The 1091332-nt window shown below is 41.2% G+C and overlaps 4 protein-coding genes and 1 non-coding gene across 8 annotated transcripts; 1 reads left to right on the forward strand and 4 right to left on the reverse strand.

Moving 5' to 3' along the window:
• Positions 1 to 37458: 37458 nt before the first annotated feature.
• On the reverse strand, positions 37459 to 112351 carry LOC126457917 (uncharacterized protein CG7065-like). 4 transcript variants are annotated; one of them, XM_050094607.1, is made up of 11 exons: positions 112230 to 112297; positions 104319 to 104424; positions 103948 to 104109; positions 82784 to 83033; positions 66658 to 66774; positions 65960 to 66099; positions 65573 to 65784; positions 65123 to 65196; positions 50744 to 50789; positions 41018 to 41208; positions 37459 to 40867 (listed from the first exon to the last, which is right to left on the reverse strand). In XM_050094607.1, exons 3-11 carry the CDS (start codon positions 104056 to 104058, stop codon positions 37725 to 37727), a joined length of 4284 nt encoding a protein of 1427 aa, XP_049950564.1. In that variant the 5' UTR covers positions 104059 to 104109; positions 104319 to 104424; positions 112230 to 112297; the 3' UTR covers positions 37459 to 37724. The 4 variants fall into 4 exon arrangements, with proteins under 4 accessions (XP_049950564.1, XP_049950566.1, XP_049950567.1 ...); XM_050094609.1 differs by lacking the exon at positions 104319 to 104424 and having other exon boundaries at positions 112230 to 112333; XM_050094610.1 differs by lacking the exons at positions 104319 to 104424; positions 112230 to 112297 and adding an exon at positions 110959 to 111099.
• Positions 112352 to 169056: 56705 nt separating this feature from the next.
• Positions 169057 to 487449, forward strand: LOC126457919 (T-cell activation inhibitor, mitochondrial-like). The gene is made up of 10 exons (XM_050094613.1): positions 169057 to 169209; positions 195955 to 196111; positions 228992 to 229124; positions 285613 to 285853; positions 302597 to 302817; positions 347529 to 347620; positions 386295 to 386395; positions 420498 to 420641; positions 433677 to 433808; positions 486964 to 487449. The coding sequence occupies exons 1-10, from the start codon at positions 169187 to 169189 to the stop codon at positions 487196 to 487198; spliced, it is 1479 nt and encodes a 492-aa protein (XP_049950570.1). The 5' UTR covers positions 169057 to 169186; the 3' UTR covers positions 487199 to 487449.
• On the reverse strand, positions 409067 to 409141 carry Trnai-uau (transfer RNA isoleucine (anticodon UAU)). Its single transcript has one exon. It is a non-coding gene; the product is annotated as a tRNA-Ile (tRNA).
• An 8722-nt stretch (positions 487450 to 496171) lies between the features above and the next one.
• On the reverse strand, positions 496172 to 800997 carry LOC126457920 (zinc transporter ZIP10). Its single transcript, XM_050094614.1, has 10 exons — positions 800783 to 800997; positions 575652 to 575820; positions 564437 to 564541; positions 534142 to 534363; positions 511836 to 512005; positions 511645 to 511749; positions 511451 to 511523; positions 504170 to 504445; positions 502547 to 502734; positions 496172 to 498050 (listed from the first exon to the last, which is right to left on the reverse strand). Exons 1-10 carry the CDS (start codon positions 800906 to 800908, stop codon positions 497910 to 497912), a joined length of 1575 nt encoding a protein of 524 aa, XP_049950571.1. The 5' UTR covers positions 800909 to 800997; the 3' UTR covers positions 496172 to 497909.
• Positions 800998 to 911761: 110764 nt separating this feature from the next.
• On the reverse strand, positions 911762 to 1083807 carry LOC126456361 (juvenile hormone esterase-like). Its single transcript, XM_050092115.1, has 10 exons — positions 1083586 to 1083807; positions 1049276 to 1049419; positions 1015417 to 1015573; positions 1000220 to 1000405; positions 984617 to 984828; positions 976133 to 976316; positions 963421 to 963587; positions 938723 to 938873; positions 926936 to 927071; positions 911762 to 912042 (listed from the first exon to the last, which is right to left on the reverse strand). The coding sequence occupies exons 1-10, from the start codon at positions 1083805 to 1083807 to the stop codon at positions 911880 to 911882; spliced, it is 1722 nt and encodes a 573-aa protein (XP_049948072.1). The 3' UTR covers positions 911762 to 911879.
• Between the last annotated feature and the right edge of the window lie 7525 nt (positions 1083808 to 1091332).

The following is a 1091332-nucleotide window of genomic DNA, read 5'->3' on the forward strand; positions in this document are numbered from 1 at the left end:
CATTCCAGAATACTAACACACTAGTTCTTCATTTCAACTTTGCTGAGAACTGGTCTGTAGCTTTGCAGAACAAAATTCAAAGTTACCACTGGTACATATCACAGGTACCAGTGGTATTCATATGTTTTGCTCATTTCCTTGAAACGTCACACTACTTTGTTATTGTTAGTGATGATCTCATTCATGACGGTGCACATGCATGCTACGCTGTCAGCATGATAATTGATGACATAGCATCTAGAGGCCATGGATTTCCTAAATGTGTATGTGACTGATGGTGCAGCATACCATTTTAAAAACCGCTTTCAGCTTTCTGAGGTTGGTAAATACTATAATACAGGAATTACAACAAAAAATGGATATTTTCAGCAACAGGTCATGGAAAAAGTGCATGTGATGGGGCAGAAGGTCTCTGTAAACATCTTGAAACAAGATTTAATCTCCACCATGAAGCTGTTGATACTACAAGAGATGCTACTGGATTTCTACACACCATATCAACAGTAGTAACAAACATGAAACTCTTAATTTTAAATGAAAGTACATTAAGAGAATTCCATTTAAAAAAGAGAAAAGAGCGGTCTGCTATGCAGCCTGTGGTCAGAATCAATCAGGTCACTACTACGTTGCATCATGGAGTGGCACATACACTGCAAGAATGGACCTCCACGAAATGCAGTCTGTTACTTGTGTGAAATGCAGAGACCATAGTATACATTAGAAGACTTTGTAGCGAGCCACTTCATTTCTTGTGTGTATGACAATCAGTGGTGGATGGGACAGATAATAAGAGTCTCTCATGAGCTGCAAGATATAACCATCTCCTTTATGACACCTCATGATCCTGCTAATGCTTTCAAATGGCCATCATCAAAAGATCAGTGTGCAGTTCCCATTTTCCAAGTACTGCTCTTGTTGGACTATCCTTGTCTGTGTGCAAATTCAGCTTGGCTATATAAGTTCAATGAGAAGAACATGTAAACCAACAAATGAACTCTTTTCAACAGTGCAGTGTTGATTGTTACATTACAGGCAGTTTTAACTCACAGAAAGTCATGATGAAGTAAAATCATGATAGAAGACACTGATAATTTGTGAATAATATCATAAAAAGAAAAATGGGTATAAATATTCTATATCTCATTTTTGTTATAAAATGCTTTTAAACAAAATTACGAATTGTTTTCCCACTCATTTATAATGTTGTAAAGTGATAATTTTGATTCAGAAATACCAATTTTGCATGGAAATTACTTAAAATCAGTGATCAATTTAAATATTTAAGTGTCCATGATTTTTTGATCTTGTGAATAGAGCTAGGTCTACTTAAAAATTTCTCACATTATGTACAGACAAGTATTGCCCAATCTGAATGTACATTCCCTAAGTACAATGAGCAACTAACATACCACAAAATTTTTAGAACATTCAGGATGGGGTTTTGGAGAAAGTAATTTATAAATAACCAACAAATTTCAGATTCTTTCATCTTTATGTGCAAATATTTTGACAGTTTAAGAATCTCATGCATTAGTGCATAGCTGAAAGTTAGCAGTCCTTCCACTTTATGATTTCAAGACAGTTAACATCCTGTGGCTATTCATCAAAGTTCGCAAAAAAATTACAAATTTTCATAGTTTGTTTAAAAAAGGGGGGGGGGGGCAACTCAATTATCCCTTTTGATACAACATTTTCACAAGTACTCACATTTAGAGTGGTTTGTATAATTTTAACATATCCAGAAAATCAAAATATTGTAGTTTTCAAGAGGCATCATGTGGAACTTAACCATATATTTTTTTTCAGCAAACTTCGAAATGTGACCATTGCATCATTTGGGTGATTTCATCTCAAATTCCACTGGTGAATAGCGAATGTGTCACATCACTATTTCAAAGTTTGCTGAAAAGCCTCGACAAACAGAAACAGTAAAAATACAATAACACAAAGATCAAAGTTCACACGATTCACAAATAGATGGTGGACACGACTTTAGTCCCCAGGGACCATTCTATCATTTGGGTGATTTCATCTCAAGTTGTACAGGTCAATAGTGAATGTGTCACATAACTATTTAAAAGTTTGCTTAAAAGCCTCAAAGAACACAAACATTAAAAATACATTAACACAAAGAACAAAGTTCACACCATTCACAAATAGATAGTGGACATGACTTTAGTCATTTTGTTCAACAGATTATCATGGTGACAAGAAATACTTTCACTTACTCTTTAAAATCCATTAAACCACTACATTAACTACATTCTTATAAAATTGAAGGTGATTTTCTTCTTAAGAATAATATTTGAAGAGAGTTCTGTTGGGAAAATGGATGCCTGACATGTGGTTGTTTCCAATCAAAGACATCTGACACTACGATGACCAATATGCCCTGGTGGATGTAGGAAGAAAGTCTGTTAAAGGTACCCCTTTCACTCTAAATAACTGTGAAGACATTTTATTTTTTTGTGTCCCCAGTGTGTGTCTCAAATAATGTCAACACTTTGCAAGATGTTTTTCACTGTCAAACCAGTTAAGCTAAGCTCCTCATTCTCTGAACGATGCACAACACTCCACTTCATTGCACAATGGGAGTACTTGAGACACCTTACAGTCTACAATAACAGAGGGCTGGCAGAGCTGATCAACAGCATGTTGGGGAAGCACAAATTTTTCAAACATTGATCCAATTGTTAACTAATCTCCCCGAAGCACTTCCAGTAAAAACTGTTGTAGTACAGTCTTTCTCGAAAGAGCAATACCAAAGATATGAAACAGCTCTGCAGATTCTAGAAATTACATGAATTGTGTGTTAACAGGTTTCAACACAACATACCAATCTTAATACAAGGTGTTCACAAAAAAATGCCTCAGTTTGAATGGTGTATTTTGCGTACGTGGCATTATAAATTCAATTTAGACTATTTTTCAAGAAATCATGCATCAAACCTAAAATTAACTTTGTTTTTCTTACAACTGTTCAATATGTGCTCCTTTAGTTACATGGCACATGTTCAACTTAAAAGCCAATTCTTCCCACACTCTGGTAACAAGTAGGGAGTAATGGAAGCAGCAGTCTCTTCAGTTGTGTGTCTCAACTCTGACGAATCATTTGTTAGTGGCAGAATATAGAAAAGATCTTTTACAGAGACCCAACGGGAAAAAAAATCACATTTCCTGAGGACACGGGAATGTTGTGGCCAGTGGAAAAGAGCTCTGTTGTATTGATGATTACAAATGATTCAACAGTCAGGGACTTTGACATTCAACTACTGTTGTACATAGAAATGCCAAAGCGGAAGGGTTCCATCTTGTTGCTGAATAAAGTTTTCAGTTTCACCTTCTAATTGAGGAAAGAGTCATTCTTGCAACATAGCTAAATAAGCCACAGTTATTATCATAACTTCAGCGAAAAATGGTCAACACACTTTAATCAGGGAAACAGCACTGAGAATGGTTTAGTTTCGGAGAATCTCTTTCATGTTGTACATGTGCGTGATGAAGTTCTGCCTGCCCACTTAGATGAAAAGTTGCCTATCACTGAACAGCACACAATCAAGAAAGTGATCTTCAAACTGCAACACTTCACTTGCAACGTTATAAAGTACACCACTGTCATCTGGCTCTAAAGCATGTATCAACCAAAACCAGTATGGGCGCATGTGTAAACATTTTCTTAAAACCTTCCACACTGTTCTCTGTGGCAACTGACATTCAAGACTTGCTTTTTGAACAGACTTCTTAAAACCACGAAGGTAAGATGTTCTCACATAGTCAAAATTCTATTCAAACACTTTTTGTTGGCCCGTACTTATTCCCTTGCACACACATCTGGTCATTTTGAATTGATTATACCTTTGGTAGAAGTTTTAGCCACATGGGGGATCACAATTACACCTTAATTGAAAGACACACTGCAACTGACATTACAGTTCATTCATAGCAAACTGCAGAACACAAAACACTTTACACTCAGGAGTTGCCATTTTGTGTGTGCATGTGGTGCCTGCAAGTGGGAAAACAGAAAGCAGTACTCGAACATGCACAAATCTAATACTATTTGAGTTTCTCTTTAATTTTGACATTTCACCAGCACTATAATGCTTCCAGTTGGTACTATTAATACTTATGGACATTCTATATAATATAATAAAAAATAAGTTGTACATCAAATGAAGAAAGATTTGGAAAAGAAAGCACTGTAGAAAAGACAACAGTAAATCAAATAACTGAAATATGATATTTGGGCTGTAGAGCAGTTATGAACATCATAAAATTCAGTTGTATGGCAATATTGGGAGAATTAGACTGGGTAATGAGACACTAAAAATTAGTAGAGGTGTTTTGCTATTTGGGCAGCAAAATAGCTGATGGTGGCCAAGATAAGGATACAAAATGTAGTCTGGCAATAGCAAGAACATCATTTCCCAAAAAAAGAAATTTTTTAACACTGAATATTAATGTAAGTGCTAGAAAGTGTTTTCTGGAGGTACTAGTTTGTAGGTAGCCTTTCACAGAAGTGAGACAAGAACTATTACAGTTCACACAAGAAGAGAATAGCTTTCAAAATGCCGTAGTATAGAAGAATATTGAAGATTAGATGGTTAGACTGCATAAATAATGAAGTACTGAACTGAACTGAAGAAAAAAAAAGAAATTTATGGCTTAACATGACTACCAGAAGGTATCAGTTGTTAGGACTCATACTGAGGTAACAAGGAATTATCAGTTTGGTAAAGAAGGGAAGGTTGTGTGTGCGTGTGTGTGTGTGTGTGTGTGTGTGTGTGTGTATGTGTGTGAGCATACACGTGTAAAAGGGGGGGGGGGGGGGAGCAGAGGATGTAAAAATTGTTGTGAGACACCAAGGTTTGAATACAGTCATACAGTAAGCAAGTTCAAATGAATGTAGGTTGCAATATTTATGTAAAGACTAGCTGTTACATGTGGCTGCACTCGCATGTCATTAGTTTAGCTGTGATGAGTGGTGGTGAGTAAATAAGCTATTGTCCATGCAATAAAGTGAGCTGCCCTGCGTGTCTGCCTGTTCAAGTGCATGTGGATGGGCATGGGCAGGGGTGCACACCTATGAATCACGTAACTGAAGTAGCTATAGTAACTTTTTAATATGGTTTATGTTCACAGGTGTTCCATCCCTCTACTTCTCACCTCTCTCTCTCTCTCTTTTTTTTTTTTTTTTGCGTTCTTCTTCAGGGTTCAAGCTATCTCCACACCAAATTTCATTGAAATTGGTTGTGAGGTTTAATCATGAAAATAAAACAAGTTATTTTTGTATGTGTTATAATACAGAAATCTGGATTAAACACGCTGAGGATTATATAAGCATTTTATTCATTATGTTGAATCATATTATGTAGAACAAATCAATTAATAAAAGCATTTTTGCAAACAGGATTCAATTCAAAAGTCAAAAAAATTTAGTTGTAAAAAACTGACAAACACATTTTTGCAACTTTACATTATGATATTTCTTTTTTTTTTTTTTCCCTCCGTGATCCAACTCTGATTAAATAAAGCCTATGCACTGCCTTAAACTACACTCTAGTTACCCATGAAAACCCCATGAAACTTCGACTAGTAGTTTTGAAGATTAATGTGTTCAAACAGACAAAGAGGGAGGCACAATTGTTTTACAGTTTTATTATTGATATAGATGATGAGGCTTGCACAGGACAAGCTAGGGTGGAGAGGTGCATCAGAGAAGTTTTCTGGCTGAAGACCATTGGAGCATGGTAGACAGTGGAACTGTGGCTGCATGAACTCATAGTGGATGGTGAAAGTTTCACTGTAAATAAGCACATTTTGTCTCTGAGAGTGCTCTTCACAATGCCTTTTACGGTTGCATTAAACTGCGAATGATTTCTTACACTGCCATTAGAGACATCAGTGGCTGCTTTGACTGCTTATCGCACTGCACCCGAAGCCTGTCGGTTTATCATTAAAAAGTGTTCTTCAGGTATGTTGAATCCAAATACTTCACCACTTGTGCTCTTGCAATAGGAAAAAAAAAAGTGGCTATGGGTAAAATGTCTGTGGAAAGTTGTTTCAATCCTCATAAATGTACCCAGTCAATTCTTTCTGATGTTGGAGAGAAATTACAATATGACTGCAACCAGGCTGACCTTTAATTTCAACTTGTACTGAAGGCCACCAAATATATATGCTCATATTCCAGGGAATTGCACATAAGACCAAGATATTATATTGTCACTATGACAATTCTGCACAGTATGCAAAAAGGATGAATAACTCTGTGGCATGTGATAGCCAGCTGAAAGGTTGTGGACTAAGGGAGCCCACTGAACAGCATTATTAGATTGTGTAATGCCTAATACAGATTTAAATGTTGGGAAGACTTTTCTGAAAATATTTGTATAGAATGTGTCCATGTACGGAAGTGAAACATGGACAATAAACAGTTTAGACAAGAAGAGAATAGAAGCTTTTGAAATGTGGTGCTACAGAAGAATGCCGAAAATTAGATGGATAGATCATACAACTAGTGAGGGGGTACTGAACAGAATTGGGGAGAAAAAACAGGCACAATCTGACTAAAAGAAGGGATTGGTTGATAGGACTCATTCTGAGACATCAAGGGATCACCAATTTAGTACCAGAGGGGTGGGAGGGGAGGGGTGAAAACTGTAGAGGGAGACTAAGAGATGTATACAGCAAGCAAATTCAGAATGATATAAGTTGCAGTAGATATTCGCAAATAAAGAGGTTTGCAATTGGTAGAGTAGCAAGGAGAATTACATAAAAGCAGTCTTCAGATTGAAGATAACAACAATAGTAACACATAAACAGAAATTTTAAGCAGTAAGAATGCAGGGCAGTTATTTCCAATAAATTGATTAATCGAAACAATGGAAAACCTACATATGAATGTGCGGGCAGTATTTTGAACCCCTTTGCTTCTGAGTAGGAGTCCAGTGTCTTAATCAAAGAACCATCTTGCACTGTTCTCAATGAATTCACCTTGGTGTATTCACATGTCCATAGCTGTGGTTACATCATGATGATAAAAGTTATGAACTGACATGTAAAGAACCTAACTAAATTTACTTGAGATCTCGGGATATAAATTTTGCACAGGGGCCCATAGCAAATTTTTACTGCAATTTCAGATAGATGTTGGAATTTTTTAGATCCCTGAATGTATTTTTTCATGAGAAAATTGCGAGGTTTGAAATAAACAGGACTTTAAAAAATATGTAAAATTGAAATTTAAATAGTACCTTTCCAAACCAGTAGCAGGGTAATGAGAGAGAACAGAAAATGTGGTGACACCTTGCTTTGTCTTATGTGAATCTTTCATCCTGCCAACTGCACGTGTCTGTGTTAGACAAAAACTTATTTACACACGTGTATGGCACCATTTATAACTGAATCATACTCTTGAGTTCTACAGCTAAACAATCGAAATGGTGAATTCAATGGAAAATAAGTTTAGCTCCAAGTTAATAAAAAATGTTATCAGCAGATACAACTTAATGACTAGGAGCGAGACATTCCAGAAGAACATAACAGTATGCACTGACCTGTCAGACAAAGACAGCTAACTTCTACTATGTGACTGTTTCCATCCACAGAGATTATTAAGGTCAACCTCTCAAAGCAGTCATCAGAAATGGAGAACAATCTCAGACTGCTTAAGTTAGTTAAATAGTTACTTTCATGTCCCATGGATCATTTTGCATGATAAATCGTCATGATGTGGAACGAGTCATTTTACATTCATATTACAAATTATTTGCACATCTATTTGTACTCTTAACATCACCGTATTATTATTATTATTCCACCAAAATGAAAACAAGATTACAGATTGAGTTACCAATTCCTACCCACCATCTTTTACACATTACAAACATAGAAATTCTTCTGAGGAATAGAAAGAGTTGTCAAAGAGAAACTTTTTCAATTATTTTTCAAATTTTGTCTTGCTGTCTGTTAGACATTTTATATCACTGGGTAAGGGGTCAAAAATTTTTGTTGCAGCATTGTGCACCCCTTTCTTTTGTAAAGGACAACCTTAATATTGAATAATGAATGTCATTTTTTCTTCTAGTATTGTAATTATGTTCCGCATTGTTCCTTTTGAACTGTAGTGGATTATTTACAACAAACTTCATGAGGGAATAAATATACTGTGAAGCACTAGTCAGAATGCCCAAGTCCTTAAACAGATGTCTACAAGATGATCGCGAGTGATCACCACATATTATTCTTAAAGCACGTTTTTGGGCAATGAAGACCTTCTTTCTTAAAAATGAGTTACCCCAGAACATTATTCGATATGACATTACTGAGTGAAAATAAGCAAAATATGTCAACTTACTGATTTCTCTCTCCTCAATACTTGCTATGATTCTAAGCATCATGATTCTAATCAACCAGACACTTTCACTTACACTAATCTGAAATTTGCCTCAAGTGATTTAAGATAATCATGAACTAATAAATATGGATGTCAGAAAAGTATTTTAGCTGTCATTTTACCACAGCACCTCACCAAGTGTCATCTAAAATGTTTTAGCCATACTGGATACTTCACAGAACCCTACAGAAAATAGACGCCCAGACAGACATTATGTGCCTTTTTCTTTTCCTTGTAAGCATGTAAGGCTTGTAGTTATGTACAGCAGTGTCACTGTAATAATATACACACAATGGGACAACCAATTCAACAGTTAATTTAATAAGGTTTGTGCCATATACAACATGTTTCAGTCTTTGATAGATTTTGAACTGATTTGTTTTGCTATTAAGATGGACAATAATGGCATTCATTGCCTGGCATATCCAGTTTGCAATAACTTAACAATTACACAATACAAATCTCTGAAAGATTTCATAATTACCAACACTAAGAGAGGTTTGTTGTTATTCTGGAAGTGAGAAAAGTGTCTTTTCATGGTGCTAGTAACTAGGGATTGTCTCATATGAGAGCCTCAACATAGGGAGGGTGGACAGGGGGGGAGGGGGGGGGGGAGGTAAAAAAAAGTAAAATTCTCACATAGTTTCACAAGAAGTGTTGAACTGTGTTCTCCTTCCTTGAATGGATATGAAAATCACCATAGTTTTAGTCCCAGAATTACTCCCTTCATGCACAGCTATTTGGTTAAGTCACATTTCAACTAGGTACAGTCTCAAATGCAGTTGCTGCACACGCAAAATAAATGGTTCTTTTCGCAACTATCCCCTCATGACAGTATTTTGATGTGCAATGCAAGCATACCTAACTGTACATACTGGTAGCTTTGTGTTTTCATACTGTAAAACCATGAGTAATTGTAGAGAACTTATTTCAAGTTCCTTTTTGATGATTTGCAGTCAATCACTGCTCTCTATGTAAGCAGCTGCCCACAAACCCGTTGTTAAGTACAAATCTGAAGATATTCCACCATAAACAGTTGAGTGGAATTTTCCAACAATCAGTGATATCATTTTAACAAAATTGCATTCATTAAAAATTAGAATAACCATTTTTATCTCATTTCATTAGTCCAAGAATTCCTAAGACTCATTTTGTAACTTAGTGTGTAATTTATTCTGTACATACAGCTCTTGCTGCCATTTCTAGAAATTTTCCTCATATACTATGTGGTCAAAAGTATCCGGACACCTGATCGAAAATGACTTAAAAGTTTGTGGCACCCTCCATCGGTAATGCTGGAATTCAGTATGGTGCTGGGCCACCATTAGCCTTGATGACAGCTTCCACTTTTGCTGGCATACATTCAATTAGGTGCTGGAAGATTTCTTGGGGAATAGCAGCCCATTCTTCACAGAGTGCTGCACTGAGGAGAGGTATCTATGCCAGTCGGTGAGGCCTGGCATGAAGTCGGCTTTCCAAAATATCTCAAAGGTGTTCTATAGGGTTCAGGTCAGGACTCTGTGGAGGCCAGTCCATTACAGGAATGTTATTGTCATGTAACCACTCCGCCACAGGCCGTTCATTAGGAACAGGTGCTCGATCGTGTTGAAAGTTGAAATCGCCATCCCTGAATTGCTCTTCAACAGTGGGAAGCAAGAAGATGCTTAAAAAATCAATGTAGTGCCATGCAAAACAACAAGGGGAGCAAGCCCCCTTCATGAAAAACACCACCACACCACAACACTACTGCCTCAGAATTTTACTTTTGGCACTACACACGCTGGCAGATGACGTTCACTGGGCATTCACCATACCCACACTCTGCCATCGCATTGCCACATTGTATACCGTGATTCATCACTCCACACAACGTTTTCCCACTGTTCAATCATCCAATGTTTACGGTCCTTACACTAAGAGAGGTGTCATTTGGCATTTACGGGTGTGATGTGTGGCTTATGAGCAGCTGCTCGACACGAAATCCAAGTTTCTCACTTCCCGCCTCACCGTCAAAGTACTTGCAGTGGATCCTGATGCAGTTTGAAATTCCTGTGTGATGGTTTGGATAGATATTTGCCTATTAGACATTACAACCCTCTTCAACTGCCAGCAGTCTCTTGTCAGTCAACACATGAGGTCAGCCTGTACGCTTTTGTGCTGTATGTGTCCCTTCACGTTTCCACTTCACTATCACATCAGAAACAGTGGACCAAGGACTGTTTACGAGTGTGGAATTTTGCATACAGACGTATAACAAAAGTGACACCCAATCACCTGACCACGTTCAAAGTCCGCGAGTTTTCCAGAGCACCCCATCCTGCTCTCTAAAGATGTCTAATGACTACTGAGGTCGCTGTTACGGAATGCCTGGCAGTCGGTGGCAGCACAATGCACATAATATGAAAAATGTATGTTTTGGGGGTGTCTGGATACTTTTGATCACATAGTGTATTTCTTGAATACCTCAATCTAATGTGCAGAGCTGGACATCTCTGTCCAAACTCTTTGCCTTTACACATGTCTGCTTGTGTGTGTATATCTGCGGATGGGTATATGTGTGTGTGTGTGTGTGTGTGTGTGTGTGTGTGCGCGCGCGAGTGTATACCTGTCCCTTTTTCCACTCCCGGGATTGGAATGACTCCTTACCCTCTCCCTTAAAACCCATATCCTTTCGTCTTTCCCTCTCCTTCCCTCTTTCCTGATGAAGCAACCGAGGGTTACGAAAGCTTGAATTTTGTGTGCGTGTTTGTTTGTTAGTGTCTCTATACCAATGCTTTCGTTTGGTAAGTTACATCATCTTTGTTTTTGATATATTTTTCCCATGTGGAATGTTTCCCTCTATTATATTCAATCTAATGTGCATTTGAAATAGACAGTTATGTTTATCTGCAATTTGACACAGTTTGCTCTATGTATATTTTCTTTTTTCTGTGCCTATTCTTGAAACAGACAGCACATTCTCTCCAGCTTTCTGCCTTCCTTGTACATTGATTTTGTCACAGTACTGGATCCTCATACAATATTAAACTTTAGATTGTTTTCATGCTGGAAAATTTTTCTAAGTACTTTACCAGACCGCACTCATATGAAAATTATAATTTAATCATAAGAACTTTTTTTTAAGAAGGTGATGCTTGAATATTTCTCAAAAGTTCCATATGGACATGCCCATATAACCATGTGCATTAGCACTTTGCTAATGGGGAGTGCGCCAACCACTGACTACATCCGTCCAGTGGATTAACGATGAGGGTCAGCATGCCAGTCAGCCTGATATTCTTCTTAGGTTGTTTCCCACATTCAACTAGATGAATATTAGGCTTCCAAATATCTCAAAAATGTTATCACACTTTCACAAGCCCATTGATGGTTATGAGGAAGAGTGTGACACTTAATACAGAACCCTGTGGGATACCATTCTCCTGAATCTTTTGAGGGGTGCTGAGTGAAGTGCCAACTGGAAGCTGGAATAGCCGGGGGGATAAAAAAATCGCGAATAAAAATCGGTAGGGGCCGCGTAAGTCATGGAGGGTAACTAAAATGTGATGCTTAGGCCTTATGTACATCAAAGAAGACTGTGACAAGGTGCTGACAGTTAGTAAAAGCCAGTCAGATTGCAGTTTCGACTCTCAGTAAATGGACAGTTGGAGATCGTCCTTCCCGGAAGTCACACTGATACGGGGACAAATGGCCCCAAGATTCGAGTACCCAACATAATCGGAAGTTAACCATCCTATCAAGCAGTTTACAAAGTACATACATCACGCTAATTGGACAGCAGCTGTCAAGAGACATTGGTTTCTTCCCAGGTTTAAGGACAGGGATAACTATACAGTCTCACTACGGTGAGGGGAAGGCAAATGTGGTTGAAGACCCTGAGTTTGCCTCTGTGTAATGTCCAAGTGTTGGATCATCTGGTTGTGAATGGAATCTGGGCCTGGGGCCACGTCATGTGAAGCGGTAAGAGCCTGCAAGAATTCCCATTCAGTGAAGGGTTCATTATAGGGTTCAGCTTGGTGACAGTTGAAACAGAAGGGGGGTCTGTTCAACTCTGTGTTTCTGCCAGAGAAAGGTGACAGAATAGAAAGAGGACACCGATGCTGTCGCAAAGTGTGTCGCGAGGTGTTCTGCAAGGACCAATGGATCAGCAGACAGAGCACCTTGGAGAATAAGCCCCTGGACAGTTGACTGTCACTGGTGTCCCAGAAGGCTAAGAGCTTGGACCAAATCTGCGATGAAGAGCCGTATGTCCCCAGGGAGGAAATATAGCGCACCCAGCATTCCTTTTTACTCCACTTAATAAGGTAACAAATCATAACATGGAGACGTTTAAAAGCGAGGAAGTTTGTCAGTGAAGGGTGTCATTTAAATCGCTGCAGTGGCCATCGGCAGTCCTGGACAGCAACTTCTACATCTTTGGTCCACCATGGTAATGGTCGACAATGAGGGGGACCTGTGGATACGGGAACAGCAATTCCAGCAGCATAAAGAATAATGGCAGTAATACCCTGCACGAATGCATCAATGCAGTTTGAGAGAGAGGTGTCAAAGTGCACAGCAGACGCATATAAAGGCCAATTGGCCCTGCGGAATGCCCAACGTGGGGGCCTGTCTGCCTGCCAGTGGCAGGGGACTGACAGGATCACTGGAAAGTGGTCACTGTCACGAAGATCATAATGGAGTGAGCAATGTAGGCAAGCCACGAGAGCAGGAGAGGAGGTTGAGAGATCGAGAGCAGTGAATGTTCCATGAGCGGCACTGAAGTGGATAGGGGAACTGCAGGAGACACAAATCAAAATCTGTAGTAAGTTGGTCAAGTATAAGATCTATACCCAATGAAGGGGTGGTGTGCATTGAAGTCTCCAAGGAGGAGATATGGGGCAGGAGTTGCTGTATTAAGGTAGACAGTGCAACGTAAGGAAGTGGCCTGCCTGGGTGGGAGGTAGACATTGCAAACAGTGATTGCCGCAGTTGTCTGCATTCTAACTGCTATCGCTTTCAGTTTGGTATGAAGGAGGATCCAGTCACTAATTACATCAGTGCGAACCAAAGTGCAGACCCCTCCAGACGCTATCCTGGGGCCGGCACGGTTCCAACAGAATGACCAATAATGTGAAATGGTCATCACGAAAGTGCATTTCTTGAAGAGAAAGACAGAACGAAGGGTAGGAGGAAACAAGGCATTGTATTTCTGGGAGATAATGATAATATCTGTTGCAATTTCACTGGATTATGGTGTGGTGAGAAACCAGGTGAGGGGAGGTCAAGTCACTTGGTTGGTGGTCTTCGCCAATGAGGATGGGGTAACGTACATAACAAGTGGGTCTGAATAGGGATGAGCTGGAGGGGTGAAGCCCTCTGGGTAGCTGGGAAAGCCTTGTCCTTTGACTTGTACTTCTTCTTCTTCTCCCTCGGAGGGAGGGAGGAGGAGTTATCAGTAAGGGAGTAGGTGGCAATGATGTCAGGATCGGACGGAGTGTGAGTGGCTTATGGGCCCTCGGAGTGTGGGTCTCTCCTCCAGCCCGATGGTACAAGCTTCCTGTCCTGAGAATGCTGGGGAGGGTTGTTCTGAGATGGAGATCCATCCCTAGCAGGAGCCAGAGAAGAGGATGTCTTCGCTGGCCAAGGAGGAGGAGGAGGAAGAGGAGGAGGAGCAGTTCCTGGAGGGGAAGGGACGGGAGCCATCGAGGGTGAGGAAATGGAAAGTGGGGCAGAATGGAGGTAAGAGGGAGGGGTGAGGAGGGGAAGGCGTAACTGAGGCATAGGTTGAGGAGAGATTTACAGGGTGAAGCCTGTCAAATTTCTTCCGGGCTTCAAAGTAGCTGAGATGGTCAAGGGTCTTTATTTCCTGAATTCTTCTTTCCTCCATATACACTGGACACTCCAGTGAATGGGGAGAATGCATACCAGAGCAGTTTACACAGTTAGATGGTGGGGTGCAAGGGCTCCTCACATGAAGAGGGCGACCACAGTCACCACAAACAGGAGTGACATCACACTGCAAGGACATATGGCTGAACTTAAGGAAGAATGGGAGGTGGAATGCACAGTTTCACATCGCATCTGTAAAATTACCGACTGTCTCGGGCAGGGTATCCCCCTCAAATGTCATCACGAAAGCACCAATGTCTACATGATGGTCCTTAGGGCCTTTCTGGACATGCCAAATGAAATGAACACCATGTTGTTCCAGTTTAGCCATAAGCTCATCAAACTCAAGAAGAAGGTCTCTATGGAAAATTACATCCTGTGTCATACTGAGTGACTTGTGAGGAGTAATAGCCAAGGTGTTGTCTCCTGAACAGTCACGGGCACAGAGGGAGGCTGACTGACTGGCAGAAGTTATATAAACTACTTTCAAAGTGCCAAAATGTACTAGAATAAGTAAAATGTCTATAAAGTGCCACAATGTACTTGCAGTGAGACAGTCGCAATTCCTGAAATCCACTGTCCATGGCCTCCGCCCTGCCGAGGAGCACCACAATTCTGATCCCATGGATAAACCACGAAAATCTGCTGCATTACACCGCACACAAACAGACCCGGCCTGCACACAGATCGGTGAGACTAGATCTGAAGGGCAGGGCCTGCACATTAGTGGGAAATGATGGGCAGGCCTGATCCTTTAGAGATTCCCACAGAAATGGTCTGTGGTTTTGGCCCATCATGGAAGTCCACTGGTGTGGCCAGCTATTTACATGCCACAGATATCATGTTGATGAAATGAGACCACAGTGATCAATCCATGCAACAGGTAACTTGTGTGAATACTCTGAAAATCAATACTAATGAGGATATGTAGCAACTCACCATACAGATGATCACTGAGCTGCAGACAGGCACATAGCAAAGACAATCACACTCTCACAACTAAATTTTTGGCGATAGCCAACACGAGAGCACACACACATTCATACAATCATTCAGACACAACTCACGCACACATGACCGCTGTCTGGCCGCTGCATCAACAGTCTCTGAGAATCAGATCCAAAAAAAAACATTGCCTCACGCCTCTCTGCCTCTCATCAGCAGCTGCTAGACTAGCAGCAAGAGGTGGTGGCAGCACTGACTGAAAGCTGAGGGGAGTGGCAGAAAGGGAAGAAGCAATAAGAATGAGGGAGTATGGAAGCAGTTCACATACTCAGCTGCGCCCAGCAAGCGATGATGCACGACATCTCAGTAAACAAACCATTTCATCTACGGAGACAAAAACTAGTTTTTCCAGACTTTTTTTTCCAAATTTCCCTTATATTTCCCTGAAACATTTGAAATTTACTGATATTCCCTGATTTCAAGAAGTTGTAGCAACCCTGCAACATATTGTCATTGAGAAAAAATTGTTCAATGTCACGATGACTACATTGAGAAATAAATATGTAGAAATGAAGAATAAAGATGTAGGGTGTTGATAAAGATTGGTTTATTTAAAAAGGTTTAAGAGTTTTTACATAAAAAATTCAGAGGCATTACTCTTTAGCATGATCTCGTACATTTAAGCAAGCTATTTTGTTCAACTTAAACATGAATTCTAGACTGACCTCTTCAAATGCAAATTCCTTGGTCAGTTTTTGACAGTAAGTCTGGGGTAAGAAAACACTTCCAGCATTCTACACGTAAGACACTTAATTCTATACTCTACACAAATATCTAACATACCGAACTGTGTTCTGGTGCAATGTAAGCTGCATACAACACATTCCCGACTTGCTTCTTAATTTAAGGAAACTTGTAAACTTATTTGCTGAAACACACAAACTACATTGATTTAGAACTTTCATCATGTTTCTGCTATTAGACTGAATCCAAACTACACATTTATCAACAATGATCCTGTTGAATGTCTTCCTACAGTATTTAATCTCTTTAATCTGATTCAGGAGTCTAAGATTCCCGATAACCACTTAGATCAGAAATTACTGTTGCTGCCCCCACTGCAACAGTTATACGTCAACATGAATTATGCTGGGGAGGTGGCCACAATGAAAATGGATCCAGTGCCTGAAACCTTTGTCCAACATAAAAATCACTTCACTGAAACACAGAACAGGTTGGAAGCAAAAGAGTATAATTATCTGTAACATACAAGGTAGGTCCCTAACGTTTTCACTTCAAATAGCTTCCAATATTTTACTGATACTGATAATTTAGTTTCAATGAGACAAATACTCTTTTGTTGTCCATAAATTTTTTAACCATAAAATGATTTGCTAAGGTAATGGTGGAATACAAATAAAGGAAAGAGTAAAGGTAACCACTTACTGTATAACTGATCATCCAGCGATCAACAAGCATGTAAAGATTGCCAGTGTCACTGAGCTTTCAGACAATGTCTTCCAGAGTTAATCAAACACACATAGCTCCAGTGTCCTGGCATTGCAGTCCAACTGAGGCAAAGTGTTGGGGTTATGTCAAATGGAATGAGTGACAGAAGAAATGAGGCAGAGATGGGGGCGGAGGGGTGCTGGTAGATAGGATGGTTGACATCTGGGAGGGATATACAGCAAATGAATAGGAAAGGAGGTTGGCAAAGACTTGCTCACCCTGATGCAGTCAGGGGGATTTGTATGTGGCACAGGATAAAGTCGAGGGATGGGTTCAATGGTAGAGGGGGAGGGTGGGGGGACTGACAGAATAGAGGAACTGAGAGACCGCAGAAATATAGATGAGTGTACTTTAATTGGGTGAAGTGGGACGTATGAGGTCAAGGATGGAGGTGGGTATGGGAAAAGGACTAGAGGAGATTGAGCCCACAAGCACTGTGTGAACATGTTGGGGGTGGGAAGAGGAATTATTTGTATTTGCATCTGTCAATGGGTAATCTGATTCATTTCACAGTTGGAAGATATGCTTCACTGGCAATAATATTACTGTTTTCTTGTGGCCAAAGATCAAGACTTGTAATAACAATTGAACGTCTAGAAAAGCTCAGCATTCAGTTACATCTAAATTTGGCTCATCAAATGGTGTTATTTTGGAACTAAAAAGCAGCATGATTTCACTTAGGGATGAAGTAGGTAAAAATTTGGTGTTCAAATCTCAATGGTTGCAAAAAATTTATCAAAATATTTGCCTTTGTAGCTGCATGTTTATATGAAAATAGAATAACTTTTCTTACATATTAATTGCTTCTTCCTGTATATGAGATATGGTTAAACATGTAACTTTTCATTTTGCATGAAGATGAAAACTGCCTTCCATTTTCTCTCTCTCTCTAATAGTTATACTGTGCTAAACTTGTCAGTGCACTTATATTATTACTAGGGTTTCCATTTATCAAAATTTTTGTAGGACAGTGCCAATTTTTAACAAAATGTCATGGTGTCCCCCACACTGTTTTAGGAGACAGCAAAATATTTTGTTCACCTTAAATTTTTGGATGCTAGAATTCAGATGCTGGTATTTCATCTCATTTTTATGAAAAATGTATTGGATGTCAACTTCAATATAATATGTTGATTATTTCGAGAAGTCTGTGGTCCCTAGATCTTCAAAACAAACGCGTATTTCCTGACTTCAGGGTGTTGTATAGTTGTACTGTAATTTAACATTGCTGCTGCTTGCAGCAGTGATTAAGTAAGTGTACACTAAACAATAAGACACTGCAAGAATTGTGTAAAACATTCTTCGACTACCTTCCATGTCAATTCAGGGAAACACTTCTAGCTTTCGACGATTACCTCCACTGTCTTTGTCAGGAACAACTGACTGTCGAAACTGCTTCTATGGTGGCCTTATACGGCTCAAAGATTGGACTGCAGTACACAGAGCGGCCGAGACATCCATCTGACTTTCGTTGTACCAAAACATCCAAAAATGTCGGCCTTCCCTCTTTCTCTGTCTCGATACTGAAGTGGATGTTTGGGAGCATATTGTTCATATGTTCACAGACTTGCTCAAGAGCTCCTAAGCGTGTGGACAGACCATAAACGTGTCATCAACACAATGATAAGGTGAAGATGGACAAAGGGGATCCAAATTTAATTCCTCAAAATGTTCCATAAAAACAGAAAACCCGCACTCACAGCCATTCTGTGCATCACTTTGCAAAATTTACCACTGTACCAGAAATATGTGGCCGTCATAGTCAACTTTATTGTTTCAGGAAGAAAATGCTCTGCCAACAGTTTCAATGTGTCCTCCACAGGAAATTTTGAAAATAGTGAGACCATATCCAAGGTGACCAAACTAACGTTTGGGCCACCTCTAATCTGTTTATTTCCTCAATGAGCATACGAGAGTTTTTGATGTGATGTTGACTCTGATAGTGGGCCACTGTGAACAGTTCGGTTAAGTACTTGGCCAGCCTATAGGTATGAGATCCAGTAGTGCTAACAATTGGCCTCAATGGAATACTGTGGACTTTAGCTAATCTGTACAGCCTAGGAGACCTAGGAGCTAGTGCTCTAAGATTTTAGATGACGTCCTTTGGTAGACCAGAATTCTTCATGAGCTCACATTTTTCTGCTGTATCGCAGAGTTGGGTCCCTTTTTAGGCATTTGTATGTGCTATCTTCCAACAATGGGCAACTCTTTCATGTAACATTCTGAGAAACATGCATTAAATTTGGCTCCCCTTCGCCCATCTTCATTTTATCATTATGCTGATGACAGGTTTATGGTCTGACCACATGGCATAGAAGCTCTTGAGCACTTCTATGAACATATGAACAGTATGCACCCAAACATCCAGTTCACCATCAAGACAGAAAGGGAAGGCTGCCATTTTTAGATGTTTTTGTACGACGAAAAGTCAGATGGTCATCTGGGCCCATCAGTGTACCGCAAGGGCCACACAGTGATTTACATCTTAGCGCACAGAGTTTTGCCATTCACTTGAGAAGAGAGCAGCTTTAAATAAACTGGTACACAGAGTAAAAGCTGTTTCTGACAAAGACCACTTGGATTAAGATATTCATCATCTGAAGTATGTGTTTTGAAAGAACAGCTATGGCTCACATGTTATGAAGTCAGGGTTTTCTAAGAAAAGGAAGTGTGATGAGCCACCGATAGCATTCCTTCCCTTCTGCAGAACTACGTAATGCAAAATAGGCAGAGTCCTGGGAAGATGGTGTATCAGATCTACTTTCCAACTTCTTAACAAGATAAATCAGATGCAAAGTCCTGTTAAGACAGTCTCAGCCTCAGGAACCCTGGGATTTACAGCATCTCTTGTGACTGCAGTAGCAATAACATCGGTCAGTCCATCTGCAACATTTCTGACTGCTGTGCAGAATATAAACAACAATATTAAAAGTCGAAAACTGGAGAAATATGGAGTTGCTGAGCAAGCAAACATAAAATACTGTCTGATAGAACAAAAGTTTTGTCCCAGGTTCCTACACACTGGGATTCTGTAATCAAAGAAGCTGCAGAAATAAGAAAGTGTGAGACAATCTTCAACCGCAATAGCAGATATAATCTTAGCGGTGCACGGAAACGAGCTCTCGATGCAGAGAAGAGCCAGAGACATTTGTTGCAATATTTACGTTACAGGAGGAGTGGTGGCGACACAAGTGCAGAAGTTAACATCATCTGTGACAGCATGATGAAGTCAGTGGGTCAATCAAAAGCCATCTTTGGGCTACATATCGTCACCATAGCAGCAGTTTTGATAGTCATTTGCTCCTGACAAAGATGATAGAGGTAATCATCGAAAGCGAAGGTTTTACCCTGAGCTGACGTAGCAAGAAGCCCAAGAATATTTTATACAACAGTGCCATCCCATAAGACTATGTTCTCAGTGCAAGAACATGTTGAGAATGCTGAGTGACAGTCTGTGGTACGAAATTTAGCATTAGGTATGTAGGACACATTGACACAATAACTCCTATGAAGTCTTCTTCTTCTTTCCCTTGTGCCTTTGTCCCAGATCAACAAGGGTTGATATCATTATAAATGGATTTTGAATGGTTAATTTGAGGGATGGCCAGATGCGCTTCTTGTCACCACCTCGTTATCCTCCATGACAGAATGTATGCACCCCCACTACGTGTGTGGTATTATTCAGTTGAAAGTGAGCAAAAGTTTTTTAAATGTTTGGGAATTGTGTAGCTGAGGCAAGCTGTGGGGACCAACCTGGTACTCACCAAGTTGGATGTGGAAAACCACCTGAAAACCACATCCACATTGTCTGTCACACTGGCCTTCATCCTTAACCTGCCAGGATGAATTCGATTCAGGCCAGTGCACCTTCCCATCCCAGAAGCAGTGCTTTAACATGCACAGTTATGCAGATAGGCAGTAACTCATAAGAAGTCCAGTAAACATAAAGTTGAAGATACTAATACCACTAATTACTTATCAATGAAGGTAAGCAACTTCTGGTGCAAGAAGTTAACCTGCATATTACAGTGTGATGCACAACCCAAGTTTCTAGTTCATGGACTGAACCCCTGATATAACTAAAGCACTTTTCAGCAAAAAGTTCTAGTTCTTACATACAAATACCAAATCAGTTTTTTCTAACTTGAATGTCCCATTTACCAAAGAATAAATAATGAAGGTTCTGAAACAAATACAGCTTATTTCAGATTTCTCCAGGCACATACTGGTTCTTTTAGTGATAACGTTTTATCATTGAGATAAAGGTATTGTAGTGGTAGTGTTGGCGTTGGTGAACTTTGGTGTTGAAAGTGCAGAGCATCTGACTTCATATGTCTTAAATGTGTTGAAAAGTTCCATCTGAAAGAAAAAGATTCAGCCATTTTGTCTGCAAGCACAGATATCAATTATGGATGAAAGAAAAGGAATGGTAAAAACAATCTTTATTTTAAGTTGCAAGAGAAGAATGAAACAATTTAAGGGGGAATGCAATGGTGTTTCTGCCACAAAATTATTATTAAATTTTTTCTGAATCTCTAGCATTTTATGTTTAAAATGGAGTTTCAATATTGTTTATAGTGCTGAGACAAGCATTTCATTTTATTTTTTGCATAATTGCTCGCACAAGAATTTGTCGGCCACACAACATCAATATTGTCGCAAAACCGTGGTATAGTGGTTATGATACCAGACTGTAGCATGGTGGGTCGTGAGTCGAACATTCACCTGAACTGTAAAATCTTATTTTCTATATTCAATTCGAGTACATTCCACAAGTATCCACAAATGTCAAGAATCATTGTACTGGAATGTTCTGGAACTGTACATATACCGTACGTGTTCTGGCCGGAGGTAGTTTGCTCCGTGGTCTTGTACGTGGAAGTGCCGAATAAACCTTCATCAAGTGAAGTTAATGTTAGTCATTCATCTAATTACACCTTCTTCTATGTGACATTATTCTGGTGGAGGTATCGGGTATTGGAACTTGTGATAGCACATATTATTGACGACACAGTGGCTCCCATCAGGTCACAACAGCGCCGCCGTTTACGTGGCAAGAAACCTGAGTTTGAGCCATATTCAACAGATCCCAATCTATCGGAGACAAAAGAAGAAGAGGACATTATGATGACAGCAACTGTGTGGCACCACATGAGACATCCTTCCGGGTTCTCTGGTGACAATGGCCAAGATCCAAACAAGTGGCTGAAGGTATATAAGCGTATAGCCAAATGGGATGACATTGTGTGTTTGGCTAATGTATTTTTCTACTTGGAGGGCACTGTCAAGCAATGGTATGAGAACAACGAGAAGTTCACAAGCTGGGAAGTATTCCAGGCGGAACTGCGCAAGTATTTTGGCGACACACATTGACAGAAGTGCAAGGCTGAAGATAAATTAAAGTACAGGGCACAGCGTCCAGGAGAAACTACAGCATCCCACATTCAAGTCGCCTTGGAGCTGTGTAAAATAGTGGATCCTAGAATGAAGGAGGAAGATAAGGTTGCACATCTCATGAAGGGTGTTGCTGAGGACATGTATCAAGCCCTACTCTTGAAGGAGGTTCCGACAGCAGACTTCTTCATAAAATGGTGCCAGTGTATCAAGACAATGCATCAAAAGAGAATTATACGCAATAAGTTTGAACAGCTTCCAAACATCGTATCAATGTCTGTGGTGGAGGAAGAAACTGATTTTACGTGTGTTCTTCACCAGATAGTGAGAGAGGAAGTTCAGAATGTACATGGATTGCACGGCGAGCAAAAAACCAAGACGCTTCAAGAGGTCATAACGGAGGAAGTGGAACAGACATTGAACCCAATCTCTCGTCCTTCATTTCCCATTAAAACGGTGAAAAAGTCAAAGCCCAGGCAGAGTTACATTCCTACAATGCCGCATGAGGAACCTGTTTGGGCACAAAGGAAGACTGACGTCTGGAGGACACAGGATAACCAACCAGTATGTTTCCACTGCGGACGACCGGGACATGTGGTGCACTATTGTCGAGAAAGGAGGCAGATATTTGATGATGCCTTCACCAGAAGACAGGAGACCAATCTTAACCGACAACAACTCCGGGACGACGAAGATGAACAAGAAGATGTGGGTGCAGGGCGATGTAGGTCACCATCGCCGCAAGCTAGCCACTGGAGAGGACACTCCCCAATGCGCTGATCAAGGTCTCCATCGCCGTTTAGAAGCTCCAGCCGATCACCTAGCCACCGTCACCTGGAAAGCTATAGGGTGGGACTTTCCTTGGAAGTGAGGCTGCTGAAGAGAAAACTCCTCCACCGCCAATCACTACAAAAATGATAGGGAACTATGTCGATATCCTCATGGATGGCCGACCAGCCAAAGCTCTTGTGGACTCTGGAGCATCATCTTCAGTCATTTCGGAGAAGTACCATCGCCAATTGCAGAAAATCATATTCGCCGACAGCAAAACATCTCTGCTGAAGGTGGCTAATGGGAAATATGTAAAACCTACAGGAAGATGGGTCATTCGTGTGGGTATAAGTGGCTATACACAGCCCTTAGAATTCATTGTCTTATAAGAGTGTATTCAAGACATCATTCTCAGATGGAACTTTTTGAAAGCTTCTCTGGCGATTATAGATTGTGGTCGCTCGAAGATTATGCTAGACGAGATGAGATACTGTGGACAGGAAGATACACATCCGAGTGTGTGGAGACTATGTGTGCTGGATGAAGTGATCAATCCTGCAGTCAGCGCTAGAAAGTATCTGTCATGTGTCGTGCCATGCATCAACCCATGGATCTTGTAGTCGAATTTAAGAGAAGCATACCACTGAAGAATAACTTGGTCTTCTCAGCCTCTGTCGTCTCGTTTAAGACCAGATTCGGTGAATTGTGGATAGTTAACTGTCGCAGAGAACTGCAGATCCTTCCAAGACACATGTGCATAGCAAATGCTGAGCCATTAATTGCAGAACAGCTGACCATCATAGAAACCTCCCGTGCTGAGTCTGTGGGCGAAATTAGCACTACCTCTACGAGACAAAGTCTAGCTCGACTATCACCGGATCTCAATAAGGAACAACAGAAGAAGCTACTTGAATTCAAAAGTTCTCTGAATGCTTCAATCCATAGGCGAAGAGCAAATTAGACAAATCGACGGTGAAGCACTGGATTAGCACTGGAGACCATCAACCAATAAGCCAGAGAGCATACCGTGTGTCAGCAATGCAATGTCAAATAATTCACAACAAGGTAGAGAAAATGATGAAGAACGACACTGTTCAGCCCTTGCAGAGCCCATGTTCGTCACTAGTGGTCCTGGTCAGGAAGAAGGATGGCAGTTGGCACTTTTGTGTTGATTACAGGAAGCTTAATAAGATAACTAAAAACGACGTTTACCCTCTTCCATGAATTGACGATACACAAGATTATCTGAAGGGGGCCAAGTTTTTCTCAACCATGGACACGTACTCGGGATACTGGCAAATCAAAGTAGATGAGGCTGATCGTGAGAAAACTGCATTCATCACCCTTGAGGGCTTGTATGAGTTTAAGGTAATGCCGTTTGGTTTGTGTAATGCACCAGCAACTTTGAATGGATGATGGATAATCTTCTAAGTCACCTGAAGTGGACGATGTGTCTTTTGTTATTTAAATGACATTATAATGTTCTCAGAGACATTTGATGAACACAATAAGACTGAGGGCCGTTGTTAAGTGTCTCCAACAAGGTGGACTGAAACTTAATCCAAGAGTGTCTCTTCAAAATACTTGGACACCTTGTGTCAAAAGAAGGTGTGTGGCCAGACCCAGAAAAGGTGAGATCTATAACGGAACTTTCTATTCCTAAAAGTATTACAGATGTGAGAAGCTTCTTCAGATTATGTTCTTATTACTGTTGTTTTATCAAAGACTTCTGTATCAAAGCCAGGCCACTCCAAGAGTTGTTAAAAGCTGATGATAAATTTATCTGGGGTAGTGCCCAACAAGATTCTTTCGATGTGCCGCGAGAAGCTCTGACGACTGATCCTGTACTTGGTTTGTATGATGAGAGCACCTACAGAACTACACACAGATGCCAGTGGGTATGGGATTGGTGCTGTTCTGGTGCAAATTTCAGATGGAAAAGAGAAGGTTATAGCCTATGCTTCTAGGACACTTACAAAAGTCAAGAGAAGCTACTCAACTACAGAAATAGAATGTCTTACTGTGATCTGGGCCATGTGCAAATTTTGACAGTATCTCTATGGAAGGCCATTCACAGTTGTTACAAACCATTATTCACTTTGTTGGTTGACAGGTCTTAAAGATCCAACAAGATGGGCACTACGTCTTTAAGAGTATGACATTACCATAGCGTACAAAAGTGGAAGAAAATACTATGATGCTGACCGTCTCTCAAGAAACCGTGTGAAAGACCATCAAGACCTTGATGAAGATAGTGATTGTCTTGCTGCACTCCAGGATCTCTCTGCTGAGCAGAAGGAGGACGCCAAGATATCTCAAATTATGCTTGCCTTAAATTGGTCAGAGGATGTGAAAGGACAATTTAAGGTGGTTAATGGATTACTTTGCAAGAAAAACTTTGATTCGTTTGGAAAGAGGTGGCTACCAGTGATTCCTAGAAACATGTGCTTAGATGTTCTACAGAAATCCCATGACACACCTGAGGCCAGACATTTACGACTTATTAAGACATATGAGATTTTTCTGGCCAGGTTTATTTAGGAGTATCCATTGTTATGTGTCGGACTGTCAAGAGTGCCAGAGGAGAAAGGCAGTTCCTCAGAAACCACCTGGCCAACTCACACCAATTCCACCAGCGAAACGCCTTTCCAGCGTGTTGAGACTGACCTCCTCGGACGATTTCCAACATCTGCTAGTGGCAATAAATGGATTATTGTTTGCACTGATTATCTGAAGAACGAAAGAAGTACAGCAACGTATAACAAATGCTAATCGCATGTTCTTTAGCCTGAACAATCTTTTCAGATCTCGGCTGATATCGCAGAAGAACAAGATCCACCTATACACGACACTGGTGAGACCAGTACTTTTATACGGCTGTGAAACTTGGGCAACATCAGCAACAGCAGAAGAAGCAATATGTGCATTTGAAAGGAAGGTACTTCGGAAGATATATGGACCCATCTACAATGCCATGGAAGGTAAATGGGAACGAAGAAAAAAAGAAGATTTATACCAGCGGTATGGAAAGCCACACATTGGACGAATATTGGCGCAGAAGAGACTCCAATGGTTTGGCCACATCCTACGGGCAGACGGATCCCTTCCAAACAGAGTCCTCCACTCTCAACCCACAGGAAAACGCCCTAGAGGACGCCCAAGAACTCGATGGAAGGATAGGATAACAACGATCCTGAAAGAAGTGGAACCAGCAGCCGTGGAGGAGGACGCCAACGACCGGATGAGATGGACTGCCATCTGCAACAGCTCCCTCCTCTCGTGTAATTGACAGACACTGCGTGTGTGTTTTTTTTTGTTTTTTTTGTTTCTGTAATGTATCCCTCTTGCCTTTTAAACCTTTGATTGAATGCCCTGTTTATTTTTTCGTTTTTCTTTAAGCTGTAATGTACATATGTAACTTTACTACTGTATAGAGTACTTTTGTAAGTCTTTTTGTCTTTACTTTTCCTTTTGTTCTTCTTGCTGTAGGCCTTAATGGCCCGATAAGGCAATAAATGATGATGATGATGATGATGATGACTGATTATCTGACATGCTATGCCATTACAAAAACCGTGAAAACAGTCAAAGCATCCGAGGTAGCCAAATTCGTCATGGAAGACATTGTATTAAAACTTGGTGCCCCAAGGTTGTTAATTACGGATCAAGGGAAAGTTTTTCAATCAAATAAACCGTTGGTGCAACATTACTCATCACATGACGACTACCTACTATCCACAAACTAACGGGGTTTCTGAACGCCTTAATAAGACCTTGGCCAAACACACTATCAATGTTCGTCAATGTTGAGGGGAGCAACTAGGATGAGGTGCTACATTTCATGACGTTTGCCTACAACACCGCCATACAAGACACCACAGGATTTATGCTATTTTTCCTGGTGCTTGGGCTTGGGCGACTACGATGATGGACACTGTGTTTCCGTTACGTCCTGATGACGTGTACAATGAGTACATTGGACAGGTATTAACCAGAGCTGAGGAAGCTTGGCAGTTATCTCGACTCTGCACACTGTAGGCTCAAGAAAACGTTTGTCGAAGGTATGATGCGAGCCACCGCCCTGTTGTCTACCAGTCTGGTGACCTCGTCTGGATCTTCACTCCTGTTTGGAAGGTTGGTGTCTCTGAGAAGCTCCTGAGGCGCTACTTTGGACCTTCTAAGGTTGTAAGACAGTTGTATGATGTTACTCATGATGTTGACGATTTCAACACCAACAGAAGACAATGATCAGAGATATGGTCCACGTCATTCGAATGAAGCCCTATAAGGATCCTGCAACCCAGGGTAAATTCGAAGCTCCAGCAACAGGCAACATGTGGAAAGGTGACGAAGAGCGTAGCGGCAAAGGAAGTTTTAGAAGATAACCCCCTCAGGGCGAACATCAGTCACCAGGAGTCGGAGTATGCATGACCGATGACTCGTTCCCGGAATAGGAGGATGTAACACCAAAATGCTGTACTCTTAAGGGGAGATGGAAGACAAGTGGGCTTCAAAAATTCGATTTTTAGATTTTAGCATATTTGAAATGCCCGGTCTTTTCTGCATGAAACAGTTTTTGTTTTATATAAATAAGACAATTTTTTTGTGAGATATAATGGTTTTCCTGACGCTCTGTGCAATCTGGCATTTAAATGCCACACCTTCCTTTTTGCGCCATGCAGAGATAATGCACAGTATTCTTTTACTCCGAGTATATTATTTCATGCTTCTATTGTTTTATCACTTCAATGTTTCCTACCCTGTATCTACTATCGATACTCGTTTTTCCAATCGTGTTTGTTATTGTTTTTGAGCGTTAATGGTTGCACTTAGTGAAGTTTATTGTGAGTGAAGTACGTGTTGATTTGCGTTTTCTTTGGTTCCACGTGTTTTCTTAAAAGGCCATGAATAAAGAAATTCTTGCCTAAATTAAAATTCAGTGGAAGTAAATACGTAAAGGTAAATGAGGTAAGTGGGTCAAAGGACCCAAGAGTGTTAGGCAGAAAGAAAATCAACACATCAAGAAAGAAATTGCAGAGTCTTCAAGGCATTTCCTCCCAGTCAGCTTGTGGAGATGAACATTCATTTGGAAATATTATGGTGAAACTTAGCATGCTCTGTGATTTCATTTCCAAAAATATTGTGTGCAGAATATGTGGTGGTGATGTATCTTTGGATGAGAATCAGTGTCTTCGTAAAGGGATTGTTTCATACCTGACACTGAGTTGTACAAAATGTGGTGCAGTTGCTACAACAATGACATCAAAAATGGCAAATAATAATTTATATGAGAACAACATAAAGCTAGTTTATGGTCTCAGATCTATTGGTAAAGGGGGTTGGGTTGTCTGGGGGAAGAGACCAAACAGCCAGGTCATTGGTCTCATCGGATTAGGGAAGGACGGGAAAGGCACTCGGCCGTGCCCTTTCAAAGGAACCATCCCGGCATTTGCCTGGAGTAATTTAGGGAAATCACGGAAAACCTAAATCAGGATGGCCGGACGCGGGATTGAACCGTCGTCCTCCCGAATGTGAGTCCACTTATTGGTAAAAGGATGGAGGCAAGCAAACTCTTATGTGCATTACTTGACATTCCAAATCCTCCTGCAAAATTTATGACTTACAATAATGTTATTGGTACTGCTGTTGCTGAAGTTTGTAACATCTCAATGAAGGAAGCAGCTGAAGCAGCACTCCAGGAAAGTGATGACAGTGAAAGTGGTGATATTTGTGCATGTTCGGATGGCAGCTGGCAGAAATGTGGACACACTTCGCTAATTGGCGTTGCGACAGCTACATCATTTGATACTGGCAAGGTAATTGATGTAGAGATTCTAAGCAAGTACCGTAAACCTTGTGGCAGTGGAACTGAGAAAGAGTATGAACATAACTGTCGGATGACTTGTACTGGTCCAAGTGGTGGGATGAAAGTAGCAGGAGTTCTCAAGATTTTTATTCGTTCAGTGGCACAGAAGTGTCAGATACACATAGTATTTAGGGGATGGTGACAGCAAGGCTTATGACTGGGTAGGTGCACAACAACCCTATGGTCCTTACGTCACTACTGCTAAATTAGAGTGCATTGGGCATGTTCAGAAGAGAATGGGGTCCATACTGAGAAGATTATTGAAAGAAAAGTCAAAAATAGTATTGGAAGATATTAAGAAGATAGGTGGTAAAGGTCGCCTGACAAATGTTGAAATACTTTACAGAATTATTATGGCTTAGCCATAAGAAGAAATGTAGGGAATTTAGAAAACATGAGAAAAGCCGTATGGGCTATCATTTTCCACAAGCTTTACACAAATGAATCAGTGCTTGGTCTTTGCCCCGAATGATCCTGACACTTGGTGCAAGTACAGATGACCACAAACATTCGTTACCTGCATCAGTAATGAATGAAATTAAACCCATATTTAGAGACCTTTGTAAAGATACCCTGTTGAAGAAATGTCTTCATGGGAAAACCCAAAATTTAAATGAATGTGTGATTTCTGTCATTTGGAACTGGTTACCGAAAACTGTATTTGTTCAGCTTACAACCCTCAAATTTGGTGTTTATGAGGCTATTTTAGGCTTCAATGATGGTGTAATTAGAAAACTGGCTGTTTTGGATTTATTGGGCATAAAATCTAGTGGAAATACTGCAAAATTCTTGGTGCAAATAGATAAAGAGAGAATCTGCAAAGCAGATATTGGTAATTTAAAACGCACAAGAGAAGCCGGACAGAAAAGATGAGGAACCAAGAGAAGAAAAGAAGATCAGTATGATTCAGATGATGCTCACTAAGGTGCAGGGAAATATTAGTGGTAAGTAATCCTCATCAATAACCATACCAGAATTGCAATATTAAACTTTAAATGAATTTTTCTCAAAACTACATTTTTTTATTTTCAGGTACCATTATTTGATAAACAAATGGGGCTAGAAACATGAAATTTGGTCAATTTGTAATGCAGATGGTAATAAGATATTACAAGTAAATTGACAACCACCAAACAATCAGAAACTATTTTATAATAAATGAAAGAATAATTTTTTTCTTCTTCAAAATCATAAGAGGTATTATGTTTATTTCACGTGTAAAGTGAGGGGTGTGTGTGTGTGTGTGTGTGTGTGTGTGTATATATATATATATACATATATATATAAAAAAAACAAAGATAATGTGACTTACCATACGAAAGCGCTGGCAGGTCGATAGAAACACAATCTATCGACCTGCCAGCGCTTTCGTATGGTAAGTCACATCATCTTTGTTTTTAAATATATTTTTCCCGCGTGGAATGTTTCCCTCTATTATATATATCTATATATATTAATTAATAGAGGGAAACATTCCACGTGGGAAAAATATGTCTAAAAACCAAGATGATGTGACTTACCAAACGAAAGCGCTGGCACGTCGATAGACACACAAACAAACACAAACATACACACAAAATTCAAGCTTTCGCAACAAACTGTTGCCTCATCAGGAAAGAGGGAAGCAGAGGGAAAGACGAAAGGATGTGGGTTTTAAGGGAGAGGGTAAGGAGTCATTCCAATCCCGGGAGTGGAAAGACTTACCTTAGGGGGAAAAAAGGGGTGGTATACACTCGCATACACACACATATCCATCCGCACATACACAGACACAAGCAGACATTTGTAAAGGCAAAGAGTTTGGGCAGAGATGTCAGTCGAGGCGGAAGTACATAGGCAAAGATGTTGTTGAATGACAGGTGAGGTGTGAGCGGCGGCAACTTGAAATTAGCGAAGGTTGAGGCCTGGCGGGTAACGAGAAGAGAGGATATACTGAAGGGCAAGTTCCCATCTCCGGAGTTCTGACAGGTTGGTGTTAGTGGGAAGTATCCAGATAACCTGGACGGTGTAACACTGTGCCAAGATGTGCTGGCCGTGCACCAAGGCATGTTTAGCCACAGGGTGATCCTCATTACCAACAAACACTGTCTGCCTGTGTCCATTCATGCAAATGGACAGTTTGTTGCTGGTCATTCCCACATAGAAAGCTTCACACTGTAGGCAGGTCAGTTGGTAAATCACGTGGGTGCTTTCACACGTGGCTCTGCCTTTGATCGTGTACACCTTCCGGGTTACAGGACTGGCATAGGTGGTGGTAGGAGGGTGCATGGGACAGGTTTTACACCGGGGGCGGTTACAAGGGTAGGAGCCAGAGGGTAGGGAAGGTGGTTTGGGGAATTCATAGGGATGAACTAAGAGGTTACAAAGGTTAGGTGGATGGCGGAAAGACACTCTTGGTGGAATGGGGAGGATTTCATGAAGGATGGATCTCATTTCAGGGCAGGATTTGAGGAAGTCGTATCCCTGCTGGAGAGCCACATTCAGAGTCTGATCCAGTCCCGGAAAGTATCCTGTCACAAGTGGGGCTCTTTTGGGGTTCTTCTGTGGGAGGTTCTGGGTTTGAGGGGATGAGGAAGTGGCTCTGGTTATTTGCTTCTGTACCAGGTCGGGAGGGTAGTTGCGGGATGCGAAAGCTGATTTCAGGTTGTTGGTGTAATGGTTCAGGGCTTCCGGACTGGAGCAGATTCGTTTGCCACGAAGACCTAGGCTGTAGGGAAGGGACCGTTTGATGTGGAATGGGTGGCAGCTGTCATAATGGAGGTACTGTTGTTTATTGGTGGGTTTGATGTGGACGGATGTGTGAAGCTGGCCATTGGACAGGTGGAGGTCAACGTCAAGGAAAGTGGCATGGGATTTGGAGTAGGACCAGGTGAATCTGATGGAACCAAAGGAGTTGAGGTTGGAGAGGAAATTCTGGAGTTCTTCTTCACTGTGGGTCCAGATCATGAAGATGTCATCAATAAATCTGTACCAAACTTTGGGTTGGCAGGCTTGGGTAACCAAGAAGGCTTCCTCTAGGCGACTCATAAATAGGTTGGCGTACGAGGGGGCCATCCTGGTACCCATGGCTGTTCCCTTTAGTTGTTGGTATGTCTGGCCTTCAAATGTGAAGAAGTTGTGGGTCAGGATGAAGCTGGCTAAGGTAATGAGGAAAGAGGTTTTAGGTAGGGTGGCAGGTAATCGGCGTGAAAGGAAGTGCTCCATCGCAGCGAGGCCCTGGACGTGCGGAATATTTGTGTATAGGGAAGTGGCATCAATGGTTACAAGGATGATTTCTTGGGGTAAGAGATTGGGTAAGGATTCCAGGCGTTCGAGAAAGTGGTTGGTGTCTTTGATGAAGGATGGGATACTGCATGTAATGGGTTGATCTACGTAGGCAGAGATACGATCTGTGGGGGCTTGGTAACCAGCTACAATGGGGCGGCCCGGATGATTGGGTTTGTGAATTTTAGGAAGAAGGTAGGGGTGCAGGGTGTCGGTGGGCTCAGGAGGGAGGTTGATGGAGTCAGGTGAAAGGTTTTGTAGGGGGCCTAAGGTTCTGAGGATTCCTCGAAGCTCCGCCTGGACATCAGGAATGGTATTACCTTGGCAAACTTTGTAAGTAGTGTTGTCTGAAAGCTGACGCAGTCCCTCAGCCACATACTCCCGATGATCAAGTGCCACGGTCGTGGCACCCTTGTCCGCCGGAAGAATGATGATGGATCGGTCAGCCTTCAGATCATGGATAGCCTGGGCTTCAGCAGTGGTGATGTTGGGAGTAGGATTAAGGTTTTTAAGAAGGATTGAGAGGCAAGGCTGGAAGTCAGAAATTCCTGGAAAGTTTGGAGAGGGTGATTTTGAGGAAGAGGAGGTGGGTCCCGCTGTGACGCTTGACTCCTACCTTCCAAACTTTACAGAAGCTCTCCTGGAAGGTAGGAGACGAGGTACTGGCAGAAGTAAAGCTGTGAGGACGGGGCGTGAGTCGTGCTTGGGTAGCTCAGTTGGTAGAGCACTTGCCCGCGAAAGGCAAAGGTCCCGAGTTCAAGTCTCGGTCCGGCACACAGTTTTAATCTCCCACGAAGTTTCATATCAGCGCACACTCTGCTGCAGAGTGAAAATCTCATTCAGGTTACCACTTGATACTCATCTCATAATTGGTAAAATCTATCAACATTTCCATATCTATGCTGCCCATGTTAACAGAGTAGAACCATTCTGTTAGTTGTGGTAAAATACACCAACATTTCCATATATGCTGCTCATGTTAACAAAGTAGAATCCTTCTCCCAGCTGACTGAAATAGGATATAAGAAACATTTACACCATAGTAAAACCACATGGTTACCATTTCTAACTTCTGTTGAAAGAATCATTGATATTTACCAAGCATTAAAATCCTACTTCCTGTCCACTGAGAAATGTCCTATTACCCAAAATAATTTCTTCAAAAATCTGTTCTCTTGTATCACCCTTGGGCTCCTTTCAAGACATTTAAGTATTTTCTCAAATAATATTCTGTGCACTGAAATGGAAAATGTTATTATAATTGGACTTCCAGACAAAATGAATATTTTACTTAACAAACTAGAAGCTGTAAAATCTGAATTTTAACTTCTGTAGTAAAACAGCAGTTACAGGAGTTTGAATATGATGGGTTAGTGATACTTTCAGTTTAGCAGTATCACCACAGCTGCCTCTGATACAAATATATTTGGGAATGGTGTGAACCATTTATGAAACCTCTTCAGCCAATGGAGTAGACCACCTTAAATAAAAAAGTCAACTTAGATTAGCATTCAAGAATTGTATAGATTTGTAAAATCTAGTGTCATGAACTTCACTGTGGATGGGGTAGAACTGTTTCTCAAGAACTGTTGTGTAAGTAAATACTGTGAAAGCTGTCTTCTGGACTGAAATATGAAATCTAATGTTAATTTCAGTGAAAAATGGTATGAAATTTTCATTCATTTTCACTATCAGTGAGTGTGTCTAAAATAAACACTGTATCAAAAGGAATCATCAGATGTTGCACGTCTATATTTCTGAAACGAATAAACATTTACAATGAATTTTGTTTTTTGATGAACGGGGAATTCAAAAAGATTTTTTTTCTCATACCTTTTCGTAGGTGTTCAATATGGCCCCCTTTGAGATGCACGGCATATGTCATTGTGATATTCAAGTTGTTCACACACTGCAGAGGGTTTGTCTTGAGTTGCAGCTTCCACAGCTTCTGTTATGTGGTGTTTCAGTTCATTCAGTGTTGTTGGTAATGCAGGCACATGAACAGAGTCTTTTATAAACCCTCACAAGAAATAATCACATACAGTCAGTAAACCCTCACAAGAAATAATCACATACAGTCAGGTCCAGTGACCTTGGAGGCCAGTAATGTAAGGCTGAATCATTTGGTCTAGTATAACCGATCCATCATTCAGTAATCCTTTATTTAAAAATTCTGGCACTTCCAGATGAAAGTGTGGTGGTGCCGCCCCATCCTGCTGGTAAATGATGTCATTTAAATCAGTCTCGAACTGTTGGAAAAGAAAGTTCTCAAGCATATTGATATATGTGCCTCCTGTTCTCAAGCGTATCGAGACATGTGCTTCCTGTAACAGTGTTTCCGGAAAAGAAGAACAGACCATACACCTTTTCCAGTGAAAGTGCACAAAACACATTAAATTTTAGGAGACCCTCTCATATTTTACAACTTCATGTGGTTGTTCTGTACCCCATATTCTCAGATTATGATGGTTCACCTTTCCATTTAAATAGAATGTTGCCTCGTCACTAAACACTAAGCATGGAAGAAAGCTGTCATCCTCCGTCTTGTGAAGAAGGAAGTTACAGAATAGCGCTAAAAGGAATCCATTCAACTTCGGTTGCATGATAAATCAGTCAAATCTAAAGGCTGTAAATTCAACTAAATACCTAGGAATTACGATTTTGAACAACTTAAATTGGAAGGAACACACACAAAATGTTGTTGGGAAGGATAACCAAACACTACTTTTATTGGCAGGACACTTAGAAAATATAACAGACCTATGAAGGAGACTACCTACACTATGCTTGTCTGTCCTCTTTTAGAATACTGCTGCGCTGTGTGAGATCCTTACCAGATAGGATTGCGGAGGACATCAAAAAAGTTCAAAGAAGGGCAGCACGTTTTGTATTATCGCGAAATAGGGGAGAGAGTGTCACTGAAATGATACAGTCGTTTTTCGTTGTGGCGGAATCTTCTCATGAAATTCCGATCACCAACTTTCTCCTCCAAATGCGAAAATATTTTGTTGACACCAGCCTACATAGGGAGAAACAATCACCATGATAAAATAAGGGACATCAGAGGTCGTACGGAAAGACATAGGTGTTCGTTCTTTCCGCACGCTATACGAGATTGGAATAATAGAGAATTGTAAAGGTGGTTCAATGAACCTTCTGCCAGGCACTTAAATGTGATTTGCAGAGTGTCCATGTAGATGTAAATCTCCACACATTGTTGTTTGCCACCTTCACAAAGAGCTTGCAGTAGCTGAATTTTGTATGGTTTAATGTGTAAATCATCAACGCAACATGACAGATGGACATCAGGGGCATGTTGAGCTGTCGAGCTGCACGACGAACGGATTTTTGCAGACTCCTTGTGAAACTATGGCGGATGCATTCGACATCTGTGTCAGACACTCTGAGATGGCCTGGCAAATTGACTTTACACAAACAACACGTTTCTCAGAATTGTTTATGCCATCGTCTAATGATCTGTGCTGTAGGAAGATCCACACCATACCTAGTACCAAAGTCACTTTGGACAGTTATTACTGACCCACACTGCACAAAACATAGAAAACGAAATGCTTTCTGTTGTCCTCACACCATTTTCACTAGAAGTGAAGTGGGCACAAACTGCTGCTACCTAGCAGGAACCACATAAAACTCTATAGTTTGCTCTTTCCAACAGTACACTGTTCACGCCCATATCTCAAATAACATAATAGTTAAGATTTTTTTTTAAATTGAATGATTCTTTTTGGCACACCCTGCATATTAGATGCTTGGCTGAATTTTCAGTAGCTGCTCCAGGCTCTAATTCATCTGATGAAAGTGTGTTCTCGATAATTAAAGCTTTGTGAACAAAAGAAAAAAAACACACTAAGAAAGCTTCTACTAGGCTAAAACAAACATTTGTTACCCTCTCTTTTATGGACTTCTACATCTTGATACTTAATTTAAACAACTTCTAGAGCAAATGCACACTGCAAAAAAGTACTGCTCAAGTACCAGTGAGTCTGTACTATCATCTGCAAAGTAAAATGTGGGAAATTTTTTTGTATATGAAAATAAATTATTATTAACGCTACATTGGCCACAATTATTGCATTTCCTCCTTTTTATTCATTTGACCTGAATTTTTGTGCATTACTTTGAAAAATGCCCTAAATTTAGTTAAAAACAATAGGGGAGCCTTATTTGTTACTGAATATGAAAAAACAGCAATGTCAGTCTAACTTTGTTTCTTTGGTTAACTGGTTGTTGTATGAAATCCAGCATAGGTAAATTTTTATAACTGAAACTAAACACTGTAGTTCTCGCTGAAAAACACATTGTAATTTGAAATAACATTTAACCAATATTGTGAACTACTATTGCCCACATAGCCGGTATCAGAACCAAAAGCCATGTGAATACAAATGATTGCTTTCACAGGTAGCCACTTCTAGGGAAGCAGTGAGATTTTAACTGTTATACAAAACTATAAGTGGTCGAATTTCCGTTAACAAAACTCTAAGATAGCACAAAAATTCAAATCTTTCGAACACATGACGAAAATTAAAGGGTCACACAGTTTTAATTATTACACTAAAAAAAAAAAAAAAGCCTAGAAAGTTGTAAAATTAATCAAAGCTTTAAAAAAAAAGTTAGCAGGTGCAGAGGCTGCCTGTACAACACAGTCAAAACAAACAATCAATCATGCACAACGTACAACAGGAGAGCACAGTACAGTCGTACAGATTGAAAAACAACCTGACTTGTAAAATAAAACATTAGCATCTCTATCTCTCTCTCTCTCTCTCTCTCTCTCTCTCTCTCTCTCTCTCTCTCTCTCTCACACACACACACACACACACACACACACACACACACGGCATGTAGGCAAGTAAATATAGGATTCCTTTGAAGTTGACACTTAAATGACTAATACAGCAAGACAGTTTCATTTTTGACAACATGAGTGTGACATTTTATACGTCATACTGATGTGTTGCCATACAAAAAAAATAGAAGAGAAATGAGTGATAGCAGTATGAACAATTTGTATTTTCCAACTATCACTATGTTGAACCATGTAAAGTTTTCATAATAATTACAAAACATATATCATTCACCATCATATTTTTAGTACTGACAACAAACCTCTAATTTACAAAGGACAGTAACTTCAAGTACTATAACAATCATTTTATTATGTACAAAATCCTTACACTGCAGTAAGAATTAGAAAGAAAACTTTCACAACTGGGAAATCATAAAACTGTGCTCCTTTAAATTCTACAATGACAAACAAATAAAAACATCTAAAGTCTTTCAAACATTTGAGAATTGGGAGAAACAACACAATATATTTCTACATACATTTATTTTTGAAGTTGACAAATTTTTTTGCATTACATGTTTGTTTTTTTTTTTTTAAAAAAAAAAGGAAAAAAAAAGAAAGAAGAAACATGTATGACAATACATCATTGTCCGCAATATCAAACAGATGTACCATCAATGCAACTTTTATTTTCTATTTAACAGATTACTTTTATCAATAATCTTTTGTCAATGGAAATGGACAAACACATAATTTTATACTGTTTCATCAGTATAAATCTTCTGCATAGATCAGCTGAAAAACTTGCTTTCACCTGAACTGAACTCCATCTTCACAAATGAAGAGCAATATTACAGTGCCTCGACGTTCAGCACCCACTCAACAAATTAAGTGGACTAATAGTACGTACGATTCTGACCTTGGTAGGGATAATAATCAGTCCGCTGCTCTTGGTAAGAAGTCTGTCCATACTGATTATAATCATCCACCGCATACGTATTTTGAGGAGGTACACTATAGCTGGAATATTCCTGGCTAGGAGTTACAGGGGGTTGGTTATTGTAACTGTTGCTATATTCATTACCATAGTTACTCTGATACTGGACTGTGTTTGAGAAGTCTGTTCCTTGTGGTGTGCCATAAGATGCAGAATAATCTGTATGCTGATAATGAGAGTAATGCTGCTGTATAGGAGCCATGTTATTTGATGTGTCCTCTGCAGTATAATGGTGGGTAGACTGACTAGAGTCATATCGACCGCCATATGACCGTGTATTTACAGTATATATATTGCTTACATTTGCACTTGCGGAAGGTGATTGTAGATTGTCTTTTTTCATAGCTGATTTCATCACAGGAATATCTTTCCTTGGAGATTGTTCTGCATTATGTTTGTTTGGGTACTTGGAAGGAAGCTGTCCCATTAAATTAGCAATCATTGCTTTTGTCTCTCTAAGGAGATTGGCAGGGTCATCACTTTTATTTGTAACAGAACTAGATGACTCACTGCGCTTTACAGATGCTCTTTCCTTCTCAAGTTCTTTTGCTTTTGCCTTTGCTTCTTCACTCTCTTTAACCTTCTTAGATGCTGCTGCATATATTTCCTCGTAAGTATACTCTTCATCAGAATCATCTACATCATTTTTGTTTTCTGTTTCTTTTTCATATGTAGGTTTCTTACTTTCTTTGTCCTCTACATTAGAATTTGAACTAAAAAGTCTCTGCGAAAATGGAGAAAGTCTTCCTCTCCTGCCGGCAATGATCTGAAATCTGTCTGGTGATGGCGTAGGTTTAGAAGCCGTATTCAATGGGGATTTCTTCACTGGTGGCTCAATAACAACATATTTTCTTAGTTGTTCTACTCGAACTGGGTCACTTTCTTCTAGTTTGCGTAAGTATGTTATTAGACATTGCTGTTCATGAGCTGAAAGATCTTTAAAATTTTGAAGCAATGTTTGTAATTCTACTTCTGACAAGTAACTTATCTCTTTTCCTGTTCTGTTATCATGTCCACTAGGTTGCTGTTTTTTCTCGTCCACAGACATACCAGCACCCTGGGAAGAAATGTTACGTTGTTTGTCACCTCTAACAATACTATTTGTTACAGGCGAATTCCTTGGCTCATCATATGCAGTTTGCAATAATTGTAAACCACTTACATTATCTTTAGAGCTCCCACTTGCAGAAACAGTATAGGATGATGGTTTGGAGGTCACTACAGACAACAGCTGCTGTAATGCAGTAGCAGGTTCTTTGGAGGCGGTATTTATATTTGACATCATCATTACAGCAGGATTTTGAGGATTCATGAGATCATTCCCTCCACCCATCTGCTGCCGCTGCTGCTGCTGCTGCTGCTGCTGTTGTTGTTGTTGCTGCTGCTGCTGTTGCTGCATTGCAACAAATTGAGCAGTAGATACGACTGAGCCAGAACCTTTCGAAGCCTGTGCCATGCCTGTGAAAATATTTATTAATTGCTCTAACTCTTCCTGAGTGACATCTGTTTTACCTTGTGCCACAAGGGCTGCTGCAATCTGCTGTGCAATAGCCACCTTGTCCAGTGGGTTAACTTCTGGAACAGCCACAAGTTTTGGTTCTTCTGCCACAGGAACATTTTCCACAATTGGCTTCATAAAATCAACTGAAGGCTTCAGAACAGGTGAAACAGGTGCTGTTTTGATGATCTTATCATCAATTTTCTTCAAGGCATTTACTAACAGATCAAGACATGTCTGTGTCGCTGATAACATGTTTTTTTCAACTATACCTGCCATAAGCTGACCCTTGAGTTTCTCCTTAACAGTCTCAAATAATACAATATTCTCAGGAACCGTTAAGAGGGAATCTGCTGAATGGGACTCAATTTTTTCTAGTGACAAGGCTTTTCCCATTAGATTATTAATCTTGGGGCCAAGGGAACCTAACTGTGATTCCATTGCTGTAAGAAGACGTAAAATTGGCACTATTTCCGCTTCATCGGAGCTCTTAATCACATCAGGTTTTCTGTTCTCCTCTCTCTTCTCAATTACAATTATTTCCTCAGTCACTTGTTTGGGTACTTTAGGTTTCTCTTTCACTTTTTTCTCAGGTATTCTAGTTTTCATCTCTGGTTCCCTATCTTTAGATGTCTCCTTCATAGGAGAGTGACTGCTTCTGATATTTTTAGTTGTACTTACAGTGTGCTTTGATGACTTTGACTGGATCTTGTCATTTACAGTTACAACATTCTTTGGTGGGTCTGCACACACAACTGTTCCATCTTTATTAGCATGGAGTGGTGCTTTCTTTTTTATGCTGGTAACTGGAAGGGGCTCTTCTTTTGGAAGCCCTAATTTCTTTTTCAGTTGTTCCTTTTTATTTTTTACATCTTCCTTATGCAAAAATAACATTCTTTTGTTCCAGAATTCAATCCATTCAGGTTTAAAATTATGTTTGTTTGGATCTTTTCCTTCTGCCTGTAATTCTTTATATCTTATACTCCAAAATTTTTTCCATTCATCTGGATACATTGGGTGTTTTTCTGGATTTTGTTCATGAAATTTTAAAAGTTTGGCTGCCTCTCGGTCAATTTTATCAACTTCATGGCGGAATGTATCCCACTTACTTTTCTCATCAGCTATTGGGTCCTCTTTCGGTGATCTTTTACGGCTTGGTGATAACCGAGGAGTCTCCTTCTTATGATGGTGTGATCTGACAGGAGACTTCGAGTGCGATCTAATTCTCTGCCTAGGTCGTGACCGTGAACGAGACCGTGACCTCGAATGCGACCTAGATCGCCTGTAACGGTGCCTAGAAAACGGTACAGGAGATCCTCTACTTGTTCGTCTATGGAAGGACCTTGAACTTTCTAGCCTGCCTTCTCTATAACTTGGTGCGTGTGCAGGTCTTGAAACTGATGGAGAATAAGATCTTGACCGAGCTCTTGCTTTCTTTCTAGACCTTGATTTTGATTTTGATCGGGATCTTGATCTGGAAATAGATGTACTCGAAATTGAAGAGAGTGAACTCTTTGGTTTATTTTCTGCATCAACATCGTCTTCTGAAAACAAATTGAATTTAAAAATATATATACATATTTTTTATCATTAAGTCTTTGGTGAAACAAATAAGAAAATCAATAACATTCATTATTAAAAACAAAACAATTTTAACAGGTTTCAAATAAGCAGCTAGTCAATGACAGACTAACCTCCAACTTCTAAACTTTTGCGTTGTTCTATCGACGATCTATCTGATCTTCTAGGTGTGGTGTCTTCTTCCTTTGAATGTCTTTTCAGGTTCTTGTTAGCACCAGCCACTGGGGTTTCTTTCTTCTCAAAGCTGCTCTCAATGTCTCGAGTTCTTAGATGTGCAGCAGCTATTTTCCCTTTGTTGAAAGTACTGCAAGAACATATAGATTAAAGTAACTTCCCCTGTCTAACAACTGTATTAGCACAATATATGCTGTACAGACAACATTAACTGTATGATTATTAAGAACAGGTAAAGTTTGTGTGTGCTCATGTGGTGGTTGTGTGGTTGGGAAAAAGGGGGTTGAGGTGGAGTAATACCATGAGGGCCCTGAACCAGTTTTTTGCTAAGCTATAAGATAAACCGGGTTCATGAATCACTAAATTAAATATTTAATACCTCTGATGGAATATATTTTTAAGGATGATGTGGATATTGTAGGGAGAGAGTGGAGAAAAAAAAATGTGGGGGCATAGTCTTCTCTATATGGTTGTCAGGATTTAATTATCTGAGAGTCAATTTTATCGAACTAAAAGTCATCTCTCACCAAATTCTAAATAAAATTAGTTACCATTCTAACTCTTCAGTTAACTGATTCTTTCATCATTGCTTGGTGGAAAAACTGTGTAGGGTCATTCCATGTCAAGTCACCCAGGCCTTGACACCAACCATGTCAGATTTTGATGAAACTTGGTACAATCACTTCTTTTATCATCCTGAAAGCACTTGTAAAATTTTTTTGCTCTATCTCTTTTAGTTTTTTTTTTTTTTTTTTTTATAAAGTTTTAAAGTTTTTAGATTTGGCGTTGTTTCAGCAGTCGGAAATCGTAACTTAAACGTGTCCTCACAACTAAAAAAGTTTGTATGTTAAAGAATACTCAAGGTATCAGTATGAAATTTTGGAATAAGTTTGTGTATTATATCTAAATGTTAAAAAAATTACCATAAAGGTATATTAAAATCTTCCAAATGAAAAAAAATTACAAGTAGTTGTTGGTTTTTGTTGTTGTTGTTGTTTAGTTTTACAAAAACTGCAATATCTAGAGTCTCAGACCTGATAGAAAGCTCAAATTTGTTTTAAAATACTCTTAATTGTATAGGCTATTAGATAAAAGAAAAATTATGTTGGCTTTTTAACCTGTTCAATAGTTATCTAATTTTTTAAATAATATTAATTATATTTTAAAAATAAAAAGTACCAAGTGACTTAGACACCAAAAATAAGTTTTTGTCTTCTTGGAGTAACAATGTATGCTTGGATTTTGTTTTGTTATTCCTGTGTTTTGAAGTAAAAAATTATTAGTGTTAAATAGTGCTTGGATAGTATTTTATTAAGTTTATTCGAACTTTCAGTAAGTACTGTTACTTAGTTTACAGAGATTCTTTTCCAATATCCAATAAAAGTAACCAGAACAGTAATCAGACCAAAAGTGAAATCAGTATGTCAGATATTCAAACCTGTAGCGTAGGGTTATTTAAAAAATCTGACTGTTTCCAAACAACCTACACACCTTCAAAAAAGTTACAACCGGTACCTGAATTGAGTGAGGAAGAAAAAAATGTGATCCACTTACGATCTGGAATTAATCTGTGTGAATTTAAGAATATATGTTCACACCACAGCTACTACTTTTTAAATGTTTTTGAAAAGTATCAAACAACATGTGTAGACCCACTAAAAAAACACACACACACAAAAAGCCCATCAAAAGTCGTTGAGAAGTGTAGGCTTGGATCTTTCTAAACAATTACTGACAAAAAATAGTAGCATAAAACCTGGACAAAAGCTTTGCTCAACATGCCGTAACTTTTGTGAGGAAAAATTAAGAGTTGAAGTCAATGAAAGTGAAACAGATGATGAAGTCATGGTTGAATTAAAATCATTGGAATCCAGAAATGAATCCCTCGTACAAACAAACATTGCTCTTGATAATTTAGGTTTAACACCGATAAAGCTTCATGGCTTGTCAGAACAAAGTAAAGGGTCTTATTTTAAAAGGAAGGTTAGTAGTATTGAAAAGACTGCAAAAAAGGCGGTTTCAAAAGCATTAAAATATGATGCACCAAGTTCTGATGATGACGAAGAAGATACAAGTGTGGTTGAGAAAGCAAAGGATTTTGATGTAATGATTTCTCTTATGAAAGAGAAGATGTCATCTGTTGGAGGTCTAGATAAATCCAGATTCTGACACTGGCTCCACATTCTTGGAGTCGAAATAAAGTGATGAAAGAATTTAATGTAAGTGAGTACATGGTGCGACAAGCTAGAAAGCTAAAATCTGAAAAGGGTATTTTGGAAACTCTTGGTCCAAAAAAAGGTAAAACTCTTTCTGAAAATACAGTAAGACTTGTAACAGATTTTTATGAAAAGGATGAAAGTTCCAGTGTGCTACCTGGAACAAAAGACAAAGTAAGTGTTCAAAAAAATGTGTACATGCAAAAAAAGATTCATTTTGTGTAACTTGAGAGAACTCTATTATTCTTTCAAATGGGATAATCCCGCGGTACAAGTATGATTTTCAAAATTTTGTTTCTTGACACCTAAATGGTGTATCCTTGCTGGTGCTGCAGGCACACACACTGTATGTGTATGCAGTATCCACCAGAATATTAAACTATTATTGGATGCTGTGAAAATTGAAGAATCTTATAAAGACCTAATTAAGATGCTTGTGTGCAACACGGAAAACCAAAACTGCATGCTACATCATTGCGACAGCTGTCCTGCAAATGCTGCGCTAACTGAGTACTTAACTGAAAAACTAAGTGAAGATTATGATTTAGAAGAAGAAATTGTAATCCGTCAGTGGGTTAACACAGACAGGGCAGAAATGATCAAACAGTCTATCAGTGTTGAAGACTACATTTCTTTATTGGTTAGGTCATTGGAAAAGCTCACCCCGCACTCGTTTATATAGCAAAATCCCAATCAGCAGCCTTTAAAAGATTGAAAGAAGACCCACCACCCAAAACAGCAATTATTGTGATGGATTTCAGTGAAAATTATTCCTTTGTTATACAAAATGAGATACAAAGTTACCACTGGAATAGAGGTGGTTGTACTCAACATCCAATTGGAGTTTTCCTAGGAAATGAGGAAAACAATGTTTTTGTTTCCAACCACTATTTTATTAGTGATGACCAAGAACATGACACTGGTTTTGTTAACTTTGTACAAAAAGAAATTACAAAGTGGCTGTCATTACATCATACTGACATTGACTCAGTTCACTACTTTACAGATGGTTGTGCTGGGCAGTACAAAAATAGAAACAGTTTTAAAAATTTGACTGAACACTTGAGAGACTTTAATTTGAAGGCCCAACACTCTTTTTTTGCAACAAGTCATGGGAAGTCAATTTGTGATGGCCTAGGAGGAACTATTAAAAGAATTTTAAGGAAAGCCAGTCTACAGCTTTCAGATGAACAAATAATGACAGCAATCGATGTGTACAAGTTTTGTGAAAAAAATACTGAAAACATTCATTTTCACTTTATTGACAAAAAAGAAGCTGATATGCTATGGTTAAAACTAGAAAAACGTTTTTTCAGCAACCCGAAACATTCCTGGAACAAGAAGTTTTCATAACTTCAAACCACTTCCAAGAAACAACCTTGAAATTAGAAGGACTACAGATAGTGTAAAACCCTCCTTAGTCTTTTCTTTCCATTATTCTTCTGATTGGGTTCGTGTTGAACCATGCAAATCATGATGGTAACTGGTACTTTGGACAGGTAAAAACAATATTAAATGATGAAGAAGATGCAGAAATTCTATTTCTAGTCTGTGTAGTAGACGCACCTCAATCAAGCGGCACTGGAAGAATGTATTACTTCAAAAAAGACTGTATCAAAAGAACTGAAAGCTCTTGGATGAAGTGGAAAAACAGTTTGAATCAGCATTAATGTTTATTAAAAAGACAAAATTACTCAAAAAATTCAATGTTTCAAGCAATCAGTTGGGTTATACATAAGTGTTGTAAGAACACTATCTTTGTACATAATTCTAATATAATCTACTATAATTAATAAACATGTTAAAAAGCCATCATTATTTTTGTTTTATCAAGTAGCCTATATGTTTAAGAGTAAATTAAAACAAATTTGAGCATTCTACCAGGTCTGAGACTCTAGATATTGCAATTCTTATAAAACAAAACATCCATTAAAAAAAAAAAAAAAAAAAGAAAAAATACATATATATATTTTTTTCATAGAAAATATTAATATATTTTAATAGTATCATTTTTATCTTCAAATATGTATAATAAATAAACTTGCTGCAAAAATTCATGATGTTATCTAAAAGAGTTTTTAAGATAAGCAATTTTAAAGTTTTTAATACAAATTAAATTTACCATTTCCAAAGGTTCGGAAAACGCAAAACATAAAAACTTTAAAAATTTATAAAAAAAAAACTATAAGAGATACAGCAAAAAAAATTTGCAGGTGTTGTGAGGATGGTATTAGAACCATTTGAGCCAAATTTCATGAAAATCTAAGGAGGTGGGTGTAAAATTTATTTTTTATTGGGTGATTTGATATGGAATGACCCTGTACTTGTAAAAGAAAAACACAAAAATGTGGATATTCTACAATATTAATTCAGTTAATTAACTTGTTCTTGGCTTACAAGGCTGTACTATCCAGTAAAATTGTCTGACAATTATCCTGTCATAAAAAATTATTAATTAAATAAATTAACACTGTAGAACATCCAAATTTTTGCTGTTTTTCATTTACAAACTGTTTTCCATGGAATAGTTTTCCATTTTAATGCAAATGTATGTATCAAACTGCCAAATGTTTCGTTGGCAAAACTGGCCAGCATGTTATTACACTGTCCTCCTGCCAATGGTATCTACAAAATATTACGCAATCTAAAATGCAAGTTATGACTCCATACTTACAGCCCCATCTATAATACTTTCAACATATTTCTCAATACTTTTTCAACCAATTCAAAAACTGTGTGTAGCTCACTAGCAAGCACAGTAAATTTCTTTTGGAATATATAACGATAACATGAGGAAAGTGTTTTGGCACAGTCTCAAGTATCCAGCCACAAGGAAATCAAAGAAAAACTGAAAACATGAAAGATACTGCATACACTCTTGCTATTCCCTGCACTTAATTCATATCTAACATATCATTTCTCCATATACCCTCCATACCTATCTCACTGAACCTGAGACCACCCATCTTCTGTTGCCCTTTTCATACTTTTGTTATTTCCCCGGGAAGCTTTTGTTGCTCTTCATTGCTTTCCCCAATTTCGGCTAGCAAGTACATTTTTTCTTGATTACAGAAATGAGATATTTTAAATCTCATTGAATCTATTGCATCCATTCTTTTTTAGGCACATTTTCAAGTACTGATTTATTATTTTGTGTGTGTGTGTGTGTGTGTGTATGTGTGTGTGTGTGTGTGTGTGTGTGTGTGTGTTTGTTGGGGCTTACGGGTGCTCAACGTCACGGTCATCAGTGCCCTGACACACATTAAGAGAAACAAATGTGGACAGACTTAGCAAAACTTAAGCACACACGCAAAGAAAGCAGGAAAAGAAGGATAATTCTGTATAAAAAAGCAAAACATAAGGAAAACGAAAATGGAGCATCAAGAATGCCACAGGAAATTGTCACTGGCTGGCCACTTACATAAAATATGTGCGAGTTTGTCACCCAGTGAGCAAATTAAGACCCTCTCCCTAAAATCTTTGTAAAAACTTTTGAAAAGTCCCAGAACTTTAAAACTTTAACCACATTCATTCGAGTGTTTCCTAAAAGAGATGGCAGATCTGCTGGCAAGTCAGCCGCAGCCCGCTGGTCAGAATATAAAACGCAATCCAATAAAATGTGGCGCACAGTGACCTGGATGCCACAAGCACCACACGTTGGAGGGTTCTCTCACTGGAGCAGGTAGCAATGCGTCATAGGACTGTGGCCTATCCGAAGCCGAATGAGGAGAACCTCGTCCCGTCTACAGGGCTGTAAGGAAGTCCACCACAACACACGTGTTGTGGGCTTGACCAAACAGCTTATTGTCAGTCATTTCCAGCCACTCATCCTCCCACCAACGCATGACTCAAAGCTCAACAGCGAGGTGAGTGCGTGCAGGGGGATAGCACACCAAAACAATTGGGATCAAGACATGCCTACTTGCCTGCGAGATCTGCCCTTTCGTTCCCAGCAATGCCGACATGCCCTGGAACCGAGCAGAAAGCCACCACCTTCCCCAATCGTTATAGTTGGAGGAGGACACCTTGGGTGGTCTGGACTATTTTATCTGCTGGATACAAACGTTGCAATGAGTGAAGGGCACTTAGTGAATTGGAACAGACAAGAAATTTAGGACAGCAAGAACATCTCATCTGCTCCAGTGCCCGCAAGATCGCAGACAATTCTGCATAAAAGACAGTAAAAGTCTGAGGCAGTCGAACCTTGAGGACACAATCCGGAAAAACAACAGAGCAACCAATGGAATCGCCGTTTCGACCCATCTGTAAAAACAGCTATATAGTCACAGTGCTCAGCTAAAATGGCAGAAAACATTGAGTTAAAAACGGTGGCAGGAGTGCAATCTCTCTCGTACTGCACCAAATCTAAAATCACTCTGGGCCTCTCCAGTAACCAGGGTGGCAGGCAGTTAAAACCCTGGATTTGGGGTCGTACAGACTCCACACCGAGGGACTCCAGCACATGTTGCACATGGGTCCCAAACGGCATCGTAGCCTGGGGACAGTGGGAAAAAATATGGTCCAGAAGCAGATGAGCAACAATATGGTGAGCAGGCGAGGTTGGAGCTGCCACCGGATGGTAAGCGGTGGTTCCCCGGCCTCAGCACAGAGGCTGGGTATGGGACTGGACCGATAAGCACCTGTGGGCAGTTGTAAGCACCTGTGGGCAGTTGAATCCCCGCATGGTGGACAGCGTCAAGGATCCGCAAATAAGACTGCCTCACTGACCCGTACACTGTGCACCCATAGTCCAGCCGTGAACACACAAAGGCCCGATAAAACTGGAGGAGATGCGCCCTGCCCGCTTCCCAAGACCTGTGGCTGAGGCACTTGAGGATGTTTTCAGTGCCTTCAGGGTTCTGGCTTTCAAGTCTCATAGGTGTGGCAACCATGACAACCCGGAGCCAAAAATTAGGCCCAGAAACCGCACCGTGTCTCTAAAATGTAGGATAGTGTCCCCCATATGCAAGGTAGGCAAATTAAAAAGACGACAAGAACGATTAAAATGAACACAAACACACTTATCGGCAGAAAACTGAAAACCCATCTTTGCAGCCCACTCCTCTAACTGCCGCACTGTTAGTTGCAACTGACGGCTCACTGTTGCAACACTGGAGGAGGAACAGAAAACAGTAAAGTCGTCCACAAATAAGGAGAACTCTACTGGACTCCTCACTGTAGATGTTATACTGTTGATGGCTATGGCAAAGAGGGTAACACTTAAAACACTCCTGCTCCAATCGATCAGACAGTGTGTTACCAACTCAGGTCCGAAAAAACCGCTGAGACAGGAAAGATCGAATGAAAATGGGGAAGTGGCCATGAAAGCCCCATTGATGCAGTTGTGCAAGAATATAGTGTCTCCAAGTAGTATCATATGCCTTACTGATATCAAAGAATATGTCGATACAGTGATGCTGATGGAGGAAAGCCTGCTGAATAGCCACCTCTAGGAGGGTCAGGTTGTCGACCGTGGACCAAAATTTTTGGAATTCACATCGAGAGCGGCTGAGGAGTTGCCAGACCAGATGACAGTTAACCATCGGTTCCAGGGTCTTTCCGACACAACTCGTCAAGGCGATACTCCGATAACTACTGGGACATGTGCGGTCTTTTCCTGGTTTGAGGAGAGGGATGAGAATTGCCTCCTAAAATAAAATAAAGACATGCCTTTGGTAGCTCTAAACCGTATCTAATCTGTGACAATCAAGCCTCCCAAGGTGAATCAGTCTTTCTTTTTTTTTGTCGTCATTATTCCAAGATATGCCCAGTAGGTGACTGATCCATGTATACAATGTTCCTTTTACACCTTCATTTCTGCCAATAGCTCACAAACTATGAAATAGGTGAGGCAAATATCAATGATACTGACTGACTGACACATTCACAAACACTTTTTAAAATTTGAAATGTGTTCACTCAGCATCTGGTACGGATATGGTATGGAAAGTTCTGGCAGAATTTAAATAATTTAGGACAAAAGAAAACAACTCGCACATTGCCCTCACTGAATACACAATGCCTGTATTGCAGTTTGGCACATAGACTGAGATGAGGGTTCGTGGTGTTTGGAATGGGTAATGGGAGAAAGGAGGTGGGTAATGGGAGGGAGGTTTGGGGAAAGATGGCTGACGGTTGGGAGAGAGGCCACAGGTATGTGATATAGGAATATAAGAAAGAGGAGCTGCAGATGCACTGGATAGAAACACTAGCCCCCTGAGTGTAAAAATAATTCTGAACTGCTAAAAAGATTTATTCAAGAAATATATAAAGTACAAATAACAGTATTCCCCGATACAAGTGCAGGTCTATTTATTCACAGTAACAACGATCAATTATAATGGAAACAACTCATTGTTAAGGTGCAGCATGACAACTAGGCACAAAAATACAGACTTTTTATAGTGTTGTTAAACTTATTTGATAAATGTTATGCAATATCGTATCAACAATGGGAAGAATTGTTATGTTACCTCTTTTCCTATAATTTGAGCAATAAAATCTTGACCATGCTACATGGATCCACATACCTTTCTATTACTGCAAAGCTGATTATACTGCATTATTTCAAACACAAAACTGCAGTGGATAGTGACACATGCAGTGAGTGTGCGTGCGTGCGTGTGTGTGTGTGTGTGTGTGTGTGTGTGTGTGTGTGTGTGAGGGGCTTGGGTGGTGAGGGTTGGAGGGGAGGGGGGGATGGGACGAAAGAGTTGGGTTGGGTGATGATAAGGGGGCATCAGAGGCAAAGCGATTATGCACAGATATGTAACAAATTGCTTGTGACCCAACAGAAGAAATTACCCTAACATTAAAAAGTGTATTAGAGAAATTATGGGAAATCAACACTAATTTGGTTCAAATGGATGTAGGTTCCAGTAGTTATGCAGAGATGAAATGGCTTGAATTATTGTGGTGAGCTGTATCAAGCCAGTCTTCTGACTGAAGATATGACGATGATGACGACGGCAACGGCAGTGACAACAATAATGTGGAAATCTATATCACAGTGGCTGCATTTGGATTTTGCTCCTGCTCCTACAAATGTAAGTCCGGTTACACCTCACTTTGCAGATAACCTAAGAAGGGCCAGAGACAGACGGAAAGACAAAGATCTGACAGCATAGACTGGACATGGAGAAATGTGTCAAACATGTAACTGTTCCCTTAATTTGGAAAAATGTGCTTTAATGCAGCACACTGTAGGAAAAGTAATATAAAGGTCACAAAGTAATCACAAATTCACAGAAGCATTGTAAATTTTTTTCATTTCATTCACCACAATTTTGTGTGTGTGTGTGTGTGTGTGTGTGTGTGTGTAACAATAACGAAACACCAGGTAAGAATGAAGACAAGAATACAATTAATGTACACAAATAACTTCTTGATTACTGGTTGCCACAAACCAAGAAATAAAAAAAAAAAAGTATGTATATAACAAATACTCACATCAATCCACCATCTTTCGATTTGTCATCCCATGGCACATGGAGATCTGGAACCAATACATTAATTTAAATACATCTAAAAATCTACTTACTAATATGACATACATAAATTACAATTTCTTCTCCAAGCCATTTATAAAACGTTTAATAGATCACTGTTCTACATATATATATTAGACTTGTCTCCAAACATAATTGTTATGATCCATGATAATAACTTCAGTTTTCACTTCCAATTAATGAGCACAAATCTCGATGTGTGTGAGTGCGTGTGTGTACATGCACATCAAAGCACATGCACGCATGTGCACACGTATACACGCGCACACACACACACAATCTGCATTATAAGACAAGAAACTCCACTCTGGAAACAATACTCATACATGGATATTCAATATACATGACCCAATAGGCTAAATTTCTGTAAAATAATTTCAAACCATGATGTATAATACCACTTGATGTACATACCATGCATAACTCTTTCGCAAATTCTTCATAATTGTTGAAGTTCTTTTCGAGCAGGGCATCAGTACTTCTTTCTCCCATCTTTGTTGTTAACCATTAATCACTTCTTTGGATTCGATGATGTGGAATTGCTGGCCTTTGCGATAGAATTTCAAATGTATGTAAACACACAGCTGGTTTTACACTATGTCCGGACTATTGTCAAATTGTCCCCAAATCAAATTCTGGATGGGATCATACATTAAAATGGCAATACTGGACGAGCAATCATGAAATATCACAAAAGCTCATCTAAGATTGTCGCATAATGTATTCCCCTTGCACAGTTTAATTCCTTTTGCATACTGAACAGATACTTGTAGCAAAAGCTGAGCCTCAACACGATAGTTCCATTAATGAAAGGTAGTTTCCTTAAAAAAAAAAACTTTTGTTTCGAATTACACCTCTTAGTTGGCCTCCACTGTTCTCCAAAGGCACAAACTGTTGAACTGTCACCTGTTTGCTGAAATAGTATTGGCAGCCTAATTTGGAACACAATTTAGGAGAATCGCTATAATAATAATTTTTTTTGTTTTACATTTTAGCACTTAAACATCAGACGCAGTAACGCTTTGTGGACATAATGTTTGTTATGTACGTTATATTGGAGTCAGAATCACAAATTTACAGGAAATGGAAGAGAATATGAGACTCGGATATATACACAGTCTTCTGTGACCCGTGTCAATCTCATTCAAATTCTCCCGGCTGTACTGCTGTGTCATTTTTTTAAAATGCATTTTAGCATTTTAAGTATTTTTTGACACAGCTGTAAACTGAGAAGGATTTCAATTAGATATGACAATTACCTGATTTGAATCATCTCATTTGATGTACTAAATCATCTTCAGTGGAGAAGTCAAGATTTCCGTATTTCATAAAACATGAAATAAGTTCTTTATAGCAAAGGAATTGCTGAAAGATCACATTTCAAAATTTTCTAATTTCCTTCCATAAAATGTGTAAAAGTCTTTCAAACATCTTCTTGGCTAAGAATCTAAAATCTATAAACCCAACATCCCTTCACATAAATATTTAGAACAGCTGAAGAGATTATACATCAAAGTCTCATTAACACAATATTACTAAGAAAGTCAAACAAAAGAATCTGATGTCTCAGCTGCCATTTTGACCTTAAAAAGAAATGAAACTTTGAAATAATGGCATATCATAACAATGGTGCTGATGTTTGTACTATATAAAACTATTATTCCGTATGAAATTATTCTTTCCACCATTACTTTTTTCACTACATGACCATTTTTGGGAGAACCAATCCTGTATTCAAATGCATACATACGCTCAACAATACTAAAAATGCAACACATTTGTTTCATGAACAAACTAACTGATAAACTTACAGCGTAGAACAAAACCACAAGCTATTGGAGTATTGTAAGAGATATCTGCTAATACTTCTTGTAGTATCCATCAATAGTACAGTCTTTCTGGCAGCACATGTGCATTCCTTCATTGTACGTTGAGCAGTATAGCCTTTTACGTAAATGCACGTGACTATAAATAAAAAGTGCAAGGCCATCCACACAAACACACCAAAGTTACCACATTCTGAACGTTTACTGCTAATGCTGATTTGTAATGAGGATTCTGCATTGCCTTATGAGCTATGTTTGCATCTACTTGAGAATGGGATTGGATAATCCAAAAGCTGTCGTGCCATGAGAAAGCAGCTGTGGAAGGAATAAATTTATTTTCCAGTCATAAATAATGGATCAATTTGCAGATCAGATCCTGACAGTAATGTATACCACAAAATTTGAGAAACTAACAAGAAGTAATAAAACTTTAGGGATCAGTTTGGCTATCCTGAATTTGGATCAAGATGATGCCATTCAATCAACTGCTGACTGATACCAGCTCCAGCTATTAAGCACACCTTTGCAAGCTTGTACATCACCCGAGTGTAAATTTAATATCTCCGTGAACAATTCCAAAGCATATGTTATTTCTTTGTTGTGCAACACTCACACTTTTACACAAATTTACATTTCACAGCATAGCACAAAAAAAATTCAATTAAATTTGAAATACGAAAGTGAAGCAATCAGAGTACTTTACATCACAAAAACAACTGAATAAATATTTGGCTGGATTCCAAATGTTAAAGTAAACCAAGAAAAACTCGTATTCAAAGACCGCTGGAAATTTAAACATAATCCCAACTCCACATTGAAACTTTTGTATGTCAACCAACCAACAATGTCTCTTGCTTCAACAAATGCTACTCAAAAAGTCAACTGTCGCTGGCCATAGAAACAGAGTGGAAACTAATGAATAAATATCAAATAAGCTGTCAGCCGTGAAGATCATCGATCGCCAATTTATTTTATAGGCTACCAGTTTCACTGATATAATATGCACTCATCAGGCCTTCTATTCTAGATAGTGGCTAAATTTTTCAATAACAAAAGGCATGTACATCACACAAGAAAAATAACCACTCTTAGCACAACCTTACAAACTCACGATTTTAGTGCACATCAGCAACTAGAACACAACAGTGACATGGAGTTGTGTTCTGGTTGATGACATATATTGAAGTCATGTGTGCATAAGCTGGTGTGAAGGATGTTTGACTGGTTTGATGCGGCCCGCCACGAATTTCTTTCCTGTGCTAACCTCTTCATCTCATAGTAGCACTTGCAACCTACGTCCTCAATTATTTGCTTGACGTATTCCGATCTCTGTCTTCCTCTACAGTTTTTGCCCTCTACAGCTCCCTCTAGTACCATGGAAGTCATTCCCTCATGTCTTAGCAGATGTCCTATCATCCTGTCCCTTCTCCTTATCAGTGTTTTCCACATATTCCTTTCCTCTCCGATTCTGCGTAGAACCTCCTCATTCCTTACCTTATCAGTCCACCTAATTTTCAACATTCGTCTATAGCACCACATCTCAAATGCTTCGATTCTCTTCTGTTCCGGTTTTCCCACAGTCCATGTTTCACTACAATACAATGCTGTACTCCAGACGTACATCCTCAGAAATTTCTTCCTCAAATTAAGGCCGCTATTTGATATTAGTAGACTTCTCTTGGCCAGAAATGCCTTTTTTGCCACAGCGAGTCTGCTTTTGATGTCCTCCTTGCTCGGTCCATCATTGGTTATTTTACTGCCTAGGTAGCAGAATTCCTTAACTTCATTGTCTTCGTGACCATCAATCCTGATGTTAAGTTTCTCGCTGTTCTCATTTCTACTACTTCTTATTACCTTCATCTTTCTCCTATTTACTCTCAAACCATACTGTGTACTCATTAGACTGTTCATTCCGTTCAGCAGATCATTTAATTCTTCTTCAGTTTCACTCAGGATAGCAATGTCATCAGCGAATCGTATCATTGATATCCTTTCACCTTGTATTTTAATTCCACTCCTGAACCTTTCTTTTATTTCCATCATTGCTTCCTCGATGTACAGATTGAAGAGTAGGGGCGAAAGGCTACGGCCTTGTCTTACACCCTTCTTAATACGAGCACTTCATTCTTGATCGTCCACTCTTATTATTCCCTCCTGGTTGTTGTAAATATTGTAAATAACCCATCTCTCCCTATAGCTTACCCCTACTTTTTTCAGAATCTCGAACAGCTTGCACCATTTTATACTGTCGAACGCTTTTTCCAGGTCGACAAATCCTATGAAAGTGTCTTGATTTTTCTTTAGCCTTGCTTCCATTATTAGGCGTAACGTCAGAATTGCCTCTCTCGTCCCTTTACTTTTCCTAAAGCCAAACTGATCATCACCTAGCGCATTCTCAATTTTCTTTTCCATTCTTCTGTATATTATTCTTGTAAGCAGCTTCAATGCATGAGCTGTTAAGCTGATTGTGCAATAATTCTCGCACTTGTCAGTTCTTGCTGTCTTCGGAATTGTGTGGATGATGCTTTTCCGAAAGTCAGATGGTATATCGCCAGACTCATATATTCTACACACCAACGTGAATAGTCGTTGTGTTGCCACTTCCCCCAACGATTTTAGAAATTCTGATGGAATGTTATCTATCCCTTCTGCCTTATTTGACCGTAAGTCCTCCAAAGCTCTTTTAAATTCCGATTCTAATACTGGATCCCCTATCTCTTCTAAATCGACACCTGTTTCTTCTTCTATCACATCAGACAAATCTTCACCCTCATAGAGGCTTTCAATGTATTCTTTCCACCTATCTGGAAGGGATGGTTACTTTTCATATATGGTGTACACACATTAGTCATTGAAAAATTCAGCAACTATCTAGTATAGGTGGCCTGATGATGGCTTATTATATTACCAAAACCGGTAGCTGTACAAGAAATTGACAATGAACATTAAGCTAATAGCTTTTTTGATATGTATTACACACATATTGGCAGCTGTACCACCATCCAACAAAGCAATAATGGCTGCACCTATGTTAGTAGAAACTAAGTTGGTCGTGGATGGATAATTTTCCAGACCTAAAGCAGTGCTCCTGTTACCTTACAGTTTATGGACAGAAAGTTGATAAGCAAATAGTTCCTCACAGTCTTGAGCAGCTAACTGCTGTTTTTACCATCAAATTTATTGATAGTGACATGGATAAAAGTAGGACAGCAAGATGCTGAAGTTGAGTACAGTTATGACTTGGGACGTGCATTGAAAAGGACATGATACATAGAGGCTGAGATCTGAGTACTATCATCGAATAATAATAGGAAGTGACATCCTCATACTCATTTATTTCATTGATGACATGGATAAGACATTTTAGACAGCAATTTCCACGATACTAAGGACAATCTAATGAAATAGTAACGCTGCAGAAACTTCACAGCTTTTGTCAGAGAAGTGGACTTCAAGGCTTGCGAAGACACACTCATAAAAATTACTCTATCAAAGAGACTGCATTTTAAATTGCGCCAGAATAAAGGAATGAATGAACAACAGGACACAGTTGCCAGAAACTTAACAATAGGTATATCTAGCAGAGACATGTATCCTTACCACCTAGATGTTAATAAAAGCTGTCAGAGAAAATAATCAGAAACATCGATTTTCAATTATTGGTAAATTGATTTAAAGACTGAATGTTCATCTGTTTTTCCTCATAATCCTCATTTGTACATGCTGGAGCAGCTTTTACATGCCTATGCTGAAACAAGCTCACTATCCCATATCACTTCATCTTGCACCTCAAATAGCCACTGAAGCATCATTCAGCCAAATGTTCTTTCGACTTAGGAAACAAGTGGTGATGTGAAATGGGAGGGGCTGAGGGGTGGGGGTGGGGGCATTGTCATGCAGAGTGCTATTTTGCACTCAAGATTCATCTCTGGCTTTGTATCACCCCTCAACTTGTTTAAGTATCTCACTGTAACTGTCACCTTTTACCCTTAAAGTACATCAACAATAACACTATTCAATCCCAAAACACAGTTGTCATGACTTTTCTGGCAGACAGTGTTTGTTTAGATTTTCATAGTCTGGATGAAGAGAGAGCCATCACTTAGGTGACTGCTGTTTGGTTTCACATGTGAAATGGAATGTCTAGGATTCATCGCCCTCAATAATCAATCAGATCTACAAAGTTTTCCTTCTCAACCACACAGCACTCCGAAGAAATTCATTAAAAGAGAAAGCATTGTCACTATCTGATGTGTGAGCATTTTCAGAACACTTTTTGCAGACACCTATTGATATTGTAATTTATTTATGAATGATGCTTTACAAAACACTAGGAACTAAAATGCAAATCATTAAGACAGATTACACGCTCTTGATGCACTATTATTCAGACTTTGTGATGGTCTTATTGGAGCTCAATATCTCTTGCTTCTTTTGTCTATGTGAAATTCCTTATAGCACTTGCAGACCTTTTTCACATCCATATATCACTCTCCATACGTTCCCTTCAATTGGTGATAAATTCTGTTTGGCTTAATGGCTTTGTCTTTCAAAACTTTAATAATCATTCTAATTTCATACCTGGCAGAAGTGGCAAATATGAGCTTCACTACATAAAACTAATGAGCCAGTATCCCAGTGGGTTTAGCAATGGCCTACGCAGGTGTGGGAGAGTCAAGGAATAGCACAGTATGACCAACAGCCATGTGTATAGTTTTCCTGTAGCCCTCACACTTAGGAGATATTACCTCCTGGAGCTTTTCAGTAATTATATGTATCATGACAATCAACAGAATAAGTCGTCTACTGCTAGTTCTGTGAAACAAAGTACAGTCCAGCCTTGCCAGGAACCAGATTCATTATCAGCCACACCTAAGAAAACTGAATTTCTGACTTAGAATAAGAAACAACACACTCTTCTTGTCACCATTATATAAATTCTGCAAGGTAATTATTTGTTCACATTGATGGCTTATTACTGACATAAATGTGATAGAACCAAAGTATAATTTTGCCAAGAATAAGATCTGTGGTCACAATAGCTAAATTAGCCCATACAAGTGCAGTGTTTGTATAAAATAATGTCGAAAACATAATTATATCCTTGGGCAATTCTAATGACTCATCCATGTGCTGTAGCATAGATACTGATAATCTCTAGGAAGGAAGTGACTAAACTAAGTGGCATTTGCCCTTTGCCATAATTTGTCTTAATTCTTTGTTTGCATACATTGTTTGTGTTTCATATTTTGAGGAAATAACATCTACCATATTTTCATTACAAATTTCATCTCACTATTAGTAATAAGTAATACCTTCTGGACATATTACATGCACCCTGTAGTTTCTTCTTTCTGGTGCTGGGGAGACTGTCACAACCACTCAGTAAGATATGCTTTGATGCAGAACATAACTGACCACATATGTCAGCATGGATACAAGTATAGGGTCATCACTACTATCCAGTGTATTCATGGGTTAGGGGCACTCAACCACAAAGTTATCACTGCTCAACTACTGTAAACTTCACAAGCAAAGCTAATAATGATGATCCAATTACCATGCTAGATAGTTCTGTGGTTCGCGCCTGTTAAACACTGAAGAGCCAAGGACAAATAAATGTCAGTTCATGCCTCTCATAGGCTAACCAACAACGTTTGTGTGTATGTTACAATGGTGCTGCTACTTTCAACAGAAGAAAATTTGAACTTATGTTTTAATACAACAACATTTCATTTGATTTTGCTGTATAAGGGTTAACTTCTTTCTTTTAGGTCATTTGCTGTGCAGTCACTAAATCTGGATCAGAAAAATGAAGTGACCGTCTGTGAAGTACAGTTGGAAGGGGATGGTGATGTTGGTTGGCCGATGCCTGCATGAGCAGTACGGTTGTAACAGCATCAGCTGTGTGGTTCCATACTGACTACCTTCTCACGCTTCCTGTTAATGTGCAGTACTGAGTTTGCATTACAGGGCTGTCATATCCTTGTTGCTTAACGAACGCACTGAGGTGTGGAAAATGACACAATTTTCCTATTATCTGTAACAGGAAATTCTGCTGGTATACTCAATAAGAAAGGAGAGCTAAAATATACCTTTCATTTGAATATAATAACTTGCAATATTAAAGTAATATAAACTGCTTAAGTACTTACCAATCACTGCAAATTACATGCAATATGTCATACAGGTGCAGCAGGTATTCCTTAATAATGAGATGAGATTCATTATGAAAATGTGGTAGATGCTATTCCTTTAAAATATGAAACACAAGCAATATCTACAAACACAGAACAAAGACAAATTGCAGCAAAAGGTAACTGCCACTTATTTCGTCACTTTCTTCCTAGAAACTTTCAAAATCTATGCTAAATTAGTACGTGGATGAGTCACTGGAATCACCCAAGGATATTATTATATTTTCAACATTACTTTCTACTCACACTTCACCATTCCAGGCTTCTTTAACAACTGTTTCTGTGTGACACACATTACTCCATGTGTCACTGCTTCCTCTAATAGTTTCTGAATTTCTGTCACACTGAAGCTTTTATTATTTGTTGCCACATAATGTTTGTTCTGTATCCAAATCATTTCGATGGAGTTAAAGTGGCAGGGATATGGTGGAATCCCAAGAACCCTGTGACTGTGTTCTTTAGCCACGTCATAAAAAACATACTGTGGAAACAGACTTATTTTGTTTCACTAGTTCCACGAAATAATATTTACACAAATTGTGATTTTTGACCACACAATAACAATGGCTTTATGTATAACAACTGACGGGTATGGGGCATTTTTCATTAAAATGACGGATGGTCAATGTAAATTTTGCAACAGTTGCCACTTCAGAAAATTATCATGGTTTATCTCCTCATGGTACTTGCTTGTTTTCCCTGATCTGTACTGCAGGAGACAGTTTGGTATGAAACCAGATCAAGCTCCAGCATGTAAGGCAATAATTCTTGTGCTCTTTCCCACAGGAACAGCAGTACTTCCACATACACTGTCATCTATCCAGTCTTTTCTGGCGAAACAACCACCATTTATCCACGTTTCAATGAACCACGCAACATCTTCAAATGCCACTTTAACAATGTCTCTTAAAAATTGACAATGTCATGCAACAATATCACTTCTCTCTGTAATATTATGTTTATTAATCTTTTCGTGCCTGAAACCAAGGGCTCTGACTAGTGGTGGATCGTTCATGAATGATCAGGTCCAAAGGAACAGTTCTCTGTGGTGAACAGAAAGACCAAGGAACAAGTTCTAAGAAAAGGTCATTCACCATTCATGTTGGTCATGGTCAGTCTTGTTAATGGGACTGGTCAACCACTTTGGTTGTGGTCAGCCTCGTTCCCAGGCACAATTGTTGACCGTTCACTTTGGCCAGCCTCATTCCTGCCTCAGTCTCATTCTTCATCTTTTTTTTTTCTCTTTCACTCTAGTTCCTCTGTTCTCACCTCAGTCTTGCTCAGCTTTTCTTTTTTCTTCTCTTTTTTCTTTTTTTAGTAGTAGTAGTACAATTTTTTTTATTATAAAACTTCCATAAAAATTAAGTTGTATGTAATACATACATTTTTTCACACAACAAAAAGAGAAATCTGCTTATCTCTTCAACATTTTGATTAACTGTAGAACATGTACTTACCACAAGGTAAGTTGTTTTTTGTTTTTGTTTGAGCAAGCAAAATGAGCAGCTACTGCTTTTTTATTTGCTAATTTATGAAGCTGATTTAATGACACTTTGAGGTAATTCTTAATCATTTTCTGTACTGTAGTGTAAAAAAGTTTTATGCAAACCTGGTTTTCACATTTCTTCAAAAAATAAAATATGAAACATACGGAGGCTCCTACTTTTCAAATTTGGTTGTTTCTTTGTGGTGCCCCCTAGTTTGGTTTCTTTGAATAAAATAATAAAGAGAAGAGAGAGTTGCACGCGATTTTGGCTCAGTGTGAAAAGAGGAAGTGGTAGCTCTCCATTATTGCAGAATAGCATAAAATCTTGTTTACCATCTTTTTTTAAAAAAAAAAAAATGTTCACAAGAACATGTGAAAGAGTTCAAATACCTTGGATCATTTTTTACAGAAGTAACATCAACTGAAGCAGAAATAAAAGCACGACTGCAGGCGGGAAACAGATATTATCACTCTCTAGACCCTATATTAAAATGTAGAAGTGTCTCGCAACAACTAAAGCTACGGTTGTATAAGACATTAATAATGCCAGTAGTACTTTATGGTTCTCAAACCTGGAGCACTCGAAAACAAGACCTTAAGCGACTGCTAACATTTGAAAGGAAAGTCCTCAGGAAAATATTTGGACCAGTCAGAGATCAGGCTACTGGAGAATGGAGAAGACGCCATAACACTGAATTAGAAGAGCTGTACAAGGAGCCTAACATCGTGGGAATGATGAGAAGCAAAAGACTGCAATGGGCTGGACATGTTGTTGGAATGGAGGCAACAAGATGGCCCAAAATCACAATGGACTGGATCCCGTCAGGCAGCAGACCAGTGGGAAGACCTAGAAAGAGGTGGATCGATGGAGTGAGAGAAGACCTGTTGCAGCTGGGAGTCACGGAAAACTGGAGACAGATAGCAGAAGACAGAGACGGATGGAGAGCTCTAACTGTGGTGGCGTGCGGTCCTCTGGGCCTGATCGCGCGAAGAAGAGAACATTGTTAACGAAATACTTTTTTACTTTCAGCTTAATTATTAATACCATATGGCTGCATTAAATTTAACAATACAACAAGTAAACCTACTATTTACTATGTGTGCTACGCAAATATGATGTGAAAATTGCATTTCATTTTAAGCGTACTTATTCTTCTGCAAAGGCTCTTATTTGCTCTAGAAAATTATAGGAATACTCTGACACAACCTGAAGTACTTATAGTTTTTTTTTAACATTCTTTATTAATGTGCTCTATGAGCTTCCCACCTGTCTAAGCCAGATAATTTAAAACTTTTAATTTAATAACTAGGGGTAGTGTGTTGACATCATTTTCATACCACTGTGGAGAATCTGTCTTAAGAAACATGTCCCTTAAATCAAACCTGTTTACAGATACTCTTATTTTATTAAAAGCAAACTGTTCAATCCCATTAGCCATAATTTTTGGGACTGATCAATTCCTGTTTGTCCTTGTATATTTTCACCAGTTGGTTCTGCTTCATGGTACAGTGTAGTGACTGTTTTCACTTTTTATTCAGAAAATTGTGGCAACATAACAGGACACAGAAACCATAAATGTTTTTCAGTTTTAGTAAGACCACAAGCAGGACATCACCACTGACAACCTGTTACAGATACACAAAGTTTTGAAAGAATTCTGAAATCCAAACATGGTGCTTTGGTTCAAGAAGTAGGAGAGAATCATGCTTCAATTTACATACTGGTAGGGAATATAAAAACAGAACAAAGTGCAGTCCCTTTTTGTGGTCATAATTCAACTTCATCATAGAACATATACTTTTTCAATACATAAATAGCTTTTGTCATTCACCTTTCATTATGAGTCCACCTTGAAGCTACTCCACAAGATGATTCTTTGGAGAAGAGTTCGCAGTTAATTCAAATACTATCAACATAACCCTGTCACATACTGTATGCCTGCAAGATAAATATAAGAGATCTTATTCCAAAATGTTTTCAATCAAAACACACACCCCTCTAAACGCAAACATATTGCATGCTGTTGTGAGAGAAACTGATGATTTTACTAAAAAGCCATTCAGCGCAAGTATCATGGACAACTTTTTCCTGCCCTTTTCCATAATTAGTCATATGACCAAAATACGCATAATATTATCAGCAACGAGCCATCAGTGAACTGTTCTCTTCAAATACATTTGTGTGTAAAATTTATATTTTAAGTGTTTTCACTTTCATCAATTAATGGCTATCTGTGCTCACTCAGAAGTTGGCTTTCTGAAATAACTGATGACCGATTCCATGCATAAACCTTGGGGCCCTTTCAACTGATGACTGATGTAAAACTGTTTATTTTTTCAATTATACAAATCTTCATAGCAAAAATGTGCCATCAAAGTTTTGGGGGAAAAAAGGGGGCAACATTTATTTTCACTTACAAAGTTCCGATGATCTCCCAGCATATTTGTGTAGTTGCCCCCATAGCTGATACAAAGTAAACTTCAGTAAACAATTTCTCAGCTTCTGAATCAGAAGTTGCGATATTTCTAAATAAATCTCTACTTCCCACACAGATAGTACGGCACTTTGATGTGTAATTAATTTACACACCGGCTCACTGTAGAACAAAAATTATACTGTTGGTCTGGTCCACTATGTAGCATAAACAGTTTCCATAATCTGTACTTTCACTCTCTAGCATCTCTCTACCTGCCTTGCAATCATTGGCCGTCATGTCAGCTGACATGTTCCTTAAAAACGTTCACAACAGCATTTTTATGACTCTTCAAAGTGTCTGCAGTTTTTTTGATTACCTATGTCAGAGGCAATGAGTCTTACTATTGTCCCTCTCCTTTTTGAAATATTCCACCACTGAGCATGCAGACTCGTGTATCTGACCATACAAAATGTGAGAAGACTGCTGAACTGTCCATTTAGCAACCACACTTTCCTGCACACTTCTGCTGCAGTCTTCAGACATTCTATAGCACAAAATAAAGTTGCTGCACAAAGAAACAACTGTTAGGTAACCGACTGTAAGCTTTGTCTGCAACTGGTTAGTACCCGTAGCAGAGATTTTTGACAATGGTGAACGGAACAAAAGATGTTCCCTCGTTTATTATATGATAGTATCTCTGTAAATAGATAGGTGTCAATTGACTCACTAACTGGATCTACAGAACAAGAAATAAATAAATAAATAAATAAATTTTGTTACATTGGCCCAGGTAATGAGTTTTCCTGAATTAAATTGGAACTACTGTAAAGGAATAGAAAATAGTGGAGCAGGAATAATAAAATTCTAACAATACAAGTAAATTAGCTGTGTGCAGAAAGAATGTAGAGCAATTTTGAAAGAACGATAAACCATCAGTTATTTAAAGGTCAAAAAATATGTAACTGATACAGACACCAAGTAAAATGCCTCCCTACCAGATAAAGCAAGTTTGTTTCTGTTTGCTTTTATTTTAAGTACTAACCTACAAACACTGTTAAATATTTGTTAGATCTCAGCACAATACTTATTGTGTGATACTGTCTCTGGTGAACTATACTAAACAGGTAGTGGCATCTGTTGTACCAGAAAGTACTTAATTCAATATCTTAAATATATGCAAAAAAAAACTTCAAAAGCCTGCAGGTACATATGCACTCTCTCATAAGCTAAGTTCTGACATGTGAAACTCTGTACATTCTCAATCACCTTTTATTACAAATCCTAAATGTATCATTATGCAAGTAGCTCAATTAATTTTGTACTCAGCAATATCCTTAACCACAAAAAGCATGCAGAATTCCACTTAAATCAATGCTCAATGCTTTGGATAACCCATTAAAAAAATGGCAACCAACGTAAAAATGTTGCTACAACTTGACCACGTAAAACTTGTGTGCACAGAGCAGTTGCAGCTCTTTTCAAACTACCAGTACAGCTGGTTATACTACACTTTCAGATCTGTGCGCAGGCAACAGAAGACGTTGGGGAGCATGTAGGTCTTATAAATAAGTTGACTACAATATTCTCAGAAATCTTTATTCTTTGTGCATTAACAGTCCTCCTCTGCATAGGAGAACAACGGCAAATGTTTCCCATTTGCAATGAGTATGTAACTCCCCCTCAGTCACAATGTCCCAAACTACAGCATAACACTGCCTTTCTCATGAAGCATGCACACTGGCCAAGCCTTATCTTTACTTAAAATTCATGATCAACCCAGACTATTTTATTTTATCTAAAAACATAGCACGGTGTCATGGTGACATTTAACAATGATAAATTTTTGTATCTGTGTGCAATTTATAAGGGAAAAAGGGAGGAAAAGGGGCAGAAGATACTAGGCACTATTACTGTTAAAACCACGATCCTTTATTTTCATGAACAGTAGCTTCGTGTTAACAAACTTTTTTTTTTATCTGTGTGGTGCAGTTAATTATATATATAAAAAAAGGTTGTAGCTTATAAGCTGTGATTGATCACTGATTGATACAAGATATTTGTATCCAGTGATATACTGGAAATACATGTCACGTGTAATAAATTGTAGATTTTTTAATATATATACTGGAAAACCCATAGTGTAATACAAACAATGGAATGAGTAAAGATAACCCCTGTACTTATAGTGAAAGCACTGAGTGGTAAGTATGCACAAAAACAAAACTTGGAAAATGGTAGCTCAATTTACAAACTCTTCCATATAGTCTGTAAATCACTTAATAAACAGTGAACTTGGAACAAGAAGACAAATTGTTTTGTGTTCATAGTTTCAGGCTGCTGTAGTATAATGACTCAGTTCTTTAAAAAAAATTAAATTAATTTTCAATGACTCACCAGTTGGCGAAGAACGAACAGAGCTGAGGATATTCTTGTCAACTAATTCTACAAATGTTTCTCCAGGCTTCTCACTAAAAAGTAAAAGGAAGTACCACTTTAGCATCATCATATTTTAGTGTGTACCACTTCAATGTAACTAATATGATGTTTACCAGCCAAAGAAGTACAATCAATTTATTCACAAAAAGAGAAGTTTACCTATGTTAGAACGGACGAACTGAAAAAATATCACAGTTCCACAAAACTAATTTAGACACAATTTGTCTTGCAGATATATACCTCCACTTTACTAATGTTCAAAGCTTCTGTGAGAAACCACTGCTAAGGACAAAGGTAAGCACAGCAGGAGAAGATGAGAAGTATTCATCCTTGACCACATTAAGAAAAAGAAATCACTATTTCAACTTAATATCTCCTAAGTAAACAGTGTTACAAAAGCAAACAAACCTGAAATGATGAGCTCCTATAATCTGTGTGAGATATTTATTTTTCTTGGCTTCAAATGTGTGTTTATCTACAGCCATTGGCTGAAGTCGACCATGTAGTTTTTCAATGGCGCGACAAATATTTGTTAAAACTAATAACATTGCCTTTTTCCCATCTTTAGTTTTTGGAAAATCAGAGGCCATAGCCCTACTTGCAGTAGGAAAATACATTCCCTAATAAAAGCAAACACATGAATAATTATTTATTTGAAGTATCAAGTGGATTTAATATCGTGATGTTGATTTACAAAAGTGACACAATAATAAATACAAGTACGTACTGAAATAACACAAAATGTTGAACTGACAATAAGTACTTCCTTATCAGCTAATGAAAAGTTTTGCTTACAATATATTTATTGTAATGTTCAAAACTGGTGAGATGACCCAGTACGACATGACGTTCACCTTTCTTCTCACATAAAAGGCACACATATTTTGCCTCAGTATTGCCAAGTTCATCCGTCAATTCCAACAGATACTCCAGCCCTGCACAAAAGAAACATTGTTGATAGCTAATCGAAGCAAATACAGCAAGCTTTCTTAAGAATTAGTCATATTGTTAATAGGACTGGAGCAGGAGCAATGGTAGAAGTACAGCATTATAAAATAAGAGAGGTTGTGTACTGTAATGATTTATTTGTTCACAAACCTGTACTCCGCTTCTTAGGTCACCATTATGTGACAATTGAATGTTGCATTTATCACTTGTCACCTAATGGCATATTAAAAAACTGAAAACTAGTTTATGAAAATTACAAAATGTTCCTTCTTTTGTAATTATCATCATGATCTACCAAACACTCATGTGCAATTGAATTAATGTTTTAAGACATGCTATCCAAATAAATGAAATCATTGTGATAGCTGCTGTTGCTACCAGTAACTAAATGTATTACGTTCAACTCAATTGAATAATATGGAGAATCATATGTACAATGAGGACTAACACGAAAAAGAAGCAAAAATTAATTCAAATCAAGTCAATGACAAGGAATCAGTAACTTAATTAATTTTATACCGAGCAATAATTGTTGCTGTACTAACCAATCAAAGGTTTATCTTTAACCTTGTCGAGTTCCGACTGGATCTGAGTAATTCGCCGCACTTTATCTTCAAAACCTGGAGGAACAGGTTCCCCAGGTGCCAATTGTGGGAAATCGTCTGGAAAAAAAAAAGATACATTTTATGCTGGAATTTTAATATAAAAGTGTAATCAACAAACTATTTTAACTTTAAAATGCTATAATATCAAATTCATCACACCAAACAGGATTTCTAGTAAGTAACTGAACTGAAAGGTCCTGCAGTCCAGAAGTAGCCTTATTCCACTCATGTTCCTAAAAACATTGTTCCAATTCCATATTCTAAGAAAATAATACTGTAATATACACTCTAAGCTAAAGTTTTTCTTACTGATGTACCCAGTTGCTTAATAGTGGATTTCTAATGATTTCTTGTAAATCAATTTGAGCCAATAGACTGATAGTTACCAAACAAGAAATGGTGAGAACTTACAATTCCCTCAAATGACTCCACCCTACTGAAGGAATTATTAGTGCAGGGCGAGAAGATCTGCATGTTGGAGAGAAGGCAAGGTTGGTGTCACAGATGTAGTAACCAACAAGTATCCAAATCAAGGATGCTGCATTAATGAATGATTGGAGGATTCATCGTTGGGGTTAATTGTCTTCATACTAAACTATTTTAAAACAAATGAGGTTAATACATTTAAAATTTGTGTTTTAAATAGTGAAATTTATAGTTTAAATTAAATTCACTGTGGCACATTGTTGTGAGTCTTCTTGCCACAGGAGGTTCACATGTCTAATGGTAAAGTGTCTTGAGTCATATTAAAATTACTTCATCTTGCTTCAGAGACAAGGAGGAGGATGTTACAGCTAGATGATTGGTTTTACATGAAGCTTGTTTTTCAATTATGAGCACTCTCCCTCCCCTTTCAGCGTCATCCCATCCCTCAGTAGCAAGTTGGCTGAATTAAGGTGGTAGTGGTAGTGGTAGTGGTGGTGGTGGTGGTGGTGGTTGTGGTGGGCATAGTACTTCTAAATGTAACGATTTAGAAGAGGTTCATATGCAGCTTCATTTTCATGTGTGCAGTACTAGGCATAATGACACTTCCTTCCTCTAAATGTAAAAATTGGAAAAATAAGTCGTGGATTGTCTGGAACTCTTTAGGAGCTGGACACTTGTGACAGATAGCCTAAGGCACGCTTTCAGTCTCTGAGCAGACGAGGAATTCAGTGGCAGAAGTGCATCTCATCTGCTCCAGTGTCCTATTTTTCAAAAATAATTCTGTGTAACATAAAGTAAATTAATCGTGAGATAAATGTAGGAAATACAATAATGCAGCTGACAGAGCTCCACAACTTAAAATCATCAGTGTAATTTCCACTTATTTGTCTTGCTCTAATAAAATTTCGCAGGTAAAAGACTTTAAAATGTAATACATCTACATTTATACTCTGCAAACGACCTTGAGCTGCATGGCAGAGGGCATATCCCATTGCACCAGTTATTGGAGTTTCTTCCTGTTCCATCCATGTATGGAGTGTGGGGAGAATGACTGTTTGAATGCCTCTGTGCGTGCAGTAATTATTCTAATCTTATCTTCATGATCCCTATGTCAGCGGTACATAAAGTGGTGTAGTACATCCCCAGATCATTACTTAAAGCCAGTTCTTGAAATATTGGTAAAATACTTTCAATAACCTGAAAAATCTAAAATAGTGATCAGCTTCCATATTAACTGGAAAATGGTATACTATTCCACCCTCAGATAAGAACAACAACAGGACCCACATCAATGGCACCAAGTTGTACGTAACATGAATCCCAAATAGCACTGTTGTTCACAGTCGACTTATTAATATAGGGCATGGGGGAGAGGGGGTGGGGGCAGGGGGGAGAGGGGGTGGGGAGCAGGGGGAGAGGGGGCAGGGGAGAGGGGCTGGGAGAGAAGGGGTGAGAGGAGGTGGGAGAGGGCATGGGAGAGAGGGGGGTAGGGGATGGGGGCAGGGGGGAGAGGGGGTGGGGATCAGGGGGAGAGGGGGCAGGGGAGAGGGGTTGGGAGAGAAGGGGTGAGGGGAGGTGGGAGAGGACATGGGAGAGAGGGGGGTAGGGGGAGAGGGGGTAGGGGCAGGGCGAGAGGGGGCGGGGGCAGGTGGGAGAGGGGGCGGGGGCAGGTGGGAGAGGGGGTGGGGGCAGGTGGGAGAGGGGGCGGGGGCAGGTGGGAGAGGGGGCGGGGGCAGGTGGGAGAGGGAGCGGGGGGAGAGATGGCAGGGGGAGAGGAGGTGGGGGGAGGGGGGAAAAGAAGAGGTGAATTTACTGGACTGGCTTGCTTAAGCCCCTAACCTGAATTCCAATGGAGAAGTTGGAGATGTAGCAGAATGTCAGTTGCATGGAATCAATTTCACAAATACCTAGAAAGAAATTTTCACACTATGCTTCAGGAAAATGAAAACAATTATTCCCAGAAATCTGAATTTAGAAGAAATCTTTCCCCAATGATTAATGTTTTAACAGTAGCAAATGGAAATTCATTATGTTATTAGCTACATCCTTGGTGTTACTGGATTGTTAGCAAATGTCAGAGCCACTGATCACAGCAAATGTATAGCATACCACTGAACTGTCAAAGAACCAAAAACCAACTGCGTTAAGGACGGATGTGAAATCAAATCGTGCACTATGACCCAAGCTATGAGGATGTATGAAGAAATATTTCAAGACAGTACTGCACATCTTGTCTTCATACACATGCTGGTGTCAGCACAACAAAAAAAGTGGACCTCGTAGCTAAAAATGACCCTAGTAATTCCACATTGATCCAGGCCATTCGTAGTACTATACATTAACACAGGCAGGTGTAAAGTAGTTGTCATTGTGCATGGTGTGATGTTACAACTGCATCACAGTGTCCCATTAGCAATTTACTTACTCAACAACACTGCAAAAAATTCACTTTGCACCGATGGTGTTGACATGATAATAAGTGGTACGATAAAATTCTGTGACTTATCTTTTCCATCAGACGAAAAAAACTGACCTTGTGCATAAATTCCTTGTACAATGATGTGCAATGTATCTGTCAATTTCATGTCATTTGTGATTTTTCCTTCTGGGTGCATTTTTATAGCACTACGAATAATCTCTGCTTGTGTGGGTTGAGAGATACACAAGATGCCTGAGATGTGGAGGAAGGGGTAGGGAAGGAAGGGGAAAAGAGAGCAGAATAGGGACAAGAGTGAGTGAACAAGCTGTTATGCTGCTTGTGGGACAACTTTGTGCACTACCATAGGCAGCCCTACATACATCATCTTGCCCTGCCTCTATCCTGCAATTCCTGCCCATCCCCACCCCACGTGTCTTCTGTACCCTGACTACCCATCCTACCAGAGATCAATGCTCACAGCTGTCAGGTCATAGTGCCGTGAGATGACAAGAGGTTATGTGACAGGTGTGTGCGTTTTTTCTAAATCTGAAAGAGGATTTTATCCAACGTCTTAGTCTGCTTTTCAGTGTGTGTGTGTCTGTCACTCGTTGGCTCCTCTATATGGTAGTAGCAATCTATCCTACACAGTAGTGGAGCAGGTGTAAACTTTACTGAAAACACACTACTTCATTTGTTTTTCAAAAAGGTAAGGCAATACGTTCTCTGTGAAAAAAGGTTCACTCAGGATATCATAAAAGAAGATATAAAGGTACTGGAACATATGGGCATATTAATTCTTTCACATGGTCACTATGGCTGTCTAAGCATTTGGTCAATCAGCAAACCAATCTTTTGAAACAGACACAAAATAAATATAGGTCCAGGTCTAGGGGCCTTGTAACGGCAACCTCCTGTATGTCAACACTGATTCTGAAGGGGCAACCAGGTAGGTGCTTAGAAGAACTTTAATTGTCTGAAATGATAAAAATCACATGGTGCGAGATCCGGGCTGTATGAAGGATGTTCCAATACAGTATATTAGAAATGCTGGACCAAATCACACATAACTGACACTGTATGATGTCAAGCATTGTTGTGCAATTCATGTCACATTTCCAAACGAGTAAAAGTCATTTCCTCCTAATCATCTTCTGCAGTCATTCCAGCATGGCATAGTAACTGACAGTAGTCGTCATCTCTTAACAGACAAGGAAATTAGCCAGCAGCACACATTACACGTCCCAAAGGACTATGGCAGAGCTTTCTTGACCGATGTTGGGGAGACGAGGGGTGTCTCCATAACACTGGTGCACACACGTTTAATCCTTGTGAAAATAAGGTGCACGAATGGAATACCCTCTGTTTATACTGCATTATGTGCTTCACTTAGTTTTATTTTCATCTCAGTGAGTAGACTTCTTCCAGTAGTCCAACAAGTTGCGCTTGACATTCACTACACTGCCAATGGAAACGATGAGTTCATCTGTAGTCTGCATCACATGAATGTGATGACTGACTTGAATTAACTCTTCAGCACAGCAGGAGAGGAAGGGGAAAGGATAGTTATATAGTTATGGAGAATCAAGGATAATCAGTAACTTACTGAAGGTAACAACTAGCTTTTCTGAATACTAGTTCATTAAAGCAAAAGAGACTCGTGTGAAAATTGTATTCACTCCTTGTCTGTGTTTCCTTAATCTCATCAAAAACTTCACACTGATCATGATAATGTAAAATATGGAGTAGTGCTAATATACTCATTACCGATTGTTGTCATTTGTGACTGTGACTGTGATGGTGGTTATCAAATGGAGAACAGTAATATGTGATGGCATCAAAGCTCATGCAGTAGCATTTGATTTGCCACAGGGGTAAATGTTGCTATGCGAGAAACACTCTGCGATGATCTTCCTTATGAGGCTGGAATACACATGGGGCCTATTTAATCACTGATTACTTGTGGAATGTGCTCATGCAAAGTGTATACACGGACAAGAAAGAACAAGAAAGAAAAATTCCCAGATTTTTTTTCTGGAATTATCAGCTAAAAATACATATTTCCCCCAGGTGAAAATACACTACACCCTGGGTGAAGGTACAATTTCCCGGGTTAAGCAATAATATACTTTCCCTCATAGTTGTAAAACTTATCAATCCTTTCAATGGTAAAGGTCTTATACACTGGCAGGAAAAGAAGCCCAGCAAAAAACAAAAGGTTTGGGAAAGAGCTCTGATGCACAGCAACGTGTACAGTGCATATTTTTGTATTACAAAACAAATACAAATTTCACCAGATACGGCACAGCAGCTTCCTAAGCACTGAAATCAAGATTACGCTGTGCAGTGCACTTTTGTCAGCCAGTCACAGCTCATGTCATACGGTCTCGCCAGCCAATGTCAGCAGATATTCAGAGCGTGGGGTACATGATGTAGTCAGCCAATAACAATATCACAGTTAGGTAGCGCAAACAAACAAAGAGGAAAAGTTAAATGTTTAAATTAATACATATACAGTACACCTGCAAGAAAAGCCAAGCTTTCACATACAATATTGACTGTCAAATTATTATTATTATTATTGTTATTGTTATTACTTTTTAAAAGTATAATTATATTTTCTGCCATCTTTACTCTATGAAAGAACAAAAATAAATATGAGAAACTAGCTCTGAAGCTTGGTCTTCTGTTTAGCATGTATAATGCTTGAACATGTATGCAAAACGAATGTTCCACCAATATTTTAAATAGTGGCATAAATGGCTGGTCTTCTGGGCCCAAAACTTTTCTAAGTAGCTGGTGCTCAGTGAATAAGAGTCAAGTGTTCCACCATGATATAGGAAATATATCACACATTCTCACACGTAACTTAATTCATCTTAAGTAGAAGGAAAATTATAAAAGCATGTTTTAAAACTACCATTTACAATATTTCCTCGCAATCTGTTAGAAATATATACAGCTGTGAAATTACACTCACTGAAAGCAGTTTGTTGTGCTGCATAGTATTTGTCCTAAAGCCTTTGGCACAATTCAATGTCGGCAGATGCTTGCGTGTGCACTGTGTTTGGTTGTTGCAAAGGTGCATTTTCTTGGTAACTAAAATTTTATTTTGCTGCTATTTTTTCATTTATGTTTTATTGCTCCAGTAGCAGAGTAAAGTAAAATTCTTTACATGAGTGCACACTGTTTGTCTGAAAGAACAGACACAACACAGAATCCGCAGCTGTGAAACATTATGTGTAAATTGAAAGGGGAGGACTAATGTCAGCTGCAGCGGTACATTGAGCAGAATCAGTGGCAACGAGTGAAAATGTGTATACCGGACCAGGATTCAAACCCAGAATCTCCTGCTTACTAGCAGACATGGTAAACACTTCACCATTCAGGACACAGCGTTATCGCAACTGCAAGGCTTATCTCGGCACACCTCACAGCCGATCCACAGTTCCATCGAGCGCCACCTATCCGCAGTCCATGTCCATTACACTACTGTTCGCTACTCACAGATTCCCCACAGATCAACGTATTTGTGCATTTGCACTGAAGAAACAGAATCCATTGCCCAGCCAGGCTTATCAGTTATGTATATAAGCACTTGTCACTGCTGATTCCGCTTAATGTCCCACTGCAGCTGACAGCAGTGATCCCCCTTCAATATACCTGTACGTTCTATGTTAGGGTATCAATTCCCACATACTCCAATAACTGTTTAAGCCTCAATAATATCCTACAAGCACATGTGCACATGTTTGCAGGAGAGGAAGGCATTTTAATTCATACTGTTGTCATTCTTTCATGGTATTCTATCATTAACGAACTTCTGCATTGAAAGAATGATTTAAGTATTCTCTTCTATGCTCTTAAGGTCAAAATGTTTGTAGAGGCACACTAATTAGTAAGAATGAACAATAAATTAGGATGCGTACTGCAGGAGGCATGTGAGCTGGTTTGTGAGGTATTTATTTTTAAATGCTAACTACTACAACAAAATTTAATGGATTACAACCTCTTAATCAAGGGCAATCCTTGCTCATGGCACAGTCTTTGAAGAGGGCGAACTGTTAAACAGTTTACAGTATTTTGTTCGAAGTTGTCCAGCGGCACGAGAAGGGGATGTTAACACACAGTCTTACGCAAGTCTCATGTATCCAAGGGGAAAAAGGGGGAAGTTTGAGAGTAAGATGGACTCTCGCAGTCAGGAGAACCCACACGGTCAGAGAAAAAAGCCAACACAGTTGGAGAGAAAATTCATTTCAGTCATGCACTTGGCAGTGAAAGGGTGCCAAAATGGCTGAGGATGAAACACTAATAAACTCACCTGTTACTTCTGGCACTCACTGAATTTCATCGCACCAAAATAAATTGCATTGCACTCAGTAATGCTGGTGCTGATACCGGGGCATGGACTGTCTGACCGGCATCAGACTCTGTACAACTGAAACCAATGGAAGTCCCCTCGAGGAAAAACAGCTCTTGAAGGCAGCATGAAAGATGTGGTATCACTTGTCTCATTAACTGGACTGCGGGAAACTGTGGAAACTGGACGTGGGTGCAAAATTCTGCTGTCAGCAGGTACTATGGCGAAGTGCGGCAGTCAACTACGGGACAAGATGTTGGGAACACAGCTGGGAGAAGTTGCCTCATCGAAGCAGGAGCAGAGACTGGCTGACTGACAGTTCGGCGTGTGTGACCACCGGAAAGCAAAGTAGTCTAAGATCTACCTGTGGCAGTAGGACCAGCAGGGGTGCTGGGGAGATGCGGTGGTACCTTGGCCGGCAAGAGCTTCATCGATTGCTGTTTTTTGGTCAGAGCAGCACATCGTCTACTGCTACAAGTGGTGGTGAATGGAATGAGTTGCCACACAGCTCCCCTCTTTCCCAGAGGGAAAACACCAGTGCCAGCCAAGCAGAGGAGTGTTTGGAGCTGGCTGAGGATGCTTGCTGAGGGACACATAAGTTTGCTCGAGCGAGTGCAGTAGTTTCTGGTGAGAGGCAGGGCATGGGAAGCACCTGTGCATGGCACTGAAAGTGTTTGAAACAGCTTCGCTAATCCAATGGTGCAGGTGATAGTGGTGGTAATGGTGGTGGTGGTGGTGGTGGTGGTGGTGGTGGCACTGTGCCATGAGTGGCAGGCACATGTGGGGGTAGGGAAGCGTCTACATTGGCAGGAGGCTGCATAAAAGGCAGGGCATTGGTGACATCATGGTCCCAAGCACTGGAAGGTGTGTCACACATGTAGTTGGACAGCAATGGACTGGGGGACCACGGTGTGTTAGACAGCATGTTGGTTAGTGGCACATTGCAAACAGTATAGAGGCAGAGTTTGCCTGTGTCTTATCAGAGGCAGTGTTGGCGGTGCTGCAACTGGGGCCAGTAGCACACAGGGACAACTCCGCCTTGGCGGTGCTGTGCTTGTTGGCTAGAGGTGCCTCCAGGCCAGAGGCTGACTTGAGCCTGTCTATGGAGATGGTTGTTGCAGTCCCATTCAGATGAATGGAGAATGTCTTGTCCCCACATTGCAACAAGAAGTGTGGGCCCAAATACTGTGGGCAGAGCAGTGGCTGGTATGTGTTAACCAAACATGACTTGGGTGCATGCTGTGAGGACACAGAGGAAAGTATGGTGTTCACCGCGATATTGGGGAGGGGGGATTTTGGTTGCAGCTGGGGCATGAAGCTTTGGAGCAGCTGCACAAAACCTGGAATGATGCTATCACGAGGAAGTGGCATTGCTTCCAAAAAATCGCCGAGAATGGCATGTGGCTGCCCATGTACCAGCTCAGTGACAGAAGTTCCCAGGTCGGTTTTGTGTGCAATCCACAGGCCTAGAAGTACCAGGGGTAGACCAGCAGACCACTTGGCAGAATAACATATAAGCCTTTAAATGTGCATGGTGGAAATTGGAGCCACAGGTACCTGTCAGAAATCGGAAGAGGGCGAAGGTGAACTTGCACCCACGATCTGTAGTGACATCATGCGGCATCCAAAGTGGGACAGCAAGACCAAACAACAAACAGTACAGCCATACATTCAGCTGAAAGGTTGGGGATGGGGTGACCTACAGCCAGAGCATAACTCACAGCTGTCGGAAAAGGGTAGATGGCTGACAATGTCATGATGTATGTGTTTGAACTGGTGTTGTGTGGGGAGGAAAGTGGCCATGGGAGAGTGACCTTGGCATGCTGACATGGTATAAAGGACCGGGCCCAGTTGCTGCAGTCACGTTGAATGTCTGGCCTGACAAAACACTGTTTCAAATGGGTGGCAGAAGTGCAAATGTCTGCATGTTCAAAGCCATGGATGCAATTAAAAGCCTGTTTTTGGAAGGTGGGAAGGAGAAAGGGATGGGAACGATCATTGGAACTGTCTGGTTGTGAAGGATCCACAAGAACATAAACCAGTTTTTACGGTTGGAGGCAGGTATGGATCTTAGATGGAGGCTGAGGCCAGAGACAGTGTTCTGAAGGGCTTGGTTTAGGTCAGATCACCTTCTTGAGCATTCAACAGAGCATTGTGGTCTAAGGGTTGGGTGAAGGTGCAGGAGCGGCTAATGTTATCGAAGACTGCAATATGTCGGATGCCTGTATACCTCTAGCCTAAACTGCTGGGGTAAGATCTGGTCTATGTCTTTACTGTAAAATCTGGATACAAGGGGGCGGTGGTCTGTACAGATCAAAGAGACATGTCCCTCGACTGAAGGTTGGAAATAGCGGATGGCTTCGTGGACTGTGAGCAGCTTGCAGTTGCATGTGCAATAGTCATATTGTGCATCAGAGAGCTTGGAAAAAAAGAAGACAAGCCATTGCCAGATGTCCATGCACTGCTGTGGCATGGCCCCAATAGCCATCTGGCTCACCACCACTACTATAGCGAGGGGGGCAGTAGGGTGGGGGTGAGCCAAAACGGGCCACATGGTGAGGTCCTGTTTTGTTTTTTCCAAGTTCTCAATCATGGCCCGGGCCCAAGGGGCTAGTTTAGTATCCTTTTTTTTTTTTTACTGCCATGGAATGAGGGGTCCTTTGCTGGCAAAGGCATCCGTAAGATGTTGACCATGCTGGCGAAATGCCAGAGGCCTTTGTAGGCAGTAGGGATGGAAAGACCATACCGCCTCTTCTGTCTAGGAGAGGGGTGAGATCTGGTGGCAGAGACCAGTGGATGGACCTAACAGAGCCGCTGTCGATTAAACGACGCTTTGCCAAGTCTGCTAGAATTGGTATGATATGGAATTCAGCACTCAGAATGTGGCTGATAACGTCCGCAACTGTGAAGGTCTATGGGGGTTTGCACTGAAGACTAAATTGAGCAAGAAGGTATGCACACTGTAAGTAGGGATGGCTGAATTAAAGGTGATGGTGATGAGGAGGGGAGAGGAAGGGTAGTTTGTGGGGAAATACGGCTAAGTTGGACCCAGTGTTGATGAGGTAGTGGATAGGGGAACCAGCACCATTCAAATCCCTATGAAGAGTGAAGAGGTAAAGCAAGTGGGTGCACCTACAGCCAGTGGCTGCCAGGGTTTGGAGCCAAGGAGCACGGGAGTCTGCAGTTGGCAGTGTTCTCGCCAAACCACTGGTGGTAACAGCAAGCCGCACCTATTTTATGGTGCTAATTAGAGGGGCAGTTAGAACCATGTTTGTGGGAGTGGCTATTATCACCTGAGGGGGGGGGGGGGGGGAGGGGGGATGGTTGAAGCTCTCAGCACCTGGCGACAGACGCATGAGATGTAGGCAGGTTACACTGGTGATAAAGGCTGCCATCTCCGAGATCAGGCACATCAGAAACTGGCAGAGGTCGGGGGCCTACATGCTGCTGGCTTGAGCCGCAGAAGGATATTCAGCTTTCTGCACTGCAGCTGTAGGCAGGAAGGAGTTCAGGGCTTCGATCAGCTTATCAGCCACGACCGTTGTGTCACCTAATGATAAATGGGCATGCAAGGCCAGGGCAGCATGTTGGGGAGCAGGAAGGTGCACAAGCCGGCAATTTAGGAGCATGCCCTCAGGGAGGATGTGTGGTTCAGCAAGTCCCTGGATGTGATTTAGCAAGAGGAACAGGAGCAAGTTGCCACATTGCTCGGATGATAACAAATCACCTGCCCATTGCAGCTCAGGAGACCTGAAGCTGGATATGATGCGCTCTTTTCGTTTATTGTAGTTGCCGAAGGGGGTTGGCTGTAAAATAACAACCTGGACTTGGGTGGATGTGGTCGGGTCGAGGTTGACAACAACCACTCCGAATATTGTTGCACTGCTCATGACAGAACATCCTGCACTTGAAGAAAGTAAACCACACCGTGAGTCTTGTGGGCTGAAGAAGGCAAAAGGACAGCTGTGCGATGGGGAGAGGGTCTGCAGAGTCAGAGTCATGTTGTGCTGGGTGCATTACCTTGTTGATCAGCTAGGTGCAAACAGAAACATGCATAGTTCTGAAACTTCAAATGCTCGTAGGTGCTGGGGGTGGGGGGTAGTGGGAGGCTGCTGGCTAGAGAGCCCGTAAGGCATGATCACTACAGGAGTGGGAATGTTTGGCAGTGACATTGTGACTTTCAGCAGTGCACATAGTGTGTCATGGTATGCTGGGTGGTGCTGGCAAAGCAATACAGCAGAAAAGAAGATAAGTGGGACATGCAGGGTGTGGATCAAGCAATACAATCTCCACTGTGTGCTGCTGCGGAAAGGAGGATTCAGTATGCCAGATGGTAAAAATGTGTCTTGTTCGAGCATGCAGTGCTGGAGCATGTGTTAGTGCGCACTACCTGCTCAGTGAGCAGCGAGGGTAGGTGAGGATTGGCACTGTGAGCTGAGAGCATTGTGGAGGAGTGCAGGAAGGGGTGGTGGTGCATGCAGAGGGTGGGGGGTGCGAGTGGAGAATGGTGCAAAGACAGGAAGCAGTGAGTGTGAGAGCAAGTGGGATGCCTCCAGTTGACCTACCGGAGTGCCTTTGCAACTGAGTGGGGTGTGCCAAGCGGAACAATAAAATAGAAAAACCAGCGTGTTTTGGTAATGAGACACTGCACCTTGGTTTAGAGGGGTCACCACAGAAGGAATGATTTAAAACTTCCCTTCAATGCTCCTGAGGGCAAACACATTTATAGAGGCACGCTAATTAGTAAGGACAAACAATAAATTACGATGCATAATGCAAGAGCCACCTGAGTTGGTTTGTGAGATATATATTTTTAAAAGTTAACTAATACAGCAAAATTTGATGGATTATATAGCACTTGTCTCATTGACCACACTACGAGAAATTGTGGAAACTGAATGCAGGTGTGAAATCCTGCTGTCAGCATGAACTCCAGCAAAGTGTGGCAGCTAATGATGCAAGCCACATGGTTGCCACTGGCACGAGGAGGTGGGGAGGGAGGAGAGGGGGGGGGGGGGGGGGGGGTTTATGCGGTGGTACCTTATCTGGCAGGAGCTTCGTTGGGAACTGATTTTTGGTCTGTGCAACACATTGTCTACTGCTACATGTGGAGGTGAAAAGAAGGAGTCACCACAGTATAAATTAAAGATGCGGAATGAGAAATGGATTCCGTATAGCAATGGCACTGGGAATGTGGTACGCAACAGGACAGATGTAAATAATGCATAATAGAAAACAAAACAGTTAATGGAAGAAAAATATATGAATCTTCGAACTGCTAACACAGTAAAAAGTCTGACATAAAATGTCTTACAGTACCTCGAGGCACCATTTTTTTATATGTTAAAAATTTTAGGGTCATAACATTTGGGGTTTCTTCAACTGACTATTTTCAATGTAACGTCAGAAATCAAAATAATATTGAAGACATTTCAATGTAACCTATGAAATCCAAGAAATGTTGAAGTAATAGTGTCTGATTACGAATGAAATAGTTTAAACAGTATTATCATCATCTCTCATCACAGACCACAAGGCATTAAGCAACCTGCTTATAACTCACCCTAGCAAACTCATAAGACACGATTATCTACATCTACATCTACATCCATACTTTGCAAGCCACCTGACGGTGTGTGGCGAAAGGTACCTTGAGTACCTCTGTCGGTTCTCTCTTCTATTCCAGTCTCATATTGTTTGTGGAAAGAAGGATTATCAGTATGCCTCTGTGTAGGCCTAATCTCTCTGATTTTATCCTCATGGTCTCTTTGTAAGATATACGTAGGAGGGAGCAATATACTGCTTGACTCCTCGGTGAATGTACATTCACGAAACTTCAACAAAAGCCCGTACCGAGCAACTGAGTGTCTCTCCTGCAGAGTCTTCCACTGGAGTTTATCTATCATCTCTGTAACGCTTTTGCGATTACTAATGATCCTGTAATGAAGCGCGCTGCTCTCCATTGGATCTTCTCTATCTCCTCTATCAACCCTACCTGGTATGGATCCCACACAGGTGAGCAGTATTCAAGCAGTGGACGGACAAGTTTACTATAACCTACTTCCTTTGTTTTCAGATTGCATTTTCTTAGGATTCTTCCAATGAATCTCAGTCTGGCATCTGCTTTACCGACGATCAACTTTATATGATCATTTCATTTTAAATCACTCCTATGCCTAATTTATGGAATTAACTGCTTCCAGTTGCTGACCTGCTATATTGTAGCTAAATGATAAGGGATCTTTCTTTCTATGTATTCGCAGCACATTACACTTGTCTACATTGAGATTCAATTGCCATTCCCTGACCCATGCGTCAATTCGCTGCAGATCCTCTTGCATTTCAGTACAATTTTCCATTGTTACAACCTCTCGATATACCACAGCATCATCCACAAAAAGCCTCAATGAACTTCCGATGTTATCCACAAGGTCATTTATGTACGAGGGCGGTTCAGAAAGTAACCTCCGATTGGTCACAGTGCGGGTTGTGGGGGGAGTAGCGACGCCATCTGTGCGTTCACGCACTCAACAGGTCAGTCGGCATCAAGCCGTGGTCGAGTGAACGTCGTACCTGCGCTAGTTTAGTTTTTGTGGCAGTTTGAAATGTGTGCTGCAATAGAAAACCCCGCCAAATGTGAAGTGCGTGCTGTCATAAGGTTTTTTACAGCCAAAGGATATTCTGCAGCAGCTATTCATCGTGAGCTTTGTGCCGTGTACGGACCAAGAGTTATGAGTGAAGGAGTTGTCCGTGAATGGGTACGTTTATTTAAAAGTGGACGAGAAAACGTTCATGATGAAGAGAGGAGTGGTAGACCATCATTGGTGACTGACGAACTCGTTCGGACAATTGATGCAAAAGTTCGTGAAAATCGACGTTTCTCAATGTCGGAGTTGTCTACTGGTTTTCCACAGATTTCTAAGACTCTTGTACGAGATAGTGACAGCAAGATTGGGTTACCGTAAGTTCTGTGCACGATGGGTGCCCAAAATTCTTACCGACCACCACAAAACTCAAAGAATGGCCTCTGCATTAGACTTTCTGTCACGTTATGAGGACGAAGGAGAACCATTGTTAAACAGAATCGTGACCGGTGACGAAACCTGGATTAAGTACGTGATTTCTGAGACAAAAGAACAATCAAAGATGTGGGCACATTCAAATTCGCCTACCAAACCAAGAAAAGCCTCGCAAGATTTTTCTGCCAGAAAACTGATGGCAACGGTGTTTTGGGATGCCAAAGGGGTGTTGTTGGTTGAATTCATGGAACGTGGTACGACCATTAATCAAGACGTGTACTGTGAAACAATAAAAATGTTACGACGAGCTATACAGAACAAACGCCGTGGTATGCTGACTTCCGGTATCGTTTTTTTGCACGATAACGCCCGTCCTCACTCTGCTCGCAGAACAACGGCCCTTCTTGAGTCCTTCAAGTGGGACGTTATCAACCATCCACCTTACAGCCTAGACCTGGCGCCAAGTGATTATCACCTCTTCATGCATTTGAAGAAATGGCTCGGGTCACAGCGGTTTGATGACGACGAAGAGCTCAAAGATGCGGTCACAGGCTGGCTCCAGGCACAAGCGGGTGATTTTTATGCAGAAGGAATTTCAAAGCTTGTGAAGAGATACGATAAGTGCCTCAATCGCTATGGAGACTATGTAGAAAAATAGTGCAAAGATGTAGTTGTAAGACATATATATTAAAATATTTTTATTTAACTTGGTGTATTTTTTTAAATCAACCGGAGGTTACTTTCTGAACGGCCCTCGTATATTGTGAATACCAACGGTCCTACGGCACTCCCTTGCGGCACAGCTGAAATCACTCTTACTTTGGGAGACTTCTCTCCATTGAGAATGACATTTTGCGTTCTGTTATCTAGGAACTTTTCAATCCAATCACACAATTGGTCTGATAGTCCATATGCTCTTACTTTGTTCATTAAACAACTGTGGGGAACTGTATCAAACACCTTGCAGAAGTCAAGAAACATGGCATCTACCTGGGATCCTGTGTCTATGGCCCTCTGAGTCTCATGGACGAATAACGCGAGCTGGATTTCACACAATCGTCTTTTTCGAAACCCTGATTCCTACAGAGTAGATTTCTAGTCTCCAGAAAAGTCATTATACTTGAACATAATACGTGTTCCAAAATTCTACAACTGATCCACGTTAGAGATATAGGCCTATAGTTCTGCACATCTGTTTGACGTACCTTCTTGAAAACAGGGATGCCCTGTGCCCTTTTCCACTGCTTGGAACGCTACGCTCTTCTAGAGACCTACGGAACACTGCTGCAAGAAGGGGGGCAAGTTCCTTCACGTACTCTGTGTAAAATCGAACTGGTATCCCATCAGGTTCAGCGGCCTTTCCCCTTTTGAGCTATTTTAATTGTTTCTCTCTCCCTCTGTCGTCTATTTCAATATCTACCATTTTGTCATTATGTTGATCAGATGATGATATTGTTGAAACTTGTCATGGAATAATAAAGTGGTCTTGTTTCCTTTATCCACATTCCTTTTCAAGAGATTTACTTTACATTAATGCTAATACTTTGGGTAATTCTGTCAGCAGCTGAATTTAGAGATCCCATTATGCTCTTGATATATGGTTTTCTTTTATGGTATAACTTCACTTCTGCATGATTTGTGTTGGGAATACCTGCTAGGTTTCTGAAGTGCCATAAGAGGTACAAAATATTTGTGTTAAGCACATTTTCTTTTAACAATGAGATACTGTAAGACATTTTTAACAGAAATTTACCCAAATCACTTTCACTTCTGATTAATTTCTCTCTCATGCCACAGCCAAAACAAAATTTTAAGTCTCTATGACAATTTCAGTATATCACTTACCATCATACTCTTCTCGTTCTATTCTGGGGAAAAATGCCTTTGGGTGTGAAGGTAATAAAAGTTTTTGCTGGTGTTTCTTTCCCTTAATATGCAGATGCAAGTTTCCAAACCCGACAACATAAATGTCACACATATGGCAATGCCAGCGAATGACATTATCGCCCTCTGATGTCGAAAACAGATGTCCATATGTACCATCGTCAAGTTTCACCTTCTGACTCAGCAGACGCCTTTCTTCTAGTTCTTGATTCTAAAATATAATTCAACATAAGTATTAACACAAAAAGCTGTGAATGCAAACTGACTTTGTTAATACAATGGCTATAACACAACATTCTGCAGTATCAACTAACGTTTAAAAACGGCAAGGGTTTGAATTACGTGCAAACACTATTTCAACTGCAAACGTTACTTGTATTAAAGGAATAACCCTTAACATAAAAAAATGTTCATCTTTTTCAGCAGCAAATCGAGCAAATACCTTTTGATGAGCGACCTAAAATACAGATCTACCATCAGTAGGAGTCAGGATATACTTTGAAAGACAAAATCTGCTGAACTATACTTCCTTGTAACGTTGCTTCCTTATGAGAATGGAATACATGTGAGATATATTTCATCATTTAATGGGGAAGTCAGGGTTTAACCTAATTTCATAAATAATGGTATACTCTCTCTCTCTCTCTCTCTCTCTCTCTCTCTCTCTCTTTTTTTTTTTTTTTTTAAGGTTATCTTGGTTCCTGTTTTGTTAGTAAGATTGTTATTTATCAGGTTGTGTACGATCTTCTTTTTCCTACAGTTTATTCCACCATACGATGTCCTCTATTTGACAATTTGACGAATTCATTATATTTAATTTTGTGACTGGATGCCATTCCAGTTACTATAGTCATCTGTTAATATAGGGCAGAAAAGTCGTAGTACTGTGTACCCTATAAATGTGAATCTTGTGCACTCTTTCTTTTTCTTTCTTTCTTTTTTTTTGGTGGGGGGGGGGGGGGCAGGGGGATGTGGATGCGAGTATTTTGACCCCCCCCCCCCAGCCATATTGTATTTAACTGTTTGCTAATTGTATTGTGTATGGGAGAGATTGTGGACAAGCACAGGATGTGCTTTAACAAGCACAGAAAACTACCTAAAGACCACACACAAGCTGGTCAGTGTTCCAGACCAAAGGTCATTAACCCACTGCCCATATTTCATCTGTGTCTGCATCACAAGGTAGCATATAGAGTATTAAGATATACGAGCAGGAGCACCAAGTTAAATATAACATAGGAATCGATTACCAACCAGAGATGCCAATTAACACCGGAAAAATCCACAATGTGAATGATAGTGACAAATTAGTAGTAGTAACACAAACAGTCACGGCTTAAGTTTCTTAATGATATGAAGAATATAAATCATAATATGCATATGTACAAGGAAACATTCACCTACATGGAATACAAAGCAATTAATTTAAGCAGGAAAAGAAGAAGAGGTAGAAGACTTTCTTGTAAAATTATGTAACTTATCAAACCTTTCTACACATTAATAGAAGTACGATTTTATAATGTGGTTGTGTTGTAACTACTAGGCAGCTACATAGTCCCAATTTGTGATTTTCATTAGAAATAAACAAAAACCACTGCAATGGGATTAATGTATATTAACTGAAGTCATGTCTTCTTGACATTATTGATTAGATATCACATCTGGCTACTTCTGGTACTGCATTTCCACAGTCTCAATTCTTCTTAGATAAAACTCAACTATGTAGCTGCACCGCTCATCATCATCATCATCGTCAACAACAACAACACAGTACAACTGTCTGTCATGCATACCTCTGCCAGCAGAACCACTGGCAGAAACAGTAGCAGCAGTACCTATTCGTCATCATTCTGCTGTTGGATAAATGTTTCCTCCAGACTTCTATATGCACAACAGACTTTGGCTATATGCAGCCATTTTACTTTTGACTAATGTCTAATACCATCTATCCACCTTTGATTAAGTCATATTTTGTGTTTTTCTTAACTTTTGCAAAGCAATAAAAAATTTCCATGGTCCACCTACCATCCACTTTCCTGGGCACAAGTCATTCACTTTGATTATAGCCCTCATCACATTATCCTGTGTGAAGAGGAAGATTGGTTTCTGCATGGAATATATCAGACAGTAATCATGTTAATGTCTTCAACCTGCACGTAAACCTGAATCTCTGGTGTTTGCAGGGAGGACCTTGACATATGAGTTGTTTGCAAATTTCAAGAAGTGTGTTAATTTCTGCATGCATCCCAATGCAACGTAAGATTTCATTTCTGCACACACACACACACACACAGAGATATATATATATATATATATATATATATATATATATATATATATATATATAGAGACACACACACACACACACAAAATGTCTGCTTGTGTCTGTGTATGTGCGGATGGGTGTGTGTAATCCTACTATCAGTGCATTAAGCACATCAAAATTGAATAGTGTCTGTAAGATTTTTAATCAGACAGGTGGAAAATAGGTAAGAGTGGTACAGTTTTTTGACATAATTACAATAAAAAGATTGCATTTGTTAGAAATATAAATTGACATTCCTCTGGCAGGAATATATATATGCAATCTTTTTATTGTAATTATGTCAAAAAACTGTACCACTCTTACCTATTTTCCACCTGTCTGATTAAAAATCTTACAGACACTATTCAATTTTGATGTGCTTAATGCACTGATAGTAGGATTAATTCAGCATAAAGAGTAGTTACTATTATCTTCCAGAAGTGGCACTGAAACTGGAGCACATCATTTAGCTGTTTTCCAGTGAGTATTTGCTGAACAGTAGAATCGTTACCATTACTTGTGTGGTCAACATGGCAAAACCACATCTACAAAAATTCTTAAACCTGTGACTCTTTAACAACAAAGGATTTTGCAACAAGGTGCTGTACTTTGTGAAAAGAAGTAATAAAATTATCCAAATTAAATAAAAAAACAGCAGATGAGAAGGACTGTTGTCTTTGACACTAGTGCCAAACAACAATTACTGATGAAGGAAAGTAAATGAGAGTAATTTACTTTTTACGAAAGACAGTCAATTCTGCTTGTGGAGAACAACTGATGGAGACAAAAGAAAGACTTTTTACTAATGGAATCCCTAAATACCACCAAAAAACACTACAGCACTTGCTGATGACATGTAAAGGAAACGCAGGATCACAGGCAGAGAAGGGTAGACTCAAGTGTCTGCAGTAACTGTGTCTTTTATAATTTAACGAATAATGGAAAGAGTGAAGGTAAAAACTCACCACACAGTTAAAATGCTGAGTGTTCGATAAGCATATAATCATAACAAGACTGAAACACTGCAAAGCTTTCAGATGAGTCCCCCATCGGAACTAAGAGCAGATCAAGCTGCAGTCTTGGTACAATGTGAACAGCTGGGGCATTATAGCCCTGCAGGTTGTGTGTGTGTGTGTGTGTGTGTGTGTGTGTGTGTGTGTGTGAAGTCTGAAGAAGAACTTGCCTGAAAAATTTGTAATGTTTTTGGTATTCTACATCACTTCAACTATACAGTGAGTTGTTACCTTCACTCCTTCCATCATCAATATTCCATTATGGTCTTTCCACTGCCATACTTATTTTGCAGCAAATTAGATTTACATTGTGGTGCTGTAGTAACACTGTTCGACTATTTTGCAAGGCTCACTGTAAATTGCATTAAATGAGTAAAATCATCTGCTCTTTCTTCTCTAAGTATTCTTACAATATTAATAATTTCCTGCAAATATCATATCATTTCTGAAGTCTGTCTTTCAGTGCGATGGGTACTTCCATTACTCACTGTCCAAGTACTTTCCATCGAAATGGAAATATCATCACTTATTCCAAAAACTGATACTGTTACTGCAATACTTTTATGCTAACTGGTGCCTTCCTTCACATTTTTTTCTGCTATGCCCATAAAACAAACAATACAACTTAGCTGTTAGCTTATTTTTTGTTCCCTTTTCTACTTCCAAAAAATTTTTTGCTCAGAGAGCTAAGAAGTTACTGATATTTTGCATGAAATATGACATGAAGCAACATTGATACTGAACAGCAGTTCATGTCTAATTTCACTGTCTCTGGCAACAGTTTGTCAGGGAGAGAGATTACTAGTTCAGATCCACTAAATAGTATGGGAATGACCGCTCTAGCGCACAAGTAACTGCAGCCCTCGCATTTAATACATAATTAATCTGTGACAGACACTAATGCCAAATAATTGTTTGTTTAGTGCTGGTGTAAGAGATACAGCTAAGTTGTGAGAGAGACTGTCATTATCTTAGCACATGACTGCTGTTCACAACATGGTGCAAATATGCTGAAATAACCTAACTGCGACATTCACAGCCATATTTCAAAGCACACGGTATTCACTTTACATTTCAATCTTATCAGCCATGTTGTATTCACAATCAATCAAATCAGTTGATACTAACATGCTGACATCTCTCTCATTCAAGGGTCCAAATTACTGAACAATTGTTCTGCAATATCTTACAAAACTGTTATTTTCATTTGATTTGTTCAAATGCTTATGAAATAAATGGGACAAGCTACTGTAAGTGCAGATATCTGTAATGGATTCTCTGCTACAAAGCTGACCACACTTGTTCAATGTTTAAACTGGTGAAGGGGCCACAGAATGTGTCAAAGCTGATTCATGCGTGTGTCACACCAAATCTGTGAAAGTGCTAGCAGAGGGAACTGCAATATCACAAGGACAGTAAAATTTTACGAAGAGAGAAGTTCAGCTACAGTTAATTAAATTAACTCAAAAGAATCTGTAATTGAATAATATTAAATCAGATATAGAAGTGTTCAAACATGTCTTTACAGGAATAATTGTTAATTAGAAAAATACACACTGCAAAAGCACCACGTGCCAAATAGCACTATTTTAGCAATATAACTATAATTTTACACTGCAGTGGTCATAGCTTGCCAATGGCCTTGCCGCAGTGGTAACATTGGTCCTTGTCAGTCCATCGAAGTTAAGCACTGTTGGGCTTGGCCAGCACTTGGATGGGTAACCATCCGCTCTGCTGAACTCTGTTGGCATGTGGGGTGCACTCTGCGCTTGGGAGGCAAATCGAGGATCTACTTGACTGAGAAGCAGTGGTTCCAGTCACAAAAACTGACAATGGCCGGAAGAGTGATGTACTGACCACATGCTCCTTCACATCCTCATTCAGTAAGTGACATCAGGCTGAATATGACACGGTGGTCAGTCAGTACCATTGTGCCTTCCAAGGCCTTTTCGGACAGAGTTTGGTTTAGTGGTCATAGCTTACTGGTTGCAAAATATTTTCAATAAAATTCTTCTGGGTTGTACATGGTCTCACATAAAATTTTACAACATGACACTGTTTACAACACAGAAGAATTTTATATCGGCTCCAGCCACAAAAATCTACCAATGTACAAAATTAATTATGGCAACATCTAATTTTATTTCTGCTTATGCCTTTGAAAGAAGAGACACTGCTACAAAGAGATTGGATGAAGATGATATCCATATCAATAATTTTCATTCGGCAAAAGTTGAGCTTGCTGGTCTAATGGTGCAGTGCATGCCAGGAAATGGGAGTCCCAGTCAGACATTAAAATTTTCAGTTTGCCTTTATCCTAGCCTTCACCTCTCCATGATTTGAAGATATGCCATGAACAACATGTGGTTCAGATTCCATGTTAACACTATAGGTCTGTTTTCCCCAGTAGGATTATTGGGGTAGGATAGGTGCAAGTAAGTCACTGAAGTGGTATCCAATTAACAAACTTGCATCAGGAGGTTGAACATCCACCTTGTGGGACTCTTAGCAAATTGTGCCATATGACTATTTCTTTATTTGTCAAAATATTGACTGTTTAGGCAAACAGACCTGTCAGAATGAAAAGAAGTGTGGGAATTGCCACACAGCTGAGAAATTGGTTTCAATTTGTAGTCCCGTCAATAATGCTCTCAGTCAGGAACCTGTGGCGTAACTTGGTAAAAGTACTGTGGACACTGTTAAATAATCACTGTGCCTTGGAAACAAGTGAGGAGAAAGAGTATGTTGGCAAACAAAGTGGACAAAGAGCAGTCTGTGGTTACGAATAAAATAGTGCAAATAAGAGCCAATAAAATAGCGACAAGGGCCTCCTACTATATGTGATAAGGAAGAGCTCAGAATGTGTAACTGTGGATGAAATCAGTAATATCACTGTGAACAGTAGTTAAATAATAAAATGATATTGAGCAGAACTTTTTAAGATACACTGCTAAAAGGAATTAGGGAAACATGATTTTGGGCATCTGCCATACTCCGCTGAGCAATAATTGAGGACTAGATATGTTACCAAATTATATCTTTATCTTTCACAAATTAAATACATATCTAAACACCATAACATCCTCAATCATTTACATAAAAGGACAGAAATGTCCAACAGGTGTCAAAAACAAAGTGGAAACAATTATTCATTCCTCATCTGGACATAGCACGCTCTGCAGAAATCTACGGAGAGTTCTTCGAGAGTCTGTGGTGGAAATGGACAACCACAAACACGTCTGCCAAGCATGTCCCACATATGCATCATTGGAATTAGTTCATGATTCACTACTGGCCATTCCATTACTTCAATGCAAGAAATCCCTTTCTGATGCCCGCCATATAGGCCATAAGTTTAGAAGGTTGGTTGGTTGGTTGGTTGGTTGGTTGGTTGATTTGGGGGAGGGGACAAAATAGCAAGGTCATCAATCCCATCGAATTAGGAAAGGACGGGGAAGGAAGTCGGCCATCCTGGCATTTGCCTGAAGCAACTTAGGGAAAACATGGAAAACCTAAATCACGGTGGCTGGACACGTGTTTGAAACGTTGTCCTCCCGAACGTGAGTCCAGGGTGCTAACCACTGTGCCACCTCACTTGGTGGCATTCAGGGCCACCTCCATACGCAGCAGCCACTATATGGTCCAATATGATCTGTTCAGTGTACTGCCTGGCAGTAAGGCAACCATGGACAACAACAAGATCCATATGGCTGCCAATAGGGAAGCCTCCCCACAACATCATTGAACCTTTGAAATCTGTCAATTTCCTGGACAACATTTCACAGGTACCACTCACCACGGGTCTCCACACTCGAATACAACCATCACCTTGCGTGAGCAGATATATGTACCCATCTGTGAATAACAAGTTCTGTCAGTGACGAAGTTGCTAGTTGACACAGGAACGGCAGAACCGAAGGCTAGTTGCAAGATGTTGTCGTGTCAAGTGGGGTACTCAAAACAGGATGTCTGGGTTGTTATGTCCCTTCTCGTGACCTGTTATTACAGTCTGATAGGACACAGTGGCTGAACTGGCCTTCTGAGATTGTCTTGCACTGCTCTAGCAGTATCCATATGACATCAAAAAGGAAGCGCAGTGACAAATGAAAATTTGTAACTTGGCTGGGATTTGAACCCAGGTCTCCTGCTCACCAAGTAGATTTGCTGGCATAGTGGTTTTGCACAAATGCAGAGACTACCATAGCATATCTCTCTCCTCAATCCAAATTGCCATGCACTTTAGCCCACTCAATATTCTCCCTAAACTCGAACAGCAATGCAGAGGCTTTCCAGCTGCATTGGAATAGCACCTCAGTGTTGAATGAAACAGAGGTGCCTGCCTGAAACCCAGCTTTAATCAAATGAAACTACACTGATCAACCAGAACATTATGACCACCTTCCTAATAGCTGGTATGTCCACCTTTCGCACGGATAAGAGCGGCAGCGCATCATGGCATGTAAGCAATGAGGCTTTGGTATGTCGCTGGAGGGAGATGGCTTCACATCTACACACACACAAGTCACCTAATTCCTGTCAATTCCAGGGAGGAGGGTGATGAGCTCTGACAGACCAGCACATCAACTGGAGCTCACCACTGTGTTGCTCGAACCAGTCCATCATACTCCTGGCCTTGTGATATGGCGCATTATCTTGTTGACAATTGCCACTGCCATTGAGAAATATGATCGTCATGAATGGGTTTAAATGGTCTGTGGCCAGTGTACGATACTCCTTGGCCATCACGGCGTCTTGCATGAGCTCCACTGGACCCATGGATACCAATGTGACTGTTTCCCAGAGGATAATAGAGCTACCGCCAACTTGTCTCTGTCCCTTAGTACAGATGTCAAGGAGCTGTTCCTCTGGAAGATGACAAGATTTGAACCCTCCCAGCGACAGGCCTAAGAAGGTATCAAGATTCATCAGGCAAAGCAATGCTCTGCCCCACTGCACCAAAGTCCAGTGATGATAGTCACATGCCCATTTCAGCCGCAGTTGCCGATGTCATTGTGTTAACATTGTCATGTGCTCGAGTCGCCAGCTGCGAAGGCCCATTTAGTTACCCCACAGTTCACTACCTGCCCTGTTTTACCAGTCTGCCCAGCCTACAACATCCAACATCTGTTAACGAGGAGGTGGCTGCCAAACCACACGACATCTGGAAATGGCTTCACCTTGGTTTAGCCCGGTGTTGAAGACTCTCCTCAGTCAAACTCAGATAGATCATGCGCCTTTCCCATTGTACACACAGACAGCATGTGCACTGATACCACATGCACCGTGCATGTGTCTAACTACCAGTCATTCCTCGCCAGGTGACGCTGCTATCACTTAGACAGGTTTATATTGAGAATAGGTTGGTGGTCATAATGTTTTGGCTGATCAGTGTATATTGTTCCAGAGACATTTTCATGTTTCAAACAAGAATTTTCATTCATCGCTTCAGTACATCATAGACATCTGAAACTTGAAAAGGTCTCTGGAACTATATAGTTTCATTTGATTAAAGCACCTATGGCTGGCTATCAGGCATGACTCCTCACTTCATTTCATGCTGAGGTGCTACTCCAATACAACTGGAGAGCCTTCAAGTTTAGGGGGAATACCAAGTGTGCTAGAGTAGTCCACACAGTTGTGCAAAGCCACTGTGCCGGAGTGGCGTGGTGCTTAGTACATCTGCCTGGTGAGCACAAGACCCAACTGCAAATCCCAGACTTGGTATAAATTTTCATTTGTCATAGACACTCGAGACATGACAATGTCTCTGGAAGCATATAGTTAAGAATATGTACATACATCAACATGGTGTACCGTAGGGTTCTATTCTCACTCCTCTGTTTCTCAGGCATATATAAATTATCTTCCACTTGCTCTGCCAGAAAATGCAAATCCTCCTCTTTTTGCATTCAGTGCACTCATTAGAATAAAATTTAGTGCTGGTCATCTTACTGAAAACACAGCTAATACAATATTTGAAAATAACAACAGATTGTGAAAGTCAAATGGATCCTCATTATTTTTTGACAACACTCCAGCCATACAACTCAGTACTTTGAGAACTCCACAAGGTATAAAATAATCTATTTGAACAATAAAGCACAAGCTGCAGAAAGTATTAAATTTTTGGGACTACAGATATCTCAATCTCAACTGGTAAATACACACATAAGAATTAACGAAGTGCCTTACCTAGGTTACATTTGCATTAAGTGAGGTTACTGTCATAGGTGATTTACAAATGAGGTCATTTTGTGTATTTCCTTTCACTAATGAGTTACACAATTATTTTTGCGCAAACTCAACTAATGGTGACGATATTTTTTGAATAAAGGAACACGTCAATATATCACTTTCTTCAAAAAATACTGCAAATGATGGAAATAACAATGGAACCAAAAGCATTGTCTATAAGGACATCAACGGATTAATGTTGGGCCAGAAAGGGGTCAGATACACTGGTAAATGTCTATTCAATAATCTGCAAGAGCATATCAAAATTGTTGAAATTCAATATTGAATTAAAAAACTTTCTGTTGGGTGACTGCTACTGCTCCATTAAAGATTATCTTCACAGAAATCCTTAAAATTAATGTTTATATTTCATTTTATAATTAATATTAGCATTGCAATACAATAATATTTCATAATGTTAAATGGGCCGTGAACCACGGACTTCATGAAGAGGGGTGGGGTAGCTTGTGTGATTCAATGGCTTGCTGTACGTGCAACTGCAATGAAGGGGTATCAGTGGAGAACCCAGCTTAAGATGTAGTTCCATGAAGAGGAGCAACGGCCATTGCAGTAATTGCAGAGGCAACAGGCTGGATGATGCACTGATCTGGTCCTGTAACATTTGCTATAATGGTACTGCAAATGGCTGAAAGCAAGGAGAAACTACAACAGTTTTTTTCCAAAGAGCATGCAGCTCTACTTTATTGTTAAATGATGATTGGGTAAGGTATTCCAAAGATAAATTAGCCTCCCAGTTGGATCTCCAGTCAGAGACTACTTAGCAGTATGTCATCATCAGGAACAACAAGACCATCATAATAGGGGTCAGAGTGCAGAATGTTGGGATCCCTCAATCAAGTAAGTAGGCTCAAGAATTTAAGAAGGGAATGTATTAGTTAAGCGAGTTGGAATTAATGAAGTGCAGTGGCAGAAAGAACTGGGCTTCTGGTGCGGTGAGTACAAAATGGAAACGGCGGTAGTGTGAGAATAAGTTTAAAAATTGATAATAAAATACGATATTAAAAGCCTGAATATACATACTGATGTTCCACAATAAAATTTATTTAATAGTTCATTACGAACCAGCTTTTGGCTTCCTAGGGCATCATCATATAACTCAATACAAAACATATAGTCCACACAACTAGAGTGAGATTTCATAGCTGTACAAAGATAGTTTTTCAGAGATATGTGACTTTTACGACTATATGTCGATCCAAAGACACAAACACAATGTAATACCCAAGAAGCTCTAAACAAATAAATCTTACACTGGTCCATGCACAATACTGCCCTTAGCCTAGCAATCATTTATACGTATACCTAACACAAGAATGAGCATACTGTAGCTATTCAGTACAGTACCAAATTTTAAACATTACACACCTTCTCCAGTCTGGGCAAATTGGCTGGTTCTTCTGCATTAGGCATGGTCTATGATGGGCCTTAGAAAGCTTATAAAAAAATTATTTCTTCATGGACGGTTCCTCAGAAAAGCCTGAAAAACGGTTTTTAGGTGCCAAAAGTAACAATTGTGGGGATAGCCACTTCCATAATTTCTATATGTGACAAATAATCGAAATTTTTACCAAATGTTCTTAAAGGTATGTTCTTACAGAACATCGAAACTTTTTCAATATCATAATCTGTAACCTAAGATCCAGAGGTTCAAAGTTACCATACTTACACAAATAATATACGGTCTGAGGCATACATTTGGATTTAACTGACATAGTTAACACATGGGAAGATTTCCGTAGTCATTGCAATTTTTCTGAAGTTGTCACACTGTTGTTTTTGGTCACCATTTTTTCACCAGTAAAACTTTACGAGGCTCGTCTCTGTATAATGGGCACTTCATGACAATTCAAGCTGTCTTGCCCAGAAATTATTCAATGGTGCCACCCGGCAGCTAAGCGCCTTACAAATAGCTGTTTTGTCACATGAAATTCTTTGTACTTGTAAATCAAACTCCGCATCTTCTTGTATATTGTAGGGGTAACCTAAAAATGTTTTCATTTTCATGTAAAGTAGTGTAAAGTGAACTTGCATTTTACAGGAGACTATTCAGCGTCAACATTATATTGTGCACATTTATCTGTTACTTGTATGTGTGATTATTATGAAAAGGATAGTTGCCACTCACCATATAGCGGAGGTGCTGAGTCGCACAGAGGCACAACAAAAAGACTGTCAGAAAGTGAGCTTTGTAACATTCCATCCTGAATTTTCCATTATACGTGTCAAAGTATATAAAGAAACTGTCAAACTTATCCATAGAATCCGTTTTATATAAGCAGCACACCGTACTACAACAGGGAAAAGAAGGGAACCAGCTGAAAAATGCTCCTGACAGAGGACAAAAAAGATGAATATGCTCTGTTTGGACTCTGCCTCAATCCTCCTCCCACTCTCCTCACCAGAAATTTTGGCATGCAAGCATATTCACACTTATGTGCTAAAAGAGAGTAGCAGAGTGAACTGACGGTGGAAGAGAGTGTTGATAGTGTCATTGGGAGAGAAAAGATAATGCTGATGGGAGAGACGAAGTGACAATGAAAGAGAAAGAGGAGGGGGGGGGGGGGGGGGGAGGGGTTATGAAGACAAGTGCAGTGGAAGCCAAAGAGAGAGGAGATAGTGATGATCAGTTAGAAGTAATGGCTGTAAAATAAAAACAGAGATGGAATGGGACAAAGTAGTGGCAGCAAAAGAGAGAGAAGACAGTGAAAATGTGAGTTGGGTGGAGGCCATAGATAGGCTTGTGGGGTCTAGACACCTCACACCAATGAAATTTAACATGAAAAAATTTACCCACTTTCCCCATCCTCTATACCCACACATAAAATTACCCAGTCTAGGGGAAAGAAGACATGTGTGCAAAGAAGACAATGGTGGTTGAAGAGAAAGAAAGATTATATATATATATATATATATATATATATATATATATATATATATATATATATATATATATATATATATATATATATATATAAAAAAGTGAAACTGGCAGCAAAGGAGGGTGTGGTAAGGAACAGCAAGAGAAAGGGATGAAGAGAGTGACAGTACGAGACAATGACAGGAGAAAGAGACAATGTGAGAAAAACAAGACATACATAGTGAGAGGGAGATGCTGAGTAGCAAGGTTTTACTGTAAAGCGACTGCTTAAAAGGATTTAGAATATTCTGTGTTAAAAGAGTGTGAATATATTCCCATGGCAAAATTTTTGGTGAGGAAGGCAGAATGAGAATTGAGGCAGCTGGTTCCCCATTTTTTTTTTTTTTTTTTTTTTTTTGTAGGAGTCTTTTAAAAAGGGGCATATTTGCCATTTCTGTGCTCCGACAGGAGCTTTTTTCAGTTGATTACAGTACATTCAAAGATTGAAGTATAGGGATGTAGAAGCCAAATATGTTGTAAAAGTGAGTAATAGACCAGACCACTATGTTATATGGACAAAACTGGTGAATTTTATGAACAGTTCAAAAAAGGGGGGGGGGGGGGGGCAGAGGTGAGAAAGGAGTCTTTGTAACGTGGATGTTGAAAAGATAGGACTCATATTGAGAGATATGAAATGGAATGATCACACTGGCTCAGTAGTGGGTAAAGCAGGAGGTAGACTTCAGTTTATTGGTTAATACTGGGGAAGTGCAATCAGTTTACAAAGGAAATTGCTTAAAAATCAAGCATGTGACCTATTCTAGAATACTGCTCAAATGTGTGGGTCCTGTACCAAATAGTACTAACAGAGGTATTGAACATATACAAAAAAGGGCAACACAAATGGTCATATGTTTGTCTGACCCGTGGGAGAGTGTCACAGAGATTCTGAAGAAACTGAATTGGCAGACTCTTGGAGACAGATGTAAACTATCTGAAGAAAACCTACTTACAAAGTTTCAAAAACCAGTTTTAAATGAAGACTCTAGGAATATACCACAACCCCTTACGTATCCCTCACATATGGATTTTGAAGACAGAATTAGATTAATTATGGCACACAAAGAGGCACTGAAACAATCATTCTTCCCACATTCCATACGCGAATGGAATGCATCCTAATAACTGATACAATAGAATGTACCCTCTGTCATTCACTTCACAGGGGTTTGCAAATTACAGATGTAGATGCAGATCAAGAAATCATCTATTTAGTAATGGAGGGATGGGGTGCGGGGTGGGGGGTTGCAGGCGGTGAAAACTGTAATGGTGGGCCAAGGCCTGAATACTGGAACTAGGTTAAAATGAATGTATGATGCAGTAGTTATGCAAGATAAGACACTTGTAGAAAAAAAGATAGCATGGAAAGCTGCATTAGGCCAGTCTTCAGGGGCAGTGGCCACGACAACAACAAAAACGACATGTACTTTCCACAACAAAGCACATGGTGGCTTCCAGAACACCAATGTAGAAACTGAAGAACTGCCAACCCAAACCATCATATTATAGATAATGCAACATTACAACAACCACATTTCAAAGATCTTGGTTATACTCACATAAATGGTTGAGCAACAATTAAAGCATAGCTGATACATAACATGAATGCTTTATAGGTGTGTGTGTGTGTGTGTGTGTGTGTGTGTGTGTGTGTGTGTGCGCGCGCACGCGTGCATACGCACACACAATAAAATAGAACATACTCGTGCTGACGGGATATGACTGATATGCAACCTTCTGCATGTTTCATACTAGTTAGCTCAGAGGAAAGGCATTGCACTAAAGTTCAGCAGTATTTTCAATCAGCTCTTTTGCCTATCCAGCTCTCAATGCGTCAACTACACACTGACTGGCTACCTTTGCTCTTAATATTTGCATTCCACCCGAACCTTCTTAGTATCAACTGAATACAAATTTTCACTAACTACACAGTTAGCAGCCTAATGACAACAGAATCCACTGACAAGTTACAGGAACCAGGAAGATAATATTTAGTGACAATACAGGTTGCATTTATGAAATCTGCCATGAAGAAATTTCTACAATTTCCTTTTCTCAACTACCTAAGCTCGTCAATGAAACAAGAAATGCAGTGGCAACCCACATAAATCAAGTGTTCTGCAAAATCAACAAATCCACAGGTACAAATTTCAATAAAACTCTTCTGGACGTGCGACCCTGTCATAATCTGATAACATGATTTTGACTACCACTGCAGATAGCCTACCCTGATGAAGGTATCCCACAATGGTAGCCAAAGCCAATACGTCGGTAGTTTTATCACATCATAACATGAAATATATTGAAATGGACTCCAGCCCTGGAATTCTACACCGTTATATGAACATATAAATGTCTCTCTGAAATTATTACCAGCCATCATTCTATTGTCAGACTAGACCCCAGTATCAACAAAATCAATCATTAAAATCATACAACTAGCTAGCTTTGACAAGAACAAACAACGGTAATGAGTTGCCTTACCAAAACATTTTTTTCCGTCAGTCATAATTTCTCTGACAAGTTTGACGCAGTCCATCACAACTTCTTCTCCTGTGTCAACTTCTTCATCTCTGAGCTGCGTGGATATACTACATCCTGAGTTACTTGTTGGCTATATTACAATCTCTGTCTTCCATTTACTCTCCACAGCTCCATATAACAACATGGAAATTATTTCCTGATGCATTAATATATGTCCTATCACTCTCTCTCTCTCTTCTTCTTCTTCTTCTTGTTAATGGGTTCCACGTGTTCTTCTTCTTGGAAATTCTGCAGACATCCTTCTATTACACCAGATCTCAAATGCTTTGATTCTCTTCTTTCACAGTTTTCTCACAGTTGGTAATTCCCTTCCATACAATGTTGTGTTCAAAATGTACATTCTCAGAAATTTCTTCCTCAAATTAAGGCCACGGTTTTCTCATAGTCGACAATTCCCTTCCATTCAATGGTGTGTTTGAAATGTACATTCTCAGAAATTTCTTCCTTAAATTAAGGCAATATCATACAACTAGTCTTGATCAGGAATGTTCTCTTTGCTTATGCTAGTCTTTTTATGTTGTCCTTGCTTTGATTATCATTTCTCATTTTGCTCCAAGATTACAGTATTCATTCACTTGGTATATTTTGTAGTTCCCGATTCTGATGTTAATTTTATTACTAATCTCATTTCTGCTACTCCTCATTACCTTCATCTTTCTTTCATTTACTCTCAATTCATATTCATTGCTCAGTACACTGTTCAATCCACTCAACAAGCCCTGCATTCTTCCCTGACTTTCACTGAGGATAGCAAAGACATCAACAAATCTAATAACCAATATTGTTTCACCATGAATTTTAATCTAAGTCATGAGCCTTTCTTTTATTTCCATCACAGCCTCTTCAATGTACAGACTCAATTGTTTTCAATCACAGCTCTATCTTCTTAGTCTTCCACACTTACAGTTCTTTCTACGTTCTTATACATACTATGTACTTCCCATACATCTAGCACCATTTTACATTGCCAAACATTTTTTCTAGGGCTCAGTGGTAAAGTGTCATATTAAAAATATATAAGTCTTTGGTTCAATTCCTGGTCAATCCTATCTGAAATTATCTTAAGTCTTGTTTCCATTATTAAGTGTTAACTGTTCCTCTGATGCCTTTACCTTCCCTAAGGCCAAACTGCTCATGCCTAACAAATCTTCAGTTTTCTTTTCTATTCTTGCCAGCAAATTGGACACGTGAGTTGTTAGGCTTTGTGTGTGATAATACTTGAACTTCTCTACCCTTACTATCTTCAGGATTCTGTGGATGATATTCTTCTGAAATTCTCATGCCATTTGTCTCTCAGATTCTACACACTAATTTAAATACTTTAGTTGGCATTTTAAAAATTCTGAAAGAATGCTATCTATATCATCTGCCTTATTTGACTACAAGTCTTTCAAAGGTCTTTGAAAGTCAGGCAGTAATAATATATCCCCTATGTCTGCCAAACCAACTTGTACTACTTCTTCCTCACATCACCAGACAGCTCCTCGCCCTAATGTACAGCGCAATTACACTGCACTTTTTCCATCAACCTGCTCCCTCTCCTCTACACTTAACAATGGAATTCCTCCTGCACTCTTAACATTGAAACCCTTGCTTTTAATTTCACCAAAGGATGTTTTGACTTTTCTGTAGGCTGAATCTGCCCAATTTCTTCCCATTTTTCCTGTTGCAAAATCCGTGATGGTCATGGGGGAAGTTTTTTGAAATTAGACCACTTAGCATGGAATGGCCCATGAGTTAATGTGTTAAATATTTGACGTTAAGCATGTAAGCAAAAAACGCTTAGAAAATATTTCAAATTATGTTTAAAGTTTCTTGGAAGTTGCTAAATGGTCCCATCTTCAAATACTGAGTGAATATAGTCAGGGTAACTGGTGTGCCACGTATTACACTGCCTCATGACATTTGCAAAGCCTCTAATTGTTTGTCTTAATATGTTAAACCTTTACCAAAACAAGTATGTGAGATATTTAAAAGTAAATTTTTATTGGCCCTGATAGTTCTTAGATAGGCAACCTGCAACTTAGACAGTGCACCATGAACATTTAAGCAATAGTAATTTAGATATGGAGGGGTAGGACATTGAGGGGTGATGCAAGAGGGCAGAGGGGGAGGGGGGAGGAAGAAGAGAGCAGAGAGAGAGAGAGAGAGAGAGAGAGAGAGAGAGAGAGAGAGAGAGAGAGGAAGGGAGGGAGGGACGGGTGAGGAGCATGGGGCAAGAAGGTGGGTGGAGGGCGTGGGATCAGTCAAGAGCAAGAAGCTGAACAGGAACATAGCAGGAGAGGCAGGCCAAGAGCGTAGAGGGAGGGGTGGCCACGAGTGTAGCGGGAGAGGTGGGCCAAGAGCATAGAGGGAGGGGCGGGCCAAGAGCGCAGAGGGAGAGGTGGGGCTAGAGGGCAGAGGAAGAAGCGAGGGAATGGGGAGGGCAGAAGAAAAGTGAGTAGAGTTTTGAACATGATATTAGGAAAAGGATTAGATTGCTACTCACTGTAAAGATGACACATCAAGTGTCCTTTTCTTTACTGAAAGGTAGCAGTTTTGCAGACTGGCACAACGGAAGGACTGTTACACATTATAGCTTTTGGCCAAAGCCTTTTTCAAAAAAAAAAAAAAGTTGCGCGCACGCCACACACACACACACACACACACACACACACACACACACACAGAGAAGCAAGTACACCTGACACACACACACACACAGCATTCTATGAAACTGAATCTCTTGCTCTCCAGCATCCGGAAGAGCATTCCAACATTACCTCCATAAGTTTTCCCACTTGCTGACATTCAGCTGCTGCCCTGGGGCACCACTATCCAAATCCCTACAAAACTCCCTCCCAACACTCCAAATCCAAAGCCTAAACAATCCTGGAACACTGTTGTTAACCTTTTCATCAAATCCTCAACCCCACAGTAGTTTCAGTTTTATCCAAAGGCCTCACCTTCAGCCTACACACATATTTAACCAAGCTGAACATGTCAAATACCTACTACTCTTCTTCCAATCCCTGCTAAGGGAACAATTCTTTGATACCAGTCCCTCCAACCAAAGTGAATCCACTGACCCCCCCCCCCCCAACACACACACACACACACACACACACACACACACACACACACACACACACACACCTAGTTACGTCTAGGTCATCTCCCAGGAATTCCTTACCTCCAACTTGGCAGCACCATCCTTCCTCAGGTCCCATCCTAAGAATACCAACCTTTCAGTAGAGGAAAGGACAGGCATAAAGTCTCAAAACAGATCCTGAGCTAATCATCTTCCCTGCAGACAAAGGCTCCACCACTGTCGTAATGAGTCGCAGTGACTACCAACTATCTGACTCGTCCACCTATAAACTTTGTCACAGTGAACCCACCCCAGAAGTTCTACGTAACCTCTAATCCCTGATTAAAGCCTTACGTCCTTCTAGAACCTCTCCCCTGAATCCATTTCCCTCCTCACCCCTATGACACCCAACTTCTGTAACACCTCCAATCAATTGCCCGTAATTGAGCCCCCAATGTCTAAGATAGCAACCACTCCGTTCATCACCTCTCCACCAACCCCATCCCTTTACCTCCTGATTCCCTACTGCTCACTGCTGATGCCACTTTCCTACGTACCAACATCCCTCATGCCCATGGTCTTGCCACAAATGAACACTACCTTTCCCAATGTTCTTCGCATTCGAAACCCACCCCATTCCTCAAAAACCTTAATAAATTTATCCTAACACACAACTACTCTCCTCTGAAGGGAAGGTATACAAAAAAATCTGTAGCACAGTCATGGTCACCTGCATGGCACACTCCTATGCCAACCTGTTTATGGACATCTATAACCACCAACAGTAACTACATTTGGACCGCTGCCATCCCTTCCACCCCTCTCATGCAGACTTGCCACCTGGGGATGGCATATCTGCGGTGACAAGAACTCCCTTTCCCAGTATGCTGAAGCTCTCATCAAGGTCTTCACAAACATGCACTCTTCCTTGGACCTGGTCATCAAAAAAATTTCCCACGCCATTTCCCCAAACATCACAATAATCCCATCAACCCCGAGAGCCAGCTACAAAAGAGTGTCCCTCTTCATCAACCAATACCACCTCCGACTGAAACAACTGAACATCTTTCATCATTCCCTGAAATGAAGTACATCCTAACCAAGATCCTTCTCACCTATCCTGAAGTGGTGTTCTGTAGCAAACTCAACCTCCGCAACCTTCTTGTCCATCCCTATGCCCCACCCAATCCCAACCCCTTGCCACAGGGATCATATCCCTGTGGAAGACCTAGGTGTAAGACCTACCCAATGCACCCACCCAGCACTTACTACTACAGTCCTGTAATAGGCTTATCTTACCCCATCAGAGGCTGGGCCACCTGTGAAACCGGCCATGTTGTAAGCCAACTATGCTGCAAGCATTGCACAGCTGTTTATATTGGTATGACTACCAACCAGCTGTCCACAAGAATGAACAGCCAACACAAGACTGTGGCCAAGAGCAAAACAGACCACCCCATGGCACAACATGACACTGAAAATAATACACTTGATTTCAATGTCTGCTGCACAACCCCAGGTCAATGGATCCTCCCCTCTACCACCAGATTTTCTGAACTAAGCAGATGGGAGTTATCCTTAAAACACATTCTCCACTCGCAAAATCATCCCGGTCTCAGCCTACAGTAACCTACTTTCCCCCCACCCTCCACGCGACAGTTTCCATCCCTTCATCCTATCACCTCTTCCCTTTTCACATTCTCTCACCCTCTTCATGAGCCATCCTCTGCCGATGTAGCTGCCTATCCTTTCCACTTCCCTGCTCCTCTCCTTTTCTGTTCTCCTCCTTTTCCACTCCCCATTTTTTCCCCTACATCCCACCTCCAGACACTGCACCTTGTAGTCTCTAGCCCCTGCACACTCCGCCAGACAGTACCATTCTCCCCCCACCCACACTCTGTCATCCCTCCACCTTTCCTACCCCACTCCAGATTTCTATTCCCACATGACAGATGCGTTCCGGTTGGAGCTGTTTGGTCAGTGGCAAAAGTCATTTGCGTGTGAGATGTGCTTGCTTGTGTGAATGTGTGTGTGTGTGTGTGCGTGTGTTTTAACTGCTGAAGATGGCTTTGGTCAAATGCTATAATGCGTCAGTTTTTTCATTGTGCCTGTCTGCAACTCAATGGATCATTTTTATGGTGAGTAGTAATCTATCCTTTTCTAATACTGTTGATATTGCAACCTGGAGTTTCCATCATTAGATTTGAAAATAAAATTGAAAGCAGTTCTGCTAAACAAAAACATTTTACTAAACATAGCAACATACTTTTCACTGATAAGACTCCAGCATTCCTGGGCAAGTCACTCTGGGTTTGATAAGAAATTTTATCTTTTCTATTTTAACATGAAATTAGTAAATTAAAATTTCTGATGACATCAACATTTTATTACCTATGCAACAGCATTCCTCATTTCTTCAGAACATGATGCCATCTACAGTGACTGAGGTACTTTCATTATCCCTCTCAATAACTCTCTAACTCATTTTCTCCTGTTGTACCTGTTCCACTTACATTGCTCTCTTCCATAATCATCCAACCGATTATTAGTGATATCTCTCTTGTTCAACACACTAAATATGTACTTGGAAGAAATGACACTAACTAGCGAAGGGAAATACTTGCTGTTACTGATAAGGTTTTATTCTGCTTTAACAGTATGTAACAAGTACAGAACATCATTAATGAAAATAAAGTGACAATCGGAGACAGTTGTCCTAATTGGAAGGACCATCTGGGAAGAAAATATTGCCTGGTATCCACGAGCTGTGTCTGTGTTCCATGTCAGGAACAAATATCAAAGTTATATACTGGATAGCTGTGTGGCATGCTCTATAGGTGTGATGATGGAAAAGGTTACCCAAGAAATTTTGCATGTACAAAGACTGCCACATTAGAGTAGTGCTTAAGCTATTTGTACCATGCTGTAAGAGAAGATAAACCTGTTCGAATTCCAAAAGTTATATGCAAACATGAATTTGAGTCTGGACAGTATAACAAAAATCTCTTTTGTCCCCCATACCCGTTCTTTTTCATGTATGTCCAACTGCCGGCCACCAACAGAAAATCTTCTTTCTATATTTAAATCATCAAAATCTTCATGTGACTGGTTGATACGTGCATAACCTTCCATGTTATATGGTGCCAGTCCAAATTAATGAGATTCTGGAGTTTCTTGGTTACACTGGAAAAAAATGTAGTAGTTATACTACTCTGGAAATAGTAAATTAGAAGTATGTACAAATAATGTTCCACTTAGGGTATAATCTCTCTCTCTCTATTAAACACGCACGCACACACACAAATAACTATTACTAAACTTGTCACGTTGTAACAATCATATTCATTTATAAAAAGGGATGTACAACCAAACACACAGCATCTAAAACTTACCACTTTTGTGATGAGAGTAAAGTTCTGAGGCATCTTCTGCTCCTCCAATGTCTTCATGTAATTCCTCAAACTCTGTATTTCACTCCATAAACAGAATTTATTCGTTCTTTGTAGCACACAGTTCGTGTAGATTACATCCACAAATATAAAGAAAAGTTGTCAATTGTAATTCAATCTCGCGTATAAATTCTGATTCTTTTGATTGTCATCAAGTTTAAACTTCATATGGTTTTATCAACTGACACAGACTCTACTTGAGAGATCAGTGACTTCCATAAAAGCTGAACATATTCTTATTTAACAATGCAAAAGGCAACAAAATACAGCTCACAGTAATCAACATATTCACTAACACACAATTAACTGAATAACACATAATCAACATATTAAGTATCATGTAAAATAACAGCAGCACAGTAATAAACTGTAGAGAAAGAACACAAATTTGCAATGTGATTAGTCATGTCATTTAGCGTATACTACATAAGGAATAAACCATAGCAATGAATTCTATAATCTGTATCCATATTTTTTTTTTATTTTCTACGCTAAACAGTAATAATGCCATACTGTAGATGCTTCATGGGTTCATAACTATAACTCGGCAGTCATGAAGGTTGTCAAAGTTCATTGCAGGAAACAGTAAGTCAAGTGACAAAAACTTCCATTTCAGTTTAACCATTTTACTTCAAATCAGTAGTATCTTGAAGTTACTGATAAATTTAGTTGGTGCTTTTTCTTCATTTGCTTGAAAATTTTCAGTAGCAAATTCATTAAAGTCTTTTTGTAGTCTTTGTCTAAATACCTAGTGCAGGGTGTTCCAACACTGTCCAATAGGGCACTCGTACTCACTTAGCTTGTTCCAATGTATACTGTCATACATACGCTGAGACAAACTTCTTTTGCCGCAAGCAACCAATGACAGCATTTCAAGACTCAGACAATCTCTGTAGCACAAGGAGAGAGAAAAGGGATATACATAAAAGCTGTACTACATAGCGAAGAGGTTCCTCTGAATAGTAAAGCTGCTCACCCAACTACTGTCTAGTTTTGAATTATGAGTCGCTGCATTGAAACATATCTACCTAGTATTCCCATCTTTCAATAAATGTCAGCAAGATCAGACAACATCAATTTGTTGCAGAGCCTGACAGATAAATTTGAGAGTGGCGGGTTTCTCCAAATCAATGTAACCACAATACATCACTGAGATGATGGCACACAAAATACGTTACGTCAGTATGACCTCTTTGATGGTATGTTCCATGCAATAGACATCCAGCCTCTGGTGAAAATAGAAATATTGCTTCCAGAATGAGATTTTCACTCTGCTGCGGAGTGTGCGCTGATATGAAACTTCCTGGCAGAGTAAAACTGTGTGCCAGGCCGAGACTCGAATTCGGGACCTTTGCCTTTCGCGGCAAGTGCTCTACCATTGAGCTACCCAAGCACGACTCACACCCCATACTCACAGCTTTACTTCTGCCAGTATCTCGTCTCCTACCTTCCAAACTTTACAGAAGCTCTAATGCGAACCTGGAGAACTAGCACTCGTGAAAGAAAGGATACTGCGGAGACATGGCTTAGCCACAGCTTGAGGGATGTTTCCAGAATGAGATTTTCACTCTGCAGTGGAGTGTTTTAATCTGCCAGGAAGTTTCAGAAATATTGCTGTTGCACACCTTGTCTACCCTATGCTCAACTGCCATACTAGAACCCACTCAGATGATATGCAGAGCTATTTCATTTGTGGCAATGAAAGGAGTCTTCACGCTCCAACAAAGCAGTTATCCGAATTGCTCACATATGGATGAACATAACAGATAATTAAGGTAGACTAAATAGAGTAACCCCCCCTGAAAAAAATAAATAAAAAAAGAAACCAAGGAACAATAGGTGAAAGACACATGTAACTCAATGCAACAGCCTGTTTGTTTAGAAAAATAGCTACGAAATGAAGTAATAAACCAACAGACTGAATTACTGCAACACAAACTGCCGATAAAAATCACAGATAATAAAAGACAAACATGAAAATCTGATGCTAACCAAATGAAAGCAGCCAAAATTGAAAAAGAATATTTAGCACATCTGTATAAAAGAAGGGATAGCATCACAGAACAAAAGCAAACAAAGAAGAGGAAGAAACAAAGCTCCCAAAAATTACCTAACAGTCCAAAACAAAAACAAAATCTGGAGTAGCACTGTGTGTTCTAAAACCAAAAAAAAGCTGCAGGACCAGACGGACGAACAGTTGTCTGCTGTCAAATCCATGAAGAGAAATGAGACAATCTTGCAGCTACAGATTTATTGTCGCGACAATGAAAGTCATGACACAAAATATACCTAAACCACCGAAAGTTGGATTATCATGACACAAATGTAGACCTGCAATTAATATTCCTCCTTCAGAGAGAATTTATAGACAATCTTCCATACTAACAAAATGAGTATTATAGCTCTTGATGAACCACATCACATGCCACACACTAATATACACTGAGGGAAAAAAATTACCACAAGGAAAGAGAATTAATGTACGGTAATGAAATTTCAGGAATACATTTGTCTAGGTAACATTGTGCGAGGCTTCTCTCCTCCTTGAAACATTCTTCTTAATCATTTTGGAGGAATTCCGCCTTCCAGACTTTTCCTGTGAAGTGGCTAATATTACACAGTAACAGGCATTGGTAAGTTCACAAAGCCATTTCATTATCCCAAAGTCAAATTCATTAACTTCTGACCGACAATAAGGACAGACTCTCTTTACAATTCTGAGTCCAATTTCATTGTGTGTTATACATACATCTCCCTAGCTACTCAGTCTCACAATCAACGAACTTCACCCTGCACTCTTCTCCAGACTCTGAACCCCTGCCTGCTCTGACATTATGAGTAGCCGTCCTGCATCACCATAGTAGCTTCAATATAAATCACCACACCAATCTGAACACAACTTTACATAAATTCAGCCTTCCATGGTTCAACTCTCACTGTATACGTATTTCTATTAACACCACCACACACAACCTCACAATCTCACTTCAGCAGTATGGGGGCATGCCACCAACTCCCACTGACCCCATGCGCATTTGCATCCTTAAAATTCAGAGGTTAATTCAACGGCAAGATACGCCATTGCAAATGTGAAGTGCTGGTACATTAATAATCTGTGGTAATTGCCAGAATGTTGAATGCAAGCATGCAAATGTGCATGCACTGTGTTGTACAGGTGCCAGATGTCAGTTTGTGGGATGGAGTTCCATGTCTATTGCATTTAGCCTGTTCATATAGGGACAGTTAATGCTGTACGTGGATGACGATGGAGTTCTCGTCCAATGACGGCCTATTATGTGCTTGACTGGAGACAGATCTGGCGACTGAGCATGCCAAGGCCACATGTTGACACTCTGTAGAACATGATTGGTTGGTTGGTTTAAAAGAAGGGGGAAGGGACCAAATTACGAGGTCATCTGTCCTTTGCTCCAAAGGAAACAATGCCACAAGGGTGAGAATAAGACAATGATACTTACACCACAAAACAGAATCAAAGGAAAAACCACAACAAGGACTGAGGGGCAACGAACACTTAAATGGACAAAAGGGGACAAGAAAACCACAAAGACACAAGAAACAGGTAGAAGAGGTTAAAACAAGAAAGCAGGTTACCAAGGCTGACTGACCATAAGGATAAGAAGGAAAAACCAGCAGCTCTGCAACACATTAAAACCTCCACCCCGAAGCACTAGGGTGGGGGACACACAGGGACAAATGATAAAACTCACCCTCATGAATAAAATGTAGAACTAAAGCTGCTGTTGAGGCACTGTCGCCCAACACCGAAAGTAGGGTGCTGGGAAGGTTAAACTGCCAAAGAGCAGTTAAAAGTGGGCAGTCCAGCAAGAGATAGATGACCATCATTCGTGAGCCACAGCGACACCAAGGTGGGTCCTCGTGACAGAGTAGGTAGCCATGCGTCAGCCACATATGGCCAATGCAGAGCTGACAGAATCCCTGCGAGAGGCACGCATGGAGGTCTTCCCCACATTCGTAGTTTCCTTAATGGCATGCAGCTTGTTGTGCGTACTGAGGTTAAGCCATTAAGTCTCCCAAAGTCGCAAAACCTCATGGCATTATACAGAACACAGGTTAGTTTCAGAGAAGCCGATCTCCATAAGCGGTTTCCGCATAGCCTGTTGGCAAGTTTGTTGCCTGGGATTCCGACATGACCTGGGGTCCAGGCAAACACCACTGGACCATTCCAGGGCATAGATCGACTCCTGAATGGTCAGTACCAAATAATGACAAGGCTGCTAAAGGAGTCAGTACACAAGATAAATGTCTCGCCTGGGCATGAGCGGATATTGAGCATGAGATATGGCCGCCAGCTCTGCAGTGAAAACACTGCAGCCATCCGGGAAGGAGTCCATGAACATAGGCAAAGACAACGTGACCATCAGCCATCGAGGCCCTACAGCAGATGCTAGACCATTAATGGCCACAGATATGGAGATACACTCAATACGGAGCCCTGTGGGACCCCATTCTCCTGGATATGGGGGGGAACTGTGGGAGGCACCAACTTGGACAAGGGAAGTATGAAGCAACAGGAAACTGTGGATAAAAATCGAGAGCGGGCCTCAGGTCATGTAATGCGCTTTTCGTAAATAAAAAAAAAGATGGCAACCAGGTGCTGGCATCTGGAAAAGTTTGTTCTTGACAGACTCGAGGGACACAAGATTATCAGTAGTAGAGCAACCCTGGAAGAAGCCACCCTGACATTTAGCCAGTAGGCCATGTGACTCCAGGACCCAACCCAACTGCCGACACACCATACATTCCAGCAGCTTACGGAGAATGTTGGTGAGGATGATGGGCCAATAGCTATCGACACCAAGCAGGTTTCTACCAGATTTAAGCACAGGAATGATGGTGCTCTCCTGCCATTGCCAAGAACGAACTGCTACACCATCCACGAAATCTCTCTCTCAAACAATAAAAAATTTAGATAATTTCCACCTACCACACAACAAAGAGTGCCATAGTCCAGCCAAAATTTTACACAAATGTCATGGCTCAACAGAGCACACTGTGTGATAATTCCACACAGCATGACAGTTGCATAAACTACACCCATACTAATCAGCTGTTTTATCACATCAGTCGTTCCTGCACTCTGAGTTGCTGAGCCAAGGATAAGCACCGCACCCCCCCCCCCCCCCGGTCTCTTTCTCTCCGCACGCGTACACACACACACAGTTTTCATCATCAACTTGTTAGTCACTGATGTCCTCAGTATCTCTACCCATACAGCAAATACCTATCTTCATTCCATAACTGCAACACCACATGGGACACCCTGATCATCTTGGTTGTACCCAGAGGTAACAAAGTCTTTTGTGATCTCTTTCTTGATTTCAGCCATACAGCACTGGAACAAACTGCCCAGCAATCTGTGACTATACAAAACCACTATGCATTCAAGAGATAGCACCTGCTATCATTGGCATACCTTCCATCTCAGTACATGCAAGCTATTTTCCTTTTGTTGGACAGTGAACCAGTATGTGTCAAATTGTCAACAATACTGATGTATTTCGCATTACTGTCTATTTATGTTTTGTCTTTCCATCTCAGCTGCTAACCTCATCCTATTATTTCTCAATCAACTTCTCCACTTCTGATTACTTCTGCACTACTGTTGTACATCTCTCTTTGATGCCTTTCCAATTGACCTAAACCTTGGGCTCTGCTACAGGTCAGTCTGTCACCACAACCAAGACTTCAGGGGGAGGTATGTCCAATAAGTAACTTTAGCCCATTTCCGAAATTCCATATATTCAATGTTATATCAATCATCATCATCACTATGAACATATATACAATGTACACAGTAATGTTAAATAACTAATGCTGTCTGATTAAGACTGGGCCCAAATCTTGCCAGGTGAAACACATGCCACTAATAAACAAACATGCTTATCCACAAGAAAGAGCTTTTAGCGACAGTTGATATTATGAAACCTTACGTCATAGCAAATGCAGTGAAAGTACAATAAACCCTGTATATACATTCATTCACACATGCTAATGACCAATTTGAATTCATGAACCAAATGAGAATGCAAAAAGCTATTCCAACAAATAACATCTAGCTACAGAGGGATAGCTTTATTTAAATAACGATACATTTGAAGCTGTTGCTGTACTGAGTTAGAAAAGTCATTCAGAGTGTTGCTGGTAAAATACTGCTACATGTAAGTTCTTTAATTTCCACAGTTTGTTGGGAAAACACAGAAAAACAACATTGTAAATAAACAAAAACAGGGTATGAAGACAAAAATTAATAGAGACAAGAAGATTGCAACCACTGTTTGAGCTTTGGATGACTGTGCACATGTAGTCAAGATTGTTGAATCATGAAGTGTTGCCCATAAAGGCAAAAATTGTTATTTCATTTCAAATAGTGTTAAATGATCTTGAAATTTCAAATAAAATAAAAAAAAGGATGGCTGTCATCAATTTTAGACATGTTTGTACACAAAGTAGAGATTAACAACATCAACAAACTGAAATATGATTAAATAACTTTTATTCACTATTGTCATTACACGCCACATATTCCATGTATGTAAATCACCTGTGTATAAGCTTCCAGCATTCAACAGGCACTGTCAAAATTACTGCTATGATTGGCATCAGCTGAAAGTTTTCTGTCAGTGTAATAGTTATGTATCTTCTTTACATGAAAACAATGTAAGTGTAGTTGTATGCCATCATAGGTTCAAAATAAACAGCACACCACTATTAAACAATGAAATCTTTTGGCGAAAGGCGCTGACCAATTACAGTACAGTACTTGAAAATACAATATGTCATTCTGTCACATAAGCTATAAACAGCCTACTGTGTTACACTAAATTTTCATTTCAACATGTTATATATTAATTTTACAAGTGGTCAAAAAATGTTATATGTTGTAACAGGTGGAACTGCTACAAGTACTTGGCGAACTTGTTCAGTTCTTAAAAAAAAAAAAATAGATGTCATACAATGTGAACAATTATAACAAGCGAAACGCAGAGGGATCCACAGACTACAAAAATTCAATGTAGCCTACTTTATATGCACATTAACAAAGAGGGGGAGATGAATACTTTCAAATAGAATATAGTAGATTAAGACACCATGTCGTGAGTGGATCAAAAAACAGGAAGCGATGCCATATGCGAAACGCGATATTTTCTATTGCATCGGTGTCAGCGGCAGAAAGTAAGCATCATACATGGTACCGTTTTTCCAAATACTCCACATATATTTAACAGCACCCGTCTGAAACACTACCACACTGTGTGATGGGCGTTACTGTTTATCAACATTGAACAGAGTATTTACTCTGATGTTGATAAACAGAAACACAAATTACGCAGATTGCAGACGAAGTATTCGCAATAAAATCATCAGACGAGTCTACCTAGCATCAAACAGCATAAATTTTCTTTAACACTTAAGACTGTGAAGAAATTTGTAAACACACATAAAAAACCGCAATAAGCGGTTGTTGTTGCTAAGGTGTCAATCATCGGGGAACGAAGACACGCACATCGCCAGCCGCATAGCACATATCATTAACATTTCGCACCACATTGGTACATTCTGTAAATAAAGTAATATCGTCACAACTGTACTTCCCGAAACAGGCGATACAATGCTCGCAACTACGACGAAATGTATCAAGTCGATAGGTATCTACAAGAACAGATTATTCCGCCACATACACGCATAACGACGATCCGAATCGGTAAAGCGCTTTTCTCTTCGAAAAAAAAACGAAAATGAAAACATCACCAAACATCTACTATGTGCTCGTTGCACAAAATATTTTGTAATTTTCAGAGGCACGAAACTTACCTCGTCAAACATTCCTTCTTCCGTAACTACACTAACTTTTTGTAAACAGTTACAACCACCGATTAAACAACTATCACCAACAACAATATCGATTCTTCAACTGTGACTATCCCCAGAAAGATAAAAACCAAAGGTCTTAGCATCTTGTCCATCCAAGAAATTTATAATCCAGCTCCCATTGAATTACAGCATAGACGAACTCCGCTTGTACGTGAACCACATATCTTTAGCAGTAGTCACGTTTTTGTTTTCCCTGCAGTTGTTTATGTTACAGTGTATGTTACGAGACGAATAAAATACAAATTACATGTTCTACTTAATTTCCATTTATATATTTTTTGAGTTTTTCCACGTCATAGAGTCTCACACGCAAAAATTATCTACGAAATATACATATGAATAGAATAAATAAATAAAACTTACTAACTTAGAGCAGATACTTAAAGCAAAATTACGAACTATTGAGAACTGCAAATGATATCTCTTAATATGAGAAGCTAACATTTTCGAATAATTAATTTGAAAGTGGAAACAAGACAATTTAGGCTTACATATATATAAATACACGCAAACAAAACAATAAAATTATATCCATCCTAAGCTTGATGATTCACAGCCAAATAAGTTAGAAATTCAGAGGTAAAGCTGTAATCAACCTTAAGATTGGTCTGAACACTACAGTAATATAAGCAATGTTCGCACATGCAACAAAAGTGTCATCACACTTAGAGGCATATTGCAGTTGCAATGCACTTGCATGTGCGAATTTCCAGTTTTCAGTGAAACATCTGGAGAGATGTAACTTTCGGCACCCAACAAAAAGTTCAACTTGGTTGTACTTCGTTACGCCACTTTTCTTACTCCTTTGCTCCCTACTAGCTGTAGTTCTGAACATATACATTTTGCAGCAGTTATCGTGAAGTTGCTGCTGCTGCAGTCTATTCCACTGTGTTTTCATGTTACTACTGAAAAAAAGTCAAACCAGTGGTTCGCAGGTACACTTTTGAAGCTTCTGGAACTGCAAGAAGAACAACCCATCCAATGTTTAATTTTCTGTAGCAGTGTGTGTGTGTGAGTACAACATTTGAAAACAATGATGTAGGCCTGTCCTGCAGTCTTGAAAACTCTTTGGATGAATAAGTCAATAAACCTAATACATAAAATCGAGTCGTACTAACTTTGTGACCAAGCACTGTATAAATTGTTTATTATATATGGGAAAGAGCACCGAGTGTGATGTTGCAGCTGTTAAACTAAAAATTGGTTCGAACAGACCACAGTTGTATTGCCAGTCCTTAGTGTCCAATGGGCACAATATTCGGCGATCAGACATGTCGCCATCGTCAGGTGCGCTGACGAACTGAGATTCTGAGTTCTTCTTCTTCTTCTTCTTCTTCTTTTTTTTTTAAGCATATTTCATTCCTTCCCATAAGGGGAAGGCGGGCCTTACTAGAGCTTGCTTTGCTCTTTTTCAGCCGAGGGTGTACAGGGGACATCATTTAGTTATTTTATTTTATTCATCTGCATATGTGCTAATGGGAATGGGGAGTACTTATATCTCCCAATTAGGAATTTATTTGCAGGAAAATCGGGGAACAGCTCCGGTATTCATCTAGCAGCCTGAGGAAAACCTGCAAAACCCGGCCAGAGCTGTTGGTGTTCCCACGTTTGGTTGTTGTTTCTTCTCATCCCATGCGCTCCTCTTCAGGTCAGTAGTGGTAGTTGCGGCAGTAGTTGTAGTAGCATCGCTTCTCCTCTTCGTCCCGGAGGCGAGCTTCTTCCTCTTCTCTCCTCCTTTGCGGCCAGTACTCCAGCCAGCTGCACTGATCTCTGCCTCGCTCGTCATAATTTGCGCACACTGATTCCATGATCTCGAGGTCAATTATGTATCTGCTGTCTGTGAAGACTTCTTTCATCAACACTTCTTTGTCGATCAGCGTGGCGCGGTTTGTCTGCTCGGCTTGGTCACTTGCAACAGACGGTTCTGTTTCCGCTTGTACCGCCACCGCTGCTGTTCGCAGCTTGCGCTCGAATGCCTCCCGTAGCATGAGGCAAGCAGCTTCCATCTCCGCATACAGCACGATCTTGAAGCGCGTTTCCGCTTCTTTCAGCGCGGCTTCGATGGTTGCGTCCGTTCCTTCTTGGCTACTGTCCTCTCGTGCACCGTCTTCTGCCACTGCGGCGTCTTCGACTTCCCGGCGGTCTGGCGCCGGCTGACGTCGCCTGTTCGCGGTCGGCCGACCCGCCCCTTTGCCACTCTCACTGGCAGTGGGGGTGGCTGTTCGCTCAGGGGGACAGCGTGTTGCCATCTCGTTGTTCCTCTGCGCTGGGGACGAGCGTGAGGATGTCTTCCGTCGTCTTCTCCATCGTCTCATCTTTTTGGCCTTGGCATGTTCTTCAGGTGCAGCTCGCTGCACCTTGATGATTTTGGCATGGTCCACAAAGGCCTTGCAGCCACGCCAGCTGGCCATGTGCAGCTCGCCACAGCGGACGCACATCGGTGCTTCTTCTTGTAGTCTTGTGCATACGTGGCTGTATGGTTGCCAGTGCACTTGACACAGGTTGACTGGTTGCGGCAGTATTTTGCCACATGCCCCTCTTGTTGGCACTTAAAGCACTGAGGCCTGGTGTCCAGTTCCACAGGCAGAGGCTCCATCGTCACGTCGAATCCCAGGATGCTGTTGATCCTGAGTACTTGGTCCACTGGGGTCATCCCTGGTGTGTTCACAGCCAGGATGAATAGTGGAGGTCTTCTCCTGTTGGTTCGGTTATGTAGCTTTACCGCTACGTCTCCGAGCCCGTCGGCTCGTAGTGTTCTCCGTACCATATCCTCGGAGCATAGCCAGGGAAGCCCTCTAAGGAGGGCCTTCATGTTTTCTTTCTTCTCTTTCAGCTGGGGCTTCTCTTGGGCCAGCGTTCTGTATGCCTCACGGATTGGTGTAAACACCTTGGAGTCATAGAAAATCCCCTCCCCCTGCGATGCGTTATCTCCGCTGTCCGCACCCGCAGTTGCATGTCGGAGGTCGCTGAGACACTGGCGTCGGCGTCTGTGGTGGCGTTGGTGTAATTGCCTCATCCACGCTGGTCTCTCGTTCGTTTTCTCTCCTGAGCGTCTTTTCAATTAGACTCAATGCTGGTTCCCATGCCTTTCTAAGGCTATAGCTGCAATCTCGGTAGATGACTACGAATTTCGATAGCCTATCTAACGACGCTGTCCCAGTATTTAGATGTCTGTGCCAAGACCCTGGTATGTTGGTAATTCATTTCTTGATTTTCGGGCAAACAGTGCTCTGCGACCGCCGACTTGTTGGAGTAACTAAGTCAAGTGTGCCTCTGATGTTCTCGGCAACGATCTTCGATGGTGCGCACTGTCTGTCCAATATAAGTCTTCCCACTCTGACACAGGATCTTGTATATGCCGGCCTTCCGCAAAATCGTCTTTGAGACTTCCCTATAATGCTCGTGTTTTATTGGGTGGGTAAAAGACAGTTCCTACTCGGTGTTTCTCCAATATCCGTGCTATTTTCGCTGATAGTGCGCCAGTATACTGTATATAGGGAATGGCCATCTCTTCCTCCGTACTTCCTCCGTCTCCACACGCTGTACTGTAGAGGTGGGGCGGAGAGTGCGTCTGATCTGCAATTCCGAATACCTGTTTTTCCGGAATGCAGTTGTGAGGTGTTCCGGCTCATGGGGCAGACTCTCTGTGTCAGAGATGGTGCATTCCCCGTGCATCATTATTTTCAGCGCCCCATTCCTCTGTCAAGGGTGGTGGCAACTATTCGCATGCAAATACAGGTCAGTGTGCGGTTTCTTCCTGTATACCCCGTGGCCCAGGGTGCCATCTGCTCTTCTTTTGAACATGATGTCCAGGAACGGTAATCTTCCTTTTGCTTCAGTCTCCATAGTGAATTTGATGTCCGGATGTATGTAGTTCAGGTGTGTAAGGAAGTCTAGGTGCTTGTCCCTTTCATCGGGCCTGATCACGAACATATCATCCACATAACGGAGAAAACAAGTAGGTTTCCATTTGGATGACGCCAAAGCTTCCTCCTCGAAGTATTCCATATAGAAACTCGCGACCACAGGCTAGAGTGGGCTTCCCATTGCAACTCCTACTGTTTGCTCATAGTATTCTCCATTAAAGAGAAAATACATGGAGGTCAGAACGTGCCTGAAAAGGTCAGTCATCCACTCGTCAAATCTCTGTGCAATAAGCTCAACTGACTCTCAAAGAGGCATCCTGGTGAATAATGAAACAACGTCAAAACTCACCAGGATATCTGAGTCTTTCAGCTTGAAGTTTTACGAAATTCACAGAATTACGAACGTGATGAGGGCATTTACCCACATAAGGGCTTAGTAATTCTGCCAGGTATTTGGTCAGCAAATATGTAGGTGCCCTAATGTTGCTGACAGTTCGGCGTAGCGTCACCCCTTCTTTGTGGACTTCAGAGAGTCCATAAAGTCTTGGCGGTACAGGTCCTTGAGGTGTCAATTTCTTTGTGACACCCACTGGTAAATCTGCGTCCTTGAGAAGAGCCATAGTCTTGTTCTCCACCTTCTTTGTGGGGCCAGCGTTGACCTTCCTGTAAGATTCGTCATTTAGCAGGCTCTGCATCCTCTCAATGTAGTCCTTATGAGAAAGAACAACCATAGCATTGCCTTTGTCAGCCGGTAAGACAACAATCTCAGGGCTCTGTTTCAGGTCTCAAATGGCTGCCTCTTCCTGCTGGTAATATTCGACTTGATCGGTTTAGTTCTCGTCAGAGCACAGAAGGTTTCCTGGCATACTTCTTCAGCTGCTTCAGGTGGTAGTCGTGCAGCAATCTGTTCAACTGCACTGACAATGTCCACTACTGGCGTTAAACTAGGTGTGGGAGCAAAATTAAGTCCCTTCTCCAGAACAGAAACTGCATCCCCAGTCAGTCCAATGACTGTGATATTGATGACCGTCTTGCGTTGGGCCTCGAGCGATGATTTGTCAGAGAGATGAGAATATCTGACTTCCAAAAGCCTTCTTACATGCAGAATCGGCGGTCACCCATGTAACACCATCAATCCAGTACCAGATACTGGAATTGAATGATTGGCTAGTTGTAGATGTAGATTACGAACTTCCTGGGAGTTGCTCTCAAGGCTGCGCCTAGTAAAGTGCAGAAGGAAGATTACGATTCCTGGACGTTATGGTCAAAAGAAGAGCAGATGGCACCCTGGGCCACGGGGTATACAGGCAGAAAACGCACACCGACCTCTATTTGCATGCGGATAGTTGCCACCACCCTTTGCAGAGGAATGGGGTGTTAAAAACACTGGTGCACAGGCCGTGCACAATCTATGACTCAGAGAGTTTGCCCCATGAGCCGGAACACCTCAAGTCTGTATTCCGGAAAAACGGGTACTCGGAATGGCAGATCTGACGCGCTCTCCACCCCACCTCTACAGTATAGCGTGTGGAGACGGAGGAAGCGATAGCCAAAGACTATATACCGTATACTGGCGCACTATCGGCGAAAATAGCACGGATATTGGAGAAACACCGAGTAGGAACTGTCTTTTGCCCACCCAATAAAACACGAGCATTATTGGGAAGTGTCAAAGACGATTTTGAGGAAGGCCGGCATATACCAGATCCCATGTTACTGTGGAAACACTTATATTGGACAGACAGTGCACACCATCGAAGATCGTGGCCGACAACATCAGAGGCACACTCGACTTAGGTACCCGAACAAGTCGGCGGTCGCAGAGCACTGTTTGTCCGAAAATCAAGAAATGGACTACCAACATACCAGGGTCTTGGCACAGACATCTAAACACTGGGACAGCGTCGTTAGAGAGACTATTGAAATTCCTAGTCATCAACCGAGATTGTGGCTATAACCGCAGCATGGCATGGGAAACAGTATTGTGTCTAATTAAAAAGACGCTCAGCAAAGAAAACGAACGGGCTACCAGGCCGGATGAGGCAATTTCACCGACGCCACCACAGACGCCGACGCCAGCGTCTCAGCGACCTCCGACGCGCGGCAGCGGGCGCGGACCGCGGAGAGAACACCTCGCAGGAGGGGCTTTAACACGACTCAGTTCGTCACTGCACCTAAGTTCCGCTTGTGCAGCCGTGGCGAGAGGGTCGCTGTAGGCGAGCGCTCGTTACTGTAGAGGCCGAGCTGTCGGATTGGCAAGTGAAGCTGGCCGGAGTGGCCAAGCGGTTCTAGGCGCTACAGTCTGGAGCCGCGTGACCGATACGGTCGCAGGTTCGAATCCTGCCTCGGGCATGGATGTGTGTGATGTCCTTCGGTTAGTTAGGTTTAAGTAGTTTTAAGTTCTAGGGGACTGATGACCTCAGCAGTTAAGTCCCATAGTGCTCAGAGTCATTTGAACCATTATTTGGCAGGTGAAATTGCAAATTTTCGTCTTGCCGTTCTAACGGCAAGAACAAAATTGTTGCGTAAAGCACGCACTGCACCATGGGCAGAAAATCGAATAATAAAAGGAACACAGTAACAAGGAGTCCGTTGATCGAAGTATCCGCTGTGAAGGGAAACTTTGCGAACGACGGACAAGATACATGTGAAGAAGAACAAGCCGCCCACGACTTCACGCTGCCGCCATCGCCGATCTATATCCGATGCTGGGACGATTGGTGGGATATATACAGCAAACTGAAGAACGTTGCGACAGGCCCACTGAAGGTGAAGTGTCTGGATAATGACACTTTACTGGAAGTGCAACCAAGTTGCATCTATGGCTCCAAGATGTTCACACCTATCCTGGAGGCAAACAGATCGCCGGCCCAAGAGAAGCCCCAGCTGAAAGAGAAGAAAGAAACATCAAGGTCCTGCTTAGAGGGCTTCCCTGGCTGTACCATAAGGATATGGTACAGAGAACACTATGAGACGACGTGTTCGGAGATGTAGTGCTAAAACTACACAACCGAACCAACAGGAGAAGACTTCCACTATTCATCCTGGCTGTGAACACACCAGGGATGACCCCAGTGGACCAAGTACTCAGGATCAACAGCATCCTGGGATTCGACGTGACGATGGAGCCTCTGCCTGTGGAACTGGACACCAGGCCTCAGTGCTTTAAGTGCCAACAAGAGGGGCATGTGGCAAAATACTGCCGCAACCAGTCAACCTGTGTCAAGTGCACTGGCAACCATACAACCACGTATGCACAAGACTACAAGAAGAAGCACCGATGTGCGTCCGCTGTGGCGAGCTGCACATGGCCAGCTGGCGTGGCTGCAAGGCCTTTGCGGACCATGCCAAAATCATCAAGGCGCAGCGAGCTGCACCTGAAGAACATGCCAAGGCCAAAAAGAAGAGACGATGGAGAAGACGACGGAAGACATCCTCACGCTCGTCCCCAGCGCAGAGGAACAACGAGATGGCAACACGCTGTCCCCCTGAGCGAACAGCCACCCCCACTGCCAGTGAGAGTGGCAAAGGGGCGGGTCGGCCGACCGCGAACAGGCGACGTCAGCCGGCGCCAGACCGCCGGGAAGTCGAAGACGCCGCAGTGACAGAAGACGGTGCACGAGAGGACAGTAGCCAAGAAGGAACGGACGCAACCATCGAAGCCGCGCTGAAAGAAGCGGAAACGCGCTTCAAGATCGTGCTGTATGCGGAGATGGAAGCTGCTTGCCTCATGCTACGGGAGGCATTCGAGCGCAAGCTGCGAACAGCAGCGGTGGCGGTACAAGCGGAAACAGAACCGTCTGTTGCAAGTGACCAAGCCGAGCAGGCAAACCGCGCCACGCTGATCGACAAGGAAGTGTTGATGAAAGAAGTCTTCACAGACAGCAGATACATAATTGACCTCAAGATCAGGGAATCAGTATGCGCAAATTATGACGAGCGAGGCAGAGATCAGTGCAGCTGGCTGGAGTACCGGCCGCAAAGGAGGAGAGAAGTGGAAGAAGCTCGCCTCCGGGACGAAGAGGAGAAGCGATGCTACTACAACTACTGCCGCAACTACCACTACTGACCTGAAGAGGAGCGCATGGGATGAGAAGAAACAACAACCAAACGTGGGAACACCAACAGCTCTGGCCAGGTTTTGCAGGTTTTCCTCAGGCTACAAGATGAATACCGGAGCTGTTCCCCAAATTTCCTGCAAATAAATTCCCAATTGGGAGATATAAGTACTCCCCATTCCCATTAGCACATATGCAGATGAATAAAATAAAATAACCAAATGATGTCCCCTGTACACCCTCGGCTGAAAAAGGGCAAAGCAAGCTCTAGTAAGGCTCGCCTTCCCCTTATGGGAAGGAATGAAATGTGCTTTAAAAAAAAAAGGTCAGTGCGCCTGATGATGGCGATATGTCTGATAGCCGAAATATTGTGCCCCTGTTGGACACCACAGACCGGCAGTACACCCGTTAATAATAAAAGAAAATAATGGCATCGATGATAATAAAACAATATTGTATTTTCTTAAACGGTGCGCATATGGAATACATACTCCTCACTTATTCATAGCGACCCCAAAATGGCGGTCTACAATTACTCGTTTAAAATGGCGTGCTTCTCAGTCGTTCACTAGCTGAGCGCGAATCCTTCCTCCTCCTACAGCTACACGAAAATCTCCTCTCTTTTTTAACAACTGAAAATCAAAATTACATGAGGGTAGGCATAGGCTCTATGATGGGCTACTGCTTCATCTTTTTTCTTTGCCTTTAAAGAAGACGAAAAAATAAAAGAAATGTAAAAGATTTATCACACCGTGGACTGTTCGAGCAAGAAATACGCTGAGGGAAACTGAAGAATCACATAAAAATTGGTTATTTGAAAAGTCTAGATCAACGAATACAATAACATTATAAAATCTTCGAAGAGTGCTGTATCTGCAGATGGTATTTACAGTACGTTCCAGCTGTTGGTTAGTTTGTAATAGCAGACAGCATTTTCGTCTTCGAGTATTATTTCTTTCGTAAACGCATTTGTGGTCCCTGATTTATCGCCGTGCGAAATCTATTTTCTGATCTATAATTATCGTCTTCCTTGTATTTAACTCTTGTCACAGCGCTAATGCCGTAACCTGCACTATAACATAAATAACCTCCTATATGAGTTCAGTTGACATCATGCTGGAAGCTGTGTAACTATATTGAATTTGTGGTGCCACATTAGTTTCGTATGCGAACTCGGCTTAACGCCAGGTTTCCACAGCAAAGAATTTCTTAAACATGTATCCCCACCACACCACTCATGAAAATCAACTTACATGTGGAAATAGTCTATTTGCAAACTGTCATGCCAACTTATGCATAAGTTACGAATTGAAAGGTGTTCTGCTTTCTTGCATGATGTCACTATCCCCACCATCACCTGTGAGCTTCAGGAATTGCCCTTAGGTGGATCTGCTCTCATTCTGCTCTTGTTCAGTTGACAGCACATTGTGCATGTAAGCATGGTGATGGGTGAATAAGAAATTCGTGACCATGGAAACCTGCCTTTACACGTTATGATAGCAGCAGAAATATACCAACCAGAAGTGCCATTTGCTGTAACTTGTGAAGTATCTGTTTCTTCATGATCATTATGTATCCTGGTGTATAAATGTCAAAGTATTTATGACAAGGAAGAATATGAATGTTATTGCGCCTCGTTTCATTCACAGCAATTTAACCTGTGCTCATAGTTGTAAATTGGAGCGTAGATTTATGGTAACAGTTTACCACATATCGTAAATGTGAAGCATATAAGTAAGAGACATTAGAATGTAAATAAGGCTAGATCTCACATCAGGTGCAGAAACACAACAGCGTGTCTGCACTATTGCACTGCCAAAGGCAAATCGACATCAACTCTGCAATTCACAACATTATCCATTATGCTAGGCTTGAGGCATAAGATTGCCACTTTCTCTGTTGGTTATCGTAGTTTCTCCCAAAGCCTTATATTGTTGAGCAATTAGTAAGTGACATTTAATGATAAGAGTGACATGTTTGAGATAAATTGTCAGTGAGCCATCACCTTGAAGTGGCATAGTGCAAGCTATAACACCAAACAGCTAAATATGGAAATATTTCTAAATGAGTATAACATCTGTTGCACAGGGTCAAGTATAGTACCAGTAGGGTGTAATGGTCCCTAGAACTAAACACAAGTGATGTAATTTAATTCTGCAGTTATGTGTATAGTGAGTTATAAGGCATGTTCCCACCAGAGGTAGTAACTTTTGAACCAACTGTACAGGACAAGGGGTTATTTTTAGGATATATGGTGCGAAATTGTGATTTAGTGTGTTTCAGTGCGCGATGCGCCAGTCTCACGGCAGACAGCGGACGAAGGTTAGCTCGTTATGCAGGTGAAACAGTTTTGCAACGAGCGTCGGTATGTGTGTATGTGCGCGGCAGCCACTAACAGCCAGAACGCAGCATTAGCAGAATTAAGCAGGCGAGGGCCGTGTGTGGCGCGGTTGCGTTAGCCAACTCGTCGAGAACGTTCTAATAAACACGCCGCCGCGTAACCGGCGGATTCAGCAGCGGTCGGCACTATTTAAGGGTAACAGAGGTGGGCGTCGGCATTCGGTTCGACCGATTGGGCGTTCGGTTGCTGTTATGGTGCGTTTACACTGCGATTTGTATCGGCACATGTATGAGATACATGTATATACGACTTTGCGACATGTATCGCGACTTGTATGAGTTGACAAGTATCAACCTCATACATGTATGAGCGTGCGTTTACACTGGTTGATATGTATCACTGTGCGATAGCTTCCGACGACGATTTGGAAGTTTTCACATTTTTATGTGCTGATACACTTGCTCTTTTGGAAAATGATAGGAAGAAAAGGCGGAGGAAGCGTAGATGGTGGCACAGAGAGTTTCTCGCGAATTAACGCCATATTTTAGAAATTATGTTAGGATGAGTATGGAGGATTTCCGCGGTTTGTTATCACTTGTGGCTCTTCTTGTGTCCAAAACCAACACAAACTTTCGGGAAGCGATTCCACCAGAGGATCAGTTGGCAGTAACACTCCGTTTTTTAGCCACTAGGGATTCCTCGTAAAACGAAGATTTCATGACAAAACATTTGCATTGTCGCGCGATTGCTAATGCCGATGTCTCACACATGATTGTCGGCATCCGTTGTCAACATTATCAAGCGAGGCCGCCGGAATAACAGCAAAACATTGATATACGTGCCAGATGCATGAAAAAATTATTTAATGTATGACATACTCTGATATATATAAAACTTTTACCTTCACTTCTTGGGATAAAACTTGCACAATGGCCTCGCAAACACGAAGAATAATGTTGCATATGGCACTTTTTGATATTTTATGCAGATACATTAACGTCGAAACGACAGTCGGCACCTTCAAAACTCAAACAGCCGCCAAAGAGCCTGGTACTACGCATACGCTAATCGTCGAAATAAGCGGCAGTCGACAAGACGACAGGAAATGATAGTACTGCGCATGCGCGAGTTCTTCAAATGTCGCTCATACATGTCGCGTATATGGCCAAAAAGCGATATACAAAATGTATACGCGACATGTATGAGCTCGAGGGTCCGCATACAAGTTCCGTGAATTTTTGTATGAGGTGATGTATCGCGACATGTCAAATTGACATGTCGCTCATACATGTCGCGATACATGTATCCCAGTGTAAACGTACCTTTAGGTCGTCGTCATCAGTGACGCTGTCCCTGAGGACCGGCCAGCGGAGGGCATTGCCCGCTGCTGCACTGGCGACTCCCGGCGTCGTCACGAGCTGCAGCGTCTCCAAGAGGCGCGCTGGGCCAGGCCTCATGCTGCTAACCTCCTACCACCTGCGCAGCCGCTGACCGAGCACGGCGTCGCGTTCCCCGGGCTGCGTGCATCAACACGTCTCCACCATGACATGAGCGGTGGGGCTGAACTACCGGAAAATGTATTGGAAGAACCAACAATAAAGAGGAAGATTACTAAAAACAGCCACCTTCTTCTACCCAGCCACGCCCTACAACACCGACCATGCCACCTGCTCCGGTCATCCTATTACAAGTGGTGTCAGTCGGGCAACCTGCGCATCACACACTCCTGTTACAATTGGTGACAGTAGTGGTCTCTCTGGATTGGAGGAAATTGTGGCTGGTAATCGACGAAGATATGTAGCACCTGAGAAGGGCAACAATGGATCAGCAACTCCTGCAACATGACAAGCAAGTGCCAGTTTTTCGTTTGGTGGTTTGTCTGAACCTGTAGTATAGTCCGTCTTCCCTTCCTGTTCTTCTTTCTGGGCTTACTGTAGCCTTGATTCGATAGCTTGTAGTGATGGAGCGGTCTGTGTCAGCTGAGGTGGCTATTCAGCAGCTACTTGAGTGAGTGTCGGAATTAGAGATAGAGCTTGCTTGGTCTAAAGAAGTGAGCAAGGAACAGTTTCCTGTTAATGCAATAATTCTTAACACTAACGCTGTGTCTTTGGTCACCCCTTTCTCGGGAAAAGCTGGGGAGGATGTTATGATTTTTTTTTAAACCTTAACACAGCCGATAAATTGGGAAATTGGGACGCAGAAACATTTTTGCATGTGGCTAAGTTGAAAGTAACTGGGGATGCCAGAGCTTACAATACATGCCATGAAGAATTAAGGGATGCTTGGACATTTGAAGTATTCAAAAAAGAGTTGTTGGAAAGGTATCGGAGGAAAAATATGTCTAGATATTATCGGGAACAATTGAATAGAATGTATCAAAGGAATGGGGAATCAATAGAAGCTTTTGTAGATCAAATTAGAAAAAGTAATGTTAATACCTATGAGCTAACGGATTCCGATAGTGTTAATGAAGCCATTCTGCAGGAAGCTGATCAGAGGGCACTAGACGCATTTTTGCGGGGAATACAACCCGAAACCTCCCACAAGATTAGGATGGAATTCCCTACGACTCTTAATGAGGCACTCGGAATTGCTGTGGCGTTAGAGGAAGTTCAAGCAGTAACAAAGATGTGGGACAGGAAAGCAGTGTTTAATGCAGAAATAAAATGTTTCAGATGTGGTCGGATGGGACACATTAGACACAATATCAAGGAAGTACAGTGCAGGAAATGCAGACGTTGGGGTCATCGGGAGCGAAATTGCAATGGGTCCTGGCAGAAACATGATAGGAAACCGCAAGGTGGGACTCACCCCCCTCAGTTAAATGGGACAGGGGGTGGTGTGTCCACTGTGAAACACCCCCGGTAAGGATTAATGCTAGTGCAGAATCAGTGGCAGACTTTTTTCTGACCGGCTTGGTGAGGGGCAGGCAGCGCAGATTTTTCTTGGTTCCCCTATGAGCCGTGGCCTTGCCGTTGGTTGGGAGACTTGCATGCCTCAGCGATACAGATGGCCGTACCATAGGTGCAACCACAACGGAGGGCCATCTGTTGAGAGGCCAGACAAACGTGTGGTTCCTGAAGAGGGGCAGCATCCTTTTCAGTAGTTGCAGGGGCAACAGTCTGGATGATTGACTCATGTGGCCTTGTAACACTAAGCAAAACGGCCTTGCTGTGTTGGTACTGTGAACGGCTGAAAGCAAGGGGAAACAACAGCCATAATTTTTCCCAAGGGCATGCAGCTTTACTGTTTGGTTAAATGATAATGGCGTCCTCTTGGGTAAAATATTCCGGAGGGAAAGCAGTCCCCCATTCGGATCTTCGGGCGGGGACTACTCAAGAGGATGTCGTTATCAGGAGAAAGAAAACTGGCGTTCTACGGATCACAGCGTGGAATGTCAGATCCCTTAATCGGGCAGGTAGGCTAGAAAATTTAAAAAGGGAATTAGATAGGTTAAAGATAGATATAGTGGGAATTAGTGAAGTTCGCTGGCAGGAGGAACAAGACTTTTGGTCAGGTGAATACAGGGTTATCAATACAGAATCAAACAGGGGTAATGCAGGAGTAGGTTTAATAATGAATAAAAAGATAGGAGGCGGGTAAGCTACTACAAACAGCATAGTGAACACATTATTGTGGCCAAGGCACTAAACCCACGCCTACTACAGTAGTACAAGTTTATATGCCAACTAGCTCTCCAGATAACGAAGAAATTGAAGAAATGTATGATGAGATAAAAGAAATTATTCAGGTAGTGAAGGGAGACGAAAATTTAATAGTCATGGGTGACTGGAATTCAAGAGTAGGAAAAGGGAGAGAAAGAAACATAGTAGGTGAATATGGATTGGGGGTAAGAAATGATAGAGGAAGCCACCTGGTAGAATTTTGCACAGAGCATAAATTAATCATAGCTAACACTTGGTTCAAGAATCATGAAAGAAGGTTGTATACATGGAAGAACCCTGGAGATACTAAAAGGTATCAGATAGATTATATAATGGTAAGACAGAGATTTAGGAACCAGGTTTTAAATTGTAAGACATTTCCAGGGGCAGATGTGGACTCTGACCACAATTTATTGGTTATGATCTGTAGATTAAAACTGAAGAAACTGCAAAAAGGTGGGAATTTAAGGAAATGGGACCTTGATAAACTGGCTAAACCAGAGGTTGTACAGAGTTTCAGGGAGAGCATAAGGGAACAATTGACAGGAATGGGGGAAAGAAATACAGTAGAACAAGAATAGGTAGCTCTGAGGGATGAAGTATGTTGTGGACTGACAAGACAGCCAGTCCACAGTGACGGGTAACCGAAAGGCATGCACTTAAACTCAAGCAGGCTGGCTTGAGGTCTGAAACAGGATATGGAATGAATGCTATAAAGAAAAGTACGTAGCTTCTGGAATACTTAACTTTAATCCATCAATTGTATACATCGTTCTTGATGAGACATGCTTCATACGATAACTATCAATTGCTATGGCGCCTTGCTAGGTCGTAGCCATTGACTTAGCTGAAGGCTATTCTAACTATCTTCTCTGCAAATAAACGAGGCTTCGTCAGTGTTGCATCGCTAGCTAAGTCGTCCGTACAACTGGGGCGAGTGCTAGTAAGTCTCTCTAGACCTGCCGTGTGGCGGCGCTCGGTCTGCAATTACTGACAGTGGCGACATGCGGGTCCGTCGTATACTACCGGACCGCGGCCGATTTAAAAGCTACCACCTAGCAAGTGTGGTGTCTGGCGGTGACACCACAAAGTAGTGAAGGCAGCAGATGATCAAGTAGGTAAAAAGACGAGGGCTAGTAGAAATCCTTGGGTAACAGGAAGATTTAACGAATTTAATTGATCAAAGGAGAAAATATAAAAAGGCAGTAAATGAAGCAGGCAAAAAGGAATATAAACGTCTCAAAAATGAGATCGACAGGAAGTGCAAAATGGCTAAGCAGGCATGGCTATAGGACAAATGTAAGGATGTAGAGGTTTACCTCAATAGGGTTAAGATAAATACTGCCTACTGGAAAATTAAAGAGACCTTTGGAGAAAAGAGAAGCACTTGTATGAATATCAAGAGCTCAGATGGAAATCCAGTTCTAAGCAAAGAAGGGAAAGCAGAAAGGTGGAAGGAGTATATAGACTTATAGAGGGTCTGTACAAGGGCGATGTACTTGAGGACAATATTATAGAAATGGAAGAGGATGTAGATGAAGATGAATTGGGACAGTCGATACTGCGTGAAGAGTTTGACAGAGCACTGAAAGACCTGAGTCGAAACAAGGCCCCGGGAGTAGACAACATTCCATTAGAACCACTGACGGCCTTGGGAGAGCCAGTTCTGACAAAACTCTACCATCTGGTGAGCAAGATGTATGAGACAAGCGAAATACCCACATACTTCAAGAAGAATATAATAATTCCAATCCCAGAGAAAGCAGGTGTTGACAAATGTGAAAATTACCGAACTATCAGTTTAATAAGTCACAGTTGGAAAATACTAACGCGTATTCTTCACAGCCGAATGGAAAAACTGGCAGAAGCCAACCTCGGGGAAGATCAGTTTGGATTCCGTAGAAATATTGGCACACGTGAGGCAATACTGACTCTACGACTTATCTTAGAAGAAAGATTAAGGAAAGGCAAACCTACGTTTCTAGCATTTGTAGACTTAGAGAAAGCTTTTGACAATGTTGACTGGAATACCCTCTTTCAGATTCTAAAGGTGGCAGGGGTAAAATACAGGGAGCGAAAGGCTATTTACAATTTGTACAGAAACCAGATGGCAGTTATAAGAGTCCAGGGACATGAAAGGGAAGCAGTGGTTGGGAAGGGAGTAAGACAGGGTTGTAGCCTCTCCCCGATGTTATTCAATCTGTATATTGAGCAAGCAGTAAAGGAAACAAAAGAAAAATTCGGAGTAGGTATTAAAATCCATGGAGAAGAAATAAAAACTTTGAGGTTCGCCGATGACATTGTAATTCTGTCAGAGACAGCAAAGGACTTGGAAGAGTAGTTGAACGGAATGGACAGTGTCCAGAAAGGAGGATATAAGATGAACATCAACAAAAGCAAAACAAGGATAATGGAATGTAGTCGAATTAAGTCGGGTGATGCTGAAGGAATAAATTAGGAAATGAGACACTTAAAGTAGTAAAGGAGTTTTGCTATTTGGGAAGCAAAATAACTGATGATGGTCGAAGTAGAGAGGATATAAAATGTAGACTGGCAATGGCAATGAAAGCGTTTCTGAAGAAGAGAAATTTGTTAACATCGAGTATAGATGTAAGTGTCAGGAAGTCGTTTATGAAAGTATTTGTATGGGTTGTAGCCATGTATGGAAGTGAAACATGGACGATAAACAGTTTGGACAAGAAGAGAATAGAAGCTTTCGAAATGTGGTGCTACAGAAGCGAATGCTGAAGATTAGATGGGTAGATCAATATCTAATGAGGATGTATTGAATAGAACTGGGGAGAAGAAGATTTTGTGGCACAACTTGACAAGAAGAAGGGACCGGTTGGTGGGACATGTTCTGAGGCATCAAGGGATCACAAATTTAGCATTGGAGGGCAGCGTGGAGGGTAAAAATCCTAGAGGGAGACCAAGAGATGAATACACTAAGCAGATTCAGAAGGATGTTGTTGCAGTAAGTACTGGGAGATGAAGAAGCTTGCACAGGATAGAGTAGCATGGAGAGCTGCACCAAACCAGTCCCAATACTGAAGACCACAACAACAACAACAACGCTGGGCCTCAGGTATCCGTGTCGCGTAGAAATGTACTCGGTAAAGTAGAATTAAAACCGCCATGCTGGACGTTAAGTCGCGTGGGTGTGGGACAGGTGAAGTCACTCGGATCAGCGGTGTTAAACTACCGAGTGGAAATGAGGAACTTCCAGGTGAAGGTAGAAGTTCCTCCAGTTGTTGGCAGCAGCTATGATGTCATAGTCGGATTGGATTTCCTGGTTGCGCATCACGCAAAAGTTAACCTGGAACGGCGTACAGTAGAAATGGACGGAATACAATTTCGTCTAGGTTCTACAGCCAAAGAAACATTATTGTCGCAAGGAACCGCCCAGACGTCGGGTGGGCCACCAAAACTGCGTACAGGGTCCCTTGGGGTTAACTCGCGGGATACTATACCGAAGGGTACAGGGAAAATAATCTGGGCAGATTTTGGAGCTAGCGTGCAGGTAAATTCGTTGTGTGTCGTTGAACCTTTGTCTGAGAATGAGCCGCTGGGTAAAATGAAGTGTTTTACGCGCCGTTGCGTGTCCTACGTGCTGGAGATAGAAGGTAAAAAGGTTGTGCCTCTCAGTATTGATAATTTTGGCCTTGAAGAGGTGCAGTTAGCACGGGGTACCGTAATAGCGAATTTGGAGATGATAGGGGAAGATGAACTGGATAAGGATTTCGCAGCAGATTACACATTGCTGGGAGAGTCTGTCAGCTGGTCCGCACTGAGGGGTAAAGTAGCACATTTAGAAGGGCAAGACAGAGAAGTCATGGAGAACCTTTTGGCGGAATATAAAGAATTATTTAATTCTCATGGTCCACTGCCCCCACACCATTAGTTCAACACTTCAACCCCACTGGGAATGAAGCACCGGATGTATAAATCTTCATATCGTGTTCCAAAAAGTTTACAGCCTGTCATGGAAGAATTTATTAATCAACAGCTCGGGGTTGGGATAATAGAAACCAGTAGTAGTCCCTGGTCCGCTCCTGTCGTAGTAGTGGGTAAAAAATCACCTGATGGGGGAAAGGAATATCGTTTTTGTTGTTATTATCGTTTCCTGAATCAAAAAACTGTATCGAATGCATACCCAATGCCTAATATCACTGAAACTCTTGTTAATTTGGGTCAGCGTCGGTACTTCACGACGTTGGATCTTCGAAGCGGGTACTACTAGTTGGAGGTCGCCTCGGAAGACCGACGGAAGTCGGCTTTTTCAACACCTACAGGTCATTTTCAGTATCGGCGAATGCCTTTCGGACTCAAAAATACTTCGACAACCTTCCAACAGTTAGTAGATAGAGTGTTACGAGGGCTAAAACTTAATCAGTGTATGGCATATTTGGACGACGTAATTGTTTTCTCAAAGGACGTGGAAGAACATGTTCGCCGTTTCCGCGAAGTTTTCCATCGTCTGAAAGCAGCGCGATTAACTCTTCATATGGAAAAATGTCATTTTTTGTTGCAAGAAGTCCGTTATTTAGGTCGTATTATAGGACAAGAGAGTTCCACACGGATCCAAAACTTAATGAATTTTCCGACACCTTATTTATTAGGTCTCGCCAATTTTTACAGGAGTGTTGCGGCCACATGTAGTAAGCGTTGCTTCACGCAGTGGAGAACGGCAAAACAGAGGCAGCCGGCGATCGCGGCATTGCAAAGTAGGTGCGCCACAGATAGCCTTGCTGACTGTTGCAGTCTACCAACTGGCTGACGCAAGGACGCACGCAGACAGAGCGAAGCCTGGAGAGTGCTGAGTAAGGGAAGTGAGGCCAGCACGCTAAGTTACGCTGCAATATACTGCGGGAGTAATAACAAGAAGCTGCCACCGGAGGTAAAAAACGTCCTCCTGCCGGATATAAATAGTGGAGCGCAGGCAGCAACGGACAGAAGCCATTAGGAAGCAGTTTGGATCTGAGGACAGGCGTGGTCCGTGACCGAATGTTCAATCTTCGTAGGTGGCGATTCCGGAAGTCTGTTCCAGCTCGCAGGAGTCATCCGTTCGCCGCCATATGTCAGCTTCAGCTTTGGGAGTCGGCCCGAGTCCGGTCGGCACCATGGCTGACTAACTACAGCGAGAACTTCCAGCAGGACCGGCCGCAGCGCGGTCTTGGGCACAGGTGCCGCCGGGGACTGACGCCCGGACTCCACGACAACCCGGCCCCACGGCGCGTTGTCCGTCCATGACGGGAGATCGCGGACATCGCGACTGACGGCTTCCCAGCCGCCGGTGCACCAGGCGCCGGCAGCTGACCTCACGGTGACGCGGCTCCGTGGGGGTGCCATACTGGGCTGCCGACTGGCGACAAGTTCATCTCAACCACAGGGCATCCTGATTTCAGTGGAGCTCTGGTGGCGCGCATTGCGCGCATTGTCGGAGGATTTACACAGCAGCAGCCAGACGGAAGGATCAGCAGGGCTGGGCAGCGACGACGAGGGAGGAATTGTAAAGAAAGCTCAATAAATAATTGTAAAACTCCACGCCGTCTCAGTCTTCGGTGCAGCTACTGTGTCTGCTGCTAACAAGTACTGCAGAAGTCGTAACAAGTAGCAAACGGCCATAACAAGTACTGCAGAAGTCGTAACAAGTAGCAAACGGACATAACAAGTACTGCAGAAGTCGTAACAAGTGGCCATCTGACCTAACAGGAGGTATATTCCAAAATTTGCGGAAATTGCGAGGCCCCTCAAGAGCAGTTGTTGAAGAAGGGAGTAAAATTTCACTGGTCAGCAGAATGTGAAGAGGCTTTTCAAAAGTTAAAAAATTTGTTGATGTCTAGTCCGGTTTTGGCTTTTCCAGATTTTAGTAAACAGTTTATATTATCTTGTGACTCTAGCAATTTTGCTTTGGGTATTGTATTATCTCAGAAAATAGATGGGCAGGAACACCCGATAGTATATGCTTCCAGACAGCTAAACAATGCAGAAAAATATTACTCATCAACCGAGGAGTTATTGGCATTAATTTTCGGAATAACCTATTTCCGGTGTTATTTGTATGGACGACGTTTCAAGGTGATTAATGACCATGCAGCACTTAAGTGGTTATTAGGTCTTAAAGACCCAACGAGTAGATTAACTAAGTGGGCTTTGCATCTTACTGGGTGCGATTTTGAAGTGATTCATCAACCGGGTAAATCGCACGGAAATGTGGATGGTCTGAGTCCTAAAGTATGCTCTGTGGAATGGACAGGAATAAATGAGAACGAATGGGTGGAGGCACAACCGCCGACACAGATTGTCGACGATTTAACTCATGGCGACAGTTCGTCGTGGAACGGTACACATAGTCGTACCAGAAAAACAGCGAAGCGAAATTTTAAGGCAAGCACGTGATTCAATGTTTTCTGGTCATTCGGGTCGAAGGGCAACAGAAAGGAGGGTAGCACAGAGTTGTTGGTGGTCAACGCGTAGGCAAGATGTCGATTAGTACATAAAGAATTGCATTCCGTGTGCTCAACGGGCGGAATTGAGTCATCAGAAAATTGTGTAGCAACGACTACCGGAAGCGGATAGACCTCTCCAATTACTTGGCGTAGGCGTCTTGGGACTGTTTGTGCAAACACCAGCGGGTAATCGCTATGTTTTAACAATAATAGATCATTTTTAGCGCTATGTGTCTATGACAGCTATTCCGGACCAGCGAGCTGAAACAGTGACTCACGCCATGGTACATCAATGGATATTGAAATTCGGAACACCTGAAGCTATAATTACAGATCAAGGGACAAACTTTATGTCCGATTTGATGAAACAGTTATGCAAGTTGTTGCATGTAAAGAAATTGAGAATGAGCGCATTACACCCGCAGACTAGTGGTCGGACCGAGAGAGTTTGTCGTACAATAGCTAAGATGTTAAGTTATTATGTACATTCGCAACACAATTGGGATACTCTATTGGCGTTTGTAACCCCGGCGTATAACTCAAAAGTGCATTAAAGTACAGGATTGTCTCTGTATGAAGTACTGTTCGTTTGGAAGATGCCATCTCTGTTTGAATTGCGCAAGACCCTACCAGGAACCGATATTTCAGCTGTTAAGGATTTATCCACAAAGTTGAAAACATTCTGGCGGCAGGTGAAAAAAATGAACACTAAAGCGTTAGAGAGACAGGACAAAGTTCACAATAGAAAGGCGGCTTTACCCAAATATCATATAGGCCAATGGGTGATGATGACTAATCCGTATGTGCCAAAAGGCAAAACGAAAAAATTTGTATCCCGTTATCAAGGTCCTTTCCAGGTGATCGAGATGACATCGCCGGTGAATGTGAAATTACAGCTTCCAACTCGCCCTAGTATTGTACATGTGAGCCGAATTAGGCCTTTCAAGGGGAATTTTGAGGAACTTCCTACATTGTCTGCAGTAACTTCTACTGGAGAGAAAGATGAATCTAAGAAAAAGAATAAGAAAGGAGTGGATAAACAAGAGAACCAAGTTAATTGTGGAAACGATCAGACATGCTATTATGCTCTTAGGCCACGTGTAAAAAGGGAAGAGCTAATGTGAGTTGTTTTTCTTTTGTCTCTCAGGAGGCGTGACATTCTGGTAAGACCAACAGTTCCAGCGTCATGGGTTGCGCTGAAGAGGGAAGAGGGAAGGTGTGCACTATCTCTCAGCATAGTTATTCTGTTTTGCTGTTGCAACTTAGCTGAAGCCTTGAAAAATGGTTCAAATGGCTCTGAGCACTATGGGACTCAACATCTGAGGTCATCAGTCCCCTAGAACATAGAACTACTTAAACCTAACTAACCTAAGGACATCACACACATCCATGCCCAAGGCAGGATTCGAACCTGCGACCGTAGCAGTCACGCGGTTCCGGACTGAAGTTCCTAGAACTGCACGGCCACCACGGCTGGCGAAGCCTTAAAAGGTACGTCCTATATCAAGTGGTGTTTTTTTCTCGCGACAAGTGGACGGAATTATGGCCGGACATCAATGGACCTTAAGGGTGAACTGTAATATTTGGGCGGTTGAAAACGAAATCTGTAAATTAAAGGATACATTTAATGAACTTCATTCCATGGTGGCTAATCAGTCAGGGTTTAATGACACACAGAGGGAATATCAGCTACTACGATCAGCTTTAGCACGCTTACGAGCTCAGATGCGGCAAACTGCAGGGTTAATCCCTCACGTCCGTAGGAAAAGAGGATGGTTAGATGCAGGTGGCCGTATCCCAAAAACTGTTTTTGGGACCGCTGACGCGGAAGATATTAAAAGTATTAATGAAACGCCACGCCAGGTACAGGATAATGTGAATAGCAACCAGGGAATGCTAGATCTTCACACAACCCAATTAGAGAGTTTGGAGAAAGATGTAATTAATAATACGCACCAATTGCGAGCTTTGGCCGCGACCTTGATGTCCCACATTAAGGCCACAGCCGACATAACCAATCATGACTTGGGTATAATCAAGAACCGGTTGGATAACATCGATTCACAGCTGATACTCGCTAAGCTGCTCCGTTATCTTGCTGATAGTATTACGGAAGCACACATAGAAGCCACGGAACTACAGGAGGCTTTAGTGCATGCAATGCATGGGCACTGTTACCTTCGGAACAACTTCAGGAAGGATTACAGAAAGTTCAATCGGAATTGCCGCATCCCTGGAGCTACTGACGACATTAACAGACAAACTATTATCTCTGTGCTACAAATTGGCCACTGTTACCAGTCCGCGGACAGGTATCCCACTGAGAATTCGTATCATAATACCATTAACATGTAAGGATTGTAAATTTGAATGTTACGCCTTGCATACGTATCCAGTGAAGTGGGAATTTTTGCAGAAATTCGTACAATTAACTGTACGGGAGCTACTGTTAGTGGCACATAACAGACAAGCTCATGCGTTTCTCACTGCACAAGCCTTGCTGTGTTGTCGAACAGATCCAATTACCATCTGCTCCGCGAAATTGTTATACACTGTTCCCAAATCTTGTGAGTATTCTCTATTCCATTCTCAAGAACCAGTCGCGGAGTGCCCTAAGGAAATTGTAGCAGGCACAGTGCAGTTCTTTCAGCAAGTGGGTCCACATTGGGTATTTTCAGTAATGGAAAACACAGTCGTTATTTGCGTTTGTTACGAGCAGGGTAAGCAAGGGAGTATGCAAAGAATAGAATTGCAGGGGCAGGGACTGTTAATTAACGGCACCCAGTGTGACCTTTCGGCGCCAACTTTCCATTCACCAGCCGTGATTACTGGAGCTACAATCATGAACATAACACACACATTGATCTATGTACCCAACCAACCAGTGCCTTAAATTGCTGCTTAATTGAAATATGGGCATCTCTTCGCTTTTTACTCGTACGCTCAGGTAATCTTTACTGGGTGTACTTACTGTTCGTGTTAAATCCAGTACAATCTGCTTATTTTCATTCAGTAGGGAGATCTTCCCGCAGGAGAAATCAATATTTGCTTTCTTCTCGCTCAGGAAACCTCCCCCCAGGATGCAGGTTACTCTCAATCCTTTGACTACGAGAAAGATACATTTTACGTTATCTTCCCCTAGGCATAAATCTACCAGCACCTGATACTGAACGTTTTGTGCTTGTGCTCCCATGGCTCCAATGACACAGTCGTTTTGTACAGGAAATGTCGGTAAGTTGCGGTTTTGGCTCAAGGTTTTGAATAGATCATAGCTCATAACATTAGTAGTGGCACCTGTATCTATGTATATTTCTACTGGCAATTCATTCATTCTAGCTTTTATGATGGTTTGTACTTCAGATATTTCTTTTTTGTTAAATTGTTACATTGTTTTGATTCCATAAGTAAATCATGTTGTGTACTGTTCCATCTTGGTACCTCAGTAATAATATATTATCTTGTGTATTGTTTATAGGTGTGTTCCCTGTTTTTTCGCCGACCATCAATTGGGAGCTTATTGTGGCCGTTGTTCGTTTGACGGTCTTGCAGTATGGTGGTTTCCGTCAGTGGGCATTTCTACTATCCTTACGCTGCTAATCGAGTCTGTCCATGTTTGTGGTATTGCATTAGTATTCTGCATAGAATTCCTATCGTCACACTGGTACTGGTTACCGTTAGGAGGCGGTGGAGTTGGCATAGAAGTTTGCATCCACTGCACCGGGTAAGTGCGATTGCTGGCACTACTGCTTTGTTGCGGCCATTGACCTTCATTTCGACGTATGTTATTGTAATTATTATTACTGGTAAGGTGGCCGGGATGTCCTCTATCTTTCCACCTACGTTTTTGATTGTAAGATGGTTGGCCGTTTCCGTTCATCCTGTTTTGTTCTGTGGATTGATCTTCCTTTCCATTTCCGTGGCTTCCAAAATTGGAATTGTTGTTGCCATTTTTAAACTTGAGTGGTGAACCATTACTGTCTCCCGGTCTTTATTTACCCTATTTTCTTCCTGGGAGAGATCGATTTCGTCCAGCACAGACAAGTACCGTTCCAGGTCATTTTCGGGTACATTTATTAATTTGTCTCGTATATAACCGGGCAACGGTAATTTTGAGATTCTGATCACATCACGGGCTGATATAGGGTCATCCCAATATCTAGTTTTGATGATATATTGTTGTGGTTGGCAAGAGAGCCAACACCGTGTTACTAGAGGAAGCCGAAAGGCACGCGTTTTAGCTCACGCAGGCTGGCGTGAGGTCTGGAACAGGACAAGGAAATTAGAACTTAGAAAAAAACGGACGTAGCTGGTGGAATAATTAACTTTAATCCATTAATGGTGAACTTCGCTCTGGACGGTACATGATTCACAGTATCAATAGTAACTGGTAATGGCGCCTTGCTAGGTCGTAGCAAATGACGTAGCTGAAGGCTATGCTAACTATCGTCTCGGCAAATGAGAGCGTATTTTGTCAGTGAACCATCGCTAGCAAAGTCGGTTGTACAACTAGGGCGAGTGCTAGGAAGTCTCTCTAGACCTGCCGTGTGGCGGCGCTCGGTCTGCAATCAATGATAGTGGCGACACGCGGGTCCGACGTATACTAACGGACCGCGGCCGATTTAAAGGCTACCACCTAGCAAGTGTGGTGTCTGGCGGTGACACCACATAAATTTTTCGAAATATTTACGGCGTGTACCCTGTTTGTGATTGTACATTTGCGGGCTGTATACTTCAGTCCTCAGGCGTTCTTGAATAGTCTTAGACCAGTATCTGTCTAGAAAATATTTTTCAAATTGTGCCAGGCTATGGCAATTTTCTATGACTTCATTTGCCCATATGGCAGCGTCGCCATGTATGTGTGCGATTATGAACTGAATGTTTTGGCGTTCATTCCAGTCACTCGGTAATACATTTTGGAATACTTTTAGGAAGATTAGCGGGTGCACTGTCTTCTTTTCCGCATTAAATACTTGGAATTGTCTGTGTTTTATTAAGCTTTCATCAATGTTATTGCTTGTGGAAGTATACGCTGCCCCCATGGGGTTATGAATAGGAATGCTTCCTGTAAATTGTTTGTTTTCTCTTTCCGAATCGGTTTTTTGTTGGTATGAACTGTACGTAATGTTCTCATTACCGTACACGTTCCTAACAGGTGTACCACAGTTTTTGTGAAGCATTTGCCAATGTGCACGCTCGAGTCCAGCAATTCTGTGTGTCATTTCCTGCTGCCACAGCGGTACTGGCGATTTGGATCTCGCTTCGCTTTTTTCACCTGCGAGTGGTAGCGTGTCTACTGTGGGTTGTTTACATACAGCTGCTCCGTTCGTTACTTTTTGCAGAGCAGACTGTATTTTCCTTTCTACATGTTCTGTGATCTGGCTTTCTTTCTCAGTGAGACAGCCATGGAACTCTTTTTCTACTTTCTGGGCTTGATCATTTAAATGCGTTTCTATGGTTTCTTTTTGTGTCATTCCTAAATTGTCCATTCGGTTCGCAAGCTGTTCTACTTCGTCCCGGATGACTGTGTGTGTCGTCTGAAGCGTTTGCACATCTTGTGCTATGTTGCTTACAATGTTCAACAGTTCGGCATGGGTTTTCTTTATTTCTGTCATTTCTGAATGTATCTTTTCGAACATTGTACCTATACTTTCTATTAAGACCTTTTCTCTGTCTTCGTTTTGTTCCCTTATCTGATTGACTAGCTGTTCATTCTTCTCTTCCCCCAATCTCTCTTTCTTCGTTTTGTTCCCTTATCTGATTGACTAGCTGTTGATTCCTCTCTTCCCTCAATCTGTCTCTTTCCTCGTTCAAGTTTATACATGAAATGGAATTTGATAGACATTAGAATACATACAATACATGTTAACAATTACATACATACAAACCCTAAAAAAATATTTTATCTCTTCGGGCCCCACGTAACAGGGCGCTATGTATTATATCTCTTTAAAAAAATAATGTAACTATTTATTTAGAGGAAACACTCTCCTAGTAAATTTGTTTGTCCATTGATTTATCGTGATATGTTACTGATTTTTAGTGAAGTTAGTTTTTACGTTTAGCTTTCAAAAAAAATACAAAAGAGATATAATAATCAAAATAATGAATTTCGTAGGTTGCCAATTACGTATTATATCTGGTTTTATCGAGCGCCAGGCTCCCTACAAATTACTGTAAATGCAACAGCGTAGTATTACTCAGCTCCAGTTCATTATCACAGAAAATAGACAAGTTTTAATAAAATTATTTCACTGGATTCCTTCAATTAATCTCACTGAATATTTTTACATAATTTCTTCCGCTCCAGCTATCAGACATTGTGCTGTGAAAAAATATTTTTAAATGTACCGCGTAATGGCGGCTAATTGTTAACAGTCAGAGATCACTGTTACTCGCTCCGCAGCACCTGGAAACATGCTAAATAATTTTCATTAAATATTCTTTTCATAAGATAAATGTGGCGTAGGTTCTTGAAATAACAGACGGAGATCACTTTATACTAATATATTCTTACTAGGACACAGTTCACACCATTAAATATTTGCAATTACGTTACGACAGAAACAAATGCTAGCGCAGCACAATAGCTTGCGTACCTTATTCGAGCTAACACCAGAACGAACAGAACAAAACAGACAAGACAGAACAATGAACACTGCATTGTGTTTTATACTCTTACAAATATGATAATACTTCTTTTAATTACTCACACATTATAATCTCATACAATAAAAACAATGTCTTTTCTGCATCTATCGATCTGTATTGTATATTTTTACAGTTAGTGTTATTACCTTTCGCAGATAAATCGATGTTTGCAATTCATTTTGCGTCACATACAGTCATTTTATGTTTCACCTCGATAATGGTGAATATTGCAAAAGGGACACTACATTCATCAAAAATTTTGGCATGCGAACATATTTGTGCTATTTTAGCACAGAACATTCTAAATTCGTCTAACCACTCTGTCTTTGCAGTAAAGTTTCATAATTAGAACCTTCATCTCACTGACACTGTCTATATATGCCTGTCTCCCACTATCTCCTTTTTCTTACACAGCCACGTGCCCCTGTCTCTCTCTCCCACTGTCACTGTCTTCATATCTTCCTCTCGCTCTTCCTTATCAGTGTCTTCTTCTTGGCTACCTTCATTGGCTCTCGGTCCCGCTGCTATCTACCTGATGCAATTTCTTTTCTCTCTCCCACTGGCACTTCCTTTTTTTTTGCTGCTAACAATCTTCTATCTTTCTCTCCTCTCCACACATGTCCTTAAGGGTGGTTTGCTTGGGGTTTTGACCCCTAGACTGGGAAACTTTAATACATACATATAGGGGATGAGGAAAGTGGGCAAATCTTTTTTGTGTTAAAGTTTGCCAGTGTCAGGAGGGAAAAGGCGGGGGAAGGAGGTCCAGATACTCCAAGCCTAAGTGAGGTCACCACTCATCTCATTTTTTTATTTCCACTGTCTCATCTCTCTTTTGCTCCCACTGCCACTATCTCCATCCACCTCTCTTTCTCTTTTACTGCTAATGTCTCTCACTGGCCGATACATCTTCTCACCTTTTAGCTCCCAGTGCTACTTCTTCATCAGTCTCTCTTTCTATCTCCCACCATCACTGTCTCCTTGGTCCTTGTCTCCCTCTGGTACTCTCTACTCTCTCTCCCATCGTCATTTCTCTCTGCTACCCTCTTTCAGAGACAGTGGCAGGAAGAGGGAGAAGGAGAGACTGGGTGAAAGTGTTTTGAATGTTCTGTCTTAGGAAAGCACAAATGCATTAACGTGGCAAAAATTGAAGCTGAGGAAGGCGGAATGAGGCGTTAGGCAGCTTGTTCTTCACTCTTCTGTCAGAGTCTTTTAAACAGGAGCATATTCGTCTTTTCGTGCTCTGAAAGGAGCATTTTTTAGGTGGTTCCCTTCTTTTCTCTTTTACAGCTGGTGTGCTGTTTTATAAAACAAATTCTTTATATCAGTAAAGTTTTGGCAGTTTATCAATATACTTCGACACATTTACATGCTTTCACACATATAAACAACAAATAAGTATGGACAATAAAGGCTAACACAAAATCATCTGCCATCCAAAGCAAGTCCACTTTACACTACTTTACATAAAAATGCACAATATTTTTAGACCACATCTGTAGTATACCAACATGTACTGAGTCTGGTTTTGCAAATAAAACGTATTTAGTATGAAAAAATAATTTTTTGTGAGGTACTTACGCCCCAGGTGGTACCATCGAACGATTTCCAGGACAAGGCTGCTTGTACAGGCGTGGAGTACCCTTTATACAGAGACAGCGCACAATAAAGATTTATTGGTGAAAAAAATGTCAAATAAAAACATAATTTGGTGACCTCAGAAACCTTGTGATGACACCAGAGCCCATTTGTGACCATCTCTGGTGCTAGGCAGACGCGCACTTATGAAGCTCTCGTTAAGACAAGTGATTAATATTGAAATAAGAGATAATTTAGTTAATGTTACATTTTAAACTAGTGTGTATACTTCTTCTCTAGGCTATCTATTGAACGTTTCGCTTTTATGACTGTATATAGATCGAAAAGGATGTATTTCGTAAAAGGCCGGTAATGGCTAGTTTTGTTTACGTTTTTTTAGGCGTAAACTTCGCCCGTGCGCAGATTTTCGTTTCTGACTAGTCATCGCTTCAAAGTCAAATTAATTCCTGTAGGTAATGCAGAGTTTAGGTACTTAAAACTTTCGGAAGTAAGTTTAAAAGTTTGTTTACATTAGTGTTTATTTACGAATTAGTAGACCGCAGGTTACGAAACTACTGTGGTCTAGTGCCAACTTATTCTCTGCTTTTGTGTTAAGTTTGCCTATCAAACCACGTGTGACAAATGTGGTGGTTGCCGTAGAAATTTGGAAGGTGGGGTGTTCTGTGTAGAGTGTAAGTTATAGTTTCATTGCGGCGAATGTAGCGGAGTGGAAACTAGGGTAGAAAATTAGGTTCTTCCATGGCAGTGTAGGTTATAGCGGAACAAGAGGCAAAAATTTGTGCCCTTAAGGCTGAATTAGAAAACGCGAACTTAAAATTATGTAGGTTAAGGGAGGAAAAAGAGACTAGGAACTGAAAAAAGGTAGCAAGCAAAGGGCGAAAAAGGGAAACACTTGAAAAAACTCCAGAAATTCAATTAGTAAATCAGTTTGGCTTGCTGTCTGAAGTGGAGGAAGGGCCTCATCCAAATGGAGTTGAAAGTAGGTTGAAGCAGAATATTAGCTTAAAGAAAAAAGACAGGTTGGGATCAAACCAGAATAGGTAAAGAAAAATTATGCTTATAGGCAGCAGTCACGGGAAGGGTGTGGACCAGCTGCTTCAGGAGAAATTAGGTGCAGGGTACCAGGTCACAAGTTTTGTGAAACCAAGCAAAGGGCCAGGTGACAGAAAACTTAGGTTGCTATGCAGGGACTTTGAGAAGGAAGATCAGGTAATTTTAGGCTGGGGGATTAGGAAACAGCCTGGCTATGAATCCAAGATACAGTATTAGGAGTGACCTGGATAAAATAGGAGCAGAAACTGAGCACACAAATGTGGGGCTTGTGGAGGTCTTTCAGCGTCATGATCAGCCCTGGGTAAACACTGCTGTAAGGCATGTTAACACTGAGGTGAACAGGATGCTCCAGACACTGGCCAAATCTCACATACATATTGTTCCAGTAAATGCTATTGGTTGGTGGGGATACACTACACATGGCCTGCACCTGAATAGGATGGGGAAAAATAAGTTAGCTTCTCTATTAGCAGAAACTGTAAAGCAGTCCACAGTCACACAAGGGGTATCCCTGTGGTTAATGGGTCCAGGCGACAGGTTTTTTTAGGTTAAAGCCAAAGTCCAAACAGATGACAATCAAGGGAAACAGAATAAAAGAATCTTCATGTACAGTAAATAGGTGTAAAGCTAAGGGCAGTATCAACTTACTTCATCAAAATATCAGGAGAATAAAAAATAAAATAGATGATAGCAAAGATAAGAATGAGACTGATATACTCTGTCTGTCTGAACATGTAACTGTGGGCATGGATAGCGTCAGTATAAGCAGGTGTAACATAGCATCTTACATTTGTAGATCTAGAATAGATAAAGGAGGAGTTGCCATTTTCATAAAGCAAGGGTATAAATGCAAAACTATAGAAGTAAGCAAATTTTGTGTTGCTCAGCACTTTGAGGGTTGTGTATGTGAACTTCAGATAGATAATGTAGTATTGATATTAGCAACAGTGTACAGGTCCCCATTAGGAGACTGGGAGCTGTTCATAAAAAAGTTGGACTCCCTATTATGCTGGTCTGTCAGACAAAAAGAAGGAGTTATTAATCAGTGGTGATTTCAATGTAAACTTTCTATGTAATTCTGAAAGGAAAAGTGAACTAGAAGTGTTATTAACAACATATAACTTAGAATCAGTGATCAATTTCCCTACACTTATAGCTAAAGACAGTAGCATGCTGATAGATAATGTATTTGTACAGAAAGAGGATGTAAATAAACTCGTGCTTTCCCTGTGGTAAATGGTTGTCAGACCACGATGCACAACTGATTAACTTACAAAACCTAACAGGGTGTACAGTTCAGAAACCATTAAGTAAAAGTGTGAGGTCGCTCAACCCAATACCTATAGAGCAATTCAGAGAAAGCTTAAGAAATGTTAATTGGGAAGATGTATATAATGAGCCAAATGCTAATGATAAATGCAACATATTTTTTGATAAATTTATATTCCATTTTTAAAAACATTGTTTCCCAAAGAAAATTACTAACTGCAACATCACAAACTTTTCAAACAAACCTTGGATTACTACAGGTATTAAAGTGTCTTCAGAAAGAAGAAGAAAACTGTATGAGATGGTAAGAACTAGTAAAGATCCAGAAGTAGTTTTACACTATAAAAATTATTGTAACATACTGAGCAAAGTAGTAATAAAATCAAGAAATATGTATGTTAGAGAAGAAATTAACAACTCTGGCAATAAAATAAAACCAATATGGAATGTTGCTAGAAGGGGGACAGGAAAAGTAACCACTGGGGTGGGTAGTACTATTATTAAAGAGAACAAGACCATCCTAACCAACAGTATACAACTAGCTAATCTATTTAACAACCACTTCTTAAGTGTAGGAGAAAAAATTGGCGAGAACAGTTCAAAAGAAAAAGCTAGGCAGTACATGGAAGAGCCTGCTTTGAAAAAATTTAGTAAGATTAAGTTACACCTAACAACCTCTTGTGAAATAAGAAAAATTATTAAATCTTTGAAAAATAAATGTTCTGTTGGAGTATATGACATCTCTAATAAGATATTAAAACAGTGTGGAGCAATTACAGCTGATCTTCTGAGTCACATATATAATGTATCAATAACTCAAGGTATTTTCCCAGACAGGTTAAAATATGCCATTGTCAGGCTTCTCTACAAAAAGGGGGATACCACAGATGTCAATAATTATCGGCCAGTATCTTGGCTTACAGCAGTTTCAAAAATCTTTGAGAAAGTAATGTATTCAAGAGTGGTTAGCCATCTCAACAGTAATGGGATACTTAGCAAATCACAGTTCGGATTTCAAAAATGCTGTTCCACTGAGACAACAATATACAATTTCACTGTCTACATAATAGAGTCTTTAAATAGTAAAATGTCACGAATAGGAATTTTCTGTGACTTGTCCAAAGCATTTGATTGTGTGAACCATGACATTATGTTACAGAAATTACAATGCTATGGCATAAAAGGAATAGCATATGAGTAGTTTAAGTCTTACCTACAGAACAGGAAGCAAAACGTTTCCTTATATGGGTCATGTGATTTAAATAAGTTTGCCTCTTCATCTAATTGGGGTGAAATTACGTTAGGTGTTCCACAGGGTTCAATCATGGGTCCCCTTCTGTTCGTGATATATGTGAACGACCTCCCTTCCTATCTGAAACAGGAAGCTGAACTGACACTGTTTGCTTATGATACAAGCATCATTAGTAGTCCAGTAAAAGAAACTCCAATTGAAAATGATACAAATAAGGTGTTTGGAGAAGTCATTAATTGGTTTTCTGCAAAGGGGCTTGCTCTAAACTTTGAAAAAACACAGTACATCCAATTTTCTGCTGCCAAAAGTACAGTTCCTTCAATAAATATAACACATCAACGGAAGTCAGTAGACAGGGTAGAACATAATAAGTTTTTGGGTGTACATATAGATGAGAATCTTAATTGGAAAAGTCATATTTTGGATCTTCTAATACAACTAGGTTCAGCAACTTTTGCAAGCAGAATAATTGCCAATTTTGAGGACATAGAAATTAGTAAGCTGATATACTTTGCATACTTTCACTCTCTGATGTCACACGGAATAATATTTTGGCATAAATCAACATTTAGACAAAAAGTATTCACTGCGCAAAAGATGGTGGTTAGAATAATGTGTGGGGTTCATAGTCGCACATCTTGTATGCACCTTTTTAAAAGATTGGGAATTCTGACAACAGTGTCAAAGTATATTTAGTCGCTAAGGAAATTTGTTCTCAACAACATGGACCAGTTTAAAAACAACAGTGACATTCATGATTATAATGCCAGAAAAGAGAAAGACTTACACTATGTTTTACTCAGCCTATCTTTGTCACAGAAAGGGGTAAAATATGCTGCTATAAAAATTTTCGACAAATTACCAGACGAAGTAAAATGTCTGACAGACAGCAGTAATAGCTTCAAAAATAATTGGAAATCATATATCCTTGACATCTTCTTTTATACCATAGATGAATTCGTGAATAAGAATGCATAAATCTATAAATACAGTATATGCATTCTGTGCCATTTAAGGGAATGGAGTAAATGATAGAAATATTAATCTTAAACTCTGTATTGTAATACATACATATTCAAAAATCTTGTTTCATATGTGCATTTCTTGTCTGATTGACACTTTCCACATCATAATGGCTACCGTACCGTGCAATTGATCAGTGGAACACGCAACCAACTAACTAACTAACTGCCCTGTGTTCACTATTTTAGTTAAAACTAAATTTGTGACTCAGACAAGATGTTATAAGTAGGTATGTAGTGATAGTTCTGGCGCAGAATGTGTCACTGATGACCTCACTGATGATGTCATTTATGAGTCTTGGGCATCCCAATCCCAAATCCCTCCCCTCCCTGCAACCCATCACCCTCGCTCACCCATTTCAGAAAGGGCAAGTGCCCTTTGTATAAAATGGCTGGTATTCAAAATTTGGGTGGCCAATTCAAAATTTTGGCAGAAAATTTTAAAAGTAGTCCAATTACCCTAGTGCAGAGAAAGAGCTGTTGTTGTCCTAAATATATATTGTCAGGAAATTCAAAATGGTCCATTGTCATACTGGTTGACTTGGAGTACTAGTATAGTCTTGCTATGATGTTAGAATACAAGATGACGATGCAAGATGGTGGACCTGGATAAGACATATTGATGAGCCAAAACATTATGACCACCTGCTTAATAGCTTATTTGCCCATCTTTCGAAGGAAATAAATCACTGATTCTGCTTGTCAGGGACACAATAATTTGTTGGTAGCTTTGTGGTGATGTGTGGTATTAGATGTGTACGCACAGGTCATGTAATTCGCGTAAATAATGGCCCACTGATTTGCGTACACGTTAATGGATCCTGATTGCGACTCAGATAGGTTCCATAGGACTTACATCAGGCGAATTTCGTCGCCGAGACATCAAAGTAAGTTCACAAAATTTCTCCACAAACTACTGTTGCATGATTCTGGCCTGAGGCATGGACAGTTATACGGCTGAAATATGACATAGCCATCAGGAAAGACATCAAGCATGAAATGATGCAGGTGGTTCGCAGCTTTCAATGTATCTTTGATTACTGTCACAATTCTGATGCAAGTGCAGGAGAATGTCTCCCATAGCATATTACTGCTCCCACCAGCCTGCGCCTATGTCACACTGCACTTTTCAAGCCGCCATTCACCTCGATGATGGCGTTTGTGGAGACAACCATCAACCTAGTGTAGCAAAAATATGATTCGCCCAAAGAATCGACAGGTTTCCATAGATCAATGGTCGAATCCCAGTGGTCCCTTGCCCATCGTAATCGTAAATGATGATGTCGTTAGGTCAACACGTGAACACACAGAGTTCCATGTTCAATAATGTACGATGAACAGTGTGCTCCGAAATACTTGTGCGTACTCCAGCATTGTGTTCTTTCGACAGAGATGCCACAGATCGCCATCTATCCAACTTTACAGAACACACAAGCGTCCGAACCCCACATTCTGTGAAGTGTCTGAATAGTCGCTGAGGAGAATATGAGTATAAGGGGGCGAGCATAAAATATAACATATAATGGAAAGTGATTAAAATCTGCCGCTTAAAAAATTAAAAAAGAAATTTTGAAAGAATAATTGAAAGAAATTTGAAAGTACTCATATTCTGAGTGAACTTTAGCTGGCTTTAATATCAACAGACAATCAATATTCAATACATTATTAGATTGAAATTCGTAAATTTACATACATCCTTTTCTTCTTACCACTATTGGTATGACAATATTGGTTCCGGATCGCCCCTCCTTTGCTCACGCTAATTCTTCTTGTTAGCTTCGATGCTGTTGAAGGATTCTCGGCGCGTCGCGCAATATTAATCAGAATATGAATGTGCGAATTAAGTTTGCTATCCTGATAGCTTTCTATAACACTTTTTATCATACAATTGGAATACACATTTTTTAACAACGTGAACTCGGCGGAACTCGTAATACGTCTGCGCGCTATCACTTATTGTGACAAATCGGTGAATATACACAAATTCATCAGTTGAAGAGTTTATCTCTACTTGTTTTGTTTCTATGGTACAAAATTATATATATATATATATATATATATGTATATATATATATATATAAAACAAAATTATTATTATTTTATGTATATATATATATATATATATATATATATATATATATATATATATATATGTATATATAAAATATATAAATAGAAAATAAGGAGGGGGAAAAGAAAAAATAATAATAAAGTGACACATAACAAGTCGTAGACTTCCAACCATTTAGCGTCTAATGGTAATTTCACTATACTTCTACCTCTTTCTGTAGATCCTCATGACAGAAGCAGGTGAACATTCTACAAGCTTCGCCATTCTCGAGATATTCGTTTACAGGCTCTGTGTAATAATAATCTGTCCTTTGTCAAATTCGTTTGTCTCAATGGATTTACCCATTTGCACCCCGCATCTTCGCTAGGGTGATCTGCCTTTTGTGTCTGCTCTGCTTGCATGTTTTTGCTACTGCATGATATTCCTGCAACGCCACCATGTGGCGTCAAATGCCATGGTGGACTGTTGCAACGTTTCTGCAAGTCTTAGCGAATTTCGTGACTGTGTGTTTTTGCACAGTAGGACTGAGACGGTTTTATCGCTGACAATAGAGATTGCGGTTACAATGAAATTAATATCTATGTAATTGGATTATCTATATAAATTTAAGCGAACAAGGACTCACAGCTTCTTTGTTCTCTTTCTTCCTGGTCAACCATTGTCTGGTATGGTCATAAAATATATTGCTTGGTCTATGTTATGTAGAGATTTTGTTATTTGTGCTCATTTTGGATAATAATAACTAATTAATTTCATTGTTTTTGTTATTATGACTAATCATACCTTTATTCCTCAGCTTTTCTCATGAACTTGACAGTTAAATGTGGCTCACTTTGTGTGGGGATGTCTGTTAGTAAATGATTGCGTATTAATGGCACCAATCAGTGTAATACATTAGGTTTGCTTTCAGAATAGAAGCTGCATTTAAAATTTCACTTTTCACAAAATGAAGTCCGATAGCTTTTAGGTGTAGGTCATGTCCCAAAATTGTACTTACCAACAGATAATCCCAGTAGATGAGCCTAGATTAAAATTATAGTGGTAATTATATTCCAATTTCAATAACTAAAAAATATGTTTACATAATTTTCTTGCTTTAATTGATGACTCATTTAGCCAAAGTTAATTTTAATTTGATTCAGACTTGCATTTGAGTTCAAACATTTTAAAAGCCAAAATAATATAAGAATAATTACTAATTTCAAAACCGAATAATAATAATAAATAATAAAAGCCACCATTAAACTGTGGTCATAATGTTTTGGATTATCGGTGTACAGCTGACACACTATGGCTGATTTGGAATACTGGTGCAGGCTCTTTGATGTCACAAGCTAAGACTTAGAATACTGGCAGTCTTGCTATGATGACAGAAAAAAAGATGGCGATGGAAAATGGCTGGTCTATACAAAATATGGCTACCATAAGATAGCCGGCCTGGATAAAACATGGCCAACATGGAATTCAGGTGCAGTCTTAGTATGATGTCACAACCCAGTTCTTGCAATAATGGCACAGTCTTGCTGTGACATCAGCATACAAGATGGCCAATGTGGAATACTGGAGAGGGAGAATCAAGACTCTGAATACTGACAACAACCTAACTATGACATCAGAATTTTGTGTGTAGGTCCAAGCCTGTCTGCTGACATGTTTTCCCTCCAAGCTACTATTCACTCAGAGGTGCATCCTCTGTCTCCAATTAATCCCCACGCTGGGAGGGAGGGTCCACTCCCACAGCCTCTGTTACCACCATGCTGCTCCCACTGCCACCCCTGTGCATGGCACCACAGTAACTGACCAGATGTGTCTGTAGCTGCTGCTATTTGCCTGGCTGCGTGCAGTGATCCAAAGACAAGTGTTGCAGTGGGTAGCTAAGTGTTAGCTGGGGCTGTGAGTCATAAGTGATTGCTCACATCAACTCGTTCATGTCTGATACAATGTCTATCTGGCGTTTAGGTAAAAATGTTCATATTTCAACAGTTTTAATGGATACTTTCTTATAGGAAGGATGCATGCAACATGGATGTTATCTCCCATTGTAAACAATTTGAACACTTTACGCAGTTCTCTCTCTGCCTACGGTAAAGGAATGGAAGTGATCATCCGTATAGACAGGATGCGTGCTTTGCACATGTAACTAATCATTGTAAACCATTTGAACACTTTATGCAGTTGATTCTGCTTAAATTGAGGTGTAAGTATGTCCATTCTTGAAGACAGAACATGTGCAATGCAGATGTAACTGGACATTGTAAACAATTTTGTGTATATACTTATGACAGGGTTGAGTGAAAGAAAATGAATGACTACAGTTTATCAAAAAGATTTATTTTTGCTCCTCAAAATATGTTTTTTCCGAAAAATATGTCTCACTTATTGGGCTGTATCACATAATATATTTGTTCTGAAAATAAAAAATAAATTGGAGATAATATTTTTCATACTAAGAAGTACATCCCACATACTGGACTATTTCCTTTAGCATAGATGAACTATAAGTCTCTCACATCTTCTTTATACAGAACAAAAAAACTGTATGCAATACTTACAATAAGCAACATAACAATTTTCAAAAATATTTTCAAAAATATATCTCATAGATTGTTTCACTCTCTGCAGTTGGTAGACTTTTATTTTTCCAACTGACTGGAATATCACACATTTGTTTTACAAATAGTTATTGGACTTTTGCTCTTCCAGCAGCTTGGAATATTCATTTCACAGTTTTTTACAGGCAAATGATGGTCTTTTAATCTTCCAGCGACTTGGAATTCTTGGCAGACTTTTACATTTTAGTTGCAATTCACATGAATGTTTATTTATAGTTTGGAAGCATTACACATTTTAAATATGCTTGACATAGAATATTTTATGTACAGCTTCCTCCTGAGACATACGACACTAAACTAATGTGATCTCTTTTTGGGTATGTTCAGCAGCATTGAAAATTAACCTACTAGACATACACAATGTGCAAAAAACAGTGTGACTCACAGAAAACTATATGTCCCCACACAAAGGGTGTGCAAAAAATTAGATTAACTAGAGCATACAAGGTGTGCAAAAAAAAGCAAAAAAAAAAAAAAATCAGATTAACTCATGCACATGGCAGAACTACTGAAGATAGTAGTTGACTGTGGATATTGAATCACAGACACAATCCCTTTGACTGTTTAGAGGTGTCACTAAACCCACCCAGAGATGTAAACAATCGTGCATGAGAGCGCCTATTAGAAGGAGGGTGTCCGACAGCAGATCACTTGCACTCATTCCACTAGGAAGAAGGTACACAGTTCGTGTTGTCCGTAGTGCAACCACGCCTAGACAGTCAATACGGCAGTTCGATCGCGTCCACTTTGTTACCTTGTGCCAGGAAGGGCTCCCAACAAGGATAGTGTCCAGGCATCTCGGATTGAACCAAAGCGACGATGTTCGGACATGGAGGAGATACAGAGAGACAGGAACTGTCGATGACATGCCTCGCTCAGGCCGCCCAGGGGCTACTACTGCATTGGATGACCTCTACCTACGGATTATGGCTCAGAGGAACCTTGGCAGCAACGCCACCATGTTGAATGATGCTTTTACTGCAGCCACAGGACGTCGTGTTACGACCCAAACTGTATGCAATGGACTACATGATGTGCAACGTCTATGGCGAGGCCCATCTTTGCAAGAACGACACCATGCAGCACGGTACGGATGGGTCAACAACATGCCGAATAGACCGCTCAGGATTGGCATCACGTTCTCTTCAACAGCGAGTGTCGCCTATGCCTTCAGTCAGACAATCATCGGAGACATGTGTGGAGGCAACTCGGTCAGGGTGGCACACTGTCCAGCGAGTGCAGCAAGGTAAAGGTTCCCTGCTGTTTTGGGTGGCATTACGTGGGGCTGATGTATGCTGCTGGTGGTCATGGAAGGAGCTGTAATGGCTGTACGATACGTGAATGCCCTCCTCCAACAGATAGTGCAACCATATTGGCGAGGCATTCGTCTTCATGGACGACAATTCACGCCCTCATCATGCACATCCTGTGAATGACTTCCTTCTGGATAACGACATCGTTCGTCTAGAGTGGCCAGCATGTTCTCCAGACATGAACCCTATCGAATATTCCTGAGATAGATTGAAAAGAGCTGTTTATGGACGACGTGACACACCAACCACTCTGAGGGATCTACTCCGAATCGCTGTTGAGGAGTGGGACAATCTGGACCAAAAGTGCCTTGATGAACTTGTGGATAGTATGCCATGACGAATACAGGCATGCATAAATGCAAGAGATGTGCTGCTGTGTATTAGAGGTACCAGTGTGTACAGAAATCTGGACCACCACCTTTGAAGGTCTCGCTGTATGGTGGTACAACATGCAATGTGTGGTTTTCATGAGCAATAAACAGGGCGGAAATAAAGTTTATCTTGATCTCTATTCCCTATATCTGTACAGGTTCCAGAACTCTCGGAACTGAGGTGATGCAAAACTTTGGCAGAGTGTAGGGAGGAGCACCACCAACACCACCGTTGGAGGCACTTCAAGTGATCTTCAAACATGAGTGCCCAATTCGCCGCAAACCACACACCCTTTGTCCTCGTACCAGTGTCTATATAGTGCACATACATGTTTAAGCAGAGACTACCAAACTTCACAACAGGCGACTCATTCCACTCATGAGACCAATAAACTTATCGCCAGCAGGTGTTACGCCATAAGGATTGTAGGCTGCAATACCAGACATGTCGAAAGTGTTAGGGTGGCCCCTTATTACTTCATATGGATCACAATCGCCAGACTAGTAGATGAAGACGTTGGTATAAGTATGAAGCAACATTGGATTTGCAAAGTGAGCTTTCGAAAAACCGTAATGGAACTGGTACATGTGGAGTTTCGATAGGTCCAATACGTACATACCAATCTAAAAAGATCTCATGAAACCTATCGAAATCTTAGCCATCTCCAGAGTAATGGAATCCTTGTTGAAGATTTTGGCCTGTTTAAAATTTGGGTTGGCTATACAATCTACTGTGCCAGAAAGGTCCTTCCAGTGGATAATTTAGTGAATTCGGAATGTTCTCTGATATTTTGCGTAGTTTTGTCGAAAACTGCCTTATTCATAAGTTCGTGAAAATCTTTCTCACGTGTACACACCGCGAGTGTCCTCTTTTTGGTTTTTAAATCAATATATTCCTTCAACCAGGGACGCTGCTTGAATGAAATAGCGCCAACTACAACTTGAAGCATTGCTGGAGATTGTGATACTGTAGTATGTATATTGTATTACCCGCCAGCGTTGTTATCAGCTTGGGATGGGAATCGGTAACTCAGTGCTCTGGACACAGTGGTAAATCATGCAAACTTATACGATACATTAAATCCACCTCTAGGGTGTACCATTTTTCAGAATCTGCCTGCACATGCTTGGTTTTTTTCCCTGACCTGATGCATTACTCATCAGAGGGCCATCGAAACCCTTCAACCTGTAGAGATTGTTGCATGCCTTGCCCTTGAAAGTTATTTACATCAACGTACATGTTGTAGCTCAAATCAACAGATGCACTGAACTGTTCACACAGTGTTTATCTTCCATGCCTATGGGCACACTGTCATCGTCACCAAGAATCCCTCGTTCAAAAAACAACAGCTTGTCAACATTGGTCAAGGGTCCAATATTGACATGTGTATTTTTCAACAAAGTGTCCCACAAAATCCCTGGCGTAATGTAGTAACCCCCAGGATCCAGTTTGTATATGTCCATGCATATACTCTGGAATCATTGGAAAATATCTGCAAGTAAGTACACATCCATGTTCATATAAAGTTTCGCATATTCCTTTAAATTATGGATGGCGAACTCCTGCCGTACATTCACCGTATACCCATACTTCGCATACGGTATGGCAGTGCCTGAGAGTTTGTTGGATAATGTGGTTATGTCAGGCGGTGTGTTTTTGTTGAGTTTTCCCATGGATGCATATATTAATATGGAAGAAAAACCTTCTTCATTATGGGCTGAAACTTTGTATCATATAGAAATGCAGCTTGAGTGAGATGTCAATCCTCATGATGCATCATTTCAGAAGCTTCCATAGTGGTGCCTGGATGAATCTCTGTGAGTCGAGCAACTTCAGTGAAACTTTCTTGGTGATAATCTTTAAAAATGAAATGTATCTCTCAGTGGTGTCATGTAGGACTCTAACCTGATCTCTGCTCTTTCCATAATCAGCCAAGAGCTCGACTATGAAATGAGCATTATACCTACTTAAATTGAGGGTGAAAACGGGTTTGTGTCCTGGAAGTTGGAAGTTTAAGTTGCATGTATCGCGTGGAGCATGTGGAATTTGCCATTTAGATGGCAATGATCCCTACGTGTTGTTCCAGCTTCTTTATCTAACAGTTGCAAATGTAACAGTCAACTGCATTCTCATACAGTGATTTATCCCCTTGCATTTCAGTTGTTGGAATGATGCCATTGTAAGTGCCATCAACTTTCCTTGTAAGGCTTTCAAGCTCAGAGAGCATCATATCCGCAGGTTCGTCCCCAATGTACGAATCAAAATGATTAAGACTTGAATAGTACGAACATACAAGCTGATAAGCAGCAGCAAAAGGCATGTATTCTGTGAGAGTAGTAAGTGAGGCAGTAGTGTTACCTCCACAGCCTGCCATGGGAGCGAGAAGACATTTGTAGTCTGTGTATACAGCAAAGGGTACATGCTCCTTGTGGAGAAAATTCTTAAACTTTAAGATTTTATTCTCTTTGGTAGGTATTATAACACATTCCAGGTCCTTGGTAGAGTAATCTAGCCAATGCTTCATCAACAGCTCACTCATACTAAACGATTTCAAGTACCTAGAGCAAAAATGCTGTCTATGTATTTACTTATTTAGGAATAGATAAGGTGGGACATGTTTTGGATTCAACAGTAATGTTATCTGTAATGTTCAGTGACTAACCGTAAATCACCGTGTTTTGTTTGCCAGCTAGAGACTTCAAAACAGTAAGTGGGTCCAATGACATTGCGTGTAACAACACTGTCATCTGACTTACAATCCCTCAGGAGACTTACATGAATAGATATGTGGGAATTCTAGCTGACAAATGTACCAATGTCCTGAAGGTTCACGGGGAATTCAATACCATTGTGTTTATAACATCCACTAATATCCACACGGCATTGTTTTGGATGATGTGCATCTTTTTTGTAGCTTCTGTTGCAGGTCAGAAGTGACCACAAAAATCAGCACTGGTCTTTATTTTGACATTAACAACGTCCTTTTTATCAGAAATATTCTTTGGAAGGCAGATATGCGAGGACTCTCCGTGGAAAAGATCATATACATGAACGTGAATCTCCAAATACAGAACACCACAGAGAGCTTTACCCGAATCTCTTAGTTGGAAATCAGAGAGGTGGGACTGTAAAGGCTTCATGGTACCATCATAAATTCATTTCGCAGTTGATGCGCCCTACGTTATCTCGCCCGTATTACCTCGATTATGTATGATGACATCTTTCGAGACGGCCTCCTTAGGTGAGAGTGTGAACTCACAGCATATTGTAGCAAAGCACTTAATGGTGGAGTACTGCATATCCTTTAAGATCTTGGAGATTTCCTTTCCAGAACAGGCAGATGCCTATACAGGGAAAAAAATCGGGTCTTAGTACCCAATTGTATTACTGATGCAAGTAAGCAAGATCCTATCTCCAAGTGAACTTTGAATCACTGAAAGTAGTAATTCTGCGAGACATGCTTTATCCTCACTATCAGAATGGGTGCAGGGGCTGCTGCTGGTCGATAGCTCATCGTTGCTATTACTACTGTGTAGACACCACCTCAATGATCCAGGTGTCGGCGACGCTTGCGATGGTCCGGCTGAAGGTGCAGGTGTAACCGCCAGTGGAGGTTCTACCCCCACTACCAGATGTGGTCTGGACGCAATCAGGATTGCTAGTGGAGCTCCAGCCGCTTTCATTGCTGCTTGTAACAGTGACGATGCAGGCGTTGATGGTGCCAAGGACAGCAGTCCCAGGTCATCAAGCAAATCTGAAATACCACACAACAACAGTCCATAAACATCAGGAAAAAATTTAGACACCTGCTCAGTCAAGCAGTTCTGTAAGCATCCAAAAAAATTTATACAGTGATACAGAGATAATTACTCAGGAATTTCACCATGCCCAACTGACTCATGGCTGTATGCCCCCCATCGAACCTCTCCTCTACTTTACTCAAGAACTCATTATTACTTGGAACTGAAGGTTGCCTCATTGGAGGTGTTACAGACAGCAATGATACCTGAGGCACCTCAAATGCATTCAGCATTTCTGTGCAACAGTACAACATCCCATGAGTATCAGAAGATAACTACACAAAAAAACATGCACACAGACAAATAAAAGAGATACTCAAATAAAAATTCAGCATCCCAGCATCCTCATCATCAGCAGCATCATCATCATCATCATCATCATCGTCCTCACATGGCACCTAGCTTGTTGGGAGCCACCGCCCCATCACAAAATGCATTGTGTGATGTGTCTGGCTCACTAGATCTATAATGTTTTTGTTACGTATACATAAAAGAAATGTAGTAGGTTTGTGTACACTCATATATATGGAGCAAGTATCACGGACGATACACAGGTTAAGTAAAAACATGCACAAGTAGGAAATACTTCCGTGGAGAATCAATTCTGTGATTTTCTTCCCTGGCACTATTCGGTACTACCCATCAGGAGGTTCAATACCACTCTCCTGTGAAGGGGCGGCCAGCATTTAAATACAAGGTGTGACATCCAGTCGCCACCCTCAGATGTTGGCGATGCTGAAAGCGGGCTAGGGACACTGATCACTTCTGAAGCAAACAACGATGCTGGTTAAGTAAAGAAAGAAATATTGAGACACTTGCACATGTATTGAGGGACACCCAGAAATAATGGTACTTGCGTACAAGCTCCTTATCAAGCATCAAAGCAGCAAGCATCTCGTACTAGAGCCAGGAGCCGAGCAGATGGCCTGAATCAAAGGCTCAGACGCTTCTGCAACCATTTAGGCTCCGGATTCCTCGTCTTGCGCCGTAGGGTGGTGGGTTTCAGGGTTCTACTTAATTGTTCAGGGGTCCACTATACAAGGAAATGGCTACACAAGTGGGAGGGGTTGAGTGAAGGGAACTGGATGGTTCGGCCAGGAGCCGAGCAGATGGCCTGAATCAAAGGCTCAGACGCTTCTGCAACCATTTAGGCTCCGGATTCCTCGTCTTGCGCCGTAGGGTGGTGGGTTTCAGGGTTCTACTTAATTGTTCAGGGGTCCACTATACAAGGAAATGGCTACACAAGTGGGAGGGGTTGAGTGAAGGGAACTGGATGGTTTTTCTTTTTTTAGGTTAGAGGGTCTCAGGATGCTAGAAAACGGATGTCAGTCTCGAAGGGTGGAGGGCAAACAGAGGAAAGAAGACCTAGAAACAATTGGCATTGCAGTTGTGAACTGTCATAGCTGTGTTGGAAAAGAACCAGAGCTCCTAGTGCTAATAGAAAACACTGAAGCTCAAATTGTTATAGGTACAGAAAGCTGGCTAAAGCTGGAAATAAGTTAGGTCGAAATTTTTAATGAGGTCCTAACTGTGTTCAAGTAGGACAGATTAAATACAGCTGGTGGTGAAGTGTTTAATTCTGACAGAAGTATTTTTACCTTGTAGTGAAGTCAAAGTAGATAGTACCTATGAGTTAGTATGGGCAGAGGTTATACGTGACCACCAGATTAAATTAACAATGGTTCCTTTTACCGATCTCCAGAGGCAGATGGTATAGTTACTGAACATTTCGAAGAAAACATATGATCTAAAGTGTAGTAAAGCAGCTTAAATAACTTAATAAAGGCAATCTTACTGATCCTGATTACAGACCAGTCAGATTCCTCTCAGAGTATGCTATCAACATAATTATGCAAATTAATCAATTGATCGGTTAATTACTCCCACCCCCTGATGATGTCATGATTTTCCCTAGCCAGCATGTTGATCTTCTCCATATCTCCCCTCGCTTCCCACTTCCCATGCCCCTCCCCCTACAATGATGGGAAATTGAAATTTTGACAGGAAATCCGAAACATGACGGGAAATTCATATTTATAGGTAGGAATATCAAACACGGTGTGTTGACCTTGATGTTCGGACACCAAATGACGTAGATCACAACACCACCGCCACCAGAAGGTGCTGTTGGTCCTCCACCATTCTCCATTCTCCATTCGCCACACCCCACTCCCCAACCCCAACTCCCCACTCCTCACTCCCCTCCCTATCTGGAAACTGGTGGGAAAAGAACTCAGTCTGTGTTCGGTTTCTGGATAAGACTGACATAAGTCTTTATTATTTTGTACACAGCTCGAAATATTGTTTATTTAAACCATTTGAGTTGCCATTGATCGAACACTAGACAGTAGCTCCACCCATTTCGCCAGTAACTGCTAGATGTGGAGTGGATATTTTCGCTATTAGTCTAGCACTGAAGAGTTGCTCCATTCTGTCTAGCCAATAGCACTATATGGGAAGGATGGATAGTAATAATAATAGGACAGCAAGCTATCACTGAATTACAGGGGAGTAGCCTCCTGCCAAACTACAAATGCATAGCTGCTGTTAGAGGAATATAAGGATGAGTAATAATAATATTAGAACAGCGACTCACTTTTTTTCTTTATTGTGATTTCGTTCCCCTGCTCCATGTGGGTAGGGGAGGGCTGGCAGTGGCAGAATCCGCCACTCTTCAGCCAGGTGATACAGTTAATAAAAAGATGAAAATGATACATATAAAAGGCGATAAAAAGGGGCATAAGAATGTATGAGGGGGAGCTGGAAAATGAGTTTCCCTGTCGACTGTGGGTAGAGTTGTGTTATATGGGTGAAAGATGACACGGCAGGTGAATGCACACTTGCAAGACACCGATACACCATTGGGTAGAGGTTGACCACGATCAAGCAGATGGCGCTGTCACAGTGCCTGCGCAAAGTGGAGGCCAGCTGCTCAGTCGTTTCCTGGAGCTATGGAGAGAAGGTGCGTTTTGGAGTCGTGGTCAAAGGCGGAAGTGAGAGCTGTTATCTGCTATGAATGGGCACATGGAGTATCAGGCACAGAAATTCATAACCGCCTTGTTGATGTGTATGGGTCACATGTGATGTCGAGGCTAATGGTGTGGAGATGGTGTCAGCAATTCAGTGATGGACGTCAGCAAGTGCAGGACGTGCCGAGACCTGGACGGAGCGCACGGCCACTACAGATGCAAATGTCAGGCAGGTAGATGACATTATTAAAGCGAACCGGCGTATCACCATCGATGGAGTAGCGGCAGAACTTGGAATTGGACATGAGCGAGCTCACAAGATCATCCACGACATTCTTCGATACAGGAAGGTGTTAGCACGATGGGTGCCCCGCCAACTGACCCTGACATACATGGAACAACGGATGGCGTTCAGCCTGGAAGAGCTTGTGCGTTACCATGAATGTGGCAATGACCTTCTGGGGGGTTGAAACGTGGGTCCACCATTACACGCCCGTATCGAAGGCTGCATACATAGACTGGAAACATCCATCATCTCCTGTCCAAAAGAAGTTCAAAAGCACTAGATCTGCAGGTAAAGTGCTAGTCATCGGTTTCTGGGACGCCAGATGAGTTTTGCTGCTGGACTTTCGGGAGGATCCAACCATCTATGGTGTGCAGTAATGTGCTACTCTGTCGAAATTGAAATAGGTGATTCGGAAAAAGCGGTCTGGCCTTCTCAGATCTGGCATTATGTTGTTGGATGATAATGCGAGACCACACATGGCGACGGCAACGCAAAACCATATTGTAATTCTTGGTTGGGAGTGGCTACACCATCCACCTTACAGTCCGGATCTCGCACCAAGTGACTTCCATCTGTTTCCTGCTTTGAAGAAGACTCTCGGCGGAAGGCGCTTTGGCAGCAATGCTGACGTCAAACAAGCCGTTCAATGCTTCTTCTGTATGCAATGCCCTAATTTTTTCCTGGAAGGCTTTTTGAAACTTATAAATTGGTACGACAAATTTCTCAATGTACATGGAAATTATATCGAAAAATAAAGATATGTCTTATCTTTAATGTCTCATTCTCTTTTTTTTCCTTCCACCTACAACTCTGACCACAGTCGACAGGGGAAACTTATTTTCCAACTCCCCCACGTAGTAAGAGGAGACAATGGGTGTTAAAATATAGATTTACATGGATATGTTCGTTGTGAGATAGTTAAAAAAGACCACATAATGATAAAAATACAGTTGGCGATTTGCATAGTATGTAAAATACACTGAAATCACATGCACAAGTTAAAAGTTGGCCACAGTATTAAAACACACCAGAACGACGACACAACGACGACACTATAAAACCACTGCATGAGACAGAGCACACATGACGAAGTACAAAAACTGCTGGGAGGGACGTGCTGAGGGAGGGGAGGCCTGAGAGAAGGGAAAATAATGGACAGGAAGGGACAGTGGGGGAGGGGGCTGGCGATGGTGGGAGGAAAAGAAAGGGGGTCGGGGGAAGCACCAAGGGGTAGGAGACGAGTGGTGTGGGAGAGGGAAAGGCAATCCAGGAGGGAGTAAAGATATGTGGAAGGGGTGTACTGGAATGGGAGAGGGCGTTGGAGGGAGAAAAAAAACCGTCCAGAGTAAGGAAAAAGGAGAGGAGAGGAAACCCAAAGGAGAGGGGATGATGGGCTTAGAGTTGGTAGGAGGGGTAGCTGTTAGCGCGAAGCTCATCATCTGGGAGGGGTAGGCATTGGAAGGTATGTTGGTAAAGGAGGTGGAAGGCATGGAGATGGAGAGAGGGCGGGATACAACAGTAAAGGCACAGAAAGAGGCTGGGCATACAGAGGATAGGAGACACCAGGAGTGGGAGAGGGGGGCTATCGAGTGTCCAGATGATATACAGGGTGCGGATGTGTTTGAGGAAAAGGGAAGATGCGGGAAGGGGATGTCGTAGAGGACCCATGTATTATCGAATTTATAAAGTGATACATAGTATAAATTTGATATTTACAACTTCCTGTGCTGTTAGCTTGAGAGACGTCGAATGTGACGAGACATTTGTTTACTTCAAGAGTGTTCGAAAGTGAGAAGGCATCCTGTGACAGAGGTAGAGCATGCCCTTAGCACTCCATCATGAGCCAAAAATGAGTTTCCTGTAATGCAGGACGTGGTAGATAAGAGCAGATTTTTCTAACTTCTAAGAGAATACTTAGAGGAAATATAGATTATAGTGTTGTACAGGATTTTCACAACACATAACGATACTTTAGCGACGCGAAAACGCGTGTATGGTCCGATTTCTTATCTTCGAAAATCTTCAGTACATATGAGAAATTCGAGGTGTGTTGATTAAACAACATCCCTGTTTCGGAATTTTTTTTTAATTTGAGGGCTCTATATCTGGGGCAGGACTGGAGTTAGTCGGAGTCGCGCCTCATTGTGTCGCAGCTGGCGGCGGGAATGGTCAGGTGACCAGAATTAGAGGCTTAAGAAAGATGTCACGATCTGTGTTTTCTTAGCCGGCCATCTCTTCAGGTGTACAATATACTCCATACATGGCGCTGGACTAGACTGGAGGTGACTGGTCAGTTTTCTTCTTCATCTTGAGACACTGTGTTTAGGTAAGTAAATGAGCATTACATTTGTGGAAAATATGATATATTTCCCATGTTTCAGTTGCCGAAGAAGAGAATTGTGACTTGTAAATAGGTATAAGTGCGTTTCATTCCCAAATGATGTTGCTACAGGAGTCCTGTATAAAGGGACAGGATGTTACAGGCGCAGTGGGACCTCGACTGTCACCTCACCTGGACCCCCATCACCATTTATGGAGGTTGGAAGTTTATAGTTAGCAGAGATGGAGGTTAGAGGTCCGAAGTGTTAGCTCGTGCAGGTCGTCTGGACGTGTCTGTCATAGAGATTTAAAATTATTTACAATTATACAATTTTTTGAACTGAGTGTCACATTATTAAGGTAAATTTTGCTAAATACATTGTTTACTCTGCAACAAAATCTTTTCTTTGCTAACCACAGGCCAATTAGTAGTTAGAGCCTACAGTATTTACTTAACTGATTTTATTGGTGCTTGCTGTATCGCTGAAGTTCGTGTAATGGAGATTTATTGTGAGGTAAGTGTGGCATGAAATGTATAGGTTATTGTTGGAATTTCTTCTAATCCGGGGCCATTCTTTTGTGTTAATTATATGAGCAGTCAGATTGCATATTGCTGTATATTGTGGGTCATAAATGAATAGAATACGTTTGAGTGGTATTTGTCAGGAATTATTCAGTAGGTCAGATATAAAATGATAAAGACAAGCAAAGTGACATTACGTTCAGTTTCATTCAGCAGTTCAAGCAGGTTCACTTGCATTCAATTTCACTCAGCAGTTTCAGAATCAGATTAAGAAGTATCAACTTCCCAGTTATTACAGTCCAAGTAAAAAAATTTGATATGATGAAGTTTCAATATAACATAATTTCTTCATCCACATGTGAGGAATGTGTCCTGCAATTTGTACTGTGCATTTTTGTTACGCCCTGAATAGGGCAAACAACGTGCAGTGTGCAGGATCACATTATAGAGCATCAGCAGCATACTCGCCCTCTCCAAGCAAACAAGTCCGCTATCACAGAACACTGTATTTCCACTGGTTGTTCGATGAAATATAATGAAATAAAAATTGTGTCCCATAGTCAAACTTTTGTCACTCAGTTATCAATGAATCAGTGGAAATATAATGGTCTGAATCCCTTACGAATCGAGATGACAGTTTCTAATTCAGTTCTGCATGGGACTCGATTATAGAAAAACTTCGTCTTGTGTGTAATCGGAGTCATCCTGTGGTCTTACTATGGAAAGACAATAGTTTTGATATAGAAGATGTTCCGGCATAACCACAAGCGCCGGAACGAAGAGGAAGAACGCAAGACCAGAGAAGGCGATGAGGCGATGTCAGCCAATAGCCCGCTGACAAGGACTGCGCTGTGCCAGGAGCGACATCTACAAGAAGTGAACATAAGCGCCGCTCCTGCCGGCCTTGGCTGGAAATTAGTGGAACGTATTCGCAGAGTATTAGCATGGCCTAGCAGAGAGAGCTACAGTATCAGATAGTAGTGATCCACGAACTGTGTGTCAACTTGCAGGAACATTACATATAGCCAAGGACTCTGAATTATTTTGCATGTCACCAACCGATTGTGACAACATTTTGTACATTCAAGTTAAGTATTTTCAAATTTGCTTTATAGAAATAAAACTATTAATGTTATTTGCTTGAATTGCTGTGTATCATTCTGAGAATGCAGCATTCTTTAGGCCCCCCATACGAGATGAGTGGTCAGTACCCCACAGTCGGCGATGAGAAACCTCTGAACCCAGTGCCCAACAGACACGAACTTTTCCTTTATGTTGTGCTGGCGCCTTAGTTCTCTCTTGTCTTTAATTCACAGGGGCGCTTAATTGATTGAACAATTTCTTGCCGTTCTTGCTAATCAGTGTTTTCAGGTGGGCTTTATAGAAGATCTCTGTACATGTCTTTTTGTTGCATTTGTGTCTTCCAACATGCCCCTCTCCCCCACCTGTCTCGCCCCCCCCCCCCCCCCCCGCTCCCCCACTGCTCAGGCGCCGCAGACAAAAGCGTTAGCTGCCACACAGCTAATGTAGATGTTTCATTTTCAGACGAAGCAAATATCTACACTGCTCAACACAGTGCAGCAGCTACTGGCCAACACTGTACGCCCGACAGAACAAGCACCACCTACTACAGCTGCTATACCCCGTTTTCGACAATTTTGTGAACACGAAGAGGAATGGGTCGAGTGGTTGGCCCAGTATGAGGCACATATTCCTAGCTCACAAGTTACCAGGTATTGTGAAACTTACCTCCCTGTTATCAATGGTAGGAAGTGCAGTGTTCAGACTTATCCAGAAGTTATATCCTAACGCCACTCTGAGTGAACTGTCGTACGACCAAGTAGTACAGTGCCTAACTAACTATTAAGAGCAACAAGTGAATGTGGTAGTCGCTAGGTATCAATTCTTTAATTGCAAAAAACTGTCAGAACAAACTTATCATGAGTGAGTAACACATTTGCAGGGGCTGATATAGAAATGCAAATTCAAATCTGCTTGCGGTGCTTTATATTCTGATGTTATGTTGCGTAATTCGATTGTGTACAATGTATCTGATGTTAAATTCAGAGAACAGAATCTGAAACAGTCTGATCCATCATTTCACCAGGTAGTGCAAATACTAGATCAGCACTATTGCGTGCCTTGTCGGCTCATACATTTGAGCAGCCAGCTATTTGCTGGGTTGAGTCCCTTGCTTGTGATCTCCCTATTCACCTATGGCATGCGCTAGCTACGCCAAGTAAACAACGTATTCGTGGAGTATTAGCATGGCCTAGCAGAGAGAGCTACGGTATCAGATAGTAATGATCCACGAACTTCGTGTCAACTTGCAGGAACATTGCATATAGCCATGGACTATGCATTATATTGCATGTCGCCCATCATTTGCGACGACATTTTGCACATTCAAGTTAAGTATTGTCAAATCTGCTTTATAGATATAAAACTATTAATGTTATTTGCTTGAATTGTTGTGTAGCATTCTGAGAACACAGAATCCTTTAGGCACCCTATGCGAGACGAGTGGGTAGGACCCCATACAAGACACGAACTTTCATGTTGGAGGGCCCGCAGAGCAGCACAAGAAGTAACAGCTTAAGTGCATGGGCTTAAGCAACGAAAGCGCAATGCGAACTAGGAACACCATGAATGTGCTGGCAGGATTTTAAATAGGGAAGTCAGAAGACTCTGAGCTGAAATATAGTGCCAGAAAGTTAAGACATCTGGAAACTCTCCCAAAATTTCGTAGAATCGACGGTTTATTTCTGTATTCCTCAATAAGCAATCTTGAAGTTAATGCGTTAAGTGTTTGCTTCTCAAAGATTTCTAATTCCAATACTGAATGGAAATTTTTATATCTCTCTGGCAATGGCATCACCTTGGTTATTATCATCTTCTCTGAAAATGGTTCGCTTGCTACCTTCAGTTTAGTGTTGATCTCTTCTGTTTTCTACATAGCTATAACCACTGAGTCATCAGCAAGTTGGAGAGAGAAAAACTTATGCTGGAGTAAATTGCCCTTGCTTTCTGTCGTAAGAGACCTAGAAAATTGATATAGTTCACTTGAGGCACTTTTCTCAGCTGAGGAACTGCAGAAATCAAAAAGACGATTTAAACATCAACACCACAGACTCTTTCTCATACATGGTATTCTGTTTAGTCCACATGCCAGCTGATGTCGTTCGAGAAGTAGATGAGTGAGGGGCGCTGCCTTCAATTACTTCATAATAAGTTCCTGCGATTTTGCGCATTTTTCCACCAATGTTTTTTCCTCAGCTTCTTTGTCTTTCAGGTGTTTAATGGCAATGCCACTGATAATATCAAAAAAGCCTTTTCCTCTGAGTTTCGCTTCCATTTGGAATTTCCATACTCCCATTTTGTCCCCTCCAGACAACTTCACACAATGATATGTAGACTGTACTATTGCGCTATGACAGCATTACACTGGTAATGTCAAATTTGCTGTCACTCACGATGCCAAATTAAAACTCTGCCACAATGTAGAGCTACCGAGAGACAGATTCAAATGGGGAAGAAATCTAAAGATGAGCAGGGAGATGTGGACATTTAGCCACATCTCTGGATATGAAACGCAACAGCAGACAAGCCTGGAGTCTGCTCAGGAATCTCAGGAATGACTCAACAAGACCCAAAACACTTCAGACTGGTGTTTTGCCAAACCAAATCGCCCATCAGCTTCTACTCAGTGGACAACCATCCACAGATTGCCCTGGCTTTCTGTCGTAAGAGACCTAGAAAATTAATAAAAATCAGTTGAGGCATTTATCACAGTTGATGAACTGCAGAAAATAAAGAGACGATTTAAACATCAAATAAATTAAACAAAAAGTCTGAAAGTAATGAACAACTGTGTCAGCATGATACAGATCCTCAAGGTGTGTAGAAAGGCAAGAGTGGTAGCCCTATTAAAACCAGGTAAGGATCCAATGTTAAGAACTTTTGTCCAGTATCTCTGATTACTATATATCACCTGTTTCAGGTCATCCATAGAATGATGATGGGTAGAATATTGAAACCTGAGATGAGATCCTAAGGCCTGGACAAGCTGGCTTTAGGCCAGGACGCTCTTGCACTGAGAAACTCTGAATTTAACCCAGCATATTGAAGACGGATACGAAAGAAAGCAGGAGACTGGTGTGGCTTTCATTGATCTGAGCGCAGCCTATGATACTATTAACCACAATAGACTGATATGTATGGTTTACCAGGTGACCAAGGATTTGTATTGTGTGTACTATAGAATAGGTGCCTCTATGTTACCATGCAGGAAAATAGAATAGTATGTGGTGAAAAACCAAAAAAACGGTCTCACTCTGGATAATGTATTAGCTCCATTGCTGTTCAATATATATGCCAATGACCAGACGACAAATCCCAATGGCAGGCAGTTTATATATGCTGTGACATGGCCATGGCTGCCCAAGGGAGCACCTTTGAAGAAGTGGAAAAGAAATTAACTAGCAGCATTGAAATAATCGGTGATTACTATCACAAGAACCGCCTGAAACCAAATCCAGCAAGAATCAAGGTTTTAGTTTCCACCAGAGGAATAATGAGGCCAAAAGAAAACTCCATATGAGTTGGAAAGTACAAGAGCTAGAGTACTGCTACACTCCCAAATACTAAGGTGTGAAGTTGGACAGAGATCTACAGTTTAAACATCACTTTTTGGATACTAAGCAAAAGGTCAGTGCAAGGAACAATATCATTCATAAACTGACCAAAACAAACTGAGGTGCTTACCCACAGATGCTTTGAACAACAGCTGTTGCACTCAGTTTGGCAGCAGCTGAGTATCCCACAACTGTGTGAAAGAATCTGGCCCACATGATGTGGCTGTAAATCAGTCATGCTGCATCATAACAGGGTGTTTGAGGCTCATGTCGATGGAGAAGATCTACTCTCTCATAGGGATAGCTCCCTCCAGTATATGGTAGTAAGCAGCTGCTGAAGTGGAGAGGAAGATACAGATGGCAGATAATTGTCACCCTTTACAAGTATACCAACAATAGCCCAGGTCGCTTCGCCCACGAAAGAGCTTCCTTTTGATGTCAAAGCCAATCTACATCATCATTGAAAAGAGGAGACTTCAGTTATGGGAGGAGGTAGCTCCAAATCCTATTCTGCGGCCGAAAGAAGAACTTGGGGCTGGAAGAAACAAATCCTTTACAACCTAGAAAGCTCTCAACATGCTGAGGACGAGGGTCTCAAATTGCTAATATAATCTTTGCCGATGGGGCTACCACTATATGACTGTGGGAATGTCCAAATGGACAAGGGCTTACTGACGTGCCCAGACCTCAGCAAAAGCTGTACCCTGATAGATTTCAGGTTAGCAAGTGATAAGTTCATCTGTGTAGCTGATTACTGTGAAAAAATATTTAGACTTTAAATTTTATTACAGTTGCCTTATACTAGATTTCAATACATGGTGTTCCAGACATTATACTAGATTTCCATATATGGTGTTCCAGACACAGAAATAAATAAAAACTACACTGAAAAACAGCCTTATACTTCTGAGCTCATAACTCATAATTGGGTGCAGAAAATGAAGCTTGATAATAAGTCTGTCTGTACAGAGTTTATTTAAGTATGTAACAGTTTAGAACACGATGGCAGAGGACAATAACGCACACAGAGGATAAACAAGAAAACGAAAGCATCCAGAAAATGGAAGTTACTACAAACCAAAATAAAAACAATGTTGCTGCAATGAAAAAACTTTAACACTGTACCACTAACACCAATCTTTGCTAATCCCATTAAGACTGCAACGAAAGAGCAAATATTAGACTTCTTTTAAATTTATTAATTCTTGTCAGAAGCATAGTAAAGTTTCTGGGAAGGCAAACCTACAACAACAACAGCAATAAATGTGGTTGCTACGATGAAACAGAGTTTTGAAGAGAAAGAATCTTTATCAGTGACACTTTGCGACCTTAGTATGGTGTTTGACTGCATTGCTCATAAGATCCTGGCAAATAAGCTCAGTCAGTATGGTGTTGGAGGCACTGTTCTGGCAGCCCTCAAATCTTATCCAGAAAACAGAAGGCATATTGTGTCAGTCCAAGGAGTGCTATCATGTTAACAGCGTATGGAAATTGTGCACCACAGGGATTGGTAATGGGACCCCTCATGTTCCTAGCTTTTATAAATGACTTAAGCTCTAATGGGCAGTTCTTGCACTTTGCAGATGACACAACTTTGTACTCAAAAATCATCAGTGCCAGCAAGGCCCAAAAGAATCAGATGCGTTGCTTCAAAGTGTCAAAAGTTTGGTTTGTTAAAACCAAAATGAAAATCAATGAAGAAAAAAACGAAAAATGGATATGTAGCCTCAAAGACAAAGGACACCCAAGCTGTGTAGGTATTGTGAAACTTCTGGGGTTCATAGTGGACACAAAATTACTGGCAAGACCATATGGCATGTGTGTGTGAAAAACTGTCATGAGTTGAATACCTCCTGGGAAAACTGAAACACTTGATAACTGATCGGCATCTCCTAATAGTATATTCTTCGTTGTTTCACAGCTGTATCAGCTGTAGAGTGTTACTATGGGGTCGCTCTGCAGGCTGCAAGAAAGTATTATTACTTCCAAAAAAACCATAATGATCATGATATCAAGTGGGAGACAGGAGAACTGTAGGCCATTATTCAGAAAATTGTAGATAATGATTGTTTATAGTCATTATGTACTTTTGTGTCACTTCAGATTAAGGAAAATCTAGATTCCCTCAGCAAGAGGCACAACAAACATGACCAAAATACCCACAACAAAGAGATCATAAACAATTAACCTGTTGATTGAGAGATAGCGTTCCATACGTTGCTCTGAGTATGTTCAGATCTCTATCCAGTAAGTGCCGATCTTGCCTCTAGAGATTTTCAAGAACAAAATTGTAAGAGACTTAAAACTAGTCCACTGTACGGCATTCAGCCTTTTTTAAACTCACATGTCAATAGCAGATTGATGTATATAAGGTGAAATTTGTATTGTTACGAATTATTTGTATTTATCAGTTTTGTAAGTTTTGACGCAGTCTATCCAGCCATGGGTGGTGAACAACACAGACTTGGTGCTAAAGTTAATAAAGTAATAAATCAAACCAAACTACACAGAAATGCACTGTATTTGTAATGTATATAGTTATACGATACTCCACTTGCCTATTGCATAATAAAATAACAAAAAGGTAGTGCCTTGATAGAAAACACTTTGGAAAGATATGTGGAAATTCAGTCATAGACAGTATTTGTATCATGTGCAGGTTGTAAACATCAGTGTTCTGTGGTGTTATTGCGTAGAGCTTAAGGTTGCAGTTTGACATTCGAGTTCTTAAACGTTGTCGCTGCAGTTGCGTACAAAATCAGTGTTGTTGTAACTGTCAATGGAGAAATGTTTCACGAAGTGGTACGAGTTGCAAATTAACATGTGCTTTTTGGAAATAGAGCATATTTTACATAATTGCAGAAGTATCATATTTATTAAATTTTACACTCGCTACCGCATTCGCTGATGAAAGGCTACAAGAATATCAGTTTAGCAGGAAAAGAAAATAAATACGCGAAAACCTAAACCTTTTCACACAACTGACTGATGGTAATTTTGTACACTGACACAAGGGAAAAAGCAGTGGTTTATTGCAGTGAAAATCATCATCAGTCACACATTTTTTGTCCACACAGTGTTTGAGAACAAGATTTTTCCCAGTGGACTTCGGGTTATACGTGTTATGTTCTTCAATAATCGTGTTTGGCGACTCAGTAGCAAAATCTTCTGTCATTCGAGGTGTGCAACATAATTTATTGAAGGCACCCACTAACATTTTCGAAACTAGTGGCAGAAACCAGGTCAAATTCACTCATCTATAACTGAGAAAAGTACTATCTCCAGAACAGCGAAGTATATGTAAACGCGTATGTTTGAAAGCATAACATTAAAGTAAGTTAGAAAATATTTAATTTTTTAAAAGCATTCCCATCGTAGGTCAAGAAGTTGGATGTACATGCTTACGGCACAGGAATGAATGAGACATTGAAAGCAATGGATAGTGTAGATAGTTTGATTTACCTTTTAGCGAAAGGTAGTTCCAACGTAAGAGTACTCTTCTCTCTGCTTGAGGTCATGTCGTTTTTGTTTCCTCATAGCGTTTATGCCCTATTGTGGTACGTCTCAAGTTGTGTTCTTAATAGCCATATGTATGTACCCAGATAAACCCGAGAAATTCTGTTTATTACGTTCCAGGAAATAGCTTTAAATAGTGAATCTAAGAACATACTACAACCCCAAGATGTGTAGCTGCTGTAAGAACTGCGAGGAAAATACTAGTGCCCGAATTTTTTTAAAGAATCATTCCACCCACGCCCCCTATGCGAATGGAACGGAAAGAAGCGCTAGTAACTGATATAGTGAGAAGTACGTTCTGCTATAAACTTAACGGTAGTTAACATACTATGGGCGTGGATGTAGATTGTTACATTGAGAGTGGTTGTGATCATAATTGTGTGTGTGTGTGTGTGTGTGTGTGTGTGTGTGTGTGTGTGTGTGTGTGTGTCAGATGGAAGTTCAATGTTAAACTGCAGAAAGTGTTTCTCAAGAAGTGAAATTCCTACCGGTAGTTGAAGAAATACAAAGCAATGATGGGGTTTGGTGTGACTATTATTGACACACAATCAGTTATTCAGATGGGTTACAAACAGATAAACAAGGTGAAAAATATGTTAGTGTGCCAGAGAAAGTGTGGAACTTAAGTATAATATATAAATATCTTACACAATAGTGAAAGCAAGTAAATAATGGGTGGTAAACTGTGTAACATATTCATTGCTTCCGCTAACTTGTATGTTATTTAAATATGGGAGCCCAAATATTGCAGCTAGAAGATTATAAATGTGTAGTATGCTATCGCAAAAGGCATTTGGAAAACGCGGAATTGCCATATGGGTAACAAAGTGTCCAAGTTCAGAACTGTAGACAATAATTTGTGTATATCAACATATGGAAGTGCATTCATGTCAACTGTTACTTCCTGCAAGCACACTTTAAATTATTACAATTTACAGACTTCCACTGACAGTTTCAAACGTTTGTGGGTAAGAAAAAAAAATGTATGGCTGCTTATAGTTCTGTTGGTAATTTCTTAAAAGATTCACAACAGAGAATGACAGTTAAGCAATTTAAACTATATCATTTGCTTTCAGCTGATAAAACTGGTGTTGCAGAAATTCAATATAGTAACATTTTAATGTATCATTGTGTACACCAGAATAATGCATGTTGTTGCCATGAAAACACACAGTAGTGTTAGCAAATAAAACACCAATGTTTATGATGAAATAAACAGAGTAAAATTTATAGTTTGTGATTGCAGTGATAAAAGTAAATCCTTTATTCCGATAATATCGCAAACTTCACCCTTCTTAACCAAGTTGATCAGTAAAACTTGACACCGACACATTATTATGGAAACTGGGAATTGCTACAGGAAATAGGTCTTATTGTGTAAACTGCCAATGAATTTCAGTTGATCTCATTTAAAGATTTTTGATACATTCACAGAAGCTATAAAATATTTAAAGGGATGTTTAAGATTTATAACTCTGTGAGTGAAGTAAAAAAAATAGCCACTAATGTAAAGGAAAACACAAATTTACTCACGTAGCAGGGTAAAGTAGATTTTCAAAAGGAATGGTCAAGTTGTATGATAAAACGTGTAGCTGTGTAAGATGACACAGCTAAATACACTCGACTAAAAAGTGTTTGGTGATCTTTACATTCTGAATAGTATTAACAGACATTAAGTCTGTTTGAGGTTGTTATGACTTGTAACTCCCAAAAACATAAAAGGTTATTAAATATTGATAGATTATTAAGCAAAGTTTAAGTGCCTGTTTTACCCTAACACCTTTCCATGTGTGTTGTGCACCACATGAACAAGTAATTGTTCCAGACATCAAATGGGTGATGTGATCCTTTGTCCAAAGACTGTTTGACACATTCTTTGCACTAGTCTGTCCTCTGCAAGCCTCTTCATTTCTACATAGCTATTGCGTACCATCCCGTGGTCTCTCTTTTACAATCTCCTCCGCTCTCCCCACCCAGTTACCTACATTACCAAATGAGCGATTTCTTGATGCCTCAGGATGTGTCCTATTAGCTGACCCCTCCTTTTAGTCAAGTTGTGCCATAAATTTCTTTTTCACAATTCAGTTTGGTACCCCGTCATTAATTACCTGATTTACCCATTTTACCTTCAGTGTTTTCTGTATATAATATTTGAAAAGCATCTATTCTCTTTTTGTCTGAGTTGCTTATTGTTACACTACATACAGATACCTTCAGAAAGGACTTACGAACATTGGAATTTATGTTAATTGTTTGCAAGTTTCTCTTTCTTAAATGCTTTTCTTGTGTTTGTTGCCAGTCTGGATTTTATAGCCACTCTGTTTCAGCCATCAGTTATTTTACTGCCCAAATAGCAAAACTCATCTGCTGCCTTTAGTGTCTCACTTTCATCTAATTCCTTCGGTATTGTTTGACTTAATTCGTTTTTCTTTCATTGACATTAATCTTGCAACCTCCTCTCAAGAATCCATTCCATTCAACAAGTCTTCCAAGTCAGTTGCTGTCTTTTAGAGAATTACAGTGGATTGGCAAACTTCTAAAGTTTTTAATTCTTCTCCTTGAACATTTAATTACCTTTTCCAATTTCTGTTCAGTTTCTGTTTCTGCTTGCCAAACATACAGGTTGCATAATGTTGCAGCCAATCTGCAACCCAGTCTCACTCCCTTCTCAACTCCTACTTCCCTTGATTTAGTTAGCTAAGTGTTCTATTGATCAATCTCATAGTAACCATTTTGATGTGGAATGTGTCAAGTGCATAAGAAATGGAATGAAGGCCTTCTTCTTGTTATTTATTTTAAAAAGAAGAGCTTAAAATTTTTGTTAGCTACCCCATGGCCTAAAAATGCACAAAATACATATATTAAATACCTATATATTTATTTGTTCCTATTCAAGAATTCATCTGTGGTATAGAAGGAGTTGTCAATGAGATTTCAGTTTATTTTTAAAACTGTTACTGCCGCATGGTAATTTATTGAGAAGTTTTACAGGAGCATATTTTACCCCTTTCTGTGCCAACAATAGGTTAAGTAGAGGATAGTGTAAGTCTTTCTTTCTTCTGGTATTGTAATCATGAATGTCACTTTTTTTTTTTTTTTAAATGGTCCATGTTGAGAACAAATTTCATTACTGAGTAAATGTACTGTGATGCTGTTACAAGAATTCCTAACCTTTTAAAGAGATGCCTACAAGATGTGCTACTGTGAGCCCCACACATTATTGTAACCACTTTCTTTTGAGCAGTGAATACTTTTTGCAATAAATGTTGAGTTACCCCAAAATATTATTCCGTATGACATCAGATAGTGAAAGTATGCAAAATAAGTTAGCTTGCTAATTTCTATATTCTCAAAATTAGCAATTATTCTGGTTGCAAATGTTGCTGAACCTAGTTGCTTTAGGAGATCCAAAATATGAATTTTCCAATTACGGTTCTCATCCACATATATATACTCCCAAAAACTTAGCATGATCTACCCTGGATACCGAGTTCTGTTGATGTGTTATATTTTTGATGAAGGAACTGTACGCCTTGCAGTAGAAAATTAGACATACTGTGTTTTTTCAAAGTTCAGAGAAAACCCATTCACAGAAAACCAGTCAATAACTTTTCCAAAGATATTATTTGTATCATTTTATATTGGAGTTTCTTTACTGGATTAATAATGATGCTTCTATCATCAGCAAACAGTGTCAGTTTAGCTTCTTGTTTCAGATGAGGGAGGTCATTCACATACATCAATAACAGAAGGTCATTCACATACATCAATAACAGAAGGGGACCCATGATCAAACCCTGTGGAACACCTAATGTAATTTCACCCCAGTTAGATGAAGTGGGAAACTTCCTTAAATCACTTAAACCATATAAAGAAACTTTTTGCTTCCTGTTGTGTTGATATAACTTAAACCACTAATATGCTGTTTGATTTATACCATAGAACCACAATTTTTTTAACATAATGCCATGGTTCACTCAATCAAATGCTTTGGATAAGTCACAGAAAATTCCTATTGGTGACATTTTACTATTTAAACACACTATTATGTGGGCAGTGAAATTGTATATTGCTGTCTCAGTGGAACAGCATTTTGAAATCCAAGTATCCCATTACTGCTGACATGGCTAACCACTCTTGGGTACATTGCTTCCTCGACAGTTTTTAAAAATGCTGTGAGAAAGGATACTGTCCAGTAATTAGTGACATCTTTGGTGTCCCCTCTTTTGTAGAGAGGCTTGACAGTGGCATATTTTAACCTGTCTGGGAAAATACCTTGAGTTAGTGATGCATTACAGATGTGACAGGATATCAGCTGTAACTGCTCCACATTTTTTTTATATCTTGTTAGAGATGCCATCTACCCCAACAGAACATTTATTTTTCAAAGATTTAATGATTTTCCTTATTTAACAGGAGGTTGTTAGATGAAAATTAATCTGGTAAGGATTTCTCAAAACTGACTCTTCCATGTACTGCAAGGCTTTTTCTTTTGAACTATTATCACCAATGATAAAATCTTCTTGGGTTGACAGCTGAGTCAATGTGTTCTCAAGTAAAATTTCAGGAAGTTCCTTACTTGCCACCTTCAGGCGAAGTGTCGGGTTCACGTCTCGTCCAGTTCTTTGTAGCTGCTGAACTACGAGCTTGTCTGCATCCTCGGCACCAGTTGGGCGAATCAGGTGCAAGTAGAATCAGCGTGGCAGCGCATGGTGGGGAGGAGCCGCGGCCGCCAGGTCCTGGCGTCTTGTCTCGGTGTGGCCTGTTTATTCCATCCGCCGCCACAGACCTGCCTCCATCGGTGTGCTCTCGTCTTATTCTTGATAATGTTGTGTTCAACGTGGTGCTGAGTTGGAAGCCACTATCCTGGTTGACCAGGTTATCACTGACATGTATCTCCACTGCCTCTTTAATAAGAGTGTCCCAGAAACCTTTCGCTGTACACAGTCTCTTGGTTTCTTCAAATTGAAATGTGTGTTCTTCGCTGAGGCTGTGCTGTGCTACCGAGGAGATCTTTCTGCCATCAATATATATCACATGTAAATGCAGGAAGGTAGAATGTAAGTACTTTTGGATTGAAGGAGACCACATACTGAAAGGCAGAAGCACTGTAATTGTATGGCACACACACAAGAAAGAAAACTTGCTAGTTTTTAGAGTTATCCTTTTTTGAACTAGACCAAAATACACACGGGAAACAAGTAGACACCCACAAATATGCCTATGTCCCTACATGCGCACACACATTTTTTTTCCATGTATATTTTACTCTAGCTGGTAAAAGGAATACTCCAAAAGCTGTCTTTTTTTTCTTTTTATGTGCCTTTGAATGATTCTGCCTTTTAGTGAGTGATCTTCTGTAATCCAAAAGTACTTACACAATCCCTCATGTGAGGGACGCAAACACAAGATAAGAGAATCGGCACTCACAAAGAAGCATATGGACAGTCGTTTTTTCCATTTTTCCATTTGCAAGTGGAACAAGAGAGTGAATGACTAGCAGTGGTACAAGGTGCACTCTGCCATGCACCATATGTTGGCTGTGGAGTATAAATGCAGAGGGGGGTAGGGTGGAGTTCCAGACATCTAAAGCAAGACTTTCATGAGACTTCGCTCTTATGGCTAAAGTATTATGATAGATGATGAACAGGATTATTTACTATTTTCAGTGACAAGTATCTCTTTCGTTGTACTTCCGATAAAGCTTCTGTTGTCAGGAATATGTGAACTTTCTTAGATATGTAAAATATTGCACCAGTCAAGAATGGAATTCCAGAAGGACTTACCACAGAACGTAACATTTTAATTTATTTGTCTAATGCATCCTGGCACACAAATCTCGACATTGTTTCAGAGCAACTAATTTTTTTTTTTAATATTGAAGATAAAATTAGTAACTGTTTAATTTAATATTTGTATGAAGTTATATACACCAGTTATCAGGCATAAGGAAGCATCATGTTGTAGGGCTGGTTATAGTCTGTTATTTGGGTTGATAGCCTTTTCATTACTGGGGCATACTTCCATATCATTATTATGTCAGCTATTGTTTGTGTTACATACAAGACCTCCTTCCGTTTAGCTAATAATGCCCATCAGAGGGGAAACTAAATGAATTTTTCTACTGCGGGATACTGTATTAGTTTGGGTAAAATGCATAATGTACCACAGTGTGTGTAATAGAATGTGACTTCATTACTTACATTGTAGCCTAAGGGAGAGTCAATTACTACAATCTGTTAGTTTGCATTATAATTTATAAACATGTATTAATATCATTTAACACTCAAAATTGGCACCTGCTATTCAATAACTGCTGACTGATTTGTTAATGCAAATGTCAGGAAGTTAGACTAATACTACAGAGCAATTCCACAATTATTTTATAAGTAATATCATACAGAAAGAGATGTGATAATAGTTTTAATACACCATAGCCTATTGGTGTCAACTTTTAATTAACTAGGCCAACTGACAGCAGTCTGATAGTACATGTACCATTGTGTGAAGTTAGTAATTAATAAAATAGAGTAGTTCATGTACATATTACTTATAACAAAATTTTCTTTCCGGTTCATGACTAACTGTACTCTGGCACAGGATCAAGGTCCTTATGCAGCCATAAAAAATTGTGGTTGCCTCTCATATTAATTAAAGGTGGATGACTGAGTTCATCAATATACATACAAGATATACAGTGTTGGTGTTGTATTACCACCAAGAAAAAGAAGTTTTCATAAGGGTAGTGACGCATTCCTGAGCATGTTGAAACATAATGATTGTGAGCCAATGAACACACAAAAAACTAACAACAGTCTATAAACAAGTTGCATAAGTTCGTAGATCACCTTAATTGTGAAGATTTTCATTGCTGACTGAAACCGGTAGTCTGAAGACCTACAGGTTTGTGAACATAGACATGAAATAAAAGAAATTTATTCTACAGTATTAGGGGTGACCTGAAATAAATAGAATAATAATCCCCCCCCCCCTCCTCCTTCACACATAAACTTAGTAGTTCTGTGAATGTCCTACAGTGCTGTGACCAACCTGTGTTAACACTGCTGTGAGCACTTAATTGAGAGCAGTGTCTGTTGCTACAGTTCGGGAATATACTAGATGCAGTGTACATCTGAATAAGAGAGGGGAAATGTAGATTGGCTGAGCTTCTTGCAGAAAATGTATGGGAGGGTAGGGGGTTGGGCACGCCATCACAGAAAAGAAGATCTCTGTGGTCCCTAGTGTCGCAGAACCTTTTTTTTTAGGTTAGAATCAGAATTAAGCTCCTGTTGTGAAAGAGTTTAAAATAATGGACGAGCACCACAAAATGAATAAGAATGTGCACAAAACTAAGATTAGCTTATTTCATCAGATTATTAGAAGATTGAGTGATAAGATTAAAAGAGCTCCTTGTCTGTTTGGAAAATTTAGGGAACTCTGAAAAGACAGACATCCTATAACTATCTGAGTTAGATAAGTTAAATATGAAGTATTACATTCCTGCATCGTACTCGTGTAGAACTAATATGGGAAAAGCAAGAGTTGTTACATACACTGATGAGCCCAAACATTATGACCATCTGCTTAATAGCTTGTTTGTGCATCTTTCGAACGAAAATACATCACTGATTCTGTGTATCAGGGATCTGATGGTTCGTCGATAGGTTTGTGGAAGTACATGGCATTAGATGTCTACACACAGGTCATTTAATTCTTGTAAATAACGGGCCTCTGATTTTCTTATGTGGTGTTGGCACCCAATAGTGACCAAGACTGGTTCCATAGGATTTACATCAGGTGAATTTGGTCACAGAGACATCAACATGAATTCACTATAATGCTCCTCAACCCACTGTAGGGTGGTGATGGATCCGAGACATGGACAGTTATACTGCTGCATTGTCGGGGAAGATATCAATTATGAAGGGATGCAGGTGGTTCGAAGTGTCAGCGTGTCTTCAATTACTACCACATGTCCCATGCAAGCGCAGGAGAATATCTCTCATTGCATAATACTTCTACACCAGGCTGTGTTTGCGGCACACTGCATGTTTCGAGCCACTGTTCACCTCAATGGTGGTGTATGTGTAGACAACCATTGATCTAGTGTGGCAAAAATGTGATTCACTCAAGGAGCAGACATGTTTCCATTGATCAATGGTTGAATCCTAATGGTCTTGTGCCCATTGCAGTTGTAATTGATGATGTCGTTGGGCCAACAAGTGAGCAGGTAGGGGTGGTCTGCTGCGGACCTCCATGTTCAATGATGTACAATGAATGGTGTGTCCCAAAACACTTGTGTGTGCACTAGCAATGTGCTCTTTTGGGAGAGATGCCAAAGATCACCATCTATCCTACTTTACAGAGCAGGCAAGCCCCCAAATCCCATATTTTGTGAAGAGTCTTGCATGTCCAACCACTTGGTGCCTGCTGCTAGTTTCACTGTCGTACCTCCTTCTGTAGATGCTCATGGCAACAGAACAAGAAAACATTTAATCAGCTTTGCCATTTTCAGGATACTCATTCACAGGATTTGCTTAATAATAATAATAATAATAATAATAATCTGCCCTTTGTCGATGTCGCTTATCTCAATGGATTTCCCCATTTGCGGCCCACGTATTCACTAGGGTGATCCCCTGTCTGTGTCTGCTCCGCTTACACACATTTTTGTTACCATGATACGTGCCTGCTACACCACCAGGGGGCATCCAGTGTCACAGTGTGCATAATGTTTTGGCTTATCAGTGTATATTGAGACAGAACATAAGTTCAGAAACATTGAGAGAAGTAGATTTTGTAGTGATCAGCACAAAGAAGTGTTTGCTTGTGAATTAATACTGAAAAATAGATCACTTTTAATTGTAACTATATATAGATCCCTACTGAGAAACTTTGATGTGTCTATGAGGAATTTGGATTTCTCACTAGATACTCACCAAGCAGCGGCTGAACACACACACACACACACACACACACACACACACACACAAAAGAAAGTTATAATTAGGTAAACTTTTAGAGCCAGCAGCTCCTCCTTCATGCAGAAGGGTTGAAGGGGAAGGAAGAGGGGTGAAGGAAAAGTACAAGAGTGGTCTAGGAAAAGGGGTAGATTTCGGGAAAGTCACACGCAACTTCAGGACAGGGGAGACTTACCAGAGAGGACGAGAAATTTTTCCTTCACCTCTCTTCCTTCCCCTTCAACCCTTCTGCCTGAAGAATGAGCCACTGATTCGAAAATTTGCATTATTATATCATAGTTTTATGTGTATGTTCTGCTGCCGCTTGATGAGTAGATTTTTTATTTATCCAATTACATATATGGTCAAAATTGACAGTTAATAGTCTGTGGTGATTTCAGTGTAGATTTTGTAAAGGATTCTTACAGGAAAATTTATCTGGAAACCTTTCTTTGAGTCTGCAATTTGATCTCAGTAATTAAGTTTCCAATACAGGTGGGTAAAGACAGTGGGATCCCAATTGTTTGTTGGTTTTTTTGCTGAATCTCAAAGCAAGAAAATAACTAAATACCCAGTAATAAATTTTCTCCCTACACAGTTGGGATAAATAAGGTAGTTCCTTACGGTATTCAGTGGCAATCAGAATAATTAATCACTCCATAACAGATGTTTACAAATTGGTTTATTCTAGATGACTTGGGATGAAATTTGTAACGAACCAAATGGTGGCATAAAATTTTATCTGTTCCATGATAAATTAATTTCATTATTTGAAAATAGCTTTCCACATAAGCTAATTAGCTATATAAAAAATCATGGATCACTAAAGGGAGTAAACTATCCTGTAAAAGGAAAAGGGAAGTAGATCTGTTGGCAAGATCAAGTAGATAAATTTAGACAACACTGTCAATGGAGTGCAGGGATCTGGTGCTATACTTTCGTTGAAACAACAGTCAAGATCACAATAACATTTGTTTATTATCATCGGTTTCGACTTATGTTAAAGCCATCCTCAGATTTTTGGCCTTTCTGTGGCTGGTGCTAGCAGCTCCTCAGTTTTCCACATGTTACCACAATCATACACTGGGATCTTGGTAACACATGAAAAATGGAGGAGCTGCCAGTGCTAGCCACAGGGGCAAAAAAAAAAAAAAAAAAAAAAAAAAAAAATTGAGGATGGCTTTAACAAAGTCAAAACTGGCCATAATAAACAAACTGTTGTTTTAACCAAAGAACAATTAAGAGATCCTGCAGTAGTTGCAAACTACTACTACTACTACTACTACTACTACTAAACAGTACCAAGAAAAGTTATTAAAAATCAAGGAACTTGCACATTATGTCAGGAATTAGTAATTCCAACCACAGACTTAAGGCCATATGGAGTGCAGTGAAATGAGAGACTGTACAGTCAGGCATAGAACAGGATAACATCACTATTGAATTAAATGGAAGGCCTGTAAAAGGTGAGACAGAGTTGCCATTTATGTTTAGTAACCATTTCCTAAATATAGGGACAAACAGTTCAAGATAAAAATTACAGCAGAGTGTTGAAAAAGCAGCTCTCATAAAAATTCAATCATATGAATGTATAACCAACTTCTCCTCCTGAAATTAAGAAAATTATGTATTCTCTCAAAAATAAATGCTCAACTGGATGTGATCATGTGTCCAGTAGAGAACCAAAGATTTGTTTCCATATAATAAACCCTGTTTTATCTGAAATATTTAATGCGTCACTAACTCAAGGCATTTTACAGAGAGACTGTAATATGCATTCTTAAATCCCTTTACAGGGAAGGTGATAGAGAGATGTCAGTAACTACTGACCTTTATCACAACTGACATCTTTATTGTAAGTATTTGAGAAGGTGATGTATTCTAGAATATGATCTCACCTGAGCTTCAATAATACCCTCAGCAAATGACAGTTTGGATTTAAGAAGAGTTGCTCTTCTGAGAACCCCATTTACAAGTTAACCCACAAAATTTTTCAAGCAGTACTTAATACACAAGAAGCAGAATTAGATCTTTTTGTGGATGACACTAGTGTTGTAATCAATATAAGCAGGAATGCAGTAACAGAAGAAATGGTAAACAATGTTCTTAAAAGTATATTCACAGGTCTTTTGTGAATGGCCTCTTTCTCAATTTCAGACAGGCACAACACATTTAGTTCTGCTCATCAGAAGGTACTACACCAATGACAAGTCTAACATATATATTGATGAGAATGTAAAGTGAAAAAAGCACAATTTGGAGCTCCTAAAGCAACTTAGTTCAGCCACATTTGCACCCCGAATAATTGCAAATGTTGGTAAGAGAGAAATCAGTAATCTGACATTTTGTGTCTTTGCTTTCTGTAATGTCATATAGGCTAGTTTTCTGGGGTAAGTCCGATTTGAAAAAGAAAGTCTTCATTGCTCAAAAATATGCTGTAAGAATAGTACGTGCTGCTCAATCGTGATCATCTCTCAACTGGTCAGGAATCAAACCCGAGCCCCTCGCATAATATTCTGTTACACTGACCAATCAGCTATGAAGGCACACATTATGCCACTTTACTTAAATGATCAGCATGTAGCCTTATTTACAAAATAATTTGTAATGTGAATATAAAATGTCTCATTCCACTTTATTACAATTTATGGTGCAAATGATCCATGGAATATAAAAGTACTTTTCCATGCGAAACTTGCACCAGAACAGCACTGGTCCCATACCCACTGGAATCTGTGTGTAGTTCTGTAGGCACTCTCTCATCATACAAACCAAGTACAGGGTCAGTCATCGGAGCTTTTCGCAGCACACCGAAAGAATCTTGTTGAGCACCACCACAGATAAATTTAGCATCAGCTTTTAACAACTCTTGGAGTGGCCTGGCTTTGATACAAAAGTCTTTGATAAAACGATGGTAATAAGAACATAATCCGGGGAACCTTCTCACATCTCTAATGCTTTTAGGAAAAGGAAATTTCGTTATAGATGTCACCTTTTCTGGGTCTGGCCACACACATTTGTTTGACACAAGGTGTCCAAATATTTTGATTTCTTTTGCTCCAAAGACACAATTTTTTTGGATTAAGTTTCAGTCCACCTTGTTGGAGACACTTAAGAACGGCCCTCAGTCTTTTTATATGTTAATGAAATGTCTCTGAGGACATTATAATGTCATCCACTTCAGGTGCCTTGCAAGATTACCCATCATTCGTTCGAAAGTTGCTGGTGCATTACACAAATCAAACAGCATTACCTTGAACTCATACAGGCCCTCAGGGGTGATGAATGCAGTTTTCTCACGATCAGCCTCATGTACTTTGATTTGCCAGTATCCTGAGTAAGAGTCCATGGTTGAGAAAAACTTAGCCCCCTTCAGACAATCTAGTGTATTGTCAATTCGTGGAAGAGGGTAAACGTTCTTTTTAGTTATCTTATTAAGCTTCCTGTAACCAACACAAAAGCACCAACTGCCATCCTCCTTCCTGACGAGGACCACTGGTGATGAACATGGGCTCTGCGAAGGCTGAACAATGTCGTTCTTCATCATTTTCTCTACCTTGTAGCGAATTATTTGACATTGCATTGCTGACACACGGTATGCTCTCTGGCTTATTGGTTGATGGTCTCCAGTACTAATCCGGTGCTTCACTATCGATTTGTCTAATTTGCTCTTCACCTCTGGATTGAAGCATTCAGAGAATTCTTGAGGAATGGCAAGTAGCTTCTTCTGTTGTTCCTTAGTGAGATCTGGTGATAGTCGTGCTAGAGGATCTTGTCTCTTAGTGGTAGCGCTAATTTCGCCCACAGACTCGGCATGGGAGGTCTCTATGACATTCAGCTGTTCTGCAATTAACGGCTCAGCATTTGCTATGCACTTGCATCTTGGAAGGATCTGCGGTTCTCAGCAACAGTTAACTAACCACAATTCACCGAATCTGTTCTTAAACAAGATGACAGAGGCTGGGATGACCAAGTTATTCTTCAGTGGTATGCTGCTCTTACATTCCACTGCAAGATCCATGGGTTGATGCATGGGATGACACATGACAGTTACCTTTCTAGCACTGACTGCAGGAATGATCACTTCATCCAGCACACATAGTCTCCACACACTCGGATGCACATCTTCCTGTCCACAATATCTCATCTAGTCTAAAATAATCTTCGAGCGACCACAATCTATAATCGCCTGAGAAGCTTTCAAAAAGTCCCATCCAAGAATGACATCATGAATACACTCTTGTAAGACGATGAATTCTAAGGGCTGTGTATGGCCACTTAATACCCACCCAAATGACATATCTTCCTGTAGGTTTTATGTATTTCCTATTAGACACCTTCAGCAGAGATGTTTTGTTGTTGACGAATATGGTTTTCTGCAACTGGCGGCAGTACTTCTCCGAAATGACTGAATATGATGCTCCAGAGTCCACAAGAGCTTGGGCTGGTCAGCCTTCCATGAGGATATTGATGTAGTTTCCTATCATTTTTGTAGTGATTGACAGTGGAGGATTTTTCTCTTCAGCGACCTCACCTCTAAGGAAGGTCACACCCTTTAGTTTTCCATATTGTGGCGGCTAGATGATCGGCTGGAGCTTCTAAACAGTGATGGAGACCTTGATCAGCATGCTGGGGAGCTTCCTCTCCAGCGGCCAGCTTGCGGTGATGGTGACCTTCATCATCATGCACCCACATCTTCTTGTCATCTTCATCATCCCAGCGTTGCTGTCAGCTAAGATCGGTCTGCTGTCTTCTGGCATGGATGTCATCAAATATCCACCGCTTTTCTCGATGATAGCGCACCACATGTCCTGGTCGTCCATAGTGGAAACATACTGGTTGGTTATCCTGGGTCCTCCAGATGTCAATCTTCCTTGGTGCCCAGACAGGTTCCTCATGCGGCATTGTAGGAATGTAACTCCGCCTGGGTGTCGATTTTTTTCACCGTTTTAAAGGGAAATGAAGGACGAGAAATTGGTTTCACTGTCTGTTCCACTTCCTCCCTTATGGCCTCTTGAAGCATCTCGGTTTTTTGCTCGCTGTGCAATCCAAGTGCCTTCTGAACTTCCTCTCTCACCATCTGATGAAGAACACTTGTGAAATCAGTTGCTTCCTCCACCACAGACATCAATACAATGGTTGGAAGCCGTTCAAACTTATTGCGTGTAATTCTTTTTTGATGTATCGTCTCGATATACTGGCACCATTTTATGAAGTCGTCTGCTGTCAAAACATCCTTCAGAAGTAGGGCTTGATACACACCCTTCATGAGATGTGCAACCTTATCTTTCTCCTTCATTCTAGGATCCACTATCTTACACAGCTCCAAACTGCCTTGAGTGTAGGATACTGTAGCTTCTCCTGGACGCTGTGCCTTGCACTTCAATTTATCTTCAGCTTTGCACTTCTGTTGTTGTGTGTCGCTGAAATACTTGCACAGATCTGCCTGGAATACTTCCCAGCTTGTGAATTTCTCCTCCTTGTGCTCATACCATTGCTTGGCAGTGCCCTCCAAGTAGAAAAATATGTTAGCCGAACACACAGTGTCATCCCATTTGTTAAATTTGGCTATACACTCATATACCTTCAGCCACTTGTTTGGATCTTGGCCATTGTCACCAGAGAACCCGGAAGGATGTCTCGTGTGGTTGCCGTCATCGTAATGTCCTCTTCTTCTTTTGTCTCCGATAGATTGGGATCTGTTGCATATGGCTCGAACTCGCGTTTCTCGCCACGTAAACGACGGCTCTGTCGTGGCCTGATGGAAGCCACTGTGTCGTTGATAATGGGCGCTATCACAAGGTACAATACCCAGCGCCTCCACCAGAATAATGTCACGTAGAAGAAGGTGTAAGTAGATGAATAATGAACACTGACTTCACTTAACGAGGGTTTATTCAGCACTTGCACATACAAGAGCGCGGAGCGAACTGCCTCCGGCCAGAATACATACAGTATATATACAGCTACAGAACATTCCAGTACAATGATTCTTGAAATTTGTGGATACTTCTCGAATGTACTCAAACCGAATATAGAAATTAAAATTCTACAGTCCAGGTGAGTTTTGAACTCAACATTCTGCATGCAACAGTTTAATATCATCACCACTACACCGCAGTGCTACTCACCTAGTCATATGACCACCATGGAGTTGGATAACTGTTTTGCATCTATACTTACGTGATTCTTTTAAAATTAAATTTTCAATTTAATGACAGTAAATTTAACCTACGTGCAATACATGTTCAGTAATTGATTTCGTAGATAACAAGTAAATGTTTGACTTCCAGCCAGGTATGTGCCTTTTGATCTGATCCCAATTCACTGTGAGGATGAGTGGAGCTTGTTCCAGACCTTACCACCTACGAATAATCTGAGGTGGCCCCATGAACTGAAATCAGGACCTTTGCATCAACAGCCAGCAACACTAACACTTGTTCATCTGGGCAGCATTTCTTGGGTAGTTAATCCTGCTGATGGGAGCTTGTCTCCTGAAATACTATTTCTATTTTATCAGCATTGACCTTAGATTTAGGACTCTCTGTGTCCTAGTCCACACACCAACCTAACTGCATTTTTAATGTTGTGCTGGGGACTCCTTTGACAGTTAGATGAATGGGTACAATCCTTGCTAGTTTTTCCCCAAATAAAGTTAGTGCGATTTACCCATCAATCTTTGTTTGTCTAGTTTAACCAAGAAAGTTAATATTGGCATTTTACAATGCTGAGGTATTGCATATAATGTCCACTTCCATCTGATGTGAGCTAACTGTCTGAAATGCTAGTAACTGGAATTCTGATGCTTTAATGTTTAAGCCCTGATGAAGAGAAGATAAGCTAATATCTGTCACACAACCAGTCACAACTGATGTGGGCTCATTATACTCTTTTTTTTTCCCATAAAACAAAAGAGGTGTCATTTGCGTAGCTTACCATGTGTAAGTGACAAGGAGGGGATGGTTTAGCAGTATCATTAATCAACACCAGTGAGAGGAAGGTCCAAAAACTTCAGCAGTCAGTAACACCCTGTATTACTGTACTACTAGTCAACTGAAAATAATATAATTTTATCTATTTTGTACAGAAGTTTTGTGCACTTCTTACAGTTATCTAAAAATAGATGGATGGTGGATGCTTGAGTAAGTCCTTGATATTGTACATTTTCAATTTATTTAGCTATAGTCCATTGTTAACTGAATCATATGTTTTTTAAAGAACTGAAACCATGCCTGTTGATGCCTACTTTGGTCTACAGGGCTGTGTACTTAGAGAACTCAGTGGCTCAATGCACAGGGACTGTCCTAACTGTTTAGTTGTATTCCCTGGTTACATCTCAAGTATTCACCTTCTCACTGAATTTACAATGCTCCATACAGAGACGTCAATTTATAAAGCTTTTAACACATGATTGACTATATGCCACATTTTAACAGAGCTCATTTTGTAGCCTTTATTCAAGTCAGCTGTAAATTCGCATTGAAATGGGGTTGTCCTCCATTTTAATTGACCAAAATAATAAAGTGCATTAATTTAAAGTTTTCTTTATTATCTGATCTCATCCTCAAGTAGGAAGACATTATCTTTTGGTACATGATTGCTGACTCGTCCATTTTTGATGTAGTGAGTAGCCACATGTTAGTAGATAACACTGTTTTAATCTTTCAGTACATATAGTAAACATTGTTCTCCTTATCTGCCCCCCCCCCCCCCTTGCCCCCTCACTTTTCTCTTTCTTATTAAAATACTTATTGTTGTCCTTCAACTAGAGTATGAATGTGAGTGTTTTAATTTTAACCAACATGTAAAGGGAGTAACAGTGATCTGTTCTTGACGATCAGTTAGTAAAAACAAAGACCAGAGAATATCTCATTTATTAAAAGACATCATTGTTCTGAGAGAAGGAAATCTTTAAGTTGGTTTTGAGAAATGTCTCATTGTAAAATTTTTTTCTGTCAAGTAGTGGTCAAAATACTTCTTCGGAGCTAACAAACTAACAGGAAACACAAACAGCTACATTGTTTGGTGCTGGAACCTTAGTAGGACATGCACATGACACAACTGGAATAGATTGTGCTAGTAGCTGCATACAATTATCTGAATTTGCAACTGAGAGGCAAGAAATATTTTGGGGGAGATCATGCATTCCCGTTTTGCACATAAACAGAAAACTTCATGGATTTAATAACCAACTTACTCAGGGGTGCTGCTCCTTGGGTGCACAAGACTTTGGCCTGTGCCTGAGAATCATATTTCCTACAAGCAGAAGTGGAACAGAGTTAATCAAGCTGTGAGAAATGTGAAACTGAAGCGTGCTCATACATTAACCGACAAAAGAAATAGACCAGCTGGCCTATGAAAAAACATGTGTTGTCGATCTAGGCAAAGTAAAAGCTGCAGCTGATCTCATTGTCCCAGACTAATAACTGAATTGGAACTTCACATTACCTACAACTAAAATTGAACTGCAAACGAAACAGAGACTTATTGATTACTTCATGAGAGTAAACAACTGTAGTCACGAAAAATTCTATCTGAAGCATGTTAATTGCAATAGTATCCAAAAATCCATTAAGTGCATCAGATCAGCATCTGCTAGACATGACGGCATTACAGTCCAAAAGAAAAAGCTTATTATTGACACACTATAGCCCACTACAGCAGATATCTTCAGCCACTCCTTAAATATGTGTTTTCCCTGAGGCATGCACACAGGGACTAGTTAAGCCACTACCTAAAAAGTACATTGCCACAGCACCCTCTGATTATTGACATATTTTCATTCTTCTGCACCATTCAAAACCTTAAAATATATACAGGGTGTCAATAATTAAAGTTCCAGTTTCAAAATTCTGTAGAAAGAGAACCACTGCCATGAATAATGTCAAATTTTAACAGCATATTATTAACCCAGTGTAAATGTCATGGAACAAAAACAAATTAATGAAAATTTTACCAGTAGATGGCACTGTAAGCATGTTAACGTAAATGGGGTTGGCTACAAATGATATATGAATCGCCATACGGTGGCTATGGTTTGAGTTGCTCATTACACCATCTGTACTGTTCCATGTGCATAACTGCACAACTTCGACAGTCAACAGTTGTGGCACTATTAGTTAGATAAGTCCATCTGCCAAGGCAAGGTCATACCAGATTGGATGGAAAAAACAGGTTTTATTGTCCTGAGACCAAAAACCACATAAAAAGCAAAATTTCATGGATTTGTAATTGCCTTGGGGCCAAAAACTGCACAAAAAGGAAAATATCAGTTTCTAATTGTTTTGAGACAAGTTGAAATCAAGAAGCAGTAAGTTCCACAACAGATCAGAGTGTCCAGGGGGTTATGTTCAGAATGCATTGCGCAGTGTGTGCCTTCGGTTCAGTTACATCCATTATTAGAGCACTGAACACAACATTTTTTGAATAACCCCACAGCAGGAAGTCCCATGGATTAAGATCAGGCGATCTAGATGGCCAGGTTGCAGGAAAATGATGGCTGATAATTCTTGCTTTTTCTAAAATGCCTCTGCAGCAGCTGCATCACTGGCTGTGCAGTGTGTGGAGCAGCGCTATCTTGCATAGAAGTGGTCCTATCCACACTGTTGATGTTGGGATAATGTGGGTGCCCAAAAGACTCTCATAGTATTTACCAGTGATGGTACAGGCAACAGGACCTGTAGGACTCAAATCCTTGAAAAAATACGGCTCTACGTTAAGTGATGCCATCAGATAGCACCACAATACTGCTGTTACCTTTGCAGAGGAAATGGTATGGGTTGGTGCATGTTAGGTGCGTGTTATTCTGCATATTGACATGTCCTTGGATGGGGAAATGGGCTTTGTCTTCCGCAGAATGTTCCATGGCCATTCATAGTCCCCATCCAATTGGGCAAGAATTTCCAGCTCAAGCATATGTCTTGCTGGCAAGTCAGCAGGAAGCAACTCCTGAACATAGCAATGCAGGATGTTTCATACAACTTTATGCTTCATGCTCACAGGCATGTCCAGTGTTGTGGCAATTCCTCTTGTATTAGATGTTTGCACACCATCGTTTGACCCCTTCTATAATGCTGTTGTCACATCATCAACAGATGTCACATCAGTTGCTTTTCTCCCTCTGCCACACTGGACTTAAAAAGAACACGTCTTTTCGAATGTTGTAATCAGTTTCTTTAGATCCTTGGCAGATAATGGACTGATGCCTTTTTTCATGCGCATGAGTATCTGGAACATCTGCAGGGCTACTGGAGCACAGTCACTGTTCTTGTAAAAGAGCTTTAACAGCACTGTATGATCTTTCATGGAGACAGTCATGTTGCTACAATTTCACTCGTGCCTGACGTCTTGTCAGCAATGCATCATGTCCAGCACCATACAGTCACAGTGGATGCAAATAGTGTTAGGTATCCTCCATGGTTTGGTGTTAGGCCCTATACTCTTTTTATTGTATATCAATGATGTGTCGTCTGTTTTGTCCTACTGCAAATACCACAAATATGCTGACGTCCTCCAGTTGTATCTAAGTGGAAAACCATTAAACCTGGAGACAGCTGTCGAGAATCTCAATCCTGACCTGAGAGCACTATCAAAATGGGCACAGAATATAGGAAGAAGTGGTACTGGTTGGTCATTCTATGCTCATTAGCTCAAAATATCGGGAATCCGTACCATCTTTAATCCTAAACGGGACACGTATCAACTTCACTCCCTCAGCAGAGAATCTAGGAGTAATAATAGATGGAAATCTAAATTTTACTCAGCACACAACTGCAGTGTGCAAGAAGGCATCAGCATCTCTCCATGCTCTACAAAAATATAAAAAGCTCTTCCTGCTTAACCTGAAAAAGAAATTTGGACTAACACTTATACTTCCAATTATTGATTACAATGCTGTTACCTTGCAAGATCTCTTGCAGGAAAGCTCATAGCACCAGGAACTGGTTATGAATGCCTGTCTTTGTTATATCTGTGATGTTTGACTCTTTGATCATATTTCACCATCATATGCACAGCTATCATGGCTGGATGCAGGCAAGCACAGAGATTTTCATAACCCCCCCCTCTTTCTTCTCTACAGTCTTATCAATATACACTGTTCCTCATATCTTTCCTTGACCTTAACACTCTTGTCTGAACAACATGACAGAAGTAACCATTCCCTTCAGAACAAAATCCTTTTGTCCCACTTAATCATTCAACCACTTTCTAGGAGTCCCTCTCACAAGGGAACCTCCCCATCGCACCCCCCTCAGATTTAGTTATATCTTGGCACAGTGGATAGGACTTGAAAAACTGAACACAGATCAGTCGAGATTCTTTCATAGTTCCACACAACTTCTTCCAGTTGTGTGGAACTATGAAAAAATAAGCAAAGTATACAAACTGAGTAATCCATGCGCAAGATAGGCAACAACAAGGATTAACTGAACTCAGGAGCGCCGTGGTCCCGTGGCTAGCGTGAGCAGTTGCGGAACGAGAGGTCCTTGGTTCAAGTCTTCCTTCGAGCGAAAAGTTTAATTTTTTATTTTCAGACAATTATCAAAGTTCAGGCACTCACACATAATCAACTTCATTCTCCAAAATTCCAGGACATGTTCAGATTTGCTTGGACATATGCAGGATTTGACGGTCTACACACGGAAAAATTTGAAAACGTTAAAAACATATGTTTTGACAGAGCACAGGGAAAAGTGTGCGACTGTGAAACTGTTGGATTCATTTGTTGCAGTTTATGTGACAAACTCTTATGTTTTCATCACTTTTTTGGGAGTAATTATCACATCCACAAGAAAACCTAAATCGGGCAACGTAGAAGAATCTTTTTACCCATTCGTCAAGTGTACAGGTTAGGTGGGTCGACAACATATTCCTGTCACGTGACGAACATGCCGTCACCAGTGTCGTATAGAATATATCAGACGTGTTTTCCTGTGGAGGAATCGGTTGACCTATGACCTTGCAATCAAATGTTTTCGGTTCCCATTGGAGAGACACGTCCTTTTGTCTACTAATCGCACGGTTTTGCGGTGCAGTTGCTAAACACAGACACTAAACTTATTACAGTGAACAGAGACGTCAATGAATGAATGGGCAGATCATAACTTTGGGAAAATAAAGAAAAACTTTTCGCTCGAGGGGAGACTTGAACCAAGGACCTCTCGTTCCACAGCTGCTCACGCTAACCATGGGACCACGGCACTCACGAGCTCAGATTATCCTTGATGTTGCCTATCTTCGCATGGACTACTCAGGTTGTATATTTTGCTTATTTTTTCGTAGTTCCATACAACTTCTTCCTGTTTTATCGATTGATCTGTGTTCAGTTTTTCAAGGCCTATCCACTGTGCCAACTTACAACTAAATCTGAGGGGGATGGGATGAGGAGGTTCCCTTGTCAGTAGCAATAACCTGACTCTGGAATGAGGGGGGTGCGATGGGGAGGTTCCCTTGTCAGTAGCAATAACCTGACTCTGGAATAACCTCACACATTGTATTAGAGTACTGAGAAGGCAGTTAATCTCATATCTACTGAAGGAACAATAATGACTACCATTGTCCCTGTATGCACTCATTATCCACGACATCCTTATTTCCAACTAGATCTTCCTCATTTCCCAGCATTTTTCACTGATGCAGTCTCCTTAAATTTCTGTTTCCCACGACTCACTATATCAGAAATCATCTATTTTTATAGACCTGTAAATTCTTTTTATGTTTGCCATTGTCATTATAGTAATCATCATTATCATTATTATTATTATTTCTTTCTTGTCTCAGACGTTATGTCTGGTTAAAAATGGAAAGTGACGCGGACCTTGATCAAGCGTGACTTCCTTTTAACTGTACGGTATATGTTACATTGCATTTAGGAACTTTTGGGTAATTGAACAAGTGTCAATAATTACAGATTTCTGTAGTTGTATATATAAGTTTGGATGTAGCTCTATTGCATTGATGTACTGGTGGATATTGTGTGGTATGACTCATGTAGTTGATAGCATAATTGGTATAATGTCAACTTTATCCTGATGCCACATGTCCGTGACTTCCTCAGCCAGTTGGATGTATTTTTCAATTTTTTCTCCTGTTTTCTTTTGTATATTTGTTGTATTGGGTATGGATATTTCGATTACTTGTGTTAATTTCTTCTTTTTATTGGTGAGTATGATGTCAGGTTTGTTATGTGGTGTTGTTTTATCTGTTATAATGCTTCTGTTCCAGTATAATTTGTATTCTTCATTCTCCAGTACATTTTGTGGTGCATACTTGTGTGTGGGAACATGTTGTTTTATAAGTTTATGTTGTAAGGCAAGCTGTTGATGTATTATTTTTGCTACATTATCATTGCTTCTGGGGTATTCTCTATTTGCTAGTATTGTACATCCACTTGTGATGTGATCTACTGTTTCTATTTGTTGTTTGCAAAGTCTGCATTTATCTGTTGTGGTATTGGGATCTTTAATAATATGCTTGCTGTAATACCTGGTGTTTATTGTTTGATCCTGTATTGCAATCGTGAATCCTTCCGTCTCACTGTATATATTGCCTTTTCTTAGCCATGTGTTGGATGTGTCTTGATCGATGTGCGGCTGTGTTAGATGATACAGGTGCTTGCCATGTAGTGTTTTCTTTTTCCAATTTACTTTCTTCGTATCTGTTGATGTTATGTGATCTAAATGGTTGTAGAAGTGGTTATGAAATTGCAGTGGTGTAGTCGATGTATTTATATGAGTGATTGCTTTGTGTATTTTGCTAGTTTCTGCTCGTTCTAGAAAGAATTTTCTTAAATTATCTACCTGTCCATAATGTAGGTTTTTTTATGTCGATAAATCCCCTTCCTCCTTCCTTTCTGCTTAATGTGAATCTTTCAGTTGCTGAATGTATGTGATGTATTCTATATTTGTGGCATTGTGATCGTGTAAGTGTATTGAGTGCTTCTAGGTCTGTGTTACTCCATTTCACTACTCCGAATGAGTAGGTCAATATTGGTATAGCGTAAGTATTTATAGCTTTTGTCTTGTTTCTTGCTGTCAATTCTGTTTTCAGTATTTTTGTTAGTCTTTGTCTATATTTTTCTTTTAGTTCTTCTTTAATATTTGTATTACCTATTCTTATTTTTTGTCTGTATCCTAGATATTTATAGGCATCTGTTTTTTCCATCGCTTCTATGCAGTCGCTGTGGTTATCCAATATGGAATCATCTTGTTTAGTGTGTTTTCCCTTGACTATGCTATTTTTCTTACATTTGTCTGTTCCAAAAGCCATATTTATATCATTGCTGAATACTTCTGTTATCTTTATTAATTGGTTGAGTTGTTGATTTGTTGCTGCCAGTAGTTTTAGATCATCCATGTATAGCAGATGTGTGATTTTGTGTGGGTATGTTCCAGTAATATTGTATCCATAGTTTGTATTATTTAGCATGTTGGACAGTGGGTTCAGAGCAAGGCAGAACCAGAAAGGACTTAATGAGTCTCCTTGGTATATTCCACGCTTAATCTGTATTGGCTGTGATGTGATATTATTTGAATTTGTTTGGATATTAAGTGTGGTTTTCCAATTTTTCATTACTATGTTTAGGAACTGTATCAATTTAGGATCTATTATTATTATTATTATTATTATTATTATTATAGTTTGATCCATGAATGATGGCATTCACGCATGTTGAGGCATGGACAAGGATTGTGTTGATGATGATTCCAAGTGACGGTATGCGCATGTGTGTGCTTTCTCCTTGAAGAAAGCATATATCCTGCAAATTATGTCTCTAGTTTGCTTGTGCAGAATGTATTACTTATCACCACCATCAACCATGACAACTCACAACAAATGGCATAAAAATTCAACAAAGAACTTACTACGGTAACACTTAATGCTTGCATTAGCTACAGCATTCAGAGCAGAGTGCTTGGATCACTACTGAACTCTCATTTGCCATCAGAGAATGCGTGATGTAGGTGTGCATAACAAGCCTAAACTCAACCACCATCGTTCGTGACTCCAACTATAGCGGTGATAGTAGCAGCAGCAGCAGCAGCAGCAGCAGCAGCAGCAGTAGAAGTACTGCCAGTGTTAACATTATTAGTTCATAACAAAACACTCAGATAAGAATGTATGCCTACATTGTTGTAACAGTTTCGTTGTCCCATGTGGCAGACTGATTGGGTTGAAGGGTTGTGTGAGATAGTGTTGAGAGAAATAAGGTGGAGTGAAGAGTAGTAACAGTGAAATGGGGTAGAAATTTGGCACCAGTGAGTAGCAAATGGGGTCCATGTTCCATCTGGTACACACAGTAGGGCTGTGTGTGTTAGCTTGTGTTAGATACTCAAGATTTGCTTGCTATGATCTTTTCTCTTCACAAATTCATGCAGGTAGTTGATTCTACATGTACTTTCTCATTTGGAGTTGATGTGCTTTTCCTTCCATTGAGCCAGATTTGAAAAAAACTCTTCCATGTAAAGCAAAAAGCAAATCAAGATGATACGATGATTCTTCCTTAAAATGTTCTATATAGAAGTGATAGCCCTGGTTCCTGTCAGACCTTGTGAAGTTAAGTGCTGTGAGACTTGGCTAGAACTTGGTTTGGTCACCGTCCAGATTTGCTGAGTGCTGTTGGCGAGCAGGGTGCACCCATGTCATGTGGGGCCAGTTGAGGACTACTTGATTGAGATGTAGTGGCACTGGTCACAAAAAGTGATAACAATTGGGAGTGTGGTGGTGTGATCATGTGCCCCTCTGTATCTGCATCTGGTGATACCTAAGGGCTGAGGATGATGCAGCAGCTGGTCAGTACTGTTGGGCCTCCCAAGACCTGTTCGGATGGTGTTTGTTTGTTTATATACAGAAGTTTATTATGATTGCCAAGAGTGATGTACCTGTACCAATCACCATGTTCATAAATAAAGACACTCTAACAGGGAGGCATTTAGAGGCCCAGATATGGCCAGACATGTAACCTGTTTCAAAAGTGGATTTATGTTTGACAAGTAGGTGTACCACAGGTACAAATAGTAGTAATTAAGTTGAAAGAGAGACTGCATCAAAAACTATGTTTACATCATTTCTGAAATTCTCTGTATGTTTCTTAGGATATTCCCTTGAATGACTTGGACACAATTATTAGTTTGGTTGCCTGCTTGTCTCTCCTCTCTGTGAGGCTGTGACCAATGTGAAATTTTTGCTTTTGTTCGTACTTCATCTGTATGAGTGAAAAAAGAACTGTCTTAATAAGAAAAAAAGATAATGGCAGTCTTATGCATGACGTATTATATTTAGCTTTTACTGGAGTTATACAATTTTGACTTTCAAAGTTACAAAACTATGCTGTATTGAACATCCAGTATCTCTGATAAAGCTTAGTTGCTTGTGCAGTATCAGATTCAGATATTTTTCTAAGTTTATGTTGTCAGAGTGTTATATTGAAATTCCCTGTTGTTGTGTGTGACTGAATCTGTACACGATTATCAAATTTAAACTTATAATGAACAAGCTGCATATTTGCCTACCCTTTACATTGCATTTGTACAGTCACCTAACATACAAGGCTGGAACCTTCAACATCACAGCACGTCAGCAATCGTTGGTTAATATATTAAAAAACTAAAAACCCGTTCGATTGCAAAATCGAGGCGGGTTTTTAGTTTTTTAATATACATGGCTGGAGCTTATTCCTTACTTTTGTGAAGAAATGTATATAAGTGATGAAACTTCCTGGTAGATTAAAACTGTGCAGAGCAAACTCAAACCTAACTCAGTCCCTTTCGTGGACAGTGCTCTTACAAATATGGTTATCCACCTACAACTCGATACCTGACCTCAGATGTTCACTTTTTCTGGTAGTTATCTCCAAATTTTCAAACTTGACTATGTCAGGTAATGTATTTATACGAGGCAGTTTTCGTTTTGCTGCTGTGATCAGAAATAATTGCATGCTGTGTAACTTCTTCACACTGGTGTCATTCCACTTTGTTTTGAATTATTATACTTCAGCTTGGCAGCACTTCACAAGCAGCCTGTTTGTGCAAATATAGTGAAATTAATTTTGTATTACTTGTTCTACTTGCAGGCTTGCACTTCAAAAGAAGACACTGTTTTTTTGGTCCACTGGCACACACAGATGCAGATTTTCCCGATTATTAAGTTCTTCAGAAGTTTCGACAGCTTTGCGACCATTTTATTTTTCTGTGCATCCTGACCTCTTTGGTCAGTATCCAACTGAGAGGGTAAGATTAGCTGATTTTATTTTGCTGTGAATTTTTCCTGTCATTAAGTGTAAATTAAAAGCATGTGTTTCTAGGTTGGCAGATGACACAGTGAATAGCAAGTAGCAAACATAGAACAAAATTGTTGAATGTGTTGGTATTATAGGTGTCAGATTCTGAATTAATAGCACTCTCAGGTTAATCTTTGTTCTTTTTTTCCAAGAAGATTTTTCTGAATAAAAAGAGTAATATTTTTTGGTGTTTTGTATGATACGTGCTTGGGTTCTTGTTGATATATTTGTGTTAATAATGATTTTAGTTACTTACTCTTGATTCAAAGATGATCTCTTTGTTTAGAACTATGTATGAATATTGGTTATTATTATCGTGTTGGAAAGTGAGAAAAATTCCAGTTTTTCAGGGAAGAGCCGCCAGAGTGACATTTAAAGTGCAGCAAAGCTATACTGGAGAAAATAATTAGGGATGAGATGAGATATCATACATTACATATTAGGCAAATTTTTAATTAATCCAGATACCATTCAACAAATATAGTACAACATATGGGAATGTAGTAGCAAGGGTACTCCGAAAATCATTTCTTAATGACTTTAATATTACAGGGCAGCATTTTCCAACAATGTAATTGCACAACAACAGCCAAAGAGTCACGTTTACTCTCAACCAGTATAATATCATTGATGATTAAACAATGCAGCGTAACTGACGAATTGCTGATTTTTTATTTTTCAGTCAGATGATGTTGACCATACGCGCATCTGCTCTTAACGCCATAATTCCAAATTTTTAGTTATTTACCATGAAAAAATTATCTAAAACAATACCGCGTATGTGACACAGTAAATAAATAGATGGTAATACTGCGGAACTGTAGAGAATTAAATACCGCGTATCTGTAAACAATACCGTGTAAATACAAAAGCGCACTCAGCCACAGCACATTGTTACTGGCTTATTACGTATTTAACAGTGCTCGAAAGTGGTTCCATGCTTGTAGCTTCATTCATGATAATGGACAGCGATATAGTTGACGATCTTTTTACTGAAGAACAAATTGTTTCTCAGCTGAAATCAGCTTATGAAAGCAGAGAATCGTTTCTGAGAGTGACTGACAGTGGTAAGAAAATTGTTTTATTTTTCACCTTTGAATGTTAGTAGCACTGCAAGTGTCTTATTGTGATATAAATCAGAAAGCCCCCACTTCACTCGTTCTGTGCCATATTCATTTCTGCCAAAGATTCGTAGACTGTCCACTTTCCTGTAGGATCTCATGTAAACGCAGAACAAGCAATAGGTGAGAAAATCCGTAATGCTGAAGTTACATTTACTGAAGAAGAATTAATTTCGTATATGGGGTTCTCGGTTACTGTTCCTGCAACATCTAACGATGCAGGTAAATTTTCTTGGGATGATTGTTAATAGTATTACTGATGCTGTTGTTCTCATAAATACATGAATTTGAGCTTTGTCTTTGTCTGCTTAAATTAATTTATAAATATTTTTCCATCTAGAAACTTCAGTGGTTGTATCCAACAATGCTCAAAATGAAACCTCAGTCACAGTTTCCACTAGAGACAACAGTACTTCACAGTCATTGCTATGCGATCATGCTCATTGTTTGCCAAACACTCTGGATAAATTATGGGAAGATTATGGGAGCAATAATGATGCTGACAGTGAAGGCCAAGAATTTTATTGTGATGTAAGCAGTGTCAGGAAAAGGAAGTCTAAACCTCATCCTGAAGATTGGAAGAAAAATGCCAATAAAATTCTGAGAATGCATGGACAGACGTGTATTGGTTACAAAAGAAGTAGAATTGGTAAAATCACTCATGATACTCCGAGAGAGGCACAAAAATTAGGTCCAACATGTACTTCGAAGATGCACCAGAGATCTGTTCAAAGGAAGTGTCATCAGTTTTCTGCTGACGATAGGCAGGCAGTATTTAACACATTCTGGGAAACGATGTCATGGGATTAGAGGAGGGTTTACATTATAAACGTTGTGGACATAATTCCAACCAAATGTCCGGGAAAAACACTGGCGAATCCAGCTGAAAAGGGATGCACATTTATCATTTGAAAAATGGGCTGGGTAAACATAAAGTATGCAAAAAGATCTTTCTCAATACTCTTGGTATTAAGGAATGGACTGTTTGATATTGGCTGCAGTTGCATAAAATTTTGATCTTCCAGTATGTGAAGTTGTATAGTTGCTCTTACAAATTGCAAAAGTTTCTTTAATACTGCGGGTCATGTGCACCTTCACTTTCACAACTTTTTGATCTTCAACTGTTACAGTTATAATATCTTTTTTGTTGACACTCTGGTGAGAACAGTCCTATTTATCTTCCAGATGAAATGACTGCATTATTTGAATTTGATCTGCTTCTACAGGATGACCATAATAAGGATCTGGTCTTCCAACTGGGGCAGAGAAGATAATCAATATTTCTTATGGCGCTCCTAGTCATTTTAAAAACAATTACCACAGACAACAGCACACTTAATGTTTCCTTTATCACTGTGATAATATAAATTGTTTCTCTTTGCAATCTATATTCAACAATAAAGTTTTAATCTTGTGCTCCAGAATCTGTTACACTATTGTCCATCAATTAGTGGTATATAAGGTTTACCTCTCACACAACTGCCGACATCTTTTTAACCTTGAAATCTCAATTTCACCATCTACTGCACTATTTCTATACTAACTCTGCCTCTTGTTGTTTCGGATTACATTTATATTTTAGGTTTTCCTTCTCTGATCTCTATCTCACTGATCACAACTCCTGCACAGTGATGTGCTGACTTCTTGAGTTTTTTAAAAATTCATATGAAGATGCACTCCACCATCTATCACCTTTCACATGAGCCTCAAATACAGCTTTAGACCACAACCTGGAGGATTCTTATATCTAGCTCATAAACTGCCCTCTTACCGTTTTGCTTTGACTCCCATGGATCTAGTCGAGGCATAGTCCATATCAGTTCAGGCAGGCCAAGAAAAAATCTTACCTTCATAGTCTTGGATGTTATTGAATTTAGCATGTGTTAAAATGAAGGACTAAGTTTTCTCCAAAAACATTTCCACTCCGAGATACAGCCTCCCAAAGATGACACTGCGCATACCATTTTGAAGATGTGAATTTTGGAAAAAATTTTAAAATCCTGTATCTCTGGAACAGTTCTAGATATTTCACTGTTTTTTTTTTTTTTTTTTTTTTTATTTGAAAGATAATTGCTTCATGATTACAAAGAAATGCTCCTTTTGGAATTATCTGTCAAAGTTGTTTTACCATAGCATTTATAATTTACAGAAAAGAAATTTTCAAAAATGCCAATTCATTAAATTTTGATTTTGTTCTGTTGATTAGTACCATATAGTTCTACATTCCCTGAAAACAAGAGCTTCCACTTTTAGGTTGAACAGGTTTTATAAACAATTGAAATTTTTACCGTACATAAAGCCTGTTTTATTACCACATTATCACATAACAGGCTCACAAAAATCAAAACCTAGCCTTATTTAACATAATTTTAGTTTTGAAAGATGAGTAAGAAACTCATTTTTCAAACATTTTAAATGGTTCCAAAATGTATGTGAAAGGTCCAAAGACTTAAAGGTTTCAATTTATACAACTTCTGTGCACTCTGTTTTGTACTGAAATCAGACAGTCAGTGAACTAAATCCTGGTTCCACTGCTTCAGTATCTTCCTTTGACATAGAGTGATGCCTTCCTGTTGAATTAATAGGAACCGGAGCACTTACAATCTTCAAAACATTGTGAACAGGAAGTGAGCACTGATGACTTTGTTGCTGTCCTTCAGCTGGAAACTATATCCAGCAGCTGGTCCAAGTGGTAGCATAAAGTTCACTACAATTTAACTCATAAATGGTGTCTGTTATTTCTGCAATCCACCAGTCACAGTCATACACACACGCCACAAACAACCTCCTTCTCTGGTTGTGAATCTGAATATTATCCTGCTGTTTCTGAGGTGTTGGCCAAATGAACGAAATTACTTTTTTCTTGCTCTTTAAAATGCATGCAATATGAGTTCACCCATCGCTTCGAGTCCAAAAATGTGTCTTCTGAATTCCTTTCACAAGAGTAGTTAGGACCAATCTTCTTTTTACTGCTCACAGAATTCTTCGATTTCCTCTTTGGACAAAAGAATGAGGGCTGTGGATGTGTACGTTTTCACGACTCTCGTAAAACCTCAGCATTCTGAATCGCAGCTGTATATGATCTGGAAAGGTTATGTTTTGTAGCATGGTGCTTCAGCAGGCATCCTACACCATTGCAAAGCCCCTTCCCATGGCCAGTAGCACCATATACCCCGTCAGTTGGCACAAGATACCCTCAGACTTCAAGAAGAATATAATAATTCCAATCCCAAAGAAAGCAGGTGCTGACAGATGTGAAAATTACCAAACAATCAGTTTAATAAGTCACGGATGCAAAATACTAACGCGAATTCTTTACAGACGAATGGAAAAACTGGTAGAAGCGGACCTCGGGGAAGATCAATTTGGATTGGAACACGTGAGGCAATACTGACCCTATGACTTATCTTAGAAGCTAGATTAAGGAAAGGCAAACCTACATTTCTAGCATTTGTAGACCTAAAGAAAGATTTTGACAATGTTGACTGGAATACTCTCTTTCAAATTCTGAAGGTGGCAGGGGTAAAATACAGGGAGCGAAAGGCTATTTAAATTTGTACAGAAACCAGATGGCAGTTATAAGAGTCGAGGGACATGAAAGGGAAGCAGTGGTTGGGAAGGGAGTGAGACAGGGTTGTAGCCTCTCCCTGATGTTATTCAATATGTATATTGAGCAAGCAGTGAAGGAAACAAAAGAAAAATTCAGAGTAGGTATTAAAATGCTTGGAGAAGAAATAAAAACTTTGAGGTTCGCCGATGACATTGTAATTCTGTCAGAGACAGCAAAGGACTTAGAAGAGCAGTTGAACGGAATGGATAGTGTCTTGAAAGGAGGATATAAGATGAACATCAACAAAAGCAAAACGAGGATAATGGAATGTAGTCGAATTAAGTTGGGTGATGCTGAGGGAATTAGATCAGGAAAAGAGACACTTAAAGTAGTAAAGGAGTTTTTCTATTTGGGGAACAAAAGAACTGATGATGGTCGAAGTAGAGAGGATATAAAATGTAGACTGGCAATGGCAAGGAAAGCGCTTCTGAAGATGAGAAATTTGTTAACTTCGAGTATAGATGTACGTCTCAGGAAGTCGTTTCTGAAAGTATTTGTATGGAGCGTAGCCATGTATGGAAGTGAAACGTGGACGATAACTAGTTTGGACGAGAAGAGAATAGAAGCTTTCAAGATGTGGTGCTACAGAAGAATGCTAAAGATTAGATGGGTAGATCATATAACTAATGAGGAGGTATTGAATAGGATTGGGGAGAAGAGAAGTTTGTGGCACAACTTGACTAGAAGAAGGGATCGGTTGGTAGGACATGTTCTGAGGCATCAAGGGATCACCAATTTAGTATTGGAGGGAAAAATCGTAGAGGGAGACCAAGAGATGAATACACTAAACAGATTCAGAAGGATGTAGGTTGCAGTAGGTACTGGGAGATGAAGCAGCTTGCACAGGATAAAGTAGCATGGAGAGCTGCATCAACCCAGTCTCAGGACTGAACACAACAACAACAACAACAACAACAAGTGTGCTGTCATTGCGCCACAAGATGCTTTTATGACAGAGTATTGCGTGTCAAAATCTGACACTGTATGCCTATCCCCATTAATTATATAGTATGTTTCCTTGATTGTGCATACTGAAAACAAAACCAGCATATATATTGTACAATAATGCATGTGTAACCATTGTTCACCAGTTAAACTTTTTCTTTGGTGTGCAATTGAAATAAAAAATGTGAGGAGTCATTGGATGTGTGATCAGAGATAATTGCTCGGCAGATGTTCCAATTCCACAGACCCTATTTGATACCAGTGTATCGTTGCATGGCTATAATACATTTGTGAATTCTGATGATGACTTCTTATTGACAGGGTGACGACAAGTCATCAGTCTTTCATGGATTGCAATAGTATTTTCAATGGTGTGCATGATTCAAGTGACACTGGGCTAGCACTCAGGAGGAGCAGTGTTGAAATCTATATCTGGCAATTGAGATTTAGTTCCGTCAAACGGGGTGATTTTGGCCACCGGGACAAATTCGGACAGTATGGCTTATTTGCACTTTGCCACTGCATAGAAACAAAGAGTTACTTATTTTAACATCCATGCACCAGTTATTTTACGCGCAAAATTGCATTTATTACTTTCCACAACTTTTATTTTGCGTCAATTGTTTCCCTAGGTGAATAATTGATGAACAGTCTCAGTGTTAAAAATCCATGCATTATTGTAAAGTATAAACTTTCTATTGTTGCGCCGAGTGGGAAGTTATCGTGACTGTAATTTTCGACTCGCACAGTAGCTAACAGCATTGAGACAATTTCTGCACAAGTTTGTCGAGTTTCTCGTGCAAGGTTATAAACTAGCGACGGTTTTTTTATAACTGTGTACTGTGTGGGGTGATTTTGGACAATGCCAAGAACGTATAAGAGAAGGAGAGGTGCTACAGTACAGTGTAATTATGACCCAGAACTTTTAGATAAAACTGTTCCTGATATTCAGGGTGGTAAATTATCATACAGAAAAGTGTATGATTTGTATGCTATACCTAAATCAACCCTACAAAATAAAGTGCAGAAAGCACATCCGAAAAAAAATGGGAGGACAGCCAGTGCTAAATAAAGAAGAAGAAGAAGAAGAAGAAATGTTGAAGCAAGGTATCTTGAGGGCTGCACATTGGGGGATTTCCCTTCTCTAAATTGGATATTAGACATTTAATTAAAGGCTACCTTGATAAATCTGGCTGAAAAGAAAAGAAATTTCGTAATAATTTGCCAGGAGAAGAATGGTTGCATTTGTTCCCCAAACAACAGTCAGATCTTTCCGTTCGCTTAAGCGAAAATGTTAAACGAGCTCGTGCCAAACTTATCTGTAACATATAAAATTCATTATATCATTCCATATCACTTGTTCATAACAAAGGGCTACCTTAAAATGTGTAAAATGTCACCAAAATCAAATAAAAAACATGTAGAATTTTAAAAAAAGGCAGTAACTGTCCGAATTTGCCCTCTATATGCTGTAGCTTCGGACAGAGATTTAAAAAGCATGTGCATCCGAAATCACCCCAATCCATGGGGTGACTTCAGACACTTTATTTAACTGTCTCAGATAAATATACTTACACATAAGGTTTCTGGTTCTGGGATATATTATTCATTACACATATATCCTACCACTCCCATAACAATCAATTTAATCTAACAATATATACGAAAGTTACAATCAAAATAACGACAAAACCATCCGAAATCACCCCATTTGACGGTTCTTCTGTATTTTTCCAGAATCAATTATGTACTCGCTTAGAAGGTTCCTTTGGAAAAAAATACTGCTAATTTTCTTTCCCATCCTTGTCCCATCCAAATTTTTACTCTGACGTTAATGATTCTTGTCATTCTTGGGATGCTAAACTTATTTTCCTTCTTTTTCAAACAGGAAAGCTGACAGTACATATCGTTGTTTGGGGGAAAGGGGGAGGGCTATGTTCCTTAGAGGCTTCTTGTTTGAATATAGGCCACCTTCCATATCTGCACACACCTTTGCCTCTGAACCAGTATTCAATCCAGATGCCATTGGTGATACTGGAATTACTACTAGAATGACCTGAGTGACTTAAAGACTGGTGGCAGCATTGGGCCCACAGTGAACTCCAACATAAAGAGACAAGAGGCCTAAGGTCCACAGAAGTCACAAATAGCTGGCACTGAGCCATGTAGTCTGGCGATGGCCTATTGGTGTCTTCTGCAGGTAGAGTGTGAATGCATAATGGGGCTAACACACTCTTTGTTTTCTAACTGGTTGCAGTGGTTACTGACTTGATCTGTGTGCAGTTGATGTATGTAGCTACAAATATGGTGACCATTTGCAGAGACCACAAATTTGGGGTGGCTAAAAGACTTAACATAGTGGTGAGCGTCTGTCTGTATGTCTGCCCAAAACATCAGCAGGACCAGACATCTCTTCTGTGACTGTATCACGTGGGGTAGTGTTTGCGAGGTTTCTGACATGTTTCCTACAACAGATGGAGGATGGTACAGGAGACCACAGAAAGAAGGTTCCCACTGGTATGTGGTCTTCCCACCAATGCCTTCCTGTAAGTACTCATAAATATGACATTGATGTCAGTGACAAAGATCCTTGCATTGCCTTGAGTATGTGTGCCATGAACACCATAATCATCATCTTAAATTGGGACTGCAGTCATGCAGCATACACTGTTTTAGATGCAGAAACTGCCATTACTTCTGTGATGTGAACTGTAGGCTATTATTTGCTATGTTACATTGTTCCCAGGGCAAACATTTATTATGACATCAGCACCACAAATGTGGCGTCTATCTTGATGGAAACCATAAGGTGATGAAAGGGAACTTTGAAAATGTATCCATCATGGCAAGTGACAGTGCATTCAAAAATAGATCTGTGAAATAAAAAATGTAGGCATTCCAGGGTTCGTGTTTTGTAGGTCACTGTTGCTGAGAGTTCCAGAGGGAGCATTAGGCAATGGTTGACTAGAACATGGGAAAGGAATACAGTAGAAGACGGATGGGTAGCTTTAAGAGATGAAATAGTGAAGGCAGCAGAGGTAAAAAGATGAAGCCTAGTAGAAATCCCTGGTTAACACAAGAGATGTTGAATTTAATCAATGAAAGAAGAAAATATAAAAATGCAGCAATTGGCCAAAAAATTTTCATCAAGGAACAATTTTTATGGAAATCTTCTGTTCATTCATTATAATTTTTGGTTCTTTAGTGTCAAATGACTGCAAATATTTTTGGATCAGTTTCATTAAATTCCTTTCAATTCTGAATAAATAAACAGCTTAGAGCAATAACTTTACAGGCCCAGTATGACCTATATCACAAAACTGCAAACCTTTTCACAGTTTAACTGTGTTGGGCATTGTCATTCAAAGCCTATGTAACATCACACCCATTAACAGTACTTAGGTACAGCCACACCTATCCCATGACCCATACTATTAAACACAATGTAAATGCAGAATTAAACCATTGTTTCTGATGGGTTGATAAAATCCAAATCTTGTGTGCAAGTTGATCCTCCTGTATTTATTAAGAAAACAAATGGTTTCTTCCAACAGAGTGATGGTTTTAGGGTAGTTATGAACAAACAAGCAGTGAGCAGCTGCACAAATATTTGCAAATTACCTGAATGAAAATATCATCACTTGTATCACAAAGAAAGATTACATGCAGAATGTGCAAGTTCTGTTCTCACTATTTCACACAGCTGGTTTGAAATGCATGTCTTTCACGCTTCTGTTAGGAACTTGGACTTGTTTTGAGTAAGGCAGACATTCAGCCCACCCAACAGCATCGCAGAGCAGTAGATCATCTCCCTAAATCATTAAATCTGAAAGAGCTCCATTTAATTTTGTGGAAGAAAAACTATTACATGCAGTTTATTCTCCACACATCCACCATTTCCCATTTGCTCATTGCGCTACATAAAATAGGGGCTCAATTCAGATGAACAATAGAATGTGAAAAAGAAAATTTATATTTATTAGTGATGGTTCAATTAAACCATTATATTGGACTTGAATTTGTCACCATATCTCCTATGAATAAAGTCTCATTCAGATTTGCTTCAGAAGTGTAAGACACAGTGCAAATGAGGCCAAACTACAAAACCTACAATGTTGCCATATTCATAGAAATATGCAGACTCACTTTATTTTAATTCTATTATCTGAAGATGAAGCTAATTCTCCAAATTTTATATGATTAATATATAATATGGCAGACAGAAAAACATTTCAACTAACAAATGTTTCTGAATAAATACATCAAGCATCAATAAATATTTAGTTAACACATCAATTAACACCTATAAGTCTACCAGATAACACATAAAAAAGTAATTAAAAAAAGTGAAATGTAAGTTTCACATAAATCGGAGGAACATTCATAAATAGGTAGTGGTTGCATCCTAAAAGAGCCTGAGTTTGGGAACAAATAGCCAAACATGGCATTGGTTAGAACGCAAATTTTAGTCAAGAGAGAATATACCATTGCATGTAGCTTGGTTTTAAGTTGTGACAACTCAGATCAGTAATATAAAAGAATGGATAAATACAATTTAAACAGTAATGTCCACATGTTTTGAACTAAAACAACTGGTAGTAAAATTGAACATACGTTATCCCTGAGTACAAAATAAATTGCATAAATAATTTTCATGAAAGCTACTAAGAGGGCTGAAATCTTATACACTGGAACTAGACAACTCACCCTGCATAAATGAATAAACAGTTTTAGCATTGCACATTAGCCACAATGGAGATGATAAACATTTTAAATAAAAGTGGGGCTAATTCAAACACTGTTTAAAGAAGCTTACGGTACAGCAGATAGCTCTTAGTAATCGTTCATATAGTTTGCTCGCTAAGACACACCAAATAAATGCAGCAAGTGCCAGTTACCTTGGGACATGAATCCCCCTTTTGTCCATCAATTCTGTAGATACAAATAGCAAGTTCCAAGGTCATCTTTTACCAAATCTGAATGACACACTTCTCGGGCATTTAAGTTGGTAGAATAGAGAATCATGCACTCGCTGAAAATTGTATTTAACTTCAGCAAATGCTCGTAGCATCTGTGAGCCCCATGGCTGACTGCATTTGTCCTTTGATGACTATCGTTCAGTTATAAACAAGTGAGTGGAAGCTCTCCGCAATGTCTTTAAGTCAGCGTGGTGGAGAGCTCATGTGCCCCCTCACAGGGCAAAAAGGAGGCAGTTGTGCTTTCCAGTTCATATCAAAGCACCACACGGATCACTTCTGTGGTTGATATTAGTCAGATACTAAATATTCCACTCATCAAAGGAGGACTGCAGCAACATGAAGAGACATTCACAAAATTTACATTAATGTAGTTGACATAAGTATTATGTCGTCAATTGGTGACATATGCTTTCTGCAAATAAAAATTAAGGCCAATGAAATGCTGCTTGTGCAGGGAAGTTTGTTATATGACGGTTTCTAGTTGGATGTGGTAGGTAAGTGTTAATATTAATTTTAAAAACCAGATTGCAAACATCTAACCAGATGGAAACATCTTGTTAATACTCTGGTTGTGAGGGTCTATGCTGTATGGTGATTAATAGATGCTCAAGTCTTTCCTATAGAGTTACTGAGAGACATTTGGTCGTTCTCTAGATTTTGGGGCAGGGACACAACTCATCTGATATTTTGTTGACCCACGAGTGAGCATGCCGATTTTCATATGAGCTGGTGCACGACATACTTTGTACATTTGTCAGAACAGCTGTCTTTATTTTACCAAGGTAATTGTGTATGAACAGATTCACTGTTTAATGTCAGTTTAATACAACAGGAAAATAAACTAACATAGTGTGCTAAATCACTGTTTAAGTAAATAATAATAAAATAAACTTTCATTGTATCAATCTTTTGCTGCATAAAAGTGTTATCCCACAGTAATGACCATATCGAAGCATTAAACAGTGCAGTTGCATGAGATCCCAGCCAGCCACTTATTTAATGACTTGTTGTCTTGTAGACAACTGCCTTATTGTGGGATTGTGCTGCTAGCTCATAATCTAGGTCATTTTCTTGCATGGATCATAAATTTTTTGTCACCTAGCTAGCTGTTTATTTTATATTACTGATGCTCACTGGATGTATGACAACACAGTGTATCAATGTGTTAGCCGAAACAGTGATGAAGGAATAGGTGTGGGCTTGCAATTGTAAAACAACAATGGCATTGTAAAAGACAATGTTATTTATGCTTGGCACACTTTATACATAGGCATGCCCACTCGAGGGTTAAACATTTGTAGGACAGTTTCTTTCATCTCCATGTTTTGTTGGAATAGCACGAGTTTTATACTGTATCCAGCCCATGGACTGCAGCAAGAGGAAAGAGGACTTTCCAGTCTTGGCTAACAACAACTGATCTGCTCCCAGAGTCACAAAATATATTAGGCACAATTGGCATTTGTCTGTCTCAACCAACCTAGTTCTCTCTGGCGGCACATACTGGCACCAACAGCCTCTTTATTATCACTGAACAGGTGAAGCAGCAAGTGGTCGTCCCTGCACCCTACATCCAATACAACCATTAGCGCACAGTAAGAATGAAGCTGTAGCCATGTACCATACTGGCTGTGGACTGACACTGACATCATGTGGCTCTGTAGTGGTGCTTCTTCAGTCTCACAAAGTCATGATGACCTACAAAATGTAAACTGTGCAAGTTCCTACATTTTGATTTCACATGTCTGTTTCTCATTGCATTGTCACTTGTCGTGATGTGGACACACTTCCAAAGTTCCCTTTCATCCCTGGATGAGTTCCACTAGGACAGTGGTCACAGTTGGCTGCCCAGTGGACTGACACTGCTGAATACCTCCCCCTTTGCCCCAATGGGTTAGAGTTCGTATGTGTCTGTGAGAATTTAGAATCTATGCTTCACTTGTCTAAATATCTTTTGCATTGCTGTGGGAGCTCTTCTTGTTATTTGCATGGACTGTATTGGTACAAGAGCTTGTGTAACAGTGTTTAACTTATTAATGTGCATAATAAATCTTATAGTTCCAGTTTGATATCACCAGCAAATTACTATGCTAACAGGTTATTGGCGCAAGCTGTATAATTTAGTGTAGTATTATAAAAAATGTACAAGATCATTGGCTAGAAAAAATTAGTGACAGGATATGGCAATTTGGAACCATATAAGAGCTAATAAAATAATGTCCCTAAATAATAATTCATTGCTTCTAATTGAGAAACTGATGGGAAGAGAAAACTGTAGTACATGGCAGTTCGGAAGTTCGTACAGTGAGAGCCAACATTATACACTCCGTCCATTCGTTTATACACGGAGTACATAAAGTCTGGGAACACTTTCAATTATTTATTGCACAAGAACCAAACATTGTACAGTTATCATAAATATTTCATTTTGAAGAGAAACCGTGAAAGTTTTATTCATGTATACTGCCACAACGTAGTTTGGTAATTTGCTGATAGTCAGCACTAGTCGCAAACATGGTGAGTTCAGGTGTGGAGTGAGCTTTCTGTGTGTTGGAGTTCATGAAATGGTCTTCCCAATTACCAGATCTCACTCCGTGTTACTTTTTTCTGTGGGGACACATTAAAGATCTGATGTATGTACTGTCTCTATCACGTGAAGTAGCAGAGCTCCGAGAGAGAATAAGGAAAGCGACTGCCACAGTCGACGATGGCATGCTGGGATGGGTATGGCAAGAATTCAGTTACTGTATTGATGTCTGCCAGGTCACTCATGGTTCGCATATTGAATGTTTGTAAAAAAACTTTCAGAGTTTCTCTTCAAAATGCATTATGTATGATATTTGTACAATGTTTAGTTCTTGTGCAATAAATCATTGACTGTGATTCCGGACTTTATGTACACCCTGTATATGTTCATTCGCAAGATACATCTACACCTAAAGAAGTGTGTTACAATGTAAAGAGTCAACATTATACTCTCTGTCAATTTGTATATATATGTTCATTTGCAAGATAAATCTACACCTAAAGAAGTGTGTCACATTGTAAAGAAAGTCTACAAAGATTCTAGCCTCTTCCTAGGGACAGGTTTACTGAAGAAACTGCTGATAACCAGACCAAAAAATTGAATCAAACAATGGAAACTCCAGGTAGAAAATTGTTCATCAGTTGAAGATTAAATGTCAAAGATAAGTTCCGTGTCACAAAACTTGAATGGCTTGAGCTCAGAAGTTAAAGAATGGATTGCATGCATTCTACTTGCAGGGGTACCAGGCAAACACAAACCTACGATTATGAGTTTAGAAAATTTAAACTTGCCAACCACAGGAGATTCCACAAAAAATATATTACTGCAAGAAATAAATGACAAAGCCTGTAATAAACTACCGATAAGTGACACTGCCATGCAAGTCATCAAGGAAAAAGGAATGTTGATGTTACTTTATGGGTATGTGGCACAAAATTGTGACAGCAAAAGTAAAAACGAGGAAAACATCGGCCAAGTCAGCAAGCTACCAGATGTTCTTTTCAAATGCAACTGCAGGTAAAGGTGCACGGACAGAATGGTATGTAGACTCAGGTGTGTCAGTGCACATGTTTAAATATCAATGTGATGAAAATAATGTTAAACAGTTATAGGCTCACAAGTTATAATAGCAAATAATGACAACTTACCTGTAAAAGGCATAGGCTCTTCATTTGCAGATCTTCTTGTGGGCAGTAATAAATACCAAATTAAATTAGAAGATATCCGTTATGAGCCTCAACTAAGCATAAATCTGCTTTATGTGAATAAAATAATAGACAAAAGTAATTTTATTTTATTTAACAGACAAGGTTGTCATATTTATGCGGTTGCCATGGTGTCATTAGTAAATGATATGTACTGAGCAGACCAGATATACAGGGTGCCCGAAAAGTCTTTCCCTGAGTACATAAATTGATAACTGAGGCTAGAAGTAAGATACAAATATGAAACTGGTGTCTAATTGTTTACAGACTATCAAAGTTTTTTTACACATCAGTAAAATTCCACATGAGCACCCTTGGTAGCACGTAGCACATCTAGGCGAAATTCAATTTCCATCCACACATTAGCCAACATAACTGAAGGGATCGATTCAATGATTGTGGTTATCCATTGCTGCAGGGTTTCAAGATCTGGTACACATGTTCAGTAGACCTCATCCTTGACAGAACCCCATAAAAAGAAGTCTAATGGGGTTATGTCAGGAGAGCGTGGAGGCCAAACTGTTGGCCCATCATGACCAATCCATCGCCCAGGAAAGGTCATCTCGAGATAGGCACGGACGTCCAAACCCCAATGAGGCGGTGCACCATCTTACTGAAACAAGACATCGTGGTGATACTGAAGCAGCTGAAGAACAGCATACAGTTGCAACATGTCGAGATACACTGCAGATGTGATGGTAGCCTCAGCGAAGAAGAATGGCCCGATAATTCGATTGTGCAATAGCGCGCACCAAACATTCACCTTTGGACTGGCTCTGGTGCACTCCATGACCTCGCCAGGGGGTTGTGAACCCCAAATGTGCACATTATGGCAATTCACTACTCCACTGACAAAAAAGGTCGCTTCGTCGGAAAAGGCAATTCGTCTGAGATAACCATCATCGTCCTCAATATGTGATAGCATTTCAACCGCAAAGTCATATCGACGTGTACTGTCATTGGGCAACAAGGCCTGAACGATGTGTGAAAAAAACTTTGATAGTTTGTAAACAATTAGACACCAGTTTCATATTTGTATCTTACTTCTAGCTTGAGTTATCAATTTTTGTATTCGGGGAAAGACTTTTCGGACACCCTGTATGATCTAAGCTTTGAAGCAAAACCAGTATTACAGTCAAATACCCCAGACTTGGGGCATAAAAGACTAGGTCATCTGCATCCTGAAGCTGTGCATACATTTTGCTGAGGTCTGGCTTATGGAATTTCATTTGAGGAAGCTGTTAATACTTCATGTGCAATTTGCTTAGAGGGTAATCAAATAAGACTTTCTTTTTCAAGATTTGGCTCAAGAGCCACAGACGTTTCTCAAGCTGCTTCACTCAGATTTGTACAGACCAAAGCAAATTAGGCCAATTGGAGCAGCCAAATAATATTTACTTCAGTTGATGACTATTTCCTGAGAGTATTTGTATATACACTCATAAATAAAAATCAAGTACAACAGCTGATTTGCGACTTTAAAAATCTAGTTGAAAGGCAAACTGGAATAAAGATCTGCACACTTTGTACACATAATTTCATGGAATAAGTGAGCGATAATTTGATAAACTTTTTCAGACAAGAAGAGATCCGACACCAGACTGCAGTGCCATATACACCAGAAATGGGGTAACTGGGCCTTATAACTGTACAATAGTGGAAAAAACAAGATGCCTGCTCTTCTAAGCAAATTTGCCAAATAACTTATGCACAGAAGCAGTCTTCACTACAATCTAAGTAATTAACAGATATCTGACTAAGACACTAAAAAGCAAGACTGCAGAAGCAGCTCAGACAAACAAGAAGCTGGATCTGTAATACCTCAAAATATTTGGAAGCTAGGCCTCTGTCCATATTCCATTTCAGAGATCGAACTGATGAAAATGGTTGAAAAGGTATGGAATGTACCTCGAGAGGGTACTATGAAGAATCAAAAGCATAAATTCTTTTTTTACTCTAACTACCAAGAATTCCAAAAAATGAGGCACAATATTTTTGATGAAGTTACTTTTAAACAGTATAAAAAAAGAAACGGAGTCACAGGAATCGAGTCAGTTGTTTCTGCCACTGACAGAAAAGAAGCCAATTGAAAGACTGACTGAACTAGAAGAAATTGAACCCATACCTGAGTCTATCACATCAAATAATAGTTCATGAAGTACTAGCAGCAATGAGGAATCAAGTCCAGACAATGCAAATAATGATAACGATCAACTGCAGCAACTTGAGTTAGTATGAAAATCATCTAGAATTCGGACACCAAAAAAGCTGGATTGCTTAATAACTCATCAGCCTAAACAGTCAGTGAACATGGACCTTTTGTCACTTTAAGAAGCATCAATGCCAGACAACGCTGGAAACTGGCTGAAATCAATATAAGAAGGGTTGCATTCTCACAAAGAGAACCACATATGGGTGTCTGCTGTTTTACATTCAGATATAAAACAAGTGCAAAACGGGTGTTTAAAACAAAGAAAGATTTGAAAGGCCACATTGTGTACAATAAAGTATAGCTAAATCAAACAATGGAAACTCCAGGTAGGACTATCAACAATGTAGGAAAAGTCAGATTGCTACTTACCAAAAAGGAAGACACGTCAAGTTGCAGACAGGCACAATGAAAAGACACTTACATATAGTTTTTGGCCACAGCCTTCATCAGTAAAAGAGAAACACACACCATTCTCAAACACAAGGAAACACACTTCACGCACGCATGACCACCAGCTCCAGCATCTCAAGCTGGATGGCAAGTAATAGGAGGTTGTGCTCAGAAGCAAGGCCTGAATTATGATGAAATATATGCACCTGTTATAAGATATAACTCTGTAAGATATTTATTTGCTATAGATGTTAAACATGATCTTGACTGATCATCTAGATCTTGTCATGGCTTTCTTAAAAGGTTATTTATATGAAGAGATTTATGAGGAAGTTCCAGAAGTAGACACTGTTACAAAGATGGTGAAAGATAGTGGTATTAAAAAACTAAAAAAGGCAGTATATGTTTTAAAGCAAGGCTGGAATAAAAAAGGCAGTATATGTTTTAAAGCAAGGCTGGAACTTGAAATTAGATGGTACACTGTTAAATCTAAACTTCAAAAGATCACATCTGACTCTTGTATCTATTACAAAAATCAAGGTTCACACATTTTGATAGTTGCTGTTTATGTGGATGATTGCTAATTTTCAGCAACACTTCATGAGACAAAAAAGTTTTCAAAAATAGTTTAAGAGAAAAATTTAAGCTGAAATATCTACATGAAGCTACAAACTGTGTAGGTATCTGAATTACTGGGAACCACAAAGAAGGTAATTTGTAAATGAAATGATAATTAAATGGACACCCTAGCTGCAAACAGGCATTGATGTACTTCATTGGGGACATGTTGATATAAGGTAATTTGTGGATAGACCAGACACAGTATGTGGAGCAAATTCTCAACAGGTGTAATATGAAAAAGTGTAACCCAATGTCTACACCACTGGACAATAACCTGGTGCTCACTCCATGAGTACAAAAACAGAACAATAACAAGAATCTATGAAGAAATACACTATCGTGAAGCATAGTTTAATGTAAGCTCATTTAGGAGCAAGGCCAGACCTAGCTTATCCAGTAGGAATTGTCAGCCGTTTTTGTAACCATACGGGCATACCCCACTGGCAGGTAGTGAAAAGGATCTTTAGATAACTAAACGGTACCAAGGATAGGAAGCTGTTGTTTTCTGAAGCAGAGTAGTGGCTTGTAATAGGTTACTGCAATACAGATAGGCCAGATAGTCTGGAGACAGGAAGTCAACAACTGGATATCTGTTTAAATCTCAAGGACCAGTAATATCCTGGCAGAGTAAGAAATAGCCAACCGTACCCTTATTCACAACTGAGGCAGAATACATAATACATGGCCCTGATCTCAGTATGTCAGGAGGCCCTGTGGCTTCAAAGATTAGACAGTGAAATATCTCCAAACCCCAAAACAGTCTTATCAAACTATATGTGACAACAAATCAGCAACTGACTTGTCTAAGACAAGTGGCTACAAGTGTTGCACTGTACATGTAGTCACAAGACACCACTTTATAAGAGGGGGGGGGGGGGGGGGACAGTATCAGGACAAGTCGCTGTGGATTACAGAAAAAAATAGAATTTGGCCAAATCACTGTGGATCACATATCTTTACACCAGATGCGGACCGAACTGTTGACAAAACCTGTGGTAAAGTGTTGCCATGATCTGTTTGCTACAAGATTTTAGACTGAAAATGTAGTAGTTTTTTCCATAAAAGGCATGATTGTAAACGGAGTGTGAGAATTTAGAATCTTATGTCTTGCTTGTATAAATATCTTTTGAGTTGTTATGGACACTCCTTTATTTATTCCATGGACTGTGTTCTACAAAAATTTATGTAACAGTTATTACCTTGTTAATGTGTATAATAATTCTTATAATTCCAATCAGCTCTGTATCAGCAGTGGAATCCGATGTAGGTGCAACAGGTTGACAAGCTGTTATATCCAAATCACTGTAAAGGGCCTCCATGCCAATAGCATCAAAGTCTTGTGGTTGTGGTAGGTTGACAAAGGCAATGCATGTGAGGGCTTGGCCCTTCTTCTGAAGTTGTCAAAGAACAGATATTGTATTGTCTGTGGAACAGCTGGTTCATAGTACACACTATGTCTCATGATAGATTTGTTCAGCCAGCATCTCCTTTTTATCTTTGATGGTAAGTCAGTCTTCTACAAGTGTTGCATTTACTTTAGTTTCCTTTTCATTTGGGCTGTGTTACTATAATTTCTTACCTTATATTGTACTGTGTCTTCAACTGAGCAGTGCATTAGAAGTTCATATCTGGTGTCTTACACATATTTGTAGGTAGGTGCTTTCTATTATAATTAATTCCATATTTAGTCCTTTAAGAACAAGATGAAGTTTGTCATAGGTTGGTGGGGATCATCCGCTTCCATTGTGATGGGGAAAGTTGGCAGTCTATTCAGTGCCTAATCATTTGTTCTATGCCTGTCTTTATAGCTGCCCCATTTAGGTGTTTGACAGCTGCTCAGTATCTGACACTAAAATCATTCAAGTGCTGGATGCCTTCATACACATCTGGAAGTCCCCAATATCATGATTGTACTGAATGGACCTGTAGAGATTTGTGTAAGATTCATTCACACAGCACTGCATGAGATATTTGTGGTTTGGCTGCATGGGTCTACAATGAGACTTCTATAAAATTGATTTGTGCAGCATTGCACAAAACTCCAGGGCCTCATGGAATACCTGTCAGATTCTATACTGAATTTGTGGCCAAATTAGCCCTTCTTTTAACTATAGATCTCTCAAACAAAAAGCTGTGCCCAGTTCCTGAAAAAAAAAAAAAAAAAGCACAGGTCGCACCTGTCTATGAGAAGGGTAGTAGAAGTGATCCAAAAAAGCTACCATTCAGTATCCTTGACATCGATTTCTTTTAGAATCTTAGAACATATTCTGAACTCAAACATAATGAGGTATCTTGAACAGAATGATCATGTCAATGCCAACCAGCATGGATTGTGAAAACACTGATCATGTGAAACCAAGTTCACAAATTTTTCTCACATGACATAGTGAAAGCATTGTTTCAAGGCAGTCGGATCCAGTATTTCTTGCTTTCTGAAAAACCCTAGACTCCATACCACACCTACACTTATTGTCAAAAGTATGATCACATGGGGTATCAAGTGAAATATGTGACTGGACTGAGGATTTTTTGAGAGGAAGGACACAGCATGTTATCTTGGATGGAGAGTCATCATCAAATGTAGAAGTAACTTCAGATGTGCCCCAGAGAAGTGTGTTGGCACCCTTGTTGTTATTGTTGTATATTAATGACCTTGCATACAATATTAACGGTAACCTCAGACTTTTTGCATGTGATGCAGTTATCTATAATGAAGCACTATATGAAAGAAGCTGCATAAATATTCACTCAGATCTTGATAAGTTTTCAGAGTGATACAGAAATTGGTAACGTGCTTTGAATGTTCAGAAATGTAAAGTTGTGCACTTCACAAAATGAAAAAAAAGCCATAGTATCCCACGACTATAATATTGATGAGCTGCTGTTGGAATCAGCCATCTCATACAAATACCTGGGATGCTTTATAGGGATATAAAATGGAATAATGATACAGGCTCAGTTGTGGGTAAAGCGTGTGGTAGACTTTGGTTTATTGGTGGAATACTGGAGAAGTTCAATCAGTGTACAAAGGAGATTGCTTATAAATCACTTACGTGATCGGTTATAGAATATTGCTCAAGTGTTTGGGACCTGTACCAGATAGATCTAACAGGAGATAATGAACATATACAGAGAAGGGTCACAGGTTTTCCTGATCTATGGGAGACTGTCATAGAGATACTGAAGAAACTGAACTGTAAGGCTCTTGAAGGTATATGTAAACTGTCCCTTGAGAGTTCTGTTAACAGTGCCAAGAACCGGCTTAAATAGAGATCTGTATTGGCTTTCTTGTAATCAGGTTTAACACAAATCTGTAGAGTGGTTGAATAATGTGAGTGAATTTATTTTTGCCTTATATAAAGACACTCATCAGACCAGTCACTTTGAATTGTGTATTTTCTCCCAAAAATTCCCAGAATCATTTGCATAAGAATCTCCTTGATTGTTAATCACATGGTTCCAGCAGTCTCTGTGTGACACAGTGATATAAAAGTGTAGTTTATCTTTCAGTTACATGGAAAAATGGAGAAACATTGCTAAAAGTTGTGTCGTGAGATGATGGGAATGTTGATTCTCTTCATGGCACACTGAATGTCTTAGTCAACCATTGTGATGACAAAATACATGTTTTTTAAAGTGTCCACAGACAAGTTGGTATTGTTCTTTTCCCCGATTTTTGGTTTTCTAGACACTGAACATGTCATTTGGTATGAAAACCATAAATATTGTGGAGCAATCTGTGTCAGTGTACTGTATGCAATGGCACAGACTGTTTTTCCCAAACATCTGTTTGATTTAGTACCACAATATGTTGACTTTCATTGTAGACATAATAGCAGCTTTGCAAACACTGCTAATTTTATCATAATGTGATTGTGTTGCTTCAGTATTTAGAAGTTTATTGTAACCATTTGTAATCAGTGTCTATCTCGATTCTGCTGATTTGTTCATAGTTCTTCCGTTAACTTGAAGAAAATAAATGTAATTTTTATTTCTAATCTGCGTTATTGAAACATTACATTTCATGATAAACTGTAACTGAAGTCTGCACATTGGGACCATCCCTTCCTAGTTTTATTTGCTTTATTCACCAATAATTGGAATATATTTTGGTAGTTATTGCTGTCTTCATAGATGATTAATGTTCACTATGTTCATGAATTTGATTAGCCAAATGGCCTCCTGGGATGTACCAAATAGTGAGTATCTCAGGAAGCTTGATCTTTGTTGGCTGGGTACAGGTTTGTTGAAATTGTGTTTCCTGAGCTGGGGGCTGGTAAATGCCACCAGCCCTGTAAACTGGATAATCTGCAGTGCCCACAGTGTGGCGTGTTGATGGAATGTTATGTTTCACAGGTACTGGGATCTTGGCTTAACTGCCTGAATTTCAAGGATGATAATGACATCTATAAAAGACCTTCGACCCCAAGATTTGCTATATGCCAATCAGATAGATGACTGTTGAAATGAAACATTCACTAAGGGGGCAACCTCTGGGAACCCTGCTGCATCTCAGTTGTGTAAGGTATCCCAGACAAGAAGGGCTCTGTTTTGATGGACTCCCTGTCTGTTTGTCGGATCAAGATGGCTCTTTGTTTTCAAACAAAAAAGTATCCTCTGGAGGGTCAGATGTACCACTAATTGTATCTACATCTACATCTACATCTACATATGTTATGTGCCAGGAGGTGCCTTGTATCGCTACTAGTCATTTCCTTTTCTGGAGCAGAAACAACTGTCTGTATGTCTCTACCACCCAATCACCAAAGACAGCTTATGAGGCTAGTCTTGAGCTATCAGCAGTGACTTTGAGAAATGGGGACAGTGACAGGGTACATCTGAATCAAAATCTGTTTATTGTTGTTAAAAGGGATGGGAGACATTTGAAAAAATGTCACCTTTCTACATTCACAAAGTGCTGGATTGTATAACATTGTTAAAATCAGTCAGTTGACTTGAAAAGGGATGTTACTCCTAAAAACAGGTGCAATTGAAGCTTGACTGCAAGCAGTTTGGGGAATTCCCTGTTGTGATAGAGAAATATAAATCCCTTTACTCAAGCAAAGGTGTGCTCTCTTGCCATGATGTTGTGAATATAGGCACTCAGAAATTACTGATGTAATGGTCTGATTTGTGCAACGCGTTGAAGCACATCAGTGGTGAACTTATAAATTTTGACTCTCTGAACCTGCCAGAGTATGTTTAGGCAGGTTTCGTGTAGTTGAAAGTGTGGCCGTGTCTCCCAGACCTCATAATCTATTTCAGTTATCAGTGATGTGGGCACACAACTCTCACAAACAAGGTGCAGGAAGTCTGTGGTAAATGTAGCAAAGCAGCCCACTTGCTCCTTTTCTAAACTCTGTGTCGGTTGCTGTGGTACGAAGCTGCAAAATATGTCAGGAGGAAAGGAGTTGCAAAAGATTAAAAGTGGCAAAAAGGTTATACAGTGCAATGTGGTTGCCCACATTCACAGCATCCTTAACGTCAGTGGTTAAGAAACCTGCCACAGAGATCAACACATCCACCCAGATGTAGACCAGCAGCATTGTTATAACTTCAAGTTGAACAAATATATTTCAAGGACGACGCAATACATGAAAGTCACAGATTAAGTAAACAGAGTAAGACGTGTGTACACTTTAACAGTCAAATCATAACTGAGTCCGAGTCTAGCGGCCGCTGGCTGGCTGGCCGCTTAGGTGGTGCTGCTGCTGCATGGCTGGTGGACAGCGCTGCATGTATAGGACGCGGGTAATTGCGTGGCGGCACTTTGAAAGATCGGCGAGTCACAACACTTTTCCCCCCTTAGAAGTTTTTGCACAGGTCTTGATGGAGGTGCCCTCTAGATTGCTAACGTCCATAGGTGTTGTTTGACTGACCGTAAAGTCACGAGGAGGAGGCTTCCCACATGGATAGAAGTGTCCCCAATGATAACGGGTCGAGATGACAGGAGACGTGGGGGTCGAATCTGCTGGGGCCCCGTGCACCAATCTGCCCATTGCGGCAAGTGTGGTTGTTATAACAGGAGATGTGGGCAATGTGTCTGTGTCCGTAGGAGCAGGAGGTGAGTAGAGTTGCTCTGACAGATGGTGATCATCTGGTTCCTGCATGGGTACGTCTCCTGAAAAAATTTTGATTTCTGAAGATTGTCTAGTGCCAGGTGACAGGATTGGAGAACCCAACTGAAGATATGTCTGAGAATTGATGATAGTGGCAGCAGAACCAGTATCCACCTGCATGCGAACATCTCAACCAAGTATTTGGACAGTGAGAAATAACTTCCATGAAAGGGAAGAAGTAGAATTGACAGACAACACAGAATCAGAATCAGTGCCATGTTCATGAACATCATGTATGCGGTCAGATTTGCAAACGGATGACACATGGCCCATTTTTTTTTTTTTGCATTTGTGAACATGGCCCAACGTTGTGGACAATCCTCTTGTGAATCTTTCATGAAACGCTGCGGACATGAAGGAGGTTGCTGTGGGTTTTGCTGCAGCTTCTTAGAGGTTTGTTTACGGTTAGGCCGAGGCTGCGCTTGGGAGCGTACTGTGGCCACATCGGCCGGTGGGGACACGCCACACGCTTTGTCAACAGCGCACAGAAATTGTATTTCCCTGACGTCACCCCATGCCTCTATTTGCACTCCAGCGGTGCGAGAAATTTCGAAAGACTGAGCGATGGACAGGACTTCATCTAGAGTCGGATTTGCCAACTGAAGGGCACATTGCCTAACTTCTTTGTCGGGACCAGATAATAGCATTCCGTACCATGGAATCAGTGTAGGATTCTATGTGAACGACAGTAACAAACTGACACTTTCTACTGAGGCCGTGAAGTTCAGCAGCCCAAGCGCGATATGATTGATTCGTTTTTTTTTTTATAATGATAAAAGGCAACACGAGAGGCTATCACATGCGTTTGCTTTTGAAAATAGACGGATAGAAGTGAGCACATTTCAGCAAAGGACAAAGACGCAGGATCTTTCAAAGGAGCCAATTGCGACAACAACTGATACATTTGAGGTGAAATCCATGAAAGGAACAGAGACTTACATGTTTGGTCATCCGCGACATGAAATGCCAAGAAGTGCTGTCGAAGATGTTTTTTGTAATCATACCAGTCTTCTGCCGTCTCGTCGTAAGGAGGAAAAGGAGGTAGAGACGATGACGAGAGATGCCCTGCATTTGATGCCGCGACAAAATCACAAGTCGCATTTGTGAGAAGCGTATGCTGTTCTATGAGACCTTGCAATAGTTGCTCTAAAGTAGCCATGGAAACACATGGGTCAACGATGAAAAAGAAAAATTCACTACTTCGTCGCCAGTGTTATAACTTCAAGTTGAACAAATATATTTCAAGGACGACGCAATACATGAAAGTCACAGATCAAGTAAACAGAGTAAGAAGTGTGTACACTTAAACAGTCAAATCATAACTGAGTCCGAGTCTAGCGGCCACTGGCTGGCTGGCCGCTTAGGTGGTGCTGCTGCTGCATGGCTGGTGGAGCGCTGCATGTAGAGGACGCGCGTAACTGCACGGCAGCACTTTGAAAGATTGGCGAGTGACAACAAGCATACCACTTCCACACCAGCAACAAGAAACCAGTTATGCAAAATACTGAGGGTGCTAAAAAGGCAACCACACCAAACCCAAGAGCATCACAAAATACAGCAGATAGCATGCCAAAATGCAAATCACAGCCAACATTGCTGCTGCAAGAGAATTATCCAGTGGACAGTCAAAAATATAAAATGGCAAGTCCAATGTCACGAGACCATCCAAAATTAGTTTTGATTGATGAATCTGAAGAGGACCCAACTGTGGGTGAAATGGTTTGTTAAGAGTGTTGGAGGGACCAACAAGTTCTTTCATTTTACCTGCAACTGCCATACAGCTGCAATCCCGGCAGCAAGAAGAGAAGGCAAACTCACTGATAAAATGGCTCTCATACTGCATCAGAACCTGAGCAGGTTATGGTTTCTTTTGGAGGAGTTAAGACTCTTCTGTGTCTTCAAGAGACGAACTTTAAGGAATCTGAGAATATAGTATTATGGTGGTTACAACCTCCACAGAAACGAAGACTTCAATGGCTAGAGAGCTAAAGGTAATGTAGATATATTTGTCAGTGATGAATACCACTGCTCACCTCTTCTCAACACCAATTTGCAAGCAGTTGCTGTAGTAGTACATATGCCATATAGGCTTGCACTTACTCTTTATATCTACCTCCAAATGATATAGTTCCTGAGGCTAATATTGATTTCCTTGCACAGTTCGCCTGTCCTATGCTCCTTTTCAGAGATGTTAATGCACATAATTTGCAGTGGGCATCAATGACCACCTGCCCCTGGATCAGGCTGTTGAATATTTCATCTTTTCAGAATTATTATGTCTTCTGAACATGGAGCAGAGCACACACTTCAGCACTGCTATGGGGTCATTTTCTGCCAAAGATGTCCTGCCCCAGATGATACTGCTCAGTGGGAGGTGGTCAGCAGTTAGCACCACATCCCCATATGGATACATATGGAAGAGCAAAGAATGCAGAAAGTAAGCCACCAAAATAGCTGCTCAGAAAGGCAAATTGGATGCTGTACAGTCAACTGGCTGTGTTTGAACATTAAGACAGTATCCAGAAATGGCTGTATCACATTACAACAGTGATCCACGAAGCTGCTGATGCACCCATTCCCAGCTTTTTTGATGGTCTAGGAACACTGCCTATGCTGTGGCGGTGTGAAAAATGCATCTCTACAGTCAGTGTCAGGTGGCACTGTGGCATTGTGCAGGTTCAAATGCCAACCAACTGCAGAGAACCTCTCAGTTCTTTGCATGATGAGGGCCAATTGTCACCATACTACTAAGGAGCAAGAAGAGATAATGAAAGGGATTCCTGAATTCTTTAAGCCATTCTACCAGTTCAGAACAAGAATGCAAAGTCACCAGAAGGATATCTCAAAGACAAAGTAGGCCACCAATGGCAGCTGTAATTTATTTATTTATTTATTATTTGTCCCGTAGATCAAATCAGTACAATGGCTTGTACAACTCATATGGGATAAGTCAATACAAATATACAGTTTACAGGAGTCTAAAATAGTAAACAAGAATACAGAAGAAAGATTATTTTACATTACCTACAAAATTATGTTACTTAAAGTTACAGCTTTACAGAGAATTGTTACATGATGTGACAAAATTGACTTAACAACATTCAGCTTTGATACATTATCATGCACTAAGACAATTTTGATTCCAAATATTCCTGGATGGTATAAAAGCAGTCTTTTATTAAAAGAGATTTCACTGTCTTTGAATTTATTTATTTCTTGGATTTCTTGTATAAAAGTTGGAAGATGATTATATAATTTTATTCCCATGCACTTGACACCACCACTGTACAGTTTTGTTGAGTGGGGAAGTATTCTTAGAGAGGTTTTTAATCTTGTGTCATAATTGTGGTAATCCATATTTTTGCTAATTTTGTTGATACTTTTTTTGGTAAAGAATAATAATTCTAGTGTGTATTGGCATGGGAGGGGCACAATATTTAGTTTCTTAAATAGTGGTTTACTAGTGTCTCTTTGTTTTTTGAACATAATTGTTCTGACTATCTTCTTTTGCAGTTTGAATATCTTAATTGTTTCAGAATTTTGGCCCCAGAAGATGATTCCGTAGTTAAGTGCAGAGTGAAAGAGTGCATGGTACATTGTGGTTAGGATACTTGAGTTAGTGACATTCCTTATTGATCTAATCATGAAGTATACTTTACTAAGTTTTGTGCTGGTAATGTCAATGTGCCTTTTCCATGTGAGCGTATCAGTAATAGTGACCCTCAAAAATTTTATTTCATTTTCAAGTTTAACATTATTTTTTTCCAGTGATATAGTTGGTAGTAATGGATTTCTGTTTTGGGCAGTGTGAAAGGTTATTCCAATTGTCTTTTTTACATTAAGCAGCAGCCTGTTACTTTGGAGCCATCGACTTATTTGATCTATGGTTCTATCTATATTAGATTGGAGAATTTGTTCAGGTGCAAATATGAGTATAGAGGTGTCGTCAGCAAATAAAAGGGTTTTTGTGTCTGGTAGGCTGTGAGGAAGGTCATTTATGTAAAGTAAGAACAGCAAGGGGCCCAGGACGGAGCCTTGGGGAACACCTTGCTTTATGGTATGTATGGAGGAATGTAATGGAGGAGGAGTGTCTCCAAACAATACACAAAGCACAGAGACATTGCACTGGCAATGGCACTGCATTTCACCACAACTACCTGTACTGCCAGTCTTAATCCAGCACCGTGTCATAACTATCTGAACATAGAAATTGGTGGGTTGGACTTCATGTCCAGTAACATTTGAGTCCTATAACTGCCCCTGGGTACTGGAGTCAGAACTGTCTGAGACTTGTGATACTGCTCCCAAGTCATGATAAGACTGAGCACAACATGCTACAACAACTCAGCGAAAAATTCAAAGAAATTCTTCTATAACATTTTCAATACAATATGGCATGCAAGACTGCATTCAACTCATGGAGGGAGGCACTTTCATCCATCTCCTCTAAACAGGGAAGGACCAAACAAGCTCTAGTAGTTATTGAAGTGAAGTGTCACATTAAATAGCTGTGTAGGAAAGATACCTGGTAGGCATTTTTTTTAGGTAAGGCATATGGTACTACTTGGAGGCACGATACTCTGAGACAGCTATATGAATGGCATGCATTTCCTAGGAAGGCCACCTGTACTCATATTGTCCTTCCTATCACAACATTTTTTTTAAATATACTGATTTGGTGAAGTTCTATCTGACAGATTTGAGCAGAAGAATGGTGTCCGTCAACTTGGGACCATAAGTATAATTTTGTTCTAAGTTGCTATTAATAATATAACATCTGCAGTAAGAAGCCCAATGCAATGTTGCTTATTTACGAATGATTTTGCATTTTTTTGTTCCTTTCGCAATCCTGCTACAGCAAACTATCAGTTGCGACTTCCCATCAAAAGATTGGAAGAATGGGCTGCTCGTACTGATTTTAGATTTTCTGCAGATAAGTGTGTGTGTGTGTGTGTGTGTGTGTGTGTGTGTGTGTGTGTGTGTGTGTGTGTGTGTTAATTTTAACCATTCTCATTGCCACTTTAATGTAAATAACCTGCAAATGAGGGACACAGTTTTAAATGTCAAAGATTCGATGAGGTTTCTGGGCCTCGCATATGATTCAAAATAATTGTTGCTACGACACCTAATGGACCTAAAAGCAAGGTTGCTCAAGGTGCTAAACATTTTAAAGTGGTCATGGGCAGCTGACAAGGCACGTCTGCTCCAGTTTTGTAAAGCTTTTGGATGATCCTGGCTAGATTTGGAAGCACAATTTGTGGGTCAGCGAGATCTAGTTATCTCAAGATATAAAACTGTTAAGGCTTATCTCAAGATACTTGACCCTATCCACTATGAAGGGATTAGGGTGACCACAGGTGGCCCACACCTTGCATCTGTGGTGAGGCAGGGAAGCTGTCATGTGCCACCTGGCAACAACTTCTTATAGTGTGCCATGTTTACAGGTTCTCTACTGTTCCAGCTTCACTGCTAAACTGTTGCTTGCCCTCCTATGAAAGCAGGTTTTACAAATTGTCTGTGAGCAGCAAGGTTGTTTGAGATTTGTGCAAAGCCTCATCTTGTGGCACTTGGTGTAGGTCAAATACAAACACTGATTCACGGTTGGGGACAACGGCCATCTTGGCTGCTGAAGAGACCCAAAATAATTTTAGACTTTTTACAGTACAGGAGAGGCAGCACTTGTGTGTGTATTTTTAATTCAATATCTAATGTAATTTTAAATGAGCACCACAACTGTGTAGTTATATTTACAAATGAGTCTATGCAGTGAGAATGTCTTAGCTGCTTAATTCTTTTCCCAGAACATGTGCTCAAGCTTTGTTTACTACATGAATTTATGAATTTACTGTCTGTGATGCAGAGTTGTATCCAATCTTGAGGGCACTGGAGCAGATGGGACATATCCATGCTGAGAAATTCCTGGTGTGCTCTATCTATCTAAGTGCCCTGTAGTCTATTCGGTGAATGTACCTAGCAGACAAATATGTTCAGGACTCTTTTCTCTGCTTGCAAAGGCTGAGAAATGAGATGGCATTTGGCTGGTAGCAGGGCACAAGGGAATTTCGGAAATTGAATCGGCATATGTGTCAGCCAACGAAGTAAGTATTCTAAATCGGGTGTCACAGTGCACTACCCCTTTACGGGGTACATCTCACTGTTGCATCAGTAGGTAGAAGAATGGCTGGAAGTGACAGACAGTAAGTTGTGGTCAGTAAAACCAACTAGTAGGCATACCTCCTTCCTGCCACTTAGGCTTTGTGAATCTCTCCTTACTCATCTTTGATGGAGCTGTCCAAAGAAGCATGGCTTTCTGCTCCAGCAACAGGACCCTCCAATGTGTGGAGCTTGTGGCGTATAGATTACAGTATGCCATATTTATCTGTATGTGTTTTATATTCAAACAAGAGGGCAGAGGTTTGATCTAACCTTTATTCTAGCTAACCATGAGATGAATGTGGTACGATTTTTACATTTTTTGAGGTGTCATACTTGCTCCCTAAACTTTTTGGGAGCAGTTTTTACTGTGCTACCAGTATTGGTAACCCATGCTGGTTTTTTGTAAGTGATCCACCAGCCACCCTTTTCTGAGTTTTTCTTTAACTTTTATCTTATAGTTTAGAATCTTAATAACACAATTTAACATTGACTGAGTTGATTGGTTATGAATGATTAGGTGAATGTGAGTAAAAATGGGAAAGAATTATGGTAATTTTAAGTGAAATGGTTTAATCTAACTTTTAGAACTTGCACAAGAAGATAAGGAAAGATAAGAAAGAGGAAAGAAAGTAAGACCTGCAAGTGTTAGAGGGATATGAAAGGTGTCACTAGGGAATGTGTCTTCCGTCATACACCAGACTTGTGTTAAAGGGTGGTGTTTCTGCGAAACATTTTGTAGCCCACGATTTAAAAAGTACTGCCACTGGTAGTGGTGCACTCTCATGCAGTGAAATTTGTACAGTAAGGAAGTTTAAGAAGAAAATAACTTCCAACAAAGTCATCTCTCTCAAAACCAACAAATCAATAGTTTAGCTTTATTGAACAAAAGTGATTACATCGTGAAAGTACAGCAGTTCTGACTTTCAATATCTATACAAAGGTCCAACCTGCAGCTTTCAGTGAACAAGTCAAAACCACAGTCATATTTAAAAGTATTATATCAGAAATGAACAGCTTTATGCTTGTTAATATGAATCTTGTGGGTCCTGGATTATAGGGCATGCCTGTATTACATTAAGATGGCATTTGAGTACCTCCAGTATATCATTCTTTTCTGTTTCTTGCTTCCAAGAGATCTAGATTATGTTGTCAAAAAAACTTTAATCCCTAAATTTGGCACCAGAAATTCCATAACTCTATTGGTAAAATTAATGATATACAAATCCCACCCAATTCTAAACTAATATCATTTGACATCAGTTGTTCATTTACAAATGTACCAACTAATGAGTATATAAACATATTGATGGAGTTTTGGATAAATCAAAAGCAAATCATGTAGGATTATGTGACATAATCATTGCTACTTAAATATGTGTAAAACGGAACTATTTCCAGTTTTAGAACACTTGTTTTAGTCACGTCTGATGCCTAGCTGTGAGTTCCCCTCTTAGCCCTATACTATCTCAAATTGTAATGGACAGTTTTGTGCAAATTTTCGTACAGCAAGAATCAATGAGTTGCAAAATTGAATATCGGATCAGATGTGTGGATGCTTTGCTGTGCTCGTGGATTGGTACCACTAGACAATTGGATACATTCTTACAACATTTAAACTCCCAGTGTAAGAAAATGTTGGTTCACAATAGAGCTGGGATGCCCTCCTAATTTCTTGGACCTTAATATAGACATTAGCACATGGAGACACAAATTTAGTGTTTTCAAAGAAACCATAGCTACAGATGTGGTAATCCCTGCAAGCTTCCCAGCACCAACACAGTTACAAACATGCAGCTTTCCATTCTATTGTGTATCAGCTTATATCTGTTCCATTATCTGCCTTTCAAACAGAACTACAGACTCTCAGACTTACCACTTCCAGTGATGGCTATGACTCCGCCCTGATTGATAGCATACCATGAAAAAATAAAATGTGTAAATGTACACTACCCAAAAGGAAACAGTCAATACTTATAAAAACTGGTGCATCATTTCAAATGTTGGCAAAATTTCAGATAATCTAGCTTTTTGTAGTACTGGCAGCATATAAAAAAAAAATTGTTCATAGTAAAGACAAATTCCGACCCTTGGCATGGAGTGGTGTGTATAAAATCACATGCAAGCACAGTGGAAATGTATGTGTTGGTCAGTCAGGCAGAGCTGTGGCAGTTAGGTTTTCTGAATGTGAGAGAAACTGGAAATTAAGAAAGAAAGATTCAATCTTTGTAACCATCTTATAATGGAATAACAACCTCGTGATGTAGATTGTGAATTTTTACATTCTTTTCAGAAAACCAGAAAGACAACCCTGTTGGAAATCAAGAATCATATGACACAAAATATCAGCTTAGTACAAACTGAGGAAACATGATTTCCTTATTTTCTTTATCCCCCCCCCCCCCCCCATTAAATTAACTTTTAGTTGTACAAATATTAGATTAAAATTGTAAATTCAACTTTGTTTTCATCTGCTATTAAATGTATCTTCACACAAAAGTGTTACTTTTCCTGTTTTAGTTAAATGCAACTATTTGTGTTTGCCAAAAAATATCCTATGTAAGCTCTGTACATGTCATCAATTTTCTATCTTCTGTACACAATATCTGTGTAAATCACATGCTATTTTATCTGTTTTTGTGACAGTCATTTTCCACATGATAGTGATGTAAGAAGCCGAGATCTGGTTCATGACTGAATAAATATAAATTTGCAGGACATTAAGAAGTGTTTCCTGTTTAATATTGTCATCATATTCTGTCACGCACTGATGGAAAATTCGGTTAATGTATAGATTTTTTGTGGTCTTCACTGAAAAATAGTAGATAGTGAGACCTTTAATGCATTACTTTGAAGAATAGTTTGAGTATTGTCTTAGTTTCATTTATATTGTTTTAAAGTTTCAAATTTCACACTGATTCACTCCCAGTTTATTTCAACCTTTATTTCAGACTGTGAATGAAAATTCTCTCAAACAACTTAATTCATACCTCGAACTGCTGCAGCAAAAGCGACCAACAAGGCCAGCAACACTTACTTTTTATCTGAGGTCTCAGAGTCCTAGTTATGACAACACTGTAAAAGGTATGATCTTAGTTTTAGATCTTTACTTTTAAGGTACTTTCACTTTGCCAATGATGCTTGTAACAGAGTTAAGAAATAAAAAAATAATGAGAAAATACAGTTTGAAGTTCACAGTAAGGAACTTGTTTAAAAGACCAGTCATTATAATTTCAAGATTCCATAATTCTCATAACTTTGTACATTGAAAATATATTGTTTTCAACAGAAACGAAATGTTGCTTAAAATTTGAATTCTCACCCAAAAGTGTAAATACTGAGTGAATATGAACTAGACCTGGTAAAGACTTACACACGTGATATTTTTGGGTTAGTACATTGAGTTATTTTGAGAGTTGTATTCATGATATGCAACATTAAGTACTATTTTACATGGAATTTGAGAAAAATAATAAACAATCACCTGAGAGAGTAATTTTGATAGGGGTGCACTGCTCAGTGTTCATTAATATTTCAAATTAATCCTTTCTGCTTCAGCAGTGAGTGGCACTCGAAATTGTGACATTTGTTTTCCACTCCTATATTGGGCCCCATCCGACCCAATTTTTTGTAGATCTCACATGCTCCATTCTTGAATTTGACAGCAGTAGGCATCAGTGCTGCATAGTGCATAGTACTGCCATCTAGGCAAACCTGTGTTGACTTGGTTTTGAACTGTAGCAGTTGTGTTGAGAGAAATGTTGTAATTATTACTTTTAATTTAGTAGGTGCAAAATGACTAGTTCTTCACATACAGTTCTTCATCAGGAAGAGGTTGTAGCACTCTTATAAGACTGTCTAAGTGAAAACAAGAATGACAATGATTTTGATGATTACTGTGATTTATTTGTAAACAATTTGAGTGAAGTGATGATAAAAACAGTCACCCATGAAGTGTGTTTCAAAAAATACTACACAATGAAAAGTTTTGCATTGTAATCCTTATGTAAATATATTTGAATGCAAGTGCACTTTTTGTTGTTATGAACACCCTAATTGTTGGTCAGTGGCCACATTGTTTCCACAAAAAGATTCACATAATTCTCTGTGGTGTGCTTGCCATGCAGGCGGCAGCAATAAAATGAGAGCACCCAGAGATACCCTGTGTCTGCATTATGGACTGCAAAGGGTTAACACTTTCTTTGTCACAAATTTAATGGTTTGGTTAAAAACACATACTCTTCTGAGTGACTGCATTAACAGTTAGTATAAAGAGGTAACTATTCTGTTTCTATGACCTAGAAAAGGCCTTTGACATGGTGCCAAGAGAAGTTTTGTGGAAGGTCATATTTTGGCTGCCTGGAACGCTTTGTTGGACTGATTCAAACCCACTATGATAACAAGTGTGGGCAAATACTATGTAAGAATGAAACATCTAACAAGTTACCCATTACTGATGGGCTCAAATGAAGATGTGTCCTTGTGCCAATACTGTTTACCCTGTACCTCACAGCAATCTTTTATGAAATGTCTGCAACTACAGGCATAGAACTTAATATATGTATTTAATGGAGGACTGTGCAATCTGCCTATACTCCATTCTAAGAGGTTCACAAGTCTCAGCCAGGTAACTGAACTGCAATATGCAGATGGTAGTGTTTATCTAGCTCATACACCCACAGATCAGCATCTGTGTGTAAATTGTTTCAGTAGTACATAGTGGTTTGGCCTGAACATTAACATCCCAAAAACAAAGGTACTCGCACAGCCAGCTCCAGAAACTGCCTTTCTCTGTTTCAATAGTTCTATTTCCATCACACTTTTGGAACAAGTGGGTTGTTTCCCCTATCTAGGAAGTATATTGTCAACTAACTGATCATCCTGAATCTGTATGAATGTCTTATCCTCTCCAAGTCCAAGACTAGCAGTAATTAACAATATTTCAACTGTTCTTCTTTTTTCCACTACAATATTATAAAACAGCACATCATTAAAATGACAAATGTTGTAAACATCAACTCTGTAGCTGTGTTTAATAAAGATATAGTAAATTTAAATTATCAGTATTTTCGGTTAAGAGCACCAGATCATCATTTCCTCCACACAAAACACTAAATTCACCACTGATCATGCTCTCCTGCTCTGAATTTGGGCTAAGCGGCTCGCTAGTATTTTTGGACCCATACGAACTGGCCAACTGCTTAATATTAGCGACTTCTATTGTTGGCAATTGAACTACAGAATCATACATAATCTCGCTATGAGCACAGGTACTTAGCTTTGTCGTGGTGGATCCTTCTGCCACAGTATTGCTGTCGATGTTGCTGTTTAAGCCAACACTGAAGATCTCGTAGCCTCTACTGTGATACTCCAACCGCCACTGTGTGATGAATCGCCATTGAAGCTGCTGCTGCTGGCTGGAACTATGTGCCTTCGATGTTGCCTCTTCTTCCGCGTTACTTTTTTATCATTCCTAACCACTGCTGAAACTCTGTGCACACAACAGAATGTAATTAACTGTGAGAATTACAATTGTAATTTCACAACTATTAAAGAAACCTAATATTCAGTCCTGAACCGATCTCACATTTAACTTTTGCGAGAGGTCCTGCCTATTGAAATTCATAATACTTTTGGAAACAATTTGCAGATTTCAAATCAAATTTTAAAACTTTCCAGAGTTCATATTCTGCAACTAACACTTTACAAAATCCAATCCTGTTCCAACACTTTGCAAGATTCTTACCCCTCAACTAACAGTTTCCAAGTTCCTGTCCTGAATGAGCCCCCAATTGCAAGCTAACATCCGAAAGATGTTCGGGCTCGCATGCGGTTCCTCTTCATCAAAATGTCTTGGCTCAAACTCATCTCGGGGTTGAACCGCACGTGTCACATTACGTGCCCTAAATTAGACACCTGTGACCATTTTGCTAAATTGTCTGGCTGATGGCAAGTTTGTGAAATACGAAGTTAACATAACATATAACAACAGTGATGATAATATCGGGAACTAAATTAATGACCCATAAATGATGTAGGCCAAACAGTTGTGATTTGGTTAGAATAATGTTTATTCAGGAAGCAAACTAATAGTGAAAGTGGTCGTATTCAGAATTACTATTACCCTCTAGCGCATATCCATTTGACACAGTTCAATCAATTACAATCTCATCGCGAATTACAAGTTCAGTATTCCACCTCATTAACTGTGCGAAAAGTTAGGAGTTCACACCAGGCATGCGGTTGCTCACCGCTCAGAGTCTAAGTCCCATGATACCAAACAACACGAAATTTCCTAAGTTGTTTCACTTCCTAGGTGCCTAAAAACCAATTGCCCACTTTCACGTCTGCATCCAAACTGTACCCCATGGTGTCTCGAGCCAAACTGTCCGCTTTTGTGTCTGGCCCAGTACTATTCCTCTGCTTGTCTCTGGCTTCGTTTCCTGGATGCCGCATATCCTTGCTCAACTGACTAGGGCAGTTCCCTTTCCTGAAGCCGTTCATTTGATTGGCTACAGCTTATTCTACATTATTTTACATTTTAACATATTTAAATAATCAAAGTTTGACCACTTTCATGTTCTAAATAAAATAACAATAATTTCCATTGTTAAATTCTTTTACATAAAACCAATACAATTTCCTTCTTAATTTTGAATGTCACAGCCAGTAGCCTTGCACCAACGTGCTTTCTGATAAATAAATAAAGAACAAAGTAACTATTAAGTACTAAACTTTTCAACAAATATTCTATTACATAATGTTTCAATAAAGTGTCATGCTGTCATAGTTCAATGTGTTTTGTGTGGAGGAAATGATGATCTGGTGCTCTTAACCGAAAATACTGATAATTTAAATTTACTATATCTTTTAAACAAATAAAGCTACAGAGTTGACGTTTACAATGTTTATCATTTTAATGATGTGCTTCTATGTGGAATGTCGATCGCTAAGATTGACCAAAGTGTTCAGATTTTAGCATTCAGGTCTTTGTTACAAAACTTGTTAATTTTACTTTGACAGTAAATCCTAAACTGTTATAGATCTGATCAATATTCAAGTTTTATTTGGATCACCATGAAAATTTATGGAGGATGGGAGATTAAAATTACTGTGGCTTCATTCCCTGCATTACTACAGAATTAAATGGTTTCCATAAATGTTTCCCTTTATGGCCAATCTTAGGTCCACCTTATTTAACACTGCTACATCTCCTTGGCCACAAAGGGCTTCTACTGGGTTTCCCTATGACATAGGCTCTCATCTGTCTCACTCGCACACTACAGCGCTTAGGCCTCATTCAGCACAATAACGATTTCCCCATCTCATAATGAAGATGTTAGTTTCACAATTCCTGAAGGCTGACCCTTCGGCCATATATTTAAATGAGAGCGAAATGCTCATCAACTCACAAGTACCACGTCTCAAATGCTTTCAGTATCGTCTTTTCCAGTTTACCAACAGTCTATGTTTCACTACCACACAATGCTGTGCTCCAAACATACATTCTAAGAAATTTCCTCATCAGTTTAAGGTCTATGTTTGATACTAATAGACTTCTCTTGACCACGAACAGCCTTTTTACCAATGCTAGTCTGTCCTTGCTCTGACCATCATAGGTTATTTTGGTAGTTAGCATAATTCTTAACTTCATTTATCTCATGATCCCCAATCCTGATATGAAGCTTCTCACTGTTCTCATTTCTGCTACTTCTCACTGTTTTTGTTTTTCCTCGATTTATTTTCAATCCGTATTCTGTATCCATTAGAAAGTTTATTCCATTCAACAGATCCTGTAATTCTTTTTCATTTTCAGTGAGGATAGTGATGTCATCAGTGAATGTTATCATTGATATCCTTTGATGACCTGGAATTTAATTCCACTCTTGAACCTCTCTTTTATTTCCATCATTGTTTTTTCTACTATGTATAGTAGGGACATCCCTTTGTTATGCCCTTTTTAATCTGAGCACTCTGTTCTTGGTCTTCCCCTCTTATTGTTCCAAATGGCTCTCTCACATATTGCGTATTACCCATCTTTCCCTGTAGCCTACCCCTATCTTTCTCAAAATTTTGAACGTCTTGCACCATTTGACATTGTCAAATACTTTTTCCAAGTCAATAAATCCTCTGAATGTGTCTTGATTTTTCTTTAGTCTTGCTCCCATTATCAGCTGCAACACCAGAATTGCTTCTCTGGTGCCTTTACCTGCCTTAAAGCCAAACTGTTTGTCATCCAGCACATATTCAATTTTCTTTTCCATTCTTCTATATATTATTCATGTCAGCAATGCAGAAGCATGAGCTGATAAGCTGATTGTGCCATAATTCTTGCACTTGTTGGCTCTTGCAATGTTCAGAATTGTGTGGCTGATGTTTTTCCGACAGTCTGATGGTGTATCGCCAGACTTACACATTTTACACACCAATATGAATAGTCATTTTGTTGCTGCTTCCCACAATGATTTTAGAAATTCTGATGAAATGTTATCTATCTCCTCTGCCTTATTCGATTTTGGGTCTTTCAAAGCTCTTTTAAATTTTGATTCTAGTACTGATTCCCCTGTCTCTTCTATATTGACTCTTGTTCCTTCTTGTATCACTTCATCAGATGAGTGTTTCCTCTCATAGAGGCCTTCAGTGCAGTCTTTTCATCTGTCCACTCTCTCCTTTGCATTTAACAGTGGCATTCCCATTTCACTCTTAATGCTACCACCCTTGCATTTAATTTAGCTGAAAGTTGTTTTGATTTTTCTGTATACTGAGTCCAACAATCATTTCTTTCTTAATTTCTTCACATTTTTCATGCAGCCATTTCACCTTAGCTTCACTGCAATTCCTGTTTATTTCATTCCTAAGTGACTTTTATTTCTGTATTCCTGAAGTCCCCTAAACATTTTTACACTTTCTCTCTTCATCAATCAACAGAATTACTTCTTCTGTTACTCATGGTTTCCTCACAGTTTCCTTCTTAGTACCTATGCTCTTGTTTCCAACTTCTATGATAGATACCAAGATCTATAGTTTATATGTTGCAATGTGACACATTCATCAGTGCAGCCTGCAGTTGGTGGCATTGCCCCTTTATATCAATCACTATATGAGCCATTGCTGGTAGACTATCCATACAGTATGTAGCAGTTGTGGCACTGATGTTGTTCACTGAAACCCATGCACGTCCAGAAGTTTTGATAATACACTCAATTTTTCCTCAGAGACTGACTGGGTTGTTTTGGTTAATACCCTTAATTCTTCTTCTTCTTCTTCTTCTTCTTCCTGCATTGCAGCTGGTGTTCTGGTCTAGTGGTGCAGCATTTAGCTAGAATGTGGAAGGTTGTGGTATCAAATCCTGGTTGAGTCAACTTTAAGAAGAGCAGTGCATTTTGTTATGGAATCATTTAGCCAGTGCAAGTGTGTTACTGAGATGCTCAACAAACTCCATTGGGAATCATTACAAGAGAGGCATTGTGTGTCACTGAGAGGTTTACTACTGAAATTTTGAAAAAGTACTTTCCATGAAGATTTGGACAACATATTACTTTCTACCACATACATCTGACATAATGATCATGAAGAGAAAACTCGAGAAAATATAGCTAATACAGAGACTTACCAACAATCATTCTTTCTACTCGCCATTCACAAATGGAATGAGGTAGGGTGGGATCAGTTAGTTGTACTATAAGTATATACCGCTACATGCCTTTAGGTGGCTTGTGGAGTATAATGTAGATGTAGGTGTGTTTGACATTTGTCTTCTATATTCCTTTGGTTTAAATGATTGATGTTTCCACCTTTTCCTCAGTTCTGTGGAACATAAGTAGAGTTTCCTGTCTGACTCTAGTTCTGAGTGGTACATAGATTGTTCCACTCATGTAATGAAATATTTCTGGTTTCTTCAATATGTCCATTTCTGCCATGAGTGAGATAGTATTTCTTGAAAAGTTCATTGAGTTTACTCTTTATATTTTCTCATAATTTATTATTATTATGCCGAGAATTGGCTCCTAGACCCTGAAAGCCACCATTTTTGTTCTCTTTTAAGATACTAATAGTTTATATAACTTAACCATTGTGAATAAAGTATGAGCAGCTGTCTGATGTGTGTTCTCACTATTGGCAGTCATGGTTTGATCTTCAGCAAAGGTAATGTCAGTTGCTGAAGTCGTTTGCATACCTATTGCCTAAGCATATATATTAAAAAAATTATATATATATATATATATATATATATATATATATATATATATATATATATATATATATATATATATATATATATATATATATATATATATATATATAAAATAAAATTGGAGACAAGCTGCATCCTTGGCATTTTATGGTCCTGCTTTCTACTACCTTTATTACATGCAGAGTTTCTGATGAAACAGGAACCTCCTAAAACGTTGATCGTACTTATTATGATGTTCCATAAACTCAGACAAAGAATAGAAGCAGTGGTCAAGCAAGAACTGTTTTAACTTTATTTTAAATGCATTTAATGTTGGTATGCATTTTAGGTAAGAAGGCATATGGTTATATAACATAGCACTAGAATGATACACTCCTCTTTTGCATAAGTTTGTATTTACTGTGTTCCTGTGAAGGTTCATCTTCTGTCTAGTTTCATATGTTTGTATATCATAGTTGTGTTTGAAGAGATTTTCCTTTTTTAAGATGCTCTCTTTTGTGAAAATTAGTATTTCATATATATGCAAACAAGGTAGTGGCAATATTTTCAGAGTTTTAAAAATGGGTCTACAGGAATCCTTACATTTAGCTTTTTTATCACCCTGATAATCTTTTTCTGTATTTTAAATGTTTTTGTAGTATTTGTGGACTTCCCCCAAAACATTATTCCATACATAAGTAGCGACTGTATGCTGCAATGATACATTGTCAGCACTTATGAGCCGCTTGCAATTTGAGTGAGGATCCTAACAGCATATGCTAGTGAATTCAGTCTCTTATTTAAATTGTTTAGGTGTACCTCCCACTTCAGATCTGCCTGAACATGTACGCCTAGAAATTTTGTATGACTGACCATCAACACATTTTTTCCCTCGATAGTGAAAACAGGGTTTGCAGGATGGAGGCTTTGTGTGGTATGAAAGTTAACTGCCACAGTTTTTACAGAATTTATGATGAGCCTATTGGTCTTGAATCAGTGTGTTAAGGTACGCGTAACTGATTCTGCAGCCTCCTGCAGATTTTCCTCATTCTGTGATTTAATTAGAATATTAGTGTCATCTGCAGACAGTAGAGTGGTTCCATCATGTATTTTACTAGCCAAGTCATTTACATACAGCAGAAATAGGACAGGTCCTAGAACTGACCCTTGTGGGACTCCATACTTGATTTTCTGCTCATCACTGTAAAAACTAGAATTTTTTTGTGTTTCACTATCTTTGTGTTTTATTTCTGTAATCTGCTGACGATTACTGAGGTACGACTGGATCCACTTTTGAGACTGGCCTCTAATTCCATAATTACTTAATTTACACAAGAGAATGCCATGATCAATTATGCCAAAGGCTTTACTTAGATCCAGAAATATCCTAGATACATGCTGTTAATCATCCACTGCTTTTGGTACTTCATTTAAGAAGCCAAAAATTGCTGACTGAGTTGACTTTCCAGCTCTAAAACCATGTTGGTAGTCACTTATCAGCCTCTCTTTATTTACAAAAACTGTTAATCTTCTAAGGATCATTTTTTCCATAATTTTGCTGAAGCCTGACAAAACTGAAACTGGTCTATAATTAGCAATATCACTTTTTGTACCTTTCTCATGCAACGATGTTACTTTTGCAGTTTTTAGATTATTTGGAAATACACCACTCTCAAAAGATGAATTTACTATGTCTGTTAGTGGTTCCACAATAAATGTTGCACTAGCTTTGATAATAGCATCTGGTATCTCATCAACACCCTCTGAATATTTATTAGGTAATTCTTTTAGGATTCTTGACAGTTCCTCAGGTGTTGCTGCATACAGGAATGATGTGTTTGAATGAATTTTTTGATCTGAGTGACTGGTTGGCTGTTTGTCATGGTGTGTATTTATTAACTGCTGTGCTATATTTGAGAAATAATTGTTGAAAGCACTAGCAACATGTTTGGGGTCAGTTAGTTTATTTTTATTCATAATCAGCTCTACATTACTGTGATTAAGTGGCCTGGTACCCATTTATTTCCTTATAATTTGCCAGGTTGCTTTAGTTTTATTCTTGGAATCTCACAGTATTTTGTCATTTTCTAGTTTTTTTGGTTTTGAAATAACTTGTGTTAGTATTCTTTTGTATCTTTTGAAATATGCAAGAAAGTTAGGACTGGTATTATGCTTGGAGTACTCATACAATCTCCTTTTATTTTGACATGATATCCTTATCCCTTTTGAAATCCACTTGTTTGTTTTTTGAGTAGAGTTCAACATAGTTGTTTTCTTGGGAAAAGCCATTTAAAAAAAAGCTTGAATGTAGCCATAAACTTATCATATTTCTCATTGGTCTAATTGCAGTCATATATATCTTTCCAACTTTCACCCTCTTGGAGAGAACAAAAATATTCCACATTTTTTATAGTGAAATTCCTTACAGTGTTGTATTCGACTGGGAATTTGGAGTTCTGAAACATTCATTGCAAGAATTTCAGCATAGTGATCGCTAAAACCCATGTTTACAACTTGTGTGTTATAGGCATATTTGCATGCATTTATCAAGATCTGATCAATAATAGATGCAGAGGTAGGTGTTTCTCGAGTTGGTTCAGTTACTGTTGGGCTGATGCTGAATGACGGTAGTAAATTTATAATGTCATCTTTGAATTTATTTGATTTCAAGAAATCAATATTAAAGTCACCACATATAATTATATTTTTCTTGGGAGAGTGAATATCTTCAAAGAGTTCCTCCATTTGATTGTAAAACACTTTTTTGTCTCCATCTCGTGACCTGTATACACAAATAATAACTGTATTTTACCTTGGTAGTTCAGCAATAGAGACTTCTATATCTTTTTCACAGGACAGTTTATGGTATTTAGTTACACTATTGAATTCAATATTTTCTTAAACATATATACAAGTACCCCCATGACTTGATATTTTCCTACAAAACGTGCTTGCAAGTTTGAATGGAGGAAGGTATGTTTGCTCTAACATATCTTGTTTGCGCCAGTGCTCTGTAAAGCATAGTACAGAAATATCATTGAGATATTATTTCTATTTCATTTAGTTTATTTGGGAGCGACTGAACATTTTGATGGAGTAATTTAAAATTAGGGACAGGGAGGGAATCATTTCTTGCTTGACCACTTACCTCACAATTTGAGCTAGTGTGCTTAGTAGTAAAAAATCCTCATGTTTTCCGGGGATGGTATTCATGGTGTTTGCTGTGTGGCTTTCTGGTTCACCATTTGTAGGTTCCTGCCTTTCTTCTGTCGAAATGTTCCCAATTTTCACTTTTTTTCCATCCTTTTTCACCCATCTGTCCATTAATGACTGCCTTGTTGCTGCATTTGATGGCTTGAAATTCGACCTAGTAAGTGTTTTGTTATGACTTTCATTGGGCTTATTTTTTGTTATAAAATGGTCCATAACTGTCTGTTTTTTCTTGGGTGGCACTTTCACTTTGAGACTTACACTTTCTATCTGATTGTCCATTTTCATATGCTTTTTTCCTGTACCAGTACTTGGTTTTACAGTTTTCGCCATGTGTATGAAAGAAGCAATCCTATTACAAATGCGAATCTTTCCTTGTTTGTTTGGATGTAAACCTTGAGTTGTATATTCATTTTTTTTTTCAGGCATTCGGTTTCTAAATTCACAGATAATCCCTTCCTACATATCCCTGTGGCAGTGTTGATTTTTTTCTAACATAATGCAGTTTGCAGCTTTGATTTTCCATTTAGACCTTGTGCGTCATGTCTAAGCGGTATTGGATGAATTACTACATTCGTTTTTTGCGTGAGTTTAAGTATGTATTCCAAAGAATCTTTCATGTTCCTCTGCAATTCTTACAGAGGTTTATCAGTGTCATTTGTGCCACCAATAATGATTAAAGTATCGTTGACAGAGAAGTTATCAGTTAATTTGTCTGCGTTTTTCACAACTTCCTTAATTGATGCCCCAGGTTTTATAATACTTTGCACACTGAATTTTTTGTCTAATTCATCTTGTAGTATGCTTCCACAATTTCTGCCATGACTGTTGCTTAAAACAAGGACTTTATTCACTTTTGTAGCAGTTGTTTGAGGCCTAACAGATTGCAACTTCTCACACATAACATGGTTACGGTTTTCCACTGCATTTTTTTAACTTCGTTCTTGATCACTTGAGACCACTTGTCAGAAAACGGCATTGTTTCTGGCGGAATATTCAGCGCACTTTTCTTTATCAGCGCTTCACGTTTTGGTGTTGGAAGTTTAGTAATTTCCATTTTTAGTGTACTGATGATAAACTGTAGACTGGATACTTGTTTGTGTAGTTTCAATATTTAGTCCTTACAATTTGGACACAATTTCTTTTTACTGGCAATATTTACATTTTTAAGAGGAGATGCGTGACATACTTTTGCACTGGCCACCATATTACTTGGGAATCAGTGCAACTACGTAAGGTGCAACGCTTCAGTCGTACACATGTGTGGTCACCCCATCCTGTTGAACGACCTCTCGAGTTCAGTATTTGCATCTTTAATGGAATGCATCATTTAGAGTTTGTGTTGAAGAAATAGTACACTTTTTCATATTTGTGTGTGGACCATTACCAACGATTTGCTTGATGCCATTCTCAGTTGTGAAATTGAAATTAGAATCCAACCACTTAACACCCTGTCCTGCTCCAATAGTCACTACATAACTGTCTTTAATGATCTTTCCCCAAAGAACTTAAAAGTAATATCACTAATCCCAGCACTTGCCTTTCAAAAACTAATTACGTAGTATCCACTAACCAAGGAGTTCCGTTCGGGTTCTGGCATTCCCCTGTCACAACTTCTCAGTAGAAGATACATGCTGCTGCTGCTGCAGATGAAACATTAAGCAGAAAATTATGCATATCATAATGACCTAAATGACATAAATCACGTGACTACGGAAGTGAATACTTCTTTAGAAGCCTTTCTTCTTTTTAATACCTACTCTATTCACCAACACCTAGAATTCCTTAATTTTGATGGTCACTGGTTCATGTAGTTATCACAGTCTAGAGCAGAGCGTACTAGAAAACCTGATCTATAGCACAGAACTAAACAGAGCATCAGACAAGAACAGTAGGAAGAGCATAGACAAAAATATTGGAAATTTACATCCCATGGCTACTGGGAAATTAATGTATGTGTACAGTGTCCATGTTAAATATTATCCATCAGGCAGAAACAGAGTTGTGTGTACAGCCATAATGTCTTGTTACATGCATATGGGAATGTATGTGATGATGATGCAGCTTTAACAGATAAAGAAATCTATAGAAATATGGAATTAATACCCAGTTACTAGTGTTGAACTAGTTTTACTACCAACCCATAAAGGAATGTGCCACTACTGGTATGCAAGATTGCATTTAGTTCTCAAATGTTATCACATCGTGTAGTAATTTTAGGGAGCGAGATGCTCAGCAGAACAATATATTGCTCCAGGAATACAGTGCACAAATTTTTGAAAATATAACCATAGCAACCCACAGTATAGAAGCCAAACTAGATGCAGTAAATGCTACGCACCACATTCGATAGATGTTTGCTTGGAAGAAGCAGTGTGTTGTTTATACTGTCATGACCCACATCTCGCTACAGACAGTTGTGCCAAGTTTATAAATACCAACAAGAAATAAAACACAGCACAGCCCATTCTGAGACCACAGAAGTAATGGGAAATCTACTCCAACAACAGACAACATATGTAGAAACTTTAAATAAGCCTCCTGTGGATAACAGTTATACAGACTTTCTATCCCTACAACCGTGGGTGTGGCAACCAATAGAAGCACCAGTAGCTCAAGATCGACTAGCTGATGTAATGCAGCCGAAATCACAACAGAAATAGCAAAAACAACATTGTATATAACATATGATCCAATTCCCAGGTCAACAACAGGTTTGAGAACAGCCAGTCAAGCAATCAAGCATGTCACTAAACCCCAAAAACCAGTCAAAATCACACAGCTGTAACAGCGCATGGCATCTGGCTTATGCAAGATGAAACAAGAAACTTATATATGACATAATTTTCCCCATTCACTCTACCTTACATAACCCAATCCTACTCAGCCTCATAACCGCACGATCTCAGAGGGGGTGTGAATTCTGAAAAGAGAAAAATATTGAGTTTATTGTAAACATAAAAGGAAAAGCTAAGTCAATACCATCAGGACCCATTTGTATGCAACTGTGCAACAATTATTTGCCAGCTGCTTATCTACAAACATGCAACATAATGCAGTCGAATGCTCATTCAACATGGGCAAATTAAGACATCCTACATTGTGAATTAATTACAAGATACATTTCCTTGGCATTTATCTGTGAACTTTGCTGTATTTTAGAGGATTTCATATATTTTGACATGGTAGGGAAGGTGCAGGAGGAAGAGTAGCTAAATCACTACATTCATGGTTGCCTTAAGAGGAAATAAAAATCGATTACTTGAACATTAATATGTATCAGACAGTGGCTATTAGCACCAGAATAATCCGCTTGGAAGGATGTATAGTATCATTGTACTGAGAGTTTCAGAGGAAGCATTAGGTAATGATTGACTAAAACGGGGGAGAGGAGTACCATAGAAGATGAATGGGTAGTTTTGAGAGATGAAAAAGTGAAGGCAGCAGAAGATCAAATAGGTAAAAAGACAAAGCCTAGTAGAAATCTTTGGATGTCACAGGCGATATTGAATTTAACTGACGAAAGGAAAAAAAATACAAAAACCCAGAAAATGAAGGAGCAAAAGGGAATATAAATGTATAAAAAATGAGATTGGCAGAGGTCCAAAATGGCTAAGCGGGAATGCCTAGAGTACAAGTGTAAACATTTAGAAGTATTTATTACTAGAGGAAAGGTAAATACCATCCACAGGAAAAATAAAGAAGCCTTTGGAGAAAAGAGAAGCAGCTGTATGAGTATCAAGAGCTCAGATGGAAAACCACTACTAAGAAAAAAGGGAAAGCTGAAAGGTGGAAGGAATATATAAAGGGTCTGTACAAGTGATATGAACTTCAAGGCAATATTGTGGAAGGGGAAGAGTACACAGATGAAGATGAGTTGGGAGAAATGATACTGCAAGAAGAATTTGACAGAGCACTGAAAGACGTAAGTCAAAACGAGGCCCCTGGAGAAGATAACATTCCGTTAGATCTACTGATAGCCTTGGGAGACCCAGCCATGACAAAACTATTCCATCTGTTATCCAAGCTGTATGAGACAGGTGAAATACTCTCAGACTTCAAGAAGAATGTAAAGAATTCCAATTCCAAAGAAAGAAGGTGCTGACAAATGTGAGTATTACCAAACTATCAATTAATAAGTCATGGATGCAAAATACTAACACAAATTCTACAGAGTAATGGGAAAACTGGGACAAGCTGACCTTAGGACAGATCAGTTTGGATTTCAGAGAAATGTAGAAACACGCAAGGCAGTACTGATGCTACAAATTCTCTTAAAAGATAGATGAAGGAAGGGCAAATGTATATTTATAACGTTTGTGGACTGTGAGATTGCTTTTGACAATGTTGGATGGAATACTGTTTTTGAAATTCTTAATGTACAGGATAAAATGCAGGGAGCAAAAGGCTATTCACAACTTGAACAAAAACCAGACAGCAGTTGAAAGAGTTGACGGGTATGAAAGAGAAGCAGTTGTTTAGAAAGGAGTGAGACAGGGTTGTAGCTTGTACATTGAACAAAGACTATAGGAAACCGTTGTGACCAGACTAAATTACACTCATCTAGTCACAACTGTGAGTTCCTTGAGTGCTCTAGGAGATGGTTAATTTTTAACAACTACAGATGAAATATCAGTTGACTTCATTACACAAATGAATAAAAGTACTTACTTGACTTGACACAGTTCTTTGCCACAGGAGCATGTAGAATATTTACAACTGTCATTCACTATGTAAGCATCACTTGATGTATAGAATCACGAACTATTTTCTTGAAGTACAATGTTCAATATTAACACAATTACATGTACCACTGAGACTTCAGCTAACACTGTCATACTAAATGAAGTTGACTGCTGGAGCTGAGGCCACAAACTGGGCTGAGTTCTTGCATGCACGACAGTATACTGACCTTCAGAGCAAAGGTGCTGCTGTGCCATGAGCAGAGTCCTGGTCTGCAGGAATGCTCCCATATGTCAGTGAAAATTGCAGCAAGCCCTCGCCAACGCCTGTGGTATAGATTTGCAATGCCAGCTTTGGTGTGCCATTGTGATCTCTGAACAACGCCAAAGAAAAATTTGCAGTGCAAATTAAAGTTCAGGAAGAGGAAATAGAAATGTTGCTGTTTGCCAATGGCATTCTAACTGTTAGAGATAGCAAAGGACTTGGAGGAGGAGTTGAATGGAACAAACAGTCTCTTGAAAGGAGGATATAAGATGGACACCAACAAAAGAAAAACAATGATAATGGAATGAGTCAGATTAAATGAAGTGATGCAGAGGAAATTAGATTAGGAAACACTTAAAACAATTGGTTTTTCTATTTGGACAGGAAAATAACTGCTGATGGCCAAATTAGAGAGGATATAAAATGTAGACTGGCAAAGGCAAGAAAAGCGGTTCTGGACAAGTGAAATTTATTGACATTGAATATACGGGGTGGTCCATTGATAGTGACCGGGCCAAATATCTCATGAAATAAGCATCAACCGAAAAAACTACAAACAACGAAACTTGTCAAGCTTGAAGAGGGAAACCAGATGGCACTATGGTTGACACGCTAGATAGCGCTGCCAAGTCAAAGGGATATCAACTGCGTTTTTTTTAAATAGGAACCCCCGTTTTGTATTACATATTCGTGTAGTACTTAAAGAAATATGAGTGTTTTAGTTGGACCAGTTTTTTCACTTTGTGATAGATGGCGCTGTAATAGTCACAAACTATAAGTACATGGTATCACATAACATTCCGCCAGTGTGGACGCTATTTGCTTCGTGATACATTACCCGTGTTAAAATGGACCGTTTACCAATTGCGGAAAAGGTCGATATCGTGTTGTTGTATGGCTATTGTGATCAAAATGCCCAATTGGCGTGTGCTATGTATGCTGCTCGGTATCCTGGATGACATCATCCAAGTGTCTGGACCGTTTGCCGGGTAGTTACATTATTTAAGGAAACAGGAAGTGTTCAGCCACATGTGAAATGTCAACCACGACCTGCAACAAATGATGATGCCCAAGTAGGTGTTTTAGCTGCTGTTGCGGCTAATCTGCACATCAGTAGCAGACAAATTGTGTGAGAATCGGGAATCTCAAAAACGTCGGTGTTGAGAATGCTACATCAACATCAATTGAACCCATAACATATTTCTGTGCACCAGGAATTGCATGACGACGACTTTGAACATCGTGTACAGTTCTGCTACTGGGCACAAGAGAAATTACGGGATGATGACAGATGTTTTTCATGTGTTCTATTTAGCGACAAAGCGTCATTCACCAAAAGCGGTAACATAAACTGGCATAATATGCACTATTGGGCAATGGAAAATCCATGATGGCTGCGACGAGTGGAACATCAGTGACCTTGGTGGGTTAATGTATGGTGCGGCATTATGGGAGGAAGGATAATTGGCCCCTATTTTAATGATGGCAATCTAAATGGTGCAATATATGCTGATTTTCTACGTACTGTTCTACCAATGTTACTACAAGGTGTTTTACTGCATGACAGAATGGCGATGTACTTCCAACATGATGGATGTCCGGCACATAGCTCGTGTGCTGTTGAAGCGGTATTGAATAGCACATTTCATGACAGGTGGATTGGTCATCGAAGCACCGTAACATGGGCCGCACGTTCACCGGATCTGACGTCCTCGGATTTCTTTATGTGGGGAAAGTTGAAGGATATTTGCTATCGTGATCCACCAACAATGCCTGACAACATGCGTCAGCGCGTTGTCAATGCATGTCCGAACATTACGGAAGGTGAACTGCTCGCTGTTGAGAGGAATGTTGTTACACATATTGCCAAATGCATTGAGGTTGATGGACATCATTTTGAGCATTTATTGCATTAATGTGGTATTTACAGGTGATCGCGCTGTAACAGCATGAATTCTCAGAAGTGATAAGTTCACAAAGGTACATGTATTACATTGGAACAACCGAAATAAAATTTTCAAACATACCTACGTTCTGTATTTTAATTTAAAAAACCTACCTGTTGCCAGCTGTTCATCTAAAATTGTGAGCCATATGTTTGTGACTATTACAGTGCCATCTATCACAAAGTGGTCCAACTAAGACATTCATATTTCTTTATGTACTACACGAATATTTAATAAAAAATGGGGGTTCCTATTTAAAAAAACGCAGTTGATATCCATTTGACCTATGGCAGTGCCATCTAGTGGGCCAACCATAGCACCATCTGGTTTCCCCCATCAAGCTAGACAAGTTTCGTTCTTTGTAGTTTTTTCGTTTGACGTTTATTTCGTGAGATATTTGGCCCGGTCATGATCAATGGACCACCCTGTATATTTAAGTGTTAGAAAGTCTTCTCTGAAAGTATTTGTCTGGGGTGTAGCTGTGTATGGAAGTGAAACATAGAAGATACACAGCTTAGAAAAGAAGTGGATAGAAGATTTTGAAATTGGTGCTACAGAAGAATGCTGATGATTGATTGAGTAGATCACATTACTAATGTGGAGGTACTGAATAGAATTGGAGGGATGAGAAATTTGTGCCACAGCTTGACTAAAAGAAGGGATCAGCTGATAGGACATATTCTGATACATCAAGGATTCACCAATTTAGTATTAGAGGGATGTGTGGGAACAAAAATCGTAGAGGGAGACAGAGAGATAAATACAGCAAGCAGATTCAGAAGGATGTAGGTGACAGTAGTTATTCGGAAATGAAGAGGCTTGCACAGTATAGATTGGCATGGAGAACTGTGTCAAACCAGTCTTCAGACTGAAGACCACAACAAGAAAAGGAACAACAACAACATTGTACTGTACATTGAGATCTTCTGTTACAAGAAAGGAATGGCACAATTTATAAGCCAGATAGAACTGTAATTAATTATTTGTGGAGATTTTCATGTCCACTGTCATGCTTGGGGATGTGACTATAAAGACAGTTATGGAACAGCTTTACTTGAAAATGTCTATGAGTTTGGTCTTTATCTTTTTGAGTGGTGGATTGCCAACACAGATTCTGAAACTGGAAAAATGACTATCTGTGATTAATATAACTCTGTGTTCACCAAACCTCACTACAGTTCATCAGTTGAATATCATCAGTTACCCCTGGGATGAGACCACTGTGCCATAAAAATGCAGACAGTTCAAGATTATCATTTGGCAGTGCTCACTAACCCGTCAGGAAAGTCAAAAGTTATCAAAGAAGACCAGGTGAAACACTAAGAAATAATAGAGGACTTGCTTAAGACACTAACCATGCCACCCTTACATATGGAAAGTTCTATAATTTTCATAGTAATTTATCAGTCACCCCTCAGGTAAGAATCTTTTAGTGGGCAGGTGAGGTGAGGTGAGGTGGTGACATTGCAAGTGCAGGATTCCAATCTCGAGAGCTGGAGCGGGTGGCGGTTTTGCATCCTAAGGCACTAGTTAAACAGCCTTACCTGGAAACACAGTTATTGCTTGGGATTTTACAGTGTGCATTGGCTTGTCTGTCATGGCAGATGCCATGCTAAGACCCACTCAAGTGCGGAAAAGAATGTGGACGCAGTTCTTTCTCAGCTGCTGCTGTGATAGGGTCCAGTGGTGGTGTTACGGAAGCAGCCAGAACATGTGTCTGTAGGTGCAAACCTTAAGTGGCTCACCAGCAGGTAGTGCAGCCCACCCCTGCAGTCGTTATGCCTGTACACGGCAAGCCACCTTACAGTGTGTGGCGGAGGTTACTGTGTGTTCCAGCATTAGTTCCCCCCTTTCCTGTTCCAGTCATGTATGGTTCATGGGAAGGACTGGTGGTAAGCCTCTATGTGGGCTCAAATCTCTCATCTTATCTGAGATATACATAGGAGGGAGCAATAGGTTGGTTGAGTCTTATAAGAAAGTACACTCTCGGAACTTTTAACAGTAGACTGTAACATGATATGGAATGCCTGTGTTGAAGCATCTGTCACTGGTGTTGGCTGAGCATCTCCTTAAAACATCTCCATGATGCTTTCTTACGTACTAAATGAACATGCAATGAGACATGTTGCTCTTTCTTTCGACCTTCTCTATTTCCTCTAAGTCCTATCTGGTACGCATCCCATACTGACAAGCAGTATTCAAATATTGGTCAAATGAGTGTTTTGTAAGCTACTTCCTTTGTTGATGGACTGCATTTCATGAGGATTGTTCCAGTGAATCTCAGTCTGGCCTGTGCCTTACTCATGATTAATTTTATGTGTATGTTCCACTTCAAATTGCTCCGTATGTTTGCTGTGAGATATTTTGTGGAAATAACTGCTTCCAGTGATTCTTTTGCAATTTTGTAATCCTATAATAAAGGGTCATTCCGTCTAAGTATTCACAATATGATACATTTGTTTACATTGAGGGTCACTTGCCACTTCCTGCACCAAGCATTGATCCTCTGCAGATCTTTCTACATTTTGCTACAATTTTCTAGTGTCGCTACTTTTGTTGATACAACAGCATCATCCACGAAAAGCCTCATGGAATTTCTGATGTTATCTATTGGGTCACTTATATATATTGTGAAAAGTAATGCTCCTATAACACTATCCTGGGACACACCCAAAGTTACTTTTACATATGAAGATTACTCTCCATTCTGAATGACATGCTGTGTTCTGTTGGCTAGTGTTATTTAAACATTGATAGCTAGAGCATCCGATATTATTGATATTTTTTTTAAAAAACTATCAATATACCTATTAATTATCGATTATTTTGTGCATATATTTCAAATGAAAAATAGCTTTCTAAGAATTTTTATTGTTTAAACTACGACAAGATATGCAAATTTTGTTTTATTTAAATTTTTGTCCTTTAGTCTGTTGTTTAAAATACAAAATTAAAAGAAATGCAAATTTTATTTTATAAAAATTAAGGTATTTAAATTCTTCCCCTTTAGTCTGTTGTGTTTTTCAGTAATTATTTATCCTGCATTGGAGATAACCCTTTCTGCAGAAACAGAATTTTCTGGACAGCACAAAAATTTAGTGGCTGTTACAGGTGTACTATTAGAGGTTGCACACTATTCTAATACTGAAGCATGCTTGTCTGTTACAGGCTTTTCAAAATATTGACGTAGGTCAATTATGGAATCACTGACTGGTGTAACGTTACACTGTTGCTAATTGGGCAAAAAAAAAGTAGATCTTCCAATTTCAAACTGGTAGACATATTGGTAGACGTATTACCTCTGTTTCATGCATGCTCCTGTTTCAGGTATTATTCTTGTAGTTAATGCGATGATAGAAACATACTCTTTCTGAAGTACTTGTGCAGCATTCTCTGCCTCTTGAAATGTCCTGAAACAAGTTTTTTAAACATAGGATCTAATAATGTCACAAGCATATTAATAGTCAATGTGTTCAGTGGTTTCACTCTTTCATTGACTGATTTAATCAAGGAATCTGGAACATTTCATGCTTCATTAGTGGTTAAGGTGCTTTCCAAGTCTGACAACTTTGTTGCAATACCTCTTGTAAGAGGTATAATTAAAAAAGAGGTGATGTATGATTCTCCTGAGAGTGTTGTGGTTGCTCCTTCAAAAGATTCAAGAAGACCTATTACTTCTTGTACAGCTAATTAATTTTCTGCTGTGAGGGTAGGCAGAGCTTTTAAACTTTCATTGATCACAATCGTAACCTCACTTCGTACTTCTGAAATTCTTTTGAGTATGTAGTGTGAGCTATTCCATCAAGTCTGCACCTCTAATATCGGTTTCAGTTCTTTTTTTGTTTGCTCTTTTCTGAACATTGCACAGTTTGTCACTGTGCAGTTGTAGAGTTTTGAAAGAAAGTCACAATAGCATTTGTTTTCAATAAAATTTTGGAAAATTTTTCTGCTTTGATACAATATTGTACTATTAACTTGATGCAGTGGGCGAAACAGGGTGAATTTCAAAGCCTTAAGATTTCGGTAGCTTTTTATCTGTAACCACTACTATTGTCTTATCACGAATATTGTATTCTTGTAAGATTTGATTGACGACCTGAAAAAAATGTAATGCTAAAATCACCTTCCAGTTTGTCCAAAATTTTGCATATTATTGTGAAAAAAAATCATTTTTCAGTGTCTTATTATCTGAAAAATTACCTTCATATGTAAAAAAATAATCGTTATAAAAACTGGACCAGTATATTACTTGTTGATGTTACATTGAGCTTAAGCATCTTAGAAACACAGAAAAAAGCAGGAAAAGAAGGAGAAGAAAGGGAAGGTCACCACAAGGAATAGGAATGTGCGAGGGGAAATGTTTCCTGGTCCGGCATGCAGTGCTGGTACCTTAGACATGCATGCTTGCTGATGAAGTGCAGTAGATATGGTATAAACTGCACATGGGAATAGCAGGACTGAAACTGTGTTGAAGAGACCAAGGGTAGCTTCAACAGTCATTACGTTTTTTCTCAGCTGAGTTGACACTCAGTACAAAACAAAAGGGGCATCACACTACTGCAGTGGTACAGCTGCTACATCACTGAGGTCGGCAGCAGTCGTTATCTTAATGCAGTCGACATAAAGTTTGTAGCATATAGAAGTTCTGTTGGAAGCTTTGCCGTTCATCGGGGAAAGTGCATGGAGTGGTATAAAGAGTACACTATCAGTGAAGACTAAGGAAAGATGCGGCGAGAGAGAGCGGTGCTGGCACCTTCACCGATCATACCGATGTGTTCCTATAATATACCTGTGCCGCTCATAGTCTGCACTTGACAGAGCCTGATAGATAGCATTTTGTTGGCTTCACTGTAGTGGAGATACTACAGCTTCAATTACACAATGGCTGAGAGTTTTCCTTTATCACTGGAAAGTTATGATTCGGATAATACAGCCTATGGTTAGTCTTTTTTTTTTGACAAATATATGCATTACTATTGATGCGATTTTATAAGCACCAAAAGTTTTATTTCTGTTCCGATTCGCGAACACATTGGAAGAACTTACACATAAATCGCATACCAAACCACATAGTTTATATACTCGGAAGACAGCAATACAGTAACTTAATGCCCCACCCAGCTGATTTTTCTGTGCCTTGCTAATTTTGGTCCAGATGGTGTTGGGGTTTGCATTTGTTTCTCACTTGTTACTCTGCTATCTTCCAAGTGTAAACTTGGGGTGTCTCTTGAGTGTAAACTTTGGGCACAGAAGTAATAGTGTTTCAAGAAAGCACATTATAGACACGTACATTTTCAAATGTGTTGCTTATTTGTAGTCATGAATTAGAAAATATATGAAGTCTGTTGTAACACAATTATTAAATGATTCGTTACAGTTGGCAGTGTCCATAAACAGAACACAAATGATACTACAGCTTCACATTTCTGTCGACAAGAAGGTGAGGGTTAGTGATTTCTGTTGACAAGAGGTTGAGGGTGAGGGTGAGGGTGAGCGGTGGCGAGGAGGGAAAGGGGGGGGGGGGGGGCGGGAAGCAAAGCAAAGCTGCCAAGAAAAACTATACAAGTTACGCCAACTTGACTTATGCTGACATGTACCGATCACAAGAATGAACCAAAACTCAGCATGGCATTGAAAAGTTTAAGAAGGAACCATTTTAAAAAATGTTACTTATTATGTATGTAGATGACGTTGTGATGACCTGCAGTTTTTGTCACTTTTGATACGGGTGAAACTAATTTTTTGTCCATTATAACATGGCAATTCAATGCCTTCATTTGCATTGTTTTCCCACATGTCCGTTGTAACAATAAAAAAATTACATTTTGTAATGGCTCCCTCTAATTTATTTTTTATCTCTCTTTACCATGAGATGAGTGAACATTTAAGTGTGGTTTTATCTGGCAACTCATATCTGCATTCTAAGGCATAAACAGTTTTTTTCAAACCTTGATGGTTGGAAGTTCTGTATGGCAGCATATCAGTAACGATCATTTGTGTGTAAAGAGAATCAAGTTCTTTTTTTACTTTTGAGCTGACGTCGTACAACTGACTTCTGTTAAAACAGTTTTTATTGAGCTTCTCGATTGTTTTGGTTACGCCTCTTCCACCTGATCTAGGTCACAAGTTGATCCCTCAGCTTTCTTTTTAAGTGGTCTCTTAAATTAGTCCTCTTCCCTGATCATGTTGTTGTTTAATGCAGGTTGTACACTTTACGAGTTGAGTATTATCCCCCACTTTCTTGAAAAAATTCCACACATATGATTGCTTTTTACTATTAATTTTCCAAATAATAAGAAAAAATCTCTATTTACGCATCTCTTAGATAAACAAAGTAATCTTGGAATTGTGGAAGCGCAGAATTTCCTTGGACAGCAGAGACTACCGATGCCATGCAGAAAGTACTGATCATTTCATGTTGGCACCATTCGGAACACTTCATGGCTATTGTGCTCTCTGTCTCACTGCTGCCAACGACAGCGATTCAGCAGTTGTGGCACTATAGTTGCATGATGAAGAACAATCCTGTTATTGTGTGGCATTTAAATAACAAAATTAGCGATGAAGAAGCCGTTGTTGGCAGTTGAGGTCACCTCCTACGATACCCTGAAGAGCTAGAAACTTTACAGCAGAATTCTTCCTCATGATGCTCGAAAAATTATTAATCAGGTCGCAGAATGATGTAAACTCGAAAAAATAAAAAAATAAAAATAATGGTGAGCTAATTCACCTGCTGTACAAGTTTCAAACAAGGGGTTTCCACATTAACAGGCATGAGCTTGAGATATATCTACAGGATTATAAGTTTCGCAAAAACATTCCCGGACATTCACCGTCAGCTTTTGGCAAGGAGAGATTAGTTTTGTCTCACATCCACTGAAACATTCACATTTTGCTCGAATTACTTATGAATATGCACTGCGATACTGTAGAAGCAGATACTATGTAAATACAGCTGTATACTTTAATGATTATGTCCAATGACCATGCAAATTAAAAAGTTTGACTCTCTTCAGGTTCTGCTTTTACTATATTCAGTTTTACAGAAACTGGTGTGTCCTTGAAGAAACAAGCTGCGCTAATCCAACACAACACAGGCATTCAACATTTGAACAATATTTGTGCTTCTATAAAAACAGAAGTGACGCAGGGGCGTTAGGATTGCATCAGTGTATTATGTTATACATTAAAATGTACAACTGACAACACTTGTAACTATAATGAGGACTCAGAAACAGAAGAGGACACTAGCAAGTGTGTTTCATTAATAATGATAATGATAATAATAATAATAATAATAATAATAATAATAATAATAATCCCCGTGGAGGCCCGGGAAAAGAATAGGCCTCCGGTATGTTCTGCCAGTCGTAAAAGGCGACGAAAAGAACAAACCACTAATAGGGCTAACCCCCCTTTTAGTGTGATTAGTTGGTTCAGGACAGAACTAAAGAAGCCTCGGACAAGCGCCGTCATGGTCGGGGACGACGCTTGAACTTTATTCCCGCCCACAATGGTAACGACACTGCTAGCCAACTGGAAAATGATTTAAATCCAAATAGAGGTGTTTTGCAGGATATGCTTCCTGCAACCACCCTAGAAGGAAAACAAAGACAGAGGATGAGATGGTCAGATGAAGTTAATCGACACCTCATGTTCTGTTATTACCAAGCAACAAACCTAGGAACCAATACAACTGGATACAGATCACAAGTATACACAACATTTATTACTAGATACCCAGAATTAAAATTTTTAACAGAACAACGACTAGCTGATCAGATCCGTGTAATAATAAAAAATAACAGGATACCCCAGTCAGAATTAGAAAACATCAAACAACAAGTACAACAAATACTGGAACAAAATAATGTGCAATCAGAAGAAGAAGAAAATACAGTAATGGACTCAAACATCCCAGAGCAAACAAACAAAGAACAACACGCACCAATTAAACAATCAGAGGAAAACGAAATCTTAAGACAGCCACCAGAACAAGCACAAATAGAACACGAAGTGACGCAGATGTTAGATATAGAAGAAAAATTTCAGCTAACATATATAGAATACAAAGACACAAATACAGACATTAGACCATTCTTGCATAGACCACCAAATAACACACAAGTCGAAACAACAATAAAAACTATCAACACAATCATACACAACAAAATAAATGAAAACACAACTATGGAAGAGTTACAACTACTGGTTTATATAGGAGCACTCACTGCACTAAATATACACACTAGGCAGAGATCAGAACCAACCAACACACAGAAGAAACCCACAAAACCAGCATGGCAACACAGGCTACAGATCAAAATAGAAAAACTGAGAAAAGACATCGGACAGCTAACACAATTTATAAGAAATGAAATCTCGGGAAAAAAAACGAAAAAGGTTAGGTAAAATCTCACAACAAGAAGCGACAGAGCAATTAGACAAAAAGAAGCAGAAATTACAAGCATTAGCCAAACGACTCAGAAGATACAAAAAAAGTGAAAATAGAAGGAAACAAAACCAAACATTCAACACAAACCAAAAGAAATTTTACCAGACAATAGATAACACACACATTAAAATAGACAATCCACCAAACATAACAGACATGGAACACTTCTGGAGCAACATATGGTCAAACCCGGTACAACATAACAGGCATGCACGATGGATACAAGCAGAAACAGACACATACAAGATGATACCACAAATGCCTGAAGTGATAATTTTGCAACATGAAGTCACCCAAGCAATTAATTCTACTCACAATTGGAAAGCCCCTGGAAATGATAAAATAGCAAATTTCTGGTTAAAGAAGTTCACCTCAACACATTCACATCTAACTAAATTATTTAACAGTTACATTGCAGACCCATACATATTCCCTGATACACTTACACACGGAATAACATATCTGAAACCTAAAGATCAAGCAGACACAGCGAACCCAACTAAATATCGCCCCATAACATGCCTACCAACAATATACAAAATATTAACTTCAGTCATTAAACAGAAATTAATGACACATACAACACAGATCAAAATTATAAATGAAGAACAAAAAGGCTGTTGCAACGGAGCACGAGGATGTAAAGAGCAACTGATAATAGATACAGAGGTGACATATCAAGCTAAAACTAAACAAAGGTCGCTACACTACGCATACATTGATTGCCAAAAAGCTTTTGATAGTGTACCCCACTCATGGTTACTACAAATATTGGAAATATACAAAGTAGATCGTAAATTGATACAGTTCCTAAACATAGTAATGAAAAATTGGAAAACCACACTTAATATCCAAACAAATTCAAATAATATCACATCACAGCCAATACAGATTAAGCGTGGAATATACCAAGGAGACTCATTAAGTCCTTTCTGGTTCTGCCTTGCTCTGAACCCACTATCCAACATGCTAAATAATACAAATTATGGATACAATATTACTGGAACATACCCAGACAAAATCACACATTTGCTATACATGGATGCTCTAAAACTACTGGCAGCAACAAATCAACAACTCAACCAATTACTAAAGATAACAGAAGTATTCAGCAATGATATAAGTATGGCTTTTGGAACAGACAAATGTAAGAAAAATAGCATTGTCAAGGGAAAACACACTAAACAAGAAGATTACATATTGGATAACCACAGCGACTGCATAGAAGCGATGGAAAAAACGGATGCCTATAAATATCTAGGATACAGACAAAAAATAGGAATAGATAATACAAATATTAAAGAAGAACTAAAAGAAAAATATAGACAAAGACTAACAAAAATTCTGAAAACAGAATTGACAGCAAGAAACAAGACAAAAGCTATAAATACTTATGCCATACCAATATTGACCTACTCATTTGGAGTAGTGAAATGGAGTAACACAGACCTAGAAGCACTCAATACACTTACACGATCACAATGCCACAAATATAGAATACATCACATACATTCAGCAACAGAAAGATTCACATTAAGCAGAAAGGAAGGAGGAAGGGGATTTATCGACATAAAAATCCTACATTATGGACAGGTAGACAATTTAAGAAAATTCTTTCTAGAACGAGCAGAAGCAAGCAAAATACACAAGGCAATCACTCATATAAATACATCGGCTACACCACTGCAATTTCATAACCACTTCTACAACCCTTTAGATCACATAACATCAACAGATACGAAGAAAGTAAATTGGAAAAAGAAAACACTTCATGGCAAGCACCCGTATCATCTAACACAGCCACACATCGATCAAGACGCATCCAACACATGGCTAAGAAAAGGCAATATATACAGTGAGACAGAAGGATTCATGATTGCAATACAGGATCAAACAATAAACACCAGGTATTACAGCAAGCATATTATTAATGATCCCAATACCACAACGGATAAATGCAGACTTTGTAAACAACAAATAGAAACAGTAGATCACATCACAAGCGGATGTACAATACTAGCAAATACAGAATACCCCAGAAGACATGACAATGTCGCAAAAATAATACATCAGCAGCTTGCCTTACAACATAAACTTTTAAAACAACACGTTTCTGCATACAAGTATACACCACAAAATATACTGGAGAATGATGAATACAAATTATACTGGAACAGAACCATTATAACAGATAAAACAACGCTACATAACAAACCTGACATCATACTCACCAATAAAAAGAAGAAATTAACACAAGTAATCGAAATATCCATACCCAATACAACAAATATACAAAAGAAAACAGGAGAAAAAATTGAAAAATACATCCAACTGGCTGAGGAAGTCAAAGACATGTGGCATCAGGATAAAGTTGACATCATACCAATTATACTATCAACTACAGGAGTCGTACCACACAATATCCACCAGTACATCAATGCAATACAGCTACATCCAAACATATATATACAACTACAGAAATCCGTAATTATTGATACATGTTCAATTACCCGAAAGTTCCTAAATGCAATATAACACATACCGTACAGTTAAAAGGAAGTGACGCTTGATCAAGGTCCGCGTCACTCCATTTTCAACCGGACTTAACGTCTGAGAAAGTGAAGATAATAATAATAATAACCCTATGCCCGCCCACAATGGTAACGACACTGCTAGCCAACTGGAAAATGATTTAAATCCAAATAGAGGTGTTTTGCAGGATATGCTTCCTGCAACCACCCTAGAAGGAAAACAAAGACAGAGGATGAGATGGTCAGATGAAGTTAATCGACACCTCATGTTCTGTTATTACCAAGCAACAAACCTAGGAACCAACACAACTGGATACAGATCACAAGTATACACAACATTTATTACTAGATACCCAGAATTAAAATTTTTAACAGAACAACGACTAGCTGATCAGATCCGTGTAATAATAAAAAATAACAGGATACCCCAGTCAGAATTAGAAAACATCAAACAACAAGTACAACAAATACTGGAACAAAATAATGTGCAATCAGAAGAAGAAGAAAATACAGTAATGGACTCAAACATCCCAGAGCAAACAAACAAAGAACAACACGCACCAATTAAACAATCAGTCGAAAACGAAATCTTAAGACAGCCACCAGAACAAGCACAAATAGAACACGAAGTGACGCAGCTGTTAGATATAGAAGACAAATTTCAGCTAACATATATAGAATACAAAGACACAAATACAGACATTAGACCATTCTTGCATAGACCACCAAATAACCCACAAGTCGAAACAACAATAAAAACTATCAACACAATCATACACAACAAAATAAATGAAAACACAACTATGGAAGAGTTACAACTACTGGTTTATATAGGAGCACTCACTACACTAAATATACACACTAGACAGAGATCAGAACCAACCAACACACAGAAGAAACCCACAAAACCAGCATGGCAACACAGGCTACAGATCAGAATAGAAAATCGGAGAAAAGACATCGGACAGCTAACTAATTTATAAGAAATGAAATGTCAGACAAAAAACGAAAAACGTTAAGTAAAATCTCACAAGAAGAAGCGATAGAGCAATTAGATGAAAAGAAGCAGAAATTACAAGCATTGGCCAAACGACTTAGAAGATACAAAAAAAGTGAAAATGGAAGGAAACAAAACCAATCATTCAACACAAACCGAAAGAAATTGTACCAGACAATAGATAACACACACATTAAAATAAACAATCCACCAAACATAACAGACATGGAACACTTCTGGAGCAACATATGGTCAAACCCGGTACAACATAACAGGCATGCACGGTGGATACAAGCAGAAACAGACACATACAAGATGATACCACAAATGCCTGAAGTGATAATTTTGCAACATGAAGTCACCCAAGCAATTAATTCTACTCACAATTGGAAAGCCCCTGTAAAAGATAAAATAGCAAATTTCTGGCTAAAGAAGTTCGCCTCAACACATTCACATCTAACTAAATTACTTAACATATCTAAAAACAAAGATGATGTGACTTACCAAACGAAAGCACTGGCACGTCGATATACACATAAACAATCACAAATATACACACAAAATTCTAGCTTTCGCAACCAACGGTTGCTTCATCAGGAAAGAGGGAAGAAGAGGGAAAGACAAAAGGATGTGGGTTTTAAAGGAGAGCGTAAGGAGTCATTCCAATCCCGGGAGCGGAAAGACTTACCTTAGGGGGGAAAAAAGGACGGGTATACTCTCGCGCACACACACACATATCCATCCACACATATACAGACACAAGCAGACATATTAAAAGGCAAAGAGAAACTCTTTGCAAAGGAGCACGAGGATGTAAAGAGCAACTGATAATAGATGCAGAGGTGACATATCAAGCTAAAACTAAACAAAGGTCGCTACACTACGCGTACATTAATTACCAAAAAGCTTTTGATAGTGTACCCCACTCATGGTTACTACAAATATTGGAAATATACAAAGCAGATCCTAAATTGATACAGTTCCTAAACATAGTAATGAAAAATTGGAAAACCACACTTAATATCCAAACAAATTCAAATAATGTCACACCACAGCCAATACAGATTAAGCGTGGAATATACCAAGGAGACTCATTAAGTCCTTTCTGGTTCTGCCTTGCTCTGAACCCACTATCCAACAAGCTAAATAATACAAATTATGGATACAATATTACTGGAACATACCCAGACAAAATCACACATTTGCTATACATGGATAATCTAAAACTATTGGCATCAACAAATCAGCATCTCAACCAATTACTAAAGATAACAGAAGTATTCAGCAATGATATAAATATAGCTTTTGGAACAGACGAATGTAAGAAAAATAGCATAGTCAAGGCAAAACACACTAAACAAGATGATTACATATTGGATAACCACAGCGACTGCATAGAAGCGATGGAAAAATCAGATGCCTATAAATATCTAGGATACAGACAAAAAATAGGAATAGGTAATACAAATATTAAAGAAGAACTAAAAGAAAAATATAGACAAAGACTAACAAAAATACTGAAAACAGAATTGACAGCAAGAAACAAGACAAAAGCTATAAATAGTTATGCTATACCAATATTGACCTACTCATTTGGAGTAGTGAAATGGAGTAACACAGACCTAGAAGCACTCAATACACTTACACAATCACAATGCCACAAATATAGAATACATCATATACATTCAGCAACTGAAAGTTTCACATTAAGCAGAAAGGAAGGAGGAAGGGGATTTATTGATATAAAAAATCTACATTATGGACAGGTAGACAATTTATGAAAATTCTTTCTAGAACGAGCAGAAACTAGCAAAATACACAAAGCAATCACTCATATAAATACATCGGCTACACCACTACAATTTCATAACCACCTCTACAACCCTTTAGATCACATAACATCAACAGATACGAAGAAAGTAAATTGGAAAAAGAAAACACTACATGGCAAGCACCCGTATCATCTAACACAGCCACACATCGATCAAGACGCATCCAACACATGGCTAAGAAAAGGCAATATATACAGTGAGACGGAAGGATTCATGATTGCAATACAGGATCAAACAATAAACACCAGATATTACAGCAAGCACATTATTAAAGATCCCAATACCGCAACAGATAAATGCAGACTTTGCAAACAACAAATAGAAACAGTAGATCACATCACAAGCGGATGTACAATACTAGCAAATACAGAATACCCCAGAAGACGTGACAATGTAGCAAAAATAATACATCAACAGCTTGCCATGCGATATAAACTAATAAAACAACACGTTCCCACATACAAGTATGCACCACAAAATGTACTGGAGAATGATGAATACAAATTATACTGGAACAGAAGCATTATAACAGATAAAACAACACCACATAACAAACCTGACATCATACTCACCAATAAAAAGAAGAAATTAACGCAACTAATCGAAATATCCATACCCAGTACAGCAAGTATACAGAAGAAAACAGGAGAAAAAATTGAAAAATACATCCAACTGGCTGAGGAAGTCAAGGACATGTTGTATCAGGATAAAGTTGACATTATACCAATTATACTATCAACTACAGGAGTCATACCACACGATATCCACCAGTACATCAACGCAATACAGCTACATCCAAACATATATATACAACTACAAAAATCTGTAATTATTGATACATGTTCAATGACCCGAAAGTTCCTAAATGCAATGTAACATATACCATACAGTTAAAAGAAAGTCACGCTTGATGAAGGTCTGCATCACTTTCCATTTTTAACGAGACCTAAGGTCTGAGAAAGGAAAGAAGATAAAAAAAAGAAAAAAAAAAAGAAAATACTACTACTAATAATATAATAATATACCAATTATACATTATACCAATTATACTATCAACTACAGGAGTCGTACCACACAATATCCACCAGTACATCAACGCAATACAGCTACATCCAAACATATATATACAACTACAGAAATCTGCAATTATTGGTACATGTCCAGTTACCCGAAAGTTCCTAAATGCAATGTAACATATACCATACAGAAAAAAGGAAGTCGCACTTGATCAAGGACCGTGTCACTTTCCATTTTTAACCAGACATAACGTCTGAGAAAGGAAATAAATAAATAAATAATAATATTATTAATAATAATAAATAATAATAAACTAACTAGAGATAACAGCAATATTCAGCAATGATATAAATGTGGCTTTTGGAACAGACAAATGTAAGAAAAATAGCATAGTCAAGGGAAAACACACTAAACAGGAAGATTACATATTGGATAACCACAGCAACAGCATAGAAGCGATGGGAAAAACAGATGCCTATAAATATGTATGACATAAAATAGGAATAGATAATACAAATATTAAAGAAGAACTAAAAGAAAAATATAGACAGAGACTAACAAAAATACTGAAAACAGAATTGACAACAAAAAACAAGACAAAAGCTATAAATACCTATGCTATACCAATATTGACCTACTCATTTGGAGTAGTGAAATGGAGTAACACAGACCTAGAAGCACTCAATACACTTACACGATCACAATGCCACAAATATAGAATACATCATATACATTCAGCAACAGAAAGATTCACATTAAGCAGAAAGGAAGGAGGAAGGGGATTTATCAACATAAAAAACCTACATTATGGACAGGTAGACAATTTAAGAAAATTCTTTCTAGAACGAGCAGAAACTAGCAAAACACACAAAGCAATCACTCATATAAATACATCGACTACACCACTGCAATTTCATAACCACTTCTACAACCATTTAGATCACATAACATCGACAGATACGAAGAAAGTAAATTGGAAAAAGAAAACACTACATGGCAAGCACCTGTATCATCTTAACACAGCCATACATAGATCAAGATGCATCCAACACATGACTAACAAAAGGCCTTATATACAGTGAGACGGAAGGATTCATGATTGCAATACAGGATCAAACAATAAACACCAGATATTACAGCAAGCATATTATTAAAGATCCCAATACCACAACTTTGCAAACAACAAATAGAAACAGTAGATCACATAACAAGCGGATGTACAATACCAGCAAATACAGAACACCTCAGGATACATGACAATGTAGCAAAAATAATACATCAACAACTTGCCATACAACATAAACTAATAAAACAACATGTTCCCACATACAAGTATGCACCACAAAATGCACTGGAGAATGATGAATACAAATTATACTGGAACAGAACCATTATAACAGATAAAACAACACCACACAACAAACCTGACATCATACTCACCAATAAAATGAAGAAATTGACACAACTAATCGAAATATCCATACCCAATACAACAAATATACAAAAGAAAACGGGAGAAAAAGTTGAAAAATACATCCAACTGGCTGAGGAAGTCAAGGACATGTGGCATCAGCATAAAGTTGACATTATACCAATTATACTATCAACTACAGGAGTCATACCACACAATATCCACCAGTACATCAATGCAATAGAGCTACATCCAAACTTATATATACAACTACAGAAATCTGTAATTATTGATACTTGTTCAGTTACCCGAAAGTTCCTAAATGCAATGTAACATATACCGTACAGTTAAAAGGAAGTCACGCTTGATCAAGTTCCGCATCACTTTCCATTTTTAACTGGACATAACGTCTGAGGAAGGAAAGAAATAATAATAATACTTATTTTAAAATGCATTGTACATTACAATCACAAACACTTAACAATGCTTTAAAATGTCATTTTTTTCTCTACTAACTGAGTTGTATTACAACGGCCTTATTTACATCTCTGTTCCGTGCTACAAGTAAGTAAGCTCACACATTTGAAGATAACAATCTTTATAATGAGCCTTCACTAATCTGTGTTGTTTACGTGTGTAGTTTTTACCTTAAGCATGTGATCAGTATGAGACGTACACGACCATGAGTTGTCGTCACTGGCAGACAAACAAGAAAATTCCCACTCTCAAGCCTCCTCTCCCCACAGCCACCATTCTACTAACAACATAATTTATAAACTGCATAGACTGGCTAAGGCTCCACCATATTTGATGTTGATTAAATACCTCTATACAATTTACTTTCCCTGTGCACTCCACACGCTATGGGGGTAATATGATCTGACAATCTTTTGCACACCAATTAAAAAATAATTGCATTTTAAGTGATATGACTATCTATAGTTAAAGCAGACTACTGATAGCTACGATAGTGCAGATAGTATTGATTAATCGATAATTTATTGATGTTTAAGTAACACCACTGTTGGCTAAAAACTCTTCAGTCCAGTGAGACAAGTTGTCTGATATTCCATACACTTGTATTTTGTTCATTAGGTGTGCATTTAAATGGATGCCAACAGTGTATAACAGATGGCAGGTGTTGTGAAGGTGGAAGCCCAGGACCGACATCAGCAATCCAGCTTACAGCCAGGGAGGCAGTACCACATACAGCCAGGGAGGCAGCACTCAAGTGCCCCACCCAACAGGTTGAAGGCAGTAGCTTGCAGTCAGTTGGTATTGTCCTTGACCAGAGGAAGGCACAGACTCAGTCAAGAAAATGTCCGAACAGTGGTGGCAGCTTGCAATTTTTAAGTTCCACTACAGCTGGCAGACAGCGATCTGAGAGGTGAAGTTTTCACTCAGATAGCAGACAGGACATCATGATTCACCAACCATGGTGATGACAAGGTATTGAGACTGAGATTTCCAAAATGGGGGTATGTATACTGCAAGTTATTTAAGTAATATTGCAACAAGCAGTGCAGTCATTTGCCCTCATTATTCGGAGGTGCCAGTGTACTTGTTCCCACTGTGGTATCTCAATTATTGTCAGTTCCCCCTGCCTCTACACTTTTTATCAGTGCTAGGATGCTGTAGAGCAGCTGAGCTCAGGTGTCACTGTTACGGCTTTGTACTGCAAGGCTCGTAGAATGGCTGTCATACAGCGTCATTTGAACTCCTTGATTCTGGCTTGGCTTGGTGTGGAAATGTATTAAGAGCAGCGCTCTGCCTTCTGAAACATTGAGACTCTTTGCATGCTCCAGATACCGATTGTGACAGAGGATATGAGCTGCATCTAGTGCCCTCCTGTCTGTGCCAAGTAGTAATTTAAAAAACATATATATTTGCTCACACAGGAATTGGACCTGCTGTGTAACAGTCATCCCTTCTTCAAAAAAATCATCCAGTATTTTACTCTGGTGTCACCCTAGAACAACTTAATTTTACATAGATTATGTTTTACGCTGGTCTGTACTATACAATCTCTGTCGACATCTCATGAGAGTGTGTTACATTACTTGTTCCCACTTAACTCCTAGGTTTGACACTCTAATGTGGACAATGTCTTTGTCATTCCACTTACTGTAGTTCAATTACATGTGTCGGTACTAATGGTTTTAGTTCCTACTCCTTAGTTCTGGCACAAAGCCGTTCTGCAGGGATCTGGTCAGAGGTTGGTCCGGAGGATTGGAAACTTTACTCCTTAAGCTTAGGTTGAAGTATACAAGTTGCTATAAGGAACATGGCTATGCTGTTTCCATTTCTGTCCTTGTATCACTAATTTACAGTTTTTCTTATTCTATCCTATGGTATTTTAGCCCACTGTTCTGATATAACATGTGAAACTTTGCCTTCAAAATAATGGTTTCCATTACACTCCCTTGATACACATGTCCTTACACCTATGCTTACACAACAACTACTCGCTGTGCAACCACAGTTTACTGGTAAGTAGCTCTAGTTCCCTCTCTTGTTCCACAATTATTTACAGATTGACTTTGAACATTGTGCTTTTTTATACCTTTCCCTTTTACAACCAACTTCCTTGTGCTCCTTGGCAATTTACTGTGTACATTGACCCTTAGAGATAACATACACATTTAAAATGGTTCTACTTTCATTATAACAGACCATTGCAATTTTGCCTCACTTGAAGCTGTCTCCTTCACTGAAACACTGTCTTTTTGTTTTGACTGTTCTTTTAAGAATAATTACACAACATTTTTTCCTACCTTCGTTACCTGTAACATTGTAAGCATTGTCAAATTTACCTTAATCATCAGCCACACAGTCTGAAATGATTTAGTCTTGTTGGCTCAATAATCAGCCTTACAAGTATTTTCCCTTCTCCTTCTCTTCCTCTCACCCCCTCTTTAGAAAATGTGTTAACCAACCTGAATGAAGACAAATCTGCATCCCTCAGGACTAAATGTATCTGTACTACTTCATCATCCACAAAATTTGCAACACAACTGACATCAATAACTCCCTGTGCATTCTTCATAGTACCTACCTTAAAATCACTGGCTGCAGTTCCACTATGCATGACACAGAAATTGAGGGGTACATGAACTTCTTCGTACAGTTGGCCCAGGCTGCACAGCCTCAAAACAACAAACATTATCACAGATAGTGTAGATACTACTGCACCTAAATCAGTATCACCCATGTTGCTACCCAATCATCCATTTACTTCTTTACATCACAAAATTACTTCCACTGGCACTTCAGCTAGTTCAGAACCTGCATTTTCACAAGGTATTGAAGCTGACATTTCTACACTACTCTCTGTTACTTCCACGACACCAGTACTATGCGTATCATGTAAACATACAGGAACTTCCACAGACTTTGATTCCTGACACTTGTTTGCACTGTCTAGTTTCAGATGAGCATTTTTCAACTGTGATTGCTTCTGCTGCCTCATAGTGATGGTGTGCTTTATTCCTGGCCTAAACCTATCAGCTTGTATCATCCACCAAGCATCCCATTCTTACTCGCTCTTCTGTAGTACCTCGAGAGTAGCAAAAAGCCAATCATGTTTTGTACCTTTTTTGACCCTCTACAGCTGCGTTATGTGCCTTTGTAGCCTGTACAGTTTTAAGCAAATTCACACTGTTCACTAGTAACAGTGCCTGGGCCTTGTAATGTTCTACTTCCGAAATTGGTATGTTACTTGTAACCTAATGATCTGCTCCATCACAGTAGCAGCAGAATAACCCATATTAGTGGTACATGTTTCTACCGGTATCTTGCATATTCTGCTACTGCCTGAACAATAAAGGAATGTACAATACAAATGAAAATGAGTTACCCTCAGATAAAAATGCCCGTCACTATGATCCATCGTGACCAATGAATTACAAAATGAAAACAACCATTTATAAGGTAAACAAAATGCATCTCACTCACCAACCTGCATTGTGTGAAGCATTGACTCCAAGTTGAGCGAAGCTGCTATGGGGATGATGACAACGTCAGAAACTGGCTGTGGTTATAGTGGTGTCAGTTGCAGCAGTGGTGGTGTGAGATGCACTTGTGGTCACGTGTTGTCATGGTGGTGAGCACTTGTGACATCAGTTGCAGGGAATTGTCTTGAGGCCCACTTCTGATCACCACTTGCAGCAGTCACCACTTGGGTCGTGATTCTCAGTGCGCATGAAGGCTGAGAAGATGAGGTGGTGATGCTACAGGTGCAGGAGGCTGAATTTGGGAGCTGAAGCAGGTGGCTGTCATATGCCTTAAAGCACCGGTTAACAACACTGCCTGGAAAAACATTTATTGCTTGTGATTTTACAGTATGGAGTGTGACTTGAGTGTGACAAAGAATGTGGGTGTAGCATTTTGTCAATTGCAGTCATGATGTGGGTCAGTACTCAATGGTGGTGGTGTGCAAGCAGTCAGAACAGTAAGTCCGTAGGTGCAAGCCTATTGTGAAAGTTCCTGGCAGATTAAAACTGTGTGCCGGACTGAGACTCGAACTTGGAACCTTTTGCCTTTTGCGGGCAAGTGCTCTACCATCTGAGCTCTCCAAGCACAACTCACGACCTGTCCTCGCAGCTTTACTTCCACCTGTACCTTGTCTGCAACCTTCCAAACTTACCCGTGAAAGGCAAAGGTCCCTAGTTCGAGTCTTGGTCCAGCACACAGTTTTAATCTGTCAGGAAGATTCATATCAGCTCACACTCCACTGCAGAGTGAAAGTCTTATTCTGGAAACATCCCCCTGGATGTGGCTACGCCATGTCTTCGCAATATTCTTTCTTCCGGGAGTGCTAGTTCAGCAAGTTTCATAGGAGAGCTTCTGTGAAGTTTGGAAGGTAAGAGACAAGGTACTGGCAGAAGTAAAGCTGTGAGGATGGGTTGTGAGTCATATTTGGATAGCTCAGATGGTGGAGCACTTGCCTGCAAAAGGCAAAAACCCCGGGTTCAAGTCTTGGTCTGGCAGACAGCTTTAATCTGCCAGGAAGTTTCACATCAGCGCACACTATGCTGCAGAGTGGAAATCTCATTCCGGAAGCCTATTGTGGCTCACCAGCAGCTAGTGTGACCTGTCCCAGTGCTCTCGAAGACAGATGTGCTGTTAAGTTGGTGTCAACACCTTGTCATGGACAGGGGATATGACAAATGTGCAAGGACAGCGGATATGACAAATGTGCAAATAGAGGACCAAAACAGCAAGCCAGCTGATAGTGAGGGAGGTGGTGCCACTTACAGCCAGGGAGACAGTACTTAGATGCCCGCCCAACAGGTTTAAATTAGTAGTTTGCAGTCACTTAGTATGCCTCTTCACCAGGGGAAGTCCTAGATTCATCTGCATCAAATATGATCAAATAGTGGTGAAAGCTTGCTGTTTCTGAGTTTCTATACAGCTGGCTAACAGCACTATCAATGACACAGCAATCGCGTCAGTCCCTACAGTTAATCCAGCCCACACACCGAGAGAAACGTTGATGACCTGGTGGAGTAAAGAGTGTGACATCTTTATTAGAATATAGAAAGAAGACTTTAAAATAACCAAACAAAGTTCTAATTGGGAAAACTTTATGAAATATAAACATGCATATGCCTGAACAGAAGCAACTAAATCAAAATAGTTGGCGTGATGACTGTCTGGATATTAATAAAATCACTCCTTTTTCTGACTTCTGCTCTGTTCTGTGATCAAATCTATGAAAAAGAAATCAAGTAAACATTGTTTGTTAAGATATTGAATAGAGGAATTTGTGGATAGACTTGCACCTGCAATGAGTGTGTATAGGATGCGTGCATTTGAGTCATCTAACACCCATGGTGACCAGCACAGCGATTGGAAAAATGATTTACTATAGCAGAGTTGGAAAAAGCATTGAAGTCAAAGGCTAATAATTTACCAGGATTTGATTATCTAAACTACTCAATGGTCTCTCAACTGCTGAAAAACTGCTCATCAAAATCTGTAGTGCACTGTGGAGTACCACTACATTTCTAACAGAGTGGAGCACACATATAATCATTTCTATCTGGAAACTGGAAAAGTATCCACTCATGGCCTCCTATTATTGATCCAATTCCTTGTCTTCATGCAATGGTAAGATGTTTGAAAGGCTTATCAAAGCGTGCTTGGAATTGTGGCTAGAAAAACACAGCTTGTTACTGCAGATACTATTTGGTTTTTGGATAATGTCAGTATTCTAACAATGTGCATAGAACACACATTTTTAGTATAGGGATATCTAATAGTGGTATTTCTTGATGTAAGTGAAGCATATGATAATGTGGAGATAGAAATCGTGATGCAGTAACTCACAAATTATAGGGCTACCAGAAATGCGTATCCCCGGGGTCTGTGCCATACTCTCCAAACAAATACTTTTTATATGACAGCAAGATAACACACATTTTGGCCCATGTATCGCAATTAAAGAACTACCTCAAGGGGCCATATTGAGCCCTGTATTGTATATATTGTACGCAGCTGACCACGAAAATATATTTCCTCCTAATATCAAAGTCATCAAGTACGCAGATGATATATGTGTTTATGTTAACTCATCGTCTTTAAGGGAAACCCATTTGTGGTTTAGTGATGCAATGAGAACATGATGTGTGGTCATTAAAAATGGGAGTCTCACTATCACCAGATAAATCACAATTAGTTACCTTCACAAGTAAAATGTTGATGCCAACCCCAGATAATATATGATTGGGTCCATATGTCTTCCATAATAAACCATCAGTCACGTTCTTAGGGGTATATCTAAATGGCAGATTATCACAACACAAATGCATCACTTACACAGTTCTAACAATCAATCAAAGACTGAACATTCTCCTGTCCACCACACACCCATGGTGTGGAGCTGAGCCAGAGAGACTTCTGATTCTCTACCAGTTTTTAATATGGTTTGTACTAGATTATTGCTGTATTTCCTATTGGAAAGAGCCAAAATATGTATTAAAGAAACTTGACAAATTACAATACAGAGCAATGAGAATATGTCTGTGGGCCATGTCAACATCACCGACCAATCCACTGCTTGCAGAAGGAAAAGAAATGCCAGTCCACATTCAGCAACAGTTACCAACACATATATACTTACTAAAACAACACATGGATACCAATAACACTATAAGCAAGAAAATACAGCAGTTATATCAAATAATATGACATAAAAACAGAAACAAACTCAAAGAACTTCTCTTCTCACAACAAACTTGCATTGGCTCCAAGCATTATTACCATTAACCCTGCAAGACAAATGAAAGCGCTGGCAGGTCGATAGACACACAAACAAACACAAACATACACACAAAATTCAAGCTTTCGCAACCAACGGTTGCTTCATCAGGAAAGAGGGAAGGAGACGGAAAAACGAAAGGATGTGGGTTTTAAGGGAGATGGTAAGGAGTCATTCCAATCCCGGGAGCGGAAAGACTTACCTTAGGGGGAAAAAAGGACAGGTATACACTCGCACACACACACATATCCATCCGCACATACACAGACACAAGCAGACATTATGTCTTTGCCTTTACAAATGTCTGCTTGTGTCTGTGTATGTGTGGTTGGATATGTGTGTGTGTGTGTGTGTGTGTGAGTGTATACCTGTCCTTTTTTCCCCCTAAGGTAAGTCTTTCCACTCCCGGGATTGGAATGACTCCTTACCCTCTCCCTTAAAACCCACATCCTTTCGTCTTTCCTTCTCCTTCCCTCTTTCCTGATGAAGCAACCATTGGTTGCAAAAGCTTGAATTTTGTGTCTATGTTTGTGTGTCTATTGAACTGCCAGCACTTTCGTTTGGTAAGTCACATCATCATTGTTTATGAGTGAGCATCCTTGGGCAACAAGTTATTTTATTCACCCATGTAGAAAAACAATGTTGAGAACAGATAATATTGTCTCTCACAGAAAACAGGTGGCCAAATTACATCCAAATCTGCAAGGACAGCTCCATGACACCAGAACTCCATGACACCAGAATGAACGGCATATGCTTTCTATTGCCTGTTAACAAATGATATGGGAAGATATGCAATTCCTAATGAGGTGTCTATTTACACTGTGGAAATTTAGTATTTTGCAGAGTGGCTACCTATGGAGTAAGGAAAAAAATTTCAAAAAGTTTTAGTCTTCACAGACTCTCCAGATGATAGAAACTTCATATAGTAATGCTATCACCCTGATTATACAAAAGATACATCAAGTTTAACTCATACTTCAAGAAAAGTTGATGTAAACTTATTGTAGATCAGAGGACATACAGGTACATAGGAATCGAAGTAGCCAATATGTATGCTAAGGAAAGTATAACTCAATGCATATTTCAAGGAATTAGACCCCCCTCCAGTGATTTTATACAGAAAACCAGCAACATGTCCTAGCTTTGTGTGGGTAGTACTAATTATCAATGGCTGTCTGCTTTGTACTCTATATGTATATTGGCTGTATGAGGCACTCATTAGCTCAAAATCACCACTTGGTTCTGCTACCACCACTCAGGTGATATGATAGCTGGCAGTTCCCATCATTGACATGAGAATTAACTCAAAAGTGGCAGTTAAATATGGAATAGATGACATTTGTGGCTCTTGAGATCTTGCCATCTCCAGTGCCAATCTGAAGTAAGTATAAAATCTCTACAATATTTTCTTTTATATCCACAAATTTTGTTGAAGAAAAAATAAAGAAAAAGGAAAATGTGCGTGTGCATTGACAGATGCACATGATCTTGTCTTCCCTCTCCCCCTATATCCAATTACACTGACATTTTCTGTCATTATAAAAGTTGTTTACATGTGTTACTGCAGTGACAAGAAATAGTTTGTGGCAAAACAAATATGAGCTACACAGACGCTATGTCAGGACACTGGTAGTTCTCATTTAATTTTCATATCACACAGACCCACAGCTACAAATTATTCAAATTTTTATTATGCTGTGTAATTGATGTGTTACACTGTGATCTTCTTTTGAAGAAAGTAATAACTCTTTTATATCTGTCTAAAATATTGCTTGAATGTTTGATTAATAATGAATGATAATATACAAGTACATTCCTTAAACATTTTTAGAAACTGCTCTGATGATGAACTGACAATTACAATGTGTAACTGTTGTTAAGTAGGTAACTTTTATGTGAGTGGTTACACAAAGATCGTTACATCAGAAAAGGGGCCATTGTTAAATGAAGCGCATAATATATTTACAATGGATATGGACATGTGTGCTGATAGCTGATTAATGTGTGTAGCCTATTTGAAGTTTTGGACTTGAAGTTAGAAGTGATGAATGTTTACTTCACACTCATTGGCCATTAAAAGATGAAGTGGCCATTCTGCCTTGTGTCTGTACGAGCAGCATGAGTGTGAATTATGTCATGTTAAAAATGTTTTTTTTTCTTTCTTTCTTTTTTTAGACTCATAGTGAGTGGATTCTTGTTGATATGTAACATGTCAGGAAATACAGAATGAGTGTTTCACAAGAATTATTATGCTTGGATATAGTGTTCATGATACATTCCCATAGTGACTGTGTCCTCAGTGTGCAAAAGAGATTTAAAAAATTAAAACTTATTTTCATTTGAAAAGTAATGCAATACTTGTTGCAGATGTGTATGCGACAATACATAAAATAATTCCTGTATGTGGATTAAAATAACTTTTTGATTAACATTTCAGCAAGTTGGGTGATAGGGGCCAAGCACGAGCCACTCATAGGGAGCGTGAAATTCTTGATGTTGTGCTTGTTTTTGCAGTCAGTGCAGAACTCTGTCAAACATGGTTGTCTGCACGCTAGCACCAAGCCGCCGCCCCCCCCCCCCCCCCCTGATCCCTTCACAACCACCACCACCATCACTGCCGCCACTGCTGCTGCTGCCAGTACAATGTACGAGTCCCAAAATTATTTTACTTGAGCTATAGGCTATTAAGTCTGTTAAATCACTGTAGTCTTTGGTAATGTTTTTGACTACAGATCAAATCATACTGAGTCCCAAACTCAGTCCTAGCCAGCACATAGATTTTGGGGGGAAAAAAAAATCATTAGCAATAGTAGCTGAATGCTTCAGAAATAAGGAGTCATCACCATTCTGCCAACCACCTAGTTAGGAAGGATGGAGGAATGGATAGACATTCAGGTTACCCTCTTGCCCTTGAGGGTAAGAAACTAAGGAGAATAGAATAGAATAGTTTTATTCACCTGTCAGTATTTTTCATACAGTTGGCTTCATCAAAGTTTACAGTGGTGTCGAGTTTTATACAATAAACAATTACATATACATAAAATAATGCAGAAAATAACTAGCTTATATAAAAATAAAAAGATTTTCTTTATAACTCAGGGAAAAAAAGATGTTTGATTAGTTTTTAGGAATTCTTCAGTTGAATAAAATTCACTTTATTGTAGTCAAGTTATTTTTATTTAGTGGTACTGTATGAGCTCAGTATGGTAACTTATTGAAATGTTTTATTTTCAAATATTTATAGTTATTATGGACTATAGCGAATCTTGAAAAAGGCAAATCTGGTGACTATTACATCTTCTTGTCCTCTTCTGCCATCTGAAAATATGTTTAACTACTGGGGAACTGTGCTGGAGCAGTATTCCATACTGCAGATGAGAATAGAAGAAAGCAAAATATGACTGGAGCAACCACTGTTTGCTCATACTGTTCCTTAATTTATAGAATAAAAAAAGTATACAAGCTATTTTGTTGCAGAGGTAATTGTGTGTTCATCCCAAGAGAGTTTTTCTTCTATGAACAGTCCAAGTAGTTTTACTGTTTTATTTTGATTTTTGGTTACCTTTAGATTAAAAATTATTTCTTCTTTTGCTGTTTGGTTCATGCACAGCTGATTGGCATGACACCAGTGATTAGCCATTTGCATCATTTCTCTGTTGTTAGCTAGTACACTTTGTAAATTTTTGCCTGTGGTTATTAATGTCATGTCATCAGCACATATTATATTCATACATGGTATATAATTTGAAAAGTCATTAACATAGACAATAAACAGGAAAGGCCAAAGAACAGAACCTTGGAATATTCCTCTTTTTATTGGAAATATTATAACCTATTGATTATATAAGGTTTCAATAAATTGCATGATTTACCTTCTAAGTCGTAATAATCTAACTTTTTGAGACTACGTCGTGCAACACTGAGTCAAATGCTTCCCTTAAATTAGTAAGTGTTCCAGACATAGAGAGCATTTTTTCATATTCTTCATAAACATTATTTACGAAAGCTTCAACTGCTTTTACAGTTGATGGACCAGAACTGAACCCCAACTGTTGCTTATTTAAAATTTTGTTGCTTACAAAATAGCTGTATATCTGTTTATACATGCAGTTTTCTATTATCTGTGATATGACTGGTACTGCTGAAACGGATGTGTAGTTATTTGGGAGGTTTTTATCATCATTTTTATACATAGGTAATGTGACTGTGAGCTTAAGACATTCTGGAAAAATTCCTTCATTTAGGATTCTGTTAGACAGTGACAGAAGTAGCATTTTGATTTCCTTTGCTATACATTTAAATGAAATTAATGAGGCAAAAGTAATCTTCTGTTTTGGAATTACTTTGTTTGTGATTGAGTTTTGAATGCCATTAAAAGTGATGAGAGGCCACGTAAATTTCTCACATATGTTGTTCATACTTGTCGGCACCAGAGCTCATTGTTTGTGGTTGGGAGTGGCATGGATAAGATTTATTGCACCTTCAAATCAGGGGGGTGTATACTGGCGGCCGAGACTGTATACTCCAAGAATTGGACAGATTGTTAGCATAGTTGCAGTTTGTCGGTGCTAATCTCGACTCTGTTAGATGAGAGTGTGTCCTTTACTATCGTGATGTGGCGTTCGTGATCTTGCATGGTGTTCCTGAAGATCAGGATATTGTCGAGATATACAAAACAGAAGTCGAACTGGAGCAAGAGATAGTCAATAAAGCTTGCCACATCTGGGCAGCATTTATAAACCCAAATGGCATGAAATGGTACTCGTACAAGTCGACGGGTGTGATAAGTGCCGTTTTCAGAATGTTCTCAGGTGCGACTGGGATTTGGTTATAAGCATGTTTGCAGTCCAGTAGGCTGAAAATTGTAGCACCTGTGAGAAGGTGAGTGAAGTCGGAAATGTTTGGTACAGGATAATTGTCTATCACAGTTCTAGTGTTGGATTGTCTATAATCACCACACATATGAAAGAAGCAGTCCTGTTTAGGGCTGAGGTGTATGGGTGATGAGCAGTTACTATCGGACGGCTGTAATATTCCCACCTCAAGAAGTTCCTGTATTTGCTGGCAAGCCGAACAAAACTTAAGTGGGTTAAGGTGGCGTGCCTTGTGGCGAATAGGTGGGCCCTCAGACTGACGATGCGATGAACGGTTCCATTCATGATGGTGGAAACATTTTGTCCGATGAGTGAGTGTGGGCGGGGACAGTGTTGGTTGAATTTTTAGAGGCACATGGCTTGGAAGCAGCATAGTTGTCTGCTTGGGAGGGGTAAAACAGCAAAAAGTCATATGTTTGTTATGTTTATGCCAGCACGGATGGCAGTTTGCGAGTGCCAAGTGTGTGGCGGGCACGAACAGTGCACAGAGAGAGAGAGTCTATTGTCTGTAGTGTACGAGAGAGACACATTTGGCGGTGGGGGCGCTGCTAGGGTCCATGGAGCTCTTGAGCAAGCCATGCAAGGAAGGTATGAGAGTTGAGGGGGGGGGGGAGAGGGGGGGGGGGGAATATTTATCAACACACTGGGCAGGTGCATGCTTGGTGGCGGGGTGCATGGTTGGAGCCCGGGCGGCTGGATTGTCATGAGTGTCAATTGGCAAAACAAGTGAGAGAGGCATTGAGTGGAACGCACTTGATGGGGGTGGGGAGGTGGGGTAACACTGTGTGGTTAAGACTGGAGTCATACGAGATAGATGTGGAGTTGCTAACCTGTGTGCTGTTGTTGGCGAAGCTGTCAGGTGTGGTGGATGAAAACTCAGGTGTCACTGCTGCCGAGTGGTGTGAATTGATGTGGGTGGTGATTGCAGCAAGCTCGTCCTCGGTGCGTACAATGCAATATTCCAAAACAGCGTTCTCACAGCGGAGGGCACATGTCTGATCGTCCTTGATGTGTTCAGGAACATATGCTGGGGTGTACGGCGCAAGCGCGATATGCAGCGGTTTGGTGGATGGAGAGTGCACGTGCTGGGTGCCACGTGGTGCAGCAGTCTGAGGGAGGGGCATGCGGCCTGCCCCTGCATGCGGCTGGGTAAACTACCGGTGCAGGAGTGCCAACATATTGTATGAGCTCCTGCTGATGGCGCTGGTGTGTGAGCAAATAGACCTCATCAGCCATCTGCACATGCAAACTGATGGATTCCAGGCCATGGGGTAAGAGATGAACCTGGAGATCTGTAGGCCGTTTTGATAACCACACTAACCACAGCATTTAGTCTGGCATCATCTGTTCGGTGACCAGGAGGTGTAGCTGGCGCCAAAGCTGGGACAGGGTGCAGTCGCTAAGATGTTCCTCGTATAGTATTCACAGAATAATCTCTTGTGAGGAATGTGAAAGGCACTCTGTGATAGTCTGTTTTGCAAAATCTTACTTCGAAGTTAGCAGCAGCATCAAACGTAGGTCGCAGATCAGGTCTGTGCACTCATGTAGATGAGTCATGAGTCACAGGAATTTTGAACTGGTGTCAGTGATGTGATACAGTTTGAACAAGTTCTCCACCAGTGCAAATCCCGTTGCTGGGTTGTCCTCGGATAGGGGGGGGCAGGGCCTGTAATCGGCCTGGTGGTGGTAATGAGGACGCACTAGTCCTGTATCTGAGTCCCTCTTATCACTAGTATGACGTGGATGCTGGAACAGTGCGGTCAACGTGGATGGCACTGCATAGGGTGTGAGCGAGCAGTCTGTTGGAACGGATGAGAGGGGCACCGAAGCACTAGGAAATGGTGCTGTAGAACTGTCTGATGCAATGTTTGTGGCACTGAAGTCCAATGTGGAAGGCATTGCCGGCTCCATGTGGAAAGCAAGTGGGTGAACGGCTGCAGCCAAAGCCCCCTAAAAGTTTACTTGGGGCGGTGGGGAGGGTGGAAGAGTGGACGTGCACGGAGGAGCACAGTTAAATATTCCCACCGGGCTGTCGATAAGACGAGCTGGAGCATGTTCGGAGGTGCGGAAACCACAGTTAGTATCACTCTGCAGCACATTGTTCATGTGAGGTAGGAGCCCATAAAGTGAACTGAGAGGCCAAACAATCACTGAGGGTGGAAACATACCTGGAATTGTTCATGATATACACTGAGTGTTGTCCACTTTGTAAGCCAATGAAGTGGTAAAGCACTCGTGCATCGTGGGAGCATGTGGTCTGTCCTAACAAAGGTGAGGTCGCACACGGCACTGTTGCAACGGTCGGCTGGGCGTCTGGCATCTGATACATAGTTTGTGCATGAAATGCAGAATTCACACTTTGCTCACCTCATTATGAAAATGCACATCTCGATGAACACTCGCTGGAGAGGCAAACTTAAGTTTACAGTCACATGTTACACTGTTGAGTGTCTAATGTGTTGAGGTGACAAAGCTGCAGAAATGTATTGTAGAATCCAGGTGGTGGTGAAGTGACGAAATAACCCATTGTAGATACAGGAGCTTTGATATCCACATGTTACGCGGCAGGATACATGGCTAATTGGAACGAATGAAGGCGTAAACAAAGCCAGTGTGGTAGATGAGAAAATATTTGCATTACGAGGAAACAGCACTCGAATTCTTACTCAGGGTCACCACTGTGGAAATTCGGTTGGGTTGTAGCCCAAGGAAAACACACTTAGTACTGTAAGACTCAATATTTTTTGTATTGGTAAGTACAAACATCCTGACTACAGCAAGTCATAGAGCGAACTGAGTAAGCAAGATGGCATGGGCCATTAGAGAGTCAAAGATCTTGCGATGATGGAGATATGTTGTTTGTACTTGTTTATGCCACAATCTTATTTTTGATATTGTGCTTTCTTTTTCCAAATTGTAATGTACTATGTATACTCACTTTTTCAGATGATTAATAATTAAAAATACAAAGATGCTACTTTAATTAAAATTTATGATGCAATACATGTTAATGAATTTTTCCATTTTTTAGTAGATGAAGAATTTAAATGAAAGAAAAAAGTGTTGCTCCTAGTGAGAATTGAACCAGTGACTAAGTCATTACAACATTTACATGGTGTGCACTCAGCTACCAACAACTCTCTTAATATATTTGAAATATTTCGGACTTAACAGTGCTCATAAATCTTTGAAATATGTAATGGGCTGTAGTATATTACTAGGTTATTCGCATAATGGTAGTACTTGAGACATTGTAAGTAGGTTTTTGTGGGATGGTTGACATCTGTCTTACAGTGTCTACCACTTCAGGTTTTTCATCTCCTGCATGATGCTGTATTCACTATGTCGTCTCATCACTCAATGGAGTCAGTTTTGCACACATGGTCTCCCCTGCTTTGTAGCTAGGAGTAGTTTGGCAGCCAGCAGCTTTTGTATTCTATTTTCTGTGACTTTTCAGTAACACCCTGAGCCATCAACTCATCCTGTGTCCAAGCCAGTTCATTTAATTTCCTTGAGGTAGCAAACACTTGGAATTTGACATATTACTAGTATGCTCGCATTTGCTGCAACTGTTGTCTAGAATAACTGTCTCACAGAGGCAGTGTTTTGCAGTGTTTCAAGACTGATGACAGGTAAGTAAGTGCAGTCGGATATGTGAAGACCCAAGTTCCAAACCATTAGGATTCATCCATTTGAGGTGTTGTGAAAATGAATATGTCACAGAGTGTCAATAAACATTGGAGTGAAAGTTGGGATCTGACTTAAAATCTGAAGATTGAGTCAATAGTAGGTTGGCATGCCTCCAGAAGGCAAACTCACTGTCTCTTCTGATTCCTCTGAGTCTGAATTGCTAACTCTTGATCAGTTGATTCTCTCATTCTCTGACTGATTGGAACTCTCTTTCAATCTCTCATGGCTGCTCACATTACTCACTCACTGTCTGAGTGAGTCTCTCTGTATCTCATAATTTACAGTTTTCTTTCTCATCTCCCACACTTTTTCTCCTCCAGGGCACTGAATTTTCTGTTTTAATGGCTTTGTCATTTCTAGGCTGAATTTGAAATCCCACCCTTTTGCTGACCGACTTTCCATAACCATTCCTCATAATTTTCATGCAGAGTGACAGTTTTTGATCTTGCGGCAGCTGGCGTGTGACCTGGGAACTCCCATCTTTTTCTCATGTGCTGTATGTTGTGGCAGTTGCCAGTGTTGACTGTAGTATTCCCAGTGAATTGTTTCGAGCATTTGTTGACATTTGTCAAGAAAGCAGCTACACAATAACAAACCCACTTGTTTGTAATGTGAACACTTGGACTTCATGTCTTAGGTATCTATGACTTAGCGGCATCCCTCTTTCTGTCTGTTGAACTTTAAACAGGGCAACTCCTCATGAGGAAGGCAAATACCTTGGTTAAGCTGCCCTGTCTGGCACACTGGCTATGGTTTATAAGTCCCTTTTGTTCACAGTGAATGGTGGAGAAGTCTTACACTGTGTTATTTTTCTATTTCATATCCCCACAAATTGTTCCACTGAGATATTTGTATACATTGATTGATTCCAGCTGTGACTAGTTGGTATTGTTGTCATAGGCATGGAGTGATTCAACAGTATTGTAATCATAGGACACTACATTTTTTTCATTTTGTAAAGTGCACAATTTTACATTTCTGAGCACTTCAAACAAGTTTCCAATGTGAGACCTTAACTTTTCCCGGCTAATTGAATGTTCAAATAACTTACAGGTTTGCTGCCGGGTGACGTCGTCGACCACCGCCAATATTTCGACAGGAGCACACCCTGCAGTTGTGCCTTGAGAATGGCAGGGTGTGCTCCTGTCGAAATATCGGCGGTGGTCAACGATGTCACCCGGCTGCAAACCCGTAAGTTATTTGAAGTTCCCAATATTTGCATCACTTTGAAGTTTATCAGGAACTGAATGAATATTTGTGCCCTACAAAAATTCTGTGGTTACTATTATGACTACCAAACATCCCAACACACCCTGAAGCACACCTGAAACTGCTTCTACAGATATGGATGACTCTCCGTACAAAATAATGTACTGCACCCTCCTTACCAAGAAATCCTCAACCCAGTACAAAATTTGGTTTAATGCCTTACAAACGATGGAACTTTTGGTAATAGGCATTGATATGATGCAGAGTCAGGTGCTTTTTAGAAGCCGAGAAATACTGCATCTGTATGACTGCTTTGTGATGTATGCCTTCGAGGATGTCATGTAGGGAAAGCACAAGTTGGGTTTTGCTTTACCAATGTCTTTGGAATACACACTGCTTAGCATGGGGGAGGTCATTCTGTTTGAGATTTCACATTTCAGCACAGGTTATGTGCTGAGAAACTATAACAGATGGATTTCGCAGTTACCTGACAGTAGTTTTGTGGATAATATCTGCTACTCTTCTTGTAGCCAGATGTGCCCTGTGCTTTCTTTCAACCTGTGGGTGCTGTTTTTTTTTGGTTGTGGGATCTGTGATACGTTTTGGTTAAAATAGGGTTTAACTCGGCCATAATTTATGTATAGAATCACAAAATGATTTCATCAGGTGCTGAGGCTTTATTCAGTTTTACAATTTCAGCTGCCTTTCAGTGCCACTGAATCTAATAACTATAACATTCATCTTTGCAGTGGTGGGAGAATTAAACTGAGACAGCACTCTGGATTTGCATTGTAAAAGAACATTTCAAAATGGAGTTCAGCATTTCTGATTTTGTGTTTCTGTCCTAAATTTCAGTTACAATATTATGAATTTCATTTACAGTTTAATCCATGACTCTATGGTCCCTAACCTTGGTGTTACTGATAGTCTTCACATATGACCAGAATTTTTTCTGATAAAATTGTGCTTTGATAGTCCTTGCTGCCTATATGTAGTGTTCTTGTGACAGCCAAACTATTTTCTTTTAGCGTCCCTGTATCTGTAGCCTGATACTTTGTTTTATGCCTATTGTACAGCAGGCAATTTGTCTTTATAAATATCGCATCCAACATGAGCTTTTCTGCTAGATACATACCTATCCAGAGCATGGACAACTAATCTTTTAAATTCCACCACAGTTCTTCTACAAGCACCTGCCCAGAGCTAAATGTTCGAAGCTCCTCTTTGAGAAATGACACTACTGATTCTTTATCTGGCCTAGTGAAAATATAAATCTTTCTTCTAGTTTTTGTTACACTTAGTACTTTGTTAAGCATTGTTGCTGCAACTGTGTCATGGTCACTAATGCCGTTTTCAGTCTGGACATTCACAAAGCAGCCAGGTCTGTTTGTTACCATTACATCCAATATATTTCCATCATTAATGGGCTCCTTGGTAGTTTTCAGAGAAGACATTTAGTAATGTTTTGAAGAATGTCTTGTAACATCCATCATTTAAAGAACTGTAGTTAACCCAGGTGATGGTTGAATGAATCAAATCACCTCCAATGGTGATAGTATGATAGGAAATATCTGTGGTAGTGAACTGAGGTTTTTCTCTAAAGTGTTTGGTTACATCTGGGATAGTGTACAATGGTCAATAGAAATATCCAGTTATAAATTTCTGAACACCCTTGATACTAAGTCTCTCCCAAACAATCTTGCATGCAACTTCACTTTCTATCTTCGTAAATTTGAGTTTATTGTACACCAAGGGGCCTGGGTTCGATTCCCAGCTGGGGCAGGAGATTTTCTCCGCTCAGGGACTGGCTGTTGTGTTGTCCTCATCATCATTTCATCCCCATCTGCGACGCGCAAGTCACCCAATGTAGCTCAATTGCAATAAGTAATTGTCCTCAGTGGCCGAACTTCCCCGAATGGGGGACTCCCAGCCCACTATTCCATACGCTCATTTCCATGAGTTTCTTGTATTCTGTGACAAATATTATACCACCATTTTCCATTAATGTATCCTTTCAGTATATACTTTGAGCACATTTGTTAATTTGAGCCTTTAGCCAGCTTTCTGTACCTAGTATTTTGTAAGCTCCACTGGTTTTTAGCAATGCTTCAAACAAGGGCTTTGTTGTGAATTCTTCAGCTGTTCATCACCATGATTTTAAAGCCATTCATCAAAAGAATTTTGATAGCATCATCTGTGAAGGGCATTTGTTTCGATATTATGTTGATGTCTCCAATAGCCCCCCCCCCCCCCCCCCCCGCCCCTCTCCCGCCCCCTGGCCTGAGGTACTCCCGCCTGTTGTAAGAGGTGATTAAAAGGAGTCCCACACATTTCGGCCTTTATGTGATGGTCTCCTATAGGGTTTGACCTCCATTTTTCCAAAATTTCCCAAAGAGCGAGCCAGTTGTGGAAGGGCGCCTTACACGGTGCATGATGTCCATCGTGCATGGTGATCTTTGTCCCACTTTATCATTGTGGATTTTCAGTTCCACTCATCCTCCATCTGTGCAGTGTCGTTTTCTACGCCGACGATGACCATGGACTTCTTTGCACCTGATATCCAGCGCAGTAGCCAGTCCACTGTGGTAGGGCCGCCATGTACCCTATTGGTTGTAGCCCCCTGACTACACAGGGATCACTCTGCTGATGCCTGCACCGTTAGGTCCCCACGTATGCCAAGGAGTAGGTGCCTGTCACAATCGAGCATCGGGACTCTCGGCAGTGGCCATCCTGCCATGTGGCTTTTGCTGCAGCTGGATGGTGCCTGTGGGGGAGGGCCCCTGGTAGGAGTGGGTGGCATCAGGGCGGATGATATGCCATGAAGCATAGTATGTCATCTCTTGCTGGTGGACCACGACCAGCAGTCTCTAAGCTTGAGGTCTAACTTCAATGCAAAAAAATACGACCCCAAATTGTTCCCCTCCCTGGCCACACCATGGGAGGAATGCCAGGCTAAGGATGGCAGCGAAGCTTATACGACCCGTTACCTCGTATGTATGAGAGTTGATGGGAATCTTTCGTGTCCATGAAGCCTCAGTTTTTTGTGGAGAATTTAGGGGACAAGTTTGGGAAGGTGGAGGGATTGCCCAAAATGCGATGTGGGTCAGTCTTGATAAAAACGTCTGCGTGGTCATGGGCATTGCTCACCTGTTGTGACAAGTTGGGGGATGTTTTGGTTACCATCATGCCTCATAAGAGCTTAAATATGGTCCAGGGTATTATATTCCACAGGAAAATTCTTTTGCACTCTGACGACGAGCTGCGTGCCAATTTAGAGTGGTGAGGTGTTCATTTCATCTGCATGTCCATTGGGGTCCAAGGGATAATCAGTTTGCCACCGGTGCCTTCATCTTGGCCTCCGAGGTGACCCATTACCTGAGAAGGTCAAGGTGATGATCTACTGCTATGATGTCAAGCCCTATATCCCTCCCCTGATGCAGTGCTTTAAGTGCTGGAAGTTGGGGCATATGTCTTCCCGCTGTACTTCCAGTGTCATCTGTTGAGATTGTGGACGCCCTTCGCATCCAAATACTCCATGTGCCCCACTTCCTATCTGTGTCAACTGTGGAGAGCACCATTCCCCTTGTTCACCGGACTGTAGGATTCTACAAAAAGAAAGGAAAATAATGGAATACAAGACCCTGGACTGACTGACCTACACTGAGGCTAAGAGAAAATATGAGAGGCTACATCCTGTGCATATGACATCCACTTACATCACCGCTACGAGAACAGTTCTAGCACCTTCCGTTACACCATGTACAGTTGGCTCTCAGAGCAGTCAGACTCCATTTGCCCCTTGATGGTTGGGGGCACTTCTATCCCAGCTGCTCCTGCACCACCTACTTCGAGAGCAACACCCCCCACAACCATCAGGGACATCAGTCCCCACTTCCCAGACAGAGAAGCCTAAGTCTTCTTCGACTCCTCTTGCTAGGAAGGGATCCCTTGGGTCACTTCTTTCCCAGGTTTCTACCAGTGGCAAAGCAGACACCTGCCAGTGGCTGTAGATGTTCGTAGGGCTTCACGGTCCTCCTCAGTCCCTGGGATTAAATCAGTGAAGCCCTCCCAGCTGGAAAAACCTAAAATGCAGTGAGAGAAACCCAAAAAGAAGAAGACCCCCAAGAACCGAGACATTTCGGTAGCACCCATACCACCACTACCTACCAGCTCTGCGTCTGAGGATAAATTGGAGATTCTGGCATCCGCTGAGGATTTAGATCTTGCTGGGCCCTCAGACACAATGGATGTTGATCGCACAGGTACTCAGTCTGTGGCGGCAAGTGACCCTGAGCATTTCATGCCTTCCCAGCCTCATGATAATGTCATCTTCCAGTGGAATTACTGTGGTTTTTCCACCACCTGGCTGAGCTACGGCAACTGTGTTAAGCTTTACACTTGCTTTCTGAATTGCCCTCCAGGAAACCTGGTTCCTGGCAATGTGAATCCCTGCCCTCCGCGGCTATAGAGAATATTACAAGAACCGTAGTGACTATAATAGAGTTTCAGGTTGAGTTTGCATCTATGTCCTGAACTCAGTATGTAGTGAACCTGTGCCTCTTCAAACTCCTCTTGAAGTTGTGGCTGTCAGGATAAGGACAATGCAGGAAATAATTGTCTGCAACGTATATCTTCCTTCAGATGGTGCAGTACCCCTGAATGTATTGGCTGCGCTGATTCATCAACTCTCTAAACCTTTTTTACTTTCGGGAGATTTTGACGCCCATAACCTCTTTTAGGGTGGCACCATGCTTACTGGCCGAGGTGGAGATGTTGAAAATTTACTGTCTCAGCTCGACATCTGCCTCCTGAATACCCGGGCCACCACGCATTTCAGTGTGACTCATGGTACTTACTCGACCATTGATTTATCACTTTGCAGCCCAGGACTTATCCCATCTGTCCACTGGACAGCCCACGATGTGGCAGTGACCACTTCCCCATCTTCCTGTCACTCCCCCCACCTCATGCCCACGGACATCTGCCCAGATGGATTTGTTCACAGAGGCCATATTGAACAGCATTCCTTGCCATGATGGCTGCAGTGTATTCAGTGTGGAACTGGTGGCCATATCTCATGCTTTTGAGAGCACATCCGTTCATGCCCTGGTGAGTCATTTCTTCTCTGTACCGACTCCTTGAGCAGTCTCCAAGCTATTGACCTGTGCTACCCTCGCCATCCTTTGGTAGCAATCATCCAGGAGTCCATCTATGCTCTGGAATGGTCCAGTCATTCCATGGTGTTTGTGTGGATGCCAGGACACATTGGAAGCCCAGGCAACAAATTTACTGACAGGCTTGCCAAACAGGCTATGCGGAAACCGCTTCTGGAGATCGGAATCTCTGAAACTGACCTGACCTGACCTGACCTGTATTATGCTGCAAGGCTTTTTGCCTTTGGGAGAATGGCATAGCCTCGGTATGCACAACAAACTGCGTGCCATTAAGGAGACTATGAGTGTGTGGAAGTCCTCCATGTGGGCCTGTCGCCGGGAGTCTGGGGACAATGACACAGATTTTGAATTTCATTAAGATTCTGTGACCAAGGCTGGTGTCTCTGTTTTCCTTGCCAGCTGCTGCCAGACGACAGGCATCATTAATTCCAACATGCTAAAAAACCTTTTGTTTGTTGCACCCGGTTCTCTCAGTGGCTGCTGGAACAGTCTCTTCATTGTGTTGAAGAGACTGTTTCCCATCTCTTGTCGCCATTTCTCTAAGGGGTACTATTATTCACCAGATGTTCAAAACGCTGACAATTAACAAGCCCCTACCTGTCTGCACTTGCTGTTGCTGACATGGGACACATCAAGTGTACTATGCTAATGTGTCTCACAGAGTGATTATTAACTTGCCATAAGAAATAAATATTCCTTTTTGTTTACTGTCCTTTCTTTGGTCTTGAAATATTGTCTGTAGTTTATTGATTTGTAAAGATATTGAGTACACAAAATGAAAATGTAAGATGGTATTTTATTCCAAACATAATATTTTTCCTACACTTTTTCTTCTTTTTAGGTTTGTTTCGAACAGTGAAGATTAATCTTTCACACAGAGATTTACGAAAAACTGTCCATGGTATTTTAAAGACGTGTAACTTACCAACTGCTTATGTAGAGAGGATACCTGAAAAATCTGAAACCACAAGTCCAAATGAATTCAAGTTTGATGCAGTAAAATTTGAACAGAACGATCCCATGTATGGAAGCTACATTCTTAAAAGTAAAATTAAAAAAGCAAAGGAAACAGAAACATTAAGGCAAGTGACAATTTTTTTGAAGACAATATTAATAGAGTATTAAGATGTACATTAAAGGGAGAAACAAAGTGTAGGGGTCAAAAGATGAAGAGAAGATGAAAGTGGAAAAAAAGATGTGCAATAAACAATGTACAGAGTTCATTCAGCATGTCGTATGTTATGTTGCTGCTCACTACAGATCGCATGTGTTATTTCTTTTTTATATGTGTGTGTATATTTTAATTTATTTATACATACAGAATACAGATGTCATGTATTTCTCTTCAATATGTTTTCATACAGCACAAGCATGTTAGCTTTGGTAGAAGGTACAAATTATTGTTAGCTACTGCAGAAGGTGATATTGATGATTGTTGATGTGTTTACAGTTGTAGGAAGTGGATACAAGGTAGACCTTTATACTATAAACACAAGGACATACAGTTCCATTGGTAAAATTCGTATACTTTTATTTACAATATGTACACATATTCAAGCAAGCAAAAGCAAATATTTAACTTCCTTTGTTGCATTTACAATTGTTGGACTGACTGAATACTGTCATTGTTTCTCCGACTAGTCATTTTTAGTAATTGAGGATTGTGGCACAGGCTTCGAAGGCAGTCTTCCAAGGTTCATAATATCTTCTGCGCCAGATCTCTGTGTGTTCTGTCTTATAAAGAAGTGTGGGAGGATACAGTTTGCTCCATTGAGGGCATGGCTATTAGCAGTGACTATCTGCATTTCTTGCACCACATTTTGGTCTTGCAGTGAGTGATGGAGATAATGAAATGAGCGAAGCATCCTCTAGCATCCAGTCAGGAGTTAATACAGTTGGCTGATTTTGGAGTTGTGGACTGGCAGTGTCATGTGTGGTCAGCATAAATGCTGTCAATCCCACAGCCAACTTAAATGATAGAATGTGCATAAATTTGTCAATTTTTGGTTATTAGACCATGTCCATCATTTAAATATTCGCCAGAGTTTCCAGAATAACAGCTTAATCAGCTGGAGAAACTGCATTGTATTCAACATTCAAGAACAATGTCAAACTGTGGTCACTTTGAGAGCGGCTTCTGTTCAACTGCTCTTCTCATCTTAGATAAAACCCTGTTTTCTGACATTTGCATTTAATGGTCCGGTTGGCCGAGTTCCTCATGCATGCACAGAATATGCCATACACCATAAGGTGACTTGCAGGGTGTAGATGTAGACATAGAATTGGGCCACGTGGCAGGCAGCCTGTATTAGCTGCTCCTTCTCCCACTCCTGCAGCATTTGAATAGCCTGGTCTATAGCCTTTGTACAGTCCCTGTCCCATTACCACCATAATCCTTACTTCTCACTGTGAATACTATGTGACTGTACTCAACATTCACCATCTTCACGACCTTGCTGTCATGAGGCACTATCTTCCCTATGTTGTCCTGACATTGAACTGGTTGCTTGCATGCCACATTGTTATTTACTAGCAAGATTGCTAACTCACAAAGCAATATAAAAATACTGCAGGGCTATTATAGTGTGAATGACAGATATAGAAACAGCCAAGTCCATTTTGTCAGTTTCAGCATCTGGAGTGGGAATTAGAAGTTATCCATGGGTGCTGATGGCCTTCCCATATCCTTTACACACAGTATCCTACCCATTTACTCTAGGAATAGACTTCTTGTTCCATTTTGTCTTGTGCCACTAACAATCTCATTTCTGCTTTCAACTATCTAGCATACTTCCCTTAACCAATATCACTGAAGCCTGGAAAAGATCAGCCTTGTCCTTTTCCAAGGCTTTGCTACTTCTTGTTGTGCCTTTAGGAGATATACTACAAAACATCCAACAGTCATCATCCAAAGTTGTTTTCTATCAACCATCTAACCTACAGAATATTCTAGTTCACCCCTTGCCAGGCTGCTCCCTGTTTCACACTTGATGATCATTATCTTGTGAACAACTCAGGACAAGACTTTTCGAATACACTCTTTCATTGCCTCCTACTGCCACCTGTCACAGCATCTACAAATATCCCACCTCACCAAAGGTAATTACGTTTGGAAGCATCCATTACAAATAATAGATGTGCAATTTTTATGTAGGTATGGCAAAAAGTCAGCTGTTAACTCCATTGAATGACCATTGTCAAACTGTAGCTAAAAACAAACTTACCCATCTAGTTAATGAACTTGTTGCACCTCATACCATCAATGCCTTCATCAGGTCTTTCAATATTTGTGTCATTAAGATACTCCTCTACAACATAAGCCTCTCTGAACTTTGCAGGTGGGAATGTTTCCTCCACATCTTCCATTTTCACAATCTTTGCAATCCTCATATCTGCTTCCTCCCCACTCCATTGCTTTTACTCACCTGGTATTAGAGTCATCCCCTCTCTCTTTCAAATTAGATTCTAAGACTTGCTTTCTCTGCTGCTCCCCTTAACCATTAGCAGATAGTTTTGTATTATACAATGAGTTCCCTTTTGTTACCAGTAACAGTGAAGCTTTTTCATTTGATTACTGCTCCATTGTGCTTGTGTCGGTTTCTAAAATTATTTTAAAATATTTCTGTAGCTGTTGATTTTGCATTTTTTAGATATTTTTGCCTAGGATGAAGTTTGTGAGTATGTGCTACAGGTGATGATCAATGTGTGGATCTCGCATGTCTCAACAATACAGATACCTGTTCTGTAGTTGCAATCACAGCAAAGGAGAATCTGTGTAGATGTCCAGTCAGATGGTGCTCAGATAGGCCAAATAATGCAAAGTTTTGTAGAAGTTTGAGGCAAGTTTTCTGTGTGCTTTTGGGGGTTCTAACTTCAAATTTTCAAAGTCCCACCAAAATTTTGCCCCAAAAATAGCCCAAAAAATGGAAAAAACAGGAAAATGGTACCTTTTTTCAGTTTTTTGCTTATAGCTGCGAAACAGTGCAGTTTTCAGCATGCTGGCCATTTATAAAAATAAAGAGAATAAAATTTCCCACAAAACAGATCTCATTGATGTTTTTGTGAGGCCGACTGTGTGGTGTGTAGCACATTTGAAGTTGGTGCAATTTCAAAGCTGAGGAGTTGGGCCATCTCAGGACCTTATTCTGTGACTAGTAAAAATACCTTCAGTGGAGGTAATTAGACACACTGACTCTGTAAAATTGAAATATTTTGATGAAAGTGATAATTCAGTAGTTTTGGGAGCCATCAAGGTCAACAGTATTTGGGTTTGCTTGCTGTTATCATCATCACAATCAACACTGGATACTGTTATTCTACATCAACATCCCCAGCTGATGCAGTTGCCTTCATTAGCCTGATTGATCAAGTGCTGTCCTTGTCCAGGTCCATTGGCTTGTCTATGGGGTGAGTTGCATCTTCCACATCCATCTGGTCATCACTGGTTGGCTACAGGTGGGCCTCACTGCTCGAGATGACACTGGTGGTGACTGCTGGCCGCATCTGTAGATACCCCAGATGGCCAGCTGCATTGAAGTCTTCTGAATATGAACAGTGTAGAAGTTCTGGCTATGTGTGAATGAGCATGTTGCAACTACATCTGATTGCTCTTGCATACTGTGACACTATGAAAAGTTTTTATTTGATACATGAGATAGCTGAGCTGCTGTATGTCTTTGCCTGGTACCCATACTTTCTTTCCAGGTTTGTACATTGTAATCAGTACTGGATCATTTATTTTAAAATACTTTTGTCTTAACTGCGATTAATGCTCCGGCCCTAAAACTGACATTAAAGTATGATTCATTTTCCCATGTAGCTTTCAGCTGGAGATTTTGCTCCATCTAGGGTGATTCTGTGCTGAGAAAGAAATAATGACAAAGCATTGTCTTTATTATACTGCTGAGCAAGCTTTGTCAGTTGCAACGTGAACACCCATAGAAATCTTTCTGTAAGTTTGTCAGCTTTTTGTGTGGTTTTAAAGTATGAAGAGCCTTTCTTTTACGAAAAAGTCTGAGCTCTTGAGAAGAAAATTGATTGTCTTTGCCAGCAACTATTGCTTTCACAGTCCTTCAGTGGAGAAAACCTGTGACAAATTGTCAAGGATGAGCTGACTGGTATTTTTGACATACGTGGAATTTAGTGAGCATCAGGTATTAACTCTGTATCTATACTTATGCTGTAGCAGTGCCCTCTGACAACATGTTTGACATGGACTATGCCCTAGTATCATTTGTATGGCATTTGAAGTTCTTTTGGATCTAAGCACTTCCAAAAAACCATTTGTGCCTTTACTGATTCTGAATGTACCAGAGTGACACCTTGTAACTGTGAGTGTGTGTGTCTCATACCAAATAAGATTTAACTTAAAGCTTATTAATCAACTTTCCATTTATAGGTCACTCCTCCTGAATGGACTGTTTAATGTTAGATAAAACTGGAACCTTTGACACATGCTTTGCAGTTAAGTTAGAATTCAATTGAAAATTTTCCACAGTGTCTTGACTGACTGAATCTAATGAAAAAATACATCTCCTGAAAAATCAAAATTTTTGTCCTGCTCAGTTGGCAGTTGTGAAAGCAACTCTGCATTCATGTGTTGCACTGTGGTGCTAAAAATTATTTCATGGTCATAATTGGAGAAAAGTAGTGCCCTCACTGCAATTGTTGAGCTGTCCCATGGAATAGTACTATGTGGTTCAAAAATATCCACAAAAGCCTTGTGGACTGTGAGTAGAATGAATTTGTGGCTGTAGATATGACACTTTTTAACAGAAAAAATAACAACAAATGCTTCTTTCTCAATCTAACTGCAACTGTCAGTGTTTTTGATGAAAATGCTGCTGGCCATTTAAAACCACATTGTCAGTGCAACAGAGCAATGCCAAATTCCATATTTTGATGAATCGGCTGCTATTGTCAACGTTTTGTGTGTTATATGTTGTTAAACATTTGGCACTGAGCAAATTTTGTTTCAGGTTTTTGAATGCATGTTGGCATTCACTGTTCCAGTTCCATTTTGTGCCTTTGCTTAATAATTTGTGAAGTTGTGAAGTGGTTCACTTATAGGTGCAACATGTGGGATAAACTTCCTATAGTGACTTATTTATTGTAATATGACACTTAATTGCTCGAAATCTTTGGCAGGAAGCAGCATTGGCCTGATGCTGTGAGTAAACAGAATGTTTCCTAAGTATTGTACTTTATGGTGACAGAGTATGCATTTGCTTTTATTATATTTAAAATCGGCTGCTTGCAAAATCTTGAAGACGGCTTCCATATCACATAATGGCTGGTCCGGAAATATGCCTTAGAAAGTTATGTCATCCAGGTAGTTCACAATGTAAGGAGACTTCCTAAGTAAATAATGCTGGAACAAACTTTCAGTAGAGATCATGAATATTTGTGTGTTGTCATCCAAAGGTATTTGTACATAGGACTCCTTGAGATCAAGTTTTGCGAAGTATATGGTCACCTTCACATCCCCCCTCCCACACACATGCACTAATTCAGACATCAGTTCTTCTGGTTTTGGAATTGGATTAGAATCAATGATAGATTACACATTTATTGTCACTTTGAAGTTTCCACAGGTCCATAATGTGCCATTTGGTTTCTGTACAACTACAATTGGTGTTGTCCAGTGATTGGTAGTTATGGATTCTATAATACCATTCAGTTTTGACTTTATTCTGTAATGCAAGGGAATTTTGTGTGCTTTGTAAAATTTTGATGCAGCATTCAGCTTCAGCAAGATGTGTGCTTGATAATCTTCAATGCTAGTTGTTGAGTTGGAAAAAAGTTATCATATTTTTGCAACACGTGTTGCAGCTTTAAGATCAGAATTTCAGGATGAATCTGATTCACTCTTTCATGAATGGAGAAACCAAGTGCATGGATGAGATCAAATTTGTTGCTTTTTGAGAACTGACAACTATGAATCTGGCCTGTCTGGTTAATTGCTTATGTGCAACATTTTTAACGAAACTGATGTTTAACTGGTACCTGTTGATCGCTGTAGCGAAATAGTGAACTTGAAATTCATGTAGTATCAATGATTCTAATTTCTTTTACATCTGTAGATAAATTATAGAAATTGACAAATGTCAATTTGAAATTTTGATGGCATGTTGTTAACATGAAGTGTTACAGAAAAAGCCTTATCATTTACTGAAAATATCACATTCATATTACATTATCATTGTGAAAAATTATTGATTTGTGCAGATTCATTACGCCAACTTTTAGCGTTGTTATTTCAGTGTTACAATTCTTACAAACTCCCTTTTTAACAGCATAACTATAACTATTTCTCAAGTTAGAATCACACACTTCTATACTGGTGGCCGTCTTGTTCCTCGTGGCCTTGTTGTATCTTACTGGCCATTGCTTGGTATTATAACTCTTTCAGACTTCTCTTGCCTGTTCATAGGCTGTGTCCAAGGTATCTGTCTTGCTTATTCAGTCATGATGATGAAGTGTTTCACATAGTCATGTGAGTATCATCTAGCTGAGACAGGAAAAGTATATCTATCATTCTTTCACCTTTGCAACTGTTGAGTGGAAAGAACAATGTGAAGCCTGTAGTGTCTTCCTTCACTGTATTACGTGTGATTGTCACTCTGGGTGTATTATATCCCAACCTCTCTGTTTGACATAGCTGTACATCAAGAGCTTATCTTACACCATCATACCAAAACACTCTGGGGCCATTAGTGTGTGAGTGATAGGCAGTTGCCATCCTCTGTGTGTTGTAACATGTAATTACCTCTGACACTGTGTGGGGCCGCAGTTAATAATCATATGCTCATTACTTCATTTTATCATTATGAAAAGACTCTTAAATTGTCCGTGTGTGCTTTCCACCTACCTTCGCTGTCTACAAGAGCCTGAAAACTGTATTTTGCCATCAGCTAGAAAGCGATCGAGAACATTCTGACCACAATTTCCAGTCTGCAAGTCCTCATGAGTCTTTGTACTCACTGAAAGAAAATGATCCTATTAGCTATTTACTCAGTGGGATCAGGAACTATGACAGCAAATAAAAGTTTTTGAGTTTTAACTGATGGATATATTCTGTAAAAGGCCACACTCACAAAATATAAGCCTTAGTATTGTTAACTAATATCACTATTGGAAACAGCACCATTTTTAGAGTTCAGAGGTGACATGTACGTGAAGTTCCAAGTAAAGTGGTCTATCGCCGTGACTCCTAATCACCAAAAGTTAATTGCTCACCATAAAACTGGAAAATAATCTCACTACTTGCCACGCAGTTTTGTCAACATTACAGGTGGCACACAAACAGGTACTTCCGTGAAATCTTTGGGATCCGGTGTGGTGTACAGTCCTTGAGTCCCCTTCCTACTTTTACTGAAAATGCACTCAAATCTGCACAGCTCTGACTTCATACAGATACTGACAGTTTGATATCTTGGTGCGGTGTGTGTCCTACCACTGCCTCTCAGGTTGTATTTATATAGGAGCACAGCAAACTACCAAATGGAACATGTGCTATCAAACACATTAGACACAGGTAGCAGTATCTAAATGGCCCCTTCCTTGGACTTGTATTAATTAATAGCTTTGTCATTTAACAATTTACAATCTTCTTATTGTTCTTATAAATACAATTAAGTTGGCTTTAGTCACTGACAAAGTGTTGTATCAAAAAACTCATGACAGTAAACTGTATTAACTGAATTTTATTTGTACTACCGGATATGGCCGTAAGCCCTCATTTGGTACAAAAAGCACTTAAAACATTTCATTTGTCATGAATATTGAAACACAAAGCATTGAATATTTTAATCCACATGAAACACATTATACAAAACTCATTCATAGCATTTACAAGCATGGCAGTCATCCTGTTCATAATGCATTATTTTGTAATTGTAAGTGAATCCTGTAATTATAACTTTCTGTTACAAATGCAAATGATACTTAATCTACCATGAATAAGATTGTTTTCATCCCACATTTGTTTTTTAGTAAATAACTCGAAAACTAGTAGAGGTAGCTTTTGATGTCATATTTTAATGTTTTTACATGAAACTGAGGTTACATACAAATTTTGAGATTTCTGAGTCTAATGTTTAGCAGTTTCAGTTTTTCATAAAGATGTCGATTTTAACCAAAATGTTGCACTGATCAAGTGGAGACTTGCAACTGTTAATTGTCCTTTGTTTGTTAAGCATATCACACTATGACAATGTGGCACTGGCAATAGTGAACTGGGGTAAGCCCAGGCACACTCACTCACCTCTGTACCTCTTACACTGATACAGTGTTTGTTTTGCCTCAACTAGTCCTGACAGAAAAACATTTCCACAATCCAAGATCATTGCATAGAGTGCTCTGTGCTTCACAATGATGCCTCATACAAGAAATCTTTGCAGTTGCTGGATCTTCAGCACAGCTGTGGTAACAGTGTAGTAGATGAGGTAGTCAGTGCAAACTATTATTCATTGATTTCAATTTTTCAACTTCAAGAACCTCCCCAGAACTTCAATTCCAATCCACTGGAATGCCACTGCTGCAAGTAGAATTGATATTAGGTGTTCTGGGGGTAGTTGGGGCACTTGTTTCTGTCACTGGCATTCCTTACAGGGGGTCATACAGTGTTTAATGGATCAGTGAAGGCATACCCAGTTATACCAGTGTCTGATTAGACAGAGTTGTCGTGAATGCTGTGTGTTCAGTTGTTGGAGCGTCATGGAAATACTTTAGGATAGCTGGCCTTAGATGAGCAGGAATGACAAGCAACCATTTCTGATCTATTGGATAATAGTTCCTTATGTACAGTGTTCTGTTTATTAATTGGAATTCTCCTTTGGTTGGTTGCCCCATCATCAAGGCTTGAAGGGTTTTCATCAGTCCCTCTGTTCAGCACTAGTGTCATTTATTGAGATTTCATCCATTCTGCTGTGTTGCAGCAAAGGATTCCTTGAAAGGCCGTTGGCATCCTTGTGTTTGTGTTAGTTTTCGTTTACCACTGTGACATTTTACTACTGAAGCCTATGTGCCCATCTTGCCAATTGACCCTACAGATCCTTCAGGCTAATCAGGTATGATAGAGAACATTGGTCTGTCATAACAGTGAATAAATATTGTCGTAATGTGTTGATGACCCAAGCAACTGCAAAGCACTCAGCTCATCTTGGACTTGGAGAGAACTCTGGAAGCATAAGCTACCAACTTCACAGTATCTTTCAGTATTTGCACAAGAACTGTAGATATCCTGGATTGTTTCAGCTGTTCACATGAATGTTGATCTAGGCGTGAGTTGTGGCTGTTGATGTCACATGGATATCCAATGTTCTCCTTGATCACCTAGAATGCTTATGGTTGTTACTGGTATGTCCTTCATAACTTGAGTAGTTCTTTGCAATTGACAAAAGCTTCACAGTTTCACTGGGTATCTAGATTGCTGACTGGAACTTGTTGATGGCAGTGGTATAAAATCTTCATTGACAAACAATCAACCAGACCAATCTTTTTTACATGTGCTTATTGAAATAGCTTTTTTAATATGTACTCTAATCTCCTGTAGTCTGTGACTGTGAAATCTGTAGAAGTCCCATTTGAGAAGAACGTTGTGATTGTTTTCATTACTGAAATATCTTTTCATGAAAATTTCTTCTTCCATATTCTTTATTTTCAGTAATTTGATAAGCATCAAGGTATGACATTTCTAAGTTCAAAGAGAATTCATCAATGTTATTAAATGTGTAATTTATTAAAGTATTGTCTCTGCATGTTGCTGTTCACTCATTTACCCTGCTAAAATCAGTAAAATTTAGGTTAAAACCAGAGTCTTGATTTAAGTCAATAAATCTAGTTGACCTGCTTGTTTTCCTCATTGTATCTGTGTTAAAATCATCAGAAGCTACATTTTTTCTTTTTTTGTGAGTTTATGTAGGAGGCACTGGAATTTACGTAAATATAATTTGGTTGCATCACTACCTGGAATCCTGTATATTGAGATGATGATAATATTCTGCCATCATAACTCTACACACCCTAAAATTTTCTATTTTATTTAAAACTGTTATAGAATGTATAGCCACTGATCAATTAGGCAAATGACGATGATATTTTTTTCTGAAAGAATAATTTGCAGAAAGTCAATTCTTGTGATTCTAGCTTGTGGATACATTTCAAACAGGTTGTTTATGTTCCAGAATCCATTTAGAATGACGATTACAAATTTACTGATGGCACCCTCTGAGATAAAATATTCTGGAGGTAAAATGTATAACCCCATTTGGATCTCCTAATGGGGCCTACTCAGGAGAACATTTTCATCCAAAGCAAAAACAAATCTAGCATTCAGGTCTCAGTTTTTATGTTAGATTCCTTAACTGTGTAAGTAGGTTGCAGAACTTTAAAAGAAAAATGGATAAGTTAAAGGTACATCATGTGAATTAATGAAGAAGGAAGAAAAGAATTTCTGGTTAAATTACAAGAAGATTTTCTACACAAAACCTAATATGGCTAATGCAGGAGTAGGTCTAATAATGTGTAAGAAAAGTGGGCATGTAAATGAATTACTGTGAACAGTAACTGAATACATTATCATAGCCAAGACATACACAAAGTCCACACTCACCACATCAGTACCAGTATACATGCCTGGTAGTTCCCAGATAATGAAGAGAGTGAAAGTTTCTGACGAGTCAAAAGAAATAATTCAGGTTATTGAGGCAGGTGAAGATTTAGTTGTGATGGGGGACTGGAATGTGATTGTAGGAAAAGGAAGAGAAAGAAAAATAATAAAACATGGACTGTGTGAAAAGAATGAGATGGACCTAGCAGATTTTGCATAGAGCTCCATTTAATCTTTGTAAACATGTGAGTTAGAATCATGAAATAAGGTTGTATGTATAGAAGAGATCTGGAGATGCCAGAATGTTTCATACAGGTTATGTAATGGTAAGACAAAGATTTTAAAACTGGATTATTAAGTACAAAACAGTTCCAGGGACACATGTGGACTTTGACCATCATTTGCTCCTTATGAGTTGCAGATTAAAACTGGAAAATTAACAGAAAGTTAAAACTGAGGAGATGGCATGTGAGTAAATTGAAAGAACCTATGATTGTTTTTAGTTTCAAATGGAGTGTTGTGGTATGATTGACTGAAACAGGAGACAGGAATGCTGTCACATCAAACAACAATCAAGTACAAATGCAAAGGCATGGTCATCAGTAAAGTAAAATATGTAGAATTGAAAGCATGTTTGTCACTGACACAAATATACAGCCAAAACTGATCTCCTGGTCAGAGAGTGCAGCTATTTATACAATGTGCTAACATTGCAAGCATAAGATATTTCAAGAACTTTCTAGAAATGTGATTGCTAAATAACAAATAATTAATGATGGTTGAGTTTGAACTGGCAACTTGCAACATGCCAGCCAGCAATGCTAATCACTACACTACACTGCATGCACACAGCTTGCAGCATTGCTCCCTCTCTTGAAGAAACAGTGATCCACTCGTAAAGAAGTTCTTATTGGAGTCAACTACAGCACCCTGGATCTAGATGTTGCCAGTGGTCCTCTGTATGATAGTGCTAGCAGATCCTCATGTTCTGGCCATGTTATGTCCTCTTCACTATGATGAGCATAGAAGGTTGTCCATACCATTGAGGCTTCATGGTCATTGAGTGGGTCTTCAGTTTCATTTAACCTCCCAGCACTGATCCGCATCTCTGGACTGCCATAGCATCTCATATGGAGGACATGTATGGTGTGTCTGTGCTTTTGTTTTCTTGATGAAAGATCAAAACCCTGAACATCATGTGGGATGTCTGACAAACAATGATGTGCCCTAAGTGAGTAACTTTTCTGATAGTGATAAATAAGAATTTTTGCAGCCAAGTTCATGTATTGAAAAATTTTGTATTTCCTCAGTGACTGGTTTTGAAAGGTATTGTGGAAATACGAGGTGCATCCAGAAAGTAAGTTTCTCAATGTTGTTTCCTTTAAAGTAGATGTATTTGGCCAGGAAAATTGCACATGTGCAATAGATCTGTTGGTGTGACAATCAAATGCCAGCTTGACAGATGCCAGTACTACATCAGCAGGGTCCAGAAGTGTTATCTCTGATTCATTCTCCCGCCACCTGTGAGGTTTGGTCAGTGATAAAGTTCCCTAATGCACAAAAAATAATGGCCTTCGAAATTCCCCTCAGCTCTGTCAGGTCTACGGACGGAACATCATGAACAAACACATAATGCGTTGCTGGTGTAGACTTTTTTTCCGAAGCTCATAAGTGTGTCTGTGTTGAAGAGTGCAGTGGGCAACTGTCCTTCATCAGTGATCACACCCAATCACCTGGTTGAGCTGGGCGGGGGAGGGGGGGGGGGGGCACAGCACATCTTCGAGAAACATAGCTTCATGATCATTACGCAGCTCAGCAGCCATTTTCCACATATTTTGTGATCCTTGTAGCAGGAAATTGCCGCTAAGCACCTGATGTTTAAGAAATTGTGTGCCAGATGGGTGCTGAAAAACCTGACACCTGAGCACAAAACAAAATGCTTTGAAGCACCACCGACATTTCTGTAGTGGTATCATGCTGACGGTGAGGAGTTCCTCAACAGAATTGTTATGGGCATGAGACATGGATTTCTCATTTGACACTGGAAATCAAGCTGCAGTCAATGCATTGACATCACAGTGGATCTCTGGTCAAGACAAAATCCAAACGGATAAGTGTCGGTGCAGAAAGTGATGTGACTTTGCCATTCAGAACAAAAGGCATGGAATGCTTACTGCAGGTGTTGTGCTGCTCTGTGACAATGCTCTTCCTCATATGGATTGGCGCACAACAGCTGTTTTGAAAAAATTTTGCTGGGAGCTGTTTGATCACCCACCATACAGTCCTGTTCTTGCTCCCCCCCCCCCCCCCCCCCCCCCAGTTTCCATCTTTTCTTGGACCTAAAGAAATTCCTGTCCTCTGGCCAGTGTTTTGACGATGATGAAGAGCTGAAGATGACTGTCACACACTGGTTCCATTCACAGACAGGATACTTCTACGTCTCAGGATTATAGAAATTGATCCCACGATATGGCAAGGCAGGTGTCTCATTTCTTTCAGTGACTGTTGAAAAATAGCTCAAAAATTGCTGTACCTGTTGTCAATAAAGTTTTTCCTGTAACTATGTTGTCTTTTTTTTTTAAAAAAATGAGGAAACTTACTTTCTGGATTCACCTTGTAATACTACAGAATACCCAAAGATGACAGCTAGATATGTTGAAACTGGTCACTGAGCAAATAATAAATTTTTCAATGCAAGATCTTGGTTGCAAAGATCAGATTGCACCCAGCAACATGTGCAACATATATATTTTCTGATAGTCCCACTTTCTGCACAGATGTGAAAATCCATACCAAGTCTCCTGTGCCGTATCTCATTCCACACTTCCTCTTTCAACTCTACCAAGGGAATCCATTTTGCATAACCCATAGTTCTATTTGACTTATAGTTGTTGTGCTAATTATGATGGTTGATCACAGTTCAATAAAATAGCTATCAGTGGTGGAGATACTCAAAAGTGAAATAAACATCTCAGTTTATAATTAAAATTCTAGCATATTAATGATTGTAATTTTAACAGTTTTTCCCAGAATTCTGGACAAAATGGAGTAAAAATTGGAGTTGTTATTAGAAACATACAAAGAAAGTGATGAAATCAAACTCATGAGTAATAAAATTTTTGTAATCAGGTCTATGTAGGAACTACAAAAATTAGTATTCATGAAAATAATCAATTTTTGAAGATACAGTGTAAGCGGATAGATTAAAAATCTACTCACCAAGAAGCAGCAGGAGAACACACACAAGAAAGATATTACAGCTTGCAAGCTTTCAGAGCCAGTGACTCCTTACAGCAGAAGGGTTGAAGGAGAAGGTAGAGGGGTGAAGGAAAAGGGCTGGTGAGTTTAGAAAAAGGAGTAGAGTTTGGAAAAGTCACCCAGAACCCTGGGTCGGGGGAGACTTACCATCAGTTTCTCAGGGAATTAACAAGTCTCTTAAGTACTTCCCCAATTCCCCTCCTCTTCTGCTCCAAAGGCCTCACCAGGGTCAAAAAGATTGAAGAAGAAAGAGGAAAGTTCAGCTGTAAGATTGATTTGGTACTACTGTAGAATGTCAGTGAATTCAGATTTCATGTGGAGGAATATATTTGGCACTGGTGCCATAGTGCTAAAAGGTTATATCCTTTCCCACGCAGCACAACCATACAGTCAGTCATGTATCAATTCATGTGCATTATAGGATAACCATGACCTTCACAAGCAACTGCATGAATGTTTAGATCAAGTGGCTGTCACTGAACTCATTACAAACCCCCAAACATACATCTTATGTAGAAATTTGGTGCGTACAGTTTCTTCTGGGGACTCAGGTACCAGCTGCTCCAGGAGCTGACCTTATTATCAGCAAAGTGATATGTAATGAACTCAGCAGAGCATGCACTTAAGCATTGGAAAAAGTTCGTGTTATGCTGAGCTTTCAATCCATCTATACACTGTTCATCCTCAATGACTCTATTCTACACAGTGGTGAGTGCTTAATGATTTTCACTTCATTTGTGACCTCCCAGTATAGTTTCATGTACTGGACAGGACAGTGTCTGAAAGTAAGCTATAGAGATGGGTGCTCAGCAAGATGAGTTGGATGCTGTATAACAAACATTCACAGGGCCAGTTAGGCTTCCATTGTACAGTGTTCTGTCCAGGCTGACCTCTGGTGAGTGAAAAGAGTTGTTCCAAAATAGTGGGCAAATGAGTGACTCTGTGGAGATTCAGCTGCCTTCAGAATAAGAGAAATGCTGTATGGTTGTGTTATTAAGGAGAACAGAAGAGATTGTTACTGTGTTCAGTGACTTCACTGCTCTTTAGGGAAAAGCTATATTTTAAATTCTGGTATATTACTTTATGCATATAAAGACATTAGTATCATGGGTATGAATGCTAGTATCAACAGTACCATCACTTGTCTAATTTTACTCTCAATTTTTATTTTCTCATGTAATTATTTAGCTACACCTTATATTACTGACAAGTAGTACAATATTTGCCGTATTATCTAGTATTTCTGAAGATCTTAGATAGCAGATCAACCAAAACTGTGACCTAAAAATCTACATCTACATCTAAACTCTGCAAGTGGAGCATAATTATGGTACCATTGCCATTTTCCCACCTTTCTGTCCCATTTGCAAATGGAGTGTGGGAATGATGCTAGTCGTACACCTCCACATATGCTCTAATATCCCTCATTTTCTGATTGTGGTCATGCAGTGAGGTTTCACAGGAGTAATACATTGCCTGTCTCTTCTCCCATTGTATGCTCTCAGGACTTTAACATTAATTTTCTCCATGATGCATAATGTTCCTCTTGTAGCATTGCTACTGCTCTTTGATTAGTAATCCCGTAATGCAGTCGAGTTTACGTGAACTCATGATGAAAAGCATTGCTCAACCCCCTTGTCCTAAATAACGTTTCCAGTTTGGCTTTATTTGTGCACCAGAAGCCACTTCTCTCAGACTATTCCTATTTTTCTTAAACAGTAGGTATAAATGAAATCAGGTCTGCATTAAACTCTTAGTAGCATGGTTTGTCAGTCTTACTTGTAATACAATATTTACACAGAAGAAATGTTTGGTATGGTTACAAAAATTTCCCCCACACTTAGAATTTCTTCTGACATCAAGGAAATTCTATCATGAAGAATTCTCCCAATATTTTTTAAACATGGTGTGAATGAGATGCATTATTTTTATATTCATAGAAAATTTCTCCATTTCCTATTTTCCATTGCTCCATTTAGAGTGTATTGTAAACTCACAAAAACAGGTTTCAACATTAATTGGTTACATTTTGTTGGTCCCTGACTTTAGAGAATGTGAGTGCTAAGAGTACAGCCATCTGTTTACATCCGCAACCTTACTGTTTCTGACCTAATCACTTTACTGTTTTGGAAATTTGAACTTTCTCTTAATAATAAAGTAAGTGACAGATCTCAGTAATCCACAGGGTCTACAAACTGCAGACAGCAGTTTCCTGCACTTGTACTGCTAAGTGCTGATTTTGTGTTTATCTAAGGTCTCGTTATTTTATTCGTGTATATGTTAAGTCATACAGCTTTCTGGAAGATGGTGTGTTTAGTTAATAAATTACATAATGGTTGCTTCAGTCCTTCAGAGCAAGCTAAGATAGTTTTGCTCATTTTTAATTACAGACAAACTTAATAGTGCTTTCAGTATAATTTGAATTGCTGCCTGTTATGGTTTATGATTTTGCTGTAAATATTTTCAGCTTGCAGTGACTTGTTATCAGTTGTGAGTTAAATGCCTGTGTGTTACACAGTGTAGAGACAAAAACTGTAGAGGAAGACAGAGATTGGAATATATCCAGCAAATAATTGAGGATGTAGATTGCATGTGTTATTCTGAGATGAAGAGGTTGCTACAGGAGAGGATTTCGTGGCAGGTCACATCACACCACTCAGAAGACTGATGACTCGGAAAATATACATCGGGTCATCAGTCTTCTGAGTGGTGTGATGTGACCTGCCACGAATTCCTCTCCTGTGCCAACCTCTCCATCTCAGAATAACACGTGCAATCTACATCCTCAATTATATGCTGGATGTATTCCAGTCTCTGTCTTCCTCTACAGATTTTGCCCTCTACAGCTCCCTCTAGTACCATGGAAGTAATTCCACGATGTGTTAACTGATGTCCTATCATCCTGTCCCTTCTCCTTGTCAGTGTACAAAATGTACAAATTTTTAAATTTTTGTAGGTCCTGGCTGGAGGAAAATGTAACTGTGGCTCGAGAGAAGCTGGCTGCTAGAAAGCCTGTAAGAACAGAAATTGTAAGACTACAGGATACATTAAGAAAATCTTTGGGCCTTAAAGCAATATTGTGGGACTGTGGCTGGAATGTGACACACTTTCGTGGTTGCTTACAAAGTTTCCAGGCGTTGGTACGAAACCATCCTGAAATTGTTGGCGCTCTACAAGGTTGAATATTTATACAGTATTTGTTCTGATTTCAACTATGGTTTTACTTAAGAAATTTTGTTTTTCCTGTTTAAGTGCACTGTACCCACTTTATCTAGTATTATATTCAGACTTTTTAAATTTTATCTCAAAATGTTATGTGTGTGCATTAATAGAAGTTTAGAGGTAGTGATGATGATGTGGTAATATTACTTGGTGTATGTGCAGTTATAATAAGAGCTCAGGCAGCTCCAGTTACAGAAGAGTAGAGCAAAAAGAGAAGAGTGGATCTTTGGTCGTCATGGTTGTATGGCCAGTAAATCACATAAGGTTTGTGTTCTTTTGGATATGTCCAAAAGAATAGACACCATATATCAAAATAGGTATGTATTACAAAACAGGTAGTGGCTCTGGCCTTGCATTGTTCTGAGGTAGTGGCTCTGGCCTTGCATTGTTCTGAAGCAATGCAGTGAGAGTGCCTCATATAGTGCCAAAGTGATGGTGTAAAGGCCTGGTGATGCTTGATTGAGTGGAGCTGCTCACAGGATAACATTAATGTTTGAAACTTGAACAACAAGAACAAGGGGACATCCTTTGAGTGCAATATGGATGGACTGTTCACCATGGGGCCAAAATGAGAATTATAGGTTCATACATTCTGTATTGATTGTGCTATTATGATGTAAATTAGAAATTTTTCAATTTACCAGCTCTTACAGTTATAGCAAAATACCTGTGTACTACAAAAACCACTGACAAAATGAACTTTCCTGTTCTCTTTAAATAAAATATTAAATGCAGCTTCATAATTTCAAGAGGGGATAAAGAACTCCCTAGGTTTCATCAGAGTTGGAATTACACGTGATTTTTAACCACATGCTTAGGCAGCTGACAGAATGATAAGTGGTTAAATTGGTATGTCACGTTCTGTTTAATGAGCTATGCCAATTTTATAATTAATATTTGGTTAAGAAAGTTGAAATTGAATAATGAAGTCAACTGGCAGGTCGCAGCACACTATTACCTATTATGTTTAAAACTATTTAAGTCAGTAAGTATCTAATAAGCTTTAAAATGCTGTAAGGTTACTCAAAAATATTTGCTTGGTTTTTGTGAATTTCTTTGTCGTTTCTTGTCATGGTGTGTTTGTGGATTGTCCCATCATATCATGGCCTGATAAATGAACAAAATTTATTTTTGTATATGGTAGATACTACTAGAGTCTTTTAATGGTCAGTCAGAACAGTAAGGAGTAATAAAATGTGAACCTCTGATACATACCATAGAGTACGTATGTACAACACAACTTTGACATACCTGTCATGTTTCATCAATTGAATCTTAAGCTTTGTCAATTAAAAACTTAATGCCAACAAATGACCTACAGGCATAAGGCTAGAACTGTAGTGTCAAGCCAAACAGTCTGCACTGCAGAAGAAGACATGGCATCCGTTAGAGGGGATTGGACCCCAGTATGTCTGCAGAGTGCCATCTCTTTCCATGGCTTATGTGGAAAGTACTGGTTAATTAAACAACTTAGTATACATGATTCAAAAACCTGACATTATTCAGTGGTCCACAATCCAGATCACTGGCATTTTTTTACAAGGAATATACTGAACAACATTACAGGATAAAATTGTTTGTATTCATTATAAATATGTGTAAAAGTAAAAGTTGAAGAAATCCTGTATAAAAATGCCTACACATCCTGCAATAACTTATTTGTCTAATATACAAATATGTGTTTTATGATAGGACCATAGCACATATTAAGTTCATACATAAAATGTGGATCACTTACTTTACGAAGCGCAATATGTTACTCACATCAGGTCACTGTAATAGATTTATTATTTCATGAAGATATTTTGGCTCTAAGAACAAGAAACTTTGAAAAGAGATTGAATTAAATCGTATGTTCCTGAGGCGACTCAGTAAAGTAAGCGCCTTATTCATTTTGATTGAGAATTAAATCATAGGTTTCCAAAGTAATTCAGGAAAGTAAGCGTCTTATTCATTTTGACTGAGAAGCAATCCATCAAATATTCCAAAAAATCAGTCCCAGGTATTTTTTGGGTGTTCATTCATCACACTAGCAAGAGTTTAATGTTTGTCATTGTAAATTTCTAACTCTTATAATGTGTCTAAATTATTACTCTTATTCTCAGTGTGCAGTAAGCTATTTTTCCATTTCTATTAGCTTATGGTTATGCTGTTGTAGATGTGCTCCCAGGGGCCGTTGCTTATGTAGCCATGTTCCCTAAACTGTTTTCCAATTTCTCTGTTTGTCTGCAAAATATAGTAGCAGCTGCATGAACTGTATTTAATTGTATGTACTCCTGCATTACAGTTAATTAATTTAGGGTGTTCCAAACTGAGGTGTAGAAATTGCCCTAACTTTTTATTGTCTGGAAACCTGCCTGTATGTTCTGTTTTCTGAAATCATTTGTAACTTTTTCAGGTAATGAACCATAATATGGCAGAGATATTTTATTAGTATTAAATCTACAAAGGATTTTTATTTTCTATTTTCCTAAACACTTTTTCACCAATCTTTCTATTATCACTTTCCCTGTAGCCATTCGCCTTGCATATCTGAATAATGATGCCAATTTCTCTATTCTTATCTTCCTGATCTAATTGAAACTTAGCATGCTGTGATCATGGATAAAATCATCTGCTGGAATAATTATGTCAGAGGTGATTGAATTGCAAAAGATGTTGGGTACAAGGCTCGAACCTAGACCATTAGGTCAAGAAAATTGAGTGAACTGTTTTGTTCCAGTTCTTTCATAAACATTCTTTAGCACACAAGGAATTTAAAGGAACATCCATCTCTGCAATTCATTCTACACTACCACTGAAGAATTTTAAAATGTTGACTACATGTCTCCTGTATAAAAAGATTTTCTTGCACAGTTCACTATTGGTTTGGAGAAATTTGCCTTCTAATTTGTTCATGAAAATCTTTGAGAGTATATCTGAGAGACTTGAATCTATTGTCAATCCCTTGTTTTGACAGTATGTTTTTTTGATTGAAAGAGAAATAGTTAAAAGGTAGTGTTAATTTTGTAAGCTCAAATGCAGACAAATTCGAAACACAATCCTCAATGGATACATTTTTGTATAGGCTATTTATGTCAGAAGTAAGTAATGTACTATTTTCTGGTAAAACAATATCTTTTATGGCCTGAATCATTTCCTAACTATTTTTTAAACTATATGGTTTGTGAAATGTGTAAAGTTCTTTAATCTTTGGTTGGCACAACCTGTTTACGTAATAGTTTGGGCTCTTCCACGCACCAATAGTGGGACGAATATGGGCATTATCTTTGTGCAGCTTGATCTGTGCTTTTAAGAAAGGCATTTTAGGGTTGATCATTATTGGACTTTCTTCTCTCCAGTTTGAGTTTAGCAGTACATTCGAGTTGTTAATGGTCATTCTCATTTCATTGGCAAAAGTCTTTACTTCTACAAAATCATTTTCTTCAAATTTTTTATTTTTACTTTAGCAGTGTGTTCATCATAATTAATTAACACTGACATATTACTCTAGTTACAGTTACATTATTTTGGCACACAAATACTTTCACACGGTAACCACCATACTGGCTTGTACAAATTTGGGTGCCTTTGCAATTTCACATTCACTTTTCTCTTTGCCAATAAATTTTTTGGACACCTAATCACTTATCTTTGTTGGGAAGTTATAATTTATCCCCCTATTCAGAATGATAAACTCTATCAGGAAATGATGTATTTGTTAAGTTCACAACACATGCTGGTGAGTTGAGTGATTTTTCCACCAATGCCTGTGTTGTATTATTTCTATTTCATTAGACACAAAATGAGAAATAAAGTTGAAAATATTCCTGGAAACCAGAGGTTTGAGATCGGCCTTGAGCTAACATAGTAGTTCTTCAGTTGCACACATTGCCAAATATTTTTGCTTGTGCCTGCTCCAATTTCACTTCTAATCCATAGCACGTAAAATTTTTTAAGACATTATGTATTGTATGATCTTTTACATAAAGTGGCTCTGGTGTAAATTGGTGTAATGTCATGACTTATAAGTGTTTTATTAAACTTGATTAACAGAATGGTCATTTTGTTCTTTTCATGCAATACGAACTACGAGCCTCCTTTTTTGTCTGGCTAGGTGCTATGATTTTCATTCCAATTTAAATTTAAATAATCTATGAGAGTCTTACAATTACATCTACAAAATTACAAGGGATGTTCTGTAACAGCTCACATAAATGTGACGACAATCTTAGATATTTGAGACACCGTAAGTTAGCATGAATACCAGCATAATGTTACAAGACATGCAAGTATTATAAACATAAGGCTCATTACAGTTTTCATATGCTTGCAGAGGAGATATATGCTCTGTGGGAGATATTGCACAGAGACACTGAAAATGTCATTGCTTACATAGACAGTATGCAAGAAGAACAAATGTTAAAACCAGTAATGTTGAGAGTGTTGTGGGAATCGCAGTAGTGACCAAAATAGTGAGGCACAGCTTCGGCTAAGTAACATGCTCCAGTTCGTGCCTCAGAAATTGATATAATGACTGGATTAATGTGTTGTCAGTATCATCAGGTAGTTGCGGCAGCATTTTGTGATGTTCCAGAGGGAATAAAATTGTGACAGATGTAGTTTATATCTACAAGACTACTTTGCAATTCACAGTTAAGTGCCTGGCAGAGGGTTCATTGAATCACCTTCTAGCTATTTCTCTGCAGTTCCATTCTCGAACTGCACGTGGAGGGAAGGAATTAAATTTTTCATGTGAGCTGTGATTTCTCTTATTTTATTATGATGATTATTTCCCCCTATGCAGGTGCACCAACAAAATATTTTCACATTTGGAGGAAAAAGTTGGTGATTGAAATTTCATGAGAATGATTGCAACACCAGTTTTTGCATATCATGACTATTCATTTATTTCCATGTCAAGTTCCAATGGACCAAATTTAGGACCAAATCTCCAAGGTCATGGAATGTGTCAGTACCTGAAATTACAACATAAAGGTAATAACAGATAAAAATAAAATGTTTATGAACCAGAAAAAAGTCAATCCATAAGGTTAAGTAAATGCAAACAACAATACAACAAGAATCAGCTTACTGTTTCAAGGAACTCAAACTCTTCAGTTTTGATTTGAAAGCGCGTGGATTACTGCTAAGATTTTTTAATTCGAATGGTAGCTTATTGAAAATGGATGCAGCAGTATACTGCACACTTTTGTGCACAAGAGTTACGGAAGCCCGATCCAAATGCTGGTTTCAGTTCTGCCAAGTATTAACTGAGTGAAAGCTGCTTATTCTTGGGAATAAGCTAATATTGTTAACAAGAAATGACAGTAATATATAATAGAGGGAAACATTCCACGTGGGAAAAATTATATATAAAAACAAAGATGAGGTGACTTACCAAACGGCTTCGTCAGGAAAGAGGGAAGGAGAGGGAAAGACGAAAGGATGTGGTTCCATCAGATTCACCTGGTCCTACTCCAAATCCCATGCCACTTTCCTTGACGTTGACCTCCAACTGTCCAATGGCCAGCTTCACACATCCGTCCACATCAAACCCACCAACAAGCAACAGTACCTCCATTATGACAGCTGCCACCCATTCCACATCAAACGGACCCTTCCCTACAGCGTAGGTCTTCATGGCAAACTAATCTGCTCCAGTCCGGAATCCCTGAACCATTACACCAACAACCTGACAACAGCTTTCCCATCCCGCAACTACCCTCCCGGCCTGGTACAGAAGCAAATAACCAGAGCCACTTCCTCATCCTCTCAAACCCAGAACCTCCCACAGAAGAACCACAAAAGTGGCCCACTTGTGACAGGATACTTTCCGGGACTGGATCATACTCTGAATGTGGCTCTCCAGCAGGGATACGACTTCCTCAAATCCTGCCCTGAAATGAGATCCATCCTTCATGAAATCCTCCCCACTCCACCAAGAGTGTCTTTCTGCCGTCCACCTAACCTTCGTAACCTCTTAGTTCATCCCTATGAAATCCCCAAACCACCTTCCCTACCCTCTGGCTCCTACCCTTGTAACCGCCCCCGGTGTAAAACCTGTCCCATACACCCTCCCACCACCACCTACTCCAGTCCTGTGACCCGGAAGGTGTACACGATCAAAGGCAGAGCCACGTGTGAAAGCACCCACGTTATTACCAACTGACCTGTCTACAGTGTGAAGCTTTCTATGTGGGAATGACCAGCAACAAACTGTCCATTCGCATGAATGGACACAGGCAGACAGTGTTTGTTGGTAATGAGGATCACCCTGTGGCTAAACATGCCTTGGTGCACAGCCAGCATATCTTGGCACAGTGTTACACCGTCCAGGTTATCTGGATACTTCCCACTAACACCAACCTGTCAGAACTCCGGAGATGGGAACTTGCCCTTCAGTATATCCTCTCTTCTCATTATCCACCAGGCCTCAATCTCCACTAATTACTAATTTCAATTTGCCGCCACTCATACCTCACCTATCTTTCAACAACATCTTTGCCTCTGTACTTCCGCCTCAACTGACATCTCTGCCCAAACTCTTTGCCCTTACAAATGTCTGCTTGTGTCTGTGTATGTGCGGATGGATATGTGTGTGTGCGCGAGTGTATACATGTCCTTTTTTCCCCCTAAGGTAAGTCTTTCCGCTCCCGGGATTGGAATGACTCCTTACCCTCTCCCTTAAAACCCACATCCTTTTGTCTTTCCCTCTCCTTCCCTCTTTCCTGACGAAGCAGCCGTTGGTTGCAAAAGCTTGAATTTTGTGTGTATGTTTGTGTTTATTTGTGTGTCTATTGACCTGCTCCTTTTAGAATGGGACATATGACATAAGCAAATGAAAATAAGCAAAGTAGACTAATTTTCGTGTTGAACTATCAGCTACTTCAGATACCGTACAAATAGTAAATATGGCAGCATAAAGTCTTTGAACAAGATCCTGAACATGAGCTTTCCACGACAGTTTACTATCTATCTGAACACCTAGAAATTTGAACTAATCAGTTTCACTGATCATATGCCCATTCTGTAAAATTAAAATGTTAGATTTTGTTGAATGTGTGTTAGAAATTGTAAAAACTTAGTCTTACTGTGATTTGGTGTTAGTTTATTTTCTACTTAGGTCATGAACTGCAGTATTTGAAACTGAGCCAGTGTTGCACACAACATCCTTTACTACCAAGCTAGTGTCATCAGCAAACAGAAATATTTTAGAGTTACCCGTAATACTAGAGGGCATATCATGCCCTGGGGCTCATCTCATTTGACCATACCCCATTCAGACCCCATATCACAGCCATTCTCAACATTGTGAATAATGACCTTTTGCTGTCTGTTGCTAAAGTAAGAGGTGAACCAATTATGAGCTACTCCCTGTATTCCATAATGGGCCAACTTATGGAGCAATATTTTGTGATCAGTACAATCAAACGCCTTAGTTAAATCAAAAATATGCCTTGTGTTCAAAACCTTTTGTTTAACCCATCCAGTACCTCACAAAGAAAAGAGAGTATAGCATTTTCAGTTGTTAAGTGACTTCTAAAGCCGATCTGTACATTTGATAGCAAATTGTGTGATAAAAAATGATCAATTATCCTTGTATATACAGCCTTTTCGATAACTTTAGCAAACACTGATGGCACAGAAATAAGTCTAAAATTCTCTACATTATCCCTTTCTCCCTTTTTATAAAGCGGCTTCACTACTGAGTATTTTAGTCATTTAGGAAACTGCCCATTCCTAAAGGAAAAATTACAAATATGACTAAATACAGGGCTAACATGTGCAGCACAGTACTTTAATATTCTGCTAGGCACTCCATCATAACGATAAGAGTCCTTAGTCTTCAGTGGTTTAATTATTGACTCAGTCTCCCCCATGTCTGTATCAAAGAGGTGTATTTCAGACATCAATCTCAGAAAGGCATTTGCCAAGAAAGTTATATGATTCACTGTAGAAACTAAATTTACTAAATTTTTATTTAATTCACCAGCAATGCTAAGAAAATTAGTGTTCAATACTGTACATATATCTGATTTATCAGTAACAGAAATATTTTTACTATGAACTGACTTTATAATGCCTACCTTGTGCTGCTGACCAGACACTTCCTTCACAACTGACCACATGGTTTTAATTTTATCCTGTGAATTAGGTATTCTATTTGCATACCACATACTCTTTGCCTTCCTAATAACATTTTTAAGCACCTTACAACACTGTTTGTAATGGGCTACTGCAGCTTGATTGTAACTACTTAACATTTTGTTATAATTCCCGCGTTGTTCTACATGATATCCTTATCTCACTACTAAGCGACCCGGGTTCCCTGTTACTGCTAGTACCCTGTTTAGAACATTCTAATGGAAAGCAACTATCAAAGAGCATGAGAAATGTGTTAAGGAAAGTGTTACATTTATCACCTATGTTGTTGTTGTTGTTGTTGCAGTTGTTGTTGTTGTGGTGGTGGCCTTCAGTCCAGAGATTGGTTTGATACAGATCTCCATGCCACTCTATCCTGTGCAAGCTTCTTCATCTCCCAGTACCTACTGCAACCTACATCCTTCTGAACCTGCTTAGTGTATTCATCTCTTGGTCTCCCTCTATGATTTTTACCCTCCACACTGCCCTCCAGTACTAAATTGGTGATCCCTTGATGGCTCAGAACATGTCCTACCAACAGATCCCTTCTTCTAGCCAAGTTGTACCACAAATTTCTCTTCACCCCAATTCTATTCAATACCTCGTCGATAGTAATGTCATCTACCCATCTAATCTTCAGCATTCCTATGTAGCACGACATTTCGAAAGCTTCTATTCTCTTCTTGTCCAAACTATTTATCATCCATATTTCACTTCCATACATGCCAACACTCCATTCAAATACTTTCAGAAACGACTTCTGACATTTAAATCTATACTTGATGTTAACAAATTTCTCTTCATCAGAAACACTTTCCTTGCCATTGCCAGTCTACATTTTATATCCTCTCTACTTTGACCATCATCAGTTATTTTGCTCCTCAAATAGCAAAACTCATTTACTACTTTAAGTGTCTCATTTCCTAATCTAATTCTCTCAGCAAGACCCTACTTAATTCGACTACATTCCATTATCCTCATTTTGCTTTTATTGATGTTCATCTTATATCCTCCTTTCAAGACACTGTCCATTCCATTCAATTGCTCTTCCAGGTCCTTTGTTGTCTCTGACAGAATCACAGTGTCATCAGCAAACCTCAAAGTTTTTATTTCTTCTCCATGGATTTTAATTCCTACTCTGAGTTTTTCTTATGTTTCTTTTACTGCTTACTCAATATACAGATTGAATACCACCTGGGATAGGCTACAACCCTGTCTCACTCCCTTCCCAACCACTGCTTCCCTTTCATACCCCTCAACTCTTATAACTGCCATCTGGTTTCTGTACAAATTGTAAATAGCCTTTCACTCCCTGTATTTTACCCCTTGCCACCTTCAGAATTTGAAAGAGACTATTCCCGTCAACATTGTCAAAAGCTTTCTCTAAGTCTACAAATGCTAGACACATAGGAATGCCTTTCCTTAATCTATCTTCTAAGAAAGTTGTAGGGTCAGTATTGCCTCACGTGTTCCAGTATTTCTGTGGAATCCAAACTGATCTTCCCCGAGGTCTGCTTCTACCAGTTTTTCCATTCGTCTGTAAAGAATTCGCGTTAGTATTTTGCAGCTGTGACTTATTAAACTGATAGTTCTGTAGTTTTCACATTTGTAACACCTACTTTCTTTGGGATTGGAATTATTTTATTGTTCTTGAAGTCTGAGGGTATTTCGCCTGTCTCATATATCTTGATCACCAGATGGTAGAGTTTTGTCAGGGCTGGATCTCTCAAGGCTGTTAGTAGTTCTAATGGAATGTTGTCTACTCCTGGGGCCTTGTTTAAACTTAGGCCTTTCAGTGCTCTGTCAAACTCTTCACACAGTATTATATCTCTCCCATTTCATCTTCATCTATATCCTCTTCCATTTCCATTATATTGTCTTCAACTACATTGCTGTTGTATAGACCCTCTTTATACTCCTTCCACCTTTCTGATTTCCCTTCTTTGCTTAGAACAGGGTTTCCATCTGAGCTCTTGATATTCATATAAGTGGAACTCTCTTCCCCCCCCCCCCCCCCAACCCCTCCCACCCCCCACCCCCACCCCCCTGTGGGTCCAGGGGTTGGAATAGGCCTGAGGTATTCTTGCCTGTCGTACGAGGTGACTAAAAGAAGTTTCACATGTTTCGGCCTATATGTGATGGCCCCCTTTAGGGTTTGACCTCCATTCTTCAAAATTTTCCCGAAGAGCGATCCAATTAGGGAAGGCTGCCTTACAAGGTGCATCATGTCTTGAGATCTTTAGCCCATTTTCTCATCGTTGCATTGCAGTGCTGCCCATTCTGCATCTCTTGCGTGAAGACACCTTCCTGGCTGCTTTTCCACCATGCACTATGCAGTGTCAATTTCTGTGTCGACGATGACCATGGACTTCTTTGCATGTGATATCCAGTATGGTAGCCAATCCATTGTGATGGGGCCGCCATGTAGCCTGTTGGTTATAGCCCACTGACCACACAGGGATCGCTCTGCTGATGCCTGCGCCGTTAACTCCCCACATATACCAAGGGGTAGATGCCCATCCCCCTGGGGCATCGGGACTCCTGGTAATGGCCATCCTGCCAGTTGGTCTTTGCTGCGACTGGGTGGCGCCTGTGGGTAGGGCCCCTGGTCAGAGTGGGTGGCATCAGGTCGGATGAGACGTGATGAAGCATAGTCCATCATCTCTTACTGGTGTTGAAACACCAGCAGTCTCTAAGCAATCACGAGCTCAATTCAGTGCACAGAAGTATGACCCCAAATCATTCTCCTCCCTGGCCACATCATGGGAGGAATGACAGGCTAAGGATGGCAGCGGATCTTATTCGCCCTGGTACCTTGTATGTTCGAGAGCTGATGAGTAGTTCATGACGATGAAGCATCAGTTTTTTGTTGAGCATTTAGAGGACAAGTTCGGGGAGGTGGAGAGCTTGTCCAAAATGAGATCTGGGTCAGTCTTGATCAAAAGAGCATCTTCTGCCCAGTCACAGGAGTTACTCACTTGTGACAAGCTGGGGGATGTTCCTGTAACCATCACGCCCCATAAGAGCTTAAATATGGTCCAGGGTATCATATTTCTCATAGACCTTCTTCTGCAGTCCAACGATGAGCTGTGGACCAATGTAGAATGGCGAGGTGTACATTTCATCCGGCATGTCCACCGGGATCCGAAGGATAATCAGGTTGCCACCGGTACCTTCATCTTGGCCTTTGAGGGTGATACATTGCCTGACAAGGTCAAGGTGATGGTCTACCGGTGTGATGTAAAGCACTTTATCCCTCACCCGATGCAGTGCTTTGAGTGCTGGAAGTTCAGCCATATGTCTTCCCGCTGTACTTCCAGCCTCACATGCCGAGGGCTCCCTTGGGCCACTCACTTCCCAGGTTTCTTCTAGTGGGAAAGACGACACCCGCCAGTGGCTGAAGAGCCCAAAAGCAGCTGGTAGTAGGGCTTTACGCTCATCCTCAGTCCCGGAGACTGAGCCAGTGAAGTCCTCCCAGCCAGGGTAACCTGAGGATCAGTGAGAGAAATCCAAAAAGAAAACCCCTAAGACCAAGGAAATTGAGATGGCACCCACACCACCGCTACCTACAAACTCTGTGGCTGAGGATGGGGTGGAGATTTTGGCATCCGCTGAGGACCTAGATCTCGCCAGACCCTGTCGGGCCCTCCGTCTCACCTTCTCTGTATGCAGACGACTCCTGCATTTTGTACTGCTGCTCCAGTACTGTTGTTGCTGAGCGTCACATCCAGGGAGCCACCCACAAGGCGCAGTCATGGGCTCTAGACCCCGGCTTCCAGTTTTCAGCCGCCAAGTTGTGTGTCATGCACTTTTGTTGGCATTCTACCATTCATCCGGAACCCGCACTTTACCTTAATGACGATCCAGTCACTGCAGTGGAGACATCAATTCCTAGGACTGGTTTTCGATGCTCGATTGACTTGGCTCCCTAATCTTCATCAGCTAAGCAGAAGTGCTGGCAGCACCTCAATGCCCTCCGTTGCCTGAGCAACATCAATTGGGGTGCAGATCGCTCTACGCTGCTGGAGCTCCTTGTCTAATCCTGAATTGACTATGGGAGTGTGGTTTATGGTTCTGCAGCACCTTCAGGATTACATTTACTTCACCCTGTACACCACTGTGGGGTCCAATTAGCAACAGGAGCTTTTAGGATGAGTCCGGTGACCAGCGTATTGGTGGAGGCTGGTGTCCCTCCACTGCAGATCAGATGTGGGCAACTGCTCGCCAGTTATGCAGCACACATTCATAGTTCCCCTGAGCATCCGAATTACCTTCTCCTTTTCCTGCCCATGGCAGTCCATCTCCCACATTGGCGGCCCAGATCGAGGCTAATGATTTCAGTTCATATACGGTCCCTTCTCTCCAAACTGGGGTCCTTCCCTTTACCACCTCTACTTGCAGTCCGTTCGCGTACACCTCCATGGTGTACACCTCGGGCACAGCTTCGTCTGGACCTTTTGCATGGCCCGAGGGACTCCATTAGCCCCGCCGCTCTCCACCGTCACTTCCTCTCGATTCTTGTGGTTTACACCGATGGCTCAATGGCTGGTGGTCACATAGGCTTCGCATATGTTCATGGAGGACATATTGAGCAGCACTCCTTGCCTGTTGGCTGCAGTGTTTTCACTGCAGAGCTGGCAGCCATATCTCATGCTCTTGAGTACATCCGCTCATGCCCTGGCGAGTCATTTCTCCTGTGTACTGACTCACTGAGAAGCCTACAAGCTATCGACCAGTGCTACCCTCACCACCCTCTGGTAACGTCCATTCAGGAGTCCATCTATGCCCCGGAACAGTCCCAGGACACATCGGAATCCCCGGCGACAAACTTGGCGACAGGCTGGCCAAACAGGCGATGCGGAAACCGCTTCTGGAGATAGGCATCTCTGAAGCTGACCTGTGTCCATCTTAAACCGCAGGGTTTTCTGGCTTTGGGAGACAGAATGACATAACAGCACACACAACAAACTGCGTGTCATTAAGGGGCAATGAATGTGTGGAAGTCTTCCATGCAGGCCTCTCGCAGGGGATCAGTTGTCCTCTTCTGGCTCTGCCTTGGCCATACGTGGCTAACGCATGGTTACCTACTCTGTCACGAGGACCCACCTCAGTGTCACTGTGGCTCCCAAATGACAGTCGTCCACCTTGCAGTGGCCTAGTGTAATGTTAAGCTCTCTCTATACAGCTTAAGCATTTTCGTGGACTTACTTATTGAAGAATGCTGGTTCTGCTTCTTGCAGTGCCGATGTCTTCTGCTAGCACTGGACGCTTCTCTGAAGATTTCACTGCTAGGAAGGGAAATTTTCACTCTCTCTCTCTCTCTCTCTTCTTATTTTAAAAATACGCTACTCTTGGAACATCATTCAGTGCACCAGAACATATTTATTTCCACTTTGTACAAAAAAACAACTAAACTTTATGACGTAAGCCCACACATTACCAGGCACCCAGAATCAGTTAATTACACATTTTTGAACACAATTAATACATAAGCTTTTATCGTGGCTGACTATCCATGTCCAGTCCACGTACTCCCAACAGCAGTTCAACGTTTAATAAACAGTCACTATCTCGAGTCACTCCATTTGTTTTTCAACAATGCAAAGCTACATTACTCTTTGCAGCCGGCCACGGAACTTCTGGGCCGTATTTGATTATTCTTGGCAGGTTGCGATGAACACTTGCCAGCGCCGACAAATTATCTCCCTTCCAGTTTCGTCTGCACAAACAATAAATGGGTGCAGTATCACCTGCTCATCCTTACGCCCTGCTTTAAAATAACGTGTGTTCAAAATGGCTGGAACACAAGTGTCTCCAGACTTTTGTAAAATTCTGAGGGCACTACAACCTCTTACTGGGCTGCCCACTTTTAGCCACTCTGTGGCAGGCTTTTAACTTTCCCAGCACCCTGCCTTCAGTGTTGGGTGCTTTTAGGGTGGAGGTTTTAATGTATTACAGAGTGGCTGGCTTTCCCTTTTTATTCTCATGGCTGGCCAGCCACTGTAATCTGCTTTCATGTTTTACTCTCTTCTGTTTCTAGTGTCTCTCTGTTCTTTTCTTGTCCTCTTTTGATTCTCTTAGTGTTTGTTGCCTTCCCTTTGTTCTTGTGGCTTTTCCTTTCTTTCCGTTTTGTGTTATATGTTTCGTCCATTTTATTCTCACACTTGTGGCATTGTTTTATTAGGACCAAGGGTCCAATGACCCCATAGTTTGGTCCCTTCTCCCACCTCTTAACCAACCAACCATCTCTCTTCTCCAAAGGTCTCTTTAATTTTCCTGTAGGCATTATCTATCTTACCCTTAGTGAGATATGCCTCTACATCCTTACATTTGTCCCCTAGCCATCCCTCCTTAGCCATTTTGCAATTCCTGTCGATCTCATTTTTGAGATGTTTGTTATTGACACTATAAACATCCTGCCACTCTTGTTCCTTAACAAGGTTTAAAAACCTCTCTATTGCTGTTGGATTAACTTTGCTGCATAGTTTGTAATTACATGTGACGTTTGTTTGAGTACAAAAGCCTTCTAGTGTTAAAATTTGTGCATTATGGTCTGAAAGGCCATTCACCCTTTTTCCTAACAGAATGCCCATCTAGTAATGAAGAATGAATAAAAACCTTGTCTATGACTGTGCTACTGTTCCCCTGCATCCTAGTTGGAAAAAACACAGTCTGCATCAGATCATATGAGTTTAGGAGATCTACCAACATCCTCTTTCTTGCACCATCACACACAAAATTTGTATTGAAGTCACCACATATAACTAATTTCTGGTACTTGCTACGAAGTGTATCAAGAGTCCTCTCCAGCTTGAGCAGAAATGCTCTGAAATCAGAGTTGGGGACCTATAAACAACTACAATTAGAAGTTTAGTTTCACTAAATTCAACTGCCCCTGCAAAACAATCAAAAATCTGTTCAGTGCAGTGCTGTGATAGGTCTATGAACTCAAATAGAATAATGTTTTTATGTACGTAGCCACTCCTCCACCCTGCAAAGAATACCTTGAAAAACAGCCAGCTAATCTGTATCCTGGTAAAGGAACCCTCTGAATTGTCAAATTATTTAAGTGGTGCTCCGAAATACCAATAATTTCAGAGTCAACATCTAAAGCAGTTCTCTAACTTTATCTCTAATACCTCTTATATTTTGATGAAATATGCTAATTCCTTCTCTACTTGGAAACATGAGATCCTCTGAAGGTGAGCCCTTAATTAGAGGGACTTCCTTCAAGGTGATACACCTATCAGATGACTTCAATCTAAAAAAGGTGCAGCTCTAACACCAACTACTACAGGAATTTTCCCGTGAGTGATACCACCACCACCCACTACACTGTCACCTATAAGCTTTGCCAGCCTCCCCTTCCCATACCTATGGAGGTGCAGGCCATGCCTAGTGAAACCTGATTTACTGATAGACCCAACTTGCACCACTGAAATATGACCCATGCCCTCTGCCATCAGCAACCTCCCCAGCCCCATGTTAATGCACCTAACAGCTGAATTAAGATGACGGTGATCATAATGCTGAAACAGTTGCACGAAATGCACAGTAGTACCACCACTTTGAGTAGCTATCTTTACCAGGTCACCACCTACATCGTATTCCCCGGCCCTATGAAGACTGTTCCATGCTCCACCCTTTTATCAGTACCTGATTATCCTTTGTAAAATTCATACATAAGTCCCTCATGCTGTCAGTCACCTGAGCTAATCCTGCACTAGGCTTCGTAATGCTGGTGACCTGGTACTCACTCCCCAACACTTCCTTCAACTGCTGGCCCACACCTCTACTGTGCAAACTACCTAGCAGCAGAACCTTCTTCTTTCGGTTTGACTTTGCAGCTAACCTAGGCCTCCTAACTGCTGTGGACTGCTGCATGTTCCCTACATCTACAGCTACAAGAGGCTTCTCTCCACTCAACTCTGACAGTTGGTCATATCTATTGCATATATGCAAAGTACACTACTGGCCATTAAAATTGCTACACCAAGAAGAAATGCAGATGATAAATGGGTATTCATTGGACAAATATATTATACTAGAACTGACATGTGATTACATTTTCATGCAATTTGGGTGCATAGATTCTGAGAAATCAGTACCCAGAACAACCACCTCTGGCCGTAATAACGGCCTTGATACGCCTAGGAATACCACAGTTCACCAAGAGTAGTGACTGGAGTATTGTGACGAGCCAGTTGCTCGACCACCATTGACCAGACATTTTTAATTGGTAAGAGATTTGGAGAATGTGCTGGCCAGGGCAGCAGTCGAACATTTTCTGTATCCAGAAAGGCCCATACAGGACCTGCAACATGCGGTCGTGCATTATCCTGCTGAAATGTAGGGTTTCGCAGGGATCGAATGAAGGGTAGAGCCATGGGTCGTAACACATCTGAAATGTAACGTCCACTGTTCAAAGTGCCATCAATGCGAACAAGAGGTGACCGAGACGTGTAACCAATGGCACCCCATACCTTCACGCCACGTGATACGCCACGCTTCCAATGTGCGTTCACTGCGGTGTCACCAAACACGGATGCGCCCATCATGATGCTGTAAAAAGAACCTGGATTCATCCGAAAAAATGACGTTTTGCCTTTCAGTACACAGGAGAAATGACTCGACAGGGCATGAGCGGATGTACTCAAGAGCACGAGATATGGCTGCCAGCTCTGCAGTGAAAACACTGCAGCCAACAGGCAAGGGGTGGTGCTCAATATGTCCTCCATGAACATATGCGAAGCCTACGTGACCACCAGCCATTGAGCCATTGGTGTTGAGTACATCATTGCAGGCACTCCTGTCTGTGATACAGCGTCAAGGGTAACCACAGCTGTGGTCTCCAAGCTGATAGTCCACGTTGCTGCAAACGTCATCGAACTGTTCGTGCAGATGGTTGTTGTCTTGCAAACGTCCCCATCTGTTGACTCAGGGATCGTGATGTGGCTGCATGATCCGTTACAGCCATGTGGATAAGATGCCTGTCATCTCGACTGCTAGGGATACGAGCCTGTTGGGATCCAGCATGGCATTTTGTATTACCCTCGAGAACCCACCGATTCCATATTCTGCTAACAATCATTGATCTCAACCAACATGAGCAGCAATGTCAATATACGATAAACCGCAATCGCGATAGGCTACAATCCAACCTTTATCAGAGTCAGAAATGTGATGGTATGCATTTCTCCTCCTTACACGAGGCATCACAACATTTCACCAGACAATGCCGGTCAACTGTTGTTTGTGTATGAGAAATTGGTTGGAAACTTTCCTCATGTCAGCATGTTGTAGGTGTCGCCACCGGTGCCAACCTTGTGTGAATGCTCTGAAAAGGTAATCATTTGCATATCACAGCATCTTCTTCCTGTCAGTTAAATTTCGTGTCTGTAGCATGTCATCTTCGTGGTGTAGCAATTTTAATGGCCAGTAGTGTACCTGTCTGAAAACCACCTCCTCCTAGCTGCCTTCTTGCCAACTTCCAGTTCCCATTCCCCACCATCCTTCACCCTCCTCAACCTATCTAGTTCCTCCTTTGTGCATTGTAACTGCACCTGAAGGGCACATATCTTATACTTCTGCTCTATCAACTTATTTCTTCTACAGATTCTGCATTCCCAGGAGAGGATCTTGTTAAAATGCCCACTAACTTCCCCACTGCTTCCCCCCCCCCCCCTCCCCTCCCCCAATGAAAATGCCTTGAACAAATCTCACACCTTAATCCACTACTCACAAAACTATGACAGAACCCACACTTCTCTCTCATGGTAAAATTTTACAGTTACTGAAAAAAACTATACATCTACATTATTCTCTCCCCTATTTCCTTCTCAGCACATTTACTCATTGATGTCCTTTGTCATTTGCAACATCTTCCTTTTGCACAAAATAGTACAAAACATGATTATAATAGTAGAACCAAAAACAATCTTTATAAGGACTGCAAAAGCTTAACATTAATACAAAAAGTAGTCAAATACATGGGTACTCATATATTCAGTAACTTACCAGAACATACCAAAGGTCCTGTAAGTGATAAAGATTGGTTTCAGAGTGAATTAAAGAACTTCCTGTTGGCCAACTCCTACTACATCGATGAATATCTTCACAAGGATTATAGCTCATAACTCTGTGTGCATTAGAATTGTACAATATCCAAGTATCTGAGTAAAAAACTTTAACTCTTTCCACATCCCAGAGACTCCTCTCCAAGGGATCCATGGAAGAGATAAATGTAATGTAATACAAAATGAGCTGCCCTTCTTTGAACTTTTTCGATGCCCTCCATCAGTTCTAGCTGATGTAGATCCAATACTGTGCAGTAGTATCCCAAAAGAGGACAGACAAGTATAGTGTGGGCACTCTCTTTAGTATTAATGTTGCATTTTGTAAGTGCTCTGCCGAAAAATTCACTGTCTTTGGTACACCTTCCCCACAACATTATCTAGGTGATCACAATTTAAGTTGCTCATAACCAAAATTTACCATGTTCCTTGTGGATTTCATGATGACTTCATATGGATGACTTCATATTTTTTGTTATTTGTAGCCAATGGCCACTTTTTGCACCATACAGATATCTTGTTTAAACCATTTTGCAGTTGGTTTTGATTACCTGATGACTTTACATGATGGTAAATGAAAGCATCATCTGCAAACAATCTAAGACAGCTGTTCAAGTTGTCTCCCAAATCATTCACATACATTAGGAACAGCAAAGTGCCCTTGCTCTTCCTTGGGGGACTCAGAATATTACTTCTGTTTCACTCAATGACTTACCATCAATTACCGCAGACTGTGATCTTTCCGACAGGAAATCATGAATCCTGTCACACAACTGAGATGATACTCTGTAGGCACACAATTTGATTAGAAGTCACTTGTGAGGAATGGTGTCAAAAGCCATCAGGGAATGTAAAAATTAGGAATCAGTTTGACATCCCTGTCGATAGTGTTCACACTTCATGAGAATGAAGAGTTAGTTTTGTTTCACATGAATGATATTTTCTGAATATATGCTGACTGATTGTCAATAAATCGTTTTCTTCAAAGTAATTCATAATTTTTGAGCCCATGTTCCAAAATCATACTGCAAATACAGATCAGTAATTCAGTGGATTAGTCCTATTTATTTTCTTGTGTATTGGTGTGACCTGTACAACTTTCCAGTTAAGTATGGAGCTATTTTATCAGCATATTCTGATAGGAACCTAACTGGTATACAATATGCAGCAGACGCCTTGTCTTTTTTAAGTGATTTAAGCTGCTTTTTTACACTGAAGATCTCTACATCTAAGTCACTCGTGTTGACAGTTGTTCTTGATTGAATTCTGAAACATTTACTACATCTTCTTTGGTGAAGGAATTTTGGAAAACCATGTCTAGTAACTTTCTTTTATTGATACTCTCATCAGTAACATTACCATTGCTATCGCACAGTGGTGGTATTGATTGTATCTTGCTGCTGGAGTACTTTACATACGATCAGAATCTCTTTAGATTTTCTGCCAGGTTTTGAGATAGAGATTCATTGTGGAAACTGTTAAAAGCATCTCAGTAAAAAAGTTTCAGGGTGGTATTCAGTCTAAGTTCCAATGTGGCAATATATGTGTAATCCAGTCCTACAGGGTCACAAACAAGAGCTGTTAAGCATCTAGCCACTTCTGTTGAAAGCTACAATGTATGTTTGCAACAAATTTGCCATAGTATCATTTAATTGATGATGATAAGTGTTTGGGAATGGTAAAAGGCCAACTGTTAGAGATTCCCATAAGAACTGGAAGAGAGAAGTTTGAGTTTGAACATTGTCTAAAAACTATGAAATCTCACAGCTATCTGCCCTGCAATGTAACATCACTTTGATGCTGATAAAATATTGTCTCATTTACCTTGGTGCATTTCATTAATGGACTTTGCAACATCGATTTTTCTGTCTCCACTCCTGTAAAGAAACTCTCCAGTCTTCCATTCAGTATAAATTTATTTTTTTACTTTTATTTTTGTTTATTTTTTATTTGTTATGTTGCAGTGACTGGAAAGAGCTTGTAATTTTAAACACACTGCCCCTACATGGTGTGGGAACAGTTTAATGAAAAAACAGGTTATGACCAGTTTTGATAAGGTCTACTCCAATGTATTCATAGTAAGACCATAAACAGTGCAAGGGTATCATCCTAAGAGAAGAATTGACTTAGGTGCAAGAATTAGATAATAACTGTCGTGAAAGTTGAGTTAGCAGCAATACAAGCTCAGTCAATGTTGTAGACCTAGTTTTACAGCATCAGTTAAGTAATTAATCTGCTTCTACACTGAAATCAAATTATAAAACATCAGTTGGAGTGTTTGGGAGATGACCATGGCAGAAATGATATTGCAAAGTTCATGCGGCATGATGATGATGATGATGATGATGATGATGATGATGATGATGATGATGAGGTCCCATACTCTGAGGAGCATAGGCGACGATGCAGGAAACCCGTATCGCCATACTAGGCAGGGTCCTAGCAGAGGTGGTTTGCCATTGCCTTCCTCTGACAGTAATGGGAATGAATGATGATGATGAAGATGACTCAACAACACCCAGTAATCTCAAGGCAGGGAAAATCCCTGACCCCACCGGGAATCGAACCCGGGACCCCACGCACGAGAAGCGAGAACGCTACCGCAAGACGATGAGCTACGGACATGCTGCATAAGTGACATTAAATCAGTAGCCGCAGATCTGATTTGTTCCACTACAATATCATTTCTCTTCAATGTATGTAAGTCGCATATCCTATTACGATGCAGTATCGTGCAAGTTATCCATGAGAGACTCAGTGCACTGAATTGCAGTGTCCTAATGCCATGCGTCTTTTTGATTAAGGGTTCTGAGAATGCATTTTAGCACCGTATCACCAAGATTAACCAGGCATGTTTTGTTCTTTATTGGGGTATACTTTTCGTTATACTCAGTTTGTTCCCAAATGGTTTCAGTTAAGTGACGAATGTTTGTTAACACATCAGTTAAGTTTTATTTTGACGTAACCTCTCAGAATATGCACCAATTCGGTCAGCTGTTAATTGGTCAAGTGAGGCATCCTCTTCTTTTAAAGATGCCAGGTCCATGCTGGCAGTAGTAAGTGCGAAATATGGCACAAATATAGTACTAGGTACTCGTTCAGATAGTCTCAAGCCGTCATTGGATGCACTGAAGAGGATGGTGGTTCCATGAAGGAGTAGGCATAATCACCATATAATAGTAAATTAAAGAAGGTTCAACATTTTTGCAAGCCCACAATTATTGTTTTGCTTTACTACCCAGACGTTTTTAATCACAGTTGTGGCATCCCCTGTGCATTCTTTCTTTTATTTTTCCTTAAATACATACCTACAGATTTTATTCATAGTAAGAAATATGTTGCATCAAATTTGGTTGTTGTTTAAATAACTTATGCACTTCACCTTTTCTTTACCGTACACTGTGGCCAGAAACGGAAATCAACCCCAGGCCTAAATTAATTCACCCTGTTGCATGCAAATATAAGGGAAGTTAGGGTATTGACTGAACTGAATTTTCATTTAGAAAGACATTCTTTAAGTATGTATCCTGATAAAATAGTGGCGTGTGACCCGTTTCAGCCTTACCACTCATAATGACCAAAATCATAAGGAACACAACTACATGGTAAATTGGTGATTTACAGATTGAAACTGGAAGGTTGCTATGGTAGAAAAACAAACAGATCTGGACAAGAACTGGGCTCTGAAATGTATACAGAGTAATTACTCAGCCAGTGAGGTGTGAGAGATACAACTACTATGGGGATACCATTAACCCTCGAACAGGCACGCCTGTGTATAAAGTGCACTAAACACAAATAACATTGTTTTTTACCATTACATTGTTGTTTTTCAGCTGTGAGCCCTTACCTATTTCTTCGTTATTGCTTCAGCTAACACAGTAATATGTTATGTTGTCATACGTTCAAATGAGCAGCAGTAATGTAAAATAAACAGCAAGCTAGGCGAGAAGAAATTCTCAACCCATGCAAGAAAATGATGTAGGTTCCCAGCTACTAGCACAATCCCAAAATGAGGTAGTTATCTACAAGGTAACTGGTAATCAAATAAGCGGTTGGCAGGGATCTGATGCAACTGCGTTGTTTAATTTTTCTGTCGGGTAACACTTGCGTGCAGCAACAGAGTGCTACAGTGAAAGGTTTATTTTATTATTGTTTAATTAAACAGTGATTTAGTGCATATAATGTAAGTTTATTTTGTCGTTGTCAGAATAAACTAAGATTAAACTGGGATTCTGCTCATTCATGTTTACCTTGGTAACACAAATACAGCTATTCCATACATATGTCCAAAGTGTGCAGCATACTTGCCAGTGCTACAAATTATGGCACACCCACTTGAGGTTTAAATATTATAGCAGAACATAGATCAGATAATTGAATATAAGAACTTTTGTATGTTACATACTGTGGAAATCTAGATGAGCACTTCCAGTTGGCAGACAAGTGTTGAATTGTAGGCTGAAGTTAAAGCCTGTAATGTATTTATTGGTGTAGTTAGCATTGTGCCATTGGAAGTTGCCAGCAGCATGTGGAACCTTAATGACATATCATAGTGTCAGCATCATTGCAATATGCCAACTTGGCTGGACATCTACAAGTGCAACAAGCCACCTAGGCTGTCTTGCTTTAAAGATTAAATGTATGATCCCAAAATCGACTGATTGACATTCTTAATAACTCACCATTATAAATAATGTGTGGTTTCTCACTAATTCATACAGAATACAAATTGATGTAAGGCAATTAAAAAATGTTAGGAAAAGTACACCATTAGAAAGATAAATTAAGGAGTGAAGGTAACAACTCATTGAATAATTGAGGTGGTGAATCATTGATAGGCAAATAAATAAGACTGAGGTTGTTAGTATACTTACCTGTAGGACGAAGCTTCCCGCAAATGTATGGGATAGAAATATGACACTGGTGAGATGTCCTGGCTGCAGTCAATGGGAGTGGTGTAAAGCGTACAGTGAGGTGGAGAAATGAATGTGGAGGGGAAGACAGAACAGATGAAGAGGGAGACGTTGAAGAAGAGGGTGTGAGGCAAGGTAAGAGGAGTAAGGTTCATGCAGCAATGTGGAGGTGTGTGTGCAGCAGGGGTTGACGGGGACTGAGGCCAATTGAACAATATGTTTCAAGGATAACTCTTTCCTGTGTAATTCAGAGAGGTTAGGGTGGGGGAATTGGGGATGGAAGGGGACAACTGGTAGAGATTGTAAAGCTGCCATTGGAATCGAGCATGTTGTGTGTAGCAGCAGGTTCTGATATTGGATGGTGACAATTAGGTGGGGGTTTTCATTCATGTGGGTAACTGGTTGATGATCATGACCTAATTTCACAACAAAATACTTCTCTGCCGATTCACCCTATAGTGTGACACTGACTTTGCAGAGACCTTTGTTGTAGAAGGCTGTGTTTTGACTGTTCAGCAATTATTCCATCTCATAACTCACCTCTTTGTCATTCTAGAAATGTCAGTCATGCAATTGTTTCTTCATCTGAGGAAATAAGTGGTAGTCAGTGGGTGTCTTGTGGGGACAGGGTGTATATGCCCTAAAACAACCAGGAAATCTGGGAAAAACCTGGGAATTTTGTCATTTGGGAGAAAACAGGGATTTTTTTTTTTTTTTAAATTCTGCGAATTTTTCATTGTTTCAGTTTGAGTCAATTTTTTGTAATTTTGGCTGGTAAGAACTAATACTCTAACAAAATCTCTTACTTTAGCCCACTACAGTAGAATAGTACTGCAGCAATAAAACACAAACAAGAGAAAAACACCAATATAAAACTTAAGTTGCAGAGAAAATGCACCACTGACAACAATAAAACACAGTGCGCACACAAGTGTGCGCTGACAGTAGACTGTGTCAATACTATGCAAAACTTCGTAGCAACAAACTGCTTTCAATGAACATGGTGTCACAATTGTTTGAATTAGGTTCATTTGAGCAGTTGCCAAGGTGCTCTAGCGCATGCACAGAGCTGAAGTCATGTTTGAGTACTGTCTTCTCCCACTTCTCCCTACTTTAAGTGTGGCTGTGTAAGCAGTAGCTGCAAGAGCCAGATGCTAGCCAAAAAAAATTTTCTGGTGAGTCCAAGCTGCCAGATTCATGCATGCGTAGAGCTATCAGAGTTGCAGTGGGGAGTAGTCTCCACATGACCTGCATTTACATTTCATGATTTTGCTGTTCTCTCTTTGTTTACAGCTGTCACATCAAATGAAAACAAAATGGATTTCTGCGGCTGGGAGCTGTCAAACGAATTAAAATACATTCACGTAACTACTGAAGACTAAATTATGTTATTAGTTTCAGTTGTTTGACTTAATTTTATTTCCATTTAATAGGCAATCAAGTATTAATCACTTTGCAGAATGATGAAGTAATTTTTGTAGGTTTGCTAAAGAAATGTGGCTTTTACTAATCTTTTGTGCAGTAGCAGTCAATTTATTTGATACGAAGTGTTTCATTGCACAATATTAGCTAGTTTCAACTGTTTACTGAATTTCAAGTGCACATTTTGATCTTCTTGCACATGTGACATTATGTCACAATAAAGAACCAAACTTGAAATAATACATTATTGATACTCCAAGAAAATTGGTTCCAGAAAACTACACTAAAAAGCTTTAGCAAACTTTTACCTATCTGCCTTCCATGAAAAACAATGTTTTTCAATCACAAGACGTGCTTCAACTTGTCTGGTACCTTTTGTAGGCTTGATGTTATTTCTTAATTTGTGTTGTTTCTGTCTTATTTACAGATTGCCATTCTTTGGTAAATTACAGACTGGCAGCATACTGTGTTTTATCATTGTAACTCCCCACAAGCCTTTATATTTACTCCTGGAGTTGAATATAAACTGCCAATTATACAGGTTTTTGGCTTCACAAGTAACTTTGTCACAAAGAGCCTACTGCTCTTAGTTCTCATGTATGCAAACAACTATTTTTTTTATTTTTGCAAGAAATTTATATTGCTCCATACTAGCTTTTTGCAGTGGAAAAAAAAGAAAAATATTGTTATGTTAAAGTCATCACATAGCAAACTATTAGGGTACTTTGAATTGTAGAGTCTAGATTTGAAATGAATATTGTGCCAAGGACTGATTTCTGATTTTGTATTGCCTTTTTGATCAGATATGATAAAACAATTGCCCTAAGTACAATAACTCAGTATGTGCCCTCCAAACAACAAGCTGTGCTGCTGCACATGGTCACATGATGCCCCACTACACATGAAATTCCAAACAAAAATGCAACATAAGGTGTATGAGCAGAGCAAACACCTAGCACAGCATCCTATCTCATTGTAGTAGTGCAGTAACATCTGCCTTCTGTGCCCTATGGGAACTGCTCAAATGAAACTGTTTCTAACAGGTTGCAGGAAAATATTGGGAATGGTGATTTGAGAAGCATTACCTTCAAAGTAGATTTCCTTTTATGTGAGATGAATTAGATTAGTGTGAGAAAGTGTGGTGAATTTCTTAAATCACAAAGCATTTGACTCTCATTCAAAACTTAAAATTTTGAGGACCAGCCACTTTTCGGGCCCAGAAGACCAGAAATTTCTGTCATCACTCAAAATTTTACTAGCACATTTGTGTTTGATATATCTTAAACGGTAATGCACACAAAAAAGATGAATATTATATGGAAAAACTTAGCTTTTCTTGTAGCTGTACTGCATGTCTATTAATTTAAACTACTGCATGTCTATTAATTTAAACCATGACTCTTTCCTGTTTGTGTGCTTGCACTGTTTAACAGTGATGTTGGTATTGACTGACTACATCATGTGTCTTATGGTATAAATATCTGCTGTCATTTGCTGGTGGGATAATGTGACATGAGCTATAACTGGCTAACAAAAGCACATTACAATTTTGATTTCAGAGGTCCAGACACTAATGTGCTGTGTTTGGTAGAATTCGTATTTATACTTTGGTAATATGAAAATGTTCACCATATATGTTGCTGTGCATTTAAGATCTTTTCAAAACATATTATCTTTTTGCTAGGTTTTGATTCCTAAAGTGCCAGTGTATGAAACTTTTAACATTCAAAGGACTGATAAGTTTTACAGTTCCGAGGGAAAGTATACTGTCACTTAATACAGAGAGAGTGTGTTTTCACCAAGGAAAATGTGTAAGAAAATTTTTGTTGTCACCTAGGAAAATGTGTATCTTCACTCAGGAGAAAGTGTACTTTTAACTGGGAAATTCAGGAAAAATTCTTACTTTTTTTTCCTTGTCCATGGAAGAGAATATGGGGTGACTGTGACATTTGATAGCCAAAGAAGCAGCATGTGTGACTGTCCTGTGACTGTCCAATGCTGAGTGAGCTGGAATGTTGTTCTGGAACAAGAAAGCCCCATTCAACAGCTTCCATTGAGAACTGTCTTGACAGACTCACCAGGACATTCCTGTAGTATACTCTTGTGATGGTTTTCCTCTTAAGAGTTAATCTTTTAGCACCACACTGTGGCACTCCCAAAAAACACTCAGTATGAGTGTTTCCACTATTTATTTTGCTCCTATGTCTCTGGCTCATAGTGATACAGCCAGCACTCATCCAGGATGAATTTGAAGTTAAAAAAGTAATTGCACAGGTGGAATATTTCTACTGTTCCCTCAGTTTGGCGGACTTTGCGCAAGGGCAAGAGCAATACTGGATCACACTGTGCAGTGACTTTTATCGTGTTCAGAATATCACAAGATGTTGGAAACTGATTCGTGACTGATTTTCACTTTTTCCATAGCTTCTTCAGTTGCTTTGAGCATCAGTGCCTCCACCTATCTTATAGTTTCTGGTTCTTCATGGAGCAATAATCTGCTACTTCATCATTCGGATTTGTTTGACCACATTAGAAGCATTTACACCACTGACTGCTTTGTCATATAATGGTGCATCACCGTTGTACACTTCTACCAACTTGGCATGGATTGTTGCAGCATTGTTTCCTTCATATGCTGAAAGAGCTCCAATTTGTCAGTGGGTTGGGCTGTTTTGTTTTGTTTCTTCTAGCTGTGTGCTGTGGTACTGTGGCATGGTAATTTGAATGTTTGCCAAAAATGCAAGTGTGTACCCACAAATAAACAAAGTAATTATACAACCTTATTTTTTCAAACCATTAATGGAAACTTTATGACTACTCCTCATAAAACTCTCTGCATAAATTACACAGAACTGGTAAATGATATGACTGCTTTCACAGGTGCCCTGCTGCTGATAGTGTCAGACATGCCTGTGAAGGTATTTAAGCAGGACGTGCTGGTAGATGTAGCTGATTGGTCTTGCACTTGTATCTCCCACAGGGGTAGGTGTAGCATCATCCTAGACTTGAAAAATTTCACCATATCATCCACCAAACGTTTGATAACTTTTTTTCATACCCAGTAATGAGGAACATACTACCCACAATCCTTCCCACCCCTCCAAAAGTGGTATCCCACTGCCTACCCAATCCGTGTAGTATTCACTATCCCTTGCCACATGGGTCATACCAGTGTGGAAAAGCCAGGTGCAAGAGTTGTCAGATACGACGACTAGGCACATCCTCCTCCAGTCTGACCATAGGCGTATCCTATTCCATCCTAGACACCTGTGGAAGCAGATCTACTGTAATTTCTGCACAGTATTTTATTTGAGCATAACCACCAACCAATTGTTCATGAGAATGAATGGCCACTCAAACTGTGGCCAAGAGAAGAGTTGGCCAACCACTGGCAGAACACGAGGCAACAAGATCGATTTTATGGCTTCTTCACAATCTGTGCCGTCTGGGTGTTTCCCCCATTACATGCTTCTCAAATTACGTAATTGAGAGTTTTCCTTGCTGCAATGTTTTGGTTTCTTGACCCCTCTGGCCTCAATCTCTACTAATCCTTTCCTGACACACACCACTTCCACCCCTACCCCATGACTCATTCATCCTGCACTCACACCCTTTTCTCCACAGTTTCACTTTTCTTCTGTTCTATCACCTCATTCCTGTTCACTCCTCCACAGTGTTGTGCATAGCTGAACAAGGTGGCTGAGTGGTTAGCACACTGGACTGGCATTCTGAAGGACGATGGTTCAAACCTGTGTCTGGCCTTCCTGATTTAGATTTTCTGTGATTTCCGTAAATTTCCTTAGGCAAATGACAGGATGGTTCACTTGAAAGGGCATAGCCAACTTCTGTGGGGACTAATGGGACTCATGACCTCACTGTTTGGTCCCCTCCGACCAAGTCAACCAACCAGCCATTGTGGATGACTCCCCTTTTTCCATCATTGAAGCTTAGCTTCCTTTGTTTTCATTGGTTTCTTGTTCATTTTGTATGAGCTTGAAAGTGTTCACTCTTTCTATGTTTGTCTATTACTTTGATTAGGGTAAATAAAAATATACTGTTAAGACATCCATGTGCTTTTATTTCTAAGTTGATTGAATTTGGTTCTGATCATAGCTTCTGCACATCAGATACTATTATGCTTCCTTAAGGGTGGGTCACTGACATACATCAATAACTAGGGCTAGGATTTTTACGATAGGGCATACCTATATTTTTCGGTGAGACTAACATGTTCATTAAATATGTATAAATGGTTGTAATTGAAAAACTAAATGAATTACAATCATTTGTTAAGGGATATTTATGGATATATGGCCATTTCTCTTGCATAGAGTGTATTTTAATAAGTAAATGGTCATATTTATTGTATTTTCACTCTTTAAAGAAGCAAAGAACTTTTCTCTCACAATTTCTTTCTTCTGTGTTAAATTTCTTGATATTGTGCATCTCATTTTGTTTCCTAAAAAATGACGAATATCTACCTTCTTCATTTATTTCATCTGAATTCACGATATGGACTTCATCCTTATGCAACAGTGAGGTTGTGTAGCCTTTGCTTAAGCCATTCATTGTGCTGTTCAGTCTTGTTGAAGTCGGAAGGATATACAGTAAAGTGGTAGTCCACAAAAGTGCATAAACTGAAGCAAAGTATTCATGTAAAATTATAAAAGTTCATGTCTCATTATGGTGAGAAAGTACTTCAGGCTGATGGTAAAATACTGTTCTACAAATTGTGTGACAGAGGAGTAACTGTGGAGAAGTCATTTGCTGTTCAGTAGCATCTGGCAACAGGAAAACACAAATGTGGACTGCAGTGGATTGAAAATGGAAAAGCACTACAGCAGATGCTTTTAGGGGAATCCTGCCACTCTTATTCACCATTCTGCAAAGAACTTTATACAGCTTTCCTTTGTGCTAGCATTCCCTTAAGTAAACTGAATCATGCAAAATTTTGTGATTTCTTAGAACAGAATGCTGGCCTGGTTCTTTCACATTACTGAAACTATAAAAAAAATTCAAAAAATCAGATGACGGGTTGCAAATAAAAAAAATATGGGTATCAGTTGATGAAGCCACAGATTCTGTGGCAAGAAATAGTTGCAAATGTCATTGTAGGAACTATGGAAGAGGATTGTCCAGACAAAAAATTTCTAATTAACTGTGACCATTTAGAAAAGGTAAGTTTTTCCAACATTAATAAATTGTATGACTTATAATCTGAAAGTGATAAGCATGACTGTGTACTACTCTTTGTAACATATACTGTGCATTACAAGTATATGGTGAAAGCTGCCAATTGACTAAACGCATTTTACAGTACAGTAAAATAGTGCATGTGACTTATTTAGCTCACACTTTTACACAGACTTGCAGAAGAGATCTGTAATAAATTCGGTGATGTTTATGAATTTATTAAGTGAGCCAGAAAGATATTTTTGGAAGCCCCCTTATAGTCTTGCAACATTTAAGTTGTTAGCTCCGGACATTTCCTTACCACCATGACAAGATGGATATCCCCCACCATTACCGCCAGAACTTCAATGTTGTGAAAAGCATCGTTGATTCATTTGGTTCCATAGCTGCATTGTTAGCTGGACAAAGAAGGCAAAAGACATGCTTTGCTGGTGCTGCACATTTCAGTGATTTTGTTGGAGATAAACTTGTGATGCAGCATCCATCTTTCGCATGCCAGTGTAGAAATTGTCACAGAATCAGCTAATTAAAAAAATCCATGCAATTTGCATGTTTATTTATATGTAAAAGCTGGCTGTGGAATTTTCATTTGCGTGGCACCACATGTGCCAGATTCATATGCTGATGTGAAATTCTAGATTCACATATTTCACTGTTTACATCATTTCTGCATAATCTTTCATTGATTGTATCAATACATGCTCATTTGTATTGTGATACATTGTGAAATGGCGAACATTTGCAAGTGTCACGATAAACTCATACTGGTACTGTTGTCCTCAACTGCAGGCTTAAAGTTATTTGTGCTGTTTTAAAATTTTTGAGAACAATGGACTTCATTGTATAATTACATGACAAATAGGTTATTTCTGAGAATTTTTAGATGTTTAGAAAACTATATTTTTTAAAATTTTCGTAAGTTATGAGTGTGTTAGATGACTTATTTCGTAGCAAATCAGCGGTTATGATTCACAGCTATTGCCAAAGAATATGTCTCCCCAGATTTCAGTTTATACAAACATAAATAAATGTAAGTTTTTGAGAAATTTTCAAAAGTTCCTATTACCCTGTGGATAAACTAAATCAGCAGTTGTGGTTTAGATAGTGTAGCACATTGTAACTAACATATTGTGTTCCATCTAGTTTTTCCTTTCAAGAGGAGTGTGTGTTATTTAGATTTACCTTAAATCAACTCTGTTTCTGAGTTTGTTAGTGACTATAATTATCTTCAAAAAGTTTCAAGGAAACAGTCACTTTTATCGCAGATTTTTCTTGTTGTAATATATATCTCATTTTGTTTCAGTTCTTACAGAGAATTAGTAATTTCTTAGCTCAACAGATTAAAAGATAGCAGGCAGGGACAGCTGTAGGGTAAAGGGGGTGGGGCAGGAGGTGAGACTGTGCCACCTCACAGGGCACAATGAATGTTTTGCACAAATGAAGAAGTGTGAGAATATGTTGGAAATACAGATCATTCATAAAAATCTAGTGTCTTACTGGAAATGATTTAAAGTATTGTGAAACAGATGACAAATGAAGTGGTGGAGTTGGTCACCTTGGGTGTGTCCTTCAAAGCAGCAAACCTTCCCAGTGGTCATGTTGCCAACTGAATTTCTACCATGAGTGGGGCTGTTTTAAGGCCCAAGTGATACAAGCCCCGCATCAGGCACCAATATGAGAAAGATTCCAAACTGTAAGACTTCTATACAGTGATTATCACAGTTAGTAGTAAAAACTGACATGGGTGAAAGTGAAAGAGGGAAATGGGGAGGGAGATGGGTGTGGAAAATGAAAAGCTGATTATCTGGAAAAAGGTTCTTGAACCGGCCCTGACCATGCTCCCACATAACATTGAAATGTTGACACGTCCACTTGAAAGGCTCTACAGAACCAAAAAGATCTAAAATAAAGAAATAAAGGTAAATGACAGCATATGAGTGTCTAACCATTCCTATACAGCAACCTTAAACAATTATTGTAACATCACTGAGAAAAATACGTTCATCATCATCATCATCATCATCATCATCATTTAAGACTGGTTATGCCTTTCAGCGTTCAGTCTGGAGCATAGCCCCCTTATAAAATTCCTCCATGATCACCTATTCAGTGCTAACATTGGTGCCTCTTCTGATGTTAAACCTATTATTTCAAAATCATTCTTAACCGAATCCAGATACCTTCTCCTTGGTCTGCCCCGACTCCTCCTACCCTCTACTGCTGAACCCATGAGTCTCTTGGGTAACCTTGCTTCTCGCATGCATGTAACATGACCCCACCATCTAAGCCTGTCCGCCCTGACTGCTACATCTATAGAGTTCATTCCCAGTTTTTCTTTGATTTCCTCATTGTGGACACCCTTCTGCCATTGTTCCCATCTACTAGTACCTGCAATCATCCTAGCTACTTTCATATCCGTAACCTCAACCTTGTTGATAAGGTTTCGCTCCCATACAACAAAGTTGGTCAAAAGATTGAATGGTGCACAGATAACTTAGTCTCGGTACTGACTTCCTTCTTGCAGAAGAGAGTAGATCGTAGCTGAGCGCTCACTGCATTAGCTTCGCTACACCTTGCTTCCAGTTCTTTCACTATGTTGCCATCCTGTGCGAATATGCATCCTAAGTACTTGAAACCGTCCACCTGTTCTAACTTTGTTCCTCCTATTTGGCACTCAATCCATTTATATTTCTTTCCCACTGACATTACTTTCGTTTTGGAGATGCTAATCTTCATACCATAGTCCTTACATTTCTGATCTAGCTCTGAAATATTACTTTGCAAACTTTCAATCGAATCTGCCATCACAACTAAGTCATCCTCATATGCAAGACTGCTTATTTTGTGTTCACATGTCTTAATCTCACCCAGCCAGTCTGTTGTTTTCAACATATGATCCATAAATAATATGAACAACAGTGGAGACAGGTTGCAGCATTGTCTTACCCCTGAAACTACTCCGAACCATGAACTCAATTTACCGTCAACTCTAACTGCTGCCTGACTATCCATGTAAAGACCTTTAATTGCTTGCAAAAGTTTGCCTCCTATTCCATAATCTCATAGAAGAGACAATAACTTCCTCCTAGGAACCCGGTCATATGCCTTTTCTAGATCTATAAAGCATAGATACGATTCCCTGTTCTACTCATAACACTTCTCCATTATTTGCCGTAAGCTAAAGATCTGGTCCTGACAACCTCTAAGAGGCCTAAACCCACACTGATTTTCATCCAACTGGTCCTCAACTAATACTTGCACTTTCCTTTCAACAATACCTGAGAAGATTTTACCCACAACGCTGATTAAAGAGATACCTTTGTAGTTGTTACAATCTTTTCTGTTTCCATGTTTAAAGATTGGTGTAATTACTGCTTTTGTACAGTCTGATGGAACCTGTCCCGACTCCCAGGCCATTTCAATTATCCTGTGTAGCCATTTAAGACCTGACATTCCACTGTATTTGATGAATTCCGACTTAATTTCAACCACCCCAGCTGCTTTATTGCACTGTAATCTATTGACCATTTTCTCCACTTCCTCAAATGTGATCCTATTTCCATCATCATTCCTATCCCATTCTACCTCGAAATCTGAAACATTACTGATCGTATTTTCACCTGCATTGAGCAACTCTTCAAAATATTCCCTCCATCTGCCCAAGGCATCCACAGGATTCACCAGCAGTTTTCCTGACCTGTCCAAAATACTTGTCATTTCCTTCTTACCTCCCTTTCGAAGACTGCTAATTATACTCCAGAATGGTTTTCCAGCAGCTTGACCCATAGTCTCCAACCTGTTTCCAAAGTCTTCCCAAGATTTTTTCTTGGATGCTGCAATTATCTGTTTGGCTTTGTTTCTTTCTTCAACATAACTTTCTCTGTCTAGCTGAGTTCTAGTATGTAGCCATTTTTGATACGCCTTCTTTTTTCCTTTTGCAGGCTGCCTTGACTGTGTCATTCCACCAAGCTGTTTGCTTCATCCTACTTTTACACACTACTGTCCCAAGACATTCTTTAGCCACATCTAGTACTGTGTCCCTGTACCTTGTCCATTCCTTTTCCAATGACTGTAATTGACTACATTCAACTAACTGGTACCTTTCTGAGATCACTGTTATGTACTTGTGCCCAATTTCCTTACCCTGAAGTTTCTCCACTCTTATCCTCCTACATATGGACCTGACCTCCTGCACGTTCGGCCTCACAATCCCTATTTCACTGCAGATTAAATAATGATCAGTGTCATCAAAGAATCCCCTAAATACACGTGTCTCCCTCACAGCCTTCCTGAATTCCTGATCTGTTATTACATAGTCAATGACAGATCTGGTTCCCCTGCCTTCCCAAGTATACCGGTGAATGTTCTTATGTTTAAAAAAGGAGTTTGTGATTACTAAGCCCATACTAGCACAGAAATCCAAGAGTTGTTTCCCGTTCCTGTTGGTCTCCATATCCTCTCCAAATTTACCCATAACCTTTTCATACCCTTCTGTTCGATTTCCAATCCTGGCATTAAAATCCCCCATGAGCAGAACACTGTCCTTGTCCTTTACGCTAACAACTACATCACTGAGTGCCTCATAAAACCTATCCATCTTATCTTGATCTGTCCCTTCACAATGCAAATATACTGACACAATCCTAATTTTCTTGCTAGACACTGTCAAATCTATCCACATCAGTTGTTCGTTTACATACCTTATTGCAACTACGCTGGATTCCATTTCTTTCCTGATGTAAAGCCCTACACCCCATTGTGCTATTCCTGCTTTGACTTCTGACAGGTAGCCCCTGTATTCTCCCACTTCCTCTTCTTTCTCATCCCTTACCCGAATGCCACTAACAGCTAAAACGTCCAACCCCATCTTACTTGCAGCCTCTGCCAGCTCTACCTTCTTCCCAGAGTAGCCCCCATTGATATTAATAGCTCCCCATCTCATTACCATCATTACCATTTGTTTGCCAAGTCGTATCTTAGGAGTCCCTGGTTTGTCAGTTAGAGGTGGGACTCTGTCACCTCCAAAGGTCCGAGGCATTTTGCTCTGATTGTTGCCAGCATCATATTTAAAGTAGCAGGGAAGCAGGTTGCTAGCCTTACTTGCCCCCGAGTCCCATTGGGTTTTATCCCTAACGGTTGAGGGACTAACCGGTGGATTTGGTAGTCTTTGCCGTATGAGCACAAAGGTGACCACGACTCAGAATATGTCCGAGATGCCCAGCCTTCTTCCAAAGTAACTGGTATCCCGACTGTCAGGACCACTTACTTGGGCACTCATACGTTGCCCGTGGTTCATGAACTAGGACATGACTATAGGAACCCACACCATGAACCACAACCAACGTTGTAGTAAACAAATAAATATAAACAAATAAATAAATAAAGAATAAATAAAATATTCACTGCCAGTTACATACCATAGTCTTTTCAATCCAGACATTGTGATTCAGCTATGTTCGCATGTGGAAAGTTGCTTGAAATTCTTCCCCTACCACTCTCTCTTCTTTAGCTTTGTCATTAGTACCGTCTACATTGCTCTTCTTCTGGTCACACTCCTGTAAATTAGCTTTTTGGTGCTTTGTCTGTAACTTCTTTTGAGTTTACACTCATTCCTTTTCCTTTCTCAGTGTTGAAACCATAATCAGTAGATATTAATGTTTAGATCATATGGGGAAAGAACCTTTCAAACTTTATTTTGGAACTAGAGCAACTTAACTGCAATGCACGAACAGTTTATCCAGTTTTGCCATATTTCACACTGTTTACATTCCATCAACTTTATTTGGGATTTAACTGTTACTTTTTGCTGCACTAAATAAAAGTGCTTTCAAAACTGCATGTTTCCAGTCATAAATAGTGGCCACGGCATGTTGGAAAGCATGCATTCTTTGTATCTGACCATAGCCATCTTTTCTTTATGTACTATGGATGCATGAAATAGGTACTGACAGTTTATACACTTTTTTTAACAAATACAGCATTTATATGTAAGTCTCTGGAAGACCTGAGATCAAATAAGGCAGAAGGGATAGATAATATCCCATCAGAAACTCTAAAATTGCTGGTGGAAGTGGCAAGCAAGTGACTATACAAGTTGGTGTTTAGTATCTATGAGACTAGTGACATACCATCAGACTTTCAGAAAAATGTCATCCACACAATTCTTATTTATTTATTTATTTATTTATTGTTCCGTGGGACCACATTAAGGAGAAGTCTCCATGGTCATGGAACGAGTCAATACATGAAATTATAACACGATTGTAGAAACAGATAAAATGAAATATAAGAAACATAGTCAGGTGACACATCGTTAGTTTAAATAAAGGAAATCAAGAATGTAACACCGGAATTTGCTTAATTTTTTAGCTCTTCCAGGAGCTCCTCGACAGAATAGAAGGAGTGAGCCATGAGGAAACTCTTCAGTTTAGACTTAAAAGCGTTTGGGCTGCTGCTAAGATTTTTGAGTTCTTGTGGTAGCTTATTGAAAGTGGATGCAGCAGAATACTGCACTCCTTTCTGCACAAGAGTCAAGGAAGTGCATTCCACATGCAGACTTGATTTCTGCCTAGTATTAACTGAGTGAAAGCTGCTAACTCTTGGGAATAAGCTAATATTGCTAACAGCAAATGACATTAAAGAAAATATATACTGTGAGGGCAATGTCAGAATTCCCAGACTATTGAATAGGGGTCGACAAGAGGTTCTCGAACTTACACACACATAGCTCGAACAGCCCGTTTTTGAGCCAAAAATACCCTTTTTGAATCAGAAGAATTACCCCAAAAAATAATACCATATGACATAAGCGTATGAAAATATGCGAAGTAGACTACTTTTCGTGTTGAAATGTCACTTATTTCAGATACTGTTCTAATGGTAAAAAAAGCGGCATTTAGTTTCTGAACAAGATCCTGAACATGGGCTTTCCACAACAGCTTACTATCTATCCGTACGCCTAGGAACTTGAACTGTTCCGTCTCACTTATAACATGCCCATTCTGTCTGATTAAAATATCAGTTCTTGTTGAATTGTGAGTTAGAAACTGTATAAACTGAGTCTTACTGTGATTTAGGATCAAATTATTTTCCACAAGCCACGAACTTATTTCATGAACTACATTATTTGATAATGTTTCAATATTACACACAAGATCCTTCACTACCAAGCTGGTGTCATCAGCAAACAGAAATATTTTTGAATCACCTGTAATACTAGAAGGCATATCATTTATATAAATAAGAAACAGCAGTGGCCCCAGCACCGATCCTTGGGGAACGCCCCATTTAACAGTGCCCCGTTGGGACTGAACATCATTACCACTCTCAATATTGCGGAGAATTACCTTCTGCTTTCTGTTCTTAAAGTAAGAGGTGAACCAATTGTAAGCTACTCCTCTTACTCCATAATGTTCCAACTTCTGCAGTAATATTTTGTGGTCAACACAGTCAAAAGCCTTCGTTAAATCAAAGAAAACACCTAATGTTCGCAACCTTTTATTTAATCCGTCCAAAACCTCACAGAGAAAAGAGACTGTAGCATTTTCAGTTGTTAAGCATTTCTAAAACAAAACTGTACATTTGACAGCAAATTATGTGAATTTAAATGCTGCAGTAACCTTGTATATACAACCCTCTTGATAACTTTAGCAAACACCGATGGCATAGAAATAGGTCTATAATTATCAACATTATCCCTGTCTCCCTTTTTATAAAGTGGCTTCACTACCGAGTACTTTAATCGGTCAGGAAACCGACCACTCCTAAAGGAAAAGTTACAGATATGGCTAAGTACTGAGCTAACATACATGGAACAATACTTCAGTATTCTGCTAGATACCCCGTCATATCCATGAGAGTTCTTGGTCTTCAGTGATTTAATTATTAACTGAATCTCACTCTTGTCAGTATCATGGAGGAGCATTTCAGGTAACAGTCTCGGAACACTTTTTTCTACGAGCGCTATATGATTCCCTGTTGGGACTAGGTTTCTATTTAGTTCACCTACTATATTCAGAAAGTGATTATTAAATACTGTACATATATGCGACTTATCAGTAACGTGGACATTCCCACTACGCACAGATTCTATATCCTCGACCTGTCTCTGCAGACCAGCCACTTCCTTTATGACTGACCATATGGTTTTAATTTTATCCTGAAACTTAGCTATTCTATCTGCATACCACATACTTTTTGCCTTCCTAATAACTTTTTTAAGCACCTTACAATACTGTTTGTAATGGGCTACTGCAATTAGATTGTGACTGTTTCTAACGTTTTGATATAATTGCCACTTTGTTCTACAAGATATTCTTATACCTTTAGTCAGCCACCCAGGCTGCCTGTTCGTGCTAATACCCTGTTTTGGCTGTTCTAACGGAAAGCAACTTTCAAAGAGCACGAGAAAAGTCTTGAGGAAAGCATTATATTTATCGTCTACTGTATCAGCACTATAAACATCTTGCCACTCTTGTTCCTTGATAAGGTTTACAAAAGTCTCTATAGCAACTGGATCAGCTTTTCTAAAAAGTTGGTAACTATATTTAACCTGTGTTGCAGCACAAAAATCTTTTAGACTTAAAATTTGTGCATCATGATCTGAAAGGCCATTCACCATTTTGCTAACAGAATGCCCTTCTAGTAATGATGAATGAACAAAAATATTGTCTATGGTTTTTCTACTGTTCCCTTGCACTCTCGTTGGGAAGAATACGGTTTGCATAAGATTATATGAATTAAGGAGGTCTACCAGCATCCTTTTCCTTGCACAATCACTTATATAATTTATATTGAAGTCACCACATATAACTAACTTTTTGTATTTCCTATAAAGTGAACCAAGAACCTCCTCTAGCTTTAGCAAAAATGTTGTGAAATCGGAGTCTGGGGATCTATAAATAACAACAGTAAGAAGTTTAGCTCCACTAAATTTTACCACACCTGCACAACATTCAAACACCTTTTCAGTGCAGTACTTTGAAACATCAATTGAATCAAATGGGATACCGTTTTTCACATACATGGCTACTCCCCCACACCGCAAAGAGCTCCTAGAAAAGCTGCCAGCCAACCTGTATCCTGGTAAAGGAAGCCTATGAACTATTTCCTTATTTAAGAAGTGTTCAGATATACCAATAATTTCAGAGTCAACATCTATAAGTAGTTCACTAACTTTATCATCTGTAATGCCTTATATGTTTTGATGAAATATACTAATTCCCTCATTAATCGGATACCTAAGCTTCGTCGAAAGTGGTTTCTTTGTTAGAGAGACTTTCCTTAAGCAGGAATACCTGTCAGCTGACTTCAATCTAAAAAAGGTACAGCTCTAACACCCACAACTAATTTTCCCTTGAGTGATCCCACCACCCCCACCTATGCTGTCACCTATAAGCTTTGCCAACCTCCCCTTTCCATACCTGTTGAGGTGCAGGCCATGTCTAGTGAAACCTGTCCTGCTGATAGACTCCACCGACACCACTGAAATGTGACTCATGCCTTCTGTCATTAGTGCACCCCCAATCTCATGTTATTACGCCTGACGGCTGTATTAAGATGAGGCCGATCGTGACGCTGAAGCAGTCCCACGAAATGCACATTCGAGTTGCCAGTCTGAGTGGCTATCTTTTCCAGGTCACCATCTATGTCATACTCCCCATCCCTATCAATACTATTACCAGCCCCACCCACAATCACTACCTGATCCTCTTTTGTAAAATCCCTACATAACCCCCCTATGTTAAAAGTCACCTGAGCCAATCCTGCATTAGGCTTCACAATGCTGGTGACCTGGTACTCACTCCCCAAAACTTCCTGCAACTGCTGGCCTACACCTCTACCATGTGAACTACGTAACAGCAGAACTGTCTTCTTTCTCTTAGACTTTGCAACTGTCCTAGCCACCGTAACTGCTGAGGTCTGCTGCATACTTCCTACATCCACAGCTACTAGAGATTCCTCTCCACTAGACTCTGACAGTTGGTCAAATCTATTACAAACACCAATAGTAAAACTATCTGAAAAATCTCCTTCTCCTAGCAGATCTCTTGCCAACAGCCAGCTCCCATTCCCCAACCCCCTTTTCCCTCCTCATCCTATCTAGCTCCTCCTGTGCGTTTTCCAACTGCACCTGAAGGGCACAGATCTTACGCTCCTGCTCCTCTATCAACTCACTCTTGCTACGTAACCTGCAGTTCCAGGAGAGGATCTCATCAGAATGTCCACTGGCTTCCCCACTGCATTCCCCCCAGTGAAAATACTTCGAACAAGTCTCACACCGCAATCCACTACTCACGAACCTACGGCAAAGCCCACACTTCTCACTCATGGTAAAATTTTACAGTTATTGAAACAAGAAAACAACTTTATCTAAGTTCCGCTACTACAATTAGAAGATGTTAAAAACTGACTACAATAATCACAAACCTGCTCCACAAGGAAAGTAACTACTATTATTGACAGTATTAATCAACAACAAATGAGAATATAACAAAATACTAACACAGAAAGAAAATCAAACGTCTAATGACAGTAACGAAACTGAAAGCAGTTCGCAAAAATTTCTTCTGAAGTTATTTCACCGGAAAACACCAAGAGCACCGGTTGAAGACTACTAAAGTTCCTAAATAAACTACTATACACAAACAATTAATTAGTACTTAGCTTTCGATGCGCCGCTACAGCTGCAACTGGTCAGCGCGGAATGTAAACACGGGTAAGAGGTTAAGTTGCTCGATACAAAACACTCACAAATATCAGGTCACAACACAAGAAAGGCAGAGGTGAATGAAGAAACCACTAATAAGTCAGTTATATAGTAAATATTATCACAAAAACCGTTAAAATATATATCTGCAACCTAAAAATAGATGAAAACTTAGAGAGCGATCTCACACGCAGTCACGTGTGTCTGAGGATAGAAAGGGCAGATAAGTTTGAGAACTATTGTACAATCAGCTTAACAGCCCTTGCATCCAAGCTGCTGGCAAGAATAATGTACAGGAGAATAAAATGAAAATTGAAGAGCCGTTAGATGATGGTCACTTTGACTGTAGGGAAGGGATGTAGTTCTTCATAATGGAATCAAAGACTGAAGAAAAATCAAGACATGCTCATAGAATTTGTTGACCAAGAAAAAGCATTCAACAGAATGAAATGGTGTGAGAAAAATTGGAGTAAGCAATATAGAGAGACAGGTAATTTGTAATATGTACAAGAACTGTGAGAGAACAATAAGACTGGAAGACCAAGAATGAAGTGCTCATATTAAAAGGAATGTAAGAAACGGATGTAGTTTTTTGCCTCTACCATTCAATGTGTACATCAAAGAAGCTATGACAGAAATAAAAGAATGGTTCAGGAGTGGAATTAAAATTCATTGTGAAAGGAATTCTGCTACTTTGGAAGCAAAGTAGCCCATGACAGACAAAGCAAGGATGACATATAAAGTAGACTAGCACAAGCAAAGAGGGCATTTCTGGGCAAGTGAAGTCTACTGTTATCAAACATAGGCCGTAATATGAGGAAGAAATTTCTGAGAATGTACATTTGGTGCACAGTATTGGATGGTAGTGAGTAGTGGACAGTGGAAAATGGGAACAGAAGAGAATTAAAGCATTTGAGATGTGGTGCTACAGAAGGATCTTGAAAATTAGGTGCGCAGTTAAGAAAAAGAATGAGGATATTCTCTGCAGAATTGATGAAGAAAAGAGTACATGAATAACACTTACAAGAGGAAGGGACAGGATGATTGAACATGTGTTAAGACATCAGGGATTAATCTACATGGTTCTCGAGGGTGCTGTAGAGGAAGGTGGAGGCTGGAATACATCCAACAATCAATTGAGGACATAGGATTCAATTGCTACACTGAAATGAAGGTTAGTGCCGGAGATAAATTCATAGCGGTCCACATCAAACCTTTTGGAAGACTGGGGTGGAGGGAGGGGGACATTGTAACCACTCGCTGCATTGTTACCATCCACTTTGTACAGCAGAAGCGTCACCTGCCACCAATGGAATACTTATCTGTACTGGCTGCTACAAATTTTGTGTGACAATCTCCCCTATACTTCGGGAATAAGAAAAAGTGAACAGATTTTACTTATATTTTCCGTGAGTGACATAACTTAAGTTTGGTTGACATAGTAAACTTTGGAGATATAAATCAAGATGTATTACACTTTAAACATTTCACTGAGAGTTGGCCCATACCTGGCGCTATATGGCTCCTTGGCCTACTTTGCTCTTGGCCACAGTTTGTGGGTGGCCGTTCATCCTGGTAGACATCTGATTGGTAGTCACACCAATATAAAAGCTGTACAATGGCTGCAGCAGTGCTGGTATATGACATAAAGTGGTCTGGCCCCATCAGAGGTCAGGTCCCTGCAAAAGCAGCCATGGCATATACCAACACTGTGGCAATTGTTGCACAGCTTTTTATATTGTTATAACTACCAACCAGACGTCTATCAGGTTGAATGGCCACTGCCAAACGGTGACCAAGAGCAAAGTAGACACCCTGTGGCACAACATGCAGCTGAAAATAATGATTTCAATGGCTGCTTCATAACCCAGGCCATCTGAATCCTTCCCTGAACAACGAGCTTCTCTGAACTACACAGATAGGAGTTATCCTTATAACAGATTCCCTACTACCAAAATTGTCCTGGCCTCAACTAAGGTAATCTACTGTCTCCACACCCTCCACCCAACTGTCTCCATCCCCTCTGCCCTGTTACCTCCTCCCCGTTCATGCCTCTCCCCCCTTCCCCCACTGTGCTCCACTCTCTGCCAACGCCATCAGACTTTTCCCATCTCTGCTGCTGTCCTTTTATGCACCCTCAACTGCCCCTCCCACCTCTACAGCCTCTTGACACCATACTAGATGGCCTTGGCTGGCCTCCCTCTAGTCCCTGCATGCTCTGTTGGGTAGCACTGACTCCTCTCCCCCCACCCATACCCCATTATCCCTTCCTCTTCCCCATCCCGCTCCAGACTGTGACTTCCACTCGACATGATACCATTTCATTTTGATTGCAGTGGCCAGAGAGAACAGTCATATATGCGTAAGGAGTGCTTGCATGTGTGAATATATGTACGTTGCTCTTTTCTTTTCTGAAGAAGGCTTTAGCCAATAGCTCAGCATGTAACGGTATTTTCATTGTGCCTGTCTTCAAATCAACATGTCATCCTTATGTTGATTAGCAATCTATCCATTTCAAAATGGTAAAGGTGTTGGAAAAAAAAAGAAAAGTATCAATCTCTGTCATCCATTTCAGTGATTTTGTCTGGTGAATCAGACTCTCTTAATCATTTAGATATTGTCCATTTTAATGTGTGCTGCTCTTGTGTCAGCTGAAGTAGAAAGAAGTTTTTCAAAATACAAGGCTGTATTGGCTGACAATAGGAAATCTTTTGTGTTTGAAAATTTGCACATGATAGTCATTGTTTATTATAAATTGAAATAAAACTGAGGATGTAAAAATAAAAAAGGTTGTAGCTTAACTATGTTCTGATATTGTATATGCTTGACATTATTCCACTCTGGTGAAATCTAGATTGATGATATGAAGTAGGACTAATGGACTTCAAAATACCATGATCATTTTTATGGAGAATATAGTCAGATAACCAGTTGCAGCAAACAATGTTGCAATCTTCTGATCTTATGCAGTACACTCAAGGAATCTTGTCCATGTGTACAATAATTTGTGTCACATAATAAAAAGACATTTTGAGAACATGCATGGAATGTCAAAAGTAAAACAATCGTTATGCTACCTTCTGATCCCTGCACACTCTGCCAGATAGCTCTCCTATCTCCCCCTTCCCCCCTCCCCCCTGCCCCCCCCCCCCCCTCATATCTTGCATACCTTGTCTGTCCATCTTCCCCCGGCCACAGTGGCTGGAGATAGTGTTCACATGTGCGTGAGGTGTGCCTACTTGTGTCAGTGTATGTGTTTTCCTTTCCTTTCTGATGAAGGCTTTGGCTGAAAGCTCACAGTGTAACAGCCTTTTCGTTGAGCTTATCTGCAATTTAAAGTGTAATATTTATTATGAGTAGCAATTGATCCTTTTTGTAATTGTTGATATTCCATAGTGGACTTCCCATTCTTTGGTATTTTATGTAATGTTTTTTTTTTTTTTTTTTTTTTTTTTTTTTTTTTTTTTTTTGACATGCCGATATACAGAGTGGGGCAAATAAAAGTTGCATTACACTGCCATCATTTTGAAATCACTTGTTTCAGCATTAATGTAGGAGGAAAAGAGCTACAGTTACCTCTAACAGGATGGAGCAACTGCCCATACAGCTGGTCGAATCTTGGAGCACATTTACACAGTCTTCGCGCCTGACAGAGTTGTTGGCAGAGGTCAGTCTGGTTGTGTCCATAGCTGCCACCCAGGTCACCCGATCTGTCAGCCTGTGCTTACTTTGTGTGGGGAGCCCAGGTCTAAGATGTATCTCCACCCTGTACTATGCCATGCATGTTCTTGGAATGTGTTTTTATTATGTGACACAAATTATTGGACACATGGACGAGATACGTTGAATTGTAGTACATAAGATCTGAAGATAGCAACATAGTTTGCTGAGACCGGTTATCTGAATAAATACTCTACAGAAGTGAATGTGGCATTTTGAAGTTTGTTACTTCTATTTTCACAAGTTCTGATAATGTTAATAAAAAGCATACTACAACATCAGACTCCACAGTTTAGCGTATTTCTCATGTACATTTAATTCTTAAATAAATAGTTCATTCTCGTAACATGACTTATTAGTTTATTTTACAATAGAATTTCACCCATTTTAATATTCTTAGGTCTTATGTTTGTAAATTTTTAGTCATAACAGCATATTTTTGTATAGATATTATGGCACTTTTTAGGTCATGTAAGTCCTAGCCCTATCAAAACTAACATTTTGTTGCAGGAAGAACTCTGCTGTTTGGTAATGACACTGGAGTGAGTCTGGATGGACATATTATGCTCAACAGTGGAGAAGTTAGGCACAATTGGCTAGATGTAAGTACTGTGGTTGAGAAACACTTCAGTATTTCTGGTAGGTATTATAAGTAGATTGATCTCATGGTTTAGGAGCTGTTTATTAACTGTATGTATTACAAACACATGGAAATAAAAATGAGAGCAATGTGAATTAAATTTTTTCACTGTTATATGATATGCAGATGTAGGATAATCTTTATGTAATATCATTTTTGTAATGTCAAACAGTGCAAACTCCAGGTAGGAATATTAACAATGCAGGAAAAGATAGAGTACTACTTGCCATAAAGAAGACATGTCAAGTTGCAGCAGGCATAATTCGAAGACACTAATGTAAGTGTCTTTTAATTGTGCCTTTCTGCAGCGTGATGTCTTCTTTACGCTAAGAAGCAATCTATCTTTTCCTACGTCGTTCATTTTTGTAATGTAATTGTCAGACTATACATTTGTTGATTATTCAGGTGCTACCAGCACAGCATTCATTGTAACAGTGTCAAATGCTTCCTCATAGTCATATAAAGTAACAACTGATATTAATTGCTTCCTTTCAGTAAGTGGTTCATTGTGCTATACACACTTCTGAAGCTGGCTTTTCTTATTCTGCTGTTCAAGTCTAAAACTTTTCCCAGCCAAATAGTAAGAGTTGTTTTTGGAAAAATCAAGAAAATGTCTAACAAAAGACTGACAAACTTGTAGTTCTTCACATCTTCCCTGGTCTATTTCTTGTGCATTACATCACTGACAGTGTTTTTCCAAGTATTGGTTAAAAAGCAGGTGTAAAAGTTGAATTAAAATCTCATGCATCACAAACATCCAGATGTATTTTGTATTTGTTAGCATCATGGGTTATCAAGAAGATTGGATTACTAGCCAAGTGTGACTATAAGCGCATTCTACTGTAATGTGGTAGATGTTTTAACTATTGGCACCACTTTTGCATTTTGCTGCGGTTGCCTTCCCACATCAGTACATCAAGTCTTCACATCTGTTATGATTTGTTCTTGTCATATTGAGGCTGATCCATACATTCTGGCATCCATTGAAGCCTATTTTTTAATGTGGCATGGAGAAATTCATAAGCATTTATTGGCAAGGACGTTTTTCACTGTTCTTGCCATGCATTGGGTATTAAAATTGTTAGTTAGTAATTTCCTTGAATTTGAGTACAGAGAAACTCTGGAATGCGTGAAGTTGATTTCCACTACTTTGGGGAGTTGCTGAGATGTAAGTAAAGGAGCACTATGTATTTCAGTCTGTTAACTGAAAACATCATTGTTCGGCAGTATTTGAGGTGGATGAATGTGGTTCAGCATATGGAGCTAATGGGTGAGTATAGGCCTTATTATTCCAGATATTATGAGCAAAGTTCATTTTACTTGTGCATTAACCTTCTTTATATGAGCACTATATCCTACAGCAGAGGACACTAGACTTGCATCTGAAATTCAGAGAGCAGAAGTTGAGGTTCCTAGAGGTTTTGCAGAGGGTTGATGGTTAAAGTTTTGCAGCAATCTCAGTTAGATGTTGTCTGTAGCTTAAAGTTCAATACAGTGCCACACTGAGATATTGTAAGAGTTTCATTGTAGGGAAGAACAGTGTTCTCAAAACACATCGTAAGTATGTGGATGGCCATTGACCTCGTTTTTGGTTGTACTACATAGAAGTCTCCAGTTGAAAAAGAGTGCATACATACTTTGACAATAACAGTGCAAGGTTCGCTTTCACTATCTCTCCCTCTGCTTTTATCATTTCTACTCCTGAGAAGTTTTTCTCAATTCCACCCACTGAATTACTTTCTCTCCTTGTAGTAGTATTTCTGGCATTCCGTTATTCTCACAGTCTACTATCTCAGTTTTTGTTGACTGAGGTGCACTGTACAGAGTAAAGGAATATTAAAACATATCTACTCATAATAAGGTGTACTGGTTCATTGTAACAGTGCCACCTGACGATTGATTGATATGGTATGATGTCTAATGAGCATAACCATTTGCTTTGTTCATGCTTTGGTTGTTCTTTATTGTCTCCCTTTATAATCAGCTCATTACAATTCCTAACATCTTCTTATAACACTTCTAAATAGTTTTGCATATTCAATTAATCCTATCTGATGGTGGTTGTCATATACTAGTAATTATTTTCTCATCTTCATCAGAAGCCTTGTGTATTCTTAAATTCTGTTTTGTTCATTGGTAAGACTCAGAAGAACAGGGCTTATGGAAGTTACAGCCTGTTTTTGATTGTGTCTGAATGTCAAGGATAGAAATGACCAGTTTTAATGATGAACATATCTTGGAAAGGGTCATCCAGTTATAGTCAGTCAGTCATTCAGGTCAGTCATATCAGTCAGTCAGTTAGTTTCTTACTACAGAAAGTAATGTCATATGTCTGGAACATTGCAGGCATCTACTGAACCCACTGTCTGCAGTGCAGGTTGGAGAGCTGCCCTTGAGTGTCTGTTCACTAAACTTCCAGTGACTGTGCCACTGTTCGTGTAAATGTCAGCTTCATGTGAACACAGACATCTTTCTACCCATATGGTCAGTGCTAAATTATGGTGGTGTCACCTGCACCATAAAGCATCTCTTTGTTTCTAATCATCTACTTAAGGTTTTTGATCTTAAGCAAAAGGCTTAGAAGCAGTAATTAACAGGGACAGTAAAACGTGAAGAATGAGCCGAACTTTAGCCGTGATGAAGTAGTGCTGCTGCATGGCACTGGCAGACAGACAGTGCCATGCTGGCTGGTACACAAGATGGAAAATCAGGCAAAGTAGGCTAACATTTACCAGTCTCTCAGTGTCTGTTGTTATTATCAACTGCATTCGAAACTGATCAAGAACTAGCCATGTACTAATGCTACCCAGGATAATATTGCTCTTAAAACATTTTTGTAGAAATGTCTTATGTTCCAGTTTCTGTATCCTTAACACGCAAATATATACTGAATTTACTATGCTCTAGCTCCACTGTCCTTGTCATATTGGTAAAACCTTTTGGCCATTTTTTTTTCCTTGCTTCACCTGTCCACTCTAGTTTTCTGATGAGCACATAAAATTGTACTTTTAAAAAACAAGACAAAATCTGACTCCCCATCAATATTGGGTGTTATGTGAAACACTTGATGAAGAGTATTTGTTTGCATTCACTCTGTCTACACACTGAAAATTGAAATTTCTACCAAAACATCACAGAATATGTGCCTGACAACTCTATGGAGAGACACCCACTATAAAAAGGATGTGCATAAGCCCAAAAATGGTGGCGCCATCAAGGGTAGAGGGAATATTTGTAACTTACGGAAAGTTTGACAAGGCAATGACTAACACTGTCCACATTGATGTTATAAATGATCCTACAAAGATTTACAGTGTAGGCCAGGGAGTAAACAAATGTTCCAGGTGGTGAAGCTTGATTTACAGGGCTCTTTTTGATCTTGCATTCCATATCTCAGTCAATTGCTGGCCAGTATGCATGGTGCCACACTGTATTATTCATTTGTGTTATTCCCGTATGGTTCTGGTGGAAGAGGTCCATGGTAGGTCTCTGCAGGGTTTGCGGACATGTCTATCATTGCGTAATAAGGCAAGGCTGTTCATAGGACTAGATGGTAATGAATTACGAATATGGCAGAGAGAGTATGTAATATATTCCTCTGTAATGTTGTGGGCTTCCCATGCTTGATATTCTATGAGGTTAGTGTAGAAAATGATCTTGTCTAGTTTTGAGAGCAGCTGTGGGCACTATAATAGAAAAATTCTCTGATGCCTCGTGCAATGTCACAGCGATTTGGAAAACTGCTCCTTTGTTTTTGTCAGTCAGTGTTCATATCTACATTTGCATGTATATCTATATTCTGCAAACCACCATGAAATCCATGGCTGAGGATACCTCTCATTGTATCAGTTATTAGTGTTTCTTCTCATTCCATTCATGTGTGGAGCACAGGAAGAATGATTGTTTGATTGTCTCTTTGTGTGCTGTAATTATTCTAATTTCATTCTCATGATTCCTATGTGACAGATATGTAGGATGTTGTAGTATATTCCTAGAGTGATAATTTAATGCTGGTTCGTGAGACTTCCATCAAGGCCTGGAGCTCTGTTCAGTTTTAATGACTTTTTGGGGTAGTTTACATCAACCTTGAAGAGTCTACCAGTTCAGTTTTTTCAGTATCTTTCTGGAACTCTCCCATGGCTCAAACAAACCTGTGACCATTCATGCTGCCTTTCTCTATGTATGTTCAGTATCCCCTGTTAATGGTATTTGGTATGGGTCCCACACACTTGAGCAGTATTCTAGAACCAATTGCATGAGTGATTTATAAGCAATCTGCTTTGTAGATCGATTGCACTTCCCCAGTATTCTACCAATCTATCAATAAACCGAAGTCTACCACCTACGTTACCCATGACTGAGCCTATGTGATCATTGCATGTCATATCCCACCAATGTGGAAATCGAGAATTCCTGCATCTACCTGGTTTCCTTGATCCAAAGCTTTCAGTATGTCATGTGAGAAAAGTGCAAGTTGGGTTTCACATGTTCGATGTTTTCGAAATCCATGCTGGTTGGCGTTGAGGATGTCATTCCTTTCAAGGTACTTCAGTTTGTTTGAGCTCAGAATACATTGTAAGATCCTACCACAAATCAATTTCAAGGATATTGGATGGTAGTTTTGTGGATCACTTCTACTGCTCTTCTTGTGACAGCTGGGCACAGTTTTTTGTTTGAGGGATCTATGATATATTATAGTTAGATTAGGGGCTAACTCAGCTGCAAATTCAGTATAGAATCTGACAGTGATTCCATCAGGGCCTGGAGCTTTGTTCACTTTTAATGAATTCAGCTGTTTTCAACAGCACTGACACTACTACTTATTTCGTTCATCTTTTCAGTGTTTTGAGGATTAAATTGGGACAATTCTCCTGGGTTTTCCTGTGTAAAGGAACATTTGAAGATGGATTTAAGCATTTCAGCTGTTACTTTGCTTCCCCCAGTTTCAGTTGCTATCTCATTCACTAGGGACTAGACACTAACTTTAGTGCTACTAACAGCCTTTACATATGACCAGAATTTCTTTAGATTTGGTGAAATGTCATATGGGAATTTTCTGTACAGTAGTCATTGAATGCATCATCCATTGCTCTCTTGACAGCCAAATGCATTTCATTCAGCATCTCTCTGTCTGTACCCCTACTCTTTGTTTGCACCTGTAATTTAGAAGTTTCTTTACAGTGACTGTGTACCCTGGAGGTCCCTCGTCTTATGAACTGCTCTACTGGGTACATATCTATCCACTGCATGGTCAGCTAGTCTTTTAAACTTGAGCCAGAGTTCATGTACATGCTCCTGCCCTGTGCTGAAAGTTGCAGGTTTCTCATTGAGATATGATGTTATTGACTTTTTATCTGGTTTACTGAACATATATATCACCCTGCTTATTTTAGTTGTTCTTTGTACTTTGGTAATCATTGCTGCCACAGACACTTTATGGTCACTGATAACAGCTTTAATGTAAACTTCCTAAGAGAATCAGGTATATTTGTTGTCATTAGATCCAACCTATTGCCATCATGATGGGTTTCTGAACTATCTGTTCTAGGTGGTTTTCAGAGAAAGCATTTAGTAGCATTTCACAGGATGTCTTATCATGCCCAACAGCAACAAAAATGTAAATTTCCCAATTGATTGTTGGAGGATTAAAATCTCCTCTGATGATTACAGTATGACTGAGGAACTGACATACAAGCAAACTGAGGTTTTCTCTAAAATTTTTGGTTTCATCAGGAAATGAACCGATGCATGGTCGAAGGATCTGTTGTCGTTTTATCTCCACCCACGATACAGAGTCTTGTCCAAACAGGCTCACATGCAGCTTCAATTTCTGTCTTGGTGGATTTGAGTTTCTTGTCAACTGCGACAAATACACCATCCCCAATTCACATTTGCCTACGCTTTCAAAGTTGTTGTGGTCTTCAATCCAAAGACTGGTTTGATGCAGCTCTCCGTGCTACTGTATCCTGTTCAAGCCTCTTCATCTATGAGTAATTACTGCAACCTACATCCCTCTGAATTTGCTTAGTGTATTCATCTCTTGGTCTCCCTCTACGATTTTTGCTCTCTCCACTTCCCTCCACTACTAAATTGGTGATCTCCTGATGCCTCAGAACGTGTCCTATCAACCAATCTCTTCTTCTAGTCAAGTTGTGCTGCAAATTCCTCTTCTCCCAATTCTATTCAGTACCTCCTCATTAGTTACGTGATTTACCTATCTAATCTTCAACATTCTTTTGCAGCACCACTTTCAAAAGCTTCTATTCTCTTTGTGTCTAAACTATTTATCTTCCATGTTTCACATCCATACATGGCTACACACCATACAAATACTTTCAGAAACGACTTTCTGACACTTAAGTCTATGCTCGATGTTAACAAATTTCTCTTCTTCAGAAATGCTTTCCTTGCCATCGCTAGGCTAAGTATTATATCTTCTCTACTTCGACCATCCTCAGTTATTTTGCTGCCCAAATAGCAAAACTCATCTACTACTTTAACTGTCTCATTTCCTAATCTAATTCCTTCTCAGCATCACCTGATTTAATTCGATTACATTCCATTATCCTCATTTTGCTTTTTTTGATGTTCATCTTATATCCTCCTTTCAAGATGCTGTCCATTCTAGTCAACTGTTCTTCCAAATCCTTTGCTGTCTCTGACAGAATTCAGTATCATCAGCAGACATCAAGGTTTTTATTTCTTCTCCCTGTACTTTAATTGCTACTCCAAATTTTTTTCTGGCTTCCTTTACTGCTTGTTCAATGTACAGATTGAATAACATCAGGGATAGGCTACAACCCTGTCTCACTTCCTTCTCAACCATTGCTTTCCTTTTGTGCCCCTCGGATCTTATAACTGCCTTCTAGTTTATGTACAAATTGTAAACAGCCTTTCGCTCCCTGTATTTTATCCCTGCCACCTTCAGAATTTGAAAGTAAATATTCCAGTCTACAAGTGCTATAAATGTAGGTTTGCCTTTCCTTAACCTAGCTTCTAAGATAAGTCTTAGGGTCAGTTCTGCCTTGTATGTTCCTGTATTTCTATGGAATCAAAACTGATTTTTCCCCAGGGCAGCTTCTACCAGTTTTTCCGTATGTCTGTAAAGAGTTTGTGTTAGTATTTTGCAGCCGGGGCCTTTTAAACTGATAGTTTGGTAATTTTTACACTTGCCAGCACAAGCTATCTTTGGAATTGGAATTATTATATTCTTCTTGAAGGCTGTGGGTATTTAGCCTGTCACATACATCTTGCCACCAGATGGAAGAGTTTGATCATGGCTCATTCTCCCAAGGCTATCAGTAGTTCTTACAGAATGTTGTCCTCTCCCGGGGCCTTGTTTCTACTTCAGTGCTCTGTCAAATTCTTCATGCAGTATCATATCTCCCATCTCATCTTCATCCTCTTCCATTTACATAATATTGCCCCCAAGTACATTGGCCTTGTATAGACTCTCTGTATACTCCTTCCATCTTTTGGCTTTCTCTTCTTTGCTTAGGACTTGTTCCAAAGCAGGTGAAGTGAGTCCTGCTAGCTTAGTTTCAGTTCCAGTGAAAGACACCACCTCAGATTTAAGAGAGTGGTGATGTATTATGGGACAGTGAACCAAGAAGTTCAAATTAAGCCTGCTGATGATCTTTTAATCTGTTGAGCTAAAAAATTGCTAATTTCCTACAAGAAATGAAGTAAATACACACACAAAAAAAGATTTCTCTTAAGTCAACACAAAAATTACTAGTTTCCTTTAACTTTTTGAGGTTAGTTATGGTTTATAGAAAATTTGGAAACATAGTTAATTTGTGATAAATGTAGATAATATATAGGACTACTCCTCTTTCAGGGAAATCTAGATGTAACACAATATATTAGAATATCTGCTACAGTAACTAAATCACAAATGCCAATTTACTACAAATTACTCATAGATTATGCACAGGACAGTGGTAGCTTCTGAAAATTCTCAGAAACGCATGTTTATTTGCACTGATATACAATGAAATTCAGGGCTGTTGTATTCCTTGGCAGTAACTGTGAACCACAAATGCTGATTTGCTGTGAAATAAGTTATCCAAAGCATGCATATTAGTAACTTTCCAAAATATAGTTTTGGAAATGTCAAAAATTCTCAAAAAATAACCTGTTTCTCATGTAATCGTACAATGAAATGAGAGAATGATTGTTTTGAATGAGGATAGGCATACTGTTCTTAAAATTTTTAGAAGAGGACAAATAAATTTAAGCCTACAATTGACAATACCAGTAGAGCTTATTGCACCTTTTGCAAATATTCAAAATTTCACAATATATCACACTACAAATGAGTACTGACACAAGGAAGGAAAGATTATGCAGAAGTCACACAAACAGGAAAATATGTGTATCTAGAATTTCATATTGGTACGTGAATTTTGTACGTGCAGTTTCACACAGAGGAAAATTCCAAAATCAGCTTTTATATATAAATAACTGTGGTAATTGCATGGTCTTTTCACTTAGATGTTTGTATGCCAACTTACGCATGCTGAAGAAGAACCCTGCAGTGTGAGTTTATTTCAGTCAAAATTGCTAAAATGTGCAGCACCAATAAAGTTCATCTTCTGCCTGTTATAGCTAACAGTGCTGTCATAGTAGATGGAATAAGAGATTCTTATTTGCATTGTATCTTGTAGATTGAAAGTCAGTGTCATAATTATATACACCAAGAGAGAATGTGTTACTTTGTAACCATTATGTTGTTTTGTTACAAATTTTATCTGCAGGGCTTAGTATGAGCAAGAGGATGAAATTTATATGAATGCGTGAATGATGACCTTTGCCTATTTCTTCATCTTCAGATAATTTCTGTGGGCCAAGGTTAAGAATTTCAAGATACACATTATTGGATATTCTCCACCACCAGGGTTGTCGAGTAACAGCACTGCATCTGTTCCGGGTTGTGGTGCATTTGCTGCTATTATTAAAGGCTTTCCAGAACATAACTAGCCAAGCAAACTATCAAAGAACTTTGCCTATTTAGTTCATGTATACTTGGTTCCAGGGAGTACCATGAAGCCATACAAAATGGTGTGTGTCCTAGAACTGAAGGAGGAAGATAAGGCAAAATGTGGTTGTGTCAAACAGTCGAAAGTCATGAATCCTGATTCCATCTGACAGGAAATATAAACTCTCAGAACACCAGATACTGGTCAACAAACAATCCCTATGCTATTAATGAGAAACCTCTTCACACTGAAACAAATTGGTATAGGGTGTGCCATTAAGCAAATCAGACTGTGAGTTCCATATTTTTTTAAAATAATAATAAACACTGCTGTGTGTATGTGAATCTTTGAGGATTTTACACACAGTTGACTCCCCATGAACATACATATGCTGTCTTTCGACAGGATGGGATGACCTGTCACAAATCATGCAAGTCAGTCTCATGAGTTCATGAAAGTTTCACAGAAGAAGGAACTGTCAGCAAAGGATTGTGGTCACTACATTAGCCAGACCTAACCAGATGTGACTTCTATCTTTGGAGCGGACTCTTTAGGGAAAAGTGCACACAAATTGCCCAATTACATTAGAAGACTGGAAGGACAATATTAATAAAGATATTTTGAGAATTGATGCAACAGAATTGTGCAAAGTGTATATTAAAACATTAGAGTTTGCACAAAAGTGTACTGAAGCATAAGGAAGTCATTTTCAGCTCCTAACATAATGTAATGTAAAAGATAAGGTCAATTCAGTAAGTGTAGACATTTGAATTAGCTTATTTGTTATGTCTTTGTCATCTAATTATTACATGTTTATCTATTTGTTGCCATATCTGCTTTTATCTCATTTAAAATCCTGAAAACAGGTGTATTTTTGCTTCTGATGAAGGTATATTTAGATATACCGAAACCGCGGACAAGGATTTCAATAAATCTTTATCCTGGAACTGTTTGGCTCTTATCATTTACCGTGAAGAATTTTTCTTATTCGATACTGTGAAACAAATAATTTCTTCTGCAAGTTCTTTGCTTGCCATGCTTTGAGAAGTGTAGTATGGACCAAAACAAGAAAAAAAAGTCCAGTAAGCATGTGCTCTAAAATGAATACCTTAAAATTTATGAGCACTTGAACATTAGAAGAGTTGTGTTTCAAAATAGCAAAGATGAACAAGTGCTCATAGCTCTTAAGGAATGCATTTTAGAGCACATATTTATTGGACTTTTGTCCTTGTTTTGGTGCATACTACCAGTTCCCAAAATATGGAAAGCAAAGAACTTGCAGTAGAAGAGATTTGTTTCACAGTATCGAAGATGAAAAATTGCTTGTAGATCTTAAGGTATGCATTTTCAACCCTATGTTTACTGATACTTTTTTGTTTCTAGTATCAAGTACTTTCAATGGTATGTGTTTACACCATTAATTATGATATACCCTGTATATAAGCTTTTGGACAAAGTGCTTCATCTATCACATTCATACAACAACAGCTCACATGCACATGACTACTGTCTGTAGCCCCTAAGGGCTGACTGTGACTGTGCAACTATGCTTGATGCAAGCAATAATCTGCTGGGGTGGATGGTGGGACTAAGAGGGAGCAATGGGACAGGTAGGGGGAGGGATAGCAGGGTATGGGTGGGGGAAGCTGCTAGTGCTGCCTTTGGTGATTGCAGGGACATGGTGGGGACTACCAACTGATGTGTGTGTGTGTGTGTGTGTGTGTGTGTGTGTGTGTGTGTGTGTGTGTGTGTGGGAAGGGGAGGGGGGTGTATTGGCAGGGGGAAATGAGAGAAGGGAAGTGGGGGCGAGGGGAAAGGACGTGTAGGTGCACTTGTAGGATAGGAAATATGTGTGTACTGTAGTGGAAGGGGTTAGACAAGTGGAGGACAAGGAGTAGCAAAGGTTGAGACCAAGGAGGTTAAAGGAACACTGTATAAATTGTAGGGAGAGGTTTCAGCAGCTCAATTCAGAAAAGTTAGTGTTGGTGGGAAGAATCCAGGTGGCAAGGGCTCTGAAGCAGTTATTAAAGTAAAGCACATCATGCTGGGCTGCATGTTCAGTGACTGGCTGTTCCAGTTGTCTCTTGGGCACAATTTGACAGTGACCCTTCATATAGACCAACAGCGTACTAGTAGTGATGCCCATGTACAATGCAGCAGCATAGTGATTGAAGCTATGTTTGTAGTTCACATTGCTGCTTTCATAGATGGCCATGCCTTTTAGAGAGGAGGATTTGTGAGAGTATATGCCAGTGATGACTGGAGTAGTTGATAGTGGGAGGATGTAAGGGACTAGTCTTGTGCATCTCCCATGCCTTGTCTCACCAGTCACCTACCATCCCCACCATACCAGTAGTCCTGACACAAAGGAGCACTTCTTTCATGACTCAGTACCATAGAAGGCTGAGCAATTGAGTCACATTACCTACCAGGTTATTGATTATTTGTCGTCTTGACCCACTATCCTCCTTGCCTCTCCCATAGTGGTATTCCACCTATTTGTTCCTATTCCACCACTGCTCCCAACCCCCATGCCTCATGGCTCATATCATTGCAGCAGACCCAGATGCAAGAACAGTTCCAGACATCGTCTCGCTATCACTAGTCCAGTCTTGTCATTGTCTCTCTTTCCCTTTCAAAGACAGACACACCTGTGAAAGCAGCCATGTGGTCTACAGACCTAGCTGCAACCACTGTGCCACATTGTGCATGAGCATGACTACTAACAAGCTGTCTGTCCACGTGAATGACCAGCTGTCTGCCCGTGTGAATGACCACTACCAAACTGTGACTGACAGGCAGCTGTAAACCCAGTCACTGAACATGCCATTCGACGCAATGTGCTTCACTTTAATGACTGCTTCACAGCCTGTGCCATCTGGACTATCTGGATTCTTCCCACAAGTACTTGTATTCTAAATTATGCAGGTGGAAATTCTCCCTACAACAAATCCTTCATTTTTGTAACACTCCCTGCCCCTGGTCTCTGTCTTTTCTTTGCTAATCCTTGCCCTCCACCTGCATATCCCCTTCGCTGCACTCTCTTCTTCTACAGTACACGCACACACACACACACACACACACACACACACACACACACACACACACACACCCCTCCTGTCCAAGCGATGCACGTATAAGTCCTTTCCTCTTCTCTTCTCTTAATCCCACCTCCCTCCCTCCCTCCCTCCCTCACACACACACACACACACACACACACACACACACACACACACACACACACACCTCCTGTCCAAGCAATGCACGTATAAGTCCTTTCCTCTTCTCTTCTCTTAATCCCACATTCCTCACCCTTTCCCGCCTCCCCCCCTCCTTCCCCCCACCCCCCACCACCAATCACAGTCTTCCGGTGATGCACCTAGCAGCTGTATCTGTCCCCATCATGTCCCTGCATGCACCAGCTTCCCCCACCCATACCCTGCCATTCCTCCTCTTCCATGCCCTATGGCACCTCCTTAGCCCCACCATCCACCCCAGCAGATTACTGCTCACATCAGTGTAGTTACAGTTGGTTCTTAGTGGCTAAAGGCAGTAGTCACGTGTTTGTGAGTTGTAGGTGTGTGAATGTGTGAGAATCCTACTTTTGAGGAAGGATGTTGTCCGACAGCTTATATATCTCTAGTTTTCTTTTCTTTGTGCCTGTCTATGTTGCAATGCCTCCTCTATGTTGTGAGAAGCAATCTGTCTGTATTGTTGTTGGATTTGGTATTGTTATTGTTTGAATTTATCATATTATCAGCAACACTTGTGAAAGAGTTGTAAGTGTGTCAGCTACTTCCAAGGGGTTTGTTACTTTTTTATTTTCTTGTGGTAGTGTTATATTTTTACACATTATTCTCTTTCCACCAGTTTTTTTTTCTTTTTATTACACTCCACATGGCCTTCACTTTCTTTGCTGAATTAGAAAAAGTATTTCTCATTATGCATTGTTTTTGCTGCTCTTATTACTTTTTAGATAGTATTTTTAGAATTCATGTGAGGAATTATTCCAAGTACACATTTTATATAGTGGTCTCCTCTTCTGCCATGAAACCCTTATTCTTCTTGTGATCCAACTGTTTGTTCTAGAATTACCCAATACGGTTACTGTTTTCTGTGGATATGCATTTTGGAAACAACTAGTTGATATGTTAATGAAGGTGGTAAATTTTTCATTTATGTCATTAATTTTATAAACTTGTGGCTGTTTATCTTTGTTCAGTAAGCTGTTGAAGTAGTTTGTGGTATCCTGACTGTATCATCTACATGTGGTTCTTGAAGACATTTTATTCTCAATACTACCTTTTATGTTCAAACTTTGAAGCTAGATGGTCACTAAACCATGCACTGAAAATTTTTAGTGAATGATGTGTAAGTCATTCGTGGCTAAAAACTGCTCTAAAACTGTTTCAAAAGTGTCTGTTATTCAGTGGCAGCATCTACATCTACCTCAACATCAATACTCTGCAAACCAGGTGATGGTGTGTGACAGAGGGTTCTTCTGGTACCATTAACTGATTCCATCATTCCTGTTCCTCTCATGAATAGTGCGTAGGAAAAATGAATGTCAGTATTCATCTGTATTAGTTCTAATTCCTCAAATTTTTTCATTGTTGTCTATTTGTGAGATGTATGTCGGAGGAAGTAATATGTCGCCTGACTCTTCCCATAAAGTACTCACTTGAAATTTCAACAGTAAACTTCTCTGTGATGCACAACACCTCTCTTGTAGCATATTCCACTGGAGTTTGTTTAGCATCTCTGTAACACTCTTGCCCCAGCTGAATGATCCCATGATGAAATGCAACACTCTTCTTTGGATCTTCTCTGTCTCTTCTAACAGTCCCATGTGATAAGCATCCAGATTTTGAACAATATTCAAGAACTGCTTGAACCAGCACCTTGTAAGCCACATCTTTCATGGCTGAGATACATTTCCTTAAGATTTGGCCTATGACTCTCAGTCTAGCATCTGCTTTTCCTGCTATTTGTTTTATGTGGCCATTCCACTTAAGGTCATTCTGGATAGTTACTCTTAGATATTTGTGGTATATACTGTTTCCAGCAATTCACATCAGTACTGTAGTAGTACAGTAGTGGATTTCTTTTCTTTTGTTTGCCCTGTATGTTACATTTATTTATGTTCAGGGCCACCTGCAAGAGCCTGCACCATTCATCAATCTTCTGTAGGTCATTTTGCAAACTGATACTGTCTTCTGGCATTGCTACTTTCTTATATACAACCACAACATATGCAAACAGTCTTAAAGGGATTCAGACACTTCCTAGTAGATCACTGATACACATTGTAAACAGTAATGGTTTATCATATTTCCTTGTGGTACTCCAGAAATTACCTTTACATCTGTAGATTTTTCCATTATGAGCAACATTTTAAGTTCTATCTGCAAGGAAGTCTTGACACCATTTGCAAATCTGGTCTGATACTTGGTAAGCTCTTATTTTTTTCACCAGATGCTAGTATGGAACAGTGTCAAATGCCTTCCCGAAGTAAATGAATATAGCATCAATCTGAGCACTATTGTCTACAGTGCTATGGATGTCATGGAAAACACAGTCAGCTGAGTTTTGCAACACCTCTGTTTGTGAAATCCATGTTGATTTTTGTAGTGGAGATTTTCATTCTTGAAAAACAGCATAATTCTTGAGCATAAAACATGCTCTTTATTTTACAGCAGATTTATGTCAACAAGCGAGGCCTATAATTATGTGCATCTGTCCTATGATATTTCTTGAAGATGAAGGACCTGCACTTTTTTCCAGGCAGTAGATGCCCTTCATTGTTCCAGTGACCCATAACAAACTGCTGCTAGAAGGGGAGAAGTTCTTTCACTTAATCTGTGTAGAATCTTACAGGTATCACATCTGGTCTTGATGCCTTTCCACTAAAAAGTTGTAGTTGCTTTTCTATTCTTCTATTGGCTATCTCAATATATGTCATTTCAATGTTTGTATGATGATGGAAAGGAGGGACTGTATTACAGTTTTCCATGGTGATACATTTCCTGAAGACTGAAAGGCATATTGAACAATGCTTTTGAATTTTTACCATTTCTGCTCCACATCTTTGTACTCATCACTGAGTACTCTGACTGCTCAGATAACCTGCAGTTTGTATGCTATCACTCTTGCTAAGCAAAAAGATCCTCCTGCCTTTCTTAGCGTTCCTTGTAAAACCCATAGTTGTAGTTGCTTTCACAGTTTTATGATCCCTGATACTTTCCTCTATGTTAACTGATTCAGGTCTGTTTGTTGCTAGGAGGAGTTGGTTTTCTAATTGCTCGAAGTAATTTTGGACAAGATATTCAGAATAATGTCACATGAATCCCTGTCTGTGGCATGAATTTTGATGGCATGACTTTCCCAATCTATACTGGACAAGTTGAAGTTACCCTGTTACAACAGCACGATCGCGAAAGTTATTAACAGTATTCTGCAGTTTCTCTCTGAAGTGTTTGACTGCTACAGCCCCTCACCCAAACGGTCCATAAAAGCATCTGATTAAGATTTTGTACCGATCTTTTCTGCGTAACTTCGCCCAGATTAATCCACATTCAGAATCAGTGATAATCTAACTAGATATTATCGAATTCTTTTTTAATACAAATACACTGCCATGATTGGTAACTAACCTATAACTGCAATAAATATTCCAGTTTGAGCTTATAATGTAATTGGATGGTTAAAAAAATCTAATCACCAAGCGGCAACTTTTGGAGCCAGTAGCTCATTCTTCTGAGATACAGGTTGAAGGGGAAGAAGGAGGGGTGAAGGAAAAATGCTGTTGAGGTGTAGGAAATGGCGAGAGATCAGAAAAGTCACCCAGAACCCCGGGTCAGGGGAGACTTACCAGACAGGATGAGAAGGGAAGAAAAATTTGAACTTAGGATTTCACTGATATTCACTTCCAATTTCAACAAACTTCTGTTTCTAAAACTATGTGTATATTATAACTTTCAATTAGTGACACTAATTCTGGGAGCGTTACTTGGATGCTCCTGCAGTTAACTAATATAGTAGTCTTTTCCATATTCTATCAGTGAAGCGAGCATTCTCTGAGAACATTGTGGCTGATGTATTTTTGAGTTTGGTAGCAGTTTGTATCTGAAACCCAAAGGGAGTGTTCCTCTAACTTAAAAAAACACATACATGTATACCACATGTACTCCACTGTTCTAATAGCCACTTCCTGAGTGTAGTGCATATATGAACTATTAAGGGGGAACCCTAAAATTCTCCACCCAATAGTGGAGGTTGAGAAATTCATGGTGAGTACTGTCACAGAATCGTCTGAACTCTGAGTTAGACCATGCACTCTGCACCTGCAGAGGACCATGATCAACCTTGGGTACGATGTTGCAAATAGTCAGCTTTGCCTGTACCCCATGTACTGTGCTAGTTGCCGTCACCAAATCGGCCATCCACTGAAAGAAACTGAGAATGGCTTCATAACCCAAGCAGTAGACAAAATTCATGACAACATGTGCCACTGTTTGTAGCCAGTTGCACCCAGTTGTAGGGTCTCCTCCATGTCTTGGATGAGAACCCCTGCAAACATACTGAGTGCACACTGACAGTCTTTCCTGCCCTGCATGCTATTTCCGTAAGGAGCTCCATTACCCACCTAATATTGGAGCTCCCAATTACTAGCATACCACACTCTGCACTTATCCAGACTGGGCAGGGAAATCGGCTGCTGGTCCACCATGAGAGACAGCCTGTGCTGGCTCAGAAGTATTATAAAACTGTGTAGCATCTCATAATTGTTGCTGAGGTGTAAGGAGCCAGCCACCCAGCCAATTCCCTCTTTTGCCTTCTGACCAGTGATGAGTGATCCCACCACTGTCTGCCACTCACTATGGAGTGAAGATGAATCGGTCAGATGTTACGTATCTGAATACACAGTGACAACCAGGTCGCCACGGATTTGAGTGGCACCAGAGGTGTCGCATGTCTCGTCACTGGTGCCACGATGTTGCCACAGCTTTGAGCAATACCAAGTAGCCTGTTAACTCTGACCAATGCAACTTCCAGCTATTTATGGACAGCATGCAGTTCTCCTTTTATCCACTCACCAAAACCACAGCCACTGTCCATGTTGTCATGCTGTATAAGAAAACTGCATAAGATCTCAGAAAATACAGACAAAGCAAGCAATGTACACAAACTGTGTACTACACTATGAAGTAAATTCACTCAGTGCAAATAATTGAAAAATATGCTAACCATTACATCAAAAATAAGCAACACTATTAGAAATACCTAAGTAATCATATACTCTTTACATCTACTCAGAAATAGGTTAGAGTAACACTAAACTAAATAATGTATTATACAAACTGTGTGCATGTACTCCTTTTGCTCTCTGCTGTGTAGGAGGCTGGAGCTCTACCCTACCCTGGAGCTGTACTTTACTTCAGCCTTTAAATTGTAGAATGTAGTAAGGTTCGAAAGAGTCTCTCTACTTCTACTTTTTGAAATAAAATCAGTTTTGATGTCTCCACAAATTATCAAATCACATTCCATATTTACTTTGTTTAGCAATGTTTCCAGTTTATTTGAGAAAACGTCAAAGTTTCCAGTTGGTGATTGGTAAACTGCTAAGTTTAGCTTGGAACATTTATAGTTCCAATCTCATAGCCTTTTCAACATTTGTTCAAGTTAACTCAGGTAGAGTAGTAAGAAGGATGTTTTGCTTTATGTAAATCGCTACTCCACAGTGCTTGCTAATATGTCTGCAACAGTAAAAAGAGAAAAAGAATTTAGTTATTTTTGTATGTTGTTTTAATTGAAGATTAAATCAGTGCTCATAAATGTATATTACTGAGATGTTCTTTAGCTCATCTTTAGTAGTACATGAATTATGTTTATGTTATCTTATTGTGGTGAGGTTATATAAGGTGTGATCAAAAAGTAATGAATTTTTTTTAATTTCACGAGCTTTATAATCTGATTCTCAATTTTTTTTGTTTTTTATTTTGTTGATACAGATGTTCCTGACGTATGTTATCATTCTCTGCTGTTTTGAATATTTAGTTTATTGTTGACAGTTGAAAAGATTATATGTGCTTTAGAATGCTTGATGAATTTTTACTTTTGGGAAAGATGATCAAAGAATATGCATTAAATTTTGCTTGAAAAATGGAATAAAATGCAACACCACATTCAAAATGTTGACTGTTGCTTTTAGAGAAGCTACTGTGAGTAGGACAAGAGTTTACAAGTGGTATAAACATTTCAAAGAGGGTCGAGAAGACATAAAAAAAGGTGACCGCCCTGGAACTGACAACAGCGTGGAAGAAGTAAAGAAAATGATTCTGAAAAATCACCATATCACCACCAGAGAGATTACTGATGATGTCGGCATATCCTTTGGCTCATCCAACCAGTTTTTTTTGGATGTTTTGGGCATGAAACTTGTAGCTCCAAAGTTTGTTCAGAAGTTGTTGAATTTCGACCAAAAACCACATCACATTGACATTGCCCAGCAATTGCTGAATGAAGTCAACAATGATCCAGAACTTTTAAAGAAGGTTATAACAGGTGAAACCAAGGCCCAGTCATCCCATTGGAAACCGCATGAAGAACCAAGACTGAAAAAAATTAAACAAGGTCGATTGCGTGTGAAGGTTCTTGCCACTATTTTCTTTGATTACAATGGGATAGTGCATCATGAGTTCCTGCCTTGTAGTTGTATGGTCAATAAGAAATACTACCAGGAAGTTGTGCAACATTTTCATGGAGAAATACAAAGAAAATGACCAAAATTGTGGCAAAACCACTCACGTAAATTGCATCATGATTATGCTCCCACTCACACCTCAGTGCTCGTTCATGAATTTTTGGCAGAAACCAAAACTGTGATGTTGCCTCAGTCACCTTATTCATCAGACATGGCCTGCTATGATTTCATTCTATTCCCGAGGTGCAGAGAACCACGAAAGGATGTCGTTTTGCCATCATTGATTAAATAAAAACAGAATTGCTGAAGGACCTGGACACCATAACAACAAGTGAGTCCAGAAGTACTTTCCACATCGGAAAACTGCTGGCACTAGTAATATCTGAGGCGAATGAGTTTGAAGGAAATAAAGTTGATGTTGATGAATAAATAAACATTATTTAAGAAAAACAAAAATTCCCATTACTTTTTGGTCACATCTTGTTCATTATGATAATAAATTTTTATATATATTCAGATTGCCATTAGTGTTGCATTTTCTTCTTATTCCTTGTTCATTTTACTTTCCTTGCAGAAGCCTGTGCAGCATACAGGAAACTGTGTTCCATTCCAGTCCTCCTTTAATTATTTCATTGACATGATCATCACAAACTTCCTCCCTTCACATTATTTCCAGATATTTTCATACTGAGATTGTCACTGACTGTTTCTGCACCAAAATAAATGATAAAATATATTATATACTTTTCTCACAATTGCAAACTGTAAAAATTTTTATGCCATCTCTACTTGCCTTCACCTGGGACTATTGCTTTATTTCTAGATGGCCTTTGAATGACATCAGTGATTCATCTATTTATAGATTCCTCAAAAATCTTTTGAAAATGTTCTGCTGTTAGTCATATTTTTGACAAATACTGTAATCTCCATTTAGAGGCATATTAACATGAAAGTGAAACAAACTCAGCAACAGAAGATATCAGTCTTTACGGAGTAATTTATAAGAAAATAATGTGTGCAACAAGGGAACTGTTGATCAATGGTCACTCAATTTTAGCCATTTTATGTTTGCTATAAGGATACAGATGCAATAAAAACATAAATTTTGGAGATATTTATCTCACTCCACTTGTTTATTCTCGTGTTTGTCTTTACTTCCATAATGGCCAATCGATATGTGCAGACTACTGAACTGCTGTGGCAGTCACTTGTACTCAAGGTATGGCACACTTCAACCGCTGTGGTAGTCAAGAGGCTAAAGGCTTCTCTACAGAGATACCAATACATGATCCCACAAAATCTGTTCCGATAGAACCAACCAAGGAAAGCTACCCCTTTGGCATTATCTGTGATGTGGTCAAGCTCTTCAGTGGTATATATCATAATACTCTACTAGAGAAAGTAAAATCTTATGGTATTACATGCATCCCCCTTGAAAGACTGAAATTGTATCTTAACAATAGAAAACAGTCAATCACATTAACTATTGATACTGCTGAAATAAGTCTAAATTGAAAGAAGGAAAGCAGTAAATATCATCATCTCTGATAATTCAGATAAGGTCAAAAAAGTGTTGCATCTACAGATGCATATTATGTAAAGCTTGTAACCATTCATTTTGCAGAAGCTTCTTTAGGGGTCTGAGGATCTTACAGTCATGTGCCAATTCATTTACTTTATAATCAGTGATGTGTTGTTGTTGTGGTCTTCAGTCCTGAGACTGGTTTGATGCAGCTCTCCATGCTACTCTATCCTGAGCAAGCTTTTTCATCTCCCAGTACCTACTACAACCTACATCCTTCTGAATCTGCTTAGTGTATTCATCTCTTGGTCTCCCTCTACGATTTTTACCCTCCACGCTGCCCTCCAATACTAAATTGGTGATCCCTTGATGCCTCAGAACATGTCCTACCAACCGATCCCTTCTTCTGGTCAAGTTGTGCCACAAACTTCTCTTCTCCCCAATCCTATTCAATACTTCCTCATTAGTTATGTGATCTACCCATCTAATGTTCAGCATTCTTCTGTAGCACCACATTTCGAAAGCTTCTATTCTCTTCTTGTCCAAACTATTTATCGTCCATGTTTCACTTCCATACATGGCTACACTCCATACAGATACTTTCAGAAATGACTTCCTGACACTTAAATCTATACTCGATGTTAACAAATTTCTCTTCTTCAGAAACGCTTTCCTTGCCATTGCCAGTCTACATTTTATATCCTTTCTACTTCGACCATCATCAGTTATTTTGCTCCCCAAATAGCAAAACTCCTTTACTACTTTAAGTGTCTCATTTCCTAATCTAATTCCCTCAGCATCACCCGACTTAATTAGACTACATTCCATTATCCTTGTTTTGCTTTTGTTGATGTTCATCTTATATCCTCCTTTCAAGACACTGTCCATTCCATTCAACTGCTCTTCCAAGTCCTTTGCTGTCTCTGACAGAATTACAATGTCATCGGCGAACCTCAAAGTTTTTATTTCTTCTCCATGAATTTTAATACCTACTCCGAATTTTTCTTTTGTTTCCTTTACTGCTTGCTCAATATACAGATTGAACAACATTGAGGAGAGGCTACAACCCTGTCTTACTCCCTTTCCAACCACTGCTTCCCTTTCATGCCCCTCGACTCTTGTAACTGCCATCTGGTTTCTGTACAAATTGTAAATAGCCTTTCGCTCCCTGTATTTTACCCCTGCCACCTTTAGAATTTGAAAGAGAGTATTCCAGTCAACATTGTCAAAAGTTTTCTCTAAGTCTACAAATGCTAGAAACGTAGGTTTGCCTTTCCTTAATCTTTCTTCAAAGATAAGTCGTAAGGTCAGTATTGCCTCACGTGTTCCAGTGTTTCTACGGAATCCAAACTGATCTTCCCCGAGGTTGCCTTCTACTAGTTTTTCCATTCGTCTGTAAAGAATTCGTGTTAGTATTTTGCAGCTGTGACTTATTAAACTGATAGTTCGGTAATTTTCACATCTGTCAACACCTGCTTTCTTTGGGATTGGAATTATTATATTCTTCTTGAAGTCTGAGGGTATTTCGCCTGTTTCATACATCTTGCTCACCAGATGGTAGAGTTTTGTCAGGACTGGCTCTTCCAAGGCCGTCAGTAGTTCCAATGGAATGTTGTCTACTCCGGGGGCCTTGTTTCGACTCAGTAATCAATGATACTTATTTTAAATAATGAGAGTGAATGTAGGATGAACAGTGTAATTCTCAAACGTAATACTGCAAGTAAAAATACTTTCATAAACACTACGCATCCCCAGTATAGGGCTGAGAATGGAATTTTATGTTCTTGTGTGAAAGTCCGTAACAATTGTTGGTAGTCATCTAGTAGAAAATTCAAACTCCACAGATAGTCAAAAGCAAAGAAAAGAATACCTTAATAATCATGCCTATAATTTATAAGAATATTTGGGCACAGAGGTGTAACTCACACTTAACTCCACTGTTTGTATTAAGAAGGTGTTTATTTTGCTATTATATAGGCAACTGATAGTGTTCTTTGTAAAGTTAAATTAATGCTTTGTTAGATGTTTCAGATAGATACAGCAACTGACCAGTGTAACAGGTTTAGTGGTGGCACTTTTGAAAATAGCTACTTTCTTCCATTATACTACTGTATAAATACAAGTCCTTGCTTAACACATTACCAAAAATATCAAAAAGTTCCTGACAGATTTGTTTCAACTTTTACATGATACTCTAATACACATTCAGATGCACATAGGCCACACATTTCCTTAATATATCAGTTATATAGCTATCTAGACTAAGAATAAAACTGCAAAACTGTCAAGTTAGTTAGTTTGTTTGTGCTAATCTACAAAAGTCTATATGAATTTTATTGGGGTTTTCACAGGAAACTTGAGTGTAGCTAATGGCAGCTTATAGGCTTTATTTCATCAAAATTGGATCATGGGGAAGAAAGATATCATAATTTACACACAAAAAAGGTGGTGCTGTGGTTTTTTTAATCTCAGTGACAGAAATATTTTTCAGAAGTGACAGAACTAAGTGCCACAGTCTTATGTTTATGAATACAAACCAGCAATGAATTTATGTGGCAAGAATATATGGATTTACTGATATCACTTTGTGTATTAAAAACTTAATAAAATAGCTTTGTTTCTTTCATAGGTTTTATTTATATTTGACTTCTTGGTTAGGAAAAATGAATTTATTGACAAAGTGCTCCTATAAGGGTTCCCTTTTTACCAGTTGAGGTACAGAATCCTCAAAGTAACAATATGCAAAGGTGCTTCTGTCATTTCTGTTGTGAAGATGGGTGTATAGTTAGTATATCTAAAAAGTCAATACTAATATATACAGACAAGCCATTGTTTAAGGTTGTTACGAAAAATCTTGAAACATTTGTGACTGATTTTCTTCAAATATTTACACAATTCTCATATAAATGTTTAGACCGACGTAGGCTACAATTTTTTAAATTTCTATGATATCTAAAAAGTATCTCTCCTATATAAAGGAGAAATGTTGTTAGCAAAAATGTTTAACCTTGTTGCCAAAAATCTTTAACCTTGACCGATTTACACACGGGGCGGGGGTGGGGGTGGGGGGGGGGGGGGGACAATTTGTAGACGCGATGTAAACATACAGACAAACAAGCCAGTAACATATTGGTCCACCTCTAGCCCTTAATCAAGCAGTTATTTGACTTGGCATTGATTGATAGAGTTGTTGGATGTTCTCCTGACGGATATCATGAAAAATTCTGTCTAATTGGCAGGTTAGATTGTCAAATCCTGATCTGATTAGGGGCCTTGCCCATAATACTCCAAACACTCTCAATTTGGGAGGGATCCAGCAACCTTTCTGACCAGGTTAGGATTTGGCAAGCATGGAGACGAGCAGTAGAAACTCTTGTTGTGTGTAGTAGGCTTTATCTTGCTTGAATGTACGCTCAGAATGACTTAGCAAGCAGGTAACAAAATAGGGCGTAGAATACTGCCGACACACTGCTGTGCTATCGGAGTCTCGCAGATGAAAACCAAAGGGATCCTGCTATGAAAAGAATTGCCTCCCCAGACTATCACTCCTGGCTGTCAGGTCATATGGTGGGTGACAGTCAGGTTGGTATCCCACCTCTATCTGCGGCATCTCCAGAGAAGTCTTTGGCCTGGAATCTCATTGACTGGAGTAGAATTGCCTTCATTGATAAGTCTTGGTTTGAGTTAGCCCTAATGACTAGCAAAGACAGATCTCGGAGACACCCAGACAGCAGTGTGATACCAACCTGACTGTCATCTGCCATATTGCCTGATATTGAAGGGTGATGGTTTGGAGTACCATTTCATTTCATAGGATGACCCATTTGGTTGTTGTCTATGGTACCCTTACAGCACAGTGGTACATTGACAATGTTCTACACCCCTTTTTATTGACATCCATCAAGTCTATCAACTAATGCCAAGTCCAAGTCAGGTAACTTTTTGTGTAAGGACCAGAAGTGAGCCAACACATTATGGACTTGCTCAGTTTGTGGAGCTCTTTCTCTTGAACAAATTGTCCAGTTTTTCTGGAATTGCAATGATTTGTTTGTCTGTAGACGCATGTCACATCTGCTAAAATCAGTCGCATTCAGATAATTCCTTCATGGTACGTAGTTTTTGTGAGTGCATTTCAGATTTTTACATAATACTTTATTAAACTGTTGGATGCATGTGGGTAATGTGTTTCTTGAAACAAAAATGGATAGGTTTTCTGTTAAAACTGATTGTGAGAAAGAAAATGCTATGCTGTGAAATGAGAGGTTTCATTTTCTTTGTTGCAGTCACTTTATCCTAAGGTAGCAGGGCATTTAAACCATTACACAAATTGTTTCTTCCATGTATATTTTTTCTCCTTATGTGTAATTAGAAACAAAGAATTGTGTACACGACTGTGTTGTTTTGTTTGCTTCCTCACAGCTAGTTTTAACAGAAAACAGAAAAGTTGTGTTTATGGCTTATCGGCTTATGATTAAAATACTGCCTGGAATCTAAATTGTCTGAAACTTTGAAATCCTAGCCATTAGCAGATTAAAACTGTGCGAAATACTGTCATTGAAGCTTCTGTCCTCACAGATCCAGCAGCAAGAGAGGTCTCTCATACCCATATACCATTGATCCCAACTGATTTTCCCGTTAATTTTAAGCGACTTCAGTTCCAAATCAAAGTTCCATTGCCAATAACAGCAAACAAGATAGATGTGGGAAAAGTAGATGGAAAGAGAGAGGAAGTGGAGGAAATGGACATAGAGAGAGGGATGGAGGAGGTGGAGGGAGAGGGAGGAGGGAAAAGGAAGTGGAGAGAGACAGGGGGTTGGAGAAGATGGAGAGAGAAGGGGGGGATGGGTTGGAGAGAGGGGGTGAGGAGGTGATGGACAGAAGGGGAGAAAGGAGGAGATGGACTCAAAGAGAGGGGAGAAGGAGATTAGGATATACATCCAGTTCCCATACATGTTTAGCAATTGTGAAGGATTGCAGGATCACTAGTTCATAAATAAAGTAATCTAGAAGTAAATGTCATTGCACATAGATTCTCTCTCTCTCTCTCTCTCTCTCTCTCTCTCTCTCTCTCTCTCTCTCTCTCTGTCTCTCTCTCTCTGTCTGTCTGAAAAGGCCTCAGAACCATCAATGGTACTGGCTGACTACCATTTCATCCTAAGCCGATAAGTTTCACTGGATGTGGATAAGGAAGGGTGTGTGGTCAGCACACCGCTTTCCTGGCTGTTGTCTGTTTTTGCAGTCTGAACTGCTACTTCTCAGTTAAGTAGCTCCTCAATTGGCCTCACAAGGGTGGAGTGCACCTGGTTTATCAACAGCACTTGGCAGACCCAGACAGTCACTCAGCCAAATGCTAGCCCAGCCAAACAGTGCTTAACTTCAGTGATCTGATGGGAACTGGTGTTACTGCTGTGGCAAGGCCGTTGGCCATGTTGATGGTCACCTGCTTTTCAGTGTATAATTTAGAACATCACTGCAGGCTCTCCTTTGGGATGGGATTAATGGAACTCAATACATGAATGAATGTCATCAAATAAATCAGTGTGGCTAAATCTTCTGTGTTCCACTTAAAATGTAAAGTCATGGCTGCCTAAAGAAATTACTATATTCAGTGGCTCCAGAACTACTGTACAACAGATTTACTATGCTGTGGCTCCATTAATAATCATTCTCTCTCTTGCATGAGGAAAAGTAGGTCATACCTGTTTACAGCACCACATTGCTGCAATGTGGCCTTGCTTAACACTCTTTCTATGTTTGATGATGGGGAAAACAGGACTGATTTTGTTGCCTAAAATAACTTTTACAAGAAGAGAGTAAAGGCATTTCTTGTACAACAGTGTTCTCAAAAGAGTAACAAAGTTTGACATCATCATCATCATCATCATCATCTAAGACTGATTGTGCCTTTCAGCGTTCAGTCTGGAGCATAGTCCCCCGTATAAAATTCCCCCATGATCCCCTATTCAGTGCTAACATTGGTGCCTCTTCTGATGTTAAACCTATTGCTTCAAAATCATTCTTAACCGAATCCAGATACCTTCTCCTTGGTCTGCCCCGACTCCTCCTACCCTCTACTGCTGAACCCATGAGTCTCTTGGGTAACCTTGCTTCTCCCATGCATGTAACATGACCCCACCATCTAAGCCCTGACTGCTACATCTATAGAGTTCATTCCCAGTTTTTCTTTGATTTCCTCATTGTGGACACCCTCCTGCCATTGTTCCCATCTACTAGTACCTGCAATCATCCTAGCTACTTTCATATCCGTAACCTCAACCTTATTGATAGGGTAACCTGAATCCACCCAGCTTTCGCTCCCATACAACAAAGTTGGTCGAAAGATTGAACGGTGCACAGATAACTTAGTCTTGGTACTAAGTTCCTTCTTGCAGAAGAGACTAGATCGTAGCTGAGTGCTCATTGCATTAGCTTTGCTACACCTTGCTTCCAGTTCTTTCACTATGTTGCCATCCTGAGAGATTATGCATCCTAAGTACTTGAAACTGTCCACCTGCCCTCCTATTTGGCACTCAATCCATTTATATCTCTTTCCCACTGACATTACTTTTGTTTTGGAGATGCTAATCTTCATACCACAGTCCTTACATTTCTGATCTAGCTCTGAAATGTTACTTTGCAAACTTTCAATCAAATCTGCCATCACAACTAAGTCATCCGCATATGCGAGACTGCTTATTTTGTGTTCACATATCTTAATCTCACCCAGCCAGTCTATGGTTTTCAACATATGATCCATAAATGATATGAACAACAGTGGAGACAGGTTGCAGCCTTGTCTTACCCTGAAACTACTCTGAACAATGAACTCAATTTACCGTCAACTGTAACTGCTTCCTGACTATCTATGCAAAGACCTTTAATTGCTTGCAAAAGTTTGCCTTCTATTCCATAATCTCATAGAACAGACCATAACTTCCTCCTAGGAACCCGGCCATATGCCTTTACTTGATATAAAGCATAGATACAATTCCCTGTTCCACTCGTAACACTTCTCCATTATTTGGCGTAAGCTAAAGATCTGGTCCTGGCAACCTCTAAGAGGCCTAAACCCACACTGATTTTCATCCAATTGGTCCTCAACTAATACTAGCACTTTCCTTTCATCAATACCTGAGAAGATTTTACCCACAATGCTGATTAAAGAGGTACCTCTGTAGTTGTTACAATCTTTTCTGTTTCCACATTTAAAGATTGGTGTAATTACTGCTTTCGTCCAGTCTGATGGAACCTGTCCCGACTCTCATGCCATTGCAATTATCCTGTGTAGCCATTTGAGACCTGACATTCCACTGTATTTGATGAATTTCATCCACCCCAGCCGCTTTATTGCGCTGCTATCTATTGACCATTTTTCCACTTCCTCAAATGTGATCCTTTTTCCATCATCATTCCTATCCCATTGTACATCGAAATCTGTAACCTCCATCTGCCCTAGGCATCAACAGGATTCACCAGCAGTTTTCCTGACCTGTCAAAAATACTTGTCATTTCCTTCTTACCTCCCTTTCTGAGACTGCTAATTACACTTCAGAATGGTTTTCCAGCAGCTTGACCCATAGTCTCCAACCTGTTTCCAAAGTGTTCCCAAGATTTCTTCTTGGATGCTGGAATTATCTGTTTGGCTTTGTTTCTTTCTTCAACATAACTTTCTCTGTCTAGCTGAGTTCTAGTATGTAGCCATTTTTGATACGCCTTCTTTTTCCTTTTACAGGCTGCCTTGACTGTGTCATTCCACCAAGCTGTTTGCTTCATCCTACTTTTACACACTACTGTTCCAATATATTCTTTAGCCACTTCTAGTACTGTGTCCCTGTACCTTGTCCATTCCTTTTCCAATGACTGTAATTGACTACATTCAACTAACTGGTACCTTTCTGAGATCACTGTTATGTACTTGTGCCCAATTTCCTTACCCTGAAGTTTCTCCACTCTTATCCTCCTACATATGGACCTGACCTCCTTCACTTTCGGCCTGACAATACCAATTTCACTGCACATTAAATAGTGATCAGTGTCATCAAAGAATCCCCTGAATTCACGTGTGTCCCTCAAAGCCTTCCTGAATTCCTGATCTGTTATTATATAGTCAATTATATAGTCCCCTGCCTTCCCAAGTATACCAGTGAATGTTCTTATGTTTAAAAAAGGAGTTTGTGATTACTAAGCCCATACTGGCACAGAAATCCAAGAGTTGTTTCCCATTCCTGTTGGTCTCCATATCCTCTCCCAATTTACCCATAACCTTTTCGTACCCTTCTGTTCGATTTCCAATCCTGACATTAAAATCTCTAACAACTGAGTGCATCATAAAAACTATCCATCTTATCTTGATCTGTCCCTTCACAATGCGAATATACTGACACAATCCTAAGTTTCTTGCTAGACACTGTCAAATCTATCCACATCAGACATTCGTTTACATACCTTATTGTAACTACGCTGGGTTCCATTTCTTTCCTGCTGTAAAGCCCTACACCCCATTGTGCTATTCCTGCTTTGACTCCTGACAGGTAGACCTTGTATTCTCCCACTTCCTCTTCTTTCTCACCCATTACCCGAATGTCACTAACAGCTAAAACATCCAACCCCATCTTACTTGCAGCCTCTGCCAGCTCTACCTTCTTCCCAGAGTAGCCCCTATTGATATTAATAGCTCCCCATCTCGTTACCATTCGTTTGCCGAGTCTTATCTTAGGAGTCCCTGGTTTGTCAATTAGAGGGGGGACTCCGTCACCTCTAAAGGTCTGAGGCATCTTGCTCTGATTGTTGCCAGCATCATATTTAAAGTAGCAGGGAAGCAGGTTGCTAGCCTTACTTGCCCCGGGTCCCATTGAGTTTTACCCCTAACGGTGGAGGGACTAACCGGTGGATTTGGTAGCCTTTGCCGTCTGAGCACAAAGGTGACCACGACTCAGAATATGTCCAAGATGCCCAGCCTTATTCCAAAGTAACTGGTATCCCGACTGTCAGGACCACTTACTTGGCCACTCATACGTTGCCCTTGGTTAATGAACTAGGACATGACAACAGGAACCCACACCATGAACCACGCAAAGTTTGACAGCGACATTGTAAGCACTGAATTATCTGGTGTTGTCCATGGAAGGAATGAGCAATGAGCTCATGCACTGACATACTCTATACAAAAATAGTTTCTCAAGGAATATCAAATTTTAGTGAATAGTAAATCCACTGGCTTTATCCCAGAGAAAGTTTTTAAAGCAGTGACAGTTCTCTAGGATCCTGGCTTGATAAGAAAGAACACACTCTGAAGAGTTGGGTCACCTACAGAAACAAAGTCAAAAACTGATTTATCGCATAAAATGCTGGAAATAGCACCCTACTGGATACTGATGACAACGTATAACCATTGGCTGTAACAGATTGTGATCTCTTCACTCTTTTTGTACCTTGTGCTAGTCTGCTTGCTGTTGAACTGGGCAAGACTTCATTATGGCAATATTAATTACAAAGCACAATTGAGATAACAAGTATTGGCCCAATGATAGGCATGTGACTGAGGCCATTATTTAGATGTTCTTTTCATTCCATGTCAGCAGATGCTTCAGGATGTAGAACTTGTCAGAAAACAGGAATACATAATGAATATTTACAAAGAAAAAAAATACAGTTTGCTCCTTTTTTTAAAATTAAAATCCACTGTTGCATGTATTTTGTTGGCATAATGAAGGACATAAGGCTGATAGATGCATTGTTTTATGTCTTTATCTGTTGACTATCCTGTGAAGTAAAACTTTTACAGCTTTGTTTGAGCTTTGTGCAGTTGTGTTCTCCCACAGACGTTTTGTAAATACTGCAATTTTGTTTGTTTCTTTTCTTCTATTTTTCTTCCAGCTGCAATCATTCCTTTAACTCTCAAGTGGTTTAGACACCTTCTTAGGCATTTCAGTCAGAATATTGTATTCTCAGGATTAAGAATAATTGTTCTTTAGTTTTTTTCTAATTTCTTTAGGTTTTTTCTAATTAAGGTTTTTTCTAATTTTCTATGTATAAAGTGCTCCAACCACAAAAATATTGTCTTGTGCTGTTCCACTGTTGTTTTACAGTTGAGAACCCATACCTGTTACTTCATTATTGCTTCAGCTAACACAGTGAGAAATTGTGTTGTCATATGCCCAGCTGAGCAGTAATAATATAAAATAAACAGCAAGCTAGGTGAGAAAAAATGTACGATCCATGTAAGAAAAGCCATAGACTCCGAGCTAGCAGCGCAAATCCACAATGAGACAGTTGTCAATGAGATAATTAGTGTGAAAACAAGCATTAGGGTGGGATCTGATGCAACTGTGCTGTTTAATTCTCCAGGTGGGTCATTACTGTAGTGTAACACTTGTACACAGCAACGGAGTGATTCAGTGAAAGTTTACTATATTATTGTTTAATTAAACTATGATTTTGCTCATATATGTTTACCGGTACCTTGGTAATATAAATACAGCTGTTCTTTACTGTGTACAAAGTACGTCATGCGCCTGCTTGTGTTATGGAAATCGGCGTGCTTGCTTCAGGGTTGAAAACCCCCAGTATTATTTTGTAATGGAGTTTGTCATCATGTACCAGTTTCTGTTGTTCTTCGGCCTTTGAGAATGTTAAATGAAATATGCTCAGTGTTTGTTGTTTTGTTGACTTCCAAAGACAAGCATTACGTGATGAGCACACTTAGAAAGGATGGAAAAAAACACTGGAAGGTTTAGGTTTAACAAACTTTCACAGACAAGATTAATAGAAAGTGAGCACATACTCAGACTGGGGAAGGCTGGGAAAGGAAATCAGTTTTGTACTTTGCAAAGAAACAATTACCAAAAACTGGCTGAAGTCATTTTCGGAAACCTTATTAGGTATAAATCTGGTTGGCCAGATTGGGATGTGAAACATTCCCCCCTCCCCCCTCCTGAATGGAAATCTAGTGTACTAAGCCTATTTTATACAATCAACTTCCCAATCTGTGTTGACTAGTTCTGCTGGTTATGCATTGCTTGCCAGTGCATTAGTCAACCGAAAGCCAGTGACCAGTCAGTTGTATCATATTTAGTGTGCCAAAATCCAGAGCTTAGTGAATACTATGCATGTGCAGAAATGGGGTTATTGGTGTCATCTGCTAATATCTAAAGTTAGGTGTCACCTGCCAATATCTAAAGTTAACTAATCCTCACTCCATTCATTAATTTTATAGTAATGGATTTTGTGCGTTTGTGTCTTCTGAATCTTATTATTTGTTATATGCTTTAGTTTTTGTGATGCATACCAGTGTCTACATAAGCAGTTCATATTTATACTGTGAGTGTTCTCCAACAAGAGAAATGAATAATCTGGACCCAAAAAATTATTTAGGTTTTACAATACCTAGCCAAAGAAGATGCCTACACTTTACGTAAATAAGGATGTAAATAAGTAAATTAAAAACAAATCTAATGGCATTTGTTTCAGTAGTTAAAAGTTCAGTATACTGAAGGGGCAACATAGTTTTGAATGTTATTTAGCACTTAGAAATAAAACAAAACATAAAATAAAAAGGTACTTTGTACTTTTTCCTAAACACTTTTTGATATATTTGTATGTATATATTTTCTTGGATGAATAGATATTGACATTTTGAAATATAGGGACAATATTTACCCTATTCTTTCGGTTCTCAGTGCTGTGGAGAATGTGCCACATGATCTTTGTCAAAAATATCCACTATGTATTTGGCTTTGGTCATTAACAACAAACTACTATATTTAGATTAGATTAGAATAGAGGGAAACATTCCACGTGGGAAAAATATATCTAAAAACACAGATGATGTGACTTACTGAACGCAAGTGCTGGCAGGTCGATACACACACAAACAAACACAAACATACACACGAAATTCAAGCTTTCGCAACAAACTGTTGCCTCATCAGGAAAGAGGCAAGGAGAGGGAAAGACGAAAGGTTGAGGCAACAGTTTGCTGCGAAAGCTTGAATTTCGTGTGTATGTTTGTGTTTGTTTGTGTGTCTATCGACCTGCCAGCACTTTCGTTCGGTAAGTTACATCATCTGTGTTATTAGATTAGATTAGTTTTTCGTTCCATAGATCCGTGTTGAGGAGATCCTCATGGATGTGGAACATGTCACTTTATTTTTTTTTTAAAGCTGAAATAACAATACCAATAGTGTGAATATATACAATACATCATTTGTTTCTATTAAAAAATTCGTCAATGGAGTAGAAGGAGTTGGGCACTAGTAAGTCTTTCAGGCTCCTTTTAAACTTATCTTTATTTGTAACTAAATTTTTTATGTTTACTGGCAAATTATTGAAGATGAGTGTTCCTGAGTAGTGGACCCCTTTTTGAACTAAAGTAAGTGCTTTTAAGTCCTTGTGCAGATAATTTTTGTTCCTGGTATTGTATGTATGAACTGAGCTGTTTGTTGGAAAAAGAGATATATTATTTAGGACAAGTTTCATTAAGGAGTAAATATACTGAGAGGCAGTAGTTAGTATACCCAGTTCTTTGAAGAGGTTTCTACAAGACGCCCGTGTATTTACTCCACAAATAATACGTATTACACGCTTTTGGACTCTGAAAACTTTTGTTTGACTCGAAGAGTTACCACAAAATATTGTACCATATGACATTATGGAATGAAAGTAGGCAAAGTATGCAAGCTTTTTCATTTTTATGTCACCTATATCTGCTAACACTCGAATTGCAAATACAGATTTGTTAAGGCGTTTCTGCAGTTCTGTGGTGTGCTCCTCCCAACTGAATTTATTATCAAGTTGTAATCCCAGGAATTTAAGACTGTCAACCTCTTCTATCTGCTCTTCTTTGTACTTTATGCATATGCTGCGTGGAAACCTCTTACAGGTTCTGGATTGCATGTAGTGAGTCTTTTCAAAGTTTAATGTCAGTGAGTTGGCTTTAAACCATTTATTAATATCCATGAAAATATCATTAGCAGATCTTTCTAGAACTACACTCGACATACTATTTATTGCAATACTTGTGTCATCTGCAAACAAAACGACCTCTGCTTCTGGCAGTGTAACTGTTGAGAGATCATTAATGTAGACAAGAAAAAGCAATGGCCCTAAGATGGATCCTTGTGGGACACCACATGTAATTTCTTCCCATTCTGATGATGACTGATGACTTAATTCACTAGTCCCTTGTACTGACACCCTTTGTTTCCTGTTAGCTAGGTATGACTTGAACCATTTTGCAGCACTGCCCATGACACCATAGAATTCTAATTTATTTAAAAGGATGTTGTGGTTCACACAATCAAATACCTTTGACAAAACACAGAAAATACCTGCTGCTTGTAATTTGTTATTTAATGAATTAAGTAGATTTTCACTGTAGGTGTAAACAGCCTTCTCGATATCAGAACCCTTCAGAAATCCAAACTGTGTTCTTGATAATATGTTATTTGTGGTGAGATGGTTGAGAAGCTGCCTGTACATTAATTTTTCTAAAAATTTTGAGAATGCTGGCAAAAGTGAAATCGGTCTGTAGTTTGATGGTATCTCTTTATCCCCTTTCTTGAATAGAGGCTTAACATCTGCATATTTTTGCCATTCAGGAAATGTCCCACTTATAATTGACTGGTTACACGAGTAACTTAGAATTGTACTAAACTCACAAGAACACGCCTCAATTAACTTTGTTGATATTTCATCGTAACGTCTAGAGTGCTTTGTTTTCAAAGATTTTACTATGGAAGTTATTTCTTTTGGTGAAGTGAGTGACACATTCATGTAGCTGAAGCTATTTGTAAAGGCTAGTTTCAGATATTGAAGGGCATTATTTACTGATCCTGACAATCCCATTCTATCAGTAACGGATATAAAGTACTTGTTAAATAGATTTGCCACACTATGCCCATCGGTTACTAATGTGTCATCTACCCTTAATGCTATTTGCTCCTGTTCCTTTCTGGTTCTACCAGTCTCCTCTTTCACTATATCTCATATTGTTTTTATTTTGTTCCCTGACATTGCTATCTTCTTCTCATAGTGCATTTGTTTAGATGTCTGAATTACTTTTTTTTTTAATATTTTGCAGTATTCATTGTATTTAGCTAAATCATCAGTATTGGAGCTATTCTTGGTCGACAGATACATTTTCCTTTTTGTCTTACAGGAAATCTTAATTCCTTGTGTAATCCATGGTTTTATTGTAGACTTCTGTTTAATTTGAGTAACTTTTAGAGGAAAACAGTTTTCAAACATGGTACTGACATTGTTCATGAATGTATTATATTTTTCATTCATGTCATGGGCACTATAAACATCTTTCCAGTTCATATCTTTGAGCAGTTTTCTAAAACACTCAATTTTTGGTTGACTGACTACTCTCCTGTACTCAGACTTAGCCGTCTTGATAATCTGCTCAGAATTTACATCTAAAACAAGGAGCTGCATGTCATGATCTGATAGTCCATTTATTACAGGTTTTTTGATATGAGTTTGTTCCTTTGATTTGTCTATAAAAATGTTATCAATGGCTGTCATTGAGGATTTAGTGATCCTAGTTGGAAAGTTTACAGTGTGAGTTAGATTGAAAGACAACATTACTAACTGCAGTAAATGTTTACTGGAAGATTGAATTAGAAAATCTGTATTAAAGTCACCAGCAATCAAAATTTCTTTGTTTCTTCCTGTTAAATAACCCAAAAGAGCTTCTAGATTATTTACGAATAGATTATAATTTCCTGCAGGTGCTCGGTAAATAGTTACTATTATACAGGATCTGTTATGGAACTCTACTTCTGTTGCACATGCTTCTAGATGCTGCTCTAAACAGAATTTATTAATGTCAGTGTTCTTGAATTTATGGCAGTTTTTAATAAATGTGGCAATTCCTCCGCCATCCATATCTACTCTGCAGAAGTAGGAAGCAAGCTTAAATCCTGAAATGCCTAACATATCTATACCAGTGGTCACTTGATGTTCAGAGAGGCAGATTATGTCAATTTGGTTAGATGAATTCATTTCATCGATACAAATGAGTAGTTCATCAACTTTATTTTTGAGTCCCGGAATGTTCTGGTATAATAAAGATAACTGATACTGCATACTAATGGGATTATAACTGCTTTGGTGAAGATGAACTGGCAGTTTCTGATTACGTTCTGTTAAACATTGTTTAAATGGAGGCTGTATGCTAAAATATGACTCCTGTGCATCTGTTTTCTCAAACTGAGTGTGTCTGCTAATCTCTCTTAAAACTCGTTTTCTATCCCCCTTTCCTAACTTAAAAAAGGCATCCCTCTGACACCTGTGACCACTGGTATTTTACCACTTGTGACAGTGTCCCCCCTTAAGTTTTCTGCAATCAACCCAGACAGTTTTCCCTTCCCTTTCCTATTGAGGTGAAGGCCATGCCTAGTGTAGTCCCACCTATCAATAGCATCCACAGGAATCAAACCAATATGGGACCCTATATCCGTCCTAAGCAGCCACTCAACTCCAAGTTCACCCTCCCTACAGAAGTGTTCGAATGAGGCCAATCATATTGTCTCAACACAGACACAAATCCCACACTCGTATGCTTCATTGCTGATGCTATCTTCACCAGGTCACTCTCTATGGAATATTCAGAGTCTCTGTCAATGCTGTTTCCCGGACCACCTACTATAACCACGGAATCCTCCTTCATGAAATCCTTGCATAAAGAACCTATATCCTCTGTTACCTGACCCAGATCTGCACTAGGCGTGAAAAAGTTTGTGACCTGGTACTCTGGACCTCGATTTTCCTGCAGTAGTTGGCCAACACCTCTACCATGGGAACTACCTAACAACAGAACTTTCTTTCTCTTTACAAATTTCCCTACCTTTTTCAAGTCCTTGAAAACTTGTTGTGCCCTTTCTACAGCTTCAGCTACATGAGGCTCATCCGATTCTGACTGAGGCAACAGGTCAAATCTATTTTTAAGATTTATCACAAAGCTGTCTGATGCTCTCCTTTGCTTGTTCCCCCTATTACCTGTTGCCACTTCCCACCTCTGTTCTCCCTTCTCCCTCTTTAACCTGTCCAGATCCTCCCTTGCCTTGTCTAGGTCAGCTTGAAGAGCTGCAGTTTTCCCTTCCTGTTCCAGTATTTTCCTATCTCTACTGCAGATCCTACAATACCACTGGTGAGCCTCATTTATGTCCCCATTTCCCACGCCACTACATTCGCCCCAATGAAAGAAACTACAACACCCATCACACCATACCCCGGAACTAACGATCCTACGGCATGTCACACACTTCTCATTCATGGCAAAAACAGAAATTGTATAAACTGATTTAAGTACTGACTAATACGTAAACAATGGACCCTAGAAACTATTCAGGCAGATATAAATAAATTGAAAGAATAATGAGTAAAAAAACTGGTGATTACATATAAGTTTAAGTCACTGTTTACTTACGATACGCGCGCGTGAAATTAAGCCTAAAATCTGTGCTATAGGCGCTAGAAGGAAAATAAACTTCTTACCCCGTTTAATCTTATTTAACGCTTCAATAACATTTCCACTAATGTAACAACACTTATAATATATTTATACCAACTGGAAACGTTTAACTATAAGTTTAATTCACTGCTTATTTACAATCGCGCGTGTGAAATTAGGCCTAGGATTCGTGCTACAGGCGCGAGAAGAAAAATACGCTTCTTACACCGTTTAATCTTATTTTATTCTTCACTAACACTTCCACTAATTTAACAACACTTATATTTATAACACCTGTAGACGTTTAAAAATAGCTTAATAACAACGCTTTTTATAATTATTTAGTGCAGCAAATACTCAAAGAGTCCGCGTCGGCGCAGTGTTGCCAACCAAGTTTTAATGTTTTTTTTTTTTTTTTTTTTTTTTTTTTTTTTTTTTTTTTTTTTTTTTTTTTAAAGAACTATCCCTCATAAGCTCACTTTCAACAGCTCTCAGAAGACAGGCAGTTTTGGCATTGGCATAACACCATGTCACCTTGCTGAGTTCCCCCCTTGGTGGACAGACTTTAACTAAGTCCTGAAAGTGAGGAGAGGTTGGAGGGTAGGACTATGCAGGAGAAGGAGGGCAAATGTGAACACCAGGGATCTCTGTGTGCAATAAGTGCAGGTCACTAACAAGATGTGGAGTACCCAAAATAGATTAGATTGGATCCACCAGGATATGTAATACATCAGAAAAACAAGGATATGCAATAAATATTTATGGAGGGAAACAAATATGCTAGTGTACCATTCAAAGGCCTCGAGTGAAATGATCCTCATGGACATGGAAAAAGTACAAATATCTTAAACATATTTTCATTTAAAAGTTGATAAATAACTTGTCACAAAATATGTAAATGTTCAATACATTGAGATTCTTACACTACCTTAGCCAAACATCTTGAAATAGAAAAATCATTTTATAACACTTATTTACAATGATCACATTACTATACTGAATTTGTATGGAAGTCAGATTGGACTAATACATTATTTGATGTTATTAGTAACATATACACATCACTCTGTTCTATTAAGAAATTTGTCAGTGTAGTAGAAGGAGTTTGCCACCAATAAATCCTTAGGCTCCTGTTGAACTGAACTTGTTAAACTTTTTCTGGGTGCTGGCAAGTTGTTCAAAATGTATGTTCCTGAATAATGGACACCCTTTCTGTCAAATACAAAGAATTGGACCTCTCAAAATAAAGCACATGCACAGCCCCCTTGTGTGTTTCTGCAAAGTGTTTTCTGTAAGGGAATTATACAAGCCACCAGCATGTTATTGGCCGCTTCAGAATTCTATCTTTGTAGCTGCTACTTTTTGAAAAATAGGTGCATTGTGTATGTCTAAGACTGACTTGATGTATTTTATGCTTCTACTGCTCTGTCACTTTTTGGGTCTTGCAAAATACCGTAGAACACTAAATAGTGCACTGTAAATCCAAATCTCATGATCATCATCATCATCTATTTGGTTTCTTATTGCTCTCTTGTAACCACTATTTACTTTTGGCGGCATTGAAATACATGCTTGTGATAGGAAAACCATTTGTTGGGAATCACTTGTATTGGTAGGTTCCATTTTTAAATTCTTATGTAAGTTATTTATTCTATATTGGCAATCTTTTTGTGTGTTCATGCAAAATATTCCACCTTCTACATTTAAACAACTGCATATTCAGCCAGAACATTGTGTGTGTGTGTGTGTGTGTGTGTGTGTGTGTACTATACCTTGAAAAAGGTTTTGTCTGAAATCTAGTAATGTTTTCATTATTTTATGCGTACATGTTGACGACTCAGTACTTCTGCTATTCAGTGTGTTGTTAACTTCACTTGTAAATTATTTACAGTCTGCCAGAGTTTTCCATACCTTATTTTTCTCCTACATTTTTTGTTTTTAATTTTTGTTGTCTGTGTATTTTGTTTACAGCTAATAAAAAATTTGCACAAACAAGATGATGCTCTTCTACGAATCCCTGCATTTGAAAAGGCTGTATCAAGGGTTCTTAAGGATATCAAAGTTGTAAGAAGGTAAGAAAGAAGATAATATCTTCATGGAAACAGGGTAGATAGTAGATTATAATTTCTTTAAACCAGGAGCACTATGTAAATCTGTGTGGAAAAGAAATGGTTCCTAATTTCACACCCTCTCTATTAATAGAGAAGTTATAAATTATTCTGATAAACAACATAAAAGAATGATCCACAGAAATGTATGTCTAAACCCTACAATTGTACAATAGCCAATGATCTCTCATTAGTCTGTGGCAAGTCTGCATTTTTTTGCTTCTTTGTGCAACAGTCATCTTGTTTGCAAGAAAGTATCCAAATCTGCCACCTAACTCCCATGATCTGCTATCCTGACAGTCATTCAGTTTGGATGATGAGTAATCACTTGGCCAGGATTTCATAAATTCAACACTTGTTGTACTCATCCTGAAATCTGTGTTTACCACCTTCCTGACAGATGTAATACATGTAATTTGTTTTGCCTACTTTAACCCAGTTGGGACTTAGATTTTCTATCTTCAAGTTTAATTTCGTCCAACTAGTGTTTGTTTTATCACTGAAAGATCACTGACTTTGTAGTTTCTAGCTGATTGGTGTATAGTTTTTTTTATGTCTTCTCTGTCTCCCATAGTGTAAAGTAGTACTTTTATAGAATTGTTCTGGTTTTGAATAAAAAGTTATGTTTACTAAATTCTGTAAATAATCCTGCAGGCTCATTTTGTATTTTTTTTTTTATTTGAACCATTGTTACTGAAACATATTGTACTTCAGCTTTGTATCTATCTGTCTGTCTTCTTGTGTCCTAATACCTTGAGTAATGTCCTCTGTTGTTAAAAAAAAATGTGATCATACTATGAGACAGCAAAGGACTTGGATGAGCAGTTGAATGGAATGGACAGTGTCTTGGAAGTAGGGTATACGATGAACATCAACAAAAGCAAAACGAGGCTAATGGAATGTAGTCGAATTAAGTCGGGTGATGCTGAGAGAATTAGATTAGGAAATGAGACACTTAAAGTAGTAAAGGAGTTTTGCTATTTGGGGAGCAAAATAACTGTTGATGGTCAAAGTAGAGAGGATATAAAATGTAGACTGGCAAGGAAAGCGTTTCTGAAGAAGAGAAATTTGTTAACATCAAGTATTGATTTACATGTCAGGGAGTCGTTTCTGAAAGTATTTGTATGGAGTGTAGCCATGTATGGAAGTGAAACATGGACAATAAATAGTTTAGACAAGAAGAGAATAGGAGCTCTCAAAATGTGGTGCTACAGAAGAATGTTGAAGATTAGATGGGTAGATCACATAACTAATGTGGAGGTATTGAATAGAATTGGGGAGAAGAGGAATTTGTGGCACAACTTGACTAGAAGAAGGGATCGGTTGGTAGGGCATGTTCTGAGGCATCAAGGGATCACCAATTTAGTACTGGAGGGCAGTGTGGAGGGTAAAAAATCGTAGGGGGAGACCAAGAGATGAATACACTAAGCAGATTCAGAAGGATGTAGGCTGCAGTAGGTACTGGGAGATGAAGAAGCTTGCACAGGATAGAGTAGCATGGAGAGCTGCATCAAACCAGTCTCAGGACTGAAGACCACAACAACAACAACAACTTAAAATGAGTTAAATGTTACGGATCCTGGCGATGATTACTAAATGTTTCTACTTTAACAAAGGGGGGGGGACACGACCCAATACTGTGGGCATATTGACTTGTTAAACAGCAAACCTCAGTAAAATTCACTTTGACAAAAATAAGAGTAATTGATTAGTTTCCCTGGCTAATATATAAGAAATCATCCTCTAATTTGTACGGTGTGAAAATTTCTGCTACGTATGTAGGATTGGTCCCTGTGTGCAGCCAGCATTGTAAATAAACAAATAGCTTCTTATTGTCAGCAGTCACTTGTGTCAGTGCCATGCTGCTATTGTGGTATATTCTGCCTATGCAACATTAACAAGCGTAGAGCAAATCGATTCTGTCATGAACATGTTGCGGTAAGCATACATTCCCTGATAAAAGAAGAAAGAAATGTAGACTTGTAATTTAAAATAATAAAACCAAGTAAAAAATCTTACAGAACCAGGAAAAACTCAAAAGAAGTTAAAATGCCATGAACTGTACCATAATTAATTGAGAAAGTGTAATTCTGTATGGTAATACAGGCTGAAGCATGAATTAAAATTTTTATGCATCTTTAAACCCATTAGATACACAGGAAAGCAAAATTATCGCAAAAAGTTATCATTGCGGTGCTCAAAATTAAAAATATCTTAAAATAAGTACTATAATGAAGAAAATAATCAATTTTTGGCAATATAATGTAAATGGATAGATAAAAAATCTACTCACCAAACGGCGGCAGGAAAATGCACATATAAAAGATGGTTTTATGGATACAAGCTTTTGCAGCCAGTAGCTCCTTCTTCTGACAGAAGGGTTGATGGGGAAGGAAGAGGGGTAAAGGAAAAGAACTGGAAAGGTATAGGAAAATAGGTAGTGTTCAAAAAAGTTGCTCAGAACCCCGGGTCAGGGGAGACTTACTGTAGGGGATGAGAAGTAAAGCTTTCCTTATCATCCTCCTAACGTCTTGGTGACTATCATCCATGGAGGATTTTCACCTGTAGTGACCTCACCTCCACAGACGGTTGCCTTGGTTAGTTATTTCTGAAATCAGCAGCTAGGTGAGAGGCTGTTACTTCTGTACAGCATTGGGGAATGACTGTGGTACAGTGGGCAGGAACCTCGTCTGGGGTATGGCAATGGGCTTTGTGTCACAGGTCAACTATAACTGTGTGCAGGTGATTGGCGTGAACAGAACTGTAGTGATGGTTGAAGTCTGGTGGCATAGTAGTCGTTGAAAACTCGCCTTCCTTTTGTACAATAGTATAAAGTGTCTTGACAGTACTCCACAATAGAAACATATCAGCATGTTGTCCTCCATCCTCAGAATGTCTGTTGTTCTATTGGTCATTATACTTGACAGAGGAGTTGATTGTACTTGCATTGGTCAGATGCTGGGTTGTTGTTTGAAGTCTGTGAGGTAAGTCCCAGTTGACAGAGTTCATTAGTCATGATACATTCGACTGGTGGTGGAGATTGGTACTAAGATAGAGAAACCTCTTCTTCAACGTGCTCTTTTGCCTATTGATGTATGGGGTTGGGGGTGGTGCGGGAGGCAACTTTAAAATTTCAAATGGGAACCCCCATTTTTTATTGCAGAATCAGATTCTACATAAAAAAACTGTGTACATTTTGTTTTGATTCTTGGCAGTTGGTGCTGTAATTCAAGAAAATCCATGTTCTCATTTTTGAGTGGAAAATGGTTTCAGATAAATAAAAAATACTTATTTAATTCATAAATTTTGATTGGCTAAAACTAAAACTCTCCCTCTCTCCCCATGGGGTGGATTTTCTTGAATTACCGTGCCAACTACCAAGAATCAAAACAAATGTTGAAGACAAAATGTACATAGGTTTGTATGTAGAATCTGATTCTGCAATAAAAAATGGGGCATCCAATTTGAAATTTTAAAGTTGCCTCCCGCCCCACCTCCAGGGGGTGGTGGGCTAATTTTAGCACTAGCAGATGTCCCCCCTCAAAAATGATCAACTTTGGATTCTACACATTTTTTCATGTGAATCTTATTTTTCGAGTTATTCTGGTTTGTCAACTTAAAATTTACACCTTGTAAATGTTTTGAAGTACCTAGCATCTTCACCAGATGCTATGACACATTTTAAGCACAATCAAGACCAAATCTGAAAGAGTGGTCACCACTGAAGTATGAGACTTAGCACTAACATTACTGACTCACAGATTGAGAATGCTGATATTTGTACTAACATTGGAAATTTCAGAATATGCACACATTACAAACATAAAATTTTCAAGAACCATCTAAAAAAGAGAAGTACTAAATAACATCTGTATGAGGATGCAGTCATTTTATCCTCATACTGGGTGGATATGCCAACACATATGCACCATGATTTGTGTTATTTTTGGTTTCATATGGCCCTGAGAACAATGGCTGCCAGTTTTTATTTTTATGTTGTAATAATAATGATTTCAGATTGGTTTCCAACAGAATTTTGGTCCCAGTTGTGTAGCTTTGCCTGTTCCTTATCGGTCAGCTGTATTGCTGTTTCTCACAGCTTTTCGCCTCCCATCTCGCGATTTTCTTTGTTGCTTGTGGTCGACAATTAAACCACCCATTCTTCCATATGCTTCTTAACATTAACTTCGCTGGGATAGTGTTAGTTGTAGATTTCTTTGAACTGATTAATGTAATTAATCTGGTGTGTTTGCTTGTGGTAGCAATAAGTACATGGAAAATGATTTAATCCTCAAAAGAGGTGTTCAACTGGGTTACTTTCAGGATGATAGCAAGATGTGAGGATTTGTTTGATATTATTTTGCTTGTATAAATCTTTGCCACTGGTAGCCTATGAAATTAGCAGCATTGTCAGACAGCAAGTTCTGCAGCTTACTGATGTGCTGAATCTAATCATTCACCATCTTGTTAATAATCACTTGGGATGTAACCATTTTGATGGTTTTATAATTTAACATATTTACTGAATAAGTCATAAAATCCTATGGTGTGTTTCACTTCTCCTCTAGCCTGACTGATGGGCCCATTACATCAATACTGACAACTTGCAGAGGTTTCGTTATTATGATCAGATGCAAAAAATATTTCGAACCCTGATTTGAATTATGATCAGATGCAAAAAATATTTCAAACTGTGATTCTGACGAAGATGACATTTTCGTAGCACGCTCTGTACCTTATGTTGTAGATTTGGTATGTTGCAGTACTGTCAGATTTTTTCTTAACACCAAATAATTCCATAGTGGGGGGTTGGGTTGTTTGGGGAAGACCATACAGTGAGGTCATCGGTCTCATCGGGTTAGGAAAGGACGGGGAAGGAAGTCGGCCGTACCTTTCATAGGAACCATCCCGGCATTTGCCTGGAGTGATTTAGGGAAATCACGGAAAACCTAAATCAGGATGGCCGGATGTGGGATTGAACCGTCGTCCTCCCGAATGCGAGTCCAGTGTGCTAGCCACTGCGCCACCTAGCTCGGTAATTCCATAGTGCCCGAAGCAATATGTGTATTCAAAATTAATTTTGCTTTGTAATTGGATGGAATAGATGTGGACCATTGTTTGGATTATGGAGTTCTCCTGTGATCCAACATGTGTTGGTACAATTTGTACAAAGTGGTAATGTTCTGATTATCTCCAGTGCAAAGCTGTTGAATAACATGTTTCCAATGATTATGTGCCTTCTGCAATTCATACATATTGCTTCAGATTTCTAAATAGTATTTATGATAATTTTTGTCCTTCATTAAAAAAAATATAGAACTCAGACATTTGTTCATCAGCAGCCTCTGTATTCCTCAATCCTTCCAGAAGTCAAGAAAGAGCATCACCCATAATATTATTCTATTTTTACATACACTATTTGAGAACTGTATTGTAGGATTAACGTCCAATGTGCTAAACATGGTTGTAACAGCCTGCACGTCTGAAGAAAACTTTAAGACTGGTAAGACTTTGATGTGTACCAACCAGATAATAGTGGAATTTGCAGGAAGACCAGATAATGGTGAGTGATTCTAATTTGTTGTCATGTAAGCATGTTCACAATCTGTTGAGATTTGGCTAGCGAATGCCATTGCACAGAATGGCGGCCAGTTTGCCAGCTAGGAATGCAGGAGGGAGTGGCAGTAGGTATATGGGTGGCACGATTGTAGTGGCCAGTGGGAAATGGCACACATTGATAGTGACTTGGAGCGTGAATTGGGAAGGGTTGGCCGAACGGAGGAATGGGAGACTGTTGGATGGAGAGTGCAGGGACAGTGGGCTACATGGAGTGAGGCCAGGATGATAACGGGAACAGAGGATGTGTTGTAAGCATAACTCTCATCTGTGTTGGTAAGAGAAGCTGATAGTGAAGGGTAAGCTCCAGATGTGTTATGAAGTAGTCATTGAAATTGAGCATGTTGTGCTCAGCTGCATATTGTGCCACCAGTTGGTCAACTTTTTTCTCGACAACAGTTTGGCAGTGTCCATTCCTCCTGGTGGACAGCTGGGTGGTATTCATATCAACATAAAAGGCTGTGCAGTGCTTGCATCAGAATTGGTGTATGGCTGCTTTAACATGTGGCTCGGCCTCTGATAGGGTAGCAAAAGCCTGTGATAGTACCAGAGTATGAGGTGCTGGTTCGGTGGATTTGGCAGGTCTTGCACCTTGGTTTGCCACAGGGATATGATCCCTGGGGTTAGGAGTTGGAGTGGCAAAGGGATGAACTAGAATGTTGTGTTGGTAGGTTGGGTGACAAAACACCAGTTTAGGAGGGGTGGGAAGAATATTGGGCAGGATGTCCCTCATTTTAGGACAGGATGAGAGATGGTAAAAGCCCTAATGAAAGAATGTGGCTCAGTTGGTTCCAGACTGGGGTGGTGTTGGATGTCAAAGGGGACACTCCTATGTAGCTGGTCCTTGGGAGTATGGGCAGGGGGGAGGGGGGGGGCAGCATTTGACTCAGGAAATCTGTTTGCGGACTAGGTTTGAGGGGTATTACTTCTCTGTGAAAGCCTTTGTAAGGCCTACAGCATGACAAGACTGTCACCAGGCACAGCGTCGAGAGGCTGTGGGGTAGGGAGGTGGGGAGGGATGGGGGAATGAGGAGTGGAAGAGGAGAGGAGCAGGGTAGAGGAAAGATGAGCGAGTGCATTGGCAGAGGATGGCGTACAATGGGGATGAGTGGGCTTGAGCAGGTAGAAGGTGATAGGACAGAATGTGTGGGAACTGTTGGGTGGAGGGTATGTGGGCAGTAGGTTGCTGTTTTTCAAGGCCAGGGTAATTTAAGGAGTTCAGAAAAGCTGATTGTGGAAGGGAGAATACATATGGCTTGGGCTGTGAAACAGCCATTGAAGTCAAGTTTGTTATGTTCAGCTGCATGTTGTGGATAAGGGTCTATTGGTCCACTTTGCTCGTGGCCACAGTTTGGTGGTGACCATTCATCCTGATAGACACCTGGTTGGTAGTCATACCAGTATAATACACTGTTCATGGTAGCAGCAGAGTTGGTATATAACAAGGCTGCTTTCACAGGTTGCTCAGTCTGATGGGGTAGGATAAGCCTGTCACAGGGCTGGAATAGGAAGTGCTCGGTGAGTTAATTGGGCAGGTCTTTTACCTGGCTCTTCCACAGTGATATGATCCCTGTGACAAGTGGCTGGGATTGTATGTGGCATTGGGTTGGACTAGGAAATTGTGTAAGCTTGATGGGCAACGTAACAGTACTTTAGGAAGGGTCGGAAGGGTGTTGGATAGGATGTCCCCTCATTTCTGACCATGATAATAGGTAATCAAAGCGCTGAAAAAGGATATGGCCCAGTTGTTCCAGTCTGCTGTAGTATTGAGTGACAGAGGGACACTCCTTTGTAGCTGGTTCTTGGGGTCTTGGGAGAATTGTGGGTGTATGGGGAAATGGCATGGGAGGTCCTATCTTTGGACCAAGTTTGGGGTTTAGTGCCTGTCTGTGAAGGCCTTGGTGAGACCTTCAGCATACTGGGCAATGGAGTTTTTGTCACTGCAGATTTTTTTCTGTGGAAGGGATGAAGGCTGTCAAAATTTGGCTACCTTTGGTGGTTGTTGGGTTTAATGTAGGCAGAGATGTGGATGGAGCCAGCAGAGATGAGGAAATCAATGTCCAGGAATGTGGCATGCCGGGTTGAGGAGAACCATGTGAAGCAGATGAGAGAGAAGTGTTGAGGTTGTAAAGGAATGAGGATATATTGTCTTGGCCCTGAGTGTAGATCATGAACATATCATCAATGAACAGACTATGAGTTTGGCATTTTGGAAGGCTAGGAAGAACTCTACATGACCCATAAACAGGTTGGCATTGAAGGGTGTCATGTGGGTGCCCATGACTGTGTTGCAGATTGTTTGTATACCTTTGCTTCAAAGGAGAAGTAGTTGTGAGCTAGGATAAAGTTAGTAAGGCATATGAGGTAGGAGTTTTGGAATCTGAAGGATGTTGGAAAAGATAGTGTTCAATAGTGGCAAGACTGTAGGCTTGAGGGGTGTTGGTCTATATGGAAAAGGTGACAACAGTGATGAGTAGGTATCCAAGAGGTAAAGGAGTTTGGGGATGGTGGAGAGTTGGTGAAGGAAGTGGTTTACATCTTTGATGTGGGGGCCTAGATTTTGGGCAATTGGTTGGAGGTGTTGGTCATGAGGTCTGAAATTCTTTCAGTGGGGGCACAATAACCAGCAACAATGGAGCATCTAGGAATGTTGGGTTTGTGTGTTTTGGGGATCATGTAGAAGGTGGGTGTGGGGGATGTCATAAGGGTGAGGAGGGAAGTAGATTCACAGGAGAGGTTCAGGGAAGGGCCTAAGACTTTAAGTAGGGGTTGGAGGTTATGTTGGACTTCTGGGACAGGATCACTGGCACAGTTTTAAGTTGGAGGAGTCAGATAATTGGCAGAAGCACTCCACCAGGTAGTCACTGTGATTCATAATGTCAGTGGTGGAACCATTGTCTACAGGTAGGACAATTAGGTCAGGATTTGTTTTGAGGTTGTGTATGGCTGTCCCGCACCCACCCACTCCCCACCTTGCTGCTCTACAGCCTCCCGACTCAACACTGGTCCTGGTGGCAGTCTTCTCATGCCTCCGTATAGTTCCTGCATGCTCCACCAGACAGCATTCTACACTCGCCACACCCGTATCCTACTCCCTGCCCCCTCCAGATTTCTGTGTTCATTCAATGTGACAACTGCATTCTGATCTGTGCTGCTGAAGATGGTGGTCATACATGTTTGAGGTGTGTTTGCTTGTGTGAATGAGTGTTATGTGTTTCCTCTTCTGAAAAATTCTTTGGCTGAATTTAAATGTGTAACAGTGCTTTTATTGTGCATGTCTGCAGCTCTGTGAGTCATCTTTATGGCAAGTAGCAGTCTATCCTTTTCCTTACATTATTATTATTATTATTCTAATTTTGTCACTCAGAGATGACATGGATTGATGATGAACTGAAACTTTTTAATTATGTGGAAAAGTTCTGCTGTGAAATTCATTTGATCCTTTTACAGACTCCATGATACTTTACTTCATGTTGATATTTGCCTGTCTGTTAGCCACTTTCACATTATGTTAGCCAACAGGAAGCAATATCTTCGTTTCAATGGTTAACATCTCTTCTACACTGATATTATCGTCCCCTACTGCTTTATAATTTGTGTAATACAGGTCTGTTGTAAAGCAGACTTGATACATGTAGCAACAACTATGTAAATAGTCTTTGCGCCACAAAGCTTCCCAGATGTACTTGTTTCCAAGTGAACTGTTTAGACTGTGGTGGCTTGTTCTCTAGATGCATATATTAAACTTTTTGTCCTCAATCATAGTTATCAGACCAAGCTTTCCCATTAACTCTGTTTGCTCTCATGGAACTAGATACGGAGTCTCTGGATATCTGTAGGAGATTTATGACTGTTGTCTTGAAATAAATAAACACTGATAAGATTCTGTAACTGGGAGTTTGTGTGTTCCATCATAACAGATGATCAGAATTGCACCACACTGGTCACAGATGTTTTGCTGCTCAGACAGCATGCCATCAACCAGATCTTAATTAATACTATTGTCTTTGTCCTGGATTTCTTCTCCCTGGCTACCCTTCCATAAACTGGAAATAGAGAAGAGTGAAAAAAGGTCTCTATGTTCAAATATGTATTTGGTGTAAACTAAAATGACCCAAGAAGTAGCAACTTCGAGTTAAAACTCCTCCCATGAATGAGAAATACATAATGTGTGCACAAGTACAGGTTGTGATGCAGGAACAATGACATATGCAAGACAAGTTTGAGTCTGGCTGTGAATTGCACACAGATAGCCAAAATGCTTAAGGAGGCCACTTGCATAAACCATGAAATCTGGGTTTGTGTACCAGTCTGGCACAAATTTCCATTGTCATCATTTCCTTCTACAGCTGATGGGGGTTCAAATTCGTGACTGTGTACACATTCATGTATTTCATTATGGCTGTATTCACCCAAGTGCCTGTTCATGCATGTCTGAAGAAACATTGCATCATTCTTTTTAACTACACAAGCAGTGTAATATTGTATTTATTCACCAATACCAGGCAGCAACTTTCAATTAAAATGCCCTTCTCTGTATGGACATTGTGTAATGTGTGTACAAGTATGGGAATGATGAGATATGGAAATTGGTGCCTGGTCATGATTTGTGCATGGATAGCCATTGCATTTAAGTTGACTGCTATCGTAAAGCAGTACAGAGGGCTAAGCGGAGACACCTCTGCATAAAGTCAGGATAGCTGTTGATAGCCTGTGATGCATTGGTGACTCACTAAAACATTATTATTTATTATTTTATTCTTAGTGTCTGCAAGTCATTGTTCTTCTGCACCAGCCTCAACTGTTGCTCATTCAGCTGCACATGGGATTCTAGCCAATGTCTGTTGATTCAGCTCAATGATTGCATGCTCAGGATGTGATCTCAGTGACCCCAGTGCTGTGGCTGACAGCTGGCAACCAGGCACAGCCATTGCCCAGCATGAAGTGATTTTGTGATGGCTGCTGGAATGCACGGTCTCACTCCGAATTCTATAATGTCCCTTGATGACCCATATACACTGTACCTGGTGTTCATAGTTGTGCAGTAGGTTGATCTCCTCCCAATCCGTGGTAGGTGTCAGTGCCCAAAGGCACCTGAGTGTTGAGCAGGAATGTGGTGCCCAACAGGCCCTGTTGCTGGCTTCCACATTGAAATCTGGTACTGGCAGCACTCTGCAGTGTGGTGTTGTTGGAAGACAGTTTCTCCATCAGTACCTGGTAGGTGGTGAGCAGCATGAAGTTCATCAAGTGCATGTCTTCGTCTAGTTCGTAGACTATTCTGTAGCATCTAGGACATACTGTAGATTCACTACAGTGTGGTAATATGGTATTGAGTTTAGTGTGAGTGCTATCGATCCCAATGATCAACTCATGATGACAGCTGGAGAGCTGTAATATTTAAAAGGAGCTAGCATGAGGCTGTGAGGTGAAGCTTGGTTCATAATGACACTATTCTATCCAAAGACACAAAAAAATACCGGTAGTATACAGGAAATGTTACAAAATCTTTTCAAGGAAGTGCGAAATATACATAAATACTTATGGAATTGAAACAGTTTAAGCCACAACAAAAGAGCTGTCATTACATAAGTAATAGCCATTTATCATTTGTAGAGCATATCATGAATTCCAGTACACCACAAAGGACTTCTAATTACATGTGTAAACAGAGTAGTGCTGAAGAGAAGATCAGAGGTATAAGTGTTACAGTTGCACAAAATATTTAGGAGTTGGTCATGTGAAACTATACCATAAATGTTCACCAAAGATAGTCCAGCCCCTGCACTTAGCGAGAAACTTATCGTCAAGATATTTATGAACCATATAACAAAACTACTGTCTAAAGATCTTTGACCAAGAGTTTTATTCAGTACTACTTTATTTACACATGTTACTAGTATATTTTCTTTCAAAAGTCCTATGTGGTATACAGGAATTCATGACATGATCTACATACGAGATGTGGCCAAATGTGATGATGTGGCGTAAACTGTTTTAATCCTGTAAGTATTCGTGTATATTTTACACTTCCTGGGAAAAGAAATTATAACATTTCCTGTGTAGTACATGTATTTTTTGTATCTTTGGGTAGAATCCTTGAAGATAGTCTATGTCTGAAACTGGTCGATATTTGGGTTTTAAATATAAAATAAGCTGATGGTCAAACAAGCATTATATACATTTCTTGATGGCCTTTAATAGTCACCTTCCAAAAATGTTATTAGTAATAAGTGTATACATGCCTTGTATTAAAAAAAATTAGTCTACAACTGTTGTCTGTGTTGCATCTCAATCTAAGTCTTGAATATTAGGTAGCGTAATTAATCTACTTTGTAACCGTGTCCTGCTGCATACAGTATTCACACTTTCCACTTGTGTCACTTTTTACTAGTTCGTTTTCATTCCACAAATATCTGGTGGATAGTTAACTTAGTTGAACGAGACATCTGATGCTTTGTGCAAATGTAAGTTGCATAAATGAACACTAGAACCAAGGTTATGCTTGTCATTGATACATTGAAGCCCTCAGGGGCTCACTATTCATTTGCTGGGTTCAAGCTTGGTGACCCCGGGTTTTCTGAGCTGGGGACTTGTAAGCGCCACCAAACCCCTGTCACTGTAAGCTCCAGGCCTACTTTAGCAACCATTGCACAGTGTGGCAGTGTAACTTTGTGTGTCATTGAGAACAGAGATCTTGGCTTGACACCTGAACTGCAAGGATGGTAAAAACATCTATAAAAAACCCTCACTCTCTGAGTGTGCTGCACGCTGATGAGGTGCATGGCTGTTGAGCTGGATGTGGGGCCAAGATGGAACTCTCTTAATTATCTCCTTCTCCTCCTCCTCCTCCCAGCAGTAAGGGTGGACCACTGATAGGTACTAACACTAAGTCAAATAAGAGGGCTTGTGTAGCCAGTCCTCCTGACACAGGGGTAAAGTCTGAGAGTTTTAGGTTTAGTAAAAGAACACATGCTGACAGTTGGAATATGTTTTTAATAGAGAAAAAAAGAGGGCAGCTTCGAGGAAGTTTTGCCTTTGTATATTTAAAAAGGCTTAGAAGGCATTGCTGACAGTTTAAAAATCAGTTAAGTTATTATGTGATGGGACACTGTTGGTGGAAACAGCAAGTTCTCAACAAGTTAAGCACCTACAGAAAGCGCAATGCCTTGGGGCACATGACATCGAAACTGAGCTGCACACCACCTTGAATTACAGCAAAAGTGTCGTCACATGCAGGGATCTGATGGACATTCGTAAAGAGGAAATGAAAGGTGAATGGGCTCACAAAGGTACAGTCGATGTGCAAAATAGGAAGGAAGGGAGGCAGATTGGGATTAACATCCCATCGACATTGAGGTCATTAGAGACAAAGCACAAGCTCGGATTGTGTCGAGGATGGGGAAGGAAATCAGCTGTGCCCTTTCAAAGGAACTGTCCTAGCATTTACCTGAAGTGATTTAGGGAACTCAAGGAAAACTTAAATCTGCATGGCCGAGTGCTGATTTGAACTGTTGTCCTCCTAAATGCAAGTCCAATGTGCTAACCACTGTGCCACCTCGGTCTGTACGCAAAATAATGTGAAGAGGATGAATGGGGATCTTGTAAAGTCTGACTAAAGTCCATCTCCTTTACCTTGATGTTTAATACCACAAAACTTCCTGTGCGTGTTAAGGCAGGTTTCCGTCACCTATGTGTGTGGCCTTATATACAAATCCAATGCATTGTTTCAAATGCGAGCATTTGGGCATACTACTCTTGGGTCTCATGGAGAAGCTACTTGTGGCAAATGTGGCTAGGCCATCATGAAGGTGTCCCATGTTCCTGTCCGTTGAAGTGTCTGATTTGCTCTGGAGCTCACCCTGTCTGGAGCCTGGACGGCAGCATATGCCTGGAAGAACAGAAGATGCAACAGCTTAAGACTACAAAGCACATCCAATATAATGAGGCCAAAACAATGTATAAAGGCTTGCTGCCCCTAGCGTTTGCTACCTCCTTTGATTCTGTTGTTAAACAGCCAGTGCAGAAAGCCGATGCTGATACACAAATGAAAGTTGCTGGAGTCAGCACTGGTAACTGGATATTGCTGCAGTCATTTTGAGTGGAGCTCCAGGCCCCTTAAAAGGTTCCATTTGGTGTGCCGTCCAGTGCTGCCACAACCACAGCCATGGCTGCAAAGCCTACACAGGGAAAAAAATCAAAGGTGCAATGTCCACCACAGGTGGAATCGGGAAGTAAACAGCCTGACAATGTCAATGTCTTCCTCACTGACGTCTCTCTTGATTCTTCTTCAGAGGTGATGGACCTTGATATCAGGCTCAGGCAATCATCTCACACCAAGACTAAGCCTCCACCTGTTGCGCGCTCCCCTCCACGGCAGAAAGTCAGGATGATATTGTAATCTCGTGATAGACGGCTCCCATCCTCCCGTGGAACATTAATGGGTTCAAGACACATGTGGAGGAATTGAAGGCCGTAGCACAGGAACATTCCCTGTGCTTGTTTTTGCAAGAAACACATTTTAAAGCATCTGGTGCCCCCGTGTTATGGAGAGCTATACACTCAATCACAAGGATGACCCACCCCTTGGGTTTGGGGGTTAGAATAGGCTGGAGGGATACCTGCCTGTCGTAAGAGATGACTAAAAGGAATCTCCTACTTTTTGACCTTAACCATCTTATATCCATCATGCGCTGAGACCTTCTGCACCTGTTATTGTCATGGCTCCGCAACTCCACCCATAATCCAGCTATTTGGGTGAGGATACCGTGCTGGGTGCATAATCTATATTTGTTGTTTGGTGTCATCTTCTGCACCCATGACAATAATGGATCTTTTTGCACTCAATATCCAGCATGGTAGCCAGTCCATCATGGGGGGGTTGTCATGTACCCTTTTGACGCATCCTGCTGACAACTCAGGGATAGCTCTGTTGATGCCTGAGCTGCAAATTCGCAATGTATGCCAAGGATTTAATGCCCACCTACCTGGGGCATCAGGATTCCAGGCAATGACCATCCTCCCAGGTGGCCTTTGTTGAGGCGGGGTGGCACTCATGAAGAAAGCCCCTGGTCAGAATGTGTGGCATCAGGGCAGATGACCTGCATTGAAGTGGGCCAAGCCATCTTTTGCTGGTAGTCAGATGACCCCAGCAGTCTCTAAGAAAGAAAGGCTAGATTTCAATGCCAAGAAGTATGACCCCAATTCATTCCACTCCCTGTAGGAGGAATGTAGGGCTACAGAAACAAGACAGACATATTCAGCTCATTACTTAGTTTGCACTAGAACTGATGGGTACTTCTTTCTGGTTATAAAGTGTTTATTTTTTGTTGAAAATGTAGATGATTAGTTTGGGGAAGTGGCGGTCGAAAATGAGAAATGAGTCAGTCCTCATTAAGACAGCATGTCCAGCACAGTCACATGCTTTGCCTGCCTGTGACAAGCTGGATGATATTCCCATTTCAGTCACTCCACATAAAAGCTTAAACATGGTCCAGGGGCTTATTTTCCATCGAGTCTTCCTGTTGCAGTCGGACAACAGGCTACATGCCAGTTTAGAATGCCAGGGTGTCCACTTTGTCCAGAGCATCTATAGGGGATGAAAAGATAATATGTTTGCTATCGGTGCCTTCATCTTGGCCTTTAGTATGATTCATTACCTGAAAAGATCAAGGTGGTGATATACCGATGTGATGTTAAACCATACGTCTCTCCACCCATGTGCAGTGCTCTAAGTGCTGGAAATTCGTGTACATCTTCCTGGTGCAATTTGAGCACCACATGTAGAGACTGAAAATATCCATTTCATCTGAATATTCCATCTTCCCCTCTTTCCACCTGTGTCAACTATGGAGAGCACCACTCCTCCTGCTTACTGGACTGCACGGTTTCCTGAAAGCAGAGGAAAATTATGGCATACAAGACCATGGATAGGCTGACTTACCAATAGGCTAAAAAGAAATATGTCCAGTTGTATCCTGTTTGATTGATATCATCCTATGCTGCTGCTACAACAATGTCTCCCTCACTGTTGATGGTGGTTCCCTCATCTCTGCCTCCTACAGTGGCCCGTCTTGGTGGTTGGGGGCACCTCTTCTTCCATTGCTCCCAAAGCTCCCCCCCCCCCCCCCCCAATACTAGGGACATTGGTCCCCACACACCCCCACTGGAGATACAACAGCCTCCTCTGGCTCCTCTCACATGAAAGGGTTCCCTTGGGACTCTACCTTCCAATGTCTCCACCCGTGGAACAGTGAGCACCAGCGGTGGCTGAAGGAGGCACAGTCTGCTGATCGAAGGGCTTCACACTCTTCCTCTGACACTGAAGCTACTTCAGAGAAGCCCACCCAGCAAGACCCTTAAGAGCAGCAGGAGGGCAAACAGATGAAGAAAAAACTTTTGAGAAACAAGGGACTCTGGTGGTCCCCACACTACCATTCCTTACAAGTTCCATGTCTGAGAATGAGGTTGAGATTCTAGTGTCCCCCAAGGACCTAGATCTCACCAGTGCCTCAGAAGCAATAATATTACATATGTGCAGTCAACAACCAGTGGCGACAGTTGACTCAGAGGTGTAAACTGCATCCTTGGTCCCTTCATGTCCTCCTGGACTACAGAAAGCATCACCCTCCAATGGACTTTAAGCAGTTTTTTCCACCACCTGGCTCAGCTATGACAACTCTTAAGCATGGCAGCTGTTTTCTGTGTTGCCCTTCAGGAGACCTGGTTTCCAGCAATGTGGACCCTCTGCCCGTCATGGCTGTCGGGGGTATTACAATCATAATGACTATAAGAGGCTGTCAGGTGGAGTATATGTCTTCAACCTTGTATGTAAAGAACCTGTGCCCCTTCAAACAGCTTTAGAATCTTTGGGTGTCAAGGTGAGGACAACACACAAAATTATCATCTGCAATTTCTACCTCCCTCCAGGTAGCAAAGTACCGCAAAATGTATTGGCTGCACTAGTTTCTCAACTTTCCCCATCTTTTCTACTTTTGGGTGAATTCAATGCTCATAACCCTTTGAGGGGTGGAACCAAGATTACCGGCCATGCAAAGATATTGAGATTCTATTAATTCAACTTGACCTTTGCCTCCTAAATACAGGTGTGGCACATGGCACACACTTGGCCATTGATTTCTCAGTTTGCAATTCTGGCCTCCTACCATCTTTACCCCAGAGAGCTCAAGATGACTTTTATGGTACTGACCACTTTCCTCTCTTCCTGTTCCTTCTGGCATCACTCACCTGGACGCTTGCCCAGTTGGGCTTTTACCAAGGCTGACTGGGGGTGCTTTCACCTCTGCTACCACCATTGTATCTCCATCACATGGCAACGTAGATGTTGTGATCCAGAATATTACTATGACCATTGTTTTTGCAGCTGAATCAACAATCCCTTCCTCAGGCTACCCTGGCGAAAGACAGTGTCATGGTGGTTGCTGGTAAGTGCTGCGGCCATTAGAGATTGTAGGTGGGCTCTACATCAAAAGCAGCACCCATCAATGTAGCACCTCATTGCATTCAAACGGCTCTGTGCCCAGGTCTGTCAACTAACCAAACTACAGAAGCAGGAGAGTTGGGAGTGGTACGTCTCTGCCATTGGAACACAAACCTCTCCTTCCTAGATTTGGACTAAGATCAGACACCTTTACAGATGGTGCTTCTCACAATTCCTTGCATATCCAAGAGAATTGGGTCGCACAGGGTTCTGTACTGAGTGTCCCTCTCTTTTTAGTGGCCGTTACTGATCAAACAGCAGCTGTGGGGTCCTCAGTATCACCTTTCTTATATGCTGATGCCTTTTGTATTTCGTTTTGCTCATCTACTGTTGCTGTGGCTTTAGTGTCGACTACAGGGAGCCATACGAAAGGTGCAGTCACTGGCTCTCACCCCCAGCTTTCAGTTTTCAGCCTCCAAGACTTAGGTCATCCACTTCTGTCACCATTGTATGATTCATCTGCGCACACAACTTTATCTTAATGACCATTTCTGTAATGTAGTGGACTCTATCACTTTTCAGGACTGGTTTTCAACACCCACTTATCTTGGCTCTCCCGTATTTGTCAGCTGAAGCAAAAGTGCTGGCAGCATCTTAACATTCTTCATTCCCTGAGTCACACTGACTGGGGTGCAGATTGCCATACACTGTTGCAGCTGTACAGAGCTTTTGTACAGTCCCATCTTGACTATGGGAGCCCGATGTATGGTTCAGCATTGCCGTCAACATTGCAGATGATGTGACCTAGGGTTCAGAGGCATTTACACAGATGGCTCGATCGTTGATGTCATGTTGGGTTTGCTTACCTATGCAGGACATACTGACTTGTGCTCCTTGCCCAGAGCTGTAATGTTGTCACTGCAGAGCTGGTAGCTATCTCTTGCACTCTTGAGCACATCTGTTGCAGTGCCTGAGAATCTTTCTCCATTTGTAGTGACTCCTTGAGCACCTTACAAGCTCTTGACCAGTGCTATCCTTGCCATCCTTTGGTAATGGCCATCCAAGGGTGTGTTTACGTCCTCATACAATGTGTATGGTTAGTGGTCTTCATATGGACCCCAGGACATAGTTGAATCCTGAGAAGTGAACGTGCCAACAGGCTAGCCAAAGAGGCTACTCATAACCGAAGTCTGGAGATCGACATACTGGAATCTGATCTTCAGTCAGTATTATGTCACAAAGTTCTTGTGTTCTGGACTACTGAATGGTGCTTCCGGACTTTGCTGAATAAGTTATGTATGATAAAGGAGATGATGAATGTGTGGAGGTCCTCCATGTGAGTCTCTCACAAGGACTCCAATGTCCTTTGCTGGCTCTGCATTGATCATACTTTGCTAACTCATGGTCACTTCCTATGTTGCAAGGAGCCACCTTAGTGTGTTGTGGTTCATGTTTGACAATGGTCCATGTCTTGCTGGACTGTCCAAATTTTGTCACCCTGAGCCAGACTTTTAATCTCTGTGAAGTGCTCCCATCGATTTTAGGTGACAGTGCCTCAACGGCTAACATAGTTTTGCAGTTGCCACTGAATTTCATGCACATTGGAGGATTACCATTTGCGCATTGTATTTATCTCTGCTAGATACAATAGACTCTGAGGCTCTCACAGATCTTATGGTACAACTCCCCCAACCATTTCTTCTCCTGGGAGACTTCAATGCCTATCATGCCCTGTGGGGCTTGACCTCTGTTTGCCCTTGGGGTCAGGTTTTGTAGAGCCTTCTGACATCTCAAGAGCTGTGCATCCTGAAAACTGGTGCTCCCACTCATTTCTGTGCTGCTACTGGGTCATTCTCAGCCATTGACCTATCTCTCTGCTCTCCAGCCCTTGCAGATTCTGTTCATTGGGAAGTCATTGACGACCTTCATTACAGTGACTACTTCTCATTCCCCATTCACCTACTGTATGGAGGATTGCTTGGAAAGATGCCACTAAACTGGATGAAGAGCAGGTATAACTGGATGCTGTTCAGCACGCTGGTTGTGTGTTTGAACACTGCGACTGTGTTCAGGAATGGATGGACCATATCACACGAGTGATCCACCATGCTGCTGACTTATTTGTCCCAAAGTCTTCCGGTCATCTTAGGAGAAGACCTATATGTTGGTGGACTGCTGAGTGCCATTTAGCAATCAGGAAAAGACGTGTGGCTCTTTCCCAGTTTAAATGATGCCTGACAGCAAACCACCTCAAAGCCTTTCAAGATGCAAAAACAGGAGCTTGATGCATAATTTAGGAGAGTAATATAAGATCATGGCGAGAGTTCCTGCACTGCATCAATCGTTCCACTTGTCCTACAAAAGTATGGGGAGCCATCCAGAGGATTTCCGATAAACACAGTCATTTACCAATAGCAGCAGGGCTCTGCCAGTAACTGAGCAGTGACTCCAGGCACTGCCTGGAGACACTGTTCAGATATTGGCAGAACATTTTGCAAAAACTGCCACCAAGGCAAGCCAGGATCTGGTATGGCGTATTTCCACTACCACACAACTGTAGAGAGGGGGAAGTTGGACTTCAGATCCAAAGATTCTGAGTCTAACATCTACCCTTCCTCCATGTTGGAGCTGGTATCGGCTCTGTCTGAGACTTGTGATACTGCACCCGGTCAAGACTAAATCCAGTACTGCATGTTTCAATAATTGCCAGCAGTGTCGAAGGACATCCTCCTCAAATGTTTTAATTTGATATGGCAGTCAATTCTCTTTGCCAACTGCCCGCATCTCGTGGTCGTGCGGTAGCGTTCTCGCTTCCCACGCCCGGGTTCCCGGGTTCGATTCCCGGCGGGGTCAGGGATTTTCTCTGCCTCGTGATGGCTGGGTGTTGTGTGCTGTCCTTAGGTTAGTTAGGTTTAAGTAGTTCTAAGTTCTAGGGGACTGATGACCATATATGTTAAGTCCCATAGTGCTCAGAGCCATTTGAACCATTTTCTTTCCCAACTCACGGAGAGAGGCTATTCTGATACCTCTCCTCAACCCAGGAAAGGACCACTCATGTCCTAGTAGTTATCAGTATTGTGTTAATGAGCTGTGTAGGAAAGACATTGGTGTGAATGATTAACCATTGTCTAGTCTGGTTGCTAGAGACCAGGCAACTTCTTAGCCACTCTCATTCTGGATTCGAGAGATTTCAGTCTACTGTTGACAACGTGATCCTGCTAGAGGCAGCTATTCAGCAGGCTTTCCTACGTTAACATCACTGTATCAGCATATTCTTAGATTTCAGTAAGGCATACGATGCTACTTGGAGACAAAGTATTCTCATAAAACTGCATCAGTGGGGCTTTTGTGGCCACCTCTCCATCTTCATACAGTGTTTCCTGTCCCAGCAATGTTTTAAGACGTGAGTTGTTGATACACTGTCAGATCATTTTAAGCAGGATAATGGTGTCCCACAAGGCAGTGTTTTAACTGTTCCCGTTTTTGCCATAGCCACAAACAGTATCACATGTACAGTAAGGAGTCTTGTAAAGTGCTCCTTATATGTGGATGATTTAGCTGTTTTCTGTTTGTCCACTAGTGTTGCAACAGTGATCCATCAGTTGAAAATTACAGTGCATTTATTAGAGGAATGGGCTGCAAAGACGGGTTTTCAGTTTTCTGCAGATGAGTGTGTATGTGTTTATTTTAATCATTCTCACCGTATTTATAATTTACATGACTTCCATATGAGGGATGCCATTCTCCATCTTAGAGACTCTGTGAGGTTCCTGGGTCTCATTTTTTACTCAAACTGGTCGTGGCTGCCACACATGAGAGATCTGAAAGCCAGAACCCTGAAGGCTCTAACATCATAAAGTACCTTAGCCACAGGCATTGGGGAGTGGGCAGGGTGTATCTGCTCCTGTTTTATAGAGCTTCTGTGCGTTCGCGGTGATACTATGGGTGCACGGTGTGTAGATCGACGAGGCCTTCTTATTTGAAGGTCATTGACACTGTTCATCATGAGGGGATTAGACCGGACAAAGGTGCTTATAGGACCATCCCCATACCCAGTCTCTGTGCTGAGGCTGGAGAACTGCCACTTACAATTTGATGGCACCCCTCATGGTGCGTGAGGCATGTGTGTTTCTTGCTGCTACAAATTCACCCACACACCTCATTGGTACTCATCCCTCTCTGGAAAGCCTTTTTACTATTGTCCATGAGCAACAAGGCCATTTGGGATCTACGTGTGACATGTGCTGGAGTTACTTGGAATGGAGTACAACATTTGTACCTAACAGACAAAGTAGTCCAGAATATTCAGGATGCCCTTGTCCAACTACGACGAATGGGGAAAGGTCTTTCTGCTGGGTACCAGGACACAGGTATTGCAGGGAGCGAAAAGCCGGATCTAGTAGCCAAGGAGGAGTGCTGTGATCCTCAGGTATTTCGTTGTGCTATCCATCCTCCTGCATGCTATCACAAGACTGTTGAGGTTCAAAGTCATGCGTTGATCAGAAGGCAAATGGTTGGAAGTGACAGACACAAATCTGTGTCTAGTAAAGCCGACGGTCTGGTTCTGGCATACCTCCTTCAAGTCATGTTATGCGCTCATAGGCAGCACACCGTGCCTGGTACAGGCGGCGCTCAGGGACCACAGCACAGCTACGACTCCTGATGATGGGCTTATAACAGTCTGAAAGCAGTCGTGTGAAAATAAAGTAATTTACAACTGAAGCGGTATTTTCAACCTCTGCCATGTTGATGGGATGAGGTCCTCCTTAGTCACCTTTGCATATGCCACAGCCCTATGAAGCATGGCTTCTTGCTTCGGCGAGAGGACTCTCCAGTGTTTGTGGCTTGTGGTGTACAGATCACATCACACCACATTTTATTGGACTGTGTTTTATTTTTCAACCAACAGGCCATGGTGGATTGGCTGCTGGATCTGCTGTCTATTTTAGCTAACTTTAAAGCGAATGTCGTTTGAGTTTTAAAGTTTTGTGAATTGTCCAACACTTTTCCCAAGATTTTAGGAGAGGGGTTTAATGTGTTAACTGGCTGACTGGCTCATCCAAGTTTTATTGTAAGTGGTCAGCAAGTGACATTTCATTGTGCTTTTCTTTTAGCTCCTTTGTCTTTTACTTGTGCACTAATTTCATGTGTAGCTACTTTTGCTCTTTCTAAGTTGTTTTAATGTACGAGATAGAGTGACTGTGCAGTCATTTTGAGTGTATGAGTGTGCAACAATTTTAGAGATTATCTCCACAATTGTTTATTTTAATGACTTCAAAGGTGCTGATAACCTCACCATCGAGTTCCCATAAGATCCAAACACACGCAGTACACTGAAAACAATAGGATTTGTCTATGGTCCTTGCGATTTGTATCACAGGTTGCATTACTTGAGTGCCTGAAATTTGTCCTTTTTCTGAAGTTGTTGTTTTGTCTATGGATTGTAACAGAGTGGAATCTAAGGTATCATTAACACAGGTTAGATTCTTGTAAGTAATGTGTGTGGTGAAATGATAATTGATTCAACACCCTAGATGCAAACAGGCATTGATATATATCATTGGGGACATGTTGAAAATGTGTGCCCCAACTGGGACTCAAACCCAGGATCTCCTGCTTATATGGCAGACGCTCTATCCATCTGAGCCACCGAGGGCACAAAGGATAGTGTACCTGCAGGGACTTATTGCCTGTTTGCAGCTAGGGTGTCGACTTAATTATCATTTCATTCTAGAGAAGCTGCATGGTCATCAATGGTATCTGTTCTTTAGGGAACAGATACTCTCTTCAAATATGTGTGGTGGTTCCTGTGGCCAAAACAACACTGGTCAGGACACATTAATCATTACTATGTCATAAAAGAAGGTTGTAAACGTGGAAGAATCCTGGAGACACTAGAAGGTATCAGATAGATTATATAATGGTAAGACAGAGATTTAGGAACCAAGTTTTAAATTGTAAGACATTTCCAGGGGCAGATGTGGACTCTGACCACAATCTATTGGTTATGAACTGTAAATTAAAACTGACAAAATTGCAAAAAGGTGGGAATGTAAGGAGATGGGACCTGGATAAACTGACTAAAACTGAGGTTGTACAGAGTTTCAGGGAGAGCATAAGGGAACAATTGACAGGAATGGGGGAAAGGAATACAGTAGAAGAAGAATGGGTTGCTCTGAGGGATGAAGTAGTGAAGACAGCAGAGGATCAAGTAGGTAAAAAGACGAGGGCTAGTAGAAATCCTTGGGTAACAGAAGAAATATTGAATTTAATTGATGAAAGGAGAAAATATAAAAATGCAGTAAATGAAGCAGGCAGAAAGGAATACAAACGTCTCAAAAATGAGATCGACAGGAAGTGCAAAATGGCTAAACAGGGATGACTAGAGGACAAATGTAAGGATGTAGAGGCTTATCTCACTAGGGGTAAGATCGATACTGCCTACAGGAAAATTAAAGAGACCTTTGGAGAAAAGAGAGCCACTTGTATGAATATCAAGAGCTCAGATGGAAACCCAGTTCTAAGCAAAGAAGGGAAAGCAGAAAGGTGGAAGGAGTATATAGAGGGTCTATACAAGGGCGATGTACTTGAGGAAAATATTATGGAAATGGAAGAGGATGTAGATGAAGATGAAATGGGAGATACGATACTGCGTGAAGAGTTTGACACAGCACTGAAAGACCTGAGTCGAAACAAAGCCCTGGGAGTTGATAACATTCCATTAGAACTATTGACGGCCTTGGGAGAGGCAGTCCTGACAAAACTCTACCATCTGGTGAGCAAGATGTATGAGACGGGCGAAATACCCTCAGACTTCAAGAAGAATATAATAATTCCAATCCCAAAGAAAGCAGGTGTTGACAGATGTGAAAATTACCGAACTATAAGTTTAATAAATCACAGCTGCAAAATACTAACACGAATTCTTTACAGACGAATGGAAAATCTGGTAGAAGCCGACCTTGGAGAAGATCAGTTTGGATTCTGTAGAAATATTGGAACACATGAGGCAATACTGACCTTACAACTTATCTTAGAAGAAAGATTAAGGAAAGGTAAACCTACGTTTCTAGCATTTGTAGACTTAGAGAAAGCTTTTGACAAAGTTGACTGGAATACTCTCTTTCAAATTCTAAAGGTGGCAGGGGTAAAATACAGGGAGTGAAAGGCTATTTACAATTTGTACAGAAACCAGATGGCAGTTACAAGAGTCGAGGGGCATGAAAGGGAAGCAGTGGTTGGGAAGGGAGTGAACCAGGGTTGTAGCCTCTCCCCAATATTTTTCAATCTGTATATTGAGCAAGCAGTAAAGGAAATGAAAGAAAAATTCAGAGTAAGTATTAAAATCCATGGAGAAGAAATAAAAACTTTGAGGTTTGCCGATGCCATTGTAATTCTGTCAGAGACAGCAAAGGACTTGGAAGAGCAGTTGAACGGAATGGACAGTGTCTTGAAAGGAGGATATAAGACGAACATCAACAAAAGCAAAACGAGGATAATGGAATGTAGTCGAATTAAGTCGGGTGATGCTGAGGGATTAGATTAGGAAATGAGACATTTAAAGTAGTTAAAGGAATTTAGCTATTTGGGGAGCAAAATAACTGATGATGGTCGAAGTAGAGAAGATAGAAAATGTAGACAGGCAATGGCAAGGAAAGCGTTTCTGAGGAAGAGAAATTTTTTAACTTCGAGTATAGATTTAAGTGTCAGGAAGTTGTTTCTGAAAGTATTTGTATGGAGTGTAGCCATGTATGGAAGTGAAACATGGACGATAAATAGTTTGGACAAGAAGAGAATAGAAGCTTTCGAAATGTGGTGCTACAGAAGATTGCTCAAGATTAGATGGGTAGATCACATAACTAATGAGGAGGTATTGAATAGAATTGGGGAGAAGAGGAGTTTGTGGCACAACTTGACAAAAAGAAATTACCGGTTGGTAGGACATGTTCTGAGGCATCAAGGGATCACAAATTTAGAATTGGAGGGCAGCATGGAGGGTAAAAATCGTAGAGGGAGACCAAGAGATGAAGTCACTAAGCAGATTTAGAAGGATGTAGGTTGCAGTAAGTACTGGAAGATGAAGAAGCTTGCACAGGATAGGGTGGCGTGGGGGGCTGCGTCGGACCAGTCTCAGGACTGAAGACAACAACAACATGTCCATGATAGTAGCTGGAAGATAAAATTGTCTTCCTGGTATTTCACATCTAATTCTCTTAATTAACAATCTATTGACTTGCAATTCTAGTTTCATGTTCCTGGTTGGTTTACTGTTTTTATAGCAAGCAATAATTACTGTTTTGGTTGTAAATGTGGATTAAATCCAGTGATCTTTGATTTTCTGGAATTTTTACTGGTGAACTAACACTTTTTTATCACAGTCTACTACTTCCATTTCCCATAAAAACAACTTCATCTCACATGATGGCTGTTCGTTTGTATCACTCTTGATGGACAAATAATATTTTCTGTAATACAATCTCATAAATCTATTACAGATGTACTGACATAAGCATCTCACTGTGTAGAAACTAATATTACTTTGTGAGTTTTTATCTGTATCCATTTCCCAGTTGTGGTGTTTAAAGTTTTGATATCTTCATTATCTCATTATCCACTGTTCCAAACACAGTTTTTAACAATTTCCTTCCTGCATCCTTGTTTTCTACATATTAGTGTTTGTGGTACTATTTCTGTTAACTGTTGAAACCGAAAACTCAGTTTGTCATAATAGAGTTTTAATTCCTTAGAGAAAAGGAACTACCATCAATCCCCTCCCTCCTTTACACATGTAAATAAACACAGAACGTGATGAGCAAAGGAAAGTAAGACCAACCTAAGTAACTGAAAAATTGTATATGTGTACTTTACATGAAATTTATCCTATTTCTTAGACCTAAGTGCATAAGATATGTTTCTCTGATGTTCCTTTTTCCTTGGTAATTTTCTTTTTATGCAACAGTTGAAGGAATCTGTGGCAGTTCATGAGTCTCACATCCAAATGGTTTGCTTCTGCTTAACATGGACTGTAGAATTCTACATGACAACTGTAATTTTATGTTGATTGGTGAAGTCATTTTGATAACTTGGTAAAGTCCATGATACTTCAATAATTTTTATTTTTTTAATTTTTTAATTTTGGGATATACAGATTACCTAGTAGTACCCACTGTCCTATTGTGCATCGTAGCAGTTGACTTGTTCATTGCCTAATATGTTCTTGCTTTTGTAAAGCTTTTGTGTTGGCACGCTTTACCCTTTGCCAAATTTCTCTGAATTTTCTGACAGTTTTGTTTGAACTACATCAGAAGTTGATGACATTTTTCACCCATATATTACCTCGTACAGTGAGAGGCTAGTCCAGGATGAACTTTTGAATTATATGCACCCACAACAAAATTTAAATATATGTCCCGATCTGAATGCTATGCATTTATGTAATGACTTAATATTTTGGAGAAAGTATGGTGAACTCATTCTGTCTGTCCATTCATTTGAGAGTGAAATGGACTAGTTCGTAGCAAGCATAAACATTCTGTCTGTCCATTCATTTGAGGATGGACTGGATTAGAACGTAACAAATATAAGCAAGATAACTGTGACATTAGTTCAGATCCGGAGTTAGTTCCCTGGTCTGTAATAATGGTCTCTGGCACACTAAATTTCAGTAATGAGTTGTTTATTGTATTACCATGGACGCCTTCTTATTTGGGATGGCTGCCGTAATTGAATATCATGAAATATGATCTAACATCATAGGGAGGTATTTATTACACACTTGTGTTGTATTAAAAGATCCTAGAACATCCAATCCTACCTTAGAAAATGGTCTATCAGCTTCTGGTAGTCTCTGTAGCTGAAGTTTTTGGTGACTTCAGTCTGTCTTTTTGCACACAGAATGCAGTTTCTTACATACTTTTCTACATCACTAATCTACATTTGACATTAAAATCTTTCAGCTACATGTCCGTGAGTTGTTCTTTTCCGTCCATGACCTGATAAGATTTGGTCATGTGCCTGACATAATACTTCTATTCACAGTGCTGCGGGAATTACAACACAAGCTCTGCACATTGTAGATCTGCATAGCAGGCCTACTTGCATTTCAGACTGGGGTTTGGCATGAAACAATTGACACTCACTGTCAGCCGATTATGCCTTTATCTGATCTGCCTGGCTTCCACTTACTAATTGTAAAACTGCTATCTTATTGCTTAGGATATCAGTATTTGTATCTTCAACTCCTGAATTATGAATTACTTCATAGTCGAAGTCACTTAATTTTAATGCCCACTTGTTAATTGACTTAATGGATCTAGCAACCCAAATAACCATTTTAAAGATGCATAACCTGCAATCGCTTTGAATTTACAACCATACAAATAGCAACGAAAATAAGAGATTCTGTAAATAACTGTCAAATAATTAGTTTCATCCAGTTGTCTGCAGGTATATGCCACATGTTCTATCCAATCAACAATCTGCCTTAAAATGCAACCAAAAGCATTGTTGGAGTAATCACATGCAAGTTTGAATTTCTGTTCAGAATCAGGAAATATTAACACTGGATCTGATATTAATATCTCCTTGAGTTTCTCGAATGCTTCTTGACATTGACCATTGCACAGCGACACTCACTATACTCAATTGCTGCATGACCATACCATCTAAAAGCAGAACAAGCTATTGGTATGAACTTATTGCATGGTTCAGTATGACCCATGAAACAACAAATAGTACATCTCACCAGTATTAAATATGTCTTTTTAGAATTTTCTCTGAATTCTGACAAATCAACAGGTTTCATAGTTTTCACGAAAAATACTTTGGACATAGCACACCCATCAGTATACCTTAACTCTACCATATCACAACCAAAGAAAAATATTTTTCATGCTTCCTGCATTGCAGTTACTGCTGCAGTGTGGAAATGTCGTTGTTGCAGACCACTGCCTCTGAATTTCAGGCATTGGAGTCAAACAGTTATGATGATGGTATCGGAATGCACACTTCTGCCAGTAGTTTACAGAGCCCCACACAGAGATGCCGCTATGTGTGGTTAGGATAGTTGTTGGGAACCTTTGAAGTATCAGTAACACTAGTAAAACATTATTACAGTTCAGTCTTTTATTCTCAGTGTTTACATGTCATTGTTCTTCTGCACCAGCCTCAACAGTTGCTCATTCAGCTGCACATTGGAATCTAGCTGACGTCGGCTGATTCAGCTCAGTGATTGCGTGCCCAGGATGTGATGTCAGTGAACCTGGTGCTGCGGCAGACAACCGGCAACCAGGCACAAACATTGCCCAGCACAAAGTGATTTTGTGCTGTCTGCTGCAATGCACTCGGTCCCACTCTGAATTCTACAATGCCCCTTGATGACCCATACACAATGTACCTGGTGTTTGTAGTTGTACAGTAGATTGATATCCTTCTAATCCCTGGTAGATGTCAGTACTCAAAGGCACCTGAGTGTTGAGTAGGAATGTGGTCCCCAACAGGCCCTGTTGCTGGCTTTCAGATTGAAATCTGCTACTGGCAGCACTCTGCGATGTGGTTTTGTTGGAAGACCGTCAGTTTCTCCATCAGTAGCTGGTAGGTGGTGAGTAGCATGAAGTTCATCATGTGAAGGCCATCTCTTGAGTAAATCTTTGTCTATTCGTAGACTGTGCTGGAGCATCTAGGACATAGATTCACTACAGTGTGGTAATCATGGCATCAAATGCTATTAGTGTGAATGTCATCGATCCCAATGATTATCTCATGACGAGAGCTGGAGAGCTGTAATATTTAAAAGAAGCTAGTGTGAGGCTTGGTTCGCAATGACCACATGCATCGTCTGTAGCCTGCTATATTAACTTAAAAGCTGTTAACTGCTGTGTCATTTCCTTGCTATGTACTCTTGTGAAAGAGATGAGATAATCTTGCAACATGTCTTACAAGCTAACAAATATGCCTGTATCACTTCCTTCGATTTTCTGTCACAGTCTCCTTTCTGCTGAGTGTGTATCCGCACTTGACAGATGGTGTCATAGTATGTCATCGACCTGACCTGCTTGTGACATTCTGGCTCGCTTCCAAATTTGTCTCTGGCATGCCTTGAGTTTGCCTGTGGCAATATGAATGAGTCTTAATAAAAATTTCCAATTTCTACCCATTAATTTTCTCTGCCCTAACAGTGGGAAATCCAGGTTTTGTGTCCTGGTCTGGCACAAATTTTCACTGTTGTCATTCCCTGTACAGGTCATGGCTGTTCATATTCGCAACTGTGAATACATTTGATGTATTTCATAGTGGCTGTAGTCACCACAGTGCCTGTTCTTTGAACATGCATGTATGTGTGAAAGAACACTGCATTGTTCTTGTTAACATCAGAGGGACTGCAGTATCATAATAATTTTAGTGTCTTATGTAGTGACTGAACATCATCAGTAACAAAAACCATTAAACAGTAAATGAATTGAGAAGTGAATGTAAGAAATCCAAGATCCTTAAAAAAATTCTCTGCAATATGTGCATCTATCTGCTGTACAAAATATTGTAATTGCTCCAATCTACTGAATAAAAACTTTGTTTACTGTAGCTACATTTGCCCCACAAGATAGAGGGGAGAAAATATGCAAAATAGGGTCTTTGGGTGGACAACTATTGATGCCACATCCCTTTACACTAACATCCCTAATGCCCATGGCCATTGCATCTGTAGTGATGAGCGGTCCCTCCCAAAGTACACCAAAGGTGTCACTGCAACCTTCACAGACCATAATTACTCTCCCAACCGCGTACAAAAACAGAACTCCTGTGTCCTATCTCTCCAATCATCCACCACCTCCCAAAGTCTCACTGTCTGGCCACAGAGGAGCATTCCAGTTGTGACTCTGGAAAACTCAGGACTGGAGCAATTGAATCACATTCTCTGGCAGGATTTCAACTAATTCTCTGGCAGGGTTTCAACTACCTCTTGTCATGCCCTGAAATGAGAAATGTCCTACCCACAGTCCTTTTACCTCTCTACTTTTTCGCTTCCTCCTCCAAGTCCCCCTTCCTGCTGTATTCTATCGTAGGTCTTCCTCAAAAACTTTTCAAAATTTCCTTATTTCCAGTTTTAGATGTTACTGCATCATATTTAAGTCTGTCAGAAAATAGTCTCAGTTGTTTGACTGATTACACTGTTAGCTTAGGGGTAGATCTATCATGTAAGCACAATATTTTAATAATCTGTAGCAAACATGATCATTGTGTGTGTTGTTATGCCCAGAAATTTGATTAATTTTCGGTTATCTGAACATATCCTGTTGTTCTATGACCATGCTCAGAAAAATGATCAATTTTATTTGTGTCTCATGATTTTACAACACAACACCACTTTCAGCATCCTCTCTTTTTTCTTGATCACTTAATTGGCTTTTCTTTGATAAATCAAAGTTTTTTCTGTTTGACGAAGAAACAAGATGACTGGTTTATATAATATTTAAATAACCTTAGTCTTTTGTGTTATTTGAACCACAGCTATTCCCTTTTATCTGTTAGATTAATTGTTTTGATAACTCAGGGATACTCTTATAGCTCTCAAAAGCTTCCAATGCTAAATAGTTCTTTTTCCTGTAATTTGTTAGTTATAGAACACAATAGCATTCGTAATGGCTTTAATTATTCATAATTTTAATTGCAGTAAATTAGATTGTAAATATCAATGAAATTGATTTTTAGTGTTATGCATTTACATCACATTTACTAAACTGTACGTGTTCTCTCAGGTGTTGATAACAGAGAAATGCACAAACCTTAACTCGACAGACAGGATATTACAATATCAGAATGCATAATCATGCTACAATACTCTCATTCCAGTTTTTTCTTGATACTTCAGTTAAAAGGAATACAAAGCTCTTTTTTAAAATAAGAATGCAATAAGTGCAGAGTTCTGCAACACTGAACTGTGGGAGTTTCTTCCATCACTGGCTGTCACATGTATTATGATGGTGGCCTGTTCAGCATGTGAGGATACTGCCATCTAAATGTTGCATGGGTTGTTCATTCAAGATAAAACAAAAAGAAACTGAGTGAGGTGGCAAAGTGGTTAGCAAACTGGACTTGTATTCAGGAGGATGACAGTTCAAACCTACGTCCGACCATCCAGATTTAGGTTTTCCTTGATTTCCCTAAATTGCTTCAGGCAAATTCTGGGATAGTTCCTTTGAAAGGGCACAGCCAACTTCCTTTCCCATCCTTCCCTAATCCAGTGGGACCTATGACCTCGCTGTTTGATCCCCTCCCCCACATTAGACAGCCAACAAACAGAAATACACCTTGATTAAATATTGGTTTCAAGTAAAAACATGCACATATATAATCAAGTCTTGATACTTTATGTCACACTTTGGTAGCTAGTATAACTATTCTATTTTAGTGATGCAATGAATTTTCTATCTTCTTTGGAGATGTATTTTTGAAACTAATATCTGGTGTGAGTGAATATGGGATCTGATGAAGTAAACTTGATGTATCTACATTTGGTTGTGTATGGGTGAGTGTAATGTTTCTTGTCACTGTGAGAAGGCAGTAGTCTAGTTTTATGGCTAATTATTTTTCATTGTGTCCCCATTTACATTTCAGCCATTTACTTGAGACTCAGTTTTATTTGTATTGCTATTTTTGTTTTTTGTTATTTAATAATGTTCCAAAGAGTTTTATTTTTTGAGCACAGACCTTGTATTTCACTTTTTTAATGACAGACTGGACGATTTTACCATACTTATGGGTATAGAATTCATCTCTTGACCACAGCTTTTGTGAAGGTTCAGATCTCTCTGCCTTGCACAAAATACCCACCAGTTATCCATTCATTGTTCTTGATTGTGTTATATGTTACTATTTTTTAATTTTGGAGAAAACAATATTCGAAGTGCTATAGGAGTATGTTTAAAAGTTAGTTAAATTTTTCAACTGCACTGTATGCTTCATAAATCTCTTTCCATTGTTCTGACCTCTCTCCAATACTGTGATCAAATCATTACTTATGATTCTGTGATACAACACTTTTGTTATATGATCTGCATAGTTTATTGTTAGCATTTGACCATCATGTTTTGATAAACCATTCACCATTGCTTTTATGTATCAGTCACTGAAGGCTGATACTATCTCAACTTATCCATGCTTGCATTCAGGAGAAGGCGCTTTACACAAAGGTGCAATGTTTGTAATAAAGAGCCAAGTGTCAAAAAAGAAACTACTTGACCCTGTCATTGCTGGCTTGGACTAATCGTTACCATATTAGAAAAATTCTCCCTTTCATTTCTCTCCCTCCTCTTCAACAAGCAAATTCCACTGTGTCCTAGTTTAGATTTTGTCTGCTGCAGTGTCAGAGATCAATAACTACTTTCCTCTTAACTGCTAATGTGTTACGAAGAAAAATGTGATGATTAGAGATAACAGACATTAATTCATAGCATTGTGAGGATGAACTGTGAGACACTTTCTAAAGTTCTGCCTATGTGGAAGCCCAGTTGAGACCATTGTTAAAAAATTAGAGAACATTGCTTATGGTCTTAGTTTGCAAACAGAATGCTGTATTGATACCAGAACTATCCAGTATTGTGCTTTACAGACTGTAGTTGTGGAGTCTAACATTATGTTTTGAGTAGTTTTTTGAGTAGAAGTCTCACAACTGTCTAGCCATTAACTTTGCCATCATAGTAATTTTTAATTTATCAGTTGTTGCACTTTATTTAGTAGTGTGTGTGTGTGTGTGTGTGTGTGTGTGTGTGTGTGTGTGTGTGTGATAGATACGAGGGTTGGAACTTAAGTAGTGGCAACTATTTATTCACAATCGATACAAAAGAGTTACATGTTTGCACCTGTTACTGTCCTTCAAAGTAGTCACCAGTGTTGTATAGAACCAGTTGCCAGCGATGTGTAATGCATAGTATACCATTAGCAGAGCCTGTTCTGTTGATGGTGCGAATGGAGCGATCTACTGCCTGTTGAATCTCTGAAACAGTTCTGAAGTGAATGCCACGAAGTGGTTCCTTCATCTTCAGAATCAAATCAAAGTCACTTAAGTCCGGGGAGTATGGTGGATGGTACAGTATTTCCCAGTCCCATCAACCGAACAAAGCAGCCACAGCTTGCGCTGTATGCACTCACGCATTGACATGCAAAATGATGGGCGGGTTGCGCAGAAAGTGTCACCACTTCTTTTGCAGAGCATTATGGGTCACCGCAGAAGGCAAAAGTGCGTCATAGCTGCAGTATGGTGAAAGTTATGGTGAGTCTCCTGTATGACTGTGATGGTGTTATCCTAACCTATTACGTTCCTCCACAGCAGACCGTCAGTGCACAGTATTACTTTTCATTTTTGAAGCATCACCTGTGAACAGCTTTGCGAAAGAAGTGCAACACTTTTTGCACAACCCACCCATCATTCTGCATGACAATGCGCAGGTGCATACAGTGCTAGCTGTGGCTGCTCTGTTTGGTTGATGGGCCTGGGAAGTACTGTACCATCCACCATACTTCCCGGACTTAAGTGACTTTGATTTGATTCCGAAGATGAAGGAACCACTTCGTGGCATTCGCTTCAGAACTGTTCCAGAGATTCAACTGGCAGTAGACCGCTCCATTTGTACAGTCAACAGAACAGGCTCTGCTAACGGTATACTACACCTTCCACATCACTGGCAACGGGTTCTACACAACGCTGGTGACTACTTTGAAGGACAGTAACAGGTGAAAACAAGTAACTCTTTTGTAACGGTTGTGAGTAAATAGTTGCCACTATTTAAGTTCCAACCCTCATAGTATTGATAGATTGATAGATAGATAGATAGAGAGAGAGAGAGAGAGAGAGAGAGAGAGAGAGAAGGAATCTGTTTTGTGTATTAGACATTAGACTCTCACTGTGTTGCCAGTTTGAAATGTAATTATTTGTATGTTCTGGACATAATTTTTTGTTTGTTGGGAAGTTATTTTGTCTTTTCAATTTTTTACTATATCTAACTTTTATTTTCCCAGGAAATTTCAGCCAAAAGTGATGGCAAAGCACTATGAAAACCATTTACGTCGTCTTATGACATCTCTTGGTGACTACAGAGGAAGAACTGGCTATCCTAGGCACTGGCCCAACACACTGGAAAACTATGAATTAGTTGTAGAAACGTGAGTGATTGTGTTTGTAGAATACAGTTGTTAATCTTTTATGTATTTTAATTATTTTTTTCTTTCACAGTCATAACCCCATATTATGACAATGAAAGTAGGCCGGATGAGGTATGTCTGTTATATTTATACATAACAACTTTATGCTACACATTAATTTTACAAAATTCAATACATGGCTAGATCTATTGGGGAGTGATGTGACAAGGATTATAAGATACAGTTGGGTTGCAGTACCATGATGTAAGTTGTGTGTGTGTGTGTGTGTGTGTGTGTGTGTGTGTGTGTGTACGTACATACGTACGTATGTATACACACAATATGCTCTGGAGAAGAATGCAAATTTGCAAGGTGAGTTGCTATGTTGTGGTCCACACAAGTAATGGGAATGCAGTTGGGTTATGTCTTCGACAACTCTCAATTTTCAACAAGTAATCATCTCATCATTTTCAAGGCACAAATGCAACAAGAGAGTGCTGTGCAAGGATGAGGGCCATGCCAAAAAAGAACCATACTAAGGCATATGCAGCAAAACAACACACACACACACACACACACACACACACACACACACACACACCATACCGAACCACACAACCAAAAATGCTGAACATCAACAGTTATCAATAGTGAGTGTCAGTTAACACTGGGTAAACAAGCATCATTAACACTGCCTCTCTGTTGTTTGACCAAGGAGAGAGTAGGATTCCAAGTGGGATTTAAACAAAGACTCTATCTCTATATATAAAATCAGTTGCAATATTATGAAAAGGGAAGTTGCTACTCACCATATAGCGGAGATACTGAGTCACAGATAGGCACAACAAAAAGTCTGTCACAAGTAAAGCTTCCAGCCAGTAAGACCTTTGTCAAAAATGATGAAGGCCTTGCTGGCCGAAAGCTTTATTTGTGAAAGTCTTTTTGTTCTGCCTATCTGTGACTCAGCATATCTGCTATATGGTGAGTAACTTAGCAGATTTCTTGTATCAGTTAGAGAGATTGTGCTTGAATGAGTCTGATATTTTAGTAAGTTTTGATGTGGTCTCTCTCTCTCTCTCTCTCTCTCTCTCTCTCTCTCTCAGCATGCACATTCCTCTGTTTCACTTGTTACAGCTGGTTACAGATTAAGTTTGGTCTTGAATTAACTAAGCTGTTTTGACATGCAAGAATATCCATGTTTATGTTATTCAGTGCCCATTACTATGAGCAGACAGATGGATTTGGATGGGGAGCCTTTTGTCACCTATTATTGCCAATTTTCTTTATGGAAGATTATGAGAAATGTGCCCTGGAGCCAGCGATGCTGAAACCTGCATGCCTTATATGAAGCCAACTATCACTGATTTGTATCTTCAGGCTGATAGTTCTCATCACCTGGCTCAGCGTGAAGAGATACTACATACTCGTATTTTGGTTGATAGGGGGCACGTCAATTCAGACCATGAAAGTTTGTCAGCTGAGTTAGCCCATCTCACTCACCTTTTGCCAGAATGGGTTTAGTGAAAGACAGATAAGATATGTTGTGATATTGACCAACTGCGAATTGGGTGAGTGGTGAACATAAAGAGGTGATACTTAAGTCTGTGGCCTTGCAGCTTTACTCATGTAGCATTTTGAACAGAGTTGGTTGTATTCTGCAGGCATCATGACGTAAAATGTGCTTTTCGGCCACCATTGAAGATTATGGCCCTTAGCCTCTGTAAAGAATGACCTCGGTTTCTGCAACACTGGTATCTACCACAACTCTTGCAGGTTGTGGCATATCATACAGTTTTTTTTTTAAACATATGGCTTACAGAATCATAGGTCACAAGTACATATGTTAAACTGATACAAAATCAGACAAAATAATATGAGACAGAGAAAGTACGTAATGAAAGCTGGAGAACCAAGAGTAGCTAAAAGAGGTTGAGATAACCATTTTCCGTCACAGCTGGATATGGAATGACACAGCCAGTTTATTGCTGCTGATGTTGCGTCGGCAATCTCTTCCCAGATACCCATGAATTTTCTTTCTGTGCAGTCACGTAAAATGTGCCCCAGCATTTGTTCCAGTGTTTTGAAGCCACGTTGGTCTGCACTGGTTATTCTCCATGTATATGTAGTGTTGCTTTTGTCATGGTGTGGCCAGTTCTGACACAACTGTTGGAGCTTCATATTTTTCTTGGTAGGTTCCCTCCCAGTTACTGGAAGGTCAGGTCTCTTTTACCTGACTTCTTATGTCCACAGAAGGGTGTCCATGGATTTATCTGTTCTTCTCTTAAATCATAGCTTTCTGGGCCTTTGTTTACCCAGATTGATTCTCTAGATTTTAATCAGGTGCATGGTAAATTGATCAGTATTTCATGAATTCGTAAGATCTTTGATGAAGGCACAACTTCACCTAGGCTTGCACTGCTTCATCACTATCAATGTGAAGTCCTAGAAGGTGTTCAGTAAATTGTGGAAACAGATGAAAATCAGATGGGTCCAAATCAAGAATGTAGGGACGAAGATCAGTGGTAGGGAACTCGAGGCATTAGATTGTTACAGATGTTACAGCACTTATATCAGTGTGAAGTCCTTTAAATTATGGAAACAGATGAAAATCAGATGGGGTCAAGTCACGACTGTATGGATGATGAACAATGATAGCTACCCAAGGTGTCGGATTGTTGCAGATGTCGCAGAACTTGTATGGGGTCTGGCATTGTCATACCGAAGGAGTGTGTGCTCCTTGTGTGGATGAACTCTTTGAATTCAAAACCTAATTACAGGATGCTGTTTCTCATAGTTACATTATACCCCACCATGTTACACACTATAATTTGGAGCTGTCTACCAGCAGAGGGCCGCAAATATATAGACATGAAGAATAAATATGTAGAATGTCAATAACCTTTGTTTTATTTAGAAAGCTTTAATAGCTTTCACATAAAAAATTCAGAGGCTTTACTTCTCAGCAAGCCATCATGTTTTGAATGTGAAACAATGGATTTAGTGGGGCTGTCACTGGCCTGGCAACAATGGCTGCATTTTATCATTTTACAGGCTGATTTCATATCTGTGTAGCTTGAAAATACACAAGGGGCAAAAATAGCCAATACTGAGAAATCATGAAATAAAGTGTTTATTTAAAAATAAAAACGGCCTCTGCAGGACAATGATTTCCTACACTATGTCACCCTTAAGCAGAACAGTCATACCATCTGTAGTAGTCACACATAACAATGAGAATATCATCTCATTACTGTAATTTCAATATAATCAGTGTTGACACTTAAGCAGCAAAAGCAAAAAGTGTCAGTTAGCGGTAAGTTAAGACAGAGAAAATACAACGTAATGATTAGAGGCTCACCAAGCTTTGTGTGGGGTGTATTGAAAACCCCTATAGACTATCAGAATACTCATATGAGAATTATCAAGGTATAATTATTAGAACATACACACATCAAAAAAAGTTTTGCATCATCCTGGTTCCCAGAACTCCTGAAGATAGACATTGAGTGTGGATATTGTCACACAGACACAGTCCCTTTGACTGTTCAGAGATGTCACTAAACCTGCCCAAAGATGTAAACAACTATGCATGAGCAGTGCCTATTAGATGGAAGGGGTCTGACAGCTGATCGATTCCAGTCATTCCACCAGGAAGGAGATACACGGCCCGTGTTGTCTGTAGTTCAACAATGCGTAGATGGTCAATACTGCGGTTTGATTGTGCCCACATTGTACTTTATGCCAGGAAGGGCTCTCAACAAGAGAAGTGTCCAGGCGTCTTGGAGTGAACCAAAGCGATGTTGGTCAGACATGGAGGAGATACAGACAGACAACCATGACGCCATGCAGGGCGGTAGAGATGGGCCCAACAACATGCCGAATGGACCGCTCAGGACTGGCATAATGTTCTCTTCACCGATGAGTGTCGTATATGTCTGCAACCAGACAGTCGTCAGAGATGTGTTTGGAGGCAACCTAGTCAGGCTGAACGCCTGGGGCACTGTCCAGCGAGTGCAGCAAGGTGGAGGTTCCCTGCTGTTTTAGGGTAGCATTATGTGGGGTTGACGTACTCCATTGGTGGTCATGGAAGGCGTCGTAATGGCTGTTTGATACATGAATGTCATCGTTCGACCAATAATGTAACCGTATTAGCAGTATATTGGTGAGGGATTCGCCTTCATGGATGACAATTTGCACCCCCATAATGCACACCTTGTGAATGACTTCCTTCAGGATAATGACATCGCTTGACTAGGGTGGCCAGTATGTTCTCCAGACATGAACACTATTGAACATGCCTGAGATGGATTTAAAAGGGCTGTTTATGGATGCTGTGACCCACCAACCACTCTAAGGGATCTACATCAAATAGCCGTTGAGGAGAGGGACAATCTGGACCAACAGTGCCTTGATGAACTTGTGGGTGGTATGCCATGACGAATACAGGCATGCATCAATGCAAGAGAGTGTGCTACTGGGTATTAGAGGTACCTATGTGTACAGCAATCTGGACCACCACCTATGTATGGTGGTACAACACTCAATGTGTGGTTTTCATGAGCAATAAAAAGGGCAGAAAGGATGTTTATGTCGATCTCTATTCGCATTTTCTGTACATGTTCTAGAACTCTCGGGACCAAGGTAATCCAATTTTTTTTTTTATGTGTGTATTTCTACATTAATTCTAGCAGCTGAATATAACTCAATCATTGATGCCAATTTTAATTTCAAACCATCTACTCATGACATGCATAATGTGTTTCGAACTATTCTGACTCTTGTGTTGCCTGCCTTGTGAAATTCACCAGTGTTGTGATGCCCAATAATCAGAACTGAATGCAGATGCACACAAATCTTATCACTTATCACTATTGTGTGGGGATTGATTTCTTCTTTGAAGTATGCTATTGAATGGGATTAATCTCTTCTCAGTAGCATGTTTCTCACTACAGTAATTAGTGAACTATGTAGGGACTTCAGAAAGTAAGTTACACATCATTCAACATGAAGACCATTGCACAAGAGCATGGTGCATTGTCAAAAGAGGGTACATGATCTAGGTTTCCTGCAGTCACAGTTCTGCTATGATGAGGCTAACAGGTGCTTCACACTGTGTGATTGAAATTGTCTAGGAACAGGAAACAAACTCCAAAGTTGAAGTACATGGAACAGTACAGTTCTTGTGGGCAAAGTGTCTTAACTGTGCTCAGATTCACCATGAAAATCTGAAAGTATATGCATCAAATGCAGTGTCTCATCCAATTGTAGTGAAAGAGTGCCAACAGTTTGACCGAGACTACACAGACATGGGTAATACTGAGCCATCATGCCATCCAGATCTTTTACAGCAAGCTGAAAGAACGTTGGGGTGGGGAGATGGGGGAGGGGATTTTTCAACAATCTACATCTACATGTACATTTATACTCTGCAAGCCACCCAACGGTGTGTGGCGGACGGCACTTTATATGCCACTGTCATTACCTCCCTTTTCTGTTCCAGTCGCGTATGGTTCACGGGAAGAACGACTGTCTGAAAGCCTCCGTGCGCGCTCGAATCTCTCTAATTTTACATTCGTGATCTCCTCGGGAGGTATAAATAGGGGGAAGCAATATATTCGATACCTCATCCAGAAACGCACCCTCTCAAAACCTGGCGAGCAAGCTACACCGCGATGCAGAGCGCCTCTCTTGCAGAGTCTGCCACTTAAGTTTGCTAAACATCTCCGTAACGCTATCACGGTTACCAAATAACCCTGTGACAAAACGCGCCGCTCTTCTTTGGATCTTCTCTATCTCCTCCGTCAACCCGATCTGGTACGGATCCCACACTGATGAGCAATACTCAAGTATAGGTGGAACGAGTGTTTTGTAAGCCACCTCCTTTGTTGATGGACTACATTTTCTAAGGACTCTCCCAATGAATCTCAACCTGGTACCCGCCTTACCAACAATTAATTTTATGTGATCATTCCACTTCAAATCGTTCCGCACGCATACTCCGAGATATTTTACAGAAGTAACTGCTACCAGTGTTTGTTCCGCTATCAAATAATCATACAGTAAAAGATCCTTCTTTCTATGTATTCGCAATACATTACATTTATCTATGTTAAGGGTCAGTTGCCACTCCCTATTCGCTGCAGATCTTTCTGCATTTCGCTACAATTTTCTAATGCTGCAACTTCTCTGTATACTACAGCATCATCCGCGAAAAGCTGCATGGAACTTCCGACACTATCTACTAGGTCATTTATATATATTGTGAAAAGCAATGGTCCCATAACACTCCCCTGTGGCACGCCAGAGGTTACCTTAACGTCTGTAGACGTCTCTCCATTGATAGCAACATGCTGTGTTCTGTTTGCTAAAAACTCTTCAATTCAGCCACACAGCTGGTCTGATATTCCGTAGGCTCTTACTTTGTTTATCAGGCGACAGTGTGGAACTGTATCAAATGCCTTCCGGAAGTCAAGGAAAATAGCATCTACCTGGGAGCCTGTATCTAATATTTTCTGGGTCTCATGAACTAATAAAGCGAGTTGGGTCTCACACGATCGCTGTTTCTGGAATCCATGTTGATTCCTACAGAGCAGATTCTGGGTTTCCAAAAACGACATGATACGCGAGCAAAAAACATGTTCTAAAATTCTACAACAGATCGACGTCAGAGATATAGGTCTATAGTTTTGCGCATCTGCTCGACGACCCTTCTTGAAGACTGGGACTACCTGTGCTCTTTTCCAATCATTTGGAACCTTCCGTTCCTCTAGAGACTTGCGGTACACGGCTGTTAGAAGGGGGGCAAGTTCTTTTGCGTACTCTGTGTAGAATCGAATTGGTATCCCATCAGGTCCAGTGGACTTTCCTCTGTTGAGTGATTCCAGTTGCTTTTCTATTCCTTGGACACTTATTTCGAGAATATTCACACAGCAATTCTTGAATAGCGCCTTGGCCAAGGAGCAAATTTCTGTTGTTGGGGTAGAACATTCAATTGCTTGCATAGACTTGGCAACCATGTTCAAAAATAGTGTTATGTATGTGTGTCACTTTGAAGCATACTGCAGTATTCACTAAAAGTTACATAGCCTGCCATAATAATCTGCAACCTACTTTTTAAAGGCCCCTTGTAACATAGTGTTTGATATGCTGAAGGACACAGTAATAGCTGCTTTAAGGTGACATTTATTTCAATAGTTTTAGTGTGGTTTTTGCACTTCTAATGACTTCCTAGTGCATGTTGTGTCATAAGTAAAAATTTTAAATTATGAATAAAAAATGTCGTGTGACTAGGGTCTCCCATTGGGTAGACCGTTCGCTGGGTGCAAGTCTTTCGAGTTGATGCCACTTTGGCGATTTGTGCGTCGATGGGGATGAGATGATGATGAGTAGAACAACACAACACCCAGTCCCTGGGAAAATCTCCGACCCAGCTGGGAATCGAACCCGGGCCCTTAGGATTGACATTCTGTCTCGCTGACCACTCAGCTACCGGGGGCAGACAATTATGAATGACATAGCTAAAAAACACTCACACACTAAAGTATTTGAGTGCTGATTGCAGAATATGTCTTGAGGGAAATCATTTTGAGCATCTGGCTTAGAACTATATCTTGGCTTCAAACCAGAGACTGGGATTGTTTCTGGGTACAATTTTGCAACTAGGGAACTGTGCTTGCACCCCATGTGCATTGCTGGCTACTTTCACCAGTTGAACCAACTGTCTAATGAAACTATTTTAGCCATTCATTTTGTATTCATAGCAATAACAGAATACCTAGTCAGAAGAGTTTATATCAGGAAGCCCGTTATGTAGTTATGAATCTACAGCCATTTCTGATGATTTTTCGTGGGAGTAATATAGAATTTTACAGCAGAGCATATTACGTGATTATTGATAAGTAATATGCATACTAGTACCAGAAAGCCATGGACACTCGGTCATAAATAGTGTAGAATGGTTGCAGTTGTGTTATCCGCTGGCTCCATTGAATAAACTCAAAGTGATGTAGGAAAACCATGGAAACCCAAATCTGGATGGCTGGACAGAGTGAACCCGATCCAGATATTAGGTCAGTACTCTAAGAGCGCCGGCCGCTCTGGTCGAGCGGTTCTAGGCACTTCAGTCTGGAACCACACGACTGCTACGGTCGCAGGTTCGAATCCTGCCTGACTGATGACCTCAGATGTTAAGTCCCATAGTGCTTAGAGCCATTTGAACCATTTTGAACCCTAAGAGCTTCACTACCTCATTTGGTTGGGGCTATTATACAGTTTTCTTTGTTTTACACACAAATAGCTTATGATGACTAATAACATAAAAATATAGTTCTGCTCTTTATTGCCACACACATGAAGGACACCCATTGATAATTTCTGGACCATGAAACTGTTGCTGTGCCCCTTGTGATGACTACAACCTGTTTGGACAACCAATACAAGTATGCTCCATGTTTACTGTACTCCCTGTCTTCCTCTCTCACTTGAAGAAACTGTCACCAAGGCATTATTATGATGCACTGTAGATCCTGAAACATGACTTTCTTGCAAAAACTGTTATCATATGTGGGAATGCAACAGTGTGTTGTAGTTAACCCCTGTCATTATTACCCCCAACTCTGAGTACTCCAGGTAATCTTTTCCTGCAGCATATGGGTTAGTTATTAGGAAATTTTTAGCTGCCTTTCTGAAAAGATGAATTTTAGTAATTTCTTTCATTTCCATGGGAAATTTATGATACAATTTAATTACGAAATAGAAAATGCTGTTTTGAACTTTTTGTTTGTTTCTCCTTGGTGAGGGTAAGCCCATATTACCTTTTTTATTGTTATGTATAGAACTGTTAGTGAAATACTCAGCAATGTTACCTCTGATATGCACCATAGATTGGTAGATGTGTGTACTTGGTGCAGTAAGGATGTCCAGTGACTTACAGTAAGCCCAATTAATGCTTCTAGTTATTATTCTGATGATCTCTTTCTGAAGTTAAAAAATGTGTGTCCATGTTTCATGCCTTTAATCCCCAGAAAAGAAACCAAGAATAGTAAGAATAGTACAGGGTGTTCAACAGAGGAGTCTCTGATTTCAGAATTAAATATCTTGAAAACTAAGATTGAGAGATGAATGCAAGAACAACATGTATATTGTGAAAGCTGTAAAATTTGATACAGAAGTTTCGAAATAGTTTGAAACCCTGTTAAAAGATGGCACTGTAATCAAAATGCACAGTTCCTATAAATAGTGGGGTGCAGCTCAGAACGATCAGTTCCACTGTCAAAACATGAAAGGAGGCTAGCATTCCGAAGAAAGAGCTTGAAATCGTGTATTCTATTGAACAAAATGTGTTTTTGATATTGGAATACCACACGTTAGAACACAGTCCTATAGTAACAAGGCAAAGTTTTCAAACATGATTTAGTGTTACAGAAAGACCCAATGTGACAACCTTTCGCAAACTCATTGTCAAATTCCAATGGACAGATAGCATGGCTGATGATTTAGCAGGACCCAGGTAAACTGTAGTTACTCATGAAAATGTCGACATGGTTTCTGGAATTATTCAGCAAAATCCAAGGAAATCTATCTGAAGAATTGCAGCACCAACTGCTTTGAAGCATTCCAGAGTGCAGAAAATACTGAGACAGAGACTACCATGTTTTCATTCAAAATCCAAAGCCATAAGGCCATACCTGTATGAGCTGTGGGACAGTGGGGTGACTTGGCAAACCAGATTCCCAAAACAATTGGTAATGAAGGATTTGATGTTGTCTGTGTCTGGTTCACAGATGGAGCACACTTCCACTTGAATGAAGTTATGGATAAACAAAACTGGTGAATTTGGGGTTCTGAAAATCCACATTTGTTTGTAGCAAAACCACTGTAATCTCTCAAAGGTACTGTTTTGGCTGCAGTATGCAGAAGATACATTATTGGCCATTTTTCCATGTGATATATGATCACCAGTGAACATTATGTTGCACTTTTGGACAGTTTGTCTCACACAAATAACCTTAGAGGATCGACCTTGCAACAAGTGGTTCATGCAAGATGGGCCAGACCACAACGAACCAAACAGGTGTTTTGTTTTCATGATAAATACTTTGGGAATAAAGTTGTTGTAATGGATTACTACAAATTTAGTGGTGCAGGGATGGATTTGTCCCCATTTTCCCCCAATCCGACTCCTTGTGGCTACTTTTTGTGGGGTACATTGAAAGACACAGTTTATTGGAACCATCTCACCTTGCTGAACATGCTTCAGTTGGCAATCTGTGTGGCTTGTGGATCTATTTATGCACAGACAATACAGTATGTGGTGGTAAATTTCGTTGTTCATATGCATCACCTCTTAATGCGAGTGGACGACATTTCGAAAAGCGTGTGATATGATTGCAATGACTGTTTGCAGGGGATGAGTTTAATTATGGGTTCTGGTACTGTATGAGGTGCACAGCATACAGTACCACCTGTTAGCAGCTTTTCAAACTACTTGGAAACTTCTGTATGAATTTCGCAATAAACACGCCTCATTTTGCACTCATCTATCAGTCTTAGTTTTTAAGATATCTAATCTTGAAGTCAGGATCCCCTTCACTGGACACACTGTATGTCACCAAGAGATACTGGCTTTTACAAATGGGTGATAAAATGCTGATTGCATAACATGCTGATGACATTATTTTTGCCATTATCTTCTGTGCTCATCCCATGTTGATTGATTAAGAGTATTCATACCTAAAAACTTTGTGCTTGTCAGACAGTCTATAGTTTTTTCACCTATTCCTAATGTGACAGAGTTGTTTTCCCTCTTTGTATTGAAGTACATATTGTTCATTTTTTTAAACATTCAGTCTATTATTTAATGCCCAACAGTAAACATTCTAGAGGGTTTCTTTTGCTTTCCCTAATAGGAGCCCTGGTGTTATATCAGTGACTATGATGTTGTTGTCACTACCAAAGAGAACTTTTTCTCCAAGCCTTGCACTATGTAGTAAGTCATTCATATCTATTAAGAATAGGAGCAGACTCTATATACTTTCCTGAAAAATACCTATGTTTGTGTTTCTTGTCTGACAACTATTTAAAACCTTATCATCAATAGACATATGGACTGTTTCTACTTTTTGCACACTGCTTTCCGAGTAAGGCTGGAAGCACTCTTTCAGTATTTCTCTTGCATCTAGTGCTTCTAGCTTGTTTCACAGTATTTTATGGCCAACAGTGTCAAAAGCCATGCACACGTCTAAGAATATACCTGTCAAGAGCTTCAGGTACCACTATTGTGAACTCAGTGATGGCCAGTATTGTACTTCTGCCACTTCAGAAACCAAACTATGCTTCCAGAATGAGATTTTCACTCTGCAGCAGAGTGTGCGCTAATATGAAACTTCCTGGCAGATTAAAACTGTGTGCCCGACCGAGACTCGAACTCGGGACCTTTGCCTTTCACGGGCAAGTGCTCTACCATCTGAGCTACTGAAGCATGACTCACGCCCGGTACTCACAGTTTTACTTCTGCCAGTATCTCATCTCCTACCTTCCAAACTGTACAGAAGCTCTCCTGCGAATCCTTCCTTTCAGGAGTGCTATTTCTGCAAGGTTCGCAGGAGAGCTTCTGCAAAGTTTGGAAGGTAGGAGACAAGATACTGGCAGAAGTAAAGCTGTGAGTACCGGGCATGAGTCGTGCTTCGGTAGCTCAGATGGTAGAGCACTTGCCCGCGAAAGGCAAAGGTCCTGAGTTCGAGTCTCGGTCGTGCACACAGTTTTAATCTGCCAGAAAGTTTCAAACTATGCTTGTTTAATCCTCCTTATCATGGGGGTGAATATGACTCCATAAGCACACTGACAATATATTTATCTCCCTTGTTTTCCAAAGTATTGTTTTCAAAATATATGACTGTCCCTATGAGTCACTTGTATCCAGGATGTTTCATTCATTTTTATATTTACAACAAATTAAAGTTTATTCATGGTTTTTGCATTGAGTACCATGAAGGTCAGTATGACCCCAGTTTAAATTGTTTGTTAGTTCCTTGAATGTAACATTTGCGAAAATAGAATGATGACTGTTATATTTAACAGCTGTTATACAAAAAACTTGCAGCAGCGAAAATATTATTTCCTACTTATTTTTGTGCTCATTGTTAGGGTTTCTCGGATCAGCTGTTGTAACACCTTCCTAGTACCACTGTGGTCAATATGAACCTATACGCACAGTATAAAATCATATATCCCTTGTTTTCAAAGCTATTTTTTTTTTCTAAATACATGGCTTTCTCTTTCTGAATCAGTTGTATCCAGTTACACTTTTTTCAGTTTCATATTTACAACACATTATAATTTATTTTATGTCTTTAATGATGAGTATGACTAGGGGCCAATATGACCACAATTTAAATTTATTTTTGTTTCTTGAATAAAGTATGTGTGTAAATAGAATCCTTAATGTTACCCTCAAAATTGTATTTTACATTTTGATGTTAGTTCTTTAAAGTATTATGAATATACCTGGTGTAAATTACTAGAGGTCTATTTGACCCCAGTGGTACAGAATATTACCAGTAGGATGGTTAAAGGGGTTATATGTATATTAGCACAGTGTATGCCAGACAGCCACGTGCCTCATGTTCATTGTACTTCTTTTATTACATTGTTTGCGTGGGTCATTTACCAATGCTTAGTTGACTTCACTGGTTGCTCTCCATACAAAATAGTAAGGGCACAGTTTAGTCATCAGAAAAAATGTGGGGCGACGACATCCACCTGCATTACCCCTCTGATACTGCACTAGTTCTTTGTTATCATTTATCACTTTCGTGGCCCTGTGTATATAATGATACTGTTATATGTTAAAAGTAAACACTTTTACCTGTTTGAATAATTTCTGTACAAGCTTTTGAGCATTTTAGTCACGTGAATTTTCCAAAATTAGTGTATGAAACTAACTTCTTCATGTGTGTGAATTGTGTTTTTGTGTGCATTTCAGTTTTTATTATAAACAGATTGATCGTAGGGATGATGATTATGATGGTGTAATAGTTGTTCCTATTTATCACCCAGGGAAGCAGGCCCATTGATGCTGTCTCCTACTGGGCAGTTCATAGTTCCTGCATCATGCCCTGGTTTTCTTGTTGTCAATTTTATAGACGGAAACATGGAAAAAGCTGAAGAACTCCTTGTCTGCTACCAACAGTAAGTCATTTCATTTACAGTTAGCTCTCCTCATTTGTTTCACTTTGGACACTAAACTGAATTTTTTTCTGAGTTCAGAAATTTTATAATTAAAGATACATTCTCCTGTATTCCATTTTATTTTGTATGCAGAAAGATTACATGATAAGGTCTCTCAAATTAAATATCTTAAGGATCAGGAATATTTATGTCTTATCAAAACTGAAAATATGGAATCATTTGCAGATCACAAGGTTTATATTTTGTAAATGAAATGTAAATATATTCTGCACTTGGGTGAATGTTGTGTAAACATTTTTGATTTATGATTCTATCCTGATATCTACGCATACTGAACAACATTAGTCTTTCATACAGAATATTTACATGGTGAGTATATGGTTTCCAGAAGAGTGAAGTAGTATACAAGTAGCAAAATAAGAGAAATCCAGAAATGCTTCAGTCAAAATTTGTAAACCAGAATAGTTTCTGTTAGTCAGCAATTTGTTACAACACCTTTCAAGTAGTCAGTAGTAGAATAAGCAGCCTCTTGCTACAGTATGTGCATAATGGTTGATTGCTGACCAAACTATTGAACAAAACAGTCCATTCACCAGAAGATATGAAAATCTCAGTCAAGTCTCACACATAACGTACTAGACTGTGAAATATTTCACTAGGTTTTTATTACCTTGTCTGAGCTATCCTGTCAACTTTAGAACATTTGGATGGAATATGATAACACAGATGCACTGCAATGTACTTGGTGTTTCATGTATTTACATCAAATTCTATCTTCAGTAAAAAATAAACACCTCCTCTAGTATAAATTTGAAGGAAGAAAAGATTGCAGTCCAGTAATAAATGTCACTACAGCACAAAACTCGCAATTTGGCAATAACAATCCACTGTGACTTCCGTAAAGATAGAATTATATTAAGAAAAAGTGATAAATATGTGTCAGAATTACTGCTCAGCATTTATTTTCAGAAGGTAGAATGTTTAGTACTGTTGCTAGACACACAAAAAAGTAAAATGATGACATTATCCTAACTTTTGACACTATTAGTTCCTTCTTTGGGGAGGAGAGAGGGATAGAGTGGGAAAGAAGGGCAGAGAGGTCACTCGGACTCCAGAATCTGTAGCACCCATCTTGTTCTCATTACAGGAGGGTCCATCTCACTGTGGGGTCTTTTCTAAGAAGTCTTTGCTTGTCGGAAAGGGAGAGGGGAGAGCAGGCTAGAACATGGCAGAGGGGTGGTGTGGGTAGGAGGGACAGCAGAGGACAGGTTTTGGAAAATTTCTGTTGATGCAGAACATGAAGCTTATGGTAGTGCAGGAAACTTCTAGGAAAATCACTAAAAAAGTAGTGCAGGGCAAAAAGGAAGGATCCTCCCCCTTTACCTTCCACTTTCCTGGTGAAGGTATGGCCAGGGAAAAAAAACCTTGTTTTGTACAGCTGAATGCCTAAGCAGATTGGGGCTTATTATCAGGTATTGGGACACCTAACACTTCCTAACACCTTATATACTATTAGCTAAGGGTCTTGGAATGCAGTAAGGTTGCCTTGGTTCCCAGTACATCTCCGAGATACAGGGGACTGGGGAACACCAAGGGTAATTTGCATTGCACATCATTTAGATAGTCGAGAGTCAAGTTAGTGTACACGCTTGCTTGATTTTCTTCACATTGACTTTCAGAGCTCCTCATAAGAAAAGGACAAAAAAAAGGTCATCCCTCTGAGCGTTCATAAGTATCTCCTGCTAATTCTTAGCAACCATTTTCCTTTTAATTTTTGAGGGGGATATATCCTGACAAGTTTGTGGTATTGTTTTAATACTTTGGAGATTGTCTTTCATCTATTAAAAATCAATGTCATCATCAAAAAAATATGAAATTTTATTTGGTTATGTATGTGGCGAGTTTGAGATGCTAAGAGACAAAAAAAAAAAAAAAAAAAAAAAAAAAAAAAAAAAAAAAAAAAAAAAAAAAAAAAAAGGGGAGCTGAATTTTAGTATGTAATTGCTCGAGATGATGCATCGCATTGTTGAGAGATGGAAGTTGTTAAGCATGAATTTATTTAATTGACAATAGCTGTTTCTATTTATTGCAAGTTTTTTGTTAGTGTCTACTCTGACTCACACCACATGCCTGAAGGTTGTCCTCTTTGATGAGATCTTTGTACTTTGGTGACTGAATGTATGAATAAATGAACTAGCTTTAGTTTACATTAATTGCCTTTAATTAAGACATCTCATTGTATTACAATCTATGGAAATTTAACATTAGCAATCTGAAATTAGACTTTCTAAAGCTTAAGCTTTCACCTCCTTCATTTGTTCCAGTCAATGAAGGAATTGTCTATTCAAAATTTTAACTTAATGAAACAAAGGCAAGGCAACTCCTAAAGAATGACAAGTTCTCAAATGTTCTACTGGAAAGCAACTTTTTTCATATAAGTTTATTTCAGTTATTTTGTTTGCAATGACTTTCAGCCACTTTCCTGGAAATTGTCAGTTTTCATTAATTTAATTAACATATGATCTTAATTTCTGATAGTATGTAATTTGCTATTGCTAAGATTATATTGAGGTCAGGATGTGACCCGAAAGGATGATGGGTGAATGGGGCTGTTGGCAAGTCAGGATGGAGTGGTTTTCCTCTGATGGGACATGGGTGCAGTGGTGGTGGTCAGTAAAACATCCCTCATTAGTACACTTCTTTGTTTATGACAATTACAAAGATGGATTTGTAGCTTGAGAGGAGGCTGGTGCTCTTGGTAACACAGTCAGCCTCAGTCGCTGGAGTTTGTCAGCGACAGTGGTAACCCATTAGGAAGGTGGTGTGTCCTGGGGGCTGCATGTGCTTGCGTCAGTGCAACCACAGATTCGGCATTGTTGGTGATGAGTGGAAGGAAACACCCCAGGCTATCTGGATGCTCCCGTTGCAACAGCATGCAACACTTCGGATCAGACAATGCAAACCCAAATCTTCTGGCATGGCTGAAGAGTGTGCCGTGAGCTTGTTCTGGGTGCTGCACAGCAACAGTGTAGGCCCACATTGGCCAGTGGGTAAGGACAGCACAGCTGGACAGCTAGGTGGCCCAGGCTCAAACCCATGGCCAACCAACAAGGTGGCCGTCAGCAGAAAGTAGTCATCCAGTGAGTAACTCGACTGTGCGATGGTGCCAGGTTGACTGCCCCAGTAACCATAGCAGGCTGTAAAAGACGGGTGCTACTGTAGGGCAATAGTGACTTCATATGCTCCAGTTTTCCTTGTACTCAGCTTCTTTGGAAGCCCTGCAGTATCTGTAAGATGTTTCAGCTTGGGATTTCAGAGACACTGGTTGGTGTCTTCCTCTTTGTCAGTGTCCTGAATGAGTGTGCTTGCTTCCTGAATATGTGCTTTTTTCACATAGCAACAGGTCATCAGATTAATGAACACTTGTCTCTCTACAAGCCATTCTGCTGATTGGCATAGGAACAGTTCACCCCCCTCCCCCCCCCCCCCCCCCCCCCACCCAAAGTCATGGTGCAATACTCCTACCCGATTTGAAAAATCCAGTCACTGGTTTGTGACCAATTTACATTTTTGGACAAGAGAATCTTAACATGTGTTTCATGAGTTGCCATAAAAAACACAATATTCCCTGCTCCCCCTACTTTAATTCAATGTAAACCACATGGTTCATTGGCTGCTTAATAACTTGAATGACGTTTTCTAAGATTGCTGTTTTCCACTTGAGCTAGGTACAGTTTATGCAAAGTAGAGTCATAACAACAATGGTGCCAAAACTGAGACATGCATTGTCATGATTTATGTTGCTGCTATTCTTGGTATCACCACACAAACAGAACAGTACAACACCTTGGACTATAGCAAATGTGTTGTGTCATGCAGGGATATTATCAATATTCCCAAGGAAAAACTAAAGGGTGAGTGGGCTCAAGTGTGTGTGTGTGTGTGTGTGTGTGTGTGTGTGTGTGTGTGTGTGTGTGTGTGTTTTTTTTAAGTGCATTATCTGAAAACTACCTTGAGCAGTTATACAGAGAACTGACTCATGGTGATAACATATTAGACCTTCTGGTGACAAACAGACCTGCTTGACGGCTCAACGCAAAAGTTTTATCTCGAGTACAGATAGTGTTGCGGATCAGTGGACAAAGTTCAAAACCATCCTACAATGTGCATTAGATGAGAATGTGCCAAGCAAGATCGTAAGAGATGGAAAAGAGCCACCGTGGTACAACAACCGAGTTAGAAAACTGCTATGGAAGCAAACATAAACATAGCCAAAGCCTTGCAGACAAACAAAAATTACACAAAGCGAAATGTAGTGTGAGGAGAGCTATGTGAGAGGCATTCAGCGAATTCGAAAGTAAAGTTCTATGTACTGACTTGGCAGAAAATCCTAATAAATTTTGGTCTTATGTCAAAACGGTAGGTGGATCAAAACAAAATGTCCAGACACTCTGTGACCAAAATGGTACTGAAACAGAGGATGACAAACTAAAGGTCGAGATACTAAATATCTTTTTCCAAAGCTGTTTCACAGAGGAAGAGTGCATTTCAGTTCCTTCTCTAGATTGTCGCACAGATGATAAAATGGTAGATATCGAAATAGATGACAGAGGGATAGAAAAACAATTAAAATTGCTCAAAAGAGGAAAGGCCCCTGGACCTGATGGGATACCAGTTCAGTTTTACAAAGAGTACGCGAAGGAACTTGACTCCGTTCTTGCAGTGGTGTACCGTAGGCCTCTAGAAGAGTATAGCGTTCCAAAAGATTGGAAAAGGGCACAGGTCGTCCCCATTTTCAAGAAGGAATGTCCAACAGATGTGCAGAACTATAGACCCATATCTCTAATTTCGATCAGTTGTAGAATTTTGGAACACGTATAATGTTAGAGTATAATGACTTTTCTGGATACTAGAAATCTACTCTGTAGGAATCAGCATGGGTTTCAAAAAAGACGATCTTGTGAAACCCAGCTCGTGCTATTCGTCCACGAGACTCAGATGGCCATAGACATGGGTTCCCAGGTGGGTGCCATGTTTCTGCAAGGCGTTTGGTACAGTTCTCCACAGACATTAAATGAACACAGTAAGAGCATATGGACTATCAGATGAATTGTGTGATTGGATTGAAGAATTCCTAGATAACAGAATGCAGCATGTCATTCTCAATGGAGAGAACTCTTCTGAAGTAAGAGTGATTTCAAGTGTGCCACAGGGGAGTGTTGTAGGACTGTTGCTATTCACAACAAATATAAATGACCTTGTGGATAACATCGGAAGTTCACTGAGGCTTTTTGCAGATGATGCTGTAGTATATTATGAGGTTGTAACAATAGAAAATTGTACTGAAATGCAGGAGGATCTGCAACAAACTGACACATGGTGCAGGGAATGGCAATTGAATCTCAATGTAGACAAGTGTAATGTGCTGCAAATACATAGAAAGGAAGATCCTTTATCATTTAGCTACCATATAGCAGGTCAGCAACTGGAAGCAGTTAATTCCATAAATTACCTGGGAGTAGGTATTAGGAGTGATTTAAAATGGAATGGCCGTATAAAGTTGATTGTCGGTAAAGCAGATGCCAGACTGAGATTCATTGGAAGAATCCTAAGGAAATGCAGTCTGAAAACAAAGGAAGTAGGTTACAGTACACTTGTTTGCCCACTGCTTGAATACTGCTCACCGGTGTGGGATCTGTACCAGATAGGGTTGATAGAAGAGATAGAGAAGATCCAATGGAGAGCAGTGTTCTTCGTTACAGGATCATTTAGTAATCATGAAAGTGTTACGGAGATGGTAGATAAACTCCAGTGGAAGACTCTGCAAGAGAGATGCGCTGTAGCTCGGTATGGGCTTTTGTTGAAGTTTCGAGAACATACCTTCACCGAGGAGTCAAGCAGTATATTGCTCCCTCCTGCGTATATCTTCTGAAGAGACCATGAGGATAAAATCAGAGAGATTAGAGCCCACACACAGGCATACTGACAATCTTTCTTTCCATGAAGAATATGAGACTGGAATAGAAGGGAGAACCAATAGAGGTACTCAAGGTACCCTCTGCCACACACCGTCAGGTGGCTTGCGGAGTATGGATGTAGATGTAGATGTAGGTATAACTGATGTGAAAAACATCATGAAAAGGGAAATTGGACTCCTTTATTCTTACATTCAGTAGTGCTACATTTCCAGAACTTATCAAGGTAGGTTTCATTCACCTAGTCATGAGGCATTATGTACCCAGTCCAATACACTTTTTTAAATCCCTGCGCTTTGGGCATGCCACTGTAGTGTGTAAGGGAGAAGCCACTTGTGGCATATGTCATAAGGCTGTCCACAAAGGCGTCAGTTGTCTATTGTAGTGACTGCAGTATGTACCTTGAAGAACAGAAGGTACAGGAGCTGAAAACTATGAAGTGTGTTCCGTACTGTGAGGCTAAAAGGATCTGTGCAGCAATACAACCTCAAGCTTTCTCAACTTTGTTTGTTTCAGTTATCAGACAAATCTGTTCAGAAAGCCGATACCTCAACACAAACAGAAGTTCTCATTGGTAGCACAAGTACCAATGTTTATAAGTGCAGTTGCAATGGTCTATTGTTACTGTACCTTTAGTTCCCTCCAGAACATCATAAAAGGCACTCTTGCTTGAAAGGCTGACCCCAGTAAACAGGCACTACTGCCGCCTATCACTGTGACATCTGTTCCTTCAAGTCTCCTCTGGCAACTAAACCCAACGGAAAGTGTGGACCATAGAAGAAGACAGTTAATACATTGGTAGACTATATAGATGTCATTCTCTCTGATGATTCCAATGATTCAACTTCAGAGACAATGGAATATGAAGTCTGTCTGGGACCACCATCTAGCCCTTAGACTAAGCCTCCAAATGTTTCAGGATCCCCACTCAGTGAGAGACAGAGTAAAACAAAAACCTACTGATAAAAGGTTACCATATTAGTCGGTTCAGGATACATACAGAGGAACTGAAACTCCTAGTGAAGGGGAACATCCACTGCACTTGTGTTTATAAGAAACACATTTTAAACTTACTGACTCTTGTGATCTAGAGCTGGAGGGATAGCTGTGTTTGTCAGTGACACACATCATTCCTCTGCTCTATCTGTGGTTACTGACCTGCAAGCAGTTACCACTGAAGTTCACATGGGTTGAAGAATTGCTGTATGCTCCCATTATTTACCACCTGAGGAGACAATGGATTCTGAAGCTTCCAACAACTTCCCTGACCTTTTCTCCTACTGGGAGACTTCAGTGCCAATAAGGCATTGTGGGGTTCACACTTTACTTGCTAAAGGGGTTGAGTTTTAGGGAGCCTCATGATATCTGAGCAGCTGCACATCCTTGACATGGGCACTCTCATTCATTTTATCACTGTTGCTGTGTCATCCTCAGTCCTCAGTCACTGTTCAGTGGGAAGTTACTGATGACCTTCAGTCCAGTGACCACTTCCCACTCTGAATTGATATACCCGATGAAGTAGTCCTTGAAAGGAAGCCACAAAAATGGATGATCAGCTGGACAAACAGGGTGAGCTGATTGTTTTTGAAGACTGAAGCAGTATTCAGTAAGAGTTAGGCCATGTCACACATATGGTCCACCATGGCACCTCCCAAAGTCCCCAAGTCATCTTGGAAATCATCCTGTACTTTGGTGGACCGATGAGTGCCACTCATCACTCCAGGTCAGATGTGTGTCTTTGCGATAGTTTAAGTTCTGTCCAACAGTAGAAACCCTTGCAACCTTTTGAACAGTAAGTGCCAAAGCTCAACACACAGTCAGTAGAACAAGAAAAAGTCATGGCAAGCATTCTTGGTCTGTATCAAACACTGTATTTGTTTTATGAATGTATGGGAAGCCATCAGAAGGATTTTCAGCAAATTTAATCAGTTACCCAAAGCAGCAATGCTGAAACAGGGCTGTCACCAAACGACACCCAGAAACGCTGCGCAGACAACTGCACAGTGTTTTGCAATGACTACTGCCACTGATAGCCATGACCCAGCTTCAACTGCAACCATGTGTACATGGAAAGGGATGATTTGGGGTTCAAGTCCAACAATTCTGAAACCTACAACTATTATTTCTCCATGTTTGAGCTAGATTCAGCACTTATAACAATATACTTCAACAGTACATGTAGTCCTGCTAATGGAAAAGCCACTTATAAAACTATTATATGGGGAATTGTGTATATAGTACAATGTTACTCCTTTGATAGGGTTAATTAATTAATTAATTAATTTATTTATTTAGCACCCATATTATCACATTCATGATATTGGACTTGTTAAAGTACAAAAGAGTATAAAATATTAAATATTTACATCATGTACAAAATCTTATCATTTGTATCAACACACTTCATGACAAAAACATTATTCTGCTTAATTAGATTTTAAAATTATATACATACAATCAGATAAAATAAAATCTAGTGAAACACTTGGTTGATTTTACTAAAACTATTAAATACCAATACTTTTGTTAAATAGGCATAGTAACATATGGCACAAAAGTTAGGTGCATAAGTAGGTACATACATTGATAAAAGAAGTTCAGTTTTATCTGGGAATGGTTTGATAATTATGAATTTTTTTAGAGAGCTATGAAGTAGACCTACCGCTTTTGCTGAATTTGGCTATTTGATAATGTGAATTTTACATTGGTCCTTTTTTGGTTCCTTATATGGTTGAAATTCATCCGTACCGTTTTCTTGTCATTGACAACTAGACAGTTATCTTTAAACCATTTTTCTGCCACTTCTGCTGTTTTGTCAGTTTTTTCCTGCGTCTCATAATCATTCTTCCATTTTATAATGAAGCTGGTATCATCAGCAAATGGTATAGTATCAGCTGTTGAAAACTGTTGTGGTAGGTCATTAATAAAAATCAAGAATAACAATGGTCCCAATACTGAGCCCTGGAGCGCCCCATAGTGAACTTTTCTATGTTCAGAATGGTACACATTTGCACTCTTTGTTTCGTACCAGTTAAATATGACTTGAACCACTTGTAGGAAACACCACAGACACCATAATTATATTGTTTTGATAGTAGTTGAATAAGATTTATTAGATAAAATGCTTTGGAAAGTTCCAAAAACAACCCATAGATCAATTCCGTGTCCTCAGTAGCTTTGCAACAAAGTTTTAGAAAACTGAAGAGAGCTGTCTGTATAGATTTGCCTTTTCTGAAACCATTCCACGCATTTATAAGAATTTTATTTTTGTATAGGAAGTCTAGCAATCTATCATACATTATTCTTTCAATTATTTTTGAAAATACAGATAATAATGATAGTGGTCTGAAATTTTTAATGTCAAACTTGTCACCACTTTTATAAAGTGGTATTACTGTTGACTGCTTAAGTTTACTTGGAAGCACACCAGTTTCAAAGGAGTCATTGGTTATGTCCACAAGTTGAGAGACAATGTTATTGGTACTATGTTTAATTATATCGTCAGGGATACCATCAGATCTGCAGGTCATTCTACTCTTTAGTTTGCTGCTAGCTGTTTGTACCTCTTTGGGTATTACATTGTCCTTTCATTTACTGGACTTATTACCTTTGTCTTTGGATTATAGTTTTGGGCTACATTAATGTAATGATCGTTAAATATACTGGCTATTAGAAGTAGATCATCAACAATTTAATTTCTGTGCTTTATGGTAATTTTATTACTTGCATTTTCATGTTTGCCTGTATGATTGTTAATATCTTTCCACATAGATTTCATTTTGTTGTTATTCTTTCTAATATATGAATCATTGTGCTTTTTTTATATGGCAACTATTGCTTCCCCCATGCTTTTTCCTTTAACACTTTACATATGGTTTCAAGGTAGTATTTTGCTTTACTCACTCATATAGCATTCTAAGACTTTCTGGTGACTCTTTGGTTTCACTTGTTATCCATGAATTTGATGTTTTGTTTATTTTCATTCTCTTCAGAGGGAATGAAATATCATAGCTGTATTTATAATTTGACAAGAACTTGTTGAATTTTATATCTACAGAAATAATGGTTTTCATGTTCCAGTTTACATTTTTTAACATGAGATTAAAGACCCTAAATTTGTCATCATTAATTAATCTTCTATCAATATATCTCCTGTTGTCACTTTTCTCATGAGATTTTTCTAAAGTCAGTTTAAATTCTTGATGATCAGAGAAACCTGTATCCAATGCCTCAGATTTAAAGCTACATTTTGATTTGTCAACGAATATTTGGGTAGTAGTACTTTCGATTTTGCTACCATATCTGGTGGTATCTTCTACACATATGTCCATAATGTATTTTTTAGTAGATTAACCAGTTTCTGCCCTTTAAAATTGTCCTTGAAATTAACATTGAAATCCCCAAGCACAATTATGTATTTTGACTGACCATTTAGATGGTTCAGAAGATATTTCAATTTTTCAGAGAACAATTCAGAATTGCCAGATGAGGACATATATGAACATGCAATTATAATTTTAGTATCTGTTAGTTCACATAAACAATATTCAAAATCTTTTTTCAATACAGCAGACATTTTTAAACCTTATTTCTTTTGATTTGATACCTGTTCTTACATATACAGGGTGTTACAAAAAGGTACGGCCAAACTTTCAGGAAACATTCCTCACACACAAAGAAAGAAAATATGTTATGTGGACATGTGTCCAGCAACGCTTACTTTCCGTGTTAGAGCTCATTTTATTACTTCTCTTCAAATCACATTAATCATGGAATGTAAACACACAGCAACAGAAGTACCAGCGTGACTTCAAACACTTTGTTACAGGAAATGTTCAAAACATCCTCCGTTAGCGAGGATACATGCATCCACCCTCCATCGCATGGAATCCCTGATACACTGATGCAGCCCTGGAGAATGGCGTATTGTATCACAGCCGTCCACAATATGAGCACGAAGAGTCTGTACATTTGGTACCACGGTTGCGTAGACAAGAGCTTTCAAATGCCCCCATAAATGAAAGTCAAGGGGGTTGAGGTCAGGAGAGTGTGGATGCCATGGAATTGGTCCGCCTCTACCAATCCATCGGTCACCGAATCTGTTGTTGAGAAGCGTACGAACACTTCGACTGAAATGTGCAGGAGCTCCATCGTGCATGAACCACATGTTGTGTCGTACTTGTAAAGGCACATGTTCTAGCAGCACAGGTAGAGTATCCCGTATGAAATTATGATAACGTGCTCCATTGGGTGTAGGTGGAAGAACATGGGGCCCAATCAAGACATCACCAACAATGCCTGCCCAAACGTTCACAGAAAATCTGTGTTGATGACGTTATTGAACAATTGCGTGCGGATTCTCGTCAGCCCACACATGTTGATTGTGAAAATTTACAATTTGATCACGTTGGAATGAAGCCTCATCTGTAATGAGAACATTTGCACTGAAATGAGGATTGGCACATTGTTGGATGAACCATTCGCAGAAGTGTACCTGTGGAGGCCAATCAGCTGCTGATAGTGCCTGCACATGCTGTACATGGTACGGAAACAACTGGTTCTCCCGTAGCACTCTCCATACAGTGACGTGGTCAAAGTTACCTTGTACAGAAGCAACTTCTCTGACGCTGACATTAGGGTTATCATCAACTGCACGAAGAATTGCCTCGTCCGTTGCAGGTGTCCTTGTAGTTCTAGGTCTTCCCCAGTCACGAGTCATAGGCTGGAATGTTCCGTGATCCCTAAGACGCCGATCAATTGCTTCAAACGTCTTCCTGTCGGGACACCTTCGTTCTGGAAATCTGTCTCGATACAAACGTACCGCGCCACGGCTATTGCCCCGTACTAATCCATACATCAAATGGGCATCTGCCAAATCCGCATTTGTAAACATTGCACTCACTGCAAAACCAGTCCAGAACAGGTTGCATTTTTATTTTTTACACTCCCACAACTGTCAGAAACAGGTATGACTCTGCATGAAGCAGTCACTGGAGATGGGGCTGCCTCCACTGGAACTGGAAAAGAAACAGATGAGGGCACTGGAGTCCACTCCTTCACCCCCAGGGTGCCGAGGGCCTAGCTGGAGCAAAGCAGAGGTGGTGGCTGGAGAGGTGGGAGAGGTTGAAGCAGTAAGACATCCAGGGCTGGAGGCACAGCTGGTTCTGATGGCGCCACTAAAGATGGCCCCTAGTGGAGACCTTGTACATCCAATGACTGTGAGAGCCATGGACTGTAGGAGGAACCCAGATGGACAGCGACCAAATGATCGCACTCACACAGGAAACCTAGCTGGAACGGGGGCAATGGGCCCGAGATTTGGAGGGGAGAGACTGACCGATCCTGGTGGAGATGGCAGTGTAAGGAGAGTCTGCAGTGGCTGCCCATGTAGTAGCTCAGCAGAGCTGTTCCGAGCAGTGGGAACAGCATGATAGCTGGCCAAAAACAACGTGAAGGCTTTGCCCGTAGAAGCAGGGTGTACCATGGCTGACATCTTCTCTTTGAAATTTTGCATTATCCATTATGCCTCCCCATTGTATTTTGGGTGGAATGGGGTGGTGAGCAGGCCTGTGATGCCTTGGAGCTCATAAAAATGAGTGAACTATCTGGAAGTAAACTGGGGCTGTTGTCTGAAACAACGGGTGATGGGAAACCCTCGAAAGCAAAAATGGAAGACAAGGCCCAAATGATGATTGTTGACATGGTAGAGGAGTGGATATAAGGAAACTTGGAGAATGAGTTGACCACAGTGAGCCACATCTGCTGCAAAGAAAAGGTGAGCAGAGGAAATTTGAAGACACTCCCAGGGGTGATAAGAAGGTTTGTAGAGGATGTTGTATGTATATGTGGACAGAAAGAACATCCAATCCTGAAGCTGTAGTGTCGGGAGTCTGGACTGAGGACCAAACAATGCAGATAACTGCTTTTGCTCCACGATCAAATGAAACTTTGTCCTGTACAGATAGGTATGGAATTTCTTCACTGCATACACAATAGCTATTGCCTCTTTTTCTGAGTAATTGCACTGAGTCTGGGTGGGAATTTTGGAAATGAATGCAATTGGGTGTTCGGAGACATTGAGGTCCTGGTGAGAGAGCGCTGCACTGACTCCATGCTGTGAGGCTCCAGTGGTGAGGAGACGGGGCTTTCTCAGTGAGTACATGACAAGACAAAATGCCGATTGCAGAGCCTGCTTTAGGAAGAGAAATGCAATCTCACATGTAGGTGACACATGAATCGAGCCCCCTTCTTACCCATGGTGTTGAGAGGGTTGGTGAGCTTGGCAGCTTGGGGCATAAAACTACCATAATAGCTAATCTTACCCAGAAAGGACTGTAGTTCTTTCAGAATTTGGGACCAGGGCATGTTGTTGATGGCTGCATCTGATCTCTGGTTGGAGAGATGCCTTGTTTACTGGGGAAGAACCCAAGATACGCCACTGAGTGTTGGATAAACTTACACTTACTGAGGTTACATTTCAGGCCCTAAGCCAATAAGCGAGAAAAAAAGGAGTGCAAATTTTGGATGTGCTCGGCCATAGATACCCCTGTCATAATGATGTCATCTAAATAATTGCCACACAAGGGAATATCCTGAATCAACTGTTCCAAGGAGAACTGAAAAACAACTGGGGCACTGGTGAAGCCAGTTATACCAGTAGAAGCTGAAGGGTGTGTTAAACATCAGCAGGTCACAGGAATCTGAATGTACTGGCAGCTATAATTATCCCTCCAACTGATCATCTTCATATTACAGTCTCCATTCTGGAGCCTGGTGAATAGGTCCTCCGGTTGTTTAATTGGAGAAGAATCTATGATCAACTGATCATTCACAGCTTTAAAATCACCACACAGCTTGGGAGAGCCATCTGGTTTTTTGACAATGATTAGGGGAGAAGTGCATTGAGTAAAAGAAACTGGGTGACCACACTGAGGTGACCAGTCTGATCGTTCTGCCTTCACCATGTCCCAGAGTATGAGAGGAATTGGGCATGCCTGTACAAAGCACAGGGCTGAATATAGCTTCAGTTAAAGGCATACCTCAACAGATGCCACCCAACCCAAATGTAGAGTGAACAAATACTGTAAAGGGGATTCTCAAACCTTTAGTGCCATGAAACAGAATATCCAGGGATACCAAACACACATTCTCAGAAGTGGAAAATCCAAATTTTCAAATGCATTTAACCCAAAAATGTTTTCTGGTGTGTTGGAACAAATCACTAAAACTGAAAGCTTGCAGGACACATTTTTATGTAAGACCTCAGTGAAAAACGTCCCGTGCTCCAGAATGTCACAACCACCATAGGCCACGACCTTCCTCTGAAATGGATACAGTGAAGGAGAGCCCAGCATCGCATAGGTAGAACTACTGATCAGAGAAGAAGAGGATCCAGTATCCAACTGGAATGGTATTGCCCAATCCATCATGTGCAGCATGAATGGGATGGGTTTTCCTGATGTCCGTGAAGCACATGTCAGTAGTGTGAATGAAGTCAGCCAGAGAAGATGACTCTTTGCGCACAGCCGTGATCTCACTGCATTGCTGCATGGGTGCAGTGGGGCACACAGAAGCATTGTGGACGTGAATGCCATAGGCAAAATGGGTAACTGACCAGTGCAGGCAGCACAAGCATGAATGCTGAGTGGAACACTGAGGACACAAGGGAAGAAAAAGCTACCCCATGTACTTGCCAGACAGGGAGGAGACACAACTTATGAAAAGAAACTACAAATAGAAACATTCGATGTGTTGCTGTCCAACGTGGAAGGACTGTGGGGAACAAATTGTTTGCCAGAATGCATGGGCAGTTTGCAGTTTTCCTGGTGCGTGCTTGTGATGTGTGGAGTGCCGACCCGGCTGTAACATCTAACATGGCAAGACAAGACTCCCCTCTACAGTCTGAATCCTACATAAGTTCAGAAGCTGTAGTGGTTTTAAGATTTTTGTTCAAGGAAAGATCTGGTTGGTGCATAGCTTGTGTGCGCACTTCCATATCCAGTGCAAATTGAAGAAGAGAATCTGTAATCATAGATTCAGGATACTGCCTTCAACAAGCATCTGCTGAGCAGATGAAAGTACAGTGACAACTAAGGCTGCAAAGTTCAGTGACCCTATCTTTATACAATTCTGATGGTAACTTTCACTGCTGATAGAATTCCAACCTAGCACACACAACCTGAGACTTACTTCGACCATGTTCTGACAACAAAGTGCAAATATCAGGTAATGACAAAATATTGGGATTCACAGTAGGAGACAACTTGTGGAGCAAAGCAAACACATCTTGAGAGGACTATGGCAGAAAAAGGATCTCTTCTTATTGGTGTCGTTTGCTTGGTACACTACAAAATGATGGTTGAATTGCAATAGATACATGTTCCACTGATCACCATCATCCACAAAGGAAGGAAATGGAGGAACAGTGCTGGGCGAGTCATCTCTCGCAGACAATGCCAACACCTGTTGTTGTAGTAAAACCAAGTACTGACGCAAATGAAATGCTGACGCTGTTGCTCCATTAACTGCGTATCCAACTGACACTGTTCCTGTATTTGCGCCAGCCACTGTCACAGCAATTCTAAGTTCATGATGTCAGAGTAATTGAAGCAAGGTAGGTCAAAAAATACTGGTCACCATGGTTGAGGTTTACCCTAACTAACACTCTTTATTCTGTATTCACTGGATAGACAAAGGGTGAACAAGAAGTACAGAATCACACAGTCCAAGAGTAGTTTGTGTCTGAGACGGAAGTTGTCATCACATAGCAGCCGGCATAATATGCATATCATATGGAGAATTAACGTGAACTCCAATTCCTAGCAGAACGCCTGCTTGTATCAGGCAGGTCAGCCACAGGATCCCACCAGGTAATGCAGTGATCACTTTGAGGATGTGGATTCTTTCCAGCATTTTTCCTGTGGCAGCCACTCACAGCTCGCAGTGACATTGGTGCTGTGGCCAGGAAGTGTGGATCTATTTCGGACAGTTGTGGTAACTCCATCTCACTGTCTGAGTTGGTTAAATTTCGTATTTTTCGCAGAATTTCAGTCATCTTGCACTTGTCAGATTAACAAATCCTATGAATGTGTTTTTATTTTTCTTCAGCTTTGCTTCCATTAACAAGTGCAACATCAGGATTGCCTCTCTAGTGCCTTTACCTTTCCTAAAGTCAAACTGATCACCAGAGACAAGGGTAACTTCAGGAGTGCCCCAGTGAAGTGTCATAGGACAGTTGCTATTTTCTGTATATGTAAATGGTCTGGCAGACAGCGTGTGCAGCAATCTGTGATTGTTTGCTGATAATGCTGTAGTGCACAGGAAGGTGTCAGCTGACTTTTCATGTAGAAAAATGTAAGTTAATTCACATGGGAAGAAAAAACAAACCTGTTATATTCGAACACAGCATTAGTAATATCCTGCTTGACACAATCGTGTCATTTAAATATCTGGGCATAATGCTGTGAAGGGATATTAAATGGAATGGGCATATGAGGGAAGGTGAATGGTCGACTTCTGTTTATTGAGAGAATTTTTGGAAAGTATTGTTCATCTGTAAAGAAAACTGCATATAGGATGGTAGTGTGATCTGTTCATGGGTACTGCTCGAGTGTTTGGGATCCACACCAGGTCAGATTGATAGAAGACTTTGAAGCAGTTCAGAGGTGAGTTGCTACATTTGTTACCGGTAGGTTCGATCAGCTTGCAAGTGTTATGGATGTGGCTTCAGGAGCAAGTGGGATTCCCAGGAGGGGTAAACAAATTGGTATTTGCAGCTGGCTGCAGAACGATCATACTGCTGCCAACATACATTTCACGTAGGGGCCATGAAGATAAGATCCAAGAAGTTGGGGCTCATGCGGAACCAAGTAGACAGTCATATTTCCCTCACTCTCTCTGTGATTGGAAGAGGAAAGGAAATGATTAGTTGTTCAAATGGTTCAAATGGCTCCGAGCACTATGGGACTTAACATCTATGGTCATCAGTCCCCTAGAACTTAGAACTACTTAAACCTAACTAACCTAAGGACATCACACACATCCATGCCCGAGGCAGGATTTGAACCTGCGACCGTAGTGGTCACACGGTTCCAGACTGAAGCGCCTAGAACCGCACGGCCACATCGGCCGGCTGATTAGTTGTGGAACAGTGTACTCTCCACCACACACCATATGGTGGCTCGAAGAGTATGTATGTAGATGTGGATCATCATCTAACAGGTTCTCAATTTTCTTTTCCATTCTTCTGTATATTATTCTTATCAGCAACTTGGATCCATGAGCTGTTGTGGTAATTGTGGGATGGTTTTCACATCATCAGTTCTCGCTATGTTTGTAATTGTGTGGATGATATTTCTTTGAAAGTTTGATGGTATGTCACTTACCTGCACTCTTAATGTCGCCACCCTTGCTTTTCATTTCATGGAAAACTGGTTTGACTTCTAATTACTGAATAAGTCCTTATTTTTCGATTTCTTCTTAGTTTTCCTACAGCCATTTCACCTTTGTTTCCCTTGCTTCCTATTTGTTTCTGTACTAAATGAGTTATTTTTATGTACTCCTGTCTTTACCCGAATAGTTTTGTACTTCTTTCTTTTTGACCACTTTATGCTTTATCATTACTAACTTTTGCTCTGAGTCTATATCTGCTCCTTTGTATGCCTTACAGTACATCATCTCTGTCTCACCATGATGTGATCCAGCTGGAATCCTTCCATATTTTTGGGTGTTTTCCAAGTATATCTCACCCCTTGTGATTCTTGAACTGAATAGTCACTGTTACCATCTGAAATTTATTGCGGAACTGAATTAGCCTTTCCTCCCTCTTACTCCGACTGCAAAGCTCATATTCTCTCTAACCCTTCCTTCCATTCCTTTCCCTACAACTGTATGCCAGTTCCCCATGATTAATAGATTTTCATCGTCTTCTACATATGTGATTACCTACTCAATATTCTCACATAGTTTCTGTATCTCCTCATTTCCTGCTTGCAATGTTGGCATTGGTTTGCTATCGAATATAATGAGAACAGTCCTATCACTGAACTGTTCACAGTAACTCACTCTCTGCACTGTCTTCCTTTTAATAATGAATCCTAGTCCTGTTATTCCATTTTTTGCTGCTATTGGTATTACCCTGTATTTTTCTGACCAGAAATCCGTATTTGCTTTCCATGTAACTTCACTGACATGCACTATACTTGGGTTGAGCCTTTTACATTTCCGTTTTCAGATTTTCTAGCTTCTTTATCACATTCAAACTTCTGACATTGCATGCTCTGACTCTTAAAGTGCTACCATTTTGTTGCATATTCTTTCTTCTTCCCATTGCTATCTCCCCTTGGCAATCACCTCCTGGAATCTGAATGGGGGACTAATCCACAATCCTTTGCCAGTGGAGAGGTCATCTTACTACTTTTCAGTTTCCTGCCCCAAGGGCAAAAGACTGCCCTGAACCTCTGTCCTCCCTCTTTGACAAGGCCATTGGCAGAACAAGGGTGACTTCTTATGCTGGAAGTCTTTGGCCACCATTTCTGATGATTTTTATTCAGAATTTAAGCAGTGGTTAGGTTGGAACCCAGGGCATTTTAATTAATAGTCAAAGACACTACCTGTAGACAACTGGTGCATTACTGCACCATACTTTGACAAACCATATTTTTTGTTGACAAGAGGGCAGCAGCTTATTTGCTGGCAGTTTTGTGTAGTATTTTAACTGAAAATGAGAGGAATGTGGTACACACTTAAAGATTTTGTGAAATGTCCAATGTGTTCCTTTTGTGAAATGTCTGATTTGGGCCCTGAAATTTTATGGAGTAGTCTTTAACATATTATCAGGATGGCTGACTCATCACTGCTTTTTGTAAGTGATCGAAGAGCCACATATTCCTGTGTATCTGTTTCAGTTTTCATCTTATCTTACTTGTGTTTTAATTGACAGTTTTAGAACATCTGACCATATTAACAGGGTGTGAGCTAGTGTGATTGTGTGGGTGATCATAGTTTTTGATTGGGAGAGAGGGAGTGCAAATTTATATCAGATTGCTTCTTACTTCTATTATCTCATTTTCAACATTTTAAAACACATTCGTTTCCTCTAATTTTCATGAGGGCACTGATATCCTTGGTATTGAAGTGCTGCTAAAACACACACACACACACACACACACACACACACACACACACACACACACACACACCATTCCCCTGGGTCAACCGTCATCATAAGAATCACTACTTCAGATGTTAACATGGAGTAAATCCAATGCACATCAGCCACTTGGAAATAAGGTGCAGCACTAGTACAGCTTTTTAACATCCTACTCCATCCACTTTCACTAGAAATAACTGTACCTCGCATGATTTACAATCTGTCTGGACCATCCTGATTGGGCTTACAGTAACTCACATATAGTAAGGTGGTCATGCCACATGGTGGAAAAGAATCCGTACCCCTTTGAAAGACCTGCTCCCATGGTCCATTGTTGCACATCAATGGTGACACAACTCATTCCGTTATATTACTGTACCCATGGCCAATTATTAAACAATATATCAAAATAAAAACGTAAATCACTCTTATTATCAAAACATCAATCCCCAGCAAAATATGACAACTACAAAGTGTCCACTGCGGAAGCCCCTGACATCAAAATTACATATTTCAAAATCTAAGATTGATGGATGAGTGCATCAACTGTACGCTTATTCTGAAAGCTGTGAGAGTTGTATAGGGAAGTTCTGAAATAGTTTGAAAAGCTGCTAACAGATGGTGGCGTAATCACAATACCTGCTGCCTGTAAATAGTGTGTCACAGCTCAGAGTGCCCAGTTCCACTTAAAATGGAACTGCTGATGGTGAAGAAGTCAGTGTTGTGTGGGATGTGTATAATATGATTTGCTGATAATTAAAATATTTGCAGGCTACAAAAGATGAAAGCTTATGTCAAAAGTTTCATGGTAACAACAACTATGTGAACCACAATAATTTTTTTTTAAGAAATGGGCCTCCTCTCTCAATAAATAGTTTGACCTGAAAAAAAGCAGGACTGTCCTTTAAATTAAAGATGAAATTTTGTTATGAAAACTGTTCGTGAAATTTACATGACTTGTAGAACTTCATTCTTGAAGTGTAGCTTCATTGCAAGTATTCCTGAGCTCTTCTGCTGTGATCCTGTACGAAACTCATTCCAGGTACAGATTTTCCACAAAATTGCTTTATTCACAGGCAAGATGGTGGAGAAAAATATGTAAACAAAGTTGGTTCTGCATGCTGTGTTGTTGATTGTTGGTAACAAACTACCACTGCTGCTGTGCACAAACCACTGGTATTTATATGATTTACAACAATCACTGATAATCAGAATTACAAATTGTAAGAAATGACAGTTAGAAGCATGTAACAAAATTAATTCACATACATAGAAAAATAACGAATATAATACTTTACAATTTTGTGTGCAGTTGAAAGAAGGAACAAAAAGTATTCCTATGATGTTTATGAATTCCAAATAATATGTTTATCAAAAATAGCTAGCCAATTTGCTGGAAATAAATTTTTAGGCTGCGGTGGTGGTGGTGGTGTTGGTGGTGGTGGTTAGTGTTTAACGTCCCGTCGACAACGAGGTCATTAGAGACGGAGCGCAAGCTCGGGTTAGGGAAGGATTGGGAAGGAAAGCGGCCGTGCCCTTTCAAAGGAACCATCTCGGCATTTGCCTGAAACGATTTAGGGAAATCATGGAAAACCTAAATCAGGATGGCCGGAGACGGGATTGAACCGTCGTCCTCCCGAATGCGAGTCCAGTTTTAGGCTGCAAAATGTGCTTTGTACTCATTACATCAATTACGTAGTAATTGTTGAAAGCACAGTGCTTCTAGCATGTTCACATAACTTGTTATTGAATGCAGAATACAATAGCAGACTGAGATTTCCTATAAGATACCTCAAGCAGATTAATTACTAGTATAGGAGCATTTTAGCATTGTACATTAAACAATAAATTAAGCCTAAAATAAATGTAGTCTCTTCAGGGGGTGGAAAAGGATTCCCATGGGCCTGTTCTATTACAATACCCCATCAAAGAGATTTGGCTATCTAAGGGAGCCGAGGCTCTTTCAAACTTCTTTACATAAACATGAATATGAAAACAAAAAATACATACAAGGAAAAAAATAAATTGGGATAATCGTACAAACTGATTAGTTCAACAAATTAACACATTAGGTACATAGAACAAAGAAGTATAAAATTTGCAAATGACTACAGTAAAAGTTTTACATAACAGTCTCAATTACATTTGTGTATGATACTGTATTTACAATTCCACAGTGCCTGAGTTTAAAAAAAGTGAAACATACAGCCTCAATCAGCCTTACATTCAAAGTATTGCATTTATCATTATGTTATAAAATAGCACATGAAAATACAATTGATATTTAAATAACATATATAAAATTTAGTGCCTAAGATGTGTGCAACTTTATGCGCTATTCATGCAGTTCAGTTAATTTTACTCTAAATTCTGTCATCTTGAACTCTTAATTCAGATAATATGGTTCATACAAGACATTTCGCATAACATAGGTGTAATCATTTGTGAACACATGAGAATATGCACCAGACAGTATGCCAGACACTCAGTTAAGTGTATTGGATCAGTGCCAATCACAAATATCACAAAAACTACTTCTCAAATTTCATTAAAGCAAACAAGCAGTATTCCTTGGTATAAAATACTCAATCTCAAAGTAATCATGGGTAAGAATGTCTTTTATCTCTCATGTAATCTCTTATATAAGTGTTAGCTCAGTGGCAAGTAGTAGTATCATGTAATCAATTCATTATACAACCTCTTCTTCAGTCAACAAAACTCTATGTAACTCATATCTCCCCAAATCAATAACATATCGTAATTATTTTATGTCAGTGCAAAATCAGTCTTTGATGTCTAACACAAGAGAGTAATTTTCTCTTTCCTTGTTACAGTATCCCATTCTATCTCCTTTGTGTAAACTCATTTCATTCAGTGAAGTTCAACTTAAGAATCTATAATCATAAATTTGACTGTAGCATACCACATGTTATTGTAGTATGTGTAAGGTAATAAGCAATAACACATCATAGTACAATGTCATCATAGTATATGTGTGTATAAAAGCATAAGCATTAAAGCATAATGATGTCAATATGTAATGAGGAAAATACATCACCATCATCATCGTCATCATCATAAAATCATTTCTGAAAATAAGTGTGATTTGGGATCAGCTGCTCAAACATCTCTGTGTTCATAAGCAAACTGTATATTCAGTAAGCCAAAATAAACAGGTTGTTGGATGACATTATCGACACTCCACAGAATCAATCCACTTCACACCCTATTTCTTTCTGCTTCAGTTTCAATCATCAATATTCTACCATAAGCTTCATCGAAATAAATGTAACATCAGAAAATCTCAAATAAAAAAGGGTATTGTACCGTTGAAAGGTATTCGATATATGTAAGCATCCTAAGCAAGCAATGTGTATAGCCTAGAATTCAGTGTGAATAAGTATATCAGGATCACAGCTGCAAAAGTGTCTTCTAAGAACTGTGGCCCAACATTTCATAAGAAAATTCTTCTTCATTAATTTGTGGATAAGCATAGAATGTGCGTAAGCATAGTATAATTATAGCATATGATAATGTAGAAAATTGTATCATCATAAAGTATTAGATTGCAAAAGCGATATATTCAGAAGTAGTGAGCATCTCGCTCATCAATAACATTGTATGTGTAAGAATAAATGTGTCATCAAGTCAAAGTAAGTAGCAATTAGTATTCAATAAGTAAAATCTTCACAAGCATACTGATAAAATGTAGAAAATTCTCAACTCTTTCTTCTCAAATTGTGGGCAGGTAGAGGTGTGTGTGAAGAAAGGTGTTCAAGAATGTGACATTGGTAGTGTTTTTGTGAAACTGTATCTGAAGTTTTAATCAGATAGATACATGTGATGAAATATGTTAAGTAAAATAATGCAGGTTAAGATCATCATTAGTTGAAAGGTGTGTAAATAAAGAGCGAACAAAAACTGTGAAATTGGTAGTGCTCCTGTGAAGCAAATGTAACACTGCATGGGGAAAGTTGCGTAAGCCACACACATGGTACAAAACGTTTGTGTACTCCCCTGAGGGTTTGTTGTTAATAATAAGGCTTCGACTGAGTGATATTTCTTAGTTCAAAAGAAATTCACTGCCAATATTGTGTGTGAAAGCTTAGCCTTTCTTGATGAAAAATATTGTCTAGTAGTTGCATTTTGCAAAGCAAGAGTGCTATTATTGCATCATATTTTCCCAAATTCAAAGTTAATGCCTGGCCACTCGGAGCGCTACTACGGTCCCTGTTTCCGTATCATAGCATGAACATTGCACTTGTTATATTTTGCTGTTCTGTGCTCTGTGTTCAGAAACTACCTTGCTGTATCTGGGGAATTCCTATTTATACTTTCTTAATACGAAGGTATGCACTCTACATGTTGCCGCACATTAAAAATGTTTCCAAAATGTGTTGTTTCTGCTGGGAGTACTGGAAAGCTCTACGCCTGTGTATGAAACCTTTACCAGCCAAAGGACTGATACGTTTTACGGCTCCAAGGGAAAGTATATTGTCACTTAACATGGAAAAATGTACTTTCTCCCAGGGTATAATGTATTTTCACTTGGGAAAAAGTGTGTTTTCACTCAGAAAAAAGTGTTTTTAACTAGGAAATCCAGGAATTCTTTTTAATCTTGTCCATGTATACACCCTGATTTATCTTTTTGCTTGTAGCTTTCTTCAGGGGATATAGTTTGACAAGTCTTGAAAATAAATCTACAGCAATAAACAAATAGGTGTATCCTTAATGTGGGGTAGTTGTCCAAATAAATCTATGCCTACTAATTCTGACTCACCTTTTGGCATAATACTCTGCATAAAACCTTTGTGTTTTTGATTAACAACCTTCACTCTTTGGCATCTGTTGCATTTTACTAAAAATTTTCTAACTCTACTAGCAGTGTTGAAATAAACATACTTCCAAATCTTTTGAATACATTTCATTGTACCACAATATCTGAAAACTTTGGAGTATGCATATAACAAAAGTGTGATTGTGTTCCTCAGGCCAACAGACTTTCCAGATATCTGAATCCAAAGTGTGTCTTTCAAATGAAACTCTTTTATAAACCTGGTAATATTGTTTTACTCTGTCATGACCCCTCTTTCATAAATAACTTTCTACCAACTTTCACTCGTCGTCTTGGTTTGGATTTTGTCTTAACTGTTCACAAATTTCTTCAATTATCTTTCTTCCTTATAGCTCTTCACTGGTAATCTAGATAAAGCATTTACTATGATGTTTTGTTCACCTTTTATGTACTGGATGGTATAACCAAACTGTTTCAAATAAACTGCCCACCTGGTAATTCTGCTGTGGTACAATTTGTACTCTTGTACGGTGTCTGTTCAAAAAATTCTGGAACTTTGTCCATAAAATTTTTTCTATGCTTACCTTTTACTTATTGTGTGCATAGTCTCCTTTAAAATACTCTCCTCCATAATTGATACACCACTCCCAATGCCGTTTTCACTTGGAAGCAGTCTTGGTACACCTCTTGCTGGATCACGCAAAGCACCATCTGCTAATTTTCTTTTATCTTGTCTGTCGTTACAAATCATTGTCCTTTCAAGGGGGTTTTCAACTTTTGGAATTAAAAAGAAGTCTCCAGGCATCAGGTCTGGAGAGTACAGAGGATGAAGCAGCATAGTTATTTCGTTTTCTGTGCGGCAGTCATGCACCAACAAGGATGAATGTTCAGGTGCGTTATTGTGATGCAAGAGCCATGAACTGTCTCACCACATTTCAGGCAGGCTGTTTCCTTCTCACAGGCATTGCAACATGTCTCGATAGTACCACTGATTAACAGTTTGTCCCTGTGGCACAAATTCATGATGATATAATCCTTCATAGTCAAAGAAAACTATCAGCATGACTTTGACATTTGACCTGAAATGACAAGCGTTTTTTGGTCTCAGAGAACATCATAAGGTCTTTCTAGTCTTGAGTGATGAGCCATGGGATGAACTTGGCAACAACATGATGAAATCCGAGAAGCTGTGTCAAGATTTCATGCACGATCCAGCTGAAATGCTACATTCTTCTCCAATCTCTTGGACAGTCAGACTTTGATTGGCATGCGCGATTTTGTTAACACTTGTGACATGAGTATCATCAGTACACGTCGAAGGGTATCCTGAACGAGGATCATCTTTAATTTCCGTCTGACCATTTTTAAACCATGTGAGTCATTTGTAACACAGAGTACAACATGAACACTCATCACCTTGGTGATAGGAAATTCTGTATAATATTCTGTGTTCTTCAGTCTATCTCCTTAAATTACCAGAAATTCCACAAAAATGACTAACAATATCTACTTAACAAATTTCATTCCAAGTACCAATAGAAATCTCAATGTATAGGGCACCAGGTATTTCATGCTTATCAATATTTTCATCTTCTGCTGGTAAATCATCTTCACTCTCCTTAAAATTTAAATCAGGGTTCAACTGTAGTTCATTAGCTGGTGTAGGCTGTAACGCACTCAGCGGCAATGTACAACTAGACTGTGTATCTTCTGAAACTGACACATCACTTTCACATGTGGCTGTGTGTTGACTTAATGAAAAAATCTATCTGTGTTCAAAGTACCACAAGGTGTCTGTGTGTGCTTAAAATTAGCATCAAATTAAAATTTGTATCACAAACTGAATTACAGTTAACTTCAACACCATTTGATCTGTTCAAAACTTCATTTATCTTATTACTAATCTGCCTAGTTTGTTCATCTTTATCACTACAGCTGGTCTAGATCTCACTGACATCAGTGGGGATTAGTTCACTCTCAAGTACCTTCTCCACTAACATCAAAGCACCTTCATCGAGTCCTATAATCTTACTACTTACTTCATCAACTAACACTTCTACAAAAATCATACCATCTAATTCACCAGAGAGTAATGCCTCAGATGAACATCAACAATATCACCACATCTACTAAAATCATCATCAAAATAATCAGTAGTATCACTAGCATCAATATGAACATCCAATTCTATGTCAAAACTCTTTACAACTAAATCATCATAAGTATCATTTATGTTTGCACCAGTAGGCATACAAACAGAATCTGGTATCAAATCATCAGCCTCCGTAGGTACAAGTGTATCAACTTCTGCCACATCTACCACAGATAAGACTGACACAGCATCATCACACAAGAAACTGGCAAAACCATATTCATCAAAGTCATTACACACAGCCTCATTACAAAACAACACACTGGTCATAAAAAAGACTAGTCAACTCATCACCATAAAGTTCAAACTGATTTTCCACCTTTCTGTCTCATCTTTGCTCATCTCTTGTAGCATGAAATCCCAAAATTAACTGTGTTTACCTGGTAATCACTACTGCATCTGGTGTAGTGTTTCTAATCTGAACCATGTCTACCTCTTCTACTGTTAGCCTGATTTCTAGTAATTCTTATCACCTCAAACTGACAGGCTATAAATGAGGTGGCTAGCTATTTTCCTGACTCTTTTTTGTATTCTAATTTGATCTACTATTGTTTCTCCTCTCACTATTATTATTTTGGTGATTTTTGTGGTTATTATTATTGTTGTCATTATTCCTATTCTGCTGTGATGGTTATTACCATAACTGTTATTTCCTCTATTTTTATAATACTATGCCTATTTTTGTTGTTGTGATGGTGTTCAGAGGGCCTCCAACTTTTAATTGGTTCTCTCTACTGCCATTGCTGTTATTTGACCTGTCATTATTTTCCCATGCACAATCCAGTTCGTCATCATATTTAAGAAATTATTCAAGCAAATAGTCTTATCTGTAGACCAGATCCTATTGAACACGGTTAGGCAAGCGCTGTTTCAGTGCATCAGTTTGTATGATCTCGTCTAATGGCTTATCAAGGTGTGCTAATTTCTTAACCAGTCCCTCACAAAATTTGTGCATCTTCATATTGCATTCATGATATGTGCTATAATTTAGGAATTCTATCTTAATTCTGGCTTGTTTACTTTCTGATCAAAATTTGTTCAAGAATAATCTTTCAGAATCAGTAAAAGTAATTTCTGGGTTAATAAGCTGGTTAGCCTAGGACAAAGCTTCTCCATCCAGAAAATACTTTGCTAATTTAATTTTAAGTAGTCGTGACATACCAGATGCAGATCTGTCCTTGCACTGGTATATAAATCCATGGGATGCAGTTTAAAATGTCACAGGAAAAATTTCAGTGTAACATTGTTACAATTATTTACAAACATGCTGCCGCTATTATAGGCATTACTAAACATATTTGTTTCCAAATTGTCTACTTTGAAGTTGACTGAAGATTTTGAGCAACAGTATCTACTTTATTGTTAACAGCAGAAATTTGTTCCATGACAAACTCTGAATTTAATTTTAATTTTTCCTCAGTATAATTACTCTCTGTTTTGCATTGTTTTGCATTGTTTTGAACTCAGATTTTCTCCTACTTAACTTGTCCATGACAACACTTTCAATCTCTTTTACTTGTCTTGCGCTACATCCACTTGATCATTAACCAATTTTAATTCAACATCTGTGAAATTCTTCAATCAATCAACTTCTAATTCTACATCATCTACTCTCTCATTAGTGGCCTCTAATTTTTTATGTTCTTTAGCAGTATCCTCATTAATTGATTTTAGACTATCACTTAGTTCTTTGAACTTTACATCTGTTCTCTTAAATTTTTCATCCATATTTGTACTAACATTTTTAAAATTATCAGCCATTTTCTTATTTTGTTCTGATAATTTACAATGTAGTAACTGAGAAAGCTGTTCAATTAAATTAATGGATGTCCTATGTGCTGAAAACCTTGAAATGGTGATGACGAACTGCTGGATGTATTTCCGCGATTCTGATCTGGAAAAGTTTAAGTTTTGAGTCGATGCAGATAAGCTGACGTCCGAATCTGGTCATCACGCCTATTTGATCTAAATTAGTTTCATTCATAAGGTGAAACTCTTTATCAAACAGATCACACAAAAACACTTCTCCTAACAAATTTTTCCCGAGGGCATGCAACTTTACTGTATGGTTAAATGGTGATGGCGTCCTCTTGGGTAAAATATTCCGGAGGTAAAATAGTCCTCCATTCCGATCTCCGGGCGGGGACTACTCAAGAGGATGTTGTGTCAGGAGAAAGAAAACTGGCGTTCTACGGATTGGAGCGAGGAATGTCAGATCCCTTAATCGGGCAGGTAGGTTAGAAAATTTAAAAAGGGAAATAGATAGGTTAAAGTTAGATATAGTGGGAATTAGTGAAGTTCGGTGGCAGGAGGAACAAGACTTTTGGTCAGGTGAATACAGGGTTATAGATACAAAATCAAATAGGGGTAATGCAGGAGTAGGTTTAATAATGAATAAAAAAATAGTAGTACAGGTAAGCTACTACAGACAACATAGTGAATGCATTATTGTGGCCAAGATAGACACGAAGCCCACGCCTACTACAGTAGTACAAGTTTATATGCCAACTAGCTCTGCAGATGATGAAGAAATTGATGAAATGTATGATGAGATAAAAGAAATTATTCAGGTGGTGAAGGGAGACGAAAATTTAATAGTCATGGGTGACTGGAATTCGAGAGTAGGAAAAGGAAGAGAAGGAAACATAGTAGGTGACTATGAATTGAGACTAAGAAATGAAAGAGGAAGCCGCCTGGTAGAATTTTGCGCAGAGCATAACTTAATCATAGCTAACACCTGGTTTAAGAATCATGAAAGAAGGTTGTATACATGGTAGAACCCTGGAGATACTAAAAGGTATCAGATAGATTATATAATGGTAAGACAGAGATTTAAGAACCAGGTTTTAAATTGTAAGACATTTCCAGGGGCAGATGTGGACTCTGACCACAATCTATTTGTTATGAACTGTAGATTAAAACTGAAGAAACTGCAAAAAGGTGGGAATTTAAGGAGATGGGGCCTGGATAAACTGAAAGAACCAGAGGTTGTAGAGAGTTTGAGGGAGACTGTAAGGGAACAATTGACAGGAATGGGGGAAAGAAATACCGTAGTAGAAGAATGGGTAGCTTTGAGGGATGAAATAGTGAAGGCAGCAGAGGATCAAATAGGTAAAAAGAGGAGGGCTAGTAGAAACCCTTGGGTAACAGAAGAAATATTGAATTTAATTGATGAAAGGAGAAAATATAAAAATGCAGTCAATGAAGAAGGCAAAAAGGAATACAAATGTCTCAAAAATGAGATCGACAGGAAGTGCAAAATGGCTAAGCAGGGATGGCTAGAGGACAAATGTAAGGATGTAGAGACTTATCTCACTAGAGGTAAGATAGATACTGCCTACAGGAAAATTAAAGAGACCTTTGGAGAAAAGAGAACCACTTGCATGAATATCAAGAGCTCAGATGGAAACCCAGTTCTAAGCAAAGAAGGGAAAGCAGAAAGGTAGAAGGAGTATATAGAGGGTCTATGCAAGGGCGATGTACTTGAGGAAAATAGTATGGAAATGGAAGAGGATGTAGATGAAGATGAAATGGGAGATACGATACTGCGTGAAGAGTTTGACACAGCACTGAAAGACCTGAGTCGAAACAAAGCCCCAGGAGTAGGCAACATTCCATTAGAACTACTAACAGCCTTGGGAGAGGCAGTCCTGACAAAACTCTACCATCTGGTGAGCAAGATGTATGAGACAGGCGAAATACCCTCAGATTTCAAGAAGAATATAATAATCCCAATCCCAAAGAAAACAGGTGTTGACAGATGTGAAAATTACCGAACTATCAGTTTAATAAGTCATAGCTGCAAAATACTAACGCGAATTCTTTACAGACGAATGGAAAAACTGGTAGAAGCCGACCTCGGGGAAGATCAGTTTGGATTCCGTAGAAATGTTGGAACACGTGAGGCAATACTGACCTTACGACTTATCTTAGAAGAAAGATTAAGGAAAGGCAAACCTACGTGTCTAGCATTTGTAGACTTAGAGAAAGCTTTTGACAATGTTGATTGGAATACTCTCTTTCAAATTCTGAAGGTAGCAGGGGTAAAATACAGAGAGCGAAAGGCTATTTACAATTTGTACAGAAAGCAGATGGCAGTTACAAGAGTCGAGGGGCATGAAAGGGAAGCAGTGGTTGGAAAGGGAGTGAGACAGGGTTGTAGCCTGTCCCCGATGTTGTTCGATCTGTATATTGAGCAAGCAGTAAAGGAAACAAAAGAAAAGTTCGGAGTAGGTATTAAAATCCATGGAGAAGAAATAAAAACTTTGAGGTTCGCCGATGAAATTGTAATTCTGTCGGAGACAGCAAAGGACTTGGAAGAGCAGCTGAACTGAATGGACAGTTTCTTGAAAGGAGGGTATAAGATGAACATCAACAAAAGCCAAACGAGGATAATGGAATGTAGTCGAATTAAGTCTGGTGATGCTGAGGGAATTAGATTAGGAAATGAGACACTTAAAGTAGAAAAGGAGTTTTGCTATTTGGGGAGCAAAATAACTGATGATGGTCGAAGTAGAGAGGATATAAAATGTAGACTGGCAATGGCAAGGAAAGCGTTTCTGAAGAAGAGAAATTTGTTAACATCGAGTATTGATTTAAGTGTCAGGAAGTCGTTTCTGAAAGTATTTGTATGGAGTGTAGCCATGTATGGAAGTGAAACATGGACGATAAATAGTTTAGACAAGAAGAGAATACAAGCTTTCAAAATGTGGTGCTACAGAAGAATGCTGAAGATTAGATGGCTAGATCACATAACTAATGAGGAGGTATTGAATAGAATTGGGGAAGAGGAGTTTGTGGCACAACTTGACTAGGAGAACGGATCTGTTGGTAGGACATGTTCTGAGACATCGAGGGATCACCAATTTAGTATTGGAGGGCCACGTGGAGGGTAAAAATCGTAGAGGGAGACCAAGAGATGAATACACTAAGCAGATTCAGAAGGATGTAGGCTGCAGTATGTACTGGGAGATGAAGAAATTTGCACTGGATAGAGTAGCATGGAGAGCTGCATCAAACCAGTCTCAGGACTGAAGACCACAACAACAACAGCAAATTCTTTCAAAATTGTCAGATGCAGTATTCTGTGACTGATTATATGGTGTGAACAAGGAAATCAGTTCCTACTATCAAATTGTTTGTACACTGAAACTAGAGAAAGACAAGAAAATCGGTAAATGTACTCATCTGACAAAATTCATGGGTTTGGCAATGGTCCACAGTTTCACATGTATACTTTTTGCTAGATTGGTCCATCCACATCCAAAGGAAGCATAGCAATTTTTGCAGTCAGCTATTGTACATAACTTAACACATATTAGCGCTCTGAGCAGACTGCGCTTCCCATTTCCTTACAACACATTAAGGAGGGTAGGACGTCAGACAGGCCGAGTTGGAGCAGGAGAGGCACCACAGGACATTTTAATTTCCACTGTCTATACTTTTACAAATAAATTCATAAAACTTTGCCAGCATGACCAGAAAGGATTCGGGATTCATACTCATAGCAGTGGAAGTTCAAAAAAGTAACAAAATAGATTTTTTTAACATGTGAAATTTCACTTACTATTGGCGATTCTTCGATGAATTGTGCACAGCATGCAATCCGTAATTACAGGTGTATGAAACTCTATTATTTTCCAAATCTATTTAAAACTGTAGTAAAAATTGAGATAATTAACTTTAAAATTTGAGTTTTTTTCTAAACATGAAGATTGAATTCATCGAAGAATCTCCCTTACTTCTGAAGAAAAGTGTACCTATAGCAACAAATGCAGCAAATAGTAAGTGAAAAAATTATGAAAGAAGTTCACATGCTAAAAAAATTTATTTTGTTACGTTTTTGAACTTTCAATGCTATGAGTATGAATCCTGAATCCTTTCTGGTCGTGCTGGCAAAGTTTTATGAATTTATTTGTAAAAGTATAGACAGTGGAAATTAAACTGTCCTGTGGTACCTCTCCTGCTCCAAGTTGGCCCGTCTGATGTCCTACCCCCCTTAAAATGGAACTGTTGATGGTGAAGAAGTGAATGTGGTGTGGGATTTGTATAATATGGTTTGCTGATAGTTACAATATTTGCAGACTTACAAAAGTTGAAAGTTTATGCCAAAAGTTTCACAGCCAGAATAACTGTGTGAACCACAAGAATTTAAAAAATTGGCCTTCACCAGCTGAGAAGCAATTGTCTCATCAAATTGTGTGAACTGGAAAAATGTAGAACTGTTCTTTAATTGAAAGATGAAATGTTGTTATCAAAAATGTTTGTGAAGTTTACATACCTTGCAGATTTTCATTGTTGAGGATAGGTTCACTGCAAATAGTCCCAAGCTCCTCTGCTGTGCTGCTGCACAAAACTCATTGTGTAATGTACAAAACAAATTCCAAGTGCAACTTTTCCACAAAATTTGTTTGTGCACAAGGTAATTATATGATTTACAGCAATCTTTGACAATCAGAATTCACAAATTTTAAGAAATGACAATTAAAAATGTGTAACAGAATTTATTCACATACGTTGAAAAATAGCAAAAATAATACTTTACAATTTTGTGTGGACACAGACATAGTTTTGTTAAGAATTCTGAAGTAATGTACAAGCTTCCAGAAAATAGTAATGCATATTGCATTTTATTTCATTACAGTCGAAAGAAAGAATGAAAAGTTATCTACCATGTGCATGAAGTTCAAATAATATGTTCATCAAAACTAGCTAGCTGATTTGCCAAAAGTAAATTTGTTGTTGTTGTGGTCTTCAGTCCTGAGACTGGTTTGATCCAACTCTCCATGCTACTCTATCCAGTGCAAATTTCTTCATCTCCCAGTACCTACTGCAGCCTACATCCTTCTGAATCTGCTTAGTGTATTCATCTCTTGGTCTCCCTCTACGATTTTTACCCTCCACGTGGCCCTCCAATACTAAATTGGTGATCCCTCGATGTCTCAGAACATGTCCTACCAACGGATCCGTTCTCCTAGTCAAGTTGTGCCACAAACTCCTCTTCTCCCCAATTCTATTCTTCAGTACCTCCTCATTAGTTATGTGGTCTACCCATCTAATCTTCAGGATTCTTCTGTAGCACCACATTTTGAAAGCTTGTATTCTCTTCTTGTCTAAACTATTTGTCGTCCATGTTTCACTTCCATACATGGCTACACTCCATACAAATACTTTCAGAAACGACTTCCTGACACTTAAATCAATACTCGATGTTAACAAATTTCTCTTCTTCAGAAACGCTTTCCTTGCCATTGCCAGCCTACATTTTATATCCTCTCTACTTCGACCATCATCAGTTATTTTGCTCCCCAAATAGCAAAACTCCTTTTCTACTTTAAGTGTCTCATTTCCTAATCTAATTCCCTCAGCATCATCAGACTTAATTCGACTACATTCCATTACCCTCGTTTTGCTTTTGTTGATGTTCATCTTATACCCTCCTTTCAAGAAACTGTCCATTCAGTTCAGCTGCTCTTCCAAGTCCTTTGCTGTCTCCGACAGAATTACAATTTCATCGGCGAACCTCAAAGTTTTTATTTCTTCTCCATGGATTGTAATACCTACTCCGAACTTTTCTTTTGTTTCCTTTACTGCTTGCTCAATATACAGATTGAATAACATCAGGGACAGGCTACAACCCTGTCTCACTCCCTTCCCAACCACTGCTTCCCTTTCATGTCCCTCGACTCTTATAACTGCCATCTGGTTTCTGTACAAATTGTAAATAACCTTTCGCTCTCTGTATTTTACCCCTGCCACTACCAGAATTTGAAAGAGAGTATTCCAGTCAACTTTGTCAAAAGCTTTCTCTAAGTCTACAAATGCTAGAAACGTAGGTTTGCCTTTCCTTAATCTATTTTCTGAGATAAGTCGTAGGGTCAGTATTGCCTCAAGTGTTCCAACATTTCTGCGGAATCCAAACTGATCTTCACCGAGGTCAGTTTCTACCAGTTTTTCCATTCGTCTGTAAAGAATTCACGTTAGTATTTTGCAGCTGTGACTTATTAAACTGATAGTTCGGTAATTTTCACATCTGTCAACACCTGCTTTCTTTGGGATTGGAATTATTATATTCTTCTTGAAGTCTGAGGTATTTCGCCTGTCTCATACATCTTGCTCACCAGATGGTAGAGTTTTATCAGGACTAACAAATTCCAGGTGCAACTTTTCCACAAAATTTGTTTGTGCACAAGGTATTTATATGATTTACAGCAATCTTTGACAATCAGAATTCACAAATTTTAAGAAATGACAATAAAAAATGTGTAACAGAATTTATTCACATACATAGAAAAATAGCAAAAATAATACTTTACAATTTTTTGTGGACACAGACATAATTTTGTTAAGAATTCTGAAGTAATGTACAAGCTTCCAGAAAATAGTAATGCATATTGCATTTTATTTCATTACAGTCGAAAGAAAGAATGAAAAGTTATCTACCATGTGCATGAAATTCAAATAATATGTTCATCAAAACTAGCTAGCTGATTTACCAAAAGTAAATTTATAAGATGCAAAATTTTCTTTGTACTCATTGACATAGCAAGTTTACATCAATTATGTAGTGATTATTGAAAGCACAATATTCCTAACATGTCCACAAACTTGTTATTGAGTGCATAACATAATAGCAGACTGAGATTTTACAAAAGGTGCATTGTACATTAACCAATTAATTAAGCATAAAATAAATGTAGTCTCTTCAGAGGGTGGCAAAGGATACCTGGGGGTGGCAAAGGATGCCCAAGGAGCTGTTTTGTCACACACTGTTGAAATGTGAAAAGAGGTTAGCGTACCAAAGGAAAAGGTTGTAATTGTATGTTCCACTGAACAATGTATTTTTCTGGTACTGGAATACCACAGATTACAACACAGTTCTGTGGCAACAAGACATAGTTTTCAGATGTGATATAATGTTCCAAAAGGACTTGATGTGAAAACCATTTGGAATCTCTTTGCCAAATTCCAGTGGATAGGCAAAGTGCCTGATGATCTCTTGTGGCCCTAGGCAAACTGTAGTTGCGATAATGTCGCCATGGTTTCTGGAATTATTCAGCAAACTCCAAAGAAATCCATCCAAAGAATTGCAGCAGAGACTTATTTGAAGCATTCCAGCATGCAGAAAATACTGAGAAAGAGCCTTCAAATTTCCATTCAAAATCCAGAGCTATCTGTACAAGCTGTGCAAAAGAGGACTGACTTTGCAAATCAGATTTTGAAGTATTTGATGTCGGCTGCCTCTGGTTCACCTGAATGGAGTTGATAATAAATTCAACTGACGAATTTGTGGTTCCAAAAATCCTCATTTGTGTGAAATGAAACCATGGTATTCTCCCAAAGTTACTGTTTTGGCTGTGGTATGCAACAGAGAAATTACTTGCCCTTTTTCGTGCCAGAAATGATCACTAGTGAATGTTTTGTTGCAGTTCCGGAACAACTTTTTGCCACACAGCTAGTGTAGGATGATTGTCCAGGCACTGAGTGGGTCATGCAGAGTGGGGCAGACAACATTGCATCAAACAGGTGTTTTACTTTTTCGATGAATACTTCGAGAACAGAGTCATTCCATTTGGTCTCTATACTTGCGTTATCTGACTCTTTGTGGCTAATTTTTGTGTGCGCATTGAAGGACACTGTCTACCATTCCACCACACTGTACGAGCTTCAGTCGGCACTCTGCGTGGCACCTGAATCCATTTCTATTGAGACACTACAGTATGTAATGGCAAATTTAAATTTAGTTTGTACTAGTGGTGGATATTTTGAAAAGATTGTGATGTGATAGCAAAGACTGCTTGCAGGAGACATGTTTATTTTTGAACTCAGATAGTGTGTGAGGTTCACAGTGTACAGCACCATCTGTTGGCTGCTTTTCAAACTGTTTCTAAACTTCTGAATGAAATTTTTACAACTTTCACAATAAACACACATTTTGTGGCATTCAGCAGTCAATTTTAGTTTCTGAGATGTTTAATTTTGAAATAAAGCTCTTCTCCGCTGGACGCCCTGTACATGAACATAACATAATCTGCCACAAAGTGTCATCATATGTTCTGTGAGCTTTATCACTTACAAGCATGACGTAAGTGCAAAAGATAACTCACTTGCAGCCTTTCCATGGTCAAGTAATTTTTTTTATTTTTATTTTTTTTTTATTATTTTTTTATAAGGGTAAACATGGTCCATAGTAGGCTGTAATGTGATTTTTATTTAATCATGCTATTAGCTAATTTCGATAAATGTCATTGTCAAGCACTTGTAAAACCAACATGTAAAAGCACTATATTGTCTGCATGTATAAATAATGCTTTGCATGACTCACATTAAGATAAAACATTACTTTATCTTAATGCTAGGTGTGTAAAGTGTTATTTATACCAGACAATGCAGTGCTTTTCCATGTTGTTTTTACAGGGGCTTGACAATGACATTTACTTGAAATTAGCAAATAGCATCATTAAATAAAAATTGCAGTACAGCCTACTACAGATAATGTTTATGTTTATTAAACATCTGGAGGCTGTGGATCCTCACAAATACAAAGTTTTATATAAGTGTCTTGATATGTACACTGCTGGAGCTCATTCCCATTTGCTTCTTGACTTAGAACATATCCTGTTGCCTGATTGTGTGTGTTTTAGGACAGAATAAATTTCTCTTCATAATTTGGAAATATTAATACAAGGTTAGTCGTTAATGCCTCCTTAAATTTCTTTAACAGCCAGTCATCCACTCTTCTTTAACACTTCCAGTCATTGCATATGCTCCTGCATGTTCTTGGAGAAGATGATAATATCATCCAAGTAAACCATGCACTGACATATCATCAACCTTCCCAACACCCCACCTAGCAATGTTGCCAGTGCACTCTTTAGACCAAACAGCATCCATTGGTATTGGTAATGCCTCCAGGGGATGCTAAATGCGGTCTGTGGCTGGTCTTTTGGCACTAGTTCCAACTGGTGGTAATCACTTTTTAGAGCCATTTGGAAAAATACTTCCATTGACCCAAGTAATCCAATGTTTCCATATTTTTTGGTATAGGGTGTGCATATATAACCATTGTAGCATTTATACAATGATAATCACAACAGAACCAGTACCTTTTTGTCTTACCAATACCAACTGGTGCTTCTTGAGGACTATTACTCTCTTCAGTAACACCATCATTGAATTACTGATTGATAAATTCCTCCTTGTTGGTTGTACAAGAGGTGTTCAATATTTAATGCAACATTTTTTTCTGAAAACAGGTAGGTTTTATTCATGATTCCAGAACCCTGTATTATTTCACACTCTTTTGTCTACAAAACCTTATTTTTCAGTAAAATCTCCATTAAGTGTGACAGCCTAATGCCACCGTACTGGGAGGGCCTGTATGCGTGCATGGTACCACTGTACTGTTTGACATCAGAGACATCTTGCTGCATCAATAACCTCCCTATCATTCACGCGATGGTTCTTGTGGAGTGCATCTTTCATTAGGCCAAATCAATGACAATCAGAAGATGCATGATCTGGGTTGTAGGGTGGATGAAGAAGAACAGTCCAGTGAAGTTTTGTGAGCTCCTTTCGGGTGCATAGACTTGGGCGAGGCCTTGAGTTGTCACGGAGAAGGAGAAATTTGTTTGCAATTTTGCGGTAATGATCATGCTGAAGTTATTTCTTCAGTTTCCTGAACTTATTAAAAAACACTCCCAAGTTGATCATTACGCCATGAGGGAGGGCATCGAACAGAATGACTTCTTCAGAGTCCTAGAAGAATGTCACCATGACTTTGCCTGCTGAGGGTGCAGCTTTGAACTTTTTATTTGGAGTAGAGGTGGTGTAGCATCTCTCCATGGATTGCCCTTTTGTTTCTTGTTCAATGTGATGAACCCATGTTCCATCACCTGTGATGGGGTGATCAACAAAACAGTGTCAGAATCAGCCTCAAAACGCACAAACAATTCTGCACAGATCGTCTTTGTTGCTCTTCTTTTAGGCAGCAAGGAATCCAGCAGGCACATGCTAGATGAGTGTATCAGCACTACCAACAGACACATCCAATTGTGCAGTAAGGTGTCTGATTGTGACTCACCAATCACCTTTAATCACAGTGTGTGCACATTCTGACATTGCAGGAGTCACTACTGTATGTGGCCAGCTGGCACACAGTAAATAAGACAGATTTGTGTGACCCTGTTGTGGTGTTGACAGATGCCTTGTCTCACTGTGCTTTTGTTCACCACTAGGTCTTGATAGACATTCTGCAAATGCCTGTGAATATCTGTGATACTCTGGTGTCCGCCAAAAGAAACTCAGTGGCAGCTCTCTGCTTGGAATGCATCTCTATTAGAGATGCCATTTTGAAGGGTACATATAGTGCCACCACCTATCAGAACATCATGAAAATATAGGGGCTGAAGCAGAATATTCCATGACCTCTCACAGCCCTTTTGCCAAAACCACTTCATCGGCACTGAAATTTTCCACATTAACAGGAAACATATATTCTCCATGACTTCTTGGATGTGTACTACATTCCAAGTACAAATCAGTGTGATGTATTCAGTTTGTTGTTGTCCACCAATGGTTCTGTCCACCAATGGTTCTACCACACACAAAATATTATAAGGCATGTTGGTACTTACGCTCACCCAGAGTAGTTTCCTGTGTCCTGTGGCACTCTGCCATATGAACTGACCTTTAATGTTTGTGTACACTGTTGCTATCATTTGCAGTGGCCTCTTGCAGTCAGAACAGTCTTCCACTGAGTTCAAAAATGTGCTGCAAAAGATCAGTTTTTGCATTATGTTTTCTTAAGATGCCCAATCCCAAGATTGCGTAGTACCCCTCACCTACATGGGGCAAATCTTCCATACTCTCCCAGAAGTGCTATGCTCCAATTTGAAGACTGAGCATCATCAAAAGCAGTGGTGCAACATCATTGTTCCCTACTCCATGTGACGAGTTCAGACACTTCCTTCTCGAGAGGTCCAGTTTGCTGCAGAGACATGTAGTCCTGTGTCTAATAACATTGATGTTCCATACCATTTATCAAGCTAAGCAGCAGTTCACCTCTGTATACATTTTTGTAGCACAGAGTTTTACTGGGAATACCAACTGGGAGTTATGGAGTCCCCATTAGTGTTTAATGACCATTTACCATGTCCGCGTCAATTATGTTTCATACTCCTACCATCCTGCACGTGGTATCCCACTACTCCACACTCATAGCATTGTGGTTTGTGACACTGCTTCCAAATGTGACCTACGGGCCCACATCTGTCAAGAAAGAAACCTTGTTTGTTTTCCGTTTGCATTGCTACACCTACCTCTTTTACATGTGTAGCTATAATGATAACAGTGGCCATATCCTTTGGGTTTCCCATTTGTACCTGCCAAGTAATGTTGGCTGCAGCAACAGCCAACACCAGCATTCAGAATTAACCACAAAAATGTGTTGAATCATTAACCATCTTGACACTGATCACTGGTGTTCATCATGCTCATAGTATTGTCACATACTACATGACTGAGTATGAGGCAGTTAGTGGCCTGACAAATTACACTCCGTGCATCTTACTGGATGTATGATATTTTAGTCTTCTATGAAATTTCACTTTAACTGAGATAGCACAGCAGGCTCCTCAACCACACCTTCAGATTCTTGTGGCAGTCAATTCTCCATACCATACTAGTTTAGAAGAATGGAGGATAGCTACAAAAATAACAAGTCTGTTCACCACACTGTGCCATAGGAAATGCAACCTGGAGCTAGGTATGACATCACAACTGGAGCATCATTTCTATGAAAGGCAGCTGTTGATGTTGCAGCAACTATTGCTGTCACCAAAACTGCGGCCCATCAGAAAGGTGTTCACCAGCAGAAGGTAGTCACCCATCTGATGACTCAACAGTGCAGTGGTGCCAAGTTGACTGCATGCAGACTTCAACTCAGGCAGAGGTCTGCAGCTATGGACAGCAATGCTTCACAACAATGGCTAGCAGCTTCATTTTGAACTGTGAGCTGCCTTCTCGTAGTCATCGGCTGGTAGTGATGGCATTGCTTGGCAGACTGTACCCACCTGGAAATTACAGAGCACAATCTGAGAATGATGATCTGATTTGGGTGGTATGTACTGTAGGTGAATTGGCTGGGTAATTTTTTTCAGACAGCAGTACTCACTCCCACTTGTGAAACGATAGTCAGGAGTAGCAGACGGGCATTGTTGGGCAACAGTGATTTAATTTGACCCAATTTTCCTGTCAAGTCAGCTCCTTCAGTTTATGGATGCACTGGCTGGTGTCTTCCACTTCGTCAGTGACCTATTGTCCTGAACATGTGCTATTGCTGCATACCGCCTGGTCACCAGCCTGGTGGGCACTTGTTCCTCTATGATATCATTCCGCTGATCGACAAAGGACTAATTCATCACCCTCAGCAAAGCTGTGGTGCAACAATATGGGGAAAAAATGTTTTCCATGTGAATTACATTACATGATCTTCCGTAAAATAATTATTACTGGGTAATTATTATTATTATTGTTATTATTGTTGTTGTTGTTGTTGTTGTTATTTGATAAAATTATTTTATGATGTCTGTATTTTTATAATGTTATGTGCTTGATTTACTAATTTTGTAACCAAAGATGAAGTTGTCATTTATGATGTTTTTATCAATTACTGTTTCACACAGTTGGTGCCACTAGTTCAAAGCAACTTCAAGAACAAATTCTCCTTAGAATTTTTAAATGGCATCTATTATTTCCAGTAATTCATCATACAAATTAAGAAAAATTTTTATGCTTGTCTTTATGGCTACATTTCCAGTCAAATCACTGGAGCTAAACTACTTTCAAACTGACAAGTTTTAAATCCTTTCTTCCACAGTTTAAGACTTGTAAAGCTTACCACAGTGGAAAACTTTAGAGAAGGAAAAAGGAAGAAACAAGTAGTTTATGGAAATGACAGTGAACCTCTTTGACATAGCTTATTTAGATGGTTTGGAACAAATGAAAAGTTCTGAATTCTTGAGTGCTAAAGGACAGTCAACCTTCGTGGTTAGTGCAGATCAAAAACTAAAACACAAGGAAGAAAGATCACTGAAGTCTAGTCCCGTTGAAACTGCAAGGAGAAAAGTGACATATAAAGAAAAGAATTAGTGTCTTGACACTCACAGCTTGTTCCACAAGAAGCAAATGCTTCATCATCAACCAGGAACACATTGCTGGTGCCTACAGTCAAAAGTTGTCTGTCATCATTCAGTAAACATCAGAAACATTAATAAGCACAGCAACAACAGTTATGTTACTAGCAGGCATAGATGATGAAGAGAATAAAGGAAAATATCAACTGAAGGGGTACCATCTATATCAGAGTGAGCGTTCTTTCTTTCCAAATGTCAAATTCTCATCTTTTATCCTGCATCATCTTTCTAAAAAAAACCTTCAGTTTGGATCATGAGCCTTGTTACAAAAGTGGTATCCAAAGAAGTCAGTAGACAGTTGTATGCATAAAGAGGTATCATACTCATCCAAGATTACAATAAAATCTAAGAAATTGTGATTTACAGATTGTTGCTGAAAGCTGTAAAAACACTCAACTTTTTAAAAAAATCCTTTCATAGGAAATAATTGTTCTCATTATTTACATCTACATCTACATTTATACTCTGCAAACCACCCAATGGTGTGTGGCGGAGGGCACTTTACGTGCCAGTGTCATTACCTCCCTTTTCTGTTCCAGTCGCGTATGGTTCGCGGGAAGAACGACTGTCTGAAAGCCTCCGTGCGCACTCGAATCTCTCTAATTTTACATTCGTGATATCCTCGGGAGGTATAAGTAGGGGGAAGCAATATATTAGATACCTCATGCAGAAACGCACCCTCTCGAAACCTGGCGAGCAAGCTACACCGTGATGCAGAGCGCCTCTCTTGTAGAGTCTGCCACTTGAGTTTGCGAAACATCTCCGATACGCTATCACGGTTACCAAATAACCCTGTGACAAAACACGCCGCTCTTCTTTGGATCTTCTCTATCTCCTCCGTCAACCCGATCTGGTACGGATCCCACACTGATGAGCAATACTCAAGTATAGGTGGAACGAGTGTTTTGTAAGCCACCTCCTTTGTTGATGGACTACATTTTCTAAGGACTCTCCCAATGAATCTCAACCTGGTACCCGCCTTACCAACAATTAATTTTATGTGATCATTCCACTTCAAATCGTTCCGCACGCATACTCCCAGATATTTTACAGAAGTAACTGCTACCAGTGTTTGTTCCACTATCGTATAATCATACAATAAAGGATCCTTCTTTCTATGTATTCGCAATACATTACATTTATCTATGTTAAGAGTCAGTTGCCACTCACTGCACCAAGTGCCTATCCGCTGCAGATCTTCCTGCATTTCGCTACAATTTTCTAATGCTGCAACTTCTCTGTATACTACAGCATCATCCACGAGAAGCCGCATTGAACTTCCGACACTATCTACTAGGTCATTTATATATATTGTGAAAAGCAATGGTCCCATAACACTCCCCTGTGGCACACCAGAGGTTACTTTAACGTCTGTAGACGTCTCTCCATTGATAACAACATGCTGTGTTCTGTTTGCTAAAAACTCTTCAATCCAGCCACACAGCTGGTCTGATATTCCGAAGGCTCTTACTTTGTTTATCAGGCGACAGTGTGGAACTGTATCAAACGCCTTCCGGAAGTCAAGGAAAATAGCATCTGCCTGGGAGCCTGTATCTAATATTTTCTGGGTCTCATTAACAAATAAAGCGAGTTGGGTCTCACACGATCGCTGTTTCCGGAATCCATGTTGATTCCTACAGAGTAGATTCTGGGTTTCCAAAAACGACATGATAAGCGAGCAAAAAACATGTTCTAATATTCTACAACAGATCGACGTCAGAGATATAGGTCTTTAGTTTTGCGCATCTGCTCGACGACCCTTCTTGAAGACTGGAACTACCTGTGCTCTTTTCCAATCATTTGGAACCTTCCGTTCCTCTAGAGACTTGCGGTACAGGGCTGTTAGAAGGGGGGCTGTGTAGAATCGAATTGGTATCCCGTCAGGTCCAGTGGACTTTCCTCTGTTGAGTGATTTCAGTTGCTTTTCTATTCCTTGGACACTTATTTCGATGTCAGCCATTTGTTCGTTTGTGGGAGGATTTAGAGAAGGAACTGCAGTGCGGTCTTCCTCTGTGAAACAGCTTTGGAAAAAGGTGTTTAGTATTTCAGCTTTACACGTGTCATCCTCTGTTTCAATGCCATCATCATCCCGGAGTGTTTGGATATGCTATTTCGCGCCACTTACTGTTTTAACATAAGACCAGAACTTCCTAGGATTTTCTGTCAAGTCGGTACATAGAATTTTACTTTCGAATTCACTGAACGCTTCATGCATAGCCCTCCTTACACTAACTTTGACATCGTTTAGCTTCTGTTTGTCTGAGAGGTTTTGGCTGCGTTTAAACTTGGAGTGAAGCTCTCTTTGCTTTTGCAGTAGTTTCCGAACTTTGTTGTTGAACCATGGCGGGTTTTTCCCGTCCCTCACAGTTTTACTCAGCACGTACCTGTCTAAAACGTATTTTACGATTGCCTTGAACTTTTTCCATAAACACTCAACATTGTCAGTGTCGGAACAGAAATTTTCATTTTGATCTGTTAGGTAGTCTGAAATCTGCCTTTTATTACTCTTGCTAAACAGATAAACCTTCCTCCCTTTTTTTATATTCCTATTAACTTTCATATTCAGGGATGCTGCAATGGCCTTGTGATCACTGATTCCCTGTTCTGCACTTACAGAGTCGAAAAGTTCGGGTCTGTTTGTTATCAGTAGGTCCAAGATGTTATCTCCATGAGTCGGTTCTCTGTTTAATTGCTCGAGGTAATTATCAGATAGTAAACTCAGTATAATGTCACTCGATGCTCTGTCCCTACCACCCATCCTAAACATCTGAGTGTCCTAGTCTATGTCTGGTAAATTGAAATCTCCACCTAAGACTATAACATGCTGAGAAAATTTGTGTGAAATGTATTCCAAATTTTCTCTCAGTTGTTCTGCCACTAATGCTGCTGAAGCGGGAGGTCGGTAAAAGGAGCCAAGTATTAACCTAGCTCGGTTGTTGAGTGTAACCTCCACCCATAATCATTCACAGGAACTATCCACTTCTACTTCACTACAGGATAGACTACTACTAACAGCGACAAATACGCCACCACCGGTTGCATGCAATCTATCCTTTCTAAACACTGTCTGTGCCTTTGTAGAAATTTCGGCAGAATTTATCTCTGGCTTCAGCCAGCTTTCTGTACCGATAACGATTTCAGCTTCGGTGCTTTCTATCAGCGCTTGTGTGCTCACCTTGTGTTTTGGTGTGATAGATGTTGTAAATTTAAATGTGTTTCTCTTATTGAAGTTGTGTGCATTTTTTCCTTGGAACTGCAGCAGTTGCTTTGATGTTCCCCATGATAAAGTTTCTTAGAGTCAAAAAACAAATGGGTAAGATGGGAAATTGTGTACAATTTTTGAATGGAATTAATCAATGCTTATACCACTTCAGGGCGTTTGGGGATTGCCTAGCAGTTGTCCTATTTAGCAGAAATTTTGCAGACTCTCTTTTTTTGGTGATCATAACATGATTATATAGTAGGAATTGTACTACTTTAAGCTCTTAGAAAATTACCAATAACTAATGGCCACCTTAATGTACCATGATACGTTTTCTTTTAATTTTTTGACCAGAATTAAAAAATCTGAATCCAAATAGGATAATAAAAAAGACTATTTTATGTGTTTAACAGCAGTGGACATGGTGGTAATGCAAAACTGTAAAAATCATGAATGTTGAATTTTCAAAACTGGAAGTTTCCTTTCCATATGGTACAAAACTAGGGAAAAAAAATAAAGATGTAGGTAGGTGGCAAGGGTAGTGATGTAAACTGCATTTTCTTAAAGGCTTGTATGAAGAGAGAGGATGATTAGCAATGTTGGTCTTGCCTTTTATAAATCAGATGTAAATTAAGACTCACAGAATATATTAAGACTCACAGAATATAACTTTTAAATTGGCTAGAATTACTCGAAAAGACACTTCAGTTAGCTAAAGATAGAAAAAATGTAATTACCACACAAAACTGTGAAAGTGATTTGAAAGACACATACAGAAAGATGAAAGTATTTTGAACTTTCAGAAGAAAGCTGCTTCATTTATTAGAAGGAGAGAATGAGTATACTTGATCAAATACTTTGGAAAGGATTAAACAGTGAAGTTACCCAAGATCTTAGGCCAAAATACATAGCAGCATAGGACAAGATAGAAGTTAATATTAGAGAGCAACAAACTAAATAACATACTCATTCAGAAAGCTGAAATTATTCTGCCTGAGATTGCTAATGTGTCATCAAAATTTCTTATGACTTTGTGATAGAACAACATACTATGCAGACCTGCATTTCACTACTTCTTGCCACTTCTTTTGGAAAGCTGAAGAACACATTTTCCAGCATAAATCCCATGGTTTTTGTACAAAATTCTTGAAGTGTAATATTTATACTTGCTCTGAAAAAGCACATGACATTGTTTTGCGTGTATTCATTGTTATGTTTGCTATTATTTTTGCACACATCTTCATGCAAGGTCCAGAACATCTCTGTGACTTTGTCACTGACTCCAGTTTGTGTACAGTGTACTTTAGGTCACCTGTTAAAAGAACTTCAACTCCCTAGCCTTCTCTTTGTACATTAGGTAGTTTAAATGACAGATTATATGTGTTGAATAATTAGTCTGCGGAATCAACATGGAGGCATTGCTGGCCCTTGGCTATGATGAGGAGGACTGTGAGATAATGCCTACTCTGGGTTTTTAATCTCAGCATCATTCATCCTGATCATCTTCCTGGACTATAGGCACTAGGACAGTTACACTGGATAGCTCTCCGGTGTCCTTATCAAGTGGAGTACGCTGGCTGTGGGAACCCTGTTACTGGCAAGCACTCATGATATCTGTGGCTTTATCATGGAAGTCAAACTGGAGTGCAAAGTAAACTAAATATTCCACAGTGTATAACAGTTCCCTAACTTATAATTTGTTTCCACAATAACAGCCCATGATCATTACCTGCAATGAATGCAGGTGCTAATCATGCCAATTTTTTTAACATGGTTTAAACAAAGCATGTATGTCCCTCAGTTCAAACTTGTATGAATGGCATTTGCTCTTAAAAATTCTCATCATTTTCTATATTGTAAGTGAATAATCAAACTGTTAAGTAAGATATGAATATAATAGAGGGAAAAATTCCACGTGGGAAAAATATATATAAAAAACAAAGATGCTGTGACTTACTAAACGGGAAAGCGCTGGTAGATAGACACAATAAAAAACACACAAACACACACACAAATTTCAAGCTTTTGCAACCCAAGGTTGCTTCATCAGGAAAGAGGCAAGGAGAGGGAAAGACGAAAGGATGTGGGTTTTAAGGGAGAGGGTAAGGAGTCATTCCAATCCCGGGAGCGGAAAGACTTACCTTTGAGGGATTTTACATATGTCTGCCTGTGTCTGTATGTGTGCGGATGGATATGTGTGTGTGTGTGTGTGTGTGTGTGTGTGTGTGAGAGAGAGAGAGAGAGAGAGAGAGAGAGAGAGAGAGAGATTGAGAGTGTATACCTGTCCTTTTTTCCCTCAAAGGTAAGTCTTTCCACTCCCAGGATTGGAACGACTCCTTACCCTCTCCCTTAAAACCCACATCCTTTTGTCTTTCCCTCTCCTTCCCTCTTTCCTGATGAAACAACCTTGGGTTGCAAAAGCTTGAAATTTGTGTGTGTGTTTGTGTGTTTTTTATTGTGTCTATCTACCAGCACTTTCCCGTTTGGTAAGTCACAGCATCTTTGTTTTTTATATGTTGTTGTTGTTGTGGTCTTCAGTCCTGAGACTGGTTTGATGCAGTTGTCCATGCTACTCTATCCAGTGCAAGCTTCTTCATCTCCCAGTACCTACTGCAACCTACATCCTTCTGAATCTGTTTAGTGTATTCATCTCTTGGTCTCCCTCTACGATTATTACCCTCCACGCTGCCCTCCAATACTAAACTGGTGATCACTTGATGCCTCAGAACATGTCCTACCAACGGATCCGTTCTCCTAGTCAAGTTGTGCCACAAACTCCTCTTCTCCCCAATTCTATTCAATACCTCCTCATTAGTTATGTGATCTACCCATCTAATCTTGAGCATTCTTCTGTAGCACCACATTTCGAAAGCTTCTATTCTCTTCTTGTCTAAGCTATTTATCGTCCACGTTTCACTTCCCTACATGGCTACACTCCATACAAATACTTTCAAAAACGACTTCCTGACGTTTAAATCTATACTCGATGTTAAGAAATTTGTCTTCTTCAGAAACGCTTTCCTTGCCATTGCCAGTCTACATTTTATATCCTCTCTACTTCGACCATCATCAGTTATTTTGCTCCCCAAATAGCAAAACTCCTTTACTACTTTAAGTGTCTCATTTCCTAATCTAATTCCCTCAGCATCACCCAACTTAATTCGACTCCATTCTATCATCCTCGTTTTGCTTTTGTTGATGTTCATCTTATACCCTCCTTTCAAGACACTGTCCACTCCGTTCAACTGCTCATCCAAGTCCTTTGCTGTCTCTGACAGAATTACAATGTTATCGGCGAACCTCAAAGTTTTTATTTCTTCTCCATGGATTTTAATACCTACTCTGAATTTTTCTTTTGTTTCCTTCACTGCTTGCTCAATATACAGATTGAATAACATCGGAGATAGGCTATAACTCTGTCTCACTCCCTTCCCAACCACTGCTTCCCTTTCATGTCCCTCAACTCTTATAACTGCCATCTGGTTTCTGTACAAATTGTAAATAGCCTTTCGCTCCCTGTATTTTACCTCTGCCACCTTTAGAATTTGAAAGAGAGTATTCCAGTCAACATTGTCAAAAGCTTTGTCTAAGTCTACAAATGCTAGAAATGTAGGTTTGCCTTTCCTCAATCTAGCTTCTAAGATAAGTCGTAGAGTCAATATTGCCTCACCTGTTTTTTATGCATGTTAAGTATATTTGTTATTCAAGTGAATACATGTTGCAACTGGCCTCTTTCATGTGTTTTACCGTGATTTTTCAGTATGTAAGGCAAAAAGGCAACTGCTTATTGTATAGTGGAGCTATTGCATGGTTGACAGGCACATAAACAACGTCGTAACTGCCGTCTGCTTCACGTCTGCTGTGCAGCGAGCTACCTTAATTTAAGTATTAACTGTATTTTTCTTACTTGTCACTTCTTCTTCCGTGTGTATTTGCTTTTAGGAATCTTTAATTGTCGGGTGCTATTAATAGTGTTCCATAGATTTCGTGTTTGTTTTGAATACAGTCAGAGAGAGTCCCTTTAGTCAGCCATAGTGCCAGTAGAGTCAGTGTCGTCGTAACTGCCGTCTGCTTCACGTCTGCTGTGCAGCGAGCTACCTTAATTTAAATATTAACTGTATTTTTCTTACTTGTCACTTCTTCTTCCGTGTGTATTTGCTTTTAGGAAGCTTTAATTGTCAAGTGCTATTAATAGTTCCATAGATTTCGTGTTTGTTTTGAATACAGTCAGAGAGAGTCCCTTTAGTCAACCATAGTGCCAGTAGTGCTAGTGTTTGTTTCCAATACAGTCCAGAGACAGGTAGTGCTATTTTCATTGTTTTCTACAAGAAGTGCCTAGCAACCACAGTTTAGTGAATAAACAGCCGCCTTTAGTGAATTAGCAGTCTAGTTAAAGGTTGATTAACTCTCTTCAGTAAATTGATTCCTTAGGATGGATAGGATGTGTGACTGCTGTGTACAGACGCAGGAGGAGCTGGCCACTGTTCGCGAACAGCTGAGCGTGTTGATGGCCGCGGTCAGCCGTCTTCAGGCTGCTGCCTCGGAGTGCAGCGGCAGTGGGGAGTCTGGTGCGTCACAAGGTACACCCCAGGTGTTACATGCTTCACCCACTGTCCCTGCTGTCGAGACATCTTCGCATGTACTGGGCGCGGTTGGGCCACCCTCTCCCCAAGGGGAGTGGCGGGTTCAGCGGCGTTCGCGGCGCATGAGGCGGAGGGTCAATGTGGAGGCTGGCCGTGTGGCATCGCCCGCTCTGCCTGTGAGTGGACATGTGGCTGCTCCTTCAGCAAGGTCCGAGCAGGCACGTGGGGGGAGGGGTATATTAGTTATTGGGAGCTCCAACGTTAGGCGGGTGATGGAGCCCCTTAGGGAAATAGCGGGAAGGTCGGGGAAGAAGGCCAGTGTTCACTCTGTCTGCTTGCCGGGGGGTCTCATCCGAGATGTGGAGGAGGCTCTGCCGGCAGCGATAGAGAGCACTGGGTGCACCCAACTGCAAATTGTTGCTCATGTCGGGGTTCGGAGGTCATCCTCAGTTCGTACAGGCGGTTGGCGGAATTGGTGAAGGCGGAAAGCCTCGCTCGCGGGGTGAAATCAGAGCTAACTATTTGTAGTATCGTTCCCAGAACCGATCGCGGTCGTCTGGTTTGGAGCCGAGTGGAAGGCTTAAACCAGAGGCTCAGACAATTCTGCGGAGATCTGGGGTGCAAATTCTCGACCTCCGCTATCGGGTGGAGAAATGTAGGGTCCCCCTGAATAGGTCAGGCGTGCACTACACGCCGGAAGCGGCTACAAGGGTAGCGGAGTACGTGTGGAGTGCACATGGGGTTTTTTTAGGTTAGAGAATCCCCTCCCTAGGCCCGACAAGACGCCTCCTGAGACGCAGCAAGGCAGGAGTAGGCAAAATGCAACAGGGAATAACAATATTAATGTGCTAATAGTAAACTGCAGGAGCGTCTACAGAAAGGTCCCAGAACTGCTCTCATTAATAAACGGTCACAACGCCCATATAGTACTAGGGACAGAAAGTTGGCTGAAACCAGACGTAAATAGTAATGAAATCCTAAACTCAGATTGGAATGTATACCGCAGAGACAGGCTGAACAGTGAAGGGGGAGGCGTGTTTATAGCGATAAGAAGTGCAATAGTATCGAAGGAAATTGACGGAGATCCGAAATGTGAAATGATTTGGGTGAAGGTCACAGTTAAAGCAGGCTCAGACATGGTAATTGGATGTCTCTATAGGCCCCCTGGCTCAGCAGCTGTTGTGGCTGAGCACCTGAAGGACAATTTGGAAAATATTTCGAGTAGATTTCCCCACCATGTTATAGTTCTGGGTGGAGATTTTAATTTGCCGGATATAGACTGGGAGACTCAGACGTTCATAACGGGTGGCAGGGACAAAGAATCCAGTGAAATTTTTTTAAGTGCTTTATCTGAAAACTACCTTGAGCAGTTAAACAGAGAACCGACTCGTGGCGATAACATATTAGACCTTCTGGTGACAAACAGACCCGAACTATTTGAAAAAGTTAACGCAGAACAGGGAATCAGCGATCATAAAGCGGTTACGGCATCGATGATTTCAGCCGTAAATAGGAATATTAAAAAGGGTAGGAAGATTTTTCTGTTTAGAAAAAGTGACAAAAAGCAGATTTCAGAGTACCTGTTGGCTCAACACAAAAGTTTTGTCTCAAGTACAGATAGTGTTGAGGATCAGTAGACAAAGTTCAAAACCGTCGTACATAATGCGTTAGATGAGTATGTGCCAAGCAAGATCGTAAGAGATGGAAAAGAGCCACTGTGGTACAACAACCGAGTTAGAAAACTGCTGCGGAAGCAAAGGGAACTTCACAACAAACATAAACATAGCCAAAGCCTTGCAGACAAACAAAAATTACGCGAAGGGAAATGTAGTGTGAGGAGGGCTATGCGAGAGGCGTTGAATGAATTCGAAAGTAAAGTTCTATGTACTGACTTGGCAGAAAATCCTAAGAAATTTTGGTCTTATGTCAAAGCGGTAGGTGGATCAAAACAAAATGTCCAGACACTCTGTGACCAAAATGGTACTGAAACAGAGGATGACAGACTAAAGGTCGAAATACTAAATGTTTTTTTCCAAAGTTGTTTCACAGAGGAAGATTGCACTGTAGTTCCTTCTCTAGATTGTCGCACAGATGACAAAATGATAGATATCGAAATAGACGACAGAGCGATAGAGAAACAATTAAAATCGCACAAAAGAGGAAAGGCCTCTGGACCTGATGGGATACCAGTTCAATTTTACACAGAGTACGCGAAGGAACTTGCCCCCCTTCTTGCAGCGGTGTACCGTAGGTCTCTAGAAGAGCGTAGCGTTCCAAAGGATTGGAAAAGGGCACAGGTCATCCCCGTTTTCAAGAAGGGACGTCGAGTAGATGTGCAGCACTATAGACCTATATCTCTAACGTCGATCAGTTGTAGAATTTTGGAACACGTATTGTGTTCGAGTATAATGACTTTTCTGGAGACTAGAAATCTACTCTGTAGGAATCAGCATGGGTTTCGGAAAAGACGGTCATGTGAAACCCAGCTCGCGCTAGTCGTCCATGAGACTCAGAGGGCCATAGATACGGGTTCACAGGTAGATGCCGTGTTTCTTGACTTCCGCAAGGCGTTCGATACAGTTCCCCACAGTCGTTTAATGAACAAAGTAAGAGCATATGGACTATCAGACCAATTGTGTGATTGGATTGAGGAGTTCCTAGATAACAGGACACAGCATGTCATTCTCAATGGAGAGAAGTCTTCCGAAGTAAGAGTGATTTCAGGTGTGCCGCAGGGGAGTGTCATAGGACCGTTGCTATTCACAATATACATAAATGACCTTGTGGATGACATCGGAAGTTCACTGAGGCTTTTTGGGGATGATGCTGTGGTGTATCGAGAGGTTGTAACAATGGAAAATTGTACTGAAATGCAGGAGGATCTGCAGCGAATTGACGCATGGTGCAGGGAATGGCAATTGAATCTCAATGTAGACAAGTGTAATGTGCTGCGAATACACAGAAAGATAGATCCTTTATCATTTAGCTACAAAATAGCGGGTCAGCAACTGGAAGCAGTTAATACCATAAATTATCTGGGAGTACGCATTAGGAGTGATTTAAAATGGAATGATCATATAATGTTGATCGTCGGTAAAGCAGATGCCAGACTGAGATTCATTGGAAAAATCCTAAGGAAATGCAATCCGAAAACAAAGGAAGTAGGTTACAGTACGCTTGTTCGCCCACTGCTTGAATACTGCTCAGCAGTGTGGGATCCGTACCAGATAGGGTTGATAGAAGATATAGAGAAGATCCAACGGAGAGCAGCGCGCTTCGTTACAGGATCATTTAGTAATCGCGAAAGCGTTACAGAGATGATAGATAAACTCCAGTGGAAGACTCTGCAGGAGAGACGCTCAGTAGCTCGGTACGGGCTTTTGTCAAAGTTTCGAGAACATACCTTCACCGAAGAGTCAAGCAGTATATTGCTCCCTCCTACGTATATCTCGCGAAGAGACCATGAGGATAAAATCAGAGAGATTAGAGCCCACACAGAGACATACCGACAATCCTTCTTTCCACGAACAATACGAGACTGGAATAGAAGGGAGAACCGATAGAGGTATTCAAGGTACCCTCCGCCACACACCGTCAGGTGGCTTGCGGAGTATGGATGTAGATTGGAATCATTGCTAAGATTTTGTATGTTCTTTGCTTGTCCAAAAGCTTTCTGTCTTGTTTATGTGCCTGTTAACTGCTCAATTCTTTGACGTTGTATGTATTGCACCCAGGACTTCCCTGTATCATTGTAGCAGACAAAATATTCTAAAAGAAAACAATGTTTATTTTCACCATCTCATTCGCATATATGTGTAATGGAGACTGTGAAAAATCAACTTTTTTGAAATGTAGAGTTGTCACCACTCACAATGAAATGTCCATTGTCAGTGTTTGAAAACAATACACAAACAGTTTTTCTATGATTAACATTTATAGTATTTTGCACTGTCAGTTCATCCTTATAAGAACCAGCATCCTTAAAAACTGGAATGAACATTGATGAGAACTGGTTAAATTTGCCTGTAAGTTAATGCAAGTATATTTATATACTCTCCACTACTGCTATTGCTATTTCTTTTACACATCTCTTTTGTATTTCAGTGACAAACATATTGAACGAGACCTCTGTAAACAGTGTGAAGAGGTATTTCAATTGGAAGCCCTACAGAAAGATGACAACATAACACCTGAATTGATGATAGAATGTTGCACTCAGTTGCTGAAGAATGTGGATGTCCTTGTACCAGTCCTGAAAGGTGTGCACTTGTGGGTTACAAACTATTATTCAGTTCTCTCTGGTGGAGAAATGTGTATACCCTGGAATTGGAAACTCTGATTTTTTTGTTCATAGAGTTCTTGATTAATGAGAGAAATATCTTAAATATGTGTAGAATGAAGAATGATAATGTTATTTGACAATATGGCTTTACTTAACTCTGTAGCAAGTAAATTATTGTGAACCATATAAATATAATCTGTATAGTATTACATGAATGCTCAGAATGTGAAAGGAAAGATAAATTGTTACAGAATATGTTTTTGTATCACAATGTACCTGAAAATTAAAATAGTTGTGTATGTTGAACATTTTTTTTCTGATAAAATGTCCAGATTATTGTCATATTGCTGAACACAAATCTTGCTACTGAATTGCCAATTCTGTTTGATTAATATTTGCACCATTTCAATTAATTTATTTTCTTGACATTTAGAACCATTTGAAAATATCACTATCTTCCTGCCTCACCGTCCACCATTTTCACCATGCAAATGCGCACACTTTTTAAAAAATTAATTTATTTTTTACAGTGGAAAATCCAGGATGGAATTAACCATCCTATGAAAAGCACAATTGCTATTCACCATATAGTGGAGATGCTGACTCGCAGATTGGCACAAGAAAAAGACTGTCAGAAAATGAGTTTCTGACCAACAAGGCCTTCGTCTGAGATAGAAAACACACACACACACACACACACACACACACACACACACACAAGACCACACTCTGTGGATGCTGAGGCCACATGCAAAAAGCTGTGCATGATGAGAAATTCAACTGGTTGGTGGGGGTAAGGGAGGCTGGGGCGGGGAGAGGCAGGTATAGCAGAGTAGGGCAGCTAGGTACAGTTGGGAGATTAGATGGAGAGTGTCAGGGGGAGAGGTTTAACAGAAAAACAGAGAGGTAAAAAGACTGAGTGCATTGGTGGAATACAGGGCCGTGTAGTGCTGGAATAGGAACAGGGAGGGGGCTAGAGGGTAAGGACAAAGGTTGAGGCTAGGAGTGTTATGGGAATGTAGGATTTACTGCAGGGAGAGTTCCCAACTGCACAATTGAGAAAAGCTGGTGTTCTGGGAAGGATCCAGATGGCAGTCATTGAAATGAAGGACATTGTGTTGGGTGGCGTGCTCAGCAATGAGTTGGTCCTGCTGTTTCTTGGCTGCAGTTTGTTGATTATCATTCCTGAGGAGACACCTTGTTAGTTGTTATGCCCTCATAGAGTGCAGCACAGTGGTTGCAATTGGTTTGTAGATCACATGACTGGTTTCACATGTAGCCCTGCCTTTGAAGGGAAGATGATGCTTTGACTGGACTGGAGTAGGTAGTGGTGGAAGGCTATACAGGACAGGTCTTGTATCTAGGTCTATTACAGGGATGTGAGCCATGAGGCAAGAGGTTGGGAGCAGGAGATGTGTAGGAATGGGTGAGGATATTGTGTAAATTCAGTGGGCGGTGGAATACTACTGTGGGGTGGGTGGGAAAGGTGGTTGGTAGGATGTTCCTCATTCGAGGGCATGGCAATAGATAATTGAAACCCTGACAATGTGATTCAGCTCCAGTCCTTAGTGGTACTGAGTCACAAGGGCAATGCTCTTCTGTGGCCGGACAGTGACACTTTAGGAGCAGTTGGGTGATTAGAGAGATAAGGCATGGGAGATCTGTTTTGTACAAGCTTGGGAGGATAATTATGGTCTGTGAAGGCCTCAGTGAGGCATTCGGTGTATTTTGAGAGGAACTCCTCATCACTACAGATGTGATGGCCATGAGTGGCAAAGCTGTATGGTAGGAACTTCTTGAAATGGAATGGATGGCAGCCGTCGGAGTGAAGGTACTGCTGGTGGTTAGGTTTGATATAGATGGAGGTACTGATGTAGCCATCTTTGAAATGCAAGCCAACATCGAAGAAGGTGGCTTGATGGGTGGTGAAGCAAATGGGGGAGAAGGCATTGAGGTTCTGGAGGAATGTGGCTAGGTTGTCCTCACCATCAATCCTGGTCATGAAGATATCATCACTGAATCTTAACCAAGTGGGTGGTTTGGGATTCTTGGCAGACCATGAAGGTATCGTCAATGAATTTTAACCAGGTGAGGCATTTGGGATTATGGGCACTTAGGAAGGATTCCTGTAGATGGCCCATGAATAGGTTGGCGTAGGATGGTGCCATGCATTGTCCATAGCTGTACCGCAGATTTGCTTGTAGGTAATGGCTTCAAAGTAGAAATAATTGTGGGTGTGGATATATGGATATAGTTGACCACAGCATTTAGGAAGGAGGATGTAGATTTGGAATCTGTCGAGCATTGGGAAAGCTAGTGTTCAGTAGCGAAAAGGCCATGAGCATTAGAGATGTTAGTATAAAGGAAGGTGGCATCAATAGTGACGGGCAGAGCAGCATTGAGGGGGGGAGGGGAAAAAAGGCACGAACTGTGGAGATTTATTGGTGGAAATGGTTGGTATCTTTTATATAGGTGGGTAGGCAGTAGATTGCGGGTAATAGGCTGAAGGTATTAGTCTACAAGAGCAGAGATACTCTCAGTGGGGGCACAGTAACTGGTCACAAAGAGGCGTCCTGGGTGGTTGAGTTTACGGACTTTAGGAAGCATGTAGAAAGTAGGAGTGCAGGGAGTGGTAGGGGTGAGGAGGTGTGTGGTGTGTGTGTGGAATGGGGTCACTGTGGCAGGGTTTGTAAGTTTAGATTAGATTAGATTAGATTTACTTTCATTCCAATTGATCCGTAGTGAGGAGGTCCTCCAGGATGTGGAACATGTCAGAAAAACAACAATACATGACAAATATTTAAACTAAAACAAATAAGCTAATGTACCATTCCACAGGTCCCAAGTGGAATGATCGTCATTTTTTAATGAACACTAAGAGTCATTTTACAAATACTATTGCACTGAATTTAAAATAAAAAAGTTTTATATTTATTTATAAGGTAAGAAACATGTAATACAACTACTGTAATACTTATTTACAATGAACACATTACTGCACTGAAATGGTGCAGAAGTTAGATTATACTTACACACACACACACACACACACACACACACACACACACACACACACAAATTTTCAGTGAACACATTACTGCACTGAAATTGTGCAGAAGTTATGTTGTACTTATATACAAATCAGTTGGTTTTCCTCAGAAATTCATCAATGGAGTAGAAGGAGTTGGCCACCAATAAATCCTTTAGGCTTCTCTTAAACTGAATTTCATTGGTTGTTAAGCTTTTTATGGCTGCTGGCAAGTTATTGAAAATGTGTGTTCCTGAATAATGCACACCTTTTTGTACAAGACTAAGTGACTTTAAATCCTTGTGAAGATTATTCTTATTTCTAGTATTGATTCCATGAATTGAGCTGTTGGTTTGAAAAAGTGATCTATTTTTAATGACAAATTTCATTAAGGAATAAATATATTGGGAAGCTGTAGTTAGTATCCCTAGTTCCCTAAACAGGCTTCTGCAGGATGTTCTTGAGTTCACACCACATATAATTCTTACTGCACGTTTTTGTGCCCGGAAAACTTTAGCTTGGCTTGATGAATTACCCCAGAAAATAATCCCATATGACATTATGGAATGAAAGTAAGCATAGTATGCCAGCTTTTTCATTTTTATATCCCCTATGTCTGACAAAATTCGCATTGCAAACAGAGATTTGTTAAGACGCTTCAGCAGTTCTGTGGTGTGCTCCTCCCAGTTGAATTTATTATCAAGCTGTAATCCCAAGAATTTAACACCGTCCACTTCTTCTATCTTCTTGTCATCATATGTTAGACATATACTCTTGGGACACCCCTTACAAGTTCTGAACTGCATGTAGTGTGTTTTTTCAAAGTTTAGTGACAAAGAATTGGCTAGGAACCAGTGATTAATGTCTACAAATATTTTATTGGCTGATCTTTCTAAGACTACACTTGATTTGCTATTTATTGCAATGTTTGTATCATCAGCAAACAAAACAAACTTGGCATCTGGTAATGTTACTGATGAAAGGTCATTGATATACACAAGAAAAAGTAAGGGCCCCAAAATGGAACCTTGTGGGACCCCACATGTAATTAGTTCCCAGTTGGATGATGCCTGATAGCTTGATACATGTCTCTTTCCTAATAACACCCTTTGTTTCCTGCCAGAGATATAAGATTTGAACCATTTTGCAGCATTTCCTGTTACACTATAATATTCTAGTTTACTTAAAAGGATATTGTGATTTACACAGTCAAATGCCTTTGACAGATCACAAAATATACCAGTTGCCTGCAATTTTTTGTCTAATGAATTAAGTACATTTTCACTGTAAGTGTAGATAGCCTTCTCAATATCAGAACCTTTTAGAAATCCAAACTGTGACTTTGACAGTATGTTATTTGAGATAAGATGGTTATAAAGACGACTGTACATTACTTTTTCGAAAATTTTTGCGAATGTTGGCAACAGTGAAATTGGACGGAAATTTGATGCTATTTCTTTATCTCCCTTCTTAAACAGTGGCTTAACTACAGCATATTTCAGCCATTCGGGAAATATTCCACTGATAAACGACTGGTTACACAGATAGCTTAATATGTTACTTAGCTCAGAATCACATTCTTTAATTAACTTTGTTGATATTTCATCATACCCACTAGATGTTTTTGATTTTAAAGATTTTATGATGGACATTATTTCTGTTGGGGTAGTGAGGGTCAAATTCATATTATGGAAGTTACTTGAAATGTCTGGTCTAAGGTAATCCATAGCAGCATCTACCGAACCTGACAACCCCATCTTTTCAGTAACAGTTATAAAATGTTTGTTAAAAAGTTCTGCAACACTATACACATCTGTCACCAATGCATCATTTACTCTTAATGCTATTTGTTCCTCTTCATGTCTGGTTCTACCGGTCTCCTCCTTCACTATATCCCATATTGTCTTTATTTTGTTATCTGATATGACTATCTTTTCCTTGTAATATATTTGCTTTGACATCCGTATTACAGTCTTTAATATTTTGCAGTATTTCTTATAATGTGCTATAGCATCAACATTGGAAATGTTTCGGGTTGACAGATACAGTTTTCTTTTTGTTTTACAAGATACCCCTATTCCTCGAGTAATCCATGGCTTCTTTGTAGACTTTGCTCTAACCTTGGTAAGTTTTGGGGGAAAGCAGTGTTCAAATAAGGTAAGCACTTTATTAGCAAAAATGTTATATTTTTCATTCATGCCATGAGCACTGTAAACATCAGTCCAGTGAATGTCTCTGAGGAGTGTCCTAAAATAATCAATTTTTGGCTTACTGATTACCCTCTTGAGCTCAGATTTAACAGATTTTATATCCTGTTCAGTATTAACATTTAACAGAAGGAACTGCATGTCATGGTCTGAGAGGCCATTGACTATTGGTTTTGTAATATAATTTTGTTCATTTGACTTTTCTATAAAGATATTATCAATGGCTGTTTGTGAGCAAGTGGTTATCCTAGTGGGGAACTTTACTGTGGGAATTAAGTTGAATGATAGTGTTACTAACTCAAATAGGTTCTTATTGGGAGAGTCTTTAAGGAAATCTACATTGAAATCACCAGCAACCACTATTTCTTTGTTTTTGGTTGTTAAATGGGCCAGTACAGCTTCAAGGTGGTTTACAAACAGATTAAAGTTACCTGCAGGTGCTCGATATACACTTAATATTATGAAAGATTTTTTGTGAAAATCTAATTCTGTTGCACATGCTTCCATATGCTGTTCTAGGCAAAATTTATGAATGTCTATGTTCTTAAATTTATGACAGTTCCTGATGAATGTGGCAACTCCTCCTTTCTCCATTTCTGATCTACAATAGTGAGATGCTAACCTAAACCCTGTAACACTTAAAAGTTCTATACCAGTGGTCACATGATGTTCAGAGAGGCAGATTATGTCAGCTGGGTTTGAAGACTCTAATTCATCTATGCAGATAGTTAATTCATTAATTTTATTTCTCAGTCCTCGAATATTTTGATGCAATAAAGATAGCTGACATTTCACATTGATTGACTTAAAATTGGATGGAGTTAAAATATCTGCTGACAGTTGAAAATTCTTAACCAATGGCTGTTTATGTTGATGTAATAAGCTGGAATTATGTTTTTTGATTTCTTTCTCAAACTGAAGGTTTGTCTCAGTTCTAACCTCTCTTAAAATTTGTTTTCTTTCTGTCCTCCCTACCCTAAAAAAGGGTCTTTTCTGAATCCTATAACCACTGGTATTTTACCACTCATGACAGTGCCTCCCCCCTTTAACTTTCCTGCTATTTCCCCAGCCAATTTACCCTTCCCCTTCCTGTTGAGGTGAAGGCCATGCCTAGTATAATCCCACCTACTGACAGAATCAACATGAACCACACCAATGTGTGACCCCGCACCCGACATGAGCAGCCGTTCCAGCTCCAAATTAACTCTCTTGACAGAAGAGTTCAAATGAGGTCGGTCATGGCGCCCAAGAACAGATACAAACTCAACACTGGTATGCCTCGATGCTGATGCAATCTTCGCCAGGTCACACTCTATGCTGTACCCAGGATCTCTGTCAATACTGTTACCTGCCCCACCCACTATAACCACGGTGTCTTCCTTAGTGAAATCTTTGCAAAGTGATCCTAAATCCTCTGTCACCTGCTCCAGACCAGCACTAGGTTTAAAAAAATTGGTGACCTGGTATTCTGATCCTAGTTCATCCTGCAAGAGTTGGCCAACACCTCTTCCATGGGAACTACCTAACAACAACACTTTCTTTCTCTTTACTGATTTCCCTACATTCTTACTTTTCAATTTGCTGCTGAAAGTTTGTTGTGCCCTGTCTACACCTGTAACTGCTTGAGGCTCACCAGCTTCTAACTGAAGCAACAGGTCAAATCTATTTTCCACATTCACCATAAAGCTGTCAGACAAAGTTCTAGGCCTGTTCCTCCTGTTGCCTGTTGCCACTTCCCACCTCTCTTTACCCTTCTCCCTCCTTAACCTGTCAAGATCTCCCCTGGCCTTGTCTAACTCAGCCTGAAGGGCAGCAATTTTCCCCTCCTGTTCCAGTATCTTCCTATCTCTACTACAAATCCTACAAAACCACTGATGAGTCTCATTTACTTCCCCTATTCCCACGCCACTACAGTCACCCACATGGAAAAAACTACAGCACCCATCACACCAAAGCCCCGACCTAACAATTCTACGGCAAGTCAAGCACTTTTCACTCATGATAAACGTAATAATTTATTAAGAATAAGTCAGTTAAATTACAGATAAACACGAAAATATGGTTACACAAATTTGGCCTATACGCAACTGTGTGTAAACAAAAACAAAAGTGCAAAGTTTCTGAAACAACAAGTTAAACTTTACGCTACTTTCCGGAAATGCTAGTTAAATAATGAAGAGGTACGCTAAGTTAAATTGCTGGAGAGAGCAAGGACCAACTAAACGAAATTCTATAGATTTGCTGCAGCAGAACGTAAACAGAAAATACGACTGTACGTTCTTTTCGCGTTTTCTGCTATATTACGTAATGAGAAATGAAACCTTTAATGGTACACTTAAACGGCACACTAATACACTTATTTACCACGTAATCAGTACTAATCTATGTGTTTTATAATCTAAAATAACTTATCTTTACGAGAACACCAAACCTCGCGCTAGTCGCTTGGCTGCAGCTAACAGCGGGAGGAGTCCTTCCACCAGGTAATACTTGTTGTTCGAAACAGTGGAGGAGCCTTCGTTAGCAGGTAAGATTACAAGGTTCTGATCAGTTTTGAGGTGATGGATTGCAGCTCTTTCCACTGATGTAAGGTTAGTTTACATGTTGAGGCATTTGGGAATCCTGGTGAGGCAAGGTTCAAGGTTAAGAAATTCTGGAATGTTAGGAAGGAGTGATTTGGGGGATAGTTGGGGTGGGTGACTGTTGGATGGAGGAGTGTACTGAATCAGGCAGGTTTCAACATTGTTCATTGGTTGAAACACAGGTAGAAGAGCTACCAGAGTACATTATTACTGTTCTTTTTTAGTGTTGCTACCAGGCCTGGTAGGATAGATAAGGGTCATGAACAGTGTAAGATGTCGAGAAACAATTGTGAGGGACATGGAGATGCCACATACTCATGTTAGACAGTGTTAACACCTGACAGAGCTTGAAAGGGTCCTCATTGTGTGTCTTTATTTTGCTGGCTGGTTGAATTGTGCAAAAAAAAAAAAGCAACTATGGCCTGATGTTGGATTGCATGGGAATGTGGGGACAGGCACATTTGTCGTCAAGTTCTTGGTCACCCACATTTGACTACCACAACCATTTTTCAACAGGATAATGCTTGTGCACGCAGGGCACAGTTCTCTGTGGACTAGTTGTGTAATGTTGAGGTACTCCTGTGGCCAGCAACCTGATAGAACACATGTGGGAGCAGCTCCATCCCACTGCAAGTATCCAGAATATCAAAGACAAGTAACTGCAGTTGTGGGGCAGCTTGATTCAGGAGAGAATATGACGACTTCATTACACCCTTCACAACCAAATTAGTGCATGCATGTAGCCCAGAGAGTGTGCATTGCCACATCGATAAGTGGCCCATACAGTTGAGTTCTCTTTAAATTTGACTCAATAGTGTATTCACTGAAATATCATCATATACCTTCTCACTTAACCTATGAAGTTTAATTTTGTGTCCTCCGTACCTTTTCTTTTTTCTTTTTGCTAGGCAGTATAAAATAATGATAGCTATGATGAAGTCAGATTTGTGTAATCTGCATATAGATACAAATAACTGCTCAAATGTTGTAAGATTCTTTGGGCTGTATTTGCTACTGAGGCCCTAATACACTAATCAGCACAATGGTTTACTTAATTCAAGCTTTATGTTGTTTGTGGACTGCATGAAGAATGTGAAGTCAATTAATGTTTGAAACAAATCACTCATGAGCAAGTTTTTGTTTGTCAGAAGGAGAAATGAGTATAGGAAAACAGTTCTTAATAAAAGGGTATACAATTTTTAGGAAATATATTTATTTCTACAATGTCTGAGAAACTTTAAAAATATAATCTTCACAACATGTAGCAAACAAATTGTCACATACAATACAGTTGAACACGGAGGAACATATGGCCATATTCTGGTATATAACATATGCAGGGGAATTATAGTGTGAAGCTAAGTAAGACACAACATTCAGAAAGGTGATATAATGTACAACATGGACAGCAGATTCACTCAGTTTCTGTGTTCTTAAAATGTAAACAAAAGATATGAAATCAGATGAAGAGTAGAAATGGAAAATATTTTAAGTGCCATTTTTTCACAAAATGGTTTTTCAGTGTTAGCATTCTTGGTTATCTGTTACATGTTCCTAGATTTGAGATAGATGCCAAACCATTCAGGGACTTCAGGCCAAACTGTGCTGGAGTTCCTAAGTTTAATACATGTTGTTTCTTCCAAAGAAAAAGAACAGAAAACACCCACTGTTAATAATGCTATTTATTTAGACAAAGAGTGTCATTACCAGTTTCAAAGTGACAGGTTCACCTTCAGACAGCTGTTCACATTTATATTACATCTGATGTTGTTTACAGTTGTCATCGGAAGAAACAACCAGCAACTAATGTAATATAAACATGAACACTCGTCTGAAGATAGAACTTGTTAGCACTATTTGTGTAAATAAATAGCATTATTAACAATGGTTGGGTGATGTTTTCTTCTTTGCAGGAAGAAACTTGTGCAAACTGTGTTTTGACAGTGAGAATCATTCAGTTTCCTGGTATGGCACTTAAAATGTTCTTAATAAAGTATTATTTTTTAATTTGTCTAATTTTTTGCTGTGATATGATGAACATATAATTCTGATTTATCATAATACCGTATCAGTTATGTACATTGCTTTTTTCACTCTCCTGGAAAATGTCAGGTTTGACACAACAGTTTCCTTTTCCACTCTTCAATTACAAAAGTGTGTACAGCATTTTTCTCACTCTAATTTGGTGCAGGTCTTTGAGAAGAGATGTATGTTTTAAACTAACAGGAAATTTCATCTCTAAAGTTGTTTAGCGCAGCCTAAGAAATGAATTATGAAAAATTAAATATAATGAGATAATCCAAGTAACAGAAATTCATATGTAAAACACACAATGTGGTCACATTGATAACACACAGCTGACTGAACTGACCCTATTTCTGTGAGCATTAAATCAAGTGAAAAACAAAAAATAACTGTACAATTCAGGTACCCAAATCATAATAAAAAGAAAAATAAATCTGTAGAATTACCGTACACTGAAGACACTAATATTTTTTTTAATTTACTGCTTCATCAGAGAAGATACAAAATTTAATGCAATGAAGAATTTCAAAAATTTAAGTTTGTTTGTAAGCATTTAAACAAGAAATTAATGAATCAACTGCACACGGAAGTATTGAACACAGCCAATGTTCCAAAACACACATAACAGAGGAAATAACATCTTATATTACATTTTATCACAGTACTTCTTTAATATTTACAAACAATTTATATAACATAGTTCAATGTATCCTCAAAACCATGATTGAGGACATGTACAGAAACGTTTGGTTGGTATGCTGAGCTGTTATCAGCAATTATTTTAGAATTGTGTAAGTGATGAAAAGTGCTCTGTCTCCAATCAGTTTTTTTATACACACATGTGAGTAAGTTGGATGAAAGTAAAATGAAGAAGACTGAAGATAGAGTATGTCACCTTTCTTACACTGCTCTTTCAGTCAAGGAACTCAATTGAAAAGTGTTCCCAGCTTCTCCTCGTACAGAGCTATAATAAGCATTATTGCACCACCGACAGCAATACCCAAAATATGAATGATAAGATCCTTGATGGTAGGAGGGTCTTCACAGCTGGAATTCATTTCCGGCAACTGCAACAATAAACACACACATTTGTTACACATGAAAGGAGACAGATTTGAAGACAGCATAACCTTACTGTGCAAGAATTCAGAGATGGTATTTACTTATGATCTCAGTGCAACTGATTACGCACTGCATAAAATGGACACAAAAATTTGGCAGAATACCCAAAGGCACACCATTAATGGCATTTACTTTCTTGGTGACATGATTTTTTTCGGTCATAATAAGCATGAAAATAGCAGAAGTTGTGAGTGTTAGCAAAACTGTCATGTCCATTGTTCCTTAAATCAAGGCAGTACCACAAAAGTTAACTCTTGTGATATTCATATTTTAGTTTGAGTAGCATGAGAAGGATATATCCCATAAAAATTATGTAAATTATGTTTCATACTTGATTATGATCTAATACTGTGTGTACTCAAAACCAAACACTGATGATCATTAAAACCTCTTTGTTCAGATGGAAAAATGTTCTTTTTTCGTCTGAATAAGTTTATGTCAGAGAATTTAAGTACCTCTCTGTATAACCTATCGTAGTAAGACATGAAACATTGGGCAGAAAATTATACCTAGGACCTCGGCTTTGGACCCAGCAAACCTGTGAAATGCTTCACTATCTTCCTTTAGTCTCACCTGATGATGATCTCAAACATTACAATAGTCAATAATGGGTTGCATAAGTCCAGTCTCCTGTATAGGTGTAGTAAGCTCTCCCAGAGTTCTCCTGATGCACTAAAGCTTCCAGTTTGCCTTTCCTACTTTTGACACTATGTGCTTGTTACACTTTAACTTGCTTTGCAGCATTACACCTTGGTATTTAATTAATGTGACTGAATCAATCAGCAGATGATTAATTCTGTCTTCAAAGCATTACAGGAATGTTTGTCTTACTTATTTGAACCATCTTACATCTACCCACATATGATGCAAGCTGCCATTCATCATGGGAAATAGAACTTTAGTCAAGTGACCCAGAATCCCCTACAGTCATTCAAAATGACTTTCTCTGTACAGAACAAAATCATTATTGAACAGACTCATTGTTACTCATCCTATTTGACAAGCTGTTTATCTGTGTGGAGAACAAGAGTGGCACTATCGCACTGGGACAATGCTGACATTACCTTTTGCTCTGAAGAACACGTCCTTTCCAGGAGAATGTACTGGTTTCTATTCGTGTAATCAAAAACTCATGGAGCCAGTCACTTTGAGAAGCTGTTCTGCATGCTTGAAGCTTTTATAAAATTGTACTGTGTGATACAGTGTTGAACCCTTTCCAGAAATATGGCATCTCCCCTTGACCTGCATTCGTAGTGTGCAGGATGTTTTGTGATGTGTCCAAAAAAAGAGTGTCTTCTGCATGAGCAGTGCTTCCTATATCCATGGTGATTTATCGACAAAAGCTTTTCTCCTCCAGAAAACTCATTCTGTTTAAGATTAGACTATGCTTGAGGATCCTGCAACAAACTGACATTGAGTGTTTTAAATATGTAATTTTTCATACATTCTTCTGATGATATTATATATGGGATAAGCTGTGGTTTTTTTTCAGCTGCTTGGAACTGTTCACTTCATGGAAGTTTTGTAAGAAATGCAAACTCAGAAAGGGACCAATGCCAAACAGTACTACCATCACAAGACTGAATGTCACTCGATTTGCATTGCGAGCATGGGATGCAGTAAGGAATGTATATAAGTTGAACAGAAATGAATGGAGAATCATTCTAATGGCACAGATCACAAATGGGGGAAATTCACTGACATAAGTAACTATGGCAATGGCCAGTTTGTAATGGCCAGCACCTGGAAATGAGCATATGAGAAATGGTGAAGCTGGTCCACTGTTCATTTGGTATCAAAGCAGGAGAGGTGGGATGAGAGGCAGATCTGATGAAAGAGTACAATGGCAATGCAGGTTCAAGTGTTTTGGAGCTCACAGTTTAGCATATGTTTTTGAACATGGGGTAACCACAGAAGATGACCCCTATGTGTTTGCATGTTGATCCAATGTCATCGTCAGATATGATTGCAATGGGCATTGGATCATGAAGAGTGGACTGTGAATCAATGGAAACATGTTGCCTTGTCAAGTGAATCACGTTTCTTGCTACACAAAGCTAATACTCTTGTCTGGATAGGCTATCATCCACCTGAACTGCCACTCAAAAAATGCATCCACCACAAGTGGAGCAGCCCATGGGAGGATATTCACCTGAGCTTCCATGGAACCTGTGGTAGTAATCAAAGGCAACACAATAGCTGTGAACTATATGAACATTACAGCAGACTGTGTGCACTACTAGATGCTCTATACCTTCATCGACGGTGACAGTATCTTCCAGTACAATAACTATCCATGTCACAAGACCAGAATCATGCTACAGTGGTTGGACGGACGTGATAGTGAACTTACACTGATGGCTTGGGCACCAAATTTGCCAGACTTGAGCTTGATGGACGCATGTGGGCCACTATCAGGGCCAGTTTCAGGCCCTCAAACTGTCGGCCTGTTTAATGGGAATTACACGACCTGTGCAGAGACATTTGGTACTGCATACTTGAGGAAACCTACCAGGACCTGTAGAATCCATGCCAGCAGAATCACTTCTGTATTGTGTTTCAAAAGTGAACAAACATGCTGTTAAGGATATGGTCATAATATTTTGGCTCATCATGTAGCTCTGCTTATAGAAGGTTGCCTGTCTGAATTTTAGTACCCCTTTTCTGAACTACAGTTACAACAATCTGTTTCATCAGCATGTTCTGAATACTATTGAACCAAGATGCATCTTTCCTATCCTTAATAAAATTAGTCAGTACACAGTTGTCCAGAGCGCAATGTATGATAAGTTAAAACTTTTCCCAGAGATTCTCAGTGTCCATCACATTTGAGCTAAGTGATGCACATTCATTTTTAAGTCAGATGTTAATGCAAGCTTATCTGCTCTGCCAAGTGAAATGAATCTCTCCTAGCTTTCTAAATGGATTTATTGCATTTTTTAATTACTGGAGCTATAAAACTGAAGTTGCCAATCCCTGTATCATTACTGCCACTGCTAAAAATGTAAGGTCTGTTTGTAGTCGCTGGTGCTCAGATGTTTAGGCCGTCTATTTCTTAAAGCCAATATTTGAAGAAAACCTACAAAATTACATTGCAGTTCTAGTTATCATTTCCACTGCTAGTGAATGTGTAGACACCCCAGTCTGTACTCTATAAATTAAAAGACGACAATTCCTCCTCCTCCGCTACCACCACTACCACAAACTAGTGATGAATGTAAAGTAACTTTAAAAGTTAAACTATGAAATGACACATGCACAGCTGTGACTTTGACATATTATTATTGTATTATCTTCTGATTGTCAGCTTCATTCTGATGTTTTGTTTCATGGAGTTCTGGAAAAGATGAAAAATAGTGAAAAACTGACACTTCAGAATGAATATTCTACTTCGATGGTAAATTGAAAATATTGTATCAATGAAATCCGCTGAAAAGCTTGTGTTTGGAAATGACTTTGGCTTTTTTTAAAGCAGATTCATTCATATGGTATAAAATATATATTCAAGATGCTGTGCAAATTGGGTGTTGAACCATTTACATTCAAGAGTTCTTTCTTTACTGGTGATTCTTTATGTTTCTTGTGAACAAAAGTTGAATGCAAGAAGGCAGTGGTAGTGCCTATAGACTATGACAGGGCATGTTAAATCATAGAATTAGCAGATTATGCCAATCAGAAAAAAAACTATAAAACTGTAAGAAACAATTCAATATTTGTTTCATAACACATACTGTAGTCACTAATTGAACCTGAACTGTATGCTGCCAGTAGAAATCAAAAATTTGTGCTTGAATGGTATTTCTCTATTGTTATGGGGATTAAGCCAAAGAAAAGTGCCAGTAATTATTAGTACCTGTCAATATAGGTTCCATACTGTAATCTCTTTGGTATAACATTTTTTTCAGTTTTGAGCCAGGAGAGGATAAAGTACCAAATATGGAGACAAACTGCATGCGATATTCCCACTTTGTAATTTTAATTTTATTCCTGTAAGAGGCAGAACTCAACTCAAGCCCTGCAAAGTTGGTGGTACAATACCACACTTCCTAAAAGAACTGTTTGCTGGACTGGAACTCAAATCTGGACCCTTTGACACATACAAATTAATTCATTAAAGGATATCTCACATTTCAAGACTGGAGTCAAAATGTGATGGAAGACTGTATGAAAAGAACTTAATTTATGGTATTTATGTCCATTTGCTCCACCAGTTGTGTAAGTTTTGCCAAAACAATTATCATTTTTATCATTACAGCCTGCCGCCGTGTTCCTATCAATTTTCTCCTACATTGTTTCTTTCTTTTTTCTAACTGCTGTTTTCAGCTTACTCTAATAGCTTAGCTATCACAGTGCTGTGAAGCATTTAATGGAGTATTATAAATATATTAAAAAACCCTTATGTGTTATTTCTATCTAAGTTACTTCTAAAAGTAATACTTACAAGATCTACTAAAGCTATATACAGGAATGAACCAGCAGTGGCAGAGTATATCCACATGGCAGCATCCTCATATTCACCCACCCAAAGTCCACACGCCATGCCCAAAAAGCTAAGCACTGAAGAAAGAATATTGTAAACCACTGCACGACGAATGCTCATGCCTGACTGCAGTAGCACTGCAAAATCACCTGCAATGAGAAAGACTTTTTGAAGTTAAGCACAATACACTGAAATGACAACACACTAATCAGACAAATATGAACTTTCTATGACAGAAGTTGTACCATGAGAAAGAAATTAAAAGATGCTTAAAGTCATTTAAAATCTCTTTAGAATGTCTCTCTAATTGTTTTATTTTGTCAGCAAATTTTGAGGTTTGATGATTTACAGAAAAGAAAAACTGGAAACTAGTTTCTCAGTTTACAATAACAATACGAGTTTTTCTGTAGGAATATGTTTGCATATTTGCTTGTAGGAGCTTAAGTACACAGCCAGCTTTCATCATCAGTAGAAATATAGGCCTCACCATGCTCTATAGTAACTTAAAAAAGATCAAAAAGAGCTCCGAGGTGTCCCGTAAATTTGTAATAAAGGATGAATCTCTGCAGACAAGCTCAGGAGATGTATATTACCAGGACAGAGTTGAGTACTGACATTTCTAGCCAAGCTTCAGCTTTGTGCTGCTACAGAACAGTCACAGAGAAAGCAGCTGTGACTACAGTTTCATTGATAATGAACTTAAAGCACTATTTGCATTTTAATGAGGGACTCATGCTGTGCATTGCTCATGCCACAGGCTTGCCAACATGTGTTGAAAGCATGTTTTTACACTTTGCAGAAAACGATAAATAAATTGCCATGGATCTCCTCCACTTAATATGGGAGATAGGACCATTGTAGACTCATGGACAAGTAATTTTTCTCATCTTCAGAGCTTATATGACTCTGCATCCAAGTAGTTACATAAGTGATTCACTGACTAAGTGCATGCGATGATCTTCGAACAGATGTCAACTCACCTTGCCTAGGCTTGAGGATTTAGTGTGTTCCTTAGTCAATTCCCACATAAGTTCAGGAGATGTCAGTCTATCATTAATGATGTCCTCATTCATATATATGTGTGTGTGTGTGTGTGTGTGTGTGTGTGTGTGTGTGTGTGTGTGTGTGTGTGTGTGTGTGTGTGAGAGAGAGACAAAGGCTTTAATGTCTGAAAGCTATGATTGTGTGAATCTTTTTATTGTGCCTATCGTGACTCAGCATCTCCGCTATATGGTGAGTAGCAACTTTCTTTCTATCGTATTGTTACATTCCATCCTGGATTTTCCATTGTTTGATTAAGAAATTAACTCTGACAGATTTATTCTATTTCATGTTATGGTTTTCTACTATTTATGTTTCTTATGCAGCTAATATTTCTCCATCATACTTTTTTTTTTTTTTTTGTAAGCTTTTGCTTTACTGTTAATAATTCCAAAAGCTACTGACAAATGTGAACATACTACTACTGGCAGAAGTTGAGAAATATCACTACAAACCAATGATGATGCCTGTGATGGCTCAGTTACAGAGGCTCTTACAAATTTATGGATATCACTTTCCTGAAAGAAGAAGGTGAACACTTACCCAATTCGTGAGGCAATTCATGAAAGAAAACAGCTATTGCAGTAGCCAAGCCTGCAGCTGTGCTTCCGGCAAATGCTGTTCCAATGGCAAGACCATCAGTTAGATTGTGTAGTCCGTCACCCACAATCACTACCCATGCTACAGATGAAACATCATGGTCATGGCTGCCAGCTATGCTGGTGGACAGTCCATGGCTGTGAGTGTGCTTTCGGCTGAAGCTGTTTTTTCTCTCTGGGCCCTGCATGATGATGCCAACCTCCAGATTGCTTCCAGTCTCTGCAATGGTCAAAATGTTCTCAGTTACCACTTTTTTATACTTGCTGTATTTCTATCACAGTTACAATTTTTGTGCTTGGTGACCCTGTAATTTTGCGGTGAGGCTTGGTAAGTGCACTCTCCTTTCTCATCTCAAAAGTTTAACTGCACGAAGCAAACATGAAAGACAATTACATTTAATTGTTTTACATAATGAATCTTGGCTTCTCAGACCTTTCGACTTCAACTGAAATGTTTGATTCCGTATACATTTTGGTGTGACTTAATTTTTTTACTTAAATTATATATATATTCAACATTTAAAGATAATTTTGCATGTAATTTATCACCAAAACACTATTTTTCTGATAACTTAATTTTATTTCATATCAGTCCATTTAGCAAAATTGATCTTGAACCGTGAAAATGAGTTACACAACTGTTAAATGAGTCAAAAACCACTTTAAGTGAAACTAATATTATTATGCTTTAGTTTTCTTTAATTTTTCTATCATAATTCAACTGACAATTGTACGAAGACAGGAAGCTGATAAGTTTGCATCTAATAAAAATTTGCAACCTTTGTTATTAGGCACATAAATCTTCACATAAATAATTATTTACAGGAAAAATTTTATTAATTATACCTGAAAAGTAATTTCAATTAAGATAGTCATAAGAAAATTCATTTGAACTACATCTTGTTCTAGAAGGATGTGGAAGCTATGTACAAAATACTTACAAAAATTTTAGGCACTAAAGCGCCATAACAGTTTCAGTTGTTGTCGAGATTGGTCAATGCAACTATCAAGTTTTTTATGTTGTATTGAAATGTTGCACAATGCACTTACTTAATGAGTGATGTTGTAGAAAGTGTCAAAAATTTATGAATAAATGCTAATGATGTCAAAAAGCAACAATATTCCAGCAAATTGTACTGAAACAAATATCTTGGGACTACTAAATGACAAGCATAAAAAGGAACCTACACATTAGACAATGAGACAACCATAGCAAGATAAGTAACATTTATCTGCTAGTATAATGTTTCCGCACTTACGAAATTATGTAGACATTGACAACACTAGAATAGTTAGTTCAAAGTAGGATAATTACTTTCTGTACATCTACAAACATTTTTTGATAGTAGGGGATATGTAGCATTATACTTATGAAGCAAAGTTTCAAATTAAATTATTGACAGCAAATTTTGTAGTTGATGAAGCCATGATGAGCCAAGGATGCACCTTCCATTTTTTATAGTATCAACTGAAATGGAGAATGGATGGGTTCCTAGAGTACTGCCTGTCAGACTGCTTTCTTATAAGCTCAGTTTATGAATACCAAGTACTGGAGGATAATAATGAAGCAAATCTCACTCACATTCAACAGTCAATATGTCTAAAACATTGACAGGCTGAGAACAAAGCTACATCTACTTTACTGGGAAAGAACATTGGACATTGTCTTTTTGGAATACAACACAAAGGTGTTTGTCCCTGCAGTTTCCATGAGGAATTATCTAGAAACACTTAAAGGTGTTTGTTTCTGCAGTTTCCAGGAGGACTAATCTGAAAATACTTGCGGTGCACAATATCATCATTCAGCAGTTATGGTTTTCAAAACAACATGCTGAGATCTGTAATCGACAACACTATCATTCAGTGCAAAGTTGTACATCTCTCCATTCAAATAAACAACAACTGTGCAGAAAGGTGACTATTATTACATTATTATCTATGTTCATGGGCCCACTGGTCTGAGAGATCTGTTACTTCAGAGAAGTTCATCTTCTATAAAATATTGCTTCAAAGTATATCTCCAGATAGCAGATACCATCATCATTGATGCATCAGCAGGGTCATACCCAAGGTGCACACAGAGATGTGCAAAAACTAAGCGGAGAGGGGAAGAGGGGGTTAAAAAATAAAGACGATTGAAGAATTAGCTAGGAGAGTTACGTTCCTCTGTTCTGCCTTTGAGAAGAAGTCTTTCCCTTGGCCTGAGATTGTAAACACACACTCTTGTCATCCCATCCAAGATGCATCATAAAGAAATGACTACTGATGTCGATACTTGACATCGGTCATATGTCAAAAGTGCACTTGGTTCATACTGCTGCCTACACAGTAAGCTCATGTTCAAAAACAGAGTTTTTGCTATTACTTTGCTACAGCATTCAAGAATCTCAAAGGCTGGTGAGGTGATGTTGAAGCAAATATGCCATCTGACCGAAGACTTCTGATTTTAGAAGATTTCTGCCATCTAAGGATTGAAGTGAAACTGTTTAACCTAGAGTGCTTTAAAGTATTTAATGGGAATGGGAAAAAGATCACATATGTAACACATCATTTCATCTCACTTTCTTTTATGTCAGGAACACTCTTAATAAGAGCTCAGTGTCTTATTTTGAAACATATACGGGAGATTTTGGTACCAAATGTAGCAGAAAGATTGAGACAGTTAACAAAATAGCGTCCTTCAAATTCCAGTAGAAGGAGCTGATGAAGAGCACTGATACAGCTCCATTTAGATATTTTGAAAGTTCACCTGGCTACCTTTTCCAAACATTTCAATTTTGTTTTCATTACAGTTGTAATCACATCTCCCATGATAGTGTGTTCCGTGATATAGTTTGTTGGCAGACTGAAGAACAAACGGTGCTCATGGGAAAAGTGGCCTTTTGTGGATGAATGACGTATTTGCTGTACAAGATGACAAAAAATCAGTTTCTCATCCAGCAACGCATAGCAGCATGTGGTGATTTGCCTAAATTTTTCTGATGTGTGTTTATTGTGTTAGCTTCATTCGTTACTAATTTCTGTATTGTGTGTAATATTAAAACATTTAGTGGAAAATATACACTTCCATGCATGTCTGGACACTGCCTCGCCATTCGTTTAAAAGGGAGAAGGGCCCAGTATAATATTATGAAACATACTGTAATTGTTCCTTGTGATGTATTTGGGTGCAGAGTGAGGACTCTGCTGCTCTCTCATCAGATTACTGACAGACTATATATTTCATTATTTTTCTCTTTGTTTGCAATTCCAATATGCATCTTTCTTTATTCATGACCAAGTTTCAATTTTAAAATGGTTCTACTGCTACACTGATATTTTTTATATTTCATTTTTGATCTGTTAATTGTACTTAATTTTAATTGTATTATAACAACTTCCTGTCCTGGTCTCAAAATTGTTGTGTTAAACTGTTCCATTTTATTGTTGAAGTTTATGTTCATTAGAAGTGAACAGTACAATGTCAGCTACAAAATGCCTGTGATTCAGATATGTGCCGTTAGAATACACTGTCTCATTTACACAGTTTATGTATTCTTTAGAGCTGTTACAAATAGTTCTGATGATATGAAATTTTCTTCTCTGACCCCCTTCATTTATGAATAGCCTGCTATTCTTATAAAGTATAATGGTAATCTATTTTCATTATTATTAATTTTTAAATTTATCATTTAGGATAAGGAAAAGGCTTGCCACTATTGGTACTCTTTTATCGGCTGCAGATATTTTTCAATACCTATTTCAGGATTATTTTCAGTACCTATTTCAGGAAATATGACACTTATAGCCACACATAAACAATGTGTGCTAATGCATAACACACGTTAAACAAGTAGAATACAAAATATGAAGGTCAAAAATGGGTAACAACATCAAGATGTGATAATGAATAACAGACGTTACACAAGTAGAATACAAAATATGGAGGCCAAAAATGGATAACAATATCATTTGACACAGAGAACAATTTGTCTACCGCTAGGGAAAATGGAAACATTTCTAGATGTCTTTCTTACATTCACAGCACTAGATATGCACCTGGTGGTCAAAGTTGGAATTAATTTTTTTCCAGCATAAATCGATTCTGCATTAACTCATTAGAATATATGCACACTCTCACTGCCATACTCTCCCATTCCTTTCCCCATCCTATATTCTTTAAGAACTTTATAACAATAATGGAAATTCCTGGTTGGAGCAATATGTAAAATAAGGGAAAGACAACCACTCACCTATAGTGGATTCATGTGTGGAGCACAGTAACACACAACAGAAAACAGCATTCACACTTGCTTTCAAGCACTAGCTCTTTTTCCTGGTATAGTACACACATTCACATACACAGCCACTCAAATGCATACTCCCATGGCCAAGGGCAGCAAAAGTACACATATTCACTCACACAACCATGGGAGTGTGCATTTGGGTGTCCGTGTGGTTGTGTGTATGAATGTGTGTACTGTTGCTGGAAAAGACCTAGTTCTTATTTAAAGCAAATGTGCATGCTGTTGTCTATTATGTGTTACTGTGCTCCATGCATTGATCCGCTGTAGGTGAGGAGTTGCCCTTTGGTTGCCTTTCCCTTACTTTAAGAATTTTATTTCTTTTTTTATATTTAATGATAACATTTCAGACTCTAATGGATATCATGTCCTCATCAATCTGCCACCTGTTTTACTGATTCATCAACGTTTGTTTATTTTTTCATCTCACCGTGCAAAATGTGCATATAAACTAGTTAATTTTCTCTTGCTTTTATTATCAGAATATTAATTTTGTGACTCTGTTATTCACTGTAGCTCACTCTTACTCCAATTTCTTAATGTATTGCTCCATTTGTCAGGGATGTGTGTGTATATTCCTTCTCCTATCCTTCCTCTTCCCTATTCACCTTACCGAGTAGTTGCAGCCAAAGGTTCCAATAACAGGAAAACCTAACTCCAAAAATTTTTGCAAGGAAGGAAACAAATTGAAAAATTACTTTAGAAATCCAATGTTTGGAATCTGACCACTACACCTGGAAGTATTTATTGTTTTATTTAACTGACAGATATGGTAAGAGATAAGCAGAATAATGAAACAGCAGGAAGTGAAAAACTGTTAGTATAAACTTTCCCCTTTTTGTATCACAATTGGACTTATTTTCCCAAAAATGTAGAGCAGTGTCATTGGTTGATGGACCTGTTTACACTTGTCACAGGTAATTGAGAGAGACTCAATTAGCAATGGCTAACAAAAAACAAGGTGTTGAATTTGCATTTGGCTTCATGTCTTCTACTTCACTACAGCATTAAGCTGATATTGGAGAAGGTGACATAAAGAAAATATATTCCAAAATTTCTTTACCTCATCCTATTTGTCAACACACACAGAAACATTAAAAAAGTGGTGAAAAATATTCTACAAAAATATGAACTGATCTAAGTTATATTTTCACTATTAACTGAATATTCATCAGTGACATGAGTTAACAGGTTACTGATAGCTTTCACTTGTAAGAGGTCTGTTCAGAAAATCCCGAAACTTTGTCCACAAAATTTTTCTATGGTTACCTTTTACTTTTTGTGCATGGTCTCCTTCAAAATACTCTCCTCCACAATTGATACCCCACTCTCAACACCGTTTCTTCTACCAGAAGCAGTCTTGGTATGCCTCTGGCTGGATTGCGTTAAGCACTGTCTTAATTTTCTTTTATCTTGTCTATCGCTGCAAATCTTCATCTTTTCAGTGGGGTTTTCAACTTTGGAAAAAAAAGAAAGCTTGCAGGGGTCAGGGTCAGGTCTTGAGGTATGGAAGATGAAGCAGCTCAGTGATTTCATTTTTGTGCAATAATCAAGTACCGACAGGGATGAATTTTCAGGTGCATTTTCATGATGCAAGAGCCGTGAATTGTCTTGCTACATTTCAGGCAGTTTCCTTTTCATGTTTTCTTGCAGTCATCATAACATGTCCTGATAGTACTATCGATTCACAGTTTGTCCCTGTGTCATGAATTCATAATGAACTAATATTTCAAAGTCAAAGAAAACTATCAGTATTACTTTGACATTTGACCTGACCTGACAAGCTTTTTTGGTCTTGGAGAAATTTTCCTGGCCCATTACAAAGATGGGACCTTGGTCTCAACATCATAGCTGTAGACCCATGTCTCATCACCAGTTACAATTCTCTTAAGTAACATCTTGTTCTTATTTGCGTGATCCAAAAGCCCTTCACGAGTTGTGAGGCGGAGGTCTTTCTGGTCTTGACTCATGAGGCACGGGATGAACTTGGTGGCAGCATGATGCATCACAAGATGCTGTGTGAAGATTTTATGACATGTTCAAATTGGAATGTTACATTCTTCTCCAATCTCTCAGACAGTCAGTCTTTAATTGGCACACACAATTTCATTGATGTCCTTGACATGAGTCATCACTAGACGTTGAAGGGCGTGCTGAATGAGGGTCATCTTTAACTTCTATCTGGCCATTTTTAAAATATGTGAACCACTTGTAACACCAAGTTCAGCTTAAGCATTCATCATCATAGGCTTTCTGTATCGTTTAGAGTGTGTCCATAGAGTTTTTCTTGAGTTTCATGCAAAATTTAATGCAGACATGTTGCTTCTCTAACTCTGCCATCTCTAAATTCGTAAGCTGTGCGACACAATATTCAACTCAATATAGCAGTGAACAATAACTAACAGACATATAACAATGAAACTTCCAGCAGCTACACAGTGAACCTAAGCATGTGCAGGGATGCTAACCGCATTTCACTCCAACTCACCATTGATGCAAAATTATGAATTTTCTAGAATTTTTTGAACAGACCTCATATACACCGTCCTGTATGCCTTAACCCTTTTAGTGCCAAATACGATCTGATCGTGATCCAGATTTTCGGCGAAAAATGCCAGTAACGATCTGATCGTGATGCCTTTCTCATTCATTTTTTCCGCGCTTGAAGGCAAAGTTGTTAGTATTTCCTAGGGAATGAGAAAGGCATCACGATCAGATCGTTACTGGCATTTTTCGCCGAAAATCTGGATCACGATCAGATCGTATTTGGCACTAAAAGGGTTAAGTTCTACAATCATAGCTGATGACCATTTAAATGCTGTACAATTTGCAAAACAAGGAAACAGTTCCACAATAGTGAATGCATATTTATCAAATGATGGAAAGGGAAAGACTGCTATCCATAAGTGAACAAAATAAAAAGACATGAAATTTTAACTTACCACCAGAATTAATTATTTTCTGCTGCACGTCCAAATCTTTGGTGGCAATTTCTTTCTTGTAGCTGTTTGCTCGCTAAAATTTTAAGTGTAGTGTTAAATCTTTATAATCTGGCATTAAATCACTGAATAATCATCAAAACATATGTCAGGCAAAATATATTTTTTAATATCTGTCATTCAAAAGACCTACTTACATGTATCCGCAGAACAGTTTCCATGCAGTAGAAAAACATCATGGCTCCAAATACAACTAGACTGTGAAATGCATGAGCCACATGGTCATCACCAACACTTAATGCCTGCAGCAATTGAAGACACTGTTAAATATTGCTCTAATTACCTACTAATGAAGAAAATTGTATGTTTTGAACTACACGGTACATACATGTGGAAGCATGTGTAACAATGCATCACCACAAAGAGTTCCCACTGCTGTTGCAATCAGGAAGCTCAGCACCTGATGATAATATGCCTTGCTTGCTAAAGGCACCACAATGAGTCCTATTATGCCACTCACACTTATAATGGCAATGCTCAAAGTGGCATACAACCATGCTGCAACAAAAATGTATGCATATATGCATATAAGCATCTATCTCCTAAAGTTAACAAACTGCACAAATTGGGTACAGCAGTCTTCCTCAAACACTGCAAATATCAACTTTAAATCAAAATATGCAATAACACATAATACACAAAAATAGAAACTAAACAAAAAGTTGAATAAATACAGAAGAAAACACTACTTCCTGCCTCACTTTTATGTTTGTTTCAAAATGAGATTATATTTCAGCAAGTGTGCTAACATCTCAGTATCATCATACTCACTGAAAACTTATGATCTGAAACACTTGAGAATTAAGGTATCTAGAATATTTACCAGTATATAAATTTTATAAAGCATTCATTTACACTTGCATTGAAGGAATATCTTATAATATGGCTTTTTTGCCTCATAACCTTTCTTACATTTTGAGTGGATAATTATCAAAAGTGGTCTACATTCTTACAGACTTACTACCCTTTGTGGTAATGTAAATAGTTTGTATATGAGTTTATGTAAGGCTGGTTCAGAAACATATTTCCATGCAAGTGACATGTGATTTGGTGCCCTCCCTTCCACCCTTAGACAGAAGTTGCCTTTCCTTGGGCTGTTAGCCTGACCCTTGAAAATAAAACTAAATCTAGTGTTTGCTAAAATGGGTTGTTTTTTTCTGTTAAAATAAATGCTACAAAGACATTTCTCTGTAACAGGAATATATTTCTAACATTCCAGCACTACATGTTAAAGGAAACAATCTGTGTCTGTTTAAGGTGATTCATAAGCTGTTTGAGAGCTTTTAGTTGAACAGGAAGGACAAGACTTATTCTATTCTTCTAGCTTCAATAAAAATGTGCTTTCTATGAAATGGAGTGGAAAGAATGAAAATATATAATTTGTTATAATTTTTAATTTAGTAATGGAACTCATTAATTCAGTAATTTATGAATTACTTCACTGTCAATTGGAAAAAGTGGAACAGAAATGCAAAAACATCACCTAATTTTATGCTTTTGTGTTAAACATGACATACTATTTAACTGCGTTAGTTGCGTGTTATATGTGAAGAAAACTCACTAGGAAGTAGTTAAATTTTACAAAATTTGCCACAAAAGTAGTTGAAAATTTATGAACATGGTCAAAATTTTCAAAGTATGTAACTAAAAAGGAAAACTTGTATGTGACATAAAGGAAAAATATTCTGTTAAAAGAGTCATGTATAATTCTGACAGTTCTTCAATATATGGACTAGCAATTTTTCCCTTGGATAAAAATGTTGTATCGAAATTTTTCTAGACTTTAGTTAGTAAAATCTATCAAAACAGCATCTGCTTCTATTGACATCAAGGTATCACTTTCAATGCTAAAGTTTACAGTCCATATGACTATTCTTGAGCAAATTTTGCTCTAAGGTCTTGACTTCAAAAAATCTTCTTCCATATTTAGCTACAGATATAAGCAAAGTCCAGAGGATTTGGAAGATTACAAAAGTATTTGGAAATGTGTCAAACAAATAGCTTTTTGGAATGTGATATAATTACCTTTTCGAAGAGCTTTCAGTAAAAAGAATGTGTGCTTCGATAAGAGTTCATTGTTTGGTGGAATAAGAGCCCATTGAGGTAGATACTTAATTGATAAATTTACATTTCAAATACATTTGTACTAACTAGGACAGTATTTGATCCTGAAGTCAGTGGTAGGTCATGAACATACATTTGCAGAGTCTTGTTTACTGGTATCAGTTTTTCCTATTAATTATGCTACATCTTTATACAAATTTTGCACTAGAGGAGCTTGATTGCTTGATGCTCTGAAAGGCTGTTGTTGATACCTACACTAGTGTCCAAAATTAAAGCAACAAACCACTATTTGTGCATCCTGTGCCTAATTCACGATATAATTGTACAAACTGTCAATGGATGTCGGTACACTCGTGTTCTCACAGAAGATGGCATTCTGGTCAACGGATAACTTGCCAATGATAACATTAGGCATCTATCAAATGGGTTACTGTTTGCCGGGGTAGTCCCACATCCATCATCATTGTGTACACAGTCACAGTTGGTGCTTTATGGCACAGAGAAGACACCAACCAGGCTCTCTGAAATGGAGAGCCATGAGAAGAATGGAAGCAGGACATCCGCAAACTGATGTGATGTGATGGCTTAATGAGAATAATTTTGTTGTTTTTTAGATGTGGCAATAGTTTATAAAGCTCTAAAAGGTATGCCAAAGACCAGGGCTAGGCCGACCACGTGTAACATCAGAAAGAGAGAACCATTATTTGGCTGTAAGCACACGATGATACTGCCTTAGCACTGCATGACAACTGGCATCTGACCTCACTGCATCCACTGGATGTGTTGTAGCGAGGCAAAACATGTACAGAAAGCTTCAGCAGAGTGGCTTTTATTGTTGGAGACCTGCTGCATATGTACCTCTGATGTGTCTTCACAGCAGGGAATGTCTAGAATGGAGCCGTCAATGTGCCACCTGGATACTCAAACAGTGGGCCACTGTCCTTTTCACAGATGAGTCCTAAATTTGGCATGGACAGTGATTCTCGGCGGATTTGCATCTGGAGGGAATGTGGAATACAATTTCAGGACCCAGCCAAAGGAAAGAGACTTATATCACGTATGATCCCTAATGGTGTGGGCAGGGATTATGTTGACCACTCAAACTCCTCTTCATGAAATTTTATGATTAAATCAATGAGGTTTAACTGCTTTCAGGCGTCATGGTGACATCTTGAGACTTCGTGTGCAGTTGTTGCAAGCTGCTGTGGGCCCTGCTAGATGTATTGCTAGATGATAATATTCGACCTCATAGAGCACATGTGGTTGACGTTTTCTTGGAAATTGATGCTATTGCACACATGGCATGGCCTGATCACTCTTGCGATTTGAATCCCATAGAGCACATTTGGGATGCTCTAAGAACATGGGTTGCATCACATCAGCATCCACCAACCACTCTCCAAAACTTGCGAGCAGTGCTGCAGGAAGACAGGGAGTTAATGCCTCAATATGAGATTGATGACATCATTCAGAGCATGCCCCGCCATTTATCAGGCCTGTATTGCTGCCAGAGGTGGTCACACCCCACACTGAACACATTAACCATTTGTCGGAATGTGTGTGTAAATTTGTTTAAGTTGGAAAAGATAAAGAACACTTTTGTCTACCATTATGCATGTTGAAGTTGTTTATGTTTTGTATTCTTTATGTTGTTTCTTCTACACCATCACCTGATTATACTGTTTTGTGGCAAAATAAATGTAAACTTACAAAATTTTGGCTTTTTGCTTTAATTTTGGACACCATTGTATGTACATGCACGTGCCAAAACTTCGAGAATAAGGATAAACAGCTTTTAACAATGCAGGGAGATATTACAAAAAGAGGAAGAAGACCCCTGTGATGAATTATCCCCAAGATTTTGCACTCAAATCTGAATCAGACTAATAAAACATTAACAGGAAGAGAGAGAGAGAGAGAGAGAGAGAGAGAGAGAGAGAGAGAGAGAGAGAGAATGAATCTGACATTAATTCAGCAATACATCTACTCATATACACTAAGGAGCCAAAGAAACTAGTACAGTTGCCTAATACTGTGTAGAGCCCCCACGAGCATGCAGAAGTACCACAACACAACATGGCATGGACTCAGCGAATGTCTGAAGTAGTGCTGGAGGGAACTGACACCATGAACCCTGCAGGGCTCTCCATAAATCCATAAGAGTATGAGGGGATGGAGATCTCTTCTGAACAGCATGTTGCAAGGCATCCCAGATATGCACAATAATGTTCTTGTCTGGGGAGTCTGGTGGCCAGTGGAAGTGTTTAAACTCAGAAGAGGGTTCCTGGAGCCACTCTGTAGCAATTCTGGATGTGTGAGGTGTCGCATTGCCCTGCTGGAATTGCCCTAGTCTGTCTGAATGGACATGAATGGATGCAGGTGATCAGACAGGATGTTTATGTACTTGTCACCTCTCAGAGTCTTATCTAGACATACCAGGGGTTCCATATCACTCTAACTACACATGCTGCACATCATTACAGAGCCTCCACCACTGTGTACAGTCCCCTGCTGACATGCAGAGTCCATGGATTCATGTGGTTGTTTCCATACCTGTAGATGTCCATTCACTTGATACAATTTGAAACGGGACTCGTCTGACCAGGCAACATGTTTCCACTCATTAACAGTCCAATGTCATTGTTGATGGGCACAGAGAAGGTGTAAAGCTTTGAGTCATGCAGTCATCAAAGGTACAAGAGTGGGCCTTTGGCTTTAAAAGCCCATATCGATGATGTTTCATTGAATGGTTCACACGCTGACACTTGTTGATGGCCCAGCATTTAAATCTGCAGCAATTTGTGAAAGGGTTGCACTTCTGTCATGCTGAACAGTTCTCTTCAGTTGTCATCGGTCCCATCCTGGCAGGATCTTTTTCCGGCCACAACGATGTGGAGAGCTGATGTTATACTGGATTCTTGATATTCGTGGTGCACTTGAGAAATGGTTGTATGGGAAAAACCCCACTTCATCACCACCTTAGAGATGCTGTGTCCCATCATTCATTTGCCGACTATAACACCACATTCAAACTCACTTAAATCTTGTGGCAGCAGTAACAACTGTGCCAGACACTTCCTGTCTTATATAGGCACTGTTGACTGCAGTGCTGTATTCTGCCTGTTTACATTTCTCTATATTCAAATACACATGCCTATACCAGTTTCTTTGGCACTTCAGTGTAAATTGACCAATAAACTCTGTAAAGTGCAACTCTTAAGAATTTTTATTGAATTCATTAAAAGGGATTTTAGCAATGTTACCCGTATTAATCGTTTGTTACCCAATCAAAATAAAATACTATATATTTCATTGAAATATATAGATAAACTCCCTCCATTAATGCTATCTGCTACTATAGTGTATTTTATTTTGCTCAACGGAGTCATGCTAATGAAATTTAGTATTTAAAAGCCACATCACACAATCTTACTAGCTGCAGAGTATACAGTAATTTTGCTTAATGGGTTATTTTTTGTACAAGATTAATAATATAGTTAGTATGAATGCTTTTCTATTGAAATGTAAAATCGTTATTATATAAATGCAGTGCTGGAGGATACTAAATTATTGACCATACCTATGTAACCTTCCTACTATATGAATGGAAATTATTTATTTCTCTACTTCCCAATTTCAAAACTGTACATAAAAGTAAAGTACTCCTACTACGTGTGCTTATAAAATTTTCGGTTCAACACGGTTTTTGGTCATTACTCCTAATGATGAAGGGTAATTATGTAGTAAACAGTTACATTACACACTAGACATATACCTTGTCCAATCACATTAATGGGACCACCTGTCAAAAGCCTGAATGACCAACTTTTGCAGCATAGATGCTGCAAGTCATGCAGCGAGACAGTTAGTGAGGTTCTGGAATGTACTGACGTGTGTGGAGCCGAGCCAACTCCAGTGCCATGGCCAGCTGCATTAGGTTTCTTGGCTGAGGATCTATGGCGCAAACAGCCCAGCTTAAGTGTCCCACAGATTCTCGACTTGGTTCAAATTCAGGGAGTTTGATGGCCAGGGCAAAACAGTAGACTCATCCTGGTGATTTTTGAATATATATATCTCTCTCTCTCTCTCTCTCTCTCTCTCTCTCTCTCTCTCTCTCTCTCTCTCTCTCTCTCTCTCTCACACACACACACACACACACACACACACACTGTGAGCTGTGTGAAATGTTGCATTATCTTGCTGGTAGATGCCACGGTGTGGAGGAAAAACAAACTGCATGTAGGGGTGGACATGGGTCTCAAGGATAGATAGATGCACATTTATGTTGATCCACTGTGCCTTTCAGAATGATGAGATCACCTAAGGAATGCCATGAAAACATTCCCCAGCCTGGATCCCTCTGACAATTGTTTCAGGGTATTTACTTTCAGGCAATTCACACTGTATATGCCAATGGCCAACTGTCATCTGAAAAGGCTACCTGTCATCACTCAGTGAACATCCAGTTGTGATAATAGTATGCAAATTCCAGCCTCTGTCACCCATGAACAGCAATCAGCAATGGGTGCATGAACCTGGCACCTGCTACTGAAGCCTGTACTCAGCTAAGTTTATTGAATGGTCATTGAGGAGACAGTGTCAGTAGCCCCATGGCTCATTTGAGCAGTGAGTTGCTCAGCACTTGCATGTCCATTTGCCCATGCACACCTCTGCAGCCATCGTTCACCCCTGTGATGTATGGCCCATGGTGCACCACAGTTTCCACAGTGCTGGTTATTATTATTGCCATTTTTCCATCACAGTATACTTTAACCATGGTGGCACGTGCACAGTTTATAAACTTAGCCATTTCAGAAATGCTTCTTCCTTTTGGCCTGAAAAGCCAATGATCGTGCCCTTTTGAATAACAAATAAATTGCTCCATTTCCGCATTACAACAACAGCTGCACTCTTTTCTGCATCCCCGACATACTTTATATGCACTCCACTGCTAGTGCTGCCAGCTGCTGTTAGTGAGTGGTTATTGCACATGACATTGGCTGTGGTCACACTGATGTGACTAGACTGTATACAAAAGTATCCTAGCTTTAAGAACTATCAGTTTGTTCCTCAGGGAGAAAAGTGTGTCAGGTTTGGAACTGTTTGAAAGGTATAGCATTTCACTCTGTCCCCTGGTTGAAAGTGACCACTGATGTGAGGACAAGGGGAGACAAGACGAAGGAAGAGGCAAGGCTTTAGAGAGAGTGAGAGGTCAAAGGTAATATTTTGGTAAGCTGTGTCCCTGCTACATAGGCCAGACAGAATGAGCAAAGGTGGATGGGTGGAGAGGGGAGAGAGAGAGAGAGAGAGAGAGAGAGAGAGAAGGAAACTGAATAAACAAGTAAATATAAAAATGCAATAAAAAGAAAAGGGGAGACTGAATGTTAAGGGAGGTTAAGTGCTAGTATAGGAGTATGTTACAAGGCAAGTTCTTGTCTCCTGAGTTCAGGGAAATCGATATTGAGGAGGAGAATCCAAATAGCCTATGTCGTGCAGCACACTTTCAGGTTCCTTGAGTGAATCTGCAACCTATGCCCTCAGAAACTGGTGCAGGGTACATATGACTGCCATTGGCTAAGAACATGGCTAAGAACATCAATGGACACAGAAGAATTGTGACATCCAGTACCCATCACCAGCTTCTGAGGGCATAGGTTACAGCTTTACTCAAAAAATCTGGATGCGTGCTGCACCACATAGGCTATTTGGATTCTCCTCCTCAACATGATTTTCCCTGAATGCAGGAGATAGGTACTTGCCTTGCAACTTACTCACATCCTGGCACTTTTGTTTAACCTGCATCAACATTCAGTCTCCCCTTTTCTTTTTATTATATTTTTATATATTTAATTATTTACTCAATTTTCTTGTGTTCCCTCTCTCTCTCTCTCTCTCTCTCTCTCTCTCTCTCTCTCTCTCTCTCTCTCTCTCATAACTTTCAACTTGTTTTTTTTCTGGTATAGGGACCCTTACCTCAAACTGTTACAGAATTTCTCAGACTGAGAAGGATAAATGTACATCACGGAATAGCCCTGTTTATACATACATTTTCAGGTGCCAGTGCCTCTAGCCATCATTGGATGACGTTTCCAGACATGTGTTCCTTTGTAAAACTTGATTTGCTATTTCCCCTCTACAACCTCTAGAAGTGTGTAGCATGAACTGTGAAACATCCCGTATAAGTTGGATGTGTGATGGATTGGAGATTCTGGTCTGCCAGATGCATTTAAGGGGAGTTTTGATGTCTGTTTATCTTAGCCACTTACTTTATGAAATTTTCATTTCTTCTAAATACATGAGGCAACCTCTACCCCAAGCCGGATGATTACCTGAGCAATTTACACAGAAGTTTGGTGTCTAACATGATCTTACTTCATGGCAGCATTTCCCACATATTGTCTTGCCACTACATTCTATTGCCATGTGACTGTATCACTGGTATTTGAAGCACTAATTGGATCAAGTACATAAGGTCTTCTCTTTAGCTGAATAAATCTGGCCTTGATGTGCAGTATGATATTCAAACTACAAGATAGGATGAAGGCAGAAGTCTGCATCTCACTGTTCATTCTTTGCATCAAATTTCTAACTTTCATTATGAGTCCCATTTCCTATTCTTTTTGCAGTTCAGCAAATACATAATACCAACGATTTCTCTACAATTTAGGATTCCTTTGCTGAAGTTCAGAATATTTTTTTCTCATGCTATGGCTATGGTATAGTAGTATCAACCTAGAGCATATTGTTGGATAGTCAATAGATTTTACAGCTCTAGTCATACTTTACAGTGTCCTTTTTTATGTAGAAGCAGGATACCTGGCTGAAACACCCTTCTTTGCTCTTTATACAACCAGATCATTTTGACATAGCTGTGCTCTGTCACAATAAAGAACACTTACTTTTTCTAATACATTTCTATGTTGACTTTTCTGTCAAGGCCTCCTAGTTTTGTGGTGATGATCTATAAACATGACCCAGAAGATACAGAGAGATTTGTTTCTCTTTTTCCTGGCCTTTATCCCACATCTTCATGGGGTTGGCGTGTAAATGTTGATTAGGCAATGCTAGTGACATCAGTTGGACAGGTGCCCTTACTGTCAACACTCCTCCCTTCTCCAGAAAGGAATTTGTGTACTTCATCTGTCTGTGTCTAGTGTTATCGCACATTAAAGTGTGAGAACATTTTCAGAATGTTCGCAAAGCAGGACATGGGTACCAGCCCATTGTTAATGCACTTTGATGTGGGAATCCACCTAAAACCCATATCCAGGCTGTCCAGCACATCTGCCCTCATCATTAATCCCCACGGCAGATTCGATCTGGGCTGATGTGTCTCGCTGAATCACGAAAGTGGACCATTGGCATGTGACTACCTGGGTGGGGTACCATAGAAAGTTGTGAATTCATGGAACAGCAAGGAATCAATACAGCCCATGCACATAGACACCCACCTGCATGGGAAGCCTTATACAACTGAAATGTGGCAAGTTCAGCAGAAATTGCTCATTAATGAGTGTTTTGTCTAGACAGCTGTCCTTCTTATCTGCATAATGTAGTGGATTTTGGGATTGATATTTTTTTTGGCAATGATGTTTCATACTGTCTTTATGATCCACGCAGTGAAGCTAAGATGACTCATCTTAGAGAGAGAGAGAGAGAGAGAGAGAGAGAGAGAGAGAGAGAGGAGGGGGGGGGGGTATAGAACAGGTCAGCAGTTAGATTTATATCATGGAAACGGAAACAATATTGGAAAGCCTCAGAGCCCAACGTTCATCATCATATGCTCACACAATAGACATGACTCTGTCCCTTTAGGGAAAGGATGAGCTGTCTGTAATAAATTTGCAGTTAATGAGATGCGAAACTCTTTACGTAACTTCATTTTTTTCTCATGGGAAGGCAGGTAGAGGAGAGGTGAGAGTTTAGTGTCCTTTGATCTATGCAAGGCACTCAGACTTGGCTACTGAAATGAACCATTGCATCAATAAACACATCAAAAAAAAAGTTTTGCATCACCTTGGTTCCAAGAGTTTCGGAACTTGTGCAGAAAATTGGAATAGAGGTCAACATAAACATCATTCCCGCCCTTTTTATTGCTCATGAAAACCGCACTTTGCATGTTATACCACCATACAGCGAGACTTTCAGAGTGGTGGTCCAGATTTCTGTACACACTGGTACCTATAATACCTAGTAGTACGTCCTCTTGCACTGATGCATCCCTGTATTCGTCCACAAGTTCATCAAGGCACTGTTGGTCCAGATTGTCCCACTCCTCAATGGCGATTCGGCACAGATCTCTCAGAGTGGTTGGTGGGTCACGTCGTCCATAAACAGCCTTTTTCAATCTATCCCAGGCATGTTCGATAGGGTTCATGTCTGGAGCATGTGCTGGCCACTCTAGTCGAGCGATGTTGTTATCCTGAAGGAAGTCAGTCACGAGATGTGCAGGATGGGGGCGCGAATTGTCAATCACGAAGACGAATGCCTCGCCAATATGCTGCCGATATGGTTGTACTATCGGTCGGAGGATGGCATTCACGTTTCGTACAGCCATTACGGCGCCTTCCATGACCATCAGCGGCGTACGTCGGCCCCACATAATGCCATCCCAAAACAGCAGGGAACCTCAACCTTGCTGCACTCGCTGGACAGTACGTCTAAGGGGGTCAGCCTGACTGGCTTGCCTCCACACACGTCTCCAACGATTGTCAGGTTGAAGACATATGCGACACTCGTCGGTGAAGAGAGCGTGATGCCAATCCTGAGCGGTCCATTCGGCATGTTGAAGGGCCCGTCTGTACCACGCTGCATGGAGTCGTGGTTGCAAAGATGGACCTCGCCATGGACGTCGGGGAGTGAATTTGCACATCATGCAGCCTACTGCGCACAGTTTGAGTCGTAACACGACGTCCTGTGGCTGCACGGAAAGCGTTATTCACATTATTCAACGCGATGGCGTTGCGATAATCCGTAGGTAGCAGTCATCCACTGCAGTAGTAGCCCTTGGGCGGCCTGAGCGAGGCATGTCATCGACAGTTCCTGTCTCTCTCTCTCTATCTTCTCCATGTCCGAACAACATCCCTTGTTGAGAGCCCTTCCTGGCACAAAGTAACAATGCGTCTAGGAATGGTTGAACTACAGACAACACTAGCCGTGTACCTCCTTCCTGGTGGAATGATTGGAACTGATCGGCTGTCGGACCCCCTCTGTCTAATAGGCGCTGCTCATGCATGGTTGTTTACATCTTTGGGCGGGTTTAGTGGTATCTCTGAACAGTCAAAGGGACTGTTTCTGTGATACTTTATCCACACTCAACGACTATCTTCAGGAGTTCTGGGAACCAGGGTGATACAAAACTTTTTTTGATGTATGTATAATCTTCTCGTGCTCCCAGCCGCATCAGGTCGTTAAAATCCGAAGAGCTTTCGAGGGAGCTCTTCTCAGTTATTGATAAGTGATAAATGACTGCCATGTCGCCGGCGCTGCTTTTTTACTTCTACCACCTCTTTTGGAACACTATCCCAAAATCCCTTCGTCCTCATAATGACAGATATTTCGTCAAATAGAGCTCTGTTTCAATTTTCTAAACTGTGTTCTGCCACGGCTGATTTTTCAGGATAAGCGTAGGTGTGTAACCACCTCTCGTGTTCCATCCCGCGTTGCTCCACAATGCGTACAGTTTATCCACATAGTAACAGCCACAAGGACATGATATTTTGTACACTCTAAGCGTTCTGAGCCCTAGATCGTATTTCACAGGCCTCATGAGCGCCGTATTTTTGTTGGTGAGATGTGTCTCTCCAGGAGCCGGCTAATCTTTCCCTATACTAAGTCACACGAAGGCAAAAACACAAGTTTCTTGTTTTCTTCGGTGGTGTTTTTCCTGCGTGTCTCACCAGAAATAGCCTATGGTACCTGGCAGTGACTGTAGCCGTTTTCCCTGAAAACGTTTCAGAGGTGGCTTAGTCCTAGTGACAGATTTTCAGCGTCTGTGACGACTTTAACATGGTTTTATGTCGAATGGCGGTGGCTAAGAACGTGCAGATACCAATCCCTATGTGTAGGTTTCCTGATTACACTATGGCTGAGGTGTTCATTGATTTTCCGGCAAACGAGGACGTCAATGAAGGGCAATGCACCATCATTCTTTACTTCAGTCCTAAACCTAATGTGGTCGTGAATGTCGTTCAGGTGTTCTTAGAATTCTCGCAGTTTTTCATGTCCATGGGCCCAGATGATGAAAGTGTTTCGACGTAACGATAAAAGCAACTTGACTAATCTGGAGCTGCATCCAAAGCGACGTCTTCACATTTTTCCATAAAAAGGTTAGCTGTAGATGAAGCTAACGGGCTTCTCATCGCCATACCGTCAAGCTGGTCGAAATACTGGCCACCAGTAAGAAATACTGTGACGTCAAAGTTGGACTATCAAATCACTGGGAGAGGAGACCTATGTAGATTTTGACATGAACACGCGTAAATAGGGAGACCACATCAAAACTGACCATTATATCACCTTGACATCGCGAGGTTGAAGCGGGCGCGACGGACGCGGGACGGGAACACTACATTTGGCGAGGAAGAGCACCAGTGACGTCACAGCCGGCAGCCCGTCTATATAATAATGGCGAAGCCGCGGCGACACGGCAGTCCATTTAGCGCTTGAAGATAGCCGAGAAGAGCTCGGTCGAAAGCTCGTAGGATTTTTACCACCTGCCACAGCTGGAAGCTCGTAAAGATTTTATTAACTCTTATCGGTGCGAGATCATGCATTCATAAAACCATTGTACTATTTGTGTGAACCTATTTACAAAAACAGTGGGAAACACAAGCGAAAATGACCAGACAGCAGTTCTAACCTGCTTCTCTCAAATACGAGTACAATGATTTAACAAGCCTGCCACGTGACAGCGAGCTGGTTAGCGCAATGGTTAGCATACTGGACTCACATTCGGGAGGACGACGGTTCAAATCTGCGTCCGGTTACCCTGACTTAGGTTTTCCGTGATTTCTCTACATGCTTAAGGCGTGAACAGTTTTTAAGTAAGACACTACCAATTCTCTTACTTGTTGCTGCATTTGGTATGGGTGTATTCCGTAAACACCTGATAGGAGAAATGTTGTTGTTGTGGTCTTCAGTCCAGAGGCTGGTTTGATGCAGCTCTCCATGCTACTCTATCCTGTGCAAGCTTCTCCATCTCCCAGTACCTGCTGCAACCTATATCCTTCTGAACCTGTTTAGTGTATTCATCTCTTAGTCTCCCTCTACGATTTTTACCCTCCACGCTGCCCTCCAATACTAAATTGGTGATCCCTTGATGCCTTAGAATATGCCCTTCTTATAGTCAAGTTGTGCCACAAATTTCTCTTCTCTCCAATTTATTCAATACCTCCTCGTTAGTTATGTGATCTACCCATCTAATCTTCAGCATTCTTCTGTAGCACCACATTTCGAAAGCTTCTATTCTCTTCTTGTCTAAACTATTTATCGTCCACGTTTCACTTCCATACATGGCAACACTCCATACAAATACTTTCAAAAACGGCTTCCTGACATTTAAATCTATACTCAATGTTAAGAAATTTTTCTTCTTCAGAAACGCTTTCCTTGCCATTGCCAGTCTACATTTTATATCCTCTCTACTTCGACCATCATCAGTTATTTTGCTCCCCAAATAGCAAAACTCATTTACTACTTTAAGCGTCTCATTTTCTAATCTAATTCCCGCAGCATCACCCGATTCAATTCGACTACATTCCATTATCCTTGTTTTGCTTTTGTTGATGTTCATCTTATATTCTCTTTTCAAGACACTGTCCATTCCGTTCAGCTGCTCTTCCAGGTCCTTTGCTGTCTCTGACAGAACTACAACCTCAAAGTTTTTATTTCTTCTCCATGGATTTTAATTCCTATCCCGAATTTTTTCTTTTGTTTCCTTTACTGCTTCCTCAATATATAGATTGAATAACATCGGAGATAGGCTACAACACTGACTCATTCCCTTCTCAACCACTTCTTCCCCTTCATGCCCCTCGACTCTTTATAACTACCATCTGGCTTCTGTACAAATTGTAAACAGCCTTTCGCTCCCTGTATTTTACCCCTGCCGCCTTCAGAATCTGAAAGAGAGTATTCCAGTCAACATTGTCAAAAGCTTTCTCTAAGTCTACAAATGCTAGAAACGTAGGGTCAGTATTGCCTGACATGGTCAAACATTTCTACGGAATCCAAACTGATCTTCCCCGAGGTCGGCTTCTACCAGTTTTTCCATTCGTCTGTAAAGAATTCGTGTTAGTATTTTGCAGCCGTGGCTTATTAAACTGATAGTTCGGTAATTTTCACATCTGTCAACACCTGCTTTCTTTGTGACTGGAATTATTATATTCTTCTTGAAGTCTGAGTTATTTCGCCTGTCTCATACATTTTGATCACTAGATGGTAGAAATTTGTTAGGCCTGGGTTTCCCAAGGTTGTCAGTTGTTCTAATGGAATGTTGTCTACTCCCGGGGCCTTGTTTCGACTCAGGTCTTTCAGTGCTCTGTCAAACTCTTCATTCAGTATTGTATCTCCCATTTCGTCTTCATCTACATTCTCTTCCATTTCCAGAATATTGTCCTCAAGTACGTCGCCCTTGTACAGACCCTCTATATACTCCTTCCACCTTTCTGCTTTCCCTTCTTTGCTGAGAACTGGGTTTCCATCTGAGCACTTGATATTCATATGAGTGGTTCTCTTTTCTCCAAAGGTCTCTTTTTATTTTTCCTGTAGGCAGTACCTATCTTACCCCTAGTGATATGCGCCTCTACATCGTTACATTTGTCCTCTAGCCATCCCTGCTTCGCCATTTTGCACTTCCTGTCGATCTCATTTTTGAGATGTTTGTATTGCTTTTTGTCTGCTTCATTTACTGCATTTTTATATTTTCTCCTTTCACCAATTAAATTCAATATCTCTTCTGTTATCCAAGGACTTCTATGAGCCCTCGTCTTTTTAGCTACTTGATCCTCTGTTTCCTTCACTATTTCATCTCTCAATGGTACCCATTCTTCTACTACTGTATTTCTTTCCCCCATTCCAGTCAATCGTTCCCTTATGCTCTCCCTGAAGCTCTCTACAACCTCTGCTTCTTTCACTTTATCCAGGTCCCATCTCCTCAAATTCGTACCTTTTTGCAGTTTCTTCAGTTTTAATCTACAGTTCATAACCAATAGATTGTGGTCAGAGTCCACATCTGCCCCTGTCTTACCATTGTATAATCTATCTGAAACCTTCCAGTATCTCCACGCTTCTTCCATGTATACAACCTTCTTTTATGATTCTTGAACCAATTGTTAGCTATGATTAAGTTATGCTCTGTGCGAAATTCTACCAGGCGGTTTCCTCTTTCATTCCTTACTCCCATTCCATATTCACCTACTACGTTTCCTTCTCTTCCTTTTTCTACTATCGAGTTCCAGTCACCCATGACTATTAAATTTTCGTCTCCCTTCACTACGTGAATAATTTCTTTTATCTCATCATACATTTCATCAATCTCTTCGTCATCTGCGGAGCTAGTTGGCATATACATTTGTACTACTGTGGCAGGCGTGGTCTTCGTGTCTATCTTGGCCAAAATAATGTGTTCACTATGCTGTTTATAGTAGCTTACCCAAATCCCTATTTTCCTATTCATTATTAAACCTACTCCTGCATTACCCCTATTTGATTTTGTATTTATAACCCTGTATTCACCAGACCAGAAGTCTTGTTCCTCCTGCCACCGAACTTCACTAATTCCCACTATATCTAACTTTAAGCTATCCATTTCCGTTTTTAAATTTTCTATGCTACCTGCCCGATTAAGGGATCAGACATTCCATGCTCCGATCCGTAGAACGCCAGTTTTCTTTCTGCTGATAACAACGTCCTCCTGAGTAGTCCCCGCCCGGAGATACGAATGGGGGACTATTTTACCTCCGGAATATTTTGCCCAAGGTGACGCCATCATCATTTAACCATACAGTAAAGCTGCATGCCCTCGGTAAAAATTACGGCTGTAGTTTTCCCTTGCTTTCAGCCGTTCGCAGTACCAGCACAGCAAGGCCGTTTTGGCTAGTGTTACAAGGCCAGATCAGTCAATCATCCAGACTGTTGCCCCTGCAGCTTCTGAAAAGGCTGCTGCCCCTCTTCAGGAACGACACGTTTGTCTGGCCTCTCAACAGACACCCCTCCGTTGTGGTTGCACCTACGGTACGACTATCTGTATCGCTGAGGCACGCAAGCCTTCCCACCAACGGCAAGATCCATCGTTCATGTGGGGTGAGGAGGGGGGGTTGGGGGGGGGATAGGAGAAATAAGTTTAATAATTAACTTTGGAGATCATACCATTTTCGTTTGTTTTACTTGCACAGTCTACTGTGGCAGGATACTTTGTTAGGAAACAGAGACATATAAGGAACTAGAGTTCTTTTGGCAGGTCAGTAGGCTTCATCACCATTACAACGTGTTTTTGTCCGTATCGAGGCAGTGTGCCACAAAAATACTGCAGCACATGGTTTAAAAATAACCACACAGGATAAAAAATTAGTCACCCTCAGGAGGCTTCGCGCTAATACCGCGTTGATTTGATAGTGGCCTCAGTTTGCCCAGAAGAAGGGTCGATAAGTTTCTTCTGGTATGCTATACCCAGTAGAAGCCACTCATTAATGATTAGATCAGGTAGAGCATCCAGACTGTGGGAATGATGGTTACTACATTTCACCCGCTGTTCCAAATAACCGAGATATTTTCTACGCAATTAATACAGGGCGATTTAGCAGGCCATTTGAGAAGTGACAGGGTGCACTACTGACTGTCACACCATGAGCGTATGCGTGCAGCCCTGTGATCACGGCTGATATCTCTGGAGAGGCATGTGTTGATACCATACTTATCATGAAACTGCAGAAGAAAAGGGCAACACTTGGTCTCCAATACCACTGAAATAAACATCTCGGTTCACGTTCACTGTAAACAGAAAATGTGGGCCCAGGACATGTCACGAAAAATACCCCCACAATCGTCACAGAACCACCTCTGGGTGAAACTACACCTCGCACACCCAGCGGCTTAAAAACCTCATTGGGTCATCGATTCACTCTTCACCTTTCATCATTTGAGAATAACCAAAACAGTGTCTCCTGTGTCCGCACTAGACGCTTCCAGTCAGCTCCTATTAAGTACGTGTGTTGTTTGGTTACTGAAGATGTGCCGCTTTATGTGCTGCTGTGCGTAACTGCCTTTTGCGAGATACTCGGCTCCAAATGTCCATTGCATGCAGTTTCCTTCGCAATCTTCACTTAGAAACTGGTGGAGATGGACCTGCATTCATTGACATCCGCAGTTGCCTGTCTGGTTTGAAGCCAATCCTCAGTTAAAAGGTGTGAAACTCTTCTCCAGTAGCTGTCCGATTAGGATCTTTTTGTGATTACTCTTCTTACTCCGCGTTATGTACCTGCGAGTAGTGCAGCGCTGCTGTAGAAACGATGGACAGCCCGTGCTGACCCACCATGTAACAACTTTGTTCATTCACGGTGCGAACAGTTGCACAGCCCAACACAGTACTATATTTCGATCATGTCTCCACATAGGGGCGGTTCGGAACCTTTTCCCCACACAAGTGACGTATCATTTAGCATCCTCCAGCCCCTCCCCCAACCTTCTGTACGGCATTTTTTTACCTGCCATTTTCTGGACTCTTGGTAAGACCCTTAAAAATAAATGTAAATTCAGTGATCGTGATTTGGTTCTTTTCTTTTAAAATAAGTGCTACATGGGCATTCATCTGTAATAGAAATAAATTTCTAAATCTTGTTCCTGTGCTTAAGCAATGTAATTCATTTTCAGTCCAGATAATTCCTGAGATCTTTTAAAGCTTTTAGTGAAAGCAGAAGTAAAAACGTTATGGAAAACATGGGTCTGCAAACAAACCATTTATGAGGTAACTGCGAATGTGTGGTTATGAGCTGCCACTGGCTTCAGTAAAAAAATATTGTCTTAATTAGTGTGTGTGAAATCTTATGGGACTTAACTGCTAAGGTCATCAGTCCCTAAGCTTACACAATACTTAACCTAAATTATCCTAAGGACAAACACACACACCCATACCCGAGGGAGGACTCGAACCTCCGCCGGGACCAGTCTTAATTAGTGCGGAAATTTGTGGTAAGTTCCTATGGGATAAAACTGCTGAGGTCATCGGTCCCTAGGCTTACGTATTACTTAATCTAATTTAAACTAACTTACGCTATGGATAATACACACACTCATGCCCGAGGGAGGACTCGAACCTCCGACGGGGTTAGCAGCGCGAACCGTAACAAGGCGCCCTAGACCGCGTGGCTACCCTGCGCGGCTCTTAATTAGTACGAACGTATTTGGAAGTGTACATTAAATTGAGCATGTAACATGCTCAAGTAGTATTTTACTGCTTTCAAATTTGTACAGTAGTGGAAATCAGAATAAAGGCATGGATATTTGTAGGAAAATTAACATTGTCGGTTGGAATAGTTGTGGAATAATGTGAGATCCAGTAAACAGATAAGTGCAGTCAAATGGTGTCGCATTTGATGTCAGTAGTACGGTATATACTAAGACATTTGATGTCAGTAGTAGGGTATATACTAACACATCGACGATTCAGGTGGTGGAGGGTGGAACTCAGTAAAAAGGCAGTTGGCTCTGCGCAGTTTTAGTGTGTGCGTACGTGCGTTTACTGCAGACAGGAAACAGACACCGTGATAGTGTGTGTTGTCTGCGTAAACCACGATTGTGACAATGGCACGTGAAATACAGCCATTATGTAATGAAAAAGCAAAAACTAGTGTGTACAAGAAAATGGGTCTCTCTAATCGTAAAATCGCCAAGAAGTTGAACTGTTCAACTACAGTGACTGATAATTTCGTAAGACTGGGCGCATGATGTGGACAGAATGGAAAATATGGACAAAGCAGAAAATTATCTGTGGCATTGAAACGGTTACTTTTACGCAAAGCAAGGGCCTCAAACAGTTACTCTTCTCAACTTGTTGCTGCTTTACAGTTGCCAGTAGCTGCCAGAGGTGTAAAACAAATTTTGTCAAATGACAAACATCTTGCATTCAAGAAAATGCTGCAGAAACCTTCTCTAACAACCAAACATAAACAGAATGGATAGGAGTTTGCTAAAAAACATATGTCATGGTCTTCAGATCGGGATGACGTGGTCTTCAGTGATGAGAAGTAGTTTAATTTAGATGGGTTTGAAAGATTTCAGTATTGTCGGCATGATCAGGTAAGAATGAGCAGAAAACTTGGTGGTGTAAGTGTTATGATTTAGTGCACTCTAGTGTTCAGCCAAGCAATACTTCTAACATGTACGATAAGATGCTTGAAGACAGAATTGATTAGAATGTATGACGACCTAGGAAACGAAAGTCTAATGTTTCAACAAGGTAATGAATCCGTTCATATCTCTGTTAGAACCAAAAAGCGGTTTGAAAATAAAGATATCTATGTCTTGCTCTGGCCTGCACATAGCCCTTATATGATACTAATGGAAAATCATTGGGGAATAACTTACAAGGCGTGTTTGTCGCAGTGTAAGGCAATATGAGGTCTTATGTGAGCTGAAAAGAATGATACGAGAAAAGTGGGCCACCATTGCACTGCAAGAACTAGAAGCCCTAACAAAATCAATACCGAAGAGAATTTTCGAGGTAATTAGGAAGAACAGAGCTGTAACACACCAGGATAGTGACTACCTTCATGTCAACTTTCATCTAGGAAATGAAAAAGCCTTATTCCCTTACTCGTCTTAAGAAACTATGTGATTCCGTCTTATGTGTGTCTACTATTTTCATAATAAGTTAGATACATTCAAGCCTTAAGCATTGTACTACTTCTTTAGTAGAAACACAGCCTTTATATTGACTTCTACTTCTGTATTGTATTGCATTTCTTGTTAACCGTCCTAGGCCATGGGTGAAATCTGATGGCGTGTGTGAATTCCTAAGGGACCAAACTGCTGAGATCTTCGGTCCCTAGAATTACACACTACTTAAACTAACTTACGCTAAGAACAACACACACACCCATGCCCGAGGGAGGACTCGAACTTCCGGCGGGAGGGGCCGCTCAGTCCGTGACATGGCACGTCTAACTGCGCGGCTCCTACGCGCGGCGGTGAAATCTAAGTCCAGTTAGATGGGGACTAAGGAAAATTAACAAATGGTTTAAATGGCTCTGAGCACTATGGGACTTAACATCTGAGGTCATCAGTCCCCTAGAACTTAGAACTACTTAAACCTAACTAACCTAAGGACATCACACACATCCATGCCCGAGGCAGGATTCGAACCTGCGACCGTGGCGGTCGCGCGGTTCCGTATTGAAGCGCCTAGAACCGCTCGGTCACATCGGTCGGCGAAAATTAACATTTCAAACATATTTACACTTGATAGGACAATATTTTATACCGAAGTCAGTGGTGCCGCCGGCCGTTGTAGCCGAGCGGTTCTAAGCGCTTGAGTCCGGAACCACGCTGCTGCTACGGTCGCAGGTTCGAATCCTGCCTCGGGCATGGGTGTGTGTGATGTTCTTAGCTTAGCTGGGTTTAAGTAGTTCTAAGTCTAGGGGACTGATGACCTCAGATGTTAAGTCCCATAGTGCTTAGAGCCATTTGAACCATTCAGTGGTGCCTCATAACCACACATTCCCAACTATCCTACAGGAGACTCGTTTTAAAGCCATGACTACTGGTTTTTTTTTTAATTCTCATATCGTGTACTCTCATCTTTGTCATTTTTTGCCTTTAATAACTGTGATACACCCCATATACAAATTTTCCACTTGGTAAAGAGCCTATACATACAGGGTGTTCGGAAATTCCCGTTACAAACTTGCAGAACTTGTAGATATATAGGGTGATTCCGCGATGATGCTACAAACATTGGAGAAGGATAAATGTATCAGTTTGAGGTCTTAGGAACAACAGTACCAGTATATGTATTCCACTGTCAGAGGTATCAGAAAGGTTCCTCGCTTACAATTTGCGACTCGTTCGTTCCCGGTGCAGAGGCTCTTACCTCAAATTGATAAATTTATCCTCCTCCATCATCCTTGAAAGTTCGTTACATCATCGCGGAATCACCCTGCGCACACATACATTTTCAGGCGCCGGCGCCTACAACTTTCACGCTCTGTGGCGCCATTGGAAGACGTTTGCAGACATGGGTTCCTATTCAAAAATGTAATGTACTCATTCTCCTCTGCACTTCCTAGAAGTTTGTAACGGTAATTTACGAACACCTTGTGTAGGTTGGGCGCATCTGACGTTCCTATGCGTTTGGCGCTGGGCCTTGAACGGGCCCTATCTGCATGTCGACGTATGACTCCATACAAACAAACGCACGCACACTCACATACATAGGCGTGCGCGCGTGCTCGCTCGTATCCACAGCTATGACTTCGCCAGCGATGGAGGGTCACGTGTCTGCAGTATACAGGTACAGAAGTGCTACACTGCTCCACAGTGACTGGAGTGCTCTCATAGGAGGTGACTAATGGTTTGTCTGGTGAGCTCGTAAGTCTAAGAGCTTCTGACGACGGACGTACCACGTTCAGAGTGCATGCGTTGCTTCTGTAGATAAATATTTGTCCATTATAATTATCCGGGCTGTTGTGCCGTGGTTGGTTGATGAATTATGTGTTAATTCCCAACGTTTCACCTTCGTCTGCGGAGGACATCTTCAAGGGGGTCTGTAGCTCGATGGAAGGTCCAACACACCCACTGGCTCGCTACCGACTGCCGCTAAATTCCGTGTCCGCGCGTTCCCGAGCCGAGGCGTGACGTCACGTGTTTTGAAAACGTCAGTGCCATCACCCAGTAGTGGACGGGTGGTACACATCTTCTTCAACACCGGCATCCATATACCGTTTAATTTCACGCCCTCCTCCTTTCGACTGAAATTATTAGGGCGTTTGGCGATTTCGATTGGCTCCCTGTAGAGCCTTTCGTAATATCCGCTTGTGCCCGCTAGTACTTGCGTCTCCTCGAAACGAATATTGTGGTTCCCTGGCTGGGAAGCATGCTCCGCAACAGGTGATCGTTCCGTTTCTCTTCTTCTACAATTGCCCTTGTGCTCTTCCAAACGTTTTGAAACAGTTCTTTTAGTGGTACCCACATAAACATCTCCACAGCTGCATGGGACCCTATACACTCCTGCTTTTTCCAATGGTTTGCGAGCATCCTTGGCAGGCTTAAGGTATCCCTGTATCTTCCTGGTGGGCTTGTAAATTACGGTAATATTCCGCTTCGTCAAGATCCTCCCTATTCTTTCCGTTACATTTTTAAGAAACGGCAGGAAAACCTTAGTTTTTGCAGTAGCCTGTACGTCACTATGATTTCTGCGTGGCTGTCTCAACAGCCCGGATAATTATAATGGACATGCCATTTCCGGCCGTGAAAGTCTACATTTTAGTATTAGATAAATAGTTACAAGAAATTCGAAGCTGGTTACTGCTTGTTAGGTTAAATTTGGTAAATTAGCTGTAGGCTGGGGTACGCACCGGCCGCGGTGGCACCGACGACGTCCTGGTGGACGTGGCTCTCGGCGGTGGCGCTGGCGGCAGCGTAGCAGGCGCGCTGGTCGATCTCGTAGACGATGGCGGGGCAGAGGTGCAGGAAGACGGGCTGCGAGATGAGCACGTCGTGGTGCGTGGGCAGCCCGTGCGAGCGCAGCAGCTCCTGCGCCGACAGGCAGGGGCCCGGCAGCGCCCGCGGCGGCGTCTCTGCGGGCAGCCCACACCGCGCCACTCAGGCCGCGCCACTCACTGCTGGCACGTCATCTGCACGGCCACGCGACGGCCAAAGAAGCGCACCGAGTCTTACAGGAGTATTTAACCTGGGCTCTGTGATACGCGAAGACCTCGAGCTGGTTCGTTTTTGGAGCAACTACCAACGCCGGCCATCCTAAAAATCGAGCTGTTATTGGATGCATCAAAGTTAGTCAGGAAGAAGATGCTGTGATGTGCAAATGATTAGCTTTTCAGAGCATTCACACAAGGTTGGCGCCGGTGACGACACCTACAATGTGCTGACATGAGGAAAGTTTACAACCGATTTCTCATACACAAACAGCAGTTGACCGGTGTTGCCTGGTGAAACGTTGTTGTGATGCCTCGTATAAGTAGAAGAAATGCGTACCATCACGTTTCCGACTTTGATGAAGGTCGGTGTAGCCTATCGCGATTGCGGTTTATCGTATCGCAACATCGCTGCTCGCGTTGGTCGAGATCCAATGACTGTTAGCAGAATATGGAATCGGTGGCTTCAGGAGGGTAATACGGAACGCCGTGCTGGATTCCAACGGTCCCGTATCACTAGCAGTCGAGATGACAGGCACATTATCCGCATGGCTGTAACGGATCGTGCAGCCACGTCACGATCCCTGAGTCAACAGATGGGGACGTTTGCAAGACAACAACCATCTGCACGAACAGTTCGACGACATTTGCAGCAGCATGGACTATCAGCTCGGAGAGCATGGCTGCGGTTACTCTTGACGCTGCATCACAGACGCGATGGTGCACTCAACGACGAACCTGGGTGCACGAATGGCAAAACGTCATTTTTCGGATGAGTCCAGGTTCTGTTTACAGCATCATGATAGTCGTATCCGTGTTTGGCGACATCGCGGTGAATGCACATAGGAAGCGTGTATTCGTCATCGCCATACTGGCGTATCACCCGGTGTGATGGTATGGGGTGCCACTGGTTACACGTCTCGGTCACCTTTTGTTCGCATTGACGGCACTTTGAACAGTGGACGTTACATTTCAGATGTGTTACGACCCGTGGCCCTACCCTTCATTGGATCCCTGCGAAACCCTACATTTGAGCAGGATAATGCACGACCGCATGTTGCAGGTTCTGTACGGGCCTTTTTGTATACAGAAAATGTTCGACTGCTGCCCTGGCCAGCACATTCTCCAGATCTCTCACCAATTGAAAACGTCTGGTCAATGGTGGCCGAGCAACTGGCTCGTCACAATACGCCAGTCACTATTCTTGGTGAACTGTGCTATCGTGTTGAAGCTGCATGGGCAGCTGTACCTGTACACGCCATCCAAGCTCTGTTTGACTCAATACCCAGGCGTATCAAGGCCGTTATTACGGTCAGAGGCGGTTGTTCTGGGTACTGATTTCTCAGGATCTATGCACCCAAATCGCGTGAAAATGTAATCACTTGTCAGTTCTAGTATAATATATTTGTCCAATGAATACCCGTTTATCATCTGCATTTCTTCTTGGTGTAGCAATTTTAATGGCCAGTAGAGTATTTTTCGAGCACCGTATGGTGACGGCATTGGTTGTTTTGAGCTTCGGTAATAATTTCAAGAGTCTCTACTATTAATAACGATTTTAATGAGAAGGCTATATTTAATCACAAAGATATGTGGATCAGCGGCTAGCAGATCACTATAACTGCGTCGTATAGGATAATACAGGGTGGCGCACGAAAAACCGGCTCCGGGTACAGACTGCTCGCCAATTACGCACGAATTGTTGCCCTCCACGAGCAGACACAGCAACAAAAAGATAAACATGTAATAACTAGATAATAAAGATATAACAAATAAGCTAACTGAATTGATCTTATCTTTTGCATTACATTATATTAGTTGCTGAAAACGACCTTGTGCAACAATGCACTTTTACGCGCGCCCCAAATGTTAATGTACTCTTTGCGCAACTCTGCGGCATCAATTCTCACAATTTTATCAAGAATATTTTCCTTCAAGTCTTGTAACGTTACTAGGTTTCTTGCACACACTTTTCCCTGTAGACTGCTCCACAGATAAAAGTCACAAGTAAAATAGGTGGGTCCAGCGATCGCGGCGACCGCAATCCTTTGCTGCAGTTTTTTCTTCTGTCAGTCTTTCATGATTTCATGGGATTGACTCAAGTGAAGTATGATAGGTGGCCCCAGTCTGTTAAAAGACAGCATAATTACGTCATGGGGGAGGGGATGCGGGGTAAACTGTGCGTAAAATTTGTAAAAGATTCGCATATATACCGCAGCGTCTACTGTTGTTTCAATCCCGCAATCCGACTTTCTGACACGGCACACGGCACTCCGATTTTTTGCTCGTGAAGAGGTTCCTCATTAATCGTTTAGGGATTTTTTGTTGAGTAGTATCTGGTGTTCTGGGAGTTCACATGTCCTGTCAGATGGAACCATACTTCTCCACTCATGGAATACAGCAGCAGATCCAACATGCCACTCTCAACTGTTTGACATAGCCATATACACTGATGCACAAGTTTTGCCTTATATTCCTCCTTCAGTTCTTGGACGCATGTCACTTTGTAGGGCTGATACCCTAATACGGTGTAAATCACGTTGTCAAGGCCTACACGAAACGCCCATTTGTTGCGAAAATTTGTGTGTCGACTTCTTTGGACTCGATCATTCGTGCTCGAATATCCGCCATCACAGCAGGTGTACGAACGGACGGAGCTCTATTCTTTTATGCATTTGCATCTGACGCAGTAGTACGCCACTTTGTCACCAAATCATGTGTGCTGCTTTTTACTGGTGTGGAAACGCCAGGAAATTTCTTTGCAGAAATGTCCCGCGTGCCCTTAAATTAGCCAGTAGACGCGTACGCCTCCACTGTTGCGATTCTTTCTTGAAGAGGATACATGTCGCTGAGATACTTTCGTCACACTAACTAAGTTACAAGGGCTTTCGTACTGACAATACAAAACAGTTTCGAAATAACAGAAGACAACTGGCGAGCGACAATGACCAGTCTAGGACTCGAGGGCGGTTTATCGTCCGCCACCCTGTGTGAGCAAGTTTCATCTATTATACGTTTATTCGGTAAAATATCAGGACTAATCTACATGTTGATTAAATACGCGAAATAGATGTAGACAAAACTGACGGAACATTTTCCCAGAGTGAGTACCAATCGCTTTCGCGAGAATACCAATAACAATATTGGGCCGACTTTTACAGCTACCTAGGTGCAATAGATTGTAGAGCTACGGAATGGAGTGACCATATATGCCCAATAGTAGGTAACGCAGGTGGCAGGCTTCAGTTCATTGCAATCAGAGTACGAAGAAGACTGCTTACAGAACACTCATGGCATCCATCTTATAATATTATTGAAGTGTGTGGGGCCCATACAAAATAAGACTAACAAGGACACCCTTAGCGTGTACAACGAAGAACCGCATGAATGGGTACAGGTCTGCTTGGCCCATGGGAGAGCGTCAAGGAGATGCTGGAAGGTAGAAGCCAATTATATCGCCAGAGCCTATTTATAAAGTTTCAAGAGCAAGTGTTTAGGAGGAAACTAGAAATATTCTACAATCTTCTACGTATTGTTACCGTAGGGCCCGCTGGGCCAAGATTAGACTCACTGTAACACGCACAGGAGCATTTCAACCGTCTGTCCTTGCGGTTCATAGTTCATGCGGCACTGGAATGTGTGGTACCATGCTACGTACTATTTGTCCCATACTTCACAGTGCTCTGCAGAGTATACATACAGGATGCACCAGAAAAACACTGACAAGTTTCAGGGAATGGTTCCTTACACCAAAACGAGAAAAAATGTCTAAAATGCGTATCTTAATTGTGAAACATCTCTTCTGCTGAACATGTGCTCACAGCTCTTAAGATGTGTATTTTAGAGCCCATGTTTGCTAGATTGTTTTCTTGTTTTGGTCCATGTTATTTCCTCCAAAAATATGGAAATCAGCAAACTTCAAGTAGAAGAGATGTATTTCATAGTATTGAAGGTGAACAAGTGCTCATAACTCTTAAGGTACGCATCTTAGAGCTCGTGTTGACTGGACTTTTTCCTAGTTTTCGTGCAAGGAACCTGTTCCTACAGCTTGTGAGTGTCTCTGGTACACCCTGTATAGATGTAGATGGTAGATTCTTTGAGTGTAGCTACTTCTGTTCAGTATTATTTAAAACATAGCTACTTGAACTGTAACCGTGTGAAAATGTGCTCTGGGAAATCTGCGAACTTTTGACAGACTACGTGAAAGTGTACGTGGTGTAGACGCTCTACAATAAAAGGATGCACACCATGCCTCGTTTCTTTCTTCTTGCCAATAACAAAATTTTTGTTGCGAACGATTAGCTCCAACCCTCGTCACACGATCCATACAACATCGCTTTCGACTCATACTGTCACAAGTAGTCCACTGAACGAGAGATGTGAGTAGCTGCAGGGTAACCACTGCCGGCGCGTAGTTCCTGCGAGGCTGCAGTGCAGTGTTCTCCTGCCGCAGTGCCAACTGGTTGCCACCGAGCAAAAGTAGGAGCAACCAGGCTGAGAAGACCATGGAACAACTTCAGTGTACAGTGAGGCAGCCTCTTCATCTTGCATGGATATTCATCGACAGATGTAGCAGTAACTTCAGCTCTAACCCGCGAGAGTGTGTTTGGGACCGTTCTGTTCATGCTGTACATTAATTACCTCCCAGACGGCATTAATACTAGCCTCAAATTATCTATAATTTTATAAAGAAGTACTGTCTGATAAAAGCTGCTCAAACATTCAGTCAGATGCTGATGAGATATGGAAGCGGCGCAAAGATGGGCAACTCACTTTAAATGTTCAGAAGTGTAAAACTGTGCACTTCAAAAAATGAAAAAGTGTAGTATCTTGTTGTTGTTGTGATCTTCAGCCCAGGGCCTGGTTTGATGCAGCTCTCCATGATTCTCTATCCTGTGCAAGCTTCTTCATCTCCCAGTACCTACTGCAACCTACATCCTTCTGAATACGCTTAGTGTATTCATCTCTTCGTCTCCCTCTACGATTTTTACCCTCCAAGCTGCCCTCCAATACTAAATTGGTGATCCCTTGATGCCTCAGAACATGTCCTACCAACCGACCCCTTCTTCTAGTCAAGTTGTGCCACAAATTTCTCTTTTCCCCAACTCTATTCAACATTTTTCTGTAGCACCACATTTCGAAAGCTTCTATCCTCTTCTTGTCTAAATCATTTGTCGTCTATGTTTCACTTCCATGCATGGCTACACTCCATAAAAATACTTTCAGAAAAGACTTCTATACTCGATGTTAGCTTCTCCGACTGCTCAGGCTACGAAAGCGAAAAAAAAAAAAAAAAAAAAAATTGTGCACTATCTGCTGTAAGAATGAAATAGTAAGGCTATGACAGAAGCTTTTTTTATTTAAATTTACGGTAACAAGATTTTCGAATTACTTGAGATGCCAGTGAGGTTATTTGGTGAGACTATCCATTGATTCAGGGAAAGGACACCCATTTCAGACATGGCATTTTACCAAAGGAAAACTGTTGGTAACATTGACGCTGAACATTTATGTTTCGTTCTATGAAATATGTTTCGTTGCATATTGAGTAAAAGTTGCTTGTACATTAAAATATTTGATTATCTAGTTCCATTATTCTTTTGTCACGCATTCCTTCGTCCGCAACAACATCACTTATTTCCTTCCACTGACACTTATTTTTAACGCTCGATTTGAATATTCAGTGAAAAAGAAGTTCCTTATCGCTCTACGACGTTCAGATGGGCAATACAGCGCTATGTATGTTCCGAAAAACAACTCACTAACTCTATGGTTGCTTAAGTAAGTGCGCACACGTGGCTTGCTTCCAGCCATTGGATTGGTTGCCGGGTCCTTGGTCTCTGCGGCTGCTCGCTCAGGCATATGTCATCCCACTTGCCAACAACTAAGTTGACACTGCTTTTAAGAGTGCTAACGAGCACATGCAGCGCCGATGTGACGGACTGTCGAAAAGAAGACAGCTCCTATTAGTGGTCATAACATGAAGGGAGTTGGGAAATTCTCAAGTTTATCGTCGTGCTTTACCGGCAAATGCAAATGTTGTGGCCGACAAGTAAATCATGTCACGACTGTAATGGGCGACGACTGTACCAATAGAAATGTGTATTCAATGGACACGTGGTAATGCACTCCTTAACCAGCATACACTGGAAACGACGACGGAAAAAAGCAGTCGGAAAAAAGCAGTCCGTAATTGGATTGACAAACGTGATATTATGCAATATTTTTGAATTAACGCTGCCGGTTTCTCAAGATTTTGTAGCTTTGCAGTCTTTGCGCATTACGTTTAAAGTGAGGCTCTTTGTTTTTGGGTGGTGTGTAAAAGCAGCCAATGGAGTTCCGGGATGCGTGATTGGCTACCTGCAAAAGACAGACATCTTTCTTTGTGATTTTGTTCAGTCTTCGTAAATCAATGCAGAAATGCCTCATCCTCAAGATCCACAGGAGAGGACCAAGGACTCTCTGAAGGTTCAATGACGTCATCTTGAGCATTTTCTCCACTTCTTCCCGAATAATGCGTTGTTCAGCCGACGAACCCTATAACGTGCCGGTTAACTGGTGAATGACCCCAGCGTTGATGCGGTATGTTATCGTTGGCCGCTTGGTCTGCCTTTTCTCCGATTCAGAACTGAAGGCATCCGAGAATTGTCGCAGAATGGGTAACACTCGCCGGAGTTCTTCCTGGATCGGGCCAGATCCTATTAGCAGTTCGATAGCAGCTTCCTCCACTGCAGTGTCTGTAGTTGTAGCGAAGCACGATTCTTCGTCTCTAGCAATGAGCTGCCCATCCTGGACTGGGCCAGCTGTATACGTCATCTGATCAAAAGTATCCTGACGTATGTCTGTGGATATTAACTGTACTTTAATATGGGACATGGCTACTTTTCGTCTTAGTGACTATTTAATCTCCGCTGGGGACATTTTCAATTAGGTGTCTGAATTTCTGTGGGGGGAGTGGCAGCAGATTCTCCCTTAACAGCAAAAACCAGATAATATCTACGTTCTAACTAATCCCAAAGGTCTTCGACTGGCTTCAGGTCTGGACAAGCCAGTCCATTTCAGGAATGTTATTCTCCACAAACCGTTGTCTCGCATACTACTTTTGACAGCTTGCGCTTCATGCTGATAGAAGTCATCTTCTCCGATGTGTTCCTTTATTACAAGCAGTAGACAGAGTTATAAAACGTGTTCATATCCTTCCACATTTAGCGTTTTCTACAGCGCAATCACAGCCTAATCACGATAAAAAGTCCCACACCCTAACACCACCGCCCCTGTAGTTCGTGTTGGTAGTACACACGATGGCGTGTAACATTCTCTAGGCATTCGCACAAACTGAAACCCTCCCATCGAACTGCCACAGATACAGCGTGATTCATCAGTCCAAATCACTTGTTTCCAGTCATCTACGGCCCAGTGCCGTCACATTCTACACCACCTCAAGCTTCGCTTAGCATTGACTACAGAAATGTATAGCCTTCGAGAAGCTCCTTAACCATTCTACATCTATGGATACTCTGCAAATCACACTTAAGTGCCTTTTTAACTCCCTATGGACATTCATTGTGCTACCTGGACCGCTGGTAGACGTTTGGACTCTAGAGTGATTTTTTCCACTGATTTCATGCGATTGTTCACCTGTAGCCTCCGCAGTGCTCTTCCGTCTCAGTTCGTCAGTACTTGAGGTCGGTCTGGTTAAGCTGTGGCTATTCCTTTGCGTTTCCACTGTAGTATCACATTACCAATAGTCGACTTGAGTAGCTTTAGAATGGTTGAAACGCCCTGTTGGATTTGTTTCTAGCCCACGTTCGAAGATAACGGGCCCTCCTGACCGACCCTTATCTACTGTTACTGTTTCTCTAACGACAGACCAATGCTCCCCAACTAATTTTATACCGTCGTGTCCGCTTCTCGTGGCATCTAGTGGTCAATTCAGCAGGGATGTCCGGATACTTTTGATCAGATAGTGCATCTTTAGGGATGACTTGCGGTTGCTCGTATGAGTTAGTGATCCAAAGTTCCCCCTGACCACCTTCAAGGCTCATGAATGCTTTTCTGGGATGTAGATTTCTTTTGAGTGATAAAGCTTCACAGTTTAACTGAGCACTTGGATTGACTGGAACTCGTCCCATAGGTGATGGCAGGAAAACAACTTCTTTGATGGCATGCAACCATTCAGTGCAATCTTTGTTGTACGTGCTTGTTGGAATCGCTTCGTCAGCTTGGAGACATGATTTCCACTTTCAATGGGTGCTTGTGAAGTTGTAAAGTCCCATCTGAGTATATTATTGAGACTGTATTTTGTTTATAACGACAAATTCAAAGAGCTTTGTTCTGTCATTGATAGTTGTTCGTCTAATACATCGTCTTGTTGGCTGAACGTATTTCCCATTTGCGATTTTCCACCATGTCATACTACATACTGGATTTGGTAACTCGTTCGAATTATATGAGAGATTTCCTCGGGTCCTGACCAACGTCTCTGAAAACACTGACGGATGCTTGACGCCGACCTGAGTTACTGCTGCTTTGGAATCCACTAATCGAAATACACAGATCATGGGAACGATACTGCTTGTACTCCGGTTCCTGTCCATTAGGGCGACGGCTTTTACATCACGTAATTAGGACCACGGTGATGCAGATGTTTCGAAATGGCTCTGAGCACTATGGGACTTAACATCTGTGGTCATCAGTCCCCTAGAACTTGGAACTACTTAAACCTAACTAACCTAAGGACATCACACACATCCATGCCCGAGGCAGGATTCGAACCTGCGACCGTAGCAGTCGCGCGGTTCCGGACTGAGCGCCTAGAACCGCTAGACCACCGGGGCCAGTATACAGATGTTTCGAAGTAACCGGCGTTTCCACCAAACAACGTCACTTCGTATCCACAATCAAGTCCAAATTCGAAAGCATGGTCGTCAGTTACGTACAACACTTTGCACTGAAACCACTTTTATTACAGACATCAATGTACAGACATAACACAACTGCCTACTGCACAAATAGTGCTGCTGTTTATGCTAACATGGAATATTACACAATATGTAAACATTAAACACATAAGAAACCTTCTAAAATGATAAATACTAAGTAATAAATATTTGCTGGTGATCAGGTTTGAATTGGCTACCCGCAATAAGCCAACCAATAACACTAGCCGCTACTGAACATTTCTGTTCCGCGGCTCTCGATATTATGAATGGCGTGGAAATAGGGGTAATTAGGTCTGGTATCTGATAGTTTCCAACGTACAATTTGAGTATTTGGTCTAACTATCTTCCTGAGACTGGCCTCTTTATGAGGTGTCTGCACGTAACATTGGAGAAGTAAAAATGTAATTTGTAATTATTACGAAGGAAGACAATCAGCAATTTGCTAGGTGATGTTTTTTTACATACGATTGTCATCACAACTGTGGAGTCGTAAGAACACCACGCATCACCGAGCAGCACCACAGGTCGATAGGTCAACAACATCCCACTCAAGAGACGGTGTGTGAGGGGCGGTTGAAAAGTTTGTAGCCCGAGATAGTTACCGTAATGTCTGACACAAACAACACTGCCTACTTTTATGGCGACCCTTTGTGAGTACGCAAGTCAAATTTCTCGGCTCCAGCTTCGTTAGTTTTGCCGCTATGATGCGTTGTATACCATAGTGTAAGCAAAATTGTGAATATCGAGAGAATCAAGAACCGTGCTGTGATTGAATATCTTCATTTGAAGGGAATGACGGCCAAGGTGTGGAATACACAGTGATACGGCTTATACAACAGTGAAAAACTGGGTGTCCGACTTCAAACGTGGAAGAACGAGTGTGGAAGGTGGTCCAAAAAGCGGAAGGCCTGTCACCGTTGCCACTGATGAAACAGTGACTGCAATTCACGATACGATTTTCCAGGATCGTCGAACTACGTTGCACCACATTGAAACATTTGCAACCTCCCATGTGAGTGCTCATGACATTGTTCTGGATATTTTGGGAATGCGGAAAGTTTCATCTCGGTGGATCCCGAAAGTCTTGAATGCAGATCAGAGACGGGAGCATGTGCAGCATTGTTAAGAAATCGTCCGCCAATATGAAGCGGATGAGGACGGCTTTCTTGCAAGATATATGACAATGGACGAAACGTTGGTTTATCACTTTAATCCTGAGACGAAACAACAGTCACAACAATGGAAATATGCTTCATCCCTCACCCCAAAAAAATTCCAGGCGCAAAAATTAGCCTGTAAGGTGATGGCATCGGTCTTCTTGGATGCAGAAGGGGTAATTATGGTGGATTACTTTCGAAAAGGGCGTAACTATTAATGCATCATACTATTGCACGCTCCTGCTCCGTTTGAGAGAAGAAAGGCGCGGAAAATTGGCGCACGGAGTTCTTTTGTATCAGGACATCGCACCGGTGCACAAAGGTCTCGCAACACTGGAAAAACTGCGTGACTGCGGGTTCGAACTGTTACGTCATCCGCCATAGTCTCCAGATTTGGCTCCATCAGCCTGTTTTGTTTTCCCAAACCTAAAAAACGACCTCAAATGACGACGATTTGACAATGATGATGCAGTGACTGATGCTGTGAACGCTTGGCTGGAGTCGAAATAGAAGTCCTACACTACTGGCCATTAAAATTGCTACACCAAGAAGAAATGCAGATGATAAACGGGTATTCATTGGACAAATATATTATACTAGAACTGACAAGTGATTACATTTTCACGCGATTTGGGTGCATAGATCCTGAGAAATCAGTACCCAGATAAACCACCTCTGGCCGTAATAATGGCCTTGATACGCCTGGGCACTGAGTCAAACAGAGCTTAGATGGCGTGTACAGGTACAGCTGCCCATGCAGCTTCAACACGATACCACAGTTCATCCAGAGTAGTGACTGGCGTATTATGACGAGCCAGTTGCTCAGCCACCATTGACCAGACGTTTTCAATTGGTGAGAGATCTGGAGAATGTTCTGGCCAGGGCAGCATTCGAACTTATTCTGTATCCAGGAAGGCCCGTACAGGACCTGCAACATGCGGTCGTGCATTATCCTGCTCAAATGTAGGGTTTGGCAGGGATCGAATGAAGAGTAGTGCCACGGGTCGTAACTCAACTGAAGTGTAACGTCCACTGTTCAAAGTGCCGTCAATGCGTACAAGAGGTGACCGAGACGTGTAACCAATGGCACCCCATACCATCACGCCGGGCGATAAGCCAGTATGGCGATGACGAATACACGCTTCCAATGTGCGTTCATCGCGATGTCGCCAAACACGGATGCGACTATCGTGATGCTGTAAACAGAACCTGGATTCATCCGAAAAAATGACGTTTTGCCATTCGTGCACCCAGGTTCGTCGTTGAGTCCACAATCGCAGGCGCTCCTGTCTGTGATGCAGCGTCAAGGGTAACCGCAGCCACGGTCTCCGAGCTGATAGTCCATGCTGGTGTAAACATCGTCGAACTGTTCGTGCAGATGGTGGTTGTCTTGCAAACGTGCCCATCTGTTGACTCAGGGATCGTGACGTGGCTGCACGATCCGTTACAGCCATGCGGATAAGATGCCTGTCATCTCGACTGCTAGTGATACGAGGCCGTTGGGATCCAACACGGCGTTCCGTATTACCCTCCTGAAGCCACCGATTCCATATTCTGCTAACAGTCATTGGATCTCGACCAACGCGAGCAGCAATGTCGTGATACGATAAACCGCAATCGCGATAGGCTACAATCCGACCTTCATCAAAGTCGGAAACGTGGTGGTACGCATTTTTCCTCCTTACACGAGGCATCACAACAACTTTTCACCGAACAACGCCTGTCAACTGCTGTTTGTGTATGAGAAATCGGTTGGAAACTTTCCTTATGTGAGCACGTTGTAGGTGTCGTCATCGGCGCCAACCTTGTGTGAATGCTCTGAAAAGCTAATCATTTGCATATCACAGCATCTTCTTCCTGTCAGTTAAATTTCGCGTCTTTAGCACGTCATCTTCGTGCTGTAGCAATTTTTATGGCCAGTAGTGTACTATTTGAATCGTTTGCAGAAGTTATCTGAGCGTGCCCGCAAGTGTATTAGTGTACACAGGTATTAATTAAAAAAAAAGTTCGTATTATGAAAGTTCTGTCATTCTTTACTTGTTAGGCGACAAACTTTTCGACCCCCTCTCGTACAGCCCAGCGACTGCCGCACCAAGAAGTCGCAGCAGTGGCGCCTCCAGAGAAGTGATGTGCGCCGACGCCACAGCAGAGCGGTAGTTTCAGCTCAGACCGCCTTCTACTTGTGAACTTCGCGCCCGCGGTGCATCGTCTGCCTCTAGCGAGTCCACACCAGCCCGTCTTCAGTGAACATGCTAGTGGGACAAGAACTGTTTACTACCCAGCCTCAGTTCCTGGAATAGTAGTTTTACTTCAGGAACTGCTGCCTGAGCCGATTTGTACAAAGGTGATTATTCGCTAATAAATGTGTGTGTATGTTCTGGTCACTAATCATTGTTACTGTTTCAGTTTTCTCCTCGTTCTCCTCCCATAGTGTTTCCCTCATGGCACTGTAAATATTGTGGGTGGCTACTTGTAAAATCTGCTTCTGTGGTGGTATCAAAAGTACGATACAACAATAACAATTTAATTATCACCTCGAGAACAGTGTTACGTTTTTTTTACAGGTGCTTGTCTACAATGTCAGATCGACGTGACATATCATTTCTCTGTGAAGAATCGGGAATCACAGGAGAAAGTTACTGGTCCTCGAAGACCACGTATTTTAGCCCATGTGCGAAGCCTCATGCTCTGTAATGTGCACTGAACGATGAACTACATGATGTTCTACCGCGTGCTTGTGGTTTCATCATCCTTCAACCACTTCAACACAGATGCTCACGGCGGTAGCATGCGAACAGCTTCGCCACTCGTAAAGCCAGAGCGTAACACTCTGCCCTCTGTCAGAGTCCCTTATGTCAGTGGATTTCCTCCTTTGTGTCTCGTATCGTCGCTAGAACGATTCCCCATTCGTGTCTGCTCGGCTTATATACACTCCTGGAAATGGAAAAAAGAACACATTGACACCGGTGTGTCAGACCCACCATACTTGCTCCGGACACTGCGAGAGGGCTGTACAAGCAATGATCACACGCACGGCACAGCGGACACACCAGGAACCGCGGTGTTGGCCGTCGAATAGCGCTAGCTGCGCAGCATTTGTGCACCGCCGCCGTCAGTGTCAGCCAGTTTGCCGTGGCATACGGAGCTCCATCGCAGTCTTTAACACTGGTAGCATGCCGCGACAGCGTGGACGTGAACCGTATGTGCAGTTGACGGACTTTGAGCGAGGGCGTATAGTGGGCATGCGGGAGGCCGGGTGGACGTACCGCCGAATTGCTCAACACGTGGGGCGTGAGGTCTCCACAGTACATCGATGTTGTCCCCAGTGGTCAGCGGAAGGTGCACGTGCCCGTCGACCTGGGACCGGACCGCAGCGACGCACGGATGCACGCCAAGACCGTAGGATCCTACGCAGTGCCGTAGGGGACCGCACCGCCACTTCCCAGCAAATTAGGGACACTGTTGCTCCTGGGGTATCGGCGAGGACCATTCGCAACCGTCTCCATGAAGCTGGGCTACGGTCCCGCACACCGTTAGGCCATCTTCCGCTCACGCTCCAACATCGTGCAGCCCGCCTCCAGTGGTGTCGCGACAGGCGTGAATGGAGGGACGAATGGAGACGTGTCGTCTTCAGCGATGGGAGTCGCTTCTGCCTTGGTGCCAATGATGGTCGTATGCGTGTTTGGCGCCGTGCAGGTGAGCGCCACAATCAGGACTGCATACGACCGAGGCATACAGGGCCAACACCCGGCATCATGGTGTGGGGAGCGATCTCCTACACTGGCCGTACACCACTGGTGATCGTCGAGGGGACACTGAATAGTGCACGGTACATCCAAACCGTCATCGAACCCATCGTTCTACCATTCCTAGACCGGCAAGGGAACTTGCTGTTCCAACAGGACAATGCACGTCCGCATGTATCCCGTGCCACCCAACGTGCTCTAGAAGGTGTAAGTCAACTACCCTGGCCAGCAAGATCTCCGGATCTGTCCCCCATTGAGCATGTTTGGGACTGGATGAAGCGTCGTCTCACGCGGTCTGCACGTCCAGCACGAACGCTGGACAACTGAGGCGCCAGGTGGAAATGGCATGGCAAGCCGTTCCACAGGACTACATCCAGCATCTCTACGATCGTCTCCATGGGAGAATAGCAGCCTGCATTGCTGCGAAAGGTGGATATACACTGTACTAGTGCCGACATTGTGCATGCTCTGTTGCCTGTGTCTATGTGCCTGTGGTTCTGTCAGTGTTATCATGTGATGTATCTGACCCCAGGAATGTGTCAATAAAGTTTCCCCTTCCTGGGACAATGAATTCACGATGTTCTTATTTCAATTTCCAGGAGTGTACATTCCTTGCCGCGTCGTGTGCCTGCGTTGCCACGAGCCATCATTCATTTTCGCGGTCAGCAGTGGTCATAATATTTTGGCTCATCCTTGTATGAGAGAGAAGATATACCCTCATACTTCAAATAGGATGTAATAATTCCAGACAAAGCAGGAGTTGGGAAGCGTGAATATTGCCGAACTATTAGTTTAATAAACTGCGATGGCGAAATACTGACAAGAACTATGCACAGAAAAGACTAGTAGTTGGAGATATGGGAAAATCAATTTGGATTCCATAGGAGTACAACGAGGCAATACTGACCCTAAGAGTTATCTTAGGAGACACCTAAAGAAAGACAAATGTACGTTTGTAGCATCTGTAGTATAGAGGAAGCTTTTGAGAACGTTGGCTCGAACATGCTCTTTGAAATTCTGAAGGTAGCGTGGATAAAATACAGAGCACTAAATGTTGCCTACAAGTTGTACAGAAATCAGATTGCAGTTACGAATCGGCGGACATGATATGGAATAGGGAATTTAGTAGGGAGTGAGACAGTGTTGTGGCCTGTCGTCGATGTTACTCAATCTGTATACTGAGCAAGCTCTGAAGGAAACCGAGGCTAAATTTGAAAACAGAATTAATGTTAAGAAGCAAGAAATTAAAAGTTAGAAGTCTGCAGACGACATTTTAATTTCTTTAGAGCTGGGGTACAATGTGGAAGAGCTGTTGAGTGACATGTATGGCTTTTTGAAGATATATAAAGTGAAAAATCAAGAAAAGTAAAAGAAGGATAATGGATTGTGGTCCAATTAAATCAGGCGATGCTGAGGGCAAGCCTTGAACGGCAGTGACACTAGATGATAATCACACAAGACGAGAAGGGAATAAAGCAGAAACGTTTGAAGTGTGGTGCTACGAATGAACGATGAATATTAGATGTGTTGATTGGATAACTGGTAAACAGAATGTGAATCAATCTGAAAGAAAAATTAACGGCGCATTTAAAAGAAGCGATCGATTGAAAGGACAGATTCTGAGGCATCTGGGAATCGTCACTTTGGTATAGGTTGTAGAGGGAAGCAAAGTAGTGACTACCGTACGGTGGTTCCAAAGCAGTCTTCAAATTAAAGACGACGACGACAGCATCGTGTCAACCTTGTCCAACTTTTGGGGAGTAAAAACTTATGGCGTCATATGATTCTTTAGTTTCTCCCGGCGAATTTCTTGCTCGAACAGTTCACGGGTGTACTGTCGGTCCATAGTGTCCAACGGGCACAATATTTCGGCGATCAGTTCGTCAGCGCACCTGACGATGGCGACATGTCTGATCGCCGAAATATTGTGCCCGTTGGACACTATGGACCGACAGTACACCCGTGAACTGTCCTCGTGGACTCGTGTAAACCTTCTCTGGAAATTTATTTGCAATCCCAAATTTTCCTTTCCTTTTCATGCCTTTTATTAAGATATGGCCATGTGGAACTCCCACATCTGACACTTTAATTTCTGGCCAAGGCATATAACATAAATATGACGAAATCGATGATGACAAGTAGACGCAATCTCCTTGTTAGAAGCACTGCTCGCTGGCTGGTGAGAACCCCGGAGAGCGCTGGAGATGGCACCGCGGGGTCAGAGCCCGCGAGTTGCGACACGCGGCCGCTTTCCCACGGCCATTGGCCGCACCGGTTGCCACCTCGTCTCCAAGTTGCGTTCCCTCGAATTTGGCCACGGCTGCGTACATGTGCCACTAATATGACGCCATAAGCTCGAACAGTCCACGGGTGTACTGCCGGTCCATAGTGTCCAACGGGCACAATATTTCGGCGATCAGTTCGTCAGCGCACCTGACGATGGCGACATGTCTGATCGCCGAAATATTGTGCCCGTTGGACACTATGGACCGGCAGTACACCCGTGGACTGTTCGAGCTTATGGCGTCATATTAGTGGCACATGTACGCAGCCGTGGCCAAATTCGAGGGAACGCAACTTGGAGACGAGGTGGCAACCGGTGCGGCCAATGGCCGTGGGAAAGCGGCCGCGTGTCGCAACTCGCGGGCTCTGACCCCGCGGTGCCATCTCCAGCGCTCTCCGGGGTTCTCACCAGCCAGCGAGCAGTGCTTCTAACAAGGAGATTGCGTCTACTTGTCATCATCGATTTCGTCATATTTATGTTATATGCCTTGGCCAGAAATTAAAGTGTCAGATGTGGGAGTTCCACATGGCCATATCTTAATAAAAGGCATGAAAAGGAAAGGAAAATTTGGGATTGCAAATAAATTTCCAGAGAAGGTTTACACGAGTCCACGAGGACTACGCAAATAAGTTTCCAAGAAGAGACTGTAATTGAAGTGTCAGATCGAACAGGTAACAGGAAAATAATAATGCTGCACAAAGCACTCTCTGCCACACACAGTAAGGTGGCTTGCGGAGTATGTAGATGTAGATGTGAGTCGAGATTTCTAATTCGTCGACTACAATCAAAATACTCTTTTTAACGTCACGTATAATAAAAATATTTAATTCGTTCTTTTCTTTCCAGGTTGCCAGTGTAAGTAGGCTGTTTAGGTGTAAGTAGGCTGTTTAGGTTTTTATGTTGGTAACGTCACGTAGCGCTCTGTATGAAAATCACTGGCTGTGCTGTGTGCAGTCTGTGGCTGGTTGGCATTGTTGGAATGTTCGCTACTGTAGTGTTGGGCAATTGGATGTTAACAGCGCGTAGCGTTGTGCAGTTGGGGGTGAGCCGCCAGCAGTGGTGGATGTGGGGAGAGAGATGGTGGAGTTTTGAGAGCGGATGATCTGGACGTGCGTCCATCAGAGACAGTAAATTTGTAAGACTGGATGTCATGACTCATATATATATATTATGACTTTTGAACACTATTAAGGTAAATACATTGTTTGTTCTCTATCAAAATCTTTCATTTGCTAAGTATGCCTATCAGTAGTTAGTGCCTTCAGTAGTTTGAATCTTTTATTTAGCTGGCAGTAGTGGCGCTCGCTGTATTGCAGTAGTTCGAGTAACGAAGATTTTTGTGAGGTAAGTGATTCGTGAAAGGTGTAGGTTATTGTTAGCCATGCCCTTCTTTTGTAGGGATTATTGAAAGTCAGATTGCGTTGCGCTAAAAATGTTATGTATTGATCGAAGTCTGCTTCTCGAGTAGCACAGGGGGATAGAGTTCAAGAAGTATGCCCATTTCGCTCGTGCATGAACAAATGTTAATAACTGCGTAACTACGAACAGCAAAGTAAATTTCGTTCCGTAGGCTGTTAAGAATAAAGAAACGCTAATCCGCTAGTAAGGACAGGGGCTGAACCTTAATGCTACGAAAGTGAGAGAGGGGTGTGTGTGTGTGTGGGGGGGGGGGGGGGGGGGGGAGGGGGTGGCAGGGGGGCGGAGTGTCACTGAACAAGGCGAGACAGTGTTTGAGAGTGGAATCTGTAATGTGTTCTGAAGTCTCTTTGATGAAAATAAGCACATCGAAAAAAATTAGTCATTTTCCCCCTTCCCTCAGGACACAGCACCGCGTCTCCAGCATTGATAGCGGCCTCAGTTCGACGAGCAAGGCAATCCACACTACCTCATCATTCCCAGCTGAACCCATGAAGCCAACTCAATGGTTAGATCCCACAGAGTTGCCTGATTGCGAAATTGTTGATTGCTACGTTTCACCCACAGTTGCAAACAGTTACAGATATATTACGATGAAGTGATTTAGCGGGCCAGTTGACACGCGGTAAAGTGCCAGAGTGTTCGAATAACAACGTATGCGTGCAGTTATGTGAAAATGGCTTTCGTAATCTAGGGAGACGATGTTGTCCACAGCGTACTCGTTGTGGAGATGTAGAGAAGAGGCCATCAGTTGGTCACCGGTAATGCTGAAACAAACAACCTTGTCTTGAATCACTTCCAGCCTGAACTACACTCTCGACACCATGCAGTTCTCTGGAAGAGTTAACATAGAGACTCGTTGGACCAACACTACACGCCTCCAGTCAGCTACAATCCAATTCCTGTGCTATATGGTCTATTGTATATCTGAAGTTTTATGTGTTGCTGAAAACAATGGGTTCTTGAGAGGTATTTCACTTTAAATGCCCATTGCACATAATTCCCTTAGAAATTTCCGCTTGGAAACTGGTTGAGAAGAATCTACTTTCACTGACAGCAGCAATTCCTGTCGAGTTTGACACCGATTGTCGTTGGCAAGGCGTGACACTCATCTCTGGTCTCTGTCGGTTAGGAAGTTGTTACGAACACCGTTCTTACGCAGTGCTACACAGTTGCGAGAGGTACACCATTTCTTGTAGACATGTTACAAAGCCTGCGTTGATACATCGACAAAGCGCGCCATTTCATTCACAGTGTGTTCATGGACACGTTCAAATACGATAACTCGTTTCTGCGATTCTGCTACCTCTCCATATCGACCCATCTTACTGCGCTGACAGCGTACACACCACGTCACTGCCATGACTTACATCTGTGAGGGTCACGTTACCATTGTAACGACACAGTTATTTCAAGACAGTAACATACACTTAAAATCACTCACTTGCGAAACATGGAAGTACAGCATAATTTTTATCTGTGAGTTTATTAATGTCAGTTTGTAATACGATCTGGAATGTTTCGAAGTATGCGCCACTATTCTGTAACCATAACTGATTGCATAAACACAGGAGTTTCGGACAGAACACTTCAGTATTTTCGGGTAATATTATTTGTGTAATCAATTAAAAATATGCAAAACGTTTATTGTAGTTGTAAGAGAACTGCACTAGCTAGGCAGAGTCTTTCTTTACCGTGACAACTTTGAGAGTAGAATCGAAATAAGTGTCCAAGGAATAGAAAAGCAACTGGAATCACTCAATAGAGGAAAGTCCACTGGACCTGACGGGATACCAATTCGATTCTACACAGAGTACGCGAAAGAACTTGCCCCCCTTCTAACAGCCGTGTACCGCAAGTCTCTAGAGGAACGGAGGGTTCCAAATGATTGGAAAAGAGCACAGATAGTCCCAGTCTTCAAGAAGGGTCGTCGAGCAGATGCGCAAAACTATAGACCTATATCTCTTACGTCGATCTCTTGCAGAATTTTAGAACATGTTTTTTGCTCGCGTATCATGTCATTTCTGGAAACCCAGAATCTACTATGTAGGAATCAACATGGATTCCGGAAACAGCGATCGTGTGAGACCCAACTCGCCTTATTTGTTCATGAGACCCAGAAAATATTAGATACAGGCTCCCAGGTAGATGCTATTTTTCTTGACTTCCGGAAGGCGTTCGATACAGTTCCGCACTGTCGCCTGATAAACAAAGTAAGAGCCTACGGAATATCAGACCAGCTGTGTGGCTGGATTGAAGAGTTTTTAGCAAACAGAACACAGCATGTTGTTATCAATGGAGAGACGTCTACAGACGTTAAAGTAACCTCTGGCGTGCCACAGGGGAGTGTTATGGGACCATTGCTTTTCACAATATATATAAATGACTTAGTAGATAGTGTCGGAAGTTCCATGCGGCTTTTCGCGGATGATGCTGTAGTATACAGAGAAGTTGCTACATTAGAAAATTGTAGCGAAATACAGGAAGATCTGCAGCGGATAGGCACTTGGTGCAGGGAGTGGCAACTGACCCTTAACATAGACAAATATAATGTATTGCGAATACATAGAAAGAAGGATCCTTTATTGTATGATTATATGATAGCGGAACAAACACTGGTAGCAGTTACTTCTGTAAAATATCTGGGAGTATGCGTACGGAACGATTTGAAGTGGAATGATCATATAAAACTAATTGTTGGTAAGGCGGGTACCAGGTTGAGATTCATTGGGAGAGTGCTTAGAAAATGTAGTCCATCAACAAAGGAGGTGGCTTACAAGACACTCGTTCGACCTATACTTGAGTATTGCTCATCAGTGTGGGATCCGTACCAGGTCGGGTTGACGGAGGAGATAGAGAAGATCCAAAGAAGAGCGGCGCGTTTCGTCACTGGGTTATTTGGTAACCGTGATAGCGTTACGGAGATGTTTAATAAACTCAAGTGGCAGACTCTGCAAGAGAGGCGCTCTGCATCGCGGTGTAGCTTGCTCGCCAGGTTTCGAGAGGGTGCGTTTCTGGATGAGGTATCGAATATATTGCTTCCCCCTACTTATACTTCCCGAGGAGATCACGAATGTAAAATTAGAGAGATTAGAGCGCGCACGGAGGCTTTCAGACAGTCGTTCTTCCCGCGAACCATACGCGACTGGAACAGGAAAGGGAGGTAATGACAGTGGCACGTAAAGTGCCCTCCGCCACACACCGTTGGGTGGCTTGCGGAGTATCAATGTAGATGTAGATGTAGATGTAGAATTCTGTGGTTGTCTGTTTGTTGTGGCAATGGTGCGTGCTCTGTGTGCAACTATGAGCATTCCGTGATGACTGATGAAATACATGTGGAGCAATATCTATAACGTGGCTATGCGAGTTGTATGATAAAAGTAAGGAGTGACTGTTTTATCTACCAAAGTTTTTATTTTTTCAAACGACAGTATTGTCCCCTTCGTAGTAGATCCCTTCGGCAGCTATACGCCGGCGGATTCATTGTTCTGGGTCTTGGTAACAGCGCTAAGATGTTTCAGCTGGTAGGGTCTTTAATATGTCTGTAATATTCTTTTGAATTTTCTCAAAATGACGTTCTTCTGAGACATTTTTCAGTTTCGGGAAAAGAAAAATGTCGCAGGAACTCAGATCAGGTGAATAGGGGTTCTGTGGAACAACAGAAATGCCATCTGAGGCCAATAATTCCGTTTTGGAAGCGGCCGGGTGACATGGGGCATTGTCGTAGTGCAGCATCCACTTTTCTGCAATGTTCGGTCTCACTCGATTCACCCATTTCCTTAGCCTTTCAGAGACATCTTTACAAAACACTTGGTTGATTGTTTGTATGGAAGAGTATGCATACGTTCGACGTTTCGTCGGTTTTTGAAGCTGAAGGTCTCCCTGAGCAAGGTTCAGCTTCAGCATGTTCATGGCGTTCAAAAAACGCTTTGTGACAGCGAAAAACTTGTGCTCTTGATAAGGAATGTTTCCCATAGGCCAGTTTCAACATCACAAGCTCGGATTCCCCAAGTTTAACACAAAGCTTAATGTCATAATGTTGCTGTAAATTCCGCTGTTCCATTTCCGTAACACGTAAGTAAAACATAACTTCACTAGCGGCGCTCTCAAAAATCTCGTGATGGCTGTACGGAGCTAAGCATCTGGAAGGGTTGAACACCCCGGTCTACACAGGTAGAACAACACAGCGTTGCCAGATCGCTCGCTGTGTTGCCAGTCTCATTACTTTCTCACGCATCCCGTACATGGAGATACTAGAAGAAGAGATGTGCCACTATGTAGTAATTAATGTAACATGACAGTCAAAGGAAATTACTTGTCTGCTACTAAACAGCGACGTCATAGCAACAATCCAGTAAAGTGATATTTATTTGTGAAGCGCAGTTTTTCACTAACAATTTGTATTAACATTCTGAGACTGAAGGATTAAATACAATATAAACCATTGATTTATTGCATTAATTATTTTAAACAAGCCTTCATTACAAATTATTTTGGCACTCAAAAATTTCCTTACATATTACAGGGATCATGTGGGTTTGAATAACGGGCGAGCTAACGATACCACTGAGAAACTATATCGTGTTAGCTGTGGAGCTCCACGTAAAACTGATGTCCGAGGGGAATGTCATGGAACACTAGCGTGTGTATGTAGATGAGGATATCGTTAAGGTATGTAGAATATTTTATGCAATCTCTGGGACCACTGAAACTTTCTACCAATCTGACTACGAGTGGTTTGAATTACGTTCAGCTTTACATAATAATTGTTTTCTCTGGAGAGGATGACAACTTTCAGCATTTTGTCACATAAATAGAAGTGTGTCAACATGCGGCTTCCAAGCTCTCCGGTTTCGGTAGAGTTACACATCTGTGAGACTGCGTCGATCGTCGTGTTTTCTGTATAAATTTTCTTGCCTTCAACGGCTGCAGAACATATGAAATGAGGAATCCTTGAAGACCCATAAGCACCCGACGTAGAGACTTCCAGATCGTAATAGACGGTAAATCATCGAGTAAAACTGAAGTGATATCAGGTGTTCCGCAGGGAAGCGTCCTGGGACCTCTGCTGTTCCCGATCTACATAAATGACCTGGGTGACAATCTGAGCAGTTCTCTTACGTTGTTCGCAGATGATGCTGTAATTTACCGTCTAGTAAGGTCATCCGAAGACCAGTATCAGTTGCAAAGCGATTTAGAAAAGGTTGCTGTAAGGTGTGGCAGGTGGCAGTTGACGCTAAATAACGAAAAGTGTGAGGTGATCCACATGAGTTCCAATAGAAATCCGTTGGAATTCGATTACTCGATAAATAGTACAATTCTCAAGACTGTCAATTCAACTAAGTACCTGGGTGTTAAAATTACGAACAACTTCAGTTGGAAAGACCACATAGATAATATTGTGGGGAAGGCGAGCCAAAGGTTGCGTTTCATTAGCAGGACACTTAGAAGATGCAACAAGTCCACTAAAGAGACGGCTTACACTACTCTCGTTCGTCCTCTGTTAGAATATTGCTGCGCGGTGTGGGATCCTTACCACGTGGGATTGACCGAGGACATCGAAAGGGTGCAAAAAAGGGCAGCTCGTTTTGTATTATCACGTAATAGGGGAGAGAGTGTGGCAGATATGATACGCGAGTTGGGATGGAAGTCATTAAAGCAAAGACGTTTTTCGTCGCGGCGAGATCTATTTACGAAATTTCAGTCACCAACTTTCTCTTCCGAATGCGACAATATTTTGTTGAGCCCAACCTACATAGGTAGGAATGATCATCAAAATAAAATAAGAGAAATCAGAGCTCGAACAGAAAGGTTTAGGTGTTCGTTTTTCCCGCGCGCTGTTGGGGAGTGGAATGGTAGAGAGATAGTATGATTGTGGTTCGATGAGCCCTCTGCCAAGCACTTAAATGTGAATTGCAGAGTAATCATGTAGATGTAGAACACTATGTTCGAGAGAATATCTAAAGTATTGCCGTTTTCTTCACTTGCATTACTCCATATGGTAAATGACATGCTACAGACGGATGCCCTCATGTGGTTGTACACCTACATTCAGCAGAGGGATGCACAGGGTGCACGTATTATTAGACACATCTCTCAAGTCCTGTGCTTACAAATCACGAGAAAAGAGTATTTACTATTATCGATATTTACTGTTTGCTTAATATTTAGTTCTATCTATAGGACAGTCACTCCAGTACTTTCATTATAGCGTGACAAGGAATTCTGAGAAAGAATTTGATCGTTTTGTGCTGAGTTCTTGGTACGAAAGTGGATTTCATACTCCGAACGGGGCCCGGCCGGCGTGGCGGCCCCTACACGCAGACAACCCGCGACACGGCCGTGGTCTGCTCCTCCGCCGCGCGGACGCGCCTAAGTGGCTCATCCTGGCTAATCCCGCCCACAGCGCTCTTCGTCGCTGAAACTTCTACGGTACAAATCAAGCTTTCTCTCCCCTCCAATGTTCATCGCACAGTGCCCGTGATGTTCACCCACGCCATTTGTAATTGTGCTTGCATGACACTTCGCTATACACAGTCTACTCCCTGTTTAATTAACATTCTTTTTTTTACGAATCTATATTAGTTTCACGTGGCACACTGAGACAGTGAAATACATTTTACGGATGTAATTCCTTCGACTGCCTGCATTTGTATTTTCTTTCCTATACATATTTCAGAATTCACTGAGGGTTTTTCATCACTTTGAGCAACTGAAGGAAGTTATGTTGTCATACAAATGTGAAAAATAATTTTAGCGCAAGAAAAACCCAAACTACAAGGCATATTACGAGAACCTGCTTCACTGATGGTCCGTGCTGAAAGTCTTCTAAGATGTTTAGTTTTAATTACACAGATTTATCATTAACAGTCAAAAGAATGAAAACATCGAGAATAAACACGGTATGTGAACAAAGGTGTTCGCTTAACGTATTGCTTTTCTATAGGTAAGGTGCACTGGATAAACAAAGTTGCTGTGAAATCACTGTGAGAAACTACATAAATCCTAATGAAACGAAGTACTGAGTGTTCTTATAATTAATTTTTAAGATGAGTTAGTTTTAAAGAACGAGAAGACGATAATACGAAATAAGAGCTTACACTGGATGGCATACTTTATGTTACAAGGAAGTTTTCAGAATTTCGGTGTATTTGCTGTTTGTCTTTTAGTTAAGTTTGTGGTGTGGTTGTGTGTCTATGTGACTGAAATGTTGTTAAAAGTTCTATCATGTCATGTTTTCTGATTTGTTTTGTTAATACAATACACTAATAGTAGCTATGGCATTTTTGCCTCAGTGCCAGTGGAGTTGTGTGTTCTTTTAATTTTCTGTTTATGTCAAAAGTTTGTGTGAACCTGATAAAAAACAAATTCTCTTTATAAAAAAATTGCAAAAAAGACTGATAACACGTACATCGCCAAACAACACTGACTGTAACATCACGATATAGCACAGTCTGGAATTTTTTTGGCAATCTCTCATTTAATACAGCTAAAACATTTAAGGAATTTAATATAAATATTAGTTTTTGTACAAAAAATAAACTGACGCTACAGATATTAAACAAACAAAGTAACACTGACAGTCTTGAATAAGAAAGATCATCTGCCAAAACTCCTACTATATCAACATAGATTAAAGTGGCAGGAATTTCAGAGTGAAGTTACCACACAATTAATAAAGATATACACAGCGAATAAACTATAATTCTCAATAACGTAAAGGAAGTTTGGATTTAAGTATTACACCCATTGTAAGATCTTATGTCTTAGCTTTTTCTTTTCCTTTGAAATCAAATTGCTACAAAAAATGTAAAAACTCTCTCGGCATTTTTTCGTTGTGATTAATAAAATTTCTCATAATAGCAAGAAAATTTTAGTGGTGGGGTAATCTGGTTTACCCTATGTATATAGAAAAGTAAACTTTTTATGCGAATATCATTGATTACATAGCAATAGTGCATCAGCTATCCTTAAAGTGTTTGTGCTATGTATATAAAGACAGAAAAAGAAGTCACACGTTGCAAAACAAAAGTAAGGACTCCAACTTTTAATTAAACGTAGACAGACTACTCGACAAACTTGTTATTTCGCAGCTCCAGAGTGGCACATGTACGACACAAATGTGTTGATGAAGATACAGATGTATTAAGCAAACTGAAGAAACACCAAAAGCCGAAACATGTTTTGGCATAAATACAGCTATACAAAATGTGGTTGGTTTCTGTATTTCTCCAAGTAATCCAATCCACAATATGGAGATAAGCCACCACTAAAATTGAGAAGTTAATATAAACGACTAGTAATTGATACGAAGAGGAATGAAACAGCAGACTAAATGTTGGTTAATTATTTCTTTTCTGCAACTATCACGGGATAAAGCAAGAATTTCTACACGAGATATCTCACTAAAAAGCGTTTTGTGGTTCAATGAGGGTACCTATTGAGTGACAGGCAAATTTCGCGTTAAATCCTACCAGTTCCACATTGGTCTTTTCCTTCCCATTTGGCTCCTTAATAAACATTACCCACAGCGTAATAAATCCTCAACGGAGAGACAATTCTTTTAGAAAACGGCAATGTTGGGTTACGTTTAGGAATTCTACGACACTCGTGCCCAATTTGTCGGGCAAAACGCTCACCTCATTGTCTAACAAACCACTGTATATAAAGTAGTTGCAACGTTGATAGGTGAAAAGTTTAAAAGGCAGCATAACCCCAACGAATGGGACTCTTGTTTATTTTCATACAGATACTGTGGCGTCCCGATAGTCTTATATGAGCTGGCGGCTTGAACTTTGGCTGTAGAGAGCAAACAAATTGAAGCACTGAGGAGCGCATTGAACTCTACGTCTTCCTCTTTACATGTACATCCGTGCTCCATAAGGCACTGTAAAGTGCATACTGGAGGGTACATCGTATCAGTATTATCTTTTTCCTTCACTACTCAGTCATTTTTCCCTCGCCTAACTTGTGACAATGTGCCTCTGAACGTGCCCTACGCTCTCTTATCCTCATGATCCCCTCGCGAGATATCCGATGGTGGCAGCAAGTAAATCTGTTCTAAAATTTGCCAACAGGGTGTTGCGAGAATTATGTAGTCATTTTTCCAAGGACCCCTATTCGAGTTCCCCAAACATTTCTGTTCCACTTTCGTATGCGCTACGACGACCTGTTAAGATCCTAGAAGCGGGTCTCTGAATTCACAACACCGAAACAGTATTCTTGGATTAGTTGCACTAGCGTCCAGTGTGCGATTTCTTTTACTGATGGACTGCATTTTGCCAAGACCCTTCCAACGGATCTAATTTTCCATTCGCGTTCCTTAATACTGATTTTCCGTGATCGTCCCATTGCATATCACTTTTTATTACGTTTCCCTAAATCCGTGTACTCTGTTTCGAACTCAAGATGTTCGCCACTAATCCTGTAATCGTAACTACTGGGTGCTCTCTCTTTGTTATATAATCTTACATTTATCCATATTTAACACTTAAAGCGACAGTGGTAAACATATGTGTCACTGCTCTAAAACTAAAAACAAACAATGTTATTGATCTTAATAAATTTACAACAGTTTCTCCGAAAAGTATGGATACCCCTTTTATATCGATGGACTTGAGATACCAACGAATAAATGAGTAATGGTATGAATATTTACTGATTGTCGTTTAGTCATTCATCTTCAGACATGGTTGTGTGTTCAACTGGCATTTGACACCTGTGGATTTGCTCTACTGATATCTTCTGATATAAACAATGTAAGGTTCGATTCACAGTAACATTTATTCCATAATAATGTATGAAGTCAGTAAGGGAGTTATTTCCATGTACTGCGCAGAAGAAAACAAGGTGTAAATGTGCTTACAGACAAGTAGATTGTCGTGAATTGAGTTCTTAATGACATCCAATTTTACTGATTATGGCTGTGAAATGGTCGTGCTAATGGAGAAAGAACATTGCAACAGTATTGTTTTACAAATTATCTCCAAGTCTTTCTGCAGTTCCTTGCGATCATCCAACGACGATGCTTTCCTGAATATAACAGCATCGTCAGGTAGCAATTTAATAGTTCTGCCGACACTATCTGATAAATCTTTTGCGTATACCAAGAACATTAGAGACGCTGTTGCGGTTACTCGGGGCACACTTGATGTTACTTTCGTTGCTGTGAAAGTTTATCGCACCAACTACGTATCTCTGAAGCTACTGCATACGGCAGTATCTTAGTCAGTAGTCAAGAAAGTGCACAGTGCCCAGCGTCTTGCGGAAATCTAGGAAGACTGGATTCGCTCGCTCATCTGAAAAGTTGTTGCGAGGTGTCGTGCATGAATAAAGTAAACTGCGTTTCACACGAGTGGAATTTCCCGAATCCTCGCTCATTCTTTGAGAGAAGCTTACTGTCTCCAGGAAAAAAGCATAATGTTTCATCTTAGAACGCGCTTCAGGAATCTACAACAGGTTGACGTCAGCGACACTGCCCTGTAATTCTTTGCAGACAATCTTTTACCCATTTGGCAAACAGAAGTAACCTGCACTATTTCCTAGTTACGCGGGACTATTTGCTGCTCCATTTGCGTTTGCAATGATCGGGAGCCAAGTCCCTTCCAGCCGCCTAGGTTTATCGTTTGAGGAAAATGCCGGTATAATTTCTTTAAAATCGACATGTTCGATTTCCTTTCCCATTCTTATTATTTGCGAATTTTGCTCCACATCTATCCTTATGGTCGCGATGTTGCAGAATCTTCCTTACTGATGGTGTTCAGTAAGCGGCAGGGGAGGGGGGGGGGGGGAGGCGCTTGTGGACGTTATGCTGATATAGGTGACTCTGCAGCTGTCCTTACTTCCCTACTTGGATGGGAAGCCATGTAGCCACACGACCATCAAGGGAAGCTGTAGAGGAAAGTACAGATAACAAAGTCGGCGTTCACGCAACGAACACATCCATTAGAGAGCTGTTATGCTAACTGGTTATCTCTGGTTACGTACGAGGGTGGGTCAAATGAAAACCTTAAATATTATTTATTGTGCAGAAGTGGTACAAAGCTGGATCACTTTTCAACATAATCTCCCATACGCTCAATGCAAGTTCTCCAGAGCTTACAAAGTGCATAAATTCCTTTAGAAAAAAATTCTTTTGGTAGTCCGCGCAACCGCTCATGCACCGTGTGGCGTACCTCTTCATCAGAACGGAACTTATTTCCTCCCATTGCGACTTTGAGTGGTCCAAACATATGGAAATCACTTGGGGCAAGCTCTGGTGAGTATGGTGGATGAGGAAGACACTCAAAATGCAGGTCTGCGATTGTTGCAACTGTTGTACGAGCAGTGTGGGGCCTTGCATTGTCATGTTGCAAAACGACACCTACTGACAGCAATCCACGTCGCTCTGATTAGACTGCAGGCCGTATGTGATTTTTTAGGAGATCTGGGTATGATGCACTGGTGACAGTGGTCCCTCTAAGCATGTAATGCTCCAAATGACGCCTTTTTCGTCCCAAAAGAGAGTCAGCATAACCTTCACTGCTGATGGTTCTGTTCGAAACTTCTTTGGTTTTGGTGATGAGGAATGGCGCCATTCCTTGCTCGCTCTCTTCGTTTCCGGTCGGTGGAAGGGAACCCAGGTTTCATCCGCAGTAACGATTCTTGCAAGGAAGCCATCACCTCCTCGTTCAAAGCGCCGAAGAAGTTCTTCACAAGCATCAACAAGTCATTCTCTCATTTCAGGAGTCGGCTGGCGTGGCACCCATCTTGCAGACACTTTGTGAAACTGGAGCACATCATGCACAGTGTGGTGTGCTGACCCATGACTAATCTGTAAACATGCTGCAATGTCATTCAGTGTCACTCGGTGGTTTTCCTTCACTATGGCTTCAACTGCTGCAATGTTCTGTGGAGTCACAACTCATTGTGCCTGACCTAGACGAGGAGCATCTTCCACTTAAGTCACACCATTTGCGAAATACCTACTCCATTCGTAGACTTGCTGCTGTGACAAACATGCATCACCGTACTGAACCTTCATTCGTTGCTGAATTTCAATAGGTTTCACACCTTCACTATGCAAAAACCGAATAACAGAACGCTGTTCTTCCCTGGTGCAAGTCGCAAGTGGGGCGACCACCTTTAAACTGATACTGCGACGGTATGTGTGCATCTGCACTATGCTACCACCTATAGGCCATTCTGCACGCTGTTTGTAGCAAGCTTACCAACTTACAGGATAACGGCGCGAAATTTCGATTTGTTATTACAAATTTAAGACTTTCATTTGACTCACCCTCGTATTTACGCCCAATGCGTGGAAGAGAAGCATGCGATGTCTTTCGCTGTCAAATGTTTGTTACTTCCAAACTGGTCACTAATTATTAGGTTTCATAATAGATTCACGACATGATATTTCAGCTTCTTCTTTACATTTAGCAACGATTAGAGACGAAAAGTGGAGACACTAACCTTGCTGAAGCGAGACGTCCGATGTCTCACCATCGTCTCCACCGTCTCCGACGTCTCCATCGTCTCCAGACGGCGGTATGCCCAAATCCAACTCGAGTGGCGAGTCTGGAAGACAGTGTCAAACAGTGCCGTTACAAAAATGTACAAGCCCTGCGTGGCCAGTAGCCACCAGAACTACAATCATTTAAACAGTTACACGTTCCTAGCCATTTAATTCAAATTCCTCTTAACAACATCAGCAATTTATATGAAGAGTTTATCTGTTTTACAAATTACGAACAGGGGAGTGCACAAAGTATGGAAACACCACAAAACCATCACCACGCCTAATAAGGAGTAGGAAACCCGATGGCATTCAAAACAGCTTCCAGTCGCTTCGGAATGGATATATATAGTTCCTGTACGGTTTTCAAGGGAGCCTTGTACTGTTCTTTCTGAAAAATAGTGGCAAGCTCAGGTTGTTGTTGTTGTTGTTGTCTTCAGTCCTGAGACTAGTTTGATGCAGCTCTCCTTGCTACTCTATCCTGTGCAAGCTTCTTCATCTCCCAGTACCTACTGCAGCCTACATCCTTCTTAATCTGCTTAGTGTATTCATCTCTTGGTCTCCCTCTGCGATTTTTACCCTCCACGCTGCCCTCCAATACTAAATTGGTGATCCCTTGTTGCCTCAGAACATGTCCTACCAACCGATCCCTTCTTCTAGTCAAGTTGTGCCACAAATTGCTCTTCTCCCCAATTATGTTCAATACCTCCCCATTAGTTAAGTGATCTACCCACCTAATCTTCAACATTCTTATGTAGCACTACATTTTGAAAGCTTCTATCCTCTTCTTGTCTAAACTATTTATCGTCCATGTTTCAGTTCCATACATGGTTACACTCTATACAAATACTTTCAGGAACGACTTCCTGACATTTAAATCTATACTCGATGTTAATTTTTTTTTCTTCAGAAACGCTTTCCTTGCCATTGCCAGTCTACATTTTATATCCTCTCTACTTCGACCATCATCAGTTATTTTGCTCCCCAAATAGCAAAACTCCTTTTCTACTTTAAGTGTCTCATTTCCTTATCTAATTCCCTCAGCATCACCCGACTTAATTCGACTACATTCCATTATCCTCATTTTGATTTTGTTGATGTTCATCTTATACCCTCCTTTCAAGACACTGTCCATTCCGTTCAAGTGCTCTTCCAAGTCCTTTGCTGTCTCTGACATAATTACAATATCATCGGCGAACCTCAAAGTTTTTATTTCTTCTCCATGAATTTTAATACCTACTCCGAACTTTTCTTTTGTTTCCTCTACTGCTTGCTCAATATAGCGATTGAATAGCATCGAGGATAGGCTACAACCCTGTCTCGCTCCCTTCCCAACCACTGCTTCCCTTTCATGTCCCTCGACTCTTGTAATTGCCATCTGGTTTCTGTGCAAACTGTAAATGCCTTTCGCTCCCTGTATGTTACCCCTGCCACCTTCAGAATTTGAAAGAGAGTATTCCAGTCAACATTGTCAAAAGCTTTCTCTAAGTCTACAAATGATGCTCAGGTAAAGATGATGAAAGTGGATAGCGATCACGTGTCCTTCTTTACGAAGTAGACCGCAAAGACTCGGTAAAATTGTGATTTGGTGACTGTTAGCCAGTGGAAATGTGACGACTCATCTTCGCGCTCACGAAACCAATCCTGGACGACGCCAACTGTGTGAACAGGGGGCCTGTAGTCTTGGAACACAGCTTCACAGTACGGGAACAAACATTATCATGGCGTGGACGAGATCAGTCAAAATGGTCAGGTAATCATTGGCAGTAATGCGACCTTGCAGAATAACCGTAAAACCCACGGTTTACCACGATATGGTTGCCCAAATCACCACCGAATCCTCGCCATGGGCCCGAAGTTGGAAACAAACTGAAATAATACTCATCCGAACAAATGACTCTTTCATTGTTCCACAGTCCAGGTGTTACGCCTTGGGCACCACTTTTTCTATTAAAAGCATTTGTATCACTGATTAATGGTTCTGAAACTCCAGCTTCCCCTGCAATTTATGGAGCTACCTTCGTGTTGTTTTGGTGCTGACGGGGTTCGCAGGTGCGACATTCTGTTCCTCAGTGACTTTTGCAGCTGTCGTCCTCTTATTTGTCGTCACATTCCTCTTCAGTGACCGTCCGTCACTATCACTCGATTCATATTTTCGACCACGTTGTGACTTAGCGGTTGATTTTCTTCGTTTTCCTTGTATGCGATATAAGTAACACTTCGGTTACCTTGGTTAGGAAGCACCCACCATACGCGCACCAGCAGTATGCCCATTTGGATTTCACTTACCTTCAACATAGTGGCCTCACAGCAACATAGAGCACTGCTCTGATCACGACTGAGATATGCATCTTATTTAGGACATTACACAGGTGGTCAACGACAACTGCTCAACCTGTGGCCTTGGCTAGCATCTTTTTCTCGCGTTGTTTCCATATTCTTGCCCGACCCTTGTAAGTACGATGTAAAGCCACACTCTCAAAGGTCGATGATCAAACTTTACGATTAATAATAAGAACAACAACAACAACAACAACAACCTGCGACCGGTGTTTCTAACGTGAAAAGACCGTTGGCTATTGAGAATTAATTCCGCCAAAGAAAATGAAGGACATCTGATACTATAAAATAAATTATGAAACTTGACTAATTAAGAGTTCGGAAAATTTGCATAACAATTTCATGTCTGATGCGAGAGCGACAGAAAGATGATACATAAACAGGACATATAGGTATGCTGGTTCTTTTGAGACGATACATGTTTATTCTAATACGATGGCCATTTCTACCAAAACAAATTTTTCCCGTTCAGAGATACACCTGCAAGGTGAAGTTGGTCGTTAGGATACTTCAGTACATTGCAATTTGAATGTGATCCCTCCAGTACCGTCGCAAAAGAAGCAGTTATTTTATTTATTTTATTTATTTATTCATTTATTTTACCTGGCAAGATTAGGGCCTTCAGGCCCTTTCTTACACCTAACCGGCATCCTCAGATTGAACGAATTTCAGTTTGTACAGAACATTATGGACATACCTTGTGTTATACAGTATTAATGTTAAAAAAATAGAGATTATAACAGTAGTACAAGGATAATTATAACAATCAAAAATAATTATAACAATCAAGAATAATAATAATAATAATAATAATAATAATAGTAGTAGTAGTAGTAGTAATTACTATGTATATGAAAGTAAACATATTTTTCTTTTATGAATGTCAGTCCTATTGCTGGTTGGGAATCTTCTCGTTATATTCTTGGACCTTGTGAGTTATTCACATCGAACAGAGACTTAAGACGATAGAATGGGGTGAAAGAGATATAGAAGAGGTAGCTAGGTTAGAGAAAGAGAAATAGAATGGTAAAATTCGAAGCTATGATGGAGAGGAGAAAGAAAAATATGAGGGGGGGCACAACAATGGTGGCTATACCGTCCCTAATATGTAAGTTTTGTGTTCCCTCTTGAATGTTGAGTGGTTCTGGATAAGACTCAGATCACAGGGGAGCGCGTTCCATAGTCGTATGGCTGAGATGGAGAATGACACGGAGAAAGATTTTGTGTTATGTAAAGGTACAGCCAAGATGCTAGAGGTATCCGATCTGGTATTGCGGTTGTGGAATGATGATAGGTGTTTAATGTGAGAAGATAAGTATTGGGGGCATGAGTGACTAAGAAATCGATGAAGTAAGCACATCGTGTGGAGACCGCGTACCTTATGTGGGCGTATCCAACCTAGCTGGGAGTATGAAGGACTGATATGATCATACAAATGTATATTGCACACGTATCTAACGCAAGCATTCATCACTAGCTCGAGGCATCTCGAATTTTCACTATTTGTGCCGTGTTGAACTACATCACAGTAGTAAAGATTAGGCAAGACTAGTGTTTGGACTAATTTTTGTTTAACACAGGTTGGAAATATTTTTCTGAATTTTTGGATTGCATGTAGGGAGGAGAGCGATTTCCGGCAAGCTGTGACTGTTTGATCTTCCCAGTTTAGATTGTCATCCAAGATTATTCCAAGGTCTTTTACTGTTTTTTGGTATGGTAGTTGGATACCATTGAGGAGTATTTGAGAGACTGTTTCGCGAAAGTACCGGCTGATTAACTTTGGATGAGATATTATATTTGAATTTCTCCTGTTGAGCGATCAGTGAATGCCGGACTGATAAACTGAACAGTCTAAACACGCTTTCACACCCATTTTAGTGCTATCACGTCAATTGATAAAGTGAGCTTCTTGTCTCTGTATCTGACGGTTTCATTCAATACACCTGTTTCTTTGAATCTTCCTACAACTCTTCACTTACCTACCTGTCATTAATTCCCTTTAGTAGCTTGACCTAAATCACAGTGAATGAGTGAGAGGTCAAGGTTAATAACGTCCGAAAGTACGAGAGGACAGGAAGCTTTAAGGCGGGTGTCCACCTCAGCAAGAGCACACACTGCCAGGGGAGGCTATTACAACACTTCCTCTGAAAATGCGTCAGCATTATTGTGAGTGGAGATTCTTTATTTTCTGTGCTGGACTGTGTTCTGCATGGGTCACTGTGGTAAATGTTTAACAGCAAATAGGTATTCAGTGAGGAGCAATCAAATATTGGCAATTAAATAGTCAGTTTGATTTATTTGTTTACGGCAGTCTCATCAGTATGAAAGAAGCGATGGTGTTTTCTAGGAATTTTTGCGAATGGGTAAAAATGTCTTTACTGGGCATATTTAGATCTAAATGTGCCTGCTGCCAAACACAATTGGCTTCATATAGTCTCAGCGTAGTTAAACATTCGTGAATGATGTTCGTGCTTTCCCTTTTCCTGATCCTTGGAACAGAGAACGATACCTTGGTACGCTGAAAGATTATGCACTGTGATACTTTGTCGCTGTATTTTCGAAACGTAGAAGAAAATGTAGCTCTGGTATTACCCCCCAACCTAACCACAACTTCGGCTCCGTAATATATTCGGAAAGGCAGTGAAATATTTGTAACAACGAAGCTGACGGGCAACGAAGATTATTAATTTAATTGCTACTCGTTAAGTCCCAAAATAGCCACAACCTGTCGTGTTCCGTGACGCGATTGGCTGACTGATCCAAACCGTGCAGACACCATGTTGATTTCAGTATTTACGAAGCTTCGTAAATAATAACGTCCGAAAGTACGAGAGGACAGGAAGTATAAGAAAATGTGACGACGGCGAATAAAAACGGTACCAAGTATTTTACACGGAAGTTACATGGTATTGTATAGTACTGTGTGGACGTCCTTTTACCATACTGACTGCTACTTCATTTAGTTAACTTACACATAATTCAGTGGTACATCCAATGATTAAAACATGGCAACAGTGAGCAGAAATGCTATATATTTCAGGGGTTTATTCACTTCGAAATTTTCTTTGCAGGGGGAGCATTGATTTCTGCTAATGCGTATTGTTATTTGACCATGATGCACAAATTTTAACACTAAAAAGCTTCTCTACTCAAATAAATGTCACATGTACTTACAAACTATGTAGGAAAGTTAATCCAACAGCAATAGAGTTTTTTAAACCTTGTCAAGGAACAAGACCGGCAGGATGTTTATAGTGCCGATAACATAGATGGTAAATATGATGCTTTCATTAACACACTTCTCATGCTCTTTGAGATTTGCCTTCCATTATAACGTTCTAAATGGGGTACTAGCAGTAACAGGCAGCCCGAGTGGCTGACTAGTGGGATAAGGATATCATATAGAACAAAGCGGGAATTATATCAAAATGTTAGAAGTAGTCACACTCAAGCTACAGTAGCCCATTACGGACAGTATTGTAAGGTGCTTAAAAATATTATTAGGAAAGCAAAGAGTTTGTTGTATGCAAAGAGAATAGCTAATTCACAGGATAAAATTAAAACCATATGGTCAGTTGTGAAGGAAATGTCTGGTCAGCAGCAAAGGTCGATGACATAAAGTCAGCTGGCAGAAAAAAAATATTTCTGTTACTGATAAATCAGATATATGTACAGTACTTAACAATCATTTTCTGAGCATTGCTGGTGAATTAAATAAACATTTAGTTTCTACAAGGAATCATATAACTTTCTTGGCGAATGCCTTTCCGAGATTAATGTCTGAAATACTCCTCTTTGATACAGTCAGGGGGGAGATTGAGTCAATAATTCAATCACTGTAGACTAAGGACTCATGGTTATAATGGAGTGCCTAGCAGAATATTAAAATACTGTGCTGCACATGTTAGCCCTGTATTTAGCCATATTTGTAATTTTTCCTTTAGGAATGGTCAGTTTCCTGAGCGATTAAAGTACTAAGTAGTAAAGTCGCTTTATAAAAATGGAGAAAGGGATAATGTAGACAGCTTTAGACCTATTTCTATGCTCTAAATGTTTGCTAAAGTTATTGAAAAGGCTGTGTATATGAGGATAATTGATCACTTTATATCACACAATTTGCTATCAAATGTACAGTTCGGCTTTAGAAGTCGCTTAACGACTGAAAATGCTATATTCTCTTTTATCTGTGAGGTACTGGATGGGTTAAACAAAAGGTTTCGAACGCTAGGCACATTTTTTGATTTAACTAAGGCGTTTGATTGTGCTGATGACAAAATATTGCTCCAGAAGATGGACAATTACAGAATACGGGGAGCTCACAATTGCTTCACCTCTTACTTTAGCAACAGACAGCAAAAGGTCATTATTCACAATGTTGAGAATGGCTGTGATGTGGGGTCTGAGTGGGGTATGGTCAAGTAGTGTGTGCCCCAGGGATCAGTGTTGGGGCCACTCCTGTTCCTTATTTATATAAATTATATGCCCTCTAGTATTATGGGTACCTCTAAAATATTTTTGTTTGCTGATTACACTAGCTTGGTAGTAAACAATGTTGTGTGCAAATAGTGCAGTTCATGACCTAAGTTCATGGCTTGTAGAAAATTAACACAAAGTCACAGTAAGACTCAGTTTTTACAGTTTCTAACACACAATTCAACAGAACCTGACGTTTTAATTTCACAGAATGGGCATATGATCAGTGAAACTGAACAGTTCAAATTTCTAGGTGTTCAGATCGATATTACACTGTTGTCGGAAGCCCACATTCAGGATCTTGTTCAAAGACTCCTGCCATTTTTACTATTCGAACGGTATCTGAAGTGAGTGATCGTTCGACACGAAAATTAGTCTACTTTGCTTATTTTCATTTGCTTATGTCGTATGGTATTATATATTTAGGGAACTCTCCCCATTCTTTTAGGTTATTTTTGGCTGAGAAAGGGGCGGTTCGGGCAATTAGTGGTGTAAGTTCACGAACCTCTTGTCGACCCCTGTTCACGAGTCTGGGTATTTTGAATTTGGCCTCTCAATATATATGTTCCTTACTGTCATTTCTTGTTAACAATATTAGCTTATTACCAAGAATAAGCAGGTTTCACTCTGTTAATACTCGGCAGAAATCAAACCTGTATTTGGATCGGACTTCCTTAACTCTTGTGCAGAAAGGTGTGCAGTATACTGCTGTATCCATTTTCAATAAGCTACCACTCGAATTCAAAAATCTTAGCAGTAATCCACGCGCTTTTAAATCGAAACTGAAGTTTCTCCATGGCTCACTCCTTCTATTCTGTCGAAGAGTTCATTGAAAAATTAAGCTGATTCTTGTTGTATTGTTGACTGCGTTTACTTAAAATTATGGATTGACTTTTTCAGGTTCATAAACATTTTATTTTTGTCTGTTATTACTTTTGTGTTGTAATTCCATGTGTTGACACGTTCCGTGACCTTTGAGATTTGCTCCTCAATTTGGTCCTACGGCACCTAGCTCGTAAATAAAAAAAAAGTAAATAAATAAACCTACTGCCGGTCGCGGTGGTCTCGCGGTTAAGGCGCTCAGTCCGGAACCGCGCGACTGCTACGGTCGCAGGTTCGAATCCTGCCTCGGGCATGAATGTGTGTGATGTCCTTAGGTTAGTTAGGTTTAAGTAGTTCTAAGTTATAGGGGACTGATGACCACAGAAGTTAAGTCCCATAGTGCTCAGAGCCATTTGAACCAATAAACCTACTGATAACGTGTGAACACATTTGAGTAACTACTGTTACATTTTTATCATTTGTAAGAATGAATGCTCTATGTTTGTACTGAGATATTTGACATTACACTGTTATTTAAAATGGTAGTTGAACTGTAGCCCATTGAATCATGTTACAGGTTGCCACTGAGATGAGATCTGTAATCATACTGCCCTGAGTGTTATATTTGTTCTGTTTCTTCCTACCATAAAGTAAATATTCTGCACCATATATGATTGTCTTTCTAGGTAAAAATTATTTGTTACTGGCATATTCACAGAGGTTATATTTTCATTTAAACAAGCCAGTAACATGTTATCCTGTATTCCAAGGCCACACAAAGCAGGTTCTTCATCTAGACTGACATTCGCACACATACATGTGGAAATACCTAATGCAGTAGAGATCTTCCCCCACTATAACGCTCAATATACTGTAGCAGAATGGCCTAATATATATTTACAGCATCGGCCTAATTATTTAATGTAACATGTAGCTAGATTTGGTCTATATCGCGATGTGTAGTGGTGTTTGCTTAAATGAGCACTGAAGCAAATACCAGTTACTATTATCAGTGTTAAAAATGCCATTTTATTGATAAACCTATTCAACCTACTCTGTGTTTTGCGTCACAAAGCATACCAAAAGTGGTTTTCATTGTGATCGGCGAACGCTCGGAAAAGAGCTGGTGTGTCGTCCTGCTCATCGTGATTTGCAGCACTCTCCGGCGGCACTTGTCGGCTCCATCTGGCTCGCACACCATACTGTTTGTTATGAAAATCAACGCGCGTCAAATTACTGCATACGCGGTATTAATATGGGCACTTGCCTCTGTATGCATATGCTACCCACGTCGTTATGTCTGCAGTACACATAAATAAGAACTCCAATGCTAAAGAAAATGGTTAAAGGCAAAAATAAAAGTCCCGATGTCCATACAGTAAGCGCGATGCAAATATGCAATAGTCTTGCACATAAAATGAAATGTTTATCATTCTCATTTTTTACTAAAACTATAGGATCACTCTGATGAGATCACTACTCCTCTCCAGTAGCAGTAGGGGCTTTTAGAATTTTGTCTGCGTTTCCTTTCTTGTTTTTCTTCCCAAAGTCCTTCAGATTGTTCTGCAGATACCTCGAAATTTATTAACCTCTTTTTCAATGTTCTTGTGATAGCTAAAACTAATATCACATCCTAGATAACTGAATGGGATGCTTGTTCTAAAATTTTCTCATTAATTGCTATTATCGATACAACTGGATTCTTCCCTTTGAAAGCCATTATCTTGTTCGCAGATGTAGTTAACAAGTAGTATATTTCGTTTGAGCTCAATCTATATTCTGATCTTTGTAAATTATCTTCTGTTTCTTGTGTACTCATCTGGTCATCGGCATATAATAGAGCAGGTAATGGTATGCTATCCTGTTTTCATTTCTAATTGTCTCCCATATTTGTCCTTCATAACTACGTCGTCAATACATTAATAAAGTGGGTGATAGACTACACCCTTAAACATATTGGTTTATTAAAATTTCATCCGACATTTTCGAGTCTGAACATAGAACCATTTTCGTATTTACATACAGACAATTTATGTACTAATAAGTTATTAGCGAAACATTTTGTTTCCAATATATTTATATATAGGACATTAGCTGTAATTTAAAAACCACCTAACACAGGCCTCAACGACAACGACTTAATCCAATATGGCGCTTCCTAAGCTATTTCAAAACAAAATTCAGTAGTCAGTTGTAAAGGTTTCGCTTTAACGGTTTCAACAGATTCATGTGTCCTTTTCAGAAGGTTGATATTGGTTTAGTAGATGTCAGTATCATAGGCACCGAGGCAAAATGTCATGATATGTCAAAATGTACATATTGTATGTGATAATTGTAAACAAAGATTGATTATTTAAGTCAATGAATCACATTTATATTCATAATCAAGTTGTTGACCTAGCACAATAATGGGGCATTATGAAGATATTAACGTCTGCTAAACCACTATTAAGCTTCTGAAGACGACAGATAATCTGTTGAAAACGGTAAAGCGAAATTTGTGCAACTGCCGACTGAATTTCATTTTGAAATACACTCGTATACCACAGTTAGAGAGAAAATAGAAACTACGAATAAAATAGTAATCTTTTATGTTATTCACCATGTTCCTCTCCACAAGCTAAAATGTAACTTGTTTGAATCTGTCTTACACACCTGAAAATGCTGCAGAACGTGAAATTCCAATTACGTACTAAAAAGAAACACTTACAGCCACCATCACGTCGAAATTATAAAATGCTGAGGTGAAAACCGTATATACACATATTTACGTCATATGAATGAAATGGGCATGGGACATAAATATGCCCATATAAGGTTTTCACATCAGCATTTTGATAGCTTTACCTGTATCGACACTTAGATATTGTTGATAATGTCCTTTGCACATAGATGCGTATTTATTTGGTTTACTTATTTCTGATGTTTCTTTCATACCTCTATAATTTTCTTAATTTATTTCTTTAGTTTGGTGGGTTACTTCAGGATTTTGCAGTTTAGTGTGTCATCTGACTAATTTTTATCATGTGATATTTAATTAATGATTTCATTAATGACTGGTACAACGTATAGAGTGGAAATTTGTTCTAGTATACTATATATATTTCTGTTTTAGGTATGTGGTAATGGATGCATCTGTTGGCTTTTATCAAATGATTACTGTAAATCCACTGATATAGTAATGTTCTTGAGTTTTATTGTGTTTTAATCTCTCTTTGTATTTGCATGGTTGGTAAGCTGACGATGCTATCATTACTGTTCACGCATGCAAGCCTGAAAAATGGTGCACTGAGTCACCGAAACTGGTAGCAATATTATAAAATAACATCAAAACGACGGCTACAGGTGATTCATTTTATTGCAATAAATGAATGTCGGAAGTCCCACAAACTATCAACCACAAGGATGGACACACAAAAAGTTGAAAATTCACTGCCTGACGTCACGAAACTCTACCGGCTTCTCGCCTGTGTTCACTTTCACGCGCGCCATGAGAATAGCGTAGAGTAGGCACGGGGCAGCATCGCCTGTACTCGCCTGTGTCGGGGATGCCCCTGCGCCGGCGGTGGTGGTGGTGGTGCGTGTGCAGGCGCAGCTGGTCGTGCACCTCCTGGAAGGTGCCGTTGATGCGGTGCAGCGCCACGCTGTGCGACTTGTCGAACTCCAGACGCCCGATGCCCAGGTTCTCCAGCAAGTGTTCGAAGCCCTGTACACCACAACGAGCCCATTACTCGTACGTCTACGTTCAATGGAAACAGTACATTGCTGCAATATCGTAACATTACAAAGCCGAAAATTGTACGGAAATTAATTATCGTTAGAGATTACATTATACTTTTCTGTTTCCAAAATTTAGTCTTCAGAATTGATTGCAAGTACATTAGAGCTTATAAGATGGCGTTCTATTGTCGGTTTGACAATAAATCACAACTGCCAGTACTCAAAGGAACCCAAAAATTTAAATTAATTACGGGTGCAAAGTCCCAAGAAACTACCACACATATTCTGTAAACGCTTAATATCCACAGTTCTGTGGGTAAGATTATTTTAAAGCGCGGGATTAGCCGAGCGCTCTCAGGTGCTGCAGTCATGGACTGTGCGGTTGATCCCGGCGGAGGTTCGAGTCCTCCCTCGGGCATGGGTGTGTGTGTTTGTCCTTAGGATAATTTAGGTTAAGTAGTGTGTAAGCTTAGGAACTGATGATCTTAGCAGTTAAGTCCCATAAGATTTCACACACTTTTTTAAAAAGATTATTTCGTTTTCTTGTTAGACTACTAGAAACTGTGGAAATCAAAGCCACCTACTTTTCGTTTATAAGTGAGGCACAAGAACAATTCCCGCATGTTTTATTTTTTGAGACCCCTTATCTTAAGGCCCGGAGTGGTTGTGTGTCATGCTTTGACAGTTTCACTGGCTAAATGCAATGAATTATGAGTAATGTACGCAACCCTCAATGTTTTGAGATGTTCTGTAACTTTGGTTTGGTTGGTTGATTGACTTGGGGAAGGGGACCAAACAGCGGAGTCATCGGTCCCATCTGATTAGGGATTGATGGGGAAGGAAGTCGGCAGTGCCCTCTCAAAGAAACTATCCCGCCATCTGTCTGAAGCGATTTAGGGAAATCACGGAGAACCTAAATCAGGACTGCCGGACGCGGGTTTGAACCGTCGTCCTCCCGAATGCGAGTCCAGTGTGCTGACCAGTGTGCCACTTCGCTCGGTAAACTATGGTTTCAGGCATAGCTTGAGTACTGAAGAAATTCTGGCCGTCTGTATGACGACTATAAATAGTTCAAGAAACTTAGCTTTCATGATCATTTAACACAGGTTGTCCTGAGGAAGTAAGAAGTCTGTAGTCACTAACAAGAAATCTTTGTTGTGCTTCGTACAGGTAATTCAGAAACTATACACTCTTCGAGGCTTACTAAGACACTCAACATAATGGGAGCGGCGAAAGTTATACACTATACAAAGAAAGAGAGTCTATGCAACTGTACCCAGAAATTTTATGGCTGCGCTTGTCTCAGTGACGGACACGTTGCGAAACATGGGACATATTTCACAAGATAATCGACGATTTTCACGGTAAAACTTAACGTCATCACTATACACTGCCATTCTGAAATGTAAAACTCCTTTTATATTGTGCCTTTGTGCGTTATATTTCACTTTTCGTAAATCTGTGCTTACTGTAACTTCGCCGGAGTGGTTCCTTAACCGTAAGAAAGATGCTAATCTTGGACTCTTCAGTAAGATGAATGTTACAGGAAACCGTTGTCGATTTGTAAACTGTGTAAAATTTCTTGCCGCGCGGGATTAGCTGAGCGGTCTAGGGCGCTGCAGTCATGGACTGTGCGGCTGGTCCCGGCGGAGGTTCGAGTCCTCCCTCGGCCATGGGTGTGTATGTTTGTCCTTAGGATAATTTAGGTTAGGGACTGATGACCATAGCAGTTAACTCCCCGTAAGATTTCACACACACACACACACGTAAAATTTCTTCCTGTACTGCATAGTAAAATACTAACACGACGGGCCCGCATCTCGTGGTCGTGCGGTAGCGTTCTCGCTTCCCACGCCCGGGTTCCCGGGTTCGATTCCCGGCGGGGTCAGGGATTTTCTCTGCCTCGTGATGGCTGGGTGTTGTGTGATGTCCATAGGTTAGTTAGGTTTAAGTAGTTCTAAGTTCTAGGGGACTGATGACCATAGATGTTAAGTCCCATAGTGCTCAGAGCCATTTGAACTAACACGACGGACCTTTCAATGTCCTGATATATCACAAACTGTTCAATGAGTTTTCTTCCCTTGACCAACAGCTGCATCAAGAGAAAACATAACATCGCAAATGGGTTTCAAAGACTAAAGATAAAAATCGTTGACATCCCGTCAGACATTCGTTTATGGTTTCCCAGACTATTTACCCCGTTGCTGTACTTTTAATAACTGGGATGATCCGAAAACAGCTCCTTTTGCTTTGTTGAGGGACATAATGTCGAACTACTGATACAGAACTACACAATAGTGATTTAATCTGGCTTCAGATGAACAGTCTTCAGCACATACAATAATATCGGATGAAAGGCACCGTAAGCTACGAAATGACGATAAGGCGTGGTTGACGACTGTGTTTTACGTAGCTGTACCTGGGTATTTCATCCGTAGTAGCTGAATGAAATTAACTGGAATGAAGTGAATGGAATCAACTGGGATGATGCCAAAGAAACGCAGTGATACGATTTGATAGAATTCCATTCAGAAGTGCTGAACCCGTAAAGTTATAAATATGTCGCTACAATGGAAAGTCTGCCGGTTCCGCTTTTACGAACGGATGTCGCAGATTTATTTCATACGCCATTATATTTCACTCTCTTCATAACAATTGATTCCATTCCATTCACTTCATTTCACTGAATTTTTACACGGTCGGTAAAACCACAGCACTCCACCAAATGCGTACCCCAGTGGTGTTTACTTCCACTTACCCCGCAGAACTCTAGAAGTAATAGGAGCAAACATCCATGCCTTTCGAACATAGATTCAGGCCTGGAGGCATGCACAGGTAATTTAAACGGTAGGGCGACTGCCTACGAAAAGCTGGCAGTCCAGGTCCTAATGTGGGTCGGGTACTAGATTTCGCTTTTCAAGACGTACTCATATTGAATGTATGGCATGTGTGTCTCCTTCAGTCTACAGAGATTTCCGTCAAAGTAGATATTTTGACAATCGTGCGCAGGTTTCTTTGCCAGTCTGACATCAGCCGGAAAGACGATGGTGAGGGAACATGGCTCCATTTATTTTTCAGACTTTGCTATTATTAACAGCCATATCAAGGCTCTCAGGTTAAACCCACGGTTCGGTTCTAGCGTAATGGCCGGCGAGTCCTAGAGGACACGGAATGAAGCACCCGTATAAATAGCTGAGCGGTAATTGAGTTTTCTCCGGAGACAGTTTGCTGGTGCCTCGTCCTTGCTTGCTCTGCCAACTCTATCCTGGCAGGCAGACGCTCATCCGGCATCTGTCACCTGTGCCGTGGTAAAGTCTTTTGGTCTTTTGACGAGACAGAATGGAAGACCCAAATTTAGAGGCGGTGAGGAAGGAAGGAACCTCATTGTGACTGATCTCCGACATTGGGCGCAAAAAATTTGTTTTAAAACTCACTATACCGAACTGGATAGCATTTCATGCCCGACTGTTATGCAATAACGATAGTTGCAGTGAGTCGCTGCAGATGGATGTGGGGCCAGGCACCGGTCTGGCATGGTATAATTTTAAAAATGAATCTCATGCGTCTCAGAGGTATGCCACACAGGACATACGAACGGCAACTGACCTTTGATAATCATCTAACGTACAAGTAACGAAGCAACCGAATTAGCCAGTCTAGCTGAGAACTTTCACAGACTGCCGTCCTGTGGAAAAATCTGCGAGGTCTAACAATAGGCAAACTCAAATCTGCAGCTGAACCCTTAGTTCCTATTGAGGCTCGAACAGAGTATTTCGCCACGCCGATCTCTTTACTTTACCAAAGCACAAGAGCGCAAACCATCGATTCCCTTAAGGACAGATGTAGGGCAAAATGCATTCTTGTGCTTAGACATATGTATCTCCAAAAATATTACTCCGGTAATAGTAAACTTGAGACTATTATGTAAAACTTAATGCTTGAATTTCTGTGCAATATTGGTTTTAAAATGCACATCGGCATACATTTTAAAAGGATTTGAATTTTTAGTTACCATTGTTTCTATAATGTACCTTTCCTCGTAAACTAATCAAGCAATAAAAATGGAATTTCACAGTTTATATCTGCATAAGTGGCTAATTAAGAACATGGAACAGATTTTTCTTTAGGTCATAGTTGCTTTGAAATTAATTTTTCAGTTTTGTGTTACCCGGGACTGCTCTATTTTTCTCAAATTTTAAAGGAGAACTTTTCTCAGAGAAAAGACATAGGAAAGGTGCTGCACGGGATTATTCAGTAAGTAATTCTTAAGAACTGTGCAAATTTCAGTACCTGAAAGGTACATTATAGCTCAAAAAAGTCAGTTTACAGTAATTCGCTGTTTACTTCAATTTTTGACAATATTGCTATACCTCTAATGACTAATGCTGTCCATATCCATAATGTTTATTCTCTTCCTCGTCTTCCTGGAGTAATAGCTTCCCCTCCCTCCTTTGCCTGGCCAACTTTTGCATTTTTTCTTCTGCTGCCTGAGTTTTGCCCAGTCGCACTTCATCGATGCTTGTGTCTTCAAATGTAAATGCACCTGGATGAAAGCCTAGTCTCTGCAAGCACCTGCGTTTCCACTACTGAACACTAGACAGGCATCACATGCAGCTATGTTCACAATAATTGAGGACACAAATACTGTTTTTGGAAAACACACCCATGTACGATGATTGTAGCTCTCATTTGCGTTCTGTACACATTTTTTCCGCGGTTCAGGATTGGCTAGGTACCTGATAGTTTGTTCTATAACATCAAAAACAGAAAGTTTTGTGGGTTACGGCTTTCCACTGGCTTCTGCCTGAAGATATTTGCACCATGATATGTCACAAAGGGAATGTTGAGCATTATCATGCGCGGAAAGTTTGTGAAAGAATATTGCCCACATAGCCATGCTGCATTGATTTCACACTATTTGGGCTATCGCTGATAGCTTTTCCATAATATACTTGTAAAGTGTGAATTTCTTCGCCTGTCAGTCTGTTAACACCTCTCATTGGCTTTCTATCTTCTAATTTCTTGCCTTTAATTTCTTTCTTCAATATGAGAATCGCTTTTGACCATGTCTCACACATTCCAGTTTTTCTATTTTAGTTTGTGAGCCATAAGGATCTCCCTAAAACAGTCTCAAAAGCACTTTATCCACGTTCCATCACAAGAAACACACAGATCTGTCTTCACTACTACACAGTGCCCTTCTTCCCCTTCATTGTTAATATTTAAAACTCGCTCAACAGCTGATTTCACGTCCTCCTTGCACTCAACTTCAAGAGCACTGAGGAGCGTTCTGTTGTAATCACTGAATCTAGTCACTGGTGCAGGCAAACATCAATCATATGGGCAAGTATTTCTAAGTCAGTTAACCTAAATACACTGGAAAACTGGTCTCTGGCACTGTACACAATATCGTCAATTCCTTCATTAATTTTCTTTTTCGATAAACTTTGTGACTTTGGCGAAAATTGCTCTTCACACTTAGAAACAACATCTGTCACACTGTTATTTAAATTTACTGTATCTTTTACATCTGAAATTCGACATTTCCTCACTTTTTTGACTATGCGTCCACCGTTAAGACCCATTTTGAACAAAAACAAATATATGTAAAACTAACAACTAAAGTAAATATGCAGCAGGCTCTCTTAAAAAAACCCACGTCGTAAAGAAAGGAACAAGCAAAGATAAGTTTTCTCATAGCCTCCCAGACTCAGTTGCAGTTCGTTTCGATTGTGTGAACGAAAAATTAACGCACAAAAAATTTCTAGCGTAGAGAAAATGTGGATCACAGCAAATAAAGAGGAGCAGTGGCAGGCGGAGACGCCCAAACAAACTTAAAAAACATATTTCTAGACAGAATCCTATTACGAAACTTTGCGATGTTATTCTTAAAAAATTAGTCTAATATATTATCCTATAAAAATTCGACTTTTTGCAATTTTGCCCTATATCTGCCCTTACAGTATCAGTGGTTGGTACTAAAGAATTTTTTTTTTCTGCTGCCGCTAAACCCTAGCACGGACAGAAAATCAAATGCGCGAATTCAATCGGCAGCTGTCAGTAATGATAATATGACAGTGCAAATGATCAGTTTTGTCGTCGATCCTCTACTGCTCAAAATAACTGACTTTTTGACCTTTCTCTGACATCCACCATCTTCCCAACAGCCTGGAAGCAGAGACGCATAAAACCATTACCAAAGAAGGAATCTGCCGTACAGCTTTCCGACTACAGGCCCATTTTCATTCTACCAGCATTATCCGAGGCTTCAGAATACATGGTTCACAAACAGATTACTAATTATTTAGCATCAAATAACATTTTAGACGAATACCAGTCCGGTTTCCAGCAAAAGCGCAGTGTGACGACCGCTCTTATTAAAGTGACTGATGAACTGAGACAAGCTATGGACAAACAACAGACGACTATTACGTGCTTTTTGGATTTAGCAAAGCTTTCGACTCTATCAACTTTTACATTCTACTTCTAAGCTGCCAAGTCAAAATTTTTCTTCAAGCGCAGTACAGTGGCTCCATTCATACCTTGCATCTCCCCAACAGTGTGCAATGACTGTAACAAAAACGACACAATATAGGGATGCAGTATCAAAGGTCCCACAAGGGGCCATTACTCTTCTCATTATGTGTTAATGATGCTTCAGCTATTCTCTCCCACTGCATGTATCACCTATACGCTGACGACACCTAGTTATATCTACACAAAAGTCCAACATACCTGTGCACAGCTATCCAGCATGTAAATGCTGATTTACTTGCCCTGTCAAGTGGGCGCAGAGCATAGGTATGAAACTTAAGCCATCTAAAATGCAAGCAGCCTTAATCGCTCACAAAAGACTTATTACCACTCAGTTCATAGAATCTCTCCCACCATTATTCCTAAACGGCAAATAAGTAACCTTTTCTTCTTCTGCAAAGAGCTTAGAGATAATTCTGGACAATCACTTAGACAGAACTGAACATATTCTGCAGTCTGTAAGGTAGTGTCAGCGTCACTTCACTCACTGCAGAAATATGAAAAGTGTTTCCTTCCAGTAAAATCCTATTTCATTTATAGTTATGAAGAGTAGCTCCTACTTCTCATTGCCCACAGCTTTTTTAAAATGTCAATATAGGCAACATAAGGCCACATATTTACATCCCTACTGCGATCAAACAGCATGTGCAAGCCCAAAATTATTTCTCTTCTTCCACTGCCTTCTATAAATCCAAATTGGTCTTCTGCAATATACTTTTCTACCTTTTGTTTTATTCTTCTGTTAACTAAATAAATGTGTATTCTGGAGACATGTGATAATATTGATAATATTCTATAATTGTTGCAGTCAAATGCCTTTCCTATTTTAGGTTCAAAAATGGTTCAAATGGCTCTGAGCACTATGGGACTCAACTGCTGTGGTCATCAGTCCCCTAGAACTTAGAACTACTTAAACCTAACTAACCTAAGGACATCACACACATCCATGCCTGAGGCAGGATTCGAACCTGCGACCGCAGCAGCCGCGCGGTTCCGGACTGCGCGCCTAGAACCGCTAGACCACCGCGGCCGGCCTATTTTAGGTGTGGTAATGGTTCTGTATTGAGTGATGTTTTCTTGCATGCTTCCTCTTTCGTAGCTGACGTTCATTACTCTAACTAATTGGTCTTTTCAGCAATTATGTCATCAATACCGACAGCTTTTCGTAATTTGAGACTCCGAAGAGCATGTTCAAATTCATGCCGAGGGAAACCTCACATTTCTCTTTCACGCTTATTGATATTTCAGTTAGATTATTTTCATTCTTTAAGTCCTTATCGTCGTCCTGTTCTTCTGTCTAGTCTTTCCAATTCCCTTAACATTCCCTCTGTACTTTTTATCACTTCAGGGTCCGTGGGAATCTATCAGATTCTACACTGAATTTGCGGTTGAGTTAACCTCTCTTCAAACTATAATCTATCGTAGATCTCTCGAACAAAGAAACCGAGCGCAGTTCTTTGAAAAGAGCACAGGTAACATCCATCTAAAAGAAGAATAGTGGAAGTGATCCAGTTAACTACTATCCAATATCCTTGACATTGATTTGTTGTGCAGTCTTAGCACACATTCTGAGCTCAAACACAGCGAGGTATCTGTAACAGAACGACCTCCTTAATGCTGACCAGCATGGATTCCGAAAAAATGGATCACGTGAAACCCAACTCGCACATTTCTCACATGACATACTGAAAGCCTTGGATCAAGGCGGTCAGGTAATGCAGTATTTCTTGATTTCCGACAAGGATTTGATGCTTATTATCAAAAATACGATCACATGGGGTCAAGCGAAATTTGTGACTGGACTGAGGACTTTTTGGTAGGGAGGACGCAGCATGTTATCTTGGATGAAGAGTCATCGTCAGATGTAGAAGTAACTTCGGGTGTGCCCCAGGAAAGTGTGTTGGGGCCCTTGCTGTTCAGGTTGTATATTAATGACCTTGCAGGCAATATTAATAGTAACCTCAGACATTTTTCAGGTGATGCAGTTATCTATAGTGAAGTACTATCTGAAAGAAGCTGCATAAATATTCAGTCAGATCTTGATAAGATTTCAAAATGGTGCAATGATTGGTAACTTGTTTGAAATGGTCAGAAACGTAAAATTTTGCACTTCACAAAATGAAAAAATGTAGTATCCTATGACCATAATCTCAATGAGTCACTACAATGAGTCACTGTTGGAATCGGCCAACTCATACAAATATCTGAGTGTAACACTTCATAGGCATATGAAATGGAATGATCACATAGGCTCAGTTGTGAGTAAAGCAGGTGGTAGACTTTGGTTTCTTGGTAGAATACTTGAGAAGTGCAGTCAATCTACAAAGGAAATTGCTTACAAATCACTCTTGCGAACGGTTCTAGATTATTGCTCAAGTGTTTGAGACTCATACGAAAAAGACCAACAGGGGATACTTGAGAAGTGCAGTCAATCTACAAAGGAAATTGCTTACAAATCACTCTTGCGAACGGTTCTAGATTATTGCTCAAGTGTTTGAGACTCATACGAAAAAGACTAACAGGGGATATTTAACGAATAAACAGGGGATATTTAACGTATACAGAGAAGGGCAGCACAGTTTGTTTGACCCATGGGAGACTGTCACAGATATTCTGAAGAAACTGAACTGGGAGACTCTTCAAGTTAGATGTAAACTATTCCGAGGTAGTCTATCTAAGTTTCAAGAACTGGCTTTAAATGATGACTCTAGAAATATAATACAATTCCCTACGTACCTTTGTTCCATTAAAGTATAATCAAACTGAAATCGTCTTTTGTCTGGTGCCTCTCATGTGAACCTTCTTTTAAGAGGAACTTGACATAATGTGTTTGTAATAACCATATCATTGGTGTTGCAGAAATATACCAAAATTTCACCTCTTTCATCCGTTTCTCCCAAGACAAATTTTATCTGTTGTCTTACTGCCTGTATGTGGGTCCCCTCTACTGTATTAAAGTCGTCCATAATAGCAACACGCAACCAAGTAAGACACACAAAAAAACACTACAAGAGCGCTCCATCCCTTGACTAAGCAGCATGCGATCAGGACGTGGATTCAGTCACACTTGTCAACCAAGTGGCCTCACAAGGGTTGAGTGTAGCCCGCTTGCCAGGAGCTATCGGCACATCCAGACGATCAACCATGCAAATGGTAGTCAACCCCGACAGCTCGTAACTTCGGTGGTCTAATGGGAACCGGTGTTAACACCGCGACAACCATTGGCGACTCCTACAACACTAGAGGGGAAAAAATTACCTTTATTACACATTATTAAAGCTGTCAGTGACTCATAAAGGAGTTAGATATAGAGTAACAGAAATTTTGATCACTTGTCGAATTACATAAAATATCTGATCGGTATCAAAGTAAGTTTTAAACCTGTCTAAAATCATTTCTCCTGAGAAACTTTCCTTCCAAGGACGAATTTTTATTTAAAAACTGGTAGCTTGTGAAAGAAAAGGATTTAGTTTTTAAGTGTAGTTGTAAGAGCGCATGAGTGGGTCTAAAAATACCATGATTATTATGTCAACATTTATCACGCAGATCTTATATACATAGGCTGAAAACTGATTCGTCCCACATCATTGCGATAAAATAATAGTTCAAATGATCTAGAGAAGATGTAACTGACTGACATTGACGGTGAAAATAACGCCAAGACAGAAACGAGTAGCGCTGAATGAAGACTTGAAAACGAAGAGTACATAGGGCGTTAATGTTGTCAACAGCACAGGGCCTGTTCGAGAACAGTTTTCCACACAAACTACTTGCAGGGTGGTTATAACTAAACTTTCGCTGCTTGAGCCAGTGTAGACGGAAGACTATTTACCGTGTGGGTATCCAGTTTTTAAGTAATGATGTTCAGACTATGTGCTGCTGGATTTGCGATATTAGGAGAGTCAGTGTAAGGATTTGCCGTTAGCCGCCAACACTGGTACGGCGACGTAGGGTTGAAACAAAGGCGTCAGTGAGCATTACAGTTGTAGACAGTCAACATGGGTCTGGATAGGTGGACAGGGCTTTATTCGCAGTTTTATCAAAACAACAACAGTGCCGCTGCACTTCGCGAATATCGACGCATTAAAGGCACACGGAGAGGTTCTCTTTCCGGATCGCGATTGAAGAAGGTGATTCCGGTACTTCGAATTAAATGGCGATTGCGGATTACTCCTGAGAGAGGCCGACGGTCAACTGCGCCACAACTTGTAGAAGTCACTGTTGGCTGAGAATGAGAGACCCAACCTGCCATCTGAAGCAGTCCACGAGCTGTATCACAATGGCTGAACATTCCATGGTCCACCGTTCGAGACGTACTGCGATCAGTTGTCAAATGGTATCTTTAGTACGGTTCCAGGCTGTCGTGAATACAGACGGTCTTCACACTGAGCAAAGTCCGTAACCTGGAAAGTAACCTTGGTCCGCATTTAACAAATGTTACTCTCTCATGTGGAAATTAAATTGTGCTTCTTTCAATGGTTTGTTCGTTATTTTCTCTTCTTATGCTCTTATAAATGTTTCCACATTGTTTCACCGACCTACAATCACTTGTTTTTCACGGTGGCCCTTAGAAGTGCCTGAAGTTTGATTATAACCACCCTGTGTATGGCGCCCCGTCCCTTTTCCCTCTTACTCTTTCACCCGTGTGAGGTTTCGCTGCTGACTGCAATACGCACTGTACTATACAAATCTTGCCCTTGGGTCCCCGCTGGCGCCCCTCTCATCTTGGAATCCCAAGAGGTCGCTACTAATTGTGGTACGTTCTCGTCGGAAATCTTACAGTTATGACGCCTCTGGTAGCCTTTTCAGCTTAACGCGCCAAGCGGCAGCTTATCTCTTAAACCGGCCCTGCAACAGCAAGTAGCGAGAATGAATGGAACAAACATCTTCCAAACAAGACACACAACGCATACCTGCGCCATTTGCACTGTTGTGCGTTTTGTATCCCGCCTGGATAGGCGACGCATGAATCAGCTCTTGTGAACTGCTTCTGCAAAATAGGTCGTCAGTGAAGGATGCGAGTAGGAGCAGGAAAAGGTGAAGTACTTCGGTCCTGCCTGTAGATTTTACAAGTACATAAATAGTTACTTAACTTTGCTGAGATGAGCACGTAGGTGCAAAGCCGTACACGTATCAAAGCTAGCTGCTTCTAGAAGTTATCAAAGGCAAAACCTGTAGTGGCTCACCCACTATGAAATAGAAACACTGTTGCTTGGTCCTCTACTCGCGATCAAATGGGCTGGATCTAGAGCGGCGCTCGTAGAGCTGCACAGTGCCGGCTAGAGGGCGCTGTCGTCAAAATAGGTGTCGTAGTGCCAACCTAAGAACTTGTACCTACGCCGTGGCATCGTAGCTATCGATACCACAGCGCGGATATGTCAGTGTAATACAGTTACAAAGATAAATCTGAGAAGAAATCAAACGAAATGCAATTACTGTACTGTGTAACGAGCGACAGGTGCCACATATCAAAATACTCCGAAAATAATTCTGACCAACCTCCGAAATTTTGTGGGCGGATTACGGGTTCGCACTGTATAAAGCTTTAATGAAAACATACTCCAATCTGAGTTTTAATAAGAACAATTTTGTGTGAGAAATTTGGAAACTTTTTATTTGGGGAAGGGGGCTTTCCGTCCAATGTTTAAACATTTGCTGTCCACCGTATGGACACTAGTGATGGGAAAAATCAAATAAAACAATCGATTTAGTCGATTGTAGTGTTACATACCGACAGGATTATTATTCAGTCATTTCTTTTGAGTGAAACCGGTCTGTAGGAGCAACAGTGTCCGTTGTAGTTTTGCATATGATACCCACGGATATAAAACGTTACATTTTACAGCCTTTAAAAAGTGGCAGGTATAGTATTTCACAGGGTTGAAGAAGTACTATTCACATTCACACACTGGTACTTCAGCTTCATAGTTACCCGGAACTATGTTCGGGCTCTTTCAGTTCTGAAGGGAAACATTCGACCGTTTTTTGGCATTGTTAAATCATTACTATTGACTGCACTCTGCTATCCCGTGCCTTTACCGTTATTGCCGTTTCGATGTTTCCCTCTTACTGCGTGCCAATAAATAGCTTTTAGTTCAATTTTTCATCCATGTTTATCTATACGCGTTTGCTTAACAGTGAACTTCGTATCTGGACCAGAATGGCGAAACACTCAGTCGAGTGTCAATAGAAGTAATCATATAACTGGAATAATTGTGAACCTCGAGATAAATTCAATGCGATTACAGTACTGCAGGGATGGTTCATATTATAAAGTACACTCCTGGAAATGGAAAAAAGAACACATTGACACCGGTGTGTCAGACCCACCATACTTGCTCCGGACACTGCGAGAGGGCTGTACAAGCAATGATCACACGCACGGCACAGCGGACACACCAGGAACCGCGGTGTTGGCCGTCGAATGGCGCTAGCTTCGCAGCATTTGTGCACCGCCGCCGTCAGTGTCAGCCAGTTTGCCGTGGCATACGAAGCTCCATCGCAGTCTTTAACACTGGTAGCATGCCGCGACAGCGTGGACGTGAACCGTATGTGCAGTTGACGGACTTTGAGCGAGGGCGTATAGTGGGCATGCGGGAGGCCGGGTCGACGTACCGCAGAATTGCTCAACACGTGGGGCGTGAGGTCTCCACAGTACATCGATGTTGTCGCCAGTGGTTGGCGGAAGGTGCACGTGCCCGTCGACCTGCGACCGGACCGCAGCGAGGCACGGATGCACGCCAAGACCGTAGGATCCTACGCAGTGCCGTAGGGGACCGCACCGCCACTTCCCAGCAAATTAGGGACACTGTTGCTCCTGGGGTATCGGCGAGGACCATTCGCAACCGTCTCCATGAAGCTGGGCTACGGTCCCGCACACCGTTACGCCGTCTTCCGCTCACGTCCCAAAATCGTGCAGCCCGCCTCCAGTGGTGTCGCGACAGGCGTGAATGGAGGGACGAATGGAGGCGTGTCGTCTTCAGCGATGAGAGTCGCTTCTGCCTTGGTGCCAATGATGGTCGTATGCGTGTTTGGCGCCGTGCAGGTGAGCGCCACAATCAGGACTGCATACGACCGAGGCACACAGGGCCAACACCCGGCATCATGGTGTGGGGAGCGATCTCCTACACTGGCCGTACACCACTGGTGATCGTCAAGGGGACACTGAATAGTGCACGGTACATCCAAACCGTCATCGAACCCATCGTTCTACCATTCCTAGACCGGCAAGGGAACTTGCTGTTCCAACAGGACAATGCACGTCCGCATGTATCCCGTGCCACCCAATGTGCTCTAGAAGGTGTAAGTCAACTACCCTGGCCAGCAAGATCTCCGGATCTGTCCCCCATTGAGCATGTTTGGGACTGGATGAAGCGTCGTCTCACGCGGTCTGCACGTCCAGCACGAACGCTGGTCCAACTGAGGCGCCAGGTGGAAATGGCATGGCAAGCCGTTCCACAGGACTACATCCAGCATCTCTACGATCGTCTCCATGGGAGAATAGCAGCCTGCATTGCTGCGAAAGGTGGATATACACTGTACTAGTGCCGACATTGTGCATGCTCTGTTGCCTGTGTCTATGTGCCTGTGGTTCTGTCAGTGTGATCATGTGATGTATCTGACCTCAGGAATGTGTCAATAAAGTTTCCCCTTCCTGGGACAATGAATTCACGGTGTTCTTATTTCAATTTGCAGGAGTGTATATTAGTCAAAGGAATATAAGGAAAAATAACGGATGATGACAAATATTTCTCCTATAAAAAAGAAATTATTCCGGCAAGTGACAGAAGACGCTTGAAAAGCAAGTGATTGTCACCACACAATTTAAAAAAATTGTGTCGTATGTATCCTGTTCACATCATCTCAGCATTTACCGAAAGAGAAATTCCAGTGGTGGGTGCAAAGCAGTGGGAAGAGAGAGAGAGACAGAACTTCAGTACATTTAAACAAACCAATAATTGTTCTTTTATTTAAATATAAATTTATAATGGAGCATTAGAGATTAGCCTTTTGAAAACAAGAAAAAAAACATATTTAATGACATAAATACGTAACATTTGTATTCAAATAAAGAAATACATAAATTTTTAAAATATATCATTTTTTTAAATAGAGGTTTTTAGTCACCTCTCCTTAAGGGAGATACGTTATTTGTCTCTAAAAAAAAGTTGGGAACCCACGTTATGGTTCATGTACAACCGAAAATCCTGGTAAGGTACGTAAATGAAACTACTTAAAACCCAGAGAGTGAGTGAGAAACATACAGCTGAAGTAGCCTCGGAGACTAATTTCACTGGGCGGTTTCATTCGACTTAGGAAAAAGGCTGAACGAAAAACAAGCTGAGCCTCATGCCAGATCGGGAACTTGCGGCTCTCTTGAGCGTCCCTGGACAGCCGGCGGACAGACTGAGCGGAGCAGAGCGCGGCCTCGCTTGTCCAGCCCAGCACGCCCATCGCTTATCGATCGGCCGTCCGCGGGCCGCGCTTCGCTTTCTTCAAGCGTCCGCGGGCATAACGACTCGCGGATCTGCCCTCGCCGCGTCCGGAACCCGTCTGCAAACTTTTCGAGACGCTCCACTCTCAGATTCCGGCTTCCAAACTTAAGGACTCTGGCGGCAAATCGACCACACTGACTTCGGCCCACGTCCAGCCAGAAGCAGCTCGATGACACCAGCACCTCTGCTCGATTAGTTGCATCTCCCACACATTCGTTTTCCTGGAAGGAGGAGTTGCATTTCCACTGTCATAGAGAGCCTGACCCTGCCGACTTGTAAAATGTGCGTCAGAAATAGAACAGTCATTTTACTTCAAACTGTAGTGTCGTCCGAAGAACGAGATGGAAAGGTTAAGTTGGTACCTCGCGACGGAACCACAAGTAAACAAAGTCGCTGCCAAAAGCAACGACGAATGAGCGACGGTTGCGTAGACATCCATACGCCACGTCATCAGCTCGCTTGCGTATTAGTCGACCACAATATTACTGCACTTTGTAAGGGATCCGTGATCCCACGAACATAGATATTAGTATCCGACACCCAGGTTGATAGCAGACAGGAATCGATTTTTGAGCGCTGCAGGAGGCAGTGAGACTAGAGTCGAGTGAGCGGTAGTGTTGGAGAGACGAACAAGAATGGTAGTCTTTCGAGTGAGTAGTAAATGCTAAACTCACCGGAGGGTGACAAATGATCGCGTCCCCCTGATCGTCGTGGGGTTGACCCTCATCGATACCGATTCGCGAGTGATATGATACCAAAGTGACAAGTGCCGAATCACGTGTTTCGCCTCAACTGCGTCGGCCAGCAACAACCATGGATTATAGTGAGGATTATTGTGAATGTTAACCATCATCATTGCGTGTGACGAAGTACTTAAAATCAGCAACCAATACAAGATATAACCGTAATTAAACGTGTAAGACGAAGGTAGCAACTAGCCTCGGAATTTGTGTGTTAGTAGAAAATACATATCAATTTGTACATCGCAACCTTTATGGTCTTTAATAATAGACAAACTTTCAATCATTAACTATTCCGTCTCAGAACAGCCGCACTCGGTTGAAATACCCCCGAAACCACAGCAGGAAAACCGATAGCCTTTCATCCATTAACCACGCGGTCCTATAATTATAATAATTAATTGTTTGGCGGCTTCGGTAATCACGCAAAACGCAATGAAGGACATAACGGGGGTGTTTCAACTTGTGAGTGAGAGCGTTTAGGTCGGCTTATTGTGAGTCACCGCGTAATCGGAGTTGATAGTATACGCACAACTGATCTTAATTAATTTACAGTGCGATGCGTTTTTCTTATACACGACTATACTTGTTTACTGTAACGTCACCGCGTGTTTCCGATAACAGCCAAGTGCAACAATGTCGTGGCTGAGTAGTTCGTCTGAGCGCAGTCCCGCTCGGTCCACTCAGCAATCTCGTGGAAGACAACATCGTCTCTCTACCGAGCCAACAGTGCGACTATTCTGTGAGAAGTGACTTTGTGTCATGTTCTGTATCAAGTCAGACGTTAATGTTCATTGACAGTAATGTTACTAATGACATTCCTGTGGACACGGATTGTAACAAAGTTAAATAGTTCATGTTATAATGAAGTGATCTAATATTTTGTCTGTTGTAACACCTTCAGCTCCCTCCAGGCGTAAAGCTAAGAACGCACCACTGTAGTGAAGAGTGTTATTTCGTCCGGAACAACAAAAACGATCACGCTGCATTTCGTACTCTAGGGTTACCGATTCTATAATTACATTGTATAAAAGCAAACTGTCATTTGGATAAAATTCATCAAAATCTCGGAAACTGTCTGGAAACTGTATAAAGTACCACACGAATGACTGCAAAAACTTTGCTTTCATAGCAAATAAACGAATCAGCTGGCGTGTGCAAGACTCAAAACAACGAAAAGGAACAAAACAACCATTATTGTATTTTTCGGTTTCGGGCGTACTTCTGCTTAAGAGTGTTGCACCAGACACGTTTGGTTTTTACTGACAAAGCACCATCAGTGGTAGTTATGCAAAGTAGCATACGTAACACGATTCTACATTTTGATTATTAAAAACGATTTGTTCTTGTGTATGTGACTGACTTACGACATTTAGTACTTCTTTTTACATGTTTTCACAACAGGTTAAGGAACAGATTATGAAATGTAGGTAATAGATATCAGATCTCTTCCTGTGTCATATCCTGTTATCCCCACACAGTTCCGTTTGTCCACGATAGCTTGACAATTTTACTGGTGCTGCCAGAAACGGAGGAAATCGGCACTATTTGAAAGGTATTCACTGTCTCCGAGCACTGCCAGCGTTAAGCTGCCCCAAGACATAGGTATTACTGTGCGCGTTATTAAGGTAACGTTGCCAGGACTGTGGCAAGCAGCTGACGCTGCCTTTCCCTCACTGCTCCTGTCTCCTCGGCAGTCCTAATCCGAGGTCTAGGCACGTCTGCCATTCCCGACAGTCAACGCGCGAATCGTCAGCTTACAGTGGACGAACAGTACTTTACTCTTCTTCCTCCAGGCGCCTCACCTACAACCAGCACTGCTCTTCCACTCCAATTCAACCCTCTCCAATCACTCTCGACTTCCTCTGCTACTTCCGTTATTTCACTACATCACATGTTTACTGAACTCTTAAAACATCTCTTCTAATTTTCACACACACACACACACACACACATTATATATATATATATATATATATATATATATATATATATATATATATATGCGAGCGCGCGAAAGTATTCTTAAAATCATTACATTCGCATTGATGATATTACTTGCAACACACACGATAAGTAAATGAACACAGAATACCACAATACTGAATGTGAAACACGTGAGACCACAGTAAAATTTCTATAAGAGAATTTGTGAAGTTTTCTACAGTGCAGTGAAATGCAAACAACGAAAATGAAGAAAAAGTGTCGTTGAAAGTCAAAAACTCATGATGGTTGTTGAAAGCGTAGCCGGCCGTAGTGGCCGAGCGGTTCTAGGCGCTTCAGTCTGGAACCGTGCGACCGCTACGGTCGCAGGTTCGAATCCTGCCTCGGGCATGGATGTGTGTGATGTTCTTAGGTTAGTTAGGTTTAAGTAGTTATAAGTTCTAGGGGACTGATGACCTCAGATGTTAAGTCCCATATTCCTCAGAGCCATTTGAACCATTTTGTTGAAACCGTAACCAGACCAAATGTTTTCGACTGCAACGTCTCCTAGCAATGAGGGAAAACCTTTTGATGGCAAAGCAAGTAAAATGGAGCAATAAACGTCGCAAGTACACCACATTCACAAAGAAAATTTTTTTTATAATCTGAATGAATCACAGTTTACAAACGTATTATGCACCCTGTATTTACAGAAACACCATCGATAATGCTTCGACAATGAAAGCAAAATATGTTTGGTGTATCCGTGTTAAAGTGCTGTAGCCTTAAAACATAGGTACACCAGATACGTAACAGCTTTTGCAGAACATGTCCATCCAAACATTTTATAGACAAAACAGTGTTTTAACCCTTCTAACAGAACTGCAAACAAGAAGACAGCGCCAAAAACTAAAACATTCCGTCGTTTGCAGACGACAAGCAGTGTGTGAGGTAACAAGTATCAAATACCACTCCAAGGGCGTCAAAGATGGTAACGGAATTGCAAGTCTCCGTCAGACGCAGACGGTAGTCGCGGGGGATTTGGCGGACCCAATGGCGCACGCCCGCTGAGCCGCGCCTGCTACAGCTCACAACTACGAGCGCCCTCTGCCGCCGGTACGTAACGCTGCGCAGGTGCCGCCTAGTTGCGGCCTAGACTCCATCGATGGTGCATAGAGCCTCATCCTTGTTGCTACTGGGATAGCTGGACACTTTTAGAAGAAAATTTTTAGATGGCAGACTTCTCCCTAGTCCTGAATCGGTAGAAGTCGGTAAACGTCGGGAGGCTTCGGTAGGCACGCAGTTTCGACTGCTGCCAACATTACGTAGCTCACTGTGTTGTACAAGGTAGCCATTGTCGTCTGCTTCGTTATTGTTTTGCGCTGTACTGTTCTGCTTGTTTTTATTGTGCAGTTGTACTAAACATTATCAAAATGAGTGAAGAGGCAGTTGCTGGCCCATCTCGGGAGTCGCCAACAACCCCTACCGGTAGGCCTACGGTTAGAAGGAAACCAGTATTACGTAGCGATGCTCGCAAAATTATCGGATGAATGGTTTGTGAGTGCATAGTAGACAAACACACACACACACACACACATATATATATATATATATATATATATATATATATATATATATATATTAATGTACATGACGATTTCAGTTTCGTTTACGATCAACATTTAAAGCGAGTTTTACTTCCAAACCTTTCGTCTGCTTTCGTGTAAGCATGACACGCAATTTGTAGTGCCAGCACTGCAACTGGTAGGCGTGCCTTGTCCGCCCCCCAACGGCTCCACTCCCCTCGCCAGCCAATGCTTGCTTCCTCCTCTCCCCGCACTCCCTTCACAACTCTACCGTCTTACAGTTAACACACTTCTTGCTGCATTACTTGTAACGAGTCTTTGTACACTTGGAGAAATACAAGCTAATTAAATCTTCTGTTTACTATGTTAACATGTTCGCTAATCATTTCTGCTTCTGTCCATCTTTCCTACACCTCAAGTTGACACAGCACCTCTCCTTACTGTTGCTTACCAAGCTGTACTCAACAGTATGAAGCATATTTAATGTAAGGCAGAATAATAATGAAGATCCAACCTCCCCCCCCCCCCGCCTTACACACACACACACACACACACACACACACACACACAAAGTGGCTACTAAAGAGATGATTCTGGACTGCACGACCCTCGAACGGAAACTTTTTGTTCGCTGCTCATAAAATGTAGCATTCTGTTCAAATCATATTAAAATTCGGATCGGGTAATACTCCAATGCGTAAGTTTTTCTACATGCGCCTGAGGTGTTATACAGAGCGGTAGTCATAAAGTTTCATTTATGACCCCGAAAAAATAGTTATCTAATTCTAGTTGGTAACATCCCCCAGGCTGGGGCTAAGCTATGTCTCCGCAATATCTTTTATTCCAGGAGAGCTAGTTCTGCAAGGTTTGCAGTCGAGCTTCTGTGACGTTTAGAAGGTAGGAGACGAGGTACTGGCAGAATTAAAGCTGTAAGGATGGATCGTGAGTCGTGCATGGGTAAATCAGTCGGTAGAGCACTTGGCCTGCGATAGGCAAATGTCCAGAGTTTGAGTCTCGGTCCGGCACACAGTTTTGATCTGCCAGGGAGTTTCATATCAAAGCACACTCAGCTGTAGGGTGAAAATTTCATTCTGGAGTTTTTATTTAGCAGCTTGATGTCTGCGGTCCTGGTATAGACTGGAATTATCGCGCTATAGTGCCGTAGTACGCCGCTAGACGACGTCAAGCAAAGTGATGTAGCCCAGCGATAAGGTGGAGATGGGTTGCGGAATTTTATTTCGGATCATCTAGTAGCGTTCTGTGGCTCGGGAATTTCAGTCTATATCCGGGACTGCATACCTGTATCTGCTAACAAAGAAAAAATCATTTATTATTAATTTATTATTTTTCCTAAGGTGCAAATTAAAATTTTGACTATTAATTGCATAGTCTCGAGAAGACAGCTTGTAACAGAATATTTGTTATCCAGTAATATGTAGTTTCCAAGACGTGCTTCACTCGTTATGTAAATACAAACATTGGCATAAATGTGCATTTCTTGTATATATTGTGGATTTTAACGACTGACAAGCATCAAAGGATTGATAGATATGTAAGCAAGAAAAGTTCAGCAAGCTGCACTTTGTGTGTATATTTTTACTTGTGACAAACCTGTTTGTAATTTTACTTTTGACAAACCTGTGTGGAATGTGCAGTATAATCTTCACTAAGATGTTAACATGACATGGGTAATTAACTCGCTATGGAACATCAAGTAAAAGTAAAACAGTTTTTGAAGATGATAGCGTTACCTGTCGAAAACGGCCAATAAAAAGTATTTTTGAACACGATGTTCGCTGTGTAAAAAATAAATTTCCGAAATCTACTGGGCAAGTTACATGCCAAGATAAGCAATAATTAACACACGTCGCCGCGCGATTAGAGGCGCCATGTCACGGACCGAGCGGCCCCACCCGCCGGAGGTTCGAGTCCTCCCTCGGGCATGGGTGTGTATATTGTTCTTAGCATAAGTTAGATTGAGTTAGTTTAAGTAGTGTGTAACTCTAGGGACCGATGGATGACCTCAGCAGTTTGGTCCCTTAGGAAATCACACACATCTGAACATTTTTAACACACGTCACAGACTACTCATTCTCGTTATCTGTGTTACTACTTTGAAATGTAAGTAATAAAATTTATTGTTATTTAAACTGCTGATAAAGAACGTCCAAATTTCCATAATTTCGAAATCCATGATACCAACTTTGTTAAACGTATTTATTTGGTAATAAATAGGTTTCTGAAATAGTAAAAATTATATAAAAATATTTCATGGTAACTCTAATGAACATTGTATTCTGTTAAGTATTAATAATCAAGGAAAATAAGGGAAAATTACCTGATTGTCACAAACAACTATTTTCTTTTACGTAATCTTGTTGTTATATCACACATGTAGTGTTTAATAATCAAAAATAAATTTTAATTTAAGTTTGCCGGCCATGGTGGCCGTGCGGTTCTAGGCGCTGCAGTCTGGAACCGAGCGACCGCTACGGTCGCAGGTTCGAATCCTGCCTCGGGCATGGATGTGTGTGATGTCCTTAGGTTGCCTAGGTTTAAGTAGTTCTAAGTTCTAGGGGACTGATGACCTCAGATGTAAAGTCCCATAGTGCTCAGAGCCATTTGAACCATTTTTTATTTAAGTTTACTTCCTGCAAGAACGAACGAAATAGCCACACGTGAAACCAAATTATAAAGAACACATCAAATCACGACTCGATTCTTGTCCCGCATTCCGTCCCTGTTCCTGTCACTCCCGCTTCTCTCTCATATCTCTCGACTGTCCAGTCTTTCTATCGATCTATCGATAGTCACCAGCGAATCGTTTTAGTTCGTCTCCCGGTGCTGTCCACCAGCGACAAAAACGGAAATCGCCCCTACGGAGCTTCTTATTCCGATTCAAGGTGCGTAACCATTCTTTGTTTGTCCATGTAACTTATCCAAAAGAATGAACGAAATTGCCTGCGCGACAGCTGTGTAAAGAGCAGTGTGGGCGTGGTGGACGGCAGCGGATCGTGAAGCCGGTGGTCTGCGCGCAGCCACACGGACACGGCGACGCGCCCTGCCTGCCAGCAGAGGGCCGCTAATGGCCGTAAATCAGCGCGCCGCGCTCGACTGCAGCTGCAGCTGCCGCCTCCGACTCCCGTCAGCCGGGCGGTGTGGCGCGAGCACGACGCGCCGGCACCGCAAGCCAGCTGACACCTGTCTGCTAGGTCTCAAATGCGTCACTCCTACAAAGTGCAGTGTTGCTCAATCTAAGTACGCATAACTGGCGACCACTCACTATAAAAATATTGATTTATTTCCGTTAATTAATTTACGGCCCTTTTTAGGCTCTTCTTCAGATGCGGCAGGCAGAAGTCTCGCATTTTTTAGCATGAGGCTGGGTACTGGTTCTGTGACAAGATAGAAAAAACTTTAATGTACACCCGAAATGTATTCGCAGTTGCGAACACGGACATCCATTAGCTGTACAATGGAATGATGACAATAAAAATTTACGCCGGACTGGGACTCGAACCAGGAATTTCCGCTTTACGCGAGCTATCGCCTTAACAGCATTGGCTATCCGTGCACAATTCAATCCATCCGGAAACTTATACTTTTCGTCGTTCGTGAGTCACAACCTGCTCTCGTACACATCATGTGATTCCCGTACCGGAGGGGGGGGGGGGGGCAGTTTAATTGAAAGTCACTTGTCAAGAAGTACGATGCTATGTTCCTTGAACGCTGCATTGTTCTAGCAACACAGGCACACTACAATATCGTATCGCCTTTTATGTATGGCCATAGGTGACGGTTAAATGGCAAGTTGTGTCGAAAAACGAATTCATTTTTGCCAGAACTATGGACATAGATTAAAGTGTTTCCTGTCTTGTCATAGAGTCGGCATCCAGCCTCATCCTACAAAAACGAGAGGTTTCTGCAACCTCCATATGAGGATTAGCCTGAAACGACCGGAAACTAGTTTACAGAAATAAATGAACATTGAAAAAGACACTGATCGCAGTTGTGTGTCTTGGTATTCAACCGATACACAGTCACGAGTTCTAGAATCACCACACGGATAAATTTTATACAGTTGTTGCTGTTGTTTTCAGTCCGAAGTCGACTTTGATCCAGTTCTCCAGGTTAGTCTATCCTGTGCAAGCCTCTTCATCTTTGCATAACTACAACATCCTGCATCCATTTGGCATGCTCACTGTACTTGAGCCTTGGTAGCACTCCACAATTTTTATGCACCATACGTCCCTCCATAATTAACCTGACTGCGCCAAAATGCCATAGTCAGTGTCCTTTAACCCCAGAGATTCCAACGTATTTTCCATAAAGCTTCTTCCCAAGCGGAGCGGATACTTTATGCCCAGCACAGAAAAATTAAAGAGGAAATAAATTTCATTACTTGTTGTTAACTTTTATTTCGTGATGCTTAAGTCGGGTCTAGAAAAAAATATCTAACCCGTGGGCCCCAAGTGGCCCAAAGCAAGTTTCAGTGAGGTCTAAAAACTGAGCATCTATCACACGATAGATGAAAAAATACGTAAGTATATTATGAGAGGCTAAAAAATACTCGTCTTCTACAAATATGGTCCACGTAAACTAAAAGGTTGGACAGCCCCGGTCTAGAACCTGAAAATATATTTTAGTTGAATCTGAGCAGTGCCAACGGGTTTTTACAATGCGACACAGAGAGGAGGGGTACACAAAGACAAAATATAGATTTCGTTAACTGTTGCTGAGTTTTATTCACAACGTACTATTTAAAGATACATAGATGCGTAAGATTGCTCCAGAACTTGAAAATATGATTGACATTTGTTATGAAAAGTCACATTTGTTACTAAGACTTAAAAATTTTCAGCTATATGTTATTGAAATATTCAAAATAATTGCAGAATGTTCTATAAGAAATGATTAAAACAATACATATTTTTTTCAAAATTTTAAAATATAGATTACATAATTAGATTACAGTATTTTCAAAATGTTGGCGTAGAGATCTCCCCGCCCTTTTGGAGTTGAGAGGGTTAAACCTATCCCATTTTTTACTCTAGTTGTGCCAAAGGTCTCTCGGCAGCCGTTGACCACATGTTCCCAATCGCTGAGAGATCTGGACAACGAGCTAAACATGGCAACCAGTTATCACTGTTTGTATAGAGGTAGGCCGCAACAGCACGGGTAACATACGGTCTTGTGTTACCTCGTTGAGCGATAAGGTCACGGAATCGTCCAAGATAGGGCACAAACACTGGTCGTAACTCGTCAGAAGTGTAGTGGTAGCTGGCCAGATTACCGCCAAATGGCACCCCATACCATTTCGCCAGGTACTGGGCCCATATGACGATGACGAATGCAATGTGTCTACGTTCCATCTTATCGGAGCCTCCACACACAGATGTGTCCATTGTGGGGTTGTATGCCGAATCAAGACGCGCAAAAAAAGTCGTGATGATACTCCTGGGTCCAGTGTTGTTGCTGGGCGCAGCATTATCGGCGAGCGTGTCCCTGACGGCGCAACAATGGTCGTCGTGCAGACATTGGTCGGTGCTCCAGATGTCGTCGCATTCTCCTCCCGCTTCCTGACTCGAGTTGCGTCACGTGACTGTACGATACTTCACGGCCGAGAGGGCAACGTTTGTCGTCTCGGACGCTTGTCGAGTGGCGCCGCTGAAATCCTAAACCTATCATCTCGATATCCGCGTAACAAGTCTTCCGACGTCGACCAATCAGAAATATCATACAACGACAAACTGCAGCCTCCATTGATCACCATCCTGCCGCTGTCGAATTCAGACACCTGCAGCTAGTTCTTTCTCCTTACATGAGGCATAACACGTTCTTCTTGCGGATGACATTCAAATGCGACATCTGAATGAGGAAACTGCCGCCTCCACATTTCCTTTTATACACTTTCTGGTATCGCGTCGGACCTCCTTTTGTCAGGCGCAGTGCAGCAACTCGACGTGGCATCGACTCAACAACTAGTTGGAAGTCCCCCGCAGAAGTACTGAGCCACGCTGCCTCTATGGCCGTCCATCATTGCGGAAGCGTTGACGGTGCAAAATTCTGTGCATGAACTGACCTCTCGATTATGTCCCAAAAAAAAAAAAAAAAATGGTTCAAATGGCTCCTAGCACTATGGGACTTAACTTCTGAGGTCATCAGTCCCCTAGAACTTATAACTACTTAAACCTAACTAACCTAAAGACATCACACACATCCATGCCCGAGGCAGGATTCGAACCCGCGACCGTAGCGGTCGCGCGGTTCCAGACTGTAGCGCCTAGAACCGCTCGGCCACTCTGGCCGGTGATTATGTCCCATAAAGCTTCGATGAGATTCATGTCGGGTGATATGGGAGACCAAACCATTCACTCGAACTGTCCAGAGTGATTTTCAAACCTATTGCGAACAACTGTGGCCCGCTGACATGGCGCATTGTCTTCATAAAAATTCCATCGCAGTTTGGGAACAAAGCCCATGAATAGCAAATGGTCTCACTGTAGCCCAAAATAGCCATTTCCAGTCAATGATCGGTTCAGCTGCACCAGAGGACCCAGTCCATCCCATCTAAACACAGCCCACACCATTATGGAGCCACCACAGGCTTGCGCAGTGCCTCGTTGACAACTTGGCTCCATGGCATCATAGGCTCTGCACTACCAACAGCTCTTACCAACTAGAATCAGGACTCATGTGACCAGATCATGGTTTTCCAGTTGTCTACTGTGCAGCCCACGTGGTCACGAGCCCAGAAGGGGCGCTGCAGGCGATGTCGTGATGTTAGCAAAGGCACTCGAGTCGGTCGTCTGCTGCCATAGCACATTAACGCCAGATTTCGCCCACTGTACTAACGGATATATTCATCGTATGTCTTATGTTGATTTCCGCGGTTATTTCACGCAGGGTTGCTTGTCTGTTAGCACTGAAAACTGTACGCAAATGCCCCTGCTCTCGGTCGTTAAGTGAAGGTCATCGACCACTGCGTTGTCTTTGATGAAGTCGTAATGCCTGAGATTTGGTATTCTCGGCACACACTCGGCACTGTGGATATCGCAATATTGAATTCCGCAACGATTTCCGAAATGGAATGCCCCATGCATCTAGCTGCACTACCATTCCGCATTCAAAGTCTGTTAATTGCCGTCGAGCGGCTATAATCACGTCGAACACCTTTCCACATATACCATCTGAGTACAGATGACAGCTCCACCAGTGCATCGCCCTTTTATACCTTGTGTGCACGATATTACCGCCATCTGTACATTTGCATATCGCTATCCCATGACTTTTGTCACCTCAGTGCACAGAATTTACGTGGCGTGAATCGCTCCCAGTTTTTGCAATCGTGCTGATACCCTATTGATCAGCAGAGTATAATGCCTAATGTGCTCCTTCTACAAGACCGCGGGTCACGGATTGGAGATTCGGTGGACAGCCCTTCATAAGGGTGTGTTCCCCAGTCACGTCTGCGGTATAGTCCTTCCTTACTCCCCAACTTCGCCGTGCAACTCAACATAAAAAAGGGTATTCAAATCGCATAATTATTAGGTATTGCGATCGACAGGCAATTCCGTGCAAGAAACTATGTTATCTGAAACACTGATTTTTTAGTAATGTCACAACAACCCTCGAATCAGAAAATCTACAAAACTTATGGAATAAATATGAAGCCTTTAAAATATTGTAAACTGTCCATATAACTGCCTATTACCACACAGAGCTTCAGTACCACACCAAGGACTGTCTGCAGGTGACGATGGCATATCTACGTATTGATTACTCAAAACCTTATTAGGTCCATCGTATAATATAAACAGAAGATCTCACGACATTAATCCACAACAAGTTATGTAATTGTACTGTTACGAGCTACCGAATGTTCTGTTATACTTGCATAATTTTGTTTCAAGGATGTAGCGGTTTGGTGCCACGATGTTTGCTCGACGATATGTATACCAGATGCCAATCAATAAATTGAAGGGAAAAGAACCTTCTCTGATATCAGCATTTTTTCACGAACGTAATTTTTTGTCTATCTCCAGGTAGAGCATAAAAACTATAGTTCTATCGGACTCCTTTTGGTAATTCATCATTTCGTGAACGTGCGTCACGGCACGACAAGTTTTCTGCCTGGCCGAGCATCACCCGCTGAGAGCGTCCCACGGCGGCCGTGACATTGCTTTGAACGACACACGGATTAAAAAATCTTTTAGTCTCAACATTGTAGATACATACACCTTTCATAAAATGCAATTACAAAAAAAATCGAGTTTTTCGACCATTTCGAATGAGAACCAGGCCTATAGGTAAATGTCGGAATGGCCGATTTCGTTCCTCACAATTCCCAAATACAAGCTTGTGGTCCGTGTGTAATGACCTTGTGTTCGAAAGGACGTTAAAATCTCTAATTCGCTTCTCTAGTCATTGTCGCACGTTACAATTTCGTGAAGCTACAAATTTATGAGTTTAACTGAATTTTCAGTCGGTTCTTGCTAGAACATAACAATAACATCAAGGTAATAATATTTTCTGATTTTCTGCAAGATATTATTTATTTGAACAAGACCCGACTTTCGGCATTTTTGGACCAGGGTCGGGTGGCAACTGAATGTCGCAACCACAGATAAAATGACGTGCGACTTAAGCCCATTTGCTGATACAGATGATATATAAAATGATAAAATACAGACTGTTTACAAAGAAAAGTGTCACATTTATATGTTTTGGAATGCTTGCAATGGTATCACTGGAACCTAACACTATACTATTATCAGATCTGTTCAGTTCCCTACGCCAATGCTCTGTCAATAGATAACCATCACTGTACTAACAAGGGAACATCCCCAATAGTAAATAAACGATCTTGATGAAACTTTGCGGGTGTGGCGGACTGCGAAATCGAGGATGTGTTTTTGAAGCCCAAAATGTCCTTGTGACAACATCGAAATATGGTATTTGTAAGATATTTTCTTTCCGAGTTAGGAAGAAAAAATGTGTTGCAGTTAGATTCTTGGAGTGGTCAATGTGAAAGGATCGTTTAGAGCATCGCACAGGAGAACAAGGAACTTGTTCATCGGGTGATCCAAAAGGGCTCGATGGCACCGGTGTCGTGGGTCGTACACGATTTTCGATGTTGTAAGAACTTTCTGAGAAGAGTTTTCAGATCTTGTTCTGTTGAATGATTGTGATGTTGATCGCCACTTGAGAAACAACGTAATCAAGCTGCAGTCACTAGTAATTTCTCCCGGCGTATATGATGTTCAAATAACTTACGAGAATGCAGTTTTGACTTGAAAATGGCAGGATGTGCTCCTGTCGAAATATAGCGGTTGGCGACGACGACACCCGGCTGCATTCCCGTAAGTTATTTGAACATTATCAGTTCTCTTCGCCATGGCTTACCGATGTACCGAAATATGCCTCATGCAAATCGGGATACTTAGGTCACCCGCGACAATTTGAAATCCTGCTGAATTTTGTTTTACATTGTTCTTTGTAGCATATATTATGTGAAGAAACTTCGTATATTTTATCTGCACGGCGAAACAAAAAGTTATGGTTTAAGTATTTCTTAACAGATTATCGCTACTGTTATGCTCTTGTATCATAATCGAAAATAAGTAACTCATTATTAACAAAATGCAAGTATGTGAAACGCAAAACTAAACACCAAAAATTTTATGTAAACATAATTTAAAACATAAGTAAATAATTGGAATAATAATGAAAATTTAGATCTTTTAATCAGGTATGTCGAAAACACTCCGGAAGCACATTTTCTACAGCTTATTTTCCAAACGTAGTATTTCGGATACAAGTTTTAATGCACGTGGATGGATCTGACTTGTAAGTGCCTAGACATGCTTACGGAGCATTGATGCACCCTTTTATTTGTTTACTTATTTATTTATTTGGGTTTAGGCGATATACACTTATTAACCAGCTACTTTGTTGATACATAAGGTAGTCTTTCTTCATTTAGAGGTTACGTATTCTGATATCATCTACAACAAAACCGAAATTTAACATTAATGTGGCAGACGTGTGTACAGAAACCATTGAAGACAAATGTAACTAAATATCTGTCTTTGTCTTTCAGATACTTTCCTATAATTTGAAAAATCCTTTTATCATTCGCGATTGATAGGATATAGACGGATATCAGTAATGGTATCTTCAGTTAGTTCAACGTGTGATATAATTTAATTTGTTGTGTACGGTAGTTGGTACATGCTAATATTACATGATTTAAGTTGGCTGCTTCTTCACCGTCATAGCTGCACATTAGTCAATCTATAACTTTGATTTATTAAATTGCCTGGCATCTTCTATAGCCTAATCACATTCTTATTATGGAGCTCTGTGGTTCAACTGAGTCGGACTGAGTGAACGCTCCCAGTTTCCACAAGAGTTCCGGTTGAATACGGGCATAAAATTTTCCTTTGTTCCTTTGGGTAATTGTCTACTCCCTGCGCCTTTCTTCCTGTGCTTGGTGATGTACGTTCCGTATAGTCACTAGATAGGGTCAAATTCCCGGAATATGCCTTGAGTTATAGTTTCTTTGGCATGTCTATCGGCATCCCGTTTCCAGTGACGGCTGTTATGTCATTTTATCCACAAGAAGTTCACATCAATATCAACTTTTCTTGCAGTTTGCAATCAGAAGTGGTCGCGTTCCAATATCAACTTTTCTCTGGAGAGTAGTTTTAGAGTCTGTTAAGATCAAAACATTTCAAAATTCGTTCCTTATTCCTTAGGCAGCCGCTTCGCGAGTTGCCGATATTTCTGCAGTATGAATGGACATTTAATTAGGTATAGCATACCACTCGATAGTGTTTTGTTAACGGGCAATAGAACACGTAACCTGATCCTTCTGGTGACCCGGAATCACCCGTGTAAACTTGGACGTAATTTGACCACCTATTTTATATGACAGACAATGTTCTAGATATTGTTTTTCGATATGGGCAAACAAAATATCTTGTTAGCCAAGGAAGGTGACTTATCGACAGTAGAATTCCGATATACTGCCGTCTTGAAGGATAATACTACTACTACTAATAATAATAATACTCTGAGTTGATGATAGTTGGTCATATGAAGAGGAGTTCTATGATTTTTTTATTTTTGTGTCACGTACTTTGATATAGCTGCTATATTTTCTTGATCATCGCGTTATTAGTAAGTATTTTTGGGTACTTTACAAGAGTGTGTTGGTTATCTATGTCGATACAGCCTCCAAACATGCTCTCATTATTCTGTATTGTAGTTTGTCCAATTTCTTTAATACAAATTTTCGCGCGTTCCCGTAGAAGACCGAACCGTAATCTAGCACAGAGCACGTTAACAACTAGTAGAAAACCAGAAGAGTCTGTGGGTCAGCTCCCCATGATGTGAGTATGGTGGATCCGGGAATGTTCTGTTTTTGATTACTTTTTAACGTCACGTAGTCGTCCCCTACGCTCCACGGAGTATGGGACCTCCTCCTCCTCCTCATCATCATCATCATCAGTCTGTGTGTCTTTACCATGATATTCTGATGTCTAAATGCAGCCCTAAGAACCTGAATATTTATTAGGGAAGGTATACCGACCCAACAGTGTGCTACTGGCATCGGCGTCAGCTTTTTCCTTGTAAAATTAACTGTGATTCACCTGCAGATAGTGCGAGCCTGTTTCTGATGAACATGATATTTATATTCAAGGGGTAAACTAACTACGTACAATATTCATTACAATAAATATTGAAGGGTGCGAACTGAGGTTCAATGAAGCGTTAGGCAGCAAAACACGGGTTTCAATCACTCACGGTAATTCAGTAGTTCTTAATATTGTTGTAGAAAGGACTAGCACACCACTACAATTCGAAAGCCTGGAACATTACAAAGTAATTTCATTTTGTACACATTGACATTAACATATTAATAGATCTTGTTAAATAAATGTAGTTTTGATAGAGTCATTAAACAATATTCAAAGATATAGTTAATAGGTACATTTGACACATTTCAGATGAAATAAAATTTACAGCTACCTGTCTTATAAACACAATAAACCCAAGGTAAGACAACTAACAAATAATTAAAATGCATTAGTTTATTTATACAGCAGAGCATTTTGAAGATTCTTTGCAGTTTTGAGAAATAATATGAAGAACTGCAATTACGCTAGCTTATTTTACGCTCGACATTCATCCGACACATGTAGGAGCGCCAGGTTTTCCAACTGAAAATAAGGGCCATTCTGAAAATTGCTAACGCGTTATGCGATGTAGGCTGTAACATTACACTATGGACATTTTCTATAGCACTTCTTATTCCGCTTTGATGAGTCCAAGGCAAATTTATTTCCACACACTTAAAATACATAACACACTTGCATGTACAGACCTGATTACAAACATTTGCAGTCTGGTTTGCTTTCAGAAGGAAAACTAACATCACCTTTCACATATATGAAAAGTATATGTATGAAAAGTATATATAAGACAAGTATATATATGACAAGTATATATATGAAAAGCTTATTTTAAATTTGTTACAATTTACAGTTCAGCTTTAATGAGTTGAGCAGAGCCTCTGACACTTATTATTCATAAATGGAAACATTCTGTGTGGGCATTACGTCCTAATATATTCATAATAAAACACATGATTTTTTCAAATTTTTGACACTAATTTCTTCGTATTAGGAAGCACGAAACAAAGATATCTCATTTCACAAGAATTAACAGCAAGATTAACTTTATCATTTAAAATTTCCTTAACGGTACAGAACTCATCACACAGTTCACCTTTACATAAAATTCAAAATATGAACGTTTTGCAGCTCATTGAAATTAATTTCTTTGGTTAGGCAAAGAAGGTGTGTCGCACTTCCAAAAAAATTATCATTCTTTCTCTAGCAGCTCTTCTCATCAAGTTCCTTTACAGTAATGTAAGTTCCATAATAGTTAGATCTGCATTGTCTGTGTAGTTCTAGAACCTAATACCAACATAAACTTACATACATACACTTTTTAGTACATGCTTGTATAATTAGTAGTTGAATGTTGGAAATGACGTTAATGCGCAGCACATTAGGTTCATTACGGGTTCGGGATAAAGCTTTGATCCCAAACAGTTCGATCTATAGTTCAGAATATTTCGATAATCGATGTTGAACCGTCAAAAACCGAAAACTTCAACCACACAAAACTTAGTTCGTTTATGGAATACTAAAAACCGTAGGTTGTGTTCAAGTTCACAAGTAGTAGTTGTGGAACTGCGTACTCTCCGCCAGGCACCATACGGTGGCTTATAGGAGTTTCTGTGTATATGAAGAAGTAGAACCTTTGCTTCCATTCACTGATTACTACTGAAGTTTCGCAGATGTACAAATCGGAGAAAACTGGAACGTATAATGGTCATATATTTGATAAATTCACAGAAAATTGTCATGGAAGCGGCGAAAAACCCGAATTGGCATCTGATTTAAGGAAGAGTCCGCGTATTTCACTAAAGTCTGCTTGCAAGAGTTCAGAATCCGATTTCCGTCGCTTGATCTATGACATTTCTGCAGCTCTTGTGCAGCCATCAATAGAACTATACTAATCAGAGACCTGCTAGGGGCATTAAGCAATGAATGGATTAGAAAGAGCCTCTGACACGTGATAAGTGCGACCCAGAAAGGTGGAACTTTTAGAATACGCAACGGTGGCCAACTGCAACTGGCTGCTTCACGGAGCAGGGAGAGTGAGCAAATATAACCGTGAAGCAGTGTAACGGCTAACACCACTGTTTCGCCATAAAAAAGTTTCGTAAAAAGAAAAGATAGCTTGGAAGTTGCGCAAAGGAAATTCCGACGTGTTTTCCATTTAGAGGGTCTTGGTCTGTTGCACTCTAAACACGACAAGAACGTGGGTTACAAACTTGGAAGAGACTGGCTCAACACTGAAAAACTAACCAAGAGGACGACTGGGAAGAGCACGTACTGTGCTTACATCGAATCTGTACTTTTTTCATTATTACGGAACCCACAGCGTTACCGTAAATAAGAGGCGTTCACAGAATTCTTCGTGTTTATTTAAACTCTTACGGATGAGTTGCAGCTTCAAGAAGAAGAACAACCATTAAATAATTAGATTTATGATAGCTGATTAAGAGGAATGTAAGCTAGTACAACGAATTTATATACGAGCAAAAGACGACAGATTAAGTCAAGGTTCGCGCGAGCAAGGAAAAACATTGTTACGAGGCACATAACAAGCTTAGCGCGCTTCGTTGTCAACATTTAAATAACTGTGAGGGTACAGTAAGACATGCAGCTACCTCACACAGAAATATCGTACCTCACTTTTTGGGAAAAATGGATGGCGGACCGCAGTGACTCACTTGGGATCAGTGCAGAGTTGCGCTGAAGTCTTTCGTTCCATCTAACTTGTACAATTTTCTGGAACTTCGTAAGGCCTGGCTCCTACAGGGCTGTGCAACGTTGCAGGGAGCAAGATGACCTGTGACAGTTGTTGCAACTAGAATGAAATTTTCACTCTACAGCGGAGTGTGCGCTCATATGAAACTTCCTGGCAAATTAAAACTGTGTGTCGGACCGAGAAGCGAATGTGACCATTCTGTGAAGTTTGGAAGGTAGGAGACGAGGTACTGGCGGAATTAAAGCTGTGAGGACGGGGCGTGAGCCGTGCTTGGGTAGCTCAGTTGGTAGAGCACTTGCCCGCGAAAGGCAAAGGTCCCGATTTCGAGTCTCGGTCCGGCACACAGTTTTAATCTGCCAGGAAGTTCAGTTGTTGCAACTGTTCTGCAGGTTAAATAAATATTCGGCAGTCACATCATCTCAAAATGTGATGGTGTTCCGTAGCGTCTGAGTTTTTTGATCCACTTCCTAACTCCCACGGGAATCAATCATTTGCGAGTAGGGGGCTAATGGACGAGGAACACTGCACTGCAGCGTGTGACAAGCTGGAAATTTCAGTCGGTCACGGACTGTGTCCGGGTGGCTGAAGCGGTTAACGCAACCGCTCATGAGGTAAATTGGGATTCCATTCCTGGTCCGGCACAAATTTTCAACTTCCGCTGTTGCATTTCTACAGCGCTCTGTGCGACTGGAAGTCACTAGATTTCCGCCCCCTCCCCTTCCTTTTTTATATTAAAATTCACGATTGATATTTTCCCTTAAAGAGTGCACGACTCCGCCAAAACATCCTGAATAAGTTTACATTAACTGCACCCTGACAGATCTCGGGCAGCGACTCTTTCTGAGTCTCAGAAGACAAACTGGGTGGAGTGAGCAATCCATAGATTGTAATATTCAAGCACTGATGATTTGAATTCGGCTCTTTCATTTTAAGTACTAACTGTTCAGTTACTTGCAATGGAACATTTTTACTGAATTTCTTCTACTTTGGTTGGGGGCTCTGTACGCATTTGCTCTACATCTGCGTGCGCATCTAGTCTCTGAAAACTAACTGCAGAGGGCATGGTAGAAGATACGTGTTACACCATATACACTTATGGCTATTAGAATTGTAGTAACATTAAGGCGGCAAGCAACGAACGTCAGTCATGACACGTACTGCAAACATGGATAAGCAAATGAAAAGCATTTTTGTGCTACCGCTAAAAGTAGGTAGCAGTTGCGACATATACTTACTGTATGCAAGGGATAATAACGCAGCGGGTTTCTCGTTCATAAACCGCATTTGGATGTTTTTTTTTTTTTTTTTTTATCGTGTCGTACCTCTCTTAAGAAGGAGAAATGTCTGTCAGTGAATTCGACAGAGGCAGGATCGTGGCTTATTGAAACAGTGGTTGAATATTTCGCGATATTGCAGCTCGCACTGGTTGAGATCACACAATTGTTATGCGAATATGAATATATATGCCATACTCGGCGTCATGTAGGATCTCAACGGCACCACGCGACTAGTGAACACATTTTATTCGTTCCTCCGTGCAGGATTGTACTGCCACTTCAGGTACCTTGAGCCAGGGAATGAGCTTGTTTCCAGCAAGACAAGTATCTACACGGACAGTGCGACGACGTATGGAGTACCATGGTCGGCAGGGCGACCACTGTTGCGGCTTTTATTGACGATGCAAGAGAGGTACCACGTCATCTTTTCAGACTAGTTCCTATTCTGCATACAGCACCACGACGGACGCATCCGTATATGGAGACCTCTAGGGAACTAACATTGCAAGACTGCGTTCGTCATTGTCGTATGGGCCTTGGAACCTGACATAATTAATGGTAACGGGTCCGACTAGGTACAAAATACGAGCACCCCTAGTTCATAAAACTGGTAATTTGGATAAGAGGTGTGGCATTCCTAACTTGTTAAGGCCAGCTGCTCTGCTGTATCTTCGGGACCTCTGTGACGTTATCTTTCAACATGATAACGGAAGACTACATGTTGCCCATGCTGTTCTGACCTATCTCGTTACAGATGGTGTTCAACTCGATTGTTGAACTCGGGCATAAAATTGAAGCAGCATGGAATGAGGTACCGTACTTGTCACCCAAGCTCAGACTCTATGCTGAACCAGGTCAGAGCCGTTGTTGCTGCAGGACGTGGTAGCTGGTGTACTAGTTTTCGCATCCAGTAAACCCGTTAACACTTACAGATTAAATCATGTATTCTTCCTACATACTGTTATGACAAAACGACGCTAGAATCTTCCGGCCACAGCTGTGAATTGTTTGATTGCTCTGGGATAGGGCTCATCGAACTACAACATATGAAATACTAGTTCACTTTATTACATGAATGATAAAAAGATTTACATAACTTGAATTAATACTGTGCCACAAGAGTGCCTGATAATTTACACCTGTCATTGACTATTAAAGCATCACTTAATGTGCTAATTAACAGACTGTTCCGTTGAAGTACAATCTTCAAAATTTCCATCAGAGATTTTAATAATGCTGTAGTCCTACTCGATGATGTTGACTGCTTCAGCTGAGGTCACGAACTGGGCCGACCACTTATATGCTCAGCTTTATATTCACCTCCGTGCGAGATAACTGCTGTGTTGAGAGAGAGGGAGGACGTGATCTTCTCAGCTTCTGCCATTCGTCACTGCGGATTGCAGAAAGACCTCGCTAACATCTCTGATATCGATGTGCGTTGCAGACTTTGGCGTGGAACCGCGATCTTTGGACGATGTCTCACATATTGTGTATGAGAAATAAAATTTTGGTATCTCTCTTAGTGATGCAGTTTTAACGATCAGTAGTAACTGAAGCTATGATGCCACTACACTAGTCATATAATTTCATGATCGATTATCGATCCTAACCTGAATTATATTAGATGAATACCATTGTTTCTTACACATAAAAGGTATTTATAATAATAGCAAGTCATTGCTGGTTCCTTGTTGATACCGTAATCACTATAAAAATCTTGTGAAACTGTATTTTAGGATTTTCGTAATAAACCCATATTTCGAATTCTGAAACAGTTTAATTTATCCCCCCCCCCCCATATTTTTTGTCATCAATTGAGGATCCACAGCAACTAAAGACCATAATAGGATAGTACTGTTCATGGGGGGGGGGGGGGGGGGAGGTAAGACGGGCGGAAACCCACTCATTTGATTAATTCCTGAAGTGTGTCACAGGTGGAAACTGTTGTGCAACATTAAAATTCAATTAAACGACTACTGTGAAAGCTAACATTTATTCAGTGGATGCTGGAGAACAAAGGATCATGTTTTACGCGTGTAACTCCAACCGAAACCCATTAGTTGAATTAATATTACTAATACATACTAATACATAAATTATCCTCTCCAGGAGACACCACCTTAAAGAAGCACTGTCCGTGTGGGCGGAGAGCTTTGCGTATTCAGATAACTTTAAGAGCTACGCCGGCGGTAGCGTAGCTACTGGCAGGGCCTCCCAAGCCGGACAGGTCTTAGTCGATGAACCAGATGAAGTGTATCTCACGACGACCTATCTTTCCACTCCCTGTCCTTCATTCTTTCACATTTATAAGAAAACAGGAGATGAACCTCGACAGCTGAAGAGAAAGCAATTCATCTAGGGGAAGGTTACCTCAAAATCAAATACCTTGGTCCTCCAGGTTGGGGTTGGCAATGGATTACCACACCATCACGGAAAATTTGTTAATGGTAAACAGACTACAAGGAAGCCTCGGAATTTGGTAATACAAAATAGACGAAAAGAGCGAGAACAAGGTTTACGATTTGTAACATGGAATATTCGTAGTTATATAAAACAGGCACCGCAATGAGTCTAGTCAAGGAGATTGAAAGATATAAGATGGATCTTGTCGCTTTGCAGGAAGTCTGTTGGGAGGATACTGGTACCCTAGATATCGAGAAGTAAACAACCTTTTATGGAGGCTGAGAGACAGGACACAAACTGGGTACGGCATTTTGTGTGAGTAAGGCTCAGGCTGCTAATGTATCTGGGTTTGAGGCTGTGAGCCATAGAATAGCAGTTTTAAAATTGGCGTAGAGAGATGTAAAATATCGTTTGTGAATTGCCATGCACCCATAGAAGAAAGAACACTCGACAGCAAAAAAAGTGGGTCACCCCTGCATTCCAATGTGTAGGCTGCACCTGAATGTATGCAACCAACATAGCATATCTGTGTTGCACATAGTCGCAACTCTCCACAGTGCAGTCGTTGTAAGATATACAATGGGTACCGCTAGAGACTACTAGAGAACACCAGTCTTTATGGCAGTCCGTCCAGATGTAAAGTAACACCACGATAGTACAGAAGAGATCAGACAGTCCTTAACGTTTGTAAAGTAAACTTAATTACAATAAGTGACATTTCAAATGTTATGGGACAACTAGTTTTGTCACATAAATCGTTCAGAAATCCTTAGGCACAATTAAATATTTGAGACAGTATATGGATTTATAAAGTTGTATGGCAATTGGAAACAAGTTCTTTGCTGTCTAAAAGGTTTACCCAACACATGCTGAACGTTGTTCAACGTTCAACGGGGAGTGGTTTCGCATCAACTTTATGTAATACTAAGCAGTTAAAAGAAAACGTGATTAACGGCGGCAACCAGTCTACGGAAATCCCAACATTAACAGCGAATCACAAGTAATATCATTGTTCACATTACTCATCAACAGTTACTTGTACACTTGTACTTTAAATGACATTACCAACGTCTTCGTTCTGGATACGGATGCAAACCCAGAACGTAAAGCCATTGTTAACCAAGCAAAGCTTTGTGCATTATCGAGACTGGATCACTAGGCAGAAAGAGACATCAAATATTGACGTTTGCACCAGTATCAGTTATCAATTCTCAACTTGAACGTAAATGACGATAATGTTTGTACGAAAGCAGGAACCCTAACATGACAATTACCTTCTTGGTAATTAACCTCGAAAGACGTTGTATAGTGTTGCATTGTCAAGGAATAAAGGATGCACATGTTTAAAACTGAAATGCCACCAAGTAATGCTGGGCACAAGGATGCGAACCCAGCACCTAATCGGATTGTTGAATAAGTACGTAAAATCAGAATGCAGATATCACAGTTTGTCACCAGTAGAGGGGTTGGAACCTTAAATGACGACTGGAGTTGTATTGCCTGACCGGGATTCGAACCCGGCACCTACCGCCGTCGTTGTCTGACCAGGAACAGACGGGAAATGTCCAATGTTGATCCACCATCAGCGAGATGTGCACACGTTTAACTAGAAATAAAGTGACGAAAACGTCTATGCTGACTGAGAGTCGAACGCCGCACACATGGTTATGAAGATACGTTAATAATCAACTTCATATTCAGTAGTAGCTAGGAGTAGCACGTTTAGTTGCAAACCTTAAGGCCTTACTCATCCCTAGTAACGTGTTGCCTAATATCTGCGATATCCTGATATTAATTTACAAGTGGATTGACTGCCGTAAAGAGCAATGTTCTCTAGTAGTCGTGTATCATTGAGATGTAAATGAAGTGCCTCAGCAGAAATTAATTTCCGTCGAGCAGCACGTATTGTTTCAGAGACACTAAGTACATGTTATAAGTGCACAAAACGCGTATTATATACTAAGTATATACTATTATCTGAAGAAGCTGCCACCAAACCTGTTTACTTTTACATTCCGCTTAGTTGTCGTGGTTGAATACAGGTTTTCTTAAGGCTACATCTAATGCACAGCGCTTACAAGAAAGTATAGTTTCCTGCGTCATGCTATTGCTAACTAGGTGAAATATTTTGTGGTAGCTATGAATGTATTTTTGAAAGTATTGTTCGTCATATATTTGAATAAATCGTCAACTGTAGGTGTGCCTGCCCATGTTATAGCATAATAGCTGTAGCTGCGTTAGTTTGTACTACAGACTTGGGTGCCGGCCGAAGTGGCCGCGCGGTTAAAGGCGCTGCAGTCTGGAACCGCAAGACCGCTACGGTCGCAGGTTCGAATCCTGCCTCGGGCATGGATGTTTGTGATGTCCTTAGGTTAGTTAGGTTTAACTAGTTCTAAGTTCTAGGGGACTAATGACTTCAGCAGTTGAGTCCCATAGTGCTCAGAGCCATTTGAACCATTTGAACAGACTTGGGTAGGTTAGGTGTAACTTTTGATCCTTCAAGGGCCGGTCAGAGTGGCCGAGCGGTTCTAGGCGCTACAGTCTGGAACCGCGCGACCGCTCCGGTCGCAGGTTCGAATCCTGCCTCGGGCATGGGTGTGTGTGATGTCCTTAGGTTAGTTAGGTTTAAGTAGTTCTAAGTTCTAGGGGACTGGTGACCTCAGAAGTTAAGTCCCATAGTGCTCAGAGCCATTTGCACCATTTGATCGTTCAAGGGGTGATCGTGGCCATGCGGCCCGGGTCTGTACTAGCCGCGGCTCGCAAGCTACGGGCCAGCCAGGCTGACCGAGGCGAGACGCAAGTGAGTGAGCTGGCGGTGGCGTTGGTGGGCCAACAGCCCGGGACGAGCCAGCATGGCTGCGCCGCATGCCTCTGCCCCTGCCCCTGCCGCTCCGTTTGACGTAAATATGTTTACCTCCTCTCCTAGAATCAGTATAAGAGCGGCAAGCAGAAATACACATCAGGCTGTCTGCCGTAATGGCTCACTGGGAGAGGTCTATTTGAGGTAGAGTAAAAAAATGGTTCAAATGGCTCTGAGCACTATGGGACTTAACATCTGAGGTCATCAGTCCCCTAGAAGTTAGAACTACTTAAACCTAACTAACGAACCTGCGACCGTTGCGGTCGCGCAGTTTCAGACTGAAGCGCCTAGAACCGCTCGGCCACTCCGGCCGGCCGAGGTAGAGTCGTCGCTCTCATTGAGGAAGGAGGATGTTCCATCAGAGAAGCTGGCAGGCGGTATGGCGTACCACATACCACTGCAACGAGGTGGTGGAGGATCTGCCTTGAAAGAGGCACCACCAACAGGGCACCTGGCTCAGGTAGGAAGAGAGTGATCTCTCAGCAGGAAGACAGGAACCTAGTGTCTAGGAGCAGAGAAAATCCCTTTCTGAACGCGAACCAGTTGCGGCGGGAGACCAATTTCCCCGGCTCCAGTGACACGATTCGCCGAAGGCTGAGGGACGCTGGACTGCATACACGACGATCCGCCGTGAAACAAGAGCTCAGCGAAGACAACGTTTTATGCCGGCTAGCATTTGCGGAGCTCCATCTGAGGGCGTCGTGGGACAACGTCATTTTCACTGATGGAAGGTGTTTTCCACCAATAACGACGGTCCACGAATCGTTTACAGGCCGCAAGGGACTCGCCATCGACGCGAATATGTAACCACGACGAGAAGAAGTGGCCGGCTATCTGTTACCTTCTGGGGTTGGAATTCTGCGAGAGGGGCGGGAATTCTTCACAGGATAGAAGGAACTCTGGACAGTGCGCAGTATGTCCACATATTCGAAAATGTGATGCTTCCGTCAGTGCGAATGCTGTACGCAGAAGCGGACGTCACATTGGAAGAGGACCATTCTCTCATTCACAAGTCTGCATTTGTTCAGCAGCGGCTCTCCACGATTGGCGTCAACGTCATGGACTGTCCGCCACGGGCGGCTGATATGAACTCCATGGAAAACATGTGGGCTGAGGTCGCCAGAACATTAACAGAGAACTGGCCACGAAACCAACCAACTACTGCGGACGCTCTTTGGGACTGCGTCCTGGAAGCCTGGGAGGAAGTTGCTTCCTCAGGCTGTTACGTCCGACGGCTTATACATTCTATGCCAAGACGCGTGATAGAAGTACACAATAATGAAGGATTCTGGATAAAATATTAGAGTTCTTAAAATGTTTTGTTATGTCTTCTTTTTCGTCATTTTTCCTCAATTGGAGCTAGTGGAAGATCGCGTGGCAACAGAAGAGATACAATATGGGTTAGCTTTCCTTTGAGTTGCCCTTTTAATTCAAGTGGGTTTCTTTTGAATATACAGTTTGTTAAGTATTCTATTTTGATTTCATTTATACCCTGTCTACATACTTACAAACTAAGCAGCGTAGATGGGCTCTGTCACAGTACTTTTTGTTATTTCAAATACGTCTCTCTCTTCCCCTCCATCCATGAATACACCCTCCGTCCTCCACACAATATGCCAACGATTTCATGCTACGTTTACTCGCCGCGCGGGATTAGCCGAGCGGTCAGGGGCGCTGCAGTCATGGACTGTGAGGCTGGTCCCGGCGGAGGTTCGAGACCTCCCTCGGGCATGGATGTGTATGTTTGTCCTTAAGATAATTTAGGTTAAGTAATGTGTAAGATTAGGGACTGATGACCTAAGCAGTTAAGTCCCATAAGATAACACACACATTTGAACATCTATGTTTACTCGTTGTTAATATCTCTTCTATTCTCTCACACACACACTCTCTCTCTCTGACACTATCGCCGCAAGTGCCCTTCTATTACACTCCCCCAAAACTTTGTAAACAAATATAGCGGTTTCCAATTAAGCCACATTTTCTCTTTTAATTGCTGCTATCTTTACTCTCTATCATTCCTCTCACCACCTATGAAACCGTATTCTTTGATCTCCCCTTCCCTATAACCCATTCTTCGTTCTGAGAACAGTCCTTCCTTATCTCTCGGTTCTAAGATAAAACGAACTGTGGCACACATCTAAGTAAGCAATACTTTGCAAGCATTTCACGCTTATATTTTGCACTTCTGCACTTCTATCCATTCCCAGATCCCGCCCTCCTTCCTGTTACGCGTCCCTTGACATCTGCATCTTCATCTAAATGAATACTCTGAAGTTCATAATTATGTGCTTGGCAGGGTGTTCTGTGGTCTGGTGGATTAATCTTGTATTGATGTGTAAAACGTGTAGGTTCACATCTCACGTCAGGCGTAGATTTTTAACACACACAAGTAGCTCTCCTTCACCCCTAGTAACGCCAAGTGCAGAACGCCAGAAAGCTCCGTAGTTCAATATCCGCAGTAAAGATAACATCCCTTCGCTGCCAACTGGGCATTTGTTTGAGCTGTGACAGATGGAGAAACCCCGTAAGTCAGAGACTCTGTCACCAGCAAGCCGTCGTAAACTAGAAAAAGTATTTCATTTAATGAACCAATGGCCATGTAAGTTCACAAGGCTCTTACTTTATTTGAAACAGACGTTGAAAATTGTGGTGATGGCCTGGGATTAGAATTCGATTTCACTGTGTTCCCGAAGATTGCAAACTCTTCTAGGCGACACCGAAAGGCACCTATCTAGTTTCGAATACTGATCAGCATAAAATATTCATTATTACATTTCAAGCCCTAGCATGTGCACGCCGAACTACTGGTGAAAAATAGTTGCATTTTCAACGTCTCTTCGTGCGTTGTCAGCTGTAACGTGTTCGTTTCAACTCACGGCCACATGATGAGCTTTTTATCACAACATTACAAGATCAAACGTTTCCTTACATCTTTTCAAGTTCAAACATTCCTCTCCATCCTACTGGTGAAAACGGATTTGGGTTCGACGTTGTGTTCGTTGTGATTACCAACGACGACATGTTGTAGATTCAACTTCTAGCCAGCAGAGTATTTTTCATCACATCATTGAAAGTACAAACATGCCATACCTAGCTATTATTGGAAAAGAATTTGATAGTTAAAGTTTCTTCATGACCACGTGTGCGGGGTTTGAATTCCATTCAGTACAGAACTTTTCGTCGCCTGACGTCTAGCTACACATGCGCCCATCTCGCTACTGGTGAACCAACAATAGCTATTTATCGTCTGTTCCTGGCTAGAAAACGACGCTGCTAGATGCTGGGTTCGAATCCCAGTAAGGCAAAAACAATTCTATCGTCAATTAAGGTTCCAGCACTTCGCTATTGGTGAAAATATTTGATATTTAACTTCTGATTTTATGTACAGTCGTGCTCAAAAGTATCCGAACGACCTGAATTGCATTTCAATTGATTCCCATGCGACCTACATAACGCAGCTGTCTAGCAGGTCCTCTAATCGCTCCTTGGTACAGTCGTTTGATTATTGAAAATGGTTCCAACAAATCACCACTACAAAACACTGCTCTGTATCGCAGTAACTCAGGATGTAAAGTAATACCACGATACTACAAATATCAGGGAACACCTCATCACAGATGAGACTGTCCTTAATTCTTGTAAGCTCACATTTATTGCAATAACTGACATACCTGAAATGTTAGCACTCTCATTATTACGTCAGATAGGTAATGCAACTAGTTGAGATTATGTATCACCTTCAAATGACACGACGAACCGCCTCGTGCTGCATATGGATTCAAACCCAGGCCATGCAGGCTAGGCCGCGGTGGCCGTGCGGTTCTAGGCACTTCAGTCCGGAACCGCGTGACTGCTACGGCCGCAGGTTCGAATCCTGCCTCGGGCATGGATGTGTGTGATGTCATTAGGTTAGTTAGGTTTAAGTAGTTCTGGGTTCTAGGGGACTGATGACCTCAGATGTTGAATCCCATAGTACTCAGAGCCATTTGAACCAATCATGGGGGCTACGATTTCGTGGCTGACGGAAATTAACAGTCATTCCTGACTAGGCATAAAGAGAGTGATATACCTCAGTTTTGGACAGTATCAGTTAGCAAGTATCAACTTTAAATTACATAACGTAACATTTTTAACGGTCGCGAATTCCCACCCAGCGTCTATTGTCCCTGTTAACGAACTACGAGAGATGTTAAATAATGCTACTTCACAAGTAACTTACTTGAAATGCAGCGAGGTAAAGCTTTGTGTTGGACAGGGATTCGAACCCAGAACCTAATCGGATTGTTATCGAAGCACAATCAACTTTGACGTATCGGATTTTCTCGGCAGTAGCTAGATGTATTAAATGAAATGACGAGACGAAACATTAATTTTTCCTTCCAAGGACTCCAACCCGGCACGTATGGCTGTTATATTCTAAAGAAAAGTAACGTTAAGTATGGGTTTGTTACACCAGCAGCGACATGTGAGCATGTTTGAACTAGAAATAATATGACGAAGTGTTCAGTGCTGACTAGGAATCGAACCCCAAACATATCGTTGTTGAATACACACAAAGACACGTCAGCTAACGAATTTTTCTCCACATTCAGCTCGGATTAACATCCTTGAACTTACAGTGATCTCGCAAATAGTTCTGTGTCTCACTGGGAGTCAAATACGTCAGATATCGTTAGTGTTGACAACGAATGAAAATGCATTAAAAACAAAAATTATTATCCACCAGCAGATAGGTGTTCTCATGCTAGAGCTTGATAATATATAGTGAAAAGTTTAGTGCTGGGCCAGGATTCCAAGCCATTCATGCGCAATATGCAGTTTTGAACAAACAACAAGTTGTAGTCGAGCTGTATTGTCACGAAGGGATCAAATTCCGCGTTAAGGGCGGTCTGAGTTGCATTCCCAGTTCAGAACCAATTTTATTGACATACAGAAGCTCAAATAAAAGATGGAATAAGTGTCCTGTGACCATACACTGGGTTTGTTTCGTCACTAGCAATAAATAACTAGCATAAGAAAGGTTACTGGTGATAGAGTTTCTACATGTCGCCACTCCTTACTTTATTGTGGTTCCACCTAACGTCTACTTGGTAGAGAAGGAATATCACATTTAATGTGATTTCCAGACCACAATGCCGTTATACCTTCTTCACTTGGCGTAGCCAGAAGAGAATAGAATCTGCCTCTCCCTATCAAAAAACATCGGCAGAAGTTGGAATCGAACCGAGACCAACATCATATGAAACTATCATCAGTCCAACAGATCACCAAACCCTCTTCTCTACGACTCATTTCTCTATCATAGCACCAATGCGGCACACAAGACGAGAATTCTGACACACAGGCTCTCTGTAGTGGTTTGCAGGATGTTAAGTACATTCATTTACTTGGTTGACCGAATCACCATGAACTAGCTGCCTTGGCTCCCCTTTGCATACATTCGACTCTATTTTGTAATCAACGAAATAAAATAACGTAAATGCCACCTACACATAACTGCCAACAGTGCAGAATGCAGAAATTTAAATAGGAAGTGTTCCTTTCCATTTGATAGACTCTATTGTGCTATCTGTTTGTTGAAACCATCGCGCAGTGCAAAAGAAATGCTGTAACTGTCTGTCTCTCAGAAGTCTAGATCCGGCCATATGCATTATCTCACAGCACTGTGGAATGCCGAAGTTCTGGAGGAACTGTTGAACACTTCCAGAGGTGCTGTAGCTACGTCACAGATAGTAGCGTAACGGTAAGCGTCGGCCACCGTTCATAAGACGTCGCGTGTTCCATTACATTCGCTACTACATTTTTTTTGAAACGCAATTCTGCTGATAATATCACGTCTCTGATAACATCAGAGAATTCGCATATATCGTTGATGATTAATTTCTCTCTCATGTTTAGTATTGTTTTAAAAACACTAAAAGAAACCTTACGAAAACTGTGCACTGCATTGTAAGAAATGAAATAACACTACCCACGATAACCTTACGACGAAAGTTAAGTCTGTTTTAACAAAACTGAGTATCTGTACACAAGGGTGCCTCTGTCTGCACGAATTAGTAAAATACTACTCACTTACATTTCGATTGGGTCTGTGTTTAAATTGTATGCTGTGTCATACTGAACAGGTATGCAAATGTGGCATTTCATAAATAAAGTTACGTATTCCTAAAATCTCAAAATTTGCTTGTCAGCAGCGGAAAGAGGCGTTGCCTGTTGTACAGCATTGTAAGTCTTTCCCCATTGCACTTTGAGCTGAAAGTATTTTCTTGCGATTTGCTAATCAATTTTTTTCCTTCATACTTATCACCATGGCATGGGAGTCTTAAGTGAAGAACATTATTCAATTTCGTATCGTTGACGTTCGATTCGAATTTCTTCAGAGACGCTTGTATTGTATAGCAGCTTGGCAGTCAGAAAGCCGAGATCTACGACCATTAACACAACTTACTGAGTCGAGCTGCCAAGAGGATTTGATGTGTAAAGGTTTTCTTCTGATTTTGTTACAGAATTTTTTTCTGGGAATTCGCAGCACCATGAAATAATACACAAAAAAAGCTCGCACGCGCTGCCCCTACCACGGTTAGAACTGACGATTTTCTTAACCGTTGGAACACGAGACGCGGGCGGTACCACGGGGCTACGGACACACTGCTGCCAGCACACCACTCTCGTCATGGTATTGGTCGCTCAGCCTCATAATGCATCGTGAAAGATATTAAAAGTTGTCGCTTATGTGAAGAATAGCATTTCTTTAGCCAAAAAATTGAAATTTCTGTCTCAGTGTCTTAGTCTACGTGAGGATTATATACCACGAGTCATTCAAGTGGAAAAGGAATATCAAGTGAATTTAGCGAGTCAGTTCAGTATCATACGCGGAAGTGATTGCACTGTCACAGTGTTGCCAAATGTTTGTGACGATGTTGCCAATTCTCAGCTGTGCTAGGAACAGCTCTGTAGCGTTATAGGAGGAGAATCCTGTGCTCGTGTCATAGGAGGATACGGAGAGGAGGCGCGGAGTTTGGTTAATATGCAGCGTTTTCTCCTACCAGCTGTGTCAAACATTCAGGTGTGTAATCTTCCATCACGATTACAGTTTCCCACAAAATATATACGAATAAAACACTTACCTTGTTACTTTGTTACAAAAGATTATTTCAGTACAATAAAAAGTCTTTGGAAATCAACTTTGCCAACCTGTCACGAAAACTAAGATAACAAACACTTTGCACCTCGAAATCGATTGCATCTATGTGCAGTCTTGTGATCATACAAAGTAGACTTTCATGAATTGCACGAGAATGTAGAAAAATGTTGGTGCGAATGGAAGCTGTAAGAAACACAGTCACCTAATTATTCTGTGCCACGTAATAATCAATTCATTTGATAATTCAGAAGAGAAGAAACTAAACATTATGCCCATTAAGACAGAAACTAAAGTGCAGATGCGGGCACTGTGCAGATCTGCGCTTTTTCGTCTTCAGATCTATACAAATAATGTATACTAACCAGCGTATTCATTGCTTTCGTAATGTTTCCCTCTTGTTTAGTCTTGTTATGATGAACTGGATCCACACCCATTAGTCTGATTTTTTCTTTGTATCCTTCCATCTACTATCTTAGTGTGTTATTGTTCGGTGTTCAAAAAGCAAAATATTATGCCTGCTCCTACGAGGTATTAAAATGAGGTCGCAAAAAGGCTAACGAATTATAATCAAAATACTGTGAGACGCCAGACAGTGTCGTCATGGTGTTAAGTGGACAGAAATAGTTGGGTGTTATTGTCGTCTTTTCTTATTGAGATTTTCATATTACCCTGACACAAGACGCCGAGATAAATGTGTATATTCTCCGTGACGAAACATCCCACATTCCATTCATCCTGATCCATTCGTTACGTGCATCGGCGGCAATGAGTGATAGGAAAGCTGTTGTGGGGTGACGAATAACAATAACAATGGTAGTAATTACAAATCAATAATCAAGGATGTTTACTGCATTACAGATGATTAACAAAATAACCAAGAATGGCTGAGTGTTTAATTGGCGCACTGAGTAGGTGTTCTTATCACTTTGTCACTGAATTCTGTTCTAGTTGTTTGCAGAGAGAAAACAAGATACATATCGCTAGTACAACGAGATATTACCTATCAACTATCCTTGCTTTACATCACGAGACGAACACGGCGTCACTGAGCTGATATTTGAAACACATTTCTGTTTTCTCTCTCTGTCTCTCTCTCTCTCTTTTTATTTTTCTTTTAATTTTTTGAGGAAAGCATCGAGTAGCGCGATAATAAGCAAGTAGGCATATAACCTGTTTACAGTTATTTTCATCGGGATAAATGATGCAAAAATACAACTTTTAAGTGTGTTATTACGTAATTCCAGATATTGACAGTCTATTCGTGAGTTTGCTCGCATTCAGTGGGGTGAAACCTATCACAGAAGCAAGCAAAACACAAATATTTCTTGCACCATGCGCAACACATAAACGAAATCTCGCTGCACTGACGTGTTGTCCGATATATTGCACGGAAAACATATCTGATTCATGTTGCTAAATACAGCTCTATCAGACATCAATTTGGAAGCGTACCAAGTGTATAAAAGTATATGTTGAAATGCGCAGAAAGGCCCATAGTGGCATTCGACTGAAACATAGCCATGACCAAATTGGAACTGTGGTCGACAGCATCGTCGTCTACCACCTTGACAACTCGAACGGTGACAGTGCTCGGCCGGTTACTTACGTTTGCTGGTATCAAAGCTACAGCATGAAAACACAAAAATGTTAATAAACCAAAGATCATTAGTTTTGGAACCCATAGAAAGTAAAGCAGTCATCAGTCGTAAGAGTGGTTTGAACACCACAGTGCTTTAATCGGCACGGACTTGTTGGAGGTGGTATGCTGTTGCTTTCATCCGATCTTTGAGTTGACTTACCTTGCCAGTTAATAGGGGAACCTACAGTTTTACGTGGCTTTCGGATCACAGTGCAACTCGGCATTTTTCACATCAACGAACACTGCCACAGGGGAAATATGTGTAAAACGGCACATAAAAATTGTGGGACTGGTGAGGGATCGAACCTGAGACCTTCGTATCCATAGTCTTGCTCTTTATCACCTTGCCACCATGCAGGCAACATTGTGCTTTCTGCTTGCCATTAAAATTAAGGATCTCTCGTTTGTGCCTGCGTTGGCACTTGCGTGTCCCTTAGGAGACCTTACCTATGGGATTACCCTCGTATACGTGTGTGTAAACGCCTTCCAATGCCCACTCAAGGAAGACAAGGATACCTAGTCTACCTTCAATATTATAAATACGCCTCTGTTTCTGGATGAACGCAGACTTAGGTTGATAATCACTTTGAACATTTATCAGTACTGTACCCATTGGTGTGAAACTCGTTTTCTACCAATGATTCCCACAGCTACAGGAACACTACTTTAATACCTCTTACACAAAATACTTAGGCAGTGCTATCAGACTGAAAGATCAATCTGACACAAACTGTGGGAAGTTTGTTTTACAACCTTCGTACCTGGATAAAGAGCTTTTCCTATTTGAGATATCTGTGAACGTTGCTGCGTAAGACGATTTAAGAAGAAACTAAATTCCTTCAGCTACGCCAAAGTTTAAAGAAATCTTGTGTACGGCACTAAATCGTGGTTTGTAAATCGTTTACCAGCCGTGCTCTGCCGCATTTCGCTGGTTCGAAGGCAAAAAGCTTACTGACTAATTTCACAGAAGGAAAAGGGGGACGAAATGTCTCCCACTCGAAGGTCATGTTGTTTTACTTAAATGATTACAAAATCGGGTAAAACGAACAATGAGGTTGTCAGTATAAGCACATTACTGTTGACAATATGATGTTGCACCGCCCAGGGCCTGTAATGATAAAGGGCCCGTTTAGGTTAGGTATATTGTACACAGAAGTGGAAGAGAGAGCACCACTAAATTCTACAATCCGTATGCATTGCATACACACAGAAATTACTGTTACAGTGTACTTATGGAGCCCAATGAGTGAATTGCATATTTACCGGTGAGAAAGAGCACTGGCAAACAGTCTTCGCTACATTAGGTTACTTAAACTGGCGTCACTTTGAGCTAGAATTTATGGCCAGCGACTAAGTGTAAGGACAGTGAGTCGGATGCGGGTTTTGCAACTGTGAAATACTTTCCTTACATTATGGAAGCGAATATTAAATTTGAACTAATATTGCGAAAATTTTGGACTTGGATAGCTTAGAATGAAAATCTTTCTGTTTATTGCAAAGGAAAACAATTGATTTTCTAAAATATTCTGTGCCATACACAACATGAAACAGGTCACGTCGACCAAATCATATGGAAGAACCGACAGCGACGTATATTGGAAGGCAGTAAGATCCCTTGGCTTTTGGTTTGGCAGTATTCGACACCCATTTCTAGGCGCAAGTAAATGAAGAAAGGCAGTGCGTTTTCGTTATCAAGTAACGTCTTCATCAAATACTTTAGTTTTAATGTGATCTACGAGTAATTGCTGATGTTTGATATTAACATGAAAAGGATTCTGTAGACAGGGAAAGAACTTGTTCTTGGGCAACTACTTCTATAATGACCAAAAGGACTTAAATGATCTTCAAGCACATGTGTTCCAGCAGCGGTATGAAGAAAATGATAGTAATAATGACGGTGATAATCGAATTATGCGGTAACTTCACAGTGGATTTTCTGGAACTAAGAAATTTCCTGAATTAGTGAAAATTTCAAAATGGCTTCAAATAGAGGCTATGACGCCTAGAAGAGTCTTTACATCCTGCTGACATGAGAATAGCATAATCTCCACGTCAGAAGCTTGCTTCTACTTAACCATTTAATAGACCCGCGTTTTTTTTCCACCGTGACTAGTTTAGTAAGATAAGCACATCATCCATTACAGCACACTCCTGGGGCTGGGAAATGTGGCCACAATGACCTGGTGGAACGAACTATCACAAGTGCAATGCGTGGGTTCAGGCATTTACTTTTAAGAGGCACAAACAGATTTACGTTACCTCTGGTAACCTCAAGAGAAAGCTGTTATAATCCAGAATCCGCATTAAACATCACGTTCCTTCATTCCAAACTGGGCAGAGCCGGTTTACGTTGGAAAATGACATAGGTGGAGGTCACGGTAAACAGAAATACTGTCACCAGTAAACTTACTTATATTAGAAAATTTTATTTTATTTGATGAACTGATAGCCGTCTAAAGGAACAGGGCTCTTATTTTACTTGTACTTGATTGAACTAGAGACGTTGAAAAATTTGGTGCCGGACTGTGATTCGAATTCGTATCTCCTCTTTCGAGGATCTGAATCTCTCGGAACAGTATAGTTCAATCATTTCATTCCTTTTCCCAAGACTGCAGTCTTCTCTAGGTCTCCTCCAAAGGTAAATATGTGGGTCTGAATCCAGATCCAGTACAAAAATATTCATAATTTCATTTCAAGCCCTATCACGTGCACACCGGCTTGCTAGTGAAAATTAACGTGCATTTTTTATGTCTGTTCATGTTGCCAACAATTTCTGGACAAACACGCACACATCTTACTGTTGGTGAGTAATCAATTGATACTTAAGAAATATTCGTGGACAATAAAGAAGAACGATAGGAGTGGGGTTCGATTGTCGCTCAGGCACAAAAATTTGTGTCATTTTAGATTAAACACCTAGCAGCTGGCAAGAAAAACCGATACGTAACCTTTGATTTTACTTAGTTAACAATCCGATTACGTCTTGGGTTCGTATCTCCGCCGCAGAACTTCATATCATGCGCTTCATCTTTAAATTCATACACACTTCGTTACTTCTGAATTGAGGTATATCAGACATCTTTCATGGCTAGTTAACAGGGATGAAAGGGTCTTGATAGGAGTCATGGTTTATTACAAAAACTGTCGTCTTTTATTTTCAAGTTTAAATTTGGTTACTGACATAGGCGAAAATTTCGCTACTTCATGACTCTTCATGGATAGTCAGCAATATGATATGATTAGATTAGATTAGATTAATACTTCTTCCATAGATCATGAATACGACATTTCGTAATGATGTGAAACGAGTCATTTTAATGAAAGATTTCTTTACATGCCAGTATTCAATTTCTTTACAACAATTTTTTACCCCCCCCCCCTCTCTCCCCCCCCCCTCTCTCTCTCTCTCTCTCTCTCTCTCTCTCTCTCTCCCACACACACACACACACACACACACACACACACACACACACACACACACACATTCTCTTTTTATTGTTATTTGTTTGTTGTGCTCGACTATCGGCGAGGCACAAAAACGTCCGTGAATGAGTTTCTTAGTTTTGAGTACAGTTACGAAAGAAATATAAAAACAACTATGAGAGTTACTGATTTATGATGCTTAGTAGCAGTCAGTTCTGAGTATTATTAGCAACTAAGCTCCAGTCCCTAAACCTAGTTACAGAAATGCGAATCAGACGCATTACGTATTCCAGGCCGTAGCAGCCGCGTCTTTGAGGCGCCAGCTATGGTCACTTTCCAGCCCGCTGTAGGATCACATCGGTTCGTCTTCTTCCTGCTGGTAATGTAACTGAGATTTGGCAGCAATGCAAGGTATGTTTGGCTACTCTGTGATCGACGAGTTACTTCCTGGTGTGCACGGAATTAAGCCTCAAAGTTCATTTGATTTTTCGTGTCATTTTCATTGAATAACCTGAGTTGTAATCGCTTGAGGTGTAACAGAAGATTGTAGATTTACGGTTTTCAGCCCAGCAAAGTCATTGAACGTGGAAATCGCAACTAATCTCTTCCTGTAAATAGCGGTTTACGAGTTCTAGCCACTACTGGCCTCATAAGAGGAAGGCACAAACAATATCTACCCGCTAGCTCTCTGCAGACGTGCTGACCTGTGGAAACGCGACTGTATGGTTCGCGTTTCCAGCCTCGCTGAATGTAACGTTTTTATCCTTTCTGTGTAAGAGCTGCAAGCAGTCAGACCAAACATCGATATGCATATCGTAAGAAAATACTTTCAGCTCATAGCCCAATGGTGAAAAACTTACAATGCTGCACAACAGGTAACGCCTCTTTCCGCTGCTGACAAGCAAATTTTGGGTTTCTAGGAATGAGTAACTCTATTTATGAAATGCCACGTTTGCATACCTGTTGAGTATGACACAGCATACCATTTAAACACAGATCCAATCGAAATCTAAGTGAATAGTGTTTTACTAATTCGTGCAGATAGAGGCACGGTTGTGTACAGATACTCAGTTTTGCTAAAACAGACTTTCGTCGTAAGGTTACCGTGGGTAGTTTTATTTCATTTCTTACAATACAGTGCACAGTTTTCGTAAGGTTTCTTTTAGCGTTGTTAAAACAATACTAAACATGAGAGAGAAATTAATCATCAACGATATGTGCGAATTCTCTGATGTTGTCTATAACAGTCTGACAATGCACATGCAGTTTATTGATTACATACATGTAGAAAACTTGTTCTGAGTTAAAGCTGTCAAACAAGGTTTGAGGAAGAATAAAATGCCACTACCAGACGACAGCTAATGTAGAAAATACTTTTTGGCACGATGCGCTCTCTCCATACATACACTCCTGGAAATGGAAAAAAAGAACACATTGACACCGGTGTGTCAGACCCACCATACTTGCTCCGGACACTGTGAGAGGGCTGTACAAGCAATGATCACACGCACGGCACAGCGGACACACCAGGAACCGCGGTGTTGGCCGTCGAATGGCGCTAGCTCCGCAGCATTTGTGCACCGCCGCCGTCAGTGTCAGCCAGTTTGCCGTGGCATACGGAGCTCCATCGCAGTCTTTAACACTGGTAGCATGCCGCGACAGCGTGAACGTGAACCGTATGTGCAGTTGACGGACTTTGAGCGAGGGCGTATAGTGGGCATGCGGGAGGCCGGGTGGACGTACCGCCGAATTGCTCAACACGTGGGGCGTGAGGTCTCCACAGTACATCGATGTTGTCGCCAGTGGTCGGCGGAAGGTGCACGTGCCCGTCGACCTGGGACCGGACCGCAGCGACGCACGGATGCACGCCAAGACCGTAGGATCCTACGCAGTGCCGTAGGGGACCGCACCGCCACTTCCCAGCAAATTAGGGACACTGTTGCTGCTGGGGTATCGGCGAGGACCATTCGCAACCGTCTCCATGAAGCTGGGCTACGGTCCCGCACACCGTTAGGCCGTCTTCCGCTCACGCCCCAACATCGTGCAGCCCGCCTCCAGTGGTGTCGCGACAGGCGTGAATGGAGGGACGAATGGAGACGTGTCGTCTTCAGCGATGAGAGTCGCTTCTGCCTTGGTGCCAATGATGGTCGTATGCGTGTTTGGCGCCGTGCAGGTGAGCGCCACAATCAGGACTGCATACGACCGAGGCACACAGGGCCAACACCCGGCATCATGGTGTGGGGAGCGATCTCCTACACTGGCCGTACACCACTGGTGATCGTCGAGGGGACACTGAATAGTGCACGGTACATCCAAACCGTCATCGAACCCATCGTTCTACCATTCCTAGACCGGCAAGGGAACTTGCTGTTCCAACAGGACAATGCACGTCCGCATGTATCCCGTGCCACCCAACGTGCTCTAGAAGGTGTAAGTCAACTACCCTGGCCAGCAAGATCTCCGGATCTGTCCCCCATTGAGCATGTTTGGGACTGGATGAAGCGTCGTCTCACGCGGTCTGCACGTCCAGCACGAACGCTGGTCCAACTGAGGCGCCAGGTGGAAATGGCATGGCAAGCCGTTCCACAGGACTACATCCAGCATCTCTACGATCGTCTCCATGGGAGAATAGCAGCCTGCATTGCTGCGAAAGGTGGATATGCACTGTACTAGGACAATGAATTCACGGTGTTCTTATTTCAATTTCCAGGAGTGTATTACAAAAGCTTCGAGCGCATCTGCTGCCTGGCCGTCTATTAAACCTGAAAAGAACAAAATGACGCAGAAGTTAGACTTTTTCCACATGCGACTATTTTGGGTTCAGAAGTGAAGAGAATTATGTCCAAAGTTCCATTAAATTGATAACTTCGGCAGACAGCAGAATTGTGTTTTAAAAAAATGTAGTGGCAAATGCAATAGAACACGTGACGTCTTATCAACAGTGCGCGACGCTTACCATTACGCTACTAGCTGTGACGTAAGTACAACACCTCTGGAAGTAAACAACAGCTCCTCCAGAACTTCGGCATTCCACAGTGCTGTGAGATAATGCATATGGCCGGATCTAGACTTCTGAGAGACAGACAGTTACAGCATTTCTTTTGCACTGCACGATGGCTTCAAAAAACAGCGCGATAGAGTAGCTCAAATGGAAAGGAACACTTCCTATTTAAATTTCTGCATCCTACACTGTTGGCAGTTATGCGTAGGTGGCAGTTACGTTATTTTATTTCGGTGATTACAAAATAGAGTCGAATGTATGCAGTGGGTAGCCAAGGCAGCTAGTTCATGGCGATTCGTTCAACCAAGTAAATGAATGTACTTAACATCCTGCAAACCACTACAGAGAGCCTGTGTGTCAGAATTCTCGTCTTGTGTGCCGCATCGGTGTTATGATAGAGAAATGAGTCGTAGAGAAGAGGGTTTGGTGATCTGTTGGACTGATGATAGTTTCATATGATGTTGGTCTCGGTTCGATTCCAACTTCTGCCGATGTTTTTTGACAGGGAGAGGCAGATTCTATTCTCTTCTGGCTACTCCAAGTGAAGAAGGTATAACGGCATTGTGGTCTGAAAATCACATTAAACATGATATTCCTTCTCTACCAAGTAGACGTTAGGTGGAACCACAATAAAGTAAGGAGTGGCGACATGTAGAAACTCTATCACCAGTAACCTTTCTTATGCTAGTTATTTATTGCTAGTGACGAAACAAACCCAGTGTATGGTCACAGGACACTTATTCCATCTTTTATTTGAGCTTCTGTATGTCGATAAAATTGGTTCTGAACTGGGAATGCAACTCAGACCGCCCTTAACGCGGAATTTGATCCCTCGTGACAATACAGCTCGACTACAACTTGTTGTTTGTTCAAAACTGCATATTGCGCATGAATGGCTTGGAATCCTGGCCCAGCACTAAACTTTTCACTATATATTATCAAGCTCTAGCATGAGAACACCTATCTGCTGGTGGATAATAATTTTTGTTTTTAATGCATTTTCATTCGTTGTCAACACTAACGATATCTGACGTATTTGACTCCCAGTGAGACACAGAACTATTTGCGAGATCACTGTAAGTTCAAGGATGTTAATCCGAGCTGAATGTGGAGAAAAATTCGTTAGCTGACGTGTCTTTGTGTGTATTCAACAACGATATGTTTGGGGTTCGATTCTCAGTCAGCACTGAACACTTCGTCATATTATTTCTAGTTCAAACATGCTCACATGTCGCTGCTGGTGTAACAAACCCATACTTAACGTTCCTTTTCTTTAGAATATAACAGCGATACGTGCCGGGTTGGAGCCCTTGGAAGGAAAAATTAATGTTTCGTCTCGTCATTTCATTTAATACATCTAGCTACTGCCGAGAAAATCCGATACGACAAAGTTGATTGTGCTTCGATAACAATCCGATTAGGTTCTGGGTTCGAATCCCTGTCCAACACAAAGCTTTACTTCACTGCATTTCAAGTAAGTTACTTGTGAAGAAGCATTATTTAACATCTCTCGTAGTTCGTTAACAGGGACAATACATGCTGGGTAGGAATTCGTGACCGTTAAAAATGTTTACGTTATGTAATTTAAAATTGATATTTGTTAACTGATACTGTCTAAAATCGAGGTATATTACTCTCTTTATGCCTAGTCAGGACTGACTGTTAATTTACGTCAGTCACGGAATCTTAGTTTGCATGACCTGGGTTTGAATCCATATGCAGAACGAGTCGGTTCGTCGTGTCATTTGAAGTTCATACATATTCTAAACTAGCTACTCGTGAATAACGTAATTTTTAATGACATTTTGTGTTAAATGACAAGTATGGTATGTTACTTTGAAGAGGGAATCATGAATACGACGAACTTACTACGTGCATTACCTTTCTGACGTAATAATGAGAGTGCTAACATTTCAGGTATGTCAGTTATTGCAATAAATGCGAGCTTACAAGCCTTAAGGACAGTCTTATCTGTGATGAGGTGTTCCCTGATATTTTTAGTATCGTGGTATTACTTTACATCCTGAGTTATTGCGATACAGAGCAGTGTTTTCTAGTGGTGACTTGTTGGAACCATTTTCAATAGTCAAACGACTGTATCAAGGAGCGTTATGTGGGTTGCATGGAAATCAGGCGAAATGCAATCCAGGTCGTTCGGATACTTTTGAGCATAACTGTACTTCGTTAACAATCCGATTAGGTGCTGGGTTCGCATCCCTGTCACAAGCTTTATATGATGGCATTTCAATTTTCAACATGAGCATACCTCGTTCCTTGTGAATGACACCAAATTAATCGTCGTTGGGGGTAGTTCCCAGGACGATAACTGTTATGACAGGATTCCCAGTTCAGTACAAACATTTTCGTCATTTATTTACAGGATCTGAATTAATAACTGATACTGGTGCAAACGTCTATACTTCACGTCTCTTTTTGCCTAGTAATCAGGTCTCAATAAGGCACAAACAAAGCTTAGCTTAGTTAGCAATGGCTATAGGTGCTGGGTTTGAATCCAAGTCCAGAACGACGACGTTGGTCATGTCATTTAAAGTTCAAATTTGTGTACACGTAGCTGTTGATGTGTTACGAGAACAATGATATTACTGGTGATTCGCTGTTAATGTTGAGATTTCCTTAGAGTGCTTGTTGCCATTAATCGCGTTTTTCTACTGGTTCGTCCACTATCCAGTTTCCAGAGCCACTCGCCGTTGAGCGACCTTCAGCACGTGGATGGAAAACCTTTTAGAGAGCGAAAAACTTTTTTCCAATTGCCGTACAGCTTTGTAACTCCATATATTGTCTCAAGTATTCAATTTTGACTAAGGACTACTGTACGATATATGCAAACTAATCCATTTTCTCAGAACTTTTGGAATGCCACTTGTTGTAATTAAGGTTAGTTTATGAGTGTTATGGGGTGTCTCGTCGCTAAGAAGGTGTTTTATAATATGTTTTGTATGACGATATTAGTTGACGCTAAGACTGACTGCCATAAAGACCTTTGGTCTCTTAGTAGTCTTTTGCGGTACCCATTGTGTGTAGTCAAACGACTGTACCCCATGGGGTTTTGGTGTTTAGAGGACCTGCAACACAGCTACATTATGTTGGTTGTATTCGGCAGTGACCCACTTTTTTTGCTGTCAAGTGTACATCCCAAGTGAAGGATGAATTCTACGTGGAACTGGAGGTAGTCATAGATGCAATTCCAAATAATAATTTCAAGGTCTTACTGGGAGCCGGCCGAAGTGGCCGAGCAGTTCTAGGGGCTACAGTCTTTAACCACGTGACCACTACGGTCGCAGGTTCGAATCCTGCCTCGGGCATGGTGTGTGTGATGTCCTTAGGTTAGTTAGGTTTAAGTAGTTCTAAGTTCTATGGGACTGATGACCTCAGAAGTTTAGTCCCATAGTGCTCAGAGCCATTTTTCTTACTGGGAGACACGAATGCTTAAGTTGGAAGGGAGAACGTATTCCAGTCAACAAACGGAAAACACAGTCTTCATGAACCCAGCAATGACAATGACATCAGATTCATTGCCTTTGCAACATCCAAAGGGATATTCATAATCAGCACAAATTTCCAACAGGATAGACATAAAGGAACTTGGGTATCGCCAGATGGTAAAACAGTTCATCCGATAGACCACATTGCAGTAGATATCAAAGCGAATCACCTTGAGGGGAACGATCTATTGATACGTAATCAGCATGGTTTCAGGAAACATCGTTCTTGTGCAACGCAGCTAGCTCTTTATTCGCACGAAGTAATGGCCGCTATCGACAGGGGATCTCAAGTTGATTCCGTATTTCTAGATTTCCGGAAAGCTTTTGACACCGTTGCTCACAAGCGACTTCTAAACAAGCTGCGGGCCTATGGGGTATCGTCTCAGTTGTGCGACTGGAGTCGTGATTTCCTGTCAGGAAGGTCGCAGTTCGTAGTAATAGACGGCAAATCATCGAGTAAAACTGAAGTGATATCAGGTGTTCCCCAGGGAAGCGTCCTGGGACCTCTGCTGTTCCTGATCTATATAAATGACCTGGGTGACAATCTGAGCAGTTCTCTTAGGTTGTTCGCAGATGATGCTGTAATTTACCGTCTAGTAAGGTCATCCGAAGACCAGTATCAGTTGCAAAGCGATTTAGAAAAGATTGCTGTATGGTGTGGCAGGTGGCAGTTGACGCTAAATAACGATAAGTGTAAGGTGATCCACACGAGCTCCAAAAGAAATCCGTTGGAATTCGATTACTCGATAAATAGTACAATTCTCAAGGCTGTCAATTCAACTAAGTACCTGGGTGTAAAAGTTACGAACAACTTCAGTTGGAAAGACCACATAGATAATATTGTGGGGAAGGCGAGCCAAAGGTTGCGTTTCATTGGCAGGACACTTAGAAGATGCAACAAGTCCACTAAAGAGACGGCTTACACTACACTCGTTCGTCCTCTGTTAGAATATTGCTGCGCGGTGTGGGATCCTTACCAGGTGGGATTGACCGAGGACACCGAAAGGGTGCAAAAAAGGGCAGCTCGTTTTGTATTATCACGTAATAGGGGACAGAGTGTGGCAGATATGATACGCGAGTTGGGATGGAAGTCATTAAAGCAAAGACGTTTTTCGTCGTGGCGAGATCTATTTACGAACTTTCTCCTCCGAATGCGAAAATATTTTGTTGAGCCCAACCTACATAGGTAGGAATGATCATCAACATAAAATAAGAGAAATCAGAACTCGAACAGAAAGGTTTAGGTGTTCGTTTTTCCCACGCGCTGTTCGGGAGTGGAATGGTACGGAGATAGTATGATTGTGGTTCGATGAACCCTCTGCCAAGCACTTAAATGTGAATTGCAGAGGAATCATGTAGATGTAGATGGGCGAGGGCTGTAAAGACAGCAAGGGGTGCAGAGTGTGGGAGTGATCATTTCCTCGTAAACAGCTGGCTAAAAGTACAACCCAAAACCAAAGTTAGAAAGAACTTTACAAAAGTTGTCCACTACCATATCGATGCGCTGAAAGACAACACAAAGAAAGAAGAATTTCAGCTCCAGCTCAACAACCGCTTTGAGAATCTGCAGGAAGAAGTTTCACAAGAGAACACGGATGAAATGTGGAAAGAAGTTAAGGATGCCGTAAATGAGGTGGCAAATGTAGTCATCAAGAAGCGGATCAGAGGGAAAAAGATTTGTTTTGGGGATGAATGTACTAAGGCATTAGCCAAGAGTAGAGAATCCAAGGAGAGCTGGTTACAAGGGGCTGATTTTGCACAAGGCAAAGCGCAGTTCGGAGAGGTTCGGAGAACTACCCAAGCAACCCTGAGAGGAGCCAAGAGAATGTACTTTTAAGGACTGATAGATGATGCTCAACAAGATTTCTTGGGGAAAGAGGCACGGAAGATGTACCAGAAAGTAAAATTCTTTAAGAAGGGGTATTAAAGCCCCCAAAAACTCATCAAAGACGGTAATGGGAGCATTCTCACCATTGAGCTTGACATTGCTGTAAGGTGGAAACAATACTTCAGGGAACTCCTCAACCGTGATGAACCTAAAGACCTGTTTGAATTTCAGTTTCCTGAGATTGTAAATTCAGACTTCCCCACCCACATTGGAGGAAATAAAGAAACAGATAATGATGCTAAAGAAGAACCAAAGCCCAGGAGAAGATGGAATCCAGGCAGAAATAATTCAAGCTGGAGAGGAAGGACTCCACAAGAAAATTCACCAATTAATAAAGGGGATCTGGATTTTGGAGGAGATCCCAGAAGATTGGAAGACAGCTGTCATATGCCCTATACACAACAAAGGTGACAAAATGAACTGCACGACCTACAGAGGAATCGCCCTACTGAATGTCTGCTACAAGATCTTGTCCAACTGTATACCGGATAGAATACAGCCATTTGCAGAAGCAGTGATTGGTGAAGATCAGGGGGGATTCAGAAAGAGCTGTTCCACTGTCGACATCTTTGTGCTGCGACGACTCACCGAAAGTTGTGGCGAAGAACTTCATGTGCTCTTCATAGATTTTAAGAAGGCGTATGACTGCGTCCACTGGAAGAGCCTAAGAAACTGCCTAACGGAGTTTGGAATACCTAAGAAACTCGTCAGCCTAGTTGGAATCTGTCTCACTGATTCAAAAGGCAAAGTGAAGCTCGGGAACAAACTCACGGAGAGCTTTAACATAAACATAGGGTTGAGACAAGGAGATGGTGAGTCACCGGCACTTTTAAACCTAACACTTGAAAAGGTAATGAGAAGTCTCTCGTAAAAGCTTCGAGGGTACAGAGAAATAGGGTGAGAAAATCACACATCTCGCGTTTGCTGATGATATAACCCTGTTGTCCAGATGCGGATGAGTGAAAACGTGGAGGCGGAAGCAAGCAAAGTTGGACTCCTTAGAATATCTGGTGATGAGCAGGACCCACGCTTATACAAGACACCCACTCCAGCCTTTGATAGTAGGAAACCGTTCATACAAAAGGGTTTGTGAATTTAAATATTGGGGGTAATCTTTACAGAAGACACAGCATTTTAAGCAGAAACCAAAGCGAGGATCCAAGCCGCCAACCGAGCATAGTTTGGTCTCGGTCAACTTCTTGCATCAGTGGGCTCTCGAGGAATTTCAACATCCAGCTATATAAAACAATGATTCAAACCCGTAGTGCTGTATGGTTGTGAAACTTGGAGTGTCCGTAAAAAAGATTTGAACAATCTTCTTGTTTTTGAGAGGAAGGTCTTAAGGAAGATCTTTGGCCCGGTACAAGTTTACATCAGTGGAGAATGGAGGATCAGACATAATTGTGAACTAGACGAAATGTACAATAGACCAAACATTGTAGGACTGATAAGAACCAAGCGCCTAGTATGGGCAGGACATGTCAGTCGGATGGATAAATGCCGATGGCCTTTGAAAGCTATGGATTACGCTCCCTATGGAAGACGCCCACTAGGAAGACCAAAGAAGAGATGGAGGGATGGAATCCAGAAGGACTTGCTGCAGATTGGATTAGAGAATGATTGGCGCCAGGAGGCGCAAAACAGAACCCACTGGAGGAGGAAGCTTGTAGCAGCGCGCGGTCCTCTGGGCCTGATCGCGTAAAAGTGATTGATACATAAATTATAATAGGAAATTATTCATAACTTCGGAAATATTGCAGACTCCCAAAATCTAAGACCAGTTTTCGAATCAGCACGAAAATTCCTTCAAGCCGAAACATTTTACACGTCATTTTTCAGCCGTTTAAATTTCGTAAAAATTGCATTTATTTTAGTTTGCTAAGATAGCAGACAGTATTGAGGAAATAATAATCAACTGAAGTGTGGTGGCTATCACAGAAATCTACATTTAACGTGCAACAGAAAAACTCTTTGAAGCTAATCTATGAAAATAAACATGGAAACCTTAGTTTGTTCAAAACTGTGCATGTCCAAAAGTTATTACCATTTTGCTTTGAAATTTTGATGTAATGTTGTTAGCTAACACAAAAGCTGTATTTATAACTTATTGGTTTATGATCAGAATATTACCACAGAATCGGAATTTGCAATAACAATAAACAAGGATCAAGGTGTGTGTGTGTGTGTGTGTGTGTGTGTGTGTGTGTGTGTGTGTGTGTGTGTGTGTGTGTGTGTGAGAGAGAGAGAGAGAGAGAGAGAGAGAGAGAGGGAGAGGGAGGGGGGGCAGGAGGAGATGGACAGAGAGGGCAAGGAGAAAAGAAAATGGACGGAGAAAGGGGGAAATGGTGATGGACAGAGAGAGGGAGACACAGAGGGCAGGAGGAGATGGAGAGAGGAGGGGAGAAGTAGATGCTCAGAGGAGGAGGTGGAGGAGGAGGAGGAGGTGATGGACAGACGGAGGGGCAACAAGGAAGAGATGGATAAAGAAAGGGGGAGGGGAGATGGACAGAGGCAAGCCACAGAAGGAGATTAGGACATATATCAAATTCCCATACGTATTAGAAATGTGTGCTTTCCCTTTTCTTTCTTTTCCATTTGAGCAGACTGAGCCACAGCAAAGCGTGGCCGGGCGGAGCTAGTACTAACAGAAATTAAAATAGCGCTAGTCTTTGACACATTAATTCTATTTTTAAGTTCATATTTATAGTTCATTTTTGTGACCTCACGTCCCCGAAACTGGTGGGAAGAGGGATGTCTAACCTCTTCGGACCCAAGCCAAATTTTTCTATTATTTCAAACATTTTATGATAATGGTGTGACATATGGACGTCACACATGAGCAATGTAATGATAGTTTTTAGTTACTACTCATACGGATAAAGATTTTCCGATGTTCAGCCGGCTGGACTTTATATTTTAGTCTTGGCTATAATTAAGGAGTAACAGTGTGTAATGGGACGCGAAATTAAAGCGTCACCCATCCACAAGGATCAGCTCAGTTTGCAGGTAAATATAAGTGTAATTTAGTGGTTTGTTTATGTATTTGTAATATTTTGTTATGTTTGTAAAATATTTAAAGTTTTGTATTTTTGTTTTGTATGTTTCATATTTGGAGAGAGCAGCGCAACTCGCGGAAACAGCACCTTCACTGCCGGAACCAGAAAGAAAATTGCTGGCGTCACGGGTCAAGGGCCACAGAGCAGCAGAAGATCCTGTGACCGGGTTGTTGCGTCGAACTTCCAACATTCAAATAAGTAAAAATTTGTAATTTTCCATTGTAATGACGTCACAGAATGTTTAGTTCATGTTTTATTTTGTTCAGTTCTGTTTTGTCGAGTCTGATGTTCACATCTGTGTGTAGCATATACGAAGACAATAAAACAGTCTATGCTCTAAAGCTTAAATACGTGTTCGAGAATTATTTGTGAAGAGTTATATTGAGGTAGAATTATTACTGAATTTTTACAAGCTATTAATTTTCAGAAGAGTTTGATTTCTATTTTTGAATCTTAAAGGTTTTACATTCTGATTTTAATATGGGAAAATATTACTGAATTTTTAAAAGATATTAATTTTCAGAAGAGTTTGATTTCTATTTTTGAATCTTAAAGGTTTTACATTCTGATTTTAATATGGGAAAAATAAGATAACTTACAAGAATATAATTTCCAAGAAGAAACAAACGACATCTAAATTTCAAAAGTTTGCGCAAACCAGTTGGACTGAGCGAGGAAATTTTGCACAAACGACTCAACTGAAGGTGCTTTAATTACAGTTTCGTTCAAGAATCTTTTATAGAGAACTTTAAAAGAATTTAAATAATTTTTTGAAGTGTTTTGTAAACGACGTAGGTGACGAAGTCTGCACATGGTCATATTTCAAACAAAAATCATTGAGTCATACGCGTCGTTACACTACAAGTGTTTGGTTACTACACAGACTGTAACATAATTTCTTGATCTGTTTACAACAACAAAGACGATAACGCTGATTGTGACATTTGAAATTACGTTTCTTTCAGGAAGACATTACAGAAAGATCGCCAGCAGCGGCCGCCATGACGCAGTAAGCGGAGCAAAAAAATTACAGAGACAGCTAAAATGTCCAGCGCACTGGACACATGCTTACAGCGTAGAAGAAACTGTAATTGCACTTAAAGCAAAATAGAGACGAAAAATCAGCCGGTTGGAGGTGGTGACTGAAGAGGCTATACATAGAGATACGCCAAAGGTGAGTTAAGAGTGAATTGATGTTGTGGTGTGTCTCGAAAACGTGCTATCATTCAAATGTAAGGATGACAACAGCACAAAAACATGTCCGATGCCAGTTATTACTATGAATTTCTTTTGAGAGTCACTTACATAACTATTGTCCTACGAAGAAATGTTTTCACTTACCAACGTTTACATGGTACATAGAAAAACCTGACAGCACAAGTAAACTCTGTGGCCAGAACCTGGAATTTGATTGCAGCCATTGAAATTCATCACATGACACTGACGAAACATATAAGTTTAATTTGTAGCACTATTGAATAGGAGCTCAGATTTTATTTCTATCGACCCGAAGCACAGAAAACGTCACACGCTAACGGGTGGATCATGGAAAAAATGACTGATTATATTTATGACATGTCTCCTCCTCTGCAAATGCTTGAAACCTCCACATTGATCGATCTTATATACATCCCACACATGATGTGTTTTCCGATTAGGTCCAACAAATTTCTTATAAGTAATCTCGGCTATGGAATAACTGATGTTTTCGACTGTGTTAAATATAAATTGAAGCCTGCAATTTGATTTACCTACAACTACGACTATGTGGTCATGATTACTCTGCAGTTCACAATCAAGTGCCTAGCAGAGGTTCCATCGAACCACCTTGAAGCTATTTCTCTGCTGTTGCACTCTTGAATAGCGTGCGAGGAAAACTAAAACTTAAATCTTTCCGGCTGAGCTCTGGTTTCTCTTATTTTACTATGATGGTGATCATTCTACGTAGGCGAGCGCCAACAAAATATTTTCGCACGCGGAGGAGAAATTTGATGAAAGAAATTTCATTAGAAGATCCTGCTGCAACGAAAAATGCTTTATTTTTATGACTGACAGCTCTCTTCGCATGTTATATTTGTAGCACTCTCCCCTATTTCGCGATAATACAAAACGAACTGACGTTCTCTGAACATTTTCAATGTCCTCCGTCAATACTATCTAGTAAGGATCGTATCTAGTAAGGATCCCACACCACACAGCAGTACTCTAGCAGAGGTCGGGCAAGCGTAGTGTAGGCAGTCCCTTTGGTAGACCTGTTGCATTTTCTAAGTGTTCTACCAATCAGTAGCAGCCTTTGGTTTGCCTTTCACACGACGTTATCTGTGTGGTCGTTCCGATATAAGTTATTCTTAACAGTAATCCGTAAATACTTAGTTGAATTCACATCCTTTAGATACGTGTGATTTCTCGTGTAACCAAAATTCAGCGGGATCTTTTTAAAACTCATGACTTCACACTTTTTATTATTTAGAGTCAATTGCCACTTTTCGCACCATGCACAATTTCTTGTCTAAATCGTTTTGCAATTAATTTTCATCCGCTGATGAGTTTACAAGACGGAAGATAACAGCGTCGTCAGCAAACAAGCTATGAGGGCTACCCAGATTGTCTCCCAAATCATTTATATAGATCAGAAACAGCAGAGGCCCTACAACATTTCCATTGGGAACGCCAGATATTACTACTGTTTTAATCGATGAATTATCGTCAGTTACTATCAACTGTGACCGTTCTGACGCGAATCGTTCCACTTTATATTCTCACACAAGGTGACTTCCATTTATTTACACCGATCTACTGATATCTGTGACTCAACCTTGCAACATGGTGCTACCATATTTTAAAATTTCATGAATAAAAACAAAATAATAAAAAAGCTCTAAACCCCAGTGTCAGTACCGGCTTGATATTTTGTCCAGATCTTACTAGATCAAATATTCTCAATTTAGATAAACGTGTCATCTGCAAAACGTCTAAATTTCAACTAATACTATCCGCTAAATAATTACAAATTCTCATGAACATCAGATAAGATTATTTAATGGCAAGCAGTCTATGACTTCTTTATTTTCGCAACAATCCAATGAAAAAGCGCTTACAGCAAAATATTTAAATTGTCCAGTATCCAGTGTAATGCTTTAACTATAATTATATGACATTTCTGTACACTGCATTTGGATATTTACCTGTAGTTACTAAAAACTAATTGCCATAATTAACACGTATGTCGTTAAGTAACTATTTGCAGCTGCATGCAAGTGTAATTAATTAAATGCACCGCGACAGAGTTAAAAAATATCTGCAACTTATAAGCCTCATATTACGAAAAGTAATGGTCGCATCGCACTCGAATGGGGCAAACTTTAAATTACCTTGCCAGCGAAGGATCATCCATCATGGATAAGCATTGTATCTGTTAAGAAGTATTCATTTCAGTCATAAACCATGCTATTTATCGAGTACGGACGTAATGTCTAAGTTTGAGACGATTTGGTGCAGATTCTAAAGGTTTACTTAAATTTAGGAACAACGAAACTGCCTTGTTACCTCTGTCCGTAGGAATCTGGGCTCGCATTCGGAAGGACAACAGCTCAGATCCCCGTCCGGCCATGCCGATGTAGGTTTCCGTGGTTTCTCCAAATCACATAAAGAATGCCGAGATGATTCCCTTAGAGGGGCTCCATCCGTCCTGAATTCGTGATTGAGCTCCGTCTCTAATAATTGCGTTGTCGATGGGAAGCGAAACTGATGTTTCTTCCTTCCTCCTATCCATAGCGTTTCACATGATCGGTGTTCTACGAATTCCTGCTGCAATAATTTTGTGCTGAGTAAATCACTGTCTGAACACAACATATAATCTGCAGTTCTGAGGCAAACACAGGTGAAAGGTATAGAAAGTTAAAGGTGTCGTCTTTCTTGGAATAGGTGTTACCTGTGTTCTTTTCGAAACTCAGTCTATAAGTAACAAAACACATGCTGTACGATGATATTAAAAAGGATTCGCAGAGTTTTCGCTTTGGTGCTTTAACTACATTGTGAAAAGAATAAAAAATCTGTTATCAGTCTACAAAACAATTGAACTCGAGTTCGAAGAAGATTGCTTTTCTTTAGAAATGGAAGAGAAGTATTTACTTACCGTTATCGAGAACTATTTCGCGGTAAACCAGTTTTGTGGAACTTTTGGTGCCTCTGAGCGGAGGCCATAAAGTGCGTAGAAAGCACCGGCACACGACACACTCCGCAAGCGACCGCCTGCCCCAAACCCCGCTATGGAGTGGGAAGGGAAACTGACCTCAAGTTCCGGTTTCTGGCTCCAATTTCCCTCCCCTGTCGACACAACGTCCATTGAAAAAGCCGTCCCGCCTTCAGTTCTTACATACCGACTCAAGTTTCGCGGATGGAAACGTTGCATGCTTCAGGTGCCTTGCAGTGAATAAATAACCACACGTGGGTTTCACCATGTCCTAAAATACTGATTAGTAGTTATACTCACGTACACGAAAGTAATGAAAGTAAATTATCACATAGTCAACGGCAGTTATCATGGTTCATCATGTTAGCTGCGTAGGAATATCGTGATAGTATTTTATCAGTTCATTGGTTACATATTATTTGTTAAACAATCACTAATGATATTAGGTCGGAGCAAAGCATAACCAACATTAGGGCAATACATAAAAATACGTTGCTTAGGGAAGGGGGATGGAGTTTTAGAGTTTCACGTTTCCTGATGTGGGTTTCAAGTCGTCTGCTTCCTGGTTTTCAGAAGGCCAGCCTTCGCTGATGGCAGCGAGATAGAGTTGCAGAGCAGTATAAATGGATATTTCTGTTGGATTTCTTTCAAGACTCGTAAATGGTCAATTGCGTTCTGTCCAGTTTCAAAACCAACTTGTTTTGCTGCCTAATTTTAAAAAAAAATCTCATATTTTTTCCTCTCATTGACTCCATGGAATAAATACAAAGAATTTTTAATTAAAAAAGAAAAGAACGAGATAGCTTTAGCGTTAAGAGTAGATTTAGCACAATGGTCAATGAGAAAGAAATTGCAGACTGGATTAAAACGACAGCATGCTGAAAAGTAATGCCTCCGAATTTTTATGTGAAAGCTCTTCGAGCCTTTTAAATGAAACAAAAGTTATTAACATTCCACATCTTCATTCTTCATGTCTACATAACTGCAGCCATCTGCCGCTAGAGAGCTCCGTATTGCAGCGTGTAACATGGCGATGCGTGAGAAACACAGTGCTGTTATCGAGTTTCGAATTCGAAGCGTTCGCCCATACACAGAACACAGTCTCCTTTGACATGAAAATGGCAGACCACACACGTGCTCTGTGACATTTGCAAGAATCCTACGCCTTGGGTTCACTACCATCGATCATCGTCCATACAGTCCCGACTTGGCCCCATCCGATTTTCATCTGTTACCACAGTTTAAAGAAAACCTTCGAGGACTCCACTTTGATAATGATGAAGGTGAGAGGTGAGATTGTGGCTCCGTCGACACAGTCAGCCTTCTGCAGCGAGGGTATCAACAAACTGGTCTCTCATTGGGAGAAATTTGTTCGTCGCCAGGTAAGAAATAAATATGTAGACATGAAGAATAAAGATGTAGAATGTTAGTAACTTTTGTTTTATTTAAAAAGCCTTATGACTTTCTACGTAAAAGATTAGGAAGCAATACTTTTCAGTGTGCCCTCTTAGATTTTTGAGTTAGGTTTGGATGCGTTCCAACGAAATTAGTAGTACCAACTCTCGAGAAATAGGGCACTGATTAACTCTGTGTTAGTACACTGAAAATATAAGCATCAATTCTAACGCTTCCACTAACCCTAAACATACCAAGCCCAAGTCGTCAATGTTGTTTGCAAAGCTGGGGTCTTCTGGGAACTCAATCTTTTGTCTTAATTTCTCAACACAGTGATGTAAAAAGTTACTCACGTTTGATTCCTTGGGTGTCTAAAAGAATATATAAGTTAAATAAGCACTGTAGATGTGTTGCTTTATCGAGAAACCTGATAAACTGAACGATATAAGCGAATCGATTACGTACCACGGCGACAGTAAAAACCGCACGAATGTTATTTTAGTTCGTTATCCACATTTTATAAATTGATTCCTGTTGGCAGCGATGAGCTGCGGCAATCAGTAGCACGCCGAGAAACGCTTGAGCAGAATCTACATATGTCCTAATTCTCATTCTGTTCAGAACACCATTTGAATTGTAATGCTGAAGAACATGTGAAGCTTCAGCATTGTTAAAGGTGCAAATAGTATGTACACTTCGTTCATCAAAAAAACACGTTGAAAACTTCAGACATACTGGGTGCAAAGTCACTTTCATTCGTTGGCTCAGGAGATCATTTGGCAATGTTATATTGAAGACAGCGAGCCATTGGGGTACTGAACTTGCACATATCATCCAGCATCTGAAGAATGTCATCGTCTGAGATTTGCTTGCGGACCATATCTGAAAAATTATTATGTTTAAATTACGAAAAATTATTAAAAAATCCATCAAAATATGTAACTTAGTGGCCCCCAGGTGTGTTTTTATTTTTTAAAGAACACATTATGGATCTAATTACATAACATGTATCTTTAACAGATGCAGGATGCACATAAAATATTAAGAATTTATTGGTTCTTACAGTTGCAGCAGTGTCACCAAAAATCACTCACTGAGTGACCCCACTTGGTGTGTTCAGGGTTAAGCTTCACTGAGGTATTGGGGAAGTCAGAATTTGAAGAGCACCCATACAAGGAGACTAAAGCTCACTAAAATTGTTCTCAGCATCCATAGAGGACGTTTCCAGACTCTCTAATTGGGAGGACAAAGAAGGCAACCATACTAATGGAATATATTTGAACCGCTTGCACTTTTCTTATGACTTACTATTGGATGTCACAGCTCCTTTTTCTTCACGTGCTTGCAAAGACAAACGTCCTACACAGAACTGCCGTGTAGAGTTGGCTTGATACGAGCCGGTACAGGGGCTCACATACATCTGCATGCGTAAGCAGTGATACGCTGTGCGACGGAGTGTACTTGCGGTAGCGCTACCTCTCACCCCCTTCCCTGTTCCATCGGCGGATGGCGGGAAGGATAGCGGCCGGCAGAGCTCAGTAAGGGCTGGCTCTAATTTCACTGATTTTCTCGTAGTCAGGGTGAAAGGTGCGTGTGAGAAGAAGTAACATGTTTCCCAGTTTTCTTGAAATTCACGCTTTCGGAATTTTAACAGTAAACCGCTCCGTGTCCTCGGGAGAATGAGGACAGGCAAAAGTTAGTAGAGATTCGTGCTGCTGTAAAAAGAGCGATGCGCGAAGCATTCAACCACTAACACCGTCATACCTTAGCAAAAGAAAGAGCTTGCTGAAAACCCAAGGAAATTCTGGTCTTACGTAAAATCGGTAAGCGGGTCGAAGGCTTCCATCCAGTCACTCACTGATCAGTCTGGCCTGGCAACGGAAGACAGCAAAACGAAAGCTGAAATTTTAAATTTAGCATTTGAGAAATCTTTCACGCAGGAGGATCGTACAAACATACCACCGTTTGACTCTCGTACAGATTCCCGTATAGAGGACATAGTGATAGACATCCCTGGGGTTGTGAAGCAGCTGAATGGGTTCAAAATAAATAAATCGCCAGGTCCTGATGGGATTCCAATTCGGTTTCATAGAGTGAACTCTACTGCATTGGCTCCTTACTAAGCTTGCATTTATCGCGAATCTCTTGCCCAGCGCAAAGTCCCGAGCGACTGGAAAAAAGCGCAGGTGACGCCTGTATATAAGAAGGGTAGAAGGACGGATCCTCAAAATTACAGACCAATATCCTCAACATCGGTTTGTTGCAGGATTCTCGAACATATTCTCAGTTCGAATATAACGAATTTCCTTGAGACAGAGAAGTTGCTGTCCATGCATCAGCACGACTTTAGAAAGCATCGCTCCTGCGAAACGCAACTCGCCCTTTTTTCACATGATATCTTGCGAACCATGGATGAAGGGTATCAGATGGATGCCATATTCCTTGACTTCCGGAAAGCGTTTGACTCGGTGCCCCACTGCAGACTCCTAACTAAGGTACAAGCATATGGGATTGGTTCCCAAGTATGTGAGTGGCTCGAAGACTTCTTAAGTAATAGAACCCAGTACGTTGTCCTCGATGGTGAGTGTTCATCGGAGGTGAGGGTATCATCTGGAGTGCCCCAGGGAAGTGTGGTAGGCCCGCTGTTGTTTTCTATCTACATAAATGATCTTTTGGATAGGGTGGATAGCTATGTGCGGCCTTTTGCTGGTGATGCTGTGGTGTACGGGAAGGTGTCGTTGTTGAGTGACTGTAGGAGGATACAAGATGACTTGGACGGGATTTGTGATTGGTGTAAAGAATGGCAGCTAACTCTAAATATATATAAATGTAAATTAATGCAGATCAATAGGAAAAAGAATCCTGTAATGTTTGAATACTCCATTAGTAGTGTAGCGCTTGACACAGTCACGTCGATTAAATATTTGGGCGTAATATTGCAGAGCGATATGAAGTGGGACAAGCACGTAATGGCAGTTGTGGGGAAGGCGGATAGTCGTCTTCGGTTCATCGGTAGAATTTTGGGAAGATGTGGTTCATCTGTAAAGGAGACCGCTTATAAAACACTAATACGACCTATTGTTGAGTACTGCTCGAGCGTTTGGGATCCCTATCAGGTCGGATTCAGGGAGAACATAGAAGCAATTCAGAGGCGGGCTGCTACATTTGTTACCGGTAGGTTTGATCATCACGCGAGTGTTACGGAAATGCTTCAGGAACTCGGGTGGGAGTCTCTAGAGCAAAGGAGGCGTTCTTTTCGTGAATCGCTACTGAGGAAATTTAGAGAACCAGCATTTGAGGCTGACTGCAGTAGAATTTTACTGCCGCCAACTTACATTTAGAGGAAAGACCACAAAGTTATGATAAGAGAGATTAGGGCTCGTACAGAGGCATATAGGCAGTCATTTTTCCCTCGTTCTGTTTGGGAGTGGAACTGGGAGAGAAGATGCTAGTTGCGGTGCGAGGTACCGACCGCCACGCACCATGTGGTGGATTGCGGAGTATGTATGTAGATGTAGATATACAAAGCCACTTTTGTAACGGCTGTACCATATGTTCGTTGAGAATCTGCGTAATGCTCCGGCGCCTGGGAACAGTCTCAAGAAGCTTCCCACTACATCACTGACATACACACATCAACAAAAGTTTTGCATCACCTCGGTTCCGAGAGTTCGGGAACCAGTAAAGAAAACTGGATTAAAGATCAACATAAACACCATTTCCGCACTTTTTATTGCTCATGAAAACCAAACATTGCACGTTGTATCACCATACAGGTAGATCTTCAGAGTAGTGGTCCAGACTGCTGTGCACACCAGTACCTCTAATGCCCAGTAGCACGTCCTCTTGCACTGATATATGCCTGTATTCGTCGTGGCATACTATCCACAAGTTCATCAAGGCAATGTTGGTCCAGATTGTCCCACACCTCAACCGCGATTAGGCGTAGATCCCTCAGAGTGGTTGGTGGGTCACATCGTCCATAAACAGCCCTTTTCAAACTATCCAAGGCACGTTCGATAGAGTTCATGTATGGAGAACATGTCGGCCACTCTAGTCGAGCGATGTCGTTATCCTGAAGGAAGTCATTCACAATATGTTCATGATGGGGTCGCAAATTGTCGCCAATTAAGACGATTGCCTCGCGAATATGCTGCCGATATGGTTGCACGATCGGTCGGAGGACGACATTCACGTATCGTACAGGCGTTACAGCGCCTTCCCTGACCACCAGCGGCGTACGTCAGCCCCACATAATGCCACCCCAAAACAGCAGGGATCCTCCACTTTGCTGCACTCACTGAACGGTATGTCTAAGGTGTTCAGCCTGACCGGATTGCCTCCAAAAACGTCTCCGACGATTGTCTGGTTGAAGGAATATGCGACACTCATCGGTGAAGAGAACGTGATGCCAATTCTGAGCGGTCCATTCGGCATATTGTTGGGCCCATATGTACCGCGCTGTATGGAGTCGGCGCTGCAAAGATGGACCTCGCCATTGACGTCGGGAGTGAATTTGCGCATCATATAGCCTATTTTTGTGCACAGTTTGAATCGTAACACGACGGCCTGTAACTGCACGAAAAGCTTTATTCGACATGGTGGCGTTGCTGTCAGGGTTCCTCCGAGCCATAAACCGTAGGTAGCTGTCATCCACTGCAGTAGTAGCCCTTGGGCGGCCTGAGCGAGGCATGTCATCGACAGTTCCTGACACACTGTATCTCCTCCATGTTCGAACAACATCGCTTTGGTTCACTCCAAGACGCTTGGACATTTCCCTTGTTGAGAGCCTTTCCTGGCACAAAGTAACAATGTGGACGCTATCGAATCGCGGTATTCACCGTCTAGGAATGGTTGAACTATAGACAACACGAGCCGTGTACCTCCTTCCTGGTGGAATGACTGGAATTGATCGGCTGTCGGACCACCTCCGTCTACATAGGCGCTGCTAATGCATGATTGTTTACATCTTTGGGCGGGCTTAGTGGCATCTCTTAACAGTCATCTACATCTACATGGATACTCTGCAAATCACATTCAAGTGCCTGGCAGAGGGTTCATCGAACCACCTTCACAATTCTCTATTATTCCAATCTCGTATAGTGCGCGGAAAGAATGAACACCTATATCTTTCCGTACGAGCTCTGATTTCCCTTATTTTATCGTGGTTATCGTTCCGCAGCACTATGAAGGTCGGTGTTGGAGAGGGGGTTGTTTGGGGAAGGAGACCAGACAGCGAGGTCATCGGTCTCATTGGATTAGGGAAGGACGGGGAAGGAAGTCGGCCGTGCCCTTTGAAAGGAAGCATCCCGGCATTTGCCTGGAGCGATTTAGGGAAATCACGGAAAACCTAAATCAGGATGGCCGGACGCGGGATTGAACCGTCGTCCTCCCGAATGCCAGTCCAGTGTCTAACCACTGCCCCACCTCGCTCGGTTGTGTAGGTCGGTGTCAATGGGACAATATCCTCAGTCAACGCTTGTCTTCAGTAGTTCTGGGAACCAGGGTGATGCAAAACTTTTTTTGATGTGTATATATTGTAAACAGTAATGGCACTCTAACACTCCGTTGGGCACTCCCGAAATTACTTTCACATCTGTTGATTTTGTACAGCTAAGAAGGGAGTCCCAAACCCGATCAACAGTCTTGTTCGAAGGAGGGAAAAAATATTAGTGTTTAACGTCCCGTCGGCAACGAGGTCATTAGAGCGACATTTGCCTGGAGCGACATAGGGAAATCACGAAAAACTTGAATATGGACGGTCGGACGCGGATTTGAACCGTTGTCCTCCCGACGCCAATGTGATAAGCAATATGACACCTCGCTCGGTAATGTGGTCCGATGTTGCTCGTATTTTGTTCGCTAAACGACAGTGTGGAACGCTATCGAATGCCTGCCGGAAATCAAGTAAGAGTGCATGAACCTGTGCGCCGCTGCCTACACAATAGACTAAGCAGATTCTCGCAGTGTGTGTGTTTGCTAAATCCATGATGATGTTTATAAGAATGCTGATCATAAACACATTGACGTGATCTAAGTCGACCTATAATTGCGTGCATCTTTCCGACGAATCGCATTTTTTTTCGCTGAAGTTGCTCCAGTGACCTATGATAAACTGCTGCAAGATGGCGTGCAAGCTCTTTCGCGTCCTTCAGAATTTCATCCGTATCTCGTCCGATCCAAATGCCTTTCTACTGTTGAACGATTTTGTTTTTCTGTTCTAGGATAACTTAATCTCACTATCCGCCATTTCGACGTCTGTTGGACAACTGAAACGCGTGATACGATCTTTCGCAGTCGAAGTATTTAAGAAGACCATATTCAATGTTTCGTCTTCCGTTATCTTCTGTTTCGGTGAGTAACTGAATATACGATTTCGATCCGGCTACTGATTTTTCGTAATTCAGCCCAAACTTCGTACACAAAGGGAACGAGACGACACCCAAATGTGTGACACTGTGAAAGGTACTTTTTTTTCAGGGATTTGGAAAACCTAGATGGAAAGAAAGCTAGCGATTGCCACTCAGTGTGAGAACTTACAAATGGCTATACTACACTCCGCTTCCTTTCATGGGGCAATGACAGCAAAGTAACGTTAAATGGATACTGGCATTGAATTAATGCAAGATGTAGGTGCAAAAACGTCGAAGAAGTGGTACGAAGTACGCGAGATGAACATGTCGTTAAAAAAAAAAAAAAAGAAAAAAAGAAAAAAAAGAAATGTGTTAGAGCATTCAGTCAACACAATTGTGATGAAAATATGTTGGATCGGGACTTAAGCCCGGATCCTTCCCTTGCGCTCCTTACCCTAATTGCGCTGCCCGAAAATGCCTCGCAGACCGAATCAAAAGCTTCAGACCAGCCCTAGTTGCTCTCCTTACCTTCCAAATTCCACTAAGAATGAAATATAGCCCGTTCTTGCAACGCAGCGCTTCCGACAATGCAAAAAGCGCCCAAATCCTGACGCCCGAGCATGCGCCGGTATGGCATTGAGAGCGGGCGGCGGCGAAAGGGGTCCGTGGATGGGCCAACGAAAAACACCGCAGCGAGCAGCGAAAGTCGCGCCCAGTTCTGGGTATACAAACAGCCGCAGCCAACTGATACGGAACCGTTGCCGTCCACAGGCTACGCGTGTTACTGGAGCTACGATCGCTTGATTGTCCGATGCGACATGCCGACCCATTTCCTTTCTTTTTTTGAGTAACACTTCCATTAATTCGACATTGATTCAGGAATGACTGCACGCGGCAAATATAAATGCACATTAACCAAGATATTGGATGTTGAAAAAGAAGTCCATAAGGGAAATACTAGTAAATGTAAGTACACAGATTCAAAACACTCGACTATGTACCTCATAGGAAAACATGACACCGTCATATTTCGCAGTTTGTATTTTATCACCACCGTAGTTTTTGCAGTGTGCGAATATGTTGATTTGAAAGAAAAAAAAAATCTGTCAATCAGAGTGAAAAACTTTTATGGCGATCCAGTCATCGCATGACTGCTTTAAGCTCTTAGCTTCGGTAGTGGTTTTCACTTATACCAAGTAATACACCGGCGTAGAGTAACATTTTGCCACTTCTGTTGTCTCTGCTCTTAACCAGTTTGATCCATTTCAGACACTTCCCACTTATACTGGATCGATCACGTGCGTCTGTCTATAGCGGTATTCAACAACGGAGAAAGACTTTGTCATCTCCCTGTCTCCCTCCCCCTCCCCACCCCCTCTCTGTCTCTCTCTCTCTCCCCGGGGGATCATTCTCACGCTAGTACCGAGTAACAATCTCCTCTAACTTGAATTTTGAGTCATCAGTCTTCTGAGTGATCTGAGGCGACTTCCTCTCTTGTGGCAACCTGTTTACTGCCTGAGTAGCATTTGCATCCTACGTCCTTAATTATTTGTTGTATGTACTCCAGTATCTGTCTTCCCTCACAGTTTTTACCCTCGCAGCTCCCTCTATTATCATGAAAATTATTCCCTGATGTCTTAATACATATCCTATCAACATGTCCCTTCTTGAGAGCTTTTCCGGATGTCCCTTTCTTCGCCAAAAGATGTTCCATTGGGTTCAGACCAGGAGTCTGTGCTGCTAGTCCATTTAAGGAATGTTATTGTTCGAAACAAGGCCCCGGGAGTAGACAACATTCCATTAGAACTACTGACGGCCTTGGGAGAGCCAGTTCTGACAAAACTCTACCATCTGGTGAGCAAGATGTATAAGACAGGCGAAATACCCTCAGACTTCAAGAAGAATATAATAATTCCAATCCCAAAGAAAGCAGGTGCTGACAGATATGAAAATTACCGAACAATCAGTTTAATAAGTCACGGATGCAAAATACTAACGCGAATTCTTTACAGACGAATGGAAAAACTGGTAGAAGCCGACCTTGGGGAAGATCAGTTTGGATTCCGTAGAAATACTGGAACACGTGAGGCAATACTGACCCTACGACTTATCTTAGAAGCTAGACTAAGGAAAGGCAAACCTACGTTTCTAGCATTTGTAGACTTAGAGAAAGCGTTTGACAATGTTGACTGGAATACTCTCTTTCAAATTCTGAAGGTGGCAGGGGTAAAATACAGGGAGCGAAAGGCTATTTACAATTTGCACAGAAACCAGATGGCAGTTATAAGAGTCGAGCGACACGAAAGGGAAGCAGTGGTTGGGAAGGGAGTGAGACAGGTTTGCAGCCGCTCCCCGATGTTATTCAATCTGTATATTGAGCTAGCAGTGAAGGATACAAAAGAAAAATTCGGAGTAGGTATTAAAATCCATGGAGAAGAAATAAAAACTTTGAGGTTCGCCGATGATATTGTAATTCTGTCAGAGACAGCAAAGGACTTGGAAGAGCAGTTGAACGGAATGGATAGTGTCTTGAAAGGAGGCTATAAGATGAACATCAACAAAAGCAAAACGAGGATAATGGAATGTAGTCGAATTAAGTCTGGTGATGCTGAGGGAATTAGATTAGGAAATGAGACACTTAAAGTAGTAAAGGAGTTTTGCTATTTGGGGAGCAAAATAACTGTTGGTGGTCGAAGTAGAGAGGATATAAAATGTAGACTGGCAATGGCAAGGAAAGCGTTTCTGAAGAAGAGAAATTTGTTAACATTGAGTATAGATTTAAGTGTCAGGAAGTCGTTTCTGAAAGTATTTGTATGGAGCGTAGCCATGTATGGAAGTGAAACATGGACGATAACAAGTTTAGACAAGAAGAGAATAGAAGCTTTCTAAATGTGGTGCTACAGAAGAATGCTGAAGATTAGATGGGTAGATCACATAACTAATGAGGAGGTATTGAATAGAATTGGGGCGAAGAGGGGTTTTTGTGGCACAACTTGACAAGAAGAAGGGATCGGTTGGTAGGACATGTTCTGAGGCATCAAGGGATCACCAATTTAGTATTTGAGGGAAGCGTGGAGGGTAAAAATCGTCGAGGGAGACCAAGAGATGAATACACTAAACAGATTCAGAAGGATGTAGGTTGCAGTAGGTACTGGGAGATGCAGAAGCTTGCACAGGATAGAGTAGCATGGAGAGCTGCATCAAACCAGTCTGAGGACTGAAGACCACAACTACAACAACATTGATCTGAAACCATTGCTTCAAAGATGCTGCTTTATAATATGGTGCATTATTACGCTGATGCAGTCGTGGTTTCTGCATTGTTCGTCAGTATACAATGCTATAAAATGTGTTCATATCTTTCCGGAATTAGTGTTATCTTACGTGCACTAAGAGGACCACACCCTAACCACGAACCTCCGCCACACCGTATACCACCTCCTCCGCACTTCACTGTTGGCACTACACGCGACTGTAACATTCTCCACGTATTCGCCAAATCCAAGCTTGTTCATAGGACTGCCACAGGATAAAGCGTGATTCACCGCTCCAAATCACTCGTTTCCGGTCACTGTCCAGCTGCGTTGCTCTTTACACCACCTCAAGCGTCGTTTAGCATTAACTACAGAAATGTGTGTCTTATTACGATCTGCACGACAGTTATGCCCCATTCTTCTCAACTCCCTGTGCACAGTCACTGTTCTAGCTGGATTACTGGTAACACTTTGAAACTTACGAATGATTCTTCCCGCTGATTTCATGCGATTATTTTAACCAACCTCCGCTATGCTCGACGGTACCTGTCCGTCATGTGCACGAGGTCCGCCTGGTCTCGATTTACTGCTGTTGTTCGCGTTTATCCTTCGCAGTTACATCACAAACAATCGAATTGGACATCTTCATAACGGTTTCAGTATCCATGATGGATTTTGCTACTTACGAGAAATACAAAAGCTGGTCCACGTTCGAAGTAGCTGAGCTCTGCTGGTCGACCCAATCTGCTGTTACAGCTTTTCTGCTGCCTCCTTTTCTAAAGGCGCGTCTGCCTCTTGTGACGTTTAGCGGTCAGTTTGGTGTTGCGTAAAGATGTCTGCATACTTTTGCTCAGATAGTGTCGAGAGAGGTGTCGGAGTGGCACAGTCGTTATGCCCAATTTATCAGAATGTAATTTAGTTTTTTTAACACGTTGCAAGATGGGGATTTTTCCTGTGTTTTATTACACCTCATGAGGCACGCGTGTCTGTCGATTTTAGACGTCGCACACTGTTCTCCACGCAGCTCTCTCCAATAACGAATGTCTGTTGTAAATTCTCGTACAATATAATTAATATGTATGTATATATGTATTGAACTGTGGACCTAGAAACGACGGAGGCTTCGTCCCCGCCGTAGTCCTCAGTCGTACACAACCCCACAACAGGCTACAGCAGTCCACTCACCCCACCGCCGCCCCACACCGAACCCCAGGGTTATTGTGCGGTTCGGCCCCCAGGGACTGGGTGTTGTGTTGTCCTTATTATCATCATTTCATCCCCATCGACGCGCAAGTCTACGAAGTGGCGTCAAATCGAAAGACTTGCACCCGGCGAACGGTCTACCCGATGGGAGGCCCTAGTCACACGACTTCATTTCTGTGGTCTGGCGCCACCTATCGGTGTTTTGTTACTTGTTAGACAGCTTAATCACCACAGTCAGTTGGCATTGGTTCTCTTCGAATGGACAACGGCACTGTCAAATAAGCCTAAACGAGATGAGATCTGTTTTATGTTTAGTCTATGTGCTTACTTTCTTGAATTTTTCACTCAAGTCTGATTTAAATGTAAGTCTTCGACCATAGATACTAGTAGACAGGCCTTGCTGTGCAGAAGCTATAGGGCTGGTGTGGCTCCAACATAAACCACGTGATTGTTGGCAAAACGTGGCGGGATTTCAAATCAGCGGTCTGCCATCCTATGTTTGTATCGTATTTTACCCACATTTCTCAATTGACTGCCAAACGCTTCTAACAAAAATTACTTTTTTATTTTCGAAAAATTATGTCAGAACTACATCTGACCTGGATCTGTTCACAGTACCATTTATAAAATCTAACAAATACATCGAACGCCCCTCTGGTGGGCAGCGGGACGAAATTACTATAAACTATCAATTAAAGTAAAATGTCGTTAAAATTCTTTTAAACAATAATAGTGGGCTCGTGTCAAAACTTTAAAATATTAGATTCACTGCGATTTGAGCTCTAGTCACTTATAAAAGAAAATGGGATATGGGAATTATGTCAACTATAGGTGCCAAAGTTGTCGACTTTAGGAGCAGGTCCATTTTAGAGTATCAATTTTAGGTGCACTTCAAAGGTGCAGTTCCCACTAATTTTACAAAAGTTTAAACTATCAGTTTAAAAAAAATGACATTTTAGATGAAAGGTGAGACTTTGAAGTTTCAGAAAATAATTTTGGAGCGTACATTTATTTAATAGTATTAGAAGGTAGAAAAAATTTTCTTTATGTGTCGACTATAGGTGCTCTTACCTTATAATAATCTCACTTGTATATACAAAAAGGCGCGTATGTGTAGATGGCTTAAAGTTTTTCCGTTTCAGGGCCTGTTTTCATCCTTAGGGAACCTATGAGTAGGAACGAGAAACAGTTATACTTACTTCTGTAACCGAATTATCACAGATACTTTCCAAAATGTAATATGAGTCTGACATTACAGGCATCACTTTCAACACTTTAATTTACGTGATACTCTATTTCAAGTGTAAAAAACATATAAAAGTCACTTCAGCAGATTTCAATAAACGCATCTGCACTATCATAGAAACACACGTGAAATGTAATGCCATTTCCCCCGACAAAACGCTGAGTACAGCCATAAGCGCAACACGAAACAACCATGTTCTGCCAACATTCACGTGACGTTAGCCCAGAGATGTTGGAGACACGAAAATGACGTCAGGGCCAGTCTATTATATTTATGGCCGAAGATGTAAGTACAATATTAAATGATAATTCTGTATAGGGGTCACTAAGATGCATAATTTTGTTGGTGTGTAAATATTTGTTATTGTTAATTTCTTTGTACACTATATTCCACGGCTTCAGTCTGATGATGAAATTTTGAAACACGTATCGCTAAATAAAGATCTGAGCTATCACGACCTTCCTGTATTTCAAAATTATGATTTCCTTTTTGTTTTGTGAGTGTGGCGCGTATTTGTTTGTGCCCTTTGTAAGTTAACTTTCGCAAGTTTAGATAGCTACAACTGTTGATGAAGAATTTGTATTCATCCATGGCTTATACTTATGCACTCTGATACAAGAGTAGTCCCTGCACTCCTCTGAATTCCGTTGACCCGGATTTAATTATGCGGTGTCTCTCGGTGCTGTCTTTCAGGAGGTTTCTTACAAACTGATGCCTGTGTTGAAACGCACATTCAAAGATAATATTTTAATCTTTCTCGTTTTGCCTTTGGTTACTTGCCGCTTATTAAGTTCTAAACGTTCACTAAGAAGCAGGGTCGTCCTCGAGCTAATACATCAATATGGCATTCAGCTCTGGTGCCCAGTCTGTCGGAATAGGCGGCAAAATGCAATTCAGCTGCAGCGATCTATACCATCAATAACAAGGTTCATAATATCCGTCCGAAATAATCTTCGTGAAGGTGGGTTGAACACGAAGACGTTGGGCGGAAGCACACTGAGGCCAGGCACACAACGAATAGGCCCTGTGTCTTGTTCTTTGGAGAGTCACGAATTAGTGTTGAGCTAGAGACGTTGACGTTTGTACTCCAGAGACGTACAATGCGAAACAATCCCACATTTAAGTATGAAAATATCAGATACTGTAATGCTTAACTTATGTCAGTGCCAAGACGAATAAATAACAAGAATTATTTTTTGACGATTAGTAAGGAAACTTCGCTTACATCATAACCGATTTCATCCCAAATTTATGATATATGCAGGGCTTGGCGAGAAATGAAAGAGACAGAAGTGGTAGCTCCAGATGCCAAGGCGTTTGGGGAAAAAACGGCATTTCTGACGCGGGTCGGGTGATGCAATAGTCATTCATCTTATGCAGTTTCCAAGCAGAGGCTGGTGAAGCAGAGAGTACAGAGCAGTAATCAGAGGGTCGTATGTTCGCTACCCTCTGGTGGAAATAACTATTTTTAAATTTTTCTCTTGTACGTTACACACACTGCAAACAAACCGAAATAATGCTCAGATTTTTGTATTTATTAATATTTTCATAAAAGGCAAGAAAAGGAAAGGCAAACGAAAATTTAGTATTGCTAACAAATTTCGAAGAATGGACTGTGCTAACAGCGTCCACGAGCACTCTGCAAAGAACTTTCCCATAAGGTATTGTAATAAAAACGTCCGATCAAACAGCTGAGTCGAAGATTCCCATTCATCGACTTCAGTCTAAATACTCTTTTTAATGTCACTGTAATAAAATTTTTCAATTCGTTGTTCTATTTACAGGTTTTCAGTAACAATCGACTTATAACCGAATCCTGGACCATCAAGGGGCAAAAGCACATCTCGTGAAAAAACAGGATATCAACAAAGTAAACCACTAGTATACAGTAAAACGTGCTATAACGCTTTCTGGAAAATTATTGCTAATAGCCTACGTGCCTGGATGGGAGTATTGACTCTTTTGGAATGTGGGTTTAAGAAACGGTGGATGAGTATGCGCCAAAATGAAACCTACAACAGGCTTTTACAAAAAGTTTTTGACTAATGTGATGAAGCCCTACATGCAGGGGAACAAATTTCTTCCGTTAATTGAGTGACTGGGAGAGGGGAGACATCCGCAACTATGCGAAAACTTTTTTGTAAGATAAAGGAGGATTGTCTTGTGCACTATTAATGCCATTCCCCTAAATATTCCACTAATGGAACCCTGCAATGTCTATTTTTATTGTAACGTAAATAATTTGATCAAAATTTTCAAAACTGTTCTTGTTACATCGTGAGAGAAAACTAAATCACTTCCTGGAAAAACTGTATCAAAATAATTACGTTGTCGACCACCAGCTATCCTCACCGATATGTCAGTGTGATGAGGGAGAGCATTTTATGAATGGAAACCAAGTTTGCTTTTTCTATAGAAAACGTACTTGTAAGAATGCGGAGTTTGCAACCTGGGCAAGATACCGAGGAAATAACGATTCCCCTGTTTTTACGATGAATTTCACCGCAGCATCATCAACTGTAAAATAATAAAAGTAATTTTATATCCGAAAATCTCTTTAACGCCTTATAATACCTTTCAGTAAATTTATTTGCAATATCACATTTTCCTTCGTCTTTTCTTGATCTACATTTATATCATAGTCCGCAACCCACCTAGTGGTGTGTGGCGGAGAGCACTTTTATACCACTGAGATCTCCGTATTGACTCCAATTTCTGGTTTGTTTTTTTTCCCCTCGCAGTTATTACACGAGATGTGTGTGAGGAGAAGTAATATGTTGTCCGACTCTTCCCGGAAAGTGCCCTCTCGAAACTGCAGGAGCAAGTATCTCCCCGATGCATAACGGCTTTCTTATTACGTCTGCCAATGGAGTTTGTTGAGCATCTCGGTAATGCTCTCGCGCCTGCTAAACGAACCCGTGAAGAAACGTGCAGCTCTTCGTTGGATTTTCTCTATTTCTTCCATCGGCCCTACCTGGTAGAGATCCCTGCTAGATGAACAATATTCAAGAATCGGTCGAACAAGGTCAAGAATCGGTGGAACAAGGGCCTTATAAGCCACTTCTTTCGTGGATGAGTTACATTTCTTTAAGATTCTTCCTATGAATCTTAGTCAGGCGTCTGCTTTTCTATTTGTTTTACTTGGTCATTCCAGTTAAGGTCGTTCTGGATAGTTATGCCGAGATATTTTACGCTAGATACTGTTTCCACCGGTTTGTCATCAATAATGTAGCTGTACAATAGTGGGTTTCTTTTTCCTAAGTATGCGCTATACGCTACATTTACTTACGTTCAGTGTCTACTGCTAGAGCCTGCAGCATTCACCAATTCTCTGGAGATCATTCTGGAAATAGTAGCCGGCCGAAGTGGCCGTGCGGTTCTAGGCGCTGCAGTCTGGAACCGCGAGACCGCTACGGTCGCAGGTTCGAATCCTGCCTCGGGCATGGATGTGTGTGATGTCCTTAGGTTAGTTAGGTTTAACTAGTTCTAAGTTCTAGGGGACTAATGACCTCAGAAGTTGAGTCCCATAGTGCTGAGAGCCATTTTTTGGAAATAGTATCTTCTGGCGTTGCTACTTTGTTACAGACAACTGCATTATTTGCGAATAGTCGTAAAGAGCATCCGACACTTTCTACTAAATCATTTATATATATATATATATATATATATATATATATATATATATATATATATATATATATATATATATATATATATATATATGTTGTGAGCAGTGAGGGCTCCATGACACTTTCTTGAGGTACTCCAGAAATTACCTTTACATTCGTCAGTTTTGTTCCGTTAAGAGCGACGTGCTGAGTTCTATCTGCAAGGAAGTCTTGAATCTAGTTGCAAATCTGCTCCGATACTCGATAAGCTCGTATTTTTTTTCACTAAACGGAAGTGTGGGACGGTGTCGAATGCCTTACTGAAACGTAATAACACGGCATCAACCTGAGCGCCGTTGTGTTCGGCGTTTCGGGTCTCATGAAGGAACAGAGAGAGCTGATCTGAGTTTCGCAGGGTCTTTGTTTGCGGAATCCATGCTGATTTTTATAGAGGAGTTTTTCATTCTCCAAAAATGCCATAGTTCTTCAGCACAGAACTTATTCCATAATTCTACAACAGATTGACGTCAACTACATAGGTCTATAATTGTGTGCAGCTGTACTACGGCCGTTCTTAAAAACGGGAACGACCTGCGCTTTCTTCCAATCGCTAGGTACCCGTCGTTGCTCAAGCTAACTACGATAAATTACTGCTAGAAGGGGTGCAAGTTCTTTCGTATAATTTTTGTAGAGTCTTATAGATATCTCTTCTGGTCCTGACGCCTTTCCACTACTAAACGATTTTATTCCGCGATCGGTTATCTCAAATGGTTCAAATGGCTCTGAGTACTATGGGACTCAACTGCTGAGGTCATTAGTCCCCTAGAACTTAGAACTAGTTAAACCTAACTAACCTAAGGACATCACAAACATCCATGCCCGAGGCAGGATTCGAACCTGCGACCGTAGCGGTCTTGCGGTTCCAGACTGCAGCGCCTTTAACCGCACGGCCACTTCGGCCGGCCCGGTTATCTCAGTATCTGCCATTTCAACGTTCGTGCGACGATTGAAGGGAGATATTGTGTTCCGACCTCCCGCGGTGAAACAATTTCGGAAGACCGAATGCAGTATTTCGGCCTTCTATTACATTCTGTCGGTGCCCGTATGGTCACTGAGTGACTTCTGAAATATTTCAATAAACGCAATATATCGAGCAATATTTCGACTAATTTGCAGTGTGAGTAATGCAAAAAAAATTAAATAAAATAAAATAAAAATAAAATAAAATAAAAAGAAAAAGTCTGCCCACTATCCTCGGATTACAGTTTGTTTTTCCTTTCCGCTGCGCCAACAGCTTTCTGGAAACTATGCCACCATAAATGGATCATGCCTCGCCCGACCGCCGCTACAAATGCTATTTTGTCCTGAAAGTGTTGCCATTTGGACCTCTCACCTTTTCATTTCTGGCCAAGTCCTGTGTGTACCACAAATCTGGATGAAATAACGGGTAGGCGCGGTCCTGCCTGTAAGATTTTACGACAAAGCAAATGTAGCAACATATTGAAAGGTGAGGATATCGCTCTTTTATCGTGGCCAACTTTTTCTTCTTTAGCATAACATGTAGTCTTAACTACAACCTGAGCTTTATGTAGATATTTTCCTCACTTTTTTCATATCTACTTCTTAAATTGTGTTGTCATCGTTCTGAGTTACCATTTCTAAACGTTACTTACTACTTTTGTTGTTATAATTATGAAAATATCGACGAAAGGCTTACAATCCTTACTGCGTAAACTAAGGATATGTTGATAACTGCTAAGAAAAAAGAGCATCTTTGGAAACAGCTGAACTCGATTCGAGTAAGTGAAGAAGAGGCGATGTATGCTGTGTGGTCTTTGAAAATTCATGATTTGCATCTAAAAGGTTTCGGCGTATTTTGATGACTAAGACCAGAAGAAGAAGCCATTATTTAGTGTTGTTTGTTTAAAAATTATCGATCGCAGATGAATCGTCGCTGAATGAGTAGATAAGTTGCCACTGTACGCCCATTTCAGAGTGGAAACTTTTTCTTTTCTATTTCTTCAAGATTATGACGTCATGCAGGACCGGATAGGGCTAACTGGTCAGTGAAAACATTTAACCCCTATTTGCGTAGTCCACTGATTTAGGACTTTTCTGCAGCGTCTAAAAGAGAGCAAACATTGACATAAATAGTATTCAGGAATTTCAAACTTCACAGTTTTAAAAAAGTTCAGAAGAAGATAGCAAACAAGCCAGATAAGCATACTAATGTATGTACTTAGTTCGCACTATAACTTTACAACGACGGCACAGTATTGTTGTTGAGGCAGGTATCACGACGTCACCATGAGGCTGACTGGGTTTAACGAATGTTTGAATAGATTCTACGCGCTGTTAATATGCGTTTTTGTGATTGAATTTTTTTAATAGTTTTAGCTTAATTGGATGGTTACTATTACGCTGGTTGGTGTTTCGTGACTTTCTCTGACCGACATTTAACGTCTATTGTCAAACGTTATTACATCTTCAGCTTAGCATTTCGGCTTAGTACTTAAAATATTGCAGACATACAGTTCACAATTACATGTAACATTTTTTTTCCCACGTTGTTAGTAAAAGGCTTTGAAACGGTACATCCAGTGCTTGGTTGGATTTAACCGTCTTTCGTGCAAATAGGATACGGAGGAGGAAAGAATTTTATCAGTAAACTATTTAGTGGGGGTGGAATGAGGAATACCGCCTTATGCAAGACATCTTTTTTCTTGTTTTTCTATGAAGGCGGAATTCCTCATCCCATTTTCGTAGCAAGCACGGACATAACAAGAAGAACTGCACCACAAGATGATTAAACTATTTAGTGTAATGAATCAAATTAAATAATTCACTACACCGAATAGAGCATATTTACTAGACTGGGCAGCTTGATGATATTTGCATCAAGGTATAGCTGACACAAAAGTTTTAAGAACCATCTAATTTAAATATGGATAGTTCAACTGTCACAGGTCCCTACCCCGTCGTGTTGCTGCTACAGATTATGAGCAAAAATGTCAAACTACGAAATCCAATCACTTCCTTTAAAAAACATTTACTATAAACAGCTAGAGGGCATAACAAGTGAATTTAATCAGTCTCGGCATTCATAAAGTAGTCATCTCCTCAGAAGGAAAGCCGCACCACCAGACTGATTTCAGTCTCATTGAGAGTACTTGTTATTTGTGAAGAAGATTAAGGTTTAACGCCCCGCCAACATCAAAGTCATTAGAGACGTATTGTTATCCTTGTGAAAGCAGCATTGCAAAGCTCTTCAGGTAACGATCAGCAATCGCAATAAATTAAAGTAACATCGTATTGTACTGTTGGTTGCCAGACTGAAGGTTAGATGTAGCCGTCAGATGGGAAAGAAACAATTTTTACGCACACATTGGCATCTTAGTTTCGATAAGTGTAAATGTCTTGAGCATACCTATTTAGCGAGACTTAATATAGTGTTCAGTGTAGTATCGTGTTTTTGTTGATGAGAAAGACAGTGGTGAGGGTAAATCTGGTGCTGGCACAAGACCTATTCCTTTCGGGAAGTAACGAGCATCTCACTGCGTTTAGGAACTGCTGGAGATGTTTGGCGTTTAAACCAAGGGCATCGGTGCGCAGTTCTCCGGAAGCCACTGTACAGTGCTATACAAGCGAATCAATAATCTTATTGTGTTTATGCCACAGAGATGTGAAAAATGGCTCTGAGCACTATGGGACTCAACTGCTGAGGTCATTAGTCCCCTAGAACTTAGAACTAGTTAAACCTAACTAACCTAAGGACATCACAAACATCCATGCCCGAGGCAGGATTCGAACCTGCGACCGTAGCGGTCTTGCGGTTCCAGACTGCAGCGCCTTTAACCGCACGGCCACTTCGGCCGGCTCACAGAGATGTGAAGCAGTGTTGATCGTCCGAGATTACAAACAGCGTATCGGGTGAGAATACTTATGCCTGTTACGCCTCTTTCGGAGATATTTAATTGAGGCAGTAATTATCCTCTAACGTCGAAGGATTTAATGCATGAAGATTTTGACGATTTCGACGATGACATCAGTCGATTATCCTCTTACCTTCTGATTTATAAAGACTGAATTTATACGTAGCTTCCATTAGCAAATTCATGTATTTTGTACTGTTTCAGAAACTTTATCCTCTTGCGGATAATGTCATACTAAATTCAAAGAGCAAATTGTGCAATGTTCGTTATTTCATCTGATGTTCACTGTTATATTCATCGATGTTAGCAATGTAACTGAATATTTGGCGTAACAGTGTCTTATATATCTTAGTGAATCTTTTAATTTTAAACATCATAATAGCACATTAAGGACATGAACATGCAATATCGGCGTTCTGTAATGACGTTATGTTTTGCGAACTGAATACTACTTAAACATATTTTATATCAACAAAAATTAATAAATACCTTTCTAAAAGCATTTTGGACATAGTCATCACGAAAGAATTGCTAGGGTTTTTAACTTTCGTTTTCATCTTTTGCTCTACTAAAACTTTAATTCTATATGTTTGTTTACATTCTTCAAAAAAATGGCTCTGAGCACTATGGGACTTAACATCTGAGGTCAACAGTCCCCTAGACCTTAGAACTACTTAAACCTAACTAACCTAAGGACATCACACACATCCATGCCCGAGGCAGGATTCGAACCTGCGACCGTAGCGATCGCGCGGTTCCAGACTGTAGCGCCTAGAAACGCTCATTCTTCAATCGCTTCTTTGTCGCTGGTGCGAACTACTTCTGTCTGGGTGATATTTTGTGACCAGTCATTCACGACGTAATAATGACATAGGTTACTGGTAAGTTGAGGTTCAGGTAGTGGTTTCGCACATAGCATGGCGATGCATGGGTGCCGGCCCTTGCCGTGGAGTTCGTACAGCCTAATGCGCAGTAGTCGCTACTCGGAGTCACACACACTTAATCTCGAGACCAGACTAGCTGCTAAACGCTCCACTTATGAAATGTTAACCCGCCCCCACGGGCGAGGTGGCCAATCAGTTGTGGCACGGCGCCGCTAGATACGAAGACAATCGTTGCTGCCTCCTAAAACCATAATCACCATAAATGAGCGCATCCTTTAGAGTGAGACAGTTCGATGACAAAGCGCTGTACATTGATTAGTAACGAAGATTAACACGAGTGAGAGTATACGACGATAACAGAAGCAAAAATGTTGTAGTAAACAGTGGTCCATAAGCGAGCTGTATGCGAGGTTACTGCGAATATGTGGTTACGAGGCACTACTGACTTCAATATAAAATATTGTCATAGTTATAACATATTATTTAAAGTCTCAATTTTTTGATTAAGTCGCCATCTGATGGGGCTCAAATTTCACAAAATAATGCAGATAGTTGTATTACGTAAATCAAGTAGAAAAGACAGGAAGGAGATTTCTAGTCAAGTGGTTATGGGGAGGGGAGAAGGCGAATGAAGAGGATGGAAGGAACTGTTACTGATTTTGCATAAAGCTTGTCCATATTGTGACTTATCTGTGACAGTCATTGACTGCAGTAAATAAAATTCCAACTTTTTCTCTTAATAACAATGCTTCGAGTATCGTAGGACTAAAGCCCATCTTCAGGATTTTCAGCATGGCCAGCTACAAGAACGTGGCAAATGATAAGTTACCAGCAAGTTTAGCGGTAAGACCCCTGGAAGCGAACAGCGCAACATGCTGTATCGCCTTCTGAAAACTAATCACATATGAATGTAACAGTAGATTACAGACGTAACCCGTAACTGTGTGAGCAAAACCTTTGATTATCGTCTGGTTAAATGACAGAAAAGAAAGCAAAGGCATTTCTATGTTCCGGGGGCTCAATTTATCCAACATTATAATCGTTGTGCCTGTTTAAAATACAACAAAATAAAAAAGCACGTTTCCCATATATTTTAAATGGTCAAATCTAAAATAATTAAGGGCAGAGGTACTTAATATGCACCTGCAAGTATTTACGTAAACTCTGAAGTTTCCTTTAGCACTTCAACATGCCTTCAAAAGCCAACATTCCTAAACGTTTGTTAAGAATAATTATGTTCATTACATGTAACGACAAAATTATTTAAAATGCGTCACGTAACACCCCGGCCAGCTCTTCCCATTGGCTCTGTGGTGTGCTTAGGACTCCTCAATGGCAAACAACCCCCAAAAACTGCTTACAGTAACGACATCATCGAATACGTGGGTATTAGTGATGAACCAAAGTTACTAGCCACAGTTAAACTGCGCCTCCTATCACACACCTCCTACGTACGTATAAGTGGGATTTGGAGACTCATAAAATTCTTAGTACGCGCAGCACGTCACCTTCGCTGCCGTAAACTTCAGAAATCCTGTAATTCTTTGATAAAACTACTGGCGCGCACCTGCTAACGACTGTCAGAAATTACGACTGATGGCATTTAATGTCCGCTCGGGGACGCCATTAAGCGCACTCGAGAAGCAGCATAACGGCGACGTTATCGAAGAAATGAAACAGTCAAACGAATCAAAGGCATCGATTGTGAAAGTCGATTTTCCATATGCGGCAACTACGTAGCAGCATTTCCCTGAGCAGTGGAAGTTCTCAATGTGGTACAGACAGCGGATTTAGTAAGATTCGATGGGCTCTGTAAATGAGCACCTGCACCGGAATATGCAACAACATTACGTTTCTGTTAGCAGATGATTCTTTTGGCTGTGACGCGACAACATTACAGTATGCATTAACTTCTCATAAAAACGTTGTACTAGTGGATACACATATAAGGTGGTCAGAAAGAGTCGGAAAAGCTTTTAAGGGTGTAGCAGGTTAGGTTGTGGTGAGGAAAGCACAACAAGGTAAGGAAAAAAAAGTCGGTACGTTACGCAGTTTCCGAATTTATTACCACTGAAGTTAGCCGATCAAGCCACTGGGCGCGCAGATATAATTAGTGTCAGTTGTTCTCATAGAGTAGGTGACAGCGCATGAGACTGCTCAGCCTTTGGCTTTGATTCCATCATCACTAACGTCCCATGTCCAATTTTTGCATAACTCACTTGTTCAGTTTTAGGAACTCAAACGAAGAACACATTTGACAACACTGTCTCCGGCGGGCCGCTTTAATTTGTGCGTACAACGTCCTGATTGGCTAATTTCAATGCTAATTGACTCTGAAACGGCGCAACATATCTAAATTTCTTCTTCACAATTATCTTTCTGCACAACCTACCCTCCAAAATCCTTACAAGCTTTTCTGACTACCTCTGACCACCCTGCATAAATCTAGTACTGGTATATTATACACATAAAATACAAAGTCCTGTCCACGGTTTGCGAAATCCAAAATATCAACAACTGTTACATTTAAACTAGGTTTGATAACTTACTTCCAATCGAAACAAGTCAAATTTTACTTACAGTGATTTTTATATAGCGTGACTCGCTCCTTTTTAAGTGTTATACATTTCCAGACACTAATATAGGATTTATTGATTACAGTTTTGGTGCAGTTATCTTGCTTTAATATGTCAAATTCTTATTTTTTAAAGCTGTGATCCAGACTATTATTTTGAGGTTTGTATAGAATACATAAACAGTAAGCCTACACGTGGTACATAATATGTGAAGGCCGTCCCAGAAATTTTCGACAAACTTCGAGGGAGGGTGTCTTGAGGAACAAATCGAGGATAGGAACACGTTTCTGCAACATCATCCAACGACGCTAAAGAGCGTCGAAGTTATTGAAGGCGCCAGCGCTTGTCCCCTAGGTCACCTTTTCTACAGTAAACGTGACTTTGTGCGCTGACGGACCGTAGGCGGAACGTTTTGCAATGTCTTTTGTTATTCAGTGACCGCAACTGATTGCCGCGAATGACAGGCCTTCTCTCTTATTAATGTGACGCTTTCTTGGCTTGCTTGACGACTGTTTCGGATACGGGTTTCTGCCTACAGCCTATTTTTATCCTTTATACCCATAAACGTTGGAAATTTTAGAGGGTTCCCTGAGGAAAAGAGATCGTGAATGGAAAGCCATGTCTGAAACTGTCATCCACCAAGGCAACAGAGCACCGCATTCATAGGACTCAAGGCCTTTTTACGTAGCATCTAGCTTCATCTTCTCCACGGGCGAACGTGGCAAACAGTTGCGATCTCTGAATAACAAACAACATTGCGAGGCGTTCCGCCTACGGTCCCATGGCGTACTGGTCACGTTTGCTGCCGAAGGGATGGGGCTGGTGACAGTCACCGGCGCCAATAACTTCGATGTTTTGCAGCGTCGCTGGATGACGTTTCCAGACACGGGTCCTATCCTCCATTTGTTCCCCAAGACACCCTCTACAACCCCTTGAATTTTGTCGCAAGAGGTTGGGACACCCTGTCCATGATTTCTCTTGTAAATCATTATTGTATCTGTGCACTACCAAAGTCTTCTAACATTACAGAGAACCACACGAGTACATTCAATACGAGGTGCATTCAAGTTCTAAGGCCTCCGCTTTTTTTCCTCCAGACTGGAAAGAGATAGAAACATGCGCATTGTTTTAAAATGAGGCCGCGTTCATTGTCAATACGTCCCAGAGATGGCAGCACCGTACGGCAGATGGAATTTTACCGCCAGCGGCGAGAATAAGAACTGTTTTAAATACTTAAAATGGCGACTTTTTCCTTACTTGAACAGCGTGCAATCATTCGTTTTCTGAATTTGCGTGGTGTGAAACCAATTGAAATTCATCGACAATTGAAGGAGACATGTGGTGATGGAGTTATGGATGTGTCGAAAGTGCATTCGTGGGTGCGACAGTTTAATGAAGGCAGAACATCGTGTGACAACAAACCGAAACAACCTCGGGCTCGCACAAGTCGGTCTGACGACACGATTGAGAAAGTGGAGAGAATTGTTTTGGGGGATCGCCGAATGACTGTTGAACAGATCGCCTCCAGAGTTGGCATTTCTGTGGGTTCTGTGCACACAATCCTGCATGACGACTTCAAAATGCGAAAAGTGTCATCAAGGTGGGTGCCACGAATGCTGACGGACGACCACATGGCTGCCTGTGTGGCATGTTGCCAAGCAATGTTGACACGCAATGACAGCATGAATGGGACTTTCTTTTCGTCGGTTGTGACGATGGATGAGACGTGGATGCCACTTTTCAATCCAGAAACAAAGCGCCAGTCAGCTCAATGGAAGCACACAGATTCTCCGCCACCAAAAAAATTTCGGGTAACCGCCAGTGCTAAAAAAATGATGGTGTCCATGTTCTGGGACAGCGAGGGCGTAATCCTTACCCACTGCGTTCCAAAGGGCACTACGGTAACAGGTGCATCCTACGAAAATTTTTTGAAGAACAAATTCCTTCCTGCACTGCAACAAAAACGTCCGGGAAGGGCTGCACGTGTGCTGTTTCACCAAGACAACGCACCCGCACATCGAGCTAACGTTACGCAACAGTTTCTTCGTGACAACAACTTTGGAGTGATTCGTCATGCTCCCTACTCACCTGACCTGGCTCCTAGTGACTTTTGGCTTTTTCCAACAATGAAAGACACTCTCCGTGGCCGCACATTCACCAGCCGTGCTGCTATTGCCTCAGCGATTTTCCAGTGGTCAAAACAGACTCCTAAAGAAGCCTTCGCCGTTGCCATGGAATCATGGCGTCAGCGTTGTGAAAAATGTTTACGTCTGCAGGGCGATTACGTCGAGAAGCAACGTCAGTTTCATCGATTTCGGGTGAGTAGTTAATTAGAAAAAAAATCGGAGGCGTTAGAACTTGAATGCACCTCGTAGGTAATCCTATCGTATCTGCCAACAGTAAAGCAAATCACAGATCACTTTGGAAGTGCAAAAACTACTTTGTCTAAACTTAGCCGTTTTGGCAATATTAAACTACAAAAAACCTTTAGCATATCCCTGAACAATAATGCTCTCATTACAGTGTATTGGCTACTGATTATAAACGTGTCCATTTTGCGGATAGGGCAGGCAACTGTGTCAAAATGGTTCAAATGGCTCTGAGCACTATGGGACTTAACTTCTGAGGTCATCAGTCCCCTATAACTTAGAACTACTTAAACCTAACTAACCTAAGACCATCACACACATCCATGCCCGAGGTAGGATTCGAACCTGCGACCGTAGCGGTCGCGCGGTTCCAGACTGTGGCGCCTAGAACTGCTCGGCCACCCCGGCCGGCTAGCCAACTCTGTCATCGATAGGTAATTTCGTCTTGTTGGAACATTTGCCGCAAACTGTAAACAACATGCTGTGGTCCGTTCAGCTCTCAAGGGAGTGAGATGCCCGATAGATTAACTACAATTTACCTGAACCCGAAAGTTCGTTTAAACACAATAGAGCTTTAATCTCGGATCATTAAATTGCATTACCCATTATACGGCGCCTATAGTTTAAAATGGACTCCGAATTACGGTACAACACAGTATTTCTCACATACTGGGTGTGTAAGAAAAGTAATGAGACTGATTTTTTATGTATCAAAGTTTTTATATATCTCTAACAAGAGATCCCTTCAAAGAAATTCCCTTCGGCACCTATACGGCGGCGGATTCGTTGTTCCCGACGCTGAAAGGCTTTAACTGATAGGGCCTTTAACATGTCAGTCACAGTCTTTTCAGTGTTCTTCACGGTTCTAAAATATCATCCTTTTAAGATTTTTTCAAGTTTGAGAAAAGAAAAAATTCAGAATGACTCAAATCAGGAAAATAGGGGGGCTGTGGAACAAACAGGAAGGCCTTCTGAGGTCAAAAGTTCCGTGATGGATGTAGCCGTGTGACATAGGGCGTTTTCATGATGCAGCATCCACTTGTCTGCAACGTCCGGTCTCAATCGGTCCATCCTTTTCCTGGGCCTATCAAGGACATCTTTGTGAAGCACTTGGAGGACAGTTTGTTCTGGAGGAACAAATTCTGTCTAATTTGAAAAGAGCACGCACACTTTCGACGTTTTCATCTGTTTTTGAAGGTGAAGTTATCCCTGAGCGAGGTTCATTTTCAATGTATTCTCGGCCTTCCAAAAATGATTAGTGCCATCGAAAAATTTGCTCTCTTGGTAAGGAATGTTCCCCATAGGCCTGTTGCAACTTTTCAAAGGTCACACTCGCTGATTCCCCAAGTTTAACACAAACCTTGATGACATAACGTTGCTTTAAATTCCGCTGCTCAACACAGCTTGTCTGCCCGCTCACGGTGTTGTCAGTCTCATTACTTTTCTCGTACCTCGTATAAAAATCGTCGGAGGTGAAAGAAGCAACGATGGATAAAAAGTACGAGGTCACTGATTACTGAACTCCGAATATTTAGATTTGCAATCTGACACTCAGTTCTCCATGAAACCAGACCCCGAATGGTTACACGACCAAAATATCATCCGCGTGGTTGCATGTAACGCTTTACTGAGTACAAGGTATATCACAGGCACAAAAATAATGTCCCACATATAAGAAACTACTTGCGGCTCTATCTTTCGCTGGAAGTTCTCGAGATGCAGATACGCTATATAGAACACCTCTCAAGACTAAACACGAACTCATTGTGAAAGATAAAGCAGGGTCATTGATCCAATAACCACTTCAAGTTACTAGACTGGCACTGGCACACGCTGTGCTGATTAGCTTCATGCTGATGATAAATCTTGGATAAGTTATATCTTTAACTACACGAATAATCTCCCAGACCGTTTCTCTCACTTTCTTCTCCTGATCTCCCCTTTACGATATTAAACCACATAATCCATTACTTTATACAACTTGTCCATCAAATGACTGTGTATTCCACTACAGTTACGACAAAGTCAGTCGATTCGAGAAGAGACAGATCATTATATAGATATATACACACACTGGTGTCCAAAATTAAAGCAATTTCCCCGTCCTGTGTTTCATTCGCGATATAACCATACGAAATGTCAACCAGATGTCCGTACGATGGTGCTCTGCGTGGAAGATGGCATTCTGGTCAACGTGCATCCTTGCCAACGATGACTTCAGGGCACCTTTGAACGAAGTAGTGTTTGCCGGGTAGCCCCGAATCCACAATCGCTGGGTACACAGTCACAGACGGTGCAGTATGACGCAGAAAGATGCCTATCAGAGTCTCTGCGGTGGAGGGCCATGGAAAGAAAGAAGGAAAGGCAGGAAGCAGGATAGTCGCAGACTGATGTGGCTCGATGGCTTAATGTGAATCGTTATGTTGTTTCTCGGATGTGGCGACTGCTTGTAGAGATCGAAATTGCATCCGGAAGACCAGGGCAGAGTCGACCACGTATGACTGTATAAGGATCATTATTTGGCTGTAAGGGCACGACACTACCATCTTAGTACTGCACGGCAAATGGCATGTGAGCTCGTAGCATCCGTTGGATGTGTTGTATCGAGGCAAACCTGTGCTGAAGGCTTCGGCAGAGTGGCCTTTATTGTCGGAGAACTGATGTATGCTACATCTGGCGTGTCTTCACTGAAGGGAACGTCTAGAGTGAGTCATCAACATGCCACCTGTAAGGTCGGAGAGTGGGCCTGTATAGTCTTCAAACATGAGTCCCCATTTAGTCTGGAGAGGGATTCTCGACGAATTCGCATCTGGAGGGAAGGTGGAACACGATTTGTGGACCCAAACATTGTGGTAAGAGATAGATATCGAGGAGAACCCTTAATGGTGTGGGCAGAGATTACGTTTACCACTCTAACTCCTGTTCATGAAATTGTACGGGTGAATCGACAAGGTTTAACTGCTGTCAGGATCTTGACACCTCATTTGCAGTTGTTGCGACGTACTGAGGGCCCAGACTTAGTATTGATGGACGATAACGCGCGACCTAATAGAGCACAGGTTGATTGACGTTTTCTTGGAAACGGAAGATATTGCACACATGGCGTGAGCTGCTATGGATTGTAGCACGACAGCATCCACCAACCACTCTCCAAGACTGCGAGCAGCTCTGCAGGAAGATGGGAGTTATTGCCTCACCACCATGAGACTGGTCACATCATTCACAGCATGCCCCGTCGTTGTATTGCTCCCAGAGGTGGTCACACCCCATACTGAGCACATTAACCAGTTGCCGGAATGTGTGTGCGAATCTGTTAAGCTGGAAAAAACGAAGAACATTTATGTCTATCGTTATGCATGTTGCGGTTGTTTACGTTCTGTATTTTTTACACTGTTTCTACTTTACACCACCTGTTTATACCGTTCTGTGGCAAAATAAACACAACCTTGCAAAATTTCCGTTTGTTGCTTTAATTTTGGACGCCAGTGTATACACGAGCGCACGCCAAAATCTAAGAGAGATCAATGTAAGAGTAGATGAGCGTACAAACATCAAGAATACATGCACTCACTGGGGGCATCGATCATAAGCGCAGTGTTCAATTATTACTGTAAACGACTAACGACAGAGAAAGAAATGTGTTTTTTTCTTTTTTTTTTTTTTTTGCAGCTTTGTTCTTTAGGTACACATTAAATGGAAGGCTCTACAGCGGACGGAAAGCGACAGTGAAACGCTATATTAAATAACACATATGCTGAAAAGTGCAGGTTGTTCAATAATATTCACCGCCTCGCTTAATTTAAAGTTCTTTGTGTTAAGTGCATTCGTAAAAACGACAGGGCGGTTGTCATTTTTGCTCACTTAGTTTTATAAAGATATAAGCTGAACCACGTGTACACAGACTGACCATCTACATCAGTGGGGACTGCTGGTGTAAGCCGATGGTTCTCTCGTAACATCGTCACAGTTATGGTTTAGACCAGCTTACAGTATGTGTATGAAGACCAAGTTAAAGATTCCGAAAAATGCGAAAAAGATACTGCGGAAGGGAAGTTTTCAAAGTGTTAACAAAAACCGTGCTTCTAAAAGAAGAAATATTATCTTTACCCGTAAATAAGCCTTTCTTACTTAGCTGTTAAATGACCTAAATGTCACTGGACTTCTATGGTTATTACACGAATAAGCTATGCTATAAATTTACGTGACCGAATGTTGCCTCTATTGGATTTTTCAGGATGAAATGTATATTAACATGACGTACGAAATACGAATGACACACTCTTATTAAAAAATATACCTCTTTAGAAAGTAGTTTTTTTACTGATTTTAACGCAGTCATCTATTAGTTTTCTTCATCTGTGGACTGCACCCAACAATATCACCACTTGAGTTACCAGTGTTGAAACTATATTCTGGCAGAATATTTTCTGAAACTTCCTGGCAGATTAAAACTGTGTGCCGGACCGAGACTCGAACTCTGGACCTTTGACTTTAGCGGGCAAGTGCTCTACCATCTGAGCTCATTCTGGAAACATCCACCAGGCTGTGGCTAAGCCATGTCTCCGCAATATCCCTTCTTCCAGGAGTGCTAGTTCTGCAAGGTTCGCAGGAGAGCTTCTGTGAAGCTTGGAAAATAGGAGACGTGGTTCTGCCGGAAGTAAAGCTGTGAGGACGGCGCGTGAGTCGTGCTTGGGTAGCTTAGATGGTAGAGCATTTGCCCGCGAAAGGCAAAGGTCCAGAGTTCGAGTCTCGGTCCGGCACACAGTTTTAATCCCCAGGAAGTTTTATATCAGCGCACACTCCACTGCAGAGTGAAAATGTCATTCTGAGAATATTTTCTACTTGACATAAGAAATTTCTGACTTTTGCTGCATTGGAGCTTTAAATACGTCAATGGCGAGAGATGAAAATTTGTGCCGGACCGGGATTCGAACTCTGATTTCCCGCTTTAAGCGATCGGTCTCCTTAATCGCTTCGGCTATCCGAGCACGTCTCCCTCCCGACCCAAATCTCCATATGTCACACACTCCAGAGTAATGTCCCCTAACCATTATTCCTTTTCGCTGGCGGCGCTACTGTATTCCCGCGAGAGGTCGGACATTATTGTGTGTCTGCTTTGAAAGATCGATATGCTATCAGGCGCATATACAGGCTGAGTCGGAAAGAACGCCCCTTTTGTATTGGTTACTGTGCCTGCGAGTGCACGCGCACGTAGTCGGTGCCACGCTAGCAGCATTGCAAGGGAGTGTGAAAATCAGTTACGATGGAAAAAAGGAGTGTGCAAGACTGTGTCCATGTGGCAACGCGGTTTGGGTCTGTGATTAAAAATTTTGACGTCCTTGCGCTACAACAGCATCCCCATTCAATTACGTGCAATCAACAGGACGGTGGAACTGCACACAGCGCCCACCTGTCAATGGCCATCTGCGTGAACCATTTCCTGGACGTCCCATCTCCCGATTTGGTGATATGGCTTGGCCGGCACGTCCACCCTATCTGACGGTTCCCAATTTCTTCCTCTTCACTCTTCCAAAGTGTTCGAAGATCGCCCGAACACTTGCAGGCGCCGGAGGCCGATATCCGTAGACAAGTCGCCGGTATTCGTTTTACCGTACTGGAGGACACACTGCGTAGCTGCTTCGATAAAAGCGTTGCTCATTTGAGTGATGTCATCTTTAAGAAGTGAGTGCTGTATTCTGCAATTCTGCATGAAACTCCAAAGACTAACAGGTCTGCATTTGCAAATCATGAAGACCTGTGTCAAAGTTCTTGTGATTAGTTGGAAAAAAAAAGCACACGCAACCGTGAGCGCGGCGAAAGTCTGCGAGAGATCGGTGTAGATGAGAGTATAAACATTTCCGAAAGAATGGATACCATACCTATTTAAGAATATTTTTCTTTGCTTATTTTCTCATCTTTGATCAGACCGTGTATGTAGTCCGACAACAAATATTTCTTCATTTTTAAGCTAATGAACTACTTTACAGTATTACGAAACCCTACCAACATATATTCTGTATGTTGTTGTTGTTGTTATGGTCTTCAGACCAGAGACTGGTTTGATGCAGGTCTCCATGCTGCTCTATCGTGTGCAAGCTTCTTCATCTCTGAGTAACTACTGCAACCTACATCCTTCTGTATCCGTTTTGTGTACTCATCCCTTGGTCTCCCTCTAGGGTTTTTACCCTCCACGCTTCCCTCCAACAATAAACTGGTTATTCCTTGATGCCTCAGAAGCTGTCCTACCAACCGATCCCTTCTCTTGTGCCATAAATTCCTCTTCTCCCCAATTCTAATCAGTACCTCCTCATTAGTTACGTGATCTACCCACCTAATCTTCAGCATTCTTCTGTAGCACCACATTTCAACAGCTTCTGTTCTGTTCTTGTCTAGACCATTTATCGTCCATGTTTTACTTCCATACATGGCTACACTCCATACAAATACTTTCGAAAGACTTCCTGACACTTAAATCTAAACTCGATGTTAACAAATTTCTCTTCTTCAGAAACGCTTTCCTTGACATTGCCAGTCCACATTTTGTATCCTCTCTACTTCGACCATCATCAGTTATTTCACTCCCCAAAAAGCGAAACTCATCCACTACTTTAAGTGTCTCATTTCCCAATCTAATTCCTTCAGCATCACCTGATTTAATGAGACTGCATTCCATTATCCTCGTTTTGATTTAATTGTTCATCTTATATACTTCTTTTAAGACACTGTCCATTCCGTTCAACTGCTCTTCCATGTCCTTGGCTGTCTCTGACAGAGTTACAATGTCATTCTGGAAACATCCTAAAAGTTTTGCCAGGACCAAAAGCAAGTGCTGAAATTACGGAAAAAGAAATTGATGCATTTTACCTACGTATTACTGATGGGATAATTATTTTTCCTTAGGTTAAAAATCTAAAACTAATTGCGGTGCAAAAGCCGCAACGCGTCCACTTATGGAAGTATGAAAGCCGCGTCCACCGAAGGGTTAATCTAAAAAATGGTTCAAATGGCTCTGAGCACTATGGGACTCAACTGCTATGGTCATCAGTCCCCTAGAACTTAGAACTACTTAAACCTAACTAACCTAAGGACATCACTCACATCCATGCCCGAGGCAGGATTCGAACCTGCGACCGTAGCCGTTGTGCGGTTCCAGACTGTAGCGCGGCCGGCAAGGGTTAATCTATCTTCTAAGATAAGTTGCAGGGTGAGTACTGCCTTACGTGTTCCAACGTTTCGGCGGAATCCAAACTGATCTTCCCCAAGGTCGGCTTCTACCAGTTTTTTCCACTCGTCTGTACAGAATTCGTGTCAGTATTTTGCAGCCGTGACTTATTAAACTGACAGTTCGGAAATTTTCACACCTGTCAACACCTGCTTTCTTTCGGATTGGAATTATTATATTCTTCTTGAAGTGATTCTGTATGCATAATAATGAAAATACGGACGAACGGCGAGCTCTAATTGAAGAAGGATTAGCAGGAAATCAATCTTGCCCTTTTCAAGTGAGTCATTTCAGCATTCACCTTAGTGAAATTAGGGAAATCCGGAAAACTAAATTGGTTGGTTGGTTTGTGGGGTTGAAGGGACCAGACTACAAAGGCCATCGGTCAAAATTAAATTTAGGTGGCTTGTTGTGATTTCGAACCTCATTCCTTCAAACACAAATCCAGTGCCTTAACCACCGTTAACCTTGCTTGGTGACCGCTGAAGACCAATGTTGTAGCGAAAACTATAACATTTGGAACTGGAGTCGCCTTTCTCTCAGATTCAGTGAGAGTAAGGTCTACGCCAAAACCAATCAAATTTCTATGTGTAGATTATCGTAGAAGTCGTGTTATTCCATGTAAAACTAATTTTTAAAATAAACCGTTGCGTTTTTATGAACCTTAAGTGTAAACTGCAAACGTCTTACCGACCTTAATTCTTTTCAGATGTCCTCACACTTCGTAAATATGTAATCTATCTATTAAGAAGGGAAACATTTTCCACTTAAAGTTTCGAGGAAACCTGCATGCTGGACACCTGGTCACCTACAGTCCTCAAGGCGAGATACGTTCAAGGGCACTCAATTGTAACTCTTTTGTTAAGCTTATGTTTCACCTTTTCACTCTAAATGTTTCCTTTTTTTCTGAAGGCCACACTTCTCCGGGACAGTTTCTAAGGAAAACGAAGCTAAAAAAAAAAAAAGACCTATGGCACTGATTTGGCACAGCTTTTGTGGAATCGCCCGCTGCTTGAGCGTGGGTATTCAGCGCGACAATTGGTTGTCATGCAGCGAAGCCCGTAGCCACAGGCGGCGCTGAAAACTTTGGGTAAACTCAAATCAAAGGCTCTGCGCAGCAGTGACGGCGTCACGGTTAGCCAAGAGAGCGTTACAGACATGTTAGTTGGAGCATTTCTGGAAACCGCTGCGCAAAGTGCGTGACACACGCTAGCGAAGAGCCAAATACTGACTTCCTTGTGACCAAAACCTCCGTAATCTGATTTAAAGTAGTTGTCATTTTACAATTAACTGATTTAACTGCTCCCACCATCAATACACCAATGGCAGCCAACCACTGTAGGCTCCCACTTCCACTGCACGAAGCATTCCGCATGCCAGTCCTCAACTTTTCCGAATGTTAAAATTTCACCTTTTTCAAGAAAAACCCTAACTCTGGCCCTATTTAAAATTAACAACTGATTTTTTTAATATATTATGAAGCACTAAAGAAATACACCAAATGTGAATTTTTTAATATTTACAATAAATTTTTGTAGTAGATTGAAACGAAAGCAGTTTTCTATCATTGTTGATATGGGAGCGCTCTCTTGACTGCCTTCAGACAGTATCTGGTGCGGCACCTTCGCAATTTCAGATCCTAAATGTCAGATACCAACTAATTTAAATAAGACTATACGAGACATCCCTGTTACTCCGTAACTAGTTGAAGGTACGAGCATCAGGTTTTGGGATAGAGAGAGAGCGCGGGTTGGTGGTTCAGTACTTTGATACAAGGTTAGTGTTCTTCATTTTATCCGCTGATATGAAATAGAGAATGGGAATAGAAAGGGAATGGACGGGTGGAAATACGTGACTTCCAGCCGCGCAGGGCATTGTGGCAATGCAACGGAGAAAGTTGAAAATGTGCTGGACCGGGGCTCGAACCAGGATTTACCGCGTCTCATGAGCGGCTGCCTTAACCGCTTCGGCCATCCGGACACGGTCCCTGACCGACACAAACTTCCAATTTATCGTAGGTTGCAATGCAGCGTCCCTCGTCCATTAACTTTTTACTCGGGAATTATTGATTGCAGTAGAATTTTGAATGTTATTAGTGCATCCGCGCTGAAGCAAAAGTCAAGAAGCGTCGCGCTCTTACAGAAATGTACAGTATGATGTATATACCTCTCAAATATATACAATTATATCCTGAACTAATGTGTCAATAGCGGAAGAGGTGCATTGTTGTTGTTGTTGTTGTTGTTGTGGTCTTCAGGCCAGAGACTTGTTTGATGTAGCTCTCCATGCTACTCTATCCTGTACAAACTTCTTCATCTCCCAGTACCTACTGCAACCTACATCCTTCTGAATCTGTTTAGTGTATTCACCTCTTTGTCTCCTTAGGGTTTTTACCCTCCATGCTGCCCTCCAATACTAAATTGGTGATCCTTTGATGCCTCAGAATATGTCCTACAAATCGATCCCTTCTTCTTGTCAAGTTGTGTCACAAACTCCTCCTCTACCCAATTCTATTCAATACCTCCTCATTAGTTATGTGATCTCGTATCTAATCTTCAGCATTCTTCTGTAGCACCACATTTCGAAAGCTTCTATTCTCTTCTTGTTCGCACTATTTATCGTTCATGTTTCACTTCCATATATGGCTACATTCCACATAAATAATTTCAGAAAAGACTTCCTGACAACTCTATACTCGATGTTAACAAATTTCTCATCTTCAGAAACGCTTTCCTTGCCATTGCCTGTCTACATTTTATATCCTCTCTACTTCGACCATCGTGAGTTATTTTTCTCCCCAAATAGCAAAACTCATTTACTACTTTAAGCGTCTCATTTCCTAATCTAATTCCCGCAGCATCACCCGATTTAATTCGACTACATTCCATTATTCTAGTTTTACTTTTCTTGATGTTCATCTTATATCCTCCTTTCAAGACACTGTCCATTCCGTTCAACTGCTCTTCTAGGTCCTTTGCTGTCTCTGACAGAATTACAATGTCATCGGCGAACCTCAAGGTTTTTATTTCTTCTCCATGGATTTTAATTCCTACTCCGAATTTTTCTTTTGTTTCCTTTACTGCTTGCTCAATATACAGATTGTATAACATCGGGGATAGGCTACATCCCTGTCTCACTCCCTTCCCGACCACTGCTTCCCTTTCATGCCCCTCGACTCTTGTAACTGCCATCTGGTTTCTGTACAAATAGTAAATAACCTTTCGCTCCCTGTATTTTACCCCTGCCACCTTCAGAAATTTGAAAGAGAGTATCCCAGTTAACATTGTCAAAAGCTTTCTTTAAGTCTACAAATTCTAGAAACGTAGGCTTGCCTTTTTAATCTATTCTCTATGATAAGTCGTAGGGTGGATAACCTTATTTAATTCTGCAGTAAAATTTTTTGCAGATGTGTGAATGTGACGAGCAAAGCTATCCGCACAGCGTGGTCTGTCCTACTTCACCACGTAAATATCCGATAACGATGCTGCTGCAGTGCTTCAACTACTTTTCTTGTAAAAAGAGTCATCGGCAAGCAGTATCGTATTACTAACTCCTTTTCAACAGCTATAAAATGTCGTTAAAACATCTGGCTTCATTGAAGGATCCTACATGCCTCAATGCCTCACTAAGTAAAGTACACGACAAACAAGCCCTCCCCTTTTTTTAGAAAGCATTTTATTCAAAATCTTTATTTCTTAAATATTAGATATTCTAAACGACTTAACTTTATTCAGGGTACTCGAAACAGAATCTTTTCGTCTGTAACTTACAAACAGTTAGTGAAAGGAATATTTAGTTAGGTGAATTTAAGAAACTTTACACCGACAGTGTACAAATCAACTCAAATCGAATTCCTATAAACGTTCAAACATTTTGTGGGCAATAATTTCTATACTGTGCTGTTTCTGGTGATACTTCAAGCAGCTCAATATAACACTTTTTCTTTCTTAATGTGCATGTACTGAACCGCCGCGTGAAAATGGCAGCTCCAACTGGTACCAGTGTGGTGAATGTGCCAGAATACGCTTGATAGTGCTGCTGAAGGATAAGCACGTAGCGATAAGTGATATATTGGTTTGTGCCGTATCTGACACGCCGAGCGCTAAGGAACTGTTTTCATTACAATGAGCGCATGATGGGAGTGGTATTTTAAGGGATAATTTAATACCATCAAATAAGAATTTGTGATGAAGCATAAAAAGGAAATTTCAGGTGACTATAGTTTCCTCGTGAACTTGCAGGGATAACTGCAGTAATAACGTAATAGACATGTAGCATGTTGTTCTCAGCTCAATTAGAAGAGCTTATCCGCACCAGAAGTCGTTAGCTGTCAATGAACAAAGGATACGTTTTTTTACTCTTCACTCTCAAAGCGGCATTTGATACTATTATTAAGAAACTAAGGAGTGAGCAGTGTGTAACCTTCGTCTTTTGAGAGAGAATACTGAACTGATTTGGTACGGTATTGGAAAACTGTGTTGCACGTGATGATGGACATCAGCCCTCTACAAGAAAAGTTTATGGAAAGTAAAATAATTGCCCAGCAATGCGATCAACCATCAGACGCGGCCACACAGTCGTTTTAGAGCTGTCGCCTACCATTGCCGATTGTTTGTGCTCTGGCACACCGCACACGTGAAAAGTGGATTTGGTGGGAAATGCCACGTTCTTCCAGACATCACAGTTCTTATTTCCATAGCAAATTCCGTTCCTTGTAGCCTCGTCAACGGATATCACTGACTGCAGCAATTGCAATCGGTAATACTACTGCAAAACAGTTTCGAAGAAGTGTGTAGAGTCGTCCTAGAGATTTACAGCTCCCGTGAGGCCCTTTGAAGACATGTGTCGTGAAAGGTGTATCATCTTCACTTATCTTTGGTCGGCCAGATACATCATATATACACACTGTAAAAGAATTATTATTTGGGGTACACTGCAATATTTGACTATAGCCGACTGCTTCTGTCTTCAACAGACTCGTGGGGTCGCGATCTGCACACAGTGAGCAGCAGATATTCTCTGGCAATGTAAGGGCGATGATAACCGCGCTGCCAGAGAACCAGTCGGTTAGGTCGACACCGATAGGGCTGTTGTGTGTATCGCTTGGATAGCCGTCTGTCTCTTCCCCTTCACTTTTACCTCAAATAACTTCATTTTCACCTAGATGAACAGTGAGCGGAGACATATGAAATACAGACGAACGGGTTTACGCCACTACTTTTACACGGATGTATAATCATTAACTTCGTTTCTTTAATAGAACGATGGTGGTTTTTTTGCACCACATTAGCAGATTTGTATGGAACAAATTCAGAGATACAACCCTCTTGCACACATGATGAGAAACTGAGGAATAAAAAATAATTGAAAGTTGGTTAGCTTGTGCGGTTATTATGGTCTTTTAAATGGCACAGCCTCTGGCAGTGAAAGCCACACATTTTGTTATGCTTATAGCCTGTCCAAGCTATTGCAGTGTTGTCTATCTGTATAGATGACCAGAACCTGGTCGCCGACGTGTTGTAACTGATCTTTATTATGATTTGCTCACCGTATTTCCAATTTCGCGACACTCCCTGCATTTGCCATGGTTCAAATGACTCAAATGGCTCTGAGCACTATGGGACTTAACATCCGAGGTCATCAGTCTACTAGACTTAGAACTACTTAAACCTAACTAACCAAAGGACATCGACCGAGCGAGATGGCTCAGTGGTTAGACACTGCACTCGCATTCGGGAGGACGACGGTTCAATCCCGCGTCCGGCCATCCTGATTGAGGTTTTCCGTGATTTCCCTAAATCACTCCAGGCAAATGCCGGGATGGTTCCTCTGAAAGGGCACGGCCGACTTCCTTCCCCATCCTTCCCTAATCCGATGAGACCGATGACCTCGCTGTCTGGTCTCCTTCCCCAAACAACCCTCAACCCCAAAGGACATCACACACATCCATGCCCGAGGCAGGATTCGAACCTGCGACCGTAGCGGTCGCGCGGTTCCAGACTGTTGCGCCTAGAAGCGCTCGGCCACTCTGGCCGGCCATTTGCCAAGGCAAATAGCAGTTGTGAGGTCTGTTTGAATGATGGGCTCAATAATGATTTCCTTTTTACTGAAGTTTAAATGGAGGAGGAGGTTAGTAATTAACGTCCCGTCGATTACTAGGTCATCAGCGACGGAGCACAAGCTCGGGTTATGGAACGATGGGGAAGGAAAGCGGTCGTACCCCTTACCAAGGAACTATCCAGGAATTTGCCTTAAGCGCTCTGGGAAGTCACGTAAAACTTAAATCAAGATGACCGGACGCGGGTTCGAACCGTCGTCCTCCCGGAAGCGAGTCCCGTGTGCTAACCACTGCGCTACCTCGCTCGGTCTGAAGTATAATGCACTGAAATTAAGCAGCAATCGTCAAAACTCCCATAGTAGTGGCGCACGAACGACTCAGTATGCCCCAATCACAATGCACGACCGCCTACTGGTTAAATTAGGAATGTTGGACTAAAGCTGTGACAATTGTTCCATTCCAGTTGTACTCACCGGATTTAGCCTCTTTCCCGAGGTAAAAGTCAATTTGAAATGGCGAAGATTTCATGTAAGTGAGGAGATTCAAGCGGAATCGTTTAAGATATTAAATGCCCTAAACAAACAGAGCGTTCCAACATGCGTTCGAAGAGAGACAGAAAATCGGGATCAGTGTATTAACTCCCAAGGTGACCACTTAGAAGGTGGAGGTGCAAGTAAGACCTAACCAAGACGTAATAATTTTAATTAATGTGTTTTGGGAACTTATGGACTACACTAAGGTCGAGGAAATGATTGTCATTATTCCAGAGTACTTGTCGCATTAGAGGGGATGCGCACAGGTTACTAAGCTAACCACAAACAACACTCTCAAAGGCGTCAGTGTTCGCTGTACGGCCTATGATACGCTGTACTTTCCGGCGTACACTCTGCAATTCGTTTATCGGCATAACGTCTTTTATCTTTGACATTCACACCCACAGCAGAACACTGTGGGTTAGCAACACTTGCGTGCTTCTAGAGAAAGAGCAGATGTTTATTGGAAGACGCACGATAGGCAACTGGGGGAGAATGTTTCACCGGCCACAATGTTGTGTTGTCACACAGGAGGTGTGTAGAGGGAGAGCGGCAGTGGCGCTATCTGCCTTCCGCGAGGCGGCTGGGATGACGCTGGCGAGCCAGCGAGACGTCGCCTTGTCCCATGGCGGTGACACCGGCCTGTCCCCCGTCCTCGGAGAGGCGGGAGGGAGGTGCCCACACACCAACATCAGCTGCCTACCTCTGCACATACGAAGTCTTTCCCCGAAACCAATGACGCCTATTTTTTGTGTTGACAGTCAGAGCCACATTATGTTGGTGTATTACTTTAAAAAAAAAAAAAAATCTTGTCACTAATGTCCAACTGGTTTCGTTGTCCTGCGGCATTATGCAAAGGTAATAGCAAGAGAGCTTTACAAAGTGGTGTCAGACACTGAGACGCGTATAAAACCTATGTGTCACCGAATTCGTCATTGCTGAACAAACTGCGCCGATTGAAATCCATCAACGTATGCTAAAGTTGTATGGAGACGACACACAGTAGAAGCGGTTGAGAAGCAGTTTAGGGATGGCTGTTATCTTGGAAGCAACCGGTTTCCGGTTCCTTGAACGCCAGTTAACCCAGTGTTAAAACTGTTCAAAATAACCAGTTTCTGAAATAACCGATTTTCGATTTTGTTCTTCCTATTAGTTCCTGTAATAAACGTAGAAATCGAACAAAGATTGAAAAATTTTGACTCCCTCAGTTTCAAGATACAAAGAATCAAAATATTAAATTAAATAGGCAAATAAAAGACAACTAGTCAGTCCACCATTCGCTGTTTTTCTCAGAAAGTAAGAAGTGATTTCATATTAAAAAAAAGTATCCTACCGATTCTAATTTTTTGAAAATCTGCTTAGAAATCACGTTGTGTTCGAGGATCATACCACTAATTCGCCTTTACGAAGAGTCAGTGCTAAAGAGTGAAAACTGGGACTGATGAACTAAGTTTCTCATGTTAGTTTGTCCATTTTCAAAACTTACAAGCAGATAAAGGAGTATTATGTAGACATAGGCAGCATATCAGTTACTTTCTATATTTACTACAAAGTATGAACGCATTGTTATATTTCAAGTTTTCTCCTTATATGATGTCTCAAGTTTGTTGTTAATCCTCCCGTTCTTCATCTTTTAAAGCATATGGGGGATTGTACTTCACTGATACCGCACTTCGTAAAACATTTCCAGACTAGGGCTGGAGGCATTCTGTAATACAACGAATGTCCGACGACGACAGCGAGAAACTACAGTATAGATAGCATGGGGCAAGTCTCGTACACTGCGTATACACACCATCAAGTAGGCCACGCCACATGGTAGAGGTACATTATGCTCTCAGAAATACTGCACCAATTTTTATGCCATGTGTTTTTGTCGGCATTGTAATTAAAACAACACTGGTAGCTATTCTCATCTTCTATAATAAAACAATGTGTCGAAGCAATAGAAAAAATGAGCAGCTTCCATTTGTAATGTTTCTAATGTTTATTAAAAATACCAAAAATTAGCACTGCTTTTATGGCTAATTAACATTTCGGTTTTTTACCTGTTTATTAGGAAAAAATAAAAACGCACTTGTTATAACCTCGACCAAACGAATGCCGAAAAATACCGGTTATGCAGAACTAAAATACCGGTATCGCTTTTAACCAAATGGTTCAAATGGCTCTGAGCACTATGAGACTTAACATCTGAGGTCATCAGTTCCCTAGAACTTAGAACTACTTAAACCTAACTAACCTAAGGACATCACACACATCCATGCCCGAGGCAGGATTCGAACCTGCGACCGTAGCAGTCGCGTGGTTCCGGACTGAAGCGCCTAGAACCGCTTGGCCACCGCGGCCGGCCGCTTTTAACCGGTCGGTTTTTTCCATTCTTAGTTCGGTTCAGGTGGGAGAGGGGCACAGGTGATAATCCTCTTCTTCTCCTCCCCCTCCCCTCCCTCCCTTAGATAGTATTACACATAAAGTCTTGCTGAAGTCTAGTGTTATACACTATTCTTGCAATAAACGGGATGTTTTTCTAAGGGAAGACAATATGTTAGTAACATCACTTTGATTTTGGCTTGAGCGTCCGGCAAAACTTCCATTGCATAACCTTTTAAAATTAAGTATGGTCTAGAGTAGTGGCCGTCAGACTTCTTTGCTCAAGGGCCAATAATGACACTGTGTGGAGACACCTCAGACCGCAAAGGTACCAAGCTTATTAACAATAACTGCTACTACCATAAACTACTATGTTACGAGCCTCCAAATGACTACCTATGGTAAGACTGCAATATTTTGGTCGACGGTCCCCATAGTTAAAAGCTGGTATCAATCAAAACACTTCAGATCAACTGTCCTCTGTTTCAGATTGCTGCCACACTCACAGACCCAAAACTGTGACATTGTAATTGCCTGACAAAGCGTTGTATTGCTGTGTGAGCAGCTGCTTAACTGATTAATAACAGTAATGGACCTTATATGTAACATTTTCACGCCGGTGCTGATAAATGGTTTTTCTCCCCGTGGGGCGGCGCGCTTATTCATACTTTACTTCGTCTGGCGGCGCGGTGTTTCTCATCGTGGAGCGGCGACCGTATTCAAACGCTCGAGGCTTCTATTTTAATACACTGACCTTTGCTAAAATGGCTACAAATTATGCGATATCTCATTTGTTCAGAACGCTCTATCGTTGAAGAGTCGCAGAAAATAATTTCATTCACAGCGGTTCGTTGCGCCTGGCTAATAAGTAATCATTATACGTTATTGTTTCGCTGGTAGCATAGCTGGGAGGTAATCAGGCCTGAGTGACGTGCCGCTCAATCTCATTTGTCGTTCGCGGAGAATCATGTTAGGGCGGCACAATAGTTGATTACCAATTGACTTACACCACTCTCAAAATAAAGCGTACAATTTGAGTCTGTACTTCACTGGATAACGGTATTGGTGTTCATAACACTAATGTGAAGAATTGCCGCATATACTGAACGGACTTTATGACAAAACGTCAAATCCAAGTGTATTTACTTTATGTGCAGTTACTTGTTTAATTATATGCATAGCGGTTCATATGGAACCGTCAAGTTACTTTCGTTTACGTCCACTAGGCACCTCTTCAATAATCTATTTGCTGTTACAACTTCGTGTTGGAAACTATACAAAGCTCGTGAAGTTTGTGCATCCTGACGATCAATTGCACGAAATAATAAAATCCATGAATTAGTCAGTATTGCAGTATGTAGAATGCCTACGTAACGTTAATCCTGATTGTTTATATAATATGAATCAGTGGACTGTTCGGCACATTTTTGTGATTAACGGTGTAATTTATATTATTGTTTGACAACAGTGACGAATTCATGGATTTTATTGTTTGGCGCCATTCACTTTATATCCCCCAGGAAGATGTCAATGTTTTACGAAAGTGTTGATGGTCTTTGGACCGAAACAGGTTGTTCAATAAAGAATACTTAGCAGTAGCTCTTGGCGGTAAAACATCACACTTTTCAAAATGTGGCGAGTGTTGGATTCGTGTCTACACTCCTGGAAATTGAAATAAGAACACCGTGAATTCATTGTCCCAGGAAGGGGAAACTTTATTGACACATTCCTGGGGACAGATACATCACATGATCACACTGACAGTCCGCCCCGGTAGCTGAGTGGTCAGCGTGACAGACTGTCAATCCTAAGGGCCCGGGTTCGATTCCCGGCTGGGTCGGAAATTTTCTCCGCTCAGGGACTGGGTGTTGTGTTGTCCTAATCATCATCATTTCATCCCCATCGACGCGCAGGTCGCCGAAGTGGCGTCAAATCGAAAGATCTGCACCAGGCGAACGGCCTACCCGACGGGAGGCCCTAGCCACACGACATTTCCATTTCCATCACACTGACAGAACCACAGGCACATAGACACAGGCAACAGGCAACAGAACATGCACAATGTCGGCACTAGTACAGTGTATATCCACCTTTCGCAGCAATGCAGGCTGCTATTCTCCCATGGAGACGATCGTAGAGATGCTGGATGTAGTCCTGTGCAACGGCTTGCCATGCCATTTCCACCTGGCGCCTCAGTTGGACCAGCGTTCGTGCTGGACGTGCAGACGGCGTGAGACGACGCTTCATCCAGTCCCAAACATGCTTAATGGGGGACAGATCCGGAGATCTTGCTGGCCAGGGTAGTTGACTTACACCTTCTAGAGCACGTTGGGTGGCACGGGATACATGCGGACGTGCACTGTACTGTTGGAACAGCAAGTTCCCTTGCCGGTCTAGGAATGGTAGAACGATGGGTTCGATGACGGTTTGGATGTACCGTGCACTATTCAGTGTCCCCTCGACGATCACCAGTGGTGTACGGCCAGTGTAGGAGATCGCTCCCCACACCATGATGCCGGGTGTTGGCCCTGTGTGCCTCGGTCGTATGCAGTCCTGACTGTGGCGCTCACCTGCACGGCGCCAAACACGCATACGACCATCATTGGCACCAAGGCAGAAGCGACTCTCATCGCTGAAGACGACACGTCTCCATTCGTCCCTCCATTCACGCCTGTCGCGACACCACTGGAGGCGGGCTGCACGATGTTGGGGCGTGAGCGGAAGACGGCCTAACGGTGTGCGGGACCGTAGCCCAGCTTCATGGAGACGGTTGCGAATGGTCCTCGCCGATACCCCAGGAGCAACAGTGTCCCTAATTTGCTGGGAAGTGGCGGTGCGGTCCCCTACGGCACTGCGTAGGATCCTACGGTCTTGGCGTGCATCCGTGCGTCGCTGCGGTCCGGTCCCAGGTCGACGGGCACGTGCACCTTCCGCCGACCACTGGCGACAACATCGATGTACTATGGAGACCTCACGCCCCACGTGTTGAGCAATTCGGCGGTACGTCCACCCGGCCTCCCGCATGCCCACTATACGCCCTCGCTCAAAGTCCGTCAACTGCACATACGGTTCACGTCCACGCTGTCGCGGCATGCTACCAGTGTTAAAGACTGCGATGTAGCTCCGTATGCCACGGCAAACTGGCTGACACTGACGGCGGCGGTGCACAAATGCTGCGCAGCTAGCGCCATTCGACGGCCAACACCGCGGTTCCTGGTGTGTCCGCTGTGCCGTGCGTGTGATCATTGCTTGTACAGCCCTCTCGCAGTGTCCGGAGCAAGTATGGTGGGTCTGACACACCGGTGTCAATGTGTTCTTTTTTCCATTTCCAGGAGTGTATTTTGGTTACAGTAATACGTTCACTATAATCTTCATAGCATCTCAGGCCCTGACTTTTTTGGGGGGAAAGGGGGGGGGGGGGGAAGGGTGAGGGAAACCGGGGTTATCTGCCCCGAGCGGCTATTTCGGGGGGGGGGGGGGGGGGGGGAGAGAGGCAAATTCATATTCTTGAAGAAGAAGGCCTTGTTGCACTAGCACCCAGCGCACGTTGGTCTGTAGATTAGTCATATGATTTTGAAACGCATCCCAGTTGGTTTTTGAACTTTTTTGAACACATTCTAAGTTGATTTCTGAACGAATCACAAGTTGATTTTCTGAATACGTGCATACTATAATTGATATCTCTGCCGGAGGAATCCCCGTCGCGTCTACAAATAAAAAACTTTCCCGCACACAAAAGAAGGCGGAGCTATACGAGCAGAGCCGAGTAACCCCGAACGGGTGAATGCCAATCGCTGTTTTGTTTATGTGGTTGATTGGGAGTGTGAATGATCAGCTTGGCTATAATTACTAGCGAAATTCATAGAATCAGACTACCCAAGTGGAAATAAACGACTAACAGGAATAACAAATAAGAAAGATTACGTATTAATTTTCTAGGCGTTTTCAAAAAATTAAGTTTTGCCAGATTGATACAGTGCTCAGGGCCAGTTGTGTAGTCCTCGGTTAACATCCACTTAGGTTCTATTCTCGGAATAGGCGCGGAAAATGTGTTGCACGAACACGTAATAACCCCTCACCGCAGAATAAACGCTGGATAACTAAACTGGTGATTTTGGCAGGATTAGTGAAGTTAACAGGAGAGTAATTGGCAGGAATAGTTACAGAATTAGTGATGACAAGATTGTTAGATCGAGGAAGGAGAAGAAACGGGGACATCACGCAAATTATGTGGAAGATTATGAAGATTTCAAATTTGTATAAAATTCGTACTAGTACTTTTCGATCTCATGCATGAGAAACTGGAGCGTATGAATGAAATGTGAAACTATTTTCTAACGTAAACTTTCTGCTTGTTGTACGCCTTATAGGCATTTGATATGTGCACTTCGGGAATCATGTTCTGTCGAGTTATTTACATAAATGAAGTATATAAAAATGGCCATTTTTACCAAAACAGTCTTGCTTATTTGGCGTGTACTACAATTACTGCAGTATTAGGAAGGCCTATTTAGTTTTATCTAGCAGTGACAAAATAAACGTAATCAAATCGAGAAATCACACTAGTCTTTGACACTATTCGTATTAACAGCTTTTTCAGTATTTGACAACGACATTTTGATTTTTCATGCAGCAAAACGTTTGACGAACTGTGATGAGGTAATATAGTCTTTCGCATAAAGGAAAGCACGCCATCTAAGGCTGTACCAAGGTAGAAAGGAAAAAATACTGGGACCTAAGACTGAAGAAATGTGTACTGTCTTGCTTGTCTGCTGTCTTTACTGGTTTTATGTTTCCTATACTTAATTTTATGTCACACAGTAGTGACAGTTATTAGTTAATAGGCAATAAAGGGTGTAAATTTTTTGACGAGTTCCTATTCTCCTGGTCACAAATAATCCTACGCAGTATTAATTGCTCTTTTTTTTCTTTTTGGGAGAAGTAGGATGTCAAACCGGCCGAGTTTGAGTAGCAGAGGCACCATAGGACATTTTAATTTCCACTGTCCTGAACATAGGTTTGATGGCTTCCTTTACAAAATATATACGTTTGAATTCCACAGAGCGAAATACAGTGACGTGCGATAGAAGAATGGTGTGTGAAGAAGCGTGGCACTGCACTTTGGTACACTTAAGACCGAATAACATGCCTTACATTTCCTCGAACATACATATTTTATATGTCATACTCTTCAGAAAGATGCGCGCTATAAAATTAACATATTTTTGAAAAATCTATTTTAATTTTTTGACGTCCTATCTCAAACGCTCCATTTGGGGGGGGGGGGGGGGGAGGGACGGGTGCCACTAACAAGTTTTTTCCCCGGTTCGGAAATATCGTAGATTCGGGCTTGTAGTAGCCTAATCGCACTCCGACAACGGAGTCAGGTTTCGCCATCAACTGCAAAAAGTAAGTATTTCTTCTCTACTGGTAAATTTAAGTACAAAAATTACTTAACTACTGTGTCTTGTGATGTACTTTTTTGGCTTTCTCGTCCATATTTGCACCTTTTCAAATGTATACAGTCCATGTTGCGGCTCCTAAATGCGGAATACTTCACGATCAGACAGCATTCTCATAGTGCGATTAAAATTACTTTGTACCTGCCAACCGACGAAATGGACGCACTGCTTTGCCACCTGTACCGGCGCACCGACAGTTGTAAAGAGCTCTTATGGGGAAGATGGCAACGATGGAGAGTTCGTATGCTAGACTGCAAGATATGACTGGCCCAGTCAGATGTAGGCAACACGTGCTCTTAACCGTCAAGTGCAATGTAATATTAATCGCACTGTAGTTGAAATTAACATCTACAACACGTTAGGTAAACTGAGGCATTTACACGTTAGGTAAACTGAGGCATTTACCGGGTGATAATTACATCGACAAAATTTTAAATTAAACCTAGGCCTCACATGCTCGGAAATTACAACTTCAATAACTATTACCCACTTTTAATATTGATGCTATTATTACACTACAGAAACGCGAGAAGTTGGCCGACAGCCCCAAAGTGCTGATCGCTAGATTTCGGTACCATTCGGAACACTTCGTGTTAAATGTGGTCTGTTTCAGATTACTGCCAACCTGAGCAGTCGGACAATTGAGACGCTACAGGCGCGTGATGAAGTGGTGTTGGTTTCACCATGTGTGCAGATGACTTGAATTAATAATCGTATTTGTCCGTATAAAGTTTATAAGTAAAATAACGTTTACTCTGATCACCACCTAGTAGTAATGAAAATAGCTTGATCGCTGGATGGATGAAGACAAAAAGGATTGAGGCAAGAAGGCATGAAGGTTTTAAGGTCTACCTGTTGCAGGATGAGAGCATAAACATCTATACCGAAACAGATTGAATCTTTGCCTAAACCAGCAGACACAAGTATTAGTTTAGAAACCGAATGGGGAAATATAAAGCAATGTATTGGACAGACCGCAAATGAGTCACTAGGAAAAAATAATAAGTGAAGAAGTAAGAAGGGACATAGAGTATGGAATAAGGATACGACAAAAGCAGTTGAGGAAAATAAACGAGCGTATCAGATATATTTACAGGCGAAAACAGATTCTGTGAAATAAGAATATAGAGAAAAGAGATACAGCAAAATCCGATCTCAAGAAAACAAATGAAGAATCGCAGAATACCTCTGTAAGCAGAATTACACATGACATCCATGGAGACAGGCCATACCTTACAAGATCATATAGCATTTAAAGAAAACTGTAAAAGATACAACAAACCTAAATATAATACCAGAATCTACACGTGTAACACATTACAAACATCTCTGATATAACGAAAAGACCCCCTGCTGAAATGGGTGAACTATATGACGGTGATCTCATAATGACCCAAGAACTAAACGATGCCTTAAATAAAACAAAAAACGGAAAAACCAACAGTCCCGACGACATAACCGACGAGATACTTAAATACGCAGGTTTATTTTTAAAACTTAGTAAACTTCTTCATTTATACAACAGTGTTGGCAAAGACACCAAATCCCGAAACCATGGCCCGTTGCAGATGTCATTTCAATCTGTGAAAAAGGTAAACGAAATGAATGCAATAATTATCGTGGTATAACATTAGCTGACACAGCTATGTGTACAAATTATCGTCTAAAATCTGTTATCTAAAGAACAAAATGGTTTCAGAAAAGCAAGATCCTGTACTGATAATGTTTTCATACATTAAACAAATTATAGAAAAATAAAGAGTTCAACAGGGAAACACATATCGCAGAGTCAGAGAAAGCCTTCGACCATGTAGATAGGAAAATCTTATGGAACATATTACACAGGAATGGATATCCTCAGCAAATAATAAAAGTGATATAAGGGTACAAAAATAAATGACAGACTATGGTATATCAGAAGACATATCGGTAAACCAAGGGATTCTATAGGGATGTAGCTTATCATCCACACTTTTTGACATATACATTGATGATATGATTGAAACACGGAAAGAAATTGATCATGGCTAGAGATTATCACATGACGTTTCTTAATATGATGCTTTTCACAGATGACTTTGCAATTTTACGGAATGGTATGACTTCGCTACAAAGATCCATGTATAGACTGAATCAGATTTCTAAATAATATAATATAAAAATATCCACTCCAAAAACTAAGGTGTTGGCTTTCAAATGTACAAAACCACTGACAGTTGAAATCATAGTAGGGAACAAACCCACTGAACAAGTTGGTCATTTCAGTTACCGTTGAAGGATTCTAAGCTGCCAGAGTGAACTCTACATTGACAACAAACTTCAAAAAATATCAAATGATGTGCGGAATAATCAAGAGAAGCCCGCATCTCGTGGTCGTGCGGTAGCGTTCTCGCTTCCCACGCCCGGGTTCCCGGGTTCGATTCCCGGCGGGGTCAGGGATTTTCTCTGCCTCGTGATGGCTGGGTGTTGTGTGATGTCCTTAGGTTAGTTAGGTTTAAGTAGTTCTAAGTTCTAGGGGACTGATGACCATAGATGTTAAGTCCCATAGTGCTCAGAGCCATTTGAGCCAATCAATAGAACACTGAGAAAGAAAGTCAGAAAAGGCACAAAAGCCAAGTTCTATAAGATGATGGCTACCCTCACTTTGCTATTTGGAAGCGAAACCTCAACGACAACTAAAAAGCAAGAAAGTAGAATCCAAGTGGCAGAAATGATATTTTTAAGAGGAGTTAAGGGCTGTACAAGATTAGATAGACCAAGAAACGAAGAGATAAGAGCAGGTATTGAGATATATGCTACAAATGAGAAGATCGAGGCTAATCGTCAAAGCTGGCTAGAACATCTACAAAGGGTGCCAGAAACGAGACTACCAAAACGACCCTTAAATTTTAAACTTTTAGGTAGAATATCCGTTGGAAGACCAATAAAAAGATGGCTGGACAGTCAGAAGGTGGAACAGGCCTCTTGCCTAGGCCGTGATGAAAGTATTAGTAGTTTGATAAATGAAATACTATATTTCTTCTACCCACTGCATTTCATTACAACAGCTTAGTTATATGTTATTTGCTACAAGTAAGTATCACATTTGAAGAAGACCGGCTCTGTAATGCGCCTTCACGAATTCGAGATACGTCCGTTTCAAAATTTATGCAGTAGTACCTGTTCGCCACGAGTCGAGCATGCCTGTGAGTTGTCAGTAGTGGAAGACGAACGGTACAACATTCCTCCTCTCACATCCCGTAACCCTGCAATGGCCGTACCAGTTATCCGTCTGCTCCTGAGGTAAGCCGAATTCACCAGCGTCAATTAAAGTTTAGTACATGTTAAAATAGTACTCTCTCTGTATATATTATTATTTGTTACTGAGCAGGAAAACTACACACTTAAGAAGCTCTTAACGTCAGTTGAAGTTTTTTTGGATTGGACTGTTAGCTGCTATATACACAGCGTTATAAAATACGGCTGAGAACCGCAGGCCGCACGAATATTTAATTCGGGCCATATGCCGTTCGTCCAGGATGTTTGCTCTAATAAAACTTGGTGTTAACATATTTTACTGTTAGATCACTTTTCGTAAAGAAGATTTTCACATGAAACAGAAAGATTTTCGTGTAGACTATGTTCTAATGTTTAATCAAAGACATGTTGCGCTGTATCTCGCTGTTACAAAGGCTTAGAAGAATACACCGTCCTGAAGTGAACAACTGAACTGACGGACTACAAGTGAATAACTGTAATTTTTGGCGCCAATTTCATAGTGTACCTGTATATAAATTACATTTAATTCTAGAAACACCCAGAACATTCGGTAAATCAAATTAAAAATTAGACTATTTTTGCTTTTAAGAATTATGAGAGATTTGAATCCCACTATTCTTTTGGGAAGAAAAACTTTTAGAAATATAATATAAACAAAAGTTTTGATTTTGGTAACAAATTATTTTTTTCAAGGGATACACAAGCTTGGCTGCAAAACAGCCAAGACTATATCTTGAAAACAATTGATACTGGTTGTTGTATCATATCGTCATGGACTAGAAACAGCTCTACAAATAAACTATTTTTCCGAAATAAGCCACGTCACAAGCTACACATAATGTATATTTGTAAATTAACAAAATGTAACTGGCATCTGTTATGAATGATGTTACATCGATTTTATGGCAGAAATGAAAACAACGTTGTACTTTGTACTTGCTGTGACGTTTATACGAGGGCTATTTTTTCATAGCATAACCCAGAAGCATGTAAAATGACCAATATCTAATTGACCAACTTTCAATAACACAGAACTTCGTAGAGCGCTAATACCTTGTGTAATTACGGAAAAATCTGTATCAGATAGCATTTTTTGAAACATTTTACCATGTTTATTTTTGGAAAGTCAGCGGTTATTACAAATGTTAAATTTTATATTATAAAATAGTCCCAGCTGCATTAAAATGTTTGTTTCTTTTCTGGTGACAGTTTTCGACCACTGTTCTGGTCATCATCAGACCACTTACTCTTTGAAGAGAGTAACATGGATGTAGTTAGGGGAATGTGAACTACAAGCACGTACAGAAACATGTACATCAACAAATTCGTAAACTAAAGAAAGAATGGGAGTCTGCTGAAGCTGGCGAGGAGCTTGCACCACTCTAGAAGGCATACAACCACTGCTGCATCACATGCAATTTACATCCACCCACCGTCTCCAATATTACGTCATTGCCTGCCAATGGCCGTAAAACGTCAAAATACAATTATTTGTGTACAATATTTACTTCCAGATCATAGGCATATCGAAAATACAAATAAGCTTTATCAAACGATAACATAAAATTTAAAATTGAGTAAAAGGAAAGAAAATAAGCCATTAACGAATAACAATATGGTAATAGGCAATAACAACTTAAACATAATGATTAGGAAAATGCGTCCTGGTACTCTGGTAACAACAAAAACATCATTGTATCCTCACTATACAGTAAACGCTGACCTTCTATTACATCTATGTTTTTTAAAAAATGTTACACCATGACTTTTACAATGAAGAAATCATGGTGTAACATTTTTAACAGCGTTTACTGTATTGTGAGGTTACATTGATGTTTATTTATACCAGTATAACCACCGGCTTGCACAGTGCCTTGCTGATGACTTGGGTCCATGGCTTCGTGAGGTCCGCGCCTCACTCGAACCCTACCATCAGCTCTTACCAACTGAAATCGGGACCCATCTGACCAGGTCACGGTTTGTCAGTCCTCTCGGGTCCAACCAATATGGTCACAAGCCCAGAAGACGCTGTTAGCAAAGGCACTCTTATCAGTCGTCTGCTGCTATAGCCCACGGACGCCAAATTTCGCCATACTGTCTTAACAGATACGTTCGTCGTACGCCCCTCATTCATTTCTGCAGCTGTTTCACGAAGTTTTGCTTGTCTGTTAACACTGACAACACGTCGCTGCTCTCGGTCGTTAAGTGAAGACCACCGGTCACTGCGTTGTCCGTAATTTGTTTGTTCGTTTTGTTTTAGGGAGCAAAAACAACTACGGTCATATGCGTCCCTGTCAGAACCGTAGAAGACGAAGATAAAAAGGAGTTAAAAACGACTAAACGTTAAGCCCAATCGACGGAAGAAAAGACAGCTAAAAAGAGAGACTTTGAGAAAGGTCCATAAAACATGCCATAGGCAAACGGAGGTTCTGAACTAAAGATTAAATGTCCTTCGCCATATTGCTACGACGAATAAAAAGCAGAACGCGGTCGAAAGCCCGCGCGTAGTTCACTAAAACGGCCGATAACTCAGCCGGCAAAGATAAATGAGAACGTAAGTGGTTAAAAAAAGGTGCATTCCATAAGGTATTGGCGAAGCGTCAAAGATTGAGAGAAATGAGCACAGAGTAGTGGAGGAGCACCAATTAACAAATGGAGATGGCTAAAAAGACAGTGCCCAATCTAGCTGGGGTCGAGAGAAGATCGTCCAAGCCACTGGGAGAGACTTACTTCCCCGAAGCTTGTCCCCACGAAGGGAGGACCAGTGGTGATGCCAAAGTGACACCACCTGCTGACAGGCAGCAACACAGAGATCATCGAGGGGAATGGAAGAATTAGCGGGCCGAGGTACGATGACTGCAGCCTAGGCAGCAGCGTCAGCGGCCTCGTTTCCCGTCAGGCCGACCTGACCAGGAACCCACATAAACATCGCAGTGGCCCCATCAAGAGTGAGCTAGTGACTGCTTTCCTGGACCCGTTGCACAAAGGGGTGGACGGTTTACAGCACACAGAGGCTCTGAAGGGCACAGAGAGAGTCCGTGTAGGTGACGCAATTGAAAAGCCTGTGGCGCCAGATGTACTGCGTAGCCTGACAGGGCGAAGAGCTCTGCTGTGAATACTGGGGAGTGTTTCGGTAGCCGATACCGAAAATCGTCGGTGCCAATGACGAAGACACACCCGGCACCACGGCCACTCCGAGAACCATTAGTGTACACAAAGAGACTACCGCGAAGTTTCGTGAGAAGGTCGTGAAACTAAAGGCGATAGAGCGAGTCTGGAGTAGTGACCTTAAAAAGCGAATGAAGTTCAAAGTGAACAAGAGGCGCCATACGAATCCAAAGTGGTAAAGGGTTCACAGCCATCGGGAAAGTGCACGTAGCGTGAAGTTAAGCTGCGAGAGCAAGAGCCGAAAGTGAACTCCAAGAGATAACAGAGAAGAAGGACGCGCCCCATACTGGCGATCAAAGGAGTTATCGAAGGAGGAGGCTTAGGATGAGTGGCCAGGCATGGCAGACCAACGGCGTGCGTATCTGCTGAGGAGAAAGTCACGGCGGTATGTCAGCGGTAGTTCGGCAGCTTCTACACACAGACTCTCAACCGAGCTAGCGCAAAAGGTGCCATTGGCCAAACAGATACCACGATGCCGGATAGTATTACAGCGTAAGATAGACGGACGTGCAGATGTATAAACCAAACATCCACACTGTAATTTCGAACGGACAAGGGACCGATACAAACGTAGGAGGGTGGTCCGATCCACTCCCCAGGAAGTATTTCCGAGGACACGTAGGACATTGAGGGACCGCATAAGTTGGGCAGCCAGGTAAGACACGTGGGAGGACCAAGAACGTTTTCTATCGAGCTTGAGCCCCAGGAATTTCGTAGTTTCAACGAACGGAAGAGCGACAGGCCCAAGATGTAAAGACGGCGGAAGAAACTAATTGCACCGCCAGAAATTCATACAAACAGTTTTGTCAGTGGAAAAGCTAAAGCCATTGTTGATGCTCCATGACGAAAGACGATTGAGACATCGCTGAAGACGCCGCTCAAGGAGACAAGTCCGTCGAGGACTGAAACAGATCGCAAAATCGTCAACGAAAAGCGAGTTGGAGATGCCTGGCGGGAGACGGGACATAATATGATTAATGGCGATAGCGAAGAGGACGACGTTCAAGACGGAACCCTGGGCATACAGTTTTCCTGGATAATGGTGTCCGACAAGGCAGAACTTACACGTACCTTGAAAATTCAGTCTTTTAAAAATTCCTGAAGGAAACGGGGCATGCGGCCACGGAAGCCTCACGTGTAGAGGGCACGGAGGATACTAGTCCTCCAGCAGGTGTCACAGGCTTTCTCCAAGTCAGTCAATTCAAAAACTCGGAGCGGGTTTTTATCCCACGCGGGGTGCCTACAAGAGCAGCCATATGATAGACTTTAATGTGTGAGAGGAGTGCAACCCCGGGGGGGGGGGGGGGGGGGGGGAGGGGGTATGAAGTATTTTTAATGTTTTGGAAGACTGATGGCGACTTTTATAAAAAATTTACAGTTCAGACCCTGTTAAAAACATGCGTGATACCGTGTTTTAAATAATTTTCTTGAAAGAAAAACACCTGACTGCACAGTAGTTTTTTTCGTTCCTTGGGAGTATGAGGCACCCGCCCACCTACCCTGAACAGAATGGGGCGTGTGCCCCGGCAGACAGACGGTCTTTGTTCACACCTGCGGCCTCACGGCAGTTAACGTGTCAACGTGTTTCTTTCAATCATTTAAGCCTAGGTTCAGGATTCCAGTCCTTCTAATCAGTTTTTTAGGATATTTGCTAAAGCCTTTTAAACAAGAAAAACGTTATTAACGTGTTGCATCGTCTTTTTTGACGTCTACATATTTATTTCTCACGAAATTCACCTTGGTGCCGAACGCATTTCTCCCAGCGACAGACCAGTTGGTTGATACCATCACTATAGAATGTTTGACTTTTGACAGAGCCACAACCTCAGGTTTGCTTGCACCGCTTCATCACTATCAAAGTGCCACGATGGTGCTCTTTATGTTTTGGATTTGTGTCAGTCATGTGTCTTAAGGCTAAGCACCATATTGTATGACTAGTTACGGTTAATAACACAGCGTGTGGTTTGTGAATGGGCGTGTCAGCCCGAAATTGGTAACCATTGCAGCAAAAATTTTATATCGATGTAACTGAGACGGACGAAATAAAAAGTTATCTGCTTTCCTCTGAATCAGGATTGTTGCTGGCAGCAGGTACAATCAGCACGTGAATGTGAATCTTTATCTAGCTGGGAAGCTACCAGTCAGAATGAAAGCACACCGCGTGGGCAGGTCCTCACAGAAGCAAATGTATCCTGTGTTGAAAGTAGCTTGAAATACCTAAAGTCCTTGCGATTTCCAGTCTTCATGATTTTTAATTCTCGTCAAGGTAGTTCCGAAATATGGAAATTGCCGTATCTGAAAATATAAACGCTTTGAAAAAAAAATTGTCTCAACCCCTTCCGCTTTGATCCAGATCTGGGTACTGCGTTTCTGTAGCGGCGAAAAGAACGTGCACGACTAGCGATGCCCCAGACGAACCTGGTCAGCTCGTAACCCTCGTAAGCAACACTGCCTCTATCAACCCATCCGTGATGCTCGGTGGATTAGACCAAACAGTCGTGTGCACAGCTGAATGGCTACGGTCGCAAGTTCGAATCCTGCCTCGGGCATGGATGTGTGTGATGTCCTTAGGTTAGTTAGGTTTAAGTAGTTCTAAGTTCTAGGGGACTGATGACCTCAGAAGTTATGTCCCATAGTGCTCAGAGCCATTTGAACTATTTGAACAGCTGAATGTTGGCTGTACTGCCTGTGATAAGATGTTGCGCAGCGTTTGTCATCCGCAAATGACTCGAGTGGATGCTCACACAAGGAAAAAGATCATCGAACAGAAATTAGTCGGAGCCTGCTCAACGAATAGGAGACTAATGGTTATAAGTTTCTGAACACATCAGTGGAGATGAGGCGCAGTGTCATCACTAAGAGCGGGAACCCAATAGACAGTCCGTAAAGAAGCGGTATGCGAAGGAATTTAGGACTACATTCTGGCACCAAAGCGATGTGCACACTTTTCTGTGATAGTCAGTGTGATTTTTCTTGATGTCTTAGAGACCGAACTATCAGTTCAGAATATAAGGCGACACGCACCAGGCTGTAAGTCCGAATTTCCATAGTCGGGTAAGAGAACACGACAAGCTTGCGCTTAGAACGCGATAACGCCAGGCCACAGACAGTGTTGCGAGAATGGAACTCACAGCTGGACTGTCTTTCCATATCCGCAGTACAGTCTTGATTTAGCACCAACAAGTTCCGTCTAGAATTGGAAGGAAAATCAGCATTGGCCGTATTTTCTTGTTTTATTGTCAGCAAAATCAAATTTCGGTCACTTAGTGACCATCCTCAGTGCTGTAATATACAATTAAAATTGGTAAGCACTGGTATCAAGCTATAACCACAAGCTTAGACCGATCACATAAACGCGCTCTAAGCTTGTGGTTATAGCTTGATACCAGTGTTTACCAATTTTAATTGTATATTACAGCACTGAGGATGGTCACTGAGTGACCGAAATTCGATTTTGCTGACAATAAAACAACAAAATACGGCCAATGCTGATTTTACTTCCAATTCTATCCACTATTTGATCGTGGTACACACAACACGCCATGGAGTCTCCAATCAGTAAGACTTCCGTCTCTTTGAGCCTGTAGGAGATTTACTACGTGTCCAACATTTTCCTGACTTAGATGCTGTCGTCAGAGTGGTAGGACAGCGGCTAGCACCAGCTGATTCAGGTTGCTACGACTGCAGCATGCAGATTCTAGATCGTTGTTGGCTACACAAAATAATAACGAATGGCGGTGACTTTGTGGACAATGATAGTTTGTTGATTAAATCTCACTCTCATTAACTGTGTTATTGTGCCTTCTATATCTATAAATGGAAGGCGTTAGATTCACAACGACCCTCATAGTAGCACTATATGACAGGAAGAGGTGGGGGGATTACTTTCCAACATTGTTAGTCGCCTCTTTCTCGTTCATTTCCTGTTGAGAAATTTATCCCCTCGTATGCTTTTAAAACTCTTCATATTCATAAAGAAGGCAAAATAACTACTTTACAGTTTTCCTGGAATACTGATTCTCTAAACGTATACCACAGTTTTTAGCTAGAATAGCTTCCATTTCTGTTTTCAAATTCCCTCATCTTCAAAACTTTCAGTGCGATGAAACGACAGTTTTCGACCAAGCAGCACGTGTATCAGTTGCTCAGACCTCTCCCCTCAGCCTGATCTGATAAGGACACTGAAAACAGCAACGGAGCACAAGAACCGCTTGTCTTACGCTGCATTTTGTTTGAAACCATCCAGTACCTCTACAACCCCTACTACTTGTGCCTCCCAATTCATAGCGTTTCCTGGATTAATACCATGCTATTGTTTATACTTGTAGTTACTCTTCCCCTGTTGCTACTTCAATTACGTTTATCGTGTAACTAAGAAAAAATATTATCTGCATCTTTCAGGTGAATATTTATTCTGTTTTAAGGCAAACTTGTTCACCTATTAGTGTTAGACATCATCAGTGTCTGTAAAATAGATCACTGTTTAACTATACGTATCGTGTTATGAGACATGAAGCGTTTCCTGGCAACACATTTAGATTGTCTTACTATTTAAAAGTATGGGACTGTGACTTATCACTTAGGAAACAAAATTAAGTGCTAAATCACAAACTGTAAGTAGTAAAATGAGCTAAATGTGCTGCCAGGAAACGCGACATATAACATCATATGAATATATAAACAATGATTTATTTTATTTTGTAGGGCACTGATGGGTCTAAACAGGTGTAACAAATTTGTTTCAAAACTAAATGAACATTCAGTTGCAAACTAAGGACAATATTCTCAGTCTTATCTACATGATAACCAAAGTTATATGTGGATACTTTAGCCTTTTGATAAGAGTCAAAACGTTCAGCAGTTATCTGATATTTTGAACTTTTATCCTCTTACTACACAGTTCTAAGCAAAGAAGGGAAAGCAGAAAGGTGGAAGGAGTATATAGAGGGTCTATACAAGGGCGATGTACTTGAGGACAATATTATGGAAATGGAAGAGGATGTAGATGAAGATGAAATGGGAGATATGATACTGCGTGAAGAGTTTGACAGAGCACTGAAAGATCTGAGTCGAAACAAGGCCCCCGGAGTAGACAATATTCCATTGGAACTACTGACGGCCGTGGGAGAGCCAGTCCTGACAAAACTCTACCATCTGGTGAGCAAGATGTATGAAACAGGCGAAATACCCTCAGACTTCAAGAAGAATATAATAATTCCAATCCCAAAGAAAGCAGGTGTTGACAGATGTGAAAATTACCGAACTATCAGCTTAATAAGTCACAGCTGCAAAATACTAACACGAACTCTTTACAGACGAATGGAAAAACTAGTAGAAGCCAACCTCGGGGAAGATCAGTTTGGATTCCGTAGAAACACTGGAACACGTGAGGCAATACTGACCTTACGACTTATCTTAGAAGAAAGATTAAGGAAAGGCAAACCTACGTTTCTAGCATTTGTAGACATAGAGAAAGGTTTTGACAATGTTGACTGGAATACTCTCTTTCAAATTCTAAAGGTGGCAGGGGTAAAATACAGGGAGCGAAAGGCTATTTACAATTTGTACAGAAACCAGATGGCAGTTATAAGAGTCGAGGGACATGAAAGGGAAGCAGTGGTTGGGAAGGGAGTAAGACAGGGTTGTAGCCTCTCCCCGATGTTGTTCAATCTGTATATTGAGCAAGCAGTAAAGGAAACAAAAGAAAAATTCGGAGTAGGTATCAAAATTCATGGAGAAGAAATAAAAACTTTGAGGTTTGCCGATGACATTGTAATTCTGTCAGAGACAGCAAAGGACTTGGAAGAGCAGTTGAATGGAATGGACAGTGTCTTGAAAGGAGGATATAAGATGAACATCAACAAAAGCAAAACAAGGATAATGGAATGTAGTCTAATTAAGTCGGGTGATGCTGAGGGAATTAGATTAGGAAATGAGACACTTAAAGTAGTAAAGGAGTTTTGCTATTTGGGGAGCAAAATAACTGATGATGGTCGAAGTAGAGAGGATATAAAATGTAGGCTGGCAATGGCAAGGAAAGCGTTTCTGAAGAAGAGAAATTTGTTAACATCCAGTATTGATTTAAGTGTCAAGAAGTCATTTCTGAAAGTATTCGTATGGAGTGTAGCCATGTATGGAAGTGAAACATGGACGATAAATAGTTTGGACAAGAATAGAATAGAAGCTTTCGAAATGTGGTGCTACAGAAGAATGCTGAAGATTAGATGGGTAGATCACATAACTAATGAGGAAGTATTGAATAGGATTGGGGAGAAGAGCAGTTTGTGGCACAACTTGACCAGAAGAAGGGATCGGTTGGTAGGACATGTTCTGAGGCATCAAGGGATCACCAATTTAGTATTGGAGGGCAGCGTGGAGGGTAAAAATCGTAGAGGGAGACCAAGAGATGAATACACTAAGCAGATTCAGAAGGATGTAGGTTGCAGTAGGTACTGGGAGATGAAAATGCTTGCACAGGATAGAGTAGCATGGAGAGCTGCATCAAACCAGTCTCAGGACTGAAGACCACAACAACAACATCCTCTTACTTTTTCCGTGTGCTTAAAATTCATGACTAAACACACACAAGGAACAGAGAATGATAGTACTGTAGAAAAAAAGCAGCACTCAGACTCCAAATTAACAGTCCAAATGGAGATATAGGTTTCACTCTCTCTGCTTGTTTCTCATTCCGTTTTCTTTCTTTTTTAATAAATATTTTTTACTGACAAGGGGATCACATGCAATCGTATTTTTTACGTTAATGGCACGTGAAGTTCAGAACTCAAATATCAATCATCATAAGCAGATCGATGAAACTCTCAGAAAGTTTCGATAAAATCGACTTCGAAGTTTTCCGACCGTCTTTAATGTGCTAAAACAAGGCCGATTTTTTTCTGGTCCCGTGGCTGTGTGGTAGAGTGTTAACCTACCACGTGTGTGGAGTGGGTTCTGTTTCCAACCCTGGCAACATTTTAAATAAACGTGCGCACCCTATGAACATTTCCGTGAAGTGAAAAATATGTAATGATGAAAAAGAATTTAATCTGTAGTTTTTAAATTTAAACAATCTTGTATAAATGATCAGTAATTAAAAATTTATATATACAATCAAAAACGGGTTTTTGTGCGCGATACGTAATTAGAAATAAGAAGGGATGCATTTTTCGAGACTCGAATCAACGATTACCTGTCTCGATTGCTACTGATTTTTTTTCTTTGTGAATTATAAATTTCATGGAATTGCTAGTGGGACAGGAACCTCTATTTAAAACTTGCATCGGCGGGGAATATAACGTAAAACCCCTACGTGCCAGGTGAGCATTCTACCACACAGCCTGTCGAGAAAAATCGATCCTGGGGCTGGGCTGTTTTGAGGGAACAGACGAAACTGCGAGGTCATCGGTCTCATCGGTTTAGGAAAGGACGGGGAAGGAAGTCGGCCGTGCCCTTTCAAAGGAACCATCTCGGCATTTGCCTGGAGCGATTTAGGGAAATCACGGAAAACCTAAATCAGGATGGCCGGACGCGGGATTGAACCGTCGTCCTCCCGAATGCGAGTCCAGTGTGCTAACCACTGCGCCACCTCGCTCGGTTAATCGATCCTGCTTCAGCATATTAAGGACGGTCAGAAAACTTCGAAGTTGATTTCATCGGGAATTTTTGAGAGTCGCATTGAGCTATTTTGGGGAGTTAATATCTGAGTTCTGAACTTGACGTACTCTAAATACAAAAAATTACAAAAATCAGACTTCCGTGTGGTCCGCTTGCGAGAACTGACAGTCTACCATCTCCTTCTTTACACTAAGTCTTTTCTTCTGCAGTTCCCAATGTTCTCCAAAACGGGCTTTACGTTTTCCAGATATTGTGTTTGTGCTATCTCGCACTCCCTCCCTCCACTCTCTCCGTCTACTGCTACACCCAGCCCATATTTTGTGTCTCGATGACCAAGGATATACCTCATTAACCGTGTTCTTATGATAGGGTTTTATGTAAACTGATCTTTTTCCGCCATCGTTTCTTCTTCCTTCTTATTTCATACCTAATATGTCCACTTGACTCTTTAACATCCTGAAGTAAATATTTTAAATTACTGCTTATATATTTTAAATTACTGCTTCAGTTTCTTAATCGTCCACCCTTCACTTCCACAACATTTTACGCTCCTGGAACACTGTTTCAGAAACATATTAATCAGTTCCGTATCAATAACGTTCCAGCAAACTTCACTTACGATCCACAACTTTCTTCGCTGGAATCAGTCTGCTGTTAATCTCTGCCTTACTTCAGTCCTCTTGAGCGATCCTATTTGGTTACTTCCCCCGCGTCCTTACCTAGTTCCTGTTTACATAAAAATTAGACCGCATTTCTCTACCTTTTATGCTCAATGCAAATTTTGTGGCATGTTGTTTATTCTCTGCAGACTACAGCTGTTTCTAACTCTTCCTCACTTTCAATTGCGAAAGTATGCACCCATTTGTACTTTACTCCCATTCTCAATTTTTGCTCGCTACTTCGTTACATTTTCGACGCACAAGTCCGTCTGCGGCAATATGCTCAGTCCTGTATTGGCAATTCCAGCTCATGCGAAGGCTTACCAACACCCGTTCCTTCCACGCATCTTTCGCGATTGGGATTGGAAGGGGGAAAAGCGTTACCTCCCGTCACACAACTTGAGGTGGTTTCCATTAGAAGGTAGTAGGCTACTCAAAAGCAAAACTATCACATTTAAGAGACTATAAATAGAAGACTCGAGACACTTCATCATGTTCGCCTTTAGAAGGTGAACATACTCATATTTACCATTAAAATAGCTGAGACATAATACAACGGTTAATTTCATTTTCATCCCGTATGACACGGAGAGTGATTATTTATTCACTCCGAGGCTGTAGCTTAACAGGTCACAGAGGCTGGCAGCAGTCGACTCCCGTGACAAGTCTTTCCTACCTCGTCCCCACTCCCGCTGATACAGAATGGGACAAAGAAAAGTTTACTGTTATTAATAACAAACATGGAGGTTTGGTACACAACGTCTTCATTAAACAGAAACGACATCCTGCAATGCCACTTGTGCAACCCTATTAACACATTCATGTATTATTTTGAATATTTTCCAAGCTAAATAAGAAACAGTACAACATCTGTCATTTTAATTAAAACCGACAGCTACGGTCGCTCGAACAGGGGCGTGGCTAATGGTGGCTCCGCGAGCTGGCCTCCATTTCCATACAGGCAGCAGCTGCTAAGCTGAAACACCTGACGTCTGATCAGGGATCACCGCATATTGCCCACGGTCAGCACCTGTATGTGATTTTCTTTTCCTAAAGTCATATTAAGTAAACTTGTTATTGCATGGCCTTCTGTTCTGCTAAGTCATAAACCTCGTGCACACCATTTAATAAGCTACATAATCTCAAAAGTAGTACAAGTTTATATGCCAACTAGGCTCCGCAGACGACGAAGAGATTGAGAAATGTATGATGAGATAAAAGAAATTATTCAGATAGAGAAGGGTGACGAAAATTTAATAGACATGGGTGACTGGAATTCAATAGTAGGAAAAGGGAGAGAAGGAAACGTAGTAGGTGAATATGGAATAGGGGTAAGAATTGAAAGAGGAAGCCGCATGGTAGAATTTTGCACAGAGCATAACTTAATCATAGCTAACACTTGGTTCAAGAAACATGAAAGAAGGTTGTATACATGGAAAAGTCCTTGAGATTCTGGAAGGTTTCAGATAGATTATTTAATGGTAAGACAGAGATTTAGGAACCAGGTTTTAAATTGTAAGATATTTCCAGGGGCAGGTGTGGACTCTGACCACAATCTGTTGGTTATGAACTGTATATTAAAACTGAAGAAATTGCAAAAAGGTAGGAATTTAAGGAGATGGGATCTGGATAGCCTGACTAAACCAGAGGTTGTACAGAGTTTCAGGGAGAGCATTGGGGAACGATTGACAGGACTGGGGGAAAGAAATACAGTAGCTTTGAGGTATGAAATAGTCAAGGCAGCAGAGGATCAAGTAGGTAAAAAGACGAGGGCTAGTAGAAATCCTTGGGTAACAGAAGATATACTGAATTTAATTGAACAAAGGAGAAAATATAAAAAGGCAGTAAATGAAGCAGGCAAAAAGGAATACAAACGTCTCAAAAATGAGATCGACAGGAAGTGCAAAATGGCTAAGCAGGGATGGCTAGAGGACAAATGTAAGGATGTAGAGGCATATCTCACTAGGGGTAAGATAGATACTGCCTACAGGAAAATTAAAGAGACCTTTGGAGAAAAGAGAACCACTTGTACGCATATGAAGAGCTCAGATGGAAACCCAGTTCTAAGCAAAGAAGGGAAAGCAAAAAGGTGGAAGGAGTATACAAGGGCGATGTACTTGAGAAAAATATTATGGAAATGGAAGAGGATTTAGAAGAAGATGAAATGGGAGATATGATACTGAGTGAAGAGTCTGACAGAGCACTGAAAGACCTAAGTCGAAACAAGGCCCCGGGAGTAGACAACTTCCACTAGAATTACTGACAGCCTTGGAAGAGCCAGGCCTGACAAAACTCTACCATCTGGTGAGCAAGCTGTATGAGACAGGCGAATTACCCTCAGACTTCAAGAAGAATATAATAATTCCAATCCCAAAGAAAGCAGGTGTTGTCCGAACTATCAGTTTAATAAGCCACTTCTGCAAAATACTAACGCGAATTCTTTACAGACTAATGGAAAAACTGGTAGAAGTCGAACTCGGGGAAGAACAGTTTGGATTCCGTAGAAATACTGGAACACGTGAGTCATTACTGACCCTACGACTTATCTTAGAAGATAGATTAAGGAAAGGCAAACCTACGTTTCTAGCATTTGTAGACTTAGAGAAAACTTTTGACAATGTTGACTGGAATACTCTCTTTCGAATTATGAATGTGGCAGGGGTAAAATACAGGGAGCGAAAGGCTATTTACAATTTGTACAGAACCCAGATGGCAGTTGTAAGAGTCGAGGGGCATGAAAAGGAAGCAGTGGTTGGGAAGGGAGTGAGACAGGGTTGTAGCCTCTCCCGGATGTTATTCGATCTGTATATTGAGCAAGCAGTAAAGGGAACAAAAGAAAATTTCGGAGTAGGTATTAAAATCCATGGAGAAGAAATAAAAACTTTGAGGTTCGCCGATGACATTGTAATTCTGTCAGGACAGCAAAGGACCTGGAAGAGCAGTTGAACGGAATGGACAGTGTCTTGAAAGGGGGGTATAAGATGAAAATCAACAAAAGCAAAATGAGGATAATGGAATGTAGTCGAATTAGTAAATGAGTTCTGCTATTTGGGGAGCAAAATAATTGATGATGGTCGAAGAAGAGAGGATATAAAATGTAAACTGGCAATGGCAAGGAAATCGTTTCTTAAGAAGAGAAATTTGTTAACATCGAGTATAGATTTCAGTGTCAGGAAGTCGTTTCTGAAAGCATGTGTATGGAGTGTAGCCATGTATGGAAGTGAAACGTGGATGATAAATAGTTTACACAAGAAGAGAATAGAAGCTTTCGAAATGTCGTGCTATAGAAGAATGCTGAAGATTAGATGGGTACATCACATAACTAATGGTGCTTAATAGAATTAGGAAGAAGAGAAATTTGTGGCACAATTTGACTAGAAGAAAGGATCGGTTGGTAGGACATGTTCTGAGGCATCAAGGGGGATCATCAATTTAGTATTGGAGGGAAGGACGGAGGGTAAAAATCATAGAGGGAGACCAAGAGATGAATACAATAAGCTGATTGAGAAGGATGTACGTTGCAGTAGGTACTGGGGGATGAAGAAGCTTGCACAGGATAGAGTAGCATGGAGAGCTGTATCAAACCCGTCTCTGAACTGAAGACCACAACAACAACAATCTCACAAAGCAGTATCCGTCCATCATCTCTTTTCAAATTTGTAGGTAAAATGATGCGTATACTTGAAAGTAACAGTTATTTTCGTCCAATGAATACGATTATTGTCTATCGTGCCGGAAAGTAACGTTACTTTTCGATAGGATTTTTACTGGTATGGAAGAAATTTATGGTATACACATGACTATTGAGGCAGCTGCTGGCTTGGACGCTCCTGTAGCCGCAGAGATTGGAACAATTCGGCGATTCACATGAATACGATGTCACCAGGCACTGTACTGCGGTAATCCAACGCAGAGTCGAAAAATCTCCAAGTATGGGTGACTCTGATCGCACTCGGATCGTAGGTGACCTCTGTATGTGGTACTCCATCTCTGAATTTGTGAAATCGGGTCAAGGGTGTGCCTTAAGCACCTAGTTTCGGTGAAAAGGCAGCCGAAAGTAAACTGCTGTGGAGAACGACGCGTTCTCGACAAGTAATGGTGGATAGATGATCCACAGCTCATAAAATCACTTTCCAGTTCAAAGCTGGACATGACAAGTCGAGACATCAGTGACAACTATTATTTTATAAGTTTTTTATTTCAGTCAATAGCCCCGTTTATGTTGATAATGACTACTGGTTCGTTCCATTTTCGAACATCTTCAGATTTGTTAAAACAAAGACACGCTAAACCTCATTTTACATAAATAATGTGAAACTCTCATGTGATAAATATGAAAGTGAACACGATACCTACTGCAGTCGCACAGCAACCTGTTAGTTAAGTTGTATGTGTTGCGTTCAGCCTCGATGATTCACTAATTCACATATGATACATAGAAGGGAATTGTACTGGAGTGTGGGCGAGCGTGTTATGAGATGTCGTCCTCAATATGGCTGCATCATGATGATGAAGCCCGGCGACGAGATCAGCCCAGCGCCGACCGGTGTGGCCGTGCGATTCTAGGCGCTTCAGTCTGGAACCGCGTGACCGCTATGGTCGCAGGTTCGAATCCTGCCTCGGGCATGGATGTGTGTGATGTCCTTAGCTTAGTTAGGTTTAAGTAGTTCTAAGTTCTAGGGGACTGATGACCACAGATATTAAGTCCCATAGTGCTCAGAGCCATTTGAACCAATCAGCCCAGCATGGTAGCTGAACTGCAGGTTGTGTGAGTTCCTGAGCCAACAAAAACAAAATTCTCTGATGGAATACTCTAAGAGAAAGCACACTTGTATGTCAAACTGAAAAAAAAGTGCTCGACAAGTGATCTGCGAGATTCTCTCCCATTCTACTCGTAGTTCTAGTTTTATCCACCGACGGTAATTTTATTTCATTTTTTTATTTTTTTTAACATACATCATCTTGATGTACAACGTATAGAGATCGACAGTTCATAACATGTTCAGACACACTCTTTTTTTTAATTCCTGACTTTATAATGTATGTACTTCAGCGACTTAGTAGATTGAGAGCACCATGTGTATCTGACAGGTTGCTCTGCAGCTGCAGTAGGTATCGTATACACTTTTATATTTATCAGCTGTGTGTTTTAGATTAGTTATGTACGATAAATCTTAGTAAGTGTTATTTGCTGTAACATATCCGTACATATTCTAAGACGGAACGAAACCGGTAATCATTATAAACACAAATGACTTTACAAACAAATAAAAACCTTTCAAATAAGTTGGATCTTTAGTTGAAAGCAAAGGATATTGTGAGTTGCAAACTCATCTCTCCCAGATCCAGCTGTCGAAACACTATTCAGACGAATTTTGCGATAACGTGAAAGATGAAACACATTCTTCCTGCCTAGTGAAGAATTGGATGTTAAACTTACACCAGTGGATGTAGTGGAGATTCTCCTCTTACGCTTTAACAACGAGAAAACTGATGCTAGACTGCACGACAGAACAAAATTGCTCTGAAAAAAGTCAAAGTTTTCTGCAATACATGTCTAGCGTCACTTTAATCAAGCTTGTTCTGGCTTTTCCTCCTTTGCAACAAACTACAATCAAATAAAACGGGAGACCGCTATCTCTATTGCCAGCTCGTAACTAACCAAGGACGCTCCACAGGCTCGGCTATTTATAAAGAGACCGGCTCCAGCGAGGCAGGGCGACACGGAATATTTCCACACTGTACGTTCGCACGGGGAAGGAAGGAGCGGGATGTTTATCGGCCACGATTCCACGCGCCCACAAGGAAGCACGCAATGAACGATACACTCTGAATCAATCCGTAGACCGAAACTTTAATGAGTAGACGACAGTGCAGAAATGAGACAGTGGAGTCTGAACGATCCACTAAGTTTTTCCCCAGACGCTTCCTGTCTGTTCATGTGTCGTGCTGCGCTAGCTTATAGCGTATTCATAGGCTTGCGAGCAGTTTTGTCTGCTGCGAGGGGCAGTCAGTGTACAAACCACAGCTTAGTGTAACTCCCGTACGGGCAGTGAAAACGTACGCTTGTGTCGGTAATAGAGCAAGGTCCGAGTCCACCCATTTTCTTTGACCCATTACGTCATATTTGGAGCACAGCCTACACGCGTTACTAAGACAACCACGATAACATTTAATAACAGGCTGCTTACATCCTTCGCAATTTAGAGTCATGACGTTACGAGTAAAAGATTATAGGTGTAATCGGACCACTCGCTTGACCACTTGTGTTTGTAGACAAAATTCAGACTTAATTTCTCTTATCAGTTACAAGTGTGACTTCTCGACAGTTATTTCATCAAATAAGCCTGATCCCCGAACGTCCTGTTTACGAGATTCGTTTCTTTATGGAGACATCATACATCACGTGACTCTTCGTACAGCAGCCAGACTATAGAGAAACGTGATTTTCTGATGGACTGCTCTCTCCCAACCCTTTCTCGTTGGGACTTAACATACTCCCTGTAAACCGCACATTTCGTGTCTACGTGCATGTACAAATAGGGTTTATTGCAAGAGCTTTTGAAACCCACGTGTGCGATTATTTCTCAAGGTTTTGACGCTACAAGATTTTAGATAGTGATATAAATAAACAGAAGAGAGGTTCATTATGAACAAATAGTGAAACCAGTACTGAAATGCATAAGTAAATATAAGGGATAACTCAAGGAATACATTGAATGAAAGAGAGCTAGCAGAATACCAGCCATAGATTGGAAAGATAAAGGCACAAGATAGGCACTGACGTTAGCGACAGATTTCTTGTAACCAGAAAGGAGATAATGGCTACATCACTGAAGATGAGGAGAAGGTGGAGAAGGAGGAGATGATATTTTAGTGTAAAGGTTTCAAATTATAGCAGCATATTATATTCAGTGCTTCTCCTGAACAGAAAAAACATCAAAATATTTATCTTTGTTTTTGTTCATGTTGAAGCACTCACTGACACCTAGTGAATAGGAGATGTATCGACAAACAGCTTTTTGGGCGGCCCGACGGAACAGCGCTGTCCTGGGATGACAAACCGTAACTGGGAAGACCGTTTTGAAGATTTATCTGAATAAAATTGCATTTATCGATTGCTGTCAGATCTACGAGAGCTTTTTTTCACCCTACGAAAGGCCATAAATAAAAAGACACGTGTATATAAATGTATTGTATTGTATGGTAACCGGGAACCTAGAAATGACGGAGAGGCTCCGTCCCCCGCCACAGCCGCAGTGATTCACGACCCCACGACGACTACCGCAGTCCATTTCACCCCTACGTCGCCACGCCACACCGAACCCTGGGCTATTGTGCGGTTCGGCCCCCGGTGGACCCCTCCAGGGAACGTCTCACACCAGACGAGTGTAACCCCTATGTTTGCGTGGTAGAGTAATGGTGGTGTACGCGTACGTGGAGAACTTGTTTGCACAGCAATCGCCGACATAGTGTACCTGATGCGGAATAAGGGGACCAGCCCGCATTCGCCGAGGCAGATGGAAAACCGCCTAAAAACCATCCACAGACTGGCCGGTTCACCGGACCTCGACACAAATCCACGGGGCTGATTCGTGCCGGGGACCAGGCGCTCCTTCCCACCTGGAAAGCCGTGCGTTAGATCGCACGGCCAATCGGGCGGGCAGTATTTTATTACTGAAAGATACCTGCACATCTGGCTACTTTTCGACATAATCACCTTAAAGATTGTGGCATTAGTTGTACTTGTATAGAAGCTTTCCATAACCTTCTTCATAAAATGTTGCCGACAATCAATTACTACCGGAGATTAGACATGTTATTCGCTTCCTGCAAGCAGAAATTCATCTAAAAACGAGTGAGAGCCATTCAAAACAAAAGAAAAAGCATGCAGACTTCTGCAATTGTTCTGATCCGTGATACCACACATCCTCACAGTGCTGGTAAAACTCTGGGGCCTACTGAGCGGTTTCAGTGCGACGATTTCGAGCAACCGCCATACATTTACTTCCATCTTCCCCCAGGACTTAAGAAGTGACCACAAGAGCAGCGCTTCCAAACTAACGAGGAGCTGCAGGACAACGTTAAGACGCAGTTCAATTCATTAGTGGTAACACTTTATGAAGAGACTGTTGGCAAGCTTGTCCAGGGATACGATAACTTCCTAAATCTTGACTGTAACGAAAAGCAACCATAAGTGTATGCAACTTTTAATAATAAAGTAATTAGGGCTCCGTAGCTAAATCAGTAAAAACGGAATTCTAGTAGGATCACTCTCTCGTCTGTCCGCCTGACTTTTCAAAACCCCCTTTTCACACGAACAGTTAGACTATTAAGTTTAAATTCGTGTCGTATACTAAGATCTGTGGTCCCTTTGCGGTATAATAAATATTAACTTCCAGGCCAACGCAATAAAAAGGTACGGCCATTTATGTCGCATGTTTTGATACTTGCAAATTTAAAACCTAGCGTACTTCCCCTTGAAGTAGAATCATGAAATTAAGCACGAAGAAAGGTTTCACTGTGCAAGTAAATGAAAAGAATCAAAAAAATTTTAATTGTTAATCATATTACACGAAAAAAATATTTCTCTTGTCATTTGTTATCCAAGTCCTGGAATCCCTCGGGCCGATATCTTGCCAGCATCAACATCGATAACAGGCAAAAACCGTCGAGATCCTCGACTCCCGGAATGGATGAACTGTCTAGCCACATAATTAGGTTTGTACGGAACTCTAATATAACTTGCCGTCAAATTCAATTTAACATTCCACAAAAACCTAGGATTTTAATAAACTGTTTCAATTGTTTTAACACAATAATAATAAATATTATTATTTGTTTTGTGTACACTACATTGCTTATGATAGTCATAGACAACTCCTATTTTACAAAATACAAAATCTAAGTGTGCACTCGCCCTATCGGTATTTCACTAAGCACTGCAACAGTGAACACGAGTCTGCCGAGCGAGTGTGTAAACGAAGGAAAGTCAGCCTTTTTTATTTTTTTCTTAGTAGAGAGTCTTTCCCTTTTTGTCTTGCTGGGTTCAGCTTTGTGCAGTTTTCCGATTCTACCTGTGGGCTCACGAAATGCGTCAGATTCGTTGTTAGCAGCAGGTGCAGTAGGCTTGTGAATACAACGGCCGCCTTTTTCTAGGCTAGAATATTCTGTACAGTGTCAAGCCGCAAGCACATCAGCGTGAGAAAAACTCAAAAGTACCCTGTGTTAAACACAGCTTGTAGTTTCTTGAATTCTTAACTATTTTCTAAACTGTTAGTTTTCAAGGTAATTTATTCTCCAAAACGTAGCTGTAAAATTTGAAAAATAATACACGTCTAACGTATACAGGGTGTTACAAAAAGATACGGCCAAACTTTCAGGAAACATTCCTCACACACAAAGGAAGAAAATATGTTATGTGGACATGTGTCCGGAAACGCTTACTTTCCATGTTAGAGCTCATTTTATTACTTCTCTTCAAATCACATTAATCATGGAATGGAAACACACAGCAACAGAACGTACCAGCGTGACTTCAAACACTTTGTTACAGGAAATGTTCAAAATGTCCTCCGTTAGCGAGGATACATGTATCCACCCTCCGTCGCATGGAATCCCTGATGCGCTGATGCAGCCCTGGAGAATGGCGTATTGTATCACAGCCGTCCACAATACGAGCACGAAGAGTCTCTACATTTGGTACCGGGGTTGCGTAGACAAGAGCTTTCAAATGCCCCCATAAATGAAAGTCAAGAGGGTTGAGGTCATGAGAGCATGGAGGCTATGGAATTGGTCCGCCTCTACCAATCCATCAGTCACCGAATCTGTTGTTGAGAAACGTACGAACACTTCGACTGAAATGTGCAGGAGCTCCATCGTGCATGAACCACATGTTGTGTCGTACTTGTAAAGGCACATGTTCTAGCAGCACAGGTAGAGTATCCCGTATGAAATTATGATAACGTGCTCCATTGAGCGTAGGTGGAAGAACATGGGGCCCAATCAAGACATCACCAACAATGACTGCCCAAACGTTCACAGAAAATCTGTGTTGATGACGTGATTGCACAATTGCGTGCGGATTCTCGTCAGCCCACACATGTTGATTGTGAAAATTTACAATCACGTTGGAATGAAGCCTCATCCGTAAAGAGAACATTTGCACTGAAATGAGGATTGACACATTGTTGGTTGAACCATTCGCAGAAGTGTACCCGTGGAGGCCAATCAGCTGCTGATAGTGCCTGCACATGTTGTACATGGTACGGAAACAACTGGTTCTCCCGTAGCACTCTCCATACAGTGACGTGGTCAACGTTACCTTGTACAGCAGCAACTTCTCTGACACTGACATCAGGGTTATCGTCAACTGCAAGAAGAATTGCCTCGTCCATTGCAGGTGTCCTCGTCGTTCTAGGTCTTCCCAGTCGCGAGTCATAGGCTGGAATGTTCCGTGCTCCCTAAGACGCCGATCAATTGCTTCGAACGTCTTCCTGTCGGGACACCTTCGTTCTGGAAATCTGTCTAGATACAAACGTACCGCGCCACGGCTATTGCCCCGTGCTAATCCATACATCAAATGGGCATCTGCCAACTCCGCATTTGTAAACATCGCACTGACTGCAAAACCACGTTCGTGATGAACACTAACCTGTTGATGCTACGTACTGATGTGCTTGATCCTAGTTCTGTAGAGCAATGAGTCGCATGTTAACACAAGCACCGAAGTCAAAATTACCTTCCTTCAATTGGGCCAACTGGCGGTGAATCGAGGAAGTACAGTACATACTGACGAAACTAAAATGAGCTCTAACATGGAAATTAAGCGTTTCCGGACACATGTCCACATAACGTCTTTTCTTTATTTGTGTGCGAGGAATGTTTCCTGAAAGTTTGGCCGTACCTTTTTGTAATACCCTGTAAATAAAACACTTAAAGTAAAATTGTCTTTGGATAAGGTTATGACCCCTTGGGCTGCCCTCTTCTGTAACCCTCCTCCGCTTTTGGATCCGCGCCTGATAACAGCTCGTTCTGTTACACCTTCAATAAAGGTGTCTCGTGAGCGCCCAGTTAGCCGTGCGGTCTACCGCCTGGCGGATTAGAGTGTGGTGTCACCGCCAGACACCACACTTGCTAGGTGGTAGCCTTTAAATCGGCCGCGGTCCGTTAGTATACGTCGGACCCGCGTGTCGCCACTATCAGTTATTGCAGACCGAGCGCCGCCACACGGCAGGTCTAGAGAGACTTCCTAGCACTCGCCCCAGTGGTACAACCGACTTTGCTAGCGATGGTTCACTGACAAAATACGCTCTCATTTGCCGAGACGATAGTTAGCATAGCCTTCAGCTACGTCATTTGCTACGACCTAGAAAGGCGCCATTATCATTTACTATTGATACTGAATCATGTACCATCAAGAGCAACGTTCACCATTAATGGTTTAAAGTTAAGTATTCCACCAGCTACGTCCATTTTTTTCAAACATTCTAATTTCCTTGTCCTGTTCCAGACCTCAGGCCAGCCTGCGTGAGCTAAAACGCGTGCCTTTCGGCTTCCTCGAGTAACCCAATGTTGGCTCTCCTGCCAACCCACAACATTGACGACGAGACAACGCCGCGTTCGTAACTATACTGTCCTGATTTACTTGTGTAAGGGCTTCGCCACCATCTCCAGATGTACTGTCCGAATTTTATCACTTACAGAATCAGCAGACGCAGGCCTTACTGGATGTCCTTGGACAGCTCGTCCAGGGTCAACATGCAATGCAAAACGATGCGGCAGCCGCCGCTCCACCGCTAACACAGCCACAACACGCAGTTGCACCAACTGTTCGTCCTTTTGATGCTGCACTGGAAAGCTGGACGGAGTGGTCACACCAATTTGGATTCCACCTCGTCGCCTACAGAATTCAAGGTAACGAGCGGCAGCCTTTTTTGTTGTTCTCCGTAGGGGTGCACACGTACCGTGTGACAGTCAAATTATTTCGCCGACGCGACGTAGCAACTCTGTCCTACGACGAAATTTTGTCTGCATTAGATGCATATTTCAAAGAATCAGTCAATGTAGTTGCCAAACGGTATACCTTCTTTCGTACAAAACGTACGGCAGGTCAGACTCATTGGGAGTGGGTTGCAACCTTGCAAGGCCTTATTAGGGATTGTGCTTATGAGTGTCAATGTGGACTCCCTTATTCAGTTACTATGGTATGTGATGCAATTGCACAGAACGTTTCTGATGTTCGTATACGGGAACAGATTTTGAAACTAGTCAATCCCTCCCTTCAACAAGTGATGGACATATTGGATCGGCAGGACACACTTGACTTTGCTCAGGAATCATTTGAAACTTCGCCACCCGTGTGTCAGGTTAACCAGCCCGCCGGGCGAGCTGCTCGGAACAGTAAACAGTCCTCGCGCCCGGCCGCACCGCTGCCGCCAGGCTCTCAGCCACGTGTACCGCGCCGGCAAGCAAATGCAGTGCTAAAATCATGCCCGCGGTGTGCTACTAGACATTCGCGTGAGAATTGTCCATCACGCCAAGTTATTTGCTTTTACTGTATAAAAAAGGACATGTTCAAAGTGTTTGCCAGAAAAAGCTCAGATCGGAAGCTCAAAACCATTCCAGGCCCTTTGCTTTGCGCCGGAATCGGTATCGAACCAAGGATACTCAGGCTCACGACACTTCGCCCATGGAAATTCATATAGTTCATGCCACTCCGCCCAGTGCCACTCTCTCTAACAGTGACTGTGTTCATCCCACAAATAGTGTGCGTCGACATCGCCGGAACTCCCGTCAAGTCGCAAGTGATTTTGTACTAGTGTCAGTTCATGTTGCACGAGACAGTCGCTCTTGTCGTCAGCAGGACAATAAACTTTTTGTGGACTTGGACATTAACGGCAAAGTGATACCATTCCAGCTCGATACCGGGGCTGCAGTTTCACTGATCAATCAAGACACTTACAAACTGCTGGGCACACCTCCGTTGCGTGTTGCAACTGTTAATTTAACTACCTATTCAGCTCTCAGGATCCCTGTGTTATGACAGTGCAGCCTTCTTGCAACATACAAGGGACAGACAAAACTTGTGTCATTTTACGTCCTTCATTCTTCTTCTGCAGTGAACTTGTTTGGTTTCGATTTATTTCAGTTGTTTAACTTGTCTATAGTAAATCAGGTCCTATCAGTGAACCAGACTGTGCCTTCCGACAGCGTTTCTCGTCTATGTGAAGAATTTGCAGACATTTTTGCACTGGGCCTCGGTTGCGCTAAGAACTATAAAGCACATTTGGAACTGAAAGTCAACGCGCAACCGAAATTTTTCAGAGTGCGCAATGTTCCCCACGCATTGCGTGATGAGGCTGCAAAAACATTACACGATTTGGAATCACAAGGTGTAATTGAACGTGTGCAGGCTTCTCTCTGAGCATCACCCTTAGTAATTTTGCCAAAACCTTCCGGAAAATTGTGACTTTGTGTGGACTTCAAGGCAACAGTGAATCCACAACTAGTGACTGCAACTTTTCCTTTACCCCACCTGGAAGATCTTTTTGACAAACTGTGTCCGGGTAAATATTTTTCGAAGTTGGACCTAGCAGATGCGTATTTGCAAATACCGGTGGACGAAGGATCCCAGCACGTTTTGGTGGTTAACACGCATCTTGGTTTGAATCGATTCAAACGACTGCCATTCGGGTGTGCGTCAGCCCCTGCATTGTTTCAGCAATATCTGCAAACTGTTTGTGCTTCGGTCCCTACTGCAGCAAACTATCTGGATGATATTGTGATCTCCGGAAAGACAGAAGAAGAACATTTAGCCAATCTCAGAACATTATTTCAGGTCTTGCGCCAAAATGGTCTCCGCTTGCGGAAGGACAAATGTATGTTTTTTGCTCGTGACTTAGCCTACCTGGGACATGTACTCAATGCCCAAGGCATACATCCCAGTCCCGAGCATCTCCGTGCCATACGAGACTTGCCTTCGCCACAGAATTTGAAGCAGCTACAGAGTGTGCTGGGCAAAATTTACTATTATCATCGCTATGTTCCCCATGCCTCTTCCATTTCAGCTCCGTTTCATCGCTTACGCCGTAAAGGTGTTCCATTCGTCTGGACGACGGAATACGAACGCGCCTTTCGCCAGTTGAAATCGGCGTTGCTTTCCAATACTTGCCTTACGCCATTCGATCCCCGGAAGCCCCTTTTGTTGATGGTGGATGCATCGGATTTCGGGATCGGTGCTGTGCTTGCTCACAAAGATGGTTCGCTAGATCGCCCTATTGCCTTTGCGTCCAAATTGCTCTCGTCTGCGCAAAGAAATTATTCACAGATCGAGAAAGAAGCATTGGCTCTCGTATTTGGTATTACGAAGTTTCATGATTTCTTGTATGGTCGTCACTTTACCATCATCATAGACCACAAACCTTTGACATCGTTTTTTCATCCGACCAAGCCTGTACCTCCACGTACAGCACAGAAATTCATTCGCTGGTCTATTTTCCTCTCGCAGTACCGCTACGATATCTTGTATCGGTCCACTGCTAAGCACGGAAACGCCGATGTGTTGTCCCGTTTGCCTGTTGCCGAGGATAGAGCATTCGATTCCTCCGAACTTGCTTGCATGTTCATTGATTCGGAAACCGATGACGTGGTCGAATCGTTTCTGATTGATTTTCGTCGTGTAGCTACAGCCACAGCTACCGACCCTGTCCTTGCTACCGTTCTGCGTTTTGTTGCTACGCAATGGCCCTTGGCAAAGTCACGGATCGGGGATCCGTTGGTTCGCCGATTTTTTCCTCACCAGGAGAGACTTTTTGTACGACGCGGTGTTTTGCTGTTGCGTTCTGATAATGATCAGTCCAGGGTCGTGGTCCCACGTTCGTTACAGTCCTCTGTCTTACAGCTTCTCCACCAAGGACATTCGGGTATAGTGAGAACAAAACAACTTGCTCGTCAGCACTGTACTTGGTTCGGAATCGATGCCGCGATTACGAATGTGTGCTCTTCTTGCACAGTGTGTGCCGAACAAAAATCAGCACCACCGTGGAAATTCTTTGCATGGCCAAAAGCCACTTCCTCTTGGCAACGCTTACACATCGATTTTGCTGGTCCATTCTGGAATGCTCGATGGTTGGTTGTGGTAGATTCATTCAGTAATTTTCCTTTTGTTGTCCGGATGTCTTCCACGACGTCCTCTGCCACCATCCAAGCGTTATCTGCTATCTTTTGCATTGAAGGTCTTCCACAGACTATTGTTTCCGACAATGGCCCACAATTCATGTTCGCAGAATTTCAGTCATTCTGCAAGGCCAATGGTATTCAACATCTGACGTCCGCGCCGTTTTCGCCACAGTCAAACGGTGCCGCTGAACGATTGGTCAGGACTTTCAAGTCACAGATTTTGCAGTTGAAAGAGTCGCATTCTCGGGAGGACGCGTTATTGCTCTTTTTGTCCTGGTATCGTTCTCAGCCAACAGATGGTCGCTCGCCGGCTGAGTTGCTCCACGGTCGCCCTCATCGAACCTTGATGTCTTTGCTACATCCGCCGCATCAGGTTCCTCTGCAGCGTCAGACACCTGCTTTTGCTCCAGGCGACGTTGTCTACTATCGTCACTATCGAGGTTCACGGCATTGGATCGAAGGGCGCATTCTTCGCTGCCTCGGCCGCGCTATGTATCGGGGGCCTCTGGTGAGGTGCGTCGGCATCTCAATCAGCTGCGCCTCTGTCGTCGCACGGGATCTGCCGCTCCCCGTCTGCTTTCAGCGACGGTGCCTTCCGGTCAGCGCCCTGGGGACCCATCTACTGGCTCGCCTCAGCCCCACGTGTTACCGACGCTGCTTTCCATTTTGCCCCATGGCGACGCGCCGCCGCCGCCGCCGCCGCCGCATGTTCTCCCGGCGGCGACGCCCACAGTGGACGCGTCGCTGCAACCGCCGGGCGCCTCCCAGGGTCACGCGCCGCCGAACGCTTCCCGTGACCAGTTGTCCTCCGACATGGAACTCTTGCCCGCTCCGGACCTATGTCGTCTTCGCCCGTCGGGTGCCCCGGTCCGATAGAGGTCGACCCTTCGGCCCCTCCTGTCTCTCTGCAGGCGCATACACCGCATGTTGGCGTGCACCCTGGAGTAGGTTTTCAGGCGTTTCCTAGCTCCCCGCGGTCCGAATGGCAGGGTGCGCGTGGCACAGCCTGTTGTTAGGCTCCCCACCTCGTCGCATACGTCAACATGGGGTCCTCCCCACGGCGGGCGGAAGCCATATGCCACAACCGTACGCCGATTTGCGGGGGAGGAATGTGGTGTCACCACCAGACACCACACTTGCTAGTTGGTAGCCTTAAAATCGGCCGCGGTCCGTTAGTATACGTCGGACCCGCGTGTCGCCACTATCAGTTATTGCAGACCGAGCGCCGCCACACGGCAGGTCTAGAGAGACTTCCTAGCACTCGCCCCAGTGGTACAACCGACTTTGCTAGCGACGGTTCACTGACAAAATACGCTCTCATTTGCCAAGACGATAGTTAGCATAGCCTTCAGCTACGTCATTTGCTACGACCTAGAAAGGCGCCATTACCAGTTACTATTGATACTGAATCATGTACCGTCAAGAGCGACGTTCACCATTAATGGATTAAAGTTAAGTATTCCACCAGCTACGTCCGTTTTTTCTAATATTCTAATTTCCTTGTCCTGTTCCAGACTTCACGCCAGCCTGCGTGAGCTAAAACGCGTGCCTTTCGCCTTCTTCTAGTAACCCGGTGTTGGCTCTCCTGCCAACCCACAACATAGAGTCGGGGTCCGGTGTGCAGAAAGGCGGTTTTCTATCTGCCTCGGCGAATGTGGGCTGGTTCCCCTTATTCCGCCTCAGTTACACTATGTCGGCGATTGCTGCGCAAACACTTTCCCCACGTAAGCGTACACAATAATTACTCTACCACGCAAACATTGGGGTTACACTCGTCTGGTGAGAGACGTTCCCGGGCGGGAGGGGGGTGGGGGGGGTGGGGGTGGACTGCTGTAGCCTGTTGTGGGGTTGTGTACCACTGCGGGCTACGGCATGGAAGAAGCCTCTCGTCGTTTCTAGGTCCCCAGTTATATACAATACATTACAAGGTGTCTCGTACTGGGTGCATAATGGATTTTTGAGAAAATCGGTTGCGATGCAGTAAAAAATGTGTAAGGTAATGGACGAGAACCACGAGCAACGATAATAATCAGAAAAGACGTCTGAAATTGACTGAGAGAACGCAAGAATCCCGGAAATTTAATCACGAGACCTCGAGAGAAGACTTTACGGGGAAATGTGAGGTGGTGAAAGACTTCACATGCTCTGGCGATTGTCTTATTGCCTTAGCGGTTATCAGTTAAAGGAAGGCCGCTCCAGTTGCTGGTATACACTATTTAAATCCACGGCTGGTAACGTTCCTCACGTCCAGGCCATTTTCAAATGGATCTGAAAACAGTGCTGAAAACTGAAAATGGACTGGATGTGAAGGCCGACACCGCTCGTGAACTTCAAAGTATACCGTGTGTCTCTCTTATCGGTCGTCAGGAGATATTTGCAGTTTAGTTTATGCTATGTGCAACTGGACCTAGCCGAAACAATTACTGCGCGTAACTTTTTTCATGCGACGTCCAGCATCGGTTTGCTTCCAGTTACAAAGAAAACGATTTTTAAATCGGAATTTTATATGCCCTTTCGATAGAGCGGTCCCAAATAAGTCTAGTGCGATATTCTTTTTATAGCTATGCATTGACGGGGACAGTAAAACACGGACTCAAGCAGCACTGCTGCGTGGCGGTAGCAGTCATTGTGGGCAAGAGCGGTGGCGTTGCTGCTGCAATATGAGTTATTCTTCGTGTTTTACTTTTACTGTTAATATATGTCGATAAAACGAATCTCGCACTAGACAAATTTGGGACCTCTCTGTCGAATGTGCATGTAAAATTTTTTCTTCGAAACGGGAAACAAACCGACGCGTTCCGTCGACGCTGGGCGTTGTATGAGACACGTGACGAGCGGTATTTGTCTGAGCTGACTTCAGATACGTATCATATAGACGAAACTGCAAATAATTGCCGAAACACTACAAAAAATGCGACTGACGACTCTTAGGAGAGCTTCCCTATATATCAGGAACTGGAGCGACCTTTCATTAACTGCGTATACAGCTGCGGAACAGCAGTACTCTCCGAACATAGAGAAGCTCATAATTAATGCTTATTGCTGCCTTATCGAGCTGACATTGTTATGTCTGATTTGTTGCTATTTTCCTTGCGTATGCTTGAGAAATTCTGTCTGGAGACAGACGTGTTACGAATCACTTGCCCACTCGTCGGACACTCAGCTGGGTGCAACATCGCAGCTGGGTCCACGGCCGTCAACCCGCGATGTCCGTGAATATCGCTAGCTGTCGGTATTACTGTGCGTGTCGAGATAAGCGGATGATGGCTTTGTTCCCGCGCTGAGGGCCACTACGAGGAGTTAACGACCTTGTGAGAAGGGTCAAGTGCTGCAAATCAAGCCGTCCCATATTAGCAAAACCTTTTGAAAACCTAGGCCAATGTATCTGTTAAAAAGATCCTTATTCCTGACAATATTTAATGTTTATTGCTTTTGTGTCATTCTTGTCTTGAAACTGAAGTTATATGAATTCCGGCTGTATTTGTATATAGACTGCTTCAACCTTTCTGTAACACCATTAAAAGGAGGAGGAGAAAGAATAGGGTTTAACATAATGTAGACGACGAGGTTATCAGAAGAAGGGCACAAGGTTGAACTAGGGAAGACTAAGGGAGGATACAGGCCATGTACTTCTCAATGGAACCATCCCGGCATTTGACTTAAGCGATTTAGGGGCGCAATGAAAATAAAAAAAGTTTGTGGGTGGACCATTGGGGATATGAACCCTCCTAGTCCCGAACGGCAGACCAATGTCTTGGTATGCGCCACCTCGAATGTCCCCGACACACGTCTGTATTTTGGCTAGTGAACACTTCAGTCACAAATGAAACGTGAGATGACTTGTGTATGTCATTGGTGGTTGTCGAGAACAGTTCATGTCTGCATTCCCGTAATTTGTTTGAATAAACTCATGTTGATTGTCGCACATCGCACAGCAATTACAGAATTATTCCGCATTTTTCAGGAATAGTGTGACAGTTTAACGAAGCCCAGACAAAGATCACTAACGCACGGCTGTGCGGTGGCGCTAAACTCAGTGGAAACCTGTTCGAAATTTAGCGGTGGAAGAAATTTTGACCGCCAGTGTTTGAGTCTCTCCGCTGCACGTGTTACTGATCTCTCCATAGGATGGGGACGTTGAGGCTGGTGGTCTCCTTGATGCCATACGAGAGGAGTAGGCTATGTTCTGCCTCCCGGTTTCATCTTCTCCCCTCTCTCATCATCACAAACACAAACATCACACCACACTATTCTCACACCTGTTAGTTAGCTACACTGAACACATACACTCAAGATAAAAATCTCACGCTCCACAAGAAATGAGGCCATTGTGAGTGGAGAAAAAGCCCTTTCTCAGTAGGTGCCTAAACCTTTCTAACTATCTCCAACTACCAATATCACACGCCTCCTTAAGTCAACTAAAATTTGCGTACGACTGATGTTGGACAGAGGGTGCGTCCTCGTAATTATTAATCACATTCCATGTGAACTTGTTGTTGTTGTTGTTGTGGTCTTCAGTGCTGAGACTGGTTTGCTGCAGCTCTCCATGCTACTCTATCCTGTGCAAGCTTCTTCATGTCCCAGTACCTACTGCAACCTACATCCTTCTGAATCTGTTTAGTGTATTCATCTCTTGGTCTCCATCTACGATTTTTACCCTCCACGCTGCCCTCCAATACTAAATTGGTGATCCCTTGATGCCTCAGAACATGTTCTACCAACCGATCCCTTCTTCTAGTCAATTTGTGCCACAAACTTCTCTTCTCCCCAATCCTATTCAGTACCACCTCATTAGTTATATAATCTACCCATCTAATCTTCAGCATTCTTCTGTAGCACCACATTTCGAAAGCTTTTATTCTCTTCTTGTCCAAACTAGTTATCGTCCATGTTTCACTTCCATACATGGCTACGCTCCAAACAAATACTTTCAGAAACGACTTCCTGACACTTAAATCTATACTCGATGTTAACAAATTTCTCTTCTTCAGAAACGCTTTCCTTGCCATTGCCAGTCTACATTTTATATCCTCTCTACTTCGACCATCATCAGTTATTTTGCTCCCCAAATAGCAAAACTCCTTTACTACTTTAAGTGTCTCATTTCTTAATCTAATTCCCTCAGCATCACCCAACTTAAATCGACTACATTCCATTATCCTCGTTTTGCTTTTGTTGATGTTCATCTCATACCCTCCTTTCAAGACACTGCCCATTCCATTCAACTGCTCTTCCAAGTCCTTTGCTGTCTCTGACAGAATTACAATGTCATCGGCGAACCTCAAAGTTTTTATTTCTTCTCCATGGATTTTAATACCTACTCCGAATTTTTCTTTTGTTTCCTTCACTGCTTGCTCAATATACAGATTGAATAACATCAGGGATAGGCTACAACCCTGTCTCACTCCCTTCCCAACCACTGCTTCCCTTTCGTGCCCTTCATCTCCTATAACTGCCATCTGGTTTCTGTACAAATAGTAAATAGCCTTTCGCTCCCTGCATTTTACCCCTGCCACCTTCAGAATTTGAAAGAGAGTATTCCAGTCCACATTCTCAAAAGCTTTCTCTAAGTCTACAAATGCTAGAAACGTAGGTTTGCCTTTCCTTAATCTAGCTTCTAAGCTAAGTCGTAGGGTCAGTATTGCCTCGCGTGTTCCAATATTTCTACGGAATCCAAACTGATCTTCCCCGAGGTCAGCTTCTACCAGTTTTTCCATTCGTCTGTAAAGAATTCGCGTTAGTACTTTGTATCCGTGACTTATTAAACAGATTGTTCGGTAATTTTCGCATCTGTCAGCACCTGCTTTCTTGAAGTCTGAGGGTATTTCGCCTGTCTCATACATCTTGCACACCAGATGGTAGAGTTCTGTCAGAACTGGCTCTTCCAAGGCTGTCAGTAGTTCTAATGGAATGTTGTCCTCTCCCGGGGCCTTGGTTCGACTTAGGTCTTTCAGTGCTCTGTCAAACTCTTCACGCAGTATCATATCTTCCATTTCATCTTCATCTACATCCTCTTCCATTTCCATAATATTGTCCTCAAGTACATCACCCTTGTATAGACCCTCTGAATACTCCTTCCACCTTTCTGCTTTCCCTTCTTTGCTTAGAACTGGGTTTCCATCTGAGCTCTTGATATTCATACAAGTGGTTCTCTTTTCCCCAAAGGTCTCTTTAATTTTCCTGTAGGCAGTATCTATCTTACCCCTAGTGAGATAAGCCTCTACATCCTTACATTTGTCCTCTAGCCATCCCTGCTTAGCCATTTTGCACTTCCTGTCGATATCATTTTTGAGACGTTTGTATTCCTTTTTGCCTGCTTCATTTACTGCCTTCTTATATTTTCTCCTTTCATCAATTAAATTCAATATTTCTTCTGTTTCCCAAGGATTTTTACTAGCCCTCGTCTTTTTACCTACTAGATCCTCTGCTGCCTTCACTACTTCGTCTCTCAAAGCTACCCATTCTTCTACTACTGTATTTATTTCCCCCATTCCTGTCAATTGTTCCCTTACGGTCTCCCTCAAACTCTCTACAACCTCTGGTTCCTTCAGTTTATCCAGGTCCCATCTCCTTAAATTCCCACCTTTTTGCAGTTTCTTCAGTTTTAATCTACAGTTCATAACAAATAGATTGTGGTCAGAGTCCACATCTGCCCCTGTAAAATGTCTTACAATTTAAAACCTGGTTCCTAAATCTCTGTCTTACCATTATATAATCTATGTGAAAAGTGTCAGTATCTCCAGGCTTCTTCCATGTATACAACCTTCTTTTATGATTCTTGAACCTGATCATTAGTAAATTACAATGCTTTAACAGTGTTGTTAGTGAATCTGGTAGCGCTCCGAATAATCGGAGCTGCGGTCCTGGAATTTACGGGCAAATACCGGACGCCGATTTTTCCAAGTGAGTACACGTGCAGCTTCACTGCTCACGCGACGGAGTAGCAGCGAGCTGTGAACTGTGCACGCTGAGGTGTAAATATAGCTGTGCTCTGGAAAGGCCAGCGCGATCATCAGATGTTTGTACGTCATACCGTGCTCCACCGCCGACAGAGCGTGGCGCGCGTTATGAATGCTCTACAGAGAGCGGTGCGACTGACTGTGCGGCCTGGAGGCAGAGATGGGAAAAACCCATGGGTAAAAGCCGATACTGGTATTTTAGCTCTGAGAAACCGGTATTTTCGGTATTTGGTCCCGGTTATAACAGGACTTTATTATTTTTACTAAAAACGGAAATTTTAGTTAGCCGTAGCAGTGCTTACATTTTTCGTTGTTAACTAAACGTTTTTTTTTAAAAAAAAAAAGAAGTAAATTTTATTCGTAAAATATGCATTGGCTTGAAATATTACGTTATTACGTAAAATGGGAAACGTGATCAGTGCTATTTTAATAGCAATGCCGAGAGAGGCGAGAAACAAACACATGGCATAAGAATTGTTACAGCATTGCTGGGACAAGAACGTCCCTGCTGCCGTGTGTCGTGGCTTAAGGTACTCGTTTTCGTGCAGTGCGCGAGACTCGCCCCCACCTAGTCTGCACGGTAGTTTCTCGCTGTATAGTCTGGAAATAGTTTTACAAAACGTAGCAATAAAGTACAATGTTTCATTTTCTTAAAAGATTAAAGATTTATCTGCCATTTCTATGAAAAAATAAAAGAAGGGAATTAGGTAACAGCAATGAATTAAAAACTTAACAATACATTCGTAGTGTACAATAAAAAGAGTAAGCAGTTGATGCGTTGCCAGTGTCTAAATAATACGCCTTTATCTGCTTGTAGCCCTTAAAATCGGATGAACTATCACGAAAAACAGTTTTCATCTTTTAGCACTGAGTATTCGTAATGCCTAAATAGTGGTATGATCCCCAGTTACAATGTTTTCGAGGAGAGTTTCAAAAAATTAGAATCTATGGAAGACTACTCATGATTTTTTTTTAGTACTCAACCGCTTATTACTTTTCGAGAAAAGCAGCGACCGGTGGACGGACGAAGTATTTCTTTATTTGTCTCGTTAATTTAACATCCTGATTCTGTGTATCTTGAAACTGAGTCAAAATTTTTCGACTTTTTTTCGATTTCTATGTTTATTACAAAAGATAGTAGGAATACAAAAACGAAAATCTGTTATTTCAGAAACTAATTATTTTGAGCGGTTCTAACAGTCAGATTAAATTGACGTGAAAAAAAAGGAAACGAGATAATCTAAAACCGGTTGTTTTAGCGATAATCGTCATCTCTACCTAAAGACCCTAAAAAGGACGCCAATATTGTAATGTCTTGAGTACTATCAATATTTCTTGAAGTTAATAGACTGCCTGACAGCAGAAGTGAAGTGTCCAGAAGACAGTCATATCGTTGGTGGGCAATAAAAACCTCTTAACTCCATCAGTCGGTGAAAAATCTAATTCCAGTAACTCCATAAACAAAAGAGATTTGAAAGTTCATTGTTTTCTCTAATCTGTCAATAACTAGGCTTCTACTGTACGGTTACACATGTAGCAACCTTCAGTATCCGTTTATATTATTGTTTAAGAAACCTTTTTTTGCATCACCTGCAAAATTGAATGGAATGGAGTTACGAGGTTTTCATTGCCTACCTTCGATATGTTAACGTAACATCTTACTCGTACACGGCATTAGCTCATATGTAAGTGATTAGAGTTGCAATAGTGTGTGGTAGATAGAACGGCCACCAGAGTGCATTAATGTTGATCGTGTTCAGTGTTGTTACCAGTCCTGGTAAGGCATATAAGGGGGCGTAAACAGCTTCTGTTTGTGAGTGATTACTGAAGGAGCCAGAGACACCGCTTACTCGTGTGAGACAGTGTTATCAGCACTTGGTAGGGTTTCAAACGGGTCATCGTATCTATCCATTAGGTTGGCTGCTCGAATCGTGCAATTAACACAACTGTGAAGCATTCGGATATAACAGTCACCCGACGTTGGAGTCTATGGAACGTGAGGACAGGCATACTGTAGACTAATTTTAGAAAGTGATAATTTTTATTATAGACAGTTTTTTGACTGAGAAAATTTCGAGTTATGTAGATATGTGGACTGTATTATTACGTTCCACTCGTGAAATTACACTACAATGAAGAGCTGTGGCTAAGTCTATGGTGCGCATCGTAAGGGGAAGAAAAAGTACAATTTCATCAACTTTACTCTTTACAGTAACAAATTCCCAAAATTTCTTTGCAGAGCAGGCCTGTTATAAAAGGGATTTATGACTTTCACATTAATGGTTTTTATGACGTGCTGGTTCCCACCTGGGTGTATTTTTTATCTTGTTTAGAATACAGACCATGTAAATGGCTTAGTTTCCGGTGTGTTGTAGTAAATCGGTTGACAAAATATGTTTGCATTAACTTTAAGCTGCTTTTTCACTTAGGGAATACTCTTAATACTCCAGCAACATATTTCCCTGTCGGTAAGAACAAAAGACATATTCTGATCTAAAAAATCTGAAAGTGCTCTTGCACATCCATTTTTTCAGAGAACCTTGTTAACATTTAAATAACGGCATGTGCGAATGTACGTCTCTACGTCACTGTATTTGCGCTGAAGCAATCTTGCTGTGACGAAGAAAAAATAAATAAAAATTCAAATGAGAGTATACGAGAAATTTCTTATCCTTTCTTGCTCCCTATTTATTTCTTACACTACAATACTCACTGAACGCATTTTCGACTGAAGGATTCGAGAAATAGCTCAACTCACAAGGCATCATGCCGGATTTGTGAAAAATTATGGTACAATCGATGAAATTCATGCTGGTTGAAAAAATACCTCGAAAAGAACGAGCCACTGCAGCTTGTCTTTCTAGACATCGAAAATGCTTTCGATCGGGTAATTCATGACCTAATCTAGTTAGCGCTTCGAGACCATGGCTTTCTGGAGTACCTTGTTAAATGGGTAAGGCTTCTGTACTTATAACGAAGGAGCTTTGCCGAAGCAGCTGCAGTAGCGTCTAATGGCTTTCGCTTCACAGGAGTCTACCTATGTTTGGCCTTACCATACACTGCTGTTTATTATTGTGACGGGCACCGTCTGCAGGTGTCACTACCGTGGACACTTCTCCGTTCCGATGATGTCATGTTGGCTGCGGAGAACAAATTTGATCTCCAGCACCAAACCAAGAATGGAACGACCGACTCATGCGATATGGCCTTCGGTTAAATAAAGAAAACTGAGTAGGTGAAGTCAGATCCGAAAGAGGTTGGGACCATCAACGTTGACGGAGAAGATCTAATAAGAGTAGGAGAATTTAAGTACCTCTGTTCTACAATTTCTAGCGATGGCCAACTTACAAAGAGGTCAACGCAAGGGACGCAGACAGCCTGGATGAAGTGACGAACGACAACAGGCGTCATCTGCGATCGACGGATTAAGCACCATCTGAAGTCAAAGAGCTAAAGGACTGTCATCCGCCCTGTTGCTCTCTTCAGCATAGTGTGTTGGCCAGCTGCAAAACAGGGAAAATGACGATTGGGCATCGTGGAGACTAAGATGCTTAGACGGATAGGTGGCATCACTCGACTGTATCACGTTTCGAATTACTACCAGGAAACGTTTTGGGGTCGCACCGATCCAAAAGAAAATGCGAGATAACCGTCTGCTATGGTTTGGGCATGTGCTGCGCGCAGACGAAGATACCACTGCAAAGGCAGCATACACAGTGGAAATCATGGGAAAGAGACCCAAGGGACGACCTACACAGCGATGGGCAGACACTCTGCTCAACGACCTGCGGGTCATGAGTCTTCATTCATACACGGTCAGCGACCGAACAAAATGGAGCCAGCGAATCCACTCAACGGACCCTGCCACAGGCGGGACAAACGCCAAAGAAAATGATGACTACAAGACTCGTCGTCAAGGTTCCGGTCGACCATTTTTCTGACCTCTGCAAAGTAGGACCGACGTACTGTGCACCAAGCACATGGTAACACCTTCATATATGCACCTGCCATCCGAGAACAAGTGATGGATTCCCTGCTACATCCTGTTACACCGCACAACTGGCCGGAGACTGGCAGCAGCTGGAACTGAAAACTATTATCCTACGTGTAGGCTGATGATGAAAACGTAACACGAACCTCTGCGTTTCGAATGGTGCCCTTACCGGGAAACATGGACTGTTGATGAATGGCGTCGCATTGTGTTCAGCGATGAATCGCGTTTCTGCGCTTCTCCTGATGACCATAGACGGTGAGTTTGGCGGCAACCTAGGGAGAAGTACTATTCTGTCAATGTTTTGGTGAGACACAGTGGTGTTACTCCTGGCGTCGTAGTTTGGGAAGCCATCGTGTACCGGTCACTGGTGCTAGTGACTGAGGGAACTAAGGGCACAAAGGTACGTTATGAAGACCGTGCGTGTTTTATGTGTTAGCTCTCTTGCGACAGTACCGTTGTGCCAATTTTCAACGGCACAGTGCTCGTCAACACGTGGCACGCGTCTCCATGAACTGTCTGCGTGAAAAGAGCATGTGAGGGACTAGCTCGCAGTAGTGGGCCAGCTTGCCTCAGAAGATGATGCAATGGTTTTATGACAACGTTCCCAACCGAATCTGTGCATGCATTCAGACCAGAAAGGATGGAACGTCAGACTGATAAGTGGACTCATACAGCCAAGTTTTTTGTAAATTTGATTCGAATTTGTAGTCACTAAAATAACATTACACATCCTCTCAACCAGTGTACTTTCATTTAGTTTCCTCCTCCCCTTCTGGGACCTTTACCTTTTTGTCAAGTAATGTATTACGATATTTGAAGTTACAAATATTTGCGTGTGCATATTTAAAAATATGTTCCGCTGGACGGCGATATATGTGGCAATGCGACAACCGTCAAGTTGCCAATAGAAAGAATATCGCTGGGTCAATGATACTGCGTATCTTCCGGGAAAACAAATATGGACTTCTTGTACAACTATTCCTAATGTGTCATGAAAGGAAAACAAGTAATAAAATAAAGATTAATAGGCCACAAAAGCGTAGAATTCATTGATGATGGTTAAGTGCAACGAGAGTAGTTTCAATCAAATGTTAGGAGAAGGTCATACATGACTACATTGTCCCGCCTGTATCAAAAATTTCTTTCAGAGAATCCATGACGCTTACTCTGTTTTATGCTGTTCCCTTCTGTTAGTTGATGTGAATACCTCCATTTGGAATACAGTGTGGAATGTTAGGAAGATGCAGTCCGTGAAGCGATTGACGCCGAGAGTGGCTCATTTTACACAATACTACCATATTAAAAACCAGTAATTGTTCTAATCAGTGTCTTCATATCTATAGATTTATTTGCGAAAAGAAGTAATCATAATTATTTTCAGCGCTCTGGTCGCCGAAGGAGGGACAATACAAGTAAATTACTGGTCTTTATTGAAGGTGTTTTTAGAGTAAGTTTTGTAAGAGGAAGAAGGAAGATTAGAGTTTAACGCCCAATTGACAGTCCGATCATTAGAGCACAAGCTCGGATTACGAAAGGAAATCGGCCGTGACCATCTGAAAGGAACCATCGCAGCATTTACCTGCAGCTATTTAGGGAAATCACGCAAAACCTAAATCTCAATGGCCGGACGACGATTTGAATCGGCGTCGTCCCGAATGCGACTCCAAGTCCGCTAACCATTGCGCCACCTAGCTCGGTAGTTTCCTAGATACTTCGTTGTAATTTGCAGTCTTACCGAACTGATCCAAAACTGATTTTGCAGACAAATGCGCATGAAGCTGACTAGTTAAGCGCCCGCTGCTTCACTCGCGGGGACTGTATGGTCTCCGCGCAGATTTTTTTTTCTCTTTAATCCAATTTTTATGTTGTTCTCAAACAGCAACACCTACATTTTTCACACTAAATAAGACTACGGAACCATGGTTTTTTCACATGTGCTTCTCACAAAAAGAGCGATTCTGATAGCCAGAGTCCAAGGGTTTTGTTAATCTTGTCTTTTGCGACCTTGTCGCGATATATCCATACAAACTTTCATCTCCTAACACACATTTCTTCGTATCTAACCGAGAAGTGAAATACCACTATTCGTAAACTTAGCTTCGAAAATTTTTTAATTTAATGAAATACTTTCTTAAAAATTTTTCTCCTCTATTTTTCCTCCTTAGGGATTGAATTTCCGAAAATAACGACTTTTTTTTACGTCTAACGAAAAAGTCATACATGAAGATATAAAAATGATTTAATAGTTCTTTAATAATGATTTATTTAAAAAAGAAACTTTCGCCCACTGTTTTACCCCCTTAGTGGTTGAATTTCCAAAAATGCAAAACAAAAACCAATTTTCCTACTTCTGGCTTTAAAATTGCACTAATAACGACATATTTTCAAAAAGGCTTTCATTCCCTGTTTCATTCCATTAGGAGTAGAATTTTGAAAAACCCCGTCTTAAACGACGCTTACAGTTTAAGATTAAGCCCTCTCCAAAGTTCAAGATCGTATCTTTAGTGGTTTGGGCTGGGCAATGACGAGTCAGTCAGGACATTGTTTTTTATCACCATGGATGTCTAGTCCCCTGGAACCAATAATAATAATTTATATAGCCTTCTTGTAAAAGGCTACCTGAGTATTGTCCGGAAAGGTTTTTGACCAGTTAAAAATGTTTGGTTTCTGCATTTCCTCTTACGTGTGGAAATATATATTCCGAATTTATGCTTCGATAGCTATCGTACTCAATGAAAAAGCGTTATTGCTGCCAGAGTTATTTGTCTTATATCCTACGCCATTCATGAATATTGCACAGGAAGAAGTGACATAACTAATTCTACAACACCGGTTTTTGTGGAATATGCCTGAAGAGAGAAAAACGTAAGCTGAATTCTTTGATTACAGTTTATTTGCCCTCCATTTTAAGGTCGTACATAAGCGAAATCTTGAACGATGTGAATTAAGCTATCTCGAAACCCCCGCCGTCCATGACACACAAGACGACGACGATGACCACTACCACCACCACCACCACCACCACCACCAGAAACAACAACAACAACTCCATCACTACCACCACCAGGTTAACTGGAACTACCACCTACCTTCATCATAAAATCCTGAGCTAGAAGTCATCCCAAGGAGTTCATTTTACACGCACTGCATGAAAGTGACCACATTTAGAGCTCACCAAAAGCGCGTATACAAAACACTAGTCCTACTTGTGCCACGATTCTGGAACAACTTTCAATTACTGTTGCGCCGTTAGCGCCCCATTTCTGGGCAAAGTCCTCCTCTAACTTCTTCCATCAGTCTCTTACGATCGCACTATCATTTCCAATAACAAGAATGTCATTATCTACATCTACTACATACTCCGCAAACCACTATGAGGTGCGTGGCGGAGGGTACCGTCGCACCGCTACTAGTCATTCCATTTCCTGTTCCACTCGCAAACTGAGCGAGGGAAAAGCGACTGTCTATATGTCCTAATTTCTCTTAACTTGTGATCGTGGTACTTATCGAAATGTACGTTAGCGGCAGTAAAATAGTTCCGCAGTAAGGCGCAAATGCCGGTTCTCTAAAGTTTTTCAACGGAGTTTTGCGAAAAGAACATCGTCTTTCCTCCAGGTATTTCAATTCGAATTCACGGAGAATCTCCGTAATATTCGCGTGTTGATCGAACCTAACGGTAACAAATCCAGCAGCGAGTCTCTTAATTGCTTCAACGTCTTCCCTAAACCAACCTGGCGAGGATCTCAAACACTCGCGTGGTTCTCAAGAATGGGTCGCACTAGTGTTCTATACGCCATCGATCTCCTTTAAAGACGAGCTACATTTTCCTAAAATTCTCCCAATATACCGGAGTCTGTCATTCGCCTTCCCTACGACAGACCTTACGTGCTCGTTCTATTTCATATCGCTTATATTCTTCTAATCTCACTTACAAGAGAAATGTTTTTCTTTGTGTCAACATACCAAACAAAATGTTGCAGTAATTGATGTAGTGAACTCCTTTTAGACAGCGTTTTCCTTAAACACTACCAACGAACGAAGAGGCAGTTCGTTTGGTAGAGGCACAACTTTATTTTACAGGCTCTATCGAACTGTGCCAGTGCTTGGTGGCTATTGCCCTAGAAGTCAATGGGACGTTGAACTCTGATCCATACCTCACCTCGAGCGATTCCCCCGAGTCCAGTACAGAGTTCCCCCGGCAACAGATTGTCACTCTAATAACCTGTCTGGCGTCTGGTTTCGTCTTCCCCCAGCACGCACTGGGTCACGTTGCCTGTCCAACGCTGTTCTCCGGCGATCGCCACTGACTCCCAATCAAGCCAATATCTGAATGTGACGGGCCATCTGAAAGCAAATACTGGGGTGATACAACGCAGTGTCTAACGTATCCCGCTTCATCTGATCGAACTGCAAGGACGTTACGCATGCTCAGGGATACTCATTAAATATTTCCTCGGCTCACCATACAAATGTTTAGCTGCGAAGTCCGACTTACTTTCTGGAACCAGTCATGGACTAATATAGTGAATCGATTCCATTCTGTATCTACGTTCACTGAGGTCTGTTATGCTTTCGTAGCTCGTAGCGCCGGTTCTCCGAGTTTCTACCGTGTCTGCTCTCAGGCTTTCTGATATAGACTTCAATCACGTTTAAAGGTTGAAACACTAACGTGAGTGATATAGAAGACCTCATTCAGGTCGCAAGGGCCATTCGCTTTGGAAACAAGATGACAATTTTTATTTCAACTTGGCAGCTCAGTGCCAACCGCGTAGACTAAATGGCTCTGAGCGCTATGGGACTTAACATCTCAGGTCATCAGTCCCCTAGAACTTAGAACTACTTAAACCTAACTAACCTAAGGACATCACACACATCCATGCCCGAGGCAGGATTCGAACCTGCGACCGTAGCGGTCGCGCGGTTCCAGACTGAAGCGCCTAGAACCGCTCGGCCACCAACGGCCGGCCCGCGTAGACAGGCCAAGGACTCGAAAGAACAGGATTTTACACATTAAAAGAAAAACGCTGCGTTAAAGCGACGTATGTACAAACTGTGCAGACGAACCCAAAAACGACCAATACGAGACGGAATGTGACAGGTTACACACACCCATAACATAGGAATTGGCGGAATTCCAAGAGAAACTTGTACGACGCTAGACTACAGAAAATCCGGTCGATATTGGAAAATTTTGAAACAAATATCTTGGCTCTGAGCACTATGGGACTTAACATCTATGGTCGTCAGTCCCCTAGAACTTAGAACTACTTAAACCTAACTAACCTAAGGACATCACACAACACCCAGCCATCACGAGGCAGAGAAAATCCCTGACCCCGCCGGGAATCGAACCCGGGAACCCGGGCGTGGGAAGCGAGAACGCAACCGCACGACCACGAGATGCGGGCGAAACAAATCTCTTGTCTCATGCACTTGTATGAGCAGTTCGCCATGGGCAATGAAAAATAGCTACATATGTTGAAAAGGCGGAAGTCTTCAGAAAAATGGCAGAGTATGTGAAAAAAAGTTTCCTGAGGAGGCAAGGTTCGATAAAGAACGCGAAAACTTGGTAGTCTAAAAGCTCCTCCTCCCAGTGCCGAAGTAAATAGCGAAGAGAGCGCAGAGGTAATGAGTCAGGCACAGAGAGAATCACACAGCAATGACAACATTGTTCACTTGAGGACCCAGGCTACAAAAATACTAACCAAATGAGGAAAAAGCAAAGGAAAAACGCTGGAGCTCGGAAAGCTCCGCTATTATACGTCCTTCCCGTAATAGTAAAATGTCGAAAATGGGGTTGGACTGCCACAAGACACAATACTACTGTCAATGAAAAATCGACAAATCCTCAGGCATTTTCTACCCGGAAGCAGGCGGGTCATAAGCAGTAAATTCTTTATCACCTGTGTATTTGCTCATAACGATATTCCTAGAGGAAAACATCTTACATAGCTTTATACTGCGGAAATAACTTAGAGGAAACATCATACTAAAAAGGAGACAAAACGCAATGGGATTTTTGTAATTTTTTTGTTAGTGGTTTTGGTACCCTAAGCTTGGTTAATTTCGCCAGGTAGCATAGCTTTGCTGTAGAATGTTCGCCAGCAAATGGGTGGTTTGGGATTGATTCTTGGCCCTGCAAAATTTAACTCTGCAGGCACTTTCATGAAACGTAAAATGAGTGACATGGAAAAAATCGATAACGTTTGAGACTAGTAAATCATTTAAATATAAAACTCATCAAATATATTATAATTAACACGTATTTAGTGGTCAAGTTCAAGAAAAAGTGTACGTCTCAAATTCTAATTATGTATCTTACACAAAAATCCAGTTTTGATTGCAAACATAAATTTTTATTTCCGGAGCATTTGCGACAGGTTATTAATATAGAGCGTTCGAATAAAAAAACATTACAAATTAATTTTTTTCATTTTTACGTGTTTTAATCTCCACGTTAATGGTCGTAGAATATGCAACTTTGTTTAAAACACCGGGTCACTCTCTTGAAACACAAGCATTCTACCACATTGCCACGCTGCCTGTCGAAAAGTCAACCCTACTTTAGAGTGCTAAAGCAGTCTGAAACTTCAGCTGATCAGTGTTTAAATATTAAATTCCACAGTTATAAATCGGCTTACACACTATAGGGTACCGTACCACACCGAGGATAGACCGCCGCACACATTAACAAATGGGCTGCTGAAATACGCACATTCTGTACAAGAAAACAATTACTCATAGAAAGTAAGGAGCCACACCCTGCAGGAATTTACTTTGAATACACTGCGGAATTACACCATTTCCTAGTTCACTTTTATCGAGACGTTACTGAAATGCAGCTGTTCAACAAAAAGGATAAAACAACGTATGCACAAAATTAAAGAACAATAACGCTAACCTCCGTGTGTTGCAGATTCCTATAACATATACTATTTCCTGCGACGCCACTATGAACTGCTCACATCCTGCAAATGGGATAACTTTCCGCCACAGTAATGAGTGCCCTAAGAATCTCATAGAGAACCAACCCGGCTTCTGGTTTAGACCCACCAAGTGGCATCAGATCAGATTCCCTATCACTACTCGAAATGATGATGCAAATCGACAGCAATGCTGAGATATCACGATTGATGCTAGCTGTCTTTATCATTTCCACATGTTCTCGGAAAGAACCAAAAATAGTCTCAGATTTACGATGACAGGCGTTGTCAGTGTGACAATCTGCAGTTGTCTGTAACCCGTTCCGTCGTTTCATCCTGGGGTACGCAACGAGATTGTATTCTTTTCACTCTCGTGAACTTAACACTGGAACTGCCTACTATTGGCAACACATTCTCAGCCTCGCTCTCCTCCTATTGGCTGCTCTGACACGAGCGAAGGAAAGGTGTGCCAGCTTAACGTGACCTGTAGCACGCGCAGGTCCACCAACGGCGCATACCTTTGTTGGATACGTCCTTCCCAGATAACTACGTTAACTTTGACATATGCCTCTATTGCAACATAATTTTTGAGAGCCAACGAAGTAGCTTAGCCTCAAAGAAATCTGTAGTGTTCAGTGCCACAATGTACTCAAGATTTTGTAGCAGTTGCATTCAAGTTTTAGTTTCCCTATTATACTATTCTTTTATAACGCGACAATGTAGCATACCGGTAAAATTGCAATAGTCTTTAGGCATTGTAGAATGGGATGTGTGAAATCTTATGGGACTTAACTGCTAAGGTCATCAGTCCCTAAGCTTACACACTATTTAGCCTAAATTATCCTAAGGACAAACACACACACACCCATGCCTGAGGGAGGACTCGAACCTCCGCCGGGACCAGCCGCACAGTCCATGACTGCAGCGCCCTAGACCCCTCGGCTAATCAGGCGCGGCTCTCATGACTCCAAGAGAGAGAGAGAGAGAGAGAGAGAGAGAGAGAGAGAGAGAGAGTGAGTGAGTTTAGTGTCTTGTTTTACGTTGTTGGTGACAACAGAGGAGAACGAGTGCAATCCGATGTTGTCCCACAGCCACAACTCTAATCTACCACCAAGATGCTGCGGGCTTATCGCTCTCAGGAGTGTCATGTGCCCTCAACCCACAAGCAACAGCGGACTGACTATCTGGCTACCTCCGGTTCGAGTGTCATTTACCAACGTAGGTCGTAGATCCAGTTTATATTTTTGTGCTTCAATAAGAAAAAGATCACGATCACGCCGACATTAGCAGTCAAGCACAGAGCACAAGTCTGATTGTGTAGCAGTGTGTGTGTGTATATATGTGTGTGTGTGTGTGTGTGTGTGTGTGTGTGTGTGTGTGCGTGCGTGCGTGCGTGCGTGCGTGTACGTGTGTGCGCGCTCGGGGGGAAAGGATAATGGAGATACCTTTATTGAACTACCTCACCCCTCCCCCATTCACCGTAAGTGCCAGAGAGGCTGCAGAAAATCTTATTTGAGATTGACAGGCGGGTATTCTGAACCTCATTCCTCAAAGCGCATGAGTAATTTTACATTCGAGCCTTGTCGGTAAAACAAGACATGATGTAAACAGCAAAAATGTTTACATTAAAAAAAGCGGTTCCAGGTGCAATAGAGACCTGTGTAGTTCACTGCATAGCGTATCTATGAAATAATAATCAAGAACACTACGAGGCCAAACCAAAAACGTTTTCACTGGGAACAGAAAAAAGACCGAGAAGAAAACCAAGTAATGTTGACCGTAAGCGGTGGAAACCGAAGTACAAAGAACAAAATTGAGGGAGGCTGTAGTCTAGGAGTAACAAATGACAAGCGGGCCTTTACGGAACGCGCGACAAAGTTGAAATTTAAAGTACTGCCGACTAAGATGATAATGCAGTTTCCGAAGTTCAGACTGAATTGTTCACGATCAGTTGTTCACTAGCGAGTATGCTATTGTTCTGTGATGGAAGACTAGTCTCCACACAATAGTATTCCTCCCCCCCCCCCACCTTACATTGTTCTGGTTATTGTCCTCAATGCAACGTACGTCACATTTAGCAAAGGCAAGCATTTCGATTCGGATATTCAGAGAATAATGGAACCATTTTTCCGTGCAAATGGAATGCAACTTATTTTTAAGCCAGATGTTCTTCTAGAAAAATTCAGTAACTATTATTTTCCATACGCGGTGTAAATGTAGTTGGGATCATTGGCCCATAAGTGACAGACGACATCGGCAGAATGATCGCTTCTTGGAAAACTTCTCATTAGCACTGTTTGCGACAGCAGTGCTTAGTGCGCTGCTTTGAATACGTGACAGTTTTGGGAATAGGGTCACCCTGCGAGCACTTTGAGTCCTCCTACGGTGTACCACTGTTTTGACGCAGAGTGCGCTCTTCACTGATATTCGTGTTGTTCTCTGCTGACCTGGTAACCGTGTGCGTATATGAGACTACATCCTTTGTTAGAAGAAAGCAAGCGAGAAGGGAACTGGTATCGTAAATTATTTGTTGTGAAGCATCTTGATTTTGAAGATCGCACGGAACATTTTAAAAATTATCAGTCATGTAACTAATCAGAACTTCAAAGCTCGATCCTCCGGGTGCGAATTATCCGACTTGCTTAATATCCGTGAGCAAGTCGCCAGTTTTTGGAAAAATAGAAGCAACATGTTCGTATAGAATTCAGTTATCTGGTCGTAAAGCCGTTGATAACGGAAACACCTGCAACTGGTTACATCGCGATGTCTGTGAACTGTGCTTTGAGCAGCTAACCGATGTAGTGAACAAAGTGTGTTCGCTAGAGAAAGAGTCCGTGAACGAGGCGACTGAGACGATGACATCTGTCGATCTGTTATTACACTAGGCAGTACAAAATTCGTTTGACTATACTGATGTTTTGACTCTCAAGAATATAAGAATAGTCAAAAGGAGAAACAAGGAATGAAAAACATAAACGTAAAGTGGACGAATTTTTCCTGAAAGTAAACTAAAAGTAACACTAAGTACAATATTAAACTGGTTAATCAGGCGATAGCTCAATAAATATATTAACACACTTACGATTGTAGTGAGAATTTTAACACGATGATGGGTACATGAAATTACGAGTACACAAATCAGTAGGGTTACAGAACTGTACTTTGTCTCTGGGAATTCACTGTGGATAGAATCTCCCACGTGCTGCAACCTGAGTTCCTTAAAGTTATGACATGGAATCCAAGTTCTTCTGGACGTGTTCTTGGGAAATCTTCGTTCACACGGTATCGATATGAATAGCGTTCAGTTCTAATGATTTCTGGACGACCGTGACTAGCAAGTTGTCGACCTACGATACCCCGCACATGCTCGAGGGACATGTCCGAAGGACATACCCGAAACAGGCACACTTTGTGTTTGGAGTAATATGTTGTTCAGAAATGTGTCATCGGAATGAATGGTTTCATGCAACCCGCAACGAATTCATCTCCTGTGTCAGCATCATCTCAAATTAGCAGTTACTCCTGACCAACTCAATTAATTGTTGGCTCTATCATCCCGTACAGTTTGTACCACCTATGTTTCCAACTAGACCACGAAAGTTGTTCCCTCATGTCCTAACATCCTGCTCCTTCTTCTTGTCAGTGTTTTCCACATATTCCTTTCATCACTGCTTTTGCTGAGGGCCTCCTCATTTATTATCTTATCAGTCCATCTAATTTACAAAGTCCTTCCATTGAACCACATCTCAAACGCTTCGATTCTCTTCCGGTTTTCACGCAGTCCATAATTCGTTTCCATACAGTGCTGTACTACAAACGCCCATTCTCAAAAATGTTTGCGCTTAGTGTATCCTATGTTTGGTATTAGTCGATTTCTTTTAACAGTCACCAAGGAAGCGTCTAACAAGTATGGAGCCATCTGTGAAGTTCAGATAGAAACAACACACAAACAGGTGCGTTGACGTGCCTATTGCTATCTGGGGCAGTTTTGGTTTACGAATAACAGCAATAGACGCAGTAGCATGCTTGTCACAAATCTGGATCACATCTAATAGCACTAATTGACGTTCCTTAAATAAACCTGTGGTGTCGGTTGATCCCCTTTGGGGTGCTACAGTGCTGACAAAATCGACGAGCACAGCTGGCAGACGTTAGTAGAGGGACAAACGCGCGTATGCTTTTGGAGCTGTGAATTCTGTCTAGGGTGAAGGTGACAACACTGACACATTTGTTGGGTAGTTAGAATTAAGGGACTAAACAGAGAGGTCTTTAGTCCTTGGTCAAGATAACAATTCATCTGGAGCTAAAATAGTGGTGTCTGTCTTGGCACGCGGCTCCCCCCGTCGGAGGTTCGAGTCCTCGCTCGGGCACGGGTGTGTGTGTTGTCCTTAGCGTAAGTTAGTTTAAGTTAGATTAAGTAGCGTGTAAGCTTAGGGACCGATGACCTCAGCAGTTTGGTCCGATAAAAAATAAATTAAATTTTCGAGGCACACGTGATAACATGACACAGTTGCACGGAGTAATGAGCACTCGCCAATGAGCCGGGCGATACCACAGAGATACCTGTCGGTATCGTACCGCTAGTGTCCCAATGTGACCAGATGTCGCTTCAACTACTTTGTTTGTGCTTCATCAGTGCGGGATGTTTCTGAGTCGTGTTTTGTATCGAATCTCATCGTATTCGAGACGATTTACAGTCGAAAAAAACAAAGGGAAAGGGGTAGTACTGCAGAATACCGGGCACGTCGGGATATGGGGAAATGAGGCAGCAAGCAAACTACCAAAGGAAGCGTGTGGAGGAGGCAATGCGACGTGGTGCGCCGCCATCTCTAATGCCTCATTGTCAAACAGGAGGATCACGTAGCAGTGGAAGGAATGACGCTCACGAAGTTAGGACTGATCTGACGGGGTTAAAGGGACCAAACTGCGAGGTCATCAATCCATCCTATATGCATGAAGTCGGTAAGAGAACTCAAGTAGAGGGCACAGAAGACAAATACAGATGAACCCGTTTGTAGCCGAGAATAAATAAAAGGAAGGGATAGAAACACGTAGAAATGAGAGAGGGCTAAAAGTGTGAAGGTGGGTGAGTTGCTCCGCTCCGAAAACACCTGGAGGCCCCCAGGCCATGTTATGCGATGGGACACACACTCCTCAAGAAAAACTAGCAACACAGACAAGTTGGTAAAATCTCAGGAAAGAGATCAACGGCGACGAGACAGTAAACCAACGGCAGATGTAAGAATTAAAAAGGTGGGAACGGCAGGAACCAGGCCGAACCATCGACTAAGGGCAGCCATGAGCCAACTGGGTTACGAATAAGATACTATACATTGGCGTACAATTTCCTACTCTGGCGGCGCGATCCACCAATATATGAAGCTTGTGGAATATCATTTTCGGTTCACAATATTGTAACTACATGTGTTTATATGTCTGTTAACCGTGTTGCAGCTTGACTGGAGAACCGCCCACATCCTAGGTGACAAAGGCAGCAATATAAGAAGAATTTTACAATGTTTTCGTGAATCGTCGTGTCACTTATCTATTGGGGAGAGGATGTCACTTAGCTCTGAGTGGATGGTTAACCCCTGTTTATTATTAAGAGCCAGTCATCCACATAACAGGTAGTTATAGCGTTTTTATTTACCTGATTTTCGTTCCATTATGTAGAATCTCAAGTTAGGATCGGCAGAGTTTTCTTGACTTACACTGACGAAAAAAAAAAAAAGAAAAGAAAAACGCATCACGAAAAATTAATTAATGTCGGGTAGCGAAATTTCGGGAATACATGTGTCTAGTTAACATATTTAAGTGATTAACGTTGCAAGATTACAGTTTAACGTAAGCCAGTTTCACAACAGCGCTACGCGGGCGAACTTTAACCTGTTGGGAAACATCCCCTGGAATGCTGTTCATGAATGGCAGTACAACAGGTCGAATCAGCAGAATGACGTAAAAGTTTGCAGTCAGGATGCATGGGATAAACACGACAGTGCTCCTGCTGTCATACGAAATTACACCCCAGACAACTCTAGGTGTAGGTCCAGTGTTGTTAGAAAGCGGACACGTTGCTTTCTGGACATCAACTGGCCTCCTAACCAACACACAGCCATTACTGCCACCAAGGCAAAACCAGCTTTCAAGAGGAAACACAACAGACCTCCACCTTAACCTTCAATGAGCTCTCGCTTGACACCACTGAAGTCGCAAATGGCGGTGGTTTTGGGTCAGTGGAGTGCAGGCTCCAGGGCACTGGCACGGAGGTGTCCTTGAAGTAACTGATTTGTAACAGTTCGCTGTGTCACTGTGGTGCCAACTGCTACTCAGATTTCTGGTACGACGCGCCACAGCCGAACACGATGGTCTTTCCTCTCGGCCACGTGGCGTCCGGAGCCTGGTCTTCTTGCGACCGTACATTCACGAGATCATCGATCCAGCAATCACGTACAGTGGCTACACGCCGGTCAAGTCTTTCTGCAGTATTGCAATGCAAAAGAATAAGAAGAATTTAAAAAGTGGGAACTGCAGGAACCAGGCCGAACCATCGAACAAGGGCAGCCATGAGCCATTTTACACGACCTCGTTCAAACTCAGTGAAGTATTGATAAGGGCGACTTTGTCCCCTTAGCGGCATTCTTGATTAACATCAGCTCACCAGGCCCAATCTCAAATTTGAGTAGATATCATCTTTCAAATGTATAAACACGGCTACCAACTTTCTTTTATGTCGCTCAGCTCCTTGATGTTGCGATTTCTTTCTCCGTCAGTGTGTAAAGTCTCCAGTATGAAAGGAAACATTAATTAACCACCCTCCGTGGAATCAATGAGCTGAATATTATAAACGTCATAGTTCATTGTGTGATTTTTTCCCACAAGAACTGGTGGATTTTAATTAATGACAACATAACTGACCAATTAATTTTGTCAGCGACGAACCACACATTTATGCTGACATAGCTCGACATATTGAAGAAAACTGCTTATATTTGTTCCTGGCTCGACATTTTGAAGAAAACTGCTTATATTTGTTCCTGAGGAATCGTCGCAGAATGCCGCTAGTGGAAACAGACGTCGTCAAAATCAAAGGATGTGTATGTAGGTATCCAGTAAGAACGCTCTCGACAATGCCGTTGAGCACCATAAATCCAATGACGTCGTTGTCGTCATTCTTTGGTACATTTCTACATTTATTTCTATGTAGTTCTTCGTCTGTGTTTTTCCTAAGTTCTCTTACTTTTACTTTTAAGGGCTTCTCCACTCTTCAACAGTTGCCCTGTATCACCTTTCATCAGCTCTCACGATCATGGCAATCTTCCTCTTTCAGATTTCTCTTCCTCATCATTGTAATTACTCCCATTCTCCATGTTAACCTCGGCCGTCCACGCTTCCGCCTTCCCGGTGGCGATCAGTCCAGTATTACTTTCGACCATCGTCCTTACTCAATTCGCCGTACATGGCCATATCACTGAAGAGTTCTATTCTCAGTTCTTTGCACAACTAGCTGCCCTCCACCCATCTCCACTGTCTGTACTCTGCTAATCTGCCGCTCCTCCAAAGTCCATCCTTCAGCACCATACATTGCTGTATTTTCAACTATTCCTTGCAGAATCCTCTTCTTTGTTTCTTTCCGTATTTCCTGGCTCACATAACTCTGTATAGAATTTTCATTGCACCTCTTGCCTTCTGGATCCCGCGTCCTGATGTGTTTCACAGATTCCCTGTGAATCGATACTTGATCCTAAGTATTTAAACAGTTTTACAGCATTGATAGTTCCTTGGGGTAGTACTATATCCCTTCTATCTCTTCCCACTACTAGATGTTCTGATTTGCTCATACTTATTCTAAGCCCTTATCTTTCATGCCTCTGCCGATCTCCTATATCCAAGCGAATGCTCCATTCCAGAACGAAATTCTCACTCTGCAGAGGAGTGGATGCTGATACAAAGCTGCCTGGCAGATTAAAACTGTGTGCCGGATCGAGACTCGAACTCGGGACCTTTGCCTTTCGCGGGCAATTGCTCTACCATCTGAGCTACCCAAGCACGACTCACGACCTGTCCTCACAGCTGCAATTCTGGCAGTACCTCCATTTCTCTTTCCCATTCCTCTTCCTTATACTTTTTGTTAATTTCTTAGCTCTATTTTTATATACCTTGTACCCATTCCTATACTCTTGCCAAATTTCCTAATTTTTCCATTTGCTACTGCGTCAGATTATTATCATCTTCGTCCATATTTCCTTAGGAGTCCTATTTCAAAGCAGATACCTTTCCTGCCAGCACTGCTAGGGCAGCAGGAACGTAGTGCTTCTGGAGAGCGGCATCTGTAGCATTCCCGTTGTTACGATAAAGATTTCGGGGTCTGGTTGACCTACATCCGAGAGCTGATTAGAGTGCTGTAGACGCAGGCCTAATAGCTGTGGTGGCCGCTATCGGGCGGACGGCTGGTTGGTTGGCGCGCACGCAGCCTCTGCTTCCCGGACCACTCGCGTGCAGGCGCACTGCCATTACTAGTCTAACGACGGCGCAGATGGGCCTAGTTGGCGGGTCCTTTACAGCTGTAATAGCCACTTTGCTACGCTGCAAGCTGCTGCTGCTGCTTCTGCCGACTGCTTAGCTGCGGATCGTTTTACCAGTGTGCGTTTCATGTTATAAAAACAGGTAAACTACTCGTTTATCTACGCTTACATAGTACTCCGCAGGCCACCGTATGGAGGGTGGCGGAGGGTACCCTGCACCGCTACTACGTAGTGTCAGTTTCTTTTCTGTTTCACTCTCAAACAAAACGAGGGAAAAAATGAGTGTCAATATGCCCCCCTTACCAGCTCTAATATCTCTTATCTTCATGGTATTGTATTGTATTTTATGTTAACCGGGGAGCTAGAAACGACGGAGAGGCTCCGTCCCCGCCGCAGCCGCAGTGGTCCACAGCCCCACGACGACCACCGCAGTCCACTTCACCCCTCCGCCGCCGCCGCCCCACACCGAGCCCAGGGTTATTGTGCGGTTCGGCCCCCGGTGCAACCCCCAGGAAACGTCTCACACCAGACGAGTGCACCCCCTAGGTTTGCGTGGTAGAGTAATGGTGGAGTACGCGTACGTGGAGAACTTGTTTGCGCAGCAGTCACCGACGTAGTGTAGCTGAGGCGGAATAAGGGGAACCAGCCCGCATTCGCCGAGGCAGATGGAAAACCGCCTAAAAACCATCCACAGACTGGCCGGCTCACCGGACCTCGACCCAAGTCGGCGGATTCGTGCCGGGGACCAGGCGCTCCTTCCCATTCCGGAAAGCCGTGCAATAGACCGATCGGCTAAGCGAGCGGGCTATCTTCATGGTACTTGAATGAGATTTTCACTTTGCAGCGGAGTGTGGGCTGATATTTTACTATTTATGTGTAGAAATCAAGTTCTTAAGCGGGGTATGTGGAAGTTATAATCTCTGAAATAGTGAAGGCATCGCGGATGAAATACAGGGAGCGCGATGTTATCAACATCTTGTACCGAAATCACACTTCAGTCAGAAGAGCTGAAGAACGTGAATGGGAGATAGTAGTTGAGGGGGAGGCTGAGACAGGTTTGCCATTTGCATAGCAAAATAACTGACGTTGGTAGAAACACAGAGGATATAAGAAGCAGGAAAAGCGTTCCTGATAAAGAGAAATTTGTTAATATCAAATACGACCAGACATGAAATATTTAAGTGTTAGGACATCTAATCTAGAGACATTTGTCTCGATTGCAGCCCTGTGCGGAAGTGAAACGTGGACGATAAGCAGTACAAACACGAAGAGAACGGAAGTTTTTGAAATTGCGGCCCTCAGTAGAATGCCGAACATTGGATGAATAAATAGCATAACTAATGAGAGGTAATGAATAGAATTGGGAGAACAAAATTTTAGGCACATCTTGACTAAAACAAGGGCTCGGTTGACAGAAAACATTCTGGGGTAGCAGGAAATGGTCAATTTGGTGATGGATGGACGTTTTTGGGATGAATATTATAGAGCGAGATCAATGCTTGACGCAGTAAGAAGGTTCAAGCGGATGTACGTCGCAGCAGTTATGCAAGAGATGACGAGGCTCTCACAAGATAGACTAACGTGCAGAGCTGTATTAAAACGGATTTCGGGTGGAAGACCAGAACAATAAAGAACCTGAGAAACATGTTTTAACGCTTGGGTGCATAAGCGGCTGGACTCGCGAAAACAAACGCAAAAGGTGGATATCAAAAGGTGTTAGTAGCGCAGAACGAATAAGAAAGTATTTATTATGATACTATGACCCTTATTTTAGTATAATATGAAATACAATATTATAAATTACGATACAATTTTCCTGAGGCTGTATAACTATCTCACTTTAACTGACCCTCTCCGTAAGAGTTGCCTATTTTTTAATGCTCTTATAAGTAGTTTCACATAATTCTATGGGCATATTGTTCATGCATTTGCAAGGTGTTTAATTCATTTTCTGCATAATCGATGCGGGTACATGTAGCATCTTCTTTTTGGTGATCTTCCAGTTCCCGCAATTTTCGCCTATTGGCGAGCCATGCCATGACTTGCTGACCTTTGGCTTGGTTCAAATGGCTCTGAGCAATATGGAACTTAACTTCTGAGGTCATCAGTCTCCTAGAACTTAGAACTACTTAAACCTAACTAACCTAAGGACATCACACACATCCATGCCCGAGGCAGGATTCGAGCCTGCGACCGTAGCGGTCGCGCGGTCCCAGACTGTAGCGCCTAGAACCGCTCCGCCACTTCGGCCGGCTGCTGACCTTTCTTTTGGTTCTCCACTCCTCATGAGAAAAATTCTCCTTTTGTAAGATCTGCCTCCCATGTAGGTGGGAAGCGGTTGACAAAATAACCGTTAGACATTTATTGCTACTATGTGTAATACTTTTGTCCATACGACAAAATACCATTTTCTTGGCTGCCCTTTTCAGGTATACCTAAGCGTCTTCTGGACAAGAGAAACCTTACCGTGATCTACATTGATTATAGAACAAAACTTTCTCTCATCTGTTTTTAAGTCCTTACTTACAGTGTTCTGTTGTCTAATTCTTCACTGCTTGTTTCACTTGGGTCGGAAGGTCATAGTCCTGGGGTCCATTAGTGTCTTGATCAAAGAGAGCTTCATCTTCACGCCAATCAGTAATAGTCGACTGAAAATTTCCATCATTTTTGCTAACTTCAGATGTTCTTTTGTCTCTTACTGGTAGTATGATATGACTTAGTCTTACTTAATTATTGCCAGCCGGGGTGGCCGAGCGGTTCTAGGCGCTACAGTCTGAAATCGCGCGACCGCTACGGTCGCAGGTTCGAACCCTGCCTCGGGCATGGATGTGTGTGATGTCCTTAGGTTAGTTAGGTTTAAGTAGTTCTAAGTTCTATGGGACTGATGACCTTAGAAGTTTAGTCCCATAGTGCTCAGAGCCATTTGAACCATTTGAACTCAATTATTGTGTTTATGAAACTAAACTTATACACATCTCAAATATTTTGACATTCAGAAAATACACTTACCTTCATAAGCGTGCTCCACTGCAGGGTTACAGCATTTCTGACCTCTCAACAAAGAATATAACTGTGCAGAACTGATAACTGTCATCAGTAAGTTACTACATTCATACGCCACTCAGACTAGTCATAAATAACCTATTGGGAAGACAGCTAGTTTTTAAGTGGTCTTCTACACACATACGATTACAAAGTAGATAAAATAAAATAACTAATCTGACTTGCAATCAGTAATGTTCTTTCCAGAGAAACATTTCCAAAGATTACATAGGATCTCAATTAAAATAAACAAATTAAAAGACGAATCATAGAGAAAATGAAAAGTTACCGGGTCTACAAAGACACCTGTTATGCATCTATGGATTAATTTCTCATAGTACGGAGAGATCCACAAACTTCATCAAACCGTACTCTTTAATGGCCTCGTAGCCGTTGCCATCGGAAACTCCAAATAGAGAAAATGTGAAGCGTTGTTCTTGTAGATGGTGCCAATTGTATCAAAACTATCTGAGTACGATGCTTACCTATTGCCAGTTGTTTCCGCATTCCATTGCCAACCGCGACGTCCGATTAGACGAAATGCGTTACTCTTTTTTCAGGTCTATGTTTTTGGCAAGGAAATAAAGGTAGAGGTGAACTGGGCTAATTGGAGCCAGCTGATGTATTGGAGAGAGCACCTATCTGACAACACAGAGAATGAAACATTCGGCGCGTCATCCGACTGACTACGGGAACACGGCAAGTGTGATAACCAGAGTCCCCAGAAACTTTACTCAGTGGAAGAAGGATCACAATAAGCGAATCGTGCCGCGGCTTATCCCTAGACACTTAGCCGTTTCTGTAAAAACGACGCTCAAAGTTTTACAGACATCTTCCAGGTATTTTATGTCCCTTTTACCGCGCGATAGCCGCAGACGAAATGGTGGCACTGTGGTTAAGCGTCGCAGCTTATCAACTTCGTCCCCAGTGTTCGAAACACGAATATTACTTTTTTGTCTTTCGTTTGTATATCCTTATTTGTAGAAAATTGCTACACGAATGATTTCCAGTGTATATCGATATAACATTGTACTTATTCGTCTACTAACTGTATGTCAGATGAATGAATTTAAAAAAAGAAAAGAAAAAGAAACGAGAAAATGTTTTCAGAGAAATTCCTACATGAAACTCGATTCACAATCAGTTGCAAGCGGTAGTTTTCGGAGAAGTGATATGTTATGTACGGTTGGTCGCGAAATTATTGCCAACGCATGAAATCTTCACCAATGTTAACGACGTTTCTTTCCAGAGTGACATTCATATGAAGAAATGTCACTGTGGCAAACCTGCCTTGGAACGATACTCTTCGTGTTTGGAATATGTGTTTCGAATGTTTCTACAATCGGTGTCAGCCACGGGAATGTCCCAAATGTTCCTGAAGAATAAACCTATGTATAAAGTACGAGAATTAATATAAGAACTGATATGAAAATGAAATATCATAATATTAGTATTTACAAAGTTTGTATCTCTTCAACGTAACATAACACATACATATATTATATACTTAACATGTGTCATTTATTGTGAAATCTAGTTCTAATTTTGCAATCAATATAACGACCTTTTATCGCCTAATGCGATAAGAAACATTTGTGCAGTAACCCCCCCCCCCCCCCCAAAAAAAAAACATAAGTTTTCATGTTTGGTGCATTGTGCTGCCACCTACTGCCAGGGGAAAAGAAGACTATGAGATATCAGTGATCTCAGTAGTCATTAGACATCGTGAGAGAGCAGAATGGGGTGCTCCGTGGAACTCACAGACTTCAAACGTGGTCAGGTGATTGGGTGTCACTTGTATCATACGTCTGTACGCGATATTTCTACAATCCTAACATCCCTAGGTCCACTGTTTCCTATGTGATAGTGAAGTGGAACCATGAAGGGACACTACAGCACAAAATCGTACAGGCCGAAGTCGGCTGTTGACCAACAGAGACTGACGACAGTTGAAAAGGGTCGTAATGTGTAACAGGCAAACATCTACCCAGACTATCACACAGGAATTCCAAACTGCATCAGGATCCACTGCAAGTACTAGGACAGTTAGGCGGGAGGTGAGAAAACTTGGATTTCATGGTCGAGCGGTTGCTCATAAGCCACACATCACTCTGGTGAATGGTCCGCAGCTCGTGGTCGTGCGGTAGCGTTCTCGCTTCCCACGCCCCGGTTACCGGGTTCGATTCCCGGCGGGGTCAGGGATTTTCTCTGCCTCGTGATGACTGGGTGTTGTGTGATGTCCTTAGGTTAGTTAGGTTTAAGTAGTTCTAAGTTCTAGGGGACTGATGACCGTAGATGTTAAGTCCCATAGTGCTCAGAGCCATTTTTGAACTCTGGCAAACGCCAAACGACGCCTCGCTTGGTGTAAGGAACGTAAACATTGGACGATTGGACAGTGGAAAAACGTTGTGTGGAGTGACGAATCACGGTACACAATGTGGCGATCCGATGGCAGGGTGTGGATATGGCAAATGCCCGATGAACGCCATCTGCCAGCGTGTGTAGTTCCAACAGTAAAATTCGGAGGCGGTAGTTTTATGATGTGGTCTTGTTTTTCATGGAAGGAGCTTGCACAGCTTGTAGTTTTGCGTGGCACTATCACAGCACAGGCCTACATTGATGTTTTCAGCAGATTCTTGCTTCCCACTGTTGAAGAGCAATTCGGGGATGGCGATTGCATCTTCCAACACGATCGAGCAACTGTTCGTAATGCACGGCCTGTGGTGGATTGGTTACACGACAATAACATCCCTGTCGTGGGCTGGGCTGCACAGAGTCCTGACCTGAATCCTGTAAGAACACCTTTGGGATGTTTTGGAACGCCGACTTCATGCCAGGTCTCACGACCGACATCCATACCTTTCCTCAGCGCAGCATTCCTTGAAGAATGGGCTGCCATTCGCCAAGAACCGTACCAGCACCTGATAGAACGTATGCCTGCGAGAGTGGAAGTGTCATCAAGGCTAAGAATGGGTCAACACTGAATTCCAGCATTACCGATGGAGGGCGCCACGAACTTTTAAGTCATTTTCAGCCAGATGTCCGGATACTTTTCATCACATAGTGCAGGTAGATAAATGAAAACAATAAAAATAAAATAAATAAGAATAACAATCAGGTTTCGAACACAGAACCACTATTTCGTCTGAGGATATCACGCGGTAAAAGGCACATGAAGTACCTCAAAAATGTCTCTAAAACTTTGATCTTCGTTTCTCCAGAAACAGTCGAGTATCCAAGGATAAACCAAGACATGTGTTTGCATACTTTGACTCCTCTTCCACCTTACGAAGTTCCTGGGAAATCGGGTATGACACTTGCCGTGTTCTCCTCGACAGTTTTGTATTGGCCGCCGGCATGGCAGTCGATCGCAGGTGAGAAAGACGCCCAGCATCGCTGCAATTTATCACGGCCGTACTGCGAGAGTGTGACAGATAGGACATCCATCTCCGAGGAGGTGCAAGCACTCGGCTTCTCACGTGCAGTTGTGTTAAGTGAGTAGATTAGGAGACAACGCCGTCGTTAATTAACTGTTACGAGCAACGACATTGTCAGCTACTGCGCATTGTAACCGTGGACAGATTGGCAACCTTGCAGCAAATCTCGCTCCAATCCAAGCTGGACAACAAGCCAACTACCCAATGCAGAACCATTTCACGCTATGGGGTGCAGAACCACCCGCCCCATAAGTATTCCACTTCTTACTGAAATTCACACAGCACAGAGTTTATACTCCGATTACAATTACTTTGATAGACGGGAGTGGTGGGGAGCAGAGCTGCCGGCCCGTACACAACAAGCCACGTGCTCATGCGATCGATAGTTGCGCGCGCACCCAAAAAGGAAAATGGCGTTTACTTACCGACTGTTGGGAGGCTAGTGGTGGGGGTCTCTGTTGGTGTAAGGACGGCTATTCCAGCGATACCGTAATCATGTATCACTCAGCGGTGTACACTATTTCAAAAAGTGTGTGAATTTCTAAGGGACCAAACTGTTGAGGCCATCGGTCCCTAGACTTACACGCTACTTAAACCAACTTACGCTAAGGACAACACACACACACACACTCATGTCCGAGGGAGGACTCGAATCTCCGGTGAGAGGGACCGCGCAATTCGTGACATGGCGCCACTACCCGCGCGACCGTACACTATTTCCATCTCGCAGGTAAAGCCAACTATTCGTGAAACTGCAGCTTGATCTCTGTGGCCATTATAGTCTGCATCCAGCTGACTCTTAAACAAAATGTTACTTTTCCCCCTTTTCCAAAATTACCGTAATCCACCAGCGTATTTGCTCTGAGAGTTTAGACTCTGTTACGTAGGTCATGTACTATATCGTCACAAATATGCAACATTAAATTCCTGTCAATGACATTTACCCGCTTCCCGAAGAATTAATGTCTAGGAAATCCGAAATTTTGATATTACTCTGAAGTAAAATGTATTTTTTTATATTAACAAGAGCTGCAGAACGATGCACAGGTTCCAATTCTATATTCTTTCAGCCGAGACATCTCCATGGCATTTTTACATTCAACAGCTAAAATTTTCCGTTTTTTACATTAGTGCATCTAGAAATATAATAATAAAGCATTCGGTTTGTTGGTACAAGGGTTAATACTAACTAAAATCAGAGCCATTGTTTTTATGACACCGTTACTACGAGTACGTAGTTTTCGTAGAGACCCATAACAAAATAACTTATACTTCCACCGAGCAAGGTGACACAGTGGTTAGCACACTGGACTCGCATTCGGCGCGACGATTTTTCAAACAAGCGAACGGTCATCCAGATTTACGTTTTCCATGATTTCCATAAACTGCTGCCGCGCGGGATTAGCCGAGCGATTTAAGGCGCTGCAGTCATGGGCTGTGCGGCTGGTCCCGGCGGAGGTTCGAGTCCTCCCTCGGGCATGGGTGTGTGTGTGTGTGTTTGTCCTTAGGATAATTTAGGTTAAGTAGTGTGTAAGCTTAGGGACTGATGACCTCAGTGAAGCCCCATAAGATTTCACACACATTTGAACATAAATTGCCCCAGGTAAATGCCAGGATGGTTCCTTTGAAAGAGCGGCCGATTTCCTTCCCCATCCTTGACACCGAGTTAGTGCTCCGTACCTAATGACTTCGATGTTGACGAGACGTTAAACCCAATCTTCCTTCCTTCGTTAAACTTTGACTGTGGTGCATAGTGATGTCCTGCGAATATGCAAATAATATTTACTCGACACTGTAATGAGGCAGTGCTTTCCTTCCACCCTTAAAAACAACTTCGGTATGCTGACTGCATTTCATGTGTAGTAACATACACTGAGGTGGCAAAAGTCATGGGATATCTCCTAATACCGTGTTGGACCTTCTTTTGCCCGGCGTAGTCCAGCAACTTTACGTGGCATGCCGGCCATGGTGGCCGAGCAGTTCTAGGCGCTACAGTCTGGAGCCACGCGACCGCTACGGTCTCAGGTTCGAATCCTGCCTCGGGCATGGATGTGTGTGATGTCCTTACGTTAGTTACGTGGCATGAACCCAACACGTGAGTGGAAGTTTGCTGCAGAAATACTGAACCATGCTGCCTCTATAGTTATCCATAATTGTAAAAGTGTTGCCGGTGTAGGATTTTGTGTACGAACTGACGCCTCGGTTATGTCCCATAAATGTTCAATGAGATTCGTGTCGAACGATCTGGCTGTCCAGAATGTTCTTCAAACCAGTCGTGAACAGTTGTGGCCCAGTAACATGGCACATTGTCATTAATGAAAATTCCGTCGTTCTATGGAAACATGGAGTCCATGAACGTCTGAAAATGGTGTACAAGTAACTGAACATATCCATTTCCAGTAAGTGAGCGGCTCAGTTGGACAAGAGGACAGTCCATTCCACGTAAACACAGCCCACATCTTTATGGAGTCACTACCACCTCGCACGTGCCTTGTCGACAACTTAGGCCCACGGCTTCGTGGGATCTGCGGCACACTCTAACCCTACCATCATCTCTTACCAGCTGAAATGGAGACTCGTCTGACCAGATCACGGTTCTGGAGTCGTCTAGGATCCAACCGATATGGCCACGAGCCCAGGATAGGCGCTGCAGGCGATGTGCTGTTAGCAAAGGCACTCGCGTTGGTTGTCTGCTACCATAGCCCGTTAAGGCCAAATTTAGCCGCACTGTCCTCAAGCACACGTTCGTCGTACGTCTCACATTGATTTCTTAGATTATTTCATGAAGCGTTGCTTGTCGCACTGACAACTCTACGCAAAAAAGCCGCTACTCTCGATCGTTGAGTGAAGGCAGCCAGCCACTGCGCTGTCTATGATGAGAGGTAATGCGGGAAATTTGGTATTCTCGACACGCTCTTGTCACTGTGGATCTCGGAATGTTGAGTTCCCTAGCGATTTCCGAAACAGAATGTCCCATGCGTCTAGCTCCAACTGACGCTCCGTGTTGAAAGACTTAATTCCTGTCGTGCGGCCTTAATAACGTCGGAAACGCTTTCACATGAATCACCCGAGTATAAACGACAGCTCCGCCAATGCACTGTTCGTTTATATCTTGTGTATTCGATACTACCGCCATCTGTATATGCGCATATCGCTATCCCGTAACTTTTGTGATGTCGGTGTAAAATATCAAGCGACCTCGTTTTTCACTGCAAGCTTTCCGAATTAACTGCCTTAGGATTCTTTATTTAAAAACAACATAATAATTATGAGCGCTAATGGCAAGTTACGATGTGAAGCTGTAGAATGGGAAAGTTTTTAACCAGTTTGCTTATGATTGCTTGACAAAGATTGTGAATCTGACGTTGTTCTTTTCAGTATTTCTGTGCAGTTTACCGAAGTACTAACTTGAGCAATAGATACAATTTTGCTTAGTTTATATATACACTACTGGCCATTAAAATTGCTACACCACGAAGATGACGTGCTACAGACGCGAAATTTAACCGACAGGAAGAAGATGCTGTGATATGCAAATGATGAGCTTTTCAGAGCTGTGGCGACACCTACAACGTGCTGACATGAGGAAAGTTTCCAACCGATTTCTCATACACAAACAGCAGTTGACTGGCGTTGTCTGGTGAAACGTTGTTGTGATGCCTCGTGTGAGGAGGAGAAATGCGTACCATCACGTTTCCGACTTTGATAAAGGTCGGATTGTAGCCTATCGCGATTGCGGTTTATCGTATCGCGACATTGCTGTTCGCGTTGGTCGAGATCCAATGACTGTTAGCAGAACATGGAATCGGTGGGTTCAGGAGGGTAATACGGAACCCCGTGCTGGATCCCAACGGCCTCGTATCACTAGAAGTCGAGATGACAGGCATATTATCCGCATGGCTGTAACGGATCGTGCAGCGACGTCTCGATCCCTGAGTCAACAGATGGGGACTTTTGCAAGACAACAGACATCTGCACGAACAGTTCGACGACGTTTGCAGCAGCACGGACTATCAGCTCGGAGACCATAGCCGCCGTTACCCTTGACGCTGCATCACAGACAGGAGCGCCTGCGATGGTGTATTCAACGACGAACCTGGGTGTACGAATGGCAAAACGTCATTTTTTCGGATGAATCCAGATTTTGTTTACAGCATCATGATGGTCGGATCCGTGTTTGGCGACATCGCGGTGAACGCACATTGGAAGCGTGCATTCGTCATCGTAATACTGGCGTATCACCCGGCGTGATAGTATGGGGTGCCATTGGTTACACGTCTCGGTTACCTCTTGTTCGCATTGACGGCACTTTGAACAGTGGACGTTACATTTCAGATGTGTTATGACCCGTGGCTCTACCCTCCATTCGATCCCTGCGAAACCCTACATTTCAGCAGGACAATGCACCGCCGCATGTTGCAGGTGCTGTACGGGCCTTTCTGGATACAGAAAATGTTCGACTGCTGCCCTGGCCAGCACATTCTCCAGATCTCTCACCAATTGAAAACGTCTGGTTAATGGTGGCCGAGCAACTGGCTCGTCACAATACGCCAGTCACTACTCTTGATGAACTGTGGTATCGTGTTGAAGCTGCATGGGCAGCAGTACCTGTACACGCCATCCAAGCTCTGTTTGACTCAATGCCCAGGCGTATCAAGGCCGTTATTACGGCCAGAGGTGGTTGTTCTAGGTACTGATTTCTCAGGATCTATGCACCCAAATTGGGTGAAAATGTAATCTCATGCCAGTTCTAGTATAATATATTTGTCCAATGAATATCCGTTTATTATCTGCATTTCTTCTTCGTGTGGTAACCTCATTTCTCACTGTTTTAGGATTCTTTATTTAAAAGCAACATAATAATTATGAGCGCTAATGGCAAGTTACGATGTGAAGCTGTAGAATGGGAAAGTTTTTAACCTGTTTGTTTATGATTGCTTGACAAAGGTTGTGAATCTGACGTTCTTTCCAGTACTTTAGTGCACATTACCAAAGCACTAACTTGAGCAATCGATACAATTTTACTTAGTTTATATATATATATATATATATATATATATATATATATATATATTATAGTGGTGCAACATAAGATGCAAAACCCTCGCATGTCGCGCCACCTGGCAAGGCTCTGCTGCTTGTGCCCCAGAACAGGCAACACAGGGAGCAGTGGGGCCCGAGAAGCAGCTGCTATTGGTTGACGTCCGGCACTGCCACTCGCCTCAGTGAAATGTCAATCGCATAGTAATTTTAATCGGAGAACTAGAATGGGCGTAGGGATACCGCCACTGCATTCTAGATGCACGGAACAAAGACGCCTTGGCTGAAACGTCGCTGTACACGTCGTTAAAGGCCAGTGCGAGACGTACGAAACTATTAGACTGGTGTATAAGTTGGTTGCGTTTTTCTATAAGTTTAATAAACGCAACAGCTGCACATAACGGAGACGTGTTTATTCAGCTTCACTATTTACAACATTCTACCAACCCTGGGGTAACTTTACGATTCCGCTACTAGAGAATTCACGTGGTTTTTAAACGAAGAACTCATCGAACCATGTTCGGAGCGGATTTTCACCCAATCTGGAGGGCGCAAGATGAGATTAATAAGGTGGAATGCATTCCCAACCCAACACCTGTATAGTGGTTTTGGCAGTCTAGCAGAATGTAGGCGGCCGTTATAGTGGAGTAGGACCACTTCACGCAGTCTTCCTGGTTGTTGTTCTCGGACTGCGTCTGCAAGACGTCTCAGTTGTTCACAAAAAATGTAAGCAGCAGTGGTTACACATCGGGGAAGCAATTCGTATTACACCACACCGTTGCTGTTCCACTAGATACACACAATTATTTTTTGTGGATGCGCTCGGGTCTTTGTTCGGGGAGTTGCTGCTTTGTTTGGGCTCAACCATTCCATTCCTTTCCTTTCCTTGTGTTAGCATGAAGACACCATTTCTCCTCACCAGAAACGATACGGGATAGGAATGGCTCGCGTTGTTCCGAGCCAATTTATGACAAGCAAACAGAGAACAACGTATGGACACTTGCTAATTTTTGTGATTTTCGCTTATGACATGCGGTACCCAACCCCAAATTTTTTAGTCTTCCCCACTGCATATAAACGTCAGATGATGGTGGAATGATCACAGTGCATCACAGTTGCCAGTTCTCGAATATACTGACGTGGATCATTGCGTTTAAATAATGTTCATCAAAACCCGAACGTCAAAACGATCTTCGTTAAAACGAGAAAACCATTTTCTTGCCGTGCTCCGTCCAGTGGCATTATCCCCATCAGATTTCTCCACTCGGCAATTCATTTCCTAGAGTCTGCAGCTCCCCTCAGTCTCTTCAAATGACAATATGCAAGCTCAAATAGCAACAGTGAACTACAAATAAAAAATGACATTCGATAAATAAATCCATAGCAACGGGAATACCAATATGCAAAACAGAAACGCTACGAAGTAATCCACCAACCTATTTTTATAATACACTGCTGGCTATTAACATTGCAGCACCATGAAGACATGTGACGAACGTAAAACTGGCACGAAATGTATTACAAGTCTGAATATGCAAAGTATTAGCATTTCAACACAAGCGCACGAAGCAGGAGGGAGTCATGCCATAATGAACGATTACTTAACGGGTTTCGCAGTAAGAAATCGTACTTGTAGATCGTTGTTATGCCTCGTTTAAGAAGGAAAAACGTGTACCAACACGAGCCAGAATGGGTAGGCGACTGGTCTGTGGACTGTCAAACTGTGATACAATGTTCTGCGATATTACTTCTTGCCTTGGTCGGGATTCGACGGTTGCCAGGAGAATACAGAATCGACGGGTGCGGAATTGCAATGACCTTATGCGATTTTAGCCCGAGACAACAGTCATGTTGTTCCCTCGGTCGTGATTGATCGTACAGCTTTGCCACGTGCTTTGACTCAGGAAATTGATGTTTTGCTGAAAGATAAGTATTCACCTGGGCAATGGGATGACATCTGGTGCATCACGGACGATGGACGATGCATTGGCGGAGCTGTCATTTATACTCAGGTGATTCATTTGAAAAAGCTTCCGGCGTGATTATGGCGCAGGACGAGAATTAAGCCGGCCGGGGTGAACGAGCGTTTCTAGGCGCTACAGTCTGGAACCGCGCGACCGCTACGGTCGCTGGTTCGAATCCTGCCTCTGGCATGGATGTGTGTGATGTCCTTAGGTTAGTTAGGTTTAAGTAGTTCTAAGTTCTAGGGGACTGATGATCTCAGAAGTTAAGTCCCATAGTGCTCAGAGCCATTGGAACCATTTTTGAACGAGAATTAACAGACTTTGAACGTGAATGATAGTTCGAGCTACATGCACGGGGCGTTCCGTTTCGGAAATCGTTAGGTAATTCAATATTCCTAGATTCACGGGGTCAAGAATGTGCCGAGAATACCAAATCTCAGGCATTACCTTTTACCACAGACAACACACTGGCTAAAGGGCTTGACTTGCAGACAGAGTGCAGACAGAGTTGTCAGTGCTAATACCCAAGCAGCATTGCATGAGATAACCACAAAAATCAATGTGGGACGTTCGACGAACGTGTCTTTAAGGACAGTGTGGAAACTTGGCGTTAATGGGCTATGGAGTAGACAGCCCACGCGAGTGCCTTTGCTAACAGAACGACATCGCCTGCAGCGCCTCTCCTGGGCTCGTGGCCATATCGGTTGGACCCTAGACGACTGGAAAACCGTGGCCTGGTCAGATGAGTCTCGATTTCAGTTGGTAAGAGCTGCTGGTAGGGTTCTAATGTGGATAAGACTGCACGAAGCAATGGAATCAATTGCTTCATAATGATGTGAGCTGTGTTTACACGAAATGGACTGGGTCCTCTTGTCCAACTGAACCAATCACTGACTGGAAATGGTTTATGTTCGGTCACTTGGAGACCATTCATGGACTTCATGTTGCCAAACAACCATGGAATTTTTGTGGATGACAATGCGACATGTCACCGCATCGTAATTGTTCACTATTGTTGTTTTTTTTTTTTTTTTTTTTTTGTCATCAGTCTACTGACTGGTTTGATGCGGCCCGCCACGAATTCCTTTCCTGTGCTAACCTCTTCATCTCAGAGTAGCACTTGCAGCCTACGTCCTCAATTATTTGCTTGCCATATTCCAATCTCTGTCTTCCTCTACAGTTTTTGCCCTCTACAGCTCCCTCTAGTACCATGGAAGTCATTCCCTCATGTCTTAGCAGATGTCCTGTCATCCTGTCCCTTCTCCTTATCAGTGTTTTCCACATATTCCTTTCCTCTCCGATTCTGCGCAGAACCTCCTCATTCCTTACCTTATCAGTCCACCTAATTTTCAACATTCGTCTATAGCACTACATCTCAAATGCTTCGATTCTCTTCTGTTCCGGTTTTCCCACAGTCCATGTTTCACTACCATACAATGCTGTACTCCAGACGTACATCCTCAGAAATTTCTTCCTCAAATTAAGGCCGGTATTTGATATTAGTAGACTTCTGTTGGCCATAAATGCCTTTTTTGCCATAGCGAGTCTGCTTTTGATGTCCTCCTTGCTCCGTCCGTGATTGGTTATTTTACTGCCTAGGTAGCAGAATTGCTTAACTTCATTGACTTCGTGACCATCAATCCTGATGTTAAGTTTCTCGCTGATCTCATTTCTACTACTTCTCATTACCTTCGTCTTTCTCCGATTTACTCTCAAACCATACTGTGTACTCAGACTGTTCATTCCGTTGAGCAGAGCATTTAATTCTTCTTCACTTTCACTCAGGATAGCAATGTCATCAGCGAATCGTATCATTGATATCCTTTCACCTTGTATTTCAAATCCAGTCCTGAACCTTTCTTTCATTCCCATCATTGCTTCCTCGATGTACAGATTGAAGAGTAGGGGCGAAAGGCTACAGCCTTGTCTTACACCCTTCTTAATACGAGCACTTCGTTCTTGATCGTCCACTCTTATTATTCCCTCTTGGTTGTTGTACATATTGTATATGACCCGTCTCTCCCTATAGCTTACCCCTACTTTTTTCAGAATCTCGAACAGTTTGCACCATTTTATATTGTCGAACGCTTTTTCCAGGTCGACAAATCCTATGAAAGTGTCTTGATTTTTCTTTAGCCTTGCTTCCATTATTAGCCGTAACGTCAGAATTGCCTCTCTCGTCCCTTTACTTTTCCTAAAGCCAAACTGATCGTCACCTAGCGCATTCTCAATTTTCTTTTCCATTCTTCTGTATATCATTCTTGTAAGCAGCTTCGATGCATGAGCTGTTAAGCTGATTGTGCGATAATTCTCGCACTTGTCAGCTCTTGCCGTCTTCGGAATTGTGTGGGTGATGCTTTTCCGAAAGTCAGATGGTATATCGCCAGACTCATATATTCTACACACCAACGTGAATGGTCGTTTTGTTGCCACTTCGACCCAATGATTTTAGAAATTCTGATGGAATGTTATCTATCCCTTCCGCCTTATTTGACCGTAAGTCCTCCAAAGCTCTTTTAAATTCCGATTCTAATACTGGATCCCCTATCTCTTCTAAATCGACTCCTGTTTCTTCTTCTATCACATCAGACAAATCTTCACCCTCATAGAGGCTTTCAATGTATTCTTTCCACCTATCTGCTCTCTCCTCTGCAATTGCTCATGAGTATCTAAAGATTGGTTAGAAGAACATTCTGGATAGCCAGATCGCCCGACATGAATCCCATCTAACATTTATGGGAGATAATCGAGGGTGAGTTCGTACACAAAATCCTGCACTGGCAATACTTTTACAATTATGGACGTTTATAGAGATAGCTTGGCACAATATTTCTGCAGGGGACTTTCAACAAATTGTTGAGTCCACGCCGAGTTGCTGCACTGCGCTGGGCTTGACGCTTTATTAGCGGGGTTCCCCATGACTTTTGACACCTTAGTGTAGCGCACTATTGTCTGCCCCCGGTAGCTGACTGGTCAGCTTGACGGATTGTCAATCCTTTGGGCCCGGATTCGATTCCTGGCTGTGTCGGAGAATTTTCTCCGCCCAAGAACTGGGTGTTATGTTGTCCTCATCATCATCCTATTATCCTCATCGACTGCAGGTCGCCGAAGTGGCGTCAGATTGAAAGAGCGGCACCCGGCGAATGGCCTGTCCGACGGGGGGCCCTAGCCATACGATTAAATGAACAGTGCACTATACGTCAACACCGGACACAGGAGTGGCATCACGTCCTTTCTGGCGAATACTGGTTCAGGAAACAGCATCACAATGGATGTATTCGTACGCTGGAGCTCCAAGGATTGCATTAGTCATCTTCATGCGGGCTGGTCACCCGACAAGATGGTAAGGGGTATCGTTACGTACACAACACGGCCACCTCTTGTTTGCACGACCGGTAATGCGGACAGCAGCCTTAACATTTTCAAACTTTAACGTCGGTGGCTATTCCCTGCCTTCTCTAATTCTCCTTGACGTTGTCTTTCAACAAGATAATGCAAGACTGTTTTCCGTGCTGTTCTGACGTATCTCTATAGAGAGGATGTTTGACTTGTCCAGCATGTTCTACAGATACTCCAGTTCTGGCGAGAGACTGGCAGGCTAGCACTCGCCAGTCGCTGGGATTGACTGAATATGGGACTGAGATGAAGCAGCATGAAACGACTTACCGTATAGCTGTATGTCATTCAAGTTGAGTTTTACTCGATGCCCAGCAGTATTAGTGCTACTGTTGCTGCCAGCAGGGGCAGTTCTGTTTACTAAATTTCGCAATCTGTATACCTCCACATCACTCACAAATTTGAACCACTTATTCTTTCAACTTCATCGTATACCCACAAAAAGAAATTTTTCGTTATTTGTAGTCAATGCTGTTGACATTTTAATGTGCAGATGTATACAATAGTTGAATGCATCCCTGATGCCAACAGTGGTCAAGTGGTGGCTTTCCACAGTGATGAATGTTGACACAGGTTGAAACGAGGACTGACACGTCTGTCACCACATCTCACAGGCAAACGATACAGGAACCACTCTTCCACTACGAACATCTGTTCGGCTGAAGTGCTCCGCAAGCAGCCAATACTATGAGGTAATCATGCATCGCCATCTTCGCCCCCAGAATTGTTCGGAATGGTCTGAGGAACAGTTCACGTACACTGACATTGCTTGTGTGGATCCTCCTACGTCACCAGAACCTCTGAACGACTGCACGCAATCAAGCGCGATGTTCACGTCTCGGAACCAGTTTCAACCAATCTCCATTCGTAGCAGGCGCTGCTTGAGATGTCAAATACCACGACTGCTCCCCGGCGCTTTTGGTCTCTCATGGAGAACACGTAATGACGCGCCTTCGCCGCTGTACTGGAAAATTCAGGTAATATTCGCTATGCAATAAATAATTCAATTGCTCATGAGTATCTACAATTGTACGCTGGAAACTACTATAAAATGCTTGGCAAAAGAAACTTTCCGCTGTACTACGTTTTAGGGTTTCTACAAGTTCAGTTAACGAATGGAGCGCGAGCGAGGAGAATCATTGCCCCCGCCTCAGTGAAGCAGTCTGCCCCCTTGCTGAGTGGTGTGTGTCACACGATTCTGTGTGGTTACGTTTTGTGAAGTGTAATTTATTTATATATATCTCTAGACATTTGAAGCAAGTTGCAAACTTTACATCACTTTGAAGCGTTATCAACTTTTGACTTAACATTTGTGTAGCTTTTTGCAGACAGTACTTCATTACGAATAACTGAATCATACGCAAAAAGTCTGATGTTACTCTTAACATTGTAGTCAGGTCAACATACAGTATAAACAATAAGGGCCCCAGCACACTTCCCTGGGGCACGTCTAAAGTTACTTCTATATATGTGGAAGACTCTCCATCCAGATTAAAATGCTACGTCCTTCCTACCAAGAAATCCTCAATCCAGTCACAGATTTCGTTTGATACTCTCTGTGATCGCACTTTCGTTGATAGGAGTTGTGGCACTAAATTATGTTCTTTCCGGAAGCAAAGAAATACTACTTCACCTACCTGATTACGCTGACCCATGGTTCTGAAGATGTCATGTGAGAAAAGCTAAAGTTGCATTTCGCATTACCAATGTTTTCGGAATCCACGCTGTCTGTCACGGAGAAGGTCATTCTGTTCGAAATACTTCGCTGTATTTGAGCTCGTAAAATGTTCTAAGATTCTACAACAGGTGCCAGTGATACTCGACGATAGTTCGTGGATCACTTCTGCTAACCTTCTTGTAGACGGGTGTAACCAGTGCTTTTTTCCTACTTCTGGGCACAGTTTTTTCGTGGTATCCGCGATACATCATTGTTAAAATATGGACCAACTCAGCTGCAAACACTACACAGAACCTGACAGAAATTTCACCAGGCCCTGGGATTGTGTTGTTTTAAAGTGGCATCCAATCTTTCTCAATGCCGCTGACACTAGTATCAGTATGCATTATCTTTGCAGTGCTAGAGCTTTTCCTCTGCTAGTCTCAAATTCAGTTCCTGTGTCGGACATCGATTATTGTGTGACTGACTTCCTTGGCACTGTAAAGTTCTACTTTTCTCTGCGACGTGCACAGCAATCGTAGGTTTCGTTTCACTGTAGGGACAAAGGAAAAGTTGTTTATCTACGATCAGTTGCTCTGAGAAAAAGTTTATCTAGTTAGAATCTTCTTATAAATAGTTATCAGGGACGAAAAGCTCTATAGGAGTAAGGAATGCGATGTACGATTAGAGTAGTATCTGGAATAGCGAAAAATAAGCAGTTATTATTTCCAGCTGCATTTGTTCATTTATTTACTTTGTAAGATAATGTTCTTGGATCTTGGCCTTCCAGCCGATTGTAATTCCTGTGCTGGATAATGGAAAACAGGCTTTCACCTTAAATCATACTTGGTCTAGGCGATTTCCGTACCTGCGGAAATGCAATACACTGAGCCGGTGACGGTCCCGCAGCGATCCACACCAGCGCGATTCTTTTGTTTAGTGCGGTGTCCACTGGACCTTCAAAAACGCTTCATAACTGACACTCTCAACTGTTTTAGGCATGAGGCCCTCATTCTGCTCATCGGTGACCTGATTAAATTGTTTCTGTCAAATCTTCGGCGTTGATTCAGTGCAGTTTTAACATGAGGATATCATCCAGTGATACGCGTATGTTTTGCAGCATAGAATCACATCAAAATCTTGATCAGAGATCCTGTTGGTGAAGTAGACACACAGACAATTCCTGGGGACCGGCTTCAGGCTGTTAACGTTTCAACAGAGGTTACTGAAACTAACATATGCATCTGTTTTTTTCTGCTATTCCTATATATCGAACGAGGTGGCGCAGTAGTCAGCACACTGGACTCGCATTCGGGAGGACGACGGTTCAAACCCGAGTCCGGCCATCCTGATTTAGGTTTCCCGTGATTTCCCTAAATAGCTTCAGGCAAATGCCGAGATGGTTCCTTTGTAAGGGCACGGCCGACTTCCTTCGCTTTCCTTCCCTAATCCGATGGGATCGATGCCCTCATTGTTTGGTCGGTTCCTTGTTGCCAGCTATAAACTAGTTCTCTCCACGCCTCTTAGCCCAAGAGGCTGATGCGGGATCTGCTACTGAGAAGAAATGCGTTAATCATGGCTTTCAAACGCTGCTCTCTCATGTTATTACAAATATTAATACAGTGCTGATGCTCCATTCGTGACTGGAAAAAGAAGAAACCCGAACACGCTGCAATAACCAGAACTGCTTAGCGCGTACCTTAGTGTGATTCTTGAAACCTGAATAGACATAGCAGATCCTTAAAAACAACCTTCATGCTAAATGCACTTCTAGGTGCAGTTTTAGACCCTCCCGTCTCAAGGCCTTGAGTAAGGCCTCAAATCTGCTGGAGAGGAATATTTACCTCCTCTGAACGGACTGTCGAGAACGAGACGTGCCAGGCCAGTGACTTTCGCGGTGAAGGCAATGGGCAGGACCAATGGAGCGAGGTCACCGCGGCCCTCAGAAAAACGTCCTTTAGTTTCATTTTTTGTTTTTACGATCAGAACGGATTCTCGGTGGGTTGTCTGAGACGCCACTTGAAAGCACTTCTGCTGATAGCTGTTTCATGAGCACTTCGCAGACCACCCAGGAGTTGCTTCAGTGGCCTTTTTTCCGCCGTCTCATAAGCATGGAGGTTTGTCACTGCTGCGATCGTTCGCTCGATTGAATACTTGCGAATAAAGTTTTCTTTTAATCTATTTGGTCTTCAGTGTCGGTACTCTAGTCAAATAGGCTTCAGCAACTACACCATTCAGCCATCAACAGTTAAAAAACAAACGGTTAAAAAGAAAATAACCTAAGTGTACATATTACCTAAAATTGCGAATGAAAGTTAACCCAACATTATCTTTGAAGGCTGCATCTAGCGATTATTGCCGCCTCCTTCAGAAATAAGGCACACTCCTGTAACTTAGCAGTAATCTCTAGGATATTTTTCTGTATAAAAGATCGAGAGTTCACTTTCCTAATAGCCGCATACATTTATTTTTCGGTAAAGCCAATTTTCCCGTATCAAAGACAGTTTATTCGTTAATCTATTAACGGCACATTCACCATTTTCCAACTTAAAATTGAATATCTATAAGTACATCTCTACTCCGCAAGCTACTGTAGATTGTAAGGCAGACGATACTCGTAACAATATTAACGTCTTCCTGTTGTATTTAGTTTGTGCAGTGAGTGAAGGAACAATTCCTCTAGGAGTATATAGTCTTTACTTCCTCTTACTTTTATCTCACTATCCATACGTGAGACACTCAGTAGTTGCAGCATAACGGTGGCACAGTCCTCTTCAAATATTGATTTTCTAGATTTACCAAATAATTTCGAAAGCAAAACGTGTCTTTCTTACTAAAAAAAGTTTCGCAGAAGCTTGTTACAGAAACCAGTAGTTTCAAGTCACCCACAGCCAAGGTATTTTGAAACTGCACCATATGCGTCGTGTTGTAATATCTTCTTTCAAATCACGAGATAACTGTCTTCACTACAAATTTTCCTGCTGCAGCAAACTTTCAACTTCAGTTCAGATCCACTACCAGCATGTACCCTCACAAGCTGGCTGTGAAGCTCGGGTGTAGTCGTCGAACACACTGCCTCTGGAATACGCTCCAGACGGTCTTTATTACTCTCGAGTTTATAAACTGACTGATAAATTCGGCAAGAGCATGCATACGGCATGAGAACACGTTCTCGCTAGACGTTGCACAGAGCAGTCAACATTCAGCGTGATAAAACACGTTCAGCACGGCTGCGATCAGACGTGAATGCCGCCGGGAATCACCTCAGGCGGCTCCTACACCACGGGTTCTGTTCAGCTGTCAGCAGTAAAGCGCCGCGTATGGATAAGCTCTCTGAATATGTGAAAGAATGAACGCTATATAATTTTTTCAAGCTACCACTGTTCTACATTTTAGTGCGCTTTTCTAAAGACAACTGCAGGATGGTTACTGTCTGGCGCAGAATAACACGTTTATTTCACCGCTATATCGTTGTCGTCCGAGGTTAATACTGCGCCGGGTGGAGGCAACTATTTTTAAATCCCGTTGCTTAGTAAACATTCGTAACCGAAATTAAGTTGACAAGGGCAGAATATGTGGCTGTACTCCATTCCAGATTTTCAAGTTGTGTGTCGGATCTTCACATTTAAAACGGACCTGTTTGTTGTGGTTTTCAGTCTGAAGACTGTTTCGATGTAGCTCTCCACACTATCCTGTGCAAGACCGCATATCTATGCAACGTATAGTCATTAGAACCTGATTAGATCATTCAAGTGTTGGTCTCGCTGCACAGTTTTTATCCTCCTCACGCGTCTCCATTTCCAAATTAGCTGTTCCTTGACGCATCAGGACGCGTCCTATCCAGAGATCCCTACTTTTAAGAAGGTTGTACCATAAATGTCTTTTCTTCCCAGTTCGACTCAGTACCTCCTCATTAGTATTTTTCAGCATTCTTCTGTAAAATCAAATTTCAAATCTTCGGTTATCGTGTTGTCTGAACTTCTTATCGTCATCGTTTCACTTCTGTATAAGGCTAAACTCCAAATTAACTTTCAGGAAAGACGGATGTAATAAAGACCAAAGACGCACGGCAGATGAGAGATTGTGAGAAGACCATAGGTTATGTGGCGCGATAAACTTCATACGTAATTTAACGAGGGTGTGCTGAAAAGTAATGCCGCCGAACTTTTTATGTGAAAACTCTTGCAGCTTTTTAAATAAAGCTAACACTATTAACATTCTACATCTTTATTCTTCTTGTCTCCACATTTACAGCCCTGTACCGCTAGATGGCTCCGAACTGTAGCGCTTAACATGGCAGTGTGTGACGTAACGACGCCCGTACGCGGTAAACACCGCGCTGTAATCGAGTTTCGAATTCGGACAGAAAAGTCTCGACTTGGTCCCATCCGATTTTCATCTCTTAAAGAATGCCTTCGAGGACTTCACTTTGACAGTGATGCAGAGGTGCAAACAGAGGTGAGGCTGTGGCTCAATCATTTCGCAGTGGCGTCAAGAGAGCCCTACCATTGCCGGTGCATCACTACCCGGCAGTAAGCATACTTTGGTGTACAAGTTCAGCAAAGAAGATGACAGCCTACTGAGCCTGGCACACTTCTTACAAGAAAAGATGTACACAAATCTGTGGGGTACACCGACTTGCAACCCTACGTTAAAATGCGAGATGAGCACAGCAAATTCCACAGGAGTACTGTTTTAAAACTTATCCACGAAGGCTCCGAGAACAGGATCGGTCAAGGCATTTGTCGGATCACAACAACTATTGAAATGAAATGATCGGATGGCATTGCTGGCCGGTCGGCCCCTTTCGGGAGAGTTCGGCCGCCGTACAGCATGTCCTTTTTAGTTTCCACTCCGGCGACTTGCGAGTCAATGATGATGAAAATGATGATGACACACAACACCCAGTCCCCTGCCGGGAATCGAACCCGGGCCCCCTGCGTGGTAGGCGGTAGCGCTACCGCTACCGCTACGGAGGCGGACACAACAACTATTACATGAAGAAGACGAATAATTCACAGAATGACATCAAAATGCAAGTTGAGTACTACCAGCGACGTTCTTAAATAGATTAGTACGGAACGATTTTGATTGCCACAGGGAAATGAAATCGACGCCTAGAGTAAGGCGTGAATTAAGTAACTGAAATGAAACGAGATGGAAATGGAAGAAGGCTGTGTGCCGTGTTATGAGGCAACAAGAAAGAGGATCTCATCAAAAAGGAACTCGTTGTCTAGTATCAGTCGTTCCTTATTAAATATGCTACTCTAGAACAAAATCAGCGTGGAATTTTACAAACTTTGTTCAAAGACTGACAAGTACTTCTCTTAGGAGACAGGAAACGAAATGCAAGACTGGATAACTTTGACTGCACTGATAATATCTTTTATACCAAATGCTTATGCACGTTTCTTATACATCTCATTCGCCATTATAATCAGTCTACTGGACATTTGACGCTAATGCAAAACTTTCTGCCACTGAATTATAGCCGGTAGCAGGAATTTTGTTTTGATGTCTCACTACGGCTAGTTACTTTTGTTGTGAGATTATCCAATTCAGAGGAACATTTGAGAGGCGTCCGACGGGAGCTACTTTAGGTTGTTTATCACTCATGCACCTGCCCTTTGACTGTTTGAGTTGGCGAGGCACCTTGGGAACATTAGTCTCCGTCAAGGAAATCACTTTCAGTCTTGTAGGGATGACTGTCCCGCTCACCAATGACTGCCTGTGAATTGCGAATTGTCTCGCACTACAGTACTTCGAATATACTTGACGATATCTAAACGCTGTCACACACGTCGCTTTAAACTATATACTTTACTGACATACGAGGGAGACGCAATAGAAACTGAATATTATACAAGGTATCTCAGATAGTACGCCACAACTTCAATATGTTGTAGCACCCAAAGTAATTGAGATTTTCACATCATGTTTTGCTTGTGTGGGAGATAAACTCACAATGCTTTCGTTGTATGTGTTCCAAGTCGTCGTGAGAGGAGCATAATGACTATGGTTCAAGAAAAGGCTCGGTGTGTGAAATGATTTAGTCAGGCCGAATCGGACACTCAGGTTCAAAGGAAATTTCAAACTCGGTATGTGTAGGAATCAACGACCCTTGCACGTATGTCAAGGACAGTGTCTACCAAACGCCTATCAATCTCATGAGTGAATCAAAGAACCTAATACACTCCTGGAAATGGAAAAAAGAACACATTGACACCGGTGTGTCAGACCCACCATACTTGCTCCGGACACTGCGAGAGGGCTGTACAAGCAATGATCACACGCACGGCACAGCGGACACACCAGGAACCGCGGTGTTGGCCGTCGAATGGCGCTAGCTGCGCAGCATTTGTGCACCGCCGCCGTCAGTGTCAGCCAGTTTGCCGTGGCATACGGAGCTCCATCGCAGTCTTTAACACTGGTAGCATGCCGCGACAGCGTGGACGTGAACCGTATGTGCAGTTGACGGACTTTGAGCGAGGGCGTATAGTGGGCATGCGGGAGGCCGGGTGGACGTACCGCCGAATTGCTCAACACGTGGGGCGTGAGGTCTCCACAGTACATCGATGTTGTCGCCAGTGGTCGGCGGAAGGTGCACGTGCCTGTCGACCTGGGACCGGACCGCAGCGACGCACGGATGCACGCCAAGACCGTAGGATCCTACGCAGTGCCGTAGGGGACCGCACCGCCACTTCCCAGCAAATTAGGGACACTGTTGCTCCTGGGGTATCGGCGAGGACCATTCGCAACCGTCTCCATGAAGCTGGGCTATGGTCCCGCACACCGTTAGGCCGTCTTCCGCTCACGCCCCAACATCGTGCAGCCCGCCTCCAGTGGTGTCGCGACAGGCATGAATGGAGGGACGAATGGAGACGTGTCGTCTTCAGCGATGAGAGTCGCTTCTGCCTTGGTGCCAATGATGGTCGTATGCGTGTTTGGCGCCGTGTAGGTGAGCGCCACAATCAGGACTGCATACGACCGAGGCTCACAGGGCCAACACCCGGCATCATGGTGTGGGGAGCGATCTCCTACACTGGCCGTACACCACTGGTGATCGTCGAGGGGACACTGAATAGTGCACGGTACATCCAAACCGTCATCGAACCCATCGTTCTACCATTCCTAGACCGGCAAGGGAACTTGCTGTTCCAACAGGACAATGCACGTCCGCATGTATCCCGTGCCACCCAACGTGCTCTAGAAGGTGTAAGTCAACTACCCTGGCCAGCAAGATCTCCAGATCTGTCCACCATTGAGCATGTTTGGGATTGGATGAAGCGTCGTCTCACGCGGTCTGCACGTCCAGCACGAACGCTGGTCCAACTGAGGCGCCAGGTGGAAATGGCATGGCAAGCCGTTCCACAGGACTACATCCAGCATCTCTACGATCGTCTCCATGGGAGAATAGCAGCCTGCATTGCTGCGAAAGGTGGATATACACTGTACTAGTGCCGACATTTTGCATGCTCTGTTGCCTGTGTCTATGTGCCTGTGGTTCTGTCAGTGTGATCATGTGATGTATCTGACCCCAGGAATGTGTCAATAAAGTTTCCCCTTCCTGGGACAATGAATTCACGGTGTTCTTATTTCAATTTCCAGGAGTGTAGTTGCTGCCATCGCCGCGAGGGATTAGCCGAGCGGTCTCGGGCGCTGCAGTCATGGACTGTGCGGCTGGTTCCGGCGGAGGTTCGAGTACTCCCTCGGGCATGGATGTGTGTGTGTTTGTCCTTAGCATAATTTAGGTTAAGTAAGATTTCACACACATTTGAACACTTTTTTGCTGCCATTGCCACAGTTGATGCGAATATGTTGCGTTGAGTGTGGATAGGGTTGCAATACAGAATGGATGTTGCTCTTGCCACCAAAGGAGCACGAAGTTGACCTGAATTGCATAAAAACTTTTTGACATAAGAGTCACATTAGCCAAAAGTGGTGACAATATCCTAATTAGTTTGGATGCTATTACACATTAAAGTTGTACCATATCTTTTGACACACCCTGTATTTTCAGCGATAATCTGTGGATACGTTTTTCGCCAATTTTTGCGTCAGTTTCGCTGGAGCAGTTTTAACGGAAGGCTTATAGACAGAGGCTGTGAGAGTTTGCTTCAGTCCGAGATGTGTGGAACGAACATTTTGTTTTCCTTCGGGCTACTCTCACACGGATCCACCACCATACAGAACACCTGAGAGCCACGAGTTCACCGAGAGGCTAAACAACAGTCCCGGTGTAATCATTGGTACATTGTAGCTCTCACTGCAGGGGAGGTAAAGAACAAATGGACACGCATCCCCGCACAATGCGTCATAAATGCGACCCAGGGGTGATTTACCTTATTGTCTGGCAGCTAACGAACTGCTAGCTAGCGCAGCGTGTATCAGCGCAATTTATCGTACCAGTCCTGCCCTTCCTGTACACGTTCCAATTCGAGGGGTTGACATAGTGCTGGCGAGTTAACACCGAAGAGAAGCGAGCAATTAGATGCCTAATCTCGAAACGCGATTGTTAGAGTCTCGAAGAAAAATTTCGAAAGAAAAAGTAGTACTCCGGCAGACGAGTAACGCAGCAGAAAAATGTCTCACGCATAATTTTCTGGTCTAAAGGAAGAGCGCCGTGATTTGTATCGAAACAAGGCTCACAAGGCATACAACCTACGAGCCACCGATATTTCAGATCTATCGGCGACTATAATACATACTTAGACGTAGAAAACGCTGCACCAGTACAATGTGCGTTTTCAGGAAATCGATGTTCAAAAATTTTACGAACCTATTTAATACCAACCGAGTGTGTCAGCAATCGGCTAAGGTGATAGCCTAGGAGTCTCTCCGAACTGCCTTCGACTCCCGTCGTACTTTTTTTCGTAACTTTTTCGAAACACTTGTATCGCTACAATGAATCACGTTCCTTGGGAAAGGAGTAACGACAACAACAATAATAATAATACGAGGGTGAGTCAAATGAAATATTTTTTAAATATTATTTATTGTGCACAAGTGGTACAAAGCTGTATTACTTTTCAACATAATCTCCCCCACGCTCAATGCAAGTCCTCTAGCGCTTACAAAGTGCATAAATTCTTTTGGTACTCCGCGCAACCACTCATGCACCGTGTGGCGTACCTCTTCATCAGAACGGAACTTCTTTCTTCCCATCTTTGAGTGGTCCAAACATATGGAAATCACATGGGGGCAAGGTCTGGCGAGTATGGTGGATGAGGAAGACGCTCAAAGTGCAGGTTTGTGATTGTTGAAACTGTTGTACGGACAGTGTGGGGCCTTGAATTGTTATATTGCAAAAGGACACCTGCTGACAGCAATCCACGTCGCTTTGATTTGATTGCAGGCCGCAGATGATTTTTTAGGAGATCTGTGTATGATGCACTGGTGACAGTGGTCCCTCTAGGCATGTATTGCTCCAAAATGACGCCTTTTTCGTCCCAAAAAGAGTCAGCATAACCTTCCCTGCTGGTGGTTCTGTTCGAAACTTCTTTGGTTTTGGTGATGAGGAATGGCGCTTCAACTGCTGCAATGTTCTGTGAAGTCACAACTCGTTGTGCCTGACCTGGACGAGAAGCATCTTCGACTGAAGTCTCACCATTTGCGAACTTCCTAAACCATTCGTAGACTTGCTGCTGTGACAAACATGCATCACCGTACTGAACCTTTATTCGTCGATGAATTTCAATAGGTTTCACTCCTTAACTACGCAAAAACCGAATAACAGAACGCTGTTCAAGTCGGAAGTGGGGCGGCCATCTTTATACAGATACTGCGACTGTATGTGTGCATCTGCACTATGCTGTCACCTACAGGCCATTCTGCACGCTGTTTGTAGCACGCTTACCAACTTTCAGGATAACAGCGCGAAATTTCGATTTGTTATTATAAATTTAAGGTTTTCATTTGACTCACCCTCGTAATAATAATAATATTAATAATAATAATAACAGAGATTGTTCGTGTTGAGATTTAGTAAGTGGTATAATACGGATTTGTGATGAAGCGGTCATTTATTTATTTGTTGATACATCCATGTGTACATTAAAAAGTTATCGCAGTGAAGTCATTATACTTATTATTCTTTGTCGTCATTAGTAGGCCGACAGCATCTGCAGTGAAAATGTTCAAATGTGCGTGAATTCCTAGGGGACCAAACTGCTGAGGTCATCGGTCCATAGACTTACACACTACTTAAACTAACTTACGCTAAGAACAACACACACGCCCATGCCCGAGGAAGGATTCGAACCTCTGGCGGGAGGGGCCGCGCAATCCATGACATGGCGCCCTAAACCGCACGGCCACTCCGCGCGGCATCTGCGGTGATATGTATAAGGGGCAATCTAAGGAAAACGAGACAGACAGGGAAAAAGAAAGTAAACTGTTTATTATTTCAAAATAACTGCCATAACTTAACACATTTATCCCACCGTGACACAAGATAGTCAACGTCTCCATGGAAAAATGTTTGCAGTTGCTTACGGAACCATGATTGAACCCAGGCGTGCCCCTCATCATACAAAGCAAATCGATGCCACGAAAGTCTTTCTTCATGACTCCAAAAATATGGAAGTCGTATGGGGAGAGAGCGGGACTGTATGGAGTATGTGTCTGGGCTTCCCAGCGCAACTTCTGCGGTGTACCCCAGTGGTCCTGTCCACAGGTGGCCCTTACATATCCTCCGTGCAGTGCCTATCTCTCCACATGCAGTTTCCATATTTTTGGAGCCCTGAAGAGAGACATTCGTGGAGTCGATTTACTTCGGATGACGAGGTGCACTCCTATGTACAGCCATGGTCCAGCAGCCAACCGCAAACCTTTTCCCAAAAAGGTACTGACCGTCTTGTCTCACAGTCGGACAGATGTATCAGCAGTTATGGCAATATAACTTCTGAAATAATAAACATTTTGTCGCTTATTGTTCTCACATCTGTCTCGTTTACATTTGACTGCCCTTTACGTCATACAAGACTTCCGCCAAGCACAGCTACTGAATGCCACGATACATGCACATTTGATTTTTAATAACGATAGCGTATAACACATCTCATTAACATTTAAGACGAATGACTCTTCAAAAATAATTTTTGACGCAACTATGCGTATTTCAACACATTTAAATACTGGAGCCGTCGACTGATGTAGTAGCAAAGAGTAGTGAATACTGCAGTGTTCACGGAATGATTTGTCTCTCTGGCCCTGCAACACGGTAGGCGCATTCCAAAATCGTTTCAGAACTTTTTTTTTTTACTTTGCTACAAAATTGTACATAACACGGCTGAGATTCCATATCATACCTCGCCAGGAATGTACTATTATGATTATTACTGATGATGGCGCGCTCTTGCTTAAAGTATGCCGAAGGTGAAACAGTCTCCTATTCAGATTTCCGAGCGGGGCTACTGAAGAAGACGCCGTCAAAAAAAAAAAAAAAAAAAAAAAAAAAAACTGGCTTTCTAAGGATCGGAGGGTGTGGAATGTTTGATCACTTAATCGGGTAAGTATATTAGATAATTTAAAAAGGGAAACGTATAGAATGAAGTTCGATATAATGGAAATTAGCGAACTGCAGTGCCAGGAAGAAGATATGTACACGTCAAATGAGTAGAGGATTACAAACACGAAAAGAAATAAGAATAATTCTGGAGTGCGTCTAATAATGAATAAGAAAACAGGCATGCGGGTAAGCTACGAGTATTATGAACGGTATAATGAACGCGTTATCGTAGTAAAGATAGACAAGGCGCCAAGACCCACCACAATAATACAAGTTTTTATGCCAACCAGCATCGCAAAATAAGAATAGATTGAATGTATGATGAGGTAAACTGAATTATTCAGATAGTCAAAGGAGAGAAAATTCACTTGTGATGGGTGACTGGAATTCGGTAGCGGGAAAAGGAACAGAAGGAAAAATAGTAGAAGAACATGGACGCAAGGAAAGGAGTGAAAGAGGGACCCGTATGATACAAGTTGTTTTACAGAGCATAATTTAATCATAGTTAAAATTTGGTTTAAGAACCATGGAAGAAGGTTGTGTACGTGGAAGAGACACAAGGACACCAAAGGTTCAGATTGATTATATAATATACGACAGAGATTTCGGAGCCAGATTTAAACTGTAAGACATTTCCCTAGGCCATATAGACTCTGACCACAATTTATTGATTATGAATTTTAGATTAAAACTGAAGAAATTGCACTGGGATCTGGAATAAGTTGAAATAGCCAGAGCTTTTTGAGAGTTTCAGACGGAGCATAGGACAACGATTGACCGAAACTGGGGAAACTAGAGCAGTGAAAGATGAATGTGTAGCTATGACTGCTGAAGTACTGAAGGCAGCAACACGGTGTAGTAGAAATCCTTGATAACAAAAGGATACAGAATGTAACTGACAAATAGAGAAAATACAAAAATGCTGCAAATAAAGTAGGCGAAAAGGAATAAAGACGTATAAAAAGGCTTGTTAGAAAGGGCGAAATAGCTCAGCAGGAATGGCTCGAACGCAAATGCATGGCGGTAGAAGCACGAATAACGAGAGGAAAGATAGACACCGCCTACAGGAAAATTAAAGAGACCTTTAGTGAAAAGAGAAGCATCTGTATGGATATCAAGGGCTCAGATGGCAAGCCCAGTACTAAGAAGAGGAGAGACAGCTGAAAGGTGGAAGTGATGACATCGAAAAAGTACACACAAGGGCAGCTCGTTTTGTATTATCGCGAAATAGGGGAGATAGTGTCACAGACATGATACGTGAATTGCAGTGGCAATCATTAAAACAAAGGCGTTTTTCGTTGCGACGGGATCTTCTCATGAAATTTCAATCACCAGTTTTCTCCTCCGTCTGCGAAAACATTTTGTTGCCACCCACCTACATAGGGAGAAATGACCATCACGATAAAATAAGAGAAATCAGGGCTCGCACAGAAAAATTTAAATGCTCGTTTTTCCCGCGTGCCGTTCGGGAGTGGAAAGGTAGAGAGACAGCTTGAAGGTGGTTCATTGAACCCTCTGCCAGGCATTTTATTGTGAATAGCAGAGTAATCACGTAGATGTAGATACAAAGAGCTATCCAAGAGAAATGAACGTCAGGACGATGTTATAAAAAGAGAAGAGGAATCAGATGGAGATGGGATGGGAAACGATACTACGAACAGAATTGGACAGAACAGGGAAACACGTAAATCATGCTAAGGCCCCTGTAGTAGAAACATTCCCTCAGATTTACTGAGGTTCTTGGAAGAATTACTGAGGAGCTTGGGTGAGCCAGACATTACAAAACTATTCCACTTGATGTGCAAGCTTATGAGACAGGTGATACGCCCTCAAAGGGCAAGAAGAACGGAACAATTCCAGTTCCAAAAAGGAAGATGCTAACACATGTGAATATTACCGAACTATCAGTCTAATAAGCCATAGCTGCAACACATTAATACGATTAGTTTACTGAAGAACGGAAAAACTGGTAGAAGGTGACATTGCAGAAGATCTGTTAAGAGTTCTGGAGAATTGTAGGAACACGTGAGGCGACACTGATCCTACGACTTACCTTTGAGGACAGACTGTAGAAAGGCTACGTTAGTAGTAGTTGTAAATTTTGAATAAACAACCGTGATAAGAGTTACGAACAACACTAGAAATGTTGATGGAAAATGTGAGGCCCTGAAAAATAATATTCTACGAGCAGCAAATGGAGTAGTCGGGAGACAAAATGCAAAGCATCAAAAAGAATAGCTTACAGAAAGCATAATAACAAAAATACATTTCAGATTTAAGCTCAAATAAGTTGCCGCACGGTCTAAGGCGTCTTGTTACGGGGTGCGCGCGGCATCCCCCCCCCCCCCCCCCCCCCCCCCGAACCACCCTTCCGTCGGGGGTTCGAGCCCTTCCTCGGGCATGTGTATGTGTGTTGTATTTAGCGCAAGATAGTTTAAGTAGTGTGTAAGCTTAGGGACCGATGACCTCAGCAGTTTGGCCTCATAAGATCTTACCGCAAATTTCCAATTTTTTCCAAAACAACGTTGACCAACGACAATGGCAATATTGAGCGTTGAGCAACGAAATCAGCCGAGAGTCAAGAACATTTGGAGGATGAATACAAAGACGTGAACGAAATGATCAAGGGATGGAAACGGGACAGTTCTGCGGAAACGGGACAGTTCTGCGGAAACTTACGAATGAAATCAATGGAGCCTAAAAAAGGAATGGTATTATATAAGCAAAAAAAGTAGCAGAAAAATGGAAACTATTTGAAAAGAAATATGCAGGAAATAATGAAGATCGGGAATTGGGGAACGCTGAAAAAGTCGATCCAGAAGACTAGGGAACCATATCTTGCAGTCAGCCAGCTGAAATCTGAGAAAGCCACTCGAGTTGATGATATACCGGCAGAATTCATAGGCCTAATACCTACATGATGAACATCCAATAGACTTTAATGACTGTGTTAAAATGCCAAGACCATCTACTTTTGTTCTCTTTATGATATACGAGTAATCTTCGTAATGGTCACATGGCTTATTTCGGATCTTGACTGACACTTTCGTATCGAACCTATAGGCTCTAACACACTTGCGCACGAACTGAACACTATTGAAGTTTAAGAGTCGTACTAAGGATCATCTACTGAGGCTGACAAGGAGTTCTCGAGTGCAAATAGACGGTGGTTCGTAAGGAGCGTTTCCGGTGGTCGAGAATTTTCGGGGTGCGGGTAACCCGTGACTGATGAGCAGGTAGTTTACAAGATTACTGGCCGCAAATTATCACAGATTTTTTAAACACTCGCCAACTTTGAACAGGTTAAAGGTAACGTATAGAGAACAATAAGAACGTCCTAGGTGGGGAAAGGGACCAGCAGGTTTTTCTTGGCTGACAGATCTGCTGGACTATTACTTGTTACTCATATTCACAATCATAATGTAGGTATTTCGGGACACGTCAACTCTTCTGTTACGGAAGAAAGAAAAACATCCCAACCGCAACAATTATTCAAGGGGTATGTAGAATTTCAATGATAGAGACGCTATGTAGTTCCATTTTGGTCACAACAGTCTAGAGACAAGCACTACTTTTCAAACGCCATGACCAAATTACGATGATTACTTCCAGAACATGGGCAGTATTTTTGGAAATTTATTTTCCTGGCTGTCGTTTTAGTACACATTATATGCTGAATCCGTCAAAGGTGCGATTTTTCTTCTGTGATAATACAGATGCAAGCGACCACCCAGTCCACTGGGGCAACTATGGGTCAATTAGTTAACATGGCTTTTCTTACTTCTTGAACAAGAATACACAAAAAAGCTATATATGTATAATAATATCCATTACATAAATAATAAAATAACTAGAAAGAAACAGTATCAAATAATCGGAAATAACAGAAAGAAACACTTTTAAGAATAAAATAGTCACGAGAGGGGAAATAAGAACTGGGAAACAACATGGATACGATAAAGCAAGATACAACATGAAGAGAAAGTGAAGGAGTACTGCAAAAATAAGAGACAACAATGAAAGATGAGGAACTGAAGTTGTTACGTGATCTCAGTTGATCAATACAAAGGGTATAATTTGAATACAACGAATCTGTCTGAAGGAAGGGAGGAAATAAGGAAGATCAGAGTATGTCGTTTCGTCGATGACGAGATTGTTAGAGACGGAACACGAAGCTCAGATTAGAAAGAATGTAGAAGGGAATTGGTGGTGTCTCTTTTTTTTCCAAAGAAACCTTCCCGTCTTTTACTTTAAACCATTTAGGGAAACCACGGAAATAAATTTGGTATAAGACTCTATAAAATACTCCGTCATTCCCATACGGAAACAAAAAGCCCGAAGCTACCCTGAATACTGCAGTCTTCAAATAACAATGCAATTTTCTTTCATAAACTTCTGTCTTGCAGCAGAAAAACTAATCAGTCAAAACATTCGTTGAAGATATAATGAAATAATTGTACTACATTCCGACTCATGTTCCTGGTTATTCGCCGTATGGGATACTTACAAAAAGAGTTCAGGTACACAAGTTGGAGTCTTGCAGATATCACAGATGATGCATATAATCCCAATATCTACATTAACAGTCCAACAGGATACGTTCAGGTCTATGCCAGAATAGATCCTTCAAGCCCTCGATTCACCATTCGGAAAAAGTTTGCAGGAAATAATTTACCGTGTTAGGCGTACCTATGTAAGCTGCGACAAGGTCATTGTCGGTAGAGAGAACCTATGGATATTGTTAGTTTGCCAAGTTAACCCAAAAAATTAAAGAAAAATGTAAAAATAATCAAGACACTTTACTCGTACTAAGAACATGCCGAATATTTACAACACAAGAAAAGTGTACGGTACATGTTACCTTAAGACGCTTAGGTCTGATTATCACGAAGTTTGTATAAAGCACAGTTATACTTCTCATGGAAGAATTGCCGCTACTGCATATTAAATGAGGTTAATTGAATAATCAACATTCCAGTGTTGAGAAGAACGTCTTAACCACACTTGAGAATATATATGTAGAAGCCTTTCTTATTAAGTTGGTTAAGACTCTTGCATACAAACATATACAAATAATTGTAATAGATGGTCTTAATGTAAAGCAGAGGTAGTTTCTTGCACGATCCATGTCTAGCTTTGAATACGATGTCATTAAATACGTGAAAATTGCTTTTCTTTGATACAAAACAATCGCCAGAGCGTACCGAAACCTCAGTAGGGTTCTTGACTCCTCGCACCAGCGTCCTGTTAGTGTTGGACCCGTGCCGGGATGGTTCCTTTCAAAGGGCACGGCCGACTTCCTTCCCCGTCCTTCCCTAATCCGTTGAGACCGATGACCTCGCTGTCTGGTCTCCTTCACCAAAACAACCAAAAGTGTTGGACCCGTCTTGAGACATGAAGCAACAGAGATACTCCAGCTTTTATCTCAGACCTGACGATGAGAAGAATACAAAAATCGCATAATAAATTTGCAAATCTAGTATTTTCATCTCTATTACATAATTTGCAGTCGAGACAGTTACCTGGGATTTATTGAAGCAGAATCTTTCATTTGCGTATCTCCATTTAACGCAGCCTTTCCTCATACAGTTTTATCACAGAATGTTGATGTAGTATTACACGCATTAACAATTTGTGGTCGTGCTCTTTTTTCAAAGACAACCTATTGTGATACACGGAATTTCGCCAGTGAACACGCAACAAAGGTTACGTTGTCTCACTGAGACCAACACAATGAGTGTCTCACAGAGACCAACACAATGAGTATGATCGTCATGGTTGCGATAGTAGAACGAAAGCCAAATAAAAACTCCATCCTTGAGAAAACACGCAAAAACAGAGCCAATTGCTTCATGTTAGTAGCTGTGTCACAAGTGTTATGTTTGTCTCTCTTTTTACTTCGTCAAAACTTACCGCATTTCTGCCCACGTCAACTTCCCAAATGTTCCACACCAACTGCTAACACGCTCACTATCGAAGCCACTTAACTGCCGTTGCTCTTTTCCGAACTCGCCTTCGGCTTCACTAAAATAATATCGTACGCACTGAAGGGGCGTACCTTGTGCGTAGCAAGAAAACACAGTACTCTGTTTACTGTTACGTTTTGCAGTTTTTTTTATAACAAGCAAACGAGCGCATCACATATCTAAAAATGAACATATCAATCAACGTGAAAGAACAAGTTCTATTTTCTTTCTCATGCACGAGACATGCTGTAGAATGACCTACTTTGGTATCAACAGTCCCTTTTCTTTTCCTGATGATACGACACGGGAAGGATTTGTATCATTATTCAGATCTGGATATGTAAGTGTTGCTCCCTCTTATCGAGTGTGACAGAACCTTTTGCCGCTGATAAACTAACCAGCTTGAATGTGTTTTTAAGAGATTTGCCGTACTAAGTTTGCATAAACAAATACCGCTCCCAAGCATTCTTTCATTAAAAGATAGCGTACTCGGTACACAGGCCATGATGATCTGAACGGTGATAGGATTTGTATCAGGCTCTTCCACTTCAAGCTTAGTCATTTTATCATTTTACTGTTGTGGTCTTCGGTTCAAAAACTAGTTTGATGCAATTCTCCACGCTAGCCTCTTCATCCTTGCATACATTCTGCAGGTCATACGGATTGACCCCGCTTACTGTAATCAGCCCTTGGTTCCCTCTACCATTTTCAACCCCTCCCCCCTACACACACACACACACACACACACACACACACACACACACACATATGTCAAACTGTAGCATAAATTTCTTTTCTCTATAATTTGATTTATCATCTTCCCGCTACTGTCAGTCTGTATTTTATATCCTTCGGATATTACCACCTTTTTTCCAAAACAGCAACACATCCACTACATTTAGTATCTTATTTCCTAATTTTATTCTCTCAGCATCGTTTGATTTAATTAGACCACATTCCCCTTCTTTCACTTATGTCGATTTTCATATTATAAATTATATTCAAGGAGCCATCCTTTCCGTTCAACTGATCTTTGTCGTCTCTGACAATGTCATCGTAAAATCTCAAAATTTTAGTTTCTGCTCCATGAATTTTGATTCTCTTTCCAAATTTCTCCTCGATTTCCTCTACAGCTTACTCAGTGCACACAATGATAACATAGGGGATTTGTTACAACCCTGTCTCACTCTGCTGTAAACCACTTGTTTCCGTTTATACCTTTCGACTCTCATAAATGTTGTTTGATTTCTATACAAGTTGTAGGTAACTATTTCCTGCCTATATTTTATCCCAGTTACCTTCAGAATTGCAAGGAGTGTATTCTGGTCAGCAAAGCCTCTAAATCTACGAGCTCTATAAGCTTTCTCCAGTCTATCTTCGAAGATAAGTCCTGTTCTTACATTGCTAGGGAACCCAAATCAATCTTCCCTGAGGTTGTCTCCTTATTCGCTGTTCTGTAAATAATTCGTGACAGTATCTTGATCAAACGACTTATCTGTCTGATGGTTCGGCAGAATTTACACTTGCCAGTTTTCTTTGGAGCTGGAAGTATTACATTCATCTTGTAGTCTGAGGATATTTCGCCTTTCTCGTGAATCTTTCATACCAGGTGGAGTAGTTCTGCCATGGTTCGTTTACCCAATGATACCAGTAATTCTGAGCTTCGTCGTAATCCTTCGTTATTTTTTCAGCTACTCTTCCTGTTACTAGCCCACACTGAGTCTCACCTCCTCTTTTTTCTTTCTTTCCTTTTAATTCAGTAACTGTCAGTTTCGTATTTAGGTGAATATTTATGAACCTCTATTAGATTTTCGAACGAAAAATTTGGCACTACTGTTTCATTTCAGTCACATACAGTTTTCTACAGTGTTGAACTCTGAAAAGATGTTTCATTTTATTTATTGATCCTTTTATCAACGATGATCAGTGCCATTTGACTACGATCATGGGAGCCATGTCGTGGAAGCGGATGCAAGTTTTACTTTAATTTCATTTTGGTATCCTGTTTGACTGATAACGATATTTTTTCAGAGCTTGCTGTCTTACTGGAATTCTCTTCTGGAAAAGTACTTAGTAATTCTTACTACGCACAGCGGACAATTCGCAATATACTGAGTGACTGGCCCTCTGCCCGCTTTCTGGAGAGGTCAGCAGTAAGCACTGTAAACGGCAATGTTTTGTCACCTATTTCTCCTTAGGCTCTTTCATACTCCGGCCATCTTCCGTGTTTACCTTCAGTAGAAACTCGACACTTAACTGATCACGTCTTTCTTGTAGTTTTTGCTTACATATAAATTGTTTATTGTTACTTTAACCAGTTGATGCACAGACCTTCGTCAATATCAGCATTATTTTCTTATTTTAATCTTTTTATCATATTTTATCTGTCACAACACCTTACTTTATACAGAAACTGGAAGTTCTTCTTCTCTAAAATACCCATTTTTGATTCAGTATTTTGATGGCTGCTTGACTTGACATAAACCGATTACAGATTGCGATGTTCTTTGAATTAAGTTGGCTTTCTCAGTACTTGTTCGGAGAAAGAAAAAGCTTGCTATGATAAGGCAAGGAAAAGAGTAGAGAGCAATGAAGTTCCACGATCGTTGTTCAGAATTCTGGAAAGAATCACAGTCTCACCGAACAGAGAGCTGCAGCTAGGTCTGTAAAGTATGTGGCAGATATGAAGGAGAGAAGTAGTTCTAGAGATCACGATAATCTTACAACCATAATGACGATTATTGTCGGTTATTGGTTACTCACGTGTTTTTTGTTAATACTTAGCGTCTACGAATGGCGTTTATCTGACCATTTGGCACAAGTTTTTCTTTCTTCCTCTCCGAAAGACCCAAATAAACCTTTTCTCAAGATGTTCCGGTTTAGTGTGTCTTTAGATGATTTGACTGATTTCCACTGTCCGTTTTTGACGTTTGTATGCGACACTATTCTTGTTTTCGGTTTCAAGCTAAAAATGTAGAAAATGCGTTTGATCTATTTAAAGCCATTAATTCTTCTTATACGACCATAAAATCGAACTCTGCGCGGCCGGCCGAAGTGGCCGAGCGGTTAAAGGCGCTACAGTCTGGAACCGCACGACCGCTACGGTCGCAGGTTCGAATCCTGCCTCGGGCATGGATGTGTGTGATGTCCTTAGGTTAGTTAGGTTTAAGTAGTTCTAAGTTCTAGGGGACTTATGACCACAGCAGTTGAGTCCCATAATGCTCAGAGCCATTTGAACCATTTTGAACTCTGCGCTTGCACATTGTGTCCGTAATTTTTTGTGTTTTGGTATATATTTCATACTTAGATATTTTCTTGTAGATCTAGTTTTCATAATTTGAATACATTATATTGTTTTAGCTCTCTATCTCTCTCTGTCCCTTTCTATCTATCTACCTATCTTTCCTTTCTAATTCGCTCACAGACCACAAGACACCCACATGCATACACACACATTAGTTTTACGACAGTTGCAATGATGTATTTATATTTTTATGGAAAAGCAGTTTTTGCTGTAAACGTTTCTTGTGGTTTGGGAACCTTTTCCATTTTTTTATTTCAAGACTTCTTTATTCATCCTACTATCTGTAACCTATTCGCCCACATAAAGAGTGTCCGGGAAGTAAGGACGAATTTGAATTTCGCGCCATTTTGTCATCATATGATGGTTAGCAACCGTGTTTTTTTTCCTATTTGTTATTTGCAAACCTTCCCATTAGTAGCTCCATAGCTTTTGTGTGGTTAGCATTGTTGTTTGATGTTTATTTTCGTCATGGAGCAGATGACAACTGTTCAACGTATCATAGTGGTAAAAGTTATTACAAAAACAGTGAAGGATCCACGGCAACCGTATGTGTATTGCTATGACACTCGGACGTAATGCTGCTCAAATCGACCGCTACGGTCGCAGGTTCGAATCCTGCCTCGGGCATGGATGTTTGTGATGTCCTTAGGTTAGTTAGGTTTAAGTAGTTCTAAGTTCTAGGGGACTGATGACCTCAGAAGTTAAGTCCCATAGTGCTCAGAGCCATTTGAACCATTTTGCTCAAATCGAATCATCAGTTCGGAAGTTGATCCGGAAGTTTGAGACCACAAGTTTGTTTCAAACGTCGGAAATGGAAATGCCGTATGGCTAGGGCCTCCCTTCGGGTAGAACGTTCGCCTGGTGCAAGTCTTCCGAGTTGACGCCACTTCGGTGACTTGCGTGTCGATGGGGATGAAATGATGATGATAAGGACAACACAACACCCAGTCCCTGAGAGGAGAAAATCTCCAACCCGGCCGGGAATCGAACCCGAGCCGTTAGATATGACTTTTCTTCGCGCTGACCACTCAGGTACCAGGGGCAGACTTTCAAACATTAAGAAAACAGGACGACCGCCTTCTGTTCGAACACAAGAAAACATTGCTGTCGTGCCTGACAGTGTGACAGGAAATCGGTTCGCCGACGAGCTCAACAATCGAATTTATCACCAAATTCTCTGCTTGAAATACTTTGAAAAGATCTGAAAATGCATGCTTACAAGATCTAGCGTACACAAGAGTTGAAGACAGCAGATCATGGAAAGAGACATCGGGTTGCTTAATGGGTCTTGGCCTACAAGCTATGATCGAGAACTACAAAAAAGAATAATTTTCGCAGATGAGGCGCACTTCACCTCATCTGGTACATCAATAAGCAGAACTACAGACTCTAGGGTAACGAAAATCCGCGAGTGACTGTGGAAGGTGAGAAGCATCCACAATGGACGATTGGGCAGTAAGAGTGGTTCAAACATGGCTGAGCACTATGCGACTTAGCTTCTGAGGTCATCAGTCGCCTAGAACTTAGAACTACTTAAACCTAACTAACCTAAGGACATCACACACATCCATGCCCGAGGCAGGATTCGAACCTGCGACCGTAGCGGTCGCTCGGCTCCAGACTGTAGCGCCTAGAACCGCACGGCCAATAGGAGTTATCGGCTCGCACTTTTTTGAAAATGATGAGAGAGCTACCATTACCGAATCATGACGATTTTCGGCTGCAACAAGATGGTGCGACATGTCGCACATCCCGTGGAATGACTGCTCTGCTGAATGAAACGTTTCCTCAAAAAATCGTCTCTTTGCGTGACAACCAGGATAGGCCTGCCAGATCATGCGATCTTACACCCTGTGACTTTTTTTTGTGGGGTTTTGTGAGATCAGAAGTGTACGTGTACAAACCACAAACAATAGATCACTTGAAGGATGAAATTAAAAGGGTTATTAACGGCATCCTACCAGATGTTTGTGAACCCTTCATCGAGAACCTCAATGAAAGCATTGCTCATTGCTGCGCAGCCTTGGGTTGTCAGTTAGAGGATATTGTTTTTCATAGATTAGTGGGAGAAGTTACTCAATGTCTGTCAAAAAAATTAAGTTTTCAATAAATTTTGTATGTTCTATAGCGCTTTAATATTCGTCCCTACTTCCCGGATACCCTCTATTTAAAGCAACTTACGCTCATTACTGACTTCCGCATTCGTCGCTTGCTACTTTAACGATGGTCACTACCTCTCTTTGTTCATGTCATTGCTTTTATTATCTTTCTTCTGTGTCATAGGTAAAAGACACGATGATACTCGATCAACAAATCGAGGAAGAACTGTAAGTAGAGATTTAACAATCCAATTGTGTACCAAACGGCAAAGAATGGTGGGAACTGGAAGAGGTGGAAAGCAGGTTGAATTTTTCAGAATATGTTAGTAATGTAGCTCTATATTGTGACAATATAGTTTATTCGTACTACGATTAAAACACTACCTAGCCGGCAGCATACCATACCCACCTACGACGCATGTCAAAAACTTCATGAATAACAGTACATAGCACACTGCCTGGAAAGATGTAACCATCAACTGATGAAGTAGTCAAAGAGATTCTATGATCATTCTTGAGAGATGCTATTGCTTTGAAGCCCTCCTCTTTTTAAAATCATTAAATTAAGAAAATATAGACTAGAAACATGTAAAGCGACGTCTCGGGGTAAAGTAGCATTACGTCTTCTTCATTTTAATAAACACCACACAATGAGAATGATGTCTAGTAAGACGAGTGAGGGCAGTTGACTTGGTGGTCAATCTCTGACGACGAGGAGTCAGTTCCTTCAGATTCTTTCCAATCAATGATTGTTTCCCTCCTTTTGTTTTCTGTTTGCAACACTTTCAGTATTTGTATTTCTGCACATGAGTGTACTGTTTGTTGCTTCGTTTAATGTAGAGCTCTGACGCCACTATTCGTTCTGACCAGTTTCTCCATCAGTGTCTGCTCGCCTTCCCCGCCATACTTCTGGTACATCATGCTAACGTGCTCCTCTGTCCTGGTCCTCTTTTTATTGTACAGTTTCTAACCGTGAAGCGTTGTAGTCAAAGACAATTTGTCAATCAAAGACGTACTGCAGGTACGTGAGAGTACCAACATGAAATTCAACATCCAGAGGGCGCACCGCCGTAATTCACAGCGATACTGAATATTGAGACCCTGAACGCTACGCGGCTGTTGCACATCACACTTGCTCTAATAGATGAGTATACTGACAACACATGTCGCTTTTTTTTTACTCAGCAAGATCTGTATCCATTAACAGTGCATTTCTTGTTTCAAACAGTGCCAAAATATCTTATTGATACTTCATTTCATAGGCTTTACCCAAAGACAACGGTTTTAGATATTAAAGAAACTTTTATTCGCCACGAATTAAGTATCGTATATTATAATCAGTAGCGCCCATCACTTTAAAAACATTTCATTGATTTGCTCGTCTCGAGATACAGCCGTTTGCATTGTATTTCAAAATGCTGTCTTCTTCCAAGGACTTGTAGCAGCTGAATTCTGTGCGTATCTATTACACTGCCGGTTTGTATTCTTGCTATACTGCAATTTTTCAGTTTCATCTTTTTTAAAGCTACCACTTTCTCAATTTTACCTCAACTATTTTATTCTATTATAGCTCACTGAGATATTATTCCTGCCTTACTCATTCCATTACACGACCATCTAGAGATCACGATAATCTTATGACCAATTTTTATCAGTCGTTGTCAGTTTTTGTTTACTCATATCTTTCATGAACACACTGTACCTAAGAGCGGCATCCACCTGACCATTTGCCACCAGTCGTTCATTCCTCATCTCTGAAAGACCCAAATATTACTACAGCTTTTCTGAAGATGTTTCGGCTTAGTGTGTCTTCTGATATTTTTTACCAATTTCCTCCGCCTTTTTTTGGCGTTTGTATGCGACGCTATTCTTTTTTCGGTTTCGAGTAAAAAATGTCGAAAATACCTTTCGTCCATTTAAAGTCATTAATTCTTTTATGTGGCCATGAAATCGAAATCTGCGCTTGCGCATTGTGTCCGTATTTTTTTCTATCTAGACTATATTTCTGGTTTGGGTTTCTTTGATGTAGATCCACTTTTTTATAATCTGAACAAAGGATATTGTTTTAGTTTTCTCTCTCTCTCTCGCTTTCTTTCCTTTCACGTGCGCTCAGAGACGATAAGATATTCTGATATTCTTATGCAAAGAAACACTGGTTTTACGACAGTTGTAATGTCTTATTTTGATTTTTATGGAAAGGCACTTTTTGTTGGAAACGTTTCGTGTGGCTTGGAATGGTACTTCCATTTTTTGTTTCTTATTTCCCGCCTTCTTTCATCCAATTGTCTTCGCCTATTTGCCCATATATTTAAAGCTATTCACGCTCATTATTGACTTCCGTATTCGTCGCCTGCTACTTAAACGATGGTCACTTTCCTTCTTGTCCACGCTGTTGCTTTTATTATGACTAACCTATTATCTCATATTAGGTCAACTAGATATGTCCAGAATGGCAATGGTAATGCAGCCATCTGCCTCTTCCTCTACAGCACACAACTGGGATGGAGTGAGTTTCTTCAGATCTGTTTGTTTATTTATTTATTTTTCAGATCGAGATTATAAATTGTTCACCAGTCCCTCATTCCTAAACATCCTTTTACACCAACTTCTGGCTGCTAATTAACGAACCACTGCATAACGCAAACTGTCTGTTCAGTGTCTGCATGTACACACTTTTCACAGTTTTCCTTCTTGTCAGGCAACCTATTCACCTAAGTGCTAGCAGGTACAATACTGTCGACGTAGCCCCCTATTAACTTTTCCAGTCCTGTCTTCAGATCTCAGGATGTGATCATTTCTGCGTTTCATAATCATAGATTCTACAACATCACAGAAATATCTAGCGGATAAATTCTGCATTTTAACAGCAAAAAACGTGAATTTCGCTGAGTCAACTTGGAGAACAAACTTAATTACATAATACTTGACACAAAACACGTTTTCATATATTATTTTGGATTGCAGGCAACAGTAACCAAACGTCCACATTTTTATAAGAAGGTATAAAACACTGCTCTAGTTATAGAAAGTTTTTTATTAAAACCACGACCAGTTTCACTTTAATTTAGACGCATACGCAGGTGTTGCAAACAGGGATTACAAATTAAGTATTTTAATTTTTTTGCCTTTTTACGTTGGCACTGGGATATAGTACGAAGGCTAAATATGAGTCGCAACGTGGCACAGTTTCTATCCCAACCAAATACCTTATCTCAGCAGACAACACAGGTCCCACTAGGAAAAAGTACCGCAGTATCCCTTTCTTAGGAGATATTTTCTGATAGAATAGGCAAATGCCAGGTTTCGAAAAACATAGTCCAGGCTTATTATATTCTTAAGAACAACGGGCACAAATTTAACAAGCAAAGTATGCTTCATGATAGGTTTAGGTTCCGGGTGTCTAATGCATCTCATTTCAGCAACGTGACGCCAAATATATAAGCCAAACTGGCAGTAGTTTTTCCAACTCTGCTTAAATAGCATATCAACTGCAAGAATTCAGGATCTGGACTAATTGCCCATTTACGCGACTCAGGACATCAGATCATGGACATACACGAGGGAACGCAAATCATATTTTTGGATAATACAAGTTACAACCTTAATATTTGAGAAGAGACTGCAACTTTGCGAGCCTTACAAAAATCTCCTGGGCTCACGTTAAACTATTTTTAGGAAATTTTAACTACCTAACCAGGTAGTCCATTGTTCCTGCTGTCCGACAACATATTCCGATGCATGTAAAAAATATTGTTTATAAATTCTCAATTGGTATTAAAATTGTGTGAAATAATATACATTACAAATAGTAGTGGTCTGCATCATACGGGAATTAGAGCATTAGTTTTCTGTACACGCATATTCTATGTTTTCTATCACTTGCTGATTTAAATTATAATTTATTTTGATGTACAGCACTCGCCCCCCTCTCTTTCACGCTTCACCGTTCAGTGCTCCAGCCCCACTTTCTGTAGCCGTCTAGCGCCATCTTGCTGGGTTTCCGGATACCACGGCCAATAGCGTTCTTCATGTCTGCTTGCCTAGGGCTCTAGCTAGTTCAGCGTTCCTTATGGCTGTACCCGTGTCGCATCCAGCTGATAATATGGTATGTTTTTGCTGATGCTTATGTACACACATCAAAAAAAGTTTTGCAACACCCCGGTTCCCAGGACTCCTGAAGATAGACGTTGACTGTGGATATTGTATCACAGACACAGTCCCTTTGACTGTTCAAGAGATGTCACTAAACCCGCACAAAGATGTAAACAACCGTGCATGGGCAGCGCCTATTACACGGAGGGGGTCAGACAGCCGATCAGTTCCAGTCATTCCAACAGGAAGAGGGTACACAGCTCATATTGGCTGTGTTCAACCATGTCCAGACGGTCAATTCCGCGGTTCGATCGCGTCTGCATTGTTACTTTGTGCCAGGAAGGGCTCTCAACAAGGGAAGTGTCCAGGCGTCTCGGAGTGAACCAAAACGATGTTGTTCGGACATGGAGACAGAGAGAGACAGGAACTGTCGATGACATGCCCCGCACAGGCTGCCCAAGGGCTACTACTGCAGTGGATGACCGCTACCTACAGATTATGGCTCGGAGGAACCCTGACAGCAACGCCACCATGTTCAATAATGCTTTTCGTGCAGTCACAGGACGTCGTGTTACGACTCAATCTGATCGCAATAGGCTGCATGATGCGCAACTTCAGTCCCGACGTCCATGGCGAGGTCCATCTTTCCAACCACGACTCCATGCAGCGTGGTACAGACGGGCCCAGCAACATGCCGAATGGACTGTTCAGGATTGGCATCACGTTCTCTTCACTGATAAGTGTCGCATATGCCTTCAACCAGACAATCGTCGGAGACGTGTTTGGAGGCAACCCGGTCAGGCTGAACGCCTTACACACACTGTCGAGCGAGTGCAGCAAGGTGGAGGTTCCCTGCTGTTTTGGGTTGGCAGTATGTGGGGCCGACGTACGCAGCTGGTGGTCATGGGAGACGCCGTAACGGCTCTACGATACGTGAATGCCATCCTCCGACCGCTAGTGCAACCATATCGGCAGCATGTTGGCGGGGCATTCGTCTTCATGGACGATAATTCGCGATCTCCGTCGTGCACATCTTGTGAATGACCTCCATCAGGATAACGACATCGCTCGACTAGAGTGGCCAGCATGTTCTCCAGACATGAATCCTATCTAACATGCCTGGGTTAGATTGAAAAGGGCTGTTTATGGAGGACATGACCCACCAACCACTCTGAGGGATCTACGCCGAATCGCCGTTGAGGAGTGGGACAATCTGGACCAACAGTGTCTTGATGAACTTGTGGATAGGATGCCACGTCGAATACAGGACTGCATCAATGCAAGAGGACATGCTGCTGGGTATTAGAGGTACTGGTGTGAACAGCAATCTGGACCACCACCTCTGAAAGTCTCGCTGTACAATATGCAATGTGTGGTTTTCATGAGCAATAAAAAGGGCAGAGATGTTGTCTATGTTGATCTCTATTCCAATTTTCTGTACAGGTTCCGGGACTCTCGGAACCGATGCGATGCAAAACTTTTTTTGATGTGTGTACATGTTCGCACACTTTGCAGGACTTATTTTATTCTTGTTGTACCAAATACTCGTATTATTTTATTTTAGGGACGCCTTTTAATCAATTTGACAAATTTTTCTGGCGGGTTTTGATTTATCAATGACGTGAAGGACGGGGTGAGGCTTCAGGACAGCGTAAAACAATGTTCCAAACATAATTTGTGAAAATACATGATCTACAGGAGTTTTCTACTCCATATAATATTTACTAAGCCAGTGTAAAAAGAAAGTAAAATACTGAAGGTGCACTGAAATTGGCGTGAAGCTGATCGTGATTTTAATAGGAAAGACTTTCTACACCCAGAGTGGTGTTTTTTGTCTTCTTATAACAAAGATTTTCGTATATGTGCTTCATAAGCAGAAACGTGTAATCATTTGAGAAACAATATGGGGCATTCAGATTTTGAGTTGAAGTTTGATTGGAGATTAAATTCTCCTGTGAAATTAAATCAAAGGAAAATATTTCTGTAGTCTGGTGTTTTTATTATAACTAAATCTTAGGAATCCACCTCTGCACTGTAATCTGCTTTAGTTTTAATTTAGAGGAATATCTATCTTTTCAGTCAATAATTAAGTGTAGCCAGTATTCTGGTCACGATACATTGCAGAGAAGACGATAGATTACTGACAGAATTCATAGCCCCAGACATACATTTTACTTCACAATACGTGAATAATTTTCTGGTGCTACTCAACAAGAGAACTAGCGCAAGATTTATTTGTCGAAATGCATACGAAACAAGCGCTGTTTCGACAATTCGTCTTAGCAGATTGTTCGTTACTTATTTGTGATGAAAGTTGAGAATCCAAAGAATAAAGGAAACCTGTTTCTTTCATATGATGCACCTTGAAATTCACAAACGTGTATCCACTTTGACAAATGAGAGAAAACCATAAATCACGGAAACAAAGATGAGATATAGTCTGGATCGTGTTCCGCAGCGACGATAGGAAAAGTCTTCGTTAAGGAGGTACATAGCCAAGGCGGGTGTCGCGATGGTTTTGTGTCCGTGAGAAACTGCAGAAAGTGATCCACTTAGCAGTCTCCCAACCGGTATTAACTTCTTCCTTCCGCCTGGGTCCTCCCTGCACTGTGCTGGTGTGCGCGTTGAGAGTTGTTTGGCCGGAAATATCAGAAAGAAGCGCACTGAGGGTAGCAGGATGCGTTCTGGAGATGGTGAGCCGACCGGTTTAGCCAACTCCAATCAAACTGTCACCTCATTGCCGCTGCAAGCCGCCGTTTATCAGCCCGTAAAGATCCACACAAGGTCTGCATTTCGTTCATGGGAAAGATATAACTCAAATAAAACAAGAGGTTCACAACATCAGTGTTATGAGCATAACGTCACCAATACCACTAATTTTCCGCCATTCTATGCTTTAATCAAACGCCCTCGTTTTACTGCATCACACCAGAGCTGTACATCAGGATCTATGAATCTTCTGCAGACAGCAGCGACAAACTTTCGATACAGTCAGTGTTTCGTCTTTAACGATAGCCGCACACTTAGCTCTCAAAACAAGCTACGGAAATTTGTAACAGTTAGTATATTGTTTCCATCGTGCGACACACATAAACAATATCCTCAAATCAATTGTTTTTGTCACATATTTTCCGAGGTCTGGATGCACCTCCAATTGGCGTCATACAGCTATTGTATGAAATACATGATCTCCCTTTTACATCTAAATCACCATTTCACTAAACCATCACGAGACGTAGCATAAATTCGAAGATAACGTGTCACTCCAGGAAAAGACTGTTCATAGAAATATGCAATATCTTGTAATTTGTACAATACTGCTGACAAGTGGCTCAGGCTTATGACTAGGGACAGATCGTTTTCTACTGTTTTCCATCGTCACATTTCAAAGAGTCTAAATATTATAGTGATTATGCATAAAAACTCTTCTCGTCTGTTATAATTTTTCCTTGATTTTTAACACTGACTCTAGATATTTTTAATAACGATGTTCAGGTAGTTAAGAAGTGCAGAATTTACTTTTGACGATAACTCAACATATTGCACCTGGTTTCTCCGATACCAGTTAATCAGTGTAATTAGGGTGTGTCAATTTGCATAGCAGCTTCGGTCTCCCCTGTTTGTGGTACTTATTTCCATCACCCATAGAAGTAAGTTATGATTAACTGACACGCGCCGAAGACAAAACCGTATTGAATTATTCCTTTCCTCACGGCTCTCCAACACCATCATGTAACGAGGGAAACGAAGGAATTTACCGACCGCAGCAATCTGGCAGACATCTAAATTGCTATTACTGTAACAGATACTATGATCGGCACGGTTGTTGGTCTCTTATACATCTTCTCAAAGTGAAAATAAGTTTTCGTGAGTTGTATACGGAGCTTTTTTTTCCTTTTTTCCAAGTTGTTTACAGCTCTATAGGCCGTTTCCCTCAGCTTCGTATCCAAGTCTTTCGAGCCTTGTACAAATATTCTTTCAAATTTCTTCACTGCATATCCTCCTTTACTTTACTCTTCCATTCTGCACAGTGTCAACTTCTCCTCTTGCATGGGGATTACCAACATAGTACTTTCTATGTATAAAATGCATATTTGAACCATCAGCTGTTTTTATTGCAAACACAAATATTTGGGATCAAATATTCATTTTATACATTACTTATCGGCTGTTGACAGTCACCATCCAAAAATGCTTATAGTAATTTGTTTTGACTTAGGTAATCCCATAATCTGATCATATGCCCATACCATTTTAAACGCCATTTTTCCACATCTTCCATGATGTATGAAGGGTTTTCATTCGCTTCCTGTTTTCTGTATATGGGATTTTCTCTCGCCTTGAAACTCTATGACTCCTTACTCCAAAAAATACATTTTCACGGCTTCAAGTCTGCTTCTATCTCGTTCGATCATTTCCCAGGATTCCGCTCATAAAAACAATTTCTTTGTGCTACTGACTCAGATAACTATTTTTTGTCTTTTATCTGACCCAAGTATGCAATTCAGCGAATGGATTGTTTGGCTTGTGTTGTCCTCTGCCTTGTTTCTTGTTTATGTAGCGACGAAAATAATTCTTATAGGGCGAAAGAGATTTATCATTCATCTTTACATAATCCAGTTTGTGAACAATCTGGTGAAAGCTAAACACATCATGTAATTGGTAGCGGTACTCCAATAAAATATACACATAATTACAGTCCTCCAAACGCGGAAATGTATAGCAACTTCAAACGCACATAATTTTTACAGCAGGAATAATAGACTTATAGTAAATGAAGAATAGTGTCTCATTAGACATACACTATGAATCTTCCAAATTAGCTGCTAATAGTTTTATTGTATTTCGTACAATAGGCCTATTTCGGCAGTACCGCAATTCTCAAGCACTACTGCGTTTGATGCTGCGAACCCACCAATACAAAATACTGACGAGTGCACTGCTTAACTTTCGCACCACACAACTCTTGATACGCTTTGATAAATCAATACACAGGGTTCTCAACCTCTCATTCTGAGTTTTGCTACTGTGTAACAGATAAAATCAGCACTGCGTGTACGGGATGCATCACTGCATTTGCTTGGGAATAAAGTTTCGAACTGGAATTATTGAAATCTGGTAAAATACTACCACTGTTGTGCAAATGTTGCTGTTTGGCACTATGCTTCACAGTTAACAAAACAAACACTGTCAAGTCAACAAATCCCCAATTTTACTGTTCTCAATTTCATTCGAAATTACGGTGCCTTCGTTTTTGATAAATGATTAGTTACAAATAGAGCCTTAAATGTTGGTGAGCGACTAGTAGCGATGTCATCGTCTCGACGTGGTGAGATCAGAGATAGCGTCTAGCAGAGGGGGCGCCGCTGTACGCTATCACTCTATGGACAGCCGGCAGTCCGCAGCAATGCCGGGGCCGCCATTAGCCGTGGCCTCGGTGGCAGCCAAAACATCTCCAGCGACAATCAGCTGACAACAGATATTCATATGCCAAACCTGGTTTTCCATGGGCGTAAATTATAAAATGCTATTCGTTTTACATGCAGGAGAGCGTGAATCCACTGTCTCAGTGTTTTAACACAAGAAAACAAATAAGGTAATAGGTACCAATGGATATAAAACATTTCAGGCGTTTTGTCATGTACGTGCCAACGATGTATATTTTTCTCAGTTCTATTTAACTGTTTTTACAGTTCTAGCTCTCTATATTTACATTAAATTCGTTATAGCTTTCGTCTTGGGTTTTGACGCTGTTCGGGACATTGCCCCGACATCGAGTTTTCACTAAAACAATAAAATAAATCCCGTTATCGTGCTTATTTTTCCACTGTCTCGCTAATAAAGAAGCTTTTTTGTAAAGCATAAACCTAACAATTCTAAAAAATTTTAGAGTGTCCGGAGATACAACGCAAAATTAGATCTGCAGGGTAAACAAACATAGAACGCACTTCTGGGTAAATCGGTAACACTATTTTTGGTGAAAAGATTCCTTGTTCAGTTGACGCAGGAATCAAAACTGGTGTGTACAAGTTATTGTTATGCGCAAAGTGATATGATTTAAACCATAGAATATAGTTGTCCAATTCTCCTAAAGTCGTTTTGTAACAGAGCTCTTGGAGAATGCTAGAAGCAGCAACAATGTATAGGAATTGATTATAGCACGCAAGTGATATTACGTGTGTACACGCATAATATACTAAATTAACAGCTAAATTAAAAATAAAAAAATTGTTTATTTCCAACGACTTTCATTCACTGAAACCGAATATATTGGAATTCACACTGAATAACAACCAGCTAGTATGATTATCTCCTTAGTTCAATTCGGTCGTCATCAGATGATAATTTTTATTATCAATGCAGGCGTATACTTTTCCATTTGTCATTCAACATCGGCACGTTCTCCTTTTAACTTAGCTCACGACGTGCCACACACAAACACTTTAAATATCCAACAGAAAGCACAATTACCGACATCACAATCTTTAGTACGCAGTCAATATAACAGCGCTGCAATTACACTGAAACGCGACATGGTACGTAGTGGGAAATCAAAGCGCGCGCCGGAGGCGAGGGTTGCTACCCCCACCCCGCAGTGTGCCGGCTGCGCCCTAAACTCACCTCGTAGGTTATGACTCCGCTGTTTCCATACTTCTGGAAGATCTCCCTGAGGAAGAAGTCTGTGCTGTCAGCGGCGGCGGCCGCTATTAACAGCGTCACGACTACGCAGCAAGCTCCGGTCGTCATCGCAGTCGCATGGCCGTGCACCACCCCCTTAGTCAGGCGCGTCCCTCTGAAATCTCGTCCGCTTCCAATTCTGCTACCACTCCCACCGTCAGCCCGCTGTAAACTGAAGCTGCGGCCGGATTCGTCCGAGACATAGATGCTGTAAGTTTCATAAACTGCCGCTGGTGGCAGCACTAGCGGCGAAAGTAGCCGGCATAGCTTAGGAGTCCCGCCGCTAGGTGGCATTTCGCCTGGCGGCCTCGAGTTCTTCGGGTGTCCTCGCAGTATACATTTTTTGGGCATTATACACCTGAATCCCTCCCCCCATGAACCATGGACCTTGCCGTTGGTGGGGAGGCTTGCGTGCCTCAGCGATACAGATAGCCGTACCGTAGGTGCAACCACAACGGAGGGGTATCTGTTGAGAGGCCAGACAAACGTGTGGTTCCTGAAGAGGGGCAGCAGCCTTTTCAGTAGTTGCAAGGGCAACAGTCTGGATGATTGACTGATCTGGCCTTGTAACAATAACCAAAACGGCCTTGCTGTGCTGGTACTGCGAACGGCTGAAAGCAAGGGGAAACTACAGTCGTAATTTTTCCCGAGGGCATGCAGCTTTACTGTATGATTACATGATGATGGCGTCCTCTTGGGTAAAATATTCCGGAGGTAAAATAGTCCCCCATTCGGATCTCCGGGCGGGGACTACTCAAGAGGATGTCGTTATCAGGAGAAAGAAAACTGGCGTTCTACGGATCGGAGCGTGGAATGTCAGATCCCTTAATCGGGCAGGTAGGTTAGAAAATTTAAAAAGGGAAATGGATAGGTTGAAGTTAGATATAGTGGGAATTAGTGAAGTTCGGTGGCAGGAGGAACAAGACTTCTGGTCAGGTGACTACAGGGTTATAAACACAAAATCAAATAGGGGTAATGCAGGAGTAGGTTTAATAATGAATAGGAAAATAGGAATGCGGGTAAGCTACTACAAACAGCATAGTGAACGCATTATTGTGGCCAAGATAGATACGAAGCCCACGCCTACTACAGTAGTACAAGTTTATATGCCAACTAGCTCTGCAGATGACGAAGAAATTGAAGAAATGTATGATGAAATAAAAGAAATTATTCAGATTGTGAAGGGAGACGAAAATTTAATAGTCATGGGTGACTGGAATTCGAGTGTAGGAAAAGGGAGAGAAGGAAACATAGTAGGTGAATATGGATTGGGGGACAGAAATGAAAGAGGAAGCCGCCTGGTCGAATTTTGCACAGAGCACAACATAATCATAACTAACACTTGGTTTAAGAATCATGAAAGAAGGTTGTATACATGGAAGAACCCTGGCGATACTAAAAGGTATCAGATAGATTATATAATGGTAAGACAGAGATTTAGGAACCAGGTTTTAAATTGTAAGACATTTCCAGGGGCAGATGTGGACTCTGACCACAATCTATTGGTTATGACCTGTAGATTAAAACTGAAGAAACTGCAAAAAGGTGGGAATTTAAGGAGATGGGACCTGGATAAACTAAAAGAACCAGAGGTTGTACAGAGATTCAGGGAGAGCATAAGGGAGCAATTGACAGGAATGGGGGAAATTAATACAGGAGAAGAAGAATGGGTAGCTTTGAGGGATGAAGTAGTGAAGGCAGCAGAGGATCAAGTAGGTAAAAAGACGAGGGCTAGTAGAAATCCTTGGGTAACAGAAGAAATATTGAATTTAATTGATGAAAGGAGAAAATATAAAAATGCAGTAAGTGAAACAGGCAAAAAGGAATACAAACGTCTCAAAAATGAGATCAACAGGAAGTGCAAAATGGCTAAGCAGGGATGGCTAGAGGACAAATGTAAGGATGTAGAGGCCTATCTCACTAGGGGTAAGATAGATACCGCCTACAGGAAAATTAAAGAGACCTTTGGAGATAAGAGAACGACTTTTATGAATATCAAGACCTCAGATGGAAACCCAGTTCTAAGCAAAGAAGGGAAAGCAGAAAGGTGGAAGGAGTATATAGAGGGTCTATACAAGGGCGATGTACTTGAGGACAATATTATGGAAATGGAAGAGGATGTAGATGAAGATGAAATGGGAGATATTATACTGCGTGAAGAGTTTGACAGAGCACTGAAAGACCTGAGTCGAAACAAGGCCCCCGGAGTAGACAATATTCCATTGGAACTACTGACGGCCGTGGGAGAGCCAGTCCTGACAAAACTCTACCATCTGGTGAGCAAGATGTATGAAACAGGCGAAATACCCTCAGACTTCAAGAAGAATATAATAATTCCAATCCCAAAGAAAGCAGGTGTTGACAGATGTGAAAATTACCGAACTATCAGCTTAATAAGTCACAGCTGCAAAATACTAACACGAATTCTTTACAGACGAATGGAAAAACTAGTAGAAGCCAACCTCGGGGAAGATCAGTTTGGATTCCGTAGAAACACTGGAACACGTGAGGCAATACTGACCTTACGACTTATCTTAGAAGAAAGATTAAGGAAAGGCAAACCTACGTTTCTAGCATTTGTAGACTTAGAGAAAGCTTTTGACAATGTTGACTGGAATACTCTCTTTCAAATTCTAAAGGTGTCAGGGGTAAAATACAGGGAGCGAAAGGCTATTTACAATTTGTACAGAAACCAGATGGCAGTTATAAGAGTCGAGGGACATGAAAGGGAAGCAGTGGTTGGGAAGGGAGTAAGACAGGGTTGTAGCCTCTCCCCGATGTTGTTCAATCTGTATATTGAGCAAGCAGTAAAGGAAGCAAAAGAAAAATTCGGAGTAGGTATTAAAATTCATGGAGAAGAAATAAAAACTTTGAGGTTCGCCGATGACATTGTAATTCTGTCAGAGACAGCAAAGGACTTGGAAGAGCAGTTGAATGGAATGGACAGTGTCTTGAAAGGAGGATATAAGATGAACATCAACAAAAGCAAAACAAGGATAATGGAATGTAGTCTAATTAAGTCGGGTGATGCTGAGGGAATTAGATTAGGAAATGAGGCACTTAAAGTAGTAAAGGAGTTTTGCTATTTGGGGAGCAAAATTACTGATGATGGTCGAAGTAGAGAGGATATAAAATGTAGGCTGGCAATGGCAAGGAAAGCGTTTCTGAAGAAGAGAAATTTGTTAACATCCAGTATAGATTTAAGTGTCAGGAAGTCATTTCTGAAAGTATTCGTATGGAGTGTAGCCATGTATGGAAGTGAAACATGGACGATAAATAGTTTGGACAAGAAGAGAATAGAAGCTTTCGAAATGTGGTGCTACAGAAGAATGCTGAAGATTAGATGGGTAGATCACATAACTAATGAGGAAGTATTGAATAGGATTGGGGAGAAGAGAAGTTTGTGGCACAACTTGACCAGAAGAAGGGATCGGTTGGTAGGACATGTTCTGAGGCATCAAGGGATCACCAATTTAGTATTGGAGGGCAGCGTGGAGGGTAAAAATCGTAGAGGGAGACCAAGAGATGAATACACTAAGCAGATTCAGAAGGATGTAGGTTGCAGTAGGTACTGGGAGATGAAAAAGCTTGCACAGGATAGAGTAGCATGGAGAGCTGCATCAAACCAGTCTCAGGACTGAAGACCACAACAACAACACACCTGAATCATGACTTTAGAATCCTTAGTTTCTTAAAATATTTAAGTCATTTCATCAGATGAGCATTCAACTGAAACGGTTGTATAATCCCTTTTCAGATGCAAATCTCATCGCATCGACGACACCGGCACAACACCATTCCAGATAATGGTTCGTGTAATCGTCGTTGCGGTTAACTACGAACATGTTTTTGTCCATCTTGCCTATAAAAACTTTCCGAGAAGTTGAAGCCGTCTGTCACGCCAGGACTCCAGCCCAACACAATGTACTTAACAGCCAGTGCTCTGCTCCTAAAAAACTGAATCGTCATTATCCACTTACGTGAGTTGCTTCTATAGCAGGGCGAGGGAATGGTACGAGACTTCATCATCCTATGGGTGGTCGAAATACTTGTAGTTCAAGCAGCAAACGATCATTAATAATGATTAAATTAGCGTAATTGGTTTGCAAAAGACAAGGAAAGATTGCTGCAATGGACACCTCGGCTTAAAATTAACCAATGACGGTCGGAGCAAGGAGGACATTAAAAGCTGACTAGCTCTGGCAAAAATGGCATTCCTGGCTAAGAGAAGTCTACTAGTATCAAACATAGGCCTTACTCTGAGGAAGAAATTCCTGTGAATGCGCGTCTGGGGCACAGAATTGTATGGTAGTGAAACACGGACTTTGGGGAAAACTGGACCAGAAGAGAATCGAAGCATTTGAGATGGGGTGCTACAGACGAATGCTGAAAATCAGATGGACTGATAAGCTAAGGAATGAGGAGGTTCTGCTCGGAATCAGAGAGGAAAGGAATATGCGGGGAACACTGTCAAGAAGAAGAGACAGGATGATACGAAAACTGTTAAAACATCAGGGAATAACTTCCATGGTACTAGAGGGAGCTGTAGGGGGTAAAAACGGTAGAGGAAGACAGAGGTTGGAATACATCGAGAAAATAATTGTGGACGTAGATTGCAAGTAGTTACTCTGAGATGAAAAGTTTGGCACAGGAGAGGAATTCATGGCGGGCTGGTGACTCAAAAAATACAAACTTTGAAGTAATAACAGAGTAATATACATAATATACCAAATTAGAAAAGAAATTCTGGGATATTTATGTAATCTATCAATTCTGAGGTCGTAGACGCAGAAAAACCCCGTCTTCTCATTTCAATTAAGCTAAATCTTGTAGCAAGTATCGAGTCGTCAGCATAACCGAACTTCCTCAGCAATGCTTTTTGTACTTCTGTGAGAAGTGGGGCAAAATGTGATACCCGTAGTAGACTGTTCCTTAGTTTTCTTGGGGAGCCGATCACGAACTGCATAACTTGGAGCACCGAGTTATTTAGTATACTGTCGAGTGGAGCGAATGGCTTGCAAGATTACACGAAGACATTTGTATGTCATGCCTTCTCTAGTCACTCTGACGCAGGCCTCTGATAATTCAATGAATGTAGCTGCGATTTTATGTTTTCTTTGAAATCCTGCCCCGAGGTGTGCGGGGAGTGACAACTTCGTTTTGGCCACAAGTTCGTCTTGTCCGATTGGGACTGTTTCAAATATTCAAGTACTGATTTTGTTATGAATAAGCCGTTCTGGTAGCTTGTTGGTCATAGATAGCATTGTTATTGGTATGCAGGGCTATCAGCTTGACTGCGAGAATCTGACACAGGGATTACCTTCGAGTGTTGAAATTATTGTGATATACTGTCGGTTTGCGTAATGTCTGTGCAGAAATGAGTCACCCATACTTTTGCATATTTTATGCACATTATTAGGAATTAAGAGTGGCTATTGTCAAACGCTGGCGCTTTTCGTGGCTTAAATGGTGTTGAGACTTGTTTGCAAGTGAAGGGTCAGGATTGTTCCTTTCCTGTGGCTTCAGCTTTTATGGTTATGAGTTCTCGATTCATCTCGATCGTGAGCGCTTTGTCTTTTGTATATCCTGGATATTGCTACTAGACATACAACAACGGCATTTAGAGTTGTAACGTTTGCAATTTTCGGCAACATTACGGGTCCATCGTCGGCAAATTTGGAAGCGACAGAAGCGCTTTCAGTAACTTTTTTAACGTACTCCTACATCATGTGATCGATGACATGTAACACCTAGTAGTTCTTAGTTTGAAATTCTCCCCTCCACCACTCTTTTTGTTGTTGGTTTTTTCGTTTTGCAATGAGTTTCCTGTATGGTGACTAGTAACAAAGTTGTTATATGTGGTACCTTAATATGTAGATACATCAGTGTGTTTGTTGTTTTTTCTCTGCGTTGAAAAGTTTTCTCGCAAAAACGTAAGATAATTTAGTACCTGATGTTTTCTGCATGGTCGCAATTGCATCAGTAAGTGAAATACGCCTGTAGTATAACTACCTGTTATGCATCCATGTGTCCATATGCTGCCCAGGGGAAAATTAGCATTAACAGATTGTTCTTGCCATATGTATTTGGAGGTAGTAAACAAACTAAAAATATACTACTCCTAATAGCTCTAATTATTGGTCTACAAATAAAGTAAACACTTAAACTGTCATCAGTCGCCAGTAAAAATATCTGCACTTGTACCTGTTACACCCTGCATTTTGGGGAGGAGCGAGGGGACGAGAAAGTGAGAAGGAGCTGCGGCCCCCTCCCGTAACTCAACCTTGGATCCTTGCCTGAAGACAAACAGAAGAATCCAGAAAAAACTGAGGCAGTCTTGGATTTTATGGAAACCGAACTATCTGAACTCTCAGAACAAAATGTTATAAAACTATTAGATCATTTCAGTGCAAAACAGGAAAGGAAGAAAGCTTCCAAAAAAAGATAAAACACTGCAGTCATCAAATCCAAGACTAGGAACAATCCATTTGAATGCATGGTCATTTATAAGAGAAATTCTAAAGAAATAATGAATGTTACACCGGTCATAAATGATGAATTTGATTTTGATCATAATATTTTAAACATACTATGATCAAAATCAAATTCTTCATTTATGATTTTTTCTTTATAAAAACATAGAAAAGGCAACAGAAATTAATAAATTAACACACTTTGAGGCACTTAGAAGAAATTAAAAAATTCCAAGATGAAATAACAATTACTTAACCTGCTTAATCGCGAGAGCTATCTAGGCAAATCAATACTGCAGAAAACAGAACAACTGCGTCATCTAGATATACTTGCATAGCGGAATGAAGAGTATGAACTAGCAGAACAGCAAGATCATAAAAATGGAGAAAATGAAAAAGCTCTGGAATCATCGAAAACTATGAAAAACATGAACAATAAAGAAAAGAGACCTAGGGAAACACAGAGAATCGGAAGAGTATTGGAAAAATCACAACTTTTGGAATGCAAGAAAACTTCGAAAAAATGTCAAATATGTGATCTTGTTGCCTTTCTTAGTGAGCCGAATTGATATAAACCTTCTCGGATTTCCAGCTATTGAGTTCGTCGAAATGGCGCAACGTTTCGATGTTGACGAAGATGATTGCAGTTACACTTACTTAGCTGGAAACCAGAGATCTTTATTTCAGTTCCAGAGATTTTTATCAGATCTTAAAGAATAAATTGAAGCGCTACCAAGCACCAAGTGTTTGTTTCAAGATTAAAATACTTAGAATTGACTTAAATGATACTGGAAATAGAAAAATATTACGATAAACTGTTAAATTGCCCAGAACCAGATCATAAATTACTGTCCTCTGACTTCTGTGAGAATCTAGATTAAGATACGCCAATCTAATTTCTTTTCAGAGGTCGATTTATGCCTTACATCAACCACTTTGCCGGCCGAGCGGTTCTAGGCGCTTCAGTCTGGAACCACGCGACCGCGACGGTCGCAGGTTCGGATCCTGCCTCGGGCATGGACGTGTGTGATGTCCTTAGGTTAGTTAGGTTTAAGTAGTTCTAAGTTCTAGGGGACTGATGACCTCAGATGTTAAGTCCCATAGTGCTCAGAGCCATCTGAACCATTCAACCACTTTCTACTTTAATTTGCGAAGTTGCTTATATCATTGTACCCCAAACTGTTTACAAAATACTGTGAATATTCAGGTGACGTTCTAAAACTGCAAAGATCTATTACTGTAACGTGCCACTTTTTTCGTCTGTGAGTCACCTTGTTGCGGACACAGAGTCCTACGTGTGTGGGTGAACGTCGCTTCTTATCAACAGAGTCGCAGATCTGCTCGTTTCCTTGCTTTTTAGACGTTTCCCATTTATTTTTACTCACGACTTGCTTCTCCTTGAAACATTCCTATTGCATGAGCGGTCAGTTCACGATTGTATTCGCACCATTGTTATAACGCCTGTGTTACCTGTTGTCGGCTACTTCCTAGTTTTCATTTCGACCCTGTGGTTCCCTCCGGTAAAAAGCCGTCCGCAGAGAGTATGCGGCGCTTTGTTTTGCTCGTTTGTCCTAGTTTCCTAGTTTCTGCTCCTGCCCGCGGCCCAGAGGGTAGGCCGCAAATCGTGCCTCGTGGACATCCTTCTGTTCGCGCTTTTGTGCCTGTCGGCGCATGCAAGGCCATAATACTAAAACCTGACTGTTGTAGAAGACTGGCAGTCGTAGCCGTGGTAACAAGGCCCTGTACTACAGCTAATTAAAAACCCAGCCATGACACCTTTCTGTTGAGCAGCCGACAACGCGCAAAGTATCTTCTGTAGGGTCCCTATTATGCTACGCTCTCTAGGGCCGACGAACTATTACGATGACATGAGGACGCTATCACAGATATTTGAATATAAAGTATTCAATATTATGTGTAAATTATTTTTGACTTTATGCTTGTTGCGATGGCGGATGTCCACGAGGCACGATTTGCGGCTTTCGTGCGTAGTCTGAACGGCCCTTCCCACATAGATACACTGAGGGCGCCAGAGGAGCGACCCTGACCGTCAGAGAAAGGCAGTGCTGGCTCACCCTACTTAACTTTGTAGCCTATCGAAAATTGTGCAGATGAGCACTGTTAGGTTGGCTATGAAAAACAGAGCCTTCTGCGCAATCGGCAGTTTTCTACAAAACCCGAGGTGTTAAATAGCTCCCTCAACTAGAGTTCTGCCACATCCGGACCCGATTTCCTCTTCAGTCAAGACGCGGCTCCATGGCTCGTATAGTCTCTGGACCACATGGCGTCACTGTTTGGTTGCTGGATGGAAAAAGTTAACTGTGTGCTACAAGCACTCTGCCCAGAAATCTGATTTAAAATCCAAAGAGCTTCTGATAGCATGTAAAATACACAAGCGGCAAGACCCAATCAATACCTTCGCTGCACGATAGTAATGGTAATGTTACCGATGACAGCACCACTACGGCGGAGATACTAAACACGGTTTTGCGAAATTCCTTCACCAAAGAGGACGAAGTAAATGTTCCAGAACTCAAATCAAGAACACCTGTAAACATGAGTATCTTAGGAGTAGATATCCTTAATTAAGGCAAATTCTTCGGTCCAGGTTGTGTAACAAATTTGTTTCTTTCTGAGTATGCTGATACAATAGCTCAGTACTTCGAAATCATACACAGTCGCTCGCTCGGCGAAAGATCCGCAGCTAAGGATTGGGAACATAGATCACACCAATACTCAAGAAAGGAAATAGGAGTAATCTGCTAAATTAAAGACCCATATCGCTAACGTCAATTTGAAGTAGGATTTTGGAACATATGCTCAGCTAGAACATTATGACTTACCTGAAAGTAAATGATTGATTGGCAAATAGTCAGCACGGATCTTTATTCAGATGACGTATTGACTGCAGTCAGCAAGGATCTCAAATTGATTCCATATTCCTAAATTTCCAGAAAGCTTTAATGTCTTTTCTAGCAAGTGACTTCTAATTGAATTGCATACCTACGGAACATCGTCTCTGTAGTGTGGCTGCATTCGTGATTCTACCTGATCTCCCTGTCAGAAAGATCACAGTTCGTACTGACGAAAAGTTATGGAGTCAAACGGAAGTGACATACGGTCTTCCCTAAGAGAGAGTTGTAAGTCTTCTGCTGCGTCTAATCTATATCAACGATTTAGGAGACAGTCTGAGCAGCCCTCATGAATTGTTTGCAGATGATGCTGTCATTTACCGCCTGGTAAAGTCATCAGCTGATCAAAGCTAATTGTAAAATGATTTAGGCAAGACATTTGTAAGGTGCGAAAAATGGCAATTGATTCTAAATAATGAAAAGTATGAAGTCTTCTACATGCATATTAAAAGGACTACGCTAATTTCGGTCACACTATAAATCACCCAGATCTAAAGGATGTGATTTCAACTAAATACTTAGACATTACAATTACGAATTACTTTAATTGATACGGCCACATAGATGATGTGGGAAAAGCGAACCAAAGGCTGCTATTTATTGGCAGATCACGAAGAAGATACAACAATTCTACTACAGAGAGTGCCTATACTACGTTTATCCGTGCTCTACTGCAGTATTACTGCGCGGTGCGCGATCCGCAACATGCAGGATTGACGGAGGACATCGAAAAAGTTCAGAGATGGGGAACGCGTTTTGTATTATCGCGAAATAGGGAGGATAGTGTCACGGATATGATACACGAGTTGGTGTGACAATCAGCAAAATAAAGGGTTTTTGTTGCGGCGAGATCTTTTCGCAAAATTTGTCATCAACCTTTTCCTCCGAATGCTAAAATGCACTACTGGCCATTAAAATTGCTACACCACGAAGATGACGTGCTACCGACGCAAAATTTAACCGACAGGAAGAAGATGCTGTGATATGCAAATGATTAGCTTTTCAGAGCATTCACACGAGGTTGACTCCGGTGGCGACACATACAACGTGCTGACATGAGGAAAGTTTCCAACCGATTTCTCAAAACAAACAGCAGTTGACCGGCTTTGCCTGGTGAAACGCTGTTGTGATGCCTCGTGTAAGGAGGAGAAATGCGTACCATCACGTTTCCGACTTTGATAAACGTCGGATTGAAGCCTATCGCGATTGCGGTTTATCGTATAGCGACATTGCTGCTCTCGTTGGTCGAGATCCAATGACTGTTAGCAGAATATGGAATCGGTGGCTTCAGGAGGGTAATACGGAACGCCGTGCTGGATCCCAACGGCCTCGTATCACTAGCAGTCGAGATGACAGGCGTCTTATCCGCATGACTGTAACGGATCGTGCAGCCACGTCTCGATCCCTAGGTCAACAGCCGGGGGCGTTTGCAAGACGACAACCATCTGCACGAACAGTTCGACGACGTTTGCAGCAGCATGGAGTATCAGCTCGGAGACCATGGCTGCGGTTCCCCTTGACGCTGCATCACAGATAGGAGCGCCTGCGATGGTGTACTCAACGACGAACCTGGGTGCACGAATGGCAAAACGTCATTTTTTCGGATGAATCCAGGTTCTGTTTACAGCATCATGATGGTCGTATCCGTGTTTGGCGACATCGCGGTGAACGCACAGTGGACGTTATATTTCGGATGTGTTACGACCCGTGGCTCTACCCTTCATTCGATCCCTGCGAAACCCTACATTTCAGCAGGATAATGCACGACCGCATGTTGCAGGTTCTGTACGGGCCTTTCTGGAGACAGAAAATGTTCGACTGCTGCCCTGGCCAGCACATTCTCCAGATCTCTCACCAATTGAAAACGTCTGGTCAATGGTGGCCGAGAAACTGGCTCGTCACAATACGCCAGTCACTACTCTTGATGAACTGTGGTATCGTGTTGAAGCCGCATGGGCAGTTGTACCTGTACACGCCGTCCAAGCTCTGTTTGACTCAACGCCCAGGCGTATCAAGGCCGATATTACGGCCAGAGGTGGTTGTTATGGGTACTGATTTCTCAGGATCTATGCACCCAAATTGCGTGAAAATGTAATCACATGTCAGTTCTAGTATAATATATTTGTCCAATGAATACCCGTTTATTATCTGCATTTCTTTTTGGTGTAGCAATTTTAATGACCAGTAGTGTACTTTGTTGCCGCTCACCTATATACTGAGTAATGGTCATTGTAATAAAATAAGAGAAATCAGAGCCCTCACGGAAAGATTTAAGTGTTCGGTTTTCCGGCGCGTTGTTAGAGTGTAGAACGGAAGAGAAATAGCTTGAAGATGTTTCAATGAACTGTCTGTCAGGTACTTAATTGCAGACTGCAAAAAAAAAAAAAAAAAATGGCTCTGAGCATTGTGCGACTTAACTTCTGAGGTAATCAGTCGCCTAGAACTTAGAACTAATTAAACCTAACTAACATAACTAACCTAAGGACATCACACACATCCATGCCCGAGGCAGGATTCGAACCTGCGACCGTAGCGGTCGCTCGGCTCCAGACTGTAGCGCGTAGAACCGCACGGCCACTCCGGCCGGCGTGGATTGCAGAGTAGTGATGTAGATGTAGTCGTAGGTCGATGTAACGCTACCGATTGGTCGGAAAATAGATACATGATTTCGTAGTCCGCTAGTTACAACATGTGAAATTACGGTCACCACTCACGGCTTCAGTCGCAGCCGGATCACAGATACCTCCGTGCAGCCCCTAAGGTAAACTGTTTCGACTGACAGCCGTGTGCCATCATTAGATCGTACCTCTCTCGCTCGCCCTCACTAAGGTGTTTTATTTCTGCCTTTCGTTTAGTAATTCATGTGCACAGTTTTTTTTCTTCACAGACCTTGTACTGCCTCCCGGTCCAGTAAGTATTATCTTATACTCAGGCCACCCATTCCGGTGCCTTTTCTTTATCTACGCCTGTAGTAAGAAATGATTTCGATGCCTTAGGTCCGATTAAAACAGAGAGGAGGGGAGTACGTGCTTGTTGCCGAGCCAAATAGCTGGGAACGCGGTTCAGCCATTTCACATCCATAATTCCATTTTAGAATTCAAATTAGGTAGCACAAACATAAATTAGGAACTTACTATTTTTTTTATAAATCCGATAGAGAGCCTTTGTTGAGTTTCTCATTCGATCTACAGGTGATGCCTGACCTAAGGCATTCGACGAGCACAGAGCAAATGTTCGCCGGCTGCCGAATAGTGACGGCCGGCCGGCAGCTGCTCGCCGAGCGCCGATGCCCGCCCTTCCTGTACCGAAGCCAACATTGGTGCCGTATCCAAGTTGGCGAATATTCATAAAGGCCTGTGCTTGAAGGCGTGCATAAATCGGCAACGTCCCTGGTGGACAGTCGTTGATCACTCTAATTATTTGTTATTGTATTAACGTTTGTGAGAATGTAATCAATACAGTTACGCAGTCATTCATCATCTTCTGAGTTAAATGATTTACTTTTATCACTTGAGAAGCTTCAAGAAGTTCACGACCAGACACTTCTCAGTTTTAAAAAGCAAATCCCATTAATCATCGATGATAGCCGTGTTGAGACTGATCATCTTTTTGAATTCAAGTTATGACATTAGCAACAGACACCGTAAAGATCAGGCCATCTGTTAATCTTCTTCTCTGTAGTCTAATTGGGTTTTTGTGCTGTAACGCTACTTTTTCGCCTCCATGAGCTGGGGTTTCGGAAAGTCAGAGGTTAGCGGGACCAGGGGACGAGAGCTGAGATACTCTGCTGTGTTACTCTTTAGAGGCCTGGGCGACTTGTGTAGAACTCGCCGACCGAGGCGATGGGATGTTCACCCCAGCCCGATGTGGCAGATACACCGCCGGCCCACATAGTTTTGGTTCGGCGTCGATCTGGTGCTTGTAGAAAACTTTTTCCTCGTGCTTCAGAAAACAGTGCACAATGAGATAGCCCAGCAGAACGCTAAAGATGGTGACCTGTGGAGACTCACCCAAGAAAATAAATGGCCGTTTTACATCTAGGACCTTCCGTCAAAGCGTTTTCCGCTGAGGGCATTGTACCTTGCCCACTGCGTTCTCAGACGGCAGGTGGAAATGGGACCCATTTGAACAGACCACTATTTGCTTGCCTATACAGAATGTAACGAAACTATCCAGACTCATTTTTACCACTTAATGAAAGCGTTATGACGAACATATGTTAAGATCCGGTGGGGTGGCAGATTATTTTTCCGCCCACAGACAAGAAAGAAATGCGTTGGGCGAGATGCGATGGGCGATCTTAAAATCCGCTAGAGAGGGGGCCACGAGCTGCGAAAAGACCCTGCTACGGTGGAATAATGAAGCGAGGCGATGTCGTTGACTCGAGAGTCCGAAATTCTCGGAACAGCGCAGGTGAAAAGCTAGTCATTTGGAGAATGATTTTTACATAGTTTTTTGTGGGAGAAAAACAGTAACATAATAACTGCGCCATTGGCCAGAGCTGAGAGAACTTTTTTTCATTCTTGGGCGATTTTTAGGCCTTAACTCTGAGAAGATCAGGCACAAGACGTAGAGACCTGATGACCACTTGGCGGCTGAGAGATGGAGAAGGAATACCAGCACTTTAGACTTCTCGCTGCTTGAGAGGCAGCCTGAATTTACAGAAGGATTTGGTTGGCATCCATATGCACCATTTGCAGCCTACTCTTCAGCACACAACAATTATTGTGAGAATATCTTGGGGCATTTGTTGGCTAGGATGGTAGAAAGTTAGGGGACATCGAGTGTTTCAGAAAATCCACGTAGGTTCGAAACACACAGGCGTAGACGCATGTTTAACTTTATTTCTCTTTCCGGTACGATCGCACAATCACTATTGTCCGTCTGCGGCGATGTGAGCTGAATTAAGTTCGGAAATTGATTAACGCTGATCCCATTTCCTTGTCCGAAAACTTTGACAAACTTATCAGTGTTTCTTATAGTTTAATATGCGTCAATAGATATTCTTTGTTTCCTGCAAAACTATATTCTAAATAATATCCTTATTAATCCGTGCATCCTAAACATTTTGTAACAAAAAGTCGGGTTCACTTAGGCCAAGTTTTTGATTTCATAGTTAGAGAATCGTTTTTTCATGAAGTTTATTAATACTGAATTATAGGAGTGCCAGCACCCAAGGCTTAAAGACTCAGTGCTAGTGTCACCGAGTTTTTTGAAAATAGTATTAAATAAAATCCATTGCGTAACATTTTTAATGAGTAACTAAGTTCTTCTGGGAGCGATCTGCGTCTAAGCAGCCCAACTGATGCAGATCATTACATTATTCCAGAAGGAAGGTTGAGTTCGACTGGCAAGTCGCACACTTACTTGTTTGTAGAAATACAAGGTGTAAGAAAACTACTATACAAAGTTGTAGGGTTATTAGAGGATATAAAAAGAAACACTCTTGTTACGTGACACAGATACCAGAGGTGCGCCATTTCCCTACTAAGGGGCCTTGAAGAATTTGAGCTGGACCTCCACTGGCTCAACGTTTACAGCTGCTTTGACTAATTCATTTACAGCACATTGATACTGGAATCTAATTTCCAACATAGTTACAGCTTACTATTAGGAAGGTAGGTTTTCATCACGAATCACTGATTGACGCTGCAGGAGATCTGGTTGCCCGTTTGGCTGAAGCTGCAGGCGTTATTAGTGAAACATCTGGTTACTTTGTGTTAGTCAATTATTAGCACGTTGATACCAGTTGCGCATCAATTTAAATGAACATTTTCGCAACATCCGTAAAGCAATATTCTTGACAAGGCTATTTGAACACTGTCCCTGAGCATCACTAGTGCCAAAACCATCATCTACATCTACAGCTACATCTACCCCTACATTCTCCACAACACATTTAAGTGCCTGGCAGAGGATTAATCGAACCACCTTCACAATTCTCTATAATTCCAATCTCGTACAACACGCGGAAATACGAACACGGTATCTTTCCGTGCGAGCTCTGGTTTCCCTTATATTATTATCGGCGTCAACGAAATATTTTCGCATTCGGGGGAGAAAGTTGATAACTGAAATTACGTGAGAAGATTCCACTGCAACAAAAAACCGCCTTTGTTTTAATGATGTCCACCCCAAATCCTGTATCATTTAAGTGACACTCTCTCCGCTATTTCGCTATAATACAAAACGTGCTACCTTTCTTTGCGCGCTTTTGATGTGCTCCGTCAGTCCTATCTGGTATGGATCCCACACCACGCAGCTGTGTTCTAAAAGAGGACGGACAAGCGTTGTGTAGGCAGTCTCTTTAGTAGATCTATTACATTTTCTAAGTGTCTGCCAATAAAACGCAGTCTTTGGTTAGCCTTCCCAACAATATTTTCTATGTGTTCTTTCCAATTTAAGTTGTTCGTAATTGTAATTCCCAGATATTTAGTGAATTAAGGTCTTTAGGTTTGATTGATTTATCGTGCAACCGAAGTTTAACGGATTTCTTTTAGCACTCATGTGAATGACCTCACACTTTTCGTTATTTAGGATCAATTTCCAATATTCGCATCATACAGATACGTTTTCTAAATCGTTTTGCAATTTGTTTTGATCTTCTGATGACTTTACTAGTCGATAAACGGCAGCGTCATCTGCAAACAACAGATTGGCTCTGAGCCCTATGGGACTTAACATCTGAGGTCATCAGTCACCTAGAACTTAGAACTACTTAAACCTAACTAACCTAAGGACATCACACACATCCATGCCCGAGGCAGGATTCGAACCTGCGACCGTAGCGGTCGCGAGGCTCCAGACTGTAGCGCCTAGAACCGCTCGGCCACCCTGGCCGGCCTGCTCAGATTGCCTCCCAAATCTTTTATATAGACGAGAAACAGCAAAGGGCCTATAACACTACCTTGGGGACCTCTAGAAATCACTTCTGTTTTACTCGATGACTTTCCGTCAATTACTACGGACTGTGACCTCTCTGACAGGAAACCACGAATCCAGTCACATAACTGAGATAATATTCCATAAGCACGCAATCCACTACAAGCCGCTTGTGTGGTACAATGTCAAAAGCCTTCCGGAAATCCTGAAATACGGAATGGACCCGTAGCAGGGAAATAGAACATTTGTGATATTTTTATCACGTAACAAAGTGTTTCTTTTTATCTCCCCTGAACACTTTAAAATTTTGTGTATGTGGTTTTCAACTTAACTGGATCGAGGAAAAAAGCGCTGTCTAAATCCCTCTGTGCGGTTATTTAACCTAAACAATTTAAAAAAGGTTAAAAACAGTGTCTTTTGATCAGATTATTGATCCGAGGTAAGACAGAACAGCATTTCCATGATCTATGTGCTGTTTGTTACTATTAACGTAGACTACGCGATCAGAAGTATCCGGACGCTCCTATCTAATGCAGAATTGACCACTTGATGTCATAAGAGGTTGACTGACCAGTATAAAAAGAGGCGGGGAGTGTTGTGTAGTCAGTGGTGCAGAAGCGGATAAAAGGAAAGTACAGTGGTCGAGCTGCTGCTCATAAGCCACACACTTCAATCTAGTGACTTGGTAGTAATGAATCACAGCATACTCTGTGAAAATCGAATGGAAGTGTCTGGGTTTGGTGAATTCATGGAAAACGTTACCTGCCTTCACGTCTAGTGCCTACAGTGAAGTACAGAGAAGTTAATGGTATGGGGTGATTTTCATAGGTTAGGGTGTGGTCTCATTATTGTACTTGAGAAAACGCTAAGTGCCTAAGGATACGAACACATTTTATTGCAGTGGGTACTGTATGAAATAGAGGAACAGTTCGGGGACGATAATTGTATCATCATGAGAATGCGCTGTGTATTAAAGCAGCATCTGTGAGGCAATGATTTGGGGTCAATAACATTCCTGAAACGGACTGGCTTGCTCAGAGTTCCGATCTGAACCCAAGAGAAAACCTTTGGGAGGCGTCAGAATACTAGCTTCACCCCATACTCCAGCATCCAACGTCACTGCTTCTTCTGGTCTCATCTCTTGAGGGAGAATAGACTGGCATTCCTCCACATTCAGACACCTCAATGAAACTGTGCATGGGGGCTTAATTAAATAGAAATGCAAATATTTTTTAATTTTTAGTAGTTAACTGTCCGGTTACGCAGTCTCGTAACCGGTTGGCCCTGACTAGTATTAGTACGCAATCTGACTACATAGAATAACAACAAAGAATGAAACGAAATTTCCGTTAACACAATTAATTAATTAAGTCCCCAGCAACTATGAAAGCTACGAAACAACAAGCCACAAGTGTCGCTGTTCTGTGTGTGGAAGTGTGATTCAACGTACACATCTGGCACGGTTCTTCCTCAATAAGACCAGATATTTTAAATACCATTTATACTGAAGTAATTAAAAAAAAACAGAAATACTATAATTGCACATAGAAACCAGAAATACAGTCTAATACAAGAACACGAGCCAGATGCTTTGTTGACTGAACCTGTAACCAATAGGCATTATTGTTCAAGACATTGAAATAATACAAAAACAAAAAGGAATTTTTTTTTACCTTCATATATATTGACGAAAAGCACATTACAGCATCCCTAATCCAACAACATCTGGTGTCTAGCCCCTCAAAACAATATGACAACAGCTGAACAAGCACTCTCCATGGGAACTTCTCAACAACGACTCACCACTGCTACATCTCAATAACACTCTCCACCACGACTTCTCGACAAGAACTGCCAGTGGAGGCGGCTGAATAATACTCTTTGGCGCAATCTGTGGCGCTGTGGCTCAGTGTAGCCACCTTTCAACTGTAAAGAGGAGAGTTCAAGATATAAAAGCGGATGATGGTCACATCCACTCGTATGAGTCCGGATAGTTTTGATCAGATTGAAACAAGTCTGTCAATTAGTCTGTCAGCTGAACGATTGGTTTCATATTTTGCTAGCTACTCCTTCCTGATAAAGGAAGGATGAGAATGACCATCACGAATGATATAAACAATTGTAAGAGATCAATTAACGTTACCTACTGCATGCTTCCACAACGGTTGCAAGGCAATGGTTAATAAATTTTAATCAAATATAAAGAGAATAAGTTTTGTTTACAGGTTAAACTCTTTGTATGTTCGTGTTGCAGACTGTGTATTGATGCCCACTCCAGGCGAGAAATGCTCCACCCGAGACACAGTCAAGAGGACCAGTTTCCAGTCTATTCACAACAGGGCCTCAATCGGTGAGCCGAGTCAGCGTCGCTAGGATGCAAGACGCCACGTTGAAATAAGCCTACTCGTTTATTTCCCCTTGTCGGTGTCACTCGAGAATCAAAGGCGTGTTTGCGCCGCTTAGTGGACAGCCAGGCCGGCGGCGATGCAATGATTACTCGCGTGGTGCCGCGTATTTCGTACTCGTGCTTTTTGGTCACACTCTCACAAGTGGAGTGAAAAAGAGGCTCTTTTTGTCGTCAGAGGTCTTCTTCCGAGCTATGTCTTGTGGTATACAAGGTATAAAAAGTTCTGTTAAGATGTTTGAGATGATAGAAGTGCAGCGTCGGTCCTGTATGCGTTGTTCGTATTAATGTCGCCTGCAAGTAGCGAAAATTTACACTAACGTAAAGCTAACACTTTCACAGATTAAATGGTTCATATTTGTTAGCATCTAATAGAAAATGAATAACCACATAAGCTATACTGTTGCCCCTGATGTACATGGGTTCTTTAAGTCATATACAGGGTGACGCGAAATTCGCGCACTTGGGCTTCGCAACGCGACTCCTCACATGCCAGCAAAAAAAAAAAAAAAAAAAAAAAAAAAAAAAAAAAAAAAAAAAAAAAACCACGCACACGGACCGTTATTTGCACCGGGATTCGAACCACCACCCACAACAGAAGCGGGGTGTTATCAAGACGTTAGCGGACAGAGCTAGAAATATTTGTAAACCTGAGTTGCTCGACGCTGAGATGGAACATCTCCACAATGCACTAACGAAGAACGGATATTAGTCCGCCGAAATAAAACGTGCGTTGAGGCAGCCACGCAGAAATCATACTGACGTACAGGCTACTGCAAAATCTAAGGTTTTCCTGCTGTTTGTTAAAAATGTAACGGAAAGAATAGGGAGGATCTTGACGAAGCGGAATATTACCGTAATTTACAAGCGCACCAGGAAGATACAGGAATACCTTAGGCCTGCCAAGGACGCTCGCAAACCATTGGAAAAATCTGGAGTGTATAGGATCCCATGCAGCTGTGATGATGTTTATGTGGGTACCACCAAAAGAACTGTTTCTAAACGTTTGGAAGAGCACAATGGAAATTGTAGAAGAGGAGAAACGGAACGATCAGCCAGGGAACCACAATATTCGATTCGAGGAGACGCAAGTACTAGCGGCCACGAGCGGATACTACGAAAGGCTCTACAGGGAGGCAATCGAAATTGCTAAACACCCAAATAATTTTAACCGAAAGGAGGAGGGCGTCAAATTAAACGGTATATGGATGCCGGTGTTAAAGAAGATGTGTACCACTCGTCCACTACTGGGTGATGGCAACGGCGATCGACGGCGACGGACAGCGGCCAATTGCACTGACGTTTTCAAAACACGTGACGTCACGCCGCGGCGCGGGGGCGCGCGGACACGGAATTTAGCGGCAGTCAGTAGCGAGCCAGTGTGTGTGTTGGACCTTCCATCAAGCTACGGACCCCCTTGAAGATGTCTCCCGCAATCGGAGACGAAACGTTGGGAATCACCTCAGAATTCATCAACCGACCACGGCATAACAGCCCGGATAATTATAATGGACATAATGGACGTAAAAAAAATGCCTATTGCAAAATTTTATCCGACGAGTACATCTTGCAGAAAACGGACTTTAAAGAGTGGAAATCTGGCAACACTGTAACCACATGTATGATGACAACCTCTGCCAGCACATTATTCGTCCTGTATAGCTGGTGCAGAGGATAAAGTTTTGGATAAGCATGCAGGAGAACTATGGTTCGAGCCTGGGTTGAGGAATATGCTTTTTATTTGGTAAATGTAGTCAAGGTGGTGCGGTATCTGGCATCTTAATCATCAACAGCGATTGCAGCGGGTCCTCTAGAAAACATTTGCAGTTACATACTACAATCGTAGAAATGGAAGACTGGTGAGCTTTGAAAGAAGCCCTATCCACGTCGCGGGCGTGAATTTATTCGCACCACTTCATCTACTAGATGCAAAACCTATTTTCTTTGTACCCTCCTCCAATGGTCTCATAGATTAGTACCAACTATTATTCTTGCCTCGTTCGTTAGGGCCTTACGTTACCAGTAGGACTAGCAACGTGCTTAACGAATAATGTCCAAACTCAGTTACTATTTGTATGTATTATCAACATGGTCCCACTAAATATGCCTTTCATCATTGAGTCTGGTAACCACATGCTGTTTAGTAAGTATCTTAATGCATTATTATATTATTATTATTATTCTATCAATGGGATTGTGGAAACATCACATCTATTACCGTTAGGGAAACAGTGTAATTCGAAACCGAACATTTCACAATTAGCGGTGTCGAGATGAATCATGCAGAACAATATCTGTCGGAGGGAAAATACACGTTACGTGGAACAGAACGCAGGACTGACGGCGTGTTTATACTGTATGAGCTGTCCACCAGACAGGGACTAGTTGTGAGTAGAGTAACGCCCCCGTGACAGACTCCAACGTACATGCGTACACGTGTCGAATTTTCTCGTTGTAAACCTCTAAACCAGTGTGGCAGACGTATGGCATACACAAACGATGAATATGGGGATATACTTCTGGTCCTTGGTGCATCTAACAACTCGTGAATATGCTACTAGGTATCCCCGTCGACGTCATCCAGAAAAAAAATGTGTTTCGTTGTCTGGAGCTGCGCCTTCAGGAGTCAGGTTCTCCCCTTCCACTATCGCGTGACAGAGATCGTCCACGGACTCGCCGCACTCCAGCTACTGAGGAAGCTGTTCTGTAGGTCATACACTAAGCACCTCAGAGAGGTACACGTAGTGTAGCAAGGCAGCTGCGTGTCTCGCAACACACGGTCGTTAACGTGCTGCACGAGCATGGGCTGCACCCCTATCATTATGCTTTCACGCAACACCTGCATCCTGCAGACCGCCATCAGCGGATGCAATTCTGTGAATGGTCCCAACAACAACAGGAAGCCAACGATATCTTCGTGAACACCGTAATATTGTTGGGCGAAGCAGCATTCAGTCGTGAGGGTGTCTTCAATATGAACAATGCCCACCATTGGTGTGAGGTTAACCCGTACATCACCCGCGGCCGTAGATATCAAGTTCGCTTTGGTATCAACGTCTGGGCCAGAATACTGGGCGACAGGTGCTTGGGCTCCTACATGTTTCCTGACGGGTTGACTGCACGAAGGTATCATGGACTCCCCTCAAACTATCTGCCTGATGCGCTGGAAGATGTCCCACTACCTGTTCGGCAGAGGATATGGTTCCAACATGATGGTGCACCTCGACACTCTGGAATTAATGTGCGACAGTATTTGGACAGAACATTTCCAGGAAAATGGCTCCGGCGTGGGGGCCCAGTTGTATGGCCACCGCATTCATCTGATCTAAATCCCCTGGATTTCTTCCTATGGGACACCTGAAGGAACCGACGAATGTGGAAGAACTGGTAGCGCGTGTTCATGTTGCTATTGTCACTGTCGACGCAGCTTAGGTGCGAAACGTCCAGAGCTGTATGATCCAGTGGGTTGCCCAATGTTTGGAGGTGCAGGGAGGTCGCTTTGAGAACCTGTTAATCTGAGGACAACGTTTTCTGTTGTGAAGGTCATGCGTACATCAATATGGACATTATTATTGTCACTGGTGCTAATGCGCGACTTCTGAACCCTCATATTGCATGTAGTATAAATGACAAGTAGATGTTGTGTTGATGTACTGTGCTGTCATCTCTAGCATCTCGAAACTGATATTGTTTTTCTAGTTATTCTGTCCTATGACAGGTCATTTGTTTCAACTATTTCTTGTTTTCGTAACCACGTACTTGTTATGTTCAGCGTTTCAAAATGTTGTAAATTTAGGATACATGTGACCTAAGAAACTGTGTATATTATAGTACGAAATGTCAGAATGGAATTAGCAAATAAAAAATATGCGCCCCAACCTAGGATCGAATCTTCGACCACCTGCATGCTAACCAAAAACTCTAGCCATTGCATCACCTGTACAGCACATATAATACGCTAACAGAGGTACTTACCCCAACATGTGGTTACAGTGTTGCCAGATTGTCACTCTTTAACGTCCTTTTTCTGCCGGATGTACTCCCCGGACGAAATTTTGTAAGAGACATTTTTTTACCGCTGGCATGTAAGGAGTCGCGCTGCGAAACCCGAGTGCGCCAATTTCGCTTCACCCTATATATATATATATATATATATATATATATATATATATATATATATATATATATATATGTGTGTGTGTGTGTGTGTGTGTGTGTGTGTGTGTGTTTGTGTGTGTGTGTGTGTGTGTGGTAAATGCATCCACAACGGAGGGGTATGTATCTGTTGAATGGCCAGACACACGTGTGGTTCCTGAAGAGGGGCAGCTGCCTTTCCAATAGTTGCAGGGGATGATTGACTGATCTGGTCTGTAGCATTAACGAAAACGGCGTTTCTGTTCTGGTAAATCGAACGGCTGAAAGCAAGGGAAAACTACAGACGTAATTTTCCCGTGGACATACAGCTTTACTGTACGGTTAAATCAAGATGGCGTCCCCTTGGGTAAAATATTCCGGAGGTTAAATAGTCCCCCATTCGAATCTCCAGGTGGGGACTACTCAGGAGAATGTCGTTATCAGGACAAAGAAAACTGGCATTCTATGGATCGAGTATGGAATGTCATATGCCTTAACTGAAGAAAATGTCCAAAGGAAACTGGATAGTTTAAAGTTAGATATAGCGGGAATTAGTGAAGTTCGGTAGCTGGAGGAACAAGACTTCTGGTCAGGTGAATACAGGACTATAAATACAAAATCAAATAGGGGTAATGCAAGAGTAGGTTTAATAATAAATAAAAAATAGGAATGCGGGTAAGCTACTATGAACAGCATAGTAAATGCAATATTGTAGCCAATATAGACATCAAACCCACGCCCAAGATAGTAGTACAAGTTTATATGCTAACTAGCTCCGTCGACGACGAAGAGATTGAAGAAATGTATGATCAGAAAAAGGAATTTATTCAGATAGTGAAGACAGACAAAAATTTAATAGACATGGGTGACTGAAATTCGATAGTAGGGAAAGGAAGAGAAGAAAACTTACAAGGGAACCTCCCCATCGCACCCCCCTCAGATTTAGTTATAAATTGACACAGTGGATAGGCCTTGAAAAACTGAACATAGATCAATCGCGAAAACAGGAAGAAGTTGTGTGGAAATATGAAAAAATAAGCAAAATATACGAACTGGTAGTCCATGCGCAACATAGGTAACATCAAAGACAATGTGATCTGTGGAGCGCCGTGGTCCCGTGGTTAGCGTGAGCTGCTGCGGAATGAGAGGTCCTTGGTTCGAGTCTTCCCTCGAGTGAAAAACTTACTTTCTTTATTTTCGCAAAGTTACGATCTGTCCGTTCATTCATTGACGTCTCTGTTCACTGTAATAAGTTTAGTGTCTGTTTTTTGCGACCGCACCGCAAAACCGTGCGATTAGTAGACGAAAGGACGTGCCTCTCCAATAGGAACCGAAAACATTTGGTATCAAGGTCATAGGTCAACCGATTCCTTCACAGGAAAACACGTCTGATATATTCTATACGACACTGGTGACGGCATGTGCGTCACATGACAGGAATGTGTTGTCGACCCACCTTGCACACTTGGCGAATGGGTAAAAAGATTCTTCTACCTTGCCCAATTTAGGTTTTCTTGTGGATGTGATAATCACTCCCAAAAAGTGATGAAAACATAAGAGTTTGTCACATAAACTGCAATAAATGAATGCAACAGTTTCACAGTCGCACAGTTTTCCCTGTGCTCTGTCAAAACATATGTTTTTTACGTTTTCAAATGTATCCGTGTGTAGACGGTCAAATCCTGCATATGTCAAAGCAAATCTGAACATGTCTTGGAATTTTGGAGAGCGAAGTTGATCATGCGTGAGTGCCTGAACTTTGATAATTGTCTGAAAATAAAAAATTAAACTTTTCACTCGACAGAAGACTTGAAGCAAGGCCCTCTCGTTCCGCAGCTGCTCACGCTAACCACGGGACCACGGCGCTCGTAACCTCACACTTCCCTTGATGTTGCCTGCATTTCGCATGGACTACTCAGTTTGTATATTTTTCTTATTTTTGTCGTAGTTCCACACAACTTCTTCCTGTTTTCTCGATTGATCTGTGTTCGATTTTTCAAGGCTTATCCACTGTGCCAACTTATAACTAAATCTGAGGGGGGTGCGATGGGAGATTCCCTTTTTAGTAGGTGAATACGGAATGGGGGTAAGAAATGAAAGAGGAAGCCGCCTGGTAGAATTTTGCACAGAGCATAATTTAATCATAACTAAAAGTTGGTTTAAGAATCATGAGAGAAGGTTCTATACGTGGAAGAGGCCTGGAAACATTGGAAGGTTTCAGATAGATTATATAATGGTAAGACAGAGATTTAGGAACCAGGTTTTAAATAGTAAGACATTTCCACGGGCAGATGTTGATTCTGACGACAATCTATTGGTTATGAACTGTAGATTAAAACTGAAGAAACTGCAAAAGGGTGGCAATTTAAGGAGATGGGATCTGGATAAACTAAAAGAACCAGAGGTTATAGAGAGTTTCACAGAGAGCATTAGGAAACGATTGACAAGAACAGGGGAAAGAAATACAGTCGAAGAAGAATGGATAGCTTTGAGAGATGAAATAGTAAAGGCAGCAGAGGATCACGTTGGTAAAAAGACGTGGGCTAATAGAAATCCTTGGATAACAGAAGAGATATTGAACTTAATTGATGAAAGGAGACAATATAAATATGCAGTAAATGAAGTAGGCAAAAAGGAATACAAACGTCTGAAAAATGAGATCGACGGAAAGTGTAAAACGGCTAAGCACGGGTGGCTAGAGGACAAATGTAAGGATGTAGAGGCATATATCACTAGGGGTAAGATAGATACTGTCTACAGGAAAATTAAAGAGACCTTTGAAGAAAAGAGAACAACTTGTATGAATATCAAGAGCTCAGATGGAAAACCAGTTCTAACCAAAGAAGGGAAGGCAGGAAGGTGGAACGAGTATATAGAGGGTCTATATAAGGGCGATATTATGGAAACGGAAGAGGACGTAGACGAAGATGACATGGGAGATATGATACTGTGTGAAGAATGCGACAGAGCACTGAAAGACATAAGTGGAAACAAGGCCCTGACAAAACTCTGCCATCTGGTGAGCAAGGTGTATGAGATAGGCTAAACACCTTCAGACTTCAAGAAGAATGTAATGATTCCAATTCCAAAGGAAGCAGTTGTTGACAGGCGTGAAAATTATCGAACTATGAGTTGACGGCTGCAAAATACTAGCACGAATTCTTTACAGAAGAATGGAAAAACTGGTAGAAGCTGACCTTGGGAAGGATCAGTTAGGATTCCGTAGAAATGTTGGAACACGTGAGGTAATGCTGACCCTACTACTTATCCTAGAAGATGGATTAAGGAAAGGCAAACCTACGTTTCTAGCATTTGTAGACTTAGAGAAGGCTTTTCACAATGTTTACTGGAATACTTACTTTCAAATTCTGAGGGTGGCAGGGGTCAAATACAGGGAGCGAAAGGTTGTTTACAACTTGTACAGAAACAAGATGGCCGTTATAAGATTCCAGGCGCATGAACGGGAAGCAATGGTTGGCAAGGGAGTGAGACAAGGTTGTAGTCTATCCCCGAAGTTATTGGTTGGTTGGTTGGTCTGGGGAAGGAGACCAGACAGCGAGGTCATCGGTCTCATCGGATTAGGGAAGGACGGGGAAGGAAGTCGGCCGTGCCCTTTGAAAGGAACCATCCCGGCATTTGCCTGGAGCGATTTAGGGAAATCATGGAAAACCTAAATCAGGATGGCCGGACGCGGGATTGAACCGTCGTCCTCCCGAATGCGCGTCCAGTGTCTAACCACTGCGCCACTCGCTCGGTCCGAAGTTATTCAATCTATATATTGAGCAAGCAGTAAGGGAAACAAAAGAAAAATTTGGAGTAGGTATTAAAATCCATAGAGAAGAAAAAAAAACAACTTTAAGGTTCTCCGATGACATTGTAATTCTGTCAGAGACAGCAAAGGACTTGGAAGAGCAGTTGAACGGAATGGACAGTGTCTTCAAAGGAGGATAGAAGATGAACATCAACAAAAGCAAAACTAGGATACTGGAATGTAGTCGAATTAAATCGGATGATACTGAGTGAATTGGATTAGGAAATGAGACACTTAAAGTAGTAAATGAGTTTTGCTGTTTGGGGAGCAAAATAACTGATGATGGTCAAAGTAGAGAGTATATAAAATGTAGACTGGCAATGGCAAGGAAAGCGTTTCTGAAGAAGGGAAGTTTGTTAACATCGAATATAGATGTAAGTGTCAGGAAGTCGTTTCTGAAAGTATTTGTATGGAGTGTAGCCATATATGAAAGTGAAACGCTGACGATAAATAGTTTAGACAAGAACAGAAGCTTCAGAAATGTGGTGCTACAGAAGAATGCTGAAGATCAGGTGGGCAGATCACGAAACAAATGGGGAGGTACTGAATAGAATTGGGGAGAAGAGGAATTTGTGGCGCAACTAGTCTAGAAGAAGGGATCGGTTGGTAGAACATGTTCTGAGGGATCAAGGGATCACCAATTTAGTATTGGAGGGCAGCGTGGAGGTTAAAAATCGTAGAGGAAGACCAAGAGATGAATACACTAAGCAGATTCAGTAGGATGTAGGTTGCCGTAGTTACCTGGAGATGAAGAATCTTGCGCAGGACAGAGTTGCATGGAGAGCTGCATTAAATGTGAATCACTTACGCGGTTTCATACAGTCAAGCCAGGATCGTATGTTTCTGATTTATCCTTTTCTACTTACGTCAGGTTCTGGCATGTTAATCAAATTTTTTGTGTTTAAAAACTCGCCAGGATAATTTATTCTATATTTTAAGCATTTGTTGCGCCTTAGATTGTGCTGTTGGTTTTAAATAAACTGAAGTTTCAAAAGTCCGCGTCATGGCCGATCAAATGGCGGTCAGCGATAGTCCTTTCCGCCTCCACAGCATCCGTGCAAAATTGTTGGAAAATGTCAGATAAGTGGCAAATGGATGTTATTATGTAATAATAATTGAACACATGTACGCTCAGTGTTGCTTTACAATGTATTAAGAAACATAACACTGATACATTTACAACAATACCGACCTATAACTTCAGATAAGAACAGTCGTTCTTATAACAAATAAAGCAAAAGTAGCTCGATACGACATACGAGCAACAGGATGAAAACCAAACGAGCAATAAAAATCAATAGACAGAGATTCTAATTGTAAGTTGTTGTTTAGACACTATTTACAATGGCAACTATTCTTATACTGTATGTCTGCTTGTTTCTAAATCTCTTGATCGTCTTTCAAATAATTAATATACGACTTAATTAATCAAAATATCCCTATATAAAATTTTGTTCATTTTTTATGTTGTTTATTAATTTTTAATGTCACTTTATCTATACGTATGTACGATTTGTTGAATTAACTGCTCACGGGACGCAACATTTCCCCCTCGGATGTCCACACAAAAATGTAATGTTATTGTGGACGTACCACTTGCGTGCCTATGACACAGTTCACTATACGGTTCAGTTAGTCATAGCTTTCACACTCTGAGATTCTACAGTTCATTTACAGGTAATGGGTTCACTGTACTTGATTTTGCTGCTCAATTTTTGATTATGGGACGCAACTGTCTTCATATGTCTTTCTGGAGCCATACGGTCTGCGATACGATGCCATGAAAAGGCATTAAGCTTGAAGAAGCTGTTGTCGCGATAGACTGACGCCGTATGGTCTGGTAAACAACGAACTTTTCCACTTTGGGTGGTAAAATTTGATTGGCCACTCACTAAACTTCATGTAGAAGGGGACAGCAACTTCGCGTTTCCCTCACCTGACTGGTCCTCTATTTGTTATACAATTCTCGTTGGACGGAGAAAAAAATTGGTTCAAATGGCACTGAGCACTATGGGACTCAACTGCTGAGATCATAAGTCCCCTACTTAAATCTAACTAACCTAAGGACAACACACACATCCATTCCCGAGGCAGGATTCGAACCTGCGACCGTAGCCGTCGCGCGGTTCCAGACTGTAGCGCCAGAACCGCTCGGCCACCAGCGGCCGGCGGACGGAGAAAGCGACACGATTTTCTTAGAGAGAGAGACTAGGTGAAACTCAGAGATGAAATACGAAGATATTTCTTATGATGGTCTCCGTGTGGAGAAAAGGTAGATTTTAGCGTTAGGCTTAAAGTGGTATAGAAATATAGAAGAACGAAAAATGCAGAAAAAAGGCGAATATGTGCTGGCCAGAGTTAGGGATGTAAAAGAAGGGAACTAGATTTTCAACTTTTCTGACAGAGCCAAAGACATTAAAATCAAAACATCTTGACATATTCGCACTTTGTTTCTTGTTAGTATTAGTACCCATATCATCTTAATACAATACATATATGATACATGATGTTATGTCGTATAACATGACACACGGCATCATGTCATGCAAGATCGCATTTGTAACGTCGTGCAGTATGACATAACGTGTCATTATAGTTTATGTTGCCTGCATGCCCTTTCTGCTAATGCTTCCTGTAGATGTACCCTCACTCTCGGATTCTTTCTACTGAAGATGTATCCAACTCTTTAGAAGCACATAAATTGGGGTCTATTTGTGCCCCTCACCATATATGTACTGGGGATGGGTTTGGGGGAGAAATGATCTCCTAGGTGGAAAAATCAACGCCCCTCCACCCAGAAATCAAAAGATTGTTTTAGCGTCCACCCGGGAACAAATTCAAATCCAGATATACTATTCCCCTCAGAAAAGCTTTTCTTTAGCTATTACATGTACGATCTTTTTCCATTGATATTGTATATTGATTGCTATGGGTGGCGAATCCTCTGGATTTTTGACACAGGATCAGGAACCTTAGCCTACAAATTGCAAGATGGTGTTCCAACACCACCTTACAGCTAAGAAACCTCACTGCGCTGGGGAAGTAGGTTTAACTCGTAAAAAAAGCGCGAATATGTCAAGCTGATTTGATTCAAATGTTTTTGAAGCTGCCAGATTCATCGAAAACTAGTTCCCTTCTCTTACATCCCTAACTCTGCCCAGGATATATTCAGCGTTTTTGTGCTATGACAGTAGCATTTTTCATTCTGGTTCCCAACTTTTAGTCTGCCGTAATTTTGACATTAGATCGCCATAGCATGGCAATAGAAATAGATTTTTGTTGACTCGGGTGACAAATGATCCGGTATAGGCTTTTTACTGTCTTTCGAACCGTGTTGCTTGTATCATGGCAACGAATGAAGTTTTCACATAACAACAGAACGACCATTAATTACGTGTATTTGTCTTCCATATTACAAAATTTGAACCGTTTCACAAATTTGAGACTAGAAGAGACACGGATAAAAAACTCACAAAAAGCATTTTTTGCAGCACATAAAATCTGAGTGAAGCTAGATTTTTCAAAGCGAGTTTTCAACTTTATAGTAAGTGAGTTTTTTTTATTTGTTTGAATCAGTTTATACCGTTTCCCTGTATTCAAGTCAAATAAGACCGAATTTTACGTGCTACATTTAGCTAAACTTCAAACAATCATATCTCGACAACGGATGAAGATTAGTGGATAAAAAAATCATTTTGACTTTATTCATTTATCTATCTTCGAGCAAAGTTTGGACCGATGCGTACAAGTTTAAAGTACAGAAGTGGTGCTCTTCATAAATCTCCCATAAAATTAAAATCCAAACAAAGCAATGTTTTTTCAAACCTTTTAAATCGTATCTTAGACCAACGTCCAATATACCGGAGGACCGAATTTGAACCATCAGTCTCGCTCCAGCCCGGAGTCATGTAAGGGTGACTGGTTCTGCACGTGAAATCCGAACGAGGTTCGCTGTTCTTGCACGTGAATTCCGAACGGTGCACGTGCAATTGGTGCCATTAGCTCTGCAGTAATTTCAGCCCAATTAAAATCTTTTACAAAAGAAATTAATCGAGTCACACAATTTGCCAGGGCGCCAGCTCCGGTTCGTCGTTCAAACCTTGCTTAATATATTGTAGCATAGCTGCAGTAAGGCAGATGTTCGAATGGCTACTCAAATGGCAGTACGTCCAGGCGAAACCAAAAATGTTTTACCTCATGTTGTTAGCTCAAATAGGAAAAGTGCACCAAAAAGACCCTCCATAATCACGACTCTACTCGTGGCCTTTTCATACATATTTGTTAGAGAGCTTCCGTGCTGTAACTGTCCTAGTGGGAGGCTCTGAGTGGAGCAGTCTTCGAGAATTTGATGCTGGCGTACTTCATTTCTGGTGGCTGAACCGAGGAGTGCAAGTCGCTGGGAGCAGGTCTGATGGCTAAAGACGCTGCCTCCATTCTAAGACAGTTGGCGTAAATTCGGTGAGCACGTCATTGCTAAGTATGACACTAGGACCGAGCCGAGTTTCTCAAGCAACACGGAACATATAGGGGCGCGGGTTTCCTTTCAGTTAACTCATCTAACCTCTTCTCTTTAACGTATTAGTGGACGACAGGTTCGTGACTGTTTACCTATTGCCGAGCAGACGTTATTTCTTCTCTTTCGTGTTTAACTAACATTTCTGCAGCATCCCAGTCAAATGGTGGTTTTTCCTAAAGAAAAAAAAAAAAAGACTGCGGAAGATTTTTCTCCACGGTCCTATATGTTATTTTGGGGCGCTGAATTCGGATTTCATGTTTGCTGTTTTATAGGAAGTCGGTTCAGGATTGGGTTACCACTTTCCATCCGGAAAAGGAAGAAGGCATTTAGTAACAGAATATGGGTACAAAAGACAGGTAAGCTAAATTGTGAACTATCGATGTATGAAGAAATACCTGTACCTATGTCATGTATACAGTTATTTTACTCACCTCCATTTGGCTCTAAGCGAAGGGTCTCGGCCATGGAAGGTCTGAGGGATGAGGAATGTCCAAACTCAATAGTGGATTGTTGGTGTTCTTGAACTGAAAAACAAAAAATGAAGATCAATGTCTAATGTTACGATTAAGGAAAATCTGTTCGTGAAGATGCATAATGCTGCAGTACATTGTATTACATGAAGTAGTACGTTTTGTAGCATCACCTGCTTCACAAAGTGGTATTGCAACGGTCTCGTCCACATCGTCTTCTATACCAAAACTCTCATCGATGTTGGAGCATGACCCTTCACATAGCTGGCACAGTTTTGTGCAAAACAGTCCTGCTCGCTTCACCCATACCGACGGTGGCAATCTGTCTTGAATTTACAAGATGAAGAATTCTTTTAGGAGTCGGGAGTTTCAGTGTGGTACTGGGAGCCAACATATTTTTGTCAATTCTCCGCCCCCCTACCCCCCGTACCCCCAACTCCCGCCCAGCACTGCTCTGGATTTAAGTGGTTTCTGATCACTGTTGCACCTGATGGTATACTCTGGAGGTGTGTTGTTGAGTTGCAGCTGCAGTGGGAGGTATGGAACCTGTGTTTCAGCAAACACAAGGCCTTGGTGGATGATGTCACGTACTGTTTATCTCTCAGCTTGTTGAGTGTTTCGGTTGGGTCGTTATCGCGATAAATGGCAATCAGAAATTTCTCATTACCAGGTGTTATTCCCTTTGGATGGTCTGAAGTATCGGTAACTTAAGTATGCATGTTTCGAGATCCAAAATTTTGGAGAGGGTTTTGAGAAATTTAATCTTGTTTGGGTTGAATAACGTGGAGGGAGAGCATGTGGTAGGCAACGCTCTTCCTCGCTCCACTTCCCAGGTACTAGAGGAGCTGAGGTGCTGTACCTCTCTATGACTTTAGGAAATATCCATTGGAGGTGGAGAGGTGTGGGAGAGTTTGGAGGTCCATTATTATGACTAACGGGTCAACATCTCCGCCCCGCAATTGCGATATTTTTGTGAGCCGAAGCCAGGGATTCTGCCATCCGCGCTATCATTGTGTCTGCGCCATCAACTGTCTGCTTGGAGGCAATTCCACTTTCATTACATTTTGTCATCAGCATAGTTATTAGTTCATCCATGTTCTTCGCATTAGATAGAAAATTTGGTTGTGAAACTGTTGGTGTCAGGGTGCTGCTAAATTACATCTCCACGGACTGCTTTTCGGTCAACTTCCTCAAGTACTCCATGGACTTGGTGGTCTTCTGTCCATCCAAATACCAGTTAAACATAATTATCGCACTTCGGTATACTGAGTTTTTACATAATGGATATATGAATCGTGAATTTCTTGGAATGTACGCCCACTCGACCATACGAATCTGTGCAACAAGAAGCTCCCATCAACCACATATGCTGTACTGCTGGCAGGTAATGTCGTTTGAGGAAGAGGTTTAAAAGCATTTTACAATGCAAATTTTGTGACTTTTCGATTCCACCCTTATCAAACAAAGGTAGGGGATATGGAGCCAATTCGTAGGTTAAGAAACGCTATACTTATTTGGCGATAAACATCCTTCGAAGCAGAGTGGAGGCTAAATGACCACAGATATTTCTTCATACTTCATAGGTTGACTAGAAGTGATGACCCAGTGCTGGGCTCGATTTTCGTTCATTTCATGACACACGTACATTACTACATATAGATTTCATGTTTGTCTTTCTGTTCAGTGTCATTTATCTAATAAATTGTAAACATAATTTATTAATGTTTTCATCAAACATGCTTTCCCATCAATTTACTCAAAAGAAAGTCTTTTAAAAGTAATACACCGAAATTGAAACGCCCATGAGAGATAGGCAAGTGGAAGGGATCGTTTGACTGTAGGGCGCAGAAGGCTTTTTTCGTAATTTTTTCTTTGCTGCCTTCCCCCTTACGAGAAAATTTAATGTGCTGTCACGTGGTGTAGGGGTTTTAATTGGTAACATGTATACTTTTCGAGTTATATTGGGTGGGGGTGGGTGTTTCTGACGGTTTCGCGGAAGGGTCAAGAAATCGCTTCTTTTCAGCACGCTTTAGCGCCGATACCGCTCATTAGAAGTACAAACCTAAAAGTGTATTTTTTATGAAATTTTCTCTGCTTTAATTTGGTATCGAATAGTCATCTTCGAAAAGAAGTATAGTTTTCGCGAAATAAGCGAAAAACTAACAAAAGGACAAAAATTTTGAGATTTTCGCGTTTTTCGTTGTGAAACAGATTCCCTGCAAGACCGCAAACTTAAAATTCGAATTCAGCACCTCAAGAAACGTGTTGAATCGTTGAGAAAAAGCTTCTGCAACAAGAAAGGCCATTTTGAACACCAATTGATTGGACTATAGTAGAATGTGGAAAAGCAGTAAATTGTTTTCGGACTGCCGCACTGTGAGGATTTTGTCCGAACTCATTTCCAGTGATATCTTTCGTTCTATCCTACTAGGTTTCCATGCGGCCGAATCCCGGTGTGCCAGTACCATTTCTTATGTTTACTTAAAGATGGTTAATATTCCAATGTCCCTTTGAGATGTAAATAATTTCTAGAATCTTTACTGCTATTATGTTGTTTATGAGAGATATTGAATTATCTAATGTATCATGGACTAATAGATTCTTTCATGTAGTTAAACTCAACAACCAGCCCTCTTACAAGAAAATGAATATAAAATTTCCATTCGGCATTCTGCAGGAATTTTTGATTTTCTCAGACGGTTCTGCGACCAAGTCTGTCACTAAGGTTGTGTTACTGTACTTACATCAGCAATAAAAATATTCATAGAACTCTGAAATATATAAAAAGTAAATTAAGTAATAAAGATGTTTAAAAAACAGCTTATGAACAGAAATTTACTTTCAGGTAATCAATACTTACGTTACTCTCCTCTGCTTAAGTGACACCATCCAATAACTTCTTGTTCTCAGTTTCTTCTTCGTCCTTGTCATATTGCCACTCGTCAACACCACAAAAGCAGCTGTACTACTTACAAATACCGGATCACTTTCCATTCCGCAGAGGTACTGAACGGCGAATATTCGTTGCTCCCAGAGCGACTATATGTACGGCAACGTGCGCGCGTCTGGTCCAAGGCATTTTCCACTTGACGAGTACTTCTTTACACCTCGACGCGCTAGTACCCTGCCTATCGGCGAGCACTTGCTCGGTGTTTTCGAGTATCTGGCACTGCGTTAGAACACATACTGTATTTCAAGTAACCGTCCTTATTCCAAAACTACTAATGTTCTGACTATATTTAATGTACCTCTAGATTAGGAATGGCTGGTATCACGAATCAGGAGAGATTCTCCAGATTATTTTGTTAAAGACCCGACTACCGAATTAACCTTGTAGGCATACATAAAAGTCCTGGCTACACCAAACGCATAATATTTCGCATAATATAGTTTGTTCATTGCGTGTTGCAATGAATAAGCAGTTTTGTACTCGTAACTGAAAAATTTAGCTTTTAGTCTGAAGAGAGTTTAATTGTCAAACTCCAGGGCAGTTACATAGAATCTACCCGCATTCATTTGCGGCTTAGATGTTCTCCAAAGCATTTAGTAGCTGCTACTGCGCATTTCGTTATTTTCTCAGCCTCTTTCTAACTACGCTTGACAAAAAATTGTAATCACTTAAAGAATTATTTCTGACCTGAGAAAAATATTTTGTCGGTGGTCACACTACAAAGTTAATTAACTGTTCCTGCAGATTCTCGGCGGGGAAAAAGGGGAGGTTCCGTAAAAGACGCTGGAATGCAGACAGAAATATAAATAAGGTAAAATACAAAGATTTGGTTCGATTCAGATTTGTTTATTTTGCGTTATTTGACTCGTTGTAACACTTTAAAAGATTAAAAGTAAGAAACCAGGAACTCCTGGATATGCTGTACACTTTCAGGTTTAAATTCCAGTTTTAAAGATGTAAATTTCTAAAAAACTACTGACTTTGTTCAATTTGAAAGTGTGATGTTCGTAGAAAATATCCGACTTTGTTTAGTTGGAAACCGTGGTCTAGTTACTTAATACACTAAAGTTATTCGCAATTGCGAATGTGGACAACCACCAGCTGTTGAATAGAACGTCGACAATGAAAGTCTGTGCCAGACCAGGACTCGAACCCGGATTTCCCGCCTACCGCGAGTGGTCACCTTACCATTTGGCTATCGTGCACGACTCGCGGCCACAAAAAAACTTTCATACATCGTCAACCATGCTTCTACAACTCTGCATCATAATTCAGAATAACACAGGCACTGCAATATCATAGTTATGTAATAGGTTCTCCTTAATCCCTATAATATATCGTTTTTAATACAATTCTTAGTCTTCCTCAGCAATAGGTTTTAGTGTTAATAGTGTTGCAAAATTGTAGCCTTTGCATCGCTTCTCTGAAGTGGTTCTTCGTTTCTTTGCCACGTCATCTGCTGTAGTCTGGAAGAAATGCTGTACCATGTTGTTGTCAATATGGAATGAACTCTTAGAAGCCTATTTTTTCATTTTCTCACGTGGCGTACAGCAAACAATGTTGTCGATTTGTATTCTGTCACAATTTACTTGCTTGTTAGTTCTCTGTACTCTTAGCTCATGTTGTAGCGCCACAAGATTATTTCTGATGAAAGCTGCGCTCTATAAAAAATACGCTTCTTTAGTTTTAGTACATTAAATAAATGACGTAGTAATTGGTAGGTCTACCGGTATTATTGATAGGGAAAGAAACATAAATCAATGTTTAAGATAGAAATTGGAAACCGACAACTTCTCTTTGTTTTTGTCTGTTTGTTTGCTTTGCACGTAAATAGAACTGCACATCATTCAGTTGATCTTTTATGTAACCAAAGCAATTATTTTTTATACAAATACGGTTTACATGGAAAACAATAAAAATTATATGATTGTTATTATCTTAAACCTAGCAGAATGTTCTTCATCGTGATCAAAGCAAGAGTTTCCTGTTATTGTAGATAAATGCAAAAGTTGTTTATGAATAACAGAAACATGTTTTCTATAAGTTAGACGAAGTATTTAAGCAATGTTTGGTATATTGTTATTTTACGGTTCTTTTTGTTTTACCTTTATGTTGAGGAAATTGAGTTTTCTAGCGCTATATGATACATTTGTATTGTTTCCTTTATTTTTACTATAACATCCCCCTGGTTCAAATTAACTACAACATCCCTCTGGTTCAAATTACAAATCAACAATTTTCGAATAAAACCTGAATTAAATAGTGACACCTTCAGTTTTGCTATAAGTACTGTTTAATTTTAAATAACAGACAGATATGTAGAACAAAAATGTTCCGTAAGTTACCCGGCCCTTTATATGTATTTCCTGAATCAGATTCTAGACGGTTCACCATATCCGGTTTTCAGGAGAGACTAGTAATACGCTGATCGCATACATAAAAAGAGAGACCGTTATGATGTAACACTGAATAGGTATGCAACACACCTAACATACATGTAACATGAGGCTGCTGGGAAAACTACTGCAGCCTACGCATTCTTACGGTAGTCTACTCTGTATTAACTATTTCTGATATATAATGTACTAATGTAGCCCTGCAACAGCGTAATTAGAATCACGTATAGCAAAAGATGTAATTTATGAGTTTTGTTCGTAACTACGTAACTGACTCTGTCCACCGACTGTCAATTTAAATCTGGTCTACACGCAATTTTTTTTCGTCAGTTTTGCATGATCATGCCATATTTGTCAGATAAAACGTTGCATATAGAAGGAAGTTTGACAGTCTTGCGTGAAGTAGATGAAGTTTGACGAAGTCGCAAAAGGCTCGTGGACTGGTGCCTTCTGTACATGCAAGACTGGAAAACAAACCTGTGGTTGTAGGCGCACATCAGTCTTATCGTTCAAATTTAACACCGCGAGCAGTCTATCCACGGTAGCGCTAGAGGTCCCAACTGTTGTTTTAGTGCATGTAGTGGCGAAAGAAAGTGGCGGACTTACAGCAGTGGCCTGATAAACTTTTTACGGAGTTCCTAGAGTTTTGTCAGCCTCTGTTAACTAAAATCTAAGTATTAAAGCAACCAAGACATGAAAAACGAGCCATAAGCCACTATGCTTGATTATTTTTATTTATTTATTATTGTTATTTAGCGTATGGATAGTACAGACATATCATGAAATTAAATTACATATACATATGTACATATTGACACACAAGAAACTTACGTTTGTCTTTACAACTGAATATCCAGTCCTTCAATCCAGCGCACTGCATCTAGAGTTGCTAGCAGGAAGTCCTCTTTAGCTCCGTGATAGGCTCGAATCCTTCATTCACTGACAATGTGGTGAACAGTCTGGTATGGAGCCCCGCAGTCACAGGCTGGATCAGGTAGCTTCTTCCACTTAAAGAGAGCATCCCTGCATCGGCCGTGGCCGGTACGGATTCTGTTGAGAGTAGTCCAGGTCTTGCGTGGTAGGTCGAATCCACTTGGAAGTAAAGCACCTGGGAAGATGTTATGCAGGTGTACATCTGTCACTGCTTCCAACCGATCTTTCCATTCTTCAAGAGGTTTGAAATCCTGAGCAACCATGTCAGCAGCATCGCACAGAGTTGGATGGCGTGATTTCAGTCTCTTACGATTTAAAAGTGGTAGGTCGCTAAGCACGGGTAGGTTAGAATTCCTGGAGATCTTGTGGAATTATCTCATAAGGGCAGTACATCTACGTAGATCAGGAGACAATATACCGGTTAACAGTGGAAGCCAATAAAGTGGAGTAGATCTGATTGCGCCGGATATTATGCGCATTGTCGTATTCAGCTGGGTATCAACAAGCCTTGTATGATGACTGTTCGTCCAAACAGGTGCACAATACTCTGCACTTGAGTACACCAATCCCAGAGCTGAAGATCGCAGGGTGGTTGCTGAAGATGCCCAGGTAGTTCCGCATAGCTTATGGAGGATGTTGTTTCGAGTCCTCAACTTTTGAGCTAAGTTAAGAAGGTGTTGTTTGGAGCATAGTGTACGATCCAGGATGACACCAAGATATTTTGGGTTCCAATTATGGCGAAGAATTCTGCCTCTAAAACTTACTTCCAGTTTTACGTTCGACAACCGGTTATTCAGATGGAAGCAACACACTTCTGTTTTACTCACACTGGGTTGGAGTCTCCAGATTTTGAAGCAATTATCTAATGCAAACAGGCCATTGGCTAGAATCTCTTCTGTTGTCTGTATTTCCTGATGTTTTACGGCTAGAGCCAGGTCATCGGATCTCCTGGCAATGACATATCAACTAAATAGCAGAAACAGTTCTTTTCAGAGCTCATTAACAAGAAACATTGGACCAACTATCAGACTCCTTCAACTTTGCTTGATAAGTACAAGGGAATGGATCGTGAAGCAACAAAACAGCTGGCCACCATAAAGATCAACTCATTTCGAGCAGTTTACCGCAAAGAAAGTGCGAAAATAAGTGTCAACGCGATCTGTAGCTGGAATTGAGGAATTTTATAAACCTTTTTTTGCGGTACATTGTTTTACTTTCCTTCTTGAATGTCGAAGATTAACACCCGAAACGATCACCGTCAAACATAGAAGATTCCGGAAAGGAGGTAAGTAATAAAAATTAATTTTAATTTATAAATATTATGTGTATTATAAGTTTTTATACGTTTAGTGATGTTCTACTGTATTTAAGCACGTATATGTACTTTTACGATACTACTTGTAAACACCGTATTATGTACGTTTTACACTACGCAATGGTTTCGTCCCGCCAGGGTATAGATCCTTTATTGTTGAAGTATACTTTAATGTTGTCCCTGACTATTTTTGGCTTTCTTGAACGACACCACGTCTTCCAAGTTGAAGAGTATGCATAATTTCGATGTTACATCGAGCTCCTAATACTACAGAACCATCCTTTTGATTTTCTGCATCGATTATACCAGATGATAGGCTTTTGAGAAAATAGCCTTCATAAAAAATGTAGCCATCACTACGATTTCAACATCATTTACATCCAAATTAATGGCAGTTTGCAAAATTCGGAAACTAGATGCCGTTATTCCAAATGTGTTTTCCACAACACTTCGAGCTCTTGACAAATGACAACTGAAAACTCGCGTGTCTCTGTTTAAGATGCTTCTATGATATGGTTTAAAAAATCAGATTGTAGTCCGAAGGCTTCATCATCGACAAACACGAAGGGAAGTACTCGATTACTATTTGAAAGTTTCTCTTCTTTAGAAATCTTGAGGTTACTTTGTGTCAATTTATCACAGAACTTGTGATGACTTCTCCATCCAAAATCCGGTCACTTGATCTAACATAGATAAACTCACAATTAACGCTGACAATTGCATGACTACAATGCTGTGGGTGTTTTTTTAATTGAAATAGTGTGGTCCACTACGTGGTCCACTATGCCATGGTGGTACGATTCTCCCATGCTTCCCGATAACTGCACGCAGCCAAGGAGGAAACAGCCATTTCGTGTGGAATCCTTCAGTTATTCTTCTTCATTCTTTTTCGGACTTTGGAAACTGAAAATAAAAAAGACTGGATCAGTTAAACAATAGTGAAAGTTAAATAGATGTGTCGTTTACTTTTTGTCTTAAGTCGTAGATAAAAATAAACAGGTTTGTTTTATTTTATTTAGGAGGAAAATGAACAAGAACTAGTAACCAAACATGAATCCCATCTTCTCTAACACCATGAAAGGGAACAGCTGAAACTGCAACAAAAACTGTATCAAGCAATGACACACCATCGTCCAGTAACTAATCTTCGATCAAAAGGCAGAGAATCCAGTTTAAAAGTACTGATGTAGTTACAGAAGTACTTACACTAGCTAGAGAAGAAATCGAAGGCTATTCGTTCTGACGATGAATTTGATGCTTACGGAAATAAATGGCGGACAGATTACATGACCTTAAAGGGAACCAAAATGTATTTGCGTATAAGCTTATTAAAGATGTTATTTTTGTAGCTGAACTGGAAGCATTAACAAAAGACCTTGCAGTTGTTAAACGAGCTAGTTCTTCCGGAGGACAGAGTTTAATGCAACTCAGACAAACCTCTCCAATAGCACAACGTCTTATCCACAACCCTGTCATCCACTATTCCTACTTCAAATACCAATATAATAAATGTAGAAAATTCGTCGAGGTTACAAGGAATTTCTAAGTAATTTGCTAGTTTTGAGAATGATATCTAAAATTATGCAACCCATAATCTATCTGTAAATATATTCTGCATATTTTATTGCTTTATTTCGTTTAATTTTTCAAGCAGTTATTGTTTACTTAAAATTTTTGCTTAAAATCGTAAAGTGTTAATATAATATTTTGCCTAATCTCCATTTACTTTAATTAAACTCTTTTCTTTTAAAACGCGGAACATTCGTAAGTTTTATTTACATTTATTTAAGTATTCCTTTTTCAGAACGTTGTATATGGTTTCACGGCTTTCTGGTATGATCCATGTCAAAGCTTGCTTCCAAAAAAATAGTAGTTGTAAATTCAAGGTCCTCGCAGCTCTTCCCAGTCGCTGAAAACCTTAATGTTGAGGTGAGTCTGACCAGGGGCTGATAACTGCTCTCATGACACTATCTTGTTTTTTAATTTCTGTGGTTACTATTGTTAACAGTTTACAGTTCATTTCTATGTACACACGTAACTAACTGCGCCAGTCTTCTGGTTCCTGCAGTAGTTCTTGGAGAAGATTCACCTGGGATCCCAGCACAATCGTGAACGATCTGCAGACTTCGCTTTTATCTTCAGTTTTTATAGCGCCTAGTGCAATCGTCGTCACTGAAAGCAGATCTTACTCTATGACGATTTCGGAACGACCGAGTGAAAGACTGAACAAAAGACTGGGAGCAAGTTTTAATAGTACAGCTGCAGGATTTGTGTCAGTCTTGCACGATCATCCAAGATCGACGACAAAACGTTATGTGTAGACTAGGTTTACGAAGACTGAAGGATCGAACTTAGATTTGTCTTTGCAATAGCTTGGCTCCACAACGTACAGACGGGAGCCAATATGAAAATCGCTAGTGTCCGTGAATATCTTCGTTGTACGCAAACAAGTTGTTTGTCAGATTTTAGAGTTGTGGTCCTAGGATGACGCAATAGTGACAGCAAGTTGTTAGGCAGATGCTGTAACAGAGGAGACCAGCTTACTGACAACACGTGACGATAGGTAGCTAAGTAGATTACACAGGGGCTGATCCGGGAATCTTTCAGAGATGAGCTGGACACATGCGCCGCAGCTAGTCTGTGTCGTAACTCAGGGGGCAGTTCATGTCTCCCAGCAGACAGCCGTAGAGGAAGCAACGTTATATTGAAAATATCTGTATTGTGTACAAAATATCGATATTCCTCAATCGATATTCCCCAATCGATACATCCTGATATCCGGGGCTTTTAAAATTATATCTTCTATAAAATATTAGTAGTCACTAGATTGTAACAAACTACTTGTTTTCTCACAACCACCTAAATAAATTGAATAAAATCAAGTTTCATTAAATCTCCCAGTAGACCATTGCTAGACGAATTAATTTTGACTTCATGGCATTCTAGATACATAAAATATACTCCTCCATTCATATCTCTCACTCTGTATAAACACTGAACGACTCGGTTACTTCCCGATGTATTTGAAACTGTCCAGCCAGTGAACCCCTGTCTATATGAGCCCATCGAATCGGTAACTCTCCTACTTGAGTGTAGTCAACCATTAGTTCGTTTCAGCTGTTCAGTCAAATATGTGTGGTGTTATGTGTGTGAGTTTTTAATTTACAGATGAATAAGTAACATATTATGTCTTTTTATTTTTTTCACAATTTGGTGGAACTTCCGCAGTAGTGCAGTGGCAACACATTACAAGACTCGGTAGAAAGTAAAACAAGTTTATGTTTATGACTTCCAGACACTTTTTTATTTTATGTGCTCTGTTATCATTTTGATCTCTGTTTATTATGGATTTGTCACAATTAACTACTCCTTAACTTATTTACGTTAAAAGTAACGAAGACGTTGATAGGTTTTTTTTTATAAAGCACAAATAAATTTGTTGACAAAAATAGTGTGTAAATCAACAACGATAGACGACTCATGGATCAAATTTAAGTTATTGATTATGACATATCAAAGAGGCCGATACATCAGAAGTGTCGATAATGCATGTCGATTAGTCCTCAGCGTTGATATCACTCAGATGATTAATCGAAAAGTCGATATACTGATATTTCATAAAAGCTTTTCATCTTTACGCAGATGTGACTTGTACTGTTTGTCATATGATCCATTAATTTGATTCTAGTGTCCACTTCAAACCTAATTCATAATTACAAAAACAAGAAAGACAAACTTCCCATTGCATTGAATGCAATGTTACAGTCTTGAAGAGTTGTACTAGTACCCGGTAGATAGCAGTGATTTTGATTCTTGAAGGGCTCCTTAAAAATTCATCAGGGATGCCACAAAGTCTCGTTTTACAGTTGCACTACTGACCCAAGTTTCTTGGGTGTTCTTCAGTGCGGAAAGTCACTTCTGATGAGTTTCCTGTCTAAGAAACGGTTTATTAAACGAACCATTAATATTTTTAAAAGTAAATGTAAAAATAGTCCACAATTTTTCCTATTTTTGTTTTTTAAGTTATCAGTCTTCTGACTGGTTTGATGTGGCCCACCACGAAGTCTTCTCCTGTGCCAACCTCTTCATCTCAGAGTAGCACTTCCAACCTACGTCCTCATTTATTTTCTGGATGTATTCCAATCTCTGTTTTCCTCTACAGTTTTTACCATCTGCATCTCCCTCTAGTACGGTGGCAGTTACTACGTGGTATCTTAACAGATGTCCTGCCATCCCTCCCTTCTTGTCGTCAGTGTATTCCATCTGTTTATTTCCTCGCTGATCCTCTGGAGAACCTCCTCATTCATTACCTTATCAGTCCACCTAATTTCCAGCATTATTCTACAGCATCATATCTCAAATGCTTCGATTCCCTTCTGTTCCGGTTTTCCCACAGTCCATGTTTCACTACTATACAATGCTTTGCTCAAAAGATACATTCCGAGAAATTTCTTCCTGAAATGTTTGGTAGTAATAGATTTCTCATGGCCAGGAACACTCTTCTTGCCAGTGCTAGTCTACTTTTCATTTCCTCCTTGCTGTGTCCTCATGGGTTATTTTGCTGCCTAGGTAGCAAAATTCCGTAACTTCATCTGCTCCGTGATCAACGATTCTGATGTTAAGTTTCTCGCTGTTCTCATTTCTGATACTTTTCATTGTTTTCGTCTTTCTTCGATTTACTCTCAATCCATATTCTGTATTCATTAGACTGTTCATCCCGTTCAGCAGATTGTGTAATTCTTCTTCACTTTCATTGACGATAGCGAATTTTATTGATATCATTTTCGGGCATGGATGTGTGCGATGTCCTTAGGTTAGTTAGGTTTAAGTAGTTCTAAGGCTAGGGGACTGATGACCTCAGATGTTAAGTCCCATAGTGCTTAGAGACATTTGAGCCATTTGATATCATCTTCCCCCGGATTTTTAATCTCACTTTCGAACTTTCCTCATATTTCTGTCATTGCCTCTTCGATGTTTTGATCGAACAGTATAGTTGAAAGGCTTTGTCTCTGTCTCACACCCTTTTCAATCCGAGCATTTCATCATTTGTCTTCCACTTCTGTTTCTCCCTCTTGGCTCTTGTACATATTGTACATTACCCGTCTTACCTAAGAAGTTACCCCTATTTTTCTAAGAATTTCGAATGTCCTGCACCATTTGACATTGTCGAACGCTTTTCCAGGTCGACAAATCCTATGAACATGTCTTGACTTTGCTTTAGTCTTGCTTCTATTATCAACCGCAACGTCGGAATTGCCCCTCTGCTGCTTTTATCTTTCCTAAAGCAAACTGATCGCCATTTGATACTTCCTCAATTTCTTTTCGATTCTTCTGTTTTTCATCCTTGTCAGCAACTTGAATGCATGAGCTGTTAAACTGATTCTGGTATAATTCTCGCACTTGTCAGCTCTTGCCGTCTTCGGAATTGTATGGGTGACGTTTCTCCGAAAGTCAGATGGTATATCGCAAGACTCATATATTCTGCACACTAATGTTAATAGTCGTTTCGTTGCCATTTCCCTCAATGATTTTAGAAATTGTGAGGAATTTTATCCATCCTTTATCCTTTATTCGATCTTAAGTCTTCCAAAGCTCTCTTAAATTCTGATTCTAATACTGGATCCCCTCTCTATTCTACATCGACTGCTGTTTCTTCTTATGACACGTCATCAGGTAAGTCTTCCCCTCATAAAACCCTTCAATGTACTCTTTACACCTACCCACTCTCTCCTTTGCATTTAACATTGCGCTCTTAACGTAACCACTCTTGCTTTTAATTTCAGAGAAGGCTGTTTTGGCTTTTCTGTATGCTGAGTCCTTCCTTTTTCGTTTTCCTCACATTTTTCATGCAGCCGTATCGCCTTACCTTCCCTGCACTTCCTATTTGTTCATTCCTAAGTGACCTTTATTCCTGTATTTCTAATTTTCCCTGAACATTTTTGAACTTCCTTCTTTCATCGATCAGCTGAAGCATTTCTTCTCTTACTCATTGCTTCTTCGCAGCTACCTTCTTTGTACCTATGTTTTTCTTTCCAACTTCTGTGATTGCCCCTTTTAAAGATATTCATTCCTCTTCAGCTGAACTCCATATGGAGCTATTCTTTATTACAGTGTCTATAGCCTCAGAGAACTTCAAGCGTATCTCTTCATTTCTTAGTACTTCCGTATGCCACTTCTTTACGCATTAATCCTTCATGACTAGTCTCTTAAACTTCAGCATACTTCTCATCACCACTAAATTATGGCCTTAGTCTATATCTGCTTCTATGCACATTTTACAATCCAGTATTTGATTTCGGAATCTCTGCTTCACCATGAAGTATTCTAACGGAATCCTTCCTTTATCTCTCAGTTTTTTCCAAGTATATTTTTTCCTCTTGTGAGTCTTCAACTCCGTATTCTCCATTACTTGCTAAAATTTATTGCAGAATTCAATTAGTCTTTTTCTTCTCTCACTTTTAGTACTAAGCCCATATTATCACGTAACCCACTCTTCTACTGATTCCCTACAACCACATACCTATCCCCCATGACTATTACATTTTCGTCTCCATTTACGTACGGAATTACCAGTTCAATATCATCATATACTTTCTCTGTCTCTTCATGTTTGGCCTGAGACGTCGGCAGTACATCTGGACTATCGTCGTTGGTGTTGTTTTGCTGTCGGTTCTGATGAGAACAACCGTACCACGAGACTGTCCACAGTAACTCACTCTCTGCTCTACCTTATATTTATAACAAATGTTACTTCCGTTATACCATTTGCTGCTGCTGTTGATATTACACTATACTCATCCTACCAGAAATCCTACACTGACCTCTACTATATCTAGACTGAGCCTTAGCATTTCTCTTTTCAAATTTTCTAGCTCCCTACCGCGCTCAAACTTCGAACATTCCACCCCCCCAACTTGTACAATGTTATCCTTTCGTCGGTTATTCGAGCTTTTTCTCATTGTCACCTTCCCATTGGCAGTCTTCTCCCAGAGATCTGAATAGGGTACTGGTTCGGAATCTTTTGCCAATGGAGAGATCATCATGACACTTTTTCAATTACAGGCCAAATGTCCTGTGGAACACATTACGCATATTTAATGCAGTGATTTCTATAGCCTTCTACATCCTCATGCCGTTGATCATTGCTTATTGTTTTGCCTTTAGGGGTACAGATTCCCACCCTAAGGGCAAGAGATTGAACTGAACTTCTGTGCGTTTCTCCGCCATCTTTGACAAGGTCGTTGAGTGAATGAGGATGACTTCTTATGCTGGAAGTCTTCGGCCGCCATTTCTAATGATTTTTATTCAAAATTTAAGCGGCAGCGGCATACGAACCAGGGGCCGGAGACATTTTGATTATTACCAAAGACCCTACACTAGACCCATAAGAGAAAGATAAACCAGATATACTTTGTACTTTTGCTGATATATTTCATGAGAGAACCTGAGCACCTACTTCTCTCGAAGTTTTACTCATATTCAACATTCGCAGTCACGTGTTACCTCCAATATTAAATATTTAGAAAAAAAATCGCTTAATGCACTAAACCTGACGCCGAAGTCCGCCACCATAGAACAGTTGCAGATTACGCTATTATTTACTCGGCAATGTAAGTATATCTACGCAGTTTTGGGAATATTCGCTGTAATATTTGGTGCACTCCCTGTTTTTTTCTGAGAAATATTTTACTGCAGATGTTATCACTTTTTTTTTGACAGCTATTTGTCCCCGTCTACGTTAGTTAGTGCTGTGTCACGAATGCCATTAAAATATCATCACTTCATTTGAAATACACGTTGCTTAAAATTTTGCAGTAGTTGAACATTATCTAAAATATTAAGAGGGGAATTTAAAATCTAACACTGTCTCAACGAAAATGTTATCTGAGTCCTTACAAACATTGGAACAAAAAATGTGGAGAGAAGGGCTAAAAATATTGTCACGTCAAGAGGAGTAAACCTGCAAAATCATACTCACGCACTCATTCAATCGCGTTGACACACACAGTCACTCCATCTCACATGGCATAAGACAATTGGGGTGGGGTGAAAGGAGCTAAACCTGGGTTTAAAACGTAAAGAAAACGGCTGAGGAACTAAAATAACAGCACAGGGAAATGCGATTGGCTGACACTTACAAAGAACATGGGTTAGCCCGTCACACTGTTAACGCTTTACCATCATCTCCCTAAAAGTTTAGGAAACGTGTTAGACGTATCACAAAGCCGCCGACAGAAGGCAGCACAAACCACTACTTGGACGAAGAACGCAACTACTAAAATCCATATTGTGATCTTGAACCCTTTGGTTGCCGAACCTGACCAGCAATTTGGGTAGTTGAACAACGTTGCAAAATAACCTCAACAAAGAAGTATGCGCTTGATGCGATGCACGTTTCCGCAGAAACTAGGCATTCACATTCTAGACGGTATTTACGGAGCAAGCGTCACAGACAGTGAAGTCCTGGCAACAAAGTTGTGTAGCATCCTCTATCCGGCTTATTTCCATCTTCGGCCTCTCGCTAAGCTGCTTCAGAACAATGGAACAGATTACTTTGTAGCTGAAATCCACGTGCTGTGTCACTTGCAAAGTGTTTCGACGTCCTGTTAGCGGCAGGTGTTATTCCAAACCAGTTACGCTTAGAATACAGATTATATAACGCGTAATGGTCACTCTCCTCTTGTATTTCATAAGCAATTCAAGATGTCAAAACAAAACTTGTAAGATTTCTAGCTGAAAATTTTGCAAATGCAGCCACGATATGTAGTCCATGTAAGGCCGGAGTTTTGATCTATGTTTGAGGTACTGTGTGCTCGAACTGCAGTCTCATAAACAGTGAGTCTCAGGAGGAATGGTCAATATTCAGGGACATGACAGGAACGTTCATCGAAAGCAAAAAAGTCTAGTAAACATTGGATCTGAAACGGGTACCTTAAGAGAACTTCATCTTCGACAATGTTAAACAAATGTCTTCTACTGCACTCTCATTGCTTTCCATATTTTGCGAGTTGGTAGTAACGCTCAAAACAAGACAAAAATGTTCAGCAAACATTGACTCTAAAGTGCATACCATAAGAGCTCTGAACATATGTTCATCTCTCATAACTCTTAAGGTATTGCCGGCCACGGTGGCCGTGCGGTTCTAGGCGCTTCAGTCCGGAACCGCGCGACTGCTACGGTCGCAGATTCGAATCCTGCCTCGGGCATGGATGTGTGTGATGTCCTTAGGTTAGTTAGGTTTAAGTAGTTCTAAGTTCTAGGGGACTGGTGACCTAAGATGTTAAGTCCCATAGTACTCAGAGCCATTTGAACCATCTTAAGGTATTTTATAACCCATGGTTAGTGGACCTGTTTGCTTCGAATGATCGTTCCTGTCATGTCCCTGCATATTGATCATGCCTTCTGAGAAACCCTATATAACAAATTTTACAGCATATCTAATTACAGATAAATTTCTTTCTTTATATCAACAGGTGAAACAGTTGTGAATATTAACTTTGCTGAAATATACTAACAAGAACGTAGTCAACAAGGAGAAGAAGAGAGTAGCTAACACCCACGGCCCGGAAAAGAATAACCAATGTTGTATCACGAAAATAATGTCAGTGACATTGTGCTGTCGCTTCTCCCAAAAATTTTGTATCTCTTATCGTTTTACAGTTAGTGAAGCAGTTTCATGTTCGGTAGTTAAGTCAAGATATTCTATTTGACAGAAATATAAGATACAAGTTATATCATTAGTTATTGTCTCCACGTAGCAGTCCTTGAAGAAACAGCAGGCTGTAACCAGTGCGGCTCGTGAGTATACATTCTGGTTGCTCAGAAATTTTTGGATTCAGGTAAATATAAGAGTGTGTAATTAACAGCACACGCTGTATAACAGTTGTGCTTGTCAACATATTTATAAAACTACAGTCATGCCAATAATAATAATAATAATAATAATAATAATAACAGTAATAATGGCTCTGAGCACTATGGGAAACAACAGTAATAATAATAGTTATAATATGCATAACTTGTCTGAAAAAAGAAAGAGTTGTTTTTGGGGAATTTTTTGCTTTGTACATAATTAAGTACAATTTAGAGCAAGAATGAAATAATGTTTAAGCTGTGTAGGTGGGAGTTTTCATGCTTTTTTTTATTTTTTCGGACAAATGCACAAGACCTCTAGCACATGTATTACTTAACGAATTAGCTTACTGGCTGAAAATCAGACATTCTTATGTAGCACCCACACATCAACTTACGCTTATTATACACTGCTATGTTCGCTTCTTGATTTCGTCACTTTCTCAGTCAACCGATCGGCCCTTGGAGGCCCTAGTTCCTTTGCGGCTAACTTTTCTTCGTAAGTTTCTTTTCTGCTAGCACATATAACAGATTGAACAGGGTTCATGTTGACACTATACACGAAAGCAGGTTCCTGCACAGTAAACGACTAACTCCAAACACAAACTGCTGTTTGTGGAAGTGATTAAATTCAAGAAGTACTGCCTATCAACATGATCGCTTGACTAGAGCAGAAATGTTGCGCTGAGAAACGTAAGGGCCAAAAGCACGCCGTCGTTAATCACACATTCAAGTGAATAAAAAAAAGAAAAGATCAGAGACAGCTTTTCGTTAATGCTCATATATTTAATGTGGGCCTACAGCATAGATAAATCTGACCCACCATAAGATCAACAGATATCAGAAGCATCAATAAATGCTACTGTCTCACACTCGATGATGATGCACTTTATGTTTTTCAGCGTCTCAAACGGATTACTGTGTGATAAAATCCAAAACTTTATATACTATATCTCATTCAGAATCCCACAAAATAGGTTCTTCTCTCATTACAAATATAACATAAATTGATATCCGATCTAATTTTACTATCTAGTGAGTGAATTGGAATGGCTGAGGAGTACACTGCCGTCTTGTGGGATTTATGCGAAGCGACCGGGAAGAAAGTCTCTTGCAGTATGCTACCACCTTGTGGCATTGACGTAAACCTGTTGTTGAGTGATAAGGGCTAACTGTCCACGTCGCGAACCATGCATGTTGTTTATCTAATCCGTATGTATTTAGCCCGCAAGCAATTACGTCGCGCTAGTTGCGCATGCGCAAAAGCTCCTTAAAACGTGTACAACTGAAGCTGTGCTCGCGACCCTGATGCCAAGTTTCACAGTCTGAGTGGTAGCAATGTAGCATAGCGCGGTAGATTTAGTCCCGTGTATTTCAGGTTACCGCATCGACATTCTTTTAACAGGATTCAAAGAAAAATGATCAAAAAATGCGAAAGGTGTCAAAAGTTAGGGTGTTCACATGTTTTGTGCTCGTACACAACAGCCGCCACTGGCTGTAACTCTTCACATACAGTCGAAGATTGGGATGAGTTGTTTTGGGAAGGAGACCAGACAGCGAGGTCATCGGTCTCATCGGATTAGGGAAGGAAGTCGGCCGTGCCCTTTCAAAGGAACCATCGCGGCATTCGCCTGAAGCGATTTAGGGAAATCAAGGAAAACCTAAATGAGGATGGCCGGACGCGGGATTGAACCGTCGTCCTCCCGAATGCGAGTCCAGTGTGCTAGCCACTGCGCCACCTCGCTCGGTCACTGTCGAAGAAATCTCCATAATGTTGTTCAGGGAAAACAAAGTTTTTTATTCATCCAAGCTGTGCAGTGTCAACGGCTTCGAGCAAACATTTCGCATATAAACTGTCGCGACCACAGCTGTAACCTTCTTCTAGAAATTTTAATGTGTCAATAATTAACTGTGATTTTTCCACTGAAATGGTGAAGAGTCCAACGTGACATTGAATTTACAAATTCAGATTTCTATTTCATGGCAGAGGAAATATTTCTCTTGTGGCAGCATTACTGAGATAAAGCTGCGAGCATGCGTAAATAATCTAAATACGAAAAATGAAAGTAAGGACGTATTAATTAACATAGGTTCCACGTCCGAGCATTTACGTAAATGAAGCAGTAATTATATTTTGTCATTGTTATGCAGACTTACAGTGCACATTTGTACAGTGTGTCGAAAGTAATAAAATAAAAAAAGAAGACTCATCAGTGTCCAGAATCAGAAATGAATGTGAGAGGACTACTAGCTTCGCCGTTTGGCATTGTTCGCCTAGGGATTCAGCCGCTTAAATATGGATATTTGTCTTTATTCGCATCTCAGTCGGAATTTGTATTTTACGAACGGTAAATGTAATGTTTTAACTACACTCCTGGAAATAGAAAAAAGAACACATTGACACCGGTGTGTCAGACCCACCATACTTGGTCCGGACACTGCGAGAGGGCTGTACAAGCAATGATCACACGCACGGCACAGCGGACACACCAGGAACCGCGGTGTTGGCCGTCGAATGGCGCTAGCTGCGCAGCACCGCCGCCGTCAGTGTCAGCCAGTTTGCCGTGGCATACGGAGCTCCATCGCATTCTTTAACACTGGTAGTATGCCGCGACAGCGTGGACGTGAACCGTATGTGCAGTTGACGGACTTTGAGCGAGGGCGTATAGTGGGCATGCGGGAGGCCGGGTGGACGTACCGCCGAATTGCTCAACACGTGGGGCGTGAGGTCTCCACAGTACATCGATGTTGTCGCCAGTGGTCGGCGGAAGGTGCACGTGCCCGTCGACCTGGGACCGGACCGCAGCGACGCACGGATGCACGCCAAGACCGTAGGATCCTACGCAGTGCCGTAGGGGACCGCACCGCCACTTCCCAGCAAATTAGGGACACTGTTGCTCCTGGGGTATCGGCGAGGACCATTCGCAACCGTCTCCATGAAGCTGGGCTACGGTCCCGCACACCGTTAGGCCGTCTTCCGCTCACGCCCCAACATCGTGCAGCCCGCCTCCAGTGGTGTCGCGACAGGCGTGAATGGAGGGACGAATGGAGACGTGTCGTCTTCAGCGATGAGAGTCGCTTCTGCCTTGGTGCCAATGATGGTCGTATGCGTGTTTGGCGCCGTGCAGGTGAGCGCCACAATCAGGACTGCATACGACCGAGTCACACAGGGCCAACACCCGGCATCATGGTGTGGGGAGCGATCTCCTACACTGGCCGTACACCACTGGTGATCGTCGAGGGGACACTGAATAGTGCACGGTACATCCAAACCGTCATCGAACCCATCGTTCTACCATTCCTAGACCGGCAAGGGAACTTGCTGTTCCAACATGACAATGCACGTCCGCATGTATCCCGTGCCACCCAACGTGCTCTAGAAGGTGTAAGTCAACTACCCTGGCCAGCAAGATCTCCGGATCTGTCCCCCATTGAACATGTTTGGGACTGGATGAAGCGTCGTCTCACGCGGTCTGCACGTCCAGCACGAACGCTGGTCCAACTGAGGTGCCAGGTGGAAATGGCATGGCAAGCCGTTCCACAGGACTACATCCAGCATCTCTACGATCGTCTCCATGGGAGAATAGCAGCCTGCATTGCTGCGAAAGGTGGACATACACTGTACTAGTGCCGACATTGTGCATGCTCTGTTGCCTGTGTCTATGTGCCTGTGGTTCTGTCAGTGTGATCATGTGATGTATCTGACCCCAGGAATGTGTCAATAAAGTTTCCCCTTCCTGGGACAATGAATTCACGGTGTTCTTATTTCAATTTCCAGGAGTGTATAAGTATATCGTGTTGGTAATTAGTATATTGCTTACACTGTAAATATATCCTCGGAGAGATGGCTGATGAGAGTAGCTGAAATGAAATGAAATGTCGTGTGGCTAGAGCCTCCCGTCGGGTAGACCGTTCGCCTGGTGCAGGTCTTTCGATTTGACACCACTTCGGCGACCTGCGCGTCGAGATGAGAGTAGCTGGATCGGTGGAGAGCGCTGTTTGTTGACCTGTTTCGAGTGCTTTCCTGCTGCCGCCTATTGTATCTTGCAGACAACTACTGCTCAATACGATCTCATAGTCAATAAATATGATTCCGCCAAGTTGAGTCACGAATCACATATTCGAGATGACTCCACGTGTCGCTTCTACCGTCGTAGGTTCAGACGCACTGAATACAGTACTGTCAGCTAGTTAACAACGATTGCTACGAGAAAGGAGTCAATATTGGTCGATATCATTCAATTTCTAATCTGGTAGTTCACAGAATTAGAATATTTGTTAGGCAAAATGAGCTAATGTATCTCCTTGGACAGCTTCTTGCGACGTTTCGTCTAGACGTCTTCTCGTAGCCTTTTCAGAAGATGTCGGCCCTATGCTGCTCTCACGGTTTGCCCCTTACATGCATAATTTGTTAGCAAAACACAACTGCAGTCCCAGGGAAAACTCAGCACCTCCTTGCCTGAAGCAGGTAGAGAGCCGCCTTTTTCGGTGGTGTTGAGTTCACATGATTACTCTGCTTGCTTTGCTCCCCTGTCTCGGGATCGTGCTGGCACACCAAACTCTCTTCTCTGGTCATTAGTCAGCTAAGGCAGTACTGGTCTGACACATCAGCAACATTTACGCTGCTGCCTCGGGTCGGTGGGCTTTACGAATGAGTCAGAACAGCCGCGGTACCCAGCGGGCGCCGCATTTTATCGTAATTTTGTGTAATTGTTTTCCATTTCCCCATAATCTCCTCGACTGTGATAGTCCGGTTTTCGAGCACTAGGGTCTCTTCTACTCCTACGATTCCCGGATCCCCACAGAGAGACGGTCTGCCACGCTGCTCTTCGTCATTTAGTCTTGCTGGGTCACATTGGAAGCGTCTGACACACCGAATACTCTGCCAGATGATGTTGCATTGTTCCCCTACACTTCCACCAAATCATCATGGATAGTTGCAACGTTGTTTCCCTTCAAATACAGTAAACGAATTTACCTTACGGTACTCCACTTTATCAATGAGCCAACTCGTCTCCTCTAGCGACGTGCTAAGGTATTGTGGCGTGAGGATTTCAATGTGTGCCAGAACTGCAAACAAACAATAAATTACGTAACTTTGTTTGGGATAATAATTCAAACTGTACAACTACTTCTTCTACAGATAACAACACATTGAAAACTGATAATTAACGAAACAGTGTTGTAGCGAGATATTTGATATTTCCACATACTCCTGAGGGGAAATATTTATACTTATTAACACATGGCATGTTGCTACTCAGTTGTGTAGATACTTACAATGTAATTAACAATATTTCATCAAAAGCTATTTGTAGTTGGACCTTTCCAAGGTTTCTGTCGCGAAAAGTTTCCTTCCTGATGGTCCTTGCGCATGACATTAAAAGCTCTCCTACTCTTCACGTACCTGCAGCCCTTGAGGAGCTAGTGCTAGCGAGTAGCCCTCCACTATCCCCACAGATGCCTGTTATAGTTCATAACTTTACAGCCAGAACACAGCCACAAAAATTAAACATAAGAAGATGAAATGAGTCAAATTGTCCTGGGACTTAACGTTCCACTAAAGTGCTTAGTACCTGAAAACTGCTGATTATTAAAATTGCAACACCAGGAAGAACAGCAAATAATAAACCTTTATTTATTGCGCGTGTACAGTATAGTAGGTAGAATACATGATTAAATTTGTAGGTGATTTGGTGGTATAAAGGATGCGAAATTTAGTAAACCTTTGGTAGGAAGAAACGGCCCTAACCAGACTGGGAATGAAGTCGAACTGAGCTTGCATGAGACATAACTGGTATGTTATTATTTGCTGCTTCAGCTCCGTGTTGGAGTTCATCGATCATACTGGCTGGCGAATGGTGGTGTGCCAGTCCCTTCACTACCTTTAACCAGATTTCTCAATGGATGTGACAGATTTGAAAGTGCCGACTAAGGAAACAGTCAAACTCTCTCTGTATCGTGGCAGGTCAGGAAAATATCTTACCAAACGATGACGTCGCGGAGGCCTCGAAGACAGGGTACAGCTACTGATCTTAACAAGTCACAAATGTAATGTCTGGTGTCCAAATTACCGGCAATACAAACCAGAGAAGATCGTGTCGCGTACCCAATGGGACCTCACAGCGCCACACAAGATTCTGGGCCCATATGACGACGACGAATGCGTTCTGGCAACGTTCGTTCTCCATTCTCCTCAGAGCCTCCCCGCGTGTATACATGCATTGCGATGTTGTGGAATCGGGATTCGTTCGAAAAGACAATCGGTGTTACTCCTGAGTTTAGTGTTACTGTAGAATGCCCCACTGTCGTAGCGCCTCTCTCAGTTGCTGCGTTGCGTTAAGGGAAGCTTAACAAAGGTCGCTGCACTCAAAGGCAGTGGTGTTCCTGTGCACACTTAACTTGTTGCAAATAAGCTCACCTCCTGGCTCGAGCTACGTGGCCTAGCTGTACAGCCCTATACGAAGAACGAGTGAACAGTGTGTCAGTTTTCTCGAGAGCTAGTTTCGCGGAGTTGCTGAGATATTACACGTCTTCGAGTATGGCCCTCCTGGACCCATAGATTCCATATTTGACTAACAATCGTGGGATCCCTAACTGTGTGAGAAGCAATGTTGTGGAGCTATAAACCACTGCCGTCAAATTCTACTCTTGTTGGTAGACGTTTCTCCTTCTTAGACATGCCATAACAAGATCTTCTCGCCAACATCCAACATCCAAATGTGACTCCTGAATTAGAAACCAACTCCGTAACATTTCCTTATGTACTTTTAGTAACTCTGAAATGATAATCAGTTGCACATTCAAGCAATTAGTAAATTTCACCCAATTTTCGGTTTGTTGCACTGCAGCTCTCTTTGTGTTGGAAATTTGATGGACAACAGTGTAGAATACTATGTTGTGTTTACGACTTTAATGGTCTACAGAGACAGAGAGAGAGAGGGAGAGAGAGAGAAGGAAGTGGTGCCGTTACGTGGCCTATTCTACTCAAATATCAACAGGTGGTGCGCTGGGCTTAACGTCTCCTTCCTGTTCACGTATTACAGGCAGCAGTGTCAGGTCTTTGGATTTACCTCAGGACGTACATACGCTCAGGAATTTTACGCCACCAACCATAATCAAATAATGCTGATTTCCTCCACCACCAATATTCGAACTGGCGAGCTTCAGTTGTAGCTCCAGCGCAGTTGGCCGTCTCGACTATCTCCGCTGCCCTGGGTGATTTGCTTAGCAGCGACTTTCCAAGAGTCAGTTTAATCATGGACAATTTTATGGTCGACAAATAAATTTACGTAGTTGTTAAGTGCTGTTAGCTATCTCGCTTGTTTTAATGGTGACAGTATTGACTCGCTGGTCTACGTTCGGTCGTATTAGTGACTCATGTCGGGAGTTTCCAGAAATTTCTAGTTATTGCCTTCGCGCTAAGTGGGGCATTGTCCGCGGTAGAGTTCGTGTCATGTACAGCGTTAGTAGTCATTGGGTCCATCAGTGGTGAGGGTGCGATAGGGGCGACAATGGAGTTGATTCACTCAAATTTACCAGGTCTCTCAAAGTGACTGTAAAAGCGTAAACTCCGCCCACAGGCCCTGGCAGACTAATCGGTACCGACCGACTGCTTTATCACCATCTGCCAATGACATCACTGAATGCGGTAGAGAGAGGCGCGGGTTCAACACAGCGCCCTCCCGGCCGTTGTCGCTCTCCGTGAGAGGAAGCCGTCACTGCTCGGTCAAGTAGCTCCTCAGTTTGCTTCATGAGATCAATGCACTGCGTTCCAGTCTCCTACCAACGTAAAATGAATCGGGAATCGAACCCACGCCCTCCGCATGGCAGTCAGCCGCCCAGATAACGCAGCTGCGGAGGCAGACCTCCAAATGTACTGATTCACAGGCGCTACTCAGTACCGCAGCAGAAGAGCTGTTTTTGTGTCTTTGTATCAGAATTCAGCAAGAAATTGTTAGAAGACTGTGAACGCCCAGAAACAATATGGACTGTAAAGTATTTTGTGTCGAAATGCGCATACTCTGAACAGTAGTCTACACCCCCCACAGCTGACATTCGATCCATTTTGTACCAAGATGTTAGGAGATATTGGAACTTCCTATTAGTTGTGACTAATGTTTTGTTCTGTCAGGTTATAACTCAGACTGTGTTGCACAAAAACTATAATAGATTATCAAATAAGAATATGTTTCAGCTTTCATTACATTTCTTGCTGTATTCATAATATATGCTCTCAGTATTTATGCCTAGTTTCGACACGACTGAATAATTTTCAAGCAAGGAGTTCGACATTATTACGAAAACAGAGTTTACATTTCCGTGTACCCATATTGTTACGATTACGATGTTGCTAGAATAATTTTTTTTAGTAAAATATAATTATATTGTGTGATGCGGCGTCATGGGACAGAAGATGGACGCCTTCATAGCTTTTGGGTAGAGAACCAAGACAGGGGAGGGGAAAGCGTACTCGACAACAAGCAAGAAACCTGAGTGGCGTAGAGGTACCAAGAGAAATTCAGCCAACAATTTTTTGTTGTATATCATACCTCACTGTACTGTTAAATTTAAGACTGAAAAGAGGGAAGTGGTAGGTATTAATAACAGATTGTTAATATTAAATGTACACAATTTTCTGAACCATTCAAGAGATACCTCCTCTCCTGAAGCATCCATCATCGTCTGCACAGACACAACTTTCTTCCCATTAATCAGTGTTGCTTCGGTCAAAATTTCTCCTCTGATGACCAGCTCCATCATATGATCTATTTCCTATCAAACCAAGTCAACACTAGTAAATCTATTAGTTTTGTCTCCCTCGACCTTGTAATACCACTACTCTTTTTTGGGATCCTGTATCCTATTCCAGTCTCATCTCTACTATCACAAAGAGGGGATATATGTAATATTAGCAATTTACACCAATTTAAACAGCTGCTTTGACTTTGTTGTTTCTGGTTATCTGGATTCGAATACACCGTAGATTTTTCGTGCAGCAAGTTAGTAATTTACACTAATATAAACTATTGTTTTGACACTGTTTTACGTTGGGTCTCACCAGTACATAGAATGAAATATACATGTCGGATTAAAAACTAATGTACCATCACAATTTGTACACAATACAAACTACAGACACATGGTAGGGATAAAATTGCTATTGTAATTATGGAGTGATTAACGATTAAAGTTCCCATATGTCAAGTCATCAAGAGACAGCTATTTTTATGTTTTGTTAAATTGAATCTAAGCGTTTCATCCAATACAACTAATCGCTCTGATCACCTGTAAATGATAGGATAATTCTCATTTTGGATAGTAAAATAATATATGCAAATTAACGAAATATATTGTTTCAATGATAAAACTGTAATTTATAGTCATAATATAATCAGATTCTTTCCTGTCTTTGTATGAAATTATTCAGAGTTATTCCATGTAATTTTCTATGTAATTTGAGAAGATGTATGTAAAAACTTAAATTGTTAAATATCCAAAATTCAGTATGTAACAGTAACAGTAATTGTTTGAAATCATATAAATAGAGGCGATTTGTACGCCGCCAGGAGGCAGTCTTAAGTCAGTCTTCGGATCAGTTTTACGCGTGTAGTTCGCCGCCGAATATCTAGTGTGCAAAATAAAATTCTTTGTGAACAGGAAGTACTGAAACTTCTTTACACCATTACATGACTCCCGTGTGACGATGCATTAACATCAAGATGAACCTACGGCAGCATCAAGAAGCAGCACCCCGGATTACACAAAATATGAATTATTTTTTTGGTGGAGGATATCTGTAATAAGACGTTGTATATTGTTTTCCTTGTGTTAAGCAACGATACACATCCCAAACTTCATCACGAAAACATTTTTGCCACGTAATATTACACTGGAGAAAGCCTACGACAACGTCTGGCATTCTGGTCTCCTTTTGAAACCCCAGATACATGCATTTCCAGTTAACTGTGTCTGTCTTATTGCATCCATCCTATCTAATCGCTCCTCCTTTGTCACTATTAACAATACCAATTCTATAGCTTTAAGCTCACTACAGGAGTGCCCCAAGTGTCTGTCCTCTCTTCTCTTGTCTTCTCTACGCTGCTGGTATGCCCAAATCACCCTCACCAGTCCACCTCCTTCAATATGCTGGTGACACCACTTTCTTTGACCTCTGACCAACACTCCAGAATCGCAACGATCCCTCCAAATCCACCTCACTGTTTACCTTCTAATGTAGCCAATGGTTTCCCAAGATCAACTCCTCCAAAACCTGGGTAATAATTATAGGATGAACCACCCACAACCTCCGTCTCCATGACTTTTACCTTACAATTTACGACTGTCCTATTCCTGTTAACTAACACACTAAAATATCTTGGACCTAAGTTTGACTAGGAACTAACATGGTAACCTCACCTACTAACCATCCAACAGAAAGCCCACAATAGACAAACTACTAACTGGTATAAATTGTAGATTAAACCCCTCTACCATTCTCCACATCTACATAATCGTGGTCCAACTCATCTTCTGCTATTCAAATGTTGCATCTCCAAAATTGTATAAGTACCTCGAAATCCTGGAACAGTTTTTACTCCATCTCGCTTTCTCCATCCATTTACCTTCTCCCACGTGAATCCTCTGCCATTTCATCAAATTCCCAACCCGTGGCAATGGCCTTGCCGCAGTGGATACACCGGTTCCCATGAGATCACCAAAGTTAAGCGCTGTCGGGCGTGGCCGGCACTTGGATGGGTGATCATCCAGCCGCCATGCGTTGTTGCCATTTTTCGGGGTGCACTCAGCCTCGTGATGCCAATTGAGGAGCTACACGACCGATTAGTAGCGGCTCCGGTCAAACAAAGCCGTCATATCGACCGGGAGAGCGGTGTGCTGACCACACGCCCCTCCTACCCGCATCTTCAAATGAGGATGACACGGCGCTCGGATGGCCCTGATGGGCCACTTGTGACCTGAAGACGGAGTGCATCCCAACCTACCCACAAACTGGATTATAATAACCCCATTACTTCCCCTCAGATCACCAACTATGGTATGCTGCCATGCCTTTACAAACGCATCCCTCCATCCCTACACCTACAAACACTCCGTATCCCATCCCAATACAGCTTCAACCAACTCCGTCTCCCAGAAAATGAGATCTGCCCTGATATTTATTTCTCCTACCAACTTTAACTCTTCCTCACCTGTCCCATACCACATCAAGGCTTCTTTCTACTTTTCTCTCTCCATCCACCCCCGTCTCTTTCCTCTTGATATCACTACCACACCCACACACCGAATCCCTCATCACCATCGGCCATTCCCACCTTCTGATTTTCCAAAATCTGCCCCAACACCCACCCTCATCTCCATAGTTTCCTTCCTAACAGACCCTCATTTTTTTCTACGCACACCCCTCGGACACTGAAGCGCCAAAGAAACTGGTATAGGCATGCGTATTCAAATACAGAGACATATAAACAGGCAGAATACGGCGCTGCGATCGGCAACGCCTATATAGGACAACAAGTGTCTGGCGCAGTTGTTAGATCCATAACAGCTACGACAATGGCAGCTTTTCAAGATTTAAGTGAGTCTGAACGTGGTGTTATAGTCGGCGCACGAGCAATGGGATACAGCATCTACGATGTAACGATGACGTCGGGATTTTCCCGTAGACCAATTCACGAGTGCACAGCGAATATCAGGAATTCGGTAAAACACCAAATCTCCAACATCGCTGCGGCCACAAAAGATCGTGCAAGAACGGGACCAACGACGACTGAAGAGAATCGTTCAACGTGACAGAAGTGCATCCCTTCCTCAAATTGCTGCAGATTTCAATGCTGTACCATCAAAAAGTGTCAGCATGCGAACCATTCATCGAAACATCATTCACATAGGCTTTTGGAGCCGAAGGCCCACTCGTGTACTCTTGATGATTGCACGACACAAAGTTTTATGCCTCTCCTGAGCCCGTCAACACCAACATTGGACTGTTGATGACTGGAAAGATGTTGCCTGGTCGGAGAAATCTCGTTTCAAATTGTACCGAGCGGATGGACGTGTGCTGGTATGAAGACAGCCTCATGAATCCATGGACGCTGCATGTCAGCAGGGGACTGTTCAAGCTGGTGGAGACTCTGTAATGATGTGGTGCGTGTGCAGCTGATACGCCTGATATGACTCTGACGTACGTAAGCATCCTGTCTAATCACCTGCATCCATTCATATCCGTTGTGCATTCAGATGGACTTGGGCAATTCCAGCAGGACCATGCGAAACCCCACAAGTCCACAGTTGCTACTGAGTGGCTCTAGGAACACTCTTCTGAGTTTAAACATTTCCGCTGGCACCAAACTCCCCAGAGATGAACATTATTGAGCTTATCTGGGATGTCTTGCAATGTGCTGTTCAGAAGAGATCTCCACCCTTTCGCACTCGTATGTATTTATGGACAGCCCTGCAGGATTCATGGTATGAGTTCCCTCCAGCACTACTTCAGACATTAGTCAAGTCCATGCCACGCCGTGTTGTGACACTTCTGCGTGGCTGCGGGGGCCCTACATGATACTGGCCGGTGTAGCAGTTTCTTTGGCACATCAGTGTAACTGAAAGTGCAGTGATTTTCTTTCAAGGATTTCATCTTTTTGCGATATGTTTTTAAAAGTATCTATTTTCGATTTTAGCTGCTTAGTCCTTTGGTTTTTAATTTAAAGAAGAAAACAATCTTAATGTTTTTATGCAGACGCCAACAAAATTCATCGTATTCAATATTTTTAAAATCATGCGTAACATTTCTCCTTAATATCATTTCTCCTGATCTTGGTTATATTTTTGAAATCGCTCTTGGCTGAAGAATGGACAGCCCACACCCTCACAGCACTCCCACATGGGGCGAGAGGTTAAAATAACAGCTAAGGAAGAAAATAGGCATGCTGCGTTCCTCCTGGGTCGTGACTCCTGCCTCAACTAGGCGGACACTGCAAAGCTCCTAAAAATCGTTGTATCTCGTCACCACCACCTCATGGCGCAGGCGAATACCAGAAGACCTAGGATGGTAAAGTATCTCGATTTCCTCGAGGAGGTCCAAAGAATTGCCTTTTTCCGCTCTATGAAGCAAATTCATACGTGACTGCGAGGATAGAATATTACGTCCACACACTATTATGTGGGCAACTAAGTTTGATTTTTAACCATATTACGTCTATAATAGGCCACATGTTCAACAAGCCTAACCCGTACTTTTCTTCCTGTCTGCCCCACACAAAATACGGCACAATCCCAACATGTAATGTTATACACACATAATTGGTGATAAATACTTCTTATGTCAAAACTGTTGGTTAAAATATGCACAGGGTTATTTGTATTTGAAAATGAAACCACTATCTTGTGTTTCTTAAAAACTGATTCTTCTCTTGTACAAATTTTATCTAAGTATGACAAACAAATGTATGTATTGTTGCTGTCATCCAATCTATTACTGGCACAAGGTCTTACATCTTGTTTTTTTTTAGTTGCAATTTTACCATCGTAACCATAACATATGCCCCAAATATCTTCACATTACAAGGGAGAGTGATGAGAACGAACGTATTTTGGACCTGTAACTGGATTCGTTCCATAGCATTTCCCTGCCATACAATGCATCTTTTCAAAATTAGAAACTTACTGAATACTGCAGATATTTAAACAGTTACTTCACTCCTTTTATACACAAATTACTAAAAAATATGAATGTTAATTAAACCCAAAACAGAAAAAATATCTGAACTCAGGAAAAAAAGACCATTCAGTAAATACTGAAAGCAAAATTTTGTGATAAGTAATTCCAAGGGAAAAAATGTTCTGTATTAATAAGACCCAAAAACAGATAAAAGAAATGGGCATTCAGTAATCCCAAAAAAGGACTATTGGGGATTATTTAGACCAAACAATTATTATTCTGGAGAGACTCATAAACAATTTCTGTACAATATTCTCGGTTCATCAGTTTTTGTTAACCCCCACATTGACAGTATTACACTCTATCACAGTTGGTAAATAATTTCAGTCACTGCCACTTTTTACACCCTTATGATCTTCACAGTGGGAAAATTGCTTCCACAGGCACTGACCTGTTTAACTGTAACATACTCTCTCCCTTCGCAGTAGCCTCTCATGTTGCTTAGTTGCCATCTATGTTCGTTTATACTCTGAGCTACAGCCGAGGCGAATTCGACACATTAAATTTCCCACAAACAAAGGAATCACTTTTTTCACCTTGCCAAAGAATGGTACCAAACGTGAAATATTTAAAATCTCTCCTCGATCAGTGATTAAGCACCCTATGTTGGGTAAGAGTGGTGGATTTGGAGCCCACCAGTCGGTGGTCTGAATACTGCGACACCATTAAGGTTAAGTCTCCATTGGATATTCCAATTACCCTACGCCTACTATAGACCGTTACAGTAGATCTACAACTCCTTTTCAGTTATAGAACCACTTATAACTTTTTTGCGACCAACAGTGGTTGTTCTTTCTGTCTGGTTTCATTTAACCATGTTTTTTCTTGACCCTTACTATGTTCCAGATCAGTTTCACCACATTCTGGTTCCCGTTTGTTTTCTTAGCCTTTGGGTAAATCAAAAAAATACGCGTTTGGAAGTGGACTCCTAGTAATCTCGCATGGCCCTTGGTAGATGTTTAAGAATTTTGATAGTTCCAAATCGATCTCTTCAAATTTTCCACGTGTCTGTACCAGAACCTAATCTCCTACTTTGAAGTTGATCCCATTAACCCACTTATCGTACCACTCTTTTTGTGTCCTTACCTTTTCGTAAGTACTTTTTTCAGTAATTTCTCTTCTCATATATAGTCACCTCCTTTCTAGAAAAAAATACTCTTAGTCTTCTATTAAATTAAGATTTTGAACTTCGACCATAATCTCTTGAGACATGAAATTCGTGCTCTCATGTACTACATTGTCCAGTACATCTTCGATTTCTGTCAGGAAATTTGCTTAAGCACTATGTTTACGACTAAAGGAAGCCGTATATACATGACCAATCTTCGTCACACATCGTTCCACAGTTTTTGAAGCAAGGTAGTGTGGAGATACGTGATTATATTGCGTCTACTTTATTTTGTTCCATTCCCTCTTTCCAAACTCTCGAAATAAAATGTGGTTCATTATCAGAGGGAACTCCCTTTGGCGTCTCAGTTCATTGAATATCACCACACGTTTTGCTCTCTTTTAAAGAAGCAGATTGATAACCTTGGAAAACAATTGGAAATTTGTGGTAAGGTCTTATGGGACCAGACTGCTGAGGTCATCGGTCCCTAAGCTTACACACTACTTAATCTAACTTAAACTAACTTACCCCAAGGACTACACACACGCCCAGCCCGAGGGAGGACTCGAACCTCCGACGGGGGAGCCGCGCTGACCGTGACAAGACGCCTGAAACCGCGCGGCTACCCCTCGCGGCGATAACCTTGGAGAACACTTCCAGTACCACAAAAATGTAATAAACGCTCCTGGGTTTGGTAAAGGTTCATAAGGTCAACTGATTCCATTATGTCTGTTGCATTTATACTTTGCGTAGATAACCAGTTGGTCAGTTTAGTCACTTTCATACTTTGGCGTGTGTTGCACGTTTTTATTCACCCACAACAATTCGACTCACTCTAGTCTTGGGTGTTCCTCTGTTTGATTTCTACCTCCTCTTTTTCTTTATCAAAATTTGTTGTCTATATACCTCATTGGCCCCTTACTGACTCAGAGAATCGCTTTCCACGTTGTTTCCCTATCACATTGATTTCATTTACTTCATCATGGACTGTAGGAAATCCGGAACAGATGAGAACTGAAGTTTTTAAGAAGTAGTGCTACAGAAGAATGTTGAAAATTAGATGGACTGATACGGTAAGGAATTAGGAGATTCTCTGCAGTATCAGCGAAGAAAGAAACATATGAAAAACACTAACAATAAGAACGGACAGGATGATACGACATGTGTTAAGAAATCAGGGGATAATTTCCATGAGCTGAGAGGGAGCTGTAGAGGGTGGAATCTATAGAATAAGACAGATATTGGAATAAAGGGTGAAAACTATAGTGTAAGACAGAGATTGGAATACATCCCGCAAGTGATTGAGGACGCTGGTGCAAGGGCTATTCTGAGATGAAGGTGGCACAGCACAGTCTCCTCTGCAACATCCTTGCAAGTTTTTCAGACTGTTTCTGATCACCCAGCATATCGGAGGGAACACAGTGAAAATTTTACAGAGATTTGACTACATATGGAAGCATATTGGTAGCTGCGAAATTTATGATTGATGCGGGACGGAGGGAAATATTACTGTCTCATATCCTCTCAGCTGTACTATTCAGTTGTATGTGTTGTAAGACGTAGATATTGATAGAGTTGGGCATTTCACTTGCTGTCTCTCTACAGCTGAGAAATATGAAAAAACTCAGTAAAGCAGCAGTAAATAAAGGAAAGAAAGTTACGAATTACGGGCTGATACGGGTGAAACCCGTTCCACCAGTAAATAACAACATTAAGAGCGCAAATTTCTGAGCCAAATACTGCGATTAGTGCACTGGAAAAGCTCACTGATGTGTTATTGATGTCTAGGCCTGCTAAACGCGTCCAAGATACATGAACAGAGGACGGCTCGGTCATCATATTCTTCGACACATCTACTCTGGTAACACGTTTCGTCGGTTCTGCAACTTCACATCGAGGGTATCTTGTTTGTGATACTGAACCACTCGATTACAACAACGTTTCCAGAATTTACGGTTGCAGAGCAATTAACAATTACGTTTTGTATTTCGTTAGTGTGTCCCTGTTAATTAAAGTCAGTTCCTCTGTGCTGAATAATCAAGCAACCGTTATTGTACTTGTTAACTGATAGAAGTTCCATTTGAAAGTTGCAAGTATTTACAGGTGAACTGAAAGTACTTTGTTTAAGTATTGTTTCACTTTCCTTGCACTGAGCAGCTTATTTAAATTATTTTGCGTGAAACAGGCAGCGGCCACTTGGATAACCGTAGTTGAGCCATCATTTTGTGATTGTAGCGATTGGTAAAACTTAATGCTTTGGCTTACGCGAATGTGTCTGAGTACAGAGAGGGTGTGGTGTTGCCGGCCGCTGTGGCCGAGCGGTTCTAGGCGCTTCAGTCCGGAACCGCGCTACTGATACGGTCGCAGGTTCGAATCCTGCCTCGGGCATGGATGTATGTGATGTCCTTAGGTTAGTTAGGCTTAAGTAGCTCTAAGTATAGGGGACTGATGACCTAAGATTTTAAGTCCCATAGTGCTTAGACCCATTTGGTTGCTGTTGCAATTCTGGGAGTAAGAGCATTTCTTTCCTTTCCGTTCGACGCTTTTAATGAGGTGTGATTTAGCTGCGCTGTGTGACGTGATAGCATTGCTATTCAGCATCGTGTTCCAGTACTCTGTGATGAATCATATTATTATTTTTCTTTCTTCGTTCATTTCTTTTTAAACATGTAAGCTATATACAGGGTGGTCCATTGATAGCGACCGGGCCAAATATCTCACGAAATAAGCGTCAAACGAAAAAACTACAAAGAACAAAACTTGTCTAGCTTGAAGGGGAAACCAGGTGGCGCTATGGTTGGCCCGCTAGATGGCGCTGCCATAGGTCAAACGGATATCAACTGCGTTTCATAAAATAGGAATCCCCATTTTTTATTACATATTCATGTAGTACGTAACGAAATATGAATGTTTTAGTTGGACCACTTTTTTCGCTTTATGATAGATGGCGCTGTAATAGCCGCAAACATATGGCTCACAATTTTAGACTAACAGTTGGTAACAGGTAGCTTTTTAAATTAAAATACAGAACGTAGGTACTTTTGAACATTTTACTTAGGTTGTTCCAATGCGATACATGTACCTTTGTGAACTTATCATTTGTGAAAACGCATGCTGTTACAGCGTGATTACCTGTAAATACCACATTAATGGAATAAACTGCTCAAAATGATGTCCGTCAACCTGAATGCATTTGGTAATACGTGTAACGACGTTTCTCCCAACAGCGAGTAGTTCGTCTTCCGTAATGTTCGCACATGCATTGACAATGCGCTGACGCATTATGTCAGGCGTTGTCGGTGGATCACGATAGCAAATATCCTCCAACTTTCCCCACAGGAAGAAGTCCGGGGACGTCAAATCCGGTGAACGTGCGGGCCATGGTACGGTGCTTCGAAGACCAATCCACCTGTCATGAAAAATGCTATTCAATAGCGCTTCAACCGCACGCGAGCTATGTGCCGGACATCCATCATGTTGGAAGTATATCGCCATTCTGTCATACAGTGAAACATCTTGTAGTAACATCGGTAGAACATTACGTAGAAAATCATCATACATTGCACCATTTAGATTGCCATCGTTAAAATAGGGGTCAATTATCCTTCCTCCCATAATGCCGCACCATACATTAACCCGCCAAGGTCACTGATGTTCCACTTGTCGCAGCCATAGTGGATTTTCCGTTGCCCAATAGTGCATATTATGCTGGTTTATGTTACCGCTGTTGGTGAATGACGCTTCGTCGCTAAATAGAATACGTGCAAAACATCTGTCATCGTCCCGTAATTTCTCTTGTGCCCAGTAGCAGAATTGTTCACGACGTTCAAAGTCGTGACCATGCAATTCCTGGTGCACAGAAATATGGTATGGGTTCAATCAATGTTGATGTAGCATTCTCAACACCGACGTTTTTGACATTCCCGATTCTCGGGCAATTTGTCTGCTACTGATGTGCGGATTAGCCGCGACATCAGCTAAAACACCTACTTGGGCATCATCATTTGTTGCAGGTTGTGGTTGACATTTCACATGTGGCTGAACACTTCCTGTTTCCTTAAATAACGTAACTATGCGGCGAACGGTCCAGACACTTGGATGATGTCGTCCAGGATACCGAGCAGCATACATAGCACACGCCAATTGGGCATTTTGATCAGAATACCCATACAACAACAAGATATCGGCCTTTTCCGCAATGGGTAAACGATCCATTTTAATACGGGTATTGTACCACGAAGCAAATACCGTCCGCACTGGAAGAATCTTACGTTATACCACGTACTCATACGTTTGTGACGATTGCAGCGCCATCTATCACAAAGCGAAAAAAGTGGTCCAAGTAAAACAGTCATATTTCTTTACGTACTACACGAATATGTAATAAAAAATGGGGGTTCCTATTTAAAAAAACGCAGTTGATATCCGTTTGACCTATGGCAGCGCCATCTAGCGGGCCAACCATAGCGCCATCTGGTTTCCCCCTTCAAGCTAGACGAGTTTCGTTCTTTGTAGTTTTTTCGTTTGATGCCTATTTTGTGAGATATTTGGCCCGGTCACTATCAATGGGCAACCCTCTATATAAAGCCAAAGGTAAAGTAACAAACTGGTTTGCAGCAAAGATAATATTTTGATACAAAGATGAGAAGAGATACACTCTTCAATTGATAAATTCCATTATCTTCACCTGTTTGGTTCTGTAAGTGGTAGCGGCGGACGTAGCTCCGTCGTATCAGTATCGTATAAAAATGTGTATTCCAACCTTATATTAAGAAGTATTATAAAAGTTATTAGGAAGGTCAAGTTTATTCATATATTTCTCCAAAAACACCCGTCTGTTCATCATTTCGCCCGCGCCGAGAATCCTGCATTAGGAGGTTCGCAGCAGACAAGAGGAATTTGCGCGAGCAGTGGAGGGGCGATCCTGTATCGGTATTGTCATAAACAGCACTACGCACAATGGAACTAATGTGAAGCAGTTGTTGTTGTTGTTGTGGTCTTCAGGCGTGAGACTGGTTTGATGCAGGGATCCATGCTACTCTATCCTGTGCAAGCTTCTTCATCTCCCAGTACTTACTGCAACCTACATCCTTCTGAATCTGCTTAGTGTATTCATCTCTTGGTCTCCTTCTACGACTTTTACCCTCCACGCTGCCCTCAAATACTAAATTGGTGATACCTCGATGCCTCAGAACGTGTCCAACCAATCGATCCCTTCTTCTAGTCAAGTTGTGCCACAAACTTCTCTTCTCCCCAATCCTATTCAATACCTTCTCATTAGTTACGTGATCTACCCATCTAATCTTCAGCATTCTTCTGTAGCACCACATTTCGAAAGCTTCTATTCCCTTCTTGTCTAAACTACTTATCGTCCACGTTTCACTTCCATACATGGCTACACTTCACACAAATACTTTCAGAAACGACTTCCTGACACTTAAATCAATACTCGATGTTAACAAATTTTTCTTCTTCAGAAACGCTTTCCTTGTCATTGCGAGTCTACATTTTATATCCTCTCTACTTCGACCATCATCAGTTATTTTGCTCCCCAAATAGCAAAATTCCTTTACTACTTTAAGTGTCTCATTTCCTAATCTAAGTCCCTCAGCATCACCCGACTTAATTCGACTACATTCCATTATCCTCGTTTTGCTTCTGTTGATGTCCATCTTATATCCTCCTTTGAAGACACTGTCCATTCCGTTCAGCTGCTCTTCCAAGTCCTAATTACAATGTCATCGGCGAGCCTCAAAGTTTTTATTTCTTTTCCATGGATTTTAATTCCTATTCCGAACTTTTCGTTTGTTTCGTTTATTGCTTGCTAAATATACAGATTGAATAACATCGGGGATAGGCTACAACCCTGTCTCACTCCCTTCCCTACCACTGCTTCCCTTTCATACCCCTCGACTCTTATAACTGCCATCTGCTTTCTGTACAAATTGTAAATAGCCTTTCGCTCCCTGTAGTTTACGCCTGCCACCTTCAGAATTTGAAAGAGAGTATACCAATCAACATTGTCAAAAGCTTTCTCTAAGTCTACAAATGCTGGAAACGTAGGTTTGCCTTTCCTTAATTTTTCTTCTAAGATAAGTCGTAGGGTCAGTATTGCCTCACGTATTCCATCATTTCTACGGAATCCAAACTGATCTTCCCCGAGGTCGGCTTCTACCAGTTTTTCCATTCGTCTGTAAAGAATTCGCGTTAGTACTTTGCAGCTGTGACTTATTAAACTGATAGTTCGGTAATTTTCACATCCGTCGACACCTGCTTTCTTTGAGATGGGAATTATTATATTCTTCCTGAGGGGATTTAGCCTGTCTCATACATCTTGCTCTCCAGATGGTAGAGTTTTGTCAGGCCTGGCTCTCCCAAGGCTGTCAGTAGTTCTTATGGAATATTGTCTACTCCCGGGGCCTTGTTTCCACTAATGTCTTTCAGTGCTGTGTCACATTCTCCACGCAGTATCATATCTCCCATTTCATCATCATCTACATCCTCTTCCATTTCCATAATATAGTCCTCAAGAACATCGTCCTTGTACAGACCCTCTATATACTCCTTCCACCTTTCTGCTTTCTCTTCTTTGTTTAGATCTGGGTTTCCATCAAAGCTCTTGATATTCATGCAAGTGGTTCTCCTTTCTCCAAAGGTCTCTTTAATTTTCCTGTAGGCAGTATCTATCTTACCCCTAGTGAGATAAGCCTCTACATCCTTACATTTGTCCTCTAGCCATCCCTGCTTAGCCATTTTGCACTTCCTGTCGATCTCATTTTTGAGACGTTTGTATTCCTTTTTGCCTGCTTCATTTACTGTATTTTTATATTTTCTCTTTTCTTCAATTAAATTCAATATTTCTTCTGTTACCCAAGGGTTTCTACTAGCCCTCGTCTTTGTACCTATTTAATCCTCTGCTGCCTTCACTATTTCATCCCTCAAAGCTACTCATTCTTCTTCTACTGTATTTCTTTCCCCCATTCCCGTCAATTGTTCCTTTATGCTCTCCCTGAAACTCTGTACAACCTCTGGTTCTTTCAGTTTATCCAGGTCCCATCTCCTTAAATTCCCACCTTTTTGCAGTTTCTACAGTTTTAATCTATAGTTCCTAACCAATAGATTGTGGTCGAGTCCACATCTGCCCCTGGAAATGTCTTACAATTTAAAACCTCGTTCCTAAATCTCTGTCTTACCATTATATAATCTACCTGATACCTGCGAATTTTAAAATTTTCCCGGCGAATTGACTGTTCAAACAAATTTCGGGCTTGCAGCCGGTCGTCGTTCAATACTTCGCACGATATTTCAACTGGGCACCTGCCAGTCATCTCCAGGTGAGCCGTCGCAGCCGTCAGATTGTGAGTTACGTACTGCTCAAGAGGACGTCGTTATCAGGAGAAAGAATACTGGCGTTCTACGGATCGGCTCACCTGAAGATGACTGGCAGGTGCCCAGTTGAAATATCGTGCGAAGTATTGAACGACGACCGGCTGCAAGCCCGAAATTTGTTTGAACTATCTGATACCTTTTAGTATCTCCAGGGTTCTTCCATGTATACAACCTTCTTTCATGATTCTTGAACTAAGTATTAGCTATGATTAAGTTATGCTCTGCGCAAAATTCTACCAGGCGGCTTCCTCTTTCATTTCTTAGCCCCAATCTATATTCACCTACTATGTTTCCTTGTCTCCCTTTTCCTACTGTTGAATTCCAGTCACCCATGACTATTAAATTTTCGTCTCCCTTCACTACCTGAATAATTTCTTTTATCTCATCATACATTTCATCAATTTCTTCGTCATCTGCAGAGCTAGTTGGCATATAAACTTGTACTACTGTAGTAGGCGTGGGCTTCGTGTCTATCTTGGCCACAATAATGCGTTCACTATGCTGTTTGTAGTAACTTACCCGTACTCCTATTTTTTTATTCATTATTAAACCTACTCCTGCATTACCCCTGTTTGATTTTGTATTTATAACCCTGTATTCACCTGACCAAAGTCTTGTTCCTCCTGCTACCGAACTTCACTAATTTCCACTATATCTAACTTTAACCTATCCATTTCCCTTTTTAAATTTTCTAACCTGCCTGCACGATTAAGGGGTCTGACATTCCACGCTCCGATCCGTAGAACGCCAGTATTCTGTCTCCTGATAACGACGTCCTCTTCAGCAGTACGTAACTCAAAATCTGAATATTGATCTTAAATTTATTGACATTGAAGGTCTGTTGATATTAGTACCAGTTAAAGTGCACCCAGGATATGTGTACAGATTTATAAATTACCTTCCAAATCCTTTCAATTATTCTTTCAAACCAATTTTTTTTAAAATTATTCAAATAGCAATTATTAATCAGTTTCCATTATTTGCCAGCTCAGCTATATGCCACTATTCAACTCTTCGATTTATTATTTGTGCCTACTGTGTTACATTTTGCGCCATTTTTTAATTACTAATTTAATTCATATATATTCTGGAAAAGCATTCTGTACTATTACATAGTTATGTAATGTCATCATCAACACTCAGTCAGTTAATCTCAGTTGTAATGTGTCAAAATCATGTTAAAATACAGTCATGGGATCACTACTTAGCCGTGAGATCTTCAAAGCGTTTGTCTCTCATGTAGAATTTACGCCGTCTCCCCCTTTCCCCAAAAAAAGAGAGCGAGAGAAGAAACAACGCACATTGCACCAAGAAGGAATTATCCGAATGGGTCAGAAATCGGCAGCTGTGATATACATATACAGACAAACAAATGGTTACAGTTTCAGAAAAATTGGATGATTCATTCACAAGAAAGATATTTACAAATTGAGCAAGTCAATAACACACTGGCCACCTCTGGCCCATAAGCAAGCAGTTATTCGGCTTGGCATTGATTGACAGACATGTTGGATGTCCTCCTGAGGGGATATCGGGCCATGTTGTTTTTAACTGGCGCGTTAGATCGACAAAATATCGAACTGGTTGGATATCCCTGCACATAATACTTCATACATTCTCAACCGAGAAGAGATCAGTTGACTTACTGGCATAGGTAGGGTTTGGCAAGCACGAAGATAGGCAGCAGAAACCCTTGTTGTGTGCGGACGAGCATGATTTTGCTGAAATATAAGTCCAGCATGGTTTGCCATGAAGGGCAACAAAACGTGGCGTAGATGTACCGCTGTACTCTAAGGGTGCCGCGGATGACAACCAAAGGAAACCTGCTATGAAATGAAATGCTATCCCAGACGATCAGTCCTGGCTGCTGGGGCGTATGGCGGGCGACATTAAGACTGGTATCCCACCGCTGTCTGGGCTGTCTCCAGACAGTTTCAGTGGTCGGCGGCGTTCATCTCACAGCGGGGCTCATCACTAAAGACAATTCTACTCCAGTCAAAGAGATAACAGACCGAAAACATGTGTGGAGGCGCCCTGGACAGCGGCGGAATACCAACCTGACTGTCGCCCTTCATATGGCCCGATAATCAGGATTGATGGTCTGGGGTGTCACTTCTATTCACAGCAGGACCCCTTTGTTTGTCGTCCACGGAATACTTACAACAGAGGGGTACGTCAATCGTATTGTAAGCACCATTTTGTTGACCTTTCTGGCAAGCCACCCTGGGCTTACATTTGAGCAAGATGATGTCCGCCCGCACACAGCGAGAGTTTCTACTCCTTTTTTTCGTGCTTGACAAACCCTACTTTGGCCGGCAACGTCACCAGGTCTCTCCCCAATTGAGAACGTTTAAAACATTATTGGTAGGGCCCTCCAACCATCCCTTGATTTCGACTATCTAAAGAGCGAGTTGGACAGAGTTTGGCAATATATCCTTCTGGAAGACATCCAACGACTCTAACTGTTTTTATAAGGACCAGAGGTGCACCAAAGCGTTGTTTACTTGCTCAGTTTACGAACCTCTTTCTCTTGAATAAATCATCCAATTTTTCTGGAATTGTAATCGTTTGCTTCCCTGTACGTGTACATCAAATAAATAGATTTCTGTCCCATTTGCATAATACATAAATGGCTCGTCTTTTCTTCCATAGAATATATTGCGTAGACAAGCTACACTATGTGATCAAAAGCATGCGGACACTCCCAAAAACGCACGTTTTTCATATTAGGTGCATTGTGCTGCCACCTACTGCCAGATACTCCACATCAGCGACCTCAGTAGTCATTAGACATCTTGGGAAAGAGCAGAATGGGGCGCTCCGCGGAACTCACGGATTTCGAACGTGGCCAGGTGATAGGGTGTCATTCGTGTCATACGTCTGTACACTAGATTTCCAAACTCCTAAACATCCCTAGGCCAACTGTTTCCGATGTGATAGTGAAGAGCAAACGTGAAGGGACACGTACAGCACAAAAGCGTACAGGCCGACCTCGTCTGTTGACTGACAAGAGACCGCAGACAGTTGAAGAGGGTCGTAATGTGTAATAGGCAGACGTCTCACGCGACCATCACGCAGGAATTCCAAACTACATCAGGATTCACTGCAACTACTATGACAGTTAGGCGGGAGGTGAGAAAACTTGGATTTCATTGTCGAGCGGCTCCTCATAAGCCACACATCACGACGGTAAATGCCAAACGACGCCTCGCTTGGTGTAAGGAGCGTAAACATTCGACGATTGAACAATGGAAAAACATTTTGTCTAGTGACAATCACGGTACACAATGTGGCGATCCGATGGCAGGGCGTGCGTATTGCGAATGCCCGGTGAACGCCATCTGCCAGCGTGTGTAGTGCTAACAGTAAAATTCGGAGGCGGTGGTATTATGGTGTGGTCGTGTTTTTCATGGAGGGGGCTTGCACCCCTTGCTGTTTTGCTTGGCTCTATCACAGCACAGGCCCATATTGATATTTTAATCACCTTCTTGCTTCCCACTGTTGAAGAGCAATTCTGGGATGGCGATTGCATCTTTCAACACGATCGAGCACCTTTTTATAATGCACTGCCCGTGGCGGAGTAGTTACACGACAATAACATCCCTATAATGGACTGGCTTGCACAGAGTCCTGACCTGAATCCTACTGAACACCGTTGGGATGTTTTGGAAGGCCGACTTCGTGCCAGGCCTCACCGACCGACATCGATACCTCTCCTCAGTGCAGCACTCCGTGAAGAATGAGCTGCCATTCCCCAAGAAACCTTCCAGCCCCTGACTGAGTGTATGCCTGCGAGAGTGGAAGCTGTCATCAGGGCTAAGGATGGTCCAACACCATATTGAATTCCATCATTACCGATGGAGGGTGCCACGAAGTTGGAAGTCATTTTCAGCCAGGTGTCCGGATACTTTTGATCACATAGTGTAGTAGCAAAGACAGATCGTTTAGGCAAAATTCGGAGTGCTGCACGTTGCAGTTAAAGATTCCGTATTACATTCTGAAGCCGTATTTCTCAGACACATTCAGTTCAAATTATTCGTAAATTCAGAGTCGTTCCACTACTAACAAGATTTTATTTTGTGGGAACCACACTACAGCTCATTAGCTTTCCGACAAAAATATCTGCCTACAGTTATTGGGCAAGAGCAGACTATATAAAATTTTTCGTCCAGGCTGTGGTAAGTTTTATATTGGACAGTTATACAACGCTATAGCAGCTACTTTAACTGAGGATGAGTGTAACTAATGATTGCTTAAATCTGACGATACATCTATTGAATGAAGTTGAGGGCTAACAAATAGTCTCATGTCCACCATTTGTTAAACAAAGGGCGGAAGCTGAAGCTTTTGGAAGCCCTTGAAGTTAATAAACATCTGGTACGCAGTCCTCACTTTAATTCAAATGACGAAACACAGCTTACCATCTCCTCTCTTCTAAGCTTCGCCTAATTCCCTCATCGACTGCTGTGCAGTTCGCTTACTGCCCATTCCATTCCATTTCATTCGCTTCTTTGTTTTGTATTTTTTATTTAATTTTTATTTGTTTTATTTGTGACACTTACAATCCTCATTTCCCTATTTTTTTTAACTTACGCATGTCTCTAATGAAAGTATGTATTCTATGTATCGAGGTACATAAAAACCATCCCCGGTGTTCCTGACTTACAGCAGTTGTAAAAACATCTGCTTGTACAACGGTTTTTAACGTGTAAAACTTTTGTCTCAGCTGCGTAATCTGCTGGCTTTAGTGCGGTGCTAAGTTTTAACGATCTGTATTACTGGCATCGTATCGCTATAGGTTTTATTCTGCGAGTTTTATAAGCCACTGTTATCAGTATTGTGTACCAGCATGCTACCGACTTTGAAGACGTCTATACACGAAATGTATTCACAACTGCGAATACGGACAACCATCAGTTGTATAATGGGATGTCGACAGTGAGAATTTATGCCGGACCAGGACTCGAAAGCGGATCTCCAGCTTATCGCGAGCGGTCGTCTTACCATTAGGCTATCCGAGCACGAGATTCACGTCCACACCCAAACTTCCATATGTCGTCAACCATGTGTCTACACCTGTACTCGTATATCCATTATGTATATTCCCGTGCAGATGAGGCATTTTACTAGAAAGTCGCTTGCGTGGTGTCGGCAGATAAATACAATATTGCAGTGCCTGTGTTATTCCGAACTACGACGCAACGTTCCTTTGGACATGCCATCCGCTGTGTAATGGAATGACGACAATGAAATTTTATGCCGGATCGGGACTCGAACCCGGATGTCCCGGTTTATCGCGAAAGAATGCCTTAATCGCCGCGGGTATCCGAGCACACCTCCAGGACTGATACAAGCTTCCAGGTGTCACGCAGTCCACAAACCTCACGCATGCATATTTCGTGATTTCCGCACAGAGAAAGACAAATATTTGCTTGTTATTTTAGACCGTCGAGACAAGGATACGTGGCATCAGTCCGGATTCGGGAAATGCGAATCCATTTCGTAATCCACAGCTTTAATCGTCCAGACATTGTCCCTTCATTCATACAAGCATGCATGTCTGAGGGACGTTGTAATGTGAAGACACAGACACTGCGTAAACACAGATATCGAACCCAACCATTGCATAGTACGAAATTATCTGTTTTATTTAGGAAGTATTTTTATTAACTGTGTTGACTGTCTTGCTAAATTTTGTTGTACACCAAAGACTTTCATGAAATGTGGCGCCTAATAAAAATAACTTATAATTAGACCTCTGACAGGAATACAGTAAACTGTTTTCAGAGTTACAGTGAATAAAGTTCACGGTAGTGGTTTTGTTATGAAGTTTACAGGTTCCTCACAAATTTTCTAGATTTAAACATTTTGTGAATTAGAAGTGATATTTGAATTTAAGTTTTCATAATGGAATATTCTGTAAAAAATTATTTAAAGGAAAACACACAGCGAATTTGAGCTTACCCTTCTTTGTTGAATTTACAGGTCGATTCAGCTCCTCGGGTGTGTAAATATTTCGTTCTTTTTCACAGCTCTTTCGGATTATACAGAAGTCATTTCCATTAGACAATAATTAAAATGCACTACAAAAAAAAAATTTCCACCCTCCGGGAGATGTCACGCTACTATCGTGCAACATCGCCTTTAGTCTTTGGTAATGGCCTCAGCTAGGCATGTAAGAGAGTCCAAAACTTTCTGCAGGGTCGTCATTAGTTTCTGGAGCCATTCACTGATGATTAAATGCTGTAGAACGGAGATGTTGATTGAAATAACTATGTTCGAAGAAGCTATTGATTGTGAACTTCGATAGAAAGACGTATGGTGTTAATCACCCATTTATTCGCCGCCAAGGAAAAAATGAGATGTAAGTAACACAGTAAGTAAGATCACGTATTAGCGGAAACGGTAGACGTGTGTCAGCGCTCATTTTATTGTACGCGCCTGTAGGACGAATAAAACGGACGAGCCATAGAGTCTGCAGCATAGACAGCAGTGAAAACCTGTCACGAGTCACAAACAGACCGACAAAATGATGCGCATTTCTGGTCCAGATTTTAAGTACCTGTACCGCATTCATGCTCAGAATTCTTAAATAGGTGTCGGCTTGGCCGGGGGAGCACTTTGATATAAGAACAAAGTCCGGAAACATCTACAGAAATATACGACCCAGAAAAAAAATGCGCGGTCTCATAAACAGCAAGTTTTTCTAGGTTAATGAAGTGCAGAGCAGTGAAAAGGACAGTTTCAGTTTGGAAATTACTTGTTACAGTACCCGCAGCAAAAGAGGGTACCGATCCCCCATGGTACACAAAACAGATCAGAGTACTGTTGCAGATGCAACGAGAAAAGCGTGACAAATTTAAAAGAACGCAAAATCCCCAGGATGGGTAAAGTTTTAAAGAAGCTGGAAATTTAGCACAATCTTCAGTGCGAAATGCTTGTCACAGTTTCTACAACCGAAAGTCTGTCTCGACATCTGGCGGAAAACACAGACTCTGGTCATCTGTGAAGTACAGTGGCAGCAAGACGCAGTCAATACCTCCACTGTGCGACAGCAATGGTAGTGTTATTGATTACAGTGCCACTAAAGCAGAGTTATTAAACACAATGTTCCAAAATACTGTCACCAAAAGGGACGAAATAAATGTTCCAGAATCCGAATCAAGTACAGCAGGCAACATAAGTAACTTAGAAGTAGATATCCTCGGTGTAGCGAAGCAGCTTAAGTCAGTTGATTAAGAAAGGCCACCGGTCCAGTCTGCATACCAGTCAGAGTATGCTGAGCAATAGCTACCAACTTAGGAATCATATACAAGTACTCGCTCGTCGGAAGATCCGTACCTAGAGACTTGAAAATTGCACAAGTCACACAAATACCCAAGAAAGGAAACAGGAGTGATTCGCTGAATTACAGACCCATATCACAAACGTCGATTCAGTAGGATTTTGTAACAGCTACTGTGTTCGAACATTATGAATTATGTCGAAGAAAACGGTTTATTAACAAAGAGCCAATCGGATTCAGGAAATATCGTCTTTGTGAAACACAAGTAGCTCTTTATTCTCACGAAGTTATAACTGCAATCGACAGAGTATGTCAACTTGTTTCCATATTTTTGAATTCCCAGAAGGCTTTTCACACAGTTCCTCACAAGCGATATCCAATCAAACTGCATGCCTAGAGAGTATGGTCTCAGTTGTGTGACTAGATTCGTGTTTTCCTGTGAGAAAGGTCACACCAGAACAGAAGTTCCCCAAGGAAGTGTTATAGGCCTTCTGCTGTTCCTGATCTACATAAATGTTATCGGAGACAATGTGAGCAGCGCTCTTAGATTGTTCGGAGATGGTGCTGTCATTTACCGTCTCGTTAAGTCATCAGATGGTCAAAACGAATTCCAAAATGATTTAGACAAGCTGTCTGTATGGTGCAAAAAGTGGCAATCAGCTCTAAACAATGAAAAGTATGAATTCATCCACAGTGAGCTCTAAAAGGAATCCACTAAATTTGTGTGAACGATCACATAGATAATGTTGTGGTGGAAAACAAACCAAAGACTGCGATTTATTGACAGAACATTTAGAAAATTGCCTATCCGTCCTCTTCTGGAGTATTGTCTTGCGGTGTGGAATCTGCATCAGACAGGATTGACGGGGGACATCGAAAAAGCTCAAAGAAGGGCAACTCGTCTTTTGTTACTACGAAATAGGGGAGGGACTGCCACGAATATGACACGCGAACTGATGGCAGTCGTTAAAACAAAGGCGTTTTTCCTTGTGGCAGGTTCTACTCATGAAATTTCAGTCAGCAACTTCCTTCTCAGAATGTGAAAATATTTTGGTAGCGCCCTCCTATACAGGGAGGAATGGTCATAGCAATAATATGAGATAAAACAGACGTCATACAGAAAGATTTAAGTGCTGGTTTTTCCCGCGCTCTGCAAGAGAGTTGAACGGTAGAGAAAGAACATGATGGTGGTTGGATGTACCCTCTGCCAGGCACTGAATTGTGAGTTGCAGAGTAATCATGTAGATGTAGAAATTAATATCATTACACAGCTGACCATTAACGATGGAACACCATGAAAGTGGCATGAACGTCAAACTGTTACGAAGTGTTGCACTTACTTGGATACGCAAGTGATCAGCGTTTCAGCACAGCCTGACAATGTAGACAATAGTAACGTCACCTACATTAAGTACATAAGCAAAGAGTGTACAACGCGTTTCTCATTTATAAATCGCATGTAAACGTTACTGTTTGTGAGAAGATCGAGTAAGAATTACGTATAAACGACTACCAGCACATATCGGAATCTGAAAGTGGCAGGATTGCGGTTTATCGAGTCTGCAGTTTATCGCACGATATTGCTGTTCGCATTGGTCGATATTCCACGACAATGATGCGAAGATGGCATCAGTGAGTTCAGGAGAGTTATGCTCGAGGTCATGCAGTATCTAAATGGACTTGCGCCTAAATAGACGTACATTTTGTTCGTTCGACCGTGCAGGATCCTACAGCCGCGACACGTACCTTGTATTAGATAATGTGCTTGTTTGCAGCAAGATAAGTACCCATAGCGATAGTACGTTGACGAATGCAGCACTACGGACTGTCACCACGGTGACGCCGGACGAGCGGTTCTGGGCGCTTCAGTCCAGAACCACACTGCTGCTACAGTCGCAGATTCGAATCCTGCCTCGGGCACGGATGTGTCTGATGTCCTTAAGTTAGTTAGGTTTACATAGTTCTAAGTCTAGGGGACTGATGACCTTAGCCGCGGGGGATTAGCCGAGCGGTCTAAGGCGCTGCAGTCATGGACTGTGCGGCTGGTCCCGGCGGAGGTTCGAGTCCTCCCTCGGGCATGGGTGTTTGTGTTTGTCCTTAGGATAATTTAGGTTAAATAGTGTGTAAGCTCAGGGACTGATGACCTTAGCAGTTAAGTCCCATAAGATTTCACACCCATTTTTGACGACCTCAGATGTTAAGTCCCATAATGCTTAGAGCCATATGCACCACGGTGACCACTGCTGCTGCTTCCCTTGATAGGGCAGCACAGAGAGGCGTACCGACAGTGATGCTTCCGACGACAACACTGGAGACGGGAGAGGCTCCACGTCGTCTTTTTAGACAAGTGCCAGCTATGCGCGCAGCACCAGGAAGGATGTTTCTGTGTACAGAAGCTCCAAGGAGAAAAAATATTGCTAGATTGCATTTGTCATCGTCATATGGCCCCAGTATCTGATGCTATGGTATGGGACGCCACTGGGTACACTGGGTGGCGAACCTCTGGTTCGCACACCTGGTGCTTTGGACAGCAGACATATTTCTGAAGTGTTACGGTGGTGGCTGTACCCTAACTTTGCAGTCTCCGTGACGTTGTCTTCCGACAAGATAACGCAAGACCACTTATGCCCGTGTTGTACTGCCCTATTCGATACACAGGGTGTTCGACTGTTGTCCTGACGAGCACATTCTCACCATCTCTCACATCTGGTCACACCACCACACCCCTTCTCGTCAGCCGTTAGAACTGATGGAATGGAGTACTCGTACCTGCCATCCAACCTCATTTTGACTCTCTGCCCAGCCAGACTAGACCCACTGTCGCTGTCAGAGACGGCAGCCTCTGTGCACGAAATTTCACACTCTGTACACCTCTAATCACCTTCATAATAATGTATTCTCGCTACATTATCGTATGCGCAAATTAGTAAAATTTTGTTGCTACATTATTGTGTGCGCAAATAAGTAAAATTTCGGTATTTGCTCTCTTGGTGTGGTAATTTTAATGGCAGCTGTGTACAGCAGAGGATGTGCTTGGTGGTGCGTCAGCGGTGGAACTCAGGACGGACGAGAGCAGTTGGAGTGCCAGGACGTCGCTTTGCGGCTCATTTGCATAGCGTCTGCGGCGACAGGCGCCGCCCACAAAGGGGATTATGTACTCATCCCCGCCGGAACCTCGGCGTCTGGCACCGGCTGATGCTGGCCGCTGTCATCTGGAGCCTTCGCCAGATCTCTTTCCTGGAAACAGCTTTGAGCATAATTGCAAGACATTTTGATGTTTGTATCAAAACAAAAAACTAAACGATATTTACATCTATGGTGAAGATAAATACACTGCTGGCCGTTCATCAGAATGCAACGCCAGAAGGCATACCAAATAACGAAATTTAACTTATTGTGAGTAGACGAGGTTAGTGAGAATAGTAGTGAGCCTGACAACACTGCGAGCGATCTGGCAACGCTGTATTGTTCTATTTTTGTAGACCGACATGTTCTTCCCTTTCATATGCTCAAAAGGGAACCTCCCCATCGCACCCCCCTCAGATTTAGTTATAAGTTGGCACAGTGGATAGGCCTTGAAAAACTGAACACAGATCAATCGAGAAAACAGGAAGAAGTTGTGTGGAACTATGAAAAAAATAAGCAAAATATACAAAATGAGTAGTCCATGTGCAAGATAGGCAACATCAAGGATAGTATGAACTCAGGAGCGTCGTGGTCCCGTGGTTAGCGTGCGCAGCTGGGTACTGAGAGGTCCTTGGTTCAACTCTTACCTCGAGTGAAAAGTTTAATTTTTTATTTTCAGACAATTATCAAAGTTCAGGCTCTCACACATAATCAACTTCGCTCTCCAAAATTCCAGGACATGTTCATATTTGCTTGGACATATGCAGGATTTGACGGTCTACACACGGAAAAATTTGAAAACGTTGAAAACATATGTTTTGACAGAGTACAGAGAAAACTGTGCGACTGTGAAACTGTTGCATTCATTTGTTGCAGTTTATGTGACAAACTCTTATGTTTTCATCACTTTTTTGGGAGTGATTATCACATCCACAAGAAAACCTAAATTGGGCAAGGTAGAAGAATCTTTTTACCCATTCGCCAAGTGTACAAGTTAGGTGGGTCGACAACATATTCCTCTCATGTGACGCACATGCCGTCACCAGTGTCGTATAGAATATATCAGACGTGTTTTCCTGTGGAGGAATCGGTTCACCTATGACCTTGCGATCAAATGTTTTCGGTTCCCATTGGAGAGGCACGTCCTTTCGTCTACTAATCGCACGGTTTAGCGTTGCGGTCGCAAAACACAGACACTAAACTTATTACAGAGAACAGAGACGTCCATGAACGAACGGAAAGATCATAACTTTGCGAAAATAAAGAAAGTTACCTTTTCAATCGAGGGAAGACTCGAACCAAGGACCTCTCATTCCGCAGTTGCTCACGCTAACCACGGGACCACGGCGCTCCTTAGCTGATATTGTCCTTGATGTTGCCTATCTTGCACATGGACTACTCAGTTTGTATATTTTGCTTATTTTTTTCATAGTTCCACACAACTTCTTCCTGTTTTCTCGATTGATTTGTGTCTAGTTTTTCAAGGCCTATCCGCTGTGCCAACTTATAACTAAATCTGAGGGGGGGGGGGGGGGGTGATGGGGAGGTTCCCTTGTCAATCAGAATTTCAGCTCCGTACAGCCATCACGTGATTTTTGAGAGCGCCATCGATCAACTTGTGTTTCTGTTGTGTGTTACGAAAAGGGAACGGCGGAATTTACAGTAACGTTATGCCACAGAATTCTGTGTTAAATTTAGGAAATCCGAGAGTGTAATCTTTGAATAGTTGAAGCAGAGATATGGAGAAAATTCCTTATCAACAGCGCAACTTTTCCACTGGCACAATTAATTTTTAGAAGGCCGAGAACGAGTTGAAGATGGACCTCGCTCAGAGAGATCTTCAACTTCAAGCACAGACGAAAACGTCGAACGTGTATCGTGCATAAAGAATATTAGCATCAACTGTCAAACAATTGTTTAACAAAGATGTCCTCGAAATGCTCAGGAAAAGGGTGAATTGGTTGAATTGAGTGAGACTGGAGATTGCAGACAAGTGAATCCTGCATTACGACAAAGTTCCTCGTCACATGGCCACTTGGACACGGACTTTTCGACCTCAAAAGCCATTCCCATTGTTCCAAAGCATCCCTATTCACTTGATTTGAGTCCTTGTGACTTTATTCTTTTTTGAAATTAAAAAAGTCGTAAAAGGACATTATTGTGGGTCTTTGAAGATCATTGAAAAGGATGTGACCGACATGTTAACAGTTCTACCAGCTGAAGACTTTCAGCACTGCTACCAAGACTGAGGACAAGACCCCACTAGTGTATATCTGCCGAAGGCAGCTAGTTTGAATGGGACAATACTGTGGTTTGAAAAAAAAATTTGGTAGATAAAAAAAGTCTCATAACTTTTCTCACACATCTCTTACAGTCTAAAACCAGATGAATTAATCTGTAGGTGATTTGTGCGTACACAGGATGCCAAAGTAATTACAAATGGCTGCCACCACTGGAAGCATTGATAGCTCTACGCGGGAGAGTATCAGTCGAACTGAGCTTGGACGACAGATAAGTGTAAGTTTTTCCATTCTGCTACTTCTCTTTACCAGGGTTCATCAGAGTGACAGGCCAGTGGTGTGTGCCAGGCTCTCGGCAACCCATGATCATAGGTTCTCAATGGATGACAGATATGGACCGTGTGCTGGCCAGTCAAACACCCTCGATGTCGAGGTAGGTCAGGACAACACAGGAAGCGTGCTATCTTGTATTATCTCACTCATCAAGTCTTCGAAGATGGCATGTAACCACCACCCCAAACCATCAGGCCACATGTTGGACCCTTATGACGAGGACAAATGCAATAGGCAATGTCCCTCCTCCTTGGAATCTCTATATAAACAACACACACACACACACAGGCGCCCGCGCGACACACCACGAAGGAATTATACAAATGGAATGGAAATCGGTAGATATTACGTACACACTGGCCATTAAAATTGCTACACCACGAAACTGACTTGCTACAGACGCGAAGTTTAACCGACAGGAAGAAGATGCTGTGATATGCAAATGATTAGCTTTTCAGAGCATTCACACAAGGTTGGCGCCGTTGGCGACACCTACAACGTGCTGACATGAGAAAAGTTTCCAACCGATTTCTCATACACAAACAGCAGTTGACCGGCGTTGCCTGGTGAAACGTTGTTGTGATGCCTCGTGTAAGGAGGAGAAATGCGTACCTTCACGTTTCCGACTTTGATAAAGGTAGGATTGTAGCCTATCGCGATTACGGTTTATCGTATCGCGACATTGCTGCTCGCGTTGGTCGATATCCAATGACTGTTAGCAGAATATGGAATCGGTGGGTTCAGGTGGGTAATGCGGAACGCCGAGCTGGATCCCAACTGCCTCGTATCACAAGCAGTCGAGATGACAGGCATCTTATCCTCATGGCTGTAACGGATCGAGCAGCCACGTCTCGATCCCTGAGTCAACAGATGGGGACGTTTGCATGACAACAACCATCTGCGCGAACAGTTCGGCGACGTTTACAGCAGCATGGACTATGAGCTCGGAGACCATGGCTGCGGTTACCCTTGACGCTGCATCACAGACAGGAGCGCCTGCGATGGTGTACTCAAAGACGAACCTGGGTGCACAAATGGCAAAACGTCATTTTTTCGGATGAATCCAGGTTCTGTTTACAGCATCATGATGGTCGCATCCGGTTTGGCGACATCGCGGTGAACGCACATTGGAATCGTGTATTCGTCGTCGCCATAATGGGGTATCACCCGGCGTGATGGTGTGGGGTGCCACTGGTTATACGTCTCGGTCACCTCTTGTTCGCATTGACGGCACTTTGAACAGTGGACGTTACATTTCAGACGTTTACGATCCGTGGCTCTACCCTTCATTCGGTCCCTGCGAAACCCTACATTTCAACAGGATAATGCACGATGGCATGTTGCAGGTCCTGTACGGGGCTTTGTGGATATAGAAAATGTTCGACTGCTGCCCTGGCCAGCACATTCTCCAGATCTCTCACCAACTGAAAACGTCTGGTCAATGGTGGCCGAGCAACTGGCTCGTCACAATACGCCAGTCACTACTCTTGATGAACTGTGGTATCGTGTTGAAGCTGCATGGACAGCTGTACCTGTACACGCCATCCAATCTCTGTTTGACTCAATGCCCAGACGTATCAAGGCCGCTATTACGGCCCGAGGTGGTTGTTCTGGGTACTGATTTCTCAGGATCTATGTACCCAAATTGCGTGAAAATGTAATCACATGTCAGTTCTAGTATGATATATTTGTCCAATGAATACCCGTATATCATCTGCATTTCTTCTTGGTGTAGCAATTCTAATGTTCAGTAGTGTACATGCAAGTTCAAACAAATAAGTTCAAAAATATTTGTTGATTTATTCAAGAGAACGAGTTTCATAAATTGTCAATAACGTATTGGTCTAGCTCTGTCCCTTATGCAATACAAACAGTTATTTTGCTTGTTATTGATTAATAGAGTAGTTGGACGTCCTCCTGACAGGTATCATGCCAAATTCTGTCCAATCGACGCGTTAGATCGTAAAAATCCCGAGCTTGTTGGAGGGCTCTGCCCTTAATGCTCCGACCTTACTCAGTTGTGGTAAGATACGGCGACCTTGCTGGCCACGATTGCGTTTGACGAGCACGAAGAAACTCTCGTCGTGTGCGGGCGGCCATTATCTTGCTGAAAGGTAAGCCCAGTATGTCTTGCCATGAAGGGTAACAAGATGGGGGGTAGAATATCGTCGACGAACCGATAAGTTTCTACTGCTCGTCTTTGTGCTTGCCAAACCCTGCCTTGGCCAGTAAGATCAGTTGAGAATGCTGGGGGCATTATGGGCAGGTTCCTCCAACCAGCTCGTGTTTTTGACGATCTAACGTGCCAGACTGAATCTGGCACGTTATTCCTGAGGAAGGGACCCAACAACTCTGTCAAACTCAGTGCTAAGCCAAGTAACTGCTTGCATAAGGGCCAGAAAACTGTACCAACGCATTATTGACTTGTTCAATTTGTCAAGATAGTTCTCTTGAATAAATCATCAATTTCTTCCGATACTAATCATTTGTTTGTCTGTACAAGTACAGGGTGATTATAATTAAAATTAAACTTCCAAACCGCTGTAGAAATAACACCACAGGTCAGAATGATGTCAAATTGCAACGGAATATTGTCGGAGAAGGGGAAAACGTATGGCAGAAGAAAAATAAATAGTTACAAAATGTAGCTGTGCGCATCATAATTTAATAGTGGTTGACTACAAATGACAAAGCAATCATACAGCAATGCCTAATGTGTACGTTTGATGTTAAACAAACTGTACTACTCAGTGTGCATGGGTGTACAGGTGTGATACTATTTGTTACGTAAGCCCATCCACCATGGCAAGGTCGTATCACATCGGATGGGAAAAATCGGTTTTTAATTGTCCTGAGGCCAAAAACCGGATTATTAATTTCCGTGTGACTGGCGCAAAACATGTTCAATATGCTGCCCACCGTTTTCGCAATAAATTGAAATCGAGAAACAGCATGTTCCACAACTGATCGAAGGGTTGCCGGGCTCACGTTCAGAATGTGTTACGCAATGCACGCCTTCAATGCAGCTACGTTTGCAATCGGAACACTGAACACATCATCTTTCAGATAGCCCCACAGCCAGAAGTCACACGGATTAAGATAGGTGATCGGGACGACCAGGCTGTAGGGAAATGGCGGCTGATAATTCTAACATTTCCGAAATGGCGCTTCAGCAGCTGCTTAACTGGATTTGCAATGTGCGGAGGTGTGCCATCTTGCATAAAAATGATCCCATCCACACATCCACACTTTGGAGAGCTGGAATGACGTGGATGCGCAAAAGACACTTATAGCGCTTACCAGTGACGGTACAGGTAACAGGACCGGAAGCACCTGTCTCGTCGAAAAAATATGGCCCTATGATAAATGGTGCAGTAAACCTTTTCTGGATGAAGTGGTGCTAGCTGGTTTATGTGTGGATTTTCCGTTGCCCATATTCGACAATTCTGTGTATTGACATATCCTCTCAGGTGGAAGTGGGCTTCGTATGTCCTCAAAATCTTCCATGGCCCATCATTGTCCACTTCCATGTGAGCAAGAAATTCTGTAACAGAGGTCTCTCTCGCTGGCAGGTAAACAGGAAGCACCTGGTACACATGGGTAATTTTGAATGGATAGCAAAGAAGGGTGTTTCTCAGGTTTTTACGCACCGTGCTCACGGGTATGTCCAATGTTCGGGCAATTCTCCGTGCACTACACGTTTGAACACCACCACTCATCTCCTCCTGCATTGTTGTGGCCACTGCTTCCACTGACGTCGAATCAATTCGTTTCTTCCCTCTGCGAGGTTTTACACCAAAAGAACAAGTCATCTCGAATCTCCGAACCATTTTCTCCAGACCCACGGCAGTCGTCGGACCAATGCCTTTTTTCAAACCCTTCAGTGTCCGGAACTTCTGCAGTGCAACGTGTGCACAGTCATCAGTCTTGTAATATAGCTTCACAAGCAGAGCGCGATCCTGCATTGAGAGAGTCATGGTGAACGTTGCAGACGCGAAAGGAGGAAAAGCCGTGTACCCGGCGTGTTTATGCCAATTTTAATGGTCGTGCGCATGACAGGTGTTTCCATTTACGTATTCCGACACATACAGCGCCATCTATTGATCAATTTTCACACTACCTTTTTCATCTGACATACCTATTTCCCCTTCGCCAATACTATTCCGTTGCAGTTTGACGTGATTCTGACCAGTTATGTTATTTATACAGTGTTTTGAAAGTTTAACTTTAATTATAATCACCCTCTACTTCATATCTACCGATTTCGGTCCCATTCGAATAATTCCTTCGTGGTGCGTCGCTTTCTTTTTTTTTCGTCTTAGAGTGTATGTCTATCTTCATGCGTGCGCAGAACTGGGACTCTACTGGAAAGAAGATGTGGTGTCGCCCCTGCGTCCATTGTTGTCACTGGGTGCGGTACTGTCGGCGAGTACGTCTGATTTCCTCTCAAGGGAAGCTGCAATAATGATCGCCGTGTAGACGATGTGTGGTGCTAATGATTAATGAAAATCACATCCGCTATGTTACTACACGCTTATCGTTTTACAACCGGTTTCGTTCATAAACAGTTTCAAATTGTCGAGTTGTACTAAGGCAATGACACAAATGGTCAGTTTGTCGAAGGTAATGTTAAAGACCAAATCCAAAAGCAACGATTCTGCCTGTACATAGCATACTGTGGCTGCTCGCCATACCGCCGTCAGGCTAACTGCTCAATGTTTATGATCATTATTCTTGGGTTTGGTCTTTAACATTACCTACGTCAACCAGACAATCTCAACTCGGCAGTCTGAAGATACTGACGAACGAAACCGGTCGCCACAATAAATATGTAATAATACCACTGAGGTGGTTTGAGTTAATCAGTAACATTGTTGTAAGCTGCTGTGCTCAACATGAACAAGATTAATCCATGGTGCTCCAGAAGCCGTCTTGTTTTGTCTTGCTGCAAACGAGCTCGTTTCCTGATCGAAGGCGCATGACATTGCTGCACGATCCTGCAACGCCTAGCGAATCATACGTGTCTGTCTTCTTGGGTGCTAGAGGCATGGGCCATTCAGATCCTCCATAGCGTTGAGTATGACCCTTTACAACCCATTAATTCCATATCCGCACGACAGCAGTGGGTTTTCGATCAACTCGAACAGCAACATCGCTGACTGATAAATTGTAGTCTTAATTGGCTATGATCCTCCCATAGTTCAACTTCATGTGGTGCTAGGTGCTTCTCCTTACGCCAAGTAAAAGACGGTTTTCTCGCAAGCATCAGAGATACAAATGTTTCTGAATGAGAAACTTGCTGTGTAATCTTTCGTTAAGTAGTAGTAGTAGTAGTGTACATTTTACAGTAGTAGTAGTGAGATGGCGACACAAGACCACTTTGGATATCAGATTGATATGCAAATTAATCAAATTGATTAATTAATTACCCCCAACCACGAACACCTCCACCTCCAAGATTACGTTATGTGTTTTTCTCAGCCTGCACGTGGGTCCCTGCACCCTCACCTCTCACTCTCCCCCATCTACGCTATTGGCGGGAATTTTGAATTTTGATCAGAATTTTAAATTTAGGCAAGAATTTCGATGTTCGGTGGGAATTTCTTTGTCCCAGAGCTGTACAGACGTCTCACCTCACGCTCACCCGGGAATTGGCAGGAGATTAAAAATGGTGGTGCCCTTTCAGGGACACAAACATTGGTCCTTCTGGACAGAAAACCCAAGTGCACCCACCAACACATAGAAACTGCCCAGATGAAGGAGAAGGAGGTTAGGTCAGTGTACTTTACTTATTTTGGTTGAGAAACTGAAGTAAAGATCGGTCCTAATTATTTAATTAATCATAAAGATAGACCCTAATTACACAACTATATGCTTACTGGTACACAAAAACTGCCTAAAATCGCAATAAAACTCAAAAATTGACATCACCATACAACTGGTGTTATCCTACTGGCAAAAAATTTCCCAATACCACTCAAAACCAGTGGAAGACGCGCTCATACTTTACCCTTCAGATACAAGCTGGTGAGGAAATGGCTGGGGTACCATCCTTAATTTTTTATTTTTTGGTGGGAAATATATTCACCTGAGGAGAGGCTTCTGTTGGACAGAGAGGAGTTTAATAAGTATATTGCCTGTAAGCACACAGCTGAGGGCTGTATCTATCGTCGTTTGACATCAGAGTTCACTACAGACGCCTGCTCGACAATCGCCCTTCAGCGCAGGTAATCGACGCCAATACATGCTACCACAACTGATGGAAAAAATGCATCTCTGTTCTAATCACACTTCGAAACTGTCCTGAAAAACCAGCACTTGCAATGAACAGGTCATAATGCAACGCATGTACTCGGAAAAATCGTCGTCCCAAAAGACTGCGGAGGGGCTGGTAGATGGACGTGTGATCTTCTCGATGGGCGCTGCTCATAAATTAACCAACTTGCAGACTGTCTAACCTCCCTCCCCCTCCCTCCCTCTCCTCAATATAGGACCACTAGTGGTCCACAAAGAGACCCATCTGGTGGCACTGATATATATCTCTAGTCTGCAGAAATCAGGCATAGAAAGACAAAAGACTAGAACAAGACGCTTCTTACAAACCATTAGGCGTATTTCTCGGAAAGACTGGACCAGCCCCCCTCCCCTTGGAACAACAATGACTTGGAAATCTTGAAGCCTTCTGCCTGAAGCGACTGCAGACAACGCCGTATCAGAGAGCACAGTATTCCTCAGATGTGGTTGGAGGAGCCTGTAAGGCATGGCAAGAGCTCACCGCAGTCGTCCACTGCCTTGAGGCTGTAACGACAACAGTACATATAATAATTTTTTTCTTTATGAATTTAGATAAATTAATGTAAGTAATGTTTTGAATTTTTTTTCGGTTTGTATCGTTATGTTAAAGAAACTGTGAGTAACTTTTGAAATGAATATTATTATTTATGTTAGATTTCAAATAATGTGGTAATCAAAGGGAAGTGTATTTAATGTTAAAACTACTGTAAGATGTGAAAATTGTAATTTATACACTTGGTCCATACGTAGGAAAGGTATTAAGATATGTGAAGTAGAAAACCTGTGGTGAATACCCTACCTGTAGGGGAGCGGGAAAAGGCGAGCGCGGGAAAACGCACACTGGCGCGGTTCGGCACAACGGACACAGTATAACAGTCGGAGGCGTGCAACAGTCGGAAGTACACGTACTATACCGAGGAGGCTACCCAGGAAAAGTGGATTCCATTGAGCCTCGGATGAACCGATTCCGACGACTACTTGGTAGCTATATTCTGAGGCACAAAGTTGGAAAGATAACGACGCTAAGAAGAAGGAAAGTGCCGCTGCAGTGAGAGCCTTAGCCGTGCTTGCATGTGTGCCGTGCTTCTCGCTATCTCGCTGCCCGCCAACCGCCGCACCGACTTGCACAGGTCAAACATTTATTTCATCTTTAGAAGTGTATCTGTGTGGACCAGTGTCGAAAATGTTTCTAACTGTTCAATAATAACGTGACTTTTACCAGAATTGCCTTAGCCATTACTGATGCTGATCACTGACCTAGACAGGATCCTTACCTCGTATTGTGCAACCCGAGTATCCTAAACTGAAAGTTTAATGTTAGTGTTAATGAAAATTATCAGCAGATTAATCTATGCCATAAAGGAATCTATAGTTCTGTGTGTTGTTGCAAATGTTGGTAAAGAACAAAAGCATGACTAAATTGGAAGAGAGTTTTTTTGAATTGAGTTAGCGATGTTATTTAATTAATTTGAGACAGAAATAATGACAGTTAAATTATTCAGAAGTAAGACAAAAGAGTAGTTATCCATAGATTGACAATTTTGAGTGTTAACTTGCCTTCTGTACTTAATAGTTTCAGTTTAACGACCATAACAGTTTCAGGGCCCCCCCTTTTCTCTTGTCCATTCTTTCAAACCTTGATGTGTACTGACCAGATTTGACCTGTAAAGCTAAGTTCTATATTAAACCTAAGTGTATAAGTGTTTTTCCATCATTAATAGTGATATTGTGTGTGTACTTTCAAGATTGTCGATGCTAGGGCAATCTATGCCCGATTTCAGTCTGCTCAATATACAAAATGTAGTTCGTAGTAATCATTGCTGTGTGGTGTTGTGTAAATGTAGTTCATCCAAATTAGTACAAAGGGAGAAAACTTTAGTTCAGTGGATTTTTCCGGTTTCAAACTTTGCCATACAACGTTTCATTACTACGAGTTACTATGCTTGTACATGCACCCACTTGTACAAGGAAAAAGTCACTCATTGCCTAAGTAGGCTGGCGACCAGATTATTAATTATAGGTGACATCTACTGTGTGTACTTCTTGTCCATACGAAAGAGTAATTATACTTTGCATTTGCTTGATGAATCACTGTAGTTATTGACTGAGAATAAGTCCGATCTTGCTTCTATTAGGTACGTGCGGTCAACTAATGTACTAAAATCCTTATTTATAAGGTGAAGCCCGTGAACTTATTACAGTACAGGCTTTATAGAGCTAACGTACGTTCGAGCAGGGTGGAAGTGTTACAAGTGGCTTCCCGGTGACAGGACATCCAGTTGTTGTCAGTTACAAGTTAACGTAAAGATTGAACAGTGGATGTTCAGTGCCATGAATTGCAATAAGAGTCAGTAAAATAAACTGCAGTGTGAGTCAAGTATAATAGTGTGGTATAGTTGGCATTCAATGTGGACAGGAACGTAGGCAGGGTAGATGCGCCAAGTGAAATGGAGAATGCGGCTGGCAGTAGCCGGAGTTTACGCGGCCAGATAACAGATGGCGTTAGCGAAAGACAGCTGGCGTACATACAATACCACGAACATGTCAATAAACAGATTAAAAGGTTGAGATCGCCTCGGACACAGCAAGGGACAAAACAGGAAGCAGAGGGTGACTTTGTAGATGATAGTGGGTATGTGAATGAATCCACTGACATGTTTGATTCTCCACAGATAAAGAAAGAACCGAAAGAAACTTTTGAAGTAGGATCGGAATACACCGATTCCGTAGGACAAAACAGTGTGAAAATTTTAAGCATAAACGATTTATTTGTACAATTAACCAAACAAATTTCAGGACAGAGTGAGCAGATCAAAACACAGAATGATCAGCTTCAAAAACAAGTCGGTAGTCAGGTTAAGTCAGCTTAAAACACACATTGACGAGCAGCTTAAAACACAGAGCCATCAGCTCAAAACACAGAATGAGCAGCTTAAAACGCACGTTGACGAGCAACTCATAACACAGAATGAGCAGCTTAAAACACACGTTGACGAGCAACTCAAAACACAGGTGGATCAAATTAAAGCACAGGTCGAAGGACAGGGAATTAAAATTAGTAAACAAATAGAACAGGTAGAACAAAAAGTGGGTAATTTAAGTTCTGTGGTAAATACATTGAGACTTGAAATTGATACTATTAACAAAAATATGGATACTATGCAGAAGGAAATTGGAAACATTAATAGTAGATTCGATGTTGAAATTCTCAACATCAAAGAGAAAGTCGAACCTCTGGTTGAAACTAAGGTAGACGAAAAAGTCTTCGGTCTTAAAACTGAGATCGTAAACGAATGTCAACACGGGATATCGCAATTGAAAAAGGTAGTTTTAGACACTGAAAGGGATTTAAGTAAAAAAGTATCCGGATGTGTTCAAAATTGTGAACAAAATACTACGAAAATTCAAGGCAGAATTTTCGATCTGGAGAGCAAAATTAAAGATAGGCCTGGTGTTGTCTGTAATGGCACACCAATTACGAAGCTGTTAGAAGGCGAGGAACGCTTCGATCCAGCCAAGAAACATAACGGGTGGCATCCGTTAGATTTTATCAAAATTTGCGAGAGAATATTTCCTGAGCACTTGTCTGATCAGGAAAAGATAAATGTTGTAATTAGCGCCTTAGCAGGTGATGCTAAGCGCTGGGGAATAAATTTAAATACCGAACGAATGACGTTCGAAGAATTTAGGAAAGATTTACGGAAGAATATTGGTCTGAACAAAAGCAGGACCATTTATGGCGCGAGTTTATCATGGCCAAACAGCATGATAATAGGGGCAGGAATTCTTTGAAAGATTTCTGCGAGTATTGGTACCGGAAACTGACGCATTTAAGAGGCCGCAGATCAGATTCAGAAATTATCTGGGAGCTATATAAAAAGCTTCCAGAAGATTCAAAGAGGTATGTGGGAAGCAATCATCGCAGCTTCCAAGCATTTATCGAAAGAGTCGAAGACGAAGATCATTGGCGCGAAAGTCGTGCCAATTATCGAAATTTTGGTAACCGTAATAACCAAAACAATGACGAAAGAAATGACGGCGATGGATTTCGCGTCAATATAATACAGAGAGGAAGAGGCAGAGGAAGAGGCAGAGGAAATAATTCAGGTCGCGGTAGAGGGTATACCGCGCAAAATAATAACGACGCGGGAAACTAATTTCCGCGAACGTTGCGGGCCAAACGGAAGCGGATAATACATACCGGCCCCGATTTAAGAAAAGATACCGGACCGACCGTAATGTAATGAGACAGGCTAGGGTCGGACATGGAACGCCGCAAAGTGTTGTGGCGAAACAAGCGTCAGGTGCGAGCCAGAATGAGTCATCTCTGCCGCACAGAGCACTACATGTTAACAGGCGAGTGGAGCATCAGAGGGCAACGGCCCAGCCTAGCAGAACATCTGTTCGGAAAGAAGCCGCTAGCAATACGGCAGCAGTAGGTACGAACGTAGCCGTAAGAGCTGAGGAAAATTTTACGAGTGATAATTCCGTGGCAAAGGAAACAATAAATGAAACTGTGAATACACAGAGAGGTGTGGTTAGCAGTGTTTGCAATGAGATAAAAGGCGAGGATGAATTAGCAGAAGTAGCTGATTGGCGTGTGCAGATCGATGATCTATACAAGGGCCTAAAGCAATGTGAGTGGGAGGATTTTAAAAGGGAGTATGAGGCGAAGAGATTAGTTGGTGGAAAGAGAGATAGTAGGGACGTCCATAAAGTGACGTGGCCCAAATTTGAAGAGGGGAGAATAAATAGCGCCGCGCAAAGTATGCGTGCTGCCGATAGGAGGAAGGTTAATGATAGGAAGGATTTGGAGGATGAAATCCTCAGCATTGACGAAGAAATAACTTCTGCTAACAGTCCGCCAATAGTGCAAGCTGCTACCGAGAGGCACCGTGGAGAAGGGGTAGATGATTACCTGAAAGTAATTAAAGTCCACGAGGATTACACTAAATATGAAGTCATAGTAGATGTAAATAAAGCTGATGATGAGGCCGTTTTGCCAAAAGAGGAGATTGAATTAAAATCCAAGCCTGACGACAATACAGAGGAAGAACTTAGTGCCTGTCTCAGAAAAGCTTTTATGTTAGAACCTGAAAGCGATCCGGAATGGTCGGATTCCGACGATAGTTCGGATGATGGAAGGTACGCAAATGCAAACAAAACTGAATATTCTAACTCTCCCTATTGTGCAAAAGTAGCGTACTTAAGTGAATCTGATGTTGAGGAAGAGAGTAGTGATGACTCTAGTGAAGATGAATTTTCAGGTGTAGAGGAAAATGAATATACTTTTACTGAAAGAGGGTATGAGAAAATCAGTGAAAATAAAGGGGATGCAGTTAATTGCGATATGGTACCTAACGATGATGACGTATCAAAACAAAATCCAGATGTTGAAACAGAACAAAGAAAGAAAGAGCCACCGGACGACTCAGTGTTCATTTTGCAACGAGTTCAAGTAAGCAAAGACTTTGAACTCCAGAAACCGAAAAAGCCGCCAGATATAAATGGTTTACAGGGCAGGAACGTATCTTGTGGAAAAGACAGGAAGGGGCATGATTTAGAGTCTGGGGCAGATTTATATCGGATTTTGAGACTGTCATGAACACATTACATCATGAAACTACTGGATTCCCACCGGAAGAAATTTTGTTAGGCAGAAGTAGTAAAAGTTTAATTGAAGAAAAACTAGAGTTTCCACCTTGTACAAGTTTGGGATTGGATCAAAAGAAAGAATTGGTGATAAAAAGGGCAAAGCAAAAAGCTGAATCTAGATCTAAAAGGCACAATAAAAATTTAAAAATTTCAAAATTTAAAATTGGAGATTATGTTCTTTTAAAAACCCACGAAAAGTCTAGTGAACTAAACCATGAAATTTCAAAATTTAAATATATTTATAATGGACCAAATATAATACAGAATATTCCACACGACAATGCTTACTACCTGATCTACCCAAAATCCAAAAGACCTTTAGGTGTAAGAAATATTGTGGACCTGAAACTGTATGTTCCTAGGAACGAGTAAATGTGCTGTATCTTATGCTGAACCCAAGTTATTCTAAATGTATCTAATCTTTGTAAATGTCTGTATACCCTTGAAATTGTGCTAATGTAGTTATGTGAGTTTCAGATTATCAATTGTACTGTAACTATAAAAATGTATGGAGAAAAGGACTGAAAAGAAAGGATAAATGCTATCCGCCAGATAAAAGATGGGACTGTCAGAAATGAAAATGGGCAGTGTATGAACCATAATATGAAGGACTGCCAAATACCAATGAGGGCAGATAAATAATCGATGGAAAATTGTAAATGTGATCCAGGAGAGGTGACAATATGAAGTAAAAAGGACTGCCCAAATCCGCACAATAGGCAGCAAATATGTATAGTTAATTTTCTGAATATATGTGTGTGTGTTTTGTTTAGTGAATAAGGAAATGGACTGCTATTCAAAGCAAGCAGCGACAAATTATCTTATAGTGTATACAAAATATGCAATTGTTTTTGTAGTTAAATGTTTGTTTTCCAGAATTTTAAATTATTTCTGTGAGAAATTTAGAAAAAATGATTAAATTGCTATTTTAGTGATGTTATGATGGGAAGTTGGACAGTGCAAAAGGCATTTGAGTAAATGACAAGTAATTATTCTTGATGTGTTAAAAAAGTGTAAACCTATATACAGTGAGTAAAGGGAAATATGTAGTGTAAATCTTTTTGGACAATTAAGTAAAGATTCGGAACCACTGTATAATTGTAAGATTTAGTGTTCCCATAAAATTTGGACTTAAGAAAATTTTCTGAAAACAGGGGCATGTGTAACAACAACTGTACATATAATTTTTTTCTTTATGAATTTAGATAAATTAATGTAAGTAATGTTTTGAATTTTTTTCGGTTTGTATCGTTATGTTAAAGAAACTGTGAGTAACTTTTGAAATGAATATTATTATTTATGTTAGATTTCAAATAATGTGGTAATCAAAGGGAAGTGTATTTAATGTTAAAACTACTGTAAGATGTGAAAATTGTAATTTATACACTTGGTCCATACGTAGGAAAGGTATTAAGATATGTGAAGTAGAAAACCTGTGGTGAACACCCTACCTGTAGGGGAGCGGGAAAAGGCGAGCGCGGGAAAACGCACACTGGCGCGGTTCGGCACAACGGACACAGTATAACAGTCGGAGGCGTGCAACAGTCGGAAGTACACGTACTATACCGAGGAGGCTACCCAGGAAAAGTGGATTCCATTGAGCCTCGGATGAACCGATTCCGACGACTACTTGGTAGCTATATTCTGAGGCACAAAGTTGGAAAGATAACGACGCTAAGAAGAAGGAAAGTGCCGCTGCAGTGAGAGCCTTAGCCGTGCTTGCATGTGTGCCGTGCTTCTCGCTATCTCGCTGCCCGCCAACCGCCGCACCGACTTGCACAGGTCAAACATTTATTTCACCTTTAGAAGTGTATCTGTGTGGACCAGTGTCGAAAATGTTTCTAACTGTTCAATAATAACGTGACTTTTACCAGAATTGCCTTAGCCATTACTGATGCTGATCACTGACCTAGACAGGATCCTTACCTCGTATTGTGCAACCCGAGTATCCTAAACTGAAAGTTTAATGTTAGTGTTAATGAAAATTATCAGCAGATTAATCTATGCCATAAAGGAATCTATAGTTCTGTGTGTTGTTGCAAATGTTGGTAAAGAACAAAAGCATGACTAAATTGGAAGAGAGTTTTTTTGAATTGAGTTAGCGATGTTATTTAATTAATTTGAGACAGAAATAATGACAGTTAAATTATTCAGAAGTAAGACAAAAGAGTAGTTATCCATAGATTGACAATTTTGAGTGTTAACTTGCCTTCTGTACTTAATAGTTTCAGTTTAACGACCATAACAGTTTCAGGGCCCCCCCTTTTCTCTTGTCCATTCTTTCAAACCTTGATGTGTACTGACCAGATTTGACCTGTAAAGCTAAGTTCTATATTAAACCTAAGTGTATAAGTGTTTTTCCATCATTAATAGTGATATTGTGTGTGTACTTTCAAGATTGTCGATGCTAGGGCAATCTATGCCCGATTTCAGTCTGCTCAATATACAAAATGTAGTTCGTAGTAATCATTGCTGTGTGGTGTTGTGTAAATGTAGTTCATCCAAATTAGTACAAAGGGAGAAAACTTTAGTTCAGTGGATTTTTCCGGTTTCAAACTTTGCCATACAACGTTTCATTACTACGAGTTACTATGCTTGTACATGCACCCACTTGTACAAGGAAAAAGTCACTCATTGCCTAAGTAGGCTGGCGACCAGATTATTAATTATAGGTGACATCTACTGTGTGTACTTCTTGTCCATACGAAAGAGTAATTATACTTTGCATTTGCTTGATGAATCACTGTAGTTATTGACTGAGAATAAGTCCGATCTTGCTTCTATTAGGTACGTGCGGTCAACTAATGTACTAAAATCCTTATTTATAAGGTGAAGCCCGTGAACTTATTACAGTACAGGCTTTATAGAGCTAACGTACGTTCGAGCAGGGCGGAAGCGTTACAAGGCTATGGTCCTTCACCAACACAGAAGCATGTACAGTCAATTAAACAATAGGAGATAAATGGAGCATCGCCCTAAGTACAACTTATTTGTCTAAAATATAGCGACACAGCCCCACCTCACACGCCACCACCCCCCCCCCCCCCCACCCCCACCCAAGTCAGGGCGCAGCTGTGTCGGCGAGCTTACATGCAGACTAGGGACGCCCCCAACGCTTCCAATAGGACTTCATGTATTCAATGTCAGCACCTCTCTTATAATCAAGTATCTATTAAAAAGGAAAACTTAATTGAAATGATACAAAATGTCTTTCAAATTGAAGGACAAATTACACGAACCGACAATGTCTCTCACGTTCAAATCAGTGTCTGTAAATAAACTGTCATGTACTTGTGTATCACGAGGGTAATCCCAAAAGTAAGGTCTCCTATTTTTTATAAGTACATAGACCTGTTTATTTCTACATTGGTTTACATCAGTTTACAGCTTGAACATTTAGCTATTTTTCGACATAATCACCATTTCTGTCGACACATTTTTGTAGACGCTGTAGCAGTTTTTATATGCCCATGTCATACCAGCTCCCCGCCATGCTGTTCAGAAAGTTATGAACCTCTTCTTTCAACTCGTCGTCGGAGCTAAATAGCTTTCCGGCCAAATGTTCTTTTAACCTAGGGAACAGGGGATAGTCACTGGCGCCAAGTGAGGACTAAAGGGTGGGTGGGTGATAATGTTCCACTGAAACTGTTGCAGGAGAGCAACGGTTTATCGAGCGATGTGTGGGCGAGCATTGTCATGGAGAATGTGCACGCCCTTGCTCAGCATTCCTCTTCTCCGGTTCTGAATTGCCCGTTTGAGTTTTTTCAGAGTCTCACAGTACCTGTCAGCGTTAATTGTGGTCCCAGCTATTCAGTTCCGACGACGAGGTGAAAGAAGAGGTTCATAACTTTCTGAACAGCATGGCGGCGAGCTGGTATGATATGGGCATACAAAAACTGCCACAGCGTCTACAAAAATGCATCGACAGAAACGGTGATTATGTCGAAAAAATAGCTAAATGTTCAAGCTGTAAACAGATGTAAACCATTGTAGAAATAAACAGGTCTATGTACTTATAAGAAAATAGGAGACCTTACTTTTTGGATTACCCTTGTAAAAACGTTTCAGATACACGAAATAACATTAGAGAATGCAAACTTCAAGCCATTAGTTCACACGTCATAAAACGACACAATCATTTTCACATTCAAAACTAGCATGCCATAATTCAAGAGGACGTTGCTCTTTTGTATACTATGGCAAATCCGATTTTATCAGTGAGGTGCTATATCACACTGGTGTTTACAAAACAGATCGTGAGAGCTTGTCTTGTAATAGAAACTCCTACAAGATGTTACTGCGTCAGCATTTCTCTTCCATTACATTGAAACCACTTACGTTTGCGTGCTTACATTTGACATTTTTGCTCCATAACTTCCCTCTACTGACATGTCGGTAACTTTTCTATCACACAGTAGATTCTTGAGTTATAGTTTTGTAAGCAGTTTCATCATCACAGCCTGTTTCACGCAATCTACTCACTTGTTGGGGAATAAAACACTATCATTTCTAGGTTCCACAACGATCTATAATTCAAGTGGTGTCTACCATATAATTAGAGGTTATGAACTATTAAATAACACAGGATTGTGGTGGAACCTATTTTTTAAACACGCGATTGTGACGATAATAATAAGAACAGTCATGATTTCATGAGAATACAAACATTCAATTTGTATTAGTTTTATGAGCAAAATTGGTGTAGTTCTGAGAGAAAAATCTGATAATAATAAAAACAGTCATGATTCCATGGGAATATAAACATCATTCCATTTGTATCAGTTTTATGAGCAAAATCGGTGTAGTTTTGAGAGAACAATCTGCATCCAAACTTTAACCAGCTACATCACTCCTTATAACAGAACCTGCTATAATATTTTATCACACCTCTCTCTTCTGATATATATATATATATATATATATATATATATATATATATATATATATATATATATATATAACAAATACAGTCTGCATGTTGACATCGAGCATATTACATATACTCATATAGCCCCATTGGAGCACGTGGCTGGTGCTCGAAGTCTCTTGCACAGACCTGAAAAAGTTTTGTTGACTGTACTGAAGGAAGACCATATTCAACAGACTATGAGTCACAGGTGATGATTCCTGTATTGGTCCTTCATAAACAGTTTAATACAGTGTTTTTTCATCTGTAACACATCCAAGCAGTACACGAATACAGTTATGTACACCGACATACACTTTGTTTTTCTACCACAACTTCGAGGTCTGTGTCAGGTGCTAAAAAATATTAACACGTTTCAATCCTCTGGCTCTCTTAGACAGCTGAACATCGCATAGTGTACAATATGCAGCTCCCGCGTCACGCAGGTCTGTAGAAATAAAGCACAGAGGCGATGTCTCTCAATGACATTGTTGTGGAGACATCGCAAGATATGGAAACTGTAAGAGTTTGCGGCATTGTAGAGCGTTTCCAGCAGCTATCCGAAGGTGGTGACCTGTACAGTTATCCTCATCTTTCACAGCGATGGGGTAGCGGATGTCTCGGTGTTCCGTTTGGAAGAGCATTATTTCCTCATTTTGCAGTCATGTGCATGATCACTGTTCCGGTGTTGATCATCGCTGGAAGACGCCGTTCACAACACACGCAAGGTGGTAGAAATAGAAAGAGGTACTGATTCTTACTGGCGAAAAAAAATGTGGAGGGAGAGTTTGGAGTATTGAGGAACTCTTCCAAACAACTGCCTGAAGGTGATGACCTCTGCATTTGATACCATGCTCCACAGTGACAAGTAGCAGATATCGAGCTTTCCTCCAAGTAGTGTCAGTCAGTCACTATGCGGTAATCAACAGTGTACTAGTGGAGAGATGGGATGTGAAAGACACTATAGACATGCGTTTTTTTGTGTCATGTGAGCTGATGGCGTGAAAGACTGTATTCTCTAATGTTATTTCACATGTCTGAAATGTCTGTAATACACACATGCATGAAAGTTTATTTACAGACACTCATTTGAACTCGAAGGAAATTGTTAGTTCATGCAATTTGTCCATCAATTTGAAAGAAATTGCTTAATACAGATTTTTTTTCTTCAGCGTATAAATTCTCGCTTTTTCTATACTCCGATGATTGTTTCGAAATAACGAGGACACTCGGCAGTGATCTGTAATTTTTACAGCAAAACAGTGGATTTTTTCCCAGTTTTATTCAGGGTGAACATGTATGGGGGTATATAGCTTGACCTCTGAATGTAATCGACGGTGGTGCACTATATAGGAAGTCGCAAAATAATAAGATCGAATTGTATCCTGCAGTCGAGTGTAATAACTATACAGACTTTTCTCTTAAAAGTAAAAGAACATGGACTGTGCCTTTTTTTGTGGAAAGAGGACTTTTATATCGTCGCAGTTATGTTTTCCTTTTTAATAGATATTTGATTGTAAGAGATACGTTGATTTTAAATAAAAGTGTTCTCCATCGCAGAACAACAGGCCTAGTGTAGGTGTAGGGGGCATGCCTATTCTGTGTGCAACGTCGCTGACGCAGCTGCGACCTGACCAGGCAGGCAGCACGTTTGTTTAGTTGACTATATATGCTATTGTGTTGGCGAAGGGCCGTCATCTCAAGGCAGTCAGCGACCATGGTGAGCTCGTACCACGCCTTGCAGGCTGAGAAATAATATGCTCCCAGATATGGCGGAGTCTGTGGTCGTTTTAGGCAGAGGGCTTCCTGTTTTCCAAGTTGTTGTTGTTACAGAGGGGGTCCAGTCTTTCCGAGATTAACAGACTACAAGAAGCGTCTTGTTCTGTCTTTTGTCTATCTGTGACTGATTTACGCAGACTGGAGATAGTATATCAAGGCCCCCAGATGGCTCTCTTTGTGGGCCACCAGCAGCAAGATAGAACAGGCCTCTAACGTACAGTGAAAAGAAGGAGGGAGGGAAGGGGAGAGAGGTAAGACTGTCTGCAAGTCGAATAGTTTATGAGCACACATCGATAAGAACGCACATCCAACTACCGCCCTCTCTGCAATCTTTTTGGACGACAATTTCCCCCAGTACAGGTGTTGCATTATGACATGTTTATTGCAAGTGCTGGTTCTTTTCATGACAATTTCGAAATGTTATTAGAACAGTTATGCATTTTTTCTATTAGTCGTGGTAGTGTGTAATGATTCAATTGCCTGTGCTGCAGGATGATGGCCAAGCCGGCGTCTGTAGCGAACTCTGACGTCAAACAACGATAGATACAGTCTTCAGCTTTATGCTTACAGGTAATACTCTTATTAAACTCCTCTCTGTCCAAAACCAACATCTTGTCAGTTGAATATATTTACCACAAAGAAAAGATAGTACCTTACACTCCTGCATTTGCCCACCAACTTGTAGGTGAAGGTTAGAGTCTGAGTGTGTCTGCCACTAGTTTCGAGGGGTTTTCTAAAATTTTTTCTGAGTAGTATATCACCAATTGTATGGCATTGTCAGTTTTTGAGCTGTATTGCGATTTTAGGCAGCCCTTGTGTACCAATATGCATATACTTCTGTAATTAGGGCTGACTTTACAGATTAATTACATAATTAGGACCGATCTGTACTTCAGTTTCCCAACCAAAATAAATAAGTACAATAACCTAACCTTCCTCTCCTGCATCTAGGCATTTTCCATGTGTTGGGGGAGTGCACTTTGGTTTTCTATCAGGAAGGACAAATGTTTATGTCCCAGAAAGGGCACTACCATTTCTTATTTCCCACCAATTCCCAGGTGGGGGGGGGGGGGGTGAGGTTTGATGTCTGTACAGCTCTGGGGCAAAGAAATTCCCACCAAAGTTTTAAATTTCCGCCAAAACTCGAAATTCCCATCAATAGGGTAGGTATTGGAGAGGGAGGGGGAGGGGTGGGGAGGGGAAGGCTGCAGGGACTCATCTGCAAGCTGAGGAAGACACATAATGTCATTTTGGAGTGGGGGTGTTCGTGGTTGGGGTAATTAATTGAGCAATTTAATTAATTTGCATATCAATTTGATATCAAAAGTGGGCTCATGGCGCCATCTCCCTACTACTCACGCATTCTGTTCAACAGTATCTTGACGCCTATTAGTGGACATTAATATGGAGTTGGGCCACCCTTCGCCGTTATCATAGCCTGATCTCTACTGAGGATGCTTTTAATTAGGTGTCTGAAAGTCTGTGGAGGAATGTCATCATCCCATCCTTCCCCAGGAGCCGAAAACAGAGACGTAGTGATGTTGGGTGCTGGAGGGAAGTCGACATTCTGAATCATCCCAAAGGTATTCCACTGGATCCAGCTCTGAACTCTGGGCAAGCTAGAGCATTTCAGAAATGTTACTGTCAACAAACCTTTCCCTCACAGATGCTGTTTCATGACAGGATGCATTGTTATGCTGATAAAGTCATCGTCTCTGAACTGTTCAGCAACACAAAACTGTAAAATGTGTTGATAATCCTCCCCATTTACAGTCTGCTGAAGCACAATAAAAGGACCACACCCTAACTACGGAAAACACCGCTGTACCATAACACCATCTCCTCTGTACTTCACTGTTGGCTGCCGCAGGTAACATTCCCAAACTTTCACCAAACCCAAACCCTTCCATACGACTGGCACAGGATATAGCATGTTTCATTAGATTAGATTAGATTTACTTTCATTCCAATTGATCCGTAGTGAGGAGGTCCTCCAGGATGTGGAGTATGTCAGAAAAACAACCATACATGACAAATATTTACAACTAAAACAAATAAGCTAATGTACCATTCCACAGGTCCCAAATGGAATGATTGTCATTTTTTAATGAACACTAAGAGTCATTTTACAAATACTAATGCACTGAATTTAAAATAAAAAAGTTTTTTATTTATTTATAAGGTAATAAACATGTAATACAACTACTGTAATACTTACTTACAATGAACACATTACTGCACTGAAATGGTGCAGAACTTAGATTATACTTACACACACACACACACACACACACACACACACACACACACAAATTTTCAATGAACACATTACTGCACTGAAATTGTGCAGAAGTTATGTTGTACTTATATACAAATCAGTTGGTTTTACTAAGAAATTCATCAATGGAGTAGAAGGAGTTGGCCACCAATAAATCCTTTAGGCTTCTCTTAAACTGAATTTCATTGGTTGTTAAGCTTTTTATGGCTGCTGGCAAGTTATTGAAACTGTGTGTTCCTGAATAATGCACACCTTTTTGTACAAGACTAAGTGACTTTAAATCCTTGTGAAGATTATTCTTATTTCTAGTATTGATTCCACGAATTGCGCTGTTGGTTTGAAAAAGTGATATATTTTTAATGACAAATTTCATTAAGGAATAAATATATTGGGAAGCAGGAGTTAGTATCCCTAGTTCCTTAAACAGGCTTCTGCAGGATGTTCTTGAGTTCACACCACATATAACTCTTACTACACGTTTTTGTGCCCGGAAAACTTTAGCTTGGCTTGATGAATTACCCCAAAAAATAATCCCATATGACATTATGGAATGAAAGTAAGCATAGTATGCCAGCTTTTTCGTTTTTATATCCCCTACGTCTGACAAAATTCGCATTGCAAACAGAGATTTGTTAAGACGCTTCAGCAGTTCTGTGGTGTGCTCCTCCCAGTTGAATTTATTATCAAGCTGTAATCCCAAGAATTTAACACCGTCCACATCTTCTATCTCCTTGTCATCGTATGTTAGACATATACTCTTGGGACACCCCTTACAAGTTCTGAACTGCATGTAATGTGTTTTTTCAAAGTTTAGTGACAAAGAATTGGCTAGGAACCAGTGATTAATGTCCATAAATATTTTATTGGCTGATCTTTCTAAGGCTACACTTGATTTGCTATTTATTGCAATGTTTGTATCATTGGCAAACAAAACAAACTTGGCATCTGGTAATGTTACTGATGAAAGGTCATTGATATACACAAGAAAAAGTAAGGGCCCCAAAATGGAACCTTGTGGGACCCCACATGTAATTAGTTCCCAGTTGGATGATGCCTGATAGCTTGATACACGTCTCTTTCCTAGTAACACCCTTTGTTTCCTGCCAGAGATATAAGATTTGAACCATTTTGCAGCATTTCCTGTTACACTATAATATTCTAGTTTACTTAAAAGGATATTGTGATTTACACAGTCAAATGCCTTTGACAGATCACAAAATATACCAGTTGCCTGCAATTTTTTGTCTAATGAATTAAGCACATTTTCACTGTAAGTGTAGATAGCCTTCTCAATATCACAACCTTTTAGAAATCCAAACTGTGTCTTTGACAGTATGTTATTTGAGATAAGATGGTTGTAAAGACGACTGTACATTACTTTTTCGAAAATTTTTGAGAATGCTGGCAACAGTGAAATTGGGCGGAAATTTGATGCTATTTCTTTATCTCCCTTCTTAAACAGTGGCTTAACTTCAGCATATTTCAGCCATTCAGGAAATATTCCACTGATAAACGACTGGTTACACAGATAGCTTAATATGTTACTTAGCTCAGAATCACATTCTTTAATTAACTTTGTTGATATTTCATCATACCCACTAGATATTTTTGATTTTAAAGATTTTATGATGGACATTATTTCTGTTGGGGTAGTGAGCGTCAAATTCATATTATGGAAGTTACTTGAAATGTCTGGTCTAAGGTAATCCATAGCAGCATCGACCGAACCTGACAACCCCATCTTTTCAGTAACAGTTATAAAATGTTTGTTAAAAAGTTCTGCAACACTATACACATCTGTCACCAATGTATCATCTACTCTTAATGCTATTTGTTCCTCTTCATGTCTGGTTCTACCGGTCTCCTCCTTCACTATATCCCATATTGTCTTTATTTTGTTATTTGATATGACTATCTTTTCCTTGTAATATATTTTCTTTGACATCCGTATTACAGTCTTTAATATTTTGCAGTATTTCTTATAATGTGCTATAGCATCAACATTGGAAATGTTTCGGATTGACAGATACAGTTTTCTTTTTGTTTTACAAGATACCCCTATTCCTCGAGTAATCCATGGCTTCTTTGCAGACTTTGCTCTAACCTTGGTAAGTTTTGAGGGAAAGCAGTGTTCGAATAGGGTAAGCACTTTATTAGCAAAAATGTTATATTTTTCATTCATGCCATGAGCACTGTAAACATCAGTCCAGTGAATGTCTCTGAGGAGTGTCCTAAAATAATCAATTTTTGGCTTACTGATTACCCTCTTGAGCTCAGATTTAACAGATTTTATATCTTGTTCAGTATTAACATTTAACCGAAGGAACTGCATGTCATGGTCTGAGAGGCCATTGACTATTGGTTTTGTAATATAATTTTGTTCATTGGACTTTTCTATAAAGATAGTATCAATGGCTGTTTGTGAGCAAGTGGCTATCCTAGTGGGGAACTTTACAGTGGGAATTAAATTGAATGATAGTGTTACTAATTCAAATAAGTTCTTATTGGGAGGGTCTTTAAGGAAATCTACATTGAAATCACCAGCAACCACTATTTCTTTGTTTTTGGTTGTTAAATGGGCCAGTACAGCTTCAAGGTGGTTTACAAACAGATTAAAGTTACCTGCAGGTGCTCGATATACACTTAATATTATGAAGGATTTTTTGTGAAATTCTAATTCTGTTGCACATGCTTCCATATGCTGTTCTAGGCAAAATTTATGAATGTCTATGTTCTTAAATTCATGAATGAAAATTTATGAATGTCTATGTTCTTCATCACTCCAAATCATTCGTTTCCAGTCATTCATTCTCATGGTGTCGCTCTTTACACACCCTCAAGCATCGCTTAGCATTGACTACAAAAATGTGTGGCTTATGAGGAGGTGCTTGACCTTTGTACCCCATTCTTCTTAACTCCCTAAGCACAGTCATTGTGCTAACTGGACTGCGGGTAGCACTCTGGAACTCACGTCTGATGCCTTCAGCTGATCCCATGCGATTTTTTACAACAATCATCCTCAACGCTCGATGGCCCCAGCTTTCAGTACATGAGGTCTGCTTCGTTTTGGTTTAGTTGCGGTATTTCCTTTGCGTTTCCACTTCACAATCACATTACCAGCGGTGGACGTGGGCAGCTTTAGAAGGGTTGAAATGTCACTGATGGGTTTCATATTCGGCTGAGTCTTCCGAATAACACAGATACAATAAAGTCGGAGTTTACCTTGCCTCTAATGCGTTTCGGCGATAAGAATAGCTCTCTCTATTATAGAAATCGTGCGTATCACGGCTGCAGTATGAGATTCAAACATGTCTTGGGTAGTGATTAAAGAAGAGAAGGAACCTCTAGGGTCTTAAGCAGCAACGAGTACGTTACTTGAGGGCACAAAAATGTTCAATGAACATCAAGCGCCTTACCCTCTAGTACATCAGAATTTAAGAGGCAGGTGATGAAAAATCTCGTAAAATCTTTTTGGTCACATAGTAAATTCCCCAATGTAAATGATTAAGAGTAGATAACCATCGTGTTAGAGGAATGTCACATTAGTCCACATGCTAAATTGTAACTTCAGGAAAACTGACGTGTCTCAAGTAATTTATACCTTATTACGTCAAGGTGTAAGATTTATTAATTAATTTAATAGCATATGTCGTGATTTATAACAGCAGAAGCACTCTACTTATACTGTTTTAAATGTAAATAACTGTGTACATGTTTCTGTTAAGCGTCGTTTTGCTTGCGTGATTATGATTATACCCGTAAAATATAACTCGCTCCATCTTCTGAAGATTATTTGCCATCAACGGCAATTGTACAATAATAAAATATATCAAAAATTAAAACCCCTACCCTCTTCGGCAATGACCATTGGACAGTAGGCTGTAATTCGCCTAAGGGTTGTAATTTTTACGAATTCTACAGCAAATGACTCCGTAGAGCCTTCGTCAGTGGTGACGCTTTTAATTGCAGTTGTTGGTTAGCTCCCCTCAAGATTCAGATGCGATTCGTACCTAACATCCGCACACTTTATCGAATATCTCTATCATGTAGCCTCTCACCATTTCTTTTATCGAGAAAATGTTCATCAGAATAATTTCGCAGGGGTAAGCACTAAGCACTCCGTCTTCAGGCCACAAGTGGCCCATCGGAGCCATCCGACCGCCGTGTCATCCTCAATGAGGATGCGGGTAGGAAAGACGTGTGATCAGCACACCGCTCTCCCGGTCGTTATGATGGTTTTCTTTGACCGAAGCCGCTACTATTCGCTCGAGTAGATGCCCTGAACAATGGCAACGACGCATGACGGCCCGGATGGTCACCCATCCAAGTGCCGGCCACGCCCGACCGAGTTTAACTTCGGCGATCTGACGGGAACCGATGTATCCATTGCAGCAGAGCCGTTGCCTCGCAGGAGTAAGGATGGAAGGAAATTTAGAATTTAACGTTGTGTCGTAATACGTAAAGGCAGTACACTAGCTGGGAAGGCGTATGGATGGGGAATGGAACTTTAAATAGCCACTTCAGCATTATCGTTTCGTGTGGGGAAACCTATATCTACATACATGCCCTACAAGCCACTGTATGGCGTATCGCGGAAGGTACCTTGTACCAGTGTTCATTTCGGCTCTTGCCGCCCTTAAGCGAAGTGTATGATTGCAGCAGTAGAATCGTTATGCAGTCAGCAACAATTGTTGGTTCTCTGTTTTCTCTACAGTGTTTCGCGAAAAGAACGTCGTCTTCACTCCGCGAATTACCATTTCAGTTTATGAAGCATCCGCATAATATTTGCATGTTGGTCGAACGGATTGGTAACAAGTGTAGCAGCACAGCTGTGAACTGCTTCGATGTCTTGTTTTAATTCGACCTGATGAGGATCGCAAACAGTCGAGCAGTACTCAAGAACGTGTCGCACTTGTGTTCTATACGGGGTCTCCTTTATAGAAGAGCTACTCTTTCCTAAAACACTCCCAATGCACCGAAATCGACCATTCGCCTTCCTTGCTACCGCCCTTATGTGCTTTTTCCGTGCCTATGTGCCTTGTCATATTAAGCCTAAATATTTAATAGAAGTGACTATGTGAAACAGTACACCACCAATACTGTATTCAAACATTACAGGAAACATTGCAGGGCTTTTTTCCCACTCATCTGCATTACCTTACATTTTTCTACATTTAGATCAAACTACTATTCAGCAGATCAAGTAGAAATTCTAAGTCCTACTGTATCCTTCTGCAGTCAGTCAACAACTATATCTTCCCATATACTACGCACAGTGTCAAAAGTGAAAAATCAGAAATTTCTGCTCACCCTACACGTTAGTCGTTAATGTATATAGAGATCTGGAGCGTCTTATCTCATTTCCCCGAGGTAGTCCTGAAGATACTCTTGTTTCTGATGAACCATCACCTTCAAGGACAGCATACTGGATTCCTTCACTGAAAAAGGCTTCGAGCCACTCCCATATTTGGGAACATACTCTGTGTGCTCGGACCCTCGTTAATCGTTGGAAACACAAAGCAGGAAGGTCATACAGGCATTTGAGTCCCTCTCTTGCTAAACAGGAGTCCAATTCTGTAACTATAGCATAAACTTGCCCTGTAGACTCAGGAAACCTGCAGAAAACGTGTATTTGGATGACCAAACGGGAATCTGAATTCCTATCAAAGTGTCGGTATATTCTCAGAAAAACGCAATAGTCAGACTGACTGGACATGTGAAAATACATATTTTCAGAAATGGAATGTTTACGTTATATACAAACGGTTTTATTTCAGAAACATGTTTTCATGCGACGTTCCGAACACGGAGACACAAAAGATTATTTTTGCAGTCAATCTGTAGCCTCCACAAGAGTGACGCTTTCAGCAGGTGAGATTGCTCCAGAAGTGACGGCGATCGGCCCACAGGTGTTGCTCCAGGCTGAGCTGCCGGCTGATGCGAAGGAAGTTCTGCGAAGTGGCGTCGTAAGGCAGCCACGAGGTGGCTACGCCGCCATCCCCCTCGTCGGCTCGGGGGGTCGGGTCTCTGTGGAGAAGAACTCGTCTCAGGCGACGCCTCTGGAAGCGACAGACTGAAATTTTTGGACTATCAGGGTTTGCAATAAAAGTAATGATTCACATTTTTTTCTGACGCGACGTACGTCACAGCGTGTTCGCATCAGGCGGGGTCGACAAATGGGGATATCACTTTCAAAACGAACGTGGCGTGATTCACCCACGAGCTTAAATGTGGTAAGTATTACTTTTATAGTGTAACCTTGTCTATATGCTCGATGGAAAAATAGCTGATGACGATCGTGTATAGTCACTGCTGAAAGTGCGTTCCTGCCACGCTGAAGCCACTCAAAACAACACCAAACAATCCGACATGCTGCCACCTCATGCTTGCTGTGTTAAACTGAACGACAGCACCAGTACCTAATAACGAAATACACCAACGTACCTAAGTATATGTGTACCTGCCAACGTTCCATTTATCTCAGTGTAGTTTCTAAAATCCTGGAAAGGAACTCTGAAATTATAATTAATAGAATAAGCATAGAATAAGCATATTATTGTTTTCTTTTATCTTTGGTTATGATGCAAACAATTCGCAGTAAGTAATTGTCAGTGATAACTGCCATCATTTTAGCCATTCTCCAAAACAGATGCAGTTTGTGGAAATAAAAACGATTGTAGTGTAACTGAACTGCGTTTTTGCAGCTGGCACAACTATTCAGTATATTTTTATTGATTTTAAGCACTCATTAGAGTTTTGTTTAGAATTAACAAACGCAATTCATGAACATTGGCTTCCTAAGCTAAATGGTACAATAAATTCATCACTACACAACTACTTCGCTAAGTACGCTACACAAAATTCATCGCAGTTACTAAAGCAGATACACTCCTTAGCGCAAACAAATTGAAATAAAATGTTGCGCAGTTTGAGGAAACGGAAAGATCAGTCGAAGGCACTTACGAACTGTTTCTAAACGATGCGTTTGGAGAGGGAAACAATACTATTCGAATATACTAACTACTTAGTCACAAATTTATAAAACTCTACGAGCCCAAATTAAGAATCGAACAGGCAAACATCGACGTGGTAAGTTCCTTGACTGGAAAGAAAGTGAAACAAAGCCTTCTGAGAAACGTAACCGGAAGTACAACAGGATTAATAAAAGGAATGTCATAGCGTACAGGATTTAGTCAGGCACTCTCAACGAAGAGATCGTGATTCGATGACCGCAAAAAAGATAGTTAAGGCCTTTCACAGCAATTCGCGAACCTAGTAACTTCGGGAAAAACCCACAAGAACATCCAAGACAGAGGTATCAATATCCATGTATTCGGACGAAGATGACTTCAAGCTCCAAATAATCTTACTTAAAAGCTACAGACTTCTGGTAGTACAACACATACGTTTCAACTGAAGAAAAAGAAGATTAGGGTTTTAAGACCACCTCAACGTAGGAAGGAGCAATGGAAATTTTCAAGGAGCAAATAGAGGAATTTTGAGACAGGGAAACTGTATCCAAAGATTAAAAATTGTGATGATGCATCCTAACTTAAGAAAGGCAGCATGAAAAACTGCTGCAGGGGATTCTTCCAGCTGTGAATGAGAGATAAAATCCTCTTGTATGGCATCCTGGGAAAATTAAGAGTCTAAAACGACCATCAAATAAGTGGATATTAAGAGGAAAATCACTCAACAGCCAAAAGATGCACAAAATCAAGGTGATCGTCCAATACAGTATGCTCTGGTTCGAATAGTATATTTCGTTTTTATGGGTTTTAAAGATGTGTACGCCTCTAAAGTCAACAGTTTGGCCTACAGCTAGATTGATAGTGGACACCACTCATAAAATTGCTTAATACGTTTCTCTGAAGAATTTAAACAAAAGAATCCCATCTTTCCATCACAGACCATTCTATTAATGACAATTTCTGGACTGTTTCCCTTGGTATGACTTTCAGACAAATTGAACATTGGAGTGGCTGACTGTTACTGGGGTAGTTTAGTGCTTTTCATCAGCAGCCGGTACAGGGCCAGTGTACTGGGGACGAGCAACTCACGGCCCGCACACTGCACACTGCACATAGGAGATGCATAGGCGTCCACTGTTGTGCATACAGAGTGTCACAGGATGAATGGACGTATTCAGGGATACGACAGGAACAATCATTCTAAGCAAAACAAAGTCCCTCAAACACAGGCTCTAAAATCAGTTCTACATCTTTGATGCTGTGAAATAAGTCTCTTCTATTGCAGTCTCTTTGCTTTCCTTATGTACAGCTTTTTCCAAAAATTGTCACGCAGTCTGTTTATTATTCCAACGTGCATAGCCCACTAGTAAATTAAGTCAAATCTCTAACGCTGCAAGAAAACTGCCATCAGTAATAACAGCTGCCAATGAATGCATCTCTAATTAACTTTGCACCTCTTTTCCTCTTGATACTTTAAGGAGTCTTGTAATTATGACAGCCTTGAGGTTTTAAGCTGGTTGTTAATAGACAAGATTTACTTCAAGGAATGACACAAATTGTAAGGATGTTTTCTGCTGAAAACCAGTCCTGGGCAGATAAAGTGCAAGGGAGAGCGGTTTGCTGGCCCAGCACAGCAGGGGCATGGAATGAGGATGGACAGCATGCCATAAATTTTCATTGTGTGAGAGATGAAATGAGTGCTTTTTAGCAGAGATAAAAATCTGAAAGACTAGAGGGAACACGAGCCTACAAAGCAAGGGAAGATCTGTTAAGCCCAGATGAGCAAACCGGAACGTTTGTTCAAATTTTAGTAGCAGGTTCTCAAGTTTTCTCAAATTAACTACTTTGGTAGCAGGGAAGAATTTCCACGCATGTGTATGTGGGCGTCTTCACAGTGGCCGTAACTTGAAATCTGTTTCGTAGTGGGGGAGATTCACTGTCTTCTTCCCCACTCTAAGGTGGGAATATACCACGCCGATTAAGCAGAACAAAATCCGTAAGAGTAAGAAAGTGTTAAACTTGTTTATTTCATTATCGCTGGTCGGGACTCGCAAGGTCTGCTGAAGTTGGCTGGCGAGATTCCAACGCTGCCAGAACGAGCTTAATTGCATAGCGGAGAGTAAGAGAACGCTTCTCCTCAGGGCACCATAGAAGATACTTACTACAGCTTATTGCAGAGAGCAGCAGGGCTAGATGTCTCCAGCTTAAAGCAGAACACAGAGGCTGTGCTGTACTTGGAATTATCAGCCACAACTGCAACCGCCATCCGCCTTCACATATTTTTAGAGTGATAAACATGGGCCGTCTTTACATCCATCGAGACGAGGCGAGTATGAAGTAAAAAGGTGAATCAGCGTATCGTTTTGCTGATCTAATTTAGACTGTCAGCTAGTTGCATCTACCATGCGGTTGGGCATGAGTACTGGCGTTCTTCCACACTTATGTGGGGCTTGTCTTGAATTCATTAACCTTTTAGATAATCGTTAGGCATATTTACGACACAGATCTATATCGCTGTTTCATGAGTCCACACGCCAGTGCGAAGGCTATTTATAATCCCTTGTCCCCTTATTAATTTTTGTATTTTTGATTCAGTGGGTAAAACATTTTTTATTTCTTTTGGCAATAAATCGGCTTTTTATAGTGACATTTGTTTCCTTTCGTAGTCTGATGGATCCGTTATCGATATGTGTGTGAGATGGCGGTGCCCATACTCTCATGCTTAACTGAGCCACCTCTAGTAATTTTCATTTAATAAGTAGTTATCTGTTCCGTGACCTTGTTTTTCATTGAAAAAAAATTTGTATGTTCTTATGGGGAGAATTCCACCTCTGTACGTCATCAGGCATATAATCAGTAGCATCTCAGGGCTATGCTAAACAGCTCAACGGAAACCTCATATTTTCCATGTTTTGGGACCTCTAAGCTACCTATATTTTGAGAAGTGATAATATGGACGAAAAAGGAAAAAAAGACTTGTAATCGTAGACTCTAAAATGCATACTTTGAGAGCTGTTCAGTAGAAGAGATATGTCTCACAGTAGCGAAGATGAACATGTGCTCATAGCTCTTAACAAATGTACTTTAGAGCCCATGTTTACTAGAACAACCTCTCTAAACATGGAAAGCAAAAAGCTTGTTGTAGAAGAACGAAAGATGATTGGGTTTAGCGTCTCGTCGACTTCGAGGTGATTAGAGTTCGAGCACAACCTCAGATTGTGTCAAGGAAGGGGGATAAAACTGGCTGTGCCCTTTCAAAGGAACCATCCCGCCATTTGCTTGTTGCAGTGTAGGGAGATCATGGAAAATCTAAATCTGGATGGCTGGACACGGGTTTGAACCGTCTGCCTCCCGAAAGAGAGTCTAGTGCGCTAACCACTGCGCCACCTCGCTCGGCAGTGCTGTAGAAGAGCCTTGTTTCACGGTATCGAAGACGAATAAGTGCTTGTAGGTCTTACGGTATGCATTTTAGAGCCCATGCTTGCTAGACATTTTGCTTCGAATGGTCGTTACTGCCATATCTCTGAATTTTGACTATTCCTCGCCAGCCGTTGTGGCCGAGATGTTCTATGCACTTCAGTCCGAAACCACGTTACTGCTACGGTCGCAGGTTCGAATCCTGCCTCGGACATGGATGTGTGTGATGTCCTTAGGTTAGTTAGGTTTAAGTAGTTCTAAGTCTAGGGGCCTGACGACCTCAGATGTTAAGTCCCATAGTGCTCAGAGCCATTTGAACATTTTGACCATTCCTCCTGGGACATCAGCCCGGCCGGACTGAACCAGGCATTGAACAGCAATGAATCTCTTCGACTGTTTTCCCCTAGGCTCCTGGTGTAAATTGTGAGTGATGTTCCAGTAGCCGTTGAAGTGTCTTACTTCAGGCGCACCAACGTGTCTCACAGTAGAAATATATCTATGATTTTGTTTCTCCACAGTCTTCTGAAATATTTGTCGAGAGTTTTTTTGTTTTTATTGGGCAAGTTGAGCTCTTCGTTGTACAACTGATTTATTTCTTATGGATGCTTATTGCTACAAAGTCGCACTGCGTTTCCCAAGCTAACGAATAAACACATGGAAAAAAAGTTCCCATTAAAAGCATTCCAGAGTAATTCTTGGGTTTCCCGTATCCATGCCAGAATCTGAAAACTCCATGTCTCATTTGGCGAGAAACTTTCATTCTAGTCTCCAGTTGTACAGGTGAATTATAGCGCTTAAAATCCCCATCTTGCCATCCTGATTTAGAGTTCCTTAAACCCTTAAATACTCTACTACTCATCGAAGAACGCAGCACACTAAAGAAACGTGGCATACAAACCGCTCAAGATGAAGAAGCTTACAAACAACTTTGCCGCAAAATAAAGCGCAGCTGTCGTATTGACAAGACACAATATCTCACCAGTATTTGTGATGACATAGAACAGCATCAGAAACTAAATGAAACGCATGACCTATTCAAGAAGATAAACAGCATCACCCGAGAGTTCAAACGGCACTCGTGGTCGGTAGAATATATAGATGGCACTGCTATTAGTGACAAGCAATTAGCAATAGCTAGGTGGAAACAACACTGTGAAACACTGTATTGCAAAGGAAACAACAAAATGGTTCAAATGGCTCTGAGCACTATGGGACTCAACTGCTGAGGTCATTAGTCCCCTAGAACTTAGAACTAGTTAAACCTAACTAACCTAAGGACATCACAAACATCCATGCCCGAGGCAGGATTCGAACCTGCGACCGTAGCGGTCTTGCGGTTCCAGACTGCAGCGAAAGGAAACAACATCGAAGAAGAGAATATTTGTATGGAATCAAATAAAGAACTTGATATTCTGTACAGTGAAATCGAAAATGCCATCAAGCATCTGAAAAACAACAAATCCCCAGGTATAGATGGCATTTTCAGAGAAATGCTCACTACGATGGGAGAGGAAGGCATGCATGCCCTACATTTAAAATGCAATAAGGTGTGGAAAATGGGTGAATGGCCTAAAGACTTGACTACACCTGTCCTAATTCCTCTGCACAAAAAAGGATCAGTTAAGGACTGGTCCCACTATAGGGCCGTAGCATTAATATCATATGCTGGTAAAGTCCTCCTGCATATAATAAATCAAAGCCTAGAAAAATTTCTGCAGTCTCAGATTTCCGCAGAACAAGCAGTGTTCGTGTCAGGTAAAGGTACTCGAGAGGCAGTCTTGAATTTAAGGCAGATAATTGAAAAATGTTATGAGTTCTGTGTCCCTGCCTGCATCTGCTACCTATATTATAAAAAGGCCTTTGATTGTGTTATGTGGGACAAGTTGTGGCATGTGCTCAACGAGTCTGAGGTTCCAAAACATCTGGTATCCTTGATAAAAGGTCTTTATAATAGCCATACCGCAACCATAAAAGTAGATGGTGAATGCTAGAAATTTTTCGATGTGACAAATGGCGTCAGATAATGTTGCATACTGTCACCTCAGCTCTACATATCTATGCAGAGTGTGTAATCAGGAAAGCGCTGGGTGGCTGGGACTGTGGGATTCCAATTGGCGGCAGGAAAATTAACAATTTATGCTTCGCAGATGGTTCTACACTCACAGCAGGAAGTGAGGAAGAAGTTGGTAATCCGTTCTCAAGAGTGGAAGTTATTAGTCTAAATCTTGGCCTAGAGATAAACATGGAAAAAACTGAACTAATGGTTATAAATCGCCAAGGCATCGATAAAAACCAACTTACAGGATGCTTAAGGAATCTGGAGATAGTGAATGATTATGTATATATAGGCTCTCTGATCAATTGCACAGGAAAGTGTGATAAAAAGACGACGAATCATTCTTGGCCGAGCCGCAATGGTCAAACTCACTGAGATATGGCAGAACCGGGCAATATCCAAGACAACGAAGATGCGCTTAATAGAAGCATTAGTGTTTCCTGTATTCTTATACGGATGCGAGACCTGAACCGTGAAAGGTAGTGATAAGAGCCGCATTGATGACTTCGAGATGTGATGTTGGCGGAGGATGCTACGTGTGCCGTGGAAAAAAAAAAAAAATTGTTTCCATAATAGAAGAACTTAAAATGACATAAAGGTTATCTTCTCGTGTCAGCCAAAGATACGTTCCGTTGCTTAGGCACATCTTGAGAAGGGAAGGGGATAATTTAGAGAAGACCATCGGGTAGGGAAAAATTGAGGCAGAAGACCACGTGGGAAAGCAGCAAACAGATGGTTGGATCAAGCGAAGAAGATTACCAACCTGCCTCTTCACATCATATTAAGAAAGACCGAAGATCGCTGGGGATGGTGACATCTGTCAGGAGTATCAACTGCGTAAGAATGAATGAGGAAATGAGGTCGCGACACTCAGCATTGAGTGAAACGACTAATGAGAAATCGCTCGAGGCAAATACAAGGATAGTTCCTTTGAAAAGCCACACTCTATTTCCTTCCCCCGTCTACGCTCATGTTTTGTGCCTAAAGGCCTCTTCGTCGGCGAAATGTTACCCTTAATCTTCCTTCCAATGCAACCTGTGAAGTTTATTGTAAATATGAGAATCAGTGCTATGTATCGCTATCTATATTCGACAACCAGAACTAAAGATGGTGAAACCATAAACTGAAAGCAAGCATACGAGACTGCTATTTAGTAGACATCCACCACTTCATACAAAGATGTAGCATAGTAAATAGCCGAAACTAATTGACGATGCTTGAGGACCAAGTTATTATAGAGCCTATCTCATTTGGAACGCTTTTTTCTGATGCTATTTAAGTGTTACGTATCACGACCACAGCTGGTTGTAAGTCGACCGCATGAAACCATTTGTGGAAAGTACTCAGACATTTAGAATGAATTTTCAGTCTGTAGCGGAGTGTGCACTGATTTAAACTTCCTGACGGATTAAAACCGTGTGCCGGACCGAGGCTCGAACGCAAGACCTTTTCCTTTCGCGGGCTAGTGCTATCCATGTACGATTCACGACCCTTAGGTCCGGGCAGAAGTAAAGCTGTGAGGGCGGGCTCTGAGACTTACACGATAGCTTAGTCGGTAGAGCACTAGCCTGCGAAAGGCAAAGGTTCTAGGTTCGAGTCGCGCTCCGGCACACAGTTTTAATCTGCCAGGAAAATTCGTACAACGACGAGCTTTCGTCAATAATAATGTATACAGTGAGTGGACTGCTATGTTGCGCCTTTGTATTCGAGCAACCAGTGAGGTTACGAGCGGGGTGCACTCAGCCCTTATGAGGCAAACTGCGGAGCTACTTGATTGAGAAGTAGCGGCTCCGGTCTCGGAAACTGACATACGGCCGGAAGAGCGATGTGCTGACCACATGCCCCTCCATATCCGCATCCAGAGACGCTTATGGGCTTATGATGACACGGCGGCCGGTCGGCGCCGTTGGGCCTTCATGGCCTGTTCGGGAGGAGTTTAGTTTTTTACGAATGTTTACAGTGGACTGGAACTTCGTCCACGCTGACAGGACATTGAAGGACGGACGGAAATCGTGCCGATTCGCAACGTCGGCCCGCCTTTGACCTGATTCCAGTGCCTTGGCTGAGCGACATTGCAATTGCTCTGGCAAAAATTATGTGTTAGTTACTGCGATCGCTGTCACTCACTAAGACAATACAGATGTACTGTGAAAGACTTGGTCAGTAAGCCTGACAAGATGTTGAATGGCCTAGTGTAACACGCATGCTGGGGAAGCACTACTACGCCACAGGCGTTTGAAATGTATTGGTCTTTAATTTTTTTAAATATCTTGTTCATCTGTGGAACACGCTATGTAATCGATGAAGGACAATATATTACGGGTGAAGCTTACAAATTCGCTCTACACGGGCCAACATCTCGTCTTAATTGTCTCAGTTTGCATGCAACGATTGATAAGCTTCTTAGAAACCGAACTTCAGTCAGGTTGTTTTATAAAGGCGACAGCGGACTTCCTGTTTCGTCCTTGTGCAGTCCGAGTGTGCGCTCCGTCTCAAGTAATCTCGTTGTCAGCGGGAGATAAACACTAATTTTTCTTCTTTCCTTTTCCTGAAATATTTAACATATGTAAAATGTGCGTTACCGTAGACGAAAGCTATTTCCTAAGCAGATCGGTTACATGATGATTCAGCAAATTGAAAAACATGTTCTTCCTATTATTTGTTTTACTTTCGGCCAGAGGAAGATAATATCTACAGTACGAAGAACATATAATTGATACTTAATTTCGTAATTACACACGTACCAAACTTTGTTACTACTGAATGCATTATCAGTGAATGACGTGATCTGGAAGTCAAGTTGCCTGTCGTATGATATTCATTACAAATAACAGAAGAGTCTAGAAAATAATGTTCTAATCGCAAAGAGATCCTTATAAAATAACACTCTACATCCTACACAGCATTTAACTTTCTACGAGTCGGTAATAGACTTTAACATCTCAGTAGTTTCGAAACCTGAAAATCGCGAGGTGAGATGAGTGTTGAGATACAATTCAACAGCAATGTTCGAAATGAAACAGTACACGCATAAACTCTTCCTTTCCCTTTATTATAAAATTTGATGACGGTTGGGTGACGGTGACATCTGACAACGCTTTTAGAACTCAGCATTGTTAAAATTACTGAGAGAAGGCAATGTATTTTTCAATTTGTATATAAAACAAAGCGTTCAAGGGATTGGAGAGAACTCTTATGCACACGATATATAAGTAAAAAGTGTTTTGAAGTTGAAAAAAATTACTTGTTCTGGGAGAACAACCATCAATTGTTGTAAAGCAGATTTTTTTATTACCCATCTATATTGGTTTAACTTGAAAAAAAAAAAAAAAAAAAAGGTTTCGCTTCATTTGATCCATCGTCAGACCTTGTTGAACCGATTGCAAGGGTAATCCATCCTACTTTTCAGCAAAATGGGTACTGTTCCTCACAGGATAACATTTTATATAGAAATTGGACGGATTATTGTCGTAACCGATACAATCAGATACGCAGAAGATTCATGTGATCGTTATTGTCCGATGACGCGTCTGCCTCTCCTCTCTTTTCTCTGTATTTGGAGAGACTTTTGCTAAGCACAAAGGAAGAAAAAAGAAACAGAAAGAGAACTCCCACGCCAAGTCAAAGGGTCATGGCGTGACGCGAAAAGTGTGTAACTGATTCATAAATGCAAAATAATAATTCACCCGAAAGAGTGCACCGAGGAAGGGAAAGATATTATTTTAGCATCTTTCGTACGGGACATATTGAGATTACCTGGCGGCTGGGATCTAGATACTATAAAGGGCAGTCAAATGAAAACGAGACAGATGGAAGAAAGGTGAGTGAACTCCTTATTCATTCAAAAGTGATCACCGTAACTGTTGATACATTTTTCCCCATTGGGAGATAAGTCGGTCAATGTCTCTAGCAGGCTGCTTGAATTTGTGCGTGTGCCGACATGACTTGCTAAATAACTCGGAAACGGTGAAACGTATCGAATTTTTCTCTTAGCAATTATTTTTTCAGCGTAACTTCTCGTGCAACACCCTTACAAGCTTTTCAGACTGTTTCTGAACACCCTATATAGCACCAGAAATCATCCACATGTCAGCTTATCGCTCATGTCTGGGATGGCTACAAAGCCATTCCACAATTCCAAAACTACCTCCTACTTATCTACAAGAAGAGTGTCATCTGTACTTGGATCTTTTTGGATTATAATTTCAACTGTAAAACCCTTGCCACGATGAAGTACAGCTCTTTCGCGGGCACGGGAGATTGGATGGAAGGTCGTAATTGTCTACATGATTATTTTAAACTAACATTCGCGTAGAAATTGCGAGACCAAAGATGAAACATGTGACTGGAATGAATATTGTAACACAAATTAGCTACATAATGATACATAAATTATTATGATTCCAGAGGTATATATGCTCTATGAGTTCAAGAATTCAAACATTCTGCAATTACAAGCTCTAAATTTTGTAACATCGAATCAAAGATAGCCAGCATATTTTCCCAAAGAATTTCACTTCATGCTGTTTGTACACCAGTCCTCAAAGAATCAACAGTGGCCAATGGTTCATTAAGGCTAACAAGATCGCGAGCAAACACAGTTCACCCACATCAGGCGAACATGGAGGCAAAGAAGCAATGATATCTGTCGCTCTTTGAAGATGATTTCGGCTTTCCTCACCAAGGCGGGCATAGTCCTACTGAATTATGGCATTTGGCCGGCCGCGGTGGTCTATCGGGCAGTAGTGTCAGAATGATTATATGATTCCCATGAATCACTTTTATTAAAAATCTCAATATCGTATTTGCCACTAGGAAAAGATGTGTCCTTTCAAATTTTGTTCGTGGTCCATGCGGCTGCGTAGAGAAACGGTCGTCTACTTCTCTTCATGCTGGAGTCACGTGGAGAGGGCAACCCTACAACTAAGTAGTTTCTCGTCCCCACCATAAAGTCGCAACAGAGGTGGATCAGTGCAGCTTTCCTGCATATATGGCAATGTGGACTACTATTTTAGCCACGGGCGCACATTACCCAGGTTATAAAACGGTCGGAGATACCGCAATCCGCCTCATTCGTTACTCTGTCACATCTTATTCGTTTCTCGTTCCCGACTTATTCGTTCCTTGTTAACGTGAACGTTGGCGCAGCAGTCTGCCCCCGCTGGATAATTGTACACTCTGTCCTCCATTATTTTGGAGCCAGACTTGCAAATAATAATTCCGTGTTGCGAGAATAATATCGACGGACGTCAGAATTGTGGCCACGCATGCCTGGTAGAGTTGCGCTCGACGAAAACTACGGCTCGGAATAGTTTTGGAACAGCACATAAATGACGTAGTAAATGATAGGGTTACCAGTAGTACAGGTAGCATTTGTAGGGCAAGAAACGTAAATGAATGGGTAAGAGAGAAACTGGGAGCCGAAGACTTCTTTTTGTTTTGTTCGTGTGTTTTTTTGCTTTCCACAAAATTAGAACCGCAGATGGTTCAAATGGCTCTGAGCACTATGGGACTTAACTTCTGAGGTCATCAGTCCCCTAACACTTAGAACTACTTAAACCTAACTAACCTAAGGACATCACACAGACCCATGCCCGAGGCAGGATTCGAACCTGCGGCCGTAGCGGTCGCGCGGTTCCAGACTGTAGCGCCTAGAACCGCTCGGTCACCCCGTCCGGCAGAACCGCAGATCATTCAGTGTTAGTCCATTGTGCATTTTATATCATTACAAAATAAAAACTACATTTTATAAGTCATAAAGTTGATGGAGTAGCTTCTGCGCTTTTGATAAAGGAATTGCTTTTGATGCAAGTACAGCTTACATGCATGAAGATAAAGACAACTATGTAGTAGTTCTTGTTACTTTCTCAATAGAACGTTCTTCATCGTAATCAAAGGCGAGAGTTCCACGTTATTAATGATTAGTGGGGAAACTGTTTTGGGTAACAGAAACATGTGTTATATAAGCTCGACGAAGTGTTGGAGCCTCGTTGATAGATCCTCACTCAGTTTCTAGACGATTTCCCGCTGTTGGTTCCTAGTGGAATCTAGTAAGACACTGATCGCAAACGCAAACAGAGTGGTTGAAACGAGGCAATGCCCGACTGGTCTGCAACACACCTGAAGTACAGGTAATGCGGCTACGGTCTTAACTGACCAAGTCTACAAGGGAAACTACCGTAGTCTACGCTTACTTCTGACAGTCTACGATAGTTTACGGTAGTTTTGCAAGTCTAACGCCTGGTGTCGACTCTATGTGAAGCTGGCCGTCTACGTGCCGTCGCTGGTAAGCGCTGTGGTCCATGCTGCCCCTGCGACGAATTTCTAAGGGCTCTCATGCCGAGATAAAAACTGAATTTCTTTATGTATGCGGTTTCTGCTCGGATGTATTTGAAATTCGAGTTATTGTCTTTGATTCCTGTAGTTACTTTGTCTGCTGCCAGCTTACGGTTCCGTTTCGAAATGCTACAATTGGAGTAAGCGGACTTTTCTATCTCTTTAATAATTTTTAAATTCATTTTCTCATTTGTAACTGGTCTACTGACACTGACAATCCATATTTATGAATTAGAGGCTCCCATAATGGAAAGACTTCCTCAAATTTCATTTGAGTCGAAGAAAATACACTCCTGGAAATGGAAAAAAGAACACATTGACACCGGTGTGTCAGACCCACCATACTTGCTCCGGACACTGCGAGAGGGCTGTACAAGCAATGATCACACGCACGGCACAGCGGACACACCAGGAACAGCGGTGTTGGCCGTCGAATGGCGCTAGCTGCGCAACATTTGTGCACCGCCGCCGTCAGTGTCAGCCAGTTTGCCGTGGCATACGGAGCTCCATCGCAGTCTTTAACACTGGTAGCATGCCGCGACAGCGTGGACGTGAACCGTATGTGCAGTTGACGGACTTTGAGCGAGGGCGTATAGTGGGCATGCGGGAGGCCGGGTGGACGTACCGCCGAATTGCTCAACACGTGGGGCGTGAGGTCTCCACAGTACATCGATGTTGTCGCCAGTGGTCGGCGGAAGGTGCACGTGCCCGTCGACCTGGGACCGGACCGCAGCGACGCACGGATGCACGCCAAGACCGTAGGATCCTACGCAGTGCCGTAGGGGACCGCACCGCCACTTCCCAGCAAATTAGGGACACTGTTGCTCCTGGGGTATCGGCGAGGACCATTCGCAACCGTCTCCATGAAGCTGGGCTACGGTCCCGCACACCGTTAGGCCGTCTTCCGTTCACGCCCCAACATCGTGCAGCCCGCCTCCAGTGGTGTCGCGACAGGCGTGAATGGAGGGACGAATGGAGACGTGTCGTCTTCAGCGATGAGAGTCGCTTCTGCCTTGGTGCCAATGATGGTCATATGCGTGTTTGGCGCCGTGCAGGTGAGCGCCACAATCAGGACTGCATACGACCGAGGCACACAGGGCCAACACCCGGCATCATGGTGTGGGGAGCGATCTCCTACACTGGCCGTACACCACTGGTGATCGTCGAGGGGACACTGAATAGTGCACGGTACATCCAAACCGTCATCGAACCCATCGTTCTACCATTACTAGACCGGCAAGGGAACTTGCTGTTCCAACAGGACAATGCACGTCCGCATGTATCCCGTGCCACCCAACGTGCTCTAGAAGGTGTACGTCAACTACCCTGGCCAGCAAGATCTCCGGATCTGTCCCCCATTGAGCATGTTTGGGACTGGATGAAGCGTCGTCTCACGCGGTCTGCACGTCCAGCACGAACGCTGGTCCAATTGAGGCGCCAGGTGGAAATGGCATGGCAAGCCGTTCCACAGGACTACATCCAGCATCTCTACGATCGTCTCCATGGGAGAATAGCAGCCTGCATTGCTGCGAAAGTTGGATATACACTGTACTAGTGCCGACATTGTGCATGCTCTGTTGCCTGTGTCTATGTGCCTGTGGTTCTGCCAGTGTGATCATGTGATGTATCTGACCCCAGGAATGTGTCAATAAAGTTTCCCCTTCCTGGGACAATGAATTCACGGTGTTCTTATTTCAATTTCCAGGAGTGTATGTAAATTACATTAAAATTCTCGTAACATTTTCTTGTTTGTAATTGTTTCACCTGTCCCAGTATATTCATGCAGCAAGTTTCGGCAGAAGCACGCGCAGTACGATGAGAAGTCCGACACAGCTACATGGTGAAACGAGAATTTCCCTGGAGGTGGGGAGTTGCTTATCTGAAGGCAGGGAAGGAAAAACTAACGTCAAGAGTTACAAGCACATAATATAGTTCTCAATGTCTTGAAAAAGATGTGACCCCAGAAATTCAGCATCAGTAGTGTTGGACGCTACCATGTCAATTCTCACACATCACAGTCAATCTTTCTAGCCAGCCTACATGCGAGAAAGATTTGGTGAGTTAATGAAATAATCGAAAACGCAAGAACACTGCCATTCAGAGCATCAAAAGTAGCTGAAAACCGATGAATATAACTCACCCAGTCTTAGCGAAGTTGGTCCACATGGTGGTCATGCGCTCTATGGTGAGTTCCTCCAGCGACGATGGCGCCGGCGCCGGCAGCAGAGGCAGCTGCATCGAGAACAGGTAGCCCAGGTCGTCCGCGTGGCAAGCGCCTGCGAACACCGATATAACCTGCGCTCCAGCCCACTATGTCCTGCAGTGTCGCAGAATAGTAAAGAGTTGGAAACGTGGAGTATTGTCAAAGTTTCGTTACCTATACCGAGAGCCAGAGGCAGTTGGTTAGCCAAGAGGCAAGAGGATTGCACATGTATCGGAATGTGTCGTCACGCAGGGGGCAGTGGCCTGGTTACACACAACATGCGAGGGAGCATTGCTTAGCACGCGGGTTTGTGTTAGACGGAGACTTTCGTAGAATGTAAGACAGAGGTATAGCAGCAGCTGTACTGCATTTCACAACTTCGCGTAAGTCTGCCGTAACAACACGTAACTCTGTCACAAGAACACCTAAGGGGCGAGTACGACAGAGAAATCAGCAGTATAAGTGGAACGAATGCGTTCATTACAAACGAGCATGACGTCAGGACGTCGCTCGCGCTTCCTTTAAATACGTCAGCTTTGACAGCAACAAAGCACTCGCAGTTAGACTTGCAGTTAGATGTGTACTGGGACGCTGCACAGCGCTCAGCTCGGTGATCGACAAGTTAATCTTTATTAAGGAGATGTTGCAGTACGTGTGGCCCATCCAGCAGCACACGTGAGGGGACAGTACCAGCTCTGGTCCTCTCTGCTGCCGCTGTCAATCATCAACCCAGGATTAGCAGACATCACGGCAGACTCACTCGCCGCCAATGCTGACCACATCAGTGAGCCGTCGTCGAGATCGTGCGGGGCCTAGGCCCTGTGCATCCGCCGTCACAACCGGGTGAGCCGACGACACTGGGGGACTGCAGCCCGTTCCGCCCGTCCGCCGCGGATGAGCCACCAGGAGGAGCAGGGAAGAAAACGGGGTGGGATAGAGCACACTCCGCACTACGAGAACGCCTCTCGTGCCGACAGCGCCGGGACTCCAACCCGGAGCCTCCTACGCGCAGCGGCCTGCTGTCCGCCGCCGAGCTGGCCAGCCAGCCGGGCGCCGCCAGTCACACGCGGCTGAAGTAAGGGCATTCCATCGCTATGTCACAGCACGCGGCGCTGCGCTAGTGAGACTGGTGCAGCTCGGAGCTGGTGTCATCGCTCCGAGTCAGCGAGGACTCGGGGAAGGTTGTTGATATTACCAAGCTCAGCCAGCCTGTGTTACGCGGGCCACATTGTACTCACCAGGAATAAAGGTGTCATGAATTAATAATGTTTCTTTGGCGTTTCTGACGCGTCCACAGTCATTTCCTAGCATCCTGACAACTGGAGAGGTCACCGCCCGGCCTCCAGTCCACCGTAGGCGACCAGGACCACCGGGGCGCCTACAGTCCATGCCTGTCAAGCTGAAGGCCAACTGACTACCTTTACGCTGTGCAACAACGTTTTGCCAAAGTACTTCTGCCTGGACTGTCTGAAAGTTCAGTGAGGCAATTTAACTGCTGTTTCTCACTGCAGTTGACTGACTGATGCTTAAATTCAGTTGCTGAAAGGTGTGAAAATTACCGAACTATCACTTTAATAAGTCATGGTTGCAAAATACTAACAGGAATTCTTTACCGAAAAATGCAAAAAGTGGTAGAAGTGGACCTCGGGGAAGATCAGATTGGATTTCAGAGAAATGTAGGTAAGCGCGAGGTAATACTGACTCTACGACTTATCTTAGCAGATAGGTTAAGGAAAGGCAAACCTACGTTTATAACTTTTGAAGACATAGGGAAAGCTTTTGACAATGATGAGTGGAATAAGCTCTTTGAAATTCTGAAAGTAGCAGGGGTAAAATAGAGGGAGCGAAAGACTATTTACAACTTGTATAGAAACCAGACGGCAGATTATTCAATCTGTATATTGAGCAAGCAGTAAATGAAACCAAAGAAATTTTTTTATACTAATTAAGGTTCAGCGAGAAGAAATAAAAACCTTGAGGTTTGCCGATGACACTGTAATTATGTCAGACACAGCAAAAGGCTTGGAAGAGCAGTTAAACGGAAAGGACATTGTCTTGAAAGGAGGCTGTAAGATGAACATCAACGAAACGCAAGACAAGGATAATGGAATGTTGTCGAATTATAAGTAAATCAGGCAATGCTGAGCGAATTAGTTCAGGAAATGAGACATAAAAGTAATAGATAGGTATTGCTATGTGGGCAGCAAAATAACGATGACGGCCGAAGCACATAGGATGCAAAATGTAGGCTGGCAATGGTAAGAAAGGCGTTTCTGAAGAAGAGAAACTTGTTAACATCGAATATAGAGTTGAGCGATAGTAAGTCTTTTCTGAAGATATTTGTCTGGAGTGTAGCCATTTACAGAAGTAAAACATGGACGATAAACAGTATAGACAAGAAGAGAATAGAAGCTTTTGGAACGTGGTGCTAGGGGAGAATGCTGAAGATTAGAAGAGAAGATCATGTAAGTAACGAAGAGGCACTGAGTAGAATTGGGAGACAAAAAAATTCGTAGCACAGCCAGACTAAATGAAGGGATTGGTTGATAGGACACATTCAGAAACATCAAGGGATTACCAGGTTGGTATTAAAGGGAAGTGTGGCGGGTCATAATTGTAGGGGGAGACAAAGAGACGAATACGGTAAACAGATTCAAAAGGATGAGGGTTGCAGTACGTAGTCGGAGTTGAAGTGACTTGCTCAGGAAAGAGTGGTATGCAGAGCTGCATCAAACCAGTCTTTCTACTGAAGGCCACAACAACAGCAATAATTTAACAGCCACCATAACTCACACGAAATTTATACTTATGAGCAAAACACTACGACCACTGTCCACCGCAAGACTCGATGCCGCCTGCTGGCGTTGCAGGCAAGTGTCACGGTAAGGAAAAACTAACGGGCGATCAAAAAGTTCCCGTTCGAAAGCTGTACAGTCCAGAATTGACACGCCAGTCATGCAAATTCGTCCTGAGCAATGAGGCAATTATCCCACCGACGTACCAGGTCGGAGATACACGCTTGGCAAAACACGGTGTCCTGCTGCGTGAAGAAGGCCGTACCCTCAAGCTGCAATCATCGTCCGACGGGAGTCGTCCACCCTTCAAGACTTTTCTGAGAGACCGAAGGACTGAAATCGTATGGGGAGAGAACAGTAGTACCGAACAGATGCTGCAGTGTCTCCCTCTTGAGTTGCCATAACATCTACGACATCTGCATTATCATGAAGCAGCAGCACCCCTTGGCGCACAATTCCACAACCGTCCACAACGGTGATTTTCGACATAACGTGCTGCCCTATACACGTTCTTCGTTCTCCGTCCTGTTTGGACGCACATGGTAATTACGTCACCGTAAATCACATTCCCGCATTCACTGTACGCACGTCGGAATGACACGAATGCGGCACTAATCCCTTGCCTACATGTCGCTGCTTACATACCTGCATCGTATCGCGCTACATTGCTGATGCGCTGCCGTGACGGCCTCGAACGGAAACGTTTTGATCGTCGCTTATATAAGGTACAGTTAAATGAAAACGACATAGTTGGGAAAAAACTAACCAAACACCTTATTATTTCAAAAGTAATCGTCACAACTGTTAATAGGTCTATCTCCTGAGACAAGACCACCAGTTCTTTCATGGAATAATGCTTGCAGTTGCCTACGGAACTATGATTACCAAACATGCACGGTTTCGTCCGAGGCAAATCGATGGCACGAATGTCTTTCTTTAGGGCTCCAAAAATGTAGAAATCACACAGGGAGAGTTGGGTATTGTACAGAGAATGTGTAAGGGCTTCGCATCTTGCCACAACGTGATGTACAAACAGTCACAATTCTTGAGGCAATGACCTGACATGAAGCTTCCAGTATAATAAATTACAAATTTGATATGAACTGACTCTAAACATAGTCTAACCATTTACCAATGACTGGGATGATTTCAAAACTTCAGCTCTCAGCATCAACTGTTACATAAACCATTGGTTGTAAAGTGACCTTTTTGTCATTTGAGAGTTGAAATCCCTAAACAAATTACATCTTAATTAAATCGTTCAGTAGTTGGCGTAAATCTATATCACGTTTCCAAATTTAATTATCGGCGTACCAACTGCTAAATTTATTTTCACTATTAATAAAGCCTGTTCTAATAAGTGACTAGAGGTAAATCGCGAGTTGCAATCATAAAGCTTAAATATCAAAATAAAGATTATTATGAGAGCCTGAAAACTTGTAACCGACTTACTCAGCCCAGTTCCTTGTTGCATGTGAACAGTGCCAAGTTAATGCAGAATTGTATAACGCAGCTACTGCAAAAGTATGAGTAAACTGAGTGAGAAGGAATGCGAACGTGTCTGGAACAGCCAGAACGCACTGCTGGCTCGGTGACGTCGCCTGTAGCTGGTGGCTTCAACAAAAGACTTCAAGAGCTGAAGATGATAGCATACGCTTTTGAAACCGGTTGTCTTAAATTTAAGAAATATGTTATGCGATCTTGGCTGTTGAATGGTTTCTAACAATTTTGATATGAATCATTTACTTCTAGTGATTTTACTCGATACGTGCGAAATAAAAATCCAGAGCAAGTTAAGCACGGCGCCTAGATGCCCTCTTTGTGTACCCCAACTGTGCATAGCTCAGAGCAAACTGAATGTAGTAAGTAGAATGAGGAGGAGGAGATATAACGTGTCTCATAAATAGCCCTGGCGCTAGAGGTATGCAAGGGACAAATAGCGTCCAACTTCACGTTCCTACCTACTACTGATTATTTTTGCACTCAGTAGGAAAGCCAGCTTCATACAGATAGACATTTAACAATCAGCTTACACGTGTAGTATAAAACATTCTCTGATTTCTTGCCTCGTCAACTCAGGGCAGAACCTCAAGCTTTCGACGATTACCTCGATCGTCTTTGTCAGGAGCAACTGACGGTCAAACTGCTGCTGTGGTGACCTTATATGGTCCATAAACGACTTCTGATTGGTCCGTAATTACGTAACGCTGCCGCAGATGGTGTCAACGTCTGCGCTGGTGGCGCTACCGCTACCGTAGTAGCGTAAACATTGCGACGAATATCTCTGCATCGACAGCTCGCTTTCATGCACCACTCAAATTATATCCGCTGTCACGATCGAAGTTCCTGTTACACATTCTGATTTCTACAGCCCCTTTAATTACATGTTCCCATTATGCAGGAGCCCGGGACAAAAACTTTTCTTTCGTCAAACAGTATTTTGTGTTTGCTTGTGAGACTGTGCTCAGAGATTCTGATTGAGCAGCTCTGATCACGGCTAGGCTATATTACTTTACTGACGCGTAAATCACTTCCTACAGATTGCACGTAACGCGTTTGTCCAACAGGATAAAGGCAGACAATTTATTTAACCGTATGGGGCGCAGTTGAACAGAAACTGGCTCCTGAGCGTCTTCCAGCAATGACAACAATGGAGTGTCTACTCACACCGTCGCAGCTCATCTGTGAGAACCGCAGTAACACTTCGATAGCGTCCTCAGTACGAAAGAACAACGTGTTTCTAATCACACAGCACATCGTGATTTCTTTAAAAAATTCTTTATTGTCTGAATCCAAAAACATATTTCATGTTTTCACAATAATACCTAATTTTAGCCAAAGTGATGGCTCAAATGGCTCTAAGCACTGTGAGGCTCAACATCTGATGTCATCAGTCCCCTAGACTTCGAACTTCTTAAACCTAACTAACCTAAGGACATCGCACACATCCATGCCCAAGGCAGGATTCTAACCTGCGACCGTAGCAGCCGCGTGGTTTCGGAATGAAGGGCCTAGAATTGCTCGACCACAGCGGCCGGCTCGTCAAAGTGAGTCTACAGCTACTTTCTGATGCATATCAGTTTAACGCTAACCAACAGTGCTGAAATGTTGATTGAAAGACGGCTAGAACTATCTACGTGTAAGCTGTATTCAATGTCGTTATGAACAGCGCTATGATTAAACACAATGAAATCTAAAAGACACGAAAAAATAGCTCGTTTGCCTCGGCGATGCAATTTGTTTCAGCAAAGGCACAAAAAGATTGGTAAATACTGCACCGCGGCGCATCCGTGAGGCGCCAAGGACGGTACTTAAAATAGAAATCGTAAGTCTTTTGGCATTGCTCTCAAAATTCACTCACACGGAACCGACCTTTCTGCGGGTGCCATTGTTTGCAACACAAAGCAACCTGAATTGCATATCGCAAAAAGAACCAAAGGCGGCATGCAAATAATTCCTGTGGGTCATTGCTGTAGTTAAGTAGTTACCTCTCAGATTATGTCCTATGTGCGGTAGAATGCACCGCTAATTACGAAGCTCTTTGAATACCCAATGATAACATCATTAAAGTGATGCTCCTTACGTTTCTGAGTTCACAATTATAAGGCTTTCTATGTAGAAAACGACCTTCCTGATTCTGTGATAGGTAAATCGTGCTCACAGGGGAGAGGTCCGTCATGCCACGTGGAAACCAATCGTATTTATTTTGATACTATTAGTTTAAATTTGTTAGTGTCACAGTCCAAAAGTTAACTGCTTATACGTACCCGTACTGTAAGTCATCCCTACACACCCCCCATTCCTCAGAAACGTAACTCATTTATCGACGTGGCGCACCCTAGGAACCCGCGGCAATTGTTTTAGTAAGCGTTGCAACCATGGTCGAGAATGTGCGGAAATTTCACTGTCATCACAATGCTCATTGCAGAAGAATATTATACAGAGTGAACGTTAATAAAACCGACAAACTGCAGGGACTGATTCCTGATTGGAAACCGAGGAAAAAAGGTCGTATGATCGTGTGTCCAGAACTGCATCGTTGCCGCGGTAGATGGCGCTGGCGAATGAAAGTTCCTCTGACCTCTGCTGATAATCCTTGTTCTCGTAGCAGGTCATGGAGGTAGTAGTGGTTGTCATTCAGGACACTTAATCGTACTTTGGCTCACATTGGTGGACAGCTTGCCTGAAGCTTGTGTAAGTAGGCTGTTTAGGTTTTCTTATTGGTAACGCCACGTAACGCTCTGTATGAAAATCACTGGCTGTGCTGTGTGCAGTCTGTGGCTAGTTTGCATTGTTGTCTGCCATTGTAGTGTTGGGCAGCTGGATGTTAACAGCGCGTAGCGTTGCGCAGTTGGAGGTGAGCCGCCAGCAGTGGTGGATGTGGGGAGAGAGATGGCGGAATTTTGAGAGCGGACGATCTGGACGTGTGTCCATCAGAAAGAGTAAATTTGTAATATTGGATATCATGGACTGATATATATATACACTCCTGGAAATGGAAAAAAGAACACATTGACACCGGTGTGTCAGACCCACCATACTTGCTCCGGACACTGCGAGAGGGCTGTACAAGCAATGATCACACGCACGGCACAGCGGACACATCAGGAACCGCGGTGTTGGCCGTCGAATGGCGCTAGCTGCGCAGCATTTGTGCACCGCCGCCGTCAGTGTCAGCCAGTTTGCCGTGGCATACGGAGCTCCATCGCAGTCTTTAACACTGGTAGCATGCCGCGACAGCGTGGACGTGAACCGTATGTGCAGTTGACGGACTTTGAGCGAGGGCGTATAGTGGGCATACGGGAGGCCGGGTGGACGTACCGCCGAATTGCTCAACACGTGGGGCGTGAGGTCTCCACAGTACATCGATGTTGTCGCCAGTGGTCGGCGGAAGGTGCACGTGCCCGTCGACCTGGGACCGGACCGCAGCGACGCACGGATGCACGCCAAGACCGTAGGATCCTACGCAGTGCCGTAGGGGACCGCACCGCCACTTCCCAGCAAATTAGGGACACTGTTGCTCCTGGGGTATCGGCGAGGACCATTCGCAACCGTCTCCATGAAGCTGGGCTACGGTCCCGCACACCGTTACGCCGTCTTCCGCTCACGCCCCAACATCGTGCAGCCCGCCTCCAGTGGTGTCGCGACAGGCGTGAATGGGAGGGACGAATGGAGACGTGTCGTCTTCAGCGATGAGAGTCGCTTCTGCCTTGGTGCCAATGATGGTCGTATGCGTGTTTGCGCCGTGCAGGTGAGCGCCACAATCAGGACTGCATACGACCGAGGCACACAGGGCCAACACCCGGCATCATGGTGTGGGGAGCCATCTCCTACACTGGCCGTACACCACTGGTGATCGTCGAGGGGACACTGAATAGTGCACGGTACATCCAAACCGTCATCGAACCCATCGTTCTACCGTTCCTAGACCGGCAAGGGAACTTGCTGTTCCAACAGGACAATGCACGTCCGCATGTATCCCGTGCCACCCAACGTGCTCTAGAAGGTGTAAGTCAACTACCCTGGCCAGCAAGATCTCCGGATCTGTCCCCCATTGAGCATGTTTGGGACTGGATGAAGCGTCTTCTCTCGCGGTCTGCACGTCCAGCACGAACGCTGGTCCAACTGAGGCGCCAGGTGGAAATAGCATGGCAAGCCGTTCCACAGGACTACATCCAGCATCTCTACGATCGTCTCCATGGGAGAATAGCAGCCTGCATTGCTGCGAAAGGTGGATATACACTGTACTAGTGCCGACATTGTGCATGCTCTGTTGCCTGTGTCTATGTGCCTGTGGTTCTGTCAGTGTGATCATGTGATGTATCTGACCCCAGGAATGTGTCAATAAAGTTTCCCCTTCCTGGGACAATGAATTCACGGTGTTCTTATTTCAATTTCCAGGAGTGTATATAATGACCTTTGAACACTATTAAGGTAAATACATTGTTTGTTCTCTATCAAAATCTTTCATTTGCCAACTATGCCTATCAGTAGTTAGTGACTTCAGTAGTGTGAATCTTTTATTTAGCTGGCCGTAGTGGCGCTCGCTGTATTGCAGTAGTTCGAGTAACGAAGATTTTTGTGAGGTAAGTTTATTTGTGAAAGGTATAGGTTAATGTTAGTCAGGGCCATTCTTTTGTAGGGATTATTGAAAGTCAGATTGCGTTGGGCTAAAAATATTGTGTGTCAGTTTAGTGTTGATCAGGATAGGTAAAGAGCGAAATGTCTGGGTACGTTCAGTTTTGCTCAGCTGTTTGAAAATCAAATAATGTAAGAGATTTATCAGCACAGTAATTCATTAATTTTTCTGGACGTTTCACTTCTACTAGGGTTCGCATCAATATCCTATAGAACCCGGTCCTCCAAATCTGGTGCACGCTGAATCTGCCGCCTCCCTGCACGTTCGTCTGTCTGAAAAGATACATGATTATACAGACGCCCAGAATGGGCTTGAAATGTTGTATTATGTCGTTGGTATAGTCGTGCTGTCTCTAGACCGTTTCCATCTGATTGACCGTACACAAACACCATCTTGGCTTGTTCCCGACATTCTGCTGCGTACAGTATGCTGCGTCAATAATACAGCCTGCAACACAACATAGAACACACCACACGTGGCTAGAGGAAATGTCATTCGTCGGTGCCATCTAACGAGCAAACGATGCATTTCCAGACCCAAGTTCGTAGGACCTTCTTTCCTCCATTTCCAGGCAGGAATCCGTCCCTGGTGTTTGTCGGTTTTATTAATGTTCAACCTGTATATGTGATGTCTGTTCTTTCGGACATGTCCAAAAGAACAGATACAATTTTCATCTCGCAGCCATTATGAACCAAAGCACAAAGGAGTTAATGACATCAACTGCTGGTGGGCTTTGATTTAAATCGTTGGGGAAAGTTGAAAATTACAGACAAACCTGCATTCGAACCTGGGCCTTCTGCTTATTGGGCAGATGCGCTGATCACTGCGCCACCCTGAAACAGTGCTGATCGCAACTGGATGGACTATCCTACCTCGCCAAAGTCGGACCCAAAGTCTCAACAGATCTGATGGGAGGCGTGCTAGGGCAGTCCATAAAGCTGCTATCAGTACTGTGTGAGGATGGCGCAGTGGCTAGCGCATCCGCCCAATAAGCAGGAGGCCCAGGTTTGCCTGTAATTTTCAACTTTCCTCGTTGATCAGTGCTCATTGGCAGATAATGTCATTAATTGCTTTCTATCTTGAAAGAATATTACTTCGAGACTGTGTTAAAAATTAAAGTGAACAAGATTTTTTTATCTTTCTTTCTTTTTATTTCAGGTATTTATTTGAAATACACCGGCCTTAAAAATATTCTGTGTAATGTATAATCTTGCAGAGTAGAGTTCACAGGGAGCCGTGTGAATGATTTTCCACTCGCTGTGGAGACCTACAACTGACGCTAGCTGAAGCCACCAACAGAAAATACACTTGAATATTATCTGATGTGCCACAACGTGGTTTTTTAAAGGAACATTCAAATTATCATACATATTTTTTGAAAGATTGTACTGTATAGTGCATTGATTGAATGCAGATGATATGTAAGTGATAAGTGGAGTTCCATGTGTTCTAAATATGAATTTTACACCCGTAGAAATGAAGGTTTAGATGGATGTAAGCATTTAAGGGAAATAATAATTCGTCTTTTTTGAGCCACGTGAAGAGCCAACGATACTATGATACGTGACTAGACCTGCGATATAGCCAAAGATATAGGTGCGAAAAATTTAGAAACAACATAAAATTGGATCTAGGAAGATAAATTTATACTTAAAATCAGAAAAGAAATTTAAACCAAAACGATCGAAGCTTTTGTTCCAGATGCGAAGAACAAAACGTATGGTTCACTAAAATCTCACCTATATAATGCAGAAGAATGTAATTTTCAAAAAAGACATGCATGCTACAAGAAAGGTGGCAACCAAAGGGGAGAAGTCCAGAACATGTCTGCACACTCACACTCACTAATGAATGAATACGGTTGTCTTCAATAGTTGGCTGGAAAATTGGGCCACATGTTCAAAAGCGAAATGTTCTGTGCAAAAATCTGATGGTATACTCAACGATTTTAGTGAATTAGATATCTGTTTCCATTCATCTCGCTCTTCTTCTGTTTTATGGGAGCAAATCGCTTTTATCTATTTAGATTCTTTGTTAGAGAACAAGATTTTTGTATCATTGTGTGCAGTGATTCGGACTTGCCCTGACAAAGAAGTGTACACGTTTCAGATTCTATGTGATGCGATGCACATAGATTAGCTCGTCAGTCGAAGGCACTTTACAGGACATTAACAGGAAACAATTAGCGACATATATAGACTCATTGACAGTTTGTTTTGCGTAAAATCGTCGAATTATGTTTGTGGCTGACATGGCTGTCAAGTTTCGTCCGTTACTGCATTATATTTATTGTGCTGCCTCCTAACAAATTAAAAAAGTTGTACGTGACATATATGTTGTACTTCTCTAAATAAATTTAATAATATTTTACTATTTTCAATCATAGGATTCAGCCTTTAGCATAACAAACTACTGAAAAATCAAGGTGTCGTGAAGAGCGAAAATTCAGGGCTATACGTCAGCAAGTCTCACACACATAATGTGTGCAAATGTAAGATGCTCCATTAGTTTTTAGTAACTCTCAATCCATACCGGCAGTTAAAATTCCTACACACGAGATTCTTACCAAGGTGATGACCAGACCAAGAAAAATAAAACTAGATTTCGACACGACAGGTCGGACTATTCCCTTATCAGCAATAAAGTCCCACGATGAGGAATCCTAACCTATGCTTGCAGGTATTCCGTTTTCCAGCACAGCGCAGCAGCTCACATGATTTTCTACTGTGTACAAGGATTCCTTGAATTGAAAACAGAATTGTCACGAGTTTGAAGGCATCAAGAAATGACCTGCTTTCTTCGCGTTGAACATCAGTCTCTTCAGCAAGTTTCGCTCTCCGTCGACCTCAAAGAGGTATTCGTATACAGGAGAACTCGATGAAGCGGCGAACAGCTCGACGGTTTCCTGGATGCCGTCGAAGAAGAGGGCGTCGGTCATCATCTGCAGGCAAAAAAGATGCTCACCTCAGTAATTCTCTATTATAGGGGAAATCCAGGAGAGATGGCGCACATTTGCAAAATCGCGTATGTACCATGGCGCACTTTTAGCAAAACTTTTTTTGTAACAACTAAACGCACCAGTTGTCCATTCATAAAATTCTGTGGACCTTTTCAATGTAACATTTAAACATAATATTTGACCATGATAACATGAACCATGAACCATGGACCTTGCCGTTGGTGGGGAGGCTTGCGTGCCTCAGCGATACAGATAGCCGTACCGTAGGTGCAACCACAACGGAGGGGTATCTGTTGAGAGGCCAGACAAACGTGTGGTTCCTGAAGAGGGGCAGCAGCCTTTTCAGTAGTTGCAAGGGCAACAGTCTGGATGATTGACTGATCTGGCCTTGTAACAATAACCAAAACGGCCTTGCTGTGCTGGTACTGCGAACGGCTGAAAGCAAGGGGAAACTACAGCCGTAATTTTTCCCGAGGGCATGCAGCTTTACTGTATGATTACATGATGATGGCGTCCTCTTGGGTAAAATATTCCGGAGGTAAAATAGTCCCCCATTCGGATCTCCGGGCGGGGACTACTCAAGAGGATGTCGTTATCAGGAGAAAGAAAACTGGCGTTCTACGGATCGGAGCGTGGAATGTCAGATCCCTTAATCGGGCAGGTAGGTTAGAAAATTTAAAAAGGGAAATGGATAGGTTGAAGTTAGATATAGTGGGAATTAGTGAAGTTCGGTGGCAGGAGGAACAAGACTTCTGGTCAGGTGACTACAGGGTTATAAACACAAAATCAAATAGGGGTAATGCAGGAGTAGCTTTAATAATGAATAGGAAAATAGGAATGCGGGTAAGCTACTACAAACAGCATAGTGAACGCATTATTGTGGCCAAGATAGATACGAAGCCCACGCCTACTACAGTAGTACAAGTTTATATGCCAACTAGTTCTGCAGATGACGAAGAAATTGAAGAAATGTATGATGAAATAAAAGAAATTATTCAGATTGTGAAGGGAGACGAAAATTTAATAGTCATGGGTGACTGGAATTCGAGTGTAGGAAAAGGGAGAGAAGGAAACATAGTAGGTGAATATGGATTGGGGGACAGAAATGAAAGAGGAAGCCGCCTGGTCGAATTTTGCGCAGAGCACAACATAATCATAACTAACACTTGGTTTAAGAATCATGAAAGAAGGTTGTATACATGGAAGAACCCTGGAGATACTAAAAGGTATCAGATAGATTATATAATGGTAAGACAGAGATTTAGGAACCAGGTTTTAAATTGTAAGACATTTCCAGGGGCAGATGTGGACTCTGACCACAATCTATTGGTTATGACCTGTAGATTAAAACTGAAGAAACTGCAAAAAGGTGGGAATTTAAGGAGATGGGACCTGGATAAACTAAAAGAACCAGAGGTTGTACAGAGATTCAGGGAGAGCATAAGGGAGCAATTGACAGGAATGGGGGAAATAAATACAGTAGAAGAAGAATGGGTAGCTTTGAGGGATGAAGTAGTGAAGGCAGCAGAGGATCAAGTAGGTAAAAAGACAAGGGCTAGTAGAAATCCTTGGGTAACAGAAGAAATATTGAATTTAATTGATGAAAGGAGAAAATATAAAAATGCAGTAAGTGAAACAGGCAAAAAGGAATACAAACGTCTCAAAAATGAGATCGACAGGAAGTGCAAAATGGCTAAGCAGGGATGGCTAGAGGACAAATGTAAGGATGTAGAGGCCTATCTCACTAGGGGTAAGATAGATACCGCCTACAGGAAAATTAAAGAGACCTTTGGAGATAAGAGAACGACTTGTATGAATATCAAGAGCTCAGATGGAAACCCAGTTCTAAGCAAAGAAGGGAAAGCAGAAAGGTGGAAGGAGTATATAGAGGGTCTATACAAGGGCGATGTACTTGAGGACAATATTATGGAAATAGAAGAGGATGTAGATGAAGATGAAATGGGAGATATGATACTGCGTGAAGAGTTTGACAGAGCACTGAAAGACCTGAGTCGAAACAAGGCCCCCGGAGTAGACAATATTCCATTGGAACTACTGACGGCCGTGGGAGAGCCAGTCCTGACAAAACTCTACCATCTGGTGAGCAAGATGTATGAAACAGGCGAAATACCCTCAGACTTCAAGAAGAATATAATAATTCCAATCCCAAAGAAAGCAGGTGTTGACAGATGTGAAAATTACCGAACTATCAGCTTAATAAGTCACAGCTGCAAAATACTAACACGAATTCTTTACAGACGAATGGAAAAACTAGTAGAAGCCAACCTCGGGGAAGATCAGTTTGGATTCCGTAGAAACACTGGAACACGTGAGGCAATACTGACCTTACGACTTATCTTAGAAGAAAGATTAAGGAAAGGCAAACCTACGTTTCTAGCATTTGTAGACTTAGAGAAAGCTTTTGACAATGTTGACTGGAATACTCTCTTTCAAATTCTAAAGGTGGCAGGGGTAAAATACAGGGAGCGAAAGGCTATTTACAATTTGTACAGAAACCAGATGGCAGTTATAAGAGTCGAGGGACATAAAAGGGAAGCAGTGGTTGGGAAGGGAGTAAGACAGGGTTGTAGCCTCTCCCCGATGTTGTTCAATCTGTATATTGAGCAAGCAGTAAAGGAAACAAAAGAATAATTCGGAGTAGGTATTAAAATTCATGGAGAAGAAATAAAAACTTTGAGGTTCGCCGATGACATTGTAATTCTGTCAGAGACAGCAAAGGACTTGGATGAGCAGTTGAATGGAATGGACAGTGTCTTGAAAGGAGGATATAAGATGAACATCAACAAAAGCAAAACAAGGATAATGGAATGTAGTCTAATTAATTCGGGTGATGCTGAGGGAATTAGATTAGGAAATGAGGCACTTAAAGTAGTAAAGGAGTTTTGCTATTTGGGGAGCAAAATAACTGATGATGGTCGAAGTAGAGAGGATATAAAATGTAGGCTGGCAATGGCAAGGAAAGCGTTTCTGAAGAAGAGAAATTTGTTAACATCCAGTATAGATTTAAGTGTCAGGAAGTCATTTCTGAAAGTATTCGTATGGAGTGTAACCATGTATGGAAGTGAGACATGGACGATAAATAGTTTGGACAAGAAGAGAATAGAAGCTTTCGAAATGTGGTGCTACAGAAGAATGCTGAAAATTAGATGGGTAGATCACATAACTAATGAGGAAGTATTGAATAGGATTGGGGAGAAGAGAAGTTTGTGGCACAACGTGACCAGAAGAAGGGATCGGTTGGTAGGACATGTTCTGAAGCATCAAGGGATCACCAATTTAGTATTGGAGGGCAGCGTGGAGGGTAAAAATCGTAGAGGGAGACCAAGAGATGAATACACTAAGCAGATTCAGAAGGATGTAGGTTGCAGTAGGTACTGGGAGATGAAAAAGCTTGCACAGGATAGAGTAGCATGGAGAGCTGCATCAAACCAGTCTCAGGACTGAAGACCACAACAACAACAACAACATCTTTACATTGCGGCGTCTATTCCTTATGCTATGGGTAATACACCGCATGCTAAAAACCGCAAAACTAACGAGTTTTTTTTAAAGTGAAAACATGTATATATACACTTAGAAATACATTTTAGATTATAAATATGTTATGGAGGTGAAGTATTAACAATAGTTTTCTTTAATATCTCATTTATGCATCTAAGTAGTGCACTGGTTTAGGTAACTAGATTACTTACTCACAGTTGAAAACATTAAAACTGAGACATATAATCGAGTTATGGTTAGTTAATGCATCCAATAAATCCTGGCGGAATATATAAACCAAAAGCAAAGGTAAGGTCTCCAAACCTAATTCATTTGGGTTTCTTTGTATTTGCTTGCGAGAGTAACATATTCTTAGCATATGACTCATATTCGGTGATGAGTAGTGAGAGCAGGCGAGACGTCGCATAGACCTCTCACCGAAATGAAAACAACGAATTAACGGATGTGAACTATGTTACAACAAAGGAATTCGAGAGTCAAAACTCACAAAACGGAACGCAAGCGGCATAACATGTTGGTACCTGTGTAGAAGAAATAGGAGGTACGCACGTCTGGAGGTCCCTTTGTTACACGTCGTTGTTGCATGCGGACATTACTCTATGACACGTACACAGATTTGAATACAACGAAAACACGTCCATGACCGGACGGACAGTTCGTAATTTTGTGTAAAAAGATATTGGGTACGCAGGAGATTTGAACCCAAACCTTCAAATTTGTAATCTATCACTGTGACCACAGAACCACAATTCCTCTTTGTCTGCAATATCGACAATGTAGGAGCATGCATACACGACGCACATATCAATGAGATGGAGTATGATTCTTCGATAAAATGTATTCGCGCCAACATAACTCCTATACATATTAATCGGCATGCGTTTAAGTCAACTCCACCCATACAGCACTTACATTCTGTAACAACGTCTGGCCATGCAACATCAAAATATTTTCGGTCGGTCACTGCCCAATGTTTCACACATGCGACTGGATTTATTACTTTGTATGACGATGCAAGGACGCCAGACTTCTTATACCATTTCAGCGCTATGATGTTCCTTTCTGTTTCAGTTCTGTAATCATTTGATCCTCGTCCCTGCTTTTTCAGCTCTCTGTCCATTTTTGGATTGCAATCTTGAGGTGTTGTGGAGCTGACATTGGCAACATCCGACATTCCATAGTTTTCCACGACAGAAATAAGGTTGTAACAGGTGAACCAATTGTCCGTAAACGCTTCATATTGTCCTTCTACAAGCCTTATCACTACATCACCACTTATACCAAGATCAGCTTCATTAGGTATGGTTCGTTTGCCTCGGTATATTTCAAATTCGTACACAATTCTACGGGCAAAAACTTTTATACCCCATTTGCGCAGTTCATTTTTTATATATTATGTCAGGAATGAAAAATAAGTGAAAAATTTTGTTTGATTTTGTCAACAAATTGTCACACCTCTGAAAACTTGTCACAATCAGGAGCTTCTCTTTGTTTGATTGCAGTGTTGTCGTTCACTTGTACACTCCTGGAAATGGAAAAAAGAACACATTGACACCGGCGTGTCAGACCCACCATACTTGCTCCGGACACTGCGAGAGGGCTGTACAAGCAATGATCACACGCACGGCACAGCTGACACACCAGGAACCGAGGTGTTGGCCGTCGAATGGCGCTAGCTGCGCAGCATTTGTGCACCGCCGCCGTCAGTGTCAGCCAGTTTGCCGTGGCATACGGAGCTCCATCGCAGTCTTTAACACTGGTAGCATGCCGCGACAGCGTGGACGTGAACTGTATGTGCAGTTGACGGACTTTGAGCGAGGGCGTATAGTGGGCATGCGGGAGGCCGGGTGGACGTACCGCCGAATTGCTCAACACGTGGGGCGTGAGGTCTCCACAGTACATCGATGTTGTCGCCAGTGGTCGGCGGAAGGTGCACGTGCCCGTCGACCTGGGACCGGACCGCAGCGACGCACGGATGCACGCCAAGACCGTAGGATCCTACGCAGTGCCGTAGGGGACCGCACCGCCACTTCCCAGCAAATTAGGGACACTGTTGCTCCTGCGGTATCGGCGAGGACCATTCGCAACCGTCTCCATGAAGCTGGGCTACGGTCCCGCACACCGTTAGGCCGTCTTCCGCTCACGCCCCAACATCGTGCAGCCCGCCTCCAGTGGTGTCGCGACAGGCGTGAATGGAGGGACGAATGGAGACGTGTCGTCTTCAGCGATGAGAGTCGCTTCTGCCTTGGTGCCAATGATGGTCGTATGCGTGTTTGGCGCCGTGCAGGTGAGCGCCACAATCAGGACTGCATACGACCGAGGCACACAGGGCCAACACCCGGCATCATGGTGCGGGGAGCGATCTCCTACACTGGCCGTACACCACTGGTGATCGTCGAGGGGACACTGAATAGTGCACGGTACATCCAAACCGTCATCGAACCCATCGTTCTACCGTTCCTAGACCGGCAAGGGAACTTGCTGTTCCAACAGGACAATGCACGTCCGCATGTATCCCGTGCCACCCAACGTGCTCTAGAAGGTGTAAGTCAACTACCCTGGCCAGCAAGATCTCCGGATCTGTCCCCAATTGAGCATGTTTGGGACTGGATGAAGCGTCGTCTCACGCGGTCTGAACGTCCAGCACGAACGCTGGTCCAACTGAGGCGCCAGGTGGAAATGGCATGGCAAGCCGTTCCACAGGACTACATCCAGCATCTCTACGATCGTCTCCATGGGAGAATAGCAGCCTGCATTGCTGCGAAAGGTGGATATACACTGTACTAGTGCCGACATTGTGCATGCTCTGTTGCCTGTGTCTATGTGCCTGTGGTTCTGTCGGTGTGATCATGCGATGTATCTGACCCCAGGAATGTGTCAATAAAGTTTCCCCTTCCTGGGACAATGAATTCACGGTGTTCTTATTTCAATTTCCAGGAGTGTAAATAATTCTTAGCTTATCAAACCTATTCCTAAGCAAGGAGTCAGCTATTGGAGGAAATCTTGTAGCCTCCGGCCAGTACATTCCATAACTAGGCTTTTTCACAACACCTGAAAGGGTGTGCATCCCAAGATACTTTTCCGTTTCACGAACATTTGTATCGAAAGATGCACCAGTTTTCTGTGTACAGTATAGATTTTATTTAAAGGTGACAGTTCATCTTGTGAAGGGTCAGAGAAAATTGCGGTACATGATGTAGCCACTCCTTAGACGTCCTTCATTCTCCATCGTAGCTCCCGGCGTCTCTTGCATTGAATTCTCTGAGCCGAATGATGTGCTTCACAGTTGGGACTAACAAGTAACTACCTTGAAGCCAAGGGAACATCATCTTCAACATTGCCTTAGGTGTCCAGAATTTCAACCATATCGAGATCCAGCCCTCGAACAAACCGTGTATCTGACTCAATACGGTCCTGCCGCTTAGCGGTTTCAGTATCTTTCTCCACATCAAACATATCAAGGTCCAGATCAGGTAAATCACCTTTGAGGAGTAACAATATTTCTTCCACTGAAGGTGATTTATCGTTGCGAATCATCTAGTAATCAAGCAAGAAATTTTTGACTAAAGCAGGAAAATACTGGTAAATTATATTAAAATATAAATATGATCAATTAGTATATTATAGTGTACTGCGTTAGATATCGTAACAAATTCCTAATGAGTTCCAAGTAACAAGTTAACAAAATTGACATAATTTTCAAACCGTCTACTAGTTAATTTACACATTCAACTATAATTTTCAAATTATTTGCTTCTTTTGCCTTGATACGATATTTTGAAAGTCCTGCTACATGTACTATAGCTTAGACACCATGCAACACTACGTTTTTTAATGCAATTCAGCCTGATGCTCTCTCTTTTATCGAATTCACGGTAACCAGTCTAATCACAATGATTTTGGAGGGTCCTGCAATGTTCTTTACAATCTTTGGAAGAATAGCCTGGTCTTGAGGAGCTGTTAATATGATGATGTCATACGCATCATCGCTACGGTCGTAGGTTCGAATCCTGCCTCGGGCATGGATGTGTGTGATGTCCTTAGGTTAGTTAGGTTTAAGTAGTTCTAAGTTCTAGGGGACTGATGACCTCAGATGTTAAGTCCCATAGTGCTCAGAGCCATTTGAACCATACGCATCACTAGGCTGAAAGGGCTAAATAACCCTTTACTATACATAAGTTAAAGATTAATATGTATTTTTGACTATCTTTTTAAAGAAGTTTATTTTTAGAAATCTGTTTCAACTCTTTAGGCAATTTGTTATAAAATTTATTCCTTAGTACAAATACTGTTTTTACATTTATGTTTATTCTTCCTTGGCTTATTTATTCGGTCGAGATCTTGTTTCATAGTCGTATATTAAGGTATTTGTGCAGTAATTATCAAGCTTTTTAAGTGTTAACTGAGAGGAAAATACTTGCGTATGTTATGGAAAGAAACAATGGAGGTCGTTTAACGAGGCGCCCGATCACACTGTGTTAGGACAGAAGGTTCATCTCAGCGGACACCGATATTTTGTACACTCTATGAGATGTACATTGCTGGAAGAAAAAGCGATACCCTCAGTAACAAGGTCATTTTATCGACAGGTGAGGTGCAGGTAATTAATCATTGTACGAGTATGTGAAAACAAATTCCGACCAAATGAAACACAAATGTTACAGTAAAGAACGCCCAAAGTGTCGCGTCAGTACACAGTAGATCCTGTGATAGGTTGTCCCGAGCAGCTTGTGCCTTTTGTTGCAATTCGGCAATAATTCTTAAAAGACCCTGGAGAACGAGTCACCACCCAGTTCACCATGTCCCATATGTGTTCAGTTGGCGAGAGATCTGGTGATCTTGCTGGCCAGGACAGCTGTTGTACACCACGAAGAGCACGCTGCGCCAGAGAAGTCGTATGTGGATGTGCGCTGTCTTGCTGTAAGAGCAGACCGCGTTCCTGTACCAGAAACGGCAGTATTACGGCGGTAACAACCCGTGAAATGTAGCGGAACTGGTAACTTTACCATGCAGAAACACCAGATGTGAGTGCTAGCTGTACTGACTGCCAACCACACCACGAAGCATGGGATGGGACCTGTGTGCTGTGGACGGATGCAGTCTGGAAGAGGCAGCTTACCAGGTTTACGCCAGACGTGTGTACATCCGTCTTTCACATGCAGACACAACCTATTCTCATCACTGAAGACAACAGATCGCCATTCTGAGCTTCAGTCGACTCTTTTACGTCTCCATAGAAGATTTTGGCGTCGTCGTGGTGTCAGTGGTAGCTTGAGCAGACGCGCACGTGATCCTAATTCTGCTGCAAGCAGAAGGTTCCCAGTGGCCCCTGGTGACGTAGCAGGGGCGACATCTGCCTGCATTTCGTCCTCCGGTCGCCCGCTCCTGTCGCACAGTGTGTTGATCTTGACATGCATCTGTATTGGCTGGACGTCCAGAACCTGGTCTGTAGCTGAGGGAATGTTTCACATAACACTGTTGGAAGCAACAGCGCAATACCGATACATAGTGCCCAACATGGGCAGCAACCCATCGAAACGACCATCCAGTCTCCCGCAGGCCACTATGCGATCCCGTTCAAATGGCTGTAGCTATTCAACAGGAAGCACGCACACTTTGATGTACATGGTTTACCCTAGAATGAATGTTGCAAACACTGTTCATCTTTAAACTCAACACAGTTACTGCCTGTATGGTTAAAATGGACAAGCTTCCTGAACGACATCTGACCGCCAATGACAGTGACAAATAAATCACTAATACTCCAACCTCTCAGTATCCAACGCACCCCTCTCCCCCTGGTGCCATGGAACACAGTCCTTGTGGATGTTGCCTTTTTCTTCGGCAGTGCATAGCGATGATTATTTGCTGTCCACATAGTGTCAGAGGGGCCTGAAGCTGATATAGTCTATCGACCGTATTTGGTCAAAAACTACGCCAGAGCGTAAGTGAGCTGGAACAGAGCCAGCCACAGGTAGATGAGAGTGTTGTGCATTGCAAAGCAAAACACTGACGAAAAAAAGAAATGGTGTTGCAAAGCGCAGCCAGATGGGCGGAGTATAGCAACAGTCGACACTGCAATACGCAAGCGGAAGGACAGAAGCCTTTCCTCACTTGCCACCAGGGAAGTATTCAGAGCACATGTCTTAACATGTCTGGATCGTATAAGTACTCAGTCATCTGTGTATTAAATGATTCTTGTCTCAGTATCACAGCTTATACCACGAGCCTGTGACACCCGGAGCGACCTCCCGGAAAGCAATACTGGGTCCGTTGTTCAACCACAAGACAGGGCAGCCTGCCCTGAGTCATGAGGGAGCCGCCCATTCGCTGGGGGAAATTCATGGCCATCGTCAGCTGCGCCACCTCACTGTCATCATGTTTGCAGCCGGAGGCACTGCTGACAGTGGCATTCGACTGCCACCACACTCGGCCAGACGTCTATTGTTTCGCGTGAGAGGCGACTGGACGCCTCCAACAAGCCATTTATGATGTACTACAACAGAGGGTCAGAATAGGCAAATTAATTGAACAAATCTACTATCATCCTGATGTCTCGTTTCACTGTCCATGGGTGACAACCAATGGTCATTCCACACTGGTGTCAGAACAGTGACGTTGCCTTCTTAGAGAAATGTCTGAACCTACAGCCTACAGTACAAGGAGTAAAAAAAATTATTGTGGTCATGGAGAAGAAGTTTGACTGTCGAGGATTTTGTAAAGTAGATTTTATTGCATGTTGAGAACCAGTGAATTTGTCTAATTTTAGAGCTAATGGGAATGATGGTAAGTTAGTGCTTGTTAGATTTGCCTTGAGGCTCACTCAGCACCATGAATGAAATACGTTCCGGTCGAATGTTATACCTGTAACTATTGGGGGCACATGGCTAGGCATACCGGGAGTCGAGATGCATCATTATTAGACCTAAGAATTAGGTTAATATATTTCGTTTTCTTTTCTTATGAGTGTTAGTTCTCAAAGTGAGTGTTGTCAAAGACAAAGCTTAGACAGAACCAGAGACCCAATATGAGTGACAGCGGGAAGCAGTAAGCATATTGTTTCAAAAGGTAGCACAATTAATAGCAGATAATACAGAACTGCATGGGTTGGTAGAATTGCGAACGTCACAACGGGGTGTAGATTTGTCACTCACAAGTTTAATTGCTCCTGTTTCTGGTAAGGCAACCGAGGATATGCAGGGCTTTGTGGGAGACCTTGGAAATCTGGCTCAAGTGGGAGTTTAGGTTGATAAGGCATTATTGGATGTTGCAGAACTGAGACTAAAAGGGGAAGCGAAAACTTATGTAGGATATACAGAAGCTCTTAAGCGAGCCAACACATTCAAAGAGGGGTTAATTCAGAGATATACGAAACGAGGTAGTGCCAGGGACTGTAGGGAACAATTAGGGGTAGTAACTAAAAAAAATACCGAAACTGTGGAGCAATTTGCGGGTGGGATGAGGAAAATTAATGAATGTGTCTATGAATTTGGACAGGATGCTGCAGTTAATGAAATTATTTTGCAAGAAGCTGAACAGAGGGCGGTCGATGCTTCTTTAAGAGGGTTGCATGCAGAAATGTTAAGACATGTGCGGTCAGGGGGTTCGATGGATTTTTGCACAGCAGTGCAGTTAGCTATAGAATGTGAGGAGATTGATTTGTCGACTGGAATGCAGGGTAAACGGACAGTGTTTGCAAATAATATAAAATGTTTAAGGTGTGGAGGCAGAGTTGTCAGTCTCACGATGATGTGAATAAAGTAAGAGAAAATAATATTTTTAGAAGTAGAGGACCAGGAAGGGATAAGGCTTAAACACCAACGGGAACCCCAGGTCCACCTACGGTTATTCCCTGTAATATTGGGTGCTACAAAACCGTATGCAAAGGTGGACTGTGCGATAAGAGGTATAGTACGAAAAAATGGTTGTACGATATTATTGGGTACACGGGCGCATATGTCAGTTGCCAGTAGTGTTCTGTTGAAATATAATCAATGGGGTCTGCCACTGGTACAGATTGCATGGAGTGGGGGATAAAAATGTCACACCATTAGGACTGGTGGACATAGACTTTTGCCTGGATACAGTTCAATTTAAACAGTATGTAGAGATTCTGCCACATGTGACTGAGGCTACATGATACTGGGATTAGAGTTCTTATTTCAATATTGTGCCATAATCGATCGTCAGCAACATACGGTGGAACCTGATGGAAAAATGTTTCAGTAGGTGAAGCCATTGCCAGTTCAGCAGTGTCACAAAGGGTCTCTGTTGCGAAAGACAAACCGATTGAACTGTTAACGATCACACTAAAGCTTAATTTGTGCAATTTTGATTCTAGGGCTACTGGGAAATCACTTTGGGTCACTGCTGAGTTTAGCAGAGTTAGGAACTTTGTGTGTAGCGGAAACATTGGAAGAGAATGAAGTATTAGATCAGGCAGGTTGCTTAGTTAAAAAGAGGTATTGTATGCATACAACAAATAAGGGGTGAAAAAAGGTACCTGTTTTTGTAAATAATTTTAGCGCAGAGAACACAGGATTAACAAATCTCTAATATGGACGTCCTGGAGAAAGAAGAATAGGACGCGAGGGGTGTCAGCCACGGACAATTGCCGGACACCATTGAAACTGTTTTATTAAAGAATGTGAAGCACTTTAAGGATTTATTTTTTTCCAAAAGAGCCATTGCCTGCTATGTATTTTACACAGTACCACGTATCAACAGGATATGAACCACGAGTCTATCGCAAACCATACAGAATACTTAGGTACTTGCAGACAATTTTGAAGGAATTTATCGATCAACAGCTGAAAGATGGAATAATTGAAGAAAGTAATACTCCGTGTGGGCCAGGAATAGTCGTCGCGCTAAAAAAATCAATGGATTGAACATGAAAATATAGGTTTTCTTGTGATTACAGACATCTAAATGCGAAAACCATAACGGGTGCTTACCCTTTGCCAAACATCGCAGAAACATTGGATTATTTAGGGCAATGCAAATATTTTTCAACATTGGATCTGGAGAGTGGTTATCACTTGATAGAGGTTGACCCACAGGATCGACGGGAAACAGCGTTTCTGGCATCCTGGGGACATAACCAATTAAAACGAATGCCATTCGGATTGAAAAATGCACCAGCAACGTTTCAGAGATTGCTGGACGGAGTACTCAGAAGTTTGAAACCACAGCAATGCTTAGTGTGTCTCGATTACATAATCGTCTAAGGGAGTGGTATGGAACAGCCTATGGAGTGATTAAGAGAAGCAGTCCTAAGGTTAAAAGCAACAAAGTTAACACGGAGTATGGAAAAATATTTACTTTGTGATGGAAGAGGTAGCATACTTGGGTCATATCACAAGTAACGATGGGGTTAAGACAGACCCAAGATTAATTAGAGCTGTACGTGCATTTTCTTTACCAGAATTTATAAAGGAGCTGCAATCATTCTTGGGATTGCGAACTATTACTGCCGATTTGTAAAAGGACTTGCAGATTTCGCTAGACCATTGACACAAAATTGTTGAAAAAGGGAACAAAATTTTTGTCGCCAGAAGAGTGCCAGCCTGCTTTTGGGGAGCTAAAAGAAGCTGTAAGATCGAGTCGTAGTTCGATATTTCCGGATTTTAATAGACAATTTGTTTTATTATATGATGCATCAAATCATTCACTTAGCTATGTTTTGTTACAAGAGGTAGAAGGCGTAGAACATCCAGTAGCTTACCCATCAAGGCAACTAAATTCTGCAGAAAGAAGTTGTTCCACAACAGAGAAAAAGATGTTAAGCCTTATACATGGAATTACATATTTCAAATGTTATCTGAACGGTAAAAAGTTTAAAATAATAATTCATTCATCGTTAAAATGGTTGTTGAGGTTAAAGGATCCTTCAAGTAGGTTGCCTCGATGGGCAGTAAGACTAAGTGAATTTGATTCCGAAGTTACGCATAAACCTGGGAAGAAGCATGGTGATGCTGATGGCTTAAGTAGCAAAGCAGCAGTATTACGTATTGGGGGTAATGAGCATAAGGAATGGCAAGGTGCACAAAGAGTGGATGATGAATGTAAGCAGTATTTTAAGCAGTCACAGTTTTGTATTCAGGATGGGTTGTGATGCAGAGAAAACAAGTTGGGACCATGGGTAGTGGTACTAGCGTAGCTAAGGAATAGAGGGCTACAAGAAGCTCATGACCTCATATTAACTGGTCAAGGAGGTTGCAGATCTACCGACAAGAGGGTAATGGAAAGGTATTGACGGAGGAATAGGCAGACAGGCGTAAACCAGCATGTGTAGAATTGCATAGAATGTGCACAGAGACAGGATTTGTGTCGAACAAGAGCACCATTGCAGAGGTTGCCTGAAGCATTAGCACCATTCGAATTTCTGGGATTGATGTTTTAGCTCCATTAAATAAAACACCTGCAGGGAATAGGTACATACAACCATAGATCATTTTTTATGATACGCAGAAATGGTAGCAAGAGTAGCACAAGTTCTTGTAAATAATTGGATATATTGAAGTTTGGAGTGGCTAAAACAATAACAACAGACTAGGAAACGAACTTCCTCCCCTTACTTCATAAAGGATAGCGACAACTGTCACACCACGATCTGCCTTTAAGCTGAATGTACAAAGGTCTTATTGTTGTGGTTGCCTGTCTGAAGACTCGTTTGATGCAGGCCTTTACGATAGTCTGTTTGGTTACAGATTCTTCATTTCTGCGTAAGTACTGCAAACTTCATCCACTTCAACCAGTTTACTGTGATCAAACTTAGTCTATTTCTACAGTTTTTATCCCCCCCCCCCCCCCCCGGACCTCCCACATTTTCTTCTCTTTAACTACTGAAATGAATTAAATGCACTGAAATGAAATAAAAAGATCAATTGGGACGAAATCAATGAAGACACAAGGGCCTGAAATTATACCACTGCAAAGCATCCATATACGCTGAATCTACAGATTATTGAACATGTAGTGACAATCGAAAATCTGTGCCACTTCGGGACCCGAATATGCAGTTACTGCTTTCTGCGAGCAGTCGCCTTAACCATTACGTGAACTGATGTAGCCTCCAGGCCTTACAGTAGTGACATCACAATGAAAGTTTCAGTGATTTCTATTTGACATTAACAAGTTTTAATTTTCAGAAAAACTTTTCTAGCTATGGCCAGTCTCCATTTTATATAATCTTTACTTTTTATCATCATACTTTTTCTGTTTCCAGTTATTATACCCGTGACATCCTCCCCTCTCCACTCTCCTAATCTAATTACCTATTCCGGATGTAAAATAGTCCCCCATTCGGATCTCCGGGCGGGGATTACTCAAGAGGACGTCGTTATCAGGAGAAAGAAAACTGGCGTTCCACGGATCGGAGCGTGGAATGTCAGATCCCTTAATCGGGCAGGTAGGTTAGAAAATTTAAAAAGGGAAATGGATAGGTTAAAGTTAGATATAGTGGGAATTAGTGAAGTTCGGTGGCAGGAGGAACAAGACTTCTGATCAGGTGAATACAGGGTTATAAATACAAAATCAAATAGGGGTAATGCAGGAGTAGGTTCAATAAGCAATAGGAAAGTAGGAATGGGGGTAAGCTACTACAAACAGCATAGTGAACGCATTATTGTGGCCAAGATAGATACGAAGACCACGCCTACTACAGTAGTCCAAGTTTATATGCCAATTAGCTCCGCAGATGACGAAGAGATTGCTGAAATGATGAGATAAAAGAAATTATTCAGATAGTGAAGGGAGACGAAAATTTCATAGTCATGGGTGACTGGAATTCGACAGTAGGAAAAGGAAGAGAAGGAAATACAGTAGGTGAATATGGATTGGGGCTAAGAAATGAAAGAGGAAGCCGTCTGTTGGAATTTTGCACAGAGCATAATTTAATCATAGCTAACACTTGGTTCAAGAACCATAAAAGAAGATTGTATACATGGAAGACTCCCGGAGATACTAAAAGGTATCAGATAGATTATTAATGGTAAGACAGAGATTTAGGAACCAGGTTTTAAATTGTAAGACATTTCCAGGGGCAGATGTGGACTCTGACCACAATCTATTGGTTATGAACTGTAGATTAAAACTGAAGAAACTGCAAAAAGGTTGGAATTAAAGGAGATGGGACCTGGATAAACTGACTAAACCAGAGGTTGTAAAGAGTTTCAGGGAGAGCATAAAGGAACAATTGACAGGAATGGGGGAAAGAAATACAGTAGAAGAAGAATGGGTAGATTTGAGGGATGAAGTAGTGAAGGCAGCAGGGGTTCAACTAGGTAAAAAGACGAGGGCTAGTAGAAATCCTTAGGTAACAGAAAAAATATTGAATTTAACTGATAAAAGGAGAACATATAAAAAAGCAGTAAATGACGCAGGCGGAAAGGAATACAAACGTCTCAAAAATGAGATCGATAGAAAGTGCAAAATGGCTAAGCAGGGATGGCTAGAGAACAAATGTAAGGACGTAGAGGCTTATCTTACTAGGGGTAAGATAGATACTGCCTACAGGAAAATTAATGAGACCTTTGGAGAAAAGAGAACCACTTGTATGAATATCAAGAGCTCAGGTGGAAACCCAGTTCTAAGCAAAGAAGGGAACGAAAAAAGGTGGAAGGAGTATATAGAGGGTCTATACAAAGGTGATGTACTTGAGGACAATATTATGGGAATGGAAGAGGATGTAGATGAAGATGAAATGGGAGATACGATACTGCGTGAAAAGTGTGACAGAGCACTGAAAGACCTAAGTCGAAACAAGGCCCCGGAGTAGACAACATTCCATTAGAACTAGTGACAGCCTTGGGAGAGCCAGTCCTGACAAAACTCTACCATCTGGTGAGCAAGATGTATGAGACAGGCGAAATACCCTCAGACTTCAAGAAGAATATGATAATTCCAATCACAAAGATAGCAGGTGTTGACAGATGTGAAAATTACCGAACTATCAGTTTAATAAGCCAGAGCTGCAAAATACTAACACGAATTCTTTACAGACGAATGGAAAAACTGGTAGAAGCCGATCTCAGGGAAGATCAGTTTGGATTCCGTAAAAATATTGGAACACTTGAGGCAATATTGACCGTACTACTTATCTTAGAAGAAAAATTAAGGAATGGAAAATCTACGTTTATAACATTTGTAGACTTAGAGAAAGCTTTTGACAATGTTGACTGGAATACTCTCTTTCAAATTATAAAGGTGGCAGGGCTAAAATACAGGGAGCGAAAGGCTATTTCCAATTTGTACAGAAACCAGATGGCAGTTATAAGAGTCGAGGGACATGAAAGGGAAGCAGTGGTTGGGAAGGGAGTGAGACAGGGTTGTAGCCTATCCTCGATGTTATTCAATCTGTATATTGAGCAAGCAGTAAAGTAAACAAAAGAAAAATTCGGAGTAGGTATTAAAATCCATGGAGAAGATATAAAAACTTTGAGATTCACGCCGGCCGGAGGGGCCAACCGGCTCTAGGCGCTACAGTCTGTAACCGCGCGACTGCTACGCCTCAGGCATGGATGTGTGTGATGTCCTTAGGTTAATTAGGTTTAAGTAGTTCTAAGTTCTAGGGGACTGATGACCTCAGAAGTTAAGTCCCATAGTTCTCAGAGCCATTTGAAACGATTTTTTTTTTTTTTTTAAGGTTCGCCGATGACATTGTAATTCTGTCAGAGACAGCAAAGGACTTGCGAGAGCAGTTGAACAGAATGGACAGTGTCTTGAAAGGAGGATATAAGATGAACAACAACAAGAGCAAAACGAGGATAATTGAATGCCGTCGAATTCAGTTGGGTGATGCCGAGGGAATTAGATTAGGAAATGAGACACTTAAAAGTAGTAAAGGAGTTTTGCTATTTGGGGAGCAAAATAACTCATGATGGTCGAAGTAGAGAGGATATAAAATGTAGACTGGCAATGGCAAGGAAAGCGTTTCTGAAGAAGAGAAATTTGTTAACATTGGGTATAGATTTATGCAGTGCCGTTTTTCTGGGGGGACGCTGGGGGATGCGTACCCCTAAACCTTCTCGTCCACAAAGTAATTTTTTTAAGATGTTCAGAACTTGGGAGTGTGCCAAAGATTTATTTCACGGAAGTAAATTTTTTTATTTCATTTTTTCTTGTTGGTAATTGCAATACGAACGATACCAGTGCAGTTTTTGGTGGGGAAAGCGATGTCATTGATTGTTCCAAGCATTTTGAAGCTGCGGCAACCGTTCTCGACAACTGAATCACTGGCAGCCTGTTCGACAAGCATGTAGTGCCCTCGACCGCTAAAAGAGGGCGATGATAGTGCTAAACGGATATGCTTACGTTCAAATCCGAGCTACCGATAGATGTCTCTACGGTCCCGCTACCATGATCCTTCGCGCTTCATTGCCATCTTTGTTTTGTTGTTCTTTATTCGTTTGCGTTTGCTGTACCGTTCTTGTCGGTTGTGCGATGTTTTACAGTGTGTCCTGTCTTTCGTTGAACTTGTAAGTCAAGTTGGAAATGAGGGTTGGAGTACCTTCAAACTTTTTTTTTTTTAGAAAAAAGCTCTGGATTTGAGTGTCAGGAATTCGTTTCTGAAAGTATTTGTGTAGAGTGTAGCTATGTATGGAAGTGAAACATGGACGATAAATAGTTTGGACAAGAAGAGAATAGAAGCTTTCGAAATGTGGTACTACAGAAGAATGCTGAAGATTAGATGGGTAGATCACATAACTAATGAGGAAGTATTGAATGGAATTGGGGGGAAGAGGAATTTGTGGCACAACTTGACTAGAAGAAGGGATCGGTTGGTAGGACATGTTCTGAGGCATCAAGGGATCACCAATTTAGTATTGGAGGGCACCGTGGAGGGTAAAATCTGTAGAGGGAGACCAAGAGATGAATACACTAAGCAGATTCAGAAGGATGTAGGTTGCAGTAGGTATTGGGAGATGAAGAAGCTTGCACAGGATAAAGTAGCATGGAGAGCTGCATCAAACCAGTCTCAGGACTGAAGACCACAACAAGCACATAGTATCACCTCATTTGATTCGCCTACATTCTATTAATTTTGTTTACTTCTTTTGGTCCTTATCTTATAACGATTTTCAAGGTACTATTGATTTCGTTCAAGTTATTTTCCGAATCTTTGGTCATCGGTGACAGAAGTACAAGGTCAATGGCAAATTTTCATCTTCTTTTCCTGAATTTTTCTTCTTAGCTTTTAATCTCTTAGACTTTCCCTGGGAATCGTTGTATTCTCGATGGTTTTGCCGGTTTTTCTCCATACCTTGCTCAATTATAGGATGAATAACATCGCTCATAGTATACAACCCAGTTTCACTCCCTTCTCAACTCCTTCTTTCATGATCTTCGACTCTTATAGCTACAAATGTTGGTTCTGCGATTAATAAGACTCCGCCAAATCAAGGATTTTCTACTTGTTTGGGAAGTCAATATAGACGGACCAACAACGCTGAAATGCGAGAAAAAGAAGGTAACTTGACGAAGATGGAAAGCGACGATGCGGGTCCAGGCGAGCAGAGAGTAACAGGCAGTCATCACAAAACACATTTCCCAGTCACGAAGGAAGCGTCATATCTGAGTGCAACTCGCATGAGGAGCATGAACATTTACACCTTGTGGTTGGTGCAACATTTCATGAATGACGTAAAACAGGAGTAGTGGGAAAGATACGAGAAAATGGACAGATTCGACACCTTGAAAGTTTATGGACGTCAGTAATGAAGAGAAGAGGAAGCGGCGCAGATCACAGTCGCTGACAATTAAGTTGTTAAACCGATGAAGCTGTATGAAAACCGAGCACGTGTGTGAAAACCGAGCACGTTTCCCCGAGCTGAAGAGGACGTGGTTATGTGAAGTATGTAGGACACCGATAAATTCTAAAGAAGGGCAGTACATTTCGTATTATCGCGAGATAAGGGAGAGACAGTCACAGATATAATAAGAGAGTTCCGGTGGCAATCATTAACATAAACTGATTTTCCATTGGTGCGAGATCTTTTCACGACATTTTAATCACCAACTTTCTGTTCTGAATGAGAAAATCTCCTATTGCCACCATCCCTCACCGGGAGATATTGTTGTGGTCTTCAGTCCTGAGACTGGTTTGATGCAGCTCTCCATGCTACTCTATCCTGTGCAAGCTTCTTCATCTCCCAGTACCTACTGCAACCAACATCCTTCTGAATCTGCTTAGTGTATTCATCTCTTGGTCTCCCTCTACGATTTTTACCCTCGACGCTGCCCTCCAATACTAAACTGATGATCCCTTGATGCCTCAGAACATGTCCTACCAGCCGATCCCTTCTTCTAGTCAAGTTGTGCCACAAACTTCTCTTCTCCCCAATCCTATTCAATACTTCCTGATTAGTTATGTGATCTACCCATCTAATCTTCAGCATTCTTCTGTAGCACCAAGCACCACATTTAGAAAGCTTCTATTCTCTTCTTGTCCAAACTATTTATCGTCCATGTTTCACTTCCATACGTGGCTACACTCCATACAAATACTTTCAGAAACGACTTCCTGACATTTAAACCTATACTCGATGTTAACAAATTTCTCTTCTTCAGAAATGCTTTCCTTGCCGTTGCCAGTCTACATTTTATATCCTCTCTACTTCGACCATCATCAGTTATTTTGCTCCCCAAATAGCAAAACTCATTTACTACTTTAAGTGTCTCATTTCCTGATCTAATTCCCTCAGCATCACCCATCTTAATTCGACTACATTCCATTATCCTTGTTTTGCTTTTGTTGATGTTCATCTTATATCCTCCTTTCAAGACACCGTAATAAAATAAGAATAAGAGCTCATATGAAAAGACTTACATGTCCATTTTTCCCACGTGCTGATAGAGAGTGGAACGGTAGAGAAACAGAAGGCGGTTCAAAACACCGTCTGCCAGGCTCTCAAGTGGGAACTTTTCGATAGTCGTGTAGATGTAGATGCAGATGTACGAAGGAGTGCTGAAGAGTAAAGCCTCATAATTATTTTCGGGAAAACTCTTAAAACTTTTTAATTAAACCAAACGTTATTAACATCTACCCCTTTACTCTTCATGTCTACATATTTATTTCCCAACATAGTCACCTGACGACGAACGCATTTCTCCCAACGAGAGATCAGTTTGCTCATACCGTCACCATAGAACGTTTGACTTTGTGACAGAGCCACAATCTCTCCTCTTGCGCCGCTTATCACTAACAGAGTGAAGTCCTCGAAGCTATTCTTTAAGTTCTGGAAACAGATGAGAATCGCACGGGGCCACGTCGGGACGGTGCACCCAAGGCCTTGTAATGCTGCAGATCTCAAAGCGCTCGTGTGTGGTCTGACATTGTCAAGCTGCAGGAGAGGGCGCTCCACGTATGAACAAACGTTTCGAATTCTCAACATGATTGCACCACGCTATTTCTCACGCACCAACATACATCTTCATCTACATGTACATGTATATCTATATAAGTGCTCTGCAAATCACGCTTAAATGGCTGGCAGGGAGTTCATCGAACCACCTTCACAATAATTCCCTATTATTCCAACTTCGAACAGCGCACGGAAACATGACCACCTGTATCTTTCAGTGCGAGCTGTGAATTCTTTTATTTTAATATGATGATCGTTGCTCCCTATGTAGGTTGGCATCAACAAAATATACTGCATTCGGAGGAGAGAGTCGGTGATTGAACTTTCGTGAGAAGATTCCGCCGCAACGAAAAACGCCTTTGTTTAAATGATGTCCATCCCAAATCGTGTATCATGTCAGTGACACTCTTCCCCCTACTTCTCGATAATACAAAACGTGCTGCTCTTATTTGAATTTTCTCGATGTACTCTGTTAATCCTGTCTGGTAAGGATCCCAGACCGCGCAGCAGTACTCCAAGAGTGGGCGGAAAAGCGTAGTGTAGGCAGTCTCTTTCGGTGATTTGTTGCATTTTCTAAGTGTTCTACCAACAAAATGCAGTCTTTGGTTCGCCTTCCCCACAACATGTTCTACGTGTTCTTTCCAGATTAAGTTGTTCGTAATTGTAATTCCTACGTATTTAGTTGGGTTTACGGCCTTTAGATTTGATTGATTTATCGTGCAGCCGAAATTTAACGGATTCCTTTTAGGACTCACATGGATGACCTTACATTTTTCATTCTTTAGGGTCAATTGCCAATTTTCGCACCAGACAGATATCTTTTCTAAATCATTTTGCAATATGATTTGATCTTATGATGGCTTTACTAGATAAGAAACGACATCATCATCTGCAAACAACCAAACATGACTGCTCAGATTGTCTCCTAAACCGTTTATATTGATAAGGAATAGCAGAGAGCCTATAACACTACCTTGGGGAAGGTCAGAAATCACTTGCTACGAACTGTGACCTCTCTGATAGAAAATCACGAATCCAGTCACATAACTGAGACGATATCCCATAAGCACGTAATCTGACTACAGGCCGTCTGTGAGGTAGTGTCAAAAGCCTTCTGGAAATCTAGAAATACGGAAACAATTTGAAATCCCTTGCCAATAGCACTAAACACTTCGTGTTGCGTTATACACCGTTGCGTTGTGGACTTCAGACCAGATATTACGTGCATAAAGATCTTGTATTTGCTTTAGTACTACAACATGGGGGTTCCCAGATTATAATGGAGACATTTCGCAGTATATTTCTCCGTGCTATGTCACTTTATAAATTACAATTTCGCCTCACCCCGGATTTTATTACATGCGTATTTTACGTGTACAAGTAAGGTAACACCGAACCCCTGTATCTCGGAAACGGATAAAGGAAAGAAGAAAAATTTCCAAGTCGTTCAAGATCGGAATCTTAGGAACACATCGCAAAATTAGAGCCATTTGCTGTGCACAGCCGTCTCGGAATTCGATGGGTTTTGGTACCAAGAAAAACAAGTTTTTGAGGTGTTTCCCGATAAAGGATAAATATTTTTGAAAAGAGTGAGATAGCTCTTCTAGATAAGTGCCTAGAGAACATACCGTTACAATTTGAGCAATTTTCTGTGGTTATTTGTTATTTAGATTTCCTCTCATACCGGATTTTACGTGTAGAAGCAGGTAACTTTGAACCTCTATCTATTGGAAACGGATAAAGGTATCAAGAAAATTTCCAAGGTTGTTCGAGATCAGGATCTTAGGAATTATTATAAAAATTTCAGCCCTTTGCTGTGGGTATCCGTCTTGGGATTCTCGGCTGGGTTTTGGACCTCTGGTGATGGCGAAAATTTCCCTTTTCTTGGGCTTTGCCGAGGAACAGCCCATAAACTAATGGTACCTCCATAAGTTGCATCAAGCACACAGTGGACCACATCAAATGCAAAAAGAGCCAGCCGATTAGGTCCTTTTGCCTAAGTAAGAGGGAGTGTGTAATATCCATATTTCGATCCTGTAGGATAGTGACACGAAGACGATCTCCGTAACGCTTTAGCGATTACTAAATGATGTTGTAACGATGCGCGATGCTCTCCGTTGGATCTTCTCTATCTCTTCTATCAACCCTATCTGGTACGGATCCCAAACTGCTGAGCAGTATTCGAGCAGTGGGCAAACAAGCGTACTGTAACCTACTTCCTTTGTTTTCGGATTGCATTTCCGTAGGATTCTTCCAATGAATCTCAGTCTGGCATCTGCTTTACCGACGACAAACTTTGTATGATCATTCGCTTTTAAATCACTCCTAATGCGTACTCCCAGATAATTTATGGAATTAACTGCTTCCAGTTGCTGACCTGCTTATTGTAGCTAAATGATAAGGGATCTTTCTTTCTATGTATTCGCAGCACATTACACTTGTCTACATTGAGATTCAGTTGCCATTCCCTGTACCATGCGTCAATTCGGTGCAGATCCTCCTGCATTTCAGTACAATTTTCCATTGTTACAACCTCTCGATATACCACAGCATCATCCGCAAAAAGCTTCAGTGAACTTCCGATGTCATCCACAAGGTCATTTATGTATATTGTGAATAGCAACGGTCCTAGACACTCCTCTGCGGCACACCTGAATTCACTCTTACTTCGGAAGACATCTCTCCATTGAGAATGGCATGCTGCGTTCTGTTATCTAGGAACTCTTCAATCCAGTCACACAATTGGTCTGATAGTCCATATGCTCTTACTTTGTTTCACACGATCGTCTTTTTCGAAACCCATGCTGATTCCTACAGAGTAGATTTCTAGTCTCCAGAAAAGTCATTATACTCGAACATAATACGTGTTCCAAAATTCTACAACTGATCGACGTTAGAGATATGGGTCTATAGTTCTGCACATCTGTTCGACGTCCCTTCTTGAGAACGGCGATGAACTGTGCCCTTTTCCAATCCTTTGGAACGCTACACTCTTCTAGATACCTACGGTACACCGCTCCAATGAGGGGGGGGGGGGGGGGGGCGGCAAGTTCCTTCACGTACTCTGTGTAAAATCGAACTGGTATCCCATCAGGTCCAGCGGCCTTTCCTCTTTTGAGCGATTTTAATTGTTTCTCTATCCCTCTATCGTCTATTTCGATATCTACCATTTTGTCATCTGTGCGACAATCTAGAGAAGGAACTACAGTGCAGTCTTCCTCTGTGAAACAGCTTTGGAAAAAGACATTTAGTTCTTCGGCCTTTAGTCTGTCATCCTCTGTTTCAGTACCATTTTGGTCACAGAGTGTCTGGACATTTTGTTTTGATCCACCTACCGCTTTGACATAAGACCAAAATTTCTTAGGATTTTCTGCCAAGTCAGTACACAGAACTTTACTTTCGAATTCATTGAACGCCTCTCGCATAGCCCTCCTCACACTACATTTCGCTTCGTGTAATTTTTGTTTGTCCGCAAGGCTTTGGCTATATTTATGTTTGCTGTGAAGTTCCCTTTGCTTCCATAGCAGTTTTCTAACTCGGTTGTTGTACCACGGTGGCTCTTTTCCATCTCTTACGATCTGCTTCTTCAGTTAATCGTGCGGGTTAACTGTGACTGCACGGAATGAGCAGCTGTTACGTACCTCGGTGAAGCTGTCCTCGTCGAAGTCCTCGCCGCGGAGGTAGAAGCTCCTGAGCCGCGCAGCCGCCCCCTCCAGCCGCGGCCCCTCGCAGCTCTCCCGCACACGTGGCGGCAGCAGCCCGGGATAACCCTTTCCCCCTGGTGCCCAGGAGGACCGCCGCATCATCACTGCAGTGGAACAACACTCCAAACTACAAAAAAGTGCAGGGACACCACGAGAAATGTACGCCTGAACATAAATGCAGATGATAAGCAACCCTGCAGGTTGAGGAGTTCTATTCGACCACGAGCAGCACTTGTTCGGTGTCCTCATACACCTTGAAGTGTCAATCGTGGTCAAAACAGTGTTCTGTGTAGTTGTGAATGCCTTATGTCGGAGCTAAGTGAATTCGAACGTGATCAAATTGTTGGCGCTCGTATGGTGGGTAACCACGGTAGTCGAAGTGTTTTGTGTTTCAAGAGGAAGCGTATCGAAGATTTGACCGCATACCGGGAAAGCTGGAAAACATCCACTAAACCACAGCGTGGACAGAAGCGTATGCAGAGTGATCGTGACAGACAGTCTTTTAGGAGAATTGTGAGGAAAAAATAAGAGGACGACAGCTGTAAAGTCACTGCTGAACTGATTCTTACATTCGCGAACCTGTCAGCACCAAACGAACACGAAAGAAGCTCCATACCTCGCGAATTACAGGACGAATCGGAATTCCGAAATTGCTCATCAGTGATGCAAATGCCCGTAACAGAAAAACGTTGTGCCGACGCCACAAAACCTGAACTACGGAGCAACGGGAGAAAGTAATTTTGTCGGATGGGTCTTGTTTCACACTGTTTCCAACTCCTGGCCAAGTCTCCAGACCAACAGTGAATCGTGGATGGGGTTCGATGATGATTTTAGTGGCTATGTCGCAGTATCCCATGGGGCCATGGCTACTCTGCAAAGTTGCGTTACTACTGAGAATTACGTGACCATCTTGGTTAATAAGCTCCATTTCATGGTACAGTGTTATTTGCCCAATGGTGATGTGCTACAAGACAAGGCCGCTGTTCACACACATCGTATCGTCCGGGACTGATTTATGAGTACGCCGATGAATTGTCGCATCTTCCTTGGTCTCTACAGTCAAGAGTTCTCAAAATTATTGAGCCTTTATGATCTACTTTGGATAGAAGGATATGTGATCGCTACCCAGATCCATCATCATTATCTGAATCTACCACTATTGTGCAGGAAGATTTCGTTGAAAAGCATACAGGACCTGTATTTAATCTGTCCGAGATGATTGGAAGCTGTTCTGAATGCCAACGGGTTTCCTACACAGTATTAGGCGTGATAAAGTGTTATGTTTTTGCTGTTTCCATATTTTTGTCCTCTCCCCTACATAAAAGCAGCGCTCAAACACCGTTCTCGGCGTGATCTGTGTCACCAGAGTTTAGGCCTTAGCCCCCCCCCCCCCAACCACCCACCACTAAACCATATTCATTGTAACGTAACATCTCCTGATCAGTGTCGTGCTCTGTTCCTGTGACTATTGTCTACGTCAGGGTCGGTTTCTGGTAGAAGCAAGCTTTAAAGCTTTCTACGGCCTGGAGTTTATGGGTCTGTCTTTGCTCTCAAAGATTAGAGGAGGGATCCGAAAAGTGTGGCTCAAAAGCCAGTGATTCTCCCATGATGGCAAGTGTTTCGTAACTCATGCTTGGGAAGAAACGTTTGAAAAACCCTGGCAGCAGGCTGTAATTTGCATATGAGTGATTAGCGTGAGCACTACAGAATGTCAAAGCCTTCAATGTTAAATAATTTCATGTAGCAGGGTGGAGCTCCCGAAATTGGTTCTTTCAGGGTACAGCAGTTGCGTCCCACGTGGGGCGGAGGTGGTGTTTTCGCAGTGTGTTTCAGAAGTCGAGAGAAGGTGCTCCTTCGCGATCAGTCAAGTTATTTCTTACTACGAGGGACTCCAGAAGTGCGTTTCTGTACGCGGGTGTGGCTTTCGGGTAGGAATATTTCGGTTTTCTAGCCGAGCGCTGCCGTTTAGCGAGTGTACAGTCGCTCAGTAGGCAAAACCCTCAAATTAGGTAGTCGGGTCAACGACCTAGCTGGACGGTGGTGTCTGATGAATGAGACGGACTTAGCGAGATTTTCACTGAAGCCAATAATTAAATTTGTTCTCGTGAAAATGTGAATGTTTTGTTTTGTCAGACTCTCCCACTTTCTTTTGTTACTTTATTTCTTTTTGGTTAGTACACGGCCATCGGCGGCAGTTGGTAGAAGCCTTTACGGGCGGTGCAGTAACTGTAAACGGTGTACATATCCCCGTCCCCTTCTCGAATCTCGGAAACTTTCTGAAAGTAGTTGGATTGCTAGACGGTTTTGATTATTGACATTCGAATAGTGAGTAGTTTAACCATGCCTCGCGGGTCAAAGCGATGCTGACGACCTTAGACTGATTTGATAATGTAAGCAGAGCAGAGAATCAATCCGGGATTGCGTGTAAACGTTTCCAGTTAAACCAGCGGAGCAGTAAGTCGCGCACCTTGCTAAGAGTGTGTCGCTTCTGGTAGCAGCCACGAGTGTGATTTCGTGAGACTGCGTGGAAGCTCCGAGGACAAACGAAAGGAGGTTTTAAAACTTTTTCAACAAGAAACAGGCTGAGTGGCGACGTCTCCACTGCTCACTCAAGACAGCTATCGTTTCGCCGCGCGATGTAGCCGCGCGGTCTGGGGGCCTTGCCACGGTTCGCGCGGCTACCCCCTTCGGAGGTTCCAGCCCTCCCTCGGGCATGGGCGTGTGTGTTACCCTTAGCGTAAATTAGTTTAAGTTAGATTAAGTAGTGTGTAGGCCTAGGGACCGATGACCTCAGCAGTTTGGTCCCATAGGAGCTTACCACCACCATATCAAGTTTCGAAAGAGAGAAAAAAAAAACCATAATGTAATATTATGAACAGTGCAAGAAATCTTAGTAACGTATCGCCACCGTTGTTTAACAATAAGATATACACAGTGCTTTCATTCTGAAAGAAAGCAAGGAAAGTACCCTCCGCCACACACCATCAGATGGCTTGCAGAGTATGGATGTAGATGTAGATGTAGATGTAGAAATTTAAAAGAGATCTGGAATAAAGTGAACAACTCTATTAGTCTCCAACTGGTGGTCAAGAAGCATGCCCCGTGGAAAAATCTCAGTGAAGAAATTGGAAATATTTCACAAATGGCGTTGCTCATTGTCTTTAAAATAGGTAGACAAGCGAAGCACGAAATGGAAAGAAAGGAAAAACGAGAAGCAGAACACTACGGACAACCCATAACACATGAAGAAACAGGCTGTAGAGGTGTGTCCAGAACCCTCCAGTAGTGGTCAACGTTACACCAGAAAATGGCACAGAGAGAAAAAAGAAAACGCACAGGCGTAAAAGGAACAGAAAATGTAAAATTCATTGTTGAGGGCGGCGGATGTAGTGCCGCTAAACTACTGTGACCTTGCGGCGGGTTTAATGTCAAGAAACTGCGTGTAGCTTGCTAGAACCTCTTATTACCCTGATGTTCATAAATAAAGAAATATTCAAAACCTATGAAACAACACTGTATCTTGGTGACATTGTGCAGACCAACCGTTGGTGCGACAACCCTAAACCATTTGAGATACTTACATTGCCAGTGAGCATTGTGCGGCTTGAACAGTCCATGTCGGTAGAGGTCTCGGCTATATGCTAATTGTTTTTTCCTCTGTTTTTTCTTTTTTTTCTAAAAGAATTCAAGTGCGAGGGAAGCAGAATGGCACAGGGAACAGATATGGATAGTATTACAAGTTGATGCGTCACTGGCGGTTTGAACACCAGCGAAAGTCGGGCAGAGTTTATCCATTGTTGAATGTTGCCTCTAGCACCATTACACGGCTCTGGAAAATATGCAAGGGAGAAGAATTTGTTGAACAGCAGTATGGGCAAGGTTGACCACGTCCTAAACAGAGTGCCAGGATCGTTATCTTGTTTTAACCGCACTTAGCGTGGCTAAAAACCTCGAAGCAGTCTCCGGATCACATATCTCCTCTCGTGAAGTCTATCGTCTGCTTAGAGGCTGTTCTGGATAGTCAGATACTTACCACATGCATTCCCCTCACACAAAGGCGCCCAGTTATTCAGACAGTGTGGTACTTGCCTAAACCCGACTGGACCAAGGAACAAAGGGGTATCGTCATGGCCACGGATAGGTTGCTTCTTATTGCAGAGAGACATATCACCGTCTGTTCATCTAGTGCGTCCCTGGGAGAGATTACAACCCCATTATGGCTGCTTCATGCTCTCATCGTGTTAGAACATACGGCATAATGTGTGTTTCGTACAGGTGTAGGGACCCGTAGTCCGAGCTACGAGAAAGATATCAAAGTGAAAGATATATGCACAGGGTAAAATTTTATAAGAAAATGTTGTATTACTTGTTTCAATAGTATTACTTGATAATTGCGGAATCTCATAAACTGAGCAAAAAAGTGTGATATACAGGACGTGCAAGGATGTCAACACAAAACAAACACATAATGGTCAGAAGGAAATTTATCTGCATGTCAAGAAGTTGTAAAATTATAATCTTATAGTAAATTTCTGCAGGCACATCATTTCTCATGAATATAGATGTTAATGGGATAAGAAATATGCTGCATCAGTGGCGGATAATGCTGTGAAAGCTATACAATACTTCAACGAGGCAGATGATCGTCATCTTCAGGTGCTTACTGACGTGCTGTTCTTTTTTTTTCCAGCGATCTCTGCTTCTCGATGACAGGGTAAGGTTTAATTTTCACCAATTTATTTATTGCACTTGGGGAGGACATGTAAAGGCGACAGATTCGTAAGTATCTCCTCCCTAATGCCTTGGGGACGCTGTGCCGATGCCAGCGTTCTGCTCTGACGCTGCCTACCTCTCGAATGTGGTGCACGACATGTATGAGTTGGTCTAATTTCTCACGAATTTTTGTGGACCTACAGTAAGCTCCATATTTTAGTGTTGCTGCATTGGCTCACCAGTATGTGCACTTCACTTCCTAGACAAGCGCAGGCACCAAGGGGTGGGGCAATAACGTCATCGTAGACGAAGTCGACATCCAAAGCTCCCTGACGGAGAAACGGAGCACAGTCTTTGTATGCGCGACGCGGAAAAACGCGTCAGTAAATTGCGTGGTTTGTGTAGGCGCCCAGTTTAAGTATCCTGATTTCTATTCCCCGTCTATGCTGACTCCCTGAATTCGTTCGTCGGCCGATGATGCCTTAGTATAGTCAATAAAGGTTTCCATTCCTAGGTTGAAATCCTGTGTCTCCGTTAATCAGATCGTTACTTAAGAGTATTTCGAACGCTTCTTTAATGATGTAGTACAAGTATTTTTGGAGGTGGACGAAAGGATCGTTGTCTCTCCGCAGTCCATGACATGTAACGTGACAAGACAGTGTTCAGCAACAGCAGACTTTTCTGGCTGACCCAGTCTGGTGTGACGTCTGTGTTCAGCGTATCTACACTGAAGAACCAAAGAAACTGATACACCTGCCTAATGTAGTGTAGGGCCCCCACGAGCACGCAGAAGTGCCGCAACACGGCGTGGCATGGACATGACTAATGTCTGAAGTAGTGCTGGAGGGAACTGACACAATGAATCCTGCAGGGCTGTCCATAAATCCGTAAGAGTACGAGGGGGTGGATATCTCTTCTGAACAGCACGTTGCAAGGCATCCCAAATATGCTCAATAATGTTGATGTCTGGGGAGTATGGTGGCCAGCGGAAGTGTTTTAACTGAGAAGAGTGTTCCGGAGCCACTCTGTAGCAATTCTGGACTTATGGGGTGTCACATTGTCCTGTTGGAATTGCCCATTCCATCGAAATGCACAATTGACATGAATGGATGCAGGTGATCAGACAAAATGCTTACGTACGTGTCACCTGTCAGTGTCGTATCTAGAGGTATCAGCCGGCGGTCGTGGCCGAGCGGTTCTAGGCGCTTCAGTCCGGAACTGCGCAAATGCTACGGTCGCAGGTTCGAATCCCGCCTTGAGCATGGAAGTGTGTGATGTCCTTAGGTTGGTTAGGTTTAAGTAGTTCTAAGATCTAGGGGATTGATGACCTCAGATGTTAAGTGCGATAGTGCTCAGAACCATTTGAACCATTTAGAGGCATCAAGGATTCCATATCACTCCAACTGCACACGCCCCACACCATTACAGAGCTTCCACCAGCTTGAATATACAAATTGAAATGATACTCGTCCGACCAGGCGACATGTTTGCAGTCATCAACAGTCCAACGTCGGTGTTGACGGGCCCAGGCGAGGCGTAAAGCTTTGTGTCGTGCAGTCATCAAGGGTATACGAGTGGGCCTTCGGCTCCGAAAGCTCATATCGATGATTTTTCGTTGAATGGTTCGCACGCTCACACTTGTTGATGGCCCAGCATTGAAATCTGCAGCAATATGAGGAAGGGATGCACTTCTGTCACACTGAACGATTCTCTTGAGTCATCGTTGGTCTCGTTCTTGCAGGAACTTTTTCCGGCCGCAGAAATGTCGGAGATTTGAAGTTTTAGCGGGTTCCTGATTTCATGGTACTCTCGTGAAATGGTTGTACGGGAAAATCTCCACTTGGAGATGCTGTGTCCCATCGCTCGTGCGCCACTACATCACCACGTTCAAACTCACTTGAATCTTAATAACCTGCCATTGTAGCAACATTAACCGATCTAACAACTGTGCCAGACACTTATTGCCTTATATAGGCGTTAATGACCGCAGCACCGTGTTTGAATACGCATGCCTATACCAGTTTCTTTGGCGCTTCAGTGTATCTTTAACAGTGCGACACGTCTGGCCAATGTATGATTTCCGTCACTGCCACTGGATTTTATATATCCCTGGTCCCCTTAGACCGGTTGTTAATAGGACCCAGCATCGTTTGCACTCGCGCTAGAGGGTGGAAAACACGTTTTATTCGATGTGTCTTGAGCAGCCTACCGATCTTAAAGGACAAGCCACCAAAATAGAGGAGGAAGACCATCCTCGTGAAGTTATACGTTTCTCCTGACTGCTTTAGAGTTTTAATGCATTCAGGTTGAAATGCATTTCGAATCTGCTTATCAGAACACCCGTTGGCTAAGTTCTGTTGATAATCTCGCTGTATCTAAGATAACTGTAGCCCTATGAACGATGGTCCGTAATACACCACCACATTGGGATGGGTGATAACAGCTGGTAGTTCATAGATATAGGTCAGTGTGAATTGGTTTACGGAACACACTGTGACCCAAGAAACCGTCTTCTTTTCTGCAGACCAAGACATCTAAAAACGGGTGATCTCCATATTTCCTTACTTTCATTGTGAAGGAAGTTCTCGGATGGAGACAGTCAAGGTGTTCCAGAAATGCAGGAAGCTTTCCTGTCACGTGTGATCATGCTGCAAATCTATCATCCACATATCTCCAGAAATATTTGGGTTTCAAAACAGCTGACTGAAGTGATTTTTCCACAAAGTCTACCATAAAAAGTTAGCTAAAGGGTATCCACAGCAGCACTGTCAGTTTGCTCGAAATATTGTTTGTTAAATAAAAAGTAAATCGATGGAAGTAAATGTTGAAAAGATGTACGACGTCCTCCTCCAGCTCAACTCCTATGAGTTATAGTGATTCCAAGAGAGGTACTCGTGTGAACGAAGAGCCTACATTGAAACTCACTAATACGTCAGATGGTTCGAGACGCGAATTCTTCAGTCACAGTATAAAATCTTTCGAGTTTTGAGTATGATGTTCACCCAGAAGAGAAGCTAGATATTTCGCTAGGAATATTTTGTGGCTGCTATATTGCTCACAATCGGACAATGCAGGACTCCTTATGTATCTTAGACAGCCTATGAAGTCCTGGTGGAATTGGATCTTGTATTCTTAAAAAGTGTACAATAAAATCATTTTCAAGTACCTGGTCTGGATTTGCAACCGTGTACTTCCCGCTTCGCGCATGCGAAGGTTTCTCCAACAGGGGGCTCTGGGTGTCGACGTCCTCTGTGATTCGTCTGTGATGAAGTTATAACCCCCCCCCCCCCCCCCCCCCCATGAACCATGGACCTTGCCGCTGGTGGGGAGGCTTGCGTGCCTCAGCGATACAGATAGCCGTACCGTAGGTACAACCACAACGGAGGGGTATCTGTTGAGAGGCCAGACAAACGTGTGGTTCCTGAAGAGGGGCAGCAGCCTTTTCAGTAGTTGCAAGGGCAACAGTCTGGATGATTGACTGATCTGGCCTTGTAACAATAACCAAAACGGCCTTGCTGTGCTGGTACTGCGAACGGCTGAAAGCAAGGGGAAACTACGGCCGTAATTTTTCCCGAGGGCATGCAGCTTTACTGTATGATGATGGCGTCCTCTTGGGTAAAATATTCCGGAGGTAAAATAGTCCCCCATTCGGATCTCCGGGCGGGGACTACTCAAGAGGATGTCGTTATCAGGAGAAAGAAAACTGGCGTTCTACGGATCGGAGCGTGGAATGTCAGATCCCTTAATCGGGTAGGTAGGTTAGAAAATTTAAAAAGGGAAATGGATAGGTTAAAGTTAGATATTGTGGGAATTAGTGAAGTTCGGTGGCAGGAGGAACAAGACTTTTGGTCAGGTGACTACAGGGTTATAAACACAAAATCAAATAGGGGTAATGCAGGAGTAGGTTTAATAATGAATAGGAAAATAGGAATTCGGGTAAGCTACTACAAACAGCATAGTGAACGCATAATTGTGGCCAAGATAGATACGAAGCCCACACCTACTACAGTAGTACAAGTTTACATGCCAACTAGCTCTGCAGATGACGAAGAAATTGAAGAAATGTATGATGAAATAAAAGAAATTATTCAGATAGTGAAGGGAGACGAAAATTTAATAGTCATGGGTGACTGGAATTCGAGTGTAGGAAAAGGGAGAGAAGGAAACGTAGTAGGTGAATATGGATTGGGGCTAAGAAATGAAAGAGGAAGCCGCCTGATAGAATTTTGCACAGAGCACAACTTAATCATAGCCAACACTTGGTTTAAGAATCATGATAGAAGGTTGTATACATGGAAGAACCCTGGAGATACTAAAAGGTATCAGATAGATTATATAATGGTAAGACAGAGATTTAGGAACCAGGTTTTAAATTGTAAGACATTTCCAGGGGCAGATGTGGACTCTGACCACAATCTATTGGTTATGACCTGTAGATTAAAACTGAAGAAACTGCAAAAAGGTGGGAATTTAAGGAGATGGGACCTGGATAAACTGAAAGAACCAGAGGTTGTACAGAGTTTCAGGGAGAGCATAAGGGAACAATTGAAAGGAATGGGGGAAAGAAATACAGTAGAAGAAGAATGGGTAGCTCTGAGGGATGAAGTAGTGAAGGCAGCAGACGATCAAGTAGGTAAAAAGAAGAGGGTTAGTAGAAATCCTTGGGTAACAGAAGAAATATTGAATTTAATTGATGAAAGGAGAAAATATAAAAATGCAGTAAATGAAGCAGGCAAAAAGGAATACAAACGTCTCAAAAATGAGATCGACAGGAAGTGCAAAATGGCTAAGCAGGGATGGCTAGAGGACAAATGTAAGGATGTAGAGGCCTATCTCACTAGGGGTAAGATAGATACCGCCTATAGGAAAATTAAAGAGACCTTTGGAGATAAGAGAACGACTTGTATGAATATCAAGAGCTCAGATGGAAACCCAGTTCTAAGCAAAGAAGGGAAAGCAGAAAGGTGGAAGGAGTATATAGAGGGTCTATACAAGGGCGATGTACTTGAGGACAATATTATGGAAATGGAAGAGGATGTAGATGAAGATGAAATGGGAGATACGATACTGCGTGAAGAGTTTGACAGAGCACTGAAGGACCTGAGTCGAAACAAGGCCCCCGGAGTAGACAACATTCCATTGGAACTACTGACGGCCTTGGGAGAGCCAGTCCTGACAAAACTCTACCATCTGGTGAGCAAGATGTATGAAACAGGCGAAATACCCTCAGACTTCAAGAAGAATATAATAATTCCAATCCCAAAGAAAGCAGGTGTTGACAGATGTGAAAATTACCGAACAATCAGTTTAATAAGCCACAGCTGCAAAGTACTAACACGAATTCTTTACAGACGAATGGAAAAACTAATAGAAGCTGACCTCGGGGAAGATCAGTTTGGATTCCGTAGAAATACTGGAACACGTGAGGCAATACTTACCTTACGACTTATCTTAGAAGAAAGATTAAGGAAAGGCAAACCTACGTTTCTAGCATTTGTAGACTTAGAGAAAGCTTTTGACAATGTTGACTGGAATACTCTCTTTCAAATTCTAAAGGTGGCAGGGGTAAAATACAGGGAGCGAAAGGCTATTTACAACTTGTACAAAAACCAGATGGCAGTTATAAGAGTTGAGGGACATGAAAGGGAAGCTGTGGTTGGGAAGGGAGTAAGACAGGGTTGTAGCCTCTCCCCGATGTTATTCAATCTCTATATTGAGCAAGCAGTAAAGGAAACAAAAGAAAAATTTGGAGTAGGTATTAAAATCCATGGAGAAGAAATAAAAACTTTGAGGTTCGCCGATGACATTGTAATTCTGTCAGAGACGGCAAAGGACTTGGAAGAGCAGTTGAACGGAATGGATGGTGTCTTGAAAGGAGGATATAAAATGAACATCAACAAAAGCAAAACGAGGATAATGGAATGTAGTCGAGTTAAGTCGGGTGATGCTGAGGGTATTAGATTAGGAAATGAGACACTTAAAGTAGTAAAGGAGTTTTGCTATTTGGGGAGCAAAATAACTGATGATGGACGAAGTAGAGAGGATATAAAATGTAGACTGGCAATGGCAAGGAAAGCGTTTCTGAAGAAGAGAAATTTGTTAACATCGAGTACAGATTTAAGTGTCAGGAAGTCATTTCTGAAAGTATTTGTATGGAGTGTAGCCATGTATGGAAGTGAAACATGGACGGTAAATAGTTTGGACAAGAAGAGAATAGAAGCTTTTGAAATGTGGTGCTACAGAAGAATGCTGAAGATTAGATGGGTAGATCACATAACTAATGAGGAAGTATTGAATAGGATTGGGGAGAAGAGAAGTTTGTTTCACAACTTGACCAGAAGAAGGGATCGGTTGGTAGGACATGTTCTGAGGCATCAAGGGATCACCAATTTAGTATTTGAGGGCAGCGTGGAGGGTAAAAATCATAGGGGGAGACCAAGAGATGAATACACTAAGCAGATTCAGAAGGATGTAGGTTGCAGTAGGTACTGGGAGATGAAGAAGCTTGCACAGGATAGAGTAGCATGGAGAGCTGCATCAAACCAGTCTCAGGACTGAAGACCACAACAACAACAACAACGAAGTTATAACCCCACGCCTAGTCAACTACACTTTTCTAGCGAGTCCCCGTATATATCGACGAGCTAGTGCAGCAACACGTCAGTAAGTACCTAAAGATGACGAGCACCTCTTTCGTTGAAATACTGTGCAACTTCCACAACATTATCCTGCGCGGCACCCGTGAACCACTCAGGCAGTTATTAGGTCGAGAAAGTCTCTAACAGCACAGGAAATATGCTATCCGTACCGCATCCCCAAAATGTCTTAGCCGCATATTAAAATCTGGCAAAGTGCTACAACGTATTAGGAACCAAGTAGCTCTGACCGTAGATTCGGGCTTTATATAAGTTTTCCTCTGCTGAAGTCGGACCTCCTGATTTATATTCCTTAGACAAAGAATGTAGATGCGGATAATGACCACATTTAATGCAACGTAATCTGTCATATTGTGAAACCGACTGTGTGGAATTTTCTACAGAATATTTCTTCAATGTTGAAAAGTCAACTGAAGTCGTTTGCAAGTTGACGTCACATCTAGCCACACTGTTAAATCTTAGTCATATAGCTTATCAAACATACATCATTTCGCCAAACTATTAAATCATTTATGAGAAACGTTAATAGATCCACTGACTTTGTACGAAACAATATTTGTGATATGTGTGACATACAAACAGGAATCAGACCATGAAACGAAAATTCCGATGGATGGAGTGCCCTGCAACAGCCTTCATGTCACATTGTGGCTGTTGCATGCAGTTACGTATGCGATCTATGTTAATGCAAATGAAACAGCAGTTACGTAAGCCACATGGTGGTATGGCAGAAGCAGGGTGTGCGTGTAACTGTGTAGAAAAGCTGTAAGATGGCCAAGTCGTCATCTTCAGCACTCGCAGTCCCAAGAGAACGCACTATCCTCTTCAGGATGCTACGCATCCAAGCCAGTATAGCGGCATTATATCACAAACGAGTAATAACAATGTGTTAAACAATGATAGTCATTATTACTGTTCGTTTTTAAAGTAAACACAGACGTAATAAATGTTATTCCCACCGTCCTTTAACTTTTTAGGTAACTGTAATTACGGACATCCTGAAAAGCAGCCATGGATATCTGCAATGGAGTTGGTCATTACTACTGCTGATATCCGTATCCATGCAGACCTCTATTTTTAGGCGTTATTTGTAACACAGAGAAGCATAAAGACATTTCTCGAAAGGCCTTTAAATTTTTTTGAAAACCGAAAGTGGTAGACTAGGGTTTAACATTCAGTCGACACAGAGGTCATTAGAGAAGGGTTGAAAACTGAAAAAATATGAGGAGTAATGAACTGTATGTATAAATATAATACGTGGAAGACCAGCGCAGACTCACAGAAGCGAGCGAAGGGCAGCGCCTCGTTGGAGTTGATGCCGGCGATGAAGGGGACTTTGGCGAAGAGGCCGAGGCGCATGAGCTCCCGCGGGTCGCCGTGCAGGAACGCGTCCTCACGGTCGCCCGCTGCCAGGAAGTCCTCCACCACCGGCAGGAACTGGAACGGGCTGTACCCCAGCTGGTCCTGTGCTAAGGCACGTCTCCGTCAGCACACACGCATTAAAACTCTATACAAAAATACTAACGTTGCTGCTCACGTCTCCCTACAAACCAAATGCCCTCACTGTACCATGTTGGGCACATCTAAGAAAACATAACCTCTTGGAAGTATTAAAGAAACTCACGACACTACTACATAGGAATTCTAGACAGTCTTATAACCCCTTTATCCTGAATCTGGGAAATTAACATCACAACTACAGCCTAATATCAGGTTGCCACTGGGAAGTTGACACCACACAGATGACAAACAAAATCCACACGAGAATCTACAAAGAGTGGCCGAATTTATAAAGAGCTTGATATCTGTGAAGATGATTTTGGCATGCTACAGGGCCTAGACCGGTGTGGTGGGCTCAGATATACGTTCAGCGCCCAACGACAATGTCTCGTGTACTCGCCAACCACACACCCATGTCCAGTGGGTGGCCAATTCATGTCTCGTCGCTGTGCAGCCTATGAAAAGGACTGCGGAAAACTCCCAAATAAATTCCAAAGTACAATGCAGTTTTAATACCAATATATTTCCAGGACTCTGGTGTCCGACCCTGGTGAACTGTACCGGTTACATCACATGTACCCAAAGTTGACATCAAACGACACAGTGTTCACAACAATCAGCAAACGAGTGAGCCTACAATACATTTGCTCTCAACCCTAGCCAAAAAACGAGTGCTCCAAGGCGCTTGCGTGACCTCTATTTATACTTTTGTTAACAATTACCTACAATGAAAATTACAATTTTATGTAAAATCACAATTAAAAGTTAAACCGAATATGAGCTACACATTGCTAAAAATTTACAATCTCAGTGCTGAACAAGGTGAACCTATGTTCAACTTAGTTACGAGTTAATATAACATTTTCTGACTAATTATGTTACAGGTAACAATTACATTTCTAAATTTGTTTATAACAAATCAACTAGTGCCTGAATTTTAGTGCTAACATATATCGGAGATTCAATTAACATGCTTTATTTATATGTTCTATTTAATTTGCTGTAGTAATTTTATAATAATAGGTTTACTGGTACATCATGACAATGTGCTAAATTTCTTTCGATTAGTTACGGTAGTAATTTCACATTTATATTGTGGTTCTCACATGAAAACAATGTTAAATGCTTTTGGCACATTCAAAATACACACGGGGGCTTTTGCACATATGGTTTCAGCAAAGCATCGTTTCCGACTTATATGTATATTGAAATAGTGGTTATTTCTTGTATGTAATTTGGAAACAGGTCACTTTACAATTGGACAATTAGGACTGGTGTTTATCTTTAATGCTCTCCGAGGGGTTCTGATAGGTAGCAATGAGATACAGTAATATTTCAGTGGCCAGGCTTTAGGCACGTCTGCTGCGACCAGCACAAACGCCTGAAAGCGAAACGTCGATCCCCGCTAGCCCCGCACTGTGGTGGACGACAACAGGCCGACTTGCTACCCACAGAATCTCTGGCAGCTGCCACGAGAGGCGTCTGGTTCGCTGTCAGCAGGGCACACAATGGCCACAGTGCTGCAGTCGCTGGCACTATTTTACCCACGCAATGTCACGTCGCATCGTATCCTTGCGCAGCAACGGTATTTATTCCGGTGCACAACCACTGAACCGTAGTCCACGCCACGAGCTAACTGGTCAATTACACCGACCGCCGCCGCGTTCCTCAGTGTTTCTCCGTAAAACATCCTGCAGTTCCACTGCCGACCTTGGGCTGATGTGCTGGCAGCAGGCCGACCTTCGACTGCCTCCTTCATAGTAACTTGGAGCCACTAGCCTTCTCGTCATTGCTACGCAGACTTGGCCTCCACTATTGGGCGTCCTGGACACAGCATCATGTCCAACTAATGTATGTGGATCCTGAAACTGTCATTCTACTGTGTGGCCTTCCGGGCTTATATTTTCTGTTAATTTTCCGTGGAGTAGTGATTCTGCAAGACAAACAATTCGTACTTCTGTTATCACAGTCTGAAATGTTCCATCAAGAGAAACTTCAAGAAGATTGCTATTGCATTCAATTCTTATCATTGCTTCAGAATCGAGAAGTGTACCTGAAGCTTATTTTTAAGAAACTTGCAACGGTTTGTCTACCTGTGCCTCAGAACTGATCGCAATAGAACCCTATCATGAATTGTCGCTGTCTTCAGCAGCTCTGCCACCCATCTGGACTGTCGCTGAAGTTTTCTTTCCGCTACTTGCAGTGCCCTTTCTTACTTCTGCTCTATACTTCTGCCTTTCAAATGCTTCTTTTTACTGTCTCTTATCTGGGGCGATCTTAATGGGCAATACGTACAACCGGACCAATGGACAGCGTCTCAATCATGCAATATATGAATGCAATACAGCAAACTAACTCTGTCGCAAAGATGAAGGTAAAAATTTTGTGATCGTCACGTTACAAGCGCGAGTGTGTAGGAGAACCACTTTTTTCGTCATCGATGAAAGAAAAGATTAGAATAAGTTGACTGTGAAAACAACGATCTTAAGGCCTTCTGAACGCGGCTCCAATCACTACTAACAACACTCACTAAAACCTTCGCAGTTCAGATCGTCACTTGTAGGCTGAGCACGCATTGAGACTAATTCTTGAGTTCAACAATTCCGTGTTTCAGATTGTGTTCATCACTTTCGATATATGGGGAGTGGTGTCTTTCATTTATTAAGGTTCTGCGAAACTCGAAGTGTCCTGTCCCTCTTTAGAGCTCTCAAGTCTTCTGTGTACATTGTTCGGAAACTTCTGCATGTCTGTCCTATATATTGGAATTGACAGGAGTTGCTTGTGAACTGGCACATCCCCCCATTGCTGAATTCGTATAGAGTTCTAGTGTCTACTGTCAGTCTTTTTTGTATCCTGTTATTTGTTCTGTATGCCACTGGGATCCCTTTCTTCTCCATTGTGTTTGCAACTCTACGTATTACTTTATTATTGTATGTTAGTGTTTCCATTTTGTTTCTTTTTTTCTATGTGATGTGCCCTGCCTCGGTGTTTTGAGACTCTTTACTTGTGCAGTTACCTGAGCAGCCACTTTGATTACGTTTCATTTTTGTCTTTTGGCTGAGCCTATTGTCGGTGTTTGTTTTGTATCCGTTTCCAAGAACAATTTGTTTAATTATCTTTACTTTGTTTATGTGTCATTACAATGTTTGAGATGTGTTCTGTTTAACTCATGGAGCATTTGTATGAAATTGGGATTTTCTGTACTGTTCTGTGGTTTGACGTGTAATGGATAACACTGTTGGTGCCTGTAGAATTTCTGTAGATGGAAAATTTGCGTTGGTTGTTGCTTATTGTTAGCGTGAGGTCGAGAAAATTTTGTATCTTGTTTTTTTTTTTTTCAGTTTCCATTTTGAAGCTTATTTGTGGGTGGGGTATGTTGATTATATTGTGTAACGTTTCTACGTATCTTACCTTTTGTTTCATCTATGAGGTAAATTACGTCATCCATATATCAGAACCAATCAGTTATTTTGTACTCTTCCGGTTTCACAATGCTGTTGAATATTATGTACTCTATATGACCCAAGAAAGTTCCACTGACCGGGGTTTCCATAGGCAGCTCCTCCTTTTACAAATAGAAGTTGTTCAAAGTAAAATAATTTTGTTTTGTGATTAACTTTAGTATGGATGAGAGTTCATTTATTTGTGTGTCTGAGACTTTCCTGTATTTCAGTTGTTGTTATACAATGTTTATAGTCGCTCCTATCAGTAAATGTGTGTACATGGATCGAACAACAAAATACACAAGTGTTGCTGTTAGGAAGGATATTGATATTGTTAACAACAAATGTCGCTGGAATCACTAAAGGCTGTAGTAAAATGATTTTCCTCTAACAAACTGCTGTTTAATCCTGACAAGACCCAGCATCTTCTGTCAAGGCTATCTAACGATATAGAAGCTAGTACAGTTAAACTTTTAGGATTCCATATTGACTCCAAACTGGGTTGGGGAGAACACATCAGTCACATTACCAAAAAAAATTTCAAGGGTAACATATCTAACCTAAGTTATTGAATATATGACTACTCATGTATTTGACTCCTTTTTGTACTAATATTAAGCTTTTATAGTCCTTACACAGATTGTTTTTGGTTCTGGTATTATAACCATGTTTTGCACTATTTTGTGTAAAAAGGGACATGTTGGAAATGACACAGGACATCAATGAGTACATGTACTGAGAAGTAGTCTTGGCGCGTTTCGGCCCTGGTAATCAAAGTTGATGAAGGCGTATCGAAGCTGGACTGCTGGAACTGCTGCAGTCTCATCCGAAATGTTCTGCTGCAGTTCTATAAGACTGTGAGGGTTCTTGCGGTACACCCTAGACTTGAGGGCTCCCCACCTAAAATAATCGCACGCTGTTAGATCAGGTGACCTGTGTGGCTAGCTAGGGCTGCTACCAGACTGATCTCTACTAACACTCTTTAATTGAGGATTGTGTAAAAGTGCTCCAAGTTTCTGACAGCTGCACGAGCAGTTGCTCCGACCTGTTGGAAATAATTGTAGGTTACTTAATGGTGCCACAAATGATTTCAAAATTTTGGCAATGTAACGCGCCAAAGTCAGCGTCTGATGGAAGAAGATGGGACCAATAATGTGGCACACCAAACGTCAACCTTCTGATCATGCCATGGTGTTTCATGGAAGTTATGCGGATTCTCCGCTGCCCAGAACCTGTCATTCTGTGAGCTGACGTAACCACTCAGGTGGAGCCAGACTTCATCAGACATAAAGAACAGGTCTATGTCCAAGCCATTCACTGTTATCTCAGTGAACAGCCACTCACAAAACTGGAGGCGATGAGGAGCATCTGCTGATTTTAATGCATGAAAAACGGACACTAGGTAGGGATGCATGTGTAGTTCCAGGTGGAGCATTCATCCGTATGATTGAGGTGATATACCGGTCTCTTGCGACGGTATCAGGTTGATTTGGTAGGACTCTGAAGCATTTTCGGTGAACTGCATCCACCTTCACTAGTATGCGGGCGCTTTACGGTATGTTTGTTGACTTCTTCAGAACAGTTACTGTCTGACGTCATTTTCCTATTACGCGTTACATGGCACACTCTGCTGGCACTTTGAGATCATTTAACTTCTCAGAAAACAACTGACCACACCGTTTCCACGACTTTGTTGCCATATAACTTTCCACAAAGAACACCCGCTGTTCTACTGTGAGTACCATCGCCCGTTTTCACTGCTCCCCTCACACTGACACATCCCGCACTACGGTCTGACCCGGTGTGGATCACGTGGTGAACGTATACGTGGTGTGCGCGTCACGCGGTGTGGTTATATGCTTACATTCGCGTCCAACCGTATCCACTCGTCTGGGCCACTTTTGTCTGTCCCACCCTGTACAAGGGAAAGAGGCCTGACTTGCGATGGGGGTTTTGACGGTGGCAACAGAAAGCACTTCTACTCATAATTTTGAGCCACTAGCTCACTCAGAGGAACTACGAGAAGCGTCAGACGTGCAACAGGAGTGGCACCACTCCAGATTGTCCAGAATTAAAGCTCGAGTTTCAAAACTCTATAGAAAGGGAATCACCGATCAGAAAGACGTCAAATTTTGACAGAATAGTATTGACGCAAGGGAAACGACATGGGAAAAAAGAAAATTTGATCAATAGATGGCGCTGTATGCGTCATAATATGCCCACCAACAGCTGCGCGGCGCACGGCTGTTTCTCAGTTCGCGTCGGAGACGCCGAACATGGCTGTCTCCATGAAGAGTCACGCACTACTAGTAAAGCTCTTTACAGGAACGATGACTGTACACCAGTAGCCCTGCAGAAGTTCCAGACACTCAAGGATATGATAAAAGGCATTTGTCCAAGGCCTGCTAAGGGTCTGAAGAAAGTGATTACAAAATTCGAAAAGGCAGGTTCTTTTGAAGTGCATTGTGCCAGAGGGAGGAAAGTAGCTGATCCGACATCTTTGTCAAGATGTGGGCACTGTATTGGAGGATGGGTGCAAACATGTAGTGCACAGGTAATTGCCAGAACGTTGGACATGCTTGCTACCACGGAGCATAAAGTCCTACGAAACATCCTACATTGCTATACACACAAAATCACCTTTGTTCAGAAAAATTGTTTCCTGCTGATCTGTCAGCAAGATAAACTTTTGCTCTGGAATTTCTTGCTCGCATGGAAGTGGATGATGATTGCCGTGGAACATTCTGTGAACAGACAAAGCCCATTTCCGTCTACAAGGACATGTCAATGCGCAGTATATGGGCAACGGAAAATCCGCATGCATGTCAACCGATGCCACTTCATTCCGCAAAGGTGCAGGTTGAAGTCATCGTTTATTGTAGGACAGTATTTTTCTGAGGAGATGAGTCCTGAGGGTCCTGTTACCTACTCTTCACTGGTAAACCCTATGAAAGTAATTTGCATACCAACGTCATTCCAACCCTTTAACAGCGTGAATATGTTAATAGAATAATTTTTATGCAATATGGCGCTCCTTCGCACATTGTACAGCCAGTGAAGCGGCTGCTGCAGAGGCATTTCGGAAATGTTAGAATAATCAGCCATCATTTCCCTGCAGCCTGGCCGTCCACATCACCTGATCTTAATCCGTGTGACTTCTGACTGGAGGGTTATCTGCAAGATGTTGTGCTCGGTGCTCCAGATACGAACTTAGTTGAAGGAACGCACTGCGCAACGCATTCTGAACGTGACCGCCGAGATACTACGACCTGTCGTGGAACATGCTGTTTCTCGACTTCAACCAGAGGCAGGAAACGGCGGACAACATATTGTAAATGTCTTGCGACAGTCTAACGATAGAAACAGATATCATTTTGATTTTTATGCCGTTTTTGGCCTCAGGAAATTAATAACAGATTCTTCCCATCCGATGTTGTACGGTCTTGCCGAGGTGGATGGCTTACCTAACTAACAATGCCACAACTGTCGACTGTCGAACTTGTGCAGTCATGCACATTGAACAGTACGGACGGTGTAAAGTGCAACTCAACCATAGCCGTCGTATTACGATTCATCTGTCATTTGTAGCCGACCCCATTTAAATTAAGATGCTTGCAGCACCAACTATTGGTAAAAATTTTCGTTAAATTTTTTTGTGTTCCATGACGTTTCCCCTACGTTAATAACATCTTGTTCAAATTTGACGTCATTCTGAGCAATGGTTCTCTTTTTACAGCATTTTGAAACTGGATACCCTGCATTATGTCTCATGGAAGTGCAGTCGCACCGATGGACACTCCATAGGCTTAGCTGCATATTGTATGTGTTGTATTGTATGTTAACCGGGGGCGTAGAAACGACGGAGAGGCACCGTTCCCACCGCAGCCGCAGTGCTCCACAACTCCACGAGGACTACCGCACTCCACTACACCCCTCCGCCGCCCCACACCGAACCACTCTTTCAGGGTTATTACGTGGTTAGGCCCCCGGTGCCCAGACGAGTGCAACCCCTATGTTTGCGTGGTAGAGTAATGGTGGTGTACGCGTACCTCGAGAACTTATTTGCGCAGCAATCGCGGACATAGTGAAGCTGAAGCGGAATAAGGGGAACCAGCCCGCATTCGCCGAGGCAGATGGGAAACCGCCTAAAAACCATCCACAGACTAGCCAGTTCACTGGATCTAGACCCAAGTCCGCCGGGCGGATTCGTGCCGGGGACCAGGCGCCTCTTCCCTCTCCGGAAAGCCGTGCGTTAGACCACTCGGCTAACCGGGCGGGCCTAGCTGCATATACATTTACGCGCTAGCATCAAAAATATTTATAGGATGCTTTTATTTGTCTAGTTATTTAGCTATTGTCGTTAAATGTGATGTGATGTCTTAAAACAATAAACATATTTTTTTACTGACTGGACCTCAATCCTCTGGCTGTTTGGTGTCGTCAGAAAAATGAAGTGTACAGTACGTGCCCGATCCACATGGTGTTCACGCGGCCGTGGTGTGACAGAAAGGGCAAATAAACTTTGCACAGCTTGGCAAAAGTTGCCGAAAATGACCCACACTACCTCGTCTAATTATGCAGTTGCTTATTATTAGTCTCTTGCAAGCGGCTCGTCTTTGGAGCCATTTTAACTGGAACAATACTGCATAGTTTCACCTGTGTCAGTTTCCGGTATTAGTTATCATATACGCCTTAGAGGCTGCACGTGCAGCTTGTAAAGCCCTCCTCTCCCCTTCCCTTTTTTACACCACTGCCATGTGGCATCGCAAAGTTACTTTATGTGAGCTCTTGCAGTAGAGAGAGCAGACTTTGCCAACTCACGGGGCGGCGGTTGGTGAGGGCCCGCGCCGCGGCGGCGCTGAGGTCGGTGGCGGGCACGCCGCGCAGGCAGTCCACCAGCGCCGCCGACTGGTTACCATGGCAACCCACAGCTGCGCCCAGCGCGAGCGCCGCCTCTCTGGCCCGCTGAGCGTCCACCGTGGCCCACGGGCTGAGCGCGCTGCCGCTCTGCGAGATGGCCCGCGAGAACAGGCCTGCAACACGCCGAAAACGCCCCTGTCTCAAAGCGTACAGCCGGCGCTTTGGAATCAGTGGCCTCTCGTGGCGTCGCGTGTCAAACCAGTCACAAACCCAGCGTACGAGACTTTTTCCGTTAAACTGTACGTGCCAGGTTTTTTGGGTGAAGTGCATTTTAGGTTAGTCGTTAAGAACGGACTGAGAAGATCCCACGAGATTGCTATGGTTAGATACAGCTGTTAAAACTGCATGTTTTCGGTTTAGAATGCTTTCTGACACGTGGACCTAATTCGATGTGTACAGATAACCTAGGCAGGACACGAGTGGGAAGCAGAAACTGAAGGAAACAAGAGAAGGAAAAATAGTAGGTGAAAAACCTATTTTTGCCGAAGCGAAATATAATAATTAATCTCCGACGTTTCGTAAATTACACGAAAAAATCCGAAAATGACAGACTGATAACATTATTTACTTCAACAGCAGTGCAAACTGAAAAATCACACCGGCAGGATGGCCGAGCAAAGGCGATTTTAGCTGAAAGAAAGAAACATGAAAGGAAAAATAACATAGAAACTAAATATGCTGGAATAGCATGGAATGTGGTCTGGAAAAATATCAGTAGTGATGTTCTTTCTTCTGACGTGAGAACAGCGTGGTACAAAGTAGTCAATAACATCATCAGCACTAATGAGCGTCTCTTTGCCATCTGTTTAAGTGACACAAACCTCTGCAGCAAATGCAACCTCGTTGATAGTATGCCTCATCGTTACACTTGCGGAGATCGGATTATCAACTGGAGGTGGACCAGGGAGAAAATTGCTCAAATAACAAGAACTTCAGCAAACAATGTACCGACTAACATTTTCTTCAGACCAGAGAAAAGTTACTACCCTCAGGCAAAAAATAACGCAGTGATTTGGTTAATGGGAAAATAAACAAGTTATGTTTTTAACAATATTGGGAGCGATGAACATATTGAATACAAGATGTATATGGAAAATGAATTCGAGGAAACACTTAAATATCAGAATCACAATAAGAAATATGGTAACATGCTCCGAATTGTCTTCAACAGAATGGGTGTAGGTTAGGAACTGGAACTGACAAAAATAACAAGGCAGTGAAGTATTTTGCGATGTCGCTGTTCGGGACTGCTCTTCTGTCCACGTAATTTACCCTGGAAGGAACACACATCAAGGATTTACTGAATGATTAATTTGGTGTCTGGGAAATGATGATGAGGAACCTCAGGCTGCAGAAGAAGAAAATGTGCATGCTGAACTGCCACCTGTTGAAGGTGACAGCGAAGGTGCTAAATTGTGCTGCTGCTAAAGACTCATTCTTTGAAAGCTGTAATTAATGACTGCAATTATCTGTCACCTAATTTATGTCATTTCACCGTAGCCAGCCATTTTTGTTACTGTTTTTGTGGAATAAAAAAAGCGGTTCTAGGCGCTACAGCCTGGAACAGCGCGACCGCTACGGTCGCAGGTTCGAATCTTGCCTCGGGCATCGGTGTGTGTGATGTCCTTAGGTTAGATAGGTTTAAGTAGTTCTAAGTTCTAGGGGACTGATGACCTCAGATGTTAAGTCGCATAGTGCTCAGAGCCATTTGAACTATTTTTTTTTTTTAAAATCGCCTTGGCAAGAAATTTAAGAAAACATTCCAGAATCACTTCGGGATTACACAGTCTGTAATACACCATAATAACAGCCCATTTACCCACCTTTGGCCAAAGAAATTTTCTGTTTCTTACAAATTTTTGTTTTGGAGAAGATGTTTTATGTTAAAACAGCTTTTTTTTGTATTTAAGAGGGATTTTAATTTACAGGACGAATTTCAGTTTCGAGTAGGGGTTTTAGTTTTCGAAACGATCTTTAGCTAACGAGATAATCGTTATTTTTTTTCGAGAGGAATTTTAATTTTCCGAGAACAGTTTTAGTTTTCAAGAAGGATTCTACTTCTGATGGAGGATTTTAGTTTGGTTTTTAATGCTTTATGATCGTGATTACAGCTCATTACTCCCGCTATCATAATAGAAACTTCCATGAGAAGAGATTTACTTCGGTCACGTGCCAATACCGACAAAGGTGATTTATGGCGGCTGGAAGGTGGGCTGAAATGGAAGGTATGAGGCCAAAAGAAAATGATGAAAAGAGAAAAAACATTTGGAAAACAGATCGTTCGCAAAAACTCGATATTCGGTTTCGAACACTGTGTCTGGAAAGCAATTACAAGTGGTCAAATTGTAATCGTGTTGCAAAGTTTTGGCACTGCATTTATAACAGAAACTATTTTGTCGTAAACATCTACAACTACATCTACACTACGCGGAGGAAGTAACAATGTTAGTTCCCAATTTTTCTGTTCCATTCGGGAATGGTTCGCGGGGAGAACGATAGTTGGTAAGTCTCTTAGAATCAAAGTGTAGTTTGATTGAATGAAAACTGATCATTATTTATTCCTTAAAGAAGATTTAGTAGCAGCTGGGTATTTTTTACGGTCTCCAGCAACAATCAGTAAAACAAATTCCTTCTCAGTTTTATATTTTGTGAGAATGTTATTGTAGTCCTGAATGAGTTTGACATCGCTTTCTGCAACATCATTCCAACCACCATCTCATGAAGCTTCTGAATTGCACATTTGTAAAGGGAGTCATCTTTCTATGTTGAAGTGCCTTTGAGAAGAAAATCGGTATTGAAAAAAACCTCGTGAAGAAAGTTTTCGTGTTAGGTGTTATAGATGATGAAAAATCAATATTCTTAAAAGAGTAAAGGTCACTTCTTTGTCTGATGTTTTTTAGTTTTTTTGTCTCCTTCTTCTTCACCTTTTTCCTAATTCCAAGATAACTTCTATATTTCCCTTGATCCTTGTTGGAACATAGTCATCAAACAAAGCTGAATCCACAGTTTCTGAAGCTAAGTGCTAGAGGTGATTTGATTTTTCTTTTGGAGCAGTCTTATTAATTGCTGGATCAACATGCTGATAATTTATTAGTTGGCTCATGAATAGGATATCATGGTAGGTAGCCTTAATTGCTTCTGTTGACAGAAACCAGACCCCGACGTACACATCTACAGTTAAAATACGTATTCTTTTTAGTGAGTTCTTCTCCATATCACAAAAGTGAAACTGATCCTGAATCATGTGTAACTTGAGTGCATGCATGGCCTTTGCCATCCAATAAGAATGAGATACAGATCCTGGGGTGCGAAACGATAATCCAGTCTGTGGAAAGCCGGCAAGAAAGATCACCGTTAATTCCATCAGTTTTCGGTAATCATCTCACAGTTGTTTTTGCATAGAAACTTAGTTTTTCAAGAAATCCGAGAATAATGGACTCAACATCGTCAGGCATTTCACTGGTGCCGGTAGTGTAAGCATTCTTGTCGAATTTCAACCAAGTGACTCTAAATTTCTTAAAAAGTTCCATGTGTGTGCCACAAGCTGCCCCCATCAGTGAGTCAAAACAGGTTCTCAACAACAAATCAGAAGTGTCATGACATCAAAGGGGGCATAACAGCTCACGATTGAAGAATTTTTTTGGATTTGTACAGCTGCCATTTACTCTACCTGTACTGCTTGCTGTTTTACCACAACGAAGCGCCTGAATTTTATCAGCTATACCCCATTTCTGCGCCGCCTGGTAAACAGCCATAGGCTGATCTTCTGCAGAAGATATTAGGATTCCAGGGACTCCCGACAACTGTTTCTTGACTTGAAAGATTACTAATATTATCGGTTTATCTACCTTTTCAGTACTTTTGAGCTCTGGAAGCAACTTTCCATCCCAGTGCAGTACTAATTCTTGGCAGTCACTTAGATTAAATGTATGCTCTTCAAATCCGTGAAAGGAAGTGGCCGCTTTTGTCCCCAATTGGCTACTACAACTACCTACAATCATAATATTAATGTTTTACTATTAATAAAAATGTGATATATAATATACAGGGTGAGTCACTAATTATTGCCACCAAGAATAACTCCGAAAGTATGATAGGAGCTGAAAAGTTTGTGGGACGAAAGTTGCATGAGATAACGGGAGTCATAACATGGCGCTGGTTTTTTTATTGCTAGGTGGGCTCGCCTCAGAGATATGAAGGTCAACTTTGTTCTTTTAAATGGGATGCTGTAGTTTGGTACTTATTTTCTGATAGCGGCTATCGAGACAAATCCAATGATGTGTAACAGTAATGTCTTTGAAAGTCAACGAAGGTCATAAAGCTGGCATGAACGTCCTTTTACAGAAGGTGTTAGAAGTGATGACCAATGGTATCAATGCAGTGATGCAAACTTCTTATCATGGATTGAGTGGTATTCCTTATCTCTTCGGCACTTATCGAAGCACATGCTCTGACAGTTCTCTCTCGCATATCTTCGGGTGTAGCTGGAACGTCTTTACAAACAATGTCTTTTACGAATCCCCACAAGAAAAAATCCAGGAGGTGTCAAGTCTGGCGAACGAGCTGGCTGCGAGACATCTCCTCCTCGTCAAATCCAACGATTTTGGAATTGTCTCTACAACTCATTTCGAGCCATCAGCGAGAAATGTGCCGGACACCCATCATATTGATACCACATTCTATTCCTTGTTCCTAAAGGTATTTCTCCTAATAACAGACCTAATGTTTCTTGTCGGGATGTGGTGTACCTCGTACCATTACGATTTCCTTCGATGAAATAGTGTCATATAATTATGTCTTCCACAATCGTACGCCATAAATTCACCGACCACGGTTTTTGGTGTGCAACTTGCCGCAGCCAACATGGATTTTCAGTTGCCCAATAATGTATGTTATGCAAATTAACATTACCGTGGTTCGTGCATGTTGCCTCGTCAATAAATAAAATCAAATTAATAAATGTGTCATCCCTCTGAATCTGAAGTTGAGCCCATCGGCAGAATTCAATGCGACTTATACAATCCGCACCAGTTAATTCTTGGGGGAGACCGATATGGTAAGGATGGTATTTATGGCGATGCAGATCACGAACAACACTACTCTGGCTCATACCATATTCCCTTGCGATTTGACGCGAACTAACACAAGGATCTCGAACCCCAGAGGCAAGAATATAAATTTCCGTTTCCTTTTTAGTAACTTTCCTTTGCCAGATATGTTTCCGATGTGGTAAAGATCAGTTGTTCTCAATTTATCACACACACATTTTAATGTACGACGTGTAGGGTGAGTACGTTGAGGATATCTTTCAGCGTATAAGCCTCTAGCTCTCACTGAATTTCGTTGGCGTTCTCCGTAAATGAGAAGCATATAGACTTGTTCTTTGAAGGAATACACCGTTCACATTAGGCTTACCGTTCCTGTTTGTGTTGTACTGCGAAACCGTTGAATGGTGTTTACATGTCAATGGCACGTTAGATGGATACGCCGTATTCGGAGAATATTTACTATTTGCATGATATACGAGAGAGAATTGTCAGAGCATGTGCTTCGGTAAGTGCCGAAGAGATAAGGAATACCACTCAATCCATGATAAGAAGATTGCATCACTGTATTGATACCAATGGTCATTACTCAAACGGCTTCTGTAAATGGACGTTCATGCCACCTTTTTGACCTTCGTTGACCTTCAAAGACCTTACTGTTACACATCATTGGATTCGTCTCGATAGCCGCTATCAGAAAATAAGTAGCAAACTATAGCATCCCATTTAAAATAAAACAAAAACAGAGTTGACCTTCATATCTCTGATGCGGTCCCACCTAGCAACAAAAAACCAACGTCATATTATAGCCCCTGTTGTCCCATGCAACATTTGTCCCACAAACTTTTCAGCTACTATCATACTTTCGGAGTTATTCTAGGTGGTAATAGTTAGTGAATCACCCTGTATATTACAATATTAGGATTAAAGTCTTAAAACAGAGCTATTAAAAATAAGTATCTCTAATAAAATTTTATATAATAATAATAGTAATAATAATTATTATAATGATGAGGCATAGCACAACCCGAACAGCAAAATTCGAAACTTCGTGGTCTATGAGGGTCGTCCTGTATTTGTGTGACTGAGGTAAAATTTTGCGCATATCGTTTTTTTCATTGACTGGAACAAAATAGGGGGGGGGGGGGGGAGAGTGGGAGCTAACCTTTTAGAAAGCTGAAAAATAAGGGCTACTCTAATATGTATGCGTGTTAGAGACTTTTTGGAGACCACAAATCTCTTCTGTAGGAATCAATGGGGATTTCACAAAAAGCGATCGTGTGAAATCCTACTCAATCTGTTCGTCCGCGAGCCCAGAACGCAGAATAAATCGGTAAGCTGGTCGATGCCGTGTATCGCGAATTCTGGAAGACGTTCGATACGATTCCGCACTGTCACCTAATAAACAAAGTAGCAGCGTACGGAAAACCAGTCCTGGTTTATAATTTGACTGAAGATTTTCTAGCAAATATTTTTGGAAATTTGTGGTAAATCCCTATGGGACCAAACTGCTAAGGTCATCGGTCCCTAGGCTTACGCACTATTTAATGTAAACTTTAACTTACGCTAAGGACAACACACACACCCATGCACGAGGGAGCCCTCGAACCTCCGATGGGGGGAGCCGCGCCAACCGTGGCAAGCCGCCTAGACCGCGCGGCTACCCAGCGCGTCCTAGCAAATATAATACATCGCGTCACTCCAAACAGAGAACCACTTCAGACATTAAAATAGCTTTGGGCGTACTCCAACAGCGCTTTATAGGACCGTTACTGAACACAGTATGGTAAGTAAATGACATAAGGCTGCCGCAACGCTGGAAAATCAGTTAAATGCCGAAGACCTGGAGAGGATCGAAGCTTATTGCTCGAGTTGACAGTTGACTCTCAACATACACAAATATAACATACGGTCCACACATCGGAGGAGAGACGAGTTGTGTGGTTACACGATTGCCGAAAAATCAGTGGGAGCAGTCACATCGGTTAAATACGAGGGGTCGGCGTATGAATCGATTTAAAGAGAAGCTAGGACATAGAACTAGTCGCAGGAGGGACGGATGCCAGATTGACATCAGTTTGAAGAATCAACAGGAAATACAGTCAGGTACAGTTTGAATACATTTTTCCACACTAGTCACATATCATTTGGCGCCCTCTCCCCGCCTCCCCCCTCCCCCCGCAAACCTCTTTTCGTGAACCAGATGTTCGAGACTACGGTGTATTCGTCACTTTTGCAATCTCATATTTTTCATTGTACAAAACAGTCGCAATAGCGTATATTTATTTCTGATGTTTTTAGTGCTTTCGGTCATAGTGTACACCTCTGCTCAGTATGTGACTGAATACCATCCGGTATTCACGCAAAATATCCAAGATTGGCAATGTTTCACTAAAGTTCGAAATTTAGAGAGAGTACTTCAAATCGAGATGCTTTTAATAGGTTCCAGAACGAAACTGTTCTGAAACCTGGCAGAAGAGATTCTGATGGTATGTGAAATACGCCTGCGCAAAGACACAATCAGTATCTTCACTGCACGTTAGTAATCTACATCTGCATCTATATAGATGCAAGCCACCGAACGGTGCGTGGTGGAGGGTACCCTATACCACTATTGGTCATTTCCTTTCCTGTTCCACTCGCAAACAGGAAAAACGATTATCTATATGCATCCGTATGAGAGTTAACTTCTCGTATCCCAGTGGTCATTACGTGCAATGTATGTTGGTGGCAGTAGAAACGTTTGGCATTCAGCTTCAAATGCCGGTCCTCTAAATTTTCTCAATACTGTTTATCGAAAAGTACGTCGCCTTCCCTCCAGGAATTCTCATTTGAGTTCTCGAAGCACCTCCGTAATACTTCTTGTTCGAACCTACAGGTAACAAATCTAGCAGCCTACCTCTGAAATGCTTCGATGTTTTCCTTCAGTCCGACGTGGTATAAATCCCAAACACTTGAATACTGCTCAAGAACGGGTCGCACCAGCGTCCTTTGTGCGGTCTCCTTTGCTCAGTCCTAAAATTCACCCTATAAATTGAAGCCGACCATTGCCTTCCCTACCGCAGTTCTCAAAAAATGGTTCAAATGGCTCTGAGCACTATGCGCCTTAACATCTGAGGTCATCAGTTCCCTAGAACTTAGAACTACTTAAAGCTAACCAAGCTAAGGACATCACACACATCCATGCCCGAGGCAGGATTCGAACCTGCGACCGTAGCGGTCGCGCGGTTCCAGACTGAAGTGCCTAGAACCGCTCGGCCACACCGGCCGGCCGCAGTTCTCACATGCTCGATCCATTTGATATCGCCTTGCAACGTTACGCCACGATATTTAAATGACTTGACTGTGTCAAGCAGGACACTAGTAATACTGTATCCTAACATTACGGGTTTGTCCTTCCTACTCATCCGCATTAACTTACATTACCCCACACTTAGAGCTAGCTGTCATTCATCCCACCAACTAGAAATTTTGTCTAAGTAGTCTTGTATCCCTCTACAGTCACTCAACTTCGACATTTTGCCGCACACCACAGCGTCATCAGCAAAGATTGCAGATTGCTGCCTACCCTGTCCACCAAATGCCAATGCTAATGTTACTGATGACTGTGTCAATAAAGTTGAGCTACTGTGCACGGTTTTCCGAAATGTCTTCACCAAGGAAGACGATGCAAAAGCTCGACAATCAAGACGGCTGCCAATATGAGCAACGTAGAAGTAGGTACCACGGTGTACTGAAGTAGCTTATAAAACCGGTCCAGATTGTACGAGGGGCATATTGTAAGTAATGCAACACTTTTTTTTCTTGGCCAATTTCGGTTTAAAAATTCCGGGATTTGTTGTTGGACATCATGGAATATCCCTGCTCCAGCCCCTACGGTTTCGTTGAAGTTTCAGTGGGTGGCGACGCCGTATATAGCCATCAAAATGGCGTCTGTAATGGAGGTGCGTTCCAAGCAGAGAGCTGTCATTGAGTTTGTTTCGGAGGAGAACCAGAGCATCGCAGATATTCGTAGGCGCTTGTAGAACATCAACGGAGAACTGACAGTGAACAAGAGCACGGTGAATCGTTGAGCGAGGCGCCTGTCACTATCGTAACAAGGTCACGCAAACCTGACCGATCTCCCGCATACCCGCCAGCCGCACACAGCTGTGACATCTGCATTATTGCAACGTACGGACACTCTCATTCCAGATGATCGATGGATCACAATCAAACACATCGCTGCACAACTGGACGTCTCTGTTGATAATGCTGAGATACACGTCCACCATTAGAGATATTCAAAGGTATGTGTCCTGTGGGTTCCTCACCGCCTAACACACGATCATAAAGAGCAACAAAGGACCGTCTGTGCGTAATTACTTGCACGTTACGAGGCTAATCGCGACAATATTTTGTCGAACGTCGTCACAGGCGGTGGAAAATTGGTTCGTCGCTCAGAAACTGGAAACAAAAAGGCAATCCATGGAGCGGCGAGACATCACCTCTCCTCCGAAAAAAAAAGTTCAAAGCCGCACGCTCAGCCGGTATAAAGTCGTGGCAACGAGCTTCTGGAACACTGAAGAGGTTATGTCTTTGGTATCCTCCCTCAAGCTGCTACCATCAACGCTGAAGTGTATTGTGCTGCCCTCAGGAAATTGAAGAAACGACTTCAGCGTGTTCGTCGCCACAAAGATGCAAACGAACTTCTCCATGACACCACTTGGCCTCTGTCGACCCTACAGCGCGGGTCTCGCACCTTCCGACTTCCATCTGTTTGGCCCAATGGAGGGTGCACTCCATGGGAAGCAGTGCTTGGATGAGGGGGAGGTTATTGATGCAGCAAGGTGTTGCCTCCTACGTCGACCAGTAGAGTGTCACCATACGGGCGCGCAGGCCTTACCAGTGCGGAGGCGTAAGGCCATCGCATTGGACGGAGATTATGTTGAAAAACAGGGTTTTGTAGCCAACAGAGTAGGGGAATAATATAATGTATTGTAATCCTGAATAAAACAAACTTGCTTTCAGGAAAAAAATTTGCATTCCTGCTGTAGCCCCGGCTATACCAGTTAAGTTCGTTTTAGAGTATGCTAATAAAATAGCTCAATATTTGGCAGTGATATAGCACACTCGTTCGTCGAAAGAGACATACCTAAAGATTATAAAGTTGCGCAGATCACATCAATACTCAAGAAAGGAAATACGAGTAATCCGCTGAATTACAGACCTAAATTACTGACGTAGATTTGCAGTCGTATTTTAGTGCATGTACTGCGTTTGAACATTGTGAATTACCTCGAAGAAAACGATCTCTTGACAAATAGTTATCAAGGACTCAGAAAATATTGTTCTTGTGAAACACAACTAGCTCTTTATTCATGCGAAAGAGATTGTTTTGATACTATATCCACACATATGGCCAATTTAAATCAGCCACATTGGATACAGTGCATAGTAAAGCCGTGTTTGAAAGGTTAACTTTTCGATTAAGTGCCCTTTCAATTGAGTTCAAATTTCACCCAGGGTCTACCTTACGTTGCGGAACTTTGGGGAATGTGGTGCAGGTGTGATGGAGCAATGGCGCATTTTGTTGCTGATACGAGACGGCATCTAACGCGCCAATACTGTCCAACATGGATGGGCCGAGCACGGGCTATACCTCGGTCTCCACGGCCACCTGACGTCATTCCTCTGGATTTTTCAGTCTGGAGTCATCAAAGTCGGACTGTCATATCCTTTTTTGGAAAGTTGGATGTTGGTTCTGCTGCTGCATGCATACACAAACTCTGAGTCTTAGATATTATTACAACGAGTGGTAGCGAGCGAGCAGTTGGTGAGAATAGTTGGACGCAGCCTAGCGTGGAGGTAAGCTGGCAGTTCGCAGCCTGCTCTGACCGTGCTAGCGGCGCCAAAGGAGATTTTTCTATTAATCGAGGATTTTTGGTAATTTGGCATTTTGTTGCGCGTAGTTGTTGCTTACTTGCGCACTGGAGGGATTTTGTCAGACTTGTATATGCGTACATTGAAAGTAATATTCGTATCTTTGTTGTGGCCAGATACATGATTATTGATTAAGAACATCGTGGTATAATGAAAGGTTTTGCTAATCAAACTGTACAAGGAAAAGAAAGGTCTGAGTAGAATTTGTCAGTGTGTAAATCGTCAATTTCAAAATATAGTAAATTAAAATTTTTTATTAATTCCTTTCACTTTTTTCCACCACTTTAGGCTTGTTGACTAAACCTCTCCTGAATATTTAATTTCTACAAAAAAACTAGGAGAAGTTGCATGATTAGTTGTGACTATGCATTGGAATCTGCATCGATCGCAGTATTTCATTTGAATTATTTTAGCATGTTGCAGCGGCAAGACGAGATAAGTTGTTTGTTGCGTGCAGGAACACTACAGTATAATTGTTAGGAGATGTTAGAGAACATTATAAAAATCTCAGTCAGATACAAGAGAATTGATTTTTCATGATTTATAAGAACAGTAATTAATTTCTGTTTTTTTGTTCTCTATCAGAATACTGACATGCCCGATAGTAGGAAGTTCCAGAAAATGTTTGAATACTGATATACTGGAATAAGGGTTTTCATAATACAAGTTGTGCGGCTACATATCAGATTTTATGATAATGATAATAAAGTTTCACTAGATAGTCTAGCAATTTTCAGGGAAAAATTATAGATAACCATAATATTGTCAGAGATAGAGCTTTACACATTTCTATGCGTCTGTTGCATTAACAATAACTTTTTATAATAAAGACATTCACCAGAATAATCAAAAAAAATTGTTTTGGTAGTAAACTTTCAGTCATCTGAAAAGTTAAGTGTATAACTCACCTACTGATACGGTTGAAGAACTGGGACAATAAACTGTTCAGAATTGTCAAGATTTACGAGAAGATCTGGGGGTGTTCGAAAGATTTCGTAACTCACTGCAGAGGCAAGACCAGCAGTATTTCATCTAAATGTGAGGACGACACGTGGGAAATCTCCGTTCACAGATATAAGTACATATTAAACTCTAACCTGTCACATGCTAGAGGAGTATTGCACTTCTTGTTAAGGTAGGCCTTGGACGAAATTTTATCCCAAATATATGGGGACTTAATTGAATAGTTTACATTTGAAATACATTTACATCAACTAGGTCAGTATTTGTTATTGAATTCAGTGACAGCTTGGAGTCACACACTCAACACCTTCGCAATTACTTTCTTTCTTTCACTGGTGCTATGTCCCACGCTGACGCAGGGTCGGCATTGTTAGGAACAGATTTGGCAAGGTTAGTGGAAAGGGGTGGCCGGATGCCCTTCCTGCCGCCACCCCGTACCCCCCGGGACGGAATTAGTGTACCCCTGCTGTCTGCGTCGAGTGTAATTCATGGAATAGTGCTAGCGTGTTCAGATGTCTGCGAGTCGTGTAACTGAGGCGGAACGTGGGGACCGGCCAGGTATTCACGTAGCGGGATGTGGAAAACCGCCTAAAAACAACATCCAGGCTGGCCAGCACACCGACCAACGACGGTAATCCGCCGGGCGGATTCGATCCGGGGCCGGTGCGCCTACCCGAGTCCAGGAAGCAGCGCATTAGTGCTCTTTTTTTTTTTCGTTATTGATCGTTGTGTTTGGTCGTTGCGGACGTCGCAAGACATCCTGTTCAAGTTCGGTGGTTGATCGTTCCACTCAGTTTTTTTATTACAGAGGCCAACCGGCTCTCTGACCGAACACGCTGAGCTACCGTTCTGGCGGCGCTCTCGGCTAACCTGGCAGATACATTCACAATTACTTCTCGAGTGGTTAACGTGCGGAGCCGTGTTTACTGGAACGTTTTTGCTTCTGTTATCGGATACTTTCACCCGTGTCCGTTTTCGCCATTAACTGTGATACACCTTGTATGTGAATTTTGGACATGGACGCCCCAAGCGGCCGCTTGTGTCGCCTGGGCCTTAAACCAGCCTTTTGTGTAGCCCACGCACGAAGGAGCTAGCTCGTTCGCCGGTACTTGAGTTTTGCTCGTCAGTCCGCGACCGTTCTCAAATGGCATTTGTAGATGGAGAGAAAAGCAGCACTTTTTGTCGCTGTTTCGCGCAGTTAGCACAGAAATGTTACGAAACTACTAATGGAGTCATCATTGATGAAAGGCGGAACTTTGGAAAGCACATCGAAACAGTAACACAAGAGCCCTACAAGTACACAACAACCTTATCTCCATTGGGCATAAAAGTTTCCATCTTCCCCCTCATCTGATAGAACTATATCATGATAGCATATTAAAATCAATAGTGGGTTACGGCTCGAGAGTCTGGGCGCACAGGTTCAAAAATGGTTCAAATGGCTCTGAGCACTATGGGACTTAACATATGTGGTCATCAGTCCCCTAGAACTTAGAACTACTTAAACCTAACTAACTTAAGGACATCACACACATCCATGCCCGAGGCAGGATTCGAACCTGCGACCGTAGCGGTCACGCGGTTCCAGACTGAAGGGCCTAGAACCGCTCGGCCACTCCGGCCGTCCTGGGCGCACAGGCTCACGAGGGTGGTGCCCACCATGACAGTGAGAAGGGTACTGAGAAACATGATATTAAGGTCAGTGGGGCCTACAGGACATCTCCAGGTGGGGCCCTGTTAGTGATAACGGGGCTCTGTCCTCTTGACGTCAAAATTAGAGAGCAAGCAGCATGGTTCTGGGCCAAGAAAGGGAACATCGAGAAAACAGGGGACATTCTGGGTTTTCGGGTTGGGGGTAAGAGCGCGATTATGAGAAGAGGCGAGGAGCGATGGCAGGAATCCTGGGAAGCTGATGATACTGACCGAAGAACATTTCAACTTTTACCAGGCGTGAAAGAAAGGTTGGGCATGAAATACTTTGAGGCAACTCGGGGACTGTTTCATTTTCTGACTGGTCATGGGCCTTATCCGACATATCTATGTCGGTTTGGGAAGAGGGCTACGCCTGCGTGTGACTGTTGTGCATCGGAGGGTACTCCCGACCATGTGGTTTACGAGTGTCACCTTTTCAGTGATGTAGCAGCCGCATTATGACAACTACCAAATAATGGCACGTACTTCCTATTGAGGCGTGAGGATACATTTCGTACTTTAAACAATCTAGCTAACGAGGTATCACGGAAAGTTCTATCAGAATTTCTGAGGGACGATTCGTGAACATTAACAACTAAACAAATGTGTCCCAGTACCCGGATCCTGTACCGCCTGTGCATGCATGGATAGGTCGACTAATATCACAGTTGGAATCCGCCACGTGCAAGACTAGCGGGAGGGAGGAGGGGGGGGGGGGGGGAGGGGGGTACAACAATACCAAACTGAGACATGCACCGGACTTGATATAGGATAGAATCTAGTTAGTAGGACTTAGAACTAGGAAACAAAAATAGGAGCCTGCGGCGACTGTCATTCTCGGCCTGCCTAGTGTCAGGGGCACGCTCATCGGGATTAGCTCGATGGGCAAGACCGTGCAGCAGGTTTACACAATTCAGTGACACACTTGTGACGCTGCAAGCAGTAGAGGTTAGCCATTAAGTAGGCATCAGAATAAGTAGATTATCAACAACAGTAAATAAATTGTCCATTGTAATACACTGTACTGTACTGTAAGCTCACTTCTAAACACTTTAAATCAGCTGCTAAAAATAATATTATTTTAACATTCAAGGACCCACTAATCATGCGAGGTGGTGGGTAGTTATGTATAATACATAAAGATCAAGAATAAAGATTTTTTCTTTATCGTTAAAATTTCGAGACCGTTCGTTTCTAGAAGCGCAAGTCAGTACATTGATTGCTCCTACGTATATCCTGTGGGAAGACTATGAGGGTAAGATGAGAGAGATTTGAGTTCACACGGAGGCTTACCTGCAAGCGGTCTTCCCGCGCGTCATTCGCAGTTAAAACACGAAAGGTACATGTGACAGTGGCTACACAAAGTACCCTTCGTCACACATCATAAGGTCGTTTGCAGGGAATAAATGTACATGTCAATGTAGATACTATTTCATGCAGAAATCACGGCGGAACTGAACAAATGCTTATTGATCTGGAAGCTTTAACTGATGCATAACATAGGATATGTAAGGGTGAAAATGCAGGTTGTTTTTGATAATGTTCCGGCACGACAGTTCTACAGCCAACCACCAATGCAATCTTATTGTACACTTCTGTACGCTATCTGTCCCTTGAGTAACCATATCTCGTGTTAGTACTCGTTTCGGTTAGGTTTGTTTAATTTTTTTTCTGTAGTGATTTCTTCCCTGTTCAACTGCGTTGTCACGAAATGCGTAGGACACTTTTTGGGTAAGTTTTATTTTGATAATCCCGTCTTATAGTAGCACTGAGATATATAATGCATGAAGTGGACGTTGTCTGTGAACAGGACAAGTAGATGCACTGCCATTTCAGTCTTTGTACAGGCTCGTTACATAGAATGTAGATGTGGCTGACCTACCTCTGCTAGAGGGCGACAGCATGTGGAGGTGCACGGAGGCAGCGCCGGCGCTCTCGCCGAAGACGGTGACGTTGTGTGGGTCCCCGCCGAACGCGGCGATGTTGTCGCGCACCCAGCCAAGCGCCAGCGCCTGGTCCTTGAGGCCCATGTTGCCCGGAACTTCAGCGTCGGCCGTGCTCAGGAAACCTGCGCAAAGAAGTAAGGGAAGAGCGGGTACTTTGGATCGAGGCAGTTCCCTGAAACGATAACTTATTTGGAAAACAGGTTTGAAGAGAATAATGAAAGAAATGCTTATAGTAGAAATTTTTGCAAAGAACTTAGAACGCAAGGCCTGCAACTAATTTTGGGGATCGATTTAATGAAGGGGATGATAGCTTTATGAACGTAAAAGAAAACAGTGTTGGTTTGCAGCATCTATATTAAAATTGAATTAAGATCAACTGTGGAACCTTAGCAAGTAAATGCGTATTGAGGCGTTGAAAACGAGGGAGTAGTTTGCAACAGAAATAATACTGATTTAGGTGAAATGGTATCTACTTCAGTAGAAGTCAATGGTAAATGTGTAGAGGCAATAGTGCCTGAACCTAGTGTTTGTGTGAATGAGGGTGTGCAAGGGGGTAAATGCTCCAGTGATACGTGTGAATTTAATTCTGACCATGCAAGTTTTGCTGAATCATATGATTTTGTTGGTTTTTTATTTTTTGTAATACGCAGGAGATAGCTGCAGATAATCATGCTTTTGTGTTTGAAGCTGTGAGAGATAGTTTAATTCCTAATGATGCAAATTCTGTTGCAAATTGTATGAATTAAGAAGTGGGAAATGCACATTTCCTTAAAGCTAGGGAGAATAAGAAGGAGAGAGATTTGATTCTAGTGAATGGATAGCCAGGACAAAGTGGTGTCAGAAGTGGGCACCTGACTATTGGGAGCTTAGTAACAATGGTTTTTCTGGGAAAAGCAGGGAGTGAAGTGTGGAGAATCTTGAGTACAAAAATGTTTTCAAACAAATATCTAATTGTGATAGATTTTGAATTATTAGTGGCAGAATATGTATTTATGTTGGGGAAACATAATTTGGGGAATGATAGTAGTGTGGATAATAGTCCTTTAGTAGAAATTATGAAGATGATGATGAAATCAAAAATTTCTTGTTTTATAATGATGAACAGTATTTGGGTATGGATGAGATTGAATTAGATAATGACAAAGCGACCGTGGTAAACCATACTTGTAGATTCTAGAAAGCTCAGAAGGTCGCAAGGTAATACGTCACTCACTGGATACAGAATAACTTTAGCAATAATCGAAAATTATTCATTTCGGCGTGTGCCACCATCAGATAATCCGTCAAAAATAGAACATTACATACTGCTGTACATGTAATAATAAAAAAAAAAATTTAAAAAATAACTACAAAAAAACAATAAACATAATTCTGCTAAACCTTTACACGTAAGGCACATACCCTGGCACTGAAGGAAGCAAGAGGACCCAATCGTTACATGAAATTAACATAGCCAACATGAACAGACTGAACAAGAATCCTGAGCTGTGTACAAAGTAAATAAATTTCAACGTCACATGACATTACGTGAATGGCTACGGAATATTACAGTGTCATCAAGCTTGGTGAAGATTTTATTATGAGTAACAATAGTTTAGTATAATATTTCAAATTCATAATAGAAAGAGACAACAATATTCAGAGCAAAAGATCTATGAAAAAATTGCAGGCTGCGTACAAGCTGCGTTATTATTTCCATAATAAAGAAGTAGAATATGTTTTGTACATGCAGTCGCATTGCTCTGTTGTGTTACAATTTTTGTATATAGCACATACCACATGTAAAATACAGTAGCACTAACAGCAAAAAGAATAAAAACATAATCATTAAAATGTTGGATGTAATACACGTGACCTAAACTACAAGATCACTGATCTTATGTATGGGGTGAGAGAACCCAACTTCACACTAAAGTAAGTGCACTACCGAGAGTGCTTGGTCAAGAAAATTATGTTTTTGTTCTTATTTGTTGTTAGAACTTTTGTATTTTACATGTGGATTGCGCTACATATATAAAAACTGCAACACTATAGGAGAATGCAACTGCATGTACTAAACATATTCCACATCCTTATTATGGGAAACAATATGGTACCTTGTAGGCAGCCTGTAGTTTTTTTCAAAAAGTCTTTTCTTCTGAATATTGTTGTCTCTTTGTATTACAAATTTGAAATATTGAGCTGAATTATTGTTATTCATAATAAAGTCTGCACAAAGTTTGAGATTACTTTAATATCTCATAGCCACGCACTTAACACCATCTGGTGTCAAAATTTATTTACTTTATACTCAGCTCAGCATTCTTGTTCAATCTGTTCATGTTGGCTACATTAATATCATGTAATTATCAGGTCCAAAGATTACCTTTAGTGCCAGGGTAAATGCCTTACGTCTAAACGTTTGGAAGAGTAATGCATATTAATTTTGTAACTATTTTTGATTATCATTTAATGTATAGTTGTACATAATGTTCTGTTTTCGACAGACTATCTGATCATGGCATACGCCTAAACGCTTCATTTTCGATCTATAAAGTCATTTTGCATCCAATGAATAACTTATTACCTTGCGACCTACTCAGATTTCTACAAACTACATACATAGATACTGAATGAATGGGGGGAAGATGACTGTAATTATTGAGTCAAGGACTCAGTAGGCTTTGCAGAGTTTCACTAGCAATTGATACCAGAAACTTGGAAGAGGAAATTATATATATATATATATATATATATATAAAAGTTGTCAGAAACTTAGCGGGATTATGTGTAGAAAATTCAGAATTTAAAGACGCTTTTAATTTAAGCTTTGCATGGTATCATAAGATAGAACCATTTAGTGTAAATCAGGTATGACCATGGTGTGTACATGAGGTAGGGGCGGATCTGCTAACTGAAAATGAATTGAAACATGATCACTTGAAAAAGTTCAGCCTCTAATAAATCTTAGAGTGGTAGAAGTATGGGAGACTGCTTTAGTAGATAATGGGAGCTCTGTTTGTGACAATTGAACTTTCAGTTACAGGAGTAAGAACAAAAAATTCTATTGGGAATTACAGTAAGCCAGTAAAGAAGGAAGTTGTTTCAGATGTAAAATTTGAGACAGGGCACAGACTGTCTGAGTAAATATGAGCCAAGAATATACTGTAAAGAGAAAATCTGAGCTAAACTCGGGCCAAACAGGCATCGGAAGCGCAAACGGCACCGACTGACTGCCGTGTCATCCTCAGTCAATAGGCGCCATTGGATGTGGGTATGAAGGGGCGTGTGGTCAGCACGCCGATGGCTGTTGTCAGCTTTTGTGACCAGAGCCGCTACTTCACAATCAAATAGCTCCTCAAATGGCTTCACAGGGGCTGAGTGCAACCCACTTGCCAACAGCAATCGGCGGACACGGATGGTCAGTCATCAAAGTGCTAGCCAAGCCCAACAGCGCTTAATTGTGGTGATATGACGGGAACCAGTTTTATCACTGCGGCAAGGCCATTGACACTGTTAAGAAGATGTTCTTGAAATAAATGGTAGAGGTGATAGGAAGAAAGTTAAGATTAAGGGCACTTTCACTGGAAAGAACTTGGTGGTCAGCTTATATGAGTAAGTGATAAGTGGAAAGGAGACAGTGCAAGAGGGAACAGATTAAGCTAAAACAGGCCATTACATAAGTGTATATGGCAGGCTAAGGGTAATTTTATTGTTTTTTTTTAACATTATTATGTAGATGCGTTTAGAGATAACATTTTTGTCAAAGCAGTGAGAGGCCACATTGTTTCAAGCAGCAGCTGCTTAGAATCAATGCAATGGTGACAAATTGAGAAGATATATATGAACTGAATAATTTTCTCGTGCTTTGGTTAAGAATGTTGTGGGGGTACTTATTGTCATGGGTGAATGTTATGTATGTTTATTTTAAAATGTTTGAGGGGTATTCTGCTGTCGAGATGAATATTTTAGGGGTGCATTCACTATGGGTTTACTAGATTAAGGATTTTGCATGTGTTAACTGTACGTATTCTTGTTTGAATGTGGGAACTGAAACTATGAGCTACAAATCAAGGGGCAAAAAAAGTGTTGTTCAATAAGCTGTAACAGCTGCAATTATCGTATGCTATCTGAATACGGATACTTTGCATAACCAAAGGGGATGAGTTGTAATATGAAAGTCTTGATATTATACACAGCTGTTGCAAGAGTGCTGATTTTAATTTGGTCACACGTCAAACTTCTCTTGGTGCATATGGCTCCAGCTATTAACTGGTAAAAAGTCAGCTAATTATTAGAAAATGAAATTGAAGTGGCATGAAGTTGTAGCATTAAATGTATTAGCTATCTTTTTTTGCATAAGATGTTATATTGGTTTTGGGGTTGTTTATTCATGTGGGCTTGATTAGGTTCTAGCAGTGTAGTGTGCAGTTTTGTTTAATATGTTTTAATTGGTGGCCTTAAGCTATGGTAAACTATTAAGGTGCATCAGTCAGTTTCTTTTGGATTTTCGCTAAAGGAAGGACTAATTTGCTAACTGATGCTTGTTCACGACACAATTCATCTGTTTAGCATTCTGATAATTATTTACGCCACATCTTGGGTTCATTTTGCTTGGAAAAACTTTGTCTTAATGTAGTTCAGTGGCAATGGCTTGGGCTATTCAGGACTTCAGTGAAAAGTCATTGCTAAAGAAATGATAAGTCTGTACTTAGCAAGCATATCTTGTGAACACTGCAATTTGTCTGTTTGTGTCGGGTTTCACTCTAAGGTATACAGAGTCCGCCAGAAAAATGTATACACACATTAAGGGACGAAAAGTATTACTCCTGTGTTTATTTTAGATTTAATAATTGATCACACATGTTGTACAACCTACAGTTTAGCACATGGTTACTTTAAATGTTCAAAATGTTCACTACTGGCTGCTATACATATAACAGAACGACGAGCAGTCGCTGCAACTACATCAGTCAATGTTACAGTGGAGATTGCTGCACATGTCGCTGTAATCTCCTGGCGAAGATCCTCCAGCGTGCGTGGCTTACGTCGGTAGATGTTATCTTTCACAGTTCACCACAGGCAAAAGTCCATGGGTGTTAGATTTGGTGACTGCGGAGGGAACTAAATGGGCCCTTTTCGCCCAATCCAATGCCCCATAAAAGTGTCATCCAAGAAAGCTCGTATGACTAGGTGGTAGTGTCGTGTCGCCCCATCCTATTGGCAGAAGACTCTTCATCAGCTCCATAAAGCGCACGTAGGGGAAGGTGGGGGAATTACACGCATGTGGGTAATCCCACGCAGGCCGATTTACGCAGTTTGAATGGCGCAAACTGTTCCCAGTTGGTGCTACACCCTGCTGGCAGGAGTAACAACTACTACGCCGCTTACACCACCCATTTTCCAGTGGCATTGTTGGAGCAATGAAGTATTGTTTATTTTCGGTGCGTCTCATGTAATTTTGGTCAGCTGTCTTTTGCAAGGTAAGTGCTACTATAAGTTGCTTTAATGTAATTCTTGCGTATCAATTACTAACCCTAGATGAAACCTTTAATTTAATTGTAGATTTGTCCCGCTATTTGAATTAGGTGCCGAGTTATGCTTAGGTTAGTCGTCGAACTTACAGTGGGGTAATGCCACGCAGCTGTTGAAGTGCGTGGTATTCTGCCTTGCAGGTTATATTTTCAATACTAACGAGTATTTTTTTTTTAAATTTCAGATGGGTAGATATTATAAAAGAAAAACCCAGAAAGCAAAATGGACGCAAGAGGAATTTTGTAAGGCTCTTGATGCCATCAAATCTGGAAGAAAAATTAGAGAAGTATCAAGAGCTTTTGGTATTCATGAAGCTACTCTATGAACGAGAATGAACATTAAAAATACTGATGGTCCAAAACTTGGAAGAAACCCAACATTTTTGACGGAACAGGAAAATGAGATTAGGGATCAGGTTATTACAATGGCCAAGCTGTTCTATGGCATTACACACATCCAGCTGCAAAAGATTGCATTTGAGTATGCACGGGCTAACAACATTGCAAACAATTTTGATAAGTCATCTAGGTTAGCTGGAAAGGAACCCAAGTATTAGCATGAGAAAACCTGAAGCAACTAGCATTAACAGAATACATGCATTTAATGAAGAAGAGGTTAATGCATATTTTAAAAACTTAGAACATGTCTTTGAAAAATATAAATTTAAAGAGGGGCGAGTGTTCAATGGCGATGAAACGGGCATAAATACTGTACAAAAGACCGAGAGAATTTTGGCTCCTAAAGGTGTTAAACAAATAGGTGGAGCCACGTCTTGGGAAGGGGGGGAAAAACGTGACTGTGATATGTTGTTTCAGTGCTGCTGGTACCTACATCCCCCGTATGTTTATCTTCTCCAGGAAGAGGGTGTCAAATCTCGTAAGTAAAGGTGGACTAGTTGGAGCAATATATGGTTGTTCCATCAATGGCTCGTCAAATGAGTCATTATTTTTCGAATGGATCCAACATTTTCAGAACAATGTAAAATCAACTATTGATGACCCTGTGCTGCAGATTTTAGATAATCAAAGCAGCCACATTTCACTTGATATTTTTGAATTTTGTAAAAAACATTCTATTGTCATGGTAACCATACCTCCACACACTTCTCACAAGCTTCAACCACTAGATGTTACATTCTTTTCTTCTTTGAAATCAGCCTTCAGTCGTGAATGTGACATGTATATGAAGTCACAGGTATCAAAAAATTACACCATATGAGTTAGCAGAACTTTTTAATAAGGCATATATTAAGGTCGCTACCATGGAGAAGGGCAGTCAGGGTTTAAGGCATGTGGGATTTGCCCTTTAAATCCAAACAAATTTCAGCATGATGACTTACAACAATGTGAGATCTTCAGAGATGTTGTCCTTGAAGATGAAGAGGTTCCAAATGCAACAAATGGAAATGAAGTGGTTGCATCAACAAATGAGCCACATATCCCCAAAAGGAGGCAAGAACAGATTACTGGATCTTCAGCAGAAGATGTTCCACTTCTAGTAGGTCTAGAAGAGGTCACAACAACATCAACTAAAAGTGCATGTGTCAAGCACATTAGTGTATTTATCTCCTTGGGAAGAACTTGTTTTTGTTTTGGAAAACAAAAACAAGTTCTTCCCAAGATGAAACAAGCCAAGGGAAAGGCAAATGGAAAGTCAGTGATCCTTACAGCAACTCCAGAGAAGAATAAACTGCTAACGGAGTTATTAATAAAGAAACAAAAAGAAGCCATGAAAAAGGAAGCTGAAGGAAACACGAAAAGAAATCTTAAGGATAAAGCAGATAAGTGCAGAAATCTGCAACTTAAAAAAGTCTCGAAGAAGAAATAGACATTATATAAGAAGAAACATCACCAAGAAAGTGAAACTAGCAGCGAGGATGACCTAAATCTGGACTTGCAGAACATTGGTGATGACGATGAAATGGATGATATTGATCCATTGACGATTTCAGAAGATGTCTCTATAATTTGTGGAGAGTTTGGGAAAGATGGAGAACTATGGTACCGATGTATTTCTTGTAGCAGATGGAGCTATGAAGAATGTAGTGGCTGGAACACTCCAAAAGGTTACAAGTGCGATATTTGCTGTATGAGAAAATGAAATGTTTTCACATCAATAAAAATGTAAAAAACGAAAATTATAAGAGATGTTTGTAGAATTACATTATTTCATTCTTAAATATACTGTTTACTATTTGTAGTGTAGTTTATGTGTTATTACCCAGTACATTTTTTTATTTTGATGTTCAAAATTAAGGTACTGTTTATAACTATTTACACACGATTGGAATATGTGGAGAAATGTCCATTGTATGGTATGCACTTATTTTCGTAGGTTTTAATGACGTAACGAATGGTTCACATCGATTTTTCCTTAGGTGCGTGTATTTCCCCCACTCTCCCCTATACCTGGCAAAATCGATGTGCATAACATTTAGAGGTACACTTCTCCAGTGAGAGTAGCATTAAAGAAAAGGGTCCTACTAAGCCCCAAGATGATAGCGCACACTACACATGCAGCCCAGGTAGATTGACCACTTTATCCACATAAACATGCGGATTTTGCGGTGCCCAGTACACACTGTTATGCCGATTCACGTTTACATTAAGTTTAAATTGTTATTCGTCACTCCAAACAACCTTCCTCACAAATTGTTCGTCATCAGTTACCATTTGTTGATACCATTCGCAAAATTGCTTTTGGCAATAAAGATCGTCATCGTTAATCGCGTGCAGTAATCATGGAATGTAAACTTTCCACTTTACAGCTTTCAGAATTCGTCGCACTTCATATGTACATTGCGTAGCAGACTTCTATGGATAATTAACAAACGTTTCAAACTGCCGATGAAGCAGGACTTGTATAGTATGCTGCCTTCCTGACTTTCCTTGTGAATATCACAAATCGTTCCATGCAGTTCAAACTTATCAACGATGTATTTAATTGTCAGGCGGGTTGACGCTTCTGTTTCAAACTCCCACCTCCACTGACGTTGCACTTCAACGGCATTATCAAACTTGAAAAACCACTTCGCAATACATTTTCGTTGCTCGACTGTCAAGCGTGCTCCAGCCATCTTATTTTCGCAATACCGAGATGAAAGTATTTACGCCTGTTGAGCCAAAGACCATACTACAACACTATCGTAACTCAAATCGAACGACAATATCGATATCTCGATAGAGTCTGTCAAGGAGTGTATACATTTTTCTGGCAGACACTGTAGTTTTGACTGTATCGAATCTGGATAGCAGAGGGTTTGGGTTTCGATCTGTCTGGTTCTTGGTATTCAGATGCTTGTAAATAATAGATGACTCACTGAGAGATTTTTGTTCGTTGGTGGCATGTCAACTGGCTAAGGAGAGTTGGAAACAGCACCATTGGTATAAACTATATCTTTGTTACGAGACTGGATGCACACAGCAAGACATCGAAGGTATTAAGATCAGTGTTCGTTTGTGCTGCAAAAGTACAGGAAAAAATCGCAACAACAAAGATAATTAACGTAGAGTAATGAAATATCGGGAATACATTTGTCTAGGCAATACGCTCAAAAGATTAACAATGCAAGATCACAGGTAAATGTAAGCGCGAGATAAACCATTCAAAACGTGAAATGCTTGTACATTAATAACCGGTGTTACCGCCAGAATGTTGACTACAAGCATGCAAACGTGCTTGCATCGTGTTTTATAGGTGCCAGATCTCAGTTTGTGGGATGTTGCACTTGGTCGACCAGTACAGGAACGGTTTGTGGATGACGCTGGAGTTATCGTCCGATGATGTCCCATATGTACTCGATTGGAGAGAGATCTGGTGATCAAGCAGGCCAAGGCAACAAGTAGACACTCTGTAGAGCATGTTGGGCTATAACAGCGCTATTTGGGCGAGCGATGAAAACACCCCCTGGACTGCCGTTCATGAATGGCAGCACAGCAGGTCGAATCACCCGATTGACGCACAAATTTGAAGTCAAGGTGCGAGGGATAATCACAACAGTGCTCCTGTTGTCATACAACACCACGCCCAGACTGCAACTCTAGATGAGTTCTAGTGTGTCTAGCACGCAGACTGATTGGTTGCAGGTCCTCAACTGGCCTCCTTCTAACCAATGCACGGCCATCACTGGCACTGAGGCAGAACCAGATATCATCAGCAAACACAACAGGTCTCCATCCTACCCTCGAATGAGCTCTCACTTGGCACCACTGAAGTCGCAAAAGGTGGCGGTTTGGGGTCAGTTGAATGCACGCTACAGGGCGTCTGGCACAGAGCTGTCATTGAAGTATTAATTGCGTCACTGTAGAGCCAGTTACTGCTCAAATTGTTGCTGCAGGTGCAGTACAGTGCGACAGAGCCATACCCTGACCACGACGGTCTTCCCTCACAGTATTGTCATGTGGCCATCCAGAGCCCAGTCATCTTGTGACCGTAAGTTATCGTGACCACAACTGCCAGCAATCAAGCGCAGCCGACCTCTGTGGCCGAGTAGTTCTAGGCGCTTCAGTCCGGAACCGCGCTGCTGCTACGGTCGCAGGTTCGAATCCTGCCTCGGGCATGGATGTTGTGATGTCCTTAGGTTAGTTAGAGTTAAGTAGTTCTAAGTCTAGGGGACTGATGACCTCAGATGTTAAGTCCCATAGTGCTTACAGCCATTTGAACCATTTTGAATCATGCACAATAGCTACATTCCTGTCAAGTTTTTCTGCAATATCGCAGAAGGAACATCCAGCTGTTCGTAGCTCTATTACACGACCTCTTTCAAACTCAGTGAGGTGTTAATAGTAACGTTTTTGTCGCCTTAAAGGCATTGTTGACTACCATCAACTCACCGCGCCAAATCGCACAGGTAACTAAGACTCATGACCGTAACAGCATGCATTTAAAGCAAATTTCATTTGCATCCTCATAGCCGCGCGGTATAGGGCGCCTTGTCACGGACCGTGCGGCTGTCCCCGTCGGAGGCTCGAGTCCTCCCTCGGGTATGGGTGTGTGTGTTGTCCTTAGTGTAATTTAGTTAGACTAAATAGTGTGTAGGCTTAGGGACCGATGACCTCAGCAGTTTGGTCCCATAAGACCTTACCACAAATTTCCAAGTGCATCCTCATAATGGCACTACTAGCGGCATCCTCATAGTGACACTACTAGCGCCACACTTGCGTGACTGGCGCGAAATTCGGATAGACATCATCTTTCAGATGTAGAAACACAAGTACTAACTTCCGTTTATGTCGCACTACTCTACCTTGGTGTTCCAATTTTTTTCAATCAGCGTATATAAAAGGTGAGACGATAGAAATGGGCAAATTGATGAGCTATTAGGAAAAGATAAAAGGAACTTTCAGAGAGCTTTAAGCAACTATGATAATGGGACAGTGTCCACAGAAGTTTAATTTTAATTTTTTTTCATTTTGTTTATTGTGTTTTCCAGACATATTGTACTTGCAAATGCACGAAAAACATAGGAGATTACAATCATCGTTTACTAGGAGGTATGTTTTTTGTTTCATTTAGAGACTTCTACTGAATTCTGGTATGCAGGGGGATACAAATATTTGAATATGTTAAGGGTAATGTTTAGGATAGGAGATGCTGCCAAGTTGGATAAGTTTTTCTTGAATTAGAAGACATGAGCACAATATTTTGTGCGTACATCACAGTGTTTGGTGCTACGTGCGATACCATTCATTACGTGTATGGAGTAGTAGGCAGTGGTACTGAAATGGTACATCCCGGAAATGGCTACGAGAAACTTTAACAACAGACGCGGTCGTACACGCACGTCTTCCTGTAACGTTAGCGGCTGAATTGGCAAGTGTTACGACAGCCAAGAGAGCTGTTTTGACAGCTGTGAGGGACATGCTGGGTCGGACGACCTTAACATGTAGTAACAAAAACCAGGCCGTTAAGATGGATTTCAAAGAGCATCAACATGGCTGATTTGGCTGAATAGAGAAAATATAAAAAAGATAAACTCAAATGAAAACTAGATACAGCCAGTGACAGAGAAGACAGTAACATGGTTTAAAACACAGAACTTAGACGAGTGCGTGACTGAAAAAGCGCCCTCGCTACGAGATTTAGTTTTCAAGTTACTCACTGTTAAATGTTTACGATTTAAAATTATCTTTAAAAACTGATAACTCATTAACGCAATAAGCGATTAATACAAACTTAGTGACTGTGGATATGTCTCACTGATTACTGTCGAATTATTATGGCAGGTTTTTTGTGAGTATTATGTATTTTAAATTACAGGCAGGAATGTGTATTCCACAGATGAAGAAGTGAATTTTCTCATAAATGAAACGTCAAATAGTGAATTTGGTGGCAGCGTTAGTAAACAGATATAATAGGGATGTATGACTGTAATTAATTTTGTTTATTTTTGTTGATGACATAACGACGCAAATTAGCGTCCACAGGGACAGAAACACTATTTGTGATTAAAATATTAAAGATACAGAAAAAATGTTATCAACATTAAAAATCTGATGAAATTTGCGTTAAAATTGTCTAATAGGTAAATATAACATTAAATTTATATTTTAAGTACGCTTTCGGAAGTCGGAAGTGTGTGATTTTGACTCACGTTAATGCGAGGGTATAAATAACAGCGGCCATTTTCGAACGGGTCTGGCACAGTGCATACGTCCGGGCAGTCAGGGTTGGGACCTGTAAGTGACACAGTGTATAAGCAGCGGTAAGTCGCCTTGTGTGTGTATCAGAATAATTTCTAATTATCTGGTTGTGGACTTGTAATATTTCGATGTACCGTCGGTAAATAATCTGAAATATTTTCAACTTGCGGACTCTGAATATTTCGGGTTAGGCGACTTAGCGTAAGCTTTAAAAACTTTTCTGCAGTCAATATAAGGTGATCTGCACTTAGAATTCCGTTAGTGCATGATCATGGTACCTCCACTTTAGACCTCTGATAAAGCAGCTTCAGCTAATTTTTTGTGGATTTTCGGCAGTTTATGCGAATGCGTGATGTTGGTAAGTTATTTAAACCTTCGCACAGACAGTTCAATAGCAAACGATTGGAATTGTGTGAAATTGTACCTTGCTTTTCTGCAATAAACTCAGCTTGTTAAACATTAAAATGCTTCGAGAAGTGAACATTAATTTACTGCCAATTTGCTGCCTGCATATGTTGAACTTGTGATTGAATTATTTAGGGTTAAAGTGACAAATTGGTTGGTTGGCCACTGGAACGAAACGTAGCCAACATTTTTCAAACCCATAGAAGCATTAAGGTGGTCCTAGCAACAGTGTTTTTCTTGATTTTCATTTTTTTAATTAATGATGATGGTCTCGGGGCTCACAAGTCATTATTTGGGGGAAGTAACAGTGCTTGGCGTCACTATTGATCAATTATTTATCCACCAGAGTTTGCAAGAAGAACACATTACCATTTACTTTTATCATAATTCAGATCTATGTCTCACGCCTGAAAATATGAATCTTGAAAAAAAAATCTAAACGGCTGTTCTGGAATCAATGTTGACAAAATTCAAATTTGAAGTCAGCATGGAAATGTCAAGTAACACTTGAATTAAGTTAATGTGTCTGGGATCCTACTTCGAGCGAATAGCAGCCTAGAGAGAAATATAAAGAATTTCTGGAATTAACTGCAGGCTCTGTCTTGTTGAGTGTCTTCCCATGCTGGGAGGTCAAGCCATTGTGCAAAATAGGTGGTGAGAGCTATTTATTGCTTGAAAATATGTGTGTTCCGTAATGAATTTGAATTATGACCACAATAAGAGAACAGATATTGGTGTATTTATATTTTCCTTATCACTAATATCTCAGAGCACATTTCTGTGCGGCTTCTAAAGCCAGAACATCGTGTTTAGAGTTCAGTATTTTTTCAAAACTTTACAGATCGTATTTGATCATTATATCTTATTGGTTTGCAAAAAAATTAAAAATTATTTCAGGGCCCTGCCTTCCGTTCTGTCAAATTACTACCTTTGATATTAATTAGTCATCTTAACCACAAACTTAAATCCTCAGTACACTGAATCATGAAGCAAAGCCTACTGAAGAAAAAACTGGAAAAATTCACTTAGGACTCTATCACAATCAGAAATCATGAATAATAGAATCTAATATAATATCAGAATTTCTTACCACACTGATACAGGTGGCAAGTCCGTTAAGACAGATCTTTCACAGTGATATGGAAAGTTCTGCAGCTGTTTATTAAACTGAAAAGTGTATGATCTGGGTGACAGAGGAGTCAATTTCATTGAGGATTACAAGAAATAATTTAGAAAAAAAGGAAAACAAAGCAGTATGTGCGTCACATTGTATAGGAATATCACCACAAATTTCCAGGTGATAAAAAGTTACACTAAGAGAGAATATCAATTTTAAATTAATATGTGATTTCTCTGTCATATTTGCCTTACAGACACAGTATATTGCAGTTTTATTAGATGTATTGTTTCACCTAATACAGAAACAGTTAGGGGCAAGAGGCATGTTGGTATTGAGCGCAGATCAGACACAACTTATTTTTTGTCCAATGGAATCAAAATACAAGTTTGGTGGACGGGGTGGGGGTGGGGGGTTGGGGGACATTAACACATAAATAAAGTCAAACTTGTAAAATAAGAGCCACCCTAATGCGTACTTTCAAACAAACTGCCTTTATTTTAATTGTGCTTTTGTTGTTATTTTATTGGAAGTTTTAGTTTCGTAAAACAGTATGAGGTTTGTTGATGACGTAATTCAGCCAGAGCTAGCAAAGGACTTGGAAGAACAGTTGAATAGAATGGATAATGTCTTGAGGGGTTGTTATAACATGATCATCAGCGAAAGAAAGACAAGCGTAATCGAATGTAGGTGAATTAAATCAGTTGTTGCTGAGAGAATTAGGTTAGGAAATGAGCCACTAAAAGTAGCAGATGAGTTTTGCTTTTTCGGAAGGAAAATAACTGATGATGATTGATACAGAGTGGATGTAAAAAGCAGACTGGTAATAGAAAGAAAATCATATCTGAAATATAGAAATTTGACAACATCGAACATAAATTTAAATGTTAGAAAGATTTTTCTGAAGGTTTTTTCTGTGGAGTGTAGCCTTCAATGGAAGTGAAACATGGAAGATAAACAAATCAGACAAAACAAGTATGTAAGCGTTTGAAATGTGGTGCCACATAAAAATGCCGAAAATTACGCGGTTAGATCGAATGCTAAATCGAATTGAGAAGGAACGAAATTTATGGGATAGGCTGACTAAAAGAAGGGATCGTTTGTTAGGAGACAGCCTGAGGGATTAAAAATTGTCAGTTTTGTAATGGATGTGAAAATTGTGAGATAAAAACTGTAGAGGAAGATCAAAGCATGACTACAGTAAGCTGATTAAAACGGATATAGGTTGCAGCAGTAATGAGAAATGAAGAGACTTGCACAGGATTGGTTAGCGTGGAGAGCTCCATCAAACCAGTATCCAGACTGAAGACCAGAACAATGACAGGGGTAAATTATCCAGACCCTGTCCTCTTGAATCTAAGGTCACATTCTTTATCAGATAAGTAAGTGATGCTAAACTTCCTTTGAGCATCCCACAGAAACGTGTTATATAGTTATTATGATGGTAGCGGCGTACCGAAAGGCCCGAGGCGATAGTTGAGCGTGACGAGCAGGACCCCTCGAGCCGCCAGGTAGTCGGGTCCGTACATAAAGCGGCTGCCGGAACCGATGGCGAAGGCGCCGCCGTGCAACCACACCATGACCGGCCGCGGCTGCGCCACGTCTTCCGGCATCTGTGGGGCAGGAACACTTCAAAAGAGTCGCCACAGTGCTTATGCTGTTTTTTTCATATTGCATGCACTATGGCTTCCCTCCTACGTTCAGTTTCTGGTAATATTTGGGTAACATCCCAAAACATTTGAAAAATCTCCAGCAAAAGTCCGGTTTCTCTTTGAAGAAAACAGTATACGTTGAATGAACAGGTTGTGAATGCGCTCTACAAATCACTAACAAAAGAAATATGACTAGCAAAGGTTCTTAGGACCTTAAAACTTTAATAGCTCGCCTGAAACACGCCAGACAAGGGCTTCGTCACCCCAAAGCGACGTCATGCTGCTACTTGAAAATGACCTCAGTCTGCAGTAGAAGAGGATCCACAAGATTTTCAAGTGTGCTAGAGCCATCTGAGGTCACTCGTTGATTATTAGATCCCTAGAGCTGCCAATTTTCAAAGTAGTGCCAGAATTTTCTATAGGATAAAGGTCGGATGATGATTGGGGGCAGAATGCAGGCAGAAGTGTAACACGTGCTCGCCGATAGCGAAATTATCAACCTAGTTCATATTCATTGTGACCTGAATAAGTCACATTGCAAAGAGCACCCCCATAACATCGTAGTATCACTACCAGCCGAAATTATATCCTCCACACACTACAAGTTAAACATCTTATTGGGCCAGTAGTACATTCAACACTTGCATCAATTGAAAAGAGACGAAATCACGACTCTTCAGACTGCACAACACACTTGCAGTTAACGACCTGTCCACTGTATCGTTTGGCCCATTGAAGATACGCAACTTTATGTGGTACTGTAACCAATGGTCTTTCTCGAAGGAACCGACTCCAAATTTAAATTTCATGTCGTTCCCTTTGCAACATTCACTCGAAAACACATTGAGATAGACGTACATTCACTAACAGCAGAAAATCCTCTCTGGTTCGAAACTCACTGTCTCTAATTAAAATTGTTGGATGTGAGGTCCGCCAGTTATGCAAAACACAGTTTTTCTCAGTACCCAAACATGTTTCGGCACCACTGTGCCATCGTCAGTGGGTTTTCGTTTTTATTTATTCTGCAATGTGAATATCTTTGTTAAATGATAATAAAATTATGTGCATTTTTAGTTCAAACAACAGATCTTTTTTTCTTATAAAAACCTTTACATTTGGTGTGCATGAATTTTCAGGATCACTTTTGTGTTAATTACTACAGTTAGCTTGTCATCTGCAACGCAACGATGTTGATGAGAAAGTTTTTTGCTGGGAGTTAATCTATCTTCTAGAATGTAATTTAGTTTTTCGCGATGTTTTCGCGCCTATTTTCGTATTTACTTACGTTTTCATGTGGCAAGCACTTCCATTCTCCGCATCATGCTGAGATGTTGTGGTGTACACGTAACTATGACAAGCGTTTTCCACAAATAACGTAGTAAAACACTTTTCACTACACCAGAACACAGTGTGATTGTGGTTTGTTGTGTGTCCCAGCAAAGTCAGTATTCATTTCTTCACCAGAGAGTTCGGCGCCAAATTTGAATTTTGTTTGCATTTTATCTTTGTGTGTGTGTTTTCTGTGTGCTGTTTGGCTGTGACTGTTGTCTTTTATATGGTATTCCTTTTGTGTGTAAATGGTGCGTCTTTGCAGATTTTAGTATCTTTTCCGCGCGTGTGTGTGTGTGTGTGTGTGTGTGTGTGTGTGTGTGTGTGTGTGTGCGTGCGAGCGCGTGTGTAGACTTTATCTGTTTATGTTGTTTTTATTTGTAAAATTCCTTTAATGTGTTAAATAGCGTGCCTTTGCAGAGTGTAGTGTATTCGTTTAAGACTTGTTTTCCTTCTGCTATTGGCTTCTGTATATTGAAGTTTTCCTCAATTGTCTTAATTGTCTTAATTCTGTTTCTATTGTGGTTGGGTGGTGACTGTTGGGTACAAGGTGGTCAGCAAATGTGCTATGGCATCTGTTGCTTTTTAAAGCTCTGAGATGTTCTGAATATCTTGTTTTGAAGTTTTTGCCTGTTTGTGCTATGTACACTGACTAGGAAGTGTTGCATGTGAGTTCATATATTCCTGATCTGTTAAATTTATCCATGGGTGTTTCTTGTGTTCTGATCTTTTTCTGTGTTGTGTTCTCCATCCTGTATCCTATTTGGAGTCCCTATTTCTTTAATATGTTGCCTATTCTGTGAACAATCTTGTTATTGTAGGTGGGTACGTGACATTTCGTTTTGTGTGAGTGTTGTTGCTCTGTTGTGTTTTGTGTGTGGTCATTGTGTTTTGTATTGTTCTGTGCTGGGTGAGGATTTGTGTTTGTGTGGTGTGTTCAGTTTTGTACTGTTTGCGTATTTTTTTAATTTAACTTGTCTACCATATGGGTAGTATAACCACTTTCTACTGCTATTTGTTTTATTGTGTTTAGTTCTGTTTGTTCATGGGTGTTCTGTTTAATCTGTGGAGCATGAATCTGAAGTTTGCATGCTTATGTGTCATTGGGTGGTTTGATAGGTTGTGAATGGTGGTGCTTGTGGTTGTCGGTTTCCTAATTACTGTGAAGTTGTGTGTGTTGTTTGTTTTTTGTATGGTGATATCTAGAGAGTGTAGTGTGTTGTTAGTTTCTGTTTCTAATGTGAAGTTAATTTTTGGGTGTAGGTTGTTTATTTAATTGTGTAGCTGTTCTATGTCTGTATGTGGTTCATCAACTAGGCATATTATATCATCGACATAACGGCACCAGTATATAACTCTGTAGTTGTTTAGTTTTATTATGTATCTGAAGATCATGTTCTCCAGGTTGTTCATGAATATGTTAGCTAGGAGGCCACTGATTGGTGATCCCATTGGCATAAAACGAGGCACAGGATATCGTCAACATACCACTGTGCTGTAAGAGTACTGCAGATGACAACCAAAAGGGTCTTGCTATGAAATGATATGGCACCCTAGACCATCACTCCTGGTTGCCGGACCGTATGGCGAGCGTCAGTCAGGTTGGTATCCCACTGCTAGCTGGGACATCTCCACACACGTTATCGACCTGGAATCTCATTGACTGGTGTGGAATGGTCACTCTGAACTGAGCCCCGATGGCCAGAGAAGACTTGTCTGGAAACGCCCCAATGCGCGATGGGAGACCAACCTGACGGTCACCCCCTATATGGTCCGACAATCTGGGTGATTGTCCAGGGCCATCCCCTAAACAGCCTGACCACTTGGAGTGATTGTCCAGTGCGCCATTTCATTTCATAGCAGGAACGTTTTGGTTGTCATCTGCGGCACCCCTATAGCACAGCGGTACATCGACGATATTCTATGCCCCGTTTAGTTGCCCTTCATGGCAAGCAAGTTTGGGCTTACATTTCAGCAAGATATTGATGCCCCATACGGTGAGAGTTTCTACTACTTGTCTTCGTGTTTGCCAAACGCCGCCTTGGCCAAATCTCTCCCCAGTTGAGAACGTTTGTAACGGGGCCCTCCAACCAGCTCTGAATTTTGACAATGTAACGCTTCAGTTGCACAAAATTTGGCATGATATCTCTCAGGAGGACATTCAGCAGCTCTATCAATCAATGCTGTGTTGACCAACTGCTCGGACCAACACGTTATCGACTTTCTCAATTTGTGAAGCTTTTTCTCTTGAATAAATCACTCAGTTTTTCTAAAATTGTAACCATTTGCTTGTCTCTACATGTAAATTACTGTTCTCGACACAGAAGTTATTTTCAAATAAGTATGCCTTTCAAGTAATGTCATTAAGCTTTTGTGTGATTTTATAGCTAGGAACATTTATGGAATTCATGATGCAACATGTGGGGCAGTTTGGTTTGTGAATTTTAGATTGTGATTTCAATTTTGGTGCTGATAAGTTCATCACTATACAGTGCTTTGCTTCTGTTGGTGTGAAGAGGGAGTTTCCGTTTTTAAGTAGTTTTTTAACTTTGTCTTGGAATTCGATCATAGGGTTGTATTCTATTCCTTTTATGTTTTTATTTCCGAAAAATTCATGAGTGTTGTTAATATGAGCTCATTCATATGTCAACAGCTGTGTTGCCCTTGTCTGCTCTGACAACAAGAGCATTTTTGTTGAAAGTTTCTTGTTTAAGTCATATAATGTCCTTTGTTCATTATTCATCCTATTGCACATTTTGTTGTGGACTACATTTCTCATAATAATGTTGTTTACCTTATGAGCTATAGAATTTTGTTCTCCAAGCTATTGTTGTCCAAGCTATTTTTGTGCTCACTATTAAATCTGTAATATTGCTTTTATTTACTATGGGAGCAAGGCCTTGTTTAAGAGCTTTAATTCGTTACTGTTTAATCATATTTCTATCGCATTTATCACTTTGTCAAACAATTTATATTATACTTGAGAAGAGACTGTTAGGGACTTTACTGCATTCTTTGGAGTAAGGGCATGTATCTTGTCCTAATGTCAAAGTGAGATGATAGTAGGTTCCTTGTTGTCCTATTGACTGACATCTACAAAAAGCATGAATACATGACCAATAAGGTTATGGCTTACCTATAGATGCATGTTGTACAGCTGTTTTAACCAAATGATCTCACATCTTTTCTTTTTTTTTGCGTTCTGGCTGACATACATATTTGAAAATACCTTCTGTATCAAGAACAGTTACGAGCTCGTCAGTAGCATGAAGGATTTCCCTATCTCAGCCACAGCTAAATTTGAATGTTCTGATACAGTCAACATATACAGGGTGTTCCCATTTATCTTGACACCCTAAATAACTGTTTGTCCAGATGCAAATTACAAAATGTTTCAAGCAAATGTTCTTTAGCTGTCAGGGGAACTCAATCAGCATGATTGCCTTCGTTTTAGCTTTGTTTTTTACAAAGGTATGAACAGCGGTATGGCTTTTTTAAATGACACCCTGTATTTTTTATTCGGTAATTCATTTCCTCTCCTAAAGACCTATTCAAAAATGAATGACAGTGTACTTTTCACTGAAACACAACGTTATTAATTACATAACACAACAGTGACGTTGACGCTACCAGCGCTTAGTGCAGGCACTCAGCGTAATGGAACACATCCACCTGCTGATGTTGACAGAGGACAAACGTAAACTTAAGCAGAATGCACACGCGTCTTTCCATCAACCATCGTGAGTGGAGGAGTTGTGTGAGTAGAATGTACATCAACGAACGGAAGGTAGAAATTGCACTCATCTATGGGGAATGTAAGTTAGCAGAACAGTAATTTCAATATTTTCTTATGTACGGGTACATTTAGTACAGTAGTTTAGTCCTTTTAAATACTGTTGTGTACAGTAGGCATACAGTAAAGGTTGTCCTTCATACAAACTGAATCGACATAACGTTTCTTTTATTGTTGAAGGTAGGCGAAATGCAACGCAGGCAGCAGAACTGTACAGCGATATCCTGACAAGAACCCACCTTCCCGATGGATGTTTTGTCGACTTGTTGCGACGCTTTAGGAAACAGGAAGTTTCAACCCCCCGACAACGCAATCATCGGGGCATTCGTATAGACAAAGCTCCCGAAGTTACTGTTCTCACTTCCATTGCTATCAATCCACAGGTGAGCACACGACAGCTTGAACACGAGAGTGCATTCCTAAAACCAGTGTGCATCGCAATTTTACACATCACTGGTTCCATTCTTACCATGTACACCTACATCAAGAATTGCATGGGAATGGTTTCCAGAATCGTGTACAGTTCTGTCAGTGGGCACAGCAGCAAATCCTCGCCAACCCGAACTTCTTCTCCTGTGTTCTATTTACCGATAGAGGGACATGCGTTACTGGTCCAGCGACAACCCACGATGGCTTAGACAGGTGGAATATCAGCGTCAATGGAGAGCTAACGCCTGGTGTGGGATGCTTAGTACTACAATTATTGGTCCTTATTTCATCAATGGTAGTCTAAATGGCACAGCGTATGGCAACTTCCTCAGACGAATTCTTCCTCCTATTCTGGATGAAGTGCCACTAAGACCCAGAATGCTTATGTGGTATCAACACGATGGATGTCCAGCACATAATGCCTTGTGTGCACGTCGTGTTCTGAACCGAAGGTATCCTGCCAGATGGATTGGTCGAGGAGGAACAGTTACTTGTCCTGCTAGGTCTCCTGATTTAAATCCTCTGGACTATTTTCTTTGGGGATGCATTAAAGACGTTGTCTGTCACGGTATTCCAACAACTCCAGAGGATATGCAGGAATGTATCATGCTCGCTTGTAATTATCTTCATCAGACAACACTGGAAGCAATAAATAATTCACCAGCGCATGAGTGTATAGGTGTCCAGGGTCACCACTTTGAGCACCTTTGAATGTTCCCCTCCTGGGCAATGGTACAGGAGAGTCAAAGTCAATTTTGTAAAATGTTTTTACTTGGTTTCCATTTGTTCTCTGACAACTCCAGCAAGTGGACAGGTTTTTAATCCCAGGCTCAAAGTCAGTGTAGTGTTATGTAAGTAATAACATTGTGTTTTAGTGAATGGTACATTGTGATACATTTCTGAATAGGTCTGTAAGAGAGGAAATGAATTACCAAATAAAAATACAGGGTGCCATTTAAAAAAATCATACCGCTGTTCACATCTGAAAAAAAAAAAAACAAAGATACAACGAAGGCAATCATGCTGATTGATGTCCCCTTGATGGCTAAAGAAAATTTGCTTGAAACATTTTGTAATTTGCATCTGGACAAACAGTTATTTAGGGCAGTCAAGATTAATAGGACACCCTGTATACGAACATACCTGTCAATGAAACAATAAGTATAATAAGAAATAATGTACTTAAAAATAGAACAATCGATAGAGCTGAAATCTTCAATCTCAAAGATACTCCAGAACTTATAATAATACACAATTACTTCCTGTTGAAGAAGTTGAATAACAAGTTTTACTTTCAAGAAGATGGACTGCCAATGGGGAGTAGCCTTGCAGGCTTGCTAGCAAAAATGGGTATTAACAGTCATGAAAACAACTTTATTAAATTTCAAACAGAACTGAAAGATAAACTGCTTTAGCAGAGATACTATATTGATAATACTGTTAGTGTATTTACTGGAGCAATGGTAGAAATAGAAAGTCTAGCTGAAGAGGTTAATAAATTACTCCACGTTATTCAGTTCAATGCAGAACATGAAAAACCAGATGACACGATCTATCTTGATTTAACAATCTCAAATAAGCATGGAAAACATAATCTTCAAATTTCCAGGAAACCAACAACTACCAGACCAACATAAAAAGCATTATTCAGAATGATGGTAAATTGCATGCTTAATATACCAATCGATACAAGCAAAAGCTATAAGAACAGAAAAGTTATGAAATCCATTACCTTCAGTAATGGGTACAATTTTATTGTATTAGATACACAATCCATACAGAAAAATTAAAGTGACAAACTCCATGGTAACACTGAACTGAGAGACAAATTTTTCCTTCAGAATGTCCAAGACTTAATAACTCAAAACAGCTCATCAGTTAAGCAAACAGCACCCCTAACCCCTCCTTTCTTTCCCTCTCTTTGTATTCCAAGTACATCAGTAACTTACAGTGGACTAAATCCCGTGTTATGAATTATTTATTGTTAAAATAAATTAATACTCATACACATGATTACTCACTAAGACAAAATAGAACAACAAACCATGAATGGATTATCTGAATGCATCGAAAATTAGCTTGCAAGTTTTCTGGCAGAAATATGTATTAACAGTCTTGAAAACTACATTTTAAATGTGAAACATAAGTGGAAGATAAACAACTTTACCATAGATACTATGTTGATGATACTGTAATTGTATTTAATGTAAGAATGGTAGAAATAGAAAGTCTAGCCTAAGAACTTAATAAATCATACCACAAAATTCAATTCAATGCAGAATATGAGACGAGACAACAGATGACAAGAACTACCTTGATTTAAAAATCTCAGCTACAAATCAAAAGCATAATTTTCAGATTTTCAGGAAACCAACAACTACCATTGTTACCATTTATAACTCTTCTTGCTGTTCAGACTAACGTAAAAAGCGTTCTTCAGAATGGTGGTTAATCACATGCTTGTATCCCAATCGATACAAGCAAAAGACAAAGGAACAAAAATTATCACATCTATTGCCTCCAGTTATAGGTAAAATACTGCTGTAATAGATAAACCAATTCATACAACACAATTAAATCAACCCATTGCTGAACAAGCACCCATGAACAGGAAGCCCCTTTCATAAGCCAATCTTTCCTAGAAAAGATTTCATACCAAACTGCCTAGCTCTTTAAGACATGTGCTGTAAGAACAACCTTATTCAATAACAACAAAATACAAAATAAAATCATTCACAGCACCAGAACCAGTATGCAACAAAATAAAAAAATCAGATGAGTACAAATTCATCTGCAGCTGATGTCCTAGCTGCTACAAAGGACAATCTGGCAGAAGCTTTGCAATAACATTCAAAGGGCACATGGATGCTCTCCATATTAGCAGCCTGAACAAATGCAGCTGCAAACAGCATAGATCATAACATCCAGATATTTCACATTGCTAACGAAGCTATGGGACTTCTTCTTCTTTAAATAATTGAAATCCTTAACAACAGAAACGCAGCATCAGACTACCTATTGAATGACCAGATTTCTTTAGAATTTCGAAGAGTTATTAACTGAAAACAGCTAGTCAGCCAACCAGTCCACCTTCCCCATTCATGCTGTCCCCTCTATCTTTCACTTTACATCCTGGTTACATTCATGTTAATGCCAATAACCTACCACAGAATAAATCCTGTATTGTGTACCTAAATATCGAAGTGTTGTATTGTTAAAATAAGTCATGTTATAATTATTATTATTTAACTACGATTAACACAACCTGGTTTTCCTAATATTGCAAACCATATTAATGTAAAAACAGAAATAAGATATCAGTTCATTTGAAGTTTTGTTTTTGTTTTTTAAATGTAAATTTTATGTATATCTAAATCTCTGTAATTCTCTACAAATATCATAACTTTATTTTATATTTGAGCCTTCATGTTGACACCAGTTCTGATCAAAGTATTTGCCGACACATTGATTGTATTATATAGAATGAAAAAACTAGTAATGTCTCTGAGCAATGTTTATTATATCTTTGTTTGAAGGTCTTTGTAACAAGCGCCAGTTGTACAGCAAATGTTAGATCCCCTTGCCTGGCGTATTTATGCAGGATGTCTCAGAAGGAACGGTCAGTATTCAGGAATATGACAGGAACGATCATACGAAACAAACATGGGCTCTAGAAAGTATATCTTAAGGTCTATGAGCACTTCTTCATCTTCATTATTATGAAACAAATCTCTTCTACTGCAAGCTCCATGCTTTTCATATACTGAGGGGCACATTTAAGAAGTTCTGGCATGCATAAATATAAATTTTTATTACTGCATTTTACATGTCAGCTTTTCTCCGTATTCTGCCAGTACCGTTGATGTTGTGTCATGCATTGTACTGAACTATAGAAGCTATACTGTTTCTCAGTTAATTCACATACATTTACTGAAAACCAGTAAAACGTTTTATAAATAGTGCCCCCTATTCTTCCTTCTCCTTTGTGAATCCTTTGTTGATATCGCTATAGTGATCTCATCATCAGTAAACAGAACTTTCTGCTTTTTGATGTAATATTAGAGGTTATTTATTAGTAATATTAATAGTACAGTATTCAGTATCAACAATGATTTGCTCCACTCAGAAAACGATCTGTGATCCACACTGAGAGAGCTACTGAATAAGACTCTCTGCTGTCTGTTAATTAATTAGTTCGTTAATCATATAATATTTGTGTGTTTGTTGCAATTAAATTTAAGTTTATAGTGAATTAATTTCTTTTTCTGTTTTTTTTTTTGTTTTGGTCAGAAGTGCATTAGAATCTAAGGCTTTGATGAATGACAGAAATTTCCAGTTATAAATTTTATTCTGTGATACATGAAATGGTGGAGTGTCCATTCAGTGCAAATTACTGCTGAGTAGCAATAATCTTACAGCCACAGGGATGTTCGACCATTATGGAATGCATTATATTATTTAAAGTTCAGAGATAGGTACTCAATAATTAATCCATAATCATTCATATCCTATAATATAGGGAACCTGACAACAACAGTCACCAATATTGTAATCGAAGTATGTAGCGAAAGTAACACAATATTTTATGAGTGAGTATAGCGACGGTACCAGGAGACCATGACTTAATGTTGTTGTTGTGTCTTCAGTCCTGATACTGGTTTGATGCAGCTCTCCATGCTACTCTATCCTGTGCAAGCTTCTTCATTTCCCAGTATCTACTGCAACCTACAAACTTCTGAATCTGCTTAGTGTATTCATCTCTTGGTCTCCGTCTACGATTTTTACCCTCCCTGCCTAAATTGGTGATACCTGGATGCCTCAGAACATGTCCTACCAACCGATCCCTTCTTCTAATCAAGTTGTGCCACAAGCTCCTCTTCTCCCCAATTCTATTCAATATCTCCTCATTAGTTATGTGATCAACCCATGTAATCTTCAGCATTCTTGTGTAGCACCACATTTCGAAAGCTTCTATTCTCTTCTTGTCTAAGCTATTTATTGCCCACGTTTCACTTCCATACATGGCTACACTCCATACAAATACTTTGAGAAACGACCATGCTTAATAGTCTGCTTGTAAGTTTAACAAATCGACGACAGTTTAGTTTAAGAGAATTTATTATGTTGTAGATTCTTGAGGATGCAGTAAGACTAACACAAAATGGATTATATTTTCTGATACAACTTCCGACATATACTGCAACACTTGCTTGTTTTGTCTGAAATGCTCCATTTTTTCATTATACTGAGTGATTGTTATGTCTTTTTTTGTGACGTTACGTTTCACTTCTGCACAGCCTCAGATTTTTTACTGTGATGGACTACTTTTTTGTGGATTAAATGATTTGTGTTCATTAAATGAGACGTACTGAAGCGAAATGAAGATGTGACCGATCAAAATTATTTTTATCGTTTTTCGCGTCGTCACGATACGATTCCATCGTTTCAATCTGTTGTAATAGAAGCCAGGAAGTAAGAAAAGGAAAGGAAAAGGAAGTGATATTTTTCATTTCATTGTAACTAAAAACTAAGTTGATGCATATGTTCTAGCAAAATCCGTGCTGTATCCAGCCATGCAAGTATTCGTGCAGAGACACCAGAGATCATCCGTGCCTCGTTGGCTGACAGTAGACCTTTGGCATACCAGAGATGATCCTGCGCGAACAGGCCCCTATAAGATAAACCGACGGCCACGAGATTTTCCGTTTTAATTGTTAAGTAATAATGGTAGCGCCCTACGTTCGTCTGAATTAATGGTTCAACTATGATGCTGAAAGAGGGTTCAGTCAGCGACTATCGAGAAGCTCGGCAGATGGCGAATTTGGGTTGGTTAGATGACATATATGTTCCTGCATGTGAGTTGGGGCATGTTAACAAGTGTCGTGGTCGCTGCCTACCTGGCGCAAAATTGTGTCGATTATTTCGTCAGTGTGGAATTTTCCGTAATTTTGTTTAAAGAGTATAGGAAGCTGTTCTTGGGTGGAGTTGTGGTTAAAATCCAAGGTTTGAAGAGCGCAATAACTGGTCTAGGGCACGAAAGCGTAATTATTTTCTGATTTTGTCGGGCTCCTCGTATTTTGCGTGATATTTGACGAAAGTTCAAGCGATTTTAAGTTGGTACGGACTTACTGAAGAGTGCCTTGTACGCTTTATCAGTATTTGATATTAGAATTCGTGGATAGTTAAAATACGGCGATACTAAAGTTTTGACTTCAGATAGTTTGTCTGAGGTGGTCCATGCTGTGTTGCAATTGATACTAGTTAGGGCACATGCTACAAGATTTGGGAGTTGCGAATTGTTAAGGAAGATTTATGAAGGCACACTCTAACGTAGTTAAGTGTCAACCGTTATTTATTTTTTTGTAGAATAGAATCATACTACAGTTTAAAACGTTGTTGCGTGTTTGGAGTAATTGCTCAGCCAGCATTATTCTCAAAGCTTTTCTAGATCTGGGAATGTAGCATAGGAAAACACGGATTGGAGGTGAATTATTATAGATAGCGTATTTTTCCCGTAAGTATTGCTAATACCGTAACCACATTGCCCTAGTTGAAACATTTTAAAATTTCTGTACACAAGTGATGAGTGACTTTACATTTAGAATTTGCTAGTGGGTAGCTAGGATTTATTTTGAAGTTTTTTTTCATTTCAGTGTGGGGCTGTTAGCTTTTTGGAAGTGGCTCATTAACAAACAATGTTTGATCATTGTAAAGCACTTAAATTTAAAAATGGAAAAACATCAACTTCCATTAGGTAAAAATAAATTTTAGTCCCTGAATTATCATTTACCCACGAGTATCTTTCAGTAACTGATTTTGAAAAGGAATGAGTTTAAATGGTAAGCAAAAGTTATAGTTCTGGCATTTAGCAAGTACTGTAAGCATACTGAAGCCAGCGATTGATTCTAGAAAATTGAATTGAGAATAGTTAAACCGAAGAGCGTCATTTCAGGGTCTAGCCCCTTATGGCTTGAAACTTTAAAACAATTTCATAAGAGGCTGGCGCTCAAATATTGCGATTAATTAGATACTAGAGTTGGCGAGAATATTTATCAAAGGTTGGCCCAGGGAGTGAACTAATATATGTCTAAAGATTATATTAAACATTCATGAGTAACCATACAAATAAGCAGAGAGCGTGTCTAAAGAAGTTTATTTGTGTTCTCTTAGTAACAATTTGTATCTCTGGAATTTGATATCAAAATATGTTACGAAAATGCTTTAATTCTGAAACTTTTCAACAGTTTAGGGGTTTGTAAGAAACTGGTGGTATATAAATGTTTTTATGTCTTAACTACCACAATACTGGAGCTCACATTTCAATGGGAGAAAAGATGTTTCATTTATTTAAGGGATTATTGCTATGTATTAACTTGCGTACATATGATACATATACCAAGTGAATTCTTCACAAAAAACCGTAGAGTAATGTAAATGATACAACTTAATGTCAGTTACTGTGTTATTTAAATATCACTGATGAGTGTTATAGTCAAGCAGAAGCTTCATTAATAGTGAGTTGGTTTGTGCACTGACTCCATTATAAGTGATGGCTTCTTTTTACGAATAAGCTTAAACTAAATAAGGTTCATTTAATCGAAGGTGTGCAGTAGTACTGGAAGATACAATTATCAATTTGATCAAGCATACAATTACTTATTGGTCACATAGTTACTCATACAGTGTTTCTTGGGATGCATTCTTCTGAGAAGTTGTATGGATTTCTACTGTGCCTCTCCATGAGTAATTATTGAGTTTATTTTATTTAAATTTTTTCTCGATTTTCTTGTGTACTGGGACAGGGTGGTACCTGAACGTTTTAAAAGGGCTATTTAGGTGGACACTCGAAGGTTGTAATTCTGGCACAGTCCAAGGACTTTTATACCTGTGGAGGAAACAGTAATCTTAAGTCTCAGACTAGATTATAAATGTCAGCATCTTGGTCAAATGCTACTTAATAAACCTGATAACCGGTTTCGGCATTGCGACCATCATCAGATTTAAAAATTACATAAGTGATATGTAGGCACTTAGTCATTAAGTGTTGACAATACTGACTGTGTGCCTACCTGTCACTTCTGTAATTTTTAGATGTCATGTGGCTGCAAAGGCGAAACCGTTTGTTAAATTTAATAAAGTAGGACATGACTAAGGCACTGACTTTTATATTCTAAATGTTTTGCAGCCATGTTCACATACGCAGAGATCCTTTAATGAATTTTGTATTATGGAACGAAGACATTCTAACTGCACTTTAGCTACATTTAATGTATAACATATTACTGAGACAGCAGAATCTTCCATGATTATTGCAGACTTAGAGATAGTTTTTCTCTTAACTGGCAAAAGTCCATACTTCATCAAGATTATAACATATTAACAGAATGAATGAAGATAGATTGTCAAAAGCAGATAAGGCTTTAGAAGCCATGAGGATGAAAAGTTCATGGCAGTCAGAACAGGCATTTTGTATGGACCATGAAATGTAGAGATGAAAGGGCAATTGGGCTCTCACTCCACTCTGCAGTGTTGCGAATTTATTCAAGATGGTGGATCAAGGACGGCGGCCCTAGATGTGGCAACAACTCACTGACGTCATGGTGAGAAATTCAAATTTTGGTGGGAAAACAGATCAGCTGAGATACCTCCATTAACGTAACTCTACTCACCTACCCCCTCCCCTCGCCATCCCTCTCCCATCTGGAAATTGGCAGGAAAAGGACTCATTCTGCGCTGGGTGGCCAGATAGGATGGACATCAGTTTTTATTTTGTGTGCAGTGTGGTATGTCATTTAGTTAAACAGTTTGAATAGCCGCTGATTGAGCACTAGACAGTAGCTCGATCTAGTGTGTTCACCTCGAGGTATGGAGACCAACTGACTTAATTCACAATATCACCACCAGAGGCCGCTGTGTACCCTCCCCCTCCCCTCCCCCTCCCATCCAAGATGGCGGCCCAGAGAAAAAATGACGGGAAATTGGCTCAATCTGCTTTGAGCTGCTGGACTGGGAGGACCACATGACGGTAGGATAATATAGCATGCACAAATCATTCTTTAAACAGTTTGTTTAAGAACGTTGTTTATTTATTTCTGAAATAGTAACACACCTCGAAACAGCCACTGGTGTTTAAACAATTCAGACTAAGTTAAACTATTGTGATACTTGTTTCATTCCAATAGCAAAAGGAACCACGTAATTAAAATGTCACAGATCCTACCAAACGAATGACAAAAACTTTTTCACAGGCACTCCGTGCACCAGAGTTACGGCCGCTGTAAGGAGCCATGCGCTGGAAGACTCGATACTGGCCTCCGGCCACCGTCAACTGCAGGGCCATGCTAAGCACTACCTGTCACGCTGGAAGTACCTCAGCCTTCCTCCTCATCCCTGGTGCACTTTCATTCCTTGTGGCACACGGATATCACTTGTCTTGAACACAAACTGTTTCAGGAATTATTAAACCTGGTGTTTAAGCAATGTACAGAATATTGTCACATATATATCGTAAAGATGTCACAAAACTCTGCAAGTCCTGCTGCTTCAGAAGGTGTGTCACAGTGGATATTAATTAAACAGTTCGCTTCACAAATTGAACATACATCACAAAACTACTACACGAAACACACTCGCACACAAAGCACTGTGAGAGCTATAGTTAGAGCTGCGACCATCTCCAGACTCTGGAATAACACGAATATTTACTTTCTAAGCTATGTCAGTGAGAAATGATTCATCGATCGAAAATTAGTTTACCTATCCCGAAACCGATATCAGCTGCAAAATCCGATTTTACACACCAAACGACGGTATATGGAAGTCGATATAAGTATCTCTGTAACTCTGAACAGGACGCTCATCACTTTTCGAGTTTTAGCTGCTTGTTTGAAGGCACTGCCAGAAAGAGATAAAACTTCTGAGTCCTACAGCTGCTTTAGTGTTCAACAGTCTTCTGAAACGCTGAATGGGCTTAGTTTATATTTGCTGTTGGAGTCAGGGATGTTAGGGCTCTTATTTTTTATTTTCCTCACTTCTCGAAGCACACTTGTGTCTGCCAGTCTGTAGAGGCTCCTACGCCCTGCACATGTGATCTCTTATGACTCCTGACGTCATGGAACTTCCTGTGAGTGGAACATTCTGATTGGTTCTTATTGAATTTACCCCCCAAATTGATATTGCTGGTGTGGTCAAATTTCTAGAATTTTGGCAGCAAACTATACAGAACTCATATTGCACTAACAGTTAAACCCTGCAAAAGTGGCCTAAAGAACATCAAATACGAAAACTGCCGCCAAAGACACTCCCTCAATTATACTGCCTTGCTACTGCTTCAATTTTTCAGCGTGAATCCGATTTCCAACCAGGCTATATCGCCACCATAACATGTCGATGTAGTAAACGCAATTCGTATCCTGCACCACACAAAATGCACTTCTGATGCGCGACCAGAGTGCCCTCCGCGGACAGTGTTCACTTTCCGATCTGGTCTGCTTGCTGCTCCCGTTTCTGCAACGGGTTGCGACCACCTACAGACTCTGGGATTACAAGAACATATTTATTTTCTCATGTTCTGCCATAATATCATACCATTTACGCAATATTTGTCGATATTAACTCCATAGCAGTATGCAACCGATCGGTTGCACAGTATAATTCCGGAGATAATGAGTGGAAATTACATCTCTAGAAACCCGAAACATTAGCACGGCTATTACGTGGGACGTGCTGCATACCACTGAGTAACTAGAAAGATATCTCGTCTGCGAAAATCTTTACATAAAAACTCGAAAATGGGGGAAGTAGTAGTTCTACTCGCATTTTTTTATGAAGACGATGTGAATGACGTAACATATTCCAGATCATCCTTGCACTTTACAAAGTCAACTCAGGTTTTAATACATATAAACGCATATGTCTCTCATGTATAGAGAATCAGCAAATGTCTTCCGCCTATTTTTCACCATCTGGATGCACACAACACACATCATAATCGATGTTCTCTCAACTAAATAAAAACGGGAAATATGTAGAATGGCAGTACAAGCAGTCAACGGCTTAATTTACATGGGAGGGAATAATTGTCCAGCGCAAACACTCACGCATATTGAATCTTCTCAAATTTCCACAGAGAATACTTGCAACACACACGCGATCACGAAGGCTGCCCAACACATACTGAGTATTAGTTCAGCTGCTCGTTTGTATTACAGCCTGTCCAGTTTGGGCGTCTCTGCAACGGCTCCCGCCGGAAGCCGGAAATATCAGTTCCTTCCGGCCACAGGCTACCTCTGACATGAACCTACACGCCAGGCAGAATCGTCCTAGGAAACTATCCACATTTTTATCAATGTAAGTACAATTAAATATAACGATCGTATCGCCAATATGGCGACATTCGACAATGAGTGAAGTATCGGAAGTACCTCCTCCTGACGACTGTGGCTCTGGAATTAGCAGTATCTAAACCGTTCTTATTGCTAGACATAATTTTTCCGCGTAAAAGCTTTCATTCCCTCTCACGGCTATCGATGTGCAGGAAACGCAATTTTCGATGTCAAATCCGTACCTCCAAGGTAACAAACAGTATTTGTACTGCATTCTATCTCGATGCCAAAGTGTAATGCATGCCCCAGCTGCCGCAAACGATCATCGCCTCTACCCAATGTCGTAGTATTTGGGTGGAAGACCACTTCCTTTGGAAGCAATGTCATATCTCTATTTATAAAGTTTGTATATTTTTTAACATGGATATTGTTAGCGATACTTGTGTGCGCCTGCAAAACCAAAACCGTGTCTCATGCAGTCGTTGCAATCGTGTTTTCAATAATTGGTCGCTTATAAAACGATTATGTATCTCTTCCTAAGACACACTGGTACAACTCGCAAGAAATAAAATGAGGCATGTCCATTCATCACAGATTTTCGCTCAGTATTGTTTGGTGCCACCAGCATTCAATCATTGGCTAAGTATTACACTTACTAGGGGATGTGTGATAGATTCACTTTGATCAACATGCTTATAAAGTATTTGTTGGAATATAAAGTTACTGTGGTCAGTGTTCCGACGTGTGTAAAGAAAATGACTATACAATCTTTATAAATCCAGGTACGATATTGTTTCCAAATGAAGTGGTCTTCCACACAAATACCGCGATACTGGATACAGATGGTGATCGCTGGGGTGTGCACTACTAGACCAAAAGCACAGGTACACGAGATAGAATGCGCTACAAATACTGTTTGTTAGCGTGAGAAATATATAGCGGCGACATAAGCGAGTTGCAAATATCGGCTTAATACCACGTTCCTTAGCCGAATCACTTTCTAAATTCGTTGAGTTCTAAGTTCTAGGTGACTGATGACCTCAGAAGTTAAGTCCTACAGTGCTCAGAGCCATTTCAACCATTTGAACTTGTGTGCGCCTGTAGAATCAAGACTGCTTTTTATGCAGGGTGATAGTAACACAATCGTTGGATCGTGTTTTTAATAGCTTGTCGATTATAAGGCGATTATGCCTCTCTTCCTAAAACACACTAGTACCACTCGCAAGAAAACCAAATGAGGCATGTCCACCCATCGCAGATTTTCGCTCAGTATTGTTTGTTATAACTAGCATTCAATTATTGGCTAAGTATTACACTTAGTAGGGGATGTGTGATAGATTCGCTGTTATCAGCAGGCTTATAAAGTATGTGTTGGGATATAAAGTTACTGTCGTCGTGTTCTGACGTGTGCAAAGAAAATGACTATGTCCTGTCGTAAGGGAGGTATGGATTTGACATCGAAAATTGCGTTTCCTGCGCATCGATAGCCGTGAGAGGGAATGAAAGCTATAACGTGAAAAAAATATGTCCAGTAATAAGAACAGTAAAGATACTGATATTTCCAGAGCCGCTGTCGTCAGGAGAAGGTATTTCCGATACTTCACCTATTGTCGAATGTCGCCATATTGGCGCTACTACCGTAATATTCAATTGTAATTAAACTGATAAGTATATGGCTGGTTTTCTAGGATGATTCTGCCCGGTGTGAAGGTTCGTCTCTGAGGCAGTCGGTGGCTGGAACGAATTGACATTTCTGGCTTACGGCGGGAGCTGTCGCTGAAACGTGTACGACTGTATTTATTAAAACCTTAGATAACTTTGTAAAGTGCAAGGATTCTCTGGAATCTGTTTATATCATTGATATCGGCTCGACGCGCAAGTCGCCGAAGTGGCGTCAAATCGAAAGACCTGCACCCGGCGAACGGTCTACCCGACGGGAGCCCTAGTCACAGCACATTTATTGATATCCGTATTCATTAAAAAATACGAGTGGAACTAGCACTTCCCTCTATTTTCGAGTTTTCACATAAAGATCTCTGGAGACGAGATAACTTTCTAGTTACTTGGTGGTATGCAGCACATCACACATAATGACCCTGCTGAGGTTTTGGGTTTCTAGAGATGTAATTTCCACTCTTTGTCGCCGGAATTATACTGTGCAAGTTATCGGTAGCTTACCGCTATGCTGTTGATACCGAGAACTATCGCGAAAATGGTATGATATTCTTGCAAACCATGAGTAAATACGTATGTTCTTGTAATTTCAGAGTCTGGAGATCATTTCAACACATTGCAGAAACCACGTCAGCAAGCAGGTCATATCGGAAACAAACCGTTAGCGGACGCCTTTGTGTCGGGGGCACCAGCCTAGCCTTTGTACACCAGTTCGGAGAGTAGCGACTGTTCGCCAAGGTCGCTCTGATCGCGTATGTGGGCACCTGTGCTGGCCGCGGTGGATGACCAAGCGATCTCTTGGGAAATATCTAGTGCTGCGACTATATACGGTGCGTGTACTTATGTTTTTGGGGATCTGTCTGTCTGTAGGGTATAAGTACGAGTGTCTGGTGGTCGATAGTTGTATGTAGGATGCAGAAGTGATGATTTCGTATGGTGTTTACTACATCGATATGGTATTTGTAGTACAATAGTTTGTGGTGATATAGCCTGGATGGAGATCGGTTTCACGCCGAAAAATTCAAGCTTTCGTCAAGCAAGCAGTGTAATTGAGGAATTGTCCTTGGTGATAGTTTCCATATTTCATTATCTGTAGACCACTTTGTCAGGGTTTAACTGTCAGTGCAATATGAGTGCTGTATGTTTTTTGATCTGAACAAAATAAATTGCTGCTGAAATTCTATTAATTTGTTCTTCTGCAGAAAGTGGTGGACAATGCTCCCACACCGGCAGCAGCAATTTGGTGGGTAAATTCAGTAAAAAACAACCAGAATGCTCCATTCGTGGGAGTTCCATGATGTCAGAGAGTCACAAAACTTCCTTGTGCGGGGCATAGGAGCCTCTACAGACTGATTCGAACAAGACAGGGGCTAGGTATCTACGGAAAGTTCTGTGACGTCTAAGACTCACACGATGTCTTGTTTGTCAGAGTGTTCAGAGACAAGTCCAAACAGACCAGCCTCCCATGGTTGGGACAGGCAGGATGCTGTCCACCACAAACTGTTGATACTTAGAGCATCTCGAAACAGGCAGCCGTTGGACATCGAGAATTCACCGAAAATTCCAGTCACCACTCACATCTGTAGGATACTGCTTCGAATTCTGTTTGTGTTTTTTTGTTTTTTGTCTTTTGCTTTCTTTTCATCTTTTGTAGGATTAAAAATATGTCATGAACTTTTAGATATTTAGTTGTTCTTATTGTCCAGTCTATGCTTAGGCACTAGTGTGCTCCGAGAAGTGAGGAAAATAAAAAATAAGAGCACCAACATCCTTGACTATAATAGCAAATACACTCCTGGAAATGGAAAAAAGAACACATTGACACCGGTGTGTCAGACCCACCATACTTGCTCCGGACACTGCGAGAGGGCTGTACAAGCAATGATCACACGCACGGCACAGCGGACACACCAGGAACCGCGGTGTTGGCCGTCGAATGGCGCTAGCTGCGCAGCATTTGTGCACCGCCGCCGTCAGTGTCAGCCAGTTTGCCGTGGCATACGGAGCTCCATCGCAGTCTTTAACACTGGTAGCATGCCGCGACAGCGTGGACGTGAACCGTATGTGCAGTTGACGGACTTTGAGCGAGGGCGTATAGTGGGCATACGGGAGGCCGGGTGGACGTACCGCCGAATTGCTCAACACGTGGGGCGTGAGGTCTCCACAGTACATCGATGTTGTCGCCAGTGGTCGGCGGAAGGTGCACGTGCCCGTCGACCTGGGACCGGACCGCAGCGACGCACGGATGCACGCCAAGACCGTAGGATCCTACGCAGTGCCGTAGGGGACCTCACCGCCACTTCCCAGCAAATTAGGGACACTGTTGCTCCTGGGGTATCGGCGAGGACCATTCGCAACCGTCTCCATGAAGCTGGGCTACATCGTGCAGCCCGCCTCCAGTGGTGTCGCGACAGGCGTGAATGGAGGGACGAATGGAGACGTGTCGTCTTCAGCGATGAGAGTCGCTTCTGTCTTGGTGCCAATGATGGTCGTATGCGTGTTTGGCGCCGTTCAGGTGAGCGCCACAATCAGGACTGCATAAGACCGAGGCACACAGGGCCAACACCCGGCATCATGGTGTGGGGAGCGATCTCCTACACTGGCCGTACACCACTGGTGATCGTCGAGGGGACACTGAATAGAGCACGGTACATCCAAACCGTCATCGAACCCATCGTTCTACCATTCCTAGACCGGCAAGGGAACTTGCTGTTCCAACAGGACAATGCACATCCGCATGTATCCCGTGCCACCCAACGTGCTCTAGAAGGTGTAAGTCAACTACCCTGGCCAGCAAGATCTCCGGATCTGTCCCCCATTGAGCATGTTTGGGACTGGATGAAGCGTCGTCTCACGCGGTCTGCACGTCCAGCACGAACGCTGGTCCAACTGAGGCGCCAGGTGGAAATGGCATGGCAAGCCGTTCCACAGGACTACATCCAGCATCTCTACGATCGTCTCCATGGGAGAATAGCAGCCTGCATTGCTGCGAAAGGTGGATATACACTGTACTAGTGCCGACATTGTGCATGCTCTGTTGCCTGTGTCTATGTGCCTGTGGTTCTGTCAGTGTGATCATGTGATGTATCTGACCCCAGGAATGTGTCAATAAAGTTTCCCCTTCGTGGGACAATGAATTCACGGTGTTCTTATTTCAATTTCCAGGAGTGTATAAACTAAGCCCTGTTCAGAGTTTCAGAAAAGTGTTGAACATTGCAGCAGCAGTAGGACTCAGAAATTTTTGTCTTGCTGGCAGTGATTTTAAACACGCAGCTAAAACTCGTGAAGTGCTGAGCGTCCCGTTTAGCGTTACAGAGAATTTTATTCCGACTTCCAAATATCTGTGTGTTGTTGAGTAAAAACGGATATTGCAGCTGATATCGGTTTCTGGATAGGTAAACTAATTTGCGATTGTTGAATCATTTCTCACTGACTTAGCTTAGAAAGTAAATACTCATGTTATTCCAGAGTCTGGAGACGGTCACAGCTCTAACTATAGCTTTCACAGTGCTTTAGGTGCAAGTGTGTTTCGTGTAGTAGTCTTGTGATGTATGTTCAATTTGTGAAGCATATTGTTTAATTAATATTTCCTGTGGCACACCTTCTGAAGCAGCAGCACTTGCAGAGTTTTGTGACATCTTCGAGATATATATGTGACAATATTCCGCACATTGCTCGAACACCAGGTTTAATAACTCCTGAAACAGTTTGTGTTCAACGACAAGTGGTATCTGTGTGCAACAAGGAATGAAAGTGCACCAGGGATGAGGAGGAAGGCTGAGGTACTTCCTGCGTGACAGGTAGTGCTTAGCATGGCCCTGCAGTTGCCGGTGGCTGGAGGCTGGTAAGGAGCAGTTCAGCACGTGGCTCCTTACAGTCGCCGTGACTCTGGCGCACAGAGTGCTTGTGAAAAGGTTTTCCAGATATGTTTCGCGCAATCTGTAACTGTGTACTTACGTGGTTCCTTTGCTATCCGAATAAAAAAAAAATAGTATCGCAATTGTTTAACATCTTCTAAATTGTTTCAATACCAGCGTCAGTTTCGAGGTGTATTGGTATTACAGAAAACATAAACAGTACTCTTAAACAAATTGTTTAAACAATGACTTGTGCATGCTATATTAGCCCGCCGTCATGAGGTACTCCCAATCCAGCAGCTCAAAGCAGACTGGTCGAATTTCCCGCCCCTCTTCACGCCAATTTCCAGATGCGGATGGGGAGGGGATTGGAGGGCGGGAGGGGATGGAGTTAAGTTAGTGGTGGTAGCCCAATTTTATTGACCTATTTTTCAGCCCTAATTTGAATTTCCCGCCATGACGTAGTGCGACATTGCCGTATCTATGGTCGCCATCTCGCATACGCCATCTTGAATAAATTAGGCAACAATGGGGAGTGGGGTGAGATCCCCGTTTCCCTATTACTGAAATGTGCATATAGCATTTTTACAAGAGTGGCCTTCTGAGGAGTTCGGCTGCCTGGTCCAAGTCCTCTTATTTGATGTCACTTCAGCAACATGTATGTCGATGATGATGACATTATGACGAGAGAACACTCACACCCAGTCTCGATGGAGGAAATACCAGACGTGATGAGATCTACCTGGGTCCACGTGATCGAGAGTCAGCTACGCTACCACAAGACTATAACCTGCTGATTAGAAGCGAAGAAGAAGAAGAACACCTTTTTCGAAGCCTGTGTTTGGATTACTGCACTGATATGACAATGACCTTACGACTCACCTTAGAAGAAAGATTAAGGAAAGGCAAACCTACATTTCTAGCATTTGTAGACTTGGAGAAAGCTTTTGACAATGTTGACTGGAATACTCTCTTTCAAATTCTGAAGGTGGCAGGGGTAAAATACAGGGAGCGAAAGGCTATTTACAATTTGTACAGAAACCAGATGGCAGTTATAAGAGTCGAGGAGCATGAAAGGGAAGCAGTGGTTGGGAAGGGAGTGAGACAGGCTAGTAGCCTCTCCCCAATGTTATTCAATCTGTATATTGAGCAAGCAGTGAAGGAAACAAAAGAAAAGTTCGGAGTAGGTATTAAAATCCATGGAGAAGAAATAAAAACTTTGAGGTTCGCCGATGACATTGTAATTCTGTCAGAGACAGCAAAGGACTTGGAAGAGCAGTTGAACGGAATGGACAGTGTCTTGAAAGGAGGATATAAGATGAACATCAACAAAAGCAAAACGATGATAATGGAGTGTAGTCGAATTAAGTCGGGTGATGCTGAGGGAATTAGATTAGGAAATGAGACACTTAAAGTAGTAAAGGAGTTTTTCTATTTGGGGAGCAAAATAACCAATGATGGTCGAAGTAGAGAGGATGTAAAATGTAGACTGGCAATGGCAAGGAAAGCGTTTCTGAAGAAGAGAAATTTGTTAACATCCAGTATAGGTTTAAGTGTCAGGAAGTCGTTTCTGAAAGTATTTGTATGGAGTGTTGCCATGTATGGAAGTGAAACGTGGACGATAAATAGTTTAGACAAGAAGAGAATAGAAGCTTTCGAAATGTGGTGCTACAGAAGAATGCTGAAGATTAGATGGGTAGATCACATAACTAATGAGGAGGTACTGAATAGGATTCGGGAGAAGAGGAGTTTGTGGCACAACTTGACTAGAAGAAGGGATCGGTTGGTAGGACATATTCAATTCACCAATTTAGTACTGGAGGGCAGCGTGGACGGTAAAAATCGTAGAGGGAGACCAAGAGATGAATACACTAATCAGATTCAGAAGGATGTGGGTTGCAGTAGGTACTGGGAGATGAAGAAGCTTGCACAGGATGGAGTAGCATGGAGAGCTGCATCAAACCAGTTTCAAGACTGAAGACCACAACAACAACAACATGACAATGACACTCTCATTTCTTATATACGTCGTAATTACAAGGCACAGAAATCAGTAGATTTCAGTATGTATACTAGACTGACGGAAATGGAAAGTGTTACACCATGAACATCTTCATCAAATACTACCATAGTGATATTCAAGTGTTACCTGTGGGACGTGTTGATTAAAATTTGATCCTCACGCGAACTTATTTGCAGTACAGAAAAAAGCCATTCCTACAGATCAAGCATAGTCTGATTACATGACGGCTATCGCGTGTGTAACGCCACTGGAACTTTTTATGTGGAAATCGCAACACAGCACACGCAGAAGATGGGTGTCCAGCTTATTGCCATCTTTCTGACTTTGAGAAAAAGGTCGAATCATTGACATAAGGAACATGAGAACTTCAAAGCGACAGATCATACACACTATTGTGTATATGATCTGTGTTTCAGTGTTTTTTTTTTTTGTGCAGATTTTAATGACGTTCGTAGAAATGTCCCCCAAAATAAAGCCGCAAGAAGACGACCATAAAGAAAGAAAATGATCTTAGAAATCAAATATGAAATCACTGAAAAACTCGAAAAATTTGCGAGTGTTACTGATTTAGCAGGCACATACAATTTGTCTACATCAACTCTTTGCTCTATCCTCAAGAACAAGGACAAGATTAAGGAGATAGATTCTTCGGAGGGAGTGACAAGACTATCTAAACATCATTTGTGAGAAGGCCAGAATGATTTTCGCCGACCTCGTTAAGAAGACGCCAGGATCATCCCTGGCCGAAAAAGTGTTTAGGGAAGCCTCAGATGGTTCGAGTAGTTTAGGAGAAGAACCGGCATCTACAGCGTTGTGAGACATGGCGCAGCAGCCAGCTCCGACACAAAGGCAGCAGAGAACTTCTCAACTTCAAAATGCTCGTAGATTCTGTGGGTTATCTAGCTGTGACGAGACGGGTCTATTCTGGAAAAAGATGCCGAAGCTTACATTTACAACAGCAGAGGAGAATGCATTGCCCGGACGCAAGCCAATGAAACACCGTTTCACATTGTTATTGTGTACCAATGCAAGCGGTGATTTGAAAATTAAACCGCTGCTTGTTTACCTTTCAGAAACTCCACGAGCCTTCAATAAGTGTGAAATTCAGAAGAGTAGGTTAATTGTGATGTGGAGGTCCGACAACAAGGCATAAGTGACACGTGATTTTTCATGTGATTGGATCAATGAAGTGTTTGGTCCTTCGGTGAAAAAATATTTGCTGCAGATGAATCTGCCACTCCATGTCTTGCTTCTTATGGACAACGCTCCAGTCCATTCTCCAGGCGTGCAAGACCACATCCTTGAAATTCATCAATCCAATTTCTGTCTCCCAGCCTAAGGACCAGCAGATTATTTCTAACTTTAAAAAAGCTCTACACGAAAGCACTGTCCGAGCATTGCTTTGAGTTGACTAAAGCTACCAATCTCACTCTCAGAGAGTTTTGGAAATATAACTTCAACATCGCTGACTGCGTGAAGATCATCGAAAAGGCGTGGGAGGGGGTTATCAAGAGAACTCTCACTCCTGCTTGGAAAAAAGCTTTTCCAAGCCGGAGTGCGCTGTCGAAAGTGACTCTGAGGACTGTGGAGCCTATAGTCAACGAGGTTGTGTCTTTGGCCAAGCGCATGGGGCTAGAAGTGAATAACAATAATATCGATGAGCTTTAGATCACGACCAAGAAATTACCACTGAAGAGCTTATGGAGTAGCAGTGTGTTTCACGTCAGGAAGCTGTGGTGAGGAGTTCTTCAGGAGAGGAAGAGGAGGCGGTAACAGCAAAGCAGCAATCTTCTGGCGCAATAAGAGAAATGCTGAAAGCATGAGAGTCTGTTACATCTTACACTGAAAATCATCACCCCAATAAAGCAATGGCTATGCGAGCTACAAATTTATTTACGATAATGCTGTGTCGCATTTTCGCCAAGTGTTGAAGTGTCCGCAGAAACAAATGACTATAGATAGCTTTCTAGTAAAAAAAGAATTAGTTACGTATCGTGATTAATAAAGTACATAATACAGTATGTATAATTTTCATGAATAAGATAAAACTTCTAGTACTTTTTCTGCATCGAACGCATTATCGTATTTTAAATTAATTTATATGGGAAAAATTGTTTTGCTCAACGAGTGTTTCGCACTGCGTGTAAGATTCTAGAACGAATTATGCTCGCTATGCGAGGTTCCACTGCATTGAGAAAATTTAGAGAACTGCCCTTTGAGTCTGACTGCAGAACGATTCTACTGCCACCAACGCACATTTGGCGTAAGAACCAAGCACATAAAGAGAAATTAAGGCTATTGCGGAGCCGTTTACAAACTCGATCCCTTTGGGAGTGGAAGAGGAAAGGAAATGACTAGTAGTGGTACAAGGTACCCTCCGCCATGCACCGTACTGTAGCTTGGGTAATATGTTTTTAGACATAAATATAGATGTTCTACAAACGAATAGTGGGGCATACAGTGAAATTCAGGCACAACAGAAAAAACTATCAGAGCTGCAAAAGTTGTACAAAAAATGTCAGCCTCTAAGAGTTTGCATGGGTATGATTTTTTGAAGCGATAGCTGAACTTTATAGAGACTCTGGACAACCGGATCCATAATCCACGTTTTTGGAGAGTTTATCTGCAGGAGTACATGAGGACAGGCATTTGTACAACTACCTGCAACTGTTGTTGCATTAGCTACAGCTACAATAGAAATTCTCTTTTAAATTTAAATTATGTTTGAGAACTCCAATTGTTTCCAAACGTTAATGTATCGTTCGGATGCTTGTTTAGGAAAATGGGAACATTATTGCATGAACAAATGGACATTGAAAACAATTTTGTACCTGTACAACAGAGCATATCGTGATATTCAGGATATGAGAACTGAGCAATAAGTGCCTGGTATCTTGACAAAAAGCAATCATGAATGCATAGTCAACAGACTGTGTTGCAAGATGGAAGAATCAAAATCTGTTGATCATTGCTTTGCTTGTCTTCGTAAAATTTGTATTGAATGTTATTATAAAATTATTGTACTTACAGTAAAATTGTAATACAATGAAGAAGGCGTTGTTTGGAGATGCAGATTATTAAAAGTGCAATTCCACGGTTTAAGAGTTAACGTTATCTGCATTTTGTGCATAAGGAAACATTAAGCAGTGCGTTTCTTCTTCGGAAATCGTATTGAAATCCCGTTTGTTTGTGAGGAGATCGTGTCATGCCTTGTGCAGGGACAAACGTCTTGCAGCCCGTATCGGAATTTGGCAGCTGTAGGATGAAGGATCGTCGACAAATATATTCCAAAACGCTGCTCATAATAATGGGGTTTTTCCAAGGATCATACCTCGGGTTCCATTGGTGTTAGAAGGGTAGGAGTGAGTGTTTTGGATAGCCCTTGAACTAGGGACCATTTCACTATCCAACAGAAGGACCGTCTTACAGCACAGGGCCAAACTCTGAATATCACACACTTCCTCCAGATTAGGTAAATGAAGCAATCGATTGGTTCTTTTTACATTAAATATAGTCTCCGCTGCGGCTTAAGGGGGCTTATGGCGGCATAGTTTTGTTCGTGGGAGGTTCCTAAGAAAATCAGAAAAACATTGTTTTTGGGTACCAAAACCAAGCCGCATACTCCAAGACCGTTATACACAGTAAATGGCTGAAATTTTTACGAGATATTCGTAAGATCCCGATCTCGAACAGCCATGAGAATGTTCTTGATATATTTATCGGCTTCAGAGTTAAGAGGTTCAAAGTTGCCGTACTTGTGCACGTAAAATTCGCATGTAATATCCGCTGTGACGCGAAAACTTAGTTTACAATGTGACATAGCACGGAAAAATAAGTTGTAAAGTGTCTCCGTTATTATCAGAAGGACTCTGGGAACATAATGTTGTTGAAGTACTGAAGCACACGCAGAACTTTTGGGCACTTAAAATCCTATCTGAGATATAAAATTAGCTTTGCTTTATTTCATTTTCGTATAAGTGAACTACCAAAATTTTTCTGATGCATGCAGTTCTTTTCATATGAGTGATATGCCTGACTCTATCAGGTGAAAGAAGGGAACCAGAAAAATTCTCTTGTTGGAGCGCTAAAATGCGAATGTGTTCCTGTTTATTAAAAGATTCTGACTGAAAAAGAGGGGGGGCGGGGGGGGGGGTGGAGGTACTAGCTGTCTTATTCTACCTTACTCAGCACGTTTAAAATTTTTTCCAAAAAAATTGGCATGCGAACACATTCGCGCAATTTTATGCTGAGAGAGGAGACAGTGGAAGTCGGAAAGGGGCGGAAAAGTGATAAACACTGGAAAATAGAAGGCAGTGGCTGTGATATAGAAAGAGAGAAAGAGGCAATGGCAGTGTGAGAGAAAGAGGGACACAGTGGCAGTGGAACGTAGTTGACCGAACAGTGCTGGGGAAAGAGTGACAGACACATTGCCCGTGGAAGAGGAATAAAGAGAAGGAGAAAGTGGAGGGGGGGTGAGAGTCAGTGATAATGAGAGAGAGGGTATATTTCAATGACAACGAGGAAGAGAGAGATAGCGACATTGAGAAGAGGGAGCAGCAGTGGGAAGGAATGAATGAGTTAGCAGCAGCAAGAAAGAACAAGAGGGAGACAGTAACAGAGACAGGACATAGTGTTAATTGCCCAGAACAAATGAGACAGTGCCTGTGAGGCAGGGGACAATGACAGTTAGACACAAGGAGATAGTGACAGTTGGGTTGAATGAGTGAGTGAAAATGGACTATACTTCATTAGTGTGGCCATATTGTCCATAGTTGCTTTACAATTTTTGAGGGTATTTTTGTCCTGTCGTTGCAACTGCAAAAATGCGTTATTTTTTTTCACCAGACGCGTTTCGCTTTAATGAGGTAAAGCATCATAAGAAATGCATAGTGCAGCAGAACAACTAAAAATTATACCACAATTATCAGTGTCTAACGCAGAAAAACAATGATGTGTCAGCAGAAAGCATTTCCAGATGTAAGCGAGAAATCAAGCGAAAACCAGGTGTAATTACAAATCAACGTATTCTTAACGAACTGTTTACCGATCTTAAAACAAATAAAAATGTAACTTAATTACAGACCACTGATGATGCTTTACCTCACTAAAGTGAAACACGTCTGGTAAAAACAATCAGGCATTAATGTAGTTGCAACGACAGAACAAAAATTCCGTCAAGAAAATGGACTAATGAGAGCGGATGGGAGTGAGCGACTTACAGCCGTAGACTAGTGAGTGAGAGTTACAGTTAGGTGAGCTTGAGAGAGTGAGAAGCAGCTTACGTGTTAAGATGAGCACAACTATCTTCACATCCCAGAATTTTTGGGAAAAATTTTAAAGGTGCTGAGGAAAGACTCTTTTAATAACCAGGAGCATATTCGGCTATTTTGTGCTCTGATTGGAGCATTTTTCCGTCGCTCGGTAATCTGGTTTACCATTCAGCAAGATTACTGTCGAGCTGGTTGGGGCTCTACGACTGTCATCATAATATGGTGTCACTGGGTTGAGGAAGGTCATACACAACAGTATGCAGGACGCCGAGGCCCGACGCGACTAGCGCCTGAGAGGTCACGCACCTCCTTACAGCCACGTCACGTACCTTCTGTGGGCAAATGGGCTTGTGTGCAGCCAGACCAGTGTCCAGACAGACTATGCTATGACATCTGGAACACCACGGACTGTCAGTACGGCGACCATTGTTGGAGTTCCATGGACGTGGTAGCAGCAGAGGTCTACAACACCCGGAGTGGCTCCAAGCCGCCGGCCGCGGTGGCCGAGCGGTTCTAGGCGCTTCAGTCCAGAACCGCGCGACTGCTACGCTCGCAGGTTCGAATCCTGCCTTGAGCATGGATGCGTGTGATGTTCTTAGGTTAGTTAGGTTTAAGTAGTTCTAAGTTTTAGGGGACTGATGACCTCAGATGTTAAGTACCATAGTGCTCAGAGCCATTTGAACCATTTGACTCCAATCCGTCTTTTCAGACGACTCTTAGTTCCGCGTACAGCATCACCATGCACGTATCTGTATGTGGAGCTCTGAGGGGAGGAACATTACAGTATTCGATTCGTCATCACCATATGGGCCCAACAAGTGATGTGATGGTATGGGGTAACATTGGGTACACCACACAATCACCTCTGGTTCGCATAGCCGGCGTTATATTGGGTTGGTGCACAAGTTGGTAGCGTTTTTCCATAAGTTTAATAAACACAACACAAACACGTAACACAGACGTAAGTCATCAGTAATGTATTCGCCTTCACCGTGGTAACTTTTCGATTCCGGGACTGTAGCAATAAGGTGGTTCTGAGACGAAGAACTCGTCGAACCATGTTCGGAGCGCATTTTGATCCCGAAAGGAAGTTCCTTGAAGGTTGTTCGATAGGGAGCCGAAAAGATGAAAATCTGAGGTCGCAAGATAAGGTGAATAAGGTGTAAGTGAATGACTTCCCTATCCAAGTGCTGTATAGTGTCTTTTTTCAGTCTAGCAGAAAGTGGGCAGACGTTTTCGTGGAGTAGCATCACTTCACGCAGTCTTCCTGGTCGTTCTTGGACTGCGTTTGAAGACGTCTCAGTTCTTGACTGCAAGCGCCAGCGATGATGGTTACACCTCGGGGAAGCAATTCGTAGTACATCACACCGTCACTGTTCCACCGGATGTATAACGTTATCTTTTGTAGACGCTCTCAGGTATTTGTATGGGAACTTGCTGCTTTGTTTGGGCTCAACCATCCCTTTGTTTTCCTTATGTTGGCATACAGACAACATTTTTCGTCACCAAATATCTTCCTGAACGTTGAGAGTCATTAATGTCAAAACGGGCCTCCTTAAAACGAGAACATTATTTTCTTTCCGTGCTCTGTCCAGTAACATTATCCCCAGACATGGCGCAAATATTTCTGACTGCCTCCGCTGGTGTCACCGCTCTCTTGAACTCAAACAGAAGAACATGTCATAAATGTTCCGATTTCTCAACCTGGCACTCCATTTTCTAGGGTCCACAGCTCCGCTCACTACCTCCAGATGAAAAAATGACAATGCGTAAACTCGAATAGCAACAGTGAACTATATAAAAGTGACAATCGATAAATAAATCCATAGCAATCGGAATGCCAGCAAGCAAAATAATTTATGCAACAACCAAATATTTATGACGTATTATTATAGACTGCTGTTCCTTGTCTTCGGGGTCTCACTGTCGCTACATTTCAATAAACAACTCTATTCACGCGTTGCCGAAATATTGGCAACCACCAAGCAAGCACCTTCCACTATTGTTGAAGAACTCTGGCATGAAGCTGTGTGACCATGGAATGACGCACCCGTATGTGCGTCCAAGCTCAGTTCGGTTCGATACCCTGATACCCAGCCGGTTAGAAGCATTTGCCGGCATTGTGCACTAAATTTCGCGTCCTCTATCTCAAATCACCCACAAATTCGATCATGTTTTGTTCAAACAGTACTGTACACGCACAGTATATAAAATTTTTTTGCTGTCCTTCCTAATGATGCAGTTTTAAAGGCCAGCACTGTACAAGTACCAGCTGACGTAAGTATCTATACCCTTATTCTTCTAATATTATTGTTCGAGTTGCCTTTTTAATTGTTACACTACTGAAAAAAAGTGTCAGAAATAAATAATTAATACATTATTTATTACTATCCAAGAAAATGTGTTTTCTAAGGCCTATTTTAGCTTTTCAGACAGTGGGCTGTAATTGTGAAGAATGGATGAACAAATAAATATGCTACTGACTTGATATGTTGTAAGTATGGTTGAAATTAATTATGTTGTTTGTGGAATTTGGTCCTACGTTCAGTCCGCGATCACGAGAATACAAATATCTACGACAGGGTATTGAAAACTAATGCCTCCGAATTTTTAATGGGAAAACTCTCAAGCCCTTTTAAACAAAACGTTATTAACATTCTGAATGTTTATTCTTCATGTCTACATATTTATTTCTCAACGTAGTCACCCTGGAAATGAACGTCTCTCCCAACGAGATACCAGTTTGTTGATACCGTCACTCGGTAATGTTTGACTTTGTTGGAGGAGCCACAACCTCGCCTCTGTGTGCACTGCTTCATCGCTATAAAAGTGAAGTCCTCGAAAGTGTTCTTTATGCTCTGGAAACAGAGGAAAATCGGATGGGGCCTAATCAGGACTGTATGGAGGATGATCAATGGTAGCAAACGCAAGGCGAAGGATTGGTGCAGATGTCGCAGCGCTCGTATGTAGTTTGGCATTGTCATGCTGAAGGAGTGGTAGCTCCATGTGTGGGCGAATTCGAACACAGCACGTTGCTTCTCGCGCACCAACGTAGCTATGTTACACGCGGCCATGTTACACGCTACAGCTCGGGGTCCTTTAATGGCGCGGAGTTGCAAATACGAGACATGAAGAATAAAGATGTAGACTTAAAAACGTTTGTTTTATTTAAAAAGCTTTAAGAGCTGTCACATAAAAAATTCGAAGTCATTACTTTTCAGCGCGCCATCGTAGTTCTCATAAAACTCCATAACACGAATCTTTAAAATCAGTACGACGGTATGTCCACAGCAAATATACTTTCTTATCTTAATTTGTTCAACGCTACGCGACACTTTGCATAACACATACCATAATGTTCTGAGTTACTAGCAGCACATGTCTTTAGTTTTACTTCAAACGATATCATGTCTGCGGAACAAATTGGTAAGTCATTAACATCTTTTTGATAGTTTGATTGTTAAGCAATTTATGCACTATTACTATTGCGGCCGTTTAGCAATTTTCAAGTGGACTGCAGTAAATATTTTGTGGTTGAGGAATTGACAAAATTTTAAAAATATCTAGAATGCATTTGTCATCATCACATCCACAGGCTAGCAAAGTATTTCATGTTACTACTATTGTCATCACTTGCATAAATAATAGTAAGACACTTTACATGTTTAATGATTGACTACAACATGTGGTAGTCGACTTTATGAACCAATAGTTTAGAAGTCAAAGCTGACGATGAGGTGATTCAAAACGTTTTATATGTTTGTGAACTATAGCCATGAAACATTATTCAGTAACATCGTCCGAGAAGTGATTGTTGTTCATTCATAGTCAATAAAAGTATTTACCTGTGGTCTGTATATCTACAGCACTAAACTTCACTCCCCCATTGCTACAGATCTGTAATACAGATATGGTATCGAAACTGGGGGGAAAACAACGCCGTAATTCCCTCGTCTCGACTTACCGTGTCGGTGTAGACGTTGAGGAAGAGGCAGTCTTCTGAAGTCGGGAGGGGCCCCAGTAGCAGGCCGAACGAGTCCTGGACGCAGTTGTTGCCCTCCCGCTCCGGGCGTCGAACCCCGGACCACGGTTCCACAGGCTGCGGTGCCTACAGTACAAAGTTGCAGATGTATCCTCCAAATTCTCTGTAATGACAAATCTAACAGCAAGGAATCAAGGGCTCACCCTAGTCAGAGTGAAGCACATGTTCGGTTACTAACAACAATAACGATCTATTTGAAAATTGAACGGTAAGTTACCACAAAATTGAAGAAATATTTTTAAAACTTGAAAAACTGTTATTCAAAAAAATATCATCAGGTTAATGCATTACAATCATGTATTCAATAATGCATATCTCCTCCTGAAAACTATTTACTATTTAGGACAGAGTGAGAATGCAAAAGATGAAATATAAATTTAGTATTCCAGGCTGCCTAGAAAAAAGAAATAAACAGCTGGTGCACAGGGACTAAAACCAATGAGTGAGACATAACAAATAAAGTAAAGTGAGATGGTCAAAGATAAAGCTGACCCAGCCTGCAGGAAGATTATACGTTATTTGGTTGCTAGAAGTAAAAAAGAAAATGCACTAACCTACAAGGTACAAATGAAAATCTCTGCGGGGAGGGGAAAAAAGAGCAGACGGAAGTATGTCAAGGGTCTGTACCGTGCAGAAAGATCTGTTCCATAGCGCAACAATAGCCGAAAAGTTGGTTTATGTGGAAAAAGAATGATATTCTAGTGAAGTAATCAGGTTACAACAGAGCACTGAACGAGTTGGACTCAAATAAATCAGCAGGAGTCGAAGTAACTTACAACAATGAATCGTATAGCAGCTGGAAGGTTGTACATTAACCTTTATGAAAACTGCAACACTAACCAGGACCCATACGACTGAAACGAACTTTATGCAATAGAACAGCAACATGACGATACACGAATAGTTAGAATTACAGAACTGTACATGATGTCTGACTTATGAAAATTCAGTGTGAGTAAGGAGCACCACTTGCTGCTAAGGGAGGCTCTAAACATCGTGGAATAGACTAAAAGAGTGCACAGATATGTACTTGTGATTTTTTACTTCACGCCGTTTGCCTGAGAGTCCACAAGGCAAAGCAATGGTTGCTGTAAGACCATGAGAATTAGTTGGCGACCAAGAATTTGTAATACATGTTTAATGGATAACATGTCAAGCGAACGTACAAGTTGTGTAAGGTCCGTTAAGGCCGTGGCAAGCAGTATGAAGCTAATGCCATGCTATAGTCAACTCTGTTTTTGTCACGGTCTAGCAGATCGTTTCCTGGAGACTGATAGTTAAAATTCGTTTGTTTTCATGTACCTTTCACAAACGTTCAGTTTGCTCTCCACAATGTGCTGGGTATGCAAACGATAGTCAAACTCATCCCGAAGTTATTGGCAGGGGAGCCGCATAGACTGATTCTTTCACAAAGAAAGATCAGGTACGAGACTGCTGCAATCGTCTGTTTAGCAAAGAAACAACAGTTTGTAAAGATCAACAGCCCCCTTAACGACTGATTCGTCGTGTAGGAAGCTCACTGTTACCAGGCGCTCTGACAAGGAGACACCATTATGGTGATGTCTGTGCTGTTAAACAATAAATTTTCGGCATGTACTCGCCGTTCTGGAAAAAGGTCAGATCTAGGTACGGGATTTCAGTAATCGTCAACAAAGAACAAGCCGTAAGAAAACGCTTTTTCTCGGGAGACAGCGTAACTTTGAAGAGCCAGTCTGGTGCTCGACTACGGTATGTCGTTGCTGTGATCCCCGCATTGGTCCGCTGTGGCGGTACACTTTTCTTTTCAAATGGCACGTAGCCTCATCACTGAACACTAAACGCGAAACGAATTTGTTATTTTCCATCACTACACGATGCTGTTTATCACCAGCACGAAGAGCTTGTAGCAACTGAACCCCACAGGATCGGAAACACGTACGTTATTGCAAAACGTCCCAGACGGACACACGAGCAAGGACCAACTCTCAACTGGCGCGACGAGCCCAATTCTGCGGACCACGAACAAAACTCTGTTTAATGCGCTCTGGGTCTGGAAATAGCAGAGGGAGGCGGTACTGTGTTCCTTCTTACGTAACAGTCAGTGTCTTGAAACCGATGTTGCCATCGTAGAATGTAATTCTGCGCTCTCGACGAAAATTACGCCGCATATTTATGACTTAATTGTATCTGTTGAAACGGGGAACGTATCATCTTTTGTTACAGTTTTGTCAACTCGACTCGACGCACGTTAGATCATGGACCAGAAACTTACAACTGACGCCAAGCTATATATTTAGTTGCATATGTAAGTTAAATATCACCCCAAGTTTCTGTCAGCTGGAACTAGGATCACAGGACTGATCGTGGTGACAGATCCCGATATATATAGCCAATGTGTTCCTTGGTTAACTGGCGAAGGCACTGTTCGATCTTACATCCTAAACCAAGGCATGCATTATTGTTGAGGGCATGCAGAAAAGTTATGCCTCCGAATTTTTATGTGAAAACTCTTGAAGTTTTTTTTTTAATGCGACAAACGTTATTAACATTCTGCATCTTTCTTCTGTATGTCTATATATTTATTTTTCAACATAGTCATCCTGGCGACGAACACATTTCTCTCAATCAGAGACCAGTTTGTTGATACTGTCACCTTAGAATGTGTGATTTTGTTGGTGGAGCCACAACCTCACCTCCGTTTGCACCGCTTCATCACTGTTAGAATGAAGTACTAGAAGGTGTTTAAGTTTTGGAAACAGATGCTCTCTTGTTTTCTGGGTCAAAATGGTGTACGCATCTCTCATCACATGTCACAATGTTGTTATGGAGCCCATAAACCTTACACTGGAAACTCTGTTTCATGTCAGGAGCGAGCATTCGAGGCACCCACAACGCACACAATTTTGGTACTGCAGTTCTGCAGTGATGGCCTGTATACGCACTCCTGATGTACCACACGTACGAGGGTAAGTCAATTATTATCCGCAAAGTAGTTATAAAATTTTATTGTTATCAAATAGGAAACTTACAAGAACATCATTTTTCGACATAGTCTCTTTTCGTTTCAACGCACTTGGTCCATTGTTGTGCAAGCTTCCTGATGCCCTCATAAAAGAAGGTTCTCGGTTGACCTGCGAGCCAGGAATGCACCGCTTCTTTCGTTGCTTCGTCCGAGGCAAATCGACGGCCCCTTAATGGCTGTTTGAGTGGACCAAACAAGTGATAGTCAGAAGGGGCAAGGTCGGGGCTATATGGAGGATGATCTAGTACTTCAAATTTGAGTTTTTGGAGCGTTTTAGCAGTGTGGGCCGCAGTACGCGGACGGGCATTGTGGTTCAACAACACAACTCCTTTTGACAGCAATCCTCGGCGTTAGCTTCGAATTGCAGGCTTTATCCTGGCAGTAAGCATCTCACTGTAACGTATACTGTTTATTGTTGTGCCCCTTTCCCCATAATGTTCCAGTAGTGGACCTTGTGCGTCCCAAAAAACCATAAGCATTAGTTTTCCTGCGGACGATTGGGTCTTGAACTTTTTCTTGCACGGCGAATTTGGATGTTTCCATCCCATACTCTGCCGTTCACTCTACAGTTCGTAGTGATGTATAAATGTTTCGTCACCAGTAATGATCCTGTCTAAAAGTTGTCCCCTTCGTTACCATAGCGATCCAAATGTTTTTTTAAAGATATCCAAGCGCGTTTGTTTACGCAACTGTGCGAGTTGTTTTGGGACTCATCTTGCAAAAACTTTATGAAAACCAAGTCTGCTGTGGATGATTTCGTAGGCAGAACCGTGACTAATTTGGAGACGATGTGCCACTTCGTCAATAGTTAATCGTCGTCTAAGAGAATCATTTCATTTGAACGCTCAATGGTTTCTTCATTTGTGGCGGTAAAACGGTCGTCCGGCTCTTTCATCGTGCGTAACACTTGTGTGACCATTTCGGAATTTTTCAATCCATTCGTGGGCACTCCGTTGTGGCAAAACGCTGTTCCCGTACTGTACCGAAACTCTTCGATGAATTTCGGCACTGATACGCCTTCCGACCACAAAAAACGGATCACTGAACGTTGCTCTTCATTGGTGCAAATAGACAGCGGAGCAGCCATGATTAACAGAATGGCAGCGATAACGAAATTAACCTATCAGCCTGAAAATTTCAAAGATATAACAACAAATAAACAAAGCCTGCGTCATCGACGTGAAACGACAGTACTACCAAAATAAACAAAAATATAACTAAATTGCGGATAATAATTGACTTATCCTCGTACCTGAGAGCTGTGTCTGTGTTAGTCGACGATTTTCTCTGACGAGTTCATCAACCCGTTGACGATGAGTCTCATTAGTTGCCGTACGCGGTCGTCCAATGCCAGCTCTGTCACACATGTTCAGGTTAGCACAACCGTTTCCTTCATTATGAGCACAGACAACCCAACGTTGAGCATTACTGATGTCGATACAATCATCACCGTCACAGCTTGCATTTCTTCAAAGGATTTCAATTGGAGGTAGAAACCCGATTATAGTACGCTGTTTCTCACGAACCGACATAGTTAACGTTATGCCACTACAATTCGGAGCCCTCTAGCGGCACAGATCTGCAGCGTCATCGCACAAACAGTGCGTCGTATTATCAGCAAATGGAACATAATATGCAGTGCTCTGAGAGGTATTGTGTAATCGCTACATCTCTCTCCTCTTAGTTCTGGAATCTTTGAGTAAGTTTGAAAAATTGTTTGTCCCTCCAATGCATATGTCGACCGTAGCGTTCAATACTTCCAAAATGTACGTCATTTGTCGATACGAAACACAGCACGGACAGTCTGCTTACGATGCATATGAGCAGTGATAAAAATTTATGTCATAACATACCGAACCTGAGTCTAGAGAATGGGCCTTATAAGAAGTACATTATCCGACCTAGATTTTGATTCAATGCGTGGACTCAAGTGCGTTAGGTCTTACCTAAGGAAAATTTCAATCTTTTAGAGCGCTATAGATTGTTCGTGACCGTTAGCGAGAGCAGATCTCCCACCAATGCAGTCTTCAGCTTCTAAGTAAGGACATCAGTAAACAGAGTACATTTACATAATTTATGCACAGCTTGTTTTAGAAAGTTTTCCAGTGGTTGCAGAACACATTGTCTCGAGTTTTTGGACTGGTCTTGTTGTCACAAAGTTTTTCAGGGTGTTTTTGGAGAATTCTTTTTAAGTTTTAAATTATAGTTTTAACTGGTCTTACGACGAGGCATCACCATCAAAGATGTAGGAGTGGAATAGGTTTCTTTTCCCTAGCATTTATCCCATCTAGTATATGGTCCACTTTGCCAATATTTGAAAAATTTTATTTATTTTTCAATTTCGTGCCCAGATGTCCTTCCAGGAGCCACAGTCGTCAAGGAACCTAAGGGAGGAAAGTATTTTGCGCCTTCTACCTGCAATCGCATAACTATGTTCTGTGTGTTGTGTATCGTATTCTGTAAAGTGGAAAAGATCGGACCACCCCAGTATTTGCCTAATCGAACGTGAAAACCTCCAAAATACTACAATCAGGCTAGAAGCGCACAATCGTTAATCTGTCCAGGACTGATTCACCTCCCTGTCTCGCATGATAATGCGCTCCGCGTTACACATTATTATGTAATTCACAATAGTGACAGGCTTCGGCTTACTACCATCATCAACATGTTAATATAAAACGGAAAACACTAATGAAACAATAAATGGTTCAGCTGGCTGAAGACCAAGTCTACAGAAAAAATCTAACAGAACCCAATATGGATGACTTGGCTGATGGCCGCAACACACATTTGAAGAGTATTCAAATACGAGGATCAACTTTAAATTATTTATACACGCAGGTGCATGAACAAGTGCTATTGATGGCCTGAGGGCATCCTACCCTTATGAAAACACAAGTTATAGCCGGTAGGAGGTGCAAGTGATGAGCTACGAATCCAGCGACAAACATTCAACAGGTTAAAATAAAATATTCATAATCATAAATTACACCGGTCTCACATGGTTGAAGTATGTATACAACAGTTAAGCAAAATGTATAAGTAGTACATCTATAAGCATTCCTTAGCGCTAGGTTTGGATCTAGAGATTTTGGCTTTGGGACCCAGTGAGGCCATTTTTTCAAAATTTATGGGTTGCCTAGATATGGAGGCAATAACTGTTTAACCATGCCCTCCTTATCAATGACGTCATCATCACTTCACGACAGTCCACATCTGTCTCCGCCTCCCATCCCTCCTTCCCTCCCCTCTCCAGCTAATCACAGCCTACAATTTAAGGAGCCATTAAAATGAAATGGCCAACCCATGACGCAAATAACCCAGCCTTCTTTCAGGCAAGCAATGCCTAGTATTTTAGGGGGCATTAAAACGAAGCAGCCAATCTATCCAATATGACAGAACTAGCCGAGTTGTGTTAGTGGGAAAACATCCATGATAGTGAAACTAGCCCAGTTGTGGTTTGTAACCCCTCCCACTTTCTTTAAGCAGAGTCTAGTATTTTAGCCATCATTAAAATGAAACAGCCAATTGCAATGTAGCTCCAGAGCACCTGTTTTGGGTGTGTTCAAAAATGTTTGACCGACTAGTTATCAAACAATTACGTTTGAAGTATTTCCACATCTAAAATACGTCGTCAAAACAAACACAAACACAAACACACACACACACACACACACACACACACACACACACTCCCCCCACACACATACACACTGAAAAATATTTAATCCCTGCCTGAACTATGTAAAGTGATGCCAGGTTAAAAGACTTTGTCAAACGTCTTTTCATTCCTTTCAGCTAAAAGTTATTTATGGACTGTCTTCCTAATCACACACATACATTTTAATGGAATCTATGTAGTATTCACTGTGGAATATTACAACGAATGTAAAACATACTCTTGAGAGGGTTCAGTGACTGACGAAATCACGCTATGTAATTCTTGTAGTATCTTGCCTTTCAGTATATATTCCTCATTGTTATTGTTATTAACATTATTCATTATCTTGAAATGATTACCTCCAGGATTTAATATCATTGTGCGTTCGTCATGTGAGCGTATACAACAGACTGTATGTGTGGATAATTTAATAACAGTTCCAATACTAAAAGAAACTAGTTTTAAACCTCTTATTCCGAGGCCTTCATTATGACACCAGTGCTGAGTTGGAAGCCCTGAGCCATATTTTCTGTGGTATAACAGGCAGCTGCTGACTAACTTCAAATGCTGCACGCTGCCCAATCCGTACCTCAGACAGATAATAATAACAATAGAGGTAGACTGTATGTACTAATACATAACACTATACGCCAAACATGGACCTGTGCACTCTTATGCATACCAATAAAACATTTACTCATTTATATAAGATGATGAGAGTAAAGAAAACATAGCACTTCTGATTTAAAAAGGAAAGTTTTGAAATTTAATTCTGGTATACCGGCCAAACGAATTCGACAGCACGCCAGAATGCATGGTCCTTAGATAGCAGCTGCTAAGCTGCACTCCTAAAGTCCTTTTTACATGATGAACGAAATTGTTCAAGAAAGACTGTAGTCTACTGAAGCGCTCCAAGCATACTAGACATGAACTATAAACTAGTCGCAGCGTGTTAAAATGATAGACGTAAACACAGCATACCGCTACAAGCCTAACAGTGCCAAAGTCGTGATTTCACATTAGCGTATCATTAATTATTTATGAATTTACAAAGATTTAAAAATTTCCGTGAAAATATTTACGAAAAGTGTGCTATATTTACTTGCTCGGAAGTTTCCTTGTGATAAACGAAACGACTATAAACAGAAACAAAACTTAGTAGCCTATACGGTAAGTGCACCAGAAACCAATAAGGCAGACTCAGAACTCAACTGAGACGTGACCAGGAGACAGCTACTAGCTCGCGCCTGCGCAAAGCCCACTAATACCTAATTTAAAACTGGCCCTATTCCTTTACCCGTAAAATTATCGCGCATCGCTACTAAACGCGATCATAAAAGTGAGCCTGTTCACACGATAGACGACCGCCACTCACGCAGCTGGTTGTCAGCCGATTAAAAGTTCGTTCATCGTGTAAAACTGGCATAATATTTGGGAGCGCTGCTGTCGCCGCCTCAGCGCTAGGGGCCGGCCACGCCCCACCCGCCAGCCTATCAACGTCCGCGGCTGCGCTGTGAAGATGCAGCGCAAGGGCCCGGACTTCAGTCGGGTACCGACTGCACTGTCGTATTGTTCATTGTATTTAGTGTTGCTTGGTTCTTGCTAGTGCTGCGTCTAGGCTCTTGATCCAGTTCACTACACAGACTTGTCATTCTGTCGTGCTGTCTTTGCTGTTCATCCATCACTGCTGTTATCTTTTAGAGGTTTTTGGGATTCCAGCTGCCAGAAATGGCGATAAGGAAAAAGGTTAACAGTATCTCATGGATGTGAAAATCGTGCAACTCGTGGAACAGCAACAAGAACAGCTGCTCCTGCAGTGGTTCAACAGGTACCAAGGTGCCGAAATTCTCGTAAATCCTTTTCCCGACGGCAACGTCGTTATTCATCACTTTCGGATGTGTTAATGGCCTCAGAACAGATAGTCACACCGCGCTGCCGTAAGCAGTGGGATCGTCCACTTTGTCTTGTCTGTTTCACGTCCCACAAACGTGCAGAATGTCTAAATCATTGGTCTTACTGTATCCGTTGTCGAAAGGTTGGGCATCAGAAAACTGTCTGCCATCGAGCATAGGGACAGTCGAACCCCACTCCACAGTTACATCAAGGTAACAGTGCATGAAATCCAGGCCGTTGTTCCCCAGGGAAATGCCCCTATCATGGTCACAGTTGCACATCAGGATCTTCGTTTCCAAGTAGAACAAGAGAGACTGTTTCCCTGGTGAACTTAGCAACATATGCTCGTCTGTGTTACCCAGCTTTGGGTCCACCCTCCCATAAGTTGGTTCCATATGGTGACAGCTCAATTCCCATTGAGGTCTTGCACAAGTACGGCAGTATACAAGAAGATTACATGACCGATAGCGCTGTTTGTTGTGAATGATTACTTGGCTCGCAAATTTTTGGTCTGGATGCTTTCTTGCTGTTTGGGTTCTCCAACATGGATGAAGTTTATGCCGTCTCAGACACAGTTCCCTTCCGCAAACCTGATGACCTTTGTGCCTCTTTCATATCTCTGTTCGAACTTCGTCTGGGTTGCGCCACCAGTGTCGAGGTACATATTTCTCTACATCCGTATGGAGTACCTCGTTTCTGTCAGGCACATTCACTTCTGGTCACCCTGTGGGTGATTGTTAAGCTCGAACTCAATCGGCTTCATGAAGATGTGGGTAACCGAACCTGTCAAAACTAGTGCTTGGGTCACACCCCTGGTGGTGGTTAGGAAGCAAATGGCCCCCTCCGGCTCTATGGAAATTTTGGGTCAACAATCAATGCCCAGGCATATGTGGAAACATACCCAATACCACTTCTGGAGGACCTCCTCACAATGCTTGTTGGTGGTGAGTATTTTTCTGAGATCGACCTTCCCAAAGCTTATTTACAAATCCCATTGGATGAGGAAGCACAATGCATTATGGTCATCAGTACAGCCTTTGGCTAGTACAAATACAAACGTTTGCCCTTTGGGATCTTTTCCACTCTGGCAGTCTTCCAGAGACACCTGGAACAGTTAAGCATGTACATTCCAGATTATACCAATTGCTTGGATAACTTATTAGTTACAGGTGCAATGTGCCAAGACTATCTGACAACTCTGCGCCCTTTTTACTGTGATACACAAATATCGGTTTTTTCAGGAGCAAGTGGAATTTATCAGACACTTGCTCAACAAAAGATGGGATTCACCCATCGACAACAACGCTGTAGCTACCACATCCCAAAAACCTCGTGAGTTGTAGGCTTTTTTGGGTAAAATGGTTTGTTATTCCAAGTCACTCCCACAAGCAGCACACATTATGCACGTCATTTCTTGCAGAAGAAGGGCGTTCAGTTCCAGTAGTCGGCTGCCTGTGAACATGGTTTCACCCAGTTGAAGCACATGTTATGGTCAGCCTCCTGCAGTATGCCCTTTTCTCCATGACATCCCCCTACGGAATTAAACACCTGTTTACCCCTCCTTTTCGCCCATCCTCGAATGGCGAAAGGGAACAGATGGTGCATACGTTTCAAAAACAAATGTTGTTTATTAAAAATAATAAACACTACCAAACTGAAAAATCATATTGCAACACTTTTTACAATGATCACATTACTGCTCTGAATAAATGTGAAGAGTATTCAAATGGTCCGAATAATGTGCGGAAATGGAGATTTCGCTATGTGAAGCTGCTATACTGTAACCACTGAAGGAAAGATTCTACTGTCAGAATTTTTGTACTGCTGCACTCACAAAATTGTTGTAATGGCTGCCATGTCCACTTTCACCTCCGGTATAAGTACAATTAGAAGCTACTCGCGCATTGCTGCTATCTGCATGCCCGGTCCACCCAATGGACTAGTCGGCTTGGAACACGGAAAGCAGTTCTGCATGTCGTTTTCATCAAAAGTAGAGTGTCTTAGCATATGCTATGAACATCATTCTGTCAGCAGAAGTATCGTGCCATCGGAAATAGTGGACTCTGTTCTTATGAACACATTAGCACTCGCTAGAGCGTGGAAGGGAGACACTAGAAGAAAAATTCACCAATAATTCCTACAAACAGTGATCGGCTGTCGTCAAATCTGACTTCTGACCATTCAGTTTTTTAAAGCAAATCAGTCAATGGACAAATCTTAACGGAGTTGACCACTTAAAAGCAAGTCGCCTTTCCAAAAACTGAAATGAAAACAGATCAAACTTACACACGCAGAATTCTGCTGCATGACTCTCTCGAAAACTGAACTTAATTATTGCACGGATTACCTATAACACGAAACTAAACGACTAACCATATTCCTATGCATACAGTTTTATCCTATATGCACTCAAGAGCAGCACGTGCTACTCACCACTCTGTAACCGAAAAACCTTCTAAAACATCTCTGGCGCAATCTCACTTAGTAGGGGTAGCACGTTTCGGCCCATCAGGTGGATGCTGAAAGTGCTAGCACCTGTTACACGCCCCCCATTTCGAACAAGAGTCTGATGGAAAATTCGACACATCAGGCGTTGGTCTGACTGACCGAAGCCAAAAGAAACTTTTTAAAAAGAGGACCACGAACTGTCATCTCTCGTCCGATCTCGTCACAACCTAGCTTTGAAAGCTAAAAATTCGGACGTTCCCACACTTCTACATCGAGAACCGCGACAGTTATACCGATTCTATAATCGCAGATGCACTCTGCATTAACCGTACATCGCAGAACTAATCGTGATTAGGTTATGGGTAAGGGTAACAAAGGATGCTGATACGAAATTAAAAAAATCAATAAGTTTGTTCCTCACGCAATCATTCTGCAGGCTTGGTTGTACGATAAGCAAACAGCAGAAAACCAATCTGCTCTATCATGTGAAGCCAAGTCAATCGTTACAAATAATATTTTCATGAAATGTGGCTGAGACAAATACCCTTCAAGAGGAGCATATTACTGAAATCGTCTGAATAGATTATGGGAGGCCGTCGAGACGAAACTTCACAAGATACGGTCTAAGGGGATAGTTTTTCTAAATGACAACAGCCCAGTTCATTCTTCTCTGGACACAGTTCCACATGTTCTCTGGGCTCTCAAATTTTACCTCCGCCGTCCCCCTTATTCTCCTGACATGGCATACCCAGTGACGTCTTGCTCTTTATTCTGGCTGGCCGGCAATTCCAGGATGATGACGAGGTCATTTTCAAGGTAAAACTTTTTCTGATCTAGGGCCGGTTTAAGGTGACGTAGGACCCCTATCTACATCTACATCATACTCCGCAAGCCGCCTAATGGTGTGTGGCGGAGTGTACTTTCGGTACCACCAGCTACTTCCAGCCCTGTCCCACTCAATAATATTGCATATGATTGTCAGTAAGCCTCTGTATTGGCTCTAATTTCTCGAATTTCCTCCTCGTGGTCAATAAGCGAGATGGATGTGGGGGGAAGTAATATGTGGCCCGACTCCTCCTAAAAAGTGCTGTCTCGAAATTTCAATAGTAAATCTCTCCGTGATGCACAGCCCCTCTCTTCTAACGTCTGCCAGTGGAGTTTGTTTAGCACCTCCGTAACGCTCTGTCGCCAGCTAAACAATCCCGTGACGAAACGCGCCGCTCTTCGTTGGATCTTCTGTATCTGCTCTTTCAGTCCTACCTGATAAGGATCCCGCAAAGATGAACAATAATCACAATCGGGCGAACAAGTGCCTTATAAGCACTTCTTTTGTGGATGAGTTACATTTCCTTAAGATTCTTCGGATGGATCTGAGTCTGTTGTCTGCTCTTCCTACTATCTGTTTTATGTGATCATTCCACTTAAGGTCGCTCTGGATAGTTACGCCTAGATATTTTACGGTAGACGCTGTCTTCAGCTGTTTGTCGTCAATAGTTTAGCTGTAGAGTAGTGGATTTCTTTTCCTATGTATGCGCAATATGTTACATTTATTTACGTTCAGGGTCAACAGCCAGAGCCTGCATCATTCATCAATTCTCTGCAGGTTGTTCTGCAAATTCTTACTATCTTCTGGTGTTGCTACTTTAGTATAGAATATCATATATCTGCGAATAGCCTCAAAGAGCATCCGACGCTTTCTGATAGACCATATATATATATATATATATATATATATATATATATATATATATATATATATATGGTGTAAATAGCAACGGTCCTATCACACTTCCCTGTGGTACTCCGGATATTACCTTTACATCTGTCGATTTTGCCGGCTTTCTCAAAAATATTTGAAAAGGTTGTGTTCAAGCGTCTCCTTAAGCATTTGACTGCCAATAATATATTGTCCAAGTCACAGTTTGGATTTCTTAAGGGTTCTGATTTAAAGAAAGCTATCTACACTTACAGTGAGAATGTACTTAATTCATTAGATAATAAATTAGAGGCTACTGGCATTTTCCGTGACCAGTCAAAAGCCTTTGACTGTGTGAACCACAGCATTCTCTTAACTAAATTAGAATATTGTGGTGTCACTGGCAATGATCTCTCATCTGTTACATTGCCAGATGCTAACTTCGTTTTGTTTGCAGGTGATACAAACAGCGCAGTATGTAGCAGGTCAAGGACAGATTTAGAAATAGCTGCTAATCAAATTTTCACTGATATTAATAAGTGGTTTAAAGCTAATTCACTGTCATTAAACTTTGAGAAGACCCACTATATGCACTTCAGAACCTGTAAGAGATTTCAAAAAATGGTTCAAATGGCTCTGAGCACTATGGGACTAAATATCTGTGGTCATCAGTCCCCTAGAACTTAGAACTACTTAAACCTAACTAACCTAAGGACATCACACACATCCATGCCTGAGGCAGGATTCGAACCTGCGACCGTAGCAGTCGCGCGGTTCCGGACTGAGCGCCTAGAACCGCTAGACCACCGCGGCCGGCTAAGAGATTTCCTTCCAGCATGTGTATAACATATGAAGACGTGTAGATCGAAGAGATTGACAGCATTAAATTTCGGGGATTACAACTCGATAATAAATTCAGTTGGGAGGGGCACACCACAGATTCCTTAAGCGCCTAAACAAGTCTGTATTTGCCCTGAGAATGAGGTCAGATGTAGGAGATAGAAATATAACAAAACTTGCATACTTTGCTTACTTTCATTCTATTATGTCGTATGGGATCATATTCTGGGGCAACTCATCAAACCCAGCAAAAGTTTTTAGGGTGCAAAAGCGTGTGATAAGAATCATTTGTAGTGTAAATTCAAGAACATCATGTAGAAACCTGTTCAAGGAACTTCGTATTCTAACCACTACTTCTCAGTATATTTATTCCTTAATGAAATTTGTTGCAAGTAATACATCTCTATTTCCAACCAATAGCTCAATACATAGTATCAATTATAGGAATAAGAACAATCTACATAAACACCTAAAATCACTTACCTTGGTCCTAAAAGGGTTCCAATATTCAGGAACACATATTTTCAATAAATTGCCAGCAACCACTAAAAACTTGGTTTCAGATTAAGCCCAGTTTATACAGAGTTTGAAAGACTTTTCGATAGGCAACTCCTTCTATTCCATACATGAATATCTTAACAGAGACTGTTAAGCCAGCTTCAGTAAAAATGTCTGTTGGATTTCAGTTTTGACAGCACTTGGTGACAACAGTGAAGATTAAGTATTTTGTGCATGATAAATTTATCAATAGTGCATAACAGTGTTTCATTCTGACAGCGTGTTAATTCTGTAAATATTAGCTGTTCCACTGTGCCTCATTGCACTCACCTATTTTGACGATCTCTTGACAAATGATCAGGGTAGTAAGTATTATATTCAAATGTTTTATGTTATTATGTTATACTTTCTTACACGTTCAAAATGGTTCAAATGGCTCTGAGCACTATGGGACTTAACTTCTAAGGTCATCAGTCCCCTAGAACTTAGAACTACTTAAACCTAACTAACCTAAGGACATCACACACATCCATGCCCGAGGCTGGATTCGAACCTGCGACCGTAGCGGTCGCGCGGTTCCAGACTGTAGCGCCTTTAACCGCTTGGCCACCACTGCCGGCTCTTACATGTTCCACACCCACGAGAATCATCTCATTTTTTGGGTCTATGGAACGAAAACTAAATCTAATCTAATCTAGTTACGTTAAGAGCGACTTGTTGAGTCCTTTCTGCAAGAAAGTCTTGAATCCAATCGCAAGTCGGCTCCGAGACTCCGTAAGCTCGTGTTTTTTTCATTAAACGACAAATCGAGACGGTGTCAAATGCTTTACTGAAATCATAACGACAATGCGGGACGGTGTCAATTTTTTTACTGAAATCAATGAACACACCTGAGCGCCGTTGTCCACTGCGATGTGGATCTCATGGAGGAATAGAGCGAGCTGAGTTTCGAAGGATCTCTGTTCGCGGAATCCATATTGATTTTTATAGAGGAGATAACATCATAATTCTTGAGCATAATACATCTTCCATAATTCTACAACAGATTGACGTCAACGATATAGGTCTATAATTGTGTGGATGTGTCTGACGGCCTTTCTTCAAAACGGGAATGATCTGCGCTTTTTTCCAGTCGTTAGGTACCCTACGTTGCTCAAGCGATCTACGATTGCTTTCAGCAATGCATGCTATTTTTTCTAGGAAAGTATTATTTTAGTTCCATATTAAAGCGCAATGAGCTTAATAGCGAATGCATCCAAGTTGCTGAGAAGAACAATACACAGACGAATTAAAAAGAAAACTGAGAATGTGTTATATGACGATAAGTTTGGCTTTAGGAAAGGTAAAGGCACCAGATGGGCAATTTTGGCGCTGCTGTTGGCAACAGAAGCAAGACTAAAGAAAAATCAAGACGCGGTCACAGGATTTGTCGACCTGGAAAAACGTTCACAATATCACATAGTGCAAGATTCTGGGAAATGTAGGGGTAAGTTGTAGTGGAAGACGGGTAACATACAAGATGTACGAGAGGCAAGAGGGAACATTAAGAGAGAAAGACCAATGACGAAGTGCTTGGATTGAAAAGGATGTAAGAGAGAGATGCAGTTTTTAACCTCTACTGTTCACTCTACATATCGAAGAAGTAATGACAGAATATGGACTGAGAGTAAATCGAAGAAAGACGAAGGTAATAAAAAGTGGCAGAAACGAGAACAGCGAGAAATATCAGGATTGGTGATCACGAAGTAGATGAAGTTAAGGAATTTTCCTACCTAGGCAACAAAATAACCAATGACGGACGGTGCAAGGAGGACATAAAAAGCAGACTATCAATGGCAAAAAGAGAATTCCTGACCAGCAGAATTCTCCTGGTATCAAACATAGGCCTTAATTGGAAGAAGAAATTTCTGAGACTGTACGTTTGGAGGACAGCATTGTACGACAGTGAAACATGGACTGTGGGAAAACCGGAACAGAACAGAATCGAAGCATTTGAGATGCTGTGCTACAGAAGAATGTTGAAAATAGGTAGATTGAAAATAGGTCGACTGATAAGGTAAGGAACGAGGAGGCTCTCCTTAGAATAAGGGAGGAAAGAAATATATGGACAACAGTGACAAGAAGAAGGGACAGGACAGTAATACATCTATTAAGACGTCACGGAATAATTTTTATAGTACTGTAGGGAGCAATAGAGGGTAAACACTGTAGATGAAGACAGAGTTCGGAACAGATACAGTAAATAATTTAGGACTTAGGTTGCAAGTATGCTACTCTGAGATGGAGAGGAAGTCGTGGTGGGCCGCGTCAGACCAGTCAGAAGACTGGCGACTCAAAAAGAAGTAAAGATAACGTTAAATAAAATTTTATTTCATTACATCTACACATACACTGTGTGATCAAAAGCATCCGGACACCTGACTGAAAATGACTTACAAGTTCGTGGCGCCCTCCATCGGTAATAATGGAATTCAATAAGGTGTTCGCCTACCCTTGGCCTTAATGACAGCTTCCACTCTCGCAGTCATACGTTCAATCAGGTGCTGGAAGGTTTCTTGGGGAATGGCAGCCCTTTCTTCACGGAGTGCTGCACTGAGGAGAGGTATCGATGTCGGTCGATGAGGCCTGGCACGAAGTCGGCGTTCCAAAACATCCCAAAGGTGTTCTATAGTAATCAGGTCAGGACTCTGTGCAGGCCAGTCCATTACAGGGATGTTATTGTCGTGTAACCACTCCGCCACAGGCCGTGCATTATGAAACGGTGCTGGATCGTGTTGAAAGATGCAATCGCCATCACCGAATCGCTCTTCGACAGTGGGAAGTAAGAAGGTGCTTAAAACATCAGTGTAGGTCTGTGCTGTGATAGTGCCACGCAAAACAACAAGGGATGCAAGCCCCTCCATGAAAAACAAGTCCACACCATAAAACGACCGCCTCCGAATTTTACTGTTGGCCTGGATAGATGCTGGCTGATGTCGTTCACCGGGCATTCACCATATCCACACCCTGCCATCGGACCAACACATTGTACCGTGATTCGTCACTCCACACAACGTTTTTCCACTGTTCAATCGTCCAATGTTTACCCTCCTTACACCAGCGAGGCGTAGTTTGGCATATACCGGCCTCATGTGTGGCTTATGAGCAGCTGCTGGACGATGAAATCCAAGTTTTATCACCTCCCGCCTAACTGTCATAGTACTTGCAGTGGATCCTGATGCAGTTTGGAATTCCTGTGTTAAGGCCTGGATAGATGTGTGCCTATTACACATTACGACTCTCTTCAGCTCTCGGCGATCTCTGTTAGTCAACAGACGAGGTCGTCCTGTATTCTTTTGTGCTGTAAGTGTCCCTTCACGTTTCCACTTCACTATTACATCGGAAATAGTGGACCTAGGGATGTTTAGGAGTGTGGAAATCTCCTTACAGACGTATGACCCAACTGCCACCCAATCACCTGACCACGTTGCAAGTCCATGAGTTTAATGACTACTGAAGTCTCTGATGAGTACCTGGTAGTAGGTGACAGAAGAATGCACCTAATATGAAAAACGTATGTTTTGGGGGGTGTCCGGATACTTTTGGTCACAGAGTGTATTATAAAAATGGATGTTTGTATGTGCGCGCTTATATATATACAACAGACGCTTACAGACACTACCTCCAAGATTAAGTTCATGGGAGAAATTTCGGAACCCTTCCACATACACACAGGTGTCCGACAAGGAGACGGGCTCTCACCAATCCTGTTCAACATGGTGTTAGACAAAATTATCAAGCAGTGGGAGGAACAAGTTAAAGGAATACAGCTGGGAAGAACACGTGAAACCAAAACAATCATAAAATGTCTGGCATTTGCAGATGATATAGCCATACTCAGCAATAATACACAGGAGGCAAAGGAAGCACTGGAATGCTTGCATGAAATAGCTGCCAAAACAGGTCTGCAGGTATCTTACGAGAAGACACAATATATGGAACGACAGACCAACAATGTACACACCATGCATACAGTATATGGATCTGTAGAAAGAGTCGAAAAATTTAAGTATTTAGGGGAGTACATACAAATGGGAGGATCAAACAAGGCGGCTAACATGGAACGAACGAAGAAACTCCAGAAGGCATACAAACTCACATGGTCACATTATAATAAGAAAAGCATATCGAGGCAGGCCAAACTTAGGCACTACAAAACAGTTGTATTGCCAGAAGCATTGTGCGCGTCAGAAACAACCACAATTGGAGCATCAGGCGTCATAGACACAGAAAAAATAGAACGCAAAATTCTCAGAAAAATATTTGGACCAATTCACAGAGATGGCGTATGGATGAAGCGACCTACCAAAGAGCTGTACCAGCACACTGACAGACTAACAGACGCGATCAGAAAACGCAGATTAACTTTCTATGGGCACATACAGAGAATGGACAACAACCGACTTACAAAGAAAATTTTTGATGTAGTAAACAGCTCAAGCAAGAAAACAAATTGGTATCATGAAATAGACGAAGACTTAAGGCAGATAGGGATCAACAGGCAAATGATAGGAGACAGGAAATACTTCAGAAAAAAAGTTAGGAGTGCAAAATTTATTGTAAAGGAGAGAAAGAAGAAAGGAACATTATGGACAGAGCAAAGGAAACAGGAGCACAGCCAAAGGATGAAGAGATTTTGGGAAGAGAAGAGGAAGAAAGGAAAGAAGTGAAAATTGTGTCATCATGTGATTTTCGAGTTCAAACACTGTCCATAAGGGCAACAATGAAATGAATGAATGAATGAATGAATATATGTGTGTGTGTGTGTGTGTGTGCGCATGTTCTACATCTCCTCCTAAACCACTCGACCGGTTTCAGCCAAACTTGGAACAGCTTACTTGCTGGCAGGCAACAACAGCCTGTTTCTCATAGTTTACGAAATATGACGACATAAGCGCTGAGGCGCATAAAAGAATGCCTCGTCATGAGTGAAGTTTTTATAGATTTGTTCTTTAGTAATAACACGCTCCTAAATTCGAGTCAATTTAAGGAATTCCCTGACGTTTGGCAGCGCTTTTGACAGCTTTCAACTTCGAAACGCAAACGGCTGTAGGCGAGGAGTATAGCCCTCTACAGAGCTATGAAGAGGCGTTGCCGTAGAGACGTTTATGAAATCGCGTTGTAGACACCTGAAGTATCTGCTTCCAGCGTACAGAAACAGTCCGGGACACTGTAGTTATACACTTGTACGTACGACTGTTTATAATTTCAAAGGTGTTTTCGCGAATAAACAGAAAAGAATTTTTTTCGATATTACACTATAAATACAGTTAATTTTTTTGTTTTCCTTTATAATAGAAAGTTGGAAAGATGAATACCCGAGCAATGCCGATTTTGTCAGCTAGTTAAACGATAACAGGAGCTATGCACCTTCATTTTTGCACCTATATCTGACCAATACAAGCAACATCACTCAAGACACTAAAACTAACCGTCACAGCGGACTCTTATTAGCTTCATTCACACAGCTAAGAAAAATCAGTGCTAATGGATATATCTCCCCATCAAAAAACCGAAAAATTGGTGGTACGTACAAAGGCCCGGCGTGCTTTGACAGTGTCCAAGTGAGCAGCGTGCTTTTATTATTGTTTCCACTAAATGTTAGAATAAGATTAGCATTATTCCAGGATTTTACTCAGCTCGAATTACGGGCAAGTATTGGGTACTGATAGTTGCCTCACGTTTTTGTGCTGTACGTGTTATAGATTATTACAGGTCATTTTGAAACGTAATGTGCATCTTCCTAAAATCTCGTAACCGTAGGCTCCCGGTTGGACCAAGGTTTCGCGACACAGAGGACCCTTCTGGATAGCCGAGCGTGTAAATGAGCAGCTTCCACGAATCGGGGAGGTGAGAGTGTCTCGGAGTGAATTCCCCTCCAGGGATAACCGTAAGAGGTGGTGAGCTGTCCTCCTGGTTATGGTTTTTTGGTGGTTTTCCACAGCCAGTCAGGTAAACACTGGGCTGGTACCTACTTGCCGCTTCAGATACAGGATTCGCAAATATTTCGAAAACGTCCTCACACTTGATCATGAGACTAACTCTAGACGCAGACAGATGGGAAACACAGATTCCTTCTCAGGGGGAGTGATGGCGTCAGAAATGGCACCCGACCTACAAATGTCGCTAACATTTGCCAAAAACCGCATATCAATGCCGAGCCCGTAGGGAAACGGGAGGAAGGCGATGAAGAAGAAGAATCCAGGGACGTTGAGGCACCTCTGGTACCGTTACAGTCCTCTGGCAACCTCGATGTCACTGTGTCTTCAGATGCACAACATACAAGAAAGTGGTGCGTTCGCGAATCGCTGTGCGGAAGGCGAATGTGGAACTGTTCTGACGGCTGCCCCCTTACGCCATAGCAACAGGCACAAGGTGCTACCCTGTGCTGAACCAGCAAGGGATGCCTTGCCTGTTGGACGAATCCAAAGAGGGTGGGTTTCATGATCGTTGGGAACTCAATCATTACCCAAGTGAAGGATCCCCTCAGGCAAATAGCAGACAGATCGGGAAAGAATGCCAATGTGCACTTGATGTGCTTGCCGAGAGATCTCATCCCAAATGTGGAGGTGGCTCTGTCGGTGGCTATTGAAGGCACTGGGTGCAACCGATGGTAAAGAGTAGCTCATGTCGGCACGAATAACACTTGCTGCCTGGATTCTAAGGCCACCCTCGATTCCTCTGGAAGGTCGTCTGAATTGGTGAAGACAGCTAGCCTTGCCCACATGTTAGAAACATGGCTCTCTATCTGCAGCATTGTACCCAGAAACGATCACGGTCCTGTGGTTGCAGCCGACTTAGAGGCTCAGACGATTGTGCGTCAATCTAGGATGCGAATTCCTCGACCTACGTTACCGATTGAAGAATTGTAGGGTCCCCGTCAATAGGTTACAGTAGTGATGCACACAAGAAGCTGCCACTGGGGCAATACATTACGTGTGACGCGCACACACGGTTATTTTAGGTTTGAGAACTCCTGCTTAGAGACAGTGATGAGTTGCCTGCCGAAAATGCGGAGGGATCCGTCACATTATTCTTAGAGAAGGACTTTCGTTCTTGCAGGTCGGAAAGGAAAAATAATATACAATATCAATAAACTGTAGGAGTATCCACGGTAAGACCCCAGAATTATTAGAGATAATAATTCCCTCATAATATTAGTGACAGAAAGCTGTCTGAAACAAGAAGTGAGTAACAACGGAATTCTAAACTGCGATTAGAATGTAAATCGAAAGGACAGGCTAAATGCCAACGCTGGTTGCGTATTTATTGCCGTAAAGACCTCTATAATATCTAGCGAGGTTATCACAGGATCCAAATGTGAAATAATGTAGGTAAAGGAAAGCAACAAATGTAGGCCAAACATGGTAATCAGATACTTTTATAGACCGCCTGACTTAGCAGCCTTAGTGACAGAGCGGTTCATGAAAAACACGGAGAATACCAAAAGTACGTTTCCCGACCATGGTACTGTAGCAGAGGGAGACTTCAATCTGACAAGCAAAGAAATCAAGCTATTAAAACTGCTGCTTGGGGCAGGGATAGGTGTGATATTGTTCTGAATATCATATCTGAAAATTACTTTGACCAGAAAGAACAGACTGGTTAGTGTACTGCCTTAACCTCCTAGTACGTAATGGACCAGAGCTTTTCGAAATTGTTAGTGTAGAGAATGGCGTCAGTGATCATAAGGCTGTTAAAGTGTCACTGAATACAGGCATTACATGAAATGTTAAGGAAACTAGGAAAATGTTTTTACTTAGCAATAGTAATAGCAAACACATTACAAAGTATTTGAGTGCTCAACAACAAAGATGTGGAGCCAAAGTGAAAAAAATTCAAATGCATTTTTCGATAAGGCGTAGACGAGCAGGTACTGAGCAACATTGTGAGGGACTGTAAAGACCCACCATGGAATAAGAACAGCGATAGAAAGTTGCAACGAAAGTAAAGAGCGCTTCATCACAGATTTAAACGAAATCAGCTGACAAACAAAAGTAGAGCAAAGCCAAAACGAACGTAAAGAACACAATGCGAAAAACTTCCAATGAATTCGGAAGTAAAATTTTGTCGACCGATCGGACAAAATCCTAAGAAGTTTTCGTCTTGCGTCAAGTCAGTAAGCGGAACGAACTAATCTGTCAGTGGTCATAATGGAAGGTGACAGAGAGAAGGCCGAATTATTGGATTCAGTATTCCGAATTGTTTCACGGCTGAAGATTGTGATTCGGTTCCTCTTTTCAGTCATCTCACGAACGCCGAAATGGCAGACATCGAGATATGTGACTGTGGAACAGAAAATCAACTAAAATAGCTCGTTGTCACTAGTGTAAAGGCACACATTCCGGATGAAATATCTTTGAGCTTCTACAGATATTACGCAAAAGAACTTGCTCTCCTTGTAGCAATAGTATATCGTAGGTCGCTGGAACAACGAAGGATACCAAGCTATTGGAAAAAACACATGTCATTTCTGTTTTCATGAAGATTAATCGAACAGATGCACATAATTATAAGCCTATATCGGAAAGGTCAGTCTGCTGTAGAATTATGAAACATGCTTCTAGGGAACGCAAATCTCCTCTACAAAAGCCAGCATGGATTCCGGAGAGAGAGATCTTTGGAAGCACAGGTCTCTCTCTTCAGTCATAAACTCCAGAGCACCTAGACTCTGACGCACAGGTTCGTGCCGTATTCCTTGACTTCTAGAAGGCATTCGATATAGAGGGTCACTCCAAAAGAAATGCACACTATTTTTGTAAAAATACAGTTTTCATTCTGCATGTGTGAAAGTTTTACAGTGTGTAGATACATCCTTCCTGCTTGTTTTCAAACTTAGTCCAACCTGTTCTCACGAGTGGCGCTGTCACAGCATGTCTTCAAGATGGCTGCTACATTTGACGTTCTTCAGAAGCAACGTGCTGTCATAGAATTCCTGTGCTGTGAAAACGAGACAGTGGAAAGCATCCACAAGAGGTTGAAAAAGGTGTATGGAGATGCTGGTGTCGATCGCAGTACAGTTAGTCCGTGGGCAAGCAGGTTACATGATGAAAGCGGGCACGGCAATATTGAGGATTGTCCTCACAGTGGCAGGCCTCTAGTACTGCACACACTCCAGACAATGAAACACCCGCCTTACAGTCCTGTCCTGACTCCATGTGACTATCATCTCTTTGGAAAACTGAAAGACTCTCTTCGTGGAACAAGGTTCGAAGATGACGACTCCCTTGTGCACGTTGCCAAACAGTGGCACCAACAGGTTGGTCCAGAATTTTACCATGCAGGTATACAGGTGCTGGTTCCAAGATGGCGTAAGGCAGTTGAGAGGGATGGAAATTAAGTGGAGAAATGAAAATATTGTTCCTAAAGGATATATCTACACTTTGTAAAACTTTCAAACATGTAGAATAAAAGATGGATTAAAAAAAATAGTGTACATTTGTTTTGGAGTAACCCTCGTAGTTCTGAACTATTATTTAGTGCGTTAGTGAACGAAGTACGAACTTTCCGAGTATTGGACGAGATTTGTTCCTTCAGTTCGTTATTCTACATTGGATGAAATCAACAGATCTAAAGGTAATTTCTGGACTGTCCTAAGGGAGTGTTACAGGGCCATTACTATTTGCAATATACTGTATACAAATGATCTAGAGCAGTATTTGTCAATCACTGTGTCGCGACACTCTGGTGTGGCACGAATATACACTCCTGGAAATGGAAAAAAGAACACATTGACACCGGTGTGTCAGACCCACCATACTTGCTCCGGACACTGCGAGAGGGCTGTACAAGCAATGATCACACGCACGGCACAGCGGACGCACCAGGAACCGCGGTGTTGGCCGTCGAATGGCGCTAGCTGCGCAGCATTTGCGCACCGCCGCCGTCAGTGTCAGCCAGTTTGCCGTGGCATACGGAGCTCCATCGCAGTCTTTAACACTGGTAGCATGCCGCGACAGCGTGGACGTGAACCGTATGTGCAGTTGACGGACTTTGAGCGAGGGCGTATAGTGGGCATGCGGGAGGCCGGGTGGACGTACCGCCGAATTGCTCAACACGTGGGGCGTGAGGTCTCCACAGTACATCGATGTTGTCGCCAGTGGTCGGCGGAAGGTGCACGTGCCCGTCGACCTGGGACCGGACCGCAGCGACGCACGGATGCACGCCAAGACCGTAGGATCCTACGCAGTGCCGTAGGGGACCTCACCGCCACTTCCCAGCAAATTAGGGACACTGTTGCTCCTGGGGTATCGGCGAGGACCATTCGCAACCGTCTCCATGAAGCTGGGCTACGGTCCCGCACACCGTTAGGCCGTCTTCCGCTCACGCCCCAACATCGTGCAGCCCGCCTCCAGTGGTGTCGCGACAGGCGTGAATGGAGGGACGAATGGAGACGTGTCGTCTTCAGCGATGAGAGTCGCTTCTGCCTTGGTGCCAATGATGGTCGTATGCGTGTTTGGCGCCGTGCAGGTGAGCGCCACAATCAGGACTGCATACGACCGAGGCACACAGGGCCAACACCCGGCATCATGGTGTGGGGAGCGATCTCCTACACTGGCCGTACACCACTGGTGATCGTCGAGGGGACACTGAATAGTGCACGGTACATCCAAACCGTCATCGAACCCATCGTTCTACCATTCCTAGACCGGCAAGGGAACTTGCTGTTCCAACAGGACAATGCACGTCCGCATGTATCCCGTGCCACCCAACGTGCTCTAGAAGGTGTAAGTCAACTACCCTGGCCAGCAAGATCTCCGGATCTGTCCCCCATTGAGCATGTTTGGGACTGGATGAAGCGTCGTCTCACGCGGTCTGCACGTCCAGCACGAACGCTGGTCCAACTGAGGCGCCAGGTGGAAATGGCATGGCAAGCCGTTCCACAGGACTACATCCAGCATCTCTACGATCGTCTCCATGGGAGAATAGCAGCCTGCATTGCTGCGAAAGGTGGATATACACTGTACTAGTGCCGACATTGTGCATGCTCTGTTGCCTGTGTCTATGTGCCTGTGGTTCTGTCAGTGTGATCATGTGATGTATCTGACCCCAGGAATGTGTCAATAAAGTTTCCCCTTCCTGGGACAATGAATTCAAGGTGTTCTTATTTCAATTTCCAGGAGTGTATGTCTTGTGTCGCGAGATTCTTAATGCTGATAAAATATCTAGAATATAAAACAAAATTCACCATATCTTTTCTTGGAACAACCCATCATTTTACGAGGTTATACGCATGTAAACATGTATTATGTCATAACAATTATATATTTTTTGCATTCGACTCTGGAACGAACGATCACTCATTCCATAAATAATCTTCACAAAAGAATCCCATTTTTTGCGGCGTGCGGCATCTGTGACCGTTTGTCTCTTCGTCGGCATTTTCAGCTCCGTCAGTAAAAAATGTCCGTGAATACTCAAAGCGGTTATCTGGAAATTCTGGATTATTCCTGTTTCAGTTCGCTGTACAGGGTGTTAGGAGCATAAAAGCAAACATTTTTAGTAGTGGCTAGGTCAGTCTGCTGAACAACATTACATCAGTATTTACTTAATTTGCAGACTAATAATAGTTGCTATAAGGAGTAGCATGTTTTTAGTTGGTTACCCAAAACGGATTGTCTGTAGTGACAGGTGTAGTCCACGTAGTGGTGCAGTCATGTCTGTGTAGAAAACACCCGGCAGTAAATTATATGATGTGTTTGTGGGAAGACTGTTAGGTGTAGAGAAAAAACAACCAACACAGTGAAGTGGGTACATATTAAGGTGGCAACGATCACAATATCTGCACTTACACCCCTAGATGACTGTGCATACAGGGCAGTAAGAAACAGTCTGAATAGCTTGTAAGGATGTTGCAATATAGGTTTTGGTGAGAAATTACTGTTAATGAAAAAATCGATATGTAGCCCAGTTTCCGAGTCAATTAGCATTGAAGTTAGCCAACCAGGCTGTTGCGTGCCCAAATTCAAGAGGCCTGCCAGGTATAATAAATTGGCAGTTGTTCTCATAGTGTAGATGGCAGCGCACGAGACTGTTCAGCCCTTGGCTCGGGTTAGATTGTTTCTAACATCTCAAATCCAATTTTTGCATCGTTCGGCTTGGGGAAACCATACGATGGACACGTTTGGCGACACCGTATCTGGTGGGCCGCTTGAATTGGCGCGCGCAGCTGCTTGATTGGCTAACTTCAGTACTAATTAATTCGGGAATGGCGCAACGTGTAATTTCTCAGCAAAACCTACCCTTAGCCACCCTTACAAGCTTTTCAGACTGCTTTTGACGGCCCTGTATACGAGGGCCGACATCAACTTCTCAGTCGTTTTACCTTTTGGCAACAAGAATATTTTAACGTCCTTGTTTGGTAATCAGCCGTCGCGTGTCTTTTGTTTCGCTGCTCGGTAAAATTTTGAAATCTTTTCCGTAAATTTGTGCGATTGTTAGTTGCTAGCGTGCTCTTTTCATTATGAACAGATTTGTAACAAGGAAAAATAAAGCCTTAGATGTCGATAGCTCTTCTCATCTGAGGAGACTGGAAATGAATATATCAGTATTCTAAGGAGAACAGAAATTGATCCGTCTTCGTCATCTACTAGTCGGAAAAACATAAATCCAGGCTCAAACGATGTCCAACATAATTGACACTAGAAAGAGGAATGAACACGTACAATTTTTGGATTTACGTGAACAGGTGTGGGTGGTAATCACACTCATAGATGTTCGGTGTGTGGCACAGTGTTGTCAATTGAGTCAGTGGTACGTAACAAGCTGAAATGCATTTGGAACGAAACCACCACAGCGTCTTTCAGAAGCCGCGAGAGTAATTTCAGCGCCTGATAATTCCAATCAAGTATTTTCTGCTACGATGGAGAAACGTTTAATGCTCTAAGATTTTTCTTTTGGCATCATTTAAAATTTCTGGAACGACGAGCTTATTTTAGCGACACGTAAAGAAACTGCTGCCACTATGTTGAGGCCCGAAGCAGTTGAGCAGATTTCGAAAGTATCTCTGACAAATGATAAAATTCATCGGCACGTTATGGATATGTCAGCTGATATTCAAAATAGTGCTACAGAAAACTTAACAAACACGCAGTTTGCTTTACAGTTATTAGAAAACACTTACAATTACGGGAAAGCTCGATTATTATGTTTTGTGAGATTTCTTTTACGGATCAGAAATTATTGATCGATATCTGTTTTGTCGAGAACTGTGGACAACAACCGCTGGAGCTGAAGCAACTGCCGCTGTTGACAGTTTCTTTCAAGATAATGGACTCGAGTGACGGACTGCATTGCTACATGTACTGATAGCCAAGGGCACCCATACTCAGATGTAAAGAGGGCCTCGCCCCCGCCCACCCCCGTCTCTAGCTCTCAGCGGAACGAAAAAAGATATAATTTAGTCAGGTGCTTTTCTTTCAAGATAATGATTTAAAAGTCGATATAAAGCAGGTTTTTAGGAGGTTTGTAAGTGAAACTTTTTTATGGCTACTTACTAGTCGCCATCTGCCTTCCAAAATATTAAAAATACTCCATACCCACAAGTGTATCACTCCCTACCCCACTACAAACTATCGTTTGGGCTCCCTTTCTGATGACGCTGCTGCAGTGACAGCAAATGTAAAGCGGTTTCTAATTTTCGTGCTCTGAATAAAACCGCGTCAGTAATAACTACTCACTGCTTTTTACATACAGAGGCTTCAGTGGTGCGGACGACGGACGGAAATCGTTTGGATGAAGTCATTCAAACCGTTGTTCCGATGGTCAGTTATGCACAAACTTGTCCTGCAAAATAGCGAGTGTTTGAGAAACTCTGAAAAGAAACGGGTGCAGATCATAAAAGATTGTTATCCCACAGCAAAATCCGTTGGCTTTCCATAGGAAAAATACGTACGAGAATTCTAGAACTTACAGACGAACTACTGGCATATTTCTGAAACTAGTGATAGTAATAAGTTTCATTACTGTGAGTGTCTTAAAAAGCCAGTATGGTGTGCTCAGCTGGCGTATCTTCCCGTATTTTCAACAACCTTAATGCTTTGAATTCAAGTATGCGGGGACAGTATGAAAAGATATCATCACGTGTTAAGATCAGCGCATTTTCGAGGAAACTCGTCTATTGGATCTCGGCCGTAGGAGAGAACGATGTAACTGCTTTTCCAACTACCTATCGCATCAATTGAGCGGAATACAGAAGGAAAAATCAGATAAAGGAACACATAAAAGGGCACCTATCACAGTTGCAAGAAAGGATATCCAAATACTTTCTCTCGGTCTCGGCTACTGGCTGGGAGTGATTGTTTGCACCTGACGACGCTAAAGTATCCAACCCAGAATTAAACAGCTCCGCAAAAGAGAAATTTATCGAAGTATCATCGAATACAACCCTGAGATTGAAATTTAAAGAAAATGCTTCCGATGTTTTTTGGATCTCATTCAAAAGAGATATCTGGATATCACGAATAAAGCAGTATCTCTTTTACTGCCTTTACCGACGTCCCACTTGTGCGAGTCTGGATTCTTTACACTGAAGAATATAAAATGTGAGCACAGACATCGCCTCCTTGATGTGGACGGCGAGATTAGAGAATGTCTGTCAATAGTCCGTGCCGCATAGACCTATTTTGCAAAAATCACCAGGGACAAGTATCACACCAGTTTTAAGTTTTATTTCTTTTTATATCTGTTATGTTCCTGTTTAAGCCTCGAGCTGGCGCGCCTATGTATAAAATGAGGCAACCACAAATAGCATTGTATTGTACCGCTCCATCGTTCTTTTACATTTGCAAGCCTGTACCAATTCCTTCATTATTCCATCAGCTAACACTGTGATAAGCTATGCTGTTATACGTCCAAGTGAGCAACAGTAAAATAAAATAAACAGCGAGCTATGTGAGAAAAAATTTATGATCCGTGCAGGAAAATGTCCGAGATTCCGAGCTACAAGCAGTCCCACAATGAGACAGTTGTTTACGAGATAATTAGCAGTCGAATAAGGGGTTGGCTGGGACCTGATGTAACGGGAATGCTTCGAGTTAAGTTTATTTTATTTTTGTTTAATTAAACTAAGATGAAACTGTTATTTTGCTCATACATGTTTACAAAGTACAAAGTACACCGCGTGCCCGGCCGTCTTATAAAAAATGGCACGGTCAAGCTAGAGTTAATAGTAATAAGTTTCTTATCTGTTTATATGCTTCTATTCAAATATCTTACGTAATCACTTTGTGAAATTTGTGTCTCTTAGTCGTCCCTAACAAATAGTTGAAATGGCTCTGAGCACTATGGGACTTAACATCCATGGTCATCAGTCCCCTAGAACTTAGAACTACTTAAACCTAACTAACCTAAGGACATCACACAACACCCAGTCATCACGAGGCAGAGAAAATCCCTGACCCCGCCGGGAATCGAACCCGGGCGCGGGAAGCGAGAACGCTACCGCACGACCACGAGCTGCGGACTCGTCCCTAACAAAGTATGTGTTCTTTGTACTTTACGTATGTGCTTTTTTATGTTCATGCTTAAAAGTAATAGTTTCTTTTATTGCTTACCTTATGTGTATGTTCATATGTTCCTATTCAAAAGTCTCTTAAAATATGTGTCTCATAGTCGTTCAATAATAAAAAATAAATTGTATGTCCTTTATGTGTTTTCGCCTGCCGATGTGGCCGCGCGGTTGTAGGCGCTTCGGTCTGGAACCGCGCGACCGCTGCGGACGCAGGTTCGAATCCTGCATCGGGCATGGATGTGTGTGATGACCTTAGGTTAGTTAGTTTTAAGTAGTTCTAAGTTCTAGGGGACTGATGACCTCTGATGTTACATATGTTAAGTCCCATAGTGCTCAGAGCCATTTGAACCATTTATGTGTTTGCTTTTTTGCAACTAGGAAAAATATCGCATGAAGGGGTATCGCGAAAGTTTAAAACATAACTTTGATTTCCCCCAAAGGAAAAAAGACTGAGAAACGCGGATTTAGAGGATAACGTCGGAAGCTCTGTGGGGCTTTTTACGACGCTGTTGTCTGTGGGGAAGACGCAACGCTGGATTACTGCAGCGAAATGCTGTGTGACCTGAAGAGGATCGAGGATTTAGGTAGGGACTGGCAGTTGACCTTGAATTCAAATACAACTGACATACTGCGCCTAACTTGGCGAAAAGACACACACTTCATCCCCGAAAGAAGTGACTTAGAAAACACTTGTTCCGCCGATGTTTGAATACTGTTCATCAGTTTGGGATCCTTAACAAGTAGAATTAATAAAGCATATAGAGAAGATCCAACGGACAGCAGCCTATTTTGTTACAGGATCGTTCAATAAAGCTGTCGTCACACGGGACGAATTAACACTCTAAGAGCTCTGTGACATCACTTCCTGCTATTTTGCATTGAGGAGCCATTTCGTCACTGAAACATGAACTACAAAATAAGCTCTGCAGTGTTTCGGCAACGTGCCACGTAAAATACACCAAAAAGAACTATTTTTACTAGAACTAAAGTGGGCGCACACTGATGCTACCTAGCGGGACCCACGTAAAACTCGAGAGTTTGCGCTTTCCAACAGTACATTGTTCACGCAAATATCTCAAATAGCGTAATAGTTATGATTTTAAAAAATAAGACTATTCTTTTTGATACACCCTATTGTGAGGGCACACAACGGTTGAACCTAAAATTAGTAAATGAAACGAAAACAGGATTGCAAAAACAGTGCTAAGTACCAATTCAAACGAATCAGAGTTCAGGAGTATTCTGGCTGGCCGAGAAATCGTTTAGTGGCGTATGTCGTTTAATGAACGACTTCAAGGCGAGGTTTGTTTACAATGAAAAGCAAATAGTGTTAATAATGCTCTGGCACTTGTTCGCAACAATACACAGTCGACCATACTGCAGAACATGTAAATAAAACTGTTGTGCCGGTTCCTAACACGTAAAATGTGGTTTAATGAAATACCCTATTGGGCCGAAAATAAGCCGCCACCGCGTGTAAGGCGCATCCCTAAATATCGAGGAAGAAATAAAAAGCAAAGATTTTGCGTGCAAATTAGGCGCACACTGTTTGAAAGGAGAAAAATTACCAAAAATTTATTTGTAAGACATACGTATGTGCTGTAAACATCACAATACACTGGCAATATATTTTGTCTTCTTTATTCTCATCGTATCAGTACTGGTATTCACTTCATCACTCTCAATCTTATTTTCTTCATTCTCTTCCCACACTATGTCGTCCTCAGCCATCCAGCGCATTCTATATGCAGCAGTTCTTGAACCCCTCCATGATGGATGGTGAAGGTACTGAGGACCATGGAGCAAGAATCCACTCACACAAACGAGTGACTGGCGTCTTCTTAATCTTACCAGACGGTCTAAACACATGGTGTTCTTCCAGAAGCCAGCCTGAATACATTCTTCGGAGGTTGTTCTTCAAACTAAATTACTCGGAGGTTGTTCTTGAGTGGTTTGCTTATGGCCACATCTAGTACCCGTCTTGTGTGCTGCAAGTTTAATTTTTACTTCAGCAGTCAGGTGTCCCTTAAAAGTATTCGAAAAGCATTCAGCACTAGCAAACAGTATTCCAGGTCTGCAATTTCAAACAGGGGACAACCAGTCGACTATCAGTTGCGTAGTCCTCTAGCCCTTTCCTTGGCAGCGAATCATTAAGTCCATAGGAAAGTTTTCTTTGGGCATCGTTTTTCTCTTCAAAGTGACGTAAATTTTCCCCCATTGGCTGTAACAGCTAACATCACAGTTATTCCTTTTTTTCATTCCGGTTCCTTTAGTGAGGTAGTTTTTGCCCTTTCATGTCCACTGACGTATTGCTCTTCATGTCAAAAAATACTAGCGTTTCGTCAGCATTGCCAATCTGATGAAAAGGGTATGAGTGACACTTTCGCAACTGGATGACGTGACGCTGGAAGTTGACCAGCTCGTCGATATCTGCTGGCACCCTCTGTAAAACTTCGTCGGAAAGCAAGGTCATTTCTCCGCATCAATCGACGACACCAACTAATAATAATCTCGTTGTGGTACGTTTAAGATTTTTGCTATTTCCAGAGTCTTCAGCTGGATAATTTCCCATGAGATAGACATTCCATCGTCTCAGGAAAGAACCTTAGCTTCAAGTTTCAGATACTTGGCACATTTCGGTCCCCTGAACGATTTTCTCGGTGAAACTGGCTTCTTCCATTTTTCTTCTGGAGCAACCCAACGTCGCACATTAGATTCGTCCAGTCCGTACTTTCTTCTAGCCTCTGTCGGTTGTGATTTTGGCACAATGCGAAACTATAAGTTTGAAGTTTGCATCGTAACTACGCCGAAGTCCTTCGCTTGATGACGCTTTTCGTTCTAAATGGTGTTCATATCGTCATAAACCAGGCCTTCTTACCAGTATAAAACTCAAACTGAATTATAATCTAAAGAAACAATATTGGCAGCCCTACACAATATTAAGGACAGTAAAACACCAGCAAATGTTTGCATTTTGTAAGAAAATGACTTGTCGCCAGATTCGGCCGCAGACGCTAGTTGTACGGTATTGTTGCACATGAGCTCAGTTTTTGTACAGCAAAACTTTTCGAGGGTGAAATCTGGAGAAAAAGTGTAGCCTATTTTCGATTCAATACGGTAAAATTACGCAAAATGCAAATGCTCGAAAATACAATTTGATGTCAATGATCTTTCATTTTCAATGTTTTAAAAATACTGCACAATCATGCGCACTTATTCTATATAGTGTTATTATTTTCTGCTCCTTTCAGCCAACAGTTAACCCTAACTGGTATCATACGATTTTGTAAAGTAACTGGTATCATAGTGTCTGTCAGACTCTCTAAGTTAACTGTTCATTTATACAATATTGTCTTAGCTTATTAGTTCTTTACTGACCTCAGCTAGTTACAGGATACTGACGTCGTCTTTGGAATTCCTGGCGCCCCTAGTTCCATCTGTCGTGTGATGTCCCTTTGGTTTGTGACCACTAAGATTTTTGCTGGAAGTTGTTGATGGGGAAGGGGCATGTTGTGGCGTGGCCAGTTGGGGAGTGGCCAGTGGGTAGCAGATCCACGGACCTCTGGGTTATGGGCCCAGCACGCTTCCACTTACCACTCCCCAACTCGCCACGCCACAACACGACCCGTGCCCCCAACAAACTCGAGCACAGATCTTAAAAGGCTTCTAATCAGAGGAATACCACACGACAGATCAAGCTAGTGGCGCCAGAAATTCAGAAGACGATGCGAGCAACTCCGCCGCGGCTGAGATATATTTTCAAAGTTATGAAAGCGAAATAACATAGAAAAATATTAATAATTAAGACGAAAATAAGGAACATACGCAAGTGATGTTCCAACAAAGTGGACTTTCCCATGTTCTCGGAAATTTTGAGATAAAACTTTTAATTATTAACCATATGGTATGCCAATATTTCTTAAACGAGCAAGGTTGAGAAACAGAGACGAAATTGCCGGAATTTTTTTAGAGGCCAGAGCGCAGACATTACAGTTAAGTACCGGGTCCTGTTGTCTGTCATACACACACACTCTTTAACCCACATTTCATCGGTTATCTTGGTGGGTACATCCGAAATTTATATCGATCGCGGAAAGGCAAAAACATTTAATCCGTACACACAGTATACACAGCCTGGAGAGTAACATTCCTGACAGTTCAAATTCTGTTCAAAATGCTTGGCAGTGCCGATACGGCAAACACACCTCATTTTTTTCCTTTCTGCCATGTGGTTTGGTTTCCCGGATAGAAGAGCTGTCGCTATGAACAAAGTCCTTTTCTTATATTACGGTGAAAAATAATACGTTCGGTTCCACCCATTGGTAAAGGTTTATCTGTGGCTGTGTACAAGTAAGGCTATAAAAGCTTTCAGTTCAAGAATATGTCAGTGTTGGACACTTTGTTTCTAACCAAAGGCATTAGCCCAAGTCACAGACCAGGGATCTGCAACACTATTTAAGGTCAGTCTTGTTCTGACATTATTTGGTGGCTGTGCTTTTCTCCATTTGAAGCAGTTTGTCCTACTATACAAGTAGGAGTGTGTGTGTTGGGGTTTATGGGCGCTCAACATCGAGGTCATCAGCGCCCTACAAGTAGGAATAGCAGCGATCTGACCATTTTCGTTTTGCGCCTTTTGGATACGTACCTTGAAACGCAGGTGGCCGAGGGGGGGCTTGGCATAGGGGATGGCGAAATAGGCGAGGCAGCAGGCGAGCCTGACGGGCGCGACGCGGCCCCCGTGCCGCAGCGCCACCACGCCGTCGTCGCCTCCTCCGCCCCCGCTGCCGCCCACCGCCTCCGGAGCCGCTCTCGCGCTCGCAGCCACCACCACCAGCAGCAGCAGCCGCCACAACGTTCTCGATCCCATTTTTCACACGCACTGGCCGCTCTCGCCGTTTTCATGCATCCGCTAGCCGCGCAGGAAGCGTTGTGCTCCGGTGCCTCCGTTTTTTATTGTTCCATCACCGGAACATCACTTGGCTCGTATGTCCTCTATACAGACACCCATTAAACCCAGCTGGCAATGACTAGCTAATGACCAAATACATAAACTCTCACTTGGCGACAGAATATCCGGAACGAATCCTCTTCTACTTTTTATATTTTTACGTTTACCCTGCAATGTACCACTTGCTTTCTTCTTAGCTCAATATTCGTTCATCCTGGCGCAAGGAAGTTTTTTTTTTTTTTTTTTTTTTTTTTTTTTCTTTTGCATCCGTACGTCCCTGGCGACCTCCTACGTATATACCAATGGAAAAACAATAAAAAATGAAATTTCCGGAATACCTTTGTCTAGGCAACATAGTTAAGGTTAATGTAAGCGAAACATAAACCATTGCAAACGTGACATACTGGTACATTACTACATTAATAACCAGTGTAACCGCCATAATGTTGAATGTAAGCGTGCAAACGTCCATGCACTGTGTTGTACACATGTCGGATGGAGATGCAGTTCCCTCTCTCTTGTATGTGGTCGGTCAATACAGATACGGTTAATGCTGGGTGCGGATGACGCTGGAGTTGTAGTCCGATGATGTGCCACGAGTGCTCTACTGCAGACAGATCTGTTGATCGAGTAGGCCAAGGCAACACGTCGACACTCTGTAAGCATGTTGGATTACAACAGCGGTATGTTGCTGGAAAAGAACCCCTGGAATGCTGTTCATGAATGTCATCACAACAGATCGAATCACCAGACTGACGCACAATTTTGCAGTCAAGGTGCGAGAGAGAACCACGGCAGTGCTCCTGCTGTCATACGAAATCGCACCCCAGACCATAGCTGTAGGTGTAGGTCCAGTGATCTAGCACACAGAGGTTGGTTACAGGCCCTCAACTGCCCTCCTAGTCAGCACACAGCCTTCACTGGCACTGAGGCACAACTAACTTTCATCAAAAAATGGAATTCCACTCTGCCCTCCAATGAGCTCTCGCTTGACGCTGCTGAAGGCTGAAGTCGCAAATGACGATGGTTCGGGGTCAGTGGAATGCACCCTATAGTGCGTCTGGCCCGGAGCTGTCCTTGAAATAACCGATCTGTAACGGTTTGTTGTGTCGCTGTGATGCCAACTGCTGCTCAAATTCCTGCTGCAGGTGCAATACGATGCACCAGGGAGACACTCTGAACACGATCGTAGTGCCGTCTGGACGTGATCACCGCTGCTACCAGTCATATAGAGTAGCTACATTCCTGCCAAGTCTTTCCAGTTTCTCGTAGTCCTATTACACAACGCCTTTCAAACTCAGTGAGGTGTTGATAATGGCGTCTTTGTCGCCTCAAAGGTAACTAAAGCTCACAATCGTTGTAACGTTTATTTAAAGCACACCTGATTTCCATCCTCATAATGGCGCTGCTACAGCCAGTCTTATGCGACTGGCACGAAATTTCAATAGACATAGTCTTTCAGATGTAGAAACACACCTACCAACTTTCGTTTATGTCGCACAACTTCTTATTCATGCGATTTTTTCCCGCCAGTGTAGATTTGCGGTCTCTTTTTATCGCATTCATTTCACATTTATTCTGGAGCACAATGGTTTAGCAGTTTTTAAATGAAGGATATCGGAAGTTCTAAACAGAGTTTTTGATTTTAGACATGAATCTTATGCTGCTCGGCAGGAGGTTCTAGGTGCTTCAACCAGAACCGCGCTGCTGCTGTGGTCGCAGGTTCGAATCCTGCCTCGGGCATGGATGTGTGTGATGTCCTTAGGTTATTTAGGTTTAAGTAGTTCTAAGTCTAGGGGACTGATGACCTCAGATGTTGAATCCCATAGCGCTTAGAGCCATTTGAAACATTTTTATGCTGTTCATCGTAACTGAGAGACCATTGAACTTATTAAGGTAAAGATAAGGTAAAGTTCCGTGTACTGGCCCTAAACAGTTCAATGGGGCCCGAGCAAACACCTTACCATCTTCTGCCAACGGCGTCATCCGATAAGGTGTAGAGGGGCCAAGCGCACCGCTCTCCCGCTCATTGTCGTTTTTTTTTTTTTTTTACCTTGGAATCGCTACTAACCGGTCGAGTAGCTCCGTTGCTGCCCTCACAAGTCTGAGTGCACCAAATACCAGCCATCCCATCGACGAAAAATCCCTGGCAATACTGGGAATCGAACCTGGGGTTCCCTACAACCAGTCAGCCAAGCTGACAACTCAGCTACAGAGGCGGACAAAGAACTTACCTATAAAGTGCAAGAATCAGTGTCTCGTGGTGGTAACATTGAATAAAACTCCTCGGTTTTCCAACTGCGTCTACATCTACATCTACGTGATTACTCTGCTATTCACAATAAAGTGCCTGGCAGAGGGTTCAATGAACCACCTTCATGCTGTCAAGTGATTAAAATTACACAATCTTTCGGACAAGCGCTCTTTGGCCATTGTCAAGTGGTATGACTGCCAGTGGCCCGTTCACACACTCCTTACCTACACTAGCTGCCGAATGTGACTCACTGGCGCTTGTGGCATCATCGTATATGGGCATACATTGTCTCGGCGTTTGATGTGCCCACTTCAGCCACGCGCGATCGCTGTATCCCACGCCTTGCTGACTTGCAACGACCTCGTCTCTGTCTAGGATGTTATCCATCATTTTCATTTCAATAGCTTCTTTACTTACACAATTCCAGAAGCCGTTAGTGCGAGCCACGACGAATTTTTCGTCAAATTTAATCCAGTGTCCATTTTCTAAAGCATACTCAGCTAAAGCAGATTTGTCAGGGTAGCATAGATGATATAGCCTCTCACGCTCCTTGCTGCATTTTTCCACTGAGTGTACAGTTTGTCTGACATAAAGCTAACCACACTCGCTGGGTATCTTGCAGACCTCACTCAGGTGTACTGAGACTGCTGCGTCTTCAACTGCTCTCGGTTTTTGTATGAGGCCTGAAGATAGATTTGGTCTTTTATCGTTTCAGCTGGCGGCGTAGCTTGCCCGATATGGCTCCACAGAACCGCGGAAAAGCAAGTTTCTTTTCCTGCTCTCCACTGGTGGCTTTAATGTGAGTCTTGCTTGAAAACACGTCCTTTATTTGATGGACGTTACAGCCATTCTTCCTGTGGACCTTTTGTAGTTGGCTCAGCTCATGGGGCAGGTTATCAGTGTCTGTATCATTCTTGCACAATGCAACAATGTTCGTAAAACAGTGCGCTTCTGCGCCAGATGATGATGGCTGATGGTGTGCAAGTACATATCCGTGTGGTTGGCTTTTCTAAAGACGCTTTGACCAAGGTATCCATTTCCTTTGCGGCATACCAGGATGCTGCGGGAGGGAAATGCATCGTCTTCTTCTACCTCCATGGTAAACTGGATGTTACTGTTAATGCCGTTGAGGTGGTCCAAGAACTCCTTAAGTTTCTCACTTCCATGAGGCCGAATACAAACATGTGGCCAAAGTATCAAAAGAAACAGCTAGGCTTAAATGGAGCTCTTCCATAAAATTTATCCATAAAGTCTCACTATCAGAGGCAGAGTGTTGTGGTTGCTTGTAAAACGTTTAGCATCTCTCAGAGTTATTTCAGAGTGTTCCCCACTCATTACTTCTACAACATAAAGGTGATATTGAAGTTTTGGCAATGTAGGAGTCAGCGCTGCAGAATCAATAGTTCTGTTCCGTGACCAATGCATGAAGGGTAATAATGTCAGTAACTAATGCTGTGTACACACAATCCTTCATAATTATCCACAAATAGAAGTCTAATGGCATGCCATCAGGGAAGTGTGGGTCCATGCGATGGGACCATCAAGACCCAACCACCTCTCACGAAATGTGTCATTCAGTACATACTGCATATTCCAAATCTAACATGGGGGTGCACCATCATGCTGGTAGGTCACGGATGGCTGCAGATCTTCAATATGTGGTAGCAGGAGCTGTTTAAGCATGCCCAGGTAAACATTCCTCATCATGGTTTCATCGAGCCAGTCACCCTATCATGTATTACATCACACCAAACATTATATTACAGCTATTACAAATGTATTCATGTGCGTTGTGTGGGTTCCTGGAGCTTCAAATCATAACGTTGTGGTGATTTACATGCTCAGAAATGTGTAACACATGCTCAACACATGGTAAATATGTTACTTTTTTCTGTACCAATAATGATGTGTTGGCAAGTGTGCCAACACCTTGTAGATAGAGGCGGCCTAAATGCACGCTATCTAACGCAGACGGGCGTGAATTCTGGAACAGGATAAGTATTGAATTCTAACAAGAAAAGTATGCAGCTCCTCGAATACTTAACTTTATTCGATCCTTGTGGTACATCGCTCTTGGTAATACAAATAAGACTGTCTTCAGATACGGTTAATGGCGCCTTGCTAGGTCGTAGCCATGGACTCAGCTGAAGGCTATTCTAACTGTCTGCTCGGCTAATGAGCAATGCATGCTAACTATCTGCTCGGCTAATGAGCGATGCTTCGTCAGTGTAGTCGTTAGCAATGTCGTCCGTACAACTGGGCGAGTGCTCTTCCGTATCTCGCGACCTGCCTTGTGGTGGCGCTCGGTCTGCGATCACACAGTGGTGACACGCTGGTCCGACATGTACTAAATGGACCGCGGCCGATTTAAGCTACCACCTAGCAAGTGTGGTGTCTGGTGGTGACACCACAAATAATGTTTTAAAATATATGAATACTGAAATAATGCCACTTTGTTTCAAAATCTAATGGCATAATGATATTTAGAATCATATATATTTATTTACAAGGATATTTAAGTGTATTATTTCTGTATTTGATTTTATTAAGAATTAATCTTTGTTTCCAAATGCATTATCTTTAACTTGCAGCAAGATGGAAACATTGCATTAAAGAAACATTGAATACAGAATGTATTCTACCATTCTTGCTAGAGGGCAGAATTGTGATTCTGTAGCTTCTGTGTTTTACTGCTCTCTAACAGATAGAACATAAGCTTCAAGTCAGAACAATTTCGGCTCCACCTCTACCATAAGAACCATGTAGAAACATAGATCCTTGCTTTTATACACAGTGCTTGTGAGTGTAGATTGCATCAATCTGGAATTGGCTCCTAACTTTGGAAACTGCTGGAGGAGCACACATCTCTTAACACACCTCTTCAAATAAGAGAACACATACTCAGAAATAATGTTTTATGCACAATTCCAATGCACTTTCCTTTCTTTCTTTTCCATACAGGTGGTGTCACAGCACAGTGACACTACCCCAGAAGAGGCCCCAACTTTCCTTATATTCCTGTATGAGATGTGATATTACACTATCTAAGCTAGATGAATGTTTTAGTTTTAGTTTTTTATATTGAGCTTGAAACTTCTATATATGTTACTGGGATTAATGTGATGGTATGACTTATATGTGGAATTTTTGTCATTGTACTTACTTCATCTATTTTATTTTGTCATATCAATTCATCTGCTATGGTTATGTAATATCTGTTAAGAGTGACTGCTATTTCTAGAGGATCTACATTATTTTTTCCATCTTTCAGTGGGTAGTTGTCCTTGGTCCATTTTGTTACTTTTCCTCTCGCTTCATTTATGGACAACCATACGTCTGCTGAATATTCTCTTCTTTATCTACAGCTGCCTCAATTAATAATGTCTCCCTTTCTCTTATGAAACTGCACTATTCTCATTTTTGTTTTGTAGAGAGTATTATATTCCTCTTTTTTCCTTGGAGAGGCCATAATACATTTCTAGCTTATTTCTTGTTTTGAGTAGTTGCATGCAGTAGTACTATTTATTCTGTGCATAGAGTGAACAGTAAAGGAAACCAAAGAGAAATCTGAAAAATGAACTAAAGATGACATTTTTTGTAAGAGACAACAAAGGGCTTTGTAGATCAAATGAACTGCATGACTAGGGAGTTGAAAAGATGAACACTACCAAAAGTAAAACATAAGTGATGGAATGTAATCAAATGAAATCAGACGCTGAGGGAATCAGATTAGGAAATGAGACACTAAAAGTAGTAGATGAGTTTTGTTATTTGAAAAGGCAAATAACTGACTTCAGCAAACGTAAAGAGAATAAAAATGTAGACCAAAAGTAGCAAGAAACGCTTTTCTAAAAAGATAATTTTGTTAAAATCAGATATAAATTTAAGTGTTATGGAGTCTTTTCTCAGAGTATTCATCTGGAGTGTAGCATTATATAGAGGTGAACTATGGATGACAAGCAGCACAGACAATATGAGACTAGATGCTTTTATAATTTGGTATTACACAATAATGCTGAAGATAGAGATATATATCATGTTGCTAATGAAGAGGCACTGAATGGAAGAGAAAAGAACTTTATGGCACACTCATCTAAAAGAAGGAATATGTTGAACCAACTTATCATATGACATCAAGGAATAGTTAATTTGCCAATGGAGAGGAATGTGGGTTGTAAAAGCTATAAAGAAAGATCGAAGATTCAGCACAGTAATCTGGTTCAAGAGGATATATACTGCTATGGTTGTGCAGAGATGAAGAGGCTTGTATAGAAAAGACTGTCATGGATAACTGCATCAATCTAGCACTTATACTAAAGACTATAACAATAACAATAACATAAAAATTATTTAATGCAAATTCTTGTTAGTGGATAAAGTGTTTTGCTAGTGGTATTTCTTCTTCTGAGTTGCCACTGCATTTTTCGCTTTCATCATTTACTTCAGGAATTCCATGTGGATGAAAATTTTCACTCTGATATATAATTTTATAACTTCTGGAGAAAAATCAATATATTTGCTTCAGATAAATGTAGTTAAAAATTTTTCTCCTGGGAGATTAATAATTCCTATTCACTCACAATGAACATAACCATTGGGCATACAGTTTAATAAAAACACATGGCAGGTGTTGAAACACTGATGTGGACTTTTCACTGCCATTTTGTAATCCAGACTTTCTGCAGTTGAATATCTTTTGAGAGTGAAAATTGACTCAAACTCATGCCTTTAGTTTCTGTAGTGTATGAGTGACATTCCATTACGACATAGCTTGGTATTTTTTAAGAAAACTATAATCAAAAAGCATCAATATCAAGACAACTCTTTAACACACATCCATCCAATTTGGGCTGTGAAGACACGTTGCGCACCATGACAAACTGTTGAGCTACATGTACATGCCAATTGGTATTGCCCTGAACATTACTCACTTGACAATACTTGCACATTTCTTGATCACCATGGCACCCACACACAGCTCATTTTTTGGCCTACATATAAAGCTACAGCAGAAATCATCACAGTGAGATTTCACTGTGTTACTATATCAAATCCCTGTTGTCATAATGTTGTTTTTCATTTTGTGTGAGTGTTTGCTAAGTGAGAGTTTCTGAGAGATATATGTACAAATGTTATCAGCTGTCAGGAAGAAACATAAAAAGCACAGTTTTCATTCTATAGTTGCCACAC

This window comes from Schistocerca serialis, chromosome 2 (assembly GCF_023864345.2).
Source record: "Schistocerca serialis cubense isolate TAMUIC-IGC-003099 chromosome 2, iqSchSeri2.2, whole genome shotgun sequence".
NCBI classification, from domain to species: Eukaryota; Metazoa; Arthropoda; class Insecta; order Orthoptera; family Acrididae; genus Schistocerca; species Schistocerca serialis.

What these genes read in the sequence shown, in the direction of transcription:
- LOC126456361 (XM_050092115.1), bottom strand. Translation starts at nt 1,083,807, where the DNA reads ATGGGATCGAGAACGTTGTGGCGGCTGCTGCTGCTGGTGGTGGTGGCT. An exon ending in CCCTCACCAACCGCCGCCCC is followed by an intron (nt 976,317 to 984,616) that starts GTGAGTTGGCAA and finishes GCCTTAGCACAG; the next exon opens with GACCAGCTGGGGTACAGCCC. An exon ending in ACCAACTTCGCTAAGACTGG is followed by an intron (nt 912,043 to 926,935) that starts GTGAGTTATATT and finishes TCTTCTCCACAG; the next exon opens with AGACCCGACCCCCCGAGCCG.
- LOC126457920 (XM_050094614.1), bottom strand. Translation starts at nt 800,908, where the DNA reads ATGACGACCGGAGCTTGCTGCGTAGTCGTGACGCTGTTAATAGCGGCC. An exon ending in CAGGGGCATCCCCGACACAG is followed by an intron (nt 564,542 to 575,651) that starts GCGAGTACAGGC and finishes ACTGTCTTCCAG; the next exon opens with ACTCGCCACTCGAGTTGGAT. An exon ending in CGTCGGTGCCACCGCGGCCG is followed by an intron (nt 512,006 to 534,141) that starts GTGCGTACCCCA and finishes TTTTTGTTGCAG; the next exon opens with CATGGTTGTATGCCACTTTG.
- LOC126457919 (XM_050094613.1), top strand. Translation starts at nt 169,187, where the DNA reads ATGGAGAAATGTTTCACGAAGTG. An exon ending in GTCAGTATCCAACTGAGAGG is followed by an intron (nt 196,112 to 228,991) that starts GTAAGATTAGCT and finishes CCTTTATTTCAG; the next exon opens with ACTGTGAATGAAAATTCTCT. An exon ending in CTCCTTGTCTGCTACCAACA is followed by an intron (nt 433,809 to 486,963) that starts GTAAGTCATTTC and finishes TTTGTATTTCAG; the next exon opens with TGACAAACATATTGAACGAG.
- LOC126457917 (XM_050094609.1), bottom strand. Translation starts at nt 104,058, where the DNA reads ATGGAAGGTTATGCACGTATCAACCAGTCACATGAAGATTTTGATGAT. An exon ending in AACATTACAATAAATATATT is followed by an intron (nt 65,785 to 65,959) that starts GTAAGCAAAACT and finishes TGCTTTTATTAG; the next exon opens with GGAATGTATTTTCCTACTGC. An exon ending in CAAAAGTTTAGAAGTTGGAG is followed by an intron (nt 40,868 to 41,017) that starts GTTAGTCTGTCA and finishes ATTTGTTTTCAG; the next exon opens with AAGACGATGTTGATGCAGAA.